This window comes from Phalacrocorax carbo, chromosome 2 (assembly GCF_963921805.1).
Source record: "Phalacrocorax carbo chromosome 2, bPhaCar2.1, whole genome shotgun sequence".
Lineage (NCBI taxonomy): Eukaryota > Metazoa > Chordata > Aves > Suliformes > Phalacrocoracidae > Phalacrocorax > Phalacrocorax carbo.
Window position 1 is genome coordinate 79,692,328 of NC_087514.1, and position 1,153,433 is coordinate 80,845,760.

Below are 1,153,433 nucleotides of genomic sequence, written 5' to 3' on the forward strand. Positions count from 1 at the left end.
TTTTTGTCACAAACACTGACGAGATGGAAACCAACTAAACCAAATTGCGGCCGAGACTCCACAACTGTGGAAACTGGCAACCTCTGGCCAGTGACTTGGTCCCTGCTTGTGCTTAGCTGTGCACAGCAGGCATGGAGACCCTTCTGGCATGGGGATGCGTGAGGTCTTTGCCAGGAAGGAGAGAGCAGCCTGCAGGTTTTTTTTAAAAGCATGCTATTGATGTACAATTGATGTCTGCTTGAAATTAAGAGATAACAATTTACTCATCCACTTGCTGTTTCCATGTATCAGTCTTCTTGGGGAGGCTTTATAGCTCTGTGCTTGATGTAAGGCTGTGTAACATGTCCCAGCCAGGAGCTTGGGCTCTGCCTTAGCTGCTGAGCAGCGTTGTCTTGCCTAGAGATATATCTTCACTAGTGACTGTGGGCTGAGCAAGACAACCCAAGCTTCACAGTGCCGCATGTTGCACTGAAAGTTGCTGCGCTCTGCTCACTGGGGCTACAAAACCACTGCCAATGTCAGCCAGCTGATGCCAATGAAGAGGCAGCCTGATGTATTGGGTTTTCATGGCAAGGTTTTGGTAGCAGGGGGGCTACAGGGGTGACTTCTGTGAGAAGCTGCTGCTGGAAGCTTCCCCCATGTCCAACAGCCAGTGCCAGCCAGCTCCAAGATGGATCCACTGCTGGCCAAGGCTGAGCCCATCATTAACCTGGCCAAGCTATCTCATTAACCTGCTCTGATTTGATTGGCAATGAGTTAAACTAATTTCCCCACGTTGAGTCTGTTTTACCTGTGACAGTAATGTAACTGCTGAGTGATCTTTCCCTGTCCTTATCTCATCCCACAAGCCTTTTGTTCTATTTTCTCTCCCCTGTCAAGCTGAGGAGGGGAGTGACAGAGCGGCTTTGGTGGGCACCTGGCATCCAGCCAGGGTCAACCCACCACACCTGACATCAGGCATAATCCAGTATAAGTGTGCACCCCTTCTGGCAATACCCACAGGTACTCTGGATTGCATGTAGCCTCAGGCTACAGCCCCAAAGCCATTGGCATGAGGACAGGTGTAGCGGGTTTGGGAGAGGTGTGAGAGAAGCTGGAGTGGGGCCTCCTGTGTCAAAATTCTAAACCAGGACTTTAGATAAAGGTGCTGGGTGTATTCATCGGAGGGGGTCACTTGCTAGTGCTGCTTCTGTGGGAAGGTCTGAGAGCAGGGTCTGAGTGTCCAACAGGCAGAGGACAGCAGAGGCACAAATAACACATGGCCACCTTTGAAAATGTATGTTTTACTGCCTCTTTGCTTTGTTTTCCGCAGTAACAGGTCCTCACCCCAGACCAAGAGCTAATGAATTAAGTATTTGTTAATTTGTTACATGGCTGAAAGGTGTTACCCAAATTACATTTCCCTCCCTCTGGGAATGCATCTAAGGCTACAACAGCAGATGAATGCTGCTCCGTGTGTCTCTGTCCCAGCTTTCTGCCAGGCCTTTGTCCTTCGGTCACTGTTGCCCCTGACTGGTGTGCATTAATAGGATTGTATTTCCTGAGCATGGGGAACCTGCCCAGGTGATCGCCTGCCAAAGATCCGCTGGAGTGGGCAGTCCCCTTGCTGCCCACTCAACCCTTTATCAACAGGAAACATGGAAGTGCCTTCCAGGGAGAGGGACACCATCCCTCCCTTTGTGCCACCTGCAACCTCTGAAGCACCTCACACTACCAGGCGAGCCAGCTGAGTCCCAGCCCTACATCGCTGCACTGCAGCCAGCTGGAGCCCTTCCACACTCTGGCAGATGAACTGCCACATAGGGCAAGGCAACCGGGAGCCGAAATGGCACAGACATTACAGCGCTCTCAGCACTTATACCACTTCAAAAGCTTCAGAGCAACACAGAAATCATGTATCAACTGCATGTTTCAGCTGGTGCTGAAGTCCCCCTTGCATTTGCCATGTGGGCATGTCCTACCCACTCTGTGCTGGTACAGGGAACCTCAGCTCCTCCCTTGGGGGCCCTGTGGATGCCCCAGGCCCTTGGGGATCCTTGGCCTCATGGGATCAGTGGGCGATGCCCAGACACATGTGGATTGAGCCGCCTGCTTTTGCTGCATCTGCAGACTTGTACAGCTGTAGAGGTCGCTTTGAAAATGTGGCCTATCATGTTCAGCACTATTAGTGCAGTGAATAATGATAGCTGTCCCAAGCTGTTGCCATTTTTTCTCGTGAGGGTGCATGAAACAAGCTGTATTACTTTAAGCTGAAGCAACATTTCAAAGGAAGTCCACAGGAAGGAGAAACTCCCCCACAACAATTTATTTGGAAACAAGAGTCAGCAGATGCAATAACAGTCCAGGTTTTATAACAAGCTTAATATTCTGGGTGTGGATTTGCAAGTGCTGCCTACAAGCATCCTTCCTCCTGCAGGAGGATTAGCACAGGGGATTACAGATGCCCTTTGAAGAGATTGGCGTATGCTCACATGGTCACACTGTCTCAGGCTTCCCAAATGCATGGGGGCAGGGAGAAAGAGAAAGCAAGCACAGGGGAGAGGCAGAGGTCCTGCTCAACAATTGCCAATGGGGAAAACACAATGTGGCTTTAGCTCTCACAGGGACTCATAATTCAAGATCACAATATTTGCTGAGCTCATCAGTGATGGGATTTCACCAGGCTCAGCACAAAAACTGCACCCCAGCGACATCACATTTGGAAGCTCAGCCTCTTCACTGAGACACGAAACAGAAGTGCTGCTTGGTCATGTTCAGAAATGGCCCTCAAGCACTTGTGCATGCTTGAATTACAGCATCAGACTCCATGTCCTGGCTAATGTCTCCTGAATCTACACACCGAGGAGTCATTACGAGTTTGCAGTTGAAGTACTGCGCTTGGCACACACACACACTGCAGTCTCCACATCCCTCTGTTCCTCAGTGCAGGGTTCTTTCCATCCTCTGCTACTTCTTTGCAGGCTTTCCCCGCATTTTCTGTCCTGTCAGGCAGGTGGTTTTGTGGTCATCCCTGCCTCTGCGGTACCCCCAGCTATCATGTCAGCAGCTGTGTGCTCCCAGGTGTTTCTGATGCTGTTCACTGATATTCAAAACCTTCACTGAAAAGTAGGAACTGCTCCATTGTGCCGTTACAGTATTACCTCCAAGCAAGCAATGTTCCTCAGCCGAGCAAAACACCCCGTTTTGCTCAGCCCATCATTTCTGCTGCATGTCCCCTAACAGGTGCTTCGTCTTCCACAAGGCACAGCCTTGCAAAGCAAGCAGTGGCCTGACTGTAGTAAAAAGGAAAAGCACCCACCCTCACCCACTTCACTGGGTGTGTCTTCCGTCCCAGTGCGCACACACAGCACCCCGGCACGCACTTCCCTGCAAGTCTGCATGAAGAATAAGGTTATTTTCTTTTAACGGTTGTTTATTCCACTTTCCAGACAGTCAGGCAGAACCTCCCGTGTGCTGTTCTTTGTGCCTGTCAGATGCATTGTGAAGTGTCTCACCGTCAGATATATCTCTCGCCCACCAGAGCAGAAGCAATATAGAAACACTAATAGGATGTATCTTAAGACAACATCTCCATTCACATCAGCAAAGGCTGTTAGCAAAGCAAAAGCATGTCAATAATCAATCCAGGGTCCACCTAATACATGCACACAGTCATAAGCTGTGTTAAAAGAGCTACTTTAAAACTACATCATTTAAGCCACAAACTCAAATGTAGGAAAAGCCAGATTTGTAGCTGAGGGTTCATGCATGGTGCTGCAGCCACTCACGTCTGCGGCACGTGTGGAGAACAGCAGTGCCTTGGCGAGTGGGTGGCAGATTGTATGTATTGCATGTGGTAATGCCCTGGCAGAATGAGCTGAATTAAGATGTCACGCACATGGGTGTGAATTACAAAACTATGGGTAAGGCTGCTGGGCACCAGGATTACTCTGGTCTATTCCTGGCTCTGGCAGCAGAGTCTTAATGGGTATGTCCATGATTACGAGCAGGATAAGCAAGGGCCCACGGCTGGAAGGGCTCCCTCTGATAATCTATGTGGCTGCCTCTAGGAGATCCACAGCTGTTCTACAAAGCCACACCTCCCATCCCAAACCTGGAAGGAACTCCCTTCTTGCTGAAGTAAGGGAAAGGGTATTTGCATGTCTTACAGGAATGGAGATGTGGCCAGGTAAGCCAGGGTACCTAAACTCAGTCTTGCTTTTCCTAGGTGCCTACACAGGAAACCAGAAGAGGAGTCAGGTAGAAACACTGATTTAAACCAGGTAGTCGTACAAGATATAGTAGTGTTGTCTGTGCTCTTAAATTCGGCATTCAGTATTGGAATAAAGCAACTGCTATTGTGTACCATTGAAAAATGCAAGGTCCTGAAAAGCAGGCTGTTTTTTGGTTGCAGACGTAAACCTCAGTCCTGAAGATTCAGGATCCCGTTCCGCGATACATGAGCTTCCCTGTTATTCCCGATGGGATTGCTCAGGTGCAATCACCCAGGCAGCAGCCGCAGGGTGGGAAGCAGAGCAGAGCTCCTTGGCTGTCTCCTCTGCCTCCTCACCCTGGGATCTGTCAGGGCAGCAGAGCAGCAAGTTGTAAACACCCAGCTACTAAAAAAAGCCTTAGCTGTGGCTCCTCTCGCTTACAGAAAGCAAGCCTGATTACTGGGGTCGGTGCATTTTTTTACCGGATGACTCTGTGGTGCAGAAGCGCGCCTTGGGTTGCACCCAGGGTTTGTCGCTGCTCACGGCCTGGTCACGCTGATAAACAAGAAGGCTATCACCAGTTTACCCCAGTAAGCAATACTTGGCTTGAAAGCCAAATGCCAATCGATCCTTTCTTAGAAATCCCAGCTGCCCACGATGGCGGCAGAGCTAGAAAGCGTCTGGCGTGGCAGCGCTCCTCCTGGAAAGAGGGGCACCGCTGCCCTGGGCGTGGGGCGGTGGTACCCGCCAAGCACCTCTGGGGGCTTCCACAGAGAAGCGGTTTGTGTTAAGCACAGCGGGGGGAAGAGCAGGGGGAAGTTTTGGGAGGGGAACAGCTCCGGAAACGCTTCCCTTGCCGTGGCCCGACACCAGGTGGGCTATGGAAACCGCAGGGAAGCCCCGGTGCTGCCGCGGGGGGCACCGAGGGGCTCCCTTCCCTCAGACGAAATGTGCGCCGCTGGGACGAGCCACGCCGGCTCTGCCTCGGCGCATCCCTGCCTGCTGCAGGCAGCGGTAGGGGGTCTCACGCCTCGCTGCCTGGCAAAGGCGTAGCAACACGGGTGTGGTGGTATTTCAGTAATGAAAGAGTTGCACAAGCCCTTTCCCTAAGCTTCTGGAGGGGTGTGCTGTCTTTACATCCGCAGGGGTAACCCTCAGGCTCCTCCTGTATGAAAGTGTAAATCTGGAGGGCAACCATCGCCCTACTTTTCCCATCTTATTGGGGCTTTTCTTTCCCAACCCCACAAGTGACCCTGGAAACCTTCCCTGGCCCACCGGCAGCCCAGCGCTCTCCCCTCGCTCTCCCGCCGTCCTGGGGGTGCAGCACGGGCTCCGGGAGCAGACCAGGAGGGCAGAGGCCGGTGCTGTGCTGCAGGCGCGTACTTACGGCCTGGCTGTGGGAGGGTGGACAGGAGAGAGGTCGCAGCTCTCCCGAGCCCCCAGCCAAGGGGCTCCCCAGCCAGCCCAAGCCATGCAGCATCCTGCTCACAGGCAAAATGGAAACGCTTCCAGGCTACGTTTGCATTTTGCCTGCATTTTTCTTCTCTGGGGCTATGAAATAGAGACACAAGCAGGTTTCAACTGGAGGAGCTTGTGCCAAACTCAGACTGAAGGCACCACAGGACAGGCTGGATGGCTGCGCCCAGGCAAATCCCGTAGCAATAATGTGCCATGAGCAATTCTGCAAAAACCCTGTTTCCTGCAGCCAGCAAGTGGGCTTTTTTTGCTTTGAAATTTAACATCTTGAATTAAGATCGCTCCTGTGTTTGTCACCGGTTTGGTCTATTGCAACACTATTTCAGACAACACAGAGGATATTAGAACCTGTCAGCTACTCCTTGATCTTTTTTTTTCCCCTCAGTTTGAAATGTGAACTGTTTAAAGCTCAGAGGATTTCACAGGATTCTGTTCGTTATGAAAAAATGACAATGGAAGCAAGGCAAGGTTCCTTCAGCTTGGCGTTGTTCTTCTGTTTCTAAAAATCTTCCCCACAGTAGCAATTCCCCAGTCCAGCATTCTCCAGCTCTTGCTCAGAGTCTGAATTTATTAAAAAAAAAAGAAATATAAAATTCCAGGAGCAAAACAGGCCTCCAGGTTCATCTGTCTGGAGATATTTTTCAAGAGGCTCTGAGGAATTTTCTAATATCTCTTTGTTTCCCTTATATTTCTCCAGCCTCGCTCATGACCTGTATGAGTTGGAAGAGATTTTTAAATTAAAGAGAAAATCCCCAAGGAAATGAGACAGATTTAATTTTTTATATATATTATACACATATATATAATGTATATTTATAAATTATATATTATGTCTATATTTAAAAGGTCAACAGTATGTACATATACACATATATATGTATGAATGTATGTGCATATATGCATAAAAGGTCAACAGTATGAGTAAAGAGAGTCTTGATATTTTTAGCTGTTCTAATTGAAAAAATACCGGAGGTCACCTAGGATGACAGTAAGGGCTTGTAATCGTTACCCTCTACTGCAGGTTTTATAGGCTTACCTGCAGAAACTTTCCAGCTTTGGAGAAAATCCCCACACACCCTTTTTCCACTAAGCCTGGTAAATTCACCAACACTTCGTCATGGGATGTTTTCCATCTAATTGGGGGGTGGGGAAACCAAGAGCAGATTACAGTATGATTTTCTCCAAACAACCCTAATTTAAAGTGAACTAAAGGGCCTGTGTGAAACCAATCAAGGAAAGAAAAAAGAGTGAGGTGGCTAACAGATGGTCCTGCAGTTAGGGGAAGCTCTCTGAAATGAGCTCAGACTAAGCTATTAGAGGCTTCCAAACAAGTAGGACAAAATAGCTGCTGCTAAATGCTGGAACCATTATCAAATATATAGATTTGCCTGTAAATGAGAATGTTTCTACCAAAAGCAAGACTGTAAAAAGTACAGCCTCCTTATTCTGCATATATTAAAAGTGCCTTTTTGAAAAGCATGCATTGCTTTTTTCGCTTAAGTGCTGACAATGAACTTTTATAACATACTTATCTTTGTCCTGTCAGCCCAATACAGGTATGAAACCAAGAAACGCTTGGTTTATCCTTCTTACCAGGAGGTCAGAAAATCTGGTTGCAATAGTCTTAGTTGTATTCCTGTATTCACACCTCATCTAAAGATTGATTAAGGCCCCGATCCAGCAAAGCACACAAATGCACGCTTAGCTTCAAGCAGGCCTTGATTTATAGTTTCAGTGACTTCAAATCAATGGGAAGAGACGTGTGCTGACAGTGTGTGCTGGAGCCTGCCAAATTCTGCATGTTCTGACACCCGTGTAGGTCATCCTTGGGAGAGCATCAGTCTGTGTGGGCAGCCAGGGCAGAAGCAGGACTCAGCTACGACTGACTATGCGAGAGGATGAACTTTCAGATTTTGAACAAAGTTTGTAGTCACTACTTTTCCCACCTGCAAACATAGCACAGTGTCAGTGCAACCTGCCAAGTCTTGAATTCTTCTCTTGTTGCATTTTTTACCAGTTTTGTAAGGATGTGAGGTTACGTGACCATGTTCTATGCCTCGCTGCTTTGCCTTCTTTTCCAATATGCCAGAAGCAGGTTTGAATTTAAACTTGACAAATTGGAAAAGGAGACCGCAAAAAAAAGAGGACAAATTTTGTCAAGACAAACACAAAGTACTACCCTTGGGCAAGGCAGGAATAATCAATTTCGCTGGTACAAACTGGGACAAAATAGCTAGGAAGCATTGCACAAAAGGTTCTGGCAATTACAGTGGACCATAAACTGAGCACAAGCCTGTGGCAGACTGCTGTGCAATAGGTGAGCACTACGCAGGACTGTATGAACAGGAGGATAGTGAACAAGACCTGAATGTCATTCTGCAAGTACTTCTTATGTTCTGTTGAGCACTTGTAAGGCCCCTGCTGGAGTTCTATGCCTGGATTGGGCACTGTCTTTCAAAAATGAGAGAGATCTGGAATAAAGTGATGTCAGTGAGGCTGTGGAAACTCCAGTGTTGGAAGCTTGTAAGTACAAGTTAGCTAAATAGTGAACCAACAACATCAGTAATGTTTACTCCTATGCCTGGGCAGATGTCATCCTGGGGTTCATGTCACCTCTGAGGTGACCAGACATAAAACAGAAGTTGACGGCACAACGAGGCTATGTGTTTGAACTTCAGAAGACAGTATTATCCAGGTAACTAGTATCACCGTGCTCATGCTAACAGGGTCTGAGAGTCCCTTAATTGCAAGGGAAAAATCCTGAGATGGGGAGAAAAAGCATAGTTGCCAAAGATCTCATCTCTTGTAGAAGCCTGGGAGCAGCATTAAGGAAGAATCTTATGGAAAAAGAAAGCAACACTTGAAATCATCTGGACATATTTTTCTACATAAAAAGCCTTTAGACAGTGAAAGCATGCTATGGCAGCCCCCTGTCAGTTCTCCTTTCTCCGTTTCACCCTTCGTGATTTGTAGGCAATAAGGAAGATCACTGTGCTGCTCCTCTGCATGGGCATTGATGGTAGGGGTATTTCCTGTGTTCCCCTGTGGCAGGCATTTCATCTTTCCTCTGCAAAACACTGTGCAGGAAAAATGCAAAGGTCCAGCAGCACAGATTAGCTAATGAGACTATGTTGTTGGTCTCCCCAGTGGAGAAGGGTGGTGGGAGAGCAGGGATGTTCCTGCCTGACCACGCGTTGCTGAAGAGAGACTTCCACAAAACCAACAACACGGTTTCTTAACAACACGCCACCCAAGTCCCTCACAGACATGCTTGGCTTTACCCTTCTAATCTTGGTAGCAGGGAGGAAAATCTGATTGCAATTAATCTTACTTGACAAATGGAGAGCGGAGGCAGAGAGACAGCAGGGCTTGCTGAAGGCAGTGATGCAGCCGGGCGGCAGAGCCAGGATGAGAATTCAGTCTGACCTGACTGGCACTCCCCTGGGGGGGCATTGCTTCAGGTGGGTTACACCTCCCATTGCAGCTGTGAGTGAAAACACCGTAAGTATCCATAAAGAAAGCAGGGTTGGTTTTTTTTCAGTTCTTGCTCAACTCTGCAATTACCAACACAATCAACAAATATTCATATCACTTTTGCAAATGAGTCAGATTCTGCATTACGTACTGTGTCACGCTGCTGTCGATGTCTGCTCCTCCCGTGCTGCCACATGCAGAGCAGCACTCTGGCTATCTCACACTGAAAAGGAGATATTTTGGTAGCAAAAAGGAGACCTGGTGAGCAGCACTGCTATTGCACGCATCAGGCTGGACTGGGGGTGAGGAGAAAAGCAGACAGAGGGGAAAGGATAATATTACACAGTATGAGTAGTACTCTGAGATCTCATCTTCTATATGTGTAGCAGTACAAATAGTTTCTATGTGCTGGTATGAGAGAAAAAATATTCCTTCATATATGCGTGCGTAGAAAGAATGAGAAACAACACATGACCATGTAGTACAAAGTAAATTGCAGTTAATACCTAGATTTTTCAGAGGAAACAGAGATTGGTTTTATACCTACACTTCTATTGAAAAGACTATGGAGGGACAGACTATTTGACTATTCATCATGCTCACCATAACTCTTTGTTCCTTTTCTTTTAAATGCATATAATTTTAAGCTGCTCTATGTATTGCTTTATGTACTTTTCACTGGCCATGTTGGAAGGTAAACTAGCCCTAGAATAATTGATTATCTCAGCTGTAAGTAGCACAAAGGCTAATAAAAAGATTTTTGCTCTTTTTAAGCTGTGATAGCCAATATGATGGCTTTTTCTAAATCACTGTTTTAATGGTTTTGCTATTTCAAAATATGTTCAGCTATTTTGCTATCTTGTTTTGAAGCTCGTTACTTCCCAGCTGGGAATATAGCAGACTGTGGGCTGAGGCAGCTGGCAGATGGACAGAGAGGAAGAACTGCCATCCCTCAACAGGCTACACCCACACTTGCTGGGGAATTGGTTTCCTCAAAGCACAGCCCCAATTTAGGTTAGCTGGCAGCAATTCAGTTTTGAAGAAGTCTTATGATACCCAGTGTTAAAAGAAACAGTCAAGAGCTCTAAGATGTATTGCTACATCTCACCCACATCTAGAGCAGCAAACCCCCCTTTATCATCTTTTAATGATAGATTAAAAAAAAATTCTATCACAAATGAAAACAGTATTTTCCCTCCTCACATTTAATTTTCTTATGTTTTAAGCTGTGCACATTCAGAACTAATGGTAAAACCCACACAGCTAATTTTCATTTTGGCATGATAGCTGCATCAAATGCTTGAGACAGTGGAAATACCAGTTACTCCAGTCAAGCTTTTTGAGGGGACAGGAAAGACAGAAGTCCAGGCACTCTCTTTTAGAAGTCTCAGAAAAGAAGTAGTCATAGCGGACTTTTGAGTGATGAAATATGGGGATTCTCAAGGGCTAATTTAATTGGTGCTATCTACAACAGCAGCAATAAATAGGGCTTATTCTGATCTTCCACTTCAGAAACATTTGACTACGCAGCTGGGAAAGTGAGTTCCTTGCGCGCATACGTGCCCTGTATTCCAAAAAAGACAAGAAAGTGCTCGCGGTACACGCGGGACTTGACTGTGCAGTTTTCACACTGACAGCAAAACAAGGGAGCGGACTGGAGGACCGCAAAGCTGAACCATCAACACCGCTGCTGAACAAGTGCTTTGGTTTCAGCTGCTGTTTGGAGCCCTGAAGGGTACCATACCCGCTGGCTCACTGGTGGCTCCCCTTGTCCCCTCCCAGTAAGCCCTCATTCAGCTGGTGTCAAACTGTGGTGGCAGTCCAGAGAATGACGCTTGTGAATGTAAAAACAGACAAAATGTCAGATCACACATGGCAAAATTCCCCTTCCACTACCACTGACCTGTTAGCATAAAAGCATGAAGAGTGCTGTGCCTTCACCAACATCAGCCATTATGAATGAAAAAAATTAATTACTTCTCTCAAGACATTTATCCTGCAGTAAAGTTGGCACTGCTACATTTTGGTAATTATTTACTAAAGACAATTTTTAGACTACTAGTAAGAGTGGTGCTTTAGGGGCTTCTGTCTGTCCAGTCAGAGGACAGAAGCTACAGGTACTTTAGGGAAGCTGTTAATTTCTCTGTACTCTCAGTGCAGTTGCCGGCTGTAAATAACCATTTCCAAATTAAGGGAAAGGCATGGTTTATCCAGGAGACCTTCTGCGATTTAGAGACTCATTGCAACAGTATTCACTTGGCAATCACAGTGAGTTATTGGAACTGCCCTACACTGCACTACTTCCTAAAGTGGAAGCTGCCTCAACTTTACAAGAAAATAAAGCATACGAGCTAAATTAAAATGAGCACTGGGTCCTCCCAAGCAATTTTCATTTCTGCTTTAGGATGGCTGTAGTCCTATGATTGACTGATCCCATGCAACTGACTGCATTGGCATTGCATACAAATTAAGAAACGCACTCATATACTGTAAATTACAGGACTAGAGCCTTAGACTTTAAATCTTTCAGGTCAGGAGACCCCTTTTAGCAGCAGTTATATACAATGCATAACAAAAACCCTACGCATAGCATAATAATGGCCTACTACATCTACTCATTATTATTGATGATCATATTATAGTATTATTAACAGTTTGCTTTATGCCAAAATTTCCCCAGAAAGCAGCTGGATTGCTGAAGGCACTGAAAAGTTTTCCTTTGCTATCATAACCTGTGGCACAAATACAGAATACTAAAACCCTCTTAAAAAAGCAATACACAGGCATTCTTAATCCTCTTATTAAAAGGCACTTTCTTAGGGGGAGGTTAATTATTTAACAAGCAATTTAATTCACCTCATCAACCCACGTTGGTCTTCTGCAGCTGGATGCTTGGGGCTGCTATGCCTGCTTCCAATCTGCCAGCTCCATACAGCCTCAGTGTCCCCAGCTGCTAGAGCTGTGGCCAGCACCCACCCAGCCCCGGGCACCAGCCCTGCAGCCATCCGTGCTGCAAAGCTACTGCGTGGTCCCTGGCACATCGCTCGCCTGCACCGGCCAGCACCTGGCCAAAGAGCTCCCAGGCACCGGACAGGTGTGAGTGGGGGACTGCTCCCATCAGCCGTCTGGTCGCAGCCATGTGGCTTTGGGAGGTGGGAGGGAAGAAGCGTATGCATGCACACCCGTACCGTGTCAGCTAGGCTCAGAAAACAGGACTTGACCTGTTTCAGTGACTGCCACAGATGTTGCTTGTGGGTCTCAGGGCATTGCAGCACTCTCTCACCTCTTGATATCTGAGCACACTACTACCCCGACTGGAGCCCTCATCTACCCACATGTCCAGATCTAGGACACAAGTATACATTTAGGCATGTGTTTTGGCTTTTTTTTTCCCCACCTCAAGCACAGCAGAGGCAAAGCTGGCATGGGCACTATGCTCCCTTAAGCAACCATTCAAGCAAGCTCCTCTCTGCCGAATTGGGGGAACGGCAGCTGGTATGGCTGTATGTGTCTCACCTGAATCTACCATCAGAAGCCCTTGCTGTAAAGTCACATGAGATGGCTATAGGGTCCTTAACAGGAATGGATTTATTAAGAGCATGAAAACTTCCCGCTTTAGCACTGACTGATACAGTCTTGCAGTATTGAAAGAGAGTAGGAAAGAGAGTAGAGTAACAGATGTAAGGACCCTCATACAGCCAGTTTGGGATTGCATCTGTCCTCATTTAAAAAAAAAAACAAACCAAAAACCAAACTCAAGAAAATATGTTTGCATGTAGCAGGAACCTACTTTCAGCAGGTGCCTGAGCCTGGGCTGCCCTTGGAGCAACACAGGGACACCACATCATACAAGTGATTCAACAAAATGGGCAGATAAATCAAAAGGGCAGTGATAACCCCAAGCATGTTTCTGTGGCAGGGACCCTCTTTGTGGAATTGTAGGTCTGCGTCCCACCTGCTGACCTCTCTCCCACCTGATCCCTCCAGCACCTGCTATGATTTAAAAGGTTTTTTTAAAAAAATCAGCATAATCTTTTATTTTTACAGACCTCTCTTTCATAAGTCTTCCTTGTTCAGTCCGAGCAGATTCCTATCTTGTGACTTAGCTGGTAAAAGACTATTTTTCTAATATTTAGAGCAACTGTATTTCTGTGAAAGAGCACTGTTGCTCTCTGCGCATTGGTGTTCATGTCCAACACAGAGTAAAAGGACAGATTAGGCAAAAGACTACCTTCTGAAGAAAAACCTGTGGTTCAAAACAGATGAATATTGAGACCACCAGGAGCAATTAATACCCAAGCTGGACATGCATATTTTCTAATCCAATGCGCTGTATTCTACTCCTAAATGTATTGTAAAAATTATGGAAAATAAAAAAATGCTTTAAATGGCCATTATAGACTGTTAAGCATACTTTAGCAAGACAGTATTATGCCTAAAAGACAACTAGAGTCCTATGAAAGAATCAAGGGAAAAATTAATAATGCCAGAAAGAAAACTCACTGCTGTGGAAACTGGTCATTAGCAATATGGCAGTACTGCAGCAGTTCAGCCAAACAGTCCAATTTGATTGCCAGCCTGTTGCTTGTGAGCATTTTCAGGATGTGGCTTGTTGTAATAACTCACAGGTTTTTTTTTCTTAACACTGAGGTTAAATCTGATCACTCTTAATATCTGTTACTAGTAAAGGAATATCATGCCTGACTAGTAAAAATAAACTGTTACTCACAAGGTTTTTAAATATGGACCTATACATTTTATAATTACATTTTCAATAGAAGCCTGAATCAAGGCTTATATGTTGTTTTTAAACTAAAAGCATGTGAACTGCGTGTGATCAGAACATTTGTTCAAGTTTACTAGAAGATAAATGGGTTTGATTAATAAGTACCTTCTGAAATACTTTAATCAGAAACTTCATGTCAATTGTTCTAATACATGAAAGATCAGGAGAAATGGAGACTCACCAATTGCTTATTAGCAACATTCAAACCTTGCCTGCTTCTGCACTACAAACTTTGCTTTGGTAGATTAAAGAATTTCTTGGCTTCTAATCCAGATGTTATTTTCTCAAGGAGCTTTCAGGAAAGGATGGCTTGTAGCTAGTAGAAAGGTCATATCCGTATTTCTAAATGGAACATAAATAATTGTGATCTCGGGGAACTCATTATGCTCTTGGTTGCTTCACTGTCCTCAAAGAAACTTCATACGCCCTTTACTTTCATTTAATGTGGGGATTATTTCATTAAAACTTATAAACTTCAATGGAAGGTAAGACCCAAGTACTGTTTCTTTTCTCTTTAGAAAATTTTCAAGCATAATGAATTACAGAACGGCAGGGGTTGGAAGGGACCTCTGGAGACCATCTTGTCCAACCCCCCTGCTTGAGCAGGCACACCCAGAGCAGGGGGCACAGGAACACGTCCAGGGGGTTTTTGAATGTCTCCAGGGAAGGAGACTCCACAGCCTCCCTGGGCAGCCTGTGCCACTGCTCTGGCACCCTCACAGGAAAGAAGTTTTTTCTCCTATTGAGGTGGAACTTCCTGTGTTCCAACTTGTGCCCATTGCCTCTGGTCCTGTCATGGGGCACCACTGAAGAGAGTCCAGCCCCATCCTCTTGACACCCACCCTTCAGATATTTATAAGTATTGACAAGATCCCTCCTCAGTCTTCTCTTTCCAGGCTGAACAAACCCAAGTCTCTCAGCCTTTCCTCATAAGGGATATGCTCCAGTCCCCTGATCGTCTTGGTAGCTCTCTGCTGGACTTGCTCAAGCATTTCCACATCCTTCTTGAACAGGGGAGCCCAGAACTGGACACAGTATTCTAGATGTGGCCTCACTAGGGCAGAGTAGAGGGGTAGGATAACCTCCCTCGACTTGCTGGCCATACTCCTTTTAATGCAGCCCAGGATACCATTGGCTTTCTTGGCCACAAGGGCACAGTGCTGGCTCAGGGTCAACTTGCTGTCCACCAGCACTCCCAGCTCCTTCTCAACAGAGCCGCTTTGCAGCAGGTCAGCCCCCAGCCTGTACTGGTGCATGGGGTTGTTCCTCCTCAGGTGCAGGACCTTGCACTTGCTCTTGTTGAATTTCATGAGGTTCCCCTCAGCCCAGCTCTCCAGCCTGTCCAGGTCTCATTGGATGGCAGCACAGCACAGCCTTCTGGTGTATCAGCCTCTCCTCACAGTTTCTTATAATCAGCCAACTTGCTGAGGTTACACTCTATCCCATCATCCAGGTAATTGATGAATATATTGAGCAGGACTGGACCCAGTACCCACCCCTGTGGAACACCACTAGTTACAGGCCTCCAACCAGACTCTGCCCTGTTGATCACAACCCTGTCATTCAGCCCGTTCTGTGTCCACCTCACTGTCCACTCATCCAGCCCACACTTCCTTAGCTTCTCTGTGAGGGTGTTATGGGAGACAGTGTCAAATGCCTTGCTGAAGTCATGGTGAACAACACCCACTGCTCTCCCTTCATCTACCCATCCAGTCTTGCCATCATAGAAGGCTATCAGGTTGGTCAAGCATGATCTTAATGATGAAGTTAAGTTTGAAACAAAGTAAATTTTATAATTTTGCTTCTGGGTGAAGAATATTTTCCTGACTTGGCTCTGTTTGCTGATGTTGGCACCATGTGTCAGCCCCAAATTAAAGTAAACTCACTGCACCATTCACAATATGGCCACCTCTATTTTTAGGATCAGTGTGCACACAGGCAGCATGCTAAGTTAGCCACACATAATGTAAACCTTTCCAGCTGCTGAATTAAAATTACATGTATAACACCATAAGATGGAGTCCATCAGTCTTCTAGCAAAGGCCAAACCACTAGGGCTGCTGAGTAGTTGCCCATTTGATACAGTGTGGCCATTGATAGCGCATTACATACAAGGCTACACCTCTGCGTTAGTCTCAGCTTGTGCCATAATCAGGAAAAAGTTTTTTTGATGCTCTAAGGACTGTTTTTCAGACACGCTTCTCTCTGTACAACTAATGGGCTCAGACAGCTCCATCTGTAATGAGCATATTCTCATTAGAGTATTGTCTCAAGGTAGCACTCTGCAAATTTACTTTTCTGATGCAGTCAAAATTTGAAGTGAAATACCACGGTAATGTGTAATACATTTCTAGTCTTTCCATCAGAAAGCCCTGTGGCAGTAATGGGAAGAATCATACAAGGGTTGAGCTTGGAAGGGACCTCTGGAGATAATCTGGTCAAACCCCTTGATTAACACAGGGTCATCTAGAGTAGGCTGCCCAGGACCATGTCCACGCAGCTTTGGTAATCTCCAGAAACAGACTCCACAACCTGTGCCAGTGCCTCGTCACCCCCACAGTAAAGTGTTTCCTGATGTTCAGATGGCATCTCCTGTGTGTTTCATTTTGTGCTCATTGCCTCTGGTCCTGTCACTGGGCACCACTGAAAAGAGCCTGGCTCCATCTTCTTTGCACCCTCCTTTCAGATGCTTATATACTTGTTGATAAAATCTTCCTGAGCTTTCCCTTCTCCAGGCTGAAGAGTCCTAGCTCACTCAACCTTTCCTCTTATTGGAGAGTCACTCCAGTCCCTTCATCATCTTTGTAGCCCTTTGTGTTAACGTCTCTTTTGTACAAAGGGGCTCAGAACTGGACACAGTATTCCACATGTGGCTTCACCTGTGCTGAGTAGAGGGGAAGGATCACCACCCTCAACCTCCTGATAGTTGTTTGCCTAATGCAGCCCAAGATACCATTTGCCTTCTTTGAAACACAGGCACATTTCTGGCTCATAGTCAACTTGGTGTCCACCAGGACTGCCAGATCCCTTTCTGGAAAGCTGCTTGCCAGCTGGATGGCCCCCAGCATATATTGGTGCACAATGTTGTTCCCCCCCAGCAAGGTGCAGGACTTCGCACTTTCCCTTGTTGAACTACTTGAAGGTCCTGTTAGCCCATTTCTCCAGCCTGTCAAGCTCCCTCTGTATAGCAGCACAACCCTCTGGCATATCAGCTACTGCTCCCAGCTTGGTGTCATCTGCACTCTTCCCCATCGCCCTTATCATTAATGAAGAAGTTGAACTGGATTTGACCCAGTATTGACTAATTTTGACAATATTAGTACATTGCTAATTACCAGCCTCCAGCTAGACTTCTTGCTACTGATCAATTCCTGGCCTCAGCCATTCAGCCAGTTTTCAGTCCCGCTCGCTGTCTGCTCAAACAGCCCATACTTCATCAGCTTCTCTATGAGGATCTTACAGCAGACAGCATGGACAGCCTTACTGAAGTCTAGGTACACAATATCCACTGTTCTACCCTCATCTGCCATGCCAGTCATTTCATCACAGAAGTTTATCGAGTTGGTCAGGCATGGCTTTCCCTTGGTGAAGCTATGCTGACAACTCCTGATGACCTTATTGTCCTTCACATGCCTGGAAATTATTTCCAGGATTAGCTGCTCCACCACCTTCCCAGGGACTGAGGTAACACTGACCAGCCTGCAGTTCTCTGGGTCGGGTCCTCCTTTTTGCAGGATAGAAGGGACATTTGCTTTCATCCATTCTTCAGGCACTTCTCCCAGTCACCATGATCAGGGCCTATGGACTTATGTATGATCAATTTGCTTAAGTATTCCCTGACCTGATCTTCTTCCACTAAGGGTATATCTTCCTTGCTCCAGACTTTCCTCCTGATCTCTGGGACTCCTGAAGACCAGTATTACTAATAAAGACTGAGGCAACGGTGGTATTCAGTAACTCAGCCTTTTCCACATCCTGTGTGATCAGGTCCCCAGTCTAATTGAGCAGTGGGCCCACATTTTCCCTAGTCTTTTGTCACCTTTGTACTTATAGAAGCCCTTCTTGTTCTTTTTCACATCTGTGGCCAAATTCAGTTCCATTTGGGCTTTAGCTTTCCTAACTTCATTCCCAGATGCTAGGACAATGTCTCTCTACTCCTGATGCTACCCACCCTTGCTTCCATCCTCTGTGTGCTTCCATTTTGTGTTTGAGTTTCACTAGGAGCTCTTTGTTCATCCATGCAGGCTTCCTGGCATTTTTTTTCCTGACTTCCTATTCATTGGCATGGGCCACTCTTGAGCTTGGAGATAAGCCTTGAATATTGACCAGCTTTCTGGGCCCCCTCTTTCCTCCAGGGCCTTATCCCACAGAACTCTTCCAGGCAGATCTTTGAAGAGGCCAGAGTTCACTATCCTAAAGTACAGGGTTGTGACCTTACTTTTTATCCTCCTCCCTGCCCTCAGGATCCTGATCTTCACCATCTCAGGGTCACTGCAGCCAAGGCTGCCTTTTACTTTCACGTTCCCAACAAGCCCTTCATTAGTGAGTATGAGGTCCAGTCAAGCACATCTCGTCGTTGGCTCCTCTGTTGCTTAGATGAGGAAGTTACTGTCAATGCACTCCAAGAACCTTGATTGCTTATGTCCTGCTGTCTCTCCAGCAGTTTTCAGAGTGTGGTGGAAGTCCCCCAAGAGGATCAGGGCCTGCAAACATGAGTCTGCTCCTGTCTGTAGAGGGCCTCATCCACTTGGTCTCTCATCAGACAGCCTGTAACAGACAGACACCCACCCACTATAATGTCATTTTTACTTCTCCTCTCTCTAATACTAACCCATAAGCTCTCAGCTGGCTTCTTATCCATCCCCAGGCAGAGCTCCATGCCCTCCAGCTGCTTTCTCACATAGAGGGCAACTTTTGCCTCCTCATTTTCCCAGCTTCTCCTTCCTAAAGGAGCCTGTATTCCTCCCCATTACAAGAATCCAGTCACAAGAGTCATCACACCACATCTCTGTGATTCCATAGCCCTGCAACTGCACACAGATCTCCAACTCATTATGTTTATGCCCCATACTGTGTGCATTGTTATACAGGCACTTCAGAGAAGCACCCCAGCATGTTGAATTTCTGGAAAGGGTTTGGGGGATTTCTCCATAATGATACCTTATAGGCACTTACATGCAAGTGCTAGAGACAACCCCATTTAAACCCCATTTTCTTTATTTTGCATTCCATTTCTGTCACATCACCCCATGCTCTTTGCTCATGGCCCCTCTCCAGCACTCCCTCCCTGTCATTCTTCCTTTAACTCCCTCTTTATGAGGTCAGCCATCCTATTGGTGATAATAGCTTTGCCCTGCTTAGTAAGGTGGATCCCATCTCTCCCAAGGAGATGCTGATCTGCAAACAGGGTTCCATGGTTACAGATCTCAAAACCCAGTCTCAAACACCAGCTCTGCAGCCAATTATTGACCTGTACTATCAATGTCTTCCTCTTCACACCTTTTACCCCTACAGTAAGGATATTAAAGACCACCTGGGTCCCCATGCCCTTGACTACTGCCCCTAGAGTTCTGTGGTCACTTTTGTGCCAGGTTTCCCTGGCAGTATCATTTGTGCTCACATAGAATAACAGCAGGAGGTAGCTATCAGAGGGCTCATGATCTTCAGCAGTGCCTCCACAATGTCCCCAGTAGGCAGCAAACCTTTCTTGATGGTAGGTCAGGTTGACAGATAGGTTCCTCTGTCCCCTGCAGCAAGGAGGCACCCATTACATGGACTCACCATTTCTTCCAGGTGGGTTTGCATGGTTTAGGGTCAGGTGAACCAGATCCTTTGCATGAGTGCATATCTGTCTTCTCTTCAACTTTGAGGGCAGTGAATCTGTTTCACAGTTGTCAGCCCTTAGGTGGGGCAGGAGCCTTTCTCTTGGTGTCAGAAGTCATCAGCTTCCATCCTTCCCCTTCTCCAGCAGCTTCACTTGCTTAATATTAAGAGCGGACACTGCCTGCTTCTCTGTTACAGTTGGAGTCTGGGGCTTTTCAGGCCCTTCTGCTGCATTTCAGCAAAGACCCCATCTATCTCCCTTTCCATACTTTCTAACACTGCACAACCTGCTCCCTTCCTCCTCTACTGGCAGCACAGTTCCTCCAAGATGATGCACACCCTGCAGGACAGCAGGCCATCTCTCTGGGCATCAGGGAGAAGCCCCAGGCACTCCCTGCAGCCCAGAACTGGAGGACTGCATCTGCAATCCAGAGTTCAGTCTGCATCAAAGCCCCTACCCTAGCTGCAACAGCTGCTCCAACATCTGCTGGGCAGACTGCCCGGTGGCATGTCACCACCATAACTGAGACCATTACAGTGGTAGAAATTCAACTGAGGCCCCATTCCTTATACCCTGCTGCACAAACTGCTGCCTCTGGGAACAGTGCATTGGGCCATGGCTCTTATATAGCCCTCGCCTGAGCACCAGCTGCAGATTCTCTCGCTCTAACCAGGGGCAGCTGCAACAAAGGCTCCAGGCACCCTGGGTCAAGGGCAGCTGATCATGTTCATGAGAAGCTTCTAGAGCTTCCTCAGGCCCACACCCTGGTGTCTCCCCTTCCCTCGTCCTTGCCTGGCAGCGGTAGGCACCCTCCAGTTTCTCAGAGGTTTCCCAGCCATTCCCTGTTAATCCTGGACCTTGTCTGCAGCAGGTTCAGAGGCTCCCAAAGCAGAGTCCAAAGACTGCTGCCCAAATGGCTGCCTCTGTTGGCTGAGCCTAATAATATCGTATTAAAATCTCCAGCCACTTGTTCCTAGACACCTTTGTGGGCTCTGTGTGTCTTAACTCAAGTATGCGTTTAATCTGTGTGAATAACCTTCAAATGTATTATGTATATATGTAAATGTATTATATATATATGTAAGTCTAATATATATATAAATTTCAAGTCTTCTTTCTATTTGAGATTTAGACAGCCTAAACCTTGCTTGGCCTCTCCGATATGTTCAACTGCCCGTCATCAGCACTAGTGTATAAACATTTCTGGAGAATGTTTTTGAACTCTGCTTATGTTTGGGACCCAAAAAACTGCTCAATATGCAAAAGATTAAACCCTAGGGAGTTTAAACATAACAGCATAAGAATAGCTGTACTGCATCAGACTAATGGTCCATCTGAAAGTGTCCTATACCAGATGCCTATAGGGGAGCATAGGGGCAGGGCAAACAGGTATAGGTACCTCACTAGGCTCCAGAGGTCTGTGCAGCAGAGAGAGTCTCCTTAGCTCACTTTATAACCCCTCTGCCCAACCACAGATTCAGGCTGGGATGATTTAGGATTTATTCACAAATTCAGCTTCTTTGACCACGTGAATCATTCAGGGTTTACTGACAGCCATTAAAACCAAGTGGGCAAAATGTTTTATCTTTTAGAGCTATCCTTAGGGTATTTAATTAAGAATAGGCTCCTGACCAAAAGAATTTAATCAGATTATCTTTTGTGAAAGCATTACTGTGAAAGAATGTAATTGCTTGGAAAACACTTATTCCATAGCATGTTCTATTATAAAAGCCATTTCCCTTCACATTCCAGGTGTTCAGCCGAGAAAAGAAGGACCATAGCTGAGCATATGGCTTTTCTTTCTGTATAGTATTTCAAGATGATTTGACAAGTTTCTGACAAAACTGCCATGTTTTGCTTCTTCATTAAAGCAGAAATTAAGCTCTTGTCTCTGGAAGGCTGTGATAACCAGGTTAGTACTGAATTGTCAGTGGCTTTCTTGAAAACAGAGTGAAAAAAAAAGACTTGAACTGCTTATACATGTCAGAATTTGTCTGATTTTTATTGCACTTACTTTACTTAAACATGTGAGGAACACCGTGGAGAAATCCCGTCATCATTAGGATCCAATTCAAAAAAATTGTGTTGGTGTAAACAGCATTATTGGTGTTCCACTTCTCTTGCAATTCAGTCAGTTGTCCATGATACTTCAGCATGTCACATTCATGAATGCATTCCTCCTTTAACACACCTGTGAATTACAATTATTCACATGTTTATAGCTAGAGAAATGAGGCCCAGAAAGAGCCAGTGATCCATCTACAGCCACACAGAAAGTCTGCACAGCATGAACCTCAGTTGTAGTCTCAAGGTAACGTGTTAACTAGTCGCTGGGGCATCCTGACTCACCACCCACCATCCCTGAAAACATGGTTTTACAGCTGAAAGCCCAAGCTGCAATCTTCACAGACTGCAACACCTGGTTACCGAGCTGTTCAACACATAGAATTTCTGCTCTGCAATGATACTCTGGCATTTGCAACTTTGAATTTTTATATTACAATTTAGTACAGAATTAATTAATTAATAACAATATATTCCAATATTTTAGTACCACATAGAAGTCAAAATGGAATGCATTACAGTTTTAAGTCAGAAAAATGTATCTTGTTTTGCTTCTAAAGTTTTTTTTAATGTTATTGAAATATTTTGGTGAAATAGTGAAAGCCATTGTACAGATTTGCTCCCATCTAATGTGTTGTTAAGCACACCGCATTACTGCAAAGCATCTAAAAAACCCTGCATTTCTTTGGTAGGAAACATCTCTTTCAAAAAACATCCTCCAGTGCAAATCACCATTTAATAAGATCTTGCAAGCCAAATGCTTTCAGTTGTATTTGTCCAATCTTGTTGTTGGCAATGATGTATTTACAGCATAATCTTTATCCAACACAGTTCATGAATGGACAAAGAGAGCAACAGACACAGTTAAAAATTACTGTTACAACAATCCTCAAAACACAGGGTTTGGGACACTTACTGGAAACCTGTTATTCCCCAAAGTTGTTCAGCCGTGATGCCATCTCATCACAAGGAAGAGCGAGTAACAAAGCATCAGTGTGTGACACAGTTCAGGTAGTGTGTCTGCCTGTTTCTGTGTGTATATTCCAATGGTAGCAAGTCTCCCTCCACTTACAATAGGTTTTTTGAAAGGATAACTTTACTTCATGAGTAAATCTCAGCAAGAGCGACATCTGCTTGATGAATTTGGGCTGCCATCAACTGCAACATGGAAATAACCCCCCCTCACCACCATCAGCCCTCTATGTCATTGTGGCTATTTGGTGTCTATTTGGAAAGCTCTTCTGCCTCAGGCTGCTCCCAGAAGCTGCGTTATACCTCTTGGCACTGAAATCTATGTCGCTTCCGGTTGGAATTCAGAGATTTTGGGCACTGGTAGAAATTCTCAAGTCTCTTGAGCAGGCTCTGTGAACCTCCTTCTGGTGAAAGGCCATTACTTACCCTACCATCGTCCAGTGCTGGCAGAGGCTTGCCTGCCTTTTGTGCACCTTTTTCTCTTCCACATGTAGGTTCCACTCTGGTCGCTTAAGCAAATACAAGTAATTCAGAGGGATGATAGATTCCTGCTCATTTGAAGTCTTCTGCAAATTCCCTGGTGCCAGACTTGTACCATCCCCAGCCTCTCCTCAGAAGAGAGGCTCCAGCTGAGACAGAGGAGCTAAGACAGAGAAGATCCTGAGAGGGCATAAAGAACAAGTGTATGCTGAGGCTGAGGTCCTTCTCCATTACTCAAGGTGAGACACTTATCCTGCAGCAAAGAAGCACAGATGCCAGAAGAGTCAGGGAAAGAAGGGGCAAGTGGGGCTGTGAGTCACTTATTTAATCACTTTTTGGCTGGAACAGTTTCTCTCAGATGTGGCTCTCTGGCCTCCATTTGTACATACCTGTACTACCAGTAATTAATACTCCCTAAGCACGTTTGAACTGAGTGTGCTATAGAATTGAGTAGGGTTTTTTACCGAATTAGGGGGAAGGAACACATTACACCAGTAGTCCAGAGACTGCATTACTTTTATTTGGGGCACAATTCAAGGCAAATTGTTCTTTGTTAGTGCCAAGTGCTACAGGGCAGACTTCATCTCCTTACTCCATAGGTTCTGCCGTGACAGATGAGTGGTTCAAGAGAGGGGGTGACTTGTCTTTCCTCCAAACTACTCCAACTGCAGTAGAGTTGTTCAACAGTGTAGTTTAAAAGAAAATTGGGCAGCTAGGTTTAGACAAGAAGGGAAGACCATTTTAAAGGAGGAGCGATGAACACTGTACTTACCTCTCCACTGATCCAACCTGTTTGCATCAAAATCTAGGTGCAAACTTGCTCCCTTTCTTTGCATTGGTGTCAGCCTGATAAAATTTGTGTTTTGCTTACTTGGTCTTTGGTAGACTTCTTTTAGATCCAATTAAAAAAAAAAAGCAAACCTGTTGCTCATTTGCCCAAAAATATTAGCAAGGCTATTAGGTTTTATAAATCAAACATAGCATACATGAAACTTGGCTCACCACCTTGATTTTGAAAGAAATGTCAGGATTGCCTTCCCATTTTCCCTGTCCCACCTCTGTAGTTTTTACCATCTCTTCTGCCTTCTCTGCCTATGGAAGCTGAGGCATAGGTCATGGTCCCCTGACTAATCAGCTGTTCTGTCACCTCTTTTACTGCCTTATTCTCCGACTAAAACTGATGCAATTTTTCTTAATGGAGAGGAAATCAGTAACCCAATTAAACAGGGGAGAGTTTTAACCTCCTGGGGAACATGCCATTCAGAGGCAATATTTTTGCTCAAAAAATAATTAACCTCTGTGGAGCATGGAAAGCACTGAAGCTTTTCTCAGATGTCAGATACTTATTTTTTTTACATCCCTTGGTGCCTTTATTATGCTGAGACCTCTGATGATGCTATTCTGAGTCCAATGGGATATTAGTACTAACACAGCCTTGCCCTAACACAGCCTGCGAAGAAACAAGATGTCAGGACCTTAGAAGTACTATGTGCCAAAAGACACCACACATTGCATAACAGCATACCCCTCCATTTAGGCAGAGACTGACCTTTTCAGAAGAAAGAGGGCAATAGACATTAATTGGAAAGAAACGCTGATCACATTCGGAGTCGTGGCTGAACTGCCCTACTGGTAGGAGGCCAGACATCCTGGGTGCAGGTTCACAACACCCTTGAAGTTGTCTACGCCCACGAGTCCTAACGCAAGTCTGATTTGTAAGTGATTTAGATGTTTTGTTAAAACCTCACTCAATCTGTGGGACCACTTTTTACTCTCTTCCTATCCCAAAAGCACTGAATGCTGACACCAGAAGCACTCAGTCTGCCTGGATGGTGTGATAGAGATGTACAACTGTTACAGTAAGCACACCCCTCTTGTTCTCCAGAGTGCAGTATGGTGGCTAGCGGCATTACCAGACCTCCCTCCTGTATGTATCACTAGCTGTGGGTTCAGCTAGGTTACATTAACCTTGGCTTAATCCATCACCATCACTGAGTAACAGCACAGTTATTATCAAATACTTGGTGTGGTCTCCTTTCCCCTGGAAAGAGATTTTTACTTTCTTAGCTGGCCCCTTGGCTGATATAATTCTGCAAGAGCCTGGAATAATATGTTCTTCACTAAATTTGCCATATAATATCCTCGCCAACATTCCTTCAGATCAATGTCCAGTTTCCCTCCTTTATCCCCCCAAAACAGTGCCTTTGGGTAAACTGTGTCTTTCATCATTCAGCATTTGACAACAGTAACTTTATTCGCCACACTGAGAAGGAAGCATTTTGTTTACTCCATATATATCAAATATTCTAGAGAATTATTCCTAGATTAAGCATTAGGAAAGATGGTAATGAGAGATTTTGTTTCACTGGACAACTAATTACACTTGCTGGGGATGGCAGCTTAAAGAGTAATGTGAACAAACACAGTGATGCAGTAATTCCCCTCAGGACACATTGTGTACAGTTCTGTAGTGAACAAAGCCAGCTGAGACCCTCTGGGCCAAAATGTCATTACTGACATTAAGAAAATACCACTGCTTGCTGATTTATGCAAAGTCCAGGGACCTATCAGAACTAGAGCAAATGTTGCCTGTAGATTTTAAGTCCACCAAAAATGCAGTTTCATACAGTTTTTGCAAGTATTTTTGTCATTCCCATGCTTTATTCTAGAATAAATGAAAAATGTTCATTATTTCTTTCTTAATTCAGCCACTAAGCTAAGAATATAATTATTTACAATGGAACAATGGACTTCACACTACAAGGTTGCTAGAAGATTAAAATATTGACCTTTTTTTTCCTTTTTAAAATTTCATATGCCTCTACAGGGAATATCTAGTTGCACGAATCTTACAGTTCTCATGCATGCTCTTTAGCACCTTTTCTTTCAGCCCTTAGACAAATCCTGAACAGTTCAGACCAATGGCAGTCTCCACATAATTTGTATAAGAATTATGCAATTCTCCCTCTTCAATGCCACTCAGGTCTGCAGCACTGGCAGAGCTGCAATACTCAAGCTAACTGCTAAAAAGCTAAGTAAGATTTTTATTTCTTAATTTTGGGTGGCCACAGTGCAGTACCTGTATCTGGGCCAGGTGTAGGATCCGCCTAATGCTGTTGGTGGAGAGCAGTCACACCTAGTCTCCACTGAGTGTCCTTGTAAGACTCCACTGACAGTAGCTGGAGCCCACATAACTGTCTCAGATGTAGATATAGGTACCTCGTTGCCTTGTGGACACAGCAGAGCATCCCGCCACCCTCCCAGCTGCTGCACTGGAAGGGTACACAGGTATGCTGTGGGACCTGCATCATATCTGACTACATGTAATCTCATGTAAAAATCCCAACTTCATGCAACATGGATTTAGGGAGCTCAGCGCCATTTAGATCACTGATCTGCTCCTATCACAGTGTAAAACATTTTAATGTAGACAGAGCCTATGCTGTTAGATTCCCTAAAGCTAAACAAAAAGTATCCCGTCCACTTCTGCTCTGTTGATCTTATCAATCATATATAGCCACAAAGCAATCTAGAAAGGTTTTTCACACCTATGGTCGGAGCTGGTTTCTGTGCTGTATAGCAGTAGCAGAAATGCTGCAGATGTCTTACCCCACTAAAACACACAGAGAAAATTGAACCTCAAAGCAAATCCCCAAGTTTTTAAATTCCAGCTGTATCCCTGACTCCCAGCCCCAGCTTAGCAAGTTTAACTAGCTCATGCACAGCACCATGCTGCTTCAGTCCTGGAGTAATTCAACTCTGCACCTCCTGGTTCTGCATGGCAAAGGTGTGGGCAAGCCACAGGACAAGTAAGACTGCAGACTTCTGTGTTTGCAAGGCTTTGCCATGCAAGAGGGAGCAGCTCTTTTAGGGATGCTGAACTGGTCAAAGCTTTCTGTGTCTCTTTTTGAAATACCTCTGGCTCCTGAGCCAATACCATTTTTATTCAACATTCATTGTATTTCTTTGTGATTTCATGTCATGGCTTACTCCTTTCTGCTCTAAATCAAGATGATTCAGATCTTCCTGTATTTCTTTACGTGCCTCTAGCTGACCAGTGGTTGTCTGACCACACTGCTCCCACAGTTAACCACAGCAGGGACTTGCTGGAATACCTCTAAAACCCCCATCCAACTTCTGCACCCAAGTTCCCTTTCTAAAAAAAACACCAGAGTAGGGATGAAAACTGGTGCATGTCTTAGCCCCATACTGGAACAGTTGGATCATGCACCCAAACCCAGAGCTTTAAAAAACTTCACCAAACTGAAACTCACTGCTCCAGTCCTTGGAAAGTTTTCCACGTTCAGGCACAAGAGCTGCCTCCTCTTCTGACAGGGGCATCCACTTAGGATGCTAACTGATACTGGAAGATCATCTTTTAAGTGGAGAACAGTTCCTTGCTTGGATATGCTCCAAAGTTAAATTGTTTTATTCTCACCTATAAACCGGATCTAAAATGTGGATGGTCAAACAGCTTTAGGGGCAATCCCTTCTTGCAGGAATCTCAGGCCAACACTAAGGCCTAAGGCCCAGTGCCTCAATAACTGGGTACAATAGAGTAGCAACAGAGTAAGCAAACTCCATTTACAGCAGCCTTTCCAAGGAGCATGATTCCTCCAAACAACTTTATAGTATCTAAATATTAACAAGGTACACAACATAGCAACACAGCAACTCATATACAAATTAAAATAATTTGGAAGACTAGCACCACCAGCCCATATTTTTCTCAGCATTGTTGGCTTCATCTTGTCAGTTCCTGAATCATTTTTCATTACATCACAAAACCTGGAATGACTGAACATCCTTGCAAAATCTGTGGCTATTTCACTAGTTACTACAGCTTTTCCTCATTTAAAAAAAAAAAAATCCCTTTTTTATTCAGCTTCTACAACTTTAAGCAGAGGAACAGCTCCTCTTCTTTTTCGATTTTCTTTGAATGTCATTTACCCACGATTCTGTTAGGAATAAAGCATAGTTAAATGAACTTCTTTTGTCTGTGGTTAATATAAGCAGAATTAATATAATTGAGATGGGAGTTCCAAATCCGACCTGCCTTTCAATTTCTTTCAATTATGTTTCATTAAAATTATGTTTTGTCATTGGTGACATACCTATGTCGTTGGAAACAGTTATGTCACGTTTATTCATCAAGGCAAGAAGCCAGCTTCAAATGATAATTTTTTACCATACCAAAGCCATAACATTTCTGTAACTACATTACTGAGCATCTGTATTGTTATTCATTAGATGCAAATTTCTTTGTGTCATTCCTGAGTATATAAGTGCATTCTTCCCTAATAAAACTCTTGGTTGCACCACTTAGTTTGTACACAATTTTTTTACATTGTTTTAAAGGATAATCAATAGCCCTCTCCATCTTTGTATTCAAATGAGAGGCTATTTTTGGGGCACAGACAAGAATTGCACACCACTTAATTCTGCTCTAATAATATTTGTATCATTTAGGGGAGTGGTCATCTTGACAAAAAAACATGCAAATCTGATCCAGCCATGCTGCGTGGAATTCCTTTCCAGAGATGTCAAAGTCACCAGAAGCTGTGTAATTAGCATCATGGGTAATGTTTGTTTTTCAAGTTGCTTACAGTTTTATAAAAATCTTTGTATGAGCTCTCCTTAACCTGTTAACAAAAGTTATAGGCAATAAGATTGTATGCATGCAAAATGAGTGTTCATTCCACTGTTTTCTCCGGTTTTATCATCTGAATCCCATGTCTTCTGAATCTTGTGATTTTCTAATTTTTACTGCTATAGTAAATTTTCTTTTTTAATTACTTTCTCTCTACATGGCACAAAGACATCACTGAAAAGCTCAATACAGAGAAGCTTTGCAAGCTATTCTAAGAAAAAAACCCTGAAGATGATCCAAAATCAAGTGAAGTCTGTGAAAAGCCTCCCTCCCCATGTCCTTTGAAATAGGTCCCAAATGAGGCAGAAGGAGGTGCTGCACTTTTGTGCCAGGCTCCACTCCCAAAAGGAAATCAACACTGACCCAGCTCCAGCTTTTGTTCCTTGCACAAAGCACTGGAGAAGAGATGGTAACACCTTGGCTTCTCACTCAAACAGTCCAAATGATGAGCCCAACACGTTTATGCAGGAACATATGTGAGCACTTATACGCCATCCCTGTTTTTAGAGACTCTCGCTGTAGGAAAATGAGAAAATAAACTACTTAACTGCGCAAGTAATTTCAGCTGGAGCCGATTATCCATCTGCAAATACAGTGCAGCCTGGAAGCTTTGCCAATGACAGATTAAGGTCAAACAAATGATCATTCCTACGAGATACACTCCTCTTCCTAAATGTATTTTTCTTTCAATATGTTGTGAAATGCTGATCAAAGAGCCTATGATAATATTATATTTGCATAAATTTCTTGTAGTGAAGCTACAGCAAGCTTCTGGAATAGCACTGGGGCCTAGACAAGCCAGGCAGTATGTTTAAGACAGAGACTGGTCTAAAGAGCTTACAGGTGAAAAATATTTTCCCCAAACTTCAGTTTGTGCTGACTTTTTTTGCAGAAGCACTTTTCTAAAAGGTGTTTAAAGATCAGCTTGAGACAGCTTTGAAAATCCCAGCCTGCGCAGTTGTGCACAGTCACACAAACTATGTGCAACTAAAGACAAGGTCTTAGTATGAAAAGTGTTAAGCAAACTCAGTTATAGGGACTGCCACTCCTGCAGCCCAAAATATAAGATGTCAGAGACAGACAGGTAATTAGTAGCATTTAATTTTATAACTGGAAGGTTACGCAAAGGTAATTCAGGTGTGTTTCAGATTCAGACACAGGTCAGGTACTAAATAGGTGAGCCACATTCATGCAGGCATATTGCTCAAGTGTTTTAAATCTTCGCACAAGCTGTCTTGTCTTTTACCACTGCTCTGACCATGAGAAAAAGCTTTCCTCAAAGCCAGACACAGAATATGTAAATTGAGGATGATAACACTGACCTCTTTTCTTGTGCGGAGCACTTTAATACCTACTGATGAGAAGTGCTGCCTGGAAGCTGGATACTGTTACGTAAACAGAGCATCCTCACGCCAGTAATCCACAGATGTCTCACAAATTCTTGTGTAACGGACTGGCAGGCGCGGTGCGTATGTTGCCTCCTCTCAAAGAAGCTGCTTTGCATGGATGATAAGAGTCTACTTAGCCTGTCCCGCAGTAGCTGAGCTCTGACGGTGCCCCATCTGTGCCGGACATGGCACAGGTAGGAAAAACAATAGCATGTCACTGCCTGATCAGGGAATACAGTGCAACGCTAGGCACTGAGGAATCACGACTGAAAATGATTTCAGCTACGCTTTTGAAGGCAGGGCTGGTAAAATAGGAGTTTGCTGAAAGTGAAGGCAGTCTGGCAGAAATTCAGATTTTTTGAAGGTAGTTCAGAAACTATATTAGTCCCCATCTCTCCTTAACTTTTATATTTCCTAGTAAAAAAGAAAGCGAAAGAAGTGAATATAAGAAGTGAAATAAAGCCTGACTTTTTAAAGAGAATTATTCACTGTGAAACAAATTTTGTCACACGCTAAGAAAGCTTTGTTAAAGGAGATGAAGCACAAAGAGACAGGGGTCATAAGTGCCCACTAATTTAGAGTACGCTGCTGGAGGTGTTTAGGACCTGGGTTTTGTCAGAGTATATAAGGCAAACAATGTAAATGTATTTAGATGCTTAACACAGGTGCCTAATTACCTTCAACTTTTCCTTAAGAATTCCACAGGATGCTCGCTCTTTAGCACAGGTATGTTTCAGCTGCAGCAGTGAATGATCAGTATTTTTGAAAAATGGATCAAGGACTTGAAAAAGAAGGAATCAAGACCTGAAAAGCAGGAATACACAGCTAGTGATCACGTCGCCTTGGCTGAAAGGCTGAAAGGGCTGAAAGATGACACGGCCTGGAAAAATAAGTCATCAAAATATTTACAGAAAGTAAACTTTCAAAGAGGACACAACAGGTTTTTTATTAAGCCAGAACAGCATACTTGTCCTTTCCCTTTTTCCCTTCTCGAAAGTAGCAAACCAAATTAGGGTGAAAAAACTACAAAGTCATAAAAGCAACCTTTCTAAAACCTAAGGATTTTTGCCTGAGCATTTAAAACTTGATGAATTTTTAAGTAACAGACAGAGTTCCTTATAATGGGAAAGTGTTAAGCTGACTTAATTACATCAGGACCCAAGAGGCTGAATCTCTGTTATGGAAGGCTTGATATTGATCACAAACTGCAGAAACTTCTCTCTTAAAGTCCTGCACAGATCTATAGCTAATGAAACCTGCTCCCGGTAATGAAAGGCTGGTCAGATTAAATCACTTTATTATGTCCTTGGGCCACACATGAAAAGCTTGCAATACAGGAACTGAAATTAAAGGTAGATGCAAAAAAGTAGACAAGAACTTGTTGGGTTATAGATGCTGGACTGCCTATTATTTCTGAAAAATTACTCTGCCTATATAGCAGAATAATGGGGCAATACAGTGTGGGAGTGCCTGTTGTAGTACTAACCCATAAATATATGTTCCTCACCAGAACTGTCAGCCAGGTGCACTTCCAAACCACTGATTCCTAACTGCTAAATTTCAGATTATGCAGAGTTTTTACTAATTAATAAATAACTTGCAAAGTCATTGAGATACTATCGCACCATAACTGTCAGCAAGCATTGGGAAAGTGGGATCTATATGCCAGATTGCAGGAGAACTAGCTCAGACAGGCCACAAATTTGGGGATTACTCCCAATTTTTGCATCATTTTGTAGGAAATGCATCACAGTGGATTCACAGATTTCAGGGACCACCACACTCATACTTAGCAACGTAAATCACCAGGTTATCCTCAAAATCATCAGGTATTTAAAATAGCATACTTATTGTTCCTTTTATGCATCTTTCTAGTATAGAAATGTAATTTCCAGATAAGCAGGTGATTTCAGGAGCTGTGACTTTGAGTGAAAAATGGGAACATCATAAGACTCCATTGGAAACCTAGACAGTTGGTTTCACAGGACCATGGCCTGTTCCTGTTATTCACAGGGATTTTTCCCACTAGTATGTATCTTGTTCTCAGAAGTTACTCCCAGAGGACCTCAAAACTTTCCAAAGATCATTAATGTGTCTTTCACCATCACCCTTCACTGAAACCTCCGCTGGAACCCTCCGGTTGTGTCAGCAGCCTCCCTGGCCACACGGACCTGGGAGGTAATCCCTATTTCAGAGTCTCCAGCCTAGGGACGTTACTGGTATTGGCATGCAGAAGGCAGTCCTTGCGCTCTCCAGAAGAATGAGGAACCTTTGCTGGCACCATGCCTTGCTTCCCAACCAGACCAGAAGAGCACCACCAGAGAAATGTGCCCCGTTCCACATTTCTGATTAGCTCAAATGCTGTAATTTAGAAAGCAGGTGATCAATTGACTTAATGAATGGTTAAAATTCATTTTCTCTCAAATCCCTGCTGACAGGCCCGGTGTATCCTGCTGAGTAGCCTCTGCCTGATGTGTTTTTGAGCTGTGGTGCTGGGCTGGGAAGGTCTCCTTACTCAGTCCATCCCACCCACTCTTCCTCCAAGGAAGCAAACCCACCCGTTGCATGAAGCTGGGTGTTTCATTGACGGGGGTTTGTACCATCTGTGGTGAGCCGACACACCACCACGCAGAAGGAGAAATGCTACCTCTTGCAGCACTTGTGCCGGCGCACTTGGCATACGCAGCCCAAAATGACTCACTCCAAAACATTTAAATGGGGAAATTATGTGTGAATTGAACTTGGCTCTCACATCACTCAGCTCTTGCAATTCTGATCTGTTTTAAAGTGTTATTAATGCATTTGTCTTGCCTCCTAAGGGATTTACGAGGTGGAGGTAAACACAACTGGGGTGAAGGGCATGGAGGATGCCACTAGAAGGATCCCTGAATCCAGGCAAACAGCGACTGCTGCCACTCTGGGAGAGAAGGAGGTTGTAAACTGCTCACAGGCAAGCCAGGTGACATGGCTCTCCCCCCTGGTGCACAACATGTTTGTCTCTTCTCAGTCCCTCTCACCCGGGTGAACCCAGAGTCCTCCTCCCCATCCCCAGAGGGACTGTGCTGGCCTCGCTCCTCACTCTCCTGGCTGTGAAATCACCTGGAAAGCTCACTCACTCTGCTCTCTTTGTGAGTGTCTGGAGCCTTCTGACCGTGCTATTCAAATATTTAGGAATGCCTTCTGTGGTATAAAGCCAACAACATCTATTGAAAACATGCATATGAGCCAAGATATACCTGTTGCCCAAGACTCTGCCCATTTTACACCATTGCATCTTGCTACAGAAGTTGTCCCAATGGCATCAGCAAAGGATTGTCTCTGCAGAAGGTAGTGGTGCTTCGCACACATAGAAACAATTGAATCTCACCAACATTGCTGTAGCAAGTCCTCATTTAAATGACAATATTTCTTAGCTATTTAAAGGGCATTTAATTACCTTTCACAATTATAATTCTAAAAAAACCCACATTTTTTTTAACAGAAATGCAGGGGATGCTTTCGGTTCCAACACAAGGAAAGATTTCTAGGTAGCACAGTTCCAGAGCTAGGTTTAATACAGATACGCAAAAGGCAAATTTGTAAAACTAAATGTTAGATCTATATTTTTTTCAATATTGGAAAAAGTATTTTTAACTTCACTAAGAACAAAAGTGAGGTGCAGCAGAAGGGATTTTAAGTTGAAAGCCACATCGCTATTTTTGATTGTCAAAAAAATGTGGCTTAACTTTAGAGCACGCTGTACAGCATAGCACAATGCAAAAATCTTACAGCAGTGCTGACAGTTTTGTTATAGCTAGGGTGGGTTTCCCTATCTCAGTAACCTTATTTGGAGATATTTACCTTTACAACAAAAATCAGCAACACTTTTTCTTTTTTAAATATGTTGCATCCTATTATTCCCAAAACAATATTTTCAGCAGGGTTTGCAATCAAACACAGTTCAATATACAAGTCCCTGCTGGTAAATCTCATTGCTAGGTGATACGCAAGATGCCATTTTTATACACCAATCAACAAAAAAATTAAATCAGCTTGCTAGCAAGTTCTCAGTTGTCTCTTACTATTTAGTAAATAAAATCCCTCCTGGAAATTTCTAGGAAAAGCCAAGGTCTGTTTTTCCTGTTTGCATTCTGAAGTGGCATTTTTTCCAGATCAATTAGTTCACACTGAGCCCTTGTACCAATTACGTTTCATTATGTTGCTTGTAATGCTAACATGCTAACTGGCGTAATGAAACTTTTACACGTAATACAACAAACTGCGTTCACAATTAAGGCAAAGCATGTACCTTTCCTGGACTGCCAAAATACTCTCTCCAGGCTTCCAATGGGAGAGTTATCATCTGGCACAGCAGCGGCTCCCAGCTGGTGTTCCCCCATATCGACTGGCCACGTGTGGGGCAGAACATGATCCGGACGCTCAGTGCCTCCAGGCATGACATGCCACCTCCAGGCAATAATCAGAAAGGAGATACCTGACTTGGCTCTCACTCCTCTGCCAGGGGAAGAGAAATATACAGCACGAGGGGGAGTCAGAGCATGTGAATGCAGCGCTAAGACAAAGGAAGCGCCTGTCTTCTTCCACCGCTGATTACTAAATTAGGCAGCATAACTATATTTTCTGTGTCATGTCTGCTGAAAATGGAAAAACCTCTGCTTTGGCACATGTCTTAATGTGAGGGAGAGGACTAAAAGGGCCAATCAGTCCAAAACATTCAAATTTTACAGTGAAACCCCCCAACTTTTAAGAGTGCTACAAAATCCAGGCATTCATGCAATGCATTTGGCGTGCCATGTGGCCGGCACTTCATTAACAAATTACCCGTTAGCGAAGAGAACACGCCAGTCATGCTGCTCCTGGTCTGCATCACCACTCGCCACCATGCTCTGGACTCCCTTTCAAACAGGACTGCATGGATGCAGGGAAGAATTGAGTGCAAACCCTCTTCTAGAGAGCTGCGTTGTCTGGTCCTGCCTGTTCCCTCCTGCTGTCCTCTGGGAAAGCAAGACCCTCTTTCTTCCCACTTCTCTCTTCGCCAGGAAAGCGCGCGTTTTCATATTTTCCACAACCACCCACAGAGTAGATTTTCTTTTTTTTTAAGTTTTGTACGCAAGTTCCTTCATCAACGTGAGACAGACCATAGTGAAGGAAACTGAAGATACCTAAATACAACTTAACTTTAAGGGCAACCAAGGTAGTCAAGGAAATTTTCCTCCTAAGACATTGGTACTACACAACCGCAAATAGAGGGGGGTAATTTAAATGCAAATATCTATTGCTTAACATAAGGCAAAACTCCAAAACCTAAAGAGATTCAGGATATCTTTGAACATGACCTAACTTTGCCCTAATCATTAAAGCAAGAATGTTTAACTTGGTTACAACATTTCTGGCATATAAATAAGTGTTTAGATTTCCAGGATTCCCGAGAATGTGCAGTTTAATTTTGTAGTTTCAAAAGTTCGCAATTCACATCACCAATTTAGCTGTCGAAGTCCAACCACAGATTTTAAATTGGAAGTTGTTGGCCTTGACCTCTTTATTTCAGTTTCACCAACTGAAAAGCAGAGATAACAATACTTACCTATCTCAGTGTCTTCTGAGTATTAATTGCTGCTTCTGAAGCAGTTAGGCTATGGAAATTTCATCCCTCGATGCTGCCTTCTTTACAGAGGAAGTTAAAGACTTTCTTGTTGCTGGATATGCAAGAAGCGATCAAAAGGAAATTACACTAGGCTCATAGGACATTTCCAAAGAAAATACAACCACACGGAAGCATCTATTTCCTTTGCTGAATCAGTGACAGACTTTATTTGGAGTTGTAAAGAAAATAGAGGCAATGGGAACAGTGCAGGAAGCAGACACTGCACTCTCCATTTGGTATTACTTGTTAACCTGCTCTATAGGGGGGGTCAGAAAGGCCCTCCATACATGCCCTCTATGGCGTAATATGCTTTGAACAATGGCAGCGTTTTCATTCTTTTTGATACACTGCATCCATCCAGGAGAGTAGGGACAGTAACAGAACTGAAGCCGATGGAACTGCAGGGAATGTACCACAAAAGTGTAGTCAGTGTAATGCACTGACTTACCCCTCTAACTTCTTCTGTAGCAAATTAATGGAAATATATTTTCTTAAGTGGAAGAATTCTGATAAAAAGAGATGCAACAGAGCGAGTAAGGTATTTAAAATTGTTTAAATAATGATCACATGGGAGGTATGGTTTCTAAAGAGGTACATTTTACAGATACTCTGCTTTCACTTGAGCATCTCCTGGGATAAGTCCCATGATGTTTGTGATCTCTGAAAACTGTGTTCTGAAAACACCAAGAAACAGGGGAACCATTGGGTGAGATGAGCATCTATTTATTTTAACTTGGCAGTATGGCAATTTAAAGGGTTTCAGGAAAACATTAAATAAATAATCTCGTTGAGGAGCATTTCTTTGCATTTCTGCAAAGATGAAAATTAGTATGATCCTGTTAGAGACAAGGAAACCTAATAGATAATATGCACAATATGAAAATAATAATAGCCCCACAGTTATTCTATGAGTTCCTAAAATGTTTCCAAACCACATGTATCTTTCAGGGCACTAATTCTCTAAATTGCTTAATTACCTTTCCAGAATGTTTAAGCATATTTCTCTTTCAATACAAGCCTCTAGCTCATCATATGATTGCATACTCTGGTGAAACACCAGTTAACACCAGAAAGACCAGTTATCTCAGGAAGAGGTGGGAGAGGAAGAACAAGAAATCCTCCAAGCATGATTCATTGCACATACAAGGAATCACAATTCCAAATATAGGGTGTTATTGTTTTGATACTGTACAAAGAAACAAATGCAATCTCTGAAATCCTGTATTGAAGCAACAAAGTGGTCTTGTATCCATGTGGCCTTGTTGGAGACCAATTTGTTTCTCAGTGTGCTGGTTTATATTTAAGAATGTAGAAGAAACAGTCAGAGAAAAATCCAATATACTGAATATAATAACTGTGTTTGTCATAAAGTGCCATCTATAATATTTGCTGGTCAGCATTCATTTTGTTCTGAAAAGAGAAATAGTTCCAAGATGACCACTTGTAACCCTTGATGGAGCCACACCATATGTATTCAGGCAGATTCCTTTAACAGCCTCAGTGAGGAGCCACACCCTCTTCCCCATCTGCCTGGCTGTACCGATTTGGACAAGCCATTGAAACCTTAAGTCATTTAAAGCACTTGAGTAGTGCCAAAATAAGACATCTGTATGTTTGAAGTTGTATTATACAATGCTCTGCTGCATTTGAATAGTCTCTAACTCAATTTCAGCACCTATAAAATGAGCATGATATTCACCTTTACAACATGAGCTGAGATGCTTTGCTGAAACATGTCACTCGACGCAAGTTATATTCTAAAGCACTCTAAATTCTCACAGGAGCATGGATAATAAAATGAGATGGTATTTATGAATAAATTATGGCAGCAAAACTTCTAGACTTTCCCTTTAATTTCTTTACTTTGTGAAATTATTTCTGTTTCTGCTTTAGTATCAATGTTTCTCCAGTACTGGATTGCATTAGATAGCTGCGTCCAACCCCCAGTTTGAATTAGACTAAACTGAAATAGAAAGAGGATTAAAAACATAATATTTCAGAAATAGAAACTGGGTCACGTACTAAGGCTTTCTCCGGGGTTTGCCAGAAAAATTAGAATTAGGATGAATTCAGCACTGCCTTCCTTACAGTTTACTGATGTGGGGCAACAGTAAGGATAGATGGACACATATCTCTGATACTTCCATGGCTTGAAGTCATACACAGGTGTGGATTCATGTCTAGAAAACTGTAATGTCCTTGGGTCCCAAACATCCCAGGAGTAGAGAGATGTACCATTATTGTTGCTCAGGGGCAAAACCTCAGGGATAGAAAGGCTCGAAGCCCCCCCAGTCGTGCAGGAAATCTGTAGAAGAGGACTGAACTGATCTTAAGCTTCAGAAGTGCAAGGGTAGATGTGCTACACATTTTCTCCACATGGAATAGCATCAGCAGGCTTATTCATACCAGTATCTATCCAACTTATTTCTGGGTGCATCATCTGACAATAAAGGAAGAGGAATAATTTTAGGAAAACATGAAGCAAATGTGTGGTTTATTCCTTGTATGTGGAAAGAAATTCCTTTGGGGAGGAGCAAAAGATTTTGGTGTAAAGATAACATTACTTCTGTATTTTAGATACCCAGCTAAGTGACACGTTTTCACACACGTATGTGGGGAGTCTTCTGCTACACCAGAGTTCAAAAATAAAATAACAGTTCACAAATAAATTTTCATGCACACTAATCCAGTTAAAAAAACCTGATGATCCAATAATTATAATTTAGTAATGGAATGCATATGGGATTTTTTTCCCCGAATAATTTTTATACATGCGTTATTTGCTAGTATTGTGTTCCTTTGGTAAAAGATATCAAAATACAGGAAACGAAAATTAAACTTACCATTTGAGAAACATTTTGTTCTCCTACTCTCAGTCTCTGTTAGCTTTTGTCCAATGAATAAGACAGCCATTGACATTTCAAACAATGAATGTTTCCACATTATTATGTGCATGTGTAGCATTTTAAGAAATCATATGTGAAGTAAAAAGAAAAAGGAAGCTTTTTAAAGTGGAGATTTCTCTAACCCACTCTTCAGAGATGGCAGAGCCCTGGACAAAGATGTTATTCAAACTTCTGTTTCCCTCAGTGTTTTAATAAAGCAACATCTGAACAATAACAATAAGTTTTCATCATTTTTCTCACAAGGCATTCCCTAAGATAGAAATGAAGGGAAAAATGAAAACAGAAGCTCCATGCTGGATAATTATTGAGAAGCCTCAAGGATCCTCACCATCAGCACAGTCTTCAGTAGTATATATTTGAAAACAGCAGCTCTGTGGGAACTCAAACTCTATCCATCTCTCCCTCCTTCACTTGCATTTGATCCTCCACTGTCAGCCTTCTACCCACCACCTTCAAAAATATCAAAACAGCATACAAAAGCACAACATTAGCATATTTGATGTGCCTTACCAGTGCTACAACAGTTGTTCTTCACAGTCCTGAGGAATCCAAAAAGAGTTAATTAAGTAGCTTCCAAACTTCCTCCAGGGAAGCTGAGCCCCACCAACCAGTGCAGAAGAGGTAGGTGCACACCGTCCAGGTGCTCCTCGCTCTCAGGGAACTCCCCTGCCTGCTCAGGACTAGCACAATTTATCCTGAGAAACCTACCGGCTACTGACCACTGCTATCCTCAGGGAGCTCAGCACTGGCAGGGCCTGCAAGGTTCGACTACGAGCTAAACTGAGATTAGCTAGACCCAATACAGTGCCTTGAGGAAATAATATTTTTCAGGAATAGGCCATGCTTTTGATTTCACGTATAGACAAAATACAGATTCATGTTAAAAGCAGAACACCAATTATTTTCATTCATAGCTAGTAAATGAAATTACAAGAACAAGAATTTTTACGCTTATGTCCCGTCCTTGTATTAACTGCACAGAGACACCAGTGGGCTGGTATTACAGGTACTTTAAACAACATTTAATCTGACTGAGCACCAGCTGGAAAATACCAGCAACTGAGAAAGCACTAACATTTAGCAAGATGATTGCTAATATATCTTATCCTCTGGCTCCACTCTCATCATTCAGCTCAAGCCTTTGGTTTCTAGGAAACATATTGCAACTTCCACTCATAGCTCTTTAGCAGATGTTACTTCTCAGATCAAGCAGGATTTCACATCAAATCTTGGCCAGAGCTTAGGAAAACTGAGGCTCCAACCCTGCTCCTTCCAATGGACTTTGTAAGCAGGGTGGTCTTAGCAGGTTCTGCTGAATCTGTTCATTTGTAAACGCTCTTCCCACCTACCCCCCAGTCATGTAAATACGATAACAAATGCTGTCTCTCTTTGTCTCTTTCTCATTGATGGGAAATGTTTCCTTGGTGATCTCTTCAACTTAATTCTTAATCTTTACCTTGAATGTCTTCTTCACATGTATCCCACCAACAGTAACACTCCAGTACGGTACATCACCTGATGTCTTTTGACTAGCTTAATTGCCCTTCTATGCCTCACAGCAGCTAGCAGGTTTACAATCCTGCTACAGCCCTAGCAAAGCATCCAAATAAAAATACATTATTTGGCATAATAAACATGGGGTTGGATTTATTAGTCTGCCAGCCCTGCCAAGAACTCAGCAACTCCAGGAACCAGTTTGCTTACATCTGTGTGTAAATATTGTATTGAGACTAACTTCAAGCAGCTGGTTTTTTAAGCTGCGACCAGTCTATTTTGAGGACCAGAGCAAGGCTTGGAGGCAGTAATGCTGAAAGCACAAATTGCTCTCAGTCTGTCTCCAAAAATCAGAAAGATGCTGTCAGTAAAAAGCAATACCCCATCTCTTTTAGTGCCTTGTTTCCCTCTGTGCCCATGTTTCCTCCTCGGACACCCCCGTGGTACGTGCTGTGACCTGCAGCACAGACCAGGCTAGCTTTGGGGTGATGCTGGCTTATGTTATGCCACCAAACCCATTCCCTGCATTGGCCTTTTGGAGACTTCAGCTCCTATCCCGTCCCTGAAGATGGGCAGATTGCTCGAGGGAGGCTTCCTTGTGCTCTGAATCCTTCCTTTGGTAACTCTGGTGGAAGTGCCAAAGAGCAGTCCAGCGCCCACAGATACATCTTCTACGCATCTCAGAAAAAGAGCTTTTACAAGCCATTCAACAGCGAAAGAAAGGAAGGAAAGGAGACGGCCCTCATGTTTAACAGCGTGGTATTGCTACGACTGCTTGTACTGCCAGGTAACGATACGCTGCTCCACCCTTTCATGTGCTCCCAGCACAAACCTACAAAGCAACGGGTGAAAAGCCAAATGGCTGCAGAAAAACCTATCTGATGTGCAACCGAGAATTTGTAAAACCCTTGAATCGCTCAAATTGCTTATGTTGCCAGGTTGTGGGAATACACCGGGCAGGTGCATAAACAGCGGAAATGCCTTACCAACAAATGCTAACCAAGCCTCACATTCTCATCTGGTAGAACCTAACCGGCTGGTAAACTAAGGAAGAGAGGAATAAACCTTAGAATGTCAAAACTGAATGCATAGATGTCAGATGGGTAAAAATAAAACTTAAACAGCTTTCTTGTTACAGATACCTAAACAATGTAAGCAACCAAAATTTTATTTTATTTTAGTTTAGTTTAGTTTAATTTTTATTTAATTTTATTTTGGAAACCAGTGCTTTTGTTCTGACTAGATTTCATTTTTAAGAATACTGGCAATAACTTTCATTGGGTTGTCAATTTTTTCCTTAGGTTAAATTATTGAATGCGAGGAGGACACGTAACACTCACTGAATCTTCATATGAATTTTACTATTGCACATGAATCTCATTAAATCTCAATCTCAGAATTGTTTATAAATTAAATGGCTTACAAACCTTAATGAGGCAAACTGAGAGCACCCCATGCTACAGTCATTCCAAAAATCATTTTCTTCAAAGGAAGCTCTGTCTGCACAGGGACAGGTGGTACCTGCTCTGGATACTTTAATTTCCTGCCTTGTTAATTCCCAGCAATAAATTTTGATGAGATACTGATGGTGATAATGACTAATAATTCTGGGCTGTTTGCTTTAAGATTGTAGTCTTTATTTCTTTGCTTTTATTGCAAAGTTCATAAACACCAGCATTTAACTTCAGTGATATTAACTGATATCTTTTCTAGATGAAAGGTTTGAGGCTGTCCTCTCACAAATGCCATGAAAATGGCTTTTTTATATATATAATTTGAAAGCTTTTGCAGACTTATTCTATGGCCCTTCTTCACGTTGTTTTAATTTGATTTGCAGACTGAAGCACAAATGACAAGAAACCCTGTTTGCCATGTACAAGCTGTGTCACTGAAAGGACTGAGAAACCAGGCATAATCCATTTTAAATCTATAACCGTGCCCAAACAGACTAGCCTTGGTGGGAACCTTTATGCCGACAAGACAAACGACTGCAGCATCATCTTAGGGAACCATGTAACAGCTTATGCCCAATTAACCGTACCTTTCTGCGGTAGTTTACTGCCAAGCTGCGCAGAGATTAAATAATTTGAACTACAGTCTCAACAGCAGTTGTAAAAGTGAAAAATTCAATGGCAAACACGGTGCCTGGTCTGTACTAGCCTGACACCTTGCTTTGAAAGCTCCAGCAATATAGCACTGTTCTTTGAGAGAAAGGATGAAAGCGTTGAGCTCAGGCGAAAGAAAAGAGTTTTCATCTCTAAGGTCCCCGCGGAAGCGCTACAGCTGTAGGAGCAAAGTGATTCATTTCTTCTCCATTAGTAAGCCAATAAGGTAAACCCCGAAGAGAGGATTAAAAAAAAAAAAAAAGCAGCATGCATTTTCAGAATCAAACGTTTTTCCTTATATTGAAATACCTGTTGTTTTCCCACCTGTTGATTTCCCTGTAGTTAGAATTAAGGCTTTTCAGGTTTGGTTGGAGTCTCGTTTGCTATTCAAAGTTACGGCTGCCTGCATCTTTGATAACATATTTCATACAAATTTTAAAAAACCAATATAGTAAATTAAGTAAATCTTTATTCTTGTGACAGAAACAAAGCAAGTATGGTAGATATCATAGATATGATGAATCAGTTCTTACAAATGAGCTGAATCTTCACCCCAAAAAATTTTGTTCCCCTCCGGTTAGAGTTAGTTTTTTTATTTTTCTGCTCTTCAAAGTTACTAAAGCCAAATGTCTTCCTGAGCTGTAATGACAAATTCAGGCTGAGACCAATGCAAATGCTCCCCGCCAGCTGCAGGGTCTCAAGGAAAAATGAAGCTCTTCCAAAAGGCAGGTGCTACTCTAAGAAATAACATTCTGTTGAGCAAAGCAGTGGCCACGCTAACTGAGAAGGAAACAAAAAACTAACTGAATGGAGCCCCTAAACTTTGTGAATGCAAATACTTAAGAAATTGATAGGCAGTAAGAGCAAAACATTAATCCTACAGAGCTGTCATGCTGCAGGTAATGCCAGCTCGGAAGCTTTTGATTTGGGAACAGACACACACAGCAGTACCAGAGTAAGGGCCTTTCTTTGCATAAAGAAATAACAAAGACAGGCAGCATCAGCACGAACGTTGCTGGTAGTATACGTCAGCCATGATCTCAGAGGTGTCTGGAGGTGAGAGAATAGTTTAATCGCCTTTCTTCCCAGTTTAGCTTCTTTGCAGAAGCAGCCAGTCAGGAAGCTATTCATTACTAATTCTGGTTACAGATATCCTTCTGCTAGGTGCTGGGCTAACCCCCCCAGTTAGAGGCCAGCAGGAAGCCACTAAGCTTTGTATCACCTGCAGCATCTGGTTCACATGATGTTTTCCTGAAAGACTACTACTACTGCTCAGGCCCTTTTACTCATAGTTACAACTTACTTTTCATCCATACCTTCTTTTAATGTAAAAAGTGTGCACCGTACCCCACCTCATCTCATGCAGAAATACAAGCTCGTGACAGACAGATGGGGACTTGGACCCTGGACATTCACCTGCCGAGGCACATCGTATGTACGAGGTTTACTTCGAAGTGCTGTTGAAACCAAATAGCCTGTTTGGTTGGCCAAAAGGCTTTCCCCCACCGTTTCCCTGCTAGCAAATGGTGCTACTCCATGGCGTTGGAAAGGGAAGAGAGGTTTCAGAACTGTGATAAAATGGGAGCTCAATTTATACATGCATTATTCCTCTCAATCTAATCTGCAAATGCCTTCCATAAAAAGTATGGGCTGGCCATCTCTACAGCTGGTAAACTGTTGGGGCTGTGTTATGTGATTTAATGAATTATTTGCTTTAAAGTAAGCTCTCCTTCCAAGCATTCCAATTCTGGGCAATCCTTTTCCTTAGTGTCAGTATTTATTTCAAAGTAAGGATTCTACACAGGCTGCTCATATTCCTGAGAAGTTTCATGTACATTGTCATGATCGCGGCTTTCGGGACCCCGCAATTTGTGCCGAAGGGCCAGCAGCAGCCTCTCCCTCACCTGCCCCAGCTACCGCCAGCCCTGCTCCCCCTGCCTCTCCCACCCGCGGGTGGGCTTGCGGTGGGTGATCTCTCCACACAGCCACCAGTGGGACGGGAAGCCCGCTGCTTGTCCAGGAGGCATGGCGGCTCAGCGGGCCTGCTGCGGGGCCTGGAGGTGCTCTGGAAGTTGGTGTTTCTCACCGGCCAGCCACAACCTGGCTGCGCGGCAGGCAAGACGGAGCGAGGCAAGGTGAGGCAGAGTAAGGCAAAGAAAAGCGAGGCAGACCAAGGCAGGGCAAGACGAGGCGAGGCAAGGCAAAGCAGAGAAAGGCAAGGCAAAGCAAGGCATGCAAGGCAACTGGGCAGCTGCCCACCCGCTGCCCCCGCCAGCCACTCGTGCACCGCGCCCCTGCTGTCAGCGCGCTAAGCCGGAGCTCCAATCTTCTCAAAGAGGAGCTGAGCGGATTTAGGGGCCAGGAGTTCTCTGACAGCCTCCTCTCCCCAGACCTGCCCTGCCTGCCGGCAGCCTCTCCCCCTTCGCCGCAGCCGCCGCCCGGCAAGCGGGGCCGGCCGGGCCCCCCCGGGGAGACCCCCAGGGGCAGCATGTCCCGGCCCGGGGGCGGCCGCCCGCCGGGCTGCTGCAGGGCGGCCGGCGGGAAGGGCCGGGCACTCGCCTGAGGCGGGGCGGAGGGATCCCCTGCCCGCCGCGGATCTGCGCGAAGAGCCGCCGGCGGGGCCGCGCTCGGCGCAGGGCGGGAGGGCGCTGCCGGGGGCGCCGGGCGCCCTGAGGGCCCCCCCGGGCAGCGCCCCGCCACCGGCCGGCGAGGGCGGCCCGGCGGGGCCGGTGGCCGCTCGGGGCGGAGCGGAGCTCCCGCGTCCCGGCGCCGGGAACACCATGGTGCTGCTGTCGGGGGACGGGGAGCAGCTGGCCGGGGAGCGCGTCTGCCCCGCCCCGGCGGCGGCGAAGGAGATGCCCGGCGCCGAAGCGGAGAGCAGCCCCGAGCAGGGGGCGGCGGGGTCTGCCGCCGAGGGGCTGGACGAGGACGAGGAGGAGGAGGAGGAAGAAGAGGAGGAGGAGGAGGACTGCGAGGAGTACGAGGACTTCTCCGAGCTGCCCGACACTTGCAGCATCGCCTCGGACGACTCGTTCTACCCGCCGGGGCTGGCGGACGACGAGGAGGACCGCTGGTCCCTGGAGGGGCGCGACAGCCCCGAGGCGCTCAGCCTCTTCCGCGCCTGCTGCACCAACAACACCGTCGTGCTCAAGGCGCTCATCCGCCAAGGCCCCGAGGAGGAGGAGGTGCGGGAGGCCGACCGCAACCGCCGGGTGAGCATCCGCGGCACCCCCGTGGGGCAGAGCCGGCGGAGGGCGGGGGCAGCCGTGCGTGGGTCGGGCGGCACCGCTCCCCTTTGAAGGGGCGCTGCTCCCGTGGGGGACGGGACCCCACGGAGGGGGACGGGAGAGGGGCGCGGAGCTTCGCCCCTGCCAGGCGTGACTTCCCGCCTGTGGCAAAGGAAGGGCCCGGCTTATGGGAAGAGAGAAGTTACGGGAATTTATGGGAAGAGAGAATCCAGTTTTCCCGCCAGCAGTTTTGAGTTGGGTCTTGTTTTCCGGCAGTTTATTGAGGAGAGGAAGCGGCTTCGCCGGTAACGGTTGTGTTCAGCAGGGCTAAACCTTCCTCTTGGCTGGCCAGTCCATCCCCTGCAGCACTTCATGCTTTTCACCTTGGGAATTTGAACAACCGATCAAAGTTTGTGTTTTCCTTTTCTTTTATTTTTTGCCTTAGCTCCCCCAAAAATGTAAGCTCGCTCCCATTTCCTAGAGTGCCAAGCAGGGCTTGGGGTGTTCTTGTGCTAAAATCAGACTTTTGGGAGTTCTCCTGGTATTTGTTTTGTTGCTGGTGAACTATTTTTGGGTTTTGTGTCAGCACAAGGCTTGTGGCTCAGTTGTTGCCTGTTACTTAGTTGACTGCAAGGACAGAAGTGTACTTCGCTTAAATCAGAAGGTGAAAACTTGGGAAAGACTTCCCAGGTAACGTGTAATTGGGATGTTTGAGCAACGATACTGAAGATTAGCGACACCAACTCCTCTCACTTGTATTACTACAATTTGTATTAAAATGAAGAAATTTTTACTTGTTGTTGGTGTAAACAATCTCCAAATTTTTTTCTATGACTAGTCGATGACAGGAACGTTTTGAAAGAAAGCCTAAGTAATTTTAATTGGGCAAGTGACTTGTACATTCTGGCAAACTAAGTGGTCTTTGCACCGAAAATAATGCAATATTTTGGGTTTGGAGCTGTTTGGAGAGGGGCTTTCTTGTGTCTTAGATGTATGTACTTGTAGGGATTTTTTCTACAAAATATCTTTACCTCCCCACCAAAGGATTGTTTCTGATACAGATTTTTTTGATTATCTGATTTATGCTAAGCTTCTGCAAAAGGTACAAATGGAAAAAGTTGAATTAACTTATCTGAGGGGGCAGCAACCTTTGGCGTGGGGGTGGGAATGAGCAGCAGAGGGTAGGAATGTTTTAAATCTACTTTTCTGCCCAGGACAACATAGGGTGTAGTTACACTCTTAGTCAGTAACATGCGAGATCCAAACGTACATTACAGGAGACTTTGAAGATCCTGCAGATACACCTACCCTGTATAAGAGGTCTGGGCTTGAGCTGAAGCCCAAGCCCAGCCCTGGTGCTGCGTGGACACTCACCTCCCCGCTGAGGCATGCCTCAGGTGTGTGGTGGTGGAGAAGGTTTGGCCCCACCATACATGTGGCATAAAAGACCAAGTGGCCCAGGGCTGACCCCTCTGAAAGGGTGGCCTGCCCACCCAGCAGAGGGCACGCAGGCAGCGGTGAAGCTGGAGGCATCTTCTGCTGCAGGGACGGGGTCGTGTAGAGCTGAGTCAGGGGTATGAACAAGGTCAGGGTAGGCATCGACCCTCATCCCGCAGCAGCTCCTTCTGCAGAGGTCATCAGACCAGGGTTGTGGAAACAGCGGATTTACATAGCTGGACAGCGCTCCCTTCATCATCCCGCTGCCCAAAAAGCAAGTTACTCTGGTTATTTCTTTGGCTTCCTGGAAAAGAAACAAAATTGTAGCTTGAATCCAAACTGAAAGTTCCTCTTATTTGTTCATACTGTTAAAAAGTTTTTCTCTACTTAAGCAAATATTCCATTTGACCTGAAATTAAACTTTGACATCAAATTACCTTTTCTGCATTTTTGATGAAAACAAAGGAGGTCTGTAATGCAGCAACTTCTGGAAGCCTCATTAATGATGTGGGAGACATAAGTTCAGTTTCTTTCTCTGCTTGGGGGGAAATGAACCCTCACAGCAGTACAGAGCGGCACAGTCTAACTTTTCCAGTCAGATGTGAATGGGGTGGGAGCAACCTTTCTGCCAGGAAGCTGAACCGTCAGGTGTGACTGCAGTCCCAACATCTCTGCGGCAGGGTGGGCAAGCCTGCGCGCTCCTCATCCCCTCTTTCCTGGGACGGGAGCAGGGGACCGGCCCGCAAGCTGGCAGCCTGGTTAAACTGCGGTCTGTTTGCCACAGGCTTTAAATAAAATGTAGAAAAACCCCACCGATTCCTCTTCTGATTTTGTGCATCTAGTCCCAATTTTTTTCCCAATCAGTGCTGTTCAGAAAATCAGGACAAATTCACATTATTTTGCGAAAGAATAGCCCCATTTTTCAGACAACTTTACCTGACAAAAGGGAAGTTTCACTCACCTCTTTTAACGCCCTTTCTGTGGGATTTTTGCAGCTCTTGAATTGGCACATCATATAAAATCATTGTGCGTTACCCATAAACAAAACTTAATTTTACTGCCAAAAAGTAACTGAAGGAATTACATACACCACTTGTGCTAATAAAATTTTTCAGTTGCTGAAATCTGTACTTTTGGCTTTCAGAATCTTCTTTCACCAGGATAACATTTGTTTACAATGCTATCTGGCATGCATTTATTGGAAAGCATTTTTTTTTAACGCTATGAATAAATAAGGTGAACTTTCATTTCTTCCGAGGTCTTGTTTCTTTTCTGTGAGGCAGGAGAGAGAAGGAAGAATAACTTGCTTTTTGAGAAGTGGGATGGGGAAGGGAGGGCTGTCCAACTGAGTATATTAACTATTTTCACAACCCTGATTTGATAACCTCATTTAAGTGTGTACGGTACAGTTTCACTTTCATAATTTTAAAATTACTTTTTTTCAAAATAGACAAAGCATGTAATAGGTTATGGTAGTAAGACAATGCCATATTTTGATCCTGAAAGTAACTAAACTCAAATCTCAAAGCATAACATGACAAAGAAACTTCCTGATGGTTAAATTCTTGAAATTAATTTGCGTGCATACAGCTGGACTTTTGCCATCATTTTGATTTTGAATTTTTTTTTACCTTTGTCCTAAAGCAATTCAATATGTAAATTTAAGATTCAGAAGGAATTATTTCCCAAATGCTAAGATCCAGAGGTAACCTTACACATATTCCTCGATCTTTTTTATCAGAATACATTAATTCTCTCTTTTGAGACAACTTGCCAAGGCTGGGTAGTGGCTTTTTGTGACATTTCTGCAGAAGCCCATGCTCTGTTCATGAGCTCCAGAACCACCTGCCAGGCACAGGTTTACATTAAATTCACCTTCCTGCAGTAAAGCAGAGTCAACAACATCCGATTTATTAGTCACCACATGTAGCCTGAAGACTGGTACCTTCCCTGTCTCATTTTCATTACTGTTGAGACAACAACAGTTTATATATTGTCTGCGTAGATTCCCCAAGGAGTCGATCCCTGCATTGCCATTGCACTGCTCTCTGTAGATGGAGTCCTGAAAGACTGTCACAGGACTGCTCGTTCCTCTCCTGGCCAAATCTAATAACAAAATATTTGGAAAAAAACTGTGACAGCATATAATATACTAATTTTAGATCATGCAGGGGTGGCCCCTCATTCATTAATGTTGATGTAGTTACTTGCCTCATGCTGGCAATAAAGAGGGATTTGCAAATATATATGAGGAAATAAAATCATGTCTCCGGTGAAATTTCCTGACCTGGCTGAGACCAGAGCATCGTCCGATAATGACGCTGCTTTTCTCCACGTGCTGTGGGGACTGGTTTTGCCTCATTACTAGCCACATTTCCAGAATTCCAAATATTTGCATCTAATAAGTTTACATCACTTATTATTAAATCTTGCCTGGAGACCAGGTTTATATATACTCAAAGGCAGAGTTTCAAAATCTGATGTTACCTAACTGCAGAATGAAAGCAAATTTAGAAATTTGCCATGACAATAGAGGAGGCAATAAGCGATGGGGGAGAGAGAGAAAAGAAGGCAAAGAACATTCCCATGCCAGACTGAAAATAATCACTGCAGCTCATCTCAGAAAAGTTTTCTGTTAACCATCTATGTGATATAGTCTGTATTACTAGGCATTCTGTAACTCTGTAGTTTACAGCTGATATATGTGTGACAATGTTCTGTTGTAGTCTTTTCATTTTCTATGTCATTGTTCAATGAGCCTTTCGTCTGGTTCCACAGATAACTAGGAACCAATCTGCAGTTAAACTGTTGTTGTAAGTATACTGTTATATAGTGGTAATCGTACATTTGTGACCTTCGTTTTGCCTCCTTAAAAGATGTGAAGACAAAATAATCTATGTGGCTCCGCTTGTAAGCTCTTTCTTCTCCTTTCAGAAAATATTCATAAATCCATAGATGAGCACAGTTAACTTTTCCCGTCAATGCTTTATACAGGATGCTGTTGATCAGTACTGCTCTGGAGAAAGTTTTCCTTTGAGGCACAATTGTTCTGCAGCTCTGTCACCAAGTGGGCCTGGATTTGATGGTTTGCTCGTCTCTCCTTTTTCTGATGAAGGAAGAAAACAGGGTTTTGAAGGCTGTTGTTGTTCCTCTTGATTTAAATTTCTTTTGACTTACCCTCTCATGATGCTTTGTCGTGGTGAGGGGCAATGATGCATCAAAATCCTGGAAGTTGCTATTACTGAATAGACAAAAATAAGGTAGCGATGTCCTGGCTAGAAACCTACTTGAAAAGCTTGTGAGAACGTAGGGTTGTGCCAACCGTGGAAGTAAGCCCAGAGAAATAGGAGCAGGAGAGGAGTTTCCAGGGAGGGGTGTTCACACCATAGTGTAGTGCATGAATTAGGAAGATGGTTTCCCTGCTCTCCTCCTCTCCTCAGCAGAGCGGAGTGTGTTCATCTGGAGGATGTTTCAGGTATCTATGTTATGCTTATGCTTTAACTGCTGTCCCCTCACCCTCTGCCAAAAAGCCTTCCTCTGCTGACTTTTGAGAGAGCTTGCGGTCTGGGCACATGAGACTTACTGTTTGGGCACAGTGAATACCTCCTGCAGTGACTCGCTGAATTGGAGAGCATCATCAGCAAGTGACCCCCTGCATCGCGTGGAAATGTTTCTCTAAATGTAACCTAGGTTTCCTTGTGTGTTGCTGGCTGTTAAAGGGCGTTTTGGAATGGTGTCGCTCTCCCAGTCTCCTTATTGGACCTGTGACGCCATTTGAGGCATCAGATGTGTCATACTGGTCTCCCTGCCCTACGCTTCAGACTGCGCCTCAGCAAGGCAAAGTAGCCAACAGGCTTTGTACTACCATGGCAAGACTGCTTCAGGCAGCTCGCCCAGTTTAGGGAGCACTACCCTTCAGAGTTTTTCACAGAGAGATGCATGTTGAATCCTCCATGAAGTTGACACCTGAATTTCTTTGCCAAAGGGCGGTGCACCTAAAATTGTGACTGGCTGAGAAGGGCAGGGAGCCAGTGGTTCAGTTCCCACTTCCCAAGTGAGGGAATATTGTGCTGGATAATGCTTTTCTGGAAAGTCATGTATCACAAAAAGTGCCAGAGCTTGTGTTGCGCTCCATTAACCCATTTTTATTTTTGTTATCTTCACAATGCTACTGTGCAAAAATAAAGAATTAGGAGTACAGTATTTTGTGGTGAGGGATAAAGATCTCCCTGTCACATATTGCTTTTCAGTTATTATGGCACATTGTGTAAGTCATCCCATGTCAGAAAAAGCATTTGAAGAATGTCACCTGCTACAGTGCTGGGAATTTTTTTCATATTTTCATAGGCAGTTTCAGTTCCCTCATATTGTCTCATACAAGGTGTTCTCATGGGAGGGATTGTATTGAAACTTAACATCATGACACTAAACCACAAAAGGGTATTTTTTAGGGTGGAAATAGTTTCAAAAAAACCCTAACAGCAAAAGTAATCTAATTTAAATCCTTCCAAAACATACAGAAATACCCAAATGCACTAAAGAAAGTCTCTGGAAATAGGTTTGTGTTGAAAAAGGAAGTGAGTGAGCAAGGCAAGGCATAGTAGATGTCAAAATACAGAAGCTGCTCAAAACAAGTTGGGAATCCTTCAAATATTGTAATTGCAACTCAAAGGAAGCCATCAGAAAGGAGTAGACCGAGCATGGAAAATACAAAGTCGGTTGACTAAGTCAGAATTCAGTGAGCTAATCGGAGTGTGGACCAGATTGATACAGAAGGCACTGGGAGGCATCGTCAGAAGAGCGTGGGCAGGTTAGCTGCCTGCCTGCCTGGCCTTGTCTGCATTCATCTGAAGTGTTATGTGAGTAATGCCTTTGTAAATCTGGCACAGGAACATATTCTTTAAAATAACTTAACTGAAGAAGTATATGCCCGGAACATGATTTCTATGGATTTCTATTAATTGTTCTAAAGGGGACAATTAATAAGGGACAGTGAGGGTGCTTAGATGTAAACAATGGAAATGCAGGTCTTTAGCAGACCACTGGAAATGCGTGACCAGATCTGCGGCATCCTCCATGCAGGAAGATAGACGGGTAGTAAGATGTAATAATAGACAGGTAGTCAGATACGTTTTGTACTTAGTGTCAAAAGCAGCATTAGCTAACAGATGTAACTCTTACTGAAATTGATAGATACAGATTTGAAGACCTCACCAACGTGAGAAAATTGTACGAGTTCAGTTTCAAGTGATGCAGCTTGTAGAGAAACCAGATGAAGAGTAGTTTCCTTGAAGAATTTTGACAGGTTGCTTAATGTAAAATGTATGGAACAGGAGGGATGTTTTCAGCCTGATGGTAGCGCAGAAGTAAAGGTCATAGCAATCTTGTGTTCTAGTTTAAGCAGTGTTTCATGTTAGTACCTTAGATCACGTATGTGGACTTGCAGAGCTCCTGAGAGATGCAGGGGTGATCATGGTTACCCAGCTGAGCACAGGCTGACTCCAGATATAATAAAATATAGCTGCATTTAAAATCTAATGATAGTCTAATGAGACTGGTTGTCTGGGACATCTGACATCAATAATTGTGGGAGATCTATAATGGTGTCTTTAATAGAACATATCTGTAACACAGGTAAGAAACATAACCTCAGGATGTCTTACTGCATTTTTCCAGGATAATTTTTGAGGTTTATTTCACAGTGCCCAATGTTACACTGCTAATCCCTTCAACCCATTAGGAAATAAAAATTTATATTCTCATGGAGGAATTACTCAAGAAGGAATATTGACACTAATTTTCTCTCTTAAAAGTTCCTAAGAACCTTTCCCTGAAATTTTGTTAAGGCATAAAATGCTCTCCAAAATTCAAGATTTAGTTAAAATTGTGTTTCTTGTAGCTTGGTATTTTAAAATGATTATTTGGAAGCAATGCATAGGTATTGTAAATAGGCAACTTCCAACAAAAGTTCCTTTTGATGCTGAAACTGCAAAGAAGAGGAGATCTAAAAGAACTTAAGAGGGAGAAAGGAGCTTCAGAAAAGTCCATGAAGAGCAATCATCTTTAGAAAAGTCAGGTTTAAATCCTGCAATAAAGGAGGTGGAAAAAGACAGTGACATTGCTCTCCTCCTTGCTTATGTTGGAAATCAAGACTCCCATACAGAAGATTTAGGTTTTTAACTGCTGCCAGACACAGGATAAGAAAACTCTAGAAGCACCCTGGGACATGAAAAAGAAACGTATTTTTGCTTTTTGTTGACTCTCCCAGCAATCCTGTATCTTCTAATAGCAGGAAATGAGCAATTCGTAATAATTTCTTCCTGGTTCTGCTTTGCTTCCCTACTATTGCTCTAAATGTAAGTGTTGCAGTTCTGGCTTTTCAGCTTCATAAAGTGGTATCTTGCACAGAGCGTTGGTAGTGTCGAAGGTGCCTTAAAACTGGACCTCTCCAAAAAGATCTGGGGTTTCTCCTTACTGTAAGGGATGGCTGAAGTAACCGCTGGTTGACGTTGTGTGGTGGCTTCAGGGTGGCCTCAGAGAAGTTGGCTGTGCTCAGCTCGCTCCCGTGAGGCTCAGTGGTTACTGAGGGGTGTTCCAGCTGGCCTGGCTTTGGACTGAGAGTCCTCTGAGGCAGAGCCAAGTGTCCTGGTACTTTCCAGAATATAGTCATGTCTGTGACAAAGTTTGTGTGGCCTGAAACCTGTCAGAGGTATTCAGTACTTCTTCCCGGAAAGGAAGAAGGCAGGGACTTCTCTGAAGGGATGGGTGCTTGGGTTTTGGTTGTATTTACAATTCACCCCTAAGCAGAAACCGGTCACAAAACTTGGAGCTCAAAAACTATTTTGGGTATGAATAAGTTTAAAAGGGGTGATTGTAGAGACCCCACATCTGGGATGTGGGCAGCATGGCTGTCGCAAATTCAGAATCAGAAGTTGAGAGGCAGAGGAAATCTTCCATTAGTATGACACTACACAGAGCTTCACAATCCCAAAAGCCTCCAGTTGCTGTTCTTGCTGCTTTAGGTTTTCCATGCTGTATTTATACTTGTTAGCAGATTGTGTCTTTTTTTTTTTTTTTTTTTTTTAGAGAGGATACAATAAGACCAAAACTAAAACAATCTCTACCTCCATGCTGGTTTTTGGTGTTACTCAGGCATTCATTTTTGAGCTGTTCAATTAGTTTCAGTGTGCATCAGTATATGTAAAGAATGTGTGACTATATGGAGAACCCCTGCATTGTTTTCATCCCAGCAACTCTACTGATACCTGACATACCAACATACGCACCAGTGGAAGCAATTCATGTCTGGGCACTGTTGTTCTTTTACCTTCCTCTCATCAAGTGCTAAGATTTCTAACCTACAGAAAAAAAATTATTTTCCAGTAGCACTTCTCCATGACACTAAGGTAGCACAAATGCTTCACCTGAGGGGTGTTTCAAATCTTTGGGTAAGGAGTGCTCCTTGAATTAGGACACTATTCTCTGTAGAAATTGCTTTTCAGGCCTCATGCCTGACCTGAAACAAAGTGCATACCAGTACTGTTTCTTAGCAAGAAAATGGAAGTTGAAATAGACAGTGCTGCTAAGGAGCATCCGATTGCTCTGAAAAACTGGGTCCTGTTGAGTTTCAGGAGCCTGTAGGAGCTACTGTGCTTCAAGTATGCTGGGAAAGGAAGCAGGTCCAAAAGCCCCCAAATTCCCCAATCCCTCAGCTCCAAGTTAAGTACTGGTAAGGCATTATCTGTACCTCGTCTGTCAAGGCTTTAGTTCTCAAGGCAGGGTCCCTGAGGAAGAAAGAACAAACATTCCCATCTCAGGCACTGGGTTCAGCGTGCCACAGGAGAGGTGGATTCAGGTGCCAGCTGCGAGGGACAGCAGGTCCCCAGTGCCACATCTTTCAGCATCATCAGAGCTTAACTCTGAGCTCCCTTCACGTCCTTTGGTCCTGCTAGCCCTGGAAGCGCCGATGTGGGCTGTGGCTCTTGGAGAACCAGAGCAGGCGCTGCCAGGTAGAAAGGCAAGGATGAGGACACTCAGCCTCTCATCTGGTAGTGCCCTTTTCAGACATGTGAGGCTTGCTTGTTTTTCACTCAGTCTGGCTTGTCGCTGGGTTTCAGGGGACATTTCAAAAAGAGTTTTGAAATATGTATAAATGTTCGCTTTTGTGTGTGGCACAAGAACCTCTTGACATTAATTTTAGTCACATTGTCTTGTGTGTGTGCTTGGGAATAACATAAACTACAAAAATAAATACTAACAAATGTTGAACAAGGAGTACGAGTAATGAAAATATCTACTTGGATCTATCCAGACATTTCAGGAGGTACTATTATGTTCAAAATATTTCTATTACTTATGAAGAATAGACCGAAAGATAAATAAAAAACAAAGCCCCTTTATACATTTTGGTAATGATTACTCTGTAATGGAGACCAACAAAAATCAGGTGATATATTGTAATACTGTTATGTGTTGGTAGTACTTCATCTTCACAGAGAAGAATGATAATGAGACTGAGTAGTAACTTTTGTATTACTTTATGGGTGTTGGTTGCTTAGTGCCAGATGAGTCTGATGTGCATCAGGTTTATTTTAAATTACATTTCATTAAAACACTTTTTTCTTCCTCTAAAAAAAAAAATGATACATGATCACCAACTAAAATTCGCTGTTAATTTTGAAATAAAGGTTGATTTGGAAAGCGTCAGCAGCCTTTTACTTGTAGCGTCAGCAGCCCATGGGCTGCTGTCAGAAAATCCCATGTCAGAAAATCCCATGGGCTGTGTGTGCATTGCCAGAGGAAACCACCTCTGGCGTAAGAGCATGTGTGCAGCTCAGCTGATATCCACCCTACTCAGAATTAGCCTCTCTGGAGTGGACCAATGACGTCCACACAGCCAGCGCTTGGCCCAGGTTTTCTCTGAATCCCAAATGGTTCTCCTAATTTATCTTTTTTTTTTTTTTTGTCTTTTCAATTCAAAGTGCCCAAACCAACCTGGTTTGTTACATTACGGTTTTGGAAATCATTAACCATGCTGACGCTAAAATTTGCACATGCTGAATACTTATTTCAGATATGACAAGAAAGTTTTCAAGTAGGATGACATAGATAATATGATGCTCTGTTTTTTCCCAAATTGGTGTTTTTTGAGCTCTGCATGGAGCTGGGAGGTTTAATGCTGCTGAGATTTACTATTCTCTGACTGTGCACAGATGGATTTAAGGGTGCTTCTAAGGGTCTTACTGCTGAAGGAGGGCAGCTAGTGCTCTGTATACTCAGTTATGCTGAAACAAAAAGAAGCCAAATGACAAAAAGCTGTAGATAAAATATTTAAAATTTAGCATCTTGATTGTGATTGGGTATATTTAATCATCAATCAACTCTAAAAATACCAGTCTCCTGGTTTTGCCTCAGCATCCTGCAAAACTGCTTGATTTGTCCACAAGTGTGGCCTGTGAGTGATTTTTAAATGAACAAGGGCTAATGTTATAAAAATTACTGTTATTAATTTATGGGGTGGAGGTGTAATTTTTTTTTTTGTTTAGTGTAATGTATGTAATAAGGCTGCGCAGCTGAAAATTTACATTAGGAATGTCATATGTTGCTAATAGCAAAATGCCAAATTTTTAATGTAATATTTAGGTACACCAACATGTACTAGCTTCCTTTTAAATACATAAATACCTCTTAATCCCAGCTTTTTATTATTTTTATTACTATTATTCCTGTTTACTGATAACCACCCTATACTTATCCAATGGTTGGAGAGTTTCCTTCTCTATCATGCTCTTCACCATTATGAAATAGAAAAATTGCACAAATATTAATGGAATCTTCTTTGCAATATTTCTTCAAGGTAATTGTGTTTCTTTGCTCCCATCACTTAGCAAATTCCAGTGCTTTGGAGTTGGGCACCACAAAAATGAAGAACACTGTCTATACCATTTCAATGGACAAGTGTCTCTAAGCAACCAAGTCTATTTCAATCAAAGGTCCTCATTTACCATACAGGAATCTCTGCAGTTGTTGGTATACCTTTGTTTATATCTTTAGTAGAAGTACACTTGCAGCTTTCTGAACTCGTCAGCCTTTTTACCTAGATGGAGCTTTCTACTAGCAACAGATCAGCCATGACAGCTTGTGTGGCCTGCTGCCATACTGAGCTGATGGGAAGGATCCTCCTGTAACAGAAAACCAGAAAATCCTGGAAAGCAACACAGACAGCTGATGGATGTGCGGGCCCATTTGCTAATTCCTAATTTTTTCAAGACATGGATAATATGGCTGCAGCTAAATGCTTAGTTATGTGGAAGTGCTAGTCCAATAATTGCTATGATGTTTGGCCAGCATTGAATGCCATAGGATACAGTCTTCTTGTGAACAGTAATAGCTGTCGCAAATTGAGATGGAATGTGTCAGGTAGCCAATATTTTTCTGTATCCTTTTATATAAAGGTATTTATTTACAGGTCTTCAGCTGAGAGATTAGACAGCTTTTGTGATGAGTTTTGGGCATAAGAACATGTTTATTTGCTTTTATAAGCTGTATGGCTTGCAGCCAGTTAAGCAAAGAAAAATCCTTTTTTTTTAAGGATGTAGTTTCCAACTGTACATTGAAAATTCCCTATAAACCGGATATCCTTTTTTTTCTCCAGGGACCTGAAACATCATTCAAAGGTCCTTTGGTATGTTTAAATACAGCTCTCATTAGTGAGCTTCTATCAACAAAAATGCTGTCCTGCAGTTAAGTGGTGTCTTGAAGCACCAAAAGACTCCGTGCCAGACTGTTGTAATTCTTTGGCTGCTGTGGGGCTCGGAGACATGTCAAGCTCACTGCAAACAGCTCTGAAAAACCTCCATCAGCTGTGTTTGATACATACTGCTTTCTTTGTAGCATGTTTCTTCTCAGCAAAAGGTGTTCTTTTGTTAAGGAAACTGTTTTAAATGTCTGTTTCTCTCATGGACATAGGCCCTTAAATTAAAAAGTAGATTGCTTATATGAAGTCCTGGAATCCTGACTCAGGAGAACCTGTTTTGCAGTTTACCCAAATATTCTCCAATTTTATGGGGTAGAAGAACAGTTTATAGATGGTTTGACTGACACTGTTCTATAAAGTGGATCTATTGTATTAATGAATTAGCAGTTTTTTACAAAGGCTCTAGTCTCTAGTAATTCCAGACATTTTAATATAAATGTGAAATTAGTCCTCCCTCTTTTTTTTTTTAGATATTTAATTCTATCTTCTTTACCTCAAATTCAACGATGTATTAGTGTTCAACCCCTCCCTACGTTTCACTGTTGTTTAGGTGAGTGGGCCGTACTCATTGGAAGATGAGATTCTTAGCTCCAAACACAGAGGCAGAAGATGCCTTTCCACCTTTATTACATGGAACTAGACACTCAGGCTGAGATAAACAGGGTGGTCACAGGCTCTGTGTGAGAGGCAAGACTGCACCAATGCCAGGTAGAGCCTCACTCAGCTCTTGCCACTGGGTAACAGCATTACGAGTGTGTGCTGCATTTGCTTATTAAACTCAAACTGCAGTACTGTAGTTGACTTGAGACAGATACAATGGTGATGCTACTGCCCCTCACTTGGATATTCTGACTATGATTTTCACCTTTGCTGAACTGTCTGCTCACACACTGATACCTGCTACAGCTGCAGTGGATGATAAATCCTTATTTAGCCAACTGAGATAATAAAAGAGAGAAATTTAAAATGGGAATGCACACTTAAAAAAAAAAAATAAAGCTGCTTTAGAACTATCTTCAGGATTTTTGAAAAGTTGAATCTACAAAAAATAGCAAGCTACCAGAAGAAAAAAAGGTCCCCCCTGAGCAGATTAATTCCATGTAACAGTGTGTATTTTCCCAAAGAAAAAAAATCAGGCAGACCCTCTCACATCACTGAGGATAAGCCCATTCCCTAAACATGGCACTAAATTAATGTGAGGCTACTTGCTGTGACTTGCAAGCCAGTAGCAGCAGTGTTCCTGATACGGCCAAGTGCTATCCTCTGATCTTTCAAAAATGTAATTCTGTCTTTTGCTAAAACAGATGCACGTTTCACAGGGTGATGCTAAACATCGAGGAAGTAACCATTACTTAATGGGAATTCTGAGGCATGCTGGATTTCCTCTCCAGTGGACATATGCAGCCTATTAGTTACTATTCCTAAAATAGACAGAACTGTAGTTTGATGTTTTTTATAGCAGGAATTAGTTCTTGCTCTCTAACCACCCTTGAACATTACGGAGTCATGAGTACTCTCAGGTGTAAGTCACAAGAGCACAACCCTCTTTGCCCTTGATCGAAGTATGCTTACATAAAACCGAGAAAAGTCTATCTGAAGCGTAATCCACATGTTCAGCTGTAATTGAAAATGTTCACTATGCATTACTTGAAAATTACATACTTCCTTTGAAGGTAATGTTTTCACCCAGAACTGAAAATCTCCAGTATTCAGAAAGTATTAATTTACCAAGCTGGTGTTTAAACAATTACAGTTATTAGTGCCTCATCTCTCTTTGTGGAGATCCACTTTTCAGTGCAATTTCTGGAGCGCTAGTAATTGGCAGCACATAGGTGGGAAAGAGTGAAAGAGTTCTTACAGAGTCAGGAACTGTAGCACTTAGGTCCAAGCTTCACAAGCCTAAATCCAAGGAGTAATACTTACAAAAACCCAGAGTTTGGCCTCCAGCGTGGTCATCTGTGGTATTCCACAGTAGCTGCATTGCATGGCGCTGTGAGATTACAGGATTGCAACCCTTTAGGGTCACAAGAGTTGACACTAATCCATACAAACCAACATCCACTTTAGGTCTCTGAGTGAAAAATAGACACCTCCCATCAATTCACCGTGGATGCATCTATTGCTTAAAAAGTTTATTTGTTTTCTAAGGGGAAGCAGGATACTTTTTAAATGTTTATGCTCAAAGAAATCTTTTGCCTTGTTGGAGCTGGAGAAAAAACAGGAAGGGCATAACTGAGATGAAAGCCAGTCTAGGTAAAACCAGATGCATATCCTAGATAAAGGAAGCTCTTTCATTGTGGAAAGCATAATAAGGGCTTTCAAGAACCTGGACGCTTTAACATCTGACAAACCGTTGCTACTTGCACTAGCCAATGATAGTCTGAAGAGACAAGCTAATGAGATCCCATCACATCTTTGCTTGATAGAAATAAAATAATAACACCTGTTCCAGCTGGAGAACCTTCTTCATGTCTGCCAATAATATTTAGCATATATTTCTTCCTGAATATCAGTATTTAGCTTGTGTTTTCATGAACAGCAACTACTGATTGTTGTTGCCATGTTATCCTCTTGATTGAAAAGAGGATGCTGACTCTTGCTATGTGATAACACATCCAGAGTGAAGTACGTAAGGTGAACCCTTACTAGCCTAAATACTAATATATTTCTGTCACCTGAGAATCATTTGCCCTTCTGCTGTACAAGGACAGCTGGTTTCCTCCCCTCTCTTTGTTTTCACTGGGGGAGAAAGTTTACCACAGTTTCCTGGTCCATTCAGGTCAGTTCCAAGATCAATAAGGCTTATTATTAGAAGATCCAAGATCAATAAGGAGAATTATTATTAGAAGCGGTATAGAAAAGGAAGTCATGAGATTCAAAAGCCAGAGCACAGGGGAGGTTGGGAAGAAGAGATAATGAGGGTGTTACTTTTCCATTGATGTGATTATGAAACTTACTGACAGATGTCAGACTAAGATGGAGACTGGGCCTTTTTTGCTCTTACAGCTATTTTAGGTCAAAGGGTAAGTAAATAGGCTGATATTTTTGTGTGTGGTACTGTGCAGTGTCATGTGTAGTGTGTAGGCAGTTCCCCATCTCTGGTGTCCCAAGAAGCATATGCAGTTGCTCCTCTTGGTGAGTATAGGGTCTCTGCAAAGAAGAGCTTTCACCCTAGTGGGGTTTCATCAAGTTGCTTTCCTTTTGAGGAAAGAGACCTTTTTTTTTTCAGTGGCAGACTAACCACTGATGGACAGACCTCTTCCTGGGCTCTTTCTTTACAAGGTTTGGGTCTGGTGTGATTCCATGACCAGGAGACTCAGAGAAAGCAAAACAGATTTACAGAAGATGGAGGAAAGGAACTGAAACTTCTTGGAAAGGTCTTTCCTGATATAACTACAGGAGCTCATTGCCACAAGAGGGTGCTTGCAAGCTCATCACTGGCCGTGCCTCTTCAGAGAACTCCACAGTGAAAACATGCTGGGGCCTTTAGAATGTTTAAAGAAGAGACAGGTTACATACAATGATAGATTATGAGGGAATAGAAGGTTGTGCATTTTCCTCTCAGCCAGTGTCAAATCGAAATTTATTGTTTACAAAGATTTTGTGAATCATTACTTTTGGAGAGGTCTGCTGAAAAAACTATGCATTCAAACACTGTGTTTAGCTTCTTGCAACAGATCTAAGTTACAGTCAGCCTGTGTCTGACAGAACATAACAGAAGGGAAGATGTATCTGTTAAACACATAGAGAGGAGTTGAATGGCATCTCTTAAAGCCAAAGGAAGTACTTTTGACAGTTATGTCAGTGCACAAAATGCAGTTCACATGGCTTCCGAACGCACTACAAAATATGTTTTTAAAATGTTGCAAACTCTCCTTTTTTATCTTAAATGTGTGTGAATATATGTATATATTTAGAGACCAGAAGAGAATTAACAGTAGTGTCTCTAAGGCCCAGGACTTGGAGTTCAGATCCAAGCTGATTTCTGAATGTTCCTGAAGGTCTTACGAGGTGAGAGAGTGAACTGGACTGAAGACACCTCAGGTTTGGATTATGCTGTTAGATGATCCACCTTTGTCATTTTGTTTAGCTCTTAGGAGTTTTGCCTTTCTGGAATAAAAAATATCCTTCAGTGAAATAACTGATAGGAAGACTATTATTGTAACATTGGATTTTGAAGTAATCTGGCAATCAAGAGATTCTCCAAAAATATTTTCCGTATCATTATTTCGAGGAAAGGTATAGTTTGAGCCTTATTACAAACTCTCTTTCTTTCAGTGGTTGCCAAACCCACTGCAGCTTTCTACAGCAGTTGGCTGGAGCAGCAGGAGCTCCCAGCCTCATATATTCGCAGGAGGAAGCAGTCAGCACTTCACTGTTTTAAATCTATTGCTAGCTGGAAACACCTGTTCCAAGCAAAGCTTAATAATGTGCTGTTCATTTAAGGATCCAGAAATACATTATCCTTGTTCACAGGATGTTTTACAGCCCTTTGAAGCCTTGCTAAATGTGGCATAGCAAGCCAATGAAAGACAAAGAAATGAAATTAAAATCAGCTCTCTGTTCGCTGGGGCAGGATCTTGATGTCAAGTGGGAGTCTGTTACATTGCCTCTTCCAGCCCTCTGCAGTTAATGATTTGGGTGGCTAATGTTTAGAGCACCTTAACGGGCAGACACAGGATTTGTGGTAGAACTGCCTTCTGGGATCAGAATCCCCTCATTAAAGTTCAGCACATCATTTACATTGTTTTGTGAAGTCAGACCTCTCACTTTTTTTCTTATAAATACCTCTTCCCTTACTTTTAAGCCAGAGAAGGGTGACCTGCGTCTAGCACAGATATAAAAAAAAAAAAAAGGCATAGCAAAGAGGGATGTATAAATTTGTCTGCCATATATCATGTGCTATTACTGTCAACACTATAAAAACTTAGCACTAACATTTGACAGTATTAACACTGATTAGTATGTGCTATACAAACAGGAAACCTAGGATTAGTAAGGCCACATTATTTGTCAGGGAACATCACTACTTAGTAGTTGTACCTAACATGACAGTCTAAATAAATGTGAAAATGTGAAATTTAACCTTATAAAAATTGTGGTACTTACTCTACCATCTTTCCACAGTATTTCTTTTCCTTTACAGTCAGGCACCCCATAAGCAGAACAGAGAACTGCTCCCTGAAAATTGTATCCTGGGCTGATTTCCCATATTACTGAATCCAGAGATAATGTCCTTTAATGTATGGATAATGGCAATAAGCTCCATAAGGTGACCTGTCAGTTCACTTTAAGTATGTGTTATTTTTATTAAACAGTATTTACTTAAAGATTCCTTACTTATTCCTTTTCTAAAATTATACATTCTTTACTTCTGCTGTGACCAGAGATCTCACATACATTGCAAAGCTTAACTTCGGACTGATTTGGCTACATCGCATATCACTTCTGTTTTCAGCTGTAGAAAAACGATCCTGGTTTCCTCTCTTTCTTTAAAAACTTCTTCATTTGATATAGTGCTTTGTTGCACAACAGTCTGCTGTCACTACTAAAGGCATTTCTCCTACCTGATGAAACTTAACACTGATGAGAACGTTCCTAATATAGTCTTGCTGGGTGTTACTGCAGAACAATACTTTATTTTAACAAGATTTATCTTGAGCACGAACGTGTATACCTGCTAATATCCTGATCAAATATATTTTTTAATATATATATTTTTTTCAGTGGAATTGCATTACATTTCCTGACTCAAGTGCCTCAGTGTTAAAATACACCTGAGTTAGTTATAGTTGCTATTAGCTCTTGTCCACATGTTCAGGTCTTCAGTTCTTTGTTTCAAGCTGAGGTGCAGAGGGGAAAGAACAAGAAAACATTTTTCTTCTGATAATACAAATCCAGTTAGTACTGTTTTAAGAAGTTATCACCAAATGTCATCTTAACTCACAGTAAAACAGCTGGCAATGCAGCCCAGGCCTCCTGCAACTCAGTCAACACAGTGTCCCTCAGCTCATAATTTTTGCAGGGCTCTTTCCACTGCTAGATGTAATCCTGAGTGCCCTTCGCTTCTGGCCTCCTTCTGCAGCGAAAGGGGTGGCCGAGAGGATGTCATACAGCAAGGAACAAAGTGGCCCTTCCCTCCAGTGGCTGGGAGAGGTGCCAGCGGGCATCAGCTGTTGGTCAGGCGGTACAGTCAAAATATGTCTTCTACTTCAGCAGCCCTTTGGACATAGCGTGATTTGGGGGAGGCACACGTGGGGCGAGAGGCGGCAGCAGATGCTGTGGGTGACAGAGTGTGAGAGCGAAGCTGCCTTTTGTGGCTCCTGGAGCATCCCTGGGGGGACAGGATGTGGTGAAGGGCTCCTGAGCAACTGGATGTTGTCTCAGCCAGGGTTTCCCTCGTGGGAAGATGAGGAGAGCTCCCTGCAGGAATGAGAAAAAAGGATTGTGGCTTCTGGTGTAATGCTCCAGTTTTCAGGTTTCCCATGGGTTGAAGATGTAATCATCTGACTTCTCAGTCATCCTCTCCCCCCAGCTTTGGTCAGGGGAGCCATGTCAAGAGGCACCTGGATGGCTGGCATTAGGAGAGGACATCAGACAGTGCAGGAGCTGGGGACATGTTCCAGCCTCCTGTGGAACTGTATATGACTCCCAAATACCCATCACCTCAAGGGTTTTTGATTTCCCATTGAATTATTTGCTTTTATTATGTGGCTTGATATTAAAAAAAGTAGGGATGGGTTAATCCCTCATAAGTGTCTCTCAGTATTGCCATATGATAAAACAATTTGTTTCGTATATATCCCACCCACTGGAACACCTCTGGCTGCACAGCATGCGTTTACCTGCCCCTCGTGTGTCCCTTATGGCCCCTAACAGTAGCTTCCTGAGATTTCTGCCAGCTGCTTATATCACTAGTAATGCTGAAACTGATTCAAGCAACATACATGTTAGTAAATAAGGAAAGTCACACAAATTTTACTACCTTTTCTTGTTGTCTGATTTATTACACAAGTGGCACTAGTTTGCTTTGTTGTGTAATGCAAGCTTTTGCAGGCATAGTAAAATGGACTTTCCTGGGACTATTTTTAGAGGTGATCATAGGGATTTGGATTAGAATAGATTAAGTAAGGACTTCTGCAGAGATGATACATATACTAAGCTATACCTTTTCTTAAAGACATGTGGCCTGACAGGTACAAGAGGTGTTCACGAAGTAAGTGAAGTCAAGCACGTCCCACGAAATGGAGGGGGAAAATGGTGGGTTATCATCTGCATGTCCATGGATAGGCCCATGTTTTTAGCTAGCAGTGTGCAATTCATGATGGGAAATGAATCTGTGAGCGTTCATAATGCTGCGAAGTGAAGGTGGCAATTTTGTGCCTTCGATATTCAGGCACTGGAAGGGGCAGTGCCGTTTAAGCTTGTTTTGGATACAAGACTCTGCTTCAGGCTACTGTGTTCCTCTGCAGAGGAGGCAGAGTGTTTTGCATGCCACCGCTCCATTTCTGCTCAAATACTCTTTTGCACTTGTCTGATCGCTTCCCCCAGCAAAATCAGCATCTCCCCCCACACTCCCCTCCAGGCATGTGGGGTTTTGTGCGAGCAACAGTTGGACAAAATTTGTTTAAATTCTCGGCTCTTTTTTGGTTGCTTTCCCAATATAAATTTGTGTGTGACTAAGTTGTTGCACCCCCTTTTCAAAAAGGTCAGCCTAAATTATTTTGTGCAGATAATATTAAAGCTTGTGTGCTTGATGGATTTCTGTAGCACATAAACACCACTTCTCATGGGACTGATGACCTGAATAATTACCTCATCTCAGTCACCCTTGATCTAACCAGCTAAACCAATTATAGTATAAGCTCAAGCTGTTTATGAAAATTTCTCAGATTCATTTATGCAGACTGGAAGGTTTCGTGCATTATGCATAAATTAGTATACAGCAGATAGTGATGCTCAGCACTAAATTTTGCTCCTTTTTACTACAATGTAAATTTAGAATCTCTGTTAACCCAAGTTTCACAAAGTTGCAGAGTTTTTAGTGGAGATGAGAATTTCCCTCAAATAATTTTGGGAGATCTATCTTGAAATACTTGACCTTTTGTTTTTTTCCTTTGTACAATAATGAATTATGTAATAGTGATAGTTATATATAGTTCTGTTACAGTAGTTACATATAGCACAAAATATTAAACATATGAGTTATTATTTTCATAAGTCAACAAGAAAACATTTAAATACAACTTTTTATTCCTTTATATTTTATTATTCTTTCATTTCTATTACTCGTAATATTGTTTGTATAACATGCTTTTAACTTAGACATAATTTTCATAGTTGTCTCTGCATATGATTATGAATTAAAATGAATCATTATCTCATTTAATTCAATTACATGCAGTTTTAATCATTGCTGTTAAACCAACCTTGCAAAATTGTCATTAATACTTACAGGTGCATACAAAGCAAACCGGACAGTTGTTTATTACGATGCTTATAAAAAGCAATAGGTAATGTCAATTTAGTCTTTTGCCAGATCCATTTTTGTCTGGAATGTAGATGAAAAGCTATAATAAGCTATTTTTATTCTCAGCATCTTGATGGAAAATAAGTTGCCTGAAGAGATTTTTTTTAAAGCTAAAACAATTGCATGCTGTATGTGATTTGCTCTGCCGTTCAGCTTGAGTTCATTATTGATCCTCTAGTTTTTCTTGTGATCTCTGTTATATGTAATGATCTGTTGTACAAATAGCCTTACATCTGTAATTTTGTCATAACATCTGATTTATAAAATTGTCTCCTGAGATATCCATGACCTCACTTAATCAGACACATTGTTATGTCATTAGCCAACACAGGCAAGCAAAGCAGAGTTTATTTTTATAATGGCAGCATTCTTCCAGTCTTATATGAAATCAAAGGCACATGAAGAAATATCAGTTTAAAAGGAATCAAAAGTTTCCCAAGACTGTTTTATTCTATTACAAATGTGCACATTTTGAGTTTATGCTTTTCTGGGGAATTTTAATACCATACTTTTAGTCTGATTACAGAAGAGCACTATAAAACTCTTACACTTTGTAAACACTGCTTGAGGAAGGGGTTGCACCATCTGATTAACTTCAGGTGGTCCCACACATTAAATTTCCATTTTTGTACTCTGGAATGAAATTAAGAAAATTCATAATACTTAGAATATGTGGAAAATAAGTAATCTATCCCAGACTGACTCTTTTGTCGTATCTTCTAAATAAAGTATTGTTAATTTTGCTCTGTCACTTCAAAACAAAGGGGGGTCTTTCAAAACTGTGCTAGTTATATAAAAAAAAGGTGGAAAGACAGAGCCCTCAATACCTGGCAGTATTATGGCTTCTACTTGGGAAAAAACTCTGTTACTGAGCTGAACTTCAACCCCCCCTTATGTGGAAAAATTGACAGTAACTGTTCACAGAATCGCAGAATGGCAGGGGTTGGAAGGGACCTGTGGAGACCATCTTGTCCAACCCCGCTGCTTGAGCAGGGACACCCAGAGCAGGGGGCACAGGAATGCATCCAGGTGGGTTTTGAATGTCTCCAGGGAAGGAGACTCCACAGCCTCCCTGGGCAGCCTGTGCCCCTGCTCTGGCACCCTCACTGGAAAGAAGTTTTTTCTCCTATTGAGGTGGAACTTCCTGTGTTCCAGCTTGTGCCCATTGCCCCTGGTCCTGTCATGGGGCACCACTGAAAAGAGTCTGGCCCCATCCTCTTGACACCCACCCTTGATATTGATAAGATCCCCCCTCAATCTTCTCTTCTCCAGACTGAACAAACCCAGCCTTTCCTTACAAGGGAGATGTTCCAGTCCCCTGATCATCTTGGTAGATTTTCTGCTGGACTTGCTTAAGCACTTCCCTATCCTTCTTCAACTGGGGGGCCCAAGATGTGGCCTCACTAGGGCAGAGTAGAGGGGGAGGATAACCTCTCTTGATCTGCTGGCCACACTCCTTTTAATGCAGCCCAGGATACCGTTGGCTTTCTTGGCCACAGGGGCACAGTGCTGGCTCAGGGTCAACTTGCTGTCCACCAGCACTCCCAGCTCCTTCTCCACAGAGACGCTTTCCAGCAGGTCAGCCCCCAGCCTGTGCTCGTGCATGGGGTTGTTCCTCCTCAGGTGGAGGACCTTGCACTTGCTCTTGTTGAATTTCATGAGGTTCCCCTCGGTCCAGCTCTCCAGCCTGTCCAGGTCTCGTTAATGTAGTTAATGTTAACGTAGTTAATGTGATGGATGACTTATGGTTTCTTGTTTGTAAAGCAGAGTCTGTATGCAATATTTGAAAAAAAAAAAATAGGATCTGTTGCAAGCCTTAGAGAAGCCAGCAGCCCCAGTCTCCTGTAGTGAAGAAATCCCTTTTCCTGTAGTCCAAAGGCATCAATTTCTTTTCTTGTGTAAGGTCTCTTCTGCACAGGGGATCAAAGCATATATTTTTTTGCCTGTTCTGTTTCATTGGTCTGGGACAACGATGGGCAGCAGCCCTGGCCACTGATGAGAAGAGAGCGGGTCTTAGCTGAGGAAACAGTCCTTGAAAAGTAGGGATACTGTGCTTGCATGCTGTGACATGTGTATAGTTATTCCTTCTAATAATTGATTATTACTGTATATTAATGGGAATAGTTTGAATTTTTATTACGATTTAAAGTAAGTGGTGGTTGAGGACATATGAAAGGGAAAAGAAGGACAAGCATGCTGTTGAAGGAGAAAGGTTGAAATCTTAGGGGGAGGACATGCATTTAAGAATTACCAATATTCCTTCTCCTAAAGCATCCCACATGTAGTGAATATGTCTGAGAATTGATCTTACTGACAAAATAATAGTAAGATTCATTTTTTAAAAATTATATAATTTTTTCCACATATACTGACTACTTCATAATTGTACCATGACCCTTCATATGAGGACCAAAATATTTGATGGTAGAACACTAACGAGATAAAATGTCATCTCTTTTCTAAGGATAACCAGATTATTTAGGCTTAAAATTTTCTAGCTAAAATTCATTTATACTTCTTTGTTTTTAATCTTTTAAAAAGACATTCAGTGCACAGCTGCATTTTTTGCAGACTGCTGTGATACAGGCTACTGCTTTACCGATTGCATCAAAAAGCAATTTGCTGAAAGCAATTTTGTATCAGCTATATTTATTAATTGAGATTGTTGAAAGAGTTTGTAATATATTATGGCTGTGGATAATAGTATTCTTTGCTGTATGAAGGTAAAGATTCCAGTCTAATAACTCATGTTGCAATTGATTGTGTGTCCTGGCTGATCAGCTTGTACTAACTTCCAGCAAGCAGAATAAAGGCAGTGCCAGAAATGGATGCAAAGAGGAAAAAAAAAGAAAAGAAAAAGGCAACCTGAAACCACAAATTATCATGGTATCCTTGAACCAGGATTTGGGAAATAACAGTCGAATCCAGTGCTTTTTTGCAATTTTCATTCTAAAGCTGTAGCCTCCTGCACCTCATTTCAATATCCGATACATTTGCAAAAGTTCTGCAGAGGAAGGCAGTCCCTCAGCAAGCGATCTGTCTCACCCACCTCCCGATGAAACATATAACCAGTGAGGGTAACCAGAGAGCACTTGCATCAGCTTTACAGCCCTGGGCGGTGCTGGGAACTGCGTGGCAGTGAAACGATTTGTTTTTATGTCCTTGTGCAATTGCTCATTTTGCTTCTCAACCAGGGAGTGCTGGGCATGCTCCATCGGATACCAGCTTCTCACACTCTTATCTGAACCACTTCAGATTCATACAGCCATCCTCCAAAAATGATTTTCCGTGTTACTGCATCATGTAATCCCACAGAAAGCTCCTACTCTCCGTTGCCTTTCCTCATCCTTAAGCAAGCAGTCTTTGATAGCATCTTTGGAAAATAAACTTTAGGAAATGTTGATACTTAGGTAATCCTTCTGGTCTGCAAACTCAGAACGGTGAATGAGATTGATTCTGAGATTGTTTGTGTCTCACATCTGCTGAAATCAGAATGCCAGTGTGTGTTGGACTTGTCCTTAGCAGTCTATCTGATGGAGGTACCCACTAAAAGTAGGAAAAAATTCCCTGAATACTGCAATGCAAAAGCCTCTCACCAAAAAGAGCTAATGTTTGCTGTTTGTTATTGTTTGTTTTATTGTTTTATAGTTTGTTTTTCTTTTAAAGAGAGCAAAAAACGAACTTTTTTTTAAGTATCTGGTAAATACTTTTAGAACACACAAATGTCCTGAGAAAATATATTGTGAAAATATCCTTCAGATACTGAGTGGATCAGTTTTTTTCCATTAGAGACGAAAACTACTTTAAGATATTCTTACAGCTTTTTGGAAATACCAGCCTTCAGAAATGCCAATTTTTTCTACCTACTTATAGTCGAGAATTTTAGGTCTCCAACCTATCATACACTTAGCTTTCTGCTATCATTAGTAATTGAGCTTTTTTTTACTGATTGGGTGGTGTTTTAAATCTGCAGAGTTTATGGAATTGTAAAGACCTATATCCTGAACATCAGGTGAAAAATGAAATTACGGAAGAACTAAAATAATACTCAAGTCCCTGCCAAGTGGACACTGACACAATTTTTTTTAATGTTAAGAATGATTGCATTGTAGTAAAACTTGTATTAATTGGAACAATCACACCAGGAGAGTACATACTTTTTATTGACCTCTTTCAGGTCATATGTGGATATATGTCTGTGCATATATATGCACACCTATATATCTATCTATATATCTTTAAGCAGAATTGCTACAATTTCAGTAGAATGGTTTGAAGTATTACAGGTGCTTCACAAGGAAATGGAGATGCTCTTTATAAAGAGGTGGTGAGTGTTGTTTCATACTGAGGACAAGAGTGACCTGAGAATAAAATAAATCAGAGTAATAATTTTATCGAAAGATGTAATTGAGAAATACTGTGCATAGCCTGCGAGCATCCCAAAGAGTTGGCATTGCTTCTGTTTCCCAATGAAGCTGTTTGCCACTGAAACCAAAAGGACTATCCAGAATAACTATGAAATGGGACACTGAAATATTAACTAACTCGTTATAATGACAATAAATCAGACACCGCAGCTGTTGTCATTTGGCAAATGGCTCTGTCTCAGAAGTGTCCATGGGGGAAAGAAATAAAGAGTGTTTATGCAAGAACAGTTTAGAAAAATGGTGGAGGAGTCAGGATAAGCCATTCTTTTTTCATAACTGGGTTCTCATTCTTCCTAGTCTTTTGTGGTTATGAACTTGGAGCATGTCTGAGTGCATTTTAGGCGGGCAGGGTTACAAGAGAGGTTGAGATTTGTGTCTCTGCCCTTATCTTTTCAATAGTCAGATACTGATGCTGAGCTCAGGAAAACTGATTCATGTGTCGGCAATGAAGAGGGACCGCAGGGAGCACTGAGTTATCTGCACCTGCCGTCCTCTACGCCCGTCAGCCCCGTGCAGATGAACACCGGGCTGCCCCAGTAATCCTGAAGACCAGAGATAATGGTTTTAATCCTAGTGGTCGAGTGAGCAGCCAGGAGTAAATACTGTAGTTCCATTTAATTAATGACAAATGTATTTTGATGTATTTTAGGGAAGCTGTCAGTTGGCCACTGTGGAATGAAATGCTAGCTGGATACCAAGCTGAGTTATAAGGTTTACCTGCTGGCTTGGCTTCCTCCTGGAAGTTTTACAGCTTCCAGCTGTTATAAAGCACATTAAACAGGAACTCTAAAAGCAATTTTATTTTATTTATGATTATAAAAAGGTCTGGTTATAGTGGGAAACCTGAAGTATTTAAAGATAGCAACGGGCAATATGAACACAACTCCTGCCTACCACTTCCCCTTCCGAGAACAAATAGTTGTTTTACAGAGAATTAATATTCAGATCAGGTCCAGTACATCTTACTTGCAGGGTTCATTTTATTATATAATAAAATCTGATATATTCTCATTTGGATCTAGATTATATAGTCATACAAGCATAAGCCATTTATAAACAGTTACTTTCCAAGTAGCGTAATGTAATACCTATTCTCTTAGGTATTTCTGAGGAGTACCAAATGTTACTCGCCAAAGGGCAGAGATAAAAAGTGGTGTTTGGGATCTGAACATTGTGCCTGGAGCTAATCACTAGTTATGCTGATACCTTCTCAGTTCTTCATTCTGAAAAAAAAAACCTAAATAAAAAAGCAAACTGGTGTGCTTCCTCGGTGAAGTTTTCTGAGTCTGGTAAACCTAACTCTCTCTTTATATTGTACTTACAGAATGGTCTTATCATTGCCTGTTACCAAGGTTATGTGGATATTGTGATAGCCTTAGCACAATGCCCTCACCTTGATGTGAACTGGCAGGACAACGAAGGGAACACGGCTCTAATTACAGCTGCACAGGCAGGTAAGGCTCTTTGTTTCACCTCTTACATACAGAGTCTTAGGTGGAGTGTGCGTTGTGGCTGTTATTTTTAGGATTTTGTCAAAGCCCTAAAATAAATTAGTTTGTATAAAATAATCCTGCAAAACCCACTCCCAAATAAGTTTGTCATTATTTTCTTTGAACTAATTAATCTACAGTAACATTTATCCAATGTATTAAGACAGAAAAAAGCTATAAATTTCTAGTAGATACCATTAAATACTTCAGCTTAAAAATAAAGAAAATCTTGCCTCAAGTGTGCAGTACTACACTTTGTTCCTTTAAGTTTATTTTCCTATGTTTGCTCTGGCAAGCAACCAGTCAACATTGCAGTCATATAATGTGCTCTGTCAGTGCTCATAGCCTCTCTTTTCTCATGCTTGTTGCACCTACCTCATGGGTCTGTAGTAATTGCTGGCTGTAGGAAGATGTATCATCATTAAGAAATATCTTAGCTGCTAAAACATGCTTCAACCACTCCACAGTTAAAAGCAAAAAAACCCTATTTCTATAGTCTCAGCAGGAATCAGTGTTTGCCAATGGTGCTTTTATAACAGACTGATTATATTGACATCGGCCATGTTTACCTTCATGTAGACTGGAGTGAGAGCAGAGTTTATCCCCAGGTTTTCTTTTATCCCACCCAGCAAGGTAATAGTCTGCAAACAAGTGTAACAGGTTACATAAATGTAAGAGATGCTCCCAAAAGAGTTACTAGTTTCAAGTGTAGGGTTAAAAAGCAATCAGTCAGTTACTTCTGTTAAAAATGTAACACTGTGCTTTAACCTTGAAGGGAAGCTGTAGTTTCCCCTTGCAAGTGTTAACAAAATGCTGAAGCATGTGAATCAGGAAAAATTTGATGAAGGGGGCCATCCTTTGTGGTCTAAAAGCTGTTCCAAGGGCTGCCTGGCTCCGCATCCATGGTTTTCTTTGAATCCCTCAGGTGTGCTCCTCAGAGGCAATCACTTTATGAGGAAATGCATACTTGTTCTTTATCAGGTATTCTCATTGGTGAGGAATATGGGATGTTCGTGGGAGTTCATGGGTATTCCCTGCAGGACCCTGTCCGTTCTTCTCTGGCTTCGTGGAGGAAACAAGTTTCTGTCAGGCAGCATCAATGGACATCCCATGTCCACTTCAGCGTGTCTGAAGACTGGAGCAGTTAGGTTTTGATTTTAATTGAGTAATATTGCCACTAGACATTTGCAGGTAATACCAAACTTTGCTTTGTGTTGTACCAAAAAGTGAACTCTGCTGAAGAAGCCACTATGAGATAAGTCTTGAATACTGGAAGAAAGAATTGGGACCAGAGTTGTCACTTCCATAGCAAAGTCATGGGTATAGTAGCTTTCCAAAGAAAGTGGAGAAGTCTCCCAAACTCTAACCTACTTTATTTATCTGCCCTAATAGAAATTTGGACTACAAAAGGTTTAACTTTAACACTGACTCCTTCATGGCCTTTATAACTCATGATAATGAGCTCAGAATTAATCCAGGGGGCTGACATTGACTTCTCAGTCTCTGCCAGTACTTGCTATTGATCCCCAAAGCAAGTGGAAATGTCTGTAGTCAGCAGAACGTATACAAACTCCTAACAACTTGGATGTTTTCCCCTGCCTATGATAATCCTGAGCTACAGTGTTGACACCAGTTATTTAATTCATTATCACAAGACACTGCTGTAGTGTTAATAGAGATTACCATGAGGTTAATATTGCAACCAGAGGAGCTACGGTGCAATAGATGCCACTTAATTATTGCTGAATGTTAAGAAGTAACACTGAGGAGTGTATTATAAAGAACTGAAAGCAAAGCTTATGTGAGCTTTTCTTTAATGGAGGGTTTATTTAGGTTTTTTTTCTACCCTTAAGCCATGGAAATATTAAATTTTTCTTTCCAAATAAATTATTCCAAGAGATCACTGTTATTTATACCAGAAGTATTGTTTTTCCTGTAGAGAACCTAATAGCAAATCCACATTTCAGTTGATTGTAAGGTGATATCAGAAGGTTTCAGAAAGTGCTTCCATTTCAGTTATGACCCGCTGACCAGGTGGGCCATCACGTATGGCCAGACACCAAAGAGGAGCTGGATGGCAAAGAGGCCGCAGCCCTGAGGGGTCATTCTGTGTGTTTCAGAGGCTGCATCGGTAACACTAGGTACAGGTATGAAGGGAGATGACAGGGGGGCCTCTTCACTTTTGCTAGAGGAGTTTAAAATCCACACCTGTCTATGTTGTTTCATGACCGCTCAGATGTGATGTTCAAATCTGAGCATCAGGTTGATTTAAATAGTAGCATTTTAAAGACCAGCTAGAGCCTCAGGAGTTAATTCAGTTCTCATATCCATTTGCTTTTGATAATTTAAGATCCTTACCTTAAAGTGTCTAAAGCTGAAGTTTTTCTGCATGGGTTGTCCTGAGAAAGGTAGGCTGGAGGGATCAGTGAAAAGCAGTACTTTTTAAATAATCTTGTGAGTATAGAAAAATGTGAGTATAGAAAAATAACTCTGCTTAGTGTGTAAATTTCAGGTTTGAAAATTGGTCTGCTTACTTGCTCTCTCAATATTTCTTGCAGATGTGGCATCCCTTCTCAAAAAGATCTTGCCTTCCAAAACCGTAAATTTGTTGCAGCCTGCAGCAGGTGGTGCCCAGAAATGGGTGGTGATGCTGTTAAAGCAGAAGCAAAATCATTAAGCATCAGTACAAGGACAATGCAAAAAAAAAAAAAAAGTGAGATTGATGCAAACAAGAGTTTGAAATAACAAATGAAAGAAAGGAAGGAAGGAGAGTGGTTTCCAAAAAAAGGGAAAAGGGAGGGAAATGGCATTAAAATCTTTTTCTGAGTTCTGCCCTCCCTGCTGCGGCTGGGGACATAGCTGCATCACTGGCAGCGTATGGTAACTGGCATTCACTGGTGTTTAGAAAGAGTCGTATTTGCTCTCAAAGTATAGATGTTTTATGTTACAGGGACCAGTATGGGACAAGGCTGTAGAGCTGGGAACACAAAGTGACAGGTTATCCCAGTTTCTGCTTATTAAAGGGAGACATGAGAACACAGCTACCTAAAGTATCCAGAGGATAAGACGTTCTGGGTGTCTTTGGTTCCACCCATCCGTCAGAAAGCATTTACCACCCATTGACCAAACACAGGCTTTTTGCAGGTAGAATTTGAGATTGTGATGTTATAGGACAGAGCGTCTTCCTTACTGTGCAGCTTATCATTCTGCCTGCATTACATAGATTATTAGGTAATATTGTCATCATTATATGCATTTCCTCTGTGGCAGCAATTAAGTGAATTAAGCTGCTACAGACATCTGTGCTGATCTGTAAATATGGCTCACAAGGCGAAGAAATGTACCCTTCGCATGCCAGTTCTAGTAGAAGATAGATCTGGCTTACAAACAGCAAGAGCCTGATACAAATTCAGTATGACCAAACTGGCTGAGGCCAGGCTAATTTATTTTAAAGCTGTGTACGGCTTTCATAGCAGACTTTAGATCATGGAAAACTCACCTGGTTTACGATTTATATAGACACTTTTAGTTCACCCAGACAGAGGAGAACTGAAGCAAACTTTATGGCCTTAAATCAAAAGCATATGACAGGGTTTGAACAAAAACTTGGCAGCTCTGAGTTTTGCTTTGAATTTGGTATCTGTTTGAACTTGAAATTTGATGCAAACCTCAAAGGACAGAAGCTCCTGCAGATTAAAACTGAAGTGGTTTGCAGGAATCCCTGAGACACAAAACTTCTGAGAATCACAAACCAATTCATTTTCTTTGTTATTTTATTGCTGGGGGTTTTTTAATATCTCATTTGAGGCCATCTGTAGTCCCCTGAAGAGTTTTGGCTGAACAAGGTCTTTCAGGATTGACTCTTAGGATCATCCTAGATTTGCAAAAGTCTCTTACATCAGCTGTACTTTTGGCAATGTAATAAATGCTCAAAAATCTTCCATCTGATTATTTCTCCTTGTTTCAGTTCCTGTCTCTGTTTTTTATGGTCAAAAAGCAGTATTTCAGCTATTCCAAAACCTTCATGAAGACACACGCTCTACTTCGGTGAAACAGAGCATGTCCTGCAAATTTGGGGCCAAAGAGTCTCCCTCTAGTAACCGGTATCCTGTTAGGATTTGATCTTATGCCATAAAGTCAGTGAAGCTGAGGCTTCTGTACTGAGTAAGAAGGACAGGGTCACTTGATCCTGCCTTGAACCCAGTTCACTTTTGCTTTATTCAGTTTCTTGCGCTTTGCCGTATCTTTATATTTCATTTGCATCAGACTGCGCAAGGTTCAGGGAGCTCCTTATTCGGTTTTCTCTGGCATTGCTAAGCTGATCTGCGCTATCTCTACTCCTGCTCAGATTTCAGGAGAGTTTCCAGTTATGCAGCAAGGTAGCAGAGTCCAGCAAATTCTAGGAAATGAAGAGTAACACCAGAAAACATCTTAAATTAATTGGTAAAGATTTTCTTAACTTGCTTTTCCAAGTGAATGCAGGGCTGTGTTGGTACAAAGCAAATGCTGACGAAATCTGCACCAGATGTGACACTATAGATGTTAAAAATTCTCCTGTATGAATTATAATCTGCTTCAGTAACATTTCTAGATGAATTTGAATGACATGCATCACGGAGTATTCAGCTGGACTGCAGAGTGAGATGAGAGAGTATTTTTACAGCTCCTAGTAATTAAATTGTAATTGTTGCAGCTGCCTGACAGACTGCATTATTTTATAAAGCATCAAAGCATCATAAAATGAATGACAAGTGAAGGGAAAACTGTTTTGAATGAGTCATAATGGCACTAGATACTTGTCTTGTTCAGATAGTCCAATTATAAAGACTTGATGTTTTAATTGGTCTTCCAACCATTTAGCCAGAGATGTCTTCAACTACTCAGTACACCCTTGCTGACACCAGTTCTGCTGGCACACAAGGCACATGAATGGCAACAACAGTTGCTTTTAGAAGCAGAACTCAAGTCATTTATCTTACTAACAAAACTGAACATCAGCCCCATTTTCTTGTTGCTGGAGAGTAGACAAGTGGCTTCAGACTGTCAAATGGAAAAATAAATATGTGGGATTCTCTGCAAAACATTTCTTTGTCTTGTATCAGGCCTGGCACAGCCTGGAACTACCACATGTAGTCACTTTTTAATGAAGCACCATTATAGTAAGGCTCACATTTACTGGGGGACTGAAAAAGCTGAACCTTTGCATTCATTTCCCCCAGGTGATGGGTCCTCCTCCCATAAGCTGTAGGAATTCCCTTTGCAGTGCTACTCAACTGAGTCAAGAAACTGAGGCCCCTTGCAACCTCAGAGTGACCATCTCTGGTTTTCAATTATCCCCTTACCTTAAATTGACTTTTTAGAGAGGAGAGCAACTTGAGAGAAGGTGGGAACCCAGGTTTCCAGGCTCCTAGCCCAACACTGGTCACAGGTCAGAGCCACTTAACCCTAAGGCTAATGACTGCAATGAGTGGAAGAGGGTATGAAGAAAAGAGATCTTATTAGTTATCTGCATTTTTTCCAGGTATCAAATCTGCAGGAGTAATTTTTGGTTTAACCTTGAGAGAGCATCTTAACTCTGTGACATCTTTTCTCTGCTTTTTCATTTCTTTAAAGGGCACATAACCATTACAAACTATTTATTGAACTATTTTCCTGGGCTTGATATTGAGAAGAGGAACGTGTTTGGATTCACAGCACTGATGAAATCTGCGATGCAGGGTCGAACTGAATGTGTGAAAGCCTTGATGTTGGCAGGTATGCAAAGTGCTTTGATGCTTCTTCATCTACTTGTAAATATTAGACACTCACACGCAAACAACCAAGAAGAAAATTGGCTCTTGGGGTGTTTAGTCTGAGAGGTGTGGTGCAGCCTTTCCTGGAAACAGGTGCAGCTTCTAAATAAGTCATAGATAAGGCGGTGAAGCCACGTGCTGCCGGTGCAGGAGTGCTCAGTTTGCTGGTGGAAACTCGCCCAGGATCTCTCCAAGACCTCTCAGTGTGAGATTCGTTGTCTCCAGGAGAATTCGGGGAGTGTGATCATCATGATTTGTAGACAAAGAGTTGATGAAGTTCATGACACAGCTAGGAAAGGCACACAGGTCCCTTGCTGCCAGCTCTGTGGGTATGACGGTGCAAGGGTGCGTGATGGTGGTGGGACCATAGCCACACCTCGACCTCTCTCTCCAACCATGTCATGTCCTGGGACAGGGAGTGGAGAGGTTTGGGGGCTCTGGCTCCTGCCAGAATTGGGTGTAGGGTTCATATCCCACGGGGGACATTGGTAGGAAATTTGGCAACGTAGGGAATAACCTCTCTTTCTAACCCCTCCACAGATCTGAGTTGCATCTCCAGGTTTATGGGCAACAGGGCACCAGCAGGTCTGTATCTGCTGCAGGGAGAGAGTCATGGCACAGGGATTGAGCAGGTCCATCTCTGCCCACCTGCCTCTCTTCACATCTGAGGAGAGGAAATAAGTTTCTTGCCATTGGCTCCTGACTGCTGTTGAATTTCCAGCCTTACACATTGAGAGGTGAAGGGTTCCTAGAGAGGAAACTCAGAAGGATGAGAGGCACTGGGGCAACAACCTCTACAGGAGCAGTCCCAGCATACAGCACCTTTTGCCACAATGTTTTATGTTTTTATTATATTAAGTAATTGGTATATAAATTATTAGCTAGTAATTAAATAACTAATATATATTAATATATATTCTTGTATTACAGTTGCAGATATTTGACACAAATAAAATATTATGGAAATGACAACAGATTGCATGTGGATATTGTTACTGTCTAGACCAAGAACCCTACAGGTCCGTTTCATTGAGAGAAATCTTGAATAAGTAGTTTATTTCAGTCATTTTGCTGTCACAGCAGTCTAACCCCTCATAATCAGAATATTTTAAGTTGCAGGCATTTATCAAGAGTAATGATATTACTTTCATTCATTTTCATAATATCCTTTTTCTAAATGTTGATATGACACAGAAAATATTTGGATGATGTGGTAACCAGCATGTTATTTTCTGCAAGGTTCTGTAGCCTCTTGTCCTGGAATCAAGGCTTTGGAATTGGGTCATTCACTTTGGAGTTAAATTTTATGAAAAAAAAATTATAAAATGACTGTCAGAGCTAGAGTACTTCTAGACATGGATGCACTTTCTGAACTAACACATACGTTGTGCAGATGCTAGTTCAGAATTTTTCAGTGCCTGTTGTAAATTATCACTTAAAATGAAATTTCAATCCCAGGACCTTACGACTTCTCATATTGACGTTGCAGTACAATGGCTTTCTATTATTATCACTGGAGATCTGACGGAAGCTTGTTCTTTCTGTTTTGGACACTAGAAGCTATTTCACAACCTTTCCATCTTTGTAGATAACTCAGTCCTTGTTATTCTACCTCTTATACAAAAAGTATTGATATCAAAGTTCACTATGTGGTTTCCGCCTCTGGCATCTGAACAACCACCTTCTCATTTTCATGATTCATAAAAAAGCATAATACTGGGGAGAACAAACCTTTAGCCAGCCAGAAAATGGCTTTGTTAGCCTCCATATCAAGTTTACCTACAGAAAATTCTATATCAGCCTGTTTGTGCATCAGAGATAGTGAGGATAATGAAGATCATCCATTGGCTAAAGCGACGTAGAGTTAATATACTCAATGTTTCTAAATTGCAGTTTATATACATGTTTTGGTGAGTATTTTGCAGGTCCTCACATTTGCAGCTCAAAATAGGGGCCACAAAGGTGTGGTAAATTGCCTGCACCGTTTTAATATTTGATTATTTTCTAGCACTGTACAGCCTGGTGAAATGGAGGGAGGGAGCTGCTCATTCCGAATGGATTTAGAAGTAGTTTGGGACTTAAAGGATACTGAGTGGCTGCTGACAATAAAGTGCTAGGTTGCAGAAGAAGGCGAAATAAATTGTTATTAAAAGATTTGGTGAAAAAATAAATTTCACAAATAAACCAGCAAAATTCTATGTTAAAACATAAGAATGTACGGAAATATAGGGGGAAAAACACCCATAACCAGCTGTGGGTCTACTTGCATAGCTACAAAGCAGGTTATGCATCTTCAGAATATAGCCAGGAGGTTTTTAAACGCAGTATCTGTTCAGTGACTTGGGCAAGACCTCTATTGACTGGCACCAACTTATGGCAGTGCAGGAGGTGAGTAAAGGACAATAACTCGCCTTCCTAGCTGCCTAAGCATGGATTTAACACAGTCAGATGGGGAAGAGGTAACAGCAATGTGTGACAGATGGCTGGAGCTGGATTGTCAAAGTGACTGCTCTTTCCGAAATTTGAGTTCGTGGAGGGTGGCCAAGGTCAATCACTACAAGATTAAGGCACTCTGAGACACTTGGCCATAATGTTTGCTCTTTCAAAGTGAGTCTTTGGAACATGTGAATTTGGTATTCATGAGTGCACAACGAGTATGGGGGGAACCCAGTCGCTCATCGGCAGTTTGTCACAGGCTGCTGCGCTGCCAGGACCGCGCTGCTGCCAGCATTCAGCAAGCGAGCCAGCCCGAGCAGGAGCACAGAAACGCCGGTTGTAATTCACGTGTCAAGCCCTGCTGTAATCTCCAGCGTAAACTCAGTGCTGCTTTAGTGAAGTTATCGGAGTGGCTCTGGATCCTGGAGACTGGGCTTTAAATACTGCGTATAAAACAGGTCAGTAACAGATGCCTGAGCTCTTTCACTCCCTGTCTTTAAACTCAGGATGTCAGTTTTGCATCTCAAGGGACATTAAACCTTCTTAATCAAATAGGATATTGATATCCCAAAAGGGTACAAGTATTCAAAATAGGTGTGCTGAAAATTATCTTCAGGGCAACTTTCGTAGGAAAATCAAGGCACGTGGCAAATGCAGTTTTCCTACAAGAAAACTTGTAGGCTACTGAAATGACTATTAGTTCAGTAAGACTGCTATCACCTTAAAGAAGGGACATGACTATTCACATCTCTTCCAGATGAGGCATTCTGCTGAATGACAAGTTTGTTCAGAAACATCTCCTGATTTGTACAGAAAATCAATACCACTGTAGTAAATTTCACCTTAGAAGAGATTTTGTGTTACCAGATACAAAGTCAGCATCGATTTCTGTTGAAGGATCTGGATTTCAATACTCTGTAGTATTGTTTTCTGAGATAAAGTTTCCGAAACACCTGGGAACGCACCTGTCAGGGGGCAGCAGGAGTGGGCTTCTCCTCAAAGGGAGGTGAGCCGAGGGTGACAGCAAGGCACACAGAGGCACTAGCCTCATCAACAAAGGTGCTTCATGAAGAAATGGAGCAGGGCTGGTGACAATACCCAGGATCAGCCAGTACTGCAGTGATTGCCAGGCAAGTCCATGGTGGCAAGGCAAGTCCGCAGGGACAAGGCAGGTCTGAGGTCAAAACAAGAAGTTAAGTCTGTGGGTCAGGGTCCATATCAGCGAGGCACGTGGTCAGGTACCAGCGTAGCTCAGGCAAGGACCAGACCTGAGCGTCTGAGCTGCAATGCAGCCCCCAAGCAAAGGCAGCGAGACCCCAGTGCACGCTTTCTCACACAGCTCTTTTTGCACGTCTGATCCAAGGCCCCACAGCTGCACCCTATCAGAGCTGGCATGTCTTTTTCTTGAAGATAATGGTAAGCAGCTGTCTATACCTCTTCCTGGTTTACAAGCAGAGCATACTATTCATTAAAATTTATATTTGGAGACAATTCCTTTAACAACACTTCCTTTAGTAAATCTGTGCCTGTTACCTGTACAACAAAGAAGCAGCCTCCATGTAATATGCCTTGTTCCCGGTCAGCTCTAGAGGGAAGGACCAAATACACAGGCAAGTGTTAAGAAGGGGGCAGGACAAGAGGCTGGCTTGAGATGGAAGAGCTTCAGGGGTAGGAAGTTTGGGTTGAAAAAGTCTAGCAGAGCAGGAGGACATGCCTTTGTACATCTTTGTTCCTCCCCTCATTGGTTTGTCTGGAGCTTCTGCAGTCATGAACTTCTTCAAACCCAGATGCCTCTGAGATCTCACGATCCTTTCTTCAGTCCACAGCTAATGAACTCTGATTTGATTAAATCTTCCTCTTCTTTGCCTTCTCTCTGCCTTCCGGTCTCTGCCCTGTGCTTGACCCCCTGCCGTGTCCCTGTGCTTTCTCTCTGAGTGATCATTTCTGCAAAATTCACTGAAACTACACTTAAACTGAGATCAGCTCTTTCGCTTAGGTTGTCTCCATCCACATTCACTCTTGGGCTGTGTATCTAGCATCGTCGTTTTAGAAATATTTTTTCAGAGACTTATGAAACAACTGGTACTTAATAGACTTAAAACTGAGCTTTCCCAATGCTCTTCTGTTTCCTCTGTTTTTCTGTAATGACAAAACATCCTTTGTTGGGAAGGTTATACTGGAGCCGTTGGAAACTGGTTCCTGGTTACCATTCCTTATGCCTAGTCCCCGTTATGCTAGTTTAAAATGCTGTCACCAAGATAATCCACCCTGAAAATAATAATAATTTAGTATGATGTTTTTCTGGCCTTTCCTCAGGTCTCGGTCTCTGGACATGTCCCTCTTCCAAAGCAATGGGACAGAATGTCTTGTCTTTTGTGGCAGGATCTGGGTACGTCAGTTTTGTGTTGGTTGTTTGAAAATGGTGCTTGAGCTGATAGAGAAGCCCTTCAAGAAGTCAAATGTTATAGCCTGTTCATATCCCAGTTTGAAACTCTATCAGGAAACCTGGAAATTATCTACAGGGCCAGTGATACATGTAAACTGCACCTGAATGTTAAAGAGCTCAGTTATGTTGAAGGCACCTGGGCAAAGTGCCCGTGCCTGTCCCAGGGAACGTGCTGCAGATCTGCTGAACAAAGTCGACATTCTAGAGAGTGCAAAGCTCTGTCTGAGGTCAGTCAAAGTTTAAAGGCAGAATATAAAACAAAGGATTTGCAGCTCAAGAACATGAGCGCCTAAAACCAGAGACTATTCGCTCATGCTCATTCTCCTGTTGATGTCGTTCATGCAGACAGATACCCCTATATTCTAAAAACACCAAGATACGTGTGCCCAGGTGATATGTCCAGGATTGCTTGGGTGCGACGCAGAGAACATGGTGCTGCTGTCAAGTCCTCATCATGTGTCTGAGATTCTTTCTGATTGGCAACGGCAAGCTAGTTTTTGGACAGATCATCTGTGCCCTTTAGCAGTCATTGGCTGTAACGTGTTGGTCCTTTGCGACAGAGTCTTGGAAGCTGACTCCAGCTTCCAAAAAGACTTGTTGCTGCTCATGGTTCTGCAGCCACTCTTCCATAGGGTGCTGTCTGTATTGAGCTTCCTCTGCCCTTTACAGAGCTCTTCTGTGTGAGCAGAACTGGGCACATGACATCCTCGTTGACAAATGCCCACGCTCCACCCTAATACCAGGACTAAGAGGACTTCCCTGCAATTTTCTGGTTGCCAGAGAACGTGGCAGTATTGGCTGCAGCACCACAGAAGGTGTGAAGGCTACAGCAGAGCAGACTAGGATGCTTGCTCCTCCTGTTACTCTGGTATCCTCTCTTCAGGCAGCCAGCTGCCCTGGAGAAGAAGTAACCCCATTTGAAAGCAAAAGAGTGAAGAACAAGGGCAGAAGCCCATGTGAGGGGGCTTATAGGAACGTGGAGAGATCAAAAGGGAGGCAGAGCTGAAAAAGGATGGAGAAAAATATGGGAAGAAAGAATGGTGATAGGGACAAACATCAGAATTGGGTGGATAAAGAACATAATTTGAGAATGGGGGAGGACAGGCTGAAAGGTAATATCAACTAGACATCATTTTCTTCAGGGACCTAAAACTGTACTTCACATGCCTAAGGCCCTGCTGTCTAGCATGTGTCCCAGGTGCCTCTTACGGCTGGTCCACTTGGGGATGATTGATAGCATGTTTTTGCTAACAAGTACTTCATTTTGTCAGGGGTGGTAATCTAAGCTAGATCAGAACAGCTGTTCTGGACTCAGACTGAAGGTCCATCTCACCCGTTATCTGGTCTCTGACACGTATGGAAACTTTCCTTCTATTTCATCACCCTTGTCACCATCCTCTCAATTTTCCTTAATTCTATGGTGTTGTTTCAGAGATAAGAGCACCTGAATTGTACACCTGGTGTTTTCTCTGGGTTTTGCCTGGTTTTTCCTCTATTTTTTTCTCTGTTTTTTTAATGCTTTCCTAGAAATTCCGTGTATAATTTTCATTATTTTGGCCTGTAGTGAGCACTGAGTTGATATTTTTGTGGAACTTGTGATCATTAGTCTGATATCTCTCTTCTGAGTGGCAGCGATCAGTGCTAAGTCCATTATTCTGTGTGGGAAGGATTTTTGTGTGCAGAATTATTACTTTCCATAGTCATCACTCTTTTCTTACAAGCCTGACTGAATGGATTTTTAAATGGCAGGAAACATTCAATGCAGTTAAAACTCATTATGTCATTCTTTGCATTGTTTTAAGAGAATTTCCTATATACAGCCTTAAATCTTTTTTTTTTTTTACTTTTTTTAAACAAATCAAGAGTTCAGAAAGTCAGGAACCATGATCTTTCCTTATTGCATGTTCATTTTGACACAAATATTGTAGCATGTCATGTGTGACTTTTTCTTGCAGGGATCTGCCTGATTCAACTCTGTTCATAGCAACAAAAGTGAGGGCAGTTTCAGTAATTAACACTAACTGTTCTTTTTTTCAAGGGGCAAATGTTCATGCGACTGACCCAAGCCGTGGACTGACTTCATGGGAATGGGCTTGTTACACAGGAAGGTCAGAAGCTGCCTTCATCATGCAAAAGCTGATGGACAGGCCATGCCCGGAACAGTTTTGTGATCAATATAAACCAGAATGGCCAAAGATGAAGGAACTTCTTGCCAAGGCTGCAGAGCCAAAAAGCTGTTTGCAGAGGATTTCTGAGTGCATGAGGGCAGCTGTCACATTCCGGTCTTTCTGTGGCCCAGAAGAAGACGGGGTCCTTGATCACATGGTGAAGGTGACAACAAGCTTGAGCAGTCCTTTCATTGCTCTGTCATGCCGGACTGTGTGCCCAGGCAGCCCGCCTTCTGTGGGGAAGCGCAGGCTGGCCGTGCAAGAAATCCTTAGGAAGCAGAGAGCCGAGGAGATCCGATCTCAGGACAAAGACCACTTTAGCAGCTACGAGAAGCTATTTCAGAACTCCAAAGTCACGCTGATCCCCAGGAAGAAGGACCGGCGAGCCAGCCTGCAGCCCATCAGCCTTGCAGTCTCTCAGGTGAACACCATAGCCACTAGGAAAACAAGCCTCTTGCCGCTGCACCTACTTAGACGGAGCAGCGTCAGGCCGGGATTTGTCATCCCCAAAGTCCGTATCAGCAAGGCTCCTCCACCCACCTTCCAGCCAGAGAAGGCGAGAAGGAGAAGCAGTGCAAAGGATGACCCCTATTTGCAGATTCCCAAGTGGAGATACAAGGAGCTAAAAGAGGAGCGGAAGAAGGCAGAGGAACAGGAGAAGAAAAGAGCAGCAGAGGCTCAAAAGCAGAGGCAGGTGTCTCCTGCCAGATCCAGGACTTGATTTAAAGGCAGTTGCTTAGAAGGTTTTAGAGCCGTTAGTCGTGTTATCTGACCAGGATAACAGGCTGCATGCCTTTGTGCATGCCCACTGCTCACAGAGCTGGAATACTGAATAATGGCCTTTAAGGTGCAGAAACAGAGCAATGCCTATGCCACAGTGTGTCTGATGGTGGAACGTGAAGCTGTTTTGAGGTGGAAGACTTACTGAGTTTACCTGTTTGCTGTTGATAGGAAGTTTTAAGTGGTGTAGTCCATTTGCGGTTTTCTTTTTTTCCAGTTCCAGGTGAATGACTGAGAAACAGCTTGAATAACAACATGTGTGGGAGAGGATCATATTTTGCATTTGTTCATTTTGTAACGGACAAAACTAAGGAGTTGTCCTTTTGACACTAGGCATTCCTCCCTCTCCTTGCTTAGGTAGACATCTTGCAAGGTTTTATAGTAATAATGAAAAGTTTAAAATGTACCGCAGTGTTGGTGGGCAGTGAAAATCCAGGTCTACAATTGTTTTGAATATACTAAGCACTTTATTTTAATTCCAGTAATCAAAGTTAAGACAGGATAGGTATTAAACTGTACGGCTCTGTACGGTCTGTATGGATGCAGTTCTTAATGCTGTTGTTTGTCTGTTGAATATAAAAAGGGCTGCATATGAAATATTTTTGTTGTTGAGGTATTCACATCCTCTGCAAGTATAAATCAGGGGCAGGGACTGATTTCTTTAGAGCAACAGAGAAGCTGAGCTAATTTTTGAATGCCACCGTCACCTAAGATTTGCCTCCCCCATTAAGTTTCCCTGTATCCACTATCTGTTGTCTCCTCTTTAGTCTCAGGGATTTTTTGTCACTGGGTTTAACTGTGAAATAAGGGAGATGTTGAGCCACGGGTGGGCTTTTTTTCAGGTTGAAATTTTAAGTTCCTGTTAAAAAAACCTACCGGGTTTATTGTGAGCCTTTCCATATTATAGCCAGGACAGGAAAATTATGCAGCTTCCAGAAGTTCAAGCAATTTCCCCAGGCATCAAGTAAGTCCAGCCATATGCTATGAACATCCAGACAGAGATGTAGTGTCAGGCAGCTCAGCCACTAATGTTTGGAAACCCTGGCCAGATGTCATCGTGAGCTTTGGTAGCATGCCTCTGGGTTCCCGGAGAGGGCAGTACCTCTGTCTCAACACTGGGAGAAAGCCTTCCCTAGTGCATGAGTGCATCTCAGAGTGGCAGTTCCCACAGGTTAATGCAGGTTCTTGTAGTCCGTGTTAAGGTGTCATTTGGTTTTACCAGCAGCCAGTCTGAGCGGCATGCCAAACCCTGGCAAATTCTGTATTTGCTGTATGTTTTCAGCAGGGCTGTAAACCTGATGCTTGCTGAAGAAAGATCACATTCATGAAGGTATAGGACAAACGTGAACAGCAAGTACAGCACATGCTCAGGCTATGTGTTTTGCTCAGGCTTTGCTCCCATTTGAAATGAAATGTGCTGAAGTGTGTCCTCCTGATGGTGTGGCTCTGCTGGAGCCCAGAGAGACCACAGTGGCTGCTGTCACCAGCTTCTCCCTTCAGTTAAAGAGGGGAAAACTTTTCCATCAGTTACTCCCACAGCACAAAGGCTGGCCACGGTCTCACTGAACTTGTAATGAAACTGTGCATGTCATGGGAGAAATAAATTCAGTTGATTGAAAACTAGTGCCCAGGTTAGTATTGCTAGCTAGCGTCTGCAGGGTCAGGGCTTGACAGAGGTTACGGCAGACACGTGAAACAAGAATTTTTTCCATGCAGTCTGGTCTTTGTACCTCTTGCTGGAGTAGCTGTGCTGGCTAGAATGCATTGCCAGGTCAGAGTTGGAGGAATATGCACCTGCTAATAAACCTCCCCAGCCCTGTTAATACAAAGAGGATTTTAGTCTGCAAGTAAATCAGTGCTGTGCAATTCATAGGCACCAATTTTGTAATGGATTTGGTGTGACCAGAATATAAGCTGAATGCATTTCTTTGGAGAGGAGGAAGACAATCTTTTAGTTGTCTGTGGCAAAGATATCAGGATGGATTTTTTTTTTTAAGTGGTACAGTGGATTGAATGGTTTAACTATGAATTTTTGTTTACTGCCAGCCCAGTGTACTAAAGATTTAGCATTCAGATTCAGTATCTGAAAAGCAACCTGTGCTGCAGGTGAGCACTTGAATTTACACTCTCAGTAGCACTTGCAGGAGACATACAATTGACAGGTGCTCTCAGGGATTAACGAACAGTACGTTAGAATTAGGGGCTGAAAAATGAAGCCTGTTTTCTAACCCTTTGTATTTTACTGTGTATATGTGTATAAATATGTGATATTTCCATTAAAAGAGGCATAAGCTGTTAAACTTATTTGGCAACCTTATTCTTCAGAGCCGTTTGGAGACGCTGCGTTTTGCTTTTCAGTGGATAAAAAAGCCCACCTCCTTTCACCAACGGACTAGTCAGCACCACCTGAAAGCAGTTTGGTCTCCTTGGAAGGAGCTATTGTGGGTTAACTTCCACTCCTTGTGAATTTTTCACTACAAGTAAAAGAAAACCACTACATTTGTCCTGACATCAGGCCTTGGCTGTCATCTCAGTGGAGAGACAAGCCGTTGCTTCAACGTCCCCAGCCACATTGCTCTGCTGCCAGCAGGCAGTCCCCCAGCATCCTTATGGACAGCGTGGCCCCATGCGTGTAAAACCTTGCACATGCTAGGCTGGGACGCGCAGGCACACGTCTCTGTCTCCTCATTGCCTTCCTCCCCTGCTGCCTCACTGCCCCCACCCTGGCCGCCTTATTACTCCTCCTCTTCATCACCATCCTCACCCAAAGTGCTGCATGTCTCACTTGCTTTTTTTATTGTCTGTCTGAAGTGTCTGAAGGCTGCAGTGGGCAAAGCTTCTGCAAAACATGCTTCTGGAAACCTGTGGCAAATGGACCATGGCAGGGAAGGAGGCGCGCACCTGGCTCTCAGCCAGCCATCCGTCCCCCTTGAGCTGCTGCCACTGAGGGGGATTTGATTTCTGTTGGATTTCAGCATAAATAGAGTGGTTTGGTTTGTGTTTTGTTGTTTGGTTGGGTTTTTTGTGTGTTGTTGTTTTTCTTTTTCCCCAGGAGACATCTAACTATGAAGTGCCAAGTAATACTGGCTGTACTTCAGATCACTCCTGGTTGCTCAAGCAGGATGATTTACCCCCTGAGAAACTCACAGGAGCCCTTGGCAGCACCTCCTGGCAGCTGGAGCCCCTGAGGGAACGCAGAGGCACTGCTGCAAGAGGATGCGCCCACAGAAGAGAAGGGGACACTGATTTGTAGGGTGGAGGAAGGCTTTCTACCTGCCTTTGATGCCAGGCTGCAGTCTGGCACGTTAGTGGGAACGGTGTTCCTGAGCGTTGTGAGTGAAACTGGAGCGTGGGCTGTGCCCGCCTTCATGACCATTGCTCATCTTGGTACACTGTGAGCTTTGGCGTGACGGGCAGCCGCTCATCATCTGATGCTCACTCACCGGGAAGCACCCAGACCGATGGGCTGACTTCCTTCTGCAATAAGCAACAGGGATTTAATATGATGGTGGAAAGTGAAATCCCAAGCGCTTCCCGGTGTTCTCTAAAATGATATTGTGCTCTTGTCTCTGGAGAGCAAGGGTGTCGCAAGGAAGAGACCACCAACCCCATGGGAGGTTTTTCAGACGGGAACACAGAATTACATGTAATTGGCTCCTCATGTCACTATGCATTAGTCATCCAGGGTTTTTTTATGCCAATGAAACTGTTTCTTAAGCTTTGACAAAAAACCTCACTGGGCATCTTCACTGAACGCCTTTTTCTTGCTAGTCCTGAATGCTCATGCTGTCCTGCTAAGGGACATATTAAAGCAGCTGGTAAAAAAATGACCTGGAACAGAAAAAATGGCATACAGATATGCAGTATTCTTTGAGGATATTTCTTTTCTAAGCATCTACATTTCAGCAGGAAACTTCCAAAAGCTGTGACTGAAATTAGGACCCACTATGCAGGCTATGCCAATTTGCAGATGGTCTGAACTGAAGACTTCTCTCTTTTTCTGTAATTCATGCAATGCAGCCTGGTTTTGCTAGGTCTGCTCACTGTGCCTCACAACTTAGTACTCCACAGTTTGGTTAGGTATCAGGAGGCTGCAAATGGGGAACAAGCTGGAAAGGGCAGTCGCATCCCCGTCTCCTGCCCACGTGTTCTTGCTTGGCCGCAGCAAAACTGGCATTTTGCTGGATTAGTATTCTGCCAATTTAATGAGCTAAACAAACTCACTGGAGGCAGTGCAGGGGAGCAAGGAAGGGAAGGGACGAGACAGTCTCGCTCAGAGCCAGCAAGGTGCCAGGTGGCTCAGCCAGTGCGCCAGGCGGTGGCCAAAGCAGCAAGGAAAAGCTTCCCGGCACAGGGTAGGCAGCTCCTGAAAACATCTAGCTGTGTGACACACAGAGGTGACACCCTCTTACAGGTAATTCTGTCTCTTCAGAACCCCAAGGGAAGGAGTTTGCAGATGCTCAGGAAAATTACAGCCTGTCCCCTCTCCGCTCCTTTGAGTCCTCTTTGGAAAGATTAAAGGAGCACTAGCAGCAGAGGTGCTTAGCAACTTCAGCCATAAAGTAGGGCAGAAAGATATTGATGAAACAGGAATTATCCTCACATTCTTCTTCCTTTTAAATCATCATGGGTAGAATTACAAACCCATATGGTCATTTGGTTCATTCAAAGACCTTCTTCATTACTTCGATAATTACTCACCCAGAGAGCGCATTCAGCAGAGAGAGCAGCTGAGCAGCCAGCCTGCCGTCTTCTCGAGGCAAGTGAAAACTGGACTGACAGTTTGACAGACTCTCCGTATGGTAAATTTTACAACTAAATCTTTGAATTCCAAGTCACTGAAAACTGCTAAACTAATGTTATCAAACAGTGGACAGAGGTAATCCCTGGAAGAGGGGCAAGAGGTAGTGGAGGCAGTGAGGATGAAAGAAAAATACATTCATGTCTATGGTGTGTCTCTGATTTACAACAAGATTGCCTTTTTGGCCCCAATTTTTCTGACTATTGTGTAGACAAGAGGCAAAAGCAGCCATAAAGGCTTGCTCCCATCTGCTAGGGAATATATTTTTTAAAAAGGAAGTGATTCAATTTGAGCCTCCTCAGTTCTTAGTATTCTCTTTTGAAGATTTTTACTCAGCAGTGACTTTGGACAGAGCTGTAACAGACTTGATCTGCAGCTGGGGAATATGCCTCCAACAGCATCTTGAAAATAAGAAAGCCAAATAAACCTGTCACCCAGCAGGCTGGCCACCAGGGACCCTTTCTAGGCTGTACAGCATCCAGCCTACCAACACATTATGCGTTGAGTACAAAAATCAAACTAAGAGCCCATAACAAGCAACATCACTTAGATCCTTCCTCGTGTATGTGTGCTAAATATGTTCAAGGTGCCCAGGCCCGCCCTTTGGAGAAATAATGCTGGCTGGAGGAGCTGGAGACCAGAGGCAGCCTGGCCAGAGCAGTGGCAGGCTGGTTGTAGGATACACACAGGTCAGACAACGAAAACCTGAAATCAGCTCGTTCAGAATAGGAGACGCCATGGAACTGATTTCATTATGGACATAGTCCTTAAGTGAGTCCAAGATTGCACCTCTGTGTTAATGGGGAGGCCAAGAGGTCATTTCTAGGGTGGTAAACACAAACCAGAGCTGTGAGGCAAAGGCTTCCTCTGATATAAATCCCAGAAATAAAACTCTTCAGTTACATAATTAACTCACACAGGGATAGTCCTGATCAGCTCAGTTTGACTGGCTCCCCCCAGGAGCTGTAAACATTGTCTAGCTGATGATCATGGGGACACTCTTTCTCTAGGATCTCGCCCAATCCAAACAAGGAAAAAAGAAAAAAAGTGCTCATCATTCCCAGGTACCATTCCTGTCCCAGCATCTTCTCTGCTTGCAGAAGGCCATGGCAGGGTATTTCCAGGGAAAGCCAGTTTGGAAAGTCCACCAAGGAGTAGGACAGAGAAACTGTATTCAGAGATGTCATGTTTGAAGTGTTTCTGACCAAGCTCTTGAGTCATCCAAGTAAGCAAAAAATGTAAGAAAGATACCTCCAAAGATATCACAAAAGCTGTCACATTGTTACAAAGAAGCCCTGGAGAACATCTCACAGCACATAAGAAGGGCCAGCTCGCCTTGCTTCTACCTGGAGAATTGCTGTGTACAGCTAAATATGGCATTTAAGGAAAATCTCATAAACTCCGGACCCTTTTTGCCTTGGCTGTGGAGCTGCTGACCACTGAGAAGCACAAATGACGTCAGCCAGAGCCATGCTTAGACTGAGACAGGTTTTATAATGCTAAATACGCAGAATAAGAACATCACAAACCTGGAAACTGGATGCTCCGAATCAATTCCCTAGCTATAAAATACCTATATAATTAAGTTATATTAATTATACGTGATATTAAATTAAATCTTACCTACCTATAAAACTACTTATTGGTAACATAGTCATATATATGTGTCACTCATAACAGATGCTGCATATATATGAATATCTATAGATGTTATATACATTTAGAAACGTATAAAATGTATACATATAAAAGGCCTCTCACCTGCCAGTAATGATGTGAAGCACTCGAATATGCTAATGATGACTGTCTCTAAGAAAGCTAGCATTAAACAATTGTTCTGTAAGAGGAACAAATCATTCAGGGTATGATATGGAGGCTACAAAGAGAAAACAGGCCAGCTGCCTTTTCACTGAACACTATGGAGAGCTTGTGTGGAAAGAGGCAGGGGATTCTGTGAAACATCATACTTCATCGGGTAATTAAAGTTATTATGCATATTAATTTTGCCTAGTCAGGTTTAAATCTGGCACTTCTCTTGGCACATTTGAATTTACAATGTTCGATGCCATTCTTTTATGGTTATAAAACTGTGCAGAGGTTTGTGGATAATTACTCGGCCAAATGCTGCTGTTTCAATCCACTCTCGGGAAAACAGAGAGGTTGGGGAAATGGGTTCAGGTGGGTCCTTTTCCCCTTCCCACATGAATTATAGTTTGCTACTTTGCACAAGCCCTTCCTCCCAAACAAATAAAAAATAAACAGAAAACCTCAAGAGGCAGATGTGCAAAATCGGTGCTAGCAGGCGCCATCCTGGATGCATTCAGTGCTTTCTCACAAGGCAGTGATGGAGCAGTGAGTTCTTGTAAATGAGGATAAAGGAAGGGACACAGGAACTGCTTGAACATCTCTATGAGTGTGTGTGTACGGGTACGGTATTTTTACTTTCATAGAATCACAGAATCATAAAATCGTGAAGGTTAGAAAAGACCCTTAAGGTCATCGAGTCCAACCACTAACCTATCACTGCCAAGTCCACCACTAAACCATATCCTCAAGCACCACGTCTACCCTTCTTTTAAATGCCTCCAGGGATGGAGACTCCACCACCTCCCTGGGCAGCCTGTTCCAATGCCTGACAAGCCTTTCGGTGAAGAAGTTTTTTCTAATATCCAACCTAAACTTCCCCTGGTGCAGCTTGAGGCCATTTCCTCTCATCCTATCGCTTGTTACTAGGGAGAAGAGTCTGACCCCTGCCTCGCTACAACCTCCTTTCAGGTAGTTGTAGAGAGAGAGAAGGTCTCCCCTCAGCCTCCTCTTCTCTAGACTAAACAGCCCCAGTTCCCTCAACCTCTTCTCATAAGACTTGCTCTCCAGACCCTTCACCAGCTTCGTTGCCCTTCTCTGGACACGCTCCAGCACCTCCATGTCCTTCTTGTAGTGAGGGGCCCAAAACGGCACACAGTACTCGAGGTGCGGCCTCACCAGTGCCGAGTACAGGGGCACGATCACCTCCCTGCTCCTGCTGGCCACACTATTCCTGATACAAGCCAGGATGCTGTTGGCCGCCTTGGCCGCCGGGGCACACTGCTGGCTCATGTTCAGCTGGCTGTCAACCAACTCCCCCAGGTCCTTTTCCTCCAGGCAGCTCTCCAGCCACTCCTCCCCAAGCCTGCAGCCTTGCATGGGGTTGTTGTGGCCCAAGTGCAGGACCTGGCCCTTAGCCTTGTTGAATCTCAGTGCAACAGTAACCAAAATCTGCTCAGGGCAGTGTTAACCACCAAATGTGCTTTCTGAGTCTCTCTGTGCAGCTTTCTACTGACAAAGGTGAAAAAATATTTACTTTCCAACCACGTGTGGCAGTAGGAGCTAAGGTTTCCTCATGCTGCCATCGTACTGAAGCCAGCCTCTTGCAGAAGCCAGTAATGGAGGGATGCTGTACTCTGTGCCAGCGTTAATGTGACACAAAGCACTAAGCAATGCCATTAAGTAATGACCCCGCTAAAAGTTCTGTTCCAAAACAAGGTGCAACAGCATTTCAAAAGAATATACAAATGTAGTTGTATTGAAAGCAGGCTTGCTGTTTTATCAGTTTGGCTGCTTTCCCAGGGAAGTACAGTGAAATAGTTGTCACCCAGGATTTACCCAGTTTCCGTGGAAGGCATATGTGGGCTTTGGCCACCTGGTATCCTTTTCTAAAAGCTGCAGTCATGGCCTCCTGAAGTGTATTGTTAGAAGTGAAATAAAACAACATCCACTTGGTGAGCAACAGAACTTAAAAGACCAGTCATATCAAACTAATTTTGCTTTGTTTTGCTCTCAAAAATTTGTTTAGCAAACTCAAATTTAACTAACATGCTCAGTTAAAAAAATACTTTGTGGATGTTTTACACAATCACTTTTTCACGTGGGGTTTATTCTCTGTATGATTAACTATATTAGCTTTTTTTTTTTATGTTCATGGGTCCAACGAGCAGTGTTTGCCTGTGGTTTCCCAGCCACTACAAGGCAGCCTTCTGCAAGTGCCATTTCACGCTTACTTAAGGTTTTCTGCACCAGCACTCTGGAGAGTCTGCACCTGCTCTTTGCTGGAAGAAACTCTGCCAGCTACCGAATGGCCGAGCCACAAGAACCAGGCTTTGCTGTGTGACAGCGGTCATCTCCGTCACAGTGAGTGATGGGCACTAGTTTTGGTTGTATGCTCAAACTGGTCCTCCACGTTCTCACATAATCACTTGCCCAAGATCTTGCCCATTTATGAACCCTAAATACCCTGAACTGTCAGGATTTCCATGCCTGACTAAGCTATTGTGCTCGGAGAAAGTCAAGGATAAAGTGCTGGACTTAAACTGCATGTTAGCTGTCCAGAGAAGAAATAGCCAGGTACCATGGCAAGGTCTTATCTGTATTTAAAACCAAAATAAAAAGTTAAAAAAAACAGTTGAACTGGTTTAACTGAAAAGTTAAGCTGAACAAATGTGCACAGACTCTCTTGGGTTGGTTTTAATCTGGCTAATATTCTTAATTATTAGTTATAATTATTATACAGTATGTTATTAAATATTAATTTGTTCTTTATATTAAATATTAATAGTAATAAACATCAAAGATAAATAAATATTATTAAATACTCTATATTATATAATATACTGCAATAATTATTAATAACAATCAGAACCAGCCTGAGATTAAAGCAGTATAAATCATTCACCCTGAAATCTGAGTTTCCACCTAGACAGTTGTGGCAGCTTAACTAAATTGTTTTCAATGGATGGCAGAGGGCTGTATCCTTGATCCAGGGGAAGGCACTGCCCTGAGCTCTCTGCTGACCCATTTCATTGCAGCTTTGATTTTTGCAACAGGACGGTAAGGTACTTGTTTCTCTTCTAGAGTTGGTTGTTGATGAGTGCTTTCATACACGGCAGAGTCAATAGCACCTCCTGGAACCGTTCAGTGCCTCTTGCTCCCCTGTGGTTAATTGCCAGTCTGACTTTCATTAACGTGGCTTGCAACTGCCAAAGACCCCTCCCCTCGCACAGTCCCCAGCACCACGCTGCAGCTTTGCTTTGTCATTTGGATTTGGGGAACTTTAAACCCTACATGCAGCGCCGGATAAGAACCGCATCATCACAGTCCTCCGCAGAGAACTGCTTTCTTTCCAGCAAGTAAAACACTGGCTTAATCTTTAATTCAAGGCTGTCTTTTGAGGATCACAGCCCCAGCTCAGGAACAAAGTGAGCCTGACAACAGTCGGAGGCAGAAGATGAAATATTAATCCATGCTTTCGTGACATCCAGGCTGGATTATAGTAATTCCCTGTCTGCAGGTCTCCCGAAGGCCGCCTTCTACAAAACACAGCTTGTACAGAAGCCAGCCATGGGATTTAATCGTGTGCTGCAGACAAACAGCCCACCTCCCAGACACTAAGCTTGGGGCTTGCTTGGAGACCTCTATTCCATCTTTATCTCCAGGTATGTGCTTCAGTTGCCAGATGTAGAGCACATCCATAACTGCAGCTATTTTTAGTCACTAAAAAAAATGTCCCAGCCTGTACAAGAAAGAAAAAACCACAGAAAATCTATGAACATGGGAGGCAAAATCTACAAACATGGTAGGCAAGCTCTGGCTCCTTCCCTTCTAAGCCCATCATCCCAGGACACAGGACATGCTACATTGGTTGCCCTTCTTTTAGGGGGTTGAGAGGCTTTTCCTCAGGGCAAGAATTAGTTAAATTGAAAAAGCAACAAAATGAGGTGGATGTGAAGAGCTGAGTGTTGTACACCAGTCAGCTAGGATATGACCAAGGTAAAGAGAATATAAGGTTGGGTGAGAGAAAGGAAGCCACCACAGGGGGATATGGCTGAAGAAAACATTAAGGGAAGAAAACAGATTAAAGCCAACATCGCCATCCAGGTACTTCCAGAAGCATCAAAGCTGCAGCTGTTCCTCTGTTGACACATGCTGGATTGAGTGCAGGGCTTGTTCCAGCCAGACTTGCTTGTCTCCTCTGTGCCTCAGTTTCCTCATCAATTAAACAGAGATATTTTCCTTAATCCCAAATTAACTCATAAGGGTAGCTCCTGGTTATCCGTAATTAGGGAAAATGGTGGGTGGACAAACCCATAAAACCAAAACCACATAATGAAAACTACGTCAATCAAGCAAATAGAGCACGTGTCATCTATTGGCTTTGGAAAACCATGTAAAGCTCTTTACAGGTGGTAAAGGCAGTTTGGGTGGCAGGGGCCAGAGTTGAGCCTGGGGCAGTCCCGATGGTAAGCTACAGGTGTCAAACAATGGTGAGGCCGGACACATCCAGAACGTAGATCATCTGCTGCTCATGGCTGGGGGGTGGCTGAACCTGTACAGCTTCTGAAGACAAAAAAAAGTGTGAGAGTGCTCATGCATTCCCCATAGTACAGATATATACTAGTAAAGGTACCATCCTTCCAAACCCATGGACAAAAAAAAGAAAAAAAAAAAACAAAACACAAACCTACTCCCCTTGGAGTAACAGGAAGCTGATAGTGTCTTTGTTCTGTTTTTCCCACCAAGTGTTTTCCTTAGGTAAATGATTATTTTCTGTATAGCAAAAAGTTCACTGAAAGCTTTGCCTAAAAATGCAAGACTAAAAAAGTTTTGCAGCATATACCACCATCACACCCTACTTTTCTGAAGAGCTCCAGCTTTTGGAGATTCCAGTGGGCTATTTAACAGATTTATGAAGTTATGAGAGCGAAAGCCAGGTCTGTGCAGTCTAAATGTCATCAAATCCCTATGTTGCCATTTCCCGTTAGCTGGGCTCTTCTGAAAACCTCATGCCAGCCAAGGCTACACATCAGGGAATGACACTTAGAAGGAATTTAAATGAACCCAGGGCAGGAGAAGAGAGGAAGGCGAGGCAGCAGCAGCAACCCAGCAGCAGCAAGTCAAACAAAGCCAGATTCTAATTTAACCGTGATAATCTATCTCCCACCAGAATTATTTAAAAATCCTGTTAATGTGTGGACACGAATCTTCTAGGCAATTGTGGGTTTGCACACACCCAAAATAGCCTTTGGATTTCTAGGTGCAGGGAAGAGCAGTAGAAAGCAGCATTTCCTTTGCTCGTGGCCTGCCAGAGCAGGCATGCCTGTCACATCACAGTTATCAAACCCAACCAGCTACCTGATAATACAGCTTATGAAATGAGTACGAGATACTCTGAGCATGCACTGATAAATGCTTTAGGAGAAGAGCAGATATTTTACTACTTCTAGTCTGGGCAAGATAGCTTTTTAAACAGGCCGTGCAGTGTTCAAGCATCGGCTTGTCTCAGTTCCTTTGAGCTTGTCCAGAAACGTAGCTGAGGCAGGTGATGTTTGGGTGGGAGTGTAAAAGCTTCCTAGGCACTGTGAGAGTTACGAGTAAGGATGAAACAGAAAGCAGCGAGCTAGGCCCTGGGGATCCCACAGCCAGCTGAGCCCCAGCCTTGTCACAGTACTTTGGGAGCTGCTCATACCTTTCCTAGAATTCCGTGCAAAGTGTTTCTGCTGATTTCAGTTAAACTGGTGTCTTTCGCTTGAGAAAATATCTACTGAGTTAGGCGGTGAATGCTGGGATGCTGGCAGGGCATGTAGCTATTTGAGGGCTTTTTTACATCTGTTTTCACAGACAAACGCTATTAAATTGTAACAATAACCACATGCCTTTTATGGGTAAGCAATTGATTTCCATGAAAGATAACAAAAGCTTCCGCTGAAATGGGCGAGAAATCCAGATACCTTAAAATCTGAGTCCATATTCTAAACACCCTGCTCTAGGCATCACTGTAAACACTGCTTATTGAGGCACTCAATGTGTGCTTTTATTGGGTTACTCATAAGCATCACCAGCAGAGTCACATGTGGTGTGTAACCTCATGCATTTTATGTCTGGCACAAAGTCAAAACATATCCCAGGATCCAGAACTAAACACTCTTGTTCTCCCCTCTCCCATCAGCTGCTCACCAGCAACCAGCCTTCACAGACTGGCGCCTGATGGCTGGATGCCACCGGTCCCCAGAAACGCCCCACGTGCTGGGGCTCTCCAAGCTGCCCGAGCCCTGCAGGCTATGTAGGGCAGTCCCCTGAGAAGTGTCCTTGGCAGTGGCCCTCCAAACACCTATATCAATAACATTTGGGTGTAAATCTCAGAGACCCTCATGAAGGAAGGGTAGAGAGATCATATTCTGGTCTTCCGTGCTGGTCTCTGGCTAAGACCAAGGGCTGTCCACTGCATCATCCGTATAACTGACTGGGGCAGAACAACACAGGGAGACTCACCTCTAATCTGAAAGGCTGTCAAGAACACTCAAGAACATTTTCTGATGCTTCATAAGCTCTTTTAGGCTTTGTTGGTGCTCAAAGGCAGCCTTGAAAAGCCTTTTCTTTGAGCAACTATTTGCTTTTTTCCCCCCAATGTCCGAATCTCTGCCATGCCCAGACTCTCCCAACTCAGCCAACTCCAGGGGAAATTTCTGAGCAAGCCAAAGGCACCTTTTCGGCATTACTGTTTCTCCCCTTGCTGAGAGGCCCTCATCTGGGATGTCAGCAGCAGCAAGGCACAGCCAGGAATGTGCCTAGCTGCCTCCAGGAGAGTTACATTTCAGGGAAGTGGGACAGGGGAGTTTGAGACAGGAGTCACCAGAAGACCATGCAAGACAGTGTGCCTACCTGTTCTGCAAGAACTGAAGAGAAGGGTGAGGAAGATGGGATCTGTGCTTACAGAAATGATGGAGCCAGGCAGTGAAATCTGCAGGGCATGCATGCATGCGTTTCTCCCTGTCACAGTCTTTGCATCCACAGAATATAAGCTCATGATTTGCTTATTCCAAGTGCTGTAAACAAAGTAGTCCTGCACAATTATGTGAGCTGCTTTTACTTCTTTCCTGAATGGCACCTTCCTTAAGAGGTCTCATTTCCACTCTTTCCAGGCCCAACTTCAACATTTCCAGGGTGCATTTCCAAGAAGGCTGTAGCATTTCCTGCTCAAAATATCAAGGCTAGTTCAACCTAGCTGCTGCCATGATCTTTTGCTAATATCTTCTCCAAATTCCATTTGTGTGCCTAACCATCCTTCAACAAATCCACCGAAAATGCCTACCTGACTCTCAGTATACAGCGGCAGTTTTAGGGAGTGAAAAGATGTATGTTCAGCTTGAGGTCTCCCCCATGGATGCTCTCCCAGCCACTACTTTTAGACACCTCCCACACCTGGGCAAGGTCTCACCTCTGAAAAGCCTAGCCCACCATGAAATACCAGCAACTATACCAAATCTAATCTGGGAGTTTGCCAGGCACTTGCAGGAGCCAAGCAATGGTATGGCATGACAGCCTGTCTTCGAGAGTGGCAGCGCTGGGAAGTGGGATGCCAGCAGATAGGACAGGCCTACATGTTATACACTGCTGCCTCTGAGTCACTCCAGGTCCCACAGGTTTTGCTTCCAAGTCCCTTCTCCTACCCCTTAGCTGACATTTTTGCAAAATCTTCCCGTCTCTCTTTTCTCCCTTGTTGTCACTGATGGGAAAGGCTGTGAAGCCAGAAAAAGACTCACCCAAATCCACACTGATCACATTGAAGTGACGCCCCAGCCAACTCCAGAAGATGCTATCAGCAAGCTGCACTGGGATCAAAGATTTGTTCTTAAGAAGCATTTCTGTTAAGCTTGCAGAGTAAAAATAAGTTCACCTTTCCTTTCATACTTGAAGAGCTTTTGCTGCACAGCTGATGGAAAGCAAAAAGTCTTCAGCTGTATTGTTATTAATGCCAGCAAATATGGCTGAAAATACACAGGGCTTATATTCATTGCTTGTAGCTTGTATTACCCATTAGAACTATAATGCTATCAAAGTAATATTCTCTATTTACATCAGCTCTAGCATTTTACCTTGAGTACATATTATAAGCTATCAAATGCAGTGGCCCATAATGAGCACAAAGATGCCATCTTTATTTAGACACCTTTCAGAGCAGTAGTGCTAGGTCACTAATGCTATTTAGAATTGCTTCTCAAGGTAATTGGTACATCTTTTCTTCCTAAGTGCTGTGCTTTAATCTTTTCACTCTATAATCTCAGCCTCTTACAAACAGCCCCAGAAATATATGTATTTTCAGAACATAAAGGACAATAAAACAAGAGTGAAGTTCCTGCTTGACTGTGACTATTAAAAGCATTTCAATAGTATCTCCGGGCTGAGCAGGTATCTTGCCAATTGCATTGCAGCCTTCTTTGGTTATAGGCAAAGCAACACATCAGTAAGGAGAAACTGCAGAGCAGCAACCCTGGGACTGATTTTGTAAATTAATGTGGAGTTTATATCATTCCTCAAAGAACAGCTGTGGTAAGGCTTGTGTTTGTTGCTGCTGAAACATTCTGTACACTCATTTATTATGAATTGTAAAATTAGGAAGTTTCCCCCTAGTTATTAAAATAAGGTAATACTGAATTATACAACATGTATAGGTAAAAATGTACATGTACACCTGTGTGTCATAACAGTGGTTTTTCTCCTTCCTTTTTAGTAAGCTATTTTACTCTGAAGCATTTTGTTCAACTGTCTTCAGAATAACTCAGTTTCACTCATACCATCTTTCCTTCTAGACTCGCTACTCCAGCAAGGAGCACTGCATAGACAGGTGCTCCCTCTTCCAAGGAGCTCTGTTGAATTCCAGTTCCCTATTTTTGAGATCACGGGACCTACAGGATGACAGGCTGGTGTCATATTTTGCATGACAAATTTCATTTCACTCTCTGAAGGCAGGGCTTTACAACATGTTTGGGAGTCAGCTAAAAGCCCAGAAACCAATGTTAAAACAGCGGCTTGGTAGCCAGCAAGCCGCAGAACTGAAGGTGAGACATAAAATCATCTACCACTGACATTCCTCTGCAGGGCTACACACACACAGCTCACAAAGCAAAGGATCTGCCTGCAGGTCTTCTCCATCATTTTTCAGGTTGATATGCCTTATGGTGTTTGAGAAGAGAGGCATTTGGAGGTCTCAACCTTGTAAAATATCTAGTTTGACACTCCAGGCGCGCAAAATAAAACTGGAGTTACCTTCATTCCTTGGTCAGTATCACTGAATTTAACAGGACTCTGTAAACACAAAGTAGAAATCCTCTCTGAAAGATTCCCATCCTGCATGGGATGGGAAAATAACCTGCCTTAAAGGAACCTACATCTGTAGGAATCTTAAATCTCCCAGGAGAGATCTCCTTAGATGCCAGTGGTAACATTTTTTTATACCTTTTAAGGTACTGATTCTGCCTTTTAACCTGCTCCCATCGAACAAAGTCATGCCCATTGTAAAGGACCGACCGTCAGAGGGTGACACACGCTGCATACAACGACAGCCAGGAAAAAAAATGCGTCTGTGAACAAACTAACCATACAAACCTAGGAGGGAGAATATTATGTGTCATGATAAATAGTCAGTGCCACTCTCTACTTTCCATAAATATTTATCTTAGCAACAATTGGCTAATGGTGAACCAGCTATTAGCATGCAAAGTAGAGCTCTCGTACTGCGAAGTACAGGTTTCCAGCGTGTACGTTGTAGGAGCTGTTTGGTGCAGTGAAAAGCGAGGCTGTGTGTTTAATGAACATCCTTATAATAAGCTCGATTAAAAGGCTTATTTAAGGCTTCAGCCTTTCATTCCAGGCCCCTCCAGCTGTCACAGTTGTCACATCAGCAGTGGGGTAATGTTTATTCTGTTCTGGGTGATAAATCAGGCCCTAAAAGAGAATTCTTGCATTTGCTATTCTTTATATTTCATCCAAAGAGTAGGAATTAGATAAGGAATCAGCTTCCAAAGTAGGGTGGGTTTTTTTTAATATTAGCAGCTCAGATTTAACACAGTGAAAAGCTACCTGCAAAGAGGATGTGAAAGGTGTTCACCCAAACTGTGTATTCCAAGGAATCTGATGTCACATTGCTTAATGCCTCCAAGATTAATAAAATATTAGATTTTAGATTCTAAAATTGACTGTTCTCTCTCTTTGTAGTTACACACAGATGAGAATTTTAATTAGGTGTCAGTTCAACTAGAATATGTCTCAATTCCACATCCTACACGGGTGTACACCTAGTGCTGGCTTTTGCACAGAGAGAGATAATATATTTTTATTTATACAAAATCTTGTAGGTCAAAAGAACCAGAAGTGTGTTAAAATATGTTTGCATTTGGATATTTTCCTCATCCAAATGTCTCTCCCATGCAAAATCATTCAAGGACATGTAGATTTACAAGTCAATGAATTATACTTTCAGTATATAATTAGGCAGTGGAAATTGAGGTCACTGAGCCGCATAAGAAACAGTCAGTGTACAGTTCTGAAACGAGATGATAGCTCAGTTTCTTTCCTCTCACATCATCTTCTAACAACAGTTTTACAGAGCACAAGTGGATCCACTTCCGTGCTGATCCCCTTAACTATTCTAGTTTCAATACTTAAGGGTTCACTGCTTTAGTCACAGCTCCTGTTCGCTGCAGATTTAAATACATCAAAAAATAAAATCAAGTGCGCAACATTCCACCAGCACGTGCCCGTCTGCTGGTCTTCGAGACAGAAAGCTACAAGACCGCCAGCTTCCTCAGAGTTCCCCGCTACCGTGTTACAAACCCAGCTGACCCACCCTGCCGCTGGGGACGGACCTGCTTGGATCCAGAAACCGGAGCTCCATTCAGTCCACGCTTCTGTGATGCTCCAGTATCGGATGCCAGGGACAACAGAGGGAGGTGAAAAACACCAGGCCCAAATCCGCTATCCCTCCCAGCGTCCCCTACCTCCTGCGCCTCCCCTGGCAGCTGAAGGTTGCCCGCTGTTCTGTACCACTCACCCGCCTCGTGACCCACTTCTGCGGGCTCTCCCTTTACTCCTTGACCTTTATCAGCGTTAAGAGTTTCTTAGCAGGAATTTGCTGGCCATGGCTCCTTTTGTGAAAATCTGCTCTTAATTCACAGACGCAATCACAGATCAGAACAGGTTTTTTTTTAAAGAAATGAGCCATGAGGTCTGCAGAACTCGAACAAGTGGAAGGTTAACCCTCACTGCAGAGCGATACATCACTTGAAAAATGAAATGAAGCCTAAGATTAGCTGTACGTGACCTTAGAAAAGAGGCTTTTTTTAAAATACTAAGCAAAGCTTTCAGAGAAAATACAGCAGATTCACAAGTAAGTGTAAAACAAGGAGAAAACTGATGTCCCTCTTCCTTCATATCCAAACACGGCACGTTGGTGCAGTTTTATGCAAAAGGGCATAGAATGTGTCTGTGGTTTCAGTCATGTCAAACACGATGAGATACTAGCTATTTCGGCTGCTGGTGGCATGCAGAGATTAGTAGCTAACTTTTGCTTTCCATTTTAACTAAATCCACTGTTCTGTATTTCAGGAGGCACTTCTGGTTTAAGAGGGAAGCCAGGTTAGTTGCCGTGCTCTCCAGTGCACTTGCTCTTCCATATGTTAAGAAAGTGATGTCATTATCCTTCCTAACGTGGTATCAGACATCCACTGACATCGGAGAGAGCCTAAAAAAAAAGGGCTTGTAAGAAGTTATTTTCCGTACCTTCGTGACCTGCCACTTAGCACAAAAAAGCATAAAAACCATTTTGCTGAACCAGCTTCAGTCACAACATTGTGAGGACACACCTAGGGGAGCACACGTGTCCTTACTGCTGGCTGTGGCGAGCTCACAGCTCGTTAACAGCTAAACAATTTTTATAATCCTTGAAAATCACTGTGGATTACAAATGCTTTTCTTTTTCTAAAGCCGCGAGTGACCTACAGAACGCCAACCACTCAAGTTTTCTAAAAATAGCTCCAATGCAAGCTGGGCAGCAGAGATTATATTGCAGGGCTTCTTTCAAGGTCACTTGCAAGATCTATGCTTGCAATGGCTTTAGTATCTGCATTTCAGTTTTGTCCCTGACCGCGGTGGGAGTGTGTTTTGCAGAAAATCATCAGCATCCATGCATGCCCATCAGCTCCAAGCAGTAATACGTCACATTCTCAGAAAATGGTATTGTATTATTGTTGTTACCTCTGATCAGCATCCTGAAGGGAAGGGAAACAGTCTTTGCAACAGAACTGTTTCCTTAGTTCATGGAGTGCTTTGTCAAAAACATTCCACCTCTCCTCTCAGGCTTCCCATCTAAATACTAGTGCTACCATTTTATGAAAAGACTCAAAAAATAATATACACTAGATGAAGCCTCTTCTCTGATGGGGCATGAGGAAAACTAATAAACGCATATTCTTGAAGGAGACTCAAGAACACAGCGGCAAGAAAAATACAAACCTCCACCTTCCTAAGAAAAAACATGAGCATGCCAGAGATGTGATAGAGAAATTTTGAGGATAAGCAGAATTCTTCAGGAAAGCAACTCAGGTCCTTAGCAACCACCCTTACTAATTATACAAAATACAGTCATGCACAGCACTTACCAAACACTACAGCTACAATGCAGAGATATTTTACCCACCTGTAGAAGAAGTCTGATGAAGATTTACCCTTGTAGACTTGACTCAGTTTCTTCTCCTCGAGGCTTCTCCAATCACTATGATCTGGATTCCTCTTTTACTGACAGAGCTGGTAAGGTTAGCTGTAACCAGTTATATGTGTCTTTATCTTGTGAGGGAGGAGGTTTGTGTGCAAATAAATTCAACTAGAACAGAGATTTATCTTCTTAATTCTTCACAGCATTGCAGCATCTGACCAGAAACATCTCTTCATGCTGCAAAAGTAACTGTTCCCTTACTGACATCCCCACATTTTCTAAAATGCAATTAACATATCTTAATCCTATAGCTAAAGGCATTGGCCTAGACCTAAATCTCAAAACTTCATACACCCAAATCTGAAGGGGACAGAAGTGGTTTATAAAACCCACACCTCCCTCCTCTGTGAAGATGGTAAGCGTTCACCAAAAAGTTACTCAAGGACAAAAAAATGTACATCCAATCCATCACCTCCACCTCTGTATGAAACAGATTGCTGTGAATATTTTAATTAAACAGCCAGGAGCACGTGCTGATCATACTACCATGGATAAAAAGTACAAGACACATGTTTCAAGACATCTGATGACAAAAGGGTAAACCATAGTGTTGCAACTAAAAGTAAATAATTTCTAATTACTAATCCCATTTGCAATACTGCTGGCAGCGGGGCCATGGAACTTGGAATAATTATGGAAAACTCAATCAGCAGCAGCCCAGATGTCCTGCACATGTATTTTCCCTAAACTTTAATGAAAGAAGACTTTTTCTGAATAAGGTAGCACATCATTATGTTAGTGCAGGGTCTAAGGCTGTAACTTCGCAATAGTCCCAGGGATGTAAACCTATAATATCTGCACTGTATCACATATATTCATTGTATTAGGTACACACTACACATATACTAAATATAGGATGCCCAAAGTATCAGAAAGCTTCCAGAAACACTGCGGCCATTTCTCCAAACTAGTTCATGAATCACTTGTGTCATGGCATGCACGATGTAATGATAACTACAGTTTCATGAGCAGCTTGCCGCTTCTTCTGATTACAATACTTTCTTTTACTGAAAGAAGATTAGAACTTGAAAAGCAATGGAAAATGCTAGATTTCATTTCCCTTACCATACTGATTGATTACCAGATTTAGATTCTACAGCTTCATAAAGATCACGTGAGGATCTCCAATTTCATAGTGGAAAACAGCAACTCCCGCTCTAGCTGGTAGCATCTAGTTTTTATTTTAAATGAGACTGGACTATCCAAACCAGCTCATCTGCTGTGTCATAAAACTTCCTAATAAATTTCACTATCTATAAAACGCTGATTAGTCATGCAGCATTCTGTAATAAAATCCCATCAACTCCACAAAACCACACCCTGCTGATTTACATTGTGCTTACAGAAAGAAGAGCCCAATATACAACTTCATGCTTTATTGTTGCATTATTGCCACATTGACAATTACAGAACATTTCTTTTGCAATCATTTCAAGGTAACACTGGAATATCTCCTGTGCTTCTATGTTATTGTAACATATTTTCCAAGTATCGACAACCACCAGTAGGCAATCCAGATCACCAATTATGATTCATTATTTTGGGCAATGTAATGCTTTGGTAAGGACACCTATGTATAAACATGGATACCTCCCAACAATATATGCTTTCATACAGAAACATTTTCTAACCATATAGGAATTCTTGCATTCTAAAAGCCACTAAAGATATCTTGATAGTCATACTCCATTGTGCAAACTTACATATCCATCTAAGTAATCAAAGACAAAATACAGGTATCGTCTATATATGCTGTATATATTGCATTAACAACCAGGAGCAGTAGTTTGTAATTCAAAAGCATCCATGCTTTTGAAGAAAACCTACTTTTAGTATTAGAATTGAAATGTGGTGCTGCTTTCAGAAGACAGAAATACATGTTCCTACCAGCTATTGCTAGACACAGAGCAGAGGTACCCAGCCCCACCTAATTGCCCGCATCTACACTGAGGTACGTTTCGTTTCCCACTGCAGTCAATGGAGTTGAGAGTGATCCAGCTCATCTTGAAAGACACTTCCATTTGGTCAAGGACACCATACCTAAACTCTACCAACCGTCTTGACTACATCACCATTGACTATAGCTGGAGTCTAGACACTACTTCAGATGTGGGCTCACCGACAAGCCAGCAGCTGCCAGTACCAAGCAACTGTGATGGTCTGGTTCATTGCCGACGCAGCATGCTGACAGCTACTGGCTGCACCATCGACGAAATGCCACCCCGTTCTGTCCTGATTCTGCAAGTGTTCCTGCCAGAAAATCACCTCGTGCAGATACTCCACAAGGCTCAACAATGCCACCCTATGAGTTACTTATGTGCGAATCACTTGTACTCTCATGAGTGGTTACAAACAAGGCCTCAGACGTACCGACATCAGAAACAGGAAGTATTTTAAAAATTATGCATATTCTAAAACAGAATAATTCTTACAAACAACACTCGTTCCTTAAGGCAAGTATGGTTATAAGGGCTGCATATACAGATTGTACATCCTTCTTGGGTGTAGAATAAATATATCCATGCATATCCTTTGCAAAACATCATTTCCACTTCAAGTCTCTGAAGAGATGGAAATGCCAGGTCCCTCTCACCCACATTAAGTGAGTTATTCCACTTGTGAAACGGGCCATTATTTCACATGATTTTGTTGTTGATGTTTTAAATCTGCTACTCAGGGAATAATTATTTAATCTGTAGAAATTTAAAAAAATATTATTTTTAAAACTCTCCTCACTGGTTTTCTATACTATTTGATTTTAAACATAAATGAACTAGTAAAGCTCCAAGTGACCCCAAACTTTCACTGATTTGCCAGGTGAATGTTTGCAGCACCAGCTCCAGTATCCAAGTTTTTGCCATTATCAGAAGTTTTATAAACCTAGAGGGTAATAAAGGCTGTACTGTATTTATAGTCAGTAAAAAACAGAACTACACTTCAAGAATGTAGGAGGAATGTTTAAAAAATTATTTTCCAGGGTTTTACAGAGATAAGTTGCAGAAGGCAAATGACAGAGCTAAGTGATTTTGAATTGTGCAATCAAAAGATTTAATTATGTGGCCCAAACTAATTCAATCGCTCTATTTGGAAAGTAACTTTTTTTATTCCCTCATATCACTACTGTCCTAATTCACAATAAGAAGACTAGACAACAATATGATGCGTGACAGGGGTTGGGTCATAAAGTTAAACACATTTACTAATGGTATCTCAAAGAGTGATCTCAAGCTGTAAGTTAAAAAAGAGAACAGATTTTTCACCAGTTTATTTTAAGTTCAATTCTGGAGGGTCCTGAGCTCCTTCAGCTTGCTATTGGAATAGAGAAATCATCACCTCATAAAAATACAGTCCCCAGTGAGACCCATGAGATCACACATCAGTTGCCTACAGCAGCACAGTGTTCTTGTAACTCTGATTTCTCTACCTCTCCATACTCACAGACCTCCAAATGGAAGAACCTCAGCAAGACTGTGCAAGTGCAAATGGGTGTAAAGAATCAGCTAGATTTCTGCCCACATGAGAATGTTTTCGGGACCTTTTATCATCTCACTAGTTGAAATCAGAGGGCACAGCTATTGGGCTGTAACTCTGTAGGATACTGAAGACTGCAAAGGTTCTCGGTAATCAAGACAACCGCTGATTTCTGTCTCAACACAGACAACCAGATCCCTCCAGATAGTAAAGGTACCAGTACAAAAGAGCTGTTCTTCCTTACCGGCTTAGCATAAAAACTACATTAACTATCTGCTATTGCGATGCCACAACTAAAAGTACAAGTTTTAAGCTCATTAATCATATTATTCATACTAAAGTTTTGTCTTGGCAGTAAAAAAATCTTTTAAAAAAAACACCCCTGATCACCAAATACTTAACAGGGAATTCTCCATCTGGGACAGCAACTGAACAATGTCTTCATTCTTATTAATCCTTGAGATTTAAAGTAAAAGAAACAGCATATTATTCTAGAGGTCAATTTTACTGAGTTGACAGTGTGAATCCTAAAGGGTTTTCATCTTCTCTTGAAAACTTATTCACTGGCGGCAGTTTGGCTGAGATTTTGATGGAGAGCTCACTTGCGAGGCTGGTGGATGTGCTGTTTGACATGTTGTGGGTGAGGAAGCTTTTCCACAGAGGGATGTGGTTTCTGATGAGCCACCTGAGCCGCAGCTGGAGGGAAGTCCTTATCGCCCTGTTCAAAGAACACACCAGGAAAAATTTAAGAAATCTTAAAAGCACACTTGCCAGTTCAAGTGGATCTAAGTTTTTAAAAGTGCAAAGAGCAGATGGAAAACAGCGTTGCGTGTTACTCTGAAGTCCCCCTGTACACACCCGATCTTGCCATTCTTCTAGCCCACTTCAAAATTTCACTTACGCAAGTTTCACTTCTTGCAATTACGCACACAATCCAAGAACACAGTATCTTACAGTGACCCAAGGGAAAAAAAACCCTTTCCTATCTTCAGTGCTTAATGGCTCCTCAGGCTACACCATTTTCACTGGCTCCCTATAGTCACGTCTCCTTGACCTATTCGGTTTTCACAGAGCAATCAGAAAGAAGAGACTATTTCACAAACAAGGTAAGGCAGCATGAAAAAAATTACCTGCACAAGGAAACCTACTGAAGGAATGACAGTTCAGTGGGAAGAAAGGCAGGATCTAAAACTACTTCTGACTCAAATCTTAGGGATAGCTGGCTTTTAAGTTTAACATGCTCTTTTAGCCAGGTCTGCTCGTCTTAGTTCTCACATGCTGCTGTTGGACAGGCTCAGTTCAGGTGTAACCCTTATGCCTCCTATTTACAACTGTCATTTCTAGGGTCAGTCCCACAAGGTTTTCAAAAAGCAATGGGAAACAACTACTACCAGTAACCAGTGTTGGGGGGTGGGGCGGGGAGAACAGCACCACAACTTCCCTCTTTAGAAAATGGGACAAACATCATAAGCCAGAAACTATTCCACTGGCTCACAGGGTGACAATCTCACACAGAAGTATGTTGTACAAAGCTGATGTCTCAGACAGCCTATTTCACACCTGACCCCATTTTCAACCCACTCCAAATTCTTCCTTTCTGTACTTACAGAACTTTTTTTTTTTAAATTTTGATCACTAGGTTAGCTTTTTACATTTTTTCACTTTTTCTCTACTCCAAGTTGCTTCCAGCTTTCAATGATCGTCTCTTCTCAGACTTGACATTTTCTTCTTTCCCCCGATGCTGCTGTTTGTCTTTTCCATACTGCTCTGACCCCTCACACCTTGTTGTCTCAAACAGGTGCTGTGAATGCATGCCTACTAAACTGGGGGCCTTTGGTTTTTATGTCTGAGATTTCCTACATCGCTCAAAAAAAATCACTACCCTACAACTGTTTAAGTGCTATCAAAATTACTAAACTTTAATGCAATAATTTGTTAGAAGTAATTAGGCATCTAAATGCCTAAACAAGTATCTACCCTGGTGCAGATGGAAGTCCAGAAAAATACAGCAGTGCCTGTATACCACCCCTACAGGCTGGGGAAAATCGCATCAGCTCGCTCTTTCCACCTACGTGATCTGGCACAACCAAGCATCTTACAGGTAAACCACCCCATTACACACCCCAGTGATGTAAGGCCGTCATGATAACGGCACCCATCATGTAAAGCCACGATAAAATCCCTATCAACACACAAGGCTTGAATTACTGATCATACGATTAATGGTTAGTTAATACTAATGATTTAGCTTATGGATCTCGAGGTCCTGCCTGCTGTTAAAATCCAGGAAATAATGCCTTGAATCCCAAGTACCTCAAGGCACATATAGCAGCTGAAACATGTATCTTCCAACACACATCCTTACAGGCAGGAGTGTCACTCCTCATCACAGACCAAGCTATAGCAGCAGACTCACATGCAACTGTTTTCAAACAAAATGGATGCAGTAATATCTAGATTAGGTATGAAAAAAAGATCCAATAAACTTTAAGTGCTAAAATTCAAAGTAAAATGGAGGAAGTAATTTTAATAAATCATTTCAATTTCACACAAAACCAAAAAGAATGCTCAAAGGGACTTAGACAAATGCACAAAACAAAGCCTCTTCTCATAAAAAAAAAAGGGGGAACGAAAAAGATTAATTTTGCTCTGATCAGTGATAATTCTGAAAAGCCTACAATCATTTTTATAAGATTGAAATAAATTTAATGGTAATCTTACCCTAGCAATGACACCAGAGATGAACACCGCTGGTTTAGGTGGGCTGAAAAAAAAAAAGAGGAATTACTTGTACAAATTATTTAGAAGGAAAAAAAAGAAAAGTACATCAGACACACAATGCAAAAAAGTGGCATTTTTGGCAATTAACGAACGTTTCAAATAGACAAGACGAATTTCCTCTTCAAATGACTATTGCCTTATTAGTACTTATTGGGGCCAAGAACAGACCTGTAGGTTTTGGCTGCTATTACTTCACATTAATTGTGACAGCAGTAAAAGGCTAGTCCAACAACACACTGTTCCTTAAAGCCTAGAGTCTTTGTTTGCATTGGATTCTTAATCCTCAAATTTTATACATAAGCTGCCAGCAGTACTTTAGGCTTAGTATATTTGTATTACAACAATGAAAACTGTAGATGGACTAAACTTACTGCTGTGATAGAAAATAAAATAAAATTCAAGTTTATATCTGTCAATCAAGTGGATTAAGATTCTGAGCCTCAGAAAAGAAACAAACACCCGGTACTTTAAATATATGCTGGAAAATCTATGAGTTATCAACTCTTACACAGAAGAAGAATCATGTCTGCAATAAAACAAATTTGAAAAAACATCCAGCAAAGCGTGCCCTGCTTTTTCAGTTGCAGACCTCCATCCATGCCAATAGGAACAGGCTCTCCACAGGCAGAATTCAACTCTGAAGCTTGGCCAGCACAAGGGATCAGCTTCCGTGGGCCACTGATCTATTGAAGTGACCACCTCTGTGTGGCAGCCAAAGCGCAGCCACATCTAACAGTTCACCCCTGGAGGCAGGCATTGCCACGGTGTCTGAATTACAAATAGTGAGCAACTTCAGTGGTCTCCTGGGCAAGTAAAACCACACATCTGCATGCAGTCTGCAGAAGGATCGAGACCAGGAGCTCCAGAAAATCTCCACAATAGAGGTAATACTTCTGTAAGAAAACCATGTAAGCTGAGGCATTGCAAAGCGAGGGAGGGTGTGGAGGTAAAGTTGTGCCTCCAAGGTCTCAAAGCAGTTCATTAACTGGACTATGAAGAGGGTCCCTACCCTGTGATGTTGTGTTGTTCCAACCTCGTCAGCCATAAAGCAAACACAAATCAAATAATTTATTAGAGGAATGATACTGATTATTATGATGTACTTTATAGCTACACAGCTTGTAAAGATTTATTAATCTGATGTTACGTGAAGTTAAAGTAACAAGCAGCATAGTACCAGACCTTGATATAATGCTCTAATAAATATTGCCTGAGCCCTAAGTCACAGTATTGCTATACAGTCTCTGAACACCCTAGTGATTTAACAAGACTCCTCATCCCTTTGAGAGATTTTTTTTTAAAGTCAGAAAGATGGGATTAGAAAAAAGGAGAAAGGAAGTTCTGCTCAAAAATACCTCAATTTAAGAGTACCAGTGGTATTTCCTGCAGAGAAAGAATATTTTGATACTGTATTAGACTTCTCCGCTCTAATTTTCTGTTAGTATAAACCAGTAACAAGCAAAGATCAATAGCAAAATACTTTCATTTCATCCTAACTGTACTGAGCCAATTAGGAATAACATACCAACATGTTATTACTATCTGCATGAGATGTCCTGGATGCTGAGTAACAAATTCAAAGAAATAACTTTGAGGAAACACAGATACACTGCAGTGGCTCAAGGTACCATTCATAAACTAACACGAGGACATTATAAAGGAAATGAACAGTAAATAAAAAAAAAAAGTGTGGCAAGTTATTCCTCAACTATACATGTAATCTGGCTTTAGTCACACTCACAGAAAGTTATTTGTTTGACATTGTATTACTAACAATACCGGAGAGTGAGAAATTCAAATCAGGTGGATTTTTTCCCTTGTATTCTTACTATCACCTTTCAGTGTTCACTCTGCTTGGATGACGCATGAAATTCAAATCAACATTTCCCCAAAAGAGCATGTATTTGCCAAACATGCTATGGCTTGTCTGCTTACCACCAGACTGTATTATCTGCTCTCTGTTCTATACTTCTTGCTTCAAAAACAAGTCAAATACTCCCTGGTTTTGGCCAAAAATGAAAACCAGCAGGACTCTCTGGCATAAAAAATGGCTGTTTCAAACACAGCTTTTCCTGCTGCAAATCATAAAAGTCTTCTCAGAAACCCTCATCTCCCGTTCAAAATGTCATGCTATTAATATTCAGAGGACCTGAGCTTGCAAGTGCCAAGTTCCCTGGGTATGCCGTAAAGCTGGATAAAGTTGGAATATTTGGTACATTTTCATACTTGTTTTTACTCAGTTGTATGTTCTTTTGTCTAAGGAACTAGGCTGAAGATCTTTTCAGGATCATTTTCAGAATCAGTTAAGCTAAAAATCCAGTCTGAGGTTTATGTTTCAGGTACCACTGCAGAATCAGCTAGCATATCTTTATAAAGACGACAAAAGACAGCAATACCATTTTCCTGGTAAAAATTATATCCTGCAGATAGAAAGCATTTATCTTAAACTCTGCCATGAAAAACATTTAGCCTTGTCTGTATGCAGTTGGTTCTGGGACTGTCTTCAGTTGCACTGTCTTAGGAACAGGACGCGAATTAGGAGGACTATCCCACAGGTGTGTGGTAGGCACCAAAATGCCTTGTACCAGCTTACCTAAGGTTAATGTGGAACATTTTAGGATCGAACAGGGCAATTCACTGATGCATAGGGAACAACATAATGGGAAACCAGAGTTGTAAAAATGTATGTACATTCAGACACAGCTGGAACAGATTTGTCCTGGACTTTCACCTTTGCTGGTCCTCCCCACAGCTTTTTGACTGGACTCTTCTTGTGTTAGCTTTCCAGCTTCTAAATGGAAGAAATAATGGGAACACTGATGTGGCTTCCAGCTTGAGCACTTCTACCCTCCATCCACAAAGATCTTTTACAGAAATCCCAGCATTCATTCTGGCTGACCTGAGCTCCCACACTCAGCTGCAGGTGCACACTGCAATGAGGCGTCACCTCTCCAGTTAACCGATTACAAAGGCAAAACGCTCCGCTTCTACGGAAGACACACCAGCTCATTTTCAAGCATCAATTATTCCCTAACAGGAAAAGAGACAGAAAGCTGGCCAGAAACATGAATGATTGAGTGTGTCTGTACTTACGTTCTTTGTTAAAGCTACTGGCTTTCCCCCCATTTTGACTCTATTACATTGTCCCAGAAAATATCTTTAGAAAATTAATATTATCAGTTATCTTTGATGATCTATAGAACCATAATCAGGCCAGAGCATATATAATCACACATCTATACTAATGAAGAACTCAAAGGATCAGGGAAAGGCCTGGATAATCAGTCACTGATTCACGCTTTAATTTAATTCTTAATGAAAGAAATCTTTCTACAGATGAACTTCTTTGCAATAAATTCAATCTCTACTGCCAGACTCTCAAACCATTGGCTTCTGCAGACCCAGATTAGCTGCCAGGACCATAACTCTGTAATTGCACTCTGGGACATCTACTGAGAATGCAGTGTGTTGCAACGTCACTCATCTTTCCTGAGAACCCACCGAAAATAGAAACAAAAATGGAGAATATGCACAGGCTATCATCACTACATTTGTAAAACACTTCCACGTGCTTTAAATTCTATTGGTGTTTTATGCAAAGCACAACCTACATTTCTAGTATTTTGTAAGCTGTAATGGTCGCTTTGAGGATATACTTAATCTGACGAAAATTGGTTTGACAGATGTTGTTTTGAAGATGCAGCATTCCTTTGTCTAGGCATCAGTAAACAGAAAGCAAAAAATATTTCTCCCTGACAAAAACTGATTTTGTTTATACATATATATGCTTTACAGCTATATAATGCACACATTTAAAGTTCAATAATAGCCACCGCTGATATTGTGTAAGGAATACAACAGCGTGTTTGCTGAGACCGCTTAGAGTGTGTGTCAATACTTGCAGAGAAAATCCTTATTTTATTATAACATATGGAGAAAAAGAACACATCTGTTAAGATCTGAGCGTTCAAAGAACTTAGCAGCATCACACATGTAAAATCAGGATAAGAAGTGCACCTGTTTAACATCAGACTCTCTACTGGATTCATTTACCCTGACTGTATTCAAGTAAAGACTTCTATTATTTCATAATACTTAGCTTAAATCTTTATCTGACATTGCAAGTAAATCACAAAGAAGATGGAATACTTGAAAAGATCATTAGATGAAATGAGGTATTAATAATGCTAAAATCTTACGCCTTCACCTTACAGGGATTGGTTGAACTGAAGTCTGACAGACATACTGTAAAGAAAAACACCGAGACGTTGGAATTACTGTGAAATCTCCTACAGGCGACAGAGCTTACGTAGGGCAGATGGGTATTTATCCAGCTCCATTTAAAACAGAGAAACTGAATAAATTAATTTTCTAAGTTAACAGGGAATTTATAGTTATTAACTATAACTAGCTATATCTGCACGCTACGCATGCATACCTATATAGAAGACACAGATTCCCAGCTGTGGCACAGCATGTTCCCACAGCCACGCAGGGGATGAATGCTTGCAGCCACTCTCCTGCTTGCACCATCTGAATTGCCTGCCCCACTGTCACCTGATGGGGTGGATCCGAATCTGATGCTGGTTTCCAGTGGCAGGTTGAATGGCAGATCCGATCTGGAGGAAAGACTAAGAGTGTCGCTCACAGTCCGATCCAGGACAAAAGCCTATGTTTAGAGTTGACTAACCAGGAAATAGAACCACATGTATTCACCATCCCTTTCCACAGGAACTATAAAAGCTCCTGAAATGGGTCTTTCTACAGCCAGCCAGTGTAGAAGGCTAGTGCTCCATATGTTCACTGGTGATTAGAAAACCCAAAACAACATGCTAAGACAAATAAAAAATAAGAAAAAGCAATGGTAAAAACAGTACCTCACAGTATACCCCATTTAAAATACTCTATTGAGTCCAGGAACACCATAAGTAAAGAATTAGAGCAGAAATAATGATGGGAAAAATAGCTGAGAGAGCATGGAGAACTGTTTACATGAGGAAAGAACGAAAAACTATTTGCACACAGTATAGAAAAGAGTGAAGAATATTGTTCCCATTTACCTTCTTTATAGTATAAGTAGAAAGTGACACTTGAAGAAGACGACGACACACATTTAAAACTAGTAATAGCAGATACCTTTAAAATACCACAGAATTAATGACAGAACCTCCTGAAAATAATGCAACATCAAGAGTTTAGTGAGGTTCAAAACCAGAAGTAGACATTTATATATTGCAAACCCATTCACATCAGTTGGATTAGAAATGTGTAAAAGTTATATGAATGCTGATGCTCCAGGGCTCAGGTTATCCTTAAACTGACCACAGGACTACAAAGAAATCTCTTCTGTGCAGAGGTTAAACTTTGATGTGTCATTATCCTTTCTGCCTTTGATTAAATAACACAAGAGATTATTTTCTTGATACATCTGATTCATCCAAAATTAATCTACATATTGTAAATCAGGGTACAAGCACAGTATCAAGATTCCCAGTATGCCAACATTTAAAACAGGTTAGCCTATTTTAAAATGGACATAACTACAAAGATGCAAGGCTTTTGCTAGTCTAGAAGATTCTCTGTCAAAATAGGTTAAAAAAACCCAAAACACATTAAAAACTTGAAAACTACATTAAACTAAATGGGAATGATTCACATTTGTCTTTTCATACTCATGGGAATTAATCCTATGCCTTATCACTGGTGATCACCTTTTGTTGTTTAAGTGGGCCTGGCAAACAGACGTATGAAATCTAAAAGTAACAGGATGGCGTGCTTTTCAAAGACTTAGGAACCACAAAGTGTGTCACAATTTTTAACTACCAAAGAGTAGTGGTGGAGTTCGTAATTTGGTGCTTCCTTGCTTTAATCAAATCATCCAGTGGCATGTACTGCGACTCATAGCCGGCCTCTGGCAGGGGAAAGCAAAGGAGAAACTCCCGCGACAGGCTGCGAACCGAAGAGGCACCTACGCAGAACCTGCAGCTGTGCCCAACCCCCTGAACCACCGGGCAAAGGCAGTGTGCGGACGGTACACACCTCACCCCCCCAGCACCCCGAACCAGCATGGGCTTGAAAAATGAGCAGAACCTTCTACTGAGCAGCTTGCCCTGTATTTCCATGCTCATTTCCAGATACACATTTCATTCACTCATTAACAAGCTGCTTATGCAAGCAAAAGGAAAAACATATATGGACTGGTATGATCTGTGGTTACCTGCTGATCCCCCAACTGTTCCCTAAGTAGAGCAAGTTTTGCTACTTTCTACCTTGTCCTGGCATGATGTTCACTCCGTGAACAGAAAGTTGTCCACATATTCTGAGCAGATTTTCTTCTTCAGTCAACAAAACTTCAGACTTTAATCCTGCCCTTATCTTTCTGGAATTAAAAGCATTTTGGACAGTTGTTCAAACCATCCAGCTTAATCTTCAAGGTTGCTTGGGAATTCGTATTTTCTGGATATGAAACATGAAAGCTAACTAGTCTTAGTTTCAGTTTAACACCTCTTTAAAGATGTCCAGATACTTCTTTATAGGGATGTTCATTTGAATTTACATAGTTGCCTTTGATTTTGGCATTGTCTGTGAAAACAAATTCCAAGATGATTAAAAACACACTGAGATGATTAAAACCACATTTCTCAGCAACAGAGTAAAACAAACAAGCACACTGCTCATCAGCTTGCCCGAAATACTTTCCCATTGGTTATAACATATTTAGGGGATTAATTTTCTGGACAGAAAAGTAATAATTAGTCTGACTGACTACCAGAGGGAAATACTCTAGCTGATTGCATGGGGACATACAGTATCTGATATTCTGTGATCATTTACCCTGTTGAGGTCATTTATTTATCTGCCATAGCTTTCAAACCTTTAAGATCACCCACAGGATGGCACTGTTGAACCTCTGAGTATCGTGTACAGTAAGTAGGGAACAACCTCAAAGAAATCCAGGTGCTGTGGCAAATACTAAAACAAGTAAAAAGCAACACTTCCCCCAATGCCAAATCTTGATGAAATGCAGCACACGCACACACGCACACACACACACACAAATTCATACACATACCTACAGACGCTACTTTTGAAAAACAATTTTCTTGTCCCCATGTGTTAGTCTGCACCCTGATATACTCCATGAGAGAGCTTCCAGTCTGCTGAATTGTTCCTCTTCCTGCGCAAGCAAAGTTAATGTGTTTGAAGGAAGAACTCAAGGCCCTGCCACAAAATTTTAATGACTATTTGTTTTGCTGTTCACATACAAGCAAACTGGGTCTCCTGATCTTTCAGTGAGGTGGTAAATCACTGGCCATTACATTTAATAGCAACTGATTGACATTCATTGTTCTTACATTCACTGTCAACGTATTGCAGCATATGGCCTGATTAATCTCACCAGCCTCTCATTCATCTTTGTTTTTAGTGCATGTGTTAGCCATAAAAGAAAATTATTTGAGAAATATATCCACCATCTCTTATCTATATTGTTGTACATGACATAGCTATCAGAGGGTAAATTTCTCTTTCATGCCTTCTTCTGATCGCAAAATGAAGATTTAAGTATTTCACCTTTTCTATTGACTCAGAGGATTTAGAAATAGTCCGTAATTCTCCAACTGCTGGCTCATTTATTAGGGGTCAGCACTGTTATCGCAGTATCTACATTAGCTCTTAGTGAACATCAGTGACAAACTTCTCACGGGCAGTGACTGCAGCATTAGCCCACTTAGTATCTGTAGCCACTTGACTGTGGAAAAATGAGAGCTATGAAAACTGACATAAAGCAAGCAGTACTTAAATGGTGACACAACTCAAAGGAAACTCTAAAATAAGGAACGAAGAAGGGTAGACTAAGCATTTGCAAAATGGCCGAAGATCAGGGTGCAAAGGGGAGAGAGGACCAAGCCTCCCATGTGTTAGTCAAGTGCTAACGAGTACCCCTGTGCGTGTTCCCACGACAGTAACACACTGCCATAGTGAGACTATCCGGACTGTGGAACTGCGCTGCAGGGTCTCAGCTAGAGAGACACATTAGCCAGTTACAGCACAGCTGTAGCCCCTCCATCTCCCAGCAGATGAAAGATTGAGTGGAACTGGAAAAATGGCATGACACTGCACTAGGAACACATGATGTCAGTGCAATGAAGGAAACACAGAAGGTATAAGTTAAAAAGAAGGTGAAAATCATCTCACTCCTGCCCAGGTGAATCTGTGTTTGTCTCAGATACACACAGCAGTAACCCAGAATTTCCCTATCTTTCCTGTTAGAGTTCGCACCTGAATCTTGCTTTCCAATGTCTCAAGCCACTAACTATTCAATAGATGTGCACCTTTCACTCTTCTACTGCTTTGAACAATTGCAATATAATTCCCATGACCCCAAACTACACTGCGGACAAAGTCAAGCGTGCAGGCATGCATCTGCACGTGCATAAATGCTACTTCATCTTCCACAGCCACAGCACTACTGTGAGGAGGAGTCTTCTCTACACAATTTTACACCATGCATTCTGCATGCTTTCCATTCTGCAGGCGCACCCCACTGTTATGTGAAGCTCTCCAAAGCAAATGCAGACTAAAATCAGCATTTTTTAAACTTCCTTCAGCTGCAATCAAGTTCTTACCCATTTCAATGAGCTACTCCTGGGAAAGCTCTGCGCACAATAAAGGGTGTTGTGGAAGGTCATGAAGACACACTGGTAGTATCAGACCCTGTGCTGAAGATTGCGTGAGCTGGCTGTATTGGCCAGGAACTTGCTTTAGTTCAAACCCTGCCAAAGTTATCGACACAATTCCCCGTATTCTCCAGAGGCAAGTGGCATTTCTAGATGCATGTGTCTTGTCACAGGACTAAGACACCAGTAAATCCTAGAAGCTAGAATTCCTCTTAATTCAGACAAAGAATATTTTCTTTGTCTTCTAAGTATGCAATATTTTATTTAGAGCTCATAAAGGAACAACAGAAGACAGAATTAAACTGAAAATATTTTTAACAGCTTATTTTGAATAGTAAGAAACCACCTAACCTCCGATAAACATAGCCCAGCCAGGTTTTTAATGTGACAGGAGACAAGGAACAAAGTTCTCTAAATGGGATTCAGACAAGGGTGCATCTTTGTTTAAATGAACTTGGAGAAATTTAATTTCTCCACAGAGAAACTGGCCTCCATTGACCTGAGAGGAAGCAGCCACTTCGTTCCACTACTACCACTACTACACCTGCTGCTGAGCTGTGGCGGTCAGAAAGGCATCATCTTCATTTTCCATCTAGAAACAGGCTGTTTTCTTCCTTCCATATTTATTTGAAGGGTTTAATCCAGAAGGTCAACATCAGATATTACTACAATCACCTGCAAAACTTCCACTAATGTCAATGGGACTGGAACTTGGTACCAAGAAAATACACAGAAAATGACCTTGAAGAAATCAATAGCAATGGGATTCAAAGCATTACAGTCTGAAGGATTTCAAAAGAAGTTCTCAAATGGTGAGCTTTCACTCAGTGTGAAATAAATGTCTACCTTTTAAAGTGATAATGAAAGCCATGACAATGCAAATGGGTAACAGATCAATGTGCTGTTAAATCTGAATAAAGTTCTATAGTACCACCATTCATTTCAATGGGATGTAGAAATCTTAAGGCAACTACAAACTCCTGAATGTCAATACCACTAGTGATTTTTCTGTTAATTTAACAAAAACAACTGTTAATTTTCTAGTTCAGTCTGTTAGATCTGTCACTTCCTTGTGCTCCATTTGTCTGAATGGCTTTTAATTGCTTTAATAATAGCTAAAGTAGTTAATTTCCTTAAAGAAGTACCATAGCACCTGCAAGATGGCAGCTAACCAATTGGCAACATTACTTTCTACCCTACAGAACAAGGCTAGAGCACATTTTTTCTGTTTGTGATGCACGTGTAGCTTTGCTTCTTCAGGACAAATAGATCAGTCTCTCTGAGGAATGAAAACAAAACAAGCATGCACAGTGTCATCTGAGTTTGCATTTATTAAACAGCAGCAATACTGATGGTTCTTTATACTGGTAGCTTGTACTAGTATTTTGTACCAGTCATTTCTGCACAGAGCACAACAGAAAAGGAAGAGAGACACGAAAAAGGACCCATTTTACTTTACCCACCACCTGGTGGCACAGTTCTGGCTAGAGCGCTGTCTAAAGTTGTGTTCCTGTAGTTCTAGCCAAAGGGTGTCCTCAGCAAGGACGCAGTTTTTCCAAAACATCTGCCAGTGGTAGTATCTCTGGCCACTGTCTGCATGTTATGACAAATGACAATATAATAATGGGAGTTGACTTAAGAAATCATTAGCCTACTCACCATTGAAATCAGGCACAATGGGCGTAAGTAAAGTGTACTTATTTCAAAATAAAGTGTATTGAAGTATCCACTTAGGTTAGTTTAGCAAAAAAAATTTCTAGAGATTCCTCGATTCCTCTGTGTGCTTCAAAAAGCCATTTCTGTCATCCTGTGTGTACTTGGACATATAAACATTTTAATTAGTAGTTTTTTATTTGCCAGTGAACCAGGATATACTTCTTGTAGCAGTCTATTAACATGCAAATGCAGAGATCTCTCCTGATTCAGTAGGTACTCTATGTAATTCAACAGAGCAATGAAGCCCCGGTACATCAGTGTGAAAATTAATGGAAACGTATGACACCACAATTGCATTTTCAAACAATTAACAAGTGAAAATGGTAACTGCCACAGTAAGTGCACCTTCTATCATATACAGAACCAGGTGCGCGCACTTGTAAATGCTATACTGCATGACTTTTCATGATGTGGTACGACTTACTGACAGCTCATTCTTTTCAAATTCTCATACTTTGAAGAAAAACATTTTGTATATAGGAGATGTTTCCACCACAAAAATGTATTTCCCATTATTTATCTCTTAATTCCGTTACATTTTCTTATTTCCTTTCCCACCATTACGACTCCCCAATCTACTGGGATGTTCAGCTAAACTTCCGTGTAATGCTGACTCTCTATTTTGAGAGTTCAGTATAAAATGCATCCCCATTTAGCTTTCATTACAAAAGCAAGCAGTTAGAGGGAGCTCAAGATCTGCAGGAGCAGGAACCAGAGGAAATTTTTTAATGGTACTTTTTGGCAGAGCGTACAAGGAAGGTAATCATGATCTCATCCTCCTCTCCATCCCCTCCACCTCTAGCTATCTCTAACAGCCTCCTAGCTCCAAGGGCTAGTTCCCAAACCAATAGGTTTTTTGGGTGTTTTTAATAACAGCACGTTAACTATGTACAATGACAAGTTAATCACCAAACTCTTTATTTTCTAAGGATTGATGACTTTGGGTGATGTATCTCCAAAGCCAGTGCTTTCCTGAGAAAACACCTCTGTAACTTAAAGCATAATGACTTCACATGCAAATAGAGAAGATCAGGAATTTGGAACTTGTAGCAACCAAATTTTGCTGCAGGCTGGAGTGTAAGATAATGCACTGCCTGATTCAGCTGAACTCTTCTGAATTCACATGATCTTAGAAGCAGCTGAAAACCTCTGCAACGAGAAGCCTTAAAAATACTTTAGAACTGCACCATTTTGGATCTTAAGTTTCTTTTTTTATCAAAGACTTAGGGAAAAAAGTTAAAGATATACCAGCCTGAGATTGCAAAAATCAAAGAATATCAAGAAAGAATTCAAATGGTTAACCTGCTCACATCAGGAAGACATACGATGAAAGACTGAACAGTGAGAGAGAGTAGAAATCATACTGATAGAAATACTGTCTCTGAGAAAGGTCTTACACTCCATTAAGTCTCTAAATTCTGGTTTCATAACTTATAATACAGAAAATCTTAAAAATCGGGCACTGAAAAAAGAATTTAAGCTTAGTTTAACTGAAAATTAGAGATATTATTTGAACTTGATATTCAGATGAGACAAAAATTCTGAAACATAAAATAACAAAGATCAATGGAAAGCAACAAAGCTAGATGTAAAGATAACATGTTTTGGGAGGTGGTGTCTGTCTACGGCCATTTCTTAGTCTCACAGTGATTCTTAGAGCACCTACTACATGGTAGGTGCAAATCAAGTGGTGAAGAAGGACTACAATTCAGGCTGCTCTCAGGCACATAATGCTGGGGTCCAATGAATATCTACCCTCTGATGGGGGCTGGAAAAAAAAACAACCCAACCCTACTGATCAGGTGAATTACTACAGGTTTTTGGTCACAACCTAACAGTTATGTTTAAGAACTCAAAATAAGAACACACGAAGCCAAATTTATACCTGATATACTTACTACTTTTACTTGTATTCACTTATAGTAATAATCCTCCTTTCACATTATTTCCTGAGATGACATTTAATAAAGTGATGTGTGCAAACTTTTAACCAGCAAACAAGTTTGCACACTCCCATCATATTAAATACCTACCCATCCATTTTGAGTTTACCACCACAAAAAAGCAAAAGGCCAGGTGTAAAGAGAACATCTTTAATTTATCAAAAGGCCAAACCATTTTCTAATTTTCATCCTCTGTATTTATGGCAAAATTTTGTATTAACCAATGTGGCATTCCTATTATTAACCTGCGCTTTCAAGAGAAAAGACAGACCTCTTGTGTATACTTGCTCGGAATACTTGCCGCTATGACATTAAAATTGACAGAAGGGTATTGGGCTCCTGTCATATTTATTTAAAATCTTTATAGAGAAGAAGCCCATGGAGACATATGCTAGGCACCCAGATGACAGCAATGCTATTGCTGCAACATAATGGCCAGCTGCAAACTGAAGTTTAATTTCATTTTTGTCTATCAGACAGTCTCTTCTAGCTACTTCCAGTTGCAACAGCAGCAACCCTCATTCATTACTGTAACACATCAAGGGAAGTAGAAAGTAAAATACTGTACAGGAGGTTTAAACGAAAAAAGCAAGCTTTGTTATAAAGCTCTGCTGTTAAGAATGGTAACGTTTCCTGATGCAACATGGAGAGGATAATAGCACAATCCACAGTTCAGAAAAAAAACACGGTGCAATCATGCTACTTGATCTGTGAGTGGAAGTAAGTAGGAGGACAAGAACAGAGAGCTCAAGAATTTTGTCAGTACTGGGCAGAAGTACAGTAGGAGAGGAAACTGTAGAGGCAAGGAGAGAGAAAGGATGCGGAAAGGGGAGTTAAAAGAAAAAAAGGAAAGGAAAAAGGGGATCCTCTCCGTTGGCAGTACTACTGAGTAAGTATCAGGAAAAATCTCCTAAAACACAGTGGAAGTAAAAGCTCCTGTGACAGGCCTAGATGACAGGGCAGAAGACACATCCAGTGACACGCTTCATGTTACAAGAACTAAGTATCTTGTCTTCTGGAGAACAACAACACTGGCAAAAGCATGCACAAAGACAATGCAAAAATGCTACTGATTTGCCCATGAAGTGCTTTGATGTAGTTACCGCAGGGTATCAGTAACAGGCATGTTGCCACAGGCTTACCACTTGATCCAGATAAAGAGCTCAGCTATGACCTTGTTAGGCATACAAAGGGAGACAACACTGGTGCACAAATATATTCCCTCCTCCCCCTTTTCTGTGTGGGTGGGCTAATTACAGTCACGTGTATGCAGTCCCCCCCAACACATTTTATTGATGTCACATGGAAAAATGACCCAATTGTTTTGCAGCCTATGCAGAGAGAAGGATTCTCATTCTCTTGAAAGAGAACACCAAAAGACAGATTTGCAACTCCTATGAAAAGCACTGATAAACCATCAGCAGCAATGAAACACCAGGTATCTACATATGAGTTCCAGTACCTGCTATTCTGCTATTTCCAGGACCCTCGTTTCCCTACAGACCACTGGAGGTCCTCAATCTTTTACGAATCAAAAGGTTATGGCTTGAACATTTGAAACAGCAAGCCCACAACTGTCCACAGCAGAAGAAAAACACATGGGAAATTGCCCAGTCTCTGTATCTGCTCTGTGATGGCATGGTACAACCACGATGTGTGACAGAAATGATATACCTAGCATTGTGTCAAAGGGGGGGCTATGATCATCTGTAGATGTAACAGAAGTCATGCTGATTTTAGCCTGCATTTGCTTTGCAGAGCTTCAAGTAATAGTGTTAACACAGAATGGAGGAAACACTACAGAAAACATGAGCTAAGCCAACTGACTTGAAGTCCACCCTGAAGTAATTCCCTTCTGTCTTTCCCTAGGTCTCACAGACTGGCAAGCAGCCTCTCATAACTTTCTTGTCCACCAATCAACATTCAGAAAGTCTCATTTTGATTTCACTTAGTGTTATCTCACTGTCACTCTTGGCAGATGAAGCAATTTGATCAGCTGTTACCATTTCTTTTAGGTATGGTAATCTTGAGGAACAAATTAATTAAAAACCTAAACCAGGCTGACAGGTGTGACTATTCAGTGGTGTTTTTTTAATGGAAATGCATATTTAGAACTTCAGGAAGGCTTGTAATTATTTCAGCTAGGTCAGGTCCTGGATCAGATCACAATATTAACACAGCAATGTGAAGGTGTAATTTGATGGTGTTTATGTCCTTGGAAAATCTAAGGAAAACCTATACAGGATCTCAGCTATTGTGCACATAATGCAACAGTTTCAAAAGCAGTTTGTAAACCTGAAGCCTGGATATTTTCATTAATATATACCCTGCTGCAATTTCCAAAGGGGTTAGGCATTCAATTTCACTTGATTTCAACAGGAACACTGTACCTCTGAAAATTGAGTACAGAGTATTAAGTAGGGTACCTGCACTTGAGAAACCACTTCTGAATTTTCAATAGAACATGTAACTTAGGCTGCATAACCACTGTCAAAGCAGCATGACAAAAGGAAACATCTGATATAGTCCTTGGGGAAACTGAGAAAAGAATTTCAGCACAAATGCACAAATTAAGCAGGGTAGAGCAAGAGAGCTGGTTGTCCACCACATCATACACGATCCTGGTTTTTAGACTAGCTAGTCTAGGTTTTAATAGCTAACTGATATTTTTCTGTAAACAATTTAATTGCAATAAGGAAATACAATATTGTGCAGAAAGTGGAACTGACAGCCCAAAAGGTCATAGTCCTTTTAAGTACCGAACAGGCACCGCAAGCAGAGGCCAACTCAAACACCATAGCTAATGTGACCTTGTCCCTGGACCTGCACTTCAGTACCATCCCTAGCGGTTTCCTGACTGCAGTGTAGGCTCTGTTAGCAGTGCCCATGGGCAGATGCCCAGCCACAAATCACACTCTCGCCACTACAGTGATGCACTGGTTCAGTACTCAGGGCAGGCTATCTCTGGAGGTATAAATGTCCATGGCACTTTGCAGCATGTTTCACTCTGAAGATCACTGGCTTCTTCCTTTGTGGAGCATGCCACTGCATATATATATTTTTTTGCACACAAAACACACTCGTCTGTTACTTGCAGTCTGTCGATCAGAATACATATTGATAAGCTCTCCCTGAGCCTTCTCTTCTCCAGGCTAAACAGTCCCAGCTCTTTGAACCTCTCTTCATAGGAGAGATGCTCCAGTCTCTTCATGATCTTTGTGGCCCTTCACTGACTGGACCCCCTCCAGTAGCTCCAACTGTCTCTTGTACTGAGGAGCCCAGAACTGGAAAGTCCTCTGGCATACTGGCCACTCCTCCCAGTTTGGTATCATCTGTAAACTCGCTGTGGGTACGCTCTGCCCCATCACCCAGATCATTAATTAAGATGCTGCACAGGATTGGACCAGACCCAGCACTGTCACCAGGGGCACACTGCTAATTACTGGCCTCTAGACTTCATGCCACTGATCACCACTCTCCGAGTCTGGCCATTCAGCCAGTTCTCAGTCAACCTCACTGTCTGCTCAATCAGCCCATACTTCATCAGCTTCTCTATGAGGATCTTATAGCCGACAGCACTGAAAGCCTTCCTGCAGTCTAGGCAGACAACATCTCCTCACCTACCAAGCCGATATTTTCATCACAGAAGTTTATCCAGTTTGTCAAGCATGACTTCCCTTTGGTGAATGCATGCTGACTACTCCTATCACCTTGTCCTTCATGTGCCTGGAAATGGTTTCCAGGACTAGCTGCTCTATTGCATTCCCAAGGACTGAGGTGAGGCTGACCAGCCTGTAGTTCCCTGACTCCTCCTGATTGCCTTTTTTGAAGTGCTTATAAACATTGGGAATCTTCTTTCCTTTGCTGAAACAAATACAATTCTTACTCTAAGAGTTTCTCTAAGGTGCTTCAAGAAAACAAAAAAGCTACTCTAAGGGTGGGACTGTAATGTCAAAATCATGAATAAGATACTTTCTTCTTCAAAGATTTTATTTTCATTTAGCTTTTATCTTACTTGAATCTTCTAATTGACAAATACAGTTCCATATAGAGCAAAACATTGCAAGTTGAGATAGATACATTGGATTATGCAGTGATTATTCTGCAATAAATACCAAAGATAATTACAGAACTATGAACTCATGATGTGATCATGATATCCACATTTACTTTTTTATGGTTTAGAATTAACTATGTACATGTACATTCCTCTCTCAAAAGCAGCAGAATAGCGGATTCCAGCAGTATTATACGTGCCTCGCTAAAGAAACTTTTGATATAGGTAGGGCCTTAAAAGTTATTATCCACAAAAATAGTTTTTATATACTGCTATTTGCACAATGGAATTCAATTTCCTCCTTCCTTGTGTTTATGAACTCAACTTCTGTGTAAAACAATTCAACCTTCCTAATATCCTCATCTAACAGATGAGAGACTACTGGGGTATGGGAACTTCAGGAGTTATTATATGGAGACATATTTGAAATAAGGGGTACATGTAACACTAGAAAAGTACTGTATTGCTGATATAAGGTATAGAAAAACCTTGAGCTCCTGAAACAACCTGGGGAAGATTAATGTAAAATTCCTGGAGGGTAAACAAACAGGGAAGCATGGACCTCCACAGTCAACACTGTTCATCTTCACGGAAACTGTGTGGATTAAGAGACATTAAAAACTTAACAGAAGATTGGTGAACTTGTGACTCAGCAGCATCTTAATAAAGTCCCATGAAAATTAACTTGTAAACTGATCTCTACTTTCTTTTTTCACTAGTGTTCTCACCTCAAAATAAACGGTACAGTGCTGTTCAAAGGTTGGCTGATTGCTGTTTAACCCCACTCTGTGGGAGACCAACGTCATGACAGAAGCAGTGAAGTCTCTGTCAGAGTTACTACAGTAAATTACAAATATAAAGACTTTAAAAATCCAGTTCTCAGAGCAGAGAATAGGGAGCCACTGATAATAGTGTCACCATAAAAATAGTTCTAGAACTGCAACAAATACACATAGGCAAACCAATGAAATTACTGTCTAGGAACTGCCTTTTACTTTAGTGGGCCTGAGATGCTTCATCCTGTTTATAGCTTGAGCACAGGAACCTGCAACATCCCCTTAAAAAGGAATACATAATACCCTTCACATAAGAGCTTTGTTCCAGCTGAGATGATTTCCATAGCCAGGAAAAAACCGCACATTTCCTAAATCAGACCAATATCAACACTTCAAATAACAAGTTTCTCTTACTGTAAGACATAGGGCCAACATTTTTTTCTACTGAAAACACAAAGCTCTGAATTAAAATTTCTGTCCATGACAAGTTATCCTTATGTTTACACAACAGTCCAGATTTTTAGACTTATTATCTGAAGAAAAAACACACTAAGGTAACCTCAGGCCTTCTACTTTTCTGTGTACTCAGGTCTACTAATCCAGTGCATAAAAAAAATTCTAATACATAGCTGGACAGCTATTCCCGTGCTGTACTTTGGCAGCATTAATTCATGCACTGCAGACAACTTTAATTATGACAGCTTCATCCAAGATAATGCCTGAGTGAGAATGAATCCCCTTATGCATGGCAAGAAGTGCTCTCTGAGATGCCGAACTGTTTGGTTGCAACAGACAGATGATAATCTTACATGTTCTGTATTACTATCCTCTGAATTTCAAAAAACCCAAGAAAAATTACCTGTTTCTCCCAGATACCTTAAGATCAGTGGACTGATCAGCTAAGGGTTGTTTTCTGGGATCAGCTGATTCTTGGCATTCATCAGCTAAGGGAAGATAAACACAAAACAGATAAAGACCTTGGAGGATATGTACAACAGAAGTCACGTGGTGGGACTCACATGACATTATTCACTGGAACACTTCTAGCTATACAGAAATCAAAGCCTGTTACCTCTTCACTTGTTAAAAATTCATCCCAATAGTTCTTGAAATATTCATGCACGACTGACACCAGAACAGAGACAGTTCCCACCAGGACTTGACTTCCTCCACAGCAACAAGGTTGCCTACCCTCTGCAGGTAGAAGTCTCTACCACAGAAAGTACTGATCCCCTGGAAAACAGGGATGTAGCCCAGCTGTTTGAATAGCTTCAAGGGAAGGTAAGTTGTTCTGCCATACTGAGTGGAAGCAACTTTAAGAAGCAGGAGCATTGCCACAGCTTTTAAGAGAGTCTCAACCGCCACTTCTTTGTCAAGAATAATGTTCTCTCTAGCATTTATGAGTGTGGCAAAAAACCATGAGGTCCTGAGGTGACTGCATAGGTCCCATGATGGCCTAAGGACACAGGCAAGGCAAGATGTGTAGGCAGCTTCAGGTGTGAAATGGAAGTCTGAATATTTCAAATAAATAGAGGTCCACAAGCCCAAAAGCTCATCTAAATTTCCAGCTATGTTAGGAGGTCTAACGAGATACACCATCTCTACTTGCATGTACCTGCCACACACCTGCTAAGGCAGAGTGAATATAGTTGATCCCGTACATGATTCCTCAAAGCTTCACAAGCCAAATGGGACTGTCCTGCAATTTCAGCACACAGCAATATTCCCAAAAACAACACATAAAACACCAGCCATGCCTCATCATTATTGCTTCTATATGCTGTCCGTTCTATACACTATTACAGAGGAAAACCACAGGAGACCTGAGTGCAGAAAATCTGAGCTTCACAGGCCAGGCAAGAACAGATGAAGACAAAAGACTGGGATTTGTGAAAGAGAGGTAAAGACACTTGAAGCTGAAGTGGAGAGAAACCTAACAGAGTGCTAAGTGATGAAATACAAGCTATAGATGATGAGGCTGAAGAAGAGATCAGACTAAGTGTTAAAACTAATACACTACATTTCTCTGCAGGAGTCCTGGTGAACAGCAAGCTGAACATGAGCCAGCAGTCTTCCCTGGCAGCATATAAAGCTGGAAGTATTTTCTGCAGGAGATTGTCCCCCTCTGCTAGACCACATCTGGAATACCACGCCCAGTTCTCCCAGAACTGGGAGAACTCCCCTAGCATAAGACATCAATAAAGTGGAGTGAGCTCAGTGAAGGCCATCAGGATGCTCAGAGTTTTGGACCACTTACCCTGTGAGGAAAGGCTCAGAGAACTGGGTTTGTTCAGCCTGCAGGAGCAAAGGCTTTGGGGAAACCTAGCAGCAGCCTGCCAATGCCTACAAGGAGGTTACCAGGAAGACAGAGCCAGGCTCTGAACAGTGGTGCAGAGTCACAGGACAAGAGACAAAGGGATTAAGTTGAAACAAGGGAGGTTCAGATTGGCTGTGTGAAGAAACATCATCTGGACAGTCAAGCAGTAAATCAGGTTGTTCATTAGGACAGTGTAGCCTCCATCTTTGGAAGTCTTGAAGACCTGCCTGAATAAAGCCTTGAGTATTCAATCTGGTCTGACTTCATAGTTTTAACCCTGCTTTGAGCCTGAACTAGAGATCTCCTGAGGTCCTCTCCAGCCTGAACTTCCCTATGATGCAGAGCCTGGACTGTGTTCATAAGATGCTACGGCTTATAAGAAGCTTAGAAGTATACTACTTTAAACCACGCAATCTGCACAGGCAGTTTGTTTCTAATAGTGACCAAAAGCAAAGGTTTAGCAAAAGTGCTAATGACTAAAGAAAGTATACAGTGATCACTTCCCTGCTATTAATCTTATCAACAGCTCTTTGCCTTCATCTGTTCCCATCCAGCTCAGCAATCAGTTGAGAGATTTCTGAAGTCTCACCATTGCCTTTGCTGTTAGCATACATCTGAAATCATCTCCAAAATTAACTTCCACTCCCATCTAGCATGTGTACAGATAGAAAACAAAATTCTGCTAATGGTATGTACATTGTTTAAAATGAAAGAGGCTGTGAAACTGATAAAAGAGTAAAATAAAGGTGTGTATGAACTGGATGTTACTTAAAATTTAGATTATTCTACTCAATTTGTCTACTAATACACAGCTAATAAACAGAATTCACAAATTCCATTCAATGCTCAACTAATTTCTTTTATATTTACCCTCACATAACTCTTGTCTGTCTTCAGCAAACCGAACAGACCACTGGCGATGAATGAGGATTATGCAGAAGGAGATCCCCTTGCTGTAACAGTTAGAAAGGGTTTAGCAAATCAGGTAGGGAATGCTCAAGAGAGAAAACATCTAGGGCTAAGGGAGTCCAGTGATTTCCCAGAGAATGTGCTAAAGCTATACTTAGCAAATCATATAATCAAACTTTTCACAGATTATACTTTTTTGTTTTGTGGGGTGTTTTTTGTTTATTTGCTTGTTTATGGTGTCCAACTTGAGATCTTTGATTCAAAAAAGAATAGCCAACACAAATGATGGCAACAAGAGCTACGATTGGAAGATACAAAAAGCTACATGCAAGCTAAGTATTCTAATATGACTGGGTCAAGCTGGACAGTCAATTAATTGTACATTCTGCACTTTAGCATTAAACTCAGCCTCTTCATACCTTAAGAATGTTTTAAAAACAAACTGATGCTGGAAGCATCACTTATAAGCACCATGGAAAAGCACATGAGGAAATTATTCAGACACTGCTGTGAAAAAAGACTTTTAAAGTGTAATAAACAGGAATTAGAGCCACAGGAAATTCAATGGGGATTATAAAAGGTTGAGTCAGTAGCTGCTTAATGGCATAAATTCTGTGAAATAAAGCAAGTTCTGAAGAAAACTTGGAGAGCTGATCATGCAACTAAAGTCTGTCAGGGAATACGTAGACGGGAACAGATTCAACCCTAATTCTTAGTTCTGGGGTTTTTTTTGGTGTGGTTTTTTTGTTTGTTTGAAGCCTTAGAGTTACCTTAAGACAACTTTTGCCCATATGAAGCTTCTGACTAGTATCATTTAAGTGTGATGGTCTAATAATTAAGAGAAGTTAAGTCTGAAGCAGTTGTTACAAAATTCACAAAGATGTCTGAAAGAATGGACAGATTTTCTGCACATCCTGCTGCTTTTAGAAGAAAACACCAAACGAAAACTCAACAAAGGTTAAGTAAATGGTTTTTTATGCTTAGTTTAACCTAGCCATATTATTCAGGCTATCTGAAGTCTGTCTTGCAGCAAGGTAAGGAAAAGGAAGATAGCTTTTTTGTTTTGCTGAAGATCATTTTCACAAGAGGTCCACGGTTGCACATAGCTCATTAGATGGTAAACGTGCATGGGATGAAATCTTCTGCAAGTTTGCTTTAATAAGCAAAGCAGGAAACAGGTTACATCACACAGCATCACAGTGACCATCACATTGATGAAGATTTGTAGATTGTTATATTCAGAGAGTATTAGTTACTTAAGCCAGAAAGGTAATTGACAGTAGTAATGAGCTGTCATCCTCTGCACTGGCCAGCATTGCATGAGGTACGGACACTGTGCTAGTATCTTCGGTCTAGTTCTTGGCCACAAAGGAGCAGCAGAATTACAAGCAAATATGCTTTTCTATACTCCTTTCTGTTTCTCAAGTTTAATCCTTTCTGCCATTCCACTTTGAATCTTCATTTTGATCTCCTCCTTCTTCTCCCCCTTTCTACCTATCTCATTAATTTCACCAGGCCTCTCCCTCAGTTCTCTGCCCTATCTAGTGCGGTCCAAGTCTCTCTCACACTTAGACAACTCCACCTTCCCATTATCTTTTCAGACAATTAAAATCTTTTCTTCCACAAGCCGCCTCCTACTCCCTGAACCTCCCTTCTTTGTCCTAGAAAGATATTCACCCCCTCAAGATCTTGAATTCTTCACCATTTTATCTATCTCTGATAAATTACTGCTTGGAGAGGTTTCTGATATTTCTAGAGTCAGGATCCTCTGTTGGTTTATTTCTTGTTGCAGGATCAAAAAGGAGCTTCAGGAAGTGGAACATTTTCCTCCTGCTGCTAACCGGTACCCCTCCAGAGCTGACAGCAGATTGCAAAGAGAGAAAAAAAAGCATTTCTTCAGGAAAGAAACAAATACCTACATATATTTAAGTGTCAACTTAACATGAAAGTTTTGCTAAAAATGTTGCTGGTACTGTTGTGCAGTGTTGGCCACTGTCACAAGGCAAGAGCTGATAAACATTATGTCACTTCTTCAGAAAATCTAAACAACTGCTGGAACAAAGCAAGGATAAGAAACTGGTGGCAGCAGTAAAGAAAACTGCACTTAATCCAGACTGGTGCCTGAAGTCCTACCTTCCTGAGAAACCATTGTCTTTTCTATTTCAAAGCCAGTCTCACAGCAGTGTTTGGCAGGCTTCTTTTAATTTTGGAGAGAACTGACTGCATTCTGTGACTGCCTAGAAGGTAATGCCTCATTACACTAGTTTGAAGTGATAACAATAAAACTTTGATGATTCATACAATTGGTTCCAAGTTTATCTATGCCAGTTACCAAGCAGCTCTTCCCAGTCTTCGTTTTGATCAGAGAAAATGACCTTGCTGTCCTTTTAATACCAAGTGTAAAGTAAGCTTGCAATTAGTTCTTTAAAGTTCAAATGATTATAATGAAATCTCCTATGACCAAAAATGCAAATTAATGCTTCAGTTCTACAACTTGATAGTTTAGGGAGTTCGGATTGTTCCCTGTCCCAGATATACTAGAGTAGAGAAAAAAATATTAGCAGGACCAAAAACATCGGCATAAACATAATATGTTGCCTGAACCAGCAATATTTTTATGCCTATGTTAATTAGAAAAGATTATGAAACAAGAGTACAACAGTTTTTTAAAAGCATTTGATGAAAAGAGCACAAAAACTTGCATTATTTCTACATAAGCAAAAATTATAGGCAGCTGTTCCTAAAAACATGCATGTTTCAGCTCTTCCTTTCTCAATTAAGTCAAACAACAGTTAGATAATAGAGCTGAAAACGATTTGGTACCAATATATTTATCACGTTTCCCAGCACATCAAGCTGTCAGGCTAACAATTAGTTTCATTTCAAATTAAACCTGACAGGCAATCCCCTGGTGAAAGAACATGTGTTAATTTAACTAAAACACATACCTGTTCTCTTTCAAAATACCTCCTTCATCAAGCATACCAGCTTTTGCGATCTCCCTTCCTAGTAGGTGATGCTGCTCTTCCTGTCACCCCACAAATTCTTACTGCAAACACAGTAAACCTCTAACTTACCCTCAGGTGGCACACAAAATAAAGATTTTTTTTTTTCTCCCCTCCCTAAAGAAGCAGACATGAAATCTGGACTTCGGTGTTTCTGCCATTCACTAGCATAGCCGCCAATAATGTATAAAACCAGAATGGGAGAGAGAACTTCTCTTACGTTAGCCTGTTAAATGAGGATGACAACACCCTCGGAGGAACTGACACTTAATAAGCACAGTACCCCCTATACTTCATTCCTTACCCTCAGGCAGATTCTTCATCTATCTGTGCCCTTACCCTTTTGCAACTGAGGTCTACGAAGTGGTTATTGCTACTTGACCGTGGAGCCAAAGTAACATAGTGAAGGCACCTGATGTTTAGCTACTGGAACACACTGAAGAACAGCTGTCTTTCCATATCTAAGTGAAAAGAAACACTCAAAGAAATGCCAGCAAAATTAGCCTTGAAGATTTGGTATTTTTAATTCAGTATCAGCCAGTGTTCCCTCTCGTTCACAGACTCATCTTGTCTCAGGAAGAGGTGTCAGACACACAACAGTAAGCAAACTATAGAGGAATCTGATTATAAGGAAATTTCTCCCTACTATAACACATGAAGGCTGGCATTTTTTGAGGAAGATAGTTCATACATAAATGAGACTATAAAAATTGCTATTTTAAGTCTTTCTTTTTAAACCCTCCAAAGCTCCAATTTAGAATGACATCAAGTTTCTAGGTCAAATGTGCTTCAGCCAAACTTTTTTTTTTCCTTGGACTTTTAAAAATACAGGTATAATCTATCCAGTGGTCTGAAATGTCACTCCACAAAATAGAAAACAACATAATTAAAGAACTACCTGTAGACATAGAACCACAGAATGGTTTGGCTTGGAAGGAACCTCTAAAGATCATCTAGCCCAACCTCTCCTGCCATCAGCTGGGACATCTTTAGGGTTGCTTTGACCAGGTTGCTCAAAGCCCCATCCAACCTGGCCTTGAACAATTTCAGGGATAAGGCATCCACAACTTCTCTAGACAACCTGTTCCAGTGACTCACCACCCTCATTGTAAAAAAAATTCTTTTTATCTAATCTAAATCTACACTCTTTCAGTTTAAAACCATTGCTCCTTGTCCTGTCACTACAGGTCCTACTAAAATGTCTGTCCCCATCTTCCTTATAAGCCCTCTTTAAGAACTGGAAGGCTGCTGTAAGGTCTCCCCACAGTCTTCTCTTCTCCAGGCTGAACAACGTCAACTCTCTCAGCCTGTCTTCACAGGAGAGGTGTTCCACCCCTCTGACCACTTTTGTGGCCCTCCTCTGGACCTGCTCCATCAGGTTAATGTATTTTCTGTGCTGCAGACCCCAGAGCTGGACGCAGCACTGCAGGTGGGGTCTCACCAGAGCAGAGCAGAGGGGCAGAATCACCTCCCTCGACCTGCTGGCCACGCTGCTTTTGATGCAGCCCTGGATACAGTTGGCTTTCTGGGCTGCAGCACTAATTGCCAGCTCATGTTCAGCTTTTCATCTGCCAATACCCCCAAGTCCTTCTTGGCAGGGCGGCTCTCAATCCCTTCATCCCCCAGCCTGTATTGATACCAGGGGTTGCTCCAACGCAGGTGCAGGTCCTTGCACTTGGCCATGTTGAACTTCATGAGGTTAGTACTAGCCCACTTCTCCAGCCTGTCAAGCCTGCTGATCAACCTCAGCTCAGTACTTCTGCTCTCTTAGGCAGAAGTGCCAAAGTATCTGGCAAAGCCGATCTTTCTCTTTTTAACAGACTTGGAGTATGTCGGATAGATTTTCATAACCTCCTCAAAGCACTCCTGCAGCATGTTTTATTGAGGAATCTCAAGTTCAGCAGCTATGTTTACTGTATACCAGGTGAAGATAAAGAAAAACATTCAGGACTTAGAGATTAAAACCAAAACTCTGCATTTGGTTCATGAACTTCAGTAAGAACCAACACAGATCTCCACAGAGCAGTGGCATAGTTAAACTTAAGATGCAGAGGTTTACTTCATAAATACCTTGTGGATCTGTGCATTGGATACAGCTTCTGAGTGAGCCCTGATGGAGCAGAAAGCAGTGGAGGAAGGACATTTGTACCTCAGTGGTGACATCCCTGCACTAGGCAGCAAAGTCAAACAAAAATTTGCGGATACTATCCTTCAAAGTCCGAACCTCCCCGTAAGAGGAAGCGGAGTATCCAGAAAGTTCCCGAAATAACACTCAATAGCAACAAAGTCACTATTAAGCAGGCATCCTTTATTACAGCGCTGGGCAGCACTGGGGATTGATCCACCATAAGTGCTCCAGTGATTCGGTAAACTTCCAAAGATTATATGCTATAAAGTCATAAGATTCTCAAGAATTCATTAACATATGTAAAAGTTAACTCTGCATGCATAGTTGTCTTTTTAGTGGTCTTTGGGGGTCCTCCAGTGGTCTCTGATGGTCTTCCTCACCTATCTACTGGTTGAACTTTGGGTTTCCTTTGCCCATATATAGTCATTGAATTAGCTCCTCAGGCCTTTAGCCTTGGACTGTCACAAGGGGCTGATTTAAACTGGTTCCTCGAGTGCTTATCTCGGCACCGATGTCCTGAGTCTCTGTTATCAATGAATTTACAAGCTTATTCACCATCTTTTTTTAATCCTATCTGGCACCAAGCTGCATTCTTCAAATCCCTGAAACTATCTTTGCAAGGGAGGAAACCACAAGAGAACAAGGATGCTTACAATAAGGCCTAAGTCAAGGACTGTCAGGGGTTTAGTTCTTTCATTAGGTCCTAAGTTTAAAAGCAGATACAGAGGGGAAAAGAAGGGTTTAAAGCTTGCACCTTCACACCTCAGCTTACCCTAATCGTGTAACAGTAACCTTCTTGCCTTGCAGGGCTCCTCAATAATATCTCATCTCACCTGGGCTGAGTTGAAGCCAGCTTGTTGTCCTTAAAACATGCCTGAATCCCTGAAGGATTTGTTCATATATTACCGAGCACAGGAGACACTGCAGATACCCGTTGCTAAAAATCTAACATAGCCCCTGAGGCAAAAGAACAATTGTGTGCAATTCCTCTTGGATGATCACAGACAGATGGGAACACAGTACAACAGCATTTCATGACCAGCTTTCTTCAGAGGCTGCTTACAGAAGTAAACATTTATGCTGCTTTTGTTTACTACAACATGATCATGAATTAACGCAGTCGTAGTTTCTAATTCACAATCAGGCCTATATAAACGGAATTATTCACCTCTATAAAAATGTGAGGGGAGAAAAAGAAGTCAGCTTGTCCCCCTGCAAGGCTCTTAAATCTTTTCTATTCAAGAAGGTATCTCAAGTTGGAGTTAAGAGGGTTAGAGGTTGGTCTGCAAATCCAAAAGCATGACAAGCAGGTTCATGGCTGGTCTGGAGAGTAAACACAGGGCTCAAACTCTGTCTATCAATAACCTCAGGCAACAAATTCCTCCTAGCTGCTGGAAGTGGAGGAAGGATGTTAATTCACATTCTGGCTGCAGCCTAGACTTCACTCATTTTATCTGTTAACCAGCACAAAACAGCATTAGCCCACGGCCACCTGCTCCAAGGTGAGCTTGTAACAGAGGCAAAGCTACCCCTACAGAAGAGATATTTAGCTGTTTTACCAGTTGTCTGACTCCACTAACAGCACACTGTCTCTCCCTCCACCTTTCTTTCTCTCCCTACTACCACACCAGAGACAGGAATCCAGTCAAGATGGCAAGGTACTACATGAATATTTCAGACCGTAACCAGACTGCCAGCTGCTCTGAAGTGTTTCAGTGTGCAAGGCAGGGCAGGCTACAGTGCCACTGAAGGAACCTTCATTGGTTTCTCACATTTCTGTGGTATTCGATCATTTAAAAAAAAAAATCTCTCTACATACATGCAAACCAGTCAGTTTGCTAGAAGACCTACCAACAAAACTTCAGTGATATCTTTGTAGCTCATCTGAGAAAGGCCACACAATAAATATTTTTTTTCGTTACCTTGTATTTTCATTGGATGTTCCAGTTGTATTATGGAATAGCATAAACAGAAGCATCCCACACCACCTCTCTACATGATTTACTGATACTTCTATTAGATCCTTCTTATTTCATAGTACTACAGAATAATTTAAATTGGAAGAACCTTGTAAGCAACCAGTCCAACCTCCTGCTCAAAGTGCAGCACCTTGCCATGCCTTGACCTGACAATTTTTGAGTATCACCAAGGATGAGGATTCCAAAACTCTCCAGGCAACTTTTTCTGTGGTTGACCACCATCATCACTATGTTGGGTTTTTTCCTCTTATGCCTGGTCAGAATTTCTCCTGCTGCCATTTGCAGCTGTTGCCTCTTACCCTTTCATTGCGGACTTCTGGGAAAAGTCCACCTCCATCTTTTCTGTAACTCCTCATTAAGTAGTTTATTTACCAGCTAACATGGTGATCAGGCTCCCTAAAACGACTTCTCTTTGCAAGTTTCAAATGCATTTTGAAAACGCCAGTACAAGAAACCAACGTCTTTGACCAACCTCTGTTTCACTAACATGCTAAGATACCCTAGTAGGCAAGAATGGCTTGGCTTTTGCTTTCTTAAACTATTCTTTCATGTCATTTTACCACTGGTGTATCTGCACCCAGCCCTGCCCTGCGCCATGCCAGCTCAGTGACCCCTCTCCCCAGGTGGCCTCTGGCCCTGGCTCACCACCTCATCTACTTTGGTGAAGGCAGCCACCCCGGTGACCACCCATCCCTGCTGGGGTGCTGTGGGGCTGCGCGTTTTTCTCCAGCAGCTGCTCCTGCCACACCACCTACTTCACTTGCAGTATCTTTCAGCTGAAGTGAGTATGGCTAGCACAAAGGTGCCACTAATATTTTTGACTAAAGAAATTGCCGGATTCCCTGCAAAGGCTTTTATTACTATAGCTGACTCCCAGTTTATGGCCAGTCCAAAAGATCTCCTGCTTTTGACAACATGCTATTATCCTTAAGAGGCTTTGATTTAAGACAATAACCACAGAGTCATTTTCCCCCTGAAATCCTACCAAGTGTTATGTAAAAAAAGTTAATTCCCACATGGATTAACAGACATAAGAGTACTACTCTTGTCAGGCTTACCTTTATGTTGTAGTAGAGGCCAGTAGTTTGGCTTTTCCTCCCCTGGCCATCAACTCCTGGATTGGTTAAGGCTAGGGGGCGGGGATTAGGAAAACCAAAATAATGGAGGTCCTCGCTATCGTGCACGCTTACAGGGAGAGCTCTGAACCAGGGCATCGTGAAAACACGAGTGAGCAGACAAGTCCTTCCTGAGGTCAGACCTACAGGCCAGCTTCAGGTCAGGTTTGCACTTTAAGCCGGGTGGTTGTGATCTCGTTCCCAGAACGGAGTACCACCCACAGCCCAAGCACCGACCCTCAGCACTCACCAGCCTTGCCAACACCCTTTGACAAGAGGCTGCACGTCTTCAGAAGACACTTCTTGCCTCAGGAAATGCTTCTGTTGCTCTAGCTTAGGAAGATTTACATTTTAACACCATTGAAGAAGTGTCTCTGGTCCCAACTACTGCACGGACATGTGACAGACGTCAGTTCTGATCATTTCAGGTTTGTTTGTAATTACCAGCTGACAAGCGCTACCATGGAAGTCAATATTTATGCTACCAATATTGCTTCTACCAAATGTGAACTCTTTCAGGACACTGTCTCCAGAACACCATCATTTCGAAATTATTTCAAGATGCCTAGCAGCAGATGGACCACAGATTTGCATCCTAAATGAACATTATCACACCAGGAGTGCAGGGAGCAGGGGGGTGAGGAGAAGCTCATTACTGAGTATGAAGAGTCATGAACACAAGTACTACACACTGAATTAAAGCAACTCTACTCTGCATAAAGATTTTTCAGGCTTCTTCCCCTACAGCGATATTTCATATCTTCCAACAGTTTACTTTACGGAAGTGAAAGTAAGTGACGGATGTACAGAACCAAATTAAACTTTCAGATCAAAACCATCCATGTCTTGACATCTATCCAAAGACTGACTAGCCTCACTAGAATTTATCTGCAGAGACTATGCTAGTTAGACTAACATGTGGCACTTCAATTTTTCATCTATATTTACCAGGTGGTTTTCTCAATTTTCAACTGGAAAAACACAGACATTTCTCCACAAAGTCTCTGCCAGGTTTGCAGTAAAATTCTTTTTTCAGACAACTCTTACATTTGCTTCCCTTTTACATATTTCAAAAGCTAAACCATGCTTTTTAGGTGGGTTTTTTCCCCCTTTTTAGCCAAACTGATTTTGGCAGATCATGAATCATCAACTAACACTGCAACTCTTATCTCCTTTCATCTTAAGAAAGAGGAAATCAAACTGAAAAATGTATAAATCAAGGCTCTTCTCTCTTTGCGTTTCTTGTGTCTGCTAGAAAAGTTCAGTCTATATTTATGCCCACAACTACAGTCTCAAGAAACCAGGAAAGAATTAATCATATCCAATTTATGCCACATATTAAAGATAATGGATACAAATCTAAGCAAAGCCTAGGAGAGTTAAGGTGCTAATTTGTATACTGCTATGCCAAAACAGAACTCCCGGAAGCATTCCTTAGCAATCAAATCTTAAAAACAAACCAAAACCAACAAACCTATATGTATGTCTTGAATTCCCTCCCTCCACCCCAACTACTTCTCAGAATCTAGCCAGAAGAGATTTCCTGAGGTACTGTAAACAGTATCAGGGTTATGTCTGAGCAATTAGATTTACATTTTCTCTAGCCCTTTTTGCCTGGGGAATCTTGCATGATTTTAATATTGTCATGTGCAACAGCAGTGAATCCAGAGAATAACACTGCTTTTGAGCTGTTCCCTGAATTTGCTATAGAACCTACAGATATGCTAGAGACTAAATAGGCGTAGGATACAGAGACTGGATCCTCATCTAAGGCTACAGAGGCAGGCCTGCTGACACAGGCTAAGAGTCTAGCCTACTTACACTACTTACAACAGGGTTAAGAAAAGCAGCGATTTGTCAGAATAATTTAGAATTCAGTTTTAAAATGCCTTCCTAGAAGGTATTCTGATCCAGGCTTCCAATTTTTCAAGTCCCTAAAAATCAACCCCAAGTGTTCTGCAAACTACCGCAGCAGTACTACTGGATTGCCTCCATAATCAACTCATGCCATCACAGCCTCTGAGAAGCCAAATTCCCAAGTACTTCTTCTCTTATTCAGTTTCAATACAAAAATCTTTCACGAGATCACCATTTCCTCCCAACACGCGTCTGTTGAAATGGCAACTGATGGTAACGTTAAGTCTGTCTACAATTACCCGTACAGTGGTAGACCACATATTCACCTTGCTAACTCTCAGTGGGCAGCAATGAACACGCAGGGAAGGAGGTGAGGACAGAGCATGCAGAATGCTCCCAAAAGCACTCTCCATAAATCTGCTGCTCAGGAACTTCCCAAGGCAGAGGCTTGTATTCAGTAGCCCCCAACAAACTATTTTTCCATGAATTTTCCAGGGGTTTTTGTAATCCAGAACTACTTTTTGTAGAGTTTAGTGATGTGCTTCTGACATTCCTCCCCATTCACAGGGCATTTAACTAAGCGAAACAGCTCTGTATCTCCTGCAGACTTGAAGATTCACTGTTTGCTTCCATGTTGAGGGCACTAACAACAATCACTGTTTGCATATATGAAGTCATACATTTACCATTGCCATAAACATAGCTTTTGTTTATTCATTCAAATCCTAATGCATGAATATTTGCCCAGAAGCTTGGCCCAGCACTGCCTTCCCTACAGAAAGCTGAGATGGGCTATGGAATCTCATGGCAGTAAACACTCACTGAAATTACGGCAGACTAAAACTGTGAAGATTCAGTAACTCCAATGTTAGCAAGCATCATTATAAAGGCTGTGAAAATCTGAGATGACTTTTGATAGAAATTGTGCTGTTAGGTTCTTTCTACAGACACTTTGTCCCATTTGATAATGTTTTTCACCATATCTGTAGTAATGTAATTAAGTAAAAATGAATGCCACTTATCTCACAGAAGCTATTTACTTGCCAAGGTTTCTTTCTTAAATAAGTACAAAGAAATAACTTATTAAAAGGAAATATTAAAAACAAGCAAATAAAGAGTTAACTTGTTTCAGCAATGTGAATGCTGAGTTAGATTCAGCATATGAATCTATTATTTAATTCCTTTGCATATTTTTGCATGACACCTAGTGAGTGTAACAGTGTTAGAAGAGTTTAGCTCAGAATTTCTAAAGAGAAAAGGAGTGGGTTTTCAAGGTAAAGTTACTGTAAAGTTACCACAAAATATAGGTTATATACGTTGGCTAAATATCTGATGCAACTAGTATTAAAACCTGAATGAACAATCAAGTGAAGAAAAAACCTCCCAGTCTATTTGGTATGCGCAGAGTTCCAAAAAATCCAAACAATGCTCCTCATTAAATAAACTGAGTTACCATGGGATATTAGAGAAGACGCCCTCGAGGATCAGAAACTGGAAATAAAGCACAGGAATAAATCAAATATCATAATGATGGAGGTTAACAGTGGGAACCCGTCAGAATCTTAAAAGGAGGTCTGAATAGTGAGATGACAATATACGTTAATGTTAGTGAATTATTCAGGATAAAAAACCCCTGAACATATACAGTTACAAGGGATCTCAGAGGAGTGATGGTACAATAAAGTGAAAGAGAAAGATGACACCTTGATAAATGCAGAATATACACACTGGGAAAAACAATCCTAACTGTATGTACATAATGATGGGCTCTAGAACAATTATTAAACTCAAAAACAAACGTTGGAACCACTGTGAAAAGATTTTTGAAATCAGCAGCCTAATACCCTAAAGGCAGTTAAAAAGACAAGTGGAACACAAGAAAAATCAAGAGAAGGAAAAGAAGCAGAAAAATAGAACCATGCCAGTGTTAAAGTCTGGGTTACGCTTTTACCCTCCACACTGCAATTCTAATTATCCCATCACAAAAAAAAAAAAGATAAAAGAGAATTCAAGGAAAGATATACAGTAGAGAAGGTAAAGCAAATACAGTTATTCACTATTTCTTAGTATGTACTTGGAGGGCACAGGAAAAAGTCACTCAACAAGCAAAAAGAAAACACCTTCTGCAGCGCATACACTACTTAGACTGTGGTGCTACCTCCACAGGAAGACGATTATCAAGGTAAGAAATGTATGTAGCAAAAAAAGACGGCTAGGGAAATAGGAACTAGGTCCAACTGCAGTAATTTAATATTATTAGCAAGTTTCTAAGCAGTAATTTGAATTGCTAGATGCTGGGAGAGTTCATTGGGCTCATTCTACCCCGGCCCTCCTTGTACACTGCCTCGAAGTACCATCTGTTGGGGAGTGCCACACAGGCAGGCAAGGACAGACACGAGCTCCCCACTGGCCCTGCATGATCATTCATAGTCTTTAAAACAGTAGGAGGAAGAGATTATAATGAGGTTACACCTCCCCCTTTCCTTCGTTGTATGAATAGTTCTTTATTTTTCAGAAGACATGGCAACAGGCAGGGGTAAGCATTAACTATAAGTTGTCCTAAAAAGCCATTAGCTAATAAACCTACATAAATTTAAAAAAAAATGCTGGAGAGGAAGACAAAATCTCGTGCATTAACTGTGAGCAGTTATCTTCCTTTTCCTCCTCCTACTGGCAGGGAAAACCAGTGTACATTAACTTGGCAAATTTCCTCTTCCCAGTAAAAGGTATTAAAACCTGAAAGAATTATCAAAGCAATTAGAAAAATTCTAGCCTATTTTTTATGCACAGATTAAAAAAAAAATGCCGAAGCAGCCCTTCATTAAACTGAGTTACTATGGGATATGGCAGAGGATGCTCGAGGATCAGAAAATGGAATAGCCAGAAAAATGACACATCACTGCTTTAAAGCATCTATGTCTATTACATATCTACTTCCATCAGAACTGTACAGCTCCTAAACACCAGTTTTATTTCTTAGTCTGACACAGAAAATATAAAAGAGCCAATTCCTGATTATCAGACCAGCTAAGTTGTTAGTAAGCTCTGCACAGAAGGAGGAACACATACACAGAGGTCTCAATTTCAGAACTCTTTTCATTAAAAAAAAAAAAGGTGATTTTATGAAAATACTACAGGAAAAGGACAACTAGCAATCACTAACTAATACGGAAATAATTTCAAGGGTAAGACACAAGAGAAAGTAAAAACATCAACACTGGGAAACATTGTATCATAAAGGGAGATCCTCCAAAGGGCAGCAGCAGGAATAAAACATACATTATCAGCAGGACAGTAAGTTTTTTGTAATTGTGCTTGCTTACAAGATATGAAGGAAAAATGTAGTATTAACTTCAAAGCCATCTAGAGGTCATCCAAACCATCTCAATACAGGGAAGGAACCAGAACAGCTAGTGTTATCAGCCTGTGTTGGGAGAAAACAGCAGAACACGTAGCTCCGCTCCTTAGAAGCTTTTGAGGCATTTTTTCCCCCATTGTAAACTGGAACAAGAAAAAAAATCTTTCAAACACACCAGCAGAAAGAGAATTGTGTAACATCTGAAAACAGGAAATTAATTCAACAGCAGTTTTTAAAGCAATAAGTAGGAATCATACAAAAGGATCATAGAATGCTAAATTTCATTTAGTCAAAAGCCTTCTAAATAGCCTTATGTGGAAGAATTTAGTTATGTTATTAGTGTCGCTGTTGATACAAAACACCATACATATGGCTACATATACTTTTCCTCTAGAACAGAATCACAAGTTACCATGATCCCAGAAATAAAAGAATCACAGAACTGTAAAAATACCCAGTTCCATCACCTCCAACACAAAAGCAACATTTTAACAAACTAAATGGGGCTGTGCATTAACTGGTCAGTTAATTCATCAGTGCCCTACAAAGTCAAAAGTCTAATACATTGCATGCAAATAAGTTGCTTATTAGAAACAGTAACGTGTTGCATATTAGGAAGCATGCTAATACGTTGCACGCAAAACCAGCATATTTCAAAAAAATCTAGCAATGGCAGCTTTCATAGGTAAGGTAATGCAAAGTACTCCTGATAATCCTAACAACCTCCAAATGGTAAACACAGTTTATCAACGCGTGTTCTGAATGCTAATACAAGGTGACAGTCTCAAGAGAGTGACCATCAGGACTGGAAGACAATCAAGCTTATCATTTGCTTACTGAATTATTTTGAAGACTTTCAGTAGTTCAAAATACTTTCAAAAGAGACACTACAACTTAAGCTGTTCTGACAAAAAACAGCCAAGCTCTTTCACTGTAGTACCTGGAGCTGCTGCTTTTTTTTTTTTTTCAGTCCAAAAGAAGGCTTTAGAGTAGGCTTTGGAAAGTGGTGACAAACATTCAGCACTGCAAAGTACAAAAAACAGAAGCAAAACAAAAAGCCACCCCCAAGCCAAACAATCCATCTGTCTTAAATACAATCCTCTGTATATGTCGTTTTCCCAGAGTGACATTTATAATTTGAGAAGACACCTAATGCAGTCATACCCTCAGCACATCATCATTTGCAAGCTTAATGCTACCTTCCCCCACCCCAGAGAGGATCCCAAGGCAAGCAACAGGACCTCAGTCTGCATGGATGCCTCGAGACTCAGGGAAGGCAGAGTCCACCTGCTGCAAAAGACGCCGGTGAAACCAAACACTCTGGTGGCTCCAGGAGTGTCTGATTCAGTACTGCACTATGGGGTGCTAGAGGAAGCATGCCGTGGGTGTCTCCATAACTGAGAGCTAGCCTAGTATTTAATTATGGCTCTAACAACCTGAAATCATTAGGGAAAAGAATGAACCACTTTGGTTGTACCCCACAGCAACAAAAACAGCTCCTCTCTGAGCATGTTAACAGCCCCAGGCTCACCGTGTTATACAGATGCTAAGGAATGAGTCCCAGAGAAACTGAAACTCATCAGAACTAAGATTTCTGTTAATGTTGCTGAAGTATTTTTTACTAATTGCCATTTAGTAAATGGCAGTTAACAGGTGCCTGTGACCAAGATGCAATCATTGAAATGTTACAATAAAATCAGAAGGCAGCAACCCTACTGCCACAGTTTCTCACCAAGTGCTGCAATGAACATTTCTATCAACTGCTAGAGGAGACTAAATAGAACTCTGATGATAAAATAACAAATGTTTTCAGTGTTGTCTTTAATTGCCTCTCATAGATCTATTGCTTCTAGTACCAGTGTGCTGGAAGCAGCCAGGAAATCCCCTCTTGTTTGGCCCAGTGACAATTAACGAATTATTAAAATAAACTTCAGAATTATATTAAACTGCTTCAAAGTTCAGTGCCTGCTGTAGCTGAGGCAGAAGAAACTTAAAGGAGAGGAAGGTGCTACTTGAAAAAACCAGATCCCCCCCTTGGCGCACATGGTGTCAATCTCACATACCTCCTACTCATTTTCAGCTCATGGTGACTTCACTTCAAACATAGGGTTTTGATTCTAAATAAACGAGTTAGCATCTGGCCCTCTGGGAGCTTTTTCTAGTAGAAATTCATACCTTTAGCTTTAGAAATGCTTCCAGTGTTGCAAACACTTAAATAATAGAGATTCAGGCTTAGCTGGCATAATGAAAAGCATTTGATTACATTTTTAGGTTTGGAGATTTTGGTACTTTATAATGCCTATATAATATCTGTTCCAACACTGTCTCTGCCTTCAAACTGGCATGATAACCTTGATTCCATGCATTCCACTACTTCAGAAAGATACCAAGAGAAAAGCACAAAGCAAAATTCCACCACTCCAGCTATTAGGTAAAGATATTTTACTTATCCATACAGGCGTGGAATGCCATGCTAACTAAGCTGTGCCACTCACAAGATACTACTTCCCAACCATTTCCCTCGCACATACGACTAAGCTCTTCTCACTTTTCTCATCACACAGAATACAAATTATAGACTTCTATTCTTTTAAAATCTTTTTCTTACACCAGCTTGGCTGACAATTCAGCTCAGCTTTCCAGCTAATTTCATAAGACAGCATATGTTTCTTTGGGACTGAACCCGGCTCTCGCTGAGCTGGATGGCGTATCTTCTGTTCACTTTGAGGGGGGGAAATATCAGATCTTTTTTATTTCTTTCACACATGCACTCAGTAGTTCAGGAATATGAAAAGAGCTATCCATATAATGTCATAACTAGCACTTACACTGATGGATTTATCAACCTACTGATTCAATCATCAAGAAATACTGGAAGCATGAAACAGTCTTTCAGAAGACTCACATCTGCCTGTATGAGAATGCTTCATTCATAATCTTGTCTAGCTTTTCCTCCGTTCCCAACATTCACAGATATTTTCACTTCTTAAATGGAGTTATTCACAGCCTCTTTTCTTGCCTTACAGTAGTTCTGCATTTAAAAATCAGTATTACATATTCTATTCTCTACAGTTAAATCTATAGCCATATATGCATTTGATATGGTTCAACACAGGTCATAGCAATTACTTTGCTACTTCTGCAAAATAACGGGTCATCTGCAGAAGGTGTTGTCTTGAAAATCACATGAAAATTGCTAATATTGGTTTTTGGTTTTATAATTAAACAAATTATGCATATGTAAACTTTATTAGACTTGACTATCTGCTAATCATAACAAAGCCATGAAGATTTATAATCAGGTGGGAAAATACACTGAAGGCAGTATCACTTCAGTAAAGAAGAGTGTGCCACTATTAAGAAGCTATTACCTTAACTGCAATGTGAATTTAAGTCTAAAATAATAAAGATACCAGGGAGGGGGAAAGAACTAAGCACAGAATCTTTCTGGTAAATAAAGATGTCTTGGACAAGATAGGAAGCTATTTCCCTCACTGCGCTGTTCTGTACTCTCCTTAATAATATTACAAAATTATAGTTGCAAGGGTTTTTTTACAGCTCTCTTGCCACCAGAACTTCCCTTTTAGCCTTTGGAATATTTAACTAAGTAAAGAAAAAGTTACAGTCACACCAAACTTGGTATGACAGTGGGATAATGCCCAACGTTTGCAGCAGTTTGCATCTTTCCCAGAAACTGCAAACATGGCGTTCACAGCTACGTTGCTTTTTCATTGCACTTCCCCCAGACATTTCATCCTCTAAGGCCAACTGCCTCCAAAGCTCCACATCTGAGTAATGAGAGCTCAAAGGCCAAAGCCATGAACAAACACCCTCAGGAGTCATATCCATTATATCCACACATTTAATCAAGTTTCAGTTTTTACATGGTCAAGCACAAACCAGCAATATACAGTCTGCAAACATAATCTCTGTGTAAAGCCACATCAGCTCACCAAGGTAACAGGATCAGGCCCCAAAAAGGTGGATGGGGGGGAAGAGGTGGTTAGAAAAGCAGGGAAGAAATGTGAATTCTGTCAAAGAGGAGGATCTGGATGCTGACAGATACTTGTACTTCATATCAGTGCACTCCTTCAGATCTGCCCCCACTGACACAATAGCCCAAGGGACCTTTTAAGCCAACACGTAAGCGGCCCTGCTGCCAGAAAGGGAAACTCAGTCAATCCTCTACCCACCAAAGCTGTACATTTCCTCTCCAAAAACTTAAGCAGAAGATGAAGCAACCTATTTGTCCCGACCTGTCCTTTCTTTTAACCTTAAATATTCATCATGCTGAGTCAATGCCTGCTTGCTTTTCCAATATGTTGGTTTTCTAGATGCATGAGCACAGGTAAAGAGGTCTTTTTTCAGCTCTCTGTTGGTGAACTACATGGAAGGAACACTATTCACTCTGTTTATGGAAGTACAAAGCTACTCATTCATGGAGGTTTGGCTTACATGTTTAACAACTCACTTTTTGTTGTTGTTTTGCTTAGAACTCCCAAGATTTCCCTCTAACACCTGTAGCCTCTGCAACAAACATTAGAACTATCTGGACTAAAACATCTTCATCCACAATGGAACTACCTCCTACAGGACTTGTGTGCAAGCGAGCTAAACATGGGACGTAATTTCCCAGGTCTTGGCTGTGCTGAAGTGCAGCTATTCCCAAGTTAAAAGCTCAGGACTTTGACTTCACAGTTCCTGCCCCAGCTAAATAACCACAACAACAGGGTAAAATACAAGGAAGAGAAACAGTTTCAAGCATTTCCATATTTAGGCTGTAAACAAACATACAAACCTGCTCTAATGGCGAAGTTGTACTTAACATTTTTTAAAATTATGTCAGTAGTTCAGACAACAAGGGTCATTACAAGGCATAAATTAAATATATTTCAATTACAGCAGAATCTTCAGTGTCAAATGAAAAATAGAAATCATGCCTGTGGCTTATTTCTTGTCAGTTGCAACAGAGCGAAGAGAGGGAGAGTAAAAACAAATTCACTCCTGAATGAAAGTATATACCCACAGCCTGAATTTTTGAGATTTCCACTGCACTTCTAAAAGAAAAAGCAGGCACAGCTTAACCAGCTTATTCAGACTTCACAAGTAACACAGAGATACCTGAAGGATGACAGGGGCCTTCAACAAATCCTGTCTCACCACGGAACTGAGTAAGTACTGAGACCGGCTTTTTGACATAAGGACCCCCGTATGCTTCATTAGCATGATTTTGCTCTTGAGTCACCAAATGCTAGATTACCCCCTCTTTTTTTTTCTTTTTCATTTGCCCAATGAATATAGCTAAGGACAATATCCACATCCTAAACTGAATTAAAATCCAGGCTGCATAATTTATTCTTTCTAGAGCTAATAGGAAAGTCAAACATAACACTGGATTCACAGTCTCCAGGTAAGTTTAAGATACAAAACACATCCATTTGCACATGTATACTGAGAAACCACTCTAATTGCATTTATAGTCAGTAATTACATCACTGTAATTACCCACTTTGTTTCAGAAATATAACAAAAGACGAGGAAAGTCTTTAGGCATGAAAGCCTTTGCAGTTTACCCTGTTTGTTATAAGACCTAATGAGCCAGGTATTTGCTTTAATTTTTTTTAATCCAGATGCTGATATATAATTATAGTGTCTTTTTCTTGAGGTCCCAGACTGAAAATTACTGAAGCTCTTGTGCAAAACTGAACAAGAAGCTCTCACGTCAAATTATCTGTCTTTCAGGGGTATTTATTATGGCTAGAGTCAGATGCTGGCACAGGAGCGTGCGTGATATTGCAAATCTCAGTTCAACATGCATTCTAATAAAGCCCAGGACTATGAGTAGCCTGCTTATTCCAAATATTTTCTATGACAACATACATTCCTCAAAAATTATGGTTCTATTCATAACCCTACCTCTAATGATATGTTTCACCTTAATCTAGCATCACAAAAAAACCTTCTGGCAGCAATTATTATGACTGTCAATCAATCAAAACTGAAACCATATGCAAAAAAAAACAAATCAATGCAAGTCTTAGGCAATTACAGAAACATAAGAAAAATCAAGAACAGATCAGACCAGAAGTTCATCTAGCCAGCATCCTACCTCCCACCAGGCTGATCAAAATCACTGTTGTCCTGAAGAACATGTGGGCGGAGGACCCCACCTCACAGTCAAGTTTACCGCTGAATCTTGACCACAGTGGTGCCACTAGCTTTGGATGCTACACACAGTTTTTTAGTTCGTCTAAACCAAATGATGCAATCCCTCCCTTCTTTCATTGAGTCTTCTCCATATTATCACATCCAGCTATTCCTTTAACTGTATTTATACCGGACATATAAAATTATTTCCATTACCACTCAAGGCTGAGAACTGCCTTGAAGGAAAAGTTTGAATTCATATAAAATCATCTTACCACATATTGTTTTAAGGGATCACAAAACACCACTATGACAAGTCAGCCTACCATTTCATTAAATGGTAGGTTGTCATAACAATTTTATTTTCAGAACCAGACTGAATAAAATACTTTGCAGATTAAATTACAGTAACTGGATAGCAAGTTGTTGAACAACTGAGAAAAAGAAATGTCGAAGAAGATATACATAGTGAATATTGCTTTAAAGTCACCCTTTATCACAACACAGCTACTTCGGAGGTGTTTACCTGTATCAGCTTTATTTACATTAAGATGAGAAACACTGACTCAATGTCTTTCTCTGCAAGCACACTGCAAAAACAATGCCAGCTGTGTCTGAAACCACAAGTACTTCTATGAACTTGCTGAGCAGCTGCTGAGATTCGTGCCATCGTGGGGAGGACACGTACTCCCAGAGCTCCCAGGGAACTCTGCTTGAAATCTTCTGCCACAATTTACTACCAGTTCCACTAATCTGTCCTCAACTAAACCTGCAATGAGATTAAAATAATCACTAGATCATCCTCACTTCCCTCTTCACACACACAAATTACTCTTCTGTTTTATTACTTTCTCTCACATCATTGTCAGCTGCCCACATCACTTGGTAAGAATTGCCTGAAGGGCTGTTTGCTTCTTTTGACTTTGAATGCAACAGGGAGTAGAGATTGCATCAGTATCACCCATACTACCTTAAAATGTTTGTCTTAAAATGGCAAAGACTGAAACCATGAGAGAAGAAAGTTAAAACCGCAGATGTCCCCTTGCTTAGCAAAGGGACATAAAATACCAGCTAGCAACGGACCAAGAAATACATATATTGGTGCCAGAGAAACCAGAACAGAATGCTAGTGGCCTCTTCTCCCCATCCTGATAAACCCTTCCCCAACTCCTGATAAACCTCCCTCCACAGGCATTGGAAATCCAAGTATATTAGGACACCATGAATCACCAGGAACAGACAGACAGAAACTCCAGGGTACTGCACCTCCCAGCACAAAAGCAGAGGACATGCTGCAAATGTAATTTAATTTTGATGAACAACAACTTTATGTACTATGGCCTGTGGAGTTTGCTTATCCTCTCTATGGCTAAATAACTCCTTGCTCACACCTACAGCTTGTACAGCCACTGGCTGCAGAAGTACTCCCACAGGAACCTACAGCAGACACATTAAACCCTTTTCCTCACAGCCACAAAGGTTTCACAGCTCTACCAGGAAAGCAACTTCTCTCGGACTTGTAAACCAACTTACGGTTTTGTTTTATAATTCATGCTGGTTCCCATCCAGCAATGTTCCTTATGTCCTTCCTGCCACTTTCTTTCTTAAGAGGATTAAATTTAAGAAACAAAAAGTTCAGACCAATGCTTTTTGTATTAATATACAGGCTCAAGAATAACAGTACGCACAAGTGCCTAATAGGGACCGATAATGTATGCTACACAAAAAAACCCCAAACAAAAAAAAGCAGCCCAAAAACCAAACAACCAAAACCAAACAACTGAAAAAAAAAAGCCAAAGCGAAGAGCACACTCTTAGTGCATATTTTGTCAATAAACTGACCAGGTAGCTGAGAGAATAGGGGCAACAGTTAGCTACTTCCTAGTTAATAAGGTAGCTCTAGAGGGCATTAAACTTTCTGCTCTGCCTTTCAAGCATAAAAATTGCTCCTGGACCTGCCTTACAATATTAATATACAGTATGTATTTGTTAGCATCTTAAGACCATGACTGCACTCCTCCTCCTGATCATTCTGTTGGCCACGTGTTGTTTTGCACTGTGGATCAGTCTCAGGGCACCTGACCTGGACTGCTTGCAGATGACGCTGAACTGGAACAGGCAGTCCAAGGAGACGCCTAACACACACCAGCTAGGATTGGTCCTTTAGTCCAGAAGGCCAGACTAAGTAATTTCCAGAACACATGCAGTGTGACCATGAAGTCCTCAGCACCAACTGTTTCCCCCTGGAGATCTGCTTCTGTTGTGCCACTGCACTTGCTAAAGCCGGCACAACCATAAATACCAAGGTTAAATTTTAACTTTTCCCTACACTATCTGAGTGATGGGGAAAATTATAATCCTGTTTTAAGAAAGCAATAAAGCAGATAGCTATACTGTAACAGAGGTTTAGATCTGTGAACAGGCATAAGAAGTCTTCTCATTTGGATCCTAATGAGATTCCTTCACCATGAGGCTGACATGCCAAGGAAATGCAAGAATAAGTAGATATATAACACACCTTAAATAAAAGGATGTATCCCCAAGCAAAGTTTAAATTAACCACAAGGTACGATTCCTTCCTTTGGACAAAACCTGACTGCTATACAAACTCTGTTCCAACTTATATTCCACTGAACAGAAATACAAGATGACCAATTTGCTTAATGAAGAAAGAGCGTAAGGTTTTGTTTTCCTGCCTTTTATTAGAATATATTAATTAAAATTACTCTTCCCTTCTCATAAATGTGTTTCCTAATCAAGCTGTGATTTAGTAAACAAGCACATTTGTTTTTAATTACACAGATATTTTCACAATGCCTATTTATTACCATTGTTTCACATGTAAAATAAACATCATATAAGTCAGCCTACTTACCAAAGCACAAGAATGGCCCTCTGTTTTTTTTCCTTTTCTTTTTTTTTTTTTTTGCCTTGAGCAAATAGCAAGGACAAACTCATGCAATAAGCTACTACATAAAGATTTCAGGTAAATATAGTCTTGGCTACAAAATAAAACAGCTGGCCAAGGAAAGCAGCACAAAACCAGGTGGCTTTTGTATGAACAGAAATACAGCAACAGCCCTTTGAACCTCCCTGTTTTCGTTTCTACACAGCAGCTACTAGCAGTTGTAAGCAGATTTATTAATCTCCAGTGACAACCGTTTGCTTCGGTATCCCTTCACCACTAAAACTGCCAAATTCCCATATAAATTAAAAGCAGATAATATTAATAGCATTTATTTTTCCTTGTCTTTTAAAAAGCACCATATTGCCAAATACCTTGCAGAGACAGGAATATGAGCCAGAGGATAGAAGGAATCACCTAGCACACAGCAAAATGACCTCATATGCAGACTGACATCCTAATGCTTGTGACCAAATGTGCCTAGCCTCTATCCTTCTGCACAGTGTCAAACGGTGTTCAGAGATTTTTAGGAAAGCTGATGTCTTCCTTCAACTGTACTGTTTTCTGTAACCTTCTCCTACCTGGCAGGATAATTTAAATGAGGCTCAGCAAGGTAAAAATTCCCAAACTCCCCAATTCTCTCGAAGGAGCATATATTTTGCCACTGCTTTAAATCAATTTTATGATTCAAAACCAGCCGTATCCTTAGTTTGCTGTCTGCAAGGTAAACAGAACTGGCGATGAGGTTTAAGGTCACAAAAATCTGCTGTAGCACAGCAAATCAAAATGCTCACCTGCTGGTTTCCCAGTCTTGGTCATCCTTATCTTTCTCCTCTTTTGCATCAGAATTGTGTGGGTGTTTCTGCACAATCCGCATCCCACCAGCTTTCACTGGAACGAAAATTAGAGAGACATAACAAACTTCAGTCAAATCAGCATAAGTAAAGAACATTTTAAGGATGACTCTCCCCTCCCTTCCCCCCCCCAATATTTTAGCAGTTTCATAGTAAGCACAGTTTGAAAAGGGGGCCCAAAAATGTTTAAAGTGGCAAGCGTGAGGAACAGCTACTTCAGGACTGCATCTGCCATTTTCTTTCACATCATCCCATCTTTGCTCACCCTGAGAAGTTGCAACTCATTTTACCACCTGCTTCCAATACCATTTTAGAAAACTCAACTCTTTGCAGCAGTCAGAAGAAATAGAGGCGATGGCTTGCATAACACTATGCAAAAGGCCACAAATGTGAATGTTAAATACTCCCATAAAACAAGAAGGGAAGAAGAATCTCATTTGTCATTTCAAGTTAAATCCACAGCTACAATAGCGTTTATACATGGAAGTACTTCATGAACAGTATAATAAAGAGCAAAGTTTAGGAGGACTCTTAACTTGCAACAGAGCTTTTTGTTTTGCAAGACAAAAGTATTTACCATATTTCAAATCCTTGTCATGATTTAGTTTTAGAAATTATCCAAACATGAAAGCACCCCTTTGAAACACAAAACAAGAAGTGAAAGCAAATCCACTTACGTTCCTCATTTATCCCCCCTAAAAAAAGCAAAATATAAAATAGGAACCAAGCCAGGCCTAACACTGCAGCTACTAAGCAGAGCAACAGGCAGGCTGTTCTTGATCTGCTTTCTGTTTTAGTATTGTACGTTTTTTCTTCAACCATCGCTATACACACATCGTCTTATCTTATGCTGCCCTGTAAGCATCTCGTTAGCTAATTGGATGGGTTACATCGCCATCAGCAACCACATCAGAAAACCACTGTAGCAGTCAGGAGTCAGTAAAACCATCTACAGATGCATTGGTTTGTGTTTCGCATTGCCACGGCACAGTAAGTCTGTGGATGTCCTCGGCAGAGATGCCAGAGCAGCGCTCAGAAGGAGCTGAAGCAGCTTGCCAGCACGGCTAGGGGAGGCTGTGCTTCTGACAGCCCTCCTGTGCCCAGCCACAGGGGGACTGAGGCACCTCACAGCAGGTCAGTGCTAATCCCTGGAACCTAGACACAGGTTTAGTTCTCAGTTCTTAACCAGGACAGCAATGGAAAGGACACTCCTGTGCATAAATTTTACAGGTGAGGGAAGACAAGCAGTAAAGAGAAAGTGACCTGCCCTAGGAGAAAGCAACAGCTCTTTGGCCCTGGGATTTTAAGCTTTGTGTAATATTTAAAAGATAAACTTCTGATTCAATAAAGGATATTAACTAAAGACACAGATCAACAGACAAAAACCAAAGAAATATCTTTTAAAACCTATCAAAACTGTGTCCCCTTACCATGCATTAGGAAAAAAAAAAAACAAAACACACAACAAAACCAAAACACTAGCCGTTTTGTGTTCTCTCCAGCATAAAACTTACAATACTTAAACTGGTAAGAAATGTTTCATATGGGACAAGGAAAGACAGAAAGGTTAGGCAACAAAGAAATGCCGTTTTAAAAATGAAACAAAAATGAAAATTCCTATTATTTTTTCTTGATGCAAACTCCTCAGAAATTTAAGTTTGCTTGCAAAAGCAAATGCTCCAAGTTCTGTCAAGTGCTGTCTTGATCTATCATCTCAGTTAATCAAAGTGATTGGTACGTTTTATTTACATTAATTTACAAATTGAACATCACTGCAAAATCAGTTCTAATTATTCCCTTTCAAATTACTTTTTCTGGAAGATGCTGTCCCCACAGCAACACCTGCCAGGTTACAAACAGCACTTCTGGACAATATGCTACACTTCCATGTGCTTCACTGTCAATAGAAAACTAAACTAAACAATACCCAAAGATTCAGTGCTAATTTAGGTGGTCTAAAAATCCCTCTCTTCTCATAGTGTACATCATCAAGCCACAAGCTGCTTTTTTTCTCTTTACCTGTCACTGGCAAAGATATGCAGCTAATGTGTTCAGATTTGTCCGTACATAGAATTAACAAGGATTAAAACGCGAATAATAATAATAAGCAAATAATATTTAGTAATCCATGGTTGCTGTGCAGATCTGGGAAACCAAAAGAAGAATCCAGACAACAACTGCAGTAATAATTTGTATTTCTGAGACCACAAGTGAAATAATTAGATGAGCATCCCATACGTATAGCTGATGTACATCTCTGCCGCCCAAGACACAGCATGCTCATACCCAATCTAGTTTCAAGAGACTTATCTTAAGAAGATAAATACCTAGGCAACATAATTCACCTTCCTTTTCAAAAGGTTTCAACCTAGCTATACTACCTCGGGGTTAGACAAAGAGAAAAAATTATGATTGCATCCACCAAGCTAAAGAAAAGCCCACTCCATTTGTGCGATTTTCTTGTGACTTGCAAGATTTAATCTATTTCTTACTTGCCTAGCATTTACTACATAATTTGACAGATGCTTACCACAGTGATTTTGTCACTTAGAAGTCAGATTCCCTTATAGTAAGTCCTGCACAGAGCAGGCAGAGGATTTAAATAACTGATAAACCACCTTCCAGAACGCTGCCAGAAACCAGTGCCCAGAAGAGGACAGTTTCAACAACACCATGTTGGGATTAGCAAGAAAGCAGCTCCCGCTGTGCTGAAGAGGGAGCTCGGGCTGCAGTTGCTCAGGAGAGGCCAGGCAGCACCCGTGCCGAGGCAGGAGGGGACTGGGACTGGCTCCCAGTGGTGGCAATGGCCAAGAGGCCACCAGCCTCTGAAGTGTGAAATAAAGAGGGGATCATCTGCCCAAGAAGAGCAACAGGACAAGTCTGTCTGCCCCACTGCTGGATAAGAGCCGAGTTTTGGATTTTAATTACTATCTGTCATGTTTCCCGCTGCCAAGAGACAGACGGGACTGTCTCGTTTGTCCTGTGGACAAACGCCAGCCTGTGCTCCTCTTAAGGGTATGACTACTCCTTTTGGAAATGTACTGAAAAACTGTGTTAATCAATTACCACTCAGGAAGATCTAGAGCCGGTAAACATTCTCAGACTATTTACCCTTTTTCCCCCCCCTCCCTCTACTGCTGTGCTTCTTTCAGACTGCTCCCAGCTTCTGAGACTGAATTCTGAAACAAAGCCCACCGAGTCACGGCTCGCACCAAGTACCTAGAGAAGCACCGCAGCTCTGCGATGGCTCCAGCCCCAGCTCATGCAGGTTGCAGACCCGAGGCAGTCCCTCCTGGGGAAACCTTCCAGCTCAACCCAAGCTGCCCGCCGGTTACAGCAACTGGCCAGGAGCTTTTAAGAAATCCAGAGTATGACCAAGAGTTTTAGCAGCTTCCCGTTTTCCTTGAGCATCATATTAAATATTAACACAAAATGTATTTCTTATGTACTGTATAACAACAGATTCCATTACATTGCTAAGATGCATGAAAAGCCAGGACCAAGGGAAAGGCAAAAAACTGCCGTTCTGCAAGCTTAAGGGAACGTACGTTGCTGTCTGACGAAACAAGAATTGAAGTAAGAGTTATTACATTTCACATTCATTTCACAGAAATCTTGGCTCAGAGCTATATTTTTTTTAATGTAGGAAAAGCACGTAACTATTTTCATGAACCTACTGTAAAGCTTTGTAAATAAACTACTGACACAATCACCTTGCTTTATTCCTCCACAGTCTCTCCTAGAAGAAATGAACAGCTAAAAACGTAACTACACAGACCTCTTTAGATGGACTGCAAGCTGTACAAACCTACTCAGCAATGTATTATAGATGCATTGATCTCACCGACGGATATTTAATCAAGCTTAAGTTGGGGCCTCTTAAGTTTCAGAAAGGAGTTCAAAGTCGCTTCGTGCACCCTGTTACCAGCCTGAGGTCTTGAGGTTTCTTTCCATTTCATTATCCTTTGTCTTTTCAAGTGCTTTTCTTGTCTTTTTTTTTCCCCCTATGTGAAAGATCAATGCAGGGGGGTCGCCAACAGACTGCACGCAGGCAGTGAGGGCTAACAGGGCACATGAAATACAATGTATTTGTCAATTCTGCTTTAATGCAGTCATCCAAATCCTTCCTTTTACGCATCTAACTCACACTCAGTGGGGTAAGACGCATCTGTAACTACACGTAGGGCGCTCTTTGTAACCAACCGCAACAAAACCAGAGCTTTTAATACATTAGTAAAAAAAGATCCCCTGTTCACATCTGCCTTGCTAGGAACTTGCCTTGTTATTTATGAACACAATTCCACCTGTATTTATGTAGTCATGTTTATTTTTTTTAAGCATTTTTTACTTTCATTGTAACAAAACTTGTTTGTAAACTGTCCTATTGCATTGTATTAATATTCAAGGATCTAAAGAGGCTTCAGATAGAGGCTTAAAACCTAACTACAGCCCCCCTAGAGTAAATATAAACTATTGCTAGTCAGCACATTTATTATGGATTTTCCAAGTGCTAAAAGACCACAGGGTGACTTTCCTCTGCAAACCAGCTCAGAACCATCTTCCAGAAATAACCTCAAGATACTATAAAGCATTACTCTTTTTTCCTGGCTTCGAAGACAGACTTGGTGATCGCCTTCCTTCCAAAGCTGAATTTGTACATGCTCACAAAAATCCCTCAGGGATGCTAACCATCTTAAAAGGCACATAGCTGAAAAAGTTCTTCAGTTCATATGTGGATGTATGTTTTACAAAGAAAAAAAAAATACTGAAATACTCAACAGCAAGGGAAACCTGTACTGCACTCTAGTGCTTTTGCACAGTGCATTGCTTGCTTCTCATGTGGCCTTCGGAGGCTCACTTCAGGTCTTTTTAAAAAATTCCATTTGTTTCAAAAGACATGTTTTGAACCAAAACTCTCAAACATGCAACAGCATCAGAAAACACAGTTATAAAGCACTGAACATATCTGGCATTTATCCTTTGTTCCCTTTCCATCGATGACGGCACAGCCAGAATTCACAGCTAAACCAACCTAGGGCCTTAACCATCCCTTCCCGCCGAAGCTGACATTCACCTGACCACAAGGTGAGGAGCCAGCTCGAGGAGCCATGGCAGCAAAAGCTGTCCACATTGGGAAAGGCGCTTTGGTTTGGTTCCTGAACCAGCTCACCAGGAGGTCAAGAGCAAATGCCGTGACAAGGGAGGCTGCAGAACTGGGATGACTCTGCTCAGCCAAGGGATTGGGCTAACTGTACTGCTGAACCCTATCTGCCAGGCAAAGGAAAGCCATTATTTCTCACCTTTATTATCTATTTAAAGGAATTTCAGGTCCTCACTATGAAAAGAGCAGAATTCAATTAGTGTTCAGAAACTGTTTTCAAATCCAGCTTTAAATTTCATCAGCTGATGTGAATATAAAACTAACTACCCCGTGAATGAGGAATGTCAGCATTGTTTGACTGAAACTCTTAAAGACTCCCAGCTATTCCACCAGGGAACACTAGAACACACATGAAGAGTTGCTGGTGTTGGGACCAAAGTTTCCTTTTTTAAGAAAACTGTAATGAAGAAAAACTAACAGCACTTGAAGGAACAAGACGACGTGCATACCGGGAGCAAGCGAACCCCACCTGCGCACGGAGAGGAGCTGCCGTCTGTGGAGGGCGGCAGACGAGTGCCCCACCGAAGGCGGCACCGGAGCTCCCGCCCCGAGCACCGGCCGCGCTGCTGGCCCGCCAGCACGCAGCAGCCGGTGGAAGGCGACGGAGCTCCTTCGCCGGGCAGCGAGCAAGCAGCTTTGCCTGCTGCTAGCCTGCCAGCCTCCAGAATCAGAGCTGGGAGCGCGCAGCCTGCTCCGGCACCGTAACGCCCGCGGGCAAAATGGATGCACCGAGCGCTATCAACTTGCGCTTCGGCTGTTCACGCTCAGCTTGCGGTGCCTTGCAAAGAGCCGCGCCGGCGGCGATGCGGCCGAGGCTGCTCCTTGGCCGCTTCCCGCCTTCATCAGCCCCAGGCGGTGGTTTCGTCGGCCTCCCCCGCCTTTCGAGGACGGGATGCCCTGACGGGCGAGGACCGACGAAGACAACGCGATCTGCCTCCCGGGGCAGAAGGCGGAGATGCCGAGCGGCACAGACCCGACGGAGATTCGCCTGCAAGCGCAGCGCGCCGCTGGGAAACGCGGGGCGGGGAGCGCCGCCCCGGTGCCGGCGGAGGCTGCCGGGGGCAGGGGGAGCGGCGGGGGAGCGGGCGACGGGCAGGCAGGGGCCGGAGGGGGCCCGGGCTCACCTCCCCGCGCCAGAAGCCGGATCGGGCGTTGCTCTGGGGCGCGGGGAGCCCCCGCCGGCGGGGCCCGGCAAGGCCGCCCTCTGCCCCGGGCAGCCCCCGCCGCCCGCAGGCCGGGGACTCCGCGGGGACCCGCCGCCCGGCCGGGCTCTCCCGGAGGCGCTCGGCCCCCCCGGCCCGCGGCCGCCCCGGCCCCCCCGTCCCGTCCCGTCCCCAGGGGTGGGAAGAGAAAGAGCGGAGAGACGGGACGCGGCGGCCGTACCAGCAGGAGGGTGTCCGGCCCGCGTCTCTGCTTTCTCTTTGGGAGGCGAAGACATTTTTACTGTGGCAGCGGCCCCGCACCGGACACCCGGACACCCGCACCCCGACGCCGCGCAACGGCGCTGCCCCGCTCCCGCCCTGTCAACGTGGCCGCCGGCCGCTGCCGCCGCCAGGACGCGCCCACCGAGGGGCGGCGCCCGCCCAGCGCCGCGGACGTGCCGCCGCCGCCGCCGCCGGGCGGGGCGGGGCGAGGGGCGGGGCGAGGGGCGGGAGCCGAGCCGTGCCCCGCCCCGCCGGGGGGCGGGGCCGGGGGGCGGGGCGTGGGGGCGGTCGCTGCCCTGCGCGGCGCCTGCTCGGTTGCCGTTTCAAGCTCTCGCCATTTCTCGTCTCCGGTTTTGTGCCTGTTTGTTTACCTACCGGTTTGGGTTGTGTTTTGTTTTTTTTTTAAAATTTCTCGTGATCCTTTTTGCCGCTGCTGGGCACGACGTCAGGGCTGCGAAGCCGCCGCCCCGCCGAGGCCTGCCCCGCCTATTTTTTTTTTCCTTCCCCCTGAGCAATAATGAATTCATTTTATGGAAGCGGTTCCTGCAACAGCCGGGCTTTAAAACCCCGCTGGGACAGCATACGCAATTTTAGAGGGTTATACGCCCTTTTACTGAATTGCAACGAGGAAACGGCGCGGGCAGTTAATGTGATGCTGAGTTACGTGCTTGTACACTTCAAGTAATGCTTCTCATTAGTGACTAATTGGCAATTCACGTCTTCCACTTCATTTCGTTCTGCCAAACCACTTACACGTGTGAAGTGGCACGTATAGCGCTCGCCTCGCCTGCGCCTCGGGTCTCGTTGCCTCTTTCTTTGACATCACGGTGCTGATTCACACCGGCTTAAGAAATTGTACAAATGCTTCACTTCCATTTTCCAAGTTATGTGGCAAGGCAAGGAGCACGATATCTAAATTAATTATATTAGCAGCCAAGTGTAAATCATCCAGGCTGCTCTGGTTTTCTTTTATTATTTGACATAAGGAAAGCGAGCCCCCCAAAAGATGAGTGCGTGATGGTTGGAAGCTGAACCCCCCTAAAAGTGCCATACTAAATACCACGTCCCAGGTATGTTACAGGGAAATTAATGTAGTAATATTTTAGTTATTTGCTATCACTCTTTGCTACAATTATATTACCACTGTCAAAAGACAAGTGATGGGTAAATATACGGGCGGTTTTTGGCAACAGTCCGAAATATAATCACATGATAGTATCCTTAACAGCCTGCACAAACAAATGTTATAAAAATGCTGTAACTAAGTCCTTACATTTTGCTGCTGGGTAGTTTCCATTTCTTACACATACGGCACTTCAGAGTCTTAGATTATATTTTGAGCTCTGTCACCTTCTCTGTAGCCTAACACAAATGGCTCCAGTTCCCTTTCCGGTTTCTGTCAAAGTCTATCCAGATTATTATCTTTTCCAAGGCAGAATTATCTCCTAAACGGAGACTTCAATGCTTCTTTGTCAACTGTCCTCTGGATTTGAATTAAAAGATTATATTTTCAGTTACTCTTGGTTTTTGCAGGTATGTTTGGTTTGGATTTCCCTATGCTGGTTACCAGAGTTGTACGGGTTTTTGCTGTTGCAGGTTTAAACTAAACCAGCTGTTATAGAATTGATTTTAAAGAAAATGTGCTTTATGACATAAAAAACACCACAAGTTAATGGTTTCTCTCTAAGAATCAGTAATAATTTAATATTTCAGTGCAAAGATTTGGTACATGGAGGTGCCCTGGAAGAAATAATTACATCAAAGATGCGGCTTGGCTGTTCGTGTGAAAGCTGGCAACGTTTCTTAACATTACAAGACTTTGCATGTCACCATTAACACAAGTACTTGTATGAAGGCTTACTGCGGCTTCACGGCTAACATATGACATCCGCCTGAGTACGTCTCAGAAACGCGGGGCTGAAACGGGATATTTCCTGCAGTGCATTGGGCTTGGAAGCTGGGATCCCAAGGCAAACCATTCTGGTGCAGAAGGAGCAAGGACTGGAAGATGGGAAGAGAGATAGAAACAGGAAAAACAAGGTGCAGTAGGACTTGGCCTAAGCGGGCAGAAAGTTGAGTAGAGGGAAGCGGGCGGAGAGGTGACATGAGAATTGCGGAAGCAGAGCGAGTGCCGCAGAGGGAGAAAAGAAACATCTTTTTTAAGTCAATGAAGTAGAAGCCAGGGAGAGGGAAGGATCTTTGCTGCTTTCCAGAGCTGGAGGTTCTCAGACCTTGCTGTACTTGTCAGTACATGTAATTACTCGTTTCCTCAAGCGACAGAGGCCTGTGCAAATGCTAAGTTTCTGCGCTTGCAGAAGAATTATGTAGGTGGCAGTATGATATTGTAGGGCAGAATTTAGTGTTCAGTTATTTATTCCATTATTGTTTTTAAAATTTTGCAAGAAAAGCAAAAAGGAGACAAAAATCCCAATTAAAACAAAACAAAACAAAACAGAGGTTTGTAAAATCAAGTACCTAAATGAGGAGATGCCGTAAAGGTTGTGAGAGAGATTTCACTTGTGAAATGTTGTGATTGTTTCTCTGGTAGATCTAAGGCAGCATAGATTTCTCCAGCTAGTGGTGGTGCCACAATATTAGTAGCAATCTCCTTCTCCATTATGCCAATGTACAGGAGATACAAAGGTAGGTGACAGGCATTAAAATGCGAGGAGTTTTCAGTCACTTTGTAATTTCCAGCAGTCACATTGTTTGTACCAGCATGTGCAAATGGGATCAACCCGTGGGAAATTGGAGGAAAACAGGAAGAGTTTTTACAAAAAGTTGGCCATGGAGTAACTTCCTTTGCCAAGTCAGCCACGCCTGGCACTGACACCCCTTTCCCAGCGACTGTAGAAAAGGCAAGTCTCTACTGGAAAACTAGTGAATGACAGCATCACAAGGCAGGGCACTGAAATGCAGCAGCACCGTGAGGGAAGAATGAATAAATCAGGCTGCTTCAAATATTTGTATTTCATGTTTTAACATGTTTTGAAGACTGGTGGATGTTTTAGAGTAAAAGCATTTTTGTGAAGGATTCCACAGCACATGAGCTCTCTCTTGAGCTCATGATTGTCATCTCAAGTATCTGTGACATTATCCAGCACAACCAACAAAGAGTACTCTCTGGCTACTACTGATTTTAACTAAAATAGCAAGCAGGAAGAAGCTACGTCTTTTGTGGTGATGGTGCAGGTGAAAACCTAGCTCCCACATTAAAAACAAAAATAGAACCAAAAATAGGAAAAGAACGCTTTACAGATCCTAAAAGCTAGGTTAAAAAAATCATGTGAAGAGATTAGATAGCAAAAATAAAGCATGCATATAAAAAGCAGTTGCAGTTGCAGTTGGCCCTTCACAGCACTTCTTACAGTAATACCAAGTTCTTATTTTTGTGCTTTATAGCCCAAAGTATGTTCAGTAAGCTGTCTATTTTAAAAATAGGCAGTCTGTTGAACTATGATTAGGAGACCGTTTATGTCTATTTTGAAAATACTCCCCAGTACTTAACAGCCGACTGCAATTTTGGTGTTTTCACTGGAGCCTGCAGCAAAGCTTTGTCTTCTTTCTGAAAATACTGAAACACATGGAAAAGCCATTTCTGGGTTCAAGTCAGTGGGAAATCATAATAATTCAACCTAGGGTCACTCAACACTTAAAAGGCAGTTGAATGTCTTGCCACAACCCTCCTGACTTCTGCTGTCATTCCCAGCACACATATGCACATGCATGCTGTAAATCCTCTGGAGCAGGATAAACTGCTCTGTATTTAGCTATAGCATGGACAAAACTCTCTCAGTGAGTAGTTTTTTGCCAAATTTATAGATAAGCATAAGTCAATGAAAACTACTAGCTAGTTTTGATAATGCATCCCAGATAGTTTCTCCTGAAAATAATTAGTTGTTCTGAAAGTTGGGCTGGTTTGATTCAACAGCATGTTTTAAGATTTTGCTATTTTTAAAGATTAAAAACCACTGAGAAACAAAATTATCTTTCTCTTTTTTTTTTTTTTTTTCCCAGCCAGTTAATAAAAATAACAGGTTTTAGAATCATAGAATGTCCTGAGTTGGAAGGGACCCACAAGGATCATCAAGTTCAACTCCTGCACAGGGCAACCCCTAATTCACGGCATGTCTCTGAGGGTGTTGTCCAAGTGCTTCTTGAATATCACCAGGCTTGGCACCGTGACTGCCTCCCTGGGGAGCCTGTCCCAGTTCTTCATGTAGTTCTAATAGTTTGTGACATTTTTAGGGTAGCATGTTAAGTGTCTGAGAAATGGTAGACAAACTAAAGGGTTTTCTTTGGGATTTGATCCTTCACTTTGACTTTCTGAGTTTGCAGATTTTTACTTGTGTATGTCACTACCAGCTACTCCAAACAATGGGTTTACAATCTGATACAGTCACAGGATGGGAAAGTTCCCTGCTTTTCTACTTCCATGGAAATATATAGAGACTTTGTCAAAAGCCAAATAATGGTTGTTTCTGTTCTGTCCCCTGCTACTCCAGATTAAGAAAAAGGTGCCATTTTTAAGACTGTGGTTTGCTAGGAAATCTTCAGAGATTGTGCGGGCTGCCATCCAAAAAGGTGGTTTTGTTTTAATGTGCAGATCTGGGAAAACAGTTTGTGTAAGAAAGCAAGTAAATTTGGGGCAAGAAGTTGCATGTGCTTTAGTATCCACTTTCTACTCTTCCCTTCCCAACTGTTGTTGCATTGACTGAATGATTAAAATCACTTGGGTTGCCAATGTTTGCTGGTTTCTCTGTATCTTGATGATCTGATTGATTCCGTGTTGTTATTCTAACTGCACTGTTGCTCTAACAAGGAACACAAATTCATTTGCTCTTTGGATTTACTAATTTGGTTTTCCAGGAAAATCTATATAATTCATTTTTTTCTTTAGAATTAGAATAAGTTCCCACCGGGGCAAACATATAAATATGTTGAGTGTTAAAAGTTACTGAACTGAATCATGATGTAATTGTAAATCTCACACACTCTTTTATCTTAGTGTTTTATCACATTTCCTTGGAAATGTTTCTGCTAAAGAGTGTACAACAGGCCTATCTCATCGGAAAGGTGGAATGATGTTTTCATAAAGAAATGTTGAAACCTTACATTGCCACTCTTTTGTTATATTGTCATTAAGTTCAGTCTTTTGAGCTATTATCAAACATTAAATCAGCACAAAAAGCAATATTTCAGTATGATGGATTACTGTTGAGATGTGAATCAAATTCACAAGGTTTCTAGCAAGTGAAGAAGTCGCTCTGTATGCCTTTTTCACAAAAGCATTCTGGTTTTGTTAAGAGTTATCTTAGATGCAATTACTACTTTTCACGTTTGCTTCTCCCCACTGTTGTTCACAATATTGTCTTAGCTATTAAGATTTAGACACGGTGCATGCTAGAGTGGCATAGTTTGTATTAGGTTTCTTTTCTTTCAAGAACAGCTACAGGTTGTTATTTGCCATATGGCTGAAGTAGAAATTTATGTGGACTTCTCAGGGGAATCTGCCTTTAAGGAAAACCCAGATGGAAACTACTATCACAATACAGCCTCACATTAGGCTAAAATTTAGTGTTTTTCATTAAAATCTTTATACATGTCTCTGCATTCTATGTACTCTCTATATATACACACACTATATACTATACTATATACTAAAAGGAAAATAAAGCAAAATTAAGTGAATAAAACTGTGACTTTACCGGGACTTTGTGCTACAAAATGTCACTAGTCATTCTTCCTCTGATTCAGTGCAATTCAATTCTGTCTTAGGAGGCTACTCACAGTAATGACACTACAAGAGCATTCTGATATGGAAGATTAATAAAGCCGTTTATAGATTTGAAGAAAGGAAGGGAGAAAAGATGGAGGAGGACAGAGGGAAAAAGAAGGAAAGGAAGGAAGGGAGGGAAGGGAGGAAGGAAGGGAGGAAGGAAGGGAGGAAGGAAGGGAGGAAGGAAGGGAGGAAGGGAGGAAGGGAGGAAGGGAGGAAGGGAGGAAGGGAGGAAGGGAGGAAGGAAGGAAGGAAGGAAGGAAGGAAGGAAGGAAGGAAGGAAGGAAGGAAGGAAGGAAGGAAGGAAGGAAGGAAGGAAGGAAGGAAGGAAGGAAGGAAGGAAGGAAGGAAGGGAGGAAGGGAGGAAGGGAGGAAGGGAGGAAGGGAGGGAGGGAGGGAGGGAGGGAGGGAGGGAGGGAGGGAGGGAGGGAGGGAGGAAGACGCCTAGTGCAACAGGGAAAATAAAAACGATCCTTTGGAGTTTTTTCATCCAAAGATCTCAACATTCTGCATAAAAGCCATCACTTTCCTCACCCCCTGCCTTACAATGGGTAAATGGAAGTACAGAGTGGTAAAAATAAGTTGCCAAAGCCAAACTAGCAACAGAGATGAAAACAGAAGCCAGGCTTCTTGAGGCACAGATGTCTCTGCATTAGGTCTCATTAGTCTGGGACTTAGTCAAGGAATTGCATATTTTATCATTATCGGTAATGGGCTATACTGCTGCCCAGTTAGAGGGTCTTGTTCTTCTAGCTCAGTAGATGGCAAGGCTTCCCTCCACATGAGTATGCACAGCCCCTTGGGTTTTTTGAGTCCTGTGGAAGCTTCACTGCCAGGGGAAATGGGGTCTGCAATTGCTCTGGGAAGCTACTGGTATGGCTCCCAAATGAGGCTCAAAAGAATTAGGTATTGTACTCAACATTGTGTCATACCACTTCTCTGTTCCCCTGTTTCCCATCCCATTCTGTCTTTGAGACTGCAACTGATTTGGACCTGTGGAAGCGGTGCTATTTCAATAAAGAATCAATGTTGGTTCAAAAGTGAAAACGAAAAAAAGTCAAACTAATCTAAATTCTTAGTGTTTCCAAGCACATTGGATTTGGTAGGGGTTTTATTTCTAAAAGCAGTTAACATCAGAACATTGCAGTTTTTCTGGTTGTGATATGAACTGAGAACCTGGCTGACTGCAAGCCTTGCCGTGAGCACTCATCACAGAAGTGAGGGTTACTTAATGTCCGTATTTCATATTTAGGGTCAGATACGACATCCGTGGTAAATAACACCAAACCTCATTGATTTAACTATCTTTAGGTTCTTTCTGTTGTTTCATAGAAATTGTTCCTGGCTTCAGAGGGAGTTTTGCGTGTACCCAAGTATGGACAGTTGGCCCTAGCTTCTAGGAAATAACCATTTAGGACTGTAGGGTTGACTGTTACAGGTGCTAAACAGCTGCCATTAATACAAGCTCTTCATAGGTCAGCACCTTTCAGTAACTGACAGGGTGACTGTCTTGGAGCTTAGGCACAAGCAACTGCTCCTAAGACACAAAAATGAAGCTGGTACTCAGCTTCCCACAGCAACAGTACCTGACATAGGCTTTACTTGACCCTGCTTTATCCTTCCAGGAGAAAGCCAGACCTATCCTAAAACCCACTTTTTCTCCTGGAAGAGCCTTAGTGCCTTAGTTTCAGACCTTTGGTAGTTGACCTAAGATTTCTGTTAACTTTGCAGCAAACATATAAATTTCAAAGTTTAGATCTTAATGCATTATTTATTTCTGTTCCTTCCAGAGAACATTAAGTAATAGACAAGAAATTATATATCGTGGTGTATATTTAGTCCAAATGTGTCTTTGTCTAGAGTAATGTAGTCGTTTTTTAATATTTGAACTGATCTTAACACATAGCTCAGTTGTAAATCTACCCAATAATTTTCCTTTAGAAATACTACTTTACGTTACAGAGAGAACTAATTGCTAAACAGCAAAAATCGCTTTTCAGTTGAATTCTAGATGCCAGATTTCCAACTATAATTCTTTTTCATTCTTATTAGAAGGAGTCTGAGTGTGTCAACATTCTTATTGATGTTTTCTGCTGAATGCTTTGTTATAAACTGAACATAATTAAATGTAAGTAGACTGGTATTTCATCACAGCTCAAGGGTATAAGGCTAACACATTCTTTCTCCTGTTATCTCTCCAGTCCTTTTTTTTCTTTGTACATGAAAAGAATGCAAAGTATCAGCATTCTTTAGGGTTGGGAAGTCTTACAACCTCTCCTTAGGAAACTGCAATGTTTGAACCATGGTGGAAGGGTTGTTTTGCTTTTCAGTTGTGTTCCAGAATTATGTCAGTTTTAATGAGTATATTTTCAAAATACTTGCTGGCTGAGAGCTAAAGGTTATAAGATATTTTTAAAGTATGCATGTATATTTTATTTTTCTTTGCACAAAGATTCAGTTTGTTTACCAGTTTTCAATTTTTCCACTTGTCCAAACTACATAATTTAAATTAATTTATTTTAGTTGCTAGTGTTACAATTTTTGTACTTTTCACAGAAGTCTAGGTTTGTGTTCAACAATTGTGCTGTGTTCAGCATTTATCAGAATATCATTGGAAGGTTTTTCATGCTTGTACTGGTTCTGGATGGGATGGAGGTAATTCTTGTCATAGCGGTCCCTATGGTCTGGTTTTTTGATTTGTAACCAAAGCAGTGTTGATAACACACTGCTATTTTGGCTGTTGCTGAGCAGTGCTTGCAGAGTATCAAGACTTTATCTTTTTCCCACTCTTGTGCCCCACAGTGAGTGAGAGAAAGGGAGGGAGTGAGCAGCTGTATGGGGTGCTTGGCTGTTGGCCGGGGGCAACCCACCAAAATGCTGTACTGCAGGAAGCTGAGTACCAACTTCAGTCATGTTTTAAGAGTGGCTGCTTGTGCCTAAGCTCCCAGACAACCACACTGTCAGGTACTGAAAGGTGCTGACCTATGATGAACTTGTGTTAATGGCAGCTGTTTAGCACTTGTAACAGTCAACCCTACAGTCCTAAGTGGCTTCCAGGAAGATTTGTTCCCCAACTTTTCCATGCCTGGCTGACCAGCCTGTGTTTCTCCAGATCTTTTTCTTGCCCCTCTTGAAAAGGGATGTGACATTTGCCTTCCCCAGTCTTCAGAAACATCCATGTGATTGCCATGGCCTTTCAAAAGTGATAGAGATCTTGCAGTGACAACAGCCAGCTGTCCCAGCACTGTTGGATGCACCCCATCAAGTCTCATATGTCCAGCTGGCTTAAGTCATCCCTAACTCTGCTAGTTACCCTCTACCATGAGTAATGCTTCACTTAACTGTTATTAGGTTCCTGGTACACCTGGCAGGAAAACATACCAGTAAAAACTGAGACAAAAAAGCACTGAGTACCTCACCTTCTCCATATTCTTTGTCACTAGGCGCCCTACCTAGGGGACCTACAGCAGATCTAAGTTTTCCCTAGCCTTCATTTTGCTGCCAATGTACTTACAGAAGTCCTTCTTAACAGACCTTCCTAGCCATGCTATTTTCTCATCCAACTAAGCTTTAGCTTTACTAATTCCATCCCTGCAGATAGTATAATATATTATAGTGTATAAGGATGTAATTAGATAGTATGTACATACACATATGCAGCTATATCTAGTAGAATACAATAGAAGTACTATACAAGGTGAAGAGCTAAATGCAGAGTGGATCTGTGATCAGACTATGTGTAAACAGACTTTTTTTATATATTTAGAAATAAAATTAGACTACGTAGAGGTATATTTGTTGCATTTATAGCAGGTATGGATAGACCAGTCAGACTGTCATATCAGGGGTCACTTCAGTGTCTTCTCAAAACCCCAAAAGAGCAATAAAATATACTTTAGTATGCCTCACATGCTACATAACTAATAGCCACGTGTGAAGGCAAAGGTCTGTCTAGCCTAATGAGTGAAGCTCTGTAACTGCCCATAAGTATGAGGCCTGTATTCTCTCCACTTGTTTCCAAGAAATCCAGGCCTGACCATCTCTCAGTACCAACTTGTGACTCGGGACTCCTACACCATTCCATAGAATGAGTCAGTCCTGTACTCAGAGCAATGGCTATGGACTTACCTTCTTCAGTGGATGTTGCCAGGCCTCCTTGATGAAGAGATCCATATTGTGCTACATATGCATTGCAGAAGTTATTTTCCTCCAGATTTACCTTCCCTGGGAGCCTCAAAAACTCTTTGGAATGTACTTTTGTAGGTGCAAAACAGGCCTGCATCCCTTGACTTGCCCCTTACTGCAAGACCCGTAGGTGCAAAGGTGTTGGTTGCCCTGAGCAATCCACTGGTTGAAGAGTTCATTCCCAAACAAATGTGTTGTCCTGAAATTGAAATTAATTGCTTCAGGTAAGTTTACTCAGGCCTGCTATGTCCTTATGTGGCACAAGGTGTAGTACCATCAGCACTGCACCATAGACTCCATACAAGTTTATGTTATGGTGAATCATGTTGCTTATTAACAGATAAGCCTCTTCTATATCTGACCATCAAATTTTGCAGGGGTTAGTGCACCGTGCCTTTATGCAATCACTACCACTATGCATACAAGATCTAAGTGTCCCCCAGCAACACCTGCAATTGTTTGATCCTTCTTGGCCCCCTTGTCCTGATTTCTCTCTGCTCCTCCTGTGGCAGCATGGGTTGGTCCTCTACAGGTGTCTACCTTGTTTACCTTCCCAAGGCAGCTTCTGAGCAGAAACTGTCTTCTTATGTGGCCACAGGGACTTCTTAGCTCCCTGCTACCATACCATATCATTGTGTAGTATTGTCCTTTCTTCCCTCCCCTTCCAGCAAATTTCTGAGGGCAGTAAGCTGCCAGAGGCTTTCCACTTCCCATTTCACTGCCTGTACTGCATTTTGATGAACTAGCAGAGGCTGTACTGGCCACTGAGAAACCTACTGACATTGCTTTCTTGAAGAAATACTGTCCCTGGATCCTGAATCCCAGCAAATTGAAATCATGATGGTGAGCTGATAATAGCTGAAATAGCAATTTGCTGTTACAATTTGCAAGCCATGTTACAAGGCCACGGGGAAGAATGACTGATACTGCTAGGTCAAGGAAAATGTGTATCAGAGAACTAATTGAGGGTCACTACCATCATTTGTGGACAATGTGCAAGGATAAGATGAGGTCTGAATGGATTGTTCTGAATTCATCGCATCCTTTTGTCGATATCTGTCCTAGAGGAGTAAAGGGACCCATAATCCTCTTTGCAGCCACCTCATCTATTTTTTTTTTATAGGCCATTTCTTTCCAACCCTTTACTGATTTTAAATTCTTGGCTGTTACAGTACTCCTGGTTCCCCCTTCAAGGACAACTCTGCCACAAATATTGTCTCTTGTGGTCATCCTGAAGAAGAGCCTTAGGTTCATACAGATTAACTGGGAAAGTTCTGGCTCCCCAAATTACCTCATCCTTCTGGCCAAAGATTAGTGCTTTTTCCTTGCCCTTTTCATCTATTCCTTATCATCCTACTTGCCCTTTTCCATGGCACAAACTTAATCTTAGTTTCCAAACCTGCATCTGGCACAGCAGTGTGAAAGTTTATAAGCTGTCTAAAAGACAGTGCTCTACATTGAAACTGAACTGCACTTTTGCTGTCATTATCAACAGCCACAAGTCACACTTCACTCCACTGTCCCTTGTCCATCCGTTAATTCTTGTCTAAATTCGATCACAGGTTAAAAGCATATCCTTCAAAAGACTCTATGTGGCCTGCCTCTGCTTCTGTAATGTGTGTTGTTAGCTCTGGCTTCTTCTTTCTCTGCTCTGTTGCTATCTTTTCCCAATGCGGCAATGAAAATAGCTCCATATGGTCCTGTTCCAAATGTCTCTCCAGAAGATTAGCTGGTCCTACATATTGCAACCAACTCTGAACACCTGATGGAAATCCCTCTACCAACAGATTGTTCAGGAGGAAATGCCCTGTTTCTTTGCTCTGCTTAGTCCCATGTGTCAGTTCAATACCTGTTGTTTTGCCTGCCTTCTGTTCACATAATCTTGTTTGTCCTTTGGAGACAATCCTGGAATAAAGTTCTGCTGCATCAAACTCACCTTCAGCAAATGAAATATATATGAAAAACATCTAGCTGCTTTTTAGTCCCGTGGGCACTTCTTATATCTCATGACTCCCAAGTCTCTAGGGAAAAACACAAATTAAAAATCCCAAACAAAAAATCTCACACAATCCTCAAGTGCTTCCACTCCATCTGTTGGAGTGGGTTTTGTGGCCTATTGCTCACACTCCTTGTCCCACCTGGGCATCTCTGCTCTCCCCTCAGCTATAAGGGGCTTTACCCTGGAGATTTGCTCGGCAAAGGCTGGGGCTCCAGCAAAGGTAGCCTGTGCCTGGAGGACTTGACTGTTCCTGCAGTGGCCTTGGGGTGCTGCTGCAATATCTGAGAAGTGCTGCATGAGAGCCTGCATGCTGCAGTGCCCCCAGTTTGCTGCATCATGGACCAAAAGTGAATCAAACCCTGTGCTATGAATGGAGCTGTCAGCTGGGGATACTCTTCAGACATCCCATGGCTGACTTACCCTGTGGGGTAGAGCTCAGTTGTGCCTGATCTGGCAATAATATCTGATAGACAGATGCAGCACAGTACATTGTTATGTTTGAATAAAAAATGGGTGAAGACTTACATGAAATAAAACCGTCTGATAATGCACACTGACTTTCAGAAGTATTTTTGGTTTTGATCAGGTAGGAAGAGAAATGTATCAGTTGGTGGTAAACTGATTAACAGTCTGCTAATACTCAAGCCAAGGAGATGACTATGTTTGGCTTGCCAAAAAGAAAGCAGCATTTTCAAAGAGGCAAGGGCAATTAATAGTCAAGGAGAAGATCCAAAATGAAGGATCACCTTTCGCTTAAGAAGTGAAGGTTCAACATTTTGTGGGAAGGCAAATCTGATTTTGAACACATCCTTAAAATGTGTTTAAAGTGTATTGTGAAAGGTAACATTCTTCCCTGAGCCAAGATTCCCTTCCACAAAACCAACCTGTGAATGTAATTATTTCAAGGCTGGATCGTCAGGCAAGGGGATGTGAATTGCTAACAGCCTCACAGCTGCCTCATAGTGGGTGAGAAGAAACTTTAGAGCCAACATAAATAATGACCAAAGATCTGCATTCATTTTCCATTTTGTTTTGGCACTTTGACTTTAGAAAATTTTGCAGCCACCTATTTTAAATTCTGTAGGCAAACATTTTTCTTCCCTTTTACTTTAGCCTTGCTTGAATTAAGGGTGATTTCATGGTAAATAGCTGACTTAATCCCATAGGTGCAGCTAACCTTAGAACCAGTTTACTAGAATATTCTTGCAATGCCCAGCATCCCAAAGCACTTTTTTTTTTTTCTTTCTGGAGCTTGTCAGATAGGGGTTTAAGTGGAAGAAGCATTTTCTGGTGACTGGTGCTAGTCAGGGAAGCAGCAGAATAGTAGACGAGAATGTTTAACCTAAGAATTCTGCCAGTTTGGGTGTTAAAGCATTTCCTAACACTGAATGAAATGATTTTTTAAATGTCAGCTTTCATAAAATTAAAAGCATGCAGCACTGTGAGAAGCAGTAGGAAAATGGTCTGTTACAAATATTTGAACTCTTGCTGAGGTATCTCTTTTCCTTTGTCCTCTCTGGAATAGTAAAACTAACATCTCTATTGAGCTTAAAGAACCGGGCCAATCAGCTATTGAACACAGAGCATTTGTTGCCTAGAGGAATGAATAATTAAAGTAGCCTTACTAATATGATATCAAAGGGAAGGAAATGTAATAGCAAATATGCCTATGCATGGGGGGTGGGGTGGGTGGTGGAGACAATAATATCCTATCAGGTCTGCTTAAGTGGCTCGCCCACATGAACCTGAGCTGAGAGTGCAAACTGAAATGCCTAGTGAAAACAAGCTGACTGAGAAACCAGAATAATTTCTTTTGCTGGGAAGAGAAGTGAGATGAAGGCAGAAAAGATTTCTGCGCCTATTCAAAAGAAAGCAAGGAAAGTATTTCTAGCTGGAGATTTTGGACTTAGAGATTAAATCGCTGCTGCTAAGCTTGGCTATTCTCTAAGGTAATGAAAGATTCAAGCTTGTATTTCTGTAACTTACTCAGTATATTCTCCCTCTGAATATAACTTACGCAAATCTAGAGGTAGAAATCCATTTCATTTTCTATTCACTGTCAGAATATTTCTTTTTAATGGTTATTCCTCTATTAAAAGGTAGGAATGTGTTTGGGGGCGGAATCTATATTCTGAAGACATTCCTAGAAGCTTGGTTACATTTTTGAAGGGAGGTGCTGTAGACTAGCTGTTCCAAATTGCTCTAGAGCCAGTGCAATTTGCAGAGACAGCGTGGAAAAAGCAGGATAAAAAGGGAAACAGGAACCGGTGAATAGGAAGTGTAAGCACAAAAACATTTTTTGAGATTGTTGAGGTCCCTAGAAGCTGCAATGAAATTTATGCAAGTTTCTGTTTTGGGAAACAACTAAAAACTATGCTTGCAATCAGAGATAGAAGTGTGGAAAGATGGGGAACTGACAGTATAGAGGAAAAAAAATACGGGATTGTATATATATTTTTTTTCTTATCTTACTGAGTATAGTTTAAAACCTTTTCTCCATTAGAAAGTTGCACTGGTCTGTTTAGGTATGCAGTTTTAAATAAATAGCACAGGTATACTTATTTGTGCTTAAATCAATTCCTTTTGTTTTTAATTCAGGACAATGAAAAACTTGCATATGCTATACCAAGTAAGAAAGTCTACACAAGAATTTACATTACTTACACTGGATTGTTTTAAAACCTGGTTTAAATTAAATCAGTGCATCTTTCTGTTGTAAAGAAGGCTTTCAACATGTGCATTGTCCACATTAGAGACAAACCTGATAAAAGGATTTCTCTGCTGAGGAAGCACAACTGAAGATTCATCATTTTTCAGAGAAGTACTTGGAGAAAGAAGCTAGAATTCAGAAAAGTTGACTGCCTTATAGGAAAAAAAAAACAACAAAACACCACAAACAAACAGGAAATTCCACATACGCAGCGTGAAATGAGACCACAAAATCAGGAATTAAAGACATTGAAAGACAGAAAGGCCAGTTCAACAAACAGCATTAAGGAAAGCCAAGATTATTGATACAGGCAGAGAAACATCGCATTTAGCTTGGTGAAGAAACGAATTGACAAATTCTGAGAATTTAAAGTGTGTCATGCTTAACACTCTGAAAGATGAAGGAAGATTCAGCGACATGGCTTTGTTTTTAATGGATTGAAGCAAAGTCAGAAAGGCTGCTGGGTGTCCGTGCCGTAGGTAAAGAAGAGCACAGACAAAGTCACGTTCATCCCTGCTCTGTTCAGCTCATAAGAGAACAGCAGTCTGGACTTCAAAGAAATCAATGTCGCATCCTGCTGCGAGGTGGGCAGATCATTGAAAATCTGGGAGAAGGAAACAGAACTCCTTTCTCAATAGGTTGACATGGAGATTTTCTCTTCTCCAGCAGTTCATATACCTTTGTAAAAACATAGTAACCTGTAGAAGGGAGTCCGAGTAGAAGGCATACTGTACAGATCTAGGAAATAGTGCAAAACAGAGAATTTGAGAAGAAATAAAGGGCAAATTTTGCAATAATTTTACTGAAAAATTTCCTCCTTTTTCAACCATGAGAGAAATATGAAAAGGTAAAGCATATGGGATTCGCTCAGTAACACAGAATGGCAGTGAAGGGAAAAAAGCAACTCTGACAATAAATGTAAGCAGGAAAAGGAAGAAGGCATAGCTGAGAAATAAGAGAATCCATGGACTAAAAATGCCTAGTGGTAGTAGTAGGAGACCATTACATGGCTGACTGCAGACTAATTGCATTTGTTCAGTCATTGTGAAAATGGATACAGATGGGATGCACAAGTTTGGAAATATCCTACTGTTAAAGAGAAAATAAAGCAAATGTTACGTGATAAGCCATTACCTAAGATGATGTTGTTGGAGAGAACTCAGAAGATCATATGTCTAAAATAAAAATACTCTTTTCTGCTTTAGCAGCTCTTTGAGTTAATTTCTACTGATTATTTTCCATCAAAAAGAAATGTGGGGTGGTGACTGGGGGGAAAAAGGAGACGGCAGGTCTTAGCCAGTGAGATAGGTTATCTTAGTCTGCCTCTGACTGAAGTAACACATAACTCGCTTGAAACAGAACTTAGTTTTGTGGAAAATCTGTTAGAGTTGGTTGCAGAGCTTCAGTGGCTCAGTGAGTATTTTGCATTTTCTTCACTGCTGTGGTATTACAAGTTCTTACTGGGATGCCTTCGAAGTCAGGGTCTGGATTTTACAAGATTTTCCTAAGTAGAAGCAGCTGGGGAAGCAGCTGATATCAAAGTTAACAGTTCCTCAGCGGTCTGAATACATTCCAGATTAAAAGGGAGAAAAAGGAAAGCCCAGACCAGTCTTTTGTATCTGGTTTTCATATACTGATAGTACACCTAGTGGCAACTGGGGCTCACAGCTCTTATTCCTGACTGCTCTGATTTTATTACATTGTTCCTGGAAAGTTACATCGGGTCCCAGCAAATCTCGTACTGGTCAGAGGGAAAGCATAAAGCATAAAAACTCTGTCTCCAGCTGCATAAACAACATAGTGGGAGTCCTACTTAGTTCTCAAAATAGTAGAAGATGGCTGAGGTATGCCAGGGAGGAAATCTTCCTTGCCAGTTAGTGTCCATCATTTCCCACAGTTCAGACAGATTTACCAGTCAGAGACACTGGGCAGCCTTTGGGTCAGATGACTGGCACGTCATTCTCTGCAGCTGAAGAAGGACATGTGTTACCCTTCATTAGAGAAATCATAAGATACGCTTGGCAGTGTGTTCCTCTGAGTAGGGTGACTGTGACATTTAGTGTCACTGCATTAGAGAGCTACTTCACTTTCCATCTTCGCACCCCAGGTAAATCAGCATTACTCACGCAGTTTTGTGTTTATTGGTCTCTTAGAAACACCTTGACACAAAACTAGTACATATTTTTTTTTTGCAAAATGCTTTGAGGCTGCTGGATAAAAGCAGAAAAAAAATGCAAAGGACATTTTGTGGATAGATTTAAGTCTGAAGATTAAAATACTGCATGATGAGCAACACTGAGGCATTTATGGTACTTCTTCAGGCTCTGTCAGTTACCCAAATAAAAAGTCGGAAGTGCAGGCCCCTGAGCTCTGGTAATTTAACACAAATTTTCATTCATTTTGGCTAAATTGCTACACACTGATGCAATCCACATTAATTAGATAAGCTTAGGGAACTCTCTGTACTGCAGCAGGAAGAACCTGTAAGAAAGGACCTTACGGCTTTTGAAGATAATTCTAGAAAACCACAGGAAAGATTAAAATTTTACTGCAGAAACTCAGAAAATTGAATTGTCTGGAAAAAAGAGCTTGGGAAGAAAGGAACAATAGGGAGAGGGAGACGGAGCCAGTGATAATCGTTTCCATGTAATTTAGAAGAAAGAGGAGGTCAGGCAGAGCAGTATACACCAACGAATTGTGTCTGAAGCTTCACAAGTCAGAAGGAAAAGCTCACACACTTGCTACCAGTAATCCATGCTTCTCACATTTAGCTGACAGCAACAGGGGAGACTGAAAAAGCACTCCTGCGGGTCCATAACTAAGAAAGTTTGGAAAGCATTACTATTCACTCTGTGAAAGACAGATATTAAATATTGAAATCAATTTAAATGCAACTGTTCTGTTCTAAGTCAGAGAAAATCCACAAGTGCATCAAAGACACACGAGGATTTTGGTAGCAGGCTTTCCAAGGAAGGCACCCAAAAAGCAATTACCTGAGGTGTAATATCTAAGCATCCATCAGCCGTGTCTGAAAAACAGGTCCTTAGGCTGGTATGGCAAAGGCACTGGCCAAACGTGTGGGCTGTGACTGCAAAGGAGAGGCTCTAACTAGTGTTCACTGACACTATGGACTCCCAACCTCAGAGGTCTTCATGTGATCTCCTGTCTGATCCTACAACAGACTAAGCAGAGATGCCTAAAACAGGCTACATATTTCACAGTGTCACTAAAACCATGAGTCGTGTGGCCGAGCGAGAGCTGAGCTTCCCAGTGGGCTGGCTGGAGGGTAGAGGTTGCTCGGCAGGGTGGAGTACAAGAAAAATATACTACAGAGTGTTGCACAAGCAGTCACCCATAACACTATAGTCTTACCTAGTGTTTTACCATTTATCTAAAGTCCTTGCCGTCAAGATTTGCACATTTACAGGAACCTCTTACTTATTTCACTTTAGAGTATTTAGCTAACTATATGTTTTATTGACTCTTTTGCCCTGGAATAATGTGGTGGTGTGTTGGTTGGCCGTGTCCCACTTAACAGCTGGCTTTTCCTTTGTGTCTGGATTAATTATTGCCTTTTCTGTGCCCCATCAATGCACAGCTCAAAGTTACTAGCTGCTGGCTGGGCTGGGACTGCCCATTTCCCTCAGCGGGTGCTGAAGCTCCTCTGCTGGTGACCACGCTTGAATGATGGTGCCCATGGGTTTGTTACCTGGCTTAAAGCCCCTCTGCCAATGATTGGTAGCAACTGTCTGTCTGAGCTCAGAGGCCCAGCTCTGCTCTCCCACAGTCTCCAATAGCGCAGTTCCATTGTCCTTGCTGCCTCACCAGCTGACCCGAGATGGCCAGAGCTGCGGTGAGCAGTCAGCGTTCTCCCTCACAGTATTTAATGGTTGATTCTGTGGTGTTTCTTTCAGCTCATGCTGCATGTATGTTCAGATCAAACCAAACTGTCGTTCAAGGCTCTGAATGTTTCAATGAGTGAACCATCCCCTTGGGTATCATGTAATCTTTTCATGAGTTAAGTTTATTGGTTGGGGGATGTCACTGGGAAGAAGATCCAGAGCAGCAGCCTTCTCTGTGTGACTGAAATAGGGTCTGGGCAGAAGCTACCCAGAAGCTTGACCTGATAGCAGCTTTAACTTTCATCCTGGAAGGTGAAGTACAATCCTGAAAGTGTATCCTTGCCTGAGTCTGAAAGTTTATTTGGACATGGAGCCGTATTGATGATGGCTTCTGGCAGTCATGATAAATGGTAGCTTGTGGTCAGGCCGAGATGCCTCCCTGCTGCACATAGCTTCATTGGTTTGTGATATTTACTGAAAATTCACTCTTTGTGATAAAAATTAATTTGTATCTTTTCTCATTATGCCTTTGACATTTGATTTATTTAGAGTTTCTGCACTTTAATATTTCATTGTCATGCTTAATCACCCCTCAATAACTAACATTTACAGATGTTCAGGGACTTCCCTATCTTCAGAGAAAGCATTGACCAGCTGCATTTTTAACATAGCACCACAGTCTCACAGTATTTAATTAAATACCCAATTAATTTAAATTGTGAAAATATAAATGGGCCTTTTGCTCTCAAATTACTCTGCTAAGTAGTTATTATCTAGCAAAGTAGTTATTTAGCTAGTACATTTTATTTCAGAAAATTCTTTATAGTAATTGCCCGACCTGATTTCAAGATGTAGTAAATACTCTGTCTTAGCCTTCACATCTTGCCAAACATTTTTCTTGCTTTGGTGACATTTCCTACTATATATATTTATCCTGATACTTGGGTCATATGTCCGGTAAATTGAGCAGAATCTTCAAGTGGCATGACTTAGTTTTTCATGGTACCAGTCCTTAGGGGATACAAGTAATATGTCTTTCACAGGGTAAAAACAGGATTTCAAGGGTGACAGGTTTTAGGAAGGTGTCCTTAAGCCATTATTCCTATTATAAAGCACTGGCTTTTAGAAACAGACTCTTCATACTTTATGGAAAATTAATGAATGAGAAATAGAACCAAATAGAAGTTGAGTATTAGTTTGATATGCACTGCATGGCAAATTCCAGCAGGTTAGAAAAAAGAGCAGCTGGGTAGATGGCATATGTGCTTATGAGTCTGGTTTAGTTCTCTGCACCATGATATCTGCAATGGCCTTAGGCAAGTCTCTTAAGAATGATTCTTTGGAGAGAATCAGTTATGTGCCATATTGCCTAATGTCATAGCTCTTAAGTTTGAGGTATGCAGTCACTTGAGTGGGAGTTCTGACTAGGAATCTGAAATCAAAGATCCCACTTCCTCTGGTGCTTGTGGAAGATTCAAATCCACATCAGTGGTTTTCTAGGAGAATATCCCCAATGCTGAACAGTTTGTTGTTCTAATGGAAGGGAGTAGGAGAGACTGTTCCTTCCAGGATTCTTGGCTGTACTGTCTGGAGCACGCTTAACCTAAGGATCCATATTATATTTAGAGACAATTGCTCAGCCACAATGATGTGTCTACCAATACTCTAAACAGGGCTAAACAATATTCCGTGGCCCTGCACTTTGTAGACCTGGCCTGGCTTGGCTTGGCTTGGCCTGAGTGCATCCACGACATAGCAACTAGTCTTGTGTCCTCCATGAGGTACTTCTGTGGCTCCAGAATATAAATATTATGTTTCTGCCTATCTTTTAGCTGATAGTGTCTGAAACAATGACAGCGCTGTAACACAGCCTGTCATTGCTGAAAGAGAAGGTATGTGTTACATACATTATGGAGTGGCATGACAGCATATAAAAATGAGATTGCACTGTCACCTGCGATTGCACTGAAGGACAGTGCAGGCCAGACAAATGTGGTACAGTCTTACCCACGCTGCCTAGTGTTCTTGGTCTTTGGTTCAGCTGTCTCAGAGGCTGCAGGGAGGCACGGGCAAACCCATGCTAGGGAGCATGCTAACAATGAGGCAGTAAGAACAGAACAAGGCAGCCACAGAGTGCTTGAACATGCCTCTAAATCCTGTCCTAGTAAGGTGCACAAGCACGGCCAAAAAAGGATCAACGTCAAGCATCTAAGTAGCTTGACTGCTGGAAACAAAAATGCTCATTGGAGTAGAAAAGAGCTTTTAAGAATTAGGTGCTTAAATTGATTTCTGGCCTTTCTGTGCTTCAGCTTATCAGCTCTGAGGGTAGTCACATGCCCCTCTACTCAGTGTTGTGAGGATGAATAATATAACGATTTTACAGGATTCAAATAAAAGAATAATGAGGGCCAAATAAGGACTTTGAGTAGTTTGACCATGAGAACAGTAATGCAGTTTGACTGCAGTAATATCCTTCAGTGTCGTAGACTATCTTGGCTCTGTCAACTACAATTAGCTGCAGTATTGTAAATTGACCAGAGTATTGTGTTGACATTTTCTGATTCCAGATACCTGTGTAGCCATCTGGATGGTCACTAAAGCAGTAGTACGTGGCTAAACCTGATTCCTCTGATGTGACTGTTGATGACAATACAAAAAATTGATATATGTAATTATCCTTGCCCTCCCTTCTTTCATTCAAATCTCCCACATTACTCAACAAAGTCCTCAAAGTATAGTACGTTAGCTTCTGAGGTGCACTGAGGTCCCAGGTGGGCCAGGCTCTTTCTGCTTCACACTATAAGCTACATGACACCACTATGAAATGGAACGCCCTTCAGCCTCCCAAAACTGGAGGTTCATTGCAGAGTAATGTGTTCATCCCTTCCCAGGCTAGACTTAGTTCATCTTATGGTATGCTGGATAGCAATCTATCTGATGCCAGCATTTGACTGCTGTTAAGTGCTGGCAGAAATCCCAATTAGTTGTTTTTCCCTCTGTAGACAAGAGAAAATATTTTAGGTGGCCTCTAGTGTGTTGCTTTTGGAGTGCCTTTAAATCTTCTGAGCTTTATGGAGCCTCTCTCCTTCAGGCTTTGGTGCTGTTTGTGTGACACACTGCTTCCAACAACCATTTCTTTGAAGGATACACCATAGAGGAGCTTGGTCTTTTGCCCAAGCACATAACATGGCAACATTTTATTTTAGAAATATTGAGGCCTTTGCTTGGGGTCACTGGCAACTTTGTGAACTAGCAAAAGGGTTAACAACTTTAGCATTTGAACTGGAGTGTGTTGACTCTGTTGCAGGGAAACAGGATCTCTGGTTTTGGGAGCTACATGCTCATTTCCGAGGTGATGTACTTCATTGGTAAAAGTACTCCGTACTGTTCCTCACAGGCACAGTACTAATGCTACTAATGCTGGACCAACAGACTTGGGGTAAGGCCCTGAGCATGGTCTGAGACCTTTCCTCCCCTCCTCTGATGAAAGGCAGCTCTGCTTAAAGCTCCCTCAAATTTAAGCACCCCAACAGCTTTGCAGCTTCATGGAGTAATGCTGCACAGACTCAGCCCTGCTGGAAGCCTGGCACTGCCACCACCCGGAGCTCCTCGGGGAGTGAGCCCACAGGGATGCACGGGAAATGGGACAGCACCCCTGCTAGTAAACAAAACAAGGGAGGACACAGGTTTGCAGGACACTGCCTGGTGGCTGTCTAGACCATTTAACTACTAGTGTGTTCCCCCACCCAGACTTGGCCCATGCTCCTTGGTATTCCCAGAGATGCTGCTGGGACACAGTTCAGAGTTAGCAAGGGTCAGGAACTGTTCCATAACTAGCGTTATGGGTCAGGACATGCTGTTTTAGGAAGGAAGTGTTCAGCTGTATGCATACCAGTCATGCCATGGCATTTGCTCTCAGGCCCAGAGCAGGGGGATCTAGGTGATGACGGGATTCAGGAATGAGAAAGAATCATTACTGCACTTTGGTGGACAGTATGTTGACACTGTAGTGAGGGGTATGTCTGTCCTTCACCTCATCTGGTCTCACTTCTGGCCCGCATGTACAAGGTAGAGTTGAAAGGGACCTTACCAGCTGGTTTCCAGACAGGGAATGGCCTGACAGCAGGGGAGAGTGCCTTCTAGCCCCAGTCATGCTTAAGAAGCAAGCCTCCCTGTCGTGTGTCCCACACACCCCTCCCAACCTCTATGCCCATCTAATGCACCTCCAGGACGTGTCCCAACATGTAGCAGAGAGTGAGGATCCCAGGAGATCTGTAGCAGTGGGAAGATTCATTGTGGTTACAGACTGGCTTACCTTCTTGGAAATTTGCCCCTACAAACTGAGCTTCAACAGCCATCATTTCTGAGGTTGACTTCTAATGCTCTGATTTCCCACCTCACCTGAAGTTGAAGGACTAGCTTCAGATTGGCGTCCTAGTTTAAAAGAGAAAGTTTCTGCATAGCAGCTCTGGACTGAGTTTCTGCAAATGGGAGTTGTTTGGTGGCATGACTGTCTTTGTGAAGGGTATTTCTGAAACTATTATTGCTCCAGCAGAGAGATCTGGACTGTAAATTGTTTAGCAATTGGTTGTTTGATCATCAGCTGATATGTTTTTCATTCTGCTCCCATTGTAGGACTTGACAGCTTTGCAACTTAAATGCCATGTGCTAGATTTCTAAACTGTGCTTTAATAGAGCACAAAGTCTAGTCATGGCCTCAGCAGTGCAGATTAGGAAACTGGTTAGATAAGTGATGGTTAGGTGTCAGTGAACTAAGTCTATCAGAAATCAAAGCTATCCTACACTGAGTTCATTTTTATTGCTTTTTTTCAAATGTGAGCAAAATTTCTTTTACTCAGAGGCAATTTTATAAAATTTGCAGTCCCTCACTGCACAAAAAAAATTTCCTCTGGCTGAAAAAAAACCCAAAACAAAACAAGAAAAGAATCTATAGTAGTTTTTTATCTGGCATTTAAGATTAACAGTTCTACTACAGGAAGCATACCAGTTGCAGCTTCTCCACCAATAACTGGGTGACGTGGCTTTTACAGTTCAAAGGCAATATTTGTATAATCAAGATAATTCCCCAACAATTCAATGCAAATTTAAAATTTTAATTAGTAGTATTTTACGTTTTATATATCATTATTCTAGACAACTTCAGGAAATCCAAGTAAAATATAAGCATATAAATATATTTTTGCAGATAATGTTATCAGAATGATAATAGGGTATGTGGATCACAATAACGTATTGGTGTTATAATGTCTGTGCCCACTTCAGATATAGAGTTTCAAGTTGTTAATAAGTTGACCTGAAGATCTTTTTAAGCCAGAGAAAGCTGCATATTAAACACACAGTGCTATTAAATTAATATTAAATGGAGTTACAGTCTTGCCAGAAGCAAAATTCTACTACAGTGACAAGAGGTTTTTATTACAGTACATGTCCTCCACTGTAAACAGTGAGAAAAATGACCATAATGATACTTGGTAAACTTAGCATCACTATACAACAGAAAATATAAAAGGTAACGTACTGTCCTCTACAATTCTGTGCAGTCTTATATATACACTTTAGCTTTCCCCTTTGAATCTGTCTGGTGATAACTCATCAATCCTTTGATAATTATTGCAAGAATTGTCCCTCAAATGGTGATAAATCTGATGCCTGTTATGTGTGGATGTTATTTGCAGTGGTTTCAATGAAAATGCAAGGAATTCTCTGAAGGGTTTTGCAAGCAGTAATTCAGATAAAAATCTGTTTAAATAAACACTGTGGGTTGTTTACATTTTGAGATTATTACAGGACTACATGCTATAATATGACAAATATTAGGTCCTATGGAGTCTTTTTGTAACTAAAGGCTGAGTCTTCATGGAATAGTTAGCAACATTTGATAGAAGTTGACAAAACCCCCAGACTCTTGATTTTGTTTTCATCAGGTACTACTGAATCATGTTTCTGCATTTAGAAGTCTTTTGAAATAAGCTTAGCTTTTACATTTTAGCTTAGTATTTTTAGCTAGATAGGGAGGAGCAGAGCTTCATCTTGTTAAAATTGTTGAAGAATTTCAAAAGACAGTAAAGAACTGATGTTTTATCCCAATGAACATGTCCAAGATTTGTATCAGAAGTTTTCAAAGTACTGGCTGTATACTTCTGTTTTCAATGTATGTCGCCTCCATGTAAGGTCACCCTCAAATATACAGAATATAGCCTAATTTTTACATCTATTATTTACTGTTTTGGAGAACACACTGAAACTACAAGTTGGCTTTCCTCTGGTATTTCCTTGTAATATAATGGGAAGTCTTGCCCTCTGCTATAGCTTCAGGTGACAAGCAAGCCCAATCAGCCTGGGCAGTACACTACGCTAGTATAGGATTTGTTGTACCTGGCATGGCAGTGGGCAGTAAGGTGCCAAGTCAAACACTGACATTCTCAAAACTCTGCTAATCTGTTTCCTGTTTGTGGAACTATCTCAGTTCCTCAGACCTGGAAGTTTCTTAGAGTGAAGTTATCACAGTGCCTAAGTTTCTGTGGATGAGAACTCACACAGCTGCTTAGGTACAGCTTGTTAGTTTTGTGTTGTGATGGACTGATAGAGACTCTTCAAGAAGAACAGGCTGGGAAGGCAAGAAGGAGGAGTTGCCCTTTGTGTGGAAGAGCAGCTGAAATGCATGGAGCTATGCCTATGGCTGGGTGATGAGCCAGTGACAACTTATGGGTAAGGATTAGTGGGCAGACCAACATAAGTGATGTTGTTGTGGACTGCCTGATCAGGAAGAAAAATGAGACAAGTCTTTCTTCAGACAACTGGAAGAAGCCTTACATTCACAGGCCTTGGTCCTCTTGGGCTCTTTAACCACCCTGATATCTGCTTGAGGGATAACCCAGCAGGACACAAGCATTTCAGGAGCTTTCTGGAGTGCATTGGTGACAACTTCCTGACACAGAAGGTTGAGGAGCAACAAGGAGACACTCTGCTGGTCCTGATACTTATAAACATGGAAGGATTTGTAGAGGAAATTAAGGTAATCCTATTAGAGGAGTCCAAGACTGTTGGTCAGTATGCAAGTATCACCTCCTCCAAGCTCAAGAATGATCTGTCTTGATGAGGAGGATACCAGGTACAAGGAAGACATGGACTTACTTAAGAGTGAAGAGCCACAAAGATGATTAAGGGACTGGAGCATCACTTCTGTGAGGAGAGAGTGAATGAACTGGTACTGTTCAGCCTGAAGGAGATAAGGTTCAGGGGAGATCTTATCAATGTGTATAAATACCTGAAACGAGGATGTAGATGAGATGGGGCCAGGCTTTTTTTCAGTAGTGCACAGAGACAGTACAAGAGGCAATGGGCATAAACTGACACACAGAAAATTCTACTTAAACTAAGAAAAAACACTTTTTTAACTGTGAAGCTGAGTGAGCACTGGAAGAGGTAGTCCAGAGAGGTTGTGAAGTCTCCATCCATGGAGATACCAAAAGCTGACTGGAGATGATCCTGAACAACCTGCTCTAGGTGACTCTGTTTTGAGAAGAGGGGTTGGACTAGACAATTTTCAGAGGTCCTTCCAGACTCAGTGATTGTTTTATTCTGTGATTCTGTTTTATCTCAGTTTCCAAGGTGTGTTTTTCTATCTCACAGGGACACTACAAGAGATGATGAAGGCTCTGAGGTGCTTAAACACTGAAGTAATAGTATGAGAAATTATCTATAAAGCCTAGTTTTGCAAATATAGTTTTCCCTGTAGTACATTGAAAGAAGAGTCTGGTGATGTCTTCATGCCTAAATACGTTGCTCACTGAACCCTGTGCAGTTTCAGGTGTTTTAGGTACAGTCATTTACTATTTGCTCAGTAACAGAGATACAGTTCAGGCTGTCCAGGCACATTTAAGAATTGTATCAGGAACTTAAAATGACATGGAGTCAGTGCAGTGAGTGCTATACTAAGAGTTTCTCATCTTTGTTTTCTGTCATGTTTTAGCAATCATTTCGTAGACTGCACTGCCAAGATTCAATTCTGGTACAAATGCAATCCATTTATTTATTTATCTGTTGTAAGAGGAAATTTACTTTGGTATATATTCTAAGTAACACAATAGAAATACTCCACAATTTGAAAAGCCTAATGTTAAGTTACACTGTGTTATTGTTTTCCTGTCGTGGAATATTTCTTCATTGCCAAGCAGGGTACATTTCTGTAACGCCATGGCAGATTCTCAGTGGAATGGAGTTTTTATCTATCATGTTAATGAATGGTTTAATAATACAGTAAGAAAGACTGCTCACATAAAATGCTTTAGTGATGGATGTCAGAACAGTTTCTAGAATGGATTTGTTTTAACAAAGGCAAATGTGCTTCCTCAGGCATCTGTGGGATTGGTACTAATAAAAGGAATGAACGTCATTAAATTGGTAACATCATGTGCCTACGCTTTTATTACTCTTACTTTTTCTTTTATTGCATTTTACTAGATGTTTTTGAAACATGAATTGTAAAATACTCTTTGTCACATTTATCGGTAGAGTTGAAGGACCTGTGTTCATTGCAGTGTTCCCCACAGTGTGTTCCCCTTGTAGCATGTATTTAAATATAAGCCACACACACACAGAGGTTAGAAGACTGCCACTTTGTCTATTAGACTGATGTTCCCTGGGAATAATCAATAACAAATGATGATGCTATAAAAAAATGCAATTACTGTTCTGTATTTGAGAGAGTGTTATAAGCTTTTGTTTGTTGTTGTTTGACTAGCAAGTCATGGCTACACTTTGAACCTAAGCTGGAATAAAGGCTCTACCAGGCAATTTAGATTATTATCCTAAAGTACTAAGCGCAAAACCTTTCTTCTTAGTGGTTCTGTAAAGATATAATTAGAAAAGTTATGTGTATTTTTTTCTGATAGGATGCACAGAAACAAGGCAGCTGTGGGAAGGAGAAGTCCTGAGTAAAAGTAGAAAAGGAAGAATAGATTTAAGGACAGTACAGATTTCCTTACAATACAGAAATCCTTAGGATTATAAAGTAGTACCTCTTGGTGAATGCTTCCCATTGTAAGGTTATACTAGTCTCTAAAATCATGTACAAAGCAATTTTGATTAGCAGGCAATACCTGCAAAATATCTAGCCTTTCATTTGCTTGCTGAAGTAGAAAAAAAGTTGCGAATTACATTTTTCTTGTATAAAAACATAATAAGTTATGTATGTCCTGTGTGCATCCCAGGTAATGCACTTGGGAGCCAATTTCCTCCATGCATGAAACTCTCATTTATTTGAGCATAGTAAACCTCAGATTAAATTATTTATTCAGTCTCCCATTACTGCGTTTTTGCTGCATAGGAACCAAGCAGTTGCAAGATTATATGAAATATATTTCAATTCAAGTCTGAAATTCAATTCAGTTCTTGGTGCATCAGAGGAGGGCAGCAAACAAACAAAACAAGATCTATAGTTCAGCTATCTGATTGTGTACTACTAAACAATTAGGGGAGAAATTTAATCTCCACTCTTGCCAAGACGATTATTAGACCTGGAACAAGAGATGTGAATGCCCCTGTTTCTGACATTTATGTCCTAATTTTGTGCAATATGAATTTTTGGACACCTACTGCTGGTAAAAGAAACATCTAATGTAATATATACATATAATATATGGACGTATGTATGCACAGCAAGTAAAAATATACATATATGTGCATATGTCAAGTAAACCACAAGAAGAATACTATATAATTTTAGTCAGGCATAAGATATTTATTCTGAGAAATCTTCCACATTGTTAGTTTCATTGATGAAAATAACATTTAAAGGTCAATTGCAAATTATTTTTGAAGTATTCCTTTTCTGCAGTTTTTGCTTTGACAGCTGTACTCTAAAGCTTTGAGAAGTTTCCAGGGGAACTAATGGCTACAAATGTGGCTGATAATTGAACAATACAATTTTATTTCCTAATGGTACTACTAAATCTGATTGGCACAGTGCACTTCCTGAAATCTTTGTCTTTAAAAAGTGACTCTTCTTTCTTCAATTCTATAAGAAATACATAATTAGACCTCATTATTACACAGAAACATGGTTTATCCTTTCTCCTACCACTCTAGAAAGCTGGAAAAATATGTTTACAGGCAGACCCATATAACTACTTGGATGGGATTTAGATACCTGAAAACATACCGCAGTCTTCAAAAACCTGTGCTCTGTTCATGCCTAACTCCCTGAAAGTCAACTTTTTTATTTTTTAATATCCGTATTGTGCATGCACTTCTGCTTGTGAGCAAACTTACAAGAGTTTCAGTCTTGACAGAGCAGAGCCTCTCGAAACCCATTCATGCATAAGCCCCATTAGCAGCCATTAGACAGGTACTTGGCCACCTATTTTGCCAGAGGGACCCTGTCAACAGGGACTGCCTAAGTGCATTCAATGGCTGGTTATCTGCTCGGAGCGCAGCAGTGGCTGCCATTCTCCTCCACTTCCACTCGCTTCTCCTCAGCGGCTCTGGTGTCAGTACACTGGCTCAGCCATTCTGAGTCCCTAATTTTGCTTTGGAGAGTCTGGTTTTTAGAATCCAACCTTGGCGAGACATACATTATATGATTTGCACCTTTTCTGTATTTGAAGCTTCTCAAAAATGTCCTGTAATTGACTGAATAACCTGAGCGCTTAATCTTGTAAATTGGCAAATTTTTAACATAGTTTATGATTTCCTGTGTTTGGTATTTCATGTATCCGGAAACCCCAAGACTTCTGTCATCCAAACAGGTTCCCTGAAAGCAGGAATTATTCCCACTTCACTATGCTAATCTACAAATGCTGTTTTTCTTGGGATGGACATTTTCCATGACATCTCAAGCCTTGAGCTCCCAGCTAAAAATAGCAGCAGGGATCCCAGACATGCCAGTCGTTTTTGCAAGGCAGCTTCTTAATAATACACCAGCTGCAGGAGGCACAGATACTGGAGGGCAAACCCTCCTGCAAACCTCTAGGGAACGATGGGAAAGGAAGCCAAGAGGGCTGTGCCAGGTGTGAGGAATCAGCAAGGCCCTAAAGAGGTCCATATGGGAGAGTTATGGTATAAACCAAAAGCCCCTGGAGATGGGGGAAAGGAAGTCAGGTGGTGGCGGACAAAGAAGGAACCACTAGTAGTGTAGTAGTTGCTACTTGCCACCCAGGGGGGCATCAGACAAAGTGAAACTGCTGGCAAGTTCATAACAAACACATGGAGGCAATATCCTATACATCATGTAGCTCACTTTCCAAATGCCTTTGCATCAGGTGGTGCAAATGCTGGGAGTTTCTGTGAGTTAAGGGTTAACTGGACAATACTGGGGGGAAGAATATTAATTACCTGAAAGTTATCAAGTACCAGGTCGCCACATCTGGCTCAGGTGGTCCCTGAGTCATAAGCTGTGGAACGCTGAGAGAGAATTTGGGGAAACTGAGCCCATTGTTGCAATCAACATCTCATTATAGGCACATATGTGGAACCAATAATTTATTGTTAGCCCAGTTAGTAACAGTTAACCTGTTAATTAAAAAGTCTACCTGTAAAAATGATATAGTTAATATAAGAAAGCCTCATTAATAATGCAATTAAAATTGTTATACTAGAAAACTTACTGATATCTACCCCTTGTCTCTGATGTTGTTCTGATGTCCATCTGAGTGCCAAAATAAAGACTTGAGTCTTCCTCAAGATGAATGGTGGGAGTCAAAACAAGCCATCAGCATCCTCAGGTCTCAGCTGGGCGCAGTGCGGTGTTCATGATGGGCTGTCCCTCTCTCCTCAGTCTTGGGGTCTGCTTTTGCCTATTTTCATAAGTTTTCATATCACAGCCTGCCTCCTTCTTCCTGCTTCCCAGGCAAACTTGGGAGCCACACGCTGCCCTTCTCCAGCATTCCTGCGGAGGGGCTGGGGTTTTTTCCAGCAGTGACTACATAGGGGTGCTCTGTCCCAGGTGTTCCCAGAGTGAAGCCAGCACAGGGGAGGCCACAGGCACATGGCCACCAGGCAATTGCTGCCACAGCTAAAACCGGCTCCTGCCAAGGCACAGCCAGATGCATCCTCTCCAACAAGCCTCTGGCTTGCGGTAGTGATGGCAAAACCAGTATTTACTGGGTTGCAATATGCTTGCCCTGTGTTCTCCTCTGCTCTAAGTTTTGGTCAGTTTTTCCTAGTTTAGGTCATTGTCACAAATAAGATACAGATTGTTGGACTTTCGGATCAACCTAGTACAGCTGCTCTTATTTGCCAATGCAAGGTGCCTTCACCTATTTATGGCTGATTAGCTGAGGGAAGGGCCATGAAGGGGGAATCAGATCTCCAAAACTCACACTGGATCTTTCTGTTCCTCCATCCCTAGTTAACATATTCTACAGATTACTTCCAGTCACTCTTGAGTCTCTTCCAATCTTCCCCAAAAGTGTAATTTTTCTGTGGAAAAATCATGTTGCCTCAGAATGACAACAAAATAAGTTTTTGCCTTCTTTTTGGATAGAAAATTCAAGCATGGCTGTACTACTAGGTTTAATCCCCTGTAATCCAAGGGGAAATGGTTAGCAACCTGTTACACCACTTAGACACACACAAGTCTGTGGGGCCGGATGGCATCCACCCAAGAGTACTGAGGGAGCTGGCAGAAGTGCTCACCAAGCCACTTTCCATCCTTTATCAGGAGTCTTGGCTAACTAGGGAGGTCCCAGTTGACTGCACGTTAGCAAATGTAATGCCTACCTTCAAGAGGGCCAGAAGGAGGATCTGGGGAACTACAGGCCTGTAAGTCTGACCTTGGTGCCAGGTAAGGTTACCTAGCAGATCATCTTGAGTGCCATCGCACAGCACATACAGGACAACCAGGTGACCAGGCCCAGTCAGCATGGGTTTGTGAAAGGCAAGTCCTGCTTGACTAACCTGATCTCCTTCTTTGGCAAGGTGACCCACTTAGTGGATGAGTCTGGGGATGTTGTCTACCTGGACTTTAGTAAAGCCTTTAATACCATTTCCAACAACATTCTTCTGGAGAAACTGGCTGCTCATGGCTTGGATGGGTGTACGCTTTGCTGGGTAAAAAACTGGCTGGATGGCTGAGCCCAGAGAGTTGTGGTGAATGGAGTTAAATATAGTTGGTGGCCAGTCACAAGTGGTGCTCCCCAGGGCTCAGTGTCGGGGCCGGTTCTGTTTGATACCCTTATTAATGATCTGGATGAGGGGATCAAGTGCACCCTCAGTAAGTTTGCAGATGACATCAACTTGGGCAGGAATGTTGATCTGCTTGAGGGAAGGAAGGCTCTACAGAGGGATCTGGACAGGCTGGATCAGTGCACTGAGGACAACTGTATGGGGTTCAACAAGGCTCAGTGTCAGGTCCTGCACTTGGGCCACAAGAATCCCACACAATGCTACAGGCTTGGGGAAGAGTGGCTGGAAAGATACACGATGGAGAAGGACCAGGGGGTGTTGGTTGACAGCTGGTGAACATGAGCCAGCAGCGTGCCCAGGTGGCCAAGAAGGCCAACAGCATCCTGGCTTGTGTCAGAAATAGTGTGGCCAGCAGTAGGGAAGCAATTGTCCCCCTGTACTCAGCACTGGTGAGGCCACACCTCGAATACTGTGTCCAGTTTTGATCCCCTCACTACAAGAAAGACACTGAGTTGCTGAAGCATGTCCAGAGAAGGGCAACGAAGCTGGTGAAGGGTCTAGGGCACAAGTCTCATGCAGAGAGGTTGCGGGAATGGGGTTGCTTAGCCTGGAGAAGAGGAGGCTGAGGGGACACCTGCTGTCTCTCTACAACTACTTGAAAGGAGGTTGTAGCGTGGTGGGTATTGGTCTCTTCTCCCAGGTAACAAGTGATAGGACAAGACGAAATGGCCTCAGGTTGCACCACAGGAGATTTAGATTGGATATTAGGAAAAATCTCTTCACCAAAGTAGTTATCAAGGACTGGAACAGGCTGCCCAGGGAAGTGGTTGAGTCACTGTCCCTGGAGGTATTTAAAAGACGTGTTGGCACAGCACTTAGGCTTATGGTTTAGCGGTGGACTTGGCAGTGCTAGGTTTGCAGTTGGACTTGATGATCTTAAGGGTCTTTTCCATCCTAAACAATTCTATGATTCTACTTCTGCAAAGCCTTGAACCAGCTCTGCCTCAGGTTAGAAATGTGGGATTCACATAATATCTTTACTCAAGCTTCATCATATATTTTACGCAAGGAAATTCCCTCATAAATTAATGGAGTAAAAGCTTTGGAGTTTGCAATAAAAATATTGTTAATAAATAAGCCTCCAGAACTTCCACAGTGCTTTCAGAAGAGATGAGTCTTTCCTCATTATACTAAACTTGCAGAAATATTTTCTCTACTCCAGCGGGCCATATGTCAAAACAAGACTACAGCCTGCCACTAAACAAAGGTACACAACTTAATGAATAAAACCTTCAGAACACACAGTTTTGATTGTGCAAGAATTGACAGAAGTAGAGAAGATGGGGCCTTCTCCAATGTGCAGGGCAAGTCACCAGATCATGGTGAGAGATGGTTCTGCCAGACTTGGTTCAACATTGGCAGTGCTCCAATTTTGCTCCAATTTTAATGTCTTTTGTGCATTTGTCTTTACTCAATCAGCATAGTATGTCAAACCCTTCAGGTACAGAGAGAGGTCTGTGACCACATGTATACTGCTCTTCCAGAACAGCTCCTGGGCTTCTGAGTGATAAAAACCAATTGTGCTTTGATAATACACTTTAACCTCAGTAGTTTGCTACATATTTTTCTATTCTTTGCTACTCTTCTTTGAAATCAAATTTAAATTAAAAGCAAGAAAAACGGAAGACTTGACTTTTTAGTTATTCCTGGACTGCTTGGCTAGAGTTAGGCTGTCAGATCCAGATCAATAATCACATCTGACAACTTCAAGTGAAGGTTTATGCTTGACTAAGGGGAAATAAAATAAAAGATAGTACAGAAAGTATTTATTTGCGGAATGAACATTTTTCTCCATTACCTTATATAGAGGTGTCACAGAGATAGACTACATACAAGACACTGAAGTGTACTAAAAAGGCCACAAAGTGTTTATTTATAGACAGTTGAAATATTTCCCAGAGGCCTAACTTAACTGCAGCACCCTTTTTATTCCAGTGTAAATGGACTCTGATTTTAAAGGCAGAATCTTGCCTTTAATATACACCTAAGTGATCTTCATGACCTCTCACAGCAGAAAATTCCTTTTTTTTTTTTTTATTTAACAGTACGCAAATATCTTTCCATTTCAGCACACAACACAGGCAGAATAAAGGCTTAGGGGCAGGTGTGTGCCTTGCAGAAAGAACAGAGAAATGCTTTAACCCTATATTTAGCAGCACTGAGAGAAGCTCAGCTGTGAATTTTCTTAAGAGTGAAACACCTTACTCTGTCTAGATAATTTCCCAGCCTCTAAAGGATGTAGAGAAATTAAAGTACAGTTCCAAGTGGTCTTTAGATTTTTTTTTCTTACAGTTAATATGTAAACTGCACAATAGCACTCCAAGTCTTGCATTTCACTAACTACAAGACACAGGAATACTACTATTCTCTTGCTGCTACTATTCCAAGTGCTTTAACTGTTGACAAATGAAAATAGTAATCCATACCTCCCATTGGGTTAGTTTTACGCTGAAGTGTAGTATTCAGGTTAAGGAGATGCTTGATACATCTCTCTCAAATTAACATTTTCCTTAATGTTTTGAAATGACAAACACGGATTTCTTTTAACTGACCTTTATGCTTGCTGAAGCCGCTATATCTTTTTATTTTTGTTAAAAGCAGTTTTAAGGTTTTCCAGTAATTATTTATTGCTTATATAAACATTAATGTTCAAAATCTATTCCTCATTTCAATGCATACAACTTTTTTAGAGCAAGTCTGTAAATTTGTGAAATTTCTTGCTCTGACCATTCAACATGGCGAGAACCAGCTACTTTTAGCAGGCAGTCTGCTTGGTAACTGAGAAAAGCAGTTCCTACATCGAGAAGCAGGCAAGAATTCCTTCTTCTTTTGAGGTTATTTATAAAATAATTTATTTTTCAATCACATGCAGGCATTCAGGTTAGAGTGAGACTCTACTTTGTGGGAAGGCTTATGAAGCAGAAGTACATCCTATATTCTAAAAATATTTCTAGTCCAATGCTCCAGCCACACTGGGATTTATGTTTCTACTTTGGCAGGGCCCTAATGTCAAGCACATGGAGGAGTGCTTGAAGGACTGGACCAAGCTAAGATAAGAGCCAAGAATAAGCATAAAGTTCAACAGAGAGGTGGGGAAGACAGGCAGAACAAAAGTATAAGCATGTGGTAAGAGAAAACATCTATGAGAAGTAAGACGGCTGTGTTTTATTTTCAATTTAATTGAAAAAATACCAGACGTAACCTATGGAAAATGCTACAACTAGCAGAAATAAAAAGTTGTATAATGAAAGGCATATTTCTGCTATGAGTTTTGTCAAAAGTTGCTACAAATACTTGGCCTTCCTCTAACATAATTCATATTTTATTTCCTAGGGTCTTGGCAGATACACGAAGCAAATCACAACCACGCTGAAGCTTTGCGCTTTCAGGACACCTATTGCAAATGGGAGCTGGAGAAGCCCCAACTAAAAGACGTCCAGTTCAATAAATGCAGCATGCTCCATTATTTGATGTAGTCCAACGTGAAACAAACAAGGTCCTGATTCTCTATGATTAAAAAAAGTAATAACCTCCAAACACTTCCAGCAGGAGAAGATAATGTCTTACTTTTGCTTACCTATGTTAGAGAAAAATGAATTCAAGCTGGAACCAATGCTGGAAAGGTGGTCTATTAGGATTACGAGAAAAAGAGAGGTTAACATCAGAAGGCTATTCAAAGAGCCTTATTAGGAAAAGGAGTATGAATGTTACCTAAAAACCATCAGGGTGCAGAGTATATCAGGAGGAAGAACTACCTCAAATATTGGACAAGTAGGAGAGCTATTCACTGGAACACTCAACCAGGATTTCAAAAGATTCAGCTTCAACTGCATCTCCACTGAAATGTGGATAGTGACCTGCAGTTTCTTTCTGCCCAAGCAGGTGGCCAAAATAGTAGGTTAGAGGCATGTTTATTCTCTCTCTAGTAGTTTCACATGAAGTTTCACATGAAGTGTAGTGTAAGAGGGGAAACAGTGTACCCTACAGCCTTGTACACCAGAATGCTGCAGCCTGATGGCTTCCAAATTATTGCACCCAAAAAAAATATGAATGCTCCAGCTTCTTCCCAAGAAGAAGGTGGGAAAAGGCTGCTCTAGCAAAATATATCCATTTACACAGCCTTCATCTCCAATGCAATACAACACACTTCACTTTGGTAAGCCTTGCACTTTATTTGGGATTTCTGGAGCTGGATGGTCAAAACATTTTCCTTCATAAGAGGTATATCAAGAAAGAGCTGAACCAGAATCTCCCAGTTCAGTAACTGAGCTGTCACATACAATCTATTTCTGTCCTCTTTTTTTCTGTGAGAGACTGCCTTTGGCACCTGACCCTGGGAGAAGATGCAGGAGCCTGAAGAGAGCCAGACACCTTCTTCTTCATTAGGGTAAGGCATCCAGGCTCTAAAGATGGAAACATGTGAGGCAGACATCTTAGGGTTTTTTTTCCCTTTTTGGTTAGGTAAGCTAGCTGCCTGGCAGAGCCAGCCAGCTGGCTTGTGTGGATCCCTTAGGCACATAACCCTCTGTCTCCATAGATTATACAAAGAACCTAAGCCTGAAAAAAACTTCCGTATTCTACCTCGTTGATGGCTTCATGACACCAGTGTTCAAGATTTAAGAGTATGAGAAGAAAAAGTTGTGACAGATGGTAGTCAAATTGCTTCACACTTTACTGGAAGGTCCTCAGATGACAAAGAGTGTAGCCTAGTTTAAAAGTTTCTGGATGCTGACGGTGGAGATTATATAAGGCTTTGGTTTAATGGAGGTTCTTGCTTACATAAATGTAGCTGGAAATCTTGCAGTCCAGTTGAGGTATTGTACAGAACACATCTTTATTCTATTTTACAATCCATCTTATACTTTCAGTACATATATACATAGCCTGTAAATTCAATACACGATTTTTAGTCCATCAGTGTTCAGATGACTAGAGGCCAAGATGTTCTGATCTCAGTATAAACTTTTCATTGTTTTGTCACAACAAACTTGCTAGTCTAAAAAGCAGTCGCTGAACACAGTGCCACTAGCTTTGCCTTGATGTTTTTTCTCCTCATGTCCCATTTTCCCAAAACACACAGCAAAGTTATAAAAAATTGAAAAGTAGAACTATTAATGAGTCTCAGCCAACATGACAGTTTTTCTTTTTTTGTTGTGCATCAAAGAACCATGCTTTTTTTTTTTTCCCCAATGTAGCACAATTCCTTAAGGCATCTAATCATAAAAATGTTGGCTCTAGTCAAGGAAAGATAGTGAAATGTTTAGCCCAACCTAAGTCAAAACCTATTGAAAAACCCCTGTCAAGAACATAGTCTAATGCTGCATTCCTTGACCATGCTTTCTTCCTGTGCAGTCTGCCTGTAGCGTTGTAATTTGCAGCCAGATCTCAGAATTCCCAGAAGATGGCTGCTGGAACTGGTGAGCAGCTAAAAAGAGCATCAAAGGTAAAATTACTAACACTATAGTTGAAATGATATGTGAAAAACTGGAATAAAAAAAGGTAATTAACTTTGAGACGATTGCCTGAGCAAAGGCAGCATAACGAGCACTACAGATTATTCAGAATTGGGGGATTTAGTTTAGTTTTGTTCCTAAAATAGTATGCAGATTATCTTTTGAATATCTTCTTTTTACAGTCTTTTGAGTAATCCCATGAACATCTGTTTAGCCCACCTAACACTTTGTGCAAAGAGCCCAGATGACTGACCTGCTGTAACCTCTTTCCAGCTACTACCCCTCATCTAGACTGCCGTCAGAGACTGACACTACTCTACAATGGCTGGAGTTAATGAATACATTATTTTCTCTCCCTGTTTTTAGGACTTCACTGCAAAAATAGCAGTGAATAGCGAAGCTGCAGGCAAAAGTAATAAAGACCTTAATGCATGAAAGGACAAACAGGAGGTAATTCAATATGCCTGAGATGTGCAAGGCTGCATTACAAATTAAACACAAAGGATTTTACTACGTGATATTTCACGTGTTTGATTCTTACTTTCATACACGTGCTTAAAACCTCTGGACATTCCAATTTTCTCCTTACATATAAGCCCATCTTCTGAACATTGAATTATTTTAGTACATGGGGAGTTTGTAGCTGCAACTGTACCTTTCTGTCTGCACCATTACACAGACAACTGTCTAAATTACTCATGGCATGGTTTCCACAAGTGGTTTCTAAGAAAAGGAGAACACTGCCTATTCTGAATTTTAGTTTCTATGAGTTGACATTCTTTGTATTATTACAACTGAGGCTTCAGAAATGTAGAAAGCAATATTTTGCTTCTGCATTTCAGAATACAGCCTCATGTCTGTGTCCTCTTGTGCACTGCTGCTTAATTGCCGTAATTAATCCTTAAGTAACTTATCCTTAAGTAATTAATCCATAAGTAATCCTTCTTTGCTATAGTCAATATGTGCCTTACAACTATGCACTGACAGAGTTCATGGAATCATGGAATGGTTTGGGTTGGAAGGGACCTTAAAGATCATCTAGCTCTGACCCCCTTGCCATGGGCAGGGACACTTTCTACTAGACCAGATTGCTCAAAGCCCCACCCAGCCTGGCCTTGAACATTTCCAGGGTTGGGGCATCCACAACTTCTCTGGGCAACCTATTCCAGTGCCTCACCACCCTCGTAGTGAAGAATTTCTTCCTTATATCTAATCTAAATCTACCCTCTCTCAGTTTAAAGCCATTACCCCTTGTCCTACCGCTATACACCCTTGTAAAAAGTCCCTCTCCAGCTTCCTTATAAGCCCCTTTCAGGTACTGGAAGTCTGCTGTAAGGTCTCCCCACAGTCTTCTCTTCTCCAGGCTGAACAACCCCAGCTCTCTCAGCCTGTCTTCATAGGAGAGGTGCTCCAGCCCTCTGACCACTTTTGTGGCCCTCCTCTGGACTCGTTCCAACAGAGCTGAACGCAGCACTCCAGGTGAGGTCTCACAAGAGCTTAGAGGGGGATAATCACCTCCCTTGACCTGCTGGTCACGCTTATTTTGATGCAGCCCAGGATACAGTTGGCTTTCTGGGCTGCAAGCACACATTGCTGGGTCATGTTAAGCTTCTCATCAACCAGCATCCCCAGGTCCTTCTTCTCAGGGCTGCTCTCAGGCCCTTCTCCACTCAGCCTGTATTTGTGTTTGGGATTGCCCAGACCCATGTGCAGGACATTGCACTTGGACTTGTTCAACTTCATGAGGTTCGCAGGGGCCCACCTCTCAACCCTGTCAAGGTCCCTCTGGATGGCATCCCTTCCCTCCAGCGTGTCAACTGCACCACACAGCTTGGTGTCGGCAGAAAAGTTGCCGAGGGTGCACTCTGTCACTGGCAAAGAAGTTAGATGGTGCCAGTCCCAATACCAACTCCTGAGGAGCACTGCTCATGACTGGTCTCCACTTGGACATCGAGCAATTGACTGCAACTGTTTGAGTGTGACCATCCAGCCAATTCCTTATCCACTGAGTGGTCCATCTGTCAAGTCCATGCCTCTCCAATTTAGAGACAAGGATGTCATGTGGGACAGTGTGAAATGCTTTGCACAAGTCCGGGTAGACTGGTTTAATTAATTAGCTTCTAGCATTTCTGGGGGAAAGTAGCCATTTTTTATCTCATTTGAATCGTGAAGTATTCAGGAAAAAGGCTTATGGGACACTCTAGAATGAAACCTTTCTCCTTTGTGGACCCTCATGTGGAAGTCAAAATCTTTCTCAGTCAATGTGTTTAGCTGGTGTATTTTGGATCACAAAGAGAATCGTTTGGTGCAGTTCTGAAGCAAATCACATTTCCATTTACCAGCTTTTGCTAATTTCTTGGTATGGCTTAGGTGCACAGAAACTAGATCTACTTGGCAAAAACTCAGTTGGAAGTTCTTCTTCAAAAAATCACTCTAACGCTTAAATGGGGACAGTAAGTTCTGAACTACTGGGTGGGACACATCCAATTTTCCAGCATAACAGTTTTTCTTTAAAAATGTTTGAACTGCACATGTAGTGAAAGCACTTGGGCCAGGGGATGAGCCTAAATTTAATCTGAATTAAATTTGCTGTCAGGAAGCTGCAAGAGCAGGCTGCTCCACAAGGGAAGGTGAGCTGAGGGCTGAGGATGATGGTGGGGCAGGCAGGGGCAGCATCATCAAGGATAAAGGGGGACAGAACAACACACCTGAACAAGAAGAGCACCACAGTAAGCAGGCTCAGCTGAAAATGATCACAAAAAATGTCTGCAGTGATGAAGCAGATCTGAGGTCAAGCCAGGAGGTCACATCAGTCAGGCAAAGTCAGGATCAACAGCATTCATGGCTGGGCACAGGTGTACCTACCATGTAGCTCAGGCAGGGAGCAAGGACCTGAGCTGAAATACAGCTCCTGAGCATAGGGTGCAAGCCCCAGACAAGGCTCTCACAGCATGTCTGTTTTCACAGCAGAGTAATGCAAGGTTTCACTGCTGCACCATATCAGAGGTGATCCTGAACACAAGAAGCTAAACTGTATTTAGCGAGGGAAGATGTTGCAGATCTTGTTCATGTACTCCTGGCCGATTTAACCCAGGACTTGCAGGTTCTTCCAAATAGGAGGAGGCTCTATGAACTTTACAAACTGAGCAGGAACTGGGCTTCGTGAACTGTGAGATAGCGATGCAAAGATTTATAGGTAATTTTATATTCTGTCCCTCATTCTCCTGTCACATTTGAGGATCTCTCTTCTGACTCTCTTTACTCTTCCTCTCTGTTGCTATTTTGTTCTCTGAACATCCAGATGTTTGTTTCATCTTACCAGAAACTGATAGGCGTTTCACTAGGCAGGTCATGTCTGGGGTTTTACCTTTTCTCATGTGGGGAAAGACCCCATGTAGGTTCATGGGAGCTTTCCCCAAGCAGTCTAGGTAGCTGCTTTGGGCCAGCAGGAGTGGAGTCTTTCTAAGGAAATGTGAGGACTTGCTTGTTTCTGTCTGCAGAAAGAAAGAGAGGCCTTGCTGAGTTTTCTGTGCCATGAAAAGAATTTCTGCATCAGCCAACATTTGTCTGAGCATCAGCCTGAGATTAGCTGAGGCTCAAATTAACTTTGTTCAAAATTTGGCCTGCCCCACAGAAATTCAGCCCTTGTTTCTCAGAAGCTTTTCCAGGTCTTAGGTCCATGTTAAATATTCCCACCACAGTGTCAGGACCAGACTAATTTTGCCTTATTCCTTATTTTGTCTTGAAGTATCGTGTAATTATTCCAACCCAAGCAGTGTATTTATGCTAATAAACTGAAATCTAGATGTACTTTTTGTTGTTGTTTTTGTTTTTGTTTTGTTTTGTTTTTTAATCATGATGCAGGACTATGAAATCATTAGCAGGTAATATCATTTTGCTGTCAGTAAGTCACCAACATTTGGGCTGGTTTGCTCTTTTCCCATCCACCACGGTAAGGTTGACATTTGAGGTGCATGCCACCGCACTCTTCTCACAAAATGCCAGTGAAGTAATTCCAGAGCAACTCCACTGATTCCGGTGGAAGTGGGAAGTGTCCAGTGCCTTTGAAAATCAAGCTCCTTATTTAAAGACTTAACTCCAGGCATGCAAAGTCTCAGTAAAGCTTATCTTTCAGTGCTGAAATCAGAGGATGATAAAGGGGTATGGAAGAGAAGCATGGGGGAATGATACAATGCAGAGACCTGGCAGCTGTTAGGCACGCAAAGAAAAGAGAGGAAAGAACTGTGAATCAGGCTTTGAAAGAGCTTTAAGGGAATGATTTGAAAGTCACAACCCCTCTTTCAGGCAAGATGTCCCAGCTGGATTTCAAAATTTTATACAGATACCCTAAATTCTTAAGGTTTGAAGTCCTTGTTATAGACCTACTGGCAGAAAAAAATCAGGATGTGTTCCCAGTATTCCCAGCTACTCTGACTGTCTTGGGCAAGAGAGTGCCAGGCAATTTTGATTTCCAGTTCTCACTTAGGGTAAAGCTAATTGTACAAAAACTAGCAGTGACAGAGGTGTTTAAATGAGGTAATCTGATGAACGAGAATAGAAAATCTTTTATTATGGGTGGAAGTTTCAACGTAGAGACTGCAGTGTATATACGTGGGAAAGGACAGAGAGGATTATAAATAAGAGCAGAATTAATTCTGGTTTTACTGTCCAACTCAAGGTGGTGAATTTGAGAGCTGTTCTACTGTTTCTGTTATTACCACATGCCGTGATTAGATTCATTGATGTCAGGATGTAACAACAAATTCAGGCCTTTAAAAAGAAGAAAATTTTAAATTTAGTCTATTTATGATACAGGTAAGGGCCTTTGAAGTCTGACAATTTCTGCCATGAAGGTAAACAGGGTGTAAATCTATGGACAGAGACAGACGTTCCCTGGTAAGTCAATCTTTTTGAGATGGACCTGCCAACTGTTGATCATCTTAGCAGTGGAAGATATATATGGTCGCTCAATAGAGTTCAACAATTATTTTGTAAAGCAACAGCTCCCTCAGAATCCCCCTCACCTTCTGCATATGTTTGTACTCAGCTCTGAGTCATTGCTGCATGATCTGGTGTTTATATCTGGGAAGTCAGTCCACTTCTATCCCATGACCAGGCGTAATCTGCCAATAGTGTAGTGTGATTTCCCCTGCCATGCAAAGGCCTACACGCCAATGACATCTCACTTATCAATGCTGCAAGGACTGGGAAGTAATTATTCTGGTTTTGCAGTTATTTGACCTTCTCCTACTCTTCTCCTATGTGAGCGCGTGCGTGTGTGTGTGATTTTAAGGCACTTACAAACAGCTCCTTTTGCGCTGAAGACTCGATCCATGACACAAGTTTCTGAATTAGCACAAGCTGAGAAAGAGCAGATGAAAGACGAGTGGATGGAACAAAACAGTTGTGAAATTCTCCTTTTCCTCCATTGACTTAATGATGGGTAATGACTTCCCAGTCTGTTCCTCAGCCATTTGGTAGAGCTAATATGATGGCATATTTTTATATTTTTAGTTAATCAGTAATTATTATATTAATATAAACTGCAGTTTGTGAAATGTAGTGAAAAAACTCAGTGTGTCAATGTGTTAAACAGAGGTGCTGGAGCATTCCATGAGGCTGAAGCTTCAATTATTTCCTTATTTACTAGGCATAGTACTCTCAGGTTAGGCCTGAAAATCAAAAATAATAGCATAGACTGATGTGGCTCACGCAGGGTAGCAATGCCCATGATATAACCAAATCTTCACACCAAATATACAAAGTCCTAGTAACATCCATGTCAAGTGTAAAAAAAAAGTGTCTTACCAGAGAAGGAACTACAGTGTAATTACTAAATTGTTTTGTCTCCAGAATCTAAATTGGTTTTGTTTTCAGCCTTGCTCGGTTATTAAGGAAATGCAAGCACATATTTGACAATTCATTAATACTTATATTATATTATTTGGAACATATCATTACTTTAGATATTTAATACATTGTATATGCATGAGTTTGAAGGCAGAGACATGTTTATGCTAGAAGAACAAATCATATATTAATAGTTCCTAGTATCATTCCCGTGCATCAAAGTCATAAAAGTACAAAGTTGAAGTGCTCCGTAAGCTACAAGGGTTTATTTTATAGCCACAGTAATACTTCAAAGCTAAAAGTATTATTTTATAGTGACAAATTTTTCTCTTCTGATATGAGTTCTTTTGAATGAATAGTTTGACATAGAAGATAATGGCCAGTTCAACGGCACCAGTGCTGACTCCCCTTCCCTTATTTGAGATGAAATAAGTCACTGAGTCCTGACCAACCCTGCCTGCACTCTCAGGACTCCAAAGGATGAAATATGCTATTTGGCTGGAGTAGCCCCTGGCATTTACAGTTTTTGAAATCAACAAAGGCTGCTGCTGCCAAAAAGATTACTTTCTGTAGTGTCACTAATGCCTGGGAGCCTGTGTAGAGCAATCTACATCCTGCAGTACACACACAAGTCATGACTACAATAACCCAGGGAAACCCTCTAGCACCCATGACTTAGTGAAATCTTGTTTCAAGCTAATCTGCAACGAGAATGCGATCATCATCTTCACTCTCAGCTGCTCTGTTTCTGATAGAGAATGCCAGGGACCAGACGTGCACATCTGAGGCAGCTTCAGGCCGATGTGCAAAATTCTGTGCTACAGAAAATCCCTGTAATGAGAACTTAGTGACTTGCCGGACGTTCTGCTTGGAGGGATATTATCCATGCTTCCTCTTGAAAGAACTAAATCCTCCCTTTTGAAACTCTAAAGCCCCTATAATGCAGTAATCATCACAGCTGTGATAGTGACAGATGGTCTCAGATGCTATGACCCTAAAAAGTAATATATTCAGGGGTATCAGTGAACAGGTCTTCTTACATGTAAGGCATAGGAAGTAATAATTTGCCATTGAGTTTGTTGGTCTCTTTGCTGTAGTTTCCAGAGGTTTCAAAATGGAAATGCCTACTTAAAAATACCTTCTTAAACAGTATATTCTACCTGATCATAACTGAAGAATTGCCTTGCGATTCCAGAAGCTACAGTATTTGAGGAGGCTCTGCATGGCACAGGGTCTTCCAAGTATATCAGTTTGCAGGACTGAAGCTTTTCTGAGCTGCCACCGAAGGGAAAGATTTGAACAGCCGTACAAATAATATCATAAAGATCTGGTGTACTTTGCTAAGGTTGCGTTCATTGCTTAAGGGCCACGTTTTTAGGCACTCACTGAGCTGCCTGGATTTTGCCTTGCTACACAAATCTTTGCTCACAGACTCCTGGACTCACAGACTCTTGGAGAAATGCCCTGCCTGGAAAAAAGACATCAGATGCTTGTTGCAATTTAACAGTGACTTTATGTCCTTGTGGCTACGGTTTTATTTAGTATACATTTATATCTAAAGATCTCAAAGTAGCTTAAAAGTTAAAAAAATAAACCTAAGAGAAGTTGTGAGGACTTCTCAAATCAGAGAAACCCTGTGAAAGAAATGGAAATATTTTTAACCTTTCTGCCACTAAACTCCTCCCTTTTTTCAAGATGTCAAGCACAGAAAAGCTTTACACATGAAGTTTGCCATCTTCCTAACCCTCCTCCTAACTTCTCAAAATCAACAGTGTAGAAGACTGCAAGTATATGGCACCCATGTTCCTAACACACCCTTTTGGGTATGACAGGCTCCATAAAGATGCTGTAAAATCAGCCATAGCTAGATAAGGTCCCATCGTAGGTATGGCCCTAGGTAGTCATCTGCCTTCTGGTTAAAGCCATGGGGAGACTAAATGGTCACTGGTTAGGAGGGGAGGAGAAGGAGGAGGCTGCCTATTTTGCCTATGCTCAGTCCTAAAATGCCAGGCTGGCCACTGCTGCTATCCTGGAGGTACCAGGCTTTCCATGAGATGGGGACCCTGCCTCCTCCCAGCAGTCATGGTTGCCACCTCCCCACTTCCTGCTCCCAGGCAGGTCTATGAGAAGCAAGCCCAATTCTGCAGGACTTATTTTTAATGGCAAGGGATTGGTGTTGGTCTGTCATCCTTGGGTGAGAAAAATTAGGTTTTGCATATATTTCCTATGTCTTGAGCCAGCTCTGCTTATGCATGTCACAGCCGGAGCCTGATGATCGTCATCATTTAGGATTTGGAAGACAGCTAATTCATAAATAAAATATCAGCTATACAAATCAATGTAATGCTTCTCTGTGAAGTAGTTTAGATGGCCTGAGACAAGCTCAAAGGAAATGAAATTAAGTCACCTGTAGTGCATGGCATAATCCCCTTCAACCACAGATATGCATCTCCCCATGATCAGAGTTTTCTGGGGGAAACTTCAGCTTGCTGAGGGTTGTGAGCCTTCCAGAGCTTCCTGAACCAAACTCCTTGCATTTCATACTCATATGCCAACCATCATGAGCAGTAGTGGTGTGAAATGGAAAAAACAGGCAAGGGACATCAGAAACGAGAGTGTTGCCCAAAATACTTAGAGGGAGCAGGTTGGTATGGTGTGATGAAAAATTAGGAGCTGAGGTTTTGTGACTACTACAATGATACCTTACATCACCCAGAGCACTGAGATGGCACTATTGGACATCTCCTTGTGGTCAGGACATCAAAGGAGTAGTTAAAAGCTGAAGTCCAGTTTTACTATAAACTAAAAGACTGAACTTTTTCAAACAAAGAAAATTCAGAATGAGAACAAGCAGAAATAAAAGGACTTTTAAACAAGTTTTCATTATACCACCGTGCCTTTGCAGGGCAAGTCCCTTCTTTCAGGCCTGGTGCTTGCTAACTTCTGGCTGTAACAAGACCTACACCACTCCTCTGGCTCTGTAGAAAACAATCATCTTCTTGTTACCAGTCCATCTGCTTTTTGCTTTTTTTCTTGGCCATTTTGCAGGCTCCTTGCTGCATGACTGCCTGCTCCCTGCCTCCCTCCAGCTGGGCCCATCCTGACCCCTGACATTTCCCCTGGCCTTGCTCAGAGGCTCCCAGGGAAGCACAATCTTCTGCTCCTTTTGAAGGTTCCTCCTGACTCAGACTGCAGCAGCCAGGACAAGGCTGTGGTATATACACATTATGCAGTAAACCACAAACACAGGAGGTGTCAATTGCCAAAGCTATCACTTCCTGCAGTTGTCGCTCCATTGTTTTTGTGGGTCTGTGTGCAAGAAATGGCATGCATTAATACCTACAGGGTCTGTTAGAAATACTGTTTCTACGAACAAAGGCTATAGTAAACACCTATACTAACACATAGGTAACAAGGAGACTTCACTTGCAGAAAAATAGCATAACAAATAAGCAAACTGTACATACACACCTAGAAGATAATAAGGTGAGGTGGCACATCCAACATGGACTTCTCAATTTGTTTTTATTTTATGCCAGAATTACAGGTCTGGTATATATGGAGGAAGCATCAGATTTCATATATCTTGACTTTAGAAAGGCATTGTCTTCCATTACAGTCTATAAGTAAGTTAAAGAAACATGGACTACTACATCAATTAATTTTATACAGGGGAAAAACTGTCTAGAAAATGAGACACTGTTGTAACAACAATTCACTCTCAAAATGGAAGAAAATACATCAAGCAGCATTCCACTAAGGGTTGATCTGTATACAGTGGTTTTTTAACATTTTCATGAATAATCTGGATCAGGAAGTCTGGGAACTGAAAGTGGGACAGTGGAATCAATGGACGGGAAAATATGACTACTGAATCTGTAGATGGTGTCAAACTGGGAAGTACCTCAGAGAGCAAGCTTAGGATTCTGGATAATTTTCTTGAACTGGAGGAATATTCTGCAAAGAAGACAGGGTACCATTCAGTTACAAGAAGTAATACACTTAGGCAGGAACAGTCATTAATGTAAACAGAGAAGGAGCAAGAACTGGCAAGAAATTGTTCTTGAGGAAAAAAAAAGATTTTATAGTGAAGAACAGGTCAGCAGTGTCACTTTATTGCTAAAAAAAAACCAACAAAAAAAAGCACTAAACCCACTATAATGAAAGATAGTTTCTCTTTTTATGTCTATATATATAGGTAGAGAAGGAAGGGATTATAGCTTAAAAGACTGAATTCCACTGCAGTCAGCATTGCCAAGGTCTCAGCAGGAGGACTATGTCCACTTTGGTGGCATGCTTTAAAAAGGGTGTGCAGAAAAGCATTGCAGAGACAACAATGAGACCACTGTAAAACAACACCTACAGAGAAAAATTAAGTCAGCTGAGGTTATTTAATCTAGAGAGGAAAATGCCAAGGAGAGGCATAATAACAGTCTTCAGATGTGTAAAGATGTTGCTGCTAAAAGCAAGTGAATAAGCTCTTCTCTGCGTCTGTAATAGGCAGGGAATAAAGTAATAGGTTTAAACTCAGGAGGAAAGATTCAGGTTAGACATCTGGATATCAGGCATACTCCATGTTCCCACAGAAAGAAGAAAATTTAAGTCAATTGAGGTTGATTTATCTCAGCAAGGGGACTGCACAGAATGGGGACTCAGGGAATGATCAAAACTTTCCTGACAGTTACTGAATCTGATGCTACTCTACTGATGCCAGGGAATGAAAGAAAGGGAGGAAATAATACGAGTTGTGATGTGGAGAGAGGAGAGGAGTACAGTGTAAATAACATCGCAAAAGAAAGATGAAAGAGATTAAGTAGGAGGCAGTAGGTGAGAGAAAGCAATGGGGAATAAATTAAGGGGGTGAGGGGAAAGTAAGGATGCACCCAGAAGATAAAAAGGTGAGGATGGGGTGAGAAAGAAAGGACCTGGAACAGAAGATCCAATCCTAGCCGGATCCCTTTAGAGGTCTGGGGTATAGACACAGAAAGATGGTCAGAAAGATTTACTGCCTCCCAGCCATTCCCAGACCACACTGCCTTCCAGATGCTTCCATAAAGTCCTCTGTCTGCATTCTTCTGTGTTCAGGAATGACCCTGAAACTGACTGGCAGAGAGCTTCATCACTTTCTTCTTCCTTGTTTTCGCACAGCAGTTCATTGCACGGCCCCAGTATTTCTCAGTCACCGTTCTCAGAGATCAACACTTTGGCAAACCCAGCCTTTTCTGTGCTTGGTTTTGGGTTCCAAGGAACTAACTACTCTGGAAAGCTTAATAACGAACATCACATAGGAATTCTCCAGCAGGAAGCTGGGGGATAAAGTACATTTCTCCATGGCACTGTTCCACTGGCTCATTCCTTCTTTTTATTCCTGCAGGCTCCTTCTTTACTCATCCCATACATCTGAAAAGCTGCAATGTGGGAACCAAGGGTGCTATAGGAAACAGTGTAGTTTGATGCCTGACTGCCTGTTCCATCTGCACACAGCCTTCTCCTCTCACTTCGGGCACTGCATAGCAACTAAGGCCCAGGAGTTACACATCCAAATAATACTTCTGAGGGTCTGGCAGTAACATGCTGGTATCTTTAACTGATACTGTAGTATAAATATAAAATAATAATCATAAACTTGCAGATTATAGTTAACAATACTTGAAACAAGGATGTATAAATAGCACAGAGATGGTTGCCCCTTTTGGGCAGGTAGTTACATGCTCCCACTTTTTCTGTGGGAGAGGAGAAGTATCACCAACCATGATGATTTATTTGTGCAATGCTAGGGTCAGTGGCAAAATTGCAGGGAGTAGAACTATCAAACAGCACGCAAGAGGGAAAAATGTCTGAGCAATTTGCTTCCCGTGGCACAAAGTGTAGTGTTGTATCTTTGGACTGCCAAATATTTTAACTGCTAAGATCACGCAGAGGAGGCATTTAGAGTTCGTTGCAAAAAAGCCAAGTTCTTAAAAATATGTTTCCCCATTAATGCTTTCAGCCACATGTCTGGTACTCATTTATCAGCTAATTCTCTGCAGGTGCATTGTCTTGGAAGTACAACTTTTTTCCCCCTCAGTTAATGTGATGAACAATGTTGTCATGATGAGCTTCAATAATTTTCCCCTAGCCAATAATTCATTGAATTACAGCCAGACTAGAGGAACTTCATGGACTTAGAAAGAGCCCCCAACAAATCCTTCTGTGAGAAGAGGAACTGAGCACTCTGGTGCTCTGTTGCCCAGGAAAGGGGTAAGATAATGTGACACCAATTTAAAGAAGTCACAAGCCCAGATCTGCTGAAGTTATAGTGGGGCAGGGGGATGTTACTGTAAGCCAACACTTTTCACCATCTTAGGGAAAAATATACACATGAAAAATACAGAAGCCTACAGTTCTTATGAAGCCCTGTTCCTCATGGCTTTTTTTCCTTTAGGGAATGCTTTCTAGCTGCATTATCATTAGCATCAGTATACTTTCTGAATGCAGGTTGTTTAGCTTGTTAGCAAAACTCAGAGAAAAAAATTCTGGTAATCAACATTAAGATCTGTCAGGCTGAAGAGAAAGTCATGAACACAAGCAAAGCAAGGTAAAAAGGTCAAACTAATACCAAATAGTCTCCAAATCTTGTGTGCAATAAAGCTCTCAGAGGCTGAACACAAAGCCCTGCTTCTGTCATTCTACCCATTTTGGCCTGTTGTATCCTCACTTTTAAGTCTGTTTCCTAATCACAAAGGAAGGAAAAATGAAAACGGACAACGCTGAGGTCCCAGGTACAGTGCCTCTCCCCACATCCTGGACTGACACAGAAGAGCATCCATACTGTACAAAGAAAATGTGCTAACGGGCTTATTTCCTACCCCACCCCCACCCCCCACCCCCCCGCTCAGAGATAAAACACAGCTTTCCTGAAAGGGACTTGCTGTTAGAAGCTGCCATTGAAGGAAAGTAGCAGCAGGTTGCCATCATTTCTGGATTTCACTGAAACCAGAGGAAATTATTTTCTTGTTTTGAACAGCAGATAAAGTTCTGCTTGAAAACAAAATTCAAAAGTCTTAAAATATAAATCCACCTTCCTGCTTTCACTTAATTTAACAGGTTCTCTCACCTTTCTTTCCCCTGCTAACGGAAATGCACTGCTCCACTAAGATTTCCTCACACAGGGATCATGAAATCTCAGCTCGCCATCTTCCTCCACTTTTTCAGTGGGAATTTTCAAAAAAGATGAAAGCACTAGAAAGCATTTGTTAGATGTCCCAGGGTGTTTCCTCCATATTGGAAACTAGAGAGTCTTCAATGAGAACAAAATGTATCTTGGTTTCAACAGGGTCTGCATTAACAGAAAGACGATCTAACACTTTTTCTTTTTTCTTTCTGTCTCAGAGGGGGTTTGTGTTTACTTTATATAGATTCAGCAATCCTTAAAAAGAAAGCTATGTTTTCTACCCTTCCCAGAAATGGAGAACCATCTTTCACAACTGGAAAAAACCAAGCTACTCAAGGCTCATTGAACATAGCTAGACAGGGCAGCTTTTGAAATTCCCCAACACACTACTTTTCATTTAATCAGGCAGATTTTTATAGAGAAGGTTGTTCATGAAGGAATAAATATGAAATAACAGTACAGCAGGCACAATATTCCTGATGGCTGAAGTGAGGTAACCTGCATAACTAGCTATTTAAAGATGGGAAGCTGTGCAGCGTTACAGGATTGGTACTGGACAAGAGATTGCAATGCTTCTATGTGCCAACGCGCAGAGAAAAGCAGGGGGTGGATACAGTGACCTTGGGTGCTGTGCCCTGCCGTTTGTCTTGGCGGTGTGGTACTGCCAGAGGCTTCCCTGGGTAATGAGTTTCCATGGTCTCCACTCCTTTATTTCTCCCGGGTGTACTACAAGCTGGTGACAAGGATGTGCCCTCAGTCTAGCTTTGCCATGCCTGCAATGCACACTGGGGCCTTCAGTTCCCCTGACTGGATCTGGGTGTTGGAAATTATATCCTTGCAGTCAATGACAAAGAGCTTTCTGAAGTATGAAGGTATGCATTGCTTATGTACTGCCTTGGAGCAGTAAGCCAGCTTGTACTCTACGTGCTCCTCTTCAGGGAAGAAAAATGACATGTTGCCCCCACTGACATTAAAAAGCTAGACCAAATGGTCTATCTAATTGAATACCTTTGGACATCCCAGGCAAACATCAGACAGTCGAAAGAACAGTGCACAGCTTTTTCCAGGGAACTGATCATCACTTGCCTGTCTGGAAACAGAATAGATGCTATGCGCCAAGAACATCTCAGAATAAGAATGGTGACAGAAACAGTTCAGAGGGCAACCTGTGAAAATTTACAAAGCTAACACACGTGGAGCTGCAAGACTGCAAATCTAAAACACACCCAAAAATTGTTTTACATGTGCAGTATACTGTCAATTACTGAGACGTCTTGCACAAAATATGAAAATACTGCAGAAACAGCAGACATTGTGCTCAGGTTTGCCGCAGAGTTCAACTTGAAGTACATGAAGTTGCTGTAGTAGACGTGCTTGTGCTGAGCAGGAATAGAACCTGTGTCTGCTGTGGATGGAAGGAGGTGTACTGTTAAGGTATATCAGGACAGCTCCAGATCACTAAACCAATGTTGGAATTGACCCAGTCATTTCTGTACATATTTGAATCCATTATCCCACGGTTCTTTTGGAGTTTATCACCTTTTTTAACCTATATTATGTGGTTGGTTGCCTGCATGCAAATATGTCTTTTGATACCATTATGCTGAACCCTGTATAATGCATAGTTGTACTGCTGTGCTAGGCAGAGATTTGCTTGTTGCACTTAATATGCAAATAGCAATTGATGCACTGCTTCAATACTATCAAAACCCATTAAAATGCAAACTGCCGTTTCAGTTATTACAGGAGACAATACTGTGAAGGTGCTTGGTTGTGCAGAGTTTGCTAAAAAAATTAAAGTTCAACATAATGTGGCTTTCATATATAAAAAAAAAAATCCCTCTGGTTTTGTGTGAGAGAGATTTTTATTCCAAAAAAGCTTTAAAAACTCACTCAAGTTATTTTGTGGTTGGCTGGGGGTTTTTTGTTTGTGTGTTTATTTTTGTCTCCTAGGTTTCACTAGGAGGTCTTTTCATTCATTTAGGAGAATAAAATAAAGCTGTGGTGCTGACAGCCTTTCAATCAAATCAAATCAAATCAAGCTGTGCTGCTGACTATCCAGGATGGTCGGGGCCTGCAGTTAGAGGGAGTTGGGATTGTGTAGTCTGGAGAGGAGGAAAGTAAGGGGCATTGTAATAGCTGGCTACTTCAGGGAGAGTTTCAGATGGGACTCAAGGAAAAGCTTTTTCACTAAGAGTTCAGTGCAGCAGAGGAATAGGTTACCTGGGAATGTGGGAAACCTCAAAGATTTTCAAGAACTGGCCTGACAAAGCTGTGGCTAATATCGTATTGTTGATACTCTTGCTTTGAGTGGCATGTTGGATTAGATAGCCTTAAGAAGTCCCTTCCCGCCAACATGGCCATGATTCTTTGATCTGTTCACCAACCTGTAGTACAAATGAGAGCTTTTGTACCATCAGCAATCGCAAAGGCATCCTTGATCATCTATCCACATGAGCTCTAAGCACAATATAAATTTCCCAGAAGGACTGTTTTACATTTTTTCTGATGAGGAGCTGTTCCAACGTTCGCTTTTCAATGTTACTTTCTGCTTCAGGTGCTTTAGGCTCACCTAAGGGTGAGCTCCTGAAATAAGGACATATGCAATAACACTTCTGCCTTCTGATATAGACCTTCTGGTGATTGTTGTTATATTCAAAAAGATTGACTAAACACTTGGGTTTTTTGCATAATGATAACTTTGGCAGTGCCAAATATCTTTCACTACTGTGTTTGTTGCTACCCATAGTAAGAGTGAGTCATTGCCCTAATGAATAAGCAGCCTAGGGCAGACAAAGAATGGAAGAAAGGAAGTATGTAGAGTAGGAAACTGAGACAGGGAGATATGCCATGATTCCCTGAACATTGCTTAGAACTGGGAAAGATGAGGTATTAGATAAATGCTATTCTCCTAAGATCTAGCTCTGTACTACTACAACATAGCTATCTTCCAAAAATTGTTAACACTGGTGGGATTTTTTTCCAATAATGAATAGCGTGGAGTTTTCAGAAAAACATATTCTTTAGCCTCCCAGGGAAAACAGACACTTTCATAATGCTTTTGATGAAGCGTCCTGGGTCTCTGCCCTGCTGCTTGCTGCACAGGCAGAGAAGTTCCCACAGATTGTTTCATAAAGAACTGCAGGCAAGTTTTTGTGACAGTTTTATTTCATTCACTGCCTTTGAGAGTGTACACATGTTGCCCAGGGCAAAGGCACAACTCAGTGGCAAATTACTGAAGTCACAATTCATGTTTGGATATTCTAACAGCAGAGTCATGCCTGACTCATTTATAAAATGGGGGAGAAACAATATTGTCAGTAAACCAACCTGTGGATCTAAAGCTATGGCTTGAGGTGTACAAACACAGGAAAGAGTCCCCAGTGAATCCTGAGCTTATTTGTTTCTTGGGTTTAGCTGATCTGACAGATTTTTCTTGTGTTGTTCTGTAGTTTCTATAAGCCAAGGGTGAACACCAAGGCTAGACATCTCAAATATTGTTTCCTCCTTTAGGAATTCCAGATTCTGTTCAAAGCCCACCTCTTTACTTCTATATATCGAGGTGAAGTGCTGCCTACAAGGTGCTTGCATAAGTGCACTTCAGCTACCAGCAGTAGGTACATTACAAAACCAAAATCAACCATTCCACACAGCTGGAGAACAGCCTAGACAAAGCTTTTTGGACACTAGGAAGATGTTGATGTGGATACTGTAATAATACACACAGCTATATGTTCTCACACATCTTCACAATTATGGAGAAGTTTCTGCAAAGCTTAATGAGAATATGGGAACTTCTGTTGTTCTGTAATGTAAAGCAGAGCAGGTTCACAAAATGCACGTGCCCCAAAGACCTTGTTCCGCTCACTAGTTCCTGTGAGCTAACATATGATGTATGCCCAACTTTGCAAGAGGAGTAATCTGTGTGGATTTAAAAAGTGACTGGACAAAATCATGGTAGAAACGGCCCATTCACACCTACTAAATATAGAGACACCAGTTCTGGTTCAGGAAGACCCCAGAGGGATGTCAATTTACCGGAAGCTGTTTGCACTCAGAATCTATTTACACTCAAAACCTTGTTATTGGCAAAAGGGAACACAGTTTAGCATCAGACGTACTGATGTTTTAACAGTCTAGTAGTCCAAGTTACTAGTGCATTTACAATAACATGCACTCTGAGTCCAAATTTAATATAGAGAAACCTCATTAGTAATACAGTTAAAATTGTTTTACAAGATGTATTGATGTCTCCTCTTCTCTGATGCTCTGAAGGACCTTCCAAGGTCCCTCTCGGTGTTAATGCCAAGGACCTGAGTATCCCTCATGAAAAATGGAGTGGGGTTGCAACAAGTCATCAGCGTCCCGAGGTCTTTGCTGTGAGCAGTATGATGACTGTGGCAGGGGGCCCTTTCTCCTCAGCCTTGGGTCTCTTTGGGGATATTTTTATATAATGTTTTATCACAGCCTACCTCCTTCTCCCTGCTTCCCAGGCAAGGTTTGGGAGCCGCACGCTGCCCTCCCATACCCCAGAGGGGCTGTTTGTCCTGCACTGACTAGGTAGGGGTACCAGCCCCCTGCCCCCAGCACTCCCAGAGTGAAGAAAATGGAGAGATGCAACAGGCATGTGGCCACCAGGCAATTGCTGCCTTTTACTTGTTATTGTCAAAGATCACATTTACGGGGCTACAGCTAGGGGGAAACTTTAAGAAAAAATCGCCCTTGTTGTACATTAACTTACTTTGTAGGCTCTTCTATGTACATTTGCCATTGGCCGCTGCTGAACTGAGGATCCTGGACTAGACACATGCTTGGCTTGACCCACTGCAGTCCTCTTTATGTCCCTGTAAATACAGATGGAGCCAAGAGCCAGTATCCTGTCAGCTGTACATGATGCCAGTGCCTCTTGGCCTTCTGTGTTTATAAAACAATGACGTAAAAAGCACATCTTTAGCAGGGAAGCATCCTGGTTTGTGCTTCCTTTTGTCTGAGGGTCTGACAAAACAAAGGGAAGAAGGGTGATATTAGTGAAACGTGAGGGAGTTTGCAGAGCTGAGGGCATTTTGTGGCAGGGTGAGGAGCATCATATGATACTGAACATGTGGTGGGAGGCCAGGGAGGGTGATGTTAGCACAGGATTGGTAGGTAGGGAATATGGGAGAGCTGAGATGGTGATGATTCCTCATGTAAACTTCGCCTTATGTCAAGAGGAGATCCGCTATAGACTTTAGTAAAGCCTTTAATGTATGCCTGACTGACTCATCAGAGAGTTCCCGTTTAGGTACCCAACCCTTTAACTTTTTTTTGGTGTTCTTTTTTCATAAAACACATGCTTTATCAGAGACACACAGAAGGAGGTCACTGAACATCTTGTCTTGCAAACACTGGAAGGCCAAGACACTTAAAACTTTCCATAATTTGCATTAATTGTCCTCCTCACTTTCTAGGTAGTTAAAGGGAAACATGTGCAGCCTGAGCTCCAGTGACATCAGTGGTTCAGATTTTGGAAATTAGTATTAATCTGACCCATAGTGACTTTTTGATATGTTGTGTATTAAAATTGTGTATTCAGTCCAAACATCTATTTTCACAACTCAAAAATATAAGAAACTTCTGTCTGAACGTTTTTATTGTAATATGCTTTTTTGGACCATGTTACTAGGAACTCAGTGAAGGTATTGATCAAAAAAGAATAGGGCAATAGGGCTGCATTTTTATATACTGCATGTTGGCTTCATAAGCCAATTGATCTAAACAATCTGCTTCACGCTGAAGCATGACTCTTTCAGTGTTAACTGTTACTTTACCTCTGTTATTAAATTACTTTCTAAATGAGATATGTCTGATTAAATCATTTTAAAGACCAAACAAACAGCTCTAAATTTGATTAATTTGCTATTCATGAGTCACACAAGTCAGAAGAGGCTTTGTTTAGCAGCAAATTGATATTAAACAATGCAAGTTCATGTTCATACAGTATCACTGAGAACCCAATAGGGAATATGCCTTACTCAAATAGTTTCTGGCTGACAAAGAATAAATCATCATGTTTATAAGTTTCGTCTTGCCTGCCTGTACTGTAAAAAGTTAGGAATATTTACACTGAATTCATTGTGGTTGCTGAGGTGCAAAACTTGTAATCAATAGAAGAAGCAGCCCATACTCCTCTCATTTTTTTTTTTGAAGAAAGATGAAGATGACTACAGTGGAATTACACTGACATATATTATCATGACAGAAGGGTCAGGCCTTGACATTCCTGAGATTAATGAGAAGCAGCAGCAAAGACTGTCATCTGTCTAGTAGTTGTTGTTCTTTCTTGCTTTTTTTCCCCTCAGAAGTCTTGCTTTTAAAGCCTCAGCTCCTGGCATCGTAAGACTGTACTAGGGTTTTATCTTTCTTTTTAAGACCATTTTTAAGGTCTTGGAGACTGCTGGACATCAAGGGTTGCCTGTCATGTCACTTGTGTTTGTAGTTAACACTACAAATGACCCACACAAACATAAGCTCTTGACCCTTCCTGATGTAGGAAAGGAGAACCAGCTCTCATGGCTGCCTCCACTCAGTGATGTTTTCCAGGCTCACTTGAATGCCTTCTTGCTTGTCAGGTGTTTGCCTTCATCTTGTCCTTTTCTTCCCTTTAGCAACATTTGTATTTTAAATGTCTATATCTAGCATAAGTATTGTCCTTTATTTTATTAACCCCATAGGATGAGACAGAAGATCATGAATAGTGACTATTCTGAGACTGGATATCACTAAACATAATCATGGAATTTATGCTTTATTGTCCTAAAAGACAAATCCTTGGTTTAAGAACAGTCATGTTAGCTCCCTTCATAGTAAACAGGAAAGAAAATAGGCACCTCCAAAACATAATCCCTCTTTATTATGGAGGAAGCCTAAATAACTAGCTTAAACTAGATGCCTCATAAATGGCTGCAGTTTGATGGGATGTGTCTCACCCCTGTGTCTGAGGAAGAAAAGGAGCTGCAACATCTACAGGCTGAAATTCAGCATGGTGCATAATACTCTTAATGGGGAATACTTGAAAATTCATCACTGATAGCTCACCCAGAATTGCAACAACAGGTCACTGAATTGTTATTTATAGTGAAGCTTATTATCATTTATCCTACTCAGGTTGAGTGACCTTGGAATTTTTGCTTATCGGACCCTTGCAATTTCATTTATTGCCTAGTCTCTGGCAAGAGAAGGAGTCCTAGCTACATGCTCTGATTGTTAATGCGAGCAGCAGAAGCACTATTCACTACGGCTCTCTAGCTCTTCATTTTGGCTTTTTGCTGTTGCCCAGTGTCGATGGCGAGGTGTTAGTGACAGTTCCACTTTCTGAAGAATGGAGGAGCTACTGGGTTTCAACCTAGCGCAGCTGCTGCTGCCTAAAGTTTCTTCTGTCCTTTCCCCCCTCTTTTTAATTCTTCTTGTGTCTTTCCATCTGTGCTGGCTTTGGCTGGGATAGAGTTAATTTTCTTCACTGTAGCTGGTATAGTGTGTTTTGGATTTGGTATGAGAATAGTGCTGATGGCACATTGATGTTTTAGTTGTTGTTAAGTAGCAGGGAACTTGGCAACTTAGTGTTGCTAAGTAGTGCCTATACCAGTCAAGGACTTTTCCAGCTTCCCATGCTCTGCCAGGGGCACAAGAAGCCGGGAGGGGAGGGGGCACAGCCAAGGCAGCTGATCCAAAAACCATCACAGGGATATCCTACACGATATGACGTCACGCTCAGTATATAAATATGGGGGAAGAAGAAGGAAGGGGAGGACGTTCAGAGTGATGGTGTTTGTCTTCCCAAGTAACCGTTACGCGTGATGGGGCCCTGCTTTCCTGGGGATGGCTGAGCACCTGCCTGCCCATGGGAAGGAGTGAATGAATTCCTTGTTTTGCTTTGCTCGTGTGCGCAGCTTTTGCTTTACCTGTTAAACTGTCTTTGCCTCAACCCACACGTTTTCTCACATTTACTCTCCCGATTCTCTCCCACCTCCCACTGTGGGAGCAAGCAGCTGGGTGGTGCTTAGATGCCCACTGGGCTAAACCACGACACCATCACAGGCACCATGAACAAAGCTTTCAAGGCAGGGTGCCACAACCCAGAATATAGATATGAAGATACAGATACAGAAAACATAAAACCATGTATAGTGTAGAGCACTTCTTTCATTCTGATCAAATAAGTGTAACCTCCCTCTCTATTCCAGAGAGACCAATTTTTGTTGTTGTTTTCTATCCAGTGCAGAAGACTCTTTTTTTTTTGTAAAATTATGTGATTTCCCACATAGTGGAAAATCAAGTTCCCAGGCAGTTGCACATGTAGATAAACACACAGACACAGTGGTACAAGCTAAGATGACAGGGCATTCTGGCTTTTGCTGACTTAGATTGGCTTGACCTTGCAGCTGCAATAACACCCACCCTGTGAATGCATTTTTGTGCACAACTTCCTATAGATCTTAAAATGCAAGCATAAACATAAAAAAAGGAACATGGGTAGCCCTGCCAGTGAACCACTAGTAGCATCCGGGGGCTAGAACTTCTTTATCCTCAAGTTTTCCTATTTTGAGGCAATTTAAAAATTTAAGATATTTTTGAGCATTGTTTAGTCTAAATGGCTATATTCTGAACACCTCAGTGCACAGAAGAAAGTTTTTCATAGTTTCATATTTATATATGATCTCATATATATCATATCACAGTGGTCATATCACCTTTCCCCGGAACTGCAGTGTGCAACTGCAGAATGTCCCATTTGTTCTTTTCATCACTTCATTGCAGGGGTCCACTCGATGTCCTAGCTTAGCTCTTTTACCTGCAGCCTTGGATAGAAGCGCATGTTGACACTAACTTCATGTAGATATTCAAGTCCTTTTTGTATATAGACAACAGCAACTGATTATTCAAGCCAGGGTTCCTGTTGGAAGTTAGGCAAGGCTATCAAGACAGCAAAACACATAGCTGCCCCTCACTTAAGTGGTAACTCCTCCAGTCCATCCCAAACCAACTTTCCATATTCTGCAAATCAGCTTTACCTACTGGTTGTCTACAACTGATGCCTTTCACTGGAGAAGGAAAAATACCTAAGAGGGAAAGTTTTCTTTAAATGCTCCTAGGTAATTCATGATGACACCCAGACAAGCAGACATGAAGGTTATCCCAGAAAACTCCAGTTTATTCAGTTGCCACAGCTTGCAATGGCACTGAGAATAGAGATGTAGAAGGATTTGATTGCAGCTGATGCCAAGAAAGGATTTAGTGCTTGTGATTAAAACCTAGGTAGGTCTGAAAGCCAGGCTTTACATACAAAGAAGCAGCCGTGGTTCCCAGAAGTGACTGTGCTTCTCAGCAGCATGTGAAGCTTCCTTGAGGAAGTGCTAAAAGAGCAGAACACAAAAAAGCACAGTTTGTTCCCTGACTTTCTGTTTTAAATGTACCTGACTTGTACACTGCTGAGGAGAGCAGTCACTTCTGGGAAGAAAGGTCAACCTAAGAGGTTGTATTTGTCTATTTGTTTTTCACAAATCTTTCTCCAGGACCCTCAGGAGAAGACCCTAATGTTCAACAAAAAAGGAAGAAACTCTCAAAATGCTTCCCACCTGGCCCGTGGGCATGTGAATCTGAATCCTCTCAAATACTCCAGAGAGGTTATCTGAAAACCATACTTGTTGTGAAAGGCCACCATGGTCTTACTGCTCTGTCCTACAGCCCTGATGTCAGGGTATCTGAAAAGACAACCCTGCACAGGCTCCCTCCAGGCAGACCATGCACTTCACGGTCCCCCCCTCAGAGAAGGATCTGTCCACCATCTGATGTCTCCTGCCTCTGAAGTCAGCCCCGTTAATACCACCAAAACATATTTTCCTTCCGCACCACTAGCATTCCCGGGAAGTGATGTTAATATGTAAACTTGCTCCCTTCTCCACTCGTCACACAAATATACAGGTTAGCACACCAGAGGCTTACAAACAATACTGAGATTTTAATTTTACAAGAGCATTTAGTCTTTTTCATCTCACACATCACTCAGCTATTTAATTCCTCAGAACTTTCACTTTGCTTCTTCCCACTTCTGCAATTTGGAATAGGTAGTGTAAAAGCAAAATAAGTTCCTGTTATTTTCAGATCAGCTCTCTGCACTTTCCTTCATTGTTTTAAATGGTATCCATTTCTTTGTCTTATGCACTGTGTAGTATGCAGTCTCTGTGGACTCCGCAAATTATTTTCTATAATGTCTATTGAAAGGTAATCTACTCAAAATGCAGCATAATCTTTCCAGGCCTGACTCCTTCATTTTTAAAAAGCATATATAAAGATAACCAAATGGCATGTCACATGGGGCCTGTTCATAACCTAATCAGGCAGTTTCAAATTTGAAACACATTATTCCAACAGCAGCTTATATAGGTAGTTGCTCATCATTAAGAAAATAGATATTCTGGTTGCTGCTGGATCTTATACCATCCACATTCTCTCTGCTTTGTGGATCAATGGAGAATTACTGAGTCCAGACACTTTTTTCCTGTCCCATATAATTTAAGCAGGTCTCTGTCAGCTGTTTGTAGGCTGTATTCAGAGAACCAAATCTTCAGATGTTTGAGTGGCTGTGTGTTCAGAGAGATGTCCTCCTGCTTACCACCTCTCGGGAGATCCATCCAGGACCTGGGCAGGTTTCTTCATATGTACAAATGGAATCAGCCAAATAACAAAGATTTCTGTATCTTTGGATGCTTTTCAGGTACTTTTTAATTTCATTCCTTTGATCATTATTTTGAAGACACAGATTGTTTCCAAACACCCTGCAGTTATGCTCTGCTGCATCCGCAAATGCATTTCATAACAACTTCAAATACCCAGTCATGTTGGGAAAAACTGTGGCCCTACACTGCTCTCTTTTTTCCAATATGCTGTATTGAATGGCAGCTTTTAATTTTTCAGATCCTTGATCTTTAAAGAGTCAGAATTTGAGACACAAGAAAATCACTATTATATGTTGCGTTTGTAAACCTACTAGGCCATTTGTATTCTGGCTACTATGATACATGTGCACAGTGTATCCTTGTCCTTCTTGCATGACAGCAAAGATGCACCAAATTACATAAATATGTAAATACTTAAATATATAAAAACATTTCCTCACTTTCTCCCTCACTCCTTTCAAGCTACACTTTTCATGTACTATTTGTATACATTTCCTAGTAAAACACTCTAATCAGAAAAGGTCCATGCATCGTTTCGTGTTCACCAACCCAGCAGGATATTGGAGTCATAAGTGTATAAGCACGTGCAGCTTCATACCTCCTGTTGCTGCATGTAAAAGCCACGTCACAGAGCAGTGGGCGACAGAGACAGGTCCTCTTTTGCAAATGCATAAGACTCTGCTACCTGTACATACGGGGAATAAACTTTAGATTTACAGCAGTACAAAACTTGTGGCTCAATGGCACAGATGCGTATGCACATAAAAGAGTACATTACGGCGTATTTAAGATTATGTCTAATTTCCCTTCGTCACTAGCCAGGTTATTTGCTTGGTCATTGTAGCTGTAGAATAGTATATGCTTACAGTTTTGAATTTCAATTTCCAAACACGATGATCATGCTACAAGCAGATACAGAAGACAATATCCCAGATGAAATAAAAAAAATTACATAAATGGAATTCTGAGAGATGAGACTAGGTTTTTTTATTAATGACTTCCTGTGCTCTGTTCATTTCTTCTTTACATTAGTGGTAAAAGACAGTTATTTTATTGCAAAACTGATGTTATTTAGAAAGAGTTTGATGTTACTCATTTGCTTTAACTGCATGTTTGACACTGTTAACAGCTGGATGTTTATTGCTTGATACGTGGTCCTAAAATTTTATATGAATAACACTGTAGGCATAACTCAAACATTAACAAGCAAAAGGGGACACGCTTTAGAGCCATAGCAGTCACATCTTGGTGTCCTGGAATCTACATTGCCAAATCTTGTTCTTGGCTTTGGTCTCCTCCTAGCAGTATGGGGCTAAATGTTACTTGCACTGCTGAAAGCCATATTTTATTTTTCATTCATTTGTTTTTCTCAGGAGCACAGAAAAGTTACATCTTTCTAACAAGCAGGCCTGCAACCACAGAGCACTTTAAAGAGAAAATATGCTAAACATCACCCAGGCAGTAATGACATTAGCTTACCAGCAGCCTGCGAAAACATTCCCATATAACAATCTGTCCAGAGGTCACAAAACAATAACACTTCTTTTGAAAGTAGACCTGAAACTGTACCCTTTCAACTGCAAATATGCTAATCATCATTCAGGAATACTGATTAGACTTAATGTCAGTAGACTTACAGACTAACTTAACCAGTTTCCTTGTCCACCAATCTGTTGTTCCATATGTCCAAATCTAAGCAGAGAAGTGTCTCAAGAGACAGCAACACATTTTGTGCTCTGAGGCATCCATCACAGCTGGGGCTGGACTCTGCCTCCTGAAATGCTTGCACCAGTGCCTGCAACTTTGCTTCCCCTAAGTGGCATCCAAATGAGCCTGCCTACCAGAATTACTCAGCTACTTCAGTTGACAGAAAAACGTGGAGTGGTCTTACAAATTGTGAGCCTTCCTTCGAAGCCAGTCAGTTGCCGGACAGGTGATGGAAGACACCCAGCCCAGTAGCTAGCCTAGACAAGCTATTAGAAAACATCTAATGGTACAGGAGCTGTTGCACTGTCAACAAACATCATAAGCAATGCCTTGGTTTATTCTCTAAGAATGAAGACGTGATAAATGTGCAGAAGAGCGCTGTCCCATTTGCCTTGCTTTTTCATGGCACTGAATGGAAGTCTAGACAAGCAACTTCCTTGGAAGTGAATAGGAGATGTGGTTACATGCATTCACATAGCTGCCAAGAATGTTGATTTGTGCACCTGTTTGGTCCATGGCTAAGAGGCCTATACTTGACTCAAATACAGATCATGCTTTGCTTCTTCCCCAGAAAACTGATTAAAAAAAAAAAAAAAAAGCTTCCTAATATTGTCTAAAATATCAACGAAAACACCTTTCGTCCCCATAACAGGGCAGGCAATCTTTCTTCTTTAAGAGATCGTGGGGCTTAAGGCCAATCCCCAGTATGCTCCATGATGTGACCCTTTCAATGCAGCAGATGTTAAAAGTTGCCACAGGCAAGCTGGGGAAGGAAAACCAACTAATGTAATCTAATCTAAATCTAATGCTAATCGAAGAGCAGCCCCAGATCAAAAGAGAAGTCCAGCTGGCTACTCACTTTAGACGTCGGGGTTTTTTGGCAGTTGCTGTTTAGGGAGAGCAAGTCTATCAGTATTGCTTCCACTCAGAGACTCCTTCTTCATGCAAAAGAGCAGCTGATGAGAGGAAGTCAAGTTTGGAGAAAAATCTTGTGATGGGGAAAGACTTGTAGAGAAAGGATTTTCCTCACTAGGGTTGATATGGATGCTGTTTCAGTATTAGCAAGAAATGGGTATCAAGGAGCCTGGAAGAGTATGAAGTTCAACCATAGTCCCAGATATCTTCAGGACTGTATTTGGCTAAAATTTGATGTGTGGGACATGAACCTGACTCTCTTGACTAAAACAGCCTTTGGTGTCTTCATCTGTGTACTTGGCTGAACTGCCCTCCTCATAACTTTTTCTCCTGGAGTAGACAGAAAATCCCTCTTGCTTAGCGCCTCTTGCAAGACTGTGATCTAAAGGAAGATTTTGCATGTATTTTTTAATATTTTATGAAGTTTATATTATGGATATATAATTAGAAAACATTATATCTATGAATGCTGAGTTATATTTCTGTAAATATGCATTATACAATATGTAGTACACGGATATGTGACACACTATATAAATATATGATAAGAAATCACAAAGCTTTACAGAAGAACAAAAAAACCCAGACACCTTTGATTTGCTTTTCAGGTTATATTTTATCAGTGCCAGTGCTTTTATTGCTTTCAACTTTCCCTGGAAAATAATAATTAAAGTTTACTCCAGACCATGATTTCTAAGACTCAAATGAATTATTTTCTCTCTCTTTCTCCTGGCAACATTCTGTGTCCTTTTGTAACCCAATTTAGTTCTACCTTTCAAAAATGGCTGTCTCTGCCTAGTCCTTAGAAATGTTTCTCACTTGTTTAGATAAAAGTTGTCACTTGGCATACTTTCCATTCTTTTTTTCTTTTTTTAATCACTTTTGCATATTCCTACTCTATCTTGATATACACAGTATAGCTGAGCCAGGCAGGAGCTTCTTTGGGGCAATGTTTATTTAAACCTACTCATAGCCTTCATGCACCTGTTCCAGCACCTGAGTGCTGTGATAAGTAGTATAGTGTTCGCAAGAAACCCTAGCATGTACAAAAACACCTCTACGGATAAAGAACAAGGTAGAAATACATAGATGCAGCTGGTCCCAGTAGACCTGGCTGAGGTTTGGAAGAGGAATGGAAGTCAGTAAGAGAGTACAATATGTTGTTCTGTGTTTTAGAAATGCTTGTGAAGAATGCCAAACTCTACAAAATTTTATGATTTGGTAACACCCAAAGAATACAATACTCCATTGTTTCTGTATATGCTGAAATTTCTTCAAAAACTGGGCATTGCTTTGAACAACAAAATGAAGACGAGACTCAGGGCATACTTTGTATGTCGAACAACACACAGTTTCTATACCAAATAAAATTTCTGAATGGGAAGTTAGGCTATACAAAGAAAAATCAAGAGTCCAATATAAAAAATATTTCAGAAATGCCACATGTCTTGCTCTCCTTGGCTTGGGTAGCCCAATCAGACTTTATTATTTCATTTCAAAAGGAACATAAGTGAAATAGAAGTGTTTGGCTTTAGATGGGCAACAGGAGATCAGAGAGCTGGAGCTGCTGCCTGTGTGAAGGGAGTTGCAAATGACTCTGGCTATTACTGGAGAGAGTATTAAGAGAAGATATGATAAGGGAACACAAAATACTGTTGCAACTCAGAACAGGCAGCTACAACTCAGGAAAGAGATCTTGGAGCCATTGCTGGCTGTTTTCCAAAATCACTGACCTGCTGTGCCACAGCAGCCAGAAAAGACAAGGCTCTGGGGATCATCAGGAAAAGTATTGGGAGTGCCACATTTGAAGAAGGATATGGTGATGTTAGAGAAGGTACAGAGAAGAGAAACTGCAGCAATCAAAGTGATGGAGGGGTTGCTTCATAGGGAGCAACTAAAGAGGTTGCGGCTCTTCAGTGAGCAGAGGAGGAGATGGATGGGGGATACAACTGAGGTTTACAAAATCACAAAGGCAGTGACTGAAGCAAATGGAGAACATGGCTGTTAACAAGATCCCATGAAGTACTGGCACTGGGGATGCTTGAGGAAACTAGTAGGAGACTGGTTTAAACCAGAGAAATGAAAGCACCTCACTGGGCTGTGCATGGTGAGCATCTGGGGTTTGTTGCTGCAGGATGTTCTGGTCCAAAGGGGAGAGGGGAGTAGTCAAATTCAGGGTCTGCAGGTCCACACACATGTGTTAAAGGGAACAGGCAAGGCTACGTACCCTTTAACATCTCTTACACACAGCCCCGAATGCTGGAGCGGTATGAGGAGGGTGGGCTGCAGATAGTGGCAGCCATGTGCCACCTCTAAGAGGCAGGCTGTTATTCTGAACCCATCGGGCACTTCATACATTCTTAATACATAATATAGTAAAGGGTAATTGGAAGATCTCATTACCACCAGTCCATAAAATGTAGGTAAGGGGACACTTTATTTATTCCATAATCAGCAGAATGTAAACAAAAAATAGAAATTGTTTTGCATATTCCAAATTCATGGAAATTGTTGTGAATGACATGGAGTTAAGTAGGTCATCCAGCTGAGACATAAGCCTATCCACCAATTAGGGTAACATCAAGAGGGATATTTGTCAGCTAATCCCTGAAGAAAGGAAGAGATTCTTTCTGTGTATGACTTGTTAATCACGGTATGACTTGGGTTGGTTTGTTTGTTTTCTGGCACATTTATTCTCTTGCCCATGTGGAAGAAGGGAATTAATTCACAGTGTATTCCTGTAACTTTCTACTCAGGCAAAGACTTTAAAGGGCAGGTGGTGGAAGGTAACTTCCATAAATGCAAATGTATTTACTTCTGCTTCCTTAACTGTGGCAATTATGAATTCAGGAAAGGTTCCCATGTTCAGTTCCTTCAATGCAGATTTTGGCTCACAGAAGAAAGCTGATGGACTTCATTAAGCAGGTATATTTGTAAGCTTCCTTCTTGTAAATATTTTCTTGAATCTGTATCTCTTCAATGGTCATGTTTGCCAACTTTTTGTCTTTCTTATTATTGTCTGCCACTGTATGGAGTTGATTTTCTTTTGCTGTTATATTAGAACAGCTTGAGGACCCGTACTGCCAGAGTTGAGCTCCATGATACTGAGAGGCAATAAGCCATGACCAGTAAGATCTCCAGTAGCATGAGTGAAGTCCTCAATCTGATGGCTGGAAAACATTTTATAATTACAAAACAGGAATGAAACCCCAGGTTGTGACAACATTTATGGTTTTGTATGAATACACAAATTTTTACAACTTTTTACCATGGATGAGGGAAAGACTGTGGATGTTGTCTGCCTGAACTAAGCAAAGCTTTTGATACTGTCTCCCACAGCATCCTCCTGAGGAAGCTGGTGGCGTATGGCTTAAACAGGTATACTCTTCGCTGGGTAAAAAAACTGCCTGGATGGCTGAGCCCAGAGAGTTGTGAATGGAGCTAAATCCAGCTGGCGATCAGTCATGAGCAGTGTTCCCCAGGGCTCAGTTTTTTGGCCAGTCTTGTTTTAACATCTTTATCAATGATCTGGATGAGGGGATCGAGTGCACCCTCAGTAAGCTTGCAGATGACATCAACTTGGGCAGGAATGTTTGAGGGAAGGAAGGCTCTACAGAGGGATCTGGACGGGCTGGATCAGTGCACTGAGGACAACTGTATGGGGTTCAACAAGGCTCAGTGTCAGGTCCTGCACTTGGGCCACAAGAATCCCACACAATGCTACAGGCTTGGGGAAGAGTGACTGGAAAGATGCACGATGGAGAAGGACCAGGGGGTGTGGTTGACAGCTGGTGAGCATGAGCCAGCAGCGTGCCCAGGTGGCCAAGAAGGCCAACAGCATCCTGGCTGTATCAGGAATAGTGTGGCCAGCAGGAGCAGGGAGGTGATTGTGCCCCTGTACTCGGCACTGGTGAGGCTGCACCTTGAGTACTGTGTTCAGTTTTGATCCCCTCAGTACAAGAAGGACATTGAGTTGCTGGAGGGTGTCCAGAGAAGGGCAATAAAGCTGGTGAAGGGTCTGGAGAGCAGGTTTTATGAGGCGAGGTTGAGGGAACTGAGAGGTTGAGGGGTTGTTTAGCCTGGAGAAAAGGAGGCTGAAGGTAGATCTTATCGCTTTCTACAACTACCTGAAAGGAGGCTGTAGTGAGGTGGGTGTTGGTCTCTTCTCCCAAGTTACTAGTGATAGAACAAGAGGAAACAGCCTTCAAGCTGCATCGGGGGAAGTTTAGATTGGATATTAGGAAAAATTTCTGCAGTGAAAGAGTGGTCAGGCATTGGAACAGGCTGCCCAGGGAGGTGGTGGAATCACTATCCCTGGAGGTGTTCAAAAACTGTGTAGATGTGGCACGTCAGGGCATGGTTTAGGAGTCATGGTGGTGTTGGGTTGACGGTTGGTTTTGATGATCCTAGAGGTCTTTTTCAACCTTAATGATTCTATGATTCTATAAGAAATGTTTTGCTGGGACTTTGATTTAGAGAGATTTTAATTGCTACTGATGTTTCTGGGAGACATGTAATTGTTTCCCCTGTAGCTTCAACAAACTTGTACCATTTCTGCAAAATCTGAGGAGTTGGAACAAAACTAAGCAATTTCAGAAACTGTTTTTTATTCTGCTAGGGGAAAATGCATTACAAAACCTGCTAAATTTTAAATATTTTATGTTATGGACCTACTCTCCTATCCTAGTAAGATCCAAAATTCTGACATGCTTTCATCTCAGTTCATACCTAGATAATGCAACAAGACAGTCCACATGTCCTTGTGGCTCTTTGTAAATGCAGGTGCCTTGGATTACAGGATATACCACATCTGCAACTTTCTTGTTTTGTGGTATCTATGTGCAACTCTTGTGCCAGGACCTGACTGATAGCAGTAAGGGCCCAGTTCAAATTTCAGAAGTCACTAATAAAACATTGCATTCTTGTCCAGAAACTGGGGGAAATTAAATTAAACCAGCAGTTCCTCAATCACCTAATCTTCCTCACTTGTGAACAATGAATTAACCAGCTTAAAAAAAGAGCACAACATAAAGAAAGAACAGGAAAAATATGCCCACAGATACATTAAAATAAGACATGCTGTATGGTTCTGTTTTATTAATCTCTTCTCTCCATCAGCTGTCAAGAGGAGAGGCTATTCTACATTTTTAGGCATCAGCCACCTCAAGCTCCTGTGCTAATACAGAATCCCTCTGCCTTGACAAGAAATGGGGCTGTAGCTGCAAATATAAAGCGAAGGAGCAGTAGCACCTTCTTTAAGTGGAAACAAATGGGGTTTCTCTGGAAGGGGTGCAGCATTTTTATGTGTGACAATCTGCAAAAGTTTGTCCTGCCGGAAAAAAAGGAACAAAACCTAAAAACTTTCCTGCAAGTCCTTTTGTGTACTTGCAGTGGCAAAAAAAAGTTTAAGTGATAGTTGTGTCATCACCCAAGAAAAGCAAGAGTGCATACAGGTAGCACAAGTGTTGCAGGGGTTCAGCCCACATGCAGATGAGAAAGTCATATCAGACAAATCCATTCTGCAAACTCACAAGCAATGTTACCTCCAAATTCCAGAAACAGGGTAGTGAAGGTGGTTGGTTTTGCCTGAAGAGATCTTAGCAACAGCTGTAGTTTTGAAAGTAGAAGTCCAGGACCCAGTGATGTCAGAGCAGAGACCGTGCAGTTCACAAGAGGCTACTGCAAAGATTAGCCATCAGGCTCCAGGTAATGCACGAGGTCGGGGACAGAGGATGTGCTGAATGTGCCCAAAAGAAAGGCTGAAGACCTCCAGATACGTTTCTTGGAAGCAGTTCTGCCCAGAGACACTTAGAGAGCAAGGACAGGTAAATTGAAGTCTAATGGGACAAAGGCCCTTTAGCATTTACCACCTTATGCTCAAAACTGCATGTGACAGGACTCCAGATGGTGTACAAATGTGAAGAGGATTTGCCTGGACCTTTTCCTGCAGTGAATTCCCCGAGCAGCTTTTAAACTCAGAAAAGCCCAGCTTCATTACAATACAAAACTCCACTGCTTGCATTTGTGAATGGAGGCAGCACAAAGGTACTGATGGGGTTGCAACACCAGAAAGGGCAGAGCCAAGGAGATATAGAGAAGGGTAAAGATTTGGCAGGAGTAGTCAGTATTCAGTCAAATTTGTGTTGTTTTTTTCAAGTACCTGTAAGATTTCAACTGTCATTAAATTGAGTTGGAGTTGGAAATATTCCCTCAGCTACTTTTCAATGCCTCAATAATAGGGTTTTTTCTTTAGAGAAAAGTTTTGTGTTTTAATTAAGCTCAAAATGTTGGCTTCATGGCTGGTTTTCAACTCCTGCCTTCCATCCATACTGCCTTTCTAAAGAGATCTTCCGCTAAGCAGCCTTCATCTCCATGTTGTAAGACTGTGGTAATTAGTTGGAGCTTTGCTGAGTTTGTGGAAATCTTATGAGTAAAGTCATTATAATAGAGTTTAGTGTTTCAGCCTCTTGCTTTTTTTTGCAAGACTATTGGCTTGATAAAAGAAACAGATTTTGACAATGTGATGGCTGTAGCTACTTGAAAAATTGTCTCCAAGTTGTTTTCTTAGTTAAGTGTACAGTACAGTCCCTTACTGAAGGAGCACAGTGACATTGTGGGTAGGAAGTCGAGGGATATGGTGACAAGTATGTACCGTTCAGCTTAAGTGGTAAAGCACACACTGTCATCAATTTAGTTATCAGGCCCTAGCTGTGGCTAAAGTCATATATTTATATCTTGTTACCACTTTTTGTGGGTTCAAATTTGCCTCTATTATTAAAAAAAAAAAAAAAAGCACCTGCCTTCTCTACTCTATTCACTAGTGATTCAGACAAGGTAAAGTAAGTTGTGAATTTCAAACTTAAAGAAATTCAGTGTTATTAATAAAAGCATAAACCTAAAGGTCTTTAGAAAAAATGTCTTCAGCTCCCTCCTATGAAAAGTGCAATCTCAGAAAAATAAATCCCTCCCAGGCAAATTGGGCATCTGCCAATGCAGCTGTCTGTAGACTATTTAAAGTAAAATGCTTTGGTAGAGTAGGTAATCAGCTGGTGCTGGAAGGGGCACAACAAGAACAGAAGAAAAGATGGATATGTTTGCAATAAAAGCCAGCTGATGGGAAAGCCAAGCAAGCGTTGAGTGAGTTAGAGTCTGGCTGAGAGGGATACCAGGTGTTAATGGGCTCCAGTGACTGGAGTGACTTCTGAACCAAAAGGTATGAAAAAGTCAGGCCAGCATAGGGATGGCTGCCTGCTTAACTTCCACCTTAAACATCATCTGATGGGGAAAGACAGACAATGAAGGACCAGCTTGGGTTCAGTATTCAAACAGGACCTCAGAATTAATATGTTTTGATTTCCAGTAATGATACCCAAGGATATGTAATGGTGTTTAAATAAGAGAGTCTATAGACCAGGCTTGTTCATCTGTCTTGATAAGAGGGTTAATGGTGGGCGCCAAAGACAATTTGTCAGTGTATCTTCTAAAGCCTGTTTATTTCACATAGGAATTGATTTCAGACTTGCAACTCTTAGGGTCCGTATGGCTAAATAAAATCTCAGTGCAACAAGTGAAGTATGCAAATCACTTTATGACAACTGTAGCTCTTTTTATTTCAGGAAATTATTTGCCAACAGGCTATGAATTTTGAATTTGTTCCAAAACCAATTTCCACAAAATTTTAGCATAATTTTTGTCAGCTTGCCATGATGAGTATTCGTTTGTGCCATATGAATATTCATTCAAATTTGCAATGATGTTTCTCTCTACTGATTTGGCAACAATCATATAAGCAAATAGTTCATTGAATATGTGTAATTTTTAAATACATCTTTGGTCTGAAGCCTACCAAGAGCACTGCAGCACTGAGAAAGTTTTTCATCAGTCACTCTCAAAGGTATTTGTGGTAGTGGATCCAATGTTTGGCTTTTGATAAAACTTCATGAAACTGTTATCCTCAATTTGCCACCCCATTGCCACAGCAGACTCCAGTCACAGCTTTGCATAGCTGCTGAAGTTTGAACTACTTGATTTAGTAGTTTATTCATAGACTGAATAACGTTTTTGGTAAACCATCTTGTGTTGCCTATAGGTATGGCTGTGTTAAGTGTTACACGCTTATGCAAGATGCAAGTTTTCAGCGAACATTCTTAAAGGCAAGGTTAGCAAGGGGATTCCAAGATAATATAGCATAATGAGGATTATGTGTTGATTATGTTTAATGCCGACAATTTTGATTTAATTATCCCATTTCCTGGTAGAAAAAATAAAAATGAAAATGGATTTTCAAATAGAAATGGATTTCAGAAACAAGAACTTTTCCATTTTCCATTGCCTCCTGTCTTCTTACTATACTCATGTATTTCATTTTATACTTTGAAACAAGGGAAAAGCTATCTAAAAGTACATTTATGTGTAATACTTTTTCTGCTGCTTTCACAATTTTTTTTATGTCTCCCCAGCCCTCAAAGAAATCATAAGGTAATTGTGAGGCTTTTCTTCTGACTCCGAATTGATAATGACACACAGAGACTCGGTCTTACGGTAGCCTTTTCAAGAATACTTTCTATCTGAAAAAAGTGTTCATAGAAAGATAGTAAAAGTGATCCACAGATATTGTAAAGGGCTAGTGAGGTTCAAGCATTTCTTTGATAAAATTTTCAGGCAGCATATTGGGAACTTGTCTGTAGTGATTCATTCTAGAGCTATTTTCCAGTTTACAGTTTCCACAATTGTTTGAGTAGAGTAAAACCTGGGAACAGAATAAAAATGAAAGAACAGTAAAGCTTCTTCACCTTGGGTTATATTTAGTGTTTGGCAGGCTGAGAAATTTATCATGCAACTGGAATGGTGAGTTTCTATTTTCATAATTGTTCTTTATGTGATAAGGTATTTCTAAAATAGAACATTTTGGATGCAAAATAAATGCATTACAATAATTGTTTTATTTGTCTTTGGTTCACTTTGTTGGCCGTTTGATAAACAGAAAAATCATTAAGTATTATGGCCATGTTCATTGCTATACTCTGCAGATACAAAGGGGCAATAAGCATAGCTTGACTAACTGCTTAACACGATTTACCTTTTACTTGGATTAATGGAGCACATTGCTTAATCTCCTGCTCAATATCCCCCTTTATTCTTAAAGCAGGTAGTAAATGGTATTCAAAGTATGCAGTGGGTCTGGAAGTGAAATCAGACATCTGCTATGCGTGGAAATGAATGTGTGTGTGTGTATATTAATAAATAAATATACGCACATATATAAAAAATGTGTATGCATATATGCATGTACCTGTATGCACATGCATGTAGAAGCAAATAAAATTTTGCAAAACAAAGCCTATTCTAGATCTTCAGAATAACCCCCCAAATCAACCAGCTAATGCATTCTTCTTAAGAGTTTTATCTGATTGCACTGCTAATATTTCCATGTGGGGTTTGTTTTTTTTTTTGAAAATAAGAAAGCAATTTCCCATCTGAACCTCCCCCAATCACATTACCTTGCCAGACAAGACACAGTTTCTCTTCTTTATTTTCCATTTCATGTTCTTTCTCAAAGAAGCATCTCCGTCTCCTTCTCCAAAAATGTAGGGCTCTGACAGCTGTCTACTGTGAATTGATTTTTTTTTTCTTCTGGAAATACAGCATTCCTGACAGCCCAACACCCTGTACTGTGCCTGCTTTGTAGTTTTAAATTCTCCTTCACCCTCCACATCCATTAGTCACATTCTCTTCCCTGTGGTGGCCCTTTCTAAGTTTATCTTGGGCACCATGATGAATTTACCCTGTGCTGGTTAATGATGTACTCACAGAGTCAATTCATAAAACCAAGTTAGGTATTTATTAAGAGCAATGATTGAGAGGTGCAATTGCACCTGCCTTCTAGCAGTGTGTACACAGCCTTCAAATCATGCCCTCCTCAGACCTGGACCCTCTAATTCCCGTGCAGCTCAGTAGCTAATTTGAAAAATAGCTTGTAAGGGCTCGATTTCTCACAGTTATTCTACTATCAGTATATCACCGTCATATCTGTATGGCACTACTATAAAGTCACCTGTGAAGCAATATGTATTTAGTATTTTGCAATGGGGCAACTGGCCTTAAGACAGCATCTCAAAAGCGTTATATTACCCTGTGCAATTAGCATGGTGTTTGCAATATAATCTTCTAATTAATTAGCTTTGCTAGAAATCCCATCGATGCTCCTCCTTCCAATAAAGAAAAATGCCTTGGAGGGAAGTCTCTCCTCTGCTTTCCAACAGAATTAGCGAACATTTGGGCAATATTTTATGTGTTGTTGTATGTGAAAGAAAAGTGTCTTGGAGAAAGTGATTGTAAAATCTGAGTAAAACTTGCCTGAACCTGTGGCCTCCCACTTCTTCACTGAAGTGTTGAGCTTTACAAGCTCAATAAGCAAAAGCATGACTCCACTTCTGAACTTAATGTAGCCAACAATGTTTGGGCTTGTGCGTGAGCAATAGTAATGCCCAAACTGCTCCCTTCTCTAAAGAGAAAAGGAAAAGCCCCATCCATTTGAAGTGGTCTGAGGCAACTCACTAAGGGTGGGCAGTCAGTGACCACATGGTTGTACAAAAAAGGCAGCAAGCTGACAGCCAGCTCAGATGGATCTTTCAATTAAAAACCAGGAGTTTTTTCTGGAAATAGAAATTGTTCTCTTTTACACAGTAGTTAATTCTTCAAAGCGTGTGTCAACGAGGTTACTAAAATCCATTTCTGTGCAAATGATATGAGACTTTTGCAAAGTGCTGAAAAAAATATGTAGCTACAAAAGAAGGCTGAGGACTCTGTCTTCTCACAATTATAGCGGAGTCTGAAGAACTTCATTGACTTAATTACTGTCAAAAACTATTTGAACAGTTTTGAGTGTAGGGTTGAAACTACAGCTGATAATTGCTCTGGTTTGAGTTTGATACTTTGCCCTAATCGTGATTTTTAAATAATGGAGTGTAAGTGAGCAAGAGAAACCGAGGCTGTTTACCTTGTCAAGCAGAGGCATTTCCCAGCGTGCCCTGCTTCCCAACTCTTCTTATTGCTCCCAACAAGGGTTGTTCAGAAGCTCATTGTGGATTTCCCCTGCCTTTGTGGATGGTTCTTGTTTTGGAAGAGCATCAGGGATGTTGAAGCATCTTCCTGCTATGAAATAGGGGTGTGACCCTGGCGAGCAGGACTGGGGCATCCGCAGGGTTGGCAGGTTAGACTGAGTGCTGTGACCATCATTTTCTCATTCTAGTATTGAACTTTGCAGTCTTGATGGTCCAAATTTCTGCCTGTGATGTTATTATGAATCTGTAGATAACATACATTAAGTTCTAATTGGATTGGATCACCAACAACATCAAAATTGTGCTAAGCCAGCTGCTGAAATAAATACTTATGTACCGAATATGCATACACAGGCCCACGCAAACTATGAGTATATATAGATAATATATATTTTTGAATGACAATGCACAAGTCTTTAATAACACTCTTTAAAAGTTCTGTACTTCATTTTATTTTCACTTTATCTCGGAATGTCAGCTTTAACCTTGGCTTTCAATATTTTGGCTTTTGTTGTAATGTTAACAGAGTTGCTTTTGGGTTGGTTTTGGTTTTTTTTCATTAGAAAGGAAATTTTGCTTTGAAAGTGAGGTTATTATTTATAGGTTCCAAGCCAGGTGCTGTAAATAGACATCAACATGATATGATATAAAATGGAAATAAAAATTGAGAGAGCAGGAAGTGTTCTCAGAGAATTAGAAATGAAATCTTTAAATATTTCAAAGTGGGGGGGTTTTGTGAGTAACAATAAACACGGTTATATGCCTGTATGTTGGTCATATAGTCAAGTTTAGGACTGATTTTATGAGGAAGCTGCCTATTGGTTTTAAATATAAAAGACTAATAATTAAAAGTCAGGATTTCTGATGTTTGTGTTCATAGTATAACCAAAAAGCATTAGGTTTAAGTCATCATTTATCCCTTATGAAACTCTGAAATGATTAAGTGTCACCCAGTCAGGACTCATGGTGCATCAAGCTCTCCAGCTGCACAAGAGACCAGACCACAACCTCTGCTGAGGCAGAGGTTCCTTTAGCATGTTGAGTGGTGGTAATTACAAAACACTTACCCAAATCTTATCAGGTAACAACCACCTTTGGGTGGCTGGGGAGAACCAGTTTCCTTTCCTGCAAGTTTCTTCTTGCTTTGATGCAGGTGGTTGCCAGGGTGTTCCGGTTTTTGGCTGGGAAAGACACTGTTTCCCAGCCTAGCCAGCAAAAGCAACACCCAGCCTGTGTCCCTGTTTCATGTGTCTGCAACTTCTCTGCAAGTGTTTTCAGCACTGAAGGTACTTCTGACTTGGGCTGTCATTCATAATGGTTGGACCATGGGTCAGATCTATGCAAAGCACATCACCTGTAGGAGACGTGGGCGGGCAGCACATAGATACAATGCCTCTCCTTGGTGATGAAACATGGTCCTTTCCTGGCAGCCTGAAAACAGTGACAGTTGCTAGACCCAGGAGGGGCCATTTCCCTGCAGCCATTGCATGCTTCTCTCAAAGAGAAATGCCATTTGGTTATCAAAAAGAGAAAAAGAAAAGCTGGAAATGGAGACCAGTCTACAACGCAGTGCTTCCATACTGAAACAGTATCCTCCGTGAGAAGAGACATTGCTTGCCATATCAGATGTTTTATGACTGAGGTGCTAACCTCTGACTGAAGGTTCTGTTGGAAAAGTCAGCAGACCCTTACCTAGAGCTGAGCAAGGTTGTTTCTATAATACATAGAAAACAGGAATGTCCCTTGGCCCAAACTGGATGAGACTCATAAACAGTGGATAATTTGAGGCAAAATTAAGCTCAATGTAAAAAATTCCCATCCTGTGGTCAAATACATGAGACGTTCAAAATTTCAGAAAAGAACTACTTGTGCCAAGAGGATGTTATCTGTTGTCAGTGTAATATACGTCAGATGCCAGAGAAAGGCCTGCTTGATGATCCTGAAAGCTATAAAAGTCTCAGTGGACAAATTACAAGCTGCTTTACTGAGCAGTGTCTAATATTACAACTGAGGTAGCATAAAAGCAACACAGGAAAACCCCACCACATCGATATGCACCCAGCTGAGCTTTAGTGCCCTGAATTGTCCCACACCAGGTTTTCGTTTGGCTCATCTCTCATTCGCACTCGCTACCAGTCAGAACAACATTACAAAACAGGAATGCCATACAAAAGTTTTATAGGCTTTAAATATCATGTCTGGCATTCAGGCTGCAGGGAGTGAACACAATCAGATCAACCTAAGGAAAAAAAAAAAAGTAGTTTTAAGCAGGAATTCCACTGATTTACCTGGAAGTGATGGAGGAAAGGAAACTGTGGTCTGTGTTTATCTTCAGGGTAGAGGCACATTTTGCACCTCCAAAACCCAGCCAGAAGTTAGTTATTTCTGATCCTAGAAATAGTGCACAGCCTTGAGCAGCTTAACACCTTTGAATGGTCCCGCTGAGCTGTGGGTCTCTTTGGGTAAGCAGTGGTACTCACATGCCGAAATATCTGCAGGATGAAGCCCAAATGATCAGTGACAGTCCCAGACATGGTATCTGTAATTCCCATTTCTAAGGCAAGCTGAAAATAAACAAGCCTGCTGTCCTAATTATATAGGGAATTGTGCTCTGAAACACTGTAAAATTGTTTAAATCATAATAAAAATAAAATCAGATTTACACAGCTTTTTTTTTTTTTTTGTTTACTTCCTAGAACGTGTCTTATTTCATTTTTTCCTCACTGACCCTGAAAGCTATTTCATTTTCATATTTTACCAGGGACCCACACCCTTTTGGGAAGAAATAAGTAATCTCAGATTGGGAAGGCTTGGACAGTTCCTATTTGCTAACTAAAACTGGAAAAGGTCAGCCTTGACTTTGGTCCTTTAAAAACTAAGCTCTTATGCATTTCTGTTGTTGTTGTTAAAATATTCTAAGTACGCCTCCAAAACCTCCTAAAAGTGAAATTAACATCTGGTGCAGGAACTTCCATGCCAACATTTAGCCTCATGGCACTGCATATTTTAGCCCAAATTTCACCTCAAAATGAAAAGGCAGAGGGGACAGCAGTGATTCAAGACCTGTCAAGTTATGCTTACCTGTCAGGTTGCTTTCTATCATCTGCCAACTAATTAAGCTAACCTTGTCAAAGAATTAAATGCACTCAAGTGAAATGACAGAGCTTTAGATGTTCTGGTTAGAGGTTATCCCTTTTCTCTCTTCTTGGCTGCAAGTGGCTGTTGCACACATGCTTTCTGCTGCCCCGCTGAAGTTATTTTCCATTGCAACACTGAGACATTGCAAAGATGATTAATCTTTCCTCTTCAGAAAGCCCTTTTTTTTCCTCTGCTTTCTTGTTGACTTTTATGCACAGTAGCCAGACAAAACAAGGGTTGTACAGTGGAAGGATTTTGGGTAGTAAAAACACAACACAGTGAGTCAGGATATGATGCCCAGTTTCTCTGGCTTTACTACAAACATACTGTGCAGCCATCAGCTGTTTGGTAGAAGATGTATTTCAAGAAAAAAGAGCAGGGACCAATTTTTCCAAAGGAACTCATGTTTGCTAATGAGATCCTCTGAAAAAATATCTGTCCATGAAAATCGTATTTGAAGTTTTAAAGTGCTGAGCATTCTATAAAATGCATTAAATGTTTGTTAGGTTTACCTGTGTGCTTTGCATTGTCTTGAGTCTTCACCCAGGTAACAGTGTTTTGCCACTTACAGATATCTGGGGTAAATTAATTCATTGCTGTCTAGAATACCATTGCAACATCAGAAAAATCACTGAGACAAACCCCTTGGGTGGGCAAGAACATACCCTATTGCATATGTGTAACCCCATTTTCCAGGTGCTATTAACGACACCTCTGAGATCTGTGATCTGTTAAATACAACTAAAGTAGATGGGACAGGCTAGGATCTACAGGTAAGTTTTCTGCAAAAAGTCCCCAGTACTAATATTGAGGCTGAATTGGATAATAAAGTTTACTTCGAGTTTTTCACAAACAAGTCTAAGAGTCTGTTGAGTTGAAAAGATGGGGACAATCACTTGAACAGTGAAAATATGACAAGCGAGAAAGGAAGCCCAAGATGCAGTGTCAGCTAAAAGTGGAGTTAGCAGTGAATTTTATAGCTCTCCAGGGAGGGGAAGACTCAAGACATAGGAAAAAATCATTTGCAAGCTCATCCAGGCAAGAGAACAAATGATAAGGGATGCGAACACACTTGCTTACGTTAGAGGTAAATAAGGTATATTGGAAATGAATGCTGAACTAATTAGCAATGCTTGGAGTGATTATTTTGCAAGAGTACCACATGAAGAGAATGCAAGAGAGGAATTAAATCATGTAAATCCAACCAGGATGAGTCTGGCTGTATTTAGAAGGAGCAAGTCATAAAAGCAGGTAGGAATATGAAAGTGAGGAAAGTCTCATGATGAAGTGCCAATACATTTGCTGAAGTGACTTGTTATGGAAGGCATGTTTGATTGCTTTCCTAAGTTTGAGGAAGTACTAAACCAATATTGCAAAAGCTTTGCAGAGTGTATATTTAAATGTGGAGAAGAATTAAGCTTAGCACAAATTATCCAAGTGAAATGATGCTGCAGAATATGAAGCCTTGGCATAGATTACTGGAAGCATCTGTAGAGAGACTGAAATTTAGATGTGTTAGACAGTTTCACAGTAGGAAAGAGTGGAAAGCTTGCTGTATGTATTTTCATGGAAATTTAGATAAAAGAGACAGCTACTGGAAAGGTCTTTGTAGATGTGGAAGAGACACATGCTCATGTAATGAGAACAAGCAAATTGGTTTGGAGACCTTTCTATGTGCCACCTCTGCCAAAAGATGTGCAAAAAAGTGACAAAATAAGAGAACTACCACAGAACATGCTATTACTTAATGAGATGCAAAAGCTTGTGATGGCATATTAGCCAAATGTTTATGATGGCAAGACTTTCTTACGTAGGCATGGGTTAGAGTGATTGTTGGTTAGACTGAAGCCTTGACGTGGTGAAAGGCATCCTCCACAAACGAGAACAAAGGACAAGACCTTAGAGGAGACAGTTCTAATACCTCTTTCTGATCACTTTTTCATTGAACCTTAGCTCTGTGGTTTAAGCGCAGCTCAGATTGACTCTATTCCTTAAAGATGGTCTCAGCATGGAAAATCAGTATGCTTCAATTTCTGGAAATGATGCTGTTCAGTTGATCAAAAGGTTGGCTGCTCTGTGAAAGGAAAAAAGTGAATAGTGGATTTTAGTTCAGGTTGTTGCATTCAAAGACAAGCAGAGGGGTAAAAAAAAAGCCCTCAACTTTGTTTGGGTGGCATATATGCACCTCAGGACTGTATTAGTAGGATAGTCCTAAAACGACAGTGAAAGAGACAATTGTAGGACAGGCCATAGGCCTCACATTCAGACAGGATTTAGCAGCAAGTGAACTTGTAGGAGATAGTTGGCTACAGACATGGTAAAGAAACATGCAAATGTTGCTAACTCCATCTAAGGAAAACTGTATAACGGAAGAACTTTAATGATTTTTGCCTCTTCTCTAAAATGTCTGTCATTATCAAAAAGTACTGTAACCTTTGGGAATACAAAACACAGGGGAAATATATTTGGCCCTTCAAACACAGGCAAATAACCTGTATTACAGACATGTTCAGTTTCCTCATCTTTTCATAGCAAAAACGCAGCCTGTATATATGCAAAGCATAAGTGTAGACAGGCAGTAGAGCGTCTCTTTAGTTCTCCCACCTACCTTTCGAAGCAGTAGAAGAGCTTTGTTCCAACACCTTCGATGATCAAGTTTATGACCACGTCAGCCTGATTATGACCATCAGTCAGGCTACATGTTAAATCCTTTGCAAGACAGGCATCATATTGTCCACTTTAGCACTTCTTCTGCTAGGCAAAAGGGGCTGAAAGCTGGGGGTAAAAAATGGACCTTTCAAATGGAGAGTCCACTGCAATTACTGAATCCTTGACTTGTTCTGCATGCTGCCACCAATTACTGGGGCTTTTTTGTGATGTGGTTTTGTCTGTGGGTATCGCATGCCCTCCAAGCTCAGCCCTATAGATACAGGATGGTATTTAAGTGTTAGGTATTCTCATGACAATTTTCTTTTACAGACAGCTGTTAGAAGATAAAAGCCTTTGAAACACAACTCTCTCTTCAAGCTCTTAACCCTGTGACTAGCTACTGCCTTGTTAGTTCTCTAGTAAGTTATATACTATTTTGGTCTCTGTAATTATTTTCTCTAACATTAATCTAGCTTACAGTTGGCATCAAAAGCCATGGATTTCACTCACACTATTTTTCTGCAAGAAGAAACAATTCTTTAATATGCAAATCAGAGCAGTGAAGTTGGATTAATTTAGTCAGCATGCCCTTGAAGGAAAGAAAGGCTTTTATGAAAAACTTAAGGTTGCAGTTAAGTTCCTAAGCATGATGAAAAAGCTACTTAACCCTTTAGAACAGATAAGGGGGAAGACCGTTTCGTCATGAAAAAGAAAACATTCCTACGGAGGATATTAACAAAAAATGGGAGCTAAATTATTGGGAGGGATGATATGCAGAAACTGAACTGTAATTCTGACAAATGCTGCAGCCTTATCTTTCTTATTTTGTTGGACAAAATGCACATTTGAACTCTAGTTAACAGGGTAAAACCACCTGTCCTCATAGACACGTTGCAGGAATCCATCTGGAAGACACCTTGACAAAAGAAGTCTTTCTGCGCTAACTGGTGTTAGAATCAGCAAATACAATTGACTTCAGTTACATTGCTATAAAAGCATAGTGGACCATAAGCTTTGAGGCCTGACATGGGATACTGCCATATAGATTCTTCACAGTTTGCAATGCAGACCCAGGCAAGGAAGATTTTTCTAATGAGTGTGGTTTCCCTTCAGGACTGAAAAGCAATATTACCTTACTGAAATTTGTTAAAGACTCTCTTTAACAAAGCCCTGTGCGTGTGCTTTTCAAAAAAAAAACCCCACATATCTAGCCAAAAAGCTCAATTAAAATGGATGTTTGTGCTGAGTCAGAATTTATTCCTCCAGCCTACACCATGTTGGGGAATCCAAACCAAGAGATGCTCCCTGCAAGACAAAATGTTTATTGACTTTGATTGACTGAATAAGCAAGTGAATTCTGGAACCAAGCTTTACCCAGGATGAAGAGCTCTAGGCACCAGCTGATGTAAATCCAGTGTTAGGATCCCATTTTTACTTTTATGAAGACAATTAAGACAGTTTATAAAGAACAGAGCTCCAGTGCTTATTGAACTTTATGAATTGATCACACTTCATCCTTGATGCTTCCTGAAAGCAATAGAAAGCCAGTTATGCATTATTTTATTATCACTGTTAGGCATAAATGTCTTCAGTGAATTAATAGAAATTGCAGACAAATACTTTGTTTCCAGAAAAATCAATATAATCCATATTGTACTACTTAGCTCTATCAACATTAAGGAAATTAAATAAGTAAACAATACAAATCAATTATCAAACATGTTAAAATAACATTCATCATCCTTTCAGGAGACAATAGCAACAGCATAAAGAGCATAAAGGAGTAAACCAGTATTTGATCTTATCTATCTACACTGAATTCTGTCTATATTTTAAAGCATCTGTCCTATTCAGAATCAGCTTCAGCGGGCCATAAGCAAAGAGTCCTCTCATTCTGCTTTTAGAAAACTGAGATCAAGAAGAAAGGCTGACTACAGCTAAATCTCCACCTGACCAAGTGTGATACTTTCATTGTTTCATGGAGATCCCCTCAGCTGGACCTAGCCTTCAACAGAGCTTTTGCTCCACAGGCTGCTGAGTCTTTTCCCGTCAAATTCCAGCATGAAAGAATGCTATGTGGCATTTTCCTCTCCTGAAAGCTTCTGATTTTATTGAAGTTTGACCCTACATTAACGGATGCGTCCAAGGAATTTTTCCTTTCCAGCTAAGTAAGGCAAACCCTGAAGTTGAGCAGCTCTGCAACTTGGACAACTGAGAACTGACTGAAGCAATATCTTATCAAAATAATCTTTGAGGTCCTTGCCTACAAACCCACAGCCATAGGTGTGCTAGGGAGAAGCCACTCCCCTTCTGATGAGTTTTCATTCTGGGACGGGCACAGACACTACACCATTTTACAGGCCTTGGGTACTATCTGTGGTGCACAACCACCACTTGACAATGCTTCCTGATTCTTGATGTAATTTTAGCAAGATCTGACACATGTGAAGAACAGACACACCTTCAGAGCTAAGCTAATTTTCCTTCTCTAAGCTTGCCAGGCCTGAGAAAGGTCACACAGGAGCTCATTCTGTCCAGAGCATCCTCTTCTGGTATCTTTCCAGTGAGGGAAAAAGCAGTATATCTCCCTTACATATATGCTGTTAACCAGGTTAACATCCGGTCCCTGTTACTTCCCCTTGGGTTGATTTGCTCATGGGCACACTTATGCTCTGTAATGCATATCAGCTTGGCCTTACATGCAGTTCATGTGCTCCTTTCCTCACTTATCACATGCTATTCATGCCTTAATCTACAACTGTTTAATTGGTTATACTTTATCCCTCCTGTATTTGGATGAGTATTTTTGCTCGTGCTGACACCACAATATTTCTCAAGGCTAAGCAAAACCTCAGCTAAGACATATAAATTCTAAGACGGTCAAAGAAAGATGGATAACAGAGTTGCTGTTACAAAAGTTTCTAGGATGATTTTTGCAAATATTGCTGAAATGGGTTCAAGACCAGACAAATCCAGACAGGGGCTGAGGCTTAACACATTCTGTTATTGTTATAAAGCTTAAAACTTACTATTAATACAAACACAGCATTTCCATTAATATTATAATTACTGCTTGACAGCCTTGCTGACCTTGGCCTACCTCTGTCCCAGTGTCTGAGCTCAGTGAAGGCTTGGTTCCCCCGCAGCTCTCGAGCCTCTGCCAGTGCCACCCATAGATGGGATGAGCCACGTTTCTGTCCTGCCGCCACCCAGACGTGGCCACTCGCTGGGACTGCACCAGAGCACAAACTGCTGCAAAGCCCTTACCAGTCCCACCTCCTCTGGGGCAGTAAGAGTGGCCGGTGCCTCCTGTCCTGAGCAAAGGCACCGAAAACACACAGCAAACTGCACGTCCAGCTTAGCAGGCAGCTGTACAATGTTGTGCAAAGACCTGACAGACTCAGTGCACCTCTACTTCTCCGGTAGGCACGCTGCCTTTCATCCTGTTCTGTGATTGGGGGGCTCTCTTTAAACCATCTCAGGCCCTTTGCCTTGCAAGTCTCTTCCATTACATCAAACCGGTTTGACTTCATTAAGCCTCAGTTAACTTCAGTTCCGAGTGTCAGTATTTCTTATCTTCCTTACTGACCGAGGTAGAATAACAAGTCAAGTTTGCAAGGACTTGATTAGCAGTAACAGGAGCAGCAGGTACATTTAAGGAGGTTGCTAATAAAACACTGGCTTCAGCACCCTTCAGAGGCATGAGAAAAAAATTAAGCTGAAAACATTTTTGCATTAAATAAGCTAAATTTCTCTCTTTGCCATGGTGCACCCATTGTCTTAAAATATTTTATTGAAAGGGAGAAAAATAAGAACCTAACAAGGAGATGAACAGAACAACTCATTGTGCCCCGTGCTGTGCCGTGCTCTGCCAGCTACTCCAGCCAGCTCTGCTAGTTTTTTCTGTTATTTCACCTTCCCGCAGAACTGATACATTGATTAGGCCCTATGAAGTCCTTTTGCATAGAGGACACTCCTAGAACAGCTTCTTCACTTTACGGTTGAATCCAAAACTCATAAGCGTAAAAAAGGTCTTGACGTTTTTCTTTTTTTAGAGTGTAACTTTTGCTTCCCAGGTCTGGCTGCTATCGCTTTATCTTGGAGCACCCCAGACACCTAACTGGCCTGGCCATCCATGTACCTACAGCTGCAAACCTTTCTCAGCTTTACAGTGTGTTGTCATTTTCAGCAGAAATGCCTCCCAAGCCCAGTGAAACGACAGGCGCCAGCTATCCCTGTTACAGGCCAGCCCACTGGTCACCTCATTTATCTTTCGTTCTCTCCACCACATCTTCATAGAGCACTTCTCCACTTTTTACCTCCTTTTCTCCTCTGGAATAATTTTGCAGGTAGGATTGCTTGCTTTTAGGCATCAGCCACAAGATCTATCCAGATGGCACAGAAGAGTGAGGAGCACCTGGTACACGATAGTTAATAGCGTCTGAACTACCGCATGTTTCCAGAGGGTTTGTCTAAGCTGAAATTGCCCCAAAGTGTTCCTGCTGTAAAAAACCTTCTTCTTCTATTGCCTTTTAGCCAAAATCACATAACGAAACTACATTGGAGCTGACACACTGAAAAAAGTAGAGCTAAGATGTCATTAAACAGTTTGAGATGCTCCTAGTTCCAGGCAGTGACTGATTTCATATAGCGGGTTGGGGCGGTCACATCCCCTTTCTGCCCTTCCAGCTCTCCATCCCTATGTGGGGTGGATGAAGGTCTTGGAGGAAGGATCAGGAGTTCGGCTGTGGCAAGACACAGACCTGCTGTTTTGCTTCCCAGACACACACTTCTTTCCTGAGATTTCATGAAAATATTGTTGGCCATACTGTAGGGCTCCTTCGGTGCCTTGACAGATGGCCTTGTGAGAGGCAGTAAGCGCCATCAGCAAGGCACAGAGTAAATCCCTGAAGGTAAGAGAGTTCCAGTCTTTCTGGGATAATTCATGATTTCTGGGCATGGTATTGGAAACACAATAAAAGATTATATAGTTAATTTCCCACTTTTTACATCCCTTAGTTCAGCAGGTCAGGCTTAGCTGTGACTGAAGTTGCTCTGGTTTATAAAACTGCTTTTATTTTTTAAATCAACGTTAATACAGCAAACAAGCATCACTCTTAAACTGTGGCATGGTGGAGACAAGACAAATGACAGCCATCATTTGTCACTTTAGAAAGCAGCTCCAAAATCTTCCTGACTCTTAACACCTGTTTAACCTCAATTTTGCCAATTTGCACAGTCATTAATTAACTATGTATGGTATACACAGCTACCCTGATAGATCTGGAATTTCACAACCTAGTAGAGTACATAATTTGCATTTACATCACGATGTTGTTAAACCAAATCATTATCTTACCCTTTGCACATACATCAAATTTTGGGAAGTCAAAGCAATTTATCTCTAACTGTATTTTTCGATTATATATATTAGCATCACTTTTCTTTTTACTTAGTCAAAACACATTCCACAGATAGTTACATCAAAACTTTTATTGCCCTAAACCCTAATTATCAAAAGTAAAAAACAGGGTAAAAAAGCCCAAACCACAAACCTTAGCTGTGGGAAGGGTAGTTCATACTTTCCGCTGCGTTCACAACTGCTGTTTTAATTTTCCTGGTTTCTGGCTTCCAACTTTACATTTCCTCTTACTAACTTAAAAGACATTACTGATGCCTGTATGCTGGCATGGAGCCCTCCTCCTTGGTGGAGGCTGTGCAGTAACCCCTGGGCAGCACCTCCCCACTTGGGCAGTCTGTAGCCTCCTGCCCAAACACCACCTCGCTGTTTGCCCAGACCTGAGCCTAGCTCAGGGGCGGGAGCTCCTGCCCATGCTTTAATGTGCCAGCAAACCAGGCATATTTAAAGTTTCCAGTTTTTGTATTTTAAAATTTGAGCAAAATGCACATTTTTTTTCAGGACATATAATTATGAGTTTCTGCTAACTGAGATTTTTTTTTTCTCTCCATCGCAGATAAGCTGTAACTGCAAGAGCAGAATGAGTTGCTGACATGGCAAGCGTTGGCTCCACACCTGGCTTTTGGCAATAGGAGTGGAACATGACAAATGTTACATTATTAAAAAGGAACCGGAGGAAAAAAACCCCAAACAGGTGACCTCTTCTAACTGAAGGTAAAGCAAAAGAACCTGAACTCGAAGGCCCCTGGCTAAGCGGCAGCAGAAAGGTAAGGCAGTGGTGCCGAGCTCCCCGAAGCTGCAGCGCCTGCAGTGCTCCTCCTGCTAGCACTCGCCCCTCGGCTCCAGCACCTGTGCCCCACCAGGGCCTAAGATGCCTCTGCCTGCTTTTGCCCACTGCTGCCGTCCCTCGGCCGCCAGCCCCCGGTGGCCCCACAGGCAGCGGGCGGCCCCACGCGCTGCCACAGCTCGCCCTCCTGCTTGGCCCCACGGCTGAGGGCACCCCAGAGGCAGCGGGCTTGTCCTCAGGAGCTTTTGCACTCTTTGAACTCTTGACTGAGGGCTGGTGTGTCTGCGTAACAGGCGGCTGTTATTTCAAAAGAACCAGCCACTTGTTCGCTTGTCTGTTTCCCATGATGGCGAGCCTGCAGTGGTAGCCAGGGTATTAGAAGTGGCGTTTGTCACATTTCGTAATGTGGCAAATGTAATTTTGCATATTTTGATTTGCTTAATGCTGCCACAGCACTACAGTGAGTGGCCGCCTTGTTCACAGCCACAGGCCTCAGGCAGAAACAAAGGCAACAAAACCCATCATTCAAATATTGCATACAATGCAAATTCCCCTCCCCTCCTGCCATCCCCCAAAAAGCCAGACCCAGGGTAGCTTAGACGAGAAGGTTGTGGGTTTTTTTGTTTTTGGTTTTGTTTTGTTTTGAGGGAAAGGGTGTAAGTCTTTTTTAAAGGGTCTTATATTTGCGTACAGTAGATGCTCTTTTTTTTCTCTATCAGTTGATGTCAAACAGCGGTAATGATTGTGTCTGTACATAGTAGCCTAAATTCTCTGCCACACATTTTCTCTTCAGCCCTGATGTGTTAGTTATTGTCTTGCTGGGTGTGGTTAGTTATCAACATTTTGTGCCTATACAATGTTTATGTAAAATAAGTAAATTATGTAAAATGTAATTCCCAGAGCCACTGGGCTATGTATAAATGAAAAGGCTTATGTGAATTAATATTTTAATCGAATTTGTGAAAAATAGTGAATCAGCAAACCACTGCTATTTCGCTTTCCTAGATTTAGAGGCAAGCTTCAGATTTTGCCTGCCTGGAAAAGAAAGGTATTTCGGTGTCCTAAACTGCCCATCCAGCTACTGAAATAAACTGCAACAATCAGTCACTGCAAGTACTTTTTAACTATGTCACTCTCTTAAAGCAGTGAAAATAAAATTACAGAGACCCAAAGGCTCTGTGGCAAATTTTGAGAGAGAGGTACTAGCAAATAACTGCTTTTTCACTCCTTTTCGCTATTAGAAGGTTGTGGCCTTTGGCATGCTGGCACGAGCGGCCTTCAATGTGCTCATTCTTTGAGAAGGTTGCACCAGTTCTTCACCTGTTTTCACTTTGGGCCTCAGCTGTGGCTTGGTGAAGCTCCTGGATGTCTTTCCAGGGACTTTTGTGGGATTTAAAATTAGAGGTAAGTTAAAGGTTTTATACTTTGCACGAGTTTAGCATGCGCTTTCTTGTGGCAAAGCAATGCCAATGCCCACAGAGGAAGGGAACTGCTTTTAAAATTACGAATTAAATTACTAATTACTAATTACATTAAAAATACTAAAGGGTTTGATTGGGGATTAGGTTTAAGAGCAATGCATTGGCGTGGAGTCTTGCTAGAGTACTGTGCCTGGCTACCATAAGTACTCATGCACGTGACTTGCAGAGGATTGTGGTGTGCCGATCTTTTGCATGATGTGGCCCATCTGAGATGGTGCAAAACCGGGGGCAGGTGGGGTGTTGGAGAGAAAGGCCTTGAAGTGCTTGTGTTAGATGGGGTTGTGTGGCTTGGCCCTCAGAAGAGTGCAGCAAGAGTTACGAGCGAGGGCTCCTAACCCAGGCTAGCAAAAGACATGATAATCACCGCTTTTCTCACTTGTGTTTTAGAACTGCCTGGAAGGCAGGGATGCCCCCTCCCTATAGCTGCCAGCTGCAGGCTTCAATCCCCCTGCCTGGGGATGAAACTCAAGTCTCCCACTTTCAGCCTAAATGTCTGAAACTGGCTTGAAGCCACTATTTAAAAACTGGCTAGTCCCCAAAGAAGAGCCAGCACTGCACAGTTCTTCAGCAGCTGTTGGTGCGCATCAGGCCTCCAGGGAAAATGCTGGGCTTCAAATTGCAAGTGGCTGGAGCTGCTCCTCAGCAAGCCCAGTCCCAGCACCGGCACCGGTCTTTGCAGGGCCGCTCACACATGAGCCTGCACCAGGTATTGTCCAGCTGATAGTAAAGGGCCTTTGCAAGGTTGTCCCCCATATGCACCATGTCCGTGTACCTGCTGGGGTGACCACATGCTGCCCTTGAGGATGGCGGGGCAAGGGGGGAGGTTTGCAAAAAATTGCCTCTGTTTCAGCTGCTTAATGTCCTTTTGATCTAGTCTTAAACTTTGATCAAGAGTCTCATCCCCCTCCTCTCTCCTTGACAGCAGTAAGCAGTCTCTGCCCTCGTGCCCGCACCTTCTGCTGGCTGAAGCGGGAAGCCCCCAACAGTGACCGGTGATTTCCCTCTGCTGCTCCCTCCCACTTTGCTAGCATAAAGCTTGGCGTGCATCATGTTGGCACTATTAAATGTTCAGTACATTAGCTTGTTAGTAATATTTGATGATTTTGGTGCATAAAATCTCTTGTTGGGTCCACTCCACTGTTAGTAATTATGGGTGTGTTTCTGTCTTCACGCACAAGCTCTGACTTTCTGTATTTTGAGGCCCCTTGTTTGTTTCCCCCCCAGCTTGGATTGCTGTCTCCATCCCTCCCACTCCTCTCACCACTCTCTGTGATACAAGCAATAACACTAAACTCAGAGCTCTTTCTGCCTGCTGGCAGGAGGGGATGAGTAACAGGGGCGGGGGAGTTAAGAAAGCCTCCCTTGCAGTGCACTGGCTTGCACAGCCTGTGCTGTGCCAAGGTATATAAAAAAAGAAGCATTTCTGATTTGAGTGGCAAGTCTCCCCAGTGAGACGCTTCTGCAGGCTAATGCAACCCAGTCCTGGGAAACATTTTTCCCCAAAATGATTCCTGAGCCCTTACATGCACTGCACGCTGGGACTACAGCAACGCACGAGTAAATTAATGGCTGGCTTTTCATTTCTTGGCCGCGCTCTACGTAACCCTGGGGCCAAGATCATATTTTTTACAGCATGTTCCCATCCAGTGGCACCAGACTTGAGCTTTTTAGTTTCTCTACAGGTGTAGATAAACTATCTCTCTGTAAGCGGCGGCAGCTGAGCTCTTGCAGCCATAATTAGGCGTGAACTGGGTGTTCTTCACAAAAATACCTTTCCCCTTCACTTGCTATTGTAGATTAGGCCGTGCTCATAAACCTGGTGGAGAGGGAGGGGCAGTGAATGACTTCAGAGCTGGAAGTAAGCTATCCGATTAATAGTTAAAATAAATAAATCGCAGGGGTTTGTTGGCTGTGTGAAGCTAGGCATCAATCTATGGAGTCAACTCTGAGTTTAAACATATTGCACTATGACCAGCGATTCTCCACAATACAGTAGGATTTATTAATAGAAAATATGTCAATATGAGTTTGTCTTTGTACATGTTAGCCACATGTACAGTGAAACACATTTTATCTCTCAATCTATATTGTTATAGTTCTTTTGTGTTATCTGACATAACCATTTATATTTTGGGCTTAAATATGTTATTTGTCAAAATGTACTTTCAGTGTTAATATACCTTTAAAATCATAGTTTATCTTTTAAATATTGAATTAATTTTTTTTTTTTCAAATCAATATTGCTCATGTTAGTGCAAATTTGTTAATCTTGAGATAGGTTAACCATTCCTTCCAGACCATAAACAGCATTTAATAAAACAGTGAGATTTATATAGCTCTACACAGCTGAACAAGATTGTAATATGAAGCTTGTTAAAAAAAAAAAATCCGACATTTTACAGTACATCAGTTGCATTTTATACATTTTTTTTGGAACAGTTTTGTTTCTTCTCTATTTCTGTGTGTGATCTAGTACAAGAATGAAGGGAACAGCAATAGGTAAGGATACTTTCCTCAATAGTAAAAAGAATGCGTCATATATATCTTGCTCGGTATGGCAGCAGTGTTGGATTTCCAAGCCTGGAAAAGAAGCCAGGTAATTCAACACCTTCTCAAAACTCAGTACAGCAAGAGTGAACGTCACCAGTCGGAGCGCTTGCCACTACAGAAGAATGGAAACAAACCAACACAAACTAGAGACAAAAGGTATTTTATGCCACTTCATCGATCCAGAATCTCTCACTTGAGCAATGGTCAACGTTTGACTCCAAGTAATCCCTAAGAGGACCTGAAAGGGGGCAATGTGGGCATTTCAGTAGTTTGAAGAATGGAAATAAATCCAACTTACAATAACCTCCTGTCCTAAGAACCTCAAACAGAATGACGGATCCCCTCGGCTTGTTGGCAATCCTGCGCCTGGAGAACTGCCCCAGCCTGGTGGTTATCAGGCAGTCAAGAAGAACTTCAAGTTGCGAGTGACATTCTTTATTAAAAAAAAGTTTTTATACTGAAAATGTGCTTTGTTCAAAAGAGCACTGCAAATGTCACTTATCTTATTAAAATCAATGTAATAAATAAAATATAAACAACCTGTGTCCAAAACTATGAATAATATTTTTATCTACCTCACTATACATCTGGCCCACAGTGCCCCTCCCACCCACCCTTTCCTAAATTTTTTAAAAATTTTTTTGCATGCGATTTTTTTTCCCTGTTTACTACAAAGAGCAGATAAGGTTACATATCGTACACTGGGAAAAGCTGCCAAAAAGATTAAGCTATAGTCCTAGATTACCGATAAACCAATTCTACGTCACAATACCCGCCTGCGTGAACTACTTGGGCTGCGTCCTATAGAGCAGGCGATGACTTGCGAGAGACTTCTCCCCCGTGCACAGCCAGAAGTGTGCCAGGTGATGGCAAGACTATTACAATGACTAATCACAGAAATGTTTGCAACCTAAAACAAATTCCTTAATTGTAATTTAAGCAATTTACAACTACTCCATTTGTGGTGGGTCTTATGCTGCAAAAACTGTATGCTGAACTGTTGCCTGAACCAAAGAAATGAAGAAACGCTAGATTCCTTTTTTTCACTTCCAGAATCCCAAGAGCTGAGATGAATGTGCCAGCTCTTCTGGCCTCCTCGTCTAGTTTTCTTTTCTATTTTTTAATTAAAAAAAAAAAAACAAAACAACAACAAAAGTCTGTCCCTTACATTTTTTTTTATTTTTCAGGTTTTTACTTTAAATGCCCAGAACTGGTTGGTGTCTTTCATATTGGAGGAATGTGTTTTGGGTATTGGGTTTTCTTTTTGGTATGGGTTAAAATAAATGATTGTCCTAATGGTTCAGGAATCGGACTCTTCTACAGCCCGAAGAGTTTGGAGACTCCAGACTTAAGTCTGTTGGGTCTTTGCTTTCCATTCCCTCAGGGAGATGGCAAAATCAAACTCTGCCTTCCTTGAGCACTTGCTGGTTGGTGGCTGGAGAGTAATGCAGTTTCCTCAAGAGAAGATCAAGAGATGCTATTTTAAAGGAAATGGCACCTAAGGGTGAAGGAGTCAGTGAAAAAAGTCCAACAACCCCTTCCTTTGTGAGTATGTGGCCTAACGATTTTGAATTGCTATCAATGGTTAAGGAAGTGAGTAAGAGAAAGCACATACTGGAGTTTCCACTGTTTAAAAAAACTGAAAATCAAACAAAAACTGAAGCTTGAACAAGGAAAACATTGGATGGAAAGAAGTCTTACGCCACACAAACGCACACACTCAAACACACACACGCACACGAATACTATGCATACGTGGACACGCACAAGTAAGAATGTGTATTTGTATGGTAGGTTCTTGGAAATAGACATTCTTAGCAAATATGGATGACAGATCAATTGTAATTTATTTTCTTTTAACACTGTATCATCATAAAGAAAACTGGTATAAATGAAAAAAATCTATTTCAAATATCTACATCTAAAATTTTAGGCAGTGAAAAAGCACTTTGTTGACAAGGAGTGTGGAATGATGAATGTTAATTGTCAGAAACTGCTGGATGCCTTTTTTTTTAGTTGCCACAAACAAATTCACATATCAGAACGAACAATACTGCTAAATAGTCGTTTTAGGTTTTTTTGATTTTTTTGATTTTTTTTTTTGTTAAAACGCACCGGGGAAAAGAAAACAAAAAACTGGAAATTCATACATCTTTCAAAATTTGAAATTGAAGCAATATTTAGAACCATAGATGAAGAAACACTGTGGCATTGGTGTAATATACACAATGCACTTGTTTTTTTTATCTGTAATGTACATCAAATACTTTACAACAATGCATTAACAAAAGGCAAGAAACATCTTGCTGTACAGAGGAAACCCCAAATGCAACTTGAAGCCTAGATTCACAATGAATGAGGATATTAAACAAAGTGTGAGAAGCTGTTCCCCATAAAGTATGTACGCTGCTCAGTTACTTGTGCTTAACTCTTGACCCACATCCACTGTCATGTTCTCCCTCCTTCCTTCAGCCACATTCATTATACAGCACCGAACCTTAGACTCTACAGGCCAACAGTAAAGTTGCCCCACACTGTAAAATATATATATGTATATATATATTTCTTTCTAATTACTCCCAGGTTTAGCTTTCGTATCTTTTAGCCTTCTAAAAAAAAAATCTCTTAATTTTTTCCATACTGGCTATCTGGGCCTTCCTATGGAACAGGCTTTAACAAACTAAATTTGCAGGAAAAAAAATGTCTTGTGGTATGCATGCACATGCACAGTTCCTGGAGCTTTTGTATCTGCCCAAGTCTCAAACCCAGGAGTCGGGAGAGGCTGGATAGTGGCTTGTTTCATAGTTAAGTTCACTATAGGGACGAGCAGCTGAATAGAAGTCGACGTAGTTGCCAGTTGACTTTAGTCCCAGGTGCATGTTGTATTCGCTTGCAGGTGGACGATGATGCACTTGGTCCTCAAAGAAGGACTCATCATAGTTTCTTGTTGAATTCTGAAACGGCTGATATGGTTCATAATCTTTTCTGCTGGGCTCCTGTGGAACTGGCTGTGTTGAAACCTGAAAGACAGTAACACCCACACAGCTTGTTAGATCCAACTTATTGTGGGCAACAGGATGGAAGGAGGAGTAAATCTCACTCTGTCGTTATCATGCTGGAAATAGAAGTCGTGCAGTGTCTTAACATCTGCTCAAAGTATTGCCCGGTAGTGAATTAATTCTATAGCTGTGCCTTGTCATTACATTTCTTTACATTTATTTATGCAATATTCTTATAAATACTTCTATTATTTCATATTATTGCTGCTAAAGATGCTGGTTTATTTCAAAAGCAGTTTGAGCAGTGTAGCTTACAGTTACCTTCATAACTATAATCTGTGTATAACTTTCTGACTGTTTTGCAGCTATTTAATGCAAACATTGGTGGCCAAAACTCAGCCTTGAAGAATCTGAATGGAAGCGATATACAATCCAGAGATGCTAAACATTTTGCAGCTGCCTTTGCCACAAGTGAGATTTAGAGTGACAACGTATCCTTAAGAACCATTCACAGTCTTCCGGGCACTGACAGAAGATTTCAAGCTAAGTGCCCCGAAATGTGTTCTTCTGCTACTGTTAAGCAGAACCATCTTCTTGCTACCTCCTTAACACGTTATGCTGGCAATCCTGTGTGGTTGCTACATTCCAGCAAATGGCCTTGAACCTGAAATATTTACGACATGCAGAAAAAAAAGCTCAGGCAGGCCCCTAACCTAAGCGTGCCAAGTTTTTTTCCGACAGCCCTAGTGAGCCTCTGTTCTTACATTTGGAGCACTGCCTTTCACTCTGTGCCGCCTCTATTAAGCCTGGGTGGACTCTGTGACTGCAAAATGATTTAGCCTTTCAGTCCTCTAATGGTTGTCACTGGGAATATTGATGCTCAGGCATTGGTGCCGGAAGACTTTGCAGAGCCTGCTGACTCCGGCACAGTTAGCAATGCTCCTTCAGGAAGACAGGAACAGTTGCCCTGCTGTGTCCCAAACTCTGTGATACTCTTTCAAAGCGTGTCTGCATTGGAGTCCATGCGTAGAGTGCAAAAGGATGCCCACGTCCTTTAACAATCCTGCAAGTGATCTTACAATGCTGGGCCCAATGTTAGAACAGCACAAGGGAGCACAGCTATTCTAGTTTCTATTTCTAGTACTGCTGTCAAGGTGTGTAGGACTTTGAGCCTCTTGTTTCATTTCACATATTCAAACACAGATGTTCAATTTTGGACACAGGAGAAAAATTCCGTACTAAGCAACCTACCTATTTATATGTCAAAAAGTTAGTGACGGTTGTTTTTTGAGTGGAAAATAGGGGACCAAAGCAGTATTTCTGGGTTATTTTTAGCTAAAAACATTATTTCTGATACGTCAATCATAAACCTGACATTGTATTGCAAAAGCAAGTGGGAAAAGGCAGAAAATTGGTTTTGTTTTTTGGTGTTGTGTTTGTTTTGTTTTGTTTTTGCTCAAACTCTCACCCCAAAAATCAGATGAGTTGATTCATGAGTGCAGTTAGAGTGCACCTGCTGTTACTATAGCTCATACCCTTATTTCCTCTAAATATCTTGTTAATTAGAAGGGCTTCATCTCTTTAAATGCAATAAAAGCAGAAACACCTTAATGCACTGAACTGGCTCACACAAAGAAGAAATATGGTGCACCACAGGAAATACTGGCTAATTAAAAAGCAAAATCAATAAAGAGAAATGGCGGGCACAGAATATCAGAAAATCTCTTCATCTTGAGTTTGTGGATTAAAACTGAAATATCAGTCTCTTAAATTGAAATTCCAGGTAACCCAGTAAAAATTTTTAGAGAAAAATATTTTTTCTCAGTTTTACTAAATATTCATTTACTTGTCTGATACTACCAAGTGCTTTCCTTAAATGTTTTTTTGTCTCATTCCTCTAGCTGAAAAATGCTGTACGTTTTGCATATTACATAGGGAAGTTGTGAGAATATTAAGGAGTAGCGATAATTAAATATAAAGTAGCATTACACATAATGATGAAACAAAAGCCTATGGGTGCAGAAGAAGGTTGGATTCCCAGGGACTGAGGAAATACTGTACTGGAAATACCAGCTATATGAATGCCATACGTGTCAACAGTGCAACTTTTACTGAGTGTATTAGCTTGGCACCCATGCTGTCAGTTCCATTTTTGTAATGCCCACCTTATCCAGATGTACTTATTGCTTTCTGGTTTTCAGGGACAGGACATTTTTAAAAGAGTCCCAAAGCTCTAGACCGAATGGCTTGGATGTATATGCATAAGAAAGTGTCCTCACTGATGAAATGCTACATTTTCTCTTGCCCATGCCCCAGTGCATACGTTAAAAAACAACCGAAGAAAACGCCTTGTTACAATCATGCTTCTGGAGCGACTAAATGGCGAATCTGAGGGCTTCTGCTACCCCTAAGTGTCGCGTACACATCCCTGCAAAAGATAGAGGGGGTTCTTTCTCCAGGACTGTTCAATACTTGAGTTTCTGCTGGGATGCCTTAGCACGTGAGCCACGTGGCGCCAGCAGTGATGTTGAATTTTATGATGGCTATATTCAAGTAATAAGATGTGACCAGACTTAACCAAATTCATTGGCACAGGAGAAGATGAGATACCAGAGCCAGCAGAAGTGCCCATTAACATCAGCTTGGCTTTTGTAGTGTGTGTCACACATATCCAGAACTGTAAAGGCATTCAGGTCTCCAGCCCCTCTTGATTTCATTATGAGTTCTAGGCTTAGACACCTTAGATAATTTTTGTGCATCTGCTGTCATAGCCTTCTGGATGGTTTTTGAAACTCGGGCTGGAACTATCCATTAGCAAAAAGAACATAGCTTGTCTGAAGCCAGTAGAATAGCTTGCATTTGCGCAAGCAGACGACTCGGTTCCTCTAATCTAGATTTACCAATCTTTGAGATATTTTTCTTAGTTTCCATGCAAGATACTACACTGGTCTTTTGCCATCTGGAACAGTAACATTTTAGTCTCCATACTTACCTGGTTGTGTTTGATATCTTCAGCAGGTGCACCGTATGAATTCCTGTACAAAGTTGAGATTCCAGTGTTCTGAGCTGGAGAAAGAAAAAAGGAAGGAAAAAGCAGGTTTACCAGACATACCTATTTAGTCTCAAAATGAATTCTTAAGGCTTCATTAAATACATTATGCAGTACCTGTTTCCCGTACACAAAAATCTTTAAAAGCATCTGCAGACTTCTATCTTCTCCTCCTTCCACTAAACAGTCCTACTCTTTGCTTTGGTGTACATGCACGTACATAGTATACACTTACTAATGGTAACAGGTGCTATGTCATATTCATACCAATCTTGTGCACTTCAAATATAAATCAACAAAATTATTTTGTATACAGCTAGCATTCAGTAATATATTGCAGGTTATATACGGGATTTTATATCACATATACACTAAACAGGTAACAGTTTTAAATATTGAGATTAAGAAACTTCTCATTCCTTTCACTTCAGCTGGATGATGTTACACCAAATCCTGGATTTTGCTACATGATGAAATTATTCATGGGAAAAGTGGTTAAATGCAACTTAAAAACAAGTTATGCCAAAACGTAATATATAGGTATACTGAAGAGGTCTGGCCAAGATAGTCTCAAATCCATGAACTGCTGTCACTTTCTTCTCAGACCACAGAATCACAGGTTGGAAGGGACCTCAGGGATCATCTAGTCCAACCTTTCTGGGAAGAGCACAGCCTAGACAAGATGGCCCAGCACCCTGTCCAGACGACTCTTGAAGGTGTCCAACGTGGCCGAGTCAACCACTTCCCTGGGGAGATTACTCCAATGGGTGACTGTCCTCACTGTGAAAAATCTTCCTCTGGTGCCCAATCGGAATCTCCCCAAGAGCAACTTGTGTCCATTCCCCCTTGTCCTCTCCATGTCACTCCGTGTAAAAAGGGAGTCTCCGTCTTCTTTGTAGCTACAAATGTCCTACTGCTAAATGCAGTCCTACTAGATGTCCTACTACTAAAATGCACAGACAAAACTGAGCTATGAGTATGAAAGCAGAAGTAATTCTAAATACAAGAATAACATCATAAAGCTTTGCAAAAATTTGTTTCCCACCCTATTCCAAATAAACACATAAAAAGCGAAAGATTTTCCCTGCAAAGTTGACTTCCCTGATCACTTTGATTTGGCTATCTAGCTGAAGCTTAGTTTGTTGGTAGAACTAGAAAGACTGTAGTTATTTCTCTTACTTCAAAGAATATGAGGATAGTATTTTTTGTGGCTGCTGCACACGGTTCTTACTGGGCATGCATTATTAACTTTCCAGACATTATAACCAATGATTTGATGCTGTCGTGAGTACTCTCATTACAAATGCACATGCCTGAAAGTAAAAATTGAGTAGCTGTGAATCAGAGTCACCAGCGGAATTGAAACATGCTGCTCATGCACCTTCTCTCAGGTCTCTGTGCAATGGTATAAAACCTGGAGGCACCGAGAGCTGCTTTCAAGACCTTCACAACTCAACACCTTTGAGGGTGAGGACTGAGCGCCAGAGCTGAAAGGTGGGTATGGGGTCCATGCTAGTCACATCACTAAGAAGAACCACCGTTACTGAAGAAGTAACCATTCCTTCTTCCTTTGGCAACTGCTAGCATGGACCCCAGTGTGTACAATGGCCTCTTTCTTTCCCCCGGCCACCGCACCCTCTATAGAGAAAGGAATGGCACAGTCTTTAGTCGAAGTTGATTGTAATATGCTAATTCTGATCTTCAGATCACTACAGGTTCCATGCTGAGGGTGTAATTTTTGTCTGAGTATGATGCACTGTTCCACATTGCTGCTTTACACACCTCACATGGTGTTCTTAAGGATCTCCAGCATGTTCTTGAAACAGAATAAAGACAGGGCTTATATGGTGGGGTTATGAGCCTTAACAGCTGGAAAAGAGATTTTGCACTTGATAACCATTAACTAATTATTATTAATTAAAAACCTCTGTTTCTTGAAGAGCTGTCTGCAGTTACTGACACAGTCTATAGTCCTGTGTAGGAAATGGAAAAGAGCTCTGGAGGTCTCCAAGAAGCAGGATCCTTTCTTTGAAGGTGGCAAGAACTCTAGTAACAGATGATGACTGGTCTTTTCTAGTGTTAGGTAGTCTCAATTCTGCCTGTGTGCCAATAGGTGGTAACAGGTGGAAATGATGACTGCTTGAGTAGTTTTGGTTTTGGCCATAGCTGTTAGTACCGAAGGGCCGATCTGCAGAGGTTCTCTCTGCTCAGGCTGCATTTTGTCACCAAACTTGACTGATGTGTGACACGTGACTGTTATTTCAGATTTTTTTTATATTCCAGCTGCATCTCTGCTGTCGTGTTTGCACATCCCCCTCCCAGTGATAGTCTCTGGTATTAGAGGAGTCCGCATCAGCATTGCTATTTCTAGTGCATCTTATGAGGCATGACTCTCAGCAGTAAAACTGCCAGATCTTTCCTCAATACTATCTTTTTAATGCTGTTTTTCTGAGTTTTTTGCTTGCCCTACAAAGTGCAAATTCCTCTCCTCAAGATCTAAAGATACGCAGTGTTTCAGCTACCCATTTTGCAAAGTGCTACTTCTTGAAAAAAATGAAAGTGATATTCAATGTGTTGGACTCTCATAAGCAGGGGAAGAACTCCTTGTAACCATTTTGTTTTAATGTAAATAAATTGCAAGATAAGCAGGGTTGAAGTTTCATGTGTGCAAGTTTTTCAACAGGGATGAATAAACATATTCAGTCCAGACAGGACAATACTATTCATGGTTGGTTGATGTCAAGAATAAAAGACTGGTATAAGGTGCAACATCTGAGGGTTTTTTGAAGAATCTGATGAAAAGTAGCAAAATGGACACATGCTAATTTATATCTTGTTCCTACAGGCAATTAGAGAGACTTTAAGGAAGGTCATGACCTTTCCATCTTTTTACAGGTATATAGAAAGGCACACAGTACCTATGTGCCACTAATAGCCGTGACCATTATAAAAACAGAAATAGTACCGAGTTGGTACCTAGCTGACCAATGCTCTACTATGACATTTGCACTGCTGTGCTCAGAATTGTCACATGCCAGATTGAAGACTTACAGTCTCCCAGATCTCATATTCTGCGATGGAAAAACTGATAGTTTCAGCTTATGAACATAGCTGCAAGGTCTGTGTTGCTGATTTCATTGCAGTGATGCGGGTACAAATGCGCAAGTTTAAAATGCAAAAAAATGTAGTAGCCGTTTCTTAACATAATAAAAAGAACCACAATGACACATCAAATGCTTGGAAATGAATGCCAAGAGTTCTAAACCAAGAAATCTTGGCTTAGTCTAGCTGGGAGGCTGAGATAATTCTGTCTCTGCAGGAAATGTAAGTCAAGCAATGTAGCTGCTAGCAGTGCATGCGGCCCCTGCTCCAGCACCTGCTTCTGAACACTCAGGCGCCGTCCCTGGGAACTCCATTCGCCCTCTGCCATGCTTCAGTGAGCAGTTGACTCTTGCTGTCCAAAAGCAGAGGGCAAATATAAAAGAAAGAAGGGAGAGAATGAGCTAGATGAATGGACAGGTATTGTGTGGTTAGCATCTGATTTTTGCTGTTAATCTTGTCTAAATACCATCCTAGCAAAATTATCAGAGAGAAAGAGGCTAATGAAATAATTTTCTTTTTTAAAACATGGCAAAGGAAGGGAAAATGGTACAAGGAGCAAGGGATGGAGATTTTCCAGCAGCCACGCTTCCTTACAAAGATGCGAGAATTGTAGCTGCAGACGAAATGATCTGAGGAGTGATGTGTGTGTGTATATGTGTATTTTATGCAGTATCTAAACATCAGTACATGATAGTACTGAGAGGTACTTTTTACTAGGGAAAATTGTGAAGGTTCTAAAATGAGTACTATGATCAACCTGCAGTACTTCGTGGTTGCACTGCATAAAGAACATTATAGAAGAATACCTTCCTTTTTTGCCCCCCTTGAGTTTTCAAGGTGATATTGGTAAAAAAAAAAATATCATGTAGTTCCCCACAGCAGTTTTCTGCAAAGCTGACAACAGCTTTGAAAATTATGTCACTCAGTGGTTTATGTGACAAAGATGTCACTGACTGAAGCTGCCCCCATATATCCCAGTCACTTGATTCATGGTTTGACATTCAACTCTCAGTTCTTATAAGTACTTACTCTGAACACATTTACAGACACTTTTAAATAAGAAGGTGCTAGCCTTTTGCCCTCACAAACAGACTGATAGTAAGAAAGGGAAGCTCAGCTGGACAGGTAGTCGTCCTCATCTGGTACTGCATAACCTGCTTTTTCTGCTATAACCTGCAGGACCCCATTTTCTAAAATTTAGTTCAAGACACTAAAGGAAAATGCTTCTGTGCCTCACAAATCTCAGCTAACAGAGATCATTACTCGTCCTACCACTGCCACCTTCCTGTGTGGTGAAAGATGAGGTAAGGGCATGACAAAAGATAACAGTGTATTATCGTTTCTTATAGTAATAATAAGTTCAAGTAGCCCAAGCATCTGTAGCTACTGTACCAGATGATGGTGGGTGGTTGCGTTCTGAATGTGCAGGGACTTGCAAGTTTGTATGACAAAAGTGTAGGTGATTGATTTTTGACAACCAAAAGAAAATAAATTAATCAGAAGGTGTTTCTGCTGCTGGAAGTGAAGATACAGGGTGCAGACTGTAATGTACATATTAGTTCAGTGAGGGAACTAATGGAGTAAAAGAAACTTTACAGTAGGAGTCCCATGATAGTATTCAGTAATGTTATCTTCCCTGTTCTGAAGGAAAACACCATGGCATAGTTATCACATGTCCTTATAGTTCCTGTTTTTTTAGAATGAATATAATAGTTTTTTGTCTTAAAAATATACTTTAGGTGATAAAATTTTATTATCGGTTATTATTTTCTACAGAGAATAGATGGATAGTAAATATACAAGGCATCATAAACCTGTGAAGGGAAGAGGGCAATGAGAACTTTGATATTGTTCCTCTATTTTTTAGCTGTCCTTGTGAAATCAATATAAGTAATCCTCTTCAGCCAAACTCCTTACTTCATAGATTCTCCATTTTTCCTAGGGGTTTCCTGACAACTCCCCACAACAGCAAGAAGCCAACATTTCTACTTCGAATATCCATCAAAAAAGCTTCGTTTCACTCCCAGCCAAAAGGTCATAAAATTTTTGAACTATAAACTGAGAAGAGCTTTGGAGAAGAGCATGGAGGCTGTTGTGGATAAACTGGGACTACAGCTGTGGCTCTACATTCTGTGTGAATCCGTAAGTCAAAGAAAGCTTTGTGTAATACTTCAGCTTGGCACAAAATACAAGAGCAGCTCAAAATATGTATATGCCAGGTGGAACCTGAAAAAACATTTATCTAACTCCCAGAGGCTCTGTGGTAGTATTAGCTGCAACGCTCTATGATGCACAAAACGAAATACAGGCACTTGCTACATGAACTTATATTAGACCACCCAAGTAAAGTCAAACTGTTATTAAAACCACAAAATATTGCTTTTCTATTGTTCTTTAATGAAATATTTTATGAGCTACAAAAGTTACATAAATTTCTTGTTGAATGTTCATGAGTTAGACTCCTTCTGCCATTTCCTTTTGTTCTTAAAACAGTGCTGAATTTGAGCTCAGACCAAATAAGCAGAGATTTGATGACCTGAAAGAAAGAGAAAGTGATTTGTTAATTTCATATTAATTTGTACAATGGTTGTGTAAGGTTGGGAATTATCATCAAACTTTTCAATTTGATTTTGGTTTTCATTTTTCTCACTGAGCTCAGCAGCTAGAAAAATAGTCAATAGCTGAGCCTGGTGCTGAGTGTTTTGAGTTTCCTTACTAAAAGCCCATCCAAAAGATCAATAAGAACAGACAAAATACAAACAGATATAAAAGGAAAACACAATGCAAAAGTCAATGTGGAGCAAAGGTTGCTGGGGAAGTACAAACCTCATGATCTGAAAATTATATTGAAAGAGAAAGGAAACAAGGGAAACAGGAATGGGAGAAGAAAAACACTACAGTAAATACAAAATGAAAAGGGACGGGGGAAAAGAAAACCCCAATTTTTTTCAAGTGTGGAGAGAGACAAGACTATCTGAAACACAGATTTTCCACATGGAAACCCTTATTTTTTTTGTGAACCTTCTGATATAATCTGGTAGTCTAAATTTGCAGATACAGCTAGAACAAAATACTAATGTTTCTGCCCTTTCAGCCTGCTGCTCTTACTCCTGAGATTCCCTCTTCATGGATCCTTGACGAAGTGGTGAAAAAAACCACAGTCCTGTCCTTCACAATCACTGAAGTGTTTTAGAGAACCACCTTGTGCAGTGACTATGAAACACTCAAAATATTACAGATACATAAAATGCAGTACCTTGTCTGAATCTGCTGCAACCTCATGTAGTGCGCTGCAGGTGCTGTTCAGGGCACTCCTCATTTCTGTGGTTTCCAAATGCTCTTGACTCTCATTCCTCTTCTTCAGATTTTAACTTTCATGCTAATTCATGTTCTGTATTGCATTTTCACACAAATTCAAAGGCTGGCCTTTAGGTTTTGATTACACAATAACGTATAACACAGTAGATGTAGCAGGAGTATCATCATATCCTAAATACTGTCTTGAAAGCTAGTATGGATGGCATGATGTTGAGTCAACATGCTAATGGTGTTTGCAGTGAGCTGAGGGACACAAAGACAGCCCATTCTTGCATCCTCTGAGCAAGACCTCTACAGAGGGTGCGGGAAAAGGTAACAGGCATTCAGAAAGTGCTGAGTGACTCCTCACTGTGATTTTTCGCTTGCCCTGAGGTAGCATTTGGAGGAGAGGACACCATGATGCTCAGCACTGTATAAATGTATGAAAACGTTCAACAGAGGTTATACAAGCCTGTGCAGTAGTGATGGAGACCAACACATATTTTGCAAGAGAATTAACAAAGAAGTGGAGTGCTAGGCGAAGCACTCAAACTTTTATAATTACTGAAATGCTAACAGGTTAATGAGCTTACTAGGGGAAAGAAGCCTTCAGTGAAACCTGCAATAGATGCCATAACATACACAGAGAAAATTGTCCCATTTACAACAGCCCAACTGAGAAAGTAACAGGGACAGACTTTACAAACTGCTACCACATTTCCTATGAAAGAGTGATGTGCAAAATAAGCTAACTGGTCCTCGAAAGCCATTCCCTGCAAAAGATAGATGTTAGGGATCACTACACATACTCAACCATCGTCATACTTCAGAAACAGCACTAGTTAATACAAGGTGGATTTACTCACTGCCTTCTGAAATGAAAACAAATCTAAAATTAAAAAGAAATGTAAAATTGCTTTTAGAGCCTTTCTTCTGTGAAGAAACAATAGTCTTCACAAAATATTTTCACAAAGCATTGTATTCATTAAGATCAAATATTTCTTCAGTTGTATTTCTCAAGGTGGCTAAATCTCTAGAATCATAGAATCATTGAGGTTGGAAAAGACCTCTAAGATTATCAAGTCCAAACGTCAGCCCAACAGCACCAGGCCTCCTAAACAATGTCCTGAAGTGCCACGTCTACATGTTTTTTGAACACAAACGATTTGAAGCAGAGGACAGATAATGTTAGTGACATTCAAACTTCTGCTTATTCATTGCATTTAAACTGAAATAATCCCAGTTTAATCTCAAACGCATACCCACATAAACCATACTTGTGCAAAGTCACACCTCCAACCCACGCTGGAAAACCCCTTGACTTGTCCCAGGCTTAGTAAGCAGCAAGCCCAAGGCACGCCACCCAAGGGTTACAGGCGCTGGATTTGGCTCGTAGCCCCAAAATAACAACTGAACCAAAGCAGGATGACTCTTTTCTATAGTACAGTAAACCCAGCGAAGCCTGTAAAATCAGTGGTCTGTCACAGATGATTTTTATATATGCTATGCAAGCATAATCTCACCTGTCATGGTGTCTTTCCTAGAAGTATGTTCTCCCTTATTTCCATGGTAAGTGGCGTTTGTTCCAGTTGATTCATAGTCCGTTTTTCTTTCTTTTAGGCTGATCATTTCCCGAGGTGAGGCTGGGGCACTTGCTAGATCATAAAAATGGAATTTTTTTTTCACCACGTATGACTGAATGTAGTGTTTAACTCTACAGTAAACATTTTAGTGAAATCTGTATTTTAAAGCATACTAACATTAAGCTGTTTGAAGAAACACTACCCCATTATGAAAGAAGAGAAAAGGAAAAAGGAAAAGGAAAAGGAAAAGGAAAAGGGAAAAGGGAAAAAGAGAAAGGAAAGGAAAGGAAAGGAAAGGAAAGGAAAGGAAAGGAAAGGAAAGGAAAGGAAAGGAAAGGAAAGGAAAGGAAAGGAAAGGAAAGGAAAGGAAAGGAAAGGAAAGGAAAGGAAAGGAAAGGAAAGGAAAGGAAAGGAAAGGAAAGGAAAGGAAAGGAAAGGAAAGGAAAGGAAAGGAAAGGGAGGAGAGGAGAGGAGAGGAGAGGAGAGGAAAGGAAAGGAAAGGAAAGGAAAGGAAAGGAAAGGAAAGGAAAGGAAAGGAAAGGAAAGGAAAGGAAAGGAAAGGAAAGGAAAGGAAAGGAAAGGAAAGGAAAGGAAAGAAAGGAAAGGAAAGGAAAGGAAAGGAAAGGAAAGGAAAGGAAAGGAAAGGAAGGGAAAGGAAAGGAAGGAAAGGAAAGGAAAGGAGAGGAGAGGGAGGAGGAGAGGAGGGAGAGGAGAGGAGAGGAGGAGGAGAGGAGAGGAGAGGAGAGGAGAGGAGAGGAGAGGAGAGGAGAGGAGAGGAGAGGAGAGGAGAGGAGAGGAGAGGAGAGGAGAGGAGAGGAGAGGAGAGGAGAGGAGAGGAGAGGAGAGGAGAGGAGAGGAGAGGAGAGGAGAGGAGAGGAGAGGAGAGGAGAGGAGAGGAGAAAAGAGAAGAGATGCTGTTATTCCAAATACAGGACAAATATATTCATGGGGCAATCAACTCCACGCATCATTTTCTCTCTGAACATTTTATTTTTTCACTTGCACCCAACACCTAAGATCATCATTTTTAAAAAAAGTACAATAATAATTACTTTTTTCCTTCCCCTTTAGCTTTTTTATTTCTTTATTTTGTCAAAGCTTTCTGGTATAGGCAACTCCATTTTTTTCTCAAAATAGTTAATTTGTTTCTGTTGAAAAGACCACTAACTTTCAACTGCATGGAAAAACCCTTATAAAATGGTTTCCTCCTTCCTCTGCTGAAAATAAACAAACCCACTAAATTATTCTAGTGGGGACAGGAAAAAAAGAAAGGTGTTTTTCATAGAAAACATATATCAAAGAATGCCTAAAATTTAAAGGTAATTTGAATAATATCTCTGTCTTTAAATATCTATGTATGAAAAACTGCCATTATACCAACAACTGCTCCTTCAGGTATCGTATCATGAAAACTAAATCCTTTGTCACTGATACTTGTGGTATGGGATAAAAGGAGGAAAGAATGAGGTGACGAGGAGAAGAACTGGGTTTGTACTTGATTCTCATGTGCTGGAAAATGTGAAGGTGATCACTGGCACTGATCATGAAGACTTAGAGCTTGCAATGCTTATGAAAAGGAGAAAAGCAGAGTAAAAAATAATGGCTTTCAAGTAAACTGACTTCTGTATATTTAGGTGTTAGTAGACACAATGCACTTTCCCTGTTGTGGAGGGCAAGGGAAGGAGTATAAGATGAGTGAGCACCCCAGAGCCTTGTGAAGGTACAGTGGTACAAAAATAACTAAAGTGCTGGTGCTTACTTCCACTCTTTCACCTGCCTCCACCCAGATATTTGATATGTCAAAAGAACCTCAAAAGCAATAGCAATGTCCTTGCTTAAAAAAGCAAAAAAAAAACCAACAAAAAAAAAATAAAGTAAGATAAGCTCATTTGTGAAGCTTGATTATGAGGTACATCTTTCAGCGTCACTAAACTGTTACATTTTTTAGTTAAGGAGTAGGGAAACACAAGTGATGTTGAATTCAGCTTAGATCAGATCTGCTGGCCCTGGCCTCTGAATTTACAAAGCAAATATGAGACAGCTGGTTTTTCTTATGAAGCCACTAGAATTGGGGATTTCTTTTAAATTGCTTGTCAGTAGTGATGTAATTCTAAAGCTGATAATCCAGCAGTAATAAAGAAATGTGACATTAAATTGCTGTGCTGGTTTTGGCTGAGGTAGAGTTAATTCTCTTCGCTGTAGCTGGTGAAGTGCCGATGGCGCGCTGATGCTTTAGTTGCCGTTAAGTAGCAGCTCGGTGTCGCTCCGTAGCGCCTGTAGCAGCCAGGGGCCTTCCCAGCGCCCCGCGCTCTGCCACGTGGGCGGGAGGCCGGGAGGGGCGGGGCCACGGCCGGGGCAGCTGACCCCGACTGGCCAATGGGGTGTTCGTTCCACACCACGTGACGCCGTGACCAGTACATTAACGAGGGCGGTTGGTGCGTGGGGGTGGTTGTAGCTCAGGGGCTGGTGGTGTTGGGTTGGTGGGTGGCTGCATCATGTGCGGTTTGTGTTGGTTGTTCATTCCCCTTCCCTGTCCCAGGTTTTACCTCTCTCTCATTATTTTCCTTTTAGTTGCATTGTTATTGTTTTTTTTAATTTTAATTATTAAACTGTTCTTGTCTCAACCCATGAGCTTTCTCACTTGTACCCTTTTGATTCTCTCCCCCATCTCTGGTGGGGGAGTGAGCGAGCGGCTGGGTGGGGCTGAGTTGCCAGCTAAACCACAACGATTGCCAAATCAGCTAACGGCAACTTGAGTCTAATAGGGAACAAACCAGAATGCAAACCCTAAAAAAGCTGCTAACACAGGGATGTATTTTGTTTCACATACTCTAGTAATGCTTTTAAGCACTCTGGTGTTTTGAACAAAACTGACTGATAAAGACAAAACCATCTCTCTGTTCTCTGTGGAAATTCTCTCTCTCTTCCCCTGTGACAACAACGGCTTTCTGGTAAGTGTTAAAATCCAGAAGTGCCCTCTTTCTGACTTGTTACTGGAAGCAGACATAAAATTATTGGTTGACATTAGACTGAAGAGTGATATCAAGGCTTTCTGCTCCTATTCTTAAAGGACACAGAAGACAGAGCTCTCTACGCTAGTTAAAGCATCTTATCACCAAGTCCTAGGGATGGATGGGACATACGAGTTCATTTACTTCAACTCTTTACCCCAAGGTAGTATCCAGTATACCAAAATAATTCTTGACAGATTTTCATCTAAAACTGAAGATCTCTAATGACAGAGACCACATGACTGCTCCAAGCAGTCTGTTCCAGTGCTTTGTTTCCCTACAGTTCCCTGATGCCTAGCCTGACTCCTTGCTGCTTGTTATTTCTATTTGTCTGCTATGAAAGTAGAGAAAGTTCATGCTGTTCCTCTTCACAGCTGGCTGTTACATGCTTGAATACTTGATGCGTACCTCTGCCCACTGCCCCCATCTTGTATCTCTCCTATTCGAGTTAAATAATTACAGTCCATTCACCGTGTCCTCATATCCTGATTTCTCCGTCTCCTGATTCATGTTTGCAACTGACAAAAATACCTAAATATTTTCTAAAGAGCTTTTGTCTAGCCAGATATTCTCCTTACAATTTATTTGAAAAGAACTGGATCTTTTTTTTCCTCTGGACAGTATCTCCAGTTTCTCAGGATCACTCTGAGATCCAGTAGTGCCCTTCAAGTTACACGAGTTCCTCCCAGGTTTATGTCACCTGCAAAGGTAACAGGCATTCTTTGTATATTATCTGTGTCACTCATGAAACCACCGGAGAGTACTGGACCCAAGGCAAACCTCCAAGCAAAGCACTCTTCCATTTTGGCAACAAGCAATACCCACTCTTTGCAAACGATTTTCAGTCAGTTTTGTATCTACTGCACATGACATTTTCTGGACTGTTTGTTAGCTTGCCCTAGCTCGCCTATAAAAATCTTGTGTGAAAGAGTCCTACTGATTAGTTTTCATTTAATGACTCTTCTTTCCACAAAGTGATTTAAGTATGTTGCAGCAGGAACTCAGGTGGGTTTTATAAGAACAAATTGTATCGAACCAAAGTTTGGAGTTAATATGGATACTACCAGACAGACAGTAACTTATACTACTACGTAGGAATAGATGCTTCCAGATTTAAGCAATATCTTATGTTCCTGCTGTCTTTGAGGTGCTCAGATTGTGATTATTTGTTCCAGCAATTTTACAGAATGAAGTTGAGCTGATTGGTCTTTAATTACATGGGCTCCTCTTCCTTCAGAAATGGCCACTATACTTGTCCTCTTCCAGTCTTATGATAACTGATGATGGCAGTAAGATTTAATCCAAAGTTTCTTTAAGTACATTCCTCAAGCAACAAAGTAACACAAGTGAGGAGACAGTTCTGTCAAGAGACAGAACTAAGATCTCAGGGCCAGGCATTTCAAGTGTCTTGCACTTACAGTCAAAATGAGATTTTGGAGAAGAAAAAAAGGAACAAGAGCCTTTTACGGACTTGTGTAATGACAGATTTTGAAAACTGAATAGCAGCTCTCACTGTACTTCCGCCTACATTTAAAAATTTCCTCAGTGGTTGTTCTGCAGGACTAAGATGCAGCTTCTAGCTAATTAACAGAACAACTTTCTTAAAAACAAAACTATGGCATAACGCTGACGGCAATAATCAGTTTGGCCAATTTTAAATCTAAACTCTTGGTATACCTATGAATGACAGGATTTGATTGAACAAGTAGGAAAAAGCACATTGGAAGGCTGACTGTTCTACTCTGTCTTAGATTTGCACTGGGAATGGTTTTATCTAACCAAGGTATGTTCTACCTTAGAATAAGCTGAGAGGAAAATGCCCAGAGTTCTGAATAGAAAAATTAATTAACACTGTGGCATAAGTTGAGATACTTATATTTATTCATTGTATACAGAATTAATGATAGCTGGTGTAAATATGCCATCAATGATACGTGAAGACCTGTAGTTAGTCTTCTGTGAATCTTACGTATGTGTGTGTATGCACACTTACATACACATAAAACCAGAATGAAAGCTGACAAAAAAATAACGTGGATCCTTCACCTTCTGCTAAGTGTGCAGAGTAGTCATAAACAACATAGCAGTCTTCATGACTAGCAAAGTGAGTAACCAAATTTCCTCATGCTACAAATGGACGCCACTGCCCTGAGATCTAGTCAGGTAATCCCAATCAGGAAAACACTGCATGAGAATTCATAACAAAAAGTTATGAAATATTCTTTCTGCTGTAAAACTTTGCAAGGTGTTAATAAAAATACAATTCAGTAATAATAAAAAATAATAAAAAGATAATTCAGGTAGGAGTAAAGAATGTATTTTGTGCCCTTCCACCATTGTTAACAAGAAATCTGGATGCCAGTGGCATTGCTTAAAGAAGGGAAATTACACTGACGGATTATCTCTGTCTTTACTTCAGTCCTGAAAGCCTTGTCATACCTGAGCGGTTGTTAGGAGACATGCGCACGGGAGAGATGGAGGGCGTGCGTGATGAAGAGTACGGTCTTTGCCGATCCCTTTCTATTGTTGAAGATGAGGCTACAAAGTGATACTGCGACCATCCGTCCTGCAATATCAAACATTGCAACAGCAGTCAATGAAAACGCTATACGGTTTTCCATTTTCAGTACAGAGTATTTTCCTCTAGTGTTCACTACATACCCACAAGTGGGCTACTATATTTTCCTGCTACTGGGTGGCAAATATTCTTAGCGGCGCAGATTATGACATGCTGTCTGTACTGACACATCAGGAGAAAAATTAAAATGCAGAAAGTTCTGTAAAATAACACATTTCAGAAAGAGTCAAGTTATGGAAACAGTGAACAACTTTTTAGGCTATTTGTTTAATAGTTCTGTTTTTTTCCATGCCTCTATTTTCACATTGCAAACAGCGTTCTGGTTATGAAAATATTCCAAATGGGAAGACTGCTTGCTTTTCACTGTGAAAATCCGTTTCTGCTTTAAGTCATTTCTATCTTATAAGGAATTTTTGGAGTAAGTAGATAGGGAAAATTCAGGGTTATCAAAATTATTGTAACTATTTGGGGTATCTATATTCTAGTTGTATTAACCGCCCATTTGTTCACACAAGGGAAAAAGAATCAAAGCATTTTCCTCATTGCATTTTTCTCCAACATGACAGAAAGGAATTCTAAGTGTTCTATTTAAAACTGTGGTAATGGTGATGTATTTAAAAAAAAAAAGAAACAAAGTAATACAAACACCAAAAACAGCCAGTTCAGAAATAAAAAAGGAGAGTTTTAATAATTCATGTTTTGTTCCTGTAACATAATATAATGCAATAATCCAAAATAATGTACTTTACACTTTTAAAAGGATATTAAAAATAGTTTGAAGGTATAATGAAGAGACTAAATTGACTTTTGCTAGTGCTCTTATTAAATGACAGTATTTCAAATGTCTTAAAGTATTGATAGATTTTACCTGTCTTTAGTACTGCTTAATGTTAAATCCAAATCAGTAACACAGTTTTACCAGTCTTGCACTGAAGGCACAAACCTTTTAAAAATGCCTTCTTTCTGCTGAGCTCAGAGGAAATCAAGTCAAGCACCTGGCATGGCGCTAAACAAAATTTTTGCAAAGAAACACTGAATAAAAACAAACACAATATCATATTACCAAAAAACAACTGGAATTTTCCCCTTGCTTACAGAAAAATAATTCTCTGTTGGAGCAGTAAAGAATATTCCCATGCCCTACCTCAGGCTACTGCAGGCATCCAACCCTGAATCCCACTCCCTGCCTTTGCCCAAGGCATCTTTGTTCCCTCCACAGAAACCACAGGCACCTCGCTCACGCAACTCCAAGAGAAAATGGCCTGCAAATCCCTCTTCCACTTAACTTTTAAGAAAGAGAACTCAGCAAGAGTGTGACACTTTCTCTTTTTAAAAACAGCACGAGAAAGGAAGATGCTTGTACTTGATGCAGAGGGAAATGTTCTAAGTAAATGAGGGTAGACAGATGTGACACCTAACTACACATTCTGAATGTCTGTACTCCTTACATAATGCAGTTCTATAAACATGCATGTGTCTCAGTTGTAATTTCAAAGGAAAACAAAAGGAAGAGTGAAGTCTGGGCCATAGCCTTCACAGTCAAGTCATGACTTTCCCTAGAGTCGATAGTGAGCCTTCATCCACAGAGGTCACTCATATTTAGGACACTTCACTGAACCACACCTGACATTTCTTGATAGCCATATAAGAAAATATAAGTAAGAGAAACAGTTAAATAATAAAAAATAGTAAGAGTAACTTGAAAAAAGAAACAGTTAATCTTTAATGCTGCTTGCTTAACCTAAAAGTTTCTATATCCAGTCTTTCATTTCCAACAAGCAGCTTCTACACATGCTTCATCCTCCAACCTAGAGGGGGGATCAACAAGAATGCAGACTAAACCATCTGTAAAGCCCTAACACATTAATGCCAAATCAAACTGGAAATTATTAGACACTTTTAAATATATATGTATATAATATGTATATATAATACATACATATATTTGAAAATAACTAATAGTTTATAGTTATAATGAATAGCTTAACTCCAATAATCTTACCCAAGCATCAAGACTGTAAATAACATACTTGGCATTATTTTTACATCTTCTGTTAACTTGCACTGTGATTTCTCTGCTATAAAAATGAAGTAGTAAATGTGTGAGAAGCCCATGCCTTTATCCTGCTGAAGAAAAATGATTCCCTTCTTCCTCCTTCTCTGGGGTCAGAAGTTCTTACCAGAAAGGTGACTCTATAATTCGCTCTGTAATAGTTTTCTGATCATTTATTTTCTTTTAAACAGACCGCTGAAGAGGAAGATACCAAGAGCACAGACTCTAGATCTGATAAAAGGAGAAAGAATAGACTATTTATTACTGTCTGCCTGCAGAAGGAGGAGACATCAGCCACGCTTAGATAGTGCAAGTAAAAAATGCTTCCAGATTCGTGGATCTGGATGTATGCATGACCAGGTACACTGTCCTTTTGCACTCCTGCTTCCCTCAAATAAATCCCTGGCGTGTGGGTCAGAAAAAAGTGACCTAATTCTTCCCCTAAACCCTTCTTCCTGTTGTCTATTCCATCTGCATTGTTTACATTAATACCTGGACCCTGGCTCTGACAGGAAGCGGATGAAACAAATCCCTGTTATCTGAACAGTCCCACAGACTCTACAGGAATAGCGCGTGTCACCAGTTTTGTTCTGCAGAATATCAACAGGTAGTCTGTCAATGCTGCTTCCTCAGAGAGAGCACTGCAAGGTGTCTCAACAGTGAGGGAGCACAATCCAGCTGTAGCTGGGATGCTGACAATAGCATTCTTCTGTGTGGCAGATGTTTTTCCTCCTTCTCCTCCCTGAAAATTCTCATTTTTCTCTCTGCTGAGAGTAGTGCCTATAATGAGGTCTTCAAATAAAATTTGCTACAAACTTCCAAGTCTGCAAGCCTGATTAGCTCAATAAAACAAGTCAGGCAAACAATAAACTCTAACACAAGTATTGTGGTGACTCGGCATCGCTTTTGACTAAAGGCATATTGCTATCACTGTACAACAACCTTCACGGTGTTTCTCAACAGCATTACAGGCAGCTCCCAGACCTCACAGTATTTCAAAACCCAAATACTTTTAAGTCATCTATCTTTAGCTCTCCTCTGCCGCAAGGAACAAGCTTCTTCCCTTGGAAAGGTAAACAGTTTGTAACAAATTCATTAAAACCATCCCCATCAACAATTCCAAAAGCTATTAGTGTTAAATATTGAAACTAATTTTTAAGAGCCTAAAGGGAGTATTTTCAATTTAATACCGAGATAAATACCACCTGACGTGATGGCTGCTTTCATTAGTTTGTTTCAGCTCTAGTGCCTGTAATGAAATTTAATTAAATTGATTTGGGTACTTAAAGGTACAGTATATAGCAGTGTCCTGCAGAGAAGAAAGATAACTCAAAAGCAAAGTGTGTGAGACTGCATTTCAGAAACCAATTTACCAGCCACAAACGTGATCTAGGAGAGGAAGGGTAAGACAAAAAGATCTGACAAATTGGAAAGAAATGCAATGCAATTCTGTTACAGAATGGATGCACTTTAACTGGCAGCCATTAATTAATAGGTGGCAACGGCACACTACAGGAGGGCACAGAACCACCAGAGTACAGAAGTACCATTATACGTCCTTATTGTCTCTTCCAAGGTATCTTCTACACGGTATTTCTCTCTATTTTGACTATAATGAATATATGTATTCTCCCTCGATTATACTCCATAAAGTCCAAACACTAAAGCTTGATTGGCAGTGACATGTTTCTGATGATTCATTCCTGGGAAAGCTGCAGGGATTAGATTTGGGTTGGGGGCTGGATAGCCACTGTAGAAAACCAAAGTGATATTGTAGTCTCACTGTTCACTTTCTACCAGGCTTCAGGAGTGAACGGGTCCTTTGTCCACCTGCTCAGCTTTAAGTTATTTTGAAAATAAGTAGTTTTCTTCAGGCCCATAGGAACTAATTATTTTGCCAGGGTGAGTAAACTTACTGTGCCAAACGCCTATTGCATGTTAGGAAAATATAATTTGGGTTTTCCACATTATTCTTTTTGTGTTTAAAACATAGGGGAAAAGAGAAAGCAGTTTTTCATTGTGTTTGCAAGAATTTTAACTTTTCAGACCTCTCTGTTAGCAGAGTCCTTGACTTGAGGAGATGATTTGCAGAGGTGGGTGATATCAGACACACCGTTTTATCACTTGTAGTACAGTAACAGTAAGAGGACTGAATGAAATTAAGCCCTGATGGGAACTGACTCCATTCTGACACAATGGGAAACTGGAGTTCCTGCCTGAAGTATTCACTGATGAGAGAGGAAAGAGAGGGGACCAGATAAAATGTGGCCAAACAATGTGTGGCAGCACTGGGAAGAAGCACTGACATTGGCAGCCTCGGTGTGGTGCCCAGCTGGGATGGCCTTATGGCATCCAGTCAGAAAGAAAGACCACATCAGCTCATGGGCCAACAGCCACACAGGAAAAATAAAACCAAGGCCTCCCCTCTGACTGATTATGCTGATTAGGTCCTAAGAAGACACTGAGTTAAAAAGCACTGAGAGTGGTTTAGAAAAACTGTACAGTGGCTGCATGCACATCAGTAACTTTCAGTGCTGAAGAGCGTAGTCTGCCCTGACTCTTGCCCACTGATGTCCTAATACTGCCAGGAAGAAAGAGAGCAACTTCTTGGAAGGAGAGAAATCCCACTAGGGAAAAGAAACAAAAAAGCAACAAATCCAATAATGAAACAGCTAAAACCTGAGGAACTACAGAGAACGTTGCACCCTGCCCCCCCCCCAAGTTTACAAACTCTCCAGCATGCTACTTCTTGCTTCAGGCCTGATCCTCTTGTGACTTGATTTAATAGACATTTTTCCAAATGACTTGAAGCATACAGGACTAGACAGGTATTGTTATCCTACTTCCTTACCTATAAGCCAGCATTTTACTGGTTCCAGGAATTAAATGTAATAATAACTGGTTCTATAACGGTAATAAGCTGTGGAAATGTGAAGCTTTGATAGGCAGCCACTTGCAGTAATCAGTAACTAGACCTACCACGATGTTCAAAGTAGGTGATACAGCAACAAGGCAAAGTGCCTGTAAGTACATAACATAGGATCTACTCGCTTTGAAACTCAGCCAGACGTTGCTCTGAGTTGCTGATGTTAGTTCTTTTGCAAGCTGAAGCTCTGCTGTCAGGTTAAATGAAACATCCTGACTGGTGTGCACCCGTGTGACACTATCTAGAGTAAAAGATAAATCTGATGTGAATTAAGTCAAGGCTCATCAGACTTACATAGGTCTGGGCAACTCTTCACTGGGGATTTGTTGTCATGATGCTAATAAGACATAACAGAAATTAGAACTGGATCAGATTATCTACATACATCGACATATGAAAGTTACGTGCGTGACTTGACTGCGGTGAGAAATCTGAAATGGTAACGAGGTTGGAGTGATACACATAGGTATCTCACAGAGCTTGTAAATGGGATTTTTGAAATAATGTGGTTTAAATGTTCACCAACCACCACACTTATCATTATGCTTTCTAACCTGGGATCGTATTATTTTCATACAAGATGAAGAATAAATAAATTTCCCAGTGCTTCTCAACAGAGATACTGAGCCTGACTTCTCTCCCTCTGCCAGCCCCATGGCAGCGGAGCCACCTGAATATCCAGTTTCCTAGCAGGACTGCTCCCCACATGCCACCAAGGTAGCTGACAAGGAAATGTCAGCTGCTGAAGGAGGGATGGAGAGACGACTGTTGTGTAAACAAAGCTCCTGCCTTTGTATTGAAGTGTATTCACTTTGGAAGAGGGATTTCAACTAAATCCTTACAACTTCAGCAACTCTGGAAACACTCTTTAAAACCAGAACAACCAGTTTTAGATCAATGATCTATATTAAAAATAAAGGTGTTCTTCCATTTTTTCGTTTGAATTCACTGTGCCAAATCCAATCCTATTATCAGTAAATGATTCCTGAAAGGATTGTCCTTTCTGAATTTGTTTGTGTTGTTTCCAGGAAAACTCAAAACCAGCAGAGAATTCCTGGGCATTGATCTGCTTTATGATATATTCTGAATAAATCTAGTGTGATACAGACACACCGCTTTAGTCTTTTTTCTTATGATGTGCAGTGGGCTTGACCTCAGCACTTCTCTCCTTTTTACTCTGAATTTCAATGTACAAATGGCTTTTACTTATAAGCGACTGTTTCTGCATCCCAGACACAGCAGAAGTTCAATTGCTTAAGAAGCTGAAAGAGAAATACATATTTAGGGCAGCACGAGGCTTAAAGAAGGGCTCCTAGTCAGACAGTCATTAACCACAGCAAGACCGTCTGGCACTGGATGAGGATTATTAAGTTTTCTGTAGGCTCTTTAAAGTGACATTTTCAGAATCAGTGGTTAAACTCACTCTTTTTGGAACAAGACGCATACCTCCCAGCCTCCATCTCAGCTTCTCTGACAGCAAAGCCTGTATTCCCCTATTGCCAGCATTCCACCCCAAAATCATTTGGAATATTATCTCTGCCTGGTTTTCTCTTGACATCGCACAGCCTGATGTACTATACTCTTCTGAGAGTATCACCCAACTTTTTTCTTTCAAAACACCACAGATGGCCTTGGCCAGTTTTCTCTTTTTCAAATGCTTTTTTTTTTTGGGTGCAGCGTTATAATCTTCTAATCACATACCTTCTAGTGTAACTTTACATCTCATCCCTTGCTTGTGGCTATGAAGAGACACATGATAAGGGAGAGATATGTTAATTACTTGCCAAATCTATCCAAGTGAGAAACAGCTAGGTAACTATCCCCGGTTGTTTTATACAGTGCAACTCTGGGACGTTTCAGGAAATCACTGAGGCATTGCTTTACCTATCCATAATTAATTATTGATTTCCTGTTGTGTGAGCGGTGAAGATGACAAGACCTAATCTGATGAATAAAATAGCTATAAAAAAAGAGAATCATATGTGAGGCAAAGCATGAAGGACAAGACTTCAGATATAGCAGAGTTCATTTTTCATTTTGCTGAGGTTACATGCAGCTAAATAATAAACCCTTCAAAACACTGCAATAAAATGAAATAAATTCATTTTTCAAAGCATTACTTTCCCTCTTAAACAGAAATAAAATTGTTTTAATATATTTTAGAGGAAATGAAGGCAGTATTTAGCTAGAATTTCTGTTCTTCTCCTGTTATCCCCTGCATAAAGCATGTAAGCTATAATTTAAATTTTTAGAATCACAAAGAACTATTTTTGCTTGTACCATGTATGCACAAAAACCCTTTGCATCCAAGAAAGTGTTTACAATAATTTTTGACATACATAGTCATTTTCATTTCAGTAATGCAATTTCACCTATCTTAACATGTTTATGCAAACATAAGAAATGCAAACTCTGGTTCTTGGCCACAAAATCTTGGGGGTCAGACAAATACTACTTTATGGCCAGGGTCAGTTTCTTAAGCCTACTGTCCTTATAAAGACTAGAAATTAAGCAGAACCTCTTACTCTTACTTTGCATACATTAAACCAGAAAATCCACATAATACAACTCTTCTATTTTACCTGTGAACATAAAAAATGAAAAAAAAAATCATTATCAGAATAAAATTTGCAGCGTTGTCTCTTATGATGAAGAACGTGGCAGGACTGATAGACTGACTGTGATCAAGAGCCAATAGGACTTTGTGCTTCCTGAAAAGCGGCACTGTAGTTGAAAACTGGGGATGATTTTATTCAAATATGTAGCTGCCTGACAAATGAGGAATCAGCACCCGCTTGGAAAAATCACTAGATAAACTCATGCTGTCCTTTGTTTTAGATCAAAAGTTCTTGCATAAATACACTTAAACTAGAGAGCTAGAGATCCCAGTGATTATTGCTGTATGAGTTTTAAGGATATGCTGCTTTGAACATGTAGTTTACCAACACACAGAGACATTAATAACAAGAAATGCATATTCTTTTTTACTGAAATACCTTTAAGAGTTCTTGATTCGTTAAAAAAGAGCTTTCACAGAATGACAGAATGGCAGGGGTTGGAAGGGACCTCTGGAGATCACCTTGTCCAACCCCCCTGCCCGAGCAGGGACACCCAGAGCAGGGGGCACAGGAACGCGTCCAGGCGGGTTTTGAATGTCTCCAGGGAAGGAGACTCCACAGCCTCCCTGGGCAGCCTGTGCCACTGCTCTGGCACCCTCACAGGAAAGAAGTTTTTTCTCATATTCAGGTGGAACTTCCTGTGTTCCAGCTTGTGCCCATTGCCCCTGGTCCTGTCATGGGGCACCACTGAAAAGTCTAGTCCCATCCTTCCAACACCCATCCTTCAGATATTTATAAGTATTGACAAGATCCCCCCTCAGTCTTCTCTTGTCCAGGCTGAACAAATCCAAGTCTCAGCCTTTCCTCACAAGGATGATGTTCCAGTCCCCTGATTGTCTTGGTAGCTCTCTGCTGGAGTTGCTCAAGCAGTTCCCTGTCCTTCTCTAACTGGGGAGCTCAGAACTGGACAGAGTGCTCCAAATGCAGATTCACTAGGGCAGAGTAGAGGGGGAGGATAACCTCCCTCGACCTGCTGGCTACACTCCTTTTAATGCAGCCCAGGATACCATTGGCCACCTTGGCCACAAGGGCACAGCGCTGGCTCAGGGTCAACTTGCTGTCCAGCAGCACTCCCAGCTCCTTCTCAACAGAGCCACTTTGCAGCAGGTCAGCTCCCAACCTGTACCGGTGGATGGAGCTGTTCCTCCCCAGGTGCAGGACCTTGCACTTGCTCTTGCTGAATTTCATGAGGTTCCCCTCAGCCCAGCTCTCCAGCCTGTCCAGGTCTCGTTGAATAGCAGCACAGCCTTTAGTATGGTTAACTCAAACAGGAACATGCTATTGCACCAAACCATACAACTCTCATTTTAGAGGAACAACAACTTTCTCTAAAAGCACTTTGTAAAACCGAATGTAACAGAAACAATTTAGAAACCGCCAGTGAAAGTTTTAATTTTTACTTTCTGCAGGAAGAAGCTATAGCTCTTTTATCAAGACAAACAGCACCCGCTAATAAATGAAGTAAACTAATTCAGAACAAAGCACACATACTACAAAAGAGACTCCTTTCAAAATACAAGGTTCCTTTCTCCAAGTCTGAAATGGCAGACATATTTAGGCCATTTTTGAATTCTCTTAGCAGTTTTAGGAAGAGAAGAGGGAAGAAATGAGAACTTCCTAGAATTTTTTTCCCCACTCATTATTAGATCAAGTAGAACATCAAAGAACAGAAAGTAGGATATTGATGCATGAGCTTAATATTTCATTGAACTCTGATTGAATTTTCATGTACTGGCCACGCACAAACACTTTTAATCGCCTTATAGGACCCAGAAGAATGAGGATGATGATAGTGGAAGTACAGCAACACACAGGAGCATCAGCAAAAGATGCCCGGTGTTATGCATTGGACCATCACAGCTAGACTGTTCACCTCTGAAAAGAAAACAAGCTTTGATTACCATAGTAAGAAATTTAATTTCATTTCCATCCCCTCTGTGCTTCTTGTGTATGCTATTATTCCTAGTAAAAGTTGTACTGATCTGATTAATTTGCAAAACTATAAGCAGCCATCCAACATACCGGTTCACGTTTTCTTGGAGAAACCGAGTTTCTCACCCACACTCTTTACCACACATGTGCTTTTATCTGGGTCTGAACCTAGATGTCAAACATCAAGCACACAGGTTAATGAAAAATAATATTTAGTTCTGAATGGTAGAGATCATGTTCCTTGAATGAATTTTGGAGACAAGATTGACATGAATTAAAAATGGTTTCTCTTAGCATGTGTCTTTAAAAGACTTCTGAAGACCTTTAGAAAGACTTCTGGATTCTTTTCAGTATTGTACATCTGAATCCAGCTAAACTCTGTTTGCCATTAATTAATGTTATTTTTATTTGTTTTAAAAATTTTAATACATTATTTCAGTGGACTAAAAATGTTCCCAGTCCCAAAAGGCATGCAGATAATTTTCTTAGGTATCTACTTTGTATTCAAATATTAAAATCCAATCTTATTCTGAGAAACCATACTTTTGAGAAGAAAAATTCTGTAGATGTGACCTTCCACTTATACATAACCCTCCAGATTCTGGATGCCTACTCGTATTTCTACCCTAAGGATATTTCAGAAACTTCAGTTATACAATTCCCTTCAGAAAGAAGGCTCAAAGTCAAAGATACTGACTCCTGGGCTGCATTTTAAATTTTCTTGTCTTCAGAAAAGTTCAAAAGGTGGAGTACTTTAGAGACAGACTTTACACAACTATGAGATTAAATTTCTCTCTTCTAAATCTGTACTTAGTAACCTTAAAATGGACTTGGGTTTTCAAGTGAAAAAAACCTAGTAGTTCCCACATAAGTCAGCTACAGCTTACCACGAGACTCACTATCAATGTTAAGGATGCTTTAGAATAATTTATATGTATGGCTTATCCTAGAGAACTGTTTGGACAAACTTTCATTCTTTTCTTATTTGTTTAGCACCTCTTGAGTCTAGTAGGTTTTGGATGAGAATGTTGTCAGCTTCCACACACCTCTTACAGATGATTTAGAAGAATTATTGCTAAGTCTGGTTGTTGAATTACCTCTTGCTACAATGTTGAATGTTAAAGAAAAGCGCTATCATGCCTTTAAGGCCCTCATGGGAAAAGCAATAGTCAAGCATAGCTGCAGATACTTTCTAAGCTCGTAGCTCAAACCATTAAGGTTTATTCCTTTAGGTATTCCCAAGCTCTATTTGCTCAGACATCATGCTTTAAGGCAGCATCTTCTACACACACCCATATTCATGCATACCTATACGTATATGCACATATAGATATTCACCAGCAAAAAAGCTGATATGTTATCACACAGACATACAAGTATTTGAAAGGAGTGGGGTGATTAATTTGGCTTTAATTGAGCTTGGTCATCACATCTGATTTTTTTGGACTCTATTCAGTAAAAAACCCCACACCAAAACAGTGTAAGGATGGGCAAGATCTCGCTTCAGCCATACAGGACTGTTCTCATGAAAATACTATAGTCAGTATTGAATCTTCAGTTCAGTGCAGACCATATCTTAGATTACTGCCAATATTTTAAATACAATAGCAAACATGGAAAATGCTTTAGAAAGAAACATATGAATACTGAGATAACTAAACATGACTAAAGGAATGTAGGTGATACTGCACAGTAAATAGAACTTGGACTAGAGTATCACAAAGAATTTAACTATGTAATATGCTAAATGATTAAAAAAAAGTCTATTATATACTAAACGTGATGGAATTCAGAAGCATAAAACATTTGAAAACATCTCCCTCTAACAGTTGATGCAGAAACATGACTTTTGATGCTTCATCATGTGTTGTCATTGTCATAGAGGTAAGAACATTAATATTTTGGATTACAAAAGATTTTCTACCCTCTTTAGGCCATGTAAAATACAAAGAAAATTGTAACAACATATCAGCAATCCCTTCTCTTTCTAGTATTGTCTGGTACTGTTAATAAACACAAAGGGCATTGAAAGGAACTAGGAAAAATATTCCTTGATATGATGGAAAGCTAGGAAAATCAGAGCACGATCTGCTTGATTGCACAAGTGAAATGATAATTATTTGTATTAAAACTGGAAAAACATTCAGCCTGACTTAACATTTTGTAATGTTTTAGATAATCTTATTTTCTAAATTGTTCTTAAAACTAGCCAAATAATTTAGAATGATAATACAGCTAGTTGAAGACACTTAATAGATTTCTGTTATGCCAAATGCTGAGAATCCCTCTCCCACCTCTTTTTTTTTTTTTTTAATTCAAGAACAATTTATATGCCATTTTTCCATGTGTGAATACTTCTGAATACTTCTGCATATGCCAAAGTTTTTACCAGTATAGCTCAGTTTATTTGCACAATTTCCTCTTTAGGCTTCATGATTTTGCTCACGATATGTAAATTCCTATTGCACGGACAAACAGGATATTATTTAAGCAGGCAGCTGGCAATGAGAAAGCCACAAATGTCAAAATTTACTTGACAAGGTTTTGAGTTCTTCTTAAAAAAACAGTCCCTGCAAGGGCATATGCAATCAAAAGAGGAGGTATGTTAAATGGTAACTTTATATTATACAGCGATGCAGCCTAGTGCTAACTGCGTTGGAAAAAGTAGCATCAAGGTAAAAAGAAAAAATTTCAGACTAAAGCATCATTCCTCGCTGAAGAAGCTTTGTGTCTCTAAGGAAGAATGTGAAAGGATTAACAGATTATTCTTTGGACTGCAGCTACTACTACCTGTTATTTCCTGCAGAACAGAAAATACGCCTTTGCTTTAATGAAGAAATACTTCATATTTGCACATGCATTGGGAAAGGCAAACCTGTCTTACATGAACACTGGAAACTAATACACAACATAAAATGTAGAATTAATAATAATTCAACACAGTCACAAAAAAATCAGTAATACCAACTTTTTCTCTGGTACTGAAACCAATGACAATTTCATGATTAAGTAAGTATTTAACAAGATTGCCATTTGATAAAAAGCCACATTTAAAATGCTCACTTAAATGTGAATAACATGTTTTTAGGCAAGAAAGACTGAAACAGAAAGAAAAAAAGAGAGAGAAATTATATATTTGAAGACTATATTTTTTTTTGTATATTCGTTATGGAATTTCTATCTTACAAAATTACTCAGATGATGCTTTAAAAAGGCTTGAATATGTTAATTCCAGAGAAAATTTCCACACTTCCTTTTTTTTTTAAATCAATTTAGGAATTTGCTTAATTCCTGATTAACAAAAGAAAGTAATGCTGTATATCAGATGATGAAATGTTGGGCGTTTCAAATATCATATTCCTGTTAGCTAAAGATTAAAAGGATTTACCCTAACCTTGAAACATACTTATGTCTAAAGTATTTAAATGAGATATTCTCTGATGTCTTCTCTCTTCCAGGCAAATTTAGTAGAAAAAAAAAACCCAACTAAAAGAAGTAGCATAACTACTGTGTCCTGTGTGACCAACAAATACATGTTAATTCCTGTTTTCTCTACATATTTTATCAGAAATAATACACAGACATATATATGTAAAGGTTTATACAGTGTGGTTTTTAAAAATTTATTATATTTTTTTTCCAAAAATGCCAGTCATGTTTTATTATGAAAAAAATACTAGGAGGAGGAAACCAAAGGACTACACTTGGTTAAGGAAACGGAATTTTAGTACATAAAATTAAATAGTGCCTCTAATAAAAAAATGCCCAGTCATGTTAATTCTCATCAACTGTATATGTGAAGGAAATCTCCATTGTTCTTATTAAAAGAGATTTTGAAAATCAGCATTTTAAGAATTTAATTGACTCCTGGACTCTCTGATTTTTCTATAGATATCCTAGTTTACCCGGGATCTTCTTATTCAGTTACACAGCTATTACTTTTTTCCTAGAGATGCCATTGGGTCAGAAAAGAAAGCAAAATGCTTGATAAATTTAATCTGCTACTGCAGCACAGTGCTTATCAATAACTGCCTTTCTGTTAGAAAGGTTCAGACAATCAAAAAAGAGATTACGGAAAGCCTAGAAAGCTTGTCAGGGAACTGAATGTAATGCACTTGCCCCTCTCTCTGGTATATGCCGTCCTCAGAGAGAGCAAAACTCTGCACATCTTCCTCACTCGGCTGAAATGAATGAAAATGCTCTCGGTAAGTCAAGCGAGACGCTTTCCATCTAGAAGCTACAGGGTTCAGTAAACTAAATTTTATCATTTTAAAATATATACTCCAGTAAGGTTTTGTTACTTTTGATTCAAATGTCTACTGTAGAACTCTTCTGGGTACAAATCTCAGTATGCATGAAATATAACAATTCAACACTGGTCAGCTGACAGCCAGAATACCTGGGTTGGGGAATAGATTCTGGTTTCTTGGCTCTGGGAGAGAGTATGCTGAGCGTGCCATGACCCAGAGTGGTGGGTTGGTGAAAATCCTCTGTCATCAGTCACACTGAAGCTTGGGGCCGCCCACTGCCATAAATCAATCAATCAGTCAATCATTTATTAATCAGGTATTTGCATTTTCAAAGTTGATATAAAAATGGGCTCTAGACAATGCCTTATCTATAACAATAATCTAGTTTTATATTAAAGTGGGGGGTTTACCTTAAATTAATCCATCCTTTTTCTAAAAGAGTGACATATTAATCTGAAAAAGGCCTTGCCAATTGTACAGAAATAAATTAAGCCCTGCTGAAAGATCTGCACTGCAAAATACATATGCTCATGAACAATCTGAGCACATGAATAGTTCCTTCAACTCCAGCCATTTTTTTGAGGAACTATTATGTTCTGGATTTGGAATTTAGATCCTTAATGTAGGGTTAAGTTCTGCATAGACCTTTCCACTAGATAAATTTAACCTAAAGACAGCATCTTTTTGGGGGACGTCTGACTGATGATAACCTTCCCAGAAGAAAATCCAAATGGTGTATTTTGAGTCTACATGATAGCACGATGCAATTAACATTTTTAAAGGGTGAGTAGGCATATTCTACTTAAAAAGGATGTTAGATTCTAAAACTCCTTGATTAGGGTTTTGAAGTTTATTGCTGGCAATTTTCATGGAATATTTAGCAATAAAGGACCTGCTCATAGAGTCATCATTTTATTATTCTGAAAGTCACATGAAAAGAGTCCTCTTCTGGATCCAGACTGGCTTAACTGCTTCTAAGGCTTCAGGCAATTCTAAATATCTTTTCCAGCCAATGACAGACAAGGCCATCTTCAGAGTGACTACTGTTCATTAAATGCCTATCACAATAGTATCCTTGTAGTAAATGGCACTCTACACTCTGAAGGATGACCGCCTGTAACAGCCTCCCTGGTTTCAAATAATTGGTTGTCTTTTTATTCATATGGCAGGTGAATAGGACAAACATTATTATTCCATGCAGAACAGAAACCTACAATAATAAATGGAAAAGAAAAATAATTTCTACAAATTTATTGTGATCTCTACTTATATACTGGAAGACAGAATAAGTGTAAACATAATGACAGAATGTAAACATATTTTGTTGAAGCCTAAGTGGTTAGGCAAAGCAAACCAATTAATAGAAAACACATTCTCCCTGACAGTTCCTCCAGCTCTTTAATATTACACACATTTAATGCTAATTGAAGCTTGTTTTTTAGCTAATAATTTTTCTTTCATGTTAAACTCATTTAGCACAACCCTTTTGCTCAAATTTCCTCATGTAATTTAACAAGCTATCTGTGTTTAAGAGTAGTTGGCTATTTTCTTGAATATTGAGATAGACAGAGTTTACCAGCTAATGGAAATCTGCTCTCTTAGACTCACATCTGTATTTTCTAAGGCGTCCCCAAATCTTCAACCAGCTAAGAGCCTACAGACTGGAGTGGGGTCCAGTGTTCCTCACTAGGAAACATGTGTATTTAAAGAACCACCGTAGCAGCTCCTTTCACTTTGCTTAGGTGGCTAAACATAAATGGGACAGGACCTCTCTCTGGAGACTGCAAGCAGCACTTAATTATCCTGCTGTCTGTACAGGAGACCAAGATACTTGAAGAAGAAGGGAGTACTGCGAGTCTGAAGCACAGGGACAAGCAGGATAGCTCCCCTACCTGGTTTTTTGTAAGTGCTGAGTCACTGACCCACCGACAGGGCTATGGACCATGTGAGCATCAAGCACTTTCGAAAATCAGATTTTAAGTATTTCAGAATGGACTCATGAAAACAGAGGCAGATAAATGATCAGTTATGAAAATGTAAGTCTTATTTGTACAGAACGAAGAAGTTCGTAAATGACATGACATTAAAGTCACTTTTTGGGAGACAGTATTTCATCTACTGATGAAAAATTGTGACGATCACTTCTTTCTTACTTCCTAAGCTTTAGCAGTATTTAGAAATAAAACAACATGAAATCATCCAAACATTGTTTACATATGGGGCTGAATCTGAACCTTATTTTCCTCCTGGTGGGAAGTTTTCAGGTTAGATTTCTGTTTCAGCCATTGGTCAGCAAACTAAACACTATTTATCACGATTAAGTACTGCAAGTTAAACTTCTGTGATGACTGGTAGCTCCTTCACTTCAAGACTAAATTCATTGCCTCCTCTAGGTCTGTCAAGCTGTTTTTTTTTTCCTCTAAGTTCAGGACTGGAAATATTTATGCTTTTAATAATTTTCTTCTTGTTGACTGTGTTAGGATAGTGCCAAATTAACCATACCAGGGAACTAAATCCTCTTTTTTCCCCAAAGCACAAGCCTACAAAGGACGGTGAATGCTGTTACCTCACTCACAGCTCTGAACGCTGTTTACCTTCCGTGCCTTTCCCACGCCAGCGCCGCCTAAAAAGACTGTGTGTCCCATTAAAGCCACAGCAGAGCTATGAACTGGAAAACCTAGTACACTGGATAGAACCTGTCAGTGGAGGGTACAGGGCATGACATAGCTCTGCAGACGCAGTGCATAAGGTACTGTGGACTTACAGGGCCTTCCAAATGGAAAATGAGACAACAAAGCCAATGACTCCTCCTCTTCCTTGAGTTTGCAGCTCAAGCTGTAGGAAGTTAGAAATCTATCCATCATTCTCCTGAGCCAGAAAAGCTACAGTCCCCACCTTACCATGCTTCTTATAGAATAAAAAGCTATTTGAGAAGAGAGACCAACAGTTCAAAGAGTGCAGCTCCTGTTGTATTAGCTATTCATAAATGGGTATAATGTTCCTGCTCCAGCAAACTGAATGAAAGCAACACAGAAACCTTCAATCCTTACTTTTTATAGGATCCTGGGAATCCCAGGACACATTGGATGCTGCAGACTACTTAACCTGTCTCTCCAGTAAAGTGCAATTGGTTGTGAAAGTTCCAGCTCTTGCTTTTGGGGCCTTCCAGAAAGGACCTATGAAATCCATAGGGCCTTCTCACTGCTTTCATTGGGAGCAGGATGAACCCACTGTAGAGAAGTTCCTGGGTACCAGACCCATAGGTCTGGACTGTCAGAGCTAAGCTGCTTGTAGGGTTTGTTCTGTCCATCTGCTCTGCCTTTCTTTTTAAACACAGCCCATGAGCTAGCCTGAAACTCTTTTCCCTGAAACACAACTCTACCTTAACTTGGCTTACCAGATTTAATTTTCTCTGCTTTCTACCTCACTGACTTGTGGAATAATTTTGCACTTTTCAGGATAAAAAAGATGGATAGGACCATACATTTTTATGTTGTCAAAAGATGCTGTTTGTATTCTTAGCCAGCTACACTACGACCTTGAGACAGGGTATACTGCTTGATTTGGTCAATGAAGGTAACTGAGTTGTTGCAGTTACTGCTGCAGTTTTTGGCTTTGAATACACCAGAGAAACGGGCCATATCTGTCAGACACTGAGTGGCACAATTAAATTTGTGCACACTACTATTCTTCTTAAGCAACATAGCTGAAGCTGGCACTCTGAAATCTCTTAAATTTGGGCTAATTTTTATGCAACAGCTGATTTTGACAGTGTCCTTAGACACTGCTTAATTTAGGTTTCACTACATAGGCTTATTAATGTTATAGCCTTGGTTAAAGCTGAAGAGCTTGCTCACCCACGATGGGACAGAGCTTGCAGGAAGCATTTTATACCCTGCTTAGGGTGGCCCAGCTACACGCACCAGGTGGGGACTAGTTTCTGACTCCTGCACTTCTCTGCGCTTCACAGCCAGGAGTTTATCAGGGAGTGCTGCAAGTGCGAAATTGGTGCCTATGCACTTCTTCACTTTTGGCCTGTCATAGGTCTGGCAAGTCATTAGGTGACACACCAATCCTCAACTCTGATGGACTTTCCAGCAGTTTATATTCTGCCAGCTATGGGATGATTCCTGTAATGTTGAGCAAACTTAGAAAAGTGAACGAGTTTTTCATGTTTTTATTGATGCAGTCATATTTGGACTAATATACTGACTACTACTGTATCAGCAGTAAACATATATTGCCTTCTTTCCCCATTAAGAAAAAGGATAATACTTCTCTTTATGTCTCCTTACTTACTCTACTGTAAACATGGAGCTCTAAAATATACCACAATTCAAACTATTTGGTCACACCGTTTCTCAAAGAGTAAAGTAAGTGCTGCTATTTTTTCTTAAATGTGATGTGATGCTTGTAATTTCCTTGTATTACAATACAAAATTGTACCTCTCTGTAGGCAACCAATTCTTTGAAAGTAATTGTATAGCTGCTTCAGTACGTAGGAAGAAATTGCTGATGGTTATGCAATGGGATTCACCTGCACGTCAAAAAAGGCTATGCAAGTGCAAGGTACTGCGAAGTGCTGATCCTATTATACTGCCAACTCTATGTTCACTTGTTTTTACTAGCAGATTGCACTGACCCAGTGTCTTTATATTACCTAACTAGCTGATTATTTGTATAATGCAAACTTTTCTAATTATTCTATTATAAAAACAGTATTTGCCCAACAGTGGTGAAACTCAGCCAGCCAGCATAAGTCAGCCTACTATCGGCAAGTTTAATAAATATTATGGACTTTAGAAAGATTACTGTATGTCCTTTAACAAACAGGAGTTTCTTAAATTAACTATCTGAACATATTTATACAATACTTAGCAGCATATGTAATGGCATATAATGAATGTATAACTATGTAGTGGAGACTGACCTTCATGTTAAGATTTTGTGATGCCTGTAGGAATTAGCCAATATAGATATTAATTAAATTATTCCTGAAACAGAGACAATCTGTCTGCTATGAGTGTCCTGGAAGCTACCTCAAAGGCTAGCCTGCACTATTTTCCATACCACAGGTATGTATTTGTGGCTGCAGAAAATGTTCTTTTAAGCATGCAAGGTACTTGGTACCCAAACATGCTTACTATGTAAGTGCATTACCAGGCATTCACATTGTCAGCCAACAGAATGTCCTTTAGGTAGCAGTATACTCAGAAGCCATACAGCATACAGATTACCTCATGCATGTAGCAACCCCAGAAACTGCTTTTCCATCACAGCATATATATATACAGACAGAAGGCTGGAAATGAGCCAGACATTGTAAGAACTTTTAAGAGATTATGGTGCAATAAAGTTCAGCCTCTACAGTGCAGCCACCCACATGCACAGAAGTCAGGCTACGCACACTTCCAGTGTGTTACTGCCTTGCATCAAGAAAAGCTTCCTCTAGCTCATGTTTGTTCCCACCTCTTAATGGGACAGTTGAGTATCAGCTCATTACTTGGAACATCTTCACATATGGTATCCCTACGGCTGCCAAGGATGACTGAAAATACTGGAAGTGAACAATGGGAGAGACTCAATAATCATCTTCCTTCCTCCTCAGACTTGACAGAAACAGGACTGAGGCATGCAAAAGAACAGCATTTCAAACAGAAGGTCAGCTTCTGCCAGTTTGAGATTTGGTGCATACATTTCACATAACTAAGTTCTTTTCTTGTCCAAAATACATACAGCACAGACTACGCTGCTGTGAACCTTCCCTAATTCACCATTCCTATGCCTCAGCCTTAACTAGGACCTGAACTATTGTGCCACATGAAGTCTTAGCTCTTTTTGCTGGTATTACCAATACAAATATCAATTAGACCAGCTGTGAAATTCCATGTAGCAAGAAGACCTTTGAGAACTAAATCTGCAGGCTCATACTGACATGGAGTGTAATTCAGTTTGGAAAAATTCAGCAAGCATTACTTTAAATGTTGTCATTTATTAAGTAAACACTTATGTTTTAAAAGCTATATAGGACATTGTTTCACAGGGCTGTGATTCATTTTTGAAGAGGTTAGCAGGCCTGTGGGAATGGTATGGTACTATAGACTCCGTAGACTGACTGAAAACCAAGCACATGATGCTCTTTTCTGCCACCTGATTGGAAGTGAAGCTATCAAATTTCAGCCCAGCTCCACATGTAACTGGTTCCTAAGCACCACTCCTTCAGATACTCTTGTTTACAATCTCATGAGGAAATTTGGGAGCTGAAGGGCTGGAAATCTGGTAATCTCCTCAGGACAGGGTGCGGAGGTGTAAGAAGGAAAGGTACAGTAGGAGAGCTTGCATAGGTTTGTTCTATGAACAGAGGACTTCACCCTCCGGGGCCATAGGATCCAGCACTTTCTGTATGAATTCTTTTGAAAATCAAATTCACATCCCCTTTTCACCACCATGAGTATTTTCAAAAGGTATTTCTGTGCTAAAAGTAGAAACAAGGGGAAAACCCATAGCTCCAAGTATCTGAATTTTAAACTCTAGGTGAATTTCCAGTTCACATAAATGCTTTGGTCTAAAGTCTCTCAGCCCCCAGATTTGGGTAACCATATGAAAGATGACAAATCTAGAAAAAAACCCATGCCTTACCTTCTTGTAGAGACTTCTCAGGTCTCTGTACTGCCACATACTATTGAGGACCTGAGATGCTGCTTTCACCACTTTTGGCGAATGCCTGTTACACACATATATTAAAAAGGGAAAGAGAGAGAGAGAAAGAGTGAGAAAGAGACTGTTAAGTACAAGACTCCATTCAACCCAATTTTCAAATGCATTGCTATGGATTTAAACCCACAACCAAAATTGTGTTTTAAAGGTCCCATAATATCTTTGGTTGGCATCTTGGAGACCAATGTGTTTTAAGCAAGGGCAATACATGTTGTTTCTATAGTTCTAATTATTCAGCGAGAAGCAAAATATGTGTTCCTCAGCACACTGAGAATAAGGATTCATGCCGAGAGCATAGTAAGAGGAATGGGAGAGGCAGCAACTGGCAAAATTGCTGAGGACCCAAATGGTATTAGGTATGTATGATGTCCTGGCTATGACTTTTGGCATAAAGGACAAGAAGTTAGAGCCAGAATTTCTTTCTCTATAAGCTGCCAAACATCAGCTCATGACAGCACGCTCAACACACTAAGCGCTTCTTTGCAGTGGCCAAAAGAAACACTCTAGATGGGTGATGAGCGCTGTTCTTGAAGCAGATCCAAGATGCAGAAATACAACTGACTATAAAAGGTCACGACAAACTTCATTAGGAATCCAAATTAGGACTTGCATCTTGCTTACACCACTACCCTTTAATGATTGCAATGTATTTTCACGTTGATAACCATGCATAACTTCACATGGACTTTCCCTTCAGGAAGGTTTTGAAAGAAGCTCTAAACTATTGCTGCAATCAGTTGGAGTAATGTATTCCTCTTGGGATAGGTAACTTTTAAAAAAATCTAAAAAAAAAAAAAATAATCAGGCGTATTCGGCTCAGTGAAGAAGGGTCAAGTAGAAAAAGGACTGGGAAGATAACCCTGCCTATTGAGGAAGCATACACTGTGTGGTTAAGCTCTTATGCTGTACCAGTAATACACACAAAGCAGTAAAGAGCTGGAAAACCTTGCAAAAGCCAAAGTCTGGAGTGAGGATTGCTAGAGTTCGGGGCAGTCATTGAGGTGATTCATGTTTTACTCAGAAAAGGCACATGGATTGCAGAACCAAAGAGAAACCAGAAAGCCAGCAGCGTATGTTACTGGTTTGGGCAGGAATCTTCTCAGGGGTCAGGCTCTGGTGCATCCTGTGACCTCTGAGAAGGACCACGGGTAGGCTGACACTCAAGCTGGTAAACAAATGTTCATGATACAGCTGATTCAACTAACTTATACAGTATTTTCCTAGTAATTCATTTGGTGCTTTTTTTTCCCTTTTCTTCCATTTCTCACCCAGAGTACAGCAGTAGGTGGGTAATCGGTGAATAAACAGCAATTTGATAAACCCTTTTAAGCATAATTGTTTTTGTTGTACTCCCAGCTGTACTGGCTAGTGGGGTGCTGGTAGCATGGAGTAACCAGAAAAATAACTGTGCCAACCGTACTGTGAGTACTGAGGAGGAAGAGGAACTATGTGAAGCCAATACGGGCTTGGCCAATGTGACCTTATGAACACCAGTTCTCTTGTGCTGTCATACAGGGAAAGCGTCAAGCCCTGGGCATGTTCCAAAGGCTGGCGGGGCCAGCCCCACACTCCTGGCACTGATACAGACCAAGATACACGGCTAGGCTAGTATCCTGTACTTGTAGAAGCAGACGCTTCACACTGGACAAGATAAATGCATACTAAAGTTTTTTCTGGTATTAAACTGAACATCCCAGAATTTGCTATCAGTCCAACAATGAGCAATTCTGATTTTTAAACAATGGATTACCTACAACAAACTAAAGCAATGGTGCACAATATTAACATTTCTGAAAGTTGAAAAATGAAACTTTCATTTAAGGTGAGCATTTGTAGCACTGTGAGTTGACAGGTTTTCTTGTTCTAGGGCTCTGTGACCTCTAACAGTAATAACACAGGATTGCAACTCAAAGTACTTGAGAGGAGGCATACGTATCATGATTTGGGAGGGCATTCTGGAATTACTCAACACTACCTGGGTTAAAATGCTTTCATTCAACATAGATATGACTTTCACAGTTATGAGGGATACTTGACAGGGAATTATACCCTTCAGTCCTCCTAAAACTGCCTGTGATACTTCGACAATTTCAGACTCAACAGGTATTAAGAATCTCTACCAGATAATGAACAGGTAGACAAATGCATTATTCTGAGGAAAGACACGCTCAACTTAGGAAAAATGGGTATGAACCTGCTTGCAATATCAGTACATTTGATTTAGAAAATAGAAATAAAAAATGTAAATAGATTTAACCATAATAAAAATGCAAATATAAATAAATCAGCAAAGCATGGGAAGCTCTGATAACTGGAATCACATACTTTGTTATGCTACTACTTTTTACCTCTTACAATTAAAATGTGAGAATGTTTCAATAATGAATTTGGTATGAAAAGGGTGACAAGAGAGGAAAAGAAATGTGATTAATTTATATTGGCAATGCTCCGATCACATAGGCGAGCATAAGTTCTCACACCAAATGTAGGGTGCATAAATCTTTCCTTCAGGTTGTGGCCTAGCTTTGTGGGGCTCTTTTAGAGCTCTGATGCTGCAGCAGGCTGTGTGTTGACAGCTTCGAGTAGGTGGACTGATGGGTTTTGTACACTACAGTGAAGGCTTTTTGTTTTCAAACTGCCATAGTCCCATTGCACTATACTTCTGCAGGTTGACAGATGTGAGAACCAGGCTATCTGTTTAAGGCAAAAGAAGGATAAAGAGTGAACTCTTCATGAAGAGTGCGTACAGAGGAAAACAGACAAGATGAAACCATAGCTGCTCTGAAAATGTCAGTCATGTGTAAGAGTTTTGCATGTTTTGGTGCCTCACAAAGTAGCCTGCAGGTATGCTAGTGCTCTCTCAGAAGCAAGGTGTTGGGGAAAATCCATGGACCCATGTTTCTACTATGCCCCACCTTACCAGCAGGCCAGTGGCAGAGAAAAGCGTGCTGTGAAGAGGGACAGTGACTTTACATTCTTCATTCCCAGAGAAGAGGAGCAGTGACAGAACTACGGTGAGGTCCCTTCCTTTCACAGGATCCTTCCACCTGCATGTCACCCCTTCTGCAGGGTGAAATCCAACAGCTCTCGCCCCTAATGTTTTTCAGGATCTTCTGGAAGTGCTTAGAGGTAGCGGTTACTGTAGATAATTACTCTTCCTTAAACTGCACATGCAGTGCACTCTGTGCACTCTGTGCACTGCTGATGGTACGTCAAAAATAAACCACAGCAGAGACTTTTGTTATTGGTATTGTCTGCTTCTTGTCACCTTTCACACTGGGCATATGGTTTCTGATGAAACTAAAGTATTCAACTCACGATTGCACAGAGGAGGCAAACACATTCAGGACTAGTAATAACTACTGGAGATGTTAAAAAAGGTGCAAGGTGATTTGCAAAACATACTTGTCTCCTTTACTCTTAGATATGCCAACCAGTTTCTCAATGCCGCCTGCGTCTCGTAAGGCCTTGGCATTCTCCATGTTTTTTGTGATGACTTCATGCAGAGTGCAGCAAATGGCAGTAACGGTGTCATCAGACATGGCCTTGCTTGCTGAGCTGTTGCTGTTGTTAGCGCCTGGCAGTCGGTGGACCAGATCCCTCATGGCATACTTGCCTTTGTTGAAAGAAAATGAAGGGAGAATTCAGAAGATACAGCAATAAAGGGTGACGGAGAAGCAGCACAGGGAAAACACGCAAGACTATTAGCACCATTTTCATCATTGCATGTAATCTAATTGGCTACTGATACTGTTTGGGAGCAAGCCACATTTGTACGATTGCATGTTCAAGCATTTCACACATTAGGGACTCTGCTACTATTTCCATATTACATCAGTTGGAGATTTTGGATATGGGCTACATCATGCCCTTAGGAGAATGAAATGATGATAATGAAGGTCAAGTATATGTATAAAGATAACCTGAATACCACAACTTTACACAAACTGGCAAGTCATCGCCCACCGTACAACTCATAACTCAAGTTACTATAAATAAAATGTGCATCAGTTGTTAAAAACACTACAGTGAGTGCAAAGCCAATGACGTTGTTATTTGTGAAAAAGTCTTCCCTGAAGGACTAGTTTCACTGTACAAGTTTAATTCTATACTACACACAGTAATTTAACTAGGTTTATCTATCACTGTTTCTATGACCTTATTCAGTGCTCAGAGATGACACTGCACTCTTCCACACGCCCTTAGTTGTACGTGTGATACTGACCAGAAAGGAAGCCTTTCTGAAATCTATTCCTGTATGATATTTAGAGATTATTTTTATACAACACTAACTTCCAGAACTTAAAATCTCCTAAAATGAAAGGCGCAATGAATTTCTAAAAGGTCACATTGAGCTGAAGACACAAAAAAGAAATTGTTATTATAACTTTTTCATGTTTAAATGAACAAAGACTTTTTTGCAAAATTACACCTGAAAAGTCATGTAGTGCTTGTGAAAATAATACAAAACCAGCTTCTGAGAATTTTTTATATTTATATATATATATATATATATAATGTAAACATATATAAAAGTAGGGCAGTGTTAGCACCATACGAGAAGCCTCACACCAGTTCTAGAGGGTCATTGTTATGCTAAAATGGCAGCTCAGTCCTTCAAGGTGATGAAGACAAGATCACAGAGGGCGAGGGCCTGAAGAAGTTGCTGCTGAGGTCAGTGAAACAACTCTGAATCACCTTCAGTGCAGCTGTGCTAGGAATTTGCATACAGCAATCACCATGAGAGTGTATCACGCAGGATGAAAAGGACAGGAAAATTGGGAAAAATAAATATAATTAGTAATCTAATCTACATCACATTTTATGAATGAAATAATCAGGTATGATTATTGTATATAATATGATAATTTAATCAGTCTTTTTTGATCTTAAAAAAGTTGTGATCAATTAGTATTTATGAGTACTTATTAAAAATCTTATTTCTGAATTTATAAATTCAGTTGTGTGTGTCCATATTTGAAAGAAGAGGTAAGAGGAAAATCACATCTTTTAACTATCAGATGTTAAATTATTTGTATTTTGCACAATTTTTCATGCTGCATAGAATTCGAGCCGGTCATTTGAACAGTATATTCATAGTACGAATAACAACTAAAATCTCTGTACTGAAATGTTAAAGGTTATCAAATAGATTTTGTGGTCATGTGAGATTTTAGAAACTACTCACTCTACATCATGTAAAAACATTCCTGATTATAAAAAACATAACATTACCGACAAAATGTGTGCACTAGGATTTGAATCTTACCGGTGTGCTTTCATAGAAATACAAATCTTGTCCTCAAACATATTTATTCCTTTGCACTTACATATTTAATTGGTCATTTGCATCATTAGATTTTCGGCAGTATCATTAATATTAGATGTAGCACAGATGTTAACATCACTTTCCCTTTCATAAATGGTTTGTTTGACCAAACTGAAAAATCTTTTCTTCCCCTACACATATATGAAACACGATTCAAGAACAGCCTGGAATGCTATTTACATCTGCATCAGTTTGGTCTTTGTAACATGAATACATTAAGAGTTGCTGATCACTTACGGTGATTATTTCAGTCTGTAGCATCTAGGAAATAAAGCTTATGCATCAAAAAATAAAATAAACCATGATTTGTTATAGCTTTTACTCTTCTAATGCAGTGTCCGCCTCAGGTCAGAATTACAAGTAGATAAATCAGATTAGTGAGACACACTGCTTTGCTCTGTACACACATCCAGAACAGACCGATGTTCGTTTTTCCTTTCATACCTCACTTAAAGTGCAATGGAGCATCTCACTGTCTCAGTCCTCTGGTGGAACCAGATGACAGTGATCATTCCATTAGCAGCCAAAGACCGTGTCCCTTAGCTCTGGGTATATGGAAATCTGGATGGCTGCCCCAAGCAGATTTCTTTCCTGGAGCTGGCTTGGTATTCCAGGCAATAGTAGTCATGCCAGTACACATGCCCAGACACACAAAATGCTTCTTACAACAAATAAATGCTTTGGAGCTATCAGGAAAAGCTCAGTAGGAAAACTAAAATAAACACTATTAAGCATGGTATAAGCATTCTGGACTTATTAATGCTCTACAGTTCTAACACTTCTGCTGTGCACACACTGAAGTTAGGCATGGGAAGATCAAATCAGTATTAGATACTTCAAAACAGTAAACCAGGCCTTTTATAGATAATGTTTAACAGTGGGACGATAGAGCACCCTGTATTTGGAGTGGCTGTAGTAATTCCATCTCAATAATACCATTCAATTCTTAATCAGTTGCATATTTAATCTGAAATATATTTTGAGTTGTTTTGGTTTGTTTGTTGGGTTTTTTTGGTGTTTTTTTTTTTTTTTTCCCCTACAAATTGCATGAAATAGAGCCTTCTGATAGAAAGTTCCAGATGACTCACAGTGTAGACCTAAAATGTAGCCAGCATATTGCAGCTGTGGCAGCTGTGCAAGCTGGTGTCCAGTTTGGAGACTGCCCTATCAGAACTTGTAATGACAGTGCCAGGCCCCTACTCTTGCCAGGTGCTGCCCGTGATGGAGCCAGGCTTCCTCTTCCCTGCCCTGTCCCCGGGGCGCAGCAAAAGCCAGAACTGCCACCTCCAACAGAGCTCCTCACACATGCAGGTGAAGCAGCTGCCTGCACAGATAAACATCGCTGGTCAAACTGTCCTTCCAGAGGTTCATCAGAAAAATGTGGCACACCAGTTGGAAGAACAGGGGAGTGGCCGTGCTATAGAGTTGATCTAAGCCACTGTTTGTATGGTCTTAAAGTCTATTAACAAGTGTGACTGTTAACATATTTTCTGTGGTTTTAGTACTTCAAACACTTTGTTATTTGAAAATATATTTGGGATGAGAAGAAGCCCTACCTTAGCCTTTAAAAATGTGTCATTAATTTAATTTAATTCAAAACTTATATTGAACTTATATTGAAAAAGCAGTAAATTTGCTTTAATTTAGAGTTAAGTCATGAAAGTTATAAGTTAAGGACTGTTCATTATACTGTAGAAAACATTCCACAATCGCTTGCATTCCAAATGCATTTTCTAAAACTATCCGCAGTTAATACATCACTGCATTACATTCACAGAAAAAAAATATCAGGTATCGGTTAACTTCTCTTAATTCATTTCCTTCCCTTCTGTTTTACAATAGGCATAAAGGAGAGAAGAGTCATGTTTTTTAGCATTAACTACAAAAGAAATCTTACTTCAGTTTAGAGCGGTGTAAATATTGAGTAAAGCCAATCAAAGTACAGCTACCTCTACATCAGCCCAACACAGCTGACAACACGTGATCCTTCACTTTTGCATTAGTGTTTGTTACAATCTGCCGAGCGTTTGCACTTAGAATTATTTTTTCGATGTTATGAGCCTCTTCTGAAAGCAGACTGAAATGTATAATGGAAACTAGTCCTGTAAGGTCAGCAAAGTTTTATCTAGCACTACCAGTAGGAAGGCTGGGAAATTCAACTTGCACTCAAGTCTCCCTGAGCTGAGAAAGTGAGAACTGATGAAGGCCTTGGGAAGAGAGGATGATGTGTGTGAGAATGGCATTAAAAATAAATAGCATTGTTAATTTTTGCTAGGGTCCATACAGAACTGCTTTGATCTACAAATAAATCGATTTTTTATTTGAGCATTACTACACATTATAAGACCCAAAACTGATATGATGCATAACCACTTGCCTGACAAGGAAAAAAGAAATCATATTCATTTGTTCCACTTCACTCATAAAGGAAGGAAGACAGACATGAAATAGCCATAATTTGTGGGCGGTGCCACAGGAAAAGGGTTGTCCGGTAGGTGTTTGGGACAGCACTTTTCTGACACTATACATTTTCAAGTTATTTTTCTAAGATAAGAGTTCTATCACTGTTTTATATTGAAAGCAGGATTTGTCTATCATTGTACTCTAAGTCTTTGAGTGTAAGATGATAAGGTTTGCTTATTAAACATTTCAACAATGCAGATTTAGCATCTTTTCCCTTGCATGATAAAGTCTCATTAGCACCTAAGTACACACCTCCATTACTTAATTCAGGAAACTTTCTCCTTCATAGGATCAAACTGACAGCTGTCCTAAGAAAGATTCTGCCTTCAGAGCAAAACCATAGAGCAAACTATTCTTCTGGTAGATTTAACAGGAGCAAAATCATCACAGATAAGGTTCCGCTTCTGGAAATATTTCCCTACTATTGCCTTGAGACAAACTCACTGCTGGTGTAACCCCATTGACTTCATTTCCATTTTCACTCATCTCTGAAAAATTACTTTGACACATTGGTGCATTTATTAAATAGTTGTGGCATGGTTCCTAGTCTGAGAGAAGAAGACTAGGAAAATTAACCAACTGAAAACACAAGAAACCTCAAACAGATATTAATTGAAAAGAAGAACCCTGTCCTAGAGGCAGAGCTTGCTCTAATAAAAGTAATACATCACCATTTTTTCCCCCTCAAAGACAACCATTAATTCACATTTTGTAGCTGGATAATACAAAAATAGCAAAATGCCACCATGTTTTGTTTTAATGACACAGATATCCTACTCCAGAACTACTGGTCACAGTCTATGTGAATTTTGTTCTCTTGGTTCTAACACGTGTGCTCCACTTCAATTTCCAGACATACATGTTTTTGCACATTTTCATCACCCTTGTGTGTTTTTAAGACCATTCAACCTCAGTATTTCACAGCCTTTTTGGAAAGAATATTACTGGGAGAGCTTTTATTATTACTTTCCATCATTATTTAATAAATGTGCCAAAACTGCCTATTTAATTCGAGTGGAACAAAGTTTGATCATGAGTCAGTGTATTCAACATAGTCTAATAAATTAGAGTGTATTTATCACATGATAGCAGTGGCAGAAATACTTCTGTATTAGATAAAGAGTTAATTTGTGCACCATGCTTTCTCTTGTCAGATACTGTTTTTTTAAGGTGTAACTGATAATCACTATTGGTAATAGGGTAGCTTCTGAAAGTGCCCCTTAGGGTCCAGATGTCATTGCACCAGAGGAACCCTATCCCTTCTCTGAACACTGGAAATCTTCAGTACATACTGAGGTGCAAGAGTGAGGTGTAAGACCCCACAAAAAAATGATTAGGCTTAGTACAGTATGTTGCAAACTCAGGACTTGGACTGCCTAGGCAGTAAAGGTACTAATACTAACTATGTAGGCATCAGAGTAGCAGTGAATCCCACGTGATTTAAGAGGGTAAAAGTTTGTTACTTTTCATAGGGAGATTTTCTTCTGCCACTGAAACACCTGAGGGGCAAAAACTATCCCAAATTTTAAAGGCAAAATAGATTAAGAAATAAGAAATGCTGTCAGACTGGGTCTTAGAGGCAAACACATGTAGTTTTTTGTGGGACAGAGGAGGAAGCAAACTAAAGAAGATGAAGCAGGCCAATGCCAGAGCTGTTGGGCCAGCAGCGAAGTTAGTGATGGAAGGAGACAAAGTTGTATTTCTGAAAGCAAGAAAGGCTGCAGTACTGAGGTTGAGAGACACTTGTCCATGTGAGTAGATGATTACTCCTCAGAGTTCAGGGAGCACCAGGAAAGGTGTAGGTGAGTCAAGAACAAGAAATAATCTACCTGACGTGGCAATGTTGGTTTATAAAGGACGACTCCTATTTCAGAAGACAGAGCACAATCTGAAATAAGGGTTGTTAGCCACCCCAAAGTTTAACACCCTCCTGTTCAGCACTGTATGTATGTATGTATGTATGACTGCCTCCAGACAGGCTTTGTACCGCAACCACTGAGCCAGTGATTTTGCTATCCACCCCTGTCCATAACATACAGTCTCCAGCACTGCTGACTGCAACCTACATTGCATGTGAAGGAACTATAAGTTAAGTCACAACAGTCTGTGTACAGCAACTCTCTCTTCCCTTTGCCTGGTGACTTCTGGTTTGACATGACTTAAGCTGTTGACAGGGCAGATTTATGCAACTCAAATGCAGTGGCTACTGTCAAACCCACATGGCCTGACCAGTGCTAGCTGACGGTCTGTGATGTTGCTCATCGCAATAAATCAGTTTCAAGTTCCTAAGACCACTGTGCATGAAGTCGTACTGGATGAGGAAAGTGGAATAAAACCTGAGCAGTAGGATTGAAAAGCATACACCCCAAAAACATGGGCCCCACCACTTTGAGCAAGTGTCAGAGAACAAAGGATTCTGGATCAGTTTGGGATTTAGGTGTAAAAGGAAAGCTAAAACCATTTTTTAGGCATGTAGGGGGCAATTCATGTGTCTAAATATAGGGAGCTAACACAGTTTCAAACACCCTTAGACACCTGAGATGCCTGCAGAGTTTGTAGACCTATGGAAGATACACAGTCTTTCTGGAAAAGCAGCTGAAGACAAGGTAGGATGTCCTATGGTCTTTAATGTTTAGGTACCTGAATCTCACTCCCTGTGTTTGGCCAAAAATGTTTTTAGGTACCCAAGACCTTTTACTTCATACCTTAGGGTTGTGCACATACGTCTGTAATCACTGGCACTTCAGAGTAAGTGCATATGAGGACATTTCACTATATAATGTTAATTGACTACAGTACTGCAATTATCCCTATCCAAAAATCTACCATCATGTCAGTTCAGCCATTTGTAAGGGAATGAGCGATGAGTTAACTTAGAGGCATCTCAAAACTCGTGGGCTGGAGCCACTGCTTTAGCTGCTTCACATTAAGCCTAGCCTGCCAATTAAATTGGGATAATGAGTGCTTTGAGCTAGAGAACAATGCCGGATCTCTCCTTGTAGGTTTATTTGAACTTAAATTTTAAGACGCTGTGGAGATAAATTATTTTTGGAGAAGACAGAAAGAATAAAAAATGTTACACATACATGCCCTCCTGTACCCCCAAGCACCCAGGTGCACTTTGCTGATGGCTGCTGAGACAGAACAAAAGATCAGGTGGTCTCAGATTCTCTCTTCACCTCAGAAAAATGATACATAGTTTTCACTTTTCCACCATCTCTGCTGACAGGCAGCAAGATTTCAAGATGTAAGATTGGTATTTGGTATGGACGCGACAAAGGAACAATATCTTCCTTGATGCATTGTATGTGACATGCCATTCATTGGTGTTCTTTTTTAAAAATCTTTTTTATCAAGAATAAATTCAGCCATAGGTAGTGTAGCATATAAAGCCCTACAGGGAGCAGGAATAGTCATCTTTTACAGTTTCAAGGAAGAAACCTTCAAACTCTCATAGAAAGATGAAAGTACGTGAACCACCAATATCTGTGTTGGCAATGTCAGTTGAGATTTGCTTGTAAAAGAATAAAATATCTAAAAGAGTAACCAACACAGAAGCCTTCCTCTTTTTTAAAAGATTAAAGATGCTGGTTCTCTATTTTGCAAGAGAAAGGTATGGCATGAGGAGATGTGGGAATGACAAAGGGCACAGCCACGGCAGTGGTGGAAGAGCTGTACATACAGAAGCTAGTAGCACTGGACAAAGACAAGAGAGAAGCATTTTGGTATTTCACTCTGAGCATGCAATGGGAAATGACAACTGGGTACAATGCAGTCACTGCTTTTCAGCAAATTGTTTTTTTCAGATATGTTTCTTTCCTGTAGCAGCATTTTAATCCAGCCCCCTTCCTCCTTCGGTTTTTCTGCTTCCAGAAACTCAATATCTCCATTTCATGTATTTCCTGCCTCCCTCTGGCTGATCAGTTTTCTTGCTTTCGACTCACCTTCTCAGAGCTGCTCCCTGTCCTCTCCATTACACGACTGATATTTTTCTTCCTTGAGCTGTACATCCCCTCAGCCCTTTGAGTCTTAACCGCTAAGCTTTCATGTCCCTTCGCCACCTCTTGCCTATCTGATATTTAAGTGCATATCTCTGCATCTGCCCTGTCTGGCAAGCTTTTCCATTCTCTCCTCAGACTGGTTTAAATACCTTCAGTTTGATGCTCAGCTAGATCCTCTTTTTGTCACACCTCTGCACACCCATGACCCCTTAAAGGGTCCTGCTTTTTAATGTTCTGAACTAAAGGAAATTTTAGCTAGCTTACAAGATAGATTTTAGTCTTGAAAATACTGGTGCATTTAAAAGCTATTGCTCTTGTACTGCTCTTGTTGTCTTTCTTGTGTATCTCAATTCCACAGGCAGCTATCTATTTAATCTACTGTTACTCCTAATACTGATTTTACTCCTCTCTCAATGGAACACCTTAATATTCTGCATTTCTCTCACACAGCAAGACTGCAGATATTCAGGCTTTATATTAGTTTTCCTAAGACCTAGAGTTTAAAGAACTTCCATGGCTCTTTCACTGGCCACAAACTGCTAATTCATACAGCATATCTGTCCCAACATGTGCTTTAAAGGCTAGATCTATGTCTACACTTTGGATGTAGAAGCCCTTCTGCTGGCTCCATTGCAGCTAATGCCAGAACTGGAGCCATGTATTGAGACCCTGCTGTACATCTCTGCCTGTTTCATCTGACTTAGCCACCAAAATTGCTGGCTTTTTGGCAATCATCATGGGATACACGCTGCTACTGAAAAGTGGATTTCTGGAGAAACTAGCTCTCCTTTGGGGGAGTAGATGTTTGCAGCAGAACAGCCAGAAAACTATTACAGATATGGATTTATGGGTACCATGGCCAAATGGGAGTTTCTGTTTCTTAACAGCATCTCTCACCCAGCTCAGTGGATGGCTTCTATTTTGAATGCTAATCCATGTATCAGCTGAGCAATCTCTATCCCTTCTGTCTCAATATGGAGAGGCAAACCAACCATCGAACACAGGCAGCCCATCTCAGGGTGCATTCTCCAAACTTGCAACCTGGTTTTGGAAGATTAATTTTGGAAGAGTTATAAGTATAATTTGTTGACTGCCTCACTCACACTGGGACTATAAAAATGAGTCGGTTCAAGCCCAGGTTGACCTGCCTCATTATCTGTTGAGGTGATATGCCAAACAACTACTGGGTCCGCAGGAGGCAAAAAATCTCCACCAATAAGCTTCTTTGTCACTCTCCACAGCAAATGAAGCAGCATTTTTAAGGTAATTTGTCACAAACTCACAGATATTACTGCTCTTATGTTGTTCCCCCTCCCCGGCCAGAAAAATTTGGGTGGTGGCTTTGGCTGTCTCCCTTGAAGTCTTAGCTATGGTAGGTTGGCTGGGAACAAAAATGACAGACTGAGGCTTTATTGTTCTTGGATCTAAGGAATTTGATCTTGCATGCTTGGATTTTACATCCAGAATGGAGGGAGCCCATTTGGGCAATCACTCAAACAATTTCCTTTTAAATTCACTTTGTTTACATTTCCTGCCAAGTATACAAACTGGAAAAAGCATGGAAAGGAGTTGCTAGCCTACCTGTTGACCCAGGTAGTGCAAATATATCTAATTAATCAGCTCCTTTACACACCAACAGCTTTATTTCTCATTTAGACTGTACTGTCATCTTTCCTTTCATCTTTCCACTAGCTTGAGGTAAAAGATTCTGCAAAGGGAAGTGATTCCTCAGTTTAATTGCTGCAGGCTAGGTTGTCTGATTACTGGAGCTGGTTTTAGTCCCTTGCTATCCTCTTCCCTGCTCCCTGCAGAGAACAGGCTTTTGGAAGGCTGAATTTTAAAAAATATAGTCATTTAATTAATGTTATGATTAATCAGTGTTTCTGAAGTGCTTTGAAGAGGAAAAGTGCTATGTGAGTGTTGAGTGGAATTTTATTTTATCTGTATTTCTGAGATAGGATAGTGTTTCGTTAATAGTCTGATTCAAGGGACTTTAAATTAGGGCATAATGAAGAAATAAGAATGTAATCTATTTTTGGAAAAATAAGTTTAGGCTTCAAGATGTATGCCCTGATCAAACACCCATTGAAATTAATGAGCCTGTCTACCTGTCAGGAAGTATTAAATTGGATTCATAAAGAAGTAGCTTTTCTTTTCTACTTTGGTTTTTACTTTGTGTCCAAACCAGAACAAGATTCTGACAGGAGACTGATGTAGCCAGAGTGAATTGCAACTAGACATTATCCTGCTCTAACTGTCCATAAAGCAATTGCTATTTATTTGCTGCTATTCTTCCTCTTCTTCACTTGCGCTATAGTATTACCTGAAACTAATGAACAAATTTGTCCCCACCGTATGGTCTGAAAGACTGATTATTTTTGCACGCTTTTATACACAGTTATGGCAATATCATAGTGAAATGTACAAAAATTCTTACGTTTAGTAATGTACATTTGAATATGAATGGATACCAAAAAGATACTTATGATATGTTCTGCTATTAAAGTTTAAATAAGATGCATAGATGTAAACGCGTTAGCTCAATAAATATAAATGTTGGTAAAGTGGTAGTGTCTTTTGAAAATAACTCTTCCAACATCAAAACCACAGCAGGTCATACTGTAATGTGCATATAGTCCTTAATTACTACAATGTTCAAACATTTCATAAGTCATCACCATGAAAACTCTACATGGAGCAGTTAAGATAATTAATCTGTGTGTGATGACAAAGCAACAACACTGAGGGTATGTATCAGTATTTCATATTGTATGATAGTTAAATAATTTATATTTAATATCAAAATCCTGGTTAGTATCTAAGGCTCAGTGAAACCATGCACTAACTTCACAGATGTCAACATCTGGGAGAAGGACAGAAGGGGAAAAAAAAAAGAACAAGTAAAAGAATAGCAACAGGAAAAGTGGTAGATGTTTAAAAAATATTTTTAAAAACTTCAAAGACAACTTATCCCTGAAAGGCTAAGAGTATAATACAGTATGTCCTTCTTTTTCTGCAGCTTGGAATTGTTAGCAAAGACCTTGTGAAGACAGAATGTCCATCTGTTATGCAGCAATGTAACTAAAACAGACTATACACAGGTCTGCCATAGTAATGAAGTTACAGGTATGTTTATTAGAAATGGGGTCTTTCACACTGGTCATGCGGAAAGTGGACAGGTAGCCAGTTTTACTAGGTACTTTTTAGAGGTCAATTCTTTTTGCAGATAACACTAATGTTCTGACTCCGTTTAATTCCTGTTCTTGACAGAGTGCTTTGTGTTCTTAGCAACAGAGTCACTGGAAAAGAGCAAATGATATTGTGGTTTTAGATTTTAATTCACCTGAAGCCGCTGCTATTTAAGGCCTGAATACCACAGGTACATAAGCAAGGATATGGTGCAGAGTTAAAATAAGCTTTGCGTTGTCATGGGAAGGGCAAAAATGCATCTGATAATCTTCCTTACCTAATGTATATTGTATTATTTTTTGTTTAGACTACAACATGACTAGTTTTCATATTTGTCATAAAAAAAAAACTATCTCAGCTCTTCTTAGTTGTATGGCTCATTATTAGCTGTGTTTAAAGAAATTTTGACAAATGAATCCTGGTCCTGACTCCTCCATCAGAGTACAGATCCACTAGAGCACAGTTCTGTTCATACTTCCTCAGGAGTGGGAGTCAAAGGGTTCACAATGTGACTTGTTTTTGGGTTGTGCTACTGCTGTTCCTTTCAGGGTAACAGCTCCAGATCGCATCTTCAGTCTAGATCAGGACTTTTCTCTAGTGGCTCTCAAAGAAACCTTGCCTCCAGACATCCATTTGAGCCTGCTCAGTGCCACTAAATAATTGCTTTTTTAACCTGAGTCACAGCTGCTCACCTACATCTAAGTAACACATGCAGAGAAGATTCTCAGGACTGTGCACTCTTACCTTGATGGGGATGTAATTGCCCACATGGCAGGAGTCAGAGAATCCACACATTAGACTTGATATGCTAGACGTGTTCCCCTTGGAGATCAAGTTGGACAGAGGTGATCTGCTTAAGGCAAAGCCCATAACCTCTTAGAGCCTTAAAGTTCATCTCTCTCAGACATCTGCAACATTGACTGATCTCTGCTGCTCCCAAAGACAGGGGTAGAATTGGGCAAGTTTTCCCAAAGTCTTCTCCTCTCTCTGGACTTGGGGAAAAGAAGAATCTGCCGTAGAGCAGCTGGCTCCCAGGCTCCACGTGCCTTATTCTAAATGATCAGAGTACTCTGAAAGGCTAGGGTGGGTCAGAGTAAAAATTTTATCTGTACTCAGCAGCCTTGCTACTTCCCTGAGACATGGCAGAATATAAACTACACTCTGTATTAGGGGAAGGATGGGAGATTAGGTCTGAAGTGCTAGTAAAGACTTAACAACAACAAAAAAGGACAGCAGAAGAATAAATGCTCTCAGTCCAACAGAACAGGCGAGAGGTCAGATAGAGTGCTCACCTTCTAACCACAGGAGATTCAGAGGGCAATATTCCCAAAGGTAAACTATTTCTTGATACATTGCTCCACTGGAAATGATAAGTTAAATTTGTAAAATATCACGTTCCCTTTGTGAGAGCACTGTTGTTGTGTCACCTTGAAAAATTTTGCACACAAATATATGACTTTGCATATACTCATGCTAATAGTATGCATTTTCCTCTAATTAAAATTAGCACTCTGATTAATTGCTAGAATAATCCTGAGTTATGAAATCCAAATAATGTATAAAACATATCACTTTAAGAGCACCCTGAGTAGCACACAATCTAAGAGATCCTGTAACTTTTCTCCTGAGAGGAGTATGTAACGAGGCAATTTATTTTCCTCATGTTGCACATTATATCTACCAAACAGCAAGTGAACTCTGAATACCACCACCACACATTCTTTTGGTAGACAGAGCTGAATTACTGCCTTATGCTGCAAAATCTGTAAACTTGGACTAGGAGCTTTTTTCTCTTTCTCATGATTGTAGATGACTTCTCAGGATTTTGAGAAGAAAAGGAAATTCAGAGCTTGTGTCTTGAATAAAATGCAAGGACAGCCATAAACTAACAGGGTCATTCACTGAATAATTAGAATACTAAGCTCCTTAAGTTAGAAAGACTAGCCCACCTCTACTCCTGTTCCCCAAAGGGCTAACTATACAAAACTGAGATGCAACCATGCATAAATGACAGGTGCCTAGTTTAGTCATGCTTGACTGTAGACCTTGATTCTTCTGGTAGCAAAACTGATGCAAAAATTGATGCAAATAATTTCCTTGTAAATCATAGAACACTTGAGGTTGTCCGGATGCTTTAGAGATCATTTAGTCCAACCCCTCTGCTCAAGGTAGGGTCATCTTGGTGTTTTATATTCAGATGGAATTGCCTGTATTTCAATTTGTGTCCATGACCCGTTGTCCTGCACTGGGCATCACCAAGAAGAGTCTGGCTCTGTCCTCTTTATACCCTACCATCAGGCATTTAGACACGTGGAAAAGATCCCCCTGAGCCTCCTCTTATCTAGGCTGAATAGTCCCTGCTCTCAGCCTCTCTTCATACCAGAGATGCTCTAGCCCCATAATCATCCCTGAGGCCCTTCACTGGACCTTCTCCCATATGTCCATGTCTCTCTTGTACTGGGACCCCAGAACTGGACCCAGTACTCCATGTGTGGCCTCACCAAGCTGAAGTAGAGGGGAATGATCACCTCCACTGACCTACTGGTAACAATCCCAGCACAACAGAGGAGGTTGTTGGCCTATTTTGCTGCTGGGGCACACTGCTGACTCATGGATTTTTTCATATTTTTCTTGGCAATTAAAGCAATGGAAATGTAGTCAGTACAGTGAATATGAGACCATATTTTTTAGGCCCTTACCCTAACTCTGGCCACTAATCCTAAACCCTCATAACCTGACACCTAACCCTTACCCCAGCACCCTCCTCTAATCCCTAAAATCAAGCCCACCCTAATCCCTTGCCCTGGTCGCTAGCCTTAAATTGCTCTCCCTAGCCCTAACCCTAGCCCTCACTGCTAGGGGCTACACCCTCCCCCCAACCTACACCCTAACTGCTTACCACAAACCCTTCATGGAACCCCCAACCCTCACCCAAAGCCCTTCTCTAGCCCCAAAATCTAATCCCTCTCTCTGAAAGGCAAGCTCATCCCCCTCGCCCTAACCCTGCGCAGAGGCTCAAAACTTAAGCCCAACCCCTCCTTCTTGGTCCTACACATTCAGCCTCTCTCCTGACCCCAGCTCTCAGGTGCCTGTGCCCTGGAGGTGGAGGTGAGCAGAGCTGGCCCACTGAGGCAGAGGCGGGGGTGGCAGGCCAGAGCGGTGGTGTCAGCTGTGAGGACAGCTGTGCTGGCAGAAGCTGATTGGCCAGGCCAGCAGGCAGGCATCTGTGAGGTGGGAGCTGATTGGCCAGGGCTGCAGGCCGGCATTGTGAGGCACTAGAGTGACTCTGCAGGCAGCCTGGGGGAGGGCAGAGGAGAGGCAGGGCAGGGCACGGGGACATGGCAGGGGCTTGGCATGTCGGGGGGGTCCTTGTGCTTCAGCACGTGAGTAGGCAGGAGCTGGAGGCTGGCATGTGAGGATACTAAGGGTGTGAGAGAGTTAGGCCAACAAGGAAGGGGGATTTTGCGGCTGTAAGGGGGATTCAGGTGATGGAACATTGAGTGTGAGGCCACATCTGTTAAGCCTTTACCCTAAATCTGACCTCTAACCCTAAGTCTGACTCCTAACTCCTACCTCTACGCCCATCCCCTACCCCAATCCCAAACTAATCTGTGACCCCAATATCATAAATACAAAGTCTGAGCCTGTAACAAAATCCAATAATGAATAATCCGGTAAAAGAAGAAAATCAGTTGCCACAAGAGATATTTATAACTGTCAAAAAAGAAACAGCAATTTTTCGGCATGATCTTGCTCTCATAAAACTGAGCAGGAGCAGTGCGGTAAGGCTTCATTTATCACTGTCTCAAGCCAACATTAGTCTTTGCTATGTGAGAAAATTAAAGATTTTGCTCCCGTTAGCCGTGGTTTTTCTGCAGCACAAGCTGGTTCCCAGCTTATTTGACTTAGCAGAAACACCCAATTAAAATTCCTGCCTATGAATAAAATCCAGTGCAATGCAGCTGGAGGATAGTGATGGATCTGCTGCAATACACTAGCAAATGGCACGGGTCTTCCCTTTGATAATGATCCTAAATACTCTATTTAAATGGCATCACTAAACTCATTATATCATTATATCATTATATCTTAAATATCATAGCCCTACTCTTAAAAAAAATTCCACTCAGAAAAATGAAACTTTTGTGAAAAAAATGAGGGAAGGAGGGAGAATATTAGTATTGGTATATCAGCTTTTGAGTGAGATGCAGTTAACAGCAATATCATGCAGTCACATATTCCTTTAAACATGAGCTCCTTATCTAATCAGCAATACAAAAATATTTGCTGTCATGTTGTATGAAATTTATAGCAGACAAACCATACTGAAAAGATTCTTTAAAAATCATTAATATAAAGCACACTCTTACCAATTATGTGATATTCTATTGGATATTTCTTAGCTTCCAGATTTATTGACATGCATATTCTTATCTTTGAAAATGTCTGAAATATATCCTCAGTACATATTTATTTCAAATATTAAAAGTAAACCTCCTGGAGAATATCTTGGAACCTGTCCCACTTCTGAACTACGAAATGCTCTTCTGAAAACAAATTAAAGTAGATAAATCTGTCATTTATGTTCAAGTTCTCTGTGTCCTGGAATTATTTTTCCTTTCAGAGACTGAGCCAGATAATGCTCTCCTTGTAATTCATAGAAGTATTTGATTTTAGATACACATTAAAAACTGTTTAAATTAATATGAAGTATATTTCATAATTACATCTAGAATCAGCATAACTGAGGTTGGAAAGGCCATCCGGAGATTGTCTAGTCCAACCTTCCTGCCCAAAGCAAATGCAAAACCAATGCAATACAAAAACATCACAACAGACAGCTGCATATGTTCTTCAGGATCACAATGATTTGAGACCTTCACTTGAAGCCTCTGTGGTTCAGGGGCCCTGTAAATATACTTCTTAGATGAAGTATCCTCTTAGCTTGCAAATGACAGCAATACACTGTTTGGAAGATAAGGTAACATGATCTTGCAAAAGGAACGAATCAATTAACTTCCTGGGACTTGGAAGAAAGGAAGAAAAGAAGTCCAAGAAAAGAAGCGAGATGAGAGAAATGGCAGGTTCAGCAACCTGAGTCACCAGAGGCAGCTCTCTGAGTCTGTTTTCCTTACATTTTCAAACTGCGCAATTCCCCAAGTTCATTTGATCACCTCACCTGTTCTGACTCACCTATCCTGCAAGAGTTCCGCATACACTGAAGGGCCAATACTCAAGAGCACTGCTCTTTCCAGCAAGATTAGTGTGTGAACAGCTCACCTTGGATGCTTTCTCCTGGGCTCCCTCTGCAATCTAATCCAGGCTGTGCCACAGGACTGGTAATAAAGAAAGCTCATGTCACCCCAATTTTCAAATTAGTACCACTGCTTCTGAAAGTACTTCTACCAATTTTGTAATAACAACATGCTTTTATAATGCATTTTAGCTGATGATTTCTAGGCATTTTCTGCACATTAACTGTCCCTGACAATGACAAAGACGTGATTATTCATTCAGTTAAGGAAACCAAGGTAAGACAGGCCAATGACCAACTCAAGAAGCCACCTAAGACTTAATGGTTTTCCTCCTCAAGAATGACTGAACAAACCTAGAGAACAAATATCAACTTCTTCCAACTTCTAGATGTGATTTTGTGGTGTTTGCTTTCTAAACCATTTAATTCTCCTACTTTGTTTACTTCAGTGGCGACTCTACAACAAATCTCTAGCCACACAGCTTCTAATTACAGCATCTTATTAATACTGACAGGCTAGTAGTTACTGATCTCTTAAGTGTTAAGTAGATTTTAGAATAAAAAGGGTAATGAAAGACAACATTTGATTTCCATAAGAATGTGGAAATGGTTACAACCAAGCTAATCTCTAACTCTTAGTCAATCTTTGTCTGTTTGAAGCTTGAACTAAAGGTGCAGTTCCTTTTTTCTTTCTCTTTCTAATAACTTTGCCTCAGCTTTGAAGTTTCTGTAAGCTGAGGATAGCTTATCAGAAAAGTCCCAGTGAATGAAAGATGCTTAAATAGGGCTACAAGTGAATGAGATGAATTTCAGCCTCCCTAGGAAAATGCTGAGCCCTTCAGTATAAGGCATATACATACTTGATCCCAAGGCACAAGAATGGATTTAACTATAGTGGATAATACACAAAAATCCATCCTCAGAACCCCTGCCTCAAAGGCTTTGCTCGTGATGTACTCGGTATCTTGGATTGTTAGTGGCTCACAAGAGAGGAGGAGACATGCCATTTTCTTTGGGGCTTGATTTAGACATTGCAGTACAGTATTGTACAACAGAGGATAACACCTGTAACTGCTGAAGATTTAATACCTTTATAGGGAAATTATACACACTGGCTTTCCAGCCTATCTGATATCATCATGTTCCAAAGGAGCCTGCTTTTGTCTGGCTGAGGAATGCAGCTTATCTGTTCTGTTATTCTAATTTTCTAGTAAAGACATGAAGGAATTATCAGAACTGGATTTTTTTTTTTTTTTTTTTTTGGGGGGGGGGCGGGGGGAAAAGGGGGAGGGAGGGTTGGAGGGTTTGTAGTAATGTAACAGTTTACAATGGTGCAACGATACTATAGTAGGACTCATGGTGGCTGGATTCTAACAAAATAGAACAATGTTCAGGGTGTGGGCAGACATCCAGCATGCAAGTGTGAAAATTTATCAGAAAATGCTTGGGAGGCTCAAAATGTGGTCATTACTGGGCCAAGTCAGAGCTTTCCACCCCTCAGGTCAGCTGCTCACATGACTTGTTTGAGTATGCTCTGTTAAACAAAAGTTTGTCTGTAAAAGGAAAGAGAAATTTTTTGCTCACCCAGCTCATTTTGATCAATAAGTCAGGAAGTGCTGACTAACACAAGTGGTTTGACTGTAGACGTGATGTGTTAATGAGAGGCTGGAGGGAGCTTAACAGCAGGAATATCTTCTGCCACTGACTGCCTCAGGGTGACTTACCATGTCTTAGGTGAGGGAACAGTAATTTCCAAATCATGCTAACTCTATCAACTGAGAACCTATAATTTTAGAGTGAAAATAGAAATTCCACTATTAAAAAAGGAACTGCTTTATATTTAACATGAATTTGTTTTTGTAAAATACACTTAGTGGGAAAAGTGCAACATTTGCAAAGGACCGAAGTGACTTAACTGGCATCCAACTCTGGTTTTCAGAACAAAATAGTCCCTTTAAAAAAGTCTGCTTAGAGCCTATGACATGACTGAAAAAATAAATTCAGTTCTTAATTCATCATCAAGCACCAAAACATTTTACCCAGATGTTATTAATATGGTAAAAATCAGTTGCACTTTCACTTTCCCTGTTCTGTTACTTACAAATTGATTTAAAGTAAACCTCACCATTGTTTGATGTTGTTATGATGATTAGTCCATAAGCACCGTACTCACTCTACCTTAATAACGCTGCTTTTTACTCTGTGTTGAATCCTGCTTCTCAGATATTTGATGGAAAAATTCCTTTTAGCTTCCATGAGGGTAAGATTACGCTGACAGCTACAAGATCTTATTCTGGTTGTTGCAACTGTGTTGTATAATATGTGCTTTTTAAATGAATGGAGTACCTTTCTACATACGTGTGTACTCCCCAGCACACCTGCCCTTCCTCTTTGGTGCAGGTAAAAGGTCGGATTAAAACCTACATGCATGCATACATACAAACACACACATATGTTTTGTGTGTATATATTCACATATATAAAGATTAAGTTAAAGACACTCTATATCAATTTAATATGGGGATAATTTTGCAGATGATATACAGAGGTGAAGTTGAAGAAAGTTACAATGAAGAAGAGAATGAAAATGCCTTTGGACATAAGAGTGTTTGGGATTACATTTCTTACAATGACCAATTTTTTTCCATGTATCTGCAATAATTTAAAAATTCCTGTTATTGCTATAAAATTGCATTATATATCAGATCAGAATCTATTAGTCTACATGTGATTACTAGGATTAGTTTAATAATAGGCATCACTACTGAACACTAGGGAAACGACATTTATTCCCACTGATTTTAAAGTAACCAATTCCAAAGACAAAGACATTCCACAGTATTTCCCTTTCAAAATCTGCAAGTAAAGTGCCTTACTAAAAATGCAACATTTTGAGCTATTATTATAATTTCCTCTCTGGTAAATAAAGCAAACTCCTGTGTCTAAGTGAATTTAGTGGCAATTATCCTATTATGGTCTTGATTCCACAATAAGATGATTTGACCTTATACTGAAATTGTGGTTTAAAATTTGGTGAAACTTGTCCCGAAGTAACTTAAGTATATGCAATGATGTCACTGAGGTTGAACACATTTAAATTGTGTTTATCTACTTCTAATTTAGGAATTACAGAGTTTACTCTGCATGTCTTGAAATAAGAAACATGACAGTTTACCCACTTCTTACTCACTACAGCATCCTTACTGGGATTTTGACCAGATAGGTGGATGATATGGTGGGTGGAAAACTGGCTGGACTGCTGGGCTCAAAAGGTGGTGATCACCAGTACAAAATTGAACTGGCAGATGGTTACTAGTGGTGTCCCACAAGTGGGGGCAGTATTGTTTAACATCTTCATTAACAACCTGAATGATAGGATAGAAAGCATACTCAGAAAGACTGTGGACAATATGATGTTGGGAGGACTAGTGCATATACTGGAGGGCAGGGCTGCTGTTCAGATGGACAGCTGAACAGGAACCTCAAAGTTCAACAAAGGTAAATGTAAAGTCCTGTACCCAAGATGAAATAATGCCCTGCACCAGCACAGGCCGGGGGTCAACTAGCTGGAAAGCAGGTTTCAAAAAAACCTCTAAAACCTAGAGGTGCTATTGGACAAGTTGAGCATGAGTCCACAATGTGCCCTCGCAGCAAAGAAGGCCAATGGCATCCCAGGTTGTATTAGATATGAATCTAGACAACCAATCATGGAAATTATTCTTCCTTTAGACTAAAATAATTCTGCCTCTAGACTGCATCTGAAGTATTGCATCCAGTTTTGCTCTCTCCAGTACAAGAGAGACAATACAATATTGGAACAAGTCCAGTGGAGCACCACAAAGACAGTCAGGAGGCTGAAACACATGGCATATAAGAACTGCATTTTCTGGGTCCAAAGAGGAGGTTAAGGAGAGATCTTACTGTTGCCCAAAACTGCTTAATAGGATGGTGTAGAGAAGATGGAGTCAGGCTCACCTTAGACTTCCACAGTCTAAGAAAAAGAAGCAAAAGACACAAGCTGCAACACAGGACATTCCAACTGATAAAAGGAAGAGAATTTTTACTACAAGGGAGGTAAAACAATGCAACAGGTTGCCCAGGGAGGTTGAGAAATCTGCAGCCCTTCATCAACTGGACAAGGTCCTGAGCAACCTGCTCTTACTGGACCTCTCTGAGTAGAAGGTTGGTCTAGCTGACCTCTAGAGGTCCCTTCCAAGCCCAATATATTCAGAAAGACCAAATTCTGTGTTTTGTTGCACTGGCAGACTGAAGCCTTCCCTACAAACTGAGAAAGTGAGTTTATTTTTTAAATGCATTTTCTTAAGTTACTCAGTTAACTTCATTTTCTAGGCTTACTAAAGGAGGTAAATTGGCACAAGATCATCTAGTATCCACATGAATTGCATGGTATATGCATCCCAGACTGTTAGCAATTAACAGTTAAGACTGCTCACAAAGACAAGTAACTTCTGAATTTTATTGGCGATTCCTTCCCTGCGCATTCATTGGGGTTTATAAAGCACCAGCAACAAGGCAGATTTTATTTCCATTTCTTTCTGCAGGGCAGGGCTCCACAATCCACTGAAAATTCTCAAAATGATCTCTTTGGAGGTGGTTCTCTCATTAAGTTTGTTCAAAATCTTCATTCTGGAGTACAGGGGGGGATCATGTCTAAAATATTCAATTGTCTAGTTTCTTATTAAAAAAAGAAATGCCTTCAATTATAAGTTTTAACAAAGTGCTGTATTCTTTTGTCTTAACCTGATCTTTCAGTTTGCACTACACATATTACATTTCTACACAAAAAGCATGGGCTCAAGCAGTTATGCATGTAAGTCCTTTCTTAGATCAGTTCCTGAAGTCTGATCTATCATTATAAAGTATTATAAAATTGCTAACTCTAGGGGGTAGTCATTGTATCTTTTTCATGTTCGAACACTCTCCTGCATAACACAGCCACAAGAGGAAGCAAAAGGAAAATGAAAAACATAATAATACTAAAGATTGTGTCAGTAATACCAGATTTCAAATAATTTCATAGAGATGTCATGGAGAGATCAATGGGGCTTTGAAGCTGATTGTAAGGGTTCTCTAGGCTTTCCTTGGGAGGAAAACTAAATTTATTTATTTTTGTTTAATTGAGCCCATCGAGATATTAAGTACCAGAATCACAGTCTTACCTTATGGAATTATGATAATAAGGCCCCTCAGCAAATTGATTATTTCCTCACTTATCTCAGATGATGAGAATTTGTTACCCTTTTAGTATTTTGTAACTGTGTATTGCAAAACTGCTTCTATTCAATCCCAGCAGGTATAAGCACGAAACAGGTCTGAATTCTTTAAAAAGTTGATTGTTAAGTAGGGGTGCAAGCTGATTTAGTCTGAGACCTATTCACCTAGTATCCAGAAGAAGAACCCCAGAAATGAGCAGAAAGCTAATACATAGAGACAGTGCTTCCAGCCAGCCCCAGCCAGTGCCTTTTTAAAGGTACTACATGCACCTAAAGGTACAACATTAATGAGGGAACACAATAATTCATTTGTACAGGATCCAGCAAAAGACCATTATTCTGCTTTCTGTAATCAAAAGGATACTTGAAGTTTTAATAATGTTATCTGAAACAAGAGCCTTTAACACTAAAACCTGTCATAAATGGTAGAAACAACTGATGTATGACTTAGTTCTTACAAGCAAGCAAATACTACATCGAAGTACTTCATGAAGAACAATTATTCTGTAAGAAAAGAACAGCACCTGAAGATGCCATGAAGAAACCAACACATATGAGACTGAGTTCCCTTTTCATAACTGTCAAAGACTAAACTAACACTAGGATCACCCGTATTTTGGCACAGAATGCATATAACCCAATAGAGAAATGCAATTACCTTCTGCATATACTGGTGCAACTACTGACAACCAGCAACGTTGTGTAAGCACCTAATGGTCAGGAATGGAAAGAAAAAACTAAATTCAGTGTAACTGCACTGAGATTTATAGAATTCCAGTTGTAAGAATCAAGACATCTGTACTGCTTCCTAATCTTGCATTCTTCGAACACTGACTCTCTGATATCTTTTACCTTTGTCATATTTTTATCCTGGAAAAATGAGACATTTTACAGGGCAAATATTTATCTAATGGATGATGACAAACATCGGTGTTGCATATCCACATGTATTTTACTTCTGTGTTAGCCTACATTCTGTCAGCATAGTCCTTCTGTGCAGCGGCACAGAAATCTTTGAGGTCCCTGCAATCTGAATTTTCTACCAGTGTCAGCTTTGTGAATGATTCTTCATTTTTAAGCAACTGCCACTCTGAAACAAGCAGAAGACAAGTTTAGGGACACCAAAATAGAAGACTGAGCATGTCCAAAAGCCTCATGTGGGAGACGGACACAGCATACAGCCACTTCCCCTGTTAAAATGTAACTTGGGAACCAGGACTGTATGAGGTTTTGCAAGAACAACTGCACTAAAATGTAGAGAGTGCAAGGATGTAGATGCACAGAGAAAATTACTTTCCTCTATCAAATGCTAATTCACCTGCCATGTTTTACTCTCACTGACATGTGTCATGAATAGGAGTTCTAGTTTCTTCAAAGCAAAGTGCTTTTAGTAAAAAATGCCATATATGTAATTTCTATCATTTGAAGATCACTTAAGTTGGTAAGGATTTCAGGAGAAAAAGGTTATTTTGCATCTTACATAGAATAAAACTAGCTCACTGTTCCATGAACTGAAGCTGATACAAAACAGGCTGGAAACATCTGTTTTGATACACTTCTCTGTTAATGTAAGGCTGTCACAAAACCTGGATTTTCAAAACCACTTTGCAGATTTACAATAATTCCTCATGGATTTAGAAGTGCTTTTAAAATTACTTTGGCAGTTTGTGACATGTGCATTTCTACCTTTGTATGTTTTATGGAATATGCGACTGAATTTTATGCACTTTTTAGATCAGAACTCCAAATTTTCAAAAGATAAGTAGCACCTCTCAGCAGGAACATACCGAGAAACAGAGATGAAAATTAATATTGAATTGTTTGAAATGTCAATCTTCTGAGTGGGAAAAGTGGATACAGTTATAGTTTAATTGCTTTCTACCTTATGCAGAAGAACAGAACCGAACAGAATTTGTTTCTCTCAAACAAAATGTAAGGTGCAGGTTGGGGCACTTTCTTATATGTGAAATGCACATTAATGAAGTGAAAAGGCACGTCCATTGGCTGCGTGTTTTTTGGTGGTGGTATTTTTGGGAATCACACTGAACCTAGGCTTCCCTGGGCTGCTTCCACAAGATTTTGCCAGTTTTATGACATGCACTCAGAATTTAATCTTAAGTAATACTGACTGTGAACACAAACTTATAAAACCTATAATAAAGACTTTAAGGCTTATAAATCTTAATCCATTATCTGGCGTAATTTAAAATTACCGCTATCATCTAGATAAGCTGTCATGGTGCAATACTGAAGATGGTTCTCTTGAGACTCTGGCATTTGAAATAGAAACACAGGCATTTTCCAGGCATTTCCCCATAGATTATTCTACTGCAAGGAATAGCTGACCTGGGGCTGTGTTGTGTTTAGTATTGTGAAGCATCTTGATCTTATTTTAGGGAGATCACAGAATCACAGAATGGTAGGGGTTGGAAGGGACCTCTGGAGATCACCTCATCCAACCCCCCTGCTTGAGCAGGCACACCCAGAGCAGGGGGCACAGGAACGCGTCCAGGTGGGGTTTGAATGTCTCCAAGGAAGGAGACTCCACAGCCTCCCTGGGCAGCCTGTGCCACTGCTCTGGCACCCTCACAGGAAAGAAGTTTTTTCTCATATTCAGGTGGAACTTCCTGTGTTCCAACTTGTGCCCATTGCCCCTGGTCCTGTCATGGGGCACCACTGAAGAGAGTCCAGCCCCATCCTCTTGACACCCACCCTTTAGATATTTATAAGCACCTCAGTCTTTTCTTCTCCAAGCTGAACAAACCCAAGTCTCTCAGCCTTTCCTCAAAAAAGACATGAAATGTTGTGTGATTCTTTGACTTAGCATTACAATGAAAGAGAGATCTGTGAAAGTGGTATTCATTGTTACCCTAGAGCTGAGCCTTGAAACAATTATTTCTGTTCTTTTGAGTGACAATGAAAAATTGTAGTGCCTTTTCTCTAATTGCCCCTGCAAAGTCTATTGAGCTAATTAAAGGGGAGCAGGACAGTACTCATTGTGCTTTATCAGAACAAATTCTGATGGGATACTACTTGCTTATCTTCAGTCACCCAAAAGTTAGCCATCAAGTGTCTGGCTACTTCTCTAGGTTCTCACACAGGACCCATTCCACTGTAAGATCCAAGACTTTAGGTGATAAAGGTAAGTGGGATGAACTCCTACAGGTGCCATTTTCGCTCTACTGTCCACAGCAGAAGCCTACCCAACTAGCTGAAACACCAGGTTTTCAGATGGTTCATAGCAGAATAAAATCCCTCCAAATCCAGACAACCATACTTAGGCAATAGGGAAGTTCAGATGTAAAAGTCTTAATCTAGTCTTGAAAATGCTTGACTTTGATAGTAAAAAGGAGAATTTGGTTTTACCAACCTTGTTTTTCTCCCTAAATCCCTTCACTTGAGAACGTTATTTAATAAGAAATGACTGAGGAAGCAAACCTTTCCTAACCTGTAAAACTATCAGGTCTGTTTGTCAGAAATATATTTGAGCTAAACTGGAGCAAAAGACAATGCACGAGTGGCTGAAGGCAGGTGAAGAGTCAAAATCTCCTTGACACAATCCTTTTACACTGTAATAGAAAAAAAATCAGTTTAAATTCTTAGCTAACTTATGTATACAACACTACAAACCAGGGAGCCTGGACTCTGCCATGTAGGTGTTATAAAACATCAAAGCTTAATTATGCATTTACCAGCTTACCTAACATATTTTTCTTCATTGATATAGAGTAAGGAGCACCAGCTATTAATGCATGACCATATCTTCTATTTCCTAAATCAACTTCTTGATGACAGCCTCTTCTTATTCAGGTATCTATTTATTGTAATATAGGTTTTGCATGGCTCAACTATTAAACACAACAAGTGACGTGCAATAAAAACTGACACAGATTAAACAAATTGCAGCATATATTCTGTGTTCACCTTCTTCTGAACAAATGCCTACGATTCCTGATTAATGCTTTCTGGCATCTTATGCATTGTGAATTTATGTCAATTTAACATTTCAATGCTTAAGATACTTTATAAGTCAATTAAGAATGCAAAAAAAACCAACCAACCAATCCAGCATCTCTCTTTCAGATCCTTGCAGATGCATGTGTGAGTTCAGAAGTGCTCATATTTAAAAATGAGAGAAAACTGCATGTAGACACTCTAAGTAGGATGAAAGCTGCATATTTGATTTAATCATCTCCCAACCCATCCCCACATTCTCTATCAATGTACATTACTAGGACTTAGAATTTCTTATAGCTGCTCTTCTTGTAACTACAAAAGGGAACACTGTTTTCTCTTGCATTTATTACTAATACTGAAACAAAGTTACAGTCTTAAAATGCAGCCATGTTCTAAGATAGGAGAACCCTATATAGTTATTTACGCTCCAAAAGAGTCACGTTTTGCTGTGAGAATGCAAGTACTTGTTTCTGACGTGTTTTCAGCGTAACAGCTGAAAGAAATCTTTCCAAATCTGAATCAATATCACACTTTGAAATAAGATACCTGACCCTGCTCTGAGTGCAAGGCTGGGCAAGATGACCTCCTGAGGTTCCCTCCAGCCTGAATTTTACTGTGAGTCTAACAGCTCATTAGAGCTGTGAACTCCGGACATGTATTTCAATCAAATATTTTCAAGTTTAGCAATAAAACTCTGAAACAAACACCGGTGATTTCAGGCACCTGAATAGTCCCACATTTCTCATGAGATGGCAAGGCATACACTCATTGGCAATTTACACATTCCCTAGAATTTTTTTGTTTCTCAACAATAGTGAGACAGTAATACAGGGTGAGATCCATTTTATCGCACGTTAGGTAAAATAAATCAGTCTCAGTCAACTATAAGGGAGTCTAATACAGGTATCTTATATTGGACAATGAACTTTTAGACTGCTAGCAAGATTAAGCAGGTTCCAACACACATTAAGTAACAATTTAATTGATATGCTATCCTTGAATTCTGTATATATCTTGTAACTGTATTCCCAACAGATGAGTAGTGAATTGAGAATAATTCCGTACTGACACCACGTAGCCCCCAGTTCAGGCACATTTTAAAAAAAATTGACCCCCACTACAGGCCCTGTTTCAGGACTTGGTTCAAAACCTTGTGAAGGTGGCAGAAATTGTACCACTAACTTCACTTGTCTGAATCATGCTTTTACAGAGATAGCCACAAAAAGGATGTCTTAAGTATTGCAACACTTCAATTCTTCCCATCAAACTCCCTAGAATCTAGAGCCCTGAAAAGACACGTAGATCTCTACACATTTTAAGGGAAGAGATATATAAGGCATGTTCCAGAGGTCATCAGCTCCGCTGCAGGCATGTTCCGCAGCAGAGCCAGGGATCGTGGCATACAGGAGGATTCCTGAGCCCGGGAAACCCCAGGGGAGTGCAGAGACCTGCCTGGAGCCGGCAGCTTGCATGAGAGCAGCTGACGAGGTGTGGGCAGGGACAGGAGTCACTGGAGTCACTCTCCACTCCCACAAAAGGCAGCCCCAGGGAGTGCTGCGACCAGGGCGGGCAAACAGGGCGTGGTGCGGCCGTTTGCGTGGGAGGGCGCCTCTTCGAAGGAGGAGCATTCCACTGGCCGAGTGGGAGGCTTGAAGTGCGCAACTGGGCACTGTTCTGTGACCATCTGCACAGGTCAAGGGCACTCATCCTCCCTTGTCTGAGAGCAAAGTCTGCAGGTCTGGCTGGGGGGGTCTGCATGATCTGCCCCAGCAGTGGCTGATGCCTCCACCCAGGCAGAGGCTGCCTGCAGGCAGGAAGTGCCTAGACCTTTCTCCTGGGGCAGGGACAGACAGCAGGCCTGCCTGCAAAAGGTGTGCCCAGGTGGAGGACCTACTGCAGGAGGTGGCTGAGCTGCAGGAGGCAGTGAGAAGGCTGCGTAGCATCAGGGATGCTGAGGAGGAGTTAGATAGCTGGTTCCAAGTGCAGTCTGCAGTGGACCCACAGCCCCCAGCCAAACAGCCAAAACCTCCCCCACTGGCACACACAGAAGGGGCGGGGGGCAATAATGCAGGAGAATAGACAGTTGCAATGGCAAGGACCAGCAGGAGGAAAAGACTTCCCTCGAAGCCAGAGGTGCCTTTGCAGAACTGCTTTGCTTCACCTCTCTGAAGACTGAAGAGGAAAGACCCGTCATACCAGGAGACATTGGAACTGAGTAAGGCAGCCTATCTGCTACCTGTATAAAAAACAGCATGGCTAAGAAACGGTGATGGGTGACAGTAGTAGGCAACTCTCTTCTGAGAGGTATGGAGGCACCCAGCTGCTGACCTGACACACTCTCTGGAGAGGTGTGCTGCTTACGTGGGGCTCATATCAGGGATGTGACTGAGAGACCACCAAGCCTTGCACAGTCCACTGACTATTACATGCTGCTATTGTTTCACGTGGGCACCAGTGATACAGCCAGGAGCAGTCTGTGGAGTACCAAGGATTACAGAGCCCTGGGAGCAGTGGTAAGAGACTCTGGAGCACATGTAGTTTTTTCATCAGTCCTCCTGGTCAAAGGGAAGTGGTTTGAATGTGCCAGGTGAATCTGGTGAATCAACAAATGATTACAGGACTGGTGCCACAGCCAAGAGTTTGGCTACTTAGATCATGGGACTCAGTTTGAGAAACCTGGTTTACTAGAGGCTGATGGGGTCCATCTGTCAGAGAAGGGAAGAGCATCTTTTGTCACAGGCTTGCCAAGATGGTGAAGAGGGCTTTAAACTGAGGTTGCCAGGGGAGGGGAACCTCAATCCATCCCACTCCTACCAGTTTGATGCCAGTGCCAGCAATAGATGCCCAGAGCCTGGAGAAGGGTGACAGGTCAGCAGGAGAGCACCTGAAGAGCAGCACAAAGGAATTCCAGCCACTCCAGCCAGTAAGTCAGCTTCACCAGGGACTCAAATGCCTCTATGCAAATGCACATAGCATGGGGAATAAACAAGAGGAGTTAAGAGACATGTGCATGCCTGCAAGGCTATGATCTTATTGCCATCAAAGAGACATGGTGTGACAGCTTCTATGACTGGACTGTTGGAATGGAAGGATACAGGTTCTTTAGGAATGACAGGCAGGGGAGATGGGGAGGGGGTGTTGCCTTCTATCTCAATGACCACCTGCACTGCATGGAGCTTGGGCCTGGAGATGGATGAGGAGCCAACCAAGAGCTTATGGGTCAGGATTACAGGGAGGGCAGAGACAGGTGACATTATACTGGGGGTCTGCTACAGGCCACCCAACCAGGAAGAAGGAGTGGATGAGGCCCTCTATAGGCAGATAGGAGCAGCCTCATGTTCACAAGCCCTTGTCTTCAGGGGGGGCTTCAACCACCCCGATATCTGTTGGAGGGTCAGCACAGCAGGGCATAAGCAATCCGTGAGGTTCCTGGAATGTGTTAATGATAACTTGTTTCTCCAAGTGATAAAGAAGCCAATGAAGAGAGGTGCTATGCTGGATCTTGTTCTTACCAACAAGGAGGGGCTGGCTGGGAATGTGCATCTCAGGGGCATCCTTGGCTGCAGAGACCATGAAATGGTGGAATTCAAGACCTTTCATGCCCTGAGGAGGGCGCGCAGCAAGCTCACTACCCTGGACTTCAGGAGAGCAGGCTTTGGCCTCTTTAGGGATCTGCTTGGCAGAGTACCATAGGATAAAGTCCTGGAGGGAAAAGGTTAATATTAAAGCTGGTTAATATTAAAGGACCACTTCCTCCAAGCTCAGGAAGAGGAAGTCAGGCAAAACCACCAGGAGGCCTGTGTGGTTGAACAAAGAGCTCCTGGACAAACTCAAACACAAAGAGGAAGGCTACAGAGGGTAAAAGCAAGGACCAGGTAGCCTGGGAGGAATACAGAGAAATTGTCTGAGCAGCCAGGGATCAGGTTAGGAAAGCTAAAGCCCTGAAAAAATTAAATCTGGCCAGGGACATCAAGGGCAACAAGAAAAGCTTCTATAGGTATGCTGGTGATAAAAGGAAGACTAAGGAAAATGTGGGCCCTCTCTGGAAGGAAACAGGAGACCTGGTTACCTGCTATATGGGGAAGGCTGAGGTACTCAACGACTTTTTTTGCCTCAGTCCTCACTGGCAAGTGCTCAAACCACACTGCCCAAGTTGCAGAAGACAAAGGCAGGGACTGGGAAAATAAAGAACCACTCATCAGGTTTGAGACCATCTAAGGAAGCTGAAGATGCACAAGTCCATGGGACCTGATGAGATGCATCTGTGGGTCCTGAGGGAACTGGCAGATGAAGTTGCTAATCCACTATCCATCATGTTTGAGAAGTCGTGGCAGTTCAGTTCCCACTGACTGGAAAAGGGGAAACCTAACCCGCATTTTTAAAAAGAGAAAAAAGGAGTAACCAGCAAACTACAGGCCAGTCAGTCTCACCTCTGTGCCTGGCAAGATCATGGAGCAGATCCTCCTGAAAACTACGCTAAGGCACGTGGAAAATAAGGAGATGATTGGTGACGGCCAACATGGCTTCACTAAGGGCAACTTGTGCCTGATGAATTTGGTGGCCTTCTACAACAGGGTTACAGCACTGGTGGATAACGGAAGAGCAACTGGCATCATCCATCTGGACTTGTGCAAAGCATTTGACACTGTCCCACATGACATCCTTGTCTCTAAATTGGAGAGACATGGACTTGACAGATGGACCACTTGGTGGATAAGGAATTGGCTGGATGGTCACACTCAAAACAGTTGCAGTCAATGGCTCGATGTCCAAGTGGAGACCAGTCATGAGCAGTGCTCCTCAGGAGTTGGTATTGGGACTGGCACCGTCTAACTTCTTTGCCAGTGACAGACTGAGTGCACCCTCAGCAACTTTTCTGATGACACCAAGCTGTGTGGTGCAGTTGACATGCTGGAGGGAAGGGATGCCATCCAGAGGGACCTTGACAGGGTTGAGAGGTGGGCCCCTGCGAACCTCATGAAGTTGAACAAGTCCAAGTGCAATGTCCTGCACATGGGTCTGGGCAATCCCAAACACAAATACAGGCTGAGTGGAGAAGGGCCTGAGAGCAGCCCTGAGAAGAAGGACCTGGGGATGCTGGTTGATGAGAAGCTTAACATGACCCAGCAATGTGTGCTTGCAGCCCAGAAAGCCAACTGTATCCTGGGCTGCATCAAAAGAAGCGTGGCCAGCAGGTCAAGGGTGGTGATTCTCTCCCTCTACTCAGCTCTTGTGAGACCTCACCTGGAGTACTGTGTCCAGATCTCGGGCCCCCAGCATAACAAGGACATGGACATGTTGGAGCAAGTCCAGAGGAGGGCCATAAAAATATCTGAGGGCTGGAGCACCTCTCCTATGAAGAAAGGCTGAGAGAGCTGGGGTTGTTCAGCACAAGAAATCCACAAAAACCTTTAGGTAGAACTGTCCTCTTCTTTTTCTGAAGGATGAGTGATCAAAATACTTCCAGTCTCTAAAAGCATCTTTTATTTAAGCACAAAAGTACAGGCCAGGAGGCCAACAGAAAGAATGGTGCTCTTAAATTACTAGTGCAATACTTCTCTCAATCAACATTGACCCAGAATAGCATTAGAAACCACTGTCAGGATAAGAGAAAACTGATAGAAAGACCTGAAGCATAAAACTGTGCACTGAAATGTTATAAATTTTACCTTCATCTCTGCATTCACTCCAAAGCCCGTACCCTGTGGACTTATCACTAAATGGTATGAAATGCAATACTAATACAAGTTCCAAATTGTACTTCAAGAGGGCAAATCCTACATTGTATATATTCTGCTCTACATGAATAGTGACAAATTTCTTATCTGGCGCAGCTTGAAAAATCAGCTTAACTATTCTGAAAAACTACCTACTGCACTTTAAAATGCCACAGCAATTGTCATTTAAAATCAAAGGTAAATACTGTGCACATACAAGAACAAATGCAAATGCATATTTTGGGGACAGAGATTCATCCTTTAAAAATGTCCCTGACAGGGACAGTCTGCACTTGCTTGTGTAGGTATAATAACAAGTCACATAGTTTTCTATTAACTGTACATTTCATATTCTCTATTGTTAAAGAGGTCGTGGATGGCAGCAGACTGTGACTGCTGACTGTGTTTCAGATAAACGGAAAGTGAAGCTGGCTTGTTCCCCAAGATCGAATGGGGAAAGCATTTGCACATGCAGAGTGGGGAGAGGGGCTAGCAAGAAGGGAGGCTACCGCACCAGTGCGGGCTGGGAGACTCTAGGGAGGAAAAGAGTTCATCTAAAGTAGGGCAGAGGTGTACAGTGCAGGCTCAGATGATCCACAGAAAGTTTCCTAGAAGCCCAGAGGACTCTGTGGAAGGTGTCTGAATCAGAAAGCCACTAAAGGTTGACAGAGCAGACAGCAGGAAACAAATTCATTCTGCAAAAATGCTGTTTACAGAAGACAGATTTATTTTTAAGCCTTTCTGTCCTGCCTAGCTGATCCAAGTTTCCCCGACTTAAAGAAAAAGCCCTCATTCAAAGTTAGCAATTTTTTTACATCATTTCAACAAAATGTGGTTTTAGAGAATAAAAGTCAGTAGGGTGCGCTTACTGTAGGGAAGATGGTGGGACAGCTCTGGCTTGAGATGCTGGCCTGACTGGCATCCTGTCGTGGCACTGCCAGAAGCAGCAGGTCTACTACTCAAGTTAAAAACGACATTCCTGGGGTGGGGGGCGGAATAATGCCATATCCTCAAATTAAGGCACCTATATAGCGCTGAGGGACAGAGAAGAGTGGGTTTCTTGTTCTACTTCACCCTCCTCCCCCTTTTTTTGAAAGAGAGAGACAGAAAGATAAAGGAAGAAGGAAGGAGCCTGAGGATGACGTAACTGCACAGAATTCATCAACAAAGCTCTTGGAAGACCTGTGGGACAAAAGTGACTTTCTTCTATCTAAGTGAATGATCAAAAGCAAGAAAAAGTGATTCTTGGCCAACTCGGAGGCATCTAGTGGGGCTGGGGGGAGAAGCTAACAGCCCCATGGAGAAGCTTTGCAGAGACAGAACCTGCTTCGAGGAAGGAAAACAAGCCTTCCAAAATGCTTAGAGAGCATGTGAAAAGAAGCAGGAAGATGCTGGGGTACTAGAGGGACACAGGGGTGCCATACAGCCTAGCCTGCTGAAACCAGAGAAGAACAAAACAGGCAGTATCAGCAGTGGGTCTTTTCAAGACTCACAGCACCACTTCCCTCAGCTGTGGCACTGCTGGGAGAGAGAAAAGGCTGATAAACCTTCCCATGGTGTGTGCTCTTGGGAAGCCACATAGAGCAGGTACTATGTCATGCAGATGAGGGTCCTGAAAGGCAAATGGAGAATGAACGGGATCTGACCACGACCAGGAACGCACCTGGGCAGTATGCCCAAGGAGGGAAAACTAGGTGCTGGATTACTTAGTGTCAGTACTAACTAGGCCAGGTTTACCATGTTTTGTCTGACTGCAGTTTCATTTTGGAAAGAAGAAAGATGAATATGCCCACTGTCTTGGCCTAGAGACACATGGCATAATGCAAAAGCGATGGAGAAGAAAAAAGAGGATCCTATTAAGGACACGGAACATGCCTGAAATTAAACTCAGGAACACTTCATTATAAATTAAGAGAACGCTGTTATGGGGATGGCTCAGCTAAATTATAAGAGAAGCCTGGCCAAAACCCTTAACAATGTAACAACACACTTGCTAGATCCATGCAAAAACCAAAACAGATTGGTCAATTCAATGAAGCCTAGAAAGAACCTTTTGGTCATTTAAAAAGAAGGGACTTTCTATTTGTTTTGTAGTTTGGTACAGGTGAGTCTGGATTTTAGCAAGATTCCTGATACATCTGTCAGATGCCTCAACACTGATTTATGGGTGCTTGGCAGCAGCAGAAAGAGGTATTTCATTTTCTGGCACATTTCAGTAAAAATTTGTCAGCTGGGAATAGAATCACAACATCACTGAAAAGAAAGCTTTATAGATGCATTTAAAAAAACCCAACTCAGTTCTACTTACATAATTTTAACTATATATACACTTGGAAAATTGACCTTTAAAAAAGGTTATCTTAAGGGGTAAATTCCAGTTTGTGAGGTTGAGCTTGTCACTGCAAGAACATGATGCACAAACAAAAACTGCAAAGAGGAAAGATAACCAGGATGTTGATTCTGCTTAGGAAGACAGATGCTTGAGTGACTAACCTCCAGAAGCTCCTTTTGAGTCCTCCTTTCCTTACAACAGCTAAGGCATCTTAGAACACATGGAACTGTAATATTCACAAAAATGGACTGCCTACAACATGAGTAGAAATCCTTGACAACTCCAGGTGTTTAGCATTTCCGAAAATCAGCTCTATGATATGCCCTATTTGCTAAAAGGTATTCAGGAGCAAGAGAAATAATGACCATTATTACTGTTTCTTTGAAGTTCAACGATGAAAGTCAACAAAAGAACATATAAAGATCACAGCTGAAATGGTTCAGGAATTACAGTCATAACTTCCCTGTCATGTTGGCATGTTTGGACTTTTAAACTGCAGCAAATTTGTATTGCAGTTATAAAGTACAATTCCCCAGAATTACCCCATGAATAAGTTAAATCTGAGCAGCACTGCATAGCCATTACAGGTTGGGTACATAAATAAATTTATTAGGTAATTACTTTCAACAGACTTTTCCCACCTTTTTAAAATTAATCTTTGTTTATATCACATGTTCTCCAAGAATTCCATAAAATATTAAAATGTGGAGGTTGTGCAAGATTATTATCCATAATTTACTGAATATTTTGAATGGTACATCATATTAAGACAGCTCCTCCTTCACATGTTGAGCCTTAGTTCCCTAAATGAAATTTTCATATTTGGGAAAGAAATAAATCTTTCATTTAAAAAATAATAGTCAAGCACAGAAAGGGTAACCATATATGGTCTAATTCATGGCATTACAAACCATGCTTATACTCCGTAAATTCAAGTGGAAAGTGTTTTTTGTGATGTCAATAAGGGGATAGGAGAATGTGGAAGAAAACTCAGCATGAATGTGTTTTGTGAACGCTGTAGAGCAAGTCCCACAAATAAAGGAATAAGATGTTAAGTAACAGAGACTATGACTTAGTGTAGACTGAATGTGGAGGTGGACCATAAAAAAAAAAAAGTCTGTTATTAATCCGGATTAAATAGCCTGACATACTATCTTCAGCAATAATTTCTACTTTAAAATTCCTAGAAAACAACAAAAAAACACTTAGAACACATATGCAGCATCCTGCTTCCTGAAAGCTGAACACAAAGCATCGAACAAATCTAATTTCATGCCAGTTTTATCAACTACAACATGAGCAAAAGCTGAACACGCAGGCTGGTCTTGCAGATAAAGCATCAGTCTTGAGTTCAATCCCTGGGCAATCACAGAAGGTTTACACTATTCACCAACCTCTACCTCTATTTGCTTTACCACATTTTGTCAGTGAAGACTCTCTAGTTAGTACAATATGTGAGGGGAGTGATCGCCTTGCTTTAACAACTTCCAGAGCACTGCTGTAATGAAGCACTAACCCTGAGATAGCGCTGGATACAAATAATAAAACATTATGGTCATAAGCATCTACTTGTGGAATTCTACAATTAAAAGCAGAGGAGAATTAGGCTGTAATGATAACAAATTAACAAGTTCACAAAAATTAATAAAATATATGCTCTTAATGTACAGGAGGAGCAGAAATAATTTTGTTATGGCTGCTGAAATACTTCAAAACCAAGGAAGCAGTAATTTTTCAAAGGTGGAACATGAAAATACAAGTTCAACGATCCATAGTGGTTGGATGAATTTAGTCTAAAAAACCCCCACCAAAAAATCGAAAAAAAAGACCCCAAACCAAAAACCCGAACCCCCAAGATCTTCGCTTACCATACCATCAGAATTCAGAGGCACCAACAATTTATGTAAATTTTTGTCCTCTTCCTTAACTACATATGTGTTTGCGAATCAAGCACCTCCCAATTCTCTTGCTGGAGCTATTCACCTGCCCAGTAAATTCCTGGAGCACCATAAAATCTTTAAGATTTGTCACTATCTTGAAGATTTGTCACTTCATGACTGCAAAATTACTTGCAATACATAATCTGAGGTTCAGGAGTGGCTGCTCTGCCTAGATCCTCGATCTGGAAGACGCAAGTGCTACTGCCAGCCTAGGAATGAAGTGCTAAAGCAGAACAAAGCCATTGCTTTTCTTCTGGAGATTACAGAATGACAGATCATGAAACATTGCATGATGTTTAATTAATTTAACAATTCCTTGCAATATAGCACTAAGCTGTCACACAAAATGTGAATATGACACGTTAGAGAAAGAATTAAATTGTGCTAGAAATGTAAGAATAATTGTTTTCATTATGCTCATTCTGCTGCAAACTGGAAAAAAAAAAACCTCAACAAACCCACAGAATATATAGATTGTTTGGAAAGAACATACCTATTAACTCCTTATTTCTGACATCTAAGGCCATGTTTCGTAAAGCTGTAGCAACTGCACATACCACCCGGTCATTGTCTATTCGAAGCAGTTCCACCAGGATTGGCAATCCTTTTTCTTTGCGGACAGCAGCGCGGATATACACTGACCACTGTAAAGACACATGGGAAAGCATGAAGAAGAAAGTGAGAAATCCACTACAGAAAGCAAGGCATCTCAGGTTATAACAGATACAGGGTAAGGGATAACTGAAGCATGTTGATGCAAACTCAAAAGAGAGGAAATAATTGCATTTATGATGCTAGGCAACCACTTGATTTGGAAATCTGCACTAATTCTTTATGGTGGCAGAGAAATTAAATGATGAACTGACTTTACTCCTATCACACCTGGTTACATTTTCACAGCCCAAGTCTGCAGACCTCTTGCTTTGCATGAGCATTTTCTATGCAACACCTAATGATGCTTATTCACTGCTAAACCAACAAAATTTATATTACAAAACATGTTCAAGAGGTCTGAGTATTTCTTTGTTATTACCATAAGAACGATTCAGTCTAAAAACATGAAAATGCTGTTATAATTTCTCTTGTGATTGTCAACTTGTTCAGAAGGAAAAATGAGGACAACTATATGTCTGATTTTGGAACTGGTAGCGGTCCTAACCGGAAAACTAAAGTACATTGAGGAGTTAAAGTTTCACCTAAGAGTTGATCTGAAGCAGGCACAGGCTTGTGCCGTGCTGAGCTGGATGTATCATGTGGCTACACGATAAAACCAGCAGCTGATTGTATTGGAGAAGCCTTTAGGCATCTCCCACTTGGGAGCTGGTCATGACACCACTGGCATGCCCTTGTCTTTATCTCAAAGTGAAGCAGCGTGTTCTGCTGTGAACATCCCTTTTGTCTGACAGTAGAAATGATGAATAGTGTTGTTTACTTCTAAGAAAATCCTCTAAGAGCTCTAAAGACTATCATGCCAGTGAACTCCTCCATGGATTGGATCTGTGCAGTGTACCATGACTAGGAGGTCCATCCAATGCTGCACAGCTTGGGTTCCCAGCATCTGAAGGGATGAAATATTAACTATACTATCCTCTTTTTCATTCCACTGTTAGCTCCAGAAGTTGGAAAAAATGTAAACAAGACCAAAACTGTGAGCTTGTGGTTTGAAAATCTACAGGTATTGCCAAATTTGAGATGTTTGGATACCTGCAGGATATGCAAGTCTTCTCAGCACAGTCCACTTCAAAACAAGCCATCTACTAGGCGTATATGCCTTGCACATCCTGAACTCTCCTCTGAAATTGTCATAAAGTTCACATTCATGCCCCTCATACTGTTAGTTGAAAGGAATTTGTTGAAGCAGAGCGTCTTCCTCCTTTCACTGCTTGGCAAGGATGCTTATCCTGCCATCATACCTGGATGGTGAAGACATCCAGTTCTGGAAGCCCTTAGCCTTTGAAATATTTCAAGAATTTCAGAAACTACGACGATAAGCCTTAGGATTTTCAGATCATGATGACTCTCCTCTTTTGACAAACCTTCCTTAAAGAACAGTTAGTTCACACCTTAAAAGACAGTTACATCGCAATAGCGTTCCTCCATAAACAGAAAGAGTAAAAACAAGTTCCATGAAATAAAGCATTCGAAAACGGTAAGCACACTCACTGTCAGCAGACCATGCTTAACCTCTGCATATGGCCTCTACTTACCACAGCTGAAGTGCTCAATTTAAAAGCTACCATCTGTTTATTCTATACACAGGTGCCTTGAAGAGCAAAAGCCAGAACATATTTTATGATAGCAACTGTAGATACAGAGACAGACAAGGGCTGCAGTGTTGCAGTATCTGGAGTGCAAATTCATTCCAAGTGAAGTCATTCAGGGGAAATTGGGAAAACGGAAAAGAAACCAGCATTTAAACAATACTATTTTATTATTTCTCCTCTGTAGTAACCATGTGTAACAAAAGCTAGCTGGCTGGACTTTGCTGTAGATTAAAGTGATAACGGTTAGAATAAGCTTTCAAGTCAGGTAAATGGGACACGGGGTTCCTAGCATCAGTGAGCATAGTAATGTAATACGTCTAAAACATAAATTGTCCATCATTTTCTGCAGCAAAGCAAATAGCTTTTGGGTGAGAGAAGAAGTAGTAGCAGGCTTCTTCATTGATCTTATTCTATGCTCTCTCCTTCAGTCTCTGGTCTAGAACCGGTGTATAGGATGATCACCAGATAAAAAACCAAAAACACATCTTAAGGATCAGTGAGTTCAACTGAAAGTATCTGCTGAAAAATAATTTATTTCCTGTATCTTTATTTTAATGGGACGTTAAATATAAAGGATGCTATGAAAACACCAAATTAACCTTTCTAAGCTTCCTGTTTTAACAACATGTATTTACCTGCCAGTTAAATACACTCTCACCTGCATCGGGGAGTACGCAAAGCAATAGCTTTTTGCACTTAAAAACTCCCATTGCTGGATTTTCTACACATCTCCCAGGGGAGGCCTCCGCTGTGCCTTCTGTGATTACAGGGTGACTGCCGGAGTGAGAGTTCACAGTAGCAGTGAGACTATTCTGAGAAAGTAGCAAGCCTGCCTGGTTGAGGTGACAGTTCAAGCTAGCAGACAGTATATTGAAAGATGTTGCTGTTCATCGCCGAAGTACATCACAGATGTAGTGCCTCCAATATGGATTACATGGGAAATCACTGGGGGTGTTGTTTTTTTTTTTTGAAAAAAACTTATTTGTGTCTATTCAATACCAGAGAGAATCTAAAATGATTTTATAGATTATTCACTATATTAGAAGAACCTCCATATTAAAATCTCAGTAAACAGCTTTCCTTTGAATTTTTTTTAGTCAGCTACCAAGGGAAAACACAAGGACTTGCTTTATGAAACCCAGGTTCAGAACAGACTTCCTGCATCGTAGTATTTTCTCCATCCATTACAAAACAGAAGTCTAAAAGAAACAAATTAAGAAATGGATATTTTTAACCCCAGGGAGAGCAGAAGACATTATAGAAACAACACTGAAATAACTCAGTATGAAAAAAAGAGGAAATATAAACCTCCTTACTGAATAAATGACATGCAAGCCTTCGGCATCTGTAATGAACCAATTAATTTGATCACAATAGTAAAAAATACCACTGAGAAGTTTTCAGAGGGGAAAAATCCGGATATAATGTTTTACAGATGCACGTATGCACATGCATACATAAAACAATGGGGGAAAGAGAGAAAAGTATGTACAAAACCTCTCCTCTCCCCTGCACAGTCCTCACCCCCGACCTCTCTCTTTCCAGAGAATGCCATCCACTTTGGGAAAAGTTCACAGACTCCTCCATGTGTGATTTGCAATCATTTCATCTGCATTTTCAAGTCATGCACCTTAGGCAGAAAGACAGAAACATCTATTAATTGTTTCAACAGTCTCCAGAGAACTTCCCATATGGAAAGTGGTAAGAACTGTCTGTGTCTCTTTCCTTAAGCTGCCAATTAGGACAAGTCTCTGCAAGCAATTATGCTGCGCTGTGCGGGTTTCAGGAACACTCAAATTGAGATGCCTCAAAACGGCTGTTTTGTTCTCGCAGAGAATGGAAAAATTGATTCGCTCTTGCGTATACTGATGATCCTTTTGTTTGCCTAAAGCTATCGTGAAATACGCCTGCATTTCCACATTGCAAGTCAATTGCCAATATAAGCTCAGTGAATTATGAGAGAGATGAAAAATAATAAGAACTAAAAGAGACAAAGGGTTTGTTGCCTATCAATAGGTAAATGAGGCACTCTGCCAATATCCCTAATCATCCTGTTACTCCACAAATCAGTGGCAGTGTCAATGATCAAATAACTGTTCAGTTTGTAAAGAGAAAGGGCTCCTATGGGAACAGCAAACACTTTAGAGGGAATGAGGAACAAAAAACCCCAAAATCCTTATTGCAGGCAGGCTAAATTATCAGAAACAAGCACAGGAGCCAAAATCTATGCATGAAATACTCTCTACAGATAATTGAATTCAGGGGGACATAACTACCATACATCACTTTGAAGGTACCTAGTGCGTCTCTATGTCCACTTTCATTAGTAGTTCCCTTTTTATTTTTGTCATAGTAATTAAATAGAAAAATACAGTAAACCAGAAAATTATTTTTTAGTTTGTCACAGTTATTATTATAAAGGACCCTTTCCATAGCTGAATGCCTCTAGGGATTAAGATTACATTAGGCTGAAACTCAAGAAGAGAGTAATTAATCTAGATAAAACTTACTTATTTTTTTTTTCAGAAAAACTGAAAAGCGTTTAGGCAGTTAACTCTTTTTAGTATTTCATATGGTTTTCATTATTCTCCTACAAAGCACCACCAGAGCAGATCAAACTGAAAAATGAAGACATTTCCAGGACAAAATGAAAAAGAAAAAAAAACCACCAAAACAAACCCATAAAAAACCTCCAAGGAATACCAACAATCATATACACTTGATTTTTTGAATGGATTCACTTTCCTGCCATTGACATCAGTGTTACTGGAGTACCTCCAGCATATTTCACCATCACATCCTTCAATTTTGACTAGAATTTGCATTGTCTCAGTGCAGTTCAACACTGTAATTCAACGACTCTTGAGATCTTGAGATATCGAATGTTACAAGGAATTGCTGAGACATAAACTACAAATTAAAGCCAAATCAGGGGAGTGAGTGTGACAAAGCAAACTAGATTAACAACAGAACCAGGAAGATTAGAGAGACTCAGATTTTGCAAGAAGAGGCTTAGAAAGGGGCTGTCTGCTAACAGTAGTGGAACAGTAGACCATGGAAGAGAACTGCATGTTAATGATCAAAGATCAACGAGTAATCAAATATCAAAATTCCTCTGTGTCTGATCACACTCGATGTCATACATGTGTCAGGAAAAAAGGAGTATTTTTACATTTTTATGTTCCACTTAGAAAATTACAGAGCTACTTTACTCAAATAACTCTACAGAGAACCCTGAGAAGTCACACCACCTGACAGAGCGCGAGGCTCTGAAATCTTAGCTATCTTTTGCAATTGTGATGACAGTGAGCACTTCCCAGGGACTTTCTGCTCTGTGAGTACAGTGTTTTGTTCTCAGAAATGATCCCATCTGGTAGGCCACCAGTATGTTCTCTACATCTTTGTGCTGGGACATGAGTAAAGTATTAACTGGTTACTGTCCTCTTGCTGCATGATCTTAGTCAAGCTTAAAAAGAAAGGAAAAGATCTGGTGGGTAAAGATATAAAGTTAAATAAATAAATTAGAGAAAACTAAAATTGTGTTAACAGAAGATATCTTAAATATTTGAGGAAGGTAAAGTTCAGAAGGAATTGCCCTTGTGGCTCATCATTCTTGGTTCTGCAGTACAAGTATGTACTCTGTATTCAAAATTATATGAGAGCCATTAGAAAGAATTTTACAAAAATTGTACTTCATGTCATTAAAAAAGAAAGGCTGTGAGACAAAACTGACATATTTCATGGGAAGCAAACTGACTGAGTATAGTAAGGGATTACTTTGAGCATGAATTCACCTTCAGGTACTGTGCTCTCATTCCACAAACTGATGTCCATGCCGATCTCCTCATGATGCCTGTGATATGGGTGTTTTCAGCAGCAGGTCTTACTTCTTAAATATTGTCCTGTCCCTTGAATTTTATCTTCCCTTCTACAGAGCCAATATGTTTCCCTGTATGAATTTGTGCTGCCTCATCTACAGGGGGGATTCCACCCAGGTAAGAATGCCTGACAGAATAAAGCATTGGTTATTTTAAAAAATTGCCTTTGTTGATTACGTGATGTGTTATAAGCGTTCTTCTCCATCCTATCACATAAGGATTTATAATATTAATATTTTGGAGAAAGTGAATGTAAGCCTTTTCACTGTAATACAAAAAACTTTCTCCTGGAACAGCCCGATGAAACTCCAAACAGTTAATATGTAAATAGCTATAGTAATAAGAAAAGTCTGGCAAGAAACCCACAATATGTCCTTGCCTGATAAGAGGAAGATTGATAACCTAGATGTCTGCTGCTTTAGACAATAATTACTCATTATCTGCAAGTGCCTGGATGGTAAGGAGCTTGAAACTCTTTTTATACTACTCTTTGAAGTAGCTGCACTGACCTTGTGACTGAATCAGTCCGTTTTATGTTTTCAGTTTCCTTATCTAGTAATTTACTTAATGGAGCTCTTGCTCCCATGAGAGTCAGATTTCTCTAGGATGGAATTAAGAAAATAAATGTAGTTGCTCGCCTAAGGAACAAAGATTGAGATTGCATCTAGCTATCTCACGAGATCAGGCCAATGACCAACAAATCCCATTCACATGGGCACTGTACCTGCTGGGGATCAAAGGCAGGGACATTCAGTTGTCTAACCAGAGAGCCTTATCACTCCCTGCTGAGTATGATCAAACATGGAAGTGAAAGGAAAGGAGGTAGAAAGAACTAGCCAAGGAATGTTGTGGCCTCACATAATTGCAAGACTTAAACAAAGCAGCACTTGTTCTTCATGTTAAGGAGCCCAAGGAACAAACAGACACTCAGGAAAATGAAGCTGGCCATCCTGTCATTAAAGCAGATGAGGGAAGTTTGTAAAGCCTGAAAAGTAACTGGGACAGATGACTGGGCACACAGAAGGGACTCGCCAATGCCCAGAGGAGGTGTGCTACCTGTTCTAATGTAAGACATTACGTTGCCAACAGAAACAGTAGATCTTGTTACCTGCTTTTAAAAGATAGGTATTACCTATACAAGTTAAGACAGTATTTTAAAACAAAACAGGATCATATGAATGAAGAAATTATTTTTAAGGCTTTGACAAAACTAAGGAAATGCTACCTGTGGTGACAACACTGTGTTTTAACTGCCTGTAACAGAAAAGATAATATTGTAGGACCAGAGGCAATGGGAACAAACTGAAAGACAGGAGGTTTGCCCAACACCAGGAAATGCTTTTTCACTGTGAGGGTGACCAAGCACTGGCACGGGTTGCCCAGGGAGGCCGTGGAGTCTCCCTCTTTAGAGACATTCAAAAAACCACCTAGGCATGGTCCTGGGCAACTGGGTCTACATGACCCTGCTTGAGCAGGGGGTTGGACCAGATGACCTCCAGAGGTAACAGGTATTGCAGAAACGTCTCTGGCAGATAAACTGACATCAACCTAAAATTAGCTGTCAGATACATATAGACGGACATAGTAATGTACAGATATCCCAATATCTCCTTTCTTCCTGAGAGGGAAATTTTGTTCAGAAGGGACATAACCTTGGATTCTGGACATCATTAACTGTAGGACATTTTGCATATAAATTTTACATGCTCAGTAGATTTAATGTATTAATAGCCTATTGACCAAGGTGAAAACTAAAAAGAACTTGCCACCTTTATTTCCACCACCTAAGGAAAAATACCAATGCCAGATTACATATAAAAAGTTCTATGGAGATTTCCTTTTATGAGATGAGTCTTGTAATTTTATACTTTGTAATTTTTTTAATCCAAGGTATTAAAATAAATAATGATATGAGGTTGCAGAAAGGACTTCAGGTTTGAAGTGTTATAGTAAGAGAAATTTCTTAGCAAGCAGGCAAGTGGTGTCTTCAGAATACAGTTGAGTGAGTCAGCAAACCTATTTTTATTCGCGCATTTTTGCACAAACTTGGTAAAAACTAAATTAAATGGCAAGAAAACTAACAGAGCTCTCAATGAAAGTAGATACCTAATGGGAAGTAAAGAGTCTCCGCTGCTTCCAAAGGCATGTCTCAAGGCTTATTTGCTCAGTGAAAACTCCAGCTAAGCTTGATGAGGAATCTGTTTGCCTAGATTTTTGCCCAAAGGCTGTCAGGTTGCATGTGTACTTGGAGTATGTACTGACAGTGGCCATCAACCCCCTCAGGAGGGGGACATGCAGTGACCAACTGCTAGCATCACAGGCCACTGTGCAAAGCAGTAGTCACCCCTTAAACATATCCTGGCAGTGATGTGGAAAACCTGAATTTGTCAAATTCTGCCCCAAAGCATGCATATTTGGACATCTCCATATATATTATTTCAGAAGGGCTATTCATATTATGCATGGATGCATCAAATAAGTATATGAACAAAAAAAAGAGAGATCTGTGAGGATACGCATACATTTTTCCATGACAGGAATGGGTTTGCTTCCTTCAGATTCCAATACCAGTGTCCTCCCTATGTCACGATGTCTTGGTGCAGAGAGTGAGATGAATGAACTTCCATACTGACCTGCAACAGCCTCTTCCAAAATGAGTTCTGCTTTGATATATGCTGCCAATCTCTTCTTCTGAACCAGAATATACACCAAAAGCAAGATATGCAGATGTGATCTATCCCAGGTTAAATTTTTGCATTGAAAATATCCTTCCTCCTACCTCAGATCAGTATCCTGCTTTATTGGTAAACCTTCATTTGGACCCTTTAATGTATTTGTCACCAGTATACTCCTTTTTTGATTTGTTATAGATTGTCTTGGCTCTAATAATTGCATAGACCAAATATTGCATTAGTCATTGTAAAAAAACAAAGTTTACTTTGCAGATGGGTAATATATGGCAAGGCTTTGGTCCAGAGTGTTTTATCTTGACAGAAAAATTATATGCAAATATATGTATGTCACACTTTTTTGGCTTTTTGTCAGCACTTGGCTTCAGAAGGAATTCCTGCAACTGAAACAGTGCTGAAAATGTCCTACAGATTAAGATTTATTATATGCATGTGTTGATGTTATGTACATGTATCAGTGAGAAACTATATTCCTTGAAATAATGAAAACTTTCAGCCTCTCTCAGTTTTTAATCCTTAAAGCTATGTACTGCTGCTTGCTTTTTGTGTTTGAGATTTTCAAAAGCAGTCTAGGGGATTTAGACACATATCATCTGTTAATTCTAGTGGAAGACATTTATCTAAATCCCCTACAATATTTTTATTTTTTAAAAATTATTCAGGCTTCCTATTATCTTCTCACTTTCCCTTCATAATGGCATTGGTTAAGCACACTCTGTGTTAAAAGTGTTACCTCTCGGTCACCAAAGACGATTAGACAGCTTTATACCAGAGTAACCAAAAGGGTGAAACAGCTAGGAAAGAATTATGGAAGTGTATCAACTCCACCATATTTTTTCCAAACGAGACCTTATCTTTGGAAGTGTGTGACCTTGCCTGGTGCACTGGCTGCTTCATGTATTCTGGGATTCTTCTGGCATTAAAATAATTCTAATTGGAAAAAACCTCACAGTTGCTATTGCTATTAATATTAATGGCAACATTATTTATTTTAATGCAGTTTGCTTTTTTCTCTCTTTCAGTCCATCATAAACTTCTTGAAAGATTTCAATTAAAAAAAAAAAGATCTTGTCCCAGTCTTTATATAATTACAATTTCTTGGAGGAACTAAAAAAATGAGAATCTCCCTTAGGAATAACCTTTTCTTTTAAGAGTTTTCTACCTTTTATTTCAGTCATTTTATATCCAGAAGACTGCAGCAGTGGAAAAGAGAGGTCAAAAGGTAGAAACATCAATGCTTGTGTAATCCGCAGAGAGGATTATTCCCCTCACAAAAATGGCTAGTATGACATGTGAAATTAAGGATATTCATTCTGTGTCTGCACATCACTTGCAATGGAATTGGTGAATTTTTAGAGTAACATGAGAACAACTGAGCTTTTCCCATGGTATCAGCACAGATAGTATTAAAGTTCAAATCAGTTTTTCTAACCTGGCACTTGCCATAGAGCTCTGTGGAGCTTTCCTTCCTCTTGCCACCATATACTTCTGCCAACTAAAGATGACAGGTACAGATTTATTAGAAATGGGAGAAGGGGCACCACTGGGGCTTAGCACTCCTATTAGTCCTGGCAAATATGCATGCATCGTTTTCTCATTTGGTCCGGGGCTGCACTCAAAACCAATGAAACCAAATAAAACACATTTATTGTGTTTCTGTGCCAGGATTACATGACCTGATGTGGTCTACAATATGAGAATAATAGAAGTATAATGATTTTCAAGCACAGTGTATACGTAGCACTTTGTAGGACAGAAATCACTGAGCAGATACTTTTGTTACTCATTTCATATGTCAATGAATGCAATAGTCAATGGCATTTTATAAATTTGGTGGGCTCAGAAAAAAATCACATGCCTCTGAAGATCTACTGAATGTGCCAACTCAACTTCCAATAAAGCTTTACAGGGAAAAAAGTTAACTTCTCAGCCTCAGACCTAACGTTTTGAAATGGATGCCTCATTAGATTGGTATTTACCTATCACATACGAATGCTGAAATGCTGAAATACCAAACAGGATACCTTCTGAGATCTAACTTTGATAGCTGTATTTCCACATACATGCATGTTTTCATAGTGAATGTGAAAAATTCCCACTGAGAGTTAACTTAAAATCAAGGCATTAACTTCATACAATAGGCCTAGATAGATAGTACTTTTTCACCCAATCAAACCAGTTTGCTATCAGGAAAGTGGTAAAGAAATTGCCCTAAAAAGTAAACTGGACTCAACTGTTATATTGAATTCTATTGATCTGTTCTAAGTTTAGAAATATTTTCAGAATCTAATAAATGAGTTCTTCAATTTTTTCTCAATTCACTGCAAATAATAGAGAGAAAAATTGGTCTTTTGATTATATATGAAAACCAGAATGAGCTGGAATAGAGTGCCTTGACTAAGCATTTCCTTGCTTATTGTAGATATGTAATCATACGGTCGACATTTTAATAATGTCTGATTTTTTAAGAAGTAGATGGTAAGATTTCTTGTGTTGGTGTCACATGATTTATAACTTGCTCTGCTCTTGCCTGGTTTCTCTTAAGAGACAGAATGTCAACCAGTTTCCGCAGTGACGAAACAATATGGTTTCATTTGACTGTCACTGGTGATATTTTTGGCTCATTTTTCATGGCTCTGTCTCCCCAGATTCATAAAGACGCTGCTTCTCCTCATTTGGATATTGGTTTTCAGTGGCAATTTTTCATACTTGACCAATGTGATTTTCACTGCTGTATGCTGACTTGTCCTATGATATAACTACCTGTATCAATTCAGAGGACTATCTCAAACTTGACTGCAGATAGTTTGGGGAAAACAGAGGGTTATTCCCCTACCAGGAGCATTCAGATACATTTATATCACCAACTCGCTGCCATCTGTAGGGGGTTTTGAAAAGGAAATACATATCAGGTTAATATTCCTACCTTCCAACTCCCAGCAGCCAAGTTCTGCAGTGCCCCTGCTGCCCCCTCCAGTGTGTCTGGATTTGAGCACTCAGAAAGAAGTGTGAGGTAGGGTTTGACTATTGAAGGGTGCCACAGCATCTGGATTCCTTTGGGTGGTTCTGCACAGTCTGGGAGAGGTCCTACGCCATCCCACTGTTGGAAAGTACAAATCAGATTGTCAGCAAGGAACAGTGAAATACTTGACAACTGCCTCAGCTGAAGCTATAACATCTATGTCTGTGTGTGTGAAGGCATCTGCCCGCAAGCAGCCATTCTCAATTTTAGCTTATCATGTGATTTCTCATAGAGAAACCGAATTTCCTAGTCAACACTCCTTACAGAGGAGCTATAGCATTGGCAGAAATCACAGTGTTTTAGCTAGTTGATATAACAAACACATTTTTCACTGCATTTTTTTTTTTTTGGGTGGGAACAGAAGCCCAGTGAATGTGAACATATCTTAAGAGGCAAATCTAGAACTTGCATATGAAGAGAATTTCCTTTTTCACATCCTGCTTAGTTCTCTGCATTCTCTCTCTTCTTATAAGTGGGCAAAACCAACAGCATGAAACACTAATGTGGAAACCTGTATTGTGCAAGGCCATGAGCCCGCCAACCCCTGAAAGGCCCAAGTGTGACATGTCTTCTCCAACTGCTCAACAACTTCTGGCTTCTCACCGTGCAAATTCTGGAGGTGTTCAGCCATACAGCCAGCCGTACAGTCTGAGGCTCTGATGTAGTAGGTAGAACCACCTTGCACAAAACATATTCTTCCTCTCATCACATACAGAGCTTTGCCAAGAAAATAACCCGAGTCTGATATCCAAAACTGTTAATATTAACTCCTGGACAACAAGCAGGTTATTGCACAAAACCCACTCCTATCAGAAAGAGAAACTTTATTCCAGGAGAACAGTGATCCACCTCTACAGTGGAATGCATAATACTTGCACATAAGCATGAAACATCTTAAAAAGAAGGCAATTCAAGGACATTTTTTGCTTTTTTAAACAAAAGTAAGATGTGGAATACACTTTTAAAGATATTTTAAATGTGATTCTAATCTATATATGTAATATATATTTTTATTTGCTTTGAACAGATAAAGGGATTTAGAAAATTCGTAGCCTTAATACCAGTGTGAAAAACAAGCCCTGACTTTTTAATACAATCTCTTTTCTAACACCTCTGACATGGACAGATTGCACGATACAATACAAAGTACACACTTTAAGGCCAGAGCTTACTGTGATTATATAGGTAAAAAATGTGCATCATAACATTAAACATCTACTAGACATACATAGACAGCACAGGCCAAATTACCTCCTTGTTTAGATCTGCAACAGTTAATCTTCTTAGCTGATCTAATTAGTTATGAGTCAAACAACACAACAATACTTGCACTGGGAAGACCTAGATTCTCTCATTTTCAGGAAGTGGCAATCATCATTTTACTTAAGCTACCTTCAAAAATCTACGTATAATTTTGCTAGATTACCACCACTAAGAATCCAGAACACTGTTTTTTTCTAAATTAAAGCAGGAAAAACCACCAAAATGGAAAGCTAGTGAGACCATTTAATACACACGAGCAGTTACTCAAAACCAGAATGCTGCTCAGATATGAAACTCACTGCACTGGACAAAAGTTACCATAGTTTAAAAGAGTGGGCACAGCAATATCCAGTGGTGCCTGAGGAACTACAGGAAAATTGCTTTCTGGAAAAAAAATCCCTTCCAATGATACTATTACAGGGCTATGCCTTTGAATTTTTAAAATACTTTTCTGCCATTAAACCCATAGGTTGATTTCACTGTGTGTGACTCCGTTCTCTTTTTTTCTCCGTATAATCACCATCCTTGCCAGAACTGACTTCTCATCAGCTCATAAAAAATACATAAAAACTGTCTTCTTATTTTAATTCTCAGAATTCAATAATTTGCGCTCTCAGAATTTTTCTGAAAACAAATGAGGAACATGTCTTACAGGTCAAATCTGACCTCACACCAGATTTGGACTTCGTACCTTAATAAGTCCACTAATGAACAACTTGCTACATCCAAGGGCACAAATTCAGGTCTTCATCCATCTCTTCCCAATTTGCACGAATTATGGACACATTATGCAACTGAACAGAGTTTGCACAGGGTACTTATATTATTTCAGGGATGAAGTACATATAACGTATCAAACAGATCGGCCCGATACATTTTTTTGCACACATGTGAGGATATAACTTTTTTTTTAAACTCAGGTATTTACAATCCCAACGACTGCTAAAAAGCAGCTGATATAAATAGAGCTGTATATATGTTCATGTTGTGCTGGTACTTATAAAGCACTAGAAATGATACTTGCAGATAAATTAATATTTAATGTGGTTTTGCTATTCTTCCCAGTAATGAGAAAACATTTAAAAAAATAGTGAGACAAATTACTGCCTCTCCCTGCCCTCCCTGCTACTGTCTTTTAGCACGATTGTATTCATTTATCACCTACTGTGGGGGAAGATGCTTTTCTCAAGACACCTGATGCCTCAGGGTCCTTGTAAGGGTGATGGAAGCCTTTGGTACTGCACCTGTATGTGATAATGCATTGGATAATGTCCTGCAGTATTTTTCAGCCGTGGTGTGTGTGCCCAGAGCAGCTGAGCGGCATGCACAGGGAGGGTGTCGCTGCCAACCACACATAACATACACGCTGTGCCTATGGTAGCCTCTCCAAGGTCCTGTGATAAAGGGAGACAGAAAAGATGCTCCTGTAGCCACTTTCTGGGAGGTAGAGGGCACAAGCAACATGACCTGCCATGCGCTCCCGGTCTCCATGTTTCAGCTCCTCTCTGTTCCTGCATGTGGGATCTCACCTAACCCTTCACTGGAGGGCTTAATGGCTTCTGGCACCTTCGGCGCAGCTGAGACCAGTGCCTGCAGCTGTACAGACCAACTGTCGCAGGGCATGCAGGACTGATACAGGTCAGAAAAGAAGCTATTGCAAATGAGATTTTCCCAATCTTCATCCATTTATTTTGTATTTTATAAATGTAAACGTCAGCTGCCTGGGCGAAAAAAAGTATTTTCGCCAAAACGATATTACAGTCCATTTTCTCAAATGGTGGCTAAGGCATGGTAGAAGTTGCTCTGTAGTTCACATTGCTCAATATTAATGGACTGAGGAAGTGTGCTAAACAACTCTACTCAGTGAATTACTGAAACAGTTACTGTATTGTTGCAGACCATCAGGAATGATCAGTAAGGTCTATTTGAGATAGGCTGTGGATGTATTAAGAGCCTCTGAAAAAGAGGACGACTGTATGCAATTACTCTTCCCAGCTTATGCTAAGGAGGGAAAAAAGTCATAAACAACTATTCCTTCCAGGTTTCCCTCCTTCAGCTGAAATTACCCACATATATTGTGGTTGAAGCTGACAAACTGTTACGTGGGTGAGATACAAATCTCTCATTTCCTGAAGCTGCTGCAAAGAAAGGATGAAAGTCAAGAAGAATAAGAAGTCCAATATAAAGACCTTTAAGAACAGAGTTTTGAGAGTAAGAGTACTCTAATAAAGTTTCCAAAGTTTTCATGTTACTAAGGAACTTCGCGAGCAGGAAAAACTCGTTGAGATGCTCCCCTGTGCTACAGAACGGATTATCTACCACCTTCTTTCACATTTTAATGAGATCAAATCCATGTTTATAGTGTAGCTGTACTGAATACCAGGGAAGGCTTTAACTCAGCAAGAAGAGTGCACTCTGTATTTTGGGTTTTTTACTACCAACATCAAGTTCGTGGGTTTTGTTATTAAGGAGTATCACATGATGATAGCTTTTCCTGTGATAACTAAACAACAGTGTTTTATTTTCATCCATTAAATACGAGTATTTTCCTTTCCCCCAGTCTCTGCAAAATACCACTACTAAAAAAGGAAAATCTAGGAAAAAAACTCCAACAAAACTCAGCAATGACTAAAACCATCTTGATCTCTCTCCAGTGATCCTAGACATTTGAAATATTCTGATAATGCTGTGGCTATGCTCTTTGTAGCATCAGTGACAAAATTTATATCAATAATTAAACAGTGCTCACCAAAAGCATTTTTGAAACGTCAAAGACTTTTAAACTAATAGGCCCCCTAAGAGTACAATGATTTCTCACCCTGCATATCTTAGTTGCTGTGGCAGTCTATGCCAGCTGTCCCGAGGCATATCAGTCCAACAACCTCTTTTGGAAACGTTTGTCCAAGAGATGCACTGGCCAATGCTGCCAAGAGCAGAAATCTAAGGTTAAGCAACAAAAATTCATCAAAATCACAGAGCTTGCTTTCAGGGGTGATGGGAATCATGCAGCTGATACAAAGGAGGCAGGAATGCCGCTATTTAAATCAAGACAGATTTCACTTTAGACATCCAGGCCTAAAGAAAGGTGGAGAATATAAATGAAGGTGTCTACTGACACAGAGGCTACAGGAGTAGCGTGGGAGAGGGCAGAGCTGCTGTGGTCCAGCAACACCTAGTCCCAACAAAACTATGCAATTTTTTTTATACAGTTTATTACATAAATAACAGTAACCTCCCCAATTTGATGCAACAATATTTACAATTTTGGGAAAGGTGTTTGGAATGCTTTCAAAATACTTCAATGTTTTGAATCTTTATAATTAATCTGAGATATGAATAAATTTAATTTATACTTCAGATTACATATGACATTCTTAAAATAATTGTCAATGCCTTTATTCAAGTTTTTTATATTATAACACTTAGCTAAGAAAAATAATTTAATTTGATTTGTGTATTTTGTCCTTGCTTAAATCCAGACCCCTCCCAAATAAAACAGGATGGAGTTCAATCCAGGGACAACAATCTTTGGCATCTCACTACATCTCCTTCTCCTCACCCCTCTGCTTTCCAGATGAAGCTGAAACTAATGGGCTTTGCACTATATTCCAGAAATTGAGAAATATGAATTATGTTTAGTACCGCTGTAGTTCTGACTTTGAAAACAACGTGGTCATACATTATACTGAGAGATTCCCAGGGTATATGAGACATTTCTGTGTAGGCAAGCAAGAATTTAGAAATGGTTGCTAAGAAGCTCTGGAAGGAGCTGCTCAAGAGGGTTGATTTCCTGCTACTCAACACTTGGCAGAACCACCTTGTGCAAGACAAGGAAGCAACAAGTGGAAGCAATATCCTTCCTGAGCAGAACATACTGGCAACACAGCCTTTCATCTCTAATCTCAGATTAGATTGTTAGCTAAACCTAGGAACCACCACCATTTCTCTGTTTATCTGCCTATTAATTCAGCAGACTATTGAAATATACTTGGTAAAGTAGTCTCACCACATAAAAGGCATATCTGACAGCTTTATTTTTTATTCTTTTTGAAATATTATAGCCTTAAACCCATTATTTCACCTGGATAGAAGAATTTACAGCCCATTTAGCAAGCATGCTAAAGAGGTGTGCCAGTGATATATAACTTGAAATGTTGCTGCTATGCCTTAAGGCTCCCGACAGAAGGTGAAAGAGAAGGTCAGGCTCATTTCAAAAGTGTCACTTCCAATCAAAAATCAGATTTGGGGCTAGATTTTGGATTGACAAGAATGATCACAGATGGGAACTTGAGAGAAGCATGAAGCCAAGAAGTGAGCCTGTTTCTTCTTAATGAAGAAAGGAAATGAAATAGTGCCACATGTACATAATGGGCTACATAACAAGAAATAAAATAAGGATTAATGACAACTCCCTGGCTCTTTCACTGAAATTGGACTATACATCTTATTTCCCCTAACTGCTTTTTGTCGTAATCCTCATTCCTCGTACAGCTTAAAGAATAACCTGTTGGCAGCAGTGAGCACACCAACAGCGGCAACAAAATTTTCAGCAGTGGAAAAATTAGTTTCTGTTGAAGAGTGACATGATACAAGGCAGGGGGGTCAATGTCTATGATGCCCTAGTCAGAGGTGAAGGCCTGCACAGCTGGAGAGCTTTGTGGGGTGAGGGCTCCGTAACAGCTGATCACAGGTAAGCAGCAGAGAGAATATAACGAACAACAGCGATGGCAGGGAATTACAGTCCTTGGGGCCTGAGACACAAATAAAGTCAGGCGAATCTCACTTATTTTTCCTGAAGCCTTTATAGAAATTTTGCTTTCTATTTCTCCTTAGAATACCAATGTCATGACTGGCTTTTACTGAAAATCTTTAGAAGGTTTGAGTCTCTTCTGGCATTAAACTTGTGTAACAAAGCATGTGCCTCAGGAACCTGTCTGAGCTCTGGTAAACCACCAAAGAGAAAAAGGACTGCGGGCTCTTTCAACATCGCCCACCTTTATTCTGAAATAAGAACACTTGTTTCCTGTGATCCCAAGGGAACTCCTTAAGTCAAGTCATTTGAAAGGTGATATTATACTTAACAAAGAAACATCTCTTATTTGATTTCAAGATGTAGAGAAGTTGCCATTGGTATAGACAACTGATGCCATGAATGAAAAATATATTCCAATTTGTTCTTGAAAGGCCTTTCCAAGAAAACCTCATTCTGTATTACCACTGAGTTCTGTTCTTCTCCCCAAATAACTTATGTGCAACTACTACTGAAATATAATCTAGAGAAATAGGGATAATTGTTTCCTAAATCATAAAACAAAGATATTAACTTCTACCTTCTTTACAGAGAAAACCAATGAGAAAGTGACTTTAATGTTACAGGTCTCCTGTTTTATGGTTTAAGAAACAAACTCCCTAGCTGTGTATGAGGTGTTTTTTTTTTTTAAAGTATAGAAGACTGTTACTTTATCAACACCTGCTGTCTAAGAGGATACATCTGGTATTATTGCCAAATTACAGTAGTTTTGCTACCAGTAGCTTTTAAATAAGTTGATGACTTCTATTCAAAAATTAAAGACCACCCCATAAATACCCCATCACTTCAGGAGGAGTTCAAGAAAATAACACTTGAGAAACTAAGTGAAGGATAGAAGGAGTATACTGTAGAAGGAGAATTTCACAATTGCGTTTACTAAAATCTGAACATTTTCTCCCCACACTGTTTGGTAAACTTTTTCCAACCTTAATGATCCTATGATACTGAGGAAGACTAAGACAGCCAATTTCATTATATGAGAACCCCATGCGCTGCCAAAAAAAAGAACAATACCTATGCTCTGAACATGTATTTTCTGGGGACACAAAACACAGCAGGCCGCAGAACTGGAAACTACTCCCGTGTACTGAGGTATTGCAACTCAGAGATGTGTCTGCTCCCTCTGCTTCACCTGACGTGAAAGGCAAAACTCTCAAGTATTAAAGGAATCACATAGGTAAATGACTGGAGTTTTAATACTGGGCTGAACTCCACTTCATGTATCTGTAAGCAACAATAATAAGGAGCCTAAAGAAAGATTTGTTTTCACATTTGTGAAGAACTTTCCCAACAGGTAACTAGGTTTGTATTGTCTAGCATGAACAATCTATTACAAGTAGCCTGAAGGTCAATGCCATCTCTTCACAGGGCATCTGGGTAACTGACTACTTTTATATCTTTCTCTTCTTCCACTTCCTTGAGGTTTCCTTCCACAGGTTCCAAACCCACGGTGGAGTGCAATGCTTTCAGTGTTTCAGATGTTGTAAATCATTGCTTCCTATGAAGACAGCATGCTGAGGAAAGAACGAGATCTGTTCTGAGGGACAGAACAAGCAGCAGGTAACAGCTTAAGCGCTGCAATTGAAAAGAGATTATGAAAGGCATTACCTAGAAAAATTTAAAAGCCTAGCAGAAAAATGATGAGATTACTGTAAAAGAATATGTACATGTGAAATACACAGGGCAGCAGTCAGCACACAGGGAGACCATGTATGGTGAAAGGACATGTGAAAACTTTCTCCTACAACCTCCAGAAAGTGTTGATGAGCTTAGTTTACATGGGGTAAATTCTGACTAACTTGAGGAACACAAGATAACCCCGTTGTTAGAGTCTCTTGCCTGGGAAAAATCCCAACCCCCAAAAACCACCCAAGAATAGTGATATTTTCTTGACACACAGAGGAACAGTAAACAGAGTGTTCCGGACTGTGACACAGTCCAGAAGAACATGATCTGGGCTTCCAGTTAGTCCTACTTTTCAGTAGTAATGAATGTGCTGGGGTCCTGAAAAACTGCAAGACAATGACAGAGCCAAAGCAGTGTGGGGTTTGTTTTTGGTTTTGTTTTTACATTAGTGGACTGGGTGGTTTCCAGAAAGAAATCTTACTGAATATAGTTGTGTGCTCATTTTTGCAAAATAAATGGACAAAAAAATTACCTTTACCCTTACCTCCGTTTGGGTTGGAGTCGAGCTCCATGCTATTAATATAAAGGCACAGTTACATGAATAACATTATTCTGTTTTTCTTTTCCATTTATGAGAGTAACTTGGGAGAGCTGTTTCTGGCATGCTGATCTTGCTAACAGACCTCAGTCACAGTTTTTTTTAGTAACATTCTAGTTAACTTGATAAAATATGTTAAAATGTTTGGTACGGCCAACAACAGTCAAGGATCACGGGGTGAGAATAACTCAAACTGCAGAAGGCGGCTCACAAGGCTCCCTTAAACTCCTGAACTGAATAATAGCCACAGGTGAGAACTTGTATGTGGCAAGATAGGGTCGGCTGTCCAGATTTAAAGGAAAGGAGATGAAAGCAGAAAATTCATTAGAAAAATATTTCTAATGTTTGTAAGGAAAAGTGGTCCTGTGCACCACAAAATTAGTTCTAGAAAGAGTAAATGTATTGCCTTGCTGCAGAAAAGCTTACAGAACATAAACCTGAAAATATGTGCACAGTCTTACTTTTCTTTGGATTTTGAAAATTATATTAAACCATATGATTAGGCAAACACAAGCAGATCTGAAGAGACCTTTACCATGCTGCATGCTGATAATGAAGGCTTATAGAAACAGACAGAAGATATCTAAGAGCAGGCAGAAGCACATATATTGTAAAGGACATCAGCCAAAAGAGATTAGTTCTTTGGCCTGGAGGAGGAGGAAGATCTTTTATAGGGAACCTTTAAAGTACAGACAAGTCTGACAGGAACAATGAAACAATCATTAATACAGAGTTAAAAGTATGAACCTGAGATCCAGAAATCACAGAAGGAATATATAAGGAAGATTTTAAAAAGACTATATATAGTGCATGTGCGCGTGTGCATATGTGCGTGTTGGTAAACAGAGCATCAAAAGAGAAAGGTGAGTTGCAGTTTGACCCATTCATATCCAGACACACTATTTTTGTTGTTGCACTTTGAATAACTGCAAGTGCAGTGTGTGGGAACTGTCAGTTCAGGCACAGGGATGGTGACTGCTTTATGGGGTAAAATTAGCTTTCTTTGGCACTTTTTATCTTGCTGTAGCCTAATACAGGAATCCCAACAAAAGGACACAATAAATTCAAGTTATCTGATGACTGCAACGTTTAACTAGAAAAATTGAAGTCTTACTAGTCATGAATGCTGCATTTTTCAGTACCTGAATCTTAGCTTGTTAATGTGCCTATAACTTTTCCACATTAACACAATTTGCCTTTATGAACTCAGGAATATTTTCAATACTGGTTTACATCATTTATGCAAATACCCTGTGCGCCTAATTGCTTACTCAAATATTTTGTTTGAGCAATCTGAAATAGAAATAAATGGCAATGGAAAAGACAAAGTCTAGGAAGAGATGGAGAACTGCCTGCTGTCAGTACAATTCGTTTGAAGCAGTTCATAAATCAGTAGCCATTCTCATTGCTATTTAGTGTGTGTACTGATACGTCTTTCTCCGTGGCATCGTTATCAGCATTCCCCAAATTTTAAGTTGTTAATGGGAAAACAAGGAGATAAATAGACTTTGAAAGTCAACCTACCTATAGTAAAACCTGCAGCACCTCAAATAACTTCAGGAAACTGCCAAGACTGTACTTCACAATTTTTGTTTGGTAACAATATTAAATATACCAAAATATGCATGCTTCTAACATTCACTCATATTGCTGGATTCAGACCTGCACATTTTTTTCTCAACATGTAGAGGCAGAGTACAAGACTAACTTTGAAGCAGATAAATATACAAATGTAAGCCTGATGTTTGCTTACATCAAGGCCTCTCAACGCACAGGTGGCTGTATGGAAGTACAGTGTAAAGTGTATGCAGATTATATCTGAATGTTAAGACTTACACTTTTCATTATAAATGGCTTCCTTTAATAGACTGAGCAGTTTACAGTATTTATGACATTCACAGTGTACACACGACTACAGCTTCCAGGTGTCACCACATAATGTGCAACTTTCTCAAGCAAACGTATTTCCTTTCGTTACTCGAGCCATACTCTGCTCTAAGCTCTCAGCTAATTAACAAAGGCAACAGTTTTGTATATTATGCATCATGCACTTTATTTCTAATACAGTGCATTAATCATTTATATTTTAAATGATGGGCACGTCAACCACTCACAACACAGCTGCAAGTAACTTTCATTACCTGATCTTGTGATTTCTTTTTCTTCTTCTTCTTCCCCCAGCACCCTGAACTCTCTGTGTCTTTTCCATTGGCATCACCACAGAGTAATCCATCAAGCTCATCTGTTCCCATCTGCTGTCCCTGAGATGTTTCTGCAGCTAGCCTGTATGAGAGGTTCCTCAAAATGCACACACAGTTTTCAACGGTCTGAAAAGTGTGACCAAAAAAAAAACAAACCCAAAACAAACAAACAAGCAAAAACAGAAAACAAAACCAGAATAAAAAAGTTAAAATCCTTCCTTTGGCCACTCTGTATACAAAACAGAAGAAATATCATCGTTCTTTGCACACACATTTTCCCCAGCACAATACTTTGCTCATTTCTGAGCACTCCCCAGGTAACCACAGCTTAAGAGATTTAGAAATTTTTATGGAAAGAAATCAGTAGTCTGGACAGTATTTTTTGCATGAGGTTTTTTTATTGTCATTCTGAACTCATGCTGGAGCCTCATGTGAAATAGAAGCTGAGATAAAAAGCAATCAAGAGAACCTGAACACTCGCACATAATGTCGGCAAACTCCCACCTCAGTGAAAAGAAAATGCTACGAACAGAAAATAGCAATAGGTTGTGGGGTGGGATTGTTGTTTGGTTTTCTTTTTGTTTTTCTTTTTAAAGAAAACAGAAATAAAAGTTATTTCTGGCATCCTTTCCATGTAAATTACCAGAAAAATGGGAGCCAGTTTCCATTTCACAAATACTTGTAGCCTGAACAGATGATGTTTCTTGAGTCCCAGAAGACTAGAAATCTCTTGCTGCTTTTACTGCTTCTAGCCAGGCTGCAAATAACTTGTAGGCAGCCTTTCCCTTTAATCCATTTATTCCCCCAGTAGGTTGTGCCTTCTGCAAAAGATGGTGGAGGGGATCCAGAAATTGAGTGAGACCCACTGGAGGAAAAAAGATGGTACTGCTAATTCAAGATAATTTCTGCAAGTCAATACTCACTTGAAGCCTCCTCATTTATTTGGTTCAATTTGGTTTGACTACCCTTAAACAGGAAGGACATGTGCTTAATATTCTGGAGGCATGGAAAGCGTGGTTAAAAAAAGCCAGTCTGTATCTATGTATATTTCAACTGTTCCTAATGCTTCATGGAGATAAAAAGGGATAGCCACTACACTCCATCTCTGTTGCTCCATTAACCCAGAATGGAATTACCATGAGGCTTTTGGCTTGGTCATACTCTACCATATTTACCAGTGAGGCAAACAGATGGTGCTTCATTTACTTTCATATACTGTATGAGCTTATGCCAGGGTTTTTGCCGGACACATGGTTTTTGAGATGACATGAAGTTCCAGAGATGACACTGAACAAAACTCAGACTCATTGACAGGATTTTTTATTTAGTTATTTTAAAAATGTAAGTGAAATTTCACATTACACTTATACTAATTTGAGATCTCCAGCCAAATAAACACATTAGAAATATATATGTAGAGAAGATGAAACTTCTTAGTGCACCTTTCTACCTCAAAGCTTTGCAGATCTCAGAGTGGCCATAAAAAAGTTTGCTACCTCTGTTACTTTAACATTTCTGTATTTGAATTTTATTCACTCTTGCTAATATTTACTTCTGCACATCCATACCGTGCTGAAGTTGAAGATTTGCATTTGTTAATTGGGATTCTGAATTTTAATTCCCCTTTTTAAAAGTAATAGTTTTCACACTTAAAATTCTCATGTCAAAAACAAATTAGTTAAGTCCACTGCAAGGACTACCTCAAACTAAAAACTGATAAGCAAACTCCCAAGCCTCAAATGCAACCAACATCTTCACACAGGTGATCTCATGCAAGCCAAGAAAGCTAGTTCTAGTCATGCAGCTGCATCACTCCTTCTTGACTTGTAGCTTTGAACTTTCAGGGGACCTTGTATTCCTCATTCCTACAGATATTTTTCAGTTTTGTCATAGGGGACTAAATATGAGTTCAATAGTCTTAACAGATCAAATTAAAATTATGAACAGTAACTTTGTCAGGTAACCATGTCTAAGTCACTCATTTTTAACATTTTAACTTGAAGTATCATAGCTTTTTCTAATTAGACATATTTAAGAAACAGTGCTGCTAAGATGCTTGTAATGCTGCTAAGATTTATGCACACGTGACTTTACCAACACAAGGAATGACTGATAACAACCAACCCTGCATGCACTTGGAAGCCCCCCATCCTCTTTCAGAGCCTGCAAGAGCAGGGACCTGTTTTTCAGTATTTCAGGTTTTAGTCACTAATAGTATTACAAAATTATCTAATAGTGAAACTGCCATGGGATTTGGAGAACAACATTTATAACTTATTTTGAAGTTCAATTTATTGTTATAATAGCACCATTTTTGAAATGATTAACAACTGATTTAGAGCCAGTTATTTAAATATTTTATTAAAATTACATTCTACTTTGGGATAAAGATGCAAGGTAGGAGGCTATGCTATGGTGTTTTGTATTTAGCTGCACAACTGCTTTATGTCATAGAGTTAAAAGCCTGTTAGACAGGAGGTTAAAACTACTAAGGCAGGGAGGAAAATTTTTCTCTCATTTCTTCATTTTCTCCTCCAGATATATTACTTAGCCTGCAGTTTTTCCCAGTCATACCAGCTACAAATGAGAGTATAAACAGAAGAGTCTGTATTAACAATAAGAGGCAAAACAGGGTGCTTACTGTGCTCCTTATTTACCCTTTTTAACAATAAAACAATCTTGAAATCAGCAGTTTCTTTGTATGTAACCCAACTAAAAAAGCAGCAACTGAACTGTGAGATGGTGCATAAACTGAATTCCTCCCTCCCTTTTCCTCCGTCCACCTCCCACTCTGCTCCCATGAAGCCCCTCTAACATAAATCAGGGAGCTTTGAAACAGTCCCTGGTTCAGATCTTCCAAAGCTAATGAAGCTAAAAAACACCCCCGTGTTTGGGGGCTGCACTGCAGGAGGTGGCAGGGAAGGGTGGGAAGCAGTCAAATTTGCTCTGAACCCTGCTGCAAGTGCAGTACCTACCTCGTGGGAGGGCCTCCCCTGATCACCACTCTGATAAACTTTTATTAAAGTAAAACTGATCAGAGACTAATGCATTGTGGGGTTTTGGGGGTGGTTTTTGGCTTTTAATAAACAGAAAAACAGGCTGCTATCCCAACACCACATGCAACAAATCTCTCATTATTCCTCCCTCCATCCCCTGAATGCAGGGGCAAATTTCACCTGTTTGTTTCAGGCTAACAACCAGAAAGTTCTGGAGGTTACCCTTCTCCAACCTATAAACCCACAGAGGTCCATCGACAACTACCTGTGAAGGATCATTTGGGAATGCAAATCCAGTGGGCTTTAAAATTTTCCTGTGTAAGAAGCTACCCTCCTGTGCTTCTTAGGGTTTGCAAAAGGACCATGGTTGCCCTAACGCAGCAACTGTAATTAATTTAGCACCACATACTGAAAGCAACAGGTATTTGCATCTAGCCTTTTTCTTCTTCTCTGGAATACTGTGATGTATTACAAATCTTCAATTTGTAAATGCTCGAAGCCTTTTTAATTCGGCAGTGCCTTTCAGCTTTGGAGGAGCACATCCATACCCTAATACTTCAGAGAAGTTGACATAAAAATACTTCCTTAAAGAGTTGTTATTCAAAGCATTTATTGATCCTTTTCAAAGAAGAAATAATGTTGATATTGCTACAAAGTTACCTATTAGTTGTGCAGGTTTTTTTAGGGGTTTGTTTGCCTTGTAAGCCTACCTCACTATTATTAGCTCTGTCTCATACTGGGTACTGAACATCAATTTTAATGTGAACCTGGCACAGCAGCGTAAGGAAGTTTACATGGAATATGACACACCTGCTCTTAAATCGGTCTTGTATTTTCTCCATTAATAATTCAGGTGAGAGGATAACATGCTTATCTGTGCACACTACACAGTTAGACACAGATCCAACACTTAGCACACAAAAATACAGAGCTCAACAGAAGGGAAACAAATAAATGGGCTAAATTATACTTTGCTAAGGCATCCCTCACAATGCATTTTTTTTTTTACATTGTCACTTCATAGCCTGATATACCCTTGAATACCTGGATTTCTTGCTTCTCAAAAGACAAAGATGACAAACCTTACTATCAATTTCACTGCTCCCCAGAGCAGACTGGATCACGTACAGCAATGCATCTGTCAGGCCATCACACTCCCTCATTCTTCTGCGGGCCTCCTCTCCAGCAGAGCTGACATTCCTGTAAGGCAACAGCAAGGGTCACCACCTCTACAACTCCCCAACCCACCTCCCCTCCAGAAACACTCTCACAATTAACATACAAATATGAACACTTGGGGTTTTTTTCTCCTTTCATTAGTTCAGAGCTGTGAATAATGAAGACAGCTGTGAATGAGCTCAGGAAATGTAACACAGAGGGGAACAAATGGAATTCATCAGGTCCTCCACAAAAAGGGCTGAGAGGCCAAGCAGCATGCGTCCACCTGAGCTAGGAGACTCATGCCCTATTTGGAGAAGGGCTGATCATTTTTCTTTTTTTTTAAAAGTAGGTTTTTGGATTTGTGAGAAAGCGTTTTAAAAATGTGGATATGTACATATAAATCAGGCTTTGAAAAGTCTAGAGGTTTTGCCAAAGAAATCTCCTAGGATTTGAAGAGCTCAGCAGTTAGGGCTCTTAACCTGAGAGAAAAATCTTATCAAAGCGTACCATAAAGCACCTGATATTGCTTGCTTCTCATTTTACATGAGTGTTTCCTTTTCTCTCTAATTTTCAGAAAACATTAATGCCTCAATCTTCCTCTTATGTAGTTACTCACAATTTGTTTTACATTGCAAAATTTAAAACCTCAGCTTATTATAATAATTGTGTTCCTCAGACAGGTCCAGAGGACCTTCTGAATGCTTTTATAAAAACACAATTAAAACAAAATTTACTACATAACATAATGTGTCATAAAGTTCAAAATATTGATATATAAAGAAACAAATATGTATGTATGAGCATATATAAACAGCATCTATACTTGCTAACATGAAGCCTCCTTGAGAAAAAGTGTATTCAAATTTGCACAGCAGTTTTGATTTGGAAATGGGTGAATTAGCAATGTCAGGAATGGGGTAAAACTTTTCATGCAGTCTCCTTTGGTAGGGGAAGACAACCCTCTGCTGAGGTGACCCATCTGTAGCTCCTCTCTCCCCACTACTAGAGTTTTTACAAAGAAGAATAGAGAAGAGCACACCAGCCCTATGTACTTAATGCCAATTTATGGAAACAGAAAGGAGGCCATTGGCCCTTTGATTTGGGAAGAAGGCAAGGTGCTTTCTTCCTCTTATGCCATTTTCAACTGCCTTTGTGTTAAAGATGGAAAAAGGACAAGAATCCTGGGAGGAGGGAATGAATTTTAGATGGAGGAAGGTGAGAGGACTTAAGAATGGGTTTCCTTTCAATTCTTTCTTTGCTCTGTTCTGCCTCCTCATCATCTGAAAAAATAATTTCTGTTCCCGCAAAGCACTAGAGAGTTTTCCTAATCAAATAATCTTATAACTGAACAATCCCCCAGCCCCTCCAATGCAGGTTCCTAATTGATTCTGCTCCCTAAACACACATGATTTTCCATCTATACTTGCATCCCCACAGTCTTTATTTGTTCTGCTCTCCCACTTACAAGCTGCCCCAATTAATTCAATACCGTTCCCTTCACCTCTGCCGACAGCCCTACAAAAACCATACAGCCCAGAAGCACTAGAATGAATTCCTTTATCTCCCTAGCAAACAAATTCATGCTTACTGTTCTCCTTGAGACTCACTAGTTCACCCCACGTAATGCATCAGAAGTGTCCCCTTTACACTGGCTTGCAAGTTTTATGTTGTCTTGTTGTTCTTCTGGTTCCCTGAACTCCACACCTCTTCCCCCTCTCTCTGCTGCTCCACAAGCAGCAGATGAGGGGTTTTACTCCAGTTCACGGGGAAACCCTCTTCTGCCATCCGGGAACTGGGATCTAGAGAGCATCAACTGGAAAAAGTCTTCCACTGGCTCTCCCTTTGAAGTGACGGAAAGCATTTACCTTCTCTTTGGGTGACAGAAATCAGAAGGTAAAATTATAGAGCATGGTTTTCCCAAAACAGTGCCCGTGCCCTGTATTGGCAGGGCTGGGGAATCTGCCTAAAGTGTATTTTGAGTAGACTGTCCCCTTATGAAAGGCAACAGCTCCACCTGAAATTCCCGAAAGGCAGCACACGTAGGAAAAGCAGAATCATGGATCTGAAAAGTGCATTGGGGGCGGGCAGTGCAAACAAGGGGGATTAGTTGACTTCTTTTATCTGAAATTCTACTCTCCCACCCTCCAGGAAGATAGAGATAAAAAAAGAGAGAGTTATATCCAGCCCTAAAAGAATAACTGCACAGATTACAATAGGGAGATGCTGAGGAACTGTTCCCAGCACACCACCTTTCCTCGCACCACTATAAAAAAAAAAAAAAGCTGAAATATTACTGAATCCTTTTAAACAGAACTAGATGTAACAGTCTGTACTAACATGATGTGTCCAGGCTCCTTGATTTTCTGCAGTTACATATACTGAGTGTAATCTTTCAAAATATATAGACTTAGACATTGGTAGAAACAGAGAGATACATTCTCCCTGATCTTTTCATTGAGGTGATTTTTCCTTCTCTCTAGCATGGCCAAATGCACGTCACCTTGACTCTCCAGAGCCTGCATAGACTGGCAGCCTCTCAGTTCCTCTCCAAGTTCACCAGAAACTCCTCTCACCAAAACAGAAATTCAGACAACCTTACAGTCCCTAAGCTGCAAGCTGCCTCATTCATTTCCAGACAAAGAATATGAGGCCTTTACACAAAGTAATACAGACACAGTAGGGGCACATCTTGCACAGAAAATGCATTATTTCTTTGCCCTGTGTGGAGGAGCTGTTGAGTTCTATCGAAGGAATCATTGTTAACTGAGATCCTTCACAGAAGGTCTCTAATATCACCATGTTCAGTCTATGTAGTTCTTCAAAAGAGAAGCAAATTCCGGATTACTTGAGCTGTCAAAGAAAACATGCTGCTGTCTTAATTTTCTTATTTCCTGTTGTTAATTTTAACATGCTGTAGCTGTCAGTGTGGCAGGGAGTAAGATGTGATTTGTCATTTTTGAATTTACAGGTCACTGTGCAAACCGTAAACCAGAGCATTAGTAGTATCTACTATTGGTAAAATGCCCCACTAAGTAGGTACATATTTTTCCAGTGTCAGTCTCCAAACATGTTTTCTGGATTTTTGAACAGATGTGGAGATACAGGTTTTCATGAAAAAATACTTTTCCATTGTAAAGGCAGCCCAGAAAAAGCTTGATTGCCTGGTAAATTCTGATACTTTGTGGAAACTCTGCTCACAGGGTATATGTGAGGTGTAGGCTGACATTTTGAATCTAACAGGACCAGGAGTCCTTTAGACCTCCATAAACCAGTAGAATTAATTTCAAACGGAATCCAGTTACACAGGAATACCAAGAATACAGAGTGCTGGAATAACTCTCAGTTTAGTCAGAAGGTCCCACTCAGACCTCCAAAAAAACAGCTAACGTAAACAGCCTCTTCTCAGGAGAGGAACACCAAGAACAGGCAGTCAGAACAAGAGCTCAGACCCGTGGCTCATCAAACTGCTATTTTCTGAACAAATGCAGACCAATTTTGCTAATAATCTAGGAATGGAAAGAGAACTACAATGATCCAGCTTCAGCTTCGTGGGAGGATGTGTTGCAGCTATCATGTCATCACCTGATAACTAACAGCAGGCATGATCCTCCACACGTACATAAGGGGTGTCAATCCAATGGTCTATGGATAGGAAGTGTGCGGTATAAAGGAATGCACTGTGCAACACACACTTGATTCCTGTTAACCCTGGCACTTACCTTAGTTATTCAATATAATTGGTGGGATGTGAGGTAGGAGATGATGGTTGGTGCCAACCAGTTTCTCCTTTAGGGTCATTTTCCGTATGTGCATACAAACTGTGGGAGGTTTCAAGCAATATCCTTATGACTCTAAGATAACTAAGTTCACCTGCCATATCCAGGGGAGGGAGATTGAATTCCGTCGAAAGATCATCCAGACAGCCAGTGTGCCAAGAGACATGCCCTCTGGATATGAGAATATTTAGGAAGCTGTTGATGTTACTCCCAGTGGCAGTTCTACAAATCTCAAAGACAGAATTAAAGTATCTACAGAAGCAACTGCCCTCCTTGAGCATGCTCAAGTCACACCAAGTAGTACAACCTTTCCTGTACCATCTACAGGTTTGCGGACTGCAGATCTCACTGCAGTCATGTAGGATAATAATTTAGAACAAATAATCTGTATTTAGCAAAGATGAAATTGAGATGGGTCTTCCTCAAGGCCCCATGATAAAAAGAGAATACATGTTTAATATCTAGTATATGTAACATTCTTGCTATGGACTGACATGATACAAGAAAGGACAGACACAGGAAGGACAATATCCTAATTCGGTTGGAATGCAGAAGTTATCTTTGGTATGAAACTTCAGAAAGGTCCAAAGCATACCTTTATTCCAAAAAGTTTTGGACTGATATTAACAGTCGCAATCTTTTTCGTCCTTTTGCTTGTTATAATAGCCACCAGAAGGAGATTTTTCACAGAACAGGGGCAAAGTTTATATAAACGAAGAATTCAAAAACTTCATTAATGTTGTATGAAACACTTTTATGTTTCCCTGAGGATACCTAGCAAGGGAAAAGCCCTCAGGAGAATACAGAAGAACTGAGTTGTAACTGATGCACTGAATACTCATCTTTAAAATACATATATTAAAAAAAACAAAACACCCAAAAGCCTTGATACTGGCATCCTCTGCATGTGCTCTCTTATATGTTGCCTGTTTTTATTTCTGTCTGATTGGCTAAGCATTCTACTTCATGGACAGAGCCTCGTCTTAGAATCACAGAATCGTTAAGGTTGGAAAAGACCCTTAAGATCATCGAGTCCAACCGCTAACCTATCACTGCCAAGTCCACCACTAAACCATATCCTCAAGCACCATGTCTACCCTTCTTTTAAATGCCTCCAGGGATGGAGACTCCACCACCTCCCTGGGCAGCCTGTTCCAATGTCTGACAACCCTTTCGGTGAAGAAGCTTTTCCTAATGTACAACCTAATCTTCCCTGGCGCAGCTTGAGGCCATTTCCTCTTGTCCTATCACTAGTTACTTGGGAGAAGAGTCTGACCCCTGCCTCGCTATAACCTCCTTTCAGGTAGCTGTAGAGAGCAAGAAGGTCTCCCCTCAGCCTCCTCTTCTCCAGCCTAAACAACCCCAGCTCCCTCAGCCTCTCCTCATAAGACTTGTTCTCCAGACCCTTCACCAGCTTCGTTGCCCTTCTCTGGACACGCTCCAGCACCTCCATGTCCTTCTTGTAGTGAGGGGCCCAAAACTGCACACAGTACTCGAGGTGCGGCCTCACCAGTGCCGAGTACAGGGGCACGATCACCTCCCTGCTCCTGCTGGCCACACTATTCCTGATACAAGCCAGGATGCCATTGGCCTTCTTGGCCACCTGGGCACACTGCTGGCTCATGTTCAGCTGGCTGCCAACCAACACACCCAGGTCCTTTTCCTCCAGGCAGCTCTCCAGCCACTCCTCCCCAAGCCTGCAGCCTTGCATGGGGTTGTTGTGACCCAAGTGCAGGACCCGGCACTTGGCCTTGTTGAATCTCATACCATTGGCTCCGGCCCAACAATCCAGCCTGTCCAGGTCCCTCTGTAGGGCCTTCCTGCCCTCCACCAGATTGACACTTCCACCCAGCTTGGTGTCATCTGCAAACTTACTGAGGGTGCACTCAATCCCCTCATCCAGATCATCGATGAAGATATTGAACAGGACCGGCCCCAGCACTGAGCCCTGGGGAACACCACTTGCGGCTGGCCACCAACTGGATTTGACTCCATTCACCACCACTGGGCTCGGCCACCCAGCCAGTTTTTAACCCAGCGCAGAGTGCACTTGTCCAAGCTGTGAGCAGCCACCTTCTCCAGGAGAATGCTGTGGGCAACAGTGTCAAAGGCCTTACTAAAGTCCAAGTAGACAACATCCACAGCCTTCCCCTCATCCACTATGCAGGTCAGGTTAGTGGGGCAGGACCTCCCTTTCTGGCATACCCAGCCCTATCACAGGCTGCAGTGAGTGGTGATGATTTTCTGAGCAGGTCGGCAATGTAGCAGATGATCACGTAAGAGCTATTACTTTTCCTGTGTACTTCCAGCTGTTTCTATAAGCATTCAGGCTCTTTGCTGCAAGGGTCTAATATAGCAACACAGACAGCAAAAAGAAGCTACCAGCACCATGCACTTATCCAGCAAGTGTTCTCACAGTCATCAGCAGTGTATTGACAACTATACAATTTTAAGGTCTTTTTGTAATGGACTAGACCTTGAGTCACATTGGCTTACCTGTAAGTATTCAGTGCAGCCTTTGGACATACAGTAGATAGATTAGCTGTAGTAGTTACGTTTACTACTGTAACTTTTAGACAAATTCTAATTTTTTAATCACTATTTGTACACTAAGACTTTTTAAAATTATCCATTACTGCTGAAAACTAAACCAGCTGGTAAGAGTAGCTATTTCTCAGACAACATGCAAATTTAAACAAGGCAGTGAGACAAAAATAAGAAAACACAAGATGGTTCATTTTAGTTTTTAAGAGTTCCTAAGTGTTAGGCTTTTAGTGACTACAAAATCAGCTTATTGTTTGAAGTAAAAATAAATTAAAATAGATTTTCAGTCACTGCCACGGATCTTCCTTGCAATTTTGCCTGATTTGAATGACAGTTCAATGTAGTATTAGCAAGATTAGCAAGATTTCTTCTTGCTAAATGTTCTTAGTACCAGTTGTAGCCTTCTTTATCTATAAATTGGTCTTCAGAGGAGTAATAATCTATCAATCCTGCATGTGGATTAAGAATAACACAGGGTTTGGGTCAATTGTGTCTTGTTAATTAGAAGAGCTCAACTTTAATTAAAGAAGCAATACTGTTTTATATCAACGAGGAATTTGGCCCCAGATCTTCATCTCTTAGGTATTCATTTAATTTTAAAAGCATACTCTGCAATTAGACAAACATCTGACAGTATAATGTGGATACAGTCTTGGTTATTAACCTTTCTATCAAATGCTACGACAATGTGATTTAGCTTTGATTATTCAGCTGTACCTTTCATTTTCAAAACATCAGAACAATTAGCCTACCAAGTCAAGCGCTCAACAGGTAGCTTTTACTGCTGTGTTTCTGCATGTCCAATCCTTAGGCTAAATGCAGTGTTTTTAATGACCACTGTGTGTGATCTGTGAAGCAATTGACTTCTAACATAATTTTTGGCTATTTTGACATGTTTTGCAGAGACACATGGTAGAAAGATAACATAAACTGCCACAAACATCTCAAAAGAAATTGTCTCCCTAAAAGAAAATAAACAAAATTTTACGGCATAAAACGGTTCATGGTATAATGAGCCATAGCCTCATCTGAAAGAAACAAAAAAAATATTTCTAACTCCCCTCCCCCTTTTCCTATGTGTTTTCATCTGAAGTGCAACTTCTGTTTAAATACTGTGGACAGAATTACATAGTGTATTCTGTAAATACTTTAAATTATGGTATAAAAAATACCATCTGCAGCAAATTTCTGATCTGATATTTCAAGTCTCTGACATGTAGTATCTGGCTGCACAAAAATCACTGCACTCATTAATGCTCAGGGGCTTATCCCTATACTGCTTTGAATGCACTACCTGCAGGAGGCGAAAGTCAGTTTGACCAGAGTGTTCATCAGTTAGCAAGAGCTGAAATATTGTGTCACTTACAGCCCTTGGGAAGAAGCTGCTGCAGTGCAGACTCTGAAGGTCATAATGGGAACAGTTTAAAGATGTTGATGTGAAGACATTTTTCTCCATTTGGAATTGTAGTATTTCCAACTCGATTCTTTCCCAGAATTTAATCAGATGCTTTGAACACCAATGGAGCTCTAAATGTGTTAAAGACCTATTGCACAAAAGCATGGTGTGGTGTGGTGGCCCCGACCAGCAGCCAAGCACCACACAGCTGCTCACTCATGCCCAGAGACTGCAGCAAATATAGAGATGAGGAAAAGCAGACTTCTATTTTCAGTAGAGTCTCTCCTTTTTCCTCCTTATCCGAGGGAGGACAATAAACTGGCCAGTCCTAAGACTTTCAAATGGTTGCCTTTTCCACTGAAAAGCACAAGGTTGTATGAATTTAAATGAGAAGACGTCAGGTATAATTCAAACATTACTTTTGATTCAACGTACACTGGACATGGCCAGTAACACTTTGCAGATCTCAGGAGGTCATCATCTGAATCCCTAATGGCAGCATCCGAACTGTTCAGTTATCTGACTGTGCCATAACCACCGTGTACAGCCTCTCACTTTAAACCACGTTGGTATCTCAGGACTGGGAGAATGTAAATACAACATGTTAAAAATGCTAAACACTATAGCAAACCATGATAAATTACAGAAGTAGTGGACACAGGAATAAATAAGATATGCTAGAGGGAGTTAAAAGGGCTGATTCACAATCCTACCTTTGCACTTTGAAGAAGAAATGCATAAACAATAAGCACGTTAAATAAGGCACAGTTTGATTGATAGTCTTTATTTCACTTTTCAAAAGACTTTTGACAAGATATCCTAACAAACACACTTTAACGAGAATAAGCAACCATGGGAAGATGGATAGGTAATAGTTAAAATATAGGAAATAAATGGTCAGTTCTCACAACAGAGGTTCGTCACCAGTGGAATGATTTATTCATAACATACTGGGAACAGGAGATGAACAATGAAATGAAAGTTTGCTGAAGATACTGAGTTATTCAGAGCAATAAGCTCAGTGCTGACAGGGAAGTACTACAGGACTTCAAAATTAATGTACATAAATGTACAGTGATGTACGTGAGAAAAAAACATCCCATACATTCCTAATTTTACTTACAATATGTTGGGCTCAGAACTGACCACTGAAACCTCAGAATTATAGCAGACATCCATGAAAAGATAGCTCAATACTCAACAGCAGCCATGTGAGCAAAATGGACTGTAAGGCATATAAGGCAAGCAACATAAACCAAAACAGAGTATACCACTGTATGCACCGTCCTTATTACAATGTGCAATTCGGATCCCCTCATCTCAAAAATGATACAGCAGAACTGGAAAAGATTTGGAGGAGGGGTACACACTTCCACATTAGGAACAATTTAGTAAGCCAGAACCCAGCAGGTTAAAAGAGTGACCGATATCAGGAGTGGGAGAATATAATAAAAATTTATGAAATCCTTATGGTCAAGAAGAAGATGCATAGAAATCAACTTTTCATTTCAGTTGAAAACTGGGTGTCACCAGATGGAACTAGACAGGGAAGACTTAAAACAAAAAAGGGGAAGTGGTTGAGCGAAGTTGAGGTGCAGAGGTCCTGCCCAAAAGAAGATGTGGCTGACAAAAGTGTATGAGCTCAAAGGGAGGCAGGTTCACGGAAGAGAAATCTATTAAGTTATTAAACCCAAAGAAATTGCATCTGTTTCAGGAAGACTGGGAGCCAGCAACAGGTTGGTAGGGCAAAGAGGATAAGTGAACCTGAAAAGGCACAGGCCTCAGGAATCCAGAATCCTGGATTTAACTCTGGAAACTGCTTTGTCTCTTCTTTTGATCTTTACGCATAAATGGAACACTGAGGTGTCATTCCGTCTCCCAGAGAGGACAGGTGATTTGAATAGCTGCCCAACAGCTGGAGAAGAAAGAGGAGTTGTACGGCATTTCAGCAATGGTTTCTGCATCAGTACGCTTCCTAACTTTTGTTAAATGCTATTACTATGTAAACACAGCTTAGTATGAAAGAGGAAAGGATGTGGACGGTCCAGAATGTTTCTGGTCCCCCATTGCTAGTACTGCAAGAAATGGAGGTGCACCTGCAAGGCACAGTACAGCAGCCAGTGAAGACACATAAGCTAGCTCTGAAAGAGCTACAAGACTACTGCTACGGGCTTCTCACTGATTGCTTCTCCACACAGCTGACCAGCTTAGCACAAATGCTGGTGCAGCCGTGTTGTTCCTTGCACCTGAACTAATGTCCCAGCATTAGCTGAGGTGCTTCTGTCCTATGGAATTTCTTGCCAGAGGACACTACAGCTTTTAATGTTTGCATGGACCCAAAAGCAACAGGACAAATTCGTGGAGAAGGACGTAACTGAGGCTGTTAAATGCAGGCATCACCTCCCACGCCAGCTCCCAGAGAAACACCTACGTGGCTGGTGGGAGCATACCCTGAGGATGTATTACTGGTCTGATTTCTTCTTCCCTGGCCATCCACCTAGTCACTGTGAAAAGTCAAAAATATTGTGTCAGATGCTTCAGTCTTGGAAACTAGTCTCTCCTATTTTTTAATTTTCCTGCTCAGCTTGTTATCTTATTCAGAACAAACCCATTGATCAGACATAAATGTTTTTCAATTACCCTCGTACTACCTATTATTTATCAGATTATTTTCTTCAAATGCTTATAAACTGGTCTCTTCTGATGTTCTTAATCGCCTTCCTCTACATTAGCTGTTCAAGCAATTGCCAAAATATTAAAATTTAGGTTATTTGTTCATCATTTCTATGTCTACTTTTCTCCTCTACTAAAAGATGAACTCTGTATTTGTCCTGTTTAGTGCTGTGGGAAAGTGTCTGTCTTGCATGAGCTGCACTAGCAAAAATACTTCAGCAAGAAGAAAAATATTCCCCTTTTAGTTTTTGTAGGCTATATTCTCAGGAAACACTTGGCATTACAACTGCATTAATAAAAACAATTGAAAAGAAGCTGACAGGATGCTTTAGAGGTCAGAACAAGCATAAAAAAATACTATCTGTAAAAGACAGTAATTTACTAAGTGTTTAAAAATACTATTCTGACTGTATTTATCAGCATGTTTTACACTGCTGAGATCACTTTATAAAATCCTTTGACTGTTACTTCTCTAATATAATTTAAATTTTTTAGTATTTGTAAAGAAGAAAAATCACTATCCTTCAGCCAAAATTTTAACATATACAACAGCTGGGGAGAAGGATTTTCTTTCACACTTGAAACTTGTGAAAAGGAATTTAGCCCACTTCACATAGTGTGTGAAATTTCTTGCCATCCTCTGCTATGTTTGACCTTGTTTTAGTTTAAGAACAACTAGTACTAACAAATGAAAACAAAACCTCTTGGTTTTGACAGTTCTTTCCCCTTGACTTACTCCCAGCTTTTCAGGGATACACGTGAGCCTCTTTTCTACACACCCAGGAATAGTTTGAATGCCTGAGTTGATTATAATAAAAGTGCAACTTCAGAATGCAGCATGGAGCCAAAATGCATTCCTGGCCTGCTTCCAGGTTTTACTCTAAATTGTTTAGTGCTAACAGACACGTCCTAGCTACAGAAGATATATCTGTTTCTAGAGTAATAGGTAAGGACCAGACCATCACATAAAATTAACAGTTAAAAATAAGCATAATGCTTTTCCAAAGGAGCAGTTTGCTTATTTGATACAACTCCCAAACCAAAAAAATCTCTGAAAAAGTTTCACAAGTGTAGTTTTTGGAATCAGAAAAAGCCCCACACCAAAAACCACAGAAAACACGCTTTTTTGAAGTTTATTTCTCAAATACCTTGCTTTCTTAAAGGAATAGTTTGTGCATCCCTTCTTCGCTCTGTGAAGAAATAATGAACCCAAGAAGTCCTGAGAGTTTGTACTCTCTGGAGCCATCCTCTGCTCCATTTTAATAAGGCACTTAGAATCGGGTCTCCAGCATGCTCAGAAGGCTTTGCTGAAAGAATATGACTGTGCTACTCCACAGAAGCAAAAATGAAGGAAATTTGAAGTCTACTATCTGCATGTAAACTTTCTCAGTCATTTGACTGCCTTGGATTCCAGAGAGTCTCAGCTGCTGTCCATACATTCTTTTATTTGCTTATTTATAAAAGAAAAAAGTGTTTTAATTAGTAAATTTTAGTTCCCTGTCTTGCTGATATTATTACTTCGGTCTCCTTTTTTGTTCATACATACAACTGCAACACCTAGGAGTCAGTCAGTCTCCCAGACAAAACAGGCAGTTTAAATAGCCAATGTATAGCCTGTCACGTGGAAGAAAGTCCCTATGCCAAATAGGCCCGTTGGCCATATATTTGAAGGACCTCCTAAAGTTTTAGTCACACAAATTCCGTTCAGGGCAACCAAGCCTGTGCAGTAAAAAAACCTCTGCCACAACTGTCAAATGCCTTCTACAAGACGACACAAAAGACGAATCTGTGATTCGGGTATAAAACCAGTAATTTTACAGTCAACTGGGCAGACGATTATATTCCCAAACAAGTAGACACTTTGAAATGGAGGCAAGCTAAATGAGACCTCCTAGTTTGACGATACACAGATGTGAGTGCATGTCTATGCAAACACAAAAGCTGTATCTTAAAAGTACAGAAAAAGAAAAGTAGAGCTTATTTTGTACAAATCAACTCGGAATAGCATCTGTATGAGGGCAAACTAGTTTAAATCTTGGGACAGGATCTCAAGACACTGTCACTTTGGTTTCTCACTCTGTTAGACAAGCATTCTGCTTGGGCTAGATGACAATTCAGATGTGACTTCCTAGTTGTACAAATATGAAAATAACTCATGCCATTACAGATCCATTCTGGGCTCCACTTTGACATAAGATTCTATTTTTTATGTTCTAATTTTCACTTTTCCACTTGTTATGCTGATTTTCAAATTGACACTGTTGTCACTGAACCAAACGAGAGTTTTGGATCAGGTATTACAACATATTGCGTATTCCTCTCGTATAGTTCAGTGGGCACCTAAGCTCAGTAAATCTGTTTACATGTGCCCTTGGGTTTGAAACATTTAAAAGCATTATTAGTAATGCACTTCTTCTCACGTCTTATAAATCAAAATATTGGAAAGTTATACAGTTCTATTGCTTTGGTTTTAGAATCAAGTGAAAAAGATAATCACCAAAATCAGACCATAAGCAAAGTAAATAGTTACATTTAGCAGAGTTACCAGTCTGAAAATCCTATGAATAAAGATTAGCTTCCAGAAAAAAATATATGACTTGCAATAAGCAATCCTATCAACCTGGGGGAACAAACAGGATCATGACTGCTTAAGTATGATGAGTCCCCTACCCTACAAAGCAATCTCCCTGTCACATCTGAGTTTCAAGTGCCTTCCTGCATCTATTTTAGAGTCTTGAAAAACCATTATCAGTGCAGAGCCTTGAGAAGAAAGGATGGTAAATCAGCTTTGGTTGTTGACTAATCAGATGAGCACCAATTAATTACAACACCAATCAGTTCATCAGATTATTAGGTTCATCTCTTTCTGATCAGCTACTTAGAAATTTTAATACAGAGGATAAGAAGTCACAAAGCAGAATGCTCATTATAATATTGGAAAGTACGAAACACTACTCTGAATAAAACAAATTAAGTTACAGCATAGCATAGAAAAGTAGAAGTCAAATGCTTTTCAACTGTGGGCATACTGATACTCTCAGTGAATTGACTGCTATGGATATTTCTGTGTCTGGAGTCTCTCTCCAAACCTGAGGCATCTTTCTCCTCTACCACACTAAAAATCCTTAGAAATGCTGTCTTATATCTCATTTCTCCCTGTTCCTAGTCTAGACTACTTACTAGTCATCAGTTCTACCTTTTGTTTTACTGTCGTTATCCACATGGTCTATATTACCAGCACTTCCTGCACAATTTTCAGTTAAGCATCTCAAAACTCATTTATTATTTGCTGGCGTTATTTCTTTCTAGTCACGTAATTCATTATTATGATACTGTTCCTCTGAAATTGCATTTTACTATTTCTAGAACAATCGCTCCCCTCAATTTTCTTATTTTTATGTTTTAATTCCATTAGAAACATCAAGATATCTGCGCTGTTTCCCACTAATAACACCTCAGTGTTATGATTTTTTAAGGTAAATCCCTGTAAAAAACCCTCATTATCATAAATTACCTAATTGTAAAAAAAAAAAAAAGTGATGCATAATAAATTATAATCCTTATGCTTTGGCTAAATGTGTCTTCAGCATAAGAAATAAATATGTATGTTCATGTCCTGTTTTCATGACAGTTAACCTGAAATTGCCAGAGTATGTATCCTACCTCAGATCATGTCACTTCATCTTATCTCCAAACGGCTTTATGTGCATACTGAGAGATGATGAAAGAACTGACCCTCTAGTGTGCCCTTCAGCCTAATGAGTCACTGTGCATCATTGCTGCTTGAAATAACCTGTAAGAAAAGAAGGGAATCACTCTACCACAACCCTACTTATCCCCACCTGGACCGTGACATATAAAACGATGAACAAACGCTCTGCTAATAGCACTATTGTCAATGCCCTCTACCCCTGTGGCTTATACCCCAGTGAGGGCGTCTGACAACTCAGCTCTTTGCAGAAACAAACCTCTTAAAAAACCCTACGCTGCCCTGTCTCAGTGTCCGGCGCTGTTGTACGTTACAGTAATTGCTTAGGGGGCAGAGATTAGTTATTGTCAGAGATTTCATTTATCTCTCTCCATTTTAACACATACCTTTTGAGGCAATTAACTTGTTCCTGATAAACTAAACACCAAATTCAGACTTCCCATTGGTGCATCCGTGCTCATGAAACTCGTGCATGAATAGCAGGTTCTCTTCCACTTTGTCATTTACTTTGCCATGAAACGTACTATTACGCTTGCTTTCAGATTTTTTTAACCTCCCATCTGAATATGTATACCTTTAGTACATTCCTGTATTTGCTTCACCCTTAGTCTCCCTATGAATTGAACAAAAACGCTTGTATGCAGAGAAAGGACAACCTCCTCCCTAACCCTCTCCCCACCCCCAATCCCCAAGAATGGACTTTGCAGGAGCTGTGTGTATCTCACTGAGCAAAGGCTTCTACAGAATCATTGTGTTCTTTATCTCACGATCACTTTTGTGCATCCCATTTCCATCAAGTCTCACCTTACATTGGGGCTTTACTACATGTTCTTTGGGCCAAGGGGCAGACTGTATTTGTGTTCTAAAAACCCGTGACTGGCCACCAACAAGAGAGTGGGGGCAGAATTATTTAAACTGAACAACCAAAGTTGTGAGCTGTTTTCAAGTACGAAGTTACTGATGCTGTGGCAACTTTCAGTCTCAATCTCTCGATAATTATTCCTACACTAAGGGATTTCTGCAGTTGCGCTTATTCTTTAGTTGACAGATAAGCATTCCTTGAATGACAGATATTCAGCACCCTCAGACTTGCCCCCATGTGACCTGCTTTTACCACACACCCAGTGTATAAAGCTCACCTCTAACACAATGCTTTGACTGTCGTGGTGTTATGCCTGGGAAGAGTCTCATCCTTTGTATGCTTTGTGTGCCAGTCAGAGACCAAATTAGCAAAAGGATAATTACAGCTTATAAAGGTGTCTGTTCTTTTATGAATAAACACTCATTCTAATTTTGTAATTATTATTTTACCCTTCTTAGTTAATTGTCAGTTACTCAACAACATAGCTTCCTCCGGTACAGTGCAAACACAATTCCCAGAATGACAGTAAAATTTCCTGTATTAGCTGTATAAGAATGCAAATTATTTAATACAACTTTAGGAAGCTCAGTGTTTATTCCCCAGCTCGGAGCTGATTTCCATTGCCAAATCTTGCTGAAATAAATATGCTAATACCAAATACTAGTGGATTTTTTTTCCCTTCCTGAACAGGTGGCTCTGGTAAAATCACATTCCATCAAGATGATAACTGCATGAATCAAGTATCGCAACGTTCCAGTTCCTTGTGCTTGAGTTATCTTTCTGCCCAGGGCAGGAGGGATAGGGAAGGTTCACGTGATCATAACTGATAACCTACCTGTCTGTTTTGTGTGAGACGATTCATTTATGGGCACTGCACTGAGAAAGGCAGAATTACCCTGCAGTTTATTAATTATCATTAAAGCAATTCCTACCACTTCTGTATCATTTGATTTATCTCATTTTTTACATATCTACCTTCTCACCTGCCAGCCTTACATACCAGTGCTCACAGCCCAGGACCCCACTGCAGCTGAGCCCAGAGCCACATTACTGCCCCAGAGATGCTGCATCAGCGCTGGTCCCTGGCCCTCTTTCTGCCTCGTTGTTTGGATTTCCTGCCTTGGCCTTGGACCTGGCTTGATGCCCTGCTGTCACCTGATGCTCCCTGGAGCGCCAAGAGCACCCACGCCTGTCCCCCCAGCTCTGCTGCCCTGGCTGAGCCTGCTGGTGAGGGCATTGCCTGTCCACATTACAGGCACCCTCAGCTCCCAGCTCACCAACCCCAGGGAGCAGCCCTGCTCCTGCTGCTCCCTGGAACAATTCATTAGGTAGCTGACTCTCTCTAATCTGCTCTACTCGCCTTGATAAGCCTTCTCTTTTCACTCCTAAAGCCACTCAAGACTGAGTAGTCCTTTTGGTTAAAGGCCTATTATTCTGAATGTTAAGACCTGTATACTTAACTGGACTAGGCTGAAATTCATTGGCTTCTGCAAGTGCAAAGTGTATGGTCTCCACCTGAGATCCCCTGAATCTCAGCTCCTCAATAAACAAAATGCCTTATCATGTCATGTTTAGCTATGTCATGTTTAAAATCAGCTCTTGTTATAATTTTATGTATGCATACACAGGAGGGTCACATCAGTCCTGTATTTTCCTCTCCGTCCTGTGGATTTGGTTCTACGGGATGTTATGCTGCCGAGGGCCCTATACTACCCTCCCCTGCCATGTGGCATACACGTATTGGAGGGGCCTCAGTTGAGGATCAACCTCTCCTCCTCCCCACACTGTAATCAGGGTCAGACAATGACTTGGGCTTTGCTGGATATAAGTGCCTCTCCCTGTGTCCTGGGATATCGGCAGCAGGTAAGCATCCCTCTGAGCACAGCTCTGGGAACAGACTTCTTAGCTGTATGAGACCACACCAGCATACAGATGAAGGGAAGAGCTGTACACCTGCACTCCAGAAACACACACTGGCACTGACAGATGCCACCGAACACAGCAGGAACACAAAGGCACTGTACAGACTCTTCTGCTGGAGGAATCTTACAGAAAAGTTATTTGACTTTCATATGCATTTATCCTGCACTAACTTTCTCTGGAGACATGCGGTCTACCCTGACAGTATTCCCAGGGAGAATTACTGATGAACAGCTATTCTGCAGTTCTTTGCTTTCTGCTCTCCCAATGTCTAGACAAGTACCTGAGACAAAACTCTTGGTTACAACACCCAAGTTGTAACCCATACTTAGCTTGAATCTAATTTTTTAGCCTACTTCTCACCAACCGTATCTGCGCTCTTGCTTGATCGTTTTACCTAAAATGTTGCCCTTAGCATCATGGTATTAAGCCACGCAACACCACTGTCGTGAACGTCATCCAGTCTCTGAGAACGTCCACGGAAAGCAGCACCCTGGCAGATGGAGAACATGAACCTCAGTGTTTACCCACACCTTTTGTGGCTGTGCTGGGCTGTTCCAGCTATTGCCTCTGCCAGCCAGCCGTACTGCTGTGACGACTGCAGCCAAAGCCACTCGAATGCATGAGGGTGAACGCTGGAATTTCAATCTGCACAGTGAAAACTTTTCTCAGAACATGCCTAATTACACTGAGCTGTTTAATGTTTATAATTCAGAGGGCCAAATCTCATACAGTTGCATTTGTTATAGCCTCTTACAGTAATCATTTCACAACATTCAGTATGCCTTCCTCTTTCCCCAATAAGTTGCTTTAGATGCCTTAGGTCTTCGATGTACACATTTATAACCCAAACCCCATTCAAAGAGCGTCACTACAACCTGCCCCAGAAGATTCAGGCAGCCTGTCATACCGTAAACTTGCTTTAGAAATCTGCCCCAATAACCGAACGAAGCATAACAGCCAGATTAGCCCTGTGGTGGCAGAGGAGTCAATTGCTACTATGAATACCCAGAAAGAACAGCAGTAACAAGCATAAACTCTGAAACTACTTCAAAGATCAAATGCAACCAACTTTGAATAGTTAGCCCACTAATTAAGTCACAATTATTTTAAATAACAGCAAAGAGTTCTGGAAATATTTCAGTATGCAAGTCCAGAGAACTCCAGAAAAATATGGAGGTATCAGTGAGACCAGAAAAAACCCCACCTAAACGTTCCAATGTCATATTAGTTAGGAAAATCAATTAAGGAAAAATCCTCTGAGTTTCCCCTACCTCCATTCCTTCAAAAAATGTCATATTAATATTTTGCATATACTTTGAAGTTTTATCTCAATTTTGAGCAGATTTAATTGATTTTAGAGACTTGCAAATAGCACTTCAGATACTGTGCATGTAATGGTCAATATTTTTCTAGGATGGCAATTTCATTTTCATGTAAAAAATTATGGACAGCAGCTTGTAACTGTACTTCTGAGACTGTCTGTGCTCTTTTCATCATAAACATATATTTGAAATAGTGGGAGTTATTAACTGACAAAAAAACCCCCAGCCTTTTTCTTCCAGAAAAATTGCTTCATCAATGTCTTTCTGATCTGGTTGGTGTTTTTTTTTTTTTTTATCCCACTTCTCTCTTTTCCATTGTCACACTGTATTTTTGACTTTCACTGGGTGACAGCCAGCAAAGAATGAAATTTAATTAACATAAAAATACACATTGCTTATGGGATGAATAGAAGTTTGTTCAACCAACGCAATGTGCTGCCACACAAACAAGCTGAAAATGTCCTTCCACAAAGAGTACACCACACTGTGCCCCCTCCCAAATAGAAGCTCAGCCCACTCCACAGGCAGCCTGGCCCCAGTCCTCTGCCGTCAGCGAGGGGGGTCTCCCTGGGGAGCTTGGCAGCCCCTCTCTAGCTGGACACTTAATCCCATGGAGTAGGCTGTTTTGCCACTGAATTCACATAGCAATACTTCTGGTGTGTTTCAGAATGCTAGTATAGTACACAAACAGTACACTTCAGAATAGATTTACAGAGAGCTTTCAGTCATTCCATAGTCAGTTTCATTAAAATTAAGTTTTCTAGAATCACCCCACTGCATTTATGCAATGATATTTACACGAAGAGCAACAAGCAGATCTCCCTTTACTGTATGTCTGAAAGGAATTCTTACTTTGAGAATTAAATGCCACTTAAACACCTTGTGTTCAAACTGTCTGCTTAGTGTTTCAAGTCATGGTGATTATTTAATTCTGCAGTGTGTGGAACAGAGTGTATTTAAATAAACATCTTATTACATATGTCCAATATCATAACTACGCATTTCAATTTAAAATCCCATCAAAATACCGCTTACTAATTCACAGAACTTTATTTACTTCATGAACTATTCTATGATTTAAAATTAGTCCTAACAAAAATTAAGGGAACCAAATGAACACCCATTAACCTACACGACTGCAATTAAAAAAGATGTTTCAAATAGAAATCTTTCTCTAGCTGTTTGTCTGACATTTGAAAGTAATTATACTTGCAATTGCTAATCAGTTCATCATTAGGAATTGTAAAATACTTTGCAGAACATTACAGAGAGAAAGTCAAGTGCTGAAAACTTAGTACCCAAAATAAGTTGGCCTCTGCAACCATAATTCAACCCCCTTTTACAGAATGATCGTGATATGTTGTCTACACTCACTTTTCACCCCCATAGGACTCCTGCCGCATCCACTGCACTGGATAGACTTGCTTGATGTGAATCAGAGTTACACTGTAGAAGGGGTTGCTTTCTGTTAATCTGCTTGTCTCTGCCAGCAAGTACTCCATGACCAATCCAAGGGCAGAGAAATAAAGGCCCTGAGAAGGGAAAGGAGGTAAGGGAATTTCGTTCCTTTCCAGATTTTGTTTCAGAGCTTGCAGTTTCTGTATTCCTCATTTTCCAGGGGCTTGACTTGAAACTCTGGAGTCACTCACAGAATCTCAGAAATGCTGGTTGGAAGGAACATATGGTAAGTCACCCAAGTCCAGCCTGCTGCCTGAGGAAGGACTATCATCAACACAAGACGACATCAGCAGTTTTGTTAGAGAGCCTTGAAGACATTGAAGGATGGACATCCTACCACCTCTCTGTTCCAGTGTTGCACTATCTTCCAGATAAAGCATAATGATCAATTTGAACCTTCCAAGCTGAAACTTGCATCCTCTTCCCTGCACCCTCTCCAGTTTCTGAACATCTTTGTTGAACTGGGTGGACCCAAAGGTGGACACAGTACTGCAAAAGGGGCCACACCAGTACCGAGTAAAGGGGAAAAATCTTTTATGGACCTGCTGGCCACAGATGTAACACAGTGTCATGGTTTTAGCTGGCACAGAGTTAATTTTCTTCACTGTAGCTGGCATAGTGCTGTGGTTTGGACTTAGTACGAAAATAATGTTGATAACACACAGGTGTTTTAGTTGTTGCTGGGTAGTGCTTAAACTAGAATTTGGTAGGAGTGTCAATCTGCTCAAGGGTAGGAAGGCTCTACAGAGGGATCTGGACAGGCTGGATCAATGGGCCAAGGTCAACTGTATGAAGGTTAAACAAGGCCAAGTGCCGGGTCCTGCACTTGGGTCACAACAACCCCATACAACGCTGCAGGCCTGGGGAGGAGTGGCTGGAGAGCTGCCTGGAGGAAAAGGGCCTGGGGCTGTTGGTTGGCAGCCGGCTGAACATGAGCCAGCAGTGTGCCCAGGTGGCCAAGACCAATGGCATCCTGGCTTGTATCAGGAATAGTGTGGCCAGCAGGAGTAGGGAAGTGATGGTGCCCCTGTACTTGGCACTGGTGAGGCCCCACCTTGAATACTGTGTTTAGTTTTGGGCCCCTCACTACAAGAAGGACATTGAGGTGCTGGAGCGTGTCCAGAGAAGGGCAACGAAGCTGGTGAAGGGTCTGGAGAACAAGTCTTATGAGGAGCGGCTGAGGAAGCTGGGGTTGTTTAGGCTGGAGAAGAGGAGGCTGAGGGGAGACCTTCTTGCTCTCTACAACTACTTGAAAGGAGGTTATAGGGAGGTGGGTGTTGGTCTCTTCTCCCAAGTAACTAGTGATAGGATGAGAGGAAACGGTCTCAAGCTATGTCAGTGGAGGTTTAGATTGGAGATTAGGAAAAATGTCTTTACTGAAAGAGTGCTCAGGCACTGGAACAGGCTGCCCAGGGAGGTCGTGGAGTCACTATCCCTGGAGGTGTTCAAAAAATGTGTAGATGTTGTGCCTGGGGACATGGTTTAGGAGACATGGTAGTGTTGGGTTGACGGTTGGACTTGATGATCCTAGAGGTTTTTTCCAACCTTAATAATTTTATTCTATGATTCTATTTTATTCTAGGTACAGTTAACAACCGAAGTTAAAATGGAAAGTATGACACTGTAGTTGAGAATAACAATCTAAATGTATAGCCCAGGCCCATAGGAGGTTTATACCAAATCCAATAGTCTGTACTGCTGGCTGAAGTGTTAATGTGAAGCTGCTGCATGTACACCTACCCAGTGTTGCAAGTTAGCCTCTCAGTTCTACTGCCAACATCATTCCTGTTTCCTGCATGGGTATCAAGGACTGACAACAGTCGTATTGCTCTGAGTGAGACAGCAGCAGGAATTGTGCTGAGGCCGCTAAATCAATTTCACACAAACGATGGAAAGAGCAGAGCAAAATCCAAACTGGCATCAGCTGGAAACCGTTCTGTTTCTCACTACAGATTTTGAGCATGAACAAACATTTATTATTGATAAGATAAGGAAATAATTTATATTTTACTGAATACATTACCTTCATAAAATAAACAGCACAAGGACAGACCTCCAACAGAGAGGAGTAAGTGTGAAATGAATGATTAAGAAGGAAAGGAATGAATAAGCTTAGATGGCTGCCAAGAGTCACATTCCCAAAACTGCTGCATGTCTGCACCAAGGAAAACTCCAGTTATTCAAAAGTCATTGGAAATATGATCAATCTCCTCTCCCTTCCCTTCCCTTCCCTTCTCCTTGTTTTGTCTTGTCTTTTTTCCTTCTTTCTCCTTCTTGGAAGGAGGGAGGGAAAAAAGAGAAGGGAGGGGAGGGGAGGGAGGGGAGGGACGGAGGGAGGGGAGGGAGGGAGGAAGGGAGAAAGGTTGGTTATTATTGGTATTATTTGAAAAGAAGAAAACTGGCAGTTAGTTTCACTATTACCCTCATTCCTGCTCTTGATTTAAGAATGGGAGCCATTAGGTTAGCTTGACTTATAAGGAGCAATGGAAGTAATTTACTTTTACTATGTGGCAGCTACCTCTAAGGTTTTTGATAGATGAAGGCCAGTACATGACAGTTATTGGAGTATTAAAAATATTCCAGTTCTTGCATATTTGTTTTTACCTATTATGCCTGATAATGCAAGATGTGGTCTGCATTAACATCCAAACTCTCTGTGTACTAACTACAAAATAATTTATACAAAGTATCATGCTAAAGCATAATCAATTAAAGTTCTTACATACTTGGAGGAGAGGAAACAATGATCACACCTAGGATTACAACACTTTCACTTTGTAAACTCTAAATTTAGAGCTTACAGTATAAAGATAATTTACAATAATGATCTACCCAAGCCCTTGAAGAATGGCTGACTGTCTAATACATACACTAGCAATAAAACATAATGATAGGGCTCATACTATGAAAAACTAACATTTGTTTACATAAATTAGCCCCTCTTTAGTAATTACACTGTATGTCTGCAATTAGGTCAAGCAAAATGTAACCCAGGCAGAAGCAATACTGCATCCATTATAGTCTAGACAGAGATATGTTGGAGAATTATGAAGGATAATTAATCAGTTAATGCTTTCCACGTGTTTCATGATATGTGGAGCCACGTTTCTAGAATAAAATGTTTGTGCTAATGAGGTCACTCTCTACTTTCTTAAAAGAAATACTACCAACTGCTGCTGCTATTCAGTCCAGAGACAGTATGGAAGAAAAGCAAGCAATCAGTGATATAAACACATACAACCCCCTCACAGAAGCAGACACATCTTTCTTCCTGGTTATTAACAAGTAATGATATATTTTCATTCTAGATAATACTCATATCAAAGTATTTAAAGTACCTATATGTTTGGAGGAGCAAATGGTAAAACAAACTGATTATTTACAGAATGTCATCTATGTATACACAAATGTGACATACAGGAGCAGTGTGCATCTACACAACTAGCACTTAATTCATGTGGCTAGTCAAGCAAGCCACCTAAAACAAGTCAGAAATTGCATTCATAATCAAAGGAAGGTCACTGATTTCTCCGAAATCCTCACAGGTGAAGATGCTGCCTACTTAACTTTGGGTACCTCAGTTTTCTTGATTAAAACCCAACAAACGACACTCAATGAAAAAGAAATACATTCCGAGAAATCTGGGATTATTTCAGTGTCCAAAGACTCTTTTAGTCCACTTTTCTACAATCTAACTGAAGGCAAAACCATAATTACCAGTCCTCTCGAGAATAAAGCCAAAACAACAACAACAAAAAAATCAAACACATTATTCCTGTAAAAACAATTAAAAATCCCCACGTTGTTCCTGTAAATCGTCCAAAATTTCAGTTCAGAAAAATGCATCATTCATGTGAATTTCTCTTTCTCCTGTTTCAGCGCTGGTGATCCCAGTGGTAGCCACACTCCAGCTGCTTTTGCTGGTGGATCCTGTGCCTGTGTGTGGATTAGTTACTGAGCTCTTGTCCTCAGTCACCTCTGCAACTTAGTGACAGGGAAGGGTGACACAATTGTGCCAAGGAGTGGGCGAAGGAGGACTATGCTGTTTTCAAGATAGATGATGTCTAGCGTAGAAGACATCACCCTGCTTACGTCACCGTCCTTACTGTGAAGTTAACAGAGCTGCAACTTCCTTCTTAAATTTGTCCCAGGGGTTGATCATTCTCTTGTGCACAGCAAATAGTCGTATACATTCATAAATTTTTATTTCTGCCACTTGATCATGCTGTAGGCGAGTGTAAAAAGAGTAATTAATCTCTGCTTTGCCCCCTTTATTACATAGGGTATAAAAAGGATGACCTCCCATCCCCACCTAATTTAACTAAATACGAGATCTCCCTTGTTTCTGCAGGGTCTTCTGAGGGCTCAAGCTGTGCCCAAGGCCAGGCAGCCTTGGGTCTACCCACTGACTACGAGTGCTCACCTGAGCAGCCTGGAGTGCAACCAGACTGCGAGCACAAGCAGTTAACTGTAACAAAACTGCAACTAAAACTACAGATGACAGTGCATATTTTCTCATATTTGCATAGATTAGAAGACACTACTTTTTAGCATGAAGTCTGGCAGCCAAAGAGAGTAGGCATCAATCAAAATCAATCAATTTGACCAGTCTACTGAAAAAGGTCCTCAATACAAATTAATTATATAAAAAGAACACAGGGAATTAAATTAACATTTGCACGTAAATATAATATTTTTATTTCTAATATATTATGTATTTTTACTTCATTAGTTGATTAAAAAAAATCATCCACATTTGTATATTCACAATACCTACACTATGCCCCTTTATGGCTATCTTTTTTAAAACACTTTCCAAGCATTGTACTTTTGCGCATATTAAATCAGATATAAAGATGGATGAATGACAGCAGGGGAAGAGGAGGAGGCATATCACAATGCTACTGTCCTTCAAGAGAAAACGCTGAAGCTGTAACCAACTAACTATAATAAATGAGTACCTGTCAAAAAGAAATGAGCTGTGAAAGTGAAAAAGCTACACTAGGATGAATATTTCACAAGTACTTTGTCACAGAAATCCTCTGCATGTAGTGTGCAATCCTAGGTAAAAGTACTATCAGCCAGATGTTAAATGTTTTTATATAGTACATGCCGATGCAGTTAAAGTACAGGATTATTATTTTTTAAAAAAAGATAGAATGTGTTCATTCTTTCCAAAGGATACTTTCCCAACAGTAATACAGAACTTGAAAATACAATATGAAGCTAATTTAGGGAAGGCAATAGGAAAAAAAACCTAAAACCCACAAACCTCTAGTATCTTTGCTGAACTCATTTTTAAAGAGGGAAGCCTTCCACCCAGCCTGCCGTATTAGAGAGAAACTTAGCACAGACTTTGCTGGCAGAAGGCAGGAAAATCCTCTCGACCTGTTCTGTTGTCGCAGTGTCTGCAAGGCTCTGTGCGTATCAGTAAGCTATAGCTGGAAGTCAGCATCACCTTGCACCTTGCCCTAGCTTTGAACCCTCTCACTCCACATGTGTGAGTGTTAGATTTTATCATGTCCAGAGAAAAATTCAAATTGGATAAAACTGATGAAACTGAATTAGTGATGGGCATCACATATTTTTTACTTCAGTCTTTATAAAAGTCTCAATTTACCCCAAAATTAACTGTCCAATTTGCTAATCCTCTCAGAAAGGGGGAAATCCATTTGATTGCAAGTAACGGACTTCATTTTGCTTCTCAGAGTGTTCTTACTAGACTGACCTCTCTACTCAAGGAAAAATCTTACAAAGTTCTAAATCTCCTCTATGGAGATCTGTAGTGACAGAAAGAACACAAGCTCAACGCTCACTGGGCAAAGTTCCACAAAAGATGACATCTAGAAATGATCTGCTGCTTTTCAGTCTTCAGCTCAGACATCATCAGTGGACTGTAAGCTAAGCTGGCTTGGCAGTCTGCAGCCTATTCCATCACACCCCCTAAAAGCCATATTTTTATTTATTTACTTACTTCATCAGGAGGCTTCCTGGGGAAATATTTCCAAAACAGATAAAAGTAATGAAGTGTGGTTAGTGGAGACTGCTGGTCTTAGAGCTTCAGTGCTAAGGATATTACTGGAGAGCGTTTCTCGTGAGCTCTCAGTAGTTCACCAAATGGGGAATGCCATCAAAGCCTTCTCACAGCAAAAGACTTGAGCACTGGCTCAACTTGAGCTGCTGGCATTAATTACTCTTGTGCTTGAAGTGAGTCAGTTCACATGCCCGAAACATTCTGAAAGGGGGTGATAAAATGTTTACCCTGTGATGTTGGCTGGCTTATCCAGAAGGATGAAGCAAGCTCAGCGTACTTCAAACAGGTATCTCTACTGAAAATCCTCAGACTGAGCAGAGAGACCAAATGATCTTCTACCTCCTAGGGGCAGTTTCTTCAGATTTGAAGCAGTCTGTCATAAGATAATGAGGGAAAGCTGCACAAATATGCCCTGCCTTTTCTTCAATATGCAAGGCCATGTGTTTTCACATGTCCCGTTTTCATATTGCCTAGCAATTCAAACTGTTTTAAGAGGAGAAAAGCTAGTCAATGGACAAATCAAGCGACTACAACCAGAGAACCTCAACGTTACCAAATATTATTTTAGTATCTCTGGTGGAAATGAGTGGCCATACAAACTCTGGAGGATTGTGTTTCTTATGTTCCTTGGGTAAATACATCATCATCCTCTAGCGTCAGCCACCATGTCCATGAGTGGTGCTACAGAATTGTCACAATCACTTTTTCTCTCATGCTGAGACAATATTTTCTGCGGAGCCAAACTATACCGATTTTTGAAAGTACCCATTTGAAAAGGACTGTCCAGGGTTTTGGATAGTCAGCAAAGCAACAACAGAGGTATACTCTAGTTCCCACTGACACCTGTGGCCCTTGTGATTCTTTCCAGAGAGTTGAGACAAAATTGGCTCCAACTCTTCAGCCTCCCACGCAGTGACCGCATGGACACTCTGACACATTCTAAAATACATGCGGCGCTGCAGAGGCTTTGGGACTCTCCCAAAAGGAAAATAGCTGTGCCACTGTGCTACTCAGCTCTGCAGCTGGCCAGTGAGAAGGAGGCCCGTTGTAGTCAGCTGGACTTGGAGTCAGCCCAAATCAAGTCAGCAGGCCACCAAGATTCAGATCATACTTTATTACAGTGTCTGCCAAGCTAACACTCACTACCACATAAATGAAAACTGTTCTGTAATAAAAAAAAAACACCAAACCCACAGAATCTAAGCCTTTTCACAAAACAAACAACTTTACTTTCTTCAGGGTATTCACATCCACACAGCTTAAACCTCTGACAGAAGGAAATGTAAATTAACACTACCTAACCATGCAAATATGAGTGGACAGTTAATTTTCACATTAGGGACCAGTTAACAGCAGGCATGCAAACTGAAAGGAATTAAAACCACCAAAAGCTGTGAAAATAGTAATTCAAAACATACTTGAGATATTCAACACATCCCTAATCCAAGGGCAGGGTACACACCATAAGCCATTCAGCCTAAGAGGCAGCAGTTCATAGTTTTGTAATCATTGCTGAGCCGAAGAATATCTTAAGATGAAAGCAAAGGTACTGAGGCATATTAATTCTTTTCATATGTGCCTGTATAATTTCCAGCAACAGTAAATTAGTAAATTACAGGAAGAACACACTCCTGCCAGAGCAGCAAGTAAATATTTATAACTGTATGACACCCAGTGAAGTTGTTGGGTTCTACCCTTAAAAAACCCAACGTACATTCATGTTAAAGAGAATAAAAGAACCTAGTTAAAGAATAGGAACTATATTTCAGCTAGGTCCTAAATTATCCGACTCTGACATATAGATCCAATATTTATAATTTGTACCCAGACATGAAGCCCCACTGAAATACAAACAAATTTCCTTGTTTGCCCAGGGATCACTTAAATAATATTTTGAAGATGGATGTTGACAGATCACTTATTTTTTTTGCTATCTCAGTGCAAAATCAATACATTGGGAGTTTCTTCTGCATTTGAAGGCAGATTTAGGCAAGGCAGCCCAGCATCTCTTATCAGATAAAAATGATGGAGGAAGTAGATACACCATTGAAGCTTGTTACACAGTTTTAGGTATAGGAGAGCAAAAAGTGTCTGGAATTATGCTGTATTATTTTTCAGACCAAAGGAGAATACAAAAGGCATTCAAGAACATCAGTTTAAAAACAAAATTTCTGGTTGAGATTTTGATCAACTTGAGCCCAGAATGAACTTCCAGAGCTTTGTGGAATTTGTAGTGTAAGTTCAATAGGTTGAAGTAATGCTTTTACCAGAAATGCTGAAAGAGCATTGAACTTCAGAGTGCTATTTGAATACCACTGCTATAATTAATACAGTATGACCTTGTATAAACCTTATAAATTTGTTCATGAATATGCAAAGTGGAAGAAACTGCACTGTGAAGAAAAAGTGGGGTGCTTAAGTATCTGACACAGCTACACATTTATTTCTGTTGGCACCTTTCCCTCGAGTATCTTCTGAATAAAAATATTACAGCAGCAATCAGAGGACACTGATCTATTCATACTAAAACCTCCCTCTCCCCCCCGAATCCTAACATTAGATTTTTATTTCAGCTACATTTCTGAACTACTGCAGCATTCAGTAAGGAACAATCTCTCTCATATCTTGCAGAAATTAGCCTCTGAAAGTTTATGCTTAACTGGGATGCAATCACTGTGGCCTCTCATGATTGGTTTGTTACTTTTTTCTAGACTGGACCTTTCAGCTTCTTGAAAAGGTGAAATACATTTTCTACAGCAGACTGACTCTTCTTCATTTTTTGTGGATTTTCTTGTTTTGTTTTGTGGTTGGAAGACCAGGAATACGGCTGTGAACATTACACATGAGGTAGCGGAAGTTTTAGGCCTTTTTAAAAATACATTTTTCATAGTTCATGCCCATTAAAGCAGCCTGTCTGAAAGTTCTGAATTGGGGTGCCTGAAATTTGACATTTAAACTCAGCAACAACATCAAAACTACAAATGGTTTTCAGAGCTGGTAAGTCAGTGATAGTCTAGAAATACTCAAAGCCTCTAAAAAAAGGCTCTTATATAGACAACTACTCATTGATTAAAATGTCTGCCATTAGGTAAATGCAACTTAAAGTTTACAGCTTGTTTTAGAAGATGAGAAACAGCAGTTCAGCTCGTTTTCCCTCCAGTGAACTATGTTCCCGTATGGTACTCTGGGAGGCATTATAAAGCTTATTAAAGACAGTTTTTCAAAATCCATCGTGTACAAGTAATACAGAACTTCTGAGCTAATATATTTAAAAGTAAGCAATATGCCATTCAGCTTCAGCCTGGAAAGACAAGATATAGAAGTTGTGATCAAGATAACGTCATTTATATTAAATTGGAAACTATCTGGTAGTCATTCATACAGTACATGTCAGGAATCCTTGGTTTCTTCAAAATAATGGAGAATTGACGTTAGCCCCTCAGTTCCTCCACAGCTTGTCATTGCTGGGACACAGAAGCATAAATGATATAATTTTAATACAAATTTAAGTTTCAGGGAAAAGGGATTGAAATTCACAGAACCAGACATTAAAAACCAAGCTTTTCCTTAGCTTCTTGACAAGGCTTTTCTCTGCACTTCCTTCCAGCAACAGGTCCTAGAGAAATTCCCAAGCTGAGGTGAGCTGTCAGGAGAGCATGCGTTTGTTTAACAATGGACACACCAGTATAGCCAGTATAACCCTGGAGTTTAGGAACTCTCTAACTGGACTCAGTGTCCTACTTGTGGCCAAATGAGTTTAACAAATGGTGTGCGACTCTGTAGACTACGTAAAACATAACGTGTTTCACTCCAATACATTCATAGAATATAGCTTGAAAATTGGCATCAAATCTGCTGGTCTGCTGGTCCTTGGATGTTAATTATACCAGCTTTGTAATTTCAATCGCTCAAAATGTGTTAAAAATACAAGAACAGTGATGATTACCCCTTTCTCCAGGATAAGACTGGATTTGAAGAGGCTAAGAGAAGGAAAAATTGTGGGTTTGGATTTGGACAGTTTCCTCTCCACAAGTGGATAACCCTGCCTCGGTATCCCTCTAGGTAGTTGTCTCTCTCCCATGCATCTCCCTTGCAGGAACTGTTTGTTAGTAAAAGCCCCTCCCTTGAGTAGGCTGCCAGTGGAAATACACAATTAATATGAGTTTTGTCCTAACTTCGGATTCTGACTGGCTTCTTAATTGAGCGTGGGCTTTCTTGTTATCTGATGCACAAGACTGCAAGGTCAGCCTGAGAAGTGCTCCTGGGCTTTAGAAAAAGCAAGGGGGACACTGAGAAGGGCTGGCAAGTCCGAAATACACAGTGATGGACAAAATGCAACGGTTCTGCTGATAGAAGGAGAATCACAAAATCAGCAGCAAAGGTCTTGGTCCTACGGTAAGAAGCCAGCTCCATTTATACCCAGGCAAAGATATTCAGAGTTTGTACCAGTCAGTAAAGACAGAAATATATTTTAGCTTCAGTAATAAGCCCTTTTATATGTATAGGCATATATACACACGTACACATATGTACCTGTATCAGTTTAATTTCTTAAGAAACATCTATTTTACATATATATCAATGAATGTTTTTTCATATATATGTGTATTTCTTAAGCAACTAAACACAAGATGGATATACTGTCTGTGTTGTTTATTTTATGCTGCTCCCACATCTTCTTTTGTCAGTATGCAGCAGAGTGTTATATTCAAAACATATTATAGAAGTTCCCAAGAATATGGATCAATAGACATTGGATGCTTAGAAGAGAACTGGAGCAGAAATAAGATGGTGGGATAAATGCATTAGCTGTTAAGTGTCTGTGAAACAGATCATTCATCCACAAAACAGTTAAAAACCTGGTATTTAGGCTTCATGGTTAACACAAATTGTTTTAATAAGGTAATTTGTTCCTTCCAAAAGTTGATCTATCCATAAAATACTGCTGGGTCAGTTACATTCAATTCATATTTTAAAAGCACTTTTCCCCTTTGCTTTTCTACTCTGAGAGCGTGTTACATATTTTTTTCAGTTGAAACATAATTCATGGTATTTTGTGAAAAGTTTGACAAGTCTGAAAGTACGAAATATGAAAATCTGAAAGGTATGGGGGCTTTATAAACAAAAAATTCTTGAGTTACTCTCCCATACAATTTCTAATCAACTAATGGGGTGGGAAGATACGTATTTTAATAGATCTTTGATTTTCACAATTGCCCCTGTACCTTCACTCTCTGATGAAAAATTAAATAGAACATGGAAGAAAGAAAATCACAGCATTTTATGATTTTGTATCCAAAACCACATTAGAATCTTAAAGCAGTACATTTTTAAAATTCCTTAAAGTCCTCAGATGAGATTCTACTAACCTGAATTCATTTTAAATTCATAGCAGAAACAAGGCTCCAGACTGTATATCAAGAAAAAAGATTTTTTAGATGATCTTTGGACGGAGATTTAGTTTGGCGATAAGTAAGCCTGACGCTTCAGTTTAAGACAACATTGTACAATGTGTTTCCTCTTGATTTCTGAATTTCAGATTAGGGATTGCAGACCACCCTATAAATAGCTGGGATTCAAAATTCAGTTTTCACTGACTTTCCCTAATAAGTCTAAATGAATCAGAAACTATAAACCAAAGATACAGCATTTCCCTAATGCAAATGACGCAGCCACAGCTGAAATCCAAAAGAAAAAAAGTAAAACTTTCACAGAGCTTAATGAGTTAAGGTACTAGTATCTCAGTGGGGAAGCAAGTAAATTGGGTGATTACTCGAAAACATCACACTGAGGTCTGGCAATTTACGAAAGATGAATACTAAGAATAAATATGTAAGTCATAGGTGTAATGCAGTATGAAGAGGTTTGAATTATCTAAATCATTTCAAAGTGTTCAAGTTATGCGAAATTAATTAGTACAATATTGTATTACAACCCACCCCCAATCACAAAAGTATGCAAAGTGCAGTTTGTAAGTAACCTCTTCAGGAAGGAAGAAAATAACAGGAAAAGAAGGACTGACCAATTTTGCTGCTGTTTTTCATATGATTTCATACTGATTTCAGCTGCATTACTGTGTGACTGGAGTTGCAGTATTGGCCTCACATAGCATAATTTTAAATGTATTAAGAACTTTCCTAACAATGATAATGAATAAGCAGAAGAGAGTACTAAAAACTGTAGTTAATAAGCAACTTCTAAATTGAAAAAGCATATAGAGCTCTCATCAAGAAACTGAGAAAAGGGAAGATCACCTGAAAGAATAATAATTCATATACTGTAGTGAAAAACACGAACCAAAGATCTGACTATTCCTACATAATAGCCATTGCAAACTATTTATTAGCGTTGTATATGGGATGGATTGTATTACAGCACTTACCAGACATTATTTAAAGCTTTCAAGACTGAATGCATCAAAAAGCCAAAGATGCAGAAGACTGAAGAAACCCAGAAGCCTCCCAGCGTATTTGTTAGCATTAAACCTGATGTAATACAACCTGATGTCTCTAAAATCTGTCAACATTAGAGATTTAGAAGTATTCTGAAGACCACTAGTTTTCCTGTGATACTGAGCGCTGCCACTGATAATCCTGATGCAACTGATACTGACCGGTGTCCCTTCAAGACAACTTCAAAACAACTCAAACAAAAAGAGAAAAAGAAAACGGCGGAGGACAGCCTAACCAGAATCCCAGAAGAAATTCTCCCATGGAAGCTGACAATGGATTTTCCCCTTACCATGTAAGCACAGCAGCATCTCAGCCAGCAGTGCCATTGCATCATCTTGCTTTTCAATTCCTCCCCATCCAGTGAGATCTTGAAATGGAAATACAAGGCTTGTAAATAGCCACAAGTGGAGAGTGTGATGGCTGTGCAGTTCATTGGGAGTAGTGGGTATTTGAGGAACACTAGCTAAGGTACTACCTGCATAGAGCATGTGCTACTCCAATCACCTCCAGTAAAATGCAGAACTTTCTAGTCTTTTCTTTCTGACATTCATTTTTCCCTCTACCCTGCAGCCTGATTATCTTAGCTGGATACAACACAAGAATACAGTCACCATTTCAGAGGTCAGCTGACACTTTTCTCCCTTGCACAAACTCAAACCTGATATTTTGTTCAGAGAGAGATTTTCAACAGTGACTGGGGAAAGGTAAACATGAAAGCTCCTGCTGGTGTGAAGCAAAAGTAAGTTCAACCCTCTCCAAATGTTCTGGCTCTGCCAAAGAGAATCCACGCAGACTAAGTGGGATGAAATTATCTAAAGAAGATGGATGAAGGCCAAATAAATATGGGGAGGAGAGAAAGATGCATCTGGGAAATAAGGAGGGTTTGAGATCAGACAGATATTAAAAAAGCCACACTATGTTTGAAGGGCCTGGATTTAGAAGGAAGACCAACCTGCTCAGGACAGCCATTTGAATTATTACAGCTACCTGGGAAGGATTCAAGAGTTATAATATGCACAGTCTTTTGCAGGCAGATATGAGCTTATTTGGCACGAGCTGACCAGAAGCCATTCTGCTATGACAGCATCCCATCAAGCACTTGGTAGTAAGCCTTGCTGCAAAGTAGTGTGTATTAGATCAGGCAACATACCATTCTCATGTGGCCACATGTCCTCAGGCTGACCCAGAGTGCAGGCTACAGTAAGCTCACATCAGTTTGCAAATGGGCGTGCGCATACACTCACGGAAAAAAAAAAAAAAGAAGAAAGATTTCAAGACCAATGTGTAATGAATCCATCAATTAGAGGTAGGATGAACCAAGGCTTGCATGATCAGGGCTGGACATCAGTCCTTAAGAAGCAGTGGGGAAAAACTGACGGGAAGATAGAACTTATGGTGTGGGGAGACCAGCACTAAACATGCCCTTTCAGATCAGGGGCACTGTGAAGCCCCAAACTGATAATGGACACTTCTTTTAGAGGCAGCTTTTTAACTGAGATAGGTTAAACATCAAAGGTGTAAAAAGTATAACCATAGTACACATCTTCATGGAACGACTTCTGTCACAATGATTTAAGCAACTTTTTTTCTAGTGTTTTGAATGTAATGCAACACAATTATAGGACCAAACTATTTTCAAAATCAATACGACTCGGATACAGATGCCTAGCTTCAGTCATATATCCAACCATAGCTGGTATTCACAGGTACATACTTTAAGTCCAATACAAGTATATTTGCAATATGGAAGTTATTACCTTCTGTATTCCCCTCTCTTCTGATTATATATAAATTGTCAATAATTATCACTTTTTCCCTTAAACTTTTCAGATATTACTTCTAAAAGGGAGACATTTCACTTGATGAAACAGCACGAAGAGAAAAAGGTGCTTGCTACAGATATGTGAAAAATACTGCTATTTTACTTTGCCTCCTAATCAGTGGGGCTTTTTGTTTTGCTCTTTGATGGATATCTGCTTTGAATGCAGCATACAACATAGACTATATTACTGATATGTACTATTTACCTAATAAATTTTCAGTGATGTATGTAAAAAAATTAATAAATTTTCATGTCTCTCAGATTACAGAATTGTCAATATAAAAAGAGTAGAAAGTCCCTTGCCTACTATGTTAAAATATTTCAACAAAATGATATGGATTGGAATTCAGAAATTGCTATGACTCAATCCTTTTGTAAGGCTTTGTCAGAACTGAAACTCTTCTTACTCATCCTATTTTTGTTCTCACATCTACAGCAATTTTTAGGAACGGACAGATCATGTTGCACATATTTATATAAGTGCACCTTGGTGTTCCATATACAAGTTTGGCATATAAACATAAATATAAATAAATACCATGCTTGTTAAGGACCTATTTAAGTATTCTAGTTGCACAATGTTAAATTGGTTGGTCCCTTATTGAAATCCACTTCTCATCTTCACAGGGCAGAAAAAATCTACTTCACATATTTTTCATAACTTCAGCAATGGCATCCAGAACCTGTAAGGCATGTTATTTTTTTGAGCATCTTCATTACTTTTTGTGCTGATTAAATTGGGTGTAATAGTGAGAACATATTGACTTCACTTAAGCAACTGGGGAATGGGACAAATCTACAAGGAGAAAAACATCTGTAATGTAAAAGCTTGGATGAGAAGATTGGCCAAAGCTGTTAAGAAAAGAAAAATGGAAAACCACAGCAGCACTTCTAGAGATTGTTTTTTGAATGGCCTGAAGCTTATTTTGTAATTAATTTCAAATTTCTTCACAGCACTGAGAGTCACCGTCTTCACTGATGCACAGACCAATTATTTACTTTACAGATGCCTAAGAATGAGAAACATCAATTCAAGCCAAAGCACGATGATTAAGGCAAAGCAAATGTTTTGCAGTACTCACCTTAGGCACCCAGTGGCATTGCGCAGCACCTGTGATGAATGGAGTTGTATTTTATGATCATCCTGGAGCGGAGAGTTTTCCCATCCAGAGTGAGGGATGATCACTGCATTGGTCAACACTGCGAGGGCATCCTGGATGATTGGCATTTTCAGTGCATCACAGGAGGATAGATTCCAGAGAACTCCTACAAAAGAAGCAGATTACTAATAATTAACACATCTGCAAAAAAAGACTGAATAGCTTTTGTTTTTTTAAAAACCAACCAAAACATTTCACAGCATTGGTGTGCTTAATAAAGCTGTTTCCATCAAGAAAAAAATAAGACTACATTGTAAATGGGGCTGAATGATACCTGCAGACTTTTGCAGTGGGAATACAGCTTTGAATACACAAGAAGTAGTCACAGCCACACTGAATATTTCTCAGAGCTAAGCCTAGAAACTGAGCAGCCGGTTATGATCTAGGCCTAGTTAGGCTGTGAACCACATGCGGAATGAAGGAGTATTACATTACATGTAGTTGGACTACATGTAGACTACATTACATGTAGGCTTGGACTTCAGATTTCTGCGTTCTAAATAAAATTAATAAAAACCAATAGCAGAAAATAGCAGTGATTTACTCTATCACTGTTGATAGACACGCATTGAGACAACAAACCCCCAACACTTTCTGTGATGTTCAATGTAATGAAAGAGAATGTTGGTACTACAAGCAAAAAGACTTCCTTCACAACCTGATACAGTAGTATGGTATTATCCTGGCTTTCAAGAAGCCATTTTTCATTTTGTAAATATTTTACTGTACAAAGTTAGAGAATACTACCAATTTTTGCATAGAAACAACAAGCTTAATGGTACAACTCACAAGGAGATTTAGTAGAATTTAAAAAAAACCCCTTCTGTTAAAATTCATCATGTGCCCAAGAAAAGGAAGAGCAATCACAGAATCATAGCGTGGTTTGGGTTGGAAGGGACCTTTTGAGGTCATCTAGTCCAACCCTACCCTGAAATGAGCAGGGAGATCTTCAGCTAGGCCAGGTTGCTCAGAGCCCCGTCCAACCTGACCTTGAATGTTTCTAGGGATAGGGCATCTGCCACCTCTCTGGGCAACCCATTCCAGTGTTTCACCACCCTCACTGTAAAAAATATTTTCCTTATATCCAGTCTAGATCTACCCTCCTTTAGTTTAAAACCATTACCCCTTGTCCTGTCCGAAACAGGCTTTGCTAAAGGGGTTGCCCCCACCCTTCCTATAGGCCCCCTTCAAGTACTGAAAGGCTGCAATAAGGTCTCCCTGTGGCCTTCTCTTCTCCAGGCTGAACAACCCCAGCTCTTTCAGCCTGTCTTCACAGGAGAGGTGCTCCAGCCCTCAGATCATTTTTGCGGCTCTCCTCTGGACCCGCTCCAGCAGTTCCGTGTCCTTTCTGTGCTGGGGGCTCCTGAGCTGGATGCAGCACTGCAGGTGGGGTCTCACCAGAGCGGAGCAGAGGGGCTGAATCACCTCCCTCAACCTGCTGGCCACCCTGTTTTTGATGCAGCTCTGGATACGGTTGGCTTTCTGGGCTGCAAGTGCATAATCAAGAGCCCAAGCTTTCTGAACACAGCTGCAAGGATCAGGGCCATTGCTGATGTGCCACACATGAAGCAGGCAAGAAACTGTTGAGGGCAATAGAGACCCTGCTTTTCATTCCCTCATATATTTGTGTATTTGCTGGAAAAGGACATTTGATTTTTGTGCTGTGCCAAGAGCCTACTGCTGCTGGCAGCCACTAGTAGGGGGGGAACCCGGAGGAGGGCAATACCCTGCTCTGAACAAGCAGTGCCCTTTATTTTTGCCCTGTGTCCTCTGGGGAGAAGCTGTAAGAGTAAGCCTGCTGCCGCCTCCTCCTCCCTCTCCTCCAGAGTCCAACCCTACTCGTTCTTACTCTCCTTCCTGTAGTGACAGCAGCCTGCCACACACCTAACCTTGAGGGGAAAAATTCTTTTTTGCCTTTACAGCTATCAAGTCAGAGACAGAGAAAGATTATCATCATCATAGACACCAGGTTACAAATATGAACATTACAGTATCAAAAGCCAAAGTGAGTGGTGGTGGGAGGAAACTGTTAATGACCTTATGAATGCAGACTCAGACATTTATGTAATACAAGCAGCAAGAACACCACTTGCTCAAGGCTTTCTTTAGCATTGTGTGTTTTGAAGGAGAGGTGTAATTAACATGAATCAAGCTACATTTTTTGTTTCCCTTTAAAATTGATTACCTCTGTGGGGAGACTGTTTCAGTTACACAATTTCATGTTTTAATTATTTTATATGGAACTGCATGCAAATACAGTTATGCAGTATAATGTAAAAATTTTGCTTAGCATACCAATAAAAAAACCCCCACCTTAAAATAATCTCTATGTGGTAAACAGGCAGAAAATGACAGCTGTTAGCTACAGACCCAAAAAAACCCCAAACCAAAAGAAATAAGAATAGTGTTCATTTTCACATTTAAGAATTGCTGCTTTAAACGGAAAAGAGTCATTGTTTGAAATCTGTTCTGAATCCCTTTATGAAAAGTAATACTGTATTTAAAGGAATAAAGACCTTCATAAAGATATTCATACTCACTTCTCTATGAGCTGTTCTTGGTAAGCTTTATTGGCGCATCTACTATTCCTGAAATACCTAGTATTTTGCTGGTTTTAGTCAGTACAAAAACCAATGTGGTCGCCTTTTTTTTACATTTATCTAGATGTGTAAATTTTGTGCATGGTATTTAAGCAGAGAATCAGGATGCAAATCTTTCCCCCTTCGAGGTCTGATTTAGATCTTATGCAAAACAATGTGTTGCTTTTTTGTGAAGAGGTCCTATTTTGGAAATAAAACAGAGAAGAGAGCTTTCATGGCAACAAAACAGAACTTTGGGCTTCAAGAACTAGTCATAAACTGGAAAAGCAGAAAAAATACAAAATAAGCAATCATAAGAGCTCTGCCTGGCAAAAGGCTTAAAAATGTGTACATACACTATTTTCTATTTACTCCAGCTTCTTGCTAATTAAAAGTAAACTCATATAAACACCATGCTAAGTTGGTATTCAGCAATACTTGAAATGCCCAGAAATATTCTTTAAGTCCTTTTTCTCTATTTAAAATCCACTTGACACTGCACACAGGCTTTTGCTGAATAAACTGCCATAGTAACAGGCGAGCTCCAAATCCAAATAAGGCCCTATATAATTCACCCAAGAGCCAAAAAAGTAGGGTCTGGTTTCACTAACTGGAAATCAAACCTTCACAGTAAGAGGATGAAGGGATCACCAGACTAAATTAGCTGTTCTACCTTCTCCTAAAATGATTGTAAGTCAAAGCAGAGTCAAGCAAAACGGCATTGCCCAGTAAGCCTGACACTGTCTACAAAGTTTCTGCACCTCACACAAAACTTTAAGGAGTAAGATAATCTTCTACTGCCCTAGAACAATGCCTTTTATCTGATTTTAAGCCTTTGAATAGTACCAACTACATTAATGGAAAAAAATTTTTAGTGGAGTCTGCTACTTGCTGAGGTTGGTATTTTAAGAGCCTCCTTGTTACCCTTCCTTAATTAAGGATTTGCAATTATGAAAGGGCACTGGCAATTCACTTCCAGTGACTTTTGCTGAGGACAACCTGGAACTAGATTTACATGGGGTCTAAGATGATGATCCATTCTGTTGACTTTGCAAGGGGAACTGATAAAAACCCAAACCTTTTAGCTGAGGTATCTTCCATGATGGAGCTACCTCTTCTCCATATGACTGTGAACATATCTTTCAAGCATGTATGCATTACATACCCTTTAAGACTACAGTAAGGAGCTGGTACTAAGATAATTTGCCACCTTACTCCGAAAGGCCTGACTGAATTGGGTTTCTGAGCACAATAAGCAAGTTTGGAATACCCTCAGAGATGCCTCGACTAAACCAGGTTGATGACCCTAAATCATTTGTGCGTCGTCAACTGCCCACAGGAAGGGAAGGGACTGGACTTGGCATACCAGTGGTTCATCATGAACAATGGAAACCATCCTGCTGGATATGGATTGGAAGAGAGCTGTTAATCCAACAGCTCAATAGTCCAGCTCAACAATTCAGCATCCATAGACTAACTCTTGGGAGAGAAGTGGAAATAAGGAACTCATCAGATCAGTGTTGAACATTCCCTTATCACTTGCGTTCATAGTATCTTATTTCCTCCTTTCTTTTAAGGCTGTGATGCATTCAGAGTAGGCATTTTGTCTCCCCATTTGCAGATCACCTTAGGTTGTGTTGGATGCTATGTAGAAGGAGGAAAATAGCTATACCAGTCTGATCATATCTATTTGCATGTTGAAGTTTTTCACCCTTACATACAACAAATTGAAGGGAGCAGGAAAAGTACCTTGTAATCCCATTTTGAGATTAAAACTAAGGAGAAACTGGTACTGAAAGCATTTAGCTCGTTCCAGTTGGAAGATGGATTTTGGGTCTGAATACCAGTTACTAGTCTTGCAGACATCAGATAAAGAAGGACTCTTAGAGGAGTCCACAGGAATGCTTGCTATGGAGATCTTACTGTACCAAGTTACATCTTCTAGAGTAGCTTATCAGAGGATGTGCATCTACTATGTTCAACAGGTTATTTAATGCACTAAATGTAAATCATCTTTTCTAAGAAGACCTTTCACAGATAACAGCAGTTAAATTTAAAAACTGGTTATAAATATTGAGAAAGGTTGTACTCAACCTTTTCAAAGATGTAACTGTACAGATACAGTTCATAAGGAAAACCACACATAGATCTTAGTTAAGGCAATTTAAGTTTGTTGCTACTGGAAGAGGGAACTGAGGGAACAGAGAACCAGGAAAACTTTGATTTAACTTTCTCTTAGTCAAAATCCAGAAGATTGAAGACAAGACCAACCCTTTTAAAAGTGCAGTCCAGGCTGACGAGCTGTTACTACTTCTTAGCAGACAGAACTTATCCACCATGCTTTCAGCTTAGAAACAGCACTCCTTTTTACATAAATTAATTTAAGCTATTGCAATAGATAACACATCACTTACCCTAAAAAAGCAAAGCAAAATATTTTAAAAATTTGAAGACACTCAACTTAATGGAGCAGTCCGAGCCAAAAAAACATCATCTCTGAATCAGGCTGGAGCTCAAACTCATCCTGATTAAACTCTTCAAAGCATTTTTTAGCTAGTGTTTTACTTAGAACTGGTACTTGCATATGTATATCTATAGTCAGATATAGCTAAAGACTTGATGAGCCACATGCTACCCTTATTCCATTGAAAGTTAAGAAAACGAAATCATACACTCCCGTGCAAAAAATATCACACTAGCAAGAGAACATGTGCAAAATCAGGAAAATCTAAACAATTATTCAGTGCATGTTTTAATGCTACCTCAAATTATTACTTTTATATGTATAAACAAGCCCCTTGGAACAACTTAGACTACAAATATAAATGGAAACAAAGAAACTGGAAAAGTCAGCTTTTCTAAAAAGCACTGCCCCTGCCACACTGCAACTATGTATTTTATTTTTTATTGCATTGCAGAAGATGTACTTTGCCAAATAAATTACAGGGTAAAAAGTATCATAAGTAAACAAATATTACTGGGAGAAACAAGACTTTGATTCTTCACAGTTTGGTGTGTTTAAGTCAGCCTTAAATTTATACTAGAGATTTTGCTTATTCAATATTCTTTGTTAAAAATTAAGATCTAAAAGTCTTCCAACTCAGGTAGGTTTTTCTCTTCCATCTTAACAGTTTGGTCATGGACTGATGTAGGTGTCATTTGGTAGAGCTGGGAGACCCTGCATCCCAGTAAGAGCGAACACAGCTTTGTCAGGCTTTTCTGACTATATGATGAAGGCATATGGGTTCTTCAGGGAGCTTCCCTCATGAACATGACTATGAGGATCGAAATCTGAGAGCTAAATACCCTGCACAGAAGCCAAGCACAAGGGATCTTCCGCTGGAGTCCTTAGGAAAAGCACCTTCTACCCAAGCTCTCAAGCACTATAAAAGTAAGTTGCTGGCTCTTACTGCAGCTTTGACATTCAGAGCCCCGCGTAACTGCAACGCTGCTCTGCAGAGCTAGATCTGCTCTGTGGCACCAGGGTGCGGGCTCCTGAAATACTGCATCAGTCCTACTGAGTTCGGGGCAGGGACAGAGATGAAATCATTTATCTGGCTCAAAAATGTACATCTGCTTAAATACAACTGGTGTGTAAGAAGCACAGGAGCCACCCCACAACCTCAGGAAAACTTAACTGATATGCTTAAAAGATGCTGAATGCCAACCACAATAGCATTTCTTAACATTAAGAGCAAGAAGGCTTTACAGCTAGCTCAACTGCCAAGGTGAGGAATTGGTCTTGGTAACAGACTTTCTGTAGGAAACAAAAAGTGGCTGATTTGAATTCTGGCACCTGAACAATTCACAGCTCATAAGACAGCTCCTTAAAAGCCCACTTTAAGTTTAAAAATGGCATAACAGAAGAGGAAGTTTCACCAATTTTCTTGAAATAATTTTGCAACTGGTTACTGAATGAATACCTGTGTGCACCTTCCTGTAATTCACTTACTTACATGCACAGAGGTGGTTTTCTATCTATGTATAAGATGACCCATGAAAAGTGCAAACTGAGAAAGACTGGGTTTCAGTGAAAGCCATGGGCAAGCAGGAGTTTAAGGAACAGCAAGCAAAGCCACAGCCAGATGAGTTTTCTTCCCTTTGCAGCCACTCATAGCCTTACAAAGGAGAATGAGACTAAAGATTATTGGTGGGGTTTTCTTTTCATTACAAACAAACACAGCTTGATATTGACTACATATAAGTACATGACTACATATAATATAAGTAATACAAGCATTTCCTCTGAAAAGCTAACTCTTTCTTTCTCAATTACTGGTCTTTTCATTCCAAAATTACATCTAGAATTTTATTAAAACAAGTAGAAGGGACCTATTTTGATACTGCTTGCAAATAAATCCTGTCCAAATGCTATTGCATTAACTGAAAAAGCCTGTATTCTTCTCACAAGACTGAATTTTGACCTAACGCTGCTGCTCGCTCTCTGCTGTACGCTTCAAAATAACGTGTAACTGTGGAAGGGAAGAACTGTCAGAGAAGAATGTTAGACAGTCATTGTCTTCAATGTTAGGCAGCAGAGGAATTACTCTAAGAGTTGCGTTAAGTTACTGTGGAAAGACCAGTGGTTCCTGCTTAACTTGTTTTCCTAATTGAAGAAATTCAACTGGTCCCATAAAACACAGAAGCCAAACCAAACGCAATTAATTCTAAATGAGAGAAACACAGGAAAAAATAAATCACCTGTTCAAACAAATTTTCACCCTAATACATGAATGGCAACACCATTCCCAATGAAATATCTCATCAGATACCAAGGAAATCAAACAAGGATGCATATATGAATGGAAAGATTTTTTTCCAATACTTACACATTTTACTGAAGAATTTTTTACCCAAAATCAAAATATAAAAAAAATGTGTTTGGTAACAGACACAGAGAACAAAAATATACTTTTTTGAACTGAATACCACGCTCTAAGTACCAAACTCCTTTCTCATAAGAACCAATTAGGAAGTTAGTCCTATCTATAAAGTCAAATCCTATCTAGATGCAAAGTGAAAGGCTCAGTGTACACTTACTAAAAGAAGAAAACAAAACAACTTATTCCCTAGCCACAGCTTAAAATTACTATATAAGATAAAGACAGCACTGAAAATAGGATTACTGGCAGTGGGGGGCGGCTGGCCTCTGAACCTAAAAAATCAAATTAGTGGTCACAGTGTAAAAAAGTAATTTCATCACAAAAAGGAAATGTTTCAGCATATTCTCAAACCTTCATTTTGTATAAGAAAAGTGAAATATTCAGATCTGTTTCAAAGAAACCTATTTTCAAAAGAAAATTTAAGTATTCTGTGTTGCACTTGGTAAACGTTTTGAAATACAGGGTGGTTTTAAACTGCAAGTGTTTTAATATTCCACGATTCAGACAGCGGCATCAAAAATATCTGCTGAGTTGAATTTTTCCAAAGGTTTACTACTTGCTGAGAAAGTTCAATGCAGCTGTTAGGTCAGGCCATATGTTGCAACAGATGTCCTCTATTTATCATTCCAGATTGCCTTGATCTTTCCTCTTAAACTTAGATTTGACCAAAGTAGAAAAATACAAAAATCATGTATGTAGTATATCAATAAGCAAATTATGAAATTGGTTTCATTGCCACATGAATCAAAGCGACTTGAATGAATTTTCCATAGCAGATGCATCTCACTGATTGCACAAGGGAAAAATGGTTATTTCCCACTTAGACTTGGAAGTTGATGTGGTTCATACATGGGAGTGATCCCAGTGCCAGAGAGAAAATAAGAGTAAAAAGGGACCACCTTGGGTTTTGTGCTGAGACTGAGTGTGGTGAACTCAGGATGAGTGAATGGGAAGTTGCCTGGGAAGTGAGAAGGAGGAGGCAGGCTGTGAAGGTAATTTTCATGAAACCAGCCCCCTGCAAACCCCTAAGTGAGAGGGAACCCCCAGCCAGGGGCATCGCACTGCTCCCAGCCGAGACCTCGGCACACTGGTGACTTGTTCTGGCTCTTACACCTTGACCTCCAGGGAGACAGGCACTGCCAACACAAGGAAGGTTTTGTATCGCCCTTTTATCAGTATGTTCTCTTTTACCTATAACAATACTTGTAGTGCAACAACTTGCAGAATACATCGGTGCCCCAGCCTGTTGCTATGAAGGCAGACCAAAAGATTTTAGAAGGCATCTGTTTTAAAGCCTCTTCTTATTTGACTTGGAGCAGCAAGGGGTGAAGTAGTTAATCTGATAATTCATAAAAAAGTTGAGAATGATTCTTCATCAATACAACAAATCCTATCAGTGGGTTTTCCCATTTTCAGAGCCAAAATACTGACAGCATATTGAGAAAGGGTGCAAAGATTGCTTTATAATTAGACAGTAAATTGTAATAGATTTTGTATAAAATGACTCAGTTAAACTGTCAATATTGTTTGCATAAGTGTTATTTGATTAGACAGCATCATTTCTGAAGCAAAATAACACAATTTATTAAATTACTTTCAGATTTGCTGTTACATACGAACTACAAATAGGATGTGTTTTGAATGGCTCTGGGATGTCTTGAAGATGTCATAGCCTACAGGTTGGAAATCAGTTCCCCAACAACTTACAGGTGTAAGCTGTACAGCCTTTTACCTTCCCAGTTTGCAAGGAAAATGGCTATGAAGATTTGGTGTCTCAGTAAGTGACTGCACAATGGATTCACAGGACGACTTTATAAAATGCCAATTAATTCCTGTTCTGAATTTGTCTGGAAATCACTTCTGCATTTCTAGAAATGACGACAATGTTATCTGTAGGTGATGCTAAAATCTAAAACTTAAACTTTGTCGTACTGTAGTTGTACCGTAAAGAACAATGGCGTTCCTCCTTACATGGCTGTGCCTTCATACAGCAAATCCACTGAGCCTGAAATGTCGGCTGATTAGTCTGGAGGATTACAAATAGATATTTAAAGCATGTTCTTAAAATTATGATGACATAATAGTGATTTTTTGAAGACACTCTGTAAAACCTGCAAGTAACTGATTACTGGGGTGGAAAAGCAGAGTTACCCTGCAGCCTGCTAATCATGCTATTGCCATTGTTGGTAACAGGGTTTGTGCTACCTTGGTGACACCTCTGAAGCTAAGTTGCTTGAAGTTGTGGTGGGGCACTTGGACTTTTAGAAGGATCAACTCTAACAGCCACTTCAGCAGGCCAGGTGGCTGCATTTGTTTTGCTTTTGCTTAGGTTTGTATAACCGTGTGGCATAAGCAGAATTTTATCAAGGTAACAGTAATAAGTAGGTTTTTTGCATACAACAATTCCCTTTTCCCCATAACATGATTTTAAATGTAATAGCAAGGAACCATAAACTATTCTCTGCAAAGTTTGAGCTGTGCGATGAAATGCATGTTTATACTGCAATCTGAGACTTGCAGGAGATTTGACAGAGTTGGGCATTTTATATGAAATTCTCACTGGCTCACAAAACTCAGGGCAGAGGCTGAAGAATTCCTTGTATCTCAAACAATGGGAGTAACTATCATGTTACCTTTGGGAACTGAAAAGGCTTTTGTACTTGAATAAAGGAATATTACAATATGCGATTCCTCATTCAGTCATTGGCTTCAATCCAGAGAAAATGGATACGAATTTTCAGCACACAAGTAATTTTATTAATGTTCAAGACAACTGTTATTTAAAACATCTAATTACAAAAGATTTAATCAACTTTTAAAATTGATTGTGCTTACAATTGCATCCATTTAAAGAAAGAGTAGGAAAGATTTAGTAGAACTAGTACCCTTCAAATCTCCCTTTTGAATGAAATGCATTTAAAACATACAAGCAAATTTTAGTGCCTAAGCAAGTAGATTTGAAAATTGTGAATCTTACCCTCAACCTATTATTTCAAATATAATTAAGCTTAAAATCTGTAAATCACCTGCTTCTGTGTTTGGGAAGTTCCTCTAAGCATTTTTTTAAAGTTATTACAGGGAATTTGCTTATCTGCAGAGGAGAAACTAAGCAAGAAACGAATGAACATCTTTTCTTACCAAAATCAAAACAAACACATCTCCAGACTTAAGCTAATTCCTTGACTTGACAGGACATACTGATCGGATGTTGGAGGTGGAGGAGAAGCTAATTCACAGGCCTGCACCTCAAGAGGCCTTTGTTTACTTTCTGCGTTTATCCCATGTCTCCATTTTCTTTAACTACATAGAGTTATGAGCCCCAAATGATAGTTGGCAGTCTTACTCTCTTAGCTAGGCATATATTGAACGAAATTTACATCAACCTTGCAGCAGCAGTATTACCACGGTTACACCATCATGACAATTTAAGCACATAGACGGCTTCTCACACTGTGTTTGAAAAGTTTGTGATATCCAGGATGTGTATATGGACCTAAAACATATTATATCTTTATAACCTAATTTTCAGTTAATGCAATACCAAAACCCTCTCTTTGGTTCCAAAAGCAACCCACTTTACACATTTATCTTCCTACCTATCTTTTTATACTAACTATCAAAGGCTGCTAATTAATTAGGCTTTTCACTGGCCAGGCTTCCTTGTACTTGCATAGCTCCATTACAAAACTTGAATATAACTTAAGAAACAGGGATATTTAATATGATCAACGCTGAAACGTCATATAATATAAATCCTCAAAAAATAGGGATATAATAGAGATTTTAAGAATTACATTATGGTGAAATATTATACGAATGAAACTCTTCCATGAGTTTGATACTTCTTTATTTAAGTCTGTGGGAAAGTCACCTCAGAGTGGGTTAAAATATCCTTTACTCATTTTCAAATCGCATTTCCAAAGAGCAACAGGGCTACAAATAGTTGCCACCTCTAAATGAAGAGTTTATATCACAATAAAATTTCACATCTGTGTTTACACACTCCACTAACTAAGCTAATGTCAAGGGCACTTTTACAGAAAATTATTAAACTGATAAACTGCTTCAAGATCCTAAGTACTAAATAGTCAGCCCTTTGCCATAATATTGTTAAATATGATTTACTATACAAAAAATCACAAATATAATGCCTTACAAAGTCTAATTAGAAAATAACACCACAAATAGAAAACAACTACAGGTGTGAGATTCTGACTTTGGGAACCCCCAACAGAAGAACTGCCATTGTACTAGGAAGTTAAAAATTCTAAAGAACTGGCCGGAATCACCTAAAAAGATTTAAATCATAATAAATCTTCCACTGAAGTAAGCCAAAAGGTCCATTTAAATAGAATACTCCCTTAAACCTGCTTTACGCATCACTGCAGGCTCACTAACTTGCAATTACACTGATTAGCAGAGACACATGCAAGGCTCAAAGGGACCTTCTGGGGTATCTTGACCAAGCTGCTAACAACTTAGGCACATACTAATAAGAAGTATGTGATCAAGAGGAGGTTTAAACTGCAGCGGTTACCTCAAACCAGATAGATATAAGGAGGATAACATATAATTGCTTTCAGTAACACTGACAGACTATCAATAAGGTTACAAATACCTGATTACAAACATGTGGCATCTACTAAAAATGGAACAGAAATGTAAAACAACTGCATAATTATGTTGCATAACATGGGGTGACAACAGACGACCAACCAAGCCAAAACAGGAACTGGCCACAGCTGATACTAAAGGCAACACTGATGAATATTAGAATCAAAAATCTGGGAAGTAAATGAAAATTTTTTGCTGTCCAGCCCAACCATGGGCCAAACTCACTTGCACAGACCAGTGCTTCTTTGAAAGGAACATTATATACAAAATGTCTTATAATTTTTTGCAAGAATGGAATATATGCTTTTTAATTCAGTGAATAAAAATGTGAATGAAACATACAGAATCTGTATCTATCTACATATGGTATATATGTATAGTGTTAGTTTATGCTTTTTAAATATTTTTTGTAAATGATAACTTTCATAATTTATATATTTTCAGTGGGCAGTAGTTAAATCTCTGACACCTTAACGTCAACCAAAATAAGAAGCAGGGTGGCTGCCAGCACAAGAAAAGACAATTCCCCCTGACATTATTTATAGCCATATTTCTTTTATCATCTTGTGCTTTCTGAATGTGGATCCTACACTTTCACCTTTCAATCAAATACGGTACATATGGTTTGAAAACAGGTGATACAGTCATATAAGGGGCCTCTTTAAACGGAGTTGTTTCTAATTCAGCTACCTCATTGTTCATAGGAAGAAACTGTGTTTCTAGTTGCGATGGATTTTGTTTGTCAAAACAAGAAGAATAGCAGTTGAAATCATTTTGTCTGAGACAGGTACCCAGTTATCAGATGGAGCTGATGGAACAAGAAGCCAGTGTATGTTGTCTAGCAATAACTGCTTGACTTCACCTTCTCCACAAGGCATCAACATCTTCTGTCATCCTGCTAACGCTTCATATTTTTCATGTCACTTTTTTTTTTGATTATAGTAAAACAAATAGAAAGAATGCTAAAATTGAATTTTGTGGAAGGGTTCATAATTAAATTTAACTCCGGAAAGGCAAGAGAGTCACAAATCAGCTACTCGTTGTCATTATTAACAAGTGAAAACACTTTCTTCTCTACCATCTGCAGGATCTGTGCTAATTTTGTACTCTGTTCTTGTCTATATTTATTAGGAAAGTGTTAACATTTAATTATTTTAAAATAGAAGCCTTTTATTTTTTTCCCAATAACAGGAGCTACTGTGGAAACTAGTAGCACAGCACTGGGGTGAAAAGATGGCTAAATTAAGTATGATGCATCCAGCTTATACTGACTTCTTTTAATTCACAGACCTACGTGAAACAAGATTTTGTAATTCAGATTCTCCTTGACGCTGGAAATTACAAGAGGCTGTAGGTCATGCTGAAATCTTTATTTCTATCAGAGTATTTCATCTGCATAAATGGTATACCTCAGTTCATCCATGTTCTTCTCCTAAAAAAAAAAGTGGCTGTGGAAGTGTTTCTGGAAGAGTAATCTTTTAATATTTCAGGAAGCATTTCCTGGGCATTAACACCATTTAATTTCATAATAGCCAGGCAGCAAACTTCCCTCATGGCTTCTACATGGGATCCTGCACCGAAACCATTTGCTCCATGTAAGAAAGCCTTGAAGCTGTATCACTTTGCAATAAGGTTCAGTTTGCCCAATCCAAAAATTTGAGCATGGTAAGGTTTTCCAATACAAGCCTGAGTCCTGTGCTACCAAGAAGGAGAAAGATGAGATAAAGGAAGAAGTGAAAAACTCCATTTTGGAGAGATTATGGCAGAAAGAAATCTCTGGACAAGAGGAAAAGCCACAAATGGCACTGAAGGCAATTCTCACAACCAAGGAACTACTGGGATAGAAAGCTGGTCTGCAGGTTTAAATACCCTTCCAAAACCAGTCTTGAGATAGCTGGAAATTGAAATTTTAATCTCTTTATAGAAAAGCAACAAGAAGGAAGAAAACGCACATGTTTGAGGAAGGAACTAATATCATATCTTTCACTCTGGTGGGCATGTGCTTCACAGTACTTGAGCAGGCAATGAATGCTTCGCTACTGTTCAGTCAAATTGACCTGCTAAAAACCTCTCCTGCCTTTACTTCTTCCCTCGCAGCTAAGTGCCTACTCAGAATAATTCACACCTTCGTCCTGCCAGATTTCTGGACAGGTCATTAAGACTTGATAGCCTCAGTTCCCCATCTGTACAGCTGAGATAAAGACATTTCCCCACCTAAGAGAAGCTCTGGAGGGGTATTTTGGGGTGGCAATGACAGAGTCCCTGCAAATTCCAAAGGCAGGAAACTTTGTGTCCTTTCTAAAGTAATAAACAAGAACGCTTTTAGGTAGACAGGATGCACAATGAACATGAGATGGAAAGGCTCAAGGTATTATGTTTACTCCTAAAACACATATTTGCTATTATTTTCTCTGTACTCCCTTCAGGCTATGGTGGCACTACTGAAATAATTATCTTCCTGCCACCTCAAATCACATAGCCTGACAGGAAGCAGAAGGAACTTTAATTTTCCCTTGTGCCTGCCACCAAGCCAAATTTTTCATTACTGAGGCAGCTGCTGTAGGAGCTATCTTTCCTTCCCCAGAAAGGACAGAGGGAAGGAATTTAACTGGGGCAGCCATCACACTACAACACTTTACAAAAAAGAAAATGAGCATGGATTCAGATGTGCGATTCCAGCCTATTTCCTAAAAGATGCAAGATGAGAGTTGCAGCTACGAGCATTGCTTTGGAAAGGAGCTTTGCAGAACACTACCACTACCAGGTTTGCATTTTCAAAGCACGGGCCAGTGATTTGCATTCTGAAAGGCACAAAACCCAGCCAGGGCCAGCAGTGGCCTTCTGGGATATACTGGCTATTACAACAACAACAAAAAAAACCCAATACAAAACCAGACCCAGGAATAAAATCTTGAAATACCACTGACTTTGTTTCCATTCCTCAGGGTCACCATCCAGCTCTGCTCCCCTTTCATCAGCATTTCTGATTCTCCCCACCCATGGGAGCTGCACCTACCCTTACAAAGGCTGGTTACTGCCTAGCACTGATGGTCAGCACCTGCTCTTCTTGGTAGTAATAGTTTCAGGGCATGCTAGTGCATGCATCCTTTCTTCCTGTGGGAATTCAGGAAAATTTAACAGCACACTGTGCAATGTAGGGAATGTAAACTGTAGCCTAGTATCCTTTCTTTAAATGACCTAATGATATTAAGTGTTCCATCTACAGACAGCATGGGAAGTGCCACTGTGACTGCTGAGGTGCACTGCTGATGTTCATTAGCAGTTTGCCACTTACTACTCAGAATAAATAGGCAGAATGTTCCCTGGAGCCAGGACACAGACAACATAACTAAGAAACAAAAAAAGTATGTTGAATTGAAAGCAGTGGTTACACTTTATTAGATCTGCCAGTAATTCTGTCACTCTGCAGGAGGCACCATCCAAGCTCGTGTAACCCACTATCTCTGCCCCATTAATCCTGCCTAACTAGCACGAGATGATAGGTGTTGTAACTAAGAAACAGAACAAAATCAAAAAATCTACATTTAATAAACACCATGCAGTTCAGTCAGACACCCTCAAGGAAGGAACCTGGAGTCAACCAAAGGACGATAATCTTACCAATTGTATCCTAAATGAGGCCTGACCCACAAGGGTAAGTAATTTCTGGAGATGCACAGATGATAGTGTGTACTCTGATGGTTCTATGACAGAAATGAGAATTTTCTTACATATTTTAGTAGGAAAATCATAATGGAAATACAGGCATTGTAAAATAGGATAATGAAAAGATCTTAAGATTTTTATTTGTAGCATTAAATGAATCACCACGTTGATGTTAGCACTCCAACAGAATGAAATCACAAAGAGAAAAATCAGAAGAACCCATCTAGCTTCTGTTTTGCATTTTAACTAGCTTAGGGGCAAGGGGGAAAAAATCTCCGAACATTTCAGACTGGTGACATTTGACAGCATTTCTGTATTTCTCAACCCGCCTCCCCACCTTGAATTTCATAAGGGAAAAAGTCCAAACAATCTTAAAAAGATCAGATTCTACTATATCAGAAAAGAAATAGACCCTAACACCACCTGCACGCCCTCTGTCTAACATGCAACACATGGCATGCTATCAAATTTCAGAAAAAAGGCTTCAGAAGATGATGTTGTCCATGTCTCCAACATGCTTTTCCATTTTCCTATCAGAACCACTAGAAAGGTAAAAAAAACCCCAAACAAATCCTCCTTCTCACTCTATAGGATATAAAAGAAATGAATAACACCTTCTAAGAAAATTCAGTAAAATCCAACTTTGGCATGTGCAGCCCTACACCAGACAGGAGGGAGAGCAGAGGATTCCCACTACAACGTATCTGTGTACAGAGCACATCTCCCGCAAGAGCATTCATGGCTAACCAAGAACAAAGTGACCAGGAACCATAAGCATAAACCACGCCTGCATCTGTAAACTGTATCCGTAATATTGAATAAAGCTCTTCATACATTACATATATCCAAAGGGCTTGGAAGTGTTTTGTTACAGCAAAGAAGATGGTAATAAAATGAAGAGTTACTGACGGAGCAAGTGGCACGCGGCACAGAACTGTGCTTGCAGGGCCTAAACAGAGTTTGAACAAAAAATATTGAAAGTTTCAAACCTGTGACCAGTTCTCTGATTTCCAAATCTGTAGTCTTGCGGAGTAACCGTACTAATGCTGGGATACCACCACAGTTTTTCAGAGCAATTTTGTTGTCATCATTTGCCTTCCCGTATACCAAGTTTCTCAAAGCTCCACAGGCACTACGGTGGACTTCTGTCATCCGATGGTCCAACAGGTCCACCAGTAATTGTATTCCGCCTTGTCTTCTTATCTGAAACAGGCCAAAGTGATAATGATAAAATTAGGGAGTGAACGCCGGCATTACGTACGCTACCCGAAGTAAGTAAGCTGTGGTTTATGCAGGCTATGCTCCAGCAAAGGTATGCGGGTAGCACCGCAAAGCTGCTACATCGTACTGCTTCGATTCCTTGTATTATTTTTTCAGTGGCAAAAAACTGTACAATGACAAACCTGAACCTCTGTAAAAGCCAAAAGTTAGTCAAGAGCGTTGCCTCAGCAAGATCTCTCAAGGTTCAGCAAGGTTTGCCTTGGCAAGGGTTTCTCCTGTGCTGGAGAAACATCATCTGCTTCAGAGTGTAACACATTGCGAGCTAGAGGAGAAAGCACAAACCCATGGCAAACAAACGAACAAAAAATCACAACACAATAAAGCTGCTAGGGGTCCCTCCTTTCACATTTAAATACTTGGAATGTGAGCAGCTACTGTAGTCTCTGTAAGGATGCTATATCAACAAAATTGGGAAAAGTAAAGATGAAAGGAAAAGGAAGAAGTCTGCATAAACATAAAGACAAGGATGATGCATAAATCATTGAATGCTTGTTCTATTACGATTGAGGGTGACCCTTAAGTGATGCAGGAACAGTGTCTTTTACATTCCTAAGGTGGCCTACAAAATTAATTTCTAATGGAGTATCTTATATAAAATATAATTCTAGAAAAAGGACGCAAAAGTTTGAGGCAAATGATCAAAAAAAGTCAAGAATACCATTAAATAGTTATTATAAAATCTGATTGCCACAAATCCATCCCTAATGTTGTCTCTCACTATTTGCTCCTCAAACAGTAACTAGTCTTAGATCTAATTTTAAGAAACTAGACTGTTTCATAACCAACATTCAAGGAGTACAATGCTCTAGCTTCAAGTAAGTTATATAGACACCTCTGTCAAAAAGTTTCTCCATGTGTGTTGCTGGCCAAGGCCTAAAGCAAGCCAGGCACTTCAGCAGGCCATTTTACCACCTCTAGCAATATTTTCTGTAAAACATTAAAGGAGAGACAGCTATAGAGTGTTTTCAGTACTGCATGGAAAGGTGAGACATTAATTTTACTATCAAAGTTTATGGTGAAAAATTTTCAAATCTTTGTGAAGTTGTTTTTGTATGGGCATGTGTTCTTAGGGCTCTTTGCAGGGGGGAGGCTTGGGAATAGGAAATGGTTAAACAAAGTGCACTAAAATTTACTAAGAAATTCATGCTCTATCTAGTAACTTCAAGATATTTAAGTACAACTGGTGTATGGCATTTCATGAATCTAACACAAGCTTCACTGCAAATAACGGCTGAAAAAAGATTCAGCCTTTGAGGTTCCAAAATCGAGCTATACAAAATTAGTCATTGATAAAACAGAACTTCTCTCTTTCTTCTACTGGCTTATCTGACATGCTCCTATTTTTGTAATAACAGAAATACCTAGTAATAGAGCAGTTTTGTAGCTAGTAAGTATATATAGTGAGATGTTAGAGTATTAAATGAAAATGTTATAATGCATATACAGTTACAACACACCTTTGGGCTAAATGTCAAAGTGATAGTGTTTAAAGATAAACCCAGATATTATCCCTTAAACAGGCATTATATCAGTATATCATATCCAACCTTCTGAACACTGTACAGCAGCCCGCACTGCGCGGAGAGTGCAGATATGAATGGACATTACTACAATATACAACTTCAGGCAGAAAAGTTCATTGATCTTTGTGAGAGCCCATGTTTTTACTGCTCATAGAAACCATGACATCTTTAGGTTTAGAAACCAGAAAAACAGATCAAAGAAGAAAGTCATTGAAATACATCTTGCTGATCAAAACTTTACCCATGTGAACAGGACGACTTGCAATGAAATAATTTGCTCTTTTCCAAGCCAGGAAAAAACTACCAAGTTCATCTGGGAGGGGTGGGGGGTAGGGTTGTTTGTTTGCTTGTTTTTACAAACCGTCACCGTTTAAATCTTCAGTTTAAAATATGTTCACTTCCTCTGCTAACCAGATTCTCAAATCAAGCATACTACGTGAAGAGCCACCTACATAACAAAATAGATGACATTTATTGAAACAGACTACGAACAAAAATTTATGCATCGGTTCTACAAAAGGTGAACCAGCCACTGAGCTTCACACTGCAACCTCTGAAAAGAAACAAGATCTGATGGAAAAAAGAACACATTTAAAAAATAAACGAGTTGTTCTGGTATGATGAGTAATATCAGGAACGACAGACTGAAAACACGCCTGCTGATCTTTGTGTTTCATATTTTTAAAGCACAATATGTTGAATGAATATTTTAATTGCTTCACGGGTAAAAAAAGACTATGAATGAGAGAAAGTATTAACTTTGTAGCAAAAATCATTCTGCACACTATACATCTGAAGTCTCAAAGGGCTCTGCCCCCATTCAGAGGTATGCTGTGACTCTGCTATTTTACCCTCTCCAAGTGGCACAGCCAAGTAGCATCTCAAGCTCCTTTGTAGTTTCTCTTGTGGACACCCTCAGGTGACAGGTTTTGCTATCTTCTGCTCCTTTCTAAGGGAAAATGTGTGGTTCTGTCACATGCAGCCAGCATTCCTGAGCTGCACCTTCCCTTTTCAGTCATGGTATCCGATAGCACACTAGTATTCAGCTCATGCAGATCCTCCTCTCCCAGAACCTGAAGTCAGCAGTAGATGGAAGTGATTTAAAGATACTTGCTTAAAAGCAAGGACATTAAATATTAATCTAAAATGCATTTCTGTCACAAAAAAAAAAAATATGGGTAATACAACGGGAATGAAACAGATGTTATGTAACACTCCACCTAACTTGACAAAACTTCTTAAATTCTACTGAACAACAAACCTATTTTTACCTGGGTAAGACAAGACTTATTTTGCAAACTTTATTTGAATTGGAATTTTAATTCATTGAATTAATTGAACTTTCTTTGAGGCTCGGATACTTGGCAAAATAGCAGTGTCATGCAGGCAGAGATTCTTGACAACTGGGAGCTCAGTTTCTGATTCTGTTCTTTATCTGGATTACCGTATTGCTTTGGTTTTGTTTTTCCAACAGCCCATTATTCACCAGAAGTCTCACCCCAACTTTGTGTTTCCATCACATATCTACATAGCTATTTAATAATATATTCTCCAGCAGGTTTAACTGTGCCTGACGAATTGTGAGACACTGATGAATGTCATCAGTATCTATTTACATTTATGGAAACTGAGGCAAAGGAAATGAAATTATTTGTTCAAGGTCTTTATGGAGTTAGAGCCGCAGCTCGGAGGACAGTTCTGCCCTAGCGAGTCTCCTGGGGCAGATCTCAGCTGAGCTAAGCTCTCACGGAGTTCCACAGCAGAGCTACTGCCAAATGTCTTTGCCAAGAATACTTGGATGGGTGGATAAGCAGCAATTTTCACCAATGGGGCATCAAATCCCACTCCCCCAGAGGACTTTCCAATAGATACTTGTCTTTCTCCTGACTTTATATGAAAAGAGCATTTCTTAATGTAATATTTATTGACTTATCAGTGGCTGCTGCCTTGCTACATGTAGGAGAAAAAGAAAATAGAATACGCTTGCCTGCTACAACCAAATAGTCAACATAGTACCAAGTTATCAGGAGATACAGGAGACCACCTCTGCTCTCACACAGACCAATTCCAGCATAACCACTTCTGAAGCCAAAAGAATTACCTTCAACTCTGCAGCACAACTGAATTTGCCCAGTCATATAATAAAGTTTATTCTTCCTGTCTTGAATATATTGTCCTATCAGGATCAGGAATGACAGCATGCATAAGCCTGTATTCATTGTTAAGCTTTCTCAATAACAACTCAGTGTAAACCTGTGATGATCAAAGAAAAGACTGAAAGAATGGAGATTACATTAATTTTGCCATGAAAAATTTTCCAGGGAAGAATGCACAAAGCTGCTTTCCTCTGATGAATCACGTGTTTTCTTTTTCCAGCAAATTTTAAAACTTTCCTTTCAAAGTTGGCCCTCCATCATTAACATTACTGACTCCTTTCTAGTCAGAAGAACTTGCTCTGGTCAAGTCCCATGATGCCACAACACAGACAGACAGGACATGAAAAGGTTCCAGAATTTCTGGTCCACAGACAGATAAGGGTACGCTTACGGCAGCATGATTCCAGAGCCTTTTCCCCTGGCATTGTAGGAGGTTTGTTTTTGCATTGCATCTGAGAACATATTTGTATCCATGGTATGTAGTTACAAAGTGTATTTTGGCTTGAGAAGGGGTTCAGACCACTGCTGGAGGCAGGGAAGATGTTTTCCGTGTCCTAATAAGGAGACCCTGGATGTCTAATGCCAAGAGCCTTTGAGAAATGTAATTTATCAGTTTCAAGGCTGACATTTGATTCAATGGATTTGGCTTCAGCAGTCAAGAAGCCAAGATCAGTTCAGAGTCTGCTTACCACAACAAATTTTCCATGACAGTGGATTGTTAATTATTTAATCTACAAGGAGTTACACATGACCAGCCTGAAGCACAAGCACTGGTAAAACAAGTCAATAATACATTGATCATATGTCTGAAACAATATACAGTTGACTACTGTATGACTTTAGCATATGAATTATTTGACAGCTTGATCTTCTAATTTGATACAAGAGATTGGATGGATGTGGGGAATAAAAAGAAATGTAGGATGTGAAGGATATGTAGATACCTGGAGTGGAAGGACACTTGTTTTGTGAAGACATCTTGTCAGTGGCTGTCCAGCATACAAACAGATATGAGACAGGAAAAGTAATAAACCATGCTTATATATGCAAACTCTATAGAAGAGGCAACACAAAGATGGTCTGTGAAGTCACTGGTTGATGGGCTGCTGAAGGAACTGCTCGAAGGCTTGGACAGGTTCAAGTTGAGCTTTGTTAAGTGGTAAAGGGTTGGTGGTTACACGCAAGGAGAAATGAATGACAAGGTTATTACAGGTCCTACGGGAAAGAGCATGCTTATGAGATGCTATTAGGGGATTGTGGCAACATGCAAAACTCATGGGATGTTTCCAGACACATCCAAATGCATGGGGTAGGAACAACATGAAGAAATAGAGAGATGGGTGTGATGAAAGGGGCTGGTTACTTATAAATAACTTGCACTTCAGTATGCTTGTCCAGCAAACCCTGTGCCTGATCACTGCAGCCTGTTTTAATTTCTTATTAAAACTAATTCCTAGCAATTCTCCTGGATGAGGACAGTTTACATTCTGGATTGGCATAATGCTAGTGAACCTCGAGCTGCAGTAGCTGATGAGCAGGATGGGAGATCTGGGAAAGAGCTATCAGAGACACCATAGATATAGGGCATAGATACCTGTGAGACCAGAGTCTGAGGATGTGCTACCAGACAGACCAAAGGTCTCAGCCAGCTACCCAAGAGACCTCTTTGTGCCTGCATGTGTGTGAGATGAGATCTTCCAGCAAACTTCGAGCCTGATTAGCTGGAGATTAAGGCCCACATATTGTTTGTGTTTGCATGAGTGCTGCTTTGTGTGCACGGGGTGCCTGTGCAGGCACCGTTCTCATGTTTGTGTTGATCTGCGTGTGATCTAAGCTTCTTTAACATCTATACCTAACAAAATTAATAGGGACACTTTTATTTCTACGATGATCCATATCTGATTAATTTTTCATTCATTTCTTGTAATAGTTTTGTAGACATATAATTTAGGTTACTATATACTGCACAATACTTGAAATTTTAACTGGGTTACACATTCAGCCTTGTATCATGTTTATTGAAAGATACAGAACAAGGGAAACCACCGTCTGGCTTGTTAAGCTAGTCTAACAGAGAAGTGTCCACCTTTTGATGCAATGCCGTTTGACATGTCCTGCTCCACTTCCAAGCAGCAGTTAAGAGTTTGGTCCTGATCACGCTTAAGACTACTAATACTAATTGCACAGATGGGAGCAGGTGGTTCATGCAGCATTCGAGCACTACTCATATATATAAAGGATATGTTGGAGTCAGTGGATCAAATACAGAGCTCCATTACAAAAAAATCCAGAGACCTCCCTGAGGTATATTCAGCTCCCTTTGAGAAAGATGTTTGGATCTACAGCTCTCAGCATCTTTTCCCTGCTTTGTACTACACTGGTTAAATATAACCTTTACTCTTTTTGAGACTACTCTGGTCAAAGGATACTTTCTGTGCTCTAAAACAAACTGACAGAAGGGCAATTTATGAACATGGGACCTCTCAAGGAAAAAAAATACAGTTTGAGTATTGTAGGAAATATTGCAGCCTCCTTTACCTTTTAATTTTCACGACAGATGCATGCCAAAGCTTGCACAAATCATATCACAGCTTGAAACTCAATTATTGTCAGATGTAAGCAGTAACAGCACCACAGTCCATGACCTTAATTGACAAAACATGCTACCTGTCACTGATTCAGTGCAGAAGCCATGCTGTTCCTCTGGGCTCTCTGTTTGAAGTCTTAACAATTGGATGTGAAAACTCGACTGGCTCGCTTCCTTGGGGATGGGGAAGCTTTGCCCAAAAAGTGAGGATAACCAGGACTGTCAGACTGAGCAGAATTCATGCTTTGACTTACAATCCAAAGTACTGTTTTCTCACATTTAGGAGGACAGATAACTTCTCAAACGTGAACAAAATATAGGTGAGCGATCTTTCTTTGTATCAAGGTATCACAAGGCTGGCCATGGAATCTGGCTGTTGCTTATGGCTTTGCAACAGCAGAAGCATAGTCAAAGCAAATAGACATTAGCTATTTTGACTATTCCTACCATTTGGAACTCTATTTTGAAATAAAAATCATTCTATTCCTCCCAGCAGCAAAGAAGAGAAGCAAAATCCTCTCTTTCAATCACTGCATAATGGAAATTGCCTCTTCCATCCCTTGCAAGGCTGTAAAAATCAGAGCTAGAGATACAAAAAGGAAGAAAAGTGAAGCTTCAAGTTTTAAACAGTTTAGCCAAAGACTGTTAGATAATGAAGTATTCCAACACAGCCTAAAAATATTGCTGTGACAGGAACCAAAACACCCTTCCTCTTCTATTTATACTCAGCAAGTGGGTATCTGAGATATTGTTCAAATTTTGCCAGTAACTGGAACATCCTCTTCTGCATTTAATTCTGACTACCCTGCCTTACAAAGCAAAATATAATGGAAACAGAAGAGGATTAAGAATAGGTGACAAAAATTGTTAGAGACTGACAGAGTGATAACATGTGCGTCTAAAATAACACAATCTCCTTTTCCCCGTAAGACATTAAGTGTTCCACTATTAACAGCTCCATAGTCCTAATTCGAAGACTAATTCATGGTTAAATGCTTACTTTCCATGTTTTTCTTAAAAATAACTTTTGAATAACTCTTCATGCAAAGAAGGAGAAGGAAATCTAACAACAATCAAGCTTTTTTTAGACATCGTAGATATTAATTGCCAGCTTAATTGACATAACACACTGCATCATCCACCACTTATTCTGTGACATTTCCATTATTCAGAAAGCATGTTTTGATATATCAAAATACAAGTGTTTAAACACACGGAATTATTTTAGTGCCACTATATTACATATGGAACAGAACTAAAAAATAACTGACTGCTAGCACAGGTGATGGTATATAGCCAATAAACCTCAAATTAAAAGTACAATTCAATTAAGTCCATTTCTGGAAATTTTTAGTAATAATTGGTTTTAATGTTCTTAGATCCCCTTTCTCTAACTAGCAGAATAAGTGCTTATTATTTCACACGCAAGAGGATTCCGAGCAATTCTGTTCCAGGGGTGCGGGAAGGAGAAGCTACAAGTGAGCAGAACCAAATGTCAAAAGCATATTTAAACAGTGGCAGGCAGCGTGGCCTGAGACACTGAGACAGCCTTTGACTACGGCCACCCTCCTCCTCTCAGGCTCACGCCCTGAGCAGACCGGTGCACCCACGCAGACCAGGGCACTCCAGGAAAGTCCAAGAGGCCGCTGCCCACACAGCAGCTTGACCGCACTGACACACAGTTATACACAGTATCCATGAAATTATTTAATTTGTAGATTTTCTTAACTGCAATTCCAAATCCTCTCCATGAGACCTCTCTGTTACTTACCTTTGCCTTGTTTACATTACTAAAATGACTTTCATCTAAGAGGAGAGAAACCACTATGTTTTGGAGGTGAGTTCGAAAGATGGGCAGCCTCATTGCTAGCTAGTTTCAGAGGGCTGATTCCTAAAACTGAAAGTGTATGTGAAGGGAAGAAAACAAATCTCCATCAAAACAGGATATAGGAATAGTTTGAAGTACAATATGTCTCATAAGATAAATGTACTAGTTCAAACTTTAATTCCTCTTCTGACGTGCCTATGGAACAGCAGGTAGACAATACAAAATTCGTACATTGCAAACACGTGTGAGATTTATTACAGACAAATTTACCTGTAACATCATAGGGTAATTTAGTCTCATTAGCAAAGTAATTTGCTACAAGTTTAAAAAAGTGCTGAGCAATTTTAGCTTAAAATAGAGTGGAATGTTATGCAAATTGCTCCATTAGCACTGAAGTCTAATTTGTTTAGGGAATCTAAATCAGGTTTTGGATCTAGGTCCCATTTAAGAATGGTTTTGTCATTAGGACTTGTTAGTCAGACACAAAGGCAACATAAAGCTGTGAATAGGCATAATTTAAATAAATTCAACCACTGGTAAGTATACAATGTTCTGCTTTAAGTTAAATTAGAATTGTTCTCTGTGTGCTAAACTGCAGCATGTGGAGAAGGAAGGGGATCTTTAGCTTGTGCCGAAGGAAGAGGATCTTTTTTACACGTCTGTAGAAATCAGGTAGGTGTTTGAAGGAATGGATGTGCAACACATGAGGATGCACAGCACGGGGTCAGTACTCAGAAGCTCTTCTTCTGGGAGTGGATATTCTACAGAGTGTACATTTGTTTTTCCCTGTGTCTCTTAAGTGACCTCTTTAGATCTTGGGATCTATGTGTGGGGTTAACAGAGATTCATAACCTGTTCTGAACAGGAGGAGACTCAAAATCATGTTCTGAAAGTGTCCTGAAAAGGTATGAATAAATGTGCTGCTTTCTCAGTCAGTAAGCCTTAATATATTCTGCACTGTGATACATTTTGGTTTTCATGCCTGGTAGGAAGGCTATGCCTATTATAAATCAAGGTTTTAGCATGATATTATTTTTTACTAAAAAATATCTCTGGCTAGGTGTAAGTTACCTGTAACAGTAAAGCACTTTACCCTAATACTCTTAAAAAACATTACATTTGTAGGCTGACACAAGCATCCTATTCTAAAACTAAATATCAAGCATTAATGGGATCATCCAAATAACACTCCCAACTGCAGGTGTAGAGCTGACCTAAAGTGCTTGACTGACTGTAAAGGTATGAAAAAAGCGATTTTCAATCCCACTGTAAAAAACAGTATCTCCTAAAATGAAAAGATTGGCATCAACCTGCATTAACCAAGCTTCTCAGCTTCTGAATCACTGGGTATATAAAATAACACTGAGGAACACACACAAATTAGGAAAAACACACACAATCTGAGGCCCTGAGAAAGTATTGTAAATACTTGCTTCTAATTTGAGGTCTTTGGTTTTCGAAACAGCCAAAAAAAGTACAATACTAAAGAAGGTCCAGCAGTGTGCCCTTTATAGATAATACAAGGGTAGTATTAATTTAGGATGCAAAAGACGTGGCATTACTCAAGCACTGATCTAGTACTGTCTGACGTTAAATGAAAAATGATGATTAACACCAAAGTTTCAGATCATTTACTTTCTGGTATTTCAAAAGAATTAAGCATCTATTTCAGAATGAAGGATCATATTTATTACTTGGGGAAAATAAAAAAAAAAGTGTATATTTTACCTAAGAACACCCTGGTATTCCCTTAACCAGATTCCTAGTGAAGTTAAAAAGATAGAGAATATTCAACAACTTCTTTATGTACAGAAAAAGTAGGTTTTTAGACAAATGCAGTAGGACAGTTCATCAAATATTGTAACAGTAACAGAGGACAGCACCTTAGCATTAGATGAAAATTTCTGAAGCTGTACTGAACTATATTCAGGTTAAGCATATTGTTAAGTTAGATTTAGTCAATATGAACACAAATACCATCTTGGAACAAGATGGTCAGCAATAAGACCACAGAAAACTCTTCTTCAGTCGTTTAAGCCCAACAACAACACAACTCTATCTGATGTTTCAGCTCTAACTGGAAACTCAAAATGATCCTTTTTTGATGCTTGCTGTAGCTATCTCAGGTAGTTTGTCTCACAGAATAAACAACATTCCATTTCTTAGATTAAAAATATATTTACAGTTTATTAGATCAAGCACCATATGGCCCCAATGACCTCTGCTCCCATGACACTCTCTACTGCGACTTAAACGAGGTATTCTCTCCTTCTAATTGATGTATTATCCTCCAAAGACTCTCTCAGTCGCATGAGAATTTTCTGTCTTAAAGCTGAAGTATTCCAGGGGCCAGTTACTGCCTCAAAAGCTAATGAATGCATTCTCACAACATCCCTCTACTGTAGCAAGTTTTACTAATAGAAACTCAGGCACATAAAATTAAATTATTTGCCTAAGGTCAGAAAGGCAGGCTGTGGCACAGCCACGACTACGACCTGTAGTTTAAGTTCCAGTGCAAAGCTGCACTGCAGAATCTTTCCTCTGTCTCCCCATTTACATGAGTATTGTAAGTGGAGTAAAAGTCAGCACAAGTAAACCGGCTTCATATCTAATGCGCTTTGTAATACCTACAGTTCAATATGCAAAATTATATATATATAGAAGTATGTATTATAAGTGTGTGTGTATACGCACACATATATACACTTGCATTGGTTTGAATATTATTATTTTTTCCCCCTTTGCCTAGCTTTGCCTAGCCTTCTAAATCCACAACTTCCTTCTGACTTTTTTCTAAATCTCCTGTACTCTTTCAAATAGGGGAGGACCATAACTTCACACCGTGTCCAGGACACACATAACACAGACTTGCAGAAGGCCCCGGCAATGTTCCCTGTTTCGGTCTCTATTGCTTTCCTGACACTTAGCCTTCCATTTGCTTGTTGAACTGCCAATAAGCTTGAGATGACGCTGTCCGAAAGCTGTCCAGCATAACTCAAGACCTCTCTTTTTCAATCACCAGTATACAGACAAAGCATACAGAAACGAGGAAGAAGCAAAATAACCATCAAAAATAGTGCCACCTCTGCTTACTACTCTATAAAGCTTGTAAGTTGCAGCAATTTTTCAGTTATTCCTGGACATAGGAATAGCAAAGTAGTTTTTTAAAAAAAAAACCCTCACTCAAACCCCTGTAATAGTTTTGTATGTGGAGTAAGGATTGTGTCCCTTTCTTTAGGGCCTTGCTTGGTTAACCATATGCCTGCAATATGTCTAGTGAAGCAAACAGCCAGACCCAGCAGTGCTGCTGACACTGGTGGGCAGCATTCCCACCTGCTCTTCAGCAACTGCAGTAGCAGCAACAGCTCAAATATAAGGGGCTGATTTGGACCTATTGTGTTATTTATCATTTTGCATTAACTATTTTCTTTATATGTGTTAAATGATGCTTATAGTAGGCATTACAGTCCCTATTTTTTTACACAGATGAGTATGCAGGAACAAATAAATTCTCTTTGCAAAGCTAAAAAACCCCTGGTATTATGTTCCAAATAACTTTTCAAGCCATATCTCAGAGATGTAATGCCTTTCTCTATCTGCCCTAATGAAGGTCTCTACAAGATACCAACCTTAGAAATGTCAGCCATTTGTCAGTAAGCAGTATTTTCCAGGATGAGGAGAAGGAGGGAATCTGGCCCATGACCAGTACAAAATGTACAAAACTTCAGAATTTTAAAATGGATATTTTTTTATATCTTGATTTTAATTGTCTTGTTTTTTCTTTTATTCCTTACGTGGTATGACTCGTACCCTGAGTTATACCAGTGTAAACCCTGTAAGAGCAGCATTGACTTCAGCAGCATTGCTATAAATTGAGTCTGAGATTTCATTAAGGATGCTCTTGTTCAAGCAACTTCAAATAGTTTTCTGCAGTGGCTGGATAGATAGGTAGGCATTTTAATTTTAGAGCCTTAGGTGTCCTTATGCCTCTACAAACCTGTGCCTTCTGCTGCAACCACTCTCGGTAGCTTAGTAACAGCCATCTCTCTGTATTTTTAAACACATTTTGGAGATTGGCTGATGGTCTTTACCTTAGATGTTTCATTGGCATGGCCATTTTGTCAGAACTACAATTCACCTTATTGAAATCATTCTGCTGCCAACGTTTTTAGTACAGATATGTTGAGAAAGAATCAAATTACAGATACTGATATCAATCTAGTTATTTTATTTCTATATATAGTGTGCAAAGCCTTACTCTGGCTTGCTGGATGGTGACAACAGTAATAAAAAAGTATGCTCTACAAGAAGAAAGTAATCCTCTGCATTCAGACATCAGCCTAATAAATCAGAGAAGCAATTGGCAGAAGAGTTATGAATAGAAAGAAATCCATAGCATATATACTAGAATATTATAGTGCTTGAAAAGGTTGCAAATATATTTATTGCCCATTCATAAAATGGGAACATCACATTACCTATGTCAAATGACAGTGTCTTTTAGTGTGTATTGCCTTTCCTTCCTTACTGCCTAATAGTTTCAAATACAAAAGATACAGCTTTTACAAATGTTTTAATACAACCGGGACATTTTTTCCTCAGACCAGTGGAGAGATTCATGACACAGTGCAATGTTCTTACTGCACCTGCTGCATTCGTCTTGCGTACATAGTACTGATTTTTTTTTTTGTCTCCTCCTAGCTGCGTGAAAAGCATTATCACCAGATGTCCACATCTGAATTTTCTGACTATTTGAATTTATTGCCTAATATTCTCTTCTGTGTGGTTTACTCATTCAGAGGCAAACTCTGGCTGCCCAGAGCTGAAAAAGACAGAAACCTTTAGCCAGTGTTCTCGTCTCCTGCGAGGCACACACTGTAGGAGTGAGCGCTAAACCCAGATAAAAGGGGATCTAGACAGGTTTTGTTCAAGACCTCACTCACTCCCTTGAGCCCACAAGACAACCAGTGCCAGGCCCCTAAATATCAGCAAAACAGAGGTCAGACTCTGTATTGCTAAGATGTTTGCATCTGTTAGCAAACTGCTAACAGTTTGCAGTGTAGTGCATAAACAGGATAGTCCAGACAACAACAGCCAAGCTGCAGTCATCCATATAAAGCATGGACAGTCATTAATAATTTAAAAAAATTATTTTGCTTTGCTTTGGCTTGAAATAATCATTGCTGACTATTTCTTACTATCACAGAAAAATGTATCTTAAAGAGGAACTTCAGGGAAAAGTGGGCAAAATTTTGTCCGTTTGGCTATTCCCTGGAGAGGGAACAACTGGGTTGTGGCAGGTGAAGGGAACATGAAAACAGTGTAAAGCGGCATGCGGGGTAAAAATACTGACACACGTTCTCAATATTAAGCATGCTATTTTGCAAAATAATGATGTTTGCAGTAATTTTGTAAATTCATTTGATTCAGTCTCTTTGCGAGATGAGGGAGAATGATGTAATGTTACAAAACGACTGAAACAACAGGAAGGCAGCAGGCAAAGCACTAATTCAGAAAAAACCAACAACTAGATGTTCCGTTATGTTTTTAAAATAATATACTCTTGTTTATTCACTTTTAAAACTATGTCACTTTACAGGACTCATACTGTAGTCCCAGTTGAGGCTATTTTTCAAAAGAATAATTTAGAAATGTGAATGCAATAAAGCCAAAGCATCAATCAAGATCCTTAGCAGAGCAGAGGAGTAAAAGACATGAACTGGCCCTCCCAGTCTGCCACTACTTTGCTGTGCAGTCTTCAGTTAACATCCTAACTCTTGAATTTCCTCTTTTAACCAAATGTTACTCTGGTGGGACTTGTCATTAATTAATTAATATATTTAACAACTGTAATATCTCCCTAATCTTACATCAAGTGCAAGGCATCAATATGCCAGGTGCATAGTAAATCATTATTATAATTCAGGCAAAGTATCCTGACATTGAAATCAAGAATTACCATGGTTAAATGACTGCAGAGGGATCCCAGAGTGTAAAATGCCACTCCTTACTCCTTCTGTGCTACAGAAAGCACAGATTGTGGGGACACAGCAGCACTCAGTGCCATTCATTAATACTCAGTCTTAATAAATGTAAAGACTGTGCACAAAACAAAGACATGCACTCTATCGTCAGAAGGGATAAATGTCATAAAATGATAGTGCATAAATTAGTGAAACAATGGAGAGATGCACTCAGAGATGCTTTTGAAAGCAAGATGATCAGTCTAAGATTTAATTCCCTGATAGAATGTGGGCTTTTATGCTTTTTTTTTAAAAAAAGTGGAAACGCCTAAAGTGAAGTGAAAAGGCCTACCATTTTATAGTAAACCATGTTACTGGAATTTATTAGCAAAGTAAAGACAATTGATTAGCAAGAAAAACGAGATTGATATATTCTGATAAATATTATTTAATAGCTCAGCACTGGACTCTAGATTGGGAGAGATTAGTGGAAGTGTGGTTTTTATTATCATTACCCTAAATAATAATGTTTTAAGACCACTATTAGTGTGAGTGGTCTTAACAACAGTGTTAACGTAGATTATTGTGTTCACACTAATGCAGCCCTTTCTGCCTCATCTCTATTAGTTAATATTAAAGAGGGAAAATGTTCGGTCACAGGGTAGTATTACAGGCCATGAGCTAGTGCTTCTCTGCTTCACACAATTCAAACTAGAAGAGGAGAGAGGGTATCATGGAGACAGCATAAAGGGACATCCAAAGCAGACCTATTAGTCACTTCAAACTAGCGCTGCAGTTACTGAAATGCTATCAGATATACCCTCTTGAACACCTATCAATAGAGAAGAGCTTGAAGTGCAGAAATCATTGTTATACTCAGGAGAAACAGACCATTTACATCTGCCTGCCTTAACACAGAAATACATTTCAAGCCACCGACTGCTGGAATAAATAAAATGGAAGGGAGCAGAGAGATTACAAGAGGTTACATAGATCTGAAGATAGGATCAAATGGCACTGATTGAAAAAAAAGCAGCAACAGCAGAAAACAAAGGTTGCTTTCACAAAATCTTCTACAGAAAGAAGGTGAGACAAGCAGTAGTATATCAGAGTGATGAGATCTTGATCGTGGGGAAAAAAGGGCTTTGTTTCTATAAATCTAACAAATCAGAGGATTCATCTGTCATCTGTGCCAGGTTTGTGTTTTATGAATCTTCCAACAGGATAGGGGAAAAGGTGTCTTCAGCCCTATATCCCACCACAAATTAATGTGACTGCAAGAATGCCACAAGATGCCCGGTGGCAAGCAAATTGAGACAGAAAGACCACTGGGATACAGCCTTGCACCTTTCCCTCTCAAACTGAGGGATGGGAGAAAGCAGTGATATAGGACATCATATGAGAGCCTGTCACTCATGAGGATCCAGTATCGTGTGTCCAGCCCCATGGAGTGTGAACCGCCGCAGTCTCCTTTGGGCAACTTTGCACCTCCTGAACCAGCTGCCATCACTGGGTGCTGCTTTACTGCATTAGAGTAATTTCTACAAGTAAAAACTACACAGAAAGTGTATTTGAAAGGGACTGTTTGACATTTACTTGCACAGGTGAACACTACTGCCCACGGTGATGGGCAGATAGACTCAAACTGTCCTGCATGCAGTAATCTAAACATAGGTAAGCAAAAGAATGAACGTACCAGTGCACATTTTGGGTATCAGGTGCAGGCAAGTATCCCTTCATATAAAAAACCCTCATTAAAATAGTAAATTCCTTGTGAAGCCATTTAGGGAAATATTTCTCAAACTGTGAGATTTTACCCATACAGATGTTTAACGTATGAAAGTTATGGTTATCAAAGTACTAATACAATGTTTATAACTGAACAGGGAAGTATAGTTTCTCCAAAAGTATGCAATTATTGTCTGCACTAAAATGCACTCGCAACAAATGTTTTAGAGCCTCTCTGCAATTTTTACATTACTTTTCAGTAGCACCTATGAGATACTTCTTTCATTTAAATTAAATACCATGTCTATATCATCTTGCATGCAGAGATTAAAAGAGTTTACATAATGTTTTTAATGGAGCGTTGACACTACCATCACCAGACAAGCCGAATCCCAGCCTTGAACTGAAGAGATTTTAGAGGAAAAAGAAAGAGAGAAGAGGAAGGCTGTGGGAAGGCACACGCAAAACTATAATTCTTTCTCAAACACATAGGAAAGGAAAGATATTCTGTTTTCTCTGGGACCCATTATGGAAACAGAGGGGAATCTTGCAGAACACTGTAGATAGAAAATCAAAATATCTGTCAAGGATGATGAGAGCACCTCCAGCCCCCCTCCTGGATCCTTCAAATGTTATGGAGTGAGGAATTCTGTCAGTGTTAGCCAGCAGGTCTAAAAGCAACATCATGGACTGTCTGTCCAACACCCCATACTAAGTGTAAGTATTCCTTGGGACAAAGCCATGCTAGAAACAGGCATTTATGTTACCTTGACCATCACGGATCTAGCAGTACTGTGGATGACATCAAAGCTACTGCAACACTGCAGTCATGTGGCTTATAGATGTAAAAGAGATACAGGAGAGAAAAAAATGGAAGATGATGACAATAACTTACATTATACGATGAGATATTTTTTCTTATACCATTCATGTTCGTATTCCATTTCAACCAGATGGACTATCACACATTTAACAGAATAGAGGATAGGAAAGAAAGATGTATATTCAACAAGCCCTCACTAATAATAATAAAGAGCAACATAAATATAAAAAATACGAAGACAGACAAGAGGTTAGTATAGTCTATGATGCTGCTTGACGTGGAAAGAGTGGTGGTATCGTGTTGAAAGGGTTTTGGGCACATTCTGAAGAACTCACAGAAGATGGTTTTGAACAACTTTTGAAAAAAACTGTTTTCAGCGTGCAATCACTCATTTTTTTAGAACACCGTGCAATAATGCCCGGACTGATACTTTTTTTCTAAGACTGTGTGAAGTGAGTACATGGGAATGCTCTCCAAGATAAAGAGAAAACTGTCTGATCTAGCGAGGTTTACTAAGGATGCAACAGGAGGCTTCAGGCGTTACTGTTCTTTCATTTGTCATCTTTGCATGATTTTCCTGAGATGAGAACCTCATGTGCTGTAGCTTTGACGGCAAAAATTAATTTCCTAGCTTGCAGAAAGGAGTCATTGGTGCCAAAAACCCCGAGTGACCTGTTACACCTTTGCAGCTGATGGCAGGCTGCCATTTTCCATGAGAACAAAATGGTGCTGGCGTGTGAAACTGCACAATTCAATCCTTTTTTATGGTGACCTCATGCAAAGGAGTAAGCTGTCATTATAGGAAGAAAAATAGCTGTGGAAGAATGAATCCTGTGTTTAATAGAATGTGCTCTTTTAAAGAAATGTTCTCTACTGACTATTTTAAAACACTTCTCTTTTCCTATATCCCCTGCCTGTTCCTTCTTGGCATCCAGGACCAGCTACCCTGGCTCTGCTCACAATCTCACCATTGTTGGTGTAAGAGCCCTCTCCTAAGGAGAAAATGCCATCTGAAAGAGCCTTCTTGTGCTCTTCTGCCCGATTGACTTTTCATTTGCCTTCAAACATCTGATCAAAACTTCTTCCCTCTTCTTCTTTTGCCTTTTAGTTGCATTCTTCACTGTCATCAGTGAAAGAATAATTTATATAATGAATTGCTAAAGTATTGAGATTTTGAATGTTGGAATTATCATGCCTCACTGTAATGGGCTGCCTAGTATTTTTACAACCTTTAGCCTTGTGCCTCACTATGTCCCCTTTCACGTATGCGAGATTGTCAGCGAGGACTGGTCACTGCTCAACAGGAGATGAAAAATCCAACTATCAGACATTAGCAAAAATAATTCAATTTCTTCAACTCCATTCTAATGTCTCCTGCACCACCTACGCACCAAGCACAGGGAATAAAGGTAGAGAATGAAAAGTGCTACTGACAGCAGATGTAGTGCCTGCGTTGCAGTCAGCAATACTTAAGGAGACTCAGGAGTAGCACTTGTGGAAAACTTTCAGGTAAGAGCAGCAGTTACAATCATACTTTTAAATAAAGACTAGCACTGAATGGTTTTGAGCAGCATAGAAGTGGCAGCATGTGTAAGAAATAACAACACCATCTTGATCAACAGTCAGCGTTTATTGCATTTACCTATTGCCGTACTGCTGTGTTCCGGGCTGAAGGGGAAGAAGAAAAATTCTACCAAAAATATAAACCTAATTCACTCTAGAAGTTTTTTTTTGTGAAAAAGTAAATGACTTCTGATGCCTTAGTTGCCAGCCTGGGGCATCTTCACATAAACAGTTACCAGCTTTGTCTGAAAGTCCTGTAAGTTAGAGAAGGGCATTTGCAGACCTCACTGGTCTGAGAGAATTGCTACATAAAGGACTGAGCGGGGTGTTTACACTTACGTAGCAGTAAAGGTACGTTTAGAGTGATGTCATCAAATTCAGAAGTATGCCTGTGATCAACATGTGTTTTAGAAATAACACCTACCATAAAGAACACGGCCATGAAGGGAAAAAGATCTCTCATTTCCCTAGCCATACTTCAAACATTTTTGACTGAATTTCTTTTTCATAGTTGTCTTTATAGAGTATTTCCGCTTCCTTTTCTTGAGGGGGACAGAGGAAGCAAGGGGTAGTATTCCACACTTCAGCCACAGAATTTCAAGTATTTTAGAATAGAAAAACATAATGGTAAATCCATAAAAGGTGTTAGGAATCTCAGAAATGCATATAATCATAGCTGCTATTTTCTATTTCTGTTTAAATTTTAGTTGACACTGTTCTACTCAAAAGGAATATAAAGGCCTTCGTCCTACCAAGTACACGAGGAGAAATTTTATACAAATCCCACTTAACTCTTGTGAGAGTAGGACAAATTCACCAGTATACAAAAACAAAACTGGAAGATTGACAAGACGGACAGGTTCAGAGGACACATCATTGATCACCTTTTTGGCAGGCAACAGTATAAATCATGCTTAAAAGAATCAAAAAAGGCCTTTCAGGACAGTTATTTCCAGAAACCCTGGATAAAATAGCCATTAAATGCAGTGTGATAATTTGACGCTCATCAGTGATAAAATGAAATGAATGTTGGGGTTTTTTTCTGTCAGGTAACTCCAGAGTTGAACCTTTAACAACTGCATTACATTTCAAATTCAATGCAACCAGTAAATAAACTGTTGCATGTTATTCATTCTCTGTGCATGTGTATGTTCAAGCCCATGTTACAAATTAACACTTAACAAATTATTTACTGAATTAAATTTGCTTTTCCCTCAGTGCCCGTCAGGCATATGAAATACCAGTTTTCCTAACTTACACATTCCTATGTTCTTCCTTTCTCCAGGGTTTGAAAGACCACCAAGACAGCTTGCTTTCTTCAGTCCAAGTCATTTGCCATGGTAAAAAAGCAGAGTTTTCTGTGCTTCAAAAGAATTGTAATTTTTCAGCTTTGTAATCTCAAACTTACACCTGTCAATTACTAATTTGACAAGAGGTTGCAAGGAAAATAAAAATTAGGATGTGTCCTGGTGCTTCTTTTCCCTGGAGCTTGTGTTCGAGCTGGTGCGTTTCCCTGTGACCGCGTGCGGCAGAACTGGCACCCTGCTTTCCATGAAGAAGGAATTGGGTATTAAATGTAGTTGTTCTCGGACAGAAGAGAACTGACCAAAACACACAACTGCAACACCCTTTGCAGAAGAGTCAATTTTGACATCAGCTCCTATTATTTAGGTCTTAGTTCAAGCCATAATTCAGACACATCCTTAATGGTTAGCACATGAGTTGTCCCAGGTAGGTTCAACAGCACCACTCAAACTCTTCTGGTGGGCATAAGCCTAGCAAGAATCTGGATATCTGCTGTGATATTCCCTTATCGACAGGATTTTGAACTCCTCACACAAAAAGATCTTCAAGAAATTCTTATTCAGTGGAGAGCTCAAGCAGACCCTAAGGACACTCTCGATCGCTTTGGGTAGATCCTGATTCCAATAAAGAGAGAAACTGTTTAAGTGCTCTGCTGAATCATGGTCTAAATAAAATAGGACTTATCATTAAATACTATAGGCTGGTAGATAGAAAGATACAGACAGAGATAAAACAGTTTGCTAGCACGGGATGCTTTAGTCTAAAAAGCTTCACAAAGCATTAGCAAAGTAGACAATATATCTCATTTTTTGTCTTCTTAGAAAAATCCACTGTACCAGAAGTCTGAAAGCATATTCTCAAGTGGACTATTTAAAAAAATGTATTTTGGCTTGTTTCAAAAAACAGTTTATGTATTATGGAGTGAGGAATACATCAAAGCCCTGAAAAACAACAAATGAAGGGGGGGAAATCTTCGTTTTTACTGTTATCCTTTTCCAGAGAATAAGCTCGGAGAACTGCCTAGTGCTCTACTGTTTTATATACTTACCTTCACCTTCACAAAGGCTGATGTCCTAGTGAGATGGGTTAGATCAACAACAATCAGTCTTCTTTTCCCTTAAATGGTTAGCAGTGAAAATCAAACCATCATCTTCTCTCAAATGTGATAGCTACCTAAGGGCTCTCAATCTATGGCTAACAGGAGGAAGCACAGATTGTACAATGAACAAATTGCTCTAATCATTTAACTGCCTTTCTCAGAGATTAATCAGCTCTTTTATTGAAAAACTAATTTGTGAACCAGGATGAGAAAAGAGTATGGAGAGAGTGTACAGTTAAAATTTTCAGCAATACATGTAACAGAGTTCTCTTTTCCAGTGCACAAACATTGTTCATTTTAACATTAATTTAGGTTTTTTTTACTATTATTTCTAAGATGTTTGAGGTGATGTACACAACCAGCGCAGTTCTGCCAGTGCCAGCAGGAAAGCTGCTAGAGCCGGATAGACCCACGGAGTGATACGTGATGAGGGTGAGGAAAATGAAGCACTAGCAAGCCAGCATCACTGCACAGTTCTGACAAATAAGCAATAGCAGATCCTGATCTCAGTTTACCTTTACACACCAGGCTAAAGGATGCCAGTACAGGCACAGATTTATGTGCACACCACATGTCCCTGATAAGCAGTATCTCTGAGAGGGCCAGGGGAGGCAGCTGGGGCTGGTAACAGCTTCACTCATTCAATTTTAATTGACTCCTGTGTGTTTGTCAGATCCTTCAGAGCTGCCTTCCTTCTGTTTTAACTTGTGCCAAAAGCTGAACTGGTTCCATTAACAACAGGGAACAAGCAAGCAAGAAGTACTGATCAGCCACAGGTACAGAGCAAAGTCTATACTGCTGTTCGAGTTACATTTTAGATACAATCTGCACTGAATTTCAAGATCATAGACCAATGATCACATTTGAAACTGCAAACCCAGAGAAGTTAAATTCTATTCACACAATTACACATTAAAGCAGGTTTTGATTCAGAATCCTTTTGCTTAATTTTCATCTTCTGTGTTTGTATTTATTGTCCAAACATATCTCTCTCTGAAAATCCTAAGGAAATGTCCATATGCTTCTGTGGGATCAAGACTATACCATTAGCTCTTTACTGAGATACTACTGATACAGTGTCTGAATGTTATGCAATCAATCAAAATATTCAAAACCAAACAAAACGTGACACTAATATTTTATGCATTTTTTACTTTCTATAATGGTAACAAATGACTTAAGTGAAAGCTTGAGTAAAATGGGTCCAGACATTTATATGTGATTCCTTTTGTAACTCTTTTTAAAGCACTTATAAATAATTGGTGATGATAAATGGCAGACAGCATCACTGTTGAAAAAAAGGGTTTATAAATCTTACCTCTGCTTTTATTTTATTGTCTCCGAAACAGAGGTGTTGTAAGTAGGCTGCAGCATTGGACTGTACTGAGGGAAACTGATGCTGTAACATTTGTATAACTTCTGGAAGCTCTGGATCTCGCCATCCGAACTCTCTGTGCAAAAACAAACAAGAAAGATTAGCCAAAAACTCTGCTATTAGTGAATAAGTATGGCAACAGTTGGGCTACCAAAGAAGACAAACATGTCTAAGTAAAATCTTGATTTTCCCATTATTTTGAAAGCAAACATTAAATCAAATATGAAGCTATTTTTCACTTTAAACTCTACTTAGGTGCAAAAAAAAAAAAAAGGCTATATAAAATATAATTAGAGTAAATAACTTTATGGAATTAGGTCTCTAACTGCTAAAGTTTCCTAAATAAAAAGGGCTCTTTGAAATCTTAATATAAGAAAAGAAGATACATGCTCATAAAATTATATGTTCTCTATTAAAATTAAAATATGTAGGCTAGAACCAGAACCACAAATGGTTTGCTTTGAAAAGATAATTTGTCAGGAAGTCCTTTTTACTTACTGCTATCTTTATTTGATATAAATTGCTATCTTATACAGAAAACAATGACCTATTTTGTCTTCTGGTTTGTTTTTCCCAGATATGGTCCATGCTCAATGTAAAACTAGTATAGAGATCTGGCCCTCCTTGAGCAGGGTGTTGGACTAGATGACCTCCAGAGGTCCCTTCCAACCTTAGCCCTTCTGTGATTCTGTATTTTTACAATTATACAATACATATTTGTACATCGGATTACTTTTAAATCTTCATTCAAACTACCCAATTTAAAGCAGACAAATACAAGGACTCGGTCTTTGCACTTTTCTTTAAGCCAATAAAGCATGAAACACCATTAACATCAAATGAAACAACTGAATCCAAGTGTGTTGAACAAACCTCAGCAGGTATTCTGCAGCTTCCAGAACTGAAATTAAAATCAATCTGTCACTTCAGGTAAATTTTTCCCCTGTGTTTAGTGTAAGACCATTCACGAAAATGGCTTTGGACTTTCTGTCTCAAGAGCCAGGCACATACACAGCCACTCTGCATGAGATATTTAATTCTCACATGCTTTTCCCCTAAGAACTGATTTTTTGTGCCGTGCAAATATTTTCACCATCTTCCATCTCATGCTACATGTACAAGGTAATAGAAATTATGGGAAAGTGGTGACTTGTGAAAAAGGTTGTAGGTTCTCTGTTGCGGTTACCATGATCACCCGGGAGTTCACTGCCAGAAAACTCCACAAGAGCTGTTGCAGAGTCCAGCCGTAATATTTGTAAAAATATTCCTGGTCATTAGTTTCCTTCCCAAATTATGGTGATTCTGCTGCACTGAGGCCAAGCATATATATGTCACTGGGAGAATTCACCTACGTTTGAGCAATGCTTACAGTAGCTCTCCAGTCTGTCTCAAGTAAAATCGAGCATCACGCTTTAAGTACAACAGTTGTCCAAGACGTTTCATTGAAACAAGACTTGTTTTACAATAATAATGAATTACTACAGAACAGAGGTATTGTCTGTTCTGTTCTCTTCTCATACGGGTTGTTTGCCAGACTCAAAGTTGGCATTACAGATGTGTCTTTATGAAGATCCAGAATATAAATAGGAGTTGTAAAAAACATATACTCAGAATTTCATCAGCAGTTTCTCTTCTGACAAAACAGACATTAACTCATGAATATTAAATACCATGTTAAGTGGTTAATACAAAGAAACCATGAAGATGGAATAATAAATCACATATGGACTATTCCAATGAATCTGGAGATGATAGAGACCGTTGGGAAGCTTCTACAAGAAACCTTTTGCATATGTTCAGAAAGATCTTAACAACTGAATTTATATTTTGAAAAGTCAGACAACATTGTAAAAGGTATCAGGGAAGGCTATAAACTTCAGCAGCTGAAGATGGCAAACACCACATTTTCCACGTACACCAGCTTACTATGACTTTTTTAAAAGGTGAAAAGGAAGTGATTCTTTGGATAAGGACTGTTTAAGAATGGGTAGTACAAGCATATAAACAAATCATAAATTGACAGAGGTGATAGAAACAGTGTTATTTGACCTGTTAGCTTCCTCCTGTACTTGCTTTCTTACAGTTAACCATGTTAAGACATGTTAACAGGTTCTTCAAACACATTAGACCTGCCTCCTATACACAGGGCTCTCAGCCAGCCAAAGTAATCTTCCAGAAAATAGTTTTAAATAAAAATAAAAATATTAAAAATCCCCCAACCCACTAACCTTACTGAGGACAAATTTATTATCCTAGCTCCACTTCTAATTTATTCTCATTTTCAATCCTAGACGCCAAGTGCAGGTGTTGGTATTTTGGAAAGGATACAAAAATACCAGAAGAAAACAGCTTGTATGACAAAAAGGGGGACTATTTGAAATAAGTTGTTTTACACCCAATAACTATACTTCACAGTGTTGGAACTTCTACCACCAAATACTCTCCCAAAGGAAATGTCCTCCTTCATAATACGTGTACTACTTGAACAGAGAACAAACGGTCTGTTATGAACAGTAGTACACCATGGAGCCTGACAACCAGCTCTGGTTCTTCTTCCTCTTGTCCTGGAATCCAGGCCAGAAAGGGCAATGAGGGGGCAAAAGGAAAGGGTCCCATAATCAAAAGTTCTGGTTCTGGTGAACCTGTAGTCTTGACATGGCATTTACACACGAACACAAGGCTGTGTCTACTTTTCCCCTCTGACCTCCAAGAAGAAAAGTTAGCAAATAAGTGATGTATGAATACTTGTTGTAAATGGCTGTGTGCACATTGGATGTAAGTAGAAAATTAATTCAGAAAAGAAACCCTTAACGCTGAATACTGAGTTTGTCATGTAACCAATTTTAGGACAGATAATGAACAAAGCAGGACAAAAAGTTTAGAAATTTAGTTGCAGTATGCACTGTCATTTCAAGCAGATGGTCTCCAAGATAATTATATTTTTAGTGGTTTCTAAATGAAATACGGTAGCTATATAAAACAAACAAAAACTTCTGTCAACAGTTAAGGCAGCTTGAATAATTGTGATAATTTTAGCAGCCTTCAGGGCAAGAAGAACTAGTTTCCAGGGGTTTAAATTTTTCATTTGTTTTATACAAGTCTCTTATAGGTGGAAAAAAAAAGGGACATAGAGAGAGCAAGGACTATTTTTTTAAGAACCGCAAGCTAACGGCTCTATTAACATTTACTTGAAAAATTTAGTATATTTTTTTTTAATTTGGCTTCATTATGAAAAGTTAGGAAGGCTACTTAATGAAGTCAACTAGCAGAGGTCTTGAAAAAGGAGGAGGACTTGAATTTCTTGAAGACAACGGTACAAAACTATCTGGAACATTTTGCATACATGTGGGGGAACTTTCAGGCCATGGCTCCAAGCGTACCTACAGGACAAAAAATACATATTAAAACAGAGGGTCAAACAAAACCAGAAAAAAACTAGTAGGGAAGGAAGGTATGCTGTAGAAGTCAAGAGTTGGAATAAACTAGGTTGCACTCTGGAAAGGTAATTGAAATTAGATAGCAAAGTATCTTTTACTGCCTACCAACAAAAAGCAGTAGCAGGGTCAGTACCTGATGAAGGTAAGAGTCACACTAAAGGAAGGGAGAAGGATGACGAAAATCAAATCTACCTCCAGTTCTGTGAAACATCTGATATTGTGCCACATGAAAATTAGTTAAACTGGCAACATAGGAGGATTCAATCCATAGTAAAATTACAAAGTAGAATTAAGCAAAATCTGAAAATGTAGTGAATAACCTAAACAACCCCTAGCTAAGCCTGTGTCTTTTATTAACATCCCCATGCTTACAAAATCTGAGCAAAGTGATCCACACAGATGGTGAAACAAGCCAGAAGGCTGGAGTAAATCTGAGGAGGTGTGTGGCATGCAATTTTTGAGAATGCTATCAAACAGTATCTGTGAAGTTGATCCAAAAATGAAGAGTAAGCTAGCATCTGTACATTCAAGATTTTCCGCTATTGCCTCTGTTTCCCTTGGAATACCAACACTAAGCTATTCAGGTCAGCTAAAGGCTTCGGTTGGCAATATGGGTTTTTTCCACATGAGAATCACAGCTGTGCAAGAACTTCACAGCTTTGGCTAGAAAGCAGCATTTGCTGTGCCCTCCAAATATTTTGGCAGGTTGTAAAAGTGCATTATTTCTAGGAAGTGTCCTCATCTGGGAGACTGACCAGAGCATATCAAAGTGTTTCAGCCTCTTTCTTTGATGGAAACTGTGCTCTAGGAATGTAGGATTGATCTAATTTTGAATCCTCCAGAAGGTTTTAGCTTGAAGTGGTGACTAAGGCAGATGTTCCATGGATTAAAGGAGGCTACTGCTCCAGGGGTGGAACAGGACGCAAAGGGGAACGTTGAGTTCTCTGTAAGCTGGCAATACGTATGCCTAGACTATCGCAACAGGCTACACTTTATCTGTGAACAGCTGAAAAGAATCAACAAGGAGTTGGACATGAGACAAAACAACTCTGAAATCGAGCAGCAGAAGCAGCAGCACCAAGAAATCCAGGCTGACTTGGGCACAGCAAGTATTGTATCAAACCAATTCCTGCTCCTGCTGCCATATTGCATACATGTCAGAAAGTAAAGGAGATGCAGACTTAAGAGAGATTGTTAGCAACACAGCTGAGTGCACCGGCTATGTGGGAACACTTAAAGGTGCTGCTGAATACAGAGTACGTACTGCATATGAATATTTGCTTGAATTATGTCAGAATTTTCTTTTTCTGCTACTGCAAATGCTGATGACACACAGAAAAGCAAAACCAAAATTCCTGTTACATCTATATCTGCGCTGACTTTAAAAAGGCTACAAAGTAAGTTTTAAAAGAACAGGTCTCCCGTTGGTAACTAAGGATACTGATCGCTTCTACATAGCATGGGAGAAGCAGGTGTGATGGCTCTCGCTACTCTCCATCTATTGGTCACAGTGAATCTCATGACAGCTTGGGTTCTTATTTCTGATTTACATTATTAGAGCAGACCACATCTGATCAAGCAGTTGGCACAGGCAAGCACTGACACCCAGAGCTATTCCTGTCTCAGCAGCATTCCCCAAAGGCAGCACTGCAAAGACACCTGCTATAAAGAACCAAATGCCTGACAAAGACTGAACTACTACCAAGCATTTACCAGAGAAAGAGAATCCACAGTCTTCATTGCAAAAGTGTATGTTTAAACCAGACTGGTCCATATGTACCTGCCTGCCTTAATACACATGCGTTTAGATGAGTCAGTCTTAGACTGGCGAAGGAGAGGTTTTCATATAAGAAGTGGTGCTCAAAGGCAAAGACAATACAATCTGAACTAAGGATAATCTTTCCTAGATTTCTAACTCATATACATTGTGGCACTGGTAATGCCAGTCTACAAGACTTTTTGCTGAACTTATGCCTACAGAGATATACCCTTCAGTTTGCTAACACCCCCCCCCCCCCAAAGATAGAACATAAATAAAGCCTGAAAATTGATTTTGCCTCGTTTCTGAAAGGATAGCTGTGAGAATGTTTTTTTCTAGGAAAAAACAAACTACATGTAGGTCAGAATCAAACACAAGGAGAACTAGTCAAGACCCAAGAGAAGATCAAAGAAAGAACTACCTGCCATGTTTAAAGGGAGAAATTTACTTCTATTAAAAATATTTGGAAGGGAATATACCAATACTACAAGAATCTCCTTCTAAGGACTTTATCTAAGTATATTTAAAAAGAGCAAAGACAAGATGTTAAACTTAACTGGTAAAAAAAATCAGAAATACCTAAACATAATCCATAGACAAGGATTGTGCTATAAAGAGGAAGAAGCCTCATTTTCTTTCTGTGATTCTATGACAGTTGGTCAAACAAAAGTAAATACATCCTTATTACACTTAATTTACTGGGAGTTAAATATGAAGTGTTTCCTTAAAGTATTTTCCCTTTTTCCAACATTCTTCACATATGCAAGCATATACATATATACCGATTGTCAGCCTGGTCTGAATGATCTGCTACAGTTTCAGAGGAGGCATTTCCTTTGAAAATGTAACACACAAGTATTGATTGGGTGCCTTTAGCACAGAATTTTAAGATGCAAAATACAGAGATGTCATTCTCTATTCCATTCACCACGGAAAACCCTCAACACCCTTCACCATATTGTCTTCTCTAGTCAAACTCAGCCAAAGAAGTGTACAACAACAAGCAAGATCGCCTTAATCTTCAGCCCCACACTGATAGGAACAGCATATATCCAGAAAATGTAGTAACAGCAGGCTTGGGCCTAATACAAACCCCTTGGGGCAGTAATGAACCCTTATGAGCAGAGAGCTCTCTGTACTTCCGTTTTGTCTTTTCAAGAAAGATAAACCAAAGCCAGACTACAGGAAAAGTCAGGAACAACATAATCTGACATAGTTTAGGCTAAATTTGGAAGCACCAGAAATAAGGACAGAGAAAAGGCACCGTACATGTATCTTCTATGAGTAAAAATGTTAAGTTCTAATGAAACAAAGAAATCCATCTACGTTATTGTGTACTCCAACCTGAAAACTGCAGCCTGTGTGGGGTGCTCTGTATGACTAATGCAAATGCATCCACTGTCACACAGAGTAAATGTACACATCTCACCAAACCTGCAGGTCTTGAATCTTACAAATCTTTGCTCTTTGCTTCTTCCTCTAATGGAGTTCTTAACATGATCTGAAGAGCTCCTGTTGTTAGAGCAGCATGTTTGCAAAATGGCTTTGTAACATTAAAAAATGATTGCAATAACCTCCTCATTGCTGGGTTGCTTAATTTTTTTTTTTCAATACACGCACAACTGTAAATTTGATTTGCAGGCAAAAAATTATACGAATGGTACAAACAGAATCGGAAAAAGGAGGAGACGTTTCACTACAGAGTCTAGTGACACTTGAGGTATGAGAAAAGTTGATTTCAGAGCTTGTCAGCACTTGAGCAGGCAAACATTAGAAAGTTATTAGTTTTCACTTGAGTAATACCCTGGATCTACTTACCCAGATATACTGTGACCTGTTAGTATACACAGTGTTACGGTGCTAATTGCCATACCTGGAACCATGTTACCGGATCAATAATTTCACTGATGCAAATGAACAACACTTTGCATTCTGGCAATGTACCATTTACATATACCATTTACATAAATGAGCAGTCAACAACATTTGACTGCACTTGAATATATACTTTATTTTTAGTTAAACATGTAGCTTACATCTTCCCTAGATTTCAAATTTAGCACAGCTGAATGTAAAACAGCTGTACAAACATTTGACAATCCTGCTGAAAACCTGGATGCTGCTCCTGGGTTATGACATTTTCCTTGGTTTACATTTCCATGTGGCCTAAACTAGAACCACCATGCAGTAGCGATTACCAAGATTCATCACAAATGTGGTTTTTACAATATATTTGTGTCTGCTAATGAGGTGCTGAGGAGGATGTCCTGGGGCAGCTGCACAGGATTCCTGTCCAGCTCTGCCAAACAGCGAGGGAGATGCTCAGCGTGTCCCAGGTCTTTAAGAGAACCATAAAGCTGAGGTCTCAGGGCTAATCCAGCACTTCAGAAAAACACCTCTCTAATATAGCAAAGGGCTAAAACTGACCTGCACAATGGCAAAAATACCCTCCTGAAATTCTGCCTTTGTATCCTTTGTATGTTCTCCGATAAGGCACCACTTTTCTGATTTTACATTATTACCTGTGATTTAGGTTTTAAAATAAGAAAACCATAAGAAGTGACCTTGTGAAGAGGCAAGAGGTGAACTACTTCAACATAACAAAAATGGTCTGGAGGTGAAGCTCCAGTCTTAAGAGGAAAAAATTTTAATGACGATACAGTTGAGTAAAGATTATCTAATGACAATGGCCCACGTGGTACTATTTACAGCTCCTGGTTACTGCCTCCAATACAACAGGTTTACATTCAAAGGTGTAAGACTTATCTGCTCAAAGTGCCCTGATTTCATTTACAAATGTCTAATTGCAACATATTTATGAACCTTTAAGAAATAATCTTTCATGCTATTGATACTGATCTATGCATATTTAATTCCCATACTCCCAGTGAGGGAGCTTTTTAGAAAAAAGTGGCCTGTGTCCTGAGGTACCCATACCCTGCCATGGATGGTATAAAGTTATCTCTCCTCTAGACAATGAGGCAGAGAGCAGAGAAAAATTATGCACTTTGGTGCTTTAGGATATCTTTCATTTTGCCATTTGTATTATTTGGTTTGGTTTTTTGTTGTTGTTGTTAGAAAGTGGTATTTGTCTTTTGAGGCTGATGAGCTGAAACAGTCTTGAAAAATTTGTTTCATCTCTTCCTCTGCAGGCATTTGCATATACAGGGACTGCTTCTGCAAAGGTGAGTAAGAGGCAAATTAGGTGAGCTATCAAGATGTCTTTAAACTGCCTAATTTATCTTCCTTCTCCCTGCAACGCATAACATTTTTCTGACCCCCTAACAGAAGGGCTTTATAGTAGCTTAATACATTGCAGCTGTGTAAATATGCCAAGTTAACCCTTCCCTGAGCGACCAGCTCATACTTCCTTCTCTCTGTCTACAAGAGTTCACGCTTCACAGGGAAGATTATTCAGAAGATTGTGAAATGTTGCTCAGCAGTGGAACAGCTGTTAAAGATGTAGATAAGCTTTTCTCATAGATCAGAAAGGTGGAAACATAGACAGGAGATTAAAACAGTAGACAGACCTAAGGGATTCCAGCCTTGACTCTGTCATTGACTTACTTTGTCAGACACAGTCATTTACTTTAATGCCTTTCTCTGAGGTTTGATAGATTCTCTGTCTCTGGAGACCTGTAAATCAAAATTGTCTCCTTTTCTAGAACTAGTGTTTCCATTCAGAGACTCTTAAACCTTTCTGTATTTCAACAACAGGAGAAAAAAAGCTTTTGAGGTCTTGCTCCCATCTGGCCATGTAGAAATGTATGCTTTCCAAAGAACAAATATTACTCCAAAAAAACCCTGATCTTCGTGCAAAAACGGGAGAAGCACTTTGGAGAGGAAGACATTTATTTTATTTTACTTCCCCACATGCATCAAGACACCTAACCATTGCAGCTATGAAAAAAAACCAAACAAGCAGGAGGAACAATTTACCATTAGCCTAACACCACCAGTGTTAACAATTCAAACCACGCTCATCTGCAAGAGAGGAAGCTGCCACACAAAATACTCCCTGAAAGTCTCACAGCATCCACATCACTTTTTTAAAATAACCACCACAAGAATTACCAAAAGGTTTTGGGGCACTCCACCTCTCTCCAGTCGAAGCTTTTAATGTCATATTATTAAACACAATGTGCGTCATGATAACAGACGTGCCAACACACAGATAGCCTCTCCTCATTGCTCTCTTTGTTTGATCAAGCTTCTGGCTCCAGCAGATATCCCGAGTTGCAGGGCAGTGAGAGAACTGCTTCTACCCTTCTCCAGCAGGGATGCTGGACACTCAAGCTTTTTCAGGCATGCAGAAATAAAAAAGCAATCAAACTGGATGTTTCCCTCCTATCCGCAACAAAAAGCACGGGCAGATTGCCATCCAGGTAGCCTATAGACTGCCACGGCAAAGCAGGGAGCACAACAACCAGAAACTGGGTATTACAGTTTAGCACAAGCTGCAGAAATATTTTTTACAGCTGGGGTGGGGGCAAGGGAAGGGTATCCATCTCAAATATTAAAAAGTATCAGTCCTAAATATTTTGTGCTATCTCATTCCTTACTGATTACTCCATCAAGCACGTTATTGGCTTACTTTGTGACTGCACGGCAGCAACTCTCATCTTATCTCCACACGTACATGCCCAAGTACTATTCTTATCTATCTAACAATTTGCAGCACTCCCTGTCTTTCTGAGCACAGTAAACTCTTCAAAGTAGACAATCTTTTGATCCTTAAATAATGACTATTAAACAGTAAGACTTAAAGGTGGCTCAAAATATCATACAAATTGCTAAGCCCTAGAATTTGCCCTGAAAGACTCAAACACCAACTCGGGAAAGCCAAGAGAAAAACCTACATAAATTTCTAATACTGAATTAAAAAAAAAAAAAATCAAATAACAAACTGCTCTCACTTTCTTCTTTTTTTTCCACAACTAGACTCCTATTCAATCTTTCAGAGAAACAGAGGAACTAATTCTGTTTGTTAAAGCTGCAAGCTGCACAATTCTATAAATGCACTCGAATTTGATCTTCTTGTGAAAGGGAAATATAGACTAATGACTTTTCTTTGCTGCCCTTACTTCAGTTTTTATTAAGCATGAAAAAACTGGTCTCCTGCATGTTAACTTGATGTATCTCAACGCACAACCACCAAAACAATGTAATAATGCAAGATACATTTGACACTCAGGAGACAGAAAGTTCATAGGATCAATAACAAAGGAGTCAAACTCTTAAACTGCTCAAATGGAAAGGTGTTGGATGGAAGGAAAAATGTCCACTAATTACGAGTAGTGACACCTAAATACTATTGTTACTTCCCATCATATGCCTTTCATCTACTTCAAAGCATGGTAAAAATTCTAGGGAACTCTGCTAATGCAGTGCATAGATACCATCTTCACGTCTGGTATGGTAAAGAGAGACAGAGCTTACATGCCTCTCACAGGGGAAAATTTTTAAAATTGGCAAAAGTTAGAAGAGCTGCTACTAAATCCTCAGCTCTAGTTTTCAACTCTCTGAACCGAATACACTGATTCACTGCTAGCTGACTGCAAAAGGTTTTCAAGAATTTAAAAATGCAGAGGATCAGGACAGTATTTCAGGGGAGTGTATGAGAAAAGAGACCTTCTGGGCCAGCAAAGCCAATTTCTGACTGCAGGTGTCCTGCTATTTGGCACTTACGGTGCAGCTTACGTTGCTCAAGCTAAAGATGGCCTCGTGTACAGAAATCTTAATCAGTCTCAGATTTTGTTGACACCAACAAGAGTTCAGTTTATGAATGACAGAAAAAAACCCCAAAGATTTCTCACACATATCTATTCCGAAGGGGTGCTTTTTTGTTGTTGCTCTTTCTAACAGGGTGTTTCAATCGTGTCCTCTTCTATTCAAAGCCCCAACAAACCTAATACGTATCCCCCTTTCCAGAGTACTAAAACAGAAAACAAGGCTGCACTTCTGCACTTGCAGGGAGGAATAAGAGAAGAAAGGATGGTTTCTAGCTGGGTATCTAGCATGATAACATTTCTATTCTCTTTTTGGGCCATGGGATAACCCAGTGTCTCCACAATGGCACAAAAGCCAGCAGAAGATGACACGCTCATCAATGGACAGATAAGACTAACAGAAAGCAGTACCAGTGCTACCAGTACAACATAAGGGAAACTGCTGTGTCAGCAACAGAATCAGACCAAGAACAGTGTGTCTTACCTAAAAAAAAAAAATTGAAAAAGCCAAATCACAGAATCACAGAATGGCAGGGGTTGGAAGGGACCTCTGGACATCATCTTGTCCAACCCCCCTGCCCGAGCAGGGACACCCAGAGCAGGGGGCACAGGAACGCATCCAGGTGGGTTTTGAATGTCTCCAGGGAAGGAGGGTCCACAGCCTCCCTGGGCAGCCTGTGCCGCTGCTCTGGCACCCTCACAGGAAAGAAGTTTTTTCTCATATTGAGGTGGAACTTCCTGTGTTCCAACTTGTGCCCGTTGCCCCTGGTCCTGTCACTGGGCACTACTGAAAAGAGCCTAGTCCCATCATCCTGACATCCACCCTTTAGGTATTTATAGGCATTGATGAGATCCCCCCCCTCAGTCTTCTCTTCTCCAGGCTAAACAAACCCAAGACTCTCAGCCTTTCTTCATAAGGGAGATGCTCCAGTCCCCTGATCATCTTGGTAGTTCTTCGCTGGACTTGCTCAAGCAGTCCCACATCCTTCTTAAACCGGGGGGCCCAGAACTGGACACAGCACTCCAAATGTGGTCTCACTAGGGCAGAGTAGAGGGGGAGGATAACCTCTCTTGGTCTGCTGGCCACACTCCTTTTAATGCAGCCCAGGATACCATTGGCCTTCTTGGCCACAGGGGCACAGTGCTGGCTCATGGTCAGCTTGTTGTCCACCAGCACTCCCAGCTCCTTCTCAACAAAGACGCTTTTCAGTAGTTCAGCCCCCAGCCTGTACTGGTGCATGGGGTTGTTCCTCCCTTGCACTTGCTCTTGTTGAATTTCATGAGGTTCCCCTCAGTCCAGCTCTCCAGCCTGTCCAGGTCTTGCTGGATGGCAGCACAGCCTTCTGGTGTATCAGCCACTCCTCCCAGCTTGGTATCGTCAGCCAACTTGCTGAGGTTACACTCTATCCCATCATCCTGGTTACTGATGAATATGTTGAACAGGACTGGACCCAGCACAGACCCCTGGGGAACACCACTAGTGGCAGGCCTCCATACAGATTCTGCTCCGTTGATCACAACCCTCTGAGTTCTGTTGTTGAGCCAGTTCTCAGTCCACCTCACTGTCCACTCATCCAACCCACGCTTACTTAGCTCGCCTGTGAGGATGCGATGGGAAATAGTGTCGAATGCCTTATTGAAGTCAAGATAAGACAACATCCACTGCTCTCCCTTCGTCAACCCAGCCAGTCACACCATCGCAGAAGGCTATCAGGTTGGTCAAGTACGATCTTCCCTTGGTGAACCCATGCTGACTGTTTCTGGTAACCTTCTTGTCCTCTACATGCCTGGAGATGACCTCCAGGATGAACTGCTCCATCACCTTTCCAGGGACAGAGGTGAGGCGGACTGGCCTATAGTTTCCCAGGTCCTTCTTCTTGCCCTTTTTGAAGACTGGAGTGACATTTGCTTTCCTCTATCAGAGGAAATCAGAAAAAATATTTTACATGGACGATACTCAGAGTTTATGGCAGAAGTAGGCTGTAGATTTTAAATAAATGCAAAACAGTCATCTCATATTTATACTTGATAGTTTTACCTCAGTAAAATGCAACTCACAGAAAAACATCCTTTGAACAGGGAAAACCAGCCCCTCTCTTAGTTGCCATCCTGTCAGGATACAACTGGGACACAACTTCCCTATCCTTTACAAAAAGAATGAGGCTGCAGACTGTTCTACACAGCACTTCTGCAGAATGGTTTCCAACTGAACTGTGAAACGCTGTCTACATCTCATAAATCCACTTCAAAAAATAATCACACTATTGATTCAGGGCAATTGCCCTTATTAATGAATGAGAGAAATACTGCCAAGGATCTGCCATTTAGAAATCAATATCTTGAAGAGGTCTTTGAAACTAGAATATTAAGGGAAAATATGTGCCTCAACCTATCTAAAAATATTTCCTAGGCCTGTGGAAGTACAGCTACCTACAGAAGAAGGATGAGTTAGTTGCATGGTACTTAAGTTGTATGGTACTTATTTCTATGCAACAAGTTCTAGGTGGGATGTTTTCATCTGACGTACTGAATTCCAGTGCCCATTACCTTCACCAATCCAAGTATTCAGCTGGTGTGTGATACCCTGCATAGTCTGCCAACTGCAAGGAGTACAGACTGTGAATTACACCTTTCCCTTTTTCAGAGCTAATTCCTATTCAGACTTTGTGTAACCTCTTTCCCCCAAAAGTTCCATATTTAAGCTGAAAGGACAACGCCACTCCCTCCGACTTTGAAACTGTCCCCTATGTGTTCAGCTGACAACACTGACTCCAGCTATAAAACCAGCGAGTATTTACAACCTATAGCTCTAACATGAATGATTGCCTCAGACTTCAGCGACCTAGCTCAGATCATGGTTACATGCAACTAAGCAACTGATATCAGAGCTGTTTATAAAACAACTTCTGATATGTTTATAACTCAAAGTAGTTTAAGCTGTGGTTAAAGACTTTTATTGATTCTGTAGTATATGCAAGTCATGCAGCATGGGTAACCTAAATCAATCTATTTGCTTTTGACTAGATCATCACTTAAGAAATTAGATTTTGCTCTAAAACACTCCCAAAAATGAACAGTTGGTTCATTTGCTAGACTGGGGAAAACTGTAATGATAGGTGAGTGGTTCCAGTCATCTCTATCGACCCTCATTTACAGACACTGAACCCATTCTGATAACCATTTATTTCCTTCCCTCTCGTCCCCTGAGATACACTTGGTTCAAGGCTGGAGAGCATAACGTGCTTTATGGAAGACAGGTGCATGCTTGCATGGAACAGACAAAAGAGCTCTCTGTCTAGGGTGGCAATCAGCTGCCTGTCACAAATGATACAGAAGCAAACTCTGATTCCCCCTCCCCCGCCTTTTCCTTTTTTCATAGCCACTGATACCTGCAAGCAAAAAAATATGTTTCTTACACATCCATAATTTTCATTTTTGGTCACCTTAGGACAAATCTGTATGATTTTGAAATTCATATTTCAAATTGTTGCTGTAAATTTTGAAGTCAAGTTCAAACACAATGAAGTTCACATATTCTTCAGCTGTGCTGTCTGCACAAGGGGAGGCTGGGAGCGGGAAAAGTCTGAGATTTTTTAGGTCCATGTCAATAGTTGCTGTTGGTAAGTTTTCTTCTAATGGCAAATATGAATTCACATAGGAGCTTGTGTTCTTGATATAACCTGATAAAAATGAAACTGATATCCAGTTTCATTAAAACTCAGTGTGCAAAAGCCATGGAACTGTTCTGCAACAGAGGATATTATATCTGGCATTATTTATTTATTACTGGAAAAGTCACTATATAGGGTATTGAAATGATTTTTCTCCGTTTAATAAAAATACCTCCCTCTTCTATGTTTTTTCATTTGAGCATAACGAAAGGTGATCGTACAGCAAAGTTCTGTAGGCTACATTGCAGATGACATTCAGAGCACACCACACTTCAGTTTGAGACTGCACTTTTGAACCACTCCTTTAATTTATACTGCAGTCTCTTTCACTCTGAAGTCCATGGAAGAAATAATATGCTCACAGGTGGCTTATAAAAGATTTCTATATATGAATTTACATGGGCAAATCAAATGGCTATACTAGATTCTTCCAGAAGCTGATACTATTTTACATTAGATATAATGTTCTGCAGCCTTCTTTTCACGCTCATGGATATCTGAGAAGTACAGCAAACATGTATTTTTGGAACATACAAAATTACATGTTTATTGGCAAGCTCCTGAAGGGTCTCAGTCTTTCAGAGGGGCATCCAGACAGGACTTGGAAAATACAGTAATTCAGCTTTCTTTGGTCTTCAGTACTTTACCATGACTATGCACCTGCAATACTCTACGTGTTATTTAGCGTGTATGCGTCCAGCGCCTATGTGCTTAGGCATTTCCTCCCTTAAAATATACTGAACAGAAATTTCAGGTTGCTGACAAACATGAAAAATAAAGTTAGATATGCACAGCAAATAAAGTCTCTACCTTCATTTGCTACATAATGAGATATAAAATATTTCGCCTTTTGTGGAGAGCGCAAGACATAATGATGCCATAATCACTTTAGTACAAATTACAGGTATGTAACTGTCAAACTATAACAATAAATTTTACTTGTACAATATATATTTTAAGTAGAATTAAAGTTAAATATGTTAATTAGCCTCTTGCGCCCATGGTAATTTCAGAATAGGAAAACTGAGAAAAATTCCAGCAAAACAATAATTAAAGAGAGATTCAGAGTACGCTTCCCATTGGCTTTGCAATATATTCATTTCCCAAGCTTTTGTATAACTGAGTACATCCTTTTTTTTAACTTCTGCGAGTAAATAGCAAAACTAATTAGCTGCACACTATTAAGTTAATGCACATTTATCTAAAACAATTCAATTCTGACTGTGAAATAATCTTTCTAGCCCATAATTACACTCCAGCTTAATTAGCATAATTTCCGCTGCACATTCTTTAATAAAGAAGCTGACATAAAGGTTGGTCTTAAATACCAAGGATATTCTAGACAAGTATTAAAAGGGAGACAGGCAGAGCTGCATTAAACACCTATTATATTATCAAGATAGTACATGTAAACGGAATACGAATTCAATACTATCTGAACTATCACAAGCATCTGAAGATACTTTCTCAGAAGATAAGCAAAACACTTGAAGGGCTTGAGATGTCCCTCAGCCACCTCAGTAGAAGTGGCCCCATATCCTTTGCGGCTCTTCATCCCGTCACTGCATCTTGTCCTCCTAACCAAGGGCAGCCAGCAGATTACTCGTTATCCCATTCAGTGTATTAGCTTCCTTTAAAAAGAAAATGCATATGATCTTGCATCTCTTACGCAAGTGCGGGTAGTCAGTTCCCACTGAAGAGAGTCGCTGTAGGTGAACAGACAGATTGGTTTCCAGGTTCGTTTAGTGTTTGGTTTGCTGGTGAGGATTTATCAATTAGAATCCCAGTTAGTAGCAAGTGGGCCTCTTATGGACACTTTATGCCCTGGTATTTGGGCTGACAATACCAAACTAGTTTTTTGTGGGCCAATGTGGACAACATGTATGAGGAGGTATGTGGACAATGGCACCTGAGTGCTGCTGTGCTTGATGCGAACAAGGAGGTTTGGAGGAAAGGCTCTACCTCCCCTCAGCAGAGTCCTCTCAGTCCACTCTGACTCATGTTGTTCTTCTCTTGCCTAAGCCTGCGATGTGCTGGGTGTCAGCGTATATCAGATTTATACATCTGGGCTATGAAATGTAACCTTTGCCATAACACAAACAGCCACAAATCAATCCTGACAGTGAAGAACTAAAATAAAAAAAAATATCTTGCTTGTGTCTTCATCTAGATGTTTCTGAATAATGGTAGTTTAAAATGAACTGTTATCTGAAGTATTCTTGGGTTCTGTGAAGGATTTTGACTAAATATATGCTGTTGGTGATGATGTCCTTGCACTCTTCCATAGTTATGAATGGTATAAAGATAATTTCAGCTGTGAAGGATTACCATTTATTGTGCGAGACAATGAAAGACATTGAGTAAGATTTTGAAAATCACCAAGGTGATTTAAAGCCAAAGTCCTATTTTCATGTAACCTCACAAAGGATTTTAATTTAATCAGGTTTCCAAAATGCCTAAGAGTCACCTGAAAATGTAGACTTCAGCTTTTAAATCACACAGGCTCTTTTAATAACTTTACTCGCTCTAATTAACTTTTTATTTTGAGGTTAGTACTATTAAACAAGACCAGGACCAAAATGATCTCTGCATACTAATCAGTCACTGACTCCTGCTGCTGGAAGGTAACATGTGCGCAGATGTCCTAAAAATTCAACATAAATTCAGAGCAATGGAAACTGATGAATCAGTTGTTGTAGTAAAACAAATCAGCAATACCTATTTTCAACTTATTGCTTCCTTAGGAATACGTACAACTAGGCAAACTCTGCTTGATTAGAATTTAAGATAAGGAAATACATCATAAATGAGGTTATAAAATAACTTTTATTTTTATTCAGACATATAAATGATGCATCAACTACTGTCTCCAGACGATATAAACACAGACAGTTCAAGAGGTCTCAAAACCACAAGGAAAACTGAAGATGCCCCATGAAGGTGCTCTGCTGCTTGTGCTGCCTTGCCCCCAGGAGTGATGCAATCTGATTTTGAGGCAGCCCCCTGCTTTGGCAGAAGAGGGGAGAGAGGCAGCAAGGCCATGGCTAACTAGTTCTGCACCTGCAAAATCTGCTTGGCCTTTCAGCCCAGGGCTGCTTAGGAGGGTGCTCCCAGGACAGGCATCTTGTTCCTGTTCTGAACCAGCACCAGCCAGGTCTGCTTTCGGCCACAGCTTTGCAGCTCCCATCAGCTTGCAATACAAAGCCAATGGCAGCTAAGCCTTTTGTTTAAAGCCACCCTGTGAACTGGAGTTAAACACCTAGTGTGTCAGAAGCCAAGTAATAACCTTTTCAAGAAGGTTAACTTTTCTTGTTACAGTTAAGACCAGAACACACAAGCAATAAAATTAGTCATCATTTCTAAGAGACTTTAATTATCTTTTCTAATAGAATTTCATTTTAGCTATCTGTTTAAAATCAGGTTATCTAAAAAAATACTCAGGTAGCAGAGATTATCGAAAGATGCTAATGACTTTGGCTGCCAAACTAGGAGCCCCAGTTGTAAATGAGTCTCCTTCATCAACCTGTGCACCCAAAATCAGTGCATCTAGAATTACTAGCCAGTTCTGAAAATCTTGGTCTGCTATGTTTGTCTTGTTCTTTCTCCCTGACAGCTATTTAGCTCTGCCAATTTTTCTTTCCAGAGCATCAGAGCACTGAGAAGAGAAGAAAAAAATTCTGCTTCAGCCTTCAGTCCTGCAGCTTTGAGTCAGGAGATAGAGAGTTATGGCTTGAAGACATGAGATAAAAGCAAAGCAATATACTCAGCCACAAACTCAATGAATTAAACTAAGAAAAAAAAACCCTGTAGGTCAGGCAGAGATCATGCAGAATAAGCACAGCAAGAAACAAGGAAATGGGAGGCATAAATGTATTGTTATCTTTTCCATGTCATTTCATCCCTCCGTACATCTGTTTTGCTACCTATATAAAAAGGCTCTTCCAAACGATCTTTGAGAGCTTGCTATAAAAACCACTACCTCCAGGGCAAAATATTATTACCAGTGCTGCCATAGAGGTGCAGAGTAGTCACCCAGACTTGGATGGTTTTAAAGAGGGTGAAGATCTAAGACAAAAAGAACCATCAGGAGGCAGATTATTGACGGCAATTTGTTAAGCAAGCACTGTGCAAATAGAAAATAAGAGAAGCTTAGTAAAAGGCAATGTGTTTCACATGCCTAAAGAGGTTTTGTTTTTCATTTATGTTGTCAGGTGTTTTCCTCTTGCTGTGAAAATTGAATTTCCTTTGAATAGGTTCCCCCAGTACTGAGAACGGATGCTGATTGGAGAATATATACACGATGCATAAATAAAGAGAGAAAGAGGCTTAAAAAAAATTCCTCAGCTTCTTAAAAATAAACCTAGTGTATGCAGCTGCAAGAATGGTCAACTGCAAATACTTGCTGAGGACAGCACTTAATAAAATGACACCTTAAGCCAGCATTTTACCTGTTCTGTTACCAAGCTGCCAATAAAAAATGTGAATGCCTCTCACAGCAAAACATTTGAGGAGGTGTCACGACTGTTTCAGCAAGTTACACTAAACAAGTAACACTAAACCAAGCTCTTGGTTTTTAATGTGATAATGGAATGACTCATTGATACCGAGATGTCAAAAGGAAGACTCATCTGCCCGAGAAATGGGGTTTTACTTTACTTATGCCAAATCTTGAATGGGTCTGGGATGAGCAAACAGTACAGCTGAGTATTTATCTGATACCACTCACCAGACTCACCAAAATCTATTAGCCTTTATTGTCATCTATTCAGCTGTCTCAACTGTTTACCAACTTGTAAACATCTAAATAGTACTCCCACCATCTTCCATAAAAAACACTTTCACCATCCACTATAACCAGATAAGCAGCTTACATTTCTGGAGAATGCTGCTAGTCTTGGCACTGATTTCTTTCTGGGTCAAAAAGGGATAACATTTTGAACTGTCAAAATTTTAGTTAGCAACACGATTGCTTAGCACTAGATTTACGTTTCAGACATTTTAATTTTTATATTGAAGTAACGTACTTATGTGGCATGTTTTATTCTATTCTAAGTGATAACAAAATTAAATTATCAAAGAGTGAGTTTTTGATTGAAAGTCATTGCCATAAATTTTAGTAATTGCAACTTATGTGTTGGAGTTTGACATCACATTTTGTCCAATGTTGTTTTTTTTTTCATAAATGGTATCTACAACCATACAAGGCACAGCATCAGAGTCTCAGGGGCCTGCTCCATGAGGAAAGTACAATGTAAATGAGGGAGAACTAGGAACGTGATATGGGTTTTCTGTTATCTTGAAGAAGACTTTTGAGAGTTGGAGATCAAATACGCTGTGTGCCTATTTCACGAGTAATTAACTGATCCTGGAAGGAGGACACAAGTTTGGTAGAAGTGCTCTGGGGTATCGACCAAGAAGTAACACTAAACCAGGAAATAGGCAACTGAACTAATCAAGCCATTTTCGATCTTCTTTTATTCACAGTTCTAGTAAGTAATCATCAAGAATACATTTATTACCACATTAAACCTTCTATTATGTCTTTCCATGACTATCTTTGGCTGATTGTAAAACTCATGAGCCAAACAACGTTTCCCTAACTTTAAGAGCTTATTGACATACTGCAGGGGTTACCTTCTTCTTGCCTTCCTCCCATTTCAGAGTAAGGGTTTTAAGGAAAAACTGTTTGAGGAGGCATGCTGTGAGGAAAAGTTACGAGCCCTGCACATTTAAAACACACTCAGGCAGTTTCCTACACACCAAAGTGTTAAACCAATGAACTATACTATAGTTTATTGTGATGATTCAGCAGAATCTGAACAGTCCAAAGCCCCATTTGAACTCAGGAGGAGGCAACATATGAATTGCCCTCTGTGACTACTTCATACTGTGTAAACTCCAGAGAAGAGGAGAAGTCAGGCAGGGACCTGCCCAAGCTGCTGAATGTTCCCGTGGAAGGAAACCTGCACCTGCATAGCCAGACCGTGACTGGATCAGGGGTGTACAGCCCTTAGAGATGCACTGACTGAAGTAGCTGCTGAAATGATGAGAGCAGTTTGAGCAAATCCCACTTTGCAGGGATAAAAGCTCATGAAATTTTAAAGAGCAATTTCATTGCTCTTAAAAAAAAAAAGGAAAGAGAAAAAAAAAGCATGGCACCCACCACTACATTACACCGAAGCTGCAGAGTATTATAACTGTCCCTCTATTCTAAAACCTTCAGAGGTTTTCTAGAGTCATGTAAAAAACTTGAGGCATTTTTAATGTTTTTAATGAAATCCCAGGAATTAAAAATCCATGACAATTCAAACACCTTCTACAGCTGTAATGGAGGCAGAGAACTAAGCAATAATTATGAGTATTTTCATGTGATCTGTTTTGAACCATACTGCATAAGGATGTTTTAATGCTCACTATCACTGAAACTCAGATGGGATGTCAGAAGAGGGGAAGACCATCTAGCACACAACTGAGTGACAATGAGACTGACAGGGCTTAAAAAACCTTATGTTTCTCTGAGAGATGTTCATTTGGCAGTGTTGGAAGCTAAGGACCAAAGGACTCCAGAGCAAAAAAGAATTACTTGATTTCAGTAAAGGCTTAGTTTAAGCTATATTTAAGAGTAAGCTGGCCTTCAAGTATCTGTTAATACCAGAGTTCCCCTTTCAAAGATGCGCATATATATGGTAAGTAGACAGAAAACCCACCAGAATAGCTATATAACTATCTGCTCTAAGACTGTTGTCCTACCACTGGTAGGACACTGTCCTCTGACTCTTGCAGAGCAGGTAATTAGGAAATTACCAGATTTTAACTTCGTAAGATCCACTGAGGTAGGTCGTGATGAGCTGCAGAGCACTGCAGTCCTGGGACAGCTTCCTGCCAGTACAGGCAGAGGATGCCAAGGCAGTGTCGGCAGCCCCTGAGTCACAAGAAAGCCGTACCATAAAACATCCCCAAGGAGCACTAAAATGTGCAGTCAGCCTGCAAAATGTGTGCTGCAGGAAGTTTTCTTCAGTTAATCACTAAGGTTTCTGCATTTCCCTGTAATGTTCTAGTCTAGCTTTTTGCCTTTAAACAGAATATTCATGTTCTGCTACTGTTTTTATTTCAGTAAAGGATGTGAAAGTAGCAGAGATGAGTTTTCTTCTCCTTTAAATAGCCATCAATCTTAGATAAAGATACAGAAAACCCTACAAGTTAAAGATACTATTCTTTTCTTTCTAAAATCTTTCCCACACACGTTGAAACCAACAATTAACAGTGCTAAATTTTGAGGAAATGCCAGTATACTAGAAGATAACGAGGTCCAACTGTCTAGTCAGGCACAGAAATAGGGAAAAAAATACAGCATTACCAGCTTTACCATCATCAATTAGCTTTAAAAAACCACCAATGTGTACATTGGAGGTTAAGCAAAAGAAGAATAAAACCAAATGGTGTCCTTCTGCTCCGTTCAACTGGACCCTGAGGATTCATCAAAAGTTTTTCTAACATACTTAACATGACTTTCCTATTATATGTGGAAAAAATAGTTGTAAAATCATTTATTTTTGTTTATATATGACACTCCTGTTTGAACACTTTTTAAGCTAATTCAAGAACAGAGAGCTCTCTGAAGTGGATGAAAAATTAACATAAATAAAACAATCTTTACGTTCTCAAACACAGCAGCTAAAAAAAATCTTTGCAACAGGAAGCAGGTCAAGCTGATACTACCATCGCACAGAAGAGTGGTGTCCGTACAAAGCATTCTAACATGTGCTGTTGACACTTGGGAATAAGAGAGCTGTGTCCTGCTTCACAAACAACTGAACTGAGGACAGTCAATTTTTGGAAAGATACCATAGCTTTGCATTTGCAATACTTATTATAGAGTATTTTGAATTTGAGTTATGTCGACTGTCTTCTCGTTAATACAGCACACACTTAAATGAGTTTTCTTCTTTCACTAATAAAACAAGAGGGACGGTATATACCATTAACATCTCTGTGTTCAAAGTTTTCTTTCACAGTGTATATACTTGGCTGTGACCATGAATTCAAATCAGGTTTAAGACACTTGCATAAGGAGCTATTTAGCTCTTAAATGTTTCTTAACCCTAGCTACGTATGAAGTAAAAATGCAAACATTTACATTTCTTGGCAATAACATGAGAAATCTCCCCATTACATTCTTGGTTCCTTTCTCACTGTAATAGAAATAATACACAAAATTGACACAATACCTAAGTTCTCAAGAAAAAAAATACTAAGACTTTTAAATACATTTTTATTGGGTATAGTACAGATTACTTTTTTTTAAATTATTTGCATCTGTGCAATTCCATGCATCACAGTATGGTAACCATTGATCTAAGCGGATTTTAAGTTTTTGACAGGTTACCAGGTATTTTTCTTAATTGAACTTAAGTTCAGCTCAACTGTTTGGCCATACAGCCCTTTCACCATCCATCCAGAGCGAAGGAAAACTTGGGGTCAGCGTATCACACTTAAAACCCGCAGTGGGGTAGCCGCTGGCATTTCAGCTCAACAGGGAAACGTGTGTATTTTAACTGCCAGAGCTACCCAGCTCTGAACACACGCCATTTGTGTGCAATGACATTCTGTTAGCAAATTGCACTACTGAGCAATCCCAACTTTATTAGATTCTTAAATCCTAATTTGTTTCAGGTTGACATGACATAGTATGTTTTGGCTCCTGCTGTTAGTGATATTGTTGCATTGAAGGAAAAAAAAACCCCTCTGTATCTTCCCACACAGTCAATGACTGTGAGAATCTGTGTGCTAATGGATTTTTTTTTTTTGCTGCTCTGGAGTGTGAAGACATTAAAATTTATCTCTACCACAAACAGCATGAATGAGTATTTAGATTTTCTAGTAGGGCTTTTTTTTTTTCTTTTGTAGCATTTTCATTGTACAAATATACATTTTATCTAGACAATTATATTTTTCTAAAATCTTCAGTCTTCTCTTACATTTCTAAATGTCGAACACTGCTGTGGATCATGTAGCTAGGTCATTCTACTTGTTTATAAATCCAGTGTGGTAAGTTAGACTGGCACTGTTGGGCAGTATGGAAAATGGCAGCTGATCGTGGAGAATCATAGATATGATCTGAAAGGCTACTTGTAGCGCCCTTGTTAACACTGTTCAGGACTGACAAAGCAAAAGCTCAGATGACAGACAGTACGGACTAACACACTTCCATGGAAGAAAAGACAGAATGTGGCTAATTTCCATAATTCCATTTAATAAAAACGGCCCAACTTTACAAGTGGGAAGACTCTCTAGTAAGAAAACATGGCTTACTGCTGGATTAGGGTTTAAGAAGCCATTGGGGACTATCACATGTGGACTAAAACCTTTTAATGCACCACAAATAAAGGCCCATAGTTTTGGAAACAGCAGTAGTGGAAGAACAGACACTTTCTGATTCTCCTGATACATGGCATAAAAACATGTTTTATCTTTTGTAGCTAAAAAGAATATGAAATATATAAATCAGTCCACTGCTTATTTTACTCACAAATGGTAATATTAACCCACATTATGTTCAGAGTGATGAAGTGGTTGTCATCAAGGGGTTTGGCCTGAAGATCCTTGTCACTTCAATAAAACTAAGATCTCTGGCTGCATATTCTTTGGAAGTTTGCAGTATGATATTGGAAGGTCTGATGAAGGCAACCAGACCTGCAATGGGCAGGAGATAATATTGGCAAATCCGGGAGGCAATTCAGGATTTACCATTTGAAATTATAAAGAACTTGTGAAGCTAAACCAAAGCTGTCAAAAATGCCATGCTAAGTTATGTCTTAGAAAGCCAGAAAAGCCTTTCAGGGTTGGGCTAGCCAATCTGGGTTCATCTCAGCCACTCCTTCCAATTACCTCCTCCTTTTTATTGTTGTTATTGACCACCGAACAGCCATTTTAATGGAACAACTTGTTATCACTACAAGACCCTTGTTCTTGCCTCGTACCAGCTTAAAACACATCACTGTACATGTGAGGTCAGGATTTTTACCACATACATCAATTTCTATCTACCCAAAATGAATTTAATCTGATTTTGGTGTGGTATGCAATTTTTTTTTCATTGCCATTTCTATTTGGGTTGATGTGAACATGCTACAGATCTGAGCTGCTTAGATCTACTTTGAAGACCTTTTAGAAAACAGGCATCACATCAGGTAGTTTCTAGGGGATAAAAGAGTCATCACACTATAGCCTACAGTCTGGCTATTTTGAGTGCTCTTGCTACTTTTGGATGAACATTATCTAGTCCTGGCAATTTGTTATTCCTAATTTAGTAATTGTCCCCCAAGTTTTGCCACTGATAGCACATTTTGAGATGGATCCTATGATAAGTACATTTCCCCCTCCCTCAAAAAGGAGGAGGGAAGTGAAAACTTTTCACTTGCTCTTCAGACGTTTGATGGAAATCGCTGTGCTGGCAGGGAAATTCAGAAAGAAATAAATGGTCTTCTAGTGTAACACACAGTGTGATTGACAGCTTGAATTGACTATCGGAAAAGTCCACATGAACAATTTTATACTGAGGGCATTCTCACTGACCTGTTTCTATTACGTTCTTCTCCATCCCACATAAGCTCTTGCCACTTCTAAGCTTTGCCTGTCTTAATTTCAGGATGTCAGAGACCAAAAACTTGTACCATCTTAACTGACCATGACTGATATTTTCCCAGCTAGAGAGCTGGCTATGGATTGAGAACTGGCATATATGTTTATGCCATTAAGAACTGGGGAATCGGGTTCCAGGCAGTGTGGGCTAAGGGAGCAATGAAGCCTACAGTGCTTACTGTTCCTCACAGCAACATGACTGAATGGCAGATCACCTCTTCAGCAGCAAAAGAAACCTGGACATTTCCTTTGTACATCCAAGCAAATGAGAGAATAGGAAACCTGAAAGTGTTACAGACCAGGATTACTTTCTCAGTCTTTGTCATGAGAAAAGGAGTAAACCAAAAGTTTGAGCCGAGTGCTATGGAAATGTTTATCCTGTATTACAGATGATATGATGTGAAACCCCATACTAGACTCACTGGATCTAGCAGGTGTAGTGCATTATGTTGCGGACAATCCCTAAAACCTGCCTGCTTCTAAAAAAAACAAAAAGTATTTTAGTAAAGGCTAGGAGTTGCTATCATGTCAGAATTTCAAGTTAGCTTTCATAAAAATACATTTAGTTTTAAAATTTTACAAATAAAAATTCTCATTTCTTATTATATTCTATCGCCTCCACAAATGAGAAACCACTTTGACATATGATTCAGTCTCATATCTATTCACTAGGCAGATTCACTTTGTGATTAATGATATTTAAATGTTACATTTACATTCTTCCCACTTCTAAAAATTGCCTAATAATTAAAGTTGTAGAAAATCTTTTAAGAAAAACCAAAACCAGAGAAGACATCTCTGGTTTGGAATTTCATTGATAATTTGAGGAATACTTTATATCCACTGGACAATGAGGCTGGGATTAGGGAACTGATTTCCAGATTTGAGAACACTGGTTTCACTTACGGCTCAGTGCCTATCAAGGAAAAAATTATCAAACTTAAATTTTATTTTTGAGATACCATGTTATAAAAAATTTTAAAGGCAAAAATTGAAATAAAATCTGAGGTTAATGGTTGGACAGTGAAGAACTTTTTCATTCTAAATACTGTGAATCAGAACTACTTACTAGTCCTGTCTTGAGCTCCTTCACACAAAATTTGCAAATATTATAGGGGAGAGGAAAAAATGGGTAAGTTGGATTGAGGGGCTCTCAGCATTCCAAGTTCTTCTGTTTCCTCAAGGAATTACGCAGACACTGATCACATTCAGCATATAAGTCTTGGCAAACCTTGTTTTCTTAATAAGAAGGAGATTCTTTCCTGACTGGAGGTATAATTCGGATTAACAACATGATGAAAAAAGAGCTAGCTAAATGAACATAAGCTCAAGACTAATTGTTATGGTAGTTTCTGGAACAATGTATTCAAAGAAGGAAGTATCTGATTTTTAGAGGAGCTATACTCTCAGTATTGAGCTGTGCAGGCATGTGGCACTTCTGGAATGTAATTCCCTTCTAATGTATTGCTTATCTTTGTTCACTAATAGTTCACTTCCAATACATTGAACTTGAGCTTTGTTTTACCTGCTTTGGTTTTTTCATTGAAAAAATGCCATAAACAGGATCTTGGTAAGTCAAATTATAAAAGTAATTCCAATTCTATATTTTAATATTCATTTTAAGTTAATGAGAAAATTCATAGATTTGTTTTTAACAGCAACAAAGGTTTATGTGATCTGCTTCTCCATTATTTTCAGATTTTGCAATTTGCTTCTTCAATGAAGAGTAAAAGTTTTATTTACATAAACACAATTATTTACATTCTTTCAACAACTATTTCTCAGATGAACTGGAAAACAATTACACTCTGAATACCCAAAGGAAGAACAAAATTCTTGAAAACAGCAATCCATACAGAAAATTTTAATTAGCGTTTGCTTTTCTGTTTCAGATTTAATGCACAGAGGGTGCCTGTCTGTCTTCTGACTAATTCTGAAGAGTATCTTCTTGCATGATAGCCTTTTTAGATTTCGAAGTAATGCTTTGCTTTGCACTTGACCAGTCTTGCAAACTATTGTAGCTCAAATATCATACCTTTCAAATATTTCAATTGCCATCTACTATCCTTACTTCTTCACATTCTTTTTCATACCCATTATCAATTTGTACATAAATGTGAGTATTTTACCTATTGACTCTTGCAGTTCTTTTATATTTCTCTATCCTTCTCCTGAGGTACTGGCAAGGAAGGCTTCTGAACCAGAACTGTGCATGGCTTTCATTGCTGTTCTTCCTCGCTCCCTCTTCCACTTTTTAAATAAGGACATCTCATTTAGAATGATCAGATAGAGATTCCTTTTAAAAAAAAAAAAAAGTATTTTCCCACAACCTAAACCACAAGCTTTAATAATCATGCTTAATTTAATGCCTCTCAACAAACTCTTGGAATAGATGACAATACTCAAACTGAATATCTGTGAATTAATTTGAGTCATATTTCATGAGGCACAGTATGAAATGCAAAACTAAATCCTAACAGATTTCATATGAAAATATAAAACCCCCAACATACTACTAAAATACTAAAATTGCCAGACAGAGGATTCGGAAGCTACGAAACACCAAAATTATAGATCCGCATTCAGTTTTCTGTAGTACAAACATCAAGACAATCATAATGAAACAATGGTCACAGAGATTTATGATTGCTGGAAATTTACAATTAGAATCTGAAACAGTTCTTTAGGTAGACATCCAGGCTACAAATGAATAAATATAGCAAGATAAAATAGGGATAAGTAAATGAAACAATGTTTTAAGACTTGTATATTGGAAAAACTCATGTCATTTACACATCTATATGTCAAAGTCTGTTCTGTTGGAACACTGCTGAATCATTCAGTGTTCAGCGGCTATGTATCGTTCCTTACGCAAGACTCATTCTGACAAAAATCTTTGAAAACACAAGTTTTCTATTCTGAGCAAAAGAAAACAGAATAATGTACTATTATACTGCAACCAAACACAAATATGTAGCCACAGTAATGGAAAACAAAATACGGGTATGAAAGCTCACGAAGAGTTTCTATGAAACACCTGAAGGACCTCAACAGCTATTCACAGCTTAGGATGCTTCAAGCCAATTCTGGAATTAACTCACAGAACTACCTTTAGTTAAACTGGGCATTTCTTGGTTTAACAGGGTAAGAGTGCACATACAGTTTGCTCATTTGTGTTACGGATGATGGACTTTTGCTCCAGTGGTTCCAAGTGGTTAAAGCTATTCAGTCCAGTGAGGCTGAGGTCACAGTTTCTGGGAACAATAAACTCCACACAAAGAACTAATACAGGATGGATGCATGTTGGCATGGTCCACTCAACAACTCAGTGTTCTTGATAACTTATTTAAGAATCCTGGTCTCGGAGTTCAGAAGAGATAATGGGAAATTCTTAGGGAGAAAATTCAGAGATGCCCCAAAGAAGGTGGACCCAACCAAGCCTTGCCAACTCCAAGAATACCCTCAAAAATGGGGTGACTGTTGATCAATGCTCATGTTATGGATAAGGGTGGCAAGACAACCTCAAGTTGTGACCTGACTCTCCCTTAAGTGTGACTGATTCCTGATCAGATGACGTAGCTAGTTTTGGTCTAATTTCCTTCCACTAGGGAAGTTGTGATCTTTTTTTTTTTTTTTTTTTCTATTTTGCCTGTTTTATAATAGAGGCTTAAAAAACAAGAAAGTCCCTAATACAACTCCCCCAGTAAACTGCTTGTTTAAATTGAAATGAAAACTGTCAGAAATTCTGTTTGGTCTGTGGCATATTGTTTAATGCTCTTCCTATTTTCAAAAAACAGAACCTGTTCCCCCCCCCAGTAATTTAAAATATGTTATGTGAATATATTACTTTGTGCAACATAAAATATTTACATGTTTTTCTTTTGTCCCTCCTATCAACAAAAGCTCAGTCTTATCTCTGAACATTGTTAGTAAGATCAAGGACAGAAATTCACTGAGGAAAGCACTGGAGGTGGCAGGAAGGAGGGAAGGAAGGAAGGAAGATGCAGCTGAAAATCTGAAACTAGAAGCAGGGCAATAAGTCCTTGCTGGAGCAAAGCACGTCCTAGCATAGAGTGAGTAGAGCTGTTAGAAACATAAATGCAAGTTTGGATCCAGGGGGAATTTGGCAACATCTAGAAATTTGCCAGTCAGGTGAATCACTGTGATAGAGAAATCATCTTAAAGAACCGCTGTTACACATCCAGATAGAAAAATAAAGGTAGAACTCCAGTGAGAAGGTGTCTGTTGCACAACTCATACAAACACTTGCCCCCTAGGAAAGCAGCCTTAATGCACCATGAAGTAGACAATGTCTTTGGGAGATCCTTTGAGAGGGCTGGGCTGAAAGAACTCAGAGAACCACAGTCCATGGGCCATAAGTAGCGGTTTCAGAAACACTGGTGAGCAGTCTGGTCTCCAGAGAAACCAAGTCCTCTGAGAAAGAGGATGATCAGGCTGGTAAGGACATCATTAAACATGATCCATGTTCCTGGATCAGGAACATCAAAACCCAAGATCAATCCAGACTATCACCCATGACATCATGTGGCAGGAGGTCATGGCATTAGACCACTGATGGGGAAATGACTACAGTGCTGAGGCCTTTCTATCAAAAGATGACCATGCACTTTTCTGTTTTGGAACCAGGGACGCACGATGAAGGGAAGAGGTGGGTTGTTACAGTGGGATTGGCACCTAGGGACTAGAGGTGGTCAGGTGAGTTTGCAAGACCAGAGGGCACCATGCAGTCGCTTGCTGGATGCAAAGGTTGTATGAAGGGCACAAAGGTTCTGGATCATGAGATAAGAAGCACTGGGTTCAAGAAGCCTGCATTTCTGCTCTCCATCGGTACCAGTAGCACAGAAAAAAGGCAAGAGAGAATTATTAGAGAGAAAATCTAGGACCCTGCAAGCGAAGCTGAAGACAAGGTCTTCCATGTACTTGCATATCACAGAAGACTGTAAACAGACAGAAATGCAAAGATGCTTGCCTAAAAAGTGAGTTTTCATATTCATTATGGAGTGGAGACACTTCTGCATGAGATATTAGAAGCTGGAAACAAGAAGCCTGTACTGGAAGGATGAGGCTTATTTGAACCTTAAGGGAATTAACCTTTAAGCACTTTGAATACAGAAGGGCATGAGTGAGCTTCTCACTGGTAAGTGGGGGCAGAGGGGAGGAAAGGTAGAAGATGGTGGCTGCAGAGTATCACATGGGGTAGAATGAAGCTTCTACTATTAACAAAGACAAAGAAATCGTAAAACTCCTGCTTAAGGAGTCTATAACAGAAGGTGCAACTGTTGATTCTGTGGGCACGCAAGCTCTTGCTTGAACACCTGCAACTGAAGAGCCATTCCATAAGTGACCAGAATGTACTTTGGTTGAACATCCCTATTGTTGTGGTTTAACCCTGACCAGCAACTAAGCACCAACCAGCCACTCACTCAATCCCCCCCGGTGGGAGAGGGGAGAGAATCGGACAGGTAAAAGTGAGAAAAATGAGAAAACTACTGGGTTGAGATAAACACACTTTAACAAGGAAAGCAAAAGCCATGCACACAACCAGAGAAAACAAGGAATTAATTCAGGACTTCCATCAGCTGGCAGGTGTTCAGCCTTCCCCAGGAAGGCAGGGCTCCATCACACGTAACAGTTACTTGGGAAGACAAATGCCATCACTCCGAATGTCCCCCCCTTCCTCCTTCTTCCCCATCACATGCTGTGGAATATGCTTTTGGTCAGTTGGGGTCACCTGTCCCAGCTGTGTCCCCTCCCAACATCTTGTGCACCCCCAGACTGCTCGCTGGTCAGGTGGGGTGAGGAGCAGGAAACATCTTGACTCTGTGTAAGCACTGCTCAGCAGTAACTAAAACATCCCTGTGTTATCAACACTGTTTCCAGCGCAAATCCAAAACATGGCCCCATACTAGCTACTATAAAGAAAATTAACTCTATCCCAGGCAGAACTAGCACACGTGTCAAAATGAAGGCCAGAATATACTCCATAGTCTCACTCAAATTCAGAGAAGGGAACTACAGAAGAACAAAAAGATTTTCTTAATAAAAAGGGTAGCTAAGATACTTAGTGCAGTATGAATGCACCCTTAGGACACCATACAGAAGGTGCTATGGTAGTGCAAATCCCCTGTCAAAACGAGCTTGACAAAAGGTAAAAAGGAGCTAAAAAGATGAGAGAAGTTAATTTTCAAGAAGTGCTTCTGAGGTCTTTGAAATCCGTTCATCTAAAAAGCACATAGCTAGTGAAGTTGAAGAATGAAGGAGAACATGAGAGTGGGTTTAGATCATCAGCTCAAGGTAGGCATAGTGAAATGATGTGATTCTGCCTACAGGCAGATAAAACAGTAAAATCTGTCCCAAGTGTGGTGTAGTGAAGGGGAATTCAGAAGGCATCTAATGCACTGACTGCATCATATCTATGAGATGACTCAGTAATGGAAGAACCATTTGCATAGAGTTGAAGGATAACAGCAACGTAGTATTTAAATTGTTTTGCAATGTGTAAAGTCAGTAAGAATCTATGAATGGAGAGTTTTAGGAATTTTTGTGCACTTCTCAATTCATTCCAGGAGCTGAAAATACTTCATAAACATCAATTTACTGACACGGATGAAATGGCATGGTTTGAGAATGAAGTCACATCTGAACTGCAACTCAACAGTTACCTAACACAAGTTTCCAAATGCTCAGAAAGAGCACATCATTATTTCAGTGTAAGGCTAGAATAGACTTTTGGAGCTAGCTAATAATCTCACAGAAGGAACAAATAAAGCCAGAGACTGTTAATGACTAAAAGAGTCAGGGCTTTGGATTTTCTCCCTGTGTGCTGGCACTCCCCTACCATCACTCTGGGCGCTGAATCAGATGCTGACTCAAAAGGCAAAGCTACCCTCACCTGTTGCATTCCCAGCACCATTCTTAGAAAGGCTGTATCGGCACATGCATCTGGCACATCCCTGTAAAAACGATAAAATCTGAAGGGATGGAAGCACAAGCTGGTAGGAGCAGAAAGCAATACTACAAGTTAAAGGGGGAGTCACATTAAGAATGCTTTTGCTGAACTAATCACCGTTTTCAAATCTTTGTTGTCTAAAGGTATACAGAGAGCAATAATGAACTCCAGGCAGGGATTAATGAGTACCTGCTGACTTCCTACGAAAGCAGCAATTGTCACATCTTTACAAACAAATGATTTGCAAAAGGTAAAGATTACGAAACCTTCTGAAAAAAGTACTGCTGTGAAAAAACAAGGGGAAAGGGACAAATGGGAGAAAAGAAAGGAATAGCAAGAAACTCTAAAGTAATAAGCCAGGAAAGGAGTTCAGGCTCTTGGTTCTTTCCCTTTAGAAATTTTGTACGACTTGCACTATCGGTTCAATAGTTAAAATGACTCGTCACTCAAGAATCCTTTGGCCAAAAATCAGTATCTAAGTCCATCTGAAACTGTTTAAAAGAAGAGTTTGAGACCCTTCTTAAAAACATTAATTGACCTTATTCTAACTGGTGACTGCATGTGGTAAAATGAAATCACTGGCATATAGTGAACATAATTTAGAAAAAGGCAGGCTGAAATAAATGTCTACTGACCACCATGAATGACTATTAACCACCACAGTACTTTCACAGCTACTTTTTCAACCTTGTGCTAACTACTTTTTATTGAAATTTTTACCACATACTTTATGAAACTCGAATGTATGATTCCAAAATAAACTCAGATTATACATTAATCCCAGTCCTTTCCATGCCTTGTACTACTGAACAAGTCATTAAACTTTTACGATCACAACTGGGCAAACAGTTGAAATGCCAGACAAATTACTGTGCCATTTTTGTGGATTTCCAGCACCAATGTTACCATCATCACGGTCATGTTCACCAACTTCCATCAATTCAGAGCGAGAGGAAAGAGATCAAGATCATTAAGTACCATCTTGAAACACGAAAACTCAACGAACTGCAGTTGAGTTAACTTGGACAATATCTGGAACCCTCAGTACTGAGCTGGCATGCATTTCTGAAGTGCATAAGCCTCTCTGATTTAAATGATTTTGACCTGTTCGATAAAGTCACACTTGATCATCTGTATTTAGACTACTGTACTGAGGTATGTGAAAATAAACTACACATATATAAACAACAAAATCTAAGCTCTATACTATATTCAAGACCTCCTATATATATCGAAAGTTAGTGCATTTTTAGTTTTACCCCAAGTAAATCATAGCACGTAGAAACCTGACAAGCAATTTAAATTGGATGGCCATTGCTTGAACTCATATTCTTTCTTTCCTGTTCAATCAGGCTGGTGTGACCTGACATGCTGCCACTGAAAATGTGGAGAGGAGACTCTTGGTAATCGCAGTGAAAAAATATCGAAACACAAAAATTCACCCATAACAATACTAGGGAGAACATTGGGTCCCTGATATTCTTTGGACTGTCTGGGATTTGTCAGCCTAAAAGGCAAAAATCTAACTGATACTTTTAACATTTGCATAGGGACGGAGCAGTTTTGGCTTGGGGAAGCATTGCATTTTGAGAGATAACCAAAGAGATTCTAGAAAAAGCCAAATTATGAAACTGAAAACTAACACGTATCAGGTAAGTTTCTTAATCTGATTGGAGAAAAGGAATTTTTTAAAGCTAATCTCAAAAACTGTAAAACCAACTAAGAGAAATCCCAAGATTATCTGGTTTATATTTTAAAATAAAGAGGATTACCCTTGTTAAAAAAATGCACATGAAGCTTGCCTTTTCAATAATTATTTGCCTGCTGTTATACCAGCTGATTAGTTTCTTTCATCTAATTACTATGGATTTTCACAGTACATCTTCCCATTTTTTCATGTATTACCCCCACTTGGATATAATCACAGCAAGATGGTCTAAGATGCCAAGCAACAGTTCCTCAAACAGCAGCTCCATGATTTCAAGCAATACAATGGCCATGTGGAGTGGAAATGAAATTCCATCAGGAATATATTATTAAATCTGTAATCCAAAGGTGTTTTGCTAGGTACACACTCCTGAATCCATAACTGCATACATTGTGAATTAAAATTATTTATTAAGTGCATGATTATTATTCTAGAGCAATCCCTACAGGAAGTAACTCACAGAAATGCTATGTTACATATGCTATGTAAAAAGCTGTCCAGCTTACTATGCAATGACTTTCTTTAAAAATCAAATAAACAAACAAAAAAAACTTCAGAAGAAACTGTAACAGGAACACAGCATGCAATGTCCATTTAACTTTCCTGTGGGTTTTGTTTAAAATAGAAAAAGAATTTGCTATCAAAAATCTCATTATATCGTCATTATCTGATTTTGTATTTTTTATTAATTAATTTAACATTTAATTAATTCATGTTTATTAAATATTAAGCTAACATTAGTTGCTAAATGCTAAGAAGCACTACTTCTATATATATTATAGAAGCAAGGTTTCAAGAAGCTATAGGGAATAAAACCAGCAAGATATACCAGCAAATATCAAGCAAACGTCAAGTATAACCCTCAAATGCAGCAGAGAGATCATTATTTAATTATTCTCCCTTTTTTAGATCTACTGACTGAACAAAAGTTTTAAAAGAAATAGATGAAAACACAGGTGAGGAAAGTAGATCACAGAGTTTAAGCTCTGAAATTATTCTACTGGGTCACTGATTTATTTTTCTTTTTGTTTGTTTTTTTTTTTTGAAAGATAAACCCCAAACCAATATTCCACACAAAACGGAAGTAACAATGAAGACAGACGTATTATTAGGCACAAAGATACCTGTCGCTGAAATACAGCACTTCCCAGACAGCAAGCATAAGGGAAATTCTGGTCTCCATCTATCCCCCAGATTCATACACAACAGTGTTGGCAGGCAAGTACTTTATCCCTGAAAGAATACCAGTGCAAGAAACACACTTGGCATTCTGGGCTGCTGTAAACCAGCTCCAGTTACACTGCTAGCTAGCTTCATGCTGATGAACTGCTGCATGACCTTTCTGTTTTGCTTATAACCGCTGTTCACATTTTTAAACATGTTCAGATGCCGTTTTCACACTGCAAAACGGCCAAATTCAATGGCTGCCTGCAGTCTCTGTTCTGCTTAAGACTCCAGAATACTTTATTAACCATGCTCATAACTGCCTAGAACATCCTTGTACTAGTGACAGATTCTGCCATAGAGTTTATCTTCTTTTCTAATCCCCCTCGCCTCCCCGTAAAATTTCAACAGCATCCTTGAACTCTGATTTGCTTAAATGCAGAGGAACCGATTACTAACATTACAAATCACCTAAAGCAAAAAGTCTACGTTCTCTCAAAACTGTCACAGGGTTTAGTAGTCTTCATCAAATCCCAGTAGACCTTTTCCTCTCCTCCTCCTGCAAACCAGCAACACATCTTTGCAGGAAAGGGCAGTTCCTTCTCCCCTCATCCATGAGTGGATGGCTCTGGAAGGCAGCTCTCTGCACTCCCATCCTGTAGCCCTGGAGAAGGAATCCCAAAGGTCTCTTCTAGTACGGTTATTTCCTACATGAATGTCTCTGTCTTTAAATAAATTAATTTGGCTCATTTCCCCTCAAATACATTAGTGTGTGATTTCTTAAATTCTAAGTCTAATAACTATTTTGCCCCCCCTTTTTTTTAATCAAAAAATAATTGTGCCAGATCACGTTGTTCTCTGTCCTGACTGGTCACTACAAGATTCTTCCATTTATAAGATTCCATCCATGCAAAACAAAACATAAAATTAAAGTTAGCATATGTTTGTCCTCTTTCCACATCAATAATGAAGACAAAGCCGGACTGCTCCTGGCTTGAAGCTCCTGGGACCGTATGCTTTGCAGTCTACCTTTACAGCACTGTCTTATCTTTTATTCTTTAAACAGTGTTTAGGGGTTTTTTTGTGTGTTTCCCTATGAGATCAAGTTTTTGTTTCAGCTACTGTGAATTCATGACAGACGGCATCAAATGCCACACAGACACGCACAGGCTGCATCTCCTCTAATTTCTTCCAGACAGTCTATATTTTTCTCATTTTTCTCAGGTTTGAAGAGTATCATTGAAAGAGTCCTCAATTTTTCAGTACATGAATGTACAGGCATGAATTTTACACAAGTAAACAAAGCATGGTTGACATTCAGTTATCACTGGAAACCTGGCTCAAGCTCCTCAGAAAATTCCAGACACACATCCTTATGAATACTGATTTACTTGTAAAACTAACTTAAACAGAGAGAATGAAGGCTAATCAACTGATTCATTGTTGGCATTGTATCCTCAGCTTTGTCACAGGACAATGGTGCTACAGCTAGAAACAAACTTCAAGTTTTAATACTGAACTGACCACAAGCCAAGATTATTTATGTTAGTGTAACAAGTGAACAACTTGAGAAACTCACCACTGAACTCCAGTGTAACGGGGATGGGTACACGAGATGGAAGTGAGGGCAGGCTACAAAGGTGGAATGCAGAAATACTGCTTGACATGCACAGATGCTGTTAGGAAAGCTAAATATGAGCTTGAGTTGAGATGCTACATTAACAGTAAAAGGATGAACAAGGAAAATGCAAGCTCACTGCTATATCGGTAATCACAGGCACAGACAAGGTCCAGGTACCCGATGCCTTCTTTGTCTTAGTCTTCACCAACAAAGTCTCCCAGGGTTCTATGTCTGCAGCAAGGGTTCAAGGAGGAGAGAAACTATCAGCAGCAGAGGAGGATCAATTCAGGGATTACTTGACAAATTTAAACTCATACAAGCCCATGGGACTAGAAAGGATGCACATGATGGTGCTGAGGAGGCTTGCTGATGACACTGAAAGGCTGCTCTTTGTCATGCATGGAGATTGGCTGAGGTCCTCAATAACTGGAGAAAAGAAAACATTACACTGGTATTTAAAAAATGGCAAGACAACAAACCAGGGTACTACAAGCTAGTAAGCCTTTCTTTGGCACTGGGAAAAATCATGGAGTTGTCTTGAAAGCCACTTTTAGGCACAAGAATTAGAAGTAGTTTATTGGGAATAATGAGCCAAGGGTAATCATGTTTGACATCATCATTACCTTCTGTAATGAAATAACTACATCCATGGATGAAGAGACCCATGAGTATCATTCACCTTGATTTTGGCAAGGATTTGACATGGTGTCCATGTTTGACTAGCATCCTTGTATCCAAGCTGGGACGTTATCTAGCCAAGCAGACTTAATTTGTACTTGACCTGAAAGCTTGTTACAAGTGGAGCTTCTCAGGGGTCTCTTCTGAGACCTATCCCCTTTAACACCTTTATTAAAGACAGGAGAAAACAAAATGCACCCCCATCAAATTTGTGGACAATACCAAATTGGGGAAGAACAGTCATAGAAACACAGAAAACTGTTAAGTCAAAGGGAACCTCATTAAGTTATTTAGTCCAAGCCCCACTCAGAGCAGGTCTAGTTAGATCAGGCTCCACAGGACCTTATTAAGATGAGTTTTGGATATCTCCAAGGATGGAGATTTCACAAATTATGTGGATGTGTTCCAATATTTGAACTGCATGATAGAAACATAAATCTTTGTATTTAATCCAAAATTCCTGTGTTCCAACTACTGCCTGCTGCCTCTTATCCCTTCTGGGTGCAACTTTGAGAGGTTCGTGGATACTCTTGCGGACAGGTATGTCATCCAGAGGGACCTAGGCAGACTGGAGGAATGGGTCACCAGGAACCTTACAACATACAAAATGGACAAATGTAAAGTCCTTCTAGGAATAAACAGCTGCAAGGGTACAGGCTAGGAAATAACTGTCTGGGGAGCAGCACTGTGGAGTGGGACCTGAGGTTCCTGTAGGACAGCAAACTGAGCATGAGACAGCAGTGGGCCCTGGCAACAATTAAGCCTAACCGCACCCTGGCCTGTATTAACAGGAGTGTAGCCAGTACCTCAAGAGAAGGGATTACACTCACTGGACTGCATTTGGAATGCATCCAGTTTTGGTCCACAGCAATGTAAGATACGGTAAACCAGGAGGAGCTCAGTAGAGGGCCACCATCACACGGCAAAGATCTGACACAGCATATGACAAGAGGCTGGGGGAACTGCCCTTCTTTAACTTGAAGAAAGGATGGCTTATGGTGGGCTTTGGACCTAACAGCAACCTTTCTTTATCGAAGAGGAGGTTACACAGAAGATTGAGCTAGGCTCTTTACTGAAGCCCATGGCTGGAGGATAAAAGACAGCAGTCAAAATATAAAATGAGGGAGGCTCTGACTTGACATAAAGGAAAAAGTGTTCAATATGAGGAGAATTATGCACTGTAAGAGGTTGCCTAGGGAGGCTGCAGAATCCCTGCCCTTGGAGGTTTTCAAGGCACATCTAGACAAAGCCCTTGAGAAACCTGGCCTAAAGTCAGTGTTGACCTTGAGAACAGAGTTGGATTACGACCTCCTGAGGAAGTGGAAAAATTCTATGATTCTAAATAGATCTTTTTAAGAAAGCAATAACCTGGTAATTAAAACCAAAGAACAACAACAGAAATACACAACAAAAAACCCAACCACTCGTGGGAAAGCCATCTTCTGTTTGGCCTATATAAAGTTTTTCTGGTTAGTTAGAATTAACATCACATCATCAGTCTTAGTGCTCATATACTGCAGAGTTATTAAAACACTACTAAGTTGTTTCCACATTAATGAGTCAATAATTTAATAATGTTTACTCCGTAAGATATAAACCACTGATTTCTTTCCTCTTTCTATGATGGCACATAATTTCTACAGCAACTTCTAAGTAATAAATTCAGCTCTTCATCCTTTAGAGGTTAAAATGGTGTATGGTGTCATTTTTTCTGCTTAATAAAACAGATTAAAAAAGGACTTAAAATTTTATTATTTTTGTTTCTTTTTTTCTTTGTTTGGGGGTTTTTTTGGAGAGCAAGAAGCAAAAAGTGTTTATTAATGTAGATGGCCTATCTAACCATATCCTACATATCCTTCCAGTTTCTTGGCCAGCACTGGTACAGAAAAAAACCTTATCAAATGTGTTTCATTTACCTTTAATTTCAGAAAAATATTATATGCACTAATTTCCAAATCCTCATTAACATTAACGTATCTTTGCAAAAGCAAATCTCTTGAATGGATAATGACTAGTTGTGTAAGAAAGGCCTATTCACATGAGAAAGGAACACCAAATACTTACCATCTCAAATGTTTCACCTTAAGAAGTATTTTTATCGTGTCATCTGATGATGATTGAACAGGCAAAGATTTAATTTGAATGTCTTTTTATAATTAAGCAACAGGCAAAGCAATACAAGCTGTTTCTTCCTACTAAAAATTATTTAACAACCAAATTATATTATGTAACAAGCTACAAAAGCTACTTGGAAGCTCTGTTTAATTGCAACCACTCATAGCACTGAGGTGACTTGCTCAATGGGATCACAGGGGCAAATGAAAACATTAAGTAGTTTAAAATACCTTTTTGTCCTAACAAGCACTTTGCTTTTAACGATTCTCTTGCCTACTGAAAAAAAATTTCAGCAGTGATTAATGTTTGCCTGCTTTCATACAAATAGGAAGAAAAACAAGATGTAAAATACACTTCAGTCTCTCCTGAACAATATTTAACTCTTGAAATATTTATAAAACAACCCATTTATAATTAAAAAAAAAAAACCAACCCCAAACCACAAAACGAAACAAAAAAAAACCCAAAACTCCCCAAGTGAAAATTTTATTCCAAATTATAGCAAAATTTCTAGAAAATTTTTTATTATTACCAGCACGAATATACACTACTAACAAAAAATTATAAACTCAATTATCTTTCCATAATGAATTACTGCAAGTAGTTGATCTTAGAGATTCATAATGTGCATTAAATATTAAATCAAATAAACTATGTAAACTGATTATTATTTGTCATTCTTGGTTTTTTTTTTAACATGTAACTGGAAGGTTTTTCAGAGATTTCACATGACAGAGCTACAGGTTTTCAGCCCCTGAAGTTAAAACATGGGCTGTAGAGATAGAGATATATCCAATACTCCAATTTAAAATTTATATTTACCATTGTTCATCCTCAAATTGCCTTTCGAAATAGAAGACCGTTAATTTTTGTGTATCGTAATCACCATTTAACTACTAATTCCTTTGCAAAATACTGAGATGTTCATACATTATATACTTACACATTAATGAAAGTTACCAATGTGATCTGAACATGTAGAGTATGATGAAATATTAAATAGTACACTTTAACTTAATCTTGACCTTTTTTCACTCTAGCCTCTGTCCCATGTTGTGCCAGTAAGAATGAATCCAACATGGCTTTCCTAAACCATGGACAAACTTTTCTGTCAGAACTGTGTGACCCACTCCACCATAATCTACTGTGGTAGTGGAATAGGATGTGAATTATGAAACAACTCTAACAAACAGGTCTGGAGCTGTCAGCTAGCACCATAACAAGTATGTTTTAGTATCTGCCTTACTTGTGTTCCCTGGTTTGCTCCTTAAAGATAAAAAAAGATTATTGAGGATTTGCAGTCCTGTATATTTAGATGCCAAAAGTCTACTTTACAGAAAATTTGACTGCCTTTGTTGTTTTAAACCCTTAACACTATTAGTGTTTCAGAACCAACAACTAGAAATGGTAACGCAGATCATCAATGAAAAGATAGCAATACCATGAGCTCCTTGCCAAGTGTGAATACTATCTTCATAACTGTCATGGTTTCAGCTGGGATAGAGTTAATTTTCTTCACTCTAGCTGGTATAGTGCTGTGCTTTGAAATTAGCATGGAAAAAAAAGACCTGTTGAGATAACACACAGATGTTTGGGCTGTTTCTGGGCAGCGCTTATACTAGTCAAGGACATGTCTAGCCTCCCATGCTCTGCTGGGTGCACAAGAAGCCGGGAGGGGAGGGGGGCACAGCTAAGAGAGCTGATTCAAACTGGCCAAAGGGATATTCCATATCATGTAACGTCATGCCCAGTATGCTAGCTGGGAGGGGCTGGCCGGGGGAGGGAGGTGGCAATCACAGCTCGGGGACAGGCAGCGTCAGTTGGCGGGTGGTGAGTGGTTGTATCGTTCGTGTTTCTGTGTTTTGGTTTTTTTTTCCCTGTTTTCCCTTTCCTTCCTTTTCCCTTTTATTTTATTATATTAACATTATTGTCATTATTATCATAGTCATTTATCATCATCATTTTATTGTAATCATTAAACTGTGCTTATCTCAACCCACAAGTTCTTTTGCTCGTCCGATTCTCTTCCCCATCCCACAGGGGTGGGGGGGGTGAGCGAGCGGCTGCGTGGTGTTCAGTTGCCAGCTGAGGCTGAACCACGACAATAACTTAAGTCCCCCTGGGAAAAATATGTACATATACATATAATATGCATAGTAATAGATACTGTATGTATACTAAAAGATATATATACAACTACACAGATATATGCATATGTATATACATGTTCATAACTATATCCAACTACCTGCAGTGGTATGGATGAAGGGGAGCAGAGTCATCAACTCTATGGTATTTCTGTATCTGTTTACTCTGCTAATATGTGAAAACTTATCCTGGGTGTTGGATTTGATCTCTTCCTTTAACGTGCCATTTGGATTAATTCACTAAATTAATTCTGTGGTGTTCTTACAAATACGAGGTATTTAACAGGTGATTAATATCTACCAAAATCCACAAATGGGGGGGACAAAAAGCCCAAACCTATGAGGAAAGAAATAGATTTTGATACTGTGTCCATAGTATACACCACCTTTTGAAACCTGCTGTGATTTGGGCCCACAATGAGACTAAGCTTGCATCATAGTCAATCAATTATAAATAGAATTAAAAACCCCATTACTAAGGAAAACCACATACTGTGATCCTAGAGGAAGGTAATACATCTCCAGCCAAAACTGCAGAAACGTTTATTGTACCTTTGTTTGAAGTGCTGATCACAGCTGCTGGGACTTGTCTTGCATCAAACACACAAGAGTCATTTAGGTTGGACAACAAAAACCTATTGGGTTAGCTTCTACAAGATTGAACACTACAGCAAGTGGTTATTAAAGTTGGCAGAAATGTTTTGCTTTTTATTTTTTTTAGAGGGGACAGAGTAACCTCAGATTCAGCATTATTTGTTCCGTAGTCATGTTCTTCATATTCAAGGAAAACTGTGAGCAACATACCCAGACTGAACACATTCTTTCACAGATGTTAAATTAAGCTCCTAATACTTTGTAAAAATGATATTAGAAACGTAATTATTCTTAAGTGAATATTATGTTGTGAAATAACTATCAAACCACTAGGTACATGCTCAGAATGGGCCCTCAAATAGATTGGTCATGGGTACATATGAGACTGACAAACCCTGATAAAAACTGCAGTGAAATAAAGACATAATAACTGTGCATTAAATCTCAGATAACCTTAATGTTGAGGGTCTGAATGAAGATTTTGCTTTTTCAACTGATGTCAATGCCTGCACAGAATGGAATTTACCTTTCATTCTCAAAAATGACATGTGATTCTCCACACTTTTTGGTCATCCTGTGGTCCCTGTGACAGATGTCAGAGTGGCAGGCCTGCATGGTGACGTTCTCTCTAAGATACTGGGGAGAAAGCTGTCTCTGGCCTCCCATACATGATCTGGAGGAATCGAATCTATGGATCAGACGGCAGCTCGGAAACCAGATCCAGTCACATGTTGCATGTTTTCCTGTCCATTACCCCGAAGCACACTGCAATATTGTGTCTGGAACTGAACACCTATTCTAGGCTTGTAATACTACTTGAAAGCAGCTGTGATTTTTGACATTAAACAGTAGTCTCTGTACCCTAACCAGCAAGTAAGCCTAGACCACACACTTACTGTCAATTACCCATCAGCTTACGTGCTACGTTGTATATCCATGAGGTCCACCCACCAGTGGCAGTTCCTGTCAAGTGACATTATGACTCCCTATGACAGCAGTCCTCCACTCCCTCTGCCAACATTAAAGATAAGACTTCTAAAAAGATAAAACCAAAAATTATTTCACGGAAGATCATGCCATAGCCTGTATACAAACAGCCAGATGGGGAAACGAGGCAACTTACATCTGCGTAACGACTTTAACTGGAAATGCTTTGCAAACGCAGCATTAACAGCATGTAATATATCATTGTTACTACAATGGCATCCCCAAACAGCACTGATGGGATCTAGGCCTAGTTATAAGATGTACTCTATAAATGTATATGCAGAGACATAAACCATACTTTAAAAAACCTTTCACCTGTTACAGAATATCATCTACCCCAACTGACTACAACACAAGGAAAGAGAACAGATGGTTCAGATGGCAACTGTAAACAGATTTTACAGATAGTGAAACTGCTCCTAATTATATCAGTTTTTGAGATCTCCTGTCACACCTTCACAATTTATAGTATGTAGCCCCCCTCACCTCCCTGTAAAAATATCTATAGACTCCCTTGCTTCTAGTCCAACACCTTCTCCATCAACTGGAGCTTTTTCTTGCTCCCTCTATTCTTCCAGAAGGTATGGGAAAGGGTTTTCCTTAGCTACTGTACAAATTAGGAGAAGACCACAAAAAACAGCAACTGAAGTAAAAATCACAGTAGTGGGAAGGTAAAGTTTCTCTGAGGTCTTGCCTTAATATTTTCTCTGCGCACAACAGTACCTGCTTACGTCTTGACTAGTCTCTCAAAGAGCCAAGGAAAAGGGGCCTCAGAGCGTCACTGACTCAAGCCTCCTGCCATTGGTAAAGGTGGCAAGAGGGCACCTGAGTGTTGCTGTCTCCTCATTTTGATGTCATCGTTCCCTACAACACCTGTCACCCCGTATTTTAATGGACAATTAGCGGTCAGTTATGATAAATTATTTAAGCTTTTAGTATTTTCATTTTCTCTTTACAGAAGAAAATTGAAAGCTAATTATTATCTCATAGAGAAAAATGGCTATTTCGTTACCTGCAAGGTACCTTTCTAGGTGGTGACCATGAGTAAAGTGTTGAAAAGCACCATCCTAATTTAAGCCTTTTCTTTGCTTTGACAAGACTGAATATTTAAGAACTGTGCCATATATGTTATGATTGAAGTTTTTATGCTCCCCTCCCCAAATAAAAGGAACATGCATGTTAACAGGAACCACATACATGGATCCATATTGGAAACACACTCCTTTGTTCACAAAGTAAGCAAGTACATACACCTTTCCCTTGTGCTGTGACACAAAGTGTCAGTTATATGCAAAACCAGACAGAGTGCATACACTTTAGGTCCAAATGCTCTCCTGAAACAAGATTACGTTGAGATCATTCACTGTCACAGCTAAGTGAAGCTTGCAGCTGGGTTTCACTACTAATCTTCAGCCTAGTTTAACAATGTATGTTTTTCTTTGTGAAAATTGAATTTTGTCATTGACAAAGTGTACATAGTTTAAATCATACTTTCATTCCAAATGCTTCACAAAGAGTTTGTTTGCATTAAGCACAAGTTATTATCACGCCATCCTCCAGAACATTTCAGATGCGAGTGAAGCATTGCACTCAAATAATTTAGTATAATGTAAGATAACGTATTACAATGGCATTTACAATCCTAAATACCTTTCATTTCATTTTCAGTGCCGTGCTCTGGCAATATTTTGAAACTGAGATATTATACTGGTGGATGTATTTGACACTGACTACTTATGAATCACAGAAACACAAGAAACCCAGACTAAATGAAATGGACACATTGGGGAAAAGTGCTCAACAACCTTTAAGCAAGCAGAACAAAAAGATGCTGTTCATACACACCAGCATTTGTGTTAGGCTTACTTCTTTTCTTAGCAGTTGTATTAAGACTTCGATATATCTGAATTGAGTTTAAAACCTAGTAAATCTTATAAAATTCCATTATAGCCTTAGTAACTGAGGAAAACATTCTGCTTCCATGGGAAGCGTTGAGAAGTACTAAATCTGACTCTCCTTCACGGACTATTTGTCTCCCCATGCCAGTCTTCCTTTCAAGGACAATGAGAAACAATAATGAGTTGAGTTCAGACTGTAGCAAGGTGAATACAAAGTCATCTGAAATTTAAATCGGTTTAAGCTGCAGCTAATTAGGAAACCAATGGATATAAATAGGGAATACAGAAAGTATTTAAAGAGTACTAGAAAATGATGGATGATGATCCAGAAAGGAACAGAATGCTTTCATGAAGAATAAAGACAGAACAAACAACTATGCAGGGACAAACGGACAGCTATCAACGTTCACAATCTGATCTCCTGGCACATTTGCTCACTGCTTTATCTTGTGTAAGTCCCTAGCTTCCCACCCAGCTCTCCTTTTTAAGAAAATCTACTCTGCCTTTGAGTATTCCACATAAGAATATAAAATATAGTGAAGAGGACTTTGGTCTTGGAACAGTAAATTAATGAGCATTTTCTAGCAATGCACCATAATACCCACAACTAACTGCTCTGTATTTCATGTAATTAACAACATTTTTCACACCTAGATTCTCTAAAAATATCCAATTAATGTATCTCAAATTATTCATTCACGTGTGTGTGTGTATATATATATACACACACCCCCAAACTGCCCCCCCTCCCCCTCCAACGTACTCGTAATCTTTTCTGAAATGTATCAGTCCAGTCAAACAGCTGACAAGGGTGACTACAGTGTAAGCAAACTCGTCAGCAAATTCAGGTTGGAAGTAACACCAGAAGACCATCTAGTCACATCTCCTGTTCAAAGCAGGGTGAGCTTCAGACCAGGTTGCTGAGGGCTTAAACTTGACAGGTCTGGAAAATATCTAAGGATGGAAACTGCAGCACCTCTCTGGGCAACCTGTTCTGCTGCTTGAGCTTTTCTGTGGTAAAAAAACCTTTTCCTGTATCAGGTCTGCACCTGTCCTGCTTCAAACTGTGCTGCCCTCTTGTCCTTCTAGCATGTGCCAGTGTGAAAACTCTTCTTAACAGCATTCTCTTAGGGATTGGAAAGCCATCATTAGATTAATCCCAAAGCCTCAACAAGCCTCATTCTCTCTTCACAGGATGCGTGTTTTAGCCCCATACCCATCTTTGGTGTCCCCTCCACTGAACCTGCTCCAGTTTGTTGGCGTCTCTCCTGTACCGGGTGGGGTGTGCGTGCAAAAGTGGGCACAGTAATTTACACGTGGTCAAACAAGTCCTAGGTGGAGGAGGATAATCACTTCCCCGATGTCCAGGCTGCGCCCCTGTTAACACAGACCAGGGCGCTGTTGGCCGTCCCTGCAGCCAGGGAACATGGCTGGCTCACGCCCAGCTTGTGCCTGCCAAGGTCCCCAGGTCCCCTCCCGCAGAGCTGCCCCCAGCCAGGCAGGCACCAGCCTGCATCACTGCACGGGCTTATTCCTTGCCAGATGCAGGACTTGGCCTCTGTCCTCCCTGAATTTCCTATGGTTCCTCTGCTAGTCCATTCCTACAGCTTCTCTCAGTCTCTCTGGATAGCAGCCCTGCCCTCAAGGGTATCAACTAGTCACCCTAATTTGGTGTCACCTGCAAATTTGAGTATAGTGTTCTCGGTTATTTCCACCAGGTTATTGATAAAGATACTAAGCAGGTCAGGTCTCAAGATATTCTACTTGCTACTATCCTTCAGGTATAGTACATCCTTTAATCACCACACTCTCGGCCTGATCAGAAAACCAGCTTTCTACCCATTGAGCTCTCTTCCCATCCAGACCATAGTGTCCTAACATAGATAAAGAATACTGCGGGAGAGAGTGTTGAAAGCACTGCTAAAGTCAAAGTCAGTGACATGCACTGCTATTCTTCCGTCCTCAGATCTAGTCAGTTTATCAAAGAAGCCAACCAAGCTGGTCAGAAGTCAAACCCATGCTGACTGATTCCAATCATCTTTTCCTTCAAATGCCATAACTTACACTAGAAAGACCCACTACACCAGGCATGTCACTTTTCAGACCCTTTTCATTAACTCCATGGGCACATAATTTTTAAAACTCCTAATAAAAACAAAACAAAACACAAAAAAACCCCAACCCCCAAAACCAAAACAACACCCACAAAAAACAATTCTGATGTCAATGGATGTTCTATGTGGGGAACAGTCACCCCAAACTGATCCACTGTTACTAATCAAGTTACTTCCCAAGTTTCTAAGAACTTATAAATAACATAAAATTGTTCTATAAAAAGGCAATCAATATGACAATGTGTGCTACAGACATAGAACACAGGCCTAAAAATTTTATAAGTTTAATAAAAAGCTAAGTAAAAGTAGCACATGGAAAGAAAGTACTTATCTATTTATTTCAGGAAGGTAAAAACAATATAATATTCCCCACATCTCTAATGGGCAATCCAAAAAAAGTGACATAGACTGGAATACTCACCCTCTAATTTTTGTTATTGTTTTGTTTATGAATATGTATTTATCTCTACTACATTTGTACCTAAACCCCCTACAAGATCATCAGGTAGATCTCAATAAAGGAAATAGTAAGACATACTATTTCTTTGGTTCTTCCATGTGACTCAGTACTAACATCAAGTAATACCAATCTTTAAAATTCAGTGCATAATTGAAGATAACAGAAGGATTTAAATAGGGTTCAGATTAACTCTCTTGCTTATCACACCCAGATAAACAGCATGGCTCTATCTGCTGAAGACAGGTTAGATTCGTGTCAGGCAGTGATGTAAAGTCACAGGAACGGAAACTGAAAGCCTAGACAGGATAGGTGCAGTGTTGGGACTAGACCACCAGTCGCCAGCTGGAAAGGTGGAGGCAACTGTGACAAGCACAGGGAAATGAGAAATCCTGTGGCGGCAAAACCCACGCTCCTAGCAAGGTGTACATCTATACCAATGAACAGGGGAGGGTGATACTAACATTAATTTTTAGACATCAGCAACGTTGGTGCGTAGAAGGGCTAGTCCTTGCCAATCCATGTAGGGAGTATAACTTCTGTGTCGGTCCTCACTTGCGCAAAGGTCTACTCCATAATATCACAGTCAAAGGAACAATCTACCAAGAAATCATAATGTATACACAGATCAAACATCTTTGCAGGAGGAAAGCCTCAAAGAAATCACTACAGTTGTGTTTGATTTCAAGGAAAGGAATCACATGAGAATAGAGGCATGCTAACAAGAGTTTGAGAAGAGCAGCTTAACGGTCTCTCTACCATCAAGATTTCACACTATTTAGGACATTATACTGAGGTTTGAGACAAATTAATATAAACTAAAAAGAAGGTATTGTAGCTAAAACAGCAGCGAAAAGGACATAATTAGAGGTTAGGAAAGCAGTCTTCAGAAAACTTGGAACTGTGTTTAAACCAGAAAAAGAAAATACCATGAACTACCACATTAAACGTAGAAAATGATGCAGGTCAAAACAGCAGCTGAAGAACAACTTTCAGAAGGTATAAAAGCCAATGATAAATACTTATTCAAGCACATATCAAGAGCTGAAAACACTTCTAAGGAGTATGTGTCCAAAATGCAAGGTGAGGTATAAAAGAACATTCATGAAGACAAAGGCGAGAGCAGAGGAATTGTCCACAGTCATTATTTCTGTGTACTGTGTGGAAAAGTTCAACAAGTTCTTTCTACAGAACTTTCTGAGAAAATGGTCTTAAATTCTGTGCCACAGAAAATGGGATGGAACAACTGGATGAAACACAGAACAATGCAAGTGCCAGGTCAAGATGGCATTTGCCCCACCACAGCAAAACAACGCAAGAATGAAATAAGAGAACCACTAGCTGGAGCGTGCAACTTCCCATTTAAAAATATATGTGTATTAAGTAACTAGAAGGTGGATAAAGTAATGTTAATTAAAAAAGAACAATGCTGCAGGGGATACGTGAGGAAACACAGGCCTGTAAAAGTCTGGCCAGATTTTTAGGAACTATTCTAAAAGACTGAATTAATGACCACTTGCAAGCATATGAGCCACTGGAATCCTGTGGAGAAGACAGGGCATGCACTATTTTTCCAAAAAATCAAAAACCTTGGATTAGAACAGTGTTCTAAGAAACTATCAGCTCAATACTGTGAAACATTGGTGAAATAAATATGAATTCAGTGCTGGGGGAGCCAGTGGATGTTCTTGCTCAACGACTCTCCATCATCTTTGAAAGATCGTGGAAGAGGTGCCCGAGGACTCGAGGAAAGCCAATGTCACTCCAGTCTTCAAAAAGGGCAAGAAGAAGGACCTGGGAAACTATAGGCCAGTCCGCCTCACCTCTGTCCCTGGAAAGGTGATGGAGCAGTTCATCCTGGAGGTCATCTCCAGGCATGTAGAGGACAAGAAGGTTACCAGAAACAGTCAGCATGGGTTCACCAAGGGAAGATCATACTTGACCAACCTGATAGCCTTCTGCGATGGTGTGACTGGCTGGGTTGACGAAGGGAGAGCAGTGGATGTTGTCTTATCTTGACTTCAATAAGGCATTCGACACTATTTCCCATCGCATCCTCACAGGTGAGCTAAGTAAGCGTGGGTTGGATGAGTGGACAGTGAGGTGGACTGAGAACTGGCTCAACAACAGAACTCAGAGGGTTGTGATCAATGGAGCAGAATCTGTATGGAGGCCTGCCACTAGTGGTGTTCCCCAGGGGTCTGTGCTGGGTCCAGTCCTGTTCAACATATTCATCAGTAACCAGGATGATGGGATAGAGTGTAACCTCAGCAAGTTGGCTGACGATACCAAGCTGGGAAGAGTGGCTGATACAGCAGAAGGCTGTGCTGCCATCCAGCGAGACCTGGACAGGCTGGAGAGCTGGACTGAGGGGAACCTCATGAAATTCAGCAAGAGCAAGTGCAAGGGAGGAACAACCCCATGCACCAGTACAGGCTGGGGGCTGAACTACTGGAAAGCGGCTCTGTTGAGAAGGAGCTGGGAGTGCTGGTGGACAACAAGCTGACCATGAGCCAGCACTGTGCCCCTGTGGCCAAGAAGGCCAATGGTATCCTGGGCTGCATTAAAAGGAGTGTGGCCAGCAGACCAAGAGAGGTTATCCTCCCCCTCTACTCTGCCCTAGTGAGACCACATTTGGAGTGCTGTGTCCAGTTCTGGGCCCCCCGGTTTAAGAAGGATGTGGGACTGCTTGAGCAAGTCCAGCGAAGAACTACCAAGATGATCAGGGGACTGGATCATCTACCTTATGAAGAAAGGCTGAGAGACTTGGGTTTGTTTAGCCTGGAGAAGAGAAGACTGAGGGGGGATCTCATCAGTGCCTATAAATATCTAAAGGGTGGATGTCAGGATGATGGGACTAGGCTCTTTTCAGCAGTGCCCAGTGACAGGACCAGGGGCAACGGGCACAAGTTGGAACAGAGGAAGTTCCACCTCAATATGAGAAAAAACTTCTTTCCTGTGAGGGTGCCAGAGCAGGGGCACAGGCTGCCCAGGGAGATTGTGGAGTCTCCTTCCCTGGAGACATTCAAAACCTGCCTGGATGCGTTCCTGTGCCCCCTGCTCTGGGTGTGCCTGCTCAAGCAGGGGGTTGCACACGATGATGTCCAGAGGTCCCTTCCAACCCCTGCCATTCTGTGATTCTATGAATGTGAATTATTAGGAAAACGTTGTAAGATGAAGGAGTCATCATCGTTACCTTAGTATATACATCTATGGTATACCTACGTCTTGAACACAGTGTATTGTTCTAATCTCCCTCTCAGAAAAATAATAAAGTAATCCTTAATAAAAATTGAGAAGGCTTGCAGGGAGCAGTGAAAGTTAAGGAACAGCTTCCATATTATATACTACTAAATACATGGAGAATGCCTCAGTCCGGAAAAGCACTGGGTTACACGATACATAGCAGAGATCTAAACAATTAGGTGAGAAATGCAGAAGGGGAATATGGATCTATTTTCTATAACTGCATCCAGTACCAGAAGCAAGGGTCATCAAGTGGAACTATCAAGTAGAAGTTTCCAAAGAAATCTTCACTCAAGGTGCATATAAGCTGAAAAAGTCCTTGCCACATGATGGACGCTGAAGCTTTTGTGTTCAAAGAGAGATTAGGCACATTGAAGAATGACAAGTCCATAAAGGAGTCCTAAGTGTAAAACTGCCAGGTTCCTGGCTTATGATAGTTGGTGGGAAGTGGAAGAGTATTCTGCGTAAGAATAGCAGGCTTGCTCTGTCCTCTTCCCCAGGTGTCTTAGTGTTGGCCTCTGTCAGAAAAGATACAGGGCTCAACAGACCTTTGATCTAATTTAGAATTTTAATTCTGATGTTATGTTGCTTTCTCTTTCAGAACACTACAACAGCAATTCGGGGGAGGGGCATGGATCTCTCTTGCATGTTCAACAGTGGTATAACAAGCATAATGTAAGCAGCCACTGTATAATAGATGAACATATATGTCCTTTAACAATACTGCTTTGCGTAGTGTTATTTCACACCAGTTCTTATAATCTCAGCTGCCCTCGTACCCTGTGATAAAGGCAAATCACGCAGTATACACTCATTTAAAACCTAATGAAGGCTATCTTTATTAAAGAAAAAAATGCATAAAAGATAATGGAAAACAATTAGGGAAGTTAGCACAATATTTAATTGTGCACTTTTTATATGTAGTTTGATCAGCAGTATCTTGTCTTAAAAAGGGTGTCTAAGCCAGCTCCTCTCTCAGTCCTTAAGTGGCAACTGATTTCAACGTCAGTGTTAGTATATTCAAAGCCATAGAGAGCATAATAATGCTCTTCCCTGGCTATAGCTATAACTTTTGCCAGTCAAAACGAATGCCTGCAAGAAGACGTTCCCATTGAAAAGTGAAGAAAGAATAACAAAATATCATGCACCATTTTCTTAAGCACAAGTTATTAATGCAAATTTTTATGTGGTTTAAAAATTATTATTCAGAAGAAATTGCCTGCATCAAAACCAAATGCCATTTTTTAGAAGTGTCCACGGCACCTGATTACCTCTGCTCCGAACACTGATGACAGTAATTGTTCAAGTTTCTCACTTTCAGTCCACCTCTAGAATCCCTGCGAACACCTCAGGCAATTCAGTCTTATTCTTAGACCACACAGGTGGGTCACATCCTCTTCACCTTCTCCCTCCAAGAGAAAGGAAGTCCTAAGGCAGTTTCCCTTCTCCTCCTTTCACTGAGGGACTGGTCTACAGTGCAGATACCCCAAGCAAACTTCACAACCAGACTCAGCATACACACATTGAGCAAATCTTTCTGAAGAGAAACAAGCTTAATACCTCAAGAACAGCCCCCTCCATACCTGCTTATGCTGGTTTTATGATTGCTTCTTCCTTATTTATACGAATAGTGCCATGCTTGTAAGCATAAATAAGCTGCAAATGCTGCTTTTGCATATAGCTGTGTAGATGCCATTACTGTACAGATACCTCTCTATTTCCAACCTTTAAAGACCACTGTATGGTCAAGACTTTCTTAAAAAGATTCTACATCTCTGCCTCTCTCTCATATGAGGGCTTTAGAGAAGTCTCATTTCAATTCATTGTAAGCATCAATAGGTAAAAAAAGAGTTAAAATATTTTCTTGCAAGACTACTAAGGATGCTTCTTTAGAATATTATGGATCTTTAAACTGTATCTGACTGCAAACAAAGGTCCAGCCTATGCATATTGATATTCAGTATCGATGACAATCCTTATAGGAAAAGCAAAGAAATTGCTAATGGTGCAGTCTGATTTGAATTTGCAAATAATATTCTATCTGACCCCTGGCATCAGTTGATCTTTTTAGAAGACTGTGCCAGCAAGAGATGCTAAAGCTTCTTCATCAGCTTGATCAATCTCTTAAGTTAGCCTTTTTCTTATATATGTGCTTGTGTCCATGCACATGTGTGAATGAGAACTAGAGCCCTGAACGTTCTCCAAGTAGCTGATCTGTAACATTTTTGTCAGCTATGGGGAGATCTCCGTAAACGTAAACTGGTATTTCTTGTCACCTCTCTAGAGATGGGGGTGGGTGGGGGGGGAGGCAACTCCAGTGAAGAAGGCAGGCTGAGATGCCTCCTTTGCAGAACAGATACCCCTTCAGTTCAGAAGCTGGGCATTTAGTCACCTAAGGTAGCTGGATGATGTGACCTTGTTTCAGACAGACTGTTAGCCCACAGTGACAGGCTCATCTCTTACACATTGCTACATAATTTAATCAGTAACACCCTTCCTTCCCTAAGCTTCAAAAGCACAGGAGCATTTGCCTTTGTATAAAAACCTTATGTATAGTTCAACTATCACCGTTTCCCCAAACTGAAAGAAACACCAGATACTATGGCTGTGGAAAAACACCCTTGAAGAAAATGCACTAGCTTTGAAACACACTTCTTTCATTTTTCTTCATTCTTAAGAGCCTTTTTCACAAACCTAGGCTTCAACAAGTTGCAAAGTCCAGCATTTCTTGACTAAGCTTTTCCCTTTAGTGACAGCAGCATTTCTGATAGCAGGTGGACTCTCAGGGACAAGGACTGCTTTGGACTTTGAACAAAAGAGCTTATTGTGCCATTATTCTACTCTTCTATTTTATTCTAGCTAAATCTTCTGGATTTCTTTAGGAGAGTTGCAATTTTAGAGATAAAGCTATCCCCAGAATCTTTGGCATAAGGAATGACATTTTAAAATATAAGCGGTCACTTTTATCAAGGAAAACAAGATATATATGTGCAAAAGGACATAATATTTTAGGGTAGATGCTTTAGCACATTTTTCATGCCTCTTCCGTCTTCCAAACCTTACACATCTCAGAAAATCAGACTCTCTTTCAATAATCAATTTTATTTTCTAAGGGTTTGTCAGCATCCTCAGGCTGATGGCTTTTCATCACCTGTTTGAGAATCAGAATAAATAGAGTAAAATATTCTACCTTGAAGGTCCTTCAGAGAAGGATTTTCCAGGAAGATATCATGTTCTTTGCCACTCTCTCACTGCCTTCATATGAAATTTGGCTAGGAGTCTTTTTTGTTGTTTGTTTTCTGAAAAGCAATAAGTACTCAAAAAGATGTTTTGACTCTGGCCTGAGAAAATGTCTGGTCAGTCATGACTCTGCTTCACTAAGCTCCAAGCTGAGAGACACTGACTCACTCTACAGCAGCTACCTCGGGAGATTTATACAGCAGTCAAGTAATGATGAACCCTCAACATCATCCTCCCTGAGCAGAATGAGGGGATACAAGCTGAGGAGTTATTGTAGCAAAGCTTTTCTACTTCAGATTCTGAACCCTTACAGAGCAGCTGTTCTGACTGATCCATTAACTTTCTTTATAGCCACTGGTCAAGCAGGAAAGAGGAGTTGTCCTAGAACAGGATACCTCAGAGTGTCATAGTAACTCAGATTGAGGCAACCACACAGCCACGCTTGTTCTTTCCCAGTGAAGAACAACCTTTGTAAAAAGTCAAAGAGATATCATGCTACCTAATTTCCACATTATGCATCCAAATTCAAGTCTAGAGATCAAATAATTATATCAGTCGAAGCTGAGTGACAGGCAGTGTAGCAGGCATATATTTCAACTGCAGCTAAGGGAGTGCAACCCTACCAGTGTAGCTCACGAGCCCTCGGGTCATTTGGACCTTACTCAGTCACCATGTAAACAAACCAAGTGGTGCTGACTTACGGGCAGTTTTACTTCAGGGCTGAAAACCCTCTCCTGATTTTGTCGGAGTAATGCTTCAGTCTGTAGCGCTGTACCTATTTCCTCTCCTTACCACAAAACACTTTTGGTGGCCGGGTTCTTTTAGATAGTCACACTGTTATTAAATGATACAATCAAGATAGGTAATCTAGACATAAAACCCTGTGAAGAATAATGTGTTAGAAAAACTGAAGTAATCTTAAGAAGTATACCCTAGTAACATCTTGTACTAAACAGACAGGAGGCCACATAGCTAACAAGCTTCCTAAGCATTATCAGTCTAAAAACCTTGAAGCTTTATGGCTTTCCATGTTGTATATTATAACAAAAATAATTAACACTTTGGAAGCTTACAAACTAATGTATATAAGGTAAGAAATGCTCAGAATTGACACAAGCTGTTTTCCCTTTTGGATTTTATATAAGCAAAGTCTGTAAGCAGGGCACAAAAAATTCTGTGGTGGGAGGGTGTAAAAGAGCCAGACGATGGGGAAGCCCCCTAGGGAAGTTGATTTTAATACAGATCTTGCACTGTACTCCAGAATATCATGGTGTTAGAAAAAATTAGTACATTGTTTTATCATCTAAAAACCCAGATGGCCACCAAGGAACAGTTGTTCAGGATAGACTCTAGTATCCCACAGGATTTTCAGTTTAATAATATGAAGCCAATTATAAATCTGAAAAAGTAAGCCAACACTTTTTTTTTTTTGATCTGAAGTCTAGTTCATCTTTTTCAATGTATGGAGAGAGAAATATGGGTATCAGAACAAATTAGCATATTACAACTCTCATGGATAATTTTCAGTGTGCTATATGACAAAAATGTGTCATGGCAGCTACTTTTCGAATGACGCGAGAGTCCCATCCTGCATAGGAAATGTTCTTAAACATCAGAACTTGTAACAGGAAAGTAATTAAAACTGCTGGGGTTTTTTAAATGCAAATCACAGTCTTCAGCCTTTTCATTCTTAGACATTTTTTTTAATAGCAGTAGAATACCCCTATGTCTGCATTTAACCTGTGGCCAAAATGACAGGTGTATAGCCATGAACCCAATAGTTTTTTATGGAAGCTGGGCAACAAGACTTCATATACAGTACAGGGTTTGGGTTTTTTTTGCCAGCTGATCTTATAATCATGCATGGCTGAACAATGCAACTACAATTTGGAAAGCTACTCACAACTCATTTGTACAAAATATCGCTATTCCTGAACCTCTAGGGGGACATAAAGCAGGTTTTTAACCACCACAAAGCCAAGCAGACACGGTTTATAATCAAACTCTGTCTAGCAATCATCTAAGGTAAAAAAAAAAAATAAAAATCGAAAACCCAACCAACCAACCACAAAAAAACTAAGCAAGCGCCTTTAAGAAGGCACTTTCAACCAGTGAAAATAAATTCCAAACAAAACACTCCAGTCAACCCCTTATCCCACTTCTCAAAACACTATCAACAATTACAGGATGAGTTCATCCTGAGGCATGTCTCTAATGAAGCCCTGTACATGAACTAGGAGTACGCAGTAACATAACTTCCTACCTGCTACAATGAGTTAAGATAATACTACTTCAAGAAATTTCCAAGGAATTTTCCAATCAGCAGATAGGGGATTAAGGGGAATAGGCAAACATCACTGGGCCTGAAGCAATCGGTGATAATGAAAATGTGGATCACGGCTTTGCAAGCGTGGCTGTAGAGTAACTTGCAAGAACACATGAAAGGGATTATGTAAAAAATACAATTTATCTCAAAGTACTGGAAATAAAACTGCAATCTGTATCAAAAATCACTGTTTATAACAATCAGAAAAACCGCGTTTTGTTTTACAGGTAAGGTTGAAACTGGAAAATACCTAAACAAAAACTATTACATACTAAAGCATGACTGTTGTTTACAAGCCGAACTGATCAATATATGCTGGGGCTGCACAGCAGCGCAACGGCCGTCCTGTGGCGTGACACAGGCTGAGCTCTGTACCAGATAGCACAAACAAAAGATGAGGGGTGCCACCTGCCTTTTTTATCCCCCCTTTTCCTTCTCTGTAATTCCCTTCCATCATATCCTTTCTTGGACTTCTAGGTTAAATCTGTTTCTGTGATACACACTCACGCACATACATAGTCACACGTGTATCACTCCTTGAGTATGATCAGTCTTCTACTGAAGACAACAGCAGAAAGCAAGGTCAATAAAATTTGCAGAATCAGAAACAACCCATGCTAGAAATAATATACTCTGTAAAAGCAGTCATGCATTCAGGTACTGTGCTCTGGAAGTCCCAGAGACGGGTATCTTTCTTCCACATACAGCAAATAGATTTTCTTGACAACCTATGACAATTTTTCTTGGAGAATTCAGTAATTTCAGAGCATGTGCAAGCTGGAGTTTATGCTGACAATTCAAACTAGCTTTCAGCTATAGCTGCCTCACCTACCCACTGAGACAGCATTGGTAGCCTCACTTTTCAGACTGCTTTGCAGAAGAACCTTAGTTCTGCACATTATTATCAGAACACAGGCTGCCTGGCTCAGGTTTGTATTACATTACTTATGCTGCCTGCACAACAGTAACAGTACTGCACACTTACCTTTACTGAAAAGTGGCATCATCTTCAACACCAGAAACTTAAAGAGGGGTTGAAAATTATTTCCATTCTGTTTTACGTCTCTGGACCAGTAAATTTTAGAGCATTTCTTGTGAATCAGATACTCTACCTTCTGCTACAGATGAGTAATGATTAAGTGTTCAAACACAAAAGGTGTATTTTGTAAATAAAATGGACGTCTCTTCTCACGAGACCTGTGAAATACTCAGGAATTTATACAATGTAAACTCTAAAAAAGCTGGGTATATTAGCTTCATACATTGGTACGAACCAGTTTAAATAAGTAAATGATTGTAATCATTTTGACGTCATTAACATTCAACCAATACAGGTTGCTCTGATAGGGACTTATTAGCAAAAGTATCTACACCTCAGCAATATGTAAGCCCAAAAGAAACTCTGATTTTGGTTATGTAGCTTATTCTTAGCTCTGTTATCGTGAGTACTCATGACACTCACAAAACCTTTATATCAGTATGATCAACTTGGTATCAAAAGAATTACTCATGCAAGTGACTGCAAGCAGGGATTAACTTTTCCTTCAAAGACATCTCAGACATGGTTTGCTACTGCATCACTCTTCCCTTCCACCCCAATCAGGTTCCATAAAAATGAACATCTGATTGCCCAAAACTATAAGGATTTGGGGGTTTTCCCCAATTTTGCATGTTATGTTTATTTACTACACTGGAAACACAACTTTGGCAAACAGTCAGTGGATGAAATGTCAAGTTAGTAGCTACTGCACAGAAAAGTGGAAACTTTCATCAAAACAAACAGCAGAGTTGAAATTAAACAGTAAATCAGCTTGTAAAAAAAGCTGTCCTACGTGAAAGCATTAAGAAACCGCCTCTTCTCAGCATTTTATATTCCAGATACTCCTCAGATACTTTATACACTCAAGTTCTATTAAACAAAAACTTTATTCATGTATTTGAAAGCACAGCTTAATATTTTAGAATGCAAAGACAAATGCAATTGTGCGACTCCCTTATTTATAAATACTATAGAAGGGCACATTCCTTAATGAATGCATTTGTGTGCTTCTTCGATCATATAAAAATAAAGACAAAATATAGAACAAAATAAATTTGTTTGAAATAATTTAGAATATTTAATTTGTTTTGTAAATTCAGAATGAAGACGCAAAGACAATCTCTCAACATAACAGCAAACATTCAGGAATGTCATATTTTAATAATTCATGGTTTTGTATTATCTTCAACTTTACTATCTGTTGTAACGAGAACCCTCATGCCCCTTGGTGAGTGCCCTTCAATGGGAAAAGGCAGACTTTATCCCTTGTTCTTGGTCTTTTTGAAGTGCAGAATTCTTCTGCAGGACTTCCAAAGTTACTAAGACTGTCAGCTTGATATAACCTAAATCAAGTAACTGCAACGTCAAGCCACTGCTTTCAGGTCAGCCTTAATTCTGAAAATATTCATTAGCTTTCCATGACAGAGGATTCCCGATCCTTGCTTCCCACCCACCCCCCCCACCCCCCCCATATGGCATACCATAAATTGCACAACTCTTCAATTCTGCTCCAGTCTTATCAGTTTGTGGAGTGACAGAGGGAGGGAGGAAAGCAAAAAAAGGCATCCTCTCCTAAGCACCCCCAGCTAGCTCAAAGACCAAGTAACCAAATGTGAAAAAAATTATTTCCTACCTATAAAACAACCACCAATAATGTTATAATCAGGGTTTGTGCGCCTTTTAGTCATCAATATAATGTGCCTATACTCACTAAACTCTAAGGTGAAGTAAGGATAAGTTTATTAATTATATAATATCCATCCAGTAACTTTGATAAATGAAATCCAGACACTGTTTCCAGTGTTGTTTCCCAGAAGTCTGACACACACAAAGGGCTTCTACCATTAACTAATCCATAATTTCCCAACAGCAGTTTACTGTCAACACTCACAGGTTCTTCTACCAACTCCAACATGGCTGTCCCTGTTAGATCTGCTCCTGAAAATTTGAGGCTCTGCCTGCTAGAAAATTGCCAGTAAGGAAAATTCAAATAATGAAGAAGTTGAGGACCAAATTTTGATATAGCATAGGCATACTGTGTGTAGTACAGCAAGGAATATGCCCCTTGGCAAGTGTGCACCTCACTTTCACTACCAAATTTAAGTTGTACATTGTCCTATGGGTTATTCTGAACAGGAAGGCATTACAGCCTTACACTTCACAGCTGAAGTGTCATCACACTGCCTCTTCCAGCCTTCCTTGCATGTAAGCAAGAGTTCAGTTTCCTTCTCCTAGATACTCACATCATTTCACATAGCCATAATGAAATTCTGCTCTGAATTCCTCTTCCTTCATCAGAGAAGTTAGTAGTTACCCCAAGAATAATTTTGCATCCTGTTTTGTGCGGGGGGACAAAAAGGTACGTGCATGAGGCAAGGGGACAGAATTCCCACTTGAAGCAGAGAATGCTTTAGAGTTGAGAACCATGGCTGAAGAGCTGGCTGCACACCCTGCCACGCAGCACATTGGTAAAGGCTCCAGAAATAAGAAAGGGGAAATAAAGGCAGACACCAATTGCCATTCCAAGGAACAGTTGTCAGGACACATGCATGCTGCAGTTCACCAAAATGCTAGATAGAAACTTCCATGTCCTGCGGGTTAATACTTCAAATTTGAAGGGCTCAGAAGCCTAGGAGCTCAGAAATACCTCTTAGGATGGAAACAGCAGGAAGCCAATTTACAACTACGAATACTGCTCTTGGAGTTCACATGAGAGTCTACATTACTGTAGGTCTTAAGCGTTTTTTATGCTTTTCCCTTTGACAAATTCTGAAGAAACATTTCCATGTCAATCTTCTGACCATTTTAATTCATACTAGTTTTGTATCTATCACTCTCCCACATATTTTTAGTTACTTGTTAAAGATCACTCAACTACATCTAGTTGAAGTGTCAAATGAGAACATGACAGTAAGAAAATACCTACTCTAAGGACTTCAGAGACTGAAGTCTTTGGCTTGCAGGTGAGGTACACACGAGAAGGATTCTTCACTTGACTCTTATTAGGTTTGTATTATTACAGATTTTTGAGATTCCTCAGCATTACCCAGTAAAAATGGAAAATTGGCTTTTATTACTTCCTCTAATTTCAAGCTTCCAAGGAGAGGAGCCTTCCCTAGCATAATTCTCCATTAAGCATGTTGGGAGTCTGCTTCCTACCCAAAGGAAGGAAGCATCTTCTTACGTGATGCAACATGCAATCATTTTAAATTACTCCACAACTCCTCGGCAAAAGGGATTTTAACCCTAAATAATAAAATTAAAACCTTAATCAGGAATAATTGTCCTTAAAAAGAAATATTTCTGCTCAATTCAAACCTAAAAGCAAAGCCCAAATGAAACAGTACCATATGAGCAAATGATTAAATGTCATTTGAAAAATAGTAACTTTGCTGTCCTACACAGCAAACTGCTCTTTTCACAAGGAAGGATTTGGTCACTTTTTTTTTTTGAAATATGTAATAAATACTTATGTAATATGTAATAAATACATATATGTATTTAATACAAAAAGTATAATTACTCTCTTAAGAGTAATACTCTTTAAAGTATTAATACTCTTTAAAGTTCAGGCAAGTTCAGTTCTCATTCGTAGGTCTTCCAATAAAAGCAACATCTCCTAGCAAGCAAATTAGCTAGGACTACCCCAAAACCTACTTACTCCCTTACCTCTTTTGAACTGAAAAGCTACTTTCTTCTTTATCATAAACTCAGTCATGAAACAAAGACAGAGGACTTAAATCTTACACAGTGATTTTACTGGGGTAGAGCTTCCAAATATCACACCCTTAGTAATACACCAGGATTTCTTAAGACATATCAGCTGACAAACCAAGTCAGAAGAGTCCCTGTCACTTCAGAATCACACTTATCACATATTTCGGTTATTCCTATAATATGCGTACATAAGTAATTTGGTGCAGCACGTGTCAGTCTGATCACTGACCTAGATTTGTATTAGCGTGCGCGGTGTCTGAGGTAAAGTATTAAGCTACAGCAACTCAATAATGTGGAACCAAGGCAATAAAACTATTTATTTAAATACTCAGATTACTTTTATTTGTTTTAAACAAAACATCCATACTTTCTCTGTATTTGAAACCATGGAAAAACCATGCAATTCTCTGTAGCTTGGCCATTACTAAAATACTGAAAATGAATGTGTCCATTCATTGAGACGTCTGTCAGTGAAAGATACCACAAATACAACTGAATTAAAACGATAGTGCAGTTTCCACTTTATAAACAGGCAAATCCCAATGGAATCAATGAAACCAACTGCTGCAATTGAATTTGGGTACATACAATTTGCAGCTCCTAAGCTCACCGTTTCAAAGCAGACGGAGAAGGTATTTTGGACAGACCAATACAAAGACCATACAAGGACATGGGCAACGGCTCCACCTGAAGTAGAGAACATGAATCACAGCCATATACTTCCTGAAAACAACACTGGAGAGACCACATCCTTTGAACATAAGGCTTCTGTGTGAAAAGTACTGGAGAAGCTGGGGTCTGTGTCAGGCCAAGTGCTTGTCACCATCTACAGAACAAATTTGAGCAGCAGGCAGCTGTACTGGCAAGGAGACTCCACTCACACTGTACCTATCCCACTTTTATAAACCAAAGTCATTTCATGTGCCTCTCAACAAAAAACACACCCTGCTCCTGTGCCCTGTATCCCCACCTGTGCACACACACACACTGACAGCATACAGCTCCATGGCACGCATACATGGATTATGAAGCCTATATATTTATAACTTATAAATACTATAAACACACACACACATATACTTTTTGTGTCCATATGTATATTTGTATTTATAGTATATACACAAAGATTGAAGGTCCTACAGGCTATGTAAAGGCTGTAGGCTGGGTAGAGGCAGGAGGTCTGCCTCTACAATGTATATTACTTAATACTCTATACGTACATAAATACACACCCATATATTTACATGTGTATATATATAGTACACTAAGCTTAGCAAATGCTAAGTGTGGAGTGGTCAAGAAAACAGATCCCCCCCACCCCCGAGTTAGTTAACTAAACTGAAGACTTGAGCATTTAGATTGTTAGCCTATTTGAAAGATGTGTTGTTATTCCAGCAGCCAAGCTTTCACAGCAGTTTTTAGTTTTACAAGATGACAGCATGAGTTTGTTGAGTACAGTTGGCTACATTTTCCACATAGTTTTCATAGACATTCAAGATCCTTCAGAGTTGTTCTGCCCTTTGCTGCGCTCTTAGAAATGCTCTTTTAACACCAACCTTGAGCACATATTTGTCTATGTCTTCCAAGAAGATTTTCGGAATTTTCACATGACATCCTTCCTACGGGCTTTCACAGCTGACCTATCCAGAAAGAAACTATCCCCTTTCTTAATCCTTGGGCGTTCTACTGAGCCATACTTACCAGAACAACAGTGAAACAGACTACATTAAAAGCAGTCCAGGAATACCAATCATTACTTGTTATGAAGAATAAAAGCTTTTAACTGATTTAGACAAGTAAATCTATTGACTTAATTAAACAATTTAAGTGCTTTTGTTTTTAACCCTGCCTTCCTTTCTACTTTCTCTTGTTCTTCATCCATCTACCTTTCTGCATTTCATTTCAAATTGAACACGAGCTTTTTGGAACAAAAGGAGTGCAATTTTATTTAATCGTAGCATGTACAGCAAAATGAAACCACTGGACCATTTAAACACTAGCAAGATGTGCAGAAACAGCAGCACTTATCCATGTTTTTACCTTTGTTTTATGTATTAAAAGGTAACGCAGGCCAGTAATTCACCAAGCAATTTTCATAGCCTCCATTCCAAGTTGCACCTTCTCACAGGAGCTGCATCATGTCACATCACTATCACGTGCATATATTGAGAGAAATAAACAAATATTCACACCAGTCTCCTTTTCAATGGGGTCCTAAGAGAATTCGGTATCACAAAGCCTAAATTTTACATGGGCTTGGGGAGAACAAGGAAGCAAATGTTCTTTCCCTGAGGTAAAAGAAACAAAGTCAGTGATCATACTTTTTACAATCCTCCAACACACTCAGTTGAAAGCAACCACCTCCCTTTCCTCTGAGCTTTCAAGGCACTCAGTCTTTGAATTCCAGAAAGCTCAAAAGCTACATTTACCCTCTTTTCTGGCTTTTATTTCAAAAGAGCATTGTTAATTTTCTGAAGTTACTAACCAAAACCAAATGCCAGCATAAGAAAACTTCTACTTCCTCTACTAAAAGTTTATTTACTTTTCTTTTTTACCACTGAGAAATGAGTTCTACCTCCAGCCTTACTAGAAAAATCTGAAACTTGTTTCTACGTAGGTTTAATTAAAATTTTAAAGATGGATCCACGACATCCAGATTGAAACAAAATCCTTACTCTACAAAGGTGCTGGCAGTAGAAAATACTTCTCTTGTTACATTGACATCTTAACATTTGAGTGATAAATTATTTTAATAGACAGTTATTATCCAAGAAATGTTATTTTCTTGTTTGAATCTAGCAGTTCTATCTGCCTGAAAGTAGAAAAAAAGAAAAAAAAAAAAGAAGCACCCTGAACTGCTTCTACCTGTTGTGAACAGACTGAGACACTCAGCTGTTGCATTTAGCAGAGGTACAGGGAAACTACAAGCGCATTTCTGAGGGAACAGGCTGAGGAAATTTTCTCTGCATATTTCTCATTGCACATTTTTGTGAACTTGACAACAGTGCCTTTTGAATATTTTTTCCCCCTACACAGGCAGTTTTACAAAGTGGAGAAAAATACGTTGGTAAAACCCCAGCCTCTGCCTGTACTGAGAACAGATGTTGAGCCTTAAGCTACCATCACTGAATTTCTGAAATTCACTTGTTTTCATCTTAATTCAATAAAATCTCATATGAAAGTTTTATCTTCTTAATTTTCTTATGAAAACTAATGGGGCTCAAAAAAACCAAATTTACCTCTTAATCACTGTTGATCAAGACTCACTGTTAAATTTCAATTTAGAAGTTTCTTTGCATTGTTGCATTTACTCCATTCAAAGTTACGTTACAAATGGAATTTCCTCTTTGAAAAGACCACAAGATTTAGCTTATATTGCTTATATTCAGCTGAACTGGGAGTGCCATGAGCTTAGCTTTCCCAAGAAGCCTGTGGTATCAAGGAACTAAATCAATACCACGTGCAGAGAATCCTATTATCCAAAGAAGTTTAAAATGGTCAAGAAGTGAGCTCACAAATAGTTTATTTTAAAACGTTTCTGAAAACTGTTTTGTGCATTTCATTATTCTTCAGGCTACACTGAAATAGTCAACACAAGCATGACAGGCTACCCTCACTATTCTGCATGTCTCAGCTCTCATTCCTCTGCCATCCATTCTATTCTTAATTGTACAGAGGCAATATAGATAATGCTCTGAAATAAATCTGAGAGATATTGATGCATAGATTGTTTTCCTGATTCCCCCCCCAACCACTCTTCTGAAGGAAAACAGCTCCATCAGGTCTTCCCTTCACCCTTCCAAAACACTTATTTTTCCTTTTAGCAATTAAGTGCAGACTTTTCCTTAGCAGTTTTTTGAAAAACAGTTGAGAAGCTGACTCCTATCCTGTTCTTACTATTAATTCAAAAAACAAACAACCCCAAAATAATGCCCCAAACCACAAAAACAAACCCTTCACTGAAACAGAGTGAAACTAAGTCATGTTTAACATGACTAAAAAGCAAAATCTAAGCCAAATTCTGATTTTATTTTAAAATAGCTAAAGGAAAGAAGATATAAGCTCAGTATCAGACAGCTTTACGTCAATGAATATGTAACAGAACAGGAAAAAGGCTTCTGCACTCGCATTTTAAGTTATTCTGAGAAGCTGTTCGCTTTATTATTATGAGGCAAATTTGGTCTAGTAATAAACCTGCTAGGGACTAGGAACTATTAGGCTCAGTTTCACTGTACCTGTCGGTACAACTGATATAATTGCAGGCATACAGGGGGTGATAAACAGGTTCCTCTATGAAAGTATTTCCACCTGGCTGACTTCAAAACAGTGCGAACCCATAACTGGAAAGGAAGTAGTGGAGAGGTGTTCAGCATGCATTTTGAGACACCAGCTCTTGAATTTCTCTGTGAAAGTCACACACCTGCATTTGTCAACAAAGAAATTTAATTTAGGAAGTTCCCCTGTGAAAAGGCAGCCCCTTTTTCCTACACAGCATAACCAAACTGCTCTAAAGTCTCCCTTACTAGAAGTAAGAACTAGACCCCCATTTTTACTGAAATAATGTATATAACCTTACATACTTTGGAAGGAAGCTTTTGTGCCTTTTTTTTTTTTTTTTTTAGGAGGGGAGATTCTGGTGTGTAAATTGTGCAGAAGCAGAAAAGTAACAGATGGTTGCTGGAGCCATGCCACAGAAAATGCAGCGGCTGACAGGATCTGTTATCCCTTAGTGGCTGCAGATAAAACCTTTACAGTTTAGGATAAAATTTCATTTAAAAAAAATGTAGCTGCTGACAAATGAAAAAAACCCAAACCATCCACTAGAGAAGACCATGCAAAGAAGATTTCATCCCGCAGAGAAGATTTAATGTATTTAGAAGAATTTCTATACACATGAGAGGAAAAGCTTTGCCTAAACGGAGGTTCTGTGATTCGGCTACCCATAGCAAACTCCGTTCTCAGCTAGGATGGTAAAGCCACATGAGAAATCAAACCCCCTTCTCCCACTTTTTCCTGAAAAAGCTATCCAACACCTAAAGGATCCTCTGTGCACCAATTTCTGTGAAGTCAGAGCTTTACAAGGCATTTGGCAACTATTCCAATGCAGAAAAATGTCAAACCTTCCCTATTAAAAGCTATTGGAAGGAATCACAGAACTATACAGAAAATTCAAAAAGGCGTAAAACTGTTATCCCTTACAAAAGCCAACATCTTGCACGGGAAAAAAAATGCCATCCATTTTAAGGCCATTCAAGACCATAAATTTAGGTATGGCGATAGGAATACCTGCATAATTATACAATCACATCACGGAACAACAGAGGCTGCTTCTATCCGTGCATCAGTGGACGTGAATTCCAACTGATTAAAACAGATCAAACATTTTATGTCTTCAACTAAAGTAAACTTTATTAACAGCAAAACATCCATTGTGAGTAAGCCCAGATACCGACTCTCTGCAAGCAGGTAACTAACCATGGACTCCTGTTTCAGAGATACACAGTTCAAAGTATTGAACCAGAAAGAGGACAGCAAAGCCATAATTCAGCCAACAGGAAAGGACCAACTCCACAGAAATACAAAAACCTGCAGGTTGCTCCAGTCTCACCCTCTGCCCGGAGTCCTAGCAGGTGTCTCCTGGGCTTCACTGACATGGTTCCCTCAGGTCCCCCTTGCAATGCAGCAGCAGCTCCAGCCTCTCTGCTGGTGACCCTGTCACCAGCCACATCTGGCAAGCCCTGGCTGCGCATGTGGCATCGCTCTGCCCTTAATACAAGGTGCATGGGATCAGCAGGTCTCCAGTCAGCACCATTTCCCCACACAGTCAGTGCCATGGGTAGGTCCCCTCCAAGGAGTGTTCCAACGGGAACTGTGGTCACAGGCTGTGCCCATCTCACGTTGTGACCAAGGAAAAGTAATGTGGTAATTTCCCAGCCGCATCAGTGCCTTGCTAGTGGGAAAATCCCAGGTCATGACCATTATACCCAACGTTTCACACAGTATCTCGGGCCTTAGGCCAGAGGAACTCACCCCTGGAACATCTTCCTGCTTCTTTTTTTGGGACATGTTAAGAAATAAAATAGAATTTTTTTTCCATTGTTCTGACCCAGGTCATTTAAGGTCAGTTCCTTACTCTGCCACAAATCGTTTGATCCAAGAAAGTCATATGATATTCTGCACTTCAAGAATAGGAGAACCCCATACTGCAAAGCTGTTGTGGAAATAACCTTCCTGGTTTTTGGAGGCACAGAGAAATCCTAGGTAAAAATCATATTGGTGTTTCCATAAGGAGATAGCCAGGAATATGGAACTGCAAACACTGCATTTGTTTGCAGTGCTCTGAGAAAAGTTACCAAGCCTGAATATTTTAAGGACAATGAAATTGCATAAAAAGCAGCTGTAGGAAATTTAGTTCCTGAATCTTTCCAGGACTCACAGAGAGTCAAGACAAAGGACCACTTTTCATACTAGTAAAAGGACTGGAACAAGTGAGGCTGACTGATCAGCACAGCTTCTGAGAGCGTATAACACAGAAATATGACACAATCCTGACTAACAGGAAGGTAAGGGAGTTGCATTTACTAAGAAACTGTGTTATACCTGTGTTGTCAGTATCCATTCCTCCCACTTCCACCAACATACACGATTACTTTTCTTTAGCCTATTCAGCTACCAGGGCCAAACCTTCAAACTAGGTTTTTATATTTGAGATGCTCAAATTCAGATAGGTGGAAGGAAAAACATAGCATCAAACAGCATAAAAACAAAAATCAGCCCTCCTCTTTGAAATGCAGTATATGAACCAAATACATGATGTCCTGGTATAGAACAAAAGGATTATCAAGCTAACTTCAAATGATTTTTACAGAGTAAAAGGCTAAATTTAAATACTTTAGTCTTTAAACTTGTGTAGCTCATTTTGGGAAGTAAATTACTTGGTTTTACCTTGTAAAAGAGTTTGCACAGCTCCTCCTTTCCCCACACGTGCCTTCCTCCTCCGTATTTTTACCTGTAGTATATTCAGGAAACCTAGAGATCTCACTCTGTCCTTTGGGTTAATAAAAACCCTTTCCATTTCTTTCCAGGTCTTCAGATATCCAGATCCCTCCATTTCATTACACGGTAAGGATAATCCTGACCCCCAAATTATTAGAGGTGGGTGGAAAGCTAAACAGCAAGTGATCCCACTGTAGCTGCAGTGGCTTTAAACGAACAAACAGACAGAGAGAAAAAGAAAAAACCCAACCCAAACCCAAGTAAAAAGAACAAGTATTTCACAGTAAGTCTAGAGACTAGGAGTCTCCCTGGCAACAATGGCTGTAGGATTTCCATGGGATCAGTGGTGGCTTTTGCTTCCTAGGAAACCACTTGCTTAATGTTAAGAACTGTGATGCAATGCTGAACCTCACTTGTTCATCAAGCTCCTGGAGTGGGGCAGCAGAGCAGGGTGAGAAAAAAAGATCTAAATGAAGGTGGTGTGATGGTCAAAGGAACAGTGATGCACCAGAGAAAGGCAGGCTGGGGCTGGACTTCACATCAGGCTCTGCTCTTGAGTGAGCTGGCAGAGATTGGTCTACTCCCATCTAACATATTTAATCTATGTAGAACTAGAGTTTTTAAAGTCAGGCTCTTAATTTCCAAAAGCTATAAAGTTCCCTAGAAACTAACAAAAGCTGTTGATCACTCTTTCCCTTCATTATTTTTAGGTCAACTCTAACTAGAAGCATTATTTCAGCAAACTCTTGCTGCCATTCTCTTACAAAAATCTCCTGCACTCTTAATGATGCATTTTGTACAATGGCTACAAAATTAGCTAGCTTTTGTTTTCTGCTTATAAAATAGTTGTAACAACATCATACTGAAGTCCAGCTTCAGAAACTTACAACCTTTTGCATAGCAATTTATGTCTCAGTGTTGAGGATGGTTTTCAGTTGCTTATTTTAAAAAGAAAATTTGAGATTGTGTGTCCTGATTTTAGCAAGCTTCTTCAAAATTTTCCTCATTATCTTCTCCACCTAACACACTTCCCTCCCCTCCCTCCCACCACGTTTCCCATGGAAATAAGAGCAAGATTACCCTTTCAACTTCAAAGTATCTTACAAATTTATCTTACTCTCAACATCCCTGTAAACAGTAAGATCATTATTATCCATTTGGCTGATGAGATGTCCAAGAGCTACTTCTGAGAAGCTTCTTATGTGCTTTATCTTGCCAGGAGATCGTAACAGCTTACATGAGCCCAGTAAAGCCTGAAAGCACAGTTCTTCCCCATGTTTGTAATGTCTGGTTGGAAAATATACTTACAACATTTTCTGGCTCTTACAGCCTGTCATCACAGAAAGGCACCACGCAGATTTTGCATCTGTCAAAGTTTGCAAATGAGCCACAGGATACTGAGCAAAATGTGTGGCAAACAAAGGCAGAAACTGCACTGAAACGTATATGCACCTTTAGAAACTCGGCTATGCTGTTCAAGAACCAGAAATGAGCTATGGAAAGTATAAGGATGAGGTCCACTGTCCACCTGCTACTTCCTGGATGAACGAAGCCATTAAAATACACAACAGATTAAGAAACAAACAGTGGAAAGGGCTTTCTTGGTGTTCTTCAAGTGGCAGACCAGCAGTATTAGGGGCGGGGAAAAATATGTAATAAAATTGTCCAAAAAGGAGACACTGGTCTCATTTCCCCCCAAATACTGTATGTGCACTTATCAACAATACGTGGAGCTCTTGCCACTGTCCTCCTGAATGCCCTGTATCATTGACAAGCCCGCAAGTGGCCTTTCACTTCCCTCCCTCTAGCATAAAGGAAGGGAATTACCTTCTGGTGAAGGGAGAAGATTGTAAGAGAGAAACTTTCAGATCAAAACAAGAGATGAGGCATGCATCATCTCTCTCAAAATTATACACTGTATACTACATAAATAGCCTACCAAACAAAATGGCTACATATAACCTGTTCTACTCTGCTGATGGTTTAGGAACTGTAAGCACTTCTGGACAGACTCATTATTCAAACTACCCGGACCAGCTTGCTACTGTGACATACTGAAACTGTGGTGTTCTATGATTTCAGTAGGGCACGTTTGTTAATGATAGGATCAGACTTTTTTAAAGACAGGATGGCAACAGAATGGAGTGGCCTCCTTCGCTGTCAATAAAATAGTACTAGTCATATGGGAGAGGAAGTGGGTACTAGTGCTTCCTGAGCTAAAAGCACACTTTATTCCTGTGGAGTACACATCATGGTTTTTTGTTTGTGTGTGTGTGTTTGTTTTTCCCAAGCTTTACCCGCAGAGAAAGGAGGTTTCTAAACAATATGGGGCAAATCCTAGAGAGAAAAAAATAGCACATAGAGGTGGATGCTTCTGTAAATACTAAACTGCATTTGCTGCACTGTGAAATGACTGGGGTGCCTCTCCAGCCATTTATAAACCACCTTGATGTAAACAGTGGGAAGACAGAAACTGTTGGCATATGCAGCAATGTGCTCAAATACACACAAAAATAAGTTTTCCAAGTTCTGGGTACCACTCCTCTACTTCCCCACAAGTTGACACGTGCATGGGCCAGTTAGCTCCACATTTATTTTGCCATGCTCAAGCCAGAGCTAAACATTCTTCAGGGAAGTCTTTTCCAGCCAAAGTTTCCAACTAAATAAGTCTCCAGAAAGCCAAAATTAACAGACTGTAGGATAGGTTATGGATTCCCACCTGACTTATTTTAAGCAAGCAGCTTTATCCTTAGTTATCCACAGCAGGAAGGGGAAACAGATTGATGTTTATTTTATCATACCTGCTGTGTTTGGGGCGGGGGGGGGGGGGGGGGGGGGGGAGAGAGAAAAAAAAAAAAGAATCACAGAATAGAATCATAGAATCATTAAGGCTGGAAAAGACCTCTAGGATCATCAAAACCAACTGTCAACCCAACAGCACCACCATGCCTTCTAAACCATGTCCCCAAGTACAACATCTACACGTTTTTTGAACACCTCCAGGGATGGTGATTCCACCACCTCTCTGGGCAGCCTCTTCCAATGCCTGACCACTCTTTCAGTGAAGACATTTTCCCTAATATCGAGTCTAAACCTCCCTTGATGCAGCTTGAGGCCATTTTCTCTCGTCCTATCACTAGTAACTCGGGAGAAGAGACCAACACCCACCTCGCTACAAGCTCCTTTCAGGTAGTTGTAGAGAGTGATAAGGTCTCTCCTCGGCCTCCTTTCTCCACATTAAACAGCCCCAGTTCCCCCAGCTGCTCCTCATAAGACTTGCTCTCCAGACCCTTCACCAGCTTTGTTGCCCTTCTCTGGACATGCTCCAGCACCTCAATATCCTTCTTGTAGTGAGGGGCCCAAAACTGAACACAGGATTCAAGGTGGGGCCTCACCAGCACCGAATACAGGAGTACGATCAGTTCCCTACTCCTGCTGGCCACACTATTCCTGATACAGCCAGGATGCCATTGGCCTTCTTGGCCACCTGGGCACACTGCTGGCTCACGTTCAGCCAGCTGTCAACCAGCACCCCCAGGTCCTTCTCCATTGGGCAGCTCTCCAGCCACTCCTCCCCAAGCCTGTAGCATTGCATGGGGTTGTTGTGACCCAAGTGCAGGACCCAGCACTTGGCCTTGTTAAACTTCCTACAACTGGCCATGGCTCATTGATCCAGCCTGTCCAGATCCCTCTGCAGAGTGGGGGTCGGGGGAAGAAAGAAAAGAAGGGGGGAGAAAGAATCTTGTAGTTCACGCAAAAAGTTCTGGTCTAATTTCTCTCATCAGTGGAAAGAGAGACAATTTAGAAGTTTAGAAGATAGACAGCACCATCATATTCTGCTTAGGAGAAAATTAAGGCGAGCAGAGGTAATGAAATGGAAAGTTGACTCTGAAAGTGCAGAACAGAGCAGAAACATGTCAGGGTATTACAGTTAAATCATACAATACCTGGAAAACTCTGTTGCTTTGCTGACCCAGACAGTTCTAAAGGTGAGAACCACTGTGAGATAGCTGGTTTTAAAAATTTTGTTCTCTTGTAAAGTCACATGATTCTACTGCTAGTGGTTTGGGGGGGGGTTTGTGTGTGTGTGCTTGTTTTTTAACAAGAACATTATTGCAGTCTGCTCAATAATGAAGAATGAGCTTCATTCACCAAACTACCCCATTTCTTCTAAAAATATAGTTTTAAAGGTTCTGAAACACATATCTTGGGAAAGGGGATGCCATAAAGAAAAACTGTAAGTGTTGATCAACATAATTCAATGCAATATGAAAATGGACATCTGAACTCTGCAATTCATTTTGGTAGCCTTAATGGAGTGTATTTCACATAATCCTTGCTGTTAATTCGGCTTCTTGCCAGCTTCTTTGCAGGAGATGATGATGTGTGTATACTGGTATGCAAATAAAAACAGGTAAGAAGAGGAGTCACAAAACAATGAAGGAAACATGTTGACTCAACCCAGCAAAACAGACACAGTGAGTCCATAAACAACCAAAACGACTGTTACTGCAAAACTTCATTGGTATGAATTTAACTGAATGATGTGAAAACTATGTATTTTCCATCTGTTATACAGCAAGTGTGATTTACCAGCAGCGGTACATATACATGGTTTCTTAGTAGGTTAAAAACTCAAAAATTGAAGTAATTTACACACATTTGTCAGGTTCATATTTCGGAGTAAAAACTGGAAGGCACACAGACTGACAAGTGGATACCAGCATTTCTATTTCTAGGGCTCCCCTGTTCCCCTAAAGTCTAGGAACAGACAAACCTTACATAATTTGTTGGTGCGAAGGACAGTTTCATCTTTCTTAATTGAAAGTAGGTTGGAAAATATCACATGAACGTACATTTCTGATATTTTAAAATACTCCTGACTTCTCTCATTCACAGTTCAGTAAGAACCAAACTCAAGAAAATAATTAGAAAATAAATATTGTATTCTTTCCCTCCCTCCCTATGCCACTTTTTCATATATGAGATTATGGCATGAAACAGTTTATATCACAGCCCTGGTGCATATTTCTCTTCCTTTTTGGACATTAAGTAAATATAAAAGAATGCTCTGAAGAATCAATCTGTAAATTATCTTTGATATTCAACTTTTCCATCTGCAGAATTTAAGTTTTATTTCTGACAGGTGATAAGGGGCTTATTTCCTTTTTAAATAAATCCTCAGACTCTCCACCAGTATAGATGTATATAGTTTTTACTACCTGTTATATGAGCTCATATCAGCTAGTCTACCTGCATAAATTAAAAATTATCCCCTACCACAAACTTGATAAGAAATATCTTGATACTTTTCAAAAATAGTTTGTGTCCTAAACTTTAAGTTAATGAACATTAAACTGCATTTTATGACAGTTGGATGATGCAGAACAGATGTTGAGCTAAAATTTAATTTGCCAAATGTCAGCTCAGAACACGTATGTAAAACTGGAGTATTAGTAATCCAAACTATGCGGTGAAAACAATGGAAAAAATAGTCAACTACTTCAGTGCCTGCCAACCATTTTTCTGGGCCTTCAGATGGAAATTCCCCCTGAACTGAAGATTCCAGAAAATAACGCTCAGTTTTAGGAACTCTAATTGCTTATTAGGATGAGTACATTCTCTTCTGGGTATCTATTTCTCATCCTGAGCTCACTGGCATATAGCAAACACTAATCAAAAGCCTGCAATTAGTATGCTCTTGTCTTGCAGCTTTTCCTCTGCCAGTGAGCCTTTGTTTGGACCTCTGGTTGGACAGGTAGGCTCAGTGTCTGAAAATGATGCCTGCCATTCCCTGCCATGATTCGTGTCAGTCACAAAAAAACCCAACCAGCCAGCAAACCAAAGCAGCAACAGGTCTGTAAGGACACTCAAAACTTAATGGTTGACAAAGCCCATCTGCTGACCAACATGTTTGTTTTTTTCTTGCTGTGCAAGATAAAAATGATAACACTTTGAGGAATACAATACAACTTAAAACAGCCACTGAAAGTCTTTCTTGTGTTTGGGCCATGTCTTCCTTTTCCTAATTAAAGCCAGTACTTCAAATTACACCTCCCATGTGCTACCCTAAATAATTCCTGTCTTTCCATAAGATTTTTTTCAACCATCTGGAAAGTCTTCTGTCCCCTCCTTTTCATACTGGTCATTTATCCACATTTTTGTAAGCTATCCATAGAAATCAACATGTTAAAAGCCTCCTGATTGCTTTTGTTGCTTTTCTCCAAACTCTTTCCAATTTTTCAGTGCCCTTCCAAGAGGTGAATGGTCAGCAACTGCTGTAGGCCACAGAGAGTTTCACAAGCCAGTCTGCCCAGGTGGACTATAGCTGCTAGGAACTAAGGCATAACATAATCAGGTGTGCTTCTGACATTTCTTTATAAGTATTATTTGAATGAACAAGTAATGGCAGCAATACCTAATAAGAGACGCCACACAGAGTCCATGGATCAAATGAATGAGATCAAGAGTAATGCAAACCTCTTTTACAAAAATCATTTTGTCCAAAATTCCCAATCCATCTAATAGTAATTAGTAATAATTTTCAATGATCTTTTCTAAAGAGTTTATGATATTTAATTGATAGCCGGATGCCTTCTCACTCTTTATCTATAGAAATCAATACTCATGAATGCACAAATTGTATCACAAGATGAGAAAGAACCAAAAAGCAGGCAAATGAAAAATTTGCAAGAGGAAATCTTCTTTTACAAGCATATATCCTATACATTAACTGATTAACAGTTGTGAAGTGATAGCAGAGCAACTAACCAGAGGTAACCTTATCTTAAAAAGATACTACATCTAGGACTTGTAGAGATGCTGTAAATACGTCTTTCCTGGCTATCGAGAATAGTGCCTTCAACATCATCATGCTTCTCCGAAGAACATTTCGTACAGATTACACCCATCTCTCCTCTGGTTTAGTGCACTCCTAATGTAAGTTTCTTTAAGTTTGAACATGAGAAAATTACAAGGCAAAGCTCTTTTTCCTCCATGGGCTTTCATATTCTGGAATACAAACATATCAAAATACCAAGGTTTCGGAAGACAACCATTTCCCTCAGGTTACCAATGTTTGCTCTGGGGCAGGGGGGAGAAGGGGAGGAATTCAGTTTATGGTTTGTTTTTTTTCAAATTTCTGGAGGAAAAGCTAAGGGCAGGGGGAGAAAGTTGAAGACAGACGTTTTCTCTACAAGTAAAACTCTGCAAAGGCAGAAGTAGCTGCAAGCAGTGACGTTTCTGATATGCCACAAAATTTAGCTGCCATTTGTGTTTCTGGCTGTAGAGACAGAGAGAATTGCCATTATGCTAAAAAAGTAGAGAGACCAGGTTGCGCATATTTGGTTTTTAATGCAGGGGAAGAGGTCTTTTCAAATTGTTACTTAAACACCTCCAGCATTTTTTGTTGGGGGCAATTTTTGGGGCTCGCAAAAAATAAATAAATAAATCACACCATCTGCCATAGAAAAACCTTGCATAAATTAAAACTTTCAGTAAGTCTAAACTGAAGTTACCAAAGAGACCTGCTTTCTTTTCCATCAGAAAACTGAACAAAATCACCAAGTGCACTGAAGATTACAGTTAGCATTTCATTGCTGTTACTGTGGAAGTCAAATCATTTGCCAGAAAACTCTCTAACCCATCTGCCTGCTTGGGGTATGCATGCCTGTAAAGTTTCCTCCTTGCACCTCCCCTAGGTATATGAGGACGGTCATGCCTCACAGCAACGTTAAAAGTTGTGCTATATATTTAAAAAGCATGCACAGCAACAACCGTCTCTGCGAAGCTGTAATACATACATTCTGTACCACGTACTGGCATTGGAAGCCTGCGCAACACACAGGGTGAAGCATGAGCCTGATTACGTGTTGCTTCCACGTTGCTCAGACTCATTGCCTGATACCAGAATATCCTTTTCTGCAGCTCTTATGAATATTTACTGCAGACAAACCAGGAACTGTAACAACTTCTGCCCAAGGAGCAACTAGAAAATTCAATCCACAGTGGTTACAGAGTCAAAACAGTCATACAACTCCTCTCATTTTCAGAGAAAATTACTTTTCATAAGCTTTTGAGGGGTGACGCGACTGCAAGCAGCCTAAAACACACACGCTCAAGACCACACCTATAATTTCATTTCGCAGAAGAGCTCATGAGAGCCTTCCAAGGTAAAGCATTAGGACAAAGCTGTTATGCAAACAAAATCTTTCATGTACAGTCACGGGAGTTTTTTTGGTATTCAACAGGAGAAACATACAAAGCAAACTGCAATTACAAACCTTTGCATGAGCAAGACATAGTAGACAATTAAGGTTTCACCCACCTGGGATCTTTCTGAATGCTATCAATGGAAGGTGACCTAGCCAAGGTCCCTTCAGGTGGGATGGCTGGCCCAGATTTGCTGTATGGTGATTCAACAGAAGGACAATACTGCAGCTGTCGGTAGGGGTCTGCGTAATTGGAGGCTGGGCCGGCTGCATAGCTGGCCCTCTGGAAGGTCGCTGTTGCGTTCTGTGTGCCGTGTTGACTGCCTGTGCGCTGTAAGGGTACGGAGTCGACACCAGGGGAAGATGGGGCTACGACAGGAAAGTAGGGACAAAGTAAAAAATTGAGGACCTGTTCACAGAAATGGTTAACCAGGTCTAGGCAGAGGAAAAAAAAAATAACCAAAACCACACACATATAAAACAGGGGTTCAAAAAGAATGAGGAAAAAAAAAAAAAACCAAACATTGTCATTTTCAAAACCATTGAAGTAAATAACTGTCAAATGAATTTCTAAATGACATGCCACTTCTAGACTAGAAGACCTTTACACCAGTTAAACAGACTGTAGCAGTGCGTTTTCATTTGGGGTTTTAACTGCACTAACCTGAAATGAAAAAAGCGCAGAAGCAGCATGGGAATAGTCAAGCTGAGATTCACAGCCACCACCGAGTGAGGCTTTTGCAGTCCTTACAGGAATGGCATTCAGTCAGATCCATCAGCAGAAGGAGGGTCAAACCAGGCTCAAGATTCCAAACTGAGATGGATGGCTTTGTGGCAGAGGGAAAGACAGCCATAGCCATCCCAAATTTGTAGTCCTGGTACTCATAAAGCAGGTAAAACCAGACACCTACTACGGAAAATTGCTGTGTATCCTTCGTTAACCCATCTTCTGCATATTTCACCTTAAGTAATACTTAGAGGACTGCTACTGCTAACTCAGTCTGAAAAAGAACTAAGCACAAGGTGATCACGTAGATATCTTAATGCACACCAGCAACGGCTGTGCTCACATCCCACAGCTCAAGATTAACGCATTACCAGTTTTGAGCGGCTTAACCAATAGATTTAAACTGACTTAATGCTTTTGCAATTCAAAAAATCTTATTAATCTCTCTTGTAGCCCATTATCTTTCTGTTACAGTACTGTGTGCTGGAGATCCAGTCTGCTTTATGATTCTTACTAAACATGCAGTATTTCTGAATCAAAGTCCAGTTAATGGCAAAAGGGTTGTCACTGTAAGGGCCAGAGGACCAATATCCACATGATCTGTGGCCTGGAAACAAATATAAATTAAATGCTGGCTCTGCTCAGAAGGAAATTTGGACTCTTTGAAGTGGCACGTGAAGTCATGGTGGCTCACACTTCCCCCTGTCCCAAGACAACAAGAATGTTTTCACCAACAGGAGCGGGCCTGGTCCAGGACTATTTTTAGCTGGGTCAAATTCATATGCTAAACTGTAGGCAAAACCGCATATTTAAGAGACAGGTTTTCATAATAGATTTCCCAAACATTTCTCATTAACATGCACATTTACATTTTAAGAAAATAAATATTTAATATATTATAGGTCCATGAAAGGGACTTTAAGCATATTATCTCAAAGTGTCAGCAAATGAAATACAGTGAGCTTTAAATGCAATTCTAGCAGTTTTGTCTGACCTAGTACTTGTCAAAGTTACAACACTTGAAAATATTAAATTTGTATCCAATCTTTGCCTTACTTTTAATTTTTTTTTTATGGTTCTGAAGTACATAATTTTACAATAACAGGTACTGCCTTATAACTTTGTTACAAACATATGTAAGTGGGATCACCCACTTATCTATTGCTCCCTCACTGGGAGTGTTCAAGGTCAGGCTGGACAGGGCTTTGAGCAACCTGATCTAGTTGAAGATGTCCCTGCCCACAGCAGGAGGTTGGACTAGATGGCCTCTAAAGGTCCCTTCCAACCCAAACCAACACACTATTCTATGATTTTGTTAACTTACATATATAGCAACATTTTACAAGTATTGCTTTTCTTTAATTGCTAGTACATTACTCATTTCTTAAGGAAATATAAGACACATACAGATCTTTTCAGAAAACTGCATCAGTTAAAATGCAATAATAGCATTAGCATTCTGAAACATCCCATGCACAAATCATGCTGAATTCAGTGTTAGGAAGACACAAGAAAAGCGTCACATTTTTAACAGAAAATACACATAGTTCAAAACCAAAATTTAGTGCCTTGTGAGAAAGAGAGTAAAAAAACCAAGGTAGAGAAAATACTGGAAATATTTTCAAGTGAAAAAGCAAAAATGTAATTGTATATTGACACAGCATATTCTTAAGTACTGCCCCTCCGCAGAGTACGCTGCTAGCTATTGACACATTATATGGGGAATTGCAAAAACCCTACAACAGTAATACTGCTGGAAACAAGAACCTCGCTGTAATGTAGATTGCTTTGCAAAATATTCCACTCTATTCCCCTTCCTCTCCTTTCCAAGACAGTTCAATGGAAATCATGTTTGTTTTTAAATACTTTGAAAACTTTTTTCTATTTTCTCCTTTGTGTTGTTATCAAAATAGGTATTTACATGAACTGAAACTAGCTGTCACCCTAACACCTACACGCTTTTTGAGTCACCCTGATTCATTTCTCAAATTATCTTCCTAGCAGACTGCTACTTCCTGTTGAATTTTATGACAATGAACACAGAAGTGCCATAGTCAGAATATGAGAATGAGACAAATCTATGATTTAGTTAAACATTCGCAAATAAGCTTGTTTGGCCAGTGTTACCCAGATCTATTAAAAGAAAAAAAAAAAAAACCCCAAAGAGCTAACAATTAAGAATAACTTCTACGTCTAACTGATGACAGCCACCTTCATGGACTGTAAAAGGGTTAAACTTCAGCACACATCTTCACACAAAAAATTTCATGTAAAACTGAATCAAAGCCATTTCCTTCCAATACCTTACTCTTGCTTAAACAAATCCTTTTGGCAGCCAGACTTACTGACTGAAGTGTGGCTCTTCAGGCTATGGTAAACTTTCCATCTATTGCGATCTCCCTTCTATTTAGCTATTAAAACAGCAGAGCCATAGTGATTATGTCTTTTAAAATAAATAAATTCAGAAGTTTGTTTGCCTCACACAGCAACCAAATCTTCAGTGAACACAGGGGCATCCAGAAGGCACACACTCAGGGTGGACCAGAAAGTGTTCACGTACCAGTTATGTTTGCAGATGGTCATGCAACTGTTTTACATGTTTTTAAATAGAAGACACTTACCCCCTTCTGTAACTTTTGCATTTGACTCTTCTCTCAAATCAAAGGCGAGCTACACCTTGACCAGAATCAGCTCAGCGTGGGTAAGGGGCAATACTACTTTGACAAGGATCAGGGGTTTGCCCCAGCAAGGGAAGAGAGGGGTGGGAAGGAGTCACAGCAGAAGTGCTGTTTCTGGAGAAATGGGCTGCTTTCCCCTCTCCCAGCATCAGCCCACCTTTCCTGGGATCTGGCCTGGTTGAAGCACTATCATGGCCAAGTCACGTTGTTGCCCTGGGTATATGGTGGATCCTATGCTGCCTCTGCATAAAGGTAAAACCAAAAGTCACAACCAGACTGTGAAGGAGCAGGTCTAGTTTTGTGGACATCTTGACACCTCATCAATTTAACAAGAAGCTTGGAGGTAAAGGTGCCAACAAAACTAGACCTGCTTCTGGTCTTCAGAAGTCCCAAAACTGACAAGGAGATCAAGATTAAAATCAATGAACCAAAAGACCTCAAAACCTTACTTACCCTGTATCTTGCTTTACCTAAGTGATCCGGTGTGAAAGCATTGTTTTTAATAGTGACTGCTGCCCCCACTTTTTAAACTTACATGGAATTTCAGTGGTTCATGTCAGATAAGCAAGTCTCTCAGGTTCTGCTCTGCTCCTTTTGCACTGGTCAACCCACCTGCGGCTCTTTCCTAGGACCACTCGGCACAGTGGCCTTGCAGAGGCACAGGGAGAGGGCAACTGGCATCCTGCTGTCCCTTCCAAGCGCCCCTCTCCACACACACAAGAGGGGCTTGTAGGGACCGCAACCTGCAGCGCTGAGGCTGGCTCACACTGATGGCAGGATCGCAGCACCCACTCTCTGCTGCAGCTAGCAGACACTGAGTATAGTAAATAACAGGCTCAGTAGTAGGCCAATAAACCTCTATGCATTCATGAAATTTTAAACTTCAATGTAAGAACCATGCCTGAAGAGGAGAATCTTAATTTTGGGTTAAGAGAAGGGTTTCATTGAGAATTTCCAAAGTGAGTGTTTCACACTGTGCAAATCAATAACTATCGCTGCAGTGAAGAGATTTCAGTTTGTCCACTAAAGATTTAAGATCTTTTTTTAATCTGGCATGTCATTAATACCTCAAAAATACCGTATCATCCCAACCCTTCACTACTGCAGCACCAAAATCACATCCCCAGAAAATGGAACATCTGAGGTACCATGCAGACATTTAATATTCTTACAAATCTTTGCCAAAGAGAAAGCCCCATTAACTATAATGAAAACCCTCCAAAGACCTGATGTATGCCCTGATTACAGTTCTCTCGATTGCATAAATAGCATATAGAAAAGCCAGCCTTCATAATTTTCTACAGCTTTTGCACAGCATTAACAAAGATACAGCAACTTTTATATTAATGCTGAAAATTTAGGTGTGTTGCTAAACATGCTCACAGGCTCATAATAAGATAAAACTTAGAAATTCACTTTCAGATTTTGTATCTTCTTTTCAAATCTGTGACATCTCTAGAAAAAACTAACAAAACCCAAAAAGCAAGAACATGTTGATTTAGGCAGAGATACTATTGCACCTTACCTAAGGATCTCAGGGAGACCAAGTTCACATAAGAACTGCTAAAAAGTTCAGACTTTATAGAAGTCAGAGGGCATTTTGGCCAGTTAACGCACGCAGGATCAGAGGTTCAGAAAGCATAAACACATTTATGAGACTTATCTTGCTACACCTTCTTGCTGAAAATTACTTGGCTAATGCTGTTTTATTCGCGGATATTACCTTGTAAAATTTTCCTCTTATTATTCTATATTAGACATTCAGTTCCTGTGTTTCCTGTGATAACCTTCTCCTTGTGCCTTTCATATAGATTTCACAATTCTTTACTTCCCTCCCACCCCCTTTTTTTTCTTCACTGATTTGTGCCTGCAGCTGATTCTTACTCTCACGGGAAAGTTGAAAATTGAATCCCAGTAAGAAGTCCTTTCAGTGCAAGGTATGTCCACCACCCTTCAATAGGTTCATAAATGACACAAATGCAGTGCATTCTTTGGTAGCAAATATATAAGAAGATTTATAAAACGGATACTTTTCCAATCTAATACACCATAAAAATAACATAGTGCATTCTTTGTCAATTAGGAAACAGAATTCATCAAGTTTGGGGGATACAAACACTTTTTATCTCTAAATGTTAAGTGAGCGTTTTAGAGCATGCACCAGAACTTTAACAAAATGGATTATAATCAAGCTATAGGAGCAAATCAGCAATCCAAAGTAACAAGCACGAGCAGTCGAGTCTAACACTGTTCAAGATGTATGGTAATACATATATAATAATAATTATAAATTTGCTTAGCAGTTACTTTTAGCAGCACTTTTCCACATTATAAGTGTAAGACTGTAGAGAAATATATGGTGGGGGAACCTGAAAATATTTACCAAAAGAGGACAAAAGAATCATAGAATTATTAAGGTTGGAAAAGACCTCTAGGATCATCAAGTCCAACCGCCAATGCAGCACCACCATGCCTTCTAAACCATGTCCCCAGGCACAACATCTACATGTTTTTTGAACACCGCCAAGGATGGCAACTCCACCACCTCTCTGGGCAGCCTGTTCCAATGCCTGACCACTCTTTCAGAGAAGAAGTTTTTCCTAATCTTCAATCTAAACCTCCCGTGATGCAGCTTGAGGCCATTTCCTCTTGTCCTATCATTAGTAACTTGGGAGAAGAGACAAACACCCAGCCAGAAGTCCTGTGTAGATTGGCAACTTTGCTACATGACTTCTTGGAGTTGAAACAGGAAAAACACAGTCAAAACTGCTGCAACCTTCCATTCCCTGTTTTCCATTTTCTCCTCCCTCACTTCTCCATACTCTTTGTTTTGTCCTATTTAGTTGCTGATCTTGCAATCAAATCTCCAGTCTCAAAATACTCAGCCAGAGAGAAATAAAAAGAACCTTCTAGGAAATCTTCCCTTGCATCCTCACGGGACAGGCTCTTCTCCATCTATTCAGCCTTTGCTCTCAACACATCAACCTTTTAGGGCTTCCAGGATTGCAAACTCCATAGAGTCAATTGGAAAAGCCTCTTTCCCTCTATTAGCTCCATGTCTTCTCCCTCTCTCAGGGATTTCTAGTCATGCTTCAAAGGCTCAGCTAGCCTTGTTCTAATTCTTTCCACTGGCTCCAGCTTTCTAAAGATGCTCGTATTCTGCATATATCAGGGCAAATACAACCTTCTTCCCTCTAGTCAGCTCCACTACGCCCAGCTCAGAGCCTTCAACCGCCGGCCATGGCAAATAGCCAGTCTCTGTATTGTACCAGGTATGTCATTTTAAGGGAACATAACATGCTGTGCAGGGGAAATGGAAGCAAACAAAAGAAATAGATACTGAACAGCATGGTACTTAGGAAAAAAGGTCTATTTTCCACCCACAAACATGTTAGTCACAATTTCCTCAAGTACTGGTTATACCTGGATGTCACACCTACGTGTAATTAGTGTGTCTACATGCTGTTGCAAGCATGTATTCTGTAATAATTTTATCATCAGATGTTTCCATGACATGGTACGGAGGAAGCCTTTTTATCAAGGCAACATCAATGTGTCTTTAAGATGCATCAGAAGAGATTTACATTGCTCGTACTTTCCCATCCCATCTTCAGACCCAAAGGCAGCTGTTTAGCCGCTATGCTGTGACTTCTATGGGAAACACTCAGTGCATCTCTGAATTAGTTAACAGGTACATTTCCACCGCTGGCAGCTGCAGAGTACTAAGCCTAATGAAGACCATAAACATACTCAAAGTGATTGCACACACCAGTCATGAATTATTACCCATTCGCTATTTGATCCTTTCAAAAACCTTAAAATCATTGCCTGACCATTGCTGTATTTTCACGCCACTGTTCTGAGGGAGAAAAGCTTACTTCATAGAAACCAAGGAAACATCACTTGTGGTCTGCATATTGTCATGTTCAGTAAATACTCTTCTAATGCAAAACCTGGCAATCTTTGAAGACTGAAGAACTGAAGTTGCTAACGTACTGATATATCATTTAATTTCCATTTTCTAACAGCATTCTTTAGAATTGACACTAATTGTTACAATAAGGCTGAATGTTCCTTTGCTTAGAAACTGATGTTTTTCTATAATGCAGAAAGAATGAGTGAAAGAAAACACTGCTTCCTTGGTTTCTGAGCTAGTCCTCTGTTTACAGAACAGCTGGTATCTAGTCACACTGAAGGCTTTTTCTCTGTATTGTTCCACTCCAGTTTGCACATTCTCACATTGTCTGTGTCTTGGTTTGCTTTTCATGCTTATTTTTTGTTTGAAATAGATACCTTTTTCCTTTTATTGAACAGTTCCATTGGGTGAAGGTATATAACAGCCATTGCCTAAACCCTAGCATATGGAATAATTTTCTTAATCACCAATTTAGACTTGGCATTTCTTTACTAGTAATTATTGTATTTATGGGTTCAAGCATGTGATTAACAGGTGAAATCACCTAATTAGGGTTAGCAGTGGAAGAAAGTACACACCTTGTGAATAAAATAATCTATAAGGATTTTTATACCTCTAAAGTAAATTTTAATGAAGACAAGTAGACAAGTAGACAAGTAATTCAATGAGCAGCAACATAGAGTTTGTATCTTAGAAATTTGTATTTCTGTTCAGTTGATATGGCGCCTGAGATGAATGAGTTCCAATCAAAATTTATTTGCAGCTGTGTTTGATGTGACTTCAGTGAAATCTGAAGTCAAAACTTGAACACAGCCTCCTTCACAGCCAGGTCTGTTGCAAGGCTTTATTGTTGTGCCCAGCTCACATCCCCACACCCACAACCTTCTCAAATTCTACATCCTTCTCTCCAGTCATCCCTCACCATCAAGTTCCAGAGTTACGGGGCGTCCATCATGGTAATACAACCTGTATCTCAAAAGCGTATATAGCTAAAGCATCATTCTGAAATCCCTGTAGACTGAGGGGACACCAAGGTTTTATGAAGCTATTAGGACTCCCCAGGCAACTACGTATTTTCAATTATTTCAGACTCCCAACTCTCAGACTCAAGACAGGAGTAACTTTCTTCCCTCTTTACAACCAAAGAGGGCAGAAGCCATGTTTTTAAAGTTTTCAGTATTAAAAAACACAATACTCCTTTCCACCTCCAGGAACTGACTTTATTTTAAGTCCGCCAGATTTTAATATTCACTAATATATGCAACTTCCATTCTCAGACTCGGCTTGTAGCATGTTTCAGTGACGCTGCTCTGCAGAAAAAACAATGGTGTGTCCATATAATGAGATAATCAGATGCCAACTTTGGCTGCTAAAGGTGTTATGCCAAGATCTTTTCTCAGTTTGTCTCATCTCTCTGAGATGCATCCCTCAGTGTGAGGACAGCATGCAGATGAATGTTACGTGAGCATTTAAACAGAGAAAGCAACAACTGACAAGCCCCTTAAGAGCAACTGCCCTTTCAGAATTTGAGATAAAGTTCGTCATGCCAGTTTCCTCACTGGAGATAAAATTCAACCCTGAGCAATGGCACTATACAAGACATACATATCACTTTCTTGCTCTTTGTGGTACTACATGGTTTCACATTGTGTGCATGGGACATAATGACCATAATGATTATAAAACCCGATCACAGCAAAACTGCACAGACCACATTACTGCACACAGATGCACCTACTGCAACCAAATTTCTGTCTTCACTCCAAATTCACCTTCTCTTGAAATCCCTTTGTTAGAAGTTTCCTGTCCAGCTGGCCAACATAAAATGGAGCATGTGGATGAAAGTCACAATTGTTATATAAAAAAAGTATAATTATGAGACAATATCAGATTAACAGCCTGCACTGCATCATGCTACAGCCATCAAGCACATGGATGTCTTTTCCTTCAGATTTTGACTTCTCCCTATTTATACACTATAAACCTAAGTAATAAAATAGCTACTAACTGGTATTTTTTAGAACACCCTACTGAGGTTCACCTATTCTAGTTAATAGTTTCCACTCTGGTGTAAAGAGTTATTTTACTATTAAGTTAACCACATTTGTATTCCAGTGGCAGACCACGTGATATATTCACCTTAAACATTAACCTGACTTCTGCAAATGATAATTTGAAAGTTCCTGGACCCATTAGAGTAAAAACTAACATCTCTGAATACTTGCTGTAGTCATAAAAACTCCAGTAAACTGCTGAAATTATGATAAAGGAAGAGACTACCTCTAAAAGTATACAGGCTTATATAAAAAACATTACAGCCGGAGTTAAAAAAATAAAAGTAATGGGCTGGTGATTTTTAAGAGTGCCTTTAAATATAATGCTGCAGAAAGAATGATCCTCTAACAAAAGCATTAGTCGTCTTGAAGACATTACTGGGTAGTTACCTCAGGCACTGCATTGTCTTTTTGTTCAGCAGAAATTTACAAGGAGATTTATGAAAGGTGTTTGAATTGCTTCTTATTTCATGAATGACAACCTTGTATTTCTACACAACACTGAAGTAAATAAAGGAGAATGGATGTAGCCCTGCATCACTGAAGTCTAGTGTGACCAGGCTTTAACCTGAGACTACACCTGTCCAGTAAATAGATTATAAATACACAGCCAGTTTCTGGCACAGAGTAGACACTGTATTTACCTAACAGTGGCATGTGAGATTTACAGGGTATGTACTTCCCTGACCAAGGTTTTATAATCACAATTCTCCCTCAATAGGTGGCAAAAGCCAAAGGACATCTGAGAAGCATTCAGGTATGCTCCAAGTCATTCTTCTATTAAAAAAAGGAGATTAGAAGAATTAGAAAATACATAGGACAAACCACAAGCCTCTGGAGGTATCCTGTTCATGGGACAGAGGAACGAGGCTGTGGATACTGACGATTTAAAAATTTCTATTCTGAGCAACGGCGAGATCTGGGCTGTCTTCCGATGGGCAAAATTCCTCTATGGAACCCAGCCACCAGCTCAATACTTTGAAGCTATGAATATCTCATTTGGAGAAATGCTTCTCCACTCTAAGGAGCATATTGCTTACAGATTACAAGGTGGTTCTTCAGGGTTTTCACCTCCTGCCACTTCCCCCCCTCACTGCTCTTGTCCACAGCCTTACAGTGATGACTCAATACCACTGAAGTTGAAAGCAATGTCTTTTATTATAGTCCCACCAAAATTTTATGAGGAAGGAAATAAAATTTAAACTAACTGAATAAATAAATATTTTTTCTCTGAGAAGGTGCCACTGTACCTGGAAAAAGAATCACCGAAAAACATACACAAGAATATAACACAGATAAGGCTATGCCAGACACCCCAGATCCGTCAAATGAAATGCGATTATGACTTTGCATTGCTTTGAGGTGATTTGTTATTCACTATGCACATCACTACGGTATTTTGTGCTCAATTTACTTTGCACTGATGATTTGTTCCCCACTTGTTTCTCATAATTCTCTCTCTCCCAAAGCAATGTTATCAAGTGGATGTCAGTTAGGAATACAGGTCTATTATCACAACATTACCAAACTAATAGAGATGCAGTGGTAGGAATCATTTTCCTTTTCATTTCCCTGAAAACATGATGTCCTATAGCCAGAATTCCATGCTGTGTGATTTACCAGCATGATCCTCAATTAATCTGCAGCTGTGGCATAACAGTATGCCCCTGCACAGCACATCAGCTTGTGCAAGACAAAAAAACCCCAAAACAAACAAATCTGTCTCCCAACCAGAAAAAAACCCAGAACCTAAGCAGAAATAAGCGATGTTTGGTGTTTATAACCTAACTATTGCACTTCAGGACTGAACAAAAAACTAAATAACGATTTGAGAAGCAGTGTAACAGACAAAGGGTTTAATCCAAATGGGGGAAGTCAAAGCTGATTTTTCTGTTGCTTGTCGTTTTTGCCAGAAGTGACAACTTTAAAGCCAAATAAAGAAAAATATATTTGAAACCAAGGTTCTCTTTTTACTTTCAAGTAAAGTATTTGTAATACAGGAACTAGCATGTAACAGGTAGCTTTTCATGAATAGCTAGCTGCTTCTCTGAAACCAAAGTAAAACTATACCCATGCACTCATTGATGCTCACTTTAAGAATCTGAAAACACCTAAATGAACATATATAGGTATTTTTTTTCCCCTCTAACCCCCTTAAAACTCCTTTTCATCATTAATCTGAAGTCCATGGAATTACAAGTGATACATCTGGTTAACTAAAAGCTAGTTGCATGCTGAGAAGCAATGCTAACGCAACCTGAGAAAGGGTGAGAGAGCTGTGGGGCAACCGGGACATAAACTGCCCTGTGGAACCTGCCACTGGTGACGTGCAAGGGTGATGAAACCCTAGAACAGGTTGTGCAGAGAGGTGATAGATGCCCCATCCCTGCAAACATTAAAGGTTAGGCTAGATGGGGCTCTGAGCAACCTGGGCTAGTGGAATGTGTCCCTGACCATGGCAGGAGGGGTGAACTAGATGACCTTTGGAGGTCCCTTCCAACTCAAGCTATTCTATGATTCTGTTATTGTTATAGACTACTTTATAAGAACTAAAAAAGAAAAACCTTACAAGGTTAAAAGTTTAAAGTTAAAAACCTTAAAAATGGTTAAAGAACAGTTTATCTGTAAAAGCAGACACAGAAAAACACTATCAGTTTGTGATGCCACACGACTGCAATAAAGTAGGCTTAATTATTGTTGAAAAAAGAGTAAATCACTCTATAGGACACAGACATCTAACATTTTTCATATGGCCAATTTTTCAATTATTAGAAAATTGCTTCACAACATGAGAAAATCTTCGCCTTGAAATAATGACTTGTAAAAATATCAAACGTACCCAATACTTTATAACATATGAAGAAAAATATTTACAGTTTTGTGAAGAATGCGTACTTTGGCTCAATTCATGCATCCTTTGTGCTCCTTTTGTAAGGGACAGCAAAGGAGCTAAGAGACATGACAAAACGTTGAGACTCAAAGAAAGCCTAAGCTGGACCGGCATAAAAAACATGCAGCAATTGAAGTACTCGGGTATTTGCAAGCAGCATTATGTGGTCCATGCAACACCTTTCTCCATCCTTGCTGTAAAAAATCTCAACTGGGGGGAAAAAAAAAAAAATTACTTGTACCTCCTCAGTAGTTACTGTTCCCACAGACCACTGGCTCCCTTGCTGGCAAGGCAGAGCCATTTGGCAGCAGAGCAGCACTCCCTCCTGGAGCAAGGCAAGGTCTGTGCCCCACCATGCTGGCAGCAAAGGGAGGGCAGGGAGGGCAGAGGCAAGGAGCTGGCAGCTGGTGCAGCTTTCCAGCAGCAACTCCACAACGTCAGACTTCTGTCTGCCAGGTCAACATGATGGAAGTTCAAACAGGCTGGACCTGTGGCTGCCTCTTCTACAGGGAGAGAACCCCCAGGGACCCAGGGACTGGGGGTGAGCGGCACATGAACCTGGCACTGAGAACAGGAGGCGATCAGGTACTGAAGAGCTGGGATTGCCCTACTTCACTTGTGCAGTGCAAACAAGGAGAGGAAGAGGTCAGAGCCATTTGGGTACTCACAAGCAACAAAACTAGCAACCTCCTCTCCCTGCAAAAAACGAAACACAAACCAACAATGCAGTCAGTTTTGTATGGGCTGTTCCTGTCTGGGGTGGCAGAAAAAGGGGCTTCTCCCTCTCCTTTAGGTCCTGAATAGAGACCTCACCCTCACTACAGGCACTTCATAAAATGGAGCAAGGAGGCAAGAAGAAAAACAGCCCAGCCATGTTGTGAGAAAGCCACCAGCCTGGTGACAAGAGAAGCAGTGACTGTTTTCCTTGTAAATCTTCCCCTCAGACACTATGTAACCTCCAGGACAGCAAAAGTCCCGTCCTACTGCAGCACAGGCAAAGCAGCAAACGCCAGCACAGCTGCCTGCATCCTCTTCCCATCCCTCCAGCAGCACATCTAATCCATGAAGACAGACTGGACTCTGGGAGCTTCCCCTAGCCCACTAAAGCAATACACACTTTTACAGGAGAAAGGCAACGTTACAAATAACTAGGAGCAGTGCTTGACATAAGGCAACCCTTGATGCAGACTCATTTCCGTCAGTGAGTGAAGAACCAGGCAGGAGTGGGAAGGAAGGTGAAGAAGAGGGGGAGAGCACCCGTCCAGAAACACAACAGTAATTCTTACCTTCAGCAGTTTGACTAAGCTGCATCACAGGACAATGAAATACAGAGTGTTTTCCCTGTTGCTGGCATGTGCTTGAACAGAAACCACAGCCAGGAGCAACTGGTAACTCTTCCCTCTGAAAAGGAGCCCCCTTGACTTTCCACAGCTCTCCTGACAGCGCTCTCCCCCTGAACAGAAACGCAGCTCACAGAGAGCCACGTTTCTGGTTTGTACCTGCCATCACAAATTTCACAGGCCTCTTCTCTTTGATCAGAACTCTCCACCACGGCACCCAGGAAGCGGTGCAGCCCATGGCAGCACAACTTTTGGTAACGGACAGCTTCAGACGCAGTGGTGCACTGACAGAACCACCCAAGCATCAGTGGGAGGAACCTCAGGGAGACCTGGCCTGAAGGAGAGGAGGCCATCAGAGAGGCTGGAGGGCAGCCTGGCAACCGCCTGCATACACAGGGACATCGGGCAGCTTTGGAGGTAGCACAAGAAGTGCTGCAGGAGTGCCCCTGCTCCACACATGGTCCCCAAAAGATAACCCATTGCAAAAGGGTGCTTGGCAAACCCTTCAAGTCCTGCACTAAGCCACTCTTCAGAGGCAATGTAAATTTTGACTGCTTACCCCTTCACTATTCAACCTCCTTTCAATAAATCTTTCATTTCAGGGTCCTCTTTTTAATATCAGCAGTATCAACCACAGACCCTACTCTTCCTTTTCCTAACCCTCTCCCTGGGAAGCACAGAAGAGTCCTCACAGTACCTTGCATGCCACATCTTCACCAAGGAGGCACTTCATCTCAACGCACCCAGCACTCAAAACCAATGCCAACTGGCCACATGACCATACAAAGCTGTTGGACTTCCCACGATTGAGCTGTATCACAAGGCCTTCCCCACAGTGACCTTCAGAGATAGAGACTGTCCTCAGGCTGTGCATCCCAAGGTGATCCTTAAGCTTTCTTCAAGGCCGTCAAGGTTCCCCAGGTGCCAGTGAGATGCATACATCCTTCACAGAGCTGAGGAGGACAGTTTCGCTCCTCTGGTGTAATTGCTGGTTCATCATTGCCACTAGCGTGTGGCTGGGGACAAAGATACACGTCCATAGCCCTTGAAACCAGTGAGTGCTCTTAAAGTGTGAGCACTCTGCAGGTTTTGAGGTCTAAGTGTCTTCAGCTCACCAGCGATACCCTCACCTTTAAGCAGCAGCACTTATTTCATCTGATAAAGCCCCCGTTTGTAGAGAGTTCAGAATAAGCACAGACCTCCATTTACCACCCCTCCCTCCCACACCACTGGGGACAGCACTCTTTTCAAGGCTTTTATTAAGTTTATCTGGAAATCACATCGTTTTTACAGAAGGAGGCTCATATCTTTCACTGAGGGACCACAATGAAAGCAAGCATCGTTACAAGATTCCAGACAGTGCCACCAGCCTCCACAGGGTGATGGCAACTGGTCCCACAGACCCCACTGCTGCGAAAGCTGTGTTCCTCTGCTCCAGGTCATCCGTGAGAGCCCAGAACCTGAGCAGCAAAGCTGCTTTCTCCTTAAGGCAGCTACGGAAATCCCAGGCTTGCAAAATAGAGAGATTTTGCCTGCTTGGGCTTCTTTCATGTTTAACGTGAATTAAAAAACCAATAACTGAGGACTAAATCTCTAGTCCAAACTTCTAATTCTGCAAATAATTAAATCATCGCTGATTCTGTGTCCCACTCTGGCTGAAAGACAGTCCTTCCCCCCCATTAGGTAACAGCCCTCTTCAAATTCCAGCCTTGTTCATGTAGACATCCCATAAATAATCTTATCTCTACTATTAACAACTTAGGATTTAAATTCATAATGCAAGGCCTTTAGGTTTACAAGGAAGGCAAGTAACACATCTGCTTGGACAAAAATTATTAGTGTTATTTAGTTTGGTTACAAATACAAGTTTAAGTTTCTATTCAGTGAGTAAACTGATTTGTTATTTATATTACGTCTGAATACTCCCTCCAAGCACATTTTTTGTGGATTCCCACTTCAATAATAGAATTTCACCTTTATTGCTACTTTCAGCGCAAAAGTTTGGGCTGGTACTTTTTTGTATGAGGGAAGGCATTACCATTTGAAGACAAAAAGGTATTTTAAAATAAAAGCTAGTGATCAAAAAAGCCTGTGCAGCTACCTCTGTCAAGTTTGAACATTGTGTTTAGCTTAGACAGAATGACAGTAACATACCCAGTCATAATTTAAAACACAAAGTGATGAAGAATTCACCCTGCCCCTAGCAAAAGGTATGCTAGTAAAGAAGGTCAGTAAGCTCCTACTATTTTGTACCTTCTGCAATATGCAGAACTATTGTCATGGATTTCATTCATAGGTGAAATACAAGGAAAATACAGAAGTTAAAAGAAAGTAAAACAAAAGCCACCACCCAAAAAACAGTGAGTAAATCAAACAAACTTAATTTAGTTTACCCTATAGAGAAGTTTTAGCTTAATGAATTTGGCTCACTGAATGTTGGTTCACCTAGAGGATGAAAACCTCTTGAGTGGGCTTTATCCTTAGTTGTGTAAACATTCCTGAATGGAGTAAGTATTTAAGAGATCACGAAAGAGAAAGAGGTGATATCTGTATTAAAAAAAAAAAAAAAAAATCACCACCAAAAAGCCACTTCTATTCTGAGAGTCACTTAATCTTCCATATTAAGGGAAATGTTCAAGTTCAGCAAGAATGTTCTCTTGAGAAGGAAAAAAAAAAGTAAACAGTTTGCAAGTATAACTTGCATAACTTTTGTTTCTAATGGGCAATGCTAGCTACAGAGAAAAAAAAAAAAATCCAGACTTTGGACGTAGTCCTTAGACTAAGTTTGCCTTCCCTTCTTTTCCCCCCCCATCAGATGTGGAAAAGCATGCACCATATTCATGATTAAAGGTACTGTTGTAATAGACAACAGAATGTGAACTATGGTGTATGGTCTATAACTGAGCACACTGAAGTCTTAAAGCTCCCCACCACACCCCGTCCCACCCCAGTGTGATTCATGAACACAGAAGATACAGGCCATGAACCCTTGGCATATATCTCCAAGGAGTACACAAAATCTACACCCCTCGTATCTTATACCAAATAGTCAAGACAAATAGCTATTCAGTCCTACAATAAAAAAAACAGTTAAGACAACCCAATGAAGAAATAAAAAATTTTATGTGCTAAACTTCAGTTGAACTCCTTCGCCTCTGCCAATTTCTGCTAATTTCAGAAAAACTGTCCCCATCAGAAGGATATGTTCCTACAGGCATTTGTGGCAGAGGCAGAAGGAGTCCAAGAGCTGATCTGATCCAGCCCAAAATTCCCTCTGAGCACTAACAGCTCTTCAGCCTGTTGTGTGAAAGGCTGACAGCATCTGCAGCTAACAGCCATTGACAGAGCAACAGACTAATTGGCCTGGCATGCATCCACCTGCTTTTACTTCCCCTGACCCTGATGATAGGGGTGGAGGGTGAAAGCTAGGGAGGATCAACCCAACACAATGCTGGACTGGTGGGGCTGTTCTTCAGAATGAGCCTGAAGCAACATTCAAATCTGTATCTCAAAGGGCAAAACAAAATTCACCTTCACAGGGTGCATTTCTGCTACCCAAATCAGTGTACTTTTTCAGTTTTTCCTCTTCCCTTCTGAAGACCCATCTTCAGGTGTTACCCACTAACATCCTGCATCCCAGTTTCATTCACTATAATTGTGATCTGTGTTGACAGGGTTTCCTTCCTTATGGAGGTGTTGTGAAAATTACAGTCACAAGACAGCCTGCTACTGCAGCACAGAGAACCAAGGGATATTTTGCAAGCAAAATAAGAAACCTGCTTCAGGGCACGACTGGGAAAGAGAGCACTGTATAGGAAATACGAGGTGGCCACATGCGGACATGAGGCTTAAAGTTCAGTATAAATAGTTGCTTGAATCATCATCACTGCCTTCACTGCTCAGCGATTTAGACAGAGGTCTTGTCCCCTTCATACAAAGAATAGTAATCTTTTCTCATATACTCGTATGACTCTACACAAAACACATACTATGGTAGTTTCTTTAACAGGAAGGAAATGGTGTAATGGTGTTCTTGAAAGTATAAAGCTGTTACAGGTATTGAACTGGAGAATTCTGTGGAAAAACTACAGGATTTTCTCCTGTACTTTGAACACTCAAAACTTGCATAAAGAAATTGAAATTTTCAGACATGCAAAAACTGCCAGCTTTGCCCTTGGAGAAATGGTTTTAAAAATAATAATAATAAAAAAAGTTTTAAAAGAAAGCCAAGCACCTTGCTCCAAAAAGTACACTTAACTTTTCCTTACTGAAAATGGGAGTGATCTGAGAACGGACATAATCTTCCCTCTTTGATCAACACAGCAAAGATAAAACACCAGAAATACTTACAATTCCTAAGGCAAGTTTTCTACATCTGCTTTAGGCTATTTTGGCTGTAGCATTTATGTACCCTAATTATTTTGTGCATTAAAATACCATAAATATCCCTGTTGATTTGTGATCTATTTGTGGGTTTCAACATACAGCTGTATTTCATTTGGTTGAGAGGACATTCTGCAAGTAGGACTTGTACACCATTTCATGGACAATCATTATTATTTATGGATGATCCAGTGATGCTAACAGCTTTTCTCTACACCATAGTTCAATTTTATATCTGTGTACCTATACCTAAGTGTACATCTGTAGGAGAGAGGAAGAACATTTACGTATGATTCACTTTGAAAGCAAGTGAACAATCCTCTGGCTTCATGTGGAAGGAAATTTGCAGTCCCTTTGCAACACACAAAATACCTTCGCATGCAAAAAAAACCCAGGACTTTCTTTAGCGACAACAGATTTTTCTCAAAGACAATACACAAGATTAATAAAAATATTTTCTCTCCTTATCAGTAAGCCCCTTCCCCAAATTAGCTTAACCAATTTACATACAGCACAACATTAAATATTTCTGTTTTGTGCATGCCTTTGGGGTTCTATTGATAGCTGCCATCTGCACAAGGTATTTTGTTTGACTGGCATGCACATAATACATTTTGTTTAGCACATCAGAAAGACAAGAATTATTAGTACTGAAGAATAAGGTATATCTCATAAAAAGACAACCATGCAAGCTACATCCACCTACCTGTACTAGTGCGATATGTGCCTGCGTGTGCTGGTTGCAGAGGGTCCCCCTGACTCTGGCTGAGACTCCTCATAGGGGGCTTCTGATAAACTCTGTCTTCGTAAATAGGATCTATATGGTGTTCCGGAGACTGCAGTGCCCTTAACTCGGAGCCAAGGTGGCTGTGCTGGCTGCTGTAAGATGCCCGAGACCCAGCTGCAAATAGATTTAAAAGACATTTAGGAGAGAGAAAACAAGTGACAAATACAGGATCTGACTTTATTAAAAGTTTACTTGAAAGTAGCACTTAAACACACACACAAAAAAAAACCCAAAACAAAGAAATAAATGGTTTCAACATACATCTAGAAACAGCATGCAAGGGCAGCAACAGCTCCAGTTAATCACTTTAGTTGTATCATCCATCTGCCTGCACCTACTCTAAAACCTCATTTCTTCTAAGGCAAGTACATATTTTGGAGAGAGAGATATCATGATATCATCTCTTCTTAAACAGAGACCAAAAAACCCCAACCCCTCTCAAAAAAAAAAAAAAAAGGGCGGGGGGAACAAAAAACCAAAAACCACACACATATACACAAAAAAAAGCTGTGCGATTCAGGAATGCCCCAGACCACAGGGGTCCACAGAGGAACCGGGAATGGGGGAGAAGAAGGGAGCTGCAGTCAGAACTAGTTTCACATGTTATGCCTGTATCTTAAGATCTACAAATGAAATAAGCTGAAGCTGATGAATAGATGTAGTTATACAAAGGCTGATCTTTTTGCTGCTTCACTAAAGTACAATAGAATGGTCATGCCTTATCAACATTTTGCCCTCAACAGTTCAAAAAAAATCATATTGCTAAGACTTTCTACAATTTAAATATCCTCTGAGGATGAATAAATTAAACATGCCTCCTAGAAAAGCTATTTTAAGATACAGTGCTTTTTTTCTTTTGTAAATAACAAGATCAACTGGGATTGTATCAAAACATTTATTATTAAAAATATTATTTTCTAACATGCTATTTAAAAAAAGAGACTTTATATTTCCAGCTGTGATTACTTTTGCCACTTGAATCCCTTTGTCACTTAGGTACTTCAGTTCTGTGGTACATTAGCAAGATTCCCAGGAAGAGTCACAGGGAAGCCATACAGACATTGCACATTTTGAAGACAGGAATCAAGCAAGTATGCAAGCCACACCTGACAAAGGTTAGGTCTATACTATGAAACAGTAACATGCTATTCAAATATTTACAAAAGCGATCAAATATACAACTGTTACACCCCTTGCTGATAATCCTGTGAAGTTAAAATCCTAGATGTGGGCGATGTTCTACTAGCTTATCTTGTACTACTCAGACCATCACTGTAGTCATTCCTGCCGAAATTCCTAACACGTTCATTATGTTGGCAGTGGTTTTGTTGCCTAAACAAACACTAAATATTTTAAAAATGCAAAGCACAGATATAAATTTATGTGTGATAGCAACATAGGATAGAAATGAGAAAGATACACAGGCACAACGTTACTTAAACTTTAATACAAATTGTCTGGAGGGAAAGAATAATTTATTCCACTTCCTCCTTTCTAATCAGCTTGTGCCATAGACATTTTCTTCTGAATTTTTCAACGTACGTGCATCTTTCCAGTGGAATACCCTATTTGCATATTTTCCCCTTCAAATATTTTTCAGACTGACTTGCCATTAGCACACCACTGAAAGCAATTCTGTTGCTCCCCTTACTACAAAGTCTGCCAAGAATCCCAAAGACACATTTTATCTATAACTACTGCAATTATCCAGGAAGTTGATATTACTATTACAGAATTATATTCTTCATGGTCCACATTTTCAAAATGTGCTTTAACTCTACGTCTTTGAGACTGATTCTCAGAACAGCTGAATGGCTCCACCAAAGTATAGTATCCTTCAGAGTGGCCTAAAATATAGCCTGTTATGATTATGTCCAAATTTCACTGAGTACTTGGTTCTATCTGTATTCAGACAAAAAAAATATAGAAAAAATTGAGTGCAGCATTTCAGACGTTCACCAGTGTATCAGGCTTGCTACAGAATAAAGAATTACACTCCCTTCTAGAAGTACTACGATTCTTCTGTCCATTTACAAATTAACAATGCTCTTTGGAACAACAGATTTTCTTCTTAATCCTGCTTCCAGTTCTCAAACAGTTACGCTAGTCTTCCAGTTGAGATGGGCTTAATTCAACCTCCTTCATACTCTACCAGTAGTTCTGAATCTGCAAGTGCTAATACTAGTCTAACACTGAACAGAGGTTTGGAATTTATTATGCTAATATTAAAGAGAGGTTTATTGCACGCTGCACATGTAATTGAGACTGTAACACTACTGTACTAAACATACATATAACCAGAGGAACTTCTTAACAAAAACACATTACAGTGCAGGCAAACAATACAAGGAAGATGTGACAAACAATAAAAGAAAACCAACACAGCCTGCCTGAAAAGAGCAAAGTGGCAATCTAGAAATAACCTAAAGCCACCTAAGCAACAGGATTATGGGTAAACACCCCAAAAAAGGGTTCAAGAATTAAAACTCTCTCATGGAGTAACTGCCACTGTTCCTCTAACATTTCAAGAAAACAAAGATTTCAACAGGTAATTAAATTACTTTCATTTTAAAAACATAAACACTTTCAAATCTCAGAATCTAAGGCCATCAGAACATGAATATAGTTTTTAAAGCATGTTTTCTAAATACCTTCAGTTTCAAGCAAAATGGATATTTTTCTACAGGCCTCAGTACGCAATTTTACTACACTATTTCCGAATTACCAGATATCAGTATTTAAACACAAAATACTAGCACCCTTTAAAGTTCTTCAGTCTACTTTAAAAAAAAAAGTCAGTGAGTTTGTAAAAAGATGGGCCACCACCTTCATTTTTAATGCTTCTATTAAGTTGGTATTTCAAAAACTGGAATAGCAAGGTCTGTTTTTCATTAAAATCTCTTCTGCATTGCTCTTAAACTTCTTATATGTATTAATTTATTCAAGTCTCAATTTAGGAGTAACAGGTTTTTACTGAATGTTTTATTTAAATATTTAAATCAGGTAATCAATAGCTATTATACCAACAGTTATCTTTGCTGCCGGTGCTGTATCACATCCAGTATAGCTCACACAGATAATTTCTAGGAAAACTAACACACAATTACAGCTGAAGTCAACAAAAGACTTACAGATTTTTATATCATTTTAAAAAAAGGGGGGCAGGGGGAGAAGTGTGATGCATTTCAAACAACTGCATCCTACCTCATCTACACACTCAGCCTCTCCACCATATTCTGCTGCTACTTTGGAAGGCACTGGAAAAACGGTTGAGATAATTGATCAAAATGAAGACCGTGAACTCAAAGAATTGATGCTACAGAAAAAAGGAGGTATGACACACCTCCTGCCTGCATCTTGGGTTAGCAGCAAACAGCTACATCCTTTACTACCTGAAGCTGCAAGCTGATCTGTAGCATTTACTTCAAAAAAACCCCAAAACAACTTGCATTAATGCAGTCTAAAGCTCACAGAGGTCAGAAAAGCAACACAGTCATGATGGAAAAACAGCAATCAACATACTACCAGGAAGGAATAAAATATTGGATTACCAAGGCCCATCAGCATTCTTGCAGTCAAGGAGGCTCATCGCCCTCGGAAGTGGGTTCCCTAAACCTAAAGGCATCATTAACACATGGCTCACCCCAAACGGCACTTGTCCAAAACCTGTTCTCAACCAGCCGCCATCCTTTCACCTCACTAATAGTGCTGTGCCGCTCTCGGTTGCTTGAAAGCAAAGTGGTGATGTGCCATCAAGGCCACATACAACCCTCCCACATATTCTGAAAAATGGACCCATCCCCTCTCCCTGGCCAACCTGTCCCTAACAGCAATGCTGTTTTCCCCTTGGGGAAGTATAAGGCATCAAACCCATTCAAAGACAAGTCTACGTATGAGTTCAAAGACAACTCATTATTAAATTTACAGTTCTGCAAGCTATTAATTACAGATGATGTATTTAGCATCAGAGTAGACACAGAACTCCTATGACCATGGTTGTGAAGGAGTGGGGATTTGTTTCCCTTCTAGATTAATTAAAAAACCTCCAAACAAAACCCAAAAACATTCACAGAATCACAGGTTGGAAGGGACCTCAGGGATCATCTAATCCAACCTTTCTAGGAAGAGCACGGTCTAGACAAGATGGCCCAGCACCCTGTCCAACAGACCCTTAAAGGTGTCCAATGTGGCAAAGTCAACCACTTCCCTGGGGAGATTATTCCAATGGGTGACGGTTCTCACTGTGAAAAATTTCCCTCTTATGCCCAATTGGCCATTGATAAGAACTAAATTATTATTTAGGGTCTGAAGAAACCACTTCATAATTAATTCCTCAAATGGTCCAGTCTTTAGTTTGACAAAAGACTGAGAAATTATTTGATGGCAATCCTGGAGATGCATCAAAGCAGAAAGTATGGAGAAGACTAAAAGGCTCTAAAATAGCTGCAAGGGGCATCAAAAGCGAAGCAGAGAAGTAAAAGGAAAATCAAAATAGGAAATAGGGTATATTTATCTTTTTTAAACAGAAACTGATGAACTATAAGAACAAAGCATATGGAAAAGAAAGTCTTCTGAAGTCTCCAAGGCTGAAAGCTGATAGAAAGTGGAATGCCCTTTCTTCTACACCACTGTGGAGCTTGTAAAAATAGACTGTGGTCACGATCCAGCAGGGTTACCTTCTGAGCCCCCAGCCAGGTGAATCAGATGAGGGCAATGACGATAACCTAGAACTGGCCAGAAGTTTCACTATATGAAAATACCACGTTCCTGCAACCTTTGCTCTCCTCTCACATTCAAGAGGGCAATAGAAAGAACCCAGGAAGACTGCAGCCCTATCTAATTGGATGAAAAAGACAATCTCCACCTTTTACACTTAAAAAAACCCAAAACCCTACTAGCTGAAGGTTTCCAAATTATTCACATATGTTCCTCAGTAGTATAGGGAAATGGTTGTTTCCTAAGATGATGATGTTCTTTGACAAAGTCTCACTTTCCACAGGAAGAAAAAATACTGTAATCAGACAAGTGTAACGTGAGAGAAATACAGAAAATAATCCCCAGTTGCTCTTTAGAGCGTATGTGGGCTGTCATGGATGGAAATAAATACAACAGACACATTTGAATGACACCGTTAATCTGACAGTTTAGGTCAGTAAAGTAAACTGCTATATTGGCAGCATTTTTCATTTCAAGAAACTGAAGACATTAAAAGCATTCAAGTTAACGGATACACAGGCATTTTTATATGCTTTAATAAAGCCTGGACAGTTTTTATTTGTGCCCCTTGTGAAAGCCTTTACAGCCAGTAACGTGGCCTGCTGCAGCTCTAGGAAGGAGCCCTACAAATTCATGATACTCTCTAAACATCTCTAATAGCAAAAGCATACATTACTGCCCTCCTCTCCAGGATTTAAGAGCTCATTGGAAACACGAAATATGCAAGTGATCTTCTCAACATGAAGAAAAACATCCAGATTTGACCAGGTAAACTATTCAGGCCTCATTTAAAAGTCCTCCATCACAAAATATATTAATTGAGAGTCCTGTTAAGCAGTTTCCTTATGACTATGAAACAGGAATATAATTAATGAGATATGAGGTGAGGATGAAGCTCAGTGACCATTATATTACCACTTATCAGGAATGTGTTTACACCATTAAACTTAAGTGGGTTGCAACCCCACACATTTCAACATACAGTTTATCTCTGGCTACCTGAGGCTCTAAGTATCAACCTCAGACTCTGAACAAGCCACAACACATTGCTCTCGGGAGATCTGATTTTCTAACAAAGAGGAGTGACCATCCACAACTGGCTGTATAGATTTTTTAATTTCAAATATAATGACAACATTGCTCATGTAATTTGCACCGAGATTTTATTAGATTATAAGTTTAAAAACAAACAACAAAACCCAACCCCACACAATGGTAAAATAAGCAGATCGGTGAGATAAGAGACTGCGGCACAGAAACTAGCAGAGCATCACAGCAATTTTGTAGCGTTGGTATGTTGCATGCTTTTCAGGGGACTGAAAGAACTTTTTCATTTAAATGGCACATCAGGGCTGAAACCCCTTTTTGACATGAATTTCTCTTAGATGTTTGCCCTGAAATGTTAGTGTCCTTATTAAAAAAAAATTATACTGTACATCAGGTCATAGCTTCACTGTAATTCTGAAAAAGCAACATGTGAGAAAAAGGATATGAATAGTAGGATTTTTACTCCTAACTCATATGCAATGAAAGCTACTTTGCAGACACTAACCTGGTTTACTTTACATAGTAATGAAGCTGATGTGCACCCGAGTGCAAAATTAGAAGTGAACAGGGGGGAGAAGGAGAAATAAGTCAAACATTCATAGCTGGAGTTTTGATATTGACCTCCTTGTGCCAGAAATTTATGCAGAAACATCTCCAAAATGCTTGTCTGACTACATGCATCTTCTACTCACAACACTGAAAAGGGCAGTATGTTCTACAACAAAAGTTAATATAAATAAAACTAATGAAACTCAAATAATGGGAATATACCAGCACTGTGTGATGAAAATTATGCTACCAAAGAAAAGGATAACATATCTAACCCAAGTAGTGAAAGCAAATACAAATTGTTAAGACATGACAGATGGGTAAATTAGCCAGTAAGACATGAGAGGCCATATGGCAGTACCAGCTAATACACACCTTAGGTACGCTAGCTTGTGTCCCTAGCATACCAACGATCTGCATTCACCAGAACCAAACCACAGTCTGGACTGAATACCTTTTAATTGGGTTTAGATTTTTCTTAAACACAGGTTTCTCACCTGTTTATAGATTTTACACACACACAAAATGTATCAATTTGTGTCTGAAGCTTTTCTTTCCCCAAATATTGAAATCAAAGATTAACTAACAGAAGTTCAGAATTAGATTAATTTTTGTCTTTATACTCTTTTTCTATTCTCACTACACTATTCTGTCCATGACTCAGGACTATTTATACAAGTAGAAAAGGAAATAATGCCATCGCTAAATTGACCTATTACACATGACGCTTCTCAACTTATGTGAAACTCTGGACATCTGGAAAAAACTTGGATGGGCTACTTTGGCATCGCTGGTCCACACTATAAGAGATCACCACAAAACAAGTATGTGCTACAACATACAAGCCTCCAGAACTGAAAGAACCAACTAGCCTAACCTGCCAGTGTTTTAGGCTGCTTTTCCTCAGGTTTTCTACTTAAAAGATTAAAGTGTAATATGATGCATGGCCTGGAGTGTTTCTTGCAAACTATCATTCCACTGTCAAACCTATCAGCAGTTTCACTGTCAGGATACTGCCACATTCAGCAGTATGCTCACACTGTAGAATTTCCCAGACATAATTTGTCCATTAACCAGATTAAGTATCTTAGGAAAGTCTCCTCAGAACAGATTGGCTTTGGCTGCTTAAGAGACACTGCAAAACCAGCCTCTGACCTAGGGTTAGCACTTTTCACATCAGTGCTAAAAATAAGGGGGGGGGGGGGGGGGGGGGGGGGGGGGGGCAAAAAACCTGTAATTTTTTTTTTTTTTTTAAGAGTAATAAACAGGCCCAAAATAAACTTTAAGGATCATTTGATAAAGCTTGCTATGTCTCGTAAGAAGTATCTCGGTAATTTCTATCCCTTTTAAACTAGCTTTGAACCACATTTGAAATTATTTACACTCCTAAGTAGATATATATAAATGAGAAATAAGGCTAAAAATATTTTCCTAACTTGTCTATGGTTACTTTTTAGTCATGCAGTGCAACTTAACTGCAAAGTATTGTATAATTATTTCAATTCTACAAATCTAGGAAAAAGAGGGGGGAAAAAAATTAAAAAAAATAATAAAAAAAAAAAAATCACACAACATGGCTCTGTTTCCTCACAAGCATTTTCTTTTTCCTGCTACTGTCCTCATTCTGTTGAGGAGCATTCACCTGCTTCAAACATTTTATCAAAAATAAATTGTAGTGGAAGAAGAGAAGTGTGACTGGGAGCAAAGAGATAAGAGGCAAAGATATCCAGGAAGAAACAGCAGATTAAATGTGACAGACAAGTTCAGGGAGATAATTCCCATTTCATTTCTGATCTGGGGAACTGTCACTGGAGAAAGAACAAAAAAACCAAAAAACTCTCCCAAACCAACTGCTACCACACAGCAACAACAACTTGCCTTCAGCAAGGCAGAAAGCGAGAGATATTTTTTTAGTTTTGTTTTTTTTTTTTTTAAAAAAAACTGTTAACTGAATGATCACATTGGGTGCCTTCTGCCCCCCTTCCCTTAAGCTCTGCCTCTTCCCTTCCCCTTGACCCTGCCAATTTTACAAAAAAGGGGAAACGAGTCCTATGCACAAATGGGAACAGATACTGCTATCCAGTGATGCAAATCACCGTTTCTAACTTTCCTGCTCACTAACCGCTTTGACTGAGGGTTGGGTGCCTCAGCAACAGGATGATGTTACTAAGCAACAGCCGTGCATATGCTGTTTGGAAGCTCACCATAGCTTCACGACAACTGAAAATAATATCAAGCCTTTGCAGCAGAAGAGTTCTTCTTTGAAGTTTTGCTAAACATCTTTATCTTAGAAAGGATAAAAGTTTATTATTTTGAGCTGTACAAGCCTGTGTTGCACCATGGGCTCCATGCTAAAGCAGGTGCTGTGGCAATACATTCAACTCAGCAAGTAAAGGAACAGAAATACTAGTGTATTTGGTAAGACATGCTCCAAAAGTAAGGATCCAGAAAAAACACACCTCTGCAGGATATTTTGCAAAACCCTACAGTTAACACTTCTCTGACAAGGACTGCAAGTCAAAAGGAAGAACAGTGCATCTCTAATTCCCCAAAGCTGGGTCTTCCTTCCTCCCCAAGGCATAAGGCCATGCCAAGGCATACTTGGGGACCCAATTCCTGCCTGCTAAGCAGCAATGTAGACTAAACATCCAAAACCCCATAAAATCTTTGTAGCACAAGAAACCACTTCCAGCAGCACGAGTGATTTGCTAAAAAAGCATTGCAGCCTCCAGGAAAATGAATCAGGTGCTGTTCCACTGATGCCCACCAGTGAAAACTTAACTTTATGATCATGTTCAACATCATGGAAAAGCACAGCATCTAAAAAACACCCAGCAATTCACAACCCTTCCCCCAAAACGAGCATTGGCTCAGTCAACCTTAAATGGAGCAAGTTCTCACAGCAGCTCTGGTGCAGGGGGAAGGGGAAAGCCTTTCTGCATCAACTCCTCCCTGCACATGGAACAGAAAGAGCTTAAATCTAACTAGACATAAATGTCTCACGATTGGCACAGAAAATTTGTTAAGGAACGTGCTTTGCGGAACAGTGGTTCCCAAATGGAAAGAAGTCACTGTGTAACACTGTGGGAAGGGTAACACTAGAAAACAAAACTCGCTTGGGTAATGAAGCATCAAGTCTGTCCAACTACAGTATTCCTTGACTGGCTTTTACTGGGCAGCCTGAATTTTTGATGTAATCGTGCTGTCATTTCTGCGAGTTCACAGTTCCAACAAGTGGTTTTCCTGCTAATAGGGAAAATGCAAGCAGATAGTTCAAATGAATCTTTACCACGCGTGAATCTTTTTAGAAGAATTAATTTATGATGAATATTGCATATATTTCTTTTGCAAGCCTATGTTCCAGTCTCTTGATATATGCAGTTGAAATCCAAGACACCACATCTGGGGTTTGGTCACAGAAGAGTGTTTGCAACTTATCTTTTGTAATTCCTTTTACAATGACACTGTGTATTATTAGACATGTGAACAATATTAACTTTTGGAGATTTTATCTGTAACACTTTGTACTCAAACTTGCATTTCACTGAGAGAATCGAGAAAAGCATCAGATAGCATTTGCTCTTTTATGTAAAGTCATCTTTGATAGAATATTAAACACCTTTTCCTCCCAGAGGCTTTCTCCTCAGTGAGCGTTTGCTTGCAATCCCTGGTTTCTGAAATCTAAGACTTGAAGTCTGACATTCCAGAGGAAAAAAGGGGGTTAATTATCTTTGTTTTTCTTTCAATGCCACATTCAAGAAAGGGAAGATCTCTTTGGATATTCTGTCACACTCAATATTACTCATCAAGTTTGCATTATCCTTTTGAGACTCTCTACATTTAAAAGACGAGAGTGAAAACATGGAGCTTTTATTAAATGTATACATAATAAATTTGAATACAATCTAACTAAAGAATGTAGTTATGCCTATAAAAAAGTTCAGACCAGCAATTATCCACTTCTACATTTGTTCAATAGATTATCATTGCATTATTCAAGCTGGTTTTAGGTTATTCCTGTTACCTATACATCGAGACCTCTGCTACAACACTTAAAATAATCTCCTATTATTAAAATCATTATAATCTAAAGCAATTCTAACAGGCTTGCTCTAAATAATAGAAAAAATATGCTGAATGTAGAGACAAAGAAAAGGAATACTGTTAACAGCATGATGATGAGCATTTAGGCATCAACTTCCAAAAACTCCGAAAAATCTCTTACATAAATCCTTCCACAATAAGGAGCAAGCAGAAAAGGAAATGGATGGCTACAGATTTTTTTCCAGGAACCTACTGAAACAAACAAACAAACAAAAGACAAAAAAAAAAAAAAGAAAGAGAGACAAGACAAGAAAAGAAACAAAACCAGCACAACAGACTTTTAAATGTGCCATTAATCTCACAAATTCAGATTATCCCTGAAAAGCATTGCAAGGAAAGGACTGTAAGCTGAAAGAGTCCTGCCACTCGAGCAGAGAGTCCATGCTAAAAAGAAATGGCCATGACAAATGCTGCAAGAGACAAATGGTGACAGAAGGTCACCAGCAAAAGGAAAGCAGACTTCAGATAAGAAACAGAAATGTGTTCACAGTAGTTTGCAATAATCCACTGCAAGGGTTCAGCTTCAGGAAGGGCTTTAACAGTACTTTCAATTACAAGGATGAGAAGTCTGAAGGTGACAAACACTTGAGGGATTCTGAACTGTCCCATAATTAGTTCCCGGTTATTTATAAATGCAAATGGACATCATTTGCATGTACAATGGTTGCCTCACCTGTGAGGCCAACACTTCCATGGTCATAGGGCTGGCTGAAGACATTTGCATCAAGTTTTGCCTGATTTTACATAAGCAGTCTGAAACCTACTGCAGACTGAGAAAAGCAGTGGCATGCAATCCATCACAATCTTGATAAACCTCAGAGAAAAAGAGATTCTCAGCTAAGACAGTTAAATCTTGAATTCATAGACTTGCAGAATAGGATCTTAAGCAGGGCACGACACAAATTAGATCACTTCGGAGAAGACTGATCAGTTACGTTCAGCACTAGCTTCAGATTCTTGACAAAAGCAGCTCAAGGTGCAACACAGACAAGGACGACATGAACTAGACAGGAACTCCAACTTCAGACTGAAAGAAATGCAAAATGTTGATGAATAAGCCTTAAAAGCTTTGAAGCTTGGGCAGAGAGCACACAAAGTGCAATCATGGCTCAAGAGTCACTCTATCTTCAACAGTGCTACCAATTTTAATTCTTCAAGGGAAAACTAATGAGCATCAGTTCACAAAGATTCTCCAGCCAAACACATCACGGCTGGTTAGTCAAAGCCCTAAAACCAAAGCCTGCTGGTGAAAACAAGCCACTCATATGACACCTTCTGCCCTCACCCCCTCCTTGGTCAGATGCTACTATCCTAAAAGCTGCTAGGGAATCGACTGATCTTGCCTTTGAAAAAATACTGGCAAATCCTTCACCAAGTTACTTATTCTTACCAGGATTCAGCAGTGTTGATATATAACCTCCATTTACTAAAAGCAGCTACATAAGGTAGCAGCCTTTCCTCTGTCAAGAAAAGAAGGAAACACACTAAGTCAGGCCTGCGTACAACAGGCTTCCTGATTTCTTGATCATCCAGGCAGATCAGTTCAGAAGAGGGCTGGAAAGAGCCTCCCTTGCCCACAGAGGGTCACAATTGTATATAGTTTCCAAGATTAAGTCATAACCTGAAGTCCCAAATTTGCTTGTTATGTTATCAGGCCATGAAATATTCTGTTATGTTCCTAATATAGGTGGCTGAGACATACTGTAGTCAGCAGGTGACCCAGGTCTTTTCCTACTCTTGTTTTCAGCCAAAGATGCCTAATTTGTAACTAGCTATTAGGTGTGTTATTACTTTGGCTCCAATTCTATTCTTTGATCTGCAAAACTCTCTACACAGGATTTATCTTCCTCTCTTCAGAAAACGCCTCCTAATATTCCACTACTAAAAAGCTTCCTTGGCATATTTCAGGGTTTTATGCCAAGACAATAAAATGAAAAAGTATTTTTTGAGTGGCCGAAAGAGTTCTCCTCATGGGATTTTAGTAGTAGCATCCTTCCTTTCCATTAATTTGATTTTCAAAATGACAAACTGACAGTGCTGCTTTTCCCAGGTCCCTGCCCAACTACATTCTTGCAAGAATATCCATCTTCTCTAGCTTAACTAAACATTTCCCAAGTGGCACTACAGAAAATGCGTGCTCAGAGCCCCGATAGGAAATAGAAAGACATCAGATATAATCTAAGAAAAGGTCAGTAAGCAGGTTATTCCAGTACAATCTGGTTCTGGTGAACTCATGTTGCAAATTATCCCTTTAACCATTTACCACCTTCATGTCCTGTATTATCCTGTCTATCAGCTTTTGTTGTAATGGGCAACAAAGCACTGTGATTAGCTGGTCTGCAATCTTTCTTTCACTCGGTCCTCCCTTTCTTTAGGGCATGTTAGCCCCAAACACGCAAAGGGCTGTCATCTTGCCTCCCTCCACCTTCTCCCCACCCCCTCCCCCCAAAAAATATCTGAAAGAGTCCAACGCACCCTCCTTCACAGATCATGCTCCCAGGACTTGGATACAACACCTTTGAAGAGCTTATGGCACCTTTTGGTGAGCAAATGTAAACATAGCTGCATCCCTGCTGAACTGGGATGCTCAGGGAAGGTGTGGGTGGGGGAAGGACCCCATGGAGAGGAGTTCCTTTTGTTCTCCAGTCACAGGAAATCTGCCCCAGTATCACAGGGCCACAGCTCCCTCTCCACCCTTGCTTTCCTCCCAGGCAACACTTTTTAAACCCAGGGAGAGCTTTAGTCCTATGATCAAAAGGTTTTACTGCCCAAGAGCAGCACAGCTGGCTATCTGATAAAAGGGATGGTTTGCACCTGGGTTGGAAGGGGAGGGTAAGGGGCTGTAAGGCAAGATACAGACACACGCTATGGAAAAGATAACTATAGAAAAGCTTATGCAAAATTTTCCTCAGAAAAGGGGGGCTTGCCTCAGATTTAAGACCACATGTATTCAAACTAATATGGCACTTTCCTATTCTTCACTTACACACTACAAGTTGCAACTTGATGTACTTATTAAAAAATCTATGTCATCCAACTGGCAGCTTCATATGCCATGCCTTATAATTGTAAGATTAGTCACCACTTGGTCCTTCTCATTTCAGCATATTAAATTCTGACTTTAGCTTCTACCCACTTATGATAATATACAGTTCCATGAATTCATTATCATTAGACAGTATCTCTCTGCCCTCCGTAACACCACTTTTATAAAACCAGAAAGTATTCTGTCTGTTCTGGGCCTGTACCAAGGTGATCTTCAAGTTTGACCCTACGATTACAGAAAAATTGCCTCATTTATCTCCCATGATTTCTCATAGAGTGAATTTGGTCCCATGTAGTGTCTGGCAGGCACCACCGATGGCTAATGCATTTCACCTGTGAGCACTTTGCATCTCAGCATGGGCAGCCATGGGCACCTCCCCACACAAGTTTTGGCCTTAACTAAAGGGAGCCTTCCTCAGCTCCCCAGTTTGCAATCTTCTTTCTGCCATAGTTAATGACTTTACTTTCGATCTGCTTTAAAGCTGGTGTGTGCACACAATAACCAAAAAGCTATTAGATACCCCAACAAATGAATGCTTATGTTATTGATGAGCCCTGTACTGACTTCCTAGATCTCAGCTACCCCATCTACTGCGAACAGTTTGTGTGCTATAGCAACTGGATAGGATGAAGTTTCTACCACAGTCTAGATGAAAGTGCATGTTCTTGCTTCTCTTAAATACCTGAAGACCACGAGGGACTAAATATTTCTGTCACTATTTACTGAGGCTTTCATGACAAACATTTCCAGGCTATTGGATAAGGCCTTGCAATGGGGTTTCAGACCCTAAGGAAGCTACAGCTTCCACATGTACCCTCTTTGCCCCATGTCCAAGCAAGACAAACACAGTGATCCCAATTCAGATTGTACAGCACAAGCGAATAATTCAACTGATGCCACAAAGGCCTGAGTATCAGAAATCTGAGTTGCATGGGACCTTGCCTAGTACTCCCCATCCCATACAACAGCACTCCCTTCTTCTCTGAACACGGGAGTATAGGGTCAAAGACATTTGGGATAACCCAGAATCATGCGCCTGGCAACTGAAGAAGACAACAGATATGCGAGGACACTATTCAGACCTGAGGGCAAAAGGGGTGGTAACAGGCACAGACAAGACTTAGCCTCACTAGTGTGCCCTCAATACCCAAAAGTTTGGACGTATCATAGTTCATGAGGACCCTCCTGTCATCTCACATACTAAAAATAATACAAATCAACTTTAGCAAGACACAGCTGTATGAATTGGAGTGTCAACACTGGCTAATGTATTTCCATTGCTCTAAAAAGAAGTTCAAAAAAGTTACATTCTCAAAACACTGCTCTTTGACCTCATATATTTCATTGGATTTCAGTAGCCAAGAAAAACTGACAGAAGAATTCCAACTCCTCAGATTAATCATCTTTCTGCTACGGACACTGACTCTTCTCTGCTAGCTTTTTGCCACCTTCAGCTCCTTCTTGTGCTCCTTTTCAGCAGGTATATAAGCACAGACTTTTTAAACTCTGCCCTGACGCTCAAGAAATTCCTTCCAGGGGCTTGCATGCTTCAACTTGAATCCTGCCCTTCTTAGGTAAGCTGCTAAAGTTCAGGACCAGAGGCCAGAAACTGCACGCCAGGTTGTGCAGTTACAAGCAACAGCACAGGCTTCAGTACTGACCAGAAGCGTATTTGATGTTACTTTCTTCTAAAAGCCCAGAGCCACTGCCACTCAGTTTCCCACAGTGATTCAGTTAAAATACTTGCAGCTTCATAACAGTTGAATCTATTTTCAGCAATGCTGCAGACTGGTTTTCTTTGCCTAAAAGCTTGTTATTTTGCATTATTATTTGATTTCACACCCCTCAAAGACTGTCAGGGGGATCAGTCAAACAATTTCCCATATCAAGAAGAAGGGAAAGGCTGTGGTCAGTATGAGAACAGGACCCAAGTTTAGACATATTTGTAGCATTTGCTCACACAGCAAGTCAAAGCTCAAGCTCATTAGCTTGAAGATATATCCATGTACATGGGGTCAATGTATGTGGCTCTTGTCAATTACCCCTCTCCCTCTCTTTCATGTAAGCTAGATTTGAAAGATGAGGGAACAAAAATCATGCCAATATTAAAATATTTCAAAGATATCCATCTTATTCCTTCTGCTTTACTGCTGTAGACTGTCCATTTTGGATACCTTGTGCAAGTTGGAATTGAGTACTACTGTAAATGTTTCAGTTATAACAATTAATATAATTTTCTCTGAAGGAATAGGTAGAACTAGTGGCAAAGAAAAGCAAAGTGAACATCGAGCTGCGTGTTTTTATCAGCACCAAGGCCAATATCAGCACTTCTAACCTCCAGGTTACAATGCGGAAACAAGTAACTTGGTATCAGAAAGATACCATATTATAAGCATCTGATTAATATCCGAAATATTACTGGATGCATCAATATATATTTTTTTTCTTGTTTGAAAGAAAGCATCTCAAACCAAACAGAAGTAGAAGGAGAAAAAAATTCTAGGACTGCACTGCCTGTCCCAGAGCAAAGAGGCATTAACAATGTGTAAGGGCTCTGACAGCAGATAAAGGTATTTTCTACCTAATAAAAACAAACAAGAAAACAAAAAACTCAGGAAAAAATCTATAGAAAACTATTTTGGTTAAAATTAATGAATTGATTTTGTTCTATATATGAAAGAAATACAGAGTCTGTAAAAATACAAGAAAAATAGTTATGGGAAACAACTGAGTGTCCTTTTTGTTATAATCAATCATATGGATAGTCCAAGTCTCACAGCTTATCTTAAAGACAAGATTTTTCTTCCATACCTGTCCAAAGAAGTACAACTGCACATCACACCTAGACTGTTTTATTAGCTCAGCCCTGAGTCTCAGGTGGGATTTTAAAGCACAGAGAACTTTTAATTCTGGGGCAATTTAGATCCATTTTAGAACCCAACCAAAGTGGGTTAACACTTTGCTTGTACCTTCCTTATCTGAAATGCCCTGCCCAAAAGCTGAATGATGATGCATGTGGTGAAGTCTTGTCTGCATTTGTGAATGTTGGTGGGAATTTGGGTTTAACGCAGTCAGTCTAAAATAATCTTTTACTTACATCCAGCTTAAAACCCTCAAAGAGGCTAATTTTAACTCATTAGCAATAACATTGATTTTAATACTACCTAACTTTGCTAGGAGTTATTTCTTCCCCATGTAGCAGTGTGAAAGAAAGGGGTGGGTGCATGTATGCTCACAAGCAGTAATGCAGCCATTCTAGCACAAGTACTTAACACAGGGTGATTTACTGGAGAATTTTAACACTTAACCAGAAAATTTTTTGCAAAGATGGCAATGAACCGGCAATACATAGATGATCCGGTATTTTCATGCAACTGAAAGGAAATATAAATCCATGGTAGTGGTAACGTATATCGGTTATCCCATACACAGTTGCATAAGCTGATCTGTTCTGTGCCTGTATGACTGCACACCTAAATGCTAAAGCACGTCAACACTCGCCATCAGATAGCAGTCCTGCCATAAATCTCAACAGGAAACCAGGGTTCAACACATCATATGCAATGAAAAGCATACAGAAGGAGAAAGGGCAAAGGAAGGTCCCCAGCAAAGAAGAGGAGCAAGACAAGACAGATGAAGGAGCAGAAGGGACCAGTTAAGACCCTGATAAACTTAGCACTCTTTGCTCAAGAAAGAGTGGAAAGCATATTTTATATATTAACCCATGCCACACTTTATAAACCAGTGCTATTTTAGTATTAACACTACACATGCATAGAAACAGTCCTAGCTCAGAGAGGAGAAATTTCTTTCCTTTTTGGTTTTACAGGGACCCGAAGGAAGATTCTGTTAGCAAACATGAGGCTAAGCACTGAAGTTTTCAGCAGCACACAAGGGCTGTCTGGGGATGGTACATCTCTTGTTTCAGTGGAACGTCACTACATGAAGAATAGCTGCACAATATTCTTTCCACCTAACATTACAAAGTGTTTCACAGCAACACTCATTTCTTAAACCTAACCTTTCAGTACAGCTGATGGAGCATGATGCAGTCTTCAAGCATATTCATCTTCCTTTGAGTTTTTTGTAATAAAGCAATGCATAAAATTACCTGCCATTGTCTTACGTGTCCCCAGCCTTCCCTAAGCCTGCATGAAGAGGCAGGAGTGGCTCTGCAATGCCAGGGCTGCTCCTGTCACACAACCTGAGGCACAAACTACCACAACAACACCCTTTCACCGCCTCCTCTCCTTTTGCTCCGAAGCAAACGCACCACTCCTTCAGTACTGTCTATCTGATTCTGACCAGCAGGAGATGCTTCAGAGGAGCCTGAAGAGTGGGTACCTGTGTGATAACCCGCCTCCTGAAAGGGTTTTCCCATGTTTCTGCTGCTTTCTGTCCTACACACTCCTCTTTCCAGGCAAAACAGGCTGCTATTGCGAATTTGGCTCCCGGCGTGGAAGCTGCAAGAAGGTATTTACAAACTCTGCTTTCTGGATTCAGATTGTTGCGTGAACAGACAGCCGAGTATGCTTTGGAGCAGTGCAGATCAGAAAACTACTTCCAAAACTGTAATTGCAGATCATAGCAATGAAGCAGCTAGACTAAGAACAAACATGGAAAGCGTACACTCACAAGAATCACTATACATGCACGTACACACACACCCATACACGTACATGCTCGGCTGTGGTAGCAGTTCAAGTGTAACTAGACCAAAATCCATTTCTGAAGACGTTTCTAAGGTTACTTGGTTAAAACTGAGTCACTGCATGCTGTTGCACGTCTTATTTTAAATTCAGGATGCAGTCTAAGAATTGCCATTTTTATAATTTCAAGTTGTTTCATAATCGAGTTCGTAGGGAGTTAATATAAAAATGCCATCTCTTCAAGTAAATCTTGCACAGATTCAGTTTTGGGGAGTGTATGTGTGTATCATACATTTTCAATTACAATTTAAAAAAAAAAACAACCCTGATCATATCTGATAGTGTTCTCTTAAACACCTAACCCTGGCACGAATATCGTTCTGTTTGTTTGGCACACTGAGACCCAGTAGTGTTCATGAACTAGATCGCTCCAGTACAAATTTCTAATATAATCCAAAAAAATTAGAACAAATGCATTGTTTGGATCCCCAGTAATTATCACAAATAATTATTTTTTCTTCCCAGAGATAAAAAAAAGAAGATTGCTTTGAGTAACATCATCCCTGTGATGACACATACATACCAATGCAACTTTGCATTAATCACAGTAGGCAAACCATCAATCAGTGCAATTTGACAACTATTCTCCAATCCTCCTCCTCCTCTCTCGAACAACAACAAAAAAAAAACCCAACAAAAAACCCAAACCAACCAACCAACCAAACAGAATAATAACCTAAAAAAAACCACCAAAACAAAACATCACCACCCCATCTTTGGATGTTGTGAACAAGAAGCAAAAACCTAATTTATTGAACATTAGATTTTGAACAGACAATTGCTTGCACTCTTTCTCAATGGGTTTGATTTCTAACACAATGACTGGAAAAATCCTGCAATAATATACTTACAGCTCAAATAGCAAACCTTTTCTGAGCAAAAATACCTATGGAAAAGAAAACAAGATTGCCTTACTAGTACCCATAACATCTGATCCCAGCTAACTCCAAAGCATATGTTAATTTTAAGCCTCTGTGTACTGCTTTGACTTCAGTGAATCCAGTGAAAGTCTAGAAGATTAGTCAGGCACTTAACACTGCTAGCAAATGTGTAACTCCAGGATGGTGGGGAGGCCATGAGGAACGTGCTACAGAATGGTAATGGAAAAGAAGGGGTGGGAGCACACAATAGGAAACTTTTGCAAAAGAACGGGTCATGTGATAGAGCTCCTTTCAAGGACTACTTGAAAGGCATGTCACCCCTGCAGGGAAAAAAAAAGAAGGTATTTACTAACATACTGTGGCTTCCACTTTGTTGTTGTTTTTTTTTTTTTAAAGTAGCAGTACTATCTCTGCATGGCTGTCACCTAATACTTGAAGTTACAGGATCTTCCATTTGCTATAACAAAGACACTGAGATTCTTCTGCACATCTTAAAAGCTAATGCCTATGAGATACAGCAACTCAGAAGCTCATTATGTTTGTTCTGATCGGTGCAACACTTGGAAAAGTTATTGTTGCTTTAGCAATTTTTACAAAATCAATAGCAAGTTCAAACGATCAATCACTACTCCCCTCCCATACTAAAATCCACACAAAAATACACCAGACGTTTCCTAAATGCGTACATCTATAAGCTTTTCTTTCACCCAAGCCATGAATCGGTGATAAGCAACTCCTCACAGTAGGTTCTAAAAAGAGGCAGGGAGGGAAGTACCTACACTATACAAGATGCAGAAGCCTTATCAAAAGCTTTTATTTAAAAGCAATCCAAGAAAATTAATGCCAGATTCTTAACTTTTATTCAAATCAAAGTACAAAACCCCATTAGGAACGCCTGTACAACCACTGTTGGCCAAAAAGCCCCCAAAAGTCCAAATCCATGTTGCAACTTGGGTCTAGCATAGGAGGAACAGCTTCTCTGACACTGTAGCACTTCAGAGTCATTATGATGGGCCTTAAACCCTACAGAACAGGTTTTGACCAAGCTATCATCACAGGCTTAATGTTGCAATGCTAAAAAAGATGCCTTCTTCAAAAAACAAAACCAAAGCCCCAGTACTATACCAATTCCAATGCTAGAAGTAGGTAAGAGAAATATGGACTGTGCCTGTCAGAAACCTCCCAAAGCAAAGACTTCGATCCTAGAACCAAGGTAAAGTGAAGTCAGGGAAATACCGGTAGTTCATACCCACAGGTATGCAAGTTTTAAATTGAATTATCCTCTGTTCCTTTGACGCTGACAGTTTCCTCCACACCTATTTAGGCTCAAACAACTCTTGCTATAGGATGAAGTTGCAAAACTCCCTAAAACACAAAACCTGTGACAATTCTACATTTCCACTTTACTCCTCAAAGGCACTATTTAATACCTGTGGCCAAGAGTGTGTTGGACTACAGCGGAGAGAAGTTATACAATTACTAAATAAACCGCTTTGTAATTTGAGAGCGAATATTTGACAACAGGGTTGATGTAAGCATCCTGAGATCTTGGTTTTGACATCATTTAGTGATGCTATCCCTTTACGCATTCTGAGCTTCAACAACAGTATTACATAAACAAAAACAAGTTTTGAAATCCCTTTAAACAGGAAAAATCCCCATCAAATAGTTCTTACAAGGAGAGACAGTAACACTGTATTTTCTTATCAGTTAATTCAATCTACACGTTTAGACACGCTGGAATTACCCAGGATGGCAACAACTGCTGGAGCAGGGGAGGGGAGATGGGCGAGAGGAGAAAGGGGGGTAAGAAGAGGTTTTAACTCCAGTAAGAAACTTGTGTACCTGCCCTGATAAACACAGCCAAACCTCTTTATGTATCCTATTTATCTTCAAATCTATTTATGTCGCAGAAGAGAACATATGAGCATAGCAGCTGTTACTATAGCAATGAAACTGGAAATTTTGAGAACACAAAAAAAAAACCACCCCTGAAAGATGCTCAGTTTAGCAGAGAGATGGTTTAGAGAACAGCGCGCCAGAGTCTCACCTCTAGGATCTGGTCAAAGTCTGCGGTTACAGGGACGGCAAATCCGCCCTAACAGCCCGTTCCCTACGGAGCTCCCGGAGCCCAACAACCGCTTCCTATTACTCGGCACAACTTGGTCCAGCGGGAGCTCCTGCTAAGTCACCCCAAACTTGTCAAATACCCCGGAACCGCCTGTAAATCCGGCGGGGAGAGCGCTTCTCTGCAAAAGGCTGACAGTTTCGGATCGCGGCAGAGAAGGGATTCACCATAGTAACACAGACACACACCGGCCCCCGCCCCCTCCCCGAACCCCGGGTAAGAGGACGGCGCCCGGCGCCGCCAACCCCGCGCCCACCTGCCCGCACCTGCCCGCAGGCGCCGGGCCGAGGGGCCGGGCCGGGAGAAGTTGCGGTACTTTCCTCCCGAAGGAGGAGCAGCCCGCCTCTCCCCCCATGCCGCTGCCGGAGCGGAACCCCCAATTCCCCCAGACCGCTTTTCTGTCAAGCCCACCCCGCTCCCTCCCTCCCGCTCCCCTCCCCGGCCAGCAGCCCCCCTCACCTCCCCCCCGCCGCGTCCGTCCCCCCCCCCCCCCCCCCAGCGGCGGACGCGATTTACCTGCGAGGGAGCCGGGTCTCTGCAGGGTGGCGGTGGCGTACAGCTCCTGGGAGTGCTTGCTGTACTGATCGGCAGCGTGAACCAGCCGCTTGGTAGGCGACAGGGTGGCGTAAGTGCCGATGGTGGAGCTTAACTGGTGGATAGGAGAGGAGGAAATGTTAGACTGGACGGTGGGCGGGGAGGTCACTCGGATGGGGGACGGCGACAGTCCCGCCGAGGAGACGACGATGTTGATGGGCGAGCTGGTGCTGTAGGACTTGGCCAGGCGGCTGGGGGACTGCTTCGGGGAGGAGAGGCGCTGCGCGGTGGCGTAGGCGGCGCCCTCGGCGGCGGAGCCGGCCCGCGGCAGCTTGGTGGGGGAGCCGCCGGGCTGGGCGGGCAGCGGGGAGCTCACCCGCTGCGCCGGCAGCGTGGAGCTGGCGTAGTAGAGCGCGGCGGCGTGCTGGGGCTCGGGCAGGTGGAAGGCGCTGCCGTGGCTGGGCGCGAAGGGCTCCCGCGGCTGCGGGGCGGCGGGCGGCGGCGGCGGCTCCGGCCCGCCCGGGTGGGCGCCGCGGCCCCCCGGGCCCTGCTGCGGGAAGGAAAGGCAGAGGCGTCAGCGGCGGGGAGCGCCCGGCTCCCCTGGCCCGGGGCGGGGCGAGGGGGGGGGCTGGCTCACCGGAGGACCCCCCCCACCCCACCGCACGCAGCCCCTCTCTGACCTTAAACCAGGCCGGCGCCCAGCGCCCTCGGGATTAAGGGACTCGTTAATCTCCTGAGGCGTTTCCAGCCTTTGAGGGGAAAAACGGCCGCCGGCTGAGCTGAGCGGCGCGAAAACTCCCGCTCGGGGCTGAAGGCGGCTGCGGGGCGGGCCGCGCCGGGAGCTCCCGCCCTGACCTGCGCTCCGGACCTACCCTTAAACCGGGCATGGGTTAGCCCGAGACCAAACACACACAGAAATACCTCCTCCCGCCCCCCAAACTTTTTTTCTGCACACGTCAGAAAGAGCACTTGAAGCCACGGAAAGGGCTTTAATCGGGTCACTTCCCTCACAGAAAAGCGCTCGGCGTCCGTAGAAGGAGCGGCACCGACGCCGCCCCCGCCTTGCGCTGCGGCTGCTGCCGCCGCCGCCGCCGGCGCGACAGGGCGCGACCGGCCCCTCCGGCGGCGGCGGCGGCATCGCGGCGCTCGCCTCAGCCCCGTCCTCGCCTGAAGGAGCGGAGGGGGAAGGCAGCACCCGCGCCGCCCGGGGGGAAGGCAGGCCGGCCGGCCGGCCGGGCCACCCCCGCCGCCGGCCCGAGAGCGCGGCAGGCTGTCGCCTCTCATTTATTTACGAGGCAGAAAGGGGAAGGAGGCGGCGGGAGGAGCGGCCAGGGCCGGGGCGTCCCCTGGGCCGCATCCAGCGGGGCATCGGCGTCGCGGAGAGAGGGAGAGCCCCACAGCGCCCGCCGCCCGGCGCGGCGGCGCAAAGTTCCCCGTTAAGCCCAGTAACTGAGGGGGAGGGAGGAGGCAGCGGACGAAAACCCTCGGCAGATGCTGCCCATTAGAAATTGGAGTTGGGTGCCTGGGCCGCTTCTGCAGCGGCCAAGGATGGAGCTCGCCCTTACGTGCAGGCGGCTTCCTCGCCCCGCCACCCCCACCCCCGCTGTTAGTTTTTTCATCGGGGATCTTCGGCTCAAGAGGTCATCTGTGAATCTGGTAACGTTAAAATCCTCTAATAACCGCACCCCGCAGCGAGCGAGGGAGCTCAGCGCTCCGCTGGAAGACGCGCTCTTCTTTCAGATGCTATTTTATATTTTCTGTTTATGCAGGGGATTTGCTTGAAGCCTCAGCAAGCGCTTCAGATCCCAGGCGCTGTCGGTGCAGTTTGCATCAGCCTGACCAGTGCTTCGCCCAAACGCAAGCACATGCACCCCTCTCGGCTACCGATTTCCTTAGCGAGAAAAGCCTTTAAAACGTGAACAATGAATTTTGTGACTCGATTCGAAGAGGTGCAGGGAATGCTGAAACCAGCGTGTTTTCACATTTAAATAGCAACGTGGGTTTTTAGTAGCATCCTACAGGAAAAAAACAAGTAAACAAAAGCACTACTTTCCTGGCATGAAACTTGATTTATTTTCACTAGGATACCCAAGGAAGGATTTGGTCAGGAACCGAGAACTAGGTAAAATAACTAGTCGGGGCAAAGAATAAAGGAGGTTCAAAATGCCAGAAATGTGTACTTCTTACTATGTACACCCACCGGAAATTTTTCTGTCCATTTTTTTACCTTTGAGGCCCCGCCCCTTGCCTTAAATGCTTTGCATCCGGGGAAGAATATGTATTTTTCTAAACGTGGACAAGAAGCAAGGCTTTGGAGGAGCCCCTCCTGTTGCTTTGCTCCCAGCTGCTAGTAGCACAGAAGCCAACAGCACTCACAGCATTCAGGTGTCTCAAGGGAGCACTGCTGGACCCAAACCTCACGGGCTTCAGGCGGCTTTTGCGCCCCAAAGAGGGATGGCCTTATAGATAAATGTAATGTAAACTTGTTCCCTCCAGCCACCCTGTACGGCAAGTCCCAGGTGGGCAAGGGGATCACAGATGTAAGTGGCCTGCTCACTGTTGAGTTGAACTGTTTCGATTGTGACCACGAGTTACAGGCACCATGGCACCACGTACGAGCCTTGACATTTTCATAAATGGTCAACAAGCTCAAGCTGCTCGTTTGAAAGGCTCCTAACGAAAGCCAGGAAGGCAAACTCTGGGAACATCGATGAACTTTTTTTAAAAGCTACTTTCACGCTCAGCTACTTACCGTCTCTGCTTTAAACTGGAAAGAAGGGCTAATCTGCAACTGACTGTCCAATAATGTCTTTGACAGGAGTACAGTTTTCATCTTCCAGGCTTAAACTGCATGGTAACAACTTTTATAAAACAAAAACAGGCTGGCAAGATTTAAGACAACATGGAGAGTGCAAGTTTTGCACATGACGAAAGGTCGTTTGAACCAGCTACATTATCAATTGATATTTGTTAATAAATTTTACTTTTTGGACTGTTAAGTGGCATAATAATGTATTTTGTAATATTCAACATTGTTTCAAAATCCAAAGTCTTCTGCCATGTTACCAGTGTCTTCTGCAACTTTGTCACTGACCGGAAGGATTTTAGGCAAGCACTGCCATCATGTATACAAAATTTCTTTTTCTAATCTATACTGCTTGACGTGTCAAGGACTTAGAGTAATTAATTTCAAGTAAACCAATATTATCCCATATTCCTAATAAATCTCTACAAAGCTGCAGGAATCCTGCAAGTACCAATTCAAAAACAAAAAAGAATTCCACTTCATGATTGTTTGTTACAGGGAAGAAGGTGTAGTGGTGGGACACAAGAATTAAATGCTTAATTAAAAATGCAGTGTATAGCACTTCCTAAAAAGCTGAGCATTTGCTCTGTGTGAAGGAGAGAACTTTTGGATGAACAGATTGCAGTGAAAACATTAGCATGCAGTATTTTCTAGGATGTGACTAATCTCAGACCTGTCTTAAATTTACTGTGAGGTTCTTATGTTTTATCAAAGGGCCAAGTGTGCAGTCACATTCTCCGCTTGTGTTTTCAGAGATAAGATGCGTTTGTTTCTCCCCATATTTCTCCCTGTCTGTTGCTTAAGACTATCCTACACACATGTCATTGTTCGTCCTGCAATGTGACATTACGCTTCATATGGAAGAATGAAATACAATGGTATTTTCCCCTTATTATTCCATTTATCCATTATTGTTGTCAACCCGATAATGAAACTGTGTTTAAACAAATAAATTGAGAGTAAACTTGATTCCCAGTTGTTATATCCTCCTGCATCAATCTATTTCATAGATGTGAACAAAAATCAAGGACTTTCTTATTACATCGCTATAAATATCTACTCTAAGACTCAGAGATTTAATTTTTCTGGTATCCCAACGAAAAGGAGCCCAATTGGCTTATTTGGATTCAATATATGGGTTCTGATATATATTATTCTTTCCCATGTAATCTTACTAGAAAGATGATTCTCTACTGATACAGACAAAATGAGACCTGTACAGAACTCTCTACAGAAAATTATTGAGAGGGACAAATAACTGTGTTGAATTATTTATTCTGCCGAATTTTTTTTTCACGGGTAAGGAATTACAAAATCCTAGGTGGCTGGACAGCTTAAGCAAAACGCTGGGGTCAGCTGCTAATTACTGAAACATCAGCACGCTGATTCTTGGAGATTGCTCCCAGTGGGAAAAACGGAGAGTAAGACCAGCAAAACCTGAATAGCAGAAGTCTCAGAGAACAAGATGACTATTATGAACACGTTAGCAGGTGCGGCAGATCTATTTGGTATATCATCTAAAATCCGTTCGAACTGTTTTCTTCTCAGGCATGCCAGAACACAAAACCAAAACCTGGTAGGTTTTTTGCACCTATGCTTCATAATTCACAGGTGCTAAGGAACAGAACTTCTGTCAATGCAACGGCTTGGGTCTTAGGAACAGAACTAAAAACATGAGGAATGAGAGAATGATACAATTTCCAGGAAAATGCTGGAAAATTTGAATCACGGTACCAGTTACCCTTAAGAAATGACAATTTGTGCTCAATGTCCCGTATACTTCTCCGACAGATAACAGAAGAAACTGAAAAGCCGTGTTACATTTGCGTAAGTCTGCATGCCTATCTTAGGCCTGGATGAAGTTGAATCCACAAGCATTTTCAGTTTAGCATTAAATGCCAGCACCAGTCTGCAGCTCGTTTTGCTCTCTGGAACTTTCAGAGATCGCTTGGCCCTTAAAATCTCAAACAAGGTCATATCTGATGACTATGAACATAGTCATATGCAGTACACTGTTGCCCATGAGAAGACCCTTTCTCTTGATTCTAGGGAGGATTTTCCAAATGGATGCTCAGGTTGCGTAGAAGACATCCCTTCAGGACGTTGGTGGGAGTTGCTAGCTTTAGGTAGCAAACTTGGTCATCCTTACCAGGGTTTTCGAGAGACATGGGTGGTCTTTTAAGGGTCCAGCTCTGAGTCACAATCTCAGTGATGCTCTGCTCTTTCAGTGACTGCAAGACTGCAGTCTATTGAGGGCTATATTTTTATCTATCAGCCCAAAGAACCTTCCATACAGCTTCACTCGAGGGATCACTCTGCTCTGGTCCAACGCCCCTATCAACACTCTTCTACGAAGGGCAGAAGAGGGTATGGAAAACGCGTAACATTCTGTAGTCTTCGGGATGCAGACTTCAGTCCTTGGGCAGTACCTGTGGAAGGGTCTTTCTTCTGCAGGACTGCTTTGCTGTCATTTATAAGTTCCTGACCTAACTAGGAAGATGCTACCTATTTTCAAATGCACTTATACGATAACAGATGCCAGACTATTCCTCTGGATCCCTCAAATGTAGCCTATTCCATCTGTTTCTCCTGGTTTTATCACAAAGGTCATGGCTATACTGTGCTTGCAAAATACACCCCAACACTATTAGGAAAACTTGTCAGCCTAAGTGATCCTAATCTCAAAGGTCATACGTATAGATGAAGGTAAGAAATACCACTGTAGTCTTCTACATCCGCAAACAGAATTGTGTGAGATCCTTTCAGAGTGTCCAGAGATGCTCAATCTCTGGTTTTAAAGCAGCAATAAAAGCTGCAACCACTACCTGTTGTAGGATCAAACCAGCATCATGCAGACCAGTTCTTCACTACCCTAAACTATACTAGTGAATTGTTCTCTGTCCGTGTCGTAACAAGAGTAATCTGTCTTCAGGTTTCATCTGCTTCCTTTAACGACAGAAAAATTCTCATGTTCGTATTTGAAATCCAGTTTTAAACACAACATCATCTGCCACGTCCTCCCAGACGTGAAGTTCTTATTTTAGATTGTGTCTGGGTAGATTATCAAGCAGCCTATCACCTTGTGGCACAGACAACTGATGCTGGGAAAAGCCATGAGTCTAACCGAAAAAGGCCAGTATACAGTTTTTGCTGGACAACTGAACACATTCTTGTACTCATTTGCTAATATTCTAAAAAGGGCTAGAGAGGTGCGGTGGTCTGATGAATGACAAACTTATGACTTGTTTATAGGAAAATGGAGACAAGTTAGAAAATTAACTGTTAAATAATTTTTAAAGGCTTTTTTTCTTTCCCTAATTCCATCTACTTTTTGTTTTTAAGGGTTTTCAAATTCTGTGCCGGCCTTGTCCAGAGGCTTCAGGAGGATAATACAGAGTAGGGAATGACCTCTGTTGCTGCCTCAGCCTCTGAAAAGACTGCAGCATCACCAGAGGCTAAAGAAGTCCTCATCCAGAAATGTAAACTAGTTTCACTCCCTTTCCCCTCCCCTTGCAAAGATATGGCAGAGCTTGTGGAAAAACACTCTCGGTAGTACATGCTATGCTTTATATTTCTACGATACCTACAACGTAAGCTGACCATTCTCAAGATGACAGTAAACCCAACCAATCAGTTGTTCACAAATTACATTGTCCAAATAGAAGATTCACTGTTGAGCAACTGATCTGCAAAATCTGCTACTTTTTGCAATAAGAGCCACTACTGACTCTTCACAAATAACCTTAATTGATTAATACAGGATATATCAGGATCCGGACACCAAGTCTGAAAAGCTGTTTTCAGTGTGGAAACAGAGTAATTCCCTGGCAGAGGAGCAGTTGTTGCTAAGAAATCCTATTCCAGTAGCATTTAGAAGATAAAAGTTTCGTGTTCTGACGTACTCAAAGCGGTGGAAACACTCTATGATCTATAATGAAGTCCTCCAAATTGACAAAAATGTTAGATTGCACTTTGCAGCGCTATACAGGAAGTCCCAAGACTAATTAGTTTCTCTTTTTTATACAATTGCATTTTCAGAAATTGTTCTTGCTGTCACAGCTGGCCTTGGGACTATTTACATATTTTTTTTCCAAGCATTTGGGCTATCATTCATGTTCAGAGATAGCTATATTCCTGGCACACAAATACCAAAGGAAATTATCACAATCTGAGCAGTTTTGACTCCTGAGGCTTATTTTAATTATAATTAGGGATAGCAAAACAATTCCAAGGATTGACTTTTTAATTTTAACTTTTGACTCTCCCTCTTCCTGTTTACCTCTTTTAAAACATCCTTTATATGCTTTTCATGGTATTAATTCATAGTTTATATAGCTGTTTGTTAATATTTCCAAGATACATTTTAATTGACCTGAAGTTGTCAAGCGTCCTTTACAAGATGATGGTGTGAAAATGATGTTCTGGGATTATTTTTTTTTTCCCTGCAGGAACACCTACCACACATTCTGGAGGAACACAGGGAGAAAACCTATTTTCTGCCTTCTCAAACCAAGAAAAAGAAAGGATAGGAAAGGTTGCCTTGCTAATTTGCTAGTTACCTTTCTGAAGGTAACGGGTTCTCTGTGAAGTAGATGGTTTGTGCGAGCTTTTCAGTTCTGAGCAATGGCTGCTCAGTGTCATTTCAATTAATCTAGATCATTTTTTCCGCTCTCCGTAAATTCATCCTTTTTGATGAATGAGTATGATAAAATTTATATTAAGAATATCACTACTTCTAACCCCTAGACAGCTGCACACTTTCCCTTCCTGCCTTTTTTGTTTTAGATTCTTTCTCCTTCCCCTCTCATTTTTGCTTTGTTTTTGTTTCTGTTGCTCTGTTGCTCTCATAACCTGTTCCTTTTCTATCATCTCACTTTTTCTAGCCTCCTTGAAGGATGCATCACACCGTTTCAGGCTAACCCCCAGGGTATGATGCTTTTCACAAAGCACAACTCCTGATGACATCTGCCCAGGCTACAACTGGATATTATAGCCTCCTTTTTCTTTCTAGCTGGAATCCTGCTCTCCTGCTGGCTCCAATCCCAAAGAACATCAGGGAGGTCCTCCTTGGTAAACACAGAAAAACCCTGAGGCCTTACCACTATGCAGGCTCATTTTAAACCCTTTAGAGAAGAAGAAAAGTACCTACCCAATTTGAAATGAAATTTAACTGTGCTTTATTTCATTTTCAGTCTTAGAGGATAGGGAGCTTTTCTGAGCAAATTGAGAGAATAGAATATTGTATGTCTCTCGGTATCCCACAAGCTGTGCAATGACTATATAATACTTGAAATCTCTTAGCAATTTAAGGCTTTGAAATTCAAATACTACTCGCTTCTACAGAATCCTGAACTACAAAGTGTCCCAGTGTCACACTGAGATGGTCTGCTTTGATGGGGTGGTTAACATCTATATACCTGCATAAATAACCTGAGCTGACCAACGAAACCCAGTCAGACCTTGTTTATGTATAGAAGCATGAACGCTTCTAGAAATTTTTGTCTAAACTGAAGCTTAGCTGCCCAGTGAGAGGCTTTGATGTTGTAGTGAAAAGCACAGAAGGTGAGAGGGTTACATGTCAGAGCCAGGAGGGATCATTTAGACAGGAAAGGAGATTTACAAACTTTTCATGAGCATCTGAAACAATCTTCCCAAATGTTTGAAACATACAGGTGGCTGTCTGGTAAGTTGCTTGCCTTTCAATATGGGGGGGAAGCAAAAAATTATTCTTACGCTTGGGATTAGGCCACGACACCAGGCAATGCGTGGTGTCCCAAGCAGGTTTCGCATGTGGTGTCAGCCTTGCTTTGTTTTTGTTTGCTGGCACTCACTGCTTTCAGTAATATCCTGATACCAACGCAGGGAGGCCCTAATCCTTAGTTAGGGCTCAGCCACAGAAATTCTCAAACTTAAATGCCTGAACATCCTGTTACCAAAATATATATGCAACTAAGTAAAGCTGGCATGTAAATCTCCTTTTAATCAGGATTATTTTATTACCATGCAAGTCAACGCACTTTAGATTTATGAAAATCAAGGCGGTAACTCCAACCCACTGCAGATACATTGAAGAAGAGAGAAAGTAAAGGCAGACATTTGCGCGCTGGCGGGCACCGAACAGCTCCGTTTCCTGGGAGCTACCCCACACGATTTCAGATGTGAGAGACCCGGGCTGCTTAGGACACGTACCTGGCTGTAGCTCTGGATGGCACCTCTGGCCTGACTGCTGCGGGCCGGCAGCTGGGCGGCCGCTGTTTCGCCCAGGGCGAGGGTCTGGTTGCTGTGGTAGCTGGCCGAGTACTGGAAGGACCCTTCAGGTTTGGAATTGAGCTGGAGTGCACTCTGGGAGAGGAGGCTGGGCCCTGCGGGGACAGGATTTGGGAGCAGTCAGAAAGTCTCAGTGAAAGAGCATACCTGTATTACCTGTTGAGTGAGCCTCGAAATTATCAGATGTTCGTGGCTTCAGCTTTTCACCATTTGGCTTTTCAGTAATAAAAATCACATACCTTACATTGTTTCTTTACTGCTCAGTCATCATTACTATTGCATTCAAGCTATAGACCACATTGCTTTCTTTGCAATAAACGTATGGTTTTTACCGGTGCAGAAGTTCTAAGCCTAAACAAACCCAACTGTACTAGTTGATAAGGAAGTCTTGGTTTTCAGCCTAGAATAGCCGACAGTTTGGTTTTGGTTTGGGTTTGGTTTTGTTTTTTCTTTTCCTAAGGTTAAGTCTTGTTTATTTCACTTAATTATATCCAGTCATTCTGCATGGGAAATGCTAAGTTGTCTCTCCCTGGGCCCCCAGCATATTAGATCTATTGATTGCTGCCACTCTCTCCTGTACACATGGTGATGTAATAGTTTGGTGCCTGTAGGGATGGATAGCAGCTTTTGAAATATTAATAGCTCCTTTTATCATGTAGGACTCACCCTGATCTCAGTGAATCCTTGATGACTGTTTTGTCAGCCTATCTTATCTTCCCCATCACAGCACTGCGTGGCAGGAGAGCCAAGTGCAGGCAGCGAACTTAAATTGGGGCTGCCAGACTGAAGGGCATGTCAGGAGCACGAACAGTGTTACTTTCCAGTTATTTAGTTGTTCCGTGACACTGAAACATGTTCTAATATTCATTAGCTTCATGTACAACTGATTTAGGTTACCACATACCCATAGCAAATTCCCCTATTTTTGCGCCAAGAGCATGTATCAGACAGGGAAAGGCTCTTCCTACACCGTGCTGTCGCGTGGTTTAGACGTGACCTCCCACAACTGCTTTCAATGGTGAGCTTATTCTGTCTCCATACACAGAGAGCTACATTAAAGAATATCCACCTAATCCTCCCCTATGCCTTCACTGATTTTAGTCTCTTCTAATTTTCAATATCTAGTTCACTCTTCCATGGTCTCCAGGCCCAGCAAGCGAGTACAAGAGGAGAGAAAAGAAGAGGGTTATGCCTTGGATATTGCATGAAATACAAAGAAGTCTACCTTCAACACAAAAGCTATCATCTATAGCATATCCAGCAGCTCCACGGGGGTGATAGGTTCATCTTCTGGTTAGCACTAACAAGCTCATGAGAACATAGAAGGTGACACAAACCTTAAGGGATGTGAAATGATTACCTTGTTTTGCCCCTACAGAACATGCAAAAAGTTCCGTTTTAAAAGACTCGCAATGGCAAAATTCCAATGAATTTTACCAGAAGTTACTCCTGGTACATTCCTGATTCAAAAGCCAAATTTTATGACCTTTTAAGTCTTTGCTATAAGGATGTACAGCAGCTCAAAAAAGATTTCCACTCAAAATGTGCAAACAACCCACACCCAAATTAACACAGAGGGTATTGTTCCCCCTAGCCTGTTTCTCAGAAATGGACGAACCATTTTAACCGATATTTTCCAAAATCCAACCCAAACCGCTCATATTATAAACAAGTTGTAGTAGGCTATGTAAAGTGGAAGTGTTTGCATCCAAGTGTAGACTGGGATTATGACACTATTTTACATATAAAGACAATTTACACAGGAAACTCAATTGCATTCTTCAGAATATTCCAGATATGGGACAAATTTAGAAAATAAGTTCTGGTCGTTCTATCTTCCTTACAAGTACAGAAGGAGGCAAGGCTCCATGTATGCTGTGAGGCTCTTAAATATGTATCACAGGCACAGGAGAGCTGAATTTAATCCTGCATGGGTGCTTATAAATCCAACATTTGGTAGCTTTCCACTCCCTGACTCTGCAAATAGGGCTTACAAAGCACTTTCCATTTAACTGGTTTTGTTGCAAATTTTGTTCTTTAATGGAAGAAATAGCCACAGAATTTTTTTTAAGAGCATAAAGAAAATACAGGCTTAGTTTTAAAATATATCTGTAGACTTTATTTTAATCATTTGGATTTTGAATTTTCAGAGTGAATTTGCCTGTGATCAAGTGACATGATTAAGTTCAGAAAATTCACAAAAGCCTAACTTTCCCGGGGGGCAAAAGTTGCAGCAAGAAAGCGAATTTTGTGCATGAAAGTGTTTGTACTCATTCTGAAAGAAATTATGCTGTGACATTTCCAAAGCTTAAATAATGATTAAACTATCACATGCTATGAACTCAATATGTTTAAATTTTCATTGCATCTGGTTTTCAAGTGTTCCTTTCATATTACTATGGCTCACTAGGGGATTTACATAGCCAGCTAGAATCACATACATGGGTTCCCTGCACCAATTAACCTAAACACTTCCATGCACTTTAAGAAACTTATCCAAACCATAGAAAAAAAAATTTAGTAAAAAGTTTGGAGCACGCAGTTTTAATTTCACTAACTACCGTATGGCAATTTTTATTTGGTACCTTAACAAGCAGTAATGAACAATTAAAACTTACATGCATCCCAATGAAGTAATTACAAAGTCATCTGAGAGAGGCAGCCGGACAGATATTTAAATTTTGAATAAGCCCACATTTCTCAAGCAAGTGCGGAACAGTTGTGGCTGCTCACCTGTAAATAACTAAGTCTAAACCAAGTGTTCAAACTACAAGATACATTTGAGCTCAATCAGCATGATCTTGAAAAAACACAAGTTCCTTTTTCAGGTTTTAGGGACTACAAGCAGTCCTGTCTTGCCTGATAGGGAAAAGATGGATCGCTTTTCTCATTAACATTGTTGAGATTTCAGTCTGAGGGCAAAACCAAACCTTCTGAAAAGCCCACGGCTCACCCAGAAGAGAAGTGGTTTGTTTGTGTACTTCTATACGCTGATGGCTCTCAACAACAAACTACTGTTTCTTCCTGGCCAAAATTGAAGCTCCGTTGTGTTGGTATAAGAAAGTATTCATGCAACTATTTTTCATTTGTTTTCAGAAGAGTTAAGGCAGCTGGAAATTCGCTTTCTTTCACTTAGGCACTGGAAATCGCTAGTTAACTACGAGAACGAGTCAGTCTTATTTGTTCCCTTAATGCTACATAATTAACTTCCAGTCTTCAATTTAAAATAAGCTCAAAAACAAACACTTCCAGCTTCATAACATTTAATTTAGCAGATACCGAGGATCTGTAGTATTGCTTTAAAAATCCGTATTACATTTTGTTTCTATTTGGGGTTATGGGGAAGATATAACTACCTGTTTTCCCCTTTGTTTTTTCACGACCACAGGAAAAAAAAATTATATTTGCCTTGTGAAAGAATATTACTGTTGGATTATTCATCATGGATAGTACCAAATTTGCACTGATTCAGTCAGTGTCACTTTCCTCCTCTATTATAACAGTACAGATATAAATGCAAATTCAGGAGAATAAGAGGCATCATACTGCAGGAGGCGCCACTGTGGACTAACTTAAAAAGATGGAGCAGGGTGTAGTTTGGTGGACATGTGCTGCAGACAATACCTTCCTCTTCATCTTAACCTTGAGCAGAGCAGTGTGCGAGGCTCCCCACCTTCCTCACCTTGGCTGCTGTAACGCAGCTCAGTAAGGAGCTCAAAGGAGAGGGAGAGGGCGTGCGTCTTGCTTGGGACACGGGCACGGTGCACTTAAGCTGGGGAAAGCTGCTGGAGCACAAAAAAGACCAGGCAAGAAGAGAACAGAGGAGGATGAAGGACATGCCTACATCAGAGAGCCAGCCCACAATGAAGCCTCAGAGGTGATGGAGAGCAGAGGGCTTTTCTAGGAATCAGAGAAGGGAAACAGGAGTCTCTTTTGTGGTCTGGAGACCCAGGAGCTGGCAGGCATGGCAGAGTTAGAGGAAAGGAGTCACCCATTCAGACAGTGCGGGGAGGTGGCAGGCTTCTCGTGAAGCCCTTTATATTACCCACCCCTCTTACTGGAAGTTATGTTGGCTATATATGGCTATTATTTTTCTCTTTCAAAAACCTAATGGTTGAAGAGATCTGGAGCACCTGAGAGCACCTGGCACGCACACTTCAAGCAAAACAGGGAAGAGGAGCAGATGCAGTGCAGGACTTGGCCCTACCCTGAGCCTTATCACTAAAGAGAGCAGCACTGAAGCCCACGCTTGCTACCTTCCTGCCATATTGCATTTGACGAAATAAGCATAGCCTGGCATTACGCTGAACAGGCTAATTCATGGCATTTAGTACGTTGCATATGGCAATGTAAAATGTAAATGTAAAACGTAAACTGGCGAGTTACAGACTCCGTCACAAGCCATAGTAGAAGGAGAGCTTCCACAACATCTCCCTGTGTCTGTCAAGGGGGGAGTCAGGGAAGCGGGAGGCAAAGGCTGCAGCATGACCCCCACCAGGCGCACCTGGGGCTGCTCCTGTGCCCCTCACCTGTGAGGGATACGCTATTGCACCGGTACTATTTCTTCATGGGCCGCTGTTTTTCTTTATGAATAACAATACGATGTGCAATGCTGCAGTAAGGTGGAGTGTAGCTATTTAAAAACCAAACCAAGGAAGAGAGCGGTCTTAAATGATGAGATTATTATTAATTCAAGGACAGGACAGTAACAGCTGATTACGGGAAACCAAACTGACACAAAGAATCCAGGTTATTATTATCATCCGTGTCTGGGTCAAAAAAGGGGAAAAATTGACATTATTAAAACATTTGTCCTTCTTTTTTCAAGAACAATATTTTCTTTGGGAATAAAATCTTTTGCCTGTCATTTCTGCTGTTTTCAGACCACCTCTTCCTTCTTCCATCATTCACAGAAAAAAAAACCAACAACCAAACCAACCAAGAAAAAAAAAAGATCATAACCTAAAACTTTCATTTTGATTTTTTCTGTAATGATTCTTGAACAGTAAGTGTTTGCATGCAGAAATACTTTATAAGGCCATTTCAGAACAGTTGAATACTGGAATACTCAGTACCTACATGTGATGTTCTAGCTCCACCAGTGCTTTCTTAGGCAATAAAAAATTAGTTACAAGTAAAAAATAAATACACATAAACTTCTAATTATTCTACTTCCTATGCAAAAAGTGACAAGACCAGCGATGCCAGTTCTAACTGACAAAGGAAATAGACCAAAACGTGCTCAAGACCAGTAACAAACAAACAAGAAGTAAATAAAAAAATAGAAGAATGGTAATACAACTAAATTCCACCACTGGGATTATTTTACCATATTTCTCTATTTAGGTCACCCCTTAGATTTCCTTTTTTTCCAACCACACTTTGCAGCATACTTAAAACAAGATAAAAGAAGCTTTCCATTGTGTGAACAAAGAGTATTTTGCTTTTAAATAAGATCCTGTTCCTCAACAGAAACATTTATATTCACTTGTGCAATTGATTTTATACCTACATTTAATCATAAAAATCCCACTTATACATTGAAAAAAGGTCAAAAATGTTCATTTCTGTATGCTCAGAAAATGCCAAGGGCTAAGGCTACTATATTAAAATCCACTGGAATATGCTTGCAGATTTCAGTAGGAGTCAAATCACTTTTTAAGGTATTCTAAGTGTATTAAAAGTGGTGCGTGCAAACAGAGAAAATGTACCGAGTGTACAGTATAAAATCGATTTTTAACAAATACGATGCTGGTAAAAGAGTAGCTGTATTATTAGAAATGTTTAGCAGGCCACTAGATCAGCACCACTGATCCAAATTTTAAAAGCATGTTTCTTTCTGATAGTCCTGTGACAAAGGGGGATTCAAGGCTCCCTGGCATTGCCAAACTCCAAGAGAACAGCACGTAGCTTTCCTTTCCTCACTTGCTTGGAAACAAAACCCAAGAGAAGCTGGATGCTCAGCTGACCACCATGATCCACAGCCCCGGGTGGCAAGATGCCCAACTTAAGCACGGAAAGGATTACATTTTAGAAAGAGAAGAAAAAAGAAAAAAGCAAGAAACAAAGACCAGAGTGCATCAGCACAATAATGAATTATAATTCAATGCATAGTCATTCATACTGACTGGAGTTTCAGTGAGAGATTACAAAAAACAGGCATCAGCACTGACAGTAGCTGAAAAGACAGGGAACTTAATTGGGAATCAGAGCTGGCTGGTCGTGACATGTTTTCTTCCCTTCCCCCTGAGGGTTAGGCCTTGCGGGCTGACCACGCAGGTAGAAGAGCTCACCCGAATCATATCCCATAGTGGTCATAACCTGACGACTATCTCACGTAAGAAACCCAGTAGGAACTTGGGCTTTAAGGAGCTTACCAGTGTCAGAAGCTAAGCAGTTTCTAAGTGCTGCGAGACTGGTCCAGTACCCTTACACTGATTAGAGGTGGGGCCAAAGAAGCACATTCTATTACATTTTACTATTTGTAATATTACTAGGGTAACAAACTGGCTGGATGGCCGAGCCCAGAGAGTTGCGTTGAACGGAGCTAAATCCAGTTGGTGGTTGGTCACAAGTGGTGCTCCCCAGGGCTCAGTGCTGGGCCCAGTGTTGTTTAATGTGTTTATCAATGATCTGGATGAGGGGATCGAGTGCACACTCAGTAAGTTTGCAGATGAAACCAAATTGGGTGGAAGTGTCGATCTGGTGCAGGGCAGGAAGGCCCTACAGAGGGACCTGGAAAGGCTGGGTCAATGGGCCAAGGTCAGTTGTAGAAGGTTTAACAAGGCCAAGCGCTGGGTCCTGCACTTGGGTCACAACAACCCCATGCAATGCTACAGGCTTGGGGAAGGATGGCTGGAAAGCTGCCCAGCGGAGAAGGACCTGTGGGTGCTGGTTGACATCCGGCTGAACATGAGCCAGCAGTGTGCCCAGGTGGCCAAGAAGGCCAACAGCATCCTGGCTTGTATCAGGAAGAGTGTGGCCAGCAGGAGTGGGGAAGTGATCGTGCCCCTGTACTTGGCACAGGTGAGGCCCCACCTCGAGTACTGTGTTCAGTTTTGGTCCCCTCAGTACAAGAAGGACATTGAGGTGCTGGAGCGTGTCCAGAGAAGGGCAATGAAGCTGGTGAAGGGTCTGGAGAGCAGGTCTTATGAGAAGAGGTTGAGGGAACTGGGGCTGTTTAGCCTAGAGAAGAGGAGGCTGAGGGGAGACCTCGCTCTCTACAACTACCTGAAAGGAGCTTGTAGCAAGGCGGGTGGTGGTCTCTTCTCCCGAGTTACTAGTGATAGGATGAGAGGAAATGGCCTGAAGCTGCCTCAGGGGATGTATAGATGGGATATTAGGAAAATGTCTTTACTGAAAGATCTTTTCTATCTTATCCTGTAGCGCCATTGCTGGGTCACAAAGCTGAACAGCCAGATGAATGTGGGATTCTTGTAAAGGAGGAACTCATAGAAAGAAACCAAATAAATTTTTCCCTGTGGGGATACCAATGACAGCCTATCCCTAGTGTCTGCCAGTTGAACATCAGAAAAGTTATTCCTATTTGCTAATCCTTAGAGTGCAGTATGTCATGGAATACTTCACAAATTGTAGCTTCACAGTGTGTAATAATCCAAGATGATGCTATAGCAATAGTATGGTCAATCTTCAAAACAAAAAAAAGTCTGAATTATGAAACAGGACTAATATATTACATTACAGAGCAGAATTCTTCATTGAATGAGTATTCAATAATACATGATCTGCTAGTTGTTCAATTATAAAATAATTACTGTATAATGACAAGTTATGTACAGTACTATATTATTACAAGATAAGAGCATGATTAATGTAGTATCCTAAATCTATGCAATAATTACTCCTGAACTGGCTAAAATAACTACACTACAAACTACTGACACATACACCCTAGTCAGCCCCCATGAGATAATTGGCATGCCTGTTACTTAGTTTTTCATGTGAAATTCTCAACAAAAGTAAGGAAGTGAAAGGACAAGGATTTTTTTTTCTCTCCGGAAGATTTAAATTCAGTTGGCTTACCAGGGCACATTTCCTTCTCCAAGTAAGTAGTAAAGAGGAGCACTACTGTTGTGTTATACATTTCCATTTGGTCAGTCATCTATTGCAATGCCAGTTCTAATTGACAAAGGAAATAGACCAAAACGCGCTGAAATGAACATTTAATTAGCTCCCATACCAATTATAAACAACACTTCACTCACCTTCGATCAACTGACAGAAGTAGTAATGATAAATTATAGAGCAAGTGTAAATAAAGTGGTTTTAATTAGTGTAATTAATCACTTCACACATTCTTCAACCTGCTTTGCTCATTTGGATAACAGTTGAAAGAAAGCACTAGCAAAACTCCTTTAATGTCCTTTAAACATTCATTTACAGAGTTAATAGGTTGAGGCACCTCACATCCCAGCAAGAGGAACCATCTCCTAACTGTTAGTATATGCCTAATTAAGGATTTCAAATACCAAGAAGTCATCACTTACTGTTTCTTCTGCCTCTCAGGTGATTTAGTTTGAACGTTCAATATCGATTCCTACCCTACAACCTACTTTTTGTTAGTTCACTTAAGTGTGTGTACTTGTGGTAAGCAGTTGCTAACTGCTCCTAAAGCTGGATTGTATTTGTTGCACAGTTTTGCAAAGGAATGGATGACTAAGAAAAGATGCAATAAAATAAAAGACCATGTTAGGTATCTGTAAAGTGGTCACGCAATTTCTGAATGTTCAACTGTATTTGGGATGCTGGGGGAATCCTGGAACTAGACTGAAAGAACAATAAAACCAGGGATAGCTCTTGATGATAACCTGCCAGTGTTGTTCCACAGTATTTGACAATAAAGAAGAAGGGATGACAGTTAAAGGCAAGATGGACAGACCTGCTCCCAGTGATACTAAATTCTTTGGCATCTCACTGGTCCATCTGTTTTCCAAGTCCTGCTCCCAGAACTAAGCTGCATATCGGGCTGGGACCAGGAGTAAGCTTTCCCTCCAAACTGGAAGGGTCAGAAACATCTGTCTGTCTGTTTGTTTTAAACGCCTCCATTGCAGTATGCCCTATTTTTGAGGTAATCTGAAACACTCCTTGAAGAAACTCTTTCTTGCTGAGATGATGTGGGTTGGTTTTGGAAAGTGGAGGAATTGAGTGAAGGGAAGGGAAGCCCTGCAAGTGCCTCAGGGGGTGGCAAGGAGCAGCCACCATGCCACTGAAATACAGACATCCCTTCCCTCTTCCCCATTTTCTAGTCTCTGGGGGAGTTGCAGAAAGTGCAGGTGGAAGCAGTGGCAGCAGGGGGCAAATGTGGGGGAAAACCCCGGGAACTAGATGAGAGACCTTTGTGGCTATCATAAAAATAGGGTGCTTTCTTAACTGCAGGCAGAAAAAGGAGAGATTAAACCAAGGCAAAACTTAAGATCTGAAGATGAAAACAAATCCTGTCAGCTTCAACTGGTCAAACAGATTCTTTAGGAAAAGAAGGACTTTCAAGCCAACTGTTAGTCAGATCTCAAACAGAAGATAACAAGTAGCTATAATATAACAATAGTAATAAGCATTGCCCTCATTGTCCCTGGAAATCCAGGACTAGTACTAGAACAATAATAGGAAAATATTTCAAGATCTAACTTCTAGGCGATATTAAATATTAAAGATATCAGTACCTTTATATTACAAGAAAAAATGCCAAGCCTCCAATATAATAAAGGTATGCCATGCCCTAATAATGAAGAAAGTTGGAAAAAAAAAAAGGGGGGGGGGGGGGGAGGCGGGCAGGGGCAAATGCATATTTAAAATGAAGAAATAAATAATGCTTTATATGCTAAATCACAAGCAGCTCCTTTGTTATGAAACAAACACATCTCTTTAGATGAGATGCAGCAATTCTTAAATGACTACACTGAAAACAAACTTGTTTTGCAAAAAAGGAAAGTAATTTGTATGCAGTACCATGCTCTACCAGCATTAAGAGGGCTATGTTCTACCTACGAATACAGAAAAGGGCTTTAGTGTTGACACCAAACCTATTCTTAGGCACTGGAAAACAGGATTTGGTGGAATGCATTCAGAAATGTAGAATAAGTTCATTTTCATCCAAGAATTCTATAAATGATATGTATCTGGAGAAATGATGCAAAAATGAGGCTGATACCATTATGTAAGAGAACAATACAAGGATATCCCTTCTAACTCTCTTTCTGACCTAATTACTGTTGGAATGAAAGATGAAGAACACTTTATTTCAGGGGTAAGTGAACTGGGAATAAAAAATAGTTTCATTAGATGCTGATTACCTTTTGCTTTTTACACAAGATAAAAATTCTGCCATTATTGTACTGGGAAAACAGAGGTGCTGGCTAGGATTTGAAATAATCAATTACTACTCCAAGGGACAGAAAAGCACCACAAATGGCCACAAGAAGTAATAGAAAAACATAAGACATGAAGTGCATAGAAAAAACTAAGGCCCGCATTCCACCCTGAGAGTAAATGGTTCTTTTTTGGTTACTGAAAGGTTGGGGGATTTGGGGGTTTTGTTTTGGGGTTTTTTTGATGGCCATAGTGAAATCCCAGAGTCAGGGCAGGGAGAATAGCACCAATGCCTAATTCAGAGAGGATGCCTGACACTACCCCGTTTCCAACGCCTGCGTAATTCTAATGAAGTGCCTCCGAATAAGAGGAAACCCTGTGCAATAAAATGCGGACTACAGAGTGGCAAATGTGGTCTCCTCTTAGTGTTTGGTAGAATCATGTTTCAAAACTTTGGCACTCACAGAATATAACCTGGTGGTTTAAATTCTCTAACTGTGCACCTGTGAGGGACAGGAAGAAAACCAGAGAGAAGCAAGTACTTTCTTCGATAGCTGAGCTTAGTAAGGAAGTATTTAACAGGGAAGAATTTCTTTAAAAATAGATAACTTTTATGGCAAAAATTGGTAGGTGATCAAGATAATAGAATTTCCAGTGAGTTTACATAAAAGTCTTCTGGAAGTTAGGAAACATGTTGCGAATATGAAATACTAGCAGACTCATGAAACAAGGTAACACAGCAAAGCCTAAGCAATCTTGACCTAACAGGATAACTTCAGTGTTCTTTACTCAGATAGTGTGTTTCACTTTCTGTACCATACCACAGATAGCATTACTCCAGGTGTTCGTATGAAATGGAACGCAGACACATCTTCTCTCGTCAGCAATACTTGGTAATGTTTGACAGTAGGAAAAAAACCTGGAGCTCCCTCACTAATGAGAGAAACTACTGAAAATGCTAGAGAACAAGACCTAAAGACATGTGTGACCAAGCAGGCTTAAACATGTTTAATCTCAGAATATGGAAGTTGCCCTTGCCCTTGGGTTTTTTAATAGAAAAAGCTATCCTAAATTTAGATTAAAACCAAGGAAAACCTACTACTGCAAATTTTTAAATGACCCCAAGATTAAACAACTTCTTTCCTAGAAGATTAATCGTATTTCATGAAATTGCTTGCTAAACTCTGCAGATATCGAAATCAGATAGTCTCTGAAAGACATAATTTATCATTGGCCATTAGGATGATTTGCTTTATATGAACAATAGATAGAAATAACACAGGAGCAAGACGGGCAGCAAGGAAAATAACTAACATTGCTGCACTACAGAGGACACAAAGAGGAAAAATAATATCCTTTAGCCTTCCATCTAGGGGTATCTAAGGATGATCTGGAGCTCTTTTGTCAGTAAAATTCCTGCTGGCACTTGTTACACCTCCGTGAGAAGCCCCTGCCAACAAAACCTTGTCAGTGGCCTAAGGTAGACACGATGTGAATTACACAAAGAATACAAATCACTTCTTTCCACAAATGTCATGATTTGCTGATGGTGACGATGTTAATTCTGTGAAACTCTGCAGGTGGTACCCAACACTAGCAGTGGCAGAAGTCACCCAATATTTCACTGTAACAGAAGTTTGCTATCTATCAGAAGATCAGACTGTGGAACCACAGGAGAACGGTACCTGAACTGGGCTTCTGGATGGCATGAGATACTTTTCTGAATGTGACCACAGAAGAAACGTGCATGCAGGAGGAGGCACTGCATGCAGTGACACAGACAGCAAGCTCCGACTCAGAAGGAACTGTCGTGTTTCCATTTGGGAAACACTGAATTTTGGCATAAAGAATCGTCATATTTTAATTTGTGTTTTCATTACCAGTCTCCCATTTTGCAAAGAATAACTACATTTAAAATGGAATGTGTGCTTTGTTTACAGAAAAAAAAAAGCCAAGTAAATGAAGAACATATTTTGCATTATTAAATCTTGATTTTTTTTTTTTAATTTTATACCTTTGAAGACCAACTGTGAATGTCAAGTGTTCCTAGGCACCCTCTGTGCCTAGTGCAGCCTAAAGCTGATAGTATTAAACTACTGTGTTCCCTTTTTATTTCTAGGAAATAAAATCAGATGGCTATAAACATCACAAAATCATGACTCACATGGAAGCTGAATGCATTATCAGAAGTCAAAAAATTAGACAAATCTATTCTGATAGACCTAAACTAGACTGTAGAAAAATAATTTTTAAAGTGCCTACCAGCTTCTGCCTATAAAGCATATAAAACTGTTCACAGATATATGGATCTAATACAAAAGGCATCAGTAGATCTTTTATGCTATTACGTTGTTCTATGAACCTAACCACTAGCACAGAACAGGTTTCCTCTTCTTGTGCAAAACCTCCATTTTTCCTGACCTTTGACAGGCTTAAATCTTGAATCTTTTTCTGTCCACAAATGAAAACGGCTATTTGGTCTCTGAGGCAAGCCAGTTCAGAACGTTTAGCACTGCCTCAGAAGTCAATTAAGAAGCAAGTCAAAAAGGTCATAATTTTATGACAATCTTTTTCGTCTGCCAGAAACTCCTCTGCCATAATACACAAAGTATGGCCTTTTGCTTCTGCTGTCTCTCTCTGTGTCCACAAATGTGCTCTACTCTCTGCTCTCGCCCTGTACTCAGAAAATGCATTTCTCCATTTATAGGGCCAGAATAGAAAAAAATGGAGGAAACTCCCTACTTCTGCCTCATCACAGAAGTCACAAAAATCCTACTTTACTGAGAGCTATGTAAACTGCATGTAGCACAGAAAGACCAAACCCAAAACCAGACCTGCCAAAATTTTCTGTTCCGTGTACATCACTTTGCAGCGGCTAACCAGCCAACTACCTCTTTTTCAAGGCTGCATCTACATAACTGCTTATGCTCACGAGCTGGCACCGGCAGATCCCAGAACAATGCGGCTCTTGGCACTTCTGATTGCGCCGAGCGCGCGGGCGCTGGCATGCCACTGAGGCACGAGTAGGGCGAGTGGTTTATCAGTCTGTCGTGAGGATGTGGGTGCATTTGCTTCCTGGCTCCTACAACAGACACAATATTTACTGATGTTCTTTTGCGTTGTAGGTTTGGATGCCAAAAGTGTTTCTTTGTTCTGCTCCTACAGATGCTACCATAAGTCACTGTCATTTTCTAATGAGTTTCAGTAACAGCTTCCTGCGGTGAATGAGGGAACACCTGGTTGCCTCTGCAGGATTTGTGTTTGCCACAGGCTAAGCATTACAAGCTGATCACTACGTCCTTTCCATCTTTGATGTTGCTACTAATTGTTCCTGCCTTCCTGGTCTCGACTCTCACCTTTCCATTTCTCCCCTCCATATATGTTTAACCTGCTGTTACCACTCCTGTGTTAATTTGACATTCACATTTTGTACTACGTTAATAAAACTAGATTATGAGAGGTTGTTTTCTTTAGGCAAGGATTTTAAATCTGTTGCACAGCATAAAATGACACCAGGTACCAAAGCCGGATTCATCTCAGGACAAGCAAGCTCAGAGATATGAATTAATTTCATGATATTGGTATGGAATTTGTACATAAAAGCACATTTCAGCTTGTACACATAACTAGAAATAAGGAAACTCCGAGAAACATGCTGCAGGTGACAGCATATTGAAACAAAAAATCAGCCTATAGGCTGCTGCACAGAAATGGAAGGAAATCACAAATTACTTAGTTGTGATCTTGTCATAGAGTTACCTCTGGACTCCCAACATGACACACCAATGAGTAATGCGGATTCGCTTTGAAGTAACGTAAGCATGTAAAAAGTGATGATAGGAAGGCCACTTTTACACAGAAAGTGTGTTTTAATTTTTTTTTTCTTTCCTCTGAATCATCATCTGTTCTGGGGACAAGACACTGATGCTTTGTGTCATGATGTGGGAGAACAGAAAAGGTAAAGGAACTGTAAAAAGAGAAGATGGAATTGAAACAAAAAGGGAAGCAACAGACATAAGGATATGGTAAGACAGTAACGGATAATTTAGGGAAAGATGGGACAGCAAGAAAAGGTGAGGGAGCACAGTGACGGAGAGGGCTGGGGAGAGATACTAAGATGGCGTGAGTGTCTCTGGCTGGAGATTCCTTCCTGAGGAGAGGAAATTGCAAGAGGCGGCCTACAGCAGTTTAGGTCCAACAGTAAGGGCACGTACTGGACCGTCACATTTTGAACAGTACTGCTGCCAGTGGCTTCTAGCACTTTCTCCCTGAGAATCCTATACAGCCCCCCAGACCAATCTACAGAAGGGCCACAGAAGAATTGAGGTGATTGAAGCCCTGCACAGGAGAGTGCCCACAGCAACCCCTGTGCCACCCCTGAGGAACCAGGGAAAGCAGAAGCTGCTTCCCTGAACGGCGATGGTTCCTTCAGCCTTCACCAGGGCTCCTGCTTGTAAACAGACACACAAGAACTTGAAGACAGGCAATGAACTAAAGCAGAATGAGATCAGCTGGACCCGAGTCACAGTCCCTGACACTCCACTGTCAGAAACCTGCAGCGGACCATGGCTGGCAAAGCAGAGACCAAAGCCTGCCAGGAATCCCGGTGGTGAGAACCCATACTGTGGCTCTGCTCCTATGTTTCACTCTTTGCAGTGGTCTCCTCCTGCCTGCATAACAGAAGAGAGTGAAAAGGAAGACTTTACTCACATTTTTAAAGTGAGAAGACCAACATGAATTTAATAGGATGTGACATGTCAGCAACAAAGACATGCCTGTTTTACCTGGCCCTTACCAACCCGGTACCGTGACAAGAGCAGAGGTGATGGAGTAATGAATGACAGTGTTTGAGATACATCTTTTCATCTGATCCAAGTCCCAGTACCGTTGAACTCTGCCTCTGACAGAGAATGAAAACAGTAAAGTCCAAGCTGAGGATGCTCAGCAGTGATGGAGCATTTCCTGAGGCAGTACTGGCTGTCAACACTGATGCTGAGAGCTGGTTCTCGGGTCAGCGCTAGAGCCTGCTTTGTAGTATCAAATCTTAATGTCTTAGCAGGGTTTGGCGATGAATCTACAGAAACTTTACATGGTCAGCTATTTTGCAAAGACATTAATCTCCTGCTGAGAACTGCCCCTGGGAGCAGGTCTTGGTGTTTGCTACCAGCCAGTGGCTATTACAATGTTAAATGACAGGATAATTATTTCATGCTCACTCTTAGGGTGATGAGGGCCAGAAGGGGGAGGTGGATAAAGGAAATAACATCTTATCACCATTTCTCAGAAATCTAAGTATTTAACAACTACTTCAAAAGACTGAAATTAATCCCCAGTTGAGACAATTTCTGCACAACTTGCTCTGTGAGAACATGCAACGAATAACTGTGAGACCACCCTTTAACAAAAGGTGTCCTTTCAGATTTCCCGCACTACATATGGGGCAAAGGTGACTTTGAAACCCCGAAGTTTTGAAGCCAAGATATTGAAATGGCTTGTATTAGAAGAGATGGATGGAATAGGGAGAGGCATCCAAAATGCCCAACCGTAAATATTTACCATGAATATAGTACAATACTGACAGAAGTTTCATCAATAAATCAAAATTTCCTCAGACCTCATACTCTGAGAGGTTTTTCTGGAGCTGAAAAAACCATTGAGTCAGACAACTGCCAGGTTTGCATTAATTCAGCAGAAAGAAAGGTGGTGTGGCCCATGTTATGCACTTCTGCTGCTCCAAAGACTTCAATCCTAAAAGGAAAGAGGATCACACTCACTTCCTATGTGTTTTTCAGATCTGAAACGTACTCAAAAAGCACAGGATTTTATTAGTGTGTATGTTTATCAGGAGATCCCATGAGAACACCTCCTTTGTGTGCATAAAGAATGACTCAGCTGGATCGCCCTAGCTCTCAAAGCAGATAATGAAATGGAAATAACTTCATCTATCTACAAATTGTGAGGTCCACTGATGCCAAATTTCATCTCATTGAGCATGTCAGCCATCTGACAGGTGGCGATTTCACAAAGCAAGAGCTATGGGATGGCAAACATATAAACACACATCCTTTTACACATTCATTGTGTAAATAGTGCATTTTTTATTTCAATCCATTTTCAGTATCCATGAATAAAACAGCTGATAAAGGGTGAAAATCATAAAGGTTGAACAAGGAGTGCTCTTTCAAACTGGGACATCTGCTTTCACACTCAGTAAGGAGGATCTATCCGATTGTAAAAAACTGCTGAAACAAAACTGAATTAAGAGAATAAAATAAGAGCTCAGCCCATCTTTTTAGCCTCAGAATTAGACAGGTTATTTAAGTGAAAACCACATCTGCCTAGTACAACAGCTACTACTATTTCATGTGATAAAAATAATCTTTTCTTGCAACATAAGTCATTCTGCAGAGGAAAAAAATTGACATCTAAATGGTATTACTACCCATTTGTGCTGCATTTTGGGCAAATAGTTTCAAGTGACTAAAAGAATTAATATATTGTGGGATCAAGTCCTCGGTGGTGAGCCATGCTTTTTGTTCCCTAGAAGGACTGAGACATCCTTAACTGCCTGCATTTCTGTCAACATGTAGCCTCAGTCAAATGCACTCAGAAATAGCATTAGCCAGGAAGACAGTGTTATTTAATCTATATTGTATTTATTCCCTTATCAGTGTGTTGAATTCTGTAATTAATCCTGAGCACCAGGACAATAGGGTCACAGATTTAAATAAAAATATATTCAGAAAATTTTGTGGAAAAAACTGTCTAGAATATTGGCAGTGTCAGGTGGGAAGAACTACAATACCAATATAAACCACTTATTTTTAAATTGAAGTTTAAAATGTTAGCATTTAAAAAATACCAGACAATTGGAAAACTGATCCAAGAGGTTTTCTGATCCATGTCAACAAGAACTTTGTGGCTGCAGTCAGTGGTATCGATTCAGAGAGCAAAGAAAGAGGGTTGCCACATGAAATGATTAAGCAAGTGAAAAATAGTGAAACGATTCCATTTCAGTTAGAAACTTAAACACCAAAAGCTCCATAAATCTGCCCCATAATCCTTTTAAGACCAGTCTTATGTTCGTTTTGTGGAGACTGAAGCAAAGGAAATAACATGAAAGATTTAAGTATAGATACCTTAAATTAAAATTAGAGACTTCTGTATTAGAAGACATTTGAGCCTGTGGTTTAAGTTAGGAAGAAAGTGCCAATGGATTTGCTCAGTAATCTCGGCAGTCCGTCTAGCCCTCGTCTCGTTAATGCCATGACAGAGGAAGTAACTGTTGCCTGTGTCCACTGCTGTAGCCTGTAAGGATTCCATGTAGTCTGTAAGGATTTGATGAGCTTCAGCTAATTATCTCAGAAATGGTTTTGATGCTAGTATCACGGCAGTCCTCCGATGTGGCATGCTAATGACCCACAGGGATAGGGGTACAGGAGAATTAGTAGGAGGGAAAGAAATACAGGACCAATATCTTCTTCTTGTTCCACATTTATCTCACTCTTACACTACCCATCTGTAAAATCCAAATTTACAAACATTGGCAGGAAAAGGTAGTTTGGTCCTTAACAATTGCTCAGAGGCTTCCAGTTTCTCTGTTCACAGGGGATGGGCATCTGGGGTCTCAGGCAGTTACTCAGGGCCTTTCCCACTTACCTGCAGGCCAGACTGCAACCTTACCAAGCCTTAATGACAAACGTCCTCAGCAATCACCTTTCTTCACTCCGAATTGTATATCTGTGTTTACTCTCCTTTTTTCCATTAATCTTTCTACCTTTTCAATTGTTCTTACATGCAATGGGGGGAAAAAAAGAGGAAAACAAAACAAAGAAAAAAAAGGAGATGTACTGACTAGGTAGTAAAAGGAATTAATCTGGAGTAGTTGTGTGATTTTAAGACAGTGGTGCAGTGATGGAAAGGGGAGGAAAAAAGTACCTTGTTTCCTTCATCCCCCATCTTTCCAAGCTTTCTAATCTGAAATATTATTTTTTGGTCTCCACAAGACATACTCAATCCTCACAAAACATTTTTATCACGTCTTTCCCCACTAAATTAACCAATTCTGCCATGAAAATACCTTTCCTGAGCTACAGTCACTATTCAGTACTCCTGTGTCTTATGTCTGAAACATCCCTAGTATTATCCCTGTTCTGAACTAAATTTCTCTCCCCTTCATGTTTTCTCCCCCAGTGATTTCAGGTCCTACACTTACTGTGCATTCCTGTCCCTGTCCCAGGACTCATCCCTAGTGTCTTATATGCAATTAGCTTGGCTCTCACATGTCTGGCATTTCCCCTGATCCTATTCAAAGTGACAGTTATTTATCTTCATTTGTGCAAAAGCAGTATTTTTGAGTTGCCGTTGGAAAGAGGTAATTGTGGAAGAATAAAAAGTTTCAGAGAGGAGCAGCCAGCTCTGCAGTCAGCTCCAGGCTGCCACGCTGGGTGTTACAGCGATACGCAGCAGGGAGAAGGATGGATCAAGTGCCCTCACAGTGGCACTGAGGGCCCAAGCTGCTCCCTAGGACACACAGTAGCTAATGGCTACTGCCACTAGCAGCAGCCTGTACCTGCCCACCCTCAGGGACTGAGGGTACGTGTGGACCACTGTCCATCTGCTGGTGACATCCTCACAGATGCTTATGACAGGCTGAACTCCCCTCTGACTCCACAAAACCATGTCAGATCATGTTTGATGTAAACTGGAGTGACGCAGTGGTGACATCTACAGCTACTTAAAGAGAAATCGCTGCAGCACAGGGAACTGGACCACAGAGATGCAAGTTCAGGCCTTAACTCAGCTGCAGCTTCCTGTGTAGTTCTGGAAGATTCTTTACTTTTTGTTTCTTTGCCTATAACTGGAAACACGTGGGTTTAGGTGGTCAATTTATACTGAGTTGGACAGAAGAAAGAGATGGGCAACAGTGTGGGACCTTCCCTCAGATGCCTATAACCTTGTCCCAGGGTCAGTGCAACCACAGAAAACTTGTATGAGAGCACACAGCAGTCATGAGTCTGCCCGTCTTTGTCTGATAATAATTACTTTAAAAACAGTGATCGCTCTGCTTGCATTTTGCCAAATTAGTAAAAGCTTTATATATTTTTTTTTTATTTGTTGCTTCACACTCAGTAAAGATAATTAGCGAGCAGCTCTATTTGCAATAGAGAACCCCTCCTGTGTAAGCCCCTTTCATGTGACTTGTCCCATTAGCCTTCTTCCGCGACTTTTATTTGCTACTAAAGTGATGTTTGGGATTTAGAGTATTATAACAGCCGCCTGCTATGTGACGACTTTTTAAAACTAATTCTGAGAAAATCAGAGTGCGTGAAACCGAATTGTAAAGATTATGACTACAGACACACTAATCCCCTGCAAACGCAGAGCTACTGATAGATTAACTTGTTAGACTAGATGCACACAGTTCAGAGAAAGAAGCTGTGGTCACGTCCCTGGGCAGGCTTTCATATGATGATTTAAAAAGTCTGCCTCAACTAGACTAGAACTGCCATGGCAGGCTGGAAATGCTCTTCTCAGAGTCAGCCTTGTTACTTAAAATACAGCTATGCAGTCAAACTGCAGTAGTAAACATAACTAAAATTGTAAAGTTAAGAGGTCAAAAGTTAGGAACTGTCAGACGAGGCTGCCTTTTCTGAATCATCGCCTTTCCCCTCCTTCCGTGTCTTATGGCCAGTGCTCACAATGCAAACCTATTCAGTGCTCTGTGGTTGCCTCACTTTTTACTGCATGACCTCAGGCCTTCACTGAGAAATGCCCAATACAAAGGGAAAAAAAAATTGCACCCTGGTGGATCATTCTATGACACTCAATGTTTATTTCAAATACATCACAAGTAACAATTTTTAGAATACCTGTAAAGTGAGACATTTATATAGATCTCATTTCCTCTTTGGAGATAGAAGGAATTAAGACCAAAAGTGTCTATGAAATACAAATGCTGTGTGTGAGGCACTTCAGAGTGAGTTTTAAATTTCCTTTGATATCAGGCTTTGTATATTTGAGGCTGTGCTTCCACATGTCCAGTTACAGCTGTTTGTTCTCAGCACACCTGCAGATTAACTGGCAAGACCTAAAACTAAGTATCAGTAGAAGATACTTTGAATGATTTCACAACTATAACATCAGAACTTTAGAACATGAAGGAGGGATACAATTAAATTTTAAGTGCAAAACTGAACTGTCTAATATGAGATTATTGCTTTCATTTAGTATGTGTGTTATCCTCATTGTTTAGAGAAGTCAGAAGTGCTCCAGATGAAATCCCTCTCTCGTATGCCACGCAATCTGAGCCCTAGTTTTGGGGTAAAAGGAGGCGACTTGCCTGCTCGCAACTACATAGTCTTCTGCCAAAATCAGAAAATAATCAAGAAAAACACTTTAAGATATGCATTCAGTTTTAAAGCATGAAATGTTACAAATATGTCTGGGTTCTAGAAAACACATTTCCAGTAACTCACTTTCACTGGATGAATAGTCCTGTGGATCGAGTATCCCTGATTCCTGCAGTGATCTAATACAGGAGTCCACCAGCTCCAGACCAGTGGTGAGCTCATCTTCTATGTCCTTCTGACCATCTGTAATAAAATTAACAAGATAAAAATGTAAAAGAAAGTCAAGAGGTAAAATGAGTTACAAGACAAAAGGTAAAACTAGTTACATGTGACTAAGCATTCCCAGCTGAAGAAGGAATGGGGAACACACCAAGATCACATAGTCAGAGGGGGCTGGCCGTATTGGAAATTATGCCATCCTTTGAAAGCATGGCCTTGGATTAATAAAAGCAAAATGAGAAAGTTCAGGTCTAACCTTAAGAAAAGTTAGATAAAAATTTAGCAATGCCCTCTCTCAAAACTCTACGTTAGTCTCAGTGCTCCTTCTGGCAACCCTAACAACTCTTGCCAAATTTAATCAGTTTTCATGTAGGGTTTTCACACACTAGCAATGAAAAAAATATTACATGAATAAATGTTGTTTTCCCCCCTCCATCTTTTTTCGGAAATATGATCATTCTGGGAGAGAATATATGTAATACATATATGTAGATAAGTACATTACCTTGTGTTTGCCAGTGAAACTGCTCTTCTGTTGAACTGAAACGAGAAAAAAAGTGTTATTTTTTAATTAAATGATTCAGTAGCGTGCCGTCAATATTCATATCTAAATTTATTCTGAAGGAACTGATTCAAGAATAAAGGAACTGACTTAAGAATAAATAACATACTTAAGCTATGTGAAGTATCATTTTACATATTTTTTAACGAATGATTTGCATGGCATTTATTCAGCAGGAGGAAAGCATCTTAATTAAGTAATTTAAAAAATATATATAGAAACTGCCCTCTTCCTCCTGATATACAAATTACACAATTTCAAAGCAAACACATTAACATTTTGCAACTTTTTTTGATCCTTCTATTTGCCTGATTTTCCATTTTAATAGAGAAAGTTATAAATTGCTTTCTCAAGTGAACAGTTACATGCAATTTCTAAAAGAAATTACGAGTATGATTCCTGATTCTACTGATCATTATGTGCATTTTTATATTATTCAAATGTGCAGCTAAGTTAATTCAATTGGCCTACACAAGAGAGCAAAATTAGATGTATTTGTGCTTCTGTGTACAAGCACTTAAGCAATGGAAGGTCTTAATTTTAAAACAATGAGCATGCACACTAGAGGATGAGTTAGGTAGGGTTTTTTTTTCTATAAAATGAGTGATATATTCAATTAGCCAATGAGTACATGTTCCTCCAAGGCATAATATATTTATGCTTCGATATAGGTCTTTATCACATGCCAAAAATATAAAAAGGGTTGAAGTTACTCAGTAATAATCATTCTTTTGATAACAGTGAACTATTATAGTCATGATTAAACATTTTTCTGTACATTTTTACAAGATATTTATAGGGGAGAACAAAATCAACTGTTTCATCCATTGGTAAAAAAAAAGAAGACAAATTATCTTAACTTTTCAAAGTATAAATTTGTTTCTTTCTGATGTTGAGAATAAATGCTCTTTTTAATGAGTAAATGGATTTTAAATCTTTAATTGTTTTCCCTTTTCCCAACAGATGCTGGATCTCTTCTGAATATGTATCTATCTTCTGAACAAGAATAATGTAAATGAAATGAAATGTTTCTCTTTGGAGGTCTCTTTTTACAGTAAAAGAACTTGGGTTAATGTCCAATTTACATATAAAGAGTTCTAAAAGGACAACTTGTAATTTCTAGCTGGCATCGAAAGTGTCAACCTGACAAATTCAAATCTATACATCATCATCCATTTCCAAATATTCACCATCTGTGGTTTATATTGACTCACGGCAGTAAGAATTCATAGATCAAGAAGCTAGCCCTTCGATGAGACACTCAACTAAAAAGCCTGCGTTCAAGTCCACTTAAGTTAATAATAATGAATATAAACATAGCCAGAGTCCTCTGGCAAACAATAATGGCAAAGTCCTAAACTGGAAGAAATTAATTTTAATTACCTTTTCAAATGGAGCCGTAGTGGGTGGTGACTAAGGACTGTGGCTCTTTTTGAAATATTACTTTTTCCAGTTTGAAATTCCTTTTCCCTGTTTTTCAAAATCACTAAGCAACTGCAGTTTCAGCTGATACACTGGGATTTGAAAGCGATCTTCCTTTCTGGAATTCACATCATGCATAATAAGCAATATATTACTTGGCACTATTTTTCCAATATATTTCCAATATATTACTTTCCCCGTTCCACTATCCAGATTTCTGTGTGATAGATACCACCTCAACAGACAGAAAAGAAAGTAATATCTCAGGTGGCAGAATTCTTGCTGGCAGAATGAATTATTAAATGTTGCTGGCAAGTCACAGATGTAAAAGACTGTGCCACCTCATCCAAATCAGTGAGAAAATAAAATCAAGCCTGTGCATAAAGAGTGAATTATCATTTCCAGGAATTCCAGCTTAGCCCTTTTTAAGCAGTAAATCTGTATAAAATGTAGAAGTTCATTATTGGCATAGTACAGATAGTATCAAATGAATCACTGGTGGCTGATTAGTAGTGATGCCTATTATCACTAGGCTGACTTCCATAGAAACATTTTAATGTATTCACCTTAAGAAATCCTAGATGGGAAGGTCTAAACAAGGATTGCAATAAATTTTGACTATAATTTGGCTTCTCCAGTTTTAGTCAGGCTTCTCCCCGTAACTACTGTAATGGTCTTTTAATAAATACTGTAACTTTTATAGTCACTGTAACAGATTCGCCATCAAAATTTTCATCCTAATACTACCTTGTTATTCAACATATGGAATATGGAACCGGCTGCCCAGGGAAGTTGAGGAGTCACCATCCCTGGAGGTATCTGAGAGACTTGCATACGTGGTGCTTAGGGACATGGTTCAGTGGTGGACTCGGCAGTGCTTGGTTAATGACTGGACTCGATCTTAAAGGTCTTTTCCAATCTAAATGATTCTCTGGTTCTATATTAAAATTGATTTGCTCCTTACAAGGATATCAATATATTCTGGTATGAGTATGTTTCCCCTAGTTAAATTCAGGCTCTTTAGCTTTTGAACGGTCCAATACAGTTGCATGGTACAGTTGCCATTTCTTGGTTACAAACCAATGCCTCAGTCTTGCAGACAAACACACAGAGGGTGTCCCTAGAAACGTCTTATTAGAATTTGACATAGTTGAAGTTTAGATACCCTGGTTTAGTTTTTTTGTTTTGTTTTCTTTTTTTAAATGAGCTTTTCCTGCTATTGGCCTGAAAATGACTCCTGACTGAAGCAACCTGACGTGTCTGTGCAAGGAGCCTTTAGGCTGTCATACAACTGTGCCAAATCTGCCTGAGTGAATAAAAGTGCTTTTTTTGTGTGCTTTTCTTTTAGGTGTTTTCCAGCCTCACAAGAGATCAGTACAATTGACTGTATACTCACGTCAAATACATGAAAGGAGAAAAAAAATAATTAACAGAAGTATTCCCCCTAATAAATTTTTCAGAATGTTCAGCAAAATAAAGCTTTCTGCTTTATAGTCTTTCTCAAGAAAAGGTTTTAAATTCATTGTCAACCACTTTTCTGCATATTCCTATGCCTTATTATATGAGTTTGCAAACTCTAGCAACCTCAACTAAGGAAGCGGAGCAATAAAATACTTTATTGAGAAGTTCTGAATTATACAAATCTGTACCAAACTTTGAGTTTGAGGAGGGAGATTTTAATCAGAATTACATTAGTATAGTATGAGAAAATAGTAGCATAAAATACTAATGTGCTGAGAACTCAGGCAGGTATAATTATTACCTCCCTGAACCCAAAATCAGAAGAATAATTATAATTTATTTGCTGTAGTCTTCTCTCATTGTTGGTAGCCATTGCATCCTATATCAATTTCAAATGTTCTAGTACAAATAAGATGACTGTTCTACTTAATCCTATTCAAGTGATATAAAGAATCCTGTGTCACCATTCAACTCTACAAAACATTCATCCTTCTATACTTATCTTTGTACTTATCTTCTATACTTGTATTTGGAAAATACGATTTATTGAAGGAAAATCCCAGGGGACAGAATAACTTAAGAATGAGAAGATAATGCTAAAAACCAACCAAACAAAAAACTCAACCAAATGAAAAAAGAATACTGTCATATGTTTAGTTCTGCATGTTCATCTTAAAGCTAATAAAACTATCTTCTGTAAGGATGCACTGTACTGTGCCTAAAACTTTACCTTTAATAACCTCCACTGCAAAGGAATATTCTAGTAAAAGTTGTTTTACATCCCCAGGCAAGAATGAGCAAAGTAAATATCCAGAGTGGTCATCTTGATTCCAGATGAACTCACATGTTCCCATCTCTGCACGCGTGTAATAAAAGCACTGAAGCAGTGAGAAATCTTCTGTGTGTGACTCCTGCATGCTAGGAGGACGAAAGGCAAATGAGCATAGCACAATGCGCGAAGCTTGTTTTGGGGAACTTCACAGGAACAGAGCACTTGAGGAGCTCTACCTGCCTCTGCACAGCGTGGAAAGATCAGAAGCATAAAGCATTGCAAAAATGCAGAGTATCTGTGGTCAGCAAAGGATGTCTGACTATTACCAGAAATCTGTTTACATCCCGTTTATCCCTTTTCAGGCACGGTTAGAAAAATCCCAGTCTGAACTCCAGTGTGTCTATAAACATGCAACAAGTTGGGCCTTTGGGAGCCCTCATTATTTTTCCCTCTATCTCAGGTAAAGCTAAAGTCTTCAGGCCAAACTTGATAGGAACTTAGCGTGACAAGATGGGTTCTGTGGAGACAATGGTACTGTCCCACAACAGCCAGCACCAACAGAACAAGGTAAGCTATGTGTGACCATCAACCACCTCTCCCCACACTTTACAGGAGTCTAAAGCAGTTTTGGCAGCATACAAATGAATGCTCAAAGCGACACCAAAATACTGCTTTCCCGGACCATGCTCACGAGCCATGTTTCTGTAAAAGTAACGCTCACAGGAGATAACTCAGAGGTGGGGAAGGCTGCTGAGCACTTTGGCAGAAGAAAAACTGCCTAAGACATCCTCTGACAGCATTGCCATGGGGTCTGTACAAACACCCAAGGATTCGCTTTCAAAGCAGGTGCTGGGGAGCAGCAAGGGCACCTTGGACCCAGCTGAACTCCTGGAAACAGGGAGTGTGCCCGTAGCCCTGTCAGCAGGGACAGCGGTGTGTCAAAGGCAACTTACATCAAATCCCAGCCCAACACATATATTTTGCACGCTACCCAGTCACAGCAGTACTTGCAGAATCGCTTGGGTTTAGTTGTAGACATTATATGGCCTAATGGGATACCCAAGTCCCTTCAGATGAATGCCTCTTGACAGCCTCTGAACCATCCAGTGCAAGAAGGAAGTTCACTGCACTGTATACACTTCTCCTGGCAAAGTATTTATTATGCAGCCTGGGGAAATTAATTTTTCTTATCCTATGCAGCAATACACATCAGTGCACATGCACATCGGGCCATATAATTTGGTTATTCAAGTCCTGGGCCTTACTGCTCCTCAGAAGAACACCACAGAAGAGAAGCTAACTTCTTGCTGTGAAAGGATGAGGGTCTTCTTTCATTTACTCTTTCTGAGACACCTCTTGATTTATCAGGCAGCCTGCAGGCTGCCAGGGCAAACTCACAGTTTTGTACTCCTTTAATTAACCAATAAATGTTTGTGTGACTCTTCTTTGTGCGAAGTAATTCAGTTTACAGTTGTCACTCGTTTTTGGAGAAAGTGCTATAGCTATCTGCTGCACAAAAATATTATTTTTTAATTGTTTTCTGAAACAATTCATGAAATTACATCTAACACTACTATAGAACAGCTATGAAAGGATTTTTACAAGGAGTTGTATCAGCATGTGATCTTCTCAAATATTTCTGCAATGAAGCCACACAAATATAATTACAGGCAGATACTGTCTCACTGATTTTTAAATTGCTGTTCTGGGTCTGGAAGGTGGAAGAAAAAAGATTCAGAAGCATTTCGCAAAAAAACAAGGAGGCTGAGAAACTAATACTCCATCTAAAGCAAAGGAGAAGCAGATTTTAAATCAGCAGTACTTTTCAGGTAATCTGCAAAATAGTAAAAATCTTTAGTATCAACTATCTGGGTGAAAAAAAAAAAAAAAAGACCTAAGAATAAACTTTATATTAAGTAATCCCATGAAAAAGTACCAACCCCTCAATAAATTACCATGGAAAAGATCAACCCCCAAGTGGCTTTTTTTTTGGTGCCCAATTTAAAATTACGTCAAAATCTCTGACTTCCGTAGCCACCTCTACAGATGTGACACAGTAATGTTTCTCAAAATATTTAATCTATTGATTCACACTCTATTAGTCAGCTATGGTATCAACCTGGCTAGAGTGTCAAGAAATCCTTTTGATGTTCCAACAAACCTAATCCAGTCCCCTACAATGATCCTGGAAAATTAAAAAACCCCAACAAACCAAAATAAAGAAACAACACCCTGCACAAATCCACACATATTTTACTGATGGCTGCTCTTTTGTACCCTCTGAACTTCAAATGGACTTTTGAAATTATTAGAAAGTTCTTAGCTGTAGATAGATGCCAGAAAACCATTCAGGTGGTTAATTCCCACCTTTATCAGAAAGGCCTTCCTACAAGATTCTACAGGGAAGGAGAATTGCCTATTTTTTCCCCCAAGCAAATTATTGTTATTCCCTCCGTTTTACAAAATCAATAGCGGAACTTTGTGGATGTGCTATGAACATTTTGTACTTCTTTCCAAGGATGCAGGGAAATATTCACAGCCAAATTTTCTAAAAAGTACCAAGATCAATGCTTTCCTCTGCAATTAATACTCACAGAAGTTTGCAGACATTATTTTCCTTTAAAAGCAACTTTTTCACTGCTCCAGCCCTATTTATATCCAATTTTCCTATACTGATCGTCCTTAATAACAACTGTTCTATTTCTTATTTAAATGTGATTTAAAGTTCAGTGTGCTACACTGCTAATAGCACTATTTAAGTACAGAGCATGCACAGAAAGCCAGCAGCAGTCTTGCATTCCACACAGTGCGCTGCTTAGGTGCTTGCAAAGCAGGAAGCAAAGGCTGCTATTTAATGGAGAGAGCATAATACAGTCTGTTTCCCTGTAGTTTTTGACCGTTGCTCCTGAAACGGTCAACAGAGTATCAATTAGTATTTTTTTTTTTTACTGAATTCATTTCACACATACCGACTCCCAAAAAAACCCATTTACTGAAGTTTTGACTCAATTTAGCCACGTAGAAACAAAAACTTGCTACTTAGCTTGCAAGATCAGCCAGTTTCCTTTAGTTTCAGTTCTGCAGAGAGTTACTGGTGTGACAGTGAAGACAGAGAATCCTTTCACAGTGGAAGCCTGCAAAGCTCTACTATTCCAAGCAAAAGATTTTGCAAGGCAACACATGCAAATACTTATAGTTTATTTAACTTTAAACTTGGAAGCAATGACAGCATTAGGGAAACAATCATTATATGATTGCCCTAGTCTCACTCTTCCTTCAGTGTCCATTTCTGGTCCCTATGTATCCCAGACAGGATACTGGGCTACATAGACCCTAACTCTGAATCAATAAAACCAGTCTTCTATTCTTATTTAGAGAAGCTAAAATCAAATCAAATGACTTTATTTTATAATTTCTCTTTATTAATTAATTTTAAAAAGGATGATGTTTACAAAAAGAAGGAATTAGGGCTGGATTTCTACTAATGTAATAACGTTAGTTCTTCCTGTTTGCTTCACACTTATTTTCATTTGAGAAAGGAGCTCACTTCTAAAACTGAACTACCTCAACAGGAGCAGAGCAGAGAGAACAGACTGTTTCAGCAGGAAGAGACCTACAACGATCATCTAGTCCAACTGCCCGACCACTTCAGGGCTGACCAAAAGTTAAAGCATGTCGTTAAGGTCATCGTCCAAACGCCTCTTAAACACTGAGAGGCTTGGGGCATCGACGACCTCTCTAGGCAGCCTGTCCCAGTGTTTGACCATCCTCTCGCTAAAGAAATGCTTCCTGATGTCCAGTCTGAACCTCCCCTGCCTCAGCTTTGAACCATTCCCACGTGTCCTATCACTGGATACCAGGGAGAAGAGATCAGCACCTCCCTCTCCACTTCCCCTCCTCAGGAAGCTGTAGAGAGCAAGGAGGTCACTCCTCAGCCTCCTTTAAATTTTAAATTTTGTCACTTCTCCACAGCGCAGCAGTTTAGATAGTAGTGTACTATCATATTTCTTCAGCCACAGTGGTGATATTTGGATCTGATCCAAACACAATAAGCAGCTAAAATCATACTTGGAAGGAACTTAACTGCTCAAGAAATAAATCAGAAATTACAAATTAAAGAAATGCAATAGTGGAGAGGTCTGTGCCTTTGGTACCTAAATCACAACGTAGCCTATCAGTACCTGTAAAAATGTATTCTTCAAGCATGCCTTATAGACAGCATTACACAGAAAATATCATGATGGTTGTCATGATTTAAAGAAAACAAGACAACACCCTGAAAGATAAAATGAGGTCTGATTTCTTCTTTGCCTTCTCCCTCTTACCCCAAAAGTTCAGTTATTTAAGCACTTGTGCATATTGTGGTAGGACTAGATATAATCCTGTTTTTTATTCACCTGTGAGAAATCAAAGCAATATCTAAGCTGAGTGTAACCATCAGACTATTCCCTATCTTTCCTATGAAACCTCAATCCTGTATAGAACACAACACGTTATTTTAGTTAAGGAACTCCATTATAAAAGACATCACAGCAGCTACCTTCTCCTTGCACCAAGCTTTGGAAGACAGCTTCAGAGAAAGGGTGCAAGGCAGTAATACCCACAAGAGCAAAGAGTTTCCCAGTGGAGCGGAAAAAGGTACTGAAGATCCAGAGGTGAGACTGAATTTCATGTAAGGTAGCTTAAACATCCTGCCCAACATTTTGGCATTCAGTAGGGAATATTCAGTGAATTGAGGTCGATTCTGTTCTGAGGCACAAAGTTCCCTAATGTATTGTACAAGCACTATAGGAACTCAACCCAAATCATGGATGCACGGAGACAGTCACCTAAAAATAAGCATTACAACACACTTTTTCAGTACCTTTTTGGTTCTGGTCTTTGGTACCAGAACATTAATTTATAAAGAATTATGGTGCAATATAAACAGAATTCCTTTAAGGAAAGCTACTTCTGATGAAGATACTGCAATATTTCTTGCTGGGATAGCTAACTGCTAGAGCAGGTAAAACCCCCCTAGTAATATGAAGCTCCTCATCTTCTCATTACAGGCAAACACAACAAGGATACCCCTTCTGCACAAGACTTAATCCTTAACAGGCAGATCAAGCCGAGTGCCTCATGCTGACCATTGTTTTAGGTAAATTATTTTAAGCATGCCCATGCTTTTATATGACTATTTCAGCTACAATATTTGTTCTGTGTTGTCCTTGGTAACTAATAAGAAAGTGATTTTCCCTAGGTTTTGAAGGATGATTCAAGTTCAGCACTTCCTTAAGGAATGATGCAGACAGAAGCCAGACGGCCTCTACCTTAAGAAAGCGCATTCCACACAGGAAACTCCCAACACACAGATAGCCTGTCACGGTGTGAAACTGCACATCACAGCCCTTCCCAGTCCCCCTCCCTTGCAGCCTCTTCACGTTAGCTTCACTCAGCTCCTTCCAAGAAACCCCTTCAGGGCTCTTCACCTTCGCCTCTTTCCATGTAAACAACTCTCTCAGTTTCTTTCCATTCCTTCTCCCCTCTTACAGAGGAAAACACAAAGCCAGGATGTTTGTTCTTCTCATTTAGCTGATAATTTTGCTATTCCCTTTCCTGCAGCTGATGCCTGTTTGGGGTAGGAGCAAATTCCTACTGTGCCGACATCGTGCCGGGAAGTCCCCTGTAATTAACAAAGAACATTCTTAATGTAAATATATGGTCTGAATTTTGACATTGAACAGACTGCAAGGTAGTCATCCCTACCTTACATGTTGTCTTTTATTTCTGTATCCTCTACCAGATGTGCGGACATGAAACATTGCCATAAAACAGAAGAAGATTCTGCAGGGAGCATGAAAGATTTTGCTGATCCTTTTTAAGGGAATATTAAGTAAATGATCTGAGGTGCACATTTAAAAAGCCAGGTTTAATAGATAGGTTGAACAAAATCTATTTTGTGTTGAGATGAAGGGGGAATAATCATAGAATAATTTAGTTTGGAATGACCTCTGGGCATCATTTGGTCCAGCCCCCACCCAAAGCTGGGCTGACTTCTAGACGTAATGATGTAGGAAGGCATGTGGGAGACTCCTTCAGTATTCTGCTGTTCACAATTGGTTTAGGCAGTTCTCATTTTTTAAGAGAGAAAATAGAAACTGATAAAACATAAAGTTAGAAAAGTTTGCTGAGCTTAGATGAGACAACTGAAGACTGAGAAGGGAGGACAACTGGCTTTGTAACACAGAAAGGCTAAACGACAGGAGAAAAAGAAATCGACGAAGGATACATGTGGGACAAGAACAAACAGGTTCAAACTGGTCATTACACTTTTTGCTAGGAATTTAAAAATGGTACTAAAACATCATGGAAGCAGCCATCCCCACCCAATCCGAGTTGCGCAACCTGATCTAGCTGAAGATGTCCCTGCTCAGTGCAGGGCGGTTGGACTAGATGACCCGAAAAGGTCCCTTCCAACCCAAACCATTCTATGATTCTATAATTCTGTGAGATGGCGAAACCGTACCTGCTCTTAGGAGGCTATTTGATAAGTTTATTAGAAAGAGATGATGTTAGTTTCAGCTTCGAGGAATGGGACTACATCCCAGGATGGTCCCTCCAGGTCTGTATTTCAAATAATCTTAATCAGTGATGCTGGCAACTTGGCGATTGTACATAAAATAGTATACCACCAGAAACACTGAGCAATGGAGAAACTCAGGTGCTCCAGAAGCAGGCAGTACCAAGAATCACATATGCAAGAAATGATGAGTCTTAAATTTACATTTCAGTGGATGAATGCAAAGGCAGCAGAGAACTACTTTCTAACCTAAAATGTTGGATGAATGTAAAGGTAATTTGGCCTATTAGGTGGGTGATAGCAGCTGGATCAACCTCTGAATAATTGCTATTGATTTATGATTTTAGCTATGGGAGTGAAAATCCTTATTTGTAAACTGCCTGTTTGTATACAAAGTTGACAAATTATCCAAGTAACTAAAATGGCACATGGTAATAACAGCTATTTAGCTATATGGATAACCTTTAATCACACATTCATTACTGAAAATGACTAAAATTATATTAATGCAAGCTGACAAAAAATAAATTTAACCTTTAGACAGATTTGGTGCTTTGCTGTAAGCACACAGTGTTTTCTTCTGGCTTTTTCCACCACTAAGGCTCAGGGGGGAAAACGAGAATCAGTTCTCTAAGAAGATAATATTTTTTCCATTATTCATTGCCTACTAGTAACTAAAGAAATACAACACAGGAGACACTCTGTATGTAAAATCAGGCTCGTAAGTCAGACATTTGGTAAAGACAGATGTAAGAAATACATCATAATTCTATTTTAAAAAATAGTATGTAGGCATTAAAGAGACCATTCCTAAAAAGTGGAAGGATATCTTTGTGGAAGCTTGAGGAAAATGATCTTCCAGATATCATACCGGTGATAGTAAGGGCAATAATATTTTGAATCATCTTTATACTTAGCAGAATATTACAGTATAAAACGTTGTGAAAGTTACTTGACAACAAAAACAATGCTTTGCAATTTTGTTTTGTTAACAAAAGGATGAAATCACCTTTCTACTTAAATACACTCTACATCCAGAAGATGAAGCTTCACAAGATGATAGTTAAATATTTACTCTTTTCATCTTGGTATATGTACATAGTCTACACATTTCAACACTGAGTCAAAACTTTGCAAGAGAACTTTGGCAATGGGATTTCCTGATCCTGTGTGCACCGATTTATACTCTGAGGTCTGCCAGCCAGATAAACCATGAAAGGCACAAGTAGTAAGAGACTGAAAATCAGATCAAGACAAGCGCTTAGTCAGTCTTAGAAGTTCTACTCACGACTTCTTTCTTCCATTTGGCTTTTCCATAACCTATCTATTGCTCACTGTCTGCATATTGAAACAAATACCAAATCCCTTGTCTGCACCTATTAGCATGCAGCTGGTGTTGCTACAGCTGAATGGCAGATTTGTTCCCTAAACCTCGCTGTGCTTCGGCTCTCTCGCTCCTGTTTTGGGCAATCCTACTAATGTTAATGAAAAACAAAAGCATACCTCTGAATTTCCATATTATTGTTCCTTTAAGCTGGCAAAAAGACCATCTTTCTCTCTATAAATTGGGGAGACCAAAGTCGAGAGTAAATTGGACCAATAGTGAAAGCCACTTGTTACTTAATTACGGCAAGATTTTCTGATGCAAATCTGGTCCTAATACTCTAGAGAAGTGACTTCACAAATATTACAAGTTCTCATGTAGCATTCAAAAAAAAAAAAAAAAAAGAAAGAAAAGAAAATGCAGGAGGCTTAGCTATACACGTTTATCACTTGTAGAAATTAAAGAGGACAGTTAGTCTATCACTTATGGTAGCACTGAGGTCATATCTCAGAACCTCTCAATAGAAGAATTCAACTGCTGAGATGGCTTGCTTGATAAAACCAAATTCTACCTATTGCAGTCCTCAAAGTGTTTCAAATTAGAAAAGTTGTAACACTTGAAAGTGTTAAGATAGGGCACTGATCTTCAGTCTGCTCAAGGGGCCATCTAGTACTTTCTGGAAAGTCTGTATAATCATGCAGGTTAAACCGTATTAGATTAAATAAAAGCCCTAATTTTCTCTGCTGACTCTGCTGAAAAAGCAGACAAGGGAAATGAAACACAGATCTCAACTAACTATCCGAGCTTTATGTTGGCAGATACATTTTTTTTAAAAGCCCTTTGTTTTGGTGAAAAGGTTCCTGAAGCACAGGAAAATTAAGTTCTTGGCCACCTATGCAAATCGCTCTCTAGGATGCCTCAGCATCACTTGTTCAAAACAATTAATTAGAATTCTTTCTTCTCCATGGCTGGTAGATCCAGAGTCCAGTTTTCACCACAGCTCATGCCACTAAGTAGTAATTTTCCCTCCATGGCCACCCTAATCACATGTTCTATCATCAGAAATATTACATATTACATATACATAAAATTTACCAGCTTATATTTATTTTAGCTTTCTTTTCTCTAATTACACTAAATTAAATCTTGAGGGGTTCTCAAATGAGTTATCCCATCATTTCACTAACTCCGCAACTTCTTTCTTTTAAATATCTTAATCTAGGTTTAAAAACTGATTGTAGAATTGAGAATCTTATATTACTTGTTTAGCACATCTCAGAAACAGTGCAATCAAAAAGCTAAATCTGTTTTCACTGGGAAAACAGAGCTAATATGAGAAGAGAGGACACTGATTAATTGGTTTTTTTTCCCTGCATATGAATCACATAAATCTGTTGTGGAGCTGACAATATTAATTTCTTACAGTATAGAAAGCTAAAGCTCATAGCTGAAAACAACTAAGAAGGCAATGTGTTTTGTGGTCATTTTGAGGAAGAACAGTGTTTGCAAGTTAGCTTAAGGGCAGTCAGTGTCAAAAGCAGAGGCAGACTTTTACTCCCAATCACTGAGCTCAAAGCAGGGTCAATGAGTGCTGGTTGGGAGGTAGTACCAGTCATCAATTGTTAAAAATTGTGTCTGGATCTTAATGTTTTTCCATTTTAAAGAATATAATGAGGAAGGAAAAAGTTTATAAAGAAAACATGAAGGGACCCACTGATAAAGAAAATGTTAAAAACCTCTAGTGGTCAAACAATTTCAACTGTACAGGACAACTGTATGGCTCTGACTGCAATACAGGCAACTTTGCAGTTAGGATGGGACTGGAAAAAAAAGTGGTCAATATACAGCCAAAAATTATATCTGGCCTGTTTTCAATAAGAAAGATGCACTACTGAGGGATCCTGGTAAGGAGAATTCAAAGAATACAGTATACTCTACATCACATGATGAACTATAATATCTCCACTCCAAAACTGAAGTAACTGTGATAATCACAGATTCTATTATTCTATCAAGCTGGGTATGGCACTTTCTAAACACACACTACAAAGTATTGTACCTGTTTAAGAAAGGGGGAAAGAAACTAAACCAACCACAACTTAAGCCTAGGCTGACTTCCAAAGTTAAAAATTCATTAATAATTTGAATTGTTATGGTCAACAGGAGAATAAATAAATACACTTGATTTTATTAAGGTTTCACACAGCACATAAAATGGTAAATTTCTCTCAAAGAGTAAAAAAAGGGAATGCAGATCTAATATATCCATCAGTCATTTAACCCATCATGGCATTGCCAAGTTAATAGCTTAAAAAATAAAGTGGAAAACAATATAAGATTTAAACAGTGGACCTAAAAAAGGCCCAGTCAAGTGACAACCAGTGGTGTTAAACTGAACCTGAGCAAGAGGGAAATGACACAGAATTACTCAAAAATCAGTCCTGAGGGAATATAGTTTTCCACAGGAGTGTGTAATACAAATTTAGCCACTTTGAAGATGAGGCAAGATCAGTACCTGAAATGTATTAAAGCAGTATTCTGATATCAGATAAGACTGGACTTTTTGTTCATTAGGTTAAATCCAGCCTCATCTTACCATGAATTGGATGTAATTTTTTCAGGAAACTAAGACTGAAAATTGTCTTCCTTCTCATTGGACAAGTACCTTCCGCTCCCCCCACCCCAATGAATAAAGAGGAAATGGGTTTTAAATGGATTGTTGAAAGAAAGAAGGAATTCTGAAAATACTTTATGGTCAACTATAAAATAGAACTTATAATAGCAATACAACTTCTATTACTCATAAATAGGTTTTTAATGATCTTTAATACTCCAAAATGTACTGCCAATAATATGGCTAGTCAAATGGAGAGACATTGAGGAAACCAAGGTTTACTATAATCACCCCTACATGCATAAAACAGTAAGTTAAAACATTATTTGGCCCAGTATATTTATTAGGCTTTTATTCAACATGGAAACATTGTAATTGAAAGAGAAAAAAAGTACAGGATAGCAAAGAATAGACACAAAGCTCTATTAGAAACAGAGCTATTTGTTTCCGTAAGCACCACAGTATATGCATGTTCCATTTCCACGTTGCAGCATATTTTAATCCTCCAAGATGACAAATAAAATTACTTTTAATTCCAGATTCCAGGCTTCAATGAAAATAACTGCCTCTAGTCTCGGAGAAAGCAGCTCTTCATCTATGCACATATCTATCTATCTATCTATCTTTGTATACATACGTATAGGTGCATACACATAACATTGATCTGTTTGAGTACTTGCAGATCCTATCTCTTTGTATGAATCTTTTCTATTAAATCTAATGTTATATATATATTTAAGAAGCTGAAACAAAATATGGCAATTATAAACATTCAAATAATTCTGGCCACATTTTAATTATCATGATGTTAATATCTCGCAGCTATTTATAAAGACCTGTTTCTAAAAATAAATATTATTTTTCGCAAATTGCATGTGAAGTTTAGGTGATGCACACTAGTAGTGGATAAAAGTTTTCTGTCCTATTTTTTCTTAAGTTATTTTTTTCACTACTGACTGATTAAATTTGAAAACATGCTCTTCTGCAGCACTGTGAGCCCAAAACACCTTTAATGTTTCCATATTACAAGGAAAAACTGTCTCCTCAACACTCACATGCACTACAATACAAAATCTGCTTTACAATAGCAGAAGTGCTTTGAAGAATTAATGTATAATTAAAAAAAGAAAAAGAAAAGTAGCCTGCACAGGAACACAGGTACGGCTCCAGCACTGACTCCTCTGTACACCACGTCGGTGCCGGGCAGCTGCAGAGCACGGAGCTGGAGACACTGACAAGAGGTGACCTCAGCATGACTGCCAGCACCCTCGCCTGCCTTAACAACAGGGCAAGCTGGTCCGGTGCTGGGGGGAATCCAGAAACACCCAAGCACATGAGTGAGCATATCAGCAGTACTAGGGGAGAAGGATCAAGAAGGATTTCTCAGTAAATCTGCATGAGGAAAACTCTCCTACAGCAGATGGTGTCTGTAAAAATGGTGGCCTGACTGCCTAGTTCATTCCTGTCCACCCTAACCCAAAACAATAGGGTCTTCTGACAGAACTGAAATTTTGCTGCTAACTGCACCTGTACTAGAAGTCCTATCTTTACAAAAACCTTTAACATGAGTTGGTTTGGGGGGGGTGTGTGTGTGGTGGTGTTAGATCTTTTTCTTTCCTTTTTTTAGGACTATTATCTCTTTCTCCCATCTTTTGCCTGTTACAAAAAGCATTAACAGAACCTGTGACGAGACCAAGCACACTGGAATCCTAAACGCTATTTATCCAGTGGATAAATGCATTCATCTCAAGCAATTCATGGATCCTTTCATTTCTTCCCAAGCAGTTCAGATTTTACTCAAATCAGTAGGAGCTGAAGAAGGTAGATTACTATGCAAGTAAGGTTGTCCATAAAACATGACATTAAAAATGGTGATTTATTAAGGAACTTGATTCCAAATATATGAAGCAGGTATGTTTTCAGCATGCCAGTAATTAAATTAGATACATAAATTTAACTTCTGTAAACTTAGAATCACAGAATCATAGAATCATTAAGGTTGGAAAAGGCCCTTAAGATCATCGAGTCCAACCGCTAACCTATCACTGCCGAATCCACCACTAAACCATATCCTCAAGCACCACGTCTGCCCTTCTTTTAAATGCCTCCAGGGATGGAGACTCCACCACCTCCCTGGGCAGCCTGTTCCAATGCCTGGCAACGCTTTTGGTGAAGAAGTTTTTTCTAATGTCCAACTTAAACTTCCCCTGGCCAAGGCAAATTGGAAAAAACAGGTGGCTTGTTCTGGTTTGTACAGCGTGCTCCATATTAATGCTGGTGTCCTCCTCACCAGGACATTACGTGTAAGAAGCCTGGCTGCATTTAAAATCCAGCCTGGAGTTGCATTTCAGACAGGAAAAAGAGAAGGGAAATATAACTCTATTACTTCTAAACTGTGAACATATAACCTGCTCCTTCACCTGGATGTTCACAAGTCCATGGGGCTGGATGGGATCCACCCGAGGATACTGAGGGAGCTGTCAGAGGAGCTCGCCAAGCCACTCTCCATCATTTATCAGCAGTCCTGGTCAATCAGGGAGGTCCCAGATGACTGGAAACTAGTGAATGTGACACCCCTCTACAAGAAGGGTCGGAAGGAGGATCTGGGGAACTACAGGCCTGTCAGCCTGACCTCAGTGTCAGGAAAGGTCATGGAGCAGATCATCTTGAATGCCATTATGCAGCACATGTGGGACACCCAGGGGATCGGGCTCAGCCAGCATGGGTTTATGAAAGAGAGGTCCTGCCTCACTAACCTGGTCTCCTTCTATGATAAGGTGACCCACTTAGTGGAAGAGGGGAAGGCTGTGGACACTGTCTACTTGGACTTTAATAAGGCCTTTGACACTGTTGCCCACATCATTCTCCTGGAGAAGCTGGCTGCTCACGGCTTGGACAAGTGCACTCTGCGCTGCGTTAAAAAACTGGATGGATGGCCGAGCCCAGAGAGTAGCAGTGAATGGAGTCAAATCCAGTTGGCGGCCAGTCATGAGTGGTGTTCCCCAGGGCTCAGTGCTGGGGCCGGTCCTGTTCAATATCTTCCCTGATGATCTGGATGAGGGGACTGAGTGCACCCTCAGTAAGTTTGTAGACGACAACAAATGGGGTGGAAGTGTTGATCTGGTGGAGGGCAGGAAGGCCCTACAGAGTGACCTGGACAGGCTGGATCGTTGGGCCGGAGCCAACGGTATGAGACTCAACAAGGCCAAGTGCCGGGTCCTGCACTTGGGTCACAACAACCCCATGCAACACTACAGGCTTGGGGAGGAGTGGCTGGAGAGCTGCCTGGAGGAAAAGGACCTGGGTGTGTTGGTTGACAGCCAGCTGAACATGAGCCAGCAGTGTGCCCAGGTGGCCAAGAAGGCCAACAGCATCCTGGCTTGTATCAGGAATAGTGTGGCCAGCAGGAGCAGGGAGGTGACAGTGCCCCTGTACTTGGCACTGGTGAGGCCCCACCTCGAATACTGTGTTCAGTTTTGGTCCCCTCAGTACAAGAAGGACATTGAGGTGCTGGAGCATGTCCAGAGAAGGGCAACGAAGCTGGTGAAGGGTGTAGAGAACAAGTCTTATGAGGAGCGGCTGAGGGAGCTGGGGTTGTTTAGGCTTGAGAAGAGGAGGCTGAGGGGAGACCTTATCGCTCTCTACAGCTACCTGAAAGGAGGTTGTAGCGAGGCAGGGGTCGGTCTCTTCCCCCTAGTAACAAGCGATAGGATGAGAGGAAATGGCCTCAAGCTGTGCCGGGGGAAGTTTAGGTTGGATATTAGGAAAAACTTCATCATCGAAAGCGTTGTCAGACATTGGAACAGGCTGCCCAGGGAGGTGGTGGAGTCTCCATCCCTGGAGGCATTTAAAAGAAGGCTAGACATGGTGCTTGAGGATATGGTTTAGTGGTGGACTTGGCAGTGATAGGTTAGCGGTTGGACTCGATGATCTTAAGGGCCTTTTCCAACCTTAATGATTCTATGACCTGATGATTCTATGAACCTAGAACTGCTGGGACAGGAGAAGGGGCAGCCCATGATACCATCTTCTTAGGGTTGAACTATGTTTTTGGCAATATATTCGAAAGGAAAGGATTGTTTTAACTTCCTCTTCAGCAGAGGGCAACAAGACATATGTGGCACCACTTGAAAAGCAGCCAAAACTCGACAACAAGCCTACCTTCACTCCAATTCACTCTTTAGAGCTCTGACACAAGCTATGCATGTGACAGATAGGGTAACCTTTCTCAGAGCTGCAGAAGAACAACCTGCCAAGAACAAATGGGGCATTATCTAAAGTGTACGGCTATCTGACAGGAGCCGGCCTCCTTCCCCTTTTTCCTTCAAGCCCTTTATAAGTTTATGTTAGAGCAAAGAATAACCACAGACTCTGTAAAAGAAAAAAAAACCCAAAATATTTCCTTGCCAGTCTATTACTTGCTACAGGGCTCTCAACATAGTTACTGTTTATGGCAAATTCAACTTCATGGGGGCTGCTGACTGCACACTTATTTTGGTATTGTCACTTTCTTCCACAGGGCTCAAGCTTATCTGTTTACACAAATGAATTTGTGACATCTGCCCTATTATTTTATGAAAGCAGTGACCACTTGAAAATGAGTCTGTAGAAAGCCATGCCCTACCATGATGTGGATTATACCTGCCCTGAATTCACTCTTCTTTCTCCCCATATCCCCGATTGCCCCAACCTTATTTTGTAGCTTACCTGCCCCTGGCAGGCACCCCCCAGTTTCCCCTGTCAGACTCCATATTGCTCCACTGCAGTGTACATTACCTGGGTCTGCATCTTAACTTACTGTGTCAAAATGAAAGCAAAATCATACATTATGAAAATATCTTTCAGAAGAAAGATCTTTTTGCAGCATATGCTGTTATTTGTCATCTATCCATCTTTGTTTTATGTGGTAAAAGAGTCACCACGTATCAGAGGGAATTGATTACAATATGACTTTATTGCATGGCCTTGCTGACAGCATATTGTAGAGACACATGGAAGTATGTGACTAATTCAGGTTTATACACATGCCTACGGCACAGAGAGGTAAGTCTGAATCAAACAAAGGCAGAACTAAGGTCAAGATCCATGAGAGCTATTCTGACACTCTCATAATGATGTGCTTCTGGGGAGTATGAAGATCTAACAAGTCACCATCGGGGAAACGGAGAGGTCCCTGTTCTCCACCAGCAGCCCTGCAGAAAAACTGTCATAGCTTCTCTGTGGCAGCATTTTGTCGCAGCTCGCAGAAGAGAGCTGTGCTGGAGAACTGCAACAGTGGGCTTCTCTGCCAGCAAAGCGGAGCCATCAGCCAAGGGTGACCACAGCACAGCTACTGCACTACTGCAAACACTCTTCTGAGCCTATCACGCTTAATTCAATGCATTTTCATTTCCTTCCTGTTCAGTGATGAACTGAATGTGGGTAAAATGCTCTTCACTGGAGTGCCAAATAATAGTGCTGGCCTTACCAGTATGAACTCCTATCAACTTCTCAGGCAAATACACTAGCAAGGGTCAGCATGCTTTGCGGGTCCCACTCATGCTAAATATACCAGCAGCTACTCTACTTGACAGCCATCCTCTTGGGCTATGGAAGTCACGGGCTAATAAACCTAACACACAACTATTTTCCCCACAAATTGCCCAAATCTATGTAGCAAGTTCTACAGAGTTTTACAGCAGGAAAAATATTTGAATAATTCTATAGGCCTAGAATATGGCTCGATCAGTAGCTAAGAGAGTTTTTGGTTGTCTTTTTTTTAATTATTATTTTATTTCTGAAGCTACCATCACTCCACACATCACAGTTTGACTCATATTCAAAATTAATTTAATCTCATAAATATTCCAGTCATAAACATTTTATTCTCTCTTTCTCTGACTTCCAGGTTTAAAATCTAGTCTACTATTTTATTGATTTCCAGCTTTAAGGTTGTGAGGAACACTTTGATTTTTATACAAATGGATTACTGGATCCACAGCTGTCAGTAAAATTATGGCCAAGACCTTTGTAGTCTGAACCAAACTACAGAAACATTTAAACAGAGCCTACTTAAACAAATAACCAATACATGAATATTCTTGACCAAAATAACCAAGATGGTTATTTAATAGGCTTTTATTGTCCATTAAGTATGAACTCTGAAATTGTGAACTATTATGTATAGACATGTGTGAAATATAGTTTAAGTACAGCAGAAGTAAATTAAAGATGTATTTCCTAAAATTTCTCTAAAGCAATGCATATAAAAACATTTAAACAGAACGAGCCACATACTTCACTTCAGAATCAAACACAGATACTAGTAAATTTAGGAGAGGTTATGTGTGTGAGGTAGAAGGGGCATATAGTGAAAACCAGAAACACATGCTTGAGATTATTTCCTTTCCAGTGAGATAGACTGAAAATGAATACATTTGGTGCTCAAAATGAAGTCACAATGAGGTCTTACATCTGAAAATCCTCATTTATATATGTATTCATAACTAGTCTCACCTAAGTTTCAAAGTCCAATATCCTTTACATCCAAACTGCTGTTCTGAATCCCCTTGTCTAACTAGGTGAAATTCAGAAGTGGTCTTCAGTTGTTTGTCTGCAGCACATCTATCCCCTAACATCTATCCCCTCTCTCATCAATTCAAAGGAAAGGCAGCTGGGTTAAAATACCACATGGATTAGTATCAGTGTGGATATCAGTGTTTTGACCATCATAATTATGTAGATGATCATAGAATCATAGAATCATTAAGGTTGGAGAAGACCTCTAGGATCATCAATAGGACAGTGCAGCCTCAGCAAGTTTACAGATGATACAAAATTTGTGAAAAGTGTTTGAGAGACCAGAGGCTTGTGCTGCCATTCAGAGAGACCTCAACAGACTGAAGAAATGGGCTCACAGAGACCTCATAAAGTTCAGCAAGGGGTGTGCCAAGGGGAAGAACAACCCCATGCACCAGCACAGGCTGGGGTCTAACCAGCCAGAAAGCAGCTTTGCAGAGAAGGACCTGGGGGTCCTATTGGATAAGTGCAACATAAGCCAGCAGTATGCCCTTGCAGTAGAAGGTGGCCAACAGCACCCTGGGCTGCATTAGGAAAGCCACGGCCAGTGAGCTTAGGGAGGTGATCTTTCCCCTCTGCTCAGCACTCGTGAGGCCACACCTGGTGACTGTGAAGCCTAGGCCTGGTTCAGTTCTTGGTTCCCCAGCACGTGCCCCTCAGCATGCAGCGAAGACGCATGGTTCCCCATTACTTGTTCAAGTAGTCTGCAAAGTTTGCAAATCCCACCTGTCCCATTTTCCCCTGGCTGAAGCTGAAGTGCTATTTGTCTCTGCCAACATATGTATGTAGCTAAACATCACAAGGAGTTAATGCACAAAACTGCACTTGCCATGAGGATACAGGGAAGCTACCGGCAGGTATGGCACTCTCTGACTACTTAATGACATATGGCTTCGTTTTGATCTACTACTTGGTTGCATACAAGGAAAAAATGTCATGTACCTTATAAGCCTTTCTGAAACAAGACTCTAACTTTGCTACAAATACAATGGTATATCTTCTTTTAAAATACTACTGATACCTTTAATAAACTATTTAAATAATTGTTAGCCACTTATAAATAAGTATATAGTTTTGTAACTATGTATTTTATTCATCTGTCAGTAAGCTGCTCATATCTAACTTTGTCTTATTTATGCAAAGCTACATGCTCCAAAAACCACAAATCTTCTTATTTTCCATCTTAGCTACTATATTTTTCCACAATAATGTCCCATCCCTTCTGCTTGCTGCCTTGCTGTTTGCTATCACAATCAGAGACCTAATTAAGGAGACTTTGTATCATTAGTTTTCAAATTTAAAATATTTGGAAGACAACATCGACACATTTTTCAGAAGACAGAAAGTGGTGTTCACATTTGCAAAATAAAATCTAACCCCAAGCAAACCTTAAAAAAGAACCTGAACAGAACCACACTGTCCTGGAACTCGGGTTCTTTTGTGTTTCAGAACTCAAAAGGGTGATTGCCCCTCATCATCTCATGGTCAGCTGGAAGAAAGGGAGATATTATTTCAAACTAAGAAGACATCCTGAAAATAAGAAACGTTTGCAGCTCCCAAAAAACCTTGCCAGCATATATCAACTTAGCTGGATCATAAGCAAGCATCGGAAATACCATTTCTATTTTCAGAACATCATGCATCCAGGATGAAAGCTGGGTTCCTCCCACAACTAAATTGCTCAGTAAATCTTATATTTCAAGAACAGTCTTATGATAAATGTCAATTTTGTGCTAACTGCATTCTGCAAATATTTAAATTGAGACGTGTACAGAAAACAGATAAGGAAGACTTCTTTAAAGTGAGGATGCACCTAGGCCAAGCAGGAAAAACATATAAGCCATGAGCTACAGGTTAACATTCAGTCCAAACTGAGTTGGGAAAAGATATTTTAGCATAGCCTGAGATTTATCAAAAATAAAATATTTCATAGAAGTGGAATACTTAAACATGAACCTATGTAATACTACAAAATAATTACAGTTGGAACTTAGGGAAAAATTAATAGACAGATGGTCTCCACTCTCTACCCTGAAAAGTAAAAAAAAAAAAAAAAACCAACAAAAAAAGATGATGATGATTCTAATCCCTACACAGCCCACTATTTTTAAATTACAGATTTTTGTGATGTATTAAAAAATAATCTGTTCAAATCAGATATACACAGAAAACAAAAACCTTGTCAAAATTTTCTGCAAATGTTGATTTAAGTTAAAATAATCATTATCTGACACTTGTACTATTAGAAATCTTTTCTTTCCTGAAAAGTGCGGCACCAGCACTCCTTTCTCATCCAAACAGTAGTTGCTACTAAATAGCACCTTTTTTGAGTTATGTCAGGACAGAAAATAAAAAATTTACAACCATGAGAGAAACTTGCTTATCATTTAAAACAATAAAAATATTCCATTATTAGGTTCTGAATCTCAGAATAGAATAAATACCTACCATGATTACTCCTTCCCTAAAACTACCTGATTTTTTAATACCTGTGTTCTTCTAGAGCGCTCAGCAGGGCACAGGCAGATGACAGGATGAGGACCTCATTTTATTGTCTAAATTGGAATCCAAATTGGAAAGGCTGCCTCCTCAGCTAGCTGGTCTGTGGATCAGAATTGAGTGGGTAGTTTTAGTTCAATTTCTCCACAGACAAAAAGAATAATAAATAAAGAAAGACACCTTGTTTATCAGTCTTAGTTCAGCACAAGGCAGGCCTGGAGATGTTCTCTATCTCTATTACAAGACATACTAGAGTATATTCTTGAAAATAAGCAACCCTACCAAATGGTACCTGAATATTCAGGGTTTGAGTCTTTCCTATACTTAATATCCTCTTTATGAAGTCAATATATTTCTGTTGCTTCTGGATAGTTGTGATGTATTAAGACAAATCAGAGGCAATTAGAGCAAATGTTATATATGGAAATTTCCAGTTTTGTAGCTGCATCAAATAACAAAGGCTAAAATCTGAGTGGTACATAATAAGTATTGCTGGTAGAAAGCCATTTATCAGAAGTCAGGATAAAGCTACTGAAGATGCAGATACCAAGTTTCTCTCACTTGCAAAATACTGTCAAATCATTATGACAGTGCATGCACAGCTGTACATAAATGTTTAGTAATGATGTTGGCAATATTGCAAGGAAGAAAAACAATAAGGATGGAATAAGTGCCTCCAGAGTGAACTTGACAGAAAAAACCATCTTTTTCTGCAGATATCTATAGATATTAAATATTACAATCGGTTATTGAATTAAAAAAAAAAGAAACAACTGAAGGCATTTTACAGAATAATCATTACAAGGAGGCCAAAGAGAATTTTGGCTAAAAAATTCAAACTGCATAATCAGGTTGAGAATACATATACATAGTTTGAAGGATTTTGTTTTTTTAAATGAAAATATTAGGGGAATATTTTTCTGGATAACATTACTTACTACCCACTGTTTCTTAAGCTCCAACTGCAAAAATCTATAACATATTCGTTAGATGAAACGATCACATTTTACTTGCTCCACAGAACTCATGTCTCTCCTTGGGTGTAATTCCTGGATTAAAAGATTAAGCTAAGAAATTTATATTGGAATTTAATGTTTTAACAGGCAACTTTGGACAGGGTGGGATTCTTGAACTCCCCTATCAGCTAGAGAGAACGAGCTCCTAGAAGAAGTAACAAGCCACACTTTGGTGGATCAAAATTTTGAAGCGAAGAAGCCAAGCCCTGCCAGTGTTCAAAAGTGTTTCCTTAAAGCTAAGGAATGGTGAGATACGTTACCACTGTACGTCTTACTCAGAAAAGTCAGAAAATTTGCATTTAAAAGAAACTACATTCTGTTTTAAAAGGCAAAGGCCAACAGTAAGCACATACTGAAGGGTAGAAGCTATGTTGTTCAGATGAAAAGCCTGTTTTCTCCTTGCTCATATCTCTGAATATTATATATTTTAAAATTACTTATTGTGAGTACTATCTAACTTAATCAGGTTAATCACCATTGAATATCGCAAAGTTCTGTGATGCTGTATTGTTTTTTCCTTAAGATCACATTCACCAGGAGAAATGGAAGTGATTACGTGTAGAGTTCCCACCAACGTGAACTATATGCATGTAGAAATACTTTAATTCTCATATTGTGCTTTTGCTAGAGCGATAACATGGACACTAGCATGATCTACATGCTCCCAGTTCCTTAAGTATTTTGGACAATTTCACATAAACAAAAAGAATGGTACCTCATCTTGTTAAATCAACAAAATTCTGATGCTATTTTTTTGATGATGGAAGAAAGAATTTCATTGAAAAAGCAAAAACAAAAAGGTCTTGGCTTTATTATAAATGACTGTAACAACTGTTTCTCTCAATGTCAAATACAATATCACTTACAGACTTGGCAAAAATATGCATACTTTTGTGTTTACTGTTTGGGGGGATCAGGCACCCTAACAGCAGCCTTCCAGAGAAGTCCCTGTACCCTTTCATGTCTAGATTATACGCTGTGTGGTAATCCAAGCCATATGGCTCCCACCTACATCTCCTTAGCTGAACTCCTGAACAGGGCTGTCAAGTGAGGAGAGCCTGCTTAGATCTGTGACCCCTTCACAACTGATCCTCAAGTGTAACTCAGTCAACCAGTGAACAGTATTCCAGGTTGTAGGAATTGCTGAACTTACTCCTGTGTCCCTTTGTCAAACATGGTATAGAAAGTATGGTTGCCTAATACGGTGTCTGGTAGTTAAAAAAAAAAAGGTGAAGCTGGCCTCCCTTCCCCTCAGAACTTGATACTGTCACCAACATTTGAACATCATGCGCTCCTGCAGGCATATTACAAGCTATAGAAACAGGCTTGTCTCAACTGAAAAGCAATCTTCACACTGCTTTGATTCAAATGTGAGAATCTAATATATCATACAGGTCAAACTATTTAATAGTTTGAATAATGAAAAAGAGAAGACTGGAATTTTTAATGGAAAGAGGAATATTTAATACAGGAAACTCGTTATTCAATTAATGGACTAATTTATTCCAGGATCTTTTACAAAGAATGGTGAATTATTTACAATGGATAGACAATGCAACATCATACAAAGCTACAGCATATGAAGGGCAGTTGCAGTAATTCCAATACTGGTTCATTTGCTCGTGATCTCAAACCCTGCTGCCTCAATGGATTTCAAAAAAGCTCAAGGTTAATCTCTTACATGATTTACACTGAGAAAATGTAAAGATTCACAATGAAATTTAAGCCATACAGTCTAATTAGTAACTTATGTAAAAGCGTGTATCCTATTAAGACACAACAACTGTAAACATAATGACTGGATGTTTCCTTAGCATGTAATATTCTACAAAATACAATCTCAACAAAACTTACAACCCAGCTCATGTTTCATCCATGTATACTTGGAATCTAAAATGAAGAACCAGTTATTGGTACAACTCAACAAACTCTGAAGTTTCTCCCTGCCTCTTCAGGCTTTAGACTATGTAGCTACTTTGTTCACATTACTTGTAGTCTAGTTATTAGACCATCTCTTTGTTCAAACTGCAAATCGCTTTAGTAAGTTCTGGCAAAAAAAAAAAAAAAAAGTGTATATTATTCTAAGCATAAATTCTGAAGTAAATCATGCCTGATTAACAGCTGTTGAACCTTAAACTCTGTTGTGGGTTATACAACAGCCAGGAGAAACAACAGCAGACTAAGATGTCTGTGCTCTCCTCACACTGAGAAGACAGAGCAAGTCTAGATGAAAGATTTTTACAATTTTTGCTTTAGTCTACCTTATTGTTCTTCCATTTGCTGGAACTATTGATGGATCTATTAAGAGACATTCTGTTTGCATTGCCCAAGCTAGAGCTGGTCCCAAATGTCAGTCAATAGAACTTTACCAAGAATAGGTATTATCAAACTCATTTGATGGCCTTCTTAGACCTGAAGTTTCATTTTTTTAGACGTAAAGGTAGATACAGCCTCCACAATGCCATCTTGATTAATATTTTCAGTTAAAAAATAGGGCAGCACATATAGAGAAATGGCTGGCATCTTCACTAGCAAATGGAGACAGTTCATGGGATAGCTAATATTTTCATTGATGAGCTGGAACTAAGCATTATAATGACTTTATAAAGCTTGCTGATGACTGGAATTGGCAAAATTGTTAGGTACAAGGGGAAAAAGTAGAAAGACTGATTGTGATTACTTTCATAGGTATAAATGTATTTTATTACAGCCAAAAGAAGAATAATTCATCAAACAATAAGGAATGCTGGTCATTCCTGCATAATGGAGAACGTATCTTGGAAAAACAGTGACAGAGGATTTTAGGTATCACGGTTAAACATCTAGCTAGTTGTGAGTGATATGTGGTGGCAGGAAGAGCTAATATAAAAACCTTGGACATAAAAAGAGAATAAAAAATACTGGAGAAAATTCTATTTTGGTAGAAGTGTCTCAAAAATATTCTTGATATTTAAATATTGCTTACAGACACCGAATTCAAAAGGGGTCATTAAAAGAACTGGAGAAGAAAGTGAAGAATAATACAGATTAAACTGATGAAAATGCCTCTGTATGACCTGTATGATTAAAAGGCTTAGTTTGATCAGTTAATCAAGAAGATTGAGAGGTTGTCTGATTACAATATGTATGACACTACTTCTCCCAGTCAAGGGATTAGGGTTTTCTTCTAGCACAGAAAGCATAACAGGAAAGCATTACAATAGCAAACTCTTCCTTTGAAAATCTGACATAAATATTCATGAAGGTAGCTAACCACTAGAGCTACAGACTACCGAGGGCACTAATAGACTCTCCATTCCTTAATGCCTATATACCAAGAGTTTGCCTTTCTCTGAAAATTAGATTGAGGTAAACACGTGTTACTCAAATACAGACTTAAGATAAGTGAGAGGTCAGATGCGAACACTTAAAGGGTCATTTCTGTCCATGAAACTTTCAAAGACTGCACCCAGTGAGTATCCAGGAAAATAGTCTATCCATGCACAGAGTTTTGTGATTATAAAGAAAACCAGAAAACTAAAGGCAAAGGTTAGATACAATTTTAGCCACTGATACTTAGTAAGTACATTCTTGAACTTCGGTAGCATCTATGATGTTCTGACGGACATGGCCTAGAATTCACATTCAGCTTCTCTCCTGCACCTCCTCCACTCCATCAGAATTCTGCCCCACTTGAAAATCCTACAGCTTGAAACTCGGTCTGTGAGACCAACTAGTTGCATAAGAATGGCAATTAGTTTGTACAGCATAGTGCTCAAGTGCTCTACAAACGCCCAAACGAGCTAGACCTATGTGGTGGGTTGACCCTGGCTGGATGCCGGGTGCCCACCAGAACTGCTCTCTCACTCCCCTCCTCAGCTGGACGGGGGAGAGGAAAATATAACAAAAGGCTCATGGTTGAGATAAGGACAGGAAGAGACCACTCACCAATTACCATCATAGGTGAAACAGATTTGACATGGGGAAAATTAATTTAATTTATTACCTAACAAATCAGAGTAGGGTAATGAGAAATAAAACCAAATCTTAAAACACCTTCCCCTCACCCCTTCCTTCTTCCTGGGCACAGCTTCACTCCCGATTTCTGTCTCCTCCCTCTGTGTGGCACAGGGGGCTGGGGGCTGGGGGCTGGGGTCAGTTCATCCCATGTTGTCTCTGCCGCTCCTTCCTCCTCAGTGGGAGGACTCCTCACACTCTTCCCCCTGGGGTCCCTCCCACACGAGACAGCCCTCCATGAAATAATCCAATGTGGGTTCTACCCACAGGCTGCAGTTCTTCACAAACTGCTCCAGCGTGGGTCCCTTCCACGGGGTGCTGTTCTTCAGGAACAGACTGCTGCAGCGTGGGTCCCCCATGGGGTCACAAGTCCTGTTAGCCAACCTGCTCCACAAACTACAGCAGATATCTGAGCTGACAACTAGATAAGCTGAAAATTAGACTTTGGACCTTAGCAAACAGCTTGTCCTATCCCTTTGCAAAGAATCTTATACAAATATTTTTAAAGGACAAAAGTGCAACAATGCATATGTTGGAATCATTTAGGTCTTGTACGCACTTGCATAAGAGGTTTAGACTATTTACTTCAAGTTTTCTTAATTCCCAGCTGATACAGAATGAATAAATGTTTTTAGCTGCCACAGAAAATTATTAATTAATGGGAAATCAGGAAATAATAATCAAATAAGGGGCTAAAATTCATAGCTGCAGATTAAGTGTCTATTTAGTTCTGATTTCACTTAAAGCATTATTATAATCACAAACACATACGTATGCTCTTCCATGTAGCTCATGAAATTGGCTGGATGATTACAAAGACTTAAAGATGAAGTGCGCTACAAGGGATTATTCTAACACTTGATTGGTTTCAGATAGCTGCAGGGCTTTGACAACTGATACTTGGCAGATGTGCTTCCATTTTAATACTGTTTATCTCCAAGTGATCTACTTCAAGGCATTTGGTCTTTTATTTGGAATGTGTGATTTTCTTCTGTAGGATCAGGCTAACCGTATGTAACCACTAGACTGAATGCACTGAACTAGAACTGTTAACTGTACAAAAACTGTAGACTTAGCTTGTAAAACCTTAAAAACAGGATTCATAAGGATAATTAATCTTAAGACATCTGGCTCAAATGCTAATGCTTAATATTTTGCAGGCTTTGAATTTCTTTTTCATGCCTGAGATTTGTGTGCTGTCACATAAGCATTCTTCTCTGTGATGTTCTTTCTGTTAGAGTAACTACTAACTTCCTAGTTTGTCCTCTTCTCATTTTAGGAGAAGCTGGGGGAGACCGAAATTACCATTCCCCCTCATAAGCCTTATATTCATTCTGGGTCTGCTCTGTTGAACAACTAAAATAATTTCTTGGTTACTTTATTCTCACAACCCATGCAAGGCTAGGTACACTAGTGGGTAATGGGCATGCCTCTGTGCCTTCCGGGACTTCAGTAAAAGATGTGTTTGTCTAAGTAACAATTACTTTTTTTTTTTTTTTTTTTTGTCCAAGGGCCACAAATGCCACTTGGAGAATATCCCCAAAACCCATGACCTCAAGTCTGGCATTTGTGCATTGCCACCAGCACACTAGCAGTGATGTGTAAGAAAGACCACACCCACAGATCCATGGCTGACGATTAAAAGAAAAAACACAAACCTTTTGAACAGAAAGCCTGTTACTTTAAAAAAGATCACCACATTTGATAGATAAAAAGTGGTTAAAATCCTAACAACTATTTTAGGATATTAATATTTTGCACAGTAAAACTACTTCACATTCTGTAAGAGACATCATCCTGAGTTGAGAAAACTGCCTTTACTTGATGGCACCCTGGATGGAGGCTAGAAACTTTCACCTCACTGTGCCACTCTATTGAACAACCTTCAGAGAGGCAGTAACCTCTAACAACAATTCCAGTTACACAAACCATATTCTCATCTTCCCACAACAAAAGACCCACTGTTTTCTTTTACCAGGGATCAGAGCAATGACAATTAAGACATCTTTCCATTTATATTAATATATTTGCTTACCCAAATAAAATTTCACTTTTAGCAAACATGGGGATGGCCATAAGGGGGGTGGGGAAGCTTTAAATTTTAAATGTGTTTCAAATGTACATTTTAATGTGGTTTCAGTCCTTGAAATCACAGTACAGAAACAGTCCTGGAAGCACAGATGGGAATACAGGTACCTAACCAGCTGTCAGAATAATGGTCCTTGACCTCTTTCCACTCTAACGAATCTTCAGTTCTGTGTATAGTAGAACAGCCATCACAGGAAGTATAAACATAAATCTCAGCAAAAATAATTTATATGTCTGGTCATTAGAAAATTTTCCTAGCAGACTGGGGAAATGAATTGGAATTGGCTGTAAGACATTTTCTACCTCGAGCATCGAACACCTTTTCTGGTGGCCTTTGGAGATGGGTGGAAGATATCTGGTACATTTTTTAATATACAGAAAAAGATTTAGGCCAGCGTACCTTGAGTAGACAGAATTGACCTCCTGAAGCTTGCAGTGATGGACCTAAAATGTGACTAGATGTGTACAGCTGCATTCTAATACGCTGTGAATTCAGGTGATGCCCCATTCAGTATGCTGACTGTTTCAGATCACACTGAGAAGCTCTCAACCTCATGTGGTTCAGATCACAGCCACAGTAAATTAAAGACAAGTTATGTCCATACTAAGCAGCACTTACACTCTTCGTGGCTCAGCGCACTCAACAAAAACTCCAGACAAGGAGTTTTTCCAACCAAGGACACTCAGCAGATGTCTGAGAGAGACATCTGCTAACGCCACTGCTCTGCGCATCTATCTGCCCAAACCACAAATGCCAGAGATAAGCTTGCAGACCCTTCATATATGAAATTAAAGGTATCAACATGAAAATGAGTTGCAATCAAATGTAAACACACTAAAGGCTGTGAATCTTTCCACGGTTGTCCAAAAGATAGGTTGCCATCATTACTATTACGATGGCCTTAAAAATATTTGGCTACATGGCTTCAGTATAACAACTCATCCTGAGTTGGACTTACACTATTTTTCTGGAAACTGAGAATTACAAAGAATCTCTTTTAATATCCCTCAAGCATATCATGACAAATCTTAAAACGAAAACTCCGGTTTTACTGAGCTAAAATTCCACTCATCCTCAAAGTTTTTATCAAGGCCATAGGATTTGACTCTCAGCTAACAGATGTCAGAAGAGAGATTTGCACAAATTTTCAACACAGGAAAAGAAGACAGGTAAGTCCTTGGCAGCTAGGCAGCACAAAATAAACAGATCATTCCTTAGAGGTATTTCAAGAAGCAAAATGGAAAAAGAACCAAAACTTTTATTTTGCTTTATACTATAAGTTATTCAACATTATACTTACCTTCATGACCACTATACAATCAGGAACCACAGATTTTGTCTCAGACTTGTGTGCTTACTGTTTTTAAGGTTCTGTGTAAATACAGCGTTTAGACATCCAAAGAACGGTCATCTGACTTGTGTTAAAGGAAACTTTGGGGAAAGCCAGTGCATTTGCCTCAATTACTCCAAAACAGTATTTTGGTGTTATACATATTTTGGATAACTCATTCCTTTTCTATCTAAAATTCTTTACAGGTAGGCCTGTACCACTTTTACTTGATTTTCTACAGTGGTAGCAATGTTACTGAGATTTAAAATCTTGAAAACCGTGGCAATTGTAAGAAGGCTAAAGTTTTTTTTTTTCTTTCTAAAGCATAAATAAGATGCGCTGTGATCTTAGCCTTCAGTACATGAATACCCAAAGGTCCTGCACTTGGAACATAGGATTAAAAAGTGCTCAGAACTTTAAAATCTCCTGTTGAATACATTTGTGATTACAGATGGTTGAATGTATATAATGAATATTTGATTCCTCTTTAGTGCTTTATACTATGCATTCACCTGATGCTTAGCTATATTATTTCTGCCTAAATGATGCTTCATATTACCCCAATCTGAAGTAATGCAAACCTTAAAGCAATTAGTAATGCTGCTGTCACTTCTATGTTTGTTATAAAAACTGAAAGTTGCTATATATGTGTTCTCTTAGATAAACAGGTAGAAAAGACTATTAACCAGTGCATAACTAGTAAGTAATAACTAAGACTCAGTTGCTTGGTTAAAGATGGCAGTTTTTTAAAAAGAGAGAAGAAAGTAACATTAGAATTCATGTATAACTTCCAAGTGACTTGGCAGAGGAAATGTTTTTTTGTTTTGGTAATGAGAAAAAATCAGCCAGCTGTATTTTAGGCCTATTTTTAACTAACTGCAGACAACAACAACTTCACTTCAAAGGATCCATTTTATGTCTTTCTGTACATAAGTTCTGGAGGAAAAAAACTGGACCTGTGATATAAAGAGCAAAAAATACCCATAAGCATATATTACCTTCTATCCCCTAGCTGAACTTGGGATACACTTTCTTGCATCCGTCCCTATCTCGAAAGTCTTAGACCCTGGACTTAGCCCTACATTTATAATTCATTTAAAACTGTTGTACCAAATCTGGGAATTAACACCACAAGGCCAACATTGTTGTTTTAGTAGTATCCTTTATATTTAAACATTTTAATTGTAAAGGGATATAATTGTACCATCTGCTTCTCACTGATTTACAAAACAGAACAATGTAAGAGAATGGTCCAATATGGTACTGAATATAGAAGACAGGACTTCTTTCATCATTTTCAACACCTGAAAAATGCACCTTCCTACACAATAAATGAAGAAGAAAATATTTTAATTATTTTAAAGCTAAAATTGAGTACTATATTTAATTGAGAAACAAGCATGTTTTTCTCCGATAATTTCTATGTTTTAGATACAGCTGTATTTATAGGACCATCAAGCAGGATTGTTGAAACTGGCTTGCATTATTAATATTCAAATAATGCCAACTTAATTCACCTCACTAAATAAGTTCCCAGCTTACCACACTTCAAAAGAGAAGGGGTTACAAAAAAATATAAATGTTTCTACTATTTCTCTCAGAAAGACAGACCATGGATAGAAAGTTTGATTGATATTTATCAGTTCCTATCCCTTCTAACGGGACAGTAGCCTAGCATTCTTGTACCTTCTTCTCCTGGAAAGCCACTGTTCCCCCCAAAATATTTCAAGCATTTGTTCAGTCATCACCTGCTGTCCTTGGACTTAAGAAGCAGAAAATTAGACCTGCTAGGGCACCTCTTTTGGCTCTAAAGGATAGCGTCCAGACACAACAGATCTCAACCTCTGGTTTCTTGGCTTATTCAAAGACATTCCCTTAAATAGGTGACAACTGTATCTTAAGCCCAGAGCAACATTTTTATTAGAGAAGCAAAGTAATTTCCAACTGGATAAATATTTGGCAGCATAGATTTTGTAACGTTTGCTATGCTGTGGTCTCTTCTACTCAGGAAAGGAACATCTACAGGCATGAACATGAATACGCAGTGTTCACTCTTAACCACTTGCGTCCTTTCTGGAATGGAGATTCCTTTCCCAGTTGTAAAGATACTACTGCTCATAGAAGGGAAAATTAGGAACCATAAACACCTTCCTTTATACATTTTACTGACAGATGTCAATGCTTGTCTCAAAAAGTGAAATAATATAATTCACTTCAGCAAAGGAGAGTTGACAAACATTACAGTGGTACGCTCTTCTGTTGTGGTGTAACTGTTTTCCCCTCTTCTTTTCCAAACTATTACCTATTCTCACATATAATTAGCCTGACATTTCCGTCACCGCATTAACAGGAGTCACAGCCTGGGAAATAAGAGTAAGGAAAAGAACACAAGCTGAGAATGCAAAAAAGCTGCAAGAAGCGTGGCTTGGAGAAAAACGGTTGGAAGCGCATGTATGAAACATGAGGCCACGGGAGCCAGCTTACAATCACTGAAATTCAGATCATGTTTAAGCTCCAGACGAGGTGACATCAATTTTAAACACATGTTCATAATTGCAGAGGGAGAGAAGAAAAGAGCACTGGGGTTCTACAGTTTTTTAAAGGCATTACTCAGATGAATACTGTATTCTGCTACTTAAGAGTCCTGCTAACTGTACAGCTAAGCTGCAGGAGTATTGGGTGTAAGAAGAAAATTATTTATGGAGATGTCTTACTGTTATTATGTACCAAATGATGTACCCGGCTAAGTAGAATGTACCACGTACGTATGGATGGAAAGCAGAAGTATTTCAGGAAGCTTAAGAAATCATGTCCAAAGTGAGTAAACATGCCTTGCAGTCATGTATTAGCGTATGTAAGAGACATGAAGATTCACACTGAAAGTCAGCAGGAGGTCAGGTTTTATGACAATCTTTGACCTAAACCTCATCCTCTAAACCATTCAGATCCTAGCACAATGTCTACTTTTCTGCATTCAAGCAAGGCACGCTTTGAGAGGAGAGGTAATTTATTAGAACAGATGGCACACAAGCCCTTCTTCAAGTCCTGCACCACCATCACCACTACCACTACTTTTTTTTCACAGAAACTTCGTGTTCCTGGTAGCACTCCCAGTAAATGAATGTTAAAATTGCCAAGAGAGCTTCTGCTGCCGCCTGGGTGGCTTCACTGACAGAGCTTTTAGATCAGAACAGAAGTATATCAGATATCTTAGATGGTCTTCATGTTAATCGATATGTCAGCCCTTAGAATCAAATTTAAATAGTAAAATTCTAAGGAAAATAATTTGTGGCAAGGTTCAAATCTTTGATTAGCTTTTTTACATTGAACAGAAAACTGTTTAAAGTAAATGCAGATTAGGACTGAGGGACTTTCTGTGCTAATTGATTTGGAAGAGGAACTAATGCTAGTCAGCAAATCAAGATTTAAGACTACATCACACTTGTATAAGTAAAAGCCAATGAAAAACCTAAGAACTTAGTTACTGCAAATTATTGAAGCCCCAGAACTAATTTTAAAGTAGGTTGAGGATGAAATGCATTAATCTTGAGGGAAGCTAGCAGGGGTAAATGCACTCCACTTGCTTAGTGAAATAAGAACAGTCATTTGTAATTTTCTGACACAGGAACATTTTATTTTGGGAACTAAGTACATCACTAACCGTGATCACAGTTACTGATCATCTGTGATTGATACATCACAGATCATAATTATTATAAACTGTGATATATTTGCTAACAGGTAAAAAAACAGATTGAATAGCAAGTCCATGTATTATTTTTTCACCTATGGCAAATAACTTGCTGAATAAGAAGAGAAGGAGCACTTGTTGCTCGGTTTACAAATAGGTTCGACACACTGGAATACAATACCCCGAGGAAGTGACTACTAATCATAAAGGTATCAGGTCATCTGGTAAGGAACTTTACTAGTACTATATCGATTGAGGTTAATAATTACTTCACTCAAATCAACCTATTGTATTATTTGTACCAGTAACTATTACAATCAGTAGGATTTCCCACATACACCACCCCTTTAAAAAAGTTGCATTAAAATGTTTCACTGTTTGCACATAAATTATAGGAAGGAAAGAACATCTCTTTCACTGTATAACAACTTGTGGATTTTGAAACTTGCAGGATATCCTGGTAGTTTGATTGTAGAGGCAATGATACTGATTTTTTGAATTCTAGTTAATTATTTCAGTTCTTACAGTTCTCTCAATTATTGTAAAGCATATCTGTGCCCTCTCCCCTTTCTGTAAACCTATTGTTTCCTCCATCTTCATTTTACGTAACTTTCTTCCTCTGAAATTGATAAATTTCTTTTTATTATTATTATTTTTATTTAACCAACCTTCCTAACCCTAGAACTAAGTAGTTTTTAGGTAGCATTCACACTTGTGGCCAGATACAGGATTTGAAGCCACTGCCCTCAGATAAGGACACAGTCCTTCAGAGAGTCACCAATGAACTTTCCTTAGTAGAGGTAAATTGGATTATGGATTATCCAATCTCACTTGGGAGTAGCCCATTTTATTTCCATAGTGAACAGATCAACAGTGCCTCCCTGAGCCCCACTACTCCAGTTCAATGACATCAAATTAAAAAGTGGAAATCACCTAAAGCAATACAGATCAAGAAGAAAATTCCTTTTGAGAGATTAAAAACAGCCATGTGAGGTTTGTTTTTGGTTTTGTTTTCCCTTTCTGTCTTCTTTTCGGAGCAGCAAGAGAATGTAAACTGTCCAGCAAGACAAGCAGCGTTATACATTGCAACTTCACAATAGTACATGCACCGGCGAGGCAGCTCTTTTGGTCAGATGGCATAAGGAAGGTCTCAGAGGAAAAGTGTAGTTACAGGCTGCAACCTTCAAAGCTTTGGGAAAATGTGCAGAGGCTTCACACCCAGCTACGGCCTCAAATCTTTGACCAGCTCATTCCCTAGCTGGATGGTAGCATTTCAGTAATCATCTTCAGCCTGTCCTAGACATGGGTTACATCTTTATATGGACATACCATGTTGCAAATAAACCTGCAGCCTACCAGTTACTCCTGTAAGACTCTTCAGTTCTGACTTGGATTGCATCTCCATTCCAGGCTCTCCCCTCAGAATCTTCCTGCTACGCCAAAACACAAACATAACTTATTGAACCAACACAACCTTATGCAGGTCAGCATTTCCTGCATCCCCTAGTGAAACTGAAGATGAATGCAGTGCAGGAGAACCCCTGGCAGCTGCTTTGTCAATTCGAAAGCCAAGTGACGAGAAAAAATAGCTTAGGAGTTTCAGACTAAAAAATAACACAGTATTTTTGCAGAATTAGTTGTTTGTGGATAAATTTCTTACACAGTGGTCTACCTTTCTTTCTTACACTAAGGAGATGAACTATATGTGATGGCTATATATATATATGAATACCTCTTTTATATTATACAACTGAGATTTACATAACTTGATGCTGACTGCTACATCTAAGTAATATATGTGCATATGAGCATGTAACTGTGTATTTTCAAGGCCTGTCATGATTCTACAAGTCACATTCAGTGACATATATGCTAGTAAAATGCTGCTAGATAGAACACCAAGAACCTGCATGCAGTTATTTTTTCTCTTTGCTAAAGCTTCATAGATGAATCAGAGCAGATGTAAGACATCGCACACCACACAGAATTAATTCAAAGCTATTGAGACAAAGCCTTTTGTAAGCTAGGAAGAAGTAGAGAGAACTACAGAAAAGCCTTAACTTGGCAGAGGTGTGCTTCCTCATGTTAACTTTCCCCTTTCCTCACAAACATGCATGGAACAAACTACAACAGCAGACACACCTATGAAGTCCTGCCTCAGGATCCAGCTTGTCCACTTCAAAGGTTGTAGGGAGCGACAGCAATGCTTATTGAAGTACTGCTGCTGGGGGATCCAAGAAAGTGTGCAGCCAACCAACTTCACCCACTTCAACATGAAGAATAAAGCAGGTGTAGGACATTAGCCCCTGAACCCAGCATGGATCAGCTCAGGACTAAAGGCCTCAACTTTCTTTCACTGATTCAATGACAAAACTTTTCAAAATATGCAAGTCTACCTAAAGGTAAGAAAATCATAGCACATCTTTTTCTTTTGTACTCTGTAAGACTTCGTGACTTGCCATATTTTTCTCTCAATTCTTTCCCTTTAATCATGGCAGCTATTTAACTTAGATAAATGGACTTTGTGCCTGTGATTCCAAGTTATCAGTATCTAATTTTTATGTAGTTATTTGCTACGAAACTCAAACATTAACCATTTATGGGACACCACTGAGGAGAGTGACTGTATACATACGTATGGGGAGACCTTATCGCTCTTTACAACTACCTGAAAGGAGGTTGTAGGGAGGTGGGTGTTGGTCTCTTCTGCCAAGTAACTTGTGAGAGGACGAGAGGAAATGGCCTCAAGCTGTGACAGCGGAGGTTTAGACTGGAGATTAGGAAAAATGTCATTACTGAAAGAGTGGTCAGGCACTGGAACAGGCTGCCCAGAGAGGCGGTGGAGTCACCACCCCTGGAGGCATTTAAAAACCGTGCAGACATTGCAGTTAGGGGTATGGTTTAGGAGGCATGGTGGTGTTGGGCTGATGGTTGGACTTGATCATCTTAGAGGTCTTTTCCAACCTTAATGATTCTATGATCCAGAAGACAAAACTATTCCCATGTATTGACTCAAATATATACTTGTATACTTCATTTCATATATAATTTTCTCTTCATAGTCCTAGTATAATCCACGTTTCAATTCTTAATTTTGTTCTGCAAACAAGCCCTAGAGCTGCAAGAGAGAGGATTATGACCTCTTCCAACTACAGCAACAAATTAAATTGCCTAAAAATAAATGGTATACTCCAGGAGTAAAAGGCTGCCTACAAGAAAAATGAACAAGATCTTACATATAGAGTTCTTTCCATTCACTCACTGAGACTGGACTACTCAGATTTATGTTTTATAATTAAACTGCACCATAGCTATTAGAGATTCTGGGTGAGTAGCTCCAAGGAGTTGAAACAACTGATAAAATCTTTCCAGCTTATTATTGTTTCTCATAAAGGTGACACACCTTTTTTCTGAATTTGCAGTCAGGGAAGATGAACCAGAAATCACACCGATGATGTAGAAGACATTTGAGAACTTGTCCTCTCTAAAAAGAAAGTGTGCACTATGGTTGATTTAATATGCAAGATTATGTTTAGAGATGTTGCTATGGGGTTTGTTTGTTTATTTATTTACTTATAGACTATGCCTGACCAAAAATTGCAAAGAGTGACTGAGAGAGAGAAGGGAAGTATGCCAATTCCATAGGCATCCATTAAGCTTTTTCCTCTCAAATGGCATGGTCCTGCTAGAGTGAAGAATGCAGCGTAACTGAATTAATACAATTTTAATATGCCTTACAATTAAATAACTTACATTGAAGCTACATTGTGGATAAATGTATTTTCCACTGACATCAGCATTTGTTTGTGTTGAAGTTTCTTTAGCCTAGTGACATTTGAAAGCAGCAAGTTTTATTTCTAAGAGAAATTGCCTGGGCTTACTCTATTATGATTTGACATTTACATCGCAGTCATAGCCTGCAGCTCCAGCCAAGATCAAATCCCCACTGTTCATTCACATATAAATGTATGGTCCCTGCTCCAGAGATTTTAAATCTGAGGTCACCTGCTAAGCCAGCTACAGAAAACCAGAGAATCTAAATAACAAATTATCAACGTAGATATTTAGACAACTGCAACCCTGAGGTTATTGCTACTGACAGAGAAAAGTGTTAAGGAGGATTTTTGCTTCTCACAGTGAAACTACTTTTTGTATGCAGCCCACATAATCTGGGTAAATATGCTTCCTAAGATGGAAACCAAGCAACGTGGATTTGTCATGTGGCCTAATATTTGAATATAGCACTTTTTCTTGTGTGTAAACATCATGCTATGATTCAGACCACTGAGAAAGGGTCATTAATTTAGAATTCAATTTATTTTACTTGTACATGAAAGGTTTGCATTACCAATTTTGCTGAAGTTTTATTATGTTTACTTTGATGAAGGCACACTTCTTAGAAAAATAGGTTTTCATTTTCCATTTTAAAAATGCAAGAGTTGTTGAAGTCTGGACTTGGGCCTGTCTTTTGATTGTGAAATACACCTTAACTTGATTTCTGTTTCCCCAAGATCATACAAATTTTTAAGGGTTGTCTGCAGGCCAAATACCTTGATTCTTTTTCTTAATGCCAAGGCAACTAAACAGTGAACTGTGTAGCTCTACTTCTGTATTGGCTGCTTTTAGTCCCTTTTAAGATCCTGTTCTCACTACCCTACAATATGCCCACATATATTTAGAAGTTAAATTCAAAGATATATCAATACATATACCAAACACAGAGCTCTCAATACTTAATCCTTCAAGTTATTTCACTTTGCCTAAAGTCTACTACTTGACTGAATTGTGCAGCCTGCCAGTGAGTTGTGAGCATCCAAAATTCAATTGTATCCTACTTGGGAAGCTCACACAGTGGGATGCCGATGAGGTTTCACAACTCTCCTTCATTCTGTTTCCCATGAGTAGGTGTCCTTTGCAAGAAACTCCCTGGTGTCAGATAAAACACCTCCAGGCGCCAGGAGCATGACAGAGGCAGTACTTTCTCAATCAGTGTAGCAGCAACTGCCGGTGTCCCAACCTGTTCTAATGCTATAGCAACTTAAGTAAGACCCATTCTTTTTCATCTGAGATTTCCTTAAGCATATTAATGAAAGATTTTGCCATCTGAAACACTTTTTTAAAACAAAATCTATTTAATCTATTGCTTCTTTCTTTGGAAGCATACCCCATATAGAGGTTCTCTGCAGTATGTATTTTCAACTGTTTTCTTCAAGACTGCTAGACTGACAGTATACACAGTATTTTCTTCTATATTCAGCTTGTTTATATGTGGAAAGACAGTAGGGTTTTTCATAATTGTACCAGTATTTTGTAATTTATTTGCAAACTACTACTCTGAATACTTAGGAAAATCAAAAGACTTGTTTTTTAAGGCTGGAAAGCTTTTACTTTAAATGTCTTTTCCTGACTGCTTTCATATGCTGTTTTTGACAATCCATCATCACTTCATATCAGACAGAGAAAAATGAAAAAGGTAGATATTTTGCTCAAATATAATTTTGTAGTGGTTTATAATTTTTTTTTTTGGGGGGGGAGGAGGGGAGTATGAATGTTAGAATTGAATCCTACTGCCTATAAAGAGACTAAGAAATTTAGCTTAAAAACCTAAAAACTTTACACTGTAGTATTTACAATGTGAATTTGCTTATTGGAATTTCCTTTTCCTTCATCTGCAATTAAGTTTGCAGACTTTCTGTTAAAAGAATGCTTTCTTATTAATCCAAATCTGAATTAAATTCCTGAGTTAACTTTTACTGTTATACTTGGAATACTTTTTGCAATGCTATTTAAATTCCTTTATTGCATGACTGCACATCTCTGTTGTGAAAGACTTTGTTGGTTTGTTGGACATACTTCAAGTCCTATTAAAGATTATTCAGGATTTTGTTGCACTAGTTATTTTTCCACCAGAGAACACAAACTATTTTGTTGTACCTTTTACCAATCTTGATTTGATGAATTTTATGCTTTCAGGTCTTGGTTTCAAGTCATTTGCCAATTAAGTTGCTCAAATACATTCCTTATTTATTAAAAGTGGCTGCATTTTCTGCTTAGTTAGCAATAGTGGATGAGCCTATTATGAATACATAATGAATTAAAATAACAACTGAGGCCTTAACTATTATTATTATTTTGTCTGATTTGGTTTATATGAAGACCCATACTCATAGTGAAATCCTTTGAACTCTTGAAGTTTATGAAGAAACTGAGATTCCACTTTCAAGTTAGTGAAGCTCTGAAAAACTTTTAGGCTTTGTGGTGAATTTAAAATAAAGTATTACTGTCATAAAGCTCTTGTTACTGTAGGGTCTGAATACATTTAAAACTCAGCCAATAGCAGAATGGATGTCTCTGTCCCTGGCCTAGCCTCTAGACAGGTCTGTTAACTATCATTCAGGTGAACACCTTCCAGTGTTCTCCCACCTGTCTTCACCTTTGAAAGTCTGTTGAACTGTGAAGTCCTACAAAAAGTTCAAATTCTCCTGAGGATTCTAATTCATTAATGATGACACCCTCCCATTCACAAAAGAGGGAAGGGAAACACCAAGAATAAACTGTAGGGAAAGCCAGCATCATTTCAGCCCAGTTGCCAACAATTCTTTTTTTCACATTTTGGCCTTTTTGAGTGGAGAAAACTCAGGTGGTGGTCAATAAGGAAACAAGACTTGCTCATTTCAGTTGGCCTCCCTACTGAAATCCCTGTGATTTTACTCCACTGGACTTTCCACATACACCTACAGCAGTGTTAAGCCATGGTGACCCTTCCTTAGTGTTGCCACTTATCGATACTGATTGCATAACAAAGGCTTTTCCTTCAGTTTCTGCTTCAGTTTTTGAAAATATGTCTAAGGTGTACTAACATTTTATTGCAATGCCCATAGTATCTGCTTGCAGCTGCTTTTTTTTTCCACTAGATGCTGCTAATAAAGTCTTCGGTTATCATGGTTGGTCAATGTATGAGCTGCCCAGACATGTCAGGACCAGAACAGGCCCTGACTGTCCATGCCCAGTCTCTCTTGGGGCTCCCCCCACCCTCCCCAGGGCCCGGGAACCCACTGCAGCCCCCTGGGGCTGCCAGGCCCTGCCCCAGTATCCCACAGCAGGGCTGGTCTCCAGCTCCCCACAGCCCTGCCCAGCCATGGGTCCTGCCAAGCTGGGTCCACCCACTGGTCCACGTCCCAGCCTGGTCTCGGCCTGCCCCATCCCCAGAGAGGTGCCCGGTGCCTGGGGCTGGGGCTAACCCCATGCCCCCTAACTGCCCTGCTTGGTCCAGCAACTTGTAAGCTTGATACCAGCCCTTATCCACCACCTTTGTGCCGCCATCATGGCAAAGCCAAGCCTTCAAGAAGCTCATGGGCAACATGCCCCTTCAGAGTTTGTGTCAATGAAAGTATCAGTAACGATGTAAGGCACAGATGCTAGTGAACAGTTATTTGCAAAACAACCCAAAACTTATTAAGTTAGATGTTTTGCTTTGGACACACACACACAGAGACCCAGATCTTGCATAGAGGATGGCCAGTCGCTGTCTGAGTGGCAACAGTAGGCTCATCTGCAAGCATCCCTGCGGTGGCATCTCCATGGGCTTGGGCGAGACTCCCAGAACTGTTCTGCTGGCTTCTCACCACCCGTCTAGCCCCTGGTTATCTCCTAACAATCTCAGCTCTGTAAAGAAGACTTCCTGGAGTGACCATTTCTGCATCTGAAGAAACATTTTCCACTCTTTAGAATTATCAGTGTGCAGTTTGGTGAAATTTGGCTGTAGGAGCTGCCTGGTGACAGCCACTTCCACGGCAGTCGCAAAGAGAAATGCTGAAATAACAAGACCCTAATTCTGAATATGGCTAATCATTTGGATTATATATTTTCTGTGTAGAAAAAAGCCTAAGTGCTTATTTTAAAATAATGATGGTCTATTTTACTCAGCAGCAGTGTTGTAAGACCAAGTTAGGTGAGTACTGAAAGATCAATAATGCCAGAAATAGACATATTTTCTCATTACAATACTTATTTCGTAGCAAAGACACGGCAAGGTGTTTTGTCAAATAACACGAAAAAACAAGGCTCAGGCCCATGAACTTTCGCCTTGTTTTCTGAATGTTTAGGCGTACATGGATACGCAATACTCATAATGACACTCAGAATGAGAAGTCGTACGTAGTCCATCTTGGCAAAAGTGACGGTGCTAAAGAATTGACAGCAACCCCCAAAACTCAAAGTCAAGCAGCATATTGGTTGGTTGTTTTTCTTGCAAAACGACAGTAAGAGGTGATCTGAAAGTCACTTTGCTAGAAATGGATTTTGATTCTAGGAGAATCAAGCTAAATTTTCCTGCTTTACAACATGACCAAATCCGTAAGAAGAAATTTTGACACTGCGGCCATATACATGTTATTGACTTCCTTAAATATAATACAAAAAAATGCGCACATTTATATGCAAAATATCAAACCTCATGCTGTATCACAACCTATTTCATTTAATATTCAAATACTTCATCATTTGAAGTTTGAATTACCTCATTTTCACTGTCATCCTTTCCAGATGCCTATTACTTGCTAAAAAATATCACTTAAAAATACAGTAAGAAAAGAAAATTAGTTAATTAAGAATTTTTGAGTCTTTGTTCAGGCATAGTGATACAACATGAGCATTACAGTGTAAAAAACAAAGTGATTTTATATAGCCCATGGACAATTATTAAAAATGCTAACAATCTCTTGACAATGTTAATAATTCTTTGATGGCTATGTCCCCCCGGGGTTTTCTTTGGATTAAAGTGATTAATGTTCATTTCAGAGCGGTAGAAGGCATTTAAAACCCCTGGTAAGGAAACCACTAGACATGGGCAGTTCAGTGTCTTATATTCTAAAACACCTTTCCTGGTGAGGAAAAAAATGTTTTCTAGAGTAAAAAATTGAACAGAAATAATTGCAGGGCAGCAAAGTAAATTATGTAGTGAGTCACACTGATCAAAGCAGCCCTGTGGCATTTAAATATTCACTGGAGTTCCTACGTCTGCGAGGCTTTTCCTGCTGCAGAGATGATACAGCGTTATGCAAATTTGCAGTGGTAAAAGACAATTTCCATTAGCAGCAAGGCTGCTAATTTTAATAGGTCTTTTGTTATGAAAGACCTATTCACTGAGTGGTGAAAGTGTGTACTATGCATGAAAGGAAAAGTTCAATAGTATTATTGACAGATGTACCACTTAGTGCAGATTGTGTACACAGAATATGAAAAGCAGTGCTGCCATCTCTTGGTTGTTTTCAGCTGTAGTATACACACACAGTGTATTTGTCACATATTTAAAAAAAAAAAACCCTGCAGAAAAGAATGCCACAAGACACTGTTCAGCAATGTCCAAATTACAGGACGTGAAAGGGTAACTTGTGAATATTTCAGTAAATGGGGCTACTCCTACAGATTAAGCTCGTGCCTCCCTATTGGCCATATAGGAGACATTTATACAGTGGCAGGGTTTTTTTTACCCTCTCTCTTCTTGACTTTGGGGTAGTTTTACTTCCTGAAAAAAAAGATCACATTTGGAGTAGACAAAAGGAAAATGTCACAGAGAATATTTAGGATGTTATCTGTTAAATTCTAAGCCTAAAAGCAGGTAAATCCTGCAGGGAAGATTTCTGCTGGGATTCAGATTCTTTTTCATTACATTTATATTTGTTATACATATACATACATGATATACAGATATACAGACACAAAATTTATTTATATATACAAGAATGTATAAGCAAATTAGTTGCCTTGTTACACTGGAGGAACAAAAATCAATTTGATCAATACGGCACAGATGTTGGGTCCTTCCTTCTGGCAGAATCCAAAAGACAAAACTTGCCGATAAACCATCAGAATCAGAGCCCTGTCTTTTCTTTCTTTCTAGATTTCAACCCCCTTGATATGCAGACAAGGGTAGTATTGTATTTCCTTCCATGGGAAAAATATAATAAATCATGGTGCAACAGACACCCACATACTGTCTCTCTTGGGAATTACCACTCCTAATATTCTTAAAATAGATGCTTATTGCCATGGCCCTGTTCACCTAAGCTTTTGCTTGGATATAAAGTTTTGAGACCCATAAAATCATCCAGTCTAAATTGCTTTTTAAGACACTCCAAAGAAACAGAACTTGTGTACATAAAATACTTGAGTATTTTCTCCCTACACCTCAGGCCTCCCAGATGTCCTTAGTTGTAAATCTAAAACCTGATTCGGTCACTGGTCTGTCTTAAAAACTTGGTTAAAATGTTTTCAAGAGCAAATCCATTGGACATACAAATCGTGCAAGTCACAAAATTCAAAAGCACTTCCTGAAAAATTTATCTAATTTAGGTCTGATTTCTTCATTTAGTTCAAAAATGATATACATGAAAGAAAAAATATAATTCGTTATTCCAACTTCAAAAATTAAATTAAGGTGCTTCATAAGCTACTTTCTGTTACCTTTGGGGAGCTCTCCCTTGCTTACCATGCAACTATAGAGACATTAAGTTTGGAAAGGACCTCTGGAGATCATTGAGCCCAACTCTCCACTCAGAGCAGGTCCAATTAGATCAGGTTGCTCAGGGTTGAGGATTCAGTATGTCTGAGGGCAGAGATTCCACAAGCAAACCATGCACCTGTTCCCAAACCTGACCACTCTTGTGGTAAAAATAAAAAATGTCCTAATACCTAATCAGAACTGCCCATGCTGCAGTTTGTGTCCATTGCCTTTCATTCTGTCCCTGCTGGCTCATGTCCCACTTGCTGTCCACCAGGTCCCCTGAGCTGCTTTCTACCCAAGCAGCCCCTGCCCCGCACTGTTGGATGGGGTTATTCCATTTCAGATGCAAACTGCGTGCAAAATGGGAAGAACTGCAGGACATAAAGGACAATTGTCACAAGTGATTAAATGGAGTACAGGGTGGAAAGGTAATAATGAAACATATTCTTTCCACTGAATACCCACATCTAGCTCTTTTTACAGCAGCTATTTGGCAGCTCAGTTCTTTGTAACCTAGGGTGCAGGTGCAGGATGGGAAAGGCACCAGATTATCAGTTATCTGATGTAGCGTGACACCCAAGTAACGAATTGCAATTTATAATACAACTCTGTCACAGCTTACTACTGCTTTGTTTCTGCACGGGTAGCTATGACTCCTCTGCTGCCTTTAGATTTGGACATATGCGATGCAGGTAAGCACTCTGGTACTGGAGTCCCTCTCTATGTAGTAAGGGAAGAAAAGGAGAAAACAGAGAAGCCAAAACACAGAAAGGAAAAAAACACCACCACCGAAACGTGATTAACAGAATTTAAAATCTACCATTGATCAAACTAAGACATACTGCCTGTCGCTGCAAAAGCTGTCTAGCAATTGATATGTCAGGTACCATAGGAGTAGAAGAGGAATGCTCTGCTACTGATCTGCATGGAAACAAACCCAAAAACTTTAGTACACTGTCCAAACTTAGCTGATCAAAACTCTTTATCTTAATACCAGGAAATCCTGTATTGTATATAAATATTGGTACATTCAAACAATTCGACTGGTGCACAAAGTCAGTCATTTATCTTTTTTTCCTTCAAGATCCCAGCTTTTTTATCTATGTGGATGTAAGTAAAGATTGCCTTTACATGAAGAAACTCGTACTTAAGGCTGAATGGATACACGTACCTACTCAGCTGAGGTTTGGACCTGACATGTCCAAAATAAAAAAGGATCCTTAAGTCCAGAGTTTCCTTAACTACTTAAAACGTGAAAATTTGCAATGGAACCAAGCACCCGTGGGATATACCATTCTGAGCCTACTTCCCAAATATTATTGAACCAAATGTCCAATAATAAAAATGACAACTAGTCCTTGATCAGACTATATTGACTAGTCACAAACATGACAAGAGAAACAAATAAGCTGTGGCAGTTGTAGTATTATGTCATTAAACATGCAAATTTTACTTCTAGGTGACCACTAAGAAGAATGCATAATCAGCTTTTCTACTCAAATAAATAATGTTGTTTAGGAGAACTGTTTAAAATAATTTTAAAAGAAACCATGAGTAAAGCTTTTTAAGATGTTATATGCTGATTGTAATATTTTACCATATAATTCAAGCACCATTTGCCTTGCAAATTAGTGTTTCAGTTAACAAGTGGCACCCAAAGGGCATAGCCTTGTAGTAAGGAATTCACCAGATATAAGAGCTGTAACTGTTCAGCCTGGAGAAGAGAAGGCTCAGGGGGAATCTCATTCATGTATGTAAATACCTGAAGGGAGGGTGCAAAGAAGATGGAGCCAGGCTCTTTTCAGTGGTGCCCAGGAACAGAACAAGAGCCAAAGGGCACAAATGGAAACACAGGAGGTGCTCTGTGAACATCAGGACACACTTTCGTTACTGTAAGGGTGACCGAGCACTGGCACAGGTTGCCCAGAGAGGTTGTGGTGTCACCATCCTTGGAGATACTCAAGAGCTGCCTGGACACTGTTATGGCAGGTGGCTCTAGGTGGCCCCGCTTGAGAGGTCTCTTCCAACCTCAACTACTCTTTGATATCAAGTAGGCAGAAGGACAACTTGCACATAATATGGCATCGGTGTCACAGTACCAAAAGCAAGCATCCTGTACTAACTATAAGGAGTTGATGACAATATGTAACCATCAAAATATTTGAATACATTATCCAAGCTATAAAGTATCATTTCTGGATGACAGTTTCTTCTGTAGCTTTCTAGAGCATTATGTTCATCAGTTTCAATAAAATTTGGGTCATAAATTAACCACTTTTCTGCAGACAGACACGGTATTAAGAAGAATGGTAATTACTACAGTGTTTCATGTAGTATTGACATTCCACAAGTATATAATCAATCTAACTACAAATTTTTTAAATAGTACCAGTCTATGACATTGCTTTTGTCTAGCATTGCTTTAGTTAAGATATCTAACCTGGTAGTTTATCTGATGGAACCAACAATAACCTGGAACTAAGTTTTCTACTCACTTTTTATGAGACACCTCTACTCTCATCAGTGCAGCAACGTATTGTCAGTATTGTGAGTGACGGTGGTAATATGGAATTATCAGTGTCCTGCCACTCTGTCGCTTTCTTTACAAAATATGCCAGATGGTAGAATTTGCCAAGTTGCTCACCACCCATACAATGTTGAATATATAGCACCTAAATAATAATGATCCTCTAAAAACATCTTCCTTGTCACTGAGACACTAGAAAGGAAAACATTCCAACACCATCAGTCCAGCAATGTGAACAGGTAGAAATATATAATGCTCTGATGATGCACTTCTGATAACAGGTTCTCCTCCCCTGAAAACCAAAGGAGGCAATACTGAAATGTGCCCTAGAACTCTTCAGAAAAGGCTTCTCAAAGCTTCACTCATGGAGGCCCATTTTATGGGTGGGACATTGTACCAAAGGGTAATGCAAAAATCACCTGTAATCTAATACTGTCATTTTTTTTCAGTACCATCCCAAAAGACTTCCAGGCTGCAATATGGGAATGCCTGATAGTTACTGTTACTTAATGCTTTCACTGAATCTCATTTTTCTGTTATATCTTATTGTTGGGGATCTTCTTAGGAATCATACTGATATTATTTCCTATTTTTATTACAAAAAATGGGGACAGCCCCTAACTCAAGTGACATTTTCAGAAACTAATCACATTTATTTATAAAGAGAAATATAAACAGGTTGAGGGCAGAACTGTTGACTGGGAGAATAAAATGGAGTATCTCTTTTATAATTGTTTTATTCACAACAGGTGCTACCTCACTGCTCTTTGCGAAGATGCATTCACGGTTTTCTCATCTTGTACTTAAACTAAGACTGCCTTGCACAATGTGTAAAGTTCAGTTAATGATGGTTTGGTCCTATATAAGCTCAGAGGGAATATTGCTCTTCCTAAATAAAAATGTCAATAGTTTTGAGTTTAAAGGTTTAAAGACAGCAGTACTTTTATCGTCCATGAAGTGGCCAATAATAATGGCTTAGCTATTGAAATGATTAACACATGCAATAGAAGACACAGAATGTTATCCTCCAAAACTTCCTTAGTGCAGCCCATTTCTCCCCTTAAATTTACAAAATTTCCTATTTTAGAAACCCAGCATGGCTTCCAGGATTCAACATAGCCCTTGGCTATTCTGTAAACCCTGTGGCCACGTGCAGGCTCTGGAGTCTCTGCATCCTCCAGTGCCATGACTCAAATGAAGCCAGGCAGTATCAGTTCTTCCTAACTGTCTGTTAACCACAGAAGTTTCCTTAAAAAGAAATCAGTTGCTGTGGAGACATCTATAGAAAAGGAAAATCCATCAAAATTTTGTCACTTTCCTTCACATCACCATTATAAGGCTAATAGACGGTGGTACATTTTGTACTATTTATCCCTATCCCCTTCTCTGCACTTCTGAAGTGAGTTCTCCAGCTATAATGAAGGTGAACAATAAGATGTGCTCCTAGAAATTCCAAGATGAAAGAGTCTGTTACAAAAGGATGATATTTTCTTTAATTTCCAGTGTTAACCCATTGTAATGTACTATTTGAAGTCAGTTCATTTTCCTAGAACATCTAGTTCCACAGACAGGAACCTTTTACAGACAAGTTTCCACAGGCTCTCCACCTTTAAGAATGAGCTTTAAGCTTAAGAGCTTATGTTATCCACAGCTGTGATAAGGATAAAAGCAAGCTTTCTACCGGCTAGGTACCAGCCCTCTTTGATAGTGGCCCCATGGCGTATTTTCTCCTAGGGCCTCATTTGAAAAAAGATCTGAGCCTGTCTCAGGCAAAGTTGTTAACTGGAAGCCAAAGAAGAAAACCTCAAGGGAGGAAACTGAAAATATTTTCAGGAATGTGAATGAGGCCCATTTTACTGCAACATGTGCCTCCACGCTCCAGGACAGATAGAAGTGTTTGCCATGGATGTGGCAATGATTTTAACATATCTATGTATTTTCAATGCTTTTGCATTACAGGTGTCTTATCCTACTTCCGTAGAGTGCCAATGCAGGATATGCATTTTCAGGAAAATATATGTGACCAAATCTGTGGACCTTAAATTATAACTGTGAATCAAAGAAGAAATTATAACTGCATTGTGGCTGGGTACCAGCGCTCTGTCCCTGTGCACACCCAGGACTCCAGTCATTAGTTTTCTGGGTCAACCAGGGAGAGCCAGGATTGGACAAACACAACTGAGACCCTGGACTGATTTGAGCCAGTGGACTGACTCATCTCCAAGCTGGCTGTTTTCTAACAAACTAATGTCCATGAGTGTCCATGCAACAAGTATATCCAGCTGGTCAGATACTCTGGAATCAAGCAGGAACATTTCTCAATTAGGGTGAAAATTGCTGGAGGGCTGTTTCCTCTTACCTGCTCCACCTTCCTGGAGAGCAGAAAGGAATTTAAATTAATAACAGAGATGTATTAGCATTTTCAACCAATATGGTTTGTCTCAACTTACTGCTACACCCTGTACAGAAAACAACTTTCTCAGATGAAAAGACTGCCCAGAGTATTGCTGAGAGAGTCCTCTGACTATCCAGGAAGACCTCAAAGCATCACATGGAGGTGACCTTTTCATTTACCAGAAGGAAAGATGACAATTAAAAGACATATCACAATCATAAAAACATGTTGATTTTGACAAAATCACAGCTCACTTCTTAAAACCTGTGTTTATCTAAGACTTCAACTCTCTGTAAGTCCAATGCAGACTCGCATCCTTAAATGTAAATTAGCTGTCAAGGTACCACCAAGAACAGTTGTTTTTTGCTGAGGATCTGGAAAGTGAGCTGATCACTTCACATACAAGAAACCCATAGCAAGAGGCTGCCCAAACAGAAGCTCAGGATCTACTCAAAGAGTCTGAAGCTAGCATTTCTCTAAAGAAAGATTGTTTGTCAAGGTGATACCAGGTGAAACCTAAACCAATATGTAATTCAGAACACAGCAAATAATAGATTTACACATTTAGTCCAGAACTAAGTCTGATAAGTCAGATCTATCACCCGACTGATCAGTGAAGAAATGAAACCCTGAAATAACCATTAAACAGAAGGTGTTAAAAGACTCTCCAGAATGGTACGCTTTCCTAGATGCAACTAAAGCTGTGTTTATAACATTATTAGGCTCTAACCTACGCAGAGGAAAGGTCTCATAATAGATTCTAATTTCTGTCATACTCCACTGTGCCAGGAGCTGTTACACTTTGCATGTCATTAAGAGGTATTGTAACCACATAAAACTTCAGTTTCTTCTAAAACTCTAAGGGGCACATACATAATTATCTATAGTGGACCTATAATTAAACAGCTTTCTTTTAAAAACACTTCCATTTCAATTTCTAATAAACCATGTTTCTTATGAAATTCACGAGTAGCAACTTCACCCTTTACTATTCACACACCATCCTGGATCTTGTGAGATGCTTCTACTGTTTATTAGACATCAGTTAACCTTGGGATAACATCCACCTCAGAAATAATTATAGTGAACGAAATTATGTTTAGCAATACATGAAAGACCTAGACAGTTCTGATGAGAAAGAGTATACAGCTTAATAGAGGTCCAGGTTTGGGGAATTGCATTACCGCTTGCATCAGCCTAAATGATCCTACAACAACCATCTCACATTGACACAGCTTGCAGATTTATGCACTGTGTAGCAAAGAGCCAGTCTTATCACAGCTCATCCACTATCAAGTGTTTGGAAAAGATAAGAATTCATTTGCATTTTTAATGACGGTTCAATGTCTTGACTTCTTTGCAGATGCTACATTGACAAATACAAATTATAGCTGCAAACATTCACTTCCTCTAGGCTTACTACATATATTTTGGGCATATATTTCTTCACTGAAGATCAAGTACTTGTATGGAACCAATTGACACAGGTGAGTAATTATGCAGTGTTTAAAGTTATATTAATTCTTTGATGGAGAATTTCAATATATCCTACAACCTCCTGGGTCAGAGGATTACAAGCTTTATTTGTATTCCAAGTCCACCCTTTCTGTGACAGAGATCGCTAAAAAGGGTTGTCAGCTGATATCCACAACACAGAAATGAATGTTCTCCATCCCTTCTTTTCCTCCTTGTTCTACTCTCATCAGGAAAACAAGCATGGAAGACTGCAACAGCCCACATTCATTTGCTAAATTACCTAGTTATTAATGATGATAACTATTGGGCAGACATCTATAGGCCTTAATGCTTTGTTTAGTTTTAACAGATACCCATCATCGGACCAAACGTCCTTGTTCAAAAAAAGTATAATAACATGGGTATGTGACACCCTGATAGAAGAACATTCACAAAAAGACAATTGATTATACTTTGAATGACCTATGCACTACATATTTGTCTTTACATTCTCATATATAAACATCAGAATACTACTTTCTTAGCACAAACGTATCTTTAAAAAGTGAATTAAATCTCCTAGGAAGTTAAGCTGAGATGAAGAAGAATTAGCAAACATAAGAGAGTTTCAAGGCATTTTATGTTAATTAAGCATTTAGTTCTGAGACATCTCATACCATCATTAAGGCTAGAAAAGACCTCTAAGATGATCAGGTCCAACCATCAACCCAGCACCACCATGCCTCCTAAACCATACCCCTAACTGCAATGTCTGCACGGTTTTTAAATGCCTCCAGGGGTGGTGACTCCACCGCCTCTCTGGGCAGCCTGTTCCAACGCCTGACCACTCTTTCAGGAAAGACATTTTTCCTAATATCCAGTCTAAACCTCCCTTGATGCAGCTTGAGGCCATTTCCTCTCATCCTATCACTAGTTACTTGTCAGAAGAGACCAACACCCACCTCACTACAACCTCCTTTCAGGTAGTTGTAGAGAGAGAGGAGGTCTCCCCTCAGCCTCCTCCAGACTAAACAACCCCAGTTCCCTCAACCTCTCCTCGTAAGACCTGCTCTCTAGACCCTTCACCAGCTTCGTTGCCCTTCTCTGGACATGCTCCAGCAACTCAATGTCCTTCTTGTAGTGAGAGGCCCAAAACTGAACACAGCATTCAAGGTGCAGCCTCACCAGTGCCGCATGAACACTTCCTTACTCCTGCTGGCCACACTATTCCTGATACAAGCCAGGATGCCGTTGGCCACCTGGGCACACTGCTGGCTCATGTTCAGCTGGCTGTCAACCAACACTCACAGGTCCTTCTCCACTTTCCAGTGAGCAGCTTTCCAGCCACTCTTCCCCAAGCCTGTAGCGTTGCATGGGGTTGTTGTGACCCAAGTGCAGGACCCGGCACTTGGCCTTGTTAAACCTCCTGCAGTTGACCTCGGCCCATCGATCCAGCCTGTCCAGTTCGCTCTGCAGAGCCTTCCTACCCTCGAGCAGATCAACACCCCTGCCTAACTTGGGTCCTCTGCAAACTTACTGAGGGTGCACTCAGTGCCCTCATCCAGATCATTGATAAAGATGTTAAACAAGACTGGCCCCAACACTGAGCCCTGGGGAACACTGCTCAATACCGACCTCCAACTGGATTTAGCCCCGTTCACCACAACTCTCTGGGTTTGGCCATCCAGCCAGTTTTTTACCCAGTGAAGAGTACACCTGTCTAAGCCATAAGCCACCAGCTTCTCTAAGAGGATGCTACGGAGACAGTGTCAAAGGCTTTGCTAAAGTCCAGCCAGATAACACCCACAGCCTTTCCCTCATCCACTAGGTGGGTCACCTGGTCATAGAAGCAGATCAGGTTGGTCAGGCAGGACCTGCCTTTCATGAAGCCATGCTGGCTGGGCCTGATGCCCTGCTTGTCCTGCACTTGCTGGTGAGGTCACCCAAGATGTATCGCTCCATAACCTTTCCAGTACCGAGGTCAGGCTGACTGACTTGTAGTTCCCTGGAGCCTCCTTCCTGTAGGTGGGTGTCACATCAGCAAGCCTCCAGTCATCTGGGATCTCCTCTGTTTACCAGGACTGCTGATAAATGATGGAGAGTGGCTTGGCAAGCTCCTCCATCAGCTCCCTCAGTACTCTTCGGTGGATGTCATCTGGCCCCATAGACTTCTGAGTGCCCAGGTGGAGCAGCAAGTCGTAAACTGCTTCCTCCTGGATTATAGGGGGTTTATTCCGCTCCCATCACTGCCTTCCAGCTCAGGAGGCTGAATACCCTGGGGATAACTGGTCTGACTATTAAAGACTGAGGCAAAGGCAGCATTAAGTACCTCAGCCTTTTCCTCATCCTTGGTGGCACTGTTGTGCCCTGCATCCAATAGAGATGGAGATTCTCCTTGGCACTCTTTTTGTTGTTAATATATTTGTAAAAATACATTTAGATTTCCAGGAATATACACTGAGTTTATGTGATTTCTTAAGTCTGTACTCATAGTTGTAGGTATCCTGAATTAAACACTAGTCACTCACTTTAAAGATGTCAACTTCTTATACTGTGTGACTACAGAACATTAACCATCCGGGCTCAAATCTCAGTTGATTAACAAGGCAGCAAGTCTTTTGAAGGATTTGTTAAGGCATGGTGGATAAAGGCATTTATCTAAATTCCATGCTGACATACAAAATACATAACCTCACTGAAGTATTTAAATCAGCTCAAACATCTTATATGATGTGCATTGTACAGCAGCTATTTCAAAAGTGCAACAGCAAATTCCAGGAGGAGCTTCCATGGAAAACAGCAGCAGCAGAAGGGAGAGGCTGTGCAGCACTCCTTCCACATGGTTAACTTATTTACAATTCCATTCTACACTACAGTATGTTCCACTACACTGACAGTTATATGTAATTCTCACTCACTCTACTGCTTTGGTTTTATACCAAAAATGTAAGAAGTGGAAGTCATTCACTGTTGACAGAATATACTGTAGGAGACTAGACTATGTTTTGCTATAATAAAAACTAACAGCTGGATGTGACTTATGAAATTTAAGAAACTTTCACAGGATGTGTCTGAACATACAGGCATAAATCAGGATGCAGTATTTTATTACAGTATAAAAATTGCCTCAAAATTATCTACTCTATTACTAAACACAACACTTAAAACAGTAAGACAGTAGTATTTCACAAACCTGTAGCTAAATGGAAAACTTGGTAATACCCAGTTAAGCTAATTAATGTGTGTCCATCAAAAGTAGATAAAAAACAAATAAGCATTTGTTGGGCTGTGTATTTAGTATTTGCTAACAATATATTTGTTAGTAAACAACATATTTGGTTCCTTAGACTTAAAACTCTTAATTTCTAGATTTTTCCTCAGAAGTCACATCTGCCTTCTGTTTTATATCCCTTCCTCCTACCATATAATTATTTATTAATTATAATTTATTTTAGAATTTTATTTGCATTCTCAGGCATTCATGTTTTACATTAAGAACTTCATATTTGTACAACTATTTTTAATTGTTTTCTCATGAGAGAATGAATCATCTGCATCTAAGATGATATATCAAATTCTCTAGCTTCAGAAGAGGCTTAAAGTAATTAGGCCTGTAACTGTCTAAAACCAACAGGAATTGATAACTCTATCAAGACTTCCTTGAAAACGTTAATCAGAAGATTGATTTATTAATTTTTTAAATTTTTCTTCATTTACCTAATGTACTTCGTACATGCAATCTTAGTTCTTGTTCACATTAGCCATAATCTTTTTTTTCCCCACATTTTTGCAACATATTTTTTCTATTGTACATCATCCCTCTTTTTGCTTCCCCATATTTTTTATGTTCACTCTACATTTCCATTTCATTTAGGCAGAAGGCACAATGGCATGCGTGGACACAACCTGTGTATGAGGCACGTGTGTGGGCCTGTGTGAGGCAAAAAATGTGCTCGTGTCTTCTAGGATGACTGAGAAAAGCACTTCTCTGGCTCAGTGCTCTCAGCCACACACAAAATGAAATCACAAACTAAGTCTCTATCCTTCTACATCTTGTCAGCAATGACTGGAAAGATACCTTATTGCCATAATGAAAACACGTTTCATCTGCAGACATCCCCCCTCACCCCGCAAAGAAAAGAAAGAAAGAGGAAGAAAAGCCAGGCACTCACCCAGGCCCACACTGAACTACAGACTTGGAATTGCAAAACTGAAGTTAAATTGAAAAGGTCATTCCAGCTTGTGAAACCAGTGAAGCAAAACCAGATGCTTTAAGCATTTTCTCCAGTCCTGCATTGAGACACTCCACTCTTCAGACATCTGTCCTGCTAGTTGATCTATTATTGGCAGGTTTTTATCACCAGTGCACTTAATTTTTTCTTAATTTATTGAAGTTGCAGAAGGTTTCTATTGCTAGCTTTTGTGTCCCTCCAGACTGATGCTAAATAAAGATGATAGTCAATGTCCACAGTATAGTACACATTACTGTATATATCAGACATTTTTATCTGTAAGGTTAACTATTCACAATACACTAGAGACTGTGTAAACTTGATCTGAGTCACTGTGGCAATAATAACTCTTCATTTTGGCAAAAATATTCCAGTGCAACATTTGAACTATTTCAAAAATGCAGTCAAAGAACTCTCCATGTTTGCTGTCCGTGCCTTGTGCTTTTAGTAAAATATAGATGTAGTCACTCATGTCCAATTATCTAACTGGAAAGACAACAAAATTATGCATGGCACTGGCACCCCAACGCCCCTTCAGGGTGGTGAGGAAGGTTGTCTTCTTTCTGAGGCAACCAGAACGGGACCGCTGAAGCCTCTACCTCCACCACTTATTTAACTAAGAGGTTTAAATAGCACTGGTCCCTGCACTCAAGGAGTTTTTTTGAATTAATTGAGTTTCCTCCCTTTGACCTCTAAGATGGAGCATTAGTAAGTCTACAGGGGGTGAAACAAGGCATTAGTATTGTTCTTTGACCATTTTTATTTTTTAAGGAGATTTTAGATAGCCAATCCTAAGATTGCAGTATCACCTCTTTATGCATTGAAATGCAAGTATTGTACACAAGCACTAACTAAATACATTGACAGAACAGGATAAAATTTGACATTTGGGGAAGTAGGAGCTGCTACTAAATCAAATTTTTAGAGTGGCATAAAATTCTGACTTTAATAGAAGGAATAAATCACCTAGTGTATATTCTGATACTTAATTGCATGCCCTGCAGCACAGCATCTGTGTACAAACTAGAATTGGACTAGAAAAGAAGGAATCATTTTCAGTAAACACAAGTAGTTAGAAATATGAAAGTCACTTATGGAGAAAGGAATTATACACATTCTGGAACCATTAAAAAGCTGGGAAAAATGAAGCTTCCCAGGTAGTTCTTAACAGTTCTCTTGACTGAGACAGTTTCAGTTCAGCACACCCAACAGCAGATGTATGGAAGACAATTCTCTCTCACTCAGACAAACAGAGTCATGAACATTGATTTAAGTTTCCAAGAATTTAAAATTCCTTCAAAGAATGTCATCATTCTTGTTGTCACAGTATTTTCCTCTACTCCCTGATATAATATTCCACTATTTCAGAATTTCAATTGAGATATAAAATAGGTATCTACTGTTCACTTATGTTTCACTCATTTAGGTCCTCTAGAAGAGCAAAATTTTTACTGAGACACTGACAAGACAACAGAAGGGAAAATTTAATGAAGTAACAGGTAAATAAAGATGTTCAAGCACTTTCCTCATGTGCTCTTTACAGTGTTTAAAAATATGAGATAGCTTAAGGGTCCACACTGGATAACCAGTTTTGTATGTTTCTGATGGGGTGTCCTTCAGATCCTCAGAAGGAACGTTTGTTATGCTACAAGGTGTGTTTTTCATATAAAAATCCTGCCAGTCTGGGGCGTCATGCTGAGCACACGCACATCAGTGATGAAGTTTTGATTAACTGATGCAGGATAGGGCTCCTAATGAGGTCAAGATAACTTCCTGTCTGATGGATTTACTTGAAGGCTATAGACTCAATAGCCATCCACACATTTAATGTCAATATTTCAGTGTTTTGGAACAGTGTCCCAGATTCAGTGCTGTCAGACATAGCTATAACTTCAGTGAAATCCACAGACTTCCATGCAATTTTCAGTGGCTAATTTGTTACCTTGACAGAGTGCCTGTTGACACATGACTGAGTTTTGTAATGTCCACAATTAATGACGTTTACGAGCCAGCAAAACCACAAAATAGGGTTACACAGTAAATAAAATCACAAAAACTAAATATTGTGCATGGAAATGGAACCTCTGTGTACAGAGAATAATGACAAACTGAAGTCAAACAATCATGCATGAAATTTACAATAGCTAGTTTCTCAGAAATGCAAGATTTTCCTTCTTCTCCTCAATATAAACCTATCGCTCCCATTACGGTCCACACTCACACTTTACAATTCCTCTCTCTTGAGAACCCAGAGTCAGAAAGTATTCTTGAATTATTTTATTTTATCAAAAAATGGATTTAAAAATCCTCATTCTTAAATCCATAACAGTTCTGGAAGTCACTACCGGCAAGTAAACTGACTATTCCCCTTGAGGCATGTGGGCTGAAGACCATGATTTTGACTGTCAGCTGTAGCCTCAAAAGTGATGACTGAAAGAGTTTCAACTTTTGCTTGATTGTAACTGCACAGTTGAACCTGGAAAACGTAAGTGAGTGCCAGAAGTGGCACTCAAAGATATGCTTAACTTGAAACAAATGCTATCAGTTCTTTTCCTGAATCAAGGCCTTGCTTTTTAGCTCCTGAATTGCAGAAAGGATTAAGTTCAAGTTCTTTGGTTGCACCTACATTTCTGAAATGTTTCTTGTCAATCACTGGTTGTACAAGTAAAATGAACAGCAGTTAACCTTTAACGACAGAAAAGTTTGTCAAAACTAAAGACATTCTCCATACATACTCATTTTATTTCTCTTCTTTGTGGAAGCGCCTCAAGTTGTGTGACTTTGGAAGTTATTCAAACTTATTTTATCATATCACCGTCACACTGAAAGAGACAGACGGTTATAGGAAGCATCATTTTGTTACACTGTAGCCATTCTCAGCTTTTCTCCCGCTGACCCCCAACACACAACTGGAGTAGCCATCAATAAATATTCTATTTCTTCAAACATGAAATACAGGCATATGCTACTATCCCAACATTTGTTCTTTTGAACGAGGCGTTGTTAACAAACTCTTTTTTTTCTCTCAAGTCAGAAAAATGACTACAAGCAATACGGATAATCTACAGTATGCGTAATTGCATCCCTTGTCATCTGTCAAGCTGGTATTCAGACAAAGGTATTTTCCTAATGTCACAGAATCACAGAATGGTTTGGGTTGGAAGGGACCTTTAAAAATCATCTAGTTTCAACTAGGTGACCATGAGGTGGACTAGATGTCCAAACTGATGACAATTACTACTGGCAAAATTAAACAGACAGATATCTACACAGACTTAAAGGGGCAATAAATTTTAAGAATAATAAAAATTGAAATATTTAAAAAATAAGAATTCTTTAAAAGCTGATCAACTTCTATCTTTTCCTTGTAATTTTACTTGCTCGTCTCTTTATCTAAAAAAAATTTTTTTTCTCTTCTCTTTTTTAGTTTTTGTCTTCATGCTTTTCTTTTTCTGCATATATAAGTTCTGATCCTGCTGCAAAACCAAGGTATATCAACATACATGACAAGATGAAGTGCTCATCTTGTGCAGGTATGGTAAAACACCAGCCAACCTGATTGAAAAAAAAAAAAAAAATTCTTCACTCTTCATAAAGGTGAAATGGTGCAAATTATACACAAAAGCCTCCCTGAACCTCCACTGGCATGGAAGAAAACATCAGCACTGGAATTAAAATAGCAGGTCATACTTTCTGGACTACTGTCATGGGGTGCCAAAATACTCACACATTAGTTACTTTTAATGGGCTTTTTTTTCTCTCCTTGTGTGTAAGCACTGATGTCTTTTCCTCTGAAAGACGGTTCAGAGCCCTGGTCTAAGATGATGAATCTGATTTCCTGGACATTTAGAGTAGCTGGTTGCTCAAAAAAATAATCTAATGTTTCCCAAGAGCTCTGGACCTATTGCATGGTCAGAGTGCTTTTGCCCCACTACGCGTGTGCATTACAGACTAGACTTCATGTACTGTGGCTATCGTGTGTGACCCCCTCTTGATGAAATGACCAATAATGCTAAATATAGGCTCGGTCACTGAAGCACAGAAACTAAAATGTGCATTTTGTAAGGAACAGCATTATCACACGTCCATTTTCCCAAATAAATGCAAAACTCTTTTTAATCATCACGTTAAAGAAGGTATACAAAGAAAGTGAAGCTAGAAGTGTTGCAAAAAGAGTAGCAAATTTATATGCTTCAGGCCTTTCATTCAAATAGTCAGTAAATATTTTTTTCTCCTTTGAATTACACTATGCCTTCACTTTTGCTTTAATTTCCATATGGGACTTCAATATCTTTGAATCTTAAGCGAGTCTGCAAGGTAATACAGAGTTAACAATGGGTATTTAAGAGGCATTATCATGGATAAATTTTTGTTCAAATAAGAGCAGCATCAAATAAGTTTGTTGCACCTTTCCAAATTTGGTCACTAAAGTGTAAACATTCAAATGAAGAACTATTTGCCGATGGCCTTATCTCTTCCAGAGGATACTGTCACCATAGAAGGCGAAGTGGCCATTTTTGAAAAAGAAAAGACCTGCTTTATTAATAAAGCAGGACAAGGAGAGAAAACTGGGTAAAAGTGGCCTAGAAATCCAAGCGATTAAGTTCAAAGCCCAAGGGCTTCAAAACTGATGTGTTCAGTGGGGGAAAGGTTAATTTCTTCTGTATATTTTGTATCCTGTTTTTTCCTGGTCTAGTTTCAGAAATCACTTCACAAAATCTGAGCTCAAATTTTTAAAATACAATTTATTACTTCAGAGAGTAGACGGGCATCTTAGCTTCTACTTGGCCAACTTTAAAAGATCTAGATATAGCATAAAGTTTACAGCTAATTAACAGTATCAAATAGCTGAAAAAAAAAGAAACAAAAAAACCTTTTAATATATCATTTCTAGACTCGTTTCAACTATGTAGCTATATGGGATTTCTCTTCAACTCGAGAAACCCTTTCTCTTGTACCCTGTTTTTGAACGAGCTGGCATTACCTTATCTTCAGCAAGGCACTGTAAACTAAATGTCAAAAGAGGGCACTGAGTTTTACTCTGATTATATATTCTGCTTGTTTGGCCAAGATTTTACTCACATAACGCCTTACTTTAGCAAGCAAAGAAAAACATTTCTGGAAATTTCAAAGGTAAAATTTTAGACACACTTTTCTTACAGTTTTCTACTTGGCTTTGTTCCCCTTTCTTTCTCCATTCTTGTGTATTTATAGAGTTCAGCTGAACCTTCTTTTCATGGAAAATTAAGCCCATGCAGTTCTACTTTTTGCTTTGCCTCCTAGTGTTATCAAGGTTAATAACAACTTATGTAGCCCTGGAAAATCTATAGTTTAAATACCACTGACAGGGATCACAACATATTTTGTTAGGAGTTGGGAAAAATAAATAAGAGAAGTATTTTTTTCAAACATCAACACAAAGTAGGGCACTAAATCACAAATTAGTTTGAATAGCTAAATAATTTCTTGTTAAGAATATATATGAAACTGATCAAATGGTTCAATTACTCTCAGGATCTAGACACGCAGCCTGTAAGTGAGAACAGAAACAAAGAAAACATGCAGGGAGCCCAGGTGTGCAGTGCAGTTTTAAAAACTGATGCTTAAAATTAATACGTGGTAAATATTAATTTTTTGCTTCAACAATTCACCAATGCTTAATTTCTTTTGATATGCAATAACATTTAAATAGTGTCATGTGTCAGAATCCAAACAAATCTTTTAAGCACTTTCTTTTAAGTTCTGTTTTTCAAACATTTGGGTGGTGGAGGGTATTAGCAAGGAGCAGGATAGTGGAAAAAACTTAGGATTAAAGGGCTTGTATGTTATTTTTTTAAAAAAATCTACACAAATACAAAGGTTTTTTAGCAACAGGTAATAATTTTTTCTACTTATTTAAGGATTTCTAAAGTTAAAAGGACACTGCTGAACTAACCATTTCAAAGTGTGGAGAAAAAATGGGGGTACTAACAGTCACAGGTAAACTGTAAAGTAATAGGGGGGGAAAAACAGCCAAGCTAAAAAGGTATGCAACTTGAAGTATGTCTACCAATTATGTACTGCATAGATATTTGACTCAACTTGTGAAGGAGTACAAAAGATTCAATACATCATGTCAGTGCCAGCATTTTAGTGAAAACTCATCAAGTCTGAGTCCTGACAGCCATTCAACCTGCTCCTGCCTGGTCTGGGGAGATGCTCTGAAAAGTCACTCGAGCAACCATTTAGCACAGGGCACCTTTTCTCGTTTCCCGGCACTAGCAAGTTTCTGTACCGCACAGACCCTCATTAGCAGATGTGGTGTAACACCGCGGAGAGAGCAGCCCCTGAGAAAAGCTGTCAGAGTTGCTCTGAGCTGCTGAGGAAAATGTCCCTAATCCCATGCTCGGAATTAGGAATTTTCCTCCCCCGTCTATTGTCTCTGGAGAAGCAGTGTGAAATTACACAAAAACTAGGGTAGCTTGCTCAAATGAAGAAATAGCAGCTTTATAAAGTGCCAGTTACCAGCAAACCCATATCACGAGTAGTATTAAAGTGTTCTTCTCTTTGGTTGTCTACTGCTAACAGTAGGCCTTTAAATTCAAGCATAATTAAGGCTGCAGCCTGTTATTCCTGAAGTCAAGGGCAGCTTTGTTTTGCCTCGGCCTGAACTGTTATTTAGCAATTGCTGGAAAGCAACAAGCAGCTGCACGCTAAGCAATTCAACAACTGTTGGGGGAAACTATCGCCATATACCTCTGCGAGGCTTGAACTCTCGGGGTTACATTTTGCTGCCTGGAGGGGCCAGGCTGGCCAGGTAGCGGGGCTGCAGCTGAGGGCTGGAGGCTGTGCCTCCCTGCCAGGACATGCAGGGACGCCACGGAAAGATGGATTGCCCAGTGGGGCAGGTGGCCATGGCAGGATGCGAGGTGCGAGGGGAAAGAAGGGGAGCCAGAGGGAGCCTGGAGGAGCCGGACTTCAAGGGTGAACGGAGGGGAAATGCAGTAAGCCATGGCAGGGCGGGGAAATGTTCACAGTTCCCTACAACTCAAGGTCACCAGCTGGCATAAAGCAAGGCCAGAAGGACTGATTCACTGTACCATGACACAGTGGGAACCACTTTCATTTCTATGCTGTTTTTCCTAGTAACTTTGGAGTTTTCTCTATTTGAAAGATAAGTATTCTAGCTTTTTTCCTCGCTCCCCCCCCCCCTTTCACCCCCTTCTACATTTAAAAGCCTTTTTTGGTCTTCTTTGGGGAGCTCATTTTAAGGAAAAGGACTAGGCTTATTCATCTCACTCGAGATCTTGTCACAACCTCCTACAACGTACGTCTTCTAACGGCAAGATAACTTCAGTAAAACCAAGGTTCTGTTCCAATGCATCGTTTTAAAACAGGTACCACATAATTTGTGGCTTAATGCCTTTTCCTCTAGGAAGCTGCAAATGGAAAGATGGGTTGGTGGGTTCTTATAAAACAGAAGTTGGAGTACTGGGGTAGTATAATCTCATTGTCAGGAAGACTTTATCCTGTATATGCATTTCAGGTCCATTACCCTTGACAATAAGCTACTACTTCTATGAATCATTTGGGTGTCCTAACACTTTCAGATTTTGTAGAATTTTTTCCAAAAATAGTTGAGGCTGCATATCCCGTAACAATTCTTAAACTGCTAAAACACCATTTCCACAAATTAAAGTCAAGTATTAACTGTAATAATCCTGGAATTTCGCAGTATTTCTTGAATGCACTCACCATTTCAAAATAAACCTTTCCAAGTGTACTGAAGTGGAACAGTTAAAAAAAACCACACGCAGCAAAAATGTTTTAACTTGGCATGCAAATCATGCACCACTCAGAACAAGTACCTAAACAACAATTTTACAGCTACAAATAGATTTTCTTCATGCCCTGTTTTGCCTCTGAAAAAAAAAAGTCCAACTTTTATTCCTGACAAGTATGTATTAACCTAAGTACCAAAGTAAATTGCCCTATATAAAAATCTTGAAATTATTTTCTTTACTATGAAATAACCACCAGTTTTTCCTACTCACTCCTTTCCAGTGCATCATTAATCTAGTCAGAAAAATAAATAAATAAAACAGAGTAAACAAAAATGCCTGAGACACCCATTGTAGGTCTTCACTGAACATAGAGACAGTTCTGATTTAAAGGAGTTCGGGTTTTTACTGAACTGCTTTGTGCTGTGTCATTGTTCTTGCTGCTTTTGGCTGATTCTTGTTACCATTCTGCCTGACAGAGGGACTGCTGTTGCAGTAAATAGATCCCAACACCTGCCAGAGTTCCCGTTGATCACAGAAGTTCAACACTGTCCCAAGACATTATCAGAATAACTAGAAATCTCTCATTAAGGTAATTATTTAATTGCAGAGAAACAAAAGCAGAGAAAATAAGAAAAAAAACAAGCCTTAATAGCAGCTGGTGCCTTTAGCTGGGGTGAACGCCAAAGAAACTTCGAAGCGGAAAAATACCCCAGCAGTTCCCTGCAGACTCCCTGCCGAACGTCCCCATTATGTACAGAAAGCTTTGCACAGCCCTTACATAAAACACTTCCTTGATTCGAGTAATGAGGTCCACAAAAACATGACACTAAATATCTATTCTGTTACATCCTGGAGGCAAGTCACACTTGTCAGCAACTCCCTGAGGACAAATCATTCCACGTCCAAAAACCTACCCACTGAGGTATGCCCAGGACCTCAAAAACCTTCAGGCATGAGAGCCAAGAGCATAAGCCTATCAGGGCAAATAAGCCCGCTCCAGCAGGGAAAAACTACCCCATGCTTCCCAGTCATAGAAACGGGAAGCCCTCCCCAGTGATAGCGTGCAGAAGGAATGGCCCGGGAGGCGCAGCTTGCCCACGGCAGTGCAAGGCATCGCAGTCAACTTGCTCTGCTCTAAATGCCCACAAGACGCTTCCTTGAAAAACCTTCCTGCACAGTGTTTGCTGCTCCACAAAATTTACTACTACCGTGTTGGACTTGGAGTGCTAGTCCTTAAAAATGAAGAAGCAGGGAGCCTTCATTTATCCCTTTGGTATTTTGTTCCAGACCACAGAATGGATGATTTCACTTGTGCTAATCCTAAAGTCAGCATCTGTGCCAGATCCGGTAAATTCAGTGTTTGAAGTCCCATTAATGGTTTACAGAAACTTTTTTGTTGGAGGTATGAGTGTAAATAAGGAGATGGGAGGAGGAGTTCGTGTCCTAACCTGAGCTTTCATGGGTTGACTCGACCTCCATGAGTCAGGGAAGTGACTAACAGAGGCAGCCCACAGAGACCACCTGGCTTGCCTTCTACCATTCCCTACCTACTGCCTTCCCCATGGCAGAAGCGGGAGGGGTGGTCTATGGATGGTGATTTTCTGTAAGAAGAAAATATATCCCTTTGTTGATAAAAGCACATCCAGGGGCCTGAAGATCTTAGAACTATTTCCTTTAGATTTGCTCTGTGGCAGGAATAAGGTAGTGTGCCTACAGGTACTTGAAAGAAAATGGCAGTCTCTGGAACAGAGTTTCATGTCTGCCTTATCACTAATTGACATGTATCGTCTGCCTCCAAGTTGGTACAGAGCAGAGATTAAATGCCATAGATCTGTGAATAAACAGTATGGACAATCAGAAATATACTTCTATATTTTTGTTTTAAAATTTTTTACAGTTCTTGCCCATTTCATGTGCTACAGAAGATACACCACTAGATTGTCTTTGGAGATGTATCAGGAATGTTCTTTCTTGGTTAGATATTAGTAAAAAGAGCATATCTTCTAATCACCATTATGCAGGACACAGAGATCTCACTTCCCAGTGACTGTCAGGACCACAACACACGCTAGTCCGGCTTTGTGCGGCAAAGGCCAGCTCTAAAACGCCTTGGCCAGCCTTGAAGAGCTCTTCAAGTGAAAGCTGGAAGAAGACTCGGCGGCTGCCCTACCCTTTGCGCAGGAATGGCCGTTGAGCTGAGGCTGTCATGCTTGACCCTCATCTGAGCTATGCTGCAGCTGCACTGCACGTGCCCGTCCCCAGCCACGTACCCCACTGACCCAGACCCAGACTAACTCCTCAGTTCCGGATTAGTGTCTCTGGGCCCACCGGGACCATGACTCGCTGACTCGTGTTCCCAGCTTTATCTCAGACCTGAATCATCACCACAAACTTGTCTGGCCTCTTCACTGAACCTTACGTGACCTCTTCTCTGAATCCCGTTCCTCTCTCCAGACCTGCCCTGCTTGGGTCCTGCGGGATGGGGCCTCAGCTGGCGAGTCCCCTGCTCTACCGGGCTTGTTAGCACACTCTGCCCCGGCTCCCCAGCCCTGCCGGCACAGCCATCCCTCCCTGGGGCTGACAGTAATGCTGGAACTGGGAGTACAGACCGGATACCCAGAAAATAAAGGTCTGGCACCGTGTTAGAGCCCTGCCGAGTTGGAAAGAGAATCCAAGAGCATCCTGTTAAGTGGTAAGAAATACTATTTTGTAGTCAAACACTGTAGCCTTTGTAAGGAATGCTGGCAGAGCAGCAAAGTAAAACCTCTCAAACAGTCATTTCAAAAGCAGAATTTATACTCCTTCAGCTTGACACTGAGCAAAAAAGAACCTCAGCTCCCCGCAACTGTTTGTGGTGTCGGATGATCCCGCATGACAGGAACAGACTGCCAATGCACTGATCAGCCTGATCACAAAGGAAATCTTCTAGGTATCAAATTTTAGTACTGGGCCAGTAATACAGCAATTGAACATAACCACTGAATTACAGAATCATGATCTGAATGACACCAAAAGCAGAGTCACATACACAAGAAAACTGTAAAAGATTTCCTCCATCCTGAGCGAAATTTAACATTACTGAGAAAATACCCTTATTTTGACAAGGAAACAAGTGATGGGCTGTAACACCTACAGAGATGAAGACAGCCTCCAAAATACTGTTCCATTCAATCAAAATACTCAGAGCACTTTAAATTCTTAATAAAGAAACAGTTTGTTAGATAAAGAGTTATCTCGGGGCAGCATGGTTCTAAGCATCGACTAAGAACACTCAGTGCCATGCAGTATCTAACACTTACTGTAGACTATAACCCCTATCCTGACACTGGCACTTGACAAGTGAACAAGCTGACAAATTTGCATTTTCTGATTCTTTCCAAGTTGCCAATTTTAACGTTGCCCCATACAAGATAACAGAATATATTCTCCTCTTCCTTCTGTTAGTTCACAACTTAAAATAACACCATACATCAAACCCTGGTACTTGACGTAGGCATGAAAACTTATATTTCCCAGTGACGGTAGGAATGCACAAGTTCTTAGAACCACGGGTTGACAGAAGAAAAAGGGTGAAAACAAGAGAAAATATGGGCCAACTAATTGTCCTTCATGCTTTTCCACTGGAAGATATTTGAGCTCATTAGATACATCTCTTAGCTTACTCTGGATACATAAAACCAGTCAGAGCCACAGGTGCAGAGCCCTGGAGACAGCTGCTGAGATGATTTTGTGAACTGCTTCTAGCATTGCCATCACAGAACGGTCTGTGGCTCTTCCGCTGCCATGGTACATAACAGCACGTACAGCAAAACATAGCACAGAGAAGCCCAGCCTCACCGAGAGTGGTGTTCCTATGGTCAGGGAAGAAATGAGGAGGCTCAGCTAGCTCAAAACAAAGGCACAGCAGTCGCCTAGGCAAGGTGGCCCCTCAGCCCCCAATATGCAAGCAATTCAAGTGCTTGGGCAGCAGGTCAGCTAAAAGGAATGCATTCAAACATTGCTACAATAGATTCTGAGTTATAATTTAAACCTTCTGCCTCCCCTTTACCTTTCTTGGTCCCTTCACCCACTCTTGGCATTTCAGTTACAGCTCAATAGGAACAGTTTTTCTGCAATTTCAGAGCTGAATTACCCTGGCTCTGCCTTCCATGCCCAGAGCAAGAAGACCTAGACAGGAAGAGACAGTATACAGAAGGTACGTGTCCTCTTTGGAGAGTTAAGTATTGAGTTTGAGCAGCCATCCCTGAATCACTTACTCTGCCACAATAAGCATCCTTGAGATTAATCAAACCATCAAAAGAAAGCTGTATATGGACTGGGATTTCTTCCCAAAAAGCACAGCAATGACCTTTCTCTAAAAAAACCAAAAATTAAGGAAGCCTCTCCATCAGTGACACTTACATTACTTGGTATTTTCACAGAACCTAAAATATGTGTGGGTACTGAGATGTACTTTCTGAGCTCAATTTACTGATAAGTTAAATTGATGACTGGGTTGACAAATTAATCTTTTCTGAAAGATAATCAAAATGCATCTAAGTACTTGCTTTACTGTACCGATATAAAACAAAATTATTATTACTTTTATCAGTCATTTAATACAGTGGAACCAGGACCCCTGCACTATAACCTCGACGCAAAACTTTTTTCTCTCATTACAAATGCATGTTTTGGCTTCATCCCCATCTATTATTTTTCCTGATAAATTCTTCAGCAGGAGGCTACTGTCACAGACTGAATACCAAATTCAACTGTCTTCTCTTAAGTGTATCCAAAATACAGCAAAAGCACGGATGAAATACCACGTTTCATTATATTGTAACTTACAGGCACCTTGATGGGACACAACAAAATCTATTACTGCAAGCGAACAGGAGTGGAGAGGTCTGCATGCTTTCAGATATATATATATATATATATAAAAGATGATTAGAACTCATTTTTGAGAATATCTACATAAAACAACGCATTTATTTTTATATTTAATTTCTTAATACCTTAAACTGAACAGCAATTTTGAACCATTCTTAGAGCTTATCTGTCCTGTTTACAGAATGACATAAATATCTGTAGAAAAATATCACCTGACCATGTTATTAAGGATTGTGACTTATAAAATACTGTTACCTTGGGTAACCTTTAACACAGACGCTACCTATTTCACAATTGACTCCATAAATATGGCATCATACAGAGATCCATGCAGATCAACAGCCCCACAGGGCATTCTAAATTGGCTGTGCAATCTTCTGAATTAATAAGAGCAGCTGACAGACTTAAAGGCTGGTTCGCTCTGCCTGTATCAAGACCGGACATTCTTTCCCAAGAGCCACTTGCTGACAGCAAGGAATGGGTACATGCAGGATCAATCCTGGACTCCAGCTCCCTCTCTGGAAGGACATTTTTTCCTACTCCTCTGCCTTTCCTCTAAGCCTGACTTCCTCTGCTTTAGAGTGCCAAGCTGTTCTTCTCAGTCCTACCTCCTGCCCAGCTCTGACTTCTTAATCAACAAGTACTCCATATACTTAACTGGCTCTGACATTCGTTTCTTAGGGTGGGGAGAGTCGGACCCCATCTTCCTGCATAGCAACATGTAGGTTCACTTGGAGCGTTTTCTTCCACTTTGATTATAACTCCAGCACCTTTATTTTTTCCTTCAGCCTTTCTCCCACAGCTATAGAAATATGATTTCTGCTGTCACTAGCACAAGGCCAGAGGCTTGCTGGGCAGCTGGAAGTGCAGGCTCTCGGGAGGTGTCTGGCTCTGCCTCAGTGGGAGCTGGTTTTAGCCATGGCAGCAACTACCTGGTGGCCACGTGCCTGTTGCCTCCCTACACTGCCTTCACTTTGGGAGTGCCCGGGGCAGGGGGCTGGCACCCCTACCTAGTCACTGTGGGACAAACAGCCCCTCCGGGTCATGGGGCCAGGGGAGGGCAGCGTGTGGCTCCCAGGCTTTGCCTGGGAAGCAGCGAGAAGGAGGCAGGCCATGGTAGGACATTACATAAAAATATCCCCAAACAGAGCCAAGACTGAGGAGAAAGGGACCCCCACCATGAACCTCCCCCAGCAAAGACCTCAGGCTGCTGAAAATTCATTCTAATTGTCCCCTCTTTCCTCTTCAGAAAGGCTGATGCTGTCAGCCCCAGGTCCCAGAGGAAAATGGGAAGAATACACATAGCAGCATAGTGAAGGGGCAGCTACTTCAAAGCTTCTCTTGTATACAAATTTTACAGATATTTTAAATGAGGTTTTTCTCATTTAGTTAATTTGGACTTCTAGACAATTAAAATATTTATTTGGCTAACAAGAAGTTCCTGTTTATATATATCTATTGGTGTGCTCCCTTTTAGTGATAACAAGATTTTGAGTCTAACATTCATCATTTTGTGCTGAAACAGGTTTTCTCTGTCTTTAATCTAATCTGTCTACCCACTTCCTTTGGCACCCATCCACCTATCCTAGTTCCTTTTATAATCTCAAGTTACTTTTTTCTTAAGTTTTGGTACACCGTTGGTTTCCAGTGTTTGCTCAGCCAGTCCTACTGTACCTTCTCCTGTTCGTCACTTAGCCTCCTTGCCCTGCTATTGCATTCCTGAGCCTCTCACCATTAAACATCCATTTACATTTCTCTGTCTCCTCCTCATTCCTACTTTTGCTCTGTTCACTTCCTATAAGACAGTAACAAAACACAACGAGAGCCAGATGAAGACAAGTAGGAGAGGTCTGGAAGCTTGTGGTTTCCGCACAGAGCAGACAGACCCTTCTGAAAAGGGTCAGGGGCTTCATCCGCCCTCCCCTGATTTGTCAAGAGGATGCAAAGAGAAGAGGAGTTCTCCTACCCTTTTGGAGAGGCCATAGCTGTCAGTGCGGAGGTGCAAGAGCTCAGGAAAAACAGAGACAAGTCATGTTTGCTCAGGTGAGAAAGAGAAAGGAAAAAATCCATCAATTCTGCCTCATAAGTTTTTAAAAGATGAAATTTACCTATATTTAAAACCAGGTTTTCTCACAGTATCTGCTCTTCCTATTTGAACTGTAATTAATCCATATCCTTTTATCCCACATAAGCCAGATGCTACACTTACCCTGTGCTGCAGTTGCAATCCCGTGACATCTAAAGGTGCTAGGTTTGAAAGAGTAGCAGTTTTGGTTTTTTCAGCTTTAAAGAAAAAAAATTATGGCAGAGAAAGAAAACGTATATATGTCAGGAGCATTTTTCTTCCATGAAAAAAAGATGTAGTATGGAGGATTTGGTAGTCTCAAAGCAATTTTGCTCTGCCTTCAAGAACAGAGAAGGCTGTCATTACTTGAACTACTACACTGAAACTGATTTATACTGGCCACTATAGTAAAAGACCACAATGCAGCCTTGCAGATCTACACCCACACTTCCTCTTCATTCTGTTTGGAAAAGGTTTGCAGAGCTGTAACAGCTCTACATAACTGACCCTTTCTTCCCTGTCCCTTTAGAACCCTCCTAGGGGCCTGAGATTCAGTGCCTGTTGGTGCACGTCAGGTGCATCAGTCCTCAGGAGGAAATAAGCCACACCAGACACTGCACTGAGCAGCTAACGTAGTTGAGAACACAATTTCCCATAAAGTTGTTCTGCACTTGGAAACTCTGTGGAAGTTTTTGAAAATATGAGTCTAGAAGTCATGAAAAACAAGAATAAGACACCTGGACTGTAGGCCCTCATCACAGGTCCCACAACACTGTTGGGCATTCGGCATATTTAGTTCTACATTAGAGGATTTCCTCAATACTGCATGGTTGGGAACTGTCTTAGAAACTTAGAAGCTGGTTCCTACTCCTGTGGGAATGCCCATCCTCTGTGGTCTTCCCTGTAACGGGTGTGTCGACCAAACTGAACACATCACAGAAATACCATCGCTTCCCACCATATTCACTCCTTTTACATAGCACTTACATCTTCAGTGATGTCAGTCCTCTCACATGCCATACTATTTTGCTGCCATTTTAGCTACAGGATGATAAGAAATATGAACTGTCAGGGTTTGGATGTACCTTTTTTTTTTTTTTTAACTGAAGCAATGGTCTCACCATTATTTAATTAAAAATTTTGTTCGGTGGTACCATCAACATATTCTGGAATACACCTAGATTTACTAACAAAGTAATTGTTTTCATTCATGTCATGATAGAATGGCTTCAATAAAAATAATTAGGTGGCTGCTGTACTTAACACGCACAGCATTAACATTTGTATATACACACTGAGATGTGATGTTGTCTACAACGAAGCCAGAAACCCTGGGATCTCATAACATGGCTTCATACTGAGGGGCAGCCAAAGCTCAGAACAAAACAACTGGAAAGGAGCAGATTTAAAGCACTGAAGTTGCCTACCTAAGGATAATGTTAATTATGATAATGATTTATATTGTACTGCAGGGACATGTATAATTCTATGCTGACTAAAATAAGAATAGAAAAATTGTAGTTGGCTCAGTTTTAATTTTTCAGACTTAGCTCTTCTTTTTCAATGGGTATAGGGGGGAATAAAAAAGCAAATACTCCAAAGCAAGCTACAGAAAGGTGTATAGTAGTTTTGGGATTGAAGTAGGGAGCAGTCTGGGGACACAAACATTCTGTGTCAATGGTGTATACATACACACACAAAGGCAGGAAAAAAGATGAATCATCCAGACAGGTTCAGAGGCCCAGCTATGCTTCCCATTGCCCCGACTGCGGAAAATGGGAAAGGAGCCGTGGGTTGTTCACCGCCCAGTCGGTGACAGCAGCTGGGTTCCAGTGCCCGCTCCTCACTACAGGGAGAAAGGCACAGAGAGGTGCTTTGGGTTAGTTTCTTCTTGGACTATTATTGATTTGTTCTGCCATGTTTATGCCGCTTTTTCAGTGGGATGGAACACAGAAGGACAACCAGAAGAGGCCTCTAGAGTAGTGTCACCTGACACTATGGGGACAGGCAGGTTCTTTGTGGACCCTAGGCAGAATGATGATGGCACCAGGGGCCAGGAGCAGGAGGTACTGGTCACAAATAGACGGGGGTCCTCCTTGGAGACTGCAAAATTTAGTTTGTGGTAAAATGCTACGTATGCAAATGCTCTGGAAATTATGATCACCTAAGGGGAATTTTTCTGTAATCCAAAAATATGACGACTCTAAGGCTTGTTCTAGCACAATCCTTAAGAACTATTCAGAAGTACTGCCTTGGTAATTCCTGTGTAAAGCTCCATCAGACAAACTAAGATACTTCAATATAACCTGTCACAACCTGGCTGGACATATTCACATGGATATTTTCCCTTGGAGAAAAATAATTTCAGTTTCATGAATGGTAACCATGGAAATATCAGATCAGCCAAGGCTTCAGAGGCCAGACTTGTTTATCAGATTTCACTTTCCTAAAGCGTGTTTAATATAATGGATATAATAAAGATCAAGTACATTAAATTGTCCAAGCGTTTAGTTACAGTCATTTGACATAAACCTAGTATTAAACCTGGACTGTCCTAGCTACAAGCCCTCAACAACTCCAAGATATAACCAAGGCCCAAGGATCTTCCTTTGTATCTGCTTCTTTCGTGAATGCTCTAACAGTGTATTGGATGCATTATACTGTTGAATACAATGCATAAACATTATCTGCTATTTTCTCTAAAAGTTTATGTGGTTAGCTATCTTTCCTGGCTGCTGCACTCAGATTTAGAGCAATTATACTGAGGGAGGAGTAAGGTCTTCCAGGGTGAGACAGAGAGGGAGAAATGCAGAGAAGAGAGGCTCAGAGCAGAAAGCAGACCTCAGCCATACTGCAGAGAAATCTCGGGGGGGGGGGGGGAAGGGGAACAAACCCTTAGGAGCCTAGAGGGATTCAGTCCAGAAAAATCTCTGACAACTGCTACTGTACAAGGAGAAAGGAACAACTTACAGTACATGAATACAAAGGGCACACTTGATTTTAGAACTTTGACTTTAATCTGCCTATACACCAGCACTGAGACTTCTCAATTTCCAGAACTAACATGCTCTAATTAGATAACCTTATTTCTAACAAAATGTATATTTAGGGAATAGAATACTCTCCTGCCTTTCAGTATGTTTATTTTGAAGTGAGGTGAGAGTAGTTCCAGCAGGAGGCTCATATTTGATCATAGACTGAGCAGTGTTTTAATACGATATTTTAAGTAGCGTTTTTCCCCTTAGAAAAAGACAAATGGATTGGAAAGAAAGCAGATAATGTGGGTTTTGTAAAGTATAAGTAGAAAAATATAATGTACAGTTTCTCTTTTTATCATCTTCTAAGTACAGACAGACAAAAACAAATTAAAATTGATAAGAGAATTGACCTCATATTAAAACTAATCTAAAGATTTTGGAAAGGCCAATAAAAGAAGCATAAGCTTAGTGGTGCATTTGCTACTGTATCTGCCTATGAGTATCATATTGACATGTAACAGTTTGCTATTACTTTCTGAAATTCTTCCATTCTTCTCAGAAGGTCAACAAATGAAACAAGGACAACAGCCAGTTGCTTGTCCATTTGTCAGGAGAGACCTCCAGGAGACACCTGAAAACATGAAAATATTTATTATCTGCTGCAAAAAAAAAAAACAACCTGAAAAATCTGAGGCATTCCACCACATATTTTAAACGGTGAATCCACAGCTATGTGAGTTCTCAACCAGCAGCAACAGCGATAATCTCCTCTGAATAAACTTACATGCTTCTCCTTCAGGGTGTAGTTTCATATTATACTTAATTCAGTCTAACAGCAGGCAGAGGCCAGAGGCGATGGACCTGCTTTCTCCCTGCTTTTCTGCCTCTTCCCTTGAGTTAAATTTAGCAATTGTGCAACTCTGTAGTGACTCCCATCAGCTTGCTCACAGGTTTTCATGAGTTAGCTTTCCCTCCAAGCAGGGATGATTTACTGTGACAAGACAGACCCAGAAGAGGAAGCAGAAGGAGCACACAAAAAGTGATGTGACCATGAGAGGGCTATTGCTCCTTTCAGTGGCAGTCGTTAGACCAAACTAAGCATCATATGAACTCATGTCCTAAGGCTGAAGCAGTAGCACGATTTGGAACTGAATCCATGATGTAATGGCCCTACTGAATGGTGGTTCAGTCTGCAGAACAGCTGCACTGCATGCAAACTAGATTCTTTTAGGAGGAAACTTAGCTGAAAACATTGTTCCAGAGGTACACCAAATACCCACTAAGCATTCACAAGCCATCCAAAATGCTCTTGAGAGGTTTAGGGGCTCGGACGTACTCTGCAGTGATTCTCATACTACACTGCAATGTGTGAGCTGACCAGGTGCTGCATTCTCATAATGAAGATGAAAGCCCTGGTCTTTAAAGATCCAAAACAACCACCAGACTTTGGGGGTAGCAAAATAGATGTCTGTCTGTTACAGAGATCCTGAGCTCATTTTCACATGGGAACAAAGCACTAAGCTTTCCACCCATTTGGATACCCACACCCTCAGACCCAAGATCACCACATGATAGTGTCCTCAAGGAGAGTGAACTTTCCAGCATCGCTGAACCCCATGGAAGACCCTTGTGAAGAAACATTCAGGGACACATCTTTGGTCTGCTCCGTGCTGCACACTGCGCTGTGCCAAGGCTCATCAATTCAGCCAAGGAATCAGGCAGAGCAGGGTGGTGGTAACAGTCTATCAGCAGTTCCAAAACAGTGAAGTAATCAGGTCCAGGATCCATCTAGAGGCTTCAGTCACAAGCATCAGGAGATAGGGCTGGGGACAGGACAGAAGACAAGCTATAGTGCATGTCCAAGAGGTCCATCCAGGAGACAAGCTACCAATAACGTATGCCCAAGGTCCATCCAGGTGACAGTGCCATACAAGGGACAGGAGGCAAGGCTACCTACAATGGGTGTTCAGTATTCATCCAGGAGACAGGACTGGAAACAGGTACACCTACAAAATGGCTCTGTGCCCTCAGGACACTGACATTTGGTCTCGTGTCATACATTTTCCAGCTGAAGGCTAGTCCACAGGACAGACATGGAAAGTTTTCTAGAAACCTGAGCATTATTAGTGCACCATTCTGCAAATTTATCTTGCAGGTGCGGGCAAGGATACTCACAGTGTTCATTTATTACCATTGGCCCCTGAATGCCTGACTGATACTAACATGACAGCAGACAAAGAACTCTACCATAGGTAACTTACATTGCTCTGGATAGGGTAATGAAATGGAAATTACATTAAGGATACCAGTGTATAGTAACGTAATGTTCATCTCAAGCACAACCTGCCTATACATTTATAGAGTGACATAAGCAAACTGAAAAGTAAGTTCTGTGTCACTGCCGCTCTCACAGACAGTCTGCAAGTGTAGTCATCTTGTAAAAAGCTCAGAGAGAACAAATATACTGTCACTTGACTGCAACATTTGGTACAAATTGACAACACTATCAGGGAAGTAGTATACATTTTCTGCAGGTAAAGCACTGGAATGCATTCAGAAAGGCTTTTCAGGTCTAATTAGTTCAGAGAACACTTAAACAGTTCCCATTAAATAATTCCTGGCCTTTTCATTTGATATATATTTCTTCTCCTTTAAATGTACTCTAAAAATGCCTGTCAAAGCCTCATGTTTAGAGTCAGTAGCTTCCACTGAAAAGTGATCTTTCCATAAAATCATTTACTTTTTATTACACAGTTATCCTATGTACAAGGGAGAAATGATCAGTGCCTTGCTACAGTACAGTAACTGTTAACTGATATTTCTTTACTATACAAGAACAAGCATAACCTACAAGTATCAAGTGCAAAACACAGATTAAAACAATGGAAAATTCATAAGTGAAATAAGAATCAAAACCAAGAGTTGGTGTTCTTATCAGATTTTGAAGTTAGGATAGATTTTAGTACTTTCAGGATGATAAACACCAGTTTAACCCTTAAGAACAGCTGCAGAGGCTCACAAAACAGCAGAAACAAAGGGTATATCAGTCTGTGGACCCAGAGACCATCTGCAAGCAGACTACCAGTTACAGTGAGATATGAGCGTGTGCTATGACCCTGCACACCTTGGTTTCGACTTGAAAGAAACATGGCTAAATGAACAGTGATGGAGCTACAACCAGACACCCAGCACTCCACGTCTGGACAACTGGTGGACAAGTGCAATGAGACAGAATGACTCTGCAGGGTAAGTACAGCCAGTCACTAGAGAAACCTTTCAGCAGCTGGCCACTCTGTTCCCCAAATCGGAGTATTGTATCAGCATGCAGCCTGCAGTTACTCTCAGTGTGTTCAGACTCTGCAGGGTAGAAACTCAATTTTCCCTCAAAACTGCCACATGACGCAGGATTTCAAGAACAGAGTATTCTAAAAGTCTACACTCAAAGTATCAGTAATTAAAAACAATGAGTTCCACATGGAAGATGTTTTATTATAATCCCTTAAATAAATAAAAAAAAAGATTGTGTTTTTTAATCAGGAAGACAGCTTAAAAGTAATATTTCATAAGTGGAGCAATTCACAGTATCCAAAATATTATAGCTGTGAACGTAATTGTGCACTATCTTTAATAGTTATGAATTATTTGGAATGCTTGAGCTTTTAGCTTTTTCTAGTTACTACGTGTTCAAAATCTCAAAGAAAATCTGGAAATCACTGAAGGACTCACAAAACCCTTTTAAAGAAACACATGATATTTTCATTAATTAAAAGCATGATTTTGATTCAGAGGAAAATAAAAAAGCAGCTATTTCTGTAAAATATATTTCCTGTAGTAATTATTCATACCTTACGAACTTAGCTGAAAAACGAAAAAATTCATATGCTATAACAGTGAAACAAATTTGATTTGAGCAGCAAGACATTTCTCCTCTTATAATAATACTGTGAAATCCCTATGGTTGCTATAACTTCTAATAATGAAGTGAGTTTGTTTCATCTTGGTTTTCCCTATATGTCTTTTTTAAAACATCAGAACTATTTAAAAAACCCAATGCAGTCAAAACTGGCATTTGAACTGAGTTCAAAAAGTAGGCAATGCCATTTTGGATGTTGTATTTCCCATAAGAGTCTGTTTGTCCTCAGGTATTTGAATATTTTTTAATGTTAATAGCTTTGCCCCCGATGCTACCAAAAGACCATCAAGATGACAGTGGAAGAGAGAAGAAAAATCACCCTGACAGCACATGCTGTCCTGTCAAATAAGTAAAGAAACTTTATTCTACATTCATTTCTCCTTCCCTAACTCCCCGTTTCTTTCACTGCAAGCCTTCTGAACAGGCCAAGCTTTTCCGAGCAGTAGTTGATGGTGAATCTTTCCCATCAGGCTTCATGCTATCATATTGCGAACCCATACACCTAAAAGATCCTAGTTTTAGAAAGTGTCCAACTTAAAAATAAAAGAGGTATCACAGTGTGACCATCTTGGCAGAGCACTGATGCCACAGAAGAGAATGGATGCCTTGGCAGAACTGAATGCTTCATTTACTCCCTGAAATCTTCCCTTCCTCCATGCAAATAAAGCTTCTTGTTTTGTTTGGTTTTTTTTCCCCATTCCTCTGCATGTGGGACCATCTAACAAAAGAACTGAAAGAAGGAAATCAACTTGTCTCCATGGGGTATGGCATCTAGGTCCCATCCTTTTGAATAGAAGCATGACGATTCAACAGAGAATTAAAACTTCAATATTTATCTGTACAAACTGTGCTAGGAAAAGCACTTAAGATTTCACCTTTCTGAGATAAAAAATGGTCCGATAGAAAATGACCTTGAATTTCTGCCTCAAAACTCTTCAAAATCTTATTCCTACAGATTTTCAAAGGTCTGAAGTTCTAGATAAGAGAATTTGCAATCTAGCACAGATTGTTTAAATTTAGCTGTCATTGTACCAGCCTTTTCAAAGCCTCTGCATTCTCTTGCAATTCCATCTTACGAGAAGGACCAGTGGTCAAACCAGTGCTGCAAGGTGGCATTTTCTGGAGATTAACCTCTAACCATGGCATAGTAAGTCAAAGTAGATATTGCCAAGCTTGTGAAAATCAAAACAGAAGGAAATCTACAGAATGCACTATTAACCCCACGTTTAGTATCCTTATTTTTACTTCCATTGTTCTCTTCTGTAAGGATTATACAACAGCTCCACTAGCAATTCAAATAGGCAAAATCAAAGGTCATTTTCTAAGTTCTTTACCCAAGCAATACCTTTGAAATGAATGAGAGGTCACTGAATTAAAGACCAGCTGTAGGATTTGTAACTTCCATTAAAAGGCCTGCTGCCTGCTTACAAGTCACATTGCACAGTACTCCTCTTTGAGATTTGGCTGCAGTAAAATCAAACATGAGCTGAAACAGATTTAATGATTTAATTTTTTAAATAGATTACTTGCAAACTTTAGCAACATTGGTGCAATACTTTCAGACTGCGCAATTCAAAGGAGGCGAAAGGAGGAAGGCAAGCACATTTCATTGAACGGATAAAATGTCAGCTGCAATAAGTGCATGTGGTCGCATATAGTATTCTATTTATAGCTATTACCAAGAAATAATAGCATATAATATTTCTGACAGACCTTCACGGAAGTACTTAATTCACTCAGACTGCAAGCATCTATGAAAGCATTATCATCTTTTCCAAACTTTACTACCTGTAGTCTTGCAGCCCCAGATTCTGACCTGGGACCCATTACCGAATGTGCTATGTTAGCAGAACACAGATGAACTATGTACATATTTTTCATCGTCATGAAGTGATGATAAAGCTTAAGGACACAAAGTGATTGATAATTCCCGCAGAATCCAAGAATGAGATACCTCCAAAAGCCAAAAGAGAAAGTAAGAAGGAGATTCTGATTTAACTGAAGGCAGTAGACTGGAAAGGTCCATATTTATTCCTAGATCAGCTGAGAACCAGAGATGATCAACAGAGAAAAAGTCCTCTGTTCTTTTAGACCCATATTATTTTTCAGAGAGGGTTAACTGGTAAGAATTACAGTTATTAAGACATCAGAGCCCTTGGGTTTTGAAACTCATGAATATGATGTCACTCCGATAAAATAAATTATTTACCTCATCAGACATTCCAGGGTGGCAAAACTACCAAATCATATGGAACAGATCACTACTTATCAAAAGGCCTATACCTTTCTAGTATCAATAAAAGAGAGGAGGAGGGAAAGAAGGAACAGCTATAAATACAACAAGAAGCTAAATCAGAACTGAAATGTTAAGAAAAAATATGGAAGTGGTAGAAATATTAGATTGCAAGAAGGCCAGAAAATGATATTAAGAATATCCAGTCATGGTTTATACCAAAATAAAAGTGTACAACAGATTAATTATAATTCCTCCTTGTTTACACCATCAACTATGTTGATGCCAGAAACAAAATGGCAGCTCAGAACCAAAGCACACGGACGTCTGCTGGGGCTTTGCAATGCAAGAATATGTCAACATGAGTGGCTCATGCAGCACTGGGGCAGAAAGGTCCTGCTCGACCCAACGTCATTTTGGTTACAGCCTTGGCGTAACCAGTCCTGATCCAGCTACCAATCTGCTCTGTGTTAGACTTCATCCTACACCCCACACTAGACAGGAAATGTGTCTGGTAGTTTTTTTGATGAAAGATACCTACTCTTATACATCACAAGCTAAATTCAAGCCACTTGAACTCTGAGCAGCAAAACAGTAACATTGAAACAACTTATTCCGGTGAACAATTTGAATAAAAAAGCAAAATAAACCTTTAAAATCCTATCTTAATCATTGGATTAGTTTAATACTATTTAGCATTATTACTGCTTAGCATCACTTAATATAGCTTTAAATTATAACAGGATAAAATAAAAAAAACGTAGTAGATAAAAAATTTTGTACTGCAGGCTGGTTGCACTCTTAATAAATGATGTGCTACTGTTAAAATACTTAGGTAAATGTAGTACTGTTTTTCACTAAAGTCAGCATTAATGCAGAAAGCTGTACATTAACCGCAGTATATTTCTAAATGAGTAGCCACAATTATATCTCTTCATTGTGTATATCCTGCATTATTTTAAAGAAAACAAAAGTCATCTATAGCCTACATTTTCAGCAAATGCTTTAAACGACCAAAACCTGACAAGGGTTATATTATGCATGATAACAAGGCTGTCTAACTTTTACTCTTCAAGAAATAAAAATCATGCTTATTTACACATCGTTGATGTCAGGAGGTTCATGTCACAGATTCTCTTAATAACATGAACAAGGGCATTTACTGTAACTACATCAATATCCCTTTCTGTTGTTGGGTCTTTTTTTTAAGCTGAATATAAACTATCATCTAAATTCATTACAAAGCAATAAAGCAACTGATTATCAGCACCTCACTGCAGAAACAGAGATTAATCTTGAAACAGTTGTGTATTCCTGGGCTACTAAAATAAATACATTTAGAGGCATTAATCTATTTTATTTTTATTTTCTTCCTTTCTCCGCAAAATGGATCACTAAAGACAAAAGCTAAGTGATTTAAGTGGAAAACCTATGTAAAAATTAAGGCAGAAGGCATGAAAAAGACTTTTGGTTAATTCTTCTTTTCATAGGTGCTAAGACTAAGACTTTATTTTATTTTATCAGTAAAGTTGGCTGTAGCAACATGGATTTAAAAACAAGTTCAGAATCAGAACAAAATTGAGTTGTAGTACAATCAGAGTATTACAGTAGTAAGGACAGTAACCCTCAACCTTTTGCTATTTCTGTAGCTTCTGATTAGAGCCAAGAATAAAAACTCAAGGAAGGTGAAGGCCTTGAAAAGTCTTCAACTTCAAATGTAAATGCTACTGCCTTCTTAATTACAGCACGAACTGAAAACACTTGGGGGAGGGAAGTTCAGAAGAAAGGAAGGGATAAGTGAATGAAAGAAGAATACCCCATAATAAAAGTACTACTCTTTTGACATCTAACTTCAAGTACTTTTTTAAATCAAAAGAAAAATCTGGGAAATGTAAATGCTGCTACGGAAGCTGTTTCAGACTGACTTCTGTAATTTACTGCATAAGCTACACCTCCCTTTTCAAGAGCAGAATTATATACACCATTACATATGGGTAAGCTGTATCTCTTTTGCTCGTTTCTTCAACAGAACTAACACGGACGGACAGAGAAAATTAGAAAACTTTTTGCAAAAGTTTTTCATACATGAAGTCACTTATGCCCTGATGTTTACATACCCCCTAGGAAGGAAAATGCAATATATTGTGATGTAATACATTTAGCAGACTAGGATAGAAAGCAGAGGTAATGATTACTTCAAATTATTAATAGAGTCTTCTGTTCTCATCAGCAACTTGCAATGACTATTTCCTCCTAACAACTGCATTTATCAATTTACATACACTGTATTTCATTGATGAATTATTTGGCCATGAACATCCAAAGATGTGCCAGAGCTTTCTGTTAATCAACTAGAAGGGGAAAATTGGATAGCTGAACTACAAAGCACTGATTATAATTGGATCAGTTGTATGAGTGTAATAATGAAAATTCTTGTAATGTTCTATAACTACTAGTGTAGCATTTTGACTAAAAGTGACTCAATCTAGACTAATGCTTCCAGATCAAAGTTGTTGAAATGCTGTTATTATATTAGGTTGAAGTGGTTGAAATGAGTTTAGATTAAAATACTACTTACACACTGGGTTTTAGAATAAACAACTTTCATACTGCGCAATATAAAAGTAAAAAGGAATGATTAACTGCGTTATACCATCCCAACTATATATGCCTCAGCTTACAGAAGAGAAGGTATTCCAGCACAGGCAACTACTTGCCTTTGGAAGGCAAAACCACATCAGTGCCGTGAGTTAAATCCCAGGTGCAACACTAACTTATTGTGAAGATCACTGTGCGTGTATTATTCAGTAAAGCCATAAACTGAGCCAAAAATGAAGGATGGCTCTCTTTTACACTGGTAGACTGGGGAAAAAAGGCAGTGACAGAAGGGGGAATAGAAGAAAACTACAACGTTGGTGTGACAGTTGTTGCTGCATTCTCTATACGGTGCCCAGCACTATGAAAGGAAGACTGCAGCCTTCAGATGGCCCAGATGAGGGGGAAACTCCCACCTGCCAGTGTTATCCTTCCCTCATGGCCCTGCAGCTTCCTTGCTTTCAGCCATGTCATCGTTCAGCGTCAGCTGGCAACTGAACACCACGCAGCCGCTCGCTCACTCCCGCCCCACACCCCTGTGGGATGGGGAAGAGAATTGGACGAGCAAAAGAACTTGTGGGTTGAGATAAGCACAGTTTAATGATTACAATAAAATAATAATAATAATGATGATGATTATGATAATAATGACAATAATGTTAATATAATACAATGGAAAAGGAAGGGAAAGGGATAAAAAAAGGGAAAAAAACCACAGAAACATGAACGATACAACCGCTCACCACCCGCCGACCGACGCTGCCCGTCCCCGAGCCGCGATTGCTCCCACCCTCCCCCGGCCAGCCCCCCCCCCCCAGTTAACATACTGGGCATGATGTTACATGATATGGAATATCCCTTTGGCCAGTTTGAATCCGCTCTCTCAGCTGTGCCCCCTCCCCTCCCGGCTTCTTGTGCACCCAGCAGAGCATGGGAGGCTAGACATGTCCTTGACTAGTACAAGCGCTACCCAGCAACAGCCCAAACATCTGTGGGTTATCTCAACATTTTTTTTTCCATGCTAAGTTCAAAGCACAGGACTATACCAGCTAGATCGAAGAAATTTAACTCTATCCCAGCTAAAACCATGACAAGCCACCAAAGGTATCTTGCCAATGATGCTGTCTTTGACTCCTTTCTTGCAGGGCCTGACCTACAGCATGTTTGCTTCTACCAGGTTTCAATCAGACACCTCAGTGGAAAAGTTATTACCACTGTGAGATTAGCAGCCTTCCATCCCAGTGGTCTCCAAAGTGGCGTGCACACATGCCAGGCACCATGCAGGAAGGGAATACTTTTGTACCATTAATAGAAAAAAGAAAATTTAAAAAACCCCAGTGTTTATTTCATTTTTCTCTCATCCTTTTATAATTTGTTTTTGTTTATGTTTTATAAGGTTCATAATATATTAGCACAGTAGTACATGTATATAATCTGTAAATAAATATCCATATGTTTCAGGTGAATGCTCAAAAATGTTTTACTGATAGGGGTGCACCTGTGGAACAAAAAAACCTAGTTTGTCTGGAGCTCTGGGAAGCCTTCAGGTGGCTGCATTTTGACTTACTCTCTGTACAAATGCATTGTTACACAACTACTGCTTCATGACCATTTCATTTCTAAATTGCTCTGGGGATAAACCATGTTTCCGTGGAGGGACAATGTTGTCTACAGAACCAATGGCTTTTCATAACTTGCAAAATGTACATCAGGAAAACAACTAGCTCTCTGCTTATAATAGCTGAAGGCAATCCAGTGGTATTGTATCAACTTCTGCTGCCTAATTCTGTTGTTGCAAAGATTTGTTTGAATCCCTATCAGGTACTCTCTGCTTCTCATTTCTCTGTACAGCGTTCCAGATATGCAGGTATCCTACTAACCAGATCAGGAACTGACCTACAGATGTGATGACTACCCATAGCAGCAAATGAAGCCAGTAAGATCTCTTCAGCAATCGGTCCTAGATTTCTGATTGAGTAGCCAGGATAAATGGGTATTTTCAACTTTCACCTTTGGTCCTCCAACTGTTAAAACAGGGCATAATACTGTTCCCTGACTCCTCTGCCTTACCCTTCTGTCCTGCCCTTCTCTACACTCTGCCCCTGTTTCATTTTCCTCATTCTGCTCCATCCCACTCTTCATTTCCCAGACCCTCTTATTCTGGTGTGCAACTATTAAATACAAATCTTCACTTTATAGACTGAATATGGATTCTTCCAGGTGCCTCATCAGCATTTTGAACAAAGGTTCCTCCTCCCCAAATTTTCCCTCCATACATGTATGTAACTGGAACACTAAATGCACCTGGAGGTCTGCTGCTTGACCTCTTGCCACTGGACTTAGAACACAGAAGGAAGGATGGGATAACACAGAAGAGACACCCCTCCCAGCTCCAATACTGTGCCCCATCATACACCAAATTAGGTAGACAGCAACAAGCATTATAGGAAAATGGGGGTTTATCTCTGTAACTCTGCGCAAAGGAACGTTTAGTTCCTCTGATAATAGCAAGGCCTTTTGGTGCAAATGTATAACAACAACAATGAAGATGATCAGTTGAAATTCCCTGCAAAACCTCAGTATGTGCATCTTGAGTAGGAAATATTCAAACTGGAAAGTGCAGCTGGGCAAAATATGGAAGAATTGAAAACTTGGTTTAACACAAACCAGCAGGCAACATTAATGACAGACGCTACTACAGCCTCTGTCCATGATTCCTCAGAACTGACTCCTTGAAGCACCTTGGGTACCTTACTTCTGTTTCAGTGTGTGATGTCAATTGCCCGTGGCCATTAAATACTGTCACCATGTTACAGAATTTGTTCTCACCTGTAAACTAGCTACTTCTAAGACATCACAAAAATGGTACCTAGTACCTTTGACCCATAAGCAGTAAGCACTAAAAATGAGCTTGCCTGGACAAGTTTTATCCAAATTTCCTGCAAACACTCTAAATTCAAGAACTTTATAACAGTAAGGCACCTTCCATCAGCATTATCCTCAATCTTGCCTTCCTCTAAACTTGCCGAAAAACATTTCAACATCTGATAAGTAAGGATGGGGACAAAAAGAACACTGTCAAATTATTAAAGCAGAGCCCAGCAAGGTATCATAAAAAGGAGAGCTAGAAGGGCTGTAGAGAAATAGTCTTGTCACTCATGTCCCATTCTTGATAGATATTCTACATGTCCTTGAGCTTCAAATGATAGTTTTTACAGCCTCCTTAGGCAATCTATTGCAGTGCATATCCGTCCTTAATGGTAAATTGTATTGCTCTAATTTTTCAACAAATGTCTTGTCAGAAGTAGCCTGAACACAGAACCTCACTCTGTAAGATATAACTGAGTTTGACATTAACAACTTATTTCCTAAGATCAGTATTTCCATGTTTATTTCAAATTAGTGCAATATTCAAGTGTCAAGCTTGCAATAACACATTTAAATTGTGAATGCAATAATTAGAAAGAGTTTTCAGATATCTTTGTATTATGCCAGAAGTGCACTAATATAGAGGATACACTGTTAAAGACCACAGTCTTTATTGGCTTACATATCAGTAAATGTTGGTATGTAAAGTACCTGCTGTTTTTTCTGTTATTGTCATTCTACATTTTTCTGGTTTTGTTTTTCCTTCTTCCTGGTATTAGTGAAACAGAAGAAATAAAAAACTTGAGCTAACTAAGAGAGAATCAAGGTGACACCTGACAGCCACAGATAAGGCTGTCAGCCTATAAGATGCTTTCTTAGGGCACTAGAGAGAAAAATATCTATATCCTTATTGTCATAACTTCTCTGCAGTAACTTTGATGAGATTAAAATAAAATCTGATACCTTAATTTCATAAACATGCCAGTGTTATGAGTTTGGCAGTGCTGAATATTACTGTGTTACTGCTCTCATGGAGGTGATATCTCAGGAGGATAATTGGCAAGCAGCAGAAGAGCGAGAGCATCTGTGGAGGGGGTGTTTTAAAAGTCTTGTTGGAGTTGTTGCCTTTAGAGACATATCTATCTGGGAATGATATGACCCATAATACTATTGTAAAAGATATGGATGTACTGTAAAAAAGAAAATTACACCAGACCTGACTGCTTGGACATTTGTTGGAAATTTGCCTTTCAGCAACAGAAGCTTATCTGCTGCAAAACTGTGAAACTCGTTAGTTCCCCGTAGAGGATCAACAGGACTAATCTGTTTTCTTGATGTGCCTCATTGGGGAGAACCAGCACAAAGCCCCCACAAATATTATATTAATAGAAATACAAAAAAGTTGTATAACCTTTTACTTCATCACATTTTCTTGCTTTTGTACCAACTTCTCTCAGTATTTTTTCTTCAACTGTTCTCCTAAATACTGGACTTCCATACAGTGTGGATAGACAGGCTCAAACTTAACGTTGCGTCAGGTTGCTCTGAATGATCAGATCACAAGTCTGATATCTTAATCCAATAAACTGTCAATCTGCACAATATCATTACAGAATCACATTATTAATAGGAATTGTACCAACTGTTCCAAGCACAATTTATTTCCTACAATGAACATTTTCTTCAAATCTTCCTTTTTTGGTAGCGGTCTCAACCTAATTTATTGACCAAGTCTAATAGGAGACAGAGTTCATCACCTTTCAGGTCTCTACATCTCACAGCCGAAAGATCAAAAGATAGAAAGTACGAGGAGTGTTAGACACTAACGTCAGTATTTCCCTGATTGCTATCTCTTACTTCTAGAACATATTCTCTGACTCAAACACTCTTACATGTGGCGGTAGACATAAAGCGAGCGACATCAACTACTGATGTCAAACCAGCATAGGAAATTAGATTTGGTATATTGCAACAGTTGCCACAACAAGCAGAATCTGTCCATTTCACTTCTTGACAACTTACTGTATTTCACAAAACTCTTCTTTCTAAGCAAAGATTTCAGAAGTGCCTAAATGCTTTGTTTAAGCATCTAAATCAGTAGTCTGATTTTCAGCTCTTTCTTAGCAGGCATGCATTATCAGTGACCATCATCCGTCAGCTAGCAAGCCAACACCTAGCAAGTCACCAACGATTTTTGTGGTGGGTAAGTAGATTGCTGGAGAAGATGAATAGTATGGAGGAGAATCCCTAAATGACTTACCTAAGCTATAGACTGAAAACTGACATGAGATAAAACAACCCGCTTTATTAAAGTGGCCAAGCATTCAAGCCACATTGTTCATTCTTAGTTGTGGTCTGACAAAGGCTGCTTCAATTTCAGTTCTTCTAAGATTACCTAAATTAACTCCTTAAGGATTTTTCATGCAACAAAAATACCATCTCTTCAACTTTTTCTAAGAAAATCTCTCTGGCTTTGTTTTGTTGGGGGTTTTTTGGTTGTTTGTTTGTTTGTTGTTTTTTTTTTTGGGGGGGGGTGTTGGTGATGGTGTTTTAGGGGGGTTTAAGGGTATTTTTTTATTTATTTATCTCTTTTAGAGATAGCAAGGAACTCAAATAATGCAAAGACTTCAAAGAAAATATTGTTATAACAAATGCACATTTTCCCACCATTTTGGCCTAATTGAATGGTTTTTTTCCGGCTCATTTTGTTTTCATGCTGGCTTAGGAGCATTACAACCAATGATACATGATTATTAAACATGGAAGCTGGCTTCCTAGTAAAGAATGTCTGAGTTTCTTTCTCTCTACTACCTTGAAACCTACAACATGTTTTTACCAGGATATACGACAAGCCCAGTAACACATGAAAAGCTTTATACAATATCTGGAAATATATCAGAGTACCACACTTAGCACTGACAAAACATTCCTCATCAACGTAGCTACATTTGTCCCAAAATCAATTTTGTACCCATTCAGGTTTTTAAAATGGAACTGCCATCAAATAAGACACAGGATAGACATGAATCAAGTGACACAAATAAATACCAACAGGCCCAGTGCAACGTTTTCCTTCTGCACACTCCAGACTGAAGAATTCTAAGGGATAATGATGTTCAGTATTGATTCCACCAACATTAGCACTGTCCTTCAAAGTAACAGTACATCTCTGAAACAAACCTCCTGCTCTTTTCCACTTCCCAAGCTTTAGTCTGCGTCATGAAGAGGTCCCGTGGCACAGCAACTGAATTGTTTTCAGAAACTAACCTGGAACACGCTCTGCAGGAGCCTACCTTTGCTTCAACAACTAATGGCAGGCCAATCCATGGGACAAAACTAAAAAGTCTGCTATAAATCCCCTCAAAACACTTACAATATGTCTACTGTGTTCTCAGGACTGTGTCTTTCCTTCTCTGAGCCCCAAGAATTGTGCTGCACTCCTGCTAATGCAGACACAGCTATAAGCTGATTAGGTTTGAATAAATAAAAAAAAAAGGTCTCTGTCCTCTGATTTCTCATTTGACTTAGTTTACCTACGTCTAAATAGTTCTTCATGTTTACCCACACTGCTTTGCATGGATCCTACATAATACTTTTGAGAAAGAGGGAAATTATATATGCTGTACTTACATCTCTTCTGCTGTTGGCAGTTCCTGTTAAACAAAAAGCTGTAAGGTAAAATTTGATGAGTAAAAGAGAAGCATGTTTATTATGGTTCTGGGGGGCTTTTTAGTCTCTTTTTCACTATGAAAAAACCTTTTAAGATGTTCTTGACTGCAAAAGAGAAACTAAAATATTTACCAAAAAAAATGTAATTTTTGTCATATATTCACAAACTAAGGAAGGAAATCACCTGTGATATACTCTGCCCCTAAAATGTTCTCCTGTTAAACAGTTCTGAGTTGTTATAGGATCCCAAACTAGTCAGAGCTTCAGGATGGATGTGCATAGATCTTTTTCAAAGACAACTGAAAGGCTCCTACACAACTTCCATTTTCCCACACAACTTTTATTAGAGTAGAAAATAGAAACTTAACATTTAATCAGAAAAATATCAGAAAAAAAACCACACCCCCAATCCTTCAGACGAAAAAAGTTTATATCCCACTCTTTACCCATGTGTCTTCACAGCTGAGTGCTTGCTTTTATAGAATCATAGAATTGTAGAATGGTGTGGGTTGGAAGGGACCTTTAGAGGCCATCTAGTCCAACCCCACTGCAGTGAGCAGGGAAATCTTCAACTTGACCAGGTTGCTCAGAGCTCCGTCCAACCTGACCTTGAATGTTTCTAGGGATGGGGCCTCCGCAACCTCTCTGGCAACCTGTTCCAGTGTTTCACCACTCACAGTGTAAAAATTTTTTTCTTTATATCCAGTCTAAATCTACCCTCCTTTAGTTTAAAACCATTACCCCTTGTCCTGTCACAACAGGCTTTGCTAAAGGGGTCGTCCCCATCCTTCCTATAAGCCCCCTTCAAGTACTGAAAGGTTACAATAAGGTCTCCCCGCAGCCTTCTCTTCTCCAGGCTGAACAACCCCAGCTCTTTCAGCCTGTCTTCACAGGAGAGGTGCTCCGGCCCTCAGATCATTTTTGCGGCTCTCCTCTGGACCCGCTCCATCAGGTCCATGTCCCTCCTGTGCTGAGGGCTCCAGAGCTGGACGCAGCACTGCAGGTGGGGTCTCACCAGAGCGGAATAGAGAGGCAGAATCACCTCCCTCAACCTGCTGGCCATCCTGCTTTTGATACAGCCCAGGATATGGTTGGCCTTCTGGGCTGGGAGCGCACATTGTTGGCTCATGTCCAGTTTTTCGTCCCCAGTACCCCCAAGTCCTCTTCCACAGAGCTGCTCTCAATCCCTTCATCCCCCAGCCTGTATTGATACCAGGATGTTGTGGTTTAGCCCCAGTCAGCAACTAAACACCACGCAGCCGCTCGCTCACTCCCCCCACCCCTGCGGGATGAGGGAGAGAATCAGAAGAGCCAAAGTAAGAAAACTCATGGGTTGAGATAAGAACAGCTTAGTAATTGAATAAAATAATAACAACAATAACAACAACCTGTAGTGAAAAGGAAAACAACAAAACAAGAGATAGAGAAACAAAACCTGGGAAAAACAAGTGATGCAACCGCTCACCACCTACTGACCAATGCCCAGCCCACCCCCGAGCAGCGATTGCTGCCCACCAGCCAACTCCCCCCAGTTTATATACTGAGCATGATGTCATATGGTATGGAATATCCCTTTGGCCAGTTGGGGTCAGCTGTCCTGGCTGTGCCCCCTGCCAGCTTCTTGCACATCTCCTTGCTGGCAGGGCATGGGAAGCTGAAAAGTCCTTGACTAGTGTAAGCACCGCTTAGCAAGAACCAAAACATCTGTGTGTTATCAACATTACTTTCATGCTAAATCCAAAACACAGCACTATACCAGCTACTAGGAAGAAAATTATTGAAGCTAAAAACACGATACTAAATTTAGTTGCTCTTAATGAGTGGAGCAATCTCTGCATCTTTCTAATGGGTTCCACCTGACCTGGTCATTTATAGCAACATAAAGACATCATCAGATAATGGGGGGGGGGGGGGGGGGGGGGGGAACCAACAAAACCTCATAAAATGATACATATTCAGACTTGTAGAGCTTGTGAGGAGCATTTTCAGAAACTCACATTTTCAAAAACCTGCCTGCTTTTATTGCCATTTTTTATTTCAAATAAACTTATTAATTCAGTTGACAAAAGTTTATCCAAGCGTGACTTGTTAAGCTTTACACAATCCACAATGAAGATGAGCAACAGTGTGTGACAAAACTTTGAGCTTATTCAGCTTCCGAAATACTGAGCAAACACACATTGCAGAATGAGATGAATTTTTTAGCTACAGCATTTGCTGTCAAAAGTTCAGTCGAAATCTTCTCTGTTCACCGCTGAAATGCCAATCTTCTTAAAGAACATCACTTTTAAAAATCTGAATGCATTTCTTGAGTGTAGTGACTATTAATATCATGCTCATGGTTTATGTTTAAAAAAAGCAAGTACAAAAATTACACCTGGCATTTTCATAAGTAATGATAAAATATTGATTCTTTTTACCTCTGCTCTGAAATAATTCTTTTGCATTTTTTTCTTTTTAAAAGTTACGCTTCTAATTTACATTTAATCAAAAGGGTTTTTTTATTTTTGTTTTAAATTTATAAGCTTCCCAGTAACCCTTGGAGACATCACTGTAACCAAAGCAATGTGGGGAAGTTTAAGATATTTAACTGATAACTTGCTGAGTTGATGAGGAACCATAATGCAGGCAAAACAGTTTTCCAGTAATGTTGGTATACAAAGTTTACTTGAAAGTTGCATTATTTTCTAAATATGACTGTTGACCAAACTCTTTGCATACAAACAACTGTTCTGCTCTCATAATATACTAGAAACATATATTTTTCTTTTGGCTCATATTTTTGCTCTAGAGTCCACACCATATATTTTTCAACTTTGTTTTTTTAATACCTACGTTCACAGGGAAATGCAAACTAGACATTCATTGGTTTAGAGTTTTTTCTTAAATACTTGAAGAATTTCATGTAGGAAAAAATGTAGAATTTTAATACAACTATTTTCCTAGTATTTATGTAGAAATAATCATAAAAAGCACAGGAAAACTTAGATAGGAAGGGGAAGTCATGTGTTTAGTATCTCCAAGAATGGAAACTCTACAACCTCTCAGTGCACCCAGCTCCAGTGTTTAACCAAACTCATGTTAAGAAGTGTTTTCCTTACATCTGGTCAGAATTTTCCATGTTCCAACTTGTGTCTGTCACCCCTCCTTCTACCACGATGCATCTCTGAGAACAGTCTCACCCCGTCTTCTCTACATCCTCCCGTTACCTGGTTATAGACAGAAGAAAGACCCCTCCTGACCCTTCTCTTCTTACAGCTAAAACCCCTTGTTCCCACAGCCTCTTCCCACACATGGTGTGGTCTCTAGTGTGCAACGTTCTTGGCAGCCCTGCACTGAACTTGCTCCATTATGCTCATGCCTTTCTCACACTGGGGAGCCCAAAACTGGTACTTATGATGTAGCCTCATGAGTTTCAAATAGAAGGGAGGAATCACTTGCCTTGATCTGCTGGCTACACTTGTGCTACCGCCGCCCAGGACGCAGCTGGCCACCTTTGCTGCAAGGACACGCTGCTGACTCATGTTCAGTTTGTTGTTGAAGAGATCCTGCAGGTTTGTTTTTTTTGTAAAGTTGTACTCTATCTAGACAGCCCCTGGCTGTGTTGTCACATAGGGTTATCCATCCTAGATGCAGGAATTTGCATTTGCTTTTGTTTATAAATTTCAATTTCATAACATTCCACTCAGCCCATTTCTCCAGCCTGTGCCGGAACTAGGCTGTAGCAGCCTCACCTCTGCTGGGCTACTGGATTTGTCAGCTCCTAATATTAAATATCTACAAAGGCTTTATATATATTTCTACAATAAGTAGCCTACATTAGATCTAACACCCACAGCTGTACAGGAAAACTTTTAAACTGCAATTTTATTTACTTGACCAACATGGTGGAACTTGTCTACCTATGTCACAGTCCATTTCACCTACCTCTTCAGTGTCCTTGAAATGAAGGATCTTATGGGTTTATCAGTTAGACTTGCTAGACATTTTTTCAGGGAATTTGCAAAAATTGTATCCTCCTAAGTAAAACATCTTCTTCCCCAGTAATAAACTGTGAATAACATATGCATCTCTGAGAGAGAACTACATTGAAGAAAACATATACAAAGCAGGTAAACTTGCAAAGCAATTCAGTAAATTAGATTACAATTTTGCTAACTGTAAAATACAGAAACTTTAGCATGTTCTTAGGACACTCATGCACAAATACCATTCTTTTCAGAAGACCCTCAATAGCAAATGGCAAATAACTTCTACTAATTTCAGTGGGGGGTTGAAATTTGGTTGAGAAAAATTCTATTGCCTAACCTATTTGCAAACTATGTGTTCAAAGAGAAAGAGTAGGCTATGCTTGAGCTACATTTCTGAGTTCAAACAGTAAGGCTTAATCAAAAAATAAGTAAAGAAACATAAGTCGCTCATGCAAAACTGGGATAAAGAATGTGAAACAGAAACTGATTTTAAAGCTTTAAGGATTTACTAATAAGTAAGTATAGTTCTTCAATGAAGTCCAAAGCATATTTGTTTGTATAAAGACACAGCTTCCATGTATGTTACGGGTATATGCATGCAATCTATTTTCTTGCTTGTTCAGTCTTTCCATTCTGTGGCACTATTTTGTCTGAATTCTTTCAAAAGAAAACATGAAAAAAATGTGTCTGAGTCTTCAAAGTGCCTCAGAGATTTTGTTTTAATCTCTGCAAGGAAAATAAAAAACACTCTCATTTTAATCAGCTTTTGTTTTGAGGAACTACATGATATGGTCATGGGAAATTCAGGAGTTTGAAATACATGAATATGTGCTTAAAATTATCAGAGACCGAAGACCTCAAAGATATGCAGGCATCTAATTGCCCTCTGTACAAAAGGGAGTGACAGACTGATGGATCTGGCCCAGGAGGAATAAGCACCTAGCCAAAGGGATGGAGCAGTATAGAACATCACTTGGCTCCTTATGTAATGCATGATGAAATTTTAATACTCAGCAGGCTGAGTATTGAACAGCTCAGAGTTTGCCAACAGGGGAACACTGTGGCATGGAAGAGTTCCCTAAGTTTTGTCCTACTTCATGGTCTACACATTTTACCTGGCTTTATCAGAAGCCATTGATTCCCTCTTTGATTCACAGCCAAGAACCTGTTCCTGAAGAGAAGGCACTCGTGTCCTTTTGGTACAATTCCTAGTGAATATGGTCCGCTAACCCTCTCAAAAAATGACTACTGATCAAGGAGATGACAAAGAAAATTTATTTAGGGTATTTTGATGGGGCCCAGCTGTGAGATAGGTAGGCACAAAAATTATGAACACTATTAAAGCTATGGTGTTTCCTCACATGCCCAAAATCGATTCTTCAAGGTCAGCAAATGGTGCTGTGCAAGAATGAGTGTGTCCCTTCAGTTAAGCAAGACTTGTCACAATCAGAGCTTTGGATAGGGCCGTCAGTTCCAGCTAATCCAATCTCTTCTGAACAACCTGGAACATCTACAGGCAAACTACACTACAGAGATATCACTTTGTATCACAGAAACTACAGACGCCATTCTTCCTGCCTACTTAGACCTGCCTCTCACCAGGCTTGATCAATCTGAGCTATCAAGCTATACCAGCAATTCCTGTTAGGGATCTAGGCTGCATAATTTTGTGCAGAGTTGCGTTGTGCAAATTCACCTCACACTACTTTCTAGATCCTGATTTCCATGACAAGGAAAGGTTATATAGAAAGTCCTTAAGGACTGAAAATTTTACCACATGGAGCTTCACAGTACAGCTGGATACACAGCTCCTACAGCCAAGCATCAAATGTGCAAGATGAGTACAGAAAGCAAAACTGAAGCTAGACATAAGAGCCCTTTAGCATGTTCCTAAAAACCTGGTTGCAAGGGCACAACCTTAAGACATTTAGGAAGACTCTGTGAAACTACTATCCCAAGGAGGTAGAGCTGAGATCGATTTGCCTGGTATCTCCACGATGAAGGACACTGTAAGTACTTGTTGTGCATATCTGCAGTTGTTTTAAGATATTAGACCCAGATACGGCAGAAAACACCACTGTAAGCTGTTTTAGCCTGACTAAAATTGCAAATAGGGATAGTTTCCATGTACTAGTTTTAGATACTTGAGTACTAACAGATATAGGTAAAAAACATTAATAACGAAAATTCCTTTTAGATATTTTGAGTGAATTACTTTAAAGGGGGGGGGAGGATCAAACTTCCCAATATTAAAATATGCTGATTACAATCAGTCCAGTCTGATTATTCCTTGATAAGGAAACACAACCGAATAATAAACCTAGGTGTCATCAGAAAACAGTGACATCACTGAAGAATGTATATTCACTTCTACTGCAGACTTATAGGTAGGATTTCACTTTGAATAATGACAGTGTTTAAAATAAATGTAATTGATTTAAAGATTGTTTTAAAAAGCTCTTTACCTACAAAAGCTTAGTAATAACAGCTCTAAGTTCTGATTTTAGTTTGTGTTGTGCCAGAAAAGCATGCTTAAAACAATTACTTAATTATTCAGTAGTTGAATAAAATTAACATAGCAAGGTCTTCAAATTACTCTGTATTGGTAAGAAACTTATTTGCCACAAAATTAATTACCTTGTTTTAAAGCAGGTATGTCTAAAAAGCTTAGCTTCACAGGGGGTCATATCTATGACAAAAAGTACGTTTAAGCAAGCCTTTTCTGCTCCTCCAGACTCCAAAAGACTTTCAGAAATCAGATACTTTTTTTCTTAACACATACTATTTCACTACATAATTCTTTATCTTCCAAGCCTTTGTCTCACTATACTATGTCAAAGGAATAGTCTCAAATCTAGATGACCCAGCACAGCAGTCAGTCTGATATTTAACTTCACTTAATATTCATGTTAATTCTAACCCCTCACGTAACGATTTAGTATTTTTAAGACTAACAGAAAATCAAAGCTCATTTAATACGTATGGGAGAAAAAATGACCCAACACAAACTAATATAGGATTATTATTTATTTGCTTTTTAAATCACTTGCTAAGTCTAAGAACAGCTATCTAATTGTAAGCTTTCAATGTTATCTTCTGGACAACAGTATTTCAAGTATTTTTTTAATATCTTTTTAGTTGAAACACTAGAAATTTTAACCTCTCATATGTAAAACATTTCTGGGGCAAATTACAGACGTCAAAAATTTGCACAAAATCTCCTCAGTTATTCTAGGTACTAGTTTATTCCCCACACAGATTAGCAGTCAAAATATTAAAATTCTCAAATAACTGGATTCTCTTGAGAAAGAGCTGAGTGACCTTCAAACCACTGATGACTCAAAAATATAACTTTACCAATAGGAAAGAAGTTCACCAAGAAAACGTTTCCTTCCAAACAAGAAATTTCCCAACCTCCATATCACTGGCTGGAATAATCCTAAAATAATAGTATTATTCAAACATAGTTCAGAAAGCTTTTCTGAAATGCAGTCATACCATACTTATTTAAAGTGCTGGGGGAGTGCACTAAAGGTACAAATATAGTACTGTACTGCATTGCCAAATATTACTTACTCCGTGCTTAAATAATTCTAAGTAAAATAGTTTCTCTAATGTTAACATAAGTCTAGTTGCTGGGGAAGATTATATAGAATAAATTAAGATTTTATCTTAGGGAGTTATTACTCACTTGATTTATTAAGAATGTTTACGTTTAAGTCAATTTCATGTACAGCTTCTGCTGAATTAGTGGAAGATTCTTCTGACTTCTGCCATTTACATTGAACTGTTACATTCAGTATTTTTGTTGCATCTTTGGCATTCTACTGAATAATTACTTCCTACTTATCATGGAAAACAATCATTTATTTGATTGAAGTGTAGTCTGAAATGCTTAAACTGAAGAAGAGTTGCTTGCAGTACTGACAGATATTTTTTGCAGTTTTTCTCCAAGTATCACACAAAACTTGGCACTAAGCTTGGCATTAATCTGATGTATTCAAAAGGTATTACACTTAATATTTCCAACGATAAAAACAGAAGATATGTCTATGCGACATATATTTTCTCCTTGATCCTTGAAACTCAAAAATACCATCACCTTTTGTTTATCAGGTTCACCTGAGAAAACAAAGAAACTAGTATCAAGAAGCTCAAAACTACAAAATCTTTACTCGCACCAAACTGACCAAGAGATCAGCTTGTTTTTGATACAAATTCTTAAATACTCTCACCACCATCCAAATAACGTACCAGAACAATTTCTTAAATTAAAGAAAGCCAATGTTTAAAAAAAGACAGCTACTCATATCTTATCATTATGTTTTGATGTCAGGTCAGCAGCTTTAAGTAATTCTCTCTAAAGCTTTTAATACCTTGAATGATGAAATCATGATAAAACAGGTTCACACAACTTACCAATATATCGCTGCAAATATGATGGTAAAAAGCTCTCGCTGAAAATTACAGCTGTATTGATAGTGGAAACAGGAGTTTTGCTTTTAATCCATTTAGTCTACAGCAAATCAATGAATTCCAAATATGACTACTATTTTGTTTCTGGACAAAGCAGATACCAAATGCATGGAATTAAGCCTCTTCTTGAAATTTTCTTTTTAAAAAGCAGATCAAAATGCAAATTTTCAAACTGTACCGAAATCGTATGCTCTCTGGTGTATAATTTTTTTACAAGATGATGATCATTCTTGTTCTCAGTGGTAATTCATAACAGTGACAAAACTCATTACATTACAAAGAAATAAACAATTTGTACATTACCTAATGCTGCTCATGCTTCCAGTTTCTGATCCAAGCTTACATCTCTCCAGCTGGCTAGCTACAATCTGACGTTCTGCCTCAAGTTCTCGAGTCAGTCTCTCAAACTGCAGTTCCTGAAAAAATAAACCATTTGTTTTGACTTCTCTTGTGATTAAGAAGGAACTTCAGTACATAAAATTATAATTTGTGAAACAACTATTAGTATAATATCTTATAGAAGGGGGGGGGGGGGGTGTTTGTCTTTTTAAACACATCTGCAGTTCACATTTTTGTGGTAACACCTACTCGTTCCTTCATTCACTCTAATGATATATGTCATGGAATGAGCCAGTTTATCAGGAGTGGAATTTCCAAATACATTAAACAGTTTAGGCCTACATAAAAATCATTCATAGTTCATATACATGTCTTAGTAGTATACAAAAGTGTTCCTAACAAGCTGATCTAAGTGTGATCACAAATGAAAATAATTTGTGTTACTTAAAAAAAGATGCAAAGTTCTGCCGATGATCATGTGGTGACAAAAGCTTTTGTACTCAAAGAGACAATCATCACAGTACACACCTATGAAATAAACTAAATTGAAGGTGTGTTTTTATGGATTAAATACAGTTTAATTTCCACATTTAATGATGCGCAGAAGAGAAACTCAAGTAGTTATGGACAAAAGCCTTGTTAAAAAGCCTACCGCTAATTTAATGTATTTCTTTTTATTCTGTCAAGGAAGCCAATCCAGTCCCACCAGATAAGATTTATCCACAAAGCTTACAAATGCACTTCTAAAGAGTTTTTGGTTTTATACACAAGAGATTATTTTTTTTAATTTAAAAAAAAAAAAGAAGCAAAACCAATACAAGTAAATCCCTCTATTCCCTAAAGAGCTATATTTCCCACATATCGTAGCAGTAGTTTTATCAAATTGAAACACTTTTAGGGAATTATGTTTGTTGTGAATTTGCCAAATGTTGCTGCCCCTTCGTTTTGGTCATAGTTACATTAAGTCTTTTTCACAGGTAAACAGAAACAGCTGCATGCCTCTGGGTTTTTTTTGCTTTGTTGAAGGAGAAAAATTTTGAGAATCCACTTGTTAAACTATTCCTGTGTCCTCACAAATGCACCCGTTATCTCTTTCTCCCTCTCCTTTTTCAAAAAAGACCTCCATGTAATGCAGAGGCGTGGGAGAGAGTCCGTTAAGTAACTCCCCAACAATGTCTTGCCTAGCAGAAAAACAGCGCTGGAAATTACTTGTGTCACGACTTATGGACCAGCAAGGGCCACGGAAGAACTCTGTATTTGAGAGAAAGGACGAAGTGGTATAAGTAGAGAGAAGGGTTCAAAAGTCTTCATCCTATCTGCTACCTAAAACTTCTGACCAAGAAGCCAAGGGTAAATGGAGGCATTAAAATTTTCAAATCTCTGAAACAAAACAAATGATAACTGAAATGGAAGACAGAAATGGCTGGTGGTTGTTTTACCTAATTCAGATGGAACAGTCCTCTTTGTTTCACTTGTTATTGGCATGGAATAACTTCTGTCCTGCACTATGAGTAAGGGGGTAAGTCCATGCAGGTTGTGTACAGCATGAAATAGCCGCTGTATACTTAAATGGCCACTGACTATTTGACAAAGCCTACTTAACTCCTTATTCATTATTACAACCAAAACTATATGAAGTACAAGAATACCATCAAGAGTCAGACTGATGTAAAGAGCTAAACATCACTGTTCACTGAATGTTAATAGTGAGTTAGTAATCACAGTTAATAATATTTTCTGAACTTTTTTGTAGTACTCAGAAATGTCTTTTTCATCAGTGTTTGTAAATAGGACTATTAAAAATCACCTAATAATAATCACCTATTTCATATATACCTCCTTCACAGAGAGCATTTGCCTCTCACCTAGTAGAACCAATTGTCTGAAAAGCTGAAGAGACCGTTCATCAACTTTCCAAGAGTTATTATTCAAATCCTGGCCTTGTTTGCATAGAATAATACCCTTAATGCAGAAAGGATTGTAGCAGAAAGATTACTAAGCATGTAAGGACTGAGAAATTTTGATAGTATAAAATTCCAAACAAAACCAAACAGAGCATTAAAGATTACTTTCAAAATAAAGGCAAAAGCTTTAACAGCTACTGTGTTCCACTGCATTTTTAAAGTTACTTGATTCTATCATGACAATGCTATCAATGCACATTTTGATGCTTAGCATACGTTTTCATCCAGCCAGCTTCAGTTCCCACCATCCCAGGTGAGGCAAGTCAGACATGTTCTTTGCCATGGCCTAGCAGAGGGTACATTTTTAACCCACCTAGTGAGGAGACGCAGCTGTCCTCATAACATTACTAAGAGAACATAAGAATCAAGGACTCGGGAGCTAATGCTTCCAACTGTCCACACTGTCATTTGTCTTCTCCCAGACAGACAACTGCAGCTCACTGAGTCCTTTTACTCTAGTAGGTGTGCAAACAATCTCTCTCCAGCTCCCTTTTGTCCATGCTATCCCAAGTCAAGTAAATATAGAAATGCCCCCAAACCTATTTTATTGAAAAACTTTAAAAGTAAATATTATTTTACCTTTTTCTTTTTTTCTGCTATCTACATTGTATATCTTCTCATACATTTTCTATGCTTTGTATTCCTTCAGTTAGTGACTCTGGTTGACTACCTTCCAGACACTTTCATTCATATTTCTTACCTACTTACTCCTTTCTGTTCTCTTCTGCATTCCATCTTTCTTTCATTTCCTAGCATGCTTCATGACTCACTCTCCACTAATCTCTTTTAGTCCCACTACACAAATTGGCACTCTAGCAAATGCCCTAAAATGATCAGTTTAAGCAGCCTCTTTCTGTCTCTCAATAATTGGTCCCTTACCGAGGCAACTCTGCTCTTCTTAAGGTGTAGAAATTAATGTTTTCTGGTTTCACTGCTCACATTATTTAAGTCCTGCCCTGCAGACATGACTGGAAAAGGACAGTTGTGTGTATGTTCCTCCTCAAGCAGGAAGCAAAGATGTGCTGGATCACTTAAGAAAAAAACGTTGGGTTTCTAATGCATGAAAATGGCTAAAATATGTGAACAGTAACTTCATTACTAGCTTGAATTAATTGCTGCTATTTCTCCCTTAATTTTCTTCTGTCAGGTACCATCAGAAGTTAGGGATAGAAGGAAGGAGATGGAAGAGGTGGGGGGAGGGATATGTGAAGGGGTAGAGCCAAACAATTATTACCTCAGAATTATCCTCTACATTAAATTTAACAAACAACTGTGTTAAATATTCCCTCATGTGATGACAAAAGTGCAGGTCCACAGGGTTGCCTTTGGAACGAAAGAAGAAAACAAGAATTCAAGTAAGAGTCAGTAGAGTCTGCTATCCCTCCATATCAAGAATCCCAGGCAGAAAACAAATTAATAAGCTTCCTTTTCTTTGTTTGGGAACCAGTGAGAGTGACTAATATTTGAATAAATCCATATGTTTAGATTTCAAGCAGCTGTCACAGTGCAAGAAGACAGAAACTAGAAATAGTATTTGCTTACATTTGATAAAAATAACCACTGAACCCAACTCCATCATTTGTCTTATTTGTTCTGTTTACAATCATTTTCACCAGTTCATGCTATGTTGTGTTATTTTCACAACTTTCCATTATTTATCTGCATCAAGCTAATCGGAACATCAAAATTAAAAACAAATTCTTACCCACTGATTATGCAAATCTGTTGTCAAGACAATTGCAGAATGAAGAACTGCAGAAACTACACTGCAACATCAAAATTAATTTAAGTAATTCCATGTCAAGTGCAGCTTCATGGACCATGTTACAAAGGGCAATAATGCCAAAGCAAGTGCACACGCAAAGGCACTGCAAAGTGAAATGACCAGTCTGGCAGTCCTTAGCATTTAGTACCATAAAGGGTGAGGGAGCGGTAAAATAACAGAAAGATTAGAGATCATGATGAGAGTCATCCAGAGAAATCATTCTAGAGAGAAGCTTGAAAAGGGAGGAACTTCATGAGAATTTTATGAAAATGTTTTGAATGTTTGGGGCACCACAGTACATTAAGGATATGAAGCTACTAGAGAGTGTCCAGAGGAGGGCCACGAAGTTGGTGAAGGATTTAGAGGGGAAACCGTATGAGGAGTGGCTAAAGTCATTGGTTTGTTCAGCCTGGAGAAGAGGAGACTGAGGGAAGACCTCATCAAGGTCTACAGCTTCCTCACAAGGGGAGGAGGAGGGGCAGGTGCTGATCTCTTCTCTCTGGTGACAGATGACAGGACCCAAGGGAATGGCAGGAAGATGTGCCAGGGGAGGTTTAGGTTGGGTATTAGGAAAAGGTTCTTCACCCAGAGGGTGCTGGAGCACTGGAACAGGCTCCCTGGGGAGGCAGGCACAGCACCAAGCCTGACGCTATTCAAGAAGCACTTGGACAATGCCCTCAGAGATTCGGTGTGAATTTGGGGTTGTCCTGTGCAGGGACAGGAGTTGGACTTGATGATCCTTGTGGGTCCCTTCTATGATTCTAAGTGATAAAAGGTGTTTATATCTCCTAGGGCCTGAAGCAATTTATGTTTAAAAATTGTATTTGTCCACTACCACGAGGTTTTTGTAAAAAATATTCATTATTCCATAGATGGCATTTGGACCATTTGCCTCTGCAGTATAAGATTTATATTTTATCTGCCCTCTGCAGCCACCAAAACTTCAAGCATTAAATAAGACTTGAGTCAGGTCATACGTTTCACAGTGGTCCAGAAGCTAAATAAGCCTGATGGAAATCTTCACAGCCTACAGATTATGAACTCCTGAACTCACAGCACACCAAGTAAGAGGTTATTTGGTTATTTTATGCTTTGTATCTGCTGGGTGGTCTGTATTGACCCATTTGGATGTTGGGAGGGGTAAAACAGGTCCAAAGAAATTTGGCTGATATTAAGACTTGATCTCACTTTACTCTGTCCTTTACAATCTTACAGCAATCCTTCAGTCCTTTCACAGAGAGATGTGTGTTGATGCTGAGCAAAAGACACAGAAAAATCAGTAGAGATAGTAAAAAGCAGCTAATACAAAAAACCCAATATATCTAAATTTAGGCTGAACAGCTTTGTGGATTTATTGAATTCCCAAGAATCTTAAGGTCATAACATTAGAAGAGGAAAAACGTTTAGCTTTTGACTGTAAATAAGCTATATAAAAACAAATTGGTGCACTGATGATCGTTTGAATCTTCAAATACAGACAAATAACAGCACTGAGGTAAGGCTGGGAATCCCTGGTGAGATGAATAGAGAAAGCCTGATTACAGCTACACAAACAAATAAATCGTCTCCTGGATTGAAGTCTTTCACAGGAGTATCTTAGAGACCACAGAACTTCCTAAAGTACATAAGCTGTAGAAATGTACAACACTGGCACACTCTTGTTGTAACCTATTAAACAAGTAAAACTGCACCTCAATTAACGTCACAAGTAATATTTGTATACTGCTACGCACATCCTATGGCATCATGCATACTTGTATATAATGCACATCTATAAACGTCAAGTAAATGCCATTACTTAAGAGTGGTGTTGGTAATAAACTATTCTTAACCTATCATACCAGACATACATGAGCAGCTGAGGACACTCATACTTCCTGAAGAAAACAGCGAAATCTAGGGAAGTTTAACTTGACGGAAATCTAGGGACCGCATCGACACAAACCAGGCCTGACAGTCCACCCTGTAACTAGAAGGAAAACAGAACGTCTTGATGTTTTGAAACAGGATAAAAACATCACTAGCAATGTCCTTATCCATCTGACGCTCAGTGTTGTTCAGGAACTTCAAAACTGGCCTTTACAATGTACCATTTGATTCCTCCAGCTTGTCTAGTTTCTCCATTGTTTGACTGTGTTTTCACTTGTACTGTTCTTATCCTTTTTCACTGGATTGTTTCATTCTTCCCTTTCACTGAATAACATGGGGATGAGGGAAAAAGTTCACAACAAGGTAATAGTCAGATGAGCAGAGAGGCGGCAGAAACTCAGCGGTAGATAGGTTGTTGCAGGATCTTAATGGAGGCTAAAAAAGAATTAAGTGTTTGTTGTTTGTTTTGTTTTGTTTTTTAAAACAAAACAAAACACACTTGTTAACAGCTATGACTGCACCTATATGCAATGGTACATTTCCAGCTAACATCAACCTGAAGGAGGCAATTCATACATTGGAGGGCAGGACTAGCATTCAGGGGAACGTCGACAAGTTGGAGGTGCAGGCCAATGATAGTGTCATGAAGTTCAAGAAAGACAAATGAAAAGTCCTGCATGGAGGATGGAATCCCATGTAACAGTACAGCATCTCCACAGAAAGGACCTGGGGGTCTGGTTGACGAGAAGTTGTGACTCAGCAGTCCTGCAGTGATGATGGCCAACCAGTTGTTTCGTTGCACTAGCAAGAGAGCCGCTAGCAGAAGAAGGAAGTAATAGTTCCCTTTTATTTGGTACCCCTGAAGCTGCATTTTGAGTACAGTGCCTGTTTTTGGCCACCAGGACAAGAGACATTACAAGATTTTGAAGCAAGTCCACCAGAGGGCCACAAAGACAGTTAGAGGATTGAAGCATATGTTGTACAAGAAGAAGCTAAAGGAATTTGGCTTGTTTAGCATAGAGGAGAGAAGGTCTAGGAAGGATCTAATTGCAGACCTGTACTTCTTAGTGGGGGAGTATAGTGAAGACATCACCTGGCCCTTGTCAGAGGTATACAGCAAGTAGACAAAGGCAACTGTATCAAGTTGCAATGAGGTAAATTCTGCCTGGATATAAGGAAAAAACTCACAAACAAACAAAAAAACCTCAAACCCCAAAACCAAGCAACACAGCAACAGTGATTAAACACTGGAACAGGTTGCCCAGGTAAGTTGTAGAATCCCATTCTTGAAGATTTTGAAATCCAGCCATACATCTGATCTAGCAGTGAAGCTAGACCTGTTTGGGGTAGACCTCCAGAGGTCTCTTTTAACCTAGTTTTTCCATAATCCTAGAACTGATGAGTTCTGGAAAATTTTCCAAGCCTTTATGACAATCTGTATTGTGGATTAGAGAGCAGTGGCTATCAAATCTCTGACCATCATTGCGTGTACATAAAGACACATTTGACTTGATGTAAGTGCTAGTATTTTATCAGCCTGAACCTGTATTTCTCTAGCTTATTCCCTCACCTGATCTGAGGGTTATAGCAATCCCATGCTTCTTTACGAGAGATTAGCACAGCATCTGGGCTATTATGCATATGGATTATTAATGGGGTAAAGAAATAGTTTCGTTGATTATGGTGTTTAAAAATAAACGATTCCTTCTTTTTCATGTAAGATTACTTCAAAGAAGTCCCTTTCATGCCTTTAACAACTTTTATAGAAATCAGACCCTATTTTATTTTCTATTTTTAGGACCCTGATACAAATCAGGTCACAACTGCATTCATTGCATATTTCAGCTCTCCAGGCACACTGCCCTGTTCCTCTGTGAGTTACAGGCAAGCCTTGCTCTTTGAAGGCACACTGCCCAATTGCCTGGACTTCTGTTCTAAGGGAAATTGTATTATTTCTTCTCCAGTACAATCACCAAAGTTATTCAAATTATCTCAATTTTTCTGTTATAAATTGCCTGATCCTTTTTTATCCCATTTTCTCTCTCTGTTTTGTATTCAGCTTTAGCCTTTTAGCTCACTCCTTTCTTCTGCTTCTCACTAGTTATTGCATCCCTTGCCAACACTCCCAATGTTTTATCATCCACCATCACTGCTCTGCTGCTCCACTTCCTCACATGCAAACTACTTCAGCCCCCAAAGTAATAAAGTCTAAGTAAATGCTTGGATTGTGTGGTGGGTTGACCCTGGTTGGATGCCAGGTGCCCACCTAAAGCCGCTCTATCACTCCCCTCCTCAACTGGACAGGGCAGAGAAAAATATAACAGAAGGCTTGTGGGTCAAAATAAGGGCAGGGAGAGATCACTCAGCAATTACCATCACAGGCAAAACAGATTTGACCTGGGGAAATCAGTTCAATTTATTACCAATCAAATCAGAGTAAGGTAATGAGAAAATAAAAACCAAATTGTAAATCACTTTCCCTCCACCCCTCCTTCTTCCCTGGCTCAACCTCACTCCCAATTTCTCTACCTCCTCTCCGGAAGCGGCACAGGGGGATGGGGAATGGGGGTAGGGGTCAGTTCATCACACATTGTCTCTGCCACTCCTGTCACAGCAGCCTCTTTTGGGCATGTCCACCTGCTCTGGTGTGGGGTCCTCCATGGGCTGCAGGTGGGTATCTGCTCCACCATGGACCATCATGGGCTGCCGGAGGACAGTCTCCCTCACCATGGTCATCACCACAGGCTGCAGGGGAATCTCTGGTCTGGCACCCTGAGCACCACCTCCCCTCCTTTACTGACCTTGGTGTCTGCAGGGCTGTTCCTCTCACATATTCTCACTCCTCTCTCCGGCTGCTCCCCCCCTTCTTAAATCTGTTATCCTACAGGCACTGTCGCTGATGGGCTCAGCCTTGGCCAGCAGTGGGTCCATCTTGGAGCCAGCTGGCACCGGCTCTGTCAGACATGGGGGAAGCTTCTGGCAGCTTCTTACAGAAGCCACCCCTGTATCCCCCCTGCTACCAAAACTTTGCCACATAAACCCAATACAGAGTGTTAGGACAGGACTAAAACTACTAAGAGCTTTCTTATCTCATACTTTTGCTTCTCCACCCTCTGCAGCAGCAATTTAAGGAGGATGTAGGATAAATTGACTTTCTAAGTCACTAGTTTTGCCTTGTTTTAGGGCTGTTATTTACTGTAAAGCTCAATGTAGGAGCAAAACAAAACCTCAGAGATGGTGGATCTTCTCTAAGGGTAGTGAGAGAAACTGAGCTGGACTTTAGTAACAGAGCCTAACTCTTCAGCATTACACTGGCCCAAGCTTGTAATTCTCGTTTACTTCTCAGTTGTCCAGGCACAAAGATTTACTACATCTAAGTAGAAAAGGGTAATTCCATTTACAGTAGCAGTTTTTGGAGCCTGACTTTGCATATTCAGCAAACCTAATATAATAGACAGAACTGTGGACTGATGCCTTTTGCCTTGATTTTTCCAATACATATCTGTAGGATAATTTTGTTCTGAAAAAAGCAACACTCCTCTTGCAGCTGGAAGATGCTTTATTATGATGTAAAAAATATTGGTAGGGTTTAAAGACGTGAAAAGCTAAGGAAGTGAAACAACGTGGTTTCAAAAAGTGAAACCTCTAAAAATGTTCTAGACATTGAAGCACTGAGAAAACCTGTTTTGATTGTGACAACATGTTCAGCTTCTAGCCTCCCTTTTTCATCTGATCTGATCCATGGTCTGATGGGCATTACACCGAGATGTTAGCAACATATACAGAGGTGTCAGTATTCACACCAACCTATGTGGATACCAATAACACACCACACTTTTTGTGCAGTCTATCTACATGTTTACAGATCTAAGGTCCCCTCCAGCATTTTAGTCATGTGGTTCTCCAGTTCCCTATTTATACATCTCTAAAGTAGTTCTCCCTTCCACAGTTTAAGATACACGTCATCCTAGGCATTGCATACAGATGGAGAGCTAGCTTTAAAAATCATTACCTTTACACTTGTCCAGAATGGTCTAAGAGATTAGAGACATCTAGTCCCTTCCTCTTCTCCTGCTTCCATTGGAGAAATAATCCTGGTAAACAATTTTCTCTTTTGATTTTCCTTGCCTTGTAAGAAAGACTGATTTCTCAATCCATACATAGACTGTCAGTGCAGCATATCCAACAAAAGACTCCATAATTGGAAATTATCCTTGAATCTCTGAATTAATTAGAAAACTAGATCTGAATATTGCCATGAGTAACTATTAAAGGACTAGTCATTAGCATGTTAGTAAGGGATTCAAAAGGATCCTATAGGATTTTGTTTTTTCTTGCCTTACAACTAACAACATAGAAGCTTGATATTCTGTACACTTCTAAGACTCAGTTTGCTACACTGTGTGGATGGACCTTCAAAGAAAGAGAGGATTACAATGAGACCATAAGGACATTCAGCACAAATACAGGGAAGTTAGTAAACAAAAAAATCTATTATTCAAGCAGACAGTACATTGATTGGTCAAATAATTCAGTTATTACATAGAATTATTAAGATTGGAAAAGATCTCTAGGATCACCAAGTCCAGCCGTCAACCCAACACCACCATGCTTCCTAAACTATGTCCCAAAGTGCCATGTCTACACGGTTTTTGAACACCTCCAGGGATGGTGACTCCACCACTTCTCTGGGCAGCCTGTTCCAATGCCTGACCACTCTTCCAGTAAAAACATTCTTCCTAATCTCCGATCTAAACACCCCCTGATGCAGATTGAGGCCATTTCTACTATTATTATGGAAAAAAAAGCAGTCTTTCAAACAGCATGGGCTAAAAAAGTTGAACTCAAGGACTGTAAACCCTTGAGATTTGCACATTTTCTCGCACAGATGATTCTATGGCAGTAGCAGTTAACTTTCATAGCCCAAATTATGCTTTTGAATCTTTCCTCTTTTACTATGAAGAGGAGAGCTAGTAAAATAATTAGGCAATTCATTTGTTTTCTGGCCACCCTGCAGAAGTACATCAGATTCAGGAAATTCCCAACAGATTCATATGTTCCTTATGAAAGAGAAAAGCAATTAGTAATGAAAATGTTAGTTTTAAGAAGTATCATTATGATCTCATTCTCCCAATTTCTGGTATGAATAGCTCATCTTTTGAACAAAGTGAAAAGGTTTTCATAATGAAATTACAGTCTAAAAATTACCTGTTTGAAAACAAATAGATAAGAAACACGCAGTTCAGGATAACATTTTTAGTATGGGCAAAGGTAGGAAAAGATATTAGAATCAAACTAAATAATCTCACTGAATAAAAAGACCTTTTACACGTTGACATATGGGTTAACACAGTACGGAGATAGCAGTGCTGGCTGCCCATCAAGATAGAGACATATTCTAAAATAAAAGTACAAAATGTGATAGTCCTGGGAGTCCAAGACGACCAACAATATTCTGGGTTGCATGAAATGGAGTGTGGCCAGCAGACCAAGAGGGGTTATCCTCCCCCTCTACTCTGCCCTAGTAAGACCACATTTGGAGTACTGTCTCCAGTTCTGGGATCCCTTGTTTAAGAAGGACAGGGAACTGCTTGAGCAAGTCTAGCAGAGAGCTACCAAGATGATCAGGGGACTGGAGCATCTCCCTTATGAGGAAAGACTGAGAGACTTGGGTTTGTTCAGCCTGGAGAAGAGAAGACTGAGGGGGGGTTTCAACAATACCTACAAATACCTAAAGGGAGGGTGTCAGGAGGATGGGACTAGGCTCTTTTCAATAGTGCCCAATGACAGGACCAGGGGCAATGGGCACAAACCGGAGCACAGGAAGTTCCACCTCAATAGGAGAAAAAACTTCTTTCCTGTGAGGGTGCCAGAGCAGGGGCACAGGCTGCCCAGGGAGGCTGTGGGGTCCCTTCCCTGGAGACATTTAAACCCCGCCTGGACGCGTTCCTGTGCCCCCTGCTCTGGGTGTCCCTGCTCAAGCAGGGGGGTTGGACAAGATGATCTCCAGAGGTCCCTTCCAACCCCTGCCATTCTGTGATTCTGTGACTGGGTTTTGATTACCCCTGTAGTTAGTACAGACAAAAAAAAAAAAAAAAAAAATCACACAGCAGAAAAACATGGCACATTAACTGAATTTCAGACAGCATCACAGACAGCTGCTTAGGACACCCACAAGAAAAGATTCGATTCTTCACTTGGTCTCAGGTATTGTACAAAAGGTGGTTTGACATCTTGCAGCTGAGAAGCTACTCTAAGTGGTCAGTCTCAGCTGAGATCTAACATCCTTACAGAAGGCAGAAAATCTGCCAGTTATGAGCCACATAGAAAGATAAAATATGTAACCAAAAAAAAAAAAAAAGATTTTGTTTAAAGCTAAGAGTTAAGTCCTCATAGGCAGTATGGAAACTATTCGATGCCCCCATATTGGAAGCTCAGAGCCAATGCATTGTATCAAGAAAAGCTTAAGACGTAACAAAAAAGTTAGCACAGTTAAACAGGAGGGCAAAGGAAGTTGTTAGAAAGAAACAAAAATGCTCTTTCTGAAAGCTGAAATCATCTTCAAATGAAGAAAATAAACGCACCATAAATGCTGACAGGTTAAATATAAAAACACAAGACAGCACAATATGGTTCTAAGGGACAAATAGCCAAAGGCATCAAAGCAAACAAAAAAATCTTTCTTCAAATGCATCAGGAGCAAGAAGCTGCCTGGAGTGTCTGTAGAGCCACTGGGTGATGAGGATATAAAAGGGTTCATTGAAGAGAAACTAAATGAATGCTTCAGAAAGATTTTTGCCGTTTCATGGGAAATTCCCATGCTAAGAACTCACTGAGGGAGTCTTATCAGAGAATCTGCCTGAAATTGAACTGACTGTACAATAGGTCATGAAACAAACTGACAAAACAAACAGTAACAAGTTGGAAGATCAGATGGTATTCGCTCAAGAGTTCTGAAGGAACTAAAATATACGTAGCTTAAAACAGATGTAGTACCTGAGAACTGAAAGACATCGAATGCAATGCCAGTTTCTGGGGAGATCTATAAGACTACAAAGCAGTAAGCCAGAGAGTCATATCAGGCAAATTAGTGGAGTCTATAACATGGAACATAATTAGTGGACACTGACAAACATGAACTACCTATCCAGAGGGTTTCTATATGCATAAGTACTTTCTTAAATAGGAGGTCCAGACTAGAAATAAGTGGTAAATTTCCACAGTTGAGAATGTCCACCAGTGAAGTTCTGGTTCCGTGTTCCACACTGTTCAATACATATATAAGTGACTTGTAAACAAGGAATGAACAACAGGGTGACCAAGTTTGGCAACAATACAAAATTTTGCAGGACAGTAAGGGTGAAGGGTGACAACAGAGAATTTTAGAAGGATGCTTTCACAGCCTGAAAAACAGGACACAAAGTGGGAGATGAAATTCCCTGTAGATAAGCAGAAGGTGATCCTCATGGAGCAAAAACGATTCTAACTTCACATGCCCTTCAGCTGCCTGGAAATGCTTCCTCAAGTTAGATACTTTCTCCCAGAAACAAAAGGCTGACTGGTCTGTAGGTTCCTGGATCTACCTTTCTGCCCTTTTTGTAGATGGCTAAAATATCTGTTCTTTTCCAGATATATGGAATTTCCTCTTACTTCCATGACCCTTCAGAGACATTAAGGAGTAGTGATGATTATCAGCCAACTCTCTCAGCACCCTCCATTGCATCCTATGAGGTCACACAGGAGTTGTACCTGTCCAATTTGTACAGGTGGTCTCTCACTTGACCCTCCTCTGCTGTCAGTGGTTCGTCATTTGCCTCCTCATTTCTTCTTGACATAGAGTTTCAGGCCCTGACATTATCTGTGAAGCCAGGCTGAGTGCCTCAGCCTTTCCTGTGCCATTTTTTATTAACTTGATGACCCTATTCAGCAGCAAGCCTACGTCTTTCTTGTACTTCCACTTCCTACAGAAGTACCTGCAGAAAGTTTTATGTTATTCTTCTTATCTCTCACTAGTTTGAGCACCAGCTGAGCTTTTGCCTTCTCTGCTCACTAAAGCAGTATTTCTATATTCCTCTTTGGGAGTTTACCCCCTTTTGCATTGCTCTAGTGCTCCTTTTTTCATCTGAGCTTTCATAGTAGCTCAGTTTTTTTCCAAGTGATTTCTTTTTATGCTTGCTCCTTTTTCCTGCTTAGGGGCATAGACTGCTCTTATGCTTCAAGAAGCAGTTGTATTGGGAAATCTCCCAAAATTCCTGAGCTTCTTTGCCCTCCAAGACAGTCTGCCATTGGATCCCTCCTAACAGTTCCCTGAGTGAGTTGAAATCTGCTCTTCTGAAGTTCAGGTCCTCCTCAAGCCCTTTGGCATCTACACTCCTATGGTTGCTGCAGCCAGTGCTGCTGTTGATATTTGTAACTCCAAACAGGCCTTTATTATCAAGCATTCAGTCCAGAAGAGCACTGTTCCTAGGTGGTCCATCCACAGTCTGCACAAGGAAGCTGTCCTCAATGTACCCTGGAAATCTCCCAGATTGCTTGTACACCACCATGTTGCTTTCCCAGTAAATATCAAGACGTTGAATTCCCTTTTGAGAACCAGGGCCTGCAGGTCTGAGGCCTCTTGGAGGTGAATGAAGAAGGCTTCATCCACCTCTTCTTCCTGGTCCAGTTCTGTAGCAGACAGCATGAGGCCTCTCTCACTGGCTTTGATTTTGACCACAGCTGACCTCTGTTTATTAAAATAGTTCTTTTACACAGAGCACAACCCCTTCTTCTCTTCTACCTTCTATACTTTCTCGTTTTCCTTATGGTTTTAACTGTCCATTGTAGGACTCCAGACATGAGCTCTCCCACTGAGTTACTCTAATCCCAATGACATTGTAACTCTGTGACTGTACAAGGAACTCCACTTCTGTTTTCTTCCCCATTGCACTAGGGTTGGTGCACAGGCACTTGAGATGATGTAGCATCTGCTCCTTGTCTCTGGAGGAGTGTGGTAGCCTCCCCTACAGCTCTGCTCCACATATGATTCCACCTTGTCCCCTCCAGCCTTGATTGTCTCCACTCTGCCTTAACCCTCATTTAAAGTCCACTTCGTTGTTCCCCAGTCTACTGGCAAAGGCATCCTTGCACTTCTTTGAAAAGTGGATCTCTTCGCTTGGTAGATCATAGTCCCTTGATCGTGGAAGAAGAATGACTGTCAGTGACACCACCTATACACCTAGCTGTTGACCTAAATGATATGCCTGCTTCTGCCCACATCATTCCCTGGCAAGACTGAGGAGAAAACAACCTGAGTGTCTGTCTCCTTTACTTTAAACCCAAGACTCTGCAGTCCTGGTTAATTTTTTTCCAGATCACACTTTGCAGTATCATTGGTGCCCACATGGAAGACTAGCAAGTCCTTGGCCTTGAGGAGTCTTGGCTGATTCTCTGTGCTGTATTTTGACTGAAGGCATGCAGCAAACTTCACATGACTTTGTGTCAGGTCATCAGATGCATACCCTCTGTTTACCACAAAAATGAGTCTCCTGCTGTTAATACTCGATACTTCTTTTCCCTGAGAAGTTAGACTTGTTGAGCTGTTGGCCTGGTTCTCTCTTCCAGGGTAATGTGTTCATCTTCCCAGTCTATTCCCAGGACTCCATAACTGTTCTTCAGCTGAATTTTTCCTGATGAGGGGAGAGCTGCTGCCTTGCTGCCAGAGGTCACAAGCTTCCAGGGTGTCTTGTTCTGTGCATTGCTATTCCTTCCCTGTTTAAGCTTGCCTCTGGTCTTCTCTTGTCTGCACACTGAGGCCTTGGTCCTTCCCCCTGCAGCATCGCTGTTTGACATCCTTTTAGTTTCCTGCTCACTCACCCTGCTGCAGCGTAACTTGCTGAGCTCTGCCTGCAGGTCTTATGCCTGCCAGCTTCATGGTCCATCAGGCAACAAGTCCCACAGGTGAGGTCCCCACCCTGCTTAGCCCAGCGAGGAGTACCAGGCCCTTCTCTCTGTCCTTTGCCCAAATGGCCACATTCCCTACAGGAGCTCTGCTGGTCAATGCCTCTGTCATCTTAGGAACAGCTCCGTGGGCTGCCACAGGAGTATTATCTCACTACCATTTGATCATCAGCTTTTCTAACAAGATAACAAGCACCAACAGCCTTATGCCACTGAATAAATTCATGGTGTGCCAGCATCTTGAAAATTGTGTGAAGTTCAGCTCTTCCCATGTCTGAAACGATGTGCCAGAACTGAAAACCTAGAAAAATGGGCTACAAGGATAACTGAAGGTATGGGATAGATTCTGTACAAGGAATAATGAAGCTAGGAACCTTCAGTCTGGAAAAGGGACAGCTTAGGGAGGACCTGGCAGAGGTCTACAAAAATCACATGGCACATTCACTAGCTTTTCCAGAACAAGAAGTAGGACATATCAAACAAAGCAAATAAGAGCCAGACTTGAAAACAAGTGAAAGAAGATAGCTCTATATGTAACAGGCATGTTTTTGGTGGTCACTAAGCACACTGGGTTGTGGAAATCTGAAAAAAGGTGGCTTTTCAGTACTAGGAGACAGTATCATAAGTTCTTGGCCTCTTCTTTCAGCATATACTCATGGTCATTGGTAGAGACAAGTTGTCCAACCAACAATGGCCATTCTCATTAGTGAAACATATGTTTATTGCCACAAAGCAGAAACTAGAAAACATAATGAATCAGGTTTTTTACATAAAAACAGATTTTAATCCACAAAACATCCAGATTGGGAATCTGGGACATTTCTCCAATAAAACATAAAACAGTTTTGCTGTTGAGCCCTCAAATAAACAAACAAAAGGACTCCCAGATTTGCACTACTCATTCTAAGTAAAACTGTGAATTGAACAAAAAAATTAAATATACTATACTGGACTGGATTTGTGGTTTTGACTCTGGGAGATATAACACACAATCAACACTTGCTGCACTACAAAATTACCAAGACTCAGTAAAACAGTGGTGCTGCTTCCACAATTACAGAACAGATTTCAGTTCAAAGACCAGTCAGTTACTACCAAAACACTGTTCAGAGAACTGTCAGTAGATTAAAATGGACAGAAGCATCTCTACAGGGATGTTCCTTTCAAGAGGGATATCAGAGTTATTGCTATGACACAATTATAAGAGAGCCATAGGAATCATTGTTACTTTCACTGAATCAGATGGAAGAAAAAGACGAGAGAAAGGAGAGGAAAAATAAGGAATGAATCAACTTGTTCCATAACTGCAATCAGTATATTTCATTGACATTAATATGGAAGTCACCTGAAATTCAAGACTTTATTACAGCAAAGCACAGTGATCAAAACTGTCTCTATCCCAGTGTGATGATCGCAGGAACCTCCCAGCAGTGTTGATAACCCCAAAGATTTTGTCCAAGACCTGGCACATACCATGCACATCACTAAGGCCCCCAATCCCACGTGCAGAACAAGCAGGTAGGAGTCCAACTCAAAGGAAAGGCATAGTAAATAAAAACAATCAGCACACGCTCAATTTAAAATTTAGTGCTTTAAGGGAGTTTGATGGCAGAAAGGGAGTTTGAAATTATTTCCAGTCATGGTTTCTGAGCTGTGGTTTAGAGCCATATCTGTTCTCCCCCCCGCCCCCCATCTTAAATCTGATGTCTCTCCCTGCAGTGGGAATTTGGACTGGGTAAAATGCAGGCTCTCTCCTCCCCACATCTGGCAGCGGCTGAATGCCACACACATTCCCTCTTTTGAGACTGCAGGCACCGTTTCCATGGCAGCGCCAGGAGAACCACTCCAAACTGGCCAGGCAGAGAGGCAAGGAGAACCACTGGCCCCAGCAAAGCTCCCCCTCTCCTCCCTGAACAAGGCACTCTGAGAAATCAGGTGTGGAAGCGAAGCCGATGGTGCAGTCTGGGAGGGATCGAAGGCACAGGCAGCACCACACAGCATGGAAACCTCCCTTTATGTCTGATGAGAGCCGCTGTGGTCCAAACACAAATGATACAGCCATTCAAGTGCCCAGTTGTGCAGGTAAGTGGAAGGAGATCTGCAATGGACGGCAAGCGCTCGACTCCCCTCTGCTCCCAGGTCCAAGAGTAGGCAGCCTGTGATGCTGTGGCAGTTGTATTTCTAGCCACTCCTTGGTTAAGGGGAGGTAGAGATGTGCACTTACCACTAACTGGAACAGCACAAGCAGACCTCATTTTTACTTCACATGTCACCAACACCAGACATGTGCTACCAAAGTATTAACTGGATTTTCCAGCATCTTGAGACGATGTATGTGTTGGGATTGTTTTGTCACAGCCATATGATCTGCACAGGTGAATGTCTCAGAGACAGAAAGGAGATGAAATGTGACACTTCTGAACGATCTTGGCTATCCTGAAATAACGAGAATCTGGAATTGCAATCTATGCTTGCACAACATATCAAAGACACAAGATTACTCTGGCCAATTCCAAACCCCAACCTGCTCACAAACCACGATGCAATGTATCAGCATCACACATAGGTCCTAACCACGCATGGCAGGTATCTTTACAGGATCACAGAAGGGTTGAGGTTGAAAGGGACCTCTGGAGGTCATCTGGTTCAACCCCCCTGCTCAAGCAGGGCCACCTAAAGCCAGTTGTCTAGGGCCATGTCCAGGCAGCTTTTGAATACCTCTATGGAAGGAGACTCCACAACTTCTCTGGGCAACTTGTGGCAGTCCTCAGTCACCCTCACAGTGAAAAAGTGTTTCCTAATGTTCAGATGGAGCCTCCTGTGTTTCAGTTTGTGCCCATTGCCTCTGGTCCTGTCACTGGGCACCACTGAAAGGAGCCTGACTTCATCTTCTTTGTACCCTCCTTTTGGGTACTTATATACATTGATGAAATTGCCCCTGAGCCTTCTCTTCTCCAGGCTGAACAGTCTCAGCAATCTCAGCCTCTCCTCACAGAAGAGATGCTCCAGTCCTTTCATCATCTTAGTGGCCCTTTGCTGGAAACCCTCCAATATGTCCATATCTGTCTTGAACTGAGGAAGCCCAGAACTGGACCCAGTGGCTCCAGGTGTGGCCTCACCAGTGCTGAGAGTGGAGGGGGAAGGATCACCTCCCTTGACCTGCTAGTAACACTCCTCCTAAGGCAGCCCAGGATACTGGTGGCTGCCTTTGCCACAAGGGCACTTTCTGGCTCATAGTCAACTTGGTGTCCACCAGGACACCCAGATCCTTTTCTGCAAAGCTGCTTGCCAGCTAGGTGGCCCCCAGCATGTTCTGGTGCCTGGGATTAAGGGGCATACCCCTGCCTGCAACTAGCATAACCAAGGTTATAGAAGCAAATACATGTCACCTGAGAAGCAGAAAAATTTGACTAGACAGCTGCCATGCACACAGTACTAGGTAACTTTCTGCACCATTAAAATTACTCTCCCTCCCAGAACAACTCTGCAGTAAAAAAAGAGGATTTCTATGAGTCTTCCCATTCTGGCCAGTGTGAGAGGTATAACTTTTCCCTTGCCTGCCTGAGGGGTAGGAATGGATAGGATGTCCAATTATACAAAAAGTTATATGGGAGAATATTATTTTTTCTGAACTGATCATGGATGGGCCATCTTGTCCTATCTTGCAAGGTTCATTCCTCTCTGCTCACAGACACCCTCCAATTCCAAGAATAGCCTGTCCCATGTGAAACGCTAACTTGCCCTACTCTACCTGAGAAGCTACACTGGATATAGTGCTGAGAAGCCTCTTTGCTGAATAAGCCTGGCTCCTTTGATTCAGACACTTTCCAGGAGAGTCTCAGCAGCCTAGAATACACAAGTTCCAGCAACATTTGCAATGCTAAACTCTAAGAATAGAAGAAAGACTGCTTAATTTTCTGGGCCTGTTCTGTTGTCTGTTCCTTGTGTATTTTAGAATATCCAACCACCTGACAAGCAAAATATGACATCAAACTTATTACTTAGCAAGTGCTGGAAATTTATAAAGTAACTTCCTCTTTGTCTTAAAAAGGAAGAATACATCTTTAGTGTACCAAAATCAGGATTTTAAGTCAAATTTCACCTCTACTGAAGCTTGCTTATTATTGTGCTACTTTCCCATTCCTAAGGCTTGATTTCTATTTGGTAAAAGACATTACATGGCTGGCAAAGTGTGTATCATTTCCAAAAGCAAAGTCATGGGAATTAGAATGAAAGAAATAATTTAATGGGATGCATTGACTGTAGTCACTCTACTCTACTTCATTTCCTCAAACAAGAGGCTGCATTGACCGGGAGAGACATTTCTCTGGCTCATGTCCATTGCAGAGCAAAGTCAGAAAGAGAGAGACAGACAGAAAGAAATACAGCATTGCCTCCCTTGAATACATTCATGAAAAGGGGGCAGAGACCTTGCAACAGTGTTTGGGATGTCTTCAACACCACCATCGGAATATAAAGTGCCTCTAGCCACCTTCCACATCTCTTTTTGGAAGAGCAAAGCCCTCCACAACAGCGTAATACCACTTAGAGAGAAGGATTTTGAAAAGTTAACCCCTATAAATCAGCTACCTTCCCTTTAAGCAGCTTTATATCTCCACACTGCAAACAGTTTCTATCTTTTGTTGTTCCAGTTCATGTTTGACACAGGAGAAGAGTAGGGAGCCCTTTCAGATCCATTACTACCATAAGCATAAGGTACAGTCTCTACAGGTCCTTCCTGTCTTCCCAGGCAGTCTGGAAAACCAACCCTAATTCTGTTACAAAGTTTGGCAGCTTGATTATTGTCAGTACTGGACCGAGGGGAGCATAACCTCTTGGGGGTGTGCTGAAGTGGATACCAACTTTTTTTAGGATTTTAGTTTCTTTTCCTGAATCTACAGAGCACATCTCTCAATCCAGTGAAACACACTCTGTACCTGCCAGAGAGTTTACGGACAGTTGTATGCACACCGCTGCTTCAGGCACGTTTGGTACCATGCTCATCTGTCTGCTCCTCAGGAAAATAAGGTGACAGGTATCTCCATAGCAACGGAGTATGCACAGCTCTGGATATAGGACTTCAGGCAAATAACTTTCAACTATGTTTTACCTAAAAAAAAACACTCTACAGTTAGAATCCACTAAAATGGAGACTACGAAATTATTTACAGTGAAACAAACTTAAGCCTGAGAAGCAGTCATGTGAGAAATAACACTGAAAATAATGGTTAGCATGATGAGAACTATGGACCTAAATTATAGTTTTAAATATGTAGAAACGGGAAACTTTGGATAACTACTGTTGTCTATTGTAACTACTGAAAATGCTAACTTTTTAATGACAACCACTGTATGCAAACGATCTAATTACAAACATCAACACACAATGCCTTGTTGAAAAACAGGGGGAAACATATTGAACAGCTTAGGATGAAGAAAAAAATTACACTTTGAAAACATTACTATGTATATGGAATAATGAGGCCTCATAATAGATGCTGGATCTTATTTACTAAAGTTTTGCTCTTTGATTCAGATGTTAATTTCACGCTGCATTAAATGAAGAACAGATAAAACCCCTTTTCTTTAAATACTCACATCAGCTTCAAAATTACAGTTTGATACATTTTTTAATTAATCTTACAAAACACCATCTAAATTTGCAAGACATGATTTAGAATTTCGAAGAGTTCTAGTAGTGGGAACGAAGAGAGAAGAGACTGGAGCAGATAACAGACATGGGATGCTCTATCCATATCCACATACTGACAACAGGACTTCCTGATTACATGACAGCTGGATTCATCACCACTTTCATTCATACATAAATGGACCTGAAGAACAATGACTCATAATTTAACAATCTGACTAAATGTTTTCAATAATTATTGATGTATTTTAATATTCCATCGATCAAGTTTAGTCAATGTTCTATTTCAGTAATGTCAGAACTGACTATACTCCTGGCACACACAGTAGAAAGCCAATCCGAAAAATAAAAATCATTCTGTTAAATAAACCTAGAGGCATTTTTTTTAAGGGTGAAGTTTGAAAAGTGTGTAATTTATCTTCTTTCTGCCTGTGAAGGTCTGAAGTATCCAGTCTCACTGCAAGAATAACCTGCTATATGTCAAAACCACAAAGCAATTCATCCCACTGTAGATAAACCTAACACTCAAGTATGGCTGGAAAGAAAGATTTAAGGGGGGAAAAAAAGTTCAAAAAAATCTGCAGCTAAAACACTGCAAAATACAGCTGCTACAACAGGTGGACTGTTTTGTTTAGCAGCCTCCCATAAAATCCTTCTCTGTGACAGAGCAAACCACAACATGACAGTAGATAAACTCTATTAGAGTGAATTTAAGTACATGTAACCATGTAGACAGAATAAGGCAGACATCTGCCCATGTTTTTTTCTATACTTTGCTGATGTTGCTATCATCTGGACACATTATCCACATGTCCCCTGAAACCATGTATTGCAATTTCCATCAACTGGAATTACACCTGCTGAAGAGGGCAGAACTGATCCAACTACAGCTTCTCCTGCTATTGAGCTTCAGCCAACAAGCTGTCCATGAATCCTGCAGAGGTTTTGGTAAACTGGGCCAAACTGGTTTTTTTTTAAAAAAAATCAGTTTTCAACCTAATTTAAAAGAAAAAAAAATACTGTTTTTCACAGTTATACTGTGTCTTTCTCGTGTGTGTTTCAAAACATCAGTGGAGATCAGCATGAGGTAAATGACAAAAATCATAACGAACATGAATTCCATAATATATAAAAAATATTATGTCATGACAGAAAGGTGTCCTAAAGCAATAAGGACAGTGCAGGCAAACAATAATGATCGGGCTCATTGGCATGCTGACAGTCAAATAAGGGCATAGGAGATTTTAAGCATTCGAAACACTGATTGCTAACAGCCAACTGAATCAATAGTGGGATTCAATAATATCAGTTCAATATTCAATGTTGAGTACTCAATAATAACCAAAATATTTTTTAAAATCACATTTTTTGAAAGAAGTCTGCAAATCAGAAATATAGAAAAAACACTTTATTCTGCATGCATATATAGACAAAATAAATCCTCACTCAGGTGAATGCAGGCACTATTCGCATGTGCATTTCTGTTTAGGAGGAAGCGAGTCCACTTATCTCTAGTATTGCATTTACCACAGCCATATGTGCAATTTCTAAGCACTTCAATAGCTAAAAGAGAACTTAAGAGTTTAGTTCTGGTTTTAGATGAGCTCACGTAATTCCTAATGAAAAACATACCATATGGTTCAATACATACTATCAGATAAGAGAATGACACCCCTAAGTCAGAGCAGCATTTGAGAACTTAGCAAGCCTCTTCCACAGCAGGACCGGATGGCAGGAGCGAACACAGAGCAAAAGTTTAGAAGGAAGAGCTGTGGCATTGCCACGCTCAGTTACTCCCAAAGCAACAGTAATATCAAAGCAAATGTTATGTTTCTGAAAGTTGCATAAGCCACAGAAGACGACTCTCAGAGTCAGGAGACCCAATGGAAGTAAGGGCACCCTGCAGCCTGCCAGAACAGACACCCTTCCCAACCGCCTGAGACACCCACAGTGGTCTGAGCCACCATGGGAACATTTTCAATACAAGAACTCTTAAACAACCCCAACGTGATTTTGACTGCTGCCCTAAGGATAGGTTTGTGCTTGCATGCTATATTGGACACACATCCCTTACTTGACTTGCTGTCATTTATTATGGATTATGATAACTGACTGTTTCCTTGTCACTCCTGTATTTTTGAACCAAAACATGGGCTGCACATACCCAAACTACTTGAGAACAAATGCAAAAGTTCATACAGCATCCTCTTCAGCATGCCCTCCTGCTATCTTTAACACGCTTTTACTGACCCATAACTCATATAGGCTATGCTGGAGTCAGCCAGCAGCACTCCAAGGACTACATCTACCCGGTGAAGTAATCTCACCTGGCTCCCAGAAATGCTGGCTGCTTAGCAGACTAACCGAACTTTTCAAGTTGCTTCTGGAATTTGTGCTTCCTAGAAAAGCAGAGAAGTGCAAACTCAAGTCACAGATATCAAAATTTTTTAGCTCAGATGCTGCACTGTACAAACAAACTTACTAGCCATGTACCTGAACATCCAGGTAGTAACAGAAATGGCCTCCAGTGGCACTGTAAGCTGACGGCTGCTGTCCTCTGCTATTGTGAGCACAAGTGATGGGTGACTCTTCTGTAACCTACTTGTCTGCATTCAGTAACAATGGCTTACAGTCCAAAGTATGTAGAATTTTGGTACTATTTAGAACAGTACATGTCTTAACCTACAAAATGCTACCACTTGTGTCTTAGTGCGTGCACCTGCAGGAGAACAGACGACAAAGAAGCCATAGCTGAAGTTATTCCTCCTGTTTCTCTCAAACATCACCAAGCACATTCAGAAGGCTGAGGTGCCTTGTGTCTTTCCAGATGGCAAGGGTATAAATATAATTCCATATACTTAGTAGACTATTGGTATTTCCAGCATATTAGTACAGGTGGCATTTTCTGCAAAGAGAGAAATTCATACGTGTATTGCACGCGCTCTGAAGCAATGCTACCTCATTTGTATGCAAGTCATCACTAACCTATGAATAAACTGACAAATGTAAAAAAAATATCCTGCCATGATGGGCTAGAGGAGGCAGCCTGAAGATGCAAGTTTCAAGAAGGTGTGATCACAAGAGCTTATCCATGAAAGGAAATCCCGTAACTTTTAAGGAATGTGTACAGGTAATCCTCCAAATAGTCTGTTGCCATAGTCCAGAGTAAAAAGATTAACTTTTCACCAGTCTGTTGACCCATTCCATTTCGGTGGAACCTATTACCGAGATGCATAAAAGGGGCACTGGAAAGGTGCTTCGGTTTCATTCAACATGTGGTTGGATCTGTAACCCTTCCTAACTTCATCTTTGCTTGAGGCTGTCTATATACTTTTACTGCTCTGTTAAAGAAAGAACAGCCTTTTCCTTTGGTTGGAAGGACCGGTATCTGAGCTGTATGTCCAAATGAAAGAATGTATCGGCAGCACCTTTTAAGAACATGTATGTTGTTTCCTCCTTCCCCTTCTCTCCCTCAAGTCATGACTTAGCTTTAGGTCTCCAGCATGGAGCTACAGCTACAAAGTTCTGGCCTACTCAGTCAGCTGAACTGGACAGTGTGGCTCCTCACAACAAATGAATGCAAGTCTGACTTTCAAAGTAAAAGGTACTGTAAAAATAAGAGTTTGCTGTGTAAAATGTCATTCTTCAAAGCCAGGCAACTTGTGCAATAAACACTGGGAGAGTATATAGATGCAAGTTCTAGATCAAGTTCCTGTTTAAATGCAGAGCTACTTTTGATGTGGCTAATTTTGATACAATTGTTTATGTCATTCTGCACTGTATGTATATATACATGGGCTTTTAAACAACTGCAGAAGCTTACTGAAGAGGGACAGCGGCACTTCAAAAAGTGATGCTTACAGGTACACTAAAAAAATGTAAACATTTTTGTGGTAGGTATTTATTAGAAATAGAGTACGTAGGATACCTAGAGCAACAGCAAAATTATAGCTGAAAAGCTAACGAAGTAGTAGTTATTTCACCTATGAAACAAAATTAGAGCAATGCTCTTTAAAAAACAAAAAAACATGGATCGCCAGCATATCAGTGAATACAGCTATCTGTAGTAATGGGAAATTGGAGGTATATCCTGATCTCCTCTAAAAAGGGATGTGAGAAATAACTAAAGCCTAAGTTCTGTGACAAAAAATGAATGAGAAATCTATATACTCCATTTTGTTATTGAAGAAAATTCCCCACCCATATAACTACAATTTCACTACATTTCATATTTTGGTAGTGAATACAGTCTTACAGAAGATCTATTATTTCTCATTAAAATTACACAGCATTGCTGCATCAGAGCACACGGTCTTAAAGTGAACCGAGGCAGAAAAAAATTATGAAGAAGGAAATACGATTAATGTAGGGGTTACTCCTATGTAATATGTAATGTAATGTTAATCTTGTATGAGAACAATTAAAATAAAACTGCTCTAAATTCTTTTCTATATGTTTGTTCAATTAATGGTTTTGGGAAAGCAAGCTATTCACCTAATCCTAGCACCACCATTTCATTTACTAGGAATGATTTTTTATGCATCTGTGCTTGGTTAAAATTAAACAAAGAAATTATGAATGTCGAGCACATGCCTTCCAGTGCAACGTCTAACCCTATGACTGTTTAGAAGGGAACAAATATGATTAGGATGCTGTAAAGTTATTTATGAAAGCCCAAGGGCTACCACAGTCTATATAGGAGGTTTTTTTTCCTTTTTTAATCACATCATTCTGAGTGAATGATTTCAAACACAATTTAGACTGTAGATAAAGCTGGTGATGTTTCACCTCCTCCATAGGGTATGCCAATATGTGGTTTAGTAGACTATGTATGAAGTTACTTAAAGCAGTCGTGCAACTTGGTTTCAGCAAAAAGCACAAACCCTATGAATTCTGGAAGCTCAGGTAAGTCTCTTCCACAACTACAAGGGTACCACAAAGCAACCCAACACAGACTTACCTCCTCTAAGTCAGCCAAGTTCCACTAATTTCAGTAGATCTTGATACCTCATTTTAAACCACCTGAGAACTTGTTCCAGTTTTTACTGCATATCATTGATTAGGAAAAAAAAAAATACTAGAGTAAAATAAAGGACTCACAGTCTAGGAGTATAGGGCTGTGCACAGATAATGGCTTTGAATGTCAGAGAAGGACAGACACCGAAAAATAACTGAGCCACTGTGCAGAGTGAGATGAAGAAAAGGAGCATAGCACAAGCACAAAGATGAGAACTTGCTCCTCACAGAAAACTGACATTGAGCCATGTCTATGCTTGAGCCTCAATCTGAGATTTGGCTATTAAATTTGTAGCACATCCAAAGCCAGTTGGGAGACTCAGCTGTGGAGCCAAAAGAAATCTAATCTGAAATCAGGGCAGGGCAGATATGTAGCACTGCAACCTTGAAGAAAATAAAAAGAAAAAAAAAAAGAAATAATTGCCAGAGTGTTTGTTGGGTTGTTGTTTTTTTTTGTTTTGTTTAAAACCTCTGCTAGCATATCTTTTTGTTTTAATCCTTTGTCTTTATTTATTGACAATTAATCATCTCTTACAGGAGAATAATTTTTGAGGTTTTCTAAATTAAAGGTTTCTAGCAACAGGCTGACTTTTCTCTTGCTTAAAGGCCAGCTAGTGAGAACTAACAGCTTTGACAGTCTGAAAGACAAAAGCATTAGAAGGTTCATGCTAGACTGGGCCCAGTGACAAAATATTGACCCTTCTGAAGATAAGCCATTAAAACAACAGCAAAAAAACTACAAGCGTGTGATATCAGCTCTTCACTTTTTCATTATCTACACTTTAACCAACAGCATCCCTCTGATATTATCAATGATGGACTCATCTTCATCTTCTATGCAAGAGAGTTTGTATCAGGTTTTGACATGTCTCTTTTGCACATTCATAAACTCTGACACTTAGGAAAAGCTGAAAGAGTTGGAAGCACAGAAGAACAAACTCCATACTGGACCAAGTCAGCTCAGGTAAGAAATCAAAATAGAACTGCCTGTAACTGAAGAACTAAGGTTACCAATAAATTCACTCAAAAAACAAAGAGTGGAAACTCAAGCTGCAGAGGCTAACACAACCATGTCAGACTTCAGATTTACCACCAGTTCCAACTGTGCAGTGGTTTCACAGAACAGAAGTGAGCAACTGCACAATCAAGACCATAATAAAGATGCTGTTACTTTCTACACAGTCTGCTGGGCCATCCTCCAGGCTGGACATGCAGTCTACCTTTCACCGTGGCAGCCAACATCATCTTTGAGCCACTGTTTGTGCAAGTCTAACATGGAACGAGTACATGTTTCAGCTGAAATAAAGGCCTGTGCATATGCCAGAATGAGAGCCTGTATGCACTACCAAAAAAAAAAAAAAAAAAAAAAGAGGTTAGTTTCCTAAAGAACTATTTGCTATCACTCCAGATGTAGGTATCTTTACACAACACTTGTACAACCCTAGAAGAATGGTAATAATCAGTATTAATTTCTTTATTACTCCATCAAAATATCTTAGCACATGGTGCACACATGCTCAGTGATAATACTATTTAGAAGAATGCAAGTTTTCCCTTCAACCAAAAATTATCCATATTCATCACTACCAGGAAAACTGAGGCCACAAGAAAAACCCAACATGATGACGCCTGTCAGAGTGCCTGTTGATCACCAAATGATTTAATGTTATAACTCAACAGTTCAAACAGATACTATTTCTCTGCCTATAGTTTTAGCAGAAACTGCCAACGAATGCTTACTGCAGTCTCAGTCGACTTTTACAGCCTTCCAGCTCTTAGCTTCTCTGACAACTTCTAAAGCTGCTGAAATTATTTGGCTTCAACACATTTCAGTCCACTGAGAATAAAAGTTTTAGAACTCATCTAAATACAAATTATACACAACTGTGATAATTCCCAGACAATATAATACTCAATGTATAGACATTTTTCTTATCAAGTCCCAAGTTCTGATTTGCTCCACCACACTGCCACAAAATCAAGGACCTTTGCTGAATACCTCGGCCATGCACACTGCCATTAGAAAGCATTGGGCACAGGGTGTGTTAAGGAGAGGATTACTTCGACTGACATGTAGTTGTGTTTCCAACTACTTTTTCTTCTGATTCTGAAAACTGCACAGTTCTGTAGCACTCCAGATTGATAGAGATGTGTTGCATGTGTTCACAGCTGGGAGGACGTAGTTCCTGGTTTAACTGTCAGGTTATCTTTTTCAAAAGCCAATTAATGGAATGACCGTTCCAAGAATGTCATACAAAGGTCTTAACCTCTGGCAGAAACCATTTATAACAGCATGAACCCCCCTGCTAAGAGTCTTCTGAAGGATCTCTTTGGATCTCAGAAAGAAATATGTTAAATCTCTCATTAAATTTATCCCAATTATTTCCTACAACATCAATCTCTACTAAAATAAATAAATAAAATCAAGAATCCACCCCCAAAAAGCCAGTAACTGCTTCAATATACCGGACTTAAATGTAGGGATAGTAGCTTCCATCAAACGCATTATGTACTCTGCCATCTAAACGGCCTGTCCAGTGTCCGCATTTTAAATCCAGTGCATGCTGTTAGATGAGGGCCTACCATTTTCTGTTACCTCTGCCTCTCCTCATAGGCTAAAGAAAACCCCTAATATATTTAAAGTACAGATACACGTACGGTTTGTATACATACGTATTTGTATGTGTGCACACACACAAATGTAGCACACATTAGTGTCACAGGCCGATTGTCTGGAAGGCTGCTTAACGCATGGAGAGAGAGTTTCTACTTTAAGTAAGTATCACGCTACAAACAGGTGTGTCAAGACCTTCTGCTTCAGTAGGTTATTAGGATTAATTTTTACCAATGACAGAAAACTATTTTATTGTACCTCTCTGTTAGTCACTTCAGGATTCAGCAACTAGAAGACTGAACGGGGTTTTTTTTTTCTGAAAAAGTAGGAGAAAAAAAAATTATACCTTTTGCTTACAACTATTTTAATGAAAGAATGCCTAAGCTACTGAACATCATTAGTCAGTACATCAACAACTATTACCTGTATAATAAAATCACTGAAGTAATCCCAACTTTGCCTTGAACTTCCAAAAATCAAGATGTAGAGGTATGGTTGAATTAGTTCAGTTACTTAGAAATCAGTGGAGTAACACCAAAGATAAATTTGGCCCATTATCTACCTGCACAGCACAAATGAATAATGCAAATGTGTATGCAAAGGACCATGAAGTATCTCGGCTTAGCACTGCATTTGAAATGTATCACTAACTTCCAGCTTCTTGAAATATTTATCAACCGCAGGAGGTTCCACCGAGAGCACACTCTATTAGGGACTTCAGTGAATTTTTATTTCTACACCTGACTCAGAGGACTTTAGAGAAGGAGACTGGAATTAACTGCTAAAACAACTTCAGGTACTGCTCTGTCACCAAGGGCTCCACGAGTCCCTTCACAGCTGTTTCTGAGTCACTTTATTGTTCTTCCCACAGCCAAGACTAACCGAGGTCTTTACACAGCGCGTCTTAGAGGGGAGAAGAGGAAGGTAACAAGTTTCTGGACACGTGACTCCAGAAGACACTAAAATTAAATTGTATGCAATTAGATAGCTATTGGAAGAACCCACGGTAGCGAGCATGCTTTAAGACACCACTGTCAACTCAGAAGTACCATAAAACAAGTTAAGCAGTCTTATTAAAATCAGTCTAGTGGTACAAATTAGTTGAAATGAGTAGTTGGATCAACAAAGAACAAGCTTGGATCAACCGTGCAAAGCATTTAAACTACTGACCACCCGTCAAACACTGAATTAGTTTTACTAATCTTTTTTTGAAATGAAATTAGTTCTTGATCTTGAAGTAATTAAAGTAGTTTTATTGGTCTATTAAAGATTGAAACATCTGAAGTAAGATTTTTTTCATGCTAAATACTCTGGAATATGTGTTAAAAAAAAAAGGAAAAAAAAAAAACCACAAACAAAAAAGCCCAGGCCTTAGCTTAAGACTGAGCAGTTAAACCAGTTCGATCTAGAAAATCCTTTGTTTCAATTTTAACTAATAAAAACTAGCAGTTACGACAATATCAGAAGAAAATTCCCTCAAAGTCATATTTTTTTTTCGTTATGGACTTTGGGAGGGTACATGCATATTCATTTAATCTGAATAATGCAATCGCCTGGTAAAAACTATTACTATATAACAACATATTCCTGCAGTGTCTTGAGTCGGGGGGTTGTTTTTACATTTTAGATATTTCGCTTGGATTCGGCCAAAAGGTCAAACCAGTAAATAAACTGTTACCTTAACAAGCATAGAGATCTGTGTCAGAAAAGGCTGTTGGCACTTTTTCACACAACTGACTTCCGCATGAAATTAATTTATTTAATCCCTTGAAGAGTCAGTCACATTTCCCGGGCACTTGAGCTGCACCAGATAAAACTGGGAGATCATAGCCATGCATTATTTTCACTAATCTTCTGTAATGAATTTCAAATTAGCTGACCCATCTACACACACAAAAAAATCTACCTGAAAAAGCTTGCTAAAGACTTAAAGGTTAAACATAATTATAAGCGATGCAAATCCCATTCTCCGCTATTTAAGACTATAAACTGGAAAAGAGGTATCACTGCAGTTGATCATCTAGTATTTATTTTTCTAGGGGAAAAGTACAAAGCAACAGGTCTGTAAGCTCAAAGCACGCACCTACAAAAATACGTTTTGCACCAGAAAGATTAGCCCGTGAAATTATTTTATCTCCGTGGAATTACTGTTTTTCTTAAACTTTGCTTTAGACAAGTTGCAACAAGAAATAACCACAGCCAAATAAAGCGTCGCTGAAGAAGGACATGAAGGACTTCGCGGAAACGAGACGTTTCCACTAGAGAGTAACATTTACTTTCTTGCCTTTAATAGGCTTTAAAAGTATTCGGTTATCTTTTTTTTTTTTTTTGAGCCGAGAACCCTCTTTTCCAATGAAGACAAAACCCGACCAAAACCCACCAGCCACACGTCCGACTGCATTTCACGTGGGCTTCAACGTCCAGCAATTATGCCCCCTCCACACCCTCGCGCACCCGGATTTAAGGCATTCTGAGGTCCAAAATATTTATAAGCCGTTCAGAAGTGACGTTTAAACCAAGTTATACCCTTTCCCACGCAATCTCTCACGTCCAACAAATAAATTACAAAGGAGCCCCAAACAAACGGTCTGTCTTCAACTCTTTACCTTTGTCGCCCACTTGTAAATTAATCTCCTTAACCACTTCGGCGTTCGCTGTGGGAACTCTCCTCAAAGCCGAGCCGAGCTTCCCTCCCCTCCCCTCCGCAACAGCAGCGGCAGCAGCAGCAGCTCCTCAAGCAGCTCTACTCATTTTTGTTTGGTTGCCGGTTTTCTCCTTTTACCACTCTACAGAAACTCGGAAAAAAACCCGGCCGGCGCAGGCTGCCGGCCATTCTGGGCGCTGGGAGGGACGGCGGCACCGCACCGCGCCGCGCCGCGCCGGCACCCGGCCGCTCCGAGGCCCGGCGGGACGGGGCGGGGTGGGACGGGACCGGCAGCTGCCGCCGGCCCAGCGGGGCAGCGCGGGGCAGGGCAGGGCGGGCAGCGCGGGCCGGGCCGGGGGAGGGGCGCGCCGACGGGCACAAAGGTCTCCATGGCAACAGCGGGCCCGGCCACCCCCTCCCCCCACCCCATGGCCCTCATTCATGCGACACCTCGCCTCCCCTGCCCCGCCCCCCAGCCACCGCCACCGGGGGGCGGGAAACAGCCCTCGCCCTCACCGGGAGCGACGGCGGCGGTTTGGACGCGGCCTGACGGGCAACGGCCGCGGGCCGAGGGGGGCCGCTGCCCCCGCCCGCCGCGGGTCTTCAGCTTTGTTCTTTTCCCCCAGGGTGCCGATCAATCTTCATACATATGTATTTTTCTTTAGGTTTTCTAATTGAGAGAACGAGTCGATAAGCTGCTGTAGAATCTCAGCATAACATAGCTTCACACCGAATTAATTATACCCCACGTTGTTTAGCTTATCAGTCTCCTATAATACAAAGCAGTGTATTTCGGGGCACAGGGGTTTTTAATTTTTCTTTTAAACTTCTGCTTTGCAGACTGTACAACCTGAAGCTATGAAACTTCTGGTTTAAATATGCAGGCATCTAGAAAGTAAAAATCTATGCTCAATTTTTTAGAAGCATGTAAAATAATAAATGGCAAGGTTAAAAGCTGAGGCAATGGGCACAAGTTGGAACAGAGGAAGTTCCACCTAAACATGAGCAAAAACTTCTTTCCTGTGTGGGTGCCAGAGCAGGGGCACAGGCTGCCCAGGGAGGGTGTGGACCCTCCTTCCCTGGAGACATTCAAACCCCACCTGGACGCGTTCCTGTGCCCCCTGCTCTGGGTGTGCCTGCTCAAGCAGGGGGGTTGGACAAGGTGATCTCCAGAGGTCCCTTCCAACCCCTGCCATTCTGTGATTCTGTGAAAATGCCTGGCCTGGCCTCCAGCACGGATGACTCCAAGGCCCTGACACACAAGAAGCACCTTTATGTACAGGATTGCTGCAGCGGAGCTCCACACATACACCCTGAAGCCTGCAGGGTCTGGGGTCAAGGATTGAGATGCCAAAGGTGGAAATGAGGCTCGAGCAATATTCATGACAAATTCCTACAACCCCACGCAAGACACCTATAGACGTCATTATGCCTGTAAAACATTACTGTCGTTCTTTGGAGAGGTGCAAATAAGTAATTCAATTATTCCGCAAAAGTCAAAAAGACCTAACTTGATTCTGAGCATTTCTTGCTGCAGTGCTGTACCCATTCTGCCCATTTCAGTCAGTCACCTCCTGGCGATCTGACCACTGGAAAGAAACAACTGTTTAATTATTTTATGTCCAAAGATCCTGTCAGGAAAAATAGCCTTCCCTTTCTGTCCTAGTTTCAGCTGGGATGGAGTTGATTTTGTTCACAGTAGCTAGTATGGGGCTATGTTTTGGATTTGTACTGGAAACAATGGTGATAATGTGGCGATGTTTTAGTCGTTGCTAAGTAGCACTTACACCGGTCAAGGAGTTTTTCAGCTCCCCAGGCTCTGCCGGGTGCACAAGGAGCTGGGAGGGGGCACAGCCAGGACAGCTGACCTCAACTGACCCAAGGGATAATCCACACCATATCATAGAATCATCGGATCATAGAATCGTTAAGGTTGGAAAAGACCCTTAAGATCATCGAGTCCAACTGCTAACTTACCACTGCCAAGTCCACCACTAAACCATATCCTCAAGCACCACGTCTACCCTTCTTTTAAATGCCTCCAGGGATGGATATGACGTCGTATAAAGCTGGAGGAAGAAGGAAGGGGGGGACGTTTGGAGTGATGGCGTTTGCCTTCCCAAGTAACCGTTACGTGTGATGGAGCCCTGCTTTCCTGGGGATGGCTGAACACCTGCCTGCCCATGGGAAGGAGCGAATGAATTCCTTGTTTTGCTTTGCTTGTGTGCATAGCTTTTGCTATACCTGTTAAACTGTCTTTGTCTCAACCCACAAGTTTTCTCACTTTTACTCTTCCAATTCTCTTCCCCATCCCACCAGAGGGGAATGAGCGAGCAAGCATGATGCTTGGTTGCCGGCTGGGATTAAACCACGGAACTTTCTTTCACATAAATATGAGTTCATATTAAAAAGCTTCATGTGAATAAACCGCATCAGCTTAGACTCCAAAATGAGTCCTTCCCTTCTCGGATGCTTTTCATGAAACTAATGTGATCATTATACCCATCGCAATTTTTAAAAAATGTCATAGCACACAACCTTCGTTATTTGCTGCCAACGTTTAGGTTAAAGGCTGAAGGATTGGCCTAGAGGTTTGCATTTTAGCCTTTACTTAATTCCATATTCAATCCAGATCTTAAAGAAATGGCTCCTTTCTACTTCCAAAGAGCTGCCCCCCTTTTCTGAACCACAACAACCACATTCCTAGCTTCTGCTGTCATTAAGATGTACCATTACCGATTGGAAGTCATAAAATTCCAGTGCACACTTCAATAGTCTTCTCTCGAAGTGTCACAGTGAAGCTGAGGTCAGTTTTGCTTGATTTTACAGGACACAGTACATGCACTGAGGAAGGAAGAGCGACATTTCAGGATCTGAAGGGGAAAAAAAAGCTGCCTTGGCTTCTACCAACCTTCCCTGGGTTTACCCGCGCTCCCTGGGGCAGACCTAAGCACAGGGGTTGCCCTCAACTTCCCCCGCAAAAGGGGACACAGGGAAGAAACAGAAAGCAGCTAAGTAGGTTCAGAGGTTTAGCATTAGAAACTTCTTTTAAACACCTGCTGAGGCCAATGCAATAATAATAAAAAAGAGGTCGCAATTGGCTGCTTCTCCCAGAAACTTCTGGAAGGGGAAAACCCCACATTTAACTGTATTTCTAATATTTCAAGGAAGTAAAAATTTTTCAGGGGGCCAAGGATGGAAAATTACATTGTAAAGCCCTTTATTTTAGCTCCTGAATTGCAAAGCTACTAGCTTCCCTGTAACTCTGCCAAGCTGTAAGTGTCATTTAAGGAGAGAAACGGAACAATTTATTGCTGTTCTCCACTGCTGCCTATGATGTAGAAAGAAGACCGTTTGTGATAAATTAAAGGTCACAAATAAATAGCAAATTAATAGAAGAAAATCTACTCCACATGAAATAATATCTGAAGGGGTAATTAATTACACGGCAGTCTGAGCATGATCTCTTTCACTGAAATGCTGTGAATGGCTATCCTGTTTCATTTCCATGTGCTAATATTCATCACCGTCTCAGGAAAAATCTGTTGAAAAATTAAGAAAACAGGTACTATATAGGCATTGCACCTATTGCAGCACTGCACTACACACACGCAATTATGCGGTGTATTTCACAGGGAAATTTAACCTAACAATAAAATTCAAAGGGATTTCACTCTCATTGTGAAGACCAATGATTGGTATTAAAATGGATTGCCACGTATTTATGAAAGAGTTGTTCAATAACTTGACATTTGTACAGATTGCTATCTTTATATAACAGGATTCTATCTCATAAAACTGATTGATGAAAGTGGAAGAAAGCTATTTTCATTCCAAACCCATATACCCTTCCTGTCATTAGAATATGTGCTTTTTCTGAATCACAAAAATTCCTATACACTTAAAATTGATCAAATCCTTAAGTGCTCTGTTGATGTTTGACTTGCTGTATGCTGAAGCTGTGCAAACTTCAAGAGTTTGGACGAGGAGAAGTGGGAGGAAATCCTATAATGTATTTTAGGCTTTCCAGTAATACTTACTCAAGGAAAACTGCCTTTAGGTTGGTATACTGAGAAAGGAGGTTAGGTGCAGGATTTTTCTATTGCTTATGCAGCACATGAACAATTATGTCTGAACCACAATTCAGAGTTTTTATGCTAACATCCCCAACCCTACTTTAATCCACACAAATGCACATTCCCATCCTTCCTACACTGGTTCTTCAACAATCATTTAAAACATCTCCAAACATCAAGAGGGTAGCGACTAGGTGGATTCTTTATAATTCAAATGAAAAACATCAATACTCAAATCTATGTTTTTCAGAAGAGATAAATCTGTAAACATCTCAAGGCAGCTGTACGAAGGCCAGAATTAAGAGCTAGCCTGTGCTTGCCTGAATGTGTCTAGTGAGCCAACAGGATGCACGCACAGGATAAACTGACATACAAAGCAGAAATAAAATTATTTCATTTGAAGTCCAACAGGTATTTACTGCATTAATTTGGTGGTGGTTTCTACACTTTATCGTGGGGTCTTTTCCCCGCCCCCTCCCCACTAAACCCTTTCTGGGGCACATTTAGCTGTTCCGCTGCTGGACAATCTATGCATCTGCAGCCAGAGATCACTCCGGAATCTTTCCCTTTTCTCTACTAACATTTTCTGGTTTGTGACATTAAAGATACCATGAAATAGCACTGCAGGTACTGCAAAACATCAGATGTTTTTCAGAAGCTCAGGCCTGTGTCACAATCTCTTATTGTGTTTTATTCATGTTTCTCTCTTGATTTGGTAACACTGTGGGGAAGACCACTCTCAGAACAAGTAAGGGTTTTGTGTGATACTGTGCATGGTGGCTCTGCAGATCCCTACCATTTCTCTTCCATGACATATTCAGCTCAGGCAAGCAGTGTAAACATGGAACTTTGTTCTTGCATAATAAATGAAGAAAGTCTTTCTTGGGGTCTGAATACACAGTAGTGTATAGCACTTATCTCCACCAACTTTTGCTCTTTATGTTCTGCAACACTAATGAATAGCAGAATTCTTTTAAAAAACATTCAGGCCACAGAGACTATAAGACTTATTCTGTTACACTGAGTGCACCCTCGGTAAGCTTGCAGATGACACCAAATGGGCGGGAGTGTTGATATGCTCGAGGGTAGGAAGGCTCTGCAGAGGGACCTGGAAAGGCTGGGTCAATGGGCCAAGGTCAATTGTATGAGGTTCAACAAGGCCAAGTGCCGGGTCCTGCACTTGGGTCACAACAACCCCATGCAACGCTACAGGCTTGGGGAAGAGTGGCTGGAGAGCTGCCCTGCAGAGAAGGACCTGGGGGTGCTGGTCAACAGCCGGCTGAACATGAGCCAGCAGTGTGCCCAGGTGCCCAAGAAGGCCAATGGCATCCTGGCTTGTGTCAGGAATAGTGTGGCCAGCAGGAGTGGGGAAGTGATCGTGCCCCTGTACTCGGCACTGGTGAGGCCACACCTTGAATGCTGTGTTCAGTTCTGGGCCCCTCAGTACAAGAAGGACATGGAGGTGCTGGAGCGTGTCCAGAGAAGGACAATGAAGCTGGTGAAGGGCCTGGAGAGCAGGTCTTACGAGGAGAGGTTGAGGGAACTGTGGTTGTTTAGCCTGGAGAAGAGGAGGCTGAGAGGAGACCTTCTTGCTTTCTACAACTACCTGAAAGGAGGTTGTAGCGAGGCGGGGGTTGGTCTCTTCTGCCAAGTAACTTGTGAGAGGACAAGAGGAAATGGCCTCAAGCTGTGACAGCGGAGGTTTAGACTGGAGATTAGGAAAATGTCTTTCCTGAAAGAGTGGTCAGGCACTGGAACAGGCTGCCCAGAGAGGTGGTGGAGTCACCATCCCTGGAGGTGTTAAAAAACTGTGTAGACATGGCATTTTGGGACATAGTTTAGGAAGCATGGTGTGTTGGGTTGATGGCTGGACTTAATGATCTTAGAGGCCTTTTCCAGCCTTAATGATTCTATGACACTGTCTGTAGGAATAACCAGTTCAGTAACATTAAGAAAGAAGATGCCTAAGCACTTGAAGATTTGCTAACCAACTTTGTTAAAAGAGCTGCCAAGACATTTCCTGTTATTTTGTATCAGCTTTGTAAGTATCCTGAAAGTTTTTCAACACTCAGCAAGAATTTTGCAGAACATGAGCCACTTTTAAGTCAGACAGTAGAAAACAAAACAATTTGAGGTTTCGGCACTTCCTGCCCGCCAGAAGTAAAACTCACTCTGATTCCAGTAGGAACAGATTTAGGTCAACTAGAATTATCATGGAGACCTAACGCTTATGGAAGTACTGTACTTAAATCCCAACTGATTGGGTTAGTGGTTGTTTCTCTGAGTTACAAAAGGATTTTCTGGATCCGCTGCTCAGAAAATTTTTGAAAATGAAGACCTGCAATTTTAAAAATTAATCGGAAGTTTCTTACCAGATTTCTAACAGCTGTACAGCTTAACTAATTGTATGCCATTTTTTCTGTTTCAAAAGTAAGGTTATACTTCACAACAATCAAACCTGGAAGCGTCATCTCCTGGGGCAGCATGCATGACCAAGTCAAGCATCAAAAATACAGCTGAATTCTGAAAAAAGAAAATGGATTTTGCCTTTTGCCAAAATCTGCATTTATCCAGATAACAGCTTCTCTCCTTTCAGCTGTTTTCCTCCTGTGGAGCCCATGCTTCTGATACCCGAGCATTCTTTTAGATTTCTTTTTTGTGCTGATTGTTTTAAAAGCAGTATGAAATAGCTTATGATTTTGCTATGAGATAGGTATACTAGCGTGTCCATTTGCAATATGAAAACACTTCCCGTACTGCCTTCAGCCAGCTTGATTTTCAGAATTGGTAATCTGGAGGCAATATGTTTTATCATTCCTAGACTGACGAGCAGCCCTTTTTATAGGGTTCGTAAATACCTCTCATACTGATGGAAATGACCAGCCAATCCTTGAAGAAGGGTTGTACGTAGTGGAAATTGCAAGTACGTGCTACAGCGAAACCTGCAGGTATCTGACAATGACAGAGCTATGGGTAGGCTGGTAAAGGCACAGATGTTAGAATCGCTTTATATCACACGTACAGTTTTAGCTTTATTCTTGGTAATTGACATGGCTGCCACTTAATTTTTGACCACCCATGATTTTTAGGTCATCAAAGAGTAGTTATCTCTGCTGCTGTCCGTATTTTGAAATTTTAATAGAAAGTAAATGGAATTATATTTTGTGCCCCAAGCCTTGGAGACTTGTATCTCCTATTTTCCTTTCCCATCTGAAGTTAGAATTACTTTTTTGTAACTCCCGTTTTTCTTTCTCCCTGTCCAAAAGGGACCATTCACGCACTCACCTTCTCATCCTTCTATAAATGCTAACAAAATAGAAACAAATCCATCCTGGATAAACCCTGATAATGTCAGTGGAAACTGTACCTAAACAGGCATGCTGAAGATAATCCCAGATTCACGGAGAGAACATGGATGTCTGCAACATCACCTGTTCTGTGCAAAGCCTTGTTACAGAAAGCTGCTCTGAGTGCTGTATTAAAGAGAGAGGCGAGATGGGTAAAAAAAAAAGGGCAAGAAAGTAGGCTATTCCAAACAGTGTAATCTGTGTAGTTTTATCTGTTGTTGATTTAGTCACCATCAGAACCACAGGGCCTGACAGATAAACTTAATCTCAAGAAACCCATACCACTTGCCTCTCATAGGCAAAGCTCAATGCTCTACACTATTTAAAAGCTGTAATGCAAGCATGAAAAGGGGCACAGAAGCCACAACACTAGGGAAATTTTTCCCCTCATTTTCAAGTCTTGGTTGTTGACCTACACAGTGAAAATAGGAGAAATTGGAGAAATTTCCCCCCAGTGGAATATTCTATTTCTACCATCTATGTGCATTTATGGCCGTATTGTTATAAGCAAGTTTGCAGTCTGTAATTTGTTAACAGTATTTCATCTTGAACTTATAGTTAAACCAGAAGAAAACTGGTGCACTGATAGGCATAATTGCTGGTTAAGTCTCCCAGAATAGATCAGTGGCCTGTTCGCTGCATCAGAAAGATCCACTAGATATCCTGCGATGCTGAATACAGTGCATGAGGGTAAGAAGGGAGACTACCAACTCACTTCCCTTTCACATCAAAAAGTTGCTAATAGTATTTCCTGATCGGCCATGACGATTCAGAGTTCAAAGTTTCACTTCAAATCCTTCTGACACATAATGCTAGCTGAAACTATTAGAGGAATAGAAAAAGAAAAATTGCATCACAGGCAGTGAAAGACCTTTTTTTCCAGCCAGCAATATTACACTGAAGAACTGAGAAAGAAGGGGTGCACAGTACCTGCGTGAGGAATGATCTTCTACTTCAGCAGAGAAAACCCTGTAGTAAGATCTGCTGTTCTAAGACACCAGTATTTTGCACAACAGTAAGAAATAAAAGGCAGGTGCTTCTGTCACAAGTGCGTTCTCAATATGTCTCACCTCAACAATTTACCTGTCACACTGGCAATATGGAACCATGGAAAACGAAATTAACGAGAGGATGTGCTCGGTTGTATAAAATCTTGGAGGACTGGGTAATGAGTACTATTTTCCCCTCAAACATAGGATTCTTCTTAGTTAAAAATTATTCTTCGAATAAAGGAAACCTCACAGTCACTCTGTTTAATAGCAAAGTAAGTCCAAGGGAAAAATGCTATATCAGAAAAAGATTAAATCTATATTGGAACTAACAAATGGAATGTGAAAATGTGCTTTTACCGCTGCGTACTCCATTGCTGGTGTGGTGAACAGTAACAGAAATGATTCATCACCACAACACAGAACAACGTCTGTAACCCAATTTCACTCGCTACATCTTGTATGATGTATACAAACGTCAGGTAAAGTTCAACATCTGTGATGCTGACGCTTTGTAATAGTCAAACATTATGATGGGTTTTCTATCAAACTAAAAAGAGTTCAAGAACCAAAGGGGTGCTTTGAATCTGCAGAACAAGCACACAGCAGCATTGTGTGTCATGCACAGTCTTACGCACTGTCACTTCTTCAGACTCCGAGTCACTTTGAACAAGTTAGAAGGCTTTTTAAGTCTGACTTTGTGTCACAAGGCAAAGAAGAAATATCTCCTTTTATCTGGGAAGTCACCTCTGACCAGGAATAAAGACTTGCTGCTCACAACAGGTTATTTTTCTTCTCTCTCTGAATATAAAAATACTCTACTGGTCTGGTAACATAAGGCTGCTATCTGCTCCCAAAAAGATCTGGAAATAAACATTATGCCTTTCACCCAAGAGCATGGTGCGATGTACAAGATGACAACAGATGTGATATTTTGTACATAGAACAGAGACTTGGGTTTTCAAGCAAACCAGAATACAAACAGGTCAGGAGCTAGTAATCAAAACAAAAATGTAACAAAAATCCATAGAGGGAGTGGAAAATATTGACAAACACGCTTTTCATTAGAAAAGACTTTTTTGCATCAATTTTTTCATTAAGCAAATCAATCAGAAGTGAAGATATACTGAGAGCAGCACCATGAAGCAGCAGAAGTTCAACAGAGAGAAGCTGCGCAACCCGTTTGACCTTTTGCCAGACACTTTACCAACTCTGCAGAAATGGGATATTAAGCAAATAGCCATAAAATAGTTGAATTATTTAGCAAGTGTGGGACTTTTAAATCATCCTAGGCTATGACCTACCTGTGTCAGCGAATCCGGCTGCACTGGAAAACAGCGTCTACCAGGACACAGCCGCGATTTGATGGGAGGGCAAGAATGAGGAGGAGCTCTTCAGGAAAGCCAAAGTCTGTGTTCAGTTCAATTAGCGGCAGATGTGACTAACATCTTACAGGGAAAATAGAAGTGTTTTTAAAGTCAAAGATACTGGGGGGAGAAATTGGAGGAGGGTGTGAGAGAGTAAAAAAGCTGTTTCAGGCTTCTCTTTTGATAGTTTCAAAACTCCACTTTTCGAAAATGGCTGTATGCTGCTGATGGTTTTTTCCCATGTATATTTAAAACGGACGTTATGAAATCATTGGGCACAGACATAACGTTAACAACGTCTCTTTTTTCATGCAAAATTTCTTTGACAGCTTGGCATATAGTTAATCACTTTTTTAAACCGAATGCACCCCATCACAGTGGACCTAATTTTTCAATCTGTCAGCCAGAATTTGTCATTAACAAACTTTACAAAACAGATTAAACACTTCACTTTTTTCTCAGGCTTGTGACTTGCCAATGGGCTGAAGAAAATGTGCATTTCCAGCAAGATTAATGAGTAATTATTAGTTGAGATTAACCTGTTATATAGATTTAATGGATTTCTGTATCGGCTGTGGAAGTTCTCAGAAAAAATTGATGAATGATTGCCACAAATGAAAACAAGTTAACCTGATCAGGGGGAGTCATGGAGGCTGAGGGAGAAAAGGAGAACAGGTAAAAAGCAGGAAGGGAATTGGATGTTCAGAACGGTTTTTGAGCCATTGATACTAACAGAAAAGAGAGAAGCACTCATAAATGACTGCACCCACCATTCATTTTGGGGTGACAGGCACATTAACCTTCACTTGCTACAGCAATCATACCAGGTACAAAATAAATCTATTTCAGAGAGTTCTTTGGGACAATCATGACTGCTCGGCTACCAGGATTTTGGTTTAGGCTTTTAATCAGGTAGAGGGTGGTTGGTTTTTTTCCTCCAAAAAGGACACAGTGCACCTCTTTCCTAAGTTTTATTAAGGATATAATGATCTTGTAGAACAGGAAGATATGGAAGATGCTCACTAACATAGCAAATATTCAAGGCCTCAAATTCTACCTGTAGAACATTTTTTTTTTTTTAATATTTGCTGCAAAACCCAAGAAACACTGTTACGCATGCCTGAGAGAAAGCAAATTAGCCAGTGATTAACAGCCTGATTGACTTAAACTTCTGCTAACATCCTCCAGTCAATCATGCATTCACTAATGCTACGTTTAGATAACATGCTTTCCACACTGTCTTCACTCTGCAGCTCCATCTTTTTCCTCCTCTCTCCTCAATCCCTCCCTTTACATTTTCCTTCCCTTTCACTTTTCTCACCTCCCTCTCTTTAGGCTAAGTCTGGTTCCCTTAAGAAACAACACAAAAATCTCAGCAACCCTCTGCAAGCACAGTATTCTCTCTGCTGGCATGTTATCTCTCTGCCTGTCCCTCAAACAAACCCAACGTTTTGGGGAGAAAGAACACCTACTGCCTTTTCTGTACATGCTATTGGAGACTATGATGCCAGTTGCTCATAGTGTAGTAAGCATGAACAACGGTAGTATAATTTTTTTAATCCAACTTGCTTTCTAATTGTCTCTTCGCACTTCAACATATGGCACAGGACAATTATCATCCCCCAAATCCCATGCCCCCAAAACACCTGACCACCTCAATACAGCCTGGAAGCCAGACCTGTCATTTATTCCCCACGCAACACCAACAGGCTGCAGTGCCAGACCTTGACTGCCCACTAGGGACCCACGCCCACACCCCTGCCCATGGGCCCAGGGGCTCCATTTCAGCTCTGCCTGGGGCACCCAGTGCTGGCCCCAGCGACCATCAGGGAGCAGCAGGCCTGGGGCTGCACCGGGAGGAGGGAAAGGGTGCCTCCAGCATGGGCAAGGCAGTGTCCTCCCCAAGCGGGGTGTGGTCCTACAGCATCTCTTGCTTTTGAAAGGTGCCAATACATATCACTGCCTACAATATCCTTCACCCCACCTTTACCTGCCCAGTCAGCCATGAGTAACTTTGCCCTAGTGGATGATTATTTTTCTGTGCACAGAGTGCTCCACCACGCTATTTTCTCCTCCCCCTTAACAAATTTCAAGAGATTTTGGTTGTTGCCTTTTCCCATGCAGAGACACAAATTTATTGCCTCCCTTCTTTTTTTGGCAACACATTTTGCAGGAGTTTCTGCTTTTGCCCTGACCCATGCCAAGCTGTCTGTCAGCCTTTACACCTTGCCTATGAGTGTTAAATTCAAAATCTGTTCCCAAGCTTTTTGAGTAGCTGCACTCATGTGACATGTTTATAGCTACCAGTAAACCAAGCTGATACACTGTGTAGAAAACATTAGTAGAATCTACCTAATGATAACTAAGAGACTGTTCAGTCTAAGAACTTTTATTTTCGTATTTGACACCACATTACCTCTATAAACTGGAAGATGCAAAGTTATGTTATGTTGACCTACATAAGAGCTCAAACTGAATTATATTCAAAATAGCTGCTGGGAGTGGGCATGGAACAGTAGCAACACATTTCCCAGGATGTCTTACTAGAGTAAGAAAGCTAACCTCCTAACGAGAACCTCTTCTGGCTGTATACATTTATAAAAAGAATGGATAAAATCTTCCCTAACTCATGCCTCTTGAAACGTCTGTAGAATACCTGACAACAGCCATATCTCAGGGAAAAATGCTCTCCTTTCCCTGGCCTCCAGAGGAAAAGGGTTGGCTTTTGGGTGAGTTCACAAAACGGTTGATAGGGCCCAACTACTATAAATGAAGCTGCCTTCTACGCTTTGCTAGTGGCAGATGGACTTTCTTTCAACCAGGACACTATGGACTCTACAACTGAGGGTATGAAAGAGAACAGGGGCTTTCTGCATGAAGAAAAGGAATTACATCTCCCTAAAAGAACCTTGCGAGATATTCTGCATGAATTTGGGGAAATTACTTTTTAAATAACATTTCCTTCATGATGAGGAAGATGCTTACTGCACAATTCTAAACTAAAAAAAAAAGCTAAACTGGCACATGCTGGTTTTCTTCCACTCTGAGACTCAAAGACCTGCTTGGAGGAATCCCGTGGGCTAGGGCTCTAGAAAGCAGGGGGGTTCAAGGACCACTTCCTCCGAGCTCAAGATCAGTGCAATCCTACGAGGAAGAAGTCAAGCAAAGGAGCCAGGAGACCCGCGTGGATGAGCAAAGAGCTTCTAGAAAAACTCAAATGAAAGAAGGAGGTTTACAGTGTGTGGGAAATGGGACTGCCCACTTGGGAGGAATATAGGAACATTGCCAGGGTATGCAGAGATGCAATGAGGAAGGCCAAAGCTCACTTGGAACTAAATTTGGCAAGGAACGTCAAGGATAACAACAAGGGCTTCTACAAATACATCAATAGTAAAAGACAGACTGGGGAAACTGTGGGCCCACTGCTGAATGAGGTGGGTGCCCTGGTGATGCAGGATGCAGAGAAGGCGGAGTTACGGAATGCCTTCTTTGCTTCAGTCTTTGCTGCTAAGGCTGGCCCTCAGGCATCCCAGCCCCCAGAGGTGAGAGGGAAAATCTGGAGAAAGGAAGACTTCTCCTTGGTTGGGAAGGATCCCCTTCATTGAGGAGGATCGGGTTAACAATCATTTAGGCAAACTGGATCCTCACAACTCTGCGGGTCCCGATGGGATGCACTCACAAGTGCTGAGGGAGCTGGCAGCTGCTGTCCCTAAGCCACTCTCCATCATGTTTGAAAGGTCATGGAAGATGGGAGAGGTGTCTGAGGACTGGAGGAAAGCAAATGTCACTCCAGTCTTCAAAACGGGCAAGAAGGAGGACCCGGGAAACTATAGGCCAGTCCGCCTCACCTCTGCCCCTGGAAAGGTGATGGAGCAGTTCATCCTGGAGGTCATCTCCAGGCATGTAGAGGACAAGAAGGTTACCAGAAACAGTCAGCATGGGTTCAACAAGGGAAGATCATGCTTGACCAACCTGATAGCCTTCTGTGATGGCGTGACTGGCTGGGTCGACGAAGGGAGAGCAGTGGATGTTGTCTGTCTTGACTGTCTCCCATCACATCCTCACAGGCAAGCTAAGGAAGTGTGGGTTGGATGAGTGGACAGTGAGGTGGACTGAGAACTGTCTCAACGGCAGAGCTCAGGATCGTGATCAACAGTGCAGAGTCTGTATGGAGGCCTGCCACTAGTGGTGTTCCCCAGGGGTCTGTGGTGGGTCCAGTCCTGTTCAAAATATTCATCAGTGACCAGGACGAAGGGACAGAGCGTACCCTCAGCAAGTTTGCTGATGATACAAAACTGGGAGGAGAGGCTGATACACCAGAAGGCTGTGCTGCCATCCAGCAAGACCTGGACAGGCTGGAGAGCTGGGCCGGGGGGAACCTCATGAAATTCAACAAGAGCAAGTGCAAGGGAGGAACAACCCCATGCACCTGTACAGGCTGGGGGTTGACCTGCTGGAAAGCGTCTCTGTTGAGAAGGAGCTGGGAGTGCTGGTGGACAACAAGATGACCATGAGCCAGCACTGTGCCCTTGTGGCCAAGAAGGCCAACGGTATCCGGGCTGCATTAAAAGGAGTGTGGCCAGCAGATCAAGAGAGGTTATCCTCCCCCTCTACTCTGCCCTAGTGAGACCACATCTGGAGTACTGTGTCCAGTTTTGGGCTCCCCAGTTCAAGAAAGAGAACTACTGGAAAGTCCAGCAGAGAGCTATGAGGATGACCAGGGGACATCCTTATAAATATCTGAAGGGTGGGTGTCAAGAGGATGGGGCTGGACTCTTTTCAGGGTGCCCAGTGACAGGACCAGGGGCAATGGGCACAAGTTGGAACACAGGAAGTTCCACCTCAATAGGAGAAAAAACTTCTTTCCTGTGAGGGTGCCAGAGCAGGGGCACAGGCTGCCCAGGGAGGCTGTGGAGTCTCCTTCCCTGGAGACATTCAAAACCCACCTGGACGCGCTCCTGTGCCCCCTGCTCTGGGTGTCCCTGCTCAAGCAGGGGGGTTGGACAAGGTGATCTCCAGAGGTCCCTTCCAACCCCTGCCATTCTGTGATTCTGTGACTGGGTTTTGTTCCCTGTGACCAAGGGAGAGCAATTCTGCTCTCACTCACATGCAGGCATATCCCATACATGTTGGCTGGAGCTGCTTTGCAGAACAAAAGAAGAACTGATTCTAATAGACCCACATGGCTTTGACAGCATGCAATTTGGCCTTTACTAATTTTAACAATAAAAATCAATGCAAATAAACTTTTAAACTCAGAATAAATGATCATGGAAAGAAGTTATACTTGCATATTTTCAAAGGTTGAAACAGGTAAATATTTATTCAATACTGGTATGTATGCACAGCTGCCATACGCATCCCAGGAACAAATGTACGAGCAGAAAGTGTTGCACCCGTTTAAATCACTTTTTCCATACTTGAAAAGCAATCTTTACACAAAGGCGACCTAGAGATTAATGCAGCTTAGAACTTTACAGAATATTATACTACTTTTAACTGTAGGTAGTACAGCTTTCTAGCATGTAATATATGACAACCACCTCAAAATACCACTATCTTAGAGACTGCATTAATACAGCAGATGTACCAAAAGGATTATCAAAAAGTTGTGGGTTTTTAATGAAAAGTTTTTTCTCATACTGGGTAAAACAAGCAGAATTCTGAAGCATCTAGAATTTCAAGCATGTGTAAATAAGTGATAATCATAATTGATACTCACGTCCATGTTTTTGCTCCTTCATGTTACTGAAGACAATGAGAAAATGAGGAATGGTTCAGTTAAAAGAAAAGTCTTTTGCCAGCTGTTTGGCAATAAGTAGTGGAATAAAGTCAGTCTGGAGATTAATTCACACGACTTCATAAGCCTAAAACAAACTACTTAGCTTGTGGGAACGTAATTGAAAGCAATGACTAAGGAGAATGTAGAGCCCAGCGAGACTATTTCCCCAGCTCCCACGGCCTGTGGGATATTCGCTGTTAGCGCTACTGCGGAGAATCAAGAGCAAGTGCTCGCGGAGGTGTGCTTGTTGCCCTGCTCGTGGGTAGACTTTCACTGAACAGGATGATGACTTGGAAACACTGTCTTAGATGTCAGCTATATTTCTTAAACTGTTCACCAATTCACAAGCAACATCCTTTTTTTGGGTCCATCGTGGCCTTTGAAACATTTTGGGAACCTGACACCAAAGACCGTGGAACATTATGGAGAAGAACATGAACCAGGAAATCTCAGTCATTCAGGAGGAGCAAGGCCTTTTCTGGGGCTTTTGTCTCTTGATGACAGCTGCTACTGTTATTGAACCAAAGAGGTAGGCAGCGTTTAGTACCGAGCACAAGGCTAGCTGCAGAAAGCATTTGCTTGCTTTGTTTTTCCTGATTCTCTGCAACCTAACGTTTTGAAGCTGTTTTTCTGATTTTGCCTTTTCCCAGTTTCCTTCTCCTTTCTCTCACAGCTTTTGCTGTTTCTATGAGAGTGTCTCTTTAATTATTTTCCTGCATGCTAAACTATGCTTTTCCTTCTCTTAAATCTAAAACTGTATTAAGTTCACACAAAAAACTCGAGAGCTACTATGCAATATTTCCTCTTTTTAATTAAGATAACTACTTCACAAACCTATTACATCCTATTGCACCCAAAATGCCAGGTAATTTTTCAGTTCAGGATTCTGCATAAAACAAACAAACCCCAAGCATTCCACTGAGTGCCTAATTAAGGAAAAAATAAGGAAAAGATTCAAAGCATTCATGTTTGTGGCCCATACGTCTTCTCATCTGCTGCTATATCACTGGAGATAGAAGTCTCGAATACCTTAATAATTTCTTTTATTAACAAAGATGTTTTGATTTAGCTAAGACAAATATCTAAGAGAAAAAAGATAATGTAAAATACTGTGTGCCATATGTAAGACAAGTCATATTTTTCTCTAGGTGAAGACATTTTTAATTTAATAAACTTACTATGATTAAAGTCATAAAGTAGATGCTGGCCATATCGAGAGGTTAAGCGTCAGTAAGGAGCTCTGTTTAAAAGTTAACAATATTACATGGCCTTATAATATGCATGCAACTGTAGATTTAGAAAAAATATATGAGTATTATTTATCTGACTATAGATCTAAATACACTGATTCTTTTCTAGAAAAATACACTTTAGAAATGGGAGGAAGTTCATAAACCCAGACCACCCCTATATATTAAAAATATAATACTTTGTTGAAAACTGAAACAGGCGAGAGTCACACTTCTGAGCTACAGAAAACACTGGAATATAAATATTTAAAATTATATGAAGATAAAAGTAACAATAACAAGCTGTATATCAGCTTGAAGCATAATTAAAAAGCATACATGGAATATACACAAGAAATTTTAAGGTACAAGACTAAACAGTGACACTTCATTTCAATTCTACCATTATTTTGTATATTTATAACTAAATATATGAAAAATGCAGTTGCAGTATATAGTACTTTATGTAAAAATCTTGCAGTACGAGACAAGTTAGGACTAAACTGTTGTGTAGAAGATAAGGAGAACTCACTTTTTACTCCGTTATCCAAAATAATTCTTTACTCTCCAAACACAAAATGCCCGTGGTGCCAGTGCCTACTGTAGGAATTAGGAGGAGGTTAACATACAGCTTCATCGTTTCACTAGTTGGTATTACTAGTGCCAGTCACATGTTCAGCAGTTAGATAGCATGGCTAGAAAGCGTTACACATCCCCTCACAGTTACATTAAAACAATTAAAACTTTAATTCTTTCAATGAGAAGGAATTTTGAATTACATTATAAAATGTCGGTTAAGAAAAGTAAAGGCAATAATACCATTAAAGTAGCAGCCTATGTTTTCAACTTCATTAAAGACTATCAAAATAATTATGGCACAGTACATTTATTATTTTCAAAATGCCTGAGATATAAAGAATAGTACTATGAGAGTATGACACATGCCATGTCAGGCTGTGTCTGTTTGGAGACAAAACGTTTAATTTTTAAAAGAAAGTTACGTGGCTTTAGCCCTGTAATTGCCTTAGGTATTGTAGGTTTTGCATAAGCACTCAACCAAAATGGCACTGCCGTACACTGCATTTTAAACTTATTTTATGCATTTTAAACCTGTTTTATGGAAGGTTTTTAAAACCAGCAAACCAGAAGATCTGCTGCTTGATAAAGGAAGAAAGCTTTCCTAGAATATTAAGTCACCCCGATGGTAGGTATTGAGACTTATTTTTGGAGAGAAGGATGGCAAAGAATTAAAAACCACTTGTGTATATCTCTCTTGCATGGAAAACTTTGTTGCTTTAAGTCCAATCATATGAAATAAAGAGTAAGAAAGGAAAGTATCTGTGTCATGAAAACAATATTCAAGCCAACATCAAGATAGAAATGTACTCTAAATGCAATATTTCCTGAAAAAATGAAGCTTTCCTTTCTTCACTCCTTTCCCTCTCATGGCCTGACCTCAATAACCGTGACAGCTCGCTCACTCTCTGAAAAACAAACACTAAAATCCAGTTTCTCCATATTTACAGGATCAATGCTGCTAGAAGAGATGAAGTGATTGGAAAAACTACAGTAGATGTGCAATGTCAAAAATTTGCCGTGCACAAAATAAATATAAATATTTGTACCTCAACCTTGTCCTCTTTTTTATTTCAGAGGCTCTTTGAACCTCCGGTGTGCAATCTATACACACAAATCTGTTTGTCTGAGCAGGTGAGTTCCAGGTACCAGGGTTTTAGCAAATGGCCATTCACCATGTTACATGTTTTGCACAATGTTTTCTTTTCAAGTTATGAATGAAAGTAAAGACTGAGGTTGTAGCAAAGGACTAAGGAAACTGCAAAAATCTAATGAGTTCTGTGAATTATTCTCACAAGCACGTACTCGTGTACTTCTAAATTCTCCTGATTTCCACATAGTAAAAAGCATTTTCATAAGAATGAATGAAGCAGTGATAATTCCTGTGCTGAATAGGGAGCTCGGGCCTTTATCAGCTCATATCACACCAAAAAGACTATTAGGAACCTAATCCGTCGGCGGGGGGCAAAGAGGGACATAATTTCATTATTATGTACCTCTTGCATCATTCACTTAGGGCTGTTGCTACACACGGGATAGCAATACCAACATTTGCAATGGAAAAACAGCTTCATTCACACCTTTTAGCAGAAGGACAGTCGAAAGATTATTTTCAGAATATACTGGTAACTTCAGACAAAGATCTTTTCATTCTTTTGAAGGCTTCCAACAGCGTTGTGCAAACTTTTTCAGTCTTTTAACATTTTTTCACCCACTCATTTTTGTGCCATTTTACTGTGCTTATTATTTCACAACTTAATATTTAAATATAATTTTAACAATGAAAATAGTTACCGGTTACCTTGCAAAATTTCAGTTCTTTCTATTTCACACATTATATTGCCTTAATACTGTTGTTTTCCACCTTACGTGAGACATAACAGGAAAACTTGCAGTATGGGCTTTCCATCTCCATACTAATCTCCAGAGTCCTGCCCTAGTCTCAGCCTGGCTTCTCTTTACATTGAATGTAATGTCATGTTACTTTGACTTATGAAGGTGAATAGTGCTGGGACAGACTCCTTTGTGCAGCTTCTACTGACAGTTTTTTGTTTGGTTATTATATTTGGAGCTGAAGATAGAAAATAACATAACATTAATAGTGATACTGATGCTTCCAATTGGCATTGCAAGCTGTGTGACTGGGGGCGCTAAGCCGATTTGGACAAAAAGACTGACAGCAAAAATACAGTGATGCATGTTCTAATCACAGACACCAAGGGCCACGCTGCCTCAAAGGCTGATGCTGCTTCCCAGCAGGTCTCAGAGCATTTCACTGCACAGAGGGGTTAAGAAAGCCATAAAGAAACGTTATGGTGGCAGGCACATCCCTGACATAACTCAGCACCCCTTTGTTTTCCTCCAGAAAGGTTTTGCTAGTGCACCAGGAGAAGAAGGATGCAACTGGGGGAAAGGAATAACATCAGGAGCTGAGAGCCTTGAAATGTTGTTGCTCGCTGCTGGGAGAAGGTACACTCTCCAGAACTGTCAGAAGACCAACAGGCTAGAAGGATAAAAATTAAGCCAAAGGCCATTAGGCCAAATATCTCCTGAATACAGTCCCCAATTTCTGTATTCAGCTGAAGTCAGATGAAGGATTTAAATTATTTCCAATGAAAAATAATGAAAATACTGTCACACTGTAAAAATATTCAGAAAGTCATTGAGTACTGCTTCTATATAATCACAAATATGTTGGATTCTAAAGCTATGACTTTTCCTGTGCAACTCCTGTAATATTTACTCTTGGTGCCATCTATAGGTAGTCCTTACTGTAAAATGTAGTCCATTAAGATAGTGAAAGGTGCAATGATCACTGATACATTTTTTTCCTACTACAGATGCTGCTGAGCTCTTATTAAGCAGAATTAAAATCACAGTTGTTTTTAAATTACATCTAAGAGTGATTTACCTAAACTCAAGACTCCAACTCATCTTCGTTTCTTCCCATTTTTCTAATTCACTCAAATAGCCATTGAATGTGTTAAAATTAAAATTGTAATCTGAGCAGAAAGTCAAGACACAAGACCCAACCTAAAATAGCTACAGAAGTTGAAAATCTATTTCTTCAGTCAGCATACTGTAAAGATGCGGTGTTTTGTGCAGGTATTGTTCGGCTGATATGAAGAAACACATATTCTGAAGTTGTACCTAGAAGAACAGCAAAACAAAACCTTCTAATCCCCCCTTCCAAAACTCCTACACAGAAAAAAATCATCATCCTCTGGCCCACCAAAATGAAAGGCAAAAGAAATGCTTTATTAATAGGCCATGAAGAAAGGAGCACAGTAAAAGAACTTTAATATATGCAGTGTTATTGCACTTATTTATAACGTAGCATGTCTTGCACACATGAACTGTCATGATAACTTAGATGTATTATGAAGAGGGGGAGAAGAAATCTGTTCCTGAAGTCCAAATGCAAAACCTGTACTTGCCATAACCTAAACAGGAAAAAAAAAAAAATCATTGGTTCCTGTGCATGTGGTGTGAACCAGATTTCAATTTGTTTTATGAAACCTAAAAGCCTTAAAGGCAAAACTAATAACCAAACCCATGACACCACCCCATATTAATTTCAGGCTCATGATTGGTTTTGGTCTCTCAGCTGCACTAGAATACCTTTTACAAACTACAGGCATTTCCCGAAAAATTCTTTTGAGTTGTAACCTTTAGGAATGACCTATTTTAAATTATTACTTGGAAGAAACAGTATGAACTGCTTCAGTTATGGTATATAATAGAGTCTACATGAGAAGGAAAAGCTCTTCAGTTGACAGTTTCTTTAGTTCATCTAGACTCAGCTGAAGCAAAGCAAAACAAAATGAGAAATAAGATGTAATCCTTTAACAATAAAGGAAATAAAATATTAGAGTAGCTTCCCAGCATTGTACTGAATTATGCTTTACTTCCTATTTTCAGATTGACTGTCCTTCTAAAATGATTCAATAGGTCAGCCACCGCTTTTGAGACAAATACTAGGATTTTTGGCTGAAATCTTATGGCCTACGAAACGCATCACAGGTTATCAGAATGCCCCCCTTTACTCTTACAATCTAGTAAATCAAAATCTGAATGGATGACTGCAGAGACATCGTATGAAGACAGTTGTTTATAATCATAAATACAAGCGGGTAGGGGGACTAAGCAGACAGAAGAGCCTTTTTACCTCACATATACACCTTTAGAAGGTGTATCACCACCCTTAGGATGTGAGTATATTCAATTCTTGCATGTGTTCTGAAAGGTACCAACGTAAACAGTAGGTTTTCCATGGAAATGTGTAATTAATTTCATTCAACCAGAAATTATTTAAGATGTGATAGAACTAGAAAAAGAAACCAGAAAAAAAAAAGGGGGGGGAAGGATTTTCACAGAATCTTAAATTGTGTTCTTTTATACCATAGGCAACAATAAATACCTTTAACGTCCCATTATTAGAGTTGTAATGTATATGCCAAAGACAGGCAGAGGTATAAGACATTCTGTTTCCAAATGTGGCATAGCGTACACAGTGAATTGTTATAGTTTACACAGTAAATTGAATGACAAGCCTCTACCAACATTTTCATGGCTTCATCGAGCCCTGCCAAGTACCCTCCTCTGGCATCCTTCGTCCCCACCATCTATTCCGTGTTTTATACGTACCCGGGAGTCCAGATTATTTAATTAGCCAGTAAACACTAGCAGGGAAAGGTTTGCCTGTTGCTCCTTTTGACTGTTCAACTGCATGTTATCAACTGATTACCTGTGGCCCAGTGACGCAAACTGATTACCTGATTTAAAGCCCTTAATTAAATAGCCATTCATTAAACCCACAGTTAAATAGAACACATAATATTTCATAATTAAAACAAATTGTTGTACACAATATCTTTTAATTCAATAGATTTATATGACTCGTTAACAGTATATTAAGCTTGAATACAAAAGAAGTGCTGTGACTGAAGCAAAACAGGGATATACCATATGCTTTGAATGGAAAATAACTATTTAGCAACCAATAGCAAGTTATTATTTATAATAGCTATTATAATTTCATATCACTTTTAAACTAGCTCACCACTGTCTCACTCACTGGGCCCAGTTTTTAACATCTGTACATATACCATGTGTTTTCCATGAGGTGATGGCTGCTCTCTAAATAAGATATTTGACTGGGGCTGCCATCTACTATTGTTAGAATAAAACAATTCAGATTCTCCTTGTCAGAATATAAACAAGCACAAAACTATTCCAATTCAACATTAAAGCAACTGAAGTTGTTTCCCTTCCCTTGGTAAATCAGTTTCCTTCCTAGTCTTTTTCCAGCATCGCTGTTTGTTTTTTGAGCTCCAGCGCTGCTTCCTTTCTCTCTCCTCCCGACAAGAAGCACGGAGCTTCCTAGTGTCATCCTTGTCACTTGGCCATGGCAGATCTCCCTCCTGAACAACTCCGCTCCCTTTTCCTTCGCCATCCGAGGCTAGTCAGGTCACACTGCTTTTTCAGAAAGGAAGCTATTTCTTTTTCATCCTCCCAGGACAGTACATGGACCACTTGGACTAAACGTAAGATGAGATATGGAAGGGAGGTGATTTTTATCACACCAGGGTAAAAGGTAAGATAAAAACAGCTTATGTAACTCAATACATCAGAAAAAATACCACTACAAAATATCTGGTTACCTTTGGCCATGATACATACGAAAAACAACGGCCTTTTTTCAAGGGTAAAAAAAAAGTTATCTTTAAATCACAAGGCTTTTGCTGGTTTATTCTTCAATAGCTCCTCCACTGCCCTATGGCACACAGGTAGATTTTCACTCTCTTATGGAATAAACCCAGATCAGCAGTGCGAATTCTGCCATTTTTCACAGATGAAGCAGGAAAGATGATTTAACACCTTTCCTCTTCACATTCAAAATCCTCATATTATAGAGAATAGTGACTCAAGAGATTGAAGTATGTTTCAGGTGAAATTTTTATTAGAGGGCCCAGAAAAAAGAAAATAAATTGAATACAGTACGTTCTCTGTATTATAAAGAGTATTTTGGGTTTTATATTCAAAGTAGGCAAATAATTTCCTGGTTGGAAGCTTCTGAATAATGGTGCTTTCCTCTATTTTGAGTTCCTCTAGTTTTTTTTCTTCTGTCAATTAAAAATAACCTGATAAAAATAACTTTATAAAAAATAACTTCATAAAATGCTTATAGTTTAATCCTCTAATGAAAATTAGCTCGGGGTACCAATTTCATTCAAGTGCATTGAAAAATCTTACCTACTTGCTGCTAAAAATTGAGTTATCTGAAAGTCAAGTCAATGTCAAATTAAATCTTGCTTTTATCTTGCAACAGAAGGCTCATGAAGATCCAAAGAGCTGCAAGATTAAGGCAGCATAACTAATAACTGATACAGAAGAACAATCAAGTTTGATTTTGCTTTTGGGGTACAGCACTCTGTGCGCACCATGGAATTGGACTCACACCTTGTCCAAACGTTTCAAGCTCCATTAGCACAGCTGCCTACGCTAGGGCTAGAGCCGTGACCATGAAATACAGATCTTAGTAAAGCTGCAACCCATATTTGTTACACAACAGTACAGATGAAGTGTTTTTCCTTACTTCTGCAAAAATGAAGGCAATTCTCAGACAGACAGTCATAAAGAGAGTGTTACACTCAAGAACCCGGTCTTTTAAAATAATCTTAATAGTATATACTATTCACAATCCATCTTGACTGCTGATAACTGCTATTAAGTTGCAGGCACAGTGCAACTACAAACTTAATCATCAGTAAACCTACCCTTTTCTCACTTTTAACTACAAATATCAGCTGAAAGGTCTTGCTACATGCCCTTTATTTACACTATTCCCAAACAACCTTTCAACCCTATTGGATTACTTATCAAGGAGACACAGATCTGCAGGAATGAGAAATCTGTCTGCCTAGGCATCAGCCTCGATCTGAAGTGAGAAGATTTGCACTAATTTCAGGGGTCTGTGGATCTGTTTCTAAGCTACAGTATTTATTTCCACACAAGAAGTAGTTCTGAGAACATACCAGTTCTGCTGGTAATGGCATATATTATTTAATACTCCTGAAATTGTGGCCTATGCTAAAAAAGAGAGTCCATTTCTCAAATTAATTTATTCCTGTATAAGTGCTGTGTTAAAAAATTAATATTTTCCATTAGATAAAAATATAGTCCAGTAACAATCACTACAGTTCTTGTAACTCCCTCCCCTCTTTTTCCCCAGGGAAAATTGCATGAAAAACCAAGCTAAATGGTAAATGCAATAGTAGCCAGACCAGGCCTGCCCTGACTCCCTGTTCCTTCCCTGTACCCCACACTTTTCAGCCGTCACCTCTCCCTCTCAGTGTTTGTCTCCATCCAACTACTTCCCCACTCAAATAAAATAGGATCACGGAACTTTCACACTATTTCTTCTATTACTCCTGTTTGGTGCGCCCCTCAGGCTACATATGCTTTAACTGTGCGGCCAGTAAGCCGTTCAGGATTGGACGGGAACTCTTTTCTGCTTTCTGTCTGCCCAGTACTTAGCGTGACAATGTTCAACCCTGACTGCCTAATCAATGTAACAGCTAAGTCTAGGATTATGATTCAGGTGCGGCTAAATGATCTCTGTTACAGTAACATCTGTACACCCATTTTTTTAATGTATTTCTCCTTATGCACCCCATCAAAAACAAAAAATAAAAATCACATAAGCATCTAGTACCTACTCCCTTGTCAATTGTGTCCCAGCACCAAAATCCATCATTATCTCTTCTCTCAGGACAAAATTCAGCCTCCGTATCATCAACATCCTTTTAAGTGCTCCCAATGGTCTTGCTTTTGATGCCATAGCATCTAAAACTCTAAATACAGTATAATGTATCAGTAACCACTCTGCCTCCCGCTATTTCAATAACTGTCACAACGAATATGGAGAGCAGCTGAACTGACCTACATCATTAGTCAGTCATACAGTTACTTTATTTTCACAGCATTGGTAGAATGGGTTTGTTCGCTGTATTTTCAATCTTTATTTTGTTGAAATAACTATAATCTCTGTGTTGTATTTTCATTGATATGCATGCGAAAAAAACCTGAAGGCCTTTGAAATCAACAAGTATTTTTTAAAATCTGCTGTGCATTCACTTTCCATTCTTCTCAGAGTCTGAAATATGAGCTGCTATTCACAACTGAAACCTCCCTCTCATTGGGTGCAAGTGAAAAACTGCTAATATTTCAGTGTATTAATACAGTGGATTAAATTATTCATTAGGAAAATACAGTAACCAACTATAAGTAACTTAAGTTGACATAAATTTGCCAGCATAAAGGAATGATCGGAGAATTTTCATAATATTTAAGAAAAAATTGCTTAGAGCATGAAAAAAATCATAAATAGCTTTAATGAGAATATTGATCCGTTTCCTTCTTGAGCATCTGATTTTGAGAGGCATACAAGGCCAAGAGTCCACGAGCACAGGCTAGAGCATAATTATTCAGTAAAAATTTGTCCCATTTACTGTCAGAAAACAGAACACAAGAACATTGACAGAGTTTTTTCATGGTCCAAAAATTGTGAGTAATAGGAACCGGCAGTGTAATTTGCCACTTAGAGAGTGCCACCATCTTCAGATGAACTTGCAATGGAAAGCAGCTAAGAGACATGACAGCAGTAAAGAATGACTTAAAAACTAACTCCCCCATCTGCACATATAGATCCTCAGAAAATGCCTTCTTTGTGCATCAAAACCCAAAATTGTTCAAAGCTCTTAAATAACTCAATGAGAAATTGTTTGGGTCCTTTTCTTTGCCCCCATTCACCAAACCAGAGGTAACAAATTGTCACAGATGTGCTGCTGAACCCTACTAATCCGTTCTTTGCAAAAAAGATTTGCTTTGGTGTGGTAAGCAAAATGTGTAAGTTTGCGTCCTAGAATAGCTGAGCCTCTTGCCTCGCATGATGACGGTGGGTCGTGAAGGGTAAAAAATTTGTCCTGACCAAGCGGACCTGCATTTTGACAGTCTGCCGACCATCACCTAAGCTTGTTCTATTGTTCAGGGATTTCTTACGTAACACAGTCTAAAAGATTAGTAATCGGCAAGAACTGACTGGAGTCGATTTAGCTAACAATTTAAATAACAGAAATTTAAAAATGTTCCCAATAAAATCCATTTACCCATCCTGTGTGATTCTCATCTATAGCAAAAGCTATAGAACTATGACGGAGACGTTGATATTAAAAGTACGAGGACACCCTAGGAACGGGCAACTGCCCAAGCCAGCACATTCTACCATGACTGCAAAGGATGACAACACCAATTAAAGGGATCACTCTGTGCACTCTATTAGATAATTATCCAGATAAGGTCAAGGCTCACATTCTCCTCAAGTGCTTTGATAATGGTTTATTACAGCAGCCCATTTCAAGATACATTAGGCTGACAGCTGGTGTATGGAATACATTTCAGCACAGCTGCAACAAAACAATCTGGAGGTTAATGGGGGGGCCCAGCAGTCAGGAAGGCAGGCTTCTCCTCTCCCCACTTCCTCCGCAGGGGCTGGGAAAGCGGCACATAAGGCTGCACTTCCTGCGCAATCCCAACAGTATATGCACCCCAGTGTGCATTACTTCTCTAGTCACAGGAGACCTGGGCATTGAACAGACAGCTTCTGTATCCATGGGGTTCCTGTTGATGGGCTTTGAAGATAAAATGTCTCTTGCAGCGTTAAGAGTCCACCCCCGAGATTCTTGTTATTTGCGCAAGCCCTGCATAGATACCATAGTCAAGCCCTACATACTAAAGCTATTTAATCGTTCTAATGAAGTCCTCTTTCACTCTATATTTATAAACCTGACTTTTCAGAAGCATGTTGTCATGATTAAAAGCATTTTAATGTTGTTAGATATTTAAAATTAATGCATATATGCACTTGTAAACCTCTAGCTAAAATACAGAACTTTAAAAAAAGATATACTTTTTCATTCAACTGATTTCAATAAACTTTGTATTTTGCCTATTGGTGCCACTCTTTGCCTTTCAAACACCTGCTGTAGCTCTAGACTGTGTTCATTCAATATTAAGTCCTGCTTACAAGAATTTATTTATGGATGAAGTCTTCAGAGAAAGCACATTATGATTTCCCTATATAATGAGAGCCCATCTTAGATTTTTTTAATATTCGGTGAAGCCAATATAACCAAAGTTAGCTTCTTAAATCCATACTTGAAGCAGCTGTTTAAGTGACCTCAACTGAAACAAACAAACAAAACAAAACCCAAACCAAAAAACTTTGCACATTTCCTTTTGACTTTAGTGAGAGCTGCTGAGCACTCAGAACAGAAAATCAAGTCACATATCCAGCTGCCTTACTGTGATTTAATTCATCACGCCACGGTTCAGAAATCATGGTCAGGTAGATTTTAAATCAAATTTTCAAATGCAATCTTCAGAGGTTTTTCACCTCCCAGGATTTCACTTCCTAGATTAGAAAAGGAATTTGGCTCTCTGACATCAGTGAGATTGCTCAGATTAAAAAAACAGACTGTGCTCTCTCGTGTCTTAGATTTAACACTGTCCTATTAACTCCCCTCTTTGAAACTCTGTCTACACGTCAACTAATTAATCCTTACAACACGGTGGGAAGAAAATACTCCATTTTACAACTAGGAGAAGAGAAGCACTAGCCACACCTGCAAAAAGAAGCGTGTCACTGCAAGCATGAAAGCTCAGGCGTTCTGTCCTCAATCCACATCCCTAGATCTGGGCATCCTGCTGCACTGTGCACACTGGCCCCGTAGGCTGTCCTGCTCAATCGTTTATCAAGAGCATAAAGTAAGTGGTGGCACTGCACATGCATCACAGTCTTGCTGTTACTGCATAATCTTTTGATTACACCACTCTGTCAAGTGACTAAAATAGCTATCTTGAGACAGCATGCTATCTTGCAGGACACCTTTTGAGTTCTCACAGTAATTCCCTCTGTAACAAGAAAATTACTCTCTACCTCCAGTGAAAGGACACTACCAGAACAGGTGGGCCAATGAAAGGGCCGGCTTCAAATGGTTTCATCAGTCAGCCTTTTTTTCCTGTTGGGAATTCGTGAGAGATCATGACTGCTTGTTAGTTCACAGTGTGCCTTATGATTTTGCTTGTGAGCCTAGAATGTCAGCTGCCTAAATTTTGCCTATTGTAAAAAAGGGATAAATATTTATCCCACTGCAAGATGCTAAGATGCCTGGATACACCAGACATAGGCCCTAACCATGCACAGCAGGCATCTCCACATGATCGCAGAATGGTTGAGGATTGATGGGACCTCTGGAGGTCATCGGGTCCAACCCCCTGCTCAAGCAGGACTACATACAGCCAGTTACCCAGGGCTGTGTCCAGATGGCTTTTGAATATCTCCAAGGATGGAGACTCCACAACCTCTCTGGGCAACCTGTGCCAGCGCTCGGTCACCCATACAGTAACAAAAGTGTTTCCTGATGTTCAGAGGGAACTTCATGTGTTTCAGTTTGTGCTCATTGCCTCTGGTCCTGCCACTGGGCACCAATGAAAAGAGCCTGGCTCCATCTTCTTTGCACCCTCCCTTCAGGTATTGGATGACATCCTCCCTGAGCCTTCTCTTCTCCAGGCTGAGCAGTCCCAGCTCTCCCAACATCTATTTGTGTTAGAGATGCTCCAGCTCCTTAAATGCCTTGGTGGCCTTTCTCCGGACTCTCTCCAGTGTGTCTGTCTTGTACTGGGGAGCCCAGAACTGGTGTGGCCTCACCAGTGCTGAGCAGAGGGGAGTGATCACCCCCTGCAACCTGCTCGCAACGCTTTGCCTAATGCGGCCCCAGATTCCATTTGCTGTCTTTGCCACAAGGGCACATTGCTGGCTTGTGGTCAACTTGGTGTCCACCACGATGCACAGGTCCTTTATTTGATGCGATAGCAGTGCATTTGGAGAAATAACAGTGGCACACCACAGCAAAATTCTGTCCAGGCTGTAATGATGATGGATATTCAGAAAAATATGTGAAAAGCTGTCATCAGACGAGTTATAATGCAGCAAACACGTGTTGGGGCTTATCTGTAGTAAGAAACATTTCAATGGCTTAAGTTTTTCTTAATGACTAGTTTCCCCAGAACTGCCTAACTCCTGTTCTTGAAGCTTAAGACACCTCGCCCATAGCAGGGTTTTACTTTTATTAGTTTCTCCCTTTATATTTGTGACTGTTAAGCAATTATTCACTATGTATAATTTAAGAACAGTTTGATTTTGAATTTGAAAGCAAGAATACAAAGTTAAGTCCTTCAAGTGTTGAGTAACGAATCCAGCAGCCGTGCCCATGAGGCACCATTTTGAAGATCTGACTGTACCAAAAGAGAAAAGCATGCTATCTATGAATGAAAATTTTGGAAAATATTTAGACAACTTCTGCCTCGGATCTTTTATGTGAAATATTTTGTCCTTACCGTGGTAAAAGAGTACGAAAGCCAGGATTTAGAATAATGTTAACCAGAAACTTTTAAAGTACCTTTTAGACCAAAGCACTTCTGCTGTTCAGGGCTTCCCTCCTCACTCTTCTCAGCACGACAAGCCTGACACATTCATATTACAGGCATTCTCCTGATAAATCATGCCTGCCCACCCACCAAATATGGACTAGATGAAACATCTCCAAGTACAGGTGCTCCTTACTCCAACCAAGACCCTTTAAAAAGAATGGTGTACAATGAGCCAGCTTGCCATTTATATCTTATATCTTACGTTATATCTAAGAGTACAAAATAATTTTTTTTCTCACACTAAATTAGCTTAACAGAACAGACCTTTAACCTTAGAGGAATCCAACATATTACAAAGTGTTGGAGAAATCCAAGTTATGATCTGTAAAACATTAACAGTAATGACCAACACTACACATACAAAAATTTAGTGAGAAACAGCCTAAATTTGTGTTGTACAGTAAAGAAAGGGTTGAAAATCCTATTGAAAACTGCTGGTACTTCACTGTTACAGTAAAAATCAAAGAAGAATATATTACCTGGTATATTAAAACAGTACAATTATTTTTCACTCTCGTAAAACTCACTCCAAATCTTTTGCAAAAGTTAGATTTGTCAGGACACAGTGACATACCTGCTGAAATCTTCAACAATCAATTAAAATAAAAAAAAAAATTAAAGATTAAAACCGAATTAGGCTAGGACAAGAATGAAGCTTAGTTTATTTGCATTTGGATGGACAGAATATAACTTGAAGACACCGTTGCTAGGAAATGGAAGGATGGAAGAGTAATGCAATTTCTCTCAGTTTTTCTCCTGGTAAGGAGCAATTGTTTATTTGCTTGCATTTTAGTAGACAGAATTTCAGGCAATCAGTGTTATGTGGACAGAAGATGAGAACAAAGTTATTTACAATTATTAACAGATCTATTTCACATTAAAATAAATTATCTAACATAACAGAAAACTTTACTTTCAGTTCTTCTGCTGATTATCATATCTCTGTATTATGTGGTCAAGTTGGCAACATTAAGATTCACATTTCTCTTCCTGTTTCTGATTACTTGGCTGAAATAGTTGTTATTGCCACACACAATAAACCTGCCTTTGTCTTGGGACGGTCTTATGTACAACAAATTCCCTATTGACTTTACTAAAAAGGTCAATGCATATTTTACTTCACAACAGTGGCATACTGCAGTATAAATAAAATCTGGTTATAAAGCTAGACTGTAAGACAGATTTTTAGACAGCAGTCCTGCATGTTTGCAGAGAGAAGGTCAACTTAACAGCAAATACCAGTCAATCTGTAGTGACTAATCTGGCTGCTAAAAACGAGCAAACAAACGAAAAATTTACTAAATGCTTGAACTGACTGTTCTCCCACCTGACGACTCTGCCAAAGTGGAGCCCTCACCGGTTTACATGGGAATTGGAGGAATGCCTCTGCAAGAAGTAGCAGAGACTACTCTTACAAGAGTTTCAATGCTGCCTCAGAAAGGAGTAACATCCATTGAGGTCATTTAAATTTTTGACAATGAAAATAGTAAAAGATACAGGAAGTTAGTCACTTAAAAGAAGATGAGCTACAAAAATATTGTTCATTATTTTTGTCACACTAAAATATAAAAAGTATGCCCTATTGATCAGGTACATTTTAATTCAGGGAAAACTTTTGCATCTAAGTAGACGACCCTAGGTTAAAATGTTCTAACAACTAATTTTTTCATCTATTTAGTTGCTTACAGTTCAAACATGCTGTAAGGGTTAACACTATTATCAGTACAATGGCATTTCCTCATTGTAAATGCACAAAATAGAGAACATTGGTTGAAGTGGCAATAATTACAAATCTGAAAAAAGTTTTAAAGTGGATCCATTGCATAGATTGTTGAAATGTTAAAGCAATTAGAACAGCTTTTTTCAGTAGATTAATTCAGGAAAAATTCCAAGCAATGGTGAAGTAGCTCTTGGGAAATAATTACTAAAATAGTAAATGGAGTTCATAATCAACAAAGATGCTAACTTAATGAAGCACAGTTTCCTCCTGAATAGATGATATGTCATGTCACCTTAACCAACCTATGATACAGGTCACTTGAAATGGTATCTTGAGAAAAGAAAACAAACTACCACAGGAACGCTGGCATACAGATCGCATTCCTGCTGGAACTGCTTTAATTTAGAGAAGCTGCAGCTACTAATCACTGCAATTTACCCTCAAGACAGCAAAGGACATAGAGGTAGGAGGAAGGAAGGAGAGAAAGAGTTCCAGTTGTGATATTATCATGATAGCTATGAGACCAAGGACTTCAATAACTAGTTCCACCAATTTAAAAAAGCTGAAATGTTATTCTAAATAAATGCTCAGGCAAACTTCAAACAGTAAAAATTTGGGCCAATTGTGTAGGCTAAAGCTAGGAGAAGAGATACATGGCAGAACCCATTTGCTATCTATGAGAAAAACTAGAACTTTTGTGGTATATTTAAAACCTATTTTGTTACAAATCAACAGATTGCCATATTGTTTAAAATCTGTAGTGGAATTTTTTGTTACCATCCAAATACAGCTTGGATGCTGCCATTCAGCATGTTGCAGATAGTCTTGAATCTCTTAACATATCCAAAAAACGGGAGCCCAAAGTGCCAAGGCAAAAATACCACCTCTGAAGGCTATGTTGCAGTATTTGATGTGATACAACTGGGAGGATTGGTGGGTATCGACCAGGCTCAAAGTTCACTCCCCTCCAGTTCAGAAGGGTCCTAACAGGCAAAACGAGGTTGCATTAGGAATCTGCTCTAGTGCCAGCCCTTCTCTATCTCAGCTCGATGCCACCATCTACTTCTCCAGCTGCTGCAGCTGGACATGCTATAGCAGGGGAGTTACACTCTAAATACCATTAGTCTGTTCAACTCTTTTAATAGTCATAACGGTCTAAAGAAAACCTACTGCTTTTCTCCAGGGCTGTGCTCATCCTTTCGATGTTCCTCTGTGTCCTAAGGCTGACAGTTTCATTCTTCTTCAACATGAATGGCGGGAGAAACACACAAGTTCTGAGCGTCCTGAGGTACTTGCTGAGAGCAGTACAATGTTCACAGCGGGGGTATCTTCTTCCTAAGTCTTGGGATCTGCTTGGGGCTATTATACAGTTTTTCACCATAGCTTGCCTTCTTCTCCCTGCTTCCCAGGCAAAGTCTGGGAGCTGCACACTGCCCCAGCCCCATGACTCCAGAAGGGCTGTTTGACCGCCAGTGACTAGGTAGGGGTGCCAGCTCCCTGCAACAGGCACTCCCAGAGCCAAGCCAGCTCAGGGAAGCCACAGGCACGTAGCCACCAGACAACTGATGCCATGGCTAAAACCAGCTCTTGCCAAGGCAGGGCCAGACATGTCAGACCCTGGACTGTCCGGTCAGCACCAAGCCTCTGGCCTTTTACTGCTAATGCCAAAATCGTGCTTACTGGATTACAGGGTGTAACCTCTAAGAGTAAGACTCTACCCCTGTAGAGTCTGCTTCTGGCCTGCTTAGCCAAAACAAGACTAAATCTTGTGCAATACAGGATGAGTCAATGGCAGGAAAACAACTGTCTAGTGTTTTTAATTTGAAGAGAATGGCTGGCAGAAAGGGGAAGACTGCTCCCACAGCACCTTGGCTGTTGAGCCAAGTTAATAGGCACAAGGATACAACAACTGATTAGAACCTCTGGTGGGGAATATTTTCTGAGGAGAAGCCTAATGGACTGCCTAGGAAGACTGCCTAATGGGACATGCAGAATCCAGAGCTAAATGCAGATAATGGGGTGGGCACTGGGTTGAGGTTTTTCCCATCCAGAGACATAGGACTACAAGGCACATTTCTGCGTGGGCAGCTCTGTAAACATACCTTCTCAGTGGAGTCAACAGCAGACGCTCAGATGGAGACTGCAGCTGCTACAGGGGAGGCTCCAGCACACAGAGGCCATCTAGGCCCTGGCAGACAACCCTCAAGACAAGGGTCACAAAGAACATGCTGTATCATACCAGACAGCGGAAAGGTTGGCCAGCAGTGACAGATCCTGGACACCCACTCTGCGGTTTTGCACGCACATTCGCAGCGTACTTGCTCAGGGGGGCAAAAGCAGTTAAACCAGCTACAGCTGGGGATGGAGTTCAGAGTCTGGTTTGGCTGCTAGATGCAATCAGCTTCAATAGCCTTGATAGTGGCACAAAGGAAGATGCTTAAGGTCAACATGTTCTCCATAATTCCCTGGCACAGTAAAAACACAGTGATATTCAGGTTATGAGACGCAATTCAGTGGGTGTCCAGCCCAGCTTGGCTGACTGGTGACCTTACACAAACTACCCAACATATGTTCTTTCAAAAACAGCCCTGGTTTATGCTCTTTTAAGAACAGCTGAATTTAGTCCACTCTAACCCAGGCAAGAAGTTATTTGCTTAAGGGACTCTATCTCCCTCTTCTGAACTCAAGAGTAATTGCATTTAAAGTATTTTTCTCCTGCTACTAGCAGACATTACTGTCATGTCTGAACTCAAAGATGAATAAGGGGAACAGTGGCAAGGGGTAGTGAGTTGCCTTGAAAAAGCTCATTGGCTTCCAGATGTCAGTGCCCTGAAGGGGTAATCCAAGCAGGATCAACCCAAGTGGCTACAGCAGATTGCCCGCTCGTTTGTGATGTTGTCCACCTCTTGGGCACGGCCACCTTTGCAGAGGTGCTCAGTGCAGATGGTATAGCCAAAGCAGGGTCAGTACCTAGCAGTGAATTTCAGATTTGGGCCTGGCAGATCTTAAGCTTTGAGGGAAACAGGTTGAAGTCTTAAGGAACCTGGCAAAACTATTTCCCCAACACAGCTTCTAATGAGATTGGGGAATGCCATTTCCCAACTATGGCTCTACCTATACAGTAATTATGTCTGGATCTTTTACATTGCAAGCTGTGCCTTAGCTGTCACTTTCTTGTGCTCATAACATCCTTTTGCAGAACCTTGGGATCTTTATGGGTCAGCAACAGTATCAGTTAACAATAATTTAATAATTTTTATTTTTCAGAAATTGCTCCAGTATGAATTTGGCCAACTGATTCCAAGCAAGACAATCTTGTTATCTAAAGACAATATAATTACAATATGGAGGAAAGATATAATGTTCTGTGAAACTCTGGGAAATTTGGCTCACTACTTCTTTGCTACAGTGCAGAACTACAAAAATATGAGGGGTTAAACCTAGCAATTTAATCTTTCTCTTTCCTTTTAGAAAAAAAAAAACAACAGAAAATAAAATATACAGTTGGAATAATAAGTGCTTTGCTTTGGATCGTCCTCGCATAATAGGAAAATCTTCATCAACAGTTAAATCAAGAGATGAATCAATGAAAGACATTGAAAATAATTCCATTAATAGGATATGGAAGTCTGACAGATATTGCCAAACCAGAAACGGGATACACATGAAGTACCACTTCACCAAGAATGTAACCTAGTGTGAGTTTACCTAGTTTCTTTTACTGTTTCAAATATAGATATTATTTTTGGTTGGAACAAAATGTCTGCACTGAAAAGTATCCAAAGAAGTCCTGCTGATTTCATGAAACTTTAATTGCAACAGTAATTGCAAAGGCTTATCTTATTTGAAAAGACTATTTTACTGATCTGTTCAGGCAAAAATTAGAAAGTTCATCCTAAATTGTTGTAATACCTATTACTTACCGATGAATTAAATCCAGGAATAAAGAACAAGAAATATGGAAATAACTGCAGCTGAATCCAGACCTTTTAAACGGTGAATGAAAAGGGGGGGGGGGGGGGGGAGTGTTTTAACAAATGCTTATGCCAGGATAAGATGGCACCTGTATGTTTAGCTTTCTGAACAGGTGGAAGGATTATTCATGTTTGTTTAAGAACAGACCCTGTCATCTTCATTTATAAATGTAATTGCTTTTCTAGGCAAGTAGTCCAAGTCTCCCTGCTGCAGCTTTAATGTGGAACAAGGTATAAAACACTGTGAATAAAAATGGTAGGAACTGGCACAAAGTCAGCATTTTCATTTCCTTTTGTGAGAAGCTAGATTTCATTTACCATATAAATTATCAACCACCTTTTTAACATGGTTATAAATTCATCATAGTTATTTTTCTCTTTCAAAAGCAACTGCAGCTGAACGTTAACAATTGCAATAAAACTAATTTTAATTTAGGCGGAACACTTCTCAGTCAATCCTTTACAAAAACACAGTTCTACTGCAGAATACATGTTCTGTGAAACCTAATGACCTTCTAACGTAATAAGAAATGAACCTAATATACATAAATTTAGGATGAAGTTTCAGCACAGAATTCTCTCTCATTGTCCTAACTGAAGTTTTTCAAATTTATAATTTAATGATCAAACACATTCCATGACCTAAATGCATTAGAAGTTTTGATTAATATTCATTCATTACATTTGAAGCACTCAGGTAGAGAACTGCAAGGACACTCCACTTGCAAGTGATCAGAAAGCGAAGAAGTTTTACTTGTGCCGTATTTTGATCAGATCAAAGAGTCTTAAATTGCATCAAATACATTAGCTCAAATTAACCCCTGCTGCTGCAGGAAATCATACCAGCCACTCAGGAGATGGCATCCCTATGCTCACTAAGTGAGCTGCTGCTAGACTGATGGCTTCCGATTGGAGACCAAGACAGGGACTGCAACCGAGGGGCGGGGGGGGGGAAGAATAATCACAAATAATTACTGCTCTTTTAGCATTATCTTCCAAGCTAAGAGGGAGAAGTAGAAATCTTAGCTCAATTTCAGCACTGGCAAAATATTTTTCAGTCAAATGCCTTCTACTTCATTCTCTTTTGGAAAAGATGGTTGGTGTTTACTACTGCTGATGTACAATCTATTCTATACAAGGGATTCTGTTTAAAAGGCTTCTAATTCAGTGTTAGGTTGCAGTTTGGGATATTGAAACTCTTAAATCATGAAAATCCTTCACCACGTATTAGGTGAGAAAGTATTACGTTTGCCATTTTCTTGCTAGGTAACAAGACCTAAATAACTCAGGAAATGCTGAATCCAAGCCTGGTATAGTAGCTTCCTCTATTATATATTATCTTGTGTATTATTTCACTCTTTCCACCAAAAGAAAGAAAAAAGGCAACAGTATATTTTTACACATGGTCAAAAATGATTTCACCATGTCAGCTGCCGCAGCTAAAGCACTGCAATTTCTCCAAAACTGAAAATGGAGTAAGAACCCCCCTACCAGATTTTATTACCCCTAGCTGTGGTCAGTTTACTTTGCTAGTGCATCTGCACTGCCCCACAAAAATCCAGAAAGATGACACACTGTCCAGATGCATTATCACTGAAGGGAAAACTTGTTTGGACCAGCAACACTTTGACCATTTCTTGCACCAGAAAAGTTATCAGTTATCCTTGCTAGAAGATGCCAAAAGGTGCACTATCTATTTATTAGAAGAAAACCACAAGCTGCTAGCCGGGAAACCAGCCTCCATGTTCTAGACTAATAGGGAAATAAAGGGAAATAAACCCTGGCCACTTTTGAATTTGGGTGTGTATTGCTGAACCTCAGAGTAGAACTGAAGAGAAGGGAAGAATTTAAGTTACTTTTCCAATGCTTTGTTCAGATCAGAGAAACTTTTCAAGCATTCAGACAGCCTGCCCCTATTGCTTTAGTCTTCACTGCAGCAAAGCATTTAAACACATAGTTAGTTTCAGTTGCCTTTATTGGGATTTAAGGTTATGTTAAAGTGCTTCTAATTGTATTCTGAATTGGCATCTCAATGATTAACAGACCAAGAATATTATCTGTTGCCATTACTGGGAGCCCAAAGGGATTTCAGGCAATGGAGTGGCCTGTCAGGAGATGAGAAACTGCTTCACAACAGACCGGAAGACATTTCAAGCATGACATTTTTAACTCCACCTATTTAAAAGTGGATCACATGTATTTGGAAATCAACACGCATGGCAGTGTTTCCACAAGTTTCTGAAATACCTTTTATGACAGAATTTTTTTTTTAATCAAGTTAGGAAAGGTGTCATTGAAAACACCATTCACTAATTTTATCCCCCTTCAAGTTAATTACTGCCATGCTCCTGCAATGTAGGAGATCCTGTGTAAGATAAAAATCACTAGATCTGTGTTTGAAAAATACATATTTTATAATCACAAGTACCACCTGAGTAATGCTAACTGAAATGGATCTGTGAAAGACTTCCTACATGAAGATATGAAGGGACTTTACATCTTGTAGCTTTCTCATATCAGGAAGGAAACACTCCTCCCACCCGACACAGAAACCTTTTTAGGGAAGCAGAGAAAGAAAAGTAGATTTTTTTTTATTTTTTTTTTTTTAATTTACAGAAATTAAAATATAACCATGGGGGAATACTACTGCAAGTAAGGGCTAGTCAAGTCTATGGCTCGAGGCCAGATAACGCTGTGAAACTTTTAATTGCTATTATGTAACACTATAGGTACTTAAAAAAGCATTTAAGGAAGAAATTCCCTATTCCAGATTTACAAGATACCCCAATTAAATAAACTCCCCAGGAAAAAGAACACCATTACATAGTATTTTAAGTGAATTCTTACTGACCAGGAAGATAATTCCTTGTGAATGACAGGTAATTGATGCATTACAGAGGCAGTTAGGCTGTTCATAACCTGAGAAGTGTCACAGAAATGCTCCATCACAGTCTGAAACTACTAAATTGCAAGACCCTTGCAGTGACTTTTCATGTAAGATTACCAGGTATTGCAGTGGGTGGTCCAAAGCAGCCCTGTCTTCACTCCTTATTCCTGTAAGAGATGTGGCTTATTTATAATACCATTAACTTATTTTTAGTCATTATGGCAACCTCCACCTGCAATACTAGCTCCTGCAGGCGTAAAATTAGAATCTGTATTTCCGGGGCCAGCACATAAGGCTCACATTCAAGAAAGCGCTTAAGTAAATGTTTTACTTCTACACTGAGCTCAGAAGCTTTCCTTCAATTGTTAATGGGCTCTGAAGCAGATTTTCAAAATATCTTCTTTAGTAAATGAAAAAAAGCCCACCATGTGGACATCAGCTAGCAGGAAATGAAGCATCCCTGTGGAGTGAGAACTGCTCTTATATTAAGCTCAGCAGGGAAACTCTCAGATTTCCTGGCTTGCTGGTACATTTCTCACTTTTTGCCAATAAACTCCATACATTTGAAAAACCTGATAAAAACACGTCACCGTTCCTAAAATAAAACACATTAAATTGATTCCCACCACACAAGGCCTATGACAAGGCAAGCAGTTAGGTAAATTTTGACAAACTTTTGGAATACTGGTCTTGGTCGCAAGAACAACCCTATGCATGCAAAATTGCTGCAACAAACCATTTCTTCCTGACTACTGAAAAAAAAATTGCTGAATTTCAGTCATCTCGATATTTAGCAGCTGACAAAGTTTTCCCATTCAAACAAAACTCAGTTATTTAAACATCTACGCAGGTTGAAGTAAACAGAAATCTCTCCTCATTTAAATGCTAGCCGTATTCTTGCCGCTTCCAACAAAAAGTGAAAGTTTTGAAAATAAGGTTACATGGATATAATTTTATTGAATGTACTTCTCTTCAATGCTCAAATAAAGAAGGGTTGCAATGACACAGAACTAAACAAAGCTTATCTTTTGGGGAAGCTGACCAGGGCCTCTGCTAGGGCACTGGTGTGCGATTACAAGCTGGAGTCTTTAGTTCAGCTGAAGCAATAATAGAAAACGGTGCAATACACACAGTTCAGGGGCTTATCCTCATTCATACAACTTTTATTCTGTTGACTACCATGGGCATGAAAGCTTGAAATACCGTTTTTACTTCTTACTTCTGAATGACTTCTTGCACATTTGGATTGTACATCAATGTCCACTAATTTTAATTTTAACAACCACTTATGTCTGGGAGGGTTCCACTCTTCAGAGCCATTGTCATCCACCCACCTCCTACTTGGCCCAGAAGTCCACTTCCACTTCAGTGTATAAAGGAGGCTTATAAGAAAGACAGAGAGAAACTTTAACAAGGCCTGTAGTGACAGGACATGGGGCAAAGGTTTTAAACTGAGAGAGGGTAGATTTAGATTAGATATAAGGAAGAAATTTTTTACCATGACAGTGGTGAGACATTGGAACAGGTTGCCCAGAGAAGTTGTGGATGCCCCATCCCTGGAAGTGTTCAAGGCCAGGCTGGACGGGGCTTTTGAGCAACCTGGTCTAGTGAAAGATGTCCCTGCCCATGGCAGGGGGGTTGGATTAGATGATCTTTAGAGGTCCCTTCCAACCCAAACCAGTCTATGATTCCCTTTTGTCTCCAAGGTCTATGACTGCGAGTCCTACACAAATGAAGGTTTTGACAGCCAGTTCATCAGGTGAGGAAGAATAGCCATTTTAGCCTTGAAATGTCTTATTTTCTATGAATGGAAAAAGGACAATGTTCGACTTTTGTCCAGTTGTGGGGTTCTGTACTATTGTGGGGTTTTTTTAACTGACTTTGAGATATTGTCAGTCTTCCCCATTTCTGTGTGTATCATGAAATGATGCTGAAGCCAACTGAATATTGTCTAGTCATAACCCCTTTTATTTCTTCATCTTTTTAAAGCATGGGGTCAGTATCAGTTTTACTTGATCATACCAACCTTAGTTTTGGTTCTCCATTTGCAAGGAAAGTAATAAAATTCAAGCAAATTCTTTCCTAACAAACATATTTCCAAATAAATATTGTAATTACACTTTTCTGGAATATCGCAAAACAATTTGGTTTCCTGCCTCAGGCAGTTATTGAGCTAATAATTTTCTAAAATCAAAAGTGGAACTGCTGAAAAAGCTAGCTTCCTTTCCAATATTCCTAAAGACTTTCTCTATTAAAAAAAAAATCCTCCTATTTTCCAAAGGCTCCCTAGAGACAAATTGTCTTTTAAACTTCAAGAAGAGTTTCTTTTGTAACACAAAGGTGACATAATAAAATCTTCCTTCTACTCTCTCAGTTTCTCTTTAAACAGACATATTCCATCAAGCATCCTCGAAAAACTGACTGGAAAAAGCGGCCCTCTCAGCTGACTGAAGTTTTCCAGCTCACCAGTTTCATTGCTAAAACTCATCAAGTCTAACCATTTTCGTTATTTATAAAGAAAGAAAAAATCCCCTCACTTTTTACTGCTTCATCCTTGAAGACTGCTTTACTGTTTAAGCTTTAGTGTCTCAGCCCCATGGGCTGCCATCATCAACCCATGTAGAAAACAACAATAAAATGAAATCACCCATAGAGGTCATTCCTTTTGTCCTGTGATAATATGAAGAACTAGAGGACTAGCAATGAATTCCAGAACTTTAACAACCTGAGTAAATTGTGAGAATGAATATAGGATGTGACATTCATTTCACATGAGTCAATGCACAGAGATGCAGTCTGAAATCTGCAAAGATATCTTCCTGTTTTTACGGAGGAAAAACGACAAAGGAAGGGGATGATTGTTTTTAGATGCATCTTTTTCAATAAGGTAAAAATCGTTTTTTTAAGATCTGAAGAGTGTGTGAAAGAGTCAATTAAATACCATCTGAATGAAAGCACTCCAAAATCATAACTGAAGACCAGTGACTGGCCCATGGCTTCTGATTGTTCCAGTTCCTCCCTCCCTCCCTCCCTCCCTCTTTTCTTTTTCTTTCCCTCTCTCCCTCCCTCCCTGCTTCCCTTCCTTCCCTTTTCCTGTTTTGTCCATTTTGTGAAAAACAAAACCAACAAGCCAAACCAAATCCCCAAACCTGTACCCTAAAACTTCCTACACAGCTAATTCTTGAAACAGATTTGTAATCACTCAAGCTGGATGGTTACAACAAAAACACTAAACAGCACTACCTTTTGATTGAAAAAAACCTTCAGTCAAGCCTGACTCGTCAAAATGGTGATGTGACTGACAATTTTCATTCATAGATTTCATCACTATAACTTAAGATAAATACTAGCGTTACTCATGTGATAGCACAGAACTCAACATTAGAAACCATACAAAGGGTCAAACTGTCCAAGCCCTCAAGATGATCTCTTGATGACTCAACTTCAAGGACCCAGACGTGACGTCACTTTAAGCTTTTTATAGTACTATAAAGAAGAAAGCACAACAGATATTGTAGATCCAGTAACTACAGAATCTTCAAGGCTTTCAAGTTGCTAATGCTTCCTCACAACATGGCCCCACATCTGGTTTTCTTTTTTTCAGACACCTACAACTGACACCTTAGATTCATGTCTGTTGCAGAAATGCGCATTGTCTCTCTGTCTGTGCATTTGGTTGCCAATTTGTAATTTTCAGAATGTTAAACCTGAGTTTCCCCAGAGAAAAATCCATAGGAAACATGCCTCGAAGCAAAGGAACCCATTATATAAACTATCTTAATAATAATTCTAACATATTTCTGAGTAGTTTTATGTTTTATAAAGAATCTCCTTTCTTTTCAGAAAATAATGTTTTATGGCTTTCAATTCCTTTATTTATTAATTCATTTCCTGCATTAAATAAACCAGGAGATATATATGCCACATAAGTGTAAAAAATCATGCCCTGCTTAGACCATTATATATTGCAGTAAAATAATATTTTGCAGGGAATAATCACTCTCATGACAGAACTCATTGCAAAGACAGGAACACAGCTTAAGTTGGACAGATAAAGGTTTTGCAACAAAGGATATGAGTTAGATGACAGTCAAGGAACAGGTATGTATGACAATATATGATGCTTGAAGAAGAATGAACTCTTTATTTATACTGCTAAACCCAATGTTAACCACAACCAACAGTTAGATGAAATCAAGCTTCTAAAAAACAAACAAAAAAAACCACTTTGGGTTACACATTTTTATCTCTTGCTCATACTGTGCTGACATCGTAACAGCAGACTAATACACCATTTTTATTAATGAGTTCCAATGGGTTTCAACTAATATCGGAGTCTGAGTTTGCCAGATTCAATTTAAAGACATGAGAGAGAGCCGTCTTCTTCCAGATGTTGCACTCAAAGGAGACAATGTCTACAGACTTATTGGAAGGGACAATGACAAGGAAGGTACAACATTACAATAGAGTTAAGCAGAACAGTTACTAACCAGCATAACGCTAAAAATACTGCTGCCTTCTAGCCAGGCCTGGACTTTAGAGTGGACGAAGATGATGATGCAATATCCAACAGTTTTTCTTTGGAAATAAGAAACAGTAGCGTTCTTCTTATTGTAGAAACTGAAGGCGGTTGCATCACATTATCATGGGACCATTTATACAAAGTATGCAGGAAAACCAGGAGAAATAGTAATCAGAAAATATGTCACTGACGTTGTGAAAACTAAAGTTACCATTTCCTCTCTCCTCAACACGCAAAAAAGCATGTTCTCACCAGTGATTGTATGGCTCTTTCTAACTTTAGAGACTTTAATATTATGCACTTTGAAAACTGCACTATATTAGCTTTTGAAACAGAAGGGTTACATCCCATTTCAGGAAGCAGCAGCAGCTGAACTAATTTTCATACCTTTCCACAGAATCACAGAAAGGTTGAGGTTGGCAGGGAACTCTCAAGGTCATCTGGTCCAACCCCCCTGCTCAAGCAGGGCCACCTTGAGCCGGTTGCCCAGGACCACGATTTTTTAATAACTCCAAGGTGGGAGACTCCACAACCTCTCTGAACCAGTGCTCAGTCACCCTTGCAACACAAAAGTGTTTTCCCCCCTGCAAAATAATAGCGTTAGATACAAATTAGGCGTGATAGGTATCAGATTCAAGGAACATTTTCAAAAAAATCTGACAGGAGAAATGGTAAGGAAGTACCCCTCCTTACCAGTTTTAGCACTGACTACTGATACAGTTAACAGATTGTTATTTTAAAGGGGAATTTTCCATAAAGAAATAAATCCTATGCTTTTCACCTGAATTTTTTATGTCTCCACAAGATACCTGAATAAATAAATCAAGATTTTTGAGAAAAATTTTACACATCTCTATCAGCTACATTTGAGTATGAACCAAAATCATCAGAGAAAATTCTGAAGTGCTTAGAGCAGAATGGGAGAAATACGTCAGCAAGAGACATCGGCAAAGACCAACATCATCTCGTATTCTGCCTTCTATAAGCTCTGCTACCTGCAGAAAACAAACTTCTGAAGAAAGACAGGAGCAGTAAAGGAATAAACTAGTGATGGCAAGCCACAAGGCTGTGCAAAGAGAAAAGATGAGCTGCATCCAATTCAGCAGCTCACAGAGTCAGAAAGAGGCATCTTGTCCCTCTTAGGAACCGGCCCTGCCTAACACCAGAAGATAACCAGAGTCTGGCACAGCAAAGCATAATGTTTACGTGACTTGTGCCTGTGCACTCTAATCACATAACCCCATGTAGGCCTTGGAAGACTCCATACACTCCTGATCATCATCAGTATTTCATCCCTCTGCAAGGAAATATGTACGAAATACCTATCTCCTCAGTGTTGATCTATGCACAGAATGCAATTGCCGTCAGTTGCCTCCTTAGCTTCAGTGAGAGAAGCTTGCACAGGGGATGCGATGCTTCCAGCTCTATAGGTGTCAGCATGTTGCCACATACTGAAAGGTACTTTCTCATTTACCTTTGGAAAACTCTTCCATCTACAAATAGGGGAAAGATACATCAAAATGCTATTACCAAGACTGTAAAGAAACTCATTCAAAATTAGGAATTATCACCAAAAAATGTTCAATGAATTATAATAGTTCTTTTTTATCAAGGAAAGTCTGCCTATTTCAAAGAATAGGTTAGGCATATCCTGGGGATACCCAAGTTCTGCAGTCAGTGATACTATTTTCTTCCTTATTTGTTGAGGAAGTTATAATTTACAGTCTTGCCTTTAATTTTAATGCATGAATACACGGACAGCTAGATAGTTCAGGCAGTCAAATGCTGTCCTAGATTAATTCAAACAAATTTAGAACTTTTCAGAGGGAGTCATCACAAGTTGTGTGTTCCTCACTTACTGCTTCATCCTAAGTAAATGGAAGTTTTGCTTTGAATATATAAAATGCTATATAAATTAAGTACAATAAAAGGTCACGTTCTAGGAACCTCGGGCTGGTAATACAAAATAAGTAGACACCTTTGACTGTAATTGCTCAGTGTCTCAGTTCCCCATCACTGAAAGGCAGAACTTACATTCTTCCACTGTAGTATTAGCGTGTGCTATTGGAAACTGTCATGGAAAAGCCAATGAGGAAATTTTTAAAATCTACCTCAAACCACAAGTCAAGTGGTAATAATTAATAGGACCCAAGGCTGAATGAAGGTAAAGCAAATTACTGAACAGCCAAGTGAATACTAAACACTTTATACATTAAAGAAGGAAAATGCTGTGGAAAAGTGTGGTGTGATCATGTAACAGATTATCTGAGTGTGAACATAAATAGCTACCTGACAAATCTTAATCCCAATGGCTCAAGTTTTGATCAACTGATTTAATAACCCTGAGTTACTTCTGCTCTCTTTCTTCAACCATCTAAAAACTTAATAATATCGTACTTGGTTCTACTGTCCAAGTTTCATAAAACAGCATGGCCAGGCAAATGTCATTCAACTTCTCTGAAATTCACAAAGTTCCCATTTCCTTGCCTTCAAATAATTTTCTACCAGCATCTTCATTTACCTCCTACTCCAGAGTTCTTTCTGTAGGCACTTATCTCTAATGTGAAAGCCTGTCAAATTCTTTTCGAAATGTAAGGATGCTACATCCTCTAAATTTTCCTCGTCTTTCTTACCACTAATATCTTCGAAGAACTCAAACAGATTAGTTCAGCATGACCTCTTCTGCCTGAATTCATGCTGCATATCCTTTAGCAAACTGTTTCACTAGGTGTTATTCTGCCAGATCTTTAAAAAGATTTCAAAAATTTTCACATAATACGGGCTTTCGGATATTGTTTCTTCATTTTTCTCTCCCTTCAGGCAATTATTGTGCCATCTAAGAAACCTTATGCATTGTATCAGATATTTAATTAAACTTCCTAACATCAAGTGAGAGTTGAGCAGGGTTTTTTATAACATTAGATCCTTTGCAGGTAATTTAACTAAGGCTATATCTGTTCTCACTGTTCTGCATCTCAGGTCTCTGCACAGAACTTCTGTACTTGTTTCCTGCACTGTTTGAAAGCACTGTATAGTTTCAGGTAGTAAGTAAATTGGTCCACGTTCTCAACAGATAACCAAGCCCTTGGACACATTTTATCCACATGCACTTTTTAAGCAGCCAAGGTGATTTGAGTTAGTGTTAGAATGGAAAAGAAAATGAGAGGGACCCATACTCAGATCACTTCTCAGTGCCTGAGATTTTTGCAACTCTTCTCCTGAGCTGTGTTTCCCTACAATTATACAGGACTGCCAACAATTTTTAGCTATTTTCTAGCAATATTTTCAGGGCAAGAAGCATACCTTGACATGCATACCACCAGACAGAGAAGCACACTAGCATTAAACTGCACACAGACAGAGAAGGTGGGGTAAGTAGGAGCACGGACAGTAGATAGGAGCGAGACTACTGATCTCACAGAGAAGAGAGAGCTCATACGGAGAGTCAAACCACAGCAACAGATCTGGTCACTATTATGAGCTACTATAGTTCTCGTTTTTCTCTTAAATTGTGTGACTGTTTCTTCTGTGATTTTAGCCCCTTGTCTCTCAAAACCAATATTTACTTGCAATAAATCCATATTTATCCTCTATAAATAACAAACCACCTCACAGCACACCTTCGACCTTAATAATACACATTTAGGCCTGTTTTTGCAGTGACTAGCTTATCTTTTTCTCGGCCTCTCCTTCCAATTAGAAGATCTACCTTTCATGGTTGCTGTCATCAATTTACTAGTTCTCTATTTCATTCTTTATGCTTATTCTACAACATTAATACTAAACCATAGTGTTCAGCTCCTTTCCTTATTTCTTTGCATTTTCATATTCTCAGTGGATTCTTAATTCTACTAAGCCACAATTATTTCTGTTCCTTTCTCAGATAATTTAGGTTTTCAGTATGACTTCCAAGTACGGATTACTCAACACTTTTAAATATCTCTTTACCTTCTAATAGGAATCTTTCAGATGTTACTGAGTTTTCCTCACTTCATTTCTATTCTTTCAGGGTCTATTTTTCTGAAGTATTTTCCTACGACTGCTTACAGAACCCATTTTTGGTATATTAAATTCTACATGCTCTCCCAGATGAACTCTGTTTATCATACTTGATTTATCATATCACAGCCGGTAATTTTTTAAGTCCAGTGTAGCCTTTGACTTTATTGATTGTTCAGTTTTCTGCGTCTGAGACTGAAACTGCATTTATGGCTTAGGTGATACTGTCATGATGTCTGGTTCCCTTTTCTGAGAGGGTATTTCCCTGCAAAAGAGGAAGCCACTTCTGTTCTTTTGTGCTGCCCTGTCTCTGTCTCTACCTCTGCCAAAGAATTCTGACAGCTTTGATTAGTACGGGGTCAGGACAGGACATTCATTGGCATCACTGGACGGGAGTCCCAGACCACGTGGCAAAGCTTGCTTATTCTCCCCTCACACGTTATTCTCCTACCTCTCTCTCTACTTCATTTTTCATTGCATCGTTCCCTTTGCACACTCCCGTCTCTGAACTACTTCCTTCTTATCTACTTAAAAACAAGAAAACACTCTCTTCCAGCTCTGTCGTTCTGCTCAAGAGGATGCTATCCAGCATCCAGTACTGCAATACGCTGTAAGTCGGGCTCCCATCTTGGGGTTCGCTCAGGACATCTTGCAGTGAAGTGGAAGAGGCTGACAGTGCCCTCGCACAGCCTCATGGGCAGCATATGCTTTGTACCAGCTAGACCCCGCTGTGTGTACCAAGAAGCTCCTGCTAAGCTGTTGTGCTTATGAGATCATTTGTGGGAACACAGTGAACAAGAGTTGCTTGCCTGTGTCCTTATTCTGTATTTAGCTGTCACAAATTATCTTTTTGTGCCAACTGCTCAGTGTTTGAAACCACTGTTCTTTTTTCTGCTTTTGCTTCCTGCCAGATTTTCCTATTACTCTTATAATTATCTACTTGAATGGATTTCTTACTACCAAGGTATAATGGAATGGTTTAAATGAGGAAGTCATCACACAATCCAAAGACTGAACAGGTTAAAGCTCGATTTTATAACACCTATATTTACATTTGTTGATCATTATATTTTATAATACGAGAAAAAAACTACAAGAACCTCCTAATAGTATCTAATCCTTAAGAATGGAAGTATTACATTATTTTCCAATGACCTTTAAATATCTAAATCAAATTAATCTATCCTGGGCAACTAGCCTGAAGATAATGAAGTGTGGCATTTGCAGGAAGAACAGGCCTTTTGGAATTATTCTTTTTCTGCCTGTTTGGAAAGTGACTCTAACAGCAATGCATTCTTTCCATTGCTTGTCTTTTTTTCAGGGACAAACTCATATGTATGCATATCTAGTGCCACCTTTCCTCTCACACACACACACGCTCACGCGATATACCTTCTTTGCCAATTTTATATGATGACACAAACTTAAAATCATCAGGATAGTGTTTTCTTCAAACAGTTCTCTTCGAGTTCTTTCTGTGTTGGTACATTGCAAATAAACAGCTGCGCTCACCAAGTTTATGATCTAGGGCAAAACATGAAATCAAATCTCCACCAGGGACAGCCTGATTAAAGGAACAATCTTGTCCTCTGATTTCAACGGCAAACATCAGTCCTCAGTTCAGTAGAAGTGTGAAAAGTGTTAAAAAAACAGCTTCCATATCTGAGGTGTAGATTACATTCCTTTCCTTGTTATATTTTTTCTTCTATTGAGCAATTTGAAATATCTGAATCCCCATAAAACAAACAAACAAAACCAAGTCCACTCTAAAATATGTATAAGATGAAAAACATCTTGTCCAGAGTCTATTAATTTTTGGTTTTTTTTTTTTTTTAATCATATGAGGGGTAAGATTACCAAAATACAGCAAACCTTTTTAAGAAGAGGAAAATCACATCCTTGATTTGCTGCCTTTTCAAAGCTTCACAATCTTTTTGTATGGATAGAAACACCCTGGCAATCAGACAATGTTGTGTAAAAATCAGAATTAAAATGTCATTCTTAATAAGACTCATTGTTGCTCTCATAATTTATCACATTCGAAATGTAAAATTCCTAATATACGCGCTGGCTCAAAACCAAACGATGTTTATTTATTGATTTGTCTTGTACAGGCATGCTTGGATTTGGTTGAATCCCTGCAGCAGTTTGTGGATTATGCATGTAAAAAGCAAAAAAACCCTGTACTGAGTATCCACACATACACACACATAAAAAACCCTACACATCAGGCTTATCACTTCTCTACCATTTGCTGTGGAATAAAAAGATAAAATTTTCACTTCTGTTTCAGCCAAGATTGCCAATTCAGCTTGTAAAATCTAAAAACAAACTAATGTTTATTTGAAGTTCTAAAGATTTATTTAAATTGTCCTTTTTAATGTTCCCTCTTAGGCATTCTGCACCTTTCAAACACCTTTATGCATAAATATCGATTGTGGCATACAAAGGCTGCTGCGTCTTCTTTTTCATGGTTCTTTGATTTAAATCAAAACAAAATTAAGTCACTAAGTTTTAAAACTCTTTTTCTATGGTTTTTTACATCCTTCAAAAGTGTTTACTTCCTTCGGTTGGTAACCATTAAGCCATAGTTCATTTTTACTTTAAAATAGCTAAATATGGATATAACTATTAAATACAGAAATGAACAAGCAAGGTTCTACATAGTAAGGCTGGGGACAAAATTAAAGCCAATTAACAGATGGCTTAAAAACTAAATGAGTAATTCACTTCATTTTTAGTAAGGACAACTGTTTTGGAAGAAGTGAAAGGAGGATGTCAAGTGGAACAAGGATACGGAAACAAATAGCGACGTCCAAATTGGAAAAAAAAATATATTAAAGAAAAAATCATAACGCTTACCAGGCTCAAACCAAGAGACTGTGTAACCTCATGACTGAGTACTAATGCAGCTAACATAACGTTACTCAATGACAAGTAGCAGCAAGTGCATCAAATGACTGTAAAACATCATAATTATGCTTCAGAAGGTGAAAAATATCTTACAGAAAACTAGAGATACATTAAACATCTATTCATGACAAAGACCAAGAGGTATTTTCACACAGTGCTTTTGGTGCCTTGCCTTTTGTATGGCTAAGAGCCCTATAGCTGTGACTCTGCATCCCTTCACCCAAGATGTGCGAGTGTTTTCTAGAGCCTCTCGGGCAGTATTTTCCTCCGCTGTTCTCATGCAATTGCTTGTGCCGTTATTCCCATGGCCTTGCACCTGCAAACCCCAGCAGTGTCCTTGTGGTGGTTCTGAAGGGCAGTGACTGCCACTGGTCATTCCTTTCTCCCCCTCTTTTCCTAGCTCTTCGTTGTAGCTCCTGATTTACATTTGGGCGAGCAATATATGCATGCAAAGAGCTTAATAGCCAAGCAATGTACAGCACCTTCTGCTTATCTAAGCTTGCTCCATTCAGCATTAACAGCATCATATGCAGGAACAAATCAGCTGGCAGTCTGAGTGTGTCCTGAAGAAAACTGCACAGTTACTCTGGGGAAGATACTATGGGGGAAAACACCTGCTGCGCTGGAGAGCACACACAGGGAAGGATGCTCGCCTGGGGCCCCCCTGGCGCTTCTCCTCCCAGTGGTCACTAGGGGAGTTTGCCCTTTCTCTCTCATTCCCTCTACAGTCCTCTTTTCTTTTCTCCATTTTTCCCCAAAACTAACTTTCACCATTAGAGTCAGTATGTGCCCTCAGTCACAGATCCCTGCTAGTAAATCTTCACACAGGTAAACCTGTCTCAACATTTTTTGTGTAACAGCCTGGTTATCTACCCCAGCACAAGACTGGCACTTCAAACTCAGAGAGACTCTGCCACTCTTGTGTCACTGCTAATAAAGTTTCAAGATGACCAAAACCCTTCTTTACTAGTGCTCTTCATTCTCATTTTCTTAACCACTCACAAAAATAATTTTGTCAAGAAAAATGTTTGAACCAAATAGCAAGTAGTCTCAAACATGATTTTGCTACAATATAGATAGGAGACTTTCAATACACTCTTCAGTGCAGTCAGTGTATTTGGTACTTATCCTATAATTTCAACACATATTCCCTTATTTCTTATACCTAAAATTCACAAGGCAGTTTAGAAGCCCAGTGTGAATCATTACAAAACCATTATGATAGATGGTAGGTGCTCACTTCCTTTTGAATCCGAATGTGTTGTCACAGTGAGGAACCTTATGAGTTATCTGAAATGGGAAAAAATTGGTAATGGAATGCTTCTCTCATACAACCATGTACGCTGGCAAAGATAACAAATGACAGAAAACAGTACCCATGCTTTCAACACACAACTTTTTTCCTGCTAACATCCAAATCAAGAGTCTTTGGCTGATATTGGCTTTTTGTAAATTCCTTTGGTCATCCACCACCACAGTGGTTTCAGCAACATCATTGCACTGGGCAAGAATTAAGCTTAGATTATTTAAATATTAATTGAAAACAAAATTCTATGAAATCCTCCTTTCCATAAGTATCTGTTGTCAGCGTGGAATGCATCAGAACTTATTTTCTGAGATTCTGGGCCTTCAGCTGTTTTGAGAAACTACTGTGGGTGCAAAAGTCAATCTTCCCCATAAGAGGAAGATTCTGGCTCCAGAAGAGAATGTCTTCTTTTAGTTTGAGGTTGCTATAACTTCTCAGAATATATTTCCAAGAGGATGGTCAGGTTTTTCTCACTGGCAAGCAGTAAGGAAACTTACCTGGTCATCTTCATTACAATTCAGATCTGGTCCCCTCTTCTTTCAAAAGATGAGAGACCGTAACATGAGATGAGTAATGGGAAGCTTAAAAATGGAGAACAACTATTTGAAGAGCAAATAAGCAAGACAGAAAAATAGAATGTCTAAAAGGGAAATATGGCTATAGAAGAGTAGATAAGGAATTCTCTTCCAGTACAAGACCAAATGAAGAGCTGTGGCTGATTCAAAATAAGGCAGTGGTTCTCCTGAGAAGACACAGTGAAGCTGTGGAAGACCTTAGGATACGATAGCTGATAAAAATGTCATGAGTTTAAGTGAGAAAACTTCAAAATGCATCGCTCTGGTCCAGGAAGTAAAAAGCATCCTGGGGATGTATCAGTACATACTTACTCTCTTGTATTCCTTCTTCTAGGCATGTGCTTATGACTGTTTTTGAAGACAGGATACTGACACAGGTGGATCTTTGCATTAGCTTGGTGTACCATTGCTTATATTAAGTACAAACTGCACTGCTGTAAATCAGTAAACCTAATCCTTTTGTATTATGAAGGATTGCTGTGTAATAAAAATTATTTTGAAAAATGACATTTGAGATTTTATTACTATTACTTCTCAAGTGTGTTGGACTGGAGAAAATATTTTGTAACAAGTAACTATATCCACTTCAGCTTCCAAAATAAAAGAACTTAGAAGGTTTATGCAAACGAAGAATTTTCATTTTAAAATACACTAACACAGAGTAGAATAATCTTGATGGTATATCTGTAATAATTCCTACTATGGTTTACCAAACCTTATTTACCTTTAACATTAACAATTTGCTACTTGAGTCTGAACTTTCATAGCTTCAATCTCCACAGTTTGGGTGATTCACTTCTGGTGAACTGCAGAATAACCCTGTTTTCAGATATCTTCTTCCTAGACAGATACATTTAATTCCTTCTTGAATCTTTCACCACAGAGAAAGTTTTCTAGACCTTTGGTCATTCTCATTCTCTAAACACTCTTAAATTTATCAGCATGTTTGTTGAAGAACTAGTTAGTATACTCTGCAGGAGTTGAATTAAAACAAAAGACTTAAAAACAACCACTCCGCTCCAACTAAATAATCTCTCTTGGCCTCAGAGTCACACTAGGAACTGTCCCATCATTGCTTACAACCATTTCCACAACAAAGCTGGCTATTTTCAAGTATAGCCTGAAGCCTCTGTATATACAATATACAAAGATACATCTATATATTGATACAGATATCTATGACAGATGGCTTGTTCTTTGTCCCTTCTGAGATAATACAGATAAACCTGTCTGTAAATTTACCAGTCATGACTGCTCCTTTACCAACAGCAAGTCCTTTTCAATTGTAGTGTTCATCCTTAAGGTACCTCCAAATAGTTTATTTTGTCATCGGGGACACTACTAAAAAAAGTGGAACACTTACAAAAAGAAAAGCCAAAGTTTCTTGCTATCCACTAGACATCAATGCATTTGATAAGCTTTTCCCTAATAACTTTGAAATTTATCAAATACCTGGCTTTTAATTTATTTGATGCATGCCATTTAGATTTATCAGTAGACAGGTAATATCAAATCAAGTGGATTAGAAAAGCCTGTCCTACCATTGCTGTCACCTTTATCAATGCAATTTGAATTAAACAAAAAAAAAAAAGTACAATCATCCTCCTTCTAAAATTCCTGATTAAATACCAGTGATTCTACTTCCCCTTTGAATTGTGTAGTAGTACTAGAAGTAATAATCACAACAATTTAAAAAGCTTGTTAATTGAAGTAACTTTTTGACTATGAAGAGGCTGTGTAATATCAACTCCTATTATCCTTCAAAAACCACTTTTTTGTTGCCTTATCTTATTACATTTCTGTTTATAGTTCTTACCACCTATTCAGTTTTCTAAATTTCTCAGATTCCTTCTGATAGTATTTAGATCCACTAGCTTGAACTTTTTATCTATTTGGATGTATATACATACACACAAATATATACATATTTTCAAACTGCCTTCAGATTGCATTTTTCTTGCTGCTGTTCTTTTCTATCCCAGTTTATTTCTAACCAGCATTATTTCCTCATCACCTTAAAAAATTGTTTCCCAATTATTATTTCCTTTTCTTGTTTAAATACTTTATTCCAGATAATGTGCCTTAAAATGGTTTTCACTGCTACAAAATTAGCTATTTAGAAACAACACCTATCATTCTTATTGATTTAGATTTTAATCCATCTCAATGCAATAACTAATAATCCAGTATTTTATACAGATCACTTCATTAACCTTTATTTAACAGGTCAGATGCACAAGGGATCTCTGAATCATTAGCTCAAGATGAAAAAGTAACCTCTCCATACTTATGATCTGAGAGCTCTGGGCATACTAATTCCTTTTGCCAGTCAGCATTTGCTGTGGCAGGACAGGTTTTTTAATTGTGATTTTCTGAGCTACTTGTAACTCTGGAAGATGATCATACATGAAAGAAACCTTAAAACCTACCTCACTCACTGATATTTCAAGCCTTTGCATTTCTTTTGTGTTCTTCACTGATCTTAATAATAGGCCTTTGCTGGTTTTGCTCTTAGCCAGCTTCACAAGATGCTGCTCTTTTTTGTGCCATGAAATTCTGATGTATCCCATCACGCATGTTTTTACTGTTCCAAATTATTCACCAGAATAAGTACCAGAAAAAAGAATGTTTATTAAAATGGGAAGTCCCAATTACACCATAGTTGATACAAAACACGTCCCTGATCCAAGGGGAACCTGCCATGAAAAGTAAAAGTAATCCAGGTTCAAGTTAATTACTTTGACAAGTAGTATGTGGCGTCACAAATACCAAATGTAGAACAGATCTTGGAAAACAAGTTGTCTAAAACATCAGTATGGAAGAAGTATCACAGGGAAGAGATTTCAGAAGCGTTATGGTCAATGGGGCAAATCACCTGAACAACTCTATGAACAAGAATCCCATGAAATAGAGTTAAAATATTAAGAGATGCAAAATATTTCTTAGAAATTTATTTCTGCTGTAGGGTGTTGCAGCCAAAATATAGAACTGACCAGTTAGTCCCTGTGTGATGAATAAAAATTATTAGGACTATTTCACTTCACTTTTACCACTGAAAAGAACAAAACACCTAAGGTGTTTTTTTGCACTCTTCTCAAACATACTGATAAAATACTGCAATTCTGGTATATTTCACTTCAATCAATTAGGGTCCTCATTCTTTAAGCTGTACGGCCCTGGAGTAAGTGTGCTTATTCTGAACTTCTGTATCTGAAATACTGTAAAAATCTTCAAATTCTGTGCCTAGCTTGAGAAAAGGAGCAGGAAGCTAAAATACGTTTGAGCAATTTTAGGTTTATACCAATCTTCTGAAGGGTTCCAAGATGAAAAACAGAAAACAAATAGTGTGGGATGAAAGAAGATCAATGAAGGCTGCAGAAGTATTTAATTGATTGTCATTATGAGCTGTAGTAAAATAGAGATCAATTAAATGAGAGAATTACAAATAAATGTAGTAATAATAATATTAAATATTTTTAACACTTGTCTGAAAAGCGCTTTGCAAACAATTAATTAATTTGTACAAAAGAAAAATATCACATAAATTATATTGGGGGAGAGTAAAGTTATGAAGGCCAGAAAGTTGGTTTAACACCATTTTTTCCTTCACCCTTTATTTTAGAGCAGTATTCATTCTAGCGTAATACAAAACAAGTTACCTTAGAATACGAAGTCAAGAAGTCACCGAGTGAAAACTGGCTGTGGCTCAACAAGTTTGAACTACTCTCTCATTATAAAACACTCTTTTGGCTCTTGATGACTAGCTTATACATAGCTGACACTGTTTTCCTAAATGACTGGAGAAATTCAAGTGACAGAACAACGATGTCATGTATAAATGAAGTAACCTTTTGGCTTTCAAAGAAATACTTCATATTTGTACAGTAAACTGTAAAGAAAAAGAGACAAATTTATGTAAATGTAGATTTTTAGTCATGCATATTATGATCTGAGCCTGTGATTCAAATGCATTTTAAAGCTGTGTAAACCCATTAAACAACTTAGATTGCTGGAAACAATACAGTGAATGAAAGAGTAAAGAAAATACCCAAAGCGGGGTGTTGGAAGTCAAACACTTGAACATGTATTTAAGAAAAATAATATCTGGAAAGCTTAATTAAACAGTGGTGGTTTATGTTTGTTGGTTTTTTATTTACAACAAATGGTAATTTATCCATTCTGTTGGTAGAATACAAGCATACAAGCAAAATGTGGTTTTATGCCTTTTTTTTTTCTTTTTTAAGAGATACTGTGAATACATTAGTAATCCCATTCAGACAAACAATGCAGACTCAAACCAAATCCTCTGATTTGCTTCACTGCATTTCCTACATGCTTGCTCAGTTCTCAGAGCAGTTTTGTGAACAAATTAGGTTTTAGAAAACTAAACTAGAAACACTGCACCAAAGTGCTCTACAACACTGATGGGGATCATCAGATCCAAACTCACATAGACCTGACACCATCATATGCAACTTCAGCACCACTAAAAGTTCTTAAACCACTGCAAAACATGAGGAGGTTCCTCCACCATACAAAGTCACTGCCAGTGACTGACAGTCCTCAGCTCTTTCTTCAGCTCAGTTGCTGCTTCTTCAGTCACACACACATTTCTGGTCTGAAAACCTGTCTTTTCTTTACACCTGCCCTTTCTTCTGCTGCAATCGCCCCTTGCTAAACTTCGTTTTTGCTACTATAATTCATTATCCCTTTTTACTTTCAACTGCTTATGAATCTTAACCTCTCTGCGAGGACTGCGAGTGTCTTGGGCAGTATCTCAGCTTGGCGAAAGCACCAGCAAGTTTCTAACACATGACTGCAGTCTAGTATGAGTAGAATGCTTCATTAGACAAAAAAAGATTATGCCAAGTTTCTTGAAAACCAGGAACAATAATCAGATGTTGAGGTCAGCAAGGCAGACTTTAGTCTATAAAAAAAAGGGCTTCACATAGGAGCATATCACTGAATGCTCCGGATTATTTGGCGCACATCCCTGAGCAGTACACGTTGTTTGGACTCGAACAGCTTGGCTTGCCACATGGGAGGATCTGAAAAGTCCACACCATCCACCACTGAAGTATTACTTCCTTACACGTTTATCCTTGGGGGTGTGGGGACAATGTGAGGCAAGTGGCTGACACAGGCCAAAATATATCAGTGGATCATCATGAGTTGGGAAGGGCAATCAACAGCTCCCTTTGGTCTCTGCTTAGTGCTCAGTGCACCACAGCACTTGGACACTGCTTTCTGTGCAGAAACACTTTCTAGAATGGAAGTTGCTCCTCTGTGAGGCCTCTTCAGACCACAGGTATGACCCTTTGCATGCTGATGATCCGTCATAAGGTGGGAAAAGCATAGCCACTCACAGTGGAGAGAGATGATACCTTCTGAGAGTTGGATACAGTGTGGGAAATAGGATGGAAGCTCTTCTCTCGCTAGGAAGATGGGGAGGAAAAGACCTACTTGCTGAGAGGGTCCCTTTCCACAGGCCTGATGAGCTGGTTCTGCCCTTGGTTTAGCCCTTATCAAGAAGCTGCCCTCTCTCTTTCTCCCGCTGTGGCCACTACTTTCACATCCTTTTTCACGCCTCCTTTGCGTTCTCTCTCACGGCACCTACTTGCAGTTCTGCTAGCAAGCAAAGCCTCTCCCCTTTACTCCTGAATAGTGACTGCTGCTCTCACTGTTCTTTAGCTCCCTTTCCACTCCCTCCTCCTTTCCCTGGGTAGCAACTTGCAGAGCTCCCAGCTAGCAACTGGATAGCAAGAAGATTCTCCACTGTTAAATTAAAAGGTTAAACAAAGAAAACACGGGACTGTGGTTGAATGGGGTGGGTAACTAAGTGCCAGTGGATTCTGCTGAGGCTCCTGGGCCTCTGTGCTGAGAAGCAGGGTTCAAGGAGGAGAGGAATTAACAGCAGTGACTGATGATCAGGTAAGAGATTACTTGGGAGAACTTTACTTTTGCAAGTGTGTAAGACTTGTTGCACTGCAACCAAGGCCGCTGAAAGAGCTGGCCGCTGTCACGGCAAAGCCAGTCAGCCTCACTTCAGCCCAACAGAAAATCACACAGCCAGTCCTCTTGGAGCAAGTTCCTGGGACATGAAGGACAAATATCTGTTTGAGTAGGAGGGCTTCATGAGGTGCCTTCCAACCTCAGAATATCATCTGGAAAATTTACAGGCTTATGCCACCAGCAGTGTTTTCTACATCAGAAAGTAAAAAGGTGTTCAAGTAAATGTGCAGATAATGGAAGTATGACAAAGAATAACCTGACATTACAGAAAAGTCTAAATACAGAAGACATATGGAGTCCATCAATGACTGCAATTTATAAAAGAAATGCCAAGTGTAAGCTCCTTTTTCCGCAATCTTATTGGCAATCTGCATAAACCAAATCACAACTAGAAAGAGCAGCATATCAGAAGGGGCACTGCACAGCTACATGTAGAATCTTGGCAGGTGATATGTATGTACTGTGATGGAATGTAAAGCTTAAGATTAAAAAAAATCAACTTCTAGTTGTTTTTATGCTTATAAACATTACAAATATCAGATATTGTTCCCCATAAACATAAAGAAACCCTTTCAAGTTGAAATTTTCATTACTAGATATGATAAGCACCAAAAATAAAACATAGATGGGAACAGATGACAGTAACATAGAAACACTGAGCACTTGCATAAAGCCGATATAAAGAAGCCTTAAGACTTCTGGAGACTGGGGTATGACAGTATGCCACTAGTAATGAGCGTACAGACAGATGAAGTACAGTAACAGCGGTCTCTAGGATGAGACTTTGCACCACTGACACTGGATGTCTGAAACAAAATGTGATTAATGACGGAAGGAGAAACAGCGGTGGGGGCAGAATCCAGTAAATGCCAAACCCCTTTTTATGATATCCAAGAGAATAACGTCCTGCACGTTCACAAGCTTCCCATTAATGCTTTCACACGACATTTGAAGTGTGATTACTTAAAGACACAACTGAAAACAAGACTGAGCAGCTCTTTCCTTGTCCTTTCACCAACAGTGCTACTAACTCTTCCTTCATCTTTTTAGGTTCTCTCTGATAGTACGACCTAAAACAAGACAAGACAAGACAACTGTTCTACTCTTCAGGGAGATTCCTTCCTAAATCGATGTACGAACTCGCTGCTTAAGTAGCGCATATAATTTGCTCAGCAGCCCCACTCATGAGCTTCTTATGCTGTTACTAATAACCTTTTTGAAAATATGAACACTTCAAGATGCCAAAAAAAGCTTGCTTCCACATTTTTTGTCTCATTTGATCTGAGATTCTTATGATCATGTATCTTTCGACGTATACCAAACTTCTATTCTCCCTCTTGGTTTTTTTGAGTTTTGGTTTTGGGGGTTTTTTGTACTGATTATCATGCCTCCCATTCTCTCTCTTTGAAAGCATTGCTTTTTAAAGAATTCAATTATCTTAAAAATACCACCCTTTTCTTATTGGCAATAACCCCTCCTTGTTTTCCTTCCTGCATTTGCTAAATTCAGAATTGTTTTGTTTGCCTTGACTAAGTTTGCAAAATTTGGGGGGGCCAAGAAGGTATGGGTTGTTTTTTTTTTAAGATTTCATGAAGGTTTGGGAACAGAGTGCCACTGAAAAAATGGTTATTATATGCAATTATGAATACATATTAGTATTATTAGTATTATTATTGTTTTTGGTACTGCTACTGTTAGTAGTAGTACTGCTACTACAGAACTGAAAAGCTTAGGTTTGGCTAAGTATTAAAAATAATAACGCTTATAGGAATTCTGTGTCCCCCTAATAATTTACCAGATGATAGAAAGAGACAGGATGTCTCTATCAGTCACTGCACTAGTTGGCAACACAGTTGAGGCAGAATAACTTAAAACTGCAGTACTGCTGACAGTGTTATGTATGAGAAAGAATATGCAAATTGGTCACAATCGAGCTAATCAAACATGTGTGGCAGTGAAAGTTTGAACCGAAAAGTGACATTTTACTTAATGGCAATAATAATTAGTTGTAGAGTTACTTCTGCCTTTGGACCATAGGGATGAATGAGATGACCTCACAGGTCTCCTCTAGCTCCATTTTTTAATGATTCTGTGTAACAAACTGAATGAAACAATGTGAAATGACAGATTAATCTTTAAATGAACAATAGAAACAGTATCCAATTCTGTATGACTGTATGGATTATGTTAATACAGAAAAAGAGATACAAACTAAATACACCATGAAAGCTTATAGTATTAAACCTTTGCCAACAGCAGCCTCCTTCTTACTAAAAGGAGCTGTTGGCATTATTGGTAATAGGTCTGGCTATAGAATTCCTACGTGAAGGGCTAAAGAAAAAATAATTACCTTCTTCTGAGAGCAAGCTATCATACTGCATTATCTTACTTGGATATTGCAAGTGAGTGTTGATGTTGGGTTCCCTAAAGCAATTCAACAGAACTAATCAAGCCTAATGCTGTGGAAACACAAGACAAAAAGTTTGAAAAAAGACTGTAACCATCTGCAGCAGCTTGGGGGGAGCATTTTGACTATGAGAAAAAAAAGTGAGAGGAATATGCTATATTCTACATCAGTCATTTTCTACCATTTTAAAAAGCTTCTTCCATTTAAAGTCATTAGCCACAGCTAACATGCCATCCAGTTGATCATCCTCTCCAAGCCTTCATGCCTTAAATTGTGATTTTTGAGACAATAAAGTAAAACAAAAGGCTTTAATCTAGGGTAGAATAGTAGTTACTGTGGCTCCAATGAAATAAAATACATAAGCACATACTATACGCATCTGTTTGGCTCAACACATTATTCACAAAGCAGAATTTGGGGCATGCACTTAATACTAAATTCATACTTAAACTACAAAATCAAATATGCGATTGAGTGACATTTCTAAGCAAATAACAGAAAGAGTACAAGCAGCCTTGTACTGTCAGATGTTGTTTACAAAAAGAATTTCAAAACACAATGAATTATTTGAAGAGAGAAAATTTGGGTGCACCTGTTAACATTGAACGGGACTGCGTAATTCTGCCACGTGAGCAAACGTGAGGGAATCTGAGACAAAATTCCATCCACCAAGAGAAACAGGACTGCATAAGCAGAAGCAGTCAGCCAATAAAAACTACTGAGTGATCAGGCTTTCTGCTGTTTTCTAACATAGAAGACATCCTGAAAAGCGCCTTGGGGAGTTTGTTCTCCCACAGATGCTTTTCAAACAGGTAGTCAGACCGCTAAAGAGAAAATGAGTTTGTGTACTTCATTTCTACCTAAATTTTGAGATAAAAAGGATTAAAATTATAAGTCACAGTCATCAAAATACATTTTAAATGATGTGATAGACTATCTTCCTAGCTAATTGCCAAAATGTTATCCTTTGACAAAAATAGTTCTTTTCCTACTCAATTGTAAATTGGGCATGAATAATTACACTTTCTGTTGTAACACCTATACATTGCTGCATACTCATTTCATCGTTCTTATGATGAACGTGTTTGTGAAGTGCTTATCTGTACTGCAGTTAGATTAAAAATACAAAAGCACACAACATGAGAATGTATCAAGAATGATAAAAACGACAAAAATGTCTTTGGTCTCTTAGATACTGAGCTAAACTGTAGCAAAGCGGGTATTTTATATTTTTTTCTGCACGAAATTGCTCACATTGTATGGTGAGATGCTACGTACATGGCTATGAGCTTTTGTGCATAAAGTTAGCTTTGGCTGTAACTATTTGTACACTGTCTGGAATCCTTGGTATAGAAGTACAAGTTTGGAGAAAGCCCTTAATGAGCTCTTAGTCTATGCTAACCCATCCTGAAAAGGGCTTCTTTTTCTCAGCTGCCTCCCGATTACCAGTAAGTGAACGAAAAAACCCAACTGTTTGGTGTGCAAAACAGTAAGGCTGCCTCACACACCACTAGCTATGAACAGCTTGCTGGCCCCTGTGCAGGTAAATACCATAATTATTGTCCCTGCCTTCCCACTGTTACTTTGTAATTCAATAATAGACCATCTGTAGCCCACTGCTGGTGAATCATCTTGTATCTTAATGCATCATTTGAATTATCTTCATACTATGTAGTGGACATGATGTAAACTCTATAAGCAAAATATTTAAGAAAGCTAGCTGGGTATCTAAGTAGCTGCTCCTTATGCTACTAAAGAAAGGTTTATAAAATACTGTAAACCAATCATATTCAGCATAAGTGTAAATAACCACAGAACATGTCTACATAGCCATACATGCTATTTGTTATTAATAAACAATATAACTTCCCCTATATCACCAAAAATTTCAGAGATGTCCTTGCAAAGGAAATAGAAAACAGCAAACAGAAAACTAGCTATGTTCTCAAAGCAGCCCATTCCCCTGATAGCTGTATCAGATGCCAAGCTTAAATCATCCAGTTAAAAACACCAGAACAGTGTACCATTTCTCTAGATACCATCTCTGGTATCTAGTGGTATCTCTGGTACCTCTGGGAAGAAATGGGAAGGAAGACAGGAAAAAAAAAAAAAAAGCCCCACATAAAAAGCACAACAACAAATAAAATACAGAATCCAAAGTCTCATTTCACAAACCTAAGCTATTAGGAACCGAATTTTTAACAGCCATTTCCAGTTCTTCTCAAGAAAATGTAGTATGTACTACAGAAAGCTGAACCTACCTGAGTCTGCAGCTTGCTTTCAAAAGCTGCTTGTGATTTTGATCTGGACTCTTACTTCAACCTGGGTTTATACTCATATTATCCAGCCTACACTTTCCCCGAAATGATACTTATGAGGAGTTCAGATCAGCCATTTGAAGTCACAGACCAAGGAGCTGGGAAGGTAAGGCAGCTGCGGACATACTTGAGTTAGCTTACCCAACAGTAGTAATCTTTATTTTTTTTATCACAAAAATCAATTTGAACTTTTAAAATTGGTACCGAACCACATTCTTTGAGACTTAAAAATCAAAGTTTGTACTTCTCCAGATTAAAAGAAACCCGCATCATAATAAAAGTAAAGCCATTTTCTTTTGTGATTTGGCCACACAATTAAAATACAGGCTCTTGATTTTACTGCTTATTCTCAGTATGAAATTGGAAAAAACTCCACCATTCTCATCCCTAATGACTTACTATTGCATCAAGTCATGAAAGGGAAAGAAGCTTCCCATCCATTTAATTTTGCAAAGATCTAAAAAGTGATCCTTTTTTTTTCTTAACACAACAAGACCCTCCAGCAGGAGTTACCACTCAACAGTGTGTAGGATACAACCAGACATTTTTTGCTTTTAATCTGGTATAGTGAATATAGAAACCAGCTACTCCTGGCTTACGCCAACTCTTTTCTTAACTATGGGACTCAATTGGTAGCAGTTTCTAGAAGCCCTGCTAAGATGACACCAAAAATTGACAGCTGTTTTAATGCAGGATTTCTGAAAGTTTTAATACATTTTATCACATTGAAGCCACTTTACGATTATACATATGGGGCTTGAAATCACGTTTGCTTTCTTTTTTTGACTCATTTTATCAAGACCTTCTCTTCTAAAGCTGAAATTTAAGCCATCTATAAAGTCACCTACCAAATTTTTTTATTTGCATATTTAGAGAATTAAGATTTTTCAAGATTACATAAGTAGATTTTAATAAATCTGTGATCCTGAGATATTTCGCCTCCCACTTTGATTTGACATCTTGCTTAGAGCTGATCTGAAAAGCTATCATTTTCTCTATTCTGAAGCATTTTTATTACCTTGTTCTATCAGTCTACTTCATCATTTTCAATTGTATTCAGCTCTCTCCTGAATGTGTTAACATTCGTAGATGACACACGTTCCTTGTATCTTTATTAAAATTAACACACCTCATTTCTCACCTTGCTTCTGTGTCAGTTTTTGCAATAATCTTTGCACATAAAAGGCTTTGGTAACTTCTCACAGTGTCTCTATTTATGATGCCCATTGTAGTTTATAGGCCACACGTGAACAGCTTGCCTCAATGTGTATAATCTGCATTTCATTTGAAGCATTTAAACCTGCAAGGGGCAAATATATATTACATACTATCTAAGTGTTCAGGAAGATATTTAGTACCTAAGATGACTACTTCAGGCAAATTATGTGAGCTTAACACAGGAACAGGAATTGCAACACCTTGAACAACTGTGTCAGCTGATGCTCAGAGAAGTTCAGGGTAGTATTCAAGTAGCAATTAAGTTTGGTGGAGTGAGATTCAGGAAGATCTGCTGCGGTTGAGGTATGCAAAACGCCTAAGGAAGATGTGTAAAATGTGTGTAAAGACACCTAAGCCAAGTTCAAAAAGTATTAATTCACCTGATCAGGAGTAATACTGTTGAAAGATGGAAGAAAACAATGACCAGCAGACCTAGACTAGACAATAATTTATTAAGCATCTCCAAAACCTAAACTGGTTGATGCTTATAAAAGACCAGAAGAGAACCAAAGACTATGAAAAACAGTATGAAAAACCAAGAATAATACAGCAAGCTACCTAAAGAAGAGTGAAGTAAGAAACAGCTCTGACAAAATTAAAGATTTCTTATTTTTAACAAATCTCAACAAATTCTACCTATGTGAGGCATGGGGGAGAGGGGGGGATAAATCTTCACCACCTAAAAGCATAGTCTTTTGCATTTCTGAGAACAGAATGGTACAACCTCTCTAAAAAGAAAATGTTGTAAGGGTAACATCAGATCACTGAAGTGTGAGCATTACAACACATCTTTCAAATGAGAAGAGGCAAAAAACAATGGTCCCTAAAAAAACTCACTCACTGTTTCTTCACACTAAGTGTTTTAATTTAAATGGAACAGATGAAGCAGACTTCTCAAGTTTGTTGTTTTTGCCACACTTTTCCAGGCTCCAGTCCTACAGTTATGTAAATTCTGTACCCATTATAGAATAAAATAAGCTTAAGGGAGATACAAATGTTATGTTTATCTTTATCATTATTTGCTAATACATTAACTAACTCCAAATTCTATGGATGATGGTTGGCACTTAGGTTTCTATTCTCCTTCACCTCCATGTCACGTACAAAATCAATCTGTGTTCCCTCATACCTCAGTACAATGCAATTTATATGGGCTACGAAATAGGAAGAATGCAGTAAGCAACTCTGTTGGAAGACTTCAGATATGTCCACAGAACGTGTTGGTTTTTTTTTTTAATTATAGGGGTTAAACATAATTTTGACTTTCACAAAGTGTTTCATTGACCTACTACTGGGCAATAATGGAGAAAATATATAGAGCCCTATACAATCAATGGTTCTGTCCACACACTGTGTAGCTAGAGCAACTTTTTCTTTGTTAATTTGTTGGCTGGTCTCTTTTTAAGACACAGAATGGTCAAGAGCAATCCTAAAGTCACTTGGTCTGTTCAGCCTGGAGAAGAGGAGACTGAGGGGAGACCTCATCGCAGTCTGTAGCTTCCTCACAAGGGAAAGAGGAGGGGCAGGCACTGATCTTTTCTCTCTGGTGACCGATGATAGGACCCGAGGGAATGGCAGGAAGATGTGCCAGGGGAGGTTTAGGTTGGGTATTAGGAAAAGGTTCTTCACCCAGAGGGTGCTGGAGCACTGGCAGGTAGTCAAGGCACCAAGCCTGACGCTATTCAGGAAGCACTTGAACAACGCCCTCAGAGACTTGGTGTGAATTTTGGGGTTGTCCTATGCAGGGACAGGAGTTGGACTTGATGATCCTTGTGGGCCCCTTCCAACTCAGGACATTCTATGTTTCTATGAATCTTCTAACAGGAGAAATGTGCCACAGTGATGCTGAACACAGGCACCTATAAACCAATCAAGTGTCCCACTCTCTAGAAGCTTCCTCTGAATTTCTGTTTGAAGCTTGTCAGCTGCCTTCTAGCACAGTCAGATAAAAGGGAAGATCATTTGTGGGAAGCAGCTATCCAGCAAGAATGGGGCACTCCCTTTTCAATAGTTCTGGAACCAAAAATAGTACCATTAAAAATGTAAAGCTATTAGGATTATTACTACAGAATCATGACAAGGAGAGAGATCATGAAGGAAATCAGTCCTAAGCAAGATGCAGAGAGCTGCCAAAGTGGGAAACAGCACCAAGCATAAAAATAACAGAGAAAAATCTTGGGTTATTCTCTTGTTCTTCTTTAACTCTTAATTTGTTCTCTCTCTAAAACAGAACTCCATTTTAATTCTAGCTAAGAAATCTTACACAAGGTTTGCATAGACAAGCAAAAAAATTCAATTTCTATTCCTTCTCTTGTCTATTTTGTGATCTTAGACGTGCAGTTTTAGAAGGTTGCTTCCTATTGCCTAAAAAACCCCGAGCATTTGAATTTCCTTCATAGATTGTTCTTACGTACAAACAAAAAATTCCAAAATAAACGCTAGCTATACTAAAAAAAAAAAAAACAAAACAAAAAAACCACGAGTAGCTTCAATTACATAAGGAAGCAAGAAAATTTAAGGAACTGAAGTGTGGGTTCAAGAAACAGTATTTGTAACCTTGAAAAGATTGCCTATTCCAATTACCTTGACTTGCTCTTGTCATGACAAGTTGAAACACTGTAACTAAAGAAAGGGGGGATTTCTTGTAGAATAAATGCATATTCTCCCATACAATCCTGGAAATGAAGTGAGCACTTTAGATTTTCACTAAGTCTATACTATACATAATGTATCTCTGAAAGTCAATCAAAACCAGGTTGTGGGTGTTGTTTTTTGGTTGTTTGGTTTTGGAGGGGTTTATTTGTTTGTCTTGGGTAGGTTTTTTTTGTTGGGTTTCATTTGTTTGTTTTGGGTTTTTTTTTTTGTGGATCCACCTTTCTTCATTAGTATCATCAAGAGAAAATAAAAGCGTCGGTTTATTAAGCATAAATGTTGACACTGAGAATTAACATGTAACTTTGGTTCATTAGTTTACAAGGTACACAAAGTATGGGGATGTACATTGCATGTCTGAGTTATTCAAGTAGAAAGAAAATCATATTTCCTTTGTGAAACAGGTTTCAAAGTTTATTTTATTTATTACGCTGTACCTTAGGATATTGGCCTTTTCAATTCACAACTGATTTGACAAGGACAGAGTTCAAGTGATAATTAGATTCTCTTTTATTGATTTTTGGCTGGTAAGTAACCAACCTAATCTTGTTACATTCTGCCCTAACTTTGAGCCCTTTCATGATTGACTATTCTGGACACGTATTTGAATTGCGTAGTGGCAGAAGTGAATGTGACTCATATTCTGGCATGTAAATTAGTATAGCAATTCAGCCAGTCCAATACATACACTGAAACAGTTGCTTTTAGTGTGCTTACCTTGCGCTGGTACACAAGAAACGGGACCTGTACTGAAAGGCATTCAGGAAGCTTCTGGGACAAAGCCATTCTTTCTTTCCATTGCCTTTTAGTATGTTCTATTGAAGAGAAGATTCAGATGACACACAAACTCTTAGGGTACCCACATACTCCAAAAGCAGAAAGAAAACCTTATCTGGATTATTTGTTGAAATATTTGGTAGTATACCCAGCTTAAACAGTAAAGATTGGCCTCTCCCTGCTTCAGACATGTAATTGTACTCTGTAAATGTTGGGTAGAAGGAGTGGAAAGATAAGCCACTGACAGCTACTAAACTCTGTTGCATGGGATTCAAACTGACAGATCAAAGGAACAATAAACCGTATCTGTTTCCTGTACTAGCACCCCACATGGAAGGAGGCAGCTTCAGTTTATAGGAGGGGATGGTTGCACCGGCATGTGACTCTGCCACAGAATGCAAGAGCACCTGCTGGACTAACCAGTGTTAACAAAAGGCAAAGCCACCTCAGCCCATGTGGTAAGCCTTGACCCGCCTCACACCTGTCACGCCATGCTCTTGGGCCTGAGACCCCCAGTCGTTATATAGAGAATGCCTACTATTTTTTCTCGGGCTGATACTCCAATTTAAGTTCAGCAAATTATGTTAGCTTATCATGAAATACGAATCTATCATAATCTTAATCATCAAAAGTTATCAGCATAAAGGAAGAGGCAACAACTTTCTGAAATCAGAGATATTTTCTGCATCTGCTTAAGGAGCCAAAAGGCTGAAGTGTCTGGTATACTTCCTTAAATTAGAAAACCTCTCAGGAAAGTAGTATTCACCATGATTACATCCTTACAGGCAAACAACAACAACAAAAAACCACAACAGATAAAACCAGAAGGATAGACACTCCTATGCAAATTCCCTAAGTTAAGAGAGTTGTGTCTTTTCCAACCTAGGACACTGAGAAACCATTTCTAATGTAAGTGACAGAAGCAATGGAAATTACTTTCTCAGCCAAGCTTCAAAACTATTCGTATCACAGCTTAGCGGCAGAAATTCTGAATCTTCAGAAAAATAGTAAGGATATTAATTTAACTAGGGAGAACTGATCAAAACAATTTCTGATCAATCTGAGAGGTACAAGTAAGTCAAAAATCACTCCTAGGCAGCAAAACAAAACACAAACATTCTGCTACAATAAACCCTACACAGCTAGATAACTTGAGGCCAGAATGTGATATCATATCAACCCTAGTGTGGTCTTAAGTACAGCGCTACTAATGTTAGTTGATAAAATGAAACTTAATTAATATTGAGTGGGTATTCAGTGTAGCTTCTAAACAAATTCATTAACAAAGCAACAAGATTACAACACTAACCAAAATAAAAAGACAATATATATATGATTTAATTTCCAAAGTCAGTTAAACGCACATCCTTTTTAAATAGAAAATCCTAAATAACCCCAGTGTTTTCATTACAGCCAAGACGCACATTAGAACTTCCAGAAACCAGGTAATATGAAACTATTTTACATCTTTAACACAAAGACAGGTAGGACAACTCTCTTAAAAATATTCCCTACAAAAATATCTAGTATCACCACCACCGGACACTCTATTATGTCTACACACATATTATATCCACTCTTTACCTCACATAACCTCCGTTTTGAAGCTCTTCATACGAAGGAAATTTATCACGTGCAAACAAAGGAAAAGAATGAGCATTCTACCTCTCAGCATCCTTAGGTACTGATGTCTCAGTTTTTTATGACAGGGTATTTTAGGAGTAACACAGATGCAATGGTCATTCCACCACTGTGGCTGAGAATACGGGCCTCCCTTTTTGGCCACAAAACTAAGTCCTCTTTGGTGGAAGGAGTTAAGTAATGAGATAAATGAATCCATATTAAAATAAAAAAAATCAAAAATCTTGACCATTGAGGAGAAACACAATACAGGAGAATAACACTTTCCCTTCATTACCCCTTACCTTACTTCCCCACACTATGAAGTCTGTCAGTCAGTTCTATAAAGGTAGGATTTACTCTCTAATCCTATTTTACTCCAATTACTCAATGCCACTCTGTGACACACATTTTATACCCTTTCTTCCCACACAGGGTCAAAACATAGTTGCAGAGGTCCAAGATCAAGCTACCAACCACGGTAAGGCAGCAGAAGCATTTACTTAGTATACTCCACGAACGACTATATAACATCTTTATGGAGGGATAGTGTTCTTCACCAGATTTAAATGACTGGATCAAGACATGAAATTTAATACCTTCTACACAAAACTTTATGTCATATCTCTTTAACAACAAAATTAACTCTTCTATGAATATTTTCAAAAATGTCTGCTGGTTTTATGTAGTTTAATCCTGGTCTAATTTGCAACGTATCGCTGTGGAGGTATTTTGATAACTGAAATCTGTATGTAATTACTGTCAAAATAACGACTTGCATGGGTGGGTTTCTTTTAAAATCACTCACGTTTTTGTCAGTTTTTACCACCCTTCAGTATGTATACTAGAAAATCAATATATGCAGTATAGTTGTAGCCCCTTTCGGTAACAGCTGATCTCCTTACCAGAAGACTCAGTGACCAGGCAGGGAATCAGAAACTAGGAGCTAGGAAATACCCTGCAAGAGCTATTCATTTGGCTACTGAATCTGAAAGGAGCAGAGGCCCATGAGGGATTCGAAGAGCATGTTTTATCAGAACATGCCTGTAGCTACACAAGAAGCACAACGTATGAAAGAAATCAATATTACCTTAATCCAGACTTTTCAGAGTTTGATGCCTTAATTTAGGCTTGTAGATCCTTACTCATTCACCAAGTATGTAAGTTGACTTTAAAATATAGAGCACTCGCAGTATCCAATGACATCAGTACTATCACAGGGTTCACTAACCAAAACCAAAACCCTTTTCTTGATGCAAATATTTCAGTGCTTACACAGAGGCTCAGGACTTTAGAAACCAAGTTTGAGAATCCCATGTTTTCCATCAGTTTTTGCAAACCAGTATGTTCTCAGTTACGTGAATATTTCATTTTGCTTGTATTCATATAGTTACATGACTTTGAATATCAAAGCTATTTCTGACTATTACGGATAACAGTTGTGTTTCCTCATTAGCAAAGCATATGAAGAAAACATAAAGAATAAAAGCAAATAACCCCTCATCCAAGCCTCGTCTATATGTAGACTAAACATCAAGTTTGAGCAGAAATATGTAAACCAGATCTAAAATACGAATGTGGATATGTTAAGAGAGAAATGCCAAATTTACAAGCCAACATTATACTTCATGTATCAGGAATTTAAAAGGGAATCTGTGAGGCCGGAGCTGCACTCTGCGTTCTCACAATCTAACAATTACCAATAGCAATGAACAAACTTTAAAATCCATCAGGAAAATAAATCTGTCATCTTTTTTTGACTTCAAAAATAGGAATAGCTTCCTCAGCTTTTTTAATGGCACAGAGCTTGACAGCACAGAACTGAAGTGGTCTCATTTCTCCACAATATGACAGAGTTCAGATGAATCAATTACCAACTGAATTTAAGGTATTCTACAGCTGACTTATAGCTGATACTTGCACTTCAAGAATATTGGCATATGCACTGCAGCTCTAATATTAATACGAGTAAATCCTAAGGGAATAACAATACCAAGGATCTACCTACACACTTCTTTGCTTTTAAGCCCACTCCCCCAAGCCGTCTCCGCGTAAAATACTTACTGTGTGTTTATACCTGCTCACCCATACTGGTCTATGGATGAAGTTAGCAGCTTTTATTTATAAAAATAGACTGTGACATCCACCTGGCTGCTCAGCAGTGTAGCTGCTCAGGGTTATCAGCAGTGACACTCAGGATTTTGCAACCATTCGGTACCACGCTGCTGCTCTTCAGGTCTCCCTTTTACTTGAATTAACACCTGTGTGACATTTGAGAGGCACAATGGGACAAGCTCTTTGCCCTTTACTTCACAATGTCTGTTCGATTGCTGCAGTGCTCTGGTCGTGCGTCCCAAGCAGTGCTGGAAGGTGTCACCCCATCAACACTGCGGTCTGGACAGAACGTCGCATCAGAGCTTCTAGCCAACATACAGGGGGATTTTGGCATAAATGTGACTTTAATGTTTTAAGCTAAATTTTTAACTTCCTGACAGCTAAGCTTGATTTAGCACACAGAGCTGGTGCTTCGATATCCAATTACCAGTAACTGCATTCTCAAATACCTACCCCTGCTATCTGTAGGTTAAAAACTGCAGTCAGGTTTCAAAATCTGTCTTTAAAAGCATAAACCAGAATGCCTTCTAAGATCTATGGCTGATGGTGACTTACCAAAATGTTTTCAGTTATGTAATGACCAACTTGTAAGTCTGACATAAGCTTCACTATACAAAAATAGAATTATTCCTGCGTTCAAATATAGTCTGCCTTGAAGATTTCAGTGAAATGGAAGTGTGCATTTGGAAAGCAGCTGTGATAAAGCATTTAAGGTTGTGTGGGTGTTGGTGATAGGGCTGTTAAGGTTATATGGGTGCCCTATATGGGTACCTTTTCATATCACAATATGGCTGACCTAATTTTAGAAAAAAGAGAAATAGCTGAGACTTCATGTATCTAAATAAGGCACATATCTTGCCCTATGTAATGGTCTTGATTTGATTCACTGAAGAACTCTTCTAAATTACTACATTACTACATAACTCCCCTAAAACTCTGAATTCTGGAATATTCAGTATCACTTATTGTCATCTGTATTTCAAAACAAACAACATACTGGCTCTGTTGTGAGTGGGTAGTAACAAGACACTGTTAAATGGAAACATTTGATCATCATATGGATTATAATTACAATCATATTGAATACCACAAGGACTAATTAAACATCACTTAGATCATAATAATAAATATTTGGAACAGAATAACTGGTGATTCTTTAAGATAAATGTGTTACTACAATGGCAGGTAGAGACACACTAGGTATGAGAAGTTGCTATACAAAACAACTACAAATGAACGTAACTGGTATTTTTCAGGGCTTTTCCTTTTTAGTAGAGTATAATTTAAGATTCAGTGATCATACAATATATAAAAGCCTTGTGAGGTAGGTAGATGCAAATGGTAAAAAAAAAACACCTTTCAACATTTTCTATACACGTTTCTCAGTTTGCTGATGTAGGTCCCCTTCTGAAATACCTTTATTTTATGTAAAATTTCCAAATCTGTGTCAATACCTAAAGCATTTTAGTCCATGAGATTTTTAACTGAAGAACTTCTATTAAAAAAATTTGTTTGCCCTCAAGACCTCAACTTTCCTGTCCATCAATACAAAACACACATATGACTTTTGAAAACAGAATCCAAAGAAAGCCATATTTTTCTCCAAGAAAATTGTCAGTATTAAGTTCCAAAAAGAATAGAACTATGATTCTGAATAATTTTATTACTGACTGGAATGCTAAAAGCACTAGTCAAATGCAGCTTTGTTGTACTGCATCTATAAATAAACTGGGCTAAATTACAGTCACTCCAGTGATGCTGAGGGTAAATGAGAACAGAACACAAACATTTCACATTGCGCATATAGCATCTTTCGTATAGAAGCATTTAATACTGTTTTTTTCACACAGTAACCGTTACGTAGAAACTGATGAAAGAAAGCCCATCTAAAAGTCTCCTTTGCACATGTGGAAGTGTAAGCTGGAACTGCTTCTAGTTTATATGCAGTTTCCCAGTTTTCACACACATGCAGTGAGCGTTCACATAACTAAAGCTAAATACTTGTGGAATAAAACTCCCTCCTCTGTCAGGAGATGGAAGCAGACACAAGCTACAAAGAAGGGGTTTCAAAATAATGCCTGGGCATACAAGAATGGTATTAGGAAAGGCCAAAGCTGAACTAGAAATAAGATTTGCAACAGAAATCAGGTACAACAAAAAGACCACTACATTACTAGTAAAAAGTGGAACAAGGAAAATGTGGGACCATGGTTGAATAAGGGTGGGTGATTTAGTGACAGCAGATATAGATGCACATTGAGGTACCTGATGCCTTCTCTGCCTCAGCCTGAAGGTGAACCAGCAAGATCTCCCAGGCCTCTGTGCCCAGAGGCAGGATTTGGAACAGAGAGGAAATACTAGCAGTGAAGGAGGATCAAGCCAATTATTACGAGAGGGAGATCTTGACCCACATGTGGGACATGAGGGGCTTCACCCAACCATACTGAGAGTTGTTTGATGTCCAAATCCAGAAGGATAGCTGGGTCGTGGATTGGAAGTTAATGGGAAAGGTAAAGGGTGGGTACAATTCTTGGTTTTGTGCTCATCAGAGGGTGGGGGAAACGAGTGTCTCAGACCTCTCAGTGACTTTGAGCCCTTCTCATTTCTGCTTCAAGGGACTTGGATCTGATAGCCCTGTCCTCCAAAGGCATAGGTTCCTTGTCAGTGTAGCCAGAAATGTGAGCTCCTCCTTTGTCCTTCCACATTTGAGGAAACACAGCCCTGTCACACTGTGGATGCAGGCGGTCCTGAAATCCACATCTGCTCCTTCGTGAGCAGAGCATGAGCCTCGTCCTGAGGGGCACCCTGGGACGAAGTGTGGAAAACAGGCGTGACCAGTACCTGAGACAGACGTCCCCAGAACTAGGAGATGTACTATCACAGAGCAGAATAAGCCTTTGCCCTTTCTAAATCTCTAGATAAAGCATTCTCGGGCATCTGAGAACCCTTTGTGCTTCTGTCTTCTGAAATTTCCATGCTTACTAATATTCAAAATGCTTGTGTTAGTGATTGAAATTTGGGAAGGGGGTGGTGAAGGGAGGGAAGGAAGAAGGGGGGAAAAGAGGGAGGGAGACTGTTAAAAATTATCAATTTTCCTTTTTTTGTTTGTTTGTTTCTTGGTTTGTTTATTGGGTTTGGAGGCTTAAGCAAAGGCTTTCATCATGTTCTAATTACTACACATTTTACATGTTAACATGGTACAGGTACTATAAGGAATGAGCATTCAACAAAGAAATGTGGCTTACAAACCAGTGGGATGTAACTGTGTTCAGATTTGCATTTAGGCTCTACTCCCTGTTTTCCCATGTGACTAAGACTTCAGTGTCTCCCTTTCCCTTTTACTTTGTTGCCATATGACAATTATAATCCTCTGTGGACTTACTAAAATGGAAGAAATGGTCAGAGAGATTCATAAATTCTAAATTTTGGCATCATTTAACATTTAAACTAATCTAAATGACAAACTAGTTTTTGCTGTCCACATAATACACTGTTGTGATGTACACACACAGGAAAAAAGAGGCACAGAAGAGAAAAAGGACAATGTTTAGAGTATTATCAGCTTCTAAAATGCCTGAAAAATGTTATGGGCGAGGGAAAAGTTAAAAGTTATGACCTATATGTTGAAAGGGATGAGAGATTAGGGAGTAGAGCAGGGTAGTTAATCAGCTTAAATTTAAGAGTTATATGCTTAAAATTATTTTTCCCCACAGATGCCTAAGCTGTTAAGGCTGAAAGCAAAACTGTGATTTCATTCACCCGTCTCATTAAGCAGTCAGGCTGAAAAATTCCAGCTTCAGCCACTCCCTCAGCAGTGCAGGGTTGAGGGGAGAAGCCCTTTGTTATATTCTTGGCCAAATCATGGTGAGAGCACTGCCACAACCCCTGGCTGCAACCCCTCATATCTGCCCTGTGTGCTCATGGCCTCCTGAAAGAAATACTTGCATTACATCTTACATTAATGACAAGGTACATGGTTAAAGCATAAATTTGGTCAATGCTATCTATTGTCTTTGCAAACCAAATGCAATTACTCATGTACCCGGAAATCTGGCATTCAAGTTACCTGAATAGCCAGCACCGTTCCCCTTCTCCAAAGACTGCTTTCCAAACCTTCATGTTTTTACTAGAAAGCCACACTGAACTGATAACTGAAGCACCCAGCTCACTCTATATAAAGAAAATAATCTCTTATGCTTTCACTGTTTTCAGCCTACACAATCCCTCCCATCAGATACACAAACCCATCCACCACAGCATTCTTACTTACCCAGCATTCCACTTAAGGACCTCATTTACCTTTCACCTCACTGCTAACGATCTCTAAGGAAAAGGCCACCTATATCTGAACTGTAAAAAAATAATTTGAGAGAAAACTTCTGTGTACATTTGTTCGGGTTTTTTTGCTTTATTCTGACTTAATCAAAAATAGAGATACTATCCATACAGCATTCCCCTTGCCAAAAAAAAAAAAAAAAGTAATGAAATATTGTTTAAAATGAAGTAAACCTGAGTATGGGAAAGAGCCCAACTCTTCTGATTTGACCCAAAATGTGAGAGTCCATGGGCTGTGTTTTAAATCCTTGAAAGAGGTTAAGTGCTGACATGACTTTATTTCATTCAGAAAAGCCTTCTAATATGTGGGATACTATTTAATTATGATGATAGTATAGTTCTATCATCACAAGATGATGTCATGATAGTCTATGATGACAATTTTATATAGCAAACTTTCAACAGTCTAAAAGAAACAACTTTGTAAACACCCAATGAATATAATTTCACTAATAATAACTTTTGCCTTTCTACCATGTGTCCCTAGAAAACCAGGTATCAACGAGCAAAATAAATTTGTATCAATTACAAGTCTAACGACTTGAGTGTAACTTCTTTTACAACAAGTACTTGTGAATGAAACAGGTCAAACTTTACAGAACCACAACTCAATAGTTCAATTTTTGTACTGGAATTTTAGGTTCGCCTGCTTTTCACAAAAACTATTTCAGCAATCTTTCCTTTACATACAAATCAGTGTAATAGTTATAAACTTAGTACCTCATAAAATACAGTGTTTTACAAGGAAAAGCCCAGAGTTATTGCACCAGTTTTCTTTATGTGATGATTACTGCTCAGAAGGCCTAAATGGTCTACAAAACAAGGAAGGTTTAAACAAAAGCTTTACCTTTTTAGTGCAGAAAAAATAATCTCCTTTCTGTAATTTGAAATAAAGAAAGGCTTGGTGTTGTGTGGGGTTTTGTTATTTGGTTTGGTTTTTGTTCTGGGTTTTTTGTTTGTGGGTTTGTTTTTGTTTTTGTTTTTTTTTTTTTTAACTTAAAAATTAATGACCTCAAGTTGAAACAGAGCCTGGAATAATTTCACCACCCTGAAAAGCACTTGAGGAAGTTAGAATCATTTAAAAGTCTATGAGCTATGTAATGAAAACTGCATTTCAACATGACATTTCCTTATTAGCACTGCCCTCCACAGTCTTTCAAAAACTGTTTAAGCACCATCTGAGCTTTGTATCTATCAGTTACAGACATGCAAATCTTCCTTTGCTTCCCAGAGGTACATCGTGAACAACTAGACACACAGGTGAGATTTGCAGCTGTATTCTTTTTGCAGATACGAGCATGCTTAATGCAGCATGCAGTTAAGAACAACTGCAAAGAGAATAAGCATCCTAATGACTAATCTCAGTTTTCTGTAGGCAGGTTTAACTGTTCATCAGCATGCTGCATTAAGTCAGCTCTTAACAGAGACACCTGATAACTAGGAACAAGGTGTAAACTCTCTTGAGGGCCCCTCTACAAAGCCTAGCTCTGCTCCACTATGGTCAACATTGAAATAGAGCCAACAAGGTGGCTTATAACCAAGCCGAGCCTTAATTAACAAGGTAGGTATTTGAATCATGAACCCAAAGTTCACATCCATGGAGATCTATCAGAACAGTCTTGTTGCATGTACAGGGGACCAATTAAGTTGAAAAGCCATGTGTGAGCAAATAAACTCTGGCTCCCAGAGCACTGTAGAGCTTAACATGCAGAAGTTACATAGGAGTCACGTCAGAATTAGCCAGCCCATTCCTGATGCCTTGTTCAGCATAGACTGTGCTATACATGGGCTATCCTGCTCCTGTGCAGCCGTTCCCGGGACGCGTGTGTGCGCGCGCTCAAGCTCCCTGGTGTCTATTTCTACAGGTATCCCAGGGGACAGCTGCATTTCCAAGGGTACCCTGACACAGGATAGCCCCATCGCATCTCAGGTAACAGGAAGCCGACTGTATTATGGAAAACTGCATCCTACAAAATACGTTTACTAAAGAGGGGGTATAAAAGCAGAAAAAGCAGAGAATGCACCTAGGTGAAAATGCATAGGTCTTTACTGACAGAGTAAAGAACAATTTCTTTTTTTCATGAGTTACAGTAACAGAGAGCAACTACGGGTGTTGAAAGACACTGATTTGGCTTTTGTATTTGCAAGTGGCTATTTCCTTGAGTTAATATGGTCATCTGAAAAAGATTCTCATGAATAAGGACATCTGAAAAATCTGAAGCCTGCCCATACGGTAAGTAGACTATACAGCAAAGATCCAGATTATATAAAGTATATTTTATTTGAAATTTAATATGACATGGCTTTTCAGACAGGAATGAATTAAGCAGAGAACTGCACTAAACATCTGTTCTGAACTTTTAGTGTTTACAGGGGTTAGTACACACAGGATCAACGCATTAATTAAGAATAATGGGTATCATTTCAGATCAGCTTTCAATGTAACTTAATGCTGCACTAGGGTCCCTCTAAGTTATTTGTGTATGCCCCTTTAGAGGGCTATTTTAGCAGTTACAGAGTACTGCACCACAGGGTGTGTGTCTGGTGACAGCTCTTTTATTCATTTACTAGCACAGAGCTGGAATATGTTTAAAAACAACTGGAGTGTTCAGTACAGCTTGGACACTCCCTTGCCTCTGCAAGAATCCTATACTCCCTACTACTATTACCAAGCACCACCCTTCCAGGTACTTGGGTCACTGAGGTAAAACACCACCTAACACAACACAAACTGCTTTTAAGCTAAATCAAGCTGACTTTGATTTTAACAAGAATTTGAGTATTTTGATTTTAGTGACACCCAAAAAGCCTGCCACCCTTCATTGTGCTTCTTGAAGTTGGACAGGCTGAGGTCTATCATTTCCCCATAAAAACAAAACCAAAGGAAATTAATGGCATTGGCAAAAACTACTGGTACTCATTTTCAGCTTGCTTATTATTTTCTACCCTATCCTGAGCAGGTGTCATGCTATTTTTATTTTCTGCCCAGGTAAAATTCTGCCATTTGTGCCACCGTATTCAGGTTTTCAGATTTCTGCACAAGCACAGCAGCATCCAGAAAAGTAAATTAAAAACCGTACCTCTGCTGGCCTGTCAGCATTTCTAATAAGACTGTTATTTAAATTTAGCTTTGACAGCAAGTTAAATATTAGTTTAATTGCAAATTACACTCTAAATCAAATTTTCTAGTAGGGGCAATGAATGTTTGCTATTGAGTGATGGTTTAATTTATTTCTTACACAGACTTAAAAGACTTCTCTTGCAATTGTAACTCAAAACAAAGTGGAACAGACTGAATGAGAAAGAACACCTTTGCAGATACAAGTTCAAAGGGAATTTTGGGCATTATAAAAACACCAACTTAAAACACATAGGTTGTGAAACGCAAAGACCAGAAGTAACTTTTGAACTTTTTAAACCGCTAAAGGAAAGAAAACAAAGTAATTGAGCAGGAACAACAGTTGAGAGATTGCCTTTATATTATGTCTTAAATAATTCCCTGAATAGTGTAAAAAAAAATAATCTGTCAATCACTTAAGAGTTTGAGGTCAATCTTCCCTGTTGCCACATACTGCTACTACTACTATTAAAAAAGGCTGGATTCCCCAAAACATTCAAATGTGAACATTGACTTTATGTGATTGCTAGATGCTTCATGTGGCTGGTTTCAAGATATCCCATCACTACTGGTTGTTAGATCATTTATTTACATACCCAAACATGAATTTGGTAGGTCAATATTAAGTTTAAGAAACAAAAAAAAACCAGCGCACACACAGAGATACCATTTGCATCCCCCAAAAAGGAATACTACTAAAATTAACAAATTCTATAAGAAAGGAGTGGAAGCAATAATGCCTCATTCTTCTGCCCCCTAAAAGCCAAAACAACTTTCACGTACACACCCCAGCTCACTGCTTCTGGGGGCAACACTCTGCGTCACGGATTCTGCATTTACAAGACTGGGGTATCAATTTGACTACCAGCATAAGGAGTATCATTTACTGCTTTTATAAGCAGTGGTGCCACTTCCAGTGTTCTAATGATACAAAGATTTAGGTCAATGATAAAAACGAGGTGGGGGCAGGGGAAGGGGGGAGTATTCACCCACTACACTGAAGATCATGTTTCTTAAAAGCACTAGGAAGTAACAGAGAAACTTGAAAACAACTTAAAATACCAGTGGCTTCAGTGGCTGTTTTATCTTTCTTTCCCAGAACATTCTGAGAAAACTTCCACAAGCGATTACTGTAATTTTGCCTTATTTTATTTTTCCATTGAAATAAGTGGCATTCAAAAAATAAGTAGTGCCCATAGAAATGCTTAATTCTTTAACTGAGATAAGGGTTTGGTTAGGCTTATTTGAAACTAAACTAGGAATTATTTCTCATTCTGAGCTTTGTAAAATAATTTCATAGTAAAATAACTAAAAGGAAAAAATGTTATTTCTGACAAATGTTTTGTCATTAACTACTCATAGTGTTAACTGAAATAAACGCTAATTTTATCCTTTGTGTTTAATCTAGAGAAATCAAACTTTTTACTGTATTTACATTTGTACAATCTACCTGTATTGTGGCTGTTAAATGATGTCAAAAGTGGTTTACTTTTATGTCAATAATACTCAACCTCTACTTCAAATATATAATTTTAACAAAGTTAAAACACACACATGAACAGACTGAATATATAGTACCTGCTCATTTGGTATACAAATCATCATAAATACAGACAGTTATTCTAGGAATTCTAATATTTTAGAAAAATTAGCTAATTTTAGACATTATAGACTATTTCTTACTTTAAGATTCTGTAACAAACCCTGCAGAGTTATTTCTCCTGTAAATCAAAATTCATTCTGAAGAATTCTCAAGAATATTAAGAAATCCTACTTTTATTACTCCTAAAGGGACACGGCAAAGTTTCCACAGACTTTGTCCCTACCTACTTCAAAAGGCAGGTAAAAATGGAAGCCTTCACTCGTTTTCTGTCACATTTCCTGGAAGCTCAGCCTTCTTTGCTCTCTGGTAGTTGGAACAAAAATGTCTGTTTTCATCAAAAGAGACATGCCTTTGCTTATGTGGAAGCGTCAAAACGTAAATTCCTGAGTCCAAAATCTGAATGATTAAGTAAAAGCAATCCAAAATAAAATACAAGGATTGTTGTTGACCTAACAAGGAACAGTCACAGGACTGGTACTGCAAATCATGTCTGTGGGAAGCTGACTCTCTCCCTCACAATACAGGAAAATAACTCCTTACAGTCTTGCTTCTGTAGGTACCGCTATGGCAACACAAGGCAAGACGCTGTCTTGGTTCCCTTTCCTACAGGGAACAGCCTTGTAGGAGTCAGAAGCAGACCTTTCTCTCTGTATGAGCTATTATATAACCTATCAGTGCCATTGAAAACACTGACACTTTGCCAATTCAGTTTGAAGAAATACTGTAGAGTTCTACTTTTCACATTCTCTCTACATCGTTCTGCTTGATGCAGCGTAACAGTGACAGAAGAGCATTTCTTGCAACAAAAGATGAAACCAGCTGTTACCATATGTGACTCATGACAGAAAATATACTAGTATGCACAAAACAAAGTTCACGCATACTAGAAACAAACCACGCAGACCCCTGAGCGTTATTTTAACACTTAATAATACTAAGAAGTTCAAGTCTCAAAACATTTCAGTGCTCCGTACCCTCCAGAAAGGCAGCCGCATATTCACCTCCCCAGTCATGTAGCGGCTGTTCCTTACAGCTCAGCCAAAGAAGCGATGGTGCTATACATTATATTGCAAGAAAAGGAAACGCAACGCTTAGCGGAACACCAAGTCAGCAGCACGTGTGCACCATCTTGCTTCCTCTTCCCAGGTAGCTTGTACGAGGCAGTCAGGTACGTGCTGTTCCCAGTGCCAAACCATTTACTGTCATACAGCGTACCAGCAACAGCCAGAGATAAAGGATCTAGCTAGCAGAGTTGAGGACTGCCCCAGGTATTCACACAGGAATTGAAGAATCAGCCATAACTTACTCAAAGAATTGAAACAAAGAGTAAAATGCCACATTAAAAGAAGAAAGGGCACAGCAATATTTTTTCTCCTCTTGAGACAAAAGCATATTACCTGTGTAAACCTCCATTTTGTATTTATATATCCATGTAGGAACAAATTCACCCTACTCTCCAAGCAAGTGAATACAACAACCTTTTTCCTACAGTGCAATAACTTATTATTCTAACAAAACAAACAAACGAGGAATGATTTTAGCAACCAAAAGCTTTCACCCTCTTAAAATTTGCAGGTAGGAGGAAAGCATTTTTAAAAACTGTTGACAGGTTTACTTGGAGGATACACAGGCACATCAGGCAAGAACATAAAAAATGACAATTAAATCAGGAAAATATGGTTTGAATTCTAATGTTTTACTAAGAGCAGAGATAAAATATTTAGATGTTATTTCAAAATGCCTCTTTTATTTATTACTGTCTTTGCTTGTTTCACTGAAACTGGTACTAGGCAGAGGAAGTATAAATACATGCAAAACCAAAATAATCCATAAAAAACACTGACAAGATTTGGATGGCAGGTATTTTTCCTTGAAACCTCTCTTTAGTTTCAAAAACTGCCACTACCAGAAGCAAGAGGGGGAAAGAATAAACAGCTGCTCCAGTTCTTGTTTGGTATTTTTTAAAGTACTAAAGAAACAAAACATTAATTCCATTACCTTGGGAATTAAAGACCCAAAAGCAAACAATAAATTGTTACAGATTCTTTTCTTTACAAAAAAAAAAAAAAATCATAAATAATCACGTCAGATTTGATCCTTAATAGTGTTCTGGGGAATATAACACAAAAATACAAAATACATATTCAAGAACTGTATTATAGTTCTGCTTTGTCCAAAACCTATAGAAATGGTGTTGAAAGAAGGAAGCAACAGGGACTGAACTCAATTCTTTTACTTCCTAATGCCTGCTCCTGGTATTGTTGCCACACTTCACATAATAACTGCATGCATATGGCCATAAAATTGTTTTCCTGATTTTTAATTTTATCAGATTAAAACAAGTACATTTGTTTTAGTAAGCGTAAGACTGGCAGAGGGGCTTATTGGTAGAAGTATGTAGCTGTACGCTTCTACGGGAGAACTTATCTTGGGCCGCATATCTCCAGGACACAGGGCTCTACCCACCCTGGGGACAGTGATGCACAGACACCAATATGATGGATACAAAATGTCCGTTTATTTAGCTGCGTCACACGCTTATATAGCTCTTGCGCTTCCTGTTCCTGCCACTCCTATGGGGAGGAGTCTGTCTTTCCGTCACATCCCGTGATCTTCCGGTCGCCGATCCCTGTCTATCCCCTACAGAAGTACAACCAGTACATTACTAATGTATTATTTTACTGTCCCTAAAGGTGTGTTATGCTGTCATAGCCTAACAAGAGGAGTTTGAATACTTATGATTTTGCAGTACAAGAAAACCTACAGCTAAGGAAGAAAATTCCTAAACTTACAAATACAACTGAAATACTTTTAAGATTAATCATTTTTTAATATGTCTCAGACACAACACCCCAGGAAATGTTAGAAGTATGATATTTATGTTTTAAAGACTTCATGATGTCCTTTTGACAGACAAAAATTGTTTATAAAACTTTAAAACATTTTTGGAATCAAAGCAAAATATGATGTATGGTTCTGAGCAGCATATCCCTTCACCTGTTCTACTGCTAAACAGTCTTTCATTACCTTCAGCCTAGGACGGTTCTGCACTAAAAGTACCTGCTGTCCTTTTGTGCCTACACAGGCTACAGAGTCCTTCGTGGCTATATAAGCTGAAGGTGACTGTCCTTAATGGCAGATACCCAGTCCCATGACTTCCTTTAATATACCTGCTGTTTCATGTCTCTTATCAGCTGTGTGCAAAGCCTAACCTACGCTGTGACTTTATGACTCCGTTGCAGTAATAAGACTGGTACACAAGTCAGTACAGACATGCTGTGCATGTGAAAGCACACGCTGTCTCTTGAGCTCTCACAAGTAATTCCATTCTCAAAAGACTGTTTACAACACTACCTCGATCTGTATTGCTTAAGTCAGCCTGCACCACTGCTAAAAATCTCAGGGCAAATCAGCTTCAGGCACAGTTTTTGTGAACCTATGAAGTAGGGACCCCAGAAATACTACTTACTAAACAAACAGACTGAAGAATCTCAGATGGACAGCTTCCTTCTTCTAAAAGAAAATGTTAGTAGTGGCCCACACTAAATATGAATTACAAGCAGCAGCTGAATGGGTACAACCCTGCTGGACAGATGTCACTCCACTCCAGTCTTTATGCCTGCTGTAATACTGTGGAATGACTTAACTGCAGAGCACAAAAGGGCTTATTCGGGAACCTTAAATTATATGCTCCTATGTATAAAAAAAATAAATGGTTTTATTGTGATATCCAATATAAATTTTCAGCCACAGCTATTTCTGCCACAGTTACACCTGCTCAGCTAAAATGCATTAAGATACACTTCTGTTATGGCAAGACAACTTAAATATCAATGAAGCTTTCTGCACGCTGGTCCATTTGTAGAAGACTGTGGGAGCCTACACCCCTCCTTGACTGCAGAGGACAAGGAATGCTCAGCATCTCTGAATAAATATCTTTTCTTGATTTTTTCCAGGTTTTGGTTTTAAGATTCCTAGTTCAAAATGGTTCCATTTTGAGGAAATCACTCGTATATTGGTTCTGGCAAAGTTCCCAACATCTATAATCAAGCCCATTTTTTCCTGTTTGCGTATTACTGCAAGTAAGGATGATGATGCAGTTCAGACTCATATCACTGCAGCTGTGCGACTCCTTTTATTTCATTTCGTTTGCAGTGATAACTAATAAAATTCAATGAGCTTGTAAAGGAGAAAGTAAAGACAGAACACAAACATTCAGAACTCAGAGAAAAATCAGACAGCAGATGCATGAGAACAAAAGGGATTTTGCTCACTCTTCCACAACAGTACTATGCTACAAGGGATAAAATAACCTTGCAGTTTTCACTAAATGCATCGAATTTTGAAATGCATTTAATGAATAAGCTCCTTGAAAACAATTTCATCTTCAGGTTAAATAAACAACCATAACTATTTTTATATCAGTATGTTGGTAATATTTATAATCTTCACTGTATATATATTACACTTTCTTATATTGGAATTGGGTTGTGTAAGTGGTCTAGAATTGCTTCTGCAAAGTGCTTAGATAACATTAAAATCTTAGCTTTATTCATCATTAGACTCACTTTAAAATATTCCACTGAAATACTTTCGTGTTGGGAAATGCTGATTAGTCAGGATCAAGGTGTTACCTTGAAAGACAAGGCGGGGGAAGTATTTCATTAAGACCAAAATGTTTCATCTAGAGCATTTTTGGAAAATAAAAGTAGTACTTTCTATTTTGGAAAAATAAATTTGTACAATTCTATTTGGAACTGCGTGATATAGAGCACAGGATTGCGCAGAGCTTAATTACATTTTACTATATCATAAGACAGGAAAACTAACCTTGTAACTCAGTGTCAAGTAGTCCTCAAAATATTAGCTAAGCCTACCCATCACACCACTTTCTCTAAATCATCAATTATACGCTATATAGCTTTCTACTGAGACACAGGTATTTTAATAACTTCCTCAAGTAGAATGAATTATAACATATTTCCATTTAAAAATTATTAATCAGAATGCTTAACTGATCATTTGCTTTCAGATATTTCTCTCTGGCTTTCAGATACTTTTTTTCTAGACATTGAGGGGAAAAAAAAACCACAAACAAACAACAAAATTCTGTTGAGACATTAATTTCTCTTTTTAGGTTTTGGGTTTTTTTTGGCAGCAGACCAGCCTTTTCACAGTCTACTGGCATTTTACAGTCTTTTAAAATTACAAAGATAAAGATAGCTCCAAATTCTCTGCCAGCCTAACACATACAGGTGTCTTAACCTTGAGACCCACCGTAAGTATGAAATATGTGAAAAACTAGACAAAACTGCTCTGAAAGCCAAACAACATACTACATACTTGAAGATACATAACATGTTATCAGTAAAAGTATTTACAAATGGGTCATTTGCTGTATTTAAGATTATGTAAATACAACGGCCTACTTCCTTTTCATACAGGAAAGTATGTTTCAGCAGTAGGAAAAAAAAGAAAAATTATGTAGAGTTAGAGGATTTGGATATTACATAATTTACATTTTGAAATTTTAATGTTAAAATTGCTTTTATACTTTCATATAAGAGCTCATTTTATGTAATTAACTTCAACCTCATTTGAATCCCAGTCTTCAAAGCTGACTCAGAATTAAAACCAGGATTCAACTCAAATTTCTAAGCCCTCTGTCTTGCAAATAACTCATATTAATATCTTCATTAGTTGTAATATGATACTCAGGTGAGTATAGTTAGTCATGCTCAAGGATCTGCAGGATTAGATCCCTTTCCAGATTATATTTACACAGAAACAGGTTGAAAATTTAACTTCTAGCTATTCAAGGGAATACAGCTGTTTATTTCACAGCTACAGATTTGACAATCTCTTTCTGTCTATTCTGCACATCCTCTGTGGTAAGTAAATACAGGAGAAAGGACTTCCCAGACACACAGGTATAGCCAAGGGTGTGACAGGGAGCTCAGACAAAGAACCAAATAACTCTTTCCTGCCCAAGGGGTAAGATCATTTCACATTTGCCATAACCAGACACTTACATATGCTTTACGACCTCCTTTCGTATCATTTCTTTTTGTCCCGTTTCTTTTTCTAACATCCCTGTAGCTGGAAACCTTTAGTATCTTTCACAGCTCAGAAGGCTGAATGCAGCTTGGGTCCAACAAAGGCACCATAGCAACTTTGGAGCACGTAGAAAAGGTAGGTTTTATGGAGTTAAAACCCAGAAGGTAGAAATATAACAAGACAAAGTCTTGCACCTAAGGAACTGTGGAAGGATGAGAGGTCAAGAAGAGACAGTTCAGACTGACTGGATTTTATTCATTCAGGTGCAGCACCAAGCTTCCATCAGCCATTCAACACCCACTGGGATCTAAAGCAATTCATGTCCTTCATTTCTTTACTTCTGGAACTGCAAGTGCTCGAAAACATGGTGAATTCATCTGATCACATGAAGCCAGCTCTGGTCTTACTTTGCATATTAACACAAGCTCAGTATTAGCCTTCGCAGATACTGAATGGCTGCCAAGCCACTGAGAGAATGCTACATCTGTATTATCTATGTTGTTCCATTACACAGGGTATGCAGATAAACAAGTCTTCTTTAGAAGAATTTACTCCTAGAGATTGTGTTAACTTATTGGAAAGTGTCAAAGGTGCTGAAGATTAAGGTACTCTAATTCCAAAATTGCATGACAGCATCCACAGGACCCAGCAACAGGAAAGGATTTTACTGTGTTGGGCAAAAAAATGCTAACATAAAAAAGTGAGCTTTTTATACAATACACATGTTCCTCCTGCAATAAAATCTCACTTAAGAAAAAAAATTAAGACACAAACATGGTAACTGGGTGGCAGTTCTTGCACTGCAGAACTATGGCTTCATTAGGGCTAAAATTAACAAGTGCAGCAATAACCAACACATCATAACTAACAAGATTTAAAAACCTAACCCTGATACTTGGAGCTTATTAAAGGAAGGATTTTGTCTTTATTCAACTATTTTAAAATATGTTCAGAATAGTACAACCTACTGAAAAAATAACACAACATCAGATGACATCTGTAATCCAAATCTAGGCAGTATCTAAGACGGAAAGCATATTCATTTGTGTGGTAACCAAGAAAACTATCACAAAAATAAACAGGAAAAACTTCATAAACTCACTGAAGACAATAAGGCTTTACAAGCATATGAAAATGCAGAACATACTTCAGTTTTACCAACACTGATGCAACAGAAGGAATTGGAGAAATTAAACTTTAACTGTAAACAGACTGCTGTAGAAAACACTGGTACATAGTTCATTAGACAATGTAGGCTGCAGCAGGCTTTGCAGAAAACTTCATTATTATTATTACATCCCCCTTCTGGGCACTGCTTAAATACATTGGAGTCAATAGGGTACAGCATAGAATTGAAAGAAAATATCCATTAAAAGCAGCACAAATGCTGAAACAACACCGTTGAACAACGTCTCAGTATAAACTACAAGATGCCCACCAAAAGCTGTTGAAGCATGGATTTTCTTTAATGCATCAAGCATTTCTTAGGATTTAACCTGGAAGAAAGGAGGGAGGGAACAGCTGTTGGTATATGGCTACTGTATAAACAGTCAGATAATGCAGACAGAAACAGGCCACAATCCCACTATTGTTGCATGAAGTCCTCATCTGGAATTTTGACACTGGCATTTCCTCTAAATAACCCCTATAAGAACAATAACCATCTCTGAGTTGAACAATCATTTATTTTCATGGCAACCACTTCAGTATTATAGAGATAACAATCAACGTACTATATCCTAAAACCCATTACTGCAACGATTACTTTGTGTTTCTCCCTTAGCTCTAGAGAGAGCTGACAAACACCAGGAAATACCTTGCTGAATCCAAGGATTAACCCGAAGAATAGTCTCCTGCAGACCTGATCATGCATTCAGAATGTGTTGACTGTTCTCTGTGCCACTGAGATCAAGCAGTCAAAGACAGCTAGCTTATTGCAGTAGCATGAAGGGTCACTTGGTTTCCTTTATTGGGAATATCTTCCCCTGATCTCCGATCTATTTATTTATATGCTATACACAGACTATGAGGTGATTAATTTTCCTGCTGAAGGCACAATTGACTGTCTGGCTTCATCTTCTGTGACCTGAGGTGCAAGTCACATGGGGAGATGCAAAGTGTCTATGAATTAGTTCTGAAAGCTCTGAAGGGAAGGTTCAGCCCTCACAAGACAGGAATCTTCACCATATCAAAGTGTGCAACATAGTTTTTGTACCTATTTTACTCTTCTCCAGGTATTCAATCTGATACAAGCAACTGACACCAAAAAAAAAAAGCAAAAAAAAAAAAAGCACCCTACCGCCCTTAAGGGACCCATACCAGCTCCACTTGTGTATATATACATGAAACCTGTCTAAAATTCCCAATTAAAACAACATAAAATAACACAGAGAGCTAAGGGATTGTGAAGAGAATGGATCAGTCATATAACGGTTAACAAAAAGGATATTAAATCTAAATGTGAGGCTACCTTTACACTTTTTTATTACTAACATCAAGAAAACATTATTCATTTATTTTTTTATTTCCATATGTTGCTCTCTTGTAAATATTAAGGTCTGGTAGAGATTGGGATGTAATAGCTTGGTCTCTAAAATCTTCTTAGAAAGTGAAATCTTTATGTAAAAATAAAGACAGAGAATATCTCCAGGGAGAAAAAAGTAAATCTTACCAAAATCTTCAAGTATCCCATTCTGCGTTAGCTAGTTTTCCCCTTCATCCACCAATCCTGTTGGCCAGCCTATTATTTCAGTCCTTACCACTTCATACAAACATTGAGAAGTAATGAGATTGGTCTTTAATAACTCGCTCTCTTCAGTCTCTAATCTTATTTTTTAAAGCATTAAAAGCTATGTAATGAAATGGGGGAATTTTTAAGCCACATTATCTTCCCTCAAAATATATTTTGCATGGTCTACATACAAAGGTGTAAATTATAATTTGATCAAAATTGTGCATTATCATTGAATTACTATAGAATCGTCATACAACCACAGAAATTCTGGCTGGAAGTCAGCTAGTCCCACCTCGCACTAAAAATATGATCATTTCAACACCAGATGAGGATTTGTGTAGTTGGCAGCCTTTCTGGTCACCTCTTCCATTACTACAATATCCTCTTAATGAAAAAGTTTTCCCGTGTCTAGTCTGAACTCCCCAAGCTGTGATTTATGGCTCTTGTCCCTTGCTAAACTGTATGCCACTACCGAGAAAAGTTTGGTGCCATCATCTTTGCCATTTCCTTTGAAGTTATTGTGGGCTTATCTATGATGACCCCCTTAGCCTCCTCATCACCAGACCCAGCTCCCTGAAAATCCCAGCTCTGTAACCTCTCCCATCACATCATGTGGTCTAGGCCTCTGACCACTTTAGTATCCCCCCTACTGGACTATTTCCAGTTTCTCAACATCCCCTCCCTATTGAGGGTTACCAAAATTACACACAGGTGCCCAAGAACCAGCTTTACCAGCTCCAAGTAAGGGTGGTAACAGCTTCCTTCAGTCCGCTAGTCATGTTCCTCCTCCCTTCTAATGTAGCCCAGTACATAGTTTTGTCTGCACTGGAAGCGCAGCACTGGCTCACACTCAGCTTGACCTTCTTAATGATTGCAGGTCCTTTTCAGCAGGGCTGTGACTCAGCCAGGTGCTTCCTGGCCTGGACTGATGCGTGGTATTACTCCGCCTCAGATGCAGAATTTTAGCCTGCTCTTTTTTAAATACCCGAGTTTCCTGTTGGCCCAGTCCTTAGTTTGTTCAAGGTCTCAAGATACTTTAAGATGAAGCTCTACTTCAGCTTTCCAAGCATTACCCTGATTTGACATAATTTCCAAATTTGCTGAAGATGCATTCTGTTCAATCCTGTCATCCAAGTCGCTGAAGAATTAAAGCATGAATACCAGGATCAACTCTTAAGATATTTCGTTTCTTACTCTCTGCTAACTGGTCAAGCTATGTATTACTATCCTGTCAGTATTTTCAGCCCACTCAATAGCCAGCCCATGCTTCCTCAGCTTACTGTTGGCAACAGCGTGGAAGAAGGTATCAGAAGTCTTAAAAAAGTTAGTTACACCATATCATGTGTGTTCCCCTCATTCACATTGTCAGACATTTCATCCCAGAAGGCAATCAGATTAGCAAAACACTAACTGCACTTCAGAAATCTGTGTTGACTCTTCCTATTTACCCTCTTTCCCTTCACGTGTCTAGAAGCCAAGACAACATGTTCCATGATCTGACACAGCCTGTAGATGCCTGGACCATCCTCCTTATCTTTCATAAAGACTGGTATAACGTTAGCCTCCTAGTTCTCAGGACTTTCCTCAATTACCATGTTTCTTCTTGGACAATAGCTGCCTTGTAACTCTGCCACCTGAACAAGCTCTTGTCAATCTTGGCATAGAGCCCCAAGAAGCCTAATCCACCCACTTTCTCTAAACAGTCCCTAACCTGTGGCTCTACCATGTTACTGTCCCTTGTCTGGGAACAGCTAAAAAAAAAAAAACAAAAACTGGGAAATTTCTGCCTTTTCTGTGTTGTCCACCATTAGATTGCCTGCAGCATTCATCCATGGACCCACATATCCCTGCGTTCCCTCAGGGACATACTTGCAGAATCCCCTTCCTGTTACTTTATGCTCCCTGGTGCAGCTCCAAATAGGCTTTGGCCTTCCTGATTTCAATTGGCCATCTCCAGAAAAAATGAAGGAGAAATTGAAGTTACCATATGAAGCACTCTACAGCAGAATTACATTTGACTTCTACATCAGATTATACATAAGTTTAGAAATCAAATTCTATATTCTTTGAAGGAATGGTGCAGGATTTTTCTCCACTGTCATCCAGCAGGGAATGCAGATGACAGATTTCTGCAAAGTCTCAGGAAGCTTTGCAGAAAAAGAAATGAAAACAGATGAGTTTTTCCCTACTATAAAATAGCTAATATGCCATTAAAAAAAAAGAATACAGCTGATGTTGATCTTTTTAATTCACTTATTAAAGTTAATGGAATTAAGTAAGCTGTCTTGTACTCTGCTTTTCAGTAATTAATAGAAACATTTTAAAATTTGCACGGTATTGTATTATCTAAACCAATTAATCTTGAACTCCAGCGAAAAAAGGCAGTATTAGACCACAACTGCAAAGACACATTGTCTCCATAATTTGATGACTCCTTCAATATATACTAGGAAAACAAATGCTAAGAATAAATACACTCAACTAGGGAAGAATATATCAAGAATATTCAAACTAAAATCAAAATTACTTTAAGTAACTTGTTCATCTTTGTCAATGTTAATACAATCCTTTTCAATGTTAACCTGAGGGTTCCCAGTTTTCTTAAGTCAGCCCATTCATCCCTCACTTACCACCATCACTGATAAGCGGAAGAACCTCTACACTTATTTCTCCCAAGTAATGCTCATTATTAATGCAAATTAGGGATCAAAAAAGACAACTGAAAAAAACATTCAAACCAAAGTCTGACAAAACAGAAATCTTCACAAATATCTAAAATACTGAACAGGAGTTATAAATTAATATGCTTTTATTAAAATACTTTACTTCTCTGTATGCACGCATATGCACTGTGATACTAAAAGGTTAACTGTATTCGTACGTACATGAACCATGCAAACAGCACAGGTACAGCAGTAGTGCTCATGTATGTTAACAATACAAAAGTCATTAGAAAATAATGTATTTTTTTAAATATTCTACCAAATGAACCAGAAAAACATTATCATATGACATCTTCACATCAGGGAAGGCTTGTAATATGGATTATATGCTATTAAAAGAACAGTGAAAAAAATTAAACGGGCAAACATTCAGGTGCTTAAGTTAGACCCACAGAAAAGCTTGCACCTTTTTTTCCCTTCAACAGTTGGCCTCATAAAAGATACTACCTATGCCTATAGATCTTGCATGGTAACTACAGAATAACAGCCTACCTCATTAAATACAAGGCAACAAAAAAAATATCAAGGGATGTTATATACCATCCAAATTTAGAGTAAGAAACCATAAAGTAGCTCTTTGCATGAGCACAGATAAACTGAGAGGGAGTAGACACAGTTGTCAACACAAAAAAATCAAAAGCTAAACAGTATATGGTAGGGAAAACTGAGAAGAGTAAGCTTCCCATGAACCTCATCATAGATGAAATGGGGAGGGAACACATTGGTTTCTGTTCAGACTAAACTGATGACAACTAGACAGATTTCTTTCAATCCTTTTATTCCCAATGTGTAAAGGAAACACAACGAGGTATGATCTTCCCAAACCAAAGTGCACTAAAAGTACCTGCCAGTGGCAATTCTCTCTCTCTCACACAGAAACAATCTAGCAAGATTCTAAGTATTGGACAAGCCAAATAAGGGAATACAGCTGCATATCAGCCACATACCACTCATGCAGAATGTACTTTTTTATTTGTATGTTTAGTTTTTTTGACATTTGTGGAATAAACTGTAGTTCACTTTCCAAAATTAAATGAAAAGCACTCAGTGGACTTATCACCAGCCTTTAATATTCACCTATTACTAAAGAAATAAGTATATTTATTTGAGTCACTAACTTAGCTCTTTGGCACTTAGGTAGGCATCGCTGTGGCATATGCTATCAATGAATTTGTGTTTCTCTGTCTGACAGTGAATCTGGCACATAGAAGTACAGCACCAGCAGCAATGCTGATTCAGTATCAGCGAACAGGCACTGCATCAAACCTCAGTTTGAGCGGCTATCAAATTTATTAGGGACAACTGTCCATTTTCTACAGTCCATCATCCAGCTTCAGCATGAAAAACCTCTAAAGGGGATGCTGGTGCTGCATGTAAGCTGTGGGGTGCTTACAAATCTTTATAGATGGCAGTGGGGAAAAGCCACTGTTATGTACGCCTTTTACAATGCTTTTCAATCCCAATATGCATCACAGTGGTACATTCAGTCCTACCTTCAGAGACAGAAGCACTTACCTAGTGTTACACCTGGTTTTGTAATACATTTGTTGTGCACACATAAAGGATGTAGGATGAAATTACATTGTTAATTTAATCTCAAGAATTTATTCATTATATAAGTAAGGCTTTAAAAAAGCAGGAATAAAATGTTATTTTACAGATGCAGCAGCATACATTGCGGTCAAAGGTTTCAGAAAGGTGCCCATACACACGCTGCAGCCAGAGCTGCACCTAACCCCCTTCCTGCAGTTGCAGCCATACAGAAAACACAACCTACTGCAGGTTTTCCCATGCCTGGAAACCTTTAGCTAGCAGAACAGCATCTTGGAGCTGTACCAGAAGGCTGCCTTACATTGTGGCAGGAATGCAAACTGGTTGGTTGGACCCTCCCATAATTTGTGGTAAACTAACAAAGAACAACCTAATCCAAAGAATCATCTGTTTTCACAACACAGGTTACTGAAAACATATACTAAGATGAACAGTACCCTCTATTTTCTGTGACAAAGGAAACAGCATAAACTGTGCTGGAACAGGTTTTCATGTGCAACCTCTGCTTTGTGAAATAAAAATAGAAGTTTTAAAAAATAAAGCAATAAAAAAGAGATCATTTAAAAGGTCCATTTTTCCACTCCAAACAAAATGAGTAATCCTGTGTTAATTCAAAATTATTCAATCCTGGAATGTCAAAAGTTTTGAAGATATCAATTCATTAAAAATTTTTATGCTACTGGTTGACAGAAGAATGCAATAAACTTTCCATTTCATCAAACCCAGTACGAAACTGAGAATTTTCATGTGAATCTGCTGACTTAATACGAAGAATCAAGCCTATTTATAGTATCAGATGCACTTACCCTCAAGTGCCCTGTCAACAAAAGCTTCAGATAATGTCCTACATTGACAATGACAGGAACAAAGATGTGTGTAACTACATACAGGAAAGACAATATTAAAGGGGGAAAAAAAATCTTCAACTACTTTGAAAAAGGAAAATATTGTTTTCCAGGGGTACCCATTGTAACACCTGAAGCACAGATGTACTTCAGTAAATAACTATACACTAAAAGTATAAACAGGATTTTACCAAGACATGTTGCTATGCTGGAATCAGACAGGAGGTGGAAAATAACATTTACCAGTTTCAAGGCAGCATACAGTACAATTCTTAAATATACCTATTTACATCGAGACTCTGGAAACTCTGAAATCCATAGAATTGAGCGGGTAAAGGTTAGAAAAAAATTCCATTCTGCTTCCCCCCCCACCTTTTTATTTTTCACTGAAAAAATTTGTTGGAAAATGCTTAGCAATGTGAACATAAACTAAAAGACTTTTTAGATTAAGAGGCTGGTAATGGTATACCAAGGGCTCGATTTAAGTCTTAATTATACAGCCAGGCACATAATTGCACCGTGTCACTGTTGGGGTAGATGGATGATTGTGACTATGGGATAACACTGCAACATGAACTGCACCTTAGAGTGATAGAATACCTCACTAACCAGCAAAATGTCATTCCAGATGAATCAGATCATTATACTGGAGGGCGCTAGTTACGCAAGGAAAGAAAGCTCAACACAGGCAGGTGCTAGTTATGCCTAAGAGATGGGACCGTCTGAAAAATGTAAAGAATAACGCTTTACGAGGACTTGAGGAAAAATGTGGCAACTGAAGGAACAGAGATGAAATTTGAGGAGTGTGGTTCACAACTAAGGAAACAGACTACAAGCAGCTATTTGCTATACGATGACCCAGACCGAAGAAATTGAGGGAATACTAATAGAAATATTGCTTTCTATGCTGTCAAGTAAATGACGAGTGGTGGTTCTTCACTTAAAAGAGCTGGTGTCACACGTTAAATTTACCCAAAAAGGTAAATTTCTGCACATGAGAAAATAAGATTTCATACTGAATTACGAAAAAAAAGGGGACAAAGGGTTGTGACTGATCAAAGACACCCCGACCCTCAAAGCCCCCCACATACCCACTTACACACCCACAATGGAGTAATGCTCTGAAGAGATAAATAAAGGCTGCATGACCTGAAGGCTCAGGGGAGAATGACATGATTGATGACAACTGTTGAAAAGGAAGCCAAACTCATCTCAATGTCAAAGGAAACCCAAGGGTGCCTTTGTTTTAGACAAACTGACTACATCAGCAAAGTATTTCAAATATTTGCATAACTGCCTGTCCCAGAATGAAAGGAACGAAGACCCAAAGCTAAACAAAACTAGTTTTAGGGGTGCTTCTGGTTAAAATAACTTCTATGTGAATTGGATCTGCTCAGAAATTATGATCCTATAACTCTAATCAAGAGTATCTTTTACTCATGTAACTGTAATAGGTGTTTAGCTTATTGTTTCATACTTTTCTAGAGCCCAGTCACTCCTTCAGCAAGTGACTTTGCCTGCTGTGATTCCACTGACAATTAGTGGCTGACAGTCGCAGTGCAACAGCAGAGACTGGAGGCAGGTGGGCCCAGCTGGGATACACCTCCTGCCAGAGAAGCTCCACTCCCCAGCGGTTGCTAGCCTTGAGCTCCAGGCACATAGGACAGCTCCCTCTATCCAGCTCCATCCACCGTGGGGCTTGCTGGCTAGCTTTCTAAGAATTCTATGGAGCACTTAATGAACCAAGTAATGGTTCAGCTTCATACCAAATTTGCAAGACCTCAGGACTGAGCCTTGCCAGGCTGTCTCTGGCCAAACTTTTCTTGACCTGCCTGCAGCTTTGTTTTTCTTGGTTTAGCTGTAAGAGTCATTTTTGTAATTGAGCAGGTGCCTATGGCTAATTTGTTAAGACCATAGTTTATATACATAGAAATATCAAGCAGCCATTCTGTGAAGAGCGAGGTATTAAATGCCACTAACAGGTCTGGCGTGACAGCGGCAGCCTTCAGAAGTGAATGTAGAATAGCACAGTACAGACATGAAGGGAAGAGATGGGCCACCAACTTGGCACTGGAGAGACCACGGCTATAAACAGGTCAACCAGACCTGCATGAGGACTGTATATGTCGTTAAGCCCAATATAAAAACCAAACAATAAGCAGAAGAGCTCTGAAGAAAGCTGTGGGCTTCAGCGGAGTTCAACACACACATATTCCTCTCTGGCGACTGGGGGATACTCAGTGTCATGATGGTAAGCATATTGAAGATAATGAGATTCACTTTTATATTGTGTCAATTGTATATTGCAATTGTTATACTCCACTAAGTATAATTTCTATTTAAATTGTGATTTGAGTGCATTGTTGTGTCACTGTGCTAAATCAAAATCCCCTGTAGCTGGAAGTAACTTCAGATTAATTAAACTTTGTACTATACATTAAGGCCTCCACATGTGGAATATCTAAAATAACATGGTCAAAGAGTACTGCACTATGACAAGGTCTCAACAACAAAGAAAGGTAACATCCTAGAAAAGAGATTTCAAAAATTAAGCCACTATCATCTCATCATATCTACCCCTCAAAATAAATAAAAAAAAAACAAACCCAAACAAAAAAACCCAACAAATCAGCCAAACCAACCAACCAACCAACACCAAAAAAACTTCCAATGAAATCTTATACAAAATAAAAAGGAGAAAAAAACCTCTTTGGGCCTCAGGACTTGGGTTTGCTGTTTGCATAAAAAAAGAAAATGTATGAATAAAGAGTAGCAAGGAACCCATGCAAAAAAGTCTGGCTCCACTCTTATACGTGTTATAGGTTAAAGCCTCTCTCCAAAACAAAGTGAGTGATCTACCAAAAACGCACTGTTAACCTTTGAGGGAAAGAATTATGAATTAAGCAATTGATTTGTGTGGAACTTTACTAAGAATCTTGAAATTTTTTAAAAGGTTTATGTCTTTTGCTGGCCTTTTATCTCTTCACATTGGAAAGGTTCTCGTCAGAGGCAACTACAGAATAAAGTTTCAGTCACAAGAAATTTCAGAGATAAATACTTCATTTTCACCTCAGGGGAGGAAAAAAGTACACAGAACACATTGTTAAAATCAATTTATTGTGTGATTTTAAACTGGTTTAGTGTTATTATAACTACACAAGTTAAGCTTATTAGGGTAGTAATGCACCTTAACTCTCAGGTGTAGATTTAAGTTTAAACTTAGCTTAGCATTTCCTGGGTTCTAGTTTTCTTCTTTGAGGATAAACAGAATTGTAACATAGTTTATCAAAACGTAACATGTATAGCAAAGATACAATTACATTTAGCAGTAAATGCATCAGGAGTAGAAAATGCCAACACATGAGAAAACACACAGAAACAGATGGGGAAACACAATAGAAGTATTCAAGTTTTCAAAATGACAGAAAAGGAACAAAAATTGCTAGAACAATGACGAAAATTAAATCTCCTTCAAAAATCCCTTTCAAAACTGAAGTTTTAGAGCAAGCTGCATGAAAAGTACTGGCAAGACAAGATAAAGAGGAAGGGTCACTGTGGAATCTGGAGAGTGCTTTTAGTGTTTTTCTTTAATTTCCACAGAAGAGAAGACAGAAGAAATAAAAACAATCGCTAGCTGAAGTGTTCACTGCTTGGTCTTTTGGCAGCACTTTTTTTCCTTGGTAGAAGAGGTGTGCAGTTTTTGAAAGCCATAGGCCTCACAGCTTCTTATATTTTGTATGCAAATGAAAATTACTATTGTTGGATATTGCTTAATTCAAGCATAGAAAGAGAAAAAATACTGGAACCAGGTGAGATAGCTAAGTCTCAGGAACATGAAGTATACAGAAACTGTGACTGTGACTTCCTTTTAAACAAGGAAGTGGGGCAGAGCTGGGGAGACACACCCAAAACCTCAGTTCCAAAAATCGCACTTCCAAGTAGTGATGTTATGCTGGACATGCTGAATCAATTCTAAATACTACAAAAAGGTTGACTAAACCCATGGTTTCAAGTACATTTTTACAGCATCTGTGCTAGAAAGTCCAATCCTTGAAAACACATTGGCAAATTGATCCAACCGCCCTTCGCCAAAAAGGAAAACACCACACTCAACCTTCTGTAATAGAAAGCTGCCGCCTTACCCTCTCGGATGTTTATTTCCAACTCACTCTGCTCCCCAGCAGCATTCCCCACATGGCTGCTTAAGCCCACTTTTGTCAGTACAACAGAGGCAGCCACGTCAGTACAGGAGAAAGCACAACTTGACTAGCTACTTCTATCTCAAGTTCATTTACATCTCCCTCTCAAGTGACTTTAGGGTGAGATCGAGAATCTATTCCACTATGCTCGTTAAAAGACTTGGGTTTAGATGTGACAATATTTTACATTTTAAAAAGCCCCAATAAATGATACCAGAGAAAAAGAAATCAACAATGTTAAAATGTTACAAATGTAGTATGTTAGAAAGTTAGAAATTTAATATACTAAAATTTAAATTCTATTGAAATTGAGATCAATATTACTACTTTCTTAGGGTATCTTTATTGCTAGATTGAAATTCTTCCGCTAATGGCAAAAAAAAAAAAAGTAAGTTAAGGCATAAGTGCTTGTGGATCAGCAGAAGTGTGTTCAAATACTGGCTGAATAAGAAAGGGTATTTTGCCTTTACTTATGATGGTCTTTAGTAGTGCTTTAAATTAGCATTAGACTGAGCTGTCATTAAGTGGCATTCTACTCAGCTTCTCTAAAATTCTTGGCTTTGAACTACTAATTTTTTAACATTAAGTCAAAATAGCATTATATTTAACTCTAATTTTATTCTGATATTTGGCATTTTCTTCCCTCTCTTCAAATACGGTTTTGCTGAGAGGATATACTCTCTAGTACTCTCCCATCAAACTAAATCTTCACAGAAGCCCTTCCACTCCCAGGTCATTTCAAACAATCCCAAAAATATGTTTTTTGGAATTATCACCGGATCCCTTTATCCAGGAAGAATTTTTAGTTTCTTCATACTGCATCTACTACGGCTGCTGCCTCTTTGGCATGACTTACAGGATACAGGGTTCTGAACAGGAAATACTTGTCTAGGTCTCCAGTCTTGAAAACTGCTGTGTCCCAAAAAGCACAACATGAATACACTCAACAGCTGTTCCAAAGAGCTATGTGAAACCAGTCCCAGACTAAATCAAAAACCTGAGAATCTTATAGAGCAGGGCATATAGTAAGGACATTAAATTATCTCCTCCTTCACCAGCCACCACGATGACACTCTTCAAAACTTCTCCACTCAACTCCCCATTTCCAGTAGTGGAATCGTACATCTCAAAAGCAATCCCCATCACCTTGAGGATGTGCCTAGGAAGCACTAGCTGTGCTCACAAAGCTTCGTATTTCAATAGTATGTTGGTCCATCCAGCCACTTATATGCACAGTATCCACTGTACAGACTTGTGATACTCAAAACATACCATACTGCCAAAGTCTAGTTCTTATCTAAAATCAATATATTAATGAAAATAAAAGATGTCAAAAAGGAAGAGGAATTTCCCTCTGGAATATTTTAAAACCTCACTGGAAGCAAGGGAGTTCTATAACTAAGGAAGTGAATATATTGACATGCTACGTAGAGAGATGATGACAAAATATATATTGATTATGATTAGCATGGGTCTGACATACAGCTGCTAAGACTTTTAAAGGCAGAGATAGAGACTGATGCTTATGGGGAAGCAAGAGATTAATATATCATAATTGAACCTACTCTCGCTACTGATCTTAAGGTTACTAGAGTAACTACTGGTTCCTATAAGGCAAGAATGACCTTTGATTTTGGTGAATATCCTATATTACCACATGCATGTAATATATTAGGGAAAACAGCTGCAAAAGCTGTTCCATGATCAGACCTGGGGCCCAACAGTTGGATGACGGTACAAAGTGCCATGACCTGCTGGTCACAAGTTTCTTCTGGCCTTAAAACCTTAAAAAAATAGTCGGAATTGAAACATCCATCTGGATATGTGATTTTGTTCTAAAACGTCAATCACGATATAAAGACATGGGAAAAACAATCTGGCAGAGCCAAGAAAAAAAATTAAATCTTTCAAATTCTACAGCCATTTCTATCTGCAGTTTTACTTATATTTACATATATAAGATGTACATGGCATACAAACCCTGTTTCCAAACAGTACTAACACCTAACATACAGTTTCACTTAGGTCATGTATATTATCCTTACTTAATACTGACATGCATTACAATGCTTAGTCATTACTACCCCATATGTGTTTTTTAGTCTAGTTTTAACCACATTGGCAAACGAGTAGCTTTCTAATGGAAAAAGTGGTAAATATTTAAAAGTAACAGAAGTTACTTTAGAAAAAAATATACGTCTTATACAGCAGGGATGTTTTTGACCCCAAAGGTGACACTATCATTCTTGTTTTAACAAAAAACAAAGAACCCCACCAAAAACTACAAGCAACCACCTCAAAGACTTCTTTTTCCTCTGGAATCAGCATTATGATTTAAAGGATGTATTAATCAATCATTTATTCAAACGTTATGAGAAATATTCCAAAATTCTTAGAGCTTAAGCTCTTTCTGGAGAGGAAAGGAAGACAGGCATCTGGAAACAAGTATCTTTATTTGAAAGAGGAAGATTTAAAAAGGATTCAAATGAAATATTAAACATTACACAACTGTTTCTTCGCATAAGTTTGCTGAAAGTGAAAGAGCTGTTCTGTGAAACAGGCTACTACTAAGACACTAAAGGAAACTAGAGCCACAAAGAAACTAAAACAAATGTACAATACTATTTCTCAGTTGGATATAGTTGTCGGTGTTTCAAGATGGACCTCCTCTTAGGAAATTCTTTTGTCTCATGTTCTCCGAGTGTTTTTGTTAAAAAAAGATCTGCCAAAACAAGCCTGTGCTAGGTCATTGTCACTATATCCCTCCTCGGCTTCCAAGGGAGCAGTTTAGGTATGCCAAGAACCAAAGTACTGTGAACCACATAAGTCTGGAGACTTCCAGGAAAAACATAGCTCTACTACCTATTTACTAAAAAGGTTCTCCAGCAGCTATTTCTACCTTCAAAACTGCATATAGCTCTCTTCCCAGGGATTTTATAACACTGAGTGAGATCAGAAGTCACTTGCATAAGTGGAAATTCCCAATCACAAATGTATCATGCTTTTTGCAGAAGAAATAGTTGTATCTATCCCATATGTTCTCACAAATCATAGAGCCCTGATCTCTCACTGTCTGTTGAAGAATTTTTCCCATAGCTACAGATACAAAAGCAGATGACAAAGCAGAAACAGAAATGGCCTTACGTTTTCTAAAACCTATGAAGAATGGGGCCAAATATGTTTGCCAGTACATAAGAAAGAAAAAAATTCTTCTTCATACACAGATATTTAACCACATTTTATACAGCATGGAAAACTATCTGTCTAGTGGTTTAACACTACTTGACAATTTCTCTTTAAAGAACTTGATTCTGACTGTCTAAAAACAAAAACAAAAAAAAAAAGAAAAATAAGAAACCCCACACACTTTCACAGAAGTTATTAACCCTTCCTCTCATGAGGACAGCTTGAGAACACCTAAGCTGAAGTTCACTGCCTTGCATCCCATGATTTCTTAGACATACAGCGTATGATTCTGACCTCCCCTCTAGCAGTGCCTGCTGACCTTAAGAAGGTTAGCAGCATGGGGAAAAAACATGGATTCATATTCTTTATCCATCACTTATTAATTGGATCTCAGAGGTCTGAAATGAAGAATGATTCAGCACACTTGTCCAGAGGTAAAACACACGTGAAATGGCTTATACATGAAAGCAAGGAGTTCAGGATTTTGAATTACTAAAATCAACCTAACTCACCAACAAAAAAATACAGCCTTCAATTTCTATCTTGACAGAAATCCTCACCTTGAAAAGCACGTGGCTAAATCTTCTGATCCAGTCATGACCAGCATGAATGTCACTTTACCTTTGACGTATCAAGCACAATTTTTTTAGACCACATAAATTTTTTACACCCAATAAATCTGTTCCTCAGAATGGGACAGCACAGGGATGTGTTCTTCAAACTAAGCACAGCAAAGCTTCAGATTTTCTGAATAAATCATTTATGTTTCACATAGGAAATTTAAGTAGAGCAAATAAATATAACATCTATGACTTCTGCTCTGTGCCTTCTTTCACATATCCTGCCCTATTCAAAGACTGCAAGGACCTGTTAGAATGAGCAATACCATAAATCCTGCAGTTTACTCTGTTGCAGTCACTCAGACTCTGTTCTAGTTATTCATGAGAACATGTGAAGTTGCCACAAGTGTTCCAAGATAATTAGAAAAGGAAACTTTTGAAAGAGTTAAGCATCAGCACAAATTAAGAAAATGTAACATATGTAATTCATCAAAACATGCCTTAATTATGAACTCAATCATCTTTTTCTTTATTAGCAGTACTTCTGAATTGTCTGTGTTCATGTTTCTAAAACCCTGGGTATATTTACAGCTACAGTCAAAGGACACATACAGCAAAATCACACACCAAGCAGTAAAGTAATTCATTCCTCCTTCTAAAAAGCAGAGGGCTACCCATCTGGACAGTCAGAAATTTACTTCATTTACTTCACTAATGCAGAATCACTGTAATGCATTTCATCTGCCTGAAGCACAGGATGGTGGCCTTACCTAGAATTCTCACAACAGAACATTAAATAATGGCAGTCTGTCAGAACACATAATATTGTGGGCAATAGAAAAAGCTCAAAAGCAGCTTTGGTTTGTTGGGTTTTGGGTTTTTTTTTTCTTTTAAATCTTTACTACAAAATAAAGAATGAATATTGGAGTTACGAGGCTTTTCCAGCAGTGAGTGTGGCTGAACATAAATGTGTGACATTAAGCTGAATTTACTGAAATCACCATATACTCTGAGGAATGCATTCAGATTAAAAACAAAAAAGTCTCATTTTTGAGCTTAGTGCAGCCTTCCAGCTTCAAGACAGGTCTGAGTAGAAATCACCTGTCAAGAAAGTAGTTTACTTAACGGAATACCTGTGAAATTTTAGTACCCTGTATCACAATAATACAAGAGATTATCTTGTTAGTCAGCAGTAGCTTAGGTTAGCTGGCTAGACTGTTCTTGGTGATAAGGGAATGCAGAACTCCTTGACTACAGACCCCATTTTGCTGTGGTTCACAGGAATCAGAAATAACTTTGCTAATATTTTACCACTTAAAACCCTTTTCATCTAGTGGATTCAGCACCGATTCCCTCTAGTACTCAATTCACTGATTCATGGGGGTGGGAAGTTCAGCTGCAAAATACGTGACCAGGTATAAACTAGCAATATCATCACAAAACCCAACAACAAAGATGACCTTTGCACTATTCAATACTGTGTTTCACACTCTAACAGGCAGGTGCAGCGCATCTTCTACGTATGTAACTTCCCTGTACATTTTTTCAACATCAGAGAGCAAAAAGCTGACAGGTATTCTTCAAAATAATACAGTAACACAGGCTGAAAAACTGGTACTTGCCCAAGTAATGCTATTGTTCTACAAGAGAATACACATACAACATCTAAACCATGGGTAATTCCAATACAACAACATGCCATTAATCTTAAGACAAAACTTCATGTTGCAACCTTTCTTTCTTGCACTGCTCTTTTCAGAACCAGAAAATATCACTAACCTTTAACACCCAAAAGAGAGAACTAGTATATATTAAAAAAAAAAAAAAAAAAAAAGAAGAGCAAGGTCACAATTTTTATAAAAGCCCAATGACTCAACAGCTATTGCTCCAATGGTGTTAGATATTATAAGCCGAATTCATGCATTAATTTTACTAAAGAAGCAGCGACTATCTTAGGCAGGGAAAGACCACTACTTTATAATTGGAGAGCCAATTTAGACACCTTCAGCAAGGAGAAAGCTGACTAAAAGCAGCTATCTTTTAATGTCTCTCTTTGGGATACCTGTTGCTGCTGTCGAGCCAAATGAGGTAGTGACGGAGACCAGGTGTTTTCATGAAGTGGGTTATTAACCACCTCCTAATGTACAAAGAGGCACTAAGCAAGATCTCGGACACTCAGCTCACAAAAATTTATATTAAAACATCCAACCCTGACTTATTACAATCGAGCAGAGAATCACACTAAAGACCATTCTTTAAAAAATTTCTAACACATTTGGTTTTAATCATCCAAGGCTGAAAGCCTCTGTCCCTACACAGTTTTGCCCTAAAATAATCTCACATCAAGTTCTACACACACACAAAAAAAACCCCAAACTATGTATATGTTAAATTTTAAGATCCTAGGATTCTTATAAATCCTTTTAAGTAAAAAGTCTAGGATAACACATCTTCTCCACAACTATTCATTTGTATGTATTTCTTATACGCCGTGCCTATATGCTGTAACTCCACGTGCAGATTGACAAAAAAGCACAGCCCCCTGAAAAAAAACCATCCACAGTAAAGAGTGAAAGTGGAGAATAAAATGAACAATTCAATTAAATTATATTAAATTTCTTGTAGGACAGCACATGGAAGTATACTAAGACATGAAGAAACACTTAATGTTCTTCACAATAAGCATGTGTGAATGAAATTATTCAAGTTACCACCTATGAAAACTTTGCAAAAAAACCCACTAAATCATATTACTGGTTTCCAGCCTGCAGATGTGGCACTTGCATACCTGTTCTTTAACTGAAGCTAGAATGGCAGAGGTTGTCTCAGTTTCAGAGCCATCACCATTGGATGTGTTCAACACAGGACTAAGGGAACTTGTCTTGTCAGAAGACGAGGGCTGGTCTGGAACAGGCATAGTTTCTGCAGTTTATGGAAAAACAGAACAATTTTGTTATTAGAAACCTGATACATATCAGAAATCACATGCAGATAAGAATAATGATACTAATTTAAGGAAGAAGTTATAGAACATGCTTCTGTTCTGTAATACAGAATTAATATATCACTTATGTAAAACTAAAACTAGTCTTAAATTAATTAATAAAACAAAATATTAAAAAATCTCTCAGTCCTACTCCAAAATATTCACCACCGTACATTTGGAGAGGATTCAAATCATTTAGAGCTGTGATTTTTGTATAGTATTCCAGTGGCAGCATCCAACATGAAATTAAAATATCATGAAAGTAATGAATCATGAAATGCTTTGCAAACAGAAAACCAACAAATGATACATGAGAGAAATATAAAACATCTAGTGTTGATTTTCTAATGTGCATGATTATTTAACACGTATTATATTTTAAGCCTACATAACCAACTTTGCCTTTCTTCTAGTCTAGAAGGTGGTTTTGACAACATTTTGTCAGAGTATTTTTGAGAAAGAAAAACAGCACAGTAGTTGTTATGCCATTTTTGAGACCTGTTACAAAAAAGAAAGATCCTTAGCATGTGAAAAAATTCCTAGTCTTCTTTTTTACAGAGGAAAATGGTGGTGGTCTGTGAAAAGATTTATCTTTCTGAATGCTAAGCTATAGCGTAGCATCTCTGTTTAAATGTCACAGCAGGCACATCTCTGCAGGCAAGCTGTGCCACTTTCCAGAAGTAAAGGAGCAGAGAGGCTGCTTGCATGGTTATGCACAGGTGAGTTAAGGTAAGATCACGTTCATGTGGGAGCTGGCCAGAATTCTTCTGTGGAAGAGAACTGGCCCACAGGCTGCCAGCTGGATGGCCCTCCGAAAGAGCAGTGGAGATACTCAGAGGGCTGTCATCACAGGGGTCACACGTGCACGGCACCCGCCATGCACATCAGTGGCAAAATTCCTGCCTTGGCTCTGTTCTGTTTTTCAAAGCCCATGTTTTTATAAAATAGAACTTCTTCTAAAGAAATAAGTCTGAAAAGAGTGGGAAAGGGTAGTTGGTAAAAACAAATATAAAACTCAATACACAGAGCAAGCATCCCCACAAGAGTTTGCCATGGAAATTAGGGCTTTAAAAGGGGAGATGATATTCTGTAAAGCTTTGGCTCTGAAACCACAGTGCTACCCAAGAACTCTCATTCAGCCCAGCTGGGCAGCCTTTTCCAAAAGCTTCCTAAAGCTCAGAACACTGGCATACACATGCAAAGCAAAACCATGAAAATGTAGATTATTTCTCATAAGAGAAGTCTCCCTAAATTTCAGGCCAGATCAGATTATATATTGAAGCACGAGATCATATATAATTTTAATTAAAGAAGCTACATATTTTCATATGGCTCACTTTTTGTAAGCATATTACTGAAAGTGGTAAATAACTGGCTCTGGAGGACATTAGTCCTTGCTCCAGATACATACACTATTTGAAGTTAATCTTTAAAAACTCAGATGATATACCTGTCTCCTTCTATCAAAAGTACACTGTACAAAACTTCCATATGACTCCAACACATCAATCTAAAAGGACTTTCGAATTATTTTCTCTTTTTTTTTTTTTTTGGGGGGGGGGGGGGGAAATAACCAGCTTCTATTATAGCAAGGTACCTGGTTTGTGGCATACAATTAAAGTTTCTACTCTCTTGTAAAGGCCCACAAAAAGACATGTACACACACAGGTATAAATGCTTATTCTTTTAGCTTACTTTCAAATAATTGAATTAATTTTTTACTAAATTATTAATTGCATTATCATAATGGAAAGCAAAGTCCTTTTCTTTTTTTTTTTTTTTTTTTTTTTTTGGTATTGCAATTTACCTGAAAAAATTCAAGCAGCCTAAATAGTTCATTTTGTAGAGCTATATTTGGAGAAAACACTGGTGTCCGATGCTCCTTGCTATCAACCGCACAGCCCATAAAGTCCAGCTAAGAATTGTGCACAGGAGCGAAAGAGATCACAGGATTCAGGAACACGAGTAAGGCCATGTGAAGTGGTCCTACCACCCTTGCAGACACACTCCGGGCGGTGGGAAGCAATACTTCCCGTTCGGGGCGGCTCACCAGGGAGACACGTGGAACTACAGCAGCATGCGGCACAAAGAACTGCCTCCCCAAGACTGCCCTGGGTTGGGAAGAAGCACCAGAGCTGGGAACGAGGCGCCTGCTAAATAGTTTCAGACACACTGGCTGAGAGCAGCTCCCCTGCTGCAGGACTGCTTTCTCTGCAGTTGCGGAGAAGCTTCCTGGAAAAAGCCCCTTTGTCTGCTGAGCTCGCCCTCATGCTCCTCCAGGGCTGCCTGACCCCCGGCAGGGAGGCTCTGCTGAATCCCGCCTTTCCATAAACACTAGCCCAAAGAGATAAAACGCAGCAAACTACACAAGACTAGGAGACAAGAACTCCTTGGTCCTGCTCCCATCTCTGCAAGTAACTGTCATTTGAGGTCCATTTAAATTTTCCTCTTCACCTGAAAATTAATGACTTACCTGCTCCCCCCAGCCCCAGCTCCCAACCACAGCACACAGTTACTGGGCCTGACTGGCAAGACACAAACACCACCTGGAAGGCCTCTGGCCGCAGTAAAGGTGACCCTCATTTCCATATTGCATCTCTCTGTATTGGGTAAAAATGGCAGGGTTTTGGTCGGGTGCTTGTTTGCAGGTGTGGGCTGCTGCAGGGGTGTCGGAGGACCTCACCATCAACTCACTGAAGGGACCAAGCCTAACACGTAGCGAGGGGATGTGACACCAGGATGGGGGGAGATGCCTTCTCTGTGTTCATCTAATCGGTTGTCCTCTTTATTTTTCAATACCAAAACCAGTAATTTAAAGCTTACATTAATTGGCAATATATCTAATTAAGTGATATTCCCTGGCTCAAAGACTGGTTTGGGCCTATGACACTCCCTAAGAGCAAATCCAAATGAGGCATGGTAGGTTTCAGTGGCTGTTAGTTTTTCAGGAATATGGGGGGAAATGAGCCTGCCTGAGTTGCTGGAAAAAAATTTACCTGCTACACAAAAGGCCTGCCCTAGCACAAACACTCCTAAATATTTAAAGGGTATTTGAGAGGGACAGCAAGGCCACACGGTCAGTGGGGAAACTGCTCAGTGGCTGAAAAGACACTACTGATAAGACAACACCAGTGACTGTGTGTTCGAAACAACATCATCTACCTGATACAGGCAGCAACTGCCTGCTGCTGTTCTGAACTTGTCCTGGGACTGTATTCAACTTCTGTAAATTCCAATATTTAAGCTGCACGTTTTTGTAAACACTTTGTTTCCACCAAAGAACACTTAAAAAAATGCTTTAGTAATCCACAGTTTTGCAAGATTCCCCCCGGGGTGGGGAATCCAATTACACAACCAACTGCTGCAATAAAATGTACTTGCTTCATATAGGCTCAAAATCTGGACAGACAGTAGCTAATATTCTACAACCACTGCATGTTTCCAGAATTTTGAGTTTTATAAAAATATAGCTCTTAAGAGAAAAAAAAAAAAAAAAAGAGAAAAAAAAAAGGCACACTGTGTATTCTCTTCATCTAGAAACAGAAAAATCACAAGAAATGTCCCTGACGTTAAATGTGATGTTTTGTGCACCTATTAAAATATTTCTTCTGGACAGAGAATATAATTTCTAACACCTATCTTATTAGTTCAGTGTATTACTACAGTTTGAGGGGTAAAGATTGCAGCCAGTTACACTTCATAAGCTAGTGTTATTGAATCTACAGAATGATGTTATCCAGATGAGCTGTTAACATTATTTAATATTTTTTCATTATACAAATTCATATGAGAAATACCATATAGAGAGGAAACATACAATGAGTTTTCGCAAACAGCACAGAAGCCACTGTTCCAAAGGTAGTTATATTAAAAAAACCATACATGAATCAGAAATACCATTTCAACAGCAAATACCAGCACAGCAAAGGCCTGCTTTTGCACTAGTCCACCTGCTCAGAGTAGGTATACCTTTTAATTTAGCTCTGTCTTCAGTATAAGAAAGTGGACGTTCTCAGCTTTAATGGGACACTGTAGAATTAAAGAAAGTAAGTCTGAAATGGGCCTCCAAGGCCCCAGACCACTACCAAATCTCTAGAAAAGGCACATTTTTTTTCCTAAGTCATTCTGGATATTTAATACGCTTAACCAGTCCTTCACAGCTTCCCTCACTGCAGCCTCCCATGGTGCTTCCTCTGTTTCAGGGCTCCAGCAGCCCTACCAGTAGAAAAATTGCTTTAGTATTTAATATAATATACTTAAGCTCAGTGTTTCCTGTACGATCCAGCATGGAGACCAAAAAATAAAAATAAAATTAAAAAAAATAATTATTCCATCAGTGCTCTTGAAAAAAGCATTATCCCACATGATGATGACCACTGTATCTTTCCTTCTGCTCTGGCTTCTCTTGTTTAGAAAAGCTACCCCAATTCTTTTCATTTTTTCCTCATAAAACAGGCTGGCTGATAGCCTTTTAACCCACACTCATGGGAGCTTAGCACCAAAAACAAGACGAAAAGTAGAGCAAGCAAGTATGAGAAGAAAAACGAAAATTAAACAGCTTAACAGAGTACACCATAGCTGAATAACTACAACACAAAGTAAATCTGCTGCATTTAATTTCCACAACAGCAACAATATTTCGTATCAGAGTCACAAAAATACAAATGAGATCCTGTAAGTCAGAGCATATACACGCTCCTGAGAGAATCAAATTAAAATCTTAGACGATCATAGATAGATGAACAGGAAAAATACTACCAGCCCTTTGGGAACACACTGTCAAGTCAGACATAAATAATTCATGAATTCCCGTACTCCACAGCGCCGGCAAAATTATATCAGGAGTTTGACCCCTTTTTTTGTTGATGTTGTTGTTGTTGCTGCTGCTGTCCTTCTAAGAGCATCTAAAAAATTTTCCCTCACTTTAATATAAAAAAAACCCAACCCTAGAAATCCAAAGAAAACCGTCCTCCCACCATGTACCGCGTGCAGGTGCCCGGCTGGCGGCACCCGGGGCGGCCCCTGTGAGGAGCTCCCCCGTGCCGGACACAGCCGGTTCCAGCCGGCTCCGAGGGCGCCACCGCAGGGCCCGGCCGAGCCCCTCAGCCCCGGGCGGGCACGGCCGGGGCACGGAGGGAGGCAGGGACGGGGGGCAAAGGGCTGCCCGGCAGCCAGGGCTGAGGGAAGGGGGTGAGAAGGAGCCCCGCCAGCCCCGAGGGGAGGAGAGCGGCGGGAGGGGAGGAGGCGCTCCCGGCGCCCCGGCACAGATTCCCCGGCGGGACGGCTGTTTCCCTGCAGCCCCTGGGAAGGCCCCGGGCTGGAGCAGGGGGAAGGGTGAGGAGGAAGGAGCGGCAGAGAGGGGCTGCTGGGGGCTGGCCGCAGCCCCCCGTTCCCCGGCCGCCGCTCTGCTTGCGGGAGGAGGTAGAGGAGTTGGGAATGATGGAGTGAAACTAAGCCTGGGAAGAAAGGGGGCTTGGTTGGGGGAAGGTGTTTTAGGTTTTCTCTCCGTCCAACTCATTTTAATTGAGAGTAAATAAAGTGAATTCTCCCCAAGTCTGTCTTGCCCATGGCAGTAACTGGTCAGTGACCTCCCTGTCGTTATCTTGAGCCAGGAGCTTTTGCACCTTATTTCTCCCGTCCTGAGGAGGGGCAGAGAGGGAGCGGCTGGGGCAGGTCTGCCACCACACCCCATAAGGTGGTTTGACTTCGATGAGAAAAGTGGGCAGCAGAAAGGGCTTGGGTTTTTCGTTTTGCTTTGTTTTTTTTTTATCTTGTGACAACATAGATTCCTGGATAGATACAACCTACAGCTGTGTACACTATACAACTATAGTCTATAGCTGACAACTACCATGGTCACCATGAGCCAATGAAAGCCATATGAAATCTCATCAGATTAAGATTCCTGTTAAATCCCTATTAAGTACAGTGGTAGAAGTATTTAAAAAATTGGACAAAATAAACATAAAAAGACCAACAACAATCTCTATAGCTATGGAAAAATAGTATGATAAATGCAATAAAAATAAAGCCAAACTATGTAATTGAATTCCAGTTTATTGTCTGGAGTACAACAGAGATGGGCAAATACTGCTCAGTGGGTAACTGAATCAAAAGAAACTCAATAGCTTATGTGGGTACACTGGTTACTTCAACTCCCCATGAAAATAACTTCATCAACACTTTTATTCTTTGCTATCTACTTATTATAGCTCCATAATCCATATCCAACTGCCAGGCATCCATCTCATTCAGTATAGCAACTGATTTCAACGAAAATCGTTTTTCTTGTTTTGTTTTTGTTGTTGGTTTTGTTTTTAAACTCTTTGGCCTTTATGCCTTTGTAAAATATGAATAAAATCAGTTGACAGAATTAAAAATTATTTAACATCAATTAAGAAAGCCACTACATAAACCTTATTTATTTGGAAAAAACAGTTTTAAAAATCGCTTTTGTCATGTAGCTACTTGTCAAAAACTTATAATCTGACCTGAGTCCAACTAGAAGCATCACTCCTAAGATAAACAGGCCAGAGATGGTTAGTGGTTTCATTCCTGAGTGAAAAGGTAAGTAAGAAATAAGCTATTTCTGAGAGAGTTAAACCCCACTTCTCTCTGAACTCAAGCTATGGCTCTGACAGTTCATTTGTATCTTCTCTCATTAAGGCACCATCTTGACGGAAAAGCACACATTGCCATTCCAGCACAAAGGGAATAAAAGCCCCAAATCTATCACTATGTAAAATTCACAGAATTCCAATGAAAAAGCTGTTTCTAAACAAACATTTTTGCAATGCCTGGAACCTTAACATGACAAAGTTGTAAGTCTCGGAGAGACTGACCATCAGTAAAACCAAGACTACATTACTTTCATTTTTCTAGCTAAGGGGTTAAAAAACAACATAGAAAAAAAAAGGCAATAAAAGGGTAGATTATATCAAGATGGTCTTTTTCGAAGAGCTGAAATAGAAATATCACACATTCAAAATAATTGCACTTTTTCAAACAATTTGCTGATCTTCACTGCTAAATTGTATTTATGGTATCAGCTCATTAAACATAACCAGGAAAGGGAGAAAAGGGAACGGGGGTGGACCTCTTTTTTAAAGCTACTTTAGAATCACAGAATATCTCAAGTTGGAAGGGACCCATAAGGATCACGAAGTCAAACTCCCTGCTCCTTGCAGGACTACCTAAAACTAAACCTCATGACTAAGAGCATTGTCCAGACACTTCTTGAACTCTGACAGGCTTGGTGCCATGGCTGCTTCCCTGGGGAGCCTGTTGTTGTGATGGACCACCCTCTTGGTGAAGAACCTTTTCCTAATGTCCCATCTGAACTTCCCCTGATGCAGCTTCATTCCATTTCCTCATGTCCTGTTGCTGGTCAGAGGGAGAAGATCAGAACCTCCGCCACCACTGCCCCTCTTGAGGAAGGTGTAGCCTGTGATGAGGTCATCCCTCAGCCTTCTCTTCTCCAGGCAGACCAAACCAAATGACCTCAGCTGCTCCTCAGAAGTCTTGCCCTCTACACACACTAAAAAAAGTAAGAGGTTTCATTAACTTTTAAATGCTTACTCAAACCAAGCTCTCAATGAAGTTCAAAATGATTTTTCAGTTTTTCCTGCATTTCTTTTGAACATCTGCAGCTTTGCTTTTTCCAGTGAGTTCTTTGGACTCTTCTGGAACAGGGAGCTTGTGCTGGTAGCCCTTTCTTGGTCCCATGAAATTCTATTCAAATGTAAATGAATGATGAGGTGGTTTATATATCTAATTCCTTTCTTACAGATGCATCATGTGAAAAAAAAAAGGATACAAATTGGATTACTAGATCCCACAAATGTCTAGCAACAGTAATAACATGACATTCAGAGCTGGGAAATAAAAGATTGTAAGACCACATTCCTTCTCTCATCCTTAGGATGGCAGTGAATACTGGATGGCGGACACCATTCCTTGCAGCAGGACTTCAGGCCTTCTCTGAGGTAATACAACCAACTTAGCTAGTCCCAGAACGAAATTGCAAGTCTTTTCAGCCTGAACTGAGGCACAGAGGTACAGTCTACGCTATACATAAATTCTCAGGTAAAACAAAGTATTTGTATGATTTATAAATGCACATGAAAATGGTCATGTCAGATGCTGTGGTTTCACTTCAAAGTTAAATTTTGCACACACTGTCATATAAATTTTAATCATACTGGGCATGGATTTACTAAGTAGGGAGCTAATGAGGTGTAGCCATGAAGATGTCACTGGTAAAAGCATTTTGGTGACATAGCCCACCAATGACATATTGCCAGTCTTTCTCAGATAGAGTGGCTGCATCTACCTTTCAGTGATCTTATTCTCCTTCACCTCCACATCACAAATGGTATGCTTCATCCACTGCATCCCTGCAGACCACTAAAAAACCCCAGAATTTAAAAAGCAGCCGCATCAGCTGTAAACCGAGCGTTTCACTCCTTTTCCAACTTAAACTGCATTGTTTTAATAGGTTCTTTTATAACCTATGCTTAAAGAAAAAGGGAATATTGCTTAAAGGGGGAGACTTCCATTTTTAAGTGTTAGATTGATTCTACCCTTCCAAGCATAGAAAGGTTAAACAAAGCAAAACAAACAAACAAAAAAGCCCAAAACCAAACAGCTGCACAATGACTGGAAATCTACAGTAAAAGCTGCCAAGTTACCCACTAGATTGGCAACTGCATCAAATCAGTGGAATCAGAAAATCCAAATATGTTTCTTTAATTAAAGAGATATTGCGGTTAGGAATATGTGCTCCCCAGTGGGTTTTCTCTGTACAATGAACCATTAATCAGTGAGAGCATTCATTATAAAAGTGTAAGTCGTGCTGTCTTACTGCACAGCAATCAAATTTGGCTTGTTGCTGAGCTAATCTGGAGAGCCATGAATGACACTGAAGTAGTTTCAGATAAGAACCAATAATTTAAAATAATCCAATATCCAGTTATGCATCTAGAAATATTTTTTGTTTCCCTTTCTCTACCTTAGATATGCTTTATAGAGATTACTGTATGACTAGCATTTAAAAATATGCATTTCAATTGTTCCTATTAAAGTGCCTCTTTTTTGCTATTGTTTCAAAATTATGGGGACAATGTCAAATGAGAATACTTGAATACATTCTTTTTAACCTAAAACTGCATGTTTATGGCAACACTTAAATTTACTGTTTATAATTTCAGGAACTCATATTAAGCAAGGACTAATGCTGATGCTGTTTCTAGCAGTTTTTAATTAAGAAATAAACACATAAAATACTCCTATGTTCTTCAATATAATAATTGCATGATTGCCATAAAGAACCTCTATTTCTCCCTGCATATATGAACAAGAGTTGTTGTTTGAAAGCCTACACTTGTGAACAGCTCCATCACACTAGCTTCTAACAACTGTGGTAAGTGGGGGGGGGGGGGAAAAAAGGTTTGGCACTGGATCTATGAACACGAAAACCACCAGCTTTCATGGTGTTCACCAAGTCATTCTGATAAGCTAAGAATTCAGTGAGTGTAAGTAAGTTAGGAGCCAGAACAATATACAGTAGCCCTGGCAGTTCTTGCAAATTACCACACAAGTCATATTTGGTGCAAATATGGAGGAAAAAAAAATATTTTCATTATTACATATTGTAAAGCCAATTCAAACATTATCACATACATCTGATTATTAGACTAACCAAGATGTTTACAGTAGGGTTTTGTGACAAAGTCCCAACTGGAAGAAGTGGAAATTGGCACTGCTTGAGAATTGAGACATGCAAGGCATCGGTATCAGCAGAAAGACGACCTATTGCATTCCTTTAGTAATGTCAAACCATGGAGGTGTCTGAAGGCTGAGACAGATTGGCTCTAGGCAGCAGAATACATACCTAGAAATGCTGTGTTAAACGTTTCTGCCGTGAAGCGGAATCCTTCACCTGTGCAACAGTGAAATGGTAGGAAGTCTGTAAAGGTGGTCCCTCCCTTCTCCTGCACACATAACCATTGAAATTGTAGATTTCCTTTACTGTCCTATCTTAGCTGACAGTTTGATACAATTTGTGGCTGGGTAAGTATTCTTAAAAATAGGTTGATAATCTCTTGAGTCAACGGGAAGATAAGAAAATCTGCCAGACCCTGCCAAATACCTCAAAGAGGAAAATTCCTTCTGATTGCCTAAGTAGTTATCACAACATCCTAAAGCATATATTGCCTATGTTTAAATTACTAGATGGGAAAACAGATTAGTTAAAGGAGACATTATATCTTAAAGACCTTTGCAAAAGCTTAAGCTCAATTAGGGGTCAGGGATATGAGGGATCAAGTCAGCACTCTTATACTAGCTAACCATTCACAGGGGCTTTCAAAGAGCAAGGCCTCATTTGCTTTCTGGGATTGTTCTTTGTCTGTAGAGCCATCCAGTTGCCTGTTTACTAAACTAGGCAAGCTCCCTCTTGTCTTCTTTTGTGATTTGAACTGTTGCATTCTCAGTTATTTTAACCATACTATGTAGGTATTTAGGGCCTCTAAATGGATAAGAAAGAATCCTCTGCTTTTAAATTTTAGGTAACGTAAAAGTTCAGGTTCAGTAAACCATAACATGTCCCTTTTTTTTTTTTTCTACTGACCCTTGCATAAGTGTAATATAAGGTATGAAAGTACCTGTCGCTGTAAAGGATAAAGACAGCCCTATTCTAAACTGCGACTGAAGAGAAGCTCTATTGGCAAACATGCCCCAACACTTTCTTTGACTTATCCTACCCTAAAGTCGTACAAATAAATATGCAATACCTAAAATGGAAACCAGAAATTTTGGCATATACATAACCAGTGTATATGAAACTTTCTTTTCCCTTCTCTTCTACAGATGCCTGACTCAAAAAGACATTTGCTACAACAATCTAAAGACTACAGCTGAACAGGAAAAAAGTGTCTTCCTCTGGGACTCTCCACTCCTGGCCTGAGTCTGATTAAAACATCTCTATTTTCCTATTCTCCAAAGACGAAGCAAAGAGAAGGGTCGTATGTACACAGTAGTCAATTCTGCAGGCTGCAAGAAATATTCTCCTATCACTATCTACATTAACCAGTGTCAGAACACTGGACGCTGTATGAAACCTAAAGTCTTCCCTAGAGCTTAAGCCATCTGCAACGCTTCCAAACTTTTTAGTTCAGTATGATCATACTAAGTAGTATTTTGCTCAAGTAATATGTCATAAAACAAGGCAGTTTTGCCTTTTCTCTGGAAAAAAAATTAGTTAAAATCTCAGGTACTTTGAATTACTATACGGCCTTCCTTCTTACACTCAAGCAAAAAAAAATCTTCAAAGATTCCCAATGATTTTAGCAGGATAACTCAGAAGTAGTGTTTAAGAGAGAAAAGCTACAGCTTTAGTTTAGCCCAAAGGACTTTGAAAAAAGGGAAAGAGAAAGATGGCCTAATTGTACATCCCTTGCTTTTTTTTCTCTCAAACTTGAGTCAGCACCAGTGCTAGGACACGAATATTTAAAGATGAGGCTCAAATCACAGAGACAGCGCTGTGTCAGGTAACTGCCCCCAGCCCCCTTCTCTGTCAGTATATTATAGCAACTGAATAAGTGATTAGCCAGGACAGATAAACCACATGCTGGCTGGAAACACGTTCCTACTTCACTGGTACTGAAACCAACTACCTAATCTGTAAGAATTTACCCTAACCAGCTAGCATCTACCATCTGATAACTTAGCAACCTCCTAAAATTCTTATGAAAATATTTCACAGCTGGAGTCAGCAACACCATCACAAAGAGAAGCCAACATAAAAATTCATACTCCTGCCAATATTTTAGGGATCTCAGCAGGAGGATTTACAATAATTTATTTCAGTTTTGCTGAAAAGTCTATTCATAAATCGAGAAAAATTGTTCCATTCATGGAAACCAATAAGAGAATATTGTTTGCCGGCGTTACCAAGGGAACGGGAGTTCTTATTTCAGGGACAATGCCAATATCCTCAAGCATACAGAGCAAAATGCACATCTATGAACAAAAGCCAGAAACACTCCTACAGTGAATTCTTAAAATCCTGTATGACCTAGATGCCATAAGAGTAGGTGATTCTAACATAATATGGGGCGTTCCTTTGTATGTTTTTTTTTCATTCATTGGTCATTTATTGACTGGGAGTGACTTGAAAATTTAAGTGACAACATGTTCTGGGTATGGTTGCAATGGAGTTAATTTTCTTTATAGAAGCTCACATGGTGGTGCTGAGGTTCAGATTTGTGACAAAAACAGTGCTTCAGCTACTGCTGAAAGGTGCTTGCACAGCATCGAGGCCTTCTCTGTTTCTCACTCTGCCCTGCAGCGAGGCTGGGAGGGGACACAGCTGGGGCAGCTGACCCCAGCTGACAAAAGGGGTACCCCATACCATATAACATCACGCTTAGCAATAAAGCTGGGGGACGGTTTCTTCAAAGTAGCTGTTGCCTGGGGCCTGGCTGGGCATTAGTCTGCTGGCAGTGAATGTATGCTTTTGCATCACTTGTTACTTTTTTCCCCTTTTTCTTTCACTTATTAAATTGTCTTTACCTTGACACACTAGGGTTTTTTTTTTCCATCACTTTTCCAATTACCTCCCCCATCCTGCTGTGGGGGGTTAACAAGCAAGTGGGTGGGGGCTTAGCTTCTGGCCAGGGTCAACCCACCACACACCATGACTAAGTAATTCCCTCCCAACACCACCAACAGTAATAAACCAGTCTGTAGCGCAAGAGGTGGGGTCAATGGCAGCAACACCTGAGGACACATCTTCATTACAAAGAACAGAAATAGCAAGGCAAAAGCACAGCCCTTTGAGTGTGAGGCAAGTAATCCACTTAAGTTCTGTGCCAAAAGAGACTGTTTTTTACTACTACTTTAAATTTAAATTGCAGGCTGATTCATGCTGACTACTCTTAATGTTCCCCATGGCTCTGAACCTGACGTAGGATAGACAGTTCTGGTATTGGTGTAATCTCAGAACTAATCTACTTCCTCACTAATTCCTACAGTTAAGGAGCTTACTTATATATATCATACTGAATTGCACAGATCCTCTTTGCCTCATGTCTAGCTCTTATTAGAGCCAGACAGCAGAATATATACTTCCAAACCCCATATAACACTGTGTGCCGTGTACCTCCAGACTAACCTTCAGAGGCACAGATGATGTCTAGCGGTTAGGGCTGCTCTAGGGAACCAATGCAGCCATCACTCTGGGACTCCTTTCATGGCTGTATCCCTCTAATAGAGGGCTGGCAGAAGAACATGAGGCGTCCTCCATTTTTCACTACATGCTGAAGTAGAGACCTGCTGGGGTAAGGATATCTTCTTTTTTAAATGGCTGGATCCACCTTCCCCAGCCCAAGACAAGGACGAAAATCAAACATTTCCTTAGCATGTTCTGAAGAGCTGAGGTGTGTCTGCAGATAGGGAGACTGCCAGGCTTTTCTCTCTCCACACACAGCATCCTGCTGTGTGATATTGACAGAGCTGTCTGGTGGACAGGCAAAGTCCTGAGCAGTACTCCTAATGGGAACTCTGGCTGCTCATCTCCTCACTCCTTTTGATACAGGCTTATGAATACAGCCCAAGCCCACAAAAAGTACCCAATCCTACATCAGATTCCTGTGTGGTAAAATGAGCTGAGAATCCATCATTTTAGAAGTGAAGTTGGGATGTTGTACTCTCCTTCTTCTCCATAAGTGCATCATTTTATATTTATCCACATGAATTTTTAATCATCCATTATTTTGGTTTTTTTGGCTTCCTAAACTCTTTACAATATTTTGAGACCCTAAGACATCCCCACAAAGAATGGTTGCAGTATGATAAGCTCCCCAAACATACTTCATGGCCAAGAAAAATTTAAAAACCCCATTAGTTTTTCTTCACGCTCTGTAGCAGTCAGCGTGAGTATTACCTAGAGAGGATAGCTGTTAGCACGAGCCAGTACATGTTAACCACCTCTTCACTGTGGCAAAAGCAGATGAAATATAGTCAACCACCTGTCCCAAAGAACATAATAGTTTTTATGTGCTGAAGAAAACAAATAGCCAAGCTATGCAAACAGCCTGTTGATCGTCAAAACATGCAAACATGTCCAAAAGTATCTGGAACAAGCAGATTGTGAGCAGCAACAGCAGCAACCACAAATCAGAAAAGAGCACCTTCTCAAAGGACTAACGACCAACGCCATATTCCCTGCCCAATCCTGTAACTAAGGATTCTTAATATTGTGGGAAACCAGAGTACAAAGGAGAGAGGTGAGAACCTCATGACCCTGCACCAGAATTTGGGACCATCTCATCACCACTCAGAGGACCCGAGAGCACCAGAGCGCATGCTGGGCCCCCACGACCCCGCAGCAGGAGTGCACACAGCCCAGCTGGAAACACTGTGCTGTCCCACCTGACTTCTCTCCTGGACTGTGCTCTTTCCCCATGGAAAAGGGAAGGTGTGTAAGGAACCACTACACTAACCTGCCCAGATTTTTCTCCTGGACCAAGTCTTTTTTTCCCATGGAACTGAGAAGTCACGTAATTCTTAAAACTGCATATATATGTGATAAAAGTGTTTTGGTATCCAAATCCATTTAAGTCTCCGTACTGTTATTTGGTTGTAAATGGCAACAATCTCTACTGCCCCTATTCACTGCTAGCCCTACAGACTTGCTGCCAAGCTTCTTGCTCAAGACATTAGAAAGTTTTCATTAACTTTTAGGCCTTTTCTTGTTTCTTAAGCTTTTTCTAATCTGCTTGTTATGTTTCTACATTTATACTGCCAAAGTGCAAAAACACTTCTTCTTACGCTGGAACTTGATTCTGCTGGATGCCCACACCAGCTTTCTGCTTTCTCATGGTACTCAGTTGTTTGCCACTCCAAAGTCATGTCATTTAGGTAATCTCTATTCCTCCTTCAAATAATTAGCCTTGTTACTGACCACTTTCAGCTTCCTTTAGAAATGTTCTTTCCACGTGACCTTCTGGAGTTGAGCTCCATATTATAGATATTTTGAATCTCCCAGTTTCATCATCAGTGGAAAAATTAGAACACAAGCAGGCTAGTACCTGCTTTCCTGACAAAAGGTTTTGATCATAAATACTTTTTAAACTGAGGGCTTCGTTGCTCCCAATATACTACTACTAAAATCATACCTGTATAGCTCTTCACTTTTTCTACGCTTGTTATAAGTCTAGTTCACCTTCTCTCTCTCTCTCTCTCTCTCACCTAATCAGCAGGTTAATAAATACTCATACCTGAGCACTGGCAAGTGAAAATGTTTTAGTTAAAGTCTGTGAGAAAAATAAATTTTCTTTGTCTATATACATTTATATAAATTTTCTTTTTCTATTAAAAATTATTTTATTAGAAGAAAAAACACAGCTTTTAGATCAGAAGACACATGATATGTTCATATGAAAGCAATAAGTATAATGCTATGAAGTTTGAGAGAAGACAAAGTAATTTTGTCCATACAGTTCTGCTTTAGCATATACATGGACTTTATACCAATGCCGTAGTTTTCTTTGTGTGCATGATTGCTCATAAAACTGTAACTCCTAAATTGGTCACATGAAAAGGCAAATGTATAGCTGAAATAACAAGTTTACATAAATACAAATGAGAAAATAGAAATTTCTCAGCTAAGTAAACATGAAAAATAAATTTCTGTTACCAAAAAAAAACCACAAAAAAATACACCTTTAATATGAGATGGCAGATTTGTAAGGATCTGCCTAGTTTAACCACAAAATTCAATGGCATTCCTGACACTCTGTGCATCTGAGATGCCGGAAAACTTTCTTTAGGTAATGTGTATGTCCTACCTCATCATTTTAAAGTGGAAGTGTATAAGGAGTGTTACTATATCAGCCATCCCAGTACTCTTGAGAAAAGAAAATGCTACTATTCCCTTTTTACAGAGTGCAGAGGCACAAAGAGGCCAAGTATCTCACCTAACGCACAATGGAAATCTAAAGTAGATGAGAGTTGAATCCAGCTCTCCTAAGTGTCAAACTTTTTTGAGGTATATGACAGTATGTACTGATGGAATTTCTGTTTTGTTTTCTCCATTAAATTGTACAATCCTACCTATTTTTCTAAACTGCATGCAGAGGAATATTTTGTGTGCTCCTAAGCATGGAATCTGGATTTTCATAGAAATAAATGTTGAAAGAAATTGCTGCTGAACCATCAACTAATAAAGTGCATTAGAAACACAAACATTTAAAAAAGCCAGCAGAGTAGAAAACTGTTTCTGGATCTCTGCCTGCCAGAAAGCAGAAGTCCTTGCATTAATGCATAATTTTTTTACAAAATATACTTTACATACACAAATGAAGATTGCAAGTTTGGATTTAACTGGAATATACTTAAATCAACAATGATAATCATTATGAGATTCTTCTAAATCTGTTTGGTTGAAAACCTATGGCCAGATGTTGTGGAATTAACTGAGCAGTTTACAGTAAAGTACATAAAATAAGAGGTTGTATGTTTTGTCTGGTGATATAGAGAGAACAATCATTTCCATATTCTTTTCAGTTAGTCTGTCTGAAAAGTTTGGAAATTACTAATCCCCTCACATACTTATTCAAACAATCACATAATTATTCAACCATACCCAGTGTCCCTATGCAGTATGTACTGTCTATTTTAGTTTCTTTCTGGCCAAAAAATGCAATTACCCAGGAGATAGCTAACTGACAGAAAAGAAAAAAAATATGTTTAAGTTGTGTAAGACTGTAATCAGTCTAATAGTTTCAGTCTTCACTCTGTCACTTTAAAAAGGTCTCAATTTACAGTGTTATCTTTATACACATGTTGAGGATATTCTTAAAATATAACAGATAGGAACACATCACTTGCAAGACTTGTAATGGAATGGCTATATTAAGTCTTTCTTCTTCCTGTTTTCAACATACCAAGTTGAATAATCTGTTAAATGATAGCAAAAACTGAGGGGGGGTAGAAATACAGGCACACCTAAACCTTTGCATAGCGCCCTCAGAGCCAACTGTCATTTAAGAACTCCTGCCCACCTTCACCACCAGCTGGGAATTCCTCATCCTTTGATCCTTCCAGATAAGGGACTTTGAAACTCTGTTTTAAGAAACTAATTTTTCTGAAATGTTTTTTTCCTGTTCAGCAGTAGTGTAGAAAGACTAGAAAGTGACCAAAGAGTGCAACACAGCATAAAGCATCTCAAATATCAACAGGGACACTTAGATCAGCATATAGAAAAAGCAGAGAGAAGTTAGTAACTGTAAGTGGTAGTCACAACTTGCAAGGTCGGAAGTGCAGAAAATGTTCAATCAAATATTCTTGCTGCTAAGTGACAAAAGATGGGAAGTAGTCTATCATAAGGATTCTGCTGTTGCTTAAGAAGAAAACATACAACATTTCTCCAGACACAAGCTGAATAGACTTAAGTGCGAGGGAGACTCAGACTGATTGTTTGAACTGTGTTTGTGAAGAACGTACGTCACGTCTTGCTCACCCACAGCCATTTCGCCTACAAGACCAGAGGTGACAAGTAACCTCACCTGGCATCAGACTATAGAATGTGATTCTTAAAACAGTGAAGTGCCATAGTAACTCACCTAAAGGAACGGTCCCCACTGCACTGTCCAAAGCTCAATCAAATCTCTTCCTTCAATGTCAGGGATATGTTGCCTGGAAAGCCACAAAGTTTCCTAGAAAGGAGATACTAGACCCTTTTTCCAGTGATAAGGATAAATAGCTCCACTAACATAGCAACATTACACTGGCCTTCAATCTAATAATGATTACTTTTTTATTGCACCTACAAGAATTCCAGGCAAGTGAATTTGCAATAATGTTCTCAAAAAGCCTAAACCTAGGGTTTGCTTTTGCAATACTCTAAAATCATTGTCTTCTCCTAGGGGCCATTTACTTTGACAGGACTTACCAAGAACATATGCCAGTGCAGAATCTGGTTCCTAAACAACAGGCCATTATTATTAAAGGATATGCTAAGATACAGAAACAATAATGAAGTTGTAGTGGCAACTAGGCATATGCACCAAGTCAGCACTCCCCTCAGTAACTTGTATTTAAACCTGCTAGTTGCACAGAACTGAAAATTGCCTGTGACTTGTCTGTTCTAGAATTTTATTACACACTCTGTAACCCTGTTTTCCTAAATCAAAGTTATTAGTGGTAACAGAAAAGAAATCAATATATTCAATTCGGTGCATATCCTCTAGCATCTACTTCTCCCATGTATTGTAGCCCTACAAAGATACACTACTCCTTTCTGTTTTTTAAAACACACTTTCATGGACTGACTACTTCTGTAGTAGTCAATCCCAGTCTCCATGCAGATCGACTTCTTTTAACCACTCCTTTTCAGAAATTTAATTTTCAAACAAGAACTATCGTCCAACTCTTCAACAAAATTAATGCCAAATTACTGAAGTGTTTAAGTCCTTAAAATTGCCTCACTGCCTATTGTTGAATATAATACAGGGTAAACTGGAACAGTATAACAACTGCTGTCCCCCATTTTCAATGTGATGTTGAGTTAAAATGCCATTTAATTCCTTTGCACTGTTAAGTGGCTGGAACAACAGCAACATCCACCCAAAGCAGATATATTTCACTGCACATGCAAAGATATGCACATAATTGCTTAAAGTTACAGAAGTTTTCCAATGTCTGTTTCGGCTGTCTACATTACCTAGTTTTAACCAACTACATACATACTATATTAATGTATTTACAGGATGCTCTGATCTACTTAGATCTACAGAACCTAAACTGTATTTATGTCAAATTACACATCATAACAGAAAATCCTGTTTCTCTATCTTAAAAAACTGTTTGCACAGGTTAAGCATTCAGGGATACATCCAATGATTCTGGGGAGGAGGCCAAGGACTTGGGCAGGAAGCCAAGAAAGAAGGTGCCAATCCTCCCTGTGCCCCCTCTTCCCTCTCCCACCCTCAGCCAAGGTGAGAGGTGCTGCCTCCTGAAGCCAAGCAGGTGCAGAGGGGAAAGGTGCACAGCGCAGACCTGAGACATCACAGCTTCTAGGAAAGCAGTCAGCAACAGCAGGGAGTTAAGTTTGCTGGAAGTAGTTTTCAAAAACAGCTCTGGTGGAATTCACTTATTTCAAAATGTAAAGCTGGTGAGAAAGTTTCACAATTTTCTTTCTAGCTTTCTCTTTTAGTTACAGGCAGAGCTAGCAGTGCTTAGCGCTTCTCATTTTAAGGTCCTATTTTGAGCCTCTTACACTTTTCACAAGCTCAGTTTGGGCTGAAATACTCCATCCAAGCAGCTGTCTCATAATTAAGCACATACATACCCCGGTCTTAAACAGTTCAGGCATTTCCAAGAATTGTATTTCTGGAAAGTATCTTTTGCTGTTTGCATTATAAAAAAGTCTCTCAAAAAAGTGGAAGCTCTGGCAGGGTTTATGTTCTACAGGGCATAGCAGCAAAATTATTATTTGTATTACAGGAGCATCTAGAGCCTTCAGTGGCAGCTGATGATCCACTGGCCTAAGGACTGTACAAATTAAGAAAAGACAAGGTTAAAATATAACAACATCATACGCGGATCTCTACTGAATTCAAGGTACTCAATCAAATGGGCACAGAATTTAACTTACGCAATTATTTCCTGACTACAAAATAAATTATTCAGACCCATTATTCATAAGTTATTTGATACTGTTATTTGATAAGAGACTTCAGGCTTGTTAGTCCAAACATGCACAGGAAAAAGAAACTCAGCTGGAAGTTTACTAGCCTGCAAAAAAGGTAGCTAGGAGGAGCAATGGATATTCACAGTTCTGAAGCCCCCTCATACACTTTACAGTGACTAAAAGCTGAAGCAGTTCAAGCTTCATCATCTCTTCATGGCCACTTCCTAATATTAATGACGACTGCCTCCCTCCCACACTGTTCACTTTCAAAAGCAAACAAAACAAAAAAGTCCACAAAAAAAAAAGGCAAGAAAACCCCCAAACCCTCCACAGCTCTTTAAAAACATTAAAGCATCATTTAAAACCCTTTAAAATAGGCATCAAATAAGTGTTTTATGATCTGCAAACATCTGCAAGATTTACCAAGTGAAAATACTAGACACAAACACTGTACGAGGCTAGAAATAACCATTTCCTGTGTTCATGATTATCCATTTACTTTAATAACAGTGTTAGAATTTGCTAAAGGTATTTGAATATACAACTCCAAAAGAACAGTTATTCTAATGAATCCTCTGGACTTAACATTTATTACGCGGTTGCCCACCAAAGATAAATTTTAACAGCACAGATGGCTCTTGTCTGTCCTATACCTTAAATCATCAGATAAATTCTATATATTGAGCTGATCCAGTGTTACATTCATTGTTCAGTTACAGACAGTCTCTGGATGCTAGGCATTATTGCTATCTCCTTTAACCCATGAGTTCAAGCTGGGCTTTTACAGGTGCTTATGAATTACATGAGTTTTCTATGAAGTATGCTCAATTCTGCCTCTAGAAGAAAGAACTTGCTTTCAATTACTTTCTGAAAGAAAAGAAAGAAGTAATACTTCAGATTTCATCTGATTTAATCTGAAGTGAATACAAACTCATATATCTGACCTATCCTGAAAAGCACTCACATATTGCCAAGAAGAAGAGAGGCCTGTATCCAATGTCAATCTGTTGGGTCTAGATACTAATCAAGAGAAAGAAGCAAAAGAAAAGGAAATTCCAGAACACGTTCAGAGACTTGTCTCACATGCATCACTTCTACAGTTTCCACAGAGCCTCCCAGTGATACCCACCCTACTTAAATATATCTCTGGCCCATGAAGTAGAGACATCATATACAGATAAGCCTATGTTTCTTAACAGTCATTAGAAAACATAAGTCAGAAGTAAGCTTAATAGAAGTATGAGCACTTCCTGCACAAATTTAGCATGTGGCCCAAGGCGAAATGTTGCTTCACTGTCTTTTGTTGACAACTCTGAGATTGCTGCTAGACTCCAGTACTGAAGTAAAAAGGGAAGTAATGTTTCCTGGGTTATATCCAGCGAAGGGGAAGATTAAGAAAAACCACACATATACACATGCATGAAAACCAACCCCAAACCAGGCACCATCAATCCACACCCCCTGCAAACAACCCAGTCTGTATCTCTAGAAATAGAGACACCTGTGTTTTCGACTTCATGTTTCCAATGAGTCATCACACCAGGTACATATCTGCACTTTGGGGTCCAGCTGGGATACAGTCCAAATGCTCCACAGAAATGAAAATCTGCATCAGCTACCAACAGCCCCAAGGTGGATTTAAGGAGTTTAAGATAAACTTTTTTTCAGTTGGGCTCACCTCTGTTTCTCCAAGGTGTTTCAATGATGTTTGGGAAGAGAAACATAATACAGAATGAGTCTGGATGCAGAGATTTGCAAAATAAGCATATAGAACTAGTTGTCCTGTAAGAGCTAGCTACCCATAGTCTCCTCCTAGTTAGGATAAAACAGGTGCTTCCGCAGAGTGATTAATTCTGTCACAAGACAAGCTGCTAAGGCAGACAGGATGACTCATGTTTGGGGAGAGGAGGAATCATCTCTATTACCTGTAGCGGGTGCCTAGGCAACTATTTTAAACTCAATTACTACCTTTTCAGGTAGCTAAAATTAGGTGAGATGAATTACATCTGAGATGCAGAGTAAATATACCAACAAACAAGCTCATCAGGGAAATGCTATATAATCACAAGGTTATTCAAAACTTCTTCTGGAAAAATGAGTATAAATATCCAGTACTAGAAATTGTCCCTGACATGAAAACATCCAAGCTTTCCCTATACCTTTTCTGTTTCATACACAGAATTAAGTATCATGGGAGATTTTTTCATACGTTAGTTTTCAGCAGAAATATATGTGCATGCAAATTCAGTACAAAAATAATTATGCAAAGTATGCAGCATTTATGATGGAGTTGATTGGTTTTTTTCCTTTTGAAATGAAGATGATATAATACTCCTCCAAGCACAGGGGAGGAGGATTTATTCCTTACTAGAATCCCTTACAAAAATGACATTAAGTCCCTTACAAAAATGACTTTTTACCTGTTCTTTAGTTATGTCTGTGTATTAAAATGTAAGAACTCAATCAAATGAGTGCTGAATGACAATATGAACAAATCTATTCTCCATAATATAATTATTTTTTAAAAAAATTATTTTGGTTTTAGCTAAGAAGTCAGATATTAATAAACATGCAAGTAAGAAGGTGGATATTAATAAATGTGCAAGTATAATATGAACAGTGATCATACAGACTTAATAATTCACATCAGAAGGGACCTCAGCACGTTTTCTTATCCAACATCCTGATCAAAGCAGATCAGGATGATCTGCTTCAGCGAGATGATCAACCTTCAGACCTGGTTGTTCAGGGCTTTGTCCAGTTGGCTCTTGAAACATCCAGACATGAAGGTCTCTTCCACTGCTTCATGAACTTTTTCCCCTTTAAGTCAAGTCAAAAGATCTCCTCTCAATTTACTCAACCTCCAGCTGTACATCTCAGTGAAAGAGCCTGCCTCCGTCTTCTTGATAACTTCCTCACAGGTAAAAGGCGGCAGCTGCTAGGTTCCCCTAAGCCATCTCTTTTCCAGGCTGAACAAGCCCCATTTCTCAGCCTCTCCTCACAGAGCAAGTGCTCTCACCACTGACTAGCCTGGAGGCCCTCTGCTGTATTTGCCCCAGTTTATCAATGTCTTTGCTGTATTTGGATGTCCCCCAATCCTGTGCATGGTAGTCTAGGCACAGTCTAATGAGTGCTCCTATAAACATAGCCCCTATTAATGCTGCCAAGGCATCCTGCCAGCTCATGTGCAGGTTGCTCTCTACCACAACCTTCAGATCTGTTTCAGCAGAGCTGTTCCCCAGCCAACGAGTGCCCAGGATGTACCAATGGTGGGAGTTTGTCCATCCCAGGCTCAAGGCTAAGTTATTTGCCCTTGAGAGTTTCACAAAGTCACTGTCAACCCTCTTCTCAAGCCTGTGTAGGCTCTTCTGAATGGCAGCCAGGCCTCTGAGCGCTCTGACTGCACCTCACAATTTGTTGTCATCCACAGACTTGACAAGAGTGCCACGCATCTCCTCCTCCATGTCACTGATGAAGAATTAAACAAGACAAGGGCACAAGACACACCCCTGGTCTGACGACCCAGACAGTTTTTCATCCATCTAGTAGACCACTCATCTGGGATGTCAAGTCCCAACCTGGAGACAAGGATGCTGTGGCAGCCTCTGCCAAAGCCCTTCTAAAGTCCTTCGTTGAAAGCTTTCGGGTAAACTAGAGAGATATCACATACGATGGAAGGTCCCTTCGTGAGTGACTAATTACACAAGAGAGAACAAACAAAAGTAAAGAGAGAATAACCTCTTCCTATAGAAAGGACTGACAGATTCCCAGAGATAGCTGGGTTGCGAGCTGTGGTGTTTAACATATTCATACTGCTCATTCCCTCTTCTGGATCACAGGAGGTAATGAAAGTTGCTAATGATACTAAACTGAATGTATTACAGAAAATGGCTAATTAGGGAGAACTGCAGACGACCTTACAAGACTGAATGACTGGGCAATAACCAGCAACTGTTGATCTGCATCTTGAATTGTGTGAGCAGCTCTGGTTCCCCTGCGTTAAAAGCGTACAGCCGAATTGGAGAGGCAAAGAAGGGCAACAGAGACAACCAGAGGCACAGAATGGTCCACACACAGGGAACAACGATGCATGCCAGATCTCTTTGGTTCAGAAAAGACAGGGCTGAGGGGTAGAATGAGAAAACTCTAAAATCCTGGGTGATGCAGGCAGGGTGAACAGGGGATTAGAACAAGCAAGGACAGCAGATGAACCGAGTGAGTGGTAAATTCCATGCAGACAAAAGGAAGGGCTCTTTGTACATCACTGAGCTGTTGAAGTCCTTGTGAAATGATCCTGCACTTGTTAAACAAGCACGTGGTTTCGTGTAAGGAAAAACGCACCGAGATTACTAAACAAACCCACAGAGCCACAGTTTCTGAAATGTCCCGGAGGCTGATAGTGTGCTGAAAAGATATGTACTGTGCACTTGCCTTGTTCAGATCTTCCTTTCTGATAATCTGTCTTTGACCACTGTTAGGGACAGGAGAGTGGGCTAAATGGACCCTCAGTCTGATCCAATACAGCCGTTCTTAATTTTTTTCACGTTGACTTCTTGTAACACCCAGTTCAAAAATAACTGCACTAAATCTAACCATGGGTGTCTACTGCCATTTGAGAGGCCTTTGGGTAATCCTGCCTGGACTCCAGGTGGCACTCCGGGAGGAATCTCTTGTAGGTCCTGTATCCTATCTGCTATGCCGGAACCAGAAATACTAGGGACGACTCAAACAGCATTAGGTATCTATGTCAGGGTAACGAAATTGAGCCCTCCATTCCCAGAACACAGTGAAACAAGAGAAAAATGCCATATAAAGATCTCAATACAGATAAAATATACATAGTTTTCATGGAAAAACATTGTTTTCACAGCGCACGCCTAAATCAGAGAAAATTTATTACACCAGAGCTCGCTATGGAAACAAGGCATTTATTTTCACTCCATGCTGTGCAGATATGGAATGGACTTTGTGCATAACCAAAGGAGCACTGCAGCCCCTCAGTGACTGCAAGTTACATGAGATCTAAGCAATGAACTATGGAAAGCTGAAAAGGCTCAAAAACAAATCTTACTAACCAAATGGACAGAAAAAAAAAAATGAGCAGAGCAGAAGTCACATTGAGCAACATGAATATGAAAAGACAGACCAAGCAACCTTGATACTGGCAAGCATGTTGACAGCTTCAGGACTATGCTACTGATAAATTGATCTATTGTGAGCAAGGAGACAAAACAATTTCTACGAAAGGAAATTCAGATTTCTATCCCTCCTTTTTTAAAGGGTCTGACAGGGAATTTGAATATAATTTTTGAAACATCCCACACAATTAAACACTTTGCTAAATTACTAATTTAGAATTACTTTTTATACAAACTGTGTTGCTTAAACAGAACATTTGTAAATTCAAGAATACTTGGACAAATACTGTTTCAAAATTGTGTTTCACATGCTAAGCTACTTTACTAAACCTCTATAACTTAAAAAGCACCACGTAAGACTTTCAATCTCTCATTTCGTTTAAAACAAATGTTTTTTTTCCCTTGCCTGTTTAGGCATATAATGTAGCCAGCACACAGGACAAGAACCATGACCTACTAAAAATGCTAGGTCTTGCAAATACACAAAAAGGAAGCAAAAAAGATTCCCAAGCACTCCATGCCCCAAGAATTGCAGAAGTGTCCAGCAAAATACGCAGAATTACTGGCAGGAAGCAATGGAGCAAGACCAGAGCACATGCTAAGTGAATCAAAGTTGCCTTCTTCAGAAGGGCTGGTGCTCAGGAGTTACAAGGCAAGATGCCATTAGTCTGTCACATTAGAGAAGCACACCAACTGGAACAATCGCACATTATTAAGCTCTATTTGAGCTGGTGGATGTGAACTGAGCTGTTTCTGTACAACAAATCCTTGACATAACTTTCTGTTCAATATTTTATTTTTGTGTTCAGACACACATTGCGGGGTGATGTATGTAATTTTTTAAAAAATCAGGATAATTTTTGAAATTAGGACTGGATACCTTGAAACTAAGGTCCAAAACAAAAACCTGCAACAAAAAGAAATGTAAATTATATTCATATTACTTAAAATTCTACTTTTATATTGCACATTCAGGGTAAGTGAAGTTATACGTACACAGAATACAAATAACACACTGATTATACGATGTTATGGAGAATGCAGATTTAATCTGATAGTTGTAATGTCAAAGGTTTCCTCAGAACTGAGATTTTGCTTGACTGTTTACATGAAGAATTTATATACTAAAAATAATAATTCTCTGAGCACGAAGGTAATTGAGCACACGTAACTTACGCAACAGAAAACCAGACTCCTCATCATTTCTCTTCAAAACTCTAGCTGCATTACAAAGCTTCTGCCTATCTGAGATAGCCCATTGTAAGGGACTAGAAACTTGTCTCAACATTGTCAGCAGAACGGCTTGACTACCAAGGCTTCACCATGACGGCAACTGAGGAAGTTCTACCCAGCAGGAACATATATATCTATATCTTGTTGTCTCGGAGCACATAGGCCTAGTCCTCTGCACATGCGCCTGGCCCCAGGGTCATCTTACAACAGATGGGAGGGGGGCTTGGACCCCTTTGGAACCGTCGAGTACCCTCTAGTGATGATACTGCGCATGTGCCCCACTGCCGAGTGGGAGGTGTGGCCATGCAAACCGGCTCGTTGACTATGCAGCGGGACAATGCTATAAAAGGCAGAACCAGCGGAGACCAGCTGGAACGTTCCCCCACCGGACTGACGGGATGCCGCAGATCCGTGGTGGTAGCTATTGGAACTCTCTCCCTCTCTCTTTTTCTTCTTTTTCCTCTTTCTCTCCTTTTCTCTTGCGTACTTGTTGGTGGCCAAATAAAGTGACTTAGCACTTGACTCCATTCTGAGTCTTAATTCTGTTCCTGAGAATACAACAAACCTGGTCACGATAACACATCCAATTGAACATCACTCAGAAGTTAAGCCCAGCCACCCCTAGCCACCCAGAATTATCTGAGGTTGGTCAGAAAGCAAGGGGGTTCGTGCAACCCAACAGTGGATCGTGACACCCGTACCCGGTACGAAGGAAGGAGCCATGTTCACTGAGCAAGAAAAAAGCTCTATCTACACTCAGTGAACCTGTGGTCTCTTGCACAAGATTGTGAGAGGGACATCAGGATCAACAATGGTGCACAATCTGCTGCCTGCTCTGTATTGTCCTACACAGACTTTCATCAATATTTGCCAACTGATAAATGATGGTCAGCTAGATCCAAACTGCTGGACTGAAAATAAAAGACCACTCCATTATCAGAGCTTTGAATTATTCCATTTCCTATAAAAGTCTCCTCCTGCCCACAGTGCAGACACCTTGGGGAAAAAATATTGAGGTGATACTGCAATGATTTACAGAGATATGGAATTGGTACTATATGAATTCTCTCTTCTGGAACTAAATTTTTCAGTCATGAACAGTTTGAAGTCTGAAAACAGGTACACCAAGACGCATAACAAAGATTGTACATAACAAAGATGAGTACATGCAATGAAGCCTTCTTACAGAGCTAAGCTTTACAAAGCCTATGTAAATGCTTTGTAATGCATTAACAGATGTGAAGTATTATTTTTCTTAATTGAATACAATTTGCAAAGCAGCACCACAATGTGCTGCTTCAAAACACTTCCTTTTTTTGGTGACTTCGGTAAGAAAAAGAGAAAACAAAAACCAGGCATTTTACCATGCTCATTATTTGCTTATTAGTATTGACAGTGCTTCCTTATCCTTTACAGCTACAAGCCTTGAGATCAGCTGGTTGGGCAGACTACTCTGAAAAGAGAACCTCAGTAAAGCACACATAAAATTTGGTATAATGGAAAAAAGATGAGTGATTCTGGAATGTCTTCTCTAATACTGACCTCCAAAACTAACACGAAGCAGCTACCTTAGAAAAAAATAAATACCACAAAGTACTGCAAATTATTCAAAAGTCTTCTAAAGAAAGTTCTTCCCCAGATATCAGGTTTCACTGTAAATCTTATTATACGCTTTTATTTTAAATTGTGAATTCTCTGCTTCTTTGAACTGACAAAGCATCACACAAGCTTAGAAAACCTTCATACACTTTTTTTTTTTTTTAAAAAAAGCCCTTTGTTAGTAAATGTGTACTTGTACACAGCCACAATTTTTCCAGTCCAGGTAAAGAAGGGATCTGTTACGTGCTGAGTTAAGGTTTGTACAAATATTTTCTGAACTTCAAACCTCATTTTTCTGCACCGACTTTAAAGTGTGCATTATATTTCATAGCACATAATGATCCAGAAAACATTGGTGTTCACAGTCACAAGAATAAAGCTAATCTCCAACATGAATAACAGCAACTAGATCCGAGGGAAGCATGTCAGGCAATCAGTGTTATTAGAGATGAAGAAAAACAATACATAGCTCAGTTGAAAAGAACTAGTATGTAATTAGCAAAGATCAGGAGAACAGCTAATGAAGTCTAGGATATCAACAGTTATAATCTAATGTCTTCATCAGATAGTAAGACAAAAACATTATTGGACAGAAATCTATATCCTTCTGTATGCTGAAATTGTACTTCAAGAACCTAAAGGAAGTGCTTACAAAGTCAATTTTTGGTAAAAATCAATCAGTCCAGAGACTGTAGAACTGTAAAGGAGTCCACCCGGGAAGTCTATCAATCTGCTTGGAAACCATACACTAAGCAAACCATTTACTTATGGTAAATGGTAAACGGCCGTACTTATTACTGCCATGAGGTGACTTGCACTTAGTGTGGTCAGGAGATTAACACAAGACAGAGAGAAATAATGAAATTACTGCTGACAGCAGCCAGTCATTTTGAAAGTAGCTAATGAGACCAGGCAGAGAGCAGGACTGATTAGACCAATAAGAAGACTTCCAGCAGAGCTGACACAGAGACCCAGAAAAGTGCCTTCCTACTGAAGACAGAGCTGAAGGAGGATCCTGTTGAGGAGATCAGCATCTGAAAACAATTTCTAGTCTCTTAACCAAGAGACTGAAAGACAAATCAGAGAAGGAATGGGAAGCCATAGAAGATGATCTTAGCATATTGGCTCACATCCTTTCACTGCAAAGGATCCACACACAATCAAGTTGGAGACAACCACTGAAGAACAGGGATTTGTCTGTGTCCCTCCAACAGTGAACAAGATCCACTTCCACAAAAGCTTTTGGATTTGCTTTGATTCCAAAATGTTCATTATGCTCAGTTTTTTCTTAGGGAAAATGCTGAGCTGTCGTATGTTGGGTAGACATCCCCATTATCGTTCACTATGCAGCGAGAACCTCATGCTAGTTTTGATGCATTCATCTTCAGGGAATATTTAATCTCCAAGTATCTTCTCAATTAAAAAAAAAAACCAACAAACAATTGCAAAGTCCAGTGCTTCGATTAAAAGTTTCTGAAACATTTAGCACTTTTATACAGTTGCGAGGTAGATCTGGTGAAATACAATATATAATGACAATATTTCACCTATCTATAGGAAATCACTCTTCTGGCTTGTTTAGTGCAATTCTGGTATTTCCCTTTTCTCCATCACTAAGACTGATATAAAGAAATCATCTTCTTTCTCCACCCTCTTTCACACCCTGGGGATATAGATGAGTCATGTAATTTCTGCAAAATTCCATTTTCCAAGATACCTTGTACATACCTTACTAGTAAAGAGGCTTGGCTGGGAGAGAAATGCTTTCTGCTTTCTGCTTTTGTCTTTTTTTTTTTTTAAACTCCCACAAAATTATACCTCTGTCCTATAGCTGGGATGAACTAAGATTCGCTCATTCTTCATTTCACACTTTACAACAATAATTTCCTCCATTTAGAAACACTTCTTTATTATTAGTTCATGGTTTGTATTTATAGAGCTTGTTTGGTTGTTTTGTTTCTCCTTCCTCCCTTTTTCATATAAACACATTTCTTTCTGCTTTTGATCTTTAAATGGCAATTCTGTATTCCACAGTGATCCCACATTCTGTCTGTTACAAACCCATGTTTGTCAACTGCAGCTGTATTTTTACTTTCTCATGATTTAGCTGTATGAATGTAAGAGGTAGCTTCCTTTATGAAGAAGTCCATTATCACCTTGTCGGCTAATAGTCCCTAATTAATTGCATGATGCCCTTTCATGATCTCCCTTGCCTTGGCTGTCAGCTCCTGCACTGTGCCTTGCCCTCAAATCTGATATATTTTCCTCCTCAGCAAAGATTACACAAACATTTAAAGTACAGAGTTGTCCTTAACAGAAAGAGTTAAGCTGGTTTGTTTTACTTAGTCATTTGTCAGATGCTTCACAACCTTCTCAGGCTCAACCCAGAGAACAAGGAAGATCCTCAAAGGCTTTCAGCTCATACATCCTTTTAAGTTTTCCACCCAAGGGGATGTCCCAGCCTATTTAGACCTTCACCATAGCAAGTTCAATTACACTGTCCCAGGTCCCTGAAAGTGTAGGGAGTTGGGGCTGCCTTTTATTTAGATCTGCTTCATGGCATCACTGTCATCTGTTGTTTGCTTTTCATTTCAACAAGAGAGAGCTTAAACATAGGCCTGCCTATCATATCTTCCTTTTTCCAGATCTGGTGTTTACCTTTCTCATCCCTCTATATTTATCTCAGAATACTTCTGAAGTATGGAGGATATGCATCCCCTTTCTAAATGGCTTAAGTTACTTTGTTACACCTGTTTCACACTCAGTTTTTGTTTACCTTATTCAAAGGCCCACGTACATTTGACCTTCCTACACACCTTCCCACAGAATTCTCCTGATCATTTTTACTTCAGCAGTTAATGGCTCTCCCTTCACCTTTGTACCTTCTTCTACATTGTCTGTCTTTATCCATAAGCTCATCTAACATCTGTAAGATCATCTAACATCCATAAAAGCATAGTCACATCCATCCAGTGGCAGCAAGACGTAAAAATTATTTCTAAAAAAAGAAAGCTTTGCACATTTTGTACTTATCCCAAGAAACACATTTCAGCATGGTTAAAATTAATTCAGAGAGCCTGTCTCATTTTTTCTTCTATGAAACTCAAAGGCAAGTATCATGCTGTCCATTTGGTTAGGAATGGCACAAGCAAATTTACAAAATAATTGCTAGTTTGACTTCAATAATTTTTTCTAAAATATTTCACTGATGTTATACATAATGCGGTTGGTTCTCTGCCTGTGGGTGGCTTTAAAATTTCTCTGGCACTACTCTCTTACCTTTGTCTACAAGTGAACAAGAGAATATATACTATCCATATTTTATATAAGTACAGACACTTTTCTAGGCTAACAGCCTGCTTTCCTCCTTTAGCATAAAATCTTTCCATGATCTGTGTTTCAACAAAAATAGAGATGGAATCCCACTTATCTTAAAATCGACTTGAGCACTGCTTATACGTGCAGAAACAAACATTTCAGGAAGATAAAAATGCATTAAAAAACAGACTTCAAAATCGACCGGTTATGTGGCTCTCAATATACTCCGTACTATCACTGATATTTAAAGGGCAATGTCTCACATACAGTGGATACCAATGCTCCCTTTCAGAGGCATATGCAAAAGGAGAGAGTGGAGGGGGGGAAAAAAAAGAAAAAAAAAAAAAGGAAATCTTTCTTTGGATGTAATTTCAATAGAAGCAGAATAAATCAGAGATTTTGCTTTCATTTTCTAGTCTGTGCAACTCCAAGTCTCTTCAGTGCTCTTGTCCAAACTCCAATGAACATTAGGTTTTGATTTCTGCATAATTTCTTATTTCTATGCAAATTCTCAAATAATCAGCTACATAATTTGGTTGTCTGATGTACAAGATGTTCTGTTTCCAGCAGAAACCCCAAAATTTGCTTCACTAAGCTAGTTTGAATAAATTTGTGTTTCAGCTTTTACAAAACTGTCTGTGAATTTATTCCATGAGACTAGAAATCCTGTACCTGGTGCGTAACAGCCTATACGAGTTCTGCTAGAGGATAAAAATCTTATGAAATGACAGGTAAAAGATAAGAATGTTAGCACATGGTAATGCTACATACAGAACGGCTTTCTTAATAATGCTGAATTCAAGACCTTGACCAAGTAATTTGAGCTGCATGTCTCAAGTACACATACACTTGCAATTTAATTTTTTCCCAAATTAAAATAATAAATCTCTAACCTCTGCTGAGGGGCACACAATCATCTTTTCCATTTTCCTTTTGCCTTTCTGCTTACTTCATATACTCACGAGGAAGAGATACCGGCAGTATTTCGTTCTCTCTAATTCCCCCGATCTCCGTACCTATTGTGACAGACTGGTCACCGCGCCAGCAGGAGCCCACCCATCTGATGGAGCAGAGCTGAGATGATGGGCTGCGGGCACACATTCTCATTCACAACAGAACAGGTACCTATCAACCTCCATTTCTGAGGGTGGCTTAGACTGCTGATTTAATACATGTTTACAAAAAAGGCTTTCCAATGCTGTAACTCAAGGCACAGCGAGGCAGGCATCTGACAAGCTGAAGTATGTTGATGTCAAGAGAATTACTTGAGCACTGGTCAAGCTTTTATGTCTACACGGCCATGGTGAGGATCACCTCCAAGCAACACAAGGCTATGACACTACAGACAGATGAAGTAATAATATTCTTAAGCTGATGTGAAAAGAGCACTTACACTAGGCACTGATTTTTACCATTTGCTTGCAGAATAAACTTTAGTAGAGTTTTTCTGCAACAGCTCAGGGTAGATGGAATTGTAGAAACTGTATTTTAAAAGAATGTTGAAATCTACACTATGAGACACAAATGAAGAATGAAAAATATATTCTTGAATACTCCTGCCCTAAGTTCAAAACAAGCCACTGAAAATCCAGTACCCAAACAGAATACATCTCAAGTGAAAATTGGGGAGGGACACGGGGGGACACGGGACAAGAGAAAAAGGCAAAAAGAAACTTTGGACCTTCACAGGATTGGTCATATCTATTGCATCCAACTGAGGCGAATGATGAACCCAAAACTTACATGTGAATTAGCACAATGTGTCTTTTCTGCAAATCCAAAAGCATACCTTAAGGTCTTCCACAGAATTCTAACAAACAAAAAGCAAACATCCTCAGATTTTAGTGTATCTTAAGAATAATTCGCTTTATGTAAATTTCTGCACCAGTGTGAGGAAACATGTAGCTACACTGGACAATCAAATAATTCTTACCACAAGAGTAGCCAAACTGGGTTCTTAAAGCTGTCTGTCACTTGGATATTACACAAACGCTCAAGACACAGCCACGTTTTTTCTCCAGGGAATTTGACAACAACAGAAACCAGCACCAGAGCAGCTTTTAAAAACAAAAGAAAATTTACTCCAGAAATCAGGTTTCCTTTCTCATGGAACCCATTTTTAGGCTCTGTACTGCTGTGCCAGCTGGAAACACCTGCCATCAGAGCCCGTACAAGGTATACAGTTCATAGTCTGTTAAAATATAGTTATGCACTGGACTACATGGACAGTGTTACAACGGTGTCTCATTCCAGTAAAATTAAGATGTTAGTGGACATGCTGAAAGTTTACTTCCAGTTTATATTTGTCTTTTAATAGACAGGCTCAACACAGATGAAGAAACTCATCTCCATGCTGACATAAAGTAGAAGGAAGGGTGATGTACATGTCCCAGGAGGATGGCTATCAGTAATTGAAGGGAAAGCACACCGATAACCTAAATAAAGTGATTAATGGAAGGTATTGCTAGCAACATTTTTTAGACTAACTCTACATAGGTGAGTCAATAAGGGTCCTAACTAATATGGCTACTTTGCATCAATTTCTGACTGGTAATATAACAAAAGCAGCACTCTGTGACAGAGGATGTTGAGCTAAAATCGTTAGTTCTAATGAAAAAGCTCCAGATTTACAACAGCACTACTGAAAGCAGAACAGAATTTAAAATCCAGATCTTGAATTCAAAAGCTCAATCCTGAAATGGAAGCGTGTACAGAAGGGCACATTCATCCCTTTCAAAAGAGGAGAAAAAAAGAAAAAAGAAAAAAAAAACCAGTGTAACAGTATTAAGAGCAACATTCTTTAAATTTCATATATTCTATTGGTTTAAATGTCATCATGTCTTTTTCAAGCTTCCACAAAAAGAATAACTGTTGTAGGACATGCACTTCAATGCAAAATAAATGGAGGCATCTTAGGAAACTCTCGCTCAAAGACAATTCTTTTGAATGAGAACCACGATTTTGGCTTTTCACCTAGCATATATTTACAGAACATGAAAATATAAACAAGCTGGGCAGATGCACTTTCTTTTGTCCTTTCTTTTGTTTCCCTTTAGACAGGATACAGTGGCAAAAGGCAAGGAACCAAAAACATACTGTTCCCCTGGCTTTGTCACCTAAGCTGACATTTACAGTATGCATATGCAGTACTAATAAGATAAAAGAATCACAGACGCACCATTAATTCATAAAAGCATCACTGTAAAAAACAAATGTGAAGAAAGGAGGGCAATTGTTTCAAAGCAGTTTATGATCCCAGTCTGATTAGAATTTGGCAGCAATCCTCCTCCCCCCCTTCCCGCTTCAGTTATACATTGAATCTGCAGTATTTCGACCCACCAAGCCGTTTTGGCAGGAAACAGAGGCCCCTCTTTGACATTACTTCCACAAAGTTTGAGTAACTTTGAGGATTTTGAAAGTTGGGGTACCTACTGTTAACAATTGTTTGGGGAGAAAAAGAAAATCTCAAATACACTTTTTTTTCCTTCTGTTTTGACCAGAGGGAAAAGCTCTCAGCTCTATAAATGCTGTTACAGCAGGAGCCTAGTGCAAAGCCCAGCACAGCCAACATCCACAATGTGCAACCGGCACCACTTAATGTTCCGGCTTCACTTGGCTTCCTATTATTTTCTTGCAGTACTTTGTCTGCTAACAATCATTTTTCAACTACTAAACTCCATGGTTATATTCAGCAATACCACCAGGATGGCTTCCTCAGAGGAAGAGATTTTATTGTGACTTAGAGCATAATGTTTTGACCCTGTTTCACTTTTCCACCAGTGAAGATAATTCACACTGATTTCATTTTTATCATAGCCATAGCTATTATGCTTAATATCATCAATAAATTAGAAGCAAGTCATTGGCTTATATACTTAAGAAAAAATACCTCCAGTATACTATTAAGTATTTGTTTTCTCCTTCCAGGCTTTTCTGTTAACAATACAAATTAAAAAGTTAAATTAGCTCTGCAGTTCTTTACAAATATGTACTTACTTCAAATAATTACTTTTTAAAAAAAATAACTCCCACTGATATTACTCCAATTGATCATTTGTCAAGTGTATTTTTATTTTTAAAAATATAAAAAATACTTTAATTTAAATAAATTTATATTTACATTATGCGGGATTGTAGGTTTTGTAGCTATAATTATTTTAAAGAGGAAATTCAACTTGGTATAGTTGATCGGCCTAATTCATTCACTATTTGAGGAAAAAAAAATTATCCAAAATCATTGCGCATGCAAAACTTGTCAAACAATGCTAGAGTGTACACCTTCCCTATGAAGACAGGCTGAGAGAATTGGGGTTGTTCAGCCTCAAGAAGAGAAGGCCCCGGGGAGACCTTATATAAAGGAGGCTTATAAGAAAGAGGGAGAGAGACTTTCTACTGGGGCCTGTAGTGAAATGACAAGCGACAACGGTTTTAAACTGAGATAGATTTAGATTGGCTGTAAGGAGGAAGTTCTTTACAATGGGGGTGGTGAGAGACTGGAACAAGTTACCCAGAGAAGTTGCGGATGCCCCCTCCCTAGACATGTTCAAGGCCAGGCTGGATGGGGCTTTGAGCAACCTGGTCTAGTGAAAGGTGTCCCTGCCCATGGCAGGGGGGTTGGAATTAGATGATCTTTAAGGTCCCTTCCAACCCAAACCACTCTACGATTCTGTGACAACATGACCCTGACCCTCTCTCAGCTATGACCCTGGCAACACAAGAAACCCAAATTATGGACTGGCAGCTTTTCACAGGGGCTAGTAGTTTTCCTAGTTCTGTATTTAATGTTTATATGTATGTATGAATTAATGAATGAATGTATAAACACGCACACACTCTCAAGTGCAGACTAATTCTGACAACCTAATTAGTTTTGACTTTAGCTCTCCAACCTTTGGCTTTGAGAGCCCTCTAAGAGAAGAGGATACCCCTGAGTCTTGCCTCCTTGTTCCTAGCATCCCTTAGGAGGAAAAGAAAAAAGTCATAAAGCCCTGAACTTATACCCCTCAACCCACAACAATTTCTGGGTTGGATCAATACCTTTAGGTAGCAGACAAGCACTCCAACCTTTGTCTCCTCTAGCCATTTTTTCTTAAAATTGGAAATTAAACAGTCTATGCTTTAGAAAAAGACACTTTCTGAAACCCTCTCTCACATTCTGGCTCCTTTGTTTTTGTTGAGACAAGGTATGGAAAGAAGGCAGCTGTTCCTGCTCTTCTTGGCATATATGTAGCAGATGAGTAAGATTTTCATCACCTTACAAAGCTAGCAATTGCTTGTGATGGGTTTCTGTCACCTCCCATTATTTGGTCTTTCCAGTACTCCAATGGAAGAAGTTTATGTCTGAATAAGCTGAATCTAGAATGCAGTCTTTTAGGACTAGCTACAGCTATCTCGAACCAAGTGCAAAATTAATGCCATACTGAGCAGTATGGTCATAGAACAGCACTGAGAAAGCATCAACAGAACAACAGAGTTTTCTAATTTGATGAATACAGAAGCCCTTGAATTGTCAAGAAAAAAAAAAAAAGGTAACAAAAAAAGGGAAACAGAAGAACATTTATTGCTTTCCAGGACATAAAGGAGACAAAAAGATGCAGTGCACCTAAAGGGTCTACTTAGGGTCTGAGGGTATCTCATGATGCTGATACTAGATCTGGGGTCATCTAAGGGAAGGATGCTTCAGGTATTTCAGATTCAAAAAGAAAGGACCATACTGTGGGTTTTCAGCCTCTTGTTTGTTGTTTTTTTTTTTTTAAAAAAAAAACACACCAAAAAAACCCAAAAAACCCACAACCCACACGTGCCCACCCCCACCCCTGGTTACTTTCTGGGAGAAAAGATAGAGAAAAGCAAAAGGGTGAATGGTTCAAGAACTATGATTTCCAAACTGAATGGGATTTATGAATTTTGCTTATTTGATATTCCAGGAAACAGATCCCTCACAAGGTCTAAATTTTCTCCCATGGATAGTCTAAAACACAGTCAGCTTAGTGACACGGGATTCTACAGGACAGCTCACCTTGCTAGTCCGTGAAACGTCTATGGATGATGACATCAACAGCACTTCAAACCTCATTTTCCCTGCATCACAGGGAATGCAATGGCAGTGCATAAGTATCAAGTGTAAGACAACTACTAAAGATAGGAAGATAAAGAAAACACATTGACAATGGACGGAAGAAATACCCTTCACCAGCCCAGCACACCATTATTTCACATTCTGCCACGTGTAGAACGCTACCATCTGCAGCACAAGAACTTCTGGAGATATCAGTGAAGCAAAAGATAAGAAAATAAAATTTTAAAACATAAATCAATCCATAACAGCAAGCCACAAAGAACTGCCTGGACAGTCAGAAAAATTATAGAGAAAAAGGACAGGGAAAGGAATATGCAGTATCACCGCTAAGAAATACCAGACAGCAAGAATGGTTTTCCTTCTGAGATGCCTTACATGAGGGTGAAACAAATGAAGATGCAGAAGAGAAACAGGAAGGAGTGGTAGCAGTAGATCACCAGCTAGCACTTCACAACAAAATTATGCTCGAAAATATACTATAGTACACCTCTTCAACTTACATGGGAGGAAAAGGCAGGCATTCAGAGCTGAATCACATGTAGAAGAACACTGAATTTTGCCAGCCCTTTTCAAGACAGTCAATTAAGAGAACGGAAGGATTTCTTTCCCTTAGGAAAATCACCATTCTTTTCCCAGTCTGGAAACAAGCAGTCCTCCATAAATAAGACTGCTCAATGCTTTAGATGCACATTATATATATATCCTTACATATTTATATATATATATCTCTATAAAAAACCCAAACATGAAATGAACAGCTAAAAACCAGGATGCCAGTTGCCCATGGTCAATAAACTTAATACCTTACGAAAGAAGAAAGTTGTCACAAGTAGTTTTGTCAGTGGTGCTCTTAAAAGTAAACTCAGTGATAAACTTATTTATCACCTTCATGCAAAGGTAGCAGGTGTAAAAAAGTTTTACAGCAGTTGAGATTCCCTCTCAAAAACGTTTTCCCAAAGAAAAATTACCAAAGAAATATGTGCCACTGTTCCGAAAATGGAGTGAGCAGTCTCATTTCTACTTCTAAGGGTAAAACTTTTGGCTCCCGGCAAGACCTTCCGCTGTTTAAGGGGAAACCTTTCCCCAGCTTTAAGGTACACTGAAAATATTCACTCATGCAGATGCCTTTCTAAGTTTGACACTCCTATACTCAAAAGTCCTTTACTTTTCTCACAGCATTAATACTACACAAGCCATTCTGATTGTTGATTTACACTACACTGCTTCTTTTGAAAGAATATTGGGGGCTGACCTTGAGGCTATGTTGTAATTCAAACAGGTCATTCAGACTTCTGTTATGATTCTGAAAACAATATCCAGTACAAATAAAATGTATACTTTATAGTCCTTACTCAATATCAGTTAATTTTTGTACTGTTTTGTCTTCATTTTCACTATCTGTTCATAATTTCTTTTACATATCAGTAAGTTTAAGGCCATTTTAACACAGGCTCTAGAAATAATACTGGGTATGGATACATGTTGAAGCACTTCATTGCAAGTTATTCCGAGCACGCATTAATCACATGCAAAAGCAAAGGTAGCTCAAATATATTCTTTGTTTGGTGACTACCCTTGTCCCAGAAGTAAATGATCAATAAAAAGACAGTGAAGACTTTGACCACAAAAAATCCACATCATAACACTAAATCAACAGTCATTCATCCCACCTTGCATACATTCATGTATTCCAAGTTGTGCCTGAATAACTTTATGACTTTACATTTTTGGTATCTTCCTCTACACTTGCTCAGGAGAACATCAGTTTAATATTACATATGCCCTGCCAACGTAAACACTGAGGTTATGCACTAGATTGTGTCTTAGAGGAACAGGAACACAACGAATTATGACCTTGAAGGCATAAGCACGGGGAGCAAAAGCAAGACACAGGGTTTTGGAATACGGAGTATAAGCTTAGGCGGGTCAGGAGTTGCAAGGAGTGCCTTGATGAGGGCTTTTCCGTCAGGCAATCTTGAGGAGGAAAGAAAACAAGCAGACAGGCAAAAGAAAGCAACTTACTCTGGCTTGTCTGAGGAAAATCTCAAAGCAAGAGAATTCACATTGTACCTGGTTTTTCTTATGAGGCCCAGGACACTTTTCTTCCTACCAGCTAGGCAACGTGCTGCAAGGTCACTTCCCAGTTTCTGCGGGACCAAACCTTGCAGGCTCTGCAGAAGGAAAACTTTTTCTCTCTCAACAGCACTGATACCTTCCAGTGAGGATGTAATGCTTTTACCTAGATAAGATCTACCCAGCTCCACACAGAAGCACTAACCATCAAGAGAGGGAATTTTGCAAGTTTTCCCAAAAGAAGGGTAGGGTGCTGTATAACAACAGCCAAAAAAATTTACAAGCCAATCTAAGCTCAACATAGGATAAAGTTCAGATACTTAATTCAAATGTGTCCTATTTACTGCAAGAGCACAACACTGATAAAGATCTTTGAATGTTTTATCATAAAATACGGAATTTAAGTTCTGCTTGTCATGAACTATTCAGAGCCTCCTTAACTATGGAAGCGCCAGATATGCTGGTTTTTAATCTAAATTATATCTGCCACTTAATAAATTACTCAAGTGCTATTCAGGAAGATAACATTTCTATTTCAAATAAAGAAATAGTAATACTATTTAAAGTCAACTTAGCAAAGCAGTTATAACTTCCAAATATACTACCAGTTTGGTTACTACAGAGGATATTTAAAGAAAAGTAGTCCAAACATATATCCACATATTAGTGTCTACAATTTCACATTTAGAAATGTTTGAAATACTGATAAAATACAGCCAAATATACAATAAAAAGTATTGCCCAAACATAGCAAAGGCTTAAGAAACATCAAGATAACTGATTTACTGCTGTTGAAAGCTTCCATGGACTGCTTTTACACCTGACATTTTTTGCTCTGCTCACTAAAGTCAAATCTGTCTCCTTTACTTTGGGAAGGAAGGCAGTAGATGAAAAATCAAGCATCATTCTTGGTGAGTACTCTTGGAGGGCCCTGAACTTCATACTATTCATGGCTGATAAGAATGTTTTGACAGAGGTTTGTTGTTTGGGCTGATAAAATGTTGACAGGAAAATGAATTTGTTCAACCTAGACCTATACATATTTTTTTAAAATGGCAGAATGTGAAAAGACTACATGATACCTGCAAGTCAGGAATGGGTTTTTTTGTTTGCCTTTTTAATACACACAAAAGTCAGTGAAATGTGACTTCTGATGTTCCAGCCTAGGACTTTGCTGTAAAAACTGTATCATGCTATCTATAACAAGGTACATGTGGGGGGTAAAAATACAACATGTATTTTATGCTGTGCTGCTGCTCTGTGACAGCTGGCAATACATGTTCTATATGAAATACACAGTGCTGGGCAGTCAATACAATTGCAAATTACCTGGACGCAATGTCTTTTCGAAGACTGACTGTCTACCCTTCTCTAACCCAACCACAAAGTGTTTGACGGGTTCCAAGCATTGTATTTTCCGCAGCCAGGAGGGGGAATTCTTGGCAGATGATACATATCTCTGGGATTTGCTGCTGGCAGAAATGAATTCAAGAGCAAACTTGGCTACAATCAGAACAAATTACATGGCTTCTCTTCACCAGGTTTCCTTCTGACTACAGGCTATGACATCCTGCAGCTACGTTCACTGGCCAGATGCTATTCAGGTCCTGATCTTTCAAGATGTAGGCAATGTGGCCAGTATCTTCATTTTCTCTCTTAATAGGAAGCATTAACACCTCAAATTTATTCTACTGAGAGGTATACGCAAACAGTGTGGCGACTGTCATCTTCTAAACCTATTCAATACACATCACCTTATGAAATATTAACTCTTATGAAATGTCTCCCAAAGATGCAATTATCTACTTACAATTTACATCATAAACTGAAATGGGTTAGCAGCATGGCCACTTCCAGAAAACTGGTTTGCCTAAATTAAATATTGCCTCCACAGAAAAACATATGTTTTTTGTAAAACTACAATGCCACTATTTAAAAAAAAAAACAACAAACAACAAAACCACAAAACAAACCCCAACAACAACAAAACCACCCACCACAAAGAAACCCCAAACACCCTTAGATCCCCCCCAAAACCACACCAAAGACAGAAATAGCTAAACTGGATGCTAAACTAGTTTTATCTTTTTCTTGTTTTGAATAAGCCAAGATGATTACAGCAATTATTTGTGACTTTTGTTTAAAAGGAGACAAAGCGATTTAAAAAACAAGCTCAGGGTACCCTTTCAAAACTTAATTTTGTACAGCGATACCATCCAACAAAAACTCACGGAAATCAAACATCTGCTGTACCTTGTCAATCATAATTCTTTTGAAACTGAGATCAATGATGCTGCAATCTAGAGTCCTGTAAAATAATTTGTACATACATCATTCTTGCATGGTGACCTGGAAAACTCTTAACATTCTTTTTTTGCAGTTTACTTGAAATTGCATGAAGGATATCTCCAAAAACATTTAAGTGAACTAATATAAAATAAAGCTGTTTTGCTAGGAAGACAATTCTTGCCTAAAAATGTCTTACCTATACTGTGGGCAGGGCCTTAAAGGTATTTAAATCACATTATGAAGAAAGCTTTTTTGCCCCCTTAACTCAAATTTATCAGATTATGAAATTATCAGAATTAATCCAATATTTTTTTCAACCAAGACTGTCAGTTCTGTACCATATTATTTCAAACAGTACTTTGTAATGGATATTAATTGTGAAATATCATCACAGAGATATACAAACTACAAGCTGCCAGCTTTTAATCAGACCCCTGACCTTCATGAAAACTGCCAATCATGTACCACCATTCCGTTTCCTCCAGGCTTGGCTGCCAGCAGAAGATGTTATGGTGGAAACACGGACACATACGGTCGTGACAGGTAAGTATTTTGCTACATTTACACTGCATTTTGAGCACGACTCTCAGCCTACATACATATCCAAATTTTCCCATCATGTATGTATTGTCAGCACAAGGTTGCATTGCACAGAGATACATACGAATGGGAACTCCTGGGTCTGGTAACCACACAACTTCAGTCCATGCTCTTTAATCATGAAGGCAAAAAGAGAAATTAACTCTTCTAAGTAACCATCATCTTAACATGCTTACCCTTACTGGAAATACAAGCACCTTCCACACTCATGAAAAACGAACTTATTGGCTCAATATGCACATCAGCTGAGGCCTGACTTTTGTTTTTGAAAAATGTCTCATACTCTAATGACATCCATCTGACAGCATCATTATTTGTAGTAGCATCTTTATCAAGCAGAAATCATTATTTTGCTACAGCTTTCTATTTCTCTGGTCAGAATTTTAATGAAAGAAAATCAGCAGTCACAAGAGTACATCTTATTTATTTTATATCCTTGGAATTTAAGTGTTTATTAAGGTGTTGTTTTAATTTAAATGGAGACAGATGTAAGACTGCAATAGCTAAAATGGCATCAGAACTCAGCTGAGAGGACCCTCAAAGGAAAAAGAATGGGAGAAGTTTTTACAGGACACTGATTTACAGGACTCTCTGTAATGTCATCAGAAGGAGGATTCTGCCCAAAGATGACAGACACACAACCCATAGGTAAATAATGTTACACCAATCTCCAGACCAGTATCAATTTTACTGATTTATTTTTAACCAGAGACTACCATGTAGATTATACCAATTCCACTCCACCAAACGAAAGTATGCATTTCTTCACTACTCCTAGAGGAAGGAGAACAGGAGAAGGATAAGAACATATCTGTGAGATGGCAATAATTGTCTGCTTGTATGCTTTGTAGAAAACAAAACAAAAGGAAATTGAGCATAGTGCTTCAAGATAACCAGCTGAAAATATCTAACTACTGCAATTATCAGAATATATTTAAATTAGCAAAGAGCTTTAAGTATCAGGTATGCTTTACTTGATTTTCTCACAATCCAGCAAATAAGACCAGTGCAACAAAGAGTAAGCATCACTTGGGAACTCATTACTAAAGCCACCCCAAAGTTTAACTTTTGTCGAGCCTATTCCCTTAAACACGTAGTTAATACTATCATCAATGCCTCCTTCTCAGCTTCACACCCACTAATAAAATCTGAACCCAGTTCAAACCGTAACAGAGATTGAATTCATCTAAACTGGCTTCTTTTTCTACTCTTCGAAAACTGTTTCTTGCCTCTACTGCTGGTACCAGTAGTCTCTCAACCTCAAACATAAAAGCTATTAAACACTCTATGGGAGTAACACTTGTCTTGCCTGGGCAAAGTATAAATGGGCATGCTCACCACACCATCTAGCAGGATGCACTGCTCAGAAAGCATTTTTATTTGGTTTTGCAATGAGTTGCAGAATTTTGCAAGAGTTCACATTTAGTTAGCTATACACTTAATTGGAACTCCTCAGTATGAAAAGTGCTTTATCATAATATAGTTTTGAGAAAAAAAAATAAATTTTTCCTTCTTCTGCCATAAAAACAGATCTCTCCAGAAGGTCTCCAAGAGTTGCCTACTTGACATCTTGGTAATACTTGGTATTACTTGGTAATGTCAGGAGCTCAAAAAATTCCTAATTAAATAGGAAATAAGAAGTAGAATGCAAAACCACAATAAACCCATGATTACTTCTATTAAGCAAATCTTGTGTTATTTACTGTTCTGCCGTGAAAACAACAACTATTTTCTGCTCTTTATGCTGGTCTCAGAGCAAATGCAGCTATTTAATGCATTAAAAGCACTATTGTTGAAGGTACCAACATACTTCATAATTTCACTGTCTTCATTTAATTACATAACAATAAGGTGTCATATCCACAGATTTACAGATCACAAATTTGCTACAAGCTGCAATTACTGTTTTTCAACATTATGACACACACTTAGACTGCATCTGCAATAAGATGTCATTATAGCACATACAAAAAGGTAGGACTTTTTAAATTTACCTAAAGAAACCTAACAGGTTCATATATCAACAGAGACAGACTCAGCAACTCAAGAGTGCATCTTAGTGATCAGACTTTGAAATAAGTATCAAATTATCATTAAGTGGCTTTTTCTTTGAGGCCCGTTTCAAACAGCATTAGTTTTTACTTATTACATTTTAAAAATAGATCAAATTTATTACAGGTACAAAAGAAAAAAAAATGAAGTGCTATAAAAAAAATAAAATTGGAAAAGCTACTGAAAGAAATCAAAGGTAACTGCTGCCAGATTTCAAATGAGCATTTTTAGGAAGTCTGGGCAGGGGAGGAGAAGAGCTTGGCAGGTAGACAAAGGCCATTTTTCCCTCCAGCTTTCAAATGAGCAATAAACTAAAAGCTATTCACTTCCATCTCTCACTTAACATAGCCACAGTCAAAGCAATGATTTCTTTGCTCAGATGAAGTGCCCCTTAAGCATGCCCTAGATTTGCAATGAATTCAGTGTGATTTTAGCCATACAACTTCCACTGACTTAAATGGAAAATGCATGACAAAAAGACCAAGCAATTTTATATCGAACTTCTCGAAATGATCACTAGACTCATAGGTCAGGTTTTGGAAACGTTAAGGCATTTTTTTTTCCCAGCTTGTACCACCAGCAAATTATAACACATGGCATTTTAATTTAAGTATACGCATATAAAGAATTACAGCAACTGTACTTGAACTACAATAAAATTCACCCATTTAGATGATTAAATAAGATGGGATACTTCCATTCACTAGGCAATTAGTTTGCTCAATTTATTACCTTATATTAGACCTGGAACATAATTAGTATCCCCTTTTATATTTAATTATAAAGAAATATACAATAAAAATAAAGCATACATTTGTATACTTGCAGTATAGCAGTGGTTTCTTGCAGAGGTCCCAAGAGACCAGCTTTCAAATCCAGCTTGAACAGCTAACACCATACCGATGAAATGCTTCTACATTAGTTTCTTTATCTGTTTATGCTTTTTGGAAACAGGAACTGTGATTACTTCAGCAAACATATGGGAGCTTTAAATAAAGGGGGGAAAAAAGTAGGGTTTGGTTTGTTTGGGTTTTTTTTTTAAATAACACATGTAGGCAAAAGATTTGAAATACGTAATACCAACAGTTTGGTCCTGTTCAGCTATAATTGTAGAGGACTTAGATGAGAAGCACCGACAAAGTCAGTCAGACTACATGCATGAAAGGGGGCAGAATTATCAGTCATCTAACATAGAGCCTTTATTATAATTTTCATACTTTTGCATAAGGTCAAATACTAACTTAGAACATTTACTATTTGAAGAAATATTCACATTAAATACTAAATCTATTTTCAAAGTTATTGTATCAGTGGAATACATTTGATAACAAGTCTTTGTTCACTGCTGCAGCATTAAGAAATCTTAAACTTCTCCCAAGTTGCTTATCTTTACAAAGTTTCCCATCAGAAATGGAAATACATTAAGACAGAGAGTAAAACCTAACCATAGATGAAGAATAATATTTCATAGCTATGACTTATACTTATGTGTCCAGTAATGGAAAATAAATGGCTTTCAGTAGCAAAAATGTCATCAAATTAGAGAGTTAAGACCCATACCTATTAAGCCTTTCTCCCGCGGCATGCCTTTGGCTCTAGATGCTAAACTCATGTGGATGAATAAATTTCACACTGTTTGGAAGAAACAGTTTTTAGACAAAAGAGAGCTGGCATCCCAGGCTTTCAGATTATGAATATCCTACGGCAGACTGGGTCACTAGAATTTTCCAACTCATTCGCTAATCACACCATAGCCCAGTTTTCAGCCTATGACTTGGACTTCACGTTTCTTCCTATAGGGCAGTGAAGCTGATGAAATCTCTTCCTGAAGGGATCAGCTCAAATGAAACTAAATGGAAGCCTAAGCAAGAGCTCACCCTTTACCTGCAGTAGTAACTCCCTACAGGTTGTGCGAACCTTAATGTGAATCTGCTTCATGCAGAATACTGAACCCAAATCAGCCTAAATTCTGAAAAACATGGAGAGAATCCAAAATAATTTTTGCACTTTTAAAATTACACAGATTTCTAATTTTTGCACAGTTTCTGACCAGAACAAGACAGCCCTGGGGCTCCATCCAGGAACCACAGTGCAGCTTGTATCTTAAACACAACTCAAGTCTGCTCAAAACATGGCTGATGCTCGCACCGCAAACAGAGCACGTTTTGTGTGCAAGTGTCATTGTTGGGGAGCGTTAAATCGTTGCATCCAGTGTTTCATATCACTTCATTAAGTTTTACTGTATATGTAACAAATGCATATCCTATCTTTAGAATGAGTAATAAAACCAAGAGGGGTAAGATGCTGCTTAAATAAAGCCAACTTGCAAATTCAGCAAGCAGAGAGGGAAAATGCCAAGACAACAAAGAAAAGTGAAGAGCAAGAAAAGAAGATGCAGTTCCTTGAGTCATCTCTTCCTAAAGCACAGTCCTGAAGCATATGTTAGAAAAAGTGTTTTCGTTTGTGGCTGTTTTGTGGGATTTTTTTGTTTTGTTTTGTTTTTAAATTGTGCCAACAGTAAATGGAAACACGTACAGTTTATCACAGCCATGCTTGGATTTGACCTTCTAGCCCTTCCTTAGTCCCTGGCTCAATTTAATGGCGCTGGAAACTAACAAGGCCAATTGCTTAGACCCGAGATTACCAAAGACATAAAAGAAATGCCTTAGAACAAGAGGCTCTGCAGATAGCGCAAGCAGTGAACAGAAGCGGATGAAAGCTGTTTTATCCCCTCTAGGAACAGGGAAGGAACTGGCCAGGGGTAAGGCATCTTATCACTCTGCTGGTGAGATCACCTAACAAAGGTAGCACTTGCTGTGCTTGGCCTCCAGAGAAAAACAAACCAAACCAAAGAAACAAACCAATGCACTTCCAAGGCACATCCTCTGTCCTTCATCTCTCAGATGATTAAAGTCAGCTGCAAAAGTAATTTCGAAAGAAATTAAGGAGACAGCATTAACTTTAGTTCCTTCATAAATTTCACAGGGACTTCAGGTAATGTGAACTATATGAACTTCAGGGCAAAATGCCAGCTCAGTCCCCACCTTGCATTACCTCCTAGTACTTGTAGTTTTCCATTACTATTACTTAAAAAACAAAAAAGCCACAATGTTGGAGTGCAGCTCTAGTTGAGTGTTGTGAAAACCTAGTGGACAGCAATTAGTCATCCCAACAAACAAGCATATGTTGCAAATTTTAAAACACTGTGTAATTAAAAAGACTCCTTTAAAATGCTCACATATGGTGCGGCAGATTCACTTCTAAGAAAAAGTCAACAGTTTTCAACTGCTTAATTTTTAAACAGCCTCGCAACATTACATTTTCTCCTCTTCTTCCTTTAAGAGATGCACCCCCACAGGGTCGTACCATTCTCTGAACTGTCTTTAGACCTCTGCTAGTGGATGAAAGCTGAAACTGTATACTTCATTATGTTTAAACAACAAACAAATTTTAAAAAGAAGCCAAACAAAAGCACAATATCAAATAAAGCCAATTCCGTCACTTGAGTATTTCAGGATGAAATTATATTTTAGCATGAAAAGAAAGCATCTAAAAACTCATTAAATTGTCCCAAATGCTAGTTTCCATCTAGCTACACGCCAGTCACAACATGTATGATTTTCCAGGCTATCAAGTACTGTATTTAAGCAATTTTTTCTCCACAATTAAAAGTTTTGTTGTATTCAGCCCCAGAACATGTTTAAGGGGACGTGAGTCATTCAATTTTTTGGTTTTTTTCTTTTTTTTTTTTTAATTTGGAAAGCTCCTTTAGAAGACAACTAGCAATTTAATGTTTCAGAAGGGTTCAATAGAAACCACTGTCCTTAACAATTAAATAAACTGGAATATGAAATTACATTATGTTTTATAAACAGAATTTAAAGTCCTGCTGAAGGAACTCTGACATCTTTTCCTCATCTCCCTAGTTTCTTAATGACACCTTAATGAAGCTTAGAGATAGGACTAGTTGTATTTAATTAAAACTAACATTGCCTGAGAGGGAATTTGATTAGCAATAAGGAAGGTCGTATGACTGGGTCTGCAGAGGCCTGGGTCCTATCACTGCCCTTCTTAGTTCACCTTGAGTGAATCGTTTTTTCGCTTCTCCTCTCTGTTCCCCTATCTGTAAACCTGGGAATTAAAGAGAAGGATGAAAAAGATACTGACCTCTGTCACAAAGTGTCTGAATGCTAAAAATACTTCCTTTTTTTTTTAAAGTGACAATTCCACAGACATTTCAGATAACAGGGGTCAGAATGAATTTTAAATACATCAATTTGCACATCCAACTACTTACATATGCATTAACATATGAACATTTAAATCAATGTTAGCAACAAGCGTAGTGCAAGGTTGAATTCGCTTCACAGTAAGTCCACAGTTGTTTTAACAATTTTAAAAGAGCTCCCCTCATTTCTAGCAGAGACCATGCTCTGTGCTGCATCCTGCACTATGCATACCAGTAAAATGCAACTTCTTTCCTCTACAAAGAATTTTTCTTCAATAGGAATACTTTTTTTAATTGGAAGTGCACATTACATTTTCCAGAACCTGGGGGAATAAAAACAACTGGCTTTCTCTTCTCTTCTCTTTTTAATGGACAGCCTGAAGTCCTCTGAAAATAGTGCTTTGTTTACAATGACAACATTAAACATTGCAAGCAAATACAGATAAATGAATGTGATGAGATATATCAAATTTATTGTGATGGAAAAAAACCTTAATTAGAAAGCAAGCTGCACTAAAAGAGACAGTACACTGTTTTACTTAAGTAATCCCCAGCTTTTTTTTTTTTAATTAAAAAGTGAAGATATAGGAGAGGATTTAAATAATAAATATCATTAACATTGTTAAGTTTTTAAAATAGATGCATTCTTAATGAAGAAGAGAAAATCGTCTGGACGATTAAGACCACTACAGTGCTGAAAATTACCATCCTCCAGACAGCGCGTTCTGCTGCCCTTGTTGTATACAACAGCCACAAATCTTGATTCAGATGTGAAAAAGTTGCTTTTGGCAGAAACTTAAGTTTTGCACCATACAAAATCTGACAATCAAAGTTTGTTTTTAAGCTCTGGGAATCCTACCAGCTGTTTAACCATACCGATTTGAATATCATACTTCAAAATAGCGTTTTACTGTCCAGTAAGACCACTGAAATCTTCACGGTACTGAACGACGGTATAGGCAAAATACTTACATTAGCAGGTCCTGTAAATGATATTATGTAACTTTATTAAATGTTTTCACTCATCAAAACCCATACTGAGTGTACACCTTCGCCACCAATTCAGACGAAAAAGCCTGTTTCATTTAAGGGAGACACTACACAGGCAACTCTGAGCTTCATGTCATAAGAATTACAGCAGAAGAGTATTGAAATTTTAAACTTAAAAGCCTTTACACTTATTCTTTAAGGTCACCTTCACAAAAATAGCACAATGGACTTGGTTCAATCCATATCATTTTTCTGTTAAGATTCAGAATTGATTCCATAATCATATAAAAGCAGGCTCAATACGCAATTAGAGCTAACTGTTGCCCTTGCCACTGAAATGCACAAAGCAATTTGTGAAGAAAAAGAAAAATAATTTTTTTTTTTGAGGTTCACTGCTTAAAAAGGTGTTTTCCATAGTAAATGACATTTCTTGGCATAATTCTGAGAACTAATCAGATCAGTTTCAAGAAAATGTCAAACCATTGCCCCAGGCAATGTTCTGAAAATTAAACTAACATTGCATTCAATTCAAAAGAAATGAATTACTTTTTTCTAATGAATGCTTTTTTATAATAAAAATGAGCGTGTTTGCCATTTAATATAAATATGTTTTCAATTACAATCAGCTTTACTGTCTTGAATATCTTCAGTGTGATAACCAGTAACTTTGATTCTAATGTTTCACATAATGGGCAAGTAACAAACGTATTTCTGATATGGTTACATTTTAAGAAACTGGTCTTCTGATAGACAGTTTGCCTGAACTAATTTTCATATGAATGTATATCTCTTCTGCAAATTCCGCACTGCACTTCAGAAGGACAGGACTAGGGACAAAAAAAAATGTATTTCGAGATCACTAAATGAGCTAATGACCTGAAGCTGCAATATTTTGGAGCAGAGTAGAATACAGCAACCCAAAAATATTTTTTACTTTCCACTTAGAAATCAGCATGGTTATAACTACAGTGAAAGATGCTCTGTGTTATCAGAACAGAATAAAAATCATCCCTCTACCATCTCACATCACCACAAAATAAGCTGGAGAAACACGGTCTAGATAAATTTTAAAAAGCAAATATATGATTGCTCAGAACACAATAGCAAGGACAGTTCTATAGGGTAACTATCACAAGAGAAGGATATTTTGAATGCAATTCCCATCGATATGATCTGCCTTTATTCCCAACACCTAGGAAATCGACTGTGGTTATTAAACTTGCAACTTGTGTGATGGAGTGCAAGCACAACGAAAATGGAGTTAGAATCCAACATGGTGTCGGGAGGAAAAATGGATGGGACCAGGTCCCATACAGACAACTGCCGGATTCCACATCAACAGCAGAAGAGAAGGAAGCCCTGTAGAGAAAGGTCAAGTAGCTACCAGGTGAACCTGCATCAAAATCATATGGTTGTGAAAACACCACACTGGCATGTACAGACAGCAGCAGGTCTACCTTACTTCTTGCTCAGCAGTGTTGCCAGCAGCCTCACCCTGTTCCCCCCTCTAGCAGATCAGGATGAAGGTCCACTAGCGGGAAACACACGCTGCACATACCTCCAGTAAGTGGCCTGACATACTTAATCTCCCCAGTTAACTTGCCTCTGAATTCTCTTGTCTCCAGTGGCCTCACACACAGACACCCCCAACCTTCCCCCCTCCACAGCCCTACTGCCTCTCTGGCAGTTGTCCTGGATGTGGTCACTCCAGCAGCCAACTCTTTCAGGTGCTCAGCACACACATACCTGGCTCCCAAGGCACTTAACCTACTCGCCGGCTAGAACAACCCTGAAATGCCCTTCCCTTGCAACCCATAATGTGCCCCATACCCCTCACACACACACCCCGATGGGTGCTCCAGAGAGCCGCTCCCATTGACTCATGGCGATTGGAGCCAACCCTAGGCCATGGGGCTGATATCCCTCCTGGGACAGCCCTGGGAGGGGCTAGGGCAGGGGATCGTTCCTCTGAATGAGATATTGGGGTTCCCCCGCCTGCCATCACACCTCTCTGTTCCTTCATGCATGTGGAAATATGTCTTTTATCATGCAACTTCATATTCTGAAAGGCACGGTCATCAGATAAAAGAGTGTAAGCAATGCATATGAAGAAGTAAAACACAGAGTAACAAGGAAATAACCTAAAAACATTGAAATTAGTAGCCTGTGAATAATTCAGTTAAAAACGTAAGAGTATAGAGACCAGAGAATTTAGTGACAAAACTCATACTTCGAAAGATATTTAAAGTCATGTAATTCACTGGTATGAAATATCCAACATTTAGAACCAAGTAGGTGGTAAAAAAAGGGAGTTGCACTTTATTATGTATTTAACAGTTTATACATATCCAATCTATTGTTTCTTCCAGCAAGTCAGTCTACCGATCTAGGATCAAAATGTTGTTTACAAGGTTTCCAAGTTCAGATTTCCCAGGTACCAAAGGTACTTCATCCTCCGCTCAGTTCCCAACCCACCCCATTCCAGACCAAGGTATTGGTTGTTCCCATGTACTTGGTTTCTGTCCATGCTTTTTGTTTGGTTTTTGGCTTTCTTTTCTAAAGGGAAAAAAGAAAAGAGAAAGCGCATTGCCCAGAGGCATGTGTGTTACTCCAACAGCACCTTCACGTGCTCGCTTTTTCAGGGGCTCTAAAGCATGGGTCCATAATATTTTCAGAGACAAATGAGAAGGGAGAAAAGAAGGATGAGATGGCTGCTAAGCTGTAGCTTCACACCTTTGCATGTCAGGGCCGCATTCACTACCCGCAAGGAATTGTTGTAATGGAATGAAGAAGAGTGCAGGTATTTTTATGCCGCTATCCAGCACTTACCCACAGAAGCAGCCAATTAATTTCTAAACACAGACTTTACTCATTCACCTCAAGTATTTAAGAAGTTAAAATACTTCTCAACTCACCAAAGATAATGCTCATTGCATGACTTGGAATTCCACCAACTCAAAGTCAATCTCTCTCATTAATATACTTTAAGAAAAGAATTTTTAAAAAATCGTTCTCTTGCTTTGCAAGAAACTTAAAAGTCTTTTCACACAACTGCTAGGGAAGTCCAGCCAAGGCTTCTGAGAAACAAGGTACTAGGTGGAAAGATTCAGCTTTTAGAACAACGTAAGCATGATTGTTTTGGTTTTTTTTTTTCCAACCAGTGGCATTTTAGTTCTCAAATAGAGAACTCTCAAAACTCTCAATAGAAAACTCTCAAACATCAAATATTTTCTCATCTAATCAAAGACTTCATTCAAATTGCAAATTTTAAAACCTTATTTTCTCTTCACTTGTGAAGGACAGCATGTTAGACATCATACCAGACATATCTAACAAATAGACAAGACAGCTCATTACCTTGAAAAGCTAAGTGTAACACACAGTTGCAAAAGTATCTTAGCCTACTTGATTGATCTCACTGTTGCAGGTAGAAAAATATTCTGAAAAGACTCTGGCAGGTTTATATTGTGCTAAAAATATGAAGGTCCTTAAGAAGTACAGCTACAGACTAATACTGAGTGGCAAAAGTGAAGCCTGAGCGACGACTCAGACTAGATGTCAAGATGTATATGGCACTTTTTATTTATCTTCTAATAACTAAGAACTTCTACGGTAGCTTCACCTATTCAGAAATACAAAGCAGTCTGTTGGCAAACACAGAATTACCTTTACATTCACAAAGTGTACAAGCACCAGAGCAGACAGAGCAAGTCAAGGGGCTATGTAACACCCCATGCACAGTAGCAGCTGGCATCTCCCACACCGTCAGGAGAAAAGAAAACAGGACAGCTCTTTCGGGTTATGGGGATTCCTTCTGAGGCCACCCCTCCTACTCACAAAATTCTTGCCATGCTCCCAACAGCTGTTGGGCGGGGGGGGGGGAGGGGGGGGCAGGAAGAAAATAAAGGTGTCTGTTTTCCTTCCTGTCACTATTTACATCCTACTAGACCAGGGCTAACATAGACACTATACTAAGGTTAGTAACAACTGCACTGAAAATAAGGGAACAGTGATCAAGAAAAACAAAAAGCAAAAACCCAGAACGAAACCCCTGGGAACTCTTCACTGTGTATGCAGATTGTCTTAGACATTTAAATAAAAGGATGTGAAAGCCGTTTGTTTTAAAGAACTGTTATGCATATTGCGAAAGGAACTTAAGTAGAGTTTCACACTATTCTAAATATTCAATAGACTGGGCTCCAACCGCTTTCCTGTTCACAGCAGAAATGCTTAGTATTAGACTGGGTGGCTAATAAAAGTAAACCATGAACATTGCACATGGGCAAAACTAAACAAGAATTGGTTTTTTAGCAATTAGCAATTAGGTATTTAAACATCTCAGAAAGTAACTCTATGCATATCAAGTAGAGAGTGAGTTTATTGTTTTTCCAGGCCTCTCCTCCTGTCTTGGTTTTCTGGACAGCATTCTGGAGCAAGCTCTTTGAGCTCAGTACATCTCTTCTTAATATCTAGAAAACTATCACCTTCCTCCAGATATATCTCAATTCCTATTTGTTTGAAGTACAGCACACACTTTTTCACCTGAGGACTGCAAAGACACACCTTGGCCTCTGATCAGCTAACCTATCCTTTTACAAAATGAGAATCAATAAATTCCCCATATTTGCCTAACTAACAGCAACATTTTGGGGCCACCAAACTTTCCTGACTTCAAAAGACAACTAGAAAAATCAAAACATTCAGGGATGAAAGTCTTCCCACGCTAAACACTACGTCTTTTTTTCTTTCACTTTTACATGTTCCTTTGTCTTGTGTCCTGCTCCCACTTCAGCTACCTTTGTAAAAGGTACAACTGATTAAGAGAGAGCTGCATGTGTTACAACACAACCACTTCATTTTCAGAAGCAGCAGGGGACCTCATCTGAATTTCATAGAATCAAAGGCTAAATGAGGTTGGAAGGGGCCTCAGAAAGTCATCCAAGCCAACCTCCTGCTCAAAGGAGGGTCAGCTATGAGATCAGCCTAGGTTGCTCAGGACTTTATCCATCTGGGCCTTGAAAACCCCCAGGGACGGAGGCTGCCCAACCCGATCCACTGCCTGGCTGTTCTCATGGTAAATTTCTTTTGCACCAGAAATAAAATTTTCCTGAACCATGTAAATGAAGCTGGATTCGTTCTTTGCAGTGACAGCTGTATGATGATAGTTATTTTTCTTAGACAAGAAAGTGACTCTGTAAGTTTTCTATATGAAAGTTCTTTAGAATTATTTTAGTTGGTTTCAAACAGTATTTGTTTTATCCTTTTGTATCTAAGTTACTCATCTTTTGGTGACCAAGCATAATGCCTTGTTTAGAAGTTCTTGTGGAAAAAACTAATCTGTCACTATCACAGGATGATTTTATGGAATGTTTTAAAAATGCCAAATGTAAGGAAAGTTGGAAGATACAGACTTTAATAATGCTTTACCACATGGATGCTGCTGTGTCAGCTACCACTGTATGAATGAGCTTGAAAAACAGTCTTTAATATTCAGCTCACCAAAAGCCTCCACCAGCAGCCTAAACAGACCAAAGGCTGGAAAGTAACCAGTCAAAGCCAAACTGTGGAGACAGGGGAAACGCTTGGAAATCATCAATTTAAAGAGTTGTGTCTCAGACTTGGAACCACCGGAACTGATAATATCTGATACCAAAAAACACTTAGGGGAGAAAGGAAACACTGCTTAACTATGCATGCAGTTTGAGAAGAGGACAGCCCTTTAACCAGCACAGGCCTGTTATTCCTTGAGTTACCTGAATGCTTCATTGCTGCCAGTCATATACGAGAACAAAATCACGTGTCTCAAACAGGATCCAAATAGTCCAAAATACACTGGCTCATCTACTTTGCTGAAAATACATTAGTAGCTATCTGCTAAATTGCGCACCTAAATGAAAAACAAAACAAAAATAAGAACACACCTGAAGAGCTAAATCCTCCCTTAAAAAAAAAAGTTTTCATTAGGTTATCCATTGCAACCAGTAAAAAATAAAAATCTGAAAGTATTAGATCATGTACCTTAAGCAATTTATTCACAAGGACAAACAAAATACTTGTCTACAAGAAGACTAGAACAAACGTTTTTAAAAATCCCATCACTATGAAAACATTTGTTATTGCATTTATTACCCTCTTCCCTCATTTATTTCTAGCAAGGTCAAATGTCAGGCTGTATTAGTGATCTCCTCACGTTAACTAATTGCTGGCAATGTTTCTACTGCCATAAGAAAGAAAGGTCACTGAATGATCAATGCCTGAAAAAACTTACACATTCTTTATGAAAAAAAGCAAAGGAAAAAGGGCACTCCTGGCTTGTTTGGGAGAAGCAGAGATTTCAGTGTAGACTACAGATCAGCAGCAACGTGACTAAAGTAATCTCTGATTCCAACCACAAAATTTAAGGGAGTAATATCAGGGGAATACATACTGTCACCATTTTCTCCGTAAGGTGTACAGGAAAATACATGCTCAAAACACATGCTTCAGCCATAGCTTTGGCTAGCCATTAAAATGGAATATGCAGTAAGATTCTCCAGGACCTTAATACCATTGCCTTCTGCTGTGATCATTTGTCGAAATGAGGGTTCCTTTGATTTAAAAAGGTTGTTCAGGAAAGCTAAGATACAAGCAGAAACACAATTCAAAACTGATGACCTGGAATAAGAACATACATATCTAACAGTCTACAAATTCTCTGAAGAAAAAAAGAAATCTGAGATTTCATTATTTGTAATTATATTATGCATCCAATTATGAATAGGTATAGGCCCTGATCTGCAGAAAGAGATTGTCCTTCAAAATTATATAATGACTATGTTAGCTGTCTCATTTAGAGCTACATAAAACGGGAAATATAGCTTTCTTTAAAAGCCCCTTTTTTTTTTTTTTTTTTTTTTTTAACACAGCAATTCAGAATATAGACAGTGACCCAGGTATGGAACTCTGTCAGTTTAAATTCCTGGATTACAGTTTACATCCATTACATCCACAATTTTACTTCAGTGTTTTCAGTGTCGTCTAATATTTGAATGTCCTCCAGAGCACTGATACATGGACTTTTCAAAACAATTTCAATTTTGTTACACTTAGACCTAAACCCCTTACAAAGAGGGGATTACTTTTCAAACTTATCAAATGTGAATAGTGATAACTTCTATTTGTGAATCAATCCCAGTTTACAAATGAAACAATACAAAACTCAGGTGTTACTACTTTTACTAAAAATTGTATTGATTTAAACCTTACCGATGTAAGCAGTCACATACGTGCAGGACTAAGCTACATTAAAGAGAAGGGGGTGCGTGCCAGATTTACAGAAGCACTTCCATACTTAAAATTAGTAACATTGGGGACTGAAGTTACACATCATTCTTTCCAAAAAACAGGACAGATAGTCTCACACATTCTCATAGTAAAGGCTGCTTGCCTTCACACCCTGAGGTAATCCTGAATGTAGATCTAAATCCCTAGCTGCAATTGTAATGCAAAGCAATCTCAGTGCAGCATACCTGTTCTATATAATAGATCAATCTATAAAAAGCAAAAATAGCTGTATAAGTTGATATGCACAAGTTAAAATGCAACTTTGATTTTTTCCCTGAATAACAGATTTAATTTTACTGTGCAAGTGAAATTACTGAGAACTACTGAGAACTGTTCTTAAGATACTAAGTAGGCTGAATAAAAAGAATACCTCCTGTAAATGCTCTATTGATAAAATAATTCGAGTAATTATGTGTCTATCAAGGTAACATTTTATATTAAATAAGGAACAGTATATAGAAGGACAATTTTCCTCGTCTGAAAGCAGTAGTAATGTTGGTGTTCTACTCTACAGGCACATGCCTTCATGTCCATTGAAAAGTCACAAAAATGGATCTAGAAAGACATCATGATACACACGAAATGGGTATAAAACTGTCAAATATACAGAGATGTGAAACTTTCTGTTTAATGGGAAAGACCAAAGACAACACCTATGAACTGAAATGACAGTGAAAGGACAGTTGATAAACCCAATGCCAAACACATGGTGAATATGTTGAGTTCTGATATCCATAGGACAAAGAACGTGCACTGAAAGAGAGCCTCAGGAACACTTCCAGAATGAAAAAAGCATTACTTTTTAAATCAATTATCAATAACCTAGTAGGTTATAGAAAATCTTGATCTCCATAAGTATATGGGAACAGATAAACAAGACAGAAATACTCTCTTTACCTGCTAGATTAAGAGGCAGACCTCAAGAATAGCTAGATTGATATTCTGAAACCATTTCAAGCTTTTAACAAAGATGCTCATCGACAGCAGCAATTTAACAAGGATGTTTATTCATCAGTGGACATCTTGCTTTAAAGATATAATAATGTCTAAATCAGAATTTTTCTCAGTGTTTCAGGGAATGACAACTACATGAACTGGGTTGAACCCCCTGTTTCCTGAAACTGCCTCCTGCAAAAGGTTTTTCCAGTTTTCTTACTCTGTTGCTGCACTACAAAAAAGCAGGGGAGTTTAAAAAAAAAAAAATGAAAAAAAAAGATGGAAAAAATCTAGGCTGCAGAATGTCCCAGACTTTTTGCTTCATTTACAGATTTTTAGAATAATTTACATTTTGGGAAAACCCTCAAAATGAGGACCAAGCTACCCAAAGCTACAGGAATCTGGGTGTCTGCTGTGCCCTTGGAGGAATTAGAATGTAAGTATCCAATTCTTCTTAAGCAGAACTATCAATTCTTGGGCAACATAAATGCATCTTAGTAAAGTATGACACTATTACTCAAGCTGAAGTTGTTTTTTCCCCTAAGACGTATCAAATAAATTTTGGTTTAATAAAAAACATAGTAAACAAAGTTCCCTCTTTTTTAGTGATCATTATTATCAGAATTACAATATTTCAGATTATTTTGGTTACAGCTTAGCAATAAAACTGAAAACATAATTTCACATAGCCCTAAAAAAAATCAACAGGAGAAAATAAAGCTAAATGACTACATTTAAGTCTAGTTTATTCTATCTCTACATGTGCAATATGCTGTGCAATCCCACGAAGGCACAGTCTTGGGGGAGATCCGAACTGCTGATTAGAAGAGACGAAGGATAAATGAGAGACTAAAATGTAGGCATTTTGGAGGTTTTTGGTTCAGGGGTTTTCTTGCCACTACTTTTGAGCTTCTTTGTGTTTTAAAGCAAACATAGATGATACATCTAAATCTGCACTTAGACGATAGAAACAGTAAATAAATGTGTTCTGGTTTCATCATTACCTACCACTTGAATGAAGACAAAAATACATTATGCTGAGAACAAGAATTTTGGGATTATTTACCCACACAATCATATATTAAAACAATTTCTGCACCAGAGAAAGCAGATTATGGAAAAGCATTATATTCTACCATCAAACAGAAGGGAATTTGTGCAACCAGTACCGGGTCTTTTTTAAGCAGAGATCCCCGATTCAGTGCAGGTGTTTCAAGTATTTACTGATTTAGACTGCACTCTTTGAATAATAATGTAATTCGCATTTTACTACTTCTGAGAAATGACAGTGACCTACTCTGTTTAGCTGGATTCAAGTTCACCAATGCAACAACAAATAGGAAATGTCTGTCTCAAAGACTGGGGGAAATATTTGGTTCATTGGTTGTTTTACGGAAAAAAAGGGGTTCCTACTAGCATTTTTGTTTCTTTTTACCATAAATTCTAAGAAAACCATCTGTGAGGTGCCAGGCAACATGCCAAGGAATTCTCTGAAGTACAAGTCATTGTACTTGTCTTGTACCTGTTGAGTCACAGGCAATTCTCAGTATTTAGAACAGATCATATCCAGATCAAGATATTTGTCCTTGTGGGCTAGTCTGTTCCTTAATTTTAATCAAAAATGGAAAGGTCCTAGATTATCCCCCGTTACATTTGGCTTCTGAGGTTCAGTCAGAGGATGGGTAGATGGCTGAAACCATCACACAAGCCAACTTGAATCTTTCAGAAACCTTTCAACGTGCAAAAAACCAAATGTGAATCCCAACACCCCACCCACTTCTCCAAGGATCTCATTCTAGAGGAGCTGCCACACCATCCAAAAAATCAGTTTTGCCTGCTCCCCTTCCCCCACCCTTTACCTTAACCCAAACTCTCTCCCTGGGTGACCTCTGACATAATTTATTTTCTGTTGACAATTTTAATACATTTTTTGAGTGTGTGTAAATGCCAGCTAATCACAACTGTGAGGTTTTCATAGCGTTACATCTCAGGTAAGGATAGCAAAGTTCCAGAGACCTTGTTCTGATGCTTACTGCTTTCTGTATCATCCTTGCACTGCTAATGTTGCGCTTTCATTTTTCACGTAAGTACATGTAGTCTTAAAAAAGAAAACCAAAATCCCCATACACTCACTATTTGGAATAAAGACTGTCTTGTTTTATAGATCATTATGCTGCTGACACAGTGAAACCACAGATACTCCCTATGGTACATATCCAACATCTGTGTGTACCTACTCATAACAATTAAGAATGAATAATTTTCTAACTTACAATTACTCTGTGTTTTTAGAGCCGAATACACAATTGGTTTCAGCTGGGGCAGGGGGAGGAAAGGAGGGGAGAGGATTTTCCTGCTAATGTTTGAGGATGTCATCCTGCAATTAAAACTAGACAAGCATGAATAATATTCATCCCACTATCGCAAAAAATTGATAGAAGCACTGACTAAAGATACGGAATACAAAATTTTGCCCTCATAAACAGGTGTCTTATTTAGCATTCATTTTATTTGAACTTGTCAGCAATGGGGTAGGGAGCAAAGTTTTGAAACTAAGAAGGCCACAGTGCAACAGGAGATTAAATAAGAGGAGAAGAAAATGGGGTTGGCTATATCAGCAACCTGTACTTCAAATTTGAATCTTCCTCATATAAAAGCAAAGTCTGGGAAGTTTTATCTTTAATACAGATTCATTTCTGTCATCTTGTAATTATCCTCCAAGCTGCCTTTATGCTTCCAAGTTCCTTGAATTGATATTTGATAGAAATAAAGAATGAAATTATCTTCATCATCCCCAATTCTTTTAACATCTTTGCTCCCTCTTTCAGAGTTCTGAAAACACTGAAGGACTGCCCTGAAAACACTCATACTGAAAGGTCTGCAAAGTAATCCTTCTAAAAGTGGAGTCCCTATTACTTTTTTTCAGAGCCAGAAAGCCTTCAATGCTGCCTTGTCTAACACCCTCTTTTTTGCCTTTTGTTATTCATTACTGATTTGACTGATAGTGCACCATTTGTCCCCACTGCTCCTGATCTGTTTGGTCTGGTCCCTCCTTTTCATAAGGGAAATTTTATTTTTGCTCCACCATGGCAATGCTGCAATACAACAGTTCTCTTTTTGGACTATGATGTGATATTTTTATTAATTCTGTTACCATGGTAAAGTTCTAAAATGACAGATTTCAAGAAAATTAATAAAGAAGGAATAGTGCCACCAATTCAATCAGCTCTTCCCCCCCCAAAAAAAAACCCCAAAACCAACCAAAACAAAAACCTCAATGAATAAATAAATAATACAGTTCAGGTGAACTTTTAGCTACTCAGAAGGGACACAATCACAGAGGGATTGGGGTTGGAAGGGACCTCTGGAGATCATCTGGTCCAACCCCCTGCTCAAGCAGGGCTACCTAGAGCAGGCTGCCCAGGACTGTGTCCAGATGGCTTCTGAATATCTCTAAGGAGGGAGACTCCACAGCTTACCTGAGCAACCTGTGCTAGTGCTCGGTCCCCCTCACAGTGAAAAAGTGTTTCCTGATGTTCAGAGGGAACTTCATGTGTTTCAGTTTGTGCTCATTTTGCCTCTGGTCCTGCCACTGGGCACCACTGAGAAAAGCCTGGCTCCATCTTCTTTGCACCCTCCCTTCAGATATTTATATACATGGATGACATCCCCCCTGAGCAGTCCCAGCTCTCCCAGCCCTTCCTCATAGGAGAGATACTCCAGTCTCTTCATCATCTTTGTGGCCTTTCATTCGACTCTCTCCAGTATGCCCATGCCTCTCCTGTACGGAGGAGCCCAGAACTAGACACAGCACTCCAGGTGGGGCCTCACCACTGGTAAGAACCATCTCCCGTGACAGGCTGGTAACACTCCTCCTAAGGCAGCCCAGGATACTGGTGGCCTTCTTTGCCACAAGGGCTCATGTTCAACATGGTGTCCACCAGAACGCCAGGTGCTTTTCTGCAAAGCTCCTTTCCAGCTGGGCTGCCCCCAGCATGTTCTAGTGCCTGGGGTTGCCTTTCCCACTTGTGGGTTACATAGCCAGGAGACACTCGTAATGTCACATGACAGGCTTTTCAAAACATGCCAGGAGTTACCTCAGTGGTTTTCAGGCAATAACTGTGGAGGGGTGAAGCAGAGATTAAGTTCATAGCACTTGCTTAGCTTCTCAGCTTCTGTTACAGTCCAGCAAGTCCTGCTTCATTTTCACCCATTAAATAGACTGCCTCTAGGCATGCAAACTTGGTAGCCTCGCATATCCATTCCTCACTGGTTTGTATCTCTGCTTCTCCTTGCCCTTGCTCCTTTCCTTGTAAATACTTATACCCTTCTAACTGCATTCATGCTGACATGTAAGGTAACATAAAACTGAAAAATTTTCTAGACCAACAGCTGGAGTGGGAAACGCTACTACTATGAAGCAGGATGTAGAAAAATAGACATGTCACTAAACCCACAAACACAATCTGTGAAGAATGCACCAGTGTTCAAAGCAGAGCAGCTTTCCACTTCCCCAAAAGAACTCACAGGATTTGTCATAGCAGATCACGTTGCTGCTCTGTGAAATCTGGCATTCAGCCTCCAGCACCAGCCAATACCTGATGCTACACAGAGAAGTGAGTAGCAGCATATTGCACCTGGCTAATCTTGAGAGATTTGCTCTTTAATTGCTAAGCGGAGCAGAAGAGAAACACTGAAGTTCCTTTTGGGCTACATAAGTCATTTTGCTTATGTTCAAGTTTAGCAATATAGACACCTTCAGGTGACACCACATTAAATGCAGTCAATTAAAATTAGCTTCTTGCATTTAGTTGATAGAGCCAATTTAGACAAATGTTTGAGTAGCTACAAATAATATAGCCATGCCTCCAAGCTAACAGTTACTGATGTGACATCCCTAGTCACTACATGAACAGATAATGCTGAGGAGTTTGCTTCACTATTTTTCCCTAGGCAGGAGGAAGGGTGCATTCCACAGGCACACAGGACTGCTAAAATTCTTCTCTGGGCTTCTATAAAATTACTGTCCTTAACAATAAGGAGGTTAGCCTCCTTCCAAAACTCTGGAATACCCCCATGGAACAGAGTGCAGCAAACAACAACAGCAACAACAAAAATTGTTAAGGATTATCACATCTGGTTCTGGAAAATTTTTCTCACCTGTTTATTTTGCCCCCACCTTCTCCCCAGGCCCTCTTATCTCCTGTTTCTGGGTCTCTCAGAGAAAACTCACAACAGATAAATTTCCACAGAAAATATCACTCATTGTATCCTGAAATAATACTCAGGCAGTAGAAAGGAATGAGGAGAGAGAAGCCACATTTTTTTAGTGAATGGTTACAACAACTATCTTTGACAACAAGATATGAAAGTCATTTATTCAGCCCAACACAAACATAATGATTTCATGGAAAAAAAAATGAGAACCCTTCATAAATTACTTCTTATGACTAAATTATGCCACATTCAGCTCACATTTTTCTCAAGTTATCTCATTTGCTTTACAGATTGATGATGGTCTTCATGCCCAAGCCTCCATATTCTACAGGATAAACATTTTCAACCTACTCATCAATCTGTCACATTCCTCACGTTTTATGACCCTCTTCAATTTAGTCAAACTACTTTTGTTGGCAGAGCAGAATACAGTGCAATTGAATTTCTCACCGTTTGAGATAAAAAAGATGGACTTCATCCTTCCTTCCTCAATTATTTCAAGCAGTTTTATACAGATATGATACTGTACATGGTCTTGGTAGGCTGGTTTGTGTTTTGGGGTTTTTTAAATAAGACTAATTTTGGTAAATTTTAAACGGCCGAAGACTGAATTTGAAACCAGAAGGAAATAATTACATCATCACAGAAACACAATGAAGATTTAACACATTTTCAGGACACTCCCACTAAACATTTCTTGTTATGGTTAGCCTTTCACTACTAAAAAATCCATCCTGGACCACTTCAGCTTGTGAACTAAGATCCTTAGACTCAGGAAAACAATAGTCAAAGGTCTTCTAATCCTAATAACTGACTTTAGCTTGCAGAAATTGGTATCAGAAGAGGCTACTAGCATGGAAAAGACTCTCAGAATGACTACTAGCTTAGGGCAGTGTTATCTCTCTATGATTTTTCCCAGGAAGGCAGTGACAGATAGTATGTGTCCAAATAAAGAGGGATTACTCTTTAGCATTGGTGGGTTTATTATCATTGCTGCTAACTTTATTTTTGTTGTCAAACTACTGCCTACTTTTTCCATCATATGTTCCTGAAAAAGCCATTCATTGTTTGGTGTGTTAGTTATGTAGTAAACGTACATTGTCCAACCCTTTCAGATGTTTGTGTTCAACATAGAACTTGATATCCAGCCTAGTACAGAAACAAGCTATTTCCAGTTCAGCTCTTCTCCCTTCCCATCTCTGCCACCTATTTTGTTTACAAAAGCTTGTATTTGTAAATGCTTCTATCTACTAAATGTTGCACAAAGAGATAACAAGCTATTTGACTGAACAGAGAAAAACTGAAGTTGCCAGGAACCTCTTACTCATCCTCTCTGATATGAGGAATTTGAAAGGATATGTTCCTTAGCCAAATCAGAAAATTTTCAATAATCTGGAGCATCATTAGCTAGGCCATAATTACAGATCTGTATTTAACCTTTAAATGAAGAAGTTTAAATGACATGAAGAAATGTAAATAACATTACAAGGTGGGATACTGAAAAGTTTCATATTCAGTACATCTAGTGAAATATGAATTATACACAAAAGTGAAGCCAAACTAAGTTGGAAATTACAATGCAACTGTTAAAAGATAATCCTCACATATTTACAGAAATAATACACTCTGTGTTCTACACCTTGATATATTAGTGAGTAGCAACTGCACACAAGCAAAGATAACTAACTAGCCTTTCCAAGTTCATGTCCACTCAACCTCATTTGAAAATGTTTACATGTACAGTACTAGAAACTCAGTAGAATAGTCTAATGTCTAAATATCTACCTGTGTTTGCAATACCTTTTTTTTTTTTTTTGGCTGATGCAAATCTCAGATATTATAAGCTGATACACGTAGACAAATTCTTATACCTGTATAAAACCCACAGACCTGGTCTGAAGGCTCAGTCTCACACAGACCTATGTCATCAGGTAGAAATGTACAGACTTCATCTGTCAGGAGTCTATCAAACACCATATTTATTATACTGACAATTACAAACTACGTTTTAGTACTGTACTCAGTATGGCTCAGTCTGGCTTCAACAGAATGGGATCGTGAAAATTACAGCTGTGTACACTGCTGAAATTTCCTCTTCTCCTCCATTCCCTCTCACCTTCCAGAAAAGACAACCCCATTTCAACATTTCCAGCAAACTCCATTCCCCACCATCACTGGTCTGCTTCCCATTTTCCCTTACAGCTACCACCACCTCCTTAAACTGCTGTTGTTGGTTTGGCTGTCAGCACTGACCACATCAGATACCCTAGAGATGGGTCTATGCAATAAGGATTAAAAAAATAACATTACAAGGTAGGATATTGAAAGGAAAGGACTGTATTACACTCACCTTCTAGGAAACAGAATCCTGAGGGTAAATGTTCAAAAATTGCCTCTGGAGCTGTAGTGACTCAGATCTCAAATAACCCCTGTCTGGAAGTGCAAGGGGATCACATTTTGCGTGGCATCATTTGATGTCAGGTACCATCAGCACTGATAACCAGATGGGAAGCAATAGCTATCTTGCCTCTGCAATGGAAAGCCACCAAAGTACAGCACTTTCAAAGACGTTCACTTTTCACATTAAAAGCTTACTTGAGGCCTGAGGCTAATTTCTTTAACACCTGTGGGGTGGTGGAGAGAATCAAATACAGGCAGCAGTGGTGTTTACAGGCTTGACTCCAGGAGTCAGGTTTCATTAAGCTGTTGGAGCCAGGTGACCTATCCAAGACCTACCCCTCTTTTACAGAGCAAACATGTACTAGTTTCAGTTGGACTATGCTATTTACATATTAAGACCATAGCACAGATAAGACAGCACCACATTTTGCCAGAAAGTGTAATTCATCATGACATATTCCAAGAAAAATTTAGAAACACAAAAGGTGTTTCTAAGTGAAAAATCCCACGTTGTATTTCTTAACCAAACCTGAAGACAAAGAAAAATCTGATTATAGTTATACAGAAGAAGATGGTAAGACTAACTTTTTAAAATATATCAATTATTTATTCCATTCTACTGAACTAGATATTTAAAATTGTATAAACTCCTACACAGCTTTCAGGTAATTTATTTATTTTCTAGTTGCACACTTAATCGTATTAATTTCTTTGTATATAAGGACAAAGTATACTGACAGCGATCCAAAAAAATGGCCTTCATCCTAACTGCTCGTGCCATCAGAAGAGATGAGGGTGCTGTACTCAAGCAGCTCTGCAGTTGGCACAGCTATCAAGGAACTGTCACTGACGCATAAGCAGCAGCAGCTGCAAGGCTGCTCTAAATTGAGCCAAGGACTGAAGAGATCTGCGATACAGATGCATAACAAAATGATGCTGTAGTTTCCATATTGCTCATCATCCCCCAGGAGTTCTCAACCTTGGAGGCATTCGCATTCAGGGCAAGTGCCAGCCAGCCTTCCGCTCCTTCCGTCAGGCTGCAAAAGTAACCATGGGGTATGCATTCAGTGAACATGACCAAACTCCCTGCTAGGGCAACTTCTTAGAGAACTCCTTCCTAATTTTGCTCCCTAGTTCAAACCATCAGCCTTGACCTTCACCTTTCCAAGCTCCCATCCTGTTTCATTCCTCTTCCACCTTTTCCCATTATAGAAGAATTTATAATTTGCCATGTCAGTGTTTTTCAGCAATTCAATAGTTCCTTAAAAAGCCAATTTAGGATTAAATACCCCTTCTGTCAAACATTATATAACTTTTCCTATTTAAAGGCAGTATCAGTGCAAAGTAATTTATGATTTCAGATTAAAGACAATTCAAAATAGTGTCTTTATCATTAAATTCCACACTCACAAGCTTTCTTGATCTCCTTAATAAACTTGCTACAGATAACTTGGAGTTCTCCTCTGGGTGGTAGTGGAAGAGAATCCATCCTCCTCATCTTATATGCCCTGTCTTAGTAACTTTTTAGAGGTGATCCCTATGTCAGTACTGATAGCACCAAAATATTTTAAATTTGACTGTAGAGGGTCTGACATTACTGCTGCTATTAACTGAAGAGAGTCCAGTGGCCAAACTGTAACAAGTAAAATGTAATGGTATTTATTATTCTTTTTGGGTAATCAAAACCCACATTGCTTGAGTGAGGTCTCTGTGAAAGCACGCACGAACAGGTCAATGCTCTGCCATCAGCTTCCACACTAACCTCAGCTGAATATCTTGCTAGATATGCATCATTGCAGGAGACCATATGCATCAAGTTCTTCACCCCAAACCAAATCCTGTTTCACTACCATGATATACGTGGGCAGCTCCTAAATCAAAGCAGAGTATGTTCATTCTAATGTCTCTTACCACCACAGTTATTTCCACTGGCTGACAGAACTGAAACGACAAACTCCCCCTACCGTAGCAGCAGTTACACAGGCAGAGTTGCCATTTTACCAGCATAACTCATTCCACAAAGGAATACGAAATTACATTTCAGTCTATGGTAGACTTGCCAGCAAGGTTCCCCTGCTACAATCACATCACAAAGGTTCTTCAGTTTAGGCTTATCCTTAGAAGCCTTTTTAGCTCAAACAGGTGTTGATAGTTACATTCAAGCCCCCTTAGAAACTCTATACTAAAAAGAACCATCTTCTAAAGGTAGCGACACGTGCATCTTGTTCAATGCCTCTCTGTAAAAGCCATTTCAGTAGAGCAAGCATGCTGACCCTTGAAAAAACAAACATGCAAAGTGATCCATCTACCAGCTGAGAAGTCTTAGGGAAGGTTGGTAAGAACTACCAATTTCAATGAGCTCCCACTGAAAGGAAGGTCATGCCTAAGGCTAAGTGATGTCTTCTGATACGTACACCCAAACTTAGTAGTGGTTTTCACAAATGTTTGTGCTGCAAGCCTACATTGAAATATTTTGAGTTTCTCTCATGCCAAAAATAAATCACTGTTTCTACTCAATGTAAAAATAAACCAATAAATAATTACATACAGAATATCTTTTGTGCCAGGAGTATTTTTTTTTCCCTGTCTCCTCTTCCCTCTCTTTTCTTCCTCCTAACATCAGGACACTAAATTCTGAAACTCCTGTGGGTTTTTTTGGTTGTTTAATTTTGCCTTTGGTTTGTTTTTTTAACTAGGAAGACAATCCACTGTCACATAGCAGAAGCTATATGGGGGATAACCTGTGTCAGCCTCATACTTGGGCCATGGTGGAGAGGTGCAGCAGCAGAAGAAAGGAAAGGAAGAAGATTGAAAAATAGGCTGCACCAATAACACCAATAATTCAGGAACAAGCACTGTCGCATGTTTTGATAAAATGATGTTTACATTTGGTTTTGGTTTTGGAAACATGAGGAGTTTCTGATCCTATAGAGAAACAAGCTGGAAAAAAATTATTCACATAAGACTAACCTGTCAAGTGTAGGTTTTATGCCTAATAAAGACATATGTAAAGTAGGCAGAGACTCTGAGTTTCTTAAAATACCATCTTTTAAAGGCATTTAAGAATCATTCTGATACCAAGTGTGAGGTTCTGACTGAGAAAGAATTTTCGAGTTGGAAAATTAATTTACAGATGTTCATTAACTCTCACAATTAACACATGATTTCATCTAAAACTTTTCATTGTTTTGTGGGTTTTTTTTCTTCTTTTAATTGAAGCATCTGAGCTGCAATCCCTCTGTCCATCCCCAGTACTATCCATCACCTTAATCAGTTCTGGGGTTTAACCTCTGAAAAATAGATATCATTTCTAGCTTTCTGTTAGTGACCCCTAATTTTTCTTCCCTTGACTATGTGACTGGTTGCAAATACATGTTCCAGAGCTACACTTGCATACAGAGCCAAAAACACCTCCTAAGATACATTTAGATTTGTTTTTTTTCTTGATGATTACAAGCTTTACAAAGGTACAGTACTAGAACAAACTGACTGAGAGGGCACAGCCTCCCTCAGAAGAGTCAGGGTAATCTCAATTTTTCAAGATTCTTAGCAAAGAGGAGGAAAATGGACTTGATTCTGTCCATGTGCTACATAAGGCCATTTTTACATACCTTGGGGGAGGGGAATAGATACAAATTTTTTTTAAGATTTCAATTAAGACCTTGAGATTGAATTTTTAGATTTAAATAATACTTAAGATTTTCTCACTGTGCCTTTTCTGTTTGTTTAAATGGAAAATTTATCTAAACTGAAAACCTGCTGAGTACTTTTTAGCTAAGGTAATTATTCCACTTGCATAAAGTAATGCAAATACTCCTTAGGTAAGTCTAATTTGGAACATAAACTTGAAAGTTATTAATTTACTGGCTGATTTGTCATTAAATGGTGAACCAATTAAGTAAAGATCCTATCCTCCTTTTAAAGAGTAGTACTTCCAAGTCAGAATGATAAAGCAAACTGAGAGCTAATCAGGCTCAGCACCTTAATAACACTTGAGTTACTTCCAAAGAAGTAACTGTGTTCTTGGTCAGGAAATAGGTCAGAGATCTATAGGTCATATGAACTAAATTTCTGCTGCAACGTATTAGAGCTTTTCATACTTTAAAAACTGTAAAGTTCCATGGGAAAAGACACCCAGGTATTGGTTGTCAAACCTGTTGCCTAGTCCAAATACACAGCTGAAGCAAGCCAAACTCCTTGCAGGGATTTCTTTATTTAAGCTTCAGCTGTACGTGAATCTTTCCAACATGTAGAAGACAGAGCCTGAGCTTGCACTGGCCACTCATGACTAACAGCTCCGTGGCTGCTGCAACACAAGCCTGGAGCACCGCTTAGTCAGATAAGCAGGCCTCAGGAGATCTTGCTGTTGGCTGGCACAGTTAACTGGTAGTCTAGCTATTATCGACATAGGCTTGAGTGATCTACTTCTCTACTTTCAGATTGGAAGCATCAACATGCACTGACTGTGATGTCCCGAGATGTACCCCAGCTTGCAGACAAAAAACTACCCCTGAAAGCCTTGTCACTGCTGTGCTCACCAAGTGACACATCAATAGCAGAAATGGCTCATTATCAAGAAAATGCTGCATTTCCTTGAGAAATGTCACATCAATTATATGTCCACCTCAGAAGCGAGCATAGTTCCAAAAGTATTTGTAATGGCTGCTCAAACGGATTAAAGACAGCAACACCACTTTATAGGTCTCAAGCCTGGAACCAGTAGTCTGGTCTGATCACTGTAAGCTCAAGAGCCCCCCAAATGCATCCTGGGCTTACAACGAAGAAGGACAACCCTTGTCAGGGAGGACAGAGGCATAGGAACAATAGCAGCACAACCACCTCATTATACAAGGATTAGCAATGATACAACATTGAGTAGTGCTTACGTTAATCAACCAGAGTGTCATGGTTCAGCCCCAGTCAGCAACTAAACACCACGCAGCCGCTCGCTCCCTCCCCCCACCCCTGTGGGATGGGGGAGAGAATCGGAAGAGCAAAAGCAAAAAAAACTTGTGGGTTGAGATAAGAACAGTTTAATAATTAAAATAAAATAGTAATGATAATGATTATGATCATCATAATAATAATGGTAATATAATAAAAAGGAAAAGGGAAAAAAAAAACCACAAGCGATACAACCGCTCACCAACCGCCAACCAACGCTGCCGGTCCCCAAGCTGTGAATGCTGCCAGCTCCCCAAGCCAGCTCCCCCCAGTTAACATACTGGGGAAGATGTTATATTATTTGGAATACCCCTATGGATGACTTGAATCCACCCTCTCAGCTGTGCCCCCTCCCCTCCCGCCGCCTTGTGCACCCGGCAGAGCATGGCAAGCTGGAAAAGGACAAGAGGAAATGGCCTCAAGCTGCACCAGGGGAAGTTTAGGCTGGATATTAGGAAAAACTTCATCACTGAAAGCGTTGTCAGGCATTGGAACAGGCTGCCCAGGGAGGTGGTGGAGTCTCCATCCCTGGAGGCATTTAAAAGAAGGGTAGACGTGGTGCTTGAGGATACGGTTTAGTGGTGGACTTGGCAGTGATAGGTTAGCGGTTGGACTCGATGATCTTAAGGGCCTTTTCCAACCTTAATGATTCTATGATTCTATGAAATGTCCTTGACTAGTACAAGCACTACCCAGCAACAACTAAAACATTGGTGTGTTATCAACTTTATTTTCACACTAAGTCCAAACCACAGCACTATGCCAGCTACAGTGAAGAAAATTAACTCTGTCCCAGCTAAAACCATGACACAGAGATAAATCACTCTATCAGGCAGCTCTGCAGCAACATACAATGACACCTCTCAGTCCCTCATTTTCACAGGCTTGTTGAAAGGGAGATGTTGAAGTTGAAATGTTTTCAACTGGGCCCTTTCCAAATAAAATCTGAAAATGAAAAGAGTATAGCTGATACAGAGACTTATGCAGATTTTTAAAAGACATCTTGTATAAGAGTTATCAGGCAAAAACTGCTTCAGGTATTTCAATGAGATATGGAGACTGAAAGAAAGATAACTGTAGTGTTTGGGGGGGCAGGGAATCAATACAGTCTACTTAGAGTAACCTTTATTTAAGACATGTTTGATTAAGGACACTGTCTCACTTTCAGATTTCAGCTGGGCAGACTTTTTTTCCCCAGCAGTAGAACTGATGGAGGGGTGGGAGACGCTGATGACAGAAAGCTTTAACAGGGTTTTCACAAGACTTGAAAATTTCTTGAAGTAGATTATTCTAACAATTCAGAGCTCTAAACTGCTTAATCAATTTTGCTACACAAGGTTAAGTTGACAGACATTTGAAAAAGAAGTCTGTTAATGCCTGAACTACACCTGGCTAGGGAAATAAAGCTTAGATCCTGATTTAGGTTTACTTCCTTTAAAAAATTTAGAATACAGCTCTTCATATATTTCTCTCAAAGAAGAAACATTAGTCAATATTAAGTAATACCACTAAGAACCCACAAAATCTTCCCTCCACCACATTTGTACAGAGTTGCAATTAAAGACTTATTTAAGCAAAAGATCTTATTAATGGGTTGTTACTCTCTATAAAATCTATTTCAGTTCAGTAGCCTTGATTAAGTCCCAATTTATAAGACTGGAAAGAGGCCAAAATGGGAAATCGGTATAACTCCTTAACAACACAGAATTTTTTTTTTTTTTTTTGTAAGAGAGCAGTTCTGAAATAGATTACAAAGCCTTCTAATGAAAATCAATGCCCTTTTAAAGTTACAGGCTTAAAGCGCAATCAAAGATTTAAAATGCCAAAAATGGCAACATAAACTTCAAACTTTGATTTGCTCTTGTGTACCCAAATTGGCCTGGTCAGTTCATAAGCTTAAAGCAAAAAAAGTGACTTTTTGAACGGCTGCTTCCATCACTGATGTGAAGTCCAATCTTCTTCGCACCTGCCATTGGCATCCTCACCCCAAGCACCTCCTCTCCTCAGCTCACACGGTGCTCACACCATGCCACGCTGTGCCCTTCCTCTTTGCAGCCACAACCCTGGCAATGGGCATCAGCAGCCCATGGGCAGCTTCACAACCCAGGCCCCAGGGCTTCACCACAAAATGCTTTAAAAGGTCACAGGTCTGTAACTGCAAATATTGATAAGGGTCAGGAGGGTTATTTCCTATAGCTAAACACAGACTCTGCAATGACCTATTTTCTACAGCTTAACAGGAGCTTCGTTTGCTACAGCTTAATGCTGACTTTGCCATGATGTGCTTTAACCATACTGTGATAAAGGTCTATGTGAAATTAAGTAGTCCTTGTGCAATTACCCTGTGAGCCATTTAGAAAAGAAAGAGTGGCTGAACAGACTGCAAATATATAAAACCAGCCCCAAAGATACCCGAGACAGACAGTATCACACCACCCCCAGAGAACAGCCAAGGATGCCGACACTCCCCTGCCCCGCTGCCCTTGAAGAAGACTAACACCACTGACTTCAGGACCCAGAGGGATGTTGCATCGTTGAATATGACATAAAAGCTGTCAATACAAGGACATTTATGAATAACAACTTTAAGCATACTGTTAATGTTTATAACAATATGCTTATAATAATGGGGTTTTGAGTCCAAGATAAACTGCTATTATCAGTCCAATTAAAGTGACACTTCCTGACTAGACTGTTACAGCTTCAATTAGACTAGCAAATTCTTGGCTTCGCATGTAGTGTGTGCTTTTTGACCCACGAACTACATGAGGTTCAGTGCAACACTGTACACTTTTAACCATGATTGTTTAGCTTCTGCTTTCTGTATTCATGAAGACGACACAGTCCTCTGCTCTCCCAACAGCGCTCCCATTTCCTACTCTCCCTTCAAAGTGGAAGAATAACCAGCACAGTAGCATCTGTCTCCTTTGTGTTTCCTCTCCTTGTCTGTTGGCCAAAGAAACCAAACAGCACCATCAACCACCACCACCCATTTTTCCATCCTCAGCTAGCATGAGCACTGATCCCAGGGTGCTGCCCAACAGAACTCTAACAGGGAAAGGAGGAATGCACACTGCATTGATGCAGTCAAATGTAATATAGGGGTGCAGTGTACATAAACAGTAGAGATGCTTTTTTAATGCATTCACTGCACTCAAAAGGTATGTTCTTAACCGCGCATCCTAACTTCTTTAACATGACTTTTTATCATTCTGAATGAATGGTGAAATGAGTACCAAATACTAAGAACATATTGAAAATTAACCTTCAGGAATCACCTTTACCTCAGTATCAGGATTTTTAGGTGGAGTGCAGTATCTGCCATCCTTTGGAGTTCACTTTACAGAATTAAAGATTTAAGAGGTCAAGTAAACTGTATGTTAGCTTAGGAAGACTAATACCTTCCTGTATTTGAGGAAATTAGTAACGTTAGTGTATCAGCCTGCCACATAAGTAGCCTTTAATCCCTAACAGATCTCCCACCTGCAAAAACAATATTTTTGACCTTTGCATCACAGATTGAAATCTTAAAACAAACTGACCATTCTCTGTAAGAACTAGTAATTTCTTTTTACTCTTAACTGTTTTAATGAATAAAAACGTGTTATTTTATACACAATGCGAGTATCCGTTGTGAAACAGCACCACTGAAGTCAGTTATATTTACTTCTGCTTATTCAACCTGCTCATGCACTCACACTTGAACTACTCTGGCCGTAACTACAAGCAGAAAATGAAAGTGGCGAATATTAACATTCTAGGTCTTCCTTGGTCTGCTGAATAGTAGTCCAAATACAACTATAAAGACAGGTTTAAACAATTTTCTAGTACAAGTTTTTTTTCTGATTGATTGTGGAGGTAGAAGGCTGTTCTGCAAAACATGCACAGTCTTAGGTAATTTACACCACTATGTCATCAAGGAGAAAGTTCAATTTTCAGCAGTGAAAGGTAAGTTCATTGCTCTTTTGCCCCCCTCCACAATTCTGTACATGGCAGCAACATAGACAAAAAAACCCCAAATTAGTATTTGTTAATGGAAATATTTTGCACAGCATCAAGTAGCACCCCCAAAGATGAGTCACTTATCACTTATTTTAGAAATAATCTCAATTTTAATGTATTTTAACCCATCAAAGAACTGTCCCCCTACACACTTCCAGTTCTTATTATTCGTAACTGGAGACGTACCCATCTTTTTCACTTCCAGCAGCAGAAGGTCCACTCTGAGAACAGCAAGTTCTTCCAAACTCACTAAACAGACAGATGTTAACCTATAAATAACTATAAATACCCTTCAACCAAATCATATCACTGCCAAAGAGTACACTACGTGAAATTTCACTCTCCAAAGATAATCATTTGCATGCCAATAAAATATTATAAGTAGGAGCTTACAAAAGAGGTGACAAATTAAATCCTGAAGCACTTCCAAAATAAAGACCACAAATACCCCTACACCAAGTTCAAATAATCAAGGCAGATCCCAGGAGAGACACAGGCATCAGAAAGAGCTGGAGAACAAACTCGAGCGAGAACGTGAAAGCTTGCAGTAGCATCGACAGTACCTGAGCACCTTCTTCACCAAAATGAACAGAAAAGAAATAAAAGGAACAAGATGCAGTCGATGGACTCCTAGATATGGGTCAAGTGTTTAATCCCCATTTCTTCTCGCTTCACCTCCCCTGCTTTTCTCCCCCCAGTATCTTCTCAAGTGCAGCTGACAAGCAGGACATGACATCTTGTTCATTATAGGCAAGCCGGGTTTCCAGCTCAGCTTTTTCCATCTGAGATCTCCTTTTTGGTAATGACACTGACATAATAAAAATAAATTCATTTGGGCAAGGAGGATTTTATTCACAGAATAAGCTTAATTCAGAAGAAACAGCAGAAGTACTATCAATTTTAAACAGTACAGAAAATAGCCATACAAAAGTTGAGAAAACTGCAATACTGCTTCCCCTCGCCCACAGTCTCTTAAATACTGTTGTCTAAAACCTATAGTTTCTCCCCATTTAATTTACAAGCTTTATCTTACTTTACTGTTGCAGCTGATTAAAAAGCCTGCATAAGAGAATGAGAAGACAATATGAAGATAATCATATACTATTGCATATAATGAAAATAACTGAAGCCCAGGCTGCTTAGATTCCTATTTAAATCAATTTTTCTCCTCAAGGAGCAATGAAGAACCTTTTCCTTAGGCGTAATTTGAGGCAGACTGGAACCTCATCATTTTATTTTAAGATTACACCCTAAATACAAATTATGATTCTTTAACATAAGTCCATCACTACAGTGTGGATCTAGCAGCCTTCTTAATGCCATTGCTGCAAAACCAGCTACAGGAGACAAGTCTCTGCGTCAGCTGTCCCCTAGGCTGCTCTCACTCCCTGAATTGCTAGGAGAGAGCAGTAGTGACAGCCCTCTCTGTTGATATTATTCTTGGTAAAAAGGTTGAAGAGAATAACATAAATAGTGTCGACAGTTGTCTCCTGGCCATGCTGCCAAATATCCCAGGAGAAAGGGCAAGCTCTAGAATTTAGGTACTATTTGCATCCCCAATGTTCCTTTGTGTATTTTTATTTCTGGCAACAGACATGCACAATACATTCATATATTTAATGAAGGAGGAGCGTGGAAAATGGTGAGAAATATTGTGGTGAACTTAAAGAGTTGTGAATTGCAGCCGTTTGTTTTTCTCTTCTCATCCCCAGTTCTGTCTGTTCCTCAATCCCAGCTCTAACAAGTTGTAAGAATTCTTACTCTCTAATTCACCCAGGCAATACTTACCAGGGATGCTACAGTGAATAATTATTTTTAAGTAAAGAAGGAAATCGTTATAAAAAATAAGATATAATAATGTACATTTCGGGGGGGGGGAAGGGGGGGGGGAAGAGAGAGAGAGTAATGAGGGGGGTAAAACCCTGATCCCACTGGAAATCATCCAGAGGATATTTATCTATGTAAAGCAAGCAGAAAACAAAGAGGTCTGCATTATATTATGCTTGAACCTGCTCAAACTACTTCAACAGATCTCTTCCCTTAGGGCACACAGTTAGGGACAGCCGCACTGAGCCACTGGCACTTCAGCACCGTGCTCCAGAACCCCTTGACGGTTCTGGACCTTGACTCTCTCCAGTAACAGATTTTGCTTCAATTGTTTGCTTGAATTTTTTCTTCCTTACAACAGGAAAAGAAGTGGATACTTAAACAAAATAGTAAAATAAAGACGAAAATTATGTATTTTTATCTCGGTAGTCAGAGTTCCAACAATATCTTATTAGGACAAATAAATTGAATGTATGCATACAAAACTGGTGTATTCACATAGAAGACAAGCCTTCATTTTTCCTACAGAGAAAGTAAATAAATCTGTCTAAACTTTGGAGCTCACATTCCATTAAATACGATCTTAACCACGAAGCTGAGCAATTTCAGAGTTGTATATTTGTTTTCAGAATAGATAAATGCAGAGAAATACAATCTGTTTACATCTCATGACAGATCAACCTGTTGTTTCTTGGTCCTTATGTGCTCCAATGCTTAAGCCTAACATTTACAAAAAAAATTATTCTAAAACCAGGTGGTTACCCCTTTAGTTCTGCACTTCTTTCCCTTAGCATGTACTGACTCCTACCCTCACCTCAAACACAGATTGCCAGCCAGAAGAAATGTGCCGAGCACCACCCTAATGGTCCGTCCAATAAAAAACATGCAGTCTGTGCATGCACTCCTTTTCTGGAGAAGAATATTTCCCAGAACAAAGAAACACAGAAGAATGGGATGCTCCTAGGGCATTTTTCCCTAAAAATGTCTCCACCAGTAGAATGGCACGGAGCCATCGTGCACATCTGCACTTTCCTCAAAAATGTACCCTAGTTTAAGTTGAGGAAAAAGCAAACCATTCAGGAAACTCAATTTTATTGGACTGAAATGTTTGATAATTCATTATTTGAGGGTTGTTTTTTTTTTTCTGGAGTATCTCCTTATTAGCAATAACCCTCTTGTTCACCAAACAGGTTACTAAGTTAAATGGAAATTCTTCAAAAATGCTCAGCATGCCAGTTTTGCAGCACTCCTTTTTCTCCACAAATACATTTCATATTGTTTTACCATTTACTTTCTATTATAGCGGCAACAGGGAAAGATTAATTATATATTCATGTTGCAGCTATGAAATTTAAACTCTTCCATTCTTTCACAGAAAAATTGTCTCTTTTCCAGTGGAGAAAACTCCTTTTAACTGTTTTATACACTGGTATTACCAGAACAAATTGCTCTGTAATGGCTCTAAAGGAAAAAAAAGCAACAGTTCCACAGTCACTGTGCAGCTTTCATTGGGTGCTGAAAAGTCTGAGTCAGCTCAAAAAAAAACCCCAGTAATTGCTGGAGGATTCCTGAAACTAGGTGTTGGCTCGGAAAGGTGTGACTGTTTTGCTGGCTATGCAATCTCTTCCCTCTGCTTATTGTATCGCCATGCCATCTGTCAAACAGACCAAAAAAACCTAACCTGATAAACCACAGAACACCTTTTACCCTACCTGTGCGGTAACTGGCAGCTCAGACTAGGAATTTCCGATGAAGGCACAAGTCCCACACAGTATGCGTTACATATATAAAAATGCAAGACGTAAGGAAATGCCTGATCATCATTATCCAGATACTAGAAACAACGGATCAACAGAAGTAACTGCTGACAAAAGAACAAGAATTTTGCCAAATGTTCAGGGAGGGAAAGCAGACGACAAGGAGTGAATTACGTTATGAATATGAATTTCCAAGATTTTTCTCTGTAGTAGTATTTAGAGGTTTGTTTCTGCAAGTCCTTCTCATGCCAGCAACACCACTGATTGATTGTTTTTAAAGTCTCAGTTAATGAAACCATTTCCTCAAACTTGATTTAACAAACTAGGAAAAAAAAGAAACATCGGGGAAAACCACCAAGAGAAACAAAGACAGGAAGAGGGAAACTCATCGTATGCAAACTACAGGTAAGTGAAGGGAACTAACAAATATAACTATATATATTGTTCCTTGGTATTAGAAACAAAAGATTCTTGTGCGGTATAGCTAGAGGTGTGTGCTGCTGCTGCTGCTTAGTAGTGGTTTAGTCCTATCAGAATGTATCTTATCACTACAACAGAAAAGCAGCCACCAAGATCAAGAAAAGAGTTACAGAAAAACAGATTAATTTCCAGTTTGACAAACTGAGGATCGTGCAGTCTTGAAGTATTCCTTTAACGATGTTTCTGCAATAGCCTCTGTAAGTCACTGTTTTCAAAGTCATATTTGACATCGAGGAGGAAGCTGAGAAATAAATTGAAGTCCTGATATGACAACAACTTCCATATGAGGTCAACCGTGAATATTGTCATGTGCATGGCTTTGAAGTGTCAGAAAGTTACAGGATGACATACAACCATTTTTAGTACTGAATGTATTTTTAACAATTTTCTTCAGCTTATGGTTGTACATATCCTAAACCACATTTGAAGGGGCAATAAAAGTGAAGGAATCTGACCTAGGAAGGACGTTCAACCTCCACCACCTTCATCTGCAAATGTTTTAGGGTTCCTTTTGCAAAACACCACTGAACACACTCGGCAACAGAGAGAAGTTCCGGTGGAGGCATGCGAGTAGCACACAGGGTCCTCCTCTCCTTGTGACTGACACATCCACTATGCTAGAGAAAAACAACCCACAAGACCAATGGGCTTCAAAACATCTCATCTTTGCTTTGCCCTGCAGAAAGGCTCGGAGAACCAGTTCCCAGCATCATACAATTATAATCCTATATCCCTGTGAAATGGATACAACCAGTCAGCTGCAAGTACTACGATTATCTTGCAAAACAGTACATTAGTTTTGAACACAAACAGATTTTCTCAGAGTCCTCTAGCAATTAATTTCTAAACACAAAACAAAAAGTATTTGAGTGCCCCAGTACCTACTATTTGTCTTCTCATTGAGACCTTTTCAGAAATCAGTGGTTTTTTGTTTTTTTAAAAAACGTCACAGGCTTCCAAAATGAAAATTTTCTTCCAGCATAATGGTGACTTCAGCTATGTTATTGAAACTTGTCACATTTCTGACAATCAGCACACACAGAATTATTGCACTGACTTATTAACATCTTCCATAAGCAATTGCTTCACTGTGCCTTTCCCCACATCCTAGAGCAGCACTTGTGTTATTTAGGGCTACTTTATCCTAACTTAATAGACACTGACAACACAACCATATTTGCTTCAGTTAGGCGTAATCTTCCTGTACACAGTGATGTCATTTTTAATCCTCACTAATAAATTATAGTGAAGACATTTTAGTGGCAGATACATTCAAATGTCACCTGTTGTCTAAATCAACCTGTTAATGTACCAGCAACATTCAAGAGTTCAGTAGCTATTTTGCCATTTACCACATGTACGAAATATGAACTGGTTCATAAGAATTAGTCACTAAGCACATCTTCATCTGACATTAGCTGTCAGTCATAAACAGCTCATCAACTCCATCGCTGAGACTATTATCCCCAGAAATATTTTAAAATATGCATTTGATCTTTCAACAGGAACAGACTTCATATGTGAAAGATGACATTGTTCAGAATACTTCATTTTCTTTCTCCAAATGGTTTCAGAGCATTCCCACAAATTCCCATTATGCCATTTCAGGCTATTTATTAAACTCTTATTTTTGCCATTTGGGTTTTTTTGTGTGTGTGGTTTTTTAATTTAATAAAAGCAATTCTAATTAATGCATACAAATAAAACAATGATCATCTGAGTTGAACCACATATTACAAGTGGATGTCAGAGACCACCAAGAATGATTTAGTGCACAGAAATTGGCACTAAAACAGAAAACCATATATGGTATGGAGACCTCCAGTATAGAGGCAGATAAGTCATCTACAGTCTTAAACACATTTTCTATACAATGCAGTTGCATAAAGGATGCTAAAATTAGAAATGAGTAGAGTGTTTGCCAGTTGATTATTCACAGCTGAACACAAATCTTTGAGCTTACAGCTTTGGGAAACAACATGTTTATACAATTTATTTTATTTTATTTTTTTCATAAAAGCTACCACAATGTACCATTTACATGTCAACCTTTCATTTCACTGCCAAGTGTTTTCAAGTAGAAAGCATAAAGTGAGCACAATGGAATAACTGTATTTAGGTGCTCTTAAGTATATATAAAAATCAAATTCCATTAGTTATGAACCTCTGCGATCCAGTAATAGACATAATCTTTTGCCATTGACTAGATTTATGTTTTTTTTAAATGGATGATTAAGTATGTAAGACCAAAACCAGCTGAACAAAGGAGTGTATTTGCTTAACTGCATCACATCTTTGGTTTTACAGTACATGTGCATAGGCACTTGTTTCTTCCAAGTGTTACCTCTTTTGCTTAAAATACAATTTAATGTTGCTTTTTGTCATGCCACATAAAGACGGTAATAGCAATACCTTTGAGGATAGTTTAAAACCTCTATATTTATTTGTCAGCCAATGCCAATGCTGAAATCTGGAAATTCTTTTGATTAATTAGGTTTTCTAGGGATAGGAATCTTCGTAATACTGCCAAGCCTTCTAAAACATGGTCTCTGGGTGTTTGAGTGGACAAAGACTACCAAGTAAAATAAAGCCGTCAGTTAAATAGTAGGCATATAAGCATAAACTTATAGATCAATACAAAGGATGCAGCATGTGGGAGACAACCGTCTTCCAGCCACAGGCATAATATGGTGACTACTAACATTTGTTTCAGCACTGAAGGGAAGAGGAGAACCATGTGTCAAACACCAACAAAGAGCATGCCAAAACACAGCCTATATTTGTTTGGAAAACTTCTTATGGCATATAGTTCCTTTTTTAAGTTTTCAAGTTTTCATTTTATAAAAATGTTCCTGGCAGATGTAGTCAGGCCCACACTTGCCTTTCATTGTCCTCTGCGTCCCACCCACACGCTTTCCAAAGGTGGCTGCTGGATGATATACCCTCAGAGCAGATATAATATACATGGAATCGGCAGTGGAAAAAAGTGCATAAAGCTCTGGAAGTTCATTAGTATTTCTGGAGGTCTGCTCCTACATCTCAGGCAGTCATCACATATTTGCTATTAACATAAATTTATTCAAATATGAAGAAGCTGTTATAGCAGTTCTCTATCCACAGTTTTTGAAACATGTTGTGATGATTAAAAATCCCACACGCATTGAGAAAAAGTTACAGTGAATAAATTTGTTACAATACCCTCATACCCTATGCTCACTTGCAGCATTCAAAGCACATTATTTTAAATTACATGCCCTTGATTCTGTACTGGATATTTTCTATAGACTATTACATACTGCCACCGACCACATCAGACAAAATTTGTTAATTTAAAAAGCTCGTTTTCTTGGCTTCAGTTGCCTATTCAGGTTGTCCAGTAAGAGATTGGATCTTGAATATTATTGAAAGTGATTGACCACTGAATACTTTGTATGCAAAAAATCACTCGTGCTTGATGTGTTCTCGGAAGGACAAAGTAGTTCAAGTGTAATTTCTTTGCAGTCTGAAATAAATTTTCCTTCTGACCTGATTACATCGAAGTATCATAAAGTTACTGAGATAAATACCTCTACATATATGATATGCCTACTGACATCTTCAAAGGACTTCTATTTTCTTAACCAGAGAAAAATAAGCTTACAACAGGATGCTAATTCTGTAGGAAAGATCCAATGATAAAACATTTTATTGCCAGAAGGAACACTGAACTACTGTTGAATGTCAACAAAACTAGTAGCAAGGTGGAACCTGCCTTGGTGGCCTCTTCCAGTAAAAAATGTCTTTTTGATTTCATGCCTTTATGATCGTTCCAGGCTCTCAGATCACCAGTATTAATCAACCATCGATCAGTTGTCAGACTGTGACAGCATGTCATTTTAAGGTTTGCAAGTTTGGTAAACACAGTTCACATTCAGGTAAGAGACTGATCCTTGAACCAGGCCATGGAAGTTCTAATAGTCAGGTAGAGTGTCCTCTCCTGTCTCCAGAACTAGTCAAAAACATCTTTTCTCTCATATACTCTTCCAAAGTCTGTGGTAGAATCCTTTTTAACAGCTCTCAATTGATTTTCTATTTTCTATTTTAATAATTTTCTGTTATTTTTTTCAAATATTTTTAAATATATGAGTATTATTTATTTATAGATTAACAGCTGCAGCAAGCAGTTCTACCCAAATATCTTTATTAGGGGAGAATAGTTTTCTTGTATTTTCAACCTGTTCCTTGGTTACTGCATTTGATTACCATGTTTGCCTGCTAACGAAAGAGAGTTAAGAGCTCCCAGTTCATATCCTCCATGCTTCCTGGGATTTATCTCACATTTATTCAGTTGTCCCTTCTCTAGGCTGTAGATCACAGCCACCCACCACCCCTCACAGGGAAGCTGTCCCATATTCTGAAACCTTTTTCCATTTTCTGTACTTTCTTCATCACTGCTGTACTTTCAGATCACTGCATAAGTCTGGTGATCACGGGATGAATCTCTCAGAAACCTGAAATGTGGCCTCTTGAAAACTATTTGACATCTTTTTCTCAATCAGCTACAAGGAAGTAAGCTTATCTTCTATAAACCATGACCTTTGACAGTAAACATTCTGCTACCCAGGATCTTCTTTGGTTCATGGAATCATTGTATAAATCATGTTGGAAAGGACTTTGGTGGTCATCTACTCCAACCTCCTGAAAGCAGAGTCAACACTGAATTCAGACCAGGTTGCTCAGGGCTTTGCCAGGCAGGACTTGAAAACCTCGAGGACAGAGACTCCACAACCTTGCTAGGCAAACTCTTCCAATGCTTAGTTATTCTCACAGTGAATGGGTATTTCCCGTTAAATCTGAGCCCCTTATCTTCATTTACATACATTGTTTCTCATCTTCTGACCAAGCACCTCAGTGAAGAGCCTAGCTCTGTTTTCGCAGTTGCATTCTTATCTGTATTGGAAGGCTGCTATTAGGTTCTCCCCTGCCTGGAAGCATCTTCTCCAGGCTGAACAAGCTCCTTTCCCTCAGCTTCTCCTCATAGGAGGTACGCTTCAGCCTTCAACTGCTTTGGTGGCCCTCCACTGAATACATTCCAGTCAATCAATGACTTTTGTTGAGGTTTGGACACCACCGTACCTCCTCCCTCCAGCTCAGTAAACAAATATGCCGGGTGTGGTCTGATGAGTGCCAAGAAAAAAGGGAAAAGAAACACTTCCATCCGTGCACTGCCTAATACAGCCCAAGATGCTGTTAGCTTTCACTGCTGCCAGGGCACACTGCAAGATCGTCTTTTAGCCTACTGAACCTGAAACAAGTTTGCTCATCTTTTGCACACCTCTGATGAGAAGTCTGACATCATTTCTTGGAGAGAGGCTGCACTTTTACTTACATGCTTGCAACACTGTCCTTGACTAGACTTTCTAGGTGCTACCACAAAATCAATTGCTATTGCAAAAAAATGAATGAAAATTTATCCTTATCTTCACGGCTTAACGACATTCAAATACAGCAGGGAAGCATGTGAGTGACTTTCTCAGTTCAGTTTCCATAACCACGCCTGAAGCAGTGGAGAACAGCTCAACTTGATGATTAGGGACAACCGGAGGAATCACAGGCATAAAAACCCCTGCCTTCCCAGGAGCAGCTCTCCTTGCTTTTTCTACAGTGATGGAGGAATAATTCTACTGTTCAGGAGACTGAGGAAAATGAGATTGTAGAGATTTGATTCTGGCTCTGACAGGTATTTGATTGGGGAGGTTACAGGCTCTAAAATGTTTGGAATAGAGATTGTACTTGAGTATTGCCTATGTTTAGGGAATACATTTGCCAGACAGACAGTAAACAGTGCGGAAGAAGAAGATATCAGCTAAATAGAATAATAATTTAAACAGCAGAAATGCTTGTCTCATATTTTGTCAAAAATGCAATTGCTTGCTGTAGTCTGACATGTTAGAGGCTAGGTTCTTTTGCTTGAACTGTTCTTGACAGATTTTAATGTTAATTGGTCTGGGGAAGATGCCAGGCAACCTAAAACATTTGCTGGAAAACAAATGTGAAGGAAATATGGCTCAGGGTGGGGAGTCTCACAATTCACTTACAACAGCAGAGAACAAGCACCATTCTCTACAGGGAATGACAGAGCAAGCTGAAGAAAATAAAACAATTTTAAGAAGTGGCAAGCTACAAGCAACTCTGCCACAGGATTTACTTCCTGTACATTAAGCAGCAATAAAACATTAATTTCACTATAGTAAAAATGCTGACTATAAGCTCCAGCAAGGTCTCAGCAGAAATACAAAGCAGTTGCAGTCAGCAGGATTTTTTCTGTACACAAATTACCATTTATGGCTAGCTAAAAAAAAATCTCAAGAAGGCAAAAGCAACGGAAACTGAGTTATGAAGGAGTCCATCAGAGAACAGGTACCAAAGGTTGCCTCATCCCACATACTTAAGGCACTCATCCCAACTGCTCATTCCTCACACCACGACTGCAAATACTAAGCTAGAACAACTGAACCACAGACCATCAGCTTTCCTGTCGGCATCTAGTAATGTCATTGTACCTGGACACATTCAACAGATGTACAGCAACTACGGTATTTCTGACCAAGTTGGGGCCACCATTTCTGAAGGAAGGGACCTTTGAACAACACCCGCATGCAGCACAGCCTGTGAAGCCAGCAGTATTTCTGACTCCTCAGGGCATGCTCAACAAAGAGCTCTGTAATTCCTGCAAAACCCCTTCTCATGCGAGACCAGCATGTCTTACACTTAGGAAGAGGTAAGTATCACAATATGAAACAAAGGGTGGGACTTTGTATCACTGAGTACTCTGGATGTCCAATTCTCATTCATTTTCACTAGAACTGTGTGCACTTCTCTGTTTAACAGACTCATAAACTGATGAAAAGTTGAAAAAACATCTCTGAGTAAAGCTGCACAGCTGTGGAGGTCTGGACAGAGACTTGCCTCCCAGAGCTAGCAAGGACACAAGAGGGCATGCAGCCTGCTGCACATCCTTTGTGTAATACAAACTTTTAATTTCCACAGTCTTTCCATTTGCTCTCCTGTCTTCATGTTGTACTTCCGAATAACAGCTAAACTAAATCTCTTTCTCCATTAAGGAATCAATATATTGACATTAAGAGGATTCTGGCCGAAAAGAGAAAGAAAATGTCATTTGTGCCATGTACAAGAATGTGGAAAAAAAACTGGCTCAAGAGATACAACCCTTCAGAAAGAAGCAGTGAAACACAGTCACAACCAATGCAAAATATCATCCTTCTCTTTAAGAACAGCAAATAAGCTACACAGACTATCAGTCTCTCTTCCATTTACAAAATAAACCAGCTATTTATCCAAACACAAAGGCTCTAATGTTAACACAACCCACTGTTTCACAGACAGAGGAAACAGAGAGATGGCAGGAAAGGAACAATAATTCTGTAACAGCAGAGAATGAAAACAAAAGTGAAAGGCTTTTTTTCTCTTAAATACAACTTAGCACCCACAGATGAACAAGGGAATTCTTACATATACCTCAAAGTTAAAAAAAAAAAAAATCATCTTTTAGTCTAAATCTGCCAGTAAAAATAGCTTATAGCCACCAATTGCTGAATTAATGATGTGTGTATAAAATTCTTACATTTCTTTGAAAGCTAAAATTCATCATTAAAAAGCTACTAATTTTGTATCCTCTGAAGTTATTTCCATCTTTAAATTCAGGATAATTTTTAAATCATGAGATTAATTTTAAACATAAGTATTAAGTTTAAAATAAAAAAGAATTAGCAATTAAAGAGTTTTACGTAGCACCTCTGACATTATGCCACCTGTATTTTAAAAAAAATGTTTATTTAAGAAATTGTACTGAAGGTTGTCTAAAGTCTACTACAGGGCATTCTTTTGTAACTTATTCTTTATATAGTACCAATTAAGCATTAACACCACTACAATGAAATTGTGTCTACGCCTTGTAAGAGGATCATCTTTATCACAGAAAAACGTTTAAAATACAGCTTACTTCTTGAGACTGCTACTAATGAACTATTAAGAACTACTGTGAATTCATTAACACTATTAATTCCCCCTGCCCCTCAACACAGTAGCACAGACACCCATCTGGCTTACTTTGCAGAACCAGATCCTAAGAGAAGGCATCTTCCCATTTACAGGGAACTACTCCAATGGCCAAATCAAGAAAACACCTGCTCACTGAGCCAATGCGCTCTTCCAAAAAAAATCTCCACTCCACTACCACCAGTTTCAGGCTGGTTTTCAGGAATAACTTTAAAATGTTAAGCAAGCTCACCCATGTGTTCCAACTACAAAATATATTGGACATTTAGCTCTACATTTTCTTTAAAAGAGTATTTCAGAGAAAACAATATCGAACCCAACAAATCATGTCCTCTAGTGGAGACATCAAAAAGATCTATCCTGCTCATATTTGTCAGTAGAGAGACTGGAAAATAAAGACACTGGTTTCATGATTCTCTCTCTTCTGGGTGCAGTTGTTACACAGCTGCTACAGAAGCTTGTAAAAGGGTTAATAAGTCTCATATACTTGAAGACAGACATACACACATATTGTATTACAGCAACATATACCTCTCTGCTCTGCCAAGTCAGACTGAACAACTGGGCTTGCCCATGTGTTGCCAAGATTAAGATGAGAGGAAATGGCCTCAAGTTGCACCCGGGGAGGTTTAAATTGGATATTAGCAACATTTCTTCACTGAAAGGGTTGTCAAGCATTAGAACAAGCTGCCCAGGGAAGTGGTTGAGTCACCATCCCTGGAGGTGTTTAAAAGACGTTTGGATGTGGTGCTTAGTGGTGGACATGGTTTAATGATGGACCTGGCAGCGTAAGGTTTGCAGTTGGACTCGATGATCTTAAAGTTCTTTTCCAACGTAAATGATCCTATGAATGCAAATGTTTCACAAAATCATGCTTCAAAAATGCAGAGCAGCTTTTCTGGAATTACCTGGGAGATGGCTGCTTCAGACAGGTCTCCCTGACCAGGTTGGGAACTCAACCCATTGCCCACAACATACTTAATGCTCTGGTTTGCATGAAAGCCATGAAAACCCAGTCATCCTTTAACATATACAGGAGTACCTCCAAACCAAAGAGACGCAAGCCTAAAAGAAACAACGCTGCCTCTGGGAGGGCGGGTGGGCAGCTGCAGTTTTATCCTCCCATACGCAGAGACTGCAGACCAAAAGCAAATCACTCAAACCCCTCAAAGTGACCTGATACCTTTCAGTGCTTTTGAAGGAGCAACTGTAAGAAATATAGCACCACACTTGGATACTGCTATAACAAACCTGACAAAACAGAGATTAATGTAACTATTACCCTAAAAAGAAAACCTCTATCCATTTTACGTAAATATTCATTGAACAATTTGTAAAACCAAATATTTCCACAGCTAAAATCTGATTATGGTACCGAAGTTCACAGAAATCTCCTAAGCTAGGAGAAATACAAGCCCAATACTTTACCATAAATATCGACAAAAATGATTTTAAGAAGCAAAGATTTTACCCTGTCAATTCAAAGCGGGCTTTTTTGGTTTTTTGTAACTTTTTTATGGTCACTTATTTTCAAAGAAATTAGAACATACAGTTCTGAACTCTTTGTGTCCCATTACCCCCAACTTAGCAGCACAACCACCCTTTTAGTATTCATATACTTCCACAATGCAAATACAAACTTGATGTTTCTATCCAAGATTCAGTCCAGCAATGCTCTTCGCAGCCAGCTAGACTAGTCTGCCAAGGCTAAGCAATTTCTGTCAGCCTTGGTTTTCACTAAGAAAAACATTTATTGCAAGTACGGTTGGTCTGTACCATTCTCTACAAATCACTCTACGTTTGCCTGCCACACAGGGACAGGCACGCCCTACATGACAGTGGTTCCTTCTAAAAATTTTGTACTTGAAGCAGCAGAACACCAGTACAATGATGCCTGCAATTAACAGCATGCATACTACATCTTTTTACTTCATCCTAAATTCTGGCACTCACCAAGAAGTGTAACACTTTTTAGCAGACTCAGTGTGGTAACAGCAGACTCCCTCTCACTTAGCATCCACAAGGCTCAAGAGGATATTTGGCTTTTAAGACAGAACAGCTCCTAGCATGTCCCTTTTAGAGGGCAAACTGATGCTTCACCTATCACCATTTTGGTTGGGGGGTGGGGTGCTTGTTTTTTTGTTTTTAAACATCTAAGTTGTTCAAACAGGGACATAACAAAGCTGTAGCAACCACTTCTCCATCTCCACTAGTGCTGACTGGTTCATGGATTTAAATCCTGTTATTTGGGATATGACCATGTCTGCATAAACCTCTTGTGCCTTCATCTCCCAGATTCCTCATCTTGGGCAGAGGCTCTGTAATGGATCAGTGGGGAATTCAAGAGCAGAGTAAGTGTCAAACAATCACCCCACAATAAATAATACTGTAATAGGACTACTGTAAAGGACAGCTTTTTGATAGGCTCTAAAGTGTCTTCAGCACTAGGCAAGTACATTATTTAATCAACCATGTTGATATACCATACATTCAGCATCTCGCTAATTGGGGCGCTCTGCCCAGTTAAGAAACAGTTCAAAGCCCCACTGAAGCCAGGCTCAGTGACTCTAATTAGTCTGCATGAACTAAGGCAGCAAAGCTGAATAGCATGAAAGCTATGCTGCTTCACGTAACATGTCATTCATAGAAACAGCCATGCCTTTCCATTCAAAAGTATCACAACAATTTTAAATACAAGCATTTTGCAGAGTTAAGACCTTTACATTATTTCAAAACAGTCAAATGGAGAAATCAGAATAAGATTCTTAGCATTTGTTGTTTATTTTGGACAGTAAAAGGAAAAGATAATTGCTTTCTTTTTAAATACCAACTGTATTTCCAGTAATTTACCAATATTTGGATTGTTTTAAACTGAAATGACCTAAAATTTGCCAGATTTCCAGTGTCAGAAAAAAGATTATGTGCAAAACGGTTTGAGAGATTATTAAAGCCCATGACATCCATAGCATTAAAAGAGCCCAAACAGAGCTCAATGTTTTGCAACACAGCATTAAAGAACAAATGGAAAAAAATCTGATACCATGTAGTAACAGAGATGCTACTAGAGCTTTCCACCTCAGCAAACACATCAGATATTCAGAGCTTCATAACATCACTTAAAGTATTTATTCTACAAGAAAGGTAAAACACTAACAAAGAAAAAACTGAAAAGTTTCACCTAACAATTCAACTTACAATTCACCTAACAATTGAGAATGATCCAACTCCCACGGCCACCTGGAATACCCAAACTCAGCAGCCGAGAACCCAGTGAATGAATAAAAGCACCAGATCCAGAAAACGTCATCAGCAAGGCAGTACCTGTGCAACATGCAGCTACTGCTCAGTCTTGAGCAGTAATTCCCTAGGGCGTACAAAATAAAGAAGACAGAGTATGGAAGAATCACAAGCAAGAGTAAGACAATGCATATGTCCATAAACACACAAGTGTCATGAACATATAGGATTTATACACTCTAAATATCAAAAAGACACTATTTATTTCAAGTAGTATTTGACATAAAACTCTGCCCCAATTAAAAAGGCCAAAGCTGTTCTAATAACATGAAAGGGTTCTTCAGGTATGTCAACCATAAGCAGAGAAAGAAGGAAAAACATAGGCCCACTGTCAAATGGAAAAGGAGAGTCAGTCACCAACGATGCTGAAAAGGCAGAGGTCATCAACACCTTCTTCACCTCTGTCTTTACCAGCACTGCTGGATCCCAGGCTTTGGGAATGAAATTCCCTGTTGATCCAAACACCGACCCACCATCAGTGAAGGAAGAGTTAGTACATGAATTACTACAGCAGCTTGACCCCCACAAATCAATGGGCCCTGACGACATCCACCCGAGGGTGCTGAGAGAGCTGGCTGCCATCATTGCAAGACCATCCTCCATAATCTTCAAGAAGTCGTGGAGAACAGGGGATGTCCCAGAGGACTGGAGGAAGGCAAATGTTACCCCTATCTACAAGAAGGGCTCGAGGGAGGATCCGGGTAACTATAGCCCCATCAGCCTTACTTCAATCCCTGGGAAAGTTATGGAACGAATCCTCCTGGGGGCCATCACAAGTCAAATGAAGCACGTGATTGGGAAAAGCCAACACGGTTTCATTAGGGCAGATTGTGCTTGACAGACCTGGTGGCCTTCTATGACAAAGTGACTTGCCTGGTTGACATGGGGCAGGTGTAGGACATTGTCTACCTGGATTTATCCAAGGCTTTTGATACTGTCCCCCACAGACTCCTCCTGGAGAAATTGATGTGTTATGGCCTAGGAGAGTGATCTGTACAGTGGGTGGGGAACTGGCTGACAGGCCGTACCCAAAGGGGGGTGGTAAATAGCTCTTTTTCCAAGTGGCAACCTGTCACAAGTGGAGTCCCCCAGGGATCAATATTGGGCCCAATGTTGTTCACCATCTTTATAAGTGATCTGGATAATGGGATCAAGTGTAGCCTGACGAAGTTTGCAGATGACACCAAGTTGAGTGGGGAAGTAGACACTCCAGAAGGGAGAGCTGCTCTGCAGAAAGATCTGGATAGGCTGGAGGAGTGGTCCAGCAAGAACCTTATGAAGGTCAGCAAGGACAAGTGTAAGGTCTTGCACCTGGGAGAGCATAATCCGGGAGTGCAGCACAGACTGGGATCCACCTGGCTGCAGAGCAGCTCTGTGGAAAGGGACGTGGGGGTCCTGATGGACAGAAAGCTCAACATGAGCGAACAGTGTGCTGCTGCGGCCAAGAAGGCCAACAGGATACTGGGTTGCATCAAAAAGGGCATCACTAGCAGAGATAAAGGAGTCATCATCCTGCTCCACTCAGCGCTTGTCAGGCCACACCTGGAGTACTGTGTACAGTTCTGGTCCTTGCTATGCAAAAAGGATGTGGACAGGCTGGAAGGGGTCCAGAGAAGGGCCACCAAGAAGATGATCAAAGGACTGGGAAGCCTGCCATACGAGGATAGGCTGGGAGAACTGGGTTTGTTCAGCCTTGAGAAAAGAAGGCTCAGAGGGGATCTCATCACCACGTACCAGTACTTAAGGGGTAGCTACAAAGAAGATGGAGACTCCCTTTTTACAAGGAGTCACATGGAGAGGACAAGGGGGAATGGACACAAGTTGCTCTTGGGGAGATTCTGATTGGACATCAGAGGAAAATTTTTCACACTGAGGACAGTCAACCATTGGAATAATCTCTCCAGGGAAGGGGTTGACTCGGCCACGTTGGACACTTTCAAGATTTGTCTGGACAGGGTGCTGGGCCATCTTGTCTAGACTGTGCTCTTCCCAGAAAGGTTGGACTAGATGATCCCTGAGGTCCCTTCCAACCTGTGATTCTGTCTGGCCAAAGCAAGGCCAAGAACTACATTCGTATTTGTGGAGAAATATTCTCCAAAATCCAAAAGTATTTTATGATTGTCAACATTTTGATGCATCTGGGCTTAAATGTTACACCTCTAGCAAAAGTAATTGCAATAAAGAAAAAAATGTTTAGTCAAACTAGATTTATTAAATTCAAAACTTAACACACTGTCAGCCATATCAAGTAGAAAGCTGAACTCTGGCTGTGCAGGATGTTGCCACAAGATCTGGAGCTCATTTTGGACATAATTTGTTAAGCATCACCACGCAGTAAGCCATTTTTCTCATCTTCAGACTTTTCTCAGTATTATTCAGTGCAGAGAGCCAGACATTTGCTTACAGAAGTCATCCCTTCCTGCACTGACTACACTCTGCATTCTCCTCAGCATTTCTCCTTCACCATCCAAGGTCATCTGTGTCCACCACACCTCCTCTCCCCCAGATAAAATACTGTATGCCATCTAAACAGACTGGGAGCTTAAAGTTATTTGAGTTTAGTTGCACTAAATGAACGACAGTCTAAAAGCACACACTCTTCTTTTTAGAGGGAGCAAGCAGAATTGTGAAACTCTTGAGTCAGTAACTTTCTAAACTAAGCTGTATAGTATATAGCAGTTTTCCAAAGGAAAATAAAGTACTTTATAAACATGTACTTGGACAATGTGGTTTTCTACCTAAAATGTAAAGTTTCTCAACCGCTGAAAACCAAAAAGCTCCTAATTTTGCTTTCAAAGTTGACTTTTTTCTAAACCTGTGAGCACGCAAGCCTTTGTCAGTGCTTTCATCAGTAGCTGTGGGTTATAAAGCATAAATCAATATTGTTTCAATACCATATGCATGCTAAATGTTTTTTTCTATTGACAGCCATATTTTATAATTATTTGATGGCCATATTTTATAGTTGTTTGTATACATATTTCAAGATGATCTTGTGAATTTAAAATTTCTGCTACGTAAGCATTTCAGGAGAAAAACTGTGCTCACAAAGCAACATAGGACTCCTTATTCTTTGCACTAGTATCCTAGTCACTGGTTTTGATCTTTGTTATCAAATTGATTTATTAAAGATACTTATATTACACAAGGATGATGATTTTGCAGACATAAAAATATTAAAAGCTTAGCATCTTTATCCTGCAATAGAACCTCTGAAGAAAAATAGAAACAGGATTCACAAACAGCAAAATCTTAATCTTAAATTCTTATGGAAATGTTTTTGCAGTAATTGTATTAAAAGAATATTCCTGTCCTTTGAGATGCAAAATATTGATTTGTGCTAAAGGAAGCTCATTTTTCAGCAAGAGAAACTAAGATGCAGCAAGTGACTAAAAAAAAAATCCAACTTTTTCATCATGCAAGTTAATAGGGACGCTGGTCTTATTCGACTAGTAGTGGCAAGTATGTCACTAGTGTGGTCATCAACAAAAAGTGATCAGTCAATGGGGTTGAGCTTTCCTGGTATACTTTTGAAACAAACACATTTCAGCCTTCACAACAACAAGGAACTAGATATGTAATTCTGTGCCATCCCTGAATGCCACCAGCAGATTGGCCAGTCTCCTAGAAAAGCTTTCAGTCAATCAAAGCAAGTCAAAAAAAGACAAACCAAGAAACAGCAGTAAATGCAACCAATACTGAGGTTATATGTTTTGTTTTCAGGGTATGGTTTTAAATATGATCTCATTTATTAATACTCCTACAGGTTTACCAGAGGTCACTAGCCATTCACTTTACCTACTTATTTAAAGTTAGTCTAACTCTGGAATGTGAGTTCTCATAGTATAGTAACAACTAGCAGGAAACCAAACAAACACTAAACTTTTCTGTTCAAATGAAAAATTATAGCTAGACTTAAGGCTAGTTCTGCTTTGTCTCCCCCCATATCCTTTCAGGATCTAATCAAAATAACACACAGCTTCTTTCAGAATCATGGTGGAATAATGAATAATTATCCTGACCAAGTAACTTTCTCATATGTTGTAGAAAATAGTATTTTAAAAAAAATTAAAGAAAATGTGATACTAATTTGTGGCAAGAAAACAGCAATACCTGAAAGAACAAACAAGGAAAGTAAGAAAAAGCTTAGACTGTGTAAGGCTGCTAATGTGCTAATTACTCATTTACCTTGTAATCTTTATATCTTCATAATAAATGCATTATTGGATGGATTATCCACAGTATCTTTCAGACAACTCAATTTGTTCAGCATCATTAAGACGTACCAATGGAATCACTTAAAAATATCTCTCTCCTACTTAAGAAAATTTCAAGTCTACACCCCTGCAGCTAGAACAGATGACCAGACTCAGGCAAATAAATCATCACTTTACCGCCGGTGAAAACACATTTAACACTGTTAGGGAATTATCTGGAATTGAATTTTCAAGTTAATTGCCTTATATCAAATCAGCTCATAATTCATGTACACAACAGAAAATTTTTCCACTACTATTTGCTTCAGTAAATTCTACTAATCTAGACTGATCTGTGATGCAAAACAATATTCTGCCTCAGGGCAGACAAGGCTTACACAGGCATCCCAGTGGATCAACTTTTCTAATACTATGTGTCCAGTCTCCCACACTTCACTCTGCCAACATGCATGTCATAGTACACACTTCGGCAGTTTTGGGGAACAGTGCATAGACCACATCTTTCACCTGTGAGCTGCACGATAGAAAGGCATGTACAATTCCTCACTCTAGGGCTGGAAAGTCTTTACAACCTCTTAAGGGAACAAAAATGGAGTGGAACCGTGGCACTGTCACCACCTCTGTGCAGACCTACGAAACTTCTGCTACCACGTGTCCATGGTACGAACAACCAACTAAACCTTGTTTCGGCAGAACAAAGCATCTTTAAGTGTGCTGGAACATGTAGATGAGAAAACCTGACAAAAGCCCAAGTTAAAGAATAAATTAAGAAAATATAAAAAAAGTTTTAAAAGACCTAGAGCCCAACAGTGAGCAGTGACAGAGACAAAGATTCTCCACATGTGAAAAGTGGCTTGTTTCACAGAGAGTACCATGGAAGGGGATGCAAGTCAAACCACTGATGTTTTTTCCTGTTAATTCACCCAGCCCGTGGCATGAGATGGAAACAACAGAGTAAGAAATTAACTATTACACATTCAGTAGACCACAGATGACTCTGAAACACATAAGATTGTTTATCATTTATCTCCAGCTTCCATTTTTAAAGAAGCATGCAGCTATACAAACAAAAAGAATGGAGTCAGCCAAAGCTTTTTTCAAAACAAACAAGTAAGATACAGCGAAACCATCTCCTTTCTTCACTTAAAAAAACCCCATGAACAACTTTTGTTATTGTATAAGGGTCTCCTGCAGGAAGACACACACCAGTAAGGCCCCCTACCTCCTCACACCCCATCCAAGCCCACCAAGCAGCACCGCTCACACAAGCAGCACTCCAGGACCAAGGCACTGGAGAAGCTTAACAACATGTTGGTGATTAAGTTTTTCTGTTTATGTTTTTTTGTTTTGGTTTGGTTTAAAGGTTTTTCCAAGTCCTTAACTGCTCACAGATGGGATATTTGCGGAGAACGTATGCAACACCCCACAGAGACCACATAAGACTCCCAATAAGCTTTAGTTATGTCAAGAGAAAGGCATGCAATGGTTCACTGGTGAGCAGATGCCAATTGCTGTCTGTATGTAGGAAATGTTGCTGCATTATCACAGTGTTACTGTAGCAAATCTTATAGGAGAGGAAGGCGATTTTGTTTTAAAACAAAGCTGTCTTCACTCACTCACTCTCTCACTTCCACACCCAAATGTTCACCAACCCCATGACGCGTAGGTCTGAGCAGCCTGCCCAGTAAGGAGGCTGCAGGACCAGTGTTGCACTGGCGTCCATCCAGGGCTCCATGTGGTGACCAGGGAGCCAAGGGGCTCCCAGGATGAGCCCTCCTCCTGCCAGGATGGCAACCACAGGCAGCTCTGGGTGAGCCTTTTGCAGCCTTCAGGAGCTGCCAGTGATCAGCCTTGCCATCCCAAGGGTCATCAGGGCTTAACCACTGTCCTTTGCCTCTCAATATGGGTCTCGGGAAAAATGGCATTTAGACCCATCCATTGCTATAGCCCCTTTCATGTAACTTACTCCTCCCAGTGCTTCCACACCCGTACATTCCTAACCAGTCACCTTTAAGACTGCTACTGCAATCCCCGACACATGCAATAGGAGGGATTAGACCCCACTGATTTATTCCAGCTCCTCTCAGTCCATAGCTGGTAGAGGAGACTATGGGAGAATATCTTCTGAAAAATAAAACCCATTGTGGGTGAGCATGCAACAAATAGCCTTTTACAGAATTTTCTTCCTAATCCCTTTGTACTTAGCAGACACCCTAAAGTATAAGGACATATTTTCTGTTTTAATCCTGTCTAAGGAAACATTTCCTTGTACTTACAGTTTTTAAAGCCTGGTAATCTTTTTGCTCTTCAAATCTAATTTTTTACACGCATTTATCACCAGTTACTATGCCTCATATAAAAAAGGCTGATTAACTTATTTATAAGTGGAGATAGGACTTAACAGCATTTTAATGTCCATTATTTTGTTCCATAAATATATCAGCCAGGCACAAGAAAGTAGAGACTTCCACAATCCCGTACACACAAAGCTGACTCCTACTGCATCCACTGCTTGCAGCCTACTTATTTTGCTGCTTTTGCTTCTCATCTTGCATTAAGGGAATAAAGGGCCAAATGCAGGGCAGTGCATTACACTGGAGGAAGCAGCAGCTTTACATTAAAAGTTTTATCACCATCTGCAAATTTACAATCCTAACTATGTCGATATTTCGGTTTGCTTGATTCTTTTCCAAGCATTCCTTGATGTAATTTAGAATCAGCCTTCTAGCTGAACTGGTTTCTTGTGCAGCTAGCTGATGCATTTATTCATTAGCTTTAGCGAAGCCCTAGGCACAGTGACAGTATGAATAATATACAAAGTAAAGCCCAACATGCTCAAGAAACACCATAGTTTATTAAGGAAAGTAAATAATTTGGGGGGCGGGGTGCTGAGGTTTTACCCTTTCTTTTTTTAAGAAGCATGTACAATCTTGATAGACAGGATAAGCTCCTTATTTTTCCCTAGGTGTGTGCATATTTGGCCATAAATCAACTAAAATATGCATGGCATGTTCTATTCAAACATTCCCATAAAACTGCATACACTTCTATTAGTTTAGATTTAGAGAAATAAAATCCCTGAATTTTAGTTCTAAAGTCTATTCGTTCTCTATGATCTCCAATAATTTCGCTCGTAACTCACAAAGGGAAGAGGAGGTCACACAAACCTTGTCAAAACATAATTGGAAGCAACAGCCTGAATTCATTAGTCCTACAAACTTTGAATTTAATACTACAGTACAACATAAGCAGTAACAAGTATTCTTATCAACCTTAAACATATCTGAATTTTTCAGCCACATATCTTACTTGTAGTGTGGCTTATCCTCTACACTAGATAAAAAGAATCTTGACCTATACCTCTTTACCCCCTTCTCTGCCTCGGAAGAGCAGTTTACCTAATATTTTTCAGCGAAGTTCAGGTTGTCTGGTCTTTCCAGTAGTATTCATTTGGTGAGTTTAAGGAGGGGGGGAGAGGGTCTGGGGATGGGAAGAAGGCTTTCTAGTGTACTACCATTTAACACTCATTTTAAGAAAAAAAAAACAAACAAAGAAGCTGTCAGTCTGTTTCAGTACTGCCTCAATAACATAAAACCAAAATAGACACAATCCTTCACTATAATCTAAAACCACATATAAGTTTCTGGACAGGTATGAAGAAATATACAGTTTCTTCTTTTTCTTTTTAATGAATAAAGAGAAAGGAGAAAACATTTTGTACACAGAGCATGCAAGATACCAAGTAATGCACAGGATTTTATATTTGCTTTATGACTTAAATTCATTCTAAAATACCACAACATCGTTCTCACTAATTATGTTGTGGTTTTCCTTTAGTCATGATTGTGTAAATTTCAATTTAAGAAGTGCACACTGGGGTTAAGTACAGAGCAAAAATGTCAAGAGTCTTGATGACCCTGGTATCACAGTGTTCCACAGGTTTATCTACCTTGAGATCCCACTGGACACCAAAATCACTGGCAAATAAGCAGCATTTTCTCCAAAGTTTACAATGGAAACGGCATACAATCAGTGTACACACTAGCTGATGAAGCTGGCCGTTTCAAAAGACATTGTAGTATTTTTATGCTTTATTTTAAACATCTGAACATTATATGGCCATGTCAATATGCAGACCACTTTATCCCCATAATGTATGAGGTAATTTTTCTGATTTTTTAAAAAACATTTACAGAGTAAACAGCAACACCCACAATTAAACTGAAGTGCCTGAGATCATTAGGCAGTATATACACAATCACTCCTCCATTAGCTCTGTCTTCGTTTGAACAATGAAAGATTTACAGATGCTGAATATCATAATCGGCCACTCTTTACTTTCTATAAACCGGTGCCATATAAAGAAATGGACAATTGCAAACAGGAAATAAGGAAGAGGGAAAGACACACAAAAATTGCAGAAAATCGAAAGAATGCAGCAAAAGAAAAAGAAAAGCAACCAAAACACCCAGTAAGAACAAAATTAAATATATCATTTTACAAGAGATTTTTAAAAGTTTGTTCCTTACTCAGCCTCCTAAAATCTCACCTGAGCTAATCCAGCACTATTAGTTAACATTTAGTAATAACCCATCAGTCCCTACACTGAAGATCTTATCGCAAACAGTACTTCTTCTGGGACTGTAAAATGGCAAAAAACTTCCCCAAAATCAGTTAGGACTCTGCAGTTTGCTGCCACAACAGCTAAGCCCAGCAATAAGAGGTCTCCCTGCCAGGATGCACTTGAACAAAAGTTACTTCTTTTATTCCTGTCTTATGCCCATCACTTAGATTTTTAAACCAAGGAAGTGTCTTTTTTTCCCCAGTAAAATGACTTTCTTAATGTAAAAGTCACCCAGTCTTCTCTGAGGACCTCCTAAAAGAGGAAGGTCTAGGGAGATGCATATCAAAGCTCTGGTCACCTCAGAGCTACATGGTCAACGCAGTCACATTCCTTTAACTCCACGGGTTTTCCTCGCTACTTTCATCCTACACGCATAAACAGAGAGTCAACCACGTCTGGTTTTGCTGTAGGTAGCAGCATATTCACAGCAGCTGTGATTTACTTTGGGTGCGCCAGAATTGCAGGATTACATGCAGAGGCAACTTCCATCATCACCAAGAACCTGGTGTTCCCCAGCGAGCAAGATGCTTCCATCTTAGACTTGAGCACCACTTGCAGTGGAACAGGACACGCAAACGGAAAGCCTGTCACAGAGGCCAGAGTACCTCCAAAACCTGGCAGTAATCTAACACACCAGATGGGTAACTCACAGATGGGACCACCCGCTCAGTGAAAAGCTCACTTTGTCACGTCCTGAAGAGAGCACAGACCACTTGGACTTAGCGGGGGAGGAAGACAAAAGGCACTTTCTCTACGGTTAAGGCACATTCCTATTTTGTTCGCAATGCTATAAAAACACGAAGAATCCAGTTTACACCAAATATCTGCATCCTTAAACATGACAATAAAAAAATAATTAATTTAAGGACACCTTCCACACAGTGAAATGCATCTCAGCCAACAGGCCCAGCAGAGAGCCTGAGTTTCACACAGCCCTTGTACAGCCTTCAAAATATTAGGGAGTTACGATTCATGCAATCTACAGACTGTCTGCTGAACATATGAAAAGGGCATATTTCACAGCTACAGCAGAAACCCAAGCTCCTCACATTAGGAAAAAGCCCAGAAAAACACAGAAACACAGAGCTGGCCTTTGCTTGCTGACTCCAGCTAAGGCGCCTGACTGCATTGATGGACTTGCTGCTTTGATCAATACTCATCCTTACAGCCCTTTGCTTCACCTTCTCAGAAAGTTTCAAAAAATACCATATTTGCAACACAGTTCCTCTGCTTGGCCAAAAATAGTTTTCCAATCCACTAAAGCAGGATTTAATTTTTAGACTGTGGGAAAATCTGGATCTCTGTGAAATGTCCTGTTGAAAAGAGGCACAAAATAGAACAATGTTTCAAAAGGATTTTTTCCCCATGTTAAGAAGTATATAATACATAAAATGCAATGCCTCTACTATTGAAACAAAATGTTTCATTTAATTTAACTTTTCTATTTTATCAAAATTTCAGAAACTCCACATTTCCATTCCGTTGCAGCACTTGTGATACTTAAGCTTACTAAAATATAAGTTAATATCTGGTAAAGATCATTTCAATTTATAAAAGGTTGAAGGTTGAGAACGTGTGAATTTATTTAAAGGTATACTTGAAAATTTATATTGACATTTGAACAAGAGTTTTCTCTGTGCACACTAAAATAGCTTGGCTCTGTCACCTAGGCACCTGAGAAATCACACACTTCTAAATAACAGCAAGCAGATGGGGTAATTTATATTTTCCAAAAATTAGCTGCAGAAGCTTATTAAAACACTGTAGTAACGTGCAACTTCACATTCTTCCTCAAACTTCCAGACAAATATGACATTAAATGAAAGGACGCATTTCAATTTAACATTTCAGAACTAATTTTGACTAATTTTAACTGACTTCTGAACAGTGTCTGAACTGGATGCAAATGACAAATAGTTGGCATTTATCTGCAAGTGTTGTTCCTGCATCACAGATACACTCATCTGAGACTGAAAAAACACACTCCATCTCTTCATAAAGTGGAAGCAGCTGCAATGACAACTGATTTTTGGCAACTTCAGTCCCTGTCTACTTGTAGGTACCAGAAGCAGCCCCAATCACATATTAAAACTAATTAACAAACCCAATAAACTACACCATAGCAAATACAAATGCCAGCTTCATCAGCGAGAGCAAACACCTAACTTCTACACTGCATTTCCACAGCAATTTTGAAAGCATTTTATGGAAGGAGGTAAGTAGATCTGTCCATACCTCTCAGATCTGCACAAGGATCTTACACCCCATCTTTCTCATTTAATTGCAAAGGCAGGTCATCTGGGCTCTGGACATGAGACTACAGCATTAAAATAAACCTGAACTAATTATATTGCAGGAGCATCATAGCTCAGCAGATCTCACAGACCTCAGCAGATCACTGACGATAAGATTCCACCTTGAGGCAGTGCTGCAGAACGGGAGATCTATGCATTTTCTTCCATAACTTTATGCCAAGCAGAAAAATTTTTGTTTCTGATGACAGGAGATCATGCTGTGATCGGGCCCCCAGAATATGAGCAGTAAGAGAGAAGTGCTGTAACAGCAACATTACCAGTACAATGCAGACCACAGCGGGAAACAAAATCCTTTTCATGCAACTTTCTTGCTCTTTATAGTTGAGGAACTTCAGAAGAACAGGGCTGACCAGATCCTGGTTCATGAGGGATAAAAAAACCCAAAGATCTTCTGGAGATGGTCTGAAACAGACCAGATCTTGAAATACAAGATGATGATTATTTTTGGTCAATCGCCACAGAGCACTTCAAAAGCACATTAAAAATGAGGAAGCCATCGTACATGAGATATCCACTAACAGCAGCAAAAAACCTGCAGAGACTTTTTTCTTTTGTACCCTTCCTCCTACTGAGGAGGGAAATATGCTGCAAGAAAAAGCCATGAGATAGGACATGGATGCAACATGTCTTGAAACTTTAACAACAAGTGTGGGAAGCTGGAAGAGGAAGACCTCTTCGATACCAGCAGCAGCAGTTCTGGTGATTCCACACACAGAAGAGACCACAGAGCCCATCATGATGCCCAGGGTGGAGAAGCAACAGATGGAGTTCCTATGAGGAGAGGCAAAAAAGGCTGCACCCTTTCTCAGTAATGGACTTGAGAAGGATGGCAACTAGTTTTCCTTTCCCACAGACCAGCAACAGCACACATACCTCACTGCTTAGAAAAGCAACATCCTTAAGAACGTTTAAATTAAGCAAATGTGGCTGATTTACAGGACTCGCCTTTTATCATCAAACCCTACTCAGTTTCGGATTGTCACTAGCACCACCACCATAAGCAGACTTTTGCCTGGTAGGAATCGACAAAACACATATACCGATCAGCACAAAATGGTTCCTAAACTTATATTTTACTTTGCTAATTATCAAGGGGTAGAGCCTCCCAAAGCAAGCCAAGCCGCCTGACAGCCTTCCTGTGCCAAATTATTCCTAAATAATAATAATAATAATAAATCCTACTACATCATTATAATAGTAAACCTAAGCTTCCTAATGCAAAGTGCTGTAATGCTGTCCCAAGTCGGCAGACGAAAAGCTGAATTAATCTCCACTGTTACACACGGGCTTGTTAAACCACAGCAGAGTGAAAACAAAAAGCCCATGTTATTATCACTCAGCGCTGCCACTGAGAGCCCAGTGGGGAGCCACGACACCTCGCATGAGCCACGCTTATTTCACAGCTCTGCTGTTGGCAAGACCCTGCGAAGAGCATCTGAAACAAGCGGCACAGTTATTCATGAGCTAAATGGATGCCAGAAACGCCACATACAGGGTAAAGGAATAGCAAAAAAAATCTGCACCTCTCTTTTCCTCTGACAGGACTAGGAGGTGGAAGAGACAGATCTGTTACTCTCCATAATGATATCTGCTTTGGCACGGAGGTTTCGGCCACACCACAAAAAGGCTTCCGCACTCACTCGCATCCACCGTAAACCTGGGCTTGAGAACATGGAAAAGCCCTCTCACTGCTAGAGAGAGGGAGCTAAGAACTTTTCCTGCACTTCCATGGATCAATACATATATCCTCTAAATGCCAAAACAGCAAAGCCATTTTACAGGACATATCCTCACAGCACACACATAGTGGAGAGACTCCCTATAACAATGCCCTAGACAGATATTAAACTAGCAGGTGTTCAGCATACATCTGGGAGACAGACAAAGCACTACTAATCTCAAAGAAAAATAATGCAGCGTGATAATGTGACATCTGGCCACGCACAATAAAAACACTGTAAAACATTTATTCTTCCCTATAAGCAATGAATCTTTTAATTATCCACATCAAAACCAGGTTCAAAAGATGACAATGAAAACCTTGGAAACAGCTGGGAGAGACTGAATTTTGTGCTTAGTGAAAAAGGATGTTAGTGCTTGTGGACCTGGTTCTGTCCATGTTTATCAAGTTGCCCCCTTGAAGTCAATGGCTATCTGTGCACATTTGTATATGCAGGATTCTAAAAGTGAAAATAAAGTTCTACCAACGTCATTTCAAATCATGTTTGAATCTGGCTTTGTTCTTTTGTTCTCCTCTTGAGCATTTCTGTAGCTTTTTTGTGAGATATTGCCCATTCTTAATCCATTCAAAGAAGAGATGGTCTTAACAAGTCTTTAACAAAAAAGAAACCGTAAGATGTGATGACTCTTTGCACGCAGCAAGTGCCTATGTGGAATTAGGTCTTTGGACACCAAGAACATAAAAATTAATTATTCTGAAGGCAGAAACAGTTTTTCGTAGACTAAGCTAAAATAAACAAACAAATAAACCCAAACAAAACAAAGACCACGCAAAAACCACCCCAAAACCTGCACCCTAATAAAGCTAAAATGCCCTTCTGAACTAGTCTGAACTCCACTAGTAGCCAAGTATTAATGGGTGTTTTTTTAGAACTAACAATCGGGTTATTTAAACAACCTTGAACAGAATGCAAACCACTTTTTATAGTGTCTAATGTGCTTTTTGCAGAACTTTCTGCTACATTTTTGAATGCTGACAAAATACTGTTTCATGCTTTCCGTAAGTCAACATATTTCACATTAAAAAAAACAAAACCAAACTCACACCCTCACAAGGGTATTTTTCGAAGATGACTATTTTATTTGTATGAAATTGTGAGACATACCATTTCACTCTGAGGTAAAGCTAGTCTTACAACACTAGCAATTAATCACTAATTCCACTAACTCCTCTGTTATAGTCAGAGTGAATTTTAATAGATTTACCATAAGGAAGGATGCAGAAAGCAAACTGTCAGCAAACTGGACCGAGTCTTGTCCTGATTACTTCAGCTCGGGGATGTTTCAAGACCCCTTACATAATGCTATTTATTTCACCTGACATTGCAATCGTTCTTTCAAGCATGATTTGTATAAATTGAGAAAGCATCTTCAGTTCCCTTTTCTGAAAGCCTTATCTTCAATACAGCAGTTCCCCTGCAAGAGTGACAGTTCCAGACCTGGACCGTGCTGCAAAGCTGGTCCTTGCACCTTTCAGAAGACACTACTTATCCAGACCACGCAGCCTAACTGCAGAATAAAAACCATGTCTCTCTTGGCAAAGTCCAAACTAGCTCAGGAAAGCTACACATCATTTAAATGACTTCATGATTTATCCACTGCTTTGAGAAGCTTTGATGCTTTACCCAAAAACCTCAGAGAATAGAGCAAGAGGCAGCTTATCTCTTTGACTAGCAGGTAGCTGCTCAAGGTCCACCAGCACAGAGCCCTTCAGAGAACAACGGAAATTCCTTCTAGACTTTGAGGCTCCACTTCTGCCTGAAGCAAGCAGAAGGAGACCACAGTCATAGTTTCTTCCAAATTCTCTGAAACAAACACTTGGTTGCACACACTACTACCAAAAAAATCCACAGAAATAGAGTCTCTTTTAAGAGGCCAACAGCTTGACAATTCAAACAGGACCATGTTAGCATCCCCTGAAAAAAAAGGATCCTATGAAAAAAGGCCAAAAAAACATCCAAAATACAACTGAAGGCAATGCCACATCTCTCCAGGCAAATATGAAGCACTTGTGCACTGAAACACTGCTTGCAACATGAAGTCCAGAGTGAAAACTGACTCAGAACTTTATTCTTGTGATAAATAGCCCAATGTACTTTTTAAAACCCCAGAAGTAGTACTGCCTTTAAGTCAGGCTTCTAATTAGCCAGTCATAATTGAAATATGCAGCTGTTAAAACACTGAGTATAAAAATAAGCATGAAAATAATTTTCTACTTGCACGTGCATTTCTCTCTCAATTAGTTATGAGATTCTCTATTTCTGAACTCCTAGTTCACTAAAGAGCTGTCACTACTATAATTGAGGGAAAAATACTGAAGTCTCATTATTATCTGATCCATTTCAATTTATAAGTGTAAATGATTAAAAACTACAAAAAGTGACAGTTTTGGTCATTACACTCTTACAAGAATTACATTGTTCTAAACTTTGTATCACCATATAAGAAATCATTTCTGCATCATTTGAAGGTGCTTAGGTTACATTGGTCATTACTCTTCAGAGAAAACACAATCACCAATTGCCATTATATTTTGGGGGAAACTAGGATTTAAAAGACTAATGCATGCTGTCTTGGAATGAGCTGGACACAGACACTCAAAGGGCCCATGTGCTTCCTTTACTTAGGAAGCAATAAAATGCAAAAATTATGTTGCTGACAAGCCCCCCATTATTCATAACAGGTACTATAATTTCCCAAGAAATATTTCTAACCACTGAAATTTTACTAAATTCCCACAAATGCTTCCTTTGACAAGGTATTTACTAAAGTAAATCACAAGAAATTACCTTGTCAAAGGAAACGTTTGTGGGGAATTTTGTAAAAATAAAATGTCTCCACCTGAAGTGTGGTAAGAAACTATAAACACTGTATATATGTTTTATTATACTACAAAAATCTTAGTGTCATTACTAATTAAATACTATAAATACTAAAAAATATAGTATAAACTGAGTTCACTACTACAGTCATAATTCAAATTCTTTTATTTCAATCGCCATGCCAAAACGCTTAAAAAAAAAAAACAAACAAAACAACCCCACCCAAAACCCAAAGCATACAAAAAAAACCCCCAAACTCACAAAAACCTCACAAGCATTTCCATGTACACACCGAATAGAGTTTATAATTCCAGGACCTTCTTCACTATCTTGGAGATTTAGATTGTTCTTCCTCACACAGAGTTAAATGACGTCATGATGCAGGTATCTGACAGTAGGACCAGCTGTTTAAGTACCCCCTCCCTGCCAATAAAAAATAAAAAAGTAACAAGACTCACTCTTGACAAACAACAAAATAATTACAGCTGGATAGAAACAGTGAGACATGGACTAGAGGTAGATACAAAATATTACTGATTAATCAGCGCTACCAAGAGTAGGATTTAACACTAGATGATATGGCAGAAATTCATGATAAAGAGAGAGCTATCACTTTTTATTGCTAATAACTCTATGTCTGTGTACCAAAATTTATACAAATTACCCTAAATTTAATTATTTATCCTCAAGAAATAAAAATCCAGTGGTACACAAGACACATCAAGGCTTAGAAAAGAGAAACCTTAAAACCCAAGAATGAAAGTTTAACTTGTAGGTGCCTACGTTGTTAAAAAAACAAAAGCTACTCGCTAGACTGTAACAGCTGGATTTTATAAAAGTTGTCTATAGTTTTACTGCAACATTAGGAAGTGATCTCTATTTCTTAAGTAATACATTTGGAGAAGAACAAACTAGAAACATCAATCCTTTTTTTTTCCTCTTTAAAACATAAACAAATGCTCTCTTGCTCTTCATAACATAGTTAAGACATTTAAAATTAATAAAGTTTAATTAGCACACCTGAGAAGCCTAAATTAAGTTTCAGACGTGCCAATCAGATAAGTGGTCGTAGCTGCAGAAGAGACAAGTTCACTCTTAAATTGCAAACCAAGTATCACCACACTTTAAAGCTGTTCGAAACCCATGTTCTAGACAGTTGTCCAAGCCTACACTGTACTGATGCATGGAAGAGCTTAAGCCTCATAATGTCAGTTATTTATGTTACCAGTAAGAAACTAAATGGCATGTATCATTTGAAGTATTTGGATATGCAGGTATTGCCAAGTACCAAAATACTCACTAAGCCCATACTGACTGTACAGCCAGGTTTAGAAACAAGTTCTGAAGTTATCGTGACAAGAAAGCATTATATACAGTAACCCTTAAGCTAAGGTGCAGAGGTGCTCACACCGGTAGCTGAACACAACGGCATCGTTTTAGGGCTACCTCACTGAAGTAGTTGAATTATTTTACAAAGTCATCACAAACATTTATTACAGAAGAAAAACATCATTTGAGACCAAGGTCTGTCTTCCTATGTTCCTCTGTCTTATTTGGTGCCATCATACACACACTATGAAGAAATTCACCTCTATAGCTTAGTGAACAACTCTAGTAGAAAAAAAAACTAACTCCAGCTTCAGCAAGTTTCGTTACCACTTACACTTCTTTAGTCTTCTTCCCAAATAAACTCTTACCACATTCATTATGCAATAAGTAAATTAGCTAAAATTTGGAAGAGACATCTATGACCATTAGTATTCTAAGGCAGATCTCAAAACGAATGGACAAACGAAAGACCAAAACAGCACACCAGCGAATGCATACTTGAGTACCTTTTATTGTATATTAGCAAGGCTCTTATTTAATCCAAAGTCTCCCTTACACCCCAAAGAAGTGGACAGAAGCAAAAACCTAGAAACAGCCAGAAAAGGCAATTAAATGCTGTGATTTCCCTTCTGGCGCTAGTTTTGAGGAATATTTAGAATCAAGACATAATTCAGATAGTTCTGGAATTTTGGGTGGAGAAAGAATGAGGTCCTTAGGGTCACACATGAGATTTTGTTTGATGAGTTTCTTACATTCCAGCATCAAGAAATGCAAGAAATAAAAACAGGGTTTACTGTATCTATATGATTCTCTTGGAATCATCCCAGAAACAGTGGTAATATAAGTAATACCATCACTAATGTAACCAGTGGTAACGTAAGTAGAAATAAATTAGCTTAAGTGTTGCATTAAAAGAAAGGACAGAATATACAACTAATACACTAAACACTAGTGAGCAACTGAGAGCAATTCAAATAACCTCTGAAATGCCTCAGTTCAGTAATGAATTCATGGATGTAAGGCCACAAAATACTATCATTTGGTCTGACAGCCACAATAGATTAGTTTACCAATCTATTTATGTATTTTTTTTAAAAAATATATATAGCCTTCAAGTAAATACATGAAGACTACTGTCATTTGATAGTTTTATTTCCATGATGAACTACAACCAGTATTAGAAGTCTACACTAATTTCGAAAAAATAAGTCTGTTTACTCTTAGCCTCCAACTCTCATTGTTTTATTCGCTACAAAATTACGAAGCCCTCCACCAGAAATCACTTTCCTGTGAGATACTAGCAGACTGCAATCAATTTACCCCCTTCAGCTGGCAAAGGAATATAGCTTATGCTTCTTTATCATCTTCTGCAGGTGTGTTTTCTAGATCATGATGCACTCCAGTAAGACCCTTCTCACTACACTCGCAGTGTCTCAGCTGATTGCACTGTAGGGTAAGGATCCTTAAACTCACAGTTATTTGAGATCATTCAACTAATTTTTAATCCAGTGCATACCATGTGATTTTGTTTGGAACAGGGTCATCCCTCCTCCCTTTTTCCTATTCTCCAAGCTTTTGCTCTTTCCTAGAAATGACATCAGATTTTCTCTGTGCTCTCAGGACTAGCTGCATAAATAAAATTATCTTAACTTTTTGTACAACAAATTGATTCCATTAGTCTTGCCATACTAACAACTCTATATTTACTGGGACAACCTTTTTTCTTCAGCTAGCCTTCTCTCACCATTTCCACCATGTTTCAAAATAGGCATCACCAGTTAAGAATATACACTAACGTTTTAAAGGCAAGTTTTTTTTCAGGCACTTAATTTTGCAATGTTCTTAAAGTCCTCTTTAGGCACATCATGTCATTTATACACAATACAATTTCTATAGACTAAATATTGATCTTGATCGTGAACCACTATAAATGCTCTGTTAATACATATAAATTATTAAATTCATCAGGCAATTATTTAATTTGGGGCAAATCTCACTGGTTTTACTTATGTAAATAGTCCCACTGATGTCAACAGAATTTTGAGAGTAAATATAAACAGGATTTGATTGCGTCGAGCAGAATATAAAGATACAAAGAATTCCCATACCTTGAGGGGGTGTGGGACAATAGTCCTAGGTCATATACAAAAGCCCCAAACAATGATGTGCTATAGCAGAAGTTTCCAAATACCTTAAGGACCTTCTTCCCCAATTTTTAATCTGTGTTGACCACTCCAACTTTGATACACCACCTTATTTTTAAAGGCACACATCTGTCTACAACTAAGTCTGTTGTGGTCATGTACAAGACTGCAGTTCAGAATAATTTCTATGAATACTTCAAACTACAAACACATTAATGTATCCAGGTATTTTTGGTACATTTATATGGAGAAAGACAAGAAACAAAGCAAATTTTGTCTTCTGACAAGGTGCAGCAGCAGCAATTACTAGCCCTCCAAACCTAGTGCTTCTGGTAGTGTCCTGATCACCACCAGCTGCAGCTGATTGGCAGAGACACTGCTTGATATAAAGTCCAGCTGGCGATAGTTCGTCATGCTGTACATGCTTAATTGTTATTAAACAGTATTTCTTTTAAAAATCTGGTTAATTTCTCTTTAAATGTGGTTACATGTCAAGAAGTCAATTAGGAGTAACTATTTAGAGAACCTGTTCTGGAGCTGTCTCCACTAACAAACATCTCCCCTCCCTGCCTTTTTTTGTTTAAATGCTGCATGTGCCTAGAAGTAGCTTGGGCTTTTGAAAACCTGGCAACAGTGCAGGTCATAATGTTGGGCAAGATTAAGAGTTATAAAGGAATGGGAAAATCTATAATTTGTTATAGGAACCTATATGCTGTTACAGGAAGCCTTGGTCAAAGAAACAGTATTTATCTTAGTGTACGCTCTGTGTGACAACAGAAGCATCATGTATTCTTCCTGTCTGGAGAAATTATTAATAAAGATTAAGTATGTTTTTAAAAAATATATCCAAAGCCAGTCCTGTCAATCATCCAGTTAGTGCCTAGTATTAAAAAAGTCCAACAAAAATTACTGTCATCGCAGTAGAAAGACTTCAGAACCAAAGTTAAAGGAGCGGGCATTTCTAGGGCACCTGAGTTACCATGAGCAGGAAGAACTTTCAGGAACTGAACTTTGACCTGCATTTCTGACATTAGCAGTACAGGACCTAACAGCTTCTCTAACCAAACCCAGTTTTTTGGCACCCTCTAGAGGTTTTGCTCCCACAGAGAAACAACTTAGAAGATAGATAATTATAATTATCATAAAATTAGGGAGAGCTTACAATCCAAAACTCCAGCCTGTAACCAATGGAGACTGGCACAAAAAGGCTCACATGAGAATACAAAACCAAAACATTAGAGGGTCAATTCTGGTTTCATTCTGCATGATCCGATTGTTCATCTCATCCAATTCACCCAGGACTTCTGAGTCTATAGGAACAAAAACTAGAAAAACACAGTTAATACTACCCTGTTAAAAGACAGGGGAATCTAATTTTCACCACGTAACTCTGGAGCTTTATAAAAATTAATGTTTCACTTAGTTTATGAGAAAATAAACCAAACCCAAAGACAGCTAGCAAAACAATGCATTACCCATCTATGTAACGCTGTAAAATAATACTCCTAACGTTTAGTGCCACACAATTTTTTTTATAAATTGGAATTTTAAATTTTATTCATGCTCTCTGAATAAAGCAGTGTTAATCACCCAATCTGTCACCATTTGTCCAGCCACTTCTCCCTTCCCCACAAAGCCTGCCCATACAAAGTTTGAAGGGAAAAAAATTACTTTCTAAAACAAAACTATGCCTTCTGACTTTTTGATCAAGTTGGTATTAGGATGCAACCTCCTATATTATATAATCAGGAACCACCTGTTCAGATCTCAGTAGATCATGGTCTCCAGGTCCAAGACAAACGTGCTCAAACATTAAGCATTTACCTTCTGCTATCATCACCCCATAAGTCCAAAAATACAAAGTCTTTCAAGCAGTTGTGCAGATTTAAGCAACTTCCTCCAACCAACGCAAGAAACAACAGCTCATTTAAGAATTTTCATTATGAAAGAAAAAAAACCAAAACATTTTACAATCTGAATTTTAAAGAGGCATTTCCTATCATCAATAATATCACAAAAAAGTAAATTCCAGCTGTGAAGTGTTTATTTCTAGGATAGTTTGAAATTGCAGTCCATTAATCCAAAGCTTTCTGACTCTGAGACTACTGGTCTTTTGTTGCAAACATCTCTCCTTGTTTTTGCTGAGAAAGCAAATAAAAACCACATGTATCAGAGAGCGAGTGTCCAGAGTATCCCAGGAGCAACAGAAAAAAAGGAGCATGCTACATATACTTCTCCAGTTCCAGTATCAGAGTAATTTGAGACATACACATCACTTTACTGGAATTAGATTGCCGTATCAGTGACTGGTAAAATGAAACGAAGACCAAGTGCTAACAAAGTCATACAGCATCTGCTTTGGAGAAGACTGTAATGAAACTCTTTAAATATCTTGATGATGGCTCCTCAGGGATCCAGGCTCTAGCTACTGTGAGTTTTGAATTTCAGGAGACTAGCTCTTGAATGTAGAAGAGTTGGTCTCAGGCAAGGCTGAATGGTGCTACACAGACACCCTTCCTGAAGGTATACGGACCCTACTAGAAACCCTGCAAAGCTTTGAAAGCTCCTTTATTATGTCTAAGTTCTCAGGCAGCATCAGAACATTCATTTGCCATCTGCCTGCCAAGAAACTTCTCCTGCACACTGGACAAGCCACAATGCAACTGACATCCTTGGTTTCATTAACATAGCCACTGTTCCATCTGAAGACCGCACACAGACTCCCATCTGCAGAGAAACCAGTTGCCTAGTGTGTTGAAAACAAGTTCAGTGGGAACACATCAGGCCCATACCCAAGACCCTTCCCTGCTCCCAGACAGCTTCTACTCCCTGTTTAAAGCCTTGTTCCTCATTCTACATTAAGTAGCAGTTAAACTGATACTACAGCCCACTAATACCTGAACTTATTTGAGACAATACATATGCAGAAGTGAAAGAAGAGTTATGAATTATCTAGAAATGCAGCAGAACTGCACACAGCTCTTCGGATGTGGTCTCACCAGTGCTCTGTAGAAGGGAAGAGTCACTTCCCGCCACTTCATGGTGATGATTTTCCTAATGCAGCCCAGGAGGCTGCTTGGCCTTCTTTGCCACAAGAGCACACTGCTGGCTCACGTTCAACTTGCCCACCAGGAACCCCAGATCATTCTCTGCAAAGCTGCTTTCCAGCCAGTTGGCCCTAGCATATTGTGGTACAAGAGGTTATTCCAACCCAGGTGCAGAACTTGGCATTTTGCCTTGGTTGAACTTCACAAGGTTCCTGTCAGCTCTTTTCTCCAACCTGCTAACATCTCTCGGAATGGCAGCACAATCCTCTGCCACATCAGCCATTCCTCTCAGTCTTGTATCACCTGCAAACTTGCTGAGTGTAACTCTGTCCCATCACCCAGATCACAAATGAAGATGTTAAACAATACAGGACGCAGTATCAACCGCTGGGGAACACCATTAGTGACTGGCCTCCAGCTGGACTTCATGCTGGACCACAGCCCTTTGAGTCCATTAGTTCAGCCAGCTTTCAGTCCATGTCACTGTCCATTTATCTAATCCATACTTCAAGAGCTTGTATATGAGGATGTTATGGGAGACCAGCAAAAGTCTCCAAAAAAGTCACAATAAATGACACTCACGGCTCTCCCTTCATCCACTATAGTCATCTCATCATAGAAGGCTATCAGGCTGGTAAAGCATGCCTTCTCCTTCATAAATTGATGTTGACTACTCCCAATCACCTTCTTGTCCTTCGTATGTTTGGAAATTATTTCCAGAAGGATTTGCTCCATCACCTTTCGCAGGGACTGACGTGAGGCTGACTGGCCTGTAGTTCCCCAGATCATCCTTTTTAAAGGCAGGGATGACATTCACTTTCCTCCAGGCCTCAGGAACCTCCCCTGATCACCATGACCTTTTGAAGATAATTATTAGAGACTTTAAAAATCCTACTTTTGCATTATTGCAGGAGACTTAATGTAAGTGATGGGCAGATGCCATGATAAAACGCATCAGTACAAACTCCTCCACTTTTCAGTGAGCAAATATACTGTTGCCTACAAGCTAATATTGAAATCCAAGTCAGCTGTTTATTAGCATTTCATTAGATACATTCTTACACCTGTAACAGAGACCACACTGAAATAAAATGAAAAGCCCTACTGGAAGCATCCTGAAACAGCTTGATACTTGCCTGATAATGAGACGCCACAGAATTTCATGTTACTACAGCCATGAGGAGTGAGCTCTGGTTCTCTGTCACTAACAACAGCCTGTGCTTTAACTCAGCAAAAAGCAGTATCCAAAACAAGCCAGCTAGTAGCTGAAAACACAGGTAATGAAGCCTACAGCAAAGCTCCTGAGAGCACACTTGAGTGATGTCAGGGAAGGGTGCTCAACTGTGGAACAGTCAATTGGAAGAAGGGGAAAAAAAGAAAAGAAAAAAGAATCAAAGACTATCCATTCTCTTGAGCACACAATAAAAAAAAAAAATTACCTCTACATATGCAGAAGTGAAAGAAGAGCCTCTACCATGGCTAATGTACTCTGCTATATCCACACGTACTGGTAAACAAACTTATCTCCTAGAAACTATGGTTTTTAAACTGAAATTTCTCTTCAGATTTTATCTGTAGGAAATACCATTGTCATTCAGATTGTGTTTACCCTTTAGAGGTGTAAGTGGTTTGTTAACTACACAAAAGTCTTGCCGATTGTAATCTGACAACCTAGAGGAACAATGGATAAGAAAAACAAAGACGTGCTGTCGTGGTTTAACCCCAGCCGGCAGCTCAGCACCACACAGCTGCTCGCTCACTCCCCCACACTCTGGAGAATCGGAAGAGTAAAAGTGAGAAAACTTGTGGGTTGAGATAAAGACAGTCTAACAGTGAAATATCTGAGATATTTTTAAAACAAACAAAAATTAGAATCGTTTTGTGAAAGTGAGAGAAAATTGCTGAGAGATTGCCCAAATATTCTAGGGTTTACCTTTGCTAATTATTTTGCTGAAAGAATTTTTAATTACTTCAACACCAACTTGACCCCTATTTGAAGAAGGCAACCTATGGATTCAAACATCTGTCCCTCCTCTTCCTGGTCTGAGACTGCTTCTTTTTGCTTGAAGGAATAAAGGAAAGGACTGGAAAGAAGTTATTATTGGTACCACAGCAAGGCTTGAACAGGAGCTGGCTGCCCAGTTCTCTCTCTTAGTCCATGATGAAACAACAGCAACAGACTTTTGCTCACAAATGCGTTTAATACCATTCCTTATACACTCTGTGGTAATACAGCAGATTTAATGCTGTAGTAAGGGACTAGCAGCAGGGTATTCGCTCATACTTAAACTTTTTAAAACTTTTTTTAAAGAAGGGACACAAGCTCAGTAATGACATTCTCTGTTTTGGAAAAAAAGCCTCTTGCATCACACAAAACATGTAGTTACCTGCTTGGGAAAACATCAGATGAAGTCAAACAAAAGTTAGTTTTATGCCATCCATACACTGAGAGGAGTATAACAAGACAAGTACTTGCCTAAGCAATGTGGAACGGGCTACATGCTCTAAGAGACAGAGTACATAAGCAACAAGGATCCTAGTTTCATGCTTGTACCTGACCTGTTTTCAGCCACCCTAGACTTGTTTTCCCTTCAGCCACTGCATTAGCTAGGTTTCTGAACTTTTCAGCACAAGGACCATCTGCAAGTATGTTTTGGACAGCACCAGTTCAACAGGGTTGTGATCTAAGTTCAGTTGTCAAAACACTGATGTAGTACAAAATAAAGAGCCACCACTATGTTTGATTGCTTAGATGATTGATAAATTAACATTACAGCCTGTTACTCCATCTGCATTCTTGCATATGGTCTTTCATATATGGTACAGCTAATGAACCTATAGCACACAATTTTCTAAACAAGCCCTGGGAGGGAGTTGGTTACATGCCACCCTGCACAGGAAGACAATGTTGAAGATAGTCCTGACTGTGGTTCTTGTGTTTGTTATTGCTTGTAAAAGGTCACGGATTAACACAGAGGTGTTGAGCTCACTCCATATTTCAAGGTGGGAAACACTGGGATATTTACAACGAGCTTCAAGCTCCTGTTGTAACTCAGGTCTGAGGTCCAGTTTCATAACAGAGTTAGCCTACTGAAATTCAGCATCAATAAGAGGTGACTACACTTCCACCCAAACATTAAGAAGTTTGGTTTCATATAAGAGAATGATAAGAAAGCTTGAAATCAGAGCTGCAAACAGAATGACTGAAGGAATTCCTGGGGCTTCCACCACAAGCTAGCCTGCATCTAGAGGCAGCAGCTTCAGTCCCTTGACAATACCTTTTTGCACCATAAAATTATTTCAGCTCTAAAGTAGTGTCATAAACTGCAGAGGTGTGCAATATATATAACGCATGTACACTTGTTAACAAGCAATAGCTCTCACATTCTGTCAGAGAGCAGGAGAGATCCCAGATGCTTAAAATAAAATTCACAAGGCGACAAAAATTTTTATTATATTCTATTTAAGCCATTAATGATTGTTTCAATTCAACCAAACACAAGGTCTTTAGAAAAGAGGAAGCCTGTCTGACAGGAAAAAATAATTAAGAGAGATGCAGCACTGCTTTATACACCTGTTGTATTTTGGCTAATATTTGAATGCCATATTTAGGTATTAATAAAAACTCTGCATATATATTCAAACTTCAGAAGTTTTGTCCATAGAAATGCTCAGACCTTAAATTGCAATCCCATTTTTGTCTTTTCTACACATAAGACAAAGATGAAGATTAATACATCAGAAACATTACACAATGTTCTATAAATTCATTCAGAAGTCACCTTTTTGAAGAAGCTCTAAAATGATTCATGTGCAAAGAAGAAAAAGCTTCCTTTCTCCAATTTTTTTCCTGTGAAATGCAGATGTATAGCTGTGCTTCAGAAATACACTCTATATCTAAAACCTGGTATTGTGAAATGAACCACAAGGTTCTAACCCTTTCACATAAACTACTCTAAGTTGCACATTGAAGGGAATGGAATACAAAACTAAAATTATTTTAGCTATCCTCAAGCTCCATTGAAGGAGTAGAGGATTTATTGCAGTGATGTTGCCTCCTTTAGCTGACCCAAAACCAAACATATGTCTCAACTCAAACTATTCCAACAGGCAAGGTTCTTTACGAATTATACAGGCAACCTGAGGTGCTGTGGCTACCACTTATTGCTGAGGTTGATTCCTTCTGGATGGGAACAGCAACTGAAAGCCCATACCACGCTCCTACATAGACATTTCTGCCTTTACAAATGTTCCCCCGCCTTGATACGGACCCTGAAGTATGTCTGTCTGTCTTATACCATCTACTTAATTTAGTTGTACCATAACTACAGTTATTAAGTACTGTAGTCTTGTTGTTTCACTGTAAGAAAACAAATATTTTTCCTTTAAAAAAGTAAAGAACTTTACCTAACCTGAGTATCAGGTGGCTACCACACTTCCTAGCAACAAGAGAAGAAATTTACACAGTTCAAATTTTCTCTCATTTTTATTTTACGACTTTTATTCAAACAACAATATGTGCATTCAACAAACATACAGAATAATGGGTATTTCTAAATGTGTTGTCAGTATCCAAAGCTTGCAGTTCTATCCTCAGATGAATAGAAAAAGTTGAACCTCAAGTCTAATAGCTTATTCCAGACCTGAAGACAACAAACTCAACCCAATTTTCAGTGTGAACACCAGTACAGCTTCTTTGCAGGATGACAGCATCCTAACATGTACAAGACATTTACCAGTACATGGTTTTGCTGGATAGGCAGGTAAGCATGAAAGAAGAGTGGAACCAAAAACAGCACAAACCAATATCACCTTGAACATGCGCAGGGGAGGAAATCTGGCACCTACTTCTCTAGAGACAAACAGTTCAAGAGATTATATATAATAAGGATTAACCTGGATCCTTATAGTCCACTATAAAGGACTAATACATTTCAGAAAGTGGATCAACAGGTAGAACAGTTAGGGAAGTACTTTTAACTTTGTAACCTCAAGAGCAGCCTGCCTTTTCCTTCCCCTTCTCCCTCTGACTTCAGTTCTAGGGACTGCTTCACTCTTCCACTTGTCCCATTCCTCCTGGCCAACTTAGCTTTTCATACCAACCACTCATTCTCTTTTGTTAAGCAAAAAATATCACTATATTGCAGAGCACTACAAATTAGACACTCCTAAATAAAACCATGTGACAAAAAATCCCTTAGTTTTTGGCCACCTGCCAATACTACGTAGTTATTAAATCCAAAGAAGAACCAAAAGACCATATTTAAATAAAGATTTATTAGAAAAGTATTTCAAAAACACAGATACTTAAACATTATGATGAGAACATATACCCTTCAAAAATCAGGATTCTTTGGTTCATTATTAGAGTCCCAATATTTTACTGGAGGCATGCTAAATACATTATGAAAAAGTGAATTTAAAACCAGCATAAGGGTGAGAAATAATTGCTTCATTCCCAAGACAACATATTTCCCTAAACTTCGTTACTTGTTTTAGAGGTCTATACGACTTTCTAGAGAGCAATACCATTTATTGACAAGCAAACTATGGCATCAGGTAAACAATACTGCTCTACAGGTCAGGAAGGATACCTCTTTAAGATAAGTTAGCTAAACAAACTAGCAGTATGATATTTTTTCCGTCTCTTTCCCACTCCTCCACCATTTTTCCCCCACCTAGAACTCATATTGATCAAATCTGGAAAATAATCATTTAACCCAGTACGGCAAAAGGTACGAGTTCGAAACAATAAAAACCACTACTCAGATTACCCCAGTCCCTCAACCTCTCCTCATAAGACCTCCTCTCCAGACCCTTCACCAGCTTCCTTGCCCTTCTCTGGACACACTCCAGCACCTCCATGTCCTTCTTGTACTGAGGGGCCCAAAACTGAACACAGTACTCCAGGTGGGGCCTCACCTGTGCCAAGTACAGGGACATGATTGATCGCTTCCCTGCTCCTGCTGGCCACACTATTCCTGATACAAGCCAGGATGCCGTTGGCCTTCTTGGCCACCTGGGCACACTGCTGGCTCATGTTCAGCCAGCTGTTGACCAGCACCCCCAGGTCCTTCTCTGCAGGGCAGCTCTCCAGCCACTCCTCCCCAAGCCTGTAGCGTTGCATGGGGTTGTTGTGACCCAAGTGCAGGACCCGGCACTTGGCCTTGTTGCACGTCATACTGTTGGCCTCAACCAACCATGTTCAAACTGTGTTTTCCTTACTGTATCTGTGCAAGATGTCCTGTAAGAACTGGTATGCTTTTGCAAAGAAAACACTCTTGAAAATGTATTTGTAAAAGTATTTACCAGAAATCATCAGACTGGCTCATCCACCTGTGTTAAGACAGTGAATTAGCATCCTTCCTATTCATTGACAATACAGCAACTATTTCTTCCAGCGTGTTTGCCTGTCCCTACCTTCCTCCTCCAGGCTTTTTCGGTTTGCTATTAACAGTACCTCAGATCTCTTTCTCTGCTTTGAACACTAGATACACATTAGAAAAAAACAACAACAAACCAACCACAAAAGCAATATATACTGCAGAGTCTTTGGCTCTTTGTCAAACATCATCGCTCCAAGTCTCTTCTGTCAATAGATTACCAGCAATCTGTGATTTGGGGACCTGAAATACTGTCATCACCACTGATCAAAAGCCAAGTAGCTCCTCACTGGATATTTTTAGAGGGGAGACCATGCTGAGAGTCTCAGAATGATCCATCAGCAATGTCAGCTGGAGGACTCCAGTGGGCAGAGCAATGTGGTAGAGGAAACCCCTGGCCCGCCAGTCCCAGTTTGAATAAACGTCATTATGTAGTTTGCACACAAACAGGAAAATCAGGTTCTCTGAAGTGACTCTGCTCAGCACCCTTTCCAACTGAAGGACATCAGCATGTTCAGGATGTCAGACAGAGACGCCAGACCTCAAAAATCCAAGATGTCCTAAAAGTAGGTTAAGTTTATGTGGCACTTAGCTGGTATTAGCATATTCCTCAAATATTAATGTTGCACTTGCTAAAAAACACCTGAAAAATCTTACTTTGGCAATCAAACTAAATTGGTTTACTCTATCTAACTGTGCAAAGTTCTAGCCATTCCAAACTAAATTGAAGGCATAAAACATGGTCAAAGACCAGAATTTTGTTTTTACCACTCAAAAAGAGGCACTTTCTCTTATTAGTTTGTCTTTTTATACTAATACACATGAAATAGGAGAAATATTTATTACCCACTCCAAAAATTCATGTCTTCAAACAGACTGGGGGAGAGCAAGAATTACAAAGCTGATTAATCTTGGCTACTTTTAATTAAAATATATTTACAGAGAGGGAACGTTTAAGACAACTGATCAAAACTCAACCTCAAAAAGGCAAAAAAGAGATGTAAAGGTTAAGTTTTACACCATACCTTTGCGTTTCATCCACATACAGCAATTGCTGCACAGTCCTCTGCTACATAAGGTGACACAGAATATAAGGAAATGTTTGTTTCTTTCTGAAATGAGGAGTATTATTCATCCTTTGAGTGCTCATTATGACAGTCAGCATTGAGAATTAAGTGCGCGGGATCCCAGTGGAAACACTCAGAGGCTAACAAACTTCCTTAATTTGACCAGAAATGCATGCTTTGGAATTTGTTTTTATTGGAAAAAAAAATGTAATGACACATTAAAAAGACCTATTTACCTGAGAGTATTAAACAATTGCTTAACAGAATACTGCATTAGGCTTCTCAGATATACTATGGCTTCTGTTCAATGCTCTCATTTGTATGAAAAAGATTTCTTGGTATCATGACTCCGTTTCGAATGCCAGTTCTTAAAACCTGCGATTCTAAATTTACCCTTTGATTATACATGCATGGTTCTAACTAAGCTCAACCTGCCCATCCTTCTTTGAAGAGATTAAAGTCAGAGTCCACCAAGACCCTTGAGGCTTTGTGCAATACTTCACTTGTTCTTGGTAAAGACAATAGAAGTCGGAAGTGAAAAATAAGTGCAATAAACTGCCAAGCTTGTCAGAAACACTTTTAACCAAAAATAACGCCCTTGCGAACCTAAAAAATCTTTAAGGGACCATCATATTTATAGAGGAGAAAAGGAGGAAATGGTGTTGCATACCTCATATGCATTCAACTATAGGATGCTGTATGTCATTAGTAATATAAAAGCACAGGTAGTAGTTAATCTGTAGTGAGGTCTGCGCCACATTACAAATGCTATTTTTTCCCAGTCTGAACCAAACTTTACCTTCAAAAAATCACGTAGACGTACCTGAGAGGCATTTGGGAATTCGTTTGGGATCCCAAAGCAGGATTTACAACCCTATTACTCAAAATCCTTCTGTTGGGCATAAATGCTACGGCTGTGGTTTAACGACAAAGAAATCAAATGCAAGTGTCTTCTGGTTTTTTGATTGTAATGATAATTTTGAGAATGCAGTAGGCCTTCTATATTTTTGACACTTATGTAGAAGAGATGGTTATCACATTTCCAAGTTTTCCCCCCTACCACAAGATGACATATATCAGCACTGCAGCGGAAATCCATATATAAAGTCACATCATTCTTGTAACTTAAGCTTCAAAACCATTTGCAGTAAGAATAGCAAGAGTGATGCCCTTCATCAATTACTGCCAAGCTCCTTCATTAAAACACAAACTTTTTTAAAATACCCAAAGCTTTTCTGTTCTATTTACTGCATTTCTAAGCACACTAGGTCAGACAAGGTTAGCCACTGAACTGAAGGTTCAGGTTACCATCATGTGGTGACCAAGAATACAGGTACTTCATCAGAAATATTCAGCAAGTTTACCAAATTGATTAGTCATATTTGGCAATTTGTCAAAATGCTCCTAGACTGACCTAGATTTTGATTTGTAAGAATTCACTAGGTTATCCACTCTGTATTTAGCATCTACACCATTTAGGAGCCCAACTCAACCTTCCGTGAGACTTCAGCTTCTAGATAACACAAAATCTCACTTTCAGAGATACCATGCCATTCAGAAATGAGACAATGCCATTAGGCATGTTCAGAAGCTGTCCTGAAGTTGAGTTTTTGTCAGAAATATAAGTGAGAAAGAGATGGGCATTAAGAACGCCTTCAGGTATCTGCTTATTAGAACAACTCAATTTCTCTAAAAATACTCGTGTAGAAGACAAAAGATTTGCCCAAGCAGGCTTTCCATGTCTGACCTTGAGCCATTTCCATTGTTGAAAACCTTTAAGCCGTTGTTTCCTTAGATAACTGTTCTCTTACCTTGCCTTCTGCCTTCTCACTTTGCTTTTCACTGAATATGAACCTCCATATCCAACGTCATGCCATTTTTCATGCCAAAAAATGAGCATGAAAAGATTTTTGCCCTCTCATATGCTAAACAGGTACAGCAAGCATCAACCTCTTGGCAAGAAGAAAGATTATTTTGAAACAAGCAAATTTGACTGGGACAACAAAAACCTGCTTTCAAAGAAACCTGATTATTAGCCAGCCAAGCACAACATTAGGAGAAAATACCAGAATGCTAGGACTTGATTCACAGAATCGTGTACGTCATTCCCAGAGAACTGCACTCATTTATACAAGTTAGACTCTTCACTCAGATAAATCTAAAATAATGTAAATATTTTTTAAAAAAATAAATAATCTGTAGATTAGCTAGCATACCGGAAATACACACACTCATGAGTTGCAGTATTTTGGTGGAAAACTACAAAAAATATAATTGTAAGGTTCACACATTCTGTTTTCAACACCCAGTGCAGATTTTCTTGCTTTTCAGATATCTAGCACTACAAAAATTCTAAAAGTTCTCTCACAGGAAGCAGGAATTAAAATATAACACACTCCTCAAAATTTATTGTCTGGAGCCTTGAGTTACCCCTGAAACCCTTGCCAGTCACCCTTCCAAACTGCTTGCTGGTTGTACTGGAAGGCCTGTGCCTTTACAGGATGGAGGTTACAAATTTTAATAATCCTAGTAGTACTAAAAGGTACAGCAATTTTCCACCACCACATTGAAACTTATTTCTAATCATTTCCCCAAACATCTTAATAATTTAAAACAAATTAAGCTGATATAAATGAATACATAAGAGTTAAGTCTCATTCAGTGCGTTTAAAACAATCCCCATCAGAATCCCAATTCACACTACCTGCCTCATTTCATTTGGCTCCCTTCAAAAATTCAGCCTTAAAGGGATATTTTGGTGTTACTTAATTGATCAATAATGAATGTGTTAGGACAGAAAAATGTACCTACGGCTGAAAAACCAATACATTTAAGTTACACTAAGCAGCCAAATTTAAGTTTTACTGTCAGTTTCCAAGAGTAATTTTCTTGACCAAAAGGAAATTGCTGTACTGTGAAGATTTCTGGGAGATGAAGAAATCAATTGCAAACTTGGCAAGAAAAATAAGAAAGAGTGGGGGGTGGGGAAGGAGGTAGAAGAAACATGGGGGAAAAATGCAAAATCTTCCCCTAGAGAACCTTTTATGAAAAGCCCTTTTGGCTCTCAGATGTTCTTGATTTGGATGTTACTACTCAAAGTAGACTCTGCGTATTTGTGGCTTCTCAAACTGAACGAACAGAAGTGGAAAATAATGGTTTGTTATACAGTAGAGCTATTACGGCTAATGCAATAAACCATCATAAAATAGTTTTATCACAATGGTAACATGATGGTAACATCAAACACAGTTATTTTATACATGAATTTTTAAAAGTTACCACCTTTATGGTAGGTCTGAGAAGTACTAAGTTTTAAAGTTTCATTAGAAGCCTGATGTTTTTTCCAGAAACTTCAATAAAATAGGCAGTGGCCTATTTTACAAGATAATACATACTCTTCCATGCTTTATGTCTCTTGAAGTTATTGCTTATTACTATAATTGAATTTTGTAAAGTAGAACAGGAAGATTAAGAGCCAGTAGGATGCACTAGAAGTTAGTGTGCCAAGAGCAATTTAAACAAATATTAAATACTTGTTCTCCTAGATAATGAGATGTTTCTCAATTTCTTGGTTTTACACTAAACTGGCAACTAACACAAGAAAAAAAAAAATCTATTAACGTGGCTATCAGTTTACATATAAACAGATACCATATTTCCTTTTCAATGCTATTGAATTTAAATTCTGTCCAGGACACTGCCAGAGAATCTGGTCAGACAATCTGCTTTTACAACCCATTCATGACACCAAGTTAGCACATCCCAAGGGGATAGAAGAAATTGCTTCAGTGTGTCATGCTGCCTTCAGACTTCTTTCCAAGTGAGCCTAACTACCGAAGAGCCATTAACCAAAGGGTTGTGTGGTTCTGCAGCGCGTGAGCAGAGGATTGCCCACCTGTCCCGCATGGAGACCTCCTACTGACATAAGAGAAATAACATTTCCCATCATGCCCCCATCAAAAAAAAAAAAGAAAGAAAGGAAAGAAGGTCAGAAAAATAATGTTTTTGCAGGTGTAATCACTTTTGTCAGGAAAAAAATCGATCTCTTATTAGAAAGCAAATGTGGTGTAGTCCTATTTGAGAGTCATTCTGTCATTTAAAAAATAAATGCAGCATATTTAAAAATGCTGCCTCCATTAAGGGTTATTGTTTACTTGTATGTTATTAATAATCAGACAAGTAAATTTAATAATATGCAGTTAAATAAGCATCCAAAACTCTTCCTGTAATAAGATCTTACCTTCAAAGGAGAGAAACAATCAATTTCATTTTTGTCAAACCTCAGCTGTAACTTGAAATATCAAACTCTTCATGACTTACAAGTGCAATCAATAAGAATCAAAACCACAGGTCCTTATTTAAGTAAAGAGTACTGTAATAATGTATTTTCCTTATTGTGCTGATACTTCTGAAAACAGTTTCTTCTAGGAATTGTTGAAACGTATGTTTGAAATCCTAACAAAGATATGCTGGAATTTCCACAAGTGATAAGCTCTAAAAAATCGTATCACACTGAACCATGAAATAGAATATGTATCTGAAATTTAGTGCAAAATTTAACACTCGTGAGCTCTGCTGATTCTGTTATCTGCTCCATTTACATGCCAATCGACAGCCCTACCTAAAAACACATTTCTTAAAACCCTTAAAATAAGCTGCTCTGGCACCTACTTTGTAGCATAAGTTGATTTTACACGTGTCTTGAGAAACAAATACTTATCACACAACCACAGCCATTAAATTGGTACCATCCATCAGCAAAGTTATGCAAATCAGAAGTATGCAAATACCTTTTTTTTTATTGCTACTCTTTCTAATTTGTGCAGCTGTCTGTCAGAGTTCATCATGTGAGGATGAAATTATTTTAGCAGCATTATTCAAAAAACCACAGCAAAAGTCACAAGCTTGTGTCACTGATGAGCTATTTATTGCTTTTAACGTCCGTTAAGGTACCTGGCAAACCGAACTCCAGCACTGTAGCTGGAGTTCCCTCTCAAAGGCATCCTTCTTGCAATCCACAAAAAGTCATCCAACCAGCATTCAAAAATAAATACTCTGCTTCCTACCAGCAGCTTTGAGGGGTGTTTCCTTTTGTACATATACACAGCACAGCCCCACTACTCCTTTCTTCAGAACCTCTCTTATATAACAGACTGCAAAAACCAGCTCTGAACAACGTGATCAAGATGCGATCTCCTGTTTCGGTACTACAACATTCAGTATAATCACATTCAACGCAGTCCCGAGCCATTAATCAACTCCTTACTAATGAAGATGATCTATCGCAAGTTTTCTGCAGCTTTGGAGGATGCAGGCTGATAAACAGTCAAGGCTCCCAAAGGGTCAAGTCATTCACAGACTGAAAAAAGAGACAGCAACCTGGCTCAGAATTAGTCTTGCAAGGGTATCTGAGCATCACAGAATGTCCGCGCTTTGCTTATGCATCTCAGTCCTCCGAGGTAGTTTGGGTGTAGGGTTGGGGCTCCTCCCCACATAAGCTGTGTAAAGGTAAATAGGGCTGGCGAAAGCCCTAAAGCTGTTTGTGTCTCAGAGGCCCACAAGTAGGATATGCAGCAGCTTTCCCTGGAGACCTGCACCTCACCCCCTCACGCCATCTCATTTACACACTGACCAACTCACTAGGCTGTTTGAAAAACATCAACCCAGCCTACGTGACTTAGATAATCAGTTCACTTTTTAAGACAGGACGAATACATTCTTAAATACAGGATGACAAAGGTGTTTTTCCCTCTCTTGATTTTGCGAAAGCCCACAACAGACTTACATAAACTCCAAATAATTCTGGGTAGTCCTCTCGCTATCTTAAGGTACAAAAGTCTTGATGTACCCTATGGAGAGGTTTGCTGCGAACAGCAGCTCAGGCCGATTCACTGTTTTCACTTTACATACAGACTACCTATAGATACTGTGAAAATACACCTGCAATGTGAAGTTTTTACTTCATCTTGTTAGTGCCAATAAAAAGGCATACATGTTTCAAGGGGCACGAATAGCAGCAACTACAGCCAGCAAAGTTAACAGCTGGGTGTGGATTAAAGGGGCCTATGCGCTTCTAAATACTGTCTGCAAGTTTTGGATATTTTTCTATAATGCACAGGGTTAATCACGACACCCTGAATCCGAACAAAGCACACCATAACACTAAAACTAGGAGGGAGAAAATGTCTCTGCCAAGATGCCATATCCCAGTCTTCCATGTATTCGTGCTTCCAATCCCTCCGGGGGAAATCTAACGTGGTTTCTAAAACGATCCCTGAAGAGGGCTTTTTTTTTTTTTCCTTCCCACTCTTCTCCAAGATCCCCGGCCAGATGAATCTGTGCATTACATGTTCTGCCCGTGCCGCTGCACCTCCTCTGTGGTGACTTGATTCAGCTCAAGCTACGCTTTGACCGATCGATGCAAGCACATTACGCACCAGACTAACAGTAAGGTAAGGCTAAAGGAAAGAAAAGCATCTTTCCTTTCAGCCATTAAATATAGATCAACGAAAACATCACAGCGCACATCGCGGCTCCCCTCCCCGCCTCCCCCCCCCTCCCCCCGCCCGCTCCTCGAGCGCAGGATTTCGCAGACGGTGGCTTCAAAGGAGGCACCAAACACACCCCCCCCCCGCCGCACACACACACTCACACACACACTCACACACACACACAGCGCCTCACACACACGCTGACACACACTCACACGCACCCCCAGACCCCCGCCGCCGCCCGGAGCCGCCCCCGGGCCCGGGCACCTCCCGCGGGGGCTCCGCGCAGGGCCGGGCGCTGCCCCCGCCCGCGGGTCCCCGGGCCCCTTCTTCTTCTTCCACCACCTCCTCCTCCTCCTCCCCGGCCCATGACTTCACCGCCGTAACGAGTACATTAGTGCACGGCGTCGGGAGACACGGTGCCGCGGATGCCCTACATAAGCAACGACTAACGTAGAAAGAAAGGTGGGGGGGGGGGGGGAGGCGCGGGAGGAAGAAACAAGGGAAAATAACGCACTTTGTCACCTCTCCGCCGAAGGCACAAACGCAGCTCCCCAGCAGCCCAACCCAGCCCGGCTGCCTCGCCGAGGGGAGCAGTGCAGGAGCCCGCACCGAGAAGAAATATCATCACGCAAGCGGGAAGGGTGGGGGGGGTGGGGGGGCCGGGGACCTGGCACCATTGCGGTGCCTGTCGTACTCACCGATCGGCGCCGATTCAGCCTGCTTTCTCCCAAACATATACCAAAACCCAACAGCAAATCCTCAGTCCGCTAGGCAGGGATGGGGGCGGGGGGGGGCAGCTACGGCCCCGGGCTTCACCGCAAGGTCCTGACCTTGCCCAGCTGCAGCATCTTCGGCTTGCCCCCCCCCCCCGGGCGTGCGTGTGTGCCGGCGTGCGTGTGCGCCCCTGTGTCCCCGCGTCCGTGGGAGCGCGCCGATCCGGGTCGGAGGGGCTCCGCCGCAGGACAGCTGCCCGCTGGCTGCCGGGGCGAGGCGGAGCTCGGCATCCACCGCCCCGCCGCTCGGGCGAGGTGCGGGGCCGCTGCAGCAGGAGCAGCAGGAGCAGCAGCAGCACGGCGGCGGCGGCGGCTGGGGCAGGCTGCGCGGCGCCGCCGTAGCGCAGCGCGCCTGGCGGGCGCACCGGCCGCGGGATGTGGCCGAAGGAGACACAGCCACAGCCGCCGCCGCCGCCGCAGCATCTGCCGCCGCCGCGCTCCCGCCCTCCCGCCCCTGCCTCCGCCCCGCCCTCCCCCGTCCCCTCCCCGGCAGGAGCGCGCCCGCCGCGGCCGAGCAGCCGGCGCTGCCGAGGGGAGGGAGGGAGGCAGGGAGGGACGGCGGCCCCGCTCCCGCTGAGGCGCCGCCGCCGCCGCCGCCGGGCGGGGCCGGGTCCCCCGGCCTCCCTCCGCAGGGGGGCGCGTCCCCGTGTGCCCCCAGCCCCGCCCGCCCGGCCGGGAGTTGGGGGCGGGCGGGGTGGGGGGCTTTGGTGTGCTGGGGAGGGGGCGGGCGCAGGTGTCGGGGCGCGCCCCGCGGCGGGGACAGAGGGGCAGCCCCCCGGCAGTGACAGCGGGTCCCCCCGCCTCAGCTTGGGTGCCCGAAACTTGCGGTCTGGCAGCCAAAATGGCAAGAGGAAGAGGGAAGGCAAGAGCTCATTCCCCTGCTCGTTCCACCCTCGGTTCTCTCTCCCCGTCCTTAGGAAACCTAGGTGGAGAACCTACCATGTTGTCAGAAGTCTTGCGAGCACAGAGGGTAAGGAATATGGAAGTCGTGTTTACTCCTATGCACGCTTTAACCCTTTGCTGAGAAACTCACCTGGAAGTTGCCATTCCATTGGGCCTTTTAACTTGCGGCGCGGAGTTTTGGTATCTGAGGAGAAACCGCGGTTTTTTGTGTGGGCGGCGGTGCCGCTGCCTAGGGCAGTCCCTGCCAGTTCACGCTCGCAGGGACCCCAGTACCAGCGCGGCCGCCGGGAAAGCCATTGACCCGGCGGAGCCGCGGGGGCATGGCCTGCAGCCGGCGGCGGGTCCCCCCGCGCCCACGGCCGCGACACCCGCGCGGCGGGGACGGGACCCGCCCGGGGGCCGGGCGGGAGCGGCTCCGCGGGGAGCAGGCGCGGGTGAGCCTTGGCTTCCCTGCCGTCATCCTGGCGGGTGATCTCCCCTCGCCCCTTTCGCGACCAAACCGCCGCCGAATAAATCACAGCAGGCGGTTTATTAACCGCCGTGGGTATGAAAGACGTACCTGCAGGCGGATTCAGCCGACGCGGTAGCGATGGGGACCGCCGCCGCCGGGCTGCAGAGCGACTCGCTGCTGCCACCTTTCGCTTGGCGTGTTCGCAGCTGCCCCAAACCCGCCCGTAAGCAGGAGCCTCGCCTCACCGGGCGTTTGAGGTGAGGGTACCCGCGCTTCGCGTCGCGCCAAGGCCAGAGGCCACCTCTTCCCTTCATTGCAGTGCTGTGCCCAGCGCCAGCAAGGCTTGTTTTCTTCCGCCTGCGGTTTCTTTTGTTTTGTTTTCTTTCCTTATACAACTTGTCTTCATTTGCTGTTTACCTGGGAAGGATTAAATGCAGAATTTTGTGCACGCTGCCTTGAGGCCAGCTCATGCATCAGCTATCTCTAGCCTCACGATAAGCACGCTTGCTTTCATCTACTCAAAGGTGCACCGGAGGAACAGAAGAGAAAATTAGTTTTCAGAGAAGCCCACTTCAGTGATTCTAGAAGCCATAACAGTTAAACGAATCTGTAGTAATTAAGAGCTTGTCCATCTGAATCTTTTCCTCATCTAATGAAAGAAAAGTTGATTCCCCTGTCTTTGTCCAAACTTGTGACAGCAGCATCAGGCCTGACCTGGCCGCCTGAGGCTGGAAAAAATCAGCAACTGGAGAAATAAAACTGCCTGCACAGTAGCCTAGCCCATGGTTTGATGATTAGGGCCCTAACCTGGGAAGCAGACTGCTCTTCCAATCTGAAACGCCTAATCAGACATGGAACTCGGCTCTCTCATTTCATGACAAATGTTCTAACTTCCAAAGTACTGCGGAGTAAGGAGAGACAAGCAGCCACCCTTTCACAGGGAGAGAGAAAGAAAAAAGCAGCTCATCATCTGCATCTGGAGGAAGGACATAATGTCTGTTAAGTGCAGGACAATGGGTTTGTGATTCCCAGACTCAGACAGCCGTCTAATTCTGGACTGAACATAGTGTATTACCCAGTAGATACCTAGAGTCACCATCTTACTGTTCAACCTCAAGGTGTACTTAGTAATAAAATTACTGGGTGTCATAGCATCCTAGATCCACCACAGCATAGAATCATAGAATTGTTAAGGTTGGAAAAGACCCTTAAGATCATCGAGTCCAACCGCTAACCTATCACTGCCAAGTCCACCACTAAACCATATCCTCAAGCACCATGTCTGCCCTTCTTTTAAATGCCTCCAGGGATGGAGACTCCGCCACCTCCCTGGGCAGCCTGTTCCAATGCCTGGCAAGCCTTTCGGTGAAGAAGTTTTTCCTAATATCCAGCCTAAACTTCCCCTGGCACAGCTTGAGGCCATTTCCTCTCATCCTATCGCTTGTTACTAGGGGGAAGAGTCTGACCACACCTCACTACAACCTCCTTTCAGGTAGTTGTAGAGAGCGATAAGGTCTCCCCTTGGCCTCCTCCAGCCTAAACAACCCCAGCTCCCTCAGCCACTCCTCTTAAGACTTGTTCTCTACACCCTTCACCAGCTTCCTTGCCCTTCTCTGGACACACTCCAGCACCTCCATGTCCTTCTTGTACTGAGGGGCCCAAAACTGAACACATGCATTCGAGGTGGGGCCTCACCTGTGCCAAGTACAGGGGCACGATCACCTCCCTACTCCTGCTGGCCACACTATTCCTGATACAAGCCAGGATGCCGTTGGCCACCTTGGCCACCTGGGCACACTGCTGGCTCATGTTCAGCCAGCTGTTGACCAGCACCCCCAGGTCCTTCTCTGCAGGGCAGCTCTCCAGCCACTCCTCCCCAAGCCTGTAGCGCTGCATGGGGTTGTTGTGACCCAAGTGCAGGACCCAGCGCTTGGCCTTGTTGAATCTCGTACCGTTGGCTCCGGCCCAACAATCTAGCCTGTCCAGGTCCCTCTGTAGGGCCTTCCTGCCCTCCACCAGATCAGTGCTTCCACCCAGCTTGGTGTCATCTGCAAACTTACCGAGGGTGCACTTAATCCCCTCATTCAGATCATCGATGAAGATACTGAACAGGACCGGCCCCAGCACTGAGCCCTGGGGAACACCACTCGTGACTGGCCACCAACTGGATTTGACTCCATTCACTACTACTCTCTGGGCTCGGCTGTCCAGCCAGTTTTTAACCCAGCATCATGTGATCCACCTTCTGCAGCCCAACCTCTTCCCCAGAGCTGAAAGGTCTTTCTGTCAGTAAGGGGAGAGGAGGCAGAAGGGCTAGAAACAGACTGTGTCCTCCTTTCATTCCCCTTGAAGTATAGCCAGGCTGAATATATATAGGGGCTGAATGTTCTGAGACAATCTCTAAACCCTAATCCCATGCAAGAAAGTAATCTCAATCTATCTTCATGTGACCCAGCCTAATAAGCAGTATGATGTCAACTCAGCTGCAAGTTACAATCTAGTTTTAATAGTTCAAAACACATTTATCCCTATTAGTGTCAATTGTAATGCCAAGCCGTTCTCAGAATGTATCCCTTAATACATTTAGAGCTGCAAAAGTGTTCAGGGTCAAGGTATAACACTTACAAAACTGTATTGTACTTTTTGGATTCTTTTTCCTTTCCACCGTACTTGTTCATTGAATAACTCCATCTCAACGATAAAGACCATCCTGCAAAAGGCCAAGTAAAAATCTTGCCACAGATTCAGAAAATGATGCTGTTTGAATAACAGTTAGTGAGACCTTGTTATACTGATTATCTTTTTATGTAATCCAATTATGTGTGAGTTTTACTTAATGTTTTTCCACAGTGTAGAAGACTGTCAGAGTTCAAGGAACCAGTAGACCGAGCATCTAGTTAGACGTCGTATTGCATAAGACTGAGATATTACCTACCCTGAAAGCAAAATGAATGACTTGGCATATCTTGCAATTATGGAGTGCTGGGTCATTTTGTAATCTATTCTCTATTCTTTTTAGTCAGTATCAGGAAAGATGAAACTAAATTTACTTGGCTGTTAACTCCATGAACATCACGCTCCAAAAGTCACACAATTCTGCTTTTTCCAGCCAGCATGGCATTAAGTTCCTGGAGACTGTTCGTTTGTTTTCCCAGTGCTCAGGAGACTAGCATCTCATCTGACACCTATTCAGATCCTTTTTCTCAGTTTCATGTGATAGTTACACTAGCAACCATTGTGAAACCCCAAACCACTGGAGCCCCATGGGTATACAACGAATAGCAAGGACTCCTTACAAGAATCGTCCTGCTCCTCAAAGCTTTTCCTTAGTTTTCTTCTGCAGCATGTACATTAACGTTTTAGTGTACAAGAGGACACTTTGTAATATTCCTTGCACCCATACCTGGAGTTTCTCTAGTATGCCCCTGGTGCATTTCAAGCAGCTCCCCCACCGGTTGCACCAAGGCTGAAGCCATGGATGGGCGCTGTCCAGAGAGCACTGTTTGCAACAGAGACCCAAGGTCCTCTAGCAGGCCCTGTACATACTGAGGCCCAACAGCTACTGTGAATTTCAGTGCTGATATAGATGTCATATGGACATAGAGTCCTGAAACCTCAGCAGATCTCAGAAAACTGAACCCCACTTCTCCCATCTTGGCACTGTAGCAGTGAGTGATGTAGATATTCCCTCTTGGAACAAAGGGCATTTCAGCCAAGTGGGACAAGAACCAACACTACTTCATTCCCTCTCTTTCCTCAGCTGAGGTCTTTTGTAGTTCATAAGAGTTGTGAAGCAGATGCCTGATTGTCTCCTGCTTTGACCTGATATTTCTCTTGGTCAGGCCCAAGAATTTTTCTCAAAACAACATTGGAGTGTACCAGGTCATCTGGTTCATGCATGTTAACCAGTCTTACCACTTTTTCATACCAGTTCTCCTGCATAATTGGGTATCTCTAGTCCTATACATGATTTGTAATAGAGGGAGATGTGTTTGTCACCATCCTGTAGAGTTTTCAGTCATAATCCCACTTCCATGAACTAACTAACTCTTTTTGGCAGGAGAATTTTCAGCAATGAAGGAGCATCGATTGCTGCAGTTTAAATGGTCATCTACGTCAGAGTACAGTGGATGAGTATGCAATGGATAGGTGCAATACTGAATTTTCCTCATGAGAGTTTTCAACACCACGGTTTTCTACCTGGGAAATCAGATTTTCACAATGATGTTGGAAGAATGGAAATAATGAAAAAATGAGCAAAACAACCTTTAAACAATTATAAATTGTCCAGCTTCGTACCTCTGTCGAAGGCTGTCACTATCCTTCCATGTGATTGTAGCCCTTCTTTTAAATACCTCAAGAAATTATGTGGAGTACATGGGGCAGGATGTGTCTTCCTGTTCTGCTCTTGCTCTTTTGGTTTCAGAATAACAGCTGTTGAAGGAAAACATGAATTTCTTCCTCTATGCTTTTTCAGCAGAAAAAGTAACTGCTTATTTTTGTCTAATCCTGTTATTTAAATCTCTGTATTACTGCACATCTGACCTCCTTGTGTTATTTTTAACTTAGTGAAAAACAGAAATATATGTTTTTATCAGCACCACCTGCTTAAATTAAAAAGGAGAAAATAACTGAGTTTAGTATTCTCTTTCCTTTCATGTAAGAAAAAAAAAATGGAAGTAATAAACTGTTAAGTAATACGAAGTACTAAGAGGGAAACAAGATGTTTCTAAATCCTAATGTAAATATTTCCTTTTTTTTCTTTTAAACTGAGACCTTATTAAAGATGTGTTTAATTTATTTAGCAAGTGATTTTGGCTGGATTTTGGAATTCCCACAACTTCTGCTGTGGCCATACACAACAAGAACAACTGTAGGTTGCATAGTCCCAGCATCAGTCCTTTTGGAAAGATGTTAAAAGTATGCTGTGACAGCACTCATCAGCTCAACAGCCAGAATACTTTTCAAGTGGTAAAACCTTTTAACTGAGTTACAAAAAATCTTTGACATTTCCCATGTCAGCTGTGTCCCTAATATAAGTTACTGTTGTCATATACAGAGTTCAGATGGCAAATCTTTTCCTTTTTTACTCCAGGATATCAATTTAGAAAATCATAGATTCAGTGACCTTTGGTTATGTTTATGTTATTTTGTGATGCCTGGGAGATTTTTCAGCTGTTATAAAGCGACAGGGAATAGTACCATGCCTTTGGAATTCTGAACATATTCTGCAGAAAAAAATTGCTGGGCAACTATCCATCTTTGGATTCTTTTTTCCTATTGTTTATTCCAGTGAGTGACTGCCAAGGTGGTTGCCAATTTAACGCAATACTGCATCAAGCAATTATGTGACAGTGTAGACTCTCATCTTCATACCTTTAGTATTAATTTTAAGTTTAAAATGGACTTTGATTTTGCAGGGCTAGGTCTCTGTTTCTTTTAAAACAAAAAACCTGTTAATCCACAAGGCCAAAATGTGAGTGATCTCATCTTGCTGCCATGTCATTTTAGTAATCCATAGTGGCTAAAAAAGAGCCTTTTTTAAAAGCTACAGCTTTTGTTTTTGTATGCAGAGCTCAAAAGGAAAAGAATGCCTCTTTATGGAATGCAATGTGTGTTTATAAGTATTAAAATGCAAACATTAATTCAAACAATAAATAAATCTTATCTTTCACTTAGGTTTCATGTGTAGAAGTAATGGTCAGTATATTATGGTGAAGAAAAATACTTTGATAGGTAAAGGCTACTTCATTAGCGGTTGTTTAGTGACTTGTCCTTCAGGTATAATATTGCATTAGTCTATTATAAGAAAAGTGTTCTGCAACTTTAACAAATCTAATAACAATCTCAAAGTTGTTACAGTGATGGGGATAACAGACCATTAGCGTGTTCCATTTAATATATATATATGAGGCAGTCATTAAAACAGATGACTGAGGGTCAGGACCCTCAGTTATGGGCCTTCACTGAGTCAGGACACGTCCATAACTTCAGTAAAACTGGTTTCTACTTTTTCACTTACAAAATGGGGATATCACACATGCTAATGGACTAGACTGAGGTCTTTGGATGAGGGACAACATGTACAAGCAAGATACAAAAAATCCCTGATGATAGCCAGTATACGCCAGAGCCAGAGTGGGCAAATACAAACAGCCACCACAACACAAACTGCAGTGAAAGGCAGACTGCACTGGCTATGGCTGTTATGCTGGGAGGCTTCTCTTCTTCCACTGGTTTGTCAGGTAGTCTCAGCTTTCCCTCTTATGAGTAATCAGCAAAGAAACATGCTGTTACTGGAAGAGGTGAGGTTGCCAACTATATACTGCAAATTGCTGTATTTTGTTGTGGACAATGGCCAAAATTATGTGCTCCTGACCATTATGGTAACTGTAACTGACTACTCTCTCACACCAGCACAGAGGGTGGAGCTTCATTAGCCTTCCAGAGCAATGGGGAAGGCTCTTCTACTTACTGTATCACAGGTGCCTCCTTTGCCCTTGATTTCCTGTCCCTGTAGGTCTACCGTCACTTGCTTTCTCTTCACTGTTATTGTCTACCACAGCCAGCTCTGTCATCCTTCAAATTTCTTTCCTTGTTGCTATTGAGCTCTGTACAGACCTGTTGCTACTTTCAGGTCAGATTTCATTTCCAGTACTCTATTGACTCTTATCCTAAAAGACTATAGGGACTTGCATTCTTATTCTTAGGGACCCTGTTTTCCTTCTCTGTCCATCATCACATTCCCGTTTTCCTTAAGCAGATGTAGGAAACTATGACTACTGAGCAATACATTTAGATTTAGCTCTTTGCTTCCCCTGAAGCATTTAGTCCACTGTCTGCACCTAATCTTCAGTGGCTTAATGGAAAGATGGTGTATAATTAAAGGGTGAGAATACAAGACGATTATACATCTGGCAATTCAAAACTGCTGCCTCTTCCCCCTCCTCCCCATCATTCTTGAACAGATGTTATGACAGAGCTATTACTTGAGGAATTTTGGGGTATGTATGAAGGGTTGCCAAATTCAGTGGAGTTTAAAGCCCAAGAGATTTCTCCTACCCAGTCTGTTTTCTGGTTTTCCTGTTAGTAGGATCATTTGTTAGCAAGGCTTAGCATGCATTCCCAATAGGCACAGGCACAGTACACACAGAGCAGGCCACATAGATGGATAAGGTGTGCACCCACATAAACACCAACGGCACTCACACAGAAATGAACAACACAGTGCAGTCCCATTTCCCCTCACTAGATGATCAGTTTACTAGTAGACATTCATACACCTTCACTCACCTTTACAGTCACTCCGAAGTTCATGGGTCCCTAGATCAGATAAGTCTGCCCAGGATCCGTGTCCAAACCCATGGCCCCCTTTAACCCATCTCCATGTCTGACCTTGTGTCTGTCCGGAATTAGGTCTCTTCCAGCTTGCCAGCCAGTCCAGCTTGAAGTGTGCTAGTGAGTCATCTCCACACATCTCCAGACAGAGAGCAAGGTCACACAGAAAAAAGTGAGGAACAGGGCTCAGGAAGGTAGGACAGCCTGCCGTGATCAGGTGTGGAGCTCAGCTGGACAAGGGTATTGACCCTTTCCCTGCCTTTAGTTCTTTCCCCTAAATATCCTGTAGTACATTTCACCCATTCCCATAAGCCCCTTAAAGACTCTGAGAATAAGTTTGCTTTTTCCCATGAGACCTGTGACACTCTTGTTCCCCCTCTGCACCCTATCAGTTACAAAAAGCTGGTGGGACTTCTCCAAGGCCTTGAGTGATTTGTTCAGTTGTGTTCCCTCACTCTATGACCTGAGAGATCTGATCTTTGATACTGTCTCTGTTACCCCTTGTTCCTTCGGTCTGTGTATCTAGGTGGGGTTTATTACTTTTTCTGTCTCTTCTTTTTGTTTTTCAACAATATTCTCAAGAAATGTCCTTACATTACAGGTACCTACATACCCTTTACATTTCACACAGCTTTTACCTTCCACATATCTTTACAGTACTTACCAATATTTCTGCTTAAGAAAACTGATCTACAACCAAAAAATAAAGCCAATCGTCTTTTGTTAGAGTCATTTATTAACAAGATTCTGAGGATAACATCACCCAACGTTCTTCTAAGCAATACAATGTGCTTTTTGCAGTTTCTGAAGAGAGCAACAGCCACAGAAAATTACTTTGATTTTTGCACAGTATTTTACTGGTAGAAGAAATACACTGATATTAAAAGAAAAGCACCTCTGGTAACAACAAATAAGTAGCCACTTGTATTATATCATAATTCAAATGAAGACTCAAGAACAGCTCTGGTTCTGTGGGCTTTTAAAATACCCAGTAATCTTCAGATCTTTTAAGGCGGCTTTGACACCTTTTCTACAACAGCAACTGAGAGAATCTGCGTATTCTGCACAGAACTCCTAGTACTCAGCAAAAACCTGAAAGCCAGAATATTTTAGTTGCAGCACTCTACATTTCCCCAAGTATCTTCTTGAGCTGTTTCTTGGCAATTTCACTGCTGTAGTGCCTTATGTGAGAAGAAGTTGCACATGAGACTTCATTTCACATGATGTTCTTCAGCTGCGAATCTGAAATTATTGAAAAGCTCAGTTTTCATAATTATTTTCTCCTACAGAAAGAGGATACTTGATGAAGACAAATTGTTATGTGAAGGAAAAAAAAACAAAGCAACTGAACAATTTTGTCCCAATTTTGATTGACTAAAAAATTTTTACCTACAGTAGAAAGCTTGTCAAGATATTCCGTAGACCCCAACTCCTTCCCAGAGGCACGTTACCCTTCCCTGTTGTGTCTCCATGTGACACAAGCCAGACCTGTTCCCTCACCTTGAGGCAATCAGAATTTTGAGTGAACTATGGATTTGATGGACTTCTTTGATCTAGAGCTCAAAGCAGTCAAAGAGTGGGGAGGTGTGATTTAAAGCCATTTTGTCCTTTCCAAGAATTAAATAAGAAAAGCAGAACCTTTCCTAGATATAGGAAAATACATGGTTTCTGAATGAAATGGCACAGACTTTTACAACCTACAAACCTTAAAAATTCCTGTGGAAAGGACCAGTATTGCATCTTATATAGTGCAACACACAAAAAAAGAACATATATTCCTAGAAATTGGTGATGGTTTTGTTCATTGTAGATGCCTAAGAGTCCATAGATTAAGGTAACTGCCCTCTAAAGTCCATCCCCATGTGCTGAGACAGCCAGCCAATCTAGAGCTCAAGATATCTACCAGTCTACTGCAGCTCCACATTGAAAAACCCAGGGAAGGAACAGTTGCTTCTGGAGGGAATATTTTAAAGGGTATGTATCTCTTGCTCAGGTTCAAAAGTCTAATAAAGAAGCATTATTGCCCAGATAACTGTTGTTTTCTGTATTGTTTTCCATGGAGTAGATCTCATCCTTTTCCCAAGTGTATCTGAAGCCATTAATTACCCAAAATTAGATCTTACCTTTCCTAAAATATTCAATGTACATAGCTGATATTAAATTTTCTCCTCCTTTCCTGGTATATGGAGAACAAGACTGGATAAGAAGTGCACACTGTGGACTCATGGATGGCTTAGAAGTGTGCTGTCTTTCAGAAATGATCCTCTGAGAGTAACCTTTTATGCACACATTGTTTATCTCTTCCCATAGGACTGATTTCTAGCAGGCTGCTTTTCACCTTTTACTTGCAGAACTGCACACAGCATTTCTCAGCACTGAATTTACTGTTTTGTCAGATCATTTCTGCAATTTGTCAAAGTCATTTTGAATTCTAACGTTATGTTTCAACATCCTTGCAGCCTCACCTGCTTTTCCATCATCTGTGCATTCCATAAGCTTGCATTTTACTTTAGGATCAAATTCATTAATGGCAAGATTTAAGTAAAACCAGATTCTGAGCAGACCTCTTCTACTGTGGGTGGTAATTCATTGATGCCTACCCTTCTGATTACCGTTTTCCAACACGATTTACTCCCACGCTGTAGAAGATTTTATCAAGATAGTCCTGCAATAAATTTTGTCTAGATCATGTCTCCCTAACCTGCTTATCAGTGTATCATGCAGAACATTATTGGAAGTTTTATTATTGTCATTACATGAAATGTGTTTCTGTGTTTCCCTTTTATCCACAAGTCTCGTTACCCCGCTGCAGAAAAAAATTGTATTGATTTGACACCTTTAATTTTTTACAAATCCACATTAGCTGCTATTAATGCTGTAATCTTTCAGTCTCTTCTCTGCTTGAAAATGGTTTAGTTACTTGTATCAGGGTTACCCAGGGTCCACAATGAAGCTGAAAAACCTGTAAAATCCCCATTAAATCCTCCAGCTAACTTCCTTTTACCATTCTTCGGGTTAGCCTGCAGTTAGGCTGCCTCTTGTCCCTATGAATTTTCAAAAATACCTGCTAATGAATGTGTCTTTTTCAGCCAGTTCCATAAATAGTTAGGAATGAAATTTGTCAGGGCCAGGTGATCTCCAAACAGTTATCTTACCTAAATGTATTCATACCTGTTTTCCCCTTGCTCTAGGCTGAGATCTTATCCCATTGGTGTGAAGTAATCAGTCGTGGAAGCCGATGCTGACAGATGGGGGATTTGGGGGAGGCAAGATTCAAAAAGGGCATGAAATACATGGGTTTTCTTAGCCATTCATGGTTTCCTTCTCTGTTGGGTAATAAGCCAGGATTTTCTTATACTCTTCTGCTAGCATGCTGTGCATTTGTTATTGTGATATGTCTCGTTGGTTTCATGGGGTTTATGCCTTGGTCTGTTGTTTCCACATGCTTGCCTATGTTATTTCGTATTCATCTTTTACAATCTGATTTAGTCTTCACTCCTGAATTATTCTTTTGGTTGAAGTAACCGAAGAATTCATTAGTTAAATCAATCCCTGCTTATTCTTCCTCTTCACTGCTCTATAAGACTGGGTGAAAATATGATTCTGGCTTAAGAGTCATGTGTAACCTGACATTCTTTTGGAACAGGTGATGCCTACACAGAAGTAGATGAGATGGATACAAATTTAACAGAAGGGGATATATAGCTAAAAAATACAGAGTTGGTTAGCTTTTTGTAAACCAGGTGTACATCTTATTTACATAGAATGCAGAGTCATGTTGGAGTTCATCAATTAAATATTTTAAGATTAATACAATAACGTTGTCTAGGAGAGCATTAATGCCTTTTTTTTTCCTCACTTGTTTTTATAAAGTCTGTTTTATAACCCTACAACTAGTTCATTAACTCTGTTTCGCAAACAGTGCTAATACTAGCCAATTATACTAGCTAGCATTTGACAAGACCTAGAAACACCTTACAGATACCAACTGAGTCACTACATGAGCAGGAATTTATAGGTATGAACAATGCTGCCGTTTCCATTTACAAGTGTTTCTGACTGTTTTTGTTTTGATTACTTACACAGGCACATAAGCGGACTCATCAGTTCACTGTGGCTTGAAAGTTGACTCAGTCTGGCAACTGATGCATCTACAGAAGATCAGCTTGTTCCTTCGTTAAAAGCCGTCACTACAGCCTGTAAGAGTTACCATAATTAATACTTCAGAATTCAGTATTGCTGGACAAGGGTGGGTCCCCTTATGCTGAAAATCCTAAATAGCCTCAGTGTTTACATAATAAATTACATCTGGCAAGGCACAGTGTCTTGGTCATTTGTAATTAATAATATTTTTTATTAATTTTGGAGAAAAGATTACTATTTGCTCTGAAAAAAATAGATGTAAAATAATATGCAAGGAAAATAAAAGATCTTAAGTTTGCGCTGTCATACATGCAAACAGTAAGCAATGAAGTAATGTCTGTATTACATGCCTCAGGCTGTGAAATATTGCCACATTTTACCTGAGAAGGCTTTGAGAGTCCATCTGACCTCCCATTCTTCTGGGATTTAGTCAGAAGAGAGAACTCATCAAACCTTCTTGTCCTGAGATGCACAAGTGAAACTCCCATAGCACTACAGTGCCTGCTTGTAGCCAACAATATTTTTTTACTGAACCTTTAGTCTCAAGACGTTTTACAGCCTTCTTTTTCTATTGGATTCACCTCTGATGTACCTGATTCATAAGTGCAGTTGCTCTTGTGCAGAGAAATTCCTTACCATTTCAGGAGAACATCAAAGCAGCTCTCTATCAAACTCCAGCCCCTACTTCATGAAGCTTTTCCCATGCCGAGAAGAACATAAGGAACCTTTATATTACTGAAGGTTGAATATGTAATATGTATTTCAAATTCACAGAGCTTAGCTTTATAGAGTGTAATGCTCCCACAGGTGTTGACTGAGAGTAAAATGGGCTAGGTTTAATTTCTAGCATTTCTTACTCACACACTCAAAGAATATGCAGGGGAATCTAGTCACTGGCTAGTCACTGCTCTGCTTTTGGGAGGCACAGTGGTGGCAGTGCTCTGGGCTGTTGTTTGTAGTGGCTATGTTGTCTGCTACTCTTCTTTCTGCTCTGTCGGAAGCTATCACTATCACAAGGCAGAGGAAAAGGGGGAGCCAAGGAAGGGTGGAAATTGTCCATCAGCTTAGCAGGTGCATGTGCATTTTAGAAACCTCTTTTGTCCTGTGGGTGATGAAGGTCTCTTAAAATCATGGGGGCCAAAATTGTTTCTTCCCACCACATGCCCATGGCCACACAAGCGTGCGCAAATGTACACCTACATCCAACGCACCAGGAAGGAAGACTTAGGGAAACATGCTCATTACTGGGGGGATGGCATTCTCCTATTATTTCAATGGCAAGATAGGGACCTGGAAATCCTTCACCCTGCACCTGTTTAAGAAAGGGGGAAGAGGGAGGTGGTTCTAAGGACACACCTCAGTTAGGAAGGTTAAAAGTTTCTGAACCCCTCCCTCAGAGGTCCTGGAAAGTACATCTCCTTGTCCACTTTTGGAGCCAGGGCTGCCCAGTCTCATCTACTGGCAGACAGTAACAGTAGCCAGGAAGAAAAGCAGGAAGCAACTAGCAGGGCTCAAAGCAGGGGACAGAGCACCCCAAAACTACTGGGGAGTGTCCAACACTCTAAACAATAGGTCAATGTCCCCCACATCTCAGAGACCTGGACCGCACAGGTCACGTGGTGCTCTGGCTGCAACCGGAAGAAGGTAAATGAGCTAGGAGAGGGCAGCAGAGGGCTGGGAAATGTGGGCCGTGTGTGCTCTGGACGTAGTCAAACAGTAGGGAGTATGCAGCCTGTGCAAGAGCTGCTGTCACCTCTGCTGTAGGGCCTTTTCCCCCTCTTGTCTGCCTGATTTTCAATGCAGTGGCAGGACTTGCTTCTGATTGCATTAGAGCAGACATTTTTGTGTTTTAAGATACAGTCAGGTATCATTTTGGACACCATTTGGCAGCTCCTAGAAAACAAATAAGGGTTTTAAATCTAGACACAAAATGAAGCTAGTATTATTTTCAAAGGGAAAAATGCTGAAAGGTTTTTCATTTTATGTTTGAAAACCATCTTATCAGAATGTGCCAGTGGTTAATTTTCCTAACATTTTATATGTGTAACACAAAGGGACAATAAAAAATTGGGAAAGGTAAAAACAATCATAGATTGTTAGATAGACCATATGGTGAGGGCAGACCTTGAAGAACAATAAAGGCATCGTCTCCTGGCCTTTAATGTTCATTTGTTTTCCTGTTTGTTTGTAATGTGCCCTGTGGCAGCATTATAAATCTTCTTCCTGTGTAATAACTCTTACTACTTCTTTTCGTGCAATTACAAAAGGTGTTTTATGTTTATCAGCCATTCCAGACAACACAGATCCTATCTAATGTATATCTGGAGCCGTAAAAAGATTGAGTGTATCAGTGCCTCATATAGTGTGATACATAAAATCAAACATTAATAAAGGCTTTTGACAATCTCCATCTGCTTGATCTTCACGCTTCTCCCTCTGCTTTTTCAAGAGATAAAGTCTTGAAATATTTCAACATTTCCTCTAACTCATCTAGCCTGCCAATTTTTGTGTAGATCAGAAGAACTCAATTTATGAGTTACTTAGTTCTATGACCAGAGCAGAGAACAGTATTTTTGTTGAGGTCATGGGTGTTACTTTTGTGTCTCTGGAGAACATACAGAAAGTATCTCGGAACACTTCTGAATCTGAGGATGAGTTGCTGCAAAGAGTTTACTGTAGGGTCATGGAAAGCCGTGGAAAGTGTGATTACATATACTGAGATGTAGGAGGAAAAAGATTGAGAAGCTCTTGAATAAAATATCCAGTTATAAGGCTCCACTTGAGCTGAAAATAGAATTACCATTTCACTGTTACAAGCATAAAGTATCAGTGCAGTTTTTCTTGATGCAGTTTGTTGAATGTCCATCTCAGCAGCTAAAGGACAGGAACTGCAGAAGTCGATCACAAGAATTCTCTCTTCAAAAGTGTAACCTTCTCTAACATAAACTAGATCAAGAAAATTTAAAAGCAAGTACCTAAATTGATATTTATGTCTCTAGATTTAGACCCCTGACTTAGCAACAACAATTCATAATGATGATGTCGCATAGTACAAAACTAAAATCGGAACTTACCAGGTTTTAAAAAAACCAGAAAATAGGAAGTATGAATCCATAGGGTGAAAATGGTCAGGTTTTCCTCAGTTCTAGTTCTCGCTTGCCTTCCACATATTACTTTCTGCTCTCCTGTAAGCACAAACATTAGGCTACAGTTTCATGGTCTCAGTGAGTTTAATGTAGAAGAAATAGATTTAAGATTCATGCAGGAGAAAAAATACTAAAACTACGTATTTTGATATGTGAGGCCTTGCAATTAAACACATCTCAAGAATTTCCATATAAAACAGTGAAATCATTGAAACAATTCAACCATTGCCTTGTATTAGTTCTCTTTTACATAAGCAATTTTTTTTTTCCATTTGCTAAAAACAATAATAATCTTATTTTTGGAAAGATGGAAAAACAAAAAACCGATAATTGGAACATGTTCACATCATGTTAGGAGTAACAATTTAGTGATACTATGAACTGCCTTAGCCTAGGTTAAACTTTTATTCTTCATGAAGACATAATCTCATGTCCCACAGAGATGAAAAATCACTTAAATGATTGTACTTTACTGTGCTTTTATAGGTGATGCCATACATGCCACAAAGAGATCTTTCTTACCAATTTTAATTTTTTATAGATCCTAATTCTGACATACGTTAGCAAGGTGGAATGTATTTTAAGAAGAAATAATGTAACTCTATCTGTAGAATGAATGTATTATGAATTCCTTTTCATTTAATCAAACTGTTTCCTGAATTTTCACAATGTAATGCAGCACTTCTTAAAAGCATCAAAGCCAAGTAGTACCAAAACAAGCATCTGTCCGCTATTTATGAATGAAGAGCAAGCAGACAATTTTATTTTTGTTAATTTCCTTAAGTAAGGGCTGCTTCCCTAAAACTGTAGCCTATGGTTGTGTCAACAAAACAACTTAACAATATACTTACCAGTGGACTATGGATTGGTGTCAGTGCAGGAAGTATGTTTTGCTAAAATAGAAGCTATGGGTATTTCTGTAATTCCAAAAAGGAGCCCCACTGAAGGCTCTAGAGATCAAAGAAAAATGGTAGGTGTCTAACAGAATGTTTCTCCCACCCTACCAGTGTGTTCATCACTGGTTCATAAACAAATACAGACAGTAGGACCAGGTAACCTGTTCACATTTCCCAGACTGGAAAAATGTCATTGCAGTTCTGCTACAATGATATCCCCTGGAAAACTCCTGAGGAACTTGCTTGCTGAAGTAGCTCTGAGGTAACCTTTTTCTGGCTCAATCCAGAAGGAAATGTCCACAGAGTTTGCACAGCACTTTTACTGGTGTTCACGTCACAGATGTCTCAAATAGCTTTAAGGAGGTTTTGAAGACCTGGTTGGACAAAGCCCAAAGCAGCCTGGGCTGTACAGAACATTGACGCTGCTTTGAGAAGGAGGTTGGGAGTAGGTGGTTTCCCTACGAACCTTCCTAACTGAATAAACTTCTCACTCTGTGACCTCAATCTGATTTTTTAAAATGTTTTCCTTCCTTTCCTAACTGAATAAACCTATCACTCTGTGACCTCAATCTGATTTTTAAAATGTTTATTTACAGTCAAAAACCTAAGCAAAAATGTGATAAAGTATTGCATTACTTATGAATCAAAATTAATTTTCGGAGCATACAGCATTATCTATTTTTGACGTATCAGCGTAGTTCAAAAGTAGCTTCTGGACCAGACGTGGCTTGTGGGATGCTTCTGGCTGACTGCCACTCACCTAGAGAGGAATGAGTAACAATTGTTCAAAAAAAAATCAGTGTCGTCTAAACATCCAAATACCTCCATATGTATTTGATCTCTTCTTCCTCTCTGTAGCGCTCTGTCTCTCTTTTTTATGTGATCTACTAAAATGTCTTTTGTTCTTAAGTGATGCTTCTATATATTCTGCTAGGTCAAATTTCATTTCCTTGTCCTACTTTATGATCACTGAAATTCTTTTATTCTTTAATGACTGAAGAGAAATTGGGTAATTGTCATTGTATCTTGAAACTGCATTACACTAAATTTTCTTTAAATTCTAAATCTGCATATCTTCTCCCATATCTGTTAGGAAAAAAAAATTATAATAAAATGATGGTGGAAAAAAAAGGTGGAACCATGTGTTCTCATAATCCAGACCAAAAAAAAAAATTGTTCAAACTTTGATTTTTCTTCTTTTTATGCACAATTTTGACTACAGTGTTAAAAAATAGTGATTCTGGGGGGGTGGGGGAGAAAGGAGGAAGTTAAAATTCAAGGGTCTTTAATGAGGCAATGCGCTAAACTATCAGATAGTATTCTGCTGTTGAAGCTGCCATAATTTTTCCATACACACACTGGGAATGATCAGCCTGTAATTTTTTCTTGTTGAGTAACTGATGTGTGCTAGCACCTTTATTAAGCCACAAGGAATTCTCATGGTAACAAGGTCAATCCTCCAAAAGGCAATGAAACCTCATATGCACTTTAGTATCCCCACTGCTTTTGTCCATCATCCACCTGGAAATTCCTCACTAGGGAAAAGAGGTGGAGGAAGACCTTCTTGCATTGTCTGGTCAGACTCTTCAGTGAGAGTAAATGCACATGACAGCACACCAAAGGGTCACTACTTCTATCATCCTTGACAGTTCTACCATGACGCTTTAGCATAGGGCTTACAAGTGGACTTTACCTGCCCAGTCCACTCATTATTAGTTATTTATTCCCTTCTCATTTGTGTAGATCTCACATTCCATGACTCTTAAAAAAGACCTCGTACCAATATTCTGCCTTCCGGGCCTTTCCCAACAAATGGCACAGGATAACTCTGGTTGTTTTCCCTAGCCTCCTTCAGACTAAGCAAAGAGCCTCTCCAATGCTTTCCTCCCATTTTCTTGTAGTCCATAATTCCCGTGTTTGTCAGAGGGTCCCATTTGTACTACCAGTCCCAAAAGTGCTTAGAATATGAGTATTCCTGATTATCTTAAATCTATCTGAAATTATTCATAAACTAATAGGCATAAACAAGTGGGTGTGTGCTTGTTTGTGCATGCCTGCACATGCCTGTGCATTTTAGGTATAAACAAAGGAGAGTTCCCATTTTCATGGGAACAGCAGTGCGTCAAAGTTCTTGAAAATGGAGAAAATCAAAATATCAACACTTTTCCTTAGCAAAGTAAAAACGTCCTTTTTATTTATGAATGCTACTTTTTGCATAGAAAACTTACCTGAACAAGACAGGCCCTCTCCTGCTAACTGCAAATCTTCTCTTTCTTGCTTTTAAACCTAAAACAAAGACTAAGAACAAAACCAGTAGCTATTACAGAAGAATTTTTCTAGGTGAATGGTTTCTGTCAGCTCCTTCTGGACCTTTTCCAGACTAAGATGGCCTTTGTAGCAACTTCCTGAAAACATAATCTGAATTATGTTACAAACACTGCATAAATCCCTTCTGTGTTTAAGCAGTTGGTTGCCGCTTTACCTTTTTCGTGTACCATGATGCTTTGTCCATTATAACATTCATTTCAGCCAGATGGATAGAAGTCTGAGGATCCCTATCCATGAATGAATATATTCCTATAGCACCATCATGCGAGTGCACTGCTGAATCAAAGATCAGAATTTGTGTGGAAAATCAATATGTTGTTTCATTTGAACTGAAATATCACCTTAGCTTCCATTTATGTAAACCTCAATGCTCATTGGAGATTACTTTGCACAACCTTTTTTTCAGAATATAATGAAAAATTAATTCAAATTGGCTAAGCATTGTTAGGAACCAAAGCCTGGCTGAGGAATTTTATATATATGAGATAATACTAACAATAAACTTCAGGGATGAGAGTCGTTGGTCATACTGCAGAGAATGATTTTTCCTTATTTTCAGTTGACATAAATCATTTAACTCTATCATAACTTGTAAGTATCAGGTATAGAAAAACAGTAGGTCGAAAATAATAAACTCAGAGCTAATATAAAGCATTTAATAAGGAGTTTAGTTCTTGCAACTGAAGAATATTGTATGCTTTGAACATTAGAGGCTTAAAAAAAATGTGAAATCATTTCAGTTGAACAACTTCCACAATGATTTAAAAACATTAAGAAATGAATGATTCATGGCCAGTTAGTACTTCTGTTTTACAGTAATACATGCTTTCAGGAATACGAAACCAAATTGCCTCATAACATTAGTTTCAGAATACAAATGTACTAGCAACTAAATATACCATAGTGTCAGCTGGTAAGGAAATACTGTATTTCTAGCTTGTTGAAGTTTCGATAATCAGTAAATATCAGTGCTGTTTCACTGTGATGACTGACAGATGAACAACCAGCCTCCTTTCAACCATAAAGCAAGCTATCATAAAGCAGATGTGTTTATTTAAATCCTTGTTAATACAGGATTTAAATAGTTTTGTCATCCAAGGATGATACAAGCCATATATTAATATAATAAAGAAACCTTGTATTAATATAAACTGATATGTGATGTCATATTGGGTGATGTAAAAATTACCCAGTGATGCGTCTGACTCAAAACTCTTAAGCTTTGCCTGCTAAAATATAATTAAATTCTTAAGTTGAGTCATATGCCCTGGAATGATTTCTGTCTAAAATAAAACATAATAAATGGCTGAACGTGGTAAGAAAAAAGCCTGTGGCAAGACCGTGGGAAGTGCATGATAATGCAAAAGGAAGGTGAAATAACCTGAATCACATATTCAGTAGGCAGTGGGGAACATGTCTGAGGAGAGATTTGTAATTAATTCATGGAGAAATTACCTAAGCATCAACAAGATCATACGATTTCATAATAATGTCACTTTGGGTTGTATTTGAGCTGCAATATCACTACATATGAAAGGAAGAGGCATTTTTCATAGATCATGGTAACCTTTTACACTGAAAAATTGGAAATCTCCTTTAACACATAGAAATTATTATTTGGACACTATTACTAAGACCCTCACAGTTTTGCACTATTTATATAGAGGTAGGTATACAATGCATAGTTCTCCATAAGCCCCCCACCCATTTATCAAATTAGAATATAGTTTAAGCTATCATAGGGTTATTTAAAGAGAGTTTATATTTCAGTTACATTCTCCATCAGCAGTCATGGGGGAAGCATAGTGTCTGTGGTTCACTTACAGCAAAATGTCGTTATTCTGAGCAGCATTCATTAGTCAGCAGCAGCTGTATTCTGGCAGGGAAAGCAAGGGCAAAAACTTTTCCAGGAATGGACGAATGTAGATTGGACAACAGCTGCTGCAGTGTGAACAGTGTCCTTTGTCTCCGTGGTCTGATGTCCTCTTATTTCTCAGCCAAGTCTCTGCTAGCTCCTCAGACCTTCTGCCACAGCCCATGAAGGCTGGTTTATTCAGTGGCATGATTTAGCGACCTGGAGTCACATTGGATTGATCAGATATACTTGAGCTTCTATACAACCGCCTTTATTCCAAAAGGATAAATAAGCCTAGTGAATTATCAATATTGATATGGCTATTCCATTATAACTGTGTGTCAGATGGTAAATATATTTTAAGTAGAGATACTTGTACTTAGTTGCCATTACACAGGAACTAGGAAATACCTGTTAAAATAAGAAATAATGATCTTTAAAAAAAAGAAAAAAAAAGGAAAAAAAAGAATCAAACCTGATTACAAAACTGAAAACTTAAACCAAAAAACATCAAAGACCTTTTTTATGTAAGAATCTACTAGTTAAAATCTAATAAGTTGTCTTAGGTACATACGTCATAGGGGGAAAAATAAGCTATTTCTGTTTTTCATTTCTTTGAAATATGGTAATTTGTTTTTTTTTAAGGGGAAAGTGAAATCTGGTAACAGAGGAGAAATACGATTTTTTTTTTTTTCCATGGTTTTTAACATCCAAGTTTGGAGCTCAATAATAGTAGATTCTTATCACCAAAGTCCTTCCCCTGGACCCTGGGAAGAGAATAGAGAAGGAAGGCCTCACATTAATCAGGAAGGGGTTTTTGCTAACTTTATGATGGTAACACCCTTAGGGAGGTGAGTTCAGAGCTCACAAACAAAGGCCAAAGTCTCTGGAGTGAAAAAAAATAGTTATTGGCTTTCCTCATGGTTAGATTCTGTGTCCACCTGTTCCTTTCAAACTGCCTTGTTAAAGACCATTAAAAAGTCAGTGATTAAGGGCCGATGTTGAACAGGCTATGTCTTCAACACACCAGTTTTGGTTCCTTCATTTCCACACTGCTTTTTTTTACCAAAAGTGGTTTTCAGTGCAGTCCTTTTATGATATCCACAGGCTAATACAATTCATTCTTAAATTATTTTTCCTCTCTTTTCTCCCTCTTTTGTACAATTTTACCCTCAGTAGATATTATTAACAGTTATCAGAACATTTTATAAACTTTCATTGACTTTACAGTGCTTGAGCTCCCAACTGGGATAGACCTCATGAGCCTCAGTTATTACAGTCATCAGAAATAGGTCCGTTATTTTCTCAGTGTAAAGCTGATTCAGTACTACAGTTAACAAAATTGAAAAAACTGAAGGCACTTGCTGCTACATCCCTGGGCTTGACATTTCTAAATAATCTTAGTTTCCTGTGTCATGTCCAGTGTCTCTCAAAGGCCCAGGTTCTGGGAAGTTTAGTCAGGAAATTACTCCATTATGCAGGAGACTACACAGAGTGAGTAAGGGTCAAATCTGGACCAAAAGGAGCTTCTCATAAAAAGTGAAGATTGTTGTTTATCTTTGTGGTATTGCATAAATATAAAACTTAATATTATATCTCATGAACCTAAGCTACAATGTTTGCTGATGCCCAAACTCTTGAGTTATATATAAGACTTCAGGAAACTCTGAAGTAATGCCTCACACTGGAAGTTTGCTAGGACTAGCTAGATAATGGCCTCATCCCTTTCTGAAACAGAACTGATTCAGTAATGTTCTCAGCACATTGCTTCTGTAGGGAACCCTAGACCACAAACAAGTTGTTTAAAATCTCTTATTACAGATGGTGTGGGAACCAGTCCAGATACAAAAGACAGGGAAACAAACTATTATTTCTCTTGTACTTGATCTTGAGGTCTAGAAAGGAAAAACTTGGAGAAAAGTCACTTTAAAAACTCAGCAGGAGCCTTGCCTGACTCAGGCATGCACTCTTAGGCCCATAATTGCATAAATTCTTAATTAAACAAGACAACTAATGACAACGGACTGACAGGAGCCAAGGAGAAGTAAAGAGCAGCTGCTTTTTGGGACTCTGCCATATATGGTCTTTATTCCACTCCAGTGGCAACTTCCTATAGTTCCTTCTCTTCACTGCTGAATGCACACTCAAACCAATAGCTCATGATTCTTCCTTGGCCCGGCCTGGCTAATTCCTGAGATAAGGAAGAACAAGCCTTTTTGTTCCCTGAGGAACAAGATTTGCTGTGCTGGAGAAGTAAAAAGAGAGTCAGGTAGGAGAGGGGGCGACAAGGACAAGGAGAAAGCAGACTCCAGCAATGGAGAGGAAGAAGAAAATGGAGGCAGGCAGTGTCAGGAATCCCCCAAAAAGGTGAGTGATTCAAAAAGACAGAGAAAACTGGAAGTGAAATCCTTGGGAAATATAAAAGCCTGTTGCAAACGTCACAAATCTTGGTAAGATTTTTCTGTTAAAGAACTGACAGTCCTGAAGCCAAAGCAAAATCAGAGAATGGAAAAATGAATTCCCTGTCAGACAGAATAAGAAAGGTGGATATGAGGTGAAAAAATCGGGGAAAAAGGGATTTTGGTGGAAACTAAGAAAAATCTAGTAATTCCTATTATTGAGGACAAATATTCCCACTGAAATGGCTCAAGCATGAGTGAGCTAGGTTTTAAAAGGAGCAGAGGCCCTGAATGAATGTATTAGTCAAATTAATTTTGGGAAACTATTGCAAAAAATTAGTACCACAGCAACAGCATTAAAATATCCTATAAATTATAATACTATGAGTATTTATATTTGTGTACTTCCTAGATTTTTAATTTCCTAGATATGGATAGCAGAAAAAAATTATTAGTAAGAATAGTGCTGTCATTTCTGTTTGGGACAGCTGAGAGATTTTGTCATTAAAGACTGATACAACATCAAGAAATAAAGCTATTCCAGAAGGTTGCTAAGTACTAAGTACACAATCCAATACCTTGGAGCTTGTTCAGCTTAAATTAAAAGGAAGGATAAACAAACAGGCTGCTAAATAATGGTTTCTAGCTCAAAATCATGGATTTGAGGTATATAAAGGAATTCAGAAAGGTCAGACTGAAAAGATTCATGTGTCAAAGGCTCTGGAATGATGGGAAGGAAACATACAAGAATACTTGGAGTTTGTTGCCAAGCACAAGGGAAATGCTGTAGGGGAGACCTCTAGATTTAGCTGGATAACTAGACAGCTGAAGCACGATACTAAGAAAAAGCTGGAAACCTGTAAGGATGAAAAAAGAGAAAAGACTCATTATCAAGGAATCTTACCAGGGAGATCAGAAAGGTAAGAAAGCAGATGATAATTAACCAAAGCCGAGATCATCCTGATCAGTGATGAAGGGGTCAGAATAACTACAGGTGTGGCTCGCAGCCTGAATTAGCACTCTGCTTCTGTTTGCAGAAAATGGGACATTGCTGAATATGTATCAGGAGTAAGATGGCTATTATAATGATGGTAGAACCTGAGACATATGAAATGACTGGAAAAATTTAGGAGGTCAGTACCTCCTCACCAGGTACCTCTTCAGTGTAATGAGTGGACTACCTGGTGGGATGGATTACCTCTAGTTTTTAGATTTCTGACTACAGAAACATAGGAGAGTGCACAAATTAGTCTGGCAGCAATGACTTCTACTAAAAGTCCAATGTTTTATGTCATCAAAAATAGTTCATGAAGCACTAACTATTCAGAAGGAAAAAGTTATCTGGGCAGCTGCAGATAAATTACTTTGACCTCTGCAGTGTGCAAAACTTGGAATATATTGTCAAAGAAAAAGCAATTAAGACTAGAGAGACAAATAGAAATTGTCATGAAATGCAAGAACAAGAAGGTCTTGCTAGTAAGGACTGATAAAAGAATCTTCTACAAATGAAAGTTTCATGAAAAGGAAGTGACAGTTGAAGAGAAAAGTTTGAGTTCATCAAGATGGGTTATAAGTTATCAGTGCGATGTGGCCCAGAGAAAAGAAATACAATTAAACATATCAGAAGAATTTGCAGGAGAGTAAGAAGTATTAATGCGGGGCCCTAGAAAATTATTGTGAAGAGTACTACATATACTGTGATCACCCACGTTCAAGAAAACAGAATTTGTATTAAAAGGAGTGAAGAGACTGCTCAGAGAAAGGGCAGAGTTTTCTGCAAACAGTGACTAACAGAATGTGGTTTAATAGTCTCAGTAAACAAAGACTGAATGACACACACTCCATCCCTGTGTGAGAGACCTTCACTTCCTTCTCCAATTCTAGAGCGAAAACTGCGGAGGAGTTTCTGACGCTGAAGGATAATACTGGTATAAAAAATAATAGCTCTATGCTGTGCACAAGTAAGTTTAGGCTGGAACTAAGAAGGTATTCTTTAATAAAATGAGACTTTGAACAATCTTTCCAGTAAGAAGTGGGGTGAGAAAACTCAACAGTTTTCAGAATAGAATGTGGTTGTTTTATGAAACTGTTCAACCCAGCTGCTTGGCATAGTTGAAGACTCATGAGTTTTTCCCTCTTGATATTTTTATGACCTGCTTTTTATTTTGCCAACAAATCTTTTGTTCAGATTACTATCCAATTGAAATGGCCCAATACGGTCAGTTATTGTTTGCAATATTCATCCTTTTCATCTTAATTCTAGCATTCCTTTATTTATCCCTAGCAGAGATGTAAAATTTCTATCTGAAAGGTGTGATATTGACCACTGCTAGATCTGGGGCGCTGGTTGGTCTAAATAAATTTGAAATGCATATTCCCATGTTGCTCTGCTCTTATTTGTAAAAGAAAATATTTGTTTGAACACGGAAAGAAGTTGTTAAGCCCTCTGATTGTCACAAGTATTAGACCCTCCATGAACTGATTCATAAAAAACTTCAGATACCTATTTTTATTCCAGTTGTCAAATGTACTGAAAATGCACTGAAATGTTCATTGACCACATAAGATTAAATAGATCCCTGTTATGTCTTAGTAAGTGAATTGAGAACTTATAGAAAAAGTTGAATTTTTATAGGTCACAATTTAGCGACAAGGAGTAAATACAAAACATCTCCAGCAATATATGTGCATTAAACTGCCTACTATATACCAAGATATAAATATACTGATTGATGTATGCATGTAGGCTGGTTCTTTTGCCGAATTTGCTGTCATAAGTCACACATTTATCTTAAAGATCCTGACAGTCACAGAAAGATGCGTCCAAGTGGCAACTAGATTCTTATGAAGCCTTTTTTCTAAGCAGCAATAAAGACTGACTTTTGTGTCAGTCCCAGCATGAGAAAGATGCACTCCTTGCTCAAAAAATGGAATGAAATATACTACAGCTGTGCTTAGTGCCTTCCGTTCCTCATTTCAGCGAATCCCAGTGATACTGTATCCTATCAAATAGTGAAAATGACTTCGTAATCCAAGCTTGACATAATGCACTTCTTATTGCAGCATGTATACATGGTGGAGAGAAGTATTTTAGATGTGTTCTGTCTTTCTTTTTTTTTCTTTTGACAGCTAAGCGTTTGGAGCCCCAGCATCAGATGGAGCTGACCCCCTTGAGGTCTTGGCCCTCAAAGGTTGTTAGAAGGAGATGGCTAGGTCTGTAAAAGACTCCAGCACTAACAGGTTAGTGACTGTGTGCTAATCAAGTAGGCCCCAGGAGCAGTATCCATCGGTCAGTGGTAAGCATGCATATACACACAATATTTATATATCTCCATATATATATGGACTGTATACCTATATATACATATATATACACACACATACATATACTGCATATATCACTCAGGCAGAGATGGGGGATTGCTCAAAGCTGATCCAAACCACCATGACACCAACTGAAAAAATGCTTTCAGACAATTTTGATGTCACGCAGGGTCTGAAGCAGCAACCTCTTTACTCGGAGCAGTTTCTGAGGCATCTGAACACTTTGGGATGCACTAGCTATTTTTTAAGCATGCCCGCAGAAACCTTATATGCCACGTTCTTTCTGAGTTCTTGTTTGCTCAGACCGAGGCCTGAGTCATAACTCTAAATGTTTAGCCGGGCAGGATTAGGTATATGCATTTTTGGAGAACTTTCATGTTAAAAACAAAAACAAAAACCAACAAAAAAAAGAAAGCTTCAGCAAGCTTTGTTTGCTCCAAAGGCTATCTGGTCACCTGGGTGTCAGAATCTGCCTACCCCTGTTGCAGACATTTACAGGGTAAATTTAAATCAGAATTACATTATGATAAAGAAGCAAATTGCTTTAAAATGGGTGCCAATATATACCTCTTTTTCCTTTTCTTCTTGTAATTAATTTATATCCATTATAAGGACAACTTTATTACAGAAATCTTGCATCTGACTTTGGTGGCTGGGTAAGATATGTATGTGTTACACCTCTTTTAGGGAAAAATATCTCTCTCAGCGCCTTCAGTAGCCTCTCTCTACCATCTCCACAGATGTGCCTTAATGATACAGTCTGGCCTGCAGTACTGCAGCTTTGAAAACCTCAGTTTTGACATAATAGTTGTTAATATTGGAATGGGCTCTGTGCTACATTAAATCCTCTTACATTCTACTGCTTCTCTTTTTTTACTGTGTTGCTTATTGGGGTAGCTAATTTTAATTTAACACATTTATCCAAAACAAAGTATGGCATAAATAAAAACCCAAAACAGAGAGACATACTTATAAGCAAATTAGATAATGTTTGCAAAGTACTTGAACTGTAGTTTGCTAAATCAGCACTACATATTATCAACCTGAGATTATTAAATCATAAATAACTAGGATTTCTTGTAATTCTACTTCACATTATGTAGCCTGGCAAATTGTCAGGAACCATGACTGATTCCAGCTCTTCACCAATGCATGGCATCTACCACTCAGCAGGAAATAAGTTAGTACTATTTTTCACCAACAGGTGGTACTCTGAATTTCTATATTCCTTAAAATATTCATATTGCAATATGGATTTTGCTTAATGTGGAACTTACTCTTAGGGAAACTACTTAGGAATTCAATTTTTTTTTTAGTGACTTTAAATGAATTTGTACTTTCTAGTGAAAAAAGAAAATGCCTACATATATGTAATGGTTCTGAAAATTTTACTGGTTTTCTGGCATTTTTATACATCTTCCAAAATATTTTTGCATACTGTAAAGCACAGCTAGATACTTCATCCACAGCTAGCCATGATTAGCTGACAGTGTATAATCTTTAATGTCCCCTCTTTTCCTCAGGCAATCACATTCTGCATTTTGTGCCAGATTCATATAAATTCTGAACCCTCCCTACTTTGTTCAGTTACAAAGTACCTACTGCCTGAAAATATCAGGATATTAAGAACTAAAGGATTAAATTGTAGTCCAATTCAAAACTCACAGTTTACACTCATTAAGTACAGCATACAGCAGGAAATAACACATAAGAAAGTAGAAACCAGAATGGGAAGTAAAGGCAGAGGTAAGAATAAGCGGAATTTTGGTTTTGATTTAAATTGACAGCAGAGAGCAAAACATTCTGAATGATGATGATTCTCTGGAAAGTGTTCCAAGTTTTATGTTACAAATTATGGAGGATTTGAAAATGCCAACTGTAGTAAAATTATGCATGTAGCAATTGTTTTATACTGACAGATCACTCATGAGGAAATATAGCTTAAATGGACATCATCCAAAACAAAAATCTTATCATTCAGGACAGGGACTCATATTGTTCATCACTCTTACATTGGGAAGTTACTATACTCCCCTGGTTCCATAGATTTCAGGGTTATATAGTCAGGAAGATATGTGTATTCAGATGGCCTTTTTACTGATCTTTGCTTCCACAAATTTTGGGAATTCAGATTCAGACAATCATTCACAGGCACAGAATGGTATTTTTGCAGTCCTTCAGGCTCCAGAGCAGCTTTTGGCTTACTGTATATTTCAGAAGTGAAAGGAGCGCGATAAAAACAAATTAAGAAAAAAATAAATCACACTTCTCCTAGTATTAAGCTTTTGATTTATTGCTACATTTAGAGACCATACCATGTATTATAAGTCGTCACATCACTGAGTGAATTATAAGAAGTGATTCTCAAATTTTTTGTTTATATTTATGTTAACGTACATTTATCTTCATCTTTTATTTCAGAGTCATGTTGTAATTTATGGAGTCTATCATTAACTTTGATGTACGAAATGTATTTCTGTAAGAAATTTCTTTTTAAGAATATGATGGTCATCACACTCTTGTTCTGCAATGCAGTAATAAAGGTAAATGATGAAGCTTTCGTACAACCAACAGATTCACTTTTAGCTCAAGTATGACAGCTAACAGTGTATGAGTCTTTGAATCTAGAGACCATGGGTTCTATTTTCAGTGCACGTGTTCTCACTGGCAGTTGGATGCTTGTGCATAAGGTTACATCACAATAATTTAATTGTAATGTTTCCTGTCTAATTGTCTACATTTGTTGCAGGAGAAGAATCTACTTCATGCTAGATCTACATGAACCTTTCAGAGATTAAAACTCAGAGGTGGGTAAGTGTTCTGTGTTTTGGGTTTTCACTAAGAGTCATGGAATCATGCTAGACTTGCTGTGCTCTTAAGTATTAAAGAACCTACCTTAAGTTTGGGGCAACCTGGGGCAACCTTTTTCACTTTTGATGCATGCATCATAAACTTAAATGTCAGACACATTCAACTCCCAAAGCATCTTCCCACAATGCAGTTTAGAAAAGTGCACTGTCTTGAAAATGTGGTGGCTTTAAAAAGTTGTTTTCTTGTGTCGTGGAATCATTCTTGTTCTTTTATGGGTTTTTTTTGGCATGTGTTTTTCATGGGATAGCAGCAATGAGTACCTCTAAAAAACAATGAGGAAACAGAAAGAGCTACACAAATGTACACTACTTTATCTGCAGCTGATCCATGGTATCACACAACATGGATACTTCAATGAGCAGGGGAAAATTGGTCCACATTCTTTCTGTATATTTTTGTTTCCTCTGTCCAAAATGTATTTTTCTTAAGGCATGCTATGGAGTTAAAAAAAATAACAGGGAGGTGTAGCCTGTCTCATTAACTTGAAGACATACAGGAAGAGGAAATTACTAGCATTGTGTGCCTCCCCGATCAACGTTTGTAGCTGTACAAAATACGTAACCTATCTCAAACTGGGCAACTGCTTAGAAAATACCTTGAGTTCTTCTCAGCACAGCCACTAACCTGTATGCATTTTTCAGACTTGTACCTGCTGTATACAGCACATCACAGAGTATGTGCTTGAAAATCACATGGTTAGCTGAGTTCTCACCTGTTTCAAGTTTCCTGTTGCTATCTGCAGTGCCAGTTTTATGAGAATGCCGTGATTTTCAAGCTATTACTTTGTTTCTGACCTCTCAGTCCAAGTTGTCAGGCATCTGGTTTAGCTGATGTTTCATAGAGGGAGATTTTCCAAGACAAATAGTAGCTGAGAATCAAGATTCCTTGCAACAACTGAGACATAATATGTAGTTTCATAAATATGATGTGGAGGACTGTAGAAAAGGGAAAGCGCACTTCAGCAGGGTGGTGACATCTAAATCTCTCATGCCCTGAATGTCAGTACTAGACAACAGAGGTTAATTATCTCAGGAAAGCAATGGTCTGATTTTCCTGTGTTAATTCCAATACTCCAAGTAACTTGGGTATCTGTATCTGTATTCCATTATATCCTAGAGTGTGACATTTGGTAGGTGCGCCCAAACAGAACAAAGTTTTGTTGGTTTTCTGGTTTTTTTTTTTTCTTTTTTTCTGTCCAGGCTCGTCAAATGCCTTAACTACCCAGGTAGGTTTTTTTTTAAACGGGACTTTGAAATTCTCTTCCCTTTCAAACAAACAGGCGTTTTGCCACTGCTTTTAGTAGATACAGGTATCTGCAGCCAGCTAATGATGGATTGTGAAAATAGCAATGAACTTTTATTTTCACTTCTCTTTCTCTTTCTTTGAATGTGAACTTTGCAGAAAAAGTAATAGTAAGGCTGTTTTTCTTGTCTGAGTTTTCTTAGTTGCTCTCAGTTCCTCTTCCTTGCATCTTAGAATATCCCTGACAATGCACTCCCTTTTTTAGCAAACTTTTTTGTTTCTTTTTAAGTAATGATCTTCTGAGAATGTAATTTTTCCTTCAGATTCAGGTGGGCTCTTTTTATGCAATTGTAGTCTGCACAGTCAAAATGACAAGCTTAAATGAACTTTCTTGCATTCCCCAACAAGATTTGTGTGAACATTAGCCTTAAAACTGGCTAATCAAAAAATATGCAGGAATCAAGAGCTAATAAAATCTTTAATCCCTGAACACGCAGACCATATCCATGCTGTTCTGTAATGGATACCATTTTTATAAGTTCAGCGTATGACCAGGTTTTCTTTAACTCTTTTTATCAAGTGGATTAAAGAATAACAAAACCAATCTTGATTGTGGTGGGTTCTGTTTGTGTGTTTTGTTTTTTTTTCCCCAAGGAAGAAAATCTGTTTCAGAACTTGTTGCTGAAGTTGTTTAACAGCTTGATTATTTTCCAGAAAATGTGGGAAATTATCCACCAACAATCTTGCTGATTGTATCCCTCAGTATTGGACATTGTCTTAGAAAAGATCTGGAAAGAGTGAGTAGGGACAAAGAAGGAAATGCAGTTATTCCAGTTATCAGCATGTTTTTAGTAAAGGCAGATCATGACAGAACAATTTTTCTTTTCTTTTCTTTTCTTTTCTTTTCTTTTCTTTTCTTTTCTTTTCTTTTCTTTTCTTTTCTTTTCTTTTCTTTTCTTTTCTTTTCTTTTCTTTTCTTTTCTTTTCTTTTCTTTTCTTTTCTTTTCTTTTCTTTTCTTTTCTTTTCTTTTCTTTTCTTTTCTTTTCTTTTCTTTTCTTTTCTTTTCTTTTCTTTTCTTTTCTTTTCTTTTTTCTTTTTCCAGTTTCTCAGAGAAGCAATCTAATCCAGAGAACATCACTCATCTAGATTTAGGTTAAGCATCCACTACGTGACTCCTGTACAATTATAAAATGAGGTGTGGATGACAGAGATTGCTAAAGGCTTGTGAGGTAGGTAAAAAAAACAGCCAAGGGGAGATTTTAACAGTTGTCAGAAAGGAGGGGGATTGCCTTTTGACAACACTAATTCTGTTTAGCACTGGCCACCAGGAAAAGAATAGGCATGGGTCCATTTAACTGTGGAAAGAGGAAATATGAAGAGTATTGTCACTGTTGTGGAGGACTGAACCATGGACCAGTAGGTTTAGAATGATATTGAACAATGAAAACTCAGGCACTGAGGGAGACAGAAACAACTGCTGTAGACTGGTCAGCTGTCCAAATGGAAATGACAGAGGAGAAGAGAAATCTCTGTGCATGGTCGACTGGAGAAGGCATCTAAGCTGCCAGCATGACACAGGTGTGGGAAGAGCTACTACTGTTCTAGGATTTGTCTGACAAAGCAGAGAAGCAGAGAGTTTGGACAGAAAACTCTGTCATCTGATGGAGATGTAGAATTAGCAGAACTCTTCTTCGAGACATGGGCAGGACCTCCTCTGGAATAACATATAAAGCCTAGGTTAGCCTTTTTTCAGAAACAGAAATTTGATCTGAAGACAGGCTGTGGTTTACTAGATTAACTAAAGTAGAGGACTATCTGTCTAAAGAAATGAGATTAAAAGTGGTTTGCTTCTTTAGCTTAGCAGAACAGAGTCTGAGGGGGATGTTGACTGTATAATAAATATAAAAATAAATTTCAAGAGAACAATATTGCTACAGAAATGCAAATTTTGACATAAGAATAAATATAAAATATACTATTACTATTATTGTTATTGTTATTATTATTGTTGTTATTATTATCATTATTATTATCATCATCACCCAAAGGTTTATTCTCAAGAATAATCTTCCAAAACAGAGGAACAAGAACAAATAATCTTAAATTTTTTAAGATAGAAGATGACAAATTTCTTGAAAAGATGACAGAACATGAGAATTTTTGAGGTTTGAAATGGAGTCTCTGGGTCTCTGATATATTGGTCTCTTCAAAAGGCTTTGAAAGGAGGCGGATTGTTCTTTGTATATGCTGTATGTGGATAGTTGTATTAATATGCTTCAGGAATTTTACATGCTGCCAAATGGGGCCTTTTTTTTTTTTTTTCTTTCTCTTTCCATGCATAATTTGATTTGGTTTGAGTTTCTTTTCTTTCCTGAAGTTTTTTCTTAACTGAACACAGTGGCAGACTGGAGACTAATGTTCACTAGTGCTCTCAGTAGCACTGATTTATCAGGTAACCTTGCTGTTGAGCCCTGCTCACATGTTTAGGGTTAGAGTGATGACCATACTTGAAATCAGGAAGACTTTTTTTCTTGCAGATCAAATCACAGGGAGCATCCCCTTTCTTTTTACTTCTTTTGTCTTTTGTACAATGCTACGTGTTTTGCTTTATTGATTAGTTTGAAATTCTGTTTGAATGATCATTCGCTAATCCAGGAACCTGAGCCTTGACAGTTCTCAGTCTTTTCAGTCTTTTCCTGTGGCCGTTATAGTTGTGGATATTGATCAGAGATCTTGAGATTATTAGAAGATTCTTCATAGGTTTCTGTGTACTCCTGCTTTCTGTGAAACTTTCTGAAATTATTTCATTGCACAGCTGCTGATGTATTAGAGCGGGGCTGATTACAGAAGTGTCTCTTTCTGATTCTGCTTAAAATCTCAGGCTGGGCTTAGGTACATGCCAAAGTTTTAGACAGGTGACAAATTTTTTGTAGTTCATAAGTCACGCTTGTAAAACTGTACAGCTTTATTTTATAACTGCAAAAGAACTGGTGCTCTTATAAATGTTTTGTTGGTAACAGTAGGGAATAATTAGAAATATTTATTTTAATTGGCTTCTCAGTATCTTGTAAGAAAAGTTATATGCCTAATACTCCAAAGATTTCCAATATTACAGTTTTATGATGTCATATGAATATGAAATGCTTTTATTGTACAATGTGGATCACTTCTCTAGAACAAAGTACAACACCAGAGAAAAATAACCAAGTCACTGAAAAATGTGAGCAACAATTTCTAGAATAAATGCACAGTCCCACAAAAAGGTGATGGTGGTGGTTAGGGTTGTTTCCCCTATTCTGTAGTGTTTAGGTATTTATATCTGTGGTTTCACATGTTGACCTCTCAGCCCCTCCTTTTGTTATCATGAGCAATATAGAAATTTTTTCCATGCCATATATTGTTGTCTCCATTATTCTATCCTCACTTTTCTTACTTGATTGCATTAAAATCTTTTAATATTTGGCTGTACTTCATTATTTTTATCTTTAATCTTGTGTCAGTCTGCAAGTACACTGCTTTCACCCTTTTTGTTCACTTCTTGCTTTAGCGTGTAGCTATAGTATGCTATACTGAAACATTAGTGTCATGTTTTCATTTTCTTAGTAAGCTCTAGGTCCACAATAAGTTGTTGGTCTTTTCTACATCTTTAAACTGCCAAGATGTAGAAAACTGCTACATTCCTATTTCCATGTTTGCATGCTCTATTTTTACTCTTCATCCCTGTAAGAACTGCTTCATCATCCTAGGAAGTCTGTAGCTCTGTCAGCATTTTGGTCTGTTGTGGAGTTTTTTTCCTGAAATTCAAGCACCAAGTGATGCTCGTACTTTGGACACAACAGGACTCTGTGTCCTCTTCTAGTTCAAATTCTTGAACTCATCATTCCAGACAACCTTGCTAGAAATTTTCCAGTATTTATCAAAGTTTGTTTTTATAAAATTCCAACTGAATTGAACTCCTGACTTGCTAAGCTGAACTTTCCTATTTCTTTCACAAGTTTTTCTCTCACAAAAAATAAAACTAGCATAAAATTTTGTTTTTATTACTTTATTACTTGATAAAGAAATATGGGTTTTTTTTAATCATATCAAGGTAATAATATGCGATATCTTCTGCTACTGGTAATTCATTTTTCTAGGTCTACGTTTGGGAAATTAAAATTACTTACAATCCCTCCATTTTCCCCATTACTCAATCCTCTATGTCAAAACGCACACGTTAACTTTTGGGACATTTTCACCATGTCTCATCAATAAAGGATTGTTTTGTTCAAGCCTTAAATTCTTTACAATCAACCATTTAACTAAAATGTCCCTTTGACTCTACTTTCATTTATGTCTTTCCATAAATATGGTATGGCTATAGGGGTGTGTTATGGAGATCGTAGATCTGCTTCCTGTCTTGGCTTGTTTTTATTTGTCAACATTATTTATTTAGGACATTGTACATACATTTAGGACATCAGTGTGCATTGTACTGCAATGTACAAGAGCATGAAATAGACTGCCCATTATAAATTGTGATCTCAGGCTAAAAACAAGTTTTAAACAGTACATTAAAAATTACATTTTCTTTCCTTATTTTTATTTCAATTTTTTACTTAGTTGAGGCTGTTTACCTCTATGTTTATTGAAACTCAGTCTTAAATATTTACAAAATTTTGTTTTTTCAACGGCTAGAGGTACCTAATTTTAGCTACCGAAAATAACATTAGTTAGACTTGGTATGCACTCATTAATCTATGTAATCTGCCAGCCGTAACAGTGTACTCGGGTGTCTTTCTCCCTGCATTTTTATTCCCTTTGCCAGTGCTTCCCTCCTAAAATTTCCCTTCTGCTGCTTTCTGATTCCCCCAACTCCTTTCTCTTCCTGCTGCTCTGTATTACTCATATCAATCCATTGACTTAATTGTCCCCTGTTTTGTTCCACAGTTTCTGACAGAGTCCCAACATGTTTTGCTCTTCCCTCACAAGCTTTCTGAATTCATCAGTTTTCAGTCTGCATCCAGCATGAATCTAGTGCTCACAACGAACTTATCTGAAAGCATTAAAGTGGAAGGAACACTTCATTATTTTGCCACTCTTCAAGTAAAAAAAGCTAGCAATGTTGTCATCACTGAAATTTTGTAATTGACTCATCTGAAGTATGAGAGGCTAAACAGTAATGTCGTTCTCCTGTAGGATGCACATTCTATGATACATTATTGCAGTGGGTCCTTGAGAACTCTAGCCTGTACCTAAGGAGGGGTAAAAGTTAATTTTCTAGCAATAATAATTGCTAGAAAATAACAAATAACAAATAAATAACATAAATATAAAAATATAAAAAATAAAATAATAATAAAAATAATAAATAAATAATAATAAAAAATAATAATAAAAAATAAAATAATAAAAAACATAAATAAAAAATAACAAATAAAAATATTTTTAGCAGAACTGAAGGATATGAAAGGAAATTTTATGTAATTAATTAATTATAGCTTTAACAAGAAAGATCTTGCCTCTAATGGACGGTCAGAGAGAATTCAGCTGACAAAAATCTGCCACCATATAGCAATTCATATGACTGATAAATAAGTGTATGATAAAACAAACATACAATAGAATACAGAATATTACAATATTTTGCAAGAGTCACATTCTAAGTAAATGTACATGAAAACTAAAGAACATAGCATGCATACAGTGAAAACAGAGACCTAATAAAATAATTTTAAATAATGATAATATAAAACAGGGAGTGAAATTGATCATGCAATTAAAAGAAAACTATGCCAGGCAGAGAATAAAAGAGATGAGATACGAAATAAATTGTTCAACTTGCTTGGAATATGATACAGAGGCAGAAGAATTGTGTGTTTTATTTTTCAGCTTTTTCAATTTTGAGTTGTATTTTTCAATTTTCAAAACAAGGTTTTCAAATCAGTTCAGTTCATCAAAGATATTTTCATAAACTTAAGCTTAATGGACAAAACAAGAACCATGTTTATCTCCTTTAAATGTGTTCTGTGTATGTATAGCTGCATAGTCTTTGATAATATGTATTGCATAATTATTTTACACATAAAGTTTGTCAATGACTGTAGTTATTCCTGGATAACTCCAGTATTTGAAAAGTAGAAAGAATCAAAAATAAGCTCCACATCTGGGAAGGGAGTAATTTTTCTCTTCCTTTTCCTTTTTAAAAATAATCTTTGGCACAAATTCTGCTACCGTTCAGCTGAGATTGCCATAAATCACACCTATGTCACTGTGGATGCTCATCTACCAACTTGCATAAGATAGCTGTATAAATCAGAATACCAACCTTGCATTCAACCTAGCAATCTGAAGCCTTTCATTCTGTATATGTTTGCCTTGTCCTTGTCTTATACATCCAAATGAAAAAAGGTGCAAAAGCCACTGTGTATTGAAACTTGTGACTCCTGCTTGCCTGCTGTATCTATAAGTCACCTCTTGCTTTTGCATTTCACCATACTCTTCCGTAGAGCATTTAAGGATAGAGTCCATTTAAAGAATTAAACAATATTTTCTTCTGTTATCAACTTTCTAAAGCAGAAAAAAGGCTCCTAAAACAGGATAAAGGGAGAAGGAAGAAGGAAGAATGAGCAGCACAAATAAAAATGGGTGAAAAATTAAGTTAAAAAAATCAGGGTGAGGAAATGTAGAAAAAAGTGTGGTTAATCACTGTGCATGACTGGTTGTAAATATCCTGCAAGCAGTTTAGAAAGAACCTGTTATCTTATGCAAGTGGTGTCCCAGTCTCTCATGCGACAGGAGGGGCTAACCTGTTGAAATATGGAATGTCCTTTCAGACAAAATTACAAATGACAAGCTAGTCTGTCCTTTCCATGAAAGATTTTTCACTGGACCTTGAAGCCAGAACCCTTGCCATCACCTTGATATACACCCCATGCTGAGGAGGGTGGAGGGGAACAGGGGAGGAGGGAGCTGAGGCTGACAAGCAGATGAACAGGCGAGAGCAATGTGGGAGGGATGGAAAGAAAATCACTGACAGCCCAGATCTGCTCAGGGCATTTGGGCAACATGCACTCCCTTCCCTCCCTCCCCACACTGCGACACCCACAGCCACCCCGGGCCAAACAAAACCATGTTGTGCATTTCAGGGGCCAGACTGGATGGCTCCACTGAGAAGCAAGGAGGGCACTGCATATGTTTTATAATCTCAATACTGGTGCCACATTAAATCCCTAATGACTTTCTTTCAGAATAATCACTTGGCATGCGATTGGTGCTAGTGCTCGCACCGAGAAGTTTTATAACAGGCAGTATATGCAGTTGGGTTTGCTGAACTGTTTTGGTTTTTTTTTCTCTCCTGTTTTCTCCCATGAGCAATAGGGGAGTTATTAGAGTACCTGAAGGTAGGTTTCTGTGCCATTTTAGCACATGGTATCCTGTTCAGCTTCCAGTTGCCACTCCAGAAGAAAAACAGGCCCTGTGCTTATCCCTGTCCATCTCATATACATTTCTCAGATACCTCTAGGCACATAAAAGCAGCTAGATCACTATGTTCAAGCACCTAAAAGGCACTATGTTCCCTATGTGTAGGATAGGCCAAGATAATTTGTTGAATCCCATGATCCTTTGTCAAACAAAATGTGAATTTATTCAATGTTAATTTTGCTTCTTTGAAGAATCAGAATTGCTACAAGCAGATTTCTCCTACCAAAATGTTTGGTACTACAGTTACTTCACAAAACCATATATATATATATATATATATATATATATATATCTCCAAGTATACCCATTTCACCCTGAGGTGACATCCAACATGGTTAGTCTACTGTGAAATAAGGAAGACCAATATCATTTACAGGTCATGTAAATGTCAGGCTCAGCAGTTCCTTCTATAATGGAATATGCTGGGCTAGATTTACTGCTTCAGTGGGATACCTCTGCAACACTCCGCTGGCACAAAATAATCTACTACAAGTAGTATAACTGTAGATAAGCTGGAATGGGAGATCCTCAGCTTGCCCAGTACCAGGACTGCAGGCTGCTTTCCCACTTTCCCGTTGTAGCTTTCATTTAAGAATACTTCAGGGTTTATGGAATTAAACAAACCTTTTAGTTGTCTCCTCTAGGGCATCACCTCTTGTGCCTCTGCCGCATGGTGCAGTGTGAGGCTGGAAGTGGAGATCTGTCACCTCAGCTTCCTTACTCTGCTGGGTAAGTCCCAAGTGACACAGAGCATGTGTCCACAGATTTTTGACTGTTCAGGGCATGCTATTCAAAGCAAGCCAGTCCTCTGATCTAACTAAAGACACAACATGGATAAAACGAGCAACCTGGCTTGCCATTTTCTCTCGCTGCCAGCTTTCATTTCTTAATGAGGTTTTCATTTTCTGAAGAGTTTGATTTACTTTCTCACTCAGATCTTTTCATGTTCAGGAAAGGAAGCTTTTCTCTTCAAGAGCTGTATTTTTTGTGAATCTCTCTGTTTTTTCACTCTATAGATGCTGCCAAATCTGGTTTTCAAGATGTTGATCAATGAAATAATTCACAGAATTTTGTCATGTCAGCACTTGCTTACCTCCATTTCATAATTTCTTCATTCGGAATGTCACAATCTAATCAGTGTGTTTGCTGTGCCGCAGTAATAAAAATATCCGTCTTTTCAACTTTATTCTTGGAAGTACTGACTCAAAGTTGTTACCTTTTCCAAGTCATAATGCTTAGTTGAGTCCAGCTACTTTCAGGGGATTATCAGAGAAGAACACACATCTGATGGAATTACTAGTTGATGGTAAGGAACAGAGAGGAATAAATCTATAACCAATATATATCCATTTATATTGTGAAATGAGAAATATCCATGAAAGGGGGTTGCTAATCTCATTACATTTGTTCAGCTCAAAAAATGCAATGAGGCAATTTACTGTGAAATCAGGCTTATGCTCTGCAGATCATAGGATTTCCGTTTCTGAAGATTATTAATGCTAATGCAACATTTTTCATTTACTTAGTGGGCTTTCGATGAACGCAGAAGCATCAGTTCAACAAATCACTCGGGCACACTCTTCGTTCTGATCAAACCCGAGGAACGTGGCTTCCCCAACATGGTAGGGATATGTGGGGAAATAAACCCATGCTTCTGTGCTTTGCTACTTGAGAGTTAAGATATATTCAGTTGGTCTCTACTTCTGGCCACCTAGAAAAGCTGCTTTTCCTTTGGGAGCTACACAAACACACGTTCTTCTCAATGATGGGCAGAAAATGTGCAGATGTTGTTAATGCTGCTCAAAGACATGGTTTGCACCCTGGGAAGTTTTCACCTGAGACGTATCATACAGCAGCTAATCTTTCAGCTTCAATCTTTTCCTATCCTGCTGTAATTTTTGCAGACTGGCTAATGCCTGACACAGCTGCAAGTTGGTTGTGAGACTCTGTGGTTTTGCAGAGAATAAAACGTAAACAGAGTTGCTGTTGCTTTCCTTCCACATACCCCTGCCAAGTTTCACCAGCTTTAGCCTTACTTTGGAGGGAAAAAAAAAAAAGTAACTTAATCTTCTATCTTCTGTTTGTAAAATAGAGCAAAATACAGCACTGGCAAAACAACTTGAAAACACGTACTTTTTAAAAGACCTTTTCTTCCATTAGGCAACACTCATGCCATTTAGAACATGCTTTTGACGCAGCACCTAGAGATAAGCAGGCCACAGGACATGACCAAAATGCCTGCTGCTCATCACTGCGTCTGCTAGTTCAGGGGAATACCGCACATAGAAGGATAACAGGCATTGGAAGCTTTGGTGCAAACCTGAATGGCTGTTAAAGAAATTGTTTTTTTTTCAGAAATATATTTGTAAAGATCCCAAGCAGTGTTATTGTATGAATCAAACACTTAAAGAGGAAAACTCCTTAACATGGTAGCATAAAGAGTGCTCACAGGGTAAAAAATCTTCTTCAGAGACATTTTTTCTATGTTAAATTGTCACTAACTGGTTACTAGAATTAGGTATGCTCAGAAGATAATCTTCACAGAGAGGATGTTTGAGTTCTGAATATGACAATATATTATGGAACAGTATTTTAGATACTAGCTATTAAAATACCAGTACAGGTAGAGTACAGGTAACAGTACAGGCATGGCTGACAGAATGTTATTGCAAGCTGACAGGCCTCTATGGACCTTGATGTAAAGTTGTTTCAATCATGGTTTAGAAATAACAGTTAAAGAACAAGCTAATTTTCCTCTTCCATTTGCTAATCACTAAGGTTGTGATTGACATAATTTCTTCAGTACTTTGAAAGCTTTTGTTTGATGTTATTTGTAAATATGCAATGTTATAATTTTAAGACGGACTGGTTTTCCATCCCTTAGTCTAATTCTGTATTTCTATTTCCTGCATGGACACCTAGTTCTTTTTACAATTTTCTTGTGGTGACACTTATGTAAATCAAAATTTACTTTTCCAGAGTAAGTTGAGATACACAATTACAATCAGTACTTGGAGGTATTCCTAAGAAAATAATATTTTGCTAAATATTTGTAAAGAATGAACATAGTGGGATGTGAAAGGAGTCAAAGTTATCATCGAAAAAGATGCTCCAAAGCACATTCAACAAAAAGGGGTTTAGACAGTTATTTCTTCCTGGTCTTACTACAGGGATATAAAATGAAATTTTGGGAAGTGTCACCTCCAGAGACCAAAAAGAAAATCTGATATCCCAGACATCTGTGCTAGTTTTAAAGGTATAGGCTCTTGTCCATTGCCTAGAACTTTTCCTGAAAACCTATGCTCCTGATCTTTGTCAGAATCATATTACATTATCCATACTTACTTATTTTATGCTTAGCATGTTAAAGGGATGTAATTAGGGCCTTTCATTAGCCTCACTCCTTGTGATTATAAATCTGAAATTAATTCTATTTCATTCACTTTGGACAAGTACAACATAATTGTGATCCTGCACATTATTTTTAATCTGTTACTGTAATTCCTTTGAGATATCACCCTTATTTGTTCTGCATACAGATACAAGAAGGAGAATGAATTTGTCAGCTGAGAAAAAGAGAAGATGAAAGGGCTTGTAATGGAACTGTTAATGCCCAAGAACACACAGACTTTTTTCTCTGGAACCAGTGATACTGTTGTGCTCTAAAAAGGTCTTACTGTGCAGACAAATATGCTAGCATAAGACTTTCTACAATGTCATGTGGGGTAACCGTTTGATTTAAGATCTCACAGAAATACAAAAGTCACAGAACGGTAGCAGTTGGAAGGGACCTCTGGAGATCATCTTGTCCAACCCCCTGCTTGAGCAGGGACACCCAGAGCAGGGGGCACAGGAACGCGTCCAGGCGGGTTTTGAATGTCTCCAGGGAAGGAGACTCCACAGCCTCCCTGGGCAGCCTGTGCCACTGCTCTGGCACCCTCACAGGAAAGACCTTTTTTCTCATGTTTAGGTGGAACTTCCTGTGCTCCGGTTTGTGCCCATTACCCCTGGTCCTGTCATTGGGCACTATTGAAAAGAGCCTAGTCCCATCATCCTGACACCCACCCTTTAGATATTTATAGGTATTGATTAAATCCCCCCTCAGACTTCTCTTCTCCAGGCTGAACAAACCCAAGTCTCAGCCTTTCCTCATAAAGGAGATGCTCCAGTCCCCTGATCGTCTTGGTAGCTCTCTGCTGGACTTGCTCAAGCAGCTCCCTGTCCTTCTTAAACTGGGGAGCCCAGAACTGGACACATCTCTTCCATCAGAGATTCTCCTACTTCCTCATGTTAATCTGAAACTTCAGAATGTGATTCAGTGGTAGAAATCCTGCAGCTGGGTTTTAAAATGAACTAAGAATCTCATGGAGGAAGAAGGAATGTCAAAATCTGTGAAAGAAAGACCAAAGTTGATAAAGTTGAAAGTACTAGGCTTGCATTTGAATGAGTAATCAACAGCATATGTTATTGGACTTGATTTTAAAATGTGTAGAATCATAAAAACTCTACTCAGTCTGATCCATGAAGTTTCTTTTCTTTGCTTCCAGGAGCAAAACAACACCCCTGCATTTCCAACAGAGAGGAGAAAAAGCAATTTCCCATCCAATTCATTTAAAGACATGGGAATACAAAAAGGAAAAAAAAAGACACCTGGTTACTTTGGAGTAATCAGACAAAAAAAGAGTAATAAACAAAGGATCACAGAAACTCTACTCTTACGAAAAAAGCAAAATCACAATAGAAAACACATAAAAGAATCTCAGCTTCTATCAGCTATAAAGAAGCCTAGATTACAAGAAAAAAGTAAACAGTTTTTTCTCATAACTTCTCAAATGCAAGGCTTCAAGCATTCCCTACTTATCAGAAGTTTTTCTTTTAAACGAAATTTTTCATTTACCTATTCGTTTTTGTGGGATTCATTTTTTCAATTGTCAAAATGTGGGTTTCCCTCTTATTTCTGCATTCTTCATGCCCTTGTTTTGTAAACACACAAAGTACCTACCTAAGTGGAAACACTATTCACAGTTCTGCAGCTAGGTGCAGGGCACCTTTCCTTCTGTCCCTATTTATCTGTCTTCTTTGTGTTTTATTGTTTTGTAAGGAGAATGTGTTTTGTCACATTCATGAATTGCAGAACAGTTTCTCATGAACTGGCAGGACTGATAGCAGTAGTTTTTCTTCCCAGCAGTCTGTAATTCCACTTCTTTCTCATTGCTTGTCTTTTATGTTTCCCCCTTATCTATTTCTTTCACCCCATAGATGGGCAAAGCTGCCTGGAATACTAGATGGCAATTACATTCTGCAGAAGAGTTCTGGAAATTGGTCTACTTTTCAAGCTGATATAAGCAAAATTATTTTACCTGAGAGGACATCAGTTTAAGAAGAGGAAGAAGAAATAAATGGATCATTTACATGGTTAAATATACAGGCTCCACATTAGAAAGTGTCAGTACTTTTTACATATGTTAGATAAAGTTCATTGGCTTTATTCTTTAAAACTCTTTTTAACATTCCTATTATTTCAAAGCACATTTTTCTAGCTAGTGCTTGTTTTTTTAATCTAGTTGTCCTCTGCATGTTTGATATGCATTTAGCTATCTTATATTTTGTAATTTTTAGCTCCAATAAAATATGACAAGCAGATTTTTAGAAATGCTCAATGAAAATTAGTCATTGATAAATCTAAGAAAGATTATACAAAAGTGAGCATTTTGGAAAATCTCATTATTTACAATGCTACTTTGTGTTTCATCCTAAAGAATCAAAACGTTGTATTACAAACTAACACAATCATCACTTTATGGATCACAGAATCATAGAATCATGGAACGGTTTGGGTTGAAAGGGAGCCTTAAAGACCATCTAGTCCAAATACCCTGCCATGGGCAGGGACATCTTCTGTTAGATGAGGTTTCTCAAAGCCCCATCCAACCCGACATTGAACACTTCCAACAATGGGGCACCCACAACTTCTCTGGGCAACATCTTCCAGTGTGTCACCACCCTCATTTTAAAAAATTTCTTCATAATGTCCTCTTTCGATTTAAAACTATTGTCCATTGTCCTATCAATACAAGCCTTCATAAAAATTGTCTCTCCATCTTTCTTATAAGCCCCACTTATATACTGAGAGGCTGCAATAAGATCTTATCTGAGCCTTCTTCAGGCTGAAGAACTCCCAACTCTCTCAGCCTTTCTTCATAGGAGAGGTGTTCCATCCCTCTGATTATTCTTGTGGCCCTCCTCTGGACCAGCTCGAACAGGTCCATGACTTTCTTGTACCAGGGACCCTAGAACTAGATGCAGTACTACAGATGGGGTCTCATAAGAGCAGAGTAGAGGGGAAGAATCACCTTCTTTGACCTGCTGGCCACGCTTTTGATGCAGCCCAGGATGTGATTGGCTTTCAGAGCTGCAAGTGCATATTGCTGGATCTTATCCAACTTTTCCAGTATCATAAAGTCCTTCTCCGCAGGGCTGCTCTCAATCCATTCAACCCCAGACTGTACTGATATTGGGGATTGCCCTGACTCGGGTGTAACACCTTGCACTTGGACTTGTTGAACTTTATGAGGTTTGCATGGGTCCACTTCTCAAGCCTATAAAGGTCTCTCTGGATGGCGTCCCTTCCCTGGAGCACATCAACTGCACCACTCAGCTTGGTGTCATTTTCAGACTTGTGGAGGGTGCACTCAATCCCATTATCTATGTCATTGGTGAAGATATTAAATAGCATTCGTCCCAGTTCGGACTCTTGAGGGACACCACTCATTACTGGTTTCCACTTGGACATTAAGCTGACAACTGTGACTCTTTGGACATTGCCACCCATCTAACAGTCCATTCATCAAATCCATATCTCTCCAATTTAGCACAAGAATGTTGTAGGGGGCCATATCAAAGGCCCTACGGAAGTCTGGATAGGCTATATGTGTAGCTCTTCCCTTGCCCACCGATGGAGTCACTCCATCACAGAAGGCCACCTGATTAGTCAGCTAATTCCCTTAAGACTTCAAGATATATCTCATCAGGTCACATGGACTTATGTATGTTCAGGCTTCTCAGGTGGTCTCGAACCTGATCTCTCACGATGAAAGAGAATTTATTCCCCCTGTCCCTGCCTTGAGGTTCAGGAGCTTGAGAGATATGGGAAGAGAGATTACCATTGAAAACGGACAAAAAAAATCGTTGAGTACCTCAGTCTTCTCCACATTGGTTGTCACCAGTTCTTCTGTCTTATTTACCAGGGCAGGTACATTTTTTTTTTTTAATCTCCCTTTTCTGGACAATGTACCTATAGCAATCCTTCTTATTATTCTTCGCATCCCTTTCCAAATTCAGTTCCAGCTGTGCCATATCTTTCCTGATCCCATCGCTACACATCTGGGCAGCGTCCCCATATTCTTCTAATGAAACCTGCCCTTGGTTCCACTGTCTGTACATTTCCTTCTTACACTTGTTTGAGCAGGAGGTCCTTACTCAGCTATGCTGATGTCCTCCCTTCCTTTTCTGATTTCTTACACATGGCAATTGAGAGTTCTCGTGCTCTAAGAAAAATCAAAGGAAACATCAGTACAGGCAGTGGGTTGCAGGAAATGCCCAAACCCCTCTCCTGACAAAAAGGTAAGTATCTGCACGTGGTGTGCACAGGTTGATGACCTGTTACATCAGGTGGCCAAACTGCAGAAAACGGTTAAGAGGCTGCACAGGATTAGAGGAGCTGAGGCAGAGATAGACAGGTGGCTTCAGAATCATGTTCCTGTGGCAGACACCACCAAGGATGAGGCACCATGGACTCTGGTGACTCACAGAAGCAGGATTCCACATCAGCCTGCACCCTCCACCATCACAATCAGAAACAGATATGAAGCCTTAATGACTGAGGATACCCATGAGCAAGGTCTGCAAAGTGCCCAGCAACATACAGTGGACGTCGTAAAAAGAAACGACGAGTGCTTGTGGTGGGTGACTCTCTGTAGAAGGGTACTGAGGCACCCATCTTCTGACCTGACAGGGAGTCATCCACCAAGTTCCTGGAATGTGTAGAGGCCTCATACAAATGTTAGATGTGCCAACCAGGAAGGAGGCGCTGCTGGACTTGCTATTCACAAACTGAGAAAACCTACTTTGTAGTATCTCGGTTAGTGACAGCCTTGGCTGCAGTGATCGCAATATTGTGGAGTTCAGGATCCTGCTGCAACACAAGTTGCTCTTGGGGAGATTCTGATTGGACATGAAAGGGAAATTTTTCACAGTGAGAACGGTCAACCATTGGAATAATCTCCCCAGGGAAGTGGTTGACTTGGCCACATTGGACACTTCCAAGAGTCATCTCGACAGGGTGCAGGGCCATCTTGTCTAGACTGTGCTCTTCCTAGAAAGGTTGGACTAGATGATCCCTGAGGTCCCTTCCAACCTGTGATTCTGTGTGATTCTGTGAAAAATATTCTCAAATATCTGCCAGTCCTGTTCAGCTTTTTTATCCCTGGAGGGCAGTTTCCCAGGGGGTCCCATCCACTAACTCCTTAAACAACTGAAAATTCTCTCTCCTAAAATTCAGGGTTCTGACTCTACTCTTCAGCTGGTCCATATTCTTCAAGATTACGAATTCCACCAGGGCATGATCAGTGCAGTTGAGGCTGACCCCAGTCTTGACCGCTCTAATGAGGACATCAATATTCAGATGTGTTTCTTACTTACAATGCCTACAATAATAATGAGGCAATTATAAGAAAATATAGTTACAGAAGCTCTGAGCAGCTTAAATAAGCCCATACTCAGAAGATTTTGCCAATAACAGTGATCAACTAATATAACTGTATATACGTACTAGAAGAATTATTGTTTGACATTGAAATTTTAAATCCGCAAAAGTACTAGGGCACCCTTTATTTCTAAAGCCATTGAGTAACTTAATAATTTTCTTTAATATCTGAGACCAATCAAAAAGTCATCCAATACGTACTAACCTTTTTGGAGAAAATTAAATTAGAAGACTTAAAATGAATGATATTGCAGTTCTATACTTTAAACTTCTCTTTTAAAATTTCAGATATTTTCCCTAGCTCAGGCTTTTTTTCATGGCATCTTCTGAATTTGACAGAAAGTCTGAATTCAGTAAGTGTCATTTGTGAAATTGACAAACTCATCAAACTGAAAGACATGAAAAAAAAGCTGATTATGTTGGGAATGATAAATCCTGATGACCTCTAGTGTTTTTACATTACGTTTCAGGAAATTCCTCTAAATTAGATACTGATAGTTTAATTCATGTTGCAAAGTTATAACTGATGTATTTTTTAAATGAAGAGCGAGAGGTTTGTGATCTACTTCTTTCACCTTCAAGTGTCCCTAGAGCTCAAAGATAAATATCAACCAGTCTTGCAAATTTTTTATCGTTAACTTTATCTATTCCTTCAATAACTTCTGCTGACACTTTGGCATATCCTTTAATGTGTCTATAGCTAAAAAACAAGGTTCAGCTCAGAAATCTTCCTGAACTTATCCATGTTAAGCAGAGATATAAACAAGTAATTTTTCTTTTCTGCTATGGGCTCCTTTCCTCTGCGTGCTCTTTTCCTCTGCGTGCTCTTTTCATCCTTTGATTCATTCCTCATGCTACAGACTTCCTAGAAGACTTCTTCCTCATATGTTTGAAAATGGATTTATTCTTTAGTTTTGTGACATCTGCAGATAGTTTCTCGAACTTTTTTTTGGTGCCGCCATTTTGTGTTTTTACATAAGACTGACCTCTTAGTGCCTATTATACCTTCTATTATCCAAATTTCAACACAGTTTAAGGTTTTTAAAGGATTTCCCTTTCTAATGATACCTCTAGCCTGTTGGGTTTTCTCAAGTGTTTGCTAGTGGGTTGTATTCCTCTACTTTGAGAAGCTGTACGGTGATATTAGATACTTATTGTGCCACTTGGAATGATTAATCTCTTTAACCTTTTTCTAAAAACTTTTCTCATTTATATGTGATTTCTCTTTTTTAAAATCCATCAGCAGTAGACCTTTTGAAATAGTAGCTTCAGGAGTCTGGAATCCAAGTGTCCTATGTTTATTCATTACACAGTGACTTCTAATGATATCACTTGAACCAATTCCTGCACATTGGTCTAAACCTAAAAAACTGACAGTGTCTAGATATTTAATCTTGAAATTTCCTTTCAGGTTTCAAACTCTCCTTTAATATTTTGAAGCCACTGTCAACATCTTTGTCAGGTGAAGTAATGTATTCCCAAGAGGTTTTTGTTTTTTCCTAATATGGTCCTGGAATATTTTACCAGATGGATTTTGTATTCAGTATGGAGAACTCAGAGTTGGACTTGTTTGGTTCTGTGCAACTTTGCAAAGAACAAATACAAGAAAAATATATAATAATAAAACAGATAGTCTTGTGACTGCAGCTTCCTTTCCTATATACACTGACCAAGATAGTTTGTAGCCAGTTTTTTACTGGTATACTACTGTACATACCTCTTGGTATTTAAAAATAACTCAGCTCTCTTAAAGCACTATCTGTGTGGATATTTCCAATATTCCAGTCACTTACATCTCTGAATCCACACCAGTGTGAAAAAATAAGACAGAAAAGAAATATGGCATACAGGAAAGTTTGTAGCATGACAAATTTATGAGAAAAAAACTCAAATGGTTTCCTTTAATGCGGTAAGTAGGTATGTTGTAAGATATCACACTTTCCTGACCACATAAATCTTTGCAGTAGTTTTTCTGGGCTGTATTTGAGTGAGAGTTATACTGGCTTAATTCATAACAATCTCTCTCAAGTCAATATCAGCGCAATACACAATTCAGCTGGGGTTAATGTTTCACACATATCCTAGAATCCCCTTGAATTCTTTCAGAATAAGGAAAATCGTAGAAAATTCTTGCTAAGGCTTGGACAGGTAAGGTCCAGTAAGTACTAACAAAAGGTATTCAAAACTGTTAAGTACCAAGCATGAAACCAGGTTTATTTCCAAGGTGTATAAGATAAAGTATTTTATTTATATGTATTATATGTTGAAAGAGTTCTAAAGTGAAAGCAAACTGCTAGGCAAATCTATGATAAATACGTGCTATTTGTAAAAGCTTGTATCTATATTGACCTAATATCCTGAGAGTCCTAGTTTAGTAAAGCTCTCTATCCTTTTCCCGTCTTCCCCTAACTTGCATCTTGAGAGCTGTAGTCTTCCAGGAAGATCACCCATACAGGAAAAAGAAGATGAGGTTAACTTTCATGCTGAATGCCTGTAGTACCTTGACTGACCCCTTCAGCCTGAAGCACCCCCACAAGTGAAAACCCTAGTACCCTGTGGGTCTAGAGGGGCCAGTCCCTCTGCTCTTGGTAGGCTTTGCAACACAGCTGCCATCTCACTCAGCTGGAATTAAGATTTTTGTCTCATTAACTGCCCAAGAAGTTATTCATCAAAGAAAAGCCTGCTTCACATTTGCTGATTTCATATGTGAACATTCCCCATACTGGTGCGATATGGTAGATTATTTAAATAGCTGCTGAAGTGTAGGTGTCTGTCATTGGAGAAGACAGTAAGAGATGGGCTAGGAAGTGACTATAGGTTTTTCAGTTCAGTAAAGTTCTTGGGTCTCTCCTTCACTAAGGCAGAGTCACAAGATTATTTTCCAAACACTTCCCTGATTGTCATGTTAAGTTAAACCTAAAACCTAGCACCGTGCAGTGCCTTTTTGGGAGGACAATAAACATAGTCAATCACATCTCTCTTCCTGAGTGAAGATTCAGATGCCTACAGGCTGCTGTTAAAATCTAGCTTAGTGAAGCTGTCGTAGATTATCTTGTCTTTCAGTTGTCTTGTCTATGCAGTTTACATGAGATCTAGCCGAACGCCACTGGTCAAAAACCTTTTAAAGTTAGGCAGCAATGGATTAAAAGGTATTGTTCTATCTACCACTCTTCTACAACTATAAAATTTTTCAACACCTCCTGAACAACAAATTGATTTAATAGGTATACTTAAAAAAACCCAAACCAAAACAAAAACCCTCCCAACAGGAGAGGTTGACAGCTATCTATGAAAAAATATTTGGAGTATAACTTTTCTCTAACAAGCATGATCCAACGACATGGAAGTGTCAGAGGCAAAAAAATGGTGCCAGAATTTAAGAAAGAACTGTAGAAGCACACTGCATCTTGCCTGCTACACTGCTCTGCTTAAGCTCACACTGATCCAGAACAAAAGGAAATTATCAAACATGCAGAAGGACAATAATGAAATGGGACCACATTGCTATTGGTTAGTGTGTTCACTGTACATATAGTTATCCTGTCCCCATCTCCCTCCCTAAACTATTGCTTCAGAGAGAAGCATTATAAGAGATGCTGTCTTTATGCAGGAATGAGCTTTTTAAAGCCATGATAAATGCCATTTATATCTATCATCAGAATGCTTAAACTTAGTCATAGTTATTGTGAATTCAGTTCACAACAGATTTAAGCAGATCCCCAATGAAGTCGAAAATACAACAATGAGTTCACACCCAGATTCTACCTGGTCCCAGGGAGTAAAAGTCTTCAAAATAGAAATAATAAATCTTAGCATCATAGAATCATAGAATCATTTAGGTTGGAGAAGACCTCTAAGATCATAGAGTTAGGTTGTGTGGTTGAAGTATACTAAAATTATGATTTCTAGTTCTGAACTGAAAATATGTTCAGACACCCACTTGAATGACACTGAAGATTTCCGGCTTAATGCACAAAGACATTATTCATACATCTGTAGGAAGAAAAGCATTGTTCGGTTACTTTAAAATATTTACCACACATGGTAAATCAGTGTTTTCCCTTTGTCTATCTTTCACGTAAAATTGCACTTACATCTGAGGTTCCCTTTTGTTCAGGCAAAAGCCATTCTTTATTTTGCTGTTATCCATGTCACTCCATCTCTTCGTTAATAACAAAAGGACTAAAACAAGCCCAGTAAAACAAAACAGAAACAAACAATGTTGGAATAAGGAGTGTCTAGTTTTTGTACCATTTTACAGGAAATATCCCCAATGGCTTAAGCCTTGGGTTTCCACTGTATCAAAACTAGTTGTGTTTACTAATGTAGGCCCCTGCAAATCTTTCAGCTGCCTCATCTCCCTTACCTTTTGTTGTGCAGTGCACAAGTCCAAATACAATAGTGACAGCATCTGTTATCTTCCTTTTGAAGAGTTAATAAATTCATTGCTGTTGCAGAGTGAACACTTTTTTTCTACTCTTCCAGCTGTGCTTTTCTTCATTCACTGGTTTCAGATGAATAATCTTTCAGCTTTTCTATCTGTGCAGTTTCCAGGGAATTTACTATTCCCAAAGCACAGCTGTTAGAACAATATCAGATGTCCTGTTACAATCCTTTTCCTAACTTTTAAGGCATACATTTTGTACCTGACTTATCTCCTGCCTTTTTGGGCGGGGGGTGGGGTGGTTTGGGCGGGGTGGATTTCATCACTTGATGTTGATTGCTTCAGGGCTCAGAGGGAGTCAAGCTACTTTCTGCGAGATTAACTCCTTGGCAGTTTCTCTGACTTTGCTCTTAAAATGAAGAAAATGATGGCTGAGACAGGGCACTGCACTGACAGGCACAGCCTCTCTGGAGTTGCGTGAAGCCACTGTGCCTCAGCAGAGAGCTGCAAACTCGTTCAACAAATGGTTAAAAGCACATGTGTATACTCTGGGCTATAATTACAAGAAAAAAGTAGAGTTGCTGCATTTCATGTCATCTCCATAGGCATTTCATGCAGGCAATGTTATTATTATCTCTTGATATTTGTTCATAAAGCCAGCTACGTAGGGGATCAACATAAAAGATTTTAATGGGAGTGTCTATGAAAGTAGAAATCCACTGCAGAAAAAAAGAAAGATTTTCTTTGTTCTTTTGAATTATGTTTTATTCTTCCTTCCCTCTTCTTCTTGAAGAGGAGGCTGAGGAGAGACCTTATTGCTCTCTACAACTACCCGAATGGAGGTTGTAGTAAGGTGGGTCTCTTCTGCCGGGTCACTAGCGATAGAATGAGAGGAATTGGCTTCAAGCTGCATCAGGGGAGGTTTAGGTTGGATATTAGGAAAAATGTCATTACTGAAAGAGTGGTCAGGCATTGGAACAGGCTGCTCAGAGAGGTGGTAGAGTTGCCACCCCTGCAAGTATTTAAAAGACCTGTAGACATGGCACTTGAAGGCATGTTTTAGGAGGCATGGTGGCATTGGGTTGACGGTTGGACTTGATAAACCTAGACGTCTTTTCCAACCTTAATGATTCTATGATTCTATATTGGCCATCTATGAATGCAGGTAGCCCCAGAGAAGACATCACCAGTGTTCAGATGGCATTCAGGAAATCCAATGGCCCAAAATGACAACTGTGCTATTCTTCCTGTTACGCCGCCCCGGAGGGAATCTGAACTGGATGGACATGAGTACAGAACCACACCACTGAGTGACACCTAATGCTAATTTTATTTAATAAGCTACAGAAGGTGAGTAATAAGTTCTATTCTAGGATTTCTTTCCCACAACACTCACAGACACAGAATCAAAGAATGGTTTAGGTTGGAAGGGACCTTTAGAAGTCATCTAGTCCAGCCCCACTGCAGTGAGCAGGGACATCTTCAACTAGACCAGGTTGCTCAGAGCCCTGTCCAACTTGAACTTGAATGCTTCTAGGGATGGGGCCTCCACAACCTCTCTGGGCAACCTGTTCCAATGTTTCACCACCCTCACTATAAAATATTTTTTCCTTCTATCCAGTCTAAATCTACCCTCCTTTAGTTTAAAACCATTACACCTTGTCCTGTCTGAAACAGGCCTTGCTAAAGAGGGTCACCTCCATCCTTCCTATAGTCCCCCTTTACGTACTGAAAGGCCACAATAAGGTCTCCCCGCAGCCTTGTCTTCTCTAGGCTGAGCAACCCCAGCTCTCTCAGCCTGTCATGGTAGGAGAGGTGCTCCAGCCCTCGGATCATTTTTATGGCCCTCTTCTGGACCTGCTGCAACAGGTCCACATCCTTTTTGTGTTGAGGACTCCAGAGCTGGGCGCAGCACTCCGGGTGGGGTCTCACCAGAGCAGAGTAGAGGGGCCGAATCACCTCCCTTGACCTGCTGGCCATGCTGCTTTTTTTTTTTTTTTTGCAGGCCAGGATACGGTTGGCCTTCTTAGCTGCAAGCACACATCGTTGGCTCATGTCCAGCACTTTGTCCACCAGTAACCCCGCATCCTTCTCCACAGAGGTGCTCTCAATCCCTTCATCCACTAGCCTGATTAATATCAGGGGTTACCCTGACCCAAGTGCAGGACCTTGCACTTGGCCGTGCTGAACCTCATGAGGTTCTCACAGGCCCACCTCTCCAGCTTGTCCAGGTCTCTTTGGATGACATCCCATCTGTCTGGTGTGTCAACTGCACCGCACAGGTTGGTGTCACCTGCAAACTTGCTGAGGGTAGGCACGATCCCACTGTCTATGTCATTGATGAAGGTATTAAACAGTGCTGGTCCCAGTGTGGACCCTTGAGGGACAGCACTTGTCACCGGTCTCCATCTGGACATCAAGCCATTGACCGCTACCCTCTGGGTTTGATGATCCAACCAATTCCTTATCCACTGCACAGTCCACCCATCAAATCTGCATCTCCCCTATTTAGAGAGAAGGGTGCTGTGGGGGCTGTGTCAAAGCCCTTACAGAAGTCCAGATAGATGAAATCCTTTGCTCTTCCCTGATGTAGTCCAGTGATGTAGTCATTCCATCATAGTACATTACTGGCGTGGTCAGGGAGGACTTGCTCTTGGTGAAGCCATGCTGGCTGCCTCGGATCACCTCCCTGTCCTCCATGTGCTTTAGCACAGCTTCTAGGAGGATCTGTTCGGTGATCTTCCCAGGTACAGAGGTGAGGCTGACTGGTTGGTAGTTCCCCAGGTCCTCCTTGCTACCCTTTTTAAAGATCGGCACAATGTTTCCCTTTTCCCAGGGAATGAATGAGTGACTTCTCACCCACAATAATCAGGGCCCTCCAGTTCAGCTCTGGCCAGCACTGCAGATCTGGGGGAGCATGACACCAGTTTAACTTCTCAACATGTCCAAGTCTGCTGGCAGCCTGACCCCTGGGCATAGTGGCTCAGTCTTCTTTGTGGTGTGGACATATATGTATAGAGTTCCCCTCGCCTCCCCAGAGGCTATGGTTTTCACTTTCTAAAATAGATTTGATCAGCTGCTAATCATGTAGCCCAAGCCAATTTCTTTGAGTTTCCCTATATTGAAGGCCAGTTAGCATTTTCTGCCTGGATTTCTACCACACTCTGGTCTCCTGCCCCCAAATATGTGAATTTGGCAATAACAATGTAAGGAAGCGTATCTGTCCTTTTTTATTTTCCAGTGTATACTGGATTGATATAGTCAGTCAGAGCTATGAAGATATAGTCAAGATCTCATTTACGTGAGCAGTGCTTTCAGGTAAGCCTCACCGTATGAGACAGACTCTGTGGAACATCAGTTGCTGGTTTTGGAGTGAGGAAGAACTTTTCTTCAAGGTCCAACTAGCTGAGACATTGTCCTTTTTTTTATGTTCCTCTGTAGTATTATAAACGCTTTCTACTGGAGAACCAGACAAGAATATCCACTTGCATTCCCTCCTCTTAACACAACCTCCAGAAACATATTTCGTTGTCTGCACTGCTTAGGCTAGGGAAAAAACTGGGACTTTTTGTATTTTTGAAAAATGTTTAGCTTAAAGGATCCCAAAGAGCCAGAGGATACGGGGCAGAAACTACCAAGACCCTGGGGTAGGAAAGTTTGGGTTGTAGTTCAGGAAAGCATACTAATCCCTCAGTATGCTTATTTGCTTATCCAACTGAATATAGTTAATTGGAAAAAAATGGCTTTTGCAGAGGTGACAACTCTGATGGTAAAATATGGCAAATAACCCTGGTAAAAATCAATATGGCCAAGCTATTAAACCCCAGACTGTATTTCTTATTTAAAATTTTTTTATTATTATTGAAGCCTTCTCCCTTGACTATACTGTCACTTAAAATATCACTGTAATACAGGAAAAATATGTTTTTTCTATACTATTGATTGTGCCCTGCATGAGTATAAATGGTGTCACCAGATGGAAGGCAGATCAATAGGTCAGAACTTACTGATGATATAAAAATTCCTCCAGGTTTCAAGATAAGTACATCAAGTCTTTCAACTATGGTTATAAAAAACTACCCATTTTCTTTTTACAAGTTGTCTTAAAGAGCTAGAAAACAGTTACTTACCTTGCAGTCTATTCTGCTATGGCAGTTTTATTGTCTTCTTTCTGGCATGTGAGGGAAAGGGTATATATTTTCAGAAAGGAATGGTTTAAGATATGAAAACACTAAGCTCTGAATAGCCCTTCATCAAAAAGAAAATCTCACCTCCAAGGTCTTTTAAGAGAAACAAAACACTGAGATGCCATTGGAGCAAATGGATGCATACAAGCAAGAGATGAAATAGATATATAAAAAAAGACACTTCCCTGCCACCCCCAAGCCCTGTCATGAAAAATGGGTCTACCTCAAGTTTGGCATCTTGCCTCTTATTTATACTTAGTAGCAAACTCATTCAAAAACTCCAGCTGAACTGAGTTAAATGCAGGAATACATGTCATGCCTCTCTAATCAGAAAAGCTAATGTAATGAATATTAAGGGCCAGCTTCAGACATAAGGTCAGCTGGCCTATATTGCATCATTTTTAGATTTTGCCCAGAGAGGATCATCATGGTACAATAAACCTTCTCCAGTGATGTAAAAAACTTTGTTCGCTATTCCAGTTTGCTGCTTGTTACGAGAGACTAAAGCACCACAGGGTGATAAGGGCAGAACAATTGAATCCTACATTATTCTAGGGCACAGTTGCAATGCCACTATACCAGGCTTTTCATCCACAGGTAGACTTTTTTTTTTTTTAAACTAATGGACACACACCACGAATAAAGAGATGAAAAAAAAACAATCACGAAGGAAATTAGTAAGTAAGAATGGCGAAAGTTTCTTTAACTAAATGGAGTACTTGATTAACTAAAATATTCCCTTTTCCCCCCTCACTTCTGTCCTCACAGCTGAGCTGTTCTGTGCTTGACAATTGGAAGACAAGACAAAACAGGTCATAAGACTCAGGCATATGTGACTTCTATTGGTGACAATAGAAGTCTTTCCATAAGCATAAAGAAGAATAAGATCTGACCCTTTTGTAGCTTATGGCCATGCCACTGAAAAATATGAGATAGAAAACTCAAATATCATTACTCAGGACTTAATCAAAAACACTTAGTTCAGGGTTAGGCTGCAGTGATGTCGGCCCAAATCGTACCTGAATTGTAATGTTAATGCCAGCAATGGAGTATGCATCACCTCAGCTTAGCTTCAGACTTCCAGCAGGGGCTTCTTTCCTCTGACAAAAACAAACACTAGGCAAATCCATATTTGGGTGAGTTGTCACAGGCCTTTCTTTTCACATAGTAAGTAATCTAATTGGACAAGTATTTGGAAATTTCTGGAAAGGTAACTTGCTTTTGTTGAATGCTGCATACATTATAACCTTGATAATTTAATTGGAAGGGGTTATTTTTACAGGCAAATGTTCTTCTGCCTCTAGATAAGTGCCAATCTGTTTATTGAAAATAACAATTGGAATGCAGCAAAGACAAATTTTAAAATTTGAAGTCGTTGAAATAACCCACTTCAAAGTATGAATAGACATTCATTTGAAGATAATAGTTTACTTTAATGGCTTTTTGCATTCTAGCGAATGATCAAAAAGGCCTCAGCTTTTCCTGGTGTACTTCAGAATCAAGTATTTGCTTGATTCTCAAAAGGCAGCATGATAAAATAATTACAAGTTACTTGTAATTGAAAAGCAACAAAGCCAGTGAATGGTCTAGAGCACAAGTCTTATGAGGTGCGACCGACGGAACGGGGGTTGTTTAGCAAAAGTAAGAAAACTTGTGGGTTAAGAAAAGAACAGTTTCATAATTAAAGTAGTAATAGTAGTAGTACTAGTAGTAATAACAATAATAGCAATAATAATAATAATAATAATAATAATAATAATAATAATAATAATAATAATAATAGGAAAATAATGAGAGAGGGAGAAAAAGAGATGAAACCCAGGCAAAGAAACCAAGTGAAGCAACTGCTCACCACCTGCTGACCAATGCTGCCAGTCCCCAAGCCGCAACTGCTTCTTCCCCAGGCCAAGTCCCCACAGTTAATATACTAAGTATGATATATGACATGGACTATCCCTTTGCCCAGTTTGGATTCTCTGTCTTAGCTGTGCCCCCTCCCCTCCCGGCTTCTTGTGTACCTGGCAGAGCATGGGAAGCTGGAAAAGTCTTTGACTAGTATAAGCACTACCCAGCAACAACTTGTGTTATCAACATTATTCTCATACCGTATCCAAAACACAGCACTATACCAGCTACAGCGAAGAAAATTAATTCTATCCCAACCAAAACCATAACAAACTTCTTCATCAAAAGGGTTGTCAGGCATTGGAACCGGCTGCCCAGGGAAGTGTTTGAGTCACCACCCCTGGAGGTATTTAAAAGACTTGTAGATGTGGTGCTTAGGGACATGGTTTAGTGGTGGACTTGGCAGTGTTAGGTTTGCAGTTGGTTTCAATGATCTTAAAGGTCTTTTCCAACCTAAATGATTCTATGGTTGTCCTAAGAGAGCTTTTCTGTAAGAGTTCAGTTCTTTTTGATTGAGCTTACAAGGGCTCATATTCCCAGCAGAATTAATAGGTGTTGTTTACAGACCTCAGTAAGACAACCCTAAATTAATATTGAGATTTTTGTTTTGTCTTTCCTTTTGTTTTTTGCAGCTAAAGTCAGTTGGTAGCACATATTCAACGATTATAATTGTTAAACAACCATTAGGAATGAGTGACATGCAGCAATTTAACAGGTAGTCAGACAAGAATAACAGTTATAACCATTATACACCTTCAAACAGCCTTAAGGGTATAGTACTGTAATTATGGAAGCTTTCTTAGCAACTCTGAAAGTCTACTGGGTGCTATAATAATGTGAGTTTATTTTTATCCTGGTTTCCTAAGAAGAAAAGTTTTATGCAATCATGTTGTCCATGTTCATTTATCTGTTTATCAGTCAGTCACCCCAACAACTTTCAAACCTAGTCTCCAATTTCAACCAAATTTGAAAATGCAGCTGAGGACTCAAAGCTATTAAGTTCCTACAAGCTTTGTGAAAATAAAATAGTGCATAGAATTTGAAGGTTCAAATTAGTGTTCCCTTGAGTGAAAGATCACATTCTGAGTACAAGAGGTTTGTCTGACAACTGGACAGTTAGCATGTTCATACAAATCGGCTGTAAAGCCTGTCAAAGCACTTGCTGGCCAGATCAAATTATTTCAGGAAGGCAAAGAGAATACAGAGCCATTTTACTCCAATCCATAAAAACTCACTGCCCTCAAGAAAAAACTAAAAAAGGAATTTGCTTAATTCCCTTTGTTCTTGTTCTGGATTCTAACACAAAATTCCTAAATTCCTCTTGCTTTCCTTGGAAATTTGTTTTACAGATTGATAATGTGCTATTGATGAGTTTGCAGCAGTATTTTGTCTCATTTAAAATGCCTTTTAAAAAAATAGCTTTTTGCAGTAAGCTTTTTATGCACTAATTAATTCTCACAGCATCCTTATGAGACAACTGCGTGTTATTATCTGTGTTTCTCAGAAACTGAATTCCAGTACTACATCAGGTTGAATCTATGTTAAGGAGCAAAGTTAGATCAGTGTTGTTCTGATCTTTGTCAAAAAGAAAAAGAAAAAAAAAACAAAACACTTCACAAACTTACTGTTCCCCACAGAGCTATGCTTGATAGTCCTAGTATGTAATTTATATCACCTTTTTCCATATTTTTGAATAAATTAGTAGTATTTTTTCCATGGTAAAACTTGGTCAACAGTTACAACTCATGGAATTTTCTTCTTTGCACATTTGTTGAAGAATCATTTAATATGCAATTACGGTATCATAGGGATTATTGTAATCTGAGATCATCATAGAAATAAAGGAGTTAATTAATCAGTGAAATGGTTGGTGACCATAATCAATTAACTACACTGCTAACCATAATCTGGTAATGTTGTGTCTGATATTTGACAGCGTGAAATAATCCAGAAGAAAGCCTGGAAAAACTGGCACATGATAGAAGCACTTTTGGTCATTTGGTCCTGAAAAGTCAGTTTACAGACCTTTCTACTTTAAGATTCTGCCTAGAATTTAACTACAGAAGTACTCACCAAGCATGTAAGCAGCAAATTGCCTTCCATTTTCAACTTACAACTTTCTCCTGGTGATATTTTGTGGCAAGGAGTTCTTTCACTGAATGACAGAGTAGCACCAAATTAGCCGTCCCTTTTTGTCTCCTAGAAGAGATGGCAAAGGGATTTACCGTTTTCTGCTTTTTCTTCTCTCTGGTATTCGTTGTTGTGCTTGATACTATAATGCATTTTTATTCTTCACTAAAATAAACAGACATTTCAGAAAAGCTGCTTCTGTGCTTTTTCGCTGCTTCTTGTGATTCACATTGACTCTTACTAAGCCTACTCCGTAGGTGCTGTTTCCCTTTTTAATTAAGATGACCAGAACTGAACACGGTCCTGCAGCAGAGCTGTGGGACTGGTACCCAGTTCTTTTTCCTGAATAGCTGTGCCTGAGCAATGACAGGTACCCGGCAGTATGCAGAAGTGGTTAATCTTAACGCTTGCAGTATGCATTGCTTTGTACTTGTTAACATTATCTTCCCATGGCAAATACTGCACAGTTTCTTGTCTTTACCTAGCTGCCCTGAAAACCTTTATAATGTACTCTACTGCTGCAGGCCCCAAACCTTTTTAATCATTTGAGATCTGACTCTTTTCTTCTTCTATTCTGTTCTAAATCATTAATTATTGCACAGAATTCTTCTAGCGCTGGCTTGAAAACTTGTGCCTTTCCACAGAGAGAAAATACTATAAATGTTTAACATTTCTTTTCTTTTTCCACACTGAATTTATGTACCTAGTTATTTGATAATTAGAGCTAATTATGCAAATTAGATCTCACAAATTACATTAAATCAACATTACATTTAGGGGTAAGGCTGTAGCTGTGAGATGGAACAATGGATAACTCTGCAGCTGTATCCAGGCCCTCACTGCCATTGCAAGGCTCCAGAAGCTCCATTTCTATCCTGCAGTGAAGTGTGGTAGGCAAAAGAAGTTATCACAGTATTTTACTGGCAGCATGTACTGGCATTCACAGCCATTGCCTCTGTGGCCTTTACTCCTGTTCAGATGCACCTTGATGGGAGCAGTGGGAGTACCTTGAGGTCCTGTTCCTGCATGCCTAGACTCATGACCTTGTAATTTGCTCTGAAGAATGAGGATGTGGTATGAGCGCTTCTTTCTCCTACTGTGCTTAATCACAATTCAATTACGTGAGTTTATATTGATAAAACTTGAGCTAGGTTTCCATAGCAACCGTAATGATCAGAACATTTTAATGTAGTACACAAACACTGTTCGGTTTGGTAACTTAAAATGCAATGAAGCCAAGTAAAGAGCATAGAATCAGTGGCTTACATTCACTGCTTTAGAATTGGATACATCTTGCTGACTTTCACTTAAGCACCCAGTCTTTCCTGGTGCTTAAGACTGCCTTTACATCTCATGGGGAGAGGCAGGACACTTCAAACAATGATTCATTTATCTTTAAAGTAGCTTAGACTTGATATATGAAGTTAAGCAAGATCCATCCTCCAAATTCTTCATCACATTGATAAATATCCTCAGTTTTTACACTGCCACATCCTTTGGCCTCTAAATGATAATGCTACCTTACATCTACTTCCCTGCATTTGGACTTCTGTTCTAAGATCCATGGCAAAGAAATATCAGTTTTCCCACCCACTCAATTACCACAAAGGAAAAAGCAGGAAAATAATGCAAGGAAGAATGTAATTGCTATATTTGAGGGCAGAGCAACAAAGGATCCTGGTGGGATCCTATATGAGAATAATCATCCTGAATGTTAAGTGACTATATTGACATAACTCATATAAATATTAGAATATACTTTTTAAAGATGTGATCTTTATTAGCTCTTGCCACTTCAGTTTTCCATGCAGGTGGCTTTGACTGGAGGAAGTTGTCAAAGCCATAGTGACTTTATCTAATTTTAGGATGCAAGCCCTTCAGTTAATTGCCCTTTTCAACCCATCTTAGATAAAACAGTTAGAGAACTACATTTATGGTTCCTTTTAGCACAATTAGAGTCAAGAGAAACAACATTCGGTTTTATGGACAATTCCCCATCTTTTTTGTCAATTGAAATTCCTCCCATGTTGTTGTTCTCTCTCCATACCCTCTGTATTCATATTTCTGAATCAAGAAACAAATCTTTTTTTATCAAATCTCTTTTATCAAGAAAAAATCCTAGATTTTCACCTAGACTTTTTATTGCCAATTTTGTACTATGCTCCTTAGAAACCTCTATTTGCTTTAAACATGAAGATCTATAAAAAGCATCTGGCACCTCCTTCAAAATGCCTGTGGGTGGTCAAGTTAAAAACTTGTGAATTATGATGCAATTTTACACGTTGCTCTGTATTTTGTACATTAATTATATTTATAACTAGTAAAAGGTCTGAACTTTCTTCATTACTTTTGAAAAATGGAAGGTTTCATTAGAAGTGCAAACAATTTTTGAAAGAACCATTGTTTCCTTGGCTATCCATTCCTTTCTTAATTTTTTCAGGAATATTCCATGTGAATATTATTTCTGATGGCAAAACAAGGGATATTTCAGGGTTCTTAGTGCAGATCTTTTGAGTTTGAGATATTAGCTGGTATCACCATTCTGGAGATTAGGTTTCGTAGACATTTGCACAGAAGTACCTTGATTTATCAAAGAGGAGAAAGAAAAATGTGGAAACTTACGGATTGACATAGTTCATCATAAAACTTTATATCAATAAATTGACAATTCAGAAGAGATGACAAAAATTAAAGGGATTAGAGCAGATGAATTATAAAAATTTTAATTAAATTAATTCAGTATATGCATGGTGGAAAAAATCTATTCTACTTGTCTAATACAATCGAAAACTTGAAAACCTACTGAAAGTAGATTTGAAAAAAATATTGACAATAGTGGATAAGAATGGGAATGTTAATTGGCAACTGCATGCTGTGTGAAGAAGTTGAAGCATCAAGCTTTTTTTTTCTTTTTTTCATAAGTAACCTTTTTTTCTGACTAATTCTTCCATGTGATATGGAGGCAGTACTCTCTAGATCTTCTAATATTTCCTTGTTAAAGTTCTCTTAGAAAATCTTAAGAAAAGATTGAGCGGGGATAATTTCTTGATTCCAACAGGACACATAATTGCTTTAGATAACTTGAAATCATCCTGATTAGGAAGGATTAACTTCTGGAGACTATTTACTTGTAGGAAAGTACCATACAATACAAGTTATCAGCAATAAAGGAAAATATCTTTGAAATTCTACACCTCTGCTCACAAACAATCCCCAGTGAAGAGTTATGCCAGATTAAGTTCTAGTTGGGCTTTGGTCCTTCTAATTTGCTCCCTGCATAACCTTGCTACACCTTTGTAGTCCTCCTGAGCGGCCTGCCCTTTCTTCCAAAGGTCCTAAACTCTCTTTTTTTTTTCCTGAGTTCCAGCCAAAGCTTTCTAGTCCACCAGGACAGTCTTCTTCCCCACCAGCTTGTCTTTTGGGACATGGAGACAGCCTGCTCCTGTGCCTTTAAGACTTCCTTCTTGAAACATGTCCAGCCTTCCTGGACTCCTTTGCCCTTCAGGACTTTGTCAACCAGGCCCCTAAACAGTCCAAAGCCTGCCCTCCAGAGGTCCAAGCTAGCAATACTGCTGACCCCCTACTTCTCCAAGAATGAAAAGCTCTACCATTTCATGATCGCTATGCCCAAGATGGTCTCAAACCACCACATCACCCACAAGTTCTTCTCTGCAAATAACAGGTACAGCAGGGTGCCTTCCCTAGTTGGCTCACTCTCCAGATGTGTCAGGAAGTTATCTTCTACACACACCAGGAACCTCCTAGGCTGTTTCCTCTCCGCTGTATTGTATTTCCAGGAGACACCTGGTAAGTTCAAGTCCCTCATAAGAACAAGAGCTAATGATTGTGAGACTTCTCCCAGGTTCTTACAGAATATTTTATCTGCCTCTTCATCCTGGTTGGGTGGTCTATAACAGAGTGCCGTCTGCCTTGTTGGCCTTCCCCCTGATTCTTACCCATAAACGCTCAACCTTTTCATCACCATCATCAAGCTCTAGACAGCCAAAATCCTCCCTAAGATACAGGGCTACCCCACTGCCTCTCCTTCTTTGCTTATCCCTTCTGAAAAGTTTATAGTCCTTCACTGCAGTTGCATGAGTCATCCCACCATGTTTTCACAATTGCAACTATATCATAGTTTTTCAGCTGCACAATGGCTCCCAACTTCTGTTTGTTGTCCAGGCTGTGTGCATTAGTGTAGATGCTCTTCAGCTGGGCTATTGATCCCACCACCTTTTTTTGGGTAAAAGCCCTAATTCATACATGACCATTCTCAGGTGCTTCCACGGTTTCTAACATATCAATAACCCTTGCGTTTTTGCTGCTGCATGGATCTCCATCCCCTACCTCCACTGAGATAGCAGACTGCGGGACTTTGCTTAGCACATTGTCCCTCAAACACTGGCATGCCATCCCCGGACTTATCTCTAGCAAGCCTGGTTTTATCCCTTTTCCTCTTCAAATCTAGTTTAAAGCTCTTCAATGAGCCCTGCTAACTCCTGCGTAAAGATCCTTTTGCTCCTTTGAGACAAGTGTTCCCCATAAGAGAAATAACCCCCTTTGAGATAACATATATAGGAATGGACATGGAAGAGGAAGATAAAACTGTATTTTACAGTTTGTTCGCTGAGACAGCCAAAGAATACTTGAAAAAAAACAAACAGATTTACACATATATATAGTTTTCCAGCAGCAGAAGAAGACTTGACACATCAGTCCTGGTAGAGTGTCTGACACAAGTTTTTCCTTGGAAAAGATGACATAAATATGTTTCTTAAAAAATAAGCTAAGAATAAAAAGGGGCAATCCATTATTCAGCAAGCAGCCAAACAAAACCAACCAAAAAGTGATAAGCATAACTGAAGTTTTTATCTAGCTCTAAGGACTGATATGTGGGTATTTTGCACCTGTGTTCCAAGTAAAGAAAGTCTTTACAAATGAAGGATACAGAATTTGCATTTTACTTTCCTATAAGGCTTAAATTTTGTTGCATTATGAAAAAGGTTCTTGATATGAGAGCCTAGAAACATGAGGAAGTATTGAAGCAGATTGATTAGTACTGTGAATGATTGCATTCTGATTCAGGCAGTAATACTAAAAATATATGCACGTCCCTTGGTCATGTAGTTAGAACAGCATTTGTAAATGTTTCAGGTTTTGCATATGGTGGAGGTAGCAGAATTGGTTTCACTGTGTTCTGCTTTATTATTTCATGCTGTTCCAAAGAACCCCTGTCAAAATATACCAGATGCATAGGAATTTCAACTATTTTCTAAACTTCTCATGATAAATCTTAAGTAAATGTGTAGGGCTAAAAAAATAAATGTAAAAGAATAGATGCAAATAAATGTTTTCGTGCACTGATTGAACCTCTATAACAGTTTTCTCCAGTATATGCAGCAAAGGCATCAACCAATGTTTGACAGAATTGTCTGTGTGTTACATGCACTGTATATGCTCTGTATTTGTGCACATTCTACCAGATGTATTGTGTGAAGATAAATCCAATAGTATTTAAACTCTGCGTTAGTATGTATGGGATGGGAGGCAACAAAGCCATAGAGGGTATATGTGAATAGTCTTTCTCTGAAGCACAGCTAACTCTGGGAAGACATGCACAATGTTAGCTAAAGTCAGTTTGCTTGGGCAGAAATTCAGTAATTGCTCAGAGAATCATACCTTATTTCTGAACTTAACTAACTGATAGTATGTTATCCAGTTCATCATGAGACTGAATAAAACTGCTGAAAACTGAATGTATTAATTTCATATGCAGGCAACAATAAAGGACTCTGTGGAAAAGGTATTTAGTGTCAGCACTGAAATTCAGGCAGGGAATTATGTTTAAGCGAAAAAGAAATCATGTCTTGTCCCTGTCCCTGATGTTGCTACCTGAGAACAGATTATTGCATTTTACCTTTACCTGTTCACAAAATGTTTTGCTGTTTTGACACCTGGCCCTGGAGAAGGACAGCTGTGCTCCACTGACCTCAGGCTAGACACCAGCTACATTAGTCCTGCTTGTGTCTAACTATGTTACTTACAATGGTTTCAGGGTAGTCAGATTAAAAGAAGCCATGCTGCATCTGGCCATTATGCTGGAAAAACACACACAAAAATCTAATTTACCTTGATGTTTGCTTTCATTAGTGGACAGATGAGACAAATTTTTTAAGTGTTTGCCTAGACTGTAGTTTAGTGGACTGAACCTTTTATAAATTTTAGAATTTGTAAGCTTCTGTTTTCAACACACTTCTATAAGACTAGAATCACAGAATCATAGAATGTCCTGAGTTGGAAGAGACCCACAAGGATCATCGAGTCCAACTCCTGTCCCTGCATAGGACAACCCCAAAATTCACACCATGTATCTGAGGGAGTTGTCCAAGCGCTTCTTGAATATCGTCAGGCTTGGCTCCGTGACTACCTCCCTGGGGAGCCTGTTCCAGTGCTCCAGCACCCTCTGGGCAAAGAACCTTTTCCTTATATCCAACCTTAACCTCCCCTGGCACATCTTCCTGCCTTTCCCTTGGGTCCTATCATTGGTTGCCAGAGAGAAGAGATCAGCATCTGCCCTTCCTCTTCCCCTTGTGAGGAAGCTGTAGACTGTGATGAGGCCTCCCCTTAGTCTCCTCTTCTCTAGGCTGAACAAACCAAGTTGCTTTAGCCACTCCTCATAAGGTTTCCCCTCTAAACCTTCCACCAACTGTGTGGCCCTCCTCTGGACACTCTGTAGTAGCTTTATATCCTTAATATACTGTGGTGTCCAAAACTGCGCTCGAGGTGAGGCCGCACCAGTGCAGAGTAGAGCTGGACAATCACCTCCCTCGACCAGCTAGCAATGCAGTGCTTGATGCACCCCAGGACATGTTTGGTCCTCTTGGCTGCCAAGGAACACTGTTGGCTTGCCATTGACCAGAACCCCCAGGTCCCTCTCCGCAGAGCTGCTCTCCAGCCTCTCATTCCCCAGTCTGTATGTGCATCCAGGGTTGCCGTGCCCCAGGTGCAAAATCTGGCACCTGCCCTTGTTAAACTTCATACAGTTGGTGACTGCCCAGCTCTCTACTTTGTCTAGATCTCTCTGCGGGGCCTCTCTCCCTTCAGGAGAGTCAACAGCTCCTCCCAATTTTCTGTCATCAGCAAACTTGATTGGTATTCCTTCCAGTCCTGCATCCGAGTCATTTATGGAGATTAAAGAGTACTGGCCCCAAGAGGGTTCCCTATGGAACCCCACTAGTGACAGGCCGCCAGCCCGATGTAACCCTGTTTACTATGACCCTTTGAGCCCGACCCATCAGCCAATTGCTCACCCATTACATTACATGTATATCCAGCTGTATGCTGGACATTTTTTCCAGGAGGATACTGTGAGAGACAGTATTGAAAGCTTTACTGAAATCCAAAAACATTACATTGACTGGCTTCTTTTGGTCAGCTAGGTGGGTAACCTTGTCATAGAAAGAAATTAAGTTTGTTAAGCAGGACTTTCCCCTCATGAACCTGTGCTGCCTAGGGCCAATGATTGCATTGTCTTTCAGATGTTTTTCAATAACTCCAGAATAATCTTCTCCATAATTTTGCCAGGCACAGGAGGAGACTGATGGGCCTGCAGTTACCAGGGTCATCCCTGTTGCCCTCTTGAAGACTGGGACAACATTTGCCAGCTTCCAGTCAATGGGGACCTCTTCAGATTCCCAAGAGCTTTGAAAAATCATTGAGAGAGGTCTTGTTATGACATCAGCCAGTTCTTTAAGTAGCATCTGATGAATCCCATAAGGCCCCATCGCCTTACAGGGATCCAGCTGGAACAGCAAGTCCTGCACTAGTTTGGGGTTGACTGGGAGTTTATTTATTCCCACAGTCATAGTTCTCTAGCCCAGGGCTCTGGGGGTCCCAGACCCCACCATCAGTGTTGAAGACCAAGGCGAATAATGCATTAAATGTCTCTACCTCGGCTATGTCCCTGTTTGTAAGGTGACCATTCTCACCAAGCAGTGAGCTGATGTTATTTCTGGCCTGCCTTTTTCCATTAACATATTTAAAAAAGCTCTTGTTATTGTCCCTCGCAGTACTGGTAAGCTTCAATTCTATTAGCTTTGGCTGCCTCTGACACTGTCTCTCACAGCATCCTCCTAGAGAAACCGGCTGCTCATGGCTTGGATGGGTGTACTCTTTGTTGGATAAAAAACTGGCTGGATGGCTGAGCCCAGAGACTTGTGGTGAATGGAGTTAACTCCAGTTGGCAGCCTGTCATAGGTGGGGTTCCCCAGGGCTCAGTTTTGGGGACAGTCTTGTTTAATATCTTTATCAATGATCTGGATGAGGGGATTGAGTTTGCAGATGACACTAAGTTGGATGGGAGTGTGGATCTGCTTGAGGATAGTAAGGCTCTGGAGAGGGATATGAACAGGCTAGATCAATGGGCTGAGGTTTAACAAGGCCAAGTGCCAGGTCCTGCACTTGGGTCACAACAACCCCATGCAACGCTACAGGCTTGGGGAAGAGTGGCTGGAGAGCTGCCCTGCGGAGAAGGACCTGGGGGTGCTGTTTGACAGCCTGATGAACATGAGCCAGCAGTGTGCCCAGGTGGCCAAGGTGGCCAACGGCATCCTGGCTTGTATCAGGAATAGTGTGGCCAGCAGGAGCAGGGAAGCAATCATGCCCCTGTACTCGGCACTGGTGAGGCCGCACCTCGAATACTGTGTTCAGTTTTGGGCTCCTCAGTACAAGAAGGACATTAAGGTGCTGGAGTGTGTCCAGAGAAGGGCAACGAAGCTGGTGAAGGGTATGGAGAGCAGGTCTTGTGAGGAGAGGTTGAGGGAACTGTGGTTGTTTAGCCTGGAGAAGAGGAGGCTGAGGGGACACCTTCTCGCTCTCCCATGTTGCCTGACCTGGCTTCCACTGGCTGTATACTTCCTTTTTTCTCCTTATTTCTAGAAGAATATCTCTGGTCAGCCAAGCTGGCCTTCTGCCTCACCTGCTTGACTTCCTACACTTTGGGATTGCCTGCTTCTGCACTCTTAGGAGGTGGTACTTAAAAAGTGACCAGTACTGATGGACGCCAGCACCTTTGAAATCTTTTTGTCCAGGAGACCTTACTAAGCAGTTCTCTGAGCAATCTGAAGTCTGCTCTCCTCATATCCAGAGTTGAGGTCTTCCTGGAAGTTTTCCTCCTATCACCATAGATTTTAAACTTGACTGCTTCATGGTTACTGTGGACAAGATGGCCACCAATCTCCACTTAATCCACGAGGGCCTCTGTGTTAATAAGCGACAAACTGAGGAAGGCACCTTTCCTGTTCAGTTGCCTTAGTACCTGTACCAAGAAGTTATCATCCAGATGGTTTAGGAATATTCTGGACCTCTTTGTCCCAGCTGTATGGTATTCCCAGTTGACATCTGGCAAGTTGATGTCCCCCATAAGCACAAGGGCAGATGACTTAGAGGCATCCCTTAGTTCTTTAAAGAATAACTTATTGATGTCATCCTCCTGGCTGGGTGGCCTAATTCTTGTTTGTTTTAACTTCAACTTCAAAATTCTGGTCAAGGTATTTTAAATGCATTTTTCCCCTCTAAAATGTCTTTTTTTGGTGTGCCATCATATATCTTCTCTAGTCAGCCAGGCCACCTTGACATTTGGAAAAACCTTTAGCAGACTATCAAGGGAGAAATGCTTCATGGCGTTTCCTGTTAATATATCCATTAGGCAGAAGAGGAGGAGATTGCATGGAATATGAAATGTTAGGGTTCATATTCAAATCTATGGATTTGCTCAATGAGTAGACTAATGTAAAATCCACCAGTGCTTCCAAGGAGCCTTCCTGAAAGTAAAGGCATCAGTGCAAATGTGCTAACAGGACTTCCCTTGCATCTACTACTAGCTGTACAGAATCAGACCAAAACGGAAACTGAATCAGTAGCCTTTTTTGGGCAGTGGTTGTAGAGGAGGTCTTGGAAAGAGTGTTAAACAAAGCTATCCTACAATGATACTTCTCCAGGGTATCATCCTAGACCAAACAGTCTGAAACTCAGTGACGCTGCTGAAGGCTTTAAAAACTTCTGTGTGAAGTCTAAACAGTTTTCATTGTGCTTGGACTGCAAAGTACCAGAACAGAACTAGAAGACTGGTTTTCATGTATAATTTCAATGTAATTTTCCTTTCCTCCTGTTTGGGGGTCTCCAGAGGCTGATTCAGTTTTAATATAGTTTTGTCTATAACAGTGCATCCATCTGAAACAGCCACAAGGCCATAGGATAGCACCTCTTGCCTGTATCTTGCTCCAGCCTTTTAATCACATATTTCTTATAGTCAGACTGGAAGTGTGCTGGGAAGCTGTGAGGAAGGTGCTAGTGCCACAGGGGTGCTGGCAAGGTGACACTAGGCTTTGCCTGGACATTCCCCTGCTGGCAAGTGAAGGAATCTGCATCCCCTTGGTCCACCTAAGGAGAGAGGCAGGTTCACCACATTTTGTATGGTCAGTCTAACAGTTCTGTTTTGCACTCCTGCTTCAGCTACGGTAATCACGGACTAAGACAGCCTGACTGGTGCACCTAGACAGTCCCAACCACATCCCCAGCTGCTGATTTTTATTCCCTTTTTCCTCTTCTAGGTTATTCCATTTCACCACTGTCCCTTACCAAATAAACAACCTGTCCCTAATTACTTTTCACTCCATTAGTCCCCATTCTGGTACATCTGTACCCTAATTTGGTATTTCTGATACCACCCACCAGATGATCTCAGCCACACATGGTATTGCTGACATGATTTCCTAGGTTTCCTAGGCCTTGCAAGATTCCCCTCCCCAAAGGTCCCCCATACTCACCTTCTGTGAAATTTGGCTGTTTCTTGCATATCTATTCCTGAACCACTAGTGAAATCCAGCTATACCGTCATGGCACTTCTGTAACTTTTGTTGGATCCCCATACTTCCATCTGATTAGCTCCAGTAGCTTCTCTTGTCCAGTAGTTTTCCATGCCCATTCAGCTAGCTTAACCCCAGGCCAAGACCTAGGCAGTCGTCTGACTGCAGCTCCAGCAAAGTGGCGATACCCTGAATGACAAAAATAGTCAGCAGAAGAGGATATCTTTTAATACACATAGAATATCAGACTGAGTTTCAAAAAAAAAAATGCTTAAGAAGGATGAAAATACCTGTTTTAACATGAAGTACGGCAATGTATTTTAGACCCTAGTCTTGTTTAAAATAAGAGGTAAAAGTCTCACTTGTACTATGCTCACAAGAACAATCCCCACTGATGGGATAAACAGCCTACAGAGGAATGATGCAGATGTCCTTGCTTACTGAAAGGAGAGGATAAAAGCAATGTGCTCCACTGTCCTATTCATGATGCATCCTTCATGAACAATAGCCTATGTGACTTAGTAATTAAATATCCTTTGCTACTTCCTACCTTGTGTAATCACATTTAATTTTAGGAAGACCTCCTGACCCAGAAAATCCACCCAGCTGCAATTACAGACAGTCATTTAATAAATATCTCATCTAGAAGGGGCCATACTGACTGACACACCCTGCATCACAAAGCACTTCAGTGCCTTAGAAATTAAGATCCTTAGTGTAAAAGATCATAAAAAGAGAAGGATGGCAGGAACAATCAAGTGCACCAGCAATCCCCATGTCAGTAGAACGGCAGCTAACTTTTTTTTAGGTGAATATGCTCTGATGAGGCTGCGAAACAGATGACACATGATGATACAGAGGAAGATAAAAATAACTTGGTCAACACAGCAGCAAAAAATACCACCTCATCAGAATGATGAGCGTTTCCATAAATTTAGTATCCATGTAGGTGACTACACAAAGGTGTAATAATACTGTGGAAAATTACAGTACGTGCCCTAAAGTGCAGAAGTAGAAATGTGTGAGGATTTTTAACTTATAGTTACTTTTCTTTTAAATTTACTACATGATCTTTTTACTGTTTCTTTTAGGTTTTACTTTTTCTTAAAAATTACAATGTTCAGCTTTCTGTTGAAAGATGTTAGACTGCTTAGTCCTCAGTAAGCATATACTTATAAAGGTACACATTATTTTAGAAACGCTAATTCTTGTAGGGAAACTTTAAACATTGCAAGGATTATTTGACAATATATTTGTGTTTTCAAAAGAAACTCAGCAATTAGATATTTGCAGTGCTTTTGAAGTGCATTTACATTATGGATGCCAGCTAAACTATAAAAATAATATATACTGAATTTTTCTAAATTTCTCTGAGCTCTTCTTAAAGAATTTTTTATTGGAAATAATAATTATATTATAATTGTGATTATAGAACAGTTAGATTTGTACCAGTATGTCAGGCATGTCGTGGAGGACAGTAAATGGTAACATCACATAAAGAGCACAAGAAAGGGATATAGCTTTCTAAGAAATACGTTCTTTTTGCATTTGATTTCAATGATACTTTGTTGTATGCACATTTTAGTTCAGGTTTATAAACCAGTGGCTTTGCTGTAGATTGTAATATTTAAATGTAAAAATCAACAATTAATTATTAATAAATTAATACAAATAATTAAATATAACTTGATGTTTTCAGTAATTTTTGTTGAAATAATGAAAAACCTTTACAAATATATCAGATAATTTCTTATCACAAGAGGAATGTGATTCATTTAAGTGGATTATTAGGACCAGGGACTTTTCAGTACTTAAAAGCAATTCAGTTTCTTAATAATTCTGCAATACATAGATAATAAATGTTAGCCATAAAGAACAACAGCATGGTATATTAATGTATAATGGTATTCTATGCTGTATATTGTTTAGTATTCCTTCAACTAGATGCTTGTTTGGGCATTTTAAAGACTATCTTGCCATACCTCACTATAATTACACATTTTAATTACTCTGAAGAGTTTTCAGTTAAACATATTTTCTGTGAAAAATTATTCAGCTCCCAGTTTTCTCATGTGAGTAATCTACAATTGTTTTCACCATTGTTTGTTTATCTTGCAAATATTTATGTAGGCATGGGACCAACTGTGCAGTATGTTTCCTGAATTTGTTGCTGAGGGATTTTCTGTTTCATAATAGACTTCCAATGCTATGTAACTTTAAATGTTTTTAAGTAACTAATTCAAGAATGTCAGATGAATGTTTGATTTATCTTTGAAATTCTCTAATGGAAAATATGAAAATATAGTGCTGCATAACTTGTAGCGTTACTTGGTTGCCATCACTTTAATTTGAAATGTAGACTTATCAATTGCCTTCAGGAAGAGAAAAATTAGATGCTTGGCTTTTGTGAGTTCCTACAATATATCCGAGTCTCCAATCAAAACTTTTTTTCGAAATATCTTAAGAAGCATTCCACTGTACAGGTTTCCCCTCTGCCAAAAAGATCAGGTGGGTTGAAATATCTGCAAATCCATGTGGTGGCAATGGTTAAATTTGTAAAGAATAAATCTGAAGAATAAGATGAAGAAATCTTATTTATAAATCTGAAAGTCAAGCTCATTACATCTGATGTAGGTTCAGAAATATGTCAAACCTACCCATCTTGTTCAATCACAGTCTTCCAAACATTTAATAATGAAAGCATGTAAGTCACCAAACGTTATATTCAGAAGTGTCTGTGCTTCTAAATCATAATGGTTACCTTGCAGCCATGACAAAATTTTATAGATATAGAGTCACACCTTAAGCATGATGCTCTGAGAATAATGACACCAGAATGTGGTTAGGAGATTATTTCTGCATAGACATCCTGGAAACTGCTAGTACAAACTGACAATTGTAGCAAGGAATAACAAATTTTCACAAGGGTCAGAAACTCGATAGTGAAGCTTTCCTGCACATTGAGACTATATCAAGGGTTAGCTTACAACTCCCAGGACAAGTTATTACATGCAGTACAGACATTTAGATTCCAGAGAACTATTTAGCTTTATTTCATTTTTTGAGATATGCTTTTCAAAAGCATTTTATCTTTGACATTTTAGGAAAATCTACAGCCATATGTAAGGAAGGTGTAAATATATACATTGCTTAGTTCTTTTGAGAAATAAAATTTATGCAAGAAAAGAAAGAAAACATTAGATAGTAACAGTCAAACTTCTACTAAAAATCCTAAAAAGCTAAAAAGATTCAAATAAAAATATTCAGCCAGTGACTATTTGTGTTTTTCTAAAAGTGAGGCTAAGTCTGCGTGAATCATGATGTGTAAGCAGAGATGCATTTGAAATCTCATTTACTTTTAGTTTTTTTGGCTACCTATATTTACTTGTAATTAATACTTTGATAACAAAATGTAAGCATAAGACATCACAGTAAAAAGAAAAACCGGACAATTACACCTCACTAAATCGTCTGTTCTCTCTGATCAGATGAGACAGTTTCATTTCAGTTACTGAAATGGCCAGCTCTGAATGGTTATGATTAGGTCATAAACAACCCATACATTTCCATGTCAAGTTTTATTTTTTGGCAGGTTTGATCAAACTTTCACCACAAATAGGAGGAATGTGAAAATGTTGCTACTTGTTCTTTCTAAATCCTTTTCGTTCAGATCACCAACATGTAGGGGAGGCAGCCCAGGAAGCAAGGGATCACAGAACTGTCCTTCATCTAGTGTTAGAGAAACAAGAAGTGAACTCACTATATTTACTGTATGTAGTTTGTATTACTATATGCTCTTGGTTCTTGATGTCATGAGGGTGTCTCTACAGAACTCTGCAACTGTGGAATCCCAGTCATAACAGTCTATAGAGCATCAATTAATTTTTAAGGTATTATTTAATTTAACTCTGATAATTCTCTATGGTATCATATTAGAAAGATCTTTGTTAGGGTTAAGAAAGAAATGTAGATTATTTCCCTCTCCCACCAAACCTATTTCTCCCTCTGCCCAGATATGAAACATTTCCAATATGTATATTTTTTTGGACAAAATTCCATTTAGGTCAAAAGAAGCTTTGGGAAAGTAGGAAGCCATGTAAAGAGAGAGTATATTTTATCTTTTGATATAGAAAGTAGTTTCTTAGCAGCAATAAGCAAAAAGAAAGATGAGAGAGTAGTAAAGTTTACATGAGTATGAATGAGAAAGGCCAAACAGAAAAGGCTATATTAACTTCCCTTTTTTTAACAAAACAAATTCTCTCAGAGGTGTACTGTAACTCAGCTATGCAATGCCTTGAGAGCTAGAAAGCAGCAGACCAACACATACAATTCAGGCATCAACAGACACTAAATTAGGCACAGAAAGGTGTCATTTAGAATACAAAGTAAGATGAGTGCTGTCTCACTCAGTCAGTGTGGTTTAGGTCCAAAACAATATGTGTGTGCAGAGCATTTTTGCTCACAATCTGTAAAAATTTGGGAATTTTCACTTCAATGAAAATGTCAGGCTGTAATCCATACTTGGTTAAATTATCAAGTACATTAAAAAACAGACCAGAGAGGGGCATGAGGAAAGCCCTCCTAGCTAATGATATGAAAAGCTGCTGGTCACGTGGTCATAATATAACTCAGGTTGGAAAAGGCCTCAGAAGTTTTCTAGTCCAACCCCCTGCTCAAAGCAGGGCCAGCTGTGACATCAGACCAGGCTACTCATGGCCTTTCCAGTTGGGTCTTGAAAACATTCAACAGTGGAGACTACATAGCTTCCCTGGGCAACTTGTTCCAGTCCCTGAAATTTTGTTTTCTTATACCAGACTGGACCCTCTCTAGTTTCTGGCTGTGTCTGTGGTCTTGTGTTCTCCCACCATGCACCACTGTAAAGTGCCTGACTCTAGTTGTATCTAGGAGAATGATCAGAAAATGGTACATCGCCAAAAAAAGATCCAAGATGATTTCATGCTACATTCTGGCTATCAACTGAAAGACATTTTATTTTCCTTCGTAGTCTATACTTACTTTGAAACTGTTCAGGGCTGAGCAGAGAAGCCATTTTCCACATGGACACTCAAAACTTTTCACAGAAGCAGTTATCTTAAGAGGACTCTATAGCCTCTTTCTGCTCATCTCAGAAGAAGATTTACAGGTAGTCCGGGTCTAAAAAGCTAGGTTATTTTCCTTCATAAAATACACTATCTTTATTTAGTATATTAAATCTATATTAATTTTAATTTTTAGTTAGAAAGGACTCAATTAAAAGGCACAGACAGTGCTCTAAAACTCTTCAAGCTGATGCTCTGCAGTGCCTTCAGCTTTTTCCTGTTCTTCCTCTGAGGTTTATAAGTTTGCTAATTCTTTTATTTGGAAGGGGAGGAGCACTGTTCATTGGATCCAGTGAGGCACTTGCCTTTCTTGACCCTAACTAGTAGATCAGACCATAATCTAATTATTCTTTTTAGATTTCATTCTGTCTAATTTGGATCTCCTTAGTATTCATAACTTCTACCACATCTACCTTTGGCATGTTTTCAGTGCTGTGGAGAGTGGAAATGGACTGAGGACAAGTCCCACTCGAGATGATCCCTGCACTGACCATCAGGGAGCAGCCAGCATGAGGTTGCTCTGCAAGGAAAGACAAAGGTGACAGCAGGGCAGGGAGAGACAGATACTTCACGAAAAATGGGTACTTGTTCCCACAGTACTTGAGCATGGTGAGCAGAGCAGGTCTGATGATAGTAACTGGTTTCAGCCACAGTCCAGCAACCAGCAGACATATCTGTAGTTACAAGACAGGCCCAAAGTCAAGCCAGAACATTAAGGCAGGTGGCACAGCACATCATTCATACTCTGGAGGTCAGGCATGGACCAAGGCAGAGGCTCAGACATTATATGCCGCTCTCAGGCCACTGGGTGAGAATGTACCTGGATGGAGTCCCCAGATGAGGCTGGTCATGGTACTTGGAACCTGTAGATATACTTATGGTCCAGCCATTGAGAATGAATGTTTGATAATTACTTAGCAATTTTTCTTACTAGTAGTTCATATAATTCATAACAGATTCTTCTAAAATATATTTTCCTAGTTTGCTTATAGGATTTCGGATGCTTTGGTCCCATCAAAATATTACTGAAATGAAGCTATATCGTATTTGCCATTCCTTCCATTCAGTAAGCCAGTTATTCTGGCAAAGAAGATCAACGAGTCTCAGCAAATTAATGCCTGATATTTGTTATATTCTCATGTTTTACATATGCACACCCCACTTACTTAATTAGTGCTAATATCTTTCGAAGTTTGAAGCTAAATGGTCTTGGTTTTTCATTTTCATTTCCTCTGTTTGAAATAGAGGTGATGTGTGGCAGCCCCCGTGCCTCTGAGATCAGGCCTATCTTCCTGTAACTTCTGAAGTTAAACAGTAAAAACATTTGACTGACTCTTAAATACCTTACAGTAAACCCTGAAATCTGACTGATTTATCTAATTGGTTATTAACCTATTCTTTCCCTGTTCTGTCATTGTTTCTATTCCCTTGTCACTACTGATTGTTTAAAATATTGGGTTGTGAATGTCCTTCTATCTGTGAAGATTGAAGCAAAAAAAGGCATTAAACTTTTTAAGGAAAAAAGCATTGGCCCATATCATTCTAGAAAAATATCCAATACCTCACTGCTGTAATGAAAAGCTATCTATAAATCTGATTGATCTCTTCCGACAAATGTTCTTAAATTAGAAACAATTCCCTACTGGTCCAAAGTAACACCACATGAAGCATTAAAGAATGAGGTTTTAGCTTATTACATTAATGAATTCAACAGGTATATAAAATTTTAAATAAGTAATTTATACTGGTTTAAAGATGCCTGGATATAATACAGATGAATCAAAAATAGCACCTGATATATTTCCAATATACTATTCATTTTTTCAGTGTTTCCAGTAAGACATAATTTCTCCTGATTTTTTTGCAAGTATATAAATCAGATGCAGAGATCTGATCTTTTAAAGAATTTCAAAGTGATCAAAACAGAATGCTCTGAAACAAAACTAAAAATGGATCCTCATGCCTGAGAAGTGTGAATGAAAGAAAGTACAAATTGAAACAGTATTAACTGGGACTAAAGGTTAGCATGTGTACAATCTGCATGCAGGTTAACACTGACCAAATAGAAAATGCAACTTAGAATGAGGTTTCTCTAAAACAATGTAGAAGGGTTTGCAAACAGCACAGCCCTACAGAGACATGACTAAAATCACATCCTGTCTCACTATAATATTGTGGGTTAATCACCTTAATAAAAAATAATCCACTGATACAGCTTGTATTAAAACAGAATACTGTTACATGTAAAATATCAAAACTGTACACAAAGCTAATTTTATTACTTTCCACCAATTTCTTTGCATCACCTAGCTAAACATAAATATTAAGGAAAATGGCATAGCTAATAAGACATATACAGGAAAAAACCCCAAAATTCATTCTACTCTGTGAATAATATATAAAAGGTTATCAGTTTGATAATATGATCATTAAAAGTATAAGGGTCAAACAGCAACAGTTTGATGATACCAGGATTTCAATGGCTTAGACCTTCCAAAGTTATCTTTCAGAGGTTGCTTCAATAGAAGCATACACCTCAAATTAATTTTCAGCCTTTTGAAAAAGGGCAGAAACTTTACAAGAGCAAGTGCAAGGTCCTCCATCTGGGGAGAAACAACCCTGTGCACCAGTACAGGCTGGGGGCTGCCCTGCTGGAAAGAGGCTCTGCTGAGAAAGACCTGGGGGTGCTGGTGGACAACAAGCTGGCCATGAGCCAGCGCTGTGCCCTTGTGGCCAAGAAGGCCAACAATATTCTGGGCTGCATTAAAAGGAGTGTGGCCAGCAGATCAAGAGAGGTTATCCTCCCCCTCTACTCTGCCCCAGTGAGACCACATCTGGAGTACTGTCTCCAGTTCTGGGCTCCCCAGTTTAAGAAGGACAGGGAGCTGCTTGAGCAAGTCCAGCAGAGAGCTACGAAGATAATCAGGGGACTGGAGCATCTCGCTTATGAGGAAAGGCTGAGAGACTTGGGTTTGTTCAGCCTGGAGAAGAGAAGACTGAGGGGTGATTTCACTGATACCTATAAATATCTAAAGGGAGGGTGTCAGGATGATGGGACTAGGCTCTTTTCAATAGTGCCCAATGACAGGACCAGGGGCAATGGGCACAAGTTGGAACACACGAAGTTCCACCTAAACATGAGAAAAAAGGTCTTTCCTGTGAGGGTGCCAGAGCAGGGGCACAGGCTGCCCAGGGAGGGTGTGGAGTCTCCTTCCCGGGAGACATTCAAAACCCCCCTGGACGCGTTCCTGTGCCCCCTGCTCTGGGTGTCCCTGCTCAAGCAGGGGGGTTGGACAAGATGATCTCCAGAAGTCCCTTCCAACCCCTACCCTTCTGTGATTCTGTGAGAAGCAGAGAAAGAAGAGAACAATTCTATTCTGAAACACCCTCTGCAAATACATACTGTTTTCTGACTGTACAGCTGTACACCAATAAGGGTGTGGCAAAATTTATGTGCTCTGGAGCCACACTCCTTCACATCTTTCATGGCTGGTACAAAAATGTGTAGGCACCAGATGAATGTAAAATTCATAAATGTTTCTAGTCTGACTTCCTTCTTTCTTTTCGTCATAGGAAAATGTAATCTGGACCACAGAAAGAATATGGAACAGGCTTCGTTATCTTGTTAGATAAAGATCCTGTTATCTAATAATATGTGATTTTCTGAAAAAGTATGTAAAGTAAACACACTTTCAATTTATAAGAGAATACAGTTTCCTTTCTCTGAGTGGAAGGCAGCATATCCAATCCACCCTCTTACATATGACAATTTCATTCCTTTTATTTTTCTAGTCAAAACCTAATTTACTGGGCCCTGGAGCTATAGATGCCTCTGAAGCCCTCTCTATTTTGTTGGATAGGCTGTGAACAAAGAATTCTTTTGTACGTGATTCTCTAATATAATTTGAACTAAAATAGCTTCAAGACTCAGCAAGCAAGAAAACTAACTAACTGTCTGAATAGAAAACCAAGTCCATAATTCTAACATAAACAATTGCAGAGTTGAATAAATAGACATGTAAGCAGTTATCAGAGCACTCCCAATAATGCATTTTTAATACTCTAAGAAATGAGTACAGAAAGGAATCAACATAGTTCCTCAGGCTATAAAAAGCTTCAAGTGGCTTTTATCTTACATCCTGTTAGATTATTAAAAGTTTGCAATTATAACTATATTAATATTTCAAGGCTTCTCACCTTACACAGATCCTCAAACAAGTAGAAATATAAGGAAAACACATAGTAAGCATAAAGAAGAGTGAAAATGCTAAATCCTATTTATGACTTTCCGATCATATATTTTTGTAATCTATTTTAAAATGGGGGAATAGTAATGATTTTATGGTTGTATGTGCAGTGCTTAAGTATGGAGGACAAAATTTATAGTCTGTTGCTGTGAATTTAGTGCAGACATTAGCAAGATAGTTAGGCATTTAAAAATTATCAACATTGCTTGGGTGGTTTTATGTTTGCAAAGTCATTTTTTAAATATCAATGGAGGTATGAGGTAATATGACAAGTATGCTGGTCTTAATTCTGTGCAAGGATGTGACAAATTGGGTAACGAGATGAGCCACACTTAAAACCTGGTATTCTGTGTGTGACATCAATAATTTTGAAGCCTTGTACGTATCAAGCCATCATAGTCACTGCTCAAAGCTTCTTGCATGAAGTGAATGCTGCAATACACAACATGCTATGCAGACAAGTAATTCTTCATTGTCACTAGTGTCTTAACTTTCTTGTAGAGTGACAGAAATGAATAGGAATCCAATGTCAGCTAAAATTAGTGTCTCTTGATGGCTCACAGGACAGGGAAACTGGAAAAGATCAGTTCTGTCTCTGCAATGGGAATGAAATCTGATGTTAACTCTCAAGTGCTGGAGCTGAATTCCCTTGATTCAGAAGAAACTTATATTGTTTGATGTAGTAAAATTCAAAGTCAGGCCTGTCTTTATTTCTGAGCCCCAAGAGAAAGAACTTGTGTATATGAAGGAGCAGGTTTTTCAAATGGTTGATGTCTTGTTTACGTATCCAAATGAACGGTCAGGCTGCCGAATAGTCTACTATATCAGGTGCTAAGTTATTTTGAAAAATCGGACGTGATGGTCTTAGTGGCTGCTGGCTACTGGAAAAATGACTGTATTTAATTGAAATTTTGCTGAGCTTTTCGAAAGTCTGCTTCAGCTGTGAGTCTTCAACACTCTTGAAACAAAGCACTGCCTGATCCATATAACACTTTGTCCCAGAATTAAAAATGTAACAAATGTGTGTATAAAAGCATATGCTGTTCACACCCACTTCTTCCTAAGAAAAAACACTCGCATATATTAAGAGTTAAGCACTGAAGATTTGAGCTATTCCTTTTTTTTATGCTATGCCTCTCTTACCCCAAAAGTTAGCTGACAACACTGTCTAGAAGCTGACATGCAGTGTATATTATGTAGTGATTAGATTCAATACTTTCTCTGTAGAGGTGGATTTCTCTTGCTGATTTTTGATGAACACCACATTAAGGGGAAACTAGATGAAGTATTAAATTGTATGTAGCTGGTATTTTTTTTTTCTGGCAAAAACCCAAATTATTTATCCCCTTTTTAAGAATGTTTTAAAATACGTATGAAGTTCTAAGTCCTGTTCAGTAACTTGTATAGAGCAAATAGACATTCCTAAAGAAAATAGCTTACTGCAAAATAAATGTGAAACCCAAATAAATGCAAAATAAATGTGAAAAATCATACATTTTAAAATCCCACAAGAATTTATCATATTATATCCAAAGTCCACCTCATATCTTACAGTTGTGTACAGGAATAAAAGAGAATTCCATTCACTTTTAATCACATGGAAGATGTGAGAAGTACAGTGTAAGGTATGGCTGAGAAGCCATTTCTATGGCTCTGCCATTTTTTAAAAATTAAGTCAAAATTTAGGATATTGGGAGTCATGGTCATAACTCAAGGCCAATCAGAGCAGTGAAACTGCTGTTAGTTTCACCAAACACTAAGATAAGCTAGAATATGCCTTTGGAAACACTGAATGCTTGTAATTCTTACAGTTCTTGGCTATCCAAACCTCATACTGGTTTAATTGAGAATTTTAGGTTTGTAAAGAGCGTCAGTCGTTATCCAATTTTTTTCCTAATGCATTTTTATTCTGCTGGTGTCTCAAAGGGAAAATATGGTAGCATATTGATATTTATTGTTAAAATATGTTAGAAAATAAGCTTTTTACCAAAGGTACATACAAAACAAGCCATACATTTTTTCTTGTACATTTATTATCACACGAATTGTTTATTATGCAAAACAGCAGCATAGACCTGACTAAAAATCTGTATAGAAAGAAAGGAAATGAAAGGTAAAATGAAGAATTTCTCTACATAATGTTCTCCAGAATTAATGAAGTTCAGAAAATTTTGTATTGTGTAATCCTGTATGTAATCTTTGAGTTAAAGAAAGAAACAACGTGGCCCTGTTTTCTTCTGGCTGAGCAAATATAAACTGATAACCTCTTTATAATGGTAATGTTGCTGCTGCAATGACAATATAAGGATACAGGCAAGACAAAGTTTACAAGCGACAGTAACACTTACTACACCCACTGCCATAGCTAGAGAAAATCAGAAAAGGTTACAGTAAGCAAATCCTCTTCACGTCAGTGAACAGAAGAAACAAACCTAAAAACTAAAAGCAAATTTGGAAGAACCGATTGGAATTTAATTTGATATGTATCAGACTATTTTGGAAAGATGAGGCAGCTGGTACCTGTGAAGTGGAAAAGATTTTGTGGGGGTGACTTCTGTTTCTCAAAAAGCCATTTTTGAGAGCTGATAAGGTGTCAGTCGCCTAATGGTAGGAGAGAGGCAAGTAGTTTATGGTCTTTACAATGTAGAGAGTGAAGGGAGGGGGGAAAGATCACAACATGCCATAAAACTAATATCTGTACTGAATATGTGGTTTTAGACACTAAGTAAAACTATGAAACTTAGTACTTGAGGGACAAGTTTGTACAGCAGGAGTCTGCCAAGTATATGTTCCTAATTACTGGTATTTTAAAATGGCTTGTTGCTGCTCTTAAATCCTGGTCTATTTTCTTACCTCATAATGTAACTACTAATTGTAGGACATTGCATATTAGGTGTCTATTATCCAGATAGTGCTTGATTCTTAATTCAAAGGGTTTTCAGAAAAAAGCTTTGACAAATTCCTTCCTAAAAGACTTTTGAAGAAAATAAATACATGAAAGGAGTAAGAGAAAAAGTACCAACATGTCCAAGAATTATTTATAGGGTAAAAGCCAGGAAATGAAATTAAATATTCAGCCCTCAGAATGGAGGGCAGTCAGCAGCTGAGTTCTGCAGGGAGCTGTGCTAGTCAGTGTAATTCCAAACACCCATGAAGAGAGCAAGCAGTGAGGTAAGAAAATCTGCTAATGATACCAGGATATTCAGGACATGAAATGTGAGGGATGCTTATAAAATTGCAAGAGGGAAATTGAAAGGCAATACAATGTCAGCTGATACTCAGTGTAGATGAATATAAAGGAAGGCACATGAGGAAAGTGGTCTGAAAACTTAAGTGAGAAGTTGAAATGCTGCACTGTGTGCTGATTACTCACCAAATAGCCATATGCTTTCTTCCCAAGGCAGAGGCATATCTTCAGTGAAGTTTTGGCACAGGGAGCCCTGATCAATGACCTTGGAGAGTTTATCTCCAACAGGGAGATGGAATCTTAGGCTCTGCCAGAATGCTATGCTGCAGAGTCAGTGGGGTGATTGTTTTGGGGGAAGTCTCCCCGCAATGTCAGATGCATGTCTTTATTAGTAATTATATGGCTTCATTTGGATGCATATTTGTTGCCTATTTTCACTAGCTACTATGATGGCACTTGGCACAGCAGAAGTGTATTATATGACTTTTTTTTAGTCCAAAATTGCTCAAAAATATCACCTGAAGAGTGGGGAAAAAAATAATGGGGAAAGAGCAAATCATAAAGTGCCATTAAAAGTAACTAAGACCCTGATTTTATAGTTCCTGTGGGGTAAAAACCTAGACAGAAATTCTTGTGGTTGGCAATATATCTTCTGATACATGCTGTCAGTGTGGTGGGCTGACCCTGGGCAGCAGCTGAGCACCAGCTCAGTTGTTGTTCAGTCCCTGCTCAGTGTGATGGGGAAGAGAACAGGAAGAACAAAAGCAAGAAAACTTGTGGATTGAGATAAAAACAGTTTAATAGGTGAAGCAAACCTCACATGCAAGCAAAGCAAAATAAGGAATTTATTCATTACTTCCCATTGGCAGGCAGATGTTCAGCCATCTCCAGGAAAGCAGAGCTTCGTCACACGTAATGGTTGCTTAGGAAGACAAACACCGTAACTCCAAAGTCCCCTGCTCCTCCTTCTTTCCCCTAGATATTTCTGCTGAGCACAATATCATCTGGTATGGAGTACCCCTTTAGTAAGTTTAGGCCAGCTGTCTCAGCTGTGTCCCCTCCCAAATTTTTGCACACCCCCAGCCCACTCGCTAGGGGGACAGAGGGGGAAAAGGGAAAACCTCGATCTGTGTAAGTACTACTCATCATTAGGCAAAACACTGCTGTGTTACCAATACTGTTTTAGTCACAAATCCAAAACACGGCACCATACGGTCTGTTATGACTAAAATTAACTCTATCCCAGCCAGATCCAGTAGAGTCAGCAAAAACAATGAGTACGAAATATTGAATAATAACCAGCAGCCTATTTTTAAAGATACTTTTACTAAAGTTACTGTAAACCAAGCAAAATTGACGTACCAAGAAAAGGTTTCCCAACTGAGAGTTCTCAAAAATTACTTGAGTAAAAAACTACCACAGAATAAACTTCTCTGAGTTACAGTTTGAAAGGTAACAAAGGGACCTAACACTGAAATTCTGAATTAGTAAACTCCTTTCTATTTTATTTTCCAGTTCTGCACAATGATGATTTTTGAATGTTCTTTATTGCCACACAGAAGAAGGAAATAAACTGCCCCCCAGTTTCACTGTAAAGAAAATATAGAAAGTAGTATGGACCTTTAACTACATGAGGAAATAGGATTTCTATTAAACATGAAAAACCCTCTAAAGTTAAGTGAACTTAGACATTGGTAAATTGTCTGTGAAAGGTGTAGAATGGCTGTCACTGGGAAATTTTAAGAAGGGGATTGACAAGAATCTGTTAAGGAGAGATGGGTATGATTGTGCTGGCTAGGTCATTTGCTCTTTCCTCTACCTTCTTAGTTTCACTTCTTTTGTTATTGTTAATGAATTTACTACTAGTGCCCTACAGGACTGCTTCTCCCCACAGTTCAGATGAAAGAACTGTCATTGTCAGGAGGTAAAAACCAAGACACACACACACACGAAGCTTTCCACTCTCTTTGAAGTACCTGCTTAAAAAATTGAATATCTAATCCAAACACAAAGCTGCAAAGATTTGACACATGTTCATATGCTGTATTTCGTGCTGTTTACTTTTAGGTTTTCATTCCTACATTTCATGTTATACATTACTTCAAATAACTGTCATTTCCCTTTCATGTCTTATTTCCAAGGTTTATCATTGGTTTAATTTATCCATTGAGAGGATAACAGGTTTGCTTTGTCAGATTGCAACAGTAGTGTAAACATGCTTTCTTGCCTTTCAAATAGGTATTTGATTTGCAAGTGTCAGGAAGAAGGTAAAAAGATCACAAACAGTGTAATCCTTGCAATGAGAGCTCACAAACAATGTGTCCAATAAATCAATACAAATACATTTGCGAGTAATTAAGGTCGGGAACCTTGGTTCCCTTAGTCTGTTTCCAGTGCTATGTTGACAGATGTAAAGTTGAGCATAACAATGATATGGCTATTTAAATTGATCAGTTCTAGTAAGCTTCATAAAGAATTTCAAAGGCATCTACTCACATCAAAACAGAAGCCACTAAAATAGTGAAATTAGCTGTAACACTTAATGTAGTACATGGCATATTTTTTTAGATACAACGTTAAAGACCTTAGCTGGAATGACTGAGGAGTGTTAATGGATTATTACTTCACTTATCACGTTTGTAAATTCTCATCTCCTATGTTGAAAACCTTTTCTTCTAACCCATGCTCTTGACATGTTTCCTCTTTGCTTTCAGAAGAATACTCAAGAATCAAGGGCAAAACAGAATATAGAGCAGCAGAGAGAAGGGAACTGTTGCTACTATTCCAGCTTTTTGAGCACACCAGAGGTATGGCAGTTCTAATGGCACAGCAGGGGTGTGAAAGGACACAGAAAATCCACTCAAGACTGTGTGAAGCTGCTTGAAAACTGCCCAATGATGGATGCAGCATGCTGTGGGTACACTTTCTCATACTAGCTGGCACAAATGCCATTGATGTTTTGGATGCCTCTTTGCTGACAGAGCTCCATGGGAAGGATACCACTGTCCAGATGTGGGGAATGCCTGGTGCTGGGGACCCCTCATGTGGGAGATGTGCTTTGACAGAGGCACTGAATCACTTGTTGAAGGAGCTGTGTGTCATCAGGGAGAATGAAGAGGAAATTGGGTTTTTAGGAGGAGTCACATGGAGAGGACAAGGGGGAATGGACACAAGTTGCTCTTGGGGAGATTCTGATTGGACACGAGAGGGAAATTTTTTGCAGTGAGGACAGTCAACCATTGGAATAATCTCCCCAGGGAAGTGGTTGACTTGGCCACATTGGACACTTTCAAGAGTCATCTGGACAGGGTGCTGCGCCATCTTGCCTAGACTATGCTCTTCCTAGAAAGGTTTGACTAGATGATCCCTGAGGTCCCTCCCAACCTGTGATTCTGTGTTTCACAGAAAATTGGCAGAGATGAGGGCCTGAGCTATATAAAGAAATAAAGGAGGGACAGACAGAGGCCATGTTCAAGCAAGTAGCAGATGTAGACTGTCAAGATGGAGAAAGCTGGAATTTTATGACTTCTGGTTCCTGCTTCACCTATGGATCTGAAACTTCAGAACAGGTACCACTGAGGACAAATAAGACTCATCAGCAGATGTATCAGAGCCAGCTGAGCCAGCCTAGTGCCCATATGAAAAGAAAAAGATGACTGATAGGAGATTCCCTGCTGTGGAGGTATATATCTTCTGACATGACCTGATTGCTCAGGAGGTTTGTTGCTTGCTGGAGCCAGGATTTGGGATGGCCAGTCTTTGGACTCTTTCCCCTTGCTGCTCTTCAATGTCGGCAGCAATGATGTTGCAACAAGTAGCCTGGAACATACCAAGACTGATTACAGAGCTCTGGGGGTGAGATGAAAGAGTGATGAAGGGGAGCCAATCCTGCCAGTGAGAAGAAAAGGCTTGAGCAGAAGTGGGGTCATCCATCAGATCAAGACCTGCTGAAGGGCTTGTGTTGCTGGTAGGGCTTTGGCTTGTTGTGACAATGGGACCTTGTTTCAAGAGCAAAGACTGCTTTGCCGGGATGGGGTAGATCTGATCAAGGGGGAGCAAGAGTATCTTTGCAAATGTGCTTGCTAACCTAGAGAGGAAGGCATTAATGTAGATTTGTTGGGCGAGGGTTACCACAACTTGAAAAGAAGAGAGAACACAAAGGGCAGAGCAGATATGTCTGGGAAACAGCATGAGAGAGAAGGCACTCCCACTCCCACTGTGAAAGCAGTGTGACTTGAGGCTCATAACAAATGCCTGTACACAGCACTGGGAACAAGCAAGGTGAAGTAGAAGTGTGTGTACAGTTGCAGAGTTTTGACTTCATTGGGATTATGAAAGCATGGGATAGCTCTCATGACTGGAGTGCTAGAACGTAGGAATACGGGTTCTTCAGGCACGATAAGGTGGGAAGGCAAGGAAGAGGTGGTGTGCTCTACTCAAAGGAGTGGCTTGCATGCATGGAGCTTTTATTGGGACAGGTGAAGAACCAGTAGGTAAACTGTGGATAAAGCGCAGACAACAGACCAGGAAAGATAATGTTGTGTGCTACAGACCTCCTGACCAAGAAGAAAAGGTAGGTGAGGCCTTTTCTAGAGCAGGTGGAGAAAGCCTCACAATCACAGGTCTTGGTATTCATATGTTACTTTAATCACCCCAATATCTTCTTCTGGAAGAATGATACAGCAGGGCACAAGAGATCTAGAAGATTTCTATGTAAACTGGGGAGATATGGATTTGATGGGTGGTCTGTGCAGTGGATAAGGAATTGGTTGGATCATCAAACCCAGAGGGTAGCGGTCAATGGCTTGATGTCCAGATGGAGACCGGTGACAAGTGCTGTCCCTCAAGGGTCCACACTGGGACCAGCACTGTTTAATACCTTCATCAATGACATAGACAGTGGGATCGTGCCTACCCTCAGCAAGTTTGCAGGTGACACCAACCTGTGCGGTGCAGTTGACACACCAGACAGATGGGATGTCATCCAAAGAGACCTGGACAAGCTGGAGAGGTGGGCCTGTGAGAACCTCATGAGGTTCAGCAAGGCCAAGTGCAAGGTCCTGCACTTGGGTCAGGGTAAGCCCTGATATTAATCAGGCTAGTGGATGAAGGGATTGAGAGCACCTCTGTGGAGAAGGATGCGGGGTTACTGGTGGACAAAGTGCTGGACATGAGCCAACAATGTGTGCTTGCAGCTAAGAAGGCCAACCGTATCCTGGCCTGCAAAAAAAAAAAAAAAAAGCAGCATGGCCAGCAGGTCAAGGGAGGTGATTCGGCCCCTCTACTCTGCTCTGGTGAGACCCCACCCGGAGTGCTGCGCCCAGCTCTGGAGTCCTCAACACAAAAAGGATGTGGACCTGTTGCAGCAGGTCCAGAAGAGGGCCATAAAAATGATCCGAGGGCTGGAGCACCTCTCCTACCATGACAGGCTGAGAGAGCTGGGGTTGCTCAGCCTGGAGAAGACAAGGCTGCGGGGAGACCTTATTGTGGCCTTTCAGTACGTAAAGGGGGACTATAGGAAGGATGGAGGTGACCCTCTTTAGCAAGGCCTGTTTCAGACAGGACAAGGTGTAATGGTTTTAAACTAAAGGAGGGTAGATTTAGACTGGATAGAAGGAAAAAATGTTTTATAGTGAGCGTGGTGAAACACTGGAACAGGTTGCCTAGAGAGGTTGTGGAGGCCCCATCCCTAGAAACATTCAAGTTCAAGGTTGGCTCTGAGCAACCTGGTCTAGTTGAAGATGTCCCTGCTCACTGCAGTAGGGTTGGACTAGATGACTTCTAAAGGTCCCTTCCAACCTAAACCATTCTTTGATTCTATGATTTCTGGAATGTACAGAAGACAATTTCTTGATAGAGGTGATCAGTGAAATGGTTAAGGAAAATGTTTTTTCAGACCATTTACACCCAAACAATGAATAACTGGTTGAAGATTTTAAGGTTGAGGACAGTCTTGACTGCAGTGACTGTGAAGTTTAAGATCCTGAGAGAAGTGAGCCACACATACAGCTGAATTACAACCTTAGACCTGAGAAGAGCAGATGTTCACTTCTTCACAGACCTGCTTGGCAAGATACCCTGGGAAATTCACCTGGAGGTCAAAGGGCCCATGAAAGCTGGCTTCAGAGGAGGCTTTGAGGTCAGCCTCCTTAGAGCGCAAGAAGGGTTCACTCCAATGTGCACAAAATTTAGCAAGTACAGCAGAAGGCCAGCATGGGCGAACAGGAAGCATCTGAGCGACCTCAGACACAAAAAGGAGATACACAGAAGGTAGAATAAGGGTCAGACTGCTTAAAAGGAATAGAAAGGTATTGCCTGCATGTGTAGGAATGCAGCTAGGAAAACCAGAGCTCAGCTGTAGTTTAAAACAATGAGGGAAGTGAAGGACAATAAGAAATGTTTTTGTAAGTACATTGGTAGTTTAAAGAAAGGCTAAGAAGTGGGTCAATTGTTCAGTGGAGCAGGGGACCTAGAGACAAGGGATATGAAAAATGCCTTCTTTGCTTCAGCTTTCAGTGGTAATATTTACCAGTGATATATTTACCATATTTAATCAGGCTTCCTGAGTCCCTGAACCCACCAGCAGAATCTATAGGACTGAAGCAGAACCCACAGCAGAGAAAGAGTCCAGGATCACTTAAGCCAGTTAGTAATGTGCAAGTCATTGGGACCAGATGTAATGCATCCCACAGTGCTGAAAGAGCTGGCTGGTAACATTGCAAGGGTGATCTCTATCATCTTCTAAAGGTCATGACTGTTGGGAGAAGTTCTTAATGACTGGAAAAAGGCAGGTGTCATACCCGTCTTCAAGATAGGCAAGAAGGAGGATCCAATTAGCAGACTGATCAGCCTCACCACAGTCCCTGGGAAGATTATGGAGCAATTCCTCTTAGAAGCCATCTCCAAATACATGAAGGACAAGAGGGTCACTAGCAGAAGCAAGCACAGATTTGCAAAAGGCAAACCATGCTTGAACAACCTCATGCTTTTTTATGATACGATACCTAGTGTGACTAACAAAAGGATGCTAGTGGGCATTAGATACTTTGACTTTATTTAGGTAAGCCTTTGACGCGGTTTCCCATAGTGTCCTTGTCACCAAACTAGTGGCATCTTCTGGATCAATCCCGGGACCAACACTGTTTAATGGCTCTGTTACAACCTGAATGATGAGACAGGGTGCACTGTCAGCAAATTTGTGGATGACAGCAAAGTGTGGTCAATATGTTGAAGGACACAGAGACCTCGACAGGCTGGAGAAATGGCCTGATAGAAATCTCATGAAGTTCAGTGAAAGCAAATGCAGTCTTCCATGCAGAGTAATCCCATGCAACAGTACAAGCCAGGGACCAACTAGCAAGCAGCTCTGCAGAAAAGGATCTGGAGGTTGTGATGGATAACAAGTTGAACATGAGTCAGCAGTGTACTCTTGTAGCAAAAAGACCAACTGCATCCTGGGCTGTATTACTAAATGTGTATCCAGCAGGTCCAGGGAAATGATGCCTCCACTGTGTTCAACACTTATCAGACTAGATCTGGAGTTCTGTGTCCAGATTTAGGCTCACCAGTATAAGATACTGACATCCTAACATGAGCCCAGTGGGGCCCACCAAGATGTTGGGGGTTGGAGAACAGGATGTATGAAGACAGGCTGAGAGAATAGTGTTTTTTCAGCTGGGAGACTAAGGGGAGCCCTTATTACTGTCTAAAGCTACTTGTGAGGGTACAGAAAAAATGAAGCCAGACTCTTCTCAGACAGTGACAGGACAGCAGGAAACAAGCACAAGTCGGAACATGGAAAATTCTGATTAGATACAAAGATTATTTTTTTTTTTCCACAAAGAGGGGTAGAATGAAGGAACAGGTTGTCCAGGGAGATTGTAGAAACTAGACATATCCCTGAGCAACGTAATCTAATGCGGTTTGCTTTGAGCAGTGAGTTGGATGAGACTGCCCTCTGAGAATGCCTTCCAACCTAAATAATTTTATGGTTCTACAATTCTGCAATCCTAAGAAAAGAAGATGCAAAGCAAGAAACATTCTTCAGTTGTCTTTTATAGGGAAGGAGTAGTATATCATGAAAGCACAAAAAGAAGAGAGTGGGACAGCATAGGTGAAATAGGCAGTAAGGTTAGTACCAGATGGGAGTTGTGAACTGATGGTGTTCCTGCACTTGGCAGTTGCAATATGCATATGTGATGGAAATTATTTAAGGTACTTGGAGCTACAGGAAAATATTTAAGCTGCAGGCTTGTTTCTTGCAAATGGCAATATAAAGCAGGATTTAACATTCCAGATGACTGGGAGGTGATAACATGCTACTTCTTAAAAACAACTGCACTACAGAAAGAGCTCTGTGGGAAAATGAGGGAAGGTAAATACCTGCCAGGTATCAGAATTCTAACTTTTTATCTTTGTTTATGCTTAAATGCTATCCTGTTTTGGGTTTCAGTTTCAAGCAATTTTTGTGGCTTCATTGTTCTTGCTTTGCTTGTATTTTTCCTCATGCCTTTGTATATTAAAGAAGGAATAAATACAAAGTTCAGTTACAAAATTGTCATCCAAAGTCTTCTATTCCAATTATCTGGAGTCAGAACTTCTTTTTTAGTAAGTAACAATATTTTCCCTTAACTTCATCTCTGCAAGTTCATTCTGGAACCTCAAAATCAAGTCCTACCTTTCCTTGAATCTTAAACATTGTCAGGGATTTAAAGGAGAAGCTGTTCCTCCATTTACTCTGTGACCATTGAAGGCATTTGCAGAATAACTGATTGAGTCCGTTACTGGAATTTACTAAGACATTCCCTTGATGCAAAGAGGGAGCTGAATTCATCTCATGACCTCTCAGCCTCGAGGGCTAAGAGTCAACAGACAGAGGTATGTAGAGGTAAATCTGTCAGCTGTTCATTTTACACATAATTTTTCATATTGTGCCACAGTGGTGAAATACTCTGGTCAGGACTAATGCAAACTAACAGCTAACAGTGATCTTTTATCTTAAAAAATAGATAAGAGTAGCTATCCCAGGTCAGACCAAGCATTTGTCTAGCCAAATAGTCTGTCTCCATCAGTCATCAAAAACAGATGACAAGGAAAAAGACCTAAACCTAAGATAAGCACACAGTACAACATTCCCTCAGAGCAGAAATTGCTGAAGACTAACTCTGTGAGCCAGGGACTTTCTGAGCCAAAGCTAACACTTTCATAAGTAAGCTTTAGCAAGGAATAAAGAATATTAAAAACCGGCCCTGCTTTAGTCACAGGACTTAGAGAGACCTGGTGCAGTCATTCTTTACATCACAGTCTGTTTACCCAGGCAGATAATGACACTGTAATTAGGTATTAAGATAAATAAGAAAAAAATAGAACTGGTGCAAAAGTCATCATAAAAAAAAGGGAAACTTTAATTATTCCTGAGATGTTTTTGTTAATGAAATATGGATGAAACTGAACACCTGACTAATTCATTTAGTGCTAAAACTTTGGTGACACTTGTTTGCATGTAGGAGCCTAAATTGACAATCCCTTTCATTGAATTGCAGAGAATTATGAATTTTCTACCATTAGCTTTCTACATAATGAAGGCCTCTCTCTCATTTGCTTTCTTCCTTTACAGGTCTCTCCATCTCAGTTTTGCTTTGACTTTTCTTCCCTTCTCATATATAGTGGTTATTTAGAAACAGAATAAAAATAGATTTTGTAACAAAATAAAAATAAATTCTGTAGGGTGTTTACAACACAGAACAAATCTGAGCAACTTGCTACAAGTTGGCAAATGTAATCTGAGTGCCAGCCAAGGAAAATTTCAAACACTTTCTCACTGCGAGTCAAATTGCTCAGAATGTTCTGATAATGCTGCCAGTTGTTTTTGCATTTTAAGTCTGAGTGTAACTGCTACTTTGTGGTACCTTCTACTGAATGACTGCAGGGTCTTATTTTTGTCTTTTTGTAAGGTTTTTGTTCTTGAAAGCTGTGCTAATAAAATTCTTAAATTGTTCACGCTATCTTTATGGGCTATTTTGCCCATCTGGAAGATGAAATCAGTTCTTTAGGCTTAAACGGCTCAGTGCCAGTTGCTCACCAAGCCATTCTTCCATTGCTTTAGGGTTTAAGGGGGTGGAAGAAAAGGGAAGAGAACCCAAAGTTACTGTGGGTGGCAAGTTTGTTTTCAGACTAGTAGTGTAACTTCCCTGTTGTTTCTAATCACTGCACTGTCACCAGAATTTGCTGTTGTAATTGGCTTAGTCAAGACAATGTATACATGCTTCCCTGGCTTTATTCAGTTACCCTGTCCCGACTTCCCCTCAGCATCGTGCATGTGACCACTGAATACATGGTTTTGGGCTGCTGCTTTGCTTCATCTGGACATGTTTCTAAAAGTTGAAACCAGTTTTGGAAAGTCTCTATTTCAGTATTACCCCTTCTTCTTCCTCACACCGGTAAAATGTTCTATATATTGACTTGGTTCTATAAATTGTATGCATTTATGTTCCTTTTTAGACTTTGTTCCAACTTGTCTCATGCTGCCACTAGGTTAAAAAAAATATGTATTTTACTCAGTTTGATTTAGACATCATTAGCTTAAACATATGATTTGGCTAACATATTTAATAGCTTTAGAAATCTGGAAATATATTTATATATGTACGATAGATTTACTAATCCTACATCATACTTTATAATCTTCCCCTAGGCTTATAAATCCTACCTTCTATATGTAATTCCTATGATTAATTTACAAATCATCCCAGTAAACCCTGAATTAAAATGAGTAGATCTGTAAATCCTTTCTTTGCACTTGAAGTACAAAACAAGTAGACGATTTGTAAGTGAGGTCTTCAAAGCTTGACAGTTACAATTAAATCTATATCCAGTCTTATTTCTCTTCCTTCTCTGCCTTCCCAACTTTGCCTGTAAATCCTGATCATCCACTTCTTTCATAAAATAAAGCTTTATTTAAACAAGACAGAAATTCTGTAAACTTTCATATGCTTCAATTGACTTAACCACATCACCGTAATCACACCAGCTTCAAGCCCTCCCAGCCTGAACTGTACTGGAGAAAATGGATTGAACCAGAGACCCAAGAGAGCATGCAGTATGTGTCAGGAAGTGGTGCTGGAAACTTAGATGAAAGCATTTTCTTCTGAGAAACAGCAACTGCAGCATGCTCCATCATGATGTTTACTTATTCTATGACATTCCAGGATTCTTTTTAATGGCTCCCCAGAGTGTTATTCCTCAAAAACTTAACAGCTTTTATGCCAGCAATTCTTGCTTTACAGACAGTTAAAACTCACTTCATCTATAAACTCAGAAGCAAGAGCGTCTTACTTCTGCTGTAAGTTACAGAGTAGCTGAGAAACAGGGAAGACAGTCTCTGTTCATGTCTGAAAACCTCAAATATATTATCCAAATTATTGTCATAGGTTCTTCAGGTCCACACGCTTGTATAATATTGCCTGCACACTTCTACAATCCCCCAATATGCAACTAACAGACCTGCACAGCTCCAAAGTGAATGAAAGAAGCAACTTTATTGGAAAATCCTGTCTGTTTTTTTAAACATATATGAAGTAGCAAAAACCCCTTTGTTACTTTGTCAACATTTTTGAAGTCAAGGTTGTGTTTAAGTCTTTCAGCTTGTCATGCAGAGAGAAAGGAACATATGATATTTCAATGCTTCTGTGAAACCTTCCCTCCAACCAATACAACCAATGTGGTCACTAAACGCCTCCTCCCAAGAAGAAGGGTCATCCATTACCTTTTTCTCTACAAGTGCATAACATTATTAAACCTTTTAGGAGTTTCACTCAGTCCTTACTCTCCTCAAAATTCAACCAATGCCCTGCCCATTCTACATCCAAGTCTCACTTTCACCTTTTTTGACCAGCTCCATGTGGTACCACTGCCTGACTGCAGGGAGCAGGGTGAAATTTCACTTTTTCTTCTTGCAAGGTCACATACTGTTATAGCCTGCCCTACACAGATCCCTACGTATCCCTCCTCAGGGTTTTCTTGCCTGCACTTCTGATTTCCGAGACTCCTTGAGAAGCAATTGGAGGAGCTCAAGGAGGCAGGGTAGTGATTAGCAGGCTCAAGAAACAGCTTACTGGATTAAGGACTTCCCTAGCAGAAATGAGAGACTGCAAGAAAGGTGTAACTCCTGTTTTTTACCTTTTCTGGGAGAGGGGTAATTTCAGATTCAGAAATTCCTATATTTGTGCTTATATGTGAAATCATATGTAGGAGATATGGCAGGGAAGCTTGTAGAGTACCTTCACCAGAAGAACCTCCTCAGTCTGAAGTCCATTGACTAGTCAAGGCAAATTAATGTTTAAATGTTTGACAGTAATCATTTGACTAAAATCTGTTGTAGAAACTTCAGGTGGCTACAGAAGGATGAATAAGTCTAAATACCAATCTTGAACATTAAGCATACAAAGGAATATTTCACTCCTGCTTTGACTAACAGGTGGCTTTGGCTATGAAGTCTCCTGGGTATCTCCATAATTCCTAAATTCTGAATAATGAGCAGTAGAAACCTTAATTTTCAGACTGAAAAATCAGGTAAAGCAAATGGAGATCTCTAAACTGGTACTGAAAGGACTATCTGGCACTGGGGGAAAAGGAGCAATTGAAGGTTGTTCATTTCTCCCTCCCCTTCCACATTTAGATTTAGCCATTTCTGTTTCAGCAACAAGCTGCTGGTGTACCAGAGGCAGATCATGCACAAAGTTTCAATTGCAATAGAGTTTTGGACAGGTGATGTCCTCAGCGATTCTGATACCTGCCAATTGAAAATAACTCTGTTGCTAGCAACACTTTCAAAGCAGAAATGTGTGTATTTCTTTACATATACACAAACGTATGTTACAAATATTATATATTTATGTTAATATAGGGTTTTGCATGTACATATGTGTGTATATATACACGTACTATCACATATATACTATCCTGATAGTACAGATTATATTATCTTTACTACTATATATATTAATATATGCACCTATTTTAATATCTATATACTCATACTTACATATACATACTGTCTCATACTGGAACTTAATTCCCCCCCAGCATTAGAGGGAAGTTATTATCTATTCATTGGTAATACTGGCTAGTGTTAACAGCTCATCAGGGAGACAGCATTTTCTCTGGGTCATCATATGTTGAATACTAATAAGGAGAGGAATAGCTAGACAATATGTTTTACCCAAATTGTACTGCTCTGTATTCTCCCTTGCCTTTCCTAATCAGTTTCTAATCTCCTATATGACTTCTTAATTATACAGCTACACATTTATATCCTCTCTCACACCTTCTCTTCCTCTTCTTGCTAAGCCGTCTTCAAAGACATTTGTGATGGGGGTGTTCTTTGTAAGTAAGTCTGTCTCTTTGCAATCTATAAGTAGGGATGGAGTGAAGCTTTAGCAACAAACCAGCTTCTCTGCAAAGCAGTTGGCAAAACCATGTCCAAAAAAGTAAATAGGAAATGAAATCCTAGAGCTACCAACATAAGATTAAGCCCATTTAAATGTTTTTGAATGATAGAAGAAGCAGCTAAAATAGAAGCAAAAAACTATGTTTAAAAGCTTGCTTGGAATGTCAGTAAAAAAGCTGGTATTGGCCAAAAGGAAAGTATTTCAGGCCAAAAGAAGTGTAATGAGTTCAATGAAAAGAACACTTTGTTTCTTTTTCTGTAAAACAGAGAGGAAATAATTTTATAGCCCGATTTTCCTGACAAAGCCGAAAAAAAGTAGAAAGAATATATAAATGGAAGTATCATGTACAAATATGTATTAACTTTTAATTACTTATGTAACAGACTATCATCCACTGATGGCTACCTTAACATCTTGGACATAGATAAGGGACATAATTTGTATTACAGTATAATTATAGCTCCAGACTAAATACCAGAAATGCTGGATTTCCTATAGCACAATTCTCCCATCTCTGTTTTCTATAGTTTTGGTTAACACATTTCAAACTAGCAAACCTAAAATCCCAATTTTGGCCTGAACAAAGATGGCATATTTATCATTGTGTCTGAAATTTTGTAGTAACAATTTACCAGATCTTTTGGGTGCCATTACATTTACAAACGAAGATCTAATTGAATGCTGAAAAGCTAAATTAACTTGAATCCAGTGGAGTATTCTATTTATGGCTTGCACCAAAAGCATACCAACCTAAAGAAGAAACACGCCCTGCTCCCCCAGAGCCACCAAAGCCACAGTCATTGGCCCAGCTCAAGTTTATAATTAAATCAGTTACTATAATCACAACTCATAGTTTATTTTAAGGCTCTATGTCCCTGTCCTTATTACTGAACTTCATAATTTTTATAGTTGTTTCAATTCAGCCTGTAATATTACTGCTGAAGCAGGAGAGCCTAATTCCTCATATTCTAATGAGTTTGTATGTGCTTTGACAGGGGACAGATATGTACTTTGCTAAGAGAAAAGATAATACAGAAAACCCCCAGTCTGTTATAGGAAATAATACCTCTGACAGACAAAAGAGGATTTTTTACAACACAATTGAAAGTCTAGCCCTCTTTCTCCTCCTTCCACCTGTCAATATTATTTATTTATAAAAAATCAGAATTTAAAGATTATAGAGGCTGTAAAAATATTATATCAACCATCCTAAATTTTTTTATTATTGTTTTCAGTCTGGCAAATATTAGCATAGCAGAAGTAAGCTCAATATTGAGGATTACACAAAATAATATTTGAAAACATTCCAAGGAAATGAAAGACATTCATTAGCCTATACAATTTATAGACACAAGTTCAAAAGTTCATTGTAAACAGTAGCAAACAAAGAGCAGAAGTTAAATAAGCACTTGGGAAAAAAAGGATTTTGAAATGAAAATGGGTGAAAAAATAAGTAGAAAATAATTAGTTTGCTCAAACCAGAATGCAGATTGGAATTCTTCACTTTTTCTACAGGGAAGTGGCAGCACTATCAGCAGCAACAGGAGTTTGCTGACATTATTTTGATGCAGTGAGCATCCAGACCCAGGTCCTGTTGCCTTTGCCACAATGTTGTGTAGTACTGCGGGAAGTGTCAGGGCCCTGGGCTCACCCTGCCTCCTGTGGGTTTGGCTGCTGGAGCTCAGGGCCAGCTCAGAGGCAGTGCAGCTGAGGGCTGCCCCTTCCTCTCCTTGGGGAGAGCATTTCTAGCCCTGTCTAACTTCTCATATGCTGTTGACCCTTCCTCAGAGTTGTGCCCGATGTGTGGGGCTGGAGCTGCCCATGATGCCCCCCCCCCCAGCTTGCCCTGCTCCCTGACCCCAGTGGTGGGACAGGCCCTGACTGTGCCCCTGTCTGCAGAGCACCTGGCCCATACAACACTGTGGCAGAGAGTTTCTGACACGCTCCCATTCTGGTGTAGTGTCATTTCATGGCCTTTACTTGGGTGAAACTATTGCACAATTTAAAGGGGTGAGAGATTGAAGTGAAAAGTAAACAAAGGTTATGTCTTAATCCCAACCACTGGTGTGTGTGAAGAAGTTTCCATCTTTTGTACCAATCATTTGAAACATGCTTACCTCAGTTAAATGTATATCCCCATTACAGTGTCAGACATTATCTTCCCCGAAATGAAAAACTGCTTAACATCTCTATATAGACAAAATTCAAACCTTTGCAAAAAAGGTTCACTTGCAGATACTATTGTACTTTTCTGGGATGCTTGGTCAGAAACATGCTGGAGGAACCAAAAGTGAGATCTATCCACCTGGAGAGAGATTAACACAACCAGAAACAAAGCACTGAAGTTTCCCCTGAAACATGGAATAAGGCCGTGTTGTTCCTGAGCCATTTGGTTTTTCTCACACTCTTTTTAACAGCCTTTTTCTGAATACTTATATGAAGAATGGGAACAACATGGAGCCTACATTTCCCCAGCCATTTTCAGCCCAGTTAGGCTCTTTACCTGCTTAGTCACTTTGTATCTCATTAATCTCAACCCATTCCTAAGTCACCTTCCACCCTGCTCACTTCTAGAGCAGTCTTACCACTTTTATGTTGATGACAACTCTGGAAACCCTCTATAAATACTTTTGCATTTTGTGTTCGCCACCTTGATTATTGGCTTTTTTTAAATATGTATTAGTGTCAGTGGAGCAAAAGGAAGGTGTTTAAAGTAACAAACTGAGATGGCAGTTCCCTGTTGCTTTCCTCAGAAACCGAAATATTCTGCTTGGCTTACTGAGGAGAAGGGAAGAACTGGACATATTTTCAGATGGAAAACCTTTGACAACAAAGCAAAGGTGTCACAGGATATTTATAGCAATTTATACACACTAAAGTGAAAGCTGTCATTTCATCATGTCACAAAACACAGTCTTTATGAATCCTTCTGTCACATGCAAGAATCCGGGTGACTTCAGAATAATTTTTAATAAATTCATATATAAACTGCCCAGTAATAAATCACAATTATTAAAAGTCTCAGGAGTATTTGCAATTATCTTTCAAATCAAGCACACCATCAGACCACTTTACAATACTGCTTAGCTTACAAAATTGAGTGTCACATAAAAAATATAGCACTTCACCATTTCATTGAACTGTGGATCCATGAGACACAATTGTGGTGTGTATTTATATTCTCATATAAAAATGAAATGAAGAATCCATTCAGTGCTTTAATACCCCAGGCACAAATGAATAAAAGGGAAATAGACATAACCAGAGTACGGAACACTAAATTCACGTCATTTTCACAGGAAGGCAGATAGTTCCCTAAAATATTGAAGTCTATAGATAAACAAGAATGATCACTCTCACACCCACAGCTATGCTGGACATCATGTACCAGTATCTTCCTATGTAGGGAGTTAAGAAATCCTGGCACCAGGCAAGGAATTGTGCTTGGCAATACTTGACAACTGTTAAACAAGAAAAACCAAATGAGTGGAAAGACTTAATTTGATTCCATTTTTACTGCTGAGCTGGCAGCAAGACATGAAGCAGCCTGACTGTTTAAGCATAAGTTTTTGTTATTGCAAATAGAAAAGTACTTGAGTCATGTCCTGATTTAATATATCCAGAGATGGCCCTTTCTTTTCCTATGATGATAATAGAAAGTAGTTCAAATTTTCAAAACCTGAAACCTTACCTTTTAGTTTACCACTCAAGCATTTTAAGGACTAACTGTTGGGCTCTTCTGATAAGCGAGATGTGTTCAAATTTACTAAGACAGAGGTTTAATTGGAATCAGGGCTAAAACTGCAGTATTGGGCATCAACACTGTGAAAACCATGATTCCACACAGGCTGCTTGTGTTGTCCGAAAAGCAGATTTGTCACCTTGGTGTGCAATGAGTCGATAATCACACACTCAGGAGAGACATTGCTTATTTATCTCAGGATTGCGCAAGCCTGGGTGATCCGTTGATTCCCACAAATGAAGCACACCAAATCAAAACCACAGTAGGTATTTATAGAATTAAATGTGTTAGTAACATGTAAAATGCACTCCCCCCCCCCCCCCCCCCCGCTAGTCATTGGTTAGTTTCTTTCTCACTTCATCTTAAAGGTACAGCTCCTTTTAAATCTACTACACACTTTCAGAGAGCAAGGGGCTTATTTGAGCAGAGGGCTTTCTGACCTACGGGTGTGATTTTTAGTATTATAATGAAGATAGTTCACCCAAAGGACACTTGGTTCTTACCAAGCTGGCAACATTGTTCTTCTTAAGAAAAATGGTTAAAGGATACTGACTTTGTACTTTATCACTAAGCTGAGGCGGAAGTTTTCCCTTTTATCAGTCTCTCAGTCCTTCTCCAGGGATACTGAATGTCTTTTCTTCTGATTAAAGGCAGTTTAGTGTCCTTTAGTTTTAACATGTAAGAGGAACACCTTGGCCTAATACAGTGTTAGCTATATTTCTTCAACAATTCCCCTCTTCGAGACTTATTCAAAGATAACGATGTATCCTTCAATTAGTCTCAAATGATTTTCTCATACATTTGTCTTTCCAATACTGAGCAACGCTTCCAAGTACATTGAATCATTACATAAATGCACACAAAAATCAAAACTACTCCAGCTATTGCTGCGATTAGTTTCTCAACCCACAAATTTAGATCTGGGAACCAGGAAGTCAACCATTTCCATGTTTCTTCAAATCCAAAAGAGGTGTCATCCTTTGGACTTCATGTAAAATTTTGGTTTGTTTCCGAATTTTGTTTTAATAAGTAGAAATTATGTCTTTCTGAACTATGTACACACAGCAGCTGTATTAATTACTGTGCATACTCTGTCTCGAGAGGCTAGCAACACGTCCAGGGCCATGCTGTTCTGAGTGCTTATTTTGGCAGTTTCTGAGACCTCTTTTTGTAAAGCAATAATAGCATCAGAGCTTTCAGTTCCTATCCATTCTATAAGTGTGGAGATTTTTACTATGGCCTTCTATAATTCACTTACTCCTAGCCAAGGAATAAACCATCTGGCAAAAGAGTGAAATTTAGTAGGCCTTGCTACTAATGGGTTATCCCTCTTCTGTCTTCTCTTAAAGGTCCTCCTTTTTCAGAGTCGATTATATACTGAAAAATGGGGAACTAGAGCCCCTATATTGCAGGTTCCCTACCAGTCCAACAGGAGTGCTGTTCTTGCTTTATTCCCACATAGCCAGTACCATCCTCTTCCTTCTGGGACTGGCCAAGGGGCACCTTTCCCACTTTCTCTAGAAGGGGTAGCATCTGTTATATTAGTAGTTTGCCATTTAATCAGTTTCCAATTTGGGTGCTCTCTTGATTGCAACCCAGGCTTAACCCGTTCAGAGCACAGTTACTTCTATGAACGTAAACACTTGGGTCTCTCAACTCACTAGGTACATAAATATGTACCAAGGGTGCTGGGCCATCTTGCCTAGACTGTGCTCTTCCTAGAAAGGTTGGACTAGATGATCCCTGAGGTCCCTTCCAACCCATGATTCTGTGATTCTGTGATATCCCGTGTTTGGTCTTCCAATTCCTTGCTGATACTAAAAGTGGTATTTCTCCAAAACCCCCAGGTGATGTTAGCTGGAACCAGAATTCCAAATAAGGGTATTCCTGTTTCCAAATGTTCAGTAAAGTGAGTATGAACCCAACAATCAGTCTGATTGGCTATTTTCATAACACCTTCCATTACTTCTAAGTGAGTAGTACAATTCCATGCATCAGAGTGTCTTTCCTGGTTCCCTTTGGTTGCCTGACTCAGATAAATGATAAAACCCAACCCTCATTCTCCTGTCATTATCAGGTTTTAGAAAAGTAGTATACCTGTGTAAATACCATAGAAATAGTATTAATATTATTCCTTCAAAACAGTACAAGAAAATTTCTGTTTGTGTACAATTCAATATTAGTCCAAGCACAATTCATTTGTCTCTACAAATTTTTAGCTTCAAAGGTTGAACTTGTTCAACTTCCCATGTCACTGGAGGGGTCACCTTTACCCATGTGTAGTGAATCCAGGAATCGATTCCCTGAAGTTTCACAGCAGTTTGTTGTTACCTTGTACTAGATAAGGTCCCTTCCAATTTTCTGTCAGTGGCTCCTCTTTCCAGGTTCATAGATACACCTGATCTCCTGGTTTAAATGAAAGTACAGGTAAGCCCAAAGGCACAGGAGCTCTTAGCTGGACATACCTATGGAGAGAAGTGAGAACTCTTGCCAAAGACAAGAGATAATAACTCAAAATCTGATTGCCCTTAAGATACATTGGGTTTTCTTTCCCTGTTAAATATACAGTGTAAAGTTTCCCGTACAAAATTTCAAATGGACTAACTCCTTCCCTAACCTTAGGGGTTACTCTAATTTGTAATAATGCTGAAGGCGAAACCTCTATCCGCTTCATTTGCGTTTCTTGACACAATTTTCCAATCTGCCTCTTTACTGTCAAATTCATCCTTTCCACTTTTCCACTAGATTCTGACCTCCGTGGAGTATGTAAACTTCACCTAACTTTTAAAAATCTTGACACTTCCTGAAACATCTCTGCAATGAAATGAGGTCCTCTATCCAAGGAGAACCCTTCTGGTACCCCAAATCTTGATATAATTTCTTTTTAAAAAATCTTTACCACCTCTTTTTCTTTATTGGTGTGACATGGGAAAGCTTCAGGCCATCCTGAAAAAGTATCAACCACTACCAAAAAATATCTACATCCATTACAATTAGGTAATTCAGAAAATTCAATTTGCTCGTATTCCCCACACATAAAACCTCTTTTCACCTCTATGGGAGGGGTCTCCTTTGAATCTTAGGATTATTTTTGATACAGATTTCACATCATTGTGTAACACTTTTTGCAATCAGTACCATATTGATTCCTACAGCATATCTCTTTATTGCCTCAATTAAAGCTTCAGTTCCCATATGTGTACTCTTATGAGTTCGCTCCATTAACTCCTTCATTATTTGTGGAATTACGACACATTGTCCAACTGGGGTTACCCACCATACTCTGGCAGTCTTTATGCATTTTAATAATTAGGCCAACTTATTTTCTTTTTCTGTATAATTAGGAGTGTCAATTTTTAAAGTTCTTTCTGGGACCAAGGCTGCTACAGCTGTTGATAGAACAATTCTTTTTGCAGTCTTGTCTGCTTTTGTGTTTCCTCTAATTACATCAGTTTTTCCAGACTGATGTGCTTTGCCATGTACCACTGCTATTCCTTTAGGTTTATTAACTGCCTCAAGTAATTTTGTAATCTCTTTACTATATTTTATAGGATTCCCTTGTGAAGATAATAATCCTCTTTCTTTCCAAATTGCACCATGGGCATTTATAACTCCAAAAGCATATTTCGAGTCAGTATAGGCATTAGCCCACTTTCCCTCTGATAATTCCAGAATTCATGTTAAAGCAATTCATTCAGCTTTCAGAGCAGATGTGTTTACTGGCAGTGGTTTTGCCTCTATTTCCTCTTCTAGAGTGACAACAGCAAATCCAGCCTTCCGTTCTCCCTTCACTACGAAGCTGCTCCCATCAGTAAACAGCTTCCAGTTGGGATTCTGTAAAGGAGTACCCTTCAGGTCTGAATGACTGGACTATACCTGTTTGATAGTTTGTAAACTATCATGTGCCAATGGTTCTTTTTCATGTAAGGGTAATAATGATGCCAGATCCAGGGTACTGTACACTTTCATTGCTACATCTTCTTGTTTGAGCAGTACTGCTTGGTATTGTATCATCCTGCTTGGGGATAATAAATGGTGTCCTTTGTGCTCCAGTACCACTGCAACAGCATGTGGTACATAAACAGTAATTTTCTGTCCCAAAGTAAATTTTTTTGCCTCTTGTATTAGCAACACAGCAGCTGCCACTTCTCTCAGACATCCTGGCCATCTAGAGCTTGCCCTGTCCAATTGTTTTGAAAAGTAAGCTACAGGTCTTTTCCAGTGTCTTGAAGTTTGTGCATGCACTCCCAGTGCCTGACGTCCTCTCTCATGCACATAAAGTTTGAAAGGTTTTGTTAAAGTCGGGAGACCTAAGGGGAAGAGCACTCATGACAGCAATTTTTATTTCATCAAATCCTTTTTGGCATTCTGGAGTCCATTCCAGTAACCCTCCTGGTCCTTTATAAGCTTCATACAAAGGTTTGGCCATTAATACGAAAGTAGGTAACCACAGTGGATACCATCCAGCCATTCCTAGAAATCCTCTGAGTGCTCTCTTTCATTTGGGGGGGCTGTGATTTGACAGATCACCTGCTTTATTTCAACTCCTAGTTTTCTTTCTTCTTGGGATAATCCAAATCCAAGAAAAATAACATTTTCTGCTTAATTTGTCCTTTCTTTTGTGACACCCTATACCCTGCTGACCCCAGAAAGTACAACAGTCTGATAGTTGTCTCTCTACATTCTTCAGCTGTGTTTGCCCCCAGTTAGATACATCTACATATTGTAACAAGGTGGTGGTGGTCTTCTTACCTTGCCATTGCTCCAGTTCTTTTGCCAGTACGTTACCAAAGATTGTGGGGCTGTTCCTGAATCCCTGGGGGAGCGCTGTCCAGCACAACTGCATTTCGTGTCCTGTTGTAGGGCTTTCCCATTCAAAGGCAAACAGCTTCTGACTTTGTTCTTCCAATGGAATGCAAAAGAAGGCATCCTTTAAGTCCCATACTGTAAAACAGACATTTGAATCAACTATTGTTGTTAACAAAGTGTAAGGATTGGGTACCACTGGGTGTACATCAGGTGCTATTTGATTAGTAGCTTTCAGATCTTGCACTGAACAGTATTCCCGTGAATGTGGCTTTTTACAGGCAAAATCGGGGTATTATATTCTGATTGACATTCTCATAACAGTCCATATTTTAAAAAAGTTATTATTTATAGGCTCCAGTCTAATATGTGCCTCCATTTTTATGGGATATTGTTTTTGTCTTACTGGCTTTGTTCCCAGTTTCAATTCCACTCTTACATCTTCTGCTGATCTAGCTCTTCCAGGTTTCTTGTTGCCCTGACAAAAGGGATTACTGCATTCATGATTTCAGAGGAGGCTTCAATTTTTTTCTCCTTGTTTCCACCATCTTGTATCTGATAAAGCCTGTAACATAGATACTTGTGCCTCCCAAGCATTATTTTGTGGAATATGTACTTGAACTTTGTTCTGATCAAGGGTTATTTGTGTTCTCAATTTATTTAATAAATCCCTTTCTATCAGAGGTAACAGACATTCTGGCATGTACAAAAATTAATGTGTAAGTATTTTATTCCCAATTTCACAATTGGTTGGAAAAAAGGGGTCTGACCTCTCGTTTTCCCGTGGCACCAATCAATGACAGAGAATTTTCTCATGGGCCCTTTACAGCTATTTAGTACAGAATATGTTGCCCCTGTATCAACTAGGAATTTAACTGTCTCATTCCTCAGCTTGACTGACACCAGGGGTTCACTGGGGAATCTAATTTCTCACCCCCGATTCCCATTAATCCAAATCTTCCATACCAATCACAAGTGAGTCTGCCTCTGGAACTGGTGCAGATGGCGGTGTCCAATTAACTGGCTGCCTCTTTGGGCATTTGTTTTTCCAATGTCCCTTTTCCTTGCAAATCATGCACTGATCTCTCCCCAAAGGGATTCCATTTCCTTTTGCTCCTTGCCCCCTTACGAGCTTTGCCCCCTCAGGAAACCTCTTCCCCGAGAGGAAGATTGTGCTTGAGCAAAGGCAGCTGGTAAAATTGCAACATTTTGCCTATTATCCTTCAATTTCTCTTTCTGTTTTTCCTTCCTTTCCAATTCTTCCCTGTTATTATATACCTTATATGCAGTTTCTATTAACTGAGATATTGACATTCCAGACATGTCTTTTACCTTTTGCAGCTTTCTCCTTATGTCTGGTGCTGACTGCCCCACAAAGTAGTAAAAGTCATTCTGTTAGCCTCATCATCAGGACCCAAATTTGTCCACTTCCTTGCTGTTTCACACAGTCTCTCATATAAGGCAGAGGGGTCCTCACTTTTACTTTGCACCACCTGATATAATTTTGCAAGGTTTTTTAGGTCTAGGTACCCCATGTTTTATTCTGTATAATATTAACTGCTCATCAATCTACACGCCCCTGTATTTGGATCCCAGTCCAACTCTTGTGCTGGCATAGAACAATCTTACACATCTTAAACATCTTAAAGGTACAGCTCCTTTTAAATTTACTACACACTTTCAGAGAGCAAGGGGCTTATTTGAGCAGAGGGCTTTCTGACCTATGGGTGTGATTTTTAGTATTATAATGAAGATAGTTCACCCAAAGGACACTTAGTTCTTACCAAGCTGGCAACATTGTTCTTCTTAAGAAAAATGGTTAAAGGATACTGACTTTGTACTTTATCACTAAGCTGAGGCGGAAGTTTTCCCTTTTATCAGTCTCTCAGTCCTTCTCCAGGAATACTCAATGTCTCACCAGAGTGGAGCAGAAGGGCAGAATCACCTCCCTCGACCTGCTGGCCACGCTGCTTTTGATGCAGGCCAGGATACAGTTGTACAGGTGGCCTTCTGGGCTGCAAGCACACACTGGTGGCCCAAGTAGGTCTCCTGCTTTACACTACTGGTTACTAATTCTGTCTAACATTACCAATGCCACTCATGGCTGCAGATGATTTAGTCAGTTCTTCCCCTTGAGTGAGAGAATACAAGCCTACATGACCTATTTCCTACAAGAGTGATGTAAGTATAACCTATTTTGGTTGTTTGGTTCTGGAGAGAGATTTCCCAGCAGTTTTATGGGAGGTATGCCTTTGTGTAGATATCCGAAGTATATTTGGTCAGAGACCAATCATAAATGAATTGTTAACCCAAGTGTTATGCTCTTACTTAGAAAAGGGAATAACTGGCGCTGTTTTCTGCTTCAGAAACTACATATCTTTTACATATTTAGCCTCTGCACTTAGTCGTTCATTCATACTTAAATGTAATATAGATCCTGAGATGTTCAGCCATGTCCTCCTGGGGTGTTTCACTACACATGCAGTGAAGTTCATAAACTGTAGAACCTTTCGTGAGAAAAGGTTTCAGAATAGGCACATGAACCCAGGAATTATGAATGTAATTGCCGTCAGGAAGGACTTTCTTGTCCCCATGATTTGCAACAATTCAGCAGTGGCTGGAAACCCCCCTAAATTTTGGACTTGCATATTAACAACTTTGGATACCCAAATTCTTTTGTCATCTCAGCAACCACAGAGTCTTATTCTGTGCTGATGTTCTCAGCTAGTGATGTTCCTCATTTACCTACTGCAGCCCTGTTGGACTGCCATTGCCTAATTCCTGCTATTTCTTAGAAAAACAGGAATCTGTTCTATGTGTCACAAAAAAAACCCACAATACAGATTCATCCCTGTTCCTACTGTTGCTGGAAATGATGTGGACAAAACAGAAATCTGTACACCGAACAGGGCTGTGGTATGCCACTATAGTAGTAAATGTAATGTATGTGAAAGTACTTTGTCCTTCAATTTCATTTGTAGTAAAAATGCTTCTAAGAAATGTAATTAATAAATGAACATGATTCTAAACTAAGCCTATTAAAAAAATTCAAATCAGCCTTAAAAAAAAAAAGAAACCTTATCAGCCAACCTGTTTGTTAAATTAATTTGTTTAGTTGTATATGTTGGTGAATTCCCTATGAATTCCTCAGAAAAACTCTGCTAATTCTTCTGGTTTAGCTCATCCAGAACTATTAAAAGGAGGAAAAGCCCACCCAACAAAGAAAGAATTTATGAAAAATTTAGAGATCTTCAGACAGCAAAGGTTCTAGAAAGCTAGACAGCTACTGTAGTTGAGAGTCTTGTTAAGTAGCAGACCTAGGTGTTTACTTAGGCTTTTGCTTTATATAGCCAACACTATTAGAAAAATAAAGCCTAAGGCTATCTTAATCATGTCATATACAGTTGCTTGGTCTGCATTTGGTTTTGCTTCCATGTGAACATTAATTACTCCAGGGAAAACATTGCTTCCAGTGTAAGGTAGAACAGTTCAATTATTTAATTGCATTGCTGACACTGACACAGGGACCAGCAGATACTACTGGTTTTTATTTCTTTAAATTATTACCTCATCTTGATAGAACTCTGTGTATTAGAGTTCAAACTGGGAATAAATTTTGATTGCCAAGTACATTTAATTTGAAACTCAGTTTGAAGCTCAGATATATTATTTGTTTTCTTGGATTTTCGGTGAGTACAGGAGAAAAGGTTGCTGTGATAGAGAGAGGGAAGGGGGAGCTTTTTGATTTATTTTTAAAGTTTGGTTATATAATATTTTCAAGGACCTCGCAAGACATTTCCTCAATTATCTTGAACAATGCCTTACTATGACTAAAACAAATGCCGCTTTTAAAAAGTAATTCTATTAAAAACTATGAAACTCGTGAATACTCAGTACGCCTGTTTTCACCAAAATTTACACCATTAATTGTCACATAATTAACAACAACTATGTAATAAAGCTTTCATGCATTATAAGTTGGACAAAACCAGTCACTGGATATTGGATACCATTGACATTCAGTTCATTTATAGCTGTAACAATGAAAAATGAAGAGAAACTCACAGGATTAATCTGTATTATCAACACAGTACCAGGATGATTATTTAACATAGCATATATTGCAGAATCATGGAAGGACTGGGGTTGGAAGGGACCTCTGGAGGTCATCTGGCCAAACACACTTGCTCAAGCAGGGTCACCTAGAGCCAGTTGCCCATGACTGGGTTCAAATGCTTTTGAATATCTCCAAGAAGGGAGACACCACAACCCTTCTGGGCAACCTGCACCAGTTCTTGGTCACCCCCACAGTGAAAAAGTGTTTGCTGATGCTCAGCTCCTGTGTTTCAGTTTGTGCCCATTGTTTCTGGCCCTTTCACAGGGTACCACTGAAAAGAGCCTGGCTCCATCTTCTTTGCATCTTCCCTTCAGGTATCTATATGCATTGATGAGATCCCCCCTGAGCCTTCATTTCTTCAGGCTGAACAGCCGCAGATCTCTCATCCTTTCCTCATTGGAAAGATGCTCCAGTACTTTCATCACCTTTGTGGCCTTTCAGTGATCTATATCCAGTAGCTCCCTACCTGTCTTCCACTGGGGAGTCCAGAACTGGCCACATTCTTGTTCAGAGCATACTTCATAGAAATCAGAAAAAAATTAAATTGGAAGGGAGCACTCAAGTTTGCAATGCAGGACTAGCTTCTAAGTTAGATTAGTTTGCTCAGGACCTTGTCCAATCATGTTTGGAAAAATCTCTTAGGATGGCCCACTTGCTCCTGGGCTTGACCACTACATTTGTTTGTTAAGAAACTTCTCCTTTTGTCCAACTGGAATTTCTTTATTGCAGCCTATGACTATTGCCTCTTCTCCTTTCATTGTGCAGCTCTGAGATTGTTTTGGGTCCCACTTTTGCATAACTCCTTCTTAATGCAATGGATGGCTGCAGTTAGATCTCCCCAAGTCTTCTCTCATCCATGCTAAATAAACTCAATTCCCTCAGTCTCTTTGTGTATATCTTATGTTAGCCATTTCACTGATAATTCGATGGACTCTTTCCAGTCTGTTTTTTTCATACTTAAATTAGTTCAGTATGGCATTATATGGCCTTGGGCTTGAGCGTGAATTTGCTTTGGATAAATTCTATTAGTGCTTTCTTCTTGGGTTTTTCACCAGCTTGAGAAGTGTCAGTCTCCAAGCAAGGAAACATTTAGCATGGGTTGAGGACTGGTCTGAACTCAAAACTTGAACCTTATAAGCAGAATGGATGTAACCAGCTCACAGTGCCTGGCATAGAACCCATATCTGTGAATAGCTAACGAATCATTGCAGGCTTAATAACACTAGCTGTGTGGACTGTCCTTTGAGATTCTGCTTTGTAAAGGGAAAACCAAAAATAGTATATGAGATCACTCCCACCACATTATTTAAAAAATAATTAGACAGCAGGTCATTAATTGTCCAACTAAGAAAAATGTATTCACAAGGGTATCTGCTAGGGTCTTTTCAGCTAGGGTTCTATAAATATCTGATATCTGAGGATGCTATCGTAAGTGTAGGTGATAACACCACCTACAGAAAAGATTATGCTACCTTTTTCCTGATAAGAAACTGTTTAGAGCGGGTTATAACATAGCTGAACTCAAGGTTTTGGAGTTAATGTTTTTATTTCATGTTCTTCCCTCTGCCTTTTATTTTTATGTATTTGATTTCATTAAATTGATTAAATTCCTGCAGCTAAGGAAAGAAAGGAAATATGTAATTCTATAACAGTCATTTTGAGAAAAATATTCTATCCTCAGCTGTTCTGTTAACAAACTGAACCATGATCTCAGGTCTTATGGTACTCCATGAAATGTTTCCAAGGACTCTTGCAAGACTTTGCGTCCTCACACCTAGAAAAGCCTCTTTAGCATTTGGCAGCTAAATTTTTCAGCAACTCCATTGGCAATGGGAATGTGCTTCATGTTTTTCTAACTAGTATTGATGACAAGGTGTTACTTAAACTTCCTGACTTTCACTATATTAAAACAAAACCTCTCACTTCTTAGAACAAAAGGGCTGAACAAGTAATTCAGTCTTTTGATCTGTTTTGAGTTTTGTAAATACAGGACAAACTTTTCTTTCTGAGAAAAAAGAATTAAAAATCTTCTATGTGATATTTTCCACAGCGTCTACCGAGACTTAAATCTTTCATGGGTATTTGCTTAGCAGTTGTAGCTATCCTTTCTGAAAGAAATGACTCATCATCTTTACAACATTTTGCATAGTTACAGTACAGTCAGAAACTTCTATCAACTGCTTATCTTCCTCAGGTGAAGCAGATATTCTTTGTGTTCTTTTGCCTTGAATGTAAAAAAAGAGAAATCCTTGATAAAGGACATTGGAGCTTCTACCTTATTTTTAAAGAAAGTTATAACATATTCACCTCATGTTTGGGAGTAATCACTGGACGGAAACAGACTGCTAAAAGGTAGTCTTGAAGTCAAATTTCAGATGCTCTAAAATGATAATAAAATGTTGCTTAAAAATCAGAAGTAGGCCTTTTTTTTTGTGACAAACTCAATAGGAAACGTCACTACTATACCAGCTACTACTGCTGATTTTCAAGTCTCACATTTTCAAGCCTCAGTAGGTTGTGGCATTTCACTACTTAACCCAGACAAAAAAAATCCCACAAAACAAAACAATATTAAATTAATAATAATACAAAAAAATACAGATTTAGGTCAATTCCCCAGAATTATATTGGATCCAGTATTTCCTGGACTGAAGCACACCTTTCTAAGATACCTCCTTCAACTTCCACAACACATCATATTTCTGTAAACTGAGCCAATAAAATCTGGGGGCTTGACAAGGTTTTGCTACCTCTCTAACTGAAAAACCTTTCCATTATTCCTTTAGAGGTAATTGCCTGAAAAACGAAGGATATTGTCTAGATAAATGGAGGTGGAATCATACAGTTCTATAGCTTGATAGAAGAAATTAGTAGTATAATCAACTATTAAGGCCCAAATAAATATGCGATCCTGTTTGTGATAACATTATTCACAGCAGTGGTACCTGAAAAAAACCCAGTTTTTAAACTTACTTTAAATTATATAAGCACAGTCAAGTCAAAATTAGCTATTGTTTCTACTTTGTACAGTGAAAGAAAGCATATTGCTTAGCCACAAAATAAACATTCTATTTGGATCTGGTTCCAATTTGCCATATGACATGGTGGATTTGTCACCTGTTAAAGTGTGTAATACCTTACAGGATTCTTGCGGCTGAATGGCTGAATTCATAGTAATTTTTAGATCTCTTAGGTATCCTCAGTAGGATGCAATATGTGCTATTATAAATTTTAATTTATTATCACAGTACTGAAATAGCATTGAATAAGCATTTGACAGCAGCATTTTCTAGTTTTATCTGAGGTTTGCATTCATTGCCTAAACAAAACTCCATAAATAAAAATCCCCATATACAGAACAGAAACCAACTACTACTTCAGAAATGACTGTTACAAGAAATGCTGTTTTTCTGTTAAATTGCAAGAGGTGTTTTCATTTATAAATAGAGGAATTCAGAAAGTTTACAATAACAAAAACTAGCAAAATGACATTTGTAAGAGGAGGTAGATGGCGAACTGTAATACAGAAGCTCTCTTTATGTGTGAATTGTTTAAATACAGAATAATTGAATTGGTACAGCTTACAGGAAACCTGAGTTAATTCTTGTTTTTCAATATTCCTGGTCTTGAGTGATCAATACCCAATGTGACAGATGATATAGGATCATAGAATAGCAAAAGGCTACTGTGTTAGTTCTATAAATGATATACAGGGAGCCAGGAATTCAGTCAGCAGCAAGTCCAAAAGGAAGCCAGTGAACTAAAGGATGTTCCTTAAGAGTTTGGAAAATGTTAGGAGCCATTAAGACTACATCCTTATGGTGAAACCATGCAAGCAAAAAGTCTTTGAAAGTGTCACTGTCCAAATCTTCTCTCCCCCAGAAGGAGTACCTGAAACAGTAAAATTTAGTCAGAGAAGCAGAAAAGGAAATAGGACTTAAGATTTACAAAATTGGCAGCCCTGTCCTGAAAAAAAAATAGATACTATTTGCATATTACTAGCCTGGGCCTATATCAGGTATAACAAGCACTAGTGACAGTGTCACGGTCCATTTAAATAAACCTCTCAAATTTACAGGATTACATACTCTGTAAATTAAACTTTATTTTATAAACTTACTAGGAAGGAACACAAACAAACACATCAAACATGGGCTTAATCCCCTTTGTACACGCTAGTCTATGTGAACCTGCTCGTTCATCACTTCAGTAATTCATGACCCGCAAGTTGTCGAACTTGTAACTCAAGCGCCAATAAGCAAAGCCATTACCTTATAAAGAGTGGGAGTGCTCATTTTTCCTTCTCCCTCACCATGTGGGTGTCCCCCCATATCACAAGGGAAAGCACGAAACCCTCAGCGGTCCATCTGCTCTTGGATCTGCTTCAAAATCCCTTTGGGCGAGCTGATGTGTTTGTACCTTCCAGTTTGGAAATTTGGTCTATACCATTTCCATAAATTAGCAGATACTAAAGAAACTTTGGGCAATTAATATGCAAGGATGCAAAAGACAATGGCCACCGGAGACAGCAAGTTGCAGGTGCATAGCGACCTCCCTGTCCATCCTGCCCTGCCTATGTGTTGCTCTTGCATAGACTTAATGGCACTGCTCCCAGCATACATCAGGCGTAGCGTGAGCTGTGTGTCAGGCCAAAACCTGTGCAGGAGTTGAGTGAATAGTCACGGGGAAGACATTTAAATTTATATTTCCTTTGGGATATGACTAGACCACACCTAAGCAAGACAGACACTTACATCTCATTTTCATTGTAATGCTGTTGTCCTGAGTAAACAGTGCTTTTCTTGGTGAGGGCTTGCTGATCATTAATTGAACTTACCGCTCTTATCACAAAGGAAGAGTGCAAATACTGATCGCAAGTTGCATTTGTTGAGATAATTACAGCAAAGTGCAAGAGAAAAATAAACCACACAGTTCCTTCTTTTGTCTGCCTAAGGTTGACCCCAGCTATACAGCAAACTATAACTTCAGCTCAGAATCAGGAAGCTTATTATAACCTTATTTCTTAATATTTCTGTGATGTTGCATCATAATGCTCTGGGTCTTTCTGTTCCCCGGATGAGAGAAGCACATGCAGCCATCAGCATTTCTGGCTGGCAAACTCCATGCAGCTATCGAGCTAAATGTCACCAGAGCACCACTGCTCTGCACCTGCACCCCAAAGACTGTGTTTCAATGTGTTGAGCTTGGTTAGAATTACACAAATGTTTTTTTCACAAGGCAGACTTTGAATTTGTGCACTTTGGCCACAGCTTTAAAAGTTAGAAAGCATTTAACTAATTACAAAATCAACCAGATATTTCTGCCATGAGAAAGATCCTGCAGCCAGGTAAGGTATCTATGGCCAAACAGGCCCAACTGTGCAGACAGACAGTCTAAGCGACAGCAGCTGAAGAGATACCTCCTCCAGTAAATATTTATTGCTATGTTACCATCTATGTTTTGCTTTGGTGATTGGGTTTTGCTATATTATAGACTATGTTATGGTACAAACAATGCCTGTCCTTAATTTTGAGGCTTGGTGGCATGACAAACTAGATCTCAACACTGTCTGTCTGCTGGTTGAATAATGGAGCATTAACTTCTAATATGTACTTAAACCACATTCTAGTTTTCACCCAAACTTCAATAAAATACTTTCTCTGGGAAGTCCCATTTTTTTTTCTCTGATTGTCCAGAACACATAAAACTTTTCTTACTTGCATTACTCAAATTTAAAGCTGTTTAGTCATAGCAATAGCAATACTTTACAGTATTGGTACTCTATAGTACTTTCAGGGATTATGTTGTTATTTTTTCTTGTTACTCTTTGAATTTTAAATATTTTTCAATATTATTACTTTTTAAGTGTGGAATCCCTGTAGTATATATCTTTCTAAAAATTTCCTCTCCTGTTGTAGTAAATCTTTAAGAATATACATTACGCTGTGTTATTTTTGTCATACTAACTGGTCCTACATGTCAGTTCACCTAGGCTAGGTCCAAACTGATCACAACTCTATCAATTGAAGTTGTTCTAACAAAACACCAGACATAAATAGTTCTATGACTATTTTCCTCATTCTAACTGAATGACTGTGCTGGTGATATTTTGCCCCCTAAAGGGTCTCCTACACATATTCAGAAGTAATCCCTACATGTTATCTAGCAACCGATTTTAACATTTTGTTGTGGTTTAGCCAGCAACTCAGCCCCACCCAGCCGCTCGCTCACTCCCCCACCAGAGATGGGGGAGAGAATCAAAAGGGTACAAGTGAGAAAGCTCATCGGTTGAGACAAGAACAGTTTAATAATTAAAATAAAAAAACCAATAACAATGCAATTAAAAGGAAAATAATGAGAGAGAGGTAAAATCTGGGACAGGGAAGGGGAATGAACAACCAACACAAACCGCACATGATGCAGCCACCCACCAACCCAACACCACCAGCCCCTGAGCTACAACCACCCCCACGCACCAACCGCCCTCATTAATGTACTGGTCACGGCGTCACGTGGTGTGGAACGAACACCCCATTGGCCAGTCGGGGTCAGCTGCCCCGGCCGTGGCCCCGCCCCTCCCGGCCTCCCGCCCACGTGGCAGAGCGCGGGGCGCTGGGAAGGCCCCTGGCTGCTACAGGCGCTACGGAGCGACACCGAGCTGCTACTTAACGGCAACTAAAGCATCAGCGCGCCATCGGCACTTCACCAGCTACAGCGAAGAGAATTAACTCTACCTCAGCCAAAACCAGCACACATTTACATGAAATTTGATGGTGGTAGGGGTTTGAGGAAAAAAATATGGAATGTTGTGGAAAGAATATTCCTGTACTTTAGAAATCCAGAAGTTTTCTCACAAAATACCGTAATGGCCTGCCCTGTCCTCAGCCAAGTAATCATTCCAGACTGTGATTTTATGACTAAATAAAGAGGAGGAAAAAAGTCACAAAGTTCCATTCACAAATAAAATAACTTACGCTGCACTGGCAGGGGGCAGAGAATTAGTTATGCTTTTGTCTGGTTTTATTATAACAAAAAAGTTGTTTAAACTAGTCTTTTGTAGACAAAGCCTTAAAAAGAAACAAGTCCATGCAATCTGCCCAACAGCGTCGTCACTAGTGGAACACTAGAAAATAAGATACACTAAAATTAAAACTTCACATTTTTAGCAGTACATGGCATTGCAGGTAGTAAAGGCTGTTTTAGTACCTGATGTGGTGAGGAAACCAGCTGACTCAAAGAAATTTGAATTTGGGAGTAAGAAGAAAAGATTTGGGTAGAAGAGGAAGTAAGATAGGACAGGCCACAATAAGTAAAGGACAGGGCTAAAAAAACTTTTGCGAGGAAACCAAGAAGAAAATTATATATTTAGGAGGAAGACATAGATGTGCAGAAGATGTGAAAGAAAAGTGTTAGTATGTAGAGTGGTGCTGAAGATAAGGCAAGAGGCTGGGATTTGGGTGACTTGATCTTGTTCCTTCATGTTCTATAGTTGAGTTTTTATTTGTTCAGGCTCTGCATGTGACAAATATAAGTATTCCAGGCCTCATACATAACTGGTCTACTGGTTGATAAAACCACTAGCTGTGTACACTTCTGTAGTAATCTCTTGTGGTACAGTTTGAGAAAGGGGTAATGCGGTGCTCAGTAACAAGATGCCAGGCTGTGAAGAGAAAGCACAAGATAGGAAACGGGAACTGATGCAGGAAAACAAAAAAAGGAGCAGAAAAGCCAGTGCTGAGAAGAAAAAGAACATTGGCAAGCAAAGATAACAAGAAATATTAAAAATATGAAGTACTAAAAATACTCTTTCAACCAATGTTCATCTTCCAGGAAGTCAACAAGAGGTGTTGATTGTTGTGAACAGCTAGAAGCTCTTACAACCATTTGCATTTCTAAGGTGAAGCAGGTGTCAGTTCCAAAGCAATGCTTTTGTCATCTACCAATATACAGAGCACTTCTCTAGATAGAAAAGCCAAACCAAGAAAAAGTTTGAATTTCATGTGCAGACAGGATGCAGAACAGGATTTGCACATAACCCCCGAGTCTCCTTTGCTTTAGCATAAGCACAGAATTCATGCCAGCTTATCCTAAGCTTTTTTTTGTGCCAATTAAATACACATCTTATTTAATTGTTGAGTTTAGTTATTAGAAAATTTAAACAGGATAGCTGTAAGAATGATAAGCTAACTGCATCTAACTTATCTCACAGGGATAGCAGATCCTTTTTTCAGAAGCTGATGTATATGGTGGGTATATAGGCAATGTTAGGGTCAGATCAATTTATTTAAGTCTCTTACTAGGATAACCTTGTGAAATAAACATTTTGACCATATCCTCTGCTGGTAGAAAATGAATGTGTTTCATAAAAGTACCCTGATTTCTATGAACTAAACATAGAGGTCATTCTTTTCCTTTAGGGATCCTGGAGAACAGTAGCTATACAATACTGAAACATATATTTGTATGGAACAAACCAAATTAACCTTATCCATTCAGCTTCTGGAAGAAAAAAAAAGTAGTTCCTATTTAAAGTAATTTTAAATTATAAAACTTTAAAATATGTGTAAGTGCTTATGTATATATATACACACACAGATCTCACAGAGATTTTACTTATAAAGACCATGGCATAAAGGCTCAGAAACTGTTATACCCAGGCAGCTTAAGGAGAGAAACTACCGTGTGCTGACCTTAACCCCTGTTCCCGCCTTTTCTTTGCCCATGTCCTCACTGAAGGGGCTGAGGATAAACTGCGGCAGTGACAGGGGTGGCAGGAGAGGGATCAGGACTGAATAAGTAAAGTTGAGCCTGGGAAAGGGGGAAGGAAAGGTGTTGCTTAAGTGTCTTTTTGTTTCTCACTACTCAAATTAGTAACTAAATATTTATTTTATTTGGCAATAAACCAATTTACCCTGAGACGAATCTGTTTTGCCCACAGTGGTAATTGGTAAACAATCTTCCAGTCTTTAGCTTGACCTATGAGCTTTCTTATTCCTGTTCGTCCTGTTTTCTCTCCCCGTTCCACTGGGAGTGAATGAGCAGCCTGGTGGGTGTTTGGCTGTCAGCTAGGTCAAACCAACCACACTGGTAAATCTCAGAAAGAATAACCTTTATTCTTGTAGAATTAATACTGAAGCTCCAAGCAGCTTTCATGGCACCCAGCTTTCACACAAATCATTTATCAAAATCACTCTCACCTAATTCTGTTAATGGCTTTTGTGCAAAATGTTCTTAATGTCAGATGCTTTAAGGAGAGATTTTAATATGTGCATTTGACAAAAAGAGTGCTAGAGTTCTAGGTAGACTGTGAGAGAGGGATGAGAAAGTTAAACATCCCATCTGATATTTTTAAATGGTTAACAATATGCTCTTTCTCATCCTGGTCACTGAGTTATGGGACACTTATTATGATGTAGTGTTTCATGTCTTTGCGTCTAGAGTAATCTATCTTTTTTTAAGGGACACTGTGAAGGACAATGCTTTGACAAGTACATCCATGCCAGTGATTTTTCTGAATTAAAATTGAAGGCACACAGCAGATCTCTCTGTGCTACCCTACCCTGGCCCCTGCCCAAATAACAGACCACTGGCTCACTGCTGGGCCTGTTGCCAGCAGGCCCATTTGCTTGGCTCCCCTGGGCTTCTCATTGCTGCCAGGCTATGGGCAGCATTGGGTGCTAAAGGACAGGCAGAGCATGCAGGCTGCTGCTGTGGTGTACTACCCCTGCCTGCACAGCACACTGGTATGCTGCAACGCAGCCTGGAGGGGCAACTGGCTCAGAAGACTGAGGCTGTGCAACAACACAAAAGACCTGGCCCTGCTTCCCTTGGTGTGCGAGCATAGCTGAGACCTTGCAAGGAAGGAGGTCGGAGGTATTCACTATCAATTTAGCTCATTAGCTCTCCACTCCTGCAGTAACAGAAAGCTCCCATCTACAATAATGCTAACAGGCTGCTCACTTTATTCCTGGAAGGGTTTAATTCTTGTGTTTTTACTGTATCATGCAAAAAACTTCAGATGGCACATTTGAAAAGTAATTTTTGTTTCAAAATTGTTACAGGTCGCCCTCAGTAAGCAGTGGCACTCAGCTATCAAGAACCCTTGGTAGTTTTCAGTTATATAGAATTCACAGTTACCTAAGCAGCAAAGGAAGGAAAACTGTACTCCATACTTGATTTTCTCTTCACTTGGCTTCGCAAAACACTTAATGGGTGCAGGAAACCCCAGTTGTTGCTGTAATGAGGAGGTAGACCTTATACACTTGCTCAAAAACTTTTTGGGTTTAAGGTTTGAAGTCTGAGTGCCCACTGTTCTGAACTGTGTTATATCCTTCCTGCCTCTCAAAATAAGTTTCAAATACAGAAAAAAAGAAATCAGATCTTTCCATAGGCCTATCTCGCATTTGCTGGGACAGACATTTGCCTCCACACTGCACAACACATTGAGTCATGCAAAGGTAAGCACAAAGTTTGTCTTACCAGTTCTCAGTGCTTTCTGTTTTCAAAGGCTTGCATAGAATTACCGACCAATGCTAATGCCACTCAGGAAGGTTCATCTGTCTTTCCAAATGTATCACATCCTCCTTCTCAACAGCAAAGCATTGCTATGTGACAAGTTCACTATGGCTGATACTTTATGAAATGAATGTGCCAGAATTTCAATGGAGACAGTTCACACTCCCTCACCTGGCCTAGTTCCTTCAGTTTTAACTGAGTATGTAAGTTTCAAACTAATGACCACACAGGCTGACCAGCCCTTGAAGCTGTGTTAATTAGGGAATGTTAACTGTTAGCAGACCAAACAGGCTCTATTAACTTTAAGTTCTGATTTTAGAGTGCATTTTTATGTATTAAATACATGTATTGTGAAGGTATTCCATATCTGAGAGCAAGCAAGTTTTTGTCCTTTTTTTCTCAGATGTGGATCTGAACCTCATTTTCCACATAGAGTATAATTAAAGACTAACTTCAAGCATCCAAATATCTAAAAAGCAGAGGACATTCTTCCTTTGGAATTTTCTTGCAAAGCATAATAAAGATGCTGATTGACTTTATGCTATGGAAAAAATATATCTCTGTAAAAAATGGAAGCACAAGGGACTATAGTACCCATGAATGTGTAGAATCCTAAGCAAAAATATGAGTAAGGTGTAAGTAAATATAAAATTTAATCATCAAATACTGATCATATACATTGACATAACAAATGCACAGTTTTTGTTGTTTTGACCACAGACAGCTAAAGAAGTCAGAAGTTAGAGTAATAATCTATTAATTCAAAGAGAAAAATTCAGGGATTAATACCAAATCTATGAAGAGCAAAATTTTAGTATGAGGCAATAAAAACCTATCGTGTGGATACAAGTAAAATGTAGATGTACACTCTTCTAAAAATGAAATTTGATGAAAAGCAATAATGCATTTGCAGGAGCTGGGAAAACAGAAGAATATCCTCTCATCTTTAGAAAGAAAAAGTGAGACACTGAGGATTTTCAAGATGCCAGAATGATTGATTTCACTCCAAATGAATTCAGTTGCAATTACTCCATTTAACTACAGCATTAGGTTGCCTGTTTGTACAAGTCTCTTTAACTGATATTTGCAAATTTTCTGACTGTTCTGGTTTCAGCTAGGATAGAGTTAATTTTCCTCCTAGTACCTGGTACAGTACTGTGTTTTAGATTTAGTATGAGAATAATGCTGATAACACACTGATGTTTTAGTTGCTGCTAAGTAGTGCTTATACAAAGTCAAGGACTTTTCAGCATCTCATGCTCTACCAACTGAGAAGGCTGGAGATACACAAGAAGCTGGGAGGTGGCACAGCCAGGACCGCTGACCCAAACTGGTCAAAGGGGTATTTCATACCATACTGTGCCATGCTCAGTATATAAACTGGGGCCACTGATCAGGGGCAGGCTGGGCATTGCTTGGTTGGTGGTGAGCTATTGTTTTTCATATGCACCACTGTTTTATTGGGTTTTTTAGTAATTTTCCTTCTCATGACAATTTCCTTTCCTTTCCTCCCCTCCTCTCCCCTCCTCTCCTCTCCTCTCCTCTCCTCTCCTCTCCTCTCCTCTCCTCTCCTCTCCTCTCCTCTCCTCTCCTCTCCTCTCCTCTCCTCTCCTCTCCTCTCCTCTCCTCTCCTCTCCTCTCCTCTCCTCTCCTCTCCTCTCCTCTCCTCTCCTCTCCTCTCCTCTCCTCTCCTCTCCTCTCCTCTCCTCCCATAAATGTTCTCACTTTTACTCTTCCAATTCTCTCCGCCATCCCACTGGGTAACAGGGATCAAGTGAGCAGCTGCCTGGTGCTTAGTTGCCATCTGGGGTTAACCTGGCAAATAATAAATAACAAAAGAAGATAAAATGTATACCATAGAGTGGTGGAAAATAAAACAAGGAGGAAAAAAAAAACCAGAAAATTTTACAATAAATGGGGAAGTAATCAACTCACTAAAAAGATAAAAGCAGGCAGAAAATTTGCATAAACTAATTAAATATCCCTACAGTTAAGCTGTAGCCAGTTTTAAAGAAAAATCAAAGGATTAAATCAGATTTAACTATTCAAAAATAAAAAGAAAAAAGCAAGACTTTCTTCTCCCACATCTTGACTTCTCCCTCAGCACTTGCTGAAAGTAAAGTTTATGGCTCTGTCCTGTGCTTTTTAGAGAAGAAATGAAGAACTGTACAGATAAAAATCACATTCTGATAGATGTATTATGAGCTGAGAGAACGTGATGAATTATGCTTGTACCTGCCATTATCTTGATGTACTGCATCTTTAGTAGTGAGAAACTAAGTAATCAAATATATTCCTAGGAAAATAATGAAGTCAGAGAGGCAGAAATTGAACATAGAGTCTAACTTGCACAAATTATGTAAAACATGAACTAGTAGCTACACTATACTGAAATACAAATGTTTTCAGCAGCTGTGAATGGGCTTCAGTCTTCAGCTTTTGTCCTAGGACAACAGAACAAGCTTCAGATTTGAAACTTACCTTAAGCTCTACCCACAAGATCTAATATTGTCTTCACATGCATGTATATAAAATATTAAGGTTTAAAAAACTGTCATTATATTAAAAAGAGCAAAGAACACTATCAAGCACTGCCTCTCATTTTCATTATGTTCCTTTTCATAGGAGTTCATTACAGAATAAACTGTCCCTGTCACAGTAAATCTTGAGGAGTTCAAAGCTATGCTACTCCATAATTATTACAATTCGACCAGTAACTGCAGCCTGACTTCAGCATTTAGGAATTGACGGCTAAAAGTTAAGACTTCTTCTTGCCTTGCATTTAACATATAGTGAATCCTAACAATTAATAAACCCAAGAGTTCACTGAACGGAGAAAAAAAAAATTAGCTGCTCTGGGTGTTATTAAGGATAGCCTCATTTTCTTAAGTATCTGGAAGTGGCTATAAGCACACTGAAGATAAGACACCTCATTGTAACTCAGAACACGTGTCTAGACACCTCATACTTTATAAAACTCTGCACAAAGGCTTTCTATCACCACTGAAGTGAAAATTTATTTCTGGAATAGATTTGTTCTCCAAAAATATCATTGTATATATTCAGTCCTTTGCTATTTAGACATTGTTAATTTCCTACAGAGTGTAGTAAATATTGGTTTACTCCATGGTGGAGGAAATATTGGTTTTACAGGGCTGCCTTATTCCAAAACACAAGTGATGGTGAGCAGAGACAATAATCGATCACGTAAGGGGGAACCGAGATGTTTTTATGAATTTTTAGAGGTACGGTAAGACTATAATTTATGCAGAATAGGTTTCTCCATTTCTTGTGGTTAATTGTCAGAATGCCAGCAAAATGTATCACTAAGCCAGCTACAGAACAGCTTCTAATGACTTTGGGGCTTCCCCCCTCCACTCCATTGCTAGAAATACCAGCTAAACTGAGTGACAGATGCAACAAAAGCTGATCAAGTAAAGAAAGATAAAACAAAGGACTGTAAATAAAATAATAAATTAAATTTTCACTGAAGATTTACCTAAAGCTAAGCTCCAACATCTTGGTAGGACAATGTACTAACTTCTCTTCTATTTGAGAAAAACAAAGACTTCTGTGAAAATGGCATGTTTTTCTCCATGGCAACTGTTGCCATAATCCATATAAATACTGTTGCATTTCTGACAGTTGCTCGTTATTACACTGTTGGAAATAGGAATGAAGCATTTCCTGTTTGCTTTTTTGTTTTATGGACAGAAATTAAACTCCCTTAAGAATATTTGACAAAGGAAGTTATGCTACCATCAAGTTATTTGAGGCTTGACACTCTATCTGCTAATAATTCAAAGTTAACTTTCAGAGGTGTCTGTAATGAACAACTGAAAAGTTAAAATAGTCATTTGTTTCCAACTGTCATGTTGTGCAAATAGGTAAATAAATTCCAGGCAAGTCCTCATTCAGAGGTTCATTTAATGATCACTAGAAAGAGTTGGAAGTTGAGATAACTTTTCTGTGATTTCCTCTCTTCCGCCGAACTCTAAATATATTTTAAAAAATCCTGGAGATATTGCCTTTGTCCACCTGATCACAATGGCATCTTGAAGCACATCCCGTAACAGAGTGCTATCTCAGTACCCTGAGATGTAAAAGCCTTTGAAATAGTTTCCAACCTCTTGAAGCTAGTTTAATATAGTAACTCAAAAATTGTCTGTGTGCAGAACAATATGAACTTACGAGTTTGGTAGCATGAGCATGCCATTTTAGAAACCTTGCATGGTCTAATTTTTTCCTAATCATATCTGAGTTCTTTTGCCTCCATTTACTGCACAAAATGTTATATCAATTCTTATTTAAATACAAGGCAGGCAAGAATGGTTTATTTGGTCAAAGAGATTTGTGGAGTGCTGAGAGATTTTAAATAACAACTGTTTTAAGGCTGCGTTCACAAAAACTAAAATGTTTATCTGAGGAAAATGGAGACATACATTTAAGAGAAAAAGAAATGCTATACTAAAAGAAAATAGTATTGCTTTCAGGAATGCTGAAAATTAATCCAAACCCTTGTGCTTTGTTTTCTTATTATCCTGTTTCCTGAAGGAAAGACGGTTATCCTAAATCATTACCACTGTTCTCTTTAGCTTTATCCTAGAGACATCCTTCTGTGAGACAAAAGATTGAAAGACTGTGAGTGAAGATACATGTAAGTATTGGTGTCAGGAGAAGATTTTGCTGTCTGGGTATGAGCAATTTGAGAGGAAGTCCCATTAACAGAGATGAATGAATATACATGGTTTGTTGTGAGGAGCTCTCCCCTCATGCAGATCTTCTGTGATTCATGCATGACTTCATTGATCTGTTTTTATTCAGTCTGAAACCTATTCTCATTTTGTAAGTGAGGTGGCTATTAGGTAAGCTCTGCAACCCAGGACAGGAGGGCTTTGCAAGACACTCTGCTAATGACATCTTCCAAGCCTGGATCAGCTTTCCCTCTTTCCCAGACTCTCTGCTTATTCCAGCAGAAAAGGGCAATCATATCCAAAACAATTCTCCCCAAATTAAGTAGTTCTATGTAACTAAAAAGTCACTAGAAAATTACAAGGAATGATCTAAGTCAGTAGTTAAAACTATTTAGTATTTTTGAGGTTTAAACATAGCTTCTGGCTGCTAGAAATTATCATCAGTTTAGAACCTGTATAGAGAAATATTTTAATCCAAACAATAGATATGTTTGGATAGATAAGTTATTTTAGGAGACCGTGAGAATAATAACAAATGATAGAAATGATTGTCCTTGCTGTTGAACTCTCCATTTAAAAAGAAAGATTAGAAAGATCTACAAGAAAAAAAAAATAATTTCAAAGGTTGTTTGTTTGAAATAGATGTCTGATATAGTGAGACACATTGTGCAGGAAAAAAAAACAAACCAACAAAACCCCAAACAAAACACCTCTATCTATTCAGAGGAAATATCATGCTGAGTGTATTGAAAAAGAACAAAGCCAATCTTAAAAAAAGGGAAATTGAAAGAATCTACCTTCCTCATATTAAAAGGCAGAAAGACAGTATCTATACTATTGTTGATTTGGTGATACTAAAATGAGGGAATGACTGCAAGAAACTAGAAAAGAACTGCTTTGTTTGAGGATATTTTTTTGCCTTGCAAACAATATTGAAACATCTCTAAATCGAGAGTAACAGTTTTAACAATCTGAATGATCCTGCAATACTAGAGAGTGCCAAGTATTAACTTTAAAACAAGTTATTTCATGATGATCAGGCTGTAGCACAACATAGGGTTTTCACACAGGCTGAGAAGAAAGAAGAAATCTAAAAGAATTCTAAACACACTTGCCTCAAAGGGACCTCAGGAGGTCCACTCAATCTGTCCTATGTGAAGGAAAATAAATATACCTGACCCATATCCTGAAAACTGCTTGGCTTCCTCCTTTTTACAAAAATCTGCAGTGAGAAAGATTTTATCAACTCCCCAAGAAAACTTTTTTTTCCTGTTTATAATTAGCTTTGCAGGTGAAAAACTTTTCTTAATAACTGATCACCTATGATAATTATATTTTACCAGTCTTCTCTCTAAACAAACCAAACATCCCAGACATAGAGAACAACTGGCTGACCATTTTTAGTAAGCTTATCTTCTAGGGAAATGTGTCCTTGTTAGGGTCTTTTTAATTCCCTCCACTGTCAGTCTCTACATTCTTACCAACCTAGGCACAGTATTTGGGCAAGGTTTTGGTATCAGCAAGTACAGCAAACCGATTATTCCACAGTATAACAACAATTCTGTTAATACTTTCTAGAAGTCCAAGTGCAATTTTTTCCCCATCTTTTCTTCTCGAGTTAATCTAACACTTGGGTCTATGGGGCAATGCAGTCTGCACATTCCCCAGTTTCATCTCAGCAGAGTCCCAAGTGTCTAACAAGATCTTGAAGAAGATGTGAGGAAGGATAACTAATTAATGTGTTTGTGGATAAAATATACTTAACATTTTCAATTACTTTTCTCCTTTCAAAGCTTGTCCATGTATGGATTCACAGTGTGCAGGGTTTTTTTCCTTTTTCTTTTTTTTCTTTTTTTTCTTTTAAGGAGAATTTTTTTGAAAAGATGTTAATGGACATTTGACTCAGCAAGGCACCTGCAATAATATTGGCTCTGGTGGAATATATTTTGGTCAAGGAGGGAAGATCCACTTGGGCATAAAACAGTTTAACACTGTCCCTGATCCAGTTTCTCACTGTGCAGAGATCCAAGCAGCCACTGAGGTTTTCAGAACAGCTGTCTCCTTTGCAGTAAGAGGTAATCCCTGCGATCTAACACTTGTAATCAGGCATAAACTCTTTGCTGACAAAGGAAGAGTAGACTACAGACTGTTTGCCAGAGCAGAAGTTTATATATATAAAAAAAAAAATCCAGGAGACCAGTGCAGTTGACAGGCTGTAGCTTATTGCTCTGTTGTTGCCTACATTAGATACTTAACCCGTCTTTGGATGGTTGGGCTTTATGGGATTCTTTTCTTACAGCCTCTTCTTGCTGCATTTCAGGCAAATCTCAGGAAATTTGCTTGTGCTCCTTAATGAAAAACTTTCCTACATAGCAGGTACATGCACTGATCTTCTTTACCAAGCTATGTTCTGCCCTATTGACCTTGTCTGCTGAATTAACAGAATATGCTATTGGACATAAATTGTAATCTAGTTACTCAGTCCAAACTGCATAACAGAAACCTCAATGTCTTATTTCTGTTCTGAAAAAAACAATTTCTATGGTGCTTTCTCACCTCACACAAGTAAAGTTTTGGTACAAGTCTTTTCAGTATCGGATATTCAAAAAATAAGTTAGAAATTTATTGCAATGAGAATGAAGATTGAACCTATGCAGAAAAAATCCCCACAATGACTTAAGCTCAGAAATGTAAAGAAGTCCAGATTCCATGACACTTGGATTAGTACCAAGTCAGTTATTTCACCTTACATAGAACCTGGGATAAATTGTGACAGAGATCTTATTCATAAAGGAAACGATGTAAGAGGGATTAATTACGACCATATGAATCTCCTATTTCCTAGCAGAAGAAATAGCCCCCAGAAATACTGGCTTCACAGGCAGAAAGAGTAATGAACAATTTCCAAATGTGTAGAGTATCAAGTTCAATTCTGTGGAGAAATAAGGTTTCTTGTTAGGAGGAATAGCTTCACAAATCTCTAATAATCCAGTGAGAATAGCAATGAAATGAAACGAGGAGGAAAGAAAGGAAAAGGAAATGGCTGATGCAGGAAAAAGAATTTAAGGCTCTTACTCTGAACTTAATTTTAGCACCTGAAGGCATAGGTCTGTGGCAACCAGCAGACCATACCAGCTAATAGGTATTAATAAAACTATTGATGATCTAGTGATGATCTTTCCCCTAGCTGGTCCAGGGGCCAGCTATTGCAGTTGGATTTAGAGGATCTATATTGGTAGTGTGGCCTGTTTTATGGTACCAAGGACAGAACCTCTGAAAATTGTGGTGATGAGTTATCATTAACAGAGTGAAGAACTGAATCAAATCTGCAGTTACACAGCTCTACTCCTGAACCAAATTAACCATTTTCTTTGTTGGCCAAGATCCTTGCAACAAAAAAACCCCCACACTCTTTAACAGTTGTTACAACTGCTACATTATGGTGTTCTCTCTTCAGTGCAGAGCAGACACTAAAATCAAACACGATCATGTGTAAAATTGATCTCACTACAACATTTATGGCTAACCACTAATTTCATCTTACTTTTCAGAGGTTAAGAAGATAATTGTTTCATGCACAGAAAACTCAAGTCGTCTGGGGCCTTTCTCCAGCCTCTTACTTCCCTGTGGCCATTTTATTTACTCATGCCATTACGAAAGTTGTAAAGGCTGGGCATAAAAAAAAACCCATACTTTGTGCCTGCAAAAGGTGTGATACTTTCTGCTCACTCTTCCTGCTATTCTGGGAGTCTGGGTTTGGTAGATGCTGAATGCTAGATTCTTAACCATTCTGTTAATGAAGAAGTTTATTTTATCTCCACTAAAAAAGTGAAGGATAGTCATGTAAGTGAGTTGGCTCTGTAACTTACTCTCTTTACTAAGGCTGGAGTTGTCTTCAAGTCATTTTGCAAAGCTTGGAACTGTTTCTTCCCAGTTAAGGGCCACTGAGTTTTGAACCCTCTCAGCAACTCTCTGTGGTGGTGTTAAACAACACAAGCAGTCCCTTTCTAGGGAAAAAGTATGAAAGCTGGAAACTTATCAAATGGTATCCAAGTACTTCTGGTTTCTGTTCAACAGTTATGCTCAGAGTCAGAGGCCAGGGCCCAAACATGGCTCTACTGAGACAGTGGAAGGTTATTTTTGGGCACGAATATGTCTCAGCCAAACAGCATTTTGCCTTGAAATTTGCCATCCTCAAGGTCTCAAACAATAAAAGCAAACATACCTTGCCTTTGCAGAGGAAGGGGAACTGATAGAATCTAAAGACAGCCCTCTTGCTGGAGCCAGCCCTGGAAAAAGAGAGTGAGCTTTAACAACTCAGAAAGACATAGCAGGAACCAATGAACTTAACAGTGTCTTGTATTGGAGGGGTGAGCTTTTGATACCTCAGAATCAAGAATAAGTAAAGAAGATTTTCATTTGGACTTCCTGCCCTGGGTTTTTCTAAGGGACTCACCATCACTGCTGTTGGGTTTGGCACTGGGGTCACTGGCAGAATCTTCCTGTTGTGGACAGGGACATGTTCTTGCTGTTTGCATTCATGGTGGTCCCCAAGCACAGAAATCCACAGAGCTCACTGCTTGCTGCAGAGCAGACTGTTCTGTCTCTGACAGATTGTCTGATGTCTCTTTACTAGCAAAGTACTTGTTGATTTTTATTTACGTTGATCTTGTGAATATCCCATGCAATTTGAATTCCCATCTTGTTCTCTGAACTAGTGACTCCGCTTAGACTGGCAATTTCTGCAAAAGTTACAAACATATTCTTGATTCTTTCTTTCAAGCCATTAATCAAAATATTGATTAGAACTTGGCCCAAGCCACATCCTTACAGGTATTCATCTGAAATATCTCAGCTCATCAGTGAACCATTACTATCTACTCTGAGAGTACACACTGAACTGGGAATTTGGCTTATGGCCATTGTATCTAACCTGATCTTCTTAATGTTACAAATGTCATGTAGGCTAGTGCCAGAAAGCTTACTGAGATCAAAATATATCACAAGTACTGCTTCATCCTTATCTCTAGGCCAGTTATATTGTCAAAAAGGAACTGCAATGATTAGAAACACTATATGTTCTTTACTGTTGTCATTCCATTGCTTATAAATTCACTACTCAATGATTTGAGAAGGGAAGTTGAAGCAATAAATCTATAATTCATCATCTACACTTTTTCCATTGATGCAGTTTCCTTTGGGAGAGTAAAATTTCTGAAATATCACACCCTAACCATTTCTTCAGGAATAATTGTGAGATGGTCTCGATAACACATTAGGTGCTCTAGGATGAATTTTATAATTCTCTGCACATTTGAACCTCTCTAACTTACCCTGTCCAAAGTCACTCTCCACACATTTTGCAGGACAGTGCCCTACATACTGTTTTCCAATAAATAATTAGGTACTTAGTCCTTCATTGCTGTCATCCTTTGGTTGCTGCTGTTGCCTGATCAAAAATTTCATCTACAGCTTCTTTTTGATACGGACATTTCTTATGTTCTTTCTCCTTTTATCTTCACCCAGAGAAATGCAACAAATTTGCCTCTCACCTCTTTCTCGACTTCAGAGAGTGACTTCAAAGAATTCTTGATCTACAGTGTAATATTGGTTTCCTTTTTTGCTGTTCGAGCTTCCTGAAGAAACTATTTCTATTTTACTAGCCTTCCAATTCTATTGATTTGTTTCACCAGCTTTCTGTGCTGCTGAATAACCATGTTTTTTTTGGTTGTAAAGCAAGATTTCAGATCCTTTCTGTTCAGTTCCTGTGCTGTTTTGAGTTGATGTGTAAATGATGTGTTCAAACTGACACTCTTAGTTTAAAGACAACAGAAGAAAACACCATTAGACCTCAGTATAAGATCAGTGTAGTGGAGTAAGCCAAATGATCGCTGTGAGGCTGCATGATCACTAATACTGACATGTAACATTAGGAAACGTGGCATCACCAAGCTACATTTCTTGAAGGTTTACACTAAGAAGGCAGTGTTCTTCTCAGAGGTGATACTTCAGGCTGGCAGGGGGTTGTCTTCTCTTCTAGCAGAATGATTATTAATATTGCTATTGTTGCCTTTAGAAGGTGATTTTGAATGCCTTGTCTTTAGGGAAATCTCATTATTAGGTGCTCCTTCATTTTGCAGAGCCACAATGGTGAGATAAATTTTGGGTACTAGGGGGAGGAGATTATGAGGCAAGTTCTTGTGCATCTGCTAGTTTCACCATAGTACTCTCAGGTCAGCTGATCTTTAGCACCTTGTTTACTCATTTCTACCCTTTATTGAGTCCTGTCATTCTTTTCAGTGAAATTATGTACTCCAGCAGTTCAGCCTAGCTTCCTGAGAGAATCCTGGTGTGAACATTTGAATGTCCAATATATCCTACCTGAATTCCTTCTGTTGGTTAGTTCACCAAAACCTGATGAAGTTCAACACTAGTTTCCCTGACCATGGTATTCACTCAGCCAGTAACTGGCTGAAAATAATTTCATTATACTCATAATCCTGTTACAGTCAAAAGGAAACATGCCATACATATGAAGCTACAGAGTCCTTGATAAACTAATTGAAATATGGATAGTTTAATCAAAATATTTCAGAGTTATTTATCATTAAGCCACTACTTAACAGCACTACTAACATGTGTAGTCCAAATTAATACAACAAAGCCTCATTTAGACTAATATCCCTAAAGCAGTTACACAGGAAAGCCTCGAAATATCTACTCCTTTTCTTGGGTATTGTGCTTACCCTTGCAATGTCCTAGTGGGTACTAGCATCAATAGTGACCACCTTCCTCAAAGAGAGACACCATGGATGACACAGTGAGCAGTCATCCTCCCAAATCCTTCACCATGGGACATACAATGTTTATAGGTGGGATCCCTTCCTCCTCAGCCTCAAAGTCAACTAGAAGCTATTTTCATATATCGTCTTGTCACAGTGTCCCTCCTTCTTACTGTTCCCTAGGCAAAGTTAGTTAGCCACATACTACGCTTCCCCCAGCACAGTTGCACCAGAGGGACTGTTTGTCCCCCAGTGACTACATGTATGCTACTTTTCCCCCAGGCTTCTGGCATAGGCACCCCCAGAGTGAAGCCGGCGCTGGGAGACAATAGGCACATGGCCACCAGGCAATTGCTGCCATGGCTAAATCCAGCTTCTGCCATGGCAGGCAGACAAGCCTTAAGACCCCGTGCTGCCAGCTCTGAACCAAGCTTGTGCTTACTAGTAATGATAAAGACTTATTTATTGCACTTTTTATTATTCATTGTAGTTTGCCAATGGAGATTTTGATTAAAGCACTGGAAATCTGCTTTCCTGTTTTTAATCTGCTAAAAGTTATCCAGGCAGCTCCCACTTCAGCACATCAGGGACAAATGTGCGTCAACCTAAATGCCATGTCTAATATGTTCTCTCCTTAAAGTAGTTTTGATGCTTTCATTCAGTATTGTCGTTTATAATAATGGATCCCAGTCTGCTATCATTACCTATATGCCTAAGCCGAACCTTAAAGATACAAATGAAATCCAAACTGATGGTGAGTCTAAGGAAAGATACATTTGTAAGATGTTCGTTAGATCAGGATCAAATTTTTCCAAGGAACTGATGACTTCAAATTTAGGGTTATATTATGGTTATCTAAAAATGATACAATGATTGTCTGAAGTCTTTAGTCCAATATCATGAATCAGTGAGTGCCCTTAACCCTCTCACTAAAATAATGAGTGCTAAAGATGCTAAACATTTTACTATATCAGGTATTTAACACTTTGTTTTGGTGATTTCACAGGCTGTGGTTTTTGTGAGAGGTTTTACTACATCTTTTAACTTTTATAGAATAGGAGCTTGGAAGTTTTATTTGTAATTGAAAGTCAAGATACAGAGGTGTATGAACAACTCAACTGAAACTCAAAATATGATTTATAAGTCCCTAACTTCTGAAGGTTTGGCACCAGAATACAACTATCGCAGGTCAAACTCTGTTTCTAAATGTCCCAGCCTGCAACTGTGATTGTAATATTACACTTGTCTCAAGCATAGTATAAATCAGGGCATTATGCCATCATTGTGGAGACCTGGATCCCAATGTGAAATTGTCTGTATTGTAGAGAGTAATTTTAGGAAGTGCTGTGACCTCTCAAATTCTTCTAACATACTTCATGCCCTAAATCTAAATGATCTATTTTTTTTAGGTAACATTTCAGTGTCAATCGTTGGTGCCAGAATAGAAAAACTAGCATGCCTCAAACAGATGGTGATATCCATCAAATGATTTAAATATTTATACTGAAATACATATAAAATCTATGTATATTTAAAGAAAACAGTCGTTAGGCAATGCAGTTTTATTTAAAAGCTGTATAAGGCAGAGGTTCAGTTTTATGATTGCTCTTTGACTAATGAGTTGTTTTCATATCATATCATCTATGTTACATGCTCTTAAAAAACTTAAAAATGAATTTACCTCTATAAATAATCTAATTTTCTTCAGGCTGATTCTTTTCAGGTCTTACTTTCAGGAAGCTTTACACAGGTAGATAACAATCTGTGTAAGTGTAACTGTCTGCAGGATCAAGGATTGATAAAACTGTGTGTAAATCTTAGCCTACTCTGTGGCAAAGGCACATATCCCTCTTTCTCTATAGCAAAAGCAATTAAAAAAACCCCCGTAATCATAGAATCATAGCATGGCTTGAGATGGAAAGAACCTTAAAGATCTTCTAGCTCCAACCTCTCTGCCATGGGCGGGGACACCTTCGACTAGACCAGGTTGCTCAAAGCCTCATCCTTGAACACTTCCATTCTAGGGAGAGTTAAGAAACCCACATATAATTCATGTTTTAGATATGATATCCAAGACCACCACTCCCCAGGAGTGCTTTTGATTGCCTTGAAAGTTCACGGTATTCTTTTTTGCCTCATTCTGCACACTGCCCACTTAGGATAGTTTGCCATCTCCTCTCCTCTGTCAACCACATGGGAAAACAAATGGAGGTCAGCTGTGACCCTGGACCACAAATAGAACCAGACTAGGTTTGGCACAAGCTTACATGCAGATTTCCCACTAAATATCATTGCAACAACTCCTTTTTAAAATGCTGGAAGAAAAAGTGCTATAGCACTTGCCCAAGGGCATATGCTCACCTGAGTTGGAACTGGTTTGAGCTCACATGTCTCAAGACAATTTCCTGTGGTTCTGGAGAGCTCCGAATGGTCAGGCTGCTTCACAATAGCAGCTGTGCCACTACTCCGGAAAGGGCATGAAAGACTTTTCAAGATTCAAGGCATCAGGCAGAATAATAGTCATGACAGCCTGCATCTGTAATCTAGTAATGAAGCAACTTGCTTTTGCAATTTGCATTAAGTAGCTCCTGAATAAAAATGAAAGTAAATTGTGGTCTGAATCCTGGGTGACTCAGGAAGGGAAGTGTTCTCTTTCTAACAGTGGTATGAAGGATAGGTAGAGATAATCAGGCCTACTTTGGATGCCCTTTAAGAAAAGTTATTAATACTGTTCAGTTATGTTTTCCAGGTTAGGAGCTGTAACACCGTTGTGGTTTAAAGTCCACCCTAAGATTTAAGTATTAGGTGTTGAAAGTCCTATCTTGCAAGAATGTGGAAGTTCTTCTTTGCAAATGGTGCTATCTTTAAACAAAATATTACCAAGCAGCTCTGTATCTTATGCATAAACTACCTTATTATGGAAAAATGACACAATACCTTATTGCTACTGAACATATGTGTGTATATGTATTATATATATGTATATATATATGATACATATATACATATATGTGCATATATATCAGCTAGAGAAACATCATGATAAAACTTTCAGAAGACTGGCAAATCAGGACAACTTTAGACTATAAAAAATAAACTTTTTCTCAATTTGTTCATTAGTAACACACTTGTTAATGGTCAGGTTTTAATATTAATCACAATGAATGCATATACAAAACTCTTCATCTTTTGACAGTCACATTCTAAATTAGCTGTCAGTATATAATACCACGGAGCAGATGCCATATAGTTAGTACTGATGGGTACAGTCCTTGGTGGTTCTTAGATGCAGAGGTCCTGCTGATCAGGCCTGAGGGTTAGTTAACAAAAGAAGTCAGAACTGAAGTGAGCTTGTCTTCCTTCAGTTCCTTCAGTTCCCAGTTCTCCTTTCTTGTTCTTGATATGTTTATGCTACTGTCCTCCCATCAAAAGAGGAAGAGGGCCCTCCTTTACTCCCACGCTGTTTATCTTGTTCTCTTTGTCTTCTCAGTCATCCTTTTGTATTTGGAAGGATGTCCCTTGTGCTTATCTTGTCATCTGTCTGGCAGCTTTAGTTGTCTGGATGCCTTTTATGCGCAGCTAGACCTAGCTTTATTTGCATCTTTAGTGATTATGTTACTCACACATTTAAGTAAAATTGTGTCTGACTATGCCATCACAGCACTATAAATACATAGTACTGTTAATTATAACATTTAATAGTTTTTTAGTGTAATAGTTATAGTATAGCTAATGTTAATTATATCCTGATTAGTCCATTTATAATTTATTGGTGTCACAGGCCTCAGCATAGGCCACAGTCTCCTAATTTGTCTTGAGTTAATTATTTTCACGAATTTTTTTTCAGTCTACTGTGAAAAAATGTGGCACAAATCTTTCGGAATGAGAGCGCTCTTATAGAGGGAGACCTCTACTTGCTGACTGTCTGCAGAGATGACTCAGCCTCTTTTACCCAGTGATCTGGTCATGGCAAAAGAGCTTTGCTTTTGCTGTCATTAGCTACAGTGTGACACCCAAAGACAAAGATGCCACTTCCAACCTACAAAGTGATTGTATCACTGTCTATGTGGAAGGAAGTATTAAGTTCCAACCAGGATCAGCATGTTGGATGTTAATGTGTCTAATGCTGAAGTGCTTTACTTCTTTCTGTAATCAAACAGCCAAGAGAAAACATCATTATATTGTACAGGTCTGAATGGCAAATTAATCAAACCTCTTTAAGGTTTTTATTTTGCAGCTGGAATGTTGCCTTGCTCTAACTTAAAAACGTTTTGCCAAGTACTTAAGAAGCTCAAAATTTACAAACCAGGGAGGATGTGTATTTTCTTGGCAAACGTCCTCTGGGTCTACTTCAGCTATCCTTCTCTTAACTGTCACTCCAGAGTAACAGTGTTTTGATAGTTCTCAAAGTATATATTTTGCTACCAGAGAAGAAGAAATATAGTCAGTTATTTCTGGACCCAGATGTATTTCCTACTTATGTGTTCTGAGTTGTTAACCTGTAGTGAATAGTGAAGCCTACCCTAAGCAAAGACTTGGTAAAAACTGAGAAGTAAATCAAAGTTTGCTTCAGTTCTCTCAGTGAGAACCAGGAAAGAAATAAATTTTGTAAACATTACCCAGTTGTCAAAGTGGAGCTTTCTCAGACCCCTGTGATCATGGCACACAGACTGCCTAAAGAACAAGCTGTTGTAGAGCCGTTGATCATATATACTTTTATATATGATCATATATACTTTTATATAACCCTAAAGCACATACTTTTATATAACCCCAAAGCCTAGTTTACTTCAAGAAGATTTCTACCTTGGGAAAGAATGAGTGGCTCTGAGGAGTCTCTTTTAAACACCGGCCCTGAGTGACATTTTTACCAAAGTGAACCAAGTGAACGTCCACAAAGCAATTCAGTCTGGGAACAACCCACTTGACCCACCTCCTGTGTTAAGGTGGGCAAGTGAGTGTGTCTGCCCTGGAGGGGAGAATTAGCCTGCACTGAGGTTGTTGTGGCCACAGTTTTAAATTCTCAATAGTTAAAAGCTGGATTAGACATCTACCTATTGCTGCCTACAGAGAGAGACAGCAGGTGTCAACTCTCTTCTCCTCTCTGTCTCCCCCTGCTTCCTCATTACATTCAGTGTTCAGGCTAAAAGAGAGAATCTATTGACTACAAAACTTTTCAGATGCCTTATTACAATCAACCCCTTCTTCATTTTGATATTGCTTTTTTACTTTGTTTGTCTGTCTTTACGCAGGGACAGCCAGAAGAAATTAATAGTAAATCCAACCTAAATTAACATTAATTTGAATGAAAAAAATGTTATTCCTTCTTTCACTATACTGAAAGAAAATAATATATGTTGAGAATTTGAAATCTGTTATGTAAAGCACTCTGTTTAGCCAGGTATTACACAGCTACCTCAGATTTTTTTCTGCTTTTGGCTTTTTCTGTGCAGGAAAACCCAGAAAATTAATGGAAAGGATTCATTGGTTATTCCATTTCATTAAAAACATCAATTGTTTAGCAGGGCCCAGCATCTTGCAAAGCTAATACCATAGTATTGAAAAATCAGAGCGTTTAGTAGGCTAGTACTACTAACGTAAAAATTTGGATGAAAAATATCCTTAACATTAATCTGTAAAGCAAGATTTGAACAATATAATTTCTATTAGTCTCAAGCAAGAATTTTCTTGAAATGAGTATTTCAGATAAATGAGCTTCATACAAATGCATGAGATAAGATTGAACTCAACAGGTACTCTATTGCATTACATATCTCGTATCTCATGCTGGGCTGGCAAGAAAAGATGGGACATGGACAACATACATTAAGTTTTTCCAGAAAAACAGAATGCTCCCAATACTTCAAGAAGAAATACTTCAAGAAGAAAAAACTCAGCAAGGTCAGACATTCATAAAATTCCCAAATAACCAGATGCTTCATAGCTACTCACCATAGAGCTTGGGGTCAAAATGGGGGGGGCGGGGGGAGGCTGAATGTAAATGTCACCTGCACATAAATATCCTCAGCTGTTTGGAGACAGGGTGTTTCCTTTAGTTTTGGCAATACAAACAACAAAAAAAGATAAAAAAGAAAGAAAATAAAAGCCTAGCAAACACCCAGATCAAATGACATCCATATTGTCCAGTTTAAATCCTTATCAGTTCTGCAAAAAACCAATGATAACAGAAACACTGTTTTACTTCCAGTAATACATACACAGGGGCATTGGTATCTGCGCTTACTGTACCTTTGATAATCAAACCTCAGACCTGAGTTTTTCACAGCTAATCTTCAGCACACGCACAGATGCAGTCACACACTATGAGGGATGTTTTGAACTGAGGTAGATACAAAACACAAATACCACACGACCTCCATGTGGTAATAAAAGTATCTTTTCATTCATGCGACAGTGAGAATCTAGTGACTGGAAACTTATGGAAACACAAAAATTACGGAAAGAATTCAAAGAGTATAGGATTCTAGAAAGTGGTCAGAAACTCAGTCAAAGAGAAAAACACACTTGTAGTTATTTCAAGACAGTGCTGGCCCTTTTGAAAGAAAGTGGCCCATTGGAAGAAATAAAGAAATTATACTTTCTGCTGCATTAGCAACAAAGCATAAACCAACTGAGATATGAAATTGAATCAACTCCTATCACTGGTGTCCAGCTTCACAACAAATTGGCATCGTTCACTACAGAAAATTACTTGCATGAGGGACAGTGTCTGTAGACATTAAGAGAAAGCAGAACCCAGAAATGTTAATAGACAGCACAGCTTATTTTTCCAAATACTTGTCTATCTTTACAGCTCAGGAAATTCTGAAGTGCTCCTGGAATGAAACATTACTTACAAATAATTTTATGCTCTGAGTGGCTAAGGTCAGAAAGAAAAGATGGTTGTATTATACTGGGCCTAAAAATGGTAATCATCTCTGCTTGCAAGGTATCAAGAACAGGAAGAAAACCAGGATCATCTCTGCAGCCACATGAACTATGACAACTTTCTTCCACAGAGCTCAGGGGACTTATCCCTGTCTTATCGAGGATAAGGAACAGCGTTAAAAACTCTGAGACTTTGCAAAATTTCAAGATCTCTTGAATTGTGATGATTGTGCTGTATCCTACTGTCATAGATGCAGTAGAACACAAGATCAAGATGTGAGAAGGGTCCCATAAATAAAACATGTGCCTTATCCTTTCCTCATTTGGAGATCCTCTTTTAGGACATCTCAATGTCCTAAAATGTATAGCAATATAGACCCAATATCCTCTCTCTGCTAGACTGCTTAATTGTGTACTCATTTCAGTGAGATCACTCTGCTTCACAGACTTGCTGCAGTTGTACAACAAAGAAAACCAGTCACATTAAACTTTGCTCTTTAACCTCCCATTTTTTCTACTCAACTGTAACATACAGTGTTTGTCAAAAAATAATTTTGCCTAGAGTGAGAACTGATAGAATAGGACAACGAACCTTTTGTGCAGTGCTTACAAATCTGGCACAATGCCTAGCTTTGCTTTCTGCACTACATTTGTACTGCAAAGACATATTATACTACTGAGGTGAAACAAAACTAGGTCTCCATATCACCTTTTGCAATCTCATTGAAATAAACACAATGCCTTCTTCCACAAAAATTAGATTGTTTTAGTCAGGCAGCACAATGTAGTATTCATGTAATGAAAACTATCTTAGTCTACTCATTAAAAATATAGCTATGGACGGGAAATAGACTTTTCATTATTTACATAACACCGAAGACATTAATTGTCTTTCATTTATCTGTTATACTCTACCAATGAATAAATGACTAAACTGAATACCTCATTCTCTAATTGCAGTTAAAGAAAAAGGAAGTCTTCACTCAGGGATACTACCAGAATTAACCTTCTTCTGTGGTTAATTTAAACATGTGCAATACCAATAATCTTACTTGAAGCATCTGGACAGCTCAGAAACATTCATTCTGTCTACCAGAAAAGCTTCTGCATTACAAATATGCAAATGTATATATTTATCTGAGGTTCTGCTACAGTTAAATTGGGAACTTGTAGGTCTCTCACATTTTACTACTACATTTTTTTTTCTATTTCTTCAATCAATAATAAAGGGTAATAAATACACTGACCAGACACACAAACTGGGATTTTATCTAAAAAAGAAAGTTATTTTTGAACAAAAATATCTATTTGGTCTAAAGTATTATTAAAATAACAGAAGCAAAAGTAGGTTTTTTTTCTAGAGACATAACGTTTCAGATCGTATTCCAATCTCTACATGGTTCACCTTGTTCTTAATCTAGCTCATTACACAGTAAAGGTCCTGGGCCTCACGGTTTGGGTTTATATTCAAAGCAAAAGCTGTAATGGCTCCAATTATGAATAAACCAAGGGACTGCTACTACCCTGCTTCTATATCAAATCAATTAATGAAGAGAAATTTCTTAGGCCCAAGTAAGATCACAGGAAAGCCCATGGCAAGCTCTAATTTAAATCACTCACTGGATCAATTACAAAAGGTGCCTGGCAGAAGGGAGCAAGGCTGAGGCTCTCCCTCTAAGTAAACACTTTAATAAGTAAGATATAACAATGTAGGGGTTTAGCTTTCTTGAGCATGAACTTCTCCTCTCTGTCTGGCCTGATGAGTGAGATTCTTCACTGTGGAAAAGCAGAGCTTTAGCAGGAGCAGAGAAATAGCCTGATGCAGGTTGCCAGCCATACACCTGCTTCACCAGCAAGAGAGGGGGAGGCACGCTGCTAAAACAAAATGAAAGAGTAGTGAGGGAGGATGACAGTAAGACGACACTGCCACGTGCTGACTTCAGAACTGTTGTGCAGTATGCCAGAATGGTTTTACAGGGCTTGAGTTTTGTCATCTGCTCAGCTAAGGTTTTGACATCCCTATCCTCGTCAAAATACTGTTTCCCAAGTAACGCATATTCCTTGTTGTTTTTTTTTTTTCAAGTGATCTGCTTTGTTTTATTTGGTTGCTTTTCAGTTTTGACATATTTTTGATTTGTTTCTTTTTAATGCATCTGTAGACTGTTTATTGTTTAATGTAAAGCACTTGATAATATACTTAACAAATTTAACCTACTTGGCAATGTATCTTCCTTCCACTACAATATCTTTCAAAGTCAAAGATGAACAATGAGTGGAGCTTTAATCCCCTAGAAATCAATCGGTTTATCATCAGACATAATGTGTTTCAGACTGATGCAGCATCCTAAAGCAAGAAAGCTTCTTAAAGTTTCATTCTTTTCGTATTAGCAAGTATCTTGAATTCTGTCATATTTTCTCTACACCATAACCTCCACATTGCAGATATTGAATTCACACTCAGGGCATGTTTCAGGTTGGAATTTGGATCGACATCAAATTAGTATAAACAAATTACAGTTTCCATGGACTCAGGATTTCTCTCAGTGAATGCAAAGATCAGTGCTGATGTACAGTAACTTAATATTTGCCCCCACAACTTACAGGTTAGATCTTTATTCTGACAAAAATGTAGCATAATATCCACTGATGTCCAGATGAACAAGTTTTCTAACTTTCAGTGAAGATTTTAAGCTTTCATTCAAGACAAAAACCAAGTATTTTTTAATTCTGTAATTTTTTACTTTGTAAGAACAATTTGAAATTAACAAATTGCATAGCACTCCTTCAGTAGTTCTTACGGACAGTAAGGAAAATAAAGGTATTTAGGATCTGCCAAAGGTAGAGCACAACCTGGCACTTAATGATGACAGCAAGAGCTTTAATCTTCATTTTGTGTTTCTCTATCACCTGCTGTCTGCTTGAGCACAAAATTACATACATGACACATAACATCCACGGAGGTAAGTGACAAAAGTGAATTTAAAGAAAAAAAAAAAAAAGCTGTGATAATCTCAGTTTTTACATTTTAATACTAGATTGTTTAAAAATATGGCTAAACTAGTACCGTAATATACATTTCACCAACGGGTTTCATCATATTTGAACAAACACTCTTACTCTGATGCTAAAATCTAATCTAATATTTCTAGCCTGCAAAGAGTGCATTCTTTATCAGCAAAAATATGACAATATCTTTACAGGCTGGGGTCTAACACACATATTACAGTTTAAAGAATATACGTTATATGATGAGAGAACAATTTATTTGAACAAATGATTTCTCACTCTCAGTCACCAAGAGTCTGTATTTATTATCTGGAAAATACTTAATTTTATTTCTTTTTTTTTTTAGCATCTCTGGCTATGACATGATCTTTAATTACACTTTAATCAGGGAATATAGAATAAATCTGCCACACTGGAAGTTGCGCAGGAACAGGGAATGAAGGCTGTGCTGCAATGACTAGTGAAATGAGACTTACTGTTAGGTCAGAATGATATATTTCAAGACACATCTGTGATTTCCATCACACCTTTCGATTGTGACATAATCTGTATTTTAGAATGAGGACATTCCTTTGTTTTGATGGATGGACATATTAATGAACAAACAAGAATAAGGTCCATCAAAGTAAAATTACTCTTTCTAAGCTACAGCAGTGGATTTACTTTCTGTATGGAGATGTAGTGACTATGTCTCTTCTTACAAAAGCAGCTTTGTGTCCTCTTAAGGATTAATATGTCTGAGACTAAGAAATTCCTTTCTTTGGTTTATATATATATATATATATATATATAAATTGTTGGTTTGTTCTTTAAGAATCTAAGTACGCAAGGAACCTTGAAACCAGGGTAATGGTGGCAGGGAAGGAAGGTGATTGTACTTCTAAACAACTAGAGTATCAGAAGAGTAACAGAACTGGTTTGTGTGTCTATCAAGAAAGGTACCGGAAACTTAGTCTGCACTGGTAGATCTTGGGCTTAAAAAGCAGTGGCATATCCTTGCACCCTAACATAGGAAGACTGGAGTCAAATAGGAATCAACAGCAACAGCTGTACACATAGGACAGGTATTCCATCAAGGCACAAAGGCAGGCTGTAACAAGCTATTTATTGTGCTTCCCAGTGTTTTCAGGAACACCCAGAACAACCAAAAAAAAAAGAAATTAAAAAAAGGGAACCTGTGTCGTTCCATTTTCATTTTGTAAGAGCAGGGACTGCTACAGCATCCTCTGTTAGACTGCAAAATCATCTGAAATGTATGCACAATCTCCTAAGCAAAAACCTGACACAGGGACCTTTCCAATTCTCTATTGTAAGTGTTCAAAGCTAAACCTTCCAGTATGCTATTATAGTATGTTTAAAAGAAGTCCTTTGGTTCAAAAGTATCCCTAATATATACCATTCAGAAGAGTTTAATAGAGCTTGCTGAGACTTAAAACACATCCAGAAGAAAAATATGCCTTTAAAGATATTCAGTTTTTCTGTCTGTCTACATACATTGTCTAACAAGAAATACAAAGGGTCACACATGATTAGTATGTCCTGAAAAGACATTGTAGCTGGTCTGTTGTCAAAGCTGAAGTTTGAATTTCATTTTGGAATTTAATAGAGACAGAATATTGTCTCTAAAATTAAATCTCTTACAGTGTATATATAAAATACTTATTATATTTGACATTTTCTGTTCTTACCACCCATATTCTGATTAGACGCTTCAAGAAATATATGGCTTGTTGTTGGAACACTTTTTTGTGAATGATAATAACTGAGTGCTAGAGACACGTCAAACTTGTTACACAGACCAGTGTAAATAAGCAATTACAAAAAAAAGTTCAATGAAAAGAGGAAAGAAAACAAATAGTTTTTTTGGGATACATTCACTTTCTTTTTTTTTTAAATGTAATTTTATTCTGGTAAGAAAGAATTCTGAAAATGGTTGGGTTTTTTTACATTCTTGTTATACTATCCTGAATATCTATATAACCACTCTGAATACTGATGTAAGATAATACAGATACATACGCTAACATGCAGTAAAAGTGTAAGTTAATGAGTAACTGTTCTGAATAGATTAGGTAATTAAGATGGGATAATAAACAGTTCAGGATGAAATTTTTAAATTTTAAAGCATTTCCAAAAGGGCTTTTACCTATTTTTATTGCACTTTCCTGCCAAATCCATTCAAAAAGTACATGTAAAATGTTTGGCTGACCTGAATCTGTACCTTTCAGTGACAATTTTTTGACTAAAAGAAAACTTTTCACTCCTATCCATATAAGTTTAATTAATTTCCCGTGTGCTAACTACAGCTGACATCCTGCTTTTTTGAGTTTGTGGGGTTTTTTTTGGAAAAGGAGTAGTAGGCATATCAGTTTATTTTTTAAAAGCAGTGGACAGTAATTCTTTAATACATGATAAGGGATTATTCTTGGCTTCTTTGTGTTAGTTTATATTTTACACTTTCATTTTAATGTAAAAAATGTAATAGAGACAAAAGAAGTCTTTTCAAAATTTGATGTATAAAGTTTCAAGGAAGAACTGTGTGGCAGTTTACAGTAATCTAAGTTGGGACTTATGCTCTCAGTCTTTCCTTTTTCCTCCCCATATGTTGCCATTCCCTGCCCTATACATTGCCTTTCCCTCCATTATACTAACATTTGTACCTGTAAAATCAAAGTAGTGTAGTGATTTTGTTTTATGAAAAAAAACCTTGTTGGCGTTTTCTTTTGCATGTAGTTTTGGTTGGATGGCTTAAACCAGTTCATCTCCTGAACACAGGGCAGAGAGAACAGGATTTTATCTCGCTTTCTAAGAATACCTTCTTATCTGCTGTGAAACAGCATCCTAAATTTAGTCAGCTGCAACATTTTTTGAGCACAGTATGTTGAATTTCTCTTAGTAGTGCACATATACTGCTCAAAATCACACAGGAAGCTTGCTGCACAAAAACTTCAGCTGATAAATATGGTACAGCGTAAATTCCATTCAATGTTCATGCACTTACAAGAAACGTGGACATGTGCCCCTTTCGTGCAGTTTCTGAAAACAAAGAAAGAAGTATATTCGTACACTCATTCTGTATAGCATGGTCCATGCATTCTAATATAACAATTGTCATACAAAGTATGAGAAGATTTTAAACTTGATTCATATTTAAAACTTTCACAGCAGCATTGAGTGTTCTGTAAATGATGTTTCTTAAAACTAGATTCAGATGGTAATTTTTCTATGCTACTATACCAAAATAATTTTAATCCATGCTCTTTTGAATAATGACCATTTAAAAGTTAATATTAGCTAAATGGAAGCTTAATAATCAACACATATATGTATACAATTTGTATATGTATACATATAAGAATATACCTATTAAAAGTCAAATTATCCTGACTTATGTCTCACCTCAACATATATTTGCATTGTTTCAATTAGCAGTTCAAATTTTAAGTCCCTTCAGAAAAAAAGTGTCCTGCTAACACAAAATTATTTCTTTTGGGAATTCTAGAATTTATATATTGATAATTGCTTTAATTTCAGACATCCTTTTAGCATTCACCACCATAAATATTTAGACCCTGAGAAATCCAAAAAAAGTACAAACCTCATTCTTACGGAATATTTTACCAGCTAAAACATTATAATTTTTTCTTAGCTATTTCTCATCAAGTTATGCTTGTGTTATTTCTTATAACAGGAGTACCTAAACAATACTTCTAAAGGAAGCCCATAAAAAACACCCATGGATAAAAAAATTCTGTGCTATGAAAATCTGCAAATTATTTTTTTAATGCAGTGCAAACATACATAGTGACAATATTATTTTTTTAATTGTTTGATTTTACACTCAAATTTTCCAGGAAAAAATAAAAATAGAAAAATCAAGAAATAGATTTATTATATATATCACTGAAAAATAATGAGTACAAAGTATTTGGAAACATGAAAAATAAAAACAATTTAAAATTTGATGTTTCAACACTGTTTGAACTTGATCCTTATTTTTCTTTTGAAATTAAATTACAAGAAAATTAATATGAAGGGAGGAAGGAAGGATAGATTGAGCAATCTCCAACAGGCCTTTACTGAAGTATCATCTTCACCCATCTTTTGTACTTCTTTTGGCACAATTCAGCTGGATTACTCACGTCCTCAGGAACTCCCCATGTAAAGAAACAAGTTAATTCTTGGCTAAACTTCCTTCTTAGCAGGCTTAGCAGGTTTTCCATGCTTTCCACTTTACTGCCTTTTCCCAACCCCTTCCTATCAGAATAAACTGGATAATGCACTGCCATTGGATAAGATGGCACTTATCTTGTTTACTCCATAGTTTGTTTACGAATTTCGTATTTGAAAGGTGGAATGAATTAAGTGGTAACTTTGATAAAGACAGTGCCTCCAGGAATAAGCCTGAATTCAGCTAGACCATCATCTTTGAACAACACTAAGGAAAATCATGAAGTCATATTATACTTGACTTTTAAAGATTTTTCATTTCTTCCAAACTTGATGCAGCCCTTAAAAATACATCTCTATAACCAATATTTAGAATTCTTTGGTAACTGTACTCCAGTTTCCTATTCTTCACCCCCACCCCCCCACCCCCCTCCACCCCTGCCTTTAAAATTAGTGGCATGTCTGATATCTCAGACTGGTATGACTAATAACATATAATAAGATACGTCTGTCTTTCCCAGTAACATCAGCTGAGCTAATAAATGGTAGTACTTTCTTCACAAATTTCATTGCATTCAACTATAATGTTTAAAACACATAGCTGCAGAGGAAGAAACACTTGCACTGAATTTTTTTAAACACATGTATATGTATTTATAACATTATTCTGGTTATTATACTTAAAATTAACTGTTTTGTGCAGTAACAGTTACATAATTCAAATGCTCAGGTGACTGTTTCTTAAACAACTACCATCTGATCTGAGATCTGTAATATTATGGAAATCTATGCAATTAATGTTTTTAAAGGTGCACTGGATTTAAAATAATCTTCATTAATAGCCCAGTTTCGTTCCAACTGCCTTTCATGTTTGCAAGTATGATTAATATTTCTGCCCACTAGAAAGACTTCTCATAACCATTCATTGCGATAAATTTGAAATGCAAAGATTCAGTTATACAGAAAGACAGGATGAAGAATTTCACAATATTATAAATACTCTCAAATAATGGATTTTGAATATTGGAGTTTCTATATTGCATATAGATCCATTTGGCCTGCGGAACATGTCATGTTGTTTCTTGCACAACTGATTATTCAGTTATAATGACTCCAGCTTCTTGCAACCAAACCACACTGGAAAAATGTGCCAATGATGGTAGTGCATAAAGCCATCTATTACAACATCAACTGCTATAAGGAGAATCCTGAGGGCTGCCCAACCTATGGCATGTAGTGTTTTGAATAGTTTTATTGGGTTTAGAGCTTTAAAACATGCTAAGAAAACCCGTTAATTGAACAGAAAATCTTGTGGCTGTTCTTCTCACAAAGCCACATTAATTCAGGAGATGTAAGTTTGAGTAAAAGCAAATAAGGTCTGTGGAAAATCCTGCATATCTGGCACTTAAGGACTTTCTTGCTTCAAAGTTTAAAAAAGAAAACCAAACCAAAACAGTGTCAGATACTTACCTTTCCTTTTACATAGGTGTATGTACTAGAATTCACTTTTGTCCTATGCATACCTACTTTGTGGTGTGAAGGAAACGGATTTTACATTACTCTCAAACATTTCCACTTAAGTGTTCAGGTATTTCTAATTTTATGGTAATTTTACTATTAGTTATGTTAGATGAGTTTTCTGAAGTCTACAGTCATTCTTCCTATAAGAAGCATCTATTATGTCACTGAAACTGGAAATTGCAATCCTCTTAGTCTTAACTGCAGGTATTATGAGATAAGACAGCCACTTGCCAACCATTGTCAGACTAAGTCTCTATTTCTACAGAAACTTCAAAGCACGTATTCGCTACTGGCAAAGTACTGAGTTTGTCTCATAATAAATAACCAGGGCCTTACATCAAGTACAGTAGAGTACTATAAAAGGTAATTCTGTTGCTGTGTTTTACTGATAACCCAGCCGCCATGGTTTTTGGATGAGTATCAAAACTCTTCGAAATTCTGCATTGTTTTGTCATTGTTTTTGCTTGACAGCTGGGATAGTGTCTGTACCAGGTTGAAACAGCCCCCTTTCCAGAATTTCAAATATATTCTGTGCTCTTATCTGAAAGAAAGCTGCTTCTCTGCCGTATGGATATGAAATGGTTCAGATGGGAACACCCAGGGAATGTGGGAGACTCAGGGGAGTCATGACTCCTTAAAGAGGTACTTCTCCACACACATTCATACAGACATTAAGCATGCAGAAGGCTGAATGTCATCAAAACAGGTAGTGCCAAATCTGCTTGATGCCACTGCCAAAGCCTCCTGCCAGCACCAGCATTTTCAGTACGTCTCTGTGCTATGGCCTCTTTAGAACAAGGTTTGAAAACAGCTACAATATTTTCTTGTTCTGATCAGTTTTGAAACACTTCGGCTTAAAAGGCATGATAGCTTCAAATAATGTCTTAATTTTTTTTTTTTATAGTAGCTGGCCCCCTGTAACAACTGTGGGTACAGAGGGCTCTGTTAATCTAAATAAAAATAGAACAATAAAAACCACTGAGACAGGTTTTTTTTTAATTATTATTCCTATCAGTCTCATATGTTGTAGAAGCCCCAAGAACATGCTCAGCTTGCAGCTCTTGCAAGGGGCATTGCTTTGTATTACATCATTAGACATTTGCTGAGAGTTTGATTTCATGGAGACATCATAGATCACCTTGTCAAACTTAAACCCATTGCCAGCCGCACACCAGTGTCTCCACTGTGTTGTCCAATTACTTTTGTCATTGAAGAGTTGTGAAGACCTTTCTTTTCCAGGAAAAAGGCTACCCCCCATACTGTCTCCACAGAATACTACATGAATCATTCTTTGAAACAGACAGTTAAATATCAGTGATTCTGACTAAATCCTTTAAATGTAAATCTCAGTGAATGCTGTTATTCGCTAAATAGAATATTGTTTAGACAATCCTCTTAGCTGATTGTGTTTCCTCATTTTACTATTTTGTAAAAATCCCACTAATATTTTAACTGTATGTCATGGTATGGGAAATTTGCCATTTATCACAAATTACAGTACCAATTAGCTCATTCTGCACCAGTGAAGTTTCAAGTTGGTTTATTGCAATAATTCAGTAAAATTTTTGAGAAATCCTGATGGTTCTCTTTGAAATCTCTATCTCTGAAAAAAGTATCATCAGTTATTAAAAGGATCTGCTCTGGAGTATATTCTATTTTATTGTTTATAATTTTATTTCACATCTTTGATTGTCCTGTATCTTTTGAGTGATTTTATAATCCTGGTTATCTGGATTACCATTTTCCAGCTTCAGCTGGGACATTGGACAGTGTACTGAGCAATGGTACCTGAGTTACTTAGAGTACCTTATTACCTGATGACCTATATTTCATGTGTCACATGCTAGGGAAGAAAGTTGCACAAAGCCCCACTTTCTGGTCACACTAAAAAAAAAAACGTACAAGAGGATTTCCTGGTGTATGAACTACTTTCCACAGAATATAATGGACCAACAGCCTGTAAACTACACTCCTCCTTTGCTACCTGATTCCTGCAATGTTTTGGTCCAAAATTTCTTTTAACCTAGTGAGCCTAAGGCTTCAAAAAGCTATAAAACCTCATTCTGGGAAACAACTGTTTCAGTATTTGGTCCTGCAAAGCATTTTGTTACTTCTTACAGCTGCTACTCAAGAAAAACAAGATGTTGCAATCCTAGTCCTAGGAGCACAGAAGGATAAACTGGAATAAATTGAATTTTTGGTCTGATTATCCTGGAAGAAGATTTGCTGCCTAGAGAATTTCCCAGTAGGAATGCATGGAGAAACATGGTTGAGTAGCTTCTGACAGAAACATTGCTTTTTCAGGAAAATGAAAGGTAGTTGCATGAAGGTCAAGGACAACAACCAGTGGCCAGGAAATTTGTCTAATGTACTCATATTGTAATGAGGTCACCCAAAACTTCATCTGAAAAGGCATCAAAGTGCAGCACATTGTCCACAAATACACTAGGTGTTGTGAGGCAAAAGAAGACAATCTGCCTTCTGGGCCAGTACTGAAATCTGGGGTCAAACACCATAATGTGTACAAGGGACCACACTGCAGGGATAGTGCATTAATTTTTCACACCTCCCTTCCCTGACTGCTTGACAGTCCTTGTCAGAGCAACCTAACATATCATGTTCCTTACTAGCTCAGAGGAAACCTGGCAAAAGAATTCTGTGACTGCTTCTGGAGAAAATTAACAAAAAGTGGCCCTTAGAAGAAATCTAAGAAATCTAGAAGTGCCCTGCCATGGGTGCACACACCCAGCACTCTTACCATTACTGGCATCTTACAGTCCTCATGGTGTTACAACCAAAAAAAGCCACATAGAGTGCAAGATGCGGCCATAGGGAGTGATATTCCAGAATGACAGATCCTACCTCTCCCACACACCACAGAGACCAATGCAATTGTCAAAACTAACCTCTCGGGTTTAACATTTCCACTTCACCATGCAGAGATTTGCCTCAGCCACAGGCCACACCATGGACCTAGTACTTTGTAGGGCATACCAGCTGCCCACCTGGTTAGCATCCCATAGGCCGGGTAGCATCTGACCTCCAGCCATAATAGCAGTGGGATGTTCATATCCAGGCTTGTCTGGTGCTCTCTCAGAGGAGACTGTTATGGTTTGCACAGGAGGAACAGAAGAAATGACATAAGAAGCAAAAGGCAAAATTATCTCAGAAAGCATGGTAGTAGCAGTAAGATAAAGTTTGCAGAGTATCTGTTTTCTGTGATAATTTCTGGTATAATGACCTAACAAGGTATACAAGTGGACAACTGTAGAACAATATAAAGAGACTTCTGTCATGTAATTTCAATGACCATCATCATTAACTTGTGTGGAAATGTATGCAATTTAGCAATGACCAATTCAGCCCACTGGCTTGCTTTAAAAAATGAAGGAAAACTGAAGTGTAAACATATCCTACGGTCATAATAGTCTGTTTCTCATCCTAATTTACAGTGAAGTTAACAACTTCAAAGGACATTGTAAGCAATTTTGTCTCCATGCGAAAGGTCAGGAAACACTAGTCTAGATTTTCAGTTGTAACTTTCCTTAATTTTGTGCATTTCCTGAAATACTCCTTATGGAACACATTTCACACAATTAGCACCGTATATATCTCCTTCACATTTTGTCCAAAAATAAATTAATAAATAAAGAAATTGCCCAGGACACAATTAATTTCTCAAATATATTCCCAGGTAGAATTCCAAATGGTATTTTGCTCTTGGCCCTATAGGAGCATATTCCTATTATTTCTTCCACTGGAGACCTAGAAGGTACTTCAGAAATGATCAGGGTGAGGTGGGGAGAAAGAATGCATTTTTAAGTGAATTTTCACTCAAGCCAAAATATTTCCTTCCAATTCTAACATTGCATTTTGAAGAAATGTTTTCTGCTAATCACCACTGCACCACAGGTTGAGATCATATTTATTCTCTCCAGGCCTTGCCTTGCCAAGGACCTGCTGTCCTTCTGTCATCCTCTCTACACCTCTGAGTTTCCATGGGTCTAGATATATAGCTGGAGCAGAAGAAAGGAGTCCTTAGGGATTGAGAACATTATAGATCTGGAGGTGGGGTAGAGGAACACACGTACCCTGAGCCTCACTGCCAACCATTCAAAAAGTAAAACACCTCTAAAAATTTTAACCTTTGTTGTCCACTGGAGCACTATCAGATTTTCAGGACAGTAATAGATAGGAGAAAATAACCTTGTATCTTTAAAACACAGTGTAAGTCGTGTGATAGAGTAAAAAGCAGTTGTCATCAAAGAATCAGTTGATCTTCCAGTTGATGTCTATCACTACTTCTCTGTAGTACACTCAGAAATATCACTGTTTAGTGGAATGGAAAAGCATAAAGATCTTAACTGCTAATTGATGTCATTTCTGGAATCCAGTAGTGGGGGGTAGGAGGAAGAAAGAAAGAAAAAGAAAGCTCAGTATCAAACATCTACCTCATTTATTTATGATTGCATGAACAGATGTTTTCTCCAAGAACTGTTTACTCAACATAAGACGATGTTTACCTCATAACTTGTACTAATTATCACTGTAGGGAAATGAAATATTCTGGTAATGTACACAATATAAAAACAGCGTTTGGATCAGAAGAAACTGTCTGCATGCATGCCATTTAATAAAAATTATTGTAATATAAGGTAGAGAACCAGTGTCATCTGCAAATTTGCTGAGGGCCCACTCTGCCGCAGCTTCCATATCATTCATGAAGATGTTGAACAGGATTGGACCCAGTGTTGACCCCTTGGTAACACCACTAGTGACGGCCTCCATTGTTCCACTTATTATCACCCTCTGGTCTCAGTAATGCAGACAGCCTTCAATCCATGTCATTGTCTACTCATCTGGCCCATGCTTCAATAGTTTATGAGAATCTTATGGCAGACAACATTGAAAGCCTTACTGAAGTCTAGGTAGATGGTAGCCACTGCTTTTCTACCAAGCTGGTCTTTTTATCATAGAAGGTTATCAAGGTGGTAAAGCATGACTTCTCATTGGTAAATCCATGCTGACTACTATTGATGACCTTCTTGTGTTTCATGTGCCTGGAAATGGTTTTCAAGATTAGTTGTACCATCACCTTTCCAAAGATGAATGTGAGGTTGACAAGCCTGTAGTTCCCTGGGTCCTTCTTGCCCTTCTTGAAGATGACATTTGCTTTCCTCCAGTCCTCAGGCATGTCTTCCAGTCTCCACAGTCTTCCAAAGATTATGGAGAGTGACCTTGTAATGACTTCAGCCAGCTCCCTCAGCGCTCATGGGTGCATCCCATCAGGGCTCATGGACTTGTATTTGTTCAGTTTGCCTAAGTATTCTCTGACCTGATCCTCACCAGGGGTAGGTCCTCTTTGCTCCAGTTTTTCTCCCTGGTCTCCAGTGGAAAGCCCTATCCTTCTCTTTCTTATTTAGAAAATGTGTATAGGAAAAGAGAGAACTGCCATTCATTTTAAACTCAAAGATTTGTGTGGCTATGGTTTTATGCATTTCAGATGAAGTGACCCATACATCATTCCTTTGGTCACACATCATGCAAATGCTAATATTCAGGTACATGTAATTAGAAGTGCTACAGTTAATATGGTAAACCACATTGAAATAATGTCTTATTTTAATAAATAAGCATGGAATGTGTGAATTAATCAGATTATTTCACAAGAATGTATACATGTTGTTCTGATCATAGATGTGCACTAGGCAAAGACATTCTGTACTGGGCTGGCAAAGTACATATGAATCAGGAAAAGTTAAAAGCAACATGTGAATTACTTTTAAGGTGTCCTATGCTTAAGGGTCATTATTTCAGCAAAGTAAGACAGAATTTGGAAAGGGTTCAGACAATGCAGATCAAAATGGAAATAACTGTTGATGAGTACTGTCTCAGTTTGCAAAACTTGTCTGGAACAGCTTCTGGCTACCTGAGGGAAGAGTAGCAGTGCAAAGCTTTACTGGCTTGCAACATCACTGCTATGTCAATACATCACTGAGCTCTAAGATAAAGTGTGCTGCTGCAGATATCCTCACTTGAAAGTAACGTGCTTTGCAGAGAGTTTCAGTGTAGGTAAACTCATAGGGAGCCTAGTGACATACAAGGCCACTGTTTGGTGCACTAATATTCTTATAGCTCAAGGCTCCATTTCCACAATCCCTTTTTACCTATCCTGTAATTTAATACCAAAAAAATTTTGCATAATTGATCAAACTTTTTTTTTTTCTGTCAAAACCCCACGCATCCTACACAGATCCATCAAATGCTTATCACAGCCTTTACAGAGATGCTCCACAGAGACCAGAATAGCAGAGGTAATGAAATAGGTTAGCTGTGAGATTTTTAATTATCTTCTCTTCTCCTATGCTTTCAATCCCTTCTTTAGCTAAATTCTTGCATTGTTCCCACTGTCTCCCTCTGGAAGCTTTCCTGTATTTAAATTTGAAATGTAGCTTCCACTACCCTTTCTCACCAGCGTTTGAGGAGGTCTTTGACTTCTTTCATAGGCTAGGCATTATGATGAAATTTTGCTTTTTTTACCAGAAGCTCCTGGTGACCTGCTGGACTTTGAGGGTGGGTGGAGAGGGAGCAATTCTGAATAAGGCCAGGTTTGGCTTATAGTCTATCTGGAAGGAGGAAGCCTGTGAAAAGAAGTCAGAGAAGCTCTGGAAATTAATCAGCAGCTATCCCTCCCCCATTTGAAGACCATAAAATATATTAACAAATGAGAAGCTGTGTAATATGATAGATTATGAAATGAATTTTTGAAAAATATGAATTTTAGTTGCACAACTTTATATACATCTAAATTAATTTTCATTTTAATGAAATGTCTTCTGAATTTCTCTGGAATTTTTGACTGTGTTTTAGGAAGGTATGTTTGCAGATATGTGCACAGTAGAGAATGAATTTATTTTCTTTGTTATTCTAATCTAATTTTAATGTGGGTAATTTAATTTTTTTTAGTATATTTTTATATTATTTGTAGGAATTAAAAAACATGTAATAGTTTGAAATATGTTAGTCCATTATCCAAAGAAAATATTAATGAATTTTTTAAAATGAGCAGTTTGGAGAATTTTCAAATGTTGGAGAAAACTGGGTACAAAACCAGAGGTGTATAGTAACACTCTCATTTTTCATCCTGTGAATAATCATCAGATTTCATCAAACAAGAACTTAGATACCTGAGAAACTTCCTAAAAGACATGAATTTTTGAACATTCTTCGGCTTTGTTCAGCAAGAAATAACCAGCTGATTCTACACTTTTAAAAACCACCATTAAACGTGACTATAAATCAGATGATATTGAAGAAAAGGTATTAAACAACTTTAATTTGTGAGTTTTCCTAAAATGGGTGTGGAACTCTCAAAATGCCAAGAACAACGCTGAAACCCCAACACAGGATATAGGTCAAACTGTCCTCAGAATACAGGAGGTTTGGTTTGCAGCCTTACTCTATGACTTTCATAAGCAGAAGGCTGGAATACATGACCTCCTGAAGTCCCTTTCAACATGAATTATTCTGTGTTTTCAGCCTTTACCTTTGAGAAGAAGATGCTGATTCAGAAAAATCTAGTTGTTCCAGCTCTGGTGAGAGAGCCCATATGATAAGGAGTAAGCACATACCTATAATTACACTGAATCGACAATTTTAGAAAAAAATGCAAACACTCAGGATTTCTCTGAACTGATACAGAATTCAAATAGAGTTAAATGAAAAGTTAAAGAGGATTGGTGCTTGCAGTGATATAGTTCATAGCTGCATCTTTGTTAAACTTTTGTAAAAGTATCAGAAAACTGTACAACTTCCACCGAACTTGAGGATGAACTGGGCGCAGGAGTCTCAAAACACTTTCTTCAAAAGACACAAAAGTTACAGTGAAAAAGAGAAAACTATTCTTTTATTTTTTTTTGTTACCTGTCCAACGAAAAGTTGGAGAAAGTCAAGCCTGACCGCAGAGGAAAAACTCAGTCTTTGCTGTGTAACAAATGTTGGCATCTGTGAGCTGGATAAAAGCTGTTCTTACCTTCTGATATGTTATTTTCAGATAGAAATCTGTTTCTATCTTTTCAGATGGAAAACCAGGCAACTTCTGTCCATGTTACTTACTTGCTATGTAGGGATAATAATAGTTTCTTAGTTGATCTTCTCTTTATTTACCAGATGTTTCTTCCATGCCTCTAAATTGCCATACCTCTAGCACGTAATGAATATAAAATATGATTTTCATTTTGGAAGGAAATGCACTGACATTAAAACTGTCAATAAAGGAAACTAGAAACAACAAAGAGGGCATAAGTTATGCATTATGGTAAAACGAGAAATCACAGCATGTATTTTTCACGTTGCTCTTTCCTGAGATACAGTAGATGAGGCTCACTTAGCACTGGCAAGATGCAAGATGAACTCTGCAGTAAGCTGTTCCTAGTCATCCGAAAGCCCCCTAAGACTCTAAGGATGAAAACATAAAAAGTGCAGTATAAAAAAGCCTCTGGTTGTACACCATTGTTGGAGTTCAAGTTTATATGCAGTTAGTGTATTTCTGTAATTCAGTGTTGCACATCAAGAAGATGTTGAATTTCCATCAAACATATCTTGATCAGGTTGTTCACTATTGTAATTTACTAGCTCTGGCCCTTCCTGGAGAGCTACAGTAACTGATCCTTTAAAAAGATATTTGGCTACAGCAGGAAAGCTCTTCAAAGACATTAATGCTTTCTATTCTTCTTCTCATACATTATTCATTAATAAACTGAGTGTATTAATTACCTTATTACCTGAAATAATCCGCCTTTATATGGAACTGGAGGCCACTGAGATCTTCATATCACAGATGTTTATAATTAGTGAAATTATTTTCCTGACAGTGGGTTCTTTCACCTGGTATGCAAAATGCCAAAATACACACAGAGAGGAGGTATTTTATTCATTTCATATTTGCGCAAAGGTGGGTCCTAGGTGGTAACTTCACAAAGCTAGCACACCACGCCAAGAAACTACAATGTATTTATACAGTTAAATGCGCCAGTAACAGCTAATATTCACGCCCCCCGGCTAGTCATTGGTTAGTTTCTTTCTCACTTCACCTTAAAGGTACAGCTCCCTTTAAATTTGCCATGCATGCTCAGAAAGTAAGGGGCTTATTTGAGTAGGGGGCTTTCTGACTTATAGGTATGATTTTTATTATTATAAAGAGGATAATTCACCTAAAGGACACTTAGGTTTAGCTCTCATCAACGTGCATAAACATCCCAATTAGTTGCCCTCCTTGACTTCATACTTTATGACTCAGTTTTCAGCATCTTCTGAGGTGGGATGTTCCCTTTTATCAGTCTCTTAGTTCTTCTTCAAAGATAGAGTCATAAAACAAATGCTTCGCTATCTCTCAGTTCCCTCCTCTGTCCACCCATTTCTGTTTTGCAAAGCTCACATGGTCCATTGTTATTACTTAGAGGAAAATTTCATTTTCTGCAGGATATAATTTTTCCCCCCTTTGAGACTATGAGACCTTTTTCATGAGTCTCAGAAGTCTCACACCTTTTCATAAGCAGTATGTAATTTACCATAACTTGTCTTACTGTCATACTTTTAATACATCCAAATAATATAGAAACAATCACAAGCATAATTACAACATTGTAACAAGATTTGCAAACATTCAGTAAGGAAGAATCCAAGTTTACGTAATATTTTGTTTAACTATCCAATTTTTATTGAAGCCCTGGCTTCAAGGTCCTGGCTTGACTTTGCCACTCATTTTATTTGGTCTAACTGATCATCTAGATTTTCAGTAGTGTTTGGGATGTGAACACAACAATCCTTATCAACTAAATTTATATATGCACAAAACCCATGACCATGTAATAACACCTGAACGCTATTACTTTACCCTCTGTTACTGGGAAATCAAACATTGCTGAATTACTAGCTATCAAGTTTTCAAGGGTTTGATTTAAATCTAGAACTAAGATTCCCCAGTTTAGGGGGATTTGCAGTGCAAGACGTGCAGTCATGCAGTCAAACTGCTGCTATTGTGGATTCTCCCAAATGACTGGAAAAATTGTAAGATTAAATTTACAGATTATATGACTATCATCTTGGCATAGTTAGATTAACAATGCTTTCTGAGGAGGTTCTATAACTATCCTCATGGGGAAAATAGGTGCTTAATCTCTACATAGGCAAGTCCTTTTTCCTAAGCACAGTTCATCTGGGGTCTCTGGTCAATGGAAGTCTAACTTCCCCGGTTGAGGTGGAGGTCAATATATCTTGATCGGGCCTTGGAGCCCTTTTTACCTGTGTATAATGCTGAAATTAGGAATCCATAGCTGACACCACCTAAAATTCCCCTTAATTGTTTCTTTGAGGTTGGTACAGCAATTCTGCAAATGGACTCCTTTCTTTCAGCTCTTCATTTTCTCTGTCCTTTTGTGACTTCAAATCCCATATATTGGATCCTTTCTTTTCCTGTCTGGGCCTTCCTTTTAGAAAGTCAGTAACCTGCTGAACCCAGAAAACTGAGCAAGCTGATTGTGGCTTCCAAACACTCTTCATAGGTATCTGAACCAATCAATAAGTCTTTTACATACTGTAACAGTGTTAAGGCATTATATGCATTGTTCCATTGCTCTAAGTCCTTCGCCAATGCATTACCAAACAATGTGGGGCTATTTTTAAACCCTTGAGGAAGGACGGTCCAACAGAGCTGCATCTTCCGTCCTGTAGTTGGGTTTTCCCATTCAAAGGCAAAAATGGTCTGACTCTGTTCATCCACAGGCACACAAAAGAAACCGTCTTTCAAGTCCAACACCGTAAAATAAGTATTACTGTCAGGAATTGGGGTGAGGAGGTTATATGGGTTTGTGACCACAGGGTGTACGTGTAGAGTTCTCACGTTAATTTCTCGTAAATCTTGTACTAATCTATATTCCTGAGAATGAGGCTTCTTTACAGGCAAAATAGGAGTATTATATTCTGACTGACATTCCCTTAACTGTCCATGTTCTAAAAAGAAATTTATCACCAGTTCTAATGACTTCCAGGCTTCCAATTTAATAAGGCATTGTTTCTTTCTTACCAGTTGGGCTTCCGGTTTTAGTTCAGTCTTTATTGGAGCCACATTCTTGGCTCATCCCAGCATTCCTGATGACCACACCATGGGTATTTCTTTGTGTAATACTTCACCTGGAATACTTCCTTCTTCTGCAGGTTCCTTCTCAGTTAGCAGGCATATCTGGTCTCTCCATGTGTTCTCTGCAGGAATATGTAACTGGACAGAATCTTCAGAGAAGGTTAATTGTGCATTTAATTTACAGTGTAAATCCCGTCTAAGTAATGGTAAAGGACATTCTGGCATATAGAGGAATTAATGTGTTAATTTAGTATTCCCAACAGTCAGCTCCATAGGCTGTAAAAACGGCCTCAAAGTTCTTTTCCTTGTAGCACCAGCAACGCTTACCTTAGACTTGCTTAAAGGTCCCATACAACTAGTGATTACCCTAGGTATTTCTGATCGTGAGACATCGGCTTGTACAAGATCATGCTGCATTTGTTTCCTGGTGCTGTAACTCCTTTTGGTTTTGCTGGCTTTCCTTTATTCACCACCCAAACAGACGGTCCTGAAATTACAGCCCCAATTTCCCTCAAGGTGTTTGCTAGGATGCCTCCATTACTTGTTGCATTTGTCACTGCTGGTATAATCAAGGGTTTTAGTGAGGCAGGGACTCCTCTCAAAAGCTACATTTTGATACTTCTTTTTACTGCTACCCTGTCCGGATGGATGCTGTAATGCACACACGAGCCACTGCTGTTACCAAAATGTTCCCAGGCACAGCAGAGTCAGATGATAAGCCATACACCAATACAGCATGCAGTGAAAGCAAAAAGCAGATGTTAACAAGCACTAGATTCTAACATACAGTAAGGCAAGCAAGCCCCATGGCAAGCACAGAAGCCTGCCCATTAGTAGCTAAACAGCAATATCAGCTATAGATTCAATCTAGCACGTTCCGATCAAACCTGTCGTGCACCACTCTGCTTAAGTAGTAATTACTTCTTGTGTGATCTCCTTTGCATCTTGTAAAGTCCCAGCTTCCTTTTCCAATTCTCTCATTTTACTCTGTAATGCAGTAACTTTGTGGTCAAGAGCTCTAAGACTGGTAAGTAATAACCATCCCAATCTCCTGCTAACTTGCGAGAAGAATCCGACGGCACTTTCCGTGGCAACCCGTGCACAGCTGTTTCAATTGTCTGGGGGCGGGGAACCACTTGCCCAGCATCTATTTCAGGATAAGCTTCTGGTGGAGCCGGTGTAGCTAAGAAAGTGGCCATGGGGTCCAGTGCTCAGTATTGGGCCATCCTGGAATATGGGGAGTCACCATTGTGGCCTCCCCGGTCCCCAACTTTTTTGCCAGCTGTAGCCTGGGTGTTTCTGGATCCTGCTGACTATGCCACATGTGTGAGCCAGCACAGGCAGGGCACAGGAACAATTACAAAACCATGGTTGAAAAGCAAAGAGTAAATTTAATTTCATTACCGTGCCAACCGGGGGAGCCCTGAAGCAGCGCCCGGCCAGAGGCACACAGGAATGGATGCAGGCACTGAAGAGCTTGGTCCTTGCTAGGGCAACACAGAACCTGCTGGTTTTGTCCATATTTCAGGGATTCACGCAGGCATAATTTACCACTATGCTTTGATCTTTCCTACAGCAGGGCAGGAATCTCAAGAGTGTTCGGTAGGCTGCCCCTAAATCTTTCCCAGGCCTATGTTACCTAAATACAGGTTTACTTGTCCAACACATAAGATCAAACAACAAATAGTATGACATATGTGTTTTTTGACACCCCAGCTCTAAGTCACTTGAGCGTGTTTACACTCCTCCTCACTTACGGACTCCGAACCTAATTGTTTTGGAGGGGCTACCAATAGCCGAGTATCCTCCTCCATATCCTTTCACCTTTTTTGTTTTTGTCTTACAGTCAGTACAGCACAACCTTGTTACTCACCCTCTTTATCAAGCACTTCTGAGTATCTTAACTGCACCATTTCCTCCTGCACCCTCATTATCACTGTCCCTCCACAAGGCAACCTTCCCTGCTTAGCCAGTGCAACATAGTTCCTTAAGAGAAGAGCAAATATTTACTGTGCTACCGAAGACCCATGGGATTATTCCTTGGAAACTGTGAATTACTTGCTTTGAGGCACTGATAAGACAGTGAAATATCTACCTTATCAAGGCTAAAGATTTGGGCCTGCACTTCTTTCAAGACTGAAAGAAATCCTTCTGCATACATGAGTACTCCAAATATGCAAGGTATAACATTTTTAACAAACAATTTTTTTTTCAGAACTTGTTCTTTAATGATTCTCAGAAAAGTGTAAATAATATTATACTTTTTGGATACACTGGTGATATAGATAGTCATTAAGAGAAATACAACAGTATTTTTGACTTGTATCTTAGAGTCAATTACTATCAGAATACAAAAATAAACTAATAGAATTAGAATATAGAACTTAAGCACACATGGAAATGAATGGAATGCTCTACTGATATTAACTGGGTACCTAAACCTGCCGGTCTAACTATGGTTGCAATTTATGAAACATCTAAAGTAAAAACATTCAATCAGTCACCTATTGGACTATGATCTATGCAGGGAAAGGATGCGAGCTAACAGCTCCCCTTCTTACAAGATTGTCTCTGTCAGTTTAAACCCCACACTCTGAAATTCACTGAATACCAACCAGTCTCCAGGAACCCCCCTTCAAAGGAAACCTTAGGGCTTTCTTTAAATCCAAAGAAAACCCCAGGAGATCGCTACATTTCTTTTCCAGATAGAACCAAAGAATTGCAGGAAGACTTTGTTTATACTGCAGAATCTCTTTATAGAGCAGAAAAGAATTTGAAAGAATAAATATTAATAGTAGTATATTCTGAGCTACTTAATAAGCTTATTACTATATCATGCTGTTACAAATAGTGTTGTATCCCTAGGTTCAACAGAGTAGCTTTCAGCAGAGGACTCAAAAAAATCTTTCCCTCTTTCTTTCTCTCTTCTCTTTAATCCCAGGGATGAACTTGACCACAAAATGCAGTGTTTGTCCTACGATTAGGCAGAATTACTTTGCAGAAAATGAGGTTTTCCACCGATCCAGCAACCTTTCACATCCAGGACAATTCTGAATCAAAACATTTTCCTGACTATGTTGCACATAATTTACATCAGTATTTTAGCAATGAAAAGATTTCCATTCCCATTGCCAATTCCCAAAGCCAGACACTCTTGTTATCTTCCCTGGTACACCTTTTGTTTGAATTTCCATAGCAAAACTACTTTATTAATAATTTATGTAGAATAACTCAATAACTAAAAAAAAAAAAAACAGATGGAGGAAACACCTAGCAAGAATGATGAATTCAAAAGATAATATGAAATACAGTGAACTGAAGTTCAGATATTTCAAATGTGAACGTCTGATAGAATAATTTGGACTCCACATGAATGGCACATGCTTTGCTGTCTTATGCTGTAAGGGGATAATACAGTTATGGTAATTTGGGTTATGGTGAGAATCCATGGGTTCGCACTGTTAATAAAAAACCGTACACTTCAGTAATCTTAAAGAAGTAGTACTTACAAGTGAATTTCTAAAGACAAGCTACCAAATTAACTGAAGAATACTACATGGAGCTGTCTAGATACGTAAAAAAAAATTCTAGTGAGTTCTTATGTCTTTAAACCCAGTTATCTAAGGAGCAAAAGAAGCACAAAGAAACACAGTGATATTTTACAGTAGATAATTAATCTCAGGGGCCTTTCTGTGTGTCAGAGGAACAATGCCAACTATAAGAGCTCAGCATTCTAATCGTAAATTATTTTTTCTCATTGATGATTTAGGAAATAGCTGTCAGAGTAAATTTTATTTTCCAGAAGAAATCCTATAATGTCTTTCTAGGTTTAAAGATATTTTTTCTATTAAAATGTATTCATTCATATCTAACAGATGACTGGGACTAACAGGCATAACTGAACATATATACGATTTAGTGGAATCTGTTTGGGAATATTTTTAGAGCTTTATTGAATCCCAGTCTGAGAAGTCCAAATGGTTGAATTGATAGGAAAAAAAAAAATCTTATGTTAGTACCATGTAAAAAACCCCAGTGTATATCCTGCCCTTGGGACAGGAAGGTTTTATGAAAGATAAAAGCAGATAAAAGCAAGTTTCTGAATTGTTCTTCTAAATGCATCCATTTTCAAGTGTTTAAGTAGATAAAAAATGACATCACACAGTACATATTGTCTTTGACTCTCCAGGAATGGTGAAACACCATTCCACTCGTAAATCACTTGGGTTAATCACCCCCTGACAGTCAGTGGGACAAGCTAAAAATCCTTTTGGTTATCTGCATTCTGAACAGGCAGCTACTCATATAATCTTAGGTGCAGTCGCACTGTCATGTGACATGACATAATTAGTTAATCTGTACTCTTTGCCAAGAAGAAAATATGCTCATTGTGCGGGTGACTTTCAGTTCTAATTGTCAGTCTTAATGAGTAAGGATTTACAGATGTGTTCACTTATATACTTAGAGAATAAAGGGGAAAAGTTTAGACTTGAAAACTGAAGAGGATTTTTTTTAAATAATGAAAAATGAGCACTTTTACACTTTTTTATTTTAACCAGAACTGAAAGTATTGCATGAAGATCTTGTGTTATTTCTATCTCGCCTAAAGTTAGAAGACACTGAAATTTTCAGTGAAGAGTTTGATCGTGAGCTATTAGCAGACTAAATGCTTCAAAAGGAACCTGAGGATTTTCTGATTTTCTCCTCACTCTGCAATAATGCCTGGCTACCCATCTAATCTTCCTATTTTCTCAAGCCTACCATGCTCCAGGAAGAAATTTTCTTTTGCTTCCTGTAAATAGGACTTCTGATTCCTGGATGTATCAGAATCATCTCAGAACCACTTTGGATTAATAACTTTTGAGAAAACAATTAATCATGTCCAAAATCTGGCTGGAACAAACAGTGATGCTATTTCAGTGGAAAAAAAAACTCACCATGATATTCAACAAAATTTGTATATGGCTCCTGAAGACAATAACTGAAAACTGCTGATGATAAAATATAGCCTTTAATTCATCAAGCTACACCATGAGGCACTCTCCTAAACAGCAAATTTGGGGAATGGTGCCTATGACAGCTTTTAAATGGGATGATCCCTCTAGTTTTGCTAACTAGGACAGCTTTCATAAATTTAAACTCTCATCCTTAAGAAGTCTGGATTGTTTGAGCCAAGGTCATTGCTAAATGCTTAATAAATTACTTCAGTCAGTGTATGGGGAATTCACAGTGTCTATGATTTCCAGTAGAGCAATTCACAGCTCTGATTTCAACTGGAATAGACACTTCAGGACAACAAAATGTTTGTTTGTCAACAAAATGTTCTCTGCTTGTACTAATGAGAAGAGTACTACATTTCTAAAATTTCATCAGATGTCTTTGTCTTTACAGGTTAACCTTTTCCTAGTAGCACTTTTTTTCACTGGAATGACAATAGACACACTTTTCCCAAAACATTCTGACATCCTTCCAGACAAGCACGCCAAACACAACCAATGTCCTTTGACAAATCCCAAGATATAACGATACACATTTATTTAACATTTAATTTAGCCACTTAAATAATTAGGGCAGTAAATGTTTCTATTTGAGGAAACAAACATTTAACATTTTCTTTTTCGTAGTACTCATGAAAGCATGAACTGAAAATAACAATGATAGGGCTTAACTGAAGGGGAATGTTGACACAGATTCTAAAAACCCAACAAAAAAAGAAACACTGAATGTGTCAGTTTACTGTACCAATGTTTGCACTGGACTGCACATGTGTAACATGCCAGAGAAATATTCAATTTCAGCTGCTTGTGTCTCTATCGTTTGTGATCAGTTGGTCATAAATCCTGGCAAAAATTACAGCACCCAAAACTGAAATATCAAAAAAAAATCTATTAATTCTAAAATTTCAGTAATTTCTTCCTTCATATTTTCCTTCTGGTTCCAAAATAAATGAAATGTAACTTTTCATAAACTGTTCTCTTTCATTTCCACATCACTGAAGCCTGAGTAACTGCTCCCACAATTAATACTGAATGAACTTACAATGGAATTTACTTGTTCTAAATGTAAGGAATGACTGCTAGACTTCCACTCTTTAATGCTCACAGCAATCACTTGTAACTATTGTTTACCGCCTTAAGTCCAGAATTGGTGTGCATTTAAGCAAAGGTTAATAGTTTTCTCACAGGGGCTGACCCTGATGAGTTTATTTTCTGTGGATTTTACTGAGTCAGAAAATCTGTTAATTAAATCCTGAATTACCACAAAATAAGGTTGAGTCTTATTCAAGGTAACTTCTTTGGCTTTTATTTGTAATTGTGTTAATGACCTAATTTTGAACACATTGGTGTCGCATGGGTGGGCTCAAGAAACTGAACGTTGCCAGTAAAGTTTGAAAGTTTTGCAAAGACTTGGTGGTTTCTTAGCAGAACTACCTTTGCAGTCCCCAGTTTAAACCAACCAGAAACTTCTGAGCTGACTGACGTTTACACATTGCACCGATAACACTGCCGCAATGTGCATTAGCCACTTGCAGGCTTCTTGGGAAGTTTTCACTGGTGAGCATAAAGCATTACTCAATAACTAGTCCTACACTCAACAACAGAAATATCTGGAGAAGGATTCCATAGGATGCTCAGAAGCCTCAGCTAAAAGATAGTAACGGGGTGAGGAAAATTACAATTCAGCAAAGCAAGTACCAAACCACTGATTTTACATATGGGCCACTGTAAAGGGATCATTCCTACTTACTGTGTGAGTGTGTGTGTGGGAGAGAGGGGTAAGACAGAGGGACGAGAGGAAGGAGGGAGAAAACTGTCTAATAAACCTTAAGGGTTAGGTTCCTAACTCCCAACTTTTGGATAAGTCTAAGAATGCCACGCTGAAAATGATGATAAAGTTGGGACTGAAGGGACATCCCAGACCTAACTCTCCAGCAGTGGCACAGTCATGAGTACAGTAGGTTTTATTGTCTATGTAAAAACTGAACAGAAAGGAAGGGAGAGTGGGAAGTATGGGCACTATATGCTTGAGAAGTGAGTGTACCCTGTACATGATACTCAGGTGCCCATCCTGCAATGTCAAATAATTGCCGAGCTAGTTCAATTCAGCTTTTTTTGTTTTGATCTGTTTATTTTCTTCTCCAAAGCAGAATGCATCTTTCTTTCCAAGATAATCCATTTGTTTCACACACATTCATAGCCTTTCTCAAAGGTTTATAATCAAGAAACAAATTGTTGATTAAGTGAAACAAAATATCAGCTCACTGGCATACAAAATTGGAAAACAGGTAACTTATATTCTGCTTTATCCTTGAAGGAACAGAAGCCATGGTGATTTACATACTTAATTTTTGACCAATTAACATTAAAGAGCATTCTATTCTACTGATTCTCACCTGCTGCAGCCATATTTGTGCAAAGTGATGAAGTGATATTCATGGTGAAAAATGTGGCTGAAGTGGCAAAAACAGAGAAGGTAGGTCATATTAATAGCTCAGCAAAATTGCGTGCATCCTGAAACTACCTCATAGTACATGTTTTCTCTCCCTGGCCATTGTCTTGCAATCCTGACTCTATTAAAATTTTTGTAAGCATATGTATCTTCTGTTAACTGATGCTCTACCTTTATTTCTTTAAAATCTCATAGCTTTTCCCTGATTTTCTTGCGAAGGGGAGAGATTTTGCTACTGTAATCTAAATTTCATTTATTCTGAATTACAGAGTCCAAATAAGAAATGAAGTGAAAGGAAATTACACTGTGAAGTTTAGCTGGTGTTTTTTTTCTACTGCAGGCATCCTGATCTTTAAGTTCTGTTCAGTCTGACTGATTTTGCTACCACTTTCTGAATGGCTATATTCTAAAAAAAAGAAATCTCATCAGATTTCCTCTATTAATAATTTCTTTTAATTGCTTCATGTGAATTGAGAATTTGTAGAGGTTCAACTACATGTCCTAAATTATTTGGGACCCAAAGACCATTATCAGAGCATGCCACATAAAAACCTAGATTATGATTTTAAAAAAAATATGTATTTGATATTCAAGACAATATCTGTGTCTCCAGTCTTGTGTGGATATGATACTACTTCAGAAATTGCTGTGATAATAAATTTCTGATAAGACTGGGAAAACACTTTCATTTCAATCCAAAGTGCCACAGGTAACACTGATTTACCAGAAATAAAATTTCTTTCAAGGGGATATGCCCAAGATAAGTAAAAACCTCCTTCTGCCTCTCTACTAGTAAAGTTTACTATGCTGAGGCCTGCCACATTGACAAGACTGTACAGAAGCTCACCTTCCCAATGCTAGAGTGCTACAGTCACCATAGCCAAGATCAGAAATGTGACCAGGGTCTGGAAATTGGTGGTTGTATCTTAGCTGTTGATAAATTTTGTTTTGATGATTTGAATAATTTTAGAAGGAAAGATTGTTGTGTTGTTCCTTATCTTTTTTCTTTTTCTTTTTTAAACAAGTAGAATCTAAAATTGATGAATGTTTCATCAAACTCAGCATATGGTTCATCAGTCCCAGTGTTAATATTTTGGGTTGAGAAGACAGGCAGGGCTAAATCCCAGCTCCAAAAGGCATTATAAGTGAAAAGTGGTATCAACGGTAGCTTTGACTCTTTCTGTTAGGAAAGGAATTCATGGTTTGTTCCAGGACCCTGGCCTCTGCAGAATATGTGTCCTGAGACAAGGGCCAAAATTCGGGAAACAACATGACACTGGGAGGACTGCTTTTAAAAGGGTAAACTGTAGGTGTGAAAAAAAGGACACGCTGTCTGCCAGAAGACTGGATGGAAGAGAGAAAGAGAGCAAGGAGTAGTCAAAAACACTTTCCAAGCAAGGAGAGAAAACTAGGAAACATAGCAGATTTATTTGTTTTAGGTTTTGGGCCAGACAGTTTAGCTACCGCAGTGCTTGAGATGCCTCTGCCAAGCTGGGTGTGGGGTATGCTGTGAGCTGTGGGTGGACACGAGAGTGGAGCCAAGCTGGGCTCAGCAGTGCTGGAAAGCCCAAACCTGCAGGGAAAGCTGCAGCAGCTTCCATGCACAGTTCATACAAGCTCTTGAAGCGATGAAATGCTATTTCAGTACACTGGCATGTAGCAAGTCCTGCAGGCTTCTCCATCTTGCAGAGAGCTGGCCAACATACCAACTGTCAGAGCATAAGTGCTGTTACCTGCAATAGTGAGCTGCACTCAGCTCCATCCTTCATGGGAGTGGGAAGAGGATGCCACCAAACCCCAGTAGGACCTGGACGGTTACAGACAGTGAAGCATATGTCTTTTGCATATGCACCCTCAGTAGGATGGACACTTCCTATAGAGCAACAAAGCTTTCCACCTAGTTGAAAAATGACTTAGATTCATTGCAGATACCAGAAACACAATTTAGATGGTGATAACATTGCTCAGCTGCAGAAGCAGCAGAAGCAACAGCACCTTATCATCCCAACAAGAGCTAAACAGAGGTTGCAGCCAGAAAATACACATAGAATACACACACAGAATTGTATAGATTGGAAAAGACCTTTAAGATCAAGTCCAACTGTAAGCCTAACACTGTCAGTTCAGCACTAAACCACGTCCCGAAGCACCACATCCAAACGTCTTTTAAATACCCCCAGGGATGGTGACTCAACCACTTCCCTGGGCAGCCTGTTCCAATGCTTGACAACTCTTTTGGTGAAGACATTTCTCCTAATATCCAGTCTAAACCTCCCCTGATGCAGCTTGAGGCCATTTCCTCTTGTCCTATCACTTGCTACTTGGGAGAAGAGACCGACACTCACCTCACTACAACCTCCTTTCAGGTAGCTGTAGAGAGATAGAAGGTCTTCCTTCAGCCTCCTTTTCTCCAGGCTAAACAACCACAGTTCCCTCAGCCTCTCCTCATAAGACTTGTGCTCTAGACCCTTCACCAGCTTCGTTGGTCTTTTTTGGACATGCTCCAGCACCTCAGTGTCTTTCTTATAGTGAGGGGCCCAAAACTGGACACAGTATTCAAGGTGCGGCCTCACCAGTGTCAAGTACAGGGGCACGATCACCTCCCTGCTCCTGCTGGCCACACTATTCCTGATACAAGCCAGGATGCTGTTGGCTGCCTTGGCCACCTGGGCACACTGCTGGCCCATATTCAGCCTGCTGTTGAACAACACCCCCAGGTCCTTCTCTGCTGTGCATCTTTCCAGACACTCTTCCCCAGGCCTGTAGAGTTGCATGGGGTTGTTGTGACCCAAGTGCAGGACCCGACACAGAGCCTTGTTGAACCCCATACAGCTGCCCTTGGCCCATTGATCCAGCCTGTCCAGATTCCTCTGTAGAGCCTTCCTTCCCTCAGGCAGATTGACACCCCTGCCCAACTTGGTGTCCTCTGAAACTTACTGAGGGTGCACTCAATCCACTCATCCAGATCATTGATAAAGATATTAAACAGAACTGGCCTCAATACTGAGCCCTGGGGAATATCACTTGTGACCAGCCACCAACTGGATTTAACTCCATTCACTGCATCAATTTGGGCCCAGCCGTCCAGCAGGTTTTTTACCCAACAAAGATTGCACCCGTCCAAGCCATGAGCAACCAGTTTTTCCAGGAGAATGCTGTGACATGACAAAAAGTATTTCTTTTATTCTTTAGGATCATGGACTTAGTATCATTTCACTCTTTAAGTTCTCCTTAGAGAGGTTCAGACAAAAAATACAGGTGGAAGAAATGGATGTATTAATCTTTCACTTCAAGAATGGTGGACTTCAATCCTTTGGTTTCACTGCAAATAGATGTCAGTTTGACGCTCTCATCCCTGTTCCTTTTTCTTCTCTTCAGTTTATAAGGACAAATTTATGTATGGTTTTCAGTTAACACTGAACTGAAATGTAAATCAGAGCTGCAAAGGTGCATCTGTCACCATACCTGCATCAGTTGGAATAACACATACACAGCAGCTGAATTCCACTTGAAAACTTTAATCTTTGCATGGTTTTTAACAGTGTGGCTGAGAGGTCAGTCATGATGTTTTAAGTACAGACCATTGCTCATCCTGATCACGACAAGGCTTCATTACAATGTAGAGGAATATCCAAGTACCAAATGGGTAGCAGATTTCCTTTTTCTAGCAAACAATGAAAAAATTGCTGTAAAAATCAGACAAATCAGTTTCTAGCCTTATGGTTGAACCAGCTGCATAGAGATAGGAATGGCTTTGCTTCTCTTTGGAATAACCAGGCAAAACAATTTCAAAGAACATGCCTAGGAAAAAGTCTTTCAGAAAATAGTATTTACACATAATTACTTTTTTCTTTCTCTACATTTTGGAAGGCTTATTAGCATGTTCCTAGTTAGAGATTCTTGCCTGAATAAAATATTTTTTATACTGAAAGATTGATGGCATTTTTCTCTAATTGACCAGCTGGCTTTTCTCAATGTTTTCAGTAAATAGCATGATGTACTGCTATTTTCATGTAGCATGATTACTATGAAGCAAGTATTGGAAAGTTGTACAAAATATTTGCATTCTGTAATAGCTAAAATAGGGTTTTCTTTGCTATTATAATGAAAAGACAGTTAAGGTTCCAGTGCGTTATTGTAGCAGGGGCTTATTTTTAATATATTATGATGCAATTTATTCTTAGACTGCAGTACAGTGCAATTTCTTGGAGATAAGTTGAATTAGAAAGTTAGGCAAAAAAAGATATGTGTTTGTTAAGGTGAGAACAGATGATACAGATAATTTTAAGGTTTAACAATTTCAGGATTAGCAAAATTCTGATGAAATTTTGTCAGAAAAATTATACTAATACTGAATGAGTTTAAGATGTTTGCAATCTTAAAGATGTATTAAGATCTGTGCTACTTCATACATTAAAAGCATGCAATTATACCTCAATCTTATTTCATAGAAATATTCCAAGATACAAGATACTGTCAGATTAAAATCAAGTTATCAGGTAAATGGGCTCCCATCTAGGAAGCTGTGGAGATTAAACATCTCAGTGAAACATAATTAGCAAATGCTTATCAAAAAGTTGTGAATAAACTTGTAATTCTGACCCTGTTAAAGTGAATAGAATTTGCCATTGACCTTTGTACGTGTTATTTTTTCCTGAAAAGTGAGTCACAAATATTATTTAGGAACTTCATTTAAAGATCTATCAAAGAAAAAAGTTTATAATTTGCTATCAGACCATTTAAAAAATATTTATTTATGAAGGACATAATTTATTGTATCTCACTTGCATTTCAAATTTATTCTGCCTTTTTAAAAGTCTCGCCTTTGTTAGCTGAAATTTTCTTTGAAAGGTCTCTTTCATGCTGCTTGTCATCAAGGTGCTTGCCACTTATTTCAGTTTTTGAGAATCATGTAGACGCAGAATTGTTTTTAAGGCCTAGATCTCATTTCTATGTTACGTTATATCTGTCCAGCATGCTGAGAGGAGGGAAGTGACTTTTTCATGTAGCTTAAAGGAAAACTGCTCCCATTTCACGAAGTTCAGCTTTCTAAAGTTCACACATTAAGAATAATTTGTCAGCTGAAATACAGGATGATACTGAAAACAAAGAAGTTTAATATCAGTTGGCATTGTTGAATGGCCATTTCTTAGGCAAGTAATGTGTGCAATATATTTCAGTGCAACAAACAACGCAAAATTTTCTGGCATTATTTTGCTTATGGCTTTAACAGAAGAAAAAATCTGTAGCCTCCCCCCCCCCCCCCAAAAGCGTTTTCATCTTACGAAAGTTTATTGCATAATAATTGGTTGTGAAGTTCCTAAGTGTTCCTCTGAAGCAGCACTGTAGACAACGTGATTGACTGGATGGCTGCTTGATACTGTTTAGGCTTTCCCTGTCATATGCCTGCATGTGGACAGTGTTCTCTCTAAATTTTCTTAGGAAAAGGTCAGGATTAAACCCACAATGTTACATGCATGCTACTTTTTATACCGATTGAAGAAGTGAGTTAACACTAAGAAAATCTGTGGCAAATATTTTTTGAGCGGGGATGATGTAATGAAATTTTTGAAAAAGTTAAGATTGGAGTGATTTAACTGCAATTTAATTTAGAGGTAGATTAATTTCAGCTATCCTCAGAGTAACCATAATTTATGACGCATACCAAAGTCTGATTTTATATGATTTTTAGAGGTGGCTTTACACTGCATTTGTAATTTCTCTCTCTTTTCAGTTCCAATGAATGAGCATTACAAATATTTTAATTCATCTGATTTAAAGCAAGAAGTAAAAACAAAAATTAAAAAAAGACATGCCACTTGATAGCTGAAAGAAAACTATGATAAATATATATGTGGAGTTTTATTCTGGGGCATTACTGCTACTGCAAATGTTGAAGATAGATTAAATGGAAAAAATAGTGATTTCACAGGGGCATGTACAGATTTGCGGCTCTCTTTAATCTGTCTGGGGAACAAGTATGGCTTTTAAAATATGCATTTAGGTACATGTTAAAGTTCTGTGATTTAAAAACTTTGACCTTAGTTAATTAATTTATTTTTGTCCAGGAGCATAAATTCAGGAGACATAGGAAGGAATTCTAGAAAGAAGGAATAACAAGATAATGTCTCTGAGAGGAAAAGGAAGGTTCTTAGCAGGATGAAGAGGCTGGGAAAGGAACTGGCTTAATATAATGGGAATCTGTGAAAGGGGATTGGAGCGTTACAGATATAACTGTGATCTGTGGTTGGGTGATGTGGGTGAAAGAAGCAAAATCATCAGCACTGAATGGCAAGATGCGGATAGAAGAAATACCAGTTTAGAAATTAGGTAGGAAACAGGACCTGTAAGAACTTTCACCTGGAACATAAAGGGATAACAGAGGAGTGATTCTGGCATGTTATCATTTATCCCTACACTCTACAAATCTAGTCTGCCCATTGAAGACTGATTTCATTCTCAAATTCTTGTGAAAAAAACATTCAAAAATGTTTGGCAAAGTATTCCAAACATTTCTGTTTGTAAATATCTGACAAAACAAATTTTTCATTTAATTAAATGATAATACTTTTTGTCCTCCTCTTCTCAAATAGCTCATGCACCTCCTTCCATGGTTTTATGAAAGGCTGCACTATGTTAGAATGTGTTACTGATTTGAACACTGTTCTGTTTTGTCAGCCATGATCACATTTTCAGAAATTAATATCTCCAGAAAGTATCCTAAGTTGATATTTAGCCTGAAAGTTTTTTTAAAAATACTGAATCCCTGGCAACTGCCTTTAATGACAAGCCCCCTGCAAAGCAAAAAAAATACACAGTGGCACAATTTTGAAAGACATAAGATTAATTCAGATTTCAGGAACTTAAGTGCTATTTTTAGAATTGCTGTTTTGAAATAACAACATTTTATATGCATACACACACACACACACAGAGGCATATACGCATGTTATTATATTTTCAGTTAGAGTGCTCAATAATATTTACAAAGGTGTAAGTTCTATCTGTATACTTAAATCTTAGCTGTGATATATGAGAAACAGACAGTAACTATTTCATGATCTGATTTTTCTTGTTAATAGGAATAATACTTAAACTGAAAATGAATATAATTTTTTCACCCATGTTTTGGGCACCTCTGTTCATCACAAATGCTGCTATCACATCTGTGTGACTGCTGCACATAAAGTTAATGAACTAGTTTGAAGGCATGGTGCTTTACAGACATGATTTGGAAACGTTTAAGTAGGTCAGACAGAAATTATTCAATTTTGACAAATAAACTACCTGACAGAAGCCAGCAGACTGAGGGGTAACCTTAAGGGCCCAGGCTGCAAATGAGTCATCCAATATTGTCAAGTTACACGGCACTACTGGTGGATCAGAAATGCGTAGCTGGTCAGAGATAGCAACTAATACTTTAGAGATACTATTTTGAATTAAGATGTAATTCAATTTAACAGAATTTGAGTGGTACTGGAAAGATATAATGGTAGTTGGTGGAGTTTACAGTAACTGATTCCTGTTCTGTGGCATACGTCCACTCAGAATTGAGTGGCTGGTACCAGACAAAATGCAGTTTCTTGAAAGTATTTATGTTGTATTCTTTTGCAGGGGAGCTTTAAATGGGCTTTTACCTATCCTGTGCATTTGTACTTCTCAGAGATTATTTGTGGTATGATATTTCAGTCAGTTATCTCTATTCTCTCTGCTGAAGTTTCAGAGCATGCCTCAACTATTTTACAAAAGCAAGATGTTGATTGATGAAGCATTTCTATATTTGACTGAGCTCAGGCACTGGGCTATATGGAAGAGCTGAAAATATATTTGACAGACTTAATCTTCATATCTGATACCTACATCAACAGTATGTTTGGCCTCTGGAATCCCTGTTTCCTTGGTATTTTGCAGCATGCAAAAGACACAACAGAAGGCTGACCTCCCCCTACTCCTGTTCTGGTGGTGCATATGTGAAAGGCCTGGGATGTTCAGTTTGAACCAGATACATTCAGTGTAATCGCTAATGCAAGTCTCTAAATAATTCTGAAGATAATAATTCTGTGGATTATGATATTCACTTCAAAAGTGAATTAATTAATTAATCTGCATTTCTCTTCTAAAAGTGTTTTCTATTAGTCAATGAAAAAAGTGCACTGGAAATTATTAAAAATCAAAATCTTAACACTATTTGTTAAATATATGGATCCTTCCTACTCACTTGCCACTTTACTGACAGTTTCATTATGCAATGGAGAATTGTTAGCAATGGACGAAACCTTGCAAGTAGATCTCAAACCTCACATGGTTTGTCTTTTAGTATATAGATTTAAACCAGCAGCTACTCACTACAGAATGACAGTATCCAAAATATAATCCTGATTTCAGTGTAAAATGATGGATACCTATCACTATTGGAAATGCAATAATTTTTTTCAGGAACCTGCCCTTTGGCTGCTGCTTGGTTCTGCACCTTCTGGATTTCAATATGCAATGAATCTGAGATTAAAACTGAGCATAGCATTGTTCTTCAAAAATGGTAATCTGTGTGTCCACTTGATAAAATTCCACACCTTTTCCGAAATTTTATATTCTTCTCCTTAGTTCAGCATATGGGCAGAAAGGAACAAAAACCTTCAAGTGCAAGTGGTGGTAAACTAGCACATCTTATACAGTACAACTAGAATGAGAGTTTTAAAAAAAATGTTGATCATTGAAAACAAGTGAAAGGTATTCTCAGGTTTCTTCAGAGTCAAAACTGGCACAAAATACCTCAGTTGTAAGTAAAAGACAATAATTCAAACTCAGAGTAGCTCAAAAAGAGTCAGTCAAAATACCATATTGAAACTGACAATTATTTTAGCATTTTTGTTTTTTTGTATGATGCCATGATGATACCGGCAAGCATATTTAGCAGTCAAGCAAAGACTCTGCAATCACATACATCCAGCTAAATCCCTTCATAATACTGACTAAACACCCTCTTAAAAATAGATTTCCCCCCCCTTTTTCTCTGATCTGAGAGCTTTTTCAGAACTTCTTTATTCCGATGGTCAGGCATCTTGCACTATATTTGTGCTAATTTTAATTATAGTCAGTCCATTCCCATTTGTGTTTGTGCCAACACTGATATTTAGCTTTAACAGCTCTCTCTTTTCTAAGAGCGAGCTTCCCTTATGATGTATTCCAAGACAGTAATCATATCCCTCTTCAACCTTTATACTGTTCATACAAGCAAGCTGTGCTCTTCTATGAGAATCCTCTCCAAGTACAGGCTCTCCATTCCCCTGACGTTCCTCGTTGCCCTTCTGTGTACCTCTTCCAATTTTGGTAAATTTTCTTGAACATGGCTGCCTAGAACTTTGCAGTTTTCCAGATGAGTTCTGAGTAGGACCTTATACAATGGCACTAATCCTTCCTTACCTCTCTTGGAAATGTTTCGCCTGGAGCACCTTAGGATTGGATTTGCCTTTTTCACAGATGCATCACATTATTTCAGGAATTTGATTCCACTGAAAGGAACAATTAAATTAAAATTACATTGAAATAAGCTAATTCCCACCCTGTTGCTATGTTGACTCAGTAAACAGAGTAAATTTCTTGCACACATCTTTCCTTCATTATGTATCAGATTCCATCTTTTCATCATAAAAATAGACTTTTCAGTTTAACAGCTTTATTTTCCCCGATAGATCTAACACAATGATCCTCCGTATGTGAAATTCAAATGTGGTTTAAACAAAAACGTTTAGAAACATGGAATAAATTTTTATGTAGCCAATTCAGTCTGCTCCAAAGAATTACATAAGATATGTCACCACTCTGGAAAGTACAGTTTTCAGAAACATATTGCAAATTACTTTAGGTAGATAAGAACATATTGAAAAACCAAAGGAGTTTTCAACCGTTCAGCATTATTACAAGAAACAATAGGAATAGGAGGTGAGTACCTCCTTTGCAAAAATGTAAATAAGTAAATTTCCTATATACGTTTTAAAGTTATATTAAAAATACTATAATAAACATTGAACTATATTAACATTTCAAAGGACATACTGTCTATCAAAATCCAGTAAAACTCCATTATTTGTGGAAGAGAAACAGTACCTAAATGACTCCTCATAATAAAACTGAAGGACAGAAAAGACATTTAAAAGACATTTAAATTCCAGCTACATGATGGAAGACAAACATAACTACATGCTGAAAGGCCAATGTTTCTTCTCGATGTTCATTGTATAAAGCATCCAGAAAAAAACAAACCAAACCAAAAACAAACAAACAAAAAAACCCCCACTTTTTTTCCCACAGATTGGAGAAGAATTTCCTAGAAAATAATACAATTAAATTAGGGCAAGGGGTACGGTTTTATTAAAATGCAGAAATATATTGGCTTGTATAAGAATATTGGTGACAGAGGAATCTGAAAGAATATTAGGACTGGATTCTAAATGACAGGGGAAAATAACTGCTGTATCAGTCTTTACCAAAAGAAAGACAGCTTTTAGTACTTAGTAGAGAGTAAATTTATTGTGTCCTCCTCCTGAAATATTCTTGTTTCTGGTAATTCTATTATGACATATTACAACTAGATGACTTCTTATGAAAATGATTATGGCAATAAAATTAAGTATAAGTGATTTGAGAGAATCAGGACAGAGGGAAGAAATTAAACCCTAAGTAAGTGAATGCACAGTTTTATAGATTAATTGATGGGTAAATAATTTCTCCTTCAACAGACTACAGACGACAGTACTAAATGAAAGCAATGCATCAGACTATTCAATTTTTTTTTTTAAATATTAGAGGATATCACCTTACCAATTTGACTGAGACCAATTTGTGTCATTGTATCACTGTATCATTATATCATGAAAATACAGATATTTTTCTGACAGTTCAGTATGAAGTGTAATGATATAGAACAGTGGACTGAGATGAAAGAGTCTCTAACAGAGACTGAACAGATTATTTTTTTATTGTGGGTTTATCAAATGAATGAAATACAATAGGAGCCAGAAAGGTTTGAATTATGGTTAAAATTAATAAAACAAGACAACTAGTCATAAAGAGAAAGAAAAGGAAAGGAAACATGGTTAGGGGGAGATAGTAATACTGAAAAATCCAAGAAGGGGTCATTGTGGGACAACTCAGCTCATCGAAACTGCTGTGAAACCTGCAAGCACCATGAGAGACAGATTCAAATCTGCAAGAGAAGAGAATTTCACCCTTCCTATACATAGTAAGAAGAAATCACAGCCCATAAAAAATCTTCACTGGTTGTGGCACAGATTTAGTACATTAAGTGCCACTTTATTCTGCTTTTAAATTCTATTTTAAATTTTTCCAGCAACTCTTTACATTCTGCTCCTTGACAGTAAATACAAATCTCGTGCTTGATGCAAAGCAAAATGCTGAATGGTTCCAACAGTGCAGAATCAAGCTCCCAGGTCTCTCATGTGTAATTGTTATTTTCAACCCTGCTTATGACCTTGTTCAAGTGAGCTGATTGTACCTTATCTGCAGTTCCCTTCACATTAGAGACTAATAAAAATAGAATAGAAGGTAGGACTGCATTTTAAAGTATTGTTGCACATTAATTAAAATAAAAAAGAATATGATTGTAAATTATATAAGTCCTGAATAAAGTGACTGGTCCAAATGCTAACGATTATTAGCTAGATTTTGAGATTAAAGAAATCCTTGCCACAGCTATTTCTGTTAGACTGTAGAATGGTGGAAGGCCCATTACTTGAAGAAACTCAGGCAAGACCGATACATTGGAAAATATTATATGGAATAATCCTATTGTGGGGAAAAAGGACAAGCTAAACATATTGCTGATGATATCCCAGCTGCAGGGAGTCAGTGACAAAGATCTTTCATTGCCATCTTCATGAATATATTTCAGAAAAGTTCCGATATTCCATAAATAAATTCTAATCCGCCAAAAAACCCTGAAACAGCCCAACCCAAACAACCTACTCTTGCTAGGTATGCATAGAAGCTGGGCCAATAGCAGAGTTCTACAAGATTGTTTTAATACAACTTTGAAATTAATGCTGTTGAAAATTTCCAGAAAAAATATTTTAGTACTGCTATTAACTCCGATTTTTTTGAACTAATCTGTTAGTTGAGTTTTTATTCTGTACACCCTGTTATTGTGCAAGAATTTGTTTCAGTGTAGTTCTTCAGTAATCTTTTTGATTCTCCAACCTCAGGTTTGTTTGATCCCAATATCAAAAGAATGTAATGATTTGTATGGAAAAAAAACCCCTGAACTACTTGCTATTAATTAACTGGATGTCCTATTTCACCTGAATCATGGAAGAATAGTATTTGGACCTGCTGCTGAACTAGCTATCATATGTTTAGCATTTGCACTTCCATTATATGCAACAGCATGTGCCTCTGTAACTGAAAGTAGCTTTTTTTTCCTTTTGGTTGACAACACAAGAAACAGAGATGAAGAAAGTGAACAGAATGACTACTGAAAATAAATTCAGTTTCAAGATTTTGTACCCTACTCTACCAGTAAAGCAGCTAAGCTTGCAATGTTTTCAGTCCTGAGTGTCTCATTATTATACTCCCTTGCAATTATATAAGCTTTCTGGTATTGAATAGACTTACTGTAGAAAAAAAACTGAATACAAGAAACAAAGAAAAGTAATGTTTAAAAAAAGGTACTTAATTTTGTGACAAACCGACCTCCTTATTGCATGTGTTCAGCAAATGAAACAAATCCATATGAATATCTTTACTGTCTGAGTATTTTAATATAAAGAAGTGTCATCTTTAAAAAAGGACAGTTTGTAGCTACCTAAAGATATTGTAAGATCAAAGACCTTAGTGGTGTAAATTAAAGGAAGGCTTATTAACACCAGTGGAATATCTGGCTCCATCCTTTTTACACTATCTTGGATATTTCACACATTCTTCATAGAAGTAAGTTAAAATGAACTGACCTCTCTGAGTGACGGAAAAACTTCTACTTACTGTTCTGTAAAAACCCAGACAATCAAAAAAAGCCCAAAGCTATGTCACTAGGCATATCAACCACTTGTAGCGGGTACTTGGATAACCAAGAAAAACATCTTCATGTCTACCTTACCTTCAGAGTTCTGTACATCATTAATCTCTTTTCTAAGAAAGAAGATCCTGTTCTGACATGGACAACTAAAATCACCTTTGTCGTCATAACCCATTCAGCTGGCAGCCCCACTGCCAAATCTGTCAACACAGACACTCTGTCTTTGTCAATGTAAGTACTCTCCCACTGGGAGCTATTTTGAGTTACACAAAGATAACAGAGAGTGCTGAACAATATAAACTCATAACACACTTTAGCAAGCTATATAAAAATGGGTCAGACCAACAGTTCCTCCATCTCAGAATCTTCCTTCCAGCTGTGCCCATCAGCCAGCTCCTTGGACTCCTTTCAGGGAGCAGGGGGTGCTGCTGGGGGGTTGTCGTTTTTTCAGGTTATCTTTTGGGTTACTCATTCTTCCACTTTTCAGCCCTTTGGTCTTCATTTCATTCTGTGCCTCCCTTTGTCCTCTCCCCCCAAATCTGTTGTCTTGAATGCCGCTTCCCCCCCCCCCCCCCCCCTTTAATTTAATTTTCCCGTTTCATTAACCGTATTCTCAGGGAGGGCTCTGAGGATATATTAGAGACATATCAGGTATTCATCTGCACGAGAAAACAGAAGGCAGAGTAGGCATGTACTAATGATCAGGAAAGGGTTAAAACAGGGCAAGAATACAAGATATTTCCTCTTAATACCTTCCAACCTTTTAAGTGTCATGAACTCAGGGCCCTGATAGGATTTCTATTCCCATGAACCAGTCTTTAGAACTAATGTAGTCTTCTTGTTTTCACAACAACCTCTGGAAAGGTTGCTAAATGTTGCATGAAGACTAACCTCTTTACTTGTTTTAACTTGACTTCTAATAGCTTCATTAATTGAATTTTAAAGGAAAAGTAACAGCAGAAAGCCTTTTTATGCCATTACTTTCAGCTCTTCTTTTTAAAAGTGAAAACATTATCACATCCTTCTCTCCCAACAAGATCAGTTTTAATTAGCACTAGTTTAATAATCATAAAATAAGCTAAATGCAACATCTTGCCTAATCTTCTGGATTTGATTCTTCCTTTTTTATAAACAAGATTTCAATTCTGAGTAACGTGGCACATTGCCAGTTACACCTCTGTTTCACCGTGCTAGACTGGCATAAAAGAAAAGTCAATTTTGAGTTAATCAGAAATACTAAAGATCAATCAAGGAAAAGCTGTATTTGTTCTGTTCAGCATTATTTCTAGCCTGATTATCACTGGGGGTGATACAAGCTGATACACTGCTTTTTTTCAGTTAAAATTGTCTTCCACATTTATCTGTATAATGTTAGTATATTACACAGTTACGGATTTAAATCTTTGAAAGAGAATTTTTCTTAAACCAGAAGAGAAAGTATGGAATACTCTGTTGACAGGGGATATCATTACTGTTAAATGTGGGTACTATTAAAATGTAATAGTAATGCTACTTTTATTATAGTTATTGCAAAAATTCCATCTTAAATCTGTGATAACTAAATTTGGTTATTGTTGAAGCTGTCGTACTACTATTTAAAGTGTACTTCATAATATAGAATGCAAGTAATTACCATTAAAGAAGTAATAGAATTAGTACTTTTCTGTTGAAGGAAGGAACAACAATAGTTTAATGACGGACATTGATTTTTCACAACCTTTTTCTGACTGGAAAAAACTCATCTCATGAACACATTGCAGGATCTAGTGTGAGGAATTTTATGGTGCTTTCAGCTGGATAATGTGAGGCTCCCTGAACTATTGTGCTGCTTAACCCTTATCCACCCAGCCCACAGTTCTGTGAGACTTCTCCACATGCATGATCTATTGCCAATGATTTACTTAAATGATGCACGAAACATATCCTACTTTACCGCACAGAGACGTTTTACATAACCATTCTGGCACTTGCAGAGCAATTCTCACGCACTGTTTATAAGTTTCTTATTTGTGTGCAATGGTAATTGCTGCATCAGCAACTCTCTGGGAGTTTCTGGATGGGATGTGTCTCTCTGGGGCGGCCAAGTTCTCCACCCAGGATGTTAATCTACACATTGAAACATACCAGTTGGTCTGTGTACAGTAGGATCTGCCTGGGGGCATCTCCAGGGCAGTCACAGGGGCTGCAACAACTATTCAAGTACATAATTATGCAGGTGGCTAGCGATTCAGGCAATCACTTGGTCTGAAGTTGGTCCACTGTCCCATATTAGTCCATTGCCTCATTTATGCAGATGAATAACTGGGAAGTTATTAACTGAGGAGTTAATGACTTAAGTGTACTGGATATGGACACAAGCACAGCCCTGATACAACTATGCCATGATTACAAGTGTAGGTCAAATTTTAATTTAATACTTAAATCTCATTTGCAACTTAAATTCCACTGCTGTTTTCACAGGACTAAACCAAAATGTATGACTGCATCATTGTATGCATATGTGCTTACTGTATATGGCACTTGGTCTCATTGCTTGATTACAGTCAAAATCTACATAGACCATTATGAGACTTCAAACACCTGCCACATGTTACAGTAATGCAGATATATCTGTTGAAGTAGCATGCCTTTTGAGTCCTACAACTAATGAGCTATAAAAATGTGAAGATGGAGAAATACAAAAGGTCAGAATACTCAGAGTATTTTCTCCACAGTTAATAGCTCCTGATAATCCGACTGAGTTTAATCCTGCACTTTTTCCATAAACACATAGGAGCGTTAGGACAGAGATTTATTTGCACCATTATTTTCCATCAAAACAATTTTAAGAGAGTAATGAAAATTGGGCAACTTAACATGACTGACAGTTCTTCAACCTTCTTCACTGACCAACAAAATGTCTTTAAACTGCATATTGAATCAAGCAGTGCAGTGCACCAAAGAACTTGGCTGAAATTAATATTTAAGAAATAAGGTTTACTCATACTACAAGTCCTCTGTCTGGAAAACTGTTCTGTTGTATCAGCCACTAATTTTGTAATACTAAATGGACTATTAATTCCCATAAAATGCAATCAAATCTGGAAATTAGGATGTGCTTGTCATGTATTAAATACTTTCTATAGCCACATACACATATCCTCATGGACACACATGATGTCTTTTGCCAACAGCCAACAAAAAGGTCATCCAATTTTAGAACAGACACTTAACTGTGGAGCTCATGAAGATTAATAATAACACAGAAGAAAAACATAAGTGAAAGTGGCTCTGACCAAGGACTGTGTCTTTAACTCTCTATCAATATGCTTATACCTAAGGACTCTCTTTCATTTTAAAGTTAAGATAGGGAAAAGATCATGTCAGAATACAAATGAATATTTGACACTGTAGTGGTTTTGAGTAAATGCATGGCAGCTAAAATAAAATTCTCAGGTTGGTGTAATGTTTTCACCTAAGCAGTGTATTTGGCATCAATGTCTTACATCATCAGTTCCCATGCTGCTTTAAAAAGGGTATGGAAAGTTATCCATAAGGTAAACAATCAGTAAAACAAAGTAATTCAACAGTGTATTCTTCCTGCCTTTAACCACACCACAGAGCAACTAAGAGCTTCCATATATGAAAATCAAGTAACTTAGCCCTGTCTGTCATTTTACTCTCTTCTTTAGATGTAAAGAAGAAAAAAAAAAAAAAATCTTTCAGAGATTTGCATTTTGACCATCATAAAAGTATACTGATCATGGATGGATCCTAACACAGTCACAAAAGAGTCATGTTTGCAACTTCCATGAATGAAGGACTGGGAGGAAAAGACCATATCATCCACACGTTTTCACAGGCAGGCTTTGGTTTAAGTGCTTGTTCGTCCTTTAAGGTTTGCTCTTTTTCTACCACGTAAATAGGGACCAGGTCTATTTATTTTACAGCTGTTTCAAGATAACTACATTACATATATGAAGTATAAAATTTGAGAATCTGTGAGGCAGAGAATCAGGGAGGTGATTTTCCAACCTATGCTGCATTGTTCCTGCTGCAGGATAGGATCTGGTTCTTGGAAGGAAAGTAGTTCAGGCAGGGATTTTGACTTAACTTACAGTTGTCTACTCTGCCTTTCAGCTGTCAGTTCAGCTTTCAGTCATTCACTTACTGCAGTTTTTCACAGCTGGACATCATTTTTACTTCCCTGAATAGCTTAACAGAATCAGCAGCTTCTGTCATTTCAGTATTCACCTCCTTTTTCCAGAATGCATGTATGTTGAGCTCCAAAGAATCCAGCATAGATATCTATGGAGCTTCTGCAGTCAACTGTCTTCCACTGCAAGGACGGTTATTTATTTACTCCCATCTTCTGTTTCCTATTTTATGAGTAGTCTTTATCCTTAAAAGTACTTTCCTTGTTTAGTTTTCTTAAAAACTTTGGTGAGTTACACGATGAAAACACTCTGAAAATCCAAAGGAAGGGTTGTCAGATCTCCTTTATCTAAACGCATGTTAATCTTTTCAGAGAACTCCAGTAGGTTTGTGACGTCCCGTATTTATCCATATGTCCCTTAATTCCAGTCTTTATTTATCCATAGTTCCCCTGGAGTCCTTTTTTAAAAATTGACATTGTTTTAACCACTTTCCGGTCCTCTGACACTGAGCCAGTTTTCTACACACCGCAGTTTGTAGTTTGGCTATTTCACACTCGAGTTCCCTCAGAACTCTAGGGCAGAAGCCATCTGTTCCTGGTGATTTGGTATTGCTCATGTTGCCTCCTTGATCCATAACCTTTTCTGCCAATACTTCAATTTTAGACAAAGCCCCTAACATATACTCTGAAAAGAAGGGTCCCTCCTTCTATACTTTGAAAGCCTCCATAGTTAACATGGGTGGGAAAGGAAAAAGAAAAATCAATATTATAACCTTCGTCTACTTAGGACACTCTTTTTATATTGTTCTGTTATGTCTGCAGATTCTCTGGAAAGCTTCCTCTTTCTGTTGTATACGAAAAAATGTGTAGTATCAGTTTTCGAACCTTTCCAAGTTGTTCTTCAGATGTTTTTGTGATGTGCTTATTGGAGTTTATGATATTTTCTTGGACACAAATTAATTATTTTGGAAAACTTCCTTCTTAATCTATTAACTTCCATTATATTGCTGTTTAGCTATTTCTCTTTGTAATTTCTCAAATCTTTATTGACAAGTGGTATGCTTTTGTTCTATGCCTCCAATATGGCTTCCATGCTGCTTTCAAATATTTTTCTTCTTTTACTGATCCTGCTGGTTTCCTCATTTTCTTGTGGTTCCTCTTTTGAAAACTGTGTACAACTATGCTGGATTTCTCTTTTTGTTAACTTCATGAAGCAGTCATGGTGTGTATCAAAAACTTCAGCCTTAGCATCATGCCTCACCTTTCTCCAATCATCTGTAGCAAGGAGCTACAGATTCTGTGCTTCCTGTTCTCATTGCCTCTTTGAATTCCTCAGCATGTTATTGGCACTACTACCATACTAAAAAGAAATGACACATATTCCTTTTCTATAGATTTTTGGGTGTGTTTGGGGTAGCAGAGGATAGAACTGAAAAATCAAGAAACAGGAGTGTTGGAATAGTCTGTCCAGTTCAGCTGCACCTCTTTGCATATACTTCATGTTATTTCTTAATGACACATATTCACATGTGGACTTATTACTAAACAAAACCTAGGCCAAATTAATGTCCCTCCTCTCCTTATACAGCAAATGTAAGCTCTCTCTTCCTGTCGCCTTATCCAGCCCTATGCCCCTGCATCAGCCTCCACCCCTTTCCCTGTACCACACCCTTCCACGTATGGTTCCTCTTCTTCTGCCTCAGTCTCTACTTCTTTTCAGCTTTATTGCAAGTGTTGTGCAACTATAAATTCAACATAAAGGAGTAGTTAGATGCTATGGTTGTAATCTGCTCTTGTTCAAACCAACATGCATAGATGCAAATGATTAAATAAGTGCAAAGTCCTTGTGCTGAAATAAATCAGAACCCTTCATAGCCTTGAGGCAATGAGTTCATATTTATCACTGCAATATGAAACTGCAATATTATACTGGTAGGTCACACTGCACAGTTGCCTTCCATTTTTTAATGCTCTTCCTCAGTGGTCAGAGACTTTCATATAATCTCTTTGTTAGTGAAAAGCTAAGTAGCTATTAATATATGAGCCTTTATAACTGAAAGATATAATATGTAAAATAAAACGATTTATTGCACATATATTCTCCTCACATTTTTCCAAAACAAATACATGGTCCAAATTAAAGCAATCTGAATCTTTTCCTCTCCTCATTTGTTTTTATTTAGTCCAGACTCAGCAGACTTCCCAAATATTATTTCAAAATACGTCCTTTCATGTTGATAGTATTGTACACAATATTAAACCTTCAGTCTATAGTGCCTAGGCAAATATTAACTACCATCAAAAATGATAGCCCATGCTCCAGACTCAAACCAGCTCCTAGCATAAATGACAGATGTTGTCTGTCTGTCCTGGGAAGAGTGCCACGTACAAACCTCAGTTACATTAATTCAACTTTATAAGTGGAGTAAAACTCCTGGATTGTCAAACCCACTCTCAACTGTTGCAGGCAACAATGGTGTAGAAGTTTAGTTCATGGGAAGACACAAAAAGCCATCTGCATGCAACATAGGCTACCAAAGGCCTCTTATTACCTTAAAACACATTTAGGAACTATAGCAATAGGTCATAATCCATAAGTGTACAGGTCACAAGAAGAGAAAGATACAGATCAAGATCCTCATCAATATTCTACAGTCCTTTGACTTGCTAAATTAGGTTGTGGTTTCAATTTTGCAACAAAAAGAGCACAAAAAATTCAGTTGGATCTGTCCTTATAGTTCTAAGAATATGAAACAGATGCAAATCTAGAAACAGGAGGTCAAGGCTGAGGACAGTTTTAGTAAAGGCTGTTAGACAATGCTGAAAAGACAGCTACTTGCTACAGTGATGAACAAAATCCTTTGTGGTTGGCCTGCCAGTCTGACCTAGGCCAAAAATTCTCTCTTGATCTCTAATCAGGATTCACAGAATGGCAGCTACATGATAAAAGCACAGCACCAAAATCATAAGGAATCGTTGCTTCCCATGCTACAGCAAACATTGAAAATTACCCTTGCAAACTCCACCACTCCAGATCTACCATCTTTCAAAGGGGGTGACATCTGCTGTACGCAGTCCCAACCAGCGAGAGCCGGGAAAAACCAGAGGTGGTGCCACATGTGGGAATAACTGGCTGGAGAAGATTATGGGAGTTGGGCAGTGTGCTGCTGAAAGAAACAGTATATGAAACTGTAGTCTCTGTCAGCAGAGGAGGACAATGAAGGGTTTTACTGGTGGCTGGAGTGTGTTTTGATGGTGAAACTCCAAATTTGAGTAGAACCTCTGGATGACCCTGAGAAGAAGCCAGAAATAGTTTGTAAAACCAGTATGCTTCAGCAATGAATGCTATTATCTGAGGTGTACAGCCTGCAGTGCTGTAAAAGAAAATCCTGGTGAATCAAGGAAAAGACATTCTAAACATAATTTTGGCTTAAAGTGAATAAAGAGCTTTTTATTTTAAATTGCCTCACTTTTATCTTAATGTGTATTTCTAAATTTGATAATAATTCTGGATGTGGTAAATTAATACCTTCACTTCTATTTTACCTTAGCTTTCTTGATTTAAGGGTGATTTTCAAGATTAGTGCTTAATATTAAGCCATCTGTCACAGAGGGGTATGTTAAGCAAATCTGGGTTATTTGAACATCTCTACAAATACCCCACCCCCAGTATGCTTTTCCCATGAATCTGAAGAATCCCTGTGGTGTAGAGTGGTTTGATATCATAGGTATCAGGAGAAGCATCTTCTGGTGACCACCAACACCCATGTAGGAAGATAATGTGCAGTAGAGTTGATGGGACCCCAACTGTTTTAGAAAGACACATCAAAGAAATACTTCAGAGATATTAATTTCTCTGGGGTCCGAGGTCATCACTGAACTGTCCAATTGTGTATCACATTCCTAGTACTTCCAAATCAAGAGATAAAAATGCAAATATCAAGTTATGCATCAAGGGAGAAAAATAATACTTGTATGGTCTCAAAAGAGAAGTCATTGCCTGTGGTTGCAATATTTATTCATTTTTTAATTAATTTTATGACTTCCGTGCTTTTCCTCCATAAATCTTCAATCAGCTTTGCCAGTCTGAATCCTTATAGTCCTGGGAGCTTGAGTTTTCTCAGAATAACTTTGAAATCCTTAGAGATAATGCAATGTTAACACACAAAAGAAAAATATAATTTTCCCTTTTTTTCCCCTTCTTTTTCTAATAAGAAGTAGGTGTTATTCTTTCTTCTGACAGATGGCCAATGATTAGCATGCTGTGGATATGTTTCCGGAATGGCCACATTAACTGTGTCTCCTAATAGGACAAGCCACAAGTTCTTATATTTTCCTCCCTTTCAGTCTGAGGATTAAATTCGCACTGAGCTTCCATTAGTTCATACAATTTTCTTCCTGCAAGCAATATTTTTATTAAAAATGGCTCATCTAAGTTAAATTTCTTTTCCTTATGAAAGTATTTCAATAGTTGGCTTTCTGAATTAACGGGCCCTTTATTATTGCTCTCCAAACATCTCAAAGTCCCTTTTCAGTATATCAACCTCATTACACGTCCCCAGGATCTGGCCTTCAGTTCATGCATTTATAGCTTCTAGCTTTTGATAGCAAAAGGCAGGAGGTAAGCAGGAATAGCAATTTGTATAGCAGAGCTGGCCTTTATCCCAACTCTTTCATAATCTTGTCTGTTGTGGTGGGCACCAGTTAAGAATGAAAAACTAGAGACAAACAGCTAACGGTCCAGTATTTTAGTACACGGCAACTTTTCTGACTCAGTGATCACTTCATATAACATGACTGAGCCTTGAAACAGATTGACAACAGTGTTGCCATCAGCACTGAATATTAAAAAGAAAGTTCTGTTTACTTCCTGTGTTTTGGTATCTTAATATGCAACTGGTATTTTTTCTTATGAGAAAACATCCCTGAAGGGATTTATTACCTAGAAAAAACTATGCAATTCTTCCTTATGTCTAATGTAAGGTACCTTCTGTTAATGTGAACAAACATTCTTGAAACATTCTTGAAAAGAAAGTCTGCGCTTCTGCGGGAACTGTGAGCAAATCATCGATAATTACTGGGGAGGAGGAAGGCAGCTCCTTAGGCTAACTTTCAGTCCCAGTCCACTCAAGCTGACCAGCAGAATGAACTCCAGCTTAGCAGTCCAGTGCTGCTCTTACAAGCTGAGAAAGGAGGCTGTAATGAGCCCAGCAGCTCTCCTCTCCACTCACCTCCACCCTGGGGAAGTGCTTCTCCTGCACTCCCTGCAGTGCAGAGGCTTGGGGGAAGGGGAGGGGGATGTTGCTTTTCTGTCCTCTGGTCCATCCAGAAGTGAGTGGAGAATATTAGGAGAGGGAAAAGATCAGAAGCAGAACCCATCACCCTGGGATTGTGGAGCAGATGTGGAATGATACCCAGGAAGGACTAAGGAGGGTATGAGACAGCAGAACAGATTCTTCAGTAGAGAATAGCTGGATGTGGGAGTGTGAGCTGTTGCAGAACCAAAGTTTCAAATCTTCTCTGGTAAGATGGAAATAATAACGATTTCCAAATACATTAATGTCTAGGTGGGAATAGAGAGTACTAAAATAAAAATTAAGACTGAAACCCAGAACAAAAACTATCCAAGAATTTGCAATATTTCAATCCAGTGATCAAGCAATTTATTAATTTTTCATCACTTAAGAAGGGGCTTCTTCTGTCATACCTACTGCATTATTGAAGCTTACAAACCTGTAACTAATGAAAATAATTTATGAGGTTTTTAATGGAAAGAGTAAGGATTTTTGAAAAAACAAAGCCAATACTAAAATAAATGTTACTCTAAAACAGTCTGGTAAAAGACTGCAAAGATGCACCATAACCCTTTTCCAGCATAACTAGATCTGCAGAAAGAAGTACCAATATGGACAAAACAAATGCAAAATACATGCCAGACACACACTTTAGGTAGGCATTAGTTATGCACCTCTTTTCTCCTGTGTAAATCTGTGATGAGTTAACCTTGGCTGTCTGCCAGATGCCCACCAAGCTGCTCTCTCAACCCCCTCCTCAGAAGAACAGGGAGACAAAATAAATTTAAAAGCTCATGGGTTAAGATAAGGACAGAGATCACTCACCAATTACTGTCATGGGCAAAACAGACTGGTGTTGGGGAAGATTAATTTATTGCCAATTAAAAATAGAGTAGGGTAGTGAGAAAGAAAAAAAAATCTAAAACCACCTTCCTCCCAAACCCATCTTCACAAGCTCAGCTCCACTCCTGACTCTTCTAGCCCCTTCTCCCCCTCCTTGATGTGGTTCCCCTACTCCCGCATGGGGTCCTTCCCATGGGATGCAGTCCTTCACAAACTTCTCCAGTGTGGGTCCTTCCCACGGGCTGCACTTCTTCATGAACTGCTCCAGTATGGGTCCTTTCCATAGGATGCAGTCCTTCAAGAATGGAATGCCTGCAGCATAGGTCCCCATGGGCCACAATTCCTGCCAGAAAACCTGCTTCTGTGTGGGGTCCTCTACATGGACTGCAGCTCCTGTCAGGAGCCTGCTCCTGCATTTACTTTCCATGGGCTGTGGTTTCCTTTGGAGCATATCCATCTGCTTCAGCATGGCCATGCACCCCTGCATCCGGCACCCCTCCACTGAAATCTTGCCATATAAACCCAATACAAAATCTGAACCCCAGTTCTAGTTTATTGGTTTTAGTGTGAGTGAAACATAGCTAGTCCAGCCACCAGCCACTCACTCTTAAGTTTCTTTTCTTTCTCAATCATATTAAAGAACAAAATGTTTTAAGAAATGGCAGAAGAGTTTTATTTACTCAGTTTACTCAGAGTGTAGCATCATACAATGCTGTAGAAGCCTGTGCACGCAAAAATGGAAGGTAGAAGAGGCTAAATGGGGGTCCCTTTAAAAACAAAACCTCAGTGAAACAACTAAAGAGTTGAAATCCAAGAATCTTGTGTCTTCCAGTAAAGATTCACTGGATTCCAGTGCGTGGATTTTGGTGAATCCTTTCTTTATCTATAACAGCCGGAACATTTAAAAGAAACTTCGCATTTATTAGAGTTTGTCTCTTGTTCTCAATCTTCACTGGAAAAAAATTGAAGTCATAATATCATAGAATCATAGAATGGTCTGGGTTGGAAAGGGTCTTTAAAGCTCATCTAGTCCAACCCTCCTGCCATGGGCAGGCTCATCTTTTGCAAGACCAGGTTGTTCAGAGCTCCACCCAACCTGACCTTGAATGCTTCCAGAGGTGAGGCATCCACGTGTTCCAGTGTCTCACCACCCTCATCATAAAGAATTTCTTCCCTATGTCCAATCTAAATCTACACTCTTTCAGTTTAAAACCACTGCCCCTTGTCCTGTAACTATAGCCCCTGGTAAAAAGTCTCTCTACACCTTTCTTATAAGCCCCCTTTATATACTGAAAGGCTACAATAAGGTCTCTCTAGAGCCTTCTCTTCTCCAGACTGAAGAACCCCAACTCTCTCTGCCTTTCTTCGTAGGATTGACATTCCAGCCCTCTGATCTTTTTTGTGGCCAGTTGTCAAGTCCTAGTGAAGGTAACAAATACAACAAAGTGTGTTTAGCCTGTGGATCAAAAATGTAATTATAATAAGTCCTTAAACATGTTAAAAGGTTGTTTGGTGTTTGGTTTGGTTTGTTTTTTTCCCCTGAAAGTCAAATCCTGATCCTGATTATTTCTTTCTAAAAGGCTTTAAAAACATCTAATATAATTTTATCATTCTGAGTTTATAGAACGCTAGAATGTAAATACCTGGGCACCTTTACGCCCCAGACTTTTATCTGTTTACTTTTGCTTAATTATGGAGTTATCTATTACTCTTTGTCTTTTAAATTATTATAACTAGGCTTCTAAACATGCTTTTAAAATTTGTTTTCAAGTATTTTTACATTTATAGTCCATCCTAAAAAAGAAGGTAGTGAAGATTGTCACACATCAAAAGCAGAAAGCTCTTCCATTGTACCATTTCTTGGCCATATCTGCTGTATCTCTTACACTGATTTGTTCTATTTGTTAACCGGAGAGCTTAAACCATGTAAAGCCGAAACAGTTTTTGTTTTTCCTTGCTTTAATAGGATTGGATCTACCATATAATGTCAATTTTGGTTCAAAGTGATATTCACTAAAGGTAAATTCTTAGTATTGTAACAAGAGTGTAGAGCTGAAAAACATAACAGACAAGTTACTCTCCTGCTTAGATAAGTAGAAGCTTTGCCTTCCCAGGGGTACTTTACTGTGAGGACAAAGAAAAAGTCATAAATCCTGCCTTATTTTTGCATCACAACTGACTGGAAATAAGTAATACTGAACAAAAAGGCAAATTGCAAAATCAGGGAGAAAAAGTTAAACTTTTAATATGTATTTCAGGAATATGCCTCTGCAAAGGTGTACAAAAAGATCTTTTCCATATAAATTAATATTCCAACATTTCCAATATTAAAACAAAATATTTCTGAACAAACAGTTTTCTGAACTAGAACAAAATTCTTTAAATAAACTTTATTTTTCTGTCCTGACATGGATTTCAAGAACCCAGTGCTCCTAACTGTCCCTCATAGCAAGATCATGTATTCTTAACATAGCATGAGGACCTGGGCATAGAATTAATCTGAGTGCTCACAGCTTCCATGCAGAAAGAATTGAGATAAAACAGTAGAATCAAACTATGCTGAACTAACTTGAGATGCTGTGTTCCAGATCAGCCCAGCAAAATATTTTTTCATGCATGTTTAACTCAAATCATACTACTTAACTATTTGTTATTATTTAAACTAATTATTTTCCTTAAAGAAAGGCTTTATATCACCAAATTTCAATTATCCACATAAAATAATTCAAGAAAAATATTTTCAATCCCTATGAATTTTAATTGATTGCTTTTTCAGTTTGTTTGGTGTTTGTTTGTTTTTCTTGATAATAATGAGAAGAATAAAAATATATGCAAACTCCAGCTAGTGGAAATACCACTTTTACTTAGATTCCTGTTCCTCCCTTAACCCATAAAGCTGATTACCTCTTTTCTTATCCACGGGAAAATGGTCTAATTTCTAACCTACATCTTGAGTTTTGTTTGCATTAGGATCTAAGGCTACTTAACACCTGGTGGCTGAAAATCCACATAAAGTATTAAAAATAAGAATATGCATTCTACAGATAAAAAATATGTTGTTCCTTGCTGAATGAGATTATAATTAAGGAAAAAATCTTTTTCTTAATGCTTTCACAGCAGAGAGGAAATTACTGAAGAGATTTCAAAACAAGGAAAGCTAGAATTGCTTACTATCTGGTTATTGGTGTAACCTGCAGTATGGCTCTATCTTTTTTATAAACTCACTCAAATTACTTTGACTAATGTGAGAAATAACATGTTGAAAGGGATCCTGAAGTCAAAGTATGGATAGAAGATTTATTTATGATGCATCATAATTGCAATATTGCATAAGATGTGTCTGCTGGGTGTCTTCAAGACACACCATTTCCATAACTGTAGAGTACTACCTGGATGAAGTCCTAGGAAATAAAAGTAAAAGGCTAAATATCTGAAAGTAGAAATTTATACGCATTTTTATTTATTTTACCTCGGTCATTTTAACCAAGATTAGAGGTTATTTCAATACTTCTTTGTAAGAGGAATGTTTATTAGCAGTGATCAGTTACTTGAGTTAAATGAAAGACAGCTTTTGTAAACAGAATAAAAAAGCTAGAAAGAAAATATAAAATCAAACAAAAAAATCAATGCAAAAATTTTTTATTACAAAGATGAACGTGACAAATTAAATATAAAAAACCCCCAGTGAAATATACAAATCTGCTGAAACAATACCCTTTGTTCTTCAAGAGAAAATTTCAATACTTTCGTCAAAAAGTTAACATCACCTGAGGCACCCAGTTAGAGTATACAGGTCTCTGAGGAAATCCCAAGCGTGCCATATAATAGTATCTTTCATGCAGACAGCCATTTGCATTAAACATTTTTCCTCATTTGAAAGAGATAAAGCATCAGTATTAGAGGAACAGATGATACATTTCAAATCTTTCTCTCCTGTGGATTCAGCTAGCTCTGACAGGGAAAGAAAAATCTTTTAAACCATCGGCACAATATCTCCCCCTCCCAAGAGCAAGTAGCTGGTATATTAATAATGCTTAGATATTTCAGTGTTGCTACAATATAGACCAGTAGACCTTCAGCAGATCTTAAGTGGAATTTAGTAGGGACTAGGAGCACTGTGATATTTACATAATAAATTGCTCCATGCCAAGAGAGAGCAGTATTCTTTTTAACCAGAATACAAAAACTGTCTTGCCACTACTATTACTGAGACAGACACCCTTTCAACAAAAGATATCTATTGGTTCATTTGTCCTATTTGTCAAAGTGCCTGTTAAAATGCAAAATATCTAGTATTATTTGTGTATTAATTATGCTAATAGGCTACAGCAATTTGCTCCTCGCTTAGAAATCCAGGTAACTGCAGCCATAACACATGTGGAAAATTTCCTAGATGCTCTTTTCCCAGTGGATGATCAATTCCTTGAAATTATATTAAGAGAATGAAGAAAAAGAGCACAGGCACAAAGCCTTCTCTGCTCTCTTGTGAGCACTTGCATCAGCACAGGTGCATGAATGACATCAGATATTTACCCAATCTTCACATCAATGGCCTGAGTGGAGAGACGTTACCCAGTGTTTGGAAGCTACCCCTTCCTGCTAGTTCAACTCACTATCAGCCTGTGCTCAGACAGTTATTTAGATATTTTTAGTTCCTTGATGGCAAAGGGTTGTTGCAGAAACAACTGGAATTGCAACTGAGATGCAGTAAAAACAGAAGCAGTTTATTCCTGTAGCTGCGGGGGAGAGCGCAGAGCAGCAGACCCAGACTCTGCCAAAACCAGCTCTGCCCGCACGGGGCACAGAGCTTCTGTACCTTTAGGTTACGTGACCGTTCTTCACCAAAACTCTGTCAGATACACAGGATATGGTAAATTAAAACAGCAACTTAAACCTTTCAGACACTGAGGCACCAGACAGTGCAACCTTTCACAAATAATGCACTCCTTTGTTAGTTAAATTGTGCTGACTGACCAACCATTAGCTGCAAATGTTTATCAACTAGTGAGGCCTGCAAAGGTCTAACAAACTAATTTAGCTAACTCACACTTGCTGCTTTCCTTCCACAGGGGACATGCTGGAAATGACAAGGAGAAGCACATCCCCAAAATGTCTATTCAGTGGAAAGAACCACATTAATTTACATCAGTATCTGCGGTTTGGTATAGTCTCATTTCATTGATTAAATCCCAAACATTTAGACAGGGAAATAATCAGTGATGGTTCTATGATTTCATTCTTTTGTAGAGTTAATTGATGTGTTAGGGCATCAACATTCTTAGATACGTTACTAGTTACAATTTTATGTCAAAATCCCAAATGAATTCATGGCTAACACTCATGCACAAATACTGTTGTTCTCTCTCTATATGCAAGCACACGATTCACATTGATATACTGTCGAGACTCAGCAATAACAGAAATTTAGAAGAGAGAGGACAGTTTAGCACAGGATATGTAGGGATGGTCTTCCTTTTTTATTTCTAGCCTTAGAAAAGGAACAGATGGAAATAAATGACAGAAAGCAGCCTTCACCTGCAGTCCAGGAGCAGACAACTTTTGTCCATGCCTAGGACCATTAGAAATTAGTGGAAATAAACAAACCAGTTCACATTCCTTACCAAAGAAAAATGAAACCAGTGTTTAAAAAGTTCATGTCCTTTGGACATTAAAAAGTTATTTCTAAACCTCTAATTCTCATAGCAGTTCATCTCCATACTGTCAAGAAACAGAAGTCTGTAGAAGAAAATGAGAGCCGGTGGTTAAATCAAGAATAATTTTTATATATATTCACACATGTATATACAAACTCTATTATATAATTTAAAATGTACAATGATCTCAACATAAGCTGTTTTGTCAGGAAGATAAAGAAAGATCACAGCGTACCAAAGAGTATCTGATTCCAGCAGAGGTGCAATACATCCTCCCTTTTGTGGCTGATTTTTAAAACAGTAATACAAACTGGCCAAATAAATTGACAGATTTCATTACATATTTATGACCACTTCTTGTACATTTTTTGAAGGGGAAAGAACATATAGAGGAATTGTTTGGCTGACTTGCTTTATTTTAATAAAGGTAAGTTTCATTCCCTAAGGCTCCCATTCTGAGAGTGAAGGGTGAATTAAGAAATGAATGCAAAGCATTTTCTTCAATTATTATTTTAAGATACTATGCTAGGAATGTTTATACAATATTAACGATATTATTTCATTATATTTTTCAAATATATTTAAAGCTTCTCTTTGGAGACAAGTAAATCCCTGAAATATTTGAAGTTCCCTCGGTAGCCTGTAATCTAAACATGGAAGCAAACCCTACAACGAAGCACAGTTCAGGGCTGTTCAAATGTTGTCCAAAGAACGTGAGCATATAACACGTTTTTTTTTATTGTTAGAAAACAACAGACAAAATGGCTTTCCATTAAAGTAAGGCACTAGCAACTAAAGTTGTAACATCCCTTGGCAGCTTTCCATTCAGGGTCAAATTTCAGTTCACATGAGGAAAACATTTGTGAAGTGAATCTCATGTCCCCATTTGATGTACTTTGGTTTCAAGTGAGGAAACTCTCACTTTTTGTAACCTTTTGGCTACAACAAAAATTGGAAAGTGTCCTCCAAGAACATGCCAACTCTTTTGCTGTATGCATCCATTCTTCTGCACCACATGATTTGCTAAACTAAACATTATTTGAGAGTCCCATGGCTCTGAAAACAGGAAAGATTTATACAAAGTCATGCACAGATACTTTCCCTGCCAGTGTTGCCAAGGTACAAGAGTATTCCACTTCTGCACCAGGCAGCAGAACACTTCTTCCCACTCATCTTGTTTTTCATCTCTGCAGGTTTTCTTCAATGGTTTTATGAGGATTTAGGGTGGATTGTGGGATGGAAAGGGAAATTCAGTTATTCACTTATTGGAGGACAAGGAATCGATGGAAAATTTGTATTCTCTTTTTTTTTCCATAACTTTCCAAAAGATACTACATACAATAGCATAGTAATAAAGTTTGGAGAGGGAGATTTAGGTAAATACTTGGCAAGCAGAAAACTTTATGCTTTTTTTTACTGTGCTTGGAAAGCATTTGGGAACAATTTGACAAAAGAATTTGCTAACCCAATGCAAAAGTGCAGATAAATGCTAGCTGAGCTTATTTCATGTTAATAAATTGTGCATGATTGCTCACAGCTACATCTTGGTATGAGACACTGATGACCCCAAAATTAAGCAGAATGAGCTTTTCGGTCCACCTTCCCTCCAGATGCAAACTGTAACTAAATAAGCTTAAAAATAAATGTTTGCTACATACCATGTGAGAAAGCCCAAGCTACGGCTGTGTGTCTCCAGCAGCTGGATCAGAGTTCTTCCACAGGCAGACATGTCATCAGGAGACTATATCTTTTCAGAACATAGATGTGGGTTGTAAATCACAGCTCAACCTTTGTTCTTAAAACGAAAATGAAAAAAAAAAAAGAGGAGGATTTCTCTGACAGTGTTTGTTAAGGGAAAGTCTCCTGCACAGTACTCTTCCCCTCATTTAATAAGTACTCACAACTTGCCCCATTCTTTCTCCTTGGGCCTGTTTGCCTCTAGGCCTGGGAAGAAGAATTGACTTAAGTGCTATTTCACACCAGAAATTAACCCTTCTATATGCTCTTCTCCACACATATAGGGTAATGTCACTCAAAGGTGTAAATGCTAGCCAGAGTAGTGTGTCTGCACATACACAAAAGGGTGTATGGGAAACCCTTCGGGGAATGTATTTTATACAGTGACAGGCATTTATATAAGCACAAAATTGGTTAAGCATGTTAATAACACAACTTGGAATATACTGTGAAACAAAAGATGTCTCTGTGAACTGACTGGAAAAAAACAGTAGAGCAGTGCAGACCTGTAATCATCGCAGCTCATGCCACACACCGCTGATCGTTGCCATGGCAATGGACGGTGTTTCATGACATCACTGAAATCAAGGTGGGGAATAAGCAGCAAGGGCAAAAAGATACCAAACAATTTCTGGAAGGAATTTGTTTGGATACATATATCGAGCTATTGACAATGTCATGCAAACCAAAGGGTAAAGGAAGCAGGAAAAAGCACAAGATGCACATACTAGAAATTTCCAGTGAATAAACCAGCTTCATTGTAGCCTTACAATTTTACTATGGAAATTGCATTTGTGTTGAACATCTTTAGTCTTCTCTGACATTTTTCAGAAATGTGATATGGGACAATCTGCAAAACAAGCTATCCAGGGCAGCTGAAAAAAAGAGCAAGGCCTTTTAAGATTTTGCTCAAAGATAATGCTATTTGCTTATTTGTTTCACACTAGGAATATCCACAGCATTACCAAAGGGATGAAAAAAAGAGTGTGCATTACACTTTTACAGTGGGAGATGTCTCTTATGTGAATAGAGAACAAGAAAAGAAGCAGTGTGGGGAAATGGAGCCAGAATACTGACAATGAGACTGTGAGAGTCAACTGGCATGACAGCTCACTACAATCCAAGTGATGAGCACGACGCTCATTAGAACTTAGCTTCATTGAAGTCTAAGTCTTTTCATTGATTTCCAATGGTTTTGTACCTTCCTAGAAAAGTGAGTACTTTGACCTCCAACATATGCAAGAAACAAAACTGAGGCACTAATCCAAAATCCAGATTTCCCACGTTACTGGTATCTTTCTGCTGTGCTGTAGGTCTAAAATATGTGAGTGAGCACAGAAATCTAATTTAAGAGGATTCTTGTTTTCAGGTTTATTCCCAAACCAACCTCTTTGTTGCAGATTGTTTTTTGGTAGCTCTTTTCATTTACTGATAGATTTTTATGTTGCTATTTGCTGTCATATTTTTGCATGGTCTTGCACAAATTATATAAAAGGAGTGATCAATTATCAGTAAAAAGAAGGGTCAAAATGAAAAAGAACAAGTCCTTAAAACAAAAAGTATAACATACCATAGTAGGCTGAGTATGAAAGGGTTACCTTCACTCTCCAATATTCCCTTGGAGGATGAAGTAGTGTTAGTTCAGACATAAAGGTGAATATTACCTCATAGAGATTTACTTCAATTTGGCCATGTATTATTTTCCCTATCATGATTGCTTCTACAGCTTCTCCCATAAGAAAAAAGCTAGGCATACAATTAAGCCCTGGCAAAAATTAATAAAATAAAAAGAAATATAAAATGAAACAGGTGATTAGGAGGTTTAAAAATGTGCTTGGATATTTATGTGAATAACAAAAATTATTCCGTAGTTATGGGTACATAAAAATTCCAAAATGTGTCAGTTGTGCCATTACTGAAGAAAACCGTACACTTTTTCAACAGATACTCAGGTTCCTAAGCCTTTTTTTTAACACCTACTTGGATATATATGATCTAAATATGATTTTTATCACTGGTAGAGGAAAAGTGCTAACTGTATGCAGAAAAATCACAGAATATATTATTTCCAAGGTGTAAGAATACAGAACTAATGGTCAGCCTTTTAAATTAAGCTTCCTTAGGAAAGCAGGATTGGCATTACAGAGGGAGTAGATTTGAATCAGGTTGACAAAATTAGCATGTGATGACATGATAATATGATGACATTCTTCTTTTCATAGCTATCTGAAGTGATCATTTTTACTTGAAATAATACAGTGATTTATAAAAATTAATTCAAGGTATTAATTTTACTGTTTCAAATTTTTAAAAGATATTAAACTGTGTCACTAAAGATGGAGTAATTCAGTCTGCCTTTTAAAAAAATAAAAGAGAAGTTCTGGTTATGCCTAAAATAGTTATGATATATTTTTGCCTTTGACTATGAGTCAAGCTTGGAGGGTTTATTTATTATAAATATTCACAATTCATGTAATAGAAAGACCATCTAGTTTAATAATACCGTTTAAGACTGATACTGTGCTTTCACTTCAGAGCACTCACAAAATTAACCAATTAAGTACAGTTTATTTCGTGCAGTATGCTTTTTTTTTAAATGGAGCTGACGAAGCTTTTTTAATTCAATTGACATGTGCAAACCCTTTTCTCTAAATGTCCCACCTTTAGTTCCAGAGACCAGTTCTTTACATACAGAACCTATAAACCTGAAAATACAAAAATATGTTACAAATGATATTCCAAAAGCATCTTAAATACTGTAATCACAACAGACACTCAAGGAGCCTTATTTGCTTTATTTTAAGGAAGAAAAAAATCAAAGGTTATGCAATTTCACTGTCAAGTCTGTTCAAGAGTAAAATAATTTATTTCCTTGGTGTTTGTTCTGATTACTCCATCTCAGCATGCCAGCAGGAAGTGTTTTGTTGCTGCTCCTTTACAGCAGTTTCTGACTCTATGCATGTCAGTAAGCTATAGTTAACATTTCTAAGAAATCTTAAAAAGTAAACCTAATAAACCTAGTTATGTACAAATACATAAGTACAAAATAGACAATAGTAGAAACCATAACAATGGACTTTAATTAGGATTTCAGTAATAGCAAGATGTTTATGTAGAAGATATTATTAGTATTACAGGAGAGAGGTGAACCACAGCTACTGTTTTACTCACATATTGGTAGACCCTAGACAGTGCAGAGCTCTCTCAAAGTGCTATGCACATACTAGTCTTGGATCAAATAGTCCTACTGACTAGGGTGTCACAGTTCACGTGGTTAACACTTAGTCAGAAGGAATTTAACTCAGCTCTGGGAAAACCTCATAAGGCAGCTTCTGAGCATTCAGCCTGTATCTCCACAGTACTCACAGTGATGCTTACACAGTTCTGAACTTCACTGAAACCAATGTAAACAAAGCTGTTTAGCAGCCTGCCGTAGCGAACTATTAATTTTACTGCAGTATCTATATGCTTTGACTTCTAAAGGGAAACAAAAATAAATTGAAAGGGTATTAAGGTTATACAATTGGAATGAGTCCCTTAAAGTATCATGAAATTTCATTTTATTTGCTTTCTTTTCCCAAAATTTTGTGTTTCCATAAAGAGAAAAGCTGTAATTACTACATTAATGAGCCAAGAATCCTTTCTTCTTTTAAAAGAACCTTACAGTGAAATTACCTGTAAAGAGCAGCAGTTCTTACTTTTGGCTGTGTTTTTTTTAAAATGTATACTGAGTTCCAAGTATATAAATCAAGATATTGCATAATAACCCCAGCCTTTTTTTAAAACCTATTGATTTAAGTAATAGCCTAGTCTATTGGTCAAAGCCCTTAGAAATTGTGAATGTCCTTTTTTATAAAACTGAAAAACAGAATTACAGTAAATTTTCAGCAACTTGACTTAAATATTACATTTTTTCCCTTTGAGATCCCTTACACAACAGTGTTTCAATAAGATGAACAATAGCCTCCATAAACCATTTGATTCTGTTTGGCTAGTATGAAAATATTGTTTACTAAAATGCAGAGTGCGTAACAGAATTTCAACCACTCTTAAGTTGGGTGGTTTTATTCCTTCACATAAGAGATGGTTAATTATCAGTTAGAACACAAAAGGCAACTAGATAACTCTGTTGCAAAAATGTCTTGATTCCCACTATTGTTTTCCTGTTATTCAGCTTCTAATATTGCATTTAAAATGTCCGATCTGTCCTTAGAATTATAACAGAATCTTTTAGGATCCAAACTGAGATAGACAAGTCAATCTGATGCTCATTTTTTAATATGAAAATATGTGAGGGTTAGGACTTTTAGGTCAGACAAGCAATGAGAAAGCTCCTACAAATTTTGGGATGGTTTTTCTAGAAAACAAAAAGATGACCTTTTTGTTTGGTTGCTTGCTTGTTTGTTTTAGTTTATTTCATATTCATCATATTTGGTCCAAATTAATAATAAATTTCAAGTGCAAGCAGTGATGTTCCTAAACCAGAACTGAAATTAATTTAAACATCATTACATCCAAGGTATACAGAATTCTAGCAGGATTCCAAAACCAGATCTTTAAACATAAGATTAGATTGGTAAGTACCCAAAAGAGCCTCCTACAAGACCTCTCTTCAAGTGCTCTGTTCAAGTTTTATAAAAAGTCTTTGACAAAGGCAGTGATTTAATGTTATATATATTTATAGAAATGAATTCACTGTGAACAGAAGAGAAACAGAAAAATATATTTTCTCAGACTGCTCAGAGTGGGAAGCATAGTTTGATCTCTAATCTGGTGTAGCTAACCTTAGAAATATGGTGAATTATCATTAACAATAGAGATTACCCAGTACACCACAATTTAATATACTTACAAAGATAAGAATATGCATTAATTGTATTACAGCTGTGCCTTTTTAATGATTTAAGACAAATGCCTTCAACCATTTCGTGTCAGTCAGATGTTTGTGGGCAAACGTGGTAAACCTTCCTGTGTTGCAGCTTTTTCCAGTGGTCAAGCATACATGTCAATGTTTTATCTACTATACAATCTATACAGAAACAATATTTCATCTGCTTAAATAAATAGTATTTCTATCTAAGAAGAGTTTTATAGACAAAAAATATTGCAAGCTGGCCCTTGTCTATGTTTTCTACTGAAATTCTTCAATAAGGTTGTTAATAAATATTTTGTGGGGTACAGGACAGATCTAAGGTATCAAAACACTTTTAAGTAGAAAGTTCCACCTGACAATTTCATTCAGAGCTTTACTTGTCTAAGGCAGTTACGTGGAGAAGTGAAAATACAGTTGTTTTTTACATGAAAATGACACATTTCATTGGTAACCGGACTGAGATCACAAACTCATTCAACCATGGTCACTACTGACACAAGAGACTAAGAAGTGACTGGACCTGGGCTTGCCTAAACAACATAGTCAGAAGATCTGTACTTGTTATCAATATAGTGCATTTTTAATCTTTGTGAACAGAAAACTGTACTTGAAAGAAGAAAAGCTTCTTGTAAGGAATTCCTGGGGAAAAAAAAATAGTGGTTTGGTCATAAGAGGAGATCTTGGAAGTGATTTTAAGAAGTAGGCTGATTGCTTTTGAAGTATATGCACAAGTCTAGCATCTGATGCCTCTGACAGGGGTTCCCTAGTGGTGTGGATGCTTTTATTTTTTAGATTAATTTAGAGCAGTTTAAGCACTTTAAAGAACCAAAACTGAATCTAATGTAAAACAAAATTCTTACAATTTCAAGTCACAAAAAAACCCAAACAAAACCAAACACCCCACAGAAGCTAAACTCCTTATTTTCCTGTTGTGCTTATGCTAAAACTAAAGTTTGAATCCTTCTGAAAAGGGTTGCAAAATCACAGAATCATAGAATCGTTTAGGTTGGAAAAGACCTTTAAAATCATAGAGTCCGGCCATTAATCTAGCACTGTCAAGTCTACCACTAAGCACCACATCCAAACATCTTTTAAATACCTCCAGGGGATGGTGACTCAACCACTTCCCTGGGCAGCCTGTTCCAATGCTTGACAACTCTTTTGGTGAAGACATTTTTTCCTAATATCCAGTCTAAACCTCCCCTGATGCAGCTTGAGGCCATTTCCTCTTGTCCTATCACTTGCTACTTGGGAGAAGAGACCGACACCCACATCACCACAACCTCCTTTCAGGTAGTTGTAGAGAGCAAGAAGGTCTCCCCTCAGCCTCCTTTTCTCCAGGCTAAACAACCACAGTTCCCTCAGCCACTCCTCATAAGACTTGTGCTCTAGACCCTTCACCAGCTTCGTTGGTCTTTTCTGGACATGCTCCAGCACCTCAGTGTCTTTCTTATAGTGAGGGGCCCAAAACTGGACACAGTATTCAAGGTGCGGCCTCACCAGTGTCAAGTACAGGGGCACGATCACCTCCCTGCTCCTGCTGGCCACACTATTCCTGATACAAGCCAGGATGCTGTTGGCTGCCTTGGCCACCTGGGCACACTGCTGGCCCATATTCAGCCTGCTGTTGAACAACACCCCCAGGTCCTTCTCTGCTGTGCATCTTTCCAGACACTCTTCCCCAGGCCTGTAGAGTTGCATGGGGTTGTTGTGACCCAAGTGCAGGACCCGACACAGAGCCTTGTTGAACCCCATACAGCTGCCCTTGGCCCATTGATCCAGCCTGTCCAGATTCCTCTGTAGAGCCTTCCTTCCCTCAGGCAGATTGACACCCCTGCCCAACTTGGTGTCCTCTGAAACTTACTGAGGGTGCACTCAATCCACTCATCCAGATCATTGATAAAGATATTAAACAGAACTGGCCTCAATACTGAGCCCTGGGGAATATCACTTGTGACCAGCCACCAACTGGATTTAACTCCATTCACCACAACTCTTTGGGCCTGGCCATCCAGCCAATTTTTCACTCAGCAAAGAGTATGCCCTTTCAAGCCATGAGCAGCCAGTTTCTCCAGGAGAATGCTGTGGTAAATGCTGTCAAAGGCTTTACTGAAGTCCTGATAGACAACATCCACAGCCTTTCCCTCATCCACTAGGTGGGTCACCTGGACATAGGAGATCAGGTTAGTCCAGCAGGACCTGCCTTACATAAACCAATGTTGTTTGGGCTTGAACCCCTTGTTGTCCTGTAAATGCTATGTGATGGCACTCAGGATGATCTGCTCTGTAACCTTCCCTGGAACCGAGGTCAGGCAGACAGGCCTGTAGTTTCCTGGATCCTCCTTCCAGCCGTACTTGAAGTTGGGCATCATATTTGCTAACCTCCAGTAAACTGGGACGTCCTTGGTTAGCCAGGACTGCTGATAAAGGATTGAAAGTGTCTTGGTGAGCACTTCTGCCAGCTCCCTCAGTACCCTTGTGGGGATCTCATCCAGCCCCATACACTTGTGTGTGTCTCAGTGGTGTAGCAAGTTGCTAGCCGTTTCCCCCTGGATTATGGGGACTTCATTCTGCTCCTTATCTCTGACTTCCAGCTCAGGGGGCTGGGTACCCTAAGAACAACTGGTCTTACTATTAAAGGCCGAGACAAAGAAGGCATTAAATACCTCAGCTTTTTCCTCAGCCTTTGTCACTGTGTTTTCCCCCACATCCAGTAAAGGATAGAGATTGTCCTTAGCCCTCCTTTTGTTGCTAATATAGAAAAATCTTGTATTTATGTCCATTATGAACAGGAATGGTGTTTGTACTTAAAAATTTCTCTGTGTGGTAGCATACAGCAAGCACACAGTGTGCTGCAGCCTGACAACATCTAAGCAAAGTAAGTTGGGACCTCAGTAATGACATAGTAATTTGCTTGCTTTTACTGCTACCTTGTTCTTGCCAACCTATTCTGTGTTTTCACATTTTATACACACTCATTCTAAGAAAGATTGCCTTTTATGGTATGTCTGTCCAGTGGCCAAGAAAATGTAATTCTGACAGGTACCTCTGGATGCAATCACCCTGCAAGTTATAAAGAATCATGTCCACTAATCTGAAAGCACAGGTTTATTTGATCAATGCACTAACAACCTTACTAAATGGTAATTTCCATATTGGAAATGTCAGGCAAGAGATGTACAATAGCCATATCAAAGCTTTTGGCGTGGCATAACAAGGTTTTGTAGGTTCTGTACATGTAAAATGATGCCATAGAAAGAGATTGTCTTATGAGAAGAAAGCTGCAGAGCACAGTCTAAGGGATGATTGCAGTTTCATAAGACAAATTCTGTGTTTGATGAGCTATCAGAGAGAAAGCTGAATTATTTTTTACCATTGTCTGTGTATTAATGGGTTCCCTACTGACTTTTAACTTAATATTTCCTCATCTGTCTGCCTAAACATAAATTCATTGAAATGCCCATTGATTTCTTTGTAAAAACAAGTAGGTGTAGGAGATGTTAATCCAGCTTCTGTGACTTCTCCTGCCTTGTTTAAAAAACATATGTTCCATAGAACCCTGTGCAAAAGAGGCATAAAAATAGCTTCCATTCTCCAGAAGTGTGAGTTGTTTTATGTTTGGTGACAATAACGTACATTTGAAGGAGTGCTTCACTGGAAGTCCTGGAAGTCCTAACTAAGTTTAACTTTGTAAGTATAGTAACATACTACACAAAGGTATAGTTAGTACATACATAGATTAGCTATGTAGCTGTAACATAACTATGTTTAAGTAAGTATTAAGTATTTCCTTCCAAGAAGGTGACATCACTTTACATACTTCTTTATGAAATCAAGAGCTTTCTGTCTCCTCTATTTCTGTCTGGAAACCCCAGAAGATCACATGAGATATTCTATTATTCTGTGATTCTGGGTAGGTGAAGTTAAAGAACATAAGAAATATAAGTCTAGGACTTGAGCCTAAAGCTCTCACTCATCTACCATATAGTTTTTGCCATAGGTAAAACCACAAGCAAATCCTTCCACAGATCAGTGTTTATGCTTTGCTGAAAATATACCCATAAGTATCACCATGGGTTACATTATCTTGGTGTATTTACGTCTGAGTAGATTTCCTTAACCTAGAAGTGTGCTTCTACTACATGGGTGGAATAGTCTTATGCTTTGGTTACAGAACAGAGTCATAAATACATAACTTTCCAAAGTACTGTATTATAATAATAAAATAATATGGGACAAAAGACTTTTGTTTTTTTTTAATCTTGAACGTACGAGTTTGGGGGAAAAAAATCATACAAAAATACATAAAGAATGCTGCAATATGAGTTGTCTGAAAATTTACCTGAGTGCTAAAAATGTACTTGGCCAAAAGATATTCTGTTATTTCTTACTAGATTGGGAAAGATATTTTATTATTTTTACTTTTATTTTGTTGAGATTAGAGTTTTAATCCAATGGTTATGTGAAAACTGATATCAGGACATGCAATTTAGTTAGGAAACTAAAAATTGAGACCAATATTCGATGACATTGTCAAAAAAATAAACCTTAAATAATGTTATACCTTATTTTGGAAGATAAAGGTGGTTTTAGGAACCTAATTTTTAGGCACTGGGATCTGAAACATGTCAACAGCAAAAATATTTTATTATAGAGGGAATGCAGGTTGCTAAACGACAGTACAAAGTCAAGGGGTATTCAGGGTATGTGATTCATCTATCAGTCCATTAAAAACATAAGAACTCCTCCTTGCTAGCACTCTCACTTAGTTTAACCAGAAGAAGCAGCAAAGTGGTGGCTAAAAGGATGGGAAACGTGCAGATCAACTTGGGAGACTGCATCTTCTCCTGCAATTGAGTATGTTCACATAAAAGACAAAATATACTTCCTTAACTGCAGGACAGGGGCACCCAGGAATCAGTGTTCAGCAAGCTCTGTGTCTGGAGTGCAACAGAGTCTTTCTGCTGCCTGCTCCTCTCAGGCAGCAGAAACAACCAAATTATAGAGGTGATGAAAAAAAAAGAAACCTTATCTGAAGAGTTAGAGGAGAATTTACAGAGTTTGTTGAAATTTAAAAAAAAAAAAAAAAGGAGGTGTGTTTGACTAAGAGCAAGCCTCAAAGAAAAGAACTGGCCTTATTCCTGTTCCAATTAATTCTGGTTAGTATATTTGCAAAACTTTGGGATTTTTAGATTATATTCAAATACAAATTGTTTTTACAGCTTTTGGTTTAAAGATAAGAGTCTACTCAGACCCATCTAAAACTTAGGCCAACTCAGGCTCTTGACATATGGATGCAGCAGTGAAAGTTACCATGCAAGAGAGCCAAGTTCGATCAGTCTGTTTAGGTGGCTGGTGACTGCAAATAAATACAATCAAACAAGTGACCTCTTCGCTTTCCCTCTTCCAAAACAAATGTCAAAACACAGAATCAGTATTCCCACTAAAATCTCTTTTGGCATCCAGTAAGCATGACAAATGATATCCTATGACCTATAAATGTAAATTGCTACACGTTCTGGAGATGTAACAAAACCTTTTCAATCTTTCTAATTACTAGCATGAGAATACGTATAATTAATTTTCAATTTCATTGACAGCCTTTAACACTCAAAGTGCTCACTGTGATCCAGATTAATCTAGTCTCCTGCAGCCTGCAGGGAACAGAACTTCATCTGTTTATTTCATTATCAAATCCTTAATTTCTGATTTAGTTCCAACAAATGTTTTAGAAAAATACCTTGATTGAAAACAGAGAAGCAACTACTTTGTTGCTGGGTCATTGTTTTCCATGTTTAATGTCTTTCACTGTTACACTTTATGATTTAGAATTGAGGCAAGAATTAGTGTGCTAGCAGAAGGAAAATTCACATAGCTCTTTTCATCCTTCACTTCCTACAAATGTATCGTTCCACTGTGTGTGGTCTACTACTTGCATAAATCAGATAATAAGACATAAAGTATGGCACTGAAGTCCAAAACACTCAACAAAAAGGTTTAACTGTTAGGAAAAGTTCATAGAGTTCATAGTCATGATATAGTGCCATTAGCTGGAGGCCATCCTAGTTTTTAGTCACCTCACTGATGAAGAGCTTTGCAAAGAAGTACCCAGAAGTAATTTCTGTCCATAAGCTGATGGGGATGGGACACCTAACACAGCTTGCTTCCGAAGGTGAAGAGATTTAAATATTACTAAATTTATACCAAAAGGAGATGAAATTATGGGCAGTTATTATGTAAATTATTTACACTGCTTGAAAAACCTTGCTGTATTCCTATGTGATGTCAGAAACAACATAGATGACTCACAAAATCCATCTGTATCAGCGGAATATAGTCCTAATTAAAAGTGTCTGTGAGATAGAGAAGTGGCAGGAGAGAGAACCCACATCTGGTCAGAAACGGTTGACTTCCCTTTCTTCATCATGTCCCTGTTCTTTAACCAAGTGGGCTGGAGACCACGACTATTTCGGAGATCCTGGATCATCCTGCCACATTTCAGAGTTAATGTTCTTTCTTGGTACATTTTAGCCCATGTTACTTTTCTCCATTCTTGGTCTTACCACAGATGAAAAAAACAAAATGAAAAATGGCACTTGCATTACCGATACACAAGCAGGCTCAGCTGTTGCTTCACCTTCCCAAACATTTCTGTCTTTCCCTATATATTCCTCCAGAAGTGAAAATTGTTCTTGTCATTTTTGAAAAATTACTAACCATCCTCTTGGTCTCTTCCTCCCTCCCCCACCAAAAAAAAAAAAAAAAAAGCAGCAAACCAAAACTGCAACACAGAGGAGGAATGGCTTCACTCCCTGCTAGCTGCAGCTCACTCCATAGTCCCAGAGAAGCACTTGGTGCCTCTGGGCCATTCTCACAGCAGCACCTACTGCTGGCCAGGCACTGCCTTTACTATTAAGTGTTCAGTGTTGTGTTAGTCAACTACATTGTAGGAGGCCTTGTAAATACAGGGGAACATTCAAGGGAACATGATCCATCTCTTTTCATAGTAACAACTGCAGACTGGCGTTGTTACCATAATAAAATAGACTGTTAATGGTATGGATGCACAGATCCTCACCACATGGAACGAGACACTTGGTACTTGCCTGTTACAGAAAAATACACAGCCTTCAAACTTCTGTGTGGATTCATGGTAAGCAAAAGACTATTGAAAATTCCTTGGTATGTGGGTAGACATTTGAATTAAAATGAACGAACATCTTCAGAATTAGCTATGTTGTTATTCCTTTGCCAGCAAGCAATCCTCCCATTTATTTGCAAGCTAAATTCTGAACGATATCCTGCCCTTCTTTTCAAAGACTTTAGTGGAAGTCAAAATTCAGTGGGAGTTATAATTCACCCATGGGAGAGGAGGGAATCTGCAAGCCAATGTAAACAAATCTTCTCCAAGTCATGTGTACAATATTTCTGAATTTCTTTTTCATGTCATCCAAACATGGGATTAGGGATGAAATAAGAACAAAGAGCTAAAACAGTGCAGGAAATGCATTTACCGTCACTGGGCCAGACTCTTTTTATGTGTAAATCAGGTTAGTGCCAAACAGTCAAAGAAGCTGTACCAATTTGCAACAAATGAATGTCTCACTTTATTCTAGGTTAGGAGCAAGGTCATTAATACTTTTTCAGGTTTATATTTGAAATCAGACAGATATTTTAAAAAGCTTATTATCTGTGAAAACCCTGGTGACATCTTTCTGTACATCCTGTACTATTAATGTACAATTCCAACAGGTTGTCTGTGCATTAGGATGAGTGAGAATCAAAGGCAGATGTCAGTAAGGGACAACTCACTATTTCCAAGGGTAAAAGACAGAATATAAAACCAAAATGTTCTTTTCTTTCCTAAAAATGTACAATGCTTGTATGATCACAAGTCTTGCATAGCCATTAAATAACAAAAGCAAATCAAACTTTTACAGCTGCATTTCTAAAAGCAAGAGCAGGAAAGCTGATACAGTTCCTTTTGATCCTGAGTATCATAGCAGGGAGGGATACAAAACGTCTATATCTTCAGTTAGCACAGTGTCTTTCCTGAAGTCTTGTGTTTAAATATATCTAGTAATCTGACCCAGACTGCTTACCTTTCTCCACAGAAGAAGTCAGTGCTGAATAATCCCAAACTGAGAAAGACTGTATTTAATATCTATTACAATGGTATTTCGCAGATCTTCCACAGCAATTAAGCACCTAACTACCCTTAAACATCTGTGGTTGAAAAGCTTAAGAAAAATGTAACCAGAAAAAGACCCTGAAGTAATCAGATAATGGCAAGAACAAAACACAGACTGAAGGTATTCATATACTCATGGATATGAATAAATTGCTCCAGCAAAACCCGGTGCAGAGCACGTAATGGAGCCCTCCTTCATAGCTGGAAGCTTGGCAAGAAATAAACAGCTTCACTAATTTATGTCCTTCAGACACCTTCTCTGTACGAGGTGAATTCAGGACAGTACAGTTTCTTGAAACACAGAACTGAACCATACAAAAATCATATGCAACTAGTTGTAAGCTACTAATAAGTTGTGAATAGCACTCATCTCATAGAGGCGCTCTGCTCATATATGCAGTTCCTCCACAGGTCTAGGCTGCCCTTTTAATGGGTAACTAAAACATGTCAATAGTGTGTGCAGTATCTTTCCAGGGCTAGATAATATGCTTGTAAGAATAAAACTCTTGATCTGTGCAGCTGGGATGCTGCACCTCAACTCTGACATCATCGAAACAACTCTTCACAGTCTTCTTTTCAGCCATTTAATACAACAGACAATATTTAATGATAATACGCACGATTCAAACTTCACTTCTGTGGCTTCTTCTGCTGGGCTACTGCTCACTTTTGGCGTTTACCACTAGAACTTACTCACTTTTCCATGGCTATCTACTGCCTTTGGTCTTTTTTATATCTTATCAATGCAATTCTTTGCTCCAGTGAATTTCCACCCTGCATTTCAGGGCCATCTGTGACACTCCAGATTTTCCTGGTTTTCCATCACCCTCCAATTTTTTTTTTTTTTTAAGTGGAATCAGTCCTTTCTATTCTCACTTAATCTATTGATCTACTACTCTGTCCTTTTCTTCTAAAATTTTGTTCTTACATTTAAATCATAATTATTCTTAGGTTTATTTTACTCTGACCCAACAATTTGGGAACATATGCTCTTATAGAGCTCAGACCTTGTTACAGGGCAATGATATAGAGTTGTCACAAAGACAATTAGTGCTTATGCAATTCTCAATAATATTTTTGGGACACTTCAAAATTGGTATGAGGACAAACAGAAATACAGCACTTTTATTTTGTGATGACAGAACAAAGTATATGATACATCTTCTTTCCTTTGAATCTACCATCTTCATTGAGAAGGACATACAGACTAGCATGTCTGAGTTTCAAAAATACCTCTTCTGCCTTGTGGAAGAGGGTATTCTCACCTTAGTGAGGTAAGCTGATGGCTGTAATTTCCAATTCAAGTTTCAGCAAGTTGAATACAAAATTCTCAATGCACTGTGTTGAGAGCACATTTCTGAGTATGCCCCATATAAGGCTTATACCTCTATTGCCAAAGAGCAGATGGGTAGTAAACTGAAGCACGAAGCACCTGTGCTCTGGGCAGCTTATTCAGTTCTAAATAAAGTTTTTATTTTATCATAATGTTAGGAAATAAATATGAAAAGATTAACCTGTATGCTACTGTTGTATTAGTAGCTGTGTCTTATAACTGTCAATAAAAGACTGAAGCTGAAATGCAACCCAACGTATTTAATGTAGTTAACATCGGAATACTTAAGACAGTTATATGATTGAAACAGAAAGGATGCCATTTTATCCCAAACAGTACTGAATTAATGATTGTTGCATTGTATCTCCTAATATCAATGAAGCAAATACACTAAGTCTTATCACGATAGCAAAAGTTAGTAATTCATGACCCACATGGGAAAAAGTAAATTTTAGAAAATGTTTTTGTTTTGGACAAGTGCATTATTATTTAAGGATGTGAGAAAATAATTTAATAGAGGAGAGAACAGAGGTAACTTTTTATTTCTTTGTTAAATCATGTTAGCAGTTATTTACAATAAAATAAATCGTGCAATACTATACGAAGAGATTTGCAACTTGCTTATTAGACAAAATAAAAGAATATAATTTGTCCTTCAAGCTAGAAAATAGATCTGGTAACAGGGGCCGTCTCAGACTGAACTGTACTCACCTGCTTTCATCATCAGCTTCCTTTTCTGAATAAATAAATAGACAACAATTTTAATTTTTTAAAATATTATTACTTAAGTTAGTTCCCTGGCAGAATCATTTAGAAATCATTTGAGAATAGAGTACTAGAAGTAATAAAATGTGATTTAAGGTAAATTATCTTCATCTCTGATTGAACAGACTGAGATCTTATTTGGATTGGGGGTAGAGATAATACCATCCTCCCCTAGATTTCCTGGAGAACATAAAAGCGAACTGTGCAGAGTCAAAACTCTGTAAATCAAGGGAGATGAGTTGTGTATGCAATGATTAAGCTGGACAGAGAAATGATGCAACCCTTAAATGGTAACTGATGCCTAGGGAATGCAGTATGTATCCAGCCTGAAAAATGCCCATTAGTTACTGCTGTTAGGATTGCTTTAACACTGCAGTGGGGCAGTACCGACAGTATTACATGGGATTTTGTTGATGTTACCTCATGATCTTAGAATAAAAACAATACTTCTGGTTATGGTTATGAAAATTCTATTTATACTATAAATAAGCATACAGATTAGAGTGGGTGCTTTTCCTGCTGGATTAGATGAAACATTCAAACATTGAACACCGCAAGAAGCAATGACTGACTTCCACCTCTTTCACAGCCCCAAATGTTAAATGTGAAATGTTTGCATCAAGGGGAAACAAACCAACCAACAAACAAACCAGCTTTAGGTAAAATTGTAAATTGTGATATAATAGCAAAGAACAGATGGGCTGCATTTTCAGGGCTGCAACAGGAGAAAGATGGAGGAGAGAAGAAGATATAGGTTGAAGTGGTAAATTGAGATTACTTGAACTGAATCAGGAGAAAATTCAGATAAAAACAATTTAATGCACTTCTGTATCAGAACTGTTAATTGGACATATATTGATTAGGTCAAACAACACAAAGTTGCAGACTTACTGGAAGGAAATTTCACTCAGGCTGTCAAGGAAGTAATCTGAAATGACACAAGGCATCACTGACAAAGTCTGAAGATTTCAGTGTCCTAGTTGGTTATAGAGAAATAAAAATATAAACAAAACTGGCTTCCACCCATGTTGGCATTGAACACATCATTCTGACTTATGCAGAGTGACAGAAAAT

General features: G+C 39.8%; 3 protein-coding genes across 11 annotated transcripts; 1 reads left to right on the forward strand and 2 right to left on the reverse strand.

The window, feature by feature from the left end:
• Nucleotides 1-45,066: 45,066 nt before the first annotated feature.
• Nucleotides 45,067-88,227, forward strand: ANKRD33B (ankyrin repeat domain 33B). Its single transcript, XM_064443385.1, has 4 exons — nt 45,067-45,668; nt 72,158-72,287; nt 77,937-78,077; nt 85,036-88,227. The coding sequence occupies exons 1-4, from the start codon at nt 45,237-45,239 to the stop codon at nt 85,884-85,886; spliced, it is 1,554 nt and encodes a 517-aa protein (XP_064299455.1). The 5' UTR covers nt 45,067-45,236; the 3' UTR covers nt 85,887-88,227.
• An 18,458-nt stretch (nt 88,228-106,685) lies between these two features.
• DAP (death associated protein) lies at nt 106,686-162,033 on the reverse strand. The gene is made up of 4 exons (XM_064443386.1): nt 161,865-162,033; nt 155,261-155,357; nt 111,517-111,559; nt 106,686-109,513 (listed from the first exon to the last, which is right to left on the reverse strand). The coding sequence occupies exons 1-4, from the start codon at nt 161,917-161,919 to the stop codon at nt 109,394-109,396; spliced, it is 315 nt and encodes a 104-aa protein (XP_064299456.1). The 5' UTR covers nt 161,920-162,033; the 3' UTR covers nt 106,686-109,393.
• Nucleotides 162,034-254,331: 92,298 nt separating this feature from the next.
• On the reverse strand, nt 254,332-941,471 carry CTNND2 (catenin delta 2). Of its 9 annotated transcripts, none has more exons than XM_064443387.1 (23): nt 941,029-941,467; nt 814,415-814,548; nt 678,286-678,398; nt 580,076-580,110; nt 579,478-579,594; nt 558,596-558,768; nt 549,583-550,150; nt 527,806-528,000; nt 509,228-509,480; nt 432,591-432,723; nt 410,406-410,619; nt 393,597-393,780; nt 358,465-358,582; nt 354,327-354,512; nt 343,793-343,966; nt 332,528-332,678; nt 296,024-296,234; nt 292,541-292,625; nt 286,051-286,176; nt 271,984-272,110; nt 266,474-266,605; nt 258,495-258,568; nt 254,332-255,523 (listed from the first exon to the last, which is right to left on the reverse strand). In XM_064443387.1, exons 1-23 carry the CDS (start codon nt 941,063-941,065, stop codon nt 255,263-255,265), a joined length of 3,801 nt encoding a protein of 1,266 aa, XP_064299457.1. In that variant the 5' UTR covers nt 941,066-941,467; the 3' UTR covers nt 254,332-255,262. The 9 variants fall into 9 exon arrangements, 8 of the variants coding, with proteins under 8 accessions (XP_064299457.1, XP_064299464.1, XP_064299458.1 ...); XM_064443394.1 differs by having other exon boundaries at nt 549,583-549,715; nt 941,029-941,317; XM_064443388.1 differs by lacking the exon at nt 941,029-941,467 and adding an exon at nt 920,159-920,298.
• Nucleotides 941,472-1,153,433: the final 211,962 nt, after the last annotated feature.

Coding starts and splice junctions, on each gene's coding strand:
- CTNND2 (XM_064443387.1), bottom strand. CDS start 941,065: ATGTTTGGGAGAAAGCAGGCTGAATCGGCGCCGATCG. Junction 550,151..558,595: donor CCATCCAGAGCTACAGCCAG/GTACGTGTCCTA, acceptor TCCTTCCCGCAG/CAGGGCCCGGGGGGCCGCGG. Junction 432,724..509,227: donor AGCATTCAGAAAGATCCCAG/GTGGGTGAAACC, acceptor GTTTTTGCACAG/AGAGTTCGGATGGCGAGATC.
- ANKRD33B (XM_064443385.1), top strand. CDS start 45,237: ATGGTGCTGCTGTCGGGGGACGGGGAGCAGCTGGCCGGGGAGCGCGTC. Junction 45,669..72,157: donor AGGCCGACCGCAACCGCCGG/GTGAGCATCCGC, acceptor TTGTACTTACAG/AATGGTCTTATCATTGCCTG. Junction 72,288..77,936: donor AATTACAGCTGCACAGGCAG/GTAAGGCTCTTT, acceptor ATTTCTTTAAAG/GGCACATAACCATTACAAAC.
- DAP (XM_064443386.1), bottom strand. CDS start 161,919: ATGTCTTCGCCTCCCAAAGAGAAAGCAGAGACGCGGGCCGGACACCCT. Junction 111,560..155,260: donor CAAGACTGGGAAACCAGCAG/GTGAGCATTTTG, acceptor TTTTTTTTTCAG/CCCACCTAAACCAGCGGTGT. Junction 109,514..111,516: donor TCTCTGGTGTCATTGCTAGG/GTAAGATTACCA, acceptor TTCTTTGAACAG/GGCGATAAGGACTTCCCTCC.